Genomic DNA, 1153433 nt, shown 5'->3' on the forward strand with positions numbered 1-1153433 from the left:
CCCAGAGTCTCTTCTCCTTTTTCAAAGGATGAGGAGGAGTGAAAAAACTTTGGTAGAGTGAAAACTGGCCCGTGTGAAAACTTACTCAACACCTTGTGACTAATTCCTAGTCAGTCAGGATCCGGAAACTTTCAGAGTAGCTATTCTGCGCACAGCTAGGTGACATCGTAGGATTCAACACTAACGTTCCACTATGGAAGTGATTAGCAGAGCCACATATAATCATCACCCATACATGCTAATGTCAGTTGCTTTCTAGGCCGTCTGCGTCCTCATACACAGAGCCCGTCTGCAAAGTAGTATGACCAGTGTGGATTTCTCTAGATTGGGACCTTTTAAATACAAGAGAGTCCAGCTCACAGAACAGTGAGGCGGAAGGGTCCATGAGGAATCTGCTGTTAGATACACTATCTTCTAGAAAGATTGTTACCAAAGGTAAGTCATTTGGGCCAGAAGTACTACCATTTTGTGTTGCAACTCTCAATTTGAGAATTCTTGCGAATAGCAAATTGTGAGTTGCAAAACAAAGTGTACAAAAGTGTCATCTACACTGTTAGCAATTCCCAAATTGGACGCATGGGACCTGCCTCATTAATATTCATGGGGAAGGTCGCAAATTGCGACCCATTTGGGAATGGCTGCACTCACATGGATGATGGCCTGCTGGGGCAGCAAACTACCATGTTTGTGACTGCTTTTTAAATAAAGCATTTTTTTAAATGCAGACCATTTTCCTTAAAGAGAAACAGGAAGTGTTTAAACAACAGAATGAAACGATTCTGTTTCATTTTTTAAGAGTAGGCAGAGGTCCATAGTTATGTACTAAAAATGCAGTTTTGATGGTCACCCTGCTAATAGGACAATTGTGCAGCGGCTCAAAGGGAACACTTAAAAGAAAGGTAAGGATCAGGTTGTGGTCCCACTGAGGCATGATAAATGGCTTAGGGGGAAACAAATGTTGAAGGCCTTTAAGGAACCTAGCCAGATCCAGTGACATAAAAAGAGAAGGTTGATCTGGCAGCCTCAAAAACACCTAGATCGCAGCAGGGTGACCTTTAACTGTGCCTAAAGCAGAGCCTTAATGGGCCAAAGACAGTGCAAACACAAGAACACATGAGAGAGGTACAGATAAGGGGTCGACATTATGAGAGACTCTTTTCTCAATGGCAGGCGTCTACTGTCTTGGTGGAGGGATGCTTGTCTCCCACTATAACATCACTGACTTCAGGATGAAAGTTGAAAGTTGTCAACTGTCACCGCTCAATCTCTGCACATGGACGTGGAGGGTGCACAGGTTTGGGTGCAGGACCCTGCCCTGTTGCTGCGACAGAAGATCCTCCCAAAAATGCAGCCTGACTGGATGACTGATGGTCATGCTCAATAGCTCAGGATACCAGACCCTCCATGGCCAATCTGGAGGCGCATGAGTGACTTGGGCCTGGTCTTTCCTGATCTTCTTGAGAACTGTAGGCAAATCAGATGCTCTCAACCTGGCATGGTGCCACAAGGCCACAGACGATGAAATCACTCTGTCTAAAGAGCTGGTTGCATCAAATCCACATCTAATGGAGAACTTTACTGGATCCTTCCCCATTGGCAACCACCTGAAAGAGAATGACCCGCAACCATAGGCAGCACTTGGCAACCGAATCCCATGGAGTATGGGAATAATGGCCATGCAGTGTTCACCGACTGCAGTGACAGTCTGGTAGGAGACAATCTTCTCTTACCAAAATTGTCCAACCTCTTGGATTTCCTTTCTGGTGGAGTGGTTTGGAATGCACCAGGGGGAATGTGGGAAGAGGAGGCTTGGATAACCAAGCTCTCTGGGCGGGGGTGCTGGGTAAGGCAACTGGGATACTCAGGAGCAGGGCGCTGGCAACGGGCAGTCACCCTATTCACAGGAGCCCCTGTGCGGGACTTTGACCAGACCCCAAGTAGGATGTATGTAAAAGCTTTATTAAACTGGAGTAAGAGTTCTGAGGGGGAAACTCCCAGCGGAAGCACCTCTGTCAAAACATTAGTTTTGACTGCCACTAAGTTTAGGTTAAGGGCTAGGACCTCAGCCGCACTGTGTACCACCATAGTGAAAGAGGAGCCCACCTCCATAGCCACAGTAGGAGGGGAAACCATACCAGTGCCTGGTGAGATGTCTAAGCCGCTGGCCTAATCCAGTTCCATCCAACTGGCTACTCTCCATAAGGGTCCATAGTCCCCCCCCAAACGTCTCCCTCACTAGGCCTATTGATTAAATAAGGCGCTGAATTCTCTCCGGGGAGGATGTTCTTGGATGGTGCTGAACGCCCATGCAGCTCCATGGCGGTGTTGTGTAGCCATTTTAGCTATCGTTTTATACACGTTATTTTAGCAAGCTAGACCTGGCGCTATGCACTTTAACCTAGATATATTTTATTTAGTTTTGTTATATTATTTAAACATTAGCCCCATTTGCGGTCTTGTTTTATTTTCTCTATCTAGCTGTTCTTCACCTAGGACAGCACTGCCTTCGTAAATAAGATATCTCTTTCACTCTGTGCTTTTCTCAAGGTTGCAGTAAGATAGGTTGCCGGCAAAAGTGGTACGCTTTGTCTCCAATGTTCACAGAAACATACATGCTCTAACGTGGGGATCCTTTCTTGGAACATCAGATGTTTTATTATAAAAACACTACTTTGGCCCATGTACGTTAGAGGGAGAAATTCAGCCAGATGACCAAGACTGTATGTTGATTGCTGATCGCTTCGCTACAGCTGCTTATGTAGACTACTGGCCTCTTGCTCAGGTATGAGGGATGGTGTCTTCTCAGGAGGCACCTGAAAGGCAGAATTAGAGCTTAACATGCTGTACTCTAACATAGCTTAGGTAGGAACTTTCCCTAAAAGCCTTAGTGACAGTATGTTAGCGTTATTCTTGTGTTTTACTCTCCTTGTCACTATTTTAATCTTATTGTGCTTCATCGTCCTAGTTATTGTAATACATTCTTCATTATCTAAGATTCAGTCACTTCAATAAAGCCTTATTGAACTTTACTCTGCCTCTGATTGTTCTTGCATATGTGAGACTAATGTACCAGAAAGAAACGGATGAGTTCTGAGTGACCACGATTCCCCTGAGGAGTCATGTATGTCATGCTATCGGGTGCCTCAATCATCCATGCTCTTGGGTGGAGATGAGGCACTGCTAGTTAGCCGGAACAAACTAGGATTAGGCCGACAGGTGTCACATGGTGCGGGATCAGAGTCCCCCGCAGTACAGGTAAATCTGCTGTCTGAATCCATTAGTCTCATTAGGATAATGAGAACCTTTGCAACAGCGGAGTCTGGTCTAATGATGGGGAAGGTGCTGCCTAGGGGCATCAGCAGTGCAGGCACTGAAGTGGGTGCTGAGAAAGGTCTCTGTTTCGGTGGCAGCTCACATCCGAATTCACCGAGGGATCCTTGGGACCCAACTAGTGCCGTCAGCATGGTTCCAGTAGGAGCCCCTTCCACTCCTGTGGGGACTGGACCACCCACAAATGAGGCGCATGATCTCATAAAATTCCTTCAACTTGGCAGGGATCTCTCTGGCTCATCTCTCCGGCTCTGGGAAAATTGGGGAAGTGCAGAGCTGACCAAAGTTCAGACCCCGTTGACTCTTGGGCCTTGTCTGCCATGCTCCCTCATCTCACTGGACAACTTCAAAGGATGCAGAGAAGCTGCAGAATGCCTAAACTTCCTCAAATTGTTGTGCCTGTGGGACTTACCCGGTTCCCTCAATGACCTCAAATGCGATGAAGAACATCGGGATGGGTTCCGCCTCCCATGAAAATGGGACCTCGAGTGTCATGGAAGGAGAGGAAAATAGACAGGGGAGACTACACGAAGGATGCCAAGTCTAACACTTGCTCAGCACCTTTGGGTGCATTGCGCGGCAGTCCTCACATGCCTTAGAGTTGTGTCCTGGCTCCAGGTACAGCAGACACACCAGGTGCAGGTCTGTCACCGACATTCGCCTGTGACAGGCCCCACATGGTTTGAAACCAGCCGTTTTCTTAGGTGACATCCCCACACCAGGAGAACAATCTCAGAAAAACAGTCAACAAAATCTCAACAAAGTCCAGTCAAAAAGTGACTGAGGGGTAGTCCAATGCAGGCCAGCATTATCTGAACTGATGTCAGTGCCTATATAGGTACCGCAAATGTCACTTCCGGCACGGACAGTGATGCTGACTTGGAACCAAATGACTACACATAGCCGCATTCAGGTGTTCTATTTGAAAATCGTCCGGATCCAGTCTGAGGTCTGGGGATATCCAAAGGTAAGGAATCTGCATCTATAAGTCTCTATCAGATGTAAATAAACAAAACACATCATGTACTTCATGTGACTCAGTGATCAGAATTATGAGCTCACCTGGAAGTCGTAATGAGGGCCTAGTTGATGCTTCTAGACCAGTTAGGGAACCGGTAGACCGGATACAGTCTCTCCAAAGTCTGCCTCCATCACTAAGTGTGCAAGAATCAAAAGAATGCGTAGTTTTCTGGTGGGCCGATGGTTGAGAACCCTGCAACTTGGGATCTGGGGTCCATGCACTGGCCTGCCATGTCGCAACATGCCTGGGACAGGAGTCTTGCAGGCCTAGGATGACTCCCCTGCTTGGGTGGATGAAGAAACTGTGTCTGGGCAATAGGCAATGGGTCAGGTCTCCATCAATCCTGCCATAGAAGACCCCTCCCTGGGCTCTATTTCCAGGCCTGCTTGTGTCGCAAAGTGGCTGTAACAGGGTCCTGCAGGCCTGGGAAGGCTTCCCCTGCCTGCTTGGGTTAAGAAGCTATGACCGGGCCCCAGATCAGAGCTCCAGGGTGCTTGGGGTTGGAAGCCCCCATTCTGGGCTCTAGTCTCCATGCGGTTTTGTTGCAAAGTGCCTGTAGCAGGGTACCACAGACTCCAGGAGGGCTACCCTGCTTGTCCGGGTGAAGAGGCTCTGACCGGGTCCCAGGTCAGAGCTCCAGCTATCCTGGGTGGTGGAAGCCCTGGTCCTGGGTTCCATTCTACTGGCTGCCAAGTTTGAAAGTGCTTAGGACAGGGTCTCACAAATCCTGGAAGTGCTACCCTGCTTGTCCTCTTTACAAAGCTCTTACTTGGGTCCAGGGCACCTGTCTATTGCCCTTTTACAACCAGCATAGCACCGCAGCAGCTCAGAAAAACAATTCCGTTGGTGTCCCAGCTGCTCAGGCCAGTGCCCCTGTGTCACACTCAGGATCCACCTCAGCACAAATCTCCATTCCATTGTCATGGAGCAGGCTGGGCCCACTACTGCTCATGTGATTGCCCTATCCCCCAAACCTGCCACAGGCAAGCAATGGCTCTGACATTGGGCTCCCGAGGGGTGTGAAAGTCAGTCTGGAATGGACACATGGCTCCTCCTTATCCAGTAGTTGAAGCTACCTGGTTGATCTTGCCAGTAGCATATACTTGTCTAAAAAATTAAGCCATATAGATGTAAGGAGATATGGCTGGTATAGTGAAACTGCCAATAGCCCATTAAATCAGTTATGGCTTAATCTGTTACTTAGATAACTGTGATAACTAGAGCCGACGAGTGTTGATCGCCCAGGCTGTGTACATTTATTAGATAAGGGACAGTCCGAGATTCTTTGGCTGCTTTGGTGACTCTAGATAACCTTGGGCAAATTTGTATGTTTCCATGTGGGTGATGATATAGTCACATGTCAGCACTATCGTCTTTCAATAGTATTTTCTAAGCCTACCACGGTGACAGCAAGTAATGAAGATCCACTGGGGAGAAGTGGAGGCTGCATCCGCAGAGATTCTGGCTTGAATAGTGTATATTAAAGATGCTGCAATTAAAAAGCTCATAGTTGGATCTTGGGATCAAGCTGGTGGTCCACTGTGAGGCGAGCTATGGCTTGTCCCAACCTCTGCCTCTCAGCATGCCCTTGATGCTCTTGACTGAGTGTCCTGGAGATCCTAAACATTTTTTTTGAAACAATTAGTGTTCAAAACAGGCTGGTCACCTAAATACTTTAGTTAAGAATAATCGTGTTAGGTTTCGGAACTGGGGACATGATTAAGAAGGAAGGCTGGGGCTATTCGTTTTGTTTCACTCAAGGTGAACTTCTTGGACTGTCGCAAGAGGAACCCAAGTGAAAGCATTTGCCAAGAATGTTTCATTAATCAAGCACAAACATTGGAGGTTCAAAGACAATCAGGTACTGTTGTAGTTTCTACCATCAACATAGCCGACTGGAGATCCAGTGGCATTATTCTCATGACCAGCCAAGCAAATTCCTGGAAACGAAAGTCTTTGGGTTCAAGCAGAAGTATGGGTGCAAAGCTAAAACTGAGGAAAGGGCACCACCGGAGTAAAGCTTGTGGCTTAAATTGGTTCAACACAGGAAACCTCTCCCGGCCCAGACACAGACAGGATTGACAGACTGATAACCCTTTCTTTGTTCTGTAGGTGGTAGAATATGGCCATTCTTAGCTGGTAGTGCAATTTATCTGGTTAATATTGATAGCAAACAAGACTCCTCCATTGTAACTAGTTACATGACTCCCATTGGTTGAAGTTTAACTTCATAGAGGGGCAAGTGGCATTCAGTCACTTATTGAATTATTGACCAATAACAGGTCCTTGATGCCTTAAATGTTCAGAGTTGCATGCAGACGACACTCAACGGAAAGGTTTATGTAGGTGAACCTGAGGAAAGATGATTTATGGCAGAGCGGCATGAATGATTGATGGTGCCTGTTCGAGCCCTCGGGCGCTTCCCAGGTGGAACCCAGCCACAGGGCCTAGCCCTCTCCTTGTACTCCGGCTGGCAAAGCGGTCTGTACACAGTGAGCACTAGGGTACGAACTGACCTCAAAGTAGGCTTCTCCACCCCACCATAAACCAACTGACATGCGAGGGACTGTGGTAGGCAAACCTAAAAAGACAAACTTGACATGGCACACCCTCTGTGTGCCCTGTCCACCCTACACCGCATAAGTTATGGGTAAGTCCCCCCTCTGGCAGGCCTTCCCGCTGTAAGGCAGGGTGCACCATACTGTATGTGAGGGCATAGTTAAATGAGCAATATGCCCCCACTATGTCCTTGCCAAACCTAGGACATAGTGAGTGAACAGAGCAGCCATTTTAAATGCAAGATATCATTCTGAGTTTTTTTATACCAAACAACCCAGGGTGCAGAGTAGCCATCATGTAACTGGGAAACTCGTGTTTGACCAGTGTCCAGTACATGCATTTAAAATGGCTGCTCTGATCACTCACTATGTCCTAGGTTTGGCAAGGGACACTCTGGAGGAGTTCTGGGCACCACCCCTGGGGTGGTGATGGACAGGGGAGTGGTCACTCCCCTTTCCTTTGTCCAGTTTTGCACCAGAACTGTGACTGAGGGTTCCTGGACCAGTGTAGACTGGACTATGCAAGGAGGGCACCATCTGTGCCCTTCAAAGCTTTTCCTGAGGCTTTGGGAGGCAACCCCTCCCAAGCCTGTAACACCTTTTTCCAAAGGGAGAGGGTGTAACACCCATCTTCCAAAGGAAATGCTTTGTTCTGCCATTGTGGGCTCAAGCTTCTTGAGCAACAGGAGGGCAGAAACATTTCTGTGAGGTAGCAAGAACTGGGGCTTCCTGGAAAACCTCAGATGGCTGGTATGGCAGCACTGGGGGTCCACTGTGGAGCCCCCAGAGTGCATGGAATTGTAAAACCAATACTAGAATCAGATTGGGGTACAATTCCCAGGTGTTAGACACCTTACATGGCCATATTCAGAGTTACCATTGTGAAGCTGGACTTAGGCATTGACCTCTGTCCAGTGCACTCATAAAATGGCGTCCCCGCACTCACGAAGTCCAGGAAAATGGTCATGGACAATGTGGGGGAACCTCTGCTAGTGCAGGGGTGCCCTCACACATTGGTTCTTTGCACCCAGCCTTCAGGGTTGGAAGGCCTGACATATAGGTGACTTATAAGTGACCTGGTGCAGTAAAAATGACTGTGAAAGGGTGCATGTATCATTTAACGCAGGCTGCAAAGGCAGTCCTGCAGAAGCCCTTGCCTGGGCTCCCTATGGGTTGCAAAAGTAATGCTGCAGCCCATTGGGATTCCCTGGAACCCCAATGCCCTGGGAACCTAAGTAGCATATACTAGGGGCTTATAAGGTGTTACCAATGTGCCAATTTGGGATGAAATACTGGGTTACCAGTATGCAGTGACAAATTTGAGAGGAGAGAGAGCATAAGCACTGGGGTCCTGGTTAGCAGGCTCCCCGTGACACAGTCAAACACACTGCCATTAGACAGAAATTGGGGGTGACATGCCAAAGAGGGTTACGTTCCTACACATATGTAGTGACCTATGTCCAGTGCATGCGTAAAGTGACAACCCTGCACTCACAAAGTCTGGGAAATGGTCCTGGAGCTCATGGGGGCACCTCTGCTAGTGCAGGGGTGCCCTCACACACAGTTAGTTTGCACCCTGTGCTCAGGGCTGAAGGGCGTGCTATAGGGGTGACTTATAAGTGACCTGGTGCAGTGTAAATGGGAGTGAAAGGGTGCTGGCACCTTTTCACACAGGCTGAAATGGCAGTCCTGCAGAAACCTTTGCATGGGCTCCCTAAGGGTGGCAAAATATATGCTGCAGCCCATAGGGATCCTGGAACCCCAATGCCCTGGGTACGCAGGTAAAATGTACTAGGGACTTATAAGGGGACACCAGTGTGCCAATTGTGGGATGAAATACAGAGTTTTAGGAGAGAGAGCATAATCACTGGGATCCTAGTTGGCATGATCCCAGTGAACACAGTCAAGCACACTGACATCAGTCAGAAAATGGGGGTAACCATGCCAAGAAAGAGGGTACTTTTCTACACCCCCCCACTAGCAAATCTTCACTGGAGCTGGTCGTGGTCAGGGTGGTCCTCTGGATTTAAGCTGCAGGCAGGGTCAACGCAGGGTGGACTTGAGGACGGAATCACCTGGGGACCTACTCTGGACCGGAAGGCCACCTGGACTCGGACAGTGGGCATTGGGTGCAGAGTGGGCAGGACTTGCAGATCCGGGAAGGTTTGGAGGCCTTCTTGGTGGTTTCTTTGTGTACAGGGCCGATGTCCTTTGGAGATCTTGGTCCTTGGGTAGACAGGAACTCCTATGGGGGTTTGTAGAGGTTGCTGGTCCTGCAGGATGTGTTGCCTTTTTGTAGCAGGGGTCTTGATGCTGGTAGGGCTGGGCCAAGTCAGTTGTTATGTGGTGTCTTCACTGCTGGAGCGGCTCTTCAATCCTTCTTCTTCTTTCAGGTTGCTAGGAATCTGAAGGGCAAGGTTCAGGGGTGCCCCTAAGTATTAGATTTAGGGGCGAAACAGAGGTCAGAGGGCAGTAGCCAATGGCTACTGACCCTGAGGGTGGTTTCACCTTTCCTGTGCCTGCTCCCTCTGTGGAGTGGGGCACATTCCTAACCCTTTCAGGGCTATTTAGGGTCTCTCCTTTGGATGGTTTCTCAGGTTCAGATTGCCAGACTCCAACAGGAATCCTCTGCTTCTTCTTCACACTGAAGAAACTGCATCTGGACCCTCCATGAACTCTACAAGCTGCAACAAAGAAGCAAGGCACCTTCTGCAACATTGTATGTCCGGCTTCTGCCAGCAACTGCAACTATTTTCTGGTCGAGCATCCTCTGAGGACAGCACGTCTTCAGCCTGCACCACAGGAGCGACGGAATCTCCCTTGGGGTGAAGAAGTCACTCCCCTGCTTCAGCAGGCACCTACTGCAATGATGACCGGCTGCATGGATCTCATCTCCTGCAGAGCTGCATGGATCCTGCATCACTGGTGGTGGACTGAAGTGTTCCCAATGGTCCTTTCTTCCAGCTGTCCCACTTTGGTGGAGGTAAGACCTTGCCTCACCACACAACACAATACCCCTGTGTACTGCGTCTGTTGCAGCTGCCAAGGCTTGCTGGCGTCCTTCCTCCAAGTCCTTTATGCATCTTGTAGCTTCGGCCCCCAGCATTCTATCCTGCAACGCACAGCTTCCTGAGTGGTTCTCCAGCAGCGTGAGAGACTTTGTCGTAGTGCTGCATGGGCCTCTTTTGCAACTTATTTGATCTTGTGCTGTGGGACTCCTATGTGTTCTGCCTGGTTTTATGTGGGCTCTCTGAGTTGCTGAGGGACTCTCCTGACTTCTCCTCCTGAGTAGATTCCACCTGGTTCATCTTGGTCTCGAGCAGCGCCATTTTCCGCTAACCGCAAGCTCTGTGTGCCAAGGCTTGTTGGCTGACTCCGATGACGCAAACCCGACTGCAATCCTCCATCTGGCGTGGGACATCACTTGCATCCTCCAGGCACCCGACTTCGTCTTCTTGGGTGCAGTGCTCACTTTTCTTCTTCATTGGTGGATCTAATTTTGCACCTTCATCCGGGTTAGCAGGGGCTCCTGTTCTTCCAGGACTCTTCTGTGCTTCTTGGACTTGGTCCCCTTCTTCCACAGGTCTTCTTGTCCAGGAATCTAATGTGTGTGTCTTGCAGTCTCTTCTGGGTTTTGCATAATTCTTCTTCTCGTTTCTATGCATGTTTTGGGAAAGTTAGACTGTGATTTACTCTTGATGTCCTGGTCACTGGGGTGCGTTCTGGTACTTACCTTTGGGTCTTTCTGGTACTTCCAGCTCCCCTCTACACACTACACTTGCCTTGGTGGGAGACCGACTTTCGCATTCCACTTTCTTAGTATATCATTTGTGCTCCCCCAGGCCCATTTCTAAATAATTTGATTTTCACTAATTGCACTGTTTTCTAACAGTTTTTGTGCCTATTTCTGTACTAGTGTACACACTTTGTATATTACCTACCTCCTAAGGGACTATTTGTGTCACCAAAATAAAGTACCCTTTATTTTCGTAACACTGAGTATTTTCTTTCATGTGTCTGAGTACTGTGTGACTTCAGTGGTATTGCATGAGGTTTGCATGTTTTTTTTAGATAAGCCTTGGATGCTCATCCACAGCTACCTCTAGAGAGCCTGGCTTCTAGATACTGCCTGCACTACACTAATAAGGGATAACTGGACCTGGTATAAGGTCTAAGTATCATAGGTACCCACTACACACCAGGCCAGCCTCTGACACTGGTGGTGCAGTGGTGGGATAAGAATGTGCACTTTGTCACTTTAACACTCTGTCATCTGGTGCTTTCAACAGGAAAGACTACTCCATACCTAGAGACAATGTATAGTACCTAGTATAGGAATCTAGTCTCTAAACTCCTTTCTGAGAGACTAGAGGTTAGGTACATTAGGTGCACCCTACACCACCCTAACAAACACACACCATGTCTGCAGCTGGACCTAGCTCTGAGGTCATGGACTCCTCATGAGGGTATGACCTTCAAGGATTTTAAGGGGCTGTGTTCAGAGAGAAATCTAGACATGGGGAAGATTCCTAATATAGAAGTTACTTACCTTCGGTAACAAAATATCTGGTAGAGACATGTTCTAGTTGCAGATTCCTTACCTTAGAAATTCCCCTAGGGGCGTCAGACTGGATTTGGAGATTTTTCTTCAAGCAATACCCTTGCACGTCGCTAGATGGCGTCGGTCAACTCCGCGGGCATCGTTGGTGTCGTAGTCTCCGTGATGACGTCGGGAATAGTACATAGACGCCACCTCAGCGCAGTGATGTCAGTTTCTTTTAACAACTTTCCACGCCAAAGCGCAGAGCTGCTAAGAATACTGTGATTGGTGCGCCAGAGCTAAGGACCTGAAGGGGGGAATCCCTGTCCTTAGAAATCAGTTTGCAAGCGGGGAGGATGGGTGGGTCGGTAAGGAATCTGCAACTAGAATATGTCTCTACAAGATATTTCGTTACCGAAGGTGAGTAACTTGTACGTCTGCTAGAGACTTCTTGTTGCACATTCCTTACCTTAGAATAGATATCCAAGCAATGCCATCCTCGGTGGTGGGCTGCAAACCAAGTTCATACTAGGAAGTCATGCAGGACCGAACAACCAAAGTAGCCGTCCCGACGGACCTGACTGTCCAGGCAGTAGTGTTTAGCAAACATGTGCAGGGACGCCCACGTAGGTGCCTGGCAAATATCCAGGACAGGAACTCCACGTGCTAATGCAGTGGAAGCAGCAGTTGCTCTGGTGGAATGAACATGCAAGCCCTCAGAGGGTTGCTTCTTGGCCAAAGTGTAGCACATCTTGATGCAAAGAAGTACCCATCGAGAGATGGTACGTTTGTGCACCGCCTTCCCCTTCTTCGCACCCACATACCCAACAAAGAGTTGATCGTCCACCTGGAAATCTTTAGTATGATTAAGATAGAACGCCAACACACTTTTTGGGTCCAGACGGTGGAGTCTCTCCTCCTCATGGGAAGGATGTGGTGATGCGTAGAAAGTAGGCAGGGTGATGGACTGGCCTACATGAAAAGGCATAACCACCTTCGGAAGGAAGGAAGTCGTAGTGCGCAACACCACTTTGTCAGGGTGCACAGACAAGAATGGAGGTTTGGACGAAAGGGCCTGAAGCTCACTCACCCTGCGAGCAGAGGTGATGGCAACAAGAAAGAGAGTTTTGAAGGTGAGGAGCCGTAAAGGACAATTCTGCATCGGCTCAAAGGGAGTACACTTTAAATAAGTAAGGACAAGATTGAGGTCCCATTGAGGCATGATAAATGGAGTGGGAGGAAATAAATGGGTGAGACCTTTTAGGAATCTATTCACAATAGAAGATATTAGGCCAGGGGCCAGATGTAGCAAAGTTTTGCGAGTCGCAAATGGCCCGATTCGCTATTTGCGACCTCCAAAATCCAAAATGGGATGCAAAAATCCCATTTCCGAAATGCAAATAGCGATGCAACCCATTACCGAATCGCAAAAATTGCGACCTGATTTTGCGATCCGCTAATAGGAAGTCACAATTTGCGAGTCGCAAACCATATGCAAAACCCAGCCGCAAATTTCGACTACTCGCAAAAAGCCCATTTTGCATATCCAGATTACCACTGATTCAGAGCAGGTAGTAACCAGAAACAAAGTATAAAAGGAGACCCAGAAGGCATCTGGGTGACTCAAAATGGCTGAACTGTACGTGATAGCATGGAGGAGGAGAGTCCAGGCCACCCAGCAGAGGAGGAGGAGGCAGAGACAGGAGAGGATATACCGAGCCAGGCAGACACTATTCCAACAAACTGAGAAGCAGATATATGACAAATATAGACTGAGCAGTGCTGCAATCTTAGAATTAATTGAACTACTGAATCTTCAGCTTGAACGACAGACAATGCACGGCAGCGCCAGCCCTACACATGTGCAAGTGCTATGCTCACTGCACCTCTTGGCCTCGGGTAGCTATCAGAGGGTTATTGCTGTGGCAGGTGGGGTATCCCAAAGTGCACTCTCACGATTCTTCATATCTTTCCTAAATGCCATACTCACACACATGTCCAGATATATATACCTACCCAGGAATGAGGCAGAAATCAACAGCACTAAGTTGGACTTCTACAGAATTGCCAACTTCCCCCCTGTAATAGGGTGTGTGGACGGGACACATATTCAAATTTGCCCACCTGCAAATCTGGAATATGTGTTCCACAATAGGAAATGTACCCCCTCACTAAACATCCAGGGGGTATGTGACGCCCAAAACGTCATTACTGACATTGTAGCTAAATATCCAGGGAGTACACATAACTCATAAATTTTCAGGCACAGTGGGATACACCAACGCCTAGAACGTGGGGAGTTTGGAGACGGATATCTATTAGGTATTGCTGACTACACCCTGAAGCCATACATACATGCCACTGTGTAACCCTGTGATGCCCTGCTAAATTTGCCTTTTTTGTCAAACAGGTGACAGTGCTGAGAGCCCCCTTTTCCTCCTCACACAGAGTTGAGGCCCCAGGTGCCTCCTGGGTCCATCCAGTGCCATTTTGACAAAAAACGCACTTTTGTCGTAGCCAAGGCTTGTTGGCCATTTCCAACACAAAATCACATCTGCAACAATTTTCATGCCATTGGACAGCAGAAACCCGCTGGCATCTTCGTAGGGTGCATTTGTGTAGTCCTTGACTAACCGTGGGCTCTTCTTTTGCACCCTCTTCTGGGTTGGCAGAGGCTCCTGTCCTTCCTGGAACTTCTTTCGACTTCTGGACTTGGTCCCCTTCCTTTGCAGGTCTTCAGGTCCAGGAATCCAGCAGTTGTTCTTTGCAGACTTGATTGGCTGCTGCAAAATCCCAATCACAAAATGATGTGTGTCCTAAGGAAACTTGCAGCTGCTTTTCTGGGCTCTGGGGTTGGGTAATTTACGTACCTTTACTGTATTCTTACTCTCCCAGTGATTCTGCACACACTACACTTGTCTAGGGGGAATTTGTGATTCACATTACACTTTCCTAGTATATGGTTTGTGTTGCCTCTAGATCTATTTTCTCCCATTGCAATCTATAGCATTTCCTATTGTTTGCATTGTTCTATGACTATTTACTTGTCTAATTTTGGTGTCTAGTGTATATTTTGTGTATAATACTTACCTCCAGAAGGAGTATTGTTTCTAAGATATTTTTGGTACTGTGTCACCCAAATAAATACCTTTATTTTTGCTAACAATTAGTATTGTCTTCACTTGTGTATAAGTACTTTGGAACTATAAGTGGTATTGCAGGAGCTTTGCTCGTCTCCTAGTTCAGCCTAAGCTGCTCTACTATAGCTACCTCTATCAGCCTACACTGCTAGAACACTATTACATTTCACTAATAAGGGATAACTGAACCTGGTATAAGGTGTAAGTACCCAAGGTACCCACTACATACCAGGCCAGCCTCCTACAAGGATGTATGGCAAGAAAAGGTGGCTTTGATGACAAAGCCTGGAGTTCACTAACTCTGCGGGCAGAAGTAATGGCAACTCAAGAGACAGTCTTTATAGTTAAGAGCCTTAGAGGACAGTTGTGAAGCGGTTCAAACGGGGTACACATAAGGTAAGTTACGACTAAGTTGAGATCCCATTGGGGCATGATGAATGGGATAGGATGAAAAAGATGTGTGAGGCCTTTAAGAAACCTCACAACTATGGGAGATTTAAACAAAGAAGGCTGATCAGGTAACCTCAAGAAAGCAGAGATAGCAGAGATATCCCTTAAGAGTGTCCAAAGTGGAACCCTGCTGGGCAAGGGCAAGAATAAACGGAAGAACTTGAGAGAGAGGAGCAGATAGATTATCGACAGAATTGTCAATGCACCATGCCACAAATTTCTCCCAGGGGCAGGCCTATACAGTTTTGGTTGAGACGCCTGGCTGCCAGGATAACGTCACAGACTTCGGGTGGCAAGTCAAAAGGCGTCAACTGTTGCTGCTCAATCTCCACGCATGAAGTCGCAGAGTTGACAGGTTATGGTGGAGGACCTTCCCCTGTCGCTGCGACAGAGGATCCTCCCGAAGGGGCAGTTTGATCGGAGGAGCTTGGCTATGTTCAAAAGCTCGGGATACCAGACTCTTTGTGCCCAGTCCGGAGCCACCAGTATTACTTGGGCCCAGTCTTGCCTGATCTTCTTCAGAACTCTGGGCAGAATTGGTATTGGCAGGAAGGCGCACTGGTGGCCTGAATTCCACTCACGATGAAAAGTGTCACCGAGCGAGTGCCGCCTTGGAAACTCCAACGTGTAAAACAGCTGACATTGCGCGTTCTCTAAGAAGGCGAACAGATCTAACCAAAGTTCTCCCCACTGTAGGAAGAGACCTTGCACCACCTCTGGAGGGAGACGCCATTCGTGGTCATCCATGCATCGTCGGCTGAGGTAATCTGCCCTGGTATCAAAGAGCCTGCCAGGTGTTGAACCACCAGAGAAATGTCCTGATGCTCCAGCCAACTCCAGAGACTAAGGGCCTCTTGACAAAGTGTGAACAACCCCACTCCGCCTTGTTTGTTGCAATACCACATGGCGGTGGTGTTGTCTGTGAACACGTGCACTGCTTTCCCCTTGGGGAAGAAATGCTTTCAATGCTAGTCAAATCGCTTGGAGCTCCAGATGATTGATATGGAGCCCGGTTCCTGCCCAAGACCAGATGCCTCTGATCTTTGCCTCTCCCATGTGGCCACCTGATGCCAGGAGTGATGCATCTGTCAACAACGTCAGATCTGGTTGGGGAAAGGAGAGGGATCTGCCCTTGACCAAATCCTAATTTGTTAACCACCACTGCAGGTCTTTCGCAGTCCCTTCCCGAGATCTGAACCTTGTCGGAGAGATTTCCCTGATGCTGCACCCACTGGAACTTCAGATCCCACTGCAGAGCCCGCATATGCCATCTAGCATTTTGAACCAGCAGGACGCAAGAGGCTGTGAGGCCCAGCAGCCTGAGTCATTCTCACCGAAATCCAGCACAGAGGCTGAAACATGGGTATCATAGCCTGAAACTGCACTGTGTCCAGAACAGCTCCGATGAAAGGGAGTGTCTGAGAAGGAGTCAGGTGTGACTTCGGCATGTTGATAGTGAACCCCAGCGAATGCAAAAGGTTCGCCGTAGTCTGGAGGTGGGAGACGACTGTCTGAGGTGAATTCGCCTTCAACAGCCAATCGTCGAGGTAGGGGAAGACTTGGACCGTTAACCTGCACAGATGAGCTGCCACCACTATCATCACTTTCGTGAACACCCAAGGAGCACTGGTAAGGCCAAAGGGGAGCACGGTAAACTGAAAGTGCTCGTGACCTACCACGATTCATAGGTAACGTCTGTGGGCCGGCAAGACCGGAATGTGGAAGTATGTGTCTTGCAATTCAAATGCTTCCATCCAGTCTCTGGGATTCAGGGCAGATAGAACCTGAGCCAATGTCAACATTTTGAACTTCTCCTTTTTTAGGAAGAGATTGAGGGACCGAAGATCTAATATAGGTCAAAGACCTTTGTCCCTTTTTGGAACCAGAAAGTAGAGGGAATAGCAACCACAACCTACTTCTGGCAACAAAACCCTCTCTGTAGCTCCTTTGGCCAAAAGGGCTTGGACTTCCTTGCGGAGTAGCTTCTCGAGGCAGCCAATGACTGGGCAAGAAGGAGGGATGCCTGCTGGTCACTCCTGTACCGGTAGTTTGGCCTGGGGGCTGAGGGTGCAGTGCTTCTTCCAGGCGTCGGGTTCTTTGTTACCGGGCAGCTGCGGTCAGGTGGATCCTTTGGATTCCCTCTGCAGGCATCTCCGTGGGGGTACAGGGAGGTCGTCTCATGGTGGACACATCGTGGGAGTAGCCTGGGGGTCCTCGCTACAGTGTCGGTTTCTCTGGACACGGGCCGGGGGCGTCAGATGCAGAGTGTTGGGGACTCACGCTTCAGGATTGAGGTGGGAGTCCATTTAAAGATGGTTTCTTCTCATTTAAAGATGGTTTCTTCTTGGTTGTTTTGGACAGAGCCGCTGTCCACTGTAGTTTCTTGGTCCTTTGAGTTGCAGGGCAGTCCCCTGAGTCGGCAGAGGTCGCTGGGCCCGCTAGATGCATCGCTGTTGCAGGTTCTTTAAATCTGGAGACAGGCCAGTAGGGCTGGGGCCAAAGCAATTGTCGCTTCCTTCTGCTCTGCAGGATTTTCAGGTCAGCAGTCCTTCTTGTTCAGGTCATCAGGAATCTGATTTCCTGAGTTCAAGGTCACCCCTAAATACTCAATTTAGGGGGCTGTTTAGGTCTGGGGGGCAGTAGCCAATGGCTACGGTCCTGGAGGGTGGCTACACCCTCATTGTGCCACCTCCCTGAGGGGAGGGGGGGTACATCCCTATTCCTATTGGGGGAATCCTCCAAAACCAAGATAGTGGATTTCTTAAGGCAAGGGTTACCTCAGCTCAGGACACCTTAGGAGCTGTCCTGACTGGTGGGTGACTTTTCCTTGTTTTTCTCATTATCTCCTCCGGACTTGCCGCCAAAAGTGGGGGCTGTGTCCGGAGGGGCAGGCATCTCCACTAGCTGGGATGCCCTGGGGCTCTGTAACAACAGGTATGAGCCTTTGAGGCTCACCGCCAGGTGTTACAGTCCCTGCAGGGGGAGGTGAGAAGCACCTCCACCCAGTGCAGACTTTTTTCCTGGCCACAGAGTGATAAAAGCACTCACCATATGTGGCCAGAAACCCGTCTGGTTGTGGCAGGCTGGCAGGAACTGGTCAGCCTAACACTGGTGTTTGGACTGGTATACAGGGGGCGTCTCTAAGAATCCCTCTGTGTGCATTTTCCAATAAATCCAACACTGGCATCAGTGTGGATTTATTGTGCTGAGAAGTTTGATACCAAACTTCTCAGATTTCAGTGTAGCCATTATGGAACTGTGGAGTTCATAACTGACAGACTCCCACACCATATACCCTTTTGGCTACCTTGTACTTACAATGTCTAAGGTTTGGCTAAGACACTGTAGAGGCATAGTGCTCATGCAACTATGCCCTCACCTGTGGTATAGTGCACCCTGCCTTAGGGCTGTAAGGCCTACTAGAGGGGTGACCTACCTATGCCACAGGCAGTGGGTTGAGGGCATGGCACTCTGAGGGGAGTGCCATGTTGACTTAGTCATTTTCTCCCCACAGCACACACAAGCTGTGAGGCAGTGTGCATGTGCTGAGTTAGGGGTCCCCAGGGTGGCATAATACATGCTACAGCCCTTAGAGACCTTCCCTGGCTACAGGGCCTCTGATACAAGGGGTACCAGTTACAAGGGACTTATCTGTGTGCCAGGCCTGTGCCAATTGTGGGAACAAAGGTACAGTTTAGGGAAATAACACTGGTGCTGGGGCCTGCTTAGCAGAATCCCAGCACACTTTCAATCATAACTAGCTAGCATCAACAAAAGGCAAAAAGTTAGGGGGTAACAATGCCAAGGGAGGCATTTCCCTACAGCAAGTGACCCCACTTGTCCCAAGAGAAACACCAAGCCTCCCACCACCACAACCCACACTGCTTCCACTTGTGTCCCTAGTAATAGCAGTGGTGGTGGGAAAAACTCTACAAATAGCCAAACAAAGGGTGTAGCAGGGCTCATTTTTGGTAATGTAGTGGGGGTTGGTCTAGTTAGGGAGACCACTGAGGCTGTTTTATTCTCTGATGGTGGAATGGACCTTGCCACCTTAGTTTCTTGACCCCTTAATATGGATAATAATAAATGGTATTCAGGTTGAGGCCACAAGGGACACAGGTGCCACTGTCACTATGGTGTTGGAGTAACTGGTTGCCCCTTTGCAACACCTACTTGGTCATCAGTACCAGGTTACTGGCACCCATAACCTCACTGTTAGCCCCCACATGGCTGTTGTGAATCTCAACTGGAGGGCGGGGGTTACTTGTCCTAAAAAGGTTGTGGTATCCACTGACTTACCTGTAGAGTGTCTATTGGGCAATGATTTGGAAACTTCAGTTTGGGCTGAAATGGAGTTGGAGGCCTCTGCAGTGATGCTGGGCATTCCAGGGCACATCTTTGCTCTTACTAGGGCTCTGGCCAAGAAGCAAAGAGGACAGGGAAACTTGGACAGGAAGCATAGTGGAGTGGGGTGACTGCTGGCAAGCAAGCAGAGCCCACCCCCTAGCACGCAAATGGGGTGATTACAAAGGAAGGGGATTTGGTGGTGGACATCATCTTTTTATGCCCCCCCTCAAATTTTGGGGAGAAGTGTCAAAAGGGGTATTGGGGTGCATTATTAAAAGGGTGCTAGGAGGCACATAATGAAGCAGTCTGTGTTTTTTGGGGGTACTACCCACACTCTTACTTATTGCACCCTTTCTTGGGGTGGCGGGGGCACCCCCAAACGTTTGGGTCAATGAGGAAGAGGAGGACTTGGGGATTATGGGTCTGGCAGTTTCTATTACTTTCCAAAAGGGTGCTTCTCTCAGGCCTACTGCGGGTAGTGTATTGAGAGGGGAAACAAGGAACATGTGTTAGGATTCTTGGGGGATGGTCTCCCCATGATTTCCTTGCCCTGTTGCTGGACATGTTATAAGGTGTTCCTGGAATGTTTTTTTCTAGGCCTCATAACCCCAAAAGAGTGTTTGGCATTTTGGCTATAAGGACACTTCTAAAGCGTATGCAGTTGCGATTCTGGGAAGAGCCTCAGCAACTGTGCACATTTATGCACCAAACATGGCAAATCCTTCATCCTGCAAAGCGTCATATTGCACATGGAAACTTTGAGATGGTGTAATTGTATTCATTTCGGGGTGAATATTCGTCCATGTTTCTCCCACCTGAGGACTGTGGATCTGTTGTTCTTCATTCACATGTCCCTTCAAAGAGACAGATGACACACTCACTTAGGCCCATATTTATACTTTTTTAGCACTGCATTTGCGCCGCATTTTGATGCAAAAATGGCGCAAACTTGCAAAATACAATTGTATTTTGCAAGATTGTGCCTGCTTTCGCGTAAAAAAAAGACGCAAATGCGGCACTAAAAAAGTATAAATATGGACCTTAATCTCTCAGGAAGCATCTGTGCTTTACAACTTTTCTCCTGCAGTTTTCCTTCCAAAACACGCAACCCCTTCACCACAACTACAGTCCAATCATTTCTCAATCCTCATTCACTCAGTCATTCCAGTCCTCCATTCTATAGGCTCATCAAAAACCAACAAGAACAACAGGTAGTTCAGAAAGTAGATTTAAACCCTCTCTGTGGATGTATGTTCATACTGCTCCCTCTAGTAGTGCTACATGGCAACTGCAGCTTAATCACAGGATTGGGAAAGGGGCAGTCCTATGCAAATAATCTCCTGCCATGCTTACTACTCTGAGCTTCCGTTGTGATATGATGATAGGACCTTCAACATATGGTCTTCAGCAGATTTGTAACGTTATCAAATTGTCTTAGGCTAAGTTGTTCCACTTGAAGGCCTTCAGATAAGTACCCCACCCTCACTTAGCAGGGTCCTGAATTACCTGCAGTAATCCTCTATACAGAATATGGGTGTTTGTGGGTTTATTGTAAAGGCTGTGTGTTAAGACTGGGATGTATAAAATCCAGCAGTATAGTAGAGTTAGGTTCAGCTTATATCTGAGGGGTAGAACAGAAATAGAGGATGAGTGAGGTGGAAGGGGTGGAACAAGAAGGACAGGCAGAGAGAGGCCCCATAAAAAAGGTGTAAACAGAGAATAGCAGGGGTGGTTGATAGAACTTGGAGAATTAAGGGGGACATGGCGGGAGAGGAAGATTGGGTGGAGTCACAGAGGAAAGGCAGTGCTAGGATGCAGGAGAAGAAGCGGTGTAGGCCAGAGAGCAAGAGTGAGTGCAGGACAAGAAGCATAGTGGAGTGGGGTCACTGCTGGCAAGCAAGCAGAGCCCACCCCCTAGCACGCAAATGGGGTGATTACAAAGGAAGGGGATTTGGTTGTGGACATCATCTTTTTATGCCCCCCCTCACTCTCGGAAGGGGTCAAATTTTGGGGAGCAGTGTCAAAAGGGGTATTGGGGTGCATTATTAAAGGGGTGCTAGGAGGAACATAATGAAGCAGTCTGTGTTTTTTGAGGGTACTACCCACACTCTTACTTATTGCACCCTTACTTGGGGTGGCGGGGGCACCCCCAAAAGTTTGGGTCAATGAGGAAGAGGAGGACTTGGGGATCATGGGTCTGGCAGTTTCTATTACTACCCAAAAGGGTGCTTCTCACAGGCCTACTGTGGTTAGGGTATTGAGAGGGGAAACAAGGAACATGTGTTAGGATTCTTGGGGGATGGTCTCCCCATGATTTCATTGCCCTGTTGCTGGACATGCTATAAGGTGTTCCTGGAATGGTTTTTCTAGGCCTCATAACCCCAAAAGAGTGTTTGGCATTTTGGCTATAAGGACACTTCTAAAGCGTATGCTGTTGCGATTCTGGGAAGAGACTCAGCAACTGTGGACATTTATGCACCAAACATGGCAAATCCTTAATCCTGCATAGCCTCATATTGCACATGGAAACTTTGAGATGGTGTAATTGTATTCATTTCGGGGTGAATATTCATCCATGTTTCTCCCACCTGAGGACTGTGGATCTGTTGTTCTTCATTCACATGTCCCTTCAAAGAGACAGATGACACACTCACTTAGGCCCATAATTATACTTTTTTAGCGCTGCATATGCACCGCTTTTTGATGCAAAAACCGCGCAAACTTGCATAATACAATTGTATTTGGCAAGATTGTGCCGCTTTTGCGTAAAAAAAAGACGCAAATGTGGCGCTAAAAAAGTATAAATATGGACCTTAATCTCTCAGGAAGCATCTGTGCTTTACAACTTTTCTCTTGCAGTTTTCCTTCCAAATCACGCAACCCCTTCACCACAAATACAGTCCAATCATTTCTCAATCCTCATTCACTCAGTCATTCTAGTCCTCCATTCTATAGGCTCATCAAAAACCAACAAGAACAACAGGTAGTTCAGAAAGTATATTTAAAGCCTCTCTGTGGATTTATGTTCATACTGCTCCCTCTAGTAGTGCTACATGGCAACTGCAGTTTAATCACTGGATTGAGAAGGGGCAGTCCTATGCAAATAATCTCCTGCCATGCTTACTACACTGAGTGAGCATCCGTTGTGCTATGGTGATAGGACCTTCAACATATGGTCCTCAACATATTTGCAAAGTTATCAAATTGTCTTAGGCTAAGTTGTTCCACTTGAAGGCCTTCAGATAAGTACCCCACCCTCACTTAGCAGGGTCCTGAATTACCTGCAGTAATCCTCTATACAGAACATGGGTATTCGTGGGTCTTTTGTAAAGGCTGTGTTTTAATACTGGGATGTATAAAATCCCATAGCACAGCAGGGTTAGGTCCAGGTTACATCAGAGGGGTGGAATAGAAAGAGAGTGTGAGTGAAGTGGAAAGGGTAGAGCAAGAAGGAAAGGCAGAGAAAGGCCCACATTGAGGAGGTACAAACAGAGAATAGCAGCGGTGGTTGGTAGAACTTAGAGAAAGAAAGGGGGCATGGAGGGAGCAGAGGAAGAGTGGGTGGAGTCACAGAGGAAAGGCAGTACCAGGATGCAGGAGAAGAAGCGGTGTAAGCCACAGAGCAAGAGTGAGTGCAGGACAGGAAGCATAGTGGAGTGGGGTCACTACTGCCAAGCAAGCAGAGCCCGACCCCTAGCACGCAAATGGGGTGTTTACAAATTAAGGGGATTTGGTGGTGGACATCATCTTTTTATGCCCCCCCTCACTCTCGGAAGGGGTCAAATTTTGGGGAGCATTGTCAAAAGGGGTATTGGGGTGCATTATTAAAGGGGTGCTAGGAGGCACATAATGAAGCAGTCTGTGTTTTTTGGGGGTACTACCCACACTCTTATTTATTGCACCCTTTCTTGGGGTGGCGGGGGCACCCCCAAAAGTTTGGGTCAATGAGGAAGAGGAGGACTTGGGGATCATGGGTCTGGCAGTTTCTATTACTACCCAAAAGAGGGCTTCTCACAGGCCTACTGTGGGTAGGGTATTGAGAGGGGAAACAAGGAACATGTGTTAGGATTCTTGGGGGATGGTCTCCCCATGATTTCATTGCCCTGTTGCTGGACATGCTATAAGGTGTTCCTGTAATGGTTTTTCTAGGCCTCATAACCCCAAAAGAGTGTTTGGCATTTTGGCTATAAGGACACTTCTAAAGCGTATGCTGTTGCGATTCTGGGAAGAGACTCAGCAACTGTGGACATTTATGCACCAAATATGGCAAATCCTTCATCCTGCATTGCGTCATATTGCACATGGAAACTTTGAGATGGTGTAATTGTATTCATTTCGGGGTGAATATTCGTCCATGTTTCTCCCACCTGAGGACTGTGGATCTGTTGTTCTTCATTCACATGTCCCTTCAAAGAGACAGATGACACACTCACTTAGGCCCATATTTATACTTTTTTAGCGCTGCATATGCACCGCTTTTTGATGCAAAAAGCGTGCAAACTTGCAAAATACAATTGTATTTGGCAAGATTGTGCCGCGTTTGCGTAAAAAAAAGACGCAAATGCGGCGCTAAAAAAGTATAAATATGGACCTTAATCTCTCAGGAAGCATCTGTGCTTTACAACTTTTCTCTTGCAGTTTTCCTTCCAAATCACGCAACCCCTTCACCACAAATACAGTCCAATCATTTCTCAATCCTTATTCACTCAGTCATTCCAGTCCTCCATTCTATAGGCTCATCAAAAACCAACAAGAACAACAGGTAGTTCAGAAAGTAGATTTAAAGCCTCTCTGTGGATTTATGTTCATACTGCTCCCTCTAGTAGTGCTACATGGCAACTGCAGCTTAATCACTGGATTGAGAAAGGGGCAGTCCTATGCAAATGATCTCCTGCAATGCTTACTACGCTGAGCTTCCGTTGTGATATGACGATAGGACCTTCAACATATGGTCTTCAGCAGATTTGTAAAGTTATCAAATTGTCTTAGGCTAAGTTGTTCCACTTGAAGGCCTTCAGATAATTACCCCACCCTCACTTAGCAGGGTCCTGAATTACCTGCAGTAATCCTCTATATAGGACATGGGCGTTTGTGAGCCTACTGTAAAGATGGTATGCTGAGATTGGGATGTATAAAATCTCATAGCATAGCAAGAGTAGGTCCCGGATACATCAGAGGGGTGAAAAAGAAAGGGTGTGTAAGTGAGGTGTAAGGGGTGGAGCAAGAAAGACAGGCAGAGAAAGGCCCACATAAAGAAGGTGTAAACAGAGAATAACAGGTGTGGTTGGTAGAACTTGGAAAAGTAAAGGGGACATGGGGGGAAAGGAAGAGTGGATGGACTCACAGAGGAAAGGCAGTGCCAGGATGCAGGAGAAGAAGCGGTGTAGGCCAGAGAGCAAGAGTGAGTGCAGGACAGGAAGCATAGTGGAGCAGGGTCACTGCTGGCAAGCAAGCAGAGCCCACCCCCTAGCATGCAAATGGGGTGATTACAAAGGAAGGGGATTTGGTGGTGGACATTATATTTTTATGCCCCCCCTCACTCTCGGAAGGGGTCAAATTTTGGGGAGCAGTGTCAAAAGGGGTATTGGGGTGCATTATTAAAGGGGTGCTGGGAGGAACATAATGAAGCAGTCTGTGTTTTTTGGGGGTACTACCCACACTCTTACTTATTGCACCCTTACTTGGGGTGGCGGGGGCACCCCCAAAAGTTTGGGTCAATGAGGAAGAGGAGGACTTGGGGATCATGGGTCTGGCAGTTTCTATTACTACCCAAAAGGGTGCTTCTCACAGGCCTACTGTGGTTAGGGTATTGAGAGGGGAAACAAGGAACATGTGTTAGGATTCTTGGGGGATGGTCTCCCCATGATTTCATTGCCCTGTTGCTGGACATGCTATAAGGTGTTCCTGGAATGGTTTTTCTAGGCCTCATAACCCCAAAAGAGTGTTTGGCATTTTGGCTATAAGGACACTTCTAAAGCGTATGCTGTTGCGATTCTGGGAAGAGACTCAGCAACTGTGGACATTTAGGCCCATATTTATACTTTTTGACGCTAAACTGCGCTAACGCAGTTTAGCGTCAAAAAGTTTTGCGTCGGCTAACGCCATTCTGAAGCGCCATGCGGGCGCCGTATTTATTGAATGGCGTTAGCCGGCGCAAGCAGACCGGCGCTGCCTGGTGTGCGCGAGAAAAACCACGTACACCAGGCAGCGCCGGCGTAGGGGGAAAATGGCGCATGGGCGTCTTAAAATGGGGCAAGTCAGGTTACGTCGAAAAAATCGTCGTAACCCGACTTGCGCCATTTATTTTCGACGCCCATCCCCCATCAACATGACTCCTATCATTGTAAAGATAGGAGTCATGCCCCCTTGCCCAATGGCCATGCCCAGGGGACTTCTGTCCCCTGGGCATGGTCATTGGGCATAGTGGCATGTAGGGGGGCACAAATCAGGCCCCCCTATGCCAAAAAAAATTATAAAAAAAAAATACAAAAATACTTACCTGAATGTCCCTGGGGTGGGTCCCTCCAGCCTTGGGTGTCCTCCTGGGGTGGGCAAGGGTGGCAGGGGGGGTCCCTGGGGGCAGGGGAGGGCACTCTGGGCTCATTTTGAGCCCACTTGTCCCTTAACGCCATGCCTGACCCAGGCGTTAAAAAGCGGCGCAAATGCGCCGTTTTTAGCCACGCCCACTCCCGGGCGTCTCTTTTGCCCGGGAGTATAAATACCACGTAAAGGCCTGGGAGTCATTTTTTAGACGGGAACGCCTCCCTTGCATATCATTAACGCAAGGAAGGGGTTCACGCTAAAAAATGACGCACATTCCGGGAACTTTGGCGCTATTCGCCTCTAACGCCATAGTATAAATATGGCGTTAGTTGGCGTTAGTTTAGCGTCGAATTTGCGTCGAAAAAAACGACGCAAATTCGGCGCAAACGGAGTATAAATACGGCCCTTATGCACCAAACATGGCAAATCCTTCATCCTGCATAGCCTCATATTGCACATGGAAACTTTGAGATGGTGTAATTGTATTCATTTCGGGGTGAATATTCGTCCATGTTTCTCCCACCTGAGGACTGTGGATCTGTTGTTCTTCATTCACATGTCCCTTCAAAGAGACAGATGACACACTCACTTAGGCCCATAATTATACTTTTTTAGCGCTGCATATGCACTGCTTTTTGATGCAAAAACCGCGCAAACTTGCATAATACAATTGTATTTGGCAAGATTGTGCCGCTTTGGCGTAAAAAAAAGACGCAAATGCGGCGCTAAAAAAGTATAAATATGGACCTTAATCTCTCAGGAAGCATCTGTGCTTTACAACTTTTCTCTTGCAGTTTTCCTTCCAAATCACGCAACCCCTTCACCACAAATACAGTCCAATCATTTCTCAATCCTCATTCACTCAGTCATTCTAGTCCTCCATTCTATAGGCTCATCAAAAACCAACAAGAACAACAGGTAGTTCAGAAAGTATATTTAAAGACTCTCTGTGGATTTATGTTCATACTGCTCCCTCTAGTAGTGCTACATGGCAACTGCAGTTTAATCACTGGATTGAGAAAGGGGCAGTCCTATGCAAATAATCACCTGCCATGCTTACTACTCTGAGTGAGCATCCGTTGTGCTATGGTGATAGGACCTTCAACATATGGTCCTCAACATATTTGCAAAGTTATCAAATTGTCTTAGGCTAAGTTGTTCCACTTGAAGGCCTTCAGATAAGTACCCCACCCTCACTTAGCAGGGTCCTGAATTACCTGCAGTAATCCTCTATACAGAACATGGGTGTTTGTGGGTCTTTTGTAAAGGCTGTGTTTTAATACTGGGATGTATAAAATCCCATAGTACAGCAGTGTTAGGTCCAGGTTACATCAGAGGGGTAGAATAGAAAGAGAGTGTGAGTGAAGTGGAAAGGATAGAGCAAGAAGGAAAGGCAGAGAAAGGCCCACATTGAGGAGGTACAAACAGAGAATAGCAGGGGTGGTTGGTAGAACTTAGAGAAGGAAAGGGGGCATGGAGGGAGCATAGGAAGAGAGGAAGAGTGGGTGGAGTCACAGAGGAAAGGCAGTACCAGGATGCAGGAGAAGAAGCGGTGTAAGCCACAGAGCAAGAGTGAGTGCAGGATAGGAAGCATAGTGGAGTGGGGTCACTACTGCCAAGCAAGCAGAGCCCGACCCCTAGCACGCAAATGGGGTGTTTACAAATTAAGGGGATTTGGTGGTGGACATCATCTTTTTCTGCCCCCCCCCTCACTCTCGGAAGAGGTCAAATTTTGGGGAGCATTGTCAAAAGAGGTATTGGGGTGCATTATTAAAGGGGTGCTAGGAGGCATATAATGTAGCAGTCTGTGTTTTTGGGGGTACTACCCACACTCTTACTTATTGCACCCTTTCTTGTGGTGGCGGGGGCACCCCCAAAAGTTTGGGTCAGGGAGGAAGAGGAGGACTTGGGGATCATGGGTCTGGCAGTTTCTATTACTACCCAAAAGGGTGCTTCTCACAGGCCTACTGTGGTTAGGGTATTGAGAGGGGAAACAAGGAACATGTGTTAGGATTCTTGGGGGATGGTCTCCCCATGATTTCATTGCCCTGTTGCTGGACATGCTATAAGGTGTTCCTGGAATGGTTTTTCTAGGCCTCATAACCCCAAAAGAGTGTTTGGCATTTTGGTTATAAGGACACTTCTAAAGCGTATGCTGTTGCGATTCTTGGAAGAGCCTCAGCAACTGTGCACATTTATGCACCAAACATGGCAAATCCTTCATCCTGCAAAGTGTCATATTGCACATGGAAACTTTGAGATGGTGTAATTGTATTCATTTTGGGGTGAATATTCGTCCATGTTTCTCCCACCTGAGGACTGTGGATCTGTTGTTCTTCATTCACATGTCCCTTCAAAGAGACAGATGACACACTCACTTAGGCCCATATTTATACTTTTTTAGCGCTGTATTTGCGCTGCTTTTTGATGCAAAAACGGCGCAAACTTGCAAAATACAATCGTATTTTGCAAGATTGTGCCGCTTTTGCGTCAGAAAAAAGACGCAAATGCGGCGCTAAAAAAGTATAAATATGGACCTTAATCTCTCAGGAAGCATCTGTGCTTGACAACTTTTCTCTTGCAGTTTTCCTTCCAAATCATGCAACCCCTTCACCACAAATACAGTCCAATCATTTCTCAATCCTCATTCACTGAGTCATTCCAGTCCTCCATTCTATAGGCTCACCAAAACCAACAAGAACAACAGGTAGTTCAGAAAGTAGATTTAAAGCCTCTCTGTGGATTTATGTTCATACTGCTCTCTCTAGTAGTGCTACATGGCAACTGCAGCTTAATCACTGGATTGAGAAAGGGGCAGTCCTATGCAAATAATCTCCTGCCATGCTTACTACTCTGAGTGAGCATCCGTTGTGATATGATGATAGGACCTTCAACATATGGTCCTCAGCATATTTGCAAAGTTATCAAATTGTCTAAGGCTAAGTTGTTCCACTTGAAGGCCTTCAGATAAGTACCCCACCCTCACTTAGCAGGGTCCTGAATTACCTGCAGTAATCCTCTATACCAAACACGGGTGTTTGTGGGCCTATTGTAAAGGTTGTATGTTAAGACGGGGATGTATAAAATTCTATAGCACACCAGGGTTAGGTCCAGGTTACTTCAGAGGTATGGAATATGATGAGTGAGTGAGGTGGAAGGGGAGGAGCAAGAAGGAAAAGCAGAGAGAGGCCCACATAGAGGAGGTGTATACAGAGAATAGCAGGGGTGATTGATAGAACTTAGAGAATGAAGGGGGACATGGGGAGAGAGGAAGAATGGGTGGAGTCACAGTGGAAAGGCAGTGCCAGGATGCAGGAGAAGAAGCAGTGTAGGTCAGAGAGCAAGAGTGAGTGCAGGACAGGAAGCATAGTGGCGTGGGGTCACTGCTGGCAAGCAAGCAGAGCCCACCCCCTAGCACTCAAATGGGGTGATTACAAAGGAAGGAGATTTGGTGGTGGACATAATCTTTTTATGCCCCCCCTCACTCTCGGAAGGGGTCAAATATTGGGGAGCAGTGTCAAAAGGGGTATTGGGGTGCATTACTAAAGGGGTGCTAGGAGGCACATAATGAAGCAGTCTGTGTTTTTTGGGGGTACTACCCACACTCTTACTTATTGCACCCTTTCTTGGGGTGGAGGAGGACTTGGGGATCATGGGTCTGGCAGTTTCTATTACTACCCAAAAGGGTGCTTCTCACAGGCCTACTGTGGTTAGGACATTGAGAGGGGAAACAAGGAACATGTGTTAGGATTCTTGGAGGATGGTCTCCCCATGATTTCATTGCCCTGTTGCTGGACATGCTATAAGGTGTTCCTGGAATGGTTTTTCTAGGCCTCATAACCCCAAAAGAGTGTTTGGCATTTTGGCTATAAGGACACTTCTAAAGCGTATGCTGTTGCGTTTCTGGGAAGAGACTCAGCAACTGTGCACATTTATGCACCAAACATGGCAAATCCTTCATCCTGCATTGCGTCATATTGCACATGGAAACTTTGAGATGGTGTAATTGTATTCATTTTGGGGTGAATATTCGTCCATGTTTCTCCCACCTGAGGACTGTGGATCTGTTGTTCTTCATTCACATGTCCCTTCAAAGAGACAGATGACACACTCCCTTAGGCCCATATTTATACTTTTTTTGCGCTACATTTGCGCCTCTTTTTGATGCAAAAACTGCGCAAACTTGCAAAATGCAATTGTATTTTGCAAGATTGTGCCGCTTTTGCGTCCAAAAAAGACGCAAATGCGGCACAAAAAAAGTATAAATATGGACCTTAGGCCCGTATTTATACTTTTTTTGTGCCGCATTTGCGTCGTTTTCTGATGCAAAAACGGCGCAAACTTGCAAAATGTCATTGTATTTTGTAGGTTTGCGCCGTTTTGCGTCAAAAAGCGGCGCAAATGCGGCGCTAAAAAAAGTATAAATACGGGCCTTAATCTCTCAGGAAGCATCTGTGCTTTACAACTTTTCTCTTGCAGTTTTCCTTCCAAATCACGCAACCCCTTCACCACAAATACAGTCCAATCATTTGTCAATCCTCATTCACTCAGTCATTCCAGTCCTCCATTCTATATTCTCATCAAAAACCAACAAGAACAACAGGTAGTTCAGAAAGTAGATTTAAAGCCTCTCTGTGGATTTATGTTCATACTGCTCCCTCTAGTACTGCTACATGGCAACTGCAGCTTAATCACTGGATTGAGAAAGGGGCAGTCCTATGGAAGTAATCTCCTGCCATGCTTACTACTCTGAGCTTCCATTGTGATATGATGATAGCACCTTCAACATATGGTCTTCAGCAGATTTGTAAAGTTATCAAATTGTCTTAGGCTAAATTGTTCCACTTGAAGGCCTTCAGATAAGTACCCCACCCTCACTTAGCAGGGTCCTGAATTACCTGCAGTAATCCTCTATACAGAACATTGGTGTTCGTGGGTCTACTGTAAAGGTTGTATGCTAATACTGAGATGTATAAAATCCCGTAGTACAGCAGGGTTAGGTCCAGGTTTCATCAGAGGGGTGGAACAGAAAGAGAAGGTGAGCTAGGTGGAAGGGCTGGAGCAAGATGAACAGGCATAGAGAGGCCCACATAGAGGAGATGTAAACAGAGAATAACAGGGGTGGTTGTTAGAACTTAGAGACGGAAGGGGGACATGGAGAGAGCATTGGTGGGAGAGGAAGAGTGGGTAGAGTCACAGAGGAAAGGCAGTGCCAGGATACAGAAGAAGAAGCGGTGTAGGCCAGAGAGCAAGAGTGAGTGCAGGACAGGAAGCATAGTGGAGTGGGGTCCCTGCTGGTAAGCAAGCAGAGCCCACCCCCTAGCACGCAAATGGGGTGATTACAAAGGAAGGGGATTTGGTGGGGACATCATCTTTTTATGCCCCCCCTCACTCTCAGAAGGGGTCAATTTTTGGGGAGCAGTGTCAAAAGGTGTATTAGGTGCATTAATAAAGGGGTGCGAGAAGGCACATAATGAAGCAGTCTGTGTTTTTTGGGGGTACTACCCACACTCTTACTTATTGCACCCTTTCTTGGGGTGGCGGGGGCACCCCCAAAAGTTTGGGTCAATGAGGAAGAGGAGGACTTGGGGATCATGGGTCTGGCAATTTCTATTACTACCCAAAAGGGTGCTTCTCACAGGCCTACTCTGGTTAGGACATTGAGAGGGGAAACAAGGAACATGTGTTAGGATTCTTGGGGGATGGTCTCCCCATGATTTCATTGCTCTGTTGCTGGACATGCTATAAGGTATTCCTGGAATGGTTTTTCTAGGCCTCATAACCCCAAAAGAGTGTTTGGCATTTTGGCTATAAGGACACTTCTAAAGCGTATGCTGTTGCGATTCTGGGAAGAGCCTCAGCAACTGTGCACATTTATGCACCAAACATGGCAAATCCTTCATCCTGCAAAGCGTCATTTTGCACATGGAACCTTTGAGATCGTGTAATTGTATTCATTTTGGGGTGAATATTCGTCCATGTTTCTCCCACCTGAGGACTGTGGATCTGTTGTTCTTCATTCACATGTCCCTTCAAAGAGACAGATGACACACTCACTTAGGCCCATTTTTATACTTTTTTAGCGCTACATTTGCGCCTCTTTTTGATGCAAAAACGGCGCAAACTTACAAAATACAATTATATTTTGCAAGGTTGTGCCGCTTTTGCATCAAAAAAAGACGCAAATGCGGCGCTAAAAAAGTATAAATGTGGACCTTAATCTCTCAGGAAACATCTGTGCTTTACAACTTTTCTCTTGCAGTTTTCCTTCCAAATCACGCAACCCCTTCACCACAAATACAGTCCAATCATTTCTCAATCCTCATTCACTCAGTCATTCCAGTCCTCCATTCTATAGGCTTATCAAAAACCAACAAGAACAACAGGTAGTTCAGAAAGTAGATTTAAAGCCTCTCTGTGGATTTATGTTCACACTGCTCCCTCTAGTAGTGCTACATGGCAATTGCAGCTTAATCACTGGATTGAGAAAGGGGCACTCCTATGCAAATAATATCCTGCCATGCTTACTACTCTGAGCTTCTGTTGTGATATGATGATAGGACCTTCAACATATGGTCTTCAGCAGATTTGTAAAGTTATCAAATTGTATTAGGCTAAATTGTTCCACTTGAAGGCCTTCAGATAAGTACCCCACCCTCACTTAGCAGGGTCCTGAATTACCTGCAGTAATCCTCTATACAGAACATGGGCATTTGTGGGCCTATTGTAAGTGCTGTATGCTAACTCTAGGTTGTAGAAAATTCCTTGGCACAGCAGGGTAAGGTCCAAGTTACATCAGAGTAGTGGATAAGAAAGAGAGGGTGAGTAAGGTGGAAAGGCTGGAGTACAAAAGACAGGCAGAGAGAGGCCCACATAGAGGAGGTGTAAGCAGAACATAGCAGGGTTGGTTGGTAGAACTTAGAGAAAGAAGGGGGACATGGAGAGAGCTTAGGGGGAGAGGGAGAGTGGGTGGGGTCACAGAAGAAAGGCAGTGCCAGGATGCAGGAGAAGAAGCGGTGTAGGCCAGAGAGGAAGAGTGAGTGTAGGACAGGAAGTATAGTGGAGTGGGGTCACTGCTGGCAAGCAAGCAGAGCCCACCCCCTAGCACACAAATGGGGTGATTACAAAGGAAGGGGATTTGGTGGTGGACATCATCTTTTTATGCCCCCCCTCACTCTTGGAAGGGGTCAAATTTTGGGGAGCAGTGTCAAAAGGGGTATTGGGGCGCATTATTAAAGGGGTGCTAGGAGGCACATAATGAAGCAGTCTGTGTTTTTTGGGGGTACTACCCACACTCTTACTTATTGCACCCTTTCTTGGGGTGGCGGGGGCACCCCCAAAAGTTTGGGTCAATGAGGAAGAGGAGGACTTGGGGATCATGGGTCTGGCAGTTTCTATTACTACCCAAAAGGGTGCTTCTCACAGGCCTACTGTGGTTAGGGTACTGAGAGGGGAAACAAGGAACATGTGTTAGGATTCTTGGGGGATGGTCTCCCCATGATTTCATTGCCCTGTTGCTGGACATGCTATAAGATGTTCCTGGAATGTTTTTTCTAGGCCTCATAACCCCAAAAGAGTGTTTGGCATTTTGGCTATAAGGACACTTCTAAAGCGTATGCTGTTGAGATTCTGGGAAGAGCCTCAGCAACTGTGCACATTTATGCACCAAACATGGCAAATCCTTCATCCTGCAAAGCGTTATATTGCACATGGAAACTTAGAGATGGTGTAATTGTATTCATTTCGGGGTGAATATTCGTCCATGTTTCTCCCACCTGAGGACTGTGGATCTGTTGTTCTTCATTCACATGTCCCTTCAAAGAGACAGATGACACACTCGCTTAGGCCCATATTTATACTTTTTTAGCGCTGCATTTGCGCCGCTTTCTGTTGCAAAAACTGTGCAAACTTGCAAAATATAATAGTATTTTGCAAGATTGTGCCGCTTTTGCGTCAAAAAAAGATGCAAATGCGCCGCTAAAAAAGTATAAATATGGACCTTAATCTTTCAGGAAGCATCTGTGCTTTACAACTTTTCTCTTTCAGTTTTCCTTTCAAATCACGCACCCCCTTCACCACAAATACAGTCCAATAATTTCTCAATCCTCATTCACTCAGTCATTCCAGTCCTCCATTCTATAGGCTCATCAAAAACCAACAAGAAGAACAGGTAGTTCAGAAAGTAGGGGGCATATTTATACTCTGGTTGCGCCGAATTTGCGTCGTTTTTTTCGACGCAAATTCGACGCAAAACTTACGCCATATTTATACTTTGGCGCTAGACGCGTCTAGCGCCAAAGTTCCCGGAATGTGCGTCATTTTTTAGCGTGAACCCCTTCCTTGCGTTAATGATATGCAAGGGAGGCGTTCCCGTCTTAAAAAATGACTCCCAGGCCTTTACGTGGTATTTATACTCCCGGGCAAAAATGACGCCCGGGAGTGGGCGTGGCCAAAAACGGCGCATTTGCGCCGCTTTTTAACGCCTGGGTCAGGGATGGCGTTAAGGGACAAGTGGGCTCAAAATGAGCCCAGAGTGCCCTCCCCTGCCCCCAGGGACCCCCCCTGCCACCCTTGCCCACCCCAGGAGGACACCCAAGGACGGAGGGACCCATCCCATGGACATTAAGGTAAGTTCAGGTAAGTATTTTTTTTTTTTTTTTGGTGGCATAGGGGGGCCTGATTTGTGCCCCCCTACATGCAACTATGCCCAATGACCATGCCCATTGGACAGAAGTCCCCTGGGCATGGCCATTGGGCAAGGGGGCATGACTCCTATCTTTACAATGATAGGAGTCATGTTGATGGGGGATGGGCGTCGAAAATAAATGGCGCAAGTCGGGTTACGATGATTTTTTTGACGTAACCTGACTTGCCCCATTTTAAGACGCCCATGCGCCATTTTCCCCCTACGCCGGCGCTGCCTGGTGTACTTGGTTTTTCTCGCGCACACCAGGCAGCGCCGGTCTGCTTGCGCCGGCTAACGCCATTCAATAAATACGGCGCCCGCATGGCGCTTCAGAATGGCGTTAGCCGGCGCTAATTTTTTTGACGCAAAACTGCGTTAGCGCAGTTTTGCGTCAAAAAGTATAAATACGGCCCTAGATTTAAAGCCTCTCTGTGGATTTATGTTCATATTGCTCCCTCTAGTAGTGCTACATGGCAACTGCAGCTTAATCACTGGATTGAGAAAGGGGCAGTCCTATGCAAATAATCTCCTGCCATGCTTACTACTCTGAGCTTCCGTTGTGATATGATGATAGGACCTTCAACATATGGTCTTCAGCAGATTTGTAAAGTTATCAAATTGTCTTAGGCTAAATTGTTCCACTTGAAGGCCTTCAGATAAGTACCCCACCCTCACTTAGCAGGGTCCTGAATTACCTGCAGTAATCCTCTATGCAGAGCATGGGTGTTCATGGGCCTACTGTAAAGGCTGTATGTTAAGAGTGGGATGTATAAAATCCTGTAGTATAGTAGTGTTAGGTCTTGGTTACATCCAAGAGGTGCAATAAAAAGAGAGGGTAATTGAGGTGAAAGGGGTGGAGCAAGAAAGACAGGAAAAGAGAGGCCCACATAGAGAAGGTGGAAACAGAGAATAGCAAGATGGTTGGTAGAACTTAGAGAAAAAAAGGGGGACATGGAGGGAACATGGGGGGAGAGGAAGAGTGGGTGGAGTCACAGAGGAAAGGCAGAGACAGGTTGCAGGAGAAGAAGCGGTGTAGGCCAGAGAGCAAGAGTGAGTGCAGGACAGGAAGCATAGTGGAGTTGGGTGACTGCTGTAAAGCAAGCAGAGCCCACCCCCTAGCACGCAAATGGGGTGATTACAAAGGAAGGGGATTTGGTGGTGGACATCATCTTTTTATGCCCCCCCTCACTCTTGGAAGGGGTCAAATTTTGGGGAGCAGTGTCAAAAGGGGTATTGGGGTGCATTATTAAAGGGGTGCTAGGAGGCACATAATGAAGCAGTCTGTGTTTTTTGGGGGTACTACCCACACTCTTACTTATTGCACCCTTTCTTGGGGTGGCGGGGGAACCCCCAAAAGTTTGGGTCAATGAGGAAGAGGAGGACTTGGGTATCATGGGTCTGGCAGTTTCTATTACTACCCAAAAGGGTGCTTCTCACAGGCCTACTGTGGTTAGGGTATTGAGAGGGGAAACAAGGAACATGTGTTAGGATTCTTGGGGGATGGTCTCCCCACAATTTTATTGCCCTGTTGCCTGACATGCTATAAGGTGTTCCTGGAATGGTTTTTCTATGCCTCTTAACCCCAAAAGAGTGTTTGGCATTTTGGTTATAAGGACACTGCTAAAGCGTATGCTGTTGCGATTCTGGGAAAAGCCTCAGCAACTGTGCACATTTATACACCAAACATGGCAAATTCTTCATCCTGTAAAGCGTCATATTGCACATGGAAACTTTGAGATGGTGTAATTGTATTCATTTCGGGGTGAATATTCGTCCATGTTTCTCCCACCTGAGGACTGTGGATCTGTTGTTCTTCATTCACATGCCCCTTCAAAGAGACAGATGACACACTCACTTAGGCCCATATTTATACTTTTTTAGCCCTGGATTTGCGCCGCTTTTTGATGCAAAAATGGCGCAAACTTGCAAAATACAATTGTATTGTCAAAAAAAGACGCAAGTGCGGAGCTAAAAAAGTATAAATATGGACCTTAGGGCCATATTTATACTCCGTTTGCGCCGAAATTGCGTCGTTTTTTTTTACGCAATTTCGACGCAAAACTAACGCCAACTAACGCCATATTTATACTATGGCGTTAGAGGCGAATAGCGCCAAAGTTCCCGGAATGTGCGTCATTTTTTAGCGTGAACCCCTTCCTTGCGTTAATGATATGCAAGGGAGGCGTTCCCGTCGAAAAAATGACTCCCAGGCCTTTACGTGGTATTTATACTCCCGGGCAAAAGAGACGCCCGGGAGTTGGCGTGGCTAAAAACGGCGCATTTGCGCCACTTTTTAACGCCTGCTCAGGGCAGGCGTTAAGGGGCCTGTGGGCTCAAAATGAGCCCACAGGTGCCCTCCCATGCCCCCAGGGACCCCCCCTGCCACCCTTGCCCACCCCAGGAGGACACCCAAGGCTGGAGGGACCCACCCCAGGGACATTCAGGTAAGTTCAGGTAAGTATTTTTTTTTTTTTTTTTAATAATATTTTGTGGCATAGGGGGGCCTGATTTGTGCCCCCCTACATGCCACTATGCCCAATGACCATGCCCAGGGGACAGAAGTCCCCTGGGCATGGCCATTGGGCAAGGGGGCATGACTCCTATCTTTACAATGATAGGAGTCATGTTGATGGGGGATGGGCGTCGTTAAAAAATGGCGCAAGTCGGGTTAAGACGATTTTTTCGACGTAACCTGACTTGCCCCATTTTAAGACGGCCATGCGCCATTTTCCCCCTACGCCGGCGCTGTCTGGTCTACGTGTTTTTTTCCCACGCAAACCAGGCAGCGCCGGTCTGATTGCGCCGTCTAACGCCATTCCATAAATACGGCGCCCGCATGGCGCTTCAGAATGGCGTTAGACGGCGCAAAACCTTTTGACGCTAAACTGCGTTAGCGCAGTTTAGCGTCAAAAAGTATAAATATGGTCCTTAATCTCTCAGGAAGCATCTGTGCTTTACAACTTTTCTCTTGCAGTTTTCCTTCCAAATCACGCAACCCCTTCACCACAAATACAGTCCAATCATTTCTCAATCCTCATTCACTCAGTCATTCCAGTCCTCCATTCTATAGGCTCATCAAAAACCAACAAAAACAGCAGGTAGTTCAGAAAGTAGATTTAAAGCCTCTGTGTGGATTTATGTTCATACTGCTCCCTCTAGTAGTGCTACATGGCAACTGCAGCTTAATCACTGGATGGAGAAAGGGGCAGTCCTATGCAAATAATCTCCTGCCATGCTTACTACTCTGAGCTTCCGTTGTGATATGATGATAGGACCTTCAACATATGGTCTTCAGCAGATTTGTAAAATTTTTCAAATTGTCTTAGGCTAAGTGGTTCCACTTGAAGGCCTTCAGATAAGTACCCCACGCTCACTTAGCAGGGTCCTGAATTACCTGCAGTAATCCTCTATACAGTACTTGGGTGTTCGTGCGCCTACTGTAAAGGTTGTATTCTAAGATGGGGATGTATAAAATCTTGTAGTATAGTAGGGTTAGGTTCAGGTTACATCATGGGGGTGGAATAGAAAGAGAGGGTGAGTGAGGTGCAAGGGGTGGAGCAAGAAGGACAGGCAGAGAGAGGCCCACATAAAGGAGGTGTAAACAGAGAATAGCGGGGGTGGTTGGTAGAACTTAGTGAAGGAAGGGGGACATGTAGGGAGCATTAGGGGGAGAGGAAGAGTGGGTGGAGTCACAGAGGAAAGGCAGTGCCAGGATGCAGGAGAAGAAGCGGTGTAGGCCAGAGAGCAAGAGTGAGTGCAGGACAGGAAGCATAGTGGAGTGGGGTCACTGCTGGCAAGCATGCAGAGCCCACCCCCTAGCACGCAAATGGGGTGATTACAAAGGAAGGGGATTTGGTGGTGGACATCATCTTTTTATGTCCCCCCTCACTCTCGGAAGAGATCAAATTTTGGGGAGCAGTGTCAAAAGGGGTATTGGGGTGCATTAAAGGGGTGCTAGGAGGCACATAATGAAGCAGTCTGTGTTTTTTGGGGGTACTAAGGGTCAAAGAGACAGATGACACACTCACTTAGGCCCATTTTTATACTTTTTTAGCGCTGCATTTGCACCGCTTTTTGATGCAAAAACGGCGCAAGCTTGCAAAATACAGTTGTATTTTGCAAGATTGTGCCGCTTTTGCATAAAAAAAAAAGACGCAAATTAGGAGCTAAATATGGACCTTAATCTCTCAGGAAGCATCTGTACTTTACAACTTTTCTCTTGCAGTTTTCCTTCCAAATCACGCAACGGGGTACAGGGAGGTCGTCTCAGGGTGGACACATCGTGGGAGTGGCCTGGGGGTCCTCGCTGCAGTGTCGGTTTCTCTGGACACTGGCCGGGGGCGTCAGATGCAGAGTGTTGGGGACTTACGCTTCAGGAGTGAGGTGGGAGTCCATTTAAAGATGGTTTCTTCTCCTTTAAAGATGGTTTCTTCTTGGTTGTTTTGGACAGAGCCGCTATCCACTGTAGTTTCTTGGTCCTTTGGGTTGCAGGGTAGTCCCCTGAGTCGGCAGAGGTCGCTGGGACCGCTAGATGCATCAGTGTTGCAGGTTCTTTAAATCTGGAGACAGGCCAGTAGGGCTGGGGCCAAAGCAATTGTCGCCTCCTTCTTCTCTGCGGGATTTTCAGGTCAGTAGTCCTTCTTGTTCAGGTCGTCAGGAATCTGATTTCCTGAGTTCAAGGTCATCCCTAAATACTCAATTTGGGGGACTGTTTAGGTCTGGGGGGCAGTAGCCAATGGCTACTGTCCTGGAGGGTGGCTACACCCTCTTTGTGCCTCCTCCCTGAGGGGAGGGGGTGTACAACCCTAGTCCTATTGGGGGAATCCTCCAAAACCAAGAGAGAGGATTTCTTAAGGCAAGGGTTACCTCAGCTCAGGACACCTTAGGAGCTGTCCTGACTGGTGGGTGACTTTTCCTTGTTTTTCTCATTATCTCCTCCGGACTTGCCGCCAAAAGTGGGGGCTGTGTCCGGAGGGGCGGGCATCTCCGCTAGCTGGGATGCCCTGGGGCTCTGTAACAACAGGTATGAGCCTTTGAATGATAAAAGCACTCACCACATGTGACCAGAAACCCGTCTGGTTGTGGCAGGCTGCCAGGAACTGGTCAGCCTAACACTGGTGTTTGGACTGGTATCTAGGGGGCATCTCTAAGATGCCCTCTGTGTGCATTTTCCAATAAATCCCACACTAGCATCAGTGTGGATTTATAGTGCTGAGAAGTTTGATACCAAGGCCCGTATTTATACTCCGTTTGCGACGAATTTGTGTCGTTTTTTTCGACGCAAATTCGGCGCAAAACTAACGCCATATTTATACTTTGGCGTTAGACGCGTCTAGCGCCAAAGTATTGGCAAATAGCGTCATTTTTTTGCGTGAACGCCTTCCTTGCGTTAATGAGATGCAAGGAAGGCGTTCCCGTCTAAAAAAATGACGGCGACGCAAATGCGTCGTATTTATACTCCCGGGCAAAAATCACGCCCGGGAGTTGGCGGGTCAAAAAACCCCGCATTTGCGCCACTATTTAATGCCTGGGTCAGGGTAGGCGTTAAGGGGCCTGTGGGCTCAAAATGAGCCCACAGGTGCCCTCCCCTGCCCCCAGGGACCCCCCCTGCCACCCCTGCCCACCCCAGGAGGACACCCAAGGATGGAGGGACCCACCCCAGGGACATTCAGGTAAGTTCAGGTAAGTATAATTTTTTATATTTTTTAATTTTTTTTGGGTGGCATAGGGGGGCCTTATTTGTGCCCCCCTACATGCCACTATGCCCAATGACCATGCCCAGGGGACACAAGTCCCCTGGGCATGGCCATTGGGCAAGGGGGCATGACTCCTGTCTTTGCTAAGACAGGAGTCATGAAATGGCGTCTGGGCGTCGTAAAAAAATGGCGCAAATCGGGTTGAGGCGATTTTTTTGCCTCAACCTGACTTGCCCCATTTTAAGACGCCCTAAAGTCATTTTTGCCCAACGCCGGCGCTGCCTGGTCTACGTGGTTTTTTTCCACGCACACCAGGCAGCGCCGGTCTGCTTGCGCCGGCTAACGCCATTCCATAAATACGGCGCCCGCATGGCGCTTCAGAATGGCGTTAGACGGCGCTAAATTTTTTGACGCTAAACTGCGTTAGCGCAGTTTAGCGTCAAAAAGTATAAATATGGGCCCAAACTTCCCAGATTTCAGTGTAGCCATTATGGAACTGTGGAGTTCATTATTTACAGACAACCAGACCATATACCCTTTGGCTACCCTGCACTTACAATGTCTAAGGTTTGGCTAAGACACTGTAGGGGCATAGTGCTCATGCAACTATGCCCTCACCTGTGGTATAGTGCACCCTGCCTTAGGACTGTAAGGCCTGCTAGAGGGGTGACCTACCTATGCCACAGGCAGTGGGTTGAGGGCATGGCACTCTGAGGGGAGTGCCATGTTGACTTAGTCATTTTCTCCCCACAGCACACACAAGCTGTGAGGCAGTGTGCATGTGCTGAGTTAGGGGTCCCCAGGGTGGCATAATACATGCTGCAGCCCTTAGAGACCTTCCCTGGCTACAGGGCCCCTGGTCCAAGGGGTACCAGTTACAAGGGACCTATCTGTGTGCCAGGGCTGTGCCAATGTGTGGGAACAAAGGTACTGTTTAGGGAAATAACACTGGTGCTGGGGCCTGCTTAGCAGAATCCCAGCACACTTTCAATCATAGCTAGCTAGCATCAACAAAAGGCAAAAAGTTAGGGGGTAACCATGGCAAGGGAGGCATTTCCCTACAGCAAGTGACCCCACTTGTCCCAAGAGAAACACCAAGCCTCCCACCACTCTACAAATAGCCAAACAAAGGGTGTAGCTGGGTTCACTTTTAGTAATGTAGTGGGGGTTGGTCTAGATAGGGAGACCACTGAGGCTGTTTTATTCTCTTATGGTGGCATTGGCCTTGCCACCTTAGTTTCTTGACCCCTTAATATGGATAATAATAAATGGTATTCAAGTTGATGCAACCAGGGACACAGGTGCCAGTGTCACTATGGTGCTGGAGTAACTGGTTGCCCCTTTGCAACACCTACTTGGTCATCAGTACCAGGTTCCTGGCACCCATAACATAACTGTTAGCCCCCACATGGCTGTTGTAAATCTCAACTGGAGGGCGGGGGTTACTGGTCCTAAAAAGGTTGTGGTATCCACTGACTTACCTGTAGAGTGTCTATTGGGCAATGATTTGGAAACTTCAGTTTGGGCTGAAATGGAGTTGGAGGCCTATGCAGTGATGCTGGCCATTCCGGGGCACATCTTTGCTCTTACTAGGGCTCTGGCCAAGAAGCAAAGAGGACAGGGAAACTTGGACCCTGGAACAATGGACCAAGGGCCATATTTATACTTTTTGACGCTAAACTGCGCTAACGCAGTTTAGCGTCAAAAAAATTAGCGCCGTCTAACGCCATTCTGAAGCGCCATGCGGGCGCCGTATTTATAGAATGGCGTTAGCCGGCGTTAGCCGACCGGCGCTGCCTGGTGTGCGTGGAAAAAAACCACGTACACCAGGCAGCGCCGGCGTAGGGGAAAATGGCGTATGGGCGTCTCAAAATGGGGCAAGTCAGGTTGAGTCCAAAAAATCGCCTTAACCTGATTTGCGCCATTTTTTTACGACGCCCATCCCCCATTAACATGACTCCTGTCTTAGCAAAGACAGGAGTCATGCCCCCTTGCCCAATGGCCATGCCCAGGGGACTTCTGTCCCCTGGGCATGGTCATTGGGCATAGTGGCATGTAGGGGGGCACAAATCAGGCCCCCCTATGCCACAAAAAAAAATAAAAAAAATACTTACCTGAACTTACCTTAATGTCCCTGGGGTGGGTCCCTCCATCCTTGGGTGTCCTCCTGGGGTGGGCAAGGGTGGCAGGGGGTGTCCCTGGGGGTAGGGGAGGGCACCTCTGGGCTCATTCTGAGCCCACAGGTCCCTTAACGCCTGCCCTGACCCAGGCGTTAAAATCCGGCGCAAATGCGGGGTTTTTTGCCCCGCCCACTCCCGGGCGTGATTTTTGCCTGGGAGTATAAATACCACGCACATGCCTGGGAGTCATTTTTTTAGACGGGAACGCCTACCTTGCATCTCATTAACGCAAGGAAGTTGTTCACGCAAAAAAATGACGCTAACTCCATGGACTTTGGCGCTAGACGCGTCTAACGCCAAAGTATAAATATGGAGTTAGTTTTGCGTCGAAATTGCGTCAAAAAAAACGACGCAATTTCGGCGCAAACGGAGTATAAATATGCCCCCAAGTGCTCCCAAAAACTAGGGGTAGAAAGGGCAAACCCTTGTCCACTATCCCTCCCTCTCCAGATAATTACCCTTTTGATGAGGAGTCAACTCCCTGTGCAGAACCTACACCAGATGAGCTTCAAGCTGACACAGCTGAGCTCTTGGGTGCAGGGGGGGCCTGCCAGGGAAGAACTGAGGCCCATATTTATACTTTTTGACGCTAAACTGCGCTAACGCAGTTTAGCGTCAAAAAGTTTTGCGCCGTCTAACGCCATTCTGAAGCGCCAAGCGGGCGCCGTATTTATGGAATGGCGTTAGACGGCGCAATCAGACCGGCGCTGCCTGGTTTGCGTGGGAAAAAAACACGTAGACCAGACAGCGCCGGCGTAGGGGGAAAATGGCGCATGGGCGTCTTAAAATGGGGCAAGTCAGGTTACGTCGAAAAAATCGTCTTAACCCGACTTGCGCCATTTTTTAACGACGCCCATCCCCCATCAACATGACTCCTATCATTGTAAAGATAGGAGTCATGCCCCCTTGCCCAATGGCCATGCCCAGGGGACTTCTGTCCCCTGGGCATGGTCATTGGGCATAGTGGCATGTAGGGGGGCACAAATAAGGCCCCCCTATGCCACCAAAAAAAAATATAAAAAATAAAAAATTATACTTACCTGAACTTACCTGAATGTCCCTGGGGTGGGTCCCTCCATCCTTGGGGGTCCTCCTGGGGTGGGCAAGGGTGGCAGGGGGGGTCCCTGGGGGCATGGGAGGGCACCTGTGGGCTCATTTTGAGCCCACAGGCCCCTTAACGCCTGCCCTGAGCAGGCGTTAAAAAGTGGCGCAAATGCGCCGTTTTTAGCCACGCCAACTCCCGGGCGTCTCTTTTGCCCGGGAGTATAAATACCACGTAAAGGCCTGGGAGTCATTTTTTAGACGGGAACGCCTCCCTTGCATATCATTAACGCAAGGAAGGGGTTCACGCTAAAAAATGACGCACATTCCGGGAACTTTGGCGCTATTCGCCTCTAACGCCATAGTATAAATATGGCGTTAGTTGGCGTTAGTTTTGCGTCGAAATTGCGTAAAAAAAAACGACGCAATTTCGGCGCAAACGGAGTATAAATATGGCCCTGAGTGTGGCACAGCAGACCTGGCCCACACTAGAGGGTCTAAGACAGCAAGCTGTCAAAGAGCAAAATGGGGATATCAGTGACTCACACAGAGTTTACTGGGAAAACAATCTCCTTTGTACTGAGACAAGGGGCCATAAACCTGTGCTACCAGGAGACTGGTCATTCCCTTGAGTATAGGGAATTCCTCCTAACTCTGGCACATGATATTCCCTTGGCTGGATATCTGGGGCAAAGCAAAACCTGGGACAGACTTGTCCTTCACTTTCACTGTCCTCATATGTCAGAGGACACTAAAGAGTTTTGTCACTCTTGTGTGACTTGCAAAGCCAGTTGCATGACTGGTGGCACTCCAAAGGCCCCCTTAATCCCACTGCTAGTGGTTGCGGTGCCCTTTGAAAGGGTAGGGGTTGACATCGTTGGCCCCCTTGATCCTCCAACTGCTTCTGATAATAGGTTCATCTTGATGGTAGTGGACCATGCCACAAGATATCCAGAAGCCATCCCCTTAAGGACCACTACAGCACCTGCAGTGGCAATGGCCCTACTGGGAATATTTTCCATGGTGGGTTTTCCTAAAATGGTAGTATCAGACAGCGGTAGTAACTCATGTCTGCATACTTAAAAGCTATGTGGAAGGAGTGTGATGTAACCTACAAATTCAGCACACCCTACCATCCACAAACAAATGGACTGGTTGAGAGATTTAACAAAATTCTCAAAGGCATGATCATGGGACTCTCTGAAAAACTCAGAAGGAGATGGGATGTCTTCCTGCCATGCCTCCTTTTTGCCTATAGGGAGGTACCCCAGAAAGGAGTGGGCTACAGCCCCTTTGAACTCCTCTTTGGTAACCCTGTTAGGGGTCCCCTTGCTCTTGTGAAAGAGGGGTGGAAGCAACTGTTAAAGCCCCCTAAACAAGACATTGTGGACTTTGTACTTGGCCTAAGATCAATGATGGCTGAGTATTTGAAAAAGGCCACTAAGAACCTTCAGTCCAGCCAAGAGCTTCAAAAGCAATGGCATGACCAGAAGGCTGTCCTGACTGAGTAGTACCCAGGACAGAAGGTGTGGGTTTTGGAACCTGTGGCACCAAGAGCACTCCAGGACAAATGCAGTGGACCACATCTTATTGTGGAGAAAAAGGGTGAGGTCACCAATTTGGTAGACCTTGGCACTGCCAGAAGTCCCCTCATGTCAACTGCCTTAAACCCTACTATGATAGGGAAGATTTAACCCTACTCATGGCCACAGATGAGGGGCAGGAGGAAGAGAGTGACTGTCTTCCTGACCTCTTCTCCAACACTAAAGCTGATGGCTTAGTGGAAGGAGTTGTGCTGGCAGACTGCCTCACAGCAGAGCAGAGGGAGGACGGCAAGAATTTACTATGCCAGTTTTCTGAACTCTTTTCACTCACACCTGGGACCACTTCTTGGTGTGAGCATACCATTAATACTGGAGACAGTTTGCCTGTCAAAAGTAAGATTTATAGGCAGCCTGACCATGTCAGAGACTGAAGTCAGAGGCTCAGAAAATGTTGGACCTAGGTGTTATTGAGCACTCAGATAGCCCAGGACCAGCCCTGTGGTGCTTGTCTCCAAACCTCATAGCAAAGAGGGAAAGAGAGAAATATGGTTTTGTGGACTATAGAGGGCTCAATACTGTAACTAAAACAGATGCTCACCCTATACCCAGGCCAGATGAGCTCATAGATACACTGGCCTTTGCCAAGTATATAAGCACCTTTGATTTTACTGAAGGGTATTGGCAGATCAAGTTATCAGAGGATGCTAAGCCAAAGACTGCATTTTCAACCATTGGAGGGCATTATCAGTTTACAGTTATGCCCTTTGGTTTGAAAAATGCACCTGCCACTTTCCAGAGGCCGGTGAACACAGTCCTCCAAGGTCTGGAAGCTTTCAGTGCAGCATACTTAGATGATATTGATGTATTTAGCTCCACCTGGGATGCCCACCTGGTCCACCTGTGGAAACTTTTGGAGGCCCTGCAAAAGGCAGGCCTCACTATCAAGGCTTCAAAAAGCACGAAAGGGCAGGGGAAAGTGGTTTATCTGGGACACCTGGTAGGTGGGGAACAGATTGAACCACTACAGGGAAGAAACAGACTATTTTAGACTGGGCTCCCCCTACCACTCAAACCCAAGTCAGAGCCTTTCTTGGTCTCACTGGGTATTACAGGAGGTTCATTTAGAACTATGGCTCCATTTTTGACCCTCTTAATAATCTTACCTCTAAAAAGAGCCTAAAAATGGATTGTGGACAGCCAGTGTCAAAGAGCCTTTGAGGAGCTTAAGCAGGCTATGTGTACTGCACCTGTCCTAAAAAGCCCACATTACTCTAAAAAATAATTAATTGTCCAGACAGATCCATCTGAACTGGGGGTTCTACTTATTTGAGACTCACTTCATTGTTCCGACAGACCACAAACCTCTCTTATGATTTAAACAGATGAAAGGAGAAAACCCTAAATTGTTGAGGTGGTCCATTTCCCTACAGGGGATGGACTTTACAGTGGAACATAGACCTTTGAGTAACCACTCCAATGCAGATGGACTCACCAGATATTTCCGCTTAGACAATGAAGGCTCATCTGGGCAAGGTTGGCCTTATTGTCCCTCGTTTGGGGGGTTGTGTAGGAAAGTACCATCTTTCTTGGCATGTTACCCCCAATTTCTGCCTGTTTGTCAGTGAGTTTTGCCTGTCTCACTGGGATCCTGCTAGCTAGGACCCCAGTGCTCACAGTTTGTGGCCTATGTGTGTTGTTAGTATGCTTAACTGTGTCACTGAAGTTCTGCTAAACAGAACTCCAGTGCTTATGCTCTCTCTACTTACCAAATTTGCCACTACACTTTAGTGACTCCATATTCCAATTCTAATTGGCACACAGGACCCCCCTTATAGGTCCGTAGTATATGGTACCTAGGTACCCAGGGCATTGAGGTTCCAGGAAATCCTAATGGGCTGGAGGATTTCTTTTGCCATCCATAAGGAGCTCATACAAACCTTTCATCAGGAATGACATTGCAGCCTGAGTGAAATAGTGCACACTCTATTTCACAGCCATTTTCACTGCACTAAAGTAATTTATAAGTCACCTATATGTCTAACCTTCATTTACTGAAGGCTAGGTGCAAAGTTACTGTGTGTGTGGGCATCCTTGCACTAGCAAAGATGCCACTACGTTGTCAAGAGCCAATTCCCCGGACTTCATGAGTGTGGGGACACTATTTTAAGCATGCACAACATATATGTCAATGCATATAGGTAGCTTCACAATGGTAACTCCGAATATGGCCATGTAAAGTGTCTAAGATCATGGAATTGTCCCCCCAATTCAAAACTGGTATTGGGGGGCCAATCCATTGCACCCTGGAGGCTCTACCATGGACCCCCAGTACTGCCAAACCAGCTCTCTGAGGTTTCCACTGCAGCCCCAGCTGCTACCACCTCACAGACAGGTGTCTGCCCTCCTGGGGATTAAGCAGTTCAATCCCAGGAAGGCAGATCAATGTATTTCCTTTAGGAGAGGGGTGTTACACCCTCTCCCATTGGAAATAGGTGTTACAGGCATGGGAGGGGTATCCTCCCAGAGCCTCTGGAAATGCTTTGAAGGGCACAAATGGTGCCCTTCATGCATAACCCAGTCTACACCAGTTCAGAGACCCCCAGTTCCTGCTCTAGTGTGAAACTGGACAAAGGAAAGGGGAGTGACCACTCCCCTGTTCATCACCACCCCAGGGGTGGTGCCCAGAACTCCTACAGAGTGTCCATGCCATTAACCATCTTGGATTCCAAGGTGTGGGGACCCTCTGGAGACCTCTGAGTGGCTAGTGCCACCAGGTGACATCAGAGACCCTTCCTGATAGGTGCATACCTGGGAAGGTAGCCAATTCCCCTCTCAGGGCTATTTAGGGCCTCTCCTCTGGGTGTTTCCTCAGATTCGGTTTGCAAGATTCCTACAGGACTGACCATTGAATCAACCGAGAAAGCTCTAGGATCCACTGTAACTGCAACAAAGTATTCAGGGCGACTCCTGTGACCTGCAACTTCAGCTCCAGCCAGCATTTGCAACAGTTTCCAAGGTGTGCACGCTCCGAGGACTGCCTGTCTTCACCCTGCACCAGAAGATCCCAAGAAATTTCCCGTGGAGAGACGGAGTCACTTCCCTGCTTCTGCAGGCACCCTTCTGCGATGACAACCGTTACTCTGGGACTCCTATCCTGATGTGAGCATGCTCTCTGGAACACAGGTGGTGGATCGAAGTGACCCAGACTGTCCAAATGTCCAGTTGTCCAAATTTGGTGGAGGTAAGAACTTGCCTCCCCGTGCTGTGACAGTACCCCTATGCACTGTGTCTTCTGCAGCTCCTTGGGCTTGTGTGCACTTGTCTCAAGAATCCATTGTGTACAGCGTAGCCCAGGTCTCTAGCACTCCATCCTGCGACGTACAGCTCCCTGAGTTGTTCTCCAGCGGCGTGGGACCTTCCAGTGTAGTGCTCCGACAACTGCACTTTGCATCTTCTTTGTCCCCGTGTCTCGTCAGTCTGGGTTGAGATCCCCAGGTCCCTCCTGGATCCAGGCAGCTTCTTTTTTACACAAACCGCGTACTTGCTTTAACCAAGGCTTGTTGGCGGATTCCAGTGACGCAAACAGCCTGCATCCAACAACTCAACGTGGGGCATCTCCTGTACCATGCAGGAACCCACAGCCATCTTCTTTGGTGCTCTTTTGTACTTTTCTTCTGACATCGACTTCTGGACTTGGTCTCCTCTCTCCACATGTCTTCAGGTCCAGGAATCCATTGTTTGTTGCTTGCAGTCTTGCTTGGTTCTTGCAAAATCCTTTTTCACGACTTGTAGTGTGTCCTGAGGAAACTTGCTGCACTTTACTCCTGCTTTCCTGGGCTTTGGGGTAGAGTACTTTACTTACCTTTGGTGTTTTCCTACACTCCCAGCGGCCCTCTACACACTACACGTGCCACAGGAGGAATTCGTCATTCGCATTCCACTATTTTAGTATATGGTTTGTGTTGCCCCTAGGCCCATTGCAATCTATTGTATTTTCTACTGTTTGCACTATTCTATTACTGTTTACTTACCTGGTTTTGGTTACTAGTGTATATATTGTGTATAATACTTACCTCCAGAAGCAGTATTGCCTCTAAGATATTTTTGGACTTGTGTCACTAAAATAAAGTACCTTTATTTTTGGTAACACTGAGTATTGTCTTTTATTGTGTATTGTGTAACTATAAGTGGTATTGCAGGTGCTTTGTGTGTCTCCTAGTTCAGCCTAAGCTGCTCTGCTATAGCTACCTCTAGACAGCCTAAGCTGCTAGAACTCTCCTACATTTCACTAATAAGGGATAATGGAACTGGTATAAGGTGTAAATACCTTAGGTACCCACTACAAACTAGGCCAGTCTCCTACATTGACTCTGTTGGGGTTGGAGAACGTCTATGTCGCTTACCATTTCTATGTTTGTCATGTTGAAGCCAGGGACTCAGGTAACCTCCAACATGGCTGTGATCCTCATTTCTTTTATCCCTGTTCCTGAAGAGCTTCGCTTCCTGCTACTTGATGGCTTTATCATGCATGCTCTGCTAGAACTCAGAGGATCTGGAGTCATGGTATGAGATAGACTCCAAAGGGAGAGGGCATCAGGGTCAGAATTAAACCTCTCAATTCCTGCAGGGTTTGAAGTCTGAAGGTTTGGTCGGAAACATGATAGCACTGCACCTATGAAAGAAATTGCTGATCTTCTGACAGAGAGGTCAAAAAACAAGCTCAATATCTGCTTTGAAGGTGCAGAAGAAAGGGAACTGACGCCATCAATGTTGCCTCCAGCCTCGACACACAGTCAATCCCACCTACTGGCAAGTAAGAGCTATAGAAAAGTTTACGGATCCAGTCTAGCATCTGCAATATTCAATAGATGAGGAATCTGCAGGTAGACATAGCCATCAGAAAAAGTTACTTTGCTGTTTGTGAACTGGAGAGCCCTTATCCTGATGTGCATTTCTCGTCTTTCATTGTAGATCTAAAAGTTGTTGTCTTGATCTGCATCGGTCCACATATGTTCTCTTCTTCCTTGCTCACCACAACAGAAGGGCAGTGAAAACCCTAATGAAGCCTGTTTCTGGTGAGACAAATTGAAACTGTTATTGCGGGAGTCATGATGTACATTTATTGTGCTTTACTCATTGTCAGGACCGAAGGAAAGCAAACACCAATAAGCTTGAAGTAAAATATTTTATTCATCAATCACAGAATGAGAGGAAATTGTTATTATTCAATAACTGAGTATACGTCTGAATTCATCTGATGTCAGCTCTAATAAAGGAAAAGAATATCTAACAGAGACTTTAATAATCAATGACAACGTGTCCAAAGGGCTATGTTATTGTGCATTATTTACCTGTGGAGTGACAAGGTCTATAATAATAGGTATTTATCAATTACAAAGAAAATTTAGGTAAAGATTATACTCTATTAATCAATTACGGAGTAAAATAAGGTTATGTTCTACTGCAATAATTATCTGTAGTGTAAAATGAGCTTTACATTAAGCCAGCTTCATCAATTACAGCGTAACACAAGGTTTACATTAAATTGTGTTCAACAGAGCCAGAGAAGATTTATATTTAACTGCGTTCATCAAACGCAGAGTAACAAGAAGTTATTCATATGTACTAATCAATCAGAAAATAGTTGAGGTTTATAAAAGTCTTTAATAATTTTGTTTTAAGTTGATTGCAGAGCATAGGTAACTCCTGAATCATCTATAGTGATCATTTAGAGAGAGTGAAGGTCTGCATTAGTATGAATTTATAAATCAAAAACATATTATTCTGTATGATCAATTATGAAGAGGAGATCTATACTGGTGTGCATCATCACTTGCTGAATTAAAGGAAAGCTATATTGTGTTTCCTTCAAATTCAGAATGAAAGAAAGTCCACATTTGATTGATATTCATACCAAACCAGAGCATTAGTATCACTCTGTATTACAAGGTGAGAGGTGGTCTATAACAATGATTAATTAACTGTGAATAGAAAGGAGGGCTAGAGTAATATTTATTAATAAATTACAGAAGAAAAGGAGAATTATAATGCCCAGAATTCGCCATTTACAAGGTGAAAGGAAGTCTATATCATTCAATAATCATTCACTACTTTTCTCTTCAATGAACTAAATTCATCAATTTGTTTATGTTAATCTGTATTAATTAATTATGACATGAGAGAAGATTTATATTAATCTGTGTTCAATTAGTGACATAGTGGGAGTAACAATTCCATTACCTGCATTCACAAAATACTGAATAACAGAGAGATCGATGTATGTCTGTGTTTATCAATTTAGGACTTTCAGGAAGTATATACTGATTGTTATTCATTCTTATAGTTAGAAACGTTTATATTGATGTTTATTCATCAATTACACATGGAGAGGCTATTTCCATTCAGGAATCAATGTCAATGTCACACAGGGAGCAAGGCAGCTGGAAACCTCTGCTTCTTCATCTAGAGGGAAACAAAAATAAACAGATATATTAGTGCATCAGAAATACCAATGCTAATTGTCTGGTCTAAAAATAAACGTGTGTTAGCTTTGCGTGAACCACCACCTCACCTCATTGGACAGTTTCTTTACCCAATATTCTCAGCTCAACAAAAGGCACCACACTGATGATTTTTACTCTAAGTCTGGACAATGTTACACGTTTGCAAATGCAGTTAATGATTTAGAATTAGCTCTATTGCTGTATTCAAGCATACATACATGATCCCTCTAGCCAGCATCATCTGCTCTACGGAAATTGGTGTCCTCTCCTACGCCGAAAACACTCAACTCATTCTCCCACTCACAGACACAACACCCAGTACCCGGATCAAGTTCAATGCCTGCATGAGTGAAATCGCCCACTGGATGAAGACCAATGGCCTGATTTAGATCTTGGCAGAGGGGAATACTCTGTCACGAATGTGAAGGATATCCCGTCCGCTGTCCCTAGATTGCTTCTTTTTCAGCCCTGGGCAGGCTGGTTTTCCTGGTGTCCAACATCAGCTGACCAATACCACGTGTATTGGTACGGTTTGACCACTGGAGGATGGAGTGCCACCAAACTGGCACACTTGCAGGGTCTGTTCTCACGGTCATCAGTGTTTTGTTGGGTCGAGCTGCAGCTTCCGGTTCGGGAGTTAGCGGCTGGTCAGTGAATTGACCCTCACTGGTTTGCTGCTTTCTTCTTGTTACAGAGCGATACCTCCACTCTGAAGGGAGTTCTTGGGTAATTTTCAAAGCCTGGAAGTCCTCTGGGGTTCTTTAGAGTTTTTCCAGTTGTCCAGTAGCTCCTCAGCAGCGATTGTCAAGTCCTGGGTGCAGCAGGCAGGGTTTGGCGCTTTTTCTTTGTGCAGTAAATCCACAGTTCTCATGCCTAGGATCTTCTTGGTGCTGGTCTTCTTTTGTCCGTCAGATCTGATTTCCTGGTCTAGGGGTGCCCACTAAATACTGTATTTAGTGAGTTTTTTAGTGGGAACCTGGTAGTGGCCAATGGTTCACCTACGATTGGGTGGCTACACCCACTAAACTGACCACTTCCTGTGGGAAGGTTCATTTCCCTATCTCTGATTGGCTATTTTCCTTCCATCCAAGATGGAAGAAAATGAAATGGAGTGCCTAATTCACAGGCAACACCTTAGTGGTGGTGCAGGCCAGGTGTAGCCACTCCTCCTACTTTGTTTGGTTTTCCTGCCATTGCCCTCACCAGAAGTGGGGGTTTGCAACAGGGGATGCCATCAGCTGCTAGCAGCAGGCCTGGGGGTCGAGTTTCAAGGGTGGTAAGCCCTTTGAAACTCACCAGCAGGGCAGTGCACATTCCTGAGGAAGGGGGTGTTAGCACTTCCACCAAGGAAGGGCATTATTCTGAAGCCCAGAGGTTCATACTTGTGTCTGGAGGTGACAGGCTGGTTGGGACCAGCCAGCAACCACACCAGGGTAGTTAGCTTTTGCAGGGGGCACCTCTAAGTTGGTACATATTATAATAAATCCAGTACTGGTACCAGTTTGGATTCATCATTCTGAGTTGTTTGATACTAAGCAACCCAGGGTTCAGAGTAGCCATCATGTAGCTGTGAAACGTGTACTGACCAGTGTCCAGCACATGCACTTAAAATGGCTGCTCTGTTTACTCACTATGTCCCAGATTTGGCAAGGGCACAGACAGGGCATATTGCTCATGCAGCTATCCTCTCACATACAATATAGTGTACCCTGCTCCCTGTCTTAGGGCTGAAAGGCCTGCCAGAGGGGTGACTTACCTATATCCCCTATAGTGCCGGGGCACACAGGCAGTGTGCCAAGTTGAGTTTGCATTTTGGTATTGCACCAGGACACTCGGCCTGCTATGGCAGTGTCGTGTGCATCTGGATGCATGGCACCAGACGGTGGCACAATCAGCTCTGCTGCCCTCAGGGGCCAACCCTTAGTACCCCACACCCTGGGTACCCAAGTACCATTTGCTAGGGACTTACAGTGGCAGCTAAAGGTGTTGTCAATTACCTTTGCATTTTTAGGGAACGAACACTGACACTGGGAACCTGGTTAGCAGGATCCCAGTGCACTCCAGTCCAAGTTGAATCCATAAGCCAGACAAAAAGTGTGTAGGGGGGTACTGTAACAAAGTGCAAGTTTGAGTTTTCTACACTGAAGTGCATGTGTTCACTCTCCTAAACATGGTTTGATTGGCATATACCTGATTGGCATATTTATGATATGACGTATACCCAGGGCCTGTAAATTAAATATTACCCATGGGCCTGGAGCACCTATAGTGCCACCCACTTAAGTGGCACCTGTAAAAGGCTGGTCTTATACCAGGTCCAGGTATCCCTTATGAGCATAGTGTAGTCAGTGTCTAGAAGCCAGGCTCACTACAGGTAGCTGTGGATGAGCAGCCAATGCTTGTCTATGAGACATGCAAAGCTCATGCAATACCACTGTAGTCACACACAGTACTTACACACCTGAAAGAAAACACCCAGTGTTACAAAAATAAAGATATTTTGGTAACCAGAAATACCACAGAGACTATACTCCCTTATGGAGTAAGTAATACACAAATTATACACAATACTATGCAGAAATGGGCATACAAACAGTTAGAAAACAGTGCAATTAGTGAAAATAGAAGATTACAATAGAGAGAAATAGCCCTAGGGGGACCACAAGCCATAAACTAAACAAGTGGAATGCAAGAGTCGGTCCCTCACCTACGTAAGTGGAGTGTGTGGAGGGGAGCTGGGAGTACTAGGAAAGCCCCAAGGTAAGTACCATAACCCACCCCAGCGACCAGGAAAGCTGGAGTAAATCACTGTAAATTCCCAAGAACACCTATTTGGAAGAGAAGAAGAATAATGCAAAGCCCTGAAGAGACTACAAGACACCAACAGTGGATTCCTGGACAAGTGGACCTGTGGAAGAAGGGGACCAAGTCCAAGAAGCACAGCAGAGTCTAAGAAGGGCAGGAGCCCCTACCCACCAGACTGGAGGTGCAAGAGATGAGTCGACAGTGAGGAAAAAGAGTCAGCACTGCAACCAAGAAGACAAAGTCGAGTTCCTGGAGGTTGCAGGTGATGCCCCACGCCAGAAGAAGGATTGCAGTCGAGTCTGCGTCTTCGGATTCCGCTAACAAGTCTTGGCACATCCAAAACCAGCAGTTAGAGGAAAGAGGAGCTGCCCGGGACCTGGAAGGATCAGGTGGACTCTACCCAGGAGGGGGAATCAGAGGGGTCCCTCAGCAACACAAAGAACCCACAGAAGCACAGGCAGCACCCACAGCAGTCCCACAGGATGGAGACAAGTAAATCGAAAAAGGGGCCCAACAGCACTACGAAAAGGGCCCCCACGCTGCTGGAGAACCACTCAGGGAGCTGTGCTTCGCAGGGTAGAGTGCTGGGGCCTGGAGATTCAAGATGCATGAAGATCCCTTGGGAAAGATGCCAACAAGCCTTGGTAGCTGCAAAGGACGCGGTGCACAGGGAAACTGTCCTGCGTGGGCAGGCAAGGGCTTACCTCCACCCAAGTTGGACAGCTGGAAGAGAGGAGTGCTGGGACCACTTCAGTCTACCACCTGTGATGCAGGATCCATGCAGCTCAGCAAGAGAGGGGATCCACGCAGCCAGTCGTCATTGCAGTTGGTGCCTGCAGAAGCAGAGGAGTAACTCCTTCATCCCAAGGGAGATTCCTTCTTCCTTCTGGTGCAGACTGAAGACAGGCTGTCTTCAGAGGATGCACGACCGGGGAAATGTTGCAGTTGCTGGAAGGAGCTGTGGATACAATGTAGCAGGAGGAGTCTTGCTTCTTTGTTGCAGCTTGCCGGGTCCTGGAGCATCCAGATGCAGTTTCTTCAGTCAGATGTCGAAGTGGAGGTTGCAAAGGAATCCTGCTGGAGTCTTGCAAACTGAATCTGATGAACCACCGAAGAGAGAGAGAGATCCTAAATAGCCCTGAATGGGGGGGTGGACACCTAGCAGGGTGACCACCTATTAGGAGAGGGCTCTGACATCACCTGCTGGCACTGGCCACTCAGATGCTTCCAGAGTTCCCTGCCAACCTTGAATCCAAGATGGCAAAACCCAGGGGCCCTCTGGAGGAGCTCTGAGCACCTCCTCTGGGGTGGCGATGGAAAGGGGAGTGGTCACTCCCCTTTCCTTAGTCCAGTTTTGTGCCAGAACAGGGACTGGGGGGTCCCTGAACTGGTGTAGACTGACTGGTTTATGCAAGGAGGGCATCAAATGTGCTCTTCAAAGCATTACCAGTGGCTTGTGGAGGCTACCCCTCCCAAGCCCTTAACACTTATTTCCAAAGGGAGAGGGTGTAACACCCCTTTCCCAAAGGAAATCCTTTATTCTGCCTTCTTGGGCTTGGGCTTCTCAAGCAACTGGAGGGCAGAAAGCTGTCTGCGAGGTGGCAGCAGCTTGGACCCAGAAGGCTGTAATGGCAATACTGGGGGTCCTTTAACAAGACCCTAGAGTGCATGGAATCGTACAACCAATGCTAGCAAAAACATTGGGGTATGATCCCAACATGTTTGATACCAAACATGCCTAGATACAGAGTTACCATTATGTAGCTGGGCATAGGTATTGACCTATGTCCTGTACATGCATAAAATGGTGTCCCAGCACTCATGAAGTCTGGGAAAATGGGCCTGGAGTTCATGGGGGCACTTCTGCTAGTGCAGGGGTGCCTTCGCACACATGTACTTTGCACCCTGCCCTCTGGGCTAGAAGGCCTGCCATAGGGGTGACTTATAAGTGGCCTGGTGTAGTGAAAAGTGGCAGTACAAGGGTGCTTGCACCTTTTCACGAAGGCTGCAATGGCAGTCCTGCAGAACCCTTTCCTTGGGATCCCTATGGGTGGCAAAATATATGCTTCAGCCCATAGGGATCCCCTGGAACCCCAATGCCCTGGGTACCTAGGTACCATCTACTAGGGACTTATAATGGGGCACCAGTGTGCCAATTGTGGGATGAAATACAGAGTTTTAGGAGAGAAAGCATACTCAGGCCCTCATTCCAACCCTGGCGGTTTGAAACCGCCAGGGTGGAGGGCAACGGAAGCACCGCCAACAGGCTGGCGGTGCTTCCAGGGCTATTCTGACCGCGGCGGGAAAGCCGCGGTCAGAAAAGGGGAACCGGCGGTTTCCCGCCGGTTTTCCCGCCGGTTTTCCCGTGGCCCAGGGAATCCTCCATGGCGGCGCTGCTTGCAGCGCTGCCATGGGGATTCCGACCCCCTTCCCGCCAGCCTGTTCCTGGCGGTAAAACCCGCCAGGAACAGGATGGCGGGAAAGGGTGTCATGGGGCCCCTGGGGGCCCCTGCACTGCCCATGCCACTGGCATGGGCAGTGCAGGGGCCCCCTAACAGGGCCCCACCATGATTTTCACTGTCTGCTATGCAGACAGTGAAAATCGCGACGGGTGCTACTGCACCCGTCGCACCCCTGCAACTCCGCCGGCTCCATTCGGAGCCGGCTTCGTCGTTGCAGGGGCTTTGACGCTGGGCCGGCGTGCGATCTTCTGGAGATCGCCCGCCGGCCCAGCGGGAAAGTCAAAATTACCCCTGCGGTCATTTGACCGCGGTGCGGTCTTTGGGCGGTTTCCGCCCGCCGGACGGCACCCACCGCCCGCCGGACTCGGAATTAGCCTCTCAGTGTGTTCCTGGTTAGCAGGATCCCAGTGAACACAGTCAAACACACTGACATCAGGCAGAAAAAAGGGGTACCCATACCAAGAAAGATGGTACTTTCCTACAGCACTTTAAAACATGTCCCAGGCCTACCACTGCAGCCTGAAGGAAGTGTCCCACTGCCATGTCGACTTGTCATTTAATGCCCTTGCCAAGCATTAAACTCCCCTTTTATTACTAATAGGTCACCCCTAAGGTAGGCCCTAAGTAGCCCATAGGGCAGGGTGCTGTGTAATTAAATGTTAGGAAATGTAATTTTTAGTTTTACATGTCCTAGTAGTGAAAAACTCCCAAATTCATTGTATCACCAATGAGAGGCAACCACTTCCCACAGGGTAACTTTGGGAATTCCTTATTAAAATTAAAAAGTTGTCATTCTCAAATCAGAGGTGGTAGATATATCATGTTTGGTACCTATGAACTTGTAATGATAAACCCTCTTAAATCCTAAAGTCAGATTTATCATCATAAGTTTGAAAATGCCACTTTTAAAATATTTATCTTTTCCTGCCCATAGCCCCCTTTGCCTGTAACCTGCCTTAGGTCACATGACTGGGTGAAACTGACAGTAGGGACTTTCTGAATTCACCCCAGACAGTCACACAATGGGGGGATTAGCGGAACTCAAGTGGTTCATTAACTGACTAGATGGGGTGGTGGAGCTATCCACAGCCCCACTTGCACCTGAATATGCTGGGCTCTGCCACCACACAATAGGCTTAACAAACCTGTATTGTCAGTGCAGCCACCTGGGAGCCACAGAAGGGGAAGCAGGACATTTTGAAAAAAGCTTCAGAGAACCCTTCTGTAAACTTGTCCCAACTTCTAGAAGAAGGGCATCACAGCATAAAAAGAACACTCTCAGACCTGCTCCTCAGTTCACTACTGAACCTATGGATGGACTCTCAGAGGATTGCCTACTGCTGTGCACTCTGCCAGACTTCTGCTGTACCTGGAAGGACTCCTTTATGCTTGGTGGCTGCTTGGGACCTTTAGAGACCACCCCTGCTGCAGAGCCTTGCATCACCACCTACATCCAGGGATCCAGACATGACTAGGTCTAGTTCAGCTGGACCACATGGACATAACAGACTCCCACCATCTGAAACCGTCACGTGGACGCACCATGAGTGAGTCTGTTGTGTAGCCATTTTTTAGTTATAGCTCCATGCACGTTATTTTAAACCACTAGGCCGCTGTGCACTTTAACCTAGTGTAGGAGGCTGGCCTGGCTTATAGTGGGGACCTTGTGGTACTTACACATTGTGCCAGGTCCACTTATCCCTTATTAGTAGATTAGAGGTGTTCTAGCAGCTTAGGCTGATAGAGGTAGCTATAGCAGAGCAGCTTAGGCTGAACTAGGAGACATGCAAAGCTCCTACGAAACCACTTATATCGCTTAGCACTATATCATAAGAAACACAGTACTCAGAGTTACTAAAAATAAAGGTACTTTATTTTAGTGTCAATATGCCAAAAGTATCTCCGAGGATATACTCCCTTAGGAGGTAAGTAATATACACAAAATATACACAAGCATACCAAATCAGGTAAGTAAACAGTTAGAAAAGTAGTGCAAACACTGTAGAACACAATAGAATGCAATAGGAGAGAATAGGCCTAGGGGCAACACACACCATATACTCCAAAAGTGAAATGCGAACCACGAATGGACCCCAGGCCTAGTATAGTATGTAGAGGGTCACTGGGAGTGTAAGAAAACGCTAAGGGTGTCCAAGATACCCCACCCCAACTAAAGTTACCCTACTACCCCAGAAAGACAGTAACGTTGAGATAGGGGATTCTGCGAGGACAACAACTGACTGCAAAGCACTGAAGATGGATTCCTGGACCTGAGGACCTGTAAAGGAAGGGGACCAAGTCCAAGAGTGATGCAAGTGTCCAGGGAGGGCAGGAGCCCACTAAACCCCGGATGAAGGTGCAAAAGGGCTGCCTCCGGGTGGAAGAAGCCGAAGATTCTGCAACAACGGAAGGTGCCAGGAACTTCTCCTTTGGTCAGAAGATGTCCCACGGCGTACTGGAGGATGCAGAGTGGTTTCCACCCAGCAAGACCACAAACAAGCCTTGCTAGCTGCAAGAGTCGCGGTTGAAGGTTTTGGGTGCTGCCAGGGCCCAGGAAGGACGTGGAGGTCGCCCCTTGGAGGAGGAGACAGAGGGGGCACTCAGCAACACGGAGAGCCCACGCAGCAGCAGGCAGCACCTGCAGAAGCACCTGAACAGGCGTTCAGAAGATGTGAGCACGACGATCAACTCAGCACAACAAAAGGGAGTCCCACGAAGTAGGAGTCCAACTCAGCGAGTTGGGCAATGCAGGAAGGAGTGCTGTGGACCTAGGCTAGGCTGTGCACCAAGGAAGTCTTGCAAGAGTGCACAGAAGCCCTAGCAGCTGCAGTTCATGCAGTACACAGGATTACTGTCTGGCGTGGGAAGGCAAGGACTTACCTCCACCAAATTTGGACAGAAGGGCCAATGGACTGTCAGGGACACTTGGGCCCAGCTCCTGTGTTCCAGGAACCAAGCTCGTCAGGATGAGAGGGGACCCAGAGGACCGTTGATGCAGAAGTTTGGTGCCTGCATTGGCAGGGGGAAGATTCCGTCGACCCACAGAAGATTTGTTTTTGGCTTCCAGTGCAGGGTGAAGGCAGACAGCCTTCAGAGCATGCACCACCAGGAAACAGTCGAGCAAGCCGGCAGGATGAGGCGCTACAATGTTGCTGGTAGTCTTCTTGCTACTTTGTTATGGTTTTGCAGGCTTCCTGGAGCAGTCAGCAGTCGATCCTTGGCAGAAGTCGAAGAGGGAAGTGCAGGGGAACTCTGGTGAGCTCTTGCATTCATTATCTGGTGAGATACCCACAGGAGAGACCCTAAATAGCCCTCAGAGGAGGAATGGCTACAGAGAAAGGTAAGCAACTATCAGGAGGAGTCTCTTATGTCACCTGCTGGCTCTGGCCACTCAGAGCTGTCCATTGTGCCCTCACACCTCTGCATCCAAGATGGCAGAGGTCTGGGACACAATGGAGGAGCTCTGGGCACCTCCCTTGGGAGGTGCTGGTCAGGGGAGTGGTCACTCCCCTTTCCTTGGTCCAGTTGCGTTCCAGAGCAGGGCTGGGGGGGATCCCTGAACCTGTGTAGACTGGCTTATGCAAGGAGGGCACCATCTATGCCCTTTAAAGCATTTCCAGAGGATAGGAGAGGCTACTCCTGTCAGGCCCTTCACACCTACTGTATTTCCAAAGGGAGAGGGTGTAACACCCTCTCTCAGAGGAAATCCTTTGTTCTGCCTTCCTGGGACTGGGCAGCCCAGGCCCCAGAGGGGCAGAAACCTGTCTGAGGGTTGGCAGCAGCTGTAGCTGCAGAGAAAACCCCAGAAAGTTAATTTTTGCAGTACCCGGGCTCTATGCTGGAGACCCGGGGATGCATGGAATTGTCTCCCCAATACCAGAATGGTACTGGGGTGACAATTCCATGATCCTAGACATGTTACATGGCCATGTTCGGAGTTACCATGGTGACGCTACATATAGGTATTGACCTATATGTAGTGCACAGGTGTAATGGTGTCCCCTCAATCACAAAGTCTGGGGAAATTGCCCTGAACAGTGTGGGTTCACCTTGGCTAGTGCCAGGGTGCCCTCACACTTAGTAACTTTGCACCTAACCTTCACTAAGTGAAGGTGAGAGATATAGGTGACTTATAAGTTACTTAAGTGCAGTGTAAAATGGCTGTGAAATAACGTGGACGTTATTTCACTCAGGCTGCAGTGGCAGTCCTGTGTAAGAATTGTCTGAGCACCATATGGGTGGCAAAAGAAATGTTGCAGCCCATAGAAATCTCCTGGAACCCCAATACCCTGGGTACCTAGGTACCATATACTAGGGAATTATAAGGGTGTTCCAGTGTGCCAATCAGAATTGGTGAAAATGGTCACTAGTCTGTAGTGACAATTTAAAAAGCAGAGAGAGCATAAACACTGAGGTTCTGGTTAGCAGAGTCTCAGTGATACAGTTAGGCACCACACAGGGAACACATATAGGCAACAAAGCAAGAAGACTGGGGTCCTGGCTAGCAGGATCCCAGTGACACAGGCAAAAACAAACTGACATTCCAGTAAAAATGAGGGTAACATGCCAGGCAAGATGGTACTTTCCTCCAACCAACAACCCAATTTCACAGATTAGTGTTCAGCGGTGGGATCAGGACGTGTTTTTTTGCAGTATCATACAATGATAGGTGTTACACAAAATTCCCAGATAAATAATTTGGCATCAGGACTGACTTTTTAAATTCTACTTAGTTTCCATTGACTGGTCTTGTTTTTTTACCAAATTTAACGGACCCTACCTTCCTCTACTACCACGGAGATGGATCTGATCAATTTTAACAGCCTCAATGAGGCTGAGCTGCAAAAGCTCTGCAAGAAGAGGAAGCTAAATGTGGGCAAGAAGGCTTCCAAGGTAGACCTACAGATAGCCCTCTGGGCCTATGAGGAGGTCAAGTGGCTGCAAACAGCAGCAGAGGAGGATGACCTAGCATGGGACCTGGGAGTGGATGAGGAAGAGGACCAAGGCCCTCAGGAGAACCAAGGTTTTCAGTAGGAACATCTCTACCCCAGGAAGAGAATCAGGATATCTGGGATGGGGCAGGGAGCAGTGTGTCTCCCAGAGGCCTGTCTCAAGTGGAGCTAGAGGACAGGAGGAGAAGAAGAAGCTGAAGCTGGAGCTGGAGCTGGAACCGGCCAGATTAAGGGTGGGGGGGATCATTCTGGCTTATGAACTGAGCATGAAGGAGCTGGACATTCAAGCCAAGCAAGCAGAGTCAGTCAGCAATGGTAGTAGCGAATCAGCAGTCTCTACTGGAGAGGTGAGGGTCCCCATTCCCAAAGATCTAGTGCCCAGTTATGGAGTAGGGGATGATATAGATAAGTGGTTTTCACCCTATGAGGTATTAATGAGGGCCCATAAGGTTCCAGAGGACCACTGGGGGTTGTTGCTTGTGGAAATGTAGGCCTCCAGTGGAGTGCTCAGGTGGGGAGGGACACACTCCTGACTCTAGAGGTAGAGGACCAGAGTAGGTATACCCCCATGAAGGCAATTCTTTCTAAGTTTGGGTTGATCCCTGAAAAGTATAGCCAGAGATTCAGGGACAGCCACAAACTTCCCAACTAGACTTGGGTGGACTCTCAGGATTATGCTAGCAAGGCACTGAAGAGCTGGGTGAGCAGGAGCAAGATAAATGATTTAAATGGGCTGTAACAACCTGATTCTGAAGGAGCACATGCTCAACAGTTGTTTTATTGATCTGCGCCAGCACCTGGTAGACTGCAAGCTGACAGACCCCAAGAAGCTTGCTGAGGAGCCTGACCTCAGGGCGAGCACCAGAGTGTCTAAAAAGGCATCTGAGGGGACTCCCAAAAGGGTGTTCAGAATTCCCACCAAAAGAAAGAGAAGGGAGATAAAAAGAGATAGTCCTCTCAAGGCCCGAACATAATTCTCAAGGGAAAGGGTTCCCATCCCAATCCGGCCATCACAAGAAGGGCTTCTCAGGTAAAAACAAATCTGACTCCAAGTGATATGAGTGTAAGAGTATGGGCACTACAAGGGTGACACAAGTGTCCCAAGAGAGCACAGCCTCCCACTCGAGGGAAACCCCCAGGGTTGGCAAGTGTAGTGTTTGGGGAGGAGATGGCCACAGTCAGTAAGGGGGAAGGCAGTGAGCTTACACTAGTGTCACTGGGTGATAGTATAGGCTGTGGGTCACCATCAATAGACAGAGGCTGGAGCCTCTGTGGGACACCAGGGCCAACATGACTACAGCAAGGTGTCATCTGTTGTCCTCATAGCAAGTCATTCCCAATACATTCCACAAGGTTGTAGTAGCAGACAACCAGGAGAACCACTACCCTGTGGCTGTAGTTCCCTTTGAGTAGGGGGTCTCAAGTCTTCTGAAAGTTGTTGTGAGCCCTGCCATACCTTTAGACTGTCTACTAGGAAATTACCTGGAGCACACCGCATGGAAGGAAGTGGAGCTTAGGTCCCACCTGGGAATGTTGGGGTTGCCTGAGTGGGATTATGTGACCACCAGGTCCATGACTGCCCAGAAAGGGAGTCAAAAGGGTCTGGAGCCTGGAAAATGGCCCAGACAACTGCCAGAACATGGAAGGGCAGGGGTGTGTGGAAAACCAGCCCCTGCTCTCCCAGAGAAGATGGATGGGACGCCAGAGGAGACAGCCCCAGAACCCATTGAGGAGGACATTGCTTCCCTTGGCGGCCTGTCTGACCTAGTTGGATGGCAAGCAGAAGGGGGACCCACCAGGGAGGAGTTGTGTCAAGCACAGAGTTCCCAACCCTGGAGGACATGAGGTGGCAAGCTGAAGCCCAGGCAGCTGGTAAAACCTCTGGAGATCACAGCATTTATTGGGAGAATTACCTCCTGTACAGTCAAACCAAGGCACATTTGCACGGGGCAATAACAGCTCTTGTTGTTCCGTAATGCTACAGAGCTTTTCTACTGACGTTAGCCCATGAGATTCCCCTGGCAGGACATCTTAGGCAGGACAAGACCTTTGTCAGACTTGCCCCCCACTGTTACTGGCCCAGGATGAAGGTGTCCTCAGATGCATTCTACAGGACTTATGTGACCTGCCAGCCCAGTAGGAAGTCAGGGTAGAAATGCTGAAAGCTCCCCTGCATTCTGTACCTGTCATTGACACCCCCTTTGAAAGGGTGGGCATTGACATCACTGGGCCCCTGGGCCCTAAGACAGCCTCTCTGGCAACAGGTTTATCCTGGTCTTGGTGGACCATGCTACAAGATACCCAGAGGCCATAACTCTGAGAACTGCAACTGCACCTACAGTAGATAGGACACCAATGGGAATTGCCAGAGTTGATTTCCCCAAAGAAGTTGTGCCTGACAGTAGCACCAACTTCATGCCAGCTTATATGCAATCTATGTGGAAGGAGTGTTGTGTTACCTATAAGTTCTTCATACCTTATCATCCACAAACCAATTGGCTTGTTGAAAGGTTCAACAAGACTTTAAAGGGCATCACTGGGGGCCTGCCTGCCCCCCTGAGGTGAAAGTAGGTAGCCCTCTAGTCCTGTCTGCTCTTAGCTTACAGTGAGGTACCTAGGAAAGGGGTTGGACTTCGGCCCCTTTGAACTTCTGTATGGTCGCCATGTAAGGGGACCTCTCAGTCTGGTTAAGGAGCGATGGGAGAGTCAGGAATCCCCAAGGTGCCTCCTGCGTTATCTGCCAACATCACCAAGGATTAGGGTTAAATCATATATCTGTTCTTGGCTAAACCTTCATGTATCTAAGCAAACATAATGTGCTGTGTGACACAATTGGTTTGATCAATGCTTGTTTTAGCAATGCTTGTTTGCTAATGTGAGCAGGTGTAGACATGTGCTTCTAATTGGGTGTGGTGTAGACATGTGCTTCTGATTGGGTGTGGTGACTCATCCACATATGGAAACTCAACTGCTTTCCTGACTGGCTATTAATAGCAAAGTGAAGCATGTCTCCCTGCTTGGCTTTGTTTTGCTTCCTGATCTCAGCATCTGATTTGGCAGTCCAACAGGGCATTCCTCCAGCACATAGACTGCAGCTAAGTGACTAGTATTCTCCAGGAAGCTTTTTCTTTGAGCGCCGCGCTTTCCTAGAACAGCTGGTGTATTTCAGACCTCTTATTTTGGCAGAGTGCTTATCTTGAAGAGACCAATGCATTTCTGAACATTCTACATTATTACTGTAATTACTTGCCTAAATGTGGTTCAGGAAATCTGTTTGAGCTCAAGTACTACAAAAAGTGGCAGTGCAATTTTAAAAGAGCATTTACGTGACTTGTCTTTCTCTAATAGCATAACTCTTGGATTTAAATTGTGTCATTCATGCCTGTGTTTCAGGTTTGAGGAATTTGCTTTTTGAAGGGTTTTTCACACACAGAGTTAAACCAAACCAAACTGTGCCACCCTAACTGTTTGAACCCAGAGTGGGCATTTGTATTTCTTGGACTGTTTTTGTTCCTTTTAGTTTAACCCTTTGCATGCAGGAAAGTTATTTGTGATATAATTAATGCCCTTGTTTGTCTTTTTTGTGCATGATAAGTGCAACCATAGTTCTAATTGTAGTGTGCAACAGTGAATCTCTGTAAAGCCAGCCCTAGTGTCGCAGTACTTATTGTTATGGTACTCAGTTTGGGCTTTTGGTAACGCAGTGTTAGTAATTGTGCCAACAGTTATTATTATCCGAGAAAAGTGCTGGAGCATCCCGGTGTTCTTCTACCGCTCCCGTGCCCATATCAGAAAGAGAGATTCAGTTTCAAGGAAGTTGAGTGCACTAACTTTACTATCACTCTGTCAACAACGACCTGCCCCTCCCGAAGATACATGGTGCCTGGCTGGACCGGCAAGACGTGGCAGTGTTTTGTCCCTTTCTTTTCCACTCCCCCTTTCCTTTTGGGACACCTGCGGGGGTTTCTGTGTCCACTAGTGCCAAGAGGTGTTCCAGGAGGTCAGGTGGCATACCATCGCCCCTGCAGACATCCTGCTTTTCAGGTGAGTGGTCCTGTCTCAACAGGGAGCAAGCACCCAAGAAACCTCTCCAGAGTATGCTAACTCTTGGGAACCAGATGGCCAATTTCTGGAAGAAGGTTAACTTGGAGGCAAGCCAGGGGGTGATGAAGCAGTGGCATGACCAGAAGGCTACCTCTGTGAAATACCAGCCCGGACAGAGAGAGTGAGTGAAGGAGCCAGTGCAGCCCAGGCCCCCCTAAGACTGTTGGACTGGCCCTATGAGATAGCTGAGAGAAAAGGTTATACCACCTACCTGATGGACCCCAAGGCCCCCAGGCACCCCTTAAGGTTCTTTCACATCAACTGTCTCAAATCCCACTATCAGGGGTTTGGGGTCACCATGCTGTTGGTGACAGATGATGTGGAGCAGGAGGAGAGTGACCCTCTCTCTGACATCCTGTCATCAAAAGAGCAAGATGAGTGCACCTTTTCCCTACCCTGACCCCAGAGCATCAGAGAGATTGTTGCCAGTTGTTAGGACAGTTTTCTTCTCTGTTTTCTCTAACTCTTGGGCCTAGACACCTGTTTACCAATGATATAGATACAGGAGACAGCTCCCCTGTCCAAAACACAATGCACAGGTTGTCTGACAAAGTGAGAGGGTCACTATCCCTTTAAAGTGATGCCCTTTGGATTAATGAATGCCCCACCACCTTCCAGAGGCTGGTAAATCAAGCACTCTCTGTTATAGAGCCCTTCAGTGCTGCCTCTGGCAACAGGTTTATCCTGCTGTTGGACCAGTCTTTACTAGTAGCTGGAAGGGCCACCTCTTCCACCTCCAGGAGGTGCTTCAGGCCCTATCAAGGTCAGTAATTGTCAGTTAGGGCAGGGGTCAGGGGTGTTCTTACGACACCTAGTTGGCGGGGGTAAGGCTCAGCCCCTCCAGGCCAAAGTAGAGACTCTTCTTGCCTAGGAGCCCCCAGTAGTACTTCTATGCGCCGTCAGGTGACATCGGTCTACTCCACAGGCTTTGTTGGCGTGGTGGTCACCGTGATGATGTCACGGTCGTATATAGGCGCCACCCCTTTGCGCTGATGTCAGTTTCTTTTCACGACTTTCCATGCCAGTAGCTCGGAGCCATGAAGAACACTGAGAGTGGTGTGCCAAAACTATAGCCCTTAAAGGGAAGTTCCTGTCCCTAGTAATCAGTTCGCAGAGCGGGGAGGATGGGCGCGTCGGGGATGAATCTGCAACTAGAATATGTCTCTACCAGATATATTGTTACTGGAGGTAAGTAACTTGTACATCTGATTGAGACTTATAGCTGCAGGTACCTTATCTTTGAATAGTCCACTATGGTGGCACAATACATGCTGCAGCCCATAGGGTCCCTCCCTGGTCACAGAGCCCTTGGTATCACTGGTATCTTTTACAAGGGACTTAGCTGTGTGCCACGGGTGTGACAATTGTGAAAGCAATGGTACAGTTTAGGGAAAGAACACTGGTGCTGGGGTCTGGTTAGCAAGATCCCAGCACACACTTAGTCAAGCTAGCATCAATACCAGGCAAAAGGTCGGGGGTAACCATGCCAAAATTGGTACTTTCCTTCACAACACCTTCTGAAAAGTAAGAGATTGAGACCAGCTTTGCCCAAGAGAGTCTTCACTGTCTAAGTGGAAGAACCTGGAAAGTCCATCTGCATTGGCATAGGCAGTCCCATACAGGGAGATGGACCACCTTACAAGTTTAGGGTTCTCACCTTTCAACCAATCAATCAATCAATACATTTATCAAGCGTACAACATACTACTGCTCGCAGAGCCAGGCCTTGAGGTGTCTTCTGAAGGTGAGCAGGTCCTGGATCTGTCTTAGGTCAGACGGGAGGGTATTCCAGGTCTTGGCTGCGAGGTAGGAAAAAGATCTGCCGCCGGAGGATTTGCGTCGGATGCGGGGGATGGAGGCGAGGGCGAGGTTGGAAGAGCGGAGTTGTCGGTGGGGGTGTAGAAGCTGAGTCTGTTGTTAAGGTAGGCTGGTCCAGTGTTGTGGAGTGCTTTGTGTGTGTGGGTGAGGAGTTTGAAGGTAATCCTCTTGTCGACAGGGAGCCAGTGCAGGTCTCTCAGGTGGGGGGTGATGTGGCTGCGGCGGGGAATGTTGAGGATGAGTCGGACAGAGACGTTTTGGATGCGTTGGAGGCGTTGCAGTTGTTTGGACGGGATGCCTGCGTAGAGTACGTTGCCGTAGTCAAGTGTGCCGCTGACGAGGGCCTGAGTTACTGTTTTTCTTGTTTCAGTTGGGATCCATTTGTAGATTCTGCGAAGCATGCAGAGGGTGTTGTAGCAGGAGGAGGAGATGACATTGACCTGCTTTGACATGAAGAGGGATGAGTCGAGGATGAAGCCAAGGTGGCGTGCGTGGCCAGTTGATGTTGGAGGGGTACCCAGTGAGGCTGGCCACCACGAGTCATCCCAGGCAGAGGGGGTGGGCCCAAGGATGAGGACCTCCATTTTGTCCGAGTTCAGTTTCAGCCGGCTGCCTCTTATCCAATCGGCGACGGCCTTCATGCCCTCGTGGAGATTGGTTTTGGCAGTGTGTGGGTCTTTGGTGAGGGAGAGGATGAGTTGGGTGTCGTCGGCGTAGGAGATGATGTTGAGATTGTGTTGGCGGGCCACTTGTGCGAGGGGGGCCATGTAGATGTTGAACAGCGTCGGGCTGAGGGATGAGCCCTCGGGTATGCCACAGATGATGTTGGTGGCTTTGGATTGGAAGGGGGAGGCAGACTCTCTGGGTTCTTCCGGAGAGGAAGGATGTGCTCCAGTCGAGGGCTTTCTCTTGGATCCCTGCTTCGTGGAGGTGGATTTTCAGAGTGTGGTGGCAGACTGTGTCGAAGGCAGCTGACAGGTCTAGGAAGATGAGGGCTGATGTTTCTCCATTGTCGAGTTGGCTTCTGATGTCATCTGTGGTGGCGAGGAGAGTGGTCTCGGTGCTGTGATTCCGTCTGAATCCGGACCTTTCATTTGCATTAGCCATCTGAGAGGTCTGTGGTCGGTTTGAACAATAAAGTGAGTACCAAACAAGTATGGGTTCAGCTTTTTAAGGGACCATTCCACATCAAAAGCCTCCCTCCTAATGGCACTCCAACGCTGATCCCTGGAGAGTAATCTCCTGCTAATGAAAGCAACAGGCTGGTCAATGCAACCATCATTGGTCTGGGACAGGACTGCCCCTATCCCATGTTCAGAGGCATCTGTCTACACAATGAACTGCTAAGAGTAGGCCGGAGCTTTGAGAACTGCTGCTGATCACATTGCCTCCTTCAGGGTGTCAAAGGCTTTTTGACAGTCAAGAGTTCAGTTTACCTTCTTGGACACCTTTTTGGAGGTGAGCTCTGTGAAGGGGATCACAATGGACCCACACCCTTTCACAAACCTCCTGTAATAACCAGTCAAGCCAAGGAATGCCCTCACTTGCATCTGAGTGGTGGGAGCTTCCCAGTCCAGAATTGTCTGCATCTTCAGCCATAAAGGTTGCACTTGGCCTCCACCTACAAGGTGGCCCAAGTATACAACAGTGCCCTGCCCTATCTGGCATTTTGATGCCTTAATAGTGAGGCCTGCTGATTGCAGAGCCTGCTAAACCTCTTGCAGGTAGGTCTGGTGATCCTGCCAGGAGGAGCTGAAGACAGCAATATAATCTAGATATGCTGCATGTAGGAAAGTACCCTCTTTATTGGCATGATTACCCCCATTTTCTGCCTGATGTCAGTGTGTTTGACTGTGTTCACTGAGATCCTGGACCCCAGTGATTATGCTCTCTCTCCCAAAAGTCTGTATTTCACCCACAATTGGCATACTGGTACCCTCTTATAAGTCACTAGTATATGGTACCTAGGTACCCAGGGCATTAGGGGTCCAGGAGATCGCTAATGGGTGCAGCATATATTTTTCCACCCACAGGGGGCCCATGCAAAAGCTTCTGCAGGACTGCCATTGCGACCTGCGTGAAAAGGTGCAAGCACCCTTTCACTGCCATTTTCACTGCACCAGGTCACTTATAAGTCACACCTATAGCAGGCCCTCCATCCCTGAGGGCAAGGTGCAAAGTACCTGTGTGTGAGGCCCCCCCTGCACTAGCAGAGGCGCCGCCATGAACTCCAGGCCCATTTTCCTGGACTTCCTGAGTGTGGGGATGCCATTTTACACGTGTACTGGACATAGGTCACTACCTCTATCAAGCTACATAATGGTAACTCCGAACATAGGCATGTTTGGTATCAAACATGTTGGAATCATAACCCAGGCTTTTGCAAGCATTGGTTGTATGATTCCATGCACTCTGGGGGCTCCTTAGAGGACCCCCTGTATTGCCATTTCAGGTTTCTGAGGTTTTCCAGGCGGCCCCAGCTGCTGCCAGTTCACAGACAAGTTTCTGCCCTCCTGTTGTTTGAAAAGCTTGAGCCCGGGAAGGCAGAACAAAGAATTTCATTTGGGAGAGCGTTGTTACACCCTCTCCCATTGGTAATAGGTTTTACAGGCTGGGAATGGGTAACCTCCCCAAGCCACTGGAAATGCTTTTAAGGGCACCTTTGGTGCCCTCCTTGCATAAACCAGTCTACACCAGTTCTGGGACCCCTAGTACCTGATCTGGTGTGAAACTGGACAAAGGAAAGGGGATTGGCCACTCCCCTGTCCATCACCACCCCAGGGGTGGTGCTACGAGCTCCTCCTGTGGGTCCCTGGGTTTCGCCATCTTGGATTCAAGGTTGGCAGGGAACTCTGGGAGCATCTGAGTAGCCAGTGCCAGCAGGTGACGTCAGAGCCATCCCCTGATAGGTGCTTACCTGGTTAGGTGACCAATCTCCTTTCAGGGCTATTTAGGGTATCTCCTTTGGGTGGTTCCTCAGATTTGGATTGCACGTCTCCACCAGGAATCCTTTGCATCCTCCACTTTGACTTCTCACTGAAGAAACTGCATCTGGACCCTCCAGGAAACTACAAGCTGCAATAAAGAAGCAAGATGCCTCCTGCAACATTTTATCTCTGGCTTCTGCCAGCAATTGCAACAGTGTCCCAGTCGTGCATCCTCTAAAGACATACCATCTTCAGCCTGCATCAGAAGAAAGAAGGAATCTCCCTTGGGGTGAAGAAGTCACTCCCCTGCATCTACAGGCACCAACTACGATGACGACTAGTTGTGTGGATCCCCTCTCCTGCTGAGCTGTGTGGATCCTGCATTACAGGTGGTGGACTTAAGTGGTCCCGATGGTCCTCTCTTCCAGCTGTCCCATTTTGGTGGAGGTAAGACCTTGCCTCCCCAAGCAAGACAGTATCTCCCTGCACCGCGTCTTTCGCAGCTGCCAAGGCTTGTTGGCATCCTTCCTCCAAGTCTTCCGTGCATCTTGTACCTCCAGCCCCCAGCACTCTATCCTGCGACGTGCAGCTTCTTGAGTGGTTCTCCAGTGGCGCAGGAGCCTTTGTTGCAGAGCTGCGTGGGCTTCTTCTTGAATTTTCCTGTCCCTATCCGGTGGGACTCCTGTGTGTGCGGCTTGGTCTTCTCTGGGCTCTCTGTGTCGCTGAGGGCCCCCCTCTGACTACCTCTCATGGGTAGAGTCTACCTGGTCCTTCCTGGTCCCCGGCAGCGCCATTTCCTGCTAACCGCAAGCTTTGCGAGTGCCAAGGCTTGTTGGTAGATTCCACTGATGCAAACCCGACTGTAATCATCCATCTGGCATGGGACAACACTTGCACCCTCCAAGAACCGGACTTTGTCTTCTTGGGTGCAGTACTTTTCTTCTCCACCGGTGGTTCTCCTTTTGCACCTTCATCCGGGTTAGCAGGGGCGCCTGCTCTTCCTGGACTCTTCTGAGCTTCTTGGACTTGGTCCCTCTTCTTCCAAAGGTCGTCTTGTCCAGGAATCCACTGTTGGTGTCTTGCAGTCTCTTCTGAGTTTTGCATAATTCTTCTTCTCGTTTGTATGTGTGTTCTGGGAAAGTTACTGTGATTTACTCCTGCTTTCTTGGTCACTGGGGTGGGGTGTGATACCTACCTTTGGGCTTTTCTAGTACTCCCAGCTACCCCCTACACACTACATTTGCCTAGGTGGGGGACTGAATCACGCATTCCACTCTCTTAGTATATAGTTTGAGCTCCCCCTAGGCCCATTTCTAACTATTGTGATTTTAACTAATTTCACTGTTTTGTAACTGTTTTTATGCCTATTTCTGTGTGACAGTGGTATTGCATGAGCTTTGCATGTCTCTTAGATATGCCTTGGCTGCTCATCCACAGCTACCTCTAGAGAGTCTGGCTTCTAGACACTGCCTACACTAAACTAGTAAGGGAGAACTGGAACTGGTATAAGGTGTAAGTACCTTAAGGTACCCACCACACAAAAGGCTAGCCTCCTACACTGCACTAAAGAACTCCAAGCCTCCAAAGACTTGATTCACCAACTGTTAGAAGGTGGCAGGAGCATTCTTTAAACCAAAGGGCATAACAGTGAACTGATAACGGCCATCAGGTCTAGAGAATGCAGTCTTTTCTTTTGTTCCTAGTGCCATGTGAATTTGCCAGTAACCTGTAGTAAAGTCAAAGGTACTGAGGAATTTTGCTGTACCTAGCTTATCTATCAGCTCATCTGCCTTTGGAATAGGGTGAGCTTCTGCCTTGGTGACACAGTTGGGACCTCTGCAGTCCACAAAGAGCCTCATTTCTTTCTTTTCATCCCTGGAATGAGGTTAGGGGATCAAGACAGGGACTGTCAGAGGGCTCAATAACCCCTGAATCCAGCATCTTGTTGACTTCAAAGTTGATGCTCTCCTTAACTGGGTCAGGCTGTCGTTAGATTTTATTTTTGAGAGGTAAGCTGTCTACTGTGTCCACATCCTGGGCACACAGCTGTGTATGTCCAGGGCTTAAGGAGAAGAGCACGGCATAGTGCTGCAGAACATGCCTGCAGTCAGCCTGGTGTTGGGCAGAGAGGGTGTCTGAGTAGGTAACTCCATCAACTGACCCATCTTTGGGGTAGTGTGAGAGGAGGTCAGAGAGAGGTACACTCTCTGCTTCCTGATCCTCATCAGTAACCAACCACCAGTATGGTTACATCATCCCTGCCACAGTACATCTTGAAGTGGTTCACATGGATCACACTTTTTGGGGTCCTGTTAGTGCCCATGTCTACCAAGTAGGTGACCTCACTCTTCTTTTCCAGGGTAGGGCAAGGGCCCCTCCATATATCCTGGAGTGCCGTGGGAGCCACAGGCTCCAGAACCCATACCTTCTGCCCTGATTGGAAATCCATCATTGCAGCATTTTGGTCATACAAAGGAAGGGTCCCCTGAGAACATAGATAAAGGAGCAGGACATGGACAAACCAGAATAAAAATAGAAAACAACCCACCTCCAATTCAGATTCCAATACTGGAATCCTTATGATTCTCTAGGCACCAAGCTTAAACATTATATATACAAAAACAATAATATACATGATTGTTTTTACTGATGCACACACAAGTTATTATTCAACATCATTATATATCCTATTTCAGAAATAGAAGGACCTAAATTTGTACTTCCTATCGAAATCACTCGTACCGATATACTATCGTCATGCTCACCGGTTAAAAAGCTGTAAAAATACAAAAGGCCTAACAGATATTACTCACATGATCCTCCACTACCAAAGAAGAACAATAACATCAGTTGTTAAATATGTTACATCGAAATAATTTTCCAAATTCAACTCTTGACACTTTCTGTTCATTCAGAATCTTATTATATTGTTAAGAGTCAATCACAATATATTGATTCCATCCTTAGAAGAATTGTCCTCAAAATGTCTAACTTTATTTAATGTATGCGGTGGGATCCAGACAGAGAAACATCAGGTACTTATACTTGGCCAAGAATCACGCTGATGCGTGTTTCGATGTCATGTGGCTAGCCTGTCACAAACCTTCTTCAGGGCATGTGAATATCCACTCTTGCTAGTTAAAAGATGTACACAGGGAAGTCTGATCCTATCTTTGACAAATCTATAAATCAATAATTCAAAAAATGCCAGGATAACTAATTGCTTGATCAAAGTCCTAACTTGATGACTGTATCTTTAAACCATGCTAGTTAGTAGAATGGACCCAACCTTGTCTGTGCTGCAGATCGCTGATTTCAACCACATGCACCCCAATTGTGTATACAATAGCAACTTGTGAAGTCACCATGGTGATAGTTATAGTCCATCAAAAGCCACGAGCCACCACAATGAATTGTGGTTCTTTTTCTTCGTACTGGCTGGATCGCCACTCATTTCCTTCAAAGTGTTCACCAAAAAATCAAACAGACAGTGATAAGTGAAACAGAATTACAGAAGCATGGTCATAAGTGCTCTCCCAACTAACGTGACCCCGGTATTTCATGCTTCAAAAACTGGTGTTAAGTAGAAAGAGATTAAATCCAGGAAAAGGAAAGGGTAAGGAGAAGGGGAAAGGGATGCCTAGGAGGGAAAAGGGAAAGGGATGGAACAAGAAAAGAATGAAAAGCTCACCTACTGCTCCCTTGCAGTAAAGATCTCGTTAATAGTGGCAAATCACAATTACTGCCGCGAATCGCAGCTTTGGATTAAAGCAAGATAAAGATCTAGAAACAGAAATGAAACTATCTCAATACTTGATTCAACAGTCCTCGTCTTCCTCAAAGACTGGCAAGTTGCTAAATTAAGATGAAACTATACTCCATGATAAAATCACACTCTCTAGTGCCTTCTCACCCAGATCACAATAGGTGACTTTGACGAGACATCTGTAATATAAACAAGTTAATATAGGCATCTAAATGCAAAGGTGTCTTGGTTCCCTTGAAAGCAAAAATGTTGGATCAGGTAGAGCTATAATGCAAGATGCGGTCCCACTCTTAAATACCTTAATGCCCAGGCAACATTAGATCGGGTAGATTGTTAATTCCTGATGATAAAGTACCCCTGTCGCCAGTAGACATACTGTTGATAATGTTAAAGAAATGTAATAATTGAATAAACAAAACATCTAAATGAGAAGGTGTCAAATTTCACCAAAATGTGAAAATATGTATAAGCAGGGGAATTTAAATACTCTGTCTCACCAAGGTAAACGGTGTATGTTGTCAAACCTAAATAAGTTTGTGAATAATCACCATAATAAATGTTTTACTTATCAGGAAGCCTGTTAATGGTCTCATGATGAGGGACTCCTCTAACTGGTGGCGTCCGGCTCACAACCCTCTACAACTATCTATCTAACTCTCTAGATCTATCAACATCAAACCTTGTGACAAAGTTGGTGGTATAGTTATATTGGACACTGTCAATTATAAACGGAAGATGGAACTAATGCCCTTCTACTGAAGATCACTACCAAAGAGTAAGGAGTAACCCTACCAAGCAGATTTGTTCTAAGATAAAGCCCATCTGTAAATTGGGAGTCCAGAATGTCAATATCTCTAAAACCGAGTTTAACTTTCCACAGGAAGAAAATCCTAAATCTCCAGCAATTTATAGGGTACCTAAAACCCCTGACACCTACTGTGTCTTCCATAGGATCAGCAATAGAGCCTATATCTAAATATATTGACATGTTTCTAAAATCTTTGGGGGCATATTTATACTCCGTTTGCGCCGAATTTGCGTCGTTTTTTTCGACGCAAATTCGACGCAAAACTAACTCCATATTTATACTTTTGCGTTAGACGCGTCTAGCGCCAAAGTTCATGGAGTTAGCGTCATTTGGTCTTTGGGCTTTTGGTAACGCAGTGTTAGTAATTGTGCCAACCGATATTATTATACGAGAAAAGTGCTGGAGCATCCCGGTGTTCTTCTACCGCTCCCGTGCCCATATCAGAAAGAGAGATTCAGTTTCAAGGAAGTTGAGTGCACTAACTTTACTATCACTCTGTCAACAACGACCTGCCCCTCCCGAAGATACATGGTGCCTGGCTGGACCGGCAAGACGTGGCAGTGTTTTGTCCCTTTCTTTTCCACTCCCCCTTTCCTTTTGGGACACCTGCGGGGGTTTCTGTGTCCACTAGTGCCAAGAGGTGTTCCAGGAGGTCAGGTGGCATACCATCGCCCCTGCAGACATCCTGCTTTTCAGGTGAGTGGTCCTGTCTCAACAGGGAGCAAGCACCCAAGAAACCTCTCCAGAGTGTGCTTAGCTAAATGCTAACTCTTGGGAACCAGATGGCCAAGTTCTGAAAGAAGGTTAACTTGGAGGCAAGCCAGGGGGTGATGAAGCAGTGGCATGACCAGAAGGCTACCTCTGTGAAATACCAGCCCTGACAGAGAGAGTGAGTGAAGGAGCCAGTGCAGCCCAGGCCCCCCTAAGACTGTTGGACTGGGCCCTATGAGTATAGCTGAGAGAAAAGGGTATACCACCTACCTGATGGACCCCAAGGCCCCCAGGCACCCCTTAAGGTTCTTTCACATCAACTGTCTCAAATCCCACTATCAGGGGTTTGGGGTCACCATGCTGTTGGTGACAGATGATGTGGAGCAGGAGGAGAGTGACCCTCTCTCTGACATCCTGTCATCAAAAGAGCAAGATGAGTGCACCTTTTCCCTACCCTGACCCCAGAGCATCAGAGAGATTGCTGCCAGTTGTTAGGACAGTTTTCTTCTCTGTTTTCTCTCACTCTTGGGCCTACACACCTGTTTACCAATGATATAGATACAGGAGACAGCTCCCCTGTCCAAAACACAATGCACAGGTTGTCTGACAAAGTGAGAGGGTCACTATCCCTTTAAAGTGATGCCCTTTGGATTAATGAATGCCCCACCACCTTCCAGAGGCTGGTAAATCAAGCACTCTCTGTCATAGAGCCCTTCAGTGCTGCCTCTGGCAACAGGTTTATCCTGCTGTTGGACCAGTCTTTACTAGTAGCTGGAAGGGCCACCTCTTCCACCTCCAGGAGGTGCTTCAGGCCCTATCAAGGTCAGTAATTCTCAGTTAGGGCAGGGGTCAGAGGTGTTCTTACGACACCTAGTTGGCGGGGGTAAGGCTCAGCCCCTCCAGGCCAAAGTAGAGACTCTTCTTGCCTAGGAGCCCCCAGTAGTACTTCTATGCGCCGTCAGGTGACATCGGTCTACTCCACAGGCTTTGTTGGCGTGGTGGTCACCGTGATGATGTCACGGTCGTATATAGGCGCCACCCCTTTGCGCTGATGTCAGTTTCTTTTCACGACTTTCCATGCCAGTAGCTCGGAGCCATGAAGAACACTGAGAGTGGTGTGCCAAAACTATAGCCCTTAAAGGGAAGTTCCTGTCCCTAGTAATCAGTTCGCAGAGCGGGGAGGATGGGCGCGTCGGTATGGAATCTGCAACTAGAATATGTCTCTACCAGATATATTGTTACTGGAGGTAAGTAACTTGTACATCTGATTGAGACTTATAGTTGCAGGTACCTTATCTTTGAATAGTCCACTATGGTGGCACAATACATGCTGCAGCCCATAGGGTCCCTCCCTGGTCACAGAGCCCTTGGTATCACTGGTATCTTTTACAAGGGACTTAGCTGTGTGCCACGGATGTGACAATTGTGAAAGCAATGGTACAGTTTAGGGAAAGAACACTGGTGCTGGGGTCTGGTTAGCAAGATCCCAGCACACACTTAGTCAAGCTAGCATCAATACCAGGCAAAAGGTGGGGGGTAACCATGCCAAAATTGGTACTTTCCTTCACAACACCTTCTGAAAAGTAAGAGATTGAGACCAGCTTTGCCCAAGAGAGTCTTCACTGTCTAAGTGGAAGAACCTGGAAAGTCCATCTGCATTGGCATAGGCAGTCCCATACAGGGAGATGGACCACCTTACAAGTTTAGGGTTCTCACCTTTCAATCAATCAATCAATCAATACATTTATCAAGCGCACAACATACTACTGCTCGCAGAGCCAGGCCTTGAGGTGTCTTCTGAAGGTGAGCAGGTCCTGGATCTGTCTTAGGTCAGACGGGAGGGTATTCCAGGTCTTGGCGGCGAGGTAGGAAAAAGATCTTCCGCCGGAGGATTTGCGTCAGATGCGGGGAATGGAGGCGAGGGCGAGGTTGGAAGAGCGGAGTTGTCGGTGGGGGTGTAGAAGCTGAGTCTGTTGTTAAGGTAGGCTGGTCCAGTGTTGTGGAGTGCTTTGTGTGTGTGGGTGAGGAGTTTGAAGGTAATCCTCTTGTCGACAGGGAGCCATGCAGGTCTCTCAGGTGGGGGGTGATGTGGCTGCGGCGGGAAATGTTGAGGATGAGTCGGACAGAGACGTTTTGGATGCGTTGGAGGCGTTGCAGTTGTTTGGACGGGATGCCTGCGTAGAGTACGTTGCCGTAGTCAAGCGTACCGCTGACGAGGGCCTGAGTTACTGTTTTTCTTGTTTCAGTTGGGATCCATTTGTAGATTCTGCGAAGCATGCAGAGGGTGTTGTAGCAGGAGGAGGAGATGACGTTGACCTGCTTTGACATGAAGAGGGATGAGTCGAGGATGAAGCCAAGGTTGCGTGCGTGGCCAGTTGATGTTGGAGGGGTATCCAGTGAGGCTGGCCACCACGAGTCATCCCAGGCAGAGGGGGTGGGCCCAAGGATGAGGACCTCCATTTTGTCCGAGTTCAGTTTCAGCCGGCTGCCTCTTATCCAATCGGCGACGGCCTTCATGCCCTCGTGGAGATTGGTTTTGGCAGTGTGTGGGTCTTTGGTGAGGGAGAGGATGAGTTGGGTGTCGTCGGCGTAGGAGATGATGTTGAGATTGTGTTGGCGGGCCACTTGTGCGAGGGGGGCCATGTAGATGTTGAACAGCGTCGGGCTGAGGGATGAGCCCTCGGGTATGCCACAGATGATGTTGGTGGCTTTGGATTGGAAGGGGGGAGGCAGACTCTCTGGGTTCTTCCGGAGAGGAAGGATGTGCTCCAGTCGAGGGCTTTCTCTTGGATCCCTGCTTCGTGGAGGTGGATTTTCAGAGTGTGGTGGCAGACTGTGTCGAAGGCAGCTGACAGGTCTAGGAAGATGAGGGCTGATGTTTCTCCATTGTCGAGTTGGCTTCTGATGTTGTCTGTGGTGGCGAGGAGAGTGGTCTCGGTGCTGTGATTCCGTCTGAATCCGGACCTTTCATTTGCATTAGCCATCTGAGAGGTCTGTGGTCGGTTTAAACAATAAAGTGAGTACCAAACAAGTATGGGTTCAGCTTTTTAAGGGACCATTCCACATCAAAAGCCTCCCTCCTAATGGCACTCCAACGCTGATCCCTGGAGAGTAATCTCCTGCTAATGAAAGCAACAGGCTGGTCAATGCAACCATCATTGGTCTGGGACAGGACTGCCCCTATCCCATGTTCAGAGGCATCTGTCTACACAATGAACTGCTAAGAGTAGGCCGGAGCTTTGAGAACTGCTGCTGATCACATTGCCTCCTTCAGGGTGTCAAAGGCTTTTTGACAGTCAAGAGTCCAGTTTACCTTCTTGGACACCTTTTTAGAGGTGAGCTCTGTGAAGGGGGTCACAATGGACCCACACCCTTTCACAAACCTCCTGTAATAACCAGTCAAGCCAAGGAATGCCCTCACTTGCATCTGAGTGGTGGGAGCTTCCCAGTCCAGAATTGTCTGCATCTTCAGCCATAAAGGTTGCACTTGGCCTCCACCTACAAGGTGGCCCAAGTATACAACAGTGCCCTGCCCTATCTGGCATTTTGATGCCTTAATAGTGAGGCCTGCTGATTGCAGAGCCTGCTAAACCTCTTGCAGGTAGGTCTGGTGATCCTGCCAGGAGGAGCTGAAGACAGCAATATAATCTAGATATGCTGCATGTAGGAAAGTACCCTCTTTATTGGCATGATTACCCCCATTTTCTGCCTGATGTCAGTGTGTTTGACTGTGTTCACTGAGATCCTGGACCCCAGTGATTATGCTCTCTCTCCCAAAAGTCTGTATTTCACCCACAATTGGCATACTGGTACCCTCTTATAAGTCACTAGTATATGGTACCTAGGTACCCAGGGCATTAGGGGTCCAGGAGATCGCTAATGGGTGCAGCATATATTTTTCCACCCACAGGGGGCCCATGCAAAAGCTTCTGCAGGACTGCCATTGCGACCTGCGTGAAAAGGTGCAAGCACCCTTTCACTGCCATTTTCACTGCACCAGGTCACTTATAAGTCACACCTATAGCAGGCCCTCCATCCCTGAGGGCAAGGTGCAAAGTACCTGTGTGTGAGGCCCCCCCTGCACTAGCAGAGGCGCCGCCATGAACTCCAGGCCCATTTTCCTGGACTTCCTGAGTGTGGGGATGCCATTTTACACGTGTACTGGACATAGGTCACTACCTCTATCAAGCTACATAATGGTAACTCCGAACATAGGCATGTTTGGTATCAAACATGTTGGAATCATAACCCAGGCTTTTGCAAGCATTGGTTGTATGATTCCATGCACTCTGGGGGCTCCTTAGAGGACCCCCTGTATTGCCATTTCAGGTTTCTGAGGTTTTCCAGGCGGCCCCAGCTGCTGCCAGTTCACAGACAAGTTTCTACCCTCCTGTTGTTTGAAAAGCTTGAGCCCGGGAAGGCAGAACAAAGAATTTCATTTGGGAGAGCGTTGTTACACCCTCTCCCATTGGTAATAGGTTTTAGAGGCTGGGAATGGGTAACCTCCCCAAGCCACTAGAAATGCTTTTAAGGGCACCTTTGGTGCCCTCCTTGCATAAACCAGTCTACACCAGTTCTGGGACCCCTAGTACCTGATCTGGTGTGAAACTGGACAAAGGAAAGGGGATTGGCCACTCCCCTGTCCATCACCACCCCAGGGGTGGTGCTACGAGCTCCTCCTGTGGGTCCCTGGGTTTCGCCATCTTGGATTCAAGGTTGGCAGGGAACTCTGGGAGCATCTGAGTAGCCAGTGCCAGCAGGTGACGTCAGAGCCATCCCCTGATAGGTGCTTACCTGGTTAGGTGACCAATCTCCTTTCAGGGCTATTTAGGGTATCTCCTTTGGGTGGTTCCTCAGATTTGGATTGCACGTCTCCACCAGGAATCCTTTGAATCCTCCACTTTGACCTCTCACTGAAGAAACTGCATCTGGACCCTCCAGGAAACTATAAGCTGCAATAAAGAAGCAAGATGCCTCCTGCAACATTTTATCTCTGGCTTCTGCCAGCAATTGCAACAGTGTCCCAGTCGTGCATCCTCTAAAGACATACCATCTTCAGCCTGCATCAGAAGAAAGAAGGAATCTCCCCTGGGGTGAAGAAGTCACTCCCCTGCATCTGCAGGCACCAACTACGATGACGACTAGTTGTGTGGATCCCCTCTCCTGCTGAGCTGTGTGGATCCTGCATTACAGGTGGTGGACTTAAGTGGTCCAGATGGTCCTCTCTTCCAGCTGTCCCATTTTGGTGGAGGTAAGACCTTGCCTCCCCAAGCAAGACAGTATCTCCCTGCACCGCGTCTTTCGCAGCTGCCAAGGCTTGTTGGCATCCTTCCTCCAAGTCTTCTGTGCATCTTGTACCTCCAGCCCCCAGCACTCTATCCTGCGACGTGCAGCTTCTTGAGTGGTTCTCCAGTGGCGCAGGAGCCTTTGTTGCAGTGCTGCGTGGGCTTCTTCTTGAATTTTCCTGTCCCTATCCGGTGGGACTCCTGTGTGTGCGGCTTGGTCTTCTCTGGGCTCTCTGTGTCGCTGAGGGCCCCCCTCTGACTACCTCTCATGGGTAGAGTTTACCTGGTCCTTCCTGGTCCCCGGCAGCGCCATTTCCTGCTAACCGCAAGCTTTGCGAGTGCCAAGGCTTGTTGGTAGATTCCACTGATGCAAACCTGACTGTAATCATCCATCTGGCATGGGACAACACTTGCACCCTCCAAGAACCGGACTTTGTCTTCTTGGGTGCAGTACTTTTCTTCTCCACCGGTGGTTCTCCTTTTGCACCTTCATCCGGGTTAGCAGGGGCGCCTGCTCTTCCTGGACTCTTCTGAGCTTCTTGGACTTGGTCCCTCTTCTTCCAAAGGTCGTCTTGTCCAGGAATCCACTGTTGGTGTCTTGCAGTCTCTTCTGGGTTTTGCATAATTCTTCTTCTCGTTTGTATGTGTGTTCTGGGAAAGTTACTGTGATTTACTCCTGCTTTCTTGGTCACTGGGGTGGGGTGTGATACCTACCTTTGGGCTTTTCTAGTACTCCCAGCTACCCTCTACACACTACATTTGCCTAGGTGGGGGACTGAATCACGCATTCCACTCTCTTAGTATATAGTTTGAGCTCCCCCTAGGCCCATTTCTAACTATTGTGATTTTAACTAATTTCACTGTTTTGTAACTGTTTTTATGCCTATTTCTGTGTGACAGTGGTATTGCATGAGCTTTGCATGTCTCTTAGATATGCCTTGGCTGCTCATCCACAGCTACCTCTAGAGAGTCTGGCTTCTAGACACTGCCTACACTAAACTAGTAAGGGAGAACTGGAACTGGTATAAGGTGTAAGCACCTTAAGGTACCCACCACACAAAAGGCTAGCCTCCTACACTGCACTAAAGAACTCCAAGCCTCCAAAGACTTGATTCACCAACTGTTAGAAGGTGGCAGGAGCATTCTTTAAACCAAAGGGCATAACAGTGAACTGATAACGGCCATCAGGTCTAGAGAATGCAGTCTTTTCTTTTGTTCCTAGTGCCATGTGAATTTGCCAGTAACCTGTAGTAAAGTCAAAGGTACTGAGGAATTCTGCTGTACCTAGCTTATCTATCAGCTCATCTGCCTTTGGAATAGGGTGAGCTTCTGCCTTGGTGACACAGTTGGGACCTCTGCAGTCCACAAAGAGCCTCATTTCTTTCTTTTCATCCCTGGAATGAGGTTAGGGGATCAAGACCACTGGGCTAGCCCAGGGACTGTCAGAGGGCTCAATAACCCCTGAATCCAGCATCTTGTTGACTTCAAAGTTGATGCTCTCCTTAACTGGGTCAGGCTGTCGTTAGATTTTATTTTTGAGAGGTAAGCTGTCTACTGTGTCCACATCCTGGGCACACAGCTGTGTATGTCCAGGGCTTAAGGAGAAGAGCCCGGCATAGTGCTGCAGAACATGCCTGCAGTCAGCCTGGTGTTGGGCAGAGAGGGTGTCTGAGTAGGTAACTCCATCAACTGACCCATCTTTGGGGTAGTGTGAGAGGAGGTCAGAGAGAGGTACACTCTCTGCTTCCTAATCCTCATCAGTAACCAACCACCAGTATGGTTACATCATCCCTGCCACAGTACATCTTGAAGTGGTTCACATGGATCACACTTTTGGGGGTCCTGTTAGTGCCCATGTCTACCAAGTAGGTGACCTCACTCTTCTTTTCCAGGGTAGGGCAAGGGCCACTCCATATATCCTGGAGTGCCCTGGGAGCCACAGGCTCCAGAACCCATACCTTCTGCCCTGGTTGGAAATCCATCATTGCAGCATTTTGGTCATACAAAGGAAGGGTCCCCTGAGAACATAGATAAAGGAGCAGGACATGGACAAACCAGAATAAAAATAGAAAACAACCCACCTCCAATTCAGATTCCAATACTGGAATCCTTATGATTCTCTAGGCACCAAGCTTAAACATTATATATACAAAAACAATAATATACATGATTGTTTTTACTGATGCACACACAAGTTATTATTCAACATCATTATATATCGTATTTCAGAAATAGAAGGACCTAAATTTGTACTTCCTATCGAAATCACTCATACCGATATACTATCGTCATGCTCACCGGTTAAAAAGCTGTAAAAATACAAAAGGCCTAACAGATATTACTCACATGATCCTCCACTACCAAAGAAGAACAATAACATCAGTTGTTAAATATGTTACATCAAAATAATTTTCCAAATTCAACTCTTGACACTTTCTGTTCATTCAGAATCTTATTATATTGTTAAGAGTCAATCACAATATATTGATTCCATCCTTAGAAGAATTGTCCTCAAAATGTCTAACTTTATTTAATGTATGCTGTGGGATCCAGACAGAGAAACATCAGGTACTTATACTTGGCCAAGAATCACGCTGATGCGTGTTTCGATGTCATGTGGCTAGCCTGTCACAAACCTTCTTCAGGGCATGTGAATATCCACTCTTGCTAGTTAAAAGATGTACACAGGGAAGTCTGATCCTATCTTTGACAAATCTATAAATCAATAATTCAAAAAATGCCAGGATAACTAATTGCTTGATCAAAGTCCTAACTTGATGACTGTATCTTTAAACCATGCTAGTTAGTAGAATGGACCCAACCTTGTCTGTGCTGCAGATCGCTGATTTCAACCACATGCACCCCAATTGTGTATACAATAGCAACTTGTGAAGTCACCATGGTGATAGTTATAGTCCAACAAAAGCCACGAGCCACCACAATGAATTGTGGTTCTTTTTCTTCGTACTGGCTGGATCGCCACTCATTTCCTTCAAAGTGTTCACCAAAAAATCAAACAGACAGTGAAAAGTGAAACAGAATTACAGAAGCATGGTCATAAGTGCTCTCCCAACTAACGTGACCCCGGTATTTCATGCTTCAAAAACTGGTGTTAAGTAGAAAGAGATTAAATCCAGGAAAAGGAAAGGGTAAGGAGAAGGGGAAAGGGATGCCTAGGAGGGAAAAGGGAAAGGGATGGAACAAGAAAATAATGAAAAGCTCACCTACTGCTCCCTTGCAGTAAAGATCTCGTTAATAGTGGCAAATCACAATTACTGCTGCGAATCGCAGCTTTGGATTAAAGCAAGATAAAGATCTAGAAACAGAAATTAAACTATCTCAATACTTGATTCAACAGTCCTCGTCTTCCTCAAAGACTGGCAAATTGCTAAATTAAGATGAAACTACACTCCATGATAAAATCACACTCTCTAGTGCCTTCTCACCCAGATCACAATAGGTGACTTTGACGAGACATCTGTAATATAAACAAGTTAATATAGGCATCTAAATGCAAAGGTGTCTTGGTTCCCTTGAAAGCAAAAATGTTGGATCAGGTAGAGCTATAATGCAAGATGCGGTCCCACTCTTAAATACCTTAATGCCCAGGCAACATTAGATCGGGTAGATTGTTAATTCCTGATGATTAAGTACCCCTGTCGCCAGTAGACATACTGTTGATAATGTTAAAGAAATGTAATAATTGAATAAACAAAACATCTAAATGAGAAGGCGTCAAATTTCACCAAAATGTGAAAATATGTATAAGCAGGGGAATTTAAATACTCTGTCTCACCAAGGTAAACGGTGTATGTTGTCAAACCTAAATAAGTTTGTGAATAATCACCATAATAAATGTTTTACTTATCAGGAAGCCTGTTAATGGTCTCATGATGAGGGACTCCTCTAACTGGTGGCGTCCGGCTCACAACCCTCTACAACTATCTATCTAACTCTCTAGATCTATCAACATCAAACCTTGTGACAAAGTTGGTGGTATAGTTATATTGGACACTGTCAATTATAAACGGAAGATGGAACTAATGCCCTTCTACTGAAGATCACTACCAAAGAGTAAGGAGTAACCCTACCAAGCAGATTTGTTCTAAGATAAAGGCCATCTGTAAATTGGGAGTCCAGAATGTCAATATCTCTAAAACCGAGTTTAACTTTCCACAGGAAGAAAATCCTAAATCTCCAGCAATTTATAGGGTACCTAAAACCCCTGACACCTACTGTATCTTCCATAGGATCAGCAATAGAGCCTATATCTAAATATATTGACATGTTTCTAAAATCTTTGGGGGCATATTTATACTCCGTTTGCGCAGAATTTGCGTTGTTTTTTTCGACGCAAATTTGACGCAAAACTAACTCCATATTTATACTTTGGCGTTAGACGCGTCTAGCGCCAAAGTTCATGGAGTTAGCGTCATTTTTTGGCGTGAACACCTTCCTTGCGTTAATGATATGCAAGGTAGGCGTTCCCGTCTAAAAAATCGACTCCGAGGCATGTGCGTGGGATTTATACTCCCGGGCAAAAATCACGCCCGGGAGTGGGCGGGTCTAAAAAAACCGCTTTAGCGCCGGATTTTAACGCCTGGGTCAGGGCAGGCGTTAAGGGACCTGTGGGCTCAGAATGAGCCCAGAGGTGCCCCCCCATGCCCCCAGGGACACCCCCTGCCACCCTTACCCGCCCCAGGAGGACACCCAAGGATGGAGAGACCCACCCCAGGGACATTAAGGTAAGTATTTTTTTTTAAAAAAAATTTTGGCATAGGGGAGCCTGATTTGTGCCCCCCTACATGCCACTATGCCCAATGACCATGCCCAGGGGACAGAAGTCCCCTGGGCATGGCCATTGGGCAAGGGGGCATGACTCCTGTCTTTGCTAAGACAGGAGTCATTTCAATGGGGGTTGGGAGTGAAAAAAAAATGGCGCAAATCGGGTTGAGGCGATTTTTTTGCCTCAGCCTGACTTGCACCATTTGTGGACGCCCATACGCCATTTCCCCCCTACGCCGGCGCTGCCTGGTGTACGTGTTTTTTTTTAACGCACACCAGACAGCGCCGGCGGCTAACGCCGGCTAACGTCATTCAATAAATACGGCGCCCGCATGGTGCTTCAGAATGGCGTTAGCCGGCGCTAATTTTTTTGACGCAAAACTGCGTTGGCGCAGTTTTGCGTCAAAAATTATAAATATGGGCCTTGGTCTATAAATTTACATCATACATCAAGGACATGTTTCAATGATTACTAAAGTGGAGGGCCTCAATTTTGATCCCAATCGGCATCTGTTAGTAACAATGGGCATTAAAGCTGTAGATAGTTTACTGATGGATGAAGCCCCACACATGCCTATCAACTTTGTCTTGAGATGTCTAGAGATAGTTCTGTGCAAAAATTACTTTGATTTTGATGGGGACATATACAAACAGGTGAAAGGAGTACGTATGGGAGCAGCCTGTGCTCCGAGTGTAGCAAACATCTACATGGGCCTTTTTGAAAAGAGGTTCATATACAATGAGGCAGCCTCTTTTTTTGAAAATGTCAGACATTGGCCAAGATACATGGATGACATATTCGTTGTATGGGAAGGGGAAAAAGAATATCTGCAGGAATTAGGGGAATGGCACGACCTATGTGGTGACACCTTAGATTTACACCGAATATCAGTAATCAACAAGCAGAATTTTTGGACATCCTCATCTATGCGGATGAAGGACAACTTCAAGGGTCTATTTACACCAAACCAACAGCTCGCAATACTTTATTACATTTTGAAAGTTTCCATCCAAGATGCCAAGGTATTCCAATCAGTCACTTCCTAAAAATCAGGAGGAACTGTAGCTGCATGGAAGAATATGATAGAATGCCAATGATCTAAAGTAGAAATTTCTCTGAAGAGGATACCCTAAAAGGCTCATTCGGGATGCATATAAAAGGGCAAAATATTATAACCAAGACACTCTGTTTGAAGAGCGGCAAACAAATTGAACATCAAAGACTAGTATGTGTTATCAGGCACTCAAATATCAACAACAAAATAAGAGGAATTATCAACACACAATGGAATATACTAAATAGCGATGGGGAGATAACCCACTCCCCGTCCAATTGTTTACATACAAGAGGAATTCCAATATAAGAGATAAACTGGTCAAGGCCAGGTTACCACAAGAGAATACATACATCCAGAAAACTATAGTTGGAAACAACCCTATTTTAGGGAACCACCCTTGTGGAGATTGCCATGCATGCCCACAAGCGATTGTATCTGACCATCTCTCCTACAATATTTTTTTTTGGCTAAAAACAATGACCAATTGTCAAAGCAGCAATGTAATATACTATATTTTTTGTCCCTGTAATATAGGGTATGTAGGAGAAATGGGAAGACAGTTCAGGACAAGATTCAGTGAACATAAATCCGCTATAAGGAATTTAAGATTCCAAGCTCTGTTGTTTCCCCACTGTAGTGAATACAAACATAAAGAAAGTGATCTGAGGTGGATTACCCTGGAAAAGACAAGTTCATCACATTTGGCGAATATAGACACCTACAGAAGAAAGCGGGAAGTCTTCTGTATTTTTTATCTGGATACTGTAGAGAAAGGCCTTAATGATAGAATTCTTTGGGGAGAATACAATTTAAATCGTAGGCAAAGTCTGGGGAAATGCAGTCTAGTTTCAATAAGACATTTACTTGAGTGAAAACTGGGCAGGTTCCTTTAATGCTTCCAGTTTCTTTCCATTATAATAATGATAGGTACCACTAGAGCAGCGGTTCTCAACCTTCAGACTTCTGTGGACCCCTACTTTATCGTTACTGGAACCCAGGGACCTTCACTGAATCATTATTTGAATTCAGGGACACCCCCACTGAGTCATTACTGAAAGCTAGGGATGTAATCTGTAAATATTATTTAATTTTCTGAGCAGTCGCGGACCCCCCGAGGAGGCTTTGAGGGCCCCCAGAAGTCCCCAGCCCACAGGTTGGGAACCACTGCTCTAGAGCATTTTTACCACTCTAGCTTAGGGTCTATTTTGATTTTCATATATACCCAATACTCTTTCTTTTGCCTTCGTGAAAGAGTTATGACTTCCATCTCTGGCACCTTACCAACATGGCTGCCATACCCCTCTGCCTCAGAGGGATAGCTACAGGAATGTTTAGTCCTCTTTTAATTTCCTTTTTCTTATTGGTCTCCTCTCTAGCCTTAGACCTTGGTGTTATTATGCCAGGCACCACTTCAGTCCCTGTACTTGTAGATATTAGGACGACAGCGCATTTCTCACTAGAAATACTTAGGAGCTGGTTACCCCTTGAATGTGAAATCCTTCATAATAATACATTTAGGTGTAGTTTGGTATTATAATTGAAAGATCCTTCACAATAGAATGAGGCTAGAGTGTTCGGCATTCAGAGCGAATATAGGCATCTCCTTGATGGTTCAGTTTACTATTATGTTATACATAGTATTTAGAGGTAAGTTCACTTTAACATTATTCCTTCAGGTATTGTCTCCATGTTTTTGCCCATTCTAATATCTTCTTGGGAGAAACTGAGGAGACTCCTTTTCTAGTTCTTTTTTTGATTCAATCTGGTGGAAACACACGCCAGCTTGGCATCGGGTGCAGTCAGAGTGCTCCGAAACGGCGAGACAGGGAGACGACGTGCCGCTTGGCGGAGAGGCTCGTGAGCCACATGCCACCAATTACAGGAGTCCCCCACCATGAGACCATTATGAGGCTTCCTCATAAGTAAGAATGTATGATGGTGATTATTCACAAACTTATTTGGGTTTGACAACAGGCACCGGTTACCTTGGTGAGACGGCGTATTTAAATTCCCCTGCTTATACATGTTTTTGGTGAAATTTGACGCCTTCTCATTTAGACGTCTTGTTTATTCAATTATTACATTTCTTTATCTTGATAGACAGTATGTCTACTTGAGCATTAGCGATCGGGGTACTTTATCATCACAAACTATCAATCTACCTGATCTAACATGGCCTGGGCCGTAAGGTATTCAAGAGTGGGACCGTATCTTGCATTATAGCTCAACCTGATCCAACACTTTTGCTTTCGGGTGACTCAAGACACCTTTGCATTTAGACGCCTATGGTAACTCATTTATATTACAGACATCTCTTCCAATTGACCTATTGTGATCTGGATGAGAAGGCACTAGAGAGAGCAATTTCATCATGGAGTACAGTTTCATGTTAATTTAGCGACATACAAGTCTTTGAGGAAGGCGAGAACTGTGGATTCAAGTAATGAGATCATTGAGTTTCTGTGCCTAGATCTTTATCTTGCTTTAATCAGAAGCTGCCAATCTTGGGCAGGAATTGTGGTTTGCCACTATTAACATGATCTTTATTGCAAGGGAGCTGTATGTGAGCTTTTCCTCTTTTCCTTCTTCCATCCCTTTCTCTTTTCCCTTTTCCCTCCCAGACGTCCCTTTCCCCTTCTCCTTACCCTTTCCTTTCCTGGATTTCATCTCCTTTTAATTAACACCAGTTTTTGAAGCATGAAATACCATGGTCACATTCGTTGGGAGAGTACTTATAAGTATGCTTCTGTAACTCGGTTTCACTTATCACTGTCTGTTTGATTTTTTGGTGAACACTTTGAAGTATATGATTGGCGATCCAGCCAGTATGAAGAAATAGGACCACAATTCATTGAGTTGGCTCGTGGCTGTTGATGAACTATAACTATCACCACAGTAACTTCACGGGTTGCTATTGGAGACACGATTGGGGTGCATGTGGTTGAAATCAGTGATATGTAGCACAGACAAGAATGTGTCCATTTTACTAACTGTCATGGTTTGAAGATACAGTCATCAAGATAGGACTTTGATCGAGCAATTAGTTCTCCTGGCTTTTTTTGATTTATTGATTTATAGGTTGTTCAAACATAGGACCAGACTTCCCCGTGTGCATCTTTTAACTAATCAGAGTGGATATTCACGTGCCCTGAAGAAGGTGTGTGACCGGCTAGTCACATGGCACTGAAATGCGCATCAGCATGATTCTTGGCCGGACATAACTACCTGATGTTTCTCTCTCTGGATCCCGTAGCATACATTAAATAGAATTAGACATTTGGAGGACATTCATCTAAGGATGGAATCAATATATTATGATTGACTCTTAGCAATACGTTAAGATTCTAAATGAACATAAAGGCCCTGATTCTGACCCCGGCGGTTCCTTACCGCCGGGGCCGGGGATGCGGGAGCACCGCCAACAGGCTGGCGGTGCCCCGCAGGGCATTCTGACCGCGGCGGTTTGGCCGTGGTCAGACAAGGAAAACCGGCGGTCTCCCGCCGGTTTTCCGCTGCCCTTGTGAATCCGCCATGGCGGCGGAGCGCGCTCCGCCGCCATGGGGATTCTGACACCCCCTACCGCCATCCTGTTCCTGGCGGGTCTCCCGCCAGGAACAGGATGGCGGTAGGGGGTGCCGCGGGGCCCCTGGGGGCCCCTGCAGTGCCCATTCCAATGGCATGGGCACTGCAGGGGCCCCCGTAAGAGGGCCCCACTTTGTATTTCAGTGTCTGCTATGCAGACACTGAAATACGCAACGGGTGCCACTGCACCCGTCGTACATACCCACTCCGCTGGCTCCATTCGGAGCCGGCTTCCTCGTGGGGAGGGATTTCCCGCTGGGCTGGCGGGCGGCCTTCTGGCGGTCGCCCGCCAGCCCAGCGGGAAAGCCAGAATGGCCTCCGCGGTCATTCGACCGCAGAGCGGCCATATGGCGGCTCCCTCCACGCGGGCGGGGTCAGAATGACCCCCAAAGTGTCAATAGTTGAATTTGGAAAATTATTTCTATGTAACATTTAACAATTTATGTTATTGATCTCCTTTATAAGTGAAGGATCATGTGAGTAATATCTGTTAGGCCATTTGTATTTTTACAGCTTTTAACCGGTGAGCCTGATAAGAGTATGTTGGAATGAGTGATTTCGATAGAAAGTACAAATTAAGTTCCTTCTATTTATTAAATAAGATATATAATGATATTAAATAATTTCTTGTATGTGTATAAATAAAAACAATCATGTTTATTATTGTTGTTGTATGTATAAAGATTAATCTTGACACCTAGAGAATCATTGTAAGGATTCGAGCATTGAAACCTGAATTGGAGATGGCTTTTTAGCCTTTTGGTCTTACCCCTGCTCCTGGAGCTGTTGGCTGTTCTCAAGGTTTTTTGATGCCTTTTCCACATACTGAGCCATCCTAGAGCAGAGGCCAAGCACATAGTTCACCACATCTTACTTAGGCTCATAAAGAGGTCTCTCCCAGCCTTCCTTCACAAGTGCAAGTAGTCTGCTAACAGGGCGGCCAAACAAAATGTCAAAGGGGAAAAACCCTGCTACTTTCTGAGACACCTCTTTGTAGGAAAAAGCAAGCATGGCAAGAGTACATCCCATCTCCTTCTGAGTTTCTCAGGGAGCCCCATGATCATGCCCTTCAATGTCTTATTGAACCTTTCAATAAGTCCATTGGTTTGTGGATGGTATGGTGAAATTGAAAGTCACCCTACACCCATTCAACATGTGTTCAGGTAAGCTGACATGCAGTTGGCACCACTGGAAACCCTAGTAGTAAAGATACCAAAAAGGGCTTTGGCTACTGCAATAGGTGCAGTAGACCTAAGCGGAATTGCTTCAGGATACCTGGTAGCATGATCCACTACTACCATTATATATTGGTTTCCTAAGGCTGTGGGTGGTTCAAGTGGACCCACTACCTCCACACCAACCCTATCAAAAGGAACCCCAACCACTGGTAGTGGAATTAGGGGGGGGGGCTTTGGGTGACCACCTGCCTTGTCAGGTGACACAGGAGCTGCAAAACTCCTTCACCTTTTGAGACATTTTGGGCCAGTAGAAATGGCTGACAAACCTATTCCAAGTTTTAGTTTGGCCCAGATGCCCAGCTACGGGGATGTCATGTGCTAAAGTAAGGATGAATTCCCTAAACTGCTGAGGCACTACCACTCTCCTGGTTGCACCAGGTTTAGGGTCTCTGGCCTTAGTGTATAGCACTCCTTCCTTTCTCACACTGTGGGAGCTACTGACATCTCCCTTCTCCTGTGCAGCTCCTTGCTGCCTCAGGCCTTCAAGAATGGGACAGGTTCTCTGTCCCTGGCACAGCTGGTCCCTAGAGGGTCCCACTGGGCCCAAGAATTCGATCTGATAAGGAGCAAACTCCATCAATCAATCAATCAATCAATCTAATCATTTCTTAAGCGCACTACTAATCCCGTTAGGGTCTCAAGGCGCTGTGGGGGCATTGCCAGTTACTGCTCAAAAAGCCATGTTTTAAGGTGCTTTCTGAAGGTTAGGAGGTCCTGGGTCTTGCGTGGGTTGGTGGGGAGGGAGTTCCAGGTCTTAGCGGCGAGGTGGGAGAAGGATCTGCCGCCCGAGGTGGTGCGTTGGATGCGGGGGACTGTAGCGAGGGCGAGGTTGGCGGAGCGGAGATGTCGAGTTGGTATGTGGAAGTTTACTTGTTCCTTGAGGTAGGGCGGTCCAGTAATGTGGAGGGCTTTGTGAGCGTGGATTAGGACTTTGAAGATGATCCTTTTGTTGATGGGCAGCCAGTGTAGGGATCTGAGGTGGGCGGATATGTGTTCGTGGCGAGGGAGGTTGAGGATGAGATGTGCAACTGCGATCTGTATTCCCTGGAGTTTTCTTTGAAGCTTAGCTGTGGTCCCTACGTAGAGGGCATTGCTGGAATCCAGTCTGCTGCTGATGAGGGCGTGGATGACTGTTCTTCTTGTTTCTAAAGCAATCCATTTGAAAGTCTTGCATAGCATGCGAAGGGTGTTGAAGCATGAGGATAATATGGTGTTAATTTGCTGGGTCATGGAGAGAGATGAGTTTAGAACGATGCCAAGGTTGCGTGCGTGGGAGGTGGGTGTTGGGGGTGGTCCGAGTGTGGTGGGCCACCAGGAGTTGTTCCATTTCGTCTCTTTGGGAGCGAAGATGATGATTTCTGTTTTGTTTGAGTTTAGTTTAAGGTGGCTTGCTATCATCCATTTGGCGATGTTGAGGAGTCCGGCGTGCAGGTTTATCTTGGCGGTTGCTGGGTCCCTGGTGAGGGAGATGATGAGCTGAGTGTCGTCTGCGTATGAGATGATAGTGATTCCGTGGGTGCAGAGGATGTTGGCGAGAGGGGCCATGTAGATGTTTAAGAGGGTGGGGTTGAGGGAGGATCCTTGGGGGACCCCGCAGATGATCTTGGTGGATGGAGACCGTAAAGGAGGGAGGCAAACTCTTTGGGTTCTTTCCGCTAGGAAGGAGGTGAGCCAGTCCAAGGCCTTGTGTCGAATTCCGGCGTCAAAAAGGCATGCACAGAAGGTTTGGTGGCATACAGTGTTGAAAGCTGCAGATAGGTCTAGGAGGATGAGGACAACTGTCTCACCCTTGTCCATTCTGGTCCTGATGTCATCTGTGCAGGCAATGAGGGCAGTCTCAGTGCTGTGGTTCTTGCAGAATCCAGACTGGGAGGTGTCGAGTATGTTGTTTCCTTCTAAGAAGTGAGTCAGTTGAGCTTTAACTATCTTCTCAGCAACCTTTGCGGGGAAGGGGAGAAGAGAGATGGGACAGTAGTTTGTGAGGTCTTCCGGGTCTGCTTTGGGTTTTTTGAGAAGAGCATTGACTTCGGCGTGCTTCCAAATGTCTGGGAAGTTAGCGGTGTCGAAGGAACTGTTGATGACGGTGCGGAGCTGGGGAGCGATGATTTGGCTGGCCTTGTTGAAAATGTGGTGGGGGCAAGGGTCTGTTGGGGAGCCTGAGTGGATGGAGTTCATGGTTTTGCCTATTTCTTTGTTGTTAGAGGGGGTCTTGGTTGGTGTGGGAGGGTGTTGTGTTATTGGTTGTGTCGGTGGTGGTGATAGTGGGTGCTGATGATGTGAAGCTGTAGTGTATGTCTGTGATTTTGTGGTGAAAGTAATTGGAGGGGGAGTTGCAGAGGTTTGGGGAGTGTGGAGGTTCGATAGTGCTGGATTTGGGTTTGGTGAGTTCTTTGACGATGGCAAAGAGCTTCTTGCTGTTGTGTGTGTTGTTGCCTATGCGTTCTTTGTAGAAGGACTGTTTGGTGGTCCGGATGAGTTGGTGGTGTTTGCGCATGGCTGTTTTGAGAGTAAAGAAGTTGTTAATTGAGGGTTCTTGGCGCCAGGCTTTCTCAATTTTGCGGCATTCTCTTTTGGAAGCCTGGAGTTCCTTGGTGAACCAGGGGGCGGTTTTGACGGTGCAGGTGTTGTTGTTTGTTTTCAATGGGGCGAGGGAGTCTGTGCAGGTTGTTAGCCATTGTATGAGGTTGTGGGCAGCAGTGCTGGGGTCCTTGGTGATGGGAGGTGGAGCTTGTGTGAGGTTGGCGATCAGGTGTTCTTTGGAGATCTTGTTCCACTTGCGGTAGGGTGTAGAGTGTTGTTGGTGGTGGGTTGGGGGTTTCATGAAGGAGAAGTGGACGCAGTGGTGGTCAGTCCAGTGGAGCTCGGTGGTGTGTGAAGGTGATGTGGCTGCTGGAGGTGAAAATGGTGTCAAGCGGGTGTCCCGCTGAGTGAGTGGGTGAGGTGACCAGTTACTTGAGGCTAAGGTTTGTGAAGTTGTCCAGCAGGGCTGTGGAGTTGCAGTCATGGGTGCTTTCCAGGTGAAAGTTGAGGTCACCAAGGAGTATGTAGACTGTGGAGGTGAGGGCGTGGGGCCTGATGGTATCTGCAATGGCGTCGCAGAATGGGGGATGGGATACTGGTGGTCTGTAAATGAGGGTTCCTCTAAGGGTGGTGTTGATGTGTATTAGAAAGTGTAGGTGCTCTGCGTTGTCTAGGGTATCATTGCTGTTGGTGGAGATTTTGATGTTGTTTTTGTGTTTTATGGCGATACCTCCTCCTGGTTTGTTTATGCAGTCCATGGACTCAGTTCCCTCAGAGGATGTTGAGAATTCTTCCTGAGAAGAGGAGTCTTGTGCTTCCTGCTCTACAGAAGATGGTCCCCCAATATTCCTGCCTTTTCTCTTGGAAGGTTGGGCCATTATTCCAGGCTCCAACTCTTCCTTTTCACCGGGTGCTCAGCCTCGTACTCTAGTCTTTTCACACACCATGTCAGGGATTCCCAGCATGGCTGCATGGGTTTTGAGTTCTACCTCAGCCCAAGCTGAGGCCTCCAGGTCATTCCCTAACACACATTCAGCTGGGATTGCAGAAGAGACCATTACCTGATTCAGGCCAGAAACGCCTCCCCATTCTAAGGTCACCATAACCATGGGATGGGCCTTAGTTGCATTGTCAGCATTGGTGAATGGATATGTTTGTCCAGCCAGTTACTGTCCTGGTGAAACCAGTTTTTCTGTCACCATGGTGACATTGGCACCTGCATTCCCTAGGGCTTCTACCTTAGTCCCATTAATCAAAGGATGCTGCCTGTATTTGTTCATTTTAGGGACCTAGACAGTGAGTGGCAACATCTACCCCACCCTCAGAATCTAAAGTAGCTTCAGTGTGAACCCTGATTTGCTCTGGGCACCCTGTTGATCCCACTGGAGAATGGGACCCTATGGAGACTGGGATCTGATCTGCAACTTCGGAGGGGAGACCCAGTGGATTTATGTGAGCACTGGTGGGGGGAGGCCACATGTTAGCACCAAACACACACCCTCAGCGCCACAGGGGTGGCCGGGTGCAGAGTGCAATCACATCGTCAGTCTCCCAATGCTTTTTGATAGGAAGACCCTAGGGGTCACAAAGATGCTGCAGGCTGGGTCCAGGGCGTCGGATCCCAAAAACCAAAAGCTAGAGAAGGTGAAAGACCACCTGCTGAACGTTGCTGGACCATCGTTTGGATTCCCCAAGGCCAGGGGGCTGTGAGTGCAGGGGTACTTTTGGCCATCGGGTATCTTCATCCGGGTCACTCGCGGTCAGGGGGGTCCTCTGGATTTAAGCTGCAGGTGTCCTTGTGCTGGCCAGGAGGGGTCATCCCAGGGTGGACACAAGGTCGGAATCGCCTGGGAACTGCTCTGCACTGGTGGGCCACCTGGACTCAGGCCGTGGGCATCGGGTGCAGAGTAGACACAACTTGCGGGTCCAGGGCATTTCTGGAGACCCTTTTGGAGTTTCTTGTGGACAGGGCTGCTGTCCTCAGGAGTTTTTGGTCCTCGACTAGGAAGGCAGTCCTCTGGGGGTTTGTAGAGGTTGCTGGTCCTGCAAGATACGTAACCTTTTTGCAGCCAGGCTTCTGAAGCTGCAGACACGCCGGTAAGACTGGGGAGAAGTCAGCCGTTGTCTGTAGTCTTCTCTGCTGGGGGTCAGCTTAGCAGTCCTTCTTCTTTCTTCTTGTCTTTAGGTTGCCAGGAATCTACTGAGCTAAGTCCTTAATTTCCTAGATTTAGGGGTGTCACATGGGTCAGAGGGCAGTAGCCAATGGCTACAGTCCCTGAGGGTCACTATGCCCTTCCTGTGCCCACTCCCTTTGGGGAGGAGGGCACAATCCTAACGCTATTGGTCACTCTCTTCCAAACCATGATTGAGGGTTCTGCAGGGAGGGCATCACTTCAGCTCTGGACACGTTAGGGGTGTCCTAGCTGAAGTGGTCACTTTTCCTTGTTTTTCCTAATTTGTCCGCCAGGCTTACCAAAAACAATGTGGGGCTTCGTCCGGGGGTAGGGTGGAGAGAGTAGGGGAGGTTGGGCATCTTCACTAGCTGGAGTGCCCTGGGGCACTGCAACAGGAGGCCTGAGCCTTTGAGGTTCATCAAAAAGTGTTACAGTTCCTGCAGGGCGGAGGTGTGAAGCACCTCCACCCAGAGCAGGCTTTGTTCCTGACCCCACAAAGCACAAAGGCTCCCACCATATGGGGTCAGAAACATGTCTGTTAGTGGCAGGCTGGCACAGACTGGTCAGCTTTACACTAAAGGGTTGGATAAAATACAGGTGGCATCTTTAAGATGCCCTATGGGTGCATTATACAATACATCCAACACAGTCATCTGTATGGGTTTATTGTGCTGAGATGTTTGCTACCAAATTTCCCAGCCTTCAGTGAAACCATCATGGAGCTGTGGAGTTCATAATGACAAAATCCCAGCCCATGTACTTAATATGGCCAAACTGCACTTACAATGTCTAAGAATGGACTTAGACACTGTAGGGGCATATTGCTCATGCAGCTATGCCCTCACCTGTGGTATAGTGTACACTGCCCTAGGGCTGTAAGGCCTGCTAAAGAGGTGGTTTACATATGCCATAGACAGTGGTTTGTGGGCATGGCACTCTGGAAGGGGTGGCATGTCGAATTTACCTTTTTCTCCCTACCAGCACATACAATTTGCAATGGCAGCATGCATGTGCTTGATGAGAGGTCCACTAGGGTGGCACAATACATGCTGCAGCCCTTGGGACCCTCCCTGGTCACAGAGACCTTGGTAACACTGGTATATTTTACAAGGGACTTAGCTGTGTGCCAGGGGTGTGCCAATTGTGAAAGCAATGATACAGTTTAAGGATAGAACACTGGTGCTGGGCCCTGGTTAGCAGGATCCTAGCATACACTCAGTCAAGTTAGCATCAATATCAGGTAAATAGTAGTGGGGTAACCATGCCAAAATGGCCACTATCTTACAAGGGGTATGGCACCATTGCCAATCTCTATTTAGTCCTATGCTTTCACATCTGACTAGCAGACTTCGGTGATTACTATTATGTTTCCTATTATACCATTTGCTTCTGTCCGGCACTCTGGCACCTGCTCAAGGACTACACAAAACATCACCATTAATTAAACAATTAAAGCAGAAGGGTAGACCCTCAGTGCAAGCTCTACAGATACCTGTAAATGGGACATCCCAGCAGTAAGTGACAACGGACGTATGGAATATGAAAATTAATTCAAGTTAAGAGCCAATTTTTCAATGTTCTTAAGGAAGCAGTATTCTGAGGTGGCCAGGCAAATATCCTAAGGTAGATGTGGCTGCTGTGTAATAAAATGGACAAACTCCTAACTAGCAACTCGGATGTGGGTGACTTTCAAAGAAATTGATTTTAAAGATCTGAGGGACCATGAGGGTATTTGAGGATGAAAGAAGGTCAGTAAATATTACAAGGCAATTTTTAATTAAGCTCTATGGTCACTATGAGAACTGTGAACAGAATATTTTTTTGCAGCAGTAATCAGTAAACGTTTCATGTGTGCAAATATAGCTTGATGTTGGGAGGCACTAGAGTGCATGTCAAGCAAGATGGCTGCATTACTTCTATTTCTCATATGCTATAATCATTATAAAAAAATGGGTACAATTTACGCTAGTGGGGTTGCATACTTTAACAATTTAGATATGTCATTCTCTGGGCGGTACTTTAAAGCTCACACATTACACTTGTAACCTGTTACAGCTTAAAAACAGATGGCCCGAGTTTTTACACAACACTTTGGGGCCGACTATTCTTCATCAATCCATATGCCCTGATATAGAAAAAGGGATTTCAATTGAGCCACGCACTGACAGATGGATAGATCCTCTGTCTCGCCTAACCACAAAAAAAACCTATAAAAGTCAATAATAAAGCACAAATTGGTGGAGGTCTGGCAACAGCACCACTTCTGCGCTCAGGAAGACACATACATTTCTGCCACCTATAATATGTGGTTGAGGCCTGAGTATCGGGTAACCCACAAGATATATACTTGAGCATTAAGATGATACAGTATCTGGCCCAAACATTCACCAGTAATAATATCATTGGGTACTCTGGAACTGCCCTAACCTTTGGGGCTGTGGCAGCCTAGGCCAGAGGCCTGCCTGGATGACCGTTTTTGTGATGAATGAGAAACCCTTAGACGATGAATGAGAAATATTATTTTAAGTGAAATGTTGGGCTGGTGGAGAGCATGAGTACAGCGTGGGAAACATTTAGGGTGGTGACAAGGTGCATCTGCATCACAAATCAAAATGGGCACTAAAAACACCAAAATCATACTTGCCACATTTGGGGCCAGATGTACCCATTCTGTGTCTATGGGAAAAAGTGTTTGTACATATGGCCCTTGGTGTGGAAAATCGCAGATCTGCAGCTGGAATATATGGAAAGTCCATCCTCCACAAGTATGGCCTATATCAGAAACCAAACTACAAAGTACTCAAGAGGAATGCCTGCACTGAGACAACAATGCCAGGTCTCCATCCTATGCTGATAGAGAGCGCCCTGAGAACACACTAACAGACATAATTAAAGGGACATGGGCAGCTTATAATGGGACAACTATCACTGATGCACAAGACTTGGTACAACAAGGGGCATCAGAGATCCTTGAGGTCTTTGCATCATACTTTATTAACTTTATTCCACTGTGGTGTTGCACACCACAGAACAAATCCCTACTGCAATAGCCTGGCAGAGTGATATTCTGTGTAATCCCTAGAACAATCGTTCACTCTTGTTTGTAGTGAGGGTGAATGGGGTCACCTGATTGCTAAATTGCCATGAATCAGTAAATTCCAGGTTGAATTTTATAAAAGCTTTAGAGATATACTTGCTCCTCATCTTCTAGCAGTATATGAGAAATCTAAGGGGACACCCCTACTATCGCCATCATTTCGGGAAACCCACTGGAATAGTATTTTAAAGTCTGGCAAGCCATTTGACAAGTCGTACTGGCTGCCTGCAGGTGGAGGAATCCGTCATTACCGAAGCCACTTGTCAGCGGGGAAGTGAAACCCATCCCACCATACATGTTCATCTTGTTCCCTACCAAACTACTTCTGCCACGGCACTGGCGAGATCAAAATGGAGTCTGTCAGATCCCATCCACACTGTAGCAACTTCCTGCAGAGGCACTACTGCAGAGTCCTCATGTGCCAAAATGCATGCATGGCCAGCAGAATGCAAGAAACCAGCACAGCTAGGAATCTCAGGACTCAAACTCTCAACCTCTGTCGAAAGGATGTGAACATTTTTTGAATGTCAGCAATCCTGTGAGCTGGAGAAAAGGCACTGAGAAGGATGGTGTCTGGAACAGACCCTGTCATAGAACTTGTACAATGGGGGTAAGACTGCTGATTTTTGGGTGGCAGCATCACCACATGTGAGTGACTGAGTCAGTTTCACACCCGAAGGAAGCTGTCGGCTGTCGGCCTGTCTGTGACGACTAGCTAGCCACCTCTAACCTAAAAGTAAAGGTGAATTGTGGCAGCCTAGAAAATAACACACAGACTCCTCAGGGAAGTTATTGACGGCAGACCACACCCATTTCTCTCAGATACACAAGGTCTCATCCATGCTCAGCCAGAGAAAGAGATGCAAGAAAGATTTCAATGTATTTATTGAAACTGCATCCTGGTAAATAAAAACATGAAACATGTCACAGTATCAATTGTGGCCATTAGTGTAAAGCAATCAATCAATCATGAATTTGTAAAGCGCACTACTCACCCGTGAGTGTCTCAAGGCGCTGAGGGTGGAGGGGGGAGGTGCTGCTACTGCTCAAACAGCCAGGTCTTGAGAAGTTTCCTGAAGGTAAGGAGGTCTTTGGTCTGGCGCAGGTGGGTGGGAAGAGTGTTCCATGTTTTGGCGGCGAGGTCCGAGAATGATCTACCGCTGGTTGTAGTTCTGCGGACAGGTTGGATGGTTGGGAGAGCGAGGTCCATGTAGCAGAGATGCCGGGTTGGGGTGTAGAAGGAGAGCCGTCTGTTGAGGTATTCTGGTCCGGTGTTATGCAGTGCTTTGTGAGCGTGGGTGAGGGGTTTGAAGGTGATTCTCTAGTTGACTGGGAGCCAGTGCAGGATTCTCAGGTGGTCTGTGATGTGGCAGTGGAGGGGATGTCCAAGATGAGGCGTGCGGAGGTTTCTGGAGGCATTGCAGCCTCTTCTGGAGTTTGGCCGTGGTACCTGCGTGAAGGGCATTGCCATAGTCCAGTTTGCTGCTTACGAGGGCTTGGGTGACTGTTCTTCTGATTTTGGTGGGTATCCATTTGTAGATCTTTCGGAGCATGCGGAGGGTGTTGAAGCAGGAGGAGGAGATGGCGTTGACTTGCAGGTCATGGATAATGAGGATTATAAACATTCCCAACATTCTGAAAGAAGCATGAATTTAGTCATTCCTACCTACACCTTAATTCTCTAAACTGATAGCATGTTGTTTTGTAGCGCTTCTGTTCGACCCGGTCTAGGAGGGGAGCCCCATCCCCAAACCTGGAAAAAAGCAAGGGGCTGCCTGTTGTTCAGCAGACAATCCTCCCGGTTGGCTGGAAGAAAAAGCCAGAGTTGTTGAAGCTCTCGTCAGAATGTCAGACAGCGTGCAATGGCTCTGGAATGGAAATGCCCTCTGCCCTGTTTTGGTCTATGTCTTGTTTTTATAACAAGCATGTATTGTTTTAGAAACAGGCCTGATAGGTGGCGATGTCTAGGGTGTGAGATGTGACTCCGTGACTCTTGGAGCGGCGATTCTGAGTTAACTATCATGTACAGCCTAGAGCAAAGCACAGGGTGAAATGTGTGCAAAGGACTGATAAATGTGGACCATGAGCAGCAATGCTTTCTCAGAAACAGCTGATTATGAATATAAAAACATGCAAGCTGAAAGCAGGTCATGCTAAAATATAATAAAATGAATAAACAAATAAAATGAATACAGATAAATGAGCACAGACCGCAGGTCTAAGCTAAAATAAATGTGCTCTAGAAAAATACTAACATGCACCCACAACACCTTTCCCATCGTCAGGACAAGAGTGCAGAGTCCAAGACCTACAACAAACTACACTACCACTATCTAAAAGCATATTAAAATATTAACCCCTTCCCCGCCACGGACGTAATGGTTACGTCCATGGCAGCGCCCGTGTGGCGCCATGGACGTAACCATTACGTCCTGAATGCTTCCCTCGGGAGAAGCGCTAGCGCTCCTCCCGAGGGCCGCCCCCCCACCCCCCTAGGTCAGGGCTGACCGGGGAATCCCTTCCCCTTCCACCCCCGACCCCCCCCCCACCCCCCCCCTGTGACGTCAGCGCGTGAGCGCGCGCTGATTTGTCACAGGGGCCTCCCTAGTCGCGCTAGAAGCTCTGCTTCCAGCGCGATTGAAAAAGAAATGCAAAAGCATTTCTTTTTCAATCACTTGGGAGGCCCGGAGGGGCTTCAAAGGGAAGGAAAAGTATTTCCTTCCCTTTGAAGTCCCTCCGAGGGTTTCAAAAGCCGGATTGCTTGCAATCCGGCTTTTGAAACCCCACTAGACACCAGGGATTTTTTTTTTTCTTCATTGAAATTGACAAAAGGGAGTGACCCCTTGGGCAAGGGTCGCTCCCAGGGGGGCATTTTTTTGAAAAGGCCTTTTCTGCCCCCCCATGGGGGGGCAGAAACCTCTAGGCACCAGGGACCATTTTTTTTTTTTTTTTTTTTCTTTTTTTTTTTATTGAGGTGGGGAGCGACCCCTTAGGCAAGGGTCGCTCCCCTTGGGGGAAAATTATATTTTGGCCATTTTTGCCCCCCTTGGGGGCAGATTGGCCTATTTTGATGAGGCCAATCTGCCCCCAAGGGGGGGTAGAAACCACTAGACACCAGGGTTTTTTTTATTTTTATTATTGTTATTGACAAAAGGGAGCGACCCCTTGGGCAAGGGTCGCTCCCAGGGGGGGCATATTTTCGGGAAGGCCTTTTCTGCCCCCCCTGGGGGCAGAAACCTCTAGGCACCAGGGACCTTTTTTTTTTTTTTTTTTTTTCATTTTTTTTTTTTTTTGGTGGGGATTGACCCCTTAGGCAAGGGTCGCTCCCCTTGGGGGAAAATTATATTTTGGCCATTTCTGCCTCCCTTGGGGGCAGATTGGCCTATTTTGATGAGGCCAATCTGCCCCCAAGGGGGGTAGAAACCACTAGACACAAGGGTTTTTTTAATTTTTATTATTGTTATTGACAAAAGGGAGCGACCCCTTGGGCAAGGGTCGCTCCCAGGGGGGGCATATTTTCGGGAAGGCCTTTTCTGCCCCCCCTGGGGGCAGAAACCTCTAGGCACCAGGGACCTTTTTTTTTTTTTTTTTTTCATTTTTTTTTTTTTTTGGTGGGGAGCGACCCCTTAGGCAAGGGTCGCTCCCCTTGGGGGAAAATTATATTTTGGCCATTTCTGCCTCGCTTGGGGGCAGATTGGCCTATTTTGATGAGGCCAATCTGCCCCCAAGGGGGGTAGAAACCACTAGACACCAGGGAGTTTTTTCTTTGCGTGAATTTCACGCAAAGGGAGCGACCCCTTAGGCAAGGGTCGCACCCTGGGGGGGAGGGCAATTTATTTTAGGCCATTTCTGCCCCCAGGGGGGGAAGAAACCTCTAGGCGCCAGGGCAAATTTTTTTTTTGTGTTTTTTTTTTTTGTTCTTTCTTTTTTTTAGAGATGGGGAGCGACCCATCAGGCAAGGGTCGCTCCCCTGGGGGGCAAATTGTATTTAGACCATTTCTGCCCCCCTGGGGGCAGATTGGCCGATTTTAGGTCAATCTGCCCCCAAGGGGCCAGAAACCACTAGGCACCGGGGATTTGTTTTTTGGCGCCAATGTCACGCAGGGGGAGCGACCCCGTAGGCAAGGGTCGCTCCCGGGGGGCGGGGGGTGGGGGTTGGGGGGGCAAATTTATTTTAGGCCATTTCTGCCCCCCCCGGGGGACAGATCGGCCTATTATTAGGCCGAACAGCCCCCGGGGGGGGGCAGAACACTCTAGGCGCCAGGGCAATTTTTTTTTTGTGTGTTTTTTTGTTGTTGTTTCTTTTTTTAGAGATGGGGAGCGACCCATCAGGCAAGGGTCGCTACCCTGGGAGGGCAAATTGTATTTAGACCATTTCTGCCCCCCTGGGGGCAGATTGGCCAATTTTAGGTCAATCTGCCCCCAAGGGGGCAGAAACCACTAGGCACCGGGGATTTGTTTTTTGGCGCCAATGTCACGCAGGGGGAGCGACCCCGTAGGCAAGGGTCGCTCCCGGGGGGGGGGGGGTGGGGGTCAAATTTATTTTAGGGCATTTCTGCCCCCCCCTGGGGCCGGCTGAGCTACAGGCCAAACACCACAGGTAGGCACCTTGCAAAAAACACCTCTGTTTTCTGTGAAAAAATATGTTGTGTCCACGTTGTGTTTTGGGCCATTTCCTTTTGTGGGCGCTAGGCCTACCCACAGAAGTGATGTACCATTTTTATCGAGAGACTTAGGGGAACGCTGGGTGGAAGGAAATTTGTGGCTCCTCTCAGATTCCAGAACTTTCTGTCACCGAAATGAGAGGAAAAAGTGTTTTTTGGGCCAAATTTTGATGTTTGCAAAGGATTCTGGGTAACATAACCTGGTCAGAGCCCCGCAAGTCACCCCATCTTGGATTCCCCTGGGTTTCTAGTTTTCAAAAATGCACTGGTTTGCTAGGTTTCCTCAGGTGTCGGCTGAGCTACAGGCCAAAATCCACAGGTAGGCACTGCTTTTTATAAAAAAATGTGATGTGTCCACGTTGTGTTTTGGGCCCTTTCCTTTCGTGGGCGCTAGTCCTACCCACACAAGTGATGTATCATTTTTATCTGGAGACTTGGGGGAACGCTGGGTAGAAGGAAATTTGTGGCTCCTCTCAGATTCCAGAACTTTCTGCCACAGAAATGTGAGTAACATGTGTATTTTTAGCCAAATTTTGAGGTTTGCAAAGGATTCTGGGTAACAGAACCTGGTCCGAGCCCCGCAAGTCACCCCTCCTTGGATTCCCCTAGGTCTCTAGTTTTCAGAAATGCACAGGTTTGGTAGGTTTCCCTAGGTGCCGGCTGAGCCAGAGGCCAAAATCTACAGGTAGGCACTTCGCAAAAAACACCTCTGTTTTTTTCAAAAATTTAGGATGTGTCCACGTTGCGCTTTGGGGTGTTTCCTGTCGCCGGCGCTAGGCCTACAAACGCAAGTGAGGTATCATTTTTATCGGGAGACTTGGGGGAACGCTGGGTGGAAGGAAATTTGTAGCTCCTCTCAGATTCCAGAACTTTCTGCCACAGAAATGTGAGTAACATGTGTATTTTTAGCCAAATTTTGAGGTTTGCAAAGGATTCTGGGTAACAGAACCTGGTCCGAGCCCCGCAAGTCACCCCTCCTTGGATTCCCCTAGGTCTCTAGTTTTCAGAAATGCACAGGTTTGGTAGGTTTCCCTAGGTGCCGGCTGAGCTAGAGGCCAAAATCTACAGGTAGGCACTTCGCAAAAAACACCTCTGTTTTTTTCCAAAATTTAGGATGTGTCCACGTTGCGCTTTGGGGTGTTTCCTGTCGCCGGCGCTAGGCCTACCCACGCAAGTGAGGTATCATTTTTATCGGGAGACTTGGGGGAACGCTGGGTGGAAGGAAATTTGTAGCTCCTCTCAGATTCCAGAACTTTCTGCCACAGAAATGTGAGGGACATGTGTTTTTTTAGCCACATTTTGAGGTTTGCAAAGGATTCTGGGTAACAGAACCTGGTCCGAGCCCCGCAAGTCACCCCTCCTTGGATTCCCCTAGGTCTCTAGTTTTCAGAAATGCACAGGTTTGGTAGGTTTCCCTAGGTGCCGGCTGAGCTAGAGGCCAAAATCTACAGGTAGGCACTTCGCAAAAAACACCTCTGTTTTTTTCCAAAATTTAGGATGTGTCCACGTTGCGCTTTGGGGTGTTTCCTGTCGCCGGCGCTAGGCCTACCCACGCAAGTGAGGTATCATTTTTATCGGGAGACTTGGGGGAACGCTGGGTGGAAGGAAATTTGTAGCTCCTCTCAGATTCCAGAACTTTCTGCCACAGAAATGTGAGGGACATGTGTTTTTTTAGCCACATTTTGAGGTTTGCAAAGGATTCTGGGTAACAGAACCTGGTCCGAGCCCCGCAAGTCACCCCTCCTTGGATTCCCCTAGGTCTCTAGTTTTCAGAAATGCACAGGTTTGGTAGGTTTCCCTAGGTGCCGGCTGAGCTAGAGGCCAAAATCTACAGGTAGGCACTTCGCAAAAAACACCTCTGTTTTTTTCCAAAATTTAGGATGTGTCCACGTTGCGCTTTGGGGTGTTTCCTGTCGCCGGCGCTAGGCCTACCCACGCAAGTGAGGTATCATTTTTATCGGGAGACTTGGGGGAACGCTGGGTGGAAGGAAATTTGTAGCTCCTCTCAGATTCCAGAACTTTCTGCCACAGAAATGTGAGGGACATGTGTTTTTTTAGCCAAATTTTGAGGTTTGCAAAGGATTCTGGGTAACAGAACCTGGTCCGAGCCCCACAAGTCACCCCTCCTTGGATTCCCCTAGGTCTCTAGTTTTTAGAAATGCACAGGTTTGGTAGGTTTCCCTAGGTGGTGGCTGAGCAAGAGGCCAAAATCTACAGGTAGTCACTTTGCTAAAAACAGCTCTGTTTTCTGTGATATGTCCACGTTGTGTTTTGGGGCATATCCTGTCGCGGGCGCTAGGCCTACCCACACAAGTGAGGTATCATTTTTATCGGGAGACGTGGGGGAACGCTGGGTGGAAGGAAATTTGTGGCTCCTCTCAGATTCCAGAACTTTCTGCCACAGAAATGTGAGGAAAATGTGTTTTTTTAGCCAAATTTTGAGGTTTGCAAAGGATTCTGGGTAACAGAACCTGGTCCGAGCCACACAAGTCACCCCTCCTTGGATTCCCCTAGGTCTCTAGTTTTCAGAAATGCACAGGTTTGGTAGGTTTCCCTAGCTGGCGGCTGAGCTAGAGGCCAAAATCTACAGGTAGTCACTTTGCTAAAAACAGCTCTGTTTTCTGTGATATGTCCACGTTGTGTTTTGGGGCATATCCTGTCGCGGGCGCTAGGCCTACCCACACAAGTGAGGTATCATTTTTATCGGGAGACGTGGGGGAACGCTGGGTGGAAGGAAATTTGTGGCTCCTCTCAGATTCCAGAACTTTCTGCCACAGAAATGTGAGGAACATGTGTTTTTTTAGCCAAATTTTGAGGTTTGCAAAGGATTCTGGGTAACAGAACCTGGTCCGAGCCCCGCAAGTCACCCCTCCTTGGATCCCCCTAGGTCTCTAGTTTTCAGAAATGCACAGGTTTGGTAGGTTTCCCTAGGTGGCGGCTGAGCTAGAGGCCAAAATCTACAGGTAGTCACTTTGCTAAAAACAGCTCTGTTTTCTGTGATATGTCCACGTTGTGTTTTGGGGCATATCCTGTCGCGGGCGCTAGGCCTACCCACACAAGTGAGGTATCATTTTTATCGGGAGACGTGGGGGAACGCTAGGTGGAAGGAAATTTGTGGCTCCTCTCAGATTCTAGAACTTTCTGCCACAGAAATGTGAGGAACATGTGTTTTTTTAGCCAAATTTTGAGGTTTGCAAAGGATTCTGGGTAACCGAACCTGGTCCGAGCCACACAAGTCACCCCTCCTTGGATTCCCCTAGGTCTCTAGTTTTCAGAAATGCACAGGTTTGGTAGGTTTCCCTAGGTGGCGGCTGAGCTAGAGGCCAAAATCTACAGGTAGTCACTTTGCTAAAAACAGCTCTGTTTTCTGTGATGTGTCCAGGTTGTGTTTTGGGGCATATCCTGTCGCGGGCGCTAGGCCTACCCACACAAGTGAGGTATCATTTTTATCGGGAGACGTGGGGGAATGCTGGGTGGAAGGAAATTTGTCGCTCCTCTCAGATTCCAGAACTTTCTGCAACAGAAATGTGAGGAACATGTGTTTTTTTAGCCAAATTTTGAGGTTTGCAAAGGATTCTGGGTAACAGAACCTGGTCCGAGCCACACAAGTCACCCCTCCTTGGATTCCCCTAGGTCTCTAGTTTTCAGAAATGCACAGGTTTGGTAGGTTTCCCTAGGTGGCGGCTGAGCTAGAGGCCAAAATCTACAGGTAGTCACTTTGCTAAAAACAGCTCTGTTTTCTGTGATGTGTCCACGTTGTGTTTTGGGGCATATCCTGTCGCGGGCGCTAGACCTACCCAAACAAGTGAGGTATCATTTTTATCGGGAGACTTGGGGGAACATAGAATAGCAAAACAAGTGTTATTGCCCCTTGTCTTTCTCTACATTTATTCCTTCCAAATATAAGGGTGTGTGTAAAAAAGACATCTATTTGAGAAATTCCATGTAATTCACGTGCTACTATGGTCACCCCGGAATTCAGAGATGTGCAAATAACCACTGCTCCTCAACACCTTATCTTGTGCCCTTTTTGGAAATGCAAAGGTTTTCTTGATAGCTATTTTTTACTCCTTATATTTCAGCAAATGAATTACTGTATACCCGGTATAGAATGAAAACGCACTGCAGGGTGCAGCTCATTTATTGGCTCTGGGTTCCTCGGGTTCTTGATGAACCTACAAACCCTATATATCCCCGCAACCAGAGGAGTCCAGCAGACGTAACGGTATATTGCTTTCGATAATCTGACATTGCAGGGAAAAGTTACAGAGTAAAAAGTAGAGAAAAATTGATGTTTTTTTCACCTCATTTTCAATATTTTTCTTTTTCAGCTGTTATTTTCTGTAGGAAACCCTTGTAGGATCTACACAAATGACCCCTTGCTGAATTCAGAATTTTGTCTACTTTTCAGAAATGTTTAGGTTTCTGGGATCCAGCATTGGTTTCATGACCATTCCTGTCACTGACTGGAAGGAGGCTGAAAGCACAAAAAATTGCACAAATGGGGTATGCCCCAGTAAAATGCCAAAATTGTGTTGAAAAATTGGGTTTTCGGATTCAAGTCTGCCTGTTCCTGAAAGCTGGGAAGCTGCTGAGTTTAGCACCGCAAACCCTTTGTTGATGCCATTTTCAGGGGAAAAACCACAAGCCTTCTTCTGCAGCCACTTTTTCCAATTTTTTTGAAAAAAACAAAATTTTCCCTGTATTTTGGCCAATTTCTTGGCCTCTTTCAGGGGAACCCACAAAGTCTGGGTACCTCCAGAATCCCTAGGATGTTGGAAAAAAAGGACGCAAATTTGGCTTGGTTAGCTTATGTGGACAAAAAGTTATGCGGGCCTAAGCGCGAACTGCCCCAAATAGGCAAAAAAAGGCCTGGCACAGGAGGGGGAAAAGGCCTGGCAGCGAAGTGGTTAAAAAAGAAAAAATGTCCAAGTTGACAAACAGGGCAAGTCGAAGGCTGGCCAAATGAAAAGGACAATTTAGGATTTGAATAAAAATGCCAAATGTTAAATCTAACAATAATCATGATCTTGTAGGAAATCACAGATGTCATCAACAGTGATCAAATCTAAGAAAGACCCCACTTTGGCACGTGTAGGAGACTGGCCCTCTATGTAGTGTGCAAAACTATGCACACCGTGCAGGGAGTCCAGGCAACCACATGTTGGTTTCCAGAGGTAAAAATTAGACCGCCTAATGCTCCAATTTGTACAGTAGCTGGTCAAGCAGTTAGGCTAATCCAGGAGATGTGCTAAGTATTTGCTGTACTTGCAAATCCAATCATGCACCACACACACAATGAATAACTCGAGACCAGAATTTATAAAAAATACTTCAGTCTTTTATATACATTTTAAGGTCAAGATCTTTGAGATACATTAAGGCCCATATTTATACTTTTTGACGCTAAACTGCGCTAACGCAGTTTAGCGTCAAAAAATTTTGCGCCGTCTAACGCCATTCTGAAGCGCCATGCGGGCGCCGTATTTATGGAATGGCGTTAGACGGCGCAATCAGACCGGCGCTGCCTGGTGTGCGTGGAAAAAAAGCACGTAGACCAGGCAGCGCCGGCGTTGGGAAAAAATGACGTTAGGGCGTCTTAAAATGGCGCAAGTCAGGTTGACGCTAAAAAATCGTCTTAACCCGATTTGCGCCATTTTTTCGACGCCCAGACGCCATTTCATGACTCCTGTCTTAGTAAAGACAGGAGTCATGCCCCCTTGCCCAATGGCCATGCCCAGGGGACTTGTGTCCCCTGGGCATGGTCATTGGGCATAGTGGCATGTAGGGGGGCACAAATAAGGCCCCCCTATGCCACAAAAAAAATAAAAAAATAAAAAAAATTATACTTACCTGAACTTACCTGTACTTCACTGGGATGGGTCCCTCCATCCTTGGGTGTCCTCCTGGGGTGGGCAGGGGTGGCAGGGGATGTCCCTGGGGGCAGGGGAGGGCACCTGTGGGCTCATTCTGAGCCCACAGATCCCTTAACGCCTACCCTGACCCAGGCGTTAAATTCAGGCGCAAATGCGGGTTTTTTTGACCCGCCACCTCCCGGGCGTGATTTTTGCCCGGGAGTATAAATACGACGCATTTGCGTCGCCGTAATTTTTTTAGACGGGAACGCCTTCCTTGCATCTCATTGACGCAAGGAAGGCGTTCACGCAAAAAAATGACGCTCTTTCTTCATACTTTGGCGCTAGACGCGTTTAACGCCAAAGTATAAATATGGCGTTAGTTTTGCGCCGAATTTGCGTCGAAATAAACGACGCAAATTCGGCGCAAACTGAGTATAAATACGGGCCTCAGTACTTTTTGACATATGACTTTTTCAAGTTTTAATATATTTCTGTGCATAATTACGCACCATAGGAATCAATAGGCAGTCACTTTTTAAAGTGCATTTAAAATCGTACAATTGAGTTACCAGTCTCTTCTTTAGCAGGATGGCCTAAGTAGTCAGTGGGCATACTGTGCTAGCTGGAGAGCCTTGGGCAGCTCCCGGTTCCGGCGGGAGCAGCATTGGAAAGTCTCTTGGCACAGGCATCGGGCCACCTGGAGGAGCCACTTGGAAAATGAGCTAGTTTGCAGATTTAAAGATGGTGCCTTGGGATCCATTTGGACTGTTGAGGTCACAAGGGGATGTGGACCCGGGGCACAAAGCAGATCTTGCAATGCAGGGCTCAGGACAACCCATGCAGGGCGAGTTGAAGGTCTAAGATCTGTGCGCAAAGGAGTCCTTTAGAGATGGAGGTGAGTCTCTTTGAGGGCTACTTACCGGACAACAGGGGCACTATAGCTGGAGGTCCAGGGTGTTCCTGAAGTCCCTCGACTGGGGCTTCCTCCTGATCCATTTTCAGCTCTGAGGCAGGTGGTTTTCTGGTTGTCCAATGATAGCTGGCCAGTACTGGTGTAACTCAGCCACTGGAGGGCACAGTGCCACCAAACTTGTCATCTTTGTAGGTCACATCGGGGTAATTGTTGGTTTGTTGTTTGGTCCAACTGTGACTTCCGGTTACGGAGATATCATCAGGTCGGTGAGGTGACCATCACCAGTTTGCTAGTTCTTGGTTTGCTGTGGAGTGGTGCCTCCACTCAGAAGGGAGATCTGGGATGATTCTTGAAGCCTGGAGGTCCCCTGGGTTTCTTGGGGTCAGTCTAGTGTCAGCTCCTCCACAGTGGCGATTTTCGGCTCCTGGGTGCAGCAGGCAGGGTTTGGCGCCTTTTCTTGTGCAGAAGGTGCACAGTTCTCTTGCTGTGGATCTTCTTTGGTGCTTGTCTTCTTTGTCTTTTCAAATCTGATTTCTTGGTGTAGGGATGCCCACTAAATACTGAAATTAGTGGGCTTTTTAGCAGACATCTGGTAGTGTCCAATGGGACTCTTAACTATAGGTGGCTCCACCAACTTTAGTGACCACTTCCTATGAGAAGGGTCACTTTCGTAAACCTGATTGGCTATTTTCCTCCATTCCAAGATGGAGGAAACTGAATTTTAGGGTCCACATCTCAGGCAACACCTTAAGGGTGGTACATGCTAGGTGAGGCCATTCCTCCTACCATTTGTGTGGTTTCCCGCCTTTGTTCCCTCCAAAAATGGGGGTTTGCAAAGTGGGAGGCCATATGCTGCTAGCAGCAGACCTGGGGCTCGAGTTTCAAAGGCTGTAGCTCTTTGAAGTTCACTGCTGGGAGAGTGCACATTTCTGAGGGAGGGGGTGTTAGCTTCTCCACCCAGGAAGGGCATTGTTTTACAAACCAGAGAGCCAGGGCTCTCCCCCAGGTTTGTATATTGGCTGTCTGGATGTGGCAGGCTGGCTGGAGCCAGTCAGTAATCATGTCAGGATAGTTAGTTTTTGTAGGGGGCACCTCTAAGGTGCCCCCTGAGTACCTTTTATAATACATCTAGTACTGGTACCAGTTTGTATTTATCATTCGGAGCTCTTTGATACCAAATAACACAGGGTTCAGAGTAGCCATAATAAAGCTGGGAAACTCGTGTTGACCAGTGTCCAGCACATACATTAAAATGGCTGCAATGTTCACTCTCTATGCCCCATGCAGCTATGCCCTCACATATAATGAGGATCACCCTGCCTTAGGGCTATAGGCCTGCTAGAGAGGTGTCTTACCCATAGTAAATGCAGTGTATGTTGGGCAGGGCACACAGGTAGTGTGCCAAGTTGAGCCAGATGTGGCAGTGCTGGGTGCATTTGGATGCATGGCCCTAGAGGGTGGCACAATCAGCGCTGCTGCCCTCAGGGGCTTACCCATTGTACCCCATGGGTACCTAAGTACCTTTTACTAGGGACTTATAGTGGTAGCTAAGGGTGTGTCAAATTACTTTTATAATGTTTTAGGGAAAGAACACTGGCACTGGTAACCTGGTTTGCAGGAACCCAGTGCACTCCAGTCTGAGTTGCATTCAGAAACCAAGCAAAAAGTGGGGAGGGGAATACTGTAACCAGGTGCCAGTTTTCCACAGCAGGTGATAAGTTGACCAGCACATTGGACAAAAGATGTAAGCAGCACACATGTTCCGTTGCTTCAGCCATTGTTCCAGCTGTCTAAGCAGCATTCCGTACAGCACCAGATGTTGAAGCACCAGGAGCCAATAAATCCATAAGGGGTGGCTCATAGGAGGCATCCAGCAACAACCATAATCTCAATGGGTATGTCCAGCAATGAACCTTAATTGAGGAAATCATCAGACCTGCATCCACAGAACGTAAGTGCTGCAAAGCAAGACACTGCTGGCGCATGTTCAGAAGGGCACCACATACAATGGAAGACAGGCTGCACACAATCAAGAAGTGGTCAGAATGACAGCAACCAATTCAAACCCAGTGCTTTCAGCAGTGATGTTTCAAAATACTGCATCATGAGTTCACAACAGAGTTGGACTGGTAGAAGCTCCATCATTTCTTCTTGTTGAGATGGGGCAACAGTAGAATACCACCAATTAATGCCAAACTTATTGGGAATCCCCCAAACACACTCAAAAAAGTGAGTGGATGGCTGAAGGTATAACTCTGAACACAGCCTGGGAAATGCTCACAAAACCAGAACCAATAGCCTTAAAAAAAGCATACAGTCCTAGCGGTGTTATACACATTGAAAATGTGACTGATCAATTCTTCAAAATGTTTGGGGAAGTTTGTATTTAAAAGGGGTTGTATTTCTGCAGGTGACCTTTCCGACTGGAGGTCATAGGTGTCACCCGCTGATGAGAGCACCACATGTTTTTGAAACAAAAGAGCCTTCAGTCTTCTTAGCTTGCCAAAATGTATATTATATGTTGCAATATGAGGCCAAATGTCTGCTATGTTTATCTCATGCACGGGGGGAAGGTAGGTTTCCACAACAAGTCACAGTTTGAGAGACCAAATTTACTTAAGTAATGCCTTGTCTCATCCCACAGCAACCTTTATCACTCAGCATTAAGTAACTCCCATTCAACAGCAACCTTTGTCACTCAGCATTAAGTAACTCCCATTCGAGAGCAACTGAAACAATGGGACAATCAAAGGCACAGAAATACCCTTCAGATAACATGCCATGCTCAATGCAAGGACACCTGTTTACAAATCACAGAATGGCTTACAGAAGCGTCTCACTCGCTACAGCTAGGAAAGACCTCTCTCACACCACTGAAACATTTGTAATCAAAGAGTAGCTCCCACACCTCATGGATGTAACTGCCTCTTAGCTGCTCAAATCTGCCCACAGGAAAGTGTTTCAAACATGAAGTGAATTGGAATGTTGAAATTGGCAGACTGATCACTCCATGGATTGACCATACTGATGATGGAATTTCGCCACAGTAAAAGGCAACTTTTCTAGCTTCTCAGTGTTAAGCATGATGTAACCAGCATTATTCCTAGCCATCATTTGCTGGTTTCATGTCAAGTTAAGCGGCAAATAACTCCTTAGAGTAAACATGCCTCCAGGGCACACAGCCATTTTTAAGAACATGTAACATCCAACCCAACTGCATAACAGATGTAAGCTGACTCTGTCCATGATATAAAAGCTACATCATTTTGAATTATGCCAATTGTAGAAGACACAGGCCCTCATTACAACCCTGGCGGACATTGGTAAAATGGAGAAATGTACTGCCAACAGGCTGGTGGTACATTTCCCCATATTACAATATTGACGGTTTGGCTCAAGCCAATATACCACTCCATCTGCCACAGTGGTAACAGCAACTAGGGGATTTTGACCCCACCTACCACCATGGTTTTCGTGACTTCCTTACAGCCACGAAAACCATTGTGGTAGGCACCATCACGGACAGGGAATTCCTTCACTGTCACTGATAGGGGTCTTCACCGCCCCCCCCCCCATTAACCCCCTCCCAACGCCAGACCCCCCACAACATACATGCGCCTTCACACACCATCGAACACTTACATATACACACTCATACCCACATTCATCCACGCATGCATACATCCATTCACACACACTTACATTCATACATGCACACACACATTCACACAACACAACATACAAGCACTCACACATCAATACATGCACACTCGCATCCACAGACACACACAAACATACACACCCACACACAACACCCCCCCACCCTGTCAGAGCACCCGACTTACCTGATTTCAGGGGGTCCTCCGGCAGGAGATGGGACAGGGCGCTGCTGCCAGCAGCAACGTCTGCCAGCAGAACACCGCCAAGCCGTATCATTGGTCATGATACGGTCTGCAGAGGTCTACTGGTGTGGCGCTGCTTCCTTACTGCCGGCATGGCCGCAGCCGGAATTCCGCCATCCTTCTGGTGGAATTCTGGCTATGGTCATAATTTGCCAGATGGGTGGAAGCCGCGGCGACGGTATTTTGGCGGCCGTCGCCACGGCGGCAGGCGTTTTTTTACCACCAATGTTATAATGAGGGCCACAATGTTGTTTAAGGTGTAAATGCTGTTAGACAATGTGTTCATACCATTTTCAACAACAGCTAGATGCTTCTCCAAATTCTCCTGATCCATTGGCCAAAGCTGGGCTGCTGTTGCATATAAGAAACACTTTCAGCATGGTTTTCTAGGACCTAGCAAGAAGTATTGTAAGTGTATATTTTCTGAAAGAAGACTAGTTGTTTTAGAGCTGGAAGATTTTCACAGTTGTTGACAAAGTTTGCCCACGCTGTATGTTGTGACAATTCCAGAGTGTTGTGGAGTTAACAAAACGTGCATGGCAACCATTTGTGTCTGCTGGCAACTGAAAGTGATGAATTAAAGGTACCATTGTAAACCCAACCATTGAGCTGTTCTTCAGTGACATTTAAAACCGTTTGCACATTATCAAATTTAGCAGGTGTGGGAAGAAAAGACACATTCCTTTCTTTTATTTTCACCAATCCTAGGCAAGTTGTTTGCTGAATGGTGTCATTAAGAAACAGAATTTGTAAAGAAATAAGGCAAGCTCTGAAAAACGCTTCTGTACCCTGTATTTGCCAATCTCTTGTTCCCCACACACTCTTTAAGTCAATCGATTTCATCCAATAATCAAAGCCTTCTATGGCCAACTAGGAAGCAAAGGAACTCAAATGAAATCATTTGGTATCTGTTAGCAATATTTTTATTGCTTTTGAAGGGGATAATTTGAAATAATGGGACTCAGCATCTTTAACAATATGCCCAGTAAAATAGGAACATTTTTCAAGGTATGTTTTGGAACTTCCCACAGGTAGAGTTGGACAATGTTCCCATTGTGTGTAATTATAAACTATTCTTGGAATACCAGTTTGGTGCAGAAAATGTTGTCTGTAATGGTGATAACAAAACATTTCCCCATAATTCGCTGTGGTCATATATACATCTTGACTTTCAAATACAGTATAATATTCAAGCTCAGAAACTTGTTTTACATCCCAGTCATCAGAAACAACTCCCAGTGTAATATTATCATTCATCAATACTTTTAAGCACATAAGGTATTTGAATAATTTCTGTGGGACCAAAGACATCAAACTGTACTTCATCCCAAACAATCCCATCAGGAACTGGAACAGCTGAAATGTTCACAAGGGACAAGTCTCTTCGGACATTATGTGAGGATAAATAAGGCTTAAAACCTCACCCATCAGTTCAACAGCAGGACATTCAGGAAGATAGTGACCATGCATCAGCAGAAAGAAAACAATGAGAAACCCAATCCAAAGAAAGAAGGCATGCAAAGTCAATAGGTTCCACAGATTATACCATGGGTGAACAAAATAGTTATATTCAAGCCAGCTGAAAGGGCATGTGCTTTTGATACAGGTACAGTAGCTTATGCTGAAGAGTTTGAAGAAAAGTTGTCAATGTTGACAAAGTAACCAGAAGCACTCTGTGTAAAAACAGGAGTCTGTGTAGGTACAAGAAAGCTGGTAGATGTATCCATTGATGGTTCATCATAAATTACACCATCTGTTTGCTTTGCATTGGAAAACTGCAATTTGATGTTGAGGAAGAGCTGACAGGAATCACAAAAATTCATTCTCCACCCTTCCCAAACTCAGAAAAAATATTTCAGCATTATTGCTTGTAAAGGTACCTCCTGAATGGTAGTGAGAGGGGATAGGGAACTACCCAGGAAACCTCCTGGCTTACTGTGCAGGATCGACCACATGATGAAATGTTACATTGGCGATTGAAACAGAGTGTTTTTCTCTAGAAGCAGGCAGTGGTGGTGGAATGACAGTTCTGGTACCGTGTATTCCCAGGACTGGAACAGGTGCTCAGTATGATGGGCCAAACTCCTTCTTCACAGAGATCTTTCCACGATCTAGAGCCCCAACTTTAGCAATACATTCTGTGGATGTTGGCAAATCCCTCTTTCCCAAGGTGGCAGCATATTCATCACTGAACTGTTGTAATTCCTGCAACACTGTGACACATTCATTTATGTCAAAAGGTGTTTCTGCCACCACCACGTCACGGCAATCTAGATCAGTGACATACATAGGTGTCCTGAACAGGACTTGGTAAGAGTTACGCCCTCCCAAAGACCTTCTGGGCCGATTGTTTAGTGCTCTCTGATGCCATACAGTTGGTGAAGGGAACAATGACCTGAACCTCATGCTCTAGCTGTTAAGGATTGCTTTAAGTCTCGGTTTTTCCGCTCCATAATCGAGACAAGCTATGCAGTTGAACACCCATTGTTGCCATGGTGTCCCTGAATTCCCTGGAGGAAAAGGAAGGCCTAGTTGGAGTGGAATGCTGCAAATGCATTTGTCCAGATGAGACTTGAAAATCTTTAATAACAGTTTGAGTGTCATCTGATTGTTGTGGCCACATCCATTGAAATCTGGAGCAAGAATCAATCGCAACAAGGATATATTTGTATGCGCCATCCAGTTGAAAGGGACCGCAATGGTCTAGGTACACACATTGAAATGGTTTCTTAGAAACCAAGAGGGGTGTCTGTAGCAGGGGTTTAATGGTGGGCCCTTTTATTTGTTGGCAATTGTCAGAGATAAGGACATACTGCTTGGTCTGTTTGTACAGACCTGGCCACCAGTATAATTTTTGCAATAGTGAGATGGTAGCTGTGACACCAGCATGGGCAGAAGCAACCTCTTCATGTGCTGCTTTGATTAGACCTTGATCTTGGTTGTGAATCACATGATCACCCACCCCTGGTATTGTAGCAAAGGCTATGTTTTGGGCACCTAAATGGTAGGAATATTTGGTAGGATATGCTTGAGTCGAGCCTTGCTGTTAGCAGAGTCTTTCACAGCAGACAATGTGCCAACATCCAATCTCGTATGAGAACGAGTAATCACTGCAACACATTTCGTAGAAACCGGAGATTTGACAGCTTCATCAGCCAAAGAGTTTCCCACATTGTGAATCTGTGGTAGCTTCTCTTTAAGATCACCCACCTTCCCCCACAAGAATTTGTGTTTGATGGGTTCTCTTGGAATCTCTGAACGTATCAAGGCACTTGTAGTGTAAATATTCATTATAGGATTGAACACAGTGATATGAATTTCAGACAATCAATGAAGAATGTTATGGATCAGTGAGTTCCAGTTCCAGGATTAAGACTTTGAGCTATGCCTAGGGTATGCGTGAAGGTCTGTTTAGGCTGGAAATGACCATGTCTCATCACTCCACAAATGGCTGTGCAAGCCACTGAGTATTGGTTTTTAGAACCTACAGCTGGCTCTGCTGAACCATCAGTGAAAATTATCATTTTGTATTGCTCAAGAAGCACAATATTGGTGGACATGGGGTATTCTAATTCATATTGGGTCTGAAGTTTTGGATCAAAAATATAATCACCATCAGTGGCAGTCAGGGAATAGCCCACTGATTCCATCGAGGATGTAGAGTTTTGGCATTTGGAACACTTGCTTTGGTGACAGCCTCTAGGACTGGTATGTGGGTAACAAAAATGATGCATTTTCCCTGGGTTAGTGGTCTTTCTTTTAGGACCCCTATCTGAACCGCAGTCAAAAAAAATTCAGTGGGTGCAAAATGCTGTTCTGCATTAGAGTATAAATGTGATTTATATGCTATGGGAACCACATCACCTTTGTTGAATGTGACATAGGTGAACCCAATGGCACTATGAATTACCCAGATTACCACATTTGTTTTGTTGTCATATGTGTGTAAGTGTTTTGCTTCAACTATGTCAATCTGTAGTGCTCTCAGCATTTGTGTATATTGTGGTGTCCAATGTTTGCTTGAGAAATCAGGATGGATTAAGTCATAAAGTAGCTTTATGCATTCTGCATAGTCTGGAATGTAAATCCGGCCAAAATCTGATAAAGCCAGCAATGACTGTTGTTTCTTGTTACAATTGTGCGTACCTTTCTAAAAAAGTGTGTTACCAGGCTTTTTCCCTTGTTTGAAAGTTTGTATCCAAAAATAGGATGCTCAGAAAAGCAATTTTGGTTTTCTTGAAATTGAACTAATAGCCCAACGCTGCAAATCCCAAAACAGTCCCAGCCCTAACCCCAGAACTTAAAGCAGGGCACCTGAACACCACCCATCTACAACCCTCAACCAACTACACAGCCCAGCCCCACCCTGAACCCAAAAACACCCTCTATATCACCCTTTCCCATTCAATGCATTAGGCCCAAAGCAAGCCTATGACAGCAAAAGTGCCTTTTGAAAACAAGCCCAAATTCCACACCTAGACACAAGATTCCACTTTTACCCAAACCTACACATTCCCACCTTAGATCTCATGCCCTTAAACCCATCCCTCACCACCCAAAATTCGGAGATTTTCCACCCCAAAAACATGCAACGTCAACTGCTTCAGTAGGCCTACAGTCTTGCCGAACTCGCACCTAGAAACTTGCCCTGAAATACACTTTTCCTGGACTAATCCTCTCCAAATAACTTACCAAAAACCACAATACATCTCAGCTCCTCGCAAACCAAAGAACGCCACCCAGGGCCACCCGCAACACCATCGAATCGCACCCCAAAAACATGCAACAACGCTATTGCTGCTGGGCCTATACACGCCCATTTCCACATTCACTTACCAGGCCCAAAACAATCTTTCCCCTTAATCGATCCACTCCCAAAAAATCACACTACTAAGTCACACTCCTAGCCATCCATCACAGAAGACCCATCACCCTAGCTCCACTCCAACACCCCCAAAACAGCCCCCCAAAAACATGCCAAACTGCAGCCATAGGATAACATTGGAACCCGGACCCAACTTCAAAAATGCTTTTCGACCCCTTCTCTTAGATCGATCCTCGCCAAAATTGGTAACACACTTTTCCCACCCCTCTCCTACTGGCACACAAAATACTAAAACCCAAGCTTCACTCCAACTCACCCTAAAAAAATCCCAAAGGAACCCCCCCTACCGCCCATTGAAACCAATGTACTTACTGGGAGAAGCCACACGAGGATGCCTGGGAGCACTCTGAACATAGCCGAACAGTGTCCCCATTCAATCCCTTGCACGGAAACACCCAAAGTGCCAAAAAATAAAACAACACAATTTTCAAACCCAAAAACACACCAAAACCCAGCCCATTCCCACCAAAAAGTCTCGACAACAACCCAATCCCACACATAGCCGAGCCAGACCCCCGACCCTAAAAAACAATGCAAACCACCTGGGCTAAGTGTGTGGTGAGATCGTCATCTGTCAAATAGATGTCATCGACATAAGACAACGCGTAAAGATCAATATCATGTAATATTGATGTCACATGACCAGAGAACAATCCTGGACTGGTCTTATACCCTTGAGGGAGTCTATAAAATTTTCTTTGAGAACCGAAAGCTGTGAAGGCGCATAAATCTGGACTTTCATGCACTAGATTTTGGCAGAAAAACGTTGGTAAATATCCAAGGTTGTTTTGTATTTTTTCGCACTATGCTGTTCATAAGTGTTGTTCTGTGTGAATTTTGTATGGCATATTTGCATGTATGACTGTTTAAGTGTCTCTAGTCTAAAACTATTCTATACAAATAGTCTGGTTGAGCTACGGGAAATAAAGGATTAATCATTGGAGATACACAGTGTTAAATACTCTCTGGTACTCGGGTTGTGAAAGGATTTCTCACGCAGGCACTTTAGTCCAGGGATTGGAACTAATTGGTATAATGTGGTACCCACTCCACATGTTTGCAGTACATCACTGGTGCTTGAGCCAAAGCCCAATCAGTGGCTAAGGTTCTTTTGCTTGTCTGGAACGAGGACTGGGAAAGAAGGCAAAATTACCTCTTCCCCCTGTGGGAGCCTACAGAGAAATTCAGGTGGCCAATCTTTATCTGCCAGGAGGATATCATAAGTGAGAGTTAATCTTCCCCCAAAAATTACTTTAATGGTGCACTCTGTCTCCCTCAATCTGTGTCCTTAATTTAGAAACCCTAGCTGGTAGATATATGCATCTGTCTGCTGTTTTGATTTCAAGGAAGTTGTTAGTTGCTGTCACAACTAGAAGCTCTAGAACATCCTGGCGAACAATCGTGACTTCTGCCACGCTGTCTAGCAGATGTCCAAAAACTGTTCTTCAGTAACATTCCCAATATGTTGCATATTTTTCCAATGTTGCCGCAGCCTTTTTCTTTTCAGACTGGGGTTTTGTTGTGGAAGTTTCTCTTTCTTTTTTACCAAAACCTTTGATGTGCTTTGTAACTCCTTTCTTAGTGGTACATACTACTTTTGGCTGTTTGACTGCCCACCTCTCTTGCTCCATTTGTCAGATGAGTACTTGAAGGAACGAGATGGGCGAGTAATTGTATACTAATATCTGTCAGGAGTTTTTAAAGTTGCCCTATTGCTAAGATTGTAGCATTTTTCTGCCGGCTCTGAATGCAGAGATTCTCCTCTTTGACCCCTTTTATCTTTATTACCTTTTTGTTTATCCCATCATTTTTTAGAGCCCTCTTGTGTTTGTTTACCGGAATTTCTTTGTGATTGTGGTTTATTTGGTCTCGCTCCCAGACTATCCCGACCTATACTAGTATAACTTTTGGAAATAATCTTTGGCAGCTCACGTTCCTGTTCCAATGGAGGAATGCCTCTGAGCCACTGGCGTATTGCCAATGCTGATGCTTTCCCTTTAATATTACTTAAAATTTTTGAGGACACAGATTCATAATTATGCACTAATTTCATCCCCACATCCAGGTAAGGAGCCTTCTCCTGTTCATTTTCAATTTTCTTTAACACTCCGGGAGATTGGCAAGTGTCAGTGTACCATGTGTAGTGGTATATATATCACAGCAAACACTGAGCCCCAAGAGGTTCAGTTGTTTAAGAAGGGAACCATTCCAAATGACAAGCACATTGTGAGAATTCTTTGTTTGGGGGCATGGCTGAGCCGGGGAACATGGCGACCACATTCTAAGCCAGTTTCTGGTGGCTGAAACAATCCTGCTCAATCCTTTCCTAAATACCCCCTTCTATGACCCAATAAACACTCAATCAAAAACTGTGGCCTGTTGGGGCATGGAGGACTGTCCGGGCATTGATTGAGGCAGTCATTTACAGGTGACATTAAATGCAGACTGGAGATCATGATGCGGCCTGCAGAGAGACACAGTGGTTTGGCCTGCGAGAGCTGTGCTGCCTTCCACCCATAGGAGTCGGAGAGGAAGCAGCGATATCCTCGAGCATAGCACTCAGCACACAAGGTGAGCGCCGCTCAATCCTGTCGCCCACCTGGGGCTGGGTTGGGGGGGCGCTGCCATGCCAGTTTTGGAGGAAAAGGGCAGGTGTGACCGTGAGGCCAGAAAGAACGCAGATCAGCTTGAGGCTCTGATATTGCTGGCGGGTCCACAGTCAAATTGTACTGTCGCTGATGCAACTGATGGACTTGAAGGAGTGAGCTGGGTCCAAAAGCGGACAGATTTGAAGCATGTGCCCTGATACTTCAGGCTTGGGAGAGTCATGCAGACTGTGTCTGGGAGATCCCCTCTACTTCCCCACCTCACAGCTTCTGGAGCACACATCCCCCCAGGGGCCTGTGCTATTTGCCCTCACCTTTGGGCGCGGCCCCCTGTAGGAGACCGAGGTGTGCCTGTCTCGGGGCGGTTGGTCAGTCAGTGGTGACTGGGTCTGCATCCTGTGTGATCTGCTGCACAGTGAAACAGATGGGGGCCTCATCCACAATCCTAGTACAGTGGGACTCCTCATCTGGTCACAGGAGGTTCTATGGCCTTGCCCCATGAGAATTTGACACTGATAGACCCTGGATTCTGGGAGTGAGCATTAATTTGCCCTGGGGTTTCAGGGCGAAGGTGCCTGTGGCTTTGATTGGCCCCCGATGTGCCGGTGAGGCAGGAGCTGGTGGCTCCTGTTCTCAGAGAACTGACCAGTAGTGGCTCGTCAAAACACCGGTTCAACAGCTAGTCGCTCACCGCCCAGCTTGGCAGCTTGTCAACCCACTGATTCTGCACCAGTACCTTGTCGATCGACTGCTTGTGCCACTTCTGTGATCCCTGGGGGGTTTGGCGGGTCACATTTTGACTCGACTAGCCACTCTGGATATAGCTCCTAATGGGTGACAAAAGAATAGCTTGCAGCACATAAGGATCGCCTGGATCCCCAATGCCATGGGTATCTAAGTATCGTATACTAGGGACTTATAGGGAGATCCAGTGTGCCAATCAGAATTGGAATATGGAGTCACTAAACTAGAGTGACACATTTGGTAGACAGAGAAAGCATAAGCAATGGAGCTCTGGTTAGGAGAACTCCAGTGACACAGTCGTCAAGCATACTGACAACACATAGATGCCACAAACTATAAGCACTGGGGTCCTGATTTGCAGGATCCGAGTGAGACAGTAAAAACACACTGACAAACAGGCAGAAATCGGGGATAACATGCCAAGAAAGATGGTACTTTCCTACAACCAGCTAGGGGAATGTCATGGGCTAAAGTCAACAAGAACTCTTTGTATTGCAGAGGTACTACCAATATCATGGTGGCACCAGGTTCGGGCTCCCTAGGTTCTGAATACAGGAGGTTGTCCTGCCAGAACAGCTTGTGGGTGCCACTGACACACTGAACTTGCTGTTTGACAGCTTGCTGTCTCAAACCCTTAAGTGTGGGACAAGTATTTTGAGCCACTCTTAACTCCTCCCTGGCAGCCCCCCTGCACCTGTGTCAGCTTGAAGTTCTTCACATGTAGGTTCTGTCCAAGGAGTAGATTCCTCCTCCTTGAAGGGGGAATCATCAGTGGAGGGAGGGATAGGGTATAATTTCTTACCCTTTCTACCCCTGCTTTAGGGAAGCTCTTTGTCCATAGTTTTAGGATCCAAGTTGCCCTGTTCTCTTTGCTTCTTGACCTGAGCCCTTGTTAAAGCAAAGATATGCCCAGGAGTGCCCAGCATGGCTGCATGGGCCTCCAACTTTACTTCAGCCCAAGCTGATGTCTCCAAGTCGTTCCATAGTAGACACACTACAGGTAAGTCTGTGGACACTACAATGTTTTTAGGACCAGTAAACACCCCCCATCCCAGCTGAGATCAAGAAATGCCATGGGGTGGCTCACAGTATTGTTGTGGGCGACAGTCACTTGGTACTGATGACCAAGTAAGTGTTGCTCAGGGGACACCAGTTTTTCAGTCACCAATGTGACACTGGCACCTGTGACCATGCAGGCCTCAACATGAACACCATTTATTAGTGTTGGTGCTTGTACTTATCCATATTGAGGGGACAAGCAACAAGGGTGGCAAGGTCAATGCCACCATCAGAGACTAAAACAGCCTCAGTGGTTTCCCTAACTAAACCAGCCCCCACTACACTTTCCAGAGTTAACCCTGCTACACCCTTAGATTGACTATTTTGGGAGTAGTGGTCTTTCCACCACTACTGCTGTTGCTAGGGGTACTAGTTGTAGGAGTAGGGGTAGTAGTAGTGGGAGGTTTGGTGCTTTTCTCCTGTCCTATGACCTTTATTTCTACAAATGTTCTGATTGTTTTGGGAAGAGGATTTAGACCCACCCCCAGAAGAGTTTTGTGGGCCTGATGAAGACTCTTTCTCCCTCTCTGAATGCACAAAAAATCCCTATCCTGCTTTTCGCCGATGATTCGCTCCTCATTTCCAAGACACCAATGGGGTTGCAAATCCTTGTTGACCGGTTTAATCTATTCTGTAGCGATCATGGGTTGGAGGTCAATATTAACAAAACTAAACTGATGGTGTTATCCAAAGGACCTAGTAAAAAATGTTTCATTCACATTGACGGAGTCCCCCTGAAGGAAGTTAGCTCTATAGACTACCTGGGAATCAGGCTAACTAGTAAACTATCATGGGAAGAGCAGATCATAAAAAGTGCAGGGCTCCTACAACACAGAGCCTCATCCATACTGCGGTTTTATCAAAGCACCTCTACAAAAGTTGTTTCCCCAGCAATAAATATCTATACAGCTAAGGCACAAGGTGCAGCCCTGTACGGAGCGGAAGTATGGGGTTCCTCTAACTGTAATAAGATCATTGTGGGGGAAAACAATTTCACGAGGGCCTTAATAGCATGCCCACGCACCACACCCCTGCTTCCATTATTTTTAGATCTGGGGTTAAGTCGAGTAGCAGATTTAGCTATTTTAAGACCCCTCCTTTATTGGATTAGGTTATGGATTACCCCTGAACTAGATATCTATAAGACCTCATTACTCGACCTATTAAAATGCCAAAATGCTAATACTCTTCCTTGGATCCGTCATGTGGCCCATTGGCTTCGGTTGTTAGGTCTGGGTGACTACTGGGAAAATCCCCAAAAACTAGAGAGACGGCATAAAAATGTTTTAAAGTTAACTTATTGGTCTTATGTTAGGGACAACAATATAACCTGCAAATCTCACGGTTGCTTAAACAATTCTTTTATTGATTTTAAATGGTCTCCAAAGTTTGAATTTTATCTGGATATTATACCGGATTCGCAGGGCAAAAGCTTATATGCAAGATTTCGTGTTGGCTCTCTGCCCTTGATGTCACTGACTCATAGGTGGGGGCCGATCAATAATCCCGATATATGCCCTGCTTGTGGCAGCACTTTTGAAACCATTGAGCATTTTATGTTCTTTTGTCCATCCTATGCGATCCCGCAATCAAAATGGATTCGCAATACTTGCAGGGCTATGGGATTTAAGAATTGTTCCTTGGCTCTACGGGTTCTAAAAATCCATAATTCAGCCGATGTAATTCTTCCAGTAAACAAGTATTTAGCAACAGCTTGGCGTATACGATGTCATCTCCAAAAAGCAACCTAAGGTCTCACTTCTCTTATAGATACATTCCAGAGTCTTATATGTAATTCAAGTTTATTATTGTTTTAATGTTTTAAACTAATTTATAGATGTGTATTTATCTATTTATGTACTATCTATTATCTTTGCTTTTATGTTGCTTTAATGATCAATTGATCGAATAAAGCTGATGATGATGATGACTCTTTCTTATCTTTGTCACCACCTTTGTCATGTGAATTACCACCTTCCTTCTTGTCTTTGTAACCCCCTGTATGAGCTTTTCTGCTCACCCTTGTTCTGACCAATTTGTCTGCCTTCTTTCCCGATTCTTAGGGAGAGGTCAGATCGGAGTCTACCAAGTATTGGTGGAACAAATCAGACACACAATTATTCAAAATATGTTCTCTCAATAGCAAATTATATAAGCCCTCATATTCAGACACTTTGCTGCCATCTAATCAGCCTTCCAAAGCTTTCACAGAATAGTCCACAGAGTCAACCCAATCTTGTGAGGCTTCTTTTCTGGTCTCTCTGAACTTGATCCTATATTGCTCAGTTGCGAGACCAAAACCTAGAATGCAGTTTTGAGAATGGTGTAATTGTCTGCATCCTCTTCTCTGACAGTGAGAAGTCTATCCCTCCCCTTGTCAGAGAAGGACAACCAGAGGATAGCAGCCCACTGCCTTTGAGGGACCCTCTGAACTTTACAGGCCCTCTCAAGTGCAGCAAACCACTTGTAGATATCACCCCCCGCCTTGTATGGGGAATAATTTACTGCAGGTTTCTGGAAACTGAAGAGACCTCCCTGACTTTGTAAGCCCCAAAGCCTGAGCTGTTGCCACTATGGGGTGTTAACCGCAACCACTGCCTCTCTCTCTCCACTGCCAAGGCCTCCCTATCTAACACTAGCTGTTGCTGCTGCAGCCACAGCCTGGCCTCCTCCAGTCTCAATTTCATGAGCTCTCTATCTATTGAGTCATATACTGGAGTTGTGCAGTGTGATCCCATAGACACTGAAGTGATGTGAGAGTGAGCAGAGGGGGAACTATCCCTAGGCTTAGTAAGCCTTTCTACTTGCCCTCTCGGGGTAAAGGGAGCCTTACCAGTGTAACTTCCTTCCCACTACCAGCTATGCTAGTGGGTCTGCTAGGAATATGATGATCCCTTGAGGTACCCTCCCGCTGATCTAGAATGTAATTTACCTCAGTGGGGTTAGGGTCTAGTTCTTCCTCCTCCTTCTCCTGGCCACCAGCTTGATCATGGTTATCCTGGAGGAGGAGGCCTAAGAGCAGACTCTTATTATGGTTTCCTCCCATGTCCAGCTTACTCTATGCACACAGCGTTTTCAATTCCTTGAAGGTCAGGATCTCATAGGGACAGTCCATGACCTCAGAGAAGTGTCCAGTTGCAGACATGGTGTTAGGATAGTGTATGGTGTGCCCAACCTACCTTAACTCCTAGTCCCTCAGCAAAATGTTTAGAGCAAGGGCTATGCGTATTCCCTAGCTTGCCTAAACTTTAGACACTAACTTTCTGTACTAGGTACTATATATACCTCTAGGTAAGGAGGGGTCTTTCTTGTGGAAAGCACCAGGTGACAGAGTGATAAGGCAATTGGAAGTGCTTTTCCCATTGGTGACTGAGTGGGACACAAGGGGGACAATCAGGAGAGTCTCATTTCCTAGCGGTGGTCTTGGCAAGTGTCTCTGGCTTCTGTCTGGTTCACATGGAACGTTTGCTGGGTGGTTCGCCTTCTGCAGGGGGAGGGGTGCTGGTGGCCTGTTGGTCCTGTGGCAGGGCCTCCTGGCCACTAGCAGCAGCGGAAGTGGAGGGCTGTTCAGGTGACTGGCTAATGGTAGGGGCCCACTGGTGTGACACTGCCTCCCTCATGATGTTGGCCATGTCTGCCAGCACCCCTGCTATGGAGACCAGGGTAGTGTTAATGGTCTGCAAGTCCTCCCTGATCCCCTGATACTGTCTCTCTTTCAGTCGCCTGTTCTCCTGCACGTTGTCTAGGATCTGGCCCATCATGTCCTGGGAATTGTGGTAGGCTCCCAGGACCTCGGAGAGTGCCTCCTGGAGAGTCGGTTCCCTGCTCCTGTCCTCCCCCTGGCGCACAGCAGTCTTCCCAGTGTCCCTGTTGGCCTGTGCCTCTGTCCCCTGAACAGTGTGCCCACTGACCCCAGGCCCCTGATTGTCTTGTGTACGAGGTGTAGCCTGGGGGCCCTGTACAGGTGGGCACACAGCTGATTGACGTGTCCTGGGGACAGAGGTGTGGGTACGCTGGGTGGTTGCTTTGGTGTTGGATCCTGATGGGGGAGGCTCTGTGGTGGTCTGTGACTGGGTTTGGGTGACCGACTGTCCAGTGGTCCCTGATGGGCCAGGTAGATCGTTCAGATCCTGAAGCCCAGAGTTACTGTCATCACTGTGGGCCTCTTCTGTTGGGGGACTGGATAGTGGTGGCACCTCCTCTCCAGTGACATCGGCTGGGGCACCTGTGGGGATGTAAATGATGTATTATGCTTCAAGTGTATGACTTTTGTACTTCTGTAGCTTCCCCTCTATGGTTGTTGTTCCCCTGCAAGCTTTTGCTTGTGTATGTTGGTGTATAGTGTAATGATAGTTTCCCTATGCTGTGCATGCCTTGGTGATGAGTGTCCCTGTAGGGCTGTGAGAGGTGTCCATGCATTGGTACAGCATGCAGGGCTTGGCATTGGGATTAGTGTGATGTGATGGTGGAGTGTGTGGGATGGAGTGGAGAAATGGGAGTGAGGGTGTGTGTGTGATGGCATGTAGGTATGGGGGGTGATAAATGTTAAAAGTTGACTTGCCAGTGTTCAGTCCTCCTCCAACTCCATCCAGACCCTCAGGATGCAGTAATACCAAGACTTGCTTCTCCCATGCTGTGAGTTGTGGGGGAGGAGGTGGGGGTCCACCGCCAGTCCTCTGTATAGAGAGATGGTGTCTTGCTGCTATGAAACATATGTTCCCCAGTAGGTTGTTCCACCTCTTCCTGATGTCGTCCCTTGTTCTTGGGTGCTGTCCCTGTATACGATTCTCCACCATAGCTCCATCTTCCTTGCTATTGATATCTGCTGCACCTCTGCTCCAAACAGCTGTGGCTCAACCCTGACAATTTCTTCCACCATAATCCTTAACTCCTCCTCAGTGAAACAGGGGTGCCTTTGTGGTGCCATGGGTGTTATGTGATGTGTGTTGGTGAGGGTGTCTTGGGTAATGTGTTGGGGTGTGTGATGTGGCATGTGTGAGGGGTGTATGGGTGTGAGTGGTGTGTGTGTGTAGTTGTCTCTGTGCTCTTCTTCTCAGTCTTGTGGTGGTAATAGTTATTGGTAAAGGTATGTGGGTAATGTGGGTGGATGTTTTATAGTGGTGTGGGTGTGGTGTGTGTATGGGTGTCAGGTGTGTGTTGTTTGAATTGGCCAATCTGGTGTTGTTTTGTCTGTGGGTGTCCATTATGAGTGCAGCGGTATGTACCGCCAATGGTTTACCACTGTTGAATGTCCGCCATGGTGATTCGTGGGTCATAATGTGATGGGCGTTGTTCTGTTGGCATAACGGTGTGGGTGTTGGGACCGGCACTTTATCACTGATCTTTGATCTGGCGGATTTGTGTATGTGGCTGTATTCTGTCAAATTGGTGTGTGTGTCATAATATGGTGAACGGATATTCGCCAGCGTGGAAATAAGTTGGTGGCCATCAGCATGGCGGTAAGCGGCTTTTACCGCCAATGTCATAATGAGGGCCTTAGTACTTACACACATGAAAGAAAACACTCAGTGTTACAAAAATAAAGGTACTTTATTTTGGTGACACAAATACCAAAATACCATGGAAGCTATACTCCCTTGGGAGGTAAGTAATACACACATTATATATACTAGTATGCAGAAATAGGCATAAAAACAGTTAGAAAACAGTGCAATTAGTGAAAATCACAAAAAGAGAGAAATAGCCCTAGGGGGAGCCCAAACAGTATACTAAAATAGTGGAATGCGAAAGTAGGTCTCCCACCTAGGTAAGTGGAGTGTGTAGAGGGGAGCTGGGAGTACTAGGAAAGCCCCAGGGTAAGTAACACAACCCACCCCAGCGACCAGGAAAGCAGGAATAAATCATTGTGAATTCCCCAGAACACCCACTTAGAAGGGAAGAAGAAGAATGCAAAGCCCAGAAGAGACTGCAAGACACTAACAGTGGATTCCTGGACAAGAGGACCTGTGGAAGAAGGGGACCAAGTCCAAGAAGCACATCAGAGTCCCGGAAGGCAGGAGCTCCTACCCACCAGACTGAAGGTGGAAGAGGTGAGTCAACACTGCACCCAAGAAGACGAAGTTGAGTTCCTGGAGGATGCAGCTGATGTCTCATGCCGGAAGGAGGATTGCCGTTAGGTTTGCGTCTTCGGATTCCACCAACAAGCTTTGGCACATGCACAACTTGTAGTTAGTGGAAAGTGGAGCTGCCAGTGACCAGGAAGGACCAGGTGGACTCTACCCAGGAGGGGGAGTTAGAGGGGGCCCTCAGCTACTTAGAGAACCCACAGAAGTCCAGGCAGCACCCACAGGTGTCCCACAGGATGGGGACACGAACGTCTAGGAAGAGACACACGCAGCAGTACAAAGAATGCTTCCACGCCGCCGGGGAACCACTCAGGGAGCTGTGCGTCGCAGGATTGAGTACTGGGGGCTGGAGCTTCAAAATGCCTACAGATCTCTTGGAAGAGATGCCAACAAATGTTGGCAGCTGCAAAGGGCGCGGTGCATGGGGGTACTGTCCTGCATGAGCAGGCAAGGGCTTACCTCCACCCAAGCTGGACAGCTGGAAGAGAGGACGGTCGAGACTGCTTCAGTCCACCACTCATGATGCAGGATCCACGCAGCTCAGTAGGAGAGGGGATCCACACAGCTAGTCGTCGTTGCAGGTGGTGCCTGCAGAAGCAGGGGAGTGACTCCTTCACTCCAAGGGAGATTCCTTCTTCATTCTGATGCAGGCTGAAGATGGGCTGTCCTCAGAGGACACAAGTCTGGGGAAATGTTGCTGGAAGGAGTAGTGGATACAATGTTGAAGGACGCGCCTTTCTTCTTTGTTGCGGCTTGTCGGGTCCTCGAGCATCCAGATGCAGTTTCTTCGGTCAGAAGTCGAAGTGGAGGTTGCAGAGGAATCCTGCTGGAGCCTTGCAATCGGAATCTGAGGAACCACCCAAGACAAAGACCTTAAATAGCCCTGAAAGGGACATTGGCCACCTAGCTGGGTAAACACCTATCAGGAGGGGGCTCTGACATCACCTTCTGGCACTGGCCACTCAGATGCTCCCAGAGTTCCCTGCCAACCTTGCATCCAAGATGGCAAAACCCAGGGACCCTCTAGAGGAGCTATGAGCACCACCCCTGGAGTGGTGACAGACAGGGGAATGGTCACTCCCCTTTCCTTTGTCCAGTTTCATGCCAGAGAAGGGACTGGGGTTTCCTGAACTGTTGTAGACTGATTTATGCAAGGAGAGCACCAAATGTGCCCTTGAAATCATTGGCAGTGGCTTGGGGAAGCTACCCCTCCCAAGTCTCTAACATCTATTTCCGAAGGGCAAAGGTGTAACACCCCTCTCACAAAAGAAATGCTTTATTCGGCCTTCCTGGGCTCAAGCATCTCAAGCAACAGGAGGGCAGAGACATGTCTGGGAGGTGGCAGCACCTTGGGCTGCCCAGAAACCCCTAGAAGGCTGGAATGGCAATAAGGGGGGTCCTCTAAGGAGCCCCCAGAGTGCATGGGCTCAGAAAACCAATGTTTGCAAAAGCACTGGGTATGATTCCGACATGTTTGATACCAAACATGCCTATGTTCGGAGTTAACATTATGTAGCTGGATATAGGTAAATGGCATCCCCACACTCACAAAGTCTGGGAAAATGGAGTTCATGAGGGCACCTCTGCTAGTGCAGGGGTGCCCTCACACACAGGTACTTTGCACCCTGCCCTCTGGGCTAGAAGGCCTGCCATAGGGGTGACTTATAAGTGACCTTGTACAGTGAAAAGTGGCAGTGAAAGGGTACTTGCAGCTTTTCACGCAGGCTGCAATGGCAGTCCTGCAGAACCCTTTGCTTGGGCTCCCTATGGGTGGCAAAATATATGCTGCAGCCCATAGGGATCCCCTGGAACCTCAATGCCCTGGGTACCTAGATACCATATACTAGGGACTTATAATGGGGCACCGGGTTAGCAGGATCCCAGTGAACACAGTCAAACACACAGACATCAGGCAGTAAAAGGGGGGTAACCGTAACAAGAAAGATGGTACTTTCCTACAGAACCCATCTGTAGTACGTGATGGATTGCCATGCTGGGAGAAAGTGCTGGCTCCTGCCTCCCACAGGATGACTGAGCACCATTAAATGCAAACTGAAGGACCTTGGTGGTTGTTGCTACACAGGAAGGGTACTGAGATGGCTAGTTCCCTTGTTGGCCTTTACATTATCTGCCAGATTCTCATCCCTGGCCTCGAAGGGACTGTGGTGACTATGGCAGTGGCTGATGAAGGTGAAGTTGCCTACATGCCAGGCCCCTAGAATAGCCTCAGAATTACATAAATGATGAGGAAACTATTTGGCAGGAGTAAAAGGACCCAGTGAGCATATCATGACTCTACTTTGGAATGTTCAAAGGCAGAATAGATTTTCTTGCCACTCAAGTGTGACCCATTGAAAGGCCTGCACATCTCCAGAAAATCCTTTAGCGCGTATCCACACATAGTGGCGGAACACCTCACTGATGCCACTCGAGACAATCAGTAGTATCAAAGTCAGCACAAAACATGCATGCAGCCACATCGTCACCATCCTGTATTGTTTGAACCAGTGAGGCCCTGAGATCTCCTGGAACTTCTAGCAAAATCTCACTAGCTATGTCCCAGAGGGCAAGCCTCAGAAGGCATGCCCCAGAGGATATGTGTACATAGGCCCAGTAAGCAGACAGCATTGATGTCTCTATCTTGGAGCGATCCGAGAACAGATTTTTAAGGTCACTAGCCTCCCTTCCTCCTTGTCCCCTGCTGTAAACATTATACTTGGATATGGGTATCAGAAAGGTAGCCCTAAAGTCTTCTTTACGCTCTCTACTTTTCTGGCAAAGAATATGATACACCCCAGGGTTGACCCACTATTCTGTGGCCGTAGATATCTTTAGGGTAGATAGATTTAACAAAATCCCATGGTTGAGAGCTCTAAAAAATCTGTTGCATTCTCTAGGCCTTGGTGATAGTTGGCAATATCCCACTGTTGCCATTATGCCACCCAAGGGAGCAATAAAGAAACAATATTGGGCACTCTTAACAAGTAGGTACGAGCAAAAAGCTGTGTGCACATTGACTGGGTATTTCTTAATTTCTTCAATTTCAAATCAATATCAGGACTTAATCACTATCCCACTAGACAGGAAACTGTCACCAAGACCAAGTGGGAACACCTCCCCTTAGATCTTTCACTGTGAAATGGTCTGGCTATGAGTCAACAGTGTGTCCCTTTTGTAGCAAAATGTTGTAGCAACCATGTTGAATCAGTACAGCATGTGCTGTTCATATGCCCTGTACATGCCCAGTTCTCCTTGGAATGGCTGGCACCTATTTGTAGACATCTGAGCACAACTAGCCACTCTGCTGCCTTGAGGCTTCTGCAAATGGATCCTTGAGCTCTGCATGCCTCCTGATGCAAGGTGAAAAGATCTGTCATCAAATGATTACGATCTAAGTAGTTCCTTGCTGAGGTATACACTGGAACCTGTTCGTTGCCAATCTGTTGTCCCTATATGATCTCTCCTTTTGAATTAAGATATATTTATAATATGTAATGTTTTTACCTCAATTCTACTTGTGAGATGTTCTCATTACACCAAGTAGCTTTTTATCATTTTTTAACTCCAATCCCTATATTTATTGGATTTTATTGGAAACTTTTATGGCTTCAGCCAAAATAAAGTATACAGTAGATTTGATTTGACTGCAGTGAAGGATCACAATGGTAAACCCTCCGAGACGAACATTTGCTTTCCAAATGCCTCAATTCTTTTAGACTCCCTATCTGGAGAAATTGGGGAGAAATAATTGGGTTTACCCTTACTGATTGACGCCTGAGCAACCAGACTCTATAGAGTAGGAGGTTTAGTGAGAAAATCAGGATCGACAGGTGCTGGTATATGACATCTGGGCACCTGCCTATTCACTGGTGGATGACAACAGAGATTTGTCCTTATGCTTGCCCAGGCTGTAGTACTTCCAGAAGGACATTAGTCTTATTCTCAATTTCAAGGTGCAAGACCTCACCTTCTCGTCGAACCACAACTACAAATTATTTTGGTGGTTGAAGTGGTGAGTTCAACCCTGTATCAAGGGAACTATCAAACTCACTGGCCTCCTGTATGTCCATGCCGGTATATGACATCTGGGCACCTGCCTATTCACTGGTGGATGACAACAGAGATTTGTCCTTATGCTTGTCCAGGCTGTAGTACTTCCAGAAGGACATTAGTCTTATTCTCAATTTCAAGGTGCAAGACCTCACCTTCTCGTCGAACCACAACTACAAATTATTTTGGTGGTTGAAGTGGTGAGTTCAACCCTGTATCAAGGGAACTATCAAACTCACTGGCCTCCTGTATGTCCATGTAAAAATTTCTATCATTATAATGAGGAAGATATGATTTCAATCCTCACAAATCATCATCTTTCAGTGGTGGTAAGCTCTTGTCAGAAACAACGCCAAGAAGATAACAGATCTTCCAATGGTGAGCGTGACTGAAGACTCTTGCAGATCCCGGATGCCCAAAGGCACAATGAATGGAGCAGGAAGAACGCCAAATATCTTCAGCATGGAATCCTTTAAAGGTGTCAATTTGGTGTGGTGTTACAAATGACACATGATCAGCTTTGGAATCAACTCCGATACCGGAGATCTGGAGGGAGACCAACTGACATGGTGACACCTTTGTGTCTTCTCTTTGGATAGAGAGTGGCAGGATGGGGTTGAGTCCAGCTTCACTTGTGCTTCCATTTGGACTTTGGAAGCTGACCTCTTGAGGGAGCAACGAGAGCCTGTTCTCTCAACTTGAAGCTTCTTTTTGGACTTCTTTTTGTATCAGGCAGCATACAACTTTGCTCCTTGGCCCTGGATTGTTTTCAGGTGCATAAGTGCACGCTTGTTGCACAACTTTGAGTCGTGCCCCGAGCCCTAGCACCAGAGACATACTTCATGCAGGTCCGTGACTGACATCGGTTTTGTGAACTTGTGTAATGGCTTGAAACGTGTTGCAGGGGACAATAGGAGGGAAACTTTTTCCCTAGTACACTAGATGTTTTCTAGAGTCATTGGAATGTCAATGAAATTGGGAGGGCAGCTCTGGATCCACGTGGGAGGGTACAGAAAAGAAAGGAACTGATGTTAGCACTCCAGGGTTCTGGCTCAAAAATTTCATTTATGGGGTGATACGGAAGCAAGGCGGAGATGCACACCGCCAACTAGTGGCACCCAGGAGTACTACTAGAGAAACATTTTCTAGATCCAGGCTGGCGCCAAGGGGGGAATCCTTTGATGGGAATCAAGGGATTCCCCCCTTGGGGGTAATCAATCTGAAGAAGTCTTACCAAAGGATAAGTAATTTGTTCTTCTGATATATACTTTTCAACTTTGAATCAATGTTAGAGAACCCCCAAGAGGAAGTCATGTAGAACTGAGCGGGCAAAATGGCCCTCCCTGCAGACTTGTAGCAGTGACTCACTAAAGTATGCCTAAGTGGTAGGTTGGCAGATTTCCAAAACTAGAACATTTCAAACTAGGACAGTAGTTGCAGCTTTCGTTGTTGTGGAATGAGCTTTAAACACTCAGAAAGATCATTTTTGGGCAATGTGTAGCATAGCTTGATGCCTTGGACCATCTAGCTGGATACAGTCCTTTTCTAGATTACTTTTCACTGCTTCACACCAAAAAACAAAATCGACTACTGATTATCTACACAGTACATCCTAATCCTATCAATGTAGATGCTAAAGGCATGTCTTGGATCCAACCAGTGTTGTCTCTCCTCTTTAGATGCCTGTGGTGAAAAAACGTAGGGAGTGTCCAATATGAAAAGGGAACACCATTTTCAGGGGAAAGGACACACAAGCCCTAAGTAGCAATTTATGGGGAAAGATGGTAGTAAAAGGAGGCACAACAGACAAAGTCAGCAGTTCGCTGATATGCTGAGCAAAATTAACTGTAACGAAAAACACAGCCTCCAAGGCCAAGAGTCTTGGACAACAACTATGAAGAGGCTAGAAAGGAGCACACATCAAGAACATTAGAATCCAATGACCTTACCACTACGGCATACTGAATGGATCCACGGAAACATACATGAAAGCCTGCTTTAGAAGAGGATCACAACAGGTGATCTGAAGAAAGGTAAATGAAGAATGACTGAAAGGGCTAATCAGTAACCCTTAGACAGTAGCCACAGCAAAACATTGCCGCACCAAAGATACTTAGAACAATAAAAATCAGATAATCTAGCTTGTAGTGGGTCATCCTGCTTTAACAGATATGTCACTACTGTGAGCTCTGGAGGGGTCAAGGAAAACAGCCAGCCCCCACAAGATTGTTATCCATCATCTGCTACCAAAGGATCCTGAGCAGCATTGTATCTTGTCCAAAATATAGACCCAGTACTTAACCTACAGCAGCAGCACATTCCACTGAAGAGCTAGCATGTACTAATGGGCACTGTACACCAGCAGGGTGCATAATGCCAAGACCCTAAGAAGCCTCAGTTCCATCAAGACTAGGACTAGGACTCCAGTTTTTGTTTTAAATTTTGGGATCATAACCTGAATGTCCCAGTCTTGCTGTGTAGGCACAAATTTCTTCAAGATGAACATGTCTAGAATGGTACTGATAAAGGAATTGCGGCTTTGGGGCTTTTTGATGGAGAACTCCACAGTGGATACTGATGACACTTATACCTGAGACTAGCTGAAGTGAGCCCATATTCAGCAGCCAGTTGTTGAGGGACAGAAGAATGTTTATCCCTACCCTGAAACGAAATGCCATAACCAGTGACATGAGCTTTATAAGGACCTCAAAGACTGATATAATGCCAAAGGGCAAAACAGTGAATTGGAAGAGATTTGGGGGGTGATTCTAATTCTGGCGGGCGGCGGAGGCCGCCCGCCAGAATTCCGCCCCCATAATACCGCTCCGCGGTCAGAAGACCGCGGAGGGTATTATGAGTTTTTCCCTGGGCTGGCGGGCGGTCTCCAAAAGACCGCCCGCCAGCCCAGGGAAAAACTCCCTTCCCACGAGGATGGCGGCTCGTAATCGAGCCGGCGGAGTGGGAAGGTGCGACGGGTGCAGTAGCACCCGTCGCGTATTTCAGTGTCTGCAAGGCAGACACTGAAATACCTTGCGGGGCCCTCTTACGGGGGCCCCTGCCGTGCCCATGCCATTGGCATGGGCACGGCAGGGGCCCCCAGGGTCCCCGCGACCCCCCCTACCGCCATCCTGTTCATGGCGGCTTTCCCGCCATGAACAGGATGGCGGTAGGGGGGGTCAGAATCCCCCATGGCGGCGCAGCAAGCTGCGCCGCCATGGGGGATTCTGAGGGCAGCGGTAAACCGGCGGGAGACCGCCGGTTTACACTTTCTGACCGCGGCCAAAGCGCCGCGGTCAGAATGCCCTGCGGGGCACCGCCGGCCTGTCGGCGGTGCTCCCGCCGACCCTCGCCCCGGCGGTCGAAGACCGCCGGGGTTAGAAACAGCCCCTTGGTCTCCACAAACCAGAGGGACCTCCTGTAACACAGCAGGAAAGGCAAATGAAGTATTTACCCTGAAGGTCCAAGAACATGATTCAGATCTCGGCATCCAACGCTGCCAGAACCTGAGTGCCATTATTGTAGGTTTCTCCTTTTTGAGGAAATATAACAAGGATTGGAAGTTCATAATCCATCTGAGTCTCCCTTTTTTATTGGTGACCAGAAAATACCAGGAGTAGCAACTTAGGCCTCTCTCCACCTTGTGTGTTTGATTGTCTCTTTGGGAAACAACATCAGCACTTTTAGCAAAAGTCCAATTACCCCTTTGGCAAGGAAGATCCACACTTCTAATTAGGGAAGGAATATCCATAAAGGGAAGAGCATAACCAAACTTGACAATCTGGAGAACTGGCTGCATAGCCAAACTTGGCAATCTAGAGTGATGAATCACCAGTAAGGCACACAATGTTGAATTATGATGCCTACTGGCTTTGACAGATGGCTGAAAAGTGAACTAAAGAGGTTTGACAGTAGTGCCCGAAGAAGAGGAAGATGATGAGTGCTGCTACTGTTGCAGACTTCTAACTTAAACACTGCCCTTGCCCGCTGCCACCATGAAACGTCTGCATGGGCTACTGTACAGGCTCGGAGAAATCTGTCTGGAGATATACAAGACCTCAAGAGTATCCTTTGACAGTTCTGTTCTGCTAATGGAATTGGCAAGTGGGAGAAAGTAACCTCAGTGAATAGGCAGTAACTTCACTGTCTGAAAACCTCTCTAAGGCAGCATCAGCCATCTAATCAAAAGCCATGATCCATCAAAGTGCATTCCCATGAAAGAGGCCTGGGCATCTCCCGAGAAGCCAGTGGAGCCAATCCAAGCATGTATCCACATAATGACATTAGTGCCCATCACTTGGGCAAGAGAATCTGTTGTGTCCAATCTAGAAAACAGAACATACTTTGCAGTATTCTGTCCATGTGAACAAGTGGATTGCTCATATCATCTGGCAGGCTTGGCAACTTCTCATGAGCTATGTCCCAAAGGGCATGTGTGTATGTGTAACGACCCAGAAAGCAAACTACATTCAAGGAACACAATCTCAAACTGGCAGAACGCTTATCAAGGGGAGTTGTTAGAAAATAATTTGGGATCATCTCACTTATGGAGGCCTGCACCACACGACTCCCTGGATTCAGATGCTCTGTAAAGAACATAGGCCCTCATTCTGACCTTGGCGGGCGGCGGAGGCCGCCCGCCAAAGTCCCGCCGTCAGGTTACCGTTCCACGGTCGAAAGACCGCGGCGGTAATTCTGACATTCCCGCTGGGCTGGCGGGCGGCCGCCTTCAGGCCGCCCGCCAGCCCAGCGGGAAAGAGGCTTCCACGATGAAGCCGGCTCGGAATCGAGCCGGCGGAGTGGAAGCTGTGCGACGGGTGCAGTTGCACCCGTCGCGTATTTCACTGTCTGCCAAGCAGACAGTGAAATACTTGTAGGGGCCCTCTTACGGGGGCCCCTGCAATGCCCATGCCAGTGGCATGGGCACTGCAGGGGCCCCCAGGGGCCCCGCGACCCCCCCTACCGCCATCAGGTTCCCGGCGGTCGGACCGCCGGGATCTGGATGGCGGTAGGGGGGGTCGGAATCCCCTCGGCGGCGCAGCAAGCTGCGCCGCCTTGGAGGATTCAATGGGGCGGCGGTACACTGGCGGGAGACCGCCAGTGTTGCCGGTCCTACCGCGGCTTTACCGCCGCGGTCGGAATCCCCATTGGAGCACCGCCGGCCTGTCTGCGGTGCTCCCGCGGTCCTCCGCCCTGGCGGTCTTTGACCGCCAGGGTCAGAATGACCGCCATAGAGTCAACTTGTACCGGTCTTTGAGAACTTGCAATGGGATGACTCTCTGTCAGATTCAACAATGGTTTCAACCAAGCTATCAGTATGGGGTTAGTTAGTGCTTCACTGAAAGGCAACAAGTGATCAGAAGTAAATGGCTCAGGCTGCAAAATCTCACTAAGAAGGTTAGCCTTATTCACCTCATTAGGAAGTGGTAATTCAAGGATGTCTGTAGTCGTGCCACACACTATCACAAAAGAGAAACTTTACTTTGTAGGTCTATGGAGAGGAACCCAAGCCACTGGCATTTTGGAGGGTAAGTAAAGGGAAGAATTTGTATAGTGAGGAGGGAGCAAATTATCTTCCTCCTCATTGTGATCCTCATCCTGTAGAACATGGCGAAGGCTTTTTATGGAGTCTGAATCTGATCCACAAATGTCCTCAACCCTCCAGAAGTAGTCCTGCCTAGGCATACAAACAGGAGGAAAGCCTAGTCAGAGTGACCCTTAGTCAGGATAGTTCTTGATCTGGAACCAGTAATGCTGAAGGGTCAGGCCATTTGGATATTGAAGAGATTCAAGTGTGCCTCTTATGTGACTTGATCACAGCTTTGATCTACCTTATGCAGATGTCCTCAATTGAGAACTGCCTTGCTTCCTGGGTTCTGCACCACAGAGCTTTGTCTCTTAATCCCTGATGGCCTTTGGGTGTAAGAGGGAACATCTGTTTCATGACCTGTAGCCACGCTTAGGCCCAAGGCTATATAAGCAGAAATCGGGCAGGTCCATCACAGATATTTGTTTTCAACACACTCTGCACAGGTTGAATCTTGATCTGTTTGGAGACAACATCATTACACACTGCCAAAAATTGATATTTCAAAAATCTTGTGAAAAATAGAAATCCATGGAGTGGAAAAAGAGGAAGTTATTATAAGAAGTTTCTGGATCCAGTCTAAGGTATGGGGAGATTTAAAAGGTAAGAAAGTATCTATCAGAAAAAATATATATTTTGCAGAATGACAAATAGACTTCTAATGTTGCAAGGTTACCCTACACAACAGTAAAATTGGTGATCTGAAGCAGGTATCACAAAACATATATATTTTCCTTACTCGCAAATTATTAACCTCTCTTGGATGTCTATGTAAAGAGCTATTTTAATCTATTTTACTATTAACGCACTTTGGCCTTGGAAACAGGAAGTTACATTAAATGAGAAACTAGAATGCAGGTTAACTGACTGAATAATCCTTTACCTACCAGAAAGACCAATATAACTTTTTATCCACCCCCTCACATATATACTTTTTAATCTTCCCTCCCGACCAAGTTCTGGTATTCTTGATAATCCTACCCCACCATCACAGAAACAATTACCAGGCAAACATTTTCCCTTGCCCTTCATACAAATGTGTGATGGGTTCACCATTTGCTTACCTTCAACGCCTGGCTCTGAGCAGGTGGGCAGCGACACTGGTGCGGTTTAGTTGAAGGACAGCTTTTTTGGTTTGTTACACAGGGGGGTATTGCAGCATAAGGTGTAGACAACAGGACCATATTGTGGTGTACAGCTCTGAACACACTTTGCAGATGATACAAGACCTTTGAAATCATAATAAAAAGAAAAGATGTTTGAAGGTACTTTCACACTCTGTTCATTCATAATGCTTTATAACAGATATTGACATTTGTATTCCAAGCACTAACGAACAAACACATTTCTTGATGGACAGCCACACATCTGAAAATGTAGACTTCAGTAAATGGCCACACTCTACTACCAGGCCTTTATTTCTGCCATGGTTTTAAGACAGCGTGTCCTGTGTTTGGAGCTGTTTCATGGTTCCAGTCTCAGAAGAAAAGATCCTAGCCTTGCCTTCCAAACTTTGGTGACTAGAGCAAGCATCGACCTACAAATGCAAAAATATCATCCCCATGGCTGTCATCAACCACAATGTGTCAGTGCTCCTCTTTCTCCCTCTACAAGGCACATAAAGTGCATGGACAATCAAGCATCATCACCACTTACAGGGCATGAAAGGAACAGTTTCTTACCTGTATTCCTAGTTCTCCTATAAACCTGAACAAAGAGAATACACAAGGAGGCATGTCTCACTTGAACTTCTGCTGTAGAATCTGAACCAAGACAACAGTGTCTCTTAGAGGTGTGAAAGCGAAGGATCTTCAAGTTGCTGTGTTGCAGACTTCATGAATTGGAATATTTCTCAATGAAGCAGCAGTAGAAACTTTACCTCTGGTTGAATTGGCCTTGGTCTAAAGCAGTAGTTCCCAACCTTTTCACTTCTCTGTACCCACACTTTAGCATTACTGGAACTCAGGGACCTCCACTGAATCATTTTTGGAATCCAGGGACCCCCCACTAAGTATATTATTTAATTTTCTAAGCCGTCGCGGACCCCCTGAAGAGGCTTTGCGGACCCCGAGGGGTCCCCCGACCACAGGTTGGGATCCACTGGCCTAAAGCTTTGTTAGCTTTTTGATAGCACAAAACAATGCAATAAACTATTCATCTAGACGGCAATTGTTTCAATATGACAAACCATGTTAGCAATAGACTATAGTTGACAAATAGCCACTTGGACTTTCTTAAGCCTTTGGTCTTAGCTAGATAAAACATTACCACTCTTCTCACATCAAGTGTGTGGAAAGACTTCTCTGTCGGAAAAGAGGGATTCTCATGAAATATTGGTAAAGCAATGATTTAATTAACATGAAAATCCAAAACAACCTTAGGGAGGAATTTGGGGTGAGTTCTACTATTGTATTACTATGAAATGTCATGTAATGTTCATAGGTACAGAGATCCTGTATCTTGCTAACACTGCATGCAGATGTTATCACAAGCAGGAAAGCCGCCTTCCAAAAAGGTGCTGTAAGGAAACCTTGTGTAAAGGTTCAAAAGGAGGGATCATGCGATGTGAAAGAACAATCTTCCATTCCTATCAGGGAGAAGGCCTTCATACAGGGTGAAATATTTCTTAATGCACTAAGGAATGCTCAAAATAATCCTTAAATTCAGGAATTTTTAAAAAGGAAATTTGTGAAGGACATTTTTTGTATGTAGTGACTGCTGAAAGGTGGACTTTAATAGCAGAAAATTGCAGCTTTGCTTAGGCCAAATGAAGACGATATTGAAGCACTGCTTTTTAGCAGGTGGTTGGTGAAAATTGTTCTATGCACACTAGATGCAGAACCTTCCACTTAAAGGAGTAGAAAAAACTTATAGATGGTTCTCTAGCTTCCTACAAAACATCCATGCATTCCTGAGAAGGATTCAAGTGGACATATTGTATAAGCTCAGGAGACAGGTTACTAAGTTCAAAGTTAAAAGGTTGGGGTACAGAATCTCATTCCTAAACTTGTGCAGAAGGTCTAATCAGTTTGGCAGCATATTGTGTGGTTCTTCTGATACGTGGAGAAGGTCCATGAACCATGACTGACGAGGACTCTGTGTGTCCTATAAGAATCATTCTCATCCTCAAGTCAGCAATAGCATGGTTGTTGTTTTGTCCTTCTGCACAATCAAGGAGACAATACTGAAGGAAGGAGGGAAGCAGTTAGTGCTAAGTATACCGCCTTCAACTCCAGTAGGCTGATGTGTTATGTCTACTTCACAAGAGACAAAGGCCCAAATTTAAGGAGGGCCAGGAGCCATCTAATGTCCCACTAGCGTCATTTTTCTGAAGCTAATGTGATGTTAGATCGCCAAATACGCCGCACCATATCTACAAAGTGGTGCAATGCATGCATAGGGCCATTTTGTGACATTTTGCACCACATTATGCATGCGCATGCAAAATGTATGCAAAGGGAGCTTTCTGGCACAAGGAGGCCCGCAAAAATGGCACAATAAAATCTACAAGATTTCACTGCACCATTTTTCACATCATTTTTAACGTCTGCTGAAAGTAGACATTAAAAGGATGCACCCATTGGAATCAATCAGCTTCCTTGCACTTAGCTCCACTAGCATCAGATTTTTTTACGCTAGTGGAGCAAAGCGCCTCAATAGCATAAGAAATGTTGACGCTATTGTTCCTAATACTGCCCTGGTGCACCGTATCTTAAATACGGGGCGCACATGGTGGCGTTGGGGGGGGGAGCAAGAAAAGTGGTGCTTCATAATGTGAAGCGCCACTTTTCTCACATCTGGGCCAAAGTGCTTTTCCATGGGCTGTTTTCTTCAGATTGAGATAAATCAGAAAGACAGATAACCGTCTCTCTTTGAAATGAACCACCTTTTATATTGTTGTCTAAGAAACTGCTCCCAGATAGTGTAGCGATTAAACTGAGATAGATTTTTTTTTTATTGATCTCAAGGCTCAATCGTTTGACAGTAGTGATTGTAATCTGGTAATGATGGCACACTTGCTGATGCATTGATCAGCATCTCATCAGGATGGGGGTAGATTAGATCTTAAACTACCTAAGAGGTACTGCAATGACTGCTGTACATTTTTAAAAGGTCTTGGCTGCAGATTTTAGGCCAAAAGCAAGGACTTTGTACTTGTAATGTTGGTTTCCCACTCTAAATTTCTGAAAAAGTAATTGTTATTTGGCAATCAGAAGTGATTAATTAATTTGAGCTGGTAGATGTTGGTGGGAGGCAGCACCAGCACCTATTTGTATGAACGGGCACTTCACATAAGATATTTCTTGAGCACAAGAGAAGAAAAAACATACAGATTTTAAAGACGGAGGAAGAGAAAGGCAGCAAAACCTGGGAAACGTGCACCTTGTTGCAGTAACCCCCCCCCACACACACACATTTTGCCTGGTTTCTGAATGCAGTTTGGACTGGAGTACACTGGGATCCTGCTACCCAGATTCCCAGTGCCAGTGTTCGTTCTCTAAAAACATTGTAAAGATAATTGAATACATCTTTAGCTACCTCTATAAGTCCCTAGTAAAAGGTACTTAGATACCCAGTGCATGGGGTACTAAGGGTAGGCCCAGCAGAACTTATTGTGCCACCCTCTAGGGCCATACATCCAAATGCACCTAGCCCTGCCATTGCAGGCTGGCTATCCTAGTGCAAACCTAAACCACAAACGTGGCATGGCACACTACCTGTGTGCCCTGTCCACCATACACTGCATTTACTATGGGTAAGACACACCTCTATTAGGCCTTACAGCCCTAAGGCAGGGTACACCATATTATATGTGAGGGCATAGCTGCATGAGCAATATGGCCCCAGTTTGTCCCTGCCAAACCTGGGACATAGTGAGTGAACAGAGCAGCCATTTTAATATTTGTACTGGACACTGGTCAACACAAGTGTCCCATCCACATAATGGCTACTCTGAACCCTGGGTTGTTTGGTATCAAACAACTCAGAATGATAAATCCAAACTGCTACCCAGGAGTCACCTTAGCGGTGCCCCCTGCAAAAGATAACTAACCTGTCACCTCCAGACAGCCAATATACAAACATAGGGGGAGAGACCCGTCCCTCTGGTTTGTAAAACAATACCCTTCCTGGGTGGAGGAGATAACACCCCTTCCCTCAGGAATGTTCACTGCCCTGGCAGTAATCTTCAAATGGCTACTGCCCTTGAAACGCAATCCCCAGGCCTGCTGCTAGCAGCAGATGGCCTCCCCGTTGCAAAAGCAGGAGGTAGAGGGAGTGGCCTCACCTGGCATGCACCACCCCTAAGGTGTTCCCTGCAAGGTGGACCCTCTATTTCATTTCTCTCCATCTTGGATGGAAGGAAAATAGCCATTCAGTTTTAGGGACGTGACCCTTGCCACAGGTAGTGGTCACTAAAGTAGGTGGAGCCACCCATAGGTAAGTGTCCCATTGGACACTTCCAGGTTTCCCCTAAAACACCCACTAAGGGCCAGATGTAGCAAGGTTCCAAATTGCGAGTTGCAATTTGCGAGTCCCAGCGACTCGCAAATTGCAACTCGCAATTTGGAATGCAGAAAGGTGTCTCAGACACCTTCTGCGAGTCGCTATGGGGCTGCAAAGACCCACCTCATTAATAATAATGAGGTGGGTCGCAATTTGCGACCCCATAGCGATTCAGGGCACTCAAGGGGATGGTGGCCTGCTGGGAACAGCAGACCACCATGTCCGTGACTGCTTTTAAATAAAGCAGTCTTTTTTTTTTCAAAGTGCAACCCGTTTTCCTTAAAGGAAAACGAGCTGCAATTTGAAAAAAAAAACCGAAACCTTTAGTTTCTGTATTTTTCAGGGCAGGTAGTGGTCCATTGGACCACTGCCTGCCCTGAAAAATTATTTTTATTGCCAGACACAAAGGGGAAGGGGTCCCATGGGGACCCCTTCACGTTTGCGCCTGGGTTACCATCCACTTCAAGTGGATGGTAACTGCGCTTTCATTTGCGACCGCAATCGCAAATGAAAATGCATACCATTGCGAGTCGCAAATAGGAAGGGAACACCCCTTCCTATTTGCGAGTCGGAATGGCATTTTGCGAGTCGGTTCCGACTCGCAAAATGCATTTCTACATGGCAAAGTGGCTTTAGCGACTCGCAAACGGCGATTTTCGCCGTTTGTTACTCGCTAAACCTTTGCTACATCTGGCCCTAAATTCAGTAATTAGTGGGCATTCCTAGACCAAAAAATCAGATTCGAATGGACAAAGAAGACCAGCACCTAAAAAGATCCAATGCAAGAGAACTGTGGACCTGCTGCATCAAGAAAAGGCTCCAAACCCTGCCTGCTGCACCCAGGACCCACAAATCGTAGCTGCAGAGGAGCAGGACACTGGACTGACCCCCAAAAACCCAGGTGACCTCCAGGCCTCACAAATTGCCCCAGATCTCCCTTCTGAGTGGAGAAACCACTCAACAACAAAGCAAGAACCAGCAAACCAGTGACGGTCACTTCACTAACTGGCCGAAATCTCCGCAACCGGAAGTCGCAGCCAGACCCGACGACACACTGAAGACAGCTCGGATGAGATCTACAAGTGTGCCAATACTGGTGGCACTGCACTCTCCAGTGGCCGAGTAGGGTCAATACCCCAGGTACTGGCCAGTGCATGTCGGACTCCAAGAAAACCAGCTTCCCCAGAGCTGCAACTGGACCAGAAGGAAGCCCCATTTAAGGGACTTCAGGAACACCGTGGACCTCTCGCCAGAGTGCCACCATTGTGCTGTGAGTCACTGTTGGTCTAGGCCCTTTTACAGGGTCATTTCACAGACTTTTTGTCTTTTTTCTCCTTATTTTTCTGACCCTTATTGGCTGATGCTATGACTCTGAGCACTTTTTTACTGCTAATCAGTGCTAAAGTGCATGTGCTCTCCCTTGTAAACTTGGTATGATTGGCTTATAACTAATTGGCATATTTAATTTACCTATAAGTCCCTTGTAAAGTGGTATCCCTATACCCAGGGCCCGTAAATTAAATGCTACTAGTGGGCCGCAGCGCTGCTTGCGCCACCCACTGAAGTAGCCTTTCAAACCTGTCTCAGATCTGCTAGTGCAGGGCCTGTGTGCGCAGTTTTCTGCCACAGGGACCTGGCATCTAAATTTACTTGCCAGGCCCAGAACTCCCCTTTTACTACATATAAGTCACCCCTAAGGTACGCCCTAGTTAGCCCTATGGGCAGGGTGCCATGTATGTAGAAGGCAGGACATGTGCCTAGTAATATGGCTTGTCCTGGTAGTGAGAAACAGCCTATTTGGTTTCTCACTGCTGTGAGTGCTGTCTTCTCATAGGATTGCATTGTAAATGCCCTGCCTTAGGTGTAAGGGGTATTATCTAATTTAGGAGGAGTAGCGTGGGCATGTTTTGTATGGTTGTAATGGTGGTAAAAAATGCTGCTTACTGGTGTAGGTGTATTTTTTATTACTATTACAGAAATGCCACTTCTAGAAAGTGAACATTTATTTGTGCTTATGACTATGGTGTTTTGCAGCTTGACTGCAATCCACATCTGGGCAGAGTGACAGTTGAGCTTTGTGCATACTTTTCAGACAGCCCGTACACAGGGAGGATGGAGGTGTCAAAGAGGTGCATCTACATACTGAATAGTCTTCCTGGGCGGAGTGAAGAGAGAGGCGGGGCACACCTGCATTTGTAAAGGCTATGCCCTGGAATCACACAATTGGGACGTTTACCCCCCACTGATGTTTGGAGCCTGTGCTGGAGGAAAGAAGAGGGCACTACCAGAACCAGTTGTAACTGGTTGAAACCCCCTCTCCTCCTCATTGCAAAACACACTGTAAACTGAATATAAGTACAGGGGAATTTTCCCCAAAATGTTGACATTCTTGGGACATCAGAGACTTACTTGAAACTGGACACAGGACGCTGCTGAATGGACTCACCAGGACCCACCTTGGACTGTTGCTGCTGTGCTGACCTGTGACCTGCCTGGTGACTAGGAGGAACTGCCACCATCTACATCCCTTGTGCTGGCCTGTTGCTGGGCCTGCTAGCCCTGTTCTTCCCCTCTTTCTTGTCTCCAGGTGCCGTGGTCCCTAAACCATGTAATCATCTACAGCACGAGGAATGCTGCATCTCTTCATAAAGCGCTTATGGAGCACTTTTCCTTTGTCCTCCTGGCGTTTTGGGAAGCGCGACGCTGTGACTGTTCACCAACCACGACCCAGGCTCTACAGGATTCCCCCTCCGCTTTGAAATGTGCATCATTGCCAAATGATTGAAATCACCGCCACAGCAGGGTGTTCCTTCTCACAAGCATGTCACCTTTGCATTTCAGCAAGTGCCCCCAGGGCACAAACAAAGTAAATAAAGGAGCGAGCGTGCTCCAACCATGACCCCGGGGTGAAGCCAGCTGTAAGAAGTGCCCCTGGAGCACAAGCAGGTACCCGCTTTCGTGCCTGCACACCGCCGCGGCCCGAGCAGGCCAAAAGTGAAGAAGGCGACGTCGGGTGGGGAAGGAAGCCACGTCTGAGGCTTCCCGCCCCACCAGAGACCCTGTGGTGAAAAGGAAGCCTCATCGGAGGCTCCCCTTGGCCCCTTTAAGCCCTAATTTCTTTGGTTGGAGATCATGGGCGGGGTGGAAGCATTGACAGAGGCACCTCACACCGTAGCTCCCCTGTTTCGGCCCCCAGTGTGGCCCTTGGTGCTTTGTTCGGGCCATCTTGCCCCCACTGTTGGGCCGGGAGGGGCCCGTTATAAATAATAGAGGGGGTGCAGACCACCCCTCTCCCCTAGGAGCAACACGTGGCCCCTGTTTCACGCACAGGAGTTCGGGGGGCCCCACATTCATCTCCTTGGCACTAGGAGTGCCCACTCATCATAAAACAGGTACTCTATTTCTGATGGACCTGGGATGGACATTATTGGTTTATATGTACCTGCCTACTTTTATGATCTTACATATGTGTGCTGATGGTCCTTTTACGGGTGTGACATGCAGATATATGCCATATGTTCTCTAATGTTCCTTTTATGGATATTTTAGGTGTGTTTATGACAAGTCCATATGTTTCTTTACTATGATTCCTGACTACTGCTTATGTTGCAGAATCCTGAGTACTTACATGTTCTGTGACAACTGCTTATTCATGAAGAGTATTAGTAACCCGTGTAACGTTCTGACAACTGCTAAGGTACCAGGGTATTTCTGACATGTAATGTTTGGTCTAATTATGTTTTGTGCAATACAGTTTATTTTTACATAGCTCAGTGTTGTGTTTACTTTGTGGTGTACATGTTACGTGACATGTGCTGTGCAAACGCTTTACACATTGCCTCCGGGTTAGGCTTGACTGCTCGTGCCAAGCTACCAAGGGGGTGAGCAGGGGTTATCTTGGACGTGTAACTCCCTTGCCCTGACTAAAGTGGGTGGGTTCTGCCTGGCTTAGGTGCATACCCTAGCCAACCAGAACCTCCATTTCTAACAGCCACCCTCAAAGAAACTTACCTCCAGCTCCAAAGGGCTGCCTTGCGTACAGCTCCTGGATCTCCATCTCGCCCTACATCCTGCCGCGCCCACGCCCTGCAATGAACCACTGTGTTCTACTGGTCCCTAAGCCCTTGAGACCTCAACAGCCCAGGGGAGCCCAAGGCACCACCTTTAAATTTTCAAAACATCTCCTTTTCTAGGTGGCCTCTCAAAGTGGCCCTGTGCCTGTGCCAAGAGACTTTCCAGCTCTGCTCCCGCCATAACCATGAGACACCCAAGGCTCTCTAGCTGGCACAATATGCCCACCGACTGCTTCAACCATCCTGCAAAAGAAGAAAGTAGTAGTCCAATTGTACGTTTAAAAGTGACTGCCTATTGATTCCTATGGTGCGTAATTACGCACAGAAAGACTAACATTATTAAAACTTTGAAAAATCATAACTCAAAAAGTACCTAACGTATCTTGACCAGCTTGGTCTTAAAAATTATATAAAAATCTGAAGTTTTTTTAATAAAATGGGTCTCAAGTTATTCCTTGAGTGTGATATGCATGATTGATACTGTGAGTACAACAAATGCTTAGCACTTTTCCAAGATTAGCCTAACTGTTCGGCCAAGCTACCTAAAAAATTAGAGCATTAGGTGATCTACATTTTGCCTCTGGAAACCAATGTGTGGTTGCCTGGACCCCCTACACAGTGTACCTTGTTTTGTGCACTACATAGACAGCCAGCCTCCTGCACAAAGGGAAAAGCAGGAACCGGCAATAGTGAGCAAAAGGGGCATGGAGTGACGGGTAGAAGAGTTAGGAGGCATGATGTAGATTTAAGACTCCTAGCTCTTGTATACGATGCTGTGACATTTAATTGCACCGGCTATGGGCTCCTGAGTTGAGATTTGGCACGGGCACTTTTTCTTTTACAAAGTAAGCACTTCCTATCGGTACATAATAAATATAAGGCCTATGGAGCATAGCCAACACCATGATGAAGTTTGGGGTTAGATATGATGCAATGCTAATCTTCTGAATTGTTCTTTGTGAATTCACTTGTTTGACATCTTGAGTCTGCTCCCTTTAAGCTTTCAGAGCCATGTCCCAGCAGTCAGAACACAACTTCGAGTTGTGGACTCAGTCTAAACACCAGAGAGATAACTTATGGGGGTCCATCAAACAAATGGCACAGTGGCAGCTTGAACCCCGTCTTCCTATATGACATTCTTGCACAGACTTGAAAAAATCTTCAACAAAAAGGTTGAAAAAGGCCTGTCAAAAAATACAGGGTAGCTTGATTCCAGATCTTCGCTAACTGGCGCGGAAGGAAAATAACTGATGTATGCAAGCATGAGTGGTGCCCTTATAAGAGAATAAACAGAACAATAGAATAAGGCGCTTGAGACCCTAACGGGTGAGTAGCTGCACTATATATACTCTGATTGATTGATTAATTTCAGGCAACCATGAGGTCACAAATGGCTCAACAATGGCACAGGGATACGAACAATGCCACCCAAAGGCACGTGCAAGGGTATTGCTTGGCAAACATTCTGGATTCCAAGCTGATACCAGGAAAATCTAAGGTAAGGAATCTATCAGATTTAAATGCTACTAGTGGGCCTGCAGCACTGATTGTGTCACTCACATCAGTAGCCCATTAACCATGTCTCAAGCCTGCCATTGCAAGGCCTCTGTGGGCAGCTTCACTCCCCTTTTTCTACATATAAGTCACCCCTAAGTTAGGCACTAGGTAACCCATAGGGCAGGGTGTTATGTATGTAAAAGGCAGGACATGTACATATGTGTTTTATATGTCCCAGTAGTGAAAAAAGCCTAAATTTGTTTCCCACTACTGTGAGGCCTGCTCCTTTCATAGACTATCACTAGGAATGCCCTCATATACTTTTTGAGTGGTAGATTCTGATCTGAAAAGGGTAACCAGGTCATATTTAGTACGGTCAGAATGGTAATAGAAAAGCCTGCTTATTAGTGAGGTTGGATCATATATTACTATTATAGAAATGCCACTTTTAGAAACTGAGCATTTCTCTGCATTTAAAACCATCTGTGCTTTACTGCCTGTTAGAAATGAGGTCTCTGGTTGGCAGTCAGTTTGCACTCTGTCCAAGCAGGGGCCCTCATTCTAGTCAGGGCAATGATGATACACACTGAAGATAACCCCTGCTCACCCCCTTGGTAGCTTGGCACAAGCAGTCAGGCTTATTTCAAAGGCAATGTGTAAAGTATTTGCACCAACACACACATTTAAACAGTGAAAATACTATAAAATGGACACCACATTAGTTTAGAACTATATGTGATATTTATCTAAATCAAACAAGACCAAAATGACAAAATCCAACATACACAAGTCAAGATATGAATTTTCAAAAGAATAAGGCGCTCATTATGACTTCGACCGTCTTTTCTAATGACTGCCAAAGCCACTGACGCCAGAAGACAGCCAGTGCTGGCGGTCTTCCGCCCGCCATATTATAGGTACTGCCAGATTTCAGCCACACTTTGGGTGGAAATCCGTCAGTATCCATGCTGGTGGTCAGAGGTGCCTGGGCGGTGCTACCACATGCACCGCCCTGCCAGAAGGATGGCGCCAGCTGTATTATGACTATTAATACAGCCTGGTGGTGCCCTGCCGGTGGTAGCAGCGCCCCTTCCTGTTCCCTTCCCAACGACCTCCTCGCCGGACAAGGTAAGTCAGGCATCCGACAAAGGAGGGGGTGGTGTGTGTGGTGTCTGCCTGTGTGTATGAATGTGTGTGTGCATGTGTGAATGCATCTGTGAGTGTTCTGGTGTATGTGTGGTTGTATGCATGTGAGTGAATGCGTGTATAAATGTTGCAGTGAGTGCGTGTCTGCATGTCAGTGTGTATGCATGTCTGAATGCGTGTGAGTGGATGCATGTATGGATGTTTGTGAGTGAATGTGTGTATGGAAGTGGAGGTGAATGGGTGTATGCGTGGTGCGTGTGGGTGTACATGTATGCGGGGAGGGGGGATTCAGGTGATTGCTGTGGGAATCTGGGGGTGCTGTGACTGTGTTCAGGTGATTGCTGGTGGTGCGGGGCGCTGTGATTGTAGGGGCTGAGAGGGTCAGGTGCTTGCTGGGGGAGGTGAGGGAGCCATCTACCAGTGACAGGGAAGAGGTTCCCTGTCACCAGGATCCCTACCGCCATGGTTTTCATGTCAGTGCTACCGCTGCAGAAACCATGGCAGTAGGCTGGCTCATAATGCCGCCAGTGGTCTTCTGTGGACCGCCAGGTTGGAGATGAACATCTCCAACCTGGCAGTTCAAACCGCCTTAGCGGTATGAGTGGAGATGTGTCAGGTTGCAGCGGCCAACACACCACACTCATAATGTGACGTACACACCACCAGCCTTTTGGCGGTGATACCGCCACATCAACCCTGGCAGTCAACAGACCGCCAGGGTCAAAATGAGGGCCTAAGGCCCTTATTTGTACTTTTTTAGCGCCGCATTTGCGTCAGTCTTTTGACGCAAAAGCGGAGCAAACTTACAAAATACAATTGTATTTTGTAAGTTTGTGTCGCTTTTGCATCAAAAAGCGGCGCAAATGTGGCGCTAAAAAAGTATAAATAAGGGCCTAAGAGTCTTACTCCATAGAAAACAATGGAAACTTTGTTGTTACACAAAGTACCTGGTTTGCGCAAAAAGTAAAGCAGCACGGGTGAGCATGCGTCAGAAAAGTCAGCAATGGGTTGATTCCTTACTCGCAAGTGAGGCCGTGCGTCGATTCTTCTCCAGTTGGGTAGGTGGTGCGTCATTTTTCTCTGCCGCAAGAGAGCAATGCATCAATTTCAGGACAGGGCACTTCGGATCCACGCAGGCTTGCACTGATTTTTGATGCCCAGCGATGATGCATGTGAAATTCAGCTGCATGGTGATGGAAAACCGTGCTTCGTGGGGTTTGCATCATTATCAGCAGCCAGAAGCATGTGTTGCATCGTTTCTCCAGGTGCAATGCGGCAATCTCCCAGCTGCGATTTTAGCCACGAAGCGGTTGGTGTGTCGTTTTTTAGCCACATTGCAGGTGGTGCATTGAAATTTTCCCTGCACTGTGTTCTGTGTGTGGATTTCAGTCATTGTTCTGCCAACTTCACCTTTCAAGGGCCCAGGGACTGGATGGGGAACCACTTGGCAGGGCAGTAGTCTCAGCAGAGAATCCAGGTGCTGGCAGAGGAAGTCTTTGATGGCCCTGAGACCTCAAAACAGGGGGCAAGCACAATCCAAGCCCTTGGAGATTCATCACAAGCAGGAATATACCACAAAGCCCAGTCCTTGTCCTCTTTCATGTATAAGCAGCAACTGCAGGCCAACCCAGCAAAGCACAGTCACAGGCAAAGGGGGAGTACTCCTCCTCTAGTGTGAGAAAGTAGCCTTTTCTAGCATGGTTACCCCCATTTCTGGCCTGTTTGTCATTGTGTTTTGACTGTATCACTGGGATCCTGTTAGTCAGGACCCCAGTGCTTATAGTTTGTGCCCTACATGTCAGTCTGTTTCACTGTTCTTGTCAGTATGCTTGACTGTGTCACTGGAGTCCTGCTAATCAGAACTCCAGTGCTTATGCTCTCTCTGGTTCCAACTTTGTACTTACATACTGGTAACCCAGTATTCCACTCCAAATTAGCATACTGAACCACCCTTATAAGTCCCCATATATGGTACCTAGGTACCCATAAGGAGCTCATACAAACACTTCTTCAGGACTGCCATTAAAGCCATTTTCACTGCAACAGGTCACTTATAAGTCACCCATATGTCTAACCTCCAGGACCTGAAGGCTAGGTGCATAGTACCTGTGTGTGAGGGCACCCCTGCACTAGCAGAGGTGCCCCCACATCGTCCAGGCCCATTTACCCGGACTTCATGAGTGCAGGGACGCCATTATAAGTATGCACTATATATAGATCAATACCTATATATAGCTTCACAGTGGTAACTCCGAATATGGCTGTGTGAGGTGTCTAACAACTGGGAATTGTACCCCAATACTGATTCCAGTATTGGTTGCACAATCCCATGCACTCTGGGGGCTCCACCATGGCCCCCTAGTACTGCCATACCACCCTTCTGAATTTTTCACTGCAGCCCCAGCTGCTACCACCTCACAGACAGGCTTCTGCCCTCCTGGGGCTTGAGCAGCTCAATCCCAGGAAGGCAGAACAATGCATTTCCTTTAGGAAAGGGGGGTTACACCCTCTCCCTTTAGAAATAGGTGTTTCAGGCTTGGGAGGGGTAGCCTCCCAAAGCCCCTGGAAATGCTTTGAAGGGCACAGATGGTGCCCTCCTTGCATAATCCATTCCACACAGGTTGAGGGACCCCCAGTCCCTGCTCTGGCGCAAAACTGGACAAAGGAAAGGGGAGTGACTACTCCCCTGTCCATCACCGCCCCAGGGGTGGTGCCCAGAGCTCCTCCAGTGTGTTTTCAAAGGTGTGGGGACACTCTGGAGGCCTCTGAGTGGCCAGTGCCAGCAGGTGACGTCAGACACCCCTCCTGATAGGTCCATACCTGATAAGGTAGCCAATCCCCCTCTCAGGGCTATTTAGGATCTCTCCTGTGGGTTTCTCTTCAGATTCTGCTTGCAAGTTTCCATCAGGAATCCTTTGCAACTACTACTTCATCCTCTGACCTCGAAGCGACTGCAGACTGCTCCAGGAACCACTGTAACTGCAACAAAGTATCCAGAAGGACTACTTTTCCTTTGTAACTTCAGCTCCAGCCAGCAACTTCAACAGTTTCCATGGTGTGCACGCTCTGGGGACACCCTGTCTTCATCCTGCACCAGAAGGACCAAAGAAATCTCCAGTGGAGTGACTGAGTCACTTCCTTGCTCCTGCAGGCACCTTTCATGACGATGACCAGTTCTCTTGGACTCCTCTCCTGGCGACGAGCGTGCTCCTTGGAACACAGGTGGTGGACCCCTTCGACACAGACTGTCCTAAGGTCCCGCTGTCCAAATTTGGAGGAGGTAAGAGCATTTGTGATAGTACTCCTGTGCACCACGTCATCTTCACCTCCTGAGGCCTCTGTGCACTATTTGCAAGAATCCTTCATGTACAGCCTGGCCCAGGTCCCAAGTACTCTATCCTCCGCTGCCGGAGTTGTTCTCCGGCGTGGGACCTTCTTTTGTAGTGCTGCCACAACCGCAATCTTCACCTCCTTTGTCCCTGGGTCCTGGGACCTCTGTGGGTGCTGCCTGGTCATCTGTGGGTTCCCACCACTGTTGGGAGCCTGCTCTGCCTCCTCAGTTCAAGTTGAGGCCCCCAGGTCCCTCCTGGGTCCAGGCAGTGCCATTCTGACGCAAATTGCGACCATGCTTGAACCAGGGCTTGTTGGACGAATCCAGCACTGCAACTTTCCTGCATCAAACATCTCCATGTGGGACATCCATTGCATCATGCAGGAACCCACAGTCATCTTCCTTGGTGCTCTTCAGCAGTCTTCTTCCAACCGGAGACTCCTCTTTTGCACCATTTTCTAGGTTGGCAGGGGCTCCTGTCATTCCTGGAATCTTCTGCAACTTCCGGACTTGGTCTCCTGCCTTTACAGGTCTTCAGGTCCAGGAATCCACCATTTGTTGTTTGCAGTCTTGCTTGGTTCTTGCAATAACTCTAATCACGACTTGTAGTGTGTCCTAAGGAAACTTGCAGTAATTTACTCCTACTTTCCTGGGTTCTGGGGTGGGGTATTTTACTCACCTTTGTGGTTTTCTTACTCTCCCAGCGATTCTCTACACACTACACTTGTCTAGGGGGGAATTTGTGATTCGCATTCCACTTTCTTAGTATATGGTTTGTATTACCCCTAGATCCATTTTCTCCTATTGCATTCTATAGCATTTCCTATTGTTTGCATCTTATGCCTATGTACTTACCTTATTTTGGTGTCTGGTGTATATATTGTGTGTAATACTTACCTCCAGAAGGAGTATTGCCTCTAAGATAATTTTAGCCTTGTGTCACTAAAATAAACTATCTTTATTTTTGGAAACACTGAGTATTGTATATACTTGTGTATACGTACTGTGTAACTATAGTGGTATTGCAGGAGCTTTCCATGTATCCTAGTTCAGCCTAAGCTGCTAGAAATCTACTACATTTCCCTAATAAAGGATAACTGGACCTCGTATAAGGTGTAAGTACCCAAGGTATCCACTACAAACCAGGCCACACTCCTACACTGTCTCTCCCAAAACTCTGTATTTCACCCACAATTAGCACACTGGTGCCCCCTTCTAAGGCCCTAGTATATGGTACCTAGGTACCCAGGGCATTTGGGTTCCAGGGGATCCCTATGGGCTGCAGCATTTCTTTTGCCGCCCATAGGGAGCCCATGCAAAGGCTTCTACAGGACTGCCATTGCAGCCTGTGTGAAATGGTGCATGCACCCTTTCACTGCCATTTACACTGCACCAGGTCACTTATACGTCACACCTATAGCAGGTCTTCCAGCCCTGAAGGCAGGGTGCAGATTACCTGTGTGTGAGGGCATCCCTGCACTAGCAGAGGTGACCCCATGACCTCCAGGATCATTTTCTCAGACTTCGTGAGTGCGTGGACGGCATTTTAAGAGTGCACTGGACATAGGTCACCATCTATGTCCAGTCCAGCTTCACAATGGTAACTCCGAATATGGCCATGTTTGGTATCAAACATGTTGGAATCATACCCCAAGGCTTTTGCAAGCATTGGTTGTATGAACTCTGGGGACTCCTTAGAGGATCCCCAGTACCACCATTACAGCCTTTTGAGGTTTTGCAGGCAGCCCCAGATGCTGCCACCTCACAGACAGGTTTCTACCCTCCTACTGCTCAAGCAGCTCAAACCCAGGAAGGCAGAACAAAGGATTTCCATTGGGAAAGGTGTGTTACACTTTCTCCCTTTGGAAATAGGTGTCACAGGCTTGGGAGGGGTAGCATCCCAGAGCCTCTGGAAATGCTTTGAAGGGCACAGATGGTGCCCTCCTTGCATAATCCAGTCTACACCAGTTCAGGGACCCCCAGTCCCTGCTCTGGCGCAAACCTGGACAAAGGAAAGGGGATTGACCACCCCCCTGTCCATCACCACTCCAGGAGTGGTGCTCAGAGCTCCTCAGGGAGTCCCTGGGTTTTGCATCTTGGATTACAAGCTGGCAGGGAACTCTAGGAGCATCTGAGTGGCCAGTGCCAGTAGGTGACGTCAGAGCCCTTCCCTGATAGGTGCTTACCTGTGTAGCTGACCAATCCCCCTTTCAGGGCTATTTAGGGTATCTCTCTTGGGTGGTTCTTCAGATTCGGATTGCAAGACTCCAGCAGGAATCCTCTGCATCCTTTACTTCACCTTCTTACTGAAGAAACTGCATCTGGACCCTCCAGGAACTCTACAAAGAAGCAAAGATGACTTCTGCAACATTGTATCTTGAGCTCCTGCCAGAAACTGCAGCTGTTTCCAGGTCATGCATTCTCTGAGGATTCCCCGTCTTCAGCTTGCGCCAGAAGAACAAACTAATCTCCCTTGAAGTGAAGGAGTCACTTCCCTGCTTCAGCAGGCACCCCTCTGCAGCAATGACTGGTGGTGTGGGTCCCCTCTCCTGAAGAAGTGTGTGGATCCAGAAACATGGGTGGTGGACTGATGTCGTCCCGACGGTCCTGACTTCCAACTGTCCAACTTTGGTGGAGGTAAGAGCTTGTCTCCCCATGCAAGACAATACCCCTGTGCACCACATGTTTTGCTGCTGCCAAGATTTGTTGGCATCCTTCCACAAAGTTCTTTGTGCACCATGGAGCTCCAGCCCCCAGCACTCCTTCCCGCGATGCACAGCTTCCTGAGTGGTTCTCCGGCGGCGTGGGACCTCTTTGTTGAGTGCCGCAAAGGCTTCCTTTTCTACCTTCTTTGTCCCCATGCTGTGGAACTCCTTTGTGCGCTGCCTGGTCTTCTGAGGGCTCTCTGAGTTGCTGAGAGCTCCCTCTGACTCTTCCTTCTGGGTAGAGTCTACCAGATCCCTCCTGGTCCTGGGTAGCGTCATTTTCTGCTAACCACGTGCTTTGTGTGTACCAAGGTTTGTTGACGGAATACAGCGATGCAAACCAGACTGCATTCATTCATCCAGCGTGGGACTTCTGCACCAACCAGGAACCTGCATCTGTCTTGTTGGGTGCAATACTGACTGTTGTTCCTCACCAATGGTTCCTCTTTTGCACCTTCTCCCTGGACTCTTCAGTGCTTCTTGGACTTGGTCCCCCTCTTCCATAGGTCTGCAGGTCCAGGAATCCATCGTTGGTGTCTTGCAGTCTCTTCTGGTTCTTGCATAATCTTCTTTCTTGTGTTCTGGTGTGTTCTAGGAAAGCTACTGTGATTTACTCCTTTATTCCTGGACTCTGGGGTTGGTTCTAATACTTACCTTTGGTGTTTTCTAATACTCCCAGCGCCCCTCTACACACTACAATTGCCTAGGTGGGAAACCAACTTTCGCATTCCACTTTCTTAGTAGATGGTTTGTGTTCCCTCTAGGCCCATTTCTAACTATTGTGATTTTCACTATTTGCCCTGTTTTCTAACTGTTGTTACAGCTATTTCTACATATTAGTGTATATAATTTGTGTATTACTTACCTCCTAAGGGAGTATAGTCTCTATGGTATTTTTGGCATTTGTGTCACCAAAATAAAGTACCTTTATTTTTGTAACACTGAGTATTTTCTTTCATGAGTGTGAGTACTGTGTGACTACAGTGGTATTGCATGAGCTTTGCATGTCTCCTAGTTAGGCCTTGGCTGCTCATCAACACTACCCCTAGAGAGCCTGGCTTCTAGACACTGTCTACATTGCACTAATGAGGGATAACTGGACCTGGTATAAGATGTAAGTACCTTAGGTACCCACTACACACCTGCCTCCTACAGCTACTGTATGATTTATTGCACAAGTACTTTACACATTGCCTTCTAAGTTAAGCCCGACTGCTCAGTGCCAAGCTGCCAGAGGGTGGGCATAGGAAAATCTGGATTGTGTGTGACTTACCCTGACTAGGATTGTGATCCCTATCTGGACAAAGGTAAATACCTCTACCAACTAGAGACCCCATTTCTAACTGATAGCTTTTTTGGTGGAACTGCTGATGAAGAGTATCTAAACCACAGGCTACCCATTTTGTACAATATTTGTTGCTTGTTTTGGATTTCCATGTTTTCAGGTAAAACAATATGCTTCCCACTACTGTAAAGGGTAACGGAAGAGGGGCAAGTGGGAACTCATAGTTTGCCACCAGTGATGGACGTAGTGGCTGGGGAAGATTGCGGATTACCTCCTATTCCTCTAGATTGCTGCCTCTACTGATATTGCCTCCGATACTTCTGTTGACTTTGCGGCCATTGAAGCGGCAGTAAAGTATAAAGCATGCCTCATGTACCATTTTATTCCAACCAACGCCTTGCACAGTGTCTAATTCAGCTTTCAACTCAGGCATTGTTCAACCACCATGAGACCCAAGTAATGTATTCCCAGAAAATAGAAGTTTTAAGATCCTGTGCTGTGCCTCAGGTTTGAGACCTGTGAGTCTCAGCCAGGAAGAAAGACATAAGGCCAAAATAATGCGGTATCCATGAGCAGTATGATATATCTGATATATCTGCCACAGCTCTGATGATTTGAATGGACACTATTATTCCCTTGCTAATAATTGCCTTGAAATATTCATGCCAGTCTCTTGAACGGCAGTCCATAACAGTTGGGGGGAGTCCTAGAGCAACCTGTCATACTTTCCTAATAGTGCTGTTATGCTTGCTGCTTTCACTGTAATTGCAAAAGTGCCATACGTTTCTTGGAGGCAAGAAAAGTTTCATGGCAGGTTCAATGAGACTTGGAACTAATAGTAACAAATTCCTTGAGACATACTTTGCTGCAACATCTCTAGAAAATGATGGATGTAGTGGACGTTGCAGCTGGCAGAGGGATATTCAGTTTGATCCTTAAAAGAAGCTCCTGAAACACATTAACATCTTCAATAAGCAATATCCTCATCTGAGGAGAGTCAGTCCCTGTAGCACTGTCACTGTAGCAGAGTGTCTCCCCATAGATGATGTAGAATAGGAAGTCCATGGTGCATGAGGTCAGGCTGTGAAATCCTGTCTGCATCACGAGTGAGAACGTCTTGACCATCTTGATTTGACCCATATAAATGTACTGGTGTTGGTGTGGGAGGCGAAGGGGAAGGGATTATAAGTTGTAAAGGTAGTGAAAGCAAAGGTGCAGGAGGTTTTCATGGTAGCAGAAAAGATAAATCCTTTATAAGGACTGAAGAAGGCGGCCTTGATGGTGAATATGCTCTGGAGTACTCAGAGTCTGATTCTGAAGTAAGTCTTCGAGCAGTTGTGAAGGCCTCAATGTCGGATTATGTCTTAATGTCAATGATCCCATCAATGGCAAGCATCTTGGGAGTGTACCCCTTCTTGATCTCGATGCTGAACAGGAAAGTCGTTTCTACTCCTGCAAGGTTCTTCACAGAGTGGGTTGGGAGCATTTGTAGAGGGGGCATCCTCAGCTTGCTCCTCATATTGTCCTCCAAAAAGCAACTCCTGCTGCTTCTCACAGTGCACCTGGAGAGGGATCTGCAGCGACAACACCTTCTGGGCTGTAAGATTATATAGGAGTAAGAATTAGATATGGTATGGGTCTGGTGTGACCATTCTTCTGACACGTCTTGGGTATTTCAGAAAAAGAGATATTTTGTGAAAAAATACACTTTTCTCTCTGGAAAAACAGACAAATACTCTCATTCCTCCAGGATGCTAAATGAACCAATTTTGAGAAGGTTCTGAGAGGTATTTGGGATGAAACACGCTTTCAAAAGGATGAGCCAGTGCTCCAAGATCCAGTCACCAGGAGCCAGAAAAAAATAATTAAGTAACAGCCACCTAATTGAACCCTTAAACTTTGTGCCCTTTTTTCACTCTGGCATAGCTGTAGCCTTCAGAACTCCATTGCTTTTTTCTCCTTCTCCTTTATTCATTTTGAAAGGAACAAAGGGTTTGTGAAGGATGTTTTAAAATGTCACTTTTCTTACTTTCTAGTGATATTCAGGATTTAGATACTTTGCAGCTTTTAAAGTAAACTAATGGAATTGTCAATATAGGCAACTAAATTGCAAGTTTGCGTCATGTACTGAGCGGTTTTTCCGAAGTAAGGTGAAAATGTTACACAACTTTGGAAGAGGTGCTCCGGAATCCTGCCAGTGAGCAGGACTCTTCAGTGCTTATGATTATCAGTGGAGATCCCCTGTAGGAGAATATGAATATGAACTTCCAGGACATATAAGCCACACATGTACCCTTTTGCCCAGTGACCACTGGGGAGAAGTTCTTTTAAAATCTCACTACTCATGCATTTACAAACACTTTATATATTTTGCATACTTTTTTGTTGCTTATGGGTAACCGTGTTGCAAATTGTGCCATTTTTTTTCTTTTATAATTGTTTTTATTGTTTTTCATAAAACTACCAGCAGTAAATTACAATATAAAACAGGCTAAAACATGGCAGCCCGCCCCTAACTTCCCTTTTAAAATGCAATTCCAAAATCTCTGATTCCAGTCTCCATCTTAAGCTCTAGGTCAAATTGACTGAAACGTGCGGTCTCAAGGGCATACCTAAACTGCAAATTTCTAAAGAACTGACCTCTACTGAGATCAAACTCTTCTTGAGGTTGTCTAAAAGTTATAGTATGGCTCGACTCCCATACATCTCCCTACGGTGGGGAACCCAAAAATGTCTGATGGGCGAAATCCAGACAGTCGAGGCACTACCTTGAGTGACGTACCATGCTGTAAGGAGTGTCTTCCCAGTTACTTGTCTGTGTCAGCCATTTACCATTACCAGACGTCCAGGGTTATCCTCCTGATTAGTGACAGCATTAGGAACATCCTGTACCCATATATTTGGGATAGTACATTTGGAACCTCCAGTTTATCAATCTCACTACAATGTCATCTCTGTCTGCAAACAACTATTGATGTTTTTTGGAGCAGCTGTGTGACTTGATAATAGGGCCTAATGTCTAAAACTCTCAATACTCGCATATTAAGGTGATTTATACATTTACTAAAGGCCACCCATTGGATCCTCCTGCCTTTAGAGAATAAGTTACTTACCTTTGGTAACACTTTTTCTGGAAAAGTCTCTATTTAACTACAGTTTCCTCACTTTAGATGGTTCCCTAGGCATCAGACTGGTTCTGGAGAATCCTGAGTAGAACCCCTGCGTGCTGGTAGGTGGCATTGTTGGGGTTGGTGTTGTTTTCTTTGGAAACTACGGCCTGGTATGATTCCCCTGATGATGAACCCACTGGAAATTCAGGTCCCGCTACAGAGCCCAAGTATGCCAGCAAGCATGTGCCACAAGCAGGATTCAGGAGGCCATGCATCCCAGCAGCCTCAGAGTCAGTCTCACCAAAATCCAGGATGGAGACTGAAACATCGGTATGATGGCCTGAATATCCTGGACTTGCCGTTTGGGAGGATAGGCCCGAAACTAAACTAAGTTCAGAATAGCTCTGATGAAAGGGAGCATGTGAGAGGGAGTCAGTGCAGGAGGTCTGCCGTAGTCTGGATGTGGGAGCTGACCACCTGCAACGAGCCCACCTTCAACAGTCAGTCATCGAGATAGGGGAAGACTGACACACCTAATCTCTGCAGATGAGCTGCAACCACTGGCATCACCTTGGTGAAGACCCGAGGGGCGCTGGTAAGACCAAAAGAGAGAACGGTGAATTGACAGTGCTTGTGGCCTAACCTGAACCCCAGGTACTGCTTGTGGGCATGCAAGACAGGAGTGTGGAAGTTTGTGTCCTGCAAATCCAATGCTATCATCCAGTCTTCCTGGTCCAGGACAGACAGGACTTGAGCAAGCATGAGCATTTTGAACTTCTCCAGTCTGAGGTAGAAATTGAAAAGGCACAGGTCTAAGATAGGACGAAGGCATCCGTCGTTCTTGGACTCCAGAAAGTAGTGGAGTAACAACCACGACCTACTTCTGGCATCAGCACCCTCTTTATGGCTGCCTTGGCCAAGAGAGCCATCACTCCCTGGTGGAGCAAAGCAAGGTGGTCCTCCAGCAACCTGTTGCAAGTGGGTGGTATGGGTAGAGGGGAGGTCACGTAGGAGATGGAGTAGCCTCATTGGACAATCTGAAGAACACATTGGTCTGATGTTACAGAGCTCCAGTGAGAGAGGTGATGGCATACCCTGCCTCCCACTGGGTGTCAATTATGGTAAGAGGGCAAACTAAAGGGGTTTGGAGGCTGCGACTGGCAAGCGGGGTCATGAACTGTCCCTATCTCTGGCTGCCTGGCCCATGGGAACTGTGAGTACAGCATGTCGGCCACACAGAGCTTGGAAATCCTACATGCTGTAGTAGCTGCGTGGTTAAAGATGCAGCTGGAAGCCTCTTCCATGGATATAAACTGAGCAAAAGGTGGAAGGTGGACTGGGGTTGGTGAGGGGACACGGAAAGGCCCAAGTAGGTGGCTTTTGCTCTGCTTAGCTTGAAGCGCTCCACTGCTGAGTCTTCCTTGAAACTGCTCTGGTCAGAGAGTGAGTCATTTCCATCAGAGATTGAAGTGTGAACTCCGCTGCATCACTCTATCAGACATAGCTGGGAAGAGTATGGCCCGGGCCTCTTCGAGGACCACTGGCAGCACCTGTGCAACCAAATCCCAAAGTGAATGTGTAGGAAAGTGCCCTTGTTGGCATGGGTACCACCCCCGCTTTTTGCCTGATATTGATGCTGACTTGACTGAGAGTGTGTTCGGATCCTGCTAACCAGGCCCCAGCACTAGTGTTCTCTCCCAAAAACTATTCCATTGTTTCCACAATTGCCACAACCCTGACACACAGTTAAGTCCCTTGTAAAAGGTACCTTGGGTACCAAGGGCCCTGTGGCCAAGGAAGGTCCCCACAGGCAGCAGCATGTATTATGCCACCCTGGGGAGCACCTCACTAAGCACATGCACACTGCCATTGCAGCTTGTGTGTACTGGTGGGAAGAGAAAGACAAAGTCGACATGGCACCTCACTCAGGTTGCCATGCCCACAAACCACTGCCTATGGCATAGGTAGGTCACCCCTCTAGCAGGCCTTACAGCCCTAAGGCAGGGTGCACTATACCACAGGTGAGGGCATAGCTGCATGAGCAATATGCCCCTACAGTTTCTAAGTCCATTCTTAGACATAGTAAGTGTAGTGTGGCCATACTGAGTATATGGGCTGTGAGTTTGTCATTACGAACTCCACACCTCAATGGTGACCTAATTGAAGACTGGGAAGTATGGTATCAAACTTCTCTGCGCAATAAACCCACACTGATGCCAGTGTTGGATTTATTGAAAAATGCACCCAGAGTGCATTTAGAGATGCCCCCTATATATTAGCCAAACTTCTAGTGCAGGACTGATCGGTCTGTGCCAGCCTGCCACTTCCAAACAAGTTTCTGACCACATGGGGTAAGAGCCTTTGTGCTCTCTGTAGCCAGAAACAAAGCCTGCACTGGGTGGAGGTGCTTCACACCTCCCCCTGCAGCAGTTGTAACATCTGGCTGTGAGCCTCAAAGGCTCAGGCCTCTTGTTACAGTGCTCAAGGACACTCCAGCTAGTGGAGATGCCTGCCCCCGGACAAAGCCCCACTTTGGGCAGCAAGTCCGGCGGGAAAATTAGGGACAACAAGGAGGAGTGACCACTTCAGCTGGGGCCACCCATAAGCTGTAGTCATATTCAAGGACAGTAGCCATTGGCTACTGCCCTTTGACCCCTCTAACATCCCTAAATCCAGGATTTAAGGGCTCCCCTGAATCTAGCTCATCAGATTCCTGGCAACCTCAAGAAGAAGAAAGAAGAAGGACTGCTAAGCCGCCCCCAGCAGAGAAGACTGAAGACACCAAATGACTTGATCCCAGCCCTACAGGCTTGTCTCCAGCTTCTGAATCCCTGCTACAAAAAGGTGACGCATCGTGCAGGACCAACAGCCTCTTAAAAGCCTCAATAGGACTGGTTGCACTATAGAGAGGACCAAGATCTCCTATGGACAGCAGCCCTGTCCAAAAAGAAACTCCAACAAAGGACTCCGGAACCACTCTAGATCCGCGAGTCCTGCCCACTCTGCACCTGACGCCCACAACCTATGTTCCCTCTAAGCTGCGCGCCTGTATGACTGCGCAGAAGGAGGTTTATCAGCGCACAGGAGGTCATGAAGAGCGCGTATTCCATAAGCTTTTTCTGGGCCATAAATCACTGAACAAGTGAAGAGATGAAGAGATCTTTCCAAACTGTGTGAAAAGTAGAATGAAACAGAAACTAGAAAGGCAGTCTGATTTGTCAGAAGTAAGAAAATAGAGCATTCTATGTGTTGCTTTTATCATTGCTCACGCTTTTAATCTTGTTCTGGATACCAGTGCTTTTCACATCTCTTTTGAATCGTCTAAAGACCCAAGCTTTTTCGGTTTCACCCACCAGCCATTCCACCCCTCATTCTTTTAAATGCATGTTATTTCTTCACTTTTCGAAAGTAATGTGTGTTTTTTGGAAACAGATTCTGAAAGGTGCCATTAAAGCAGTGGAAACAGTGAAATGCACTCCTTGTATATCATGTAGAGTTATAATTACTGTAACAGCACATTAACATGCCTTTTGACAGTGCCTCTTCCTTCTTCACATGTATGAACTTTCCTGATATCTGCATGGTGACAGTAAGATACAGAGAGAAACAAGTATGAGAGTGATTGAGTGAACTTGTGAATGTGAGTATAAATAAGTGCATGTGACAGAGAAAAAGGAAGTGAAAGTAATTAAGCAAGATAGTGGACACATGGAAAATTAGAGCAACAAATAAATATTGTGGGAGTTAAGTGAATGTCTGAGCATGTGTCAAGGTGAGAGAGAAAGTGGGTGTTAGAGGGACCGTGCTATCTTGTAGCAAATGAATGAGTGGGAGAAAGCAACTGGGTGACAGAACGTGAGCAGGTATTGACTAAGCATGAAAGATTGAGAGTAAGTCTGAGGAGGGACATATATTATTGGACCATGGTGGGATGGAAAGAGAGAAGAGAGAATGAGAAAGAGGACAGGAATTGTGTGGCACAGTAAGTAATAGATATTCTGTTGGCTAGTAACCAGTGAGTCAAACATATACTAGCTACACCTACAATTTATAGCACATTTTACAGTTTTTCAGTCTGTAGCTGAAGTAAATTAAGGCCATGCATTTTGTGGAACATAAACTGTTTGACATTCCTTCTGTGGCACATAAAAGGAAGGGCAAGCAAGATAACTATGTGTAGCTCCATGGACACATTAACTGATAAGCACAGTAGACACAGAAATTCACACTGTTTTAGCGCCTGCCATATTTTCCTGCTAATGTTTTCTGATGGACGTTTCTCTATTGTTATTGTCATTCCTATTTTATCTCCTTTCACAAAATGTATAATGAGTGATATTTCTTCTGCATATTGATGCTACAATATTGATTTTTTCAGATAGCTGTAAGTTATAAATTACCATTCACATGTTTTACAGAGCTTCTGATAAATATGTGGCTCATTATAAGTAAATATTTTTCTGCGGCAGAGGAATATGCTTCTGGGAATATTTGAATGATTTTATGAGATCCCATTGATAACAGGCTTGAATGAGGTTTGCTTTTAAGCTGTGATAGTTATAAAATATGCTTTAAAGTGTGTAACGGTATACCATTTGATGTACAATGGCGGCCTTGCCTGCCCCTCACAATTATCACACAGAGTAGTGTATTGCATGTTCACATAGGCCCTGATTATAACTATGGTGGTAAAAAACACCTACCGTCACGGCAACGGCCACCAAAAGGCCATCACCGCGGCTACCAGCCGTCCGCCATATTATGACTACAGCCAGATTTCCACCACAAGAAGGGTGCAAAACCCGCTGTGGCCATGCCGGCGGATGGCGGTAAGGTGGCACTGCAACCACCAGCAGTTCCACTCCAGTAGGCCGCCGCCAGCCGTATTATGACCAATAATACGGCCTGGCGGTGTTCTTCTGGCGGGCGCTGTGGGCGGTAGCAGTGCCCCGTCCTGTCTCCTGCCAAAGGAACTCTGGACCCAGATAAGTCAGGTCTCCGACCGGGGAGGGGGTGTTGTGCGTGTGGAGGGAGTGGGAATGTATGTGTGTGCGTGAATGCGGGTTGAGTGATGAATGCGTGTGTGCATGTACAGCTGTGTGAGTTCGTGTATGTTGTGAAATGTGAATGCGTGTCTGCGTGTATGTTTGAAGTATGTGTGGATGTGTGTGTGATTGGAAGAATGCATGCATGTAAGCATGTGGAAGGGGTGTGTGTATGCATGTGTGTGTGTGAAGGGGGCGTGAATGTATGGGGGGTTGGAGATGTGGGGGGCTGGGAGGGGTAACTTGAGAATAAGGGGGGACATCCATATCAGTGACAGGGAAGGAATTCCCTGTCACTGATATGGCCTACTGCCGTGGTTTTCATGGCGTTATGAACGCTACGAAAACCATGGTGGTAGGCAGGGTCATAATCCCGCAGGCAGCACAATTGCGGACGCCGGGCTGGAGATGGATATCTCCAGCGCGGCAGCCGTTACCGCCGTGGCGGTCGGAGTGGTACATTAGTGGGTTGGCTTCAGCCAACCCACCAATGTAATAATATGGCGGTAAGTACCACCAGTCTGTTGGCGGTACTTACCGCCATATTAACACTGACTGCCGGGATCATAATGACCCCCTGAGTCTCCTTAATAGAAGCAGGAGAGGGCCAGTCAAGAATGGCTTGTACCTTTTCTGGCTCCATGGCAATGCCGATTTGATTGATACGAAAACAAAGATATTATACCTTAGTCTTGTTGAATTCACATTTTTCAGGTTTACAGTACGGATTGTTTTGTCAGAGTCTTTCTAAAACCTGAAGAACATGCTTAGTATGTTGTTCGGGGTAACGAGAATATATCAGAATGTCATCTAGATATATTTAGACACTTTGGTTCAAAAGATCAGAGAACACCAAGTCCATAAATCTTTGGAATATGGAAGGTGCGTTGGTGAAGCCAAAAGGCATAACGCAGTATTCAAAATGGCCTAATTTTCCATTCGGCACCTTCCTTAGTTCGTAAAAGATGATATTCACTCCACAGATCCAACTTGGTGAATATCTTGGCTCTTTGGACTGCTTCTAAGACATCCTTAATAAGGGGGTAGAGTGATAGTGATCTTATTCAACTCTCGAAAGTCGATACAGGGGTGTAGATCCTTAGTCTTCTATGGCACAAAGAAAAGAGGAGCCCTGACAGGTGAAGAAGAGGGAGCAAACAAACCACTCTGTATGTTTTCATCTATTTATTCTTTAAGTACCTTCTTTTTTTGTTCAGACAAGGAATACATTCTTCCAAATGGAACCACTTCTCCAGGTATCAAGGGAATGATACAGTCATATTCCTGATGAGGAGGCAAAATGGGCTTTATAGGTTTCTGGAACACGTCAGAGTATTCTTGATAGCAGCTGGACACTCCTTGGATCATGACGATGGTATCACTAGCTTCTTTGGGGGTTAAGATGGGACCCTTAGGGGACCAATAAGAGTCCATTGAATAGCAATGTTGTAAATGAAATTAGGATGAAAGCGATATAGTCTTTGTCTCCCAATTAATATATGGATTGTGCCATGTTAGCCAAGGAATGCCCAAAATCAAAGTAGGGGAAAATATCAAGTCGAAAGCAAGGTATTCCTGATGACTTTCGAATTGCAAGCAAAGAGTACGAGTGGTATCGACCACTGGTCCAGAGATTAAAGGAGAGCCATCAACTGTTAGGACAGGTTCTTGTACCTCTTTAGGGACAGAACGGATTCCTTTTTCTTTAGCCCATTTCTCATATAAAAAAATCCCACTTGCTCCACAATCCAGTAACGCGAATACTTGCACTTCTTGATTATTAGGGTACTGTATGATTACGGACACTAAAAAGAAAGCTGGAATATTTTGTTTGAAGAGCAGATAGAAGGTATCTCAACACCTCTATCCCCATACTTCTCACAGGGGACGGAAGTTGGCGTTTCCCGAAGGTCTCTAGGGATGAGTAGGACACATTCAAATCAAGTGACCCACATTGCCACAATGAAGACACAGGCCCTTACGTCATCTGTTTTCTCGCTCTGATTCAGATAAAGGTCCACGAGCAATATCTATTTGCATGGGTCCTTCTTCTGTAGAACTGGGTTCTCTGACCGATTTTCATCAGGATGAAGTACTGAGGGGCGAAATGCTCCTGACTGGAACTGCACACTGGTCTTTCGTTTCTCCAAATTACTTACGTTCTCGTAAACGGTACTCTATGTTTAGTACCAGATCCATCAGTTCTTTCAATGATTCTACCTGGGTGGAATGCACCAATTCATTCTTTATTTCATCTCGTAGTCTTCGCCAGAAGAGAATTACAAAAGTAGGTTCAACCCAGGTGGTTTCAGCTACTAGCTATTTGAAATGGGTTATAGAATTCAGGACATCCTGATTGCCCTGTTGTATATTGCATAAAGCCTAAGCCGCGGACTCCAGTCCAGGTAGTTCAAACATCCATTTAAAGGCCTTAATAAAGGCTGAATTGTTTGACAATAAAGAGTCATCAGTGGCCACCAAGGGGGTTGCCCAAGCTAGGGATTGGCAAGACAGGGTGCTGATCAGATAACCCACTTTGGTCTTATCTTGTGTAAACAGAATGGGTTGAAATGCAAAAATATACCGTTCAGGAATTTAGGAATTCCTTTAATTTGTTTGGATCTCCAGAATAATGTGGTGTTGAGGCAGAGACAATAGGTATATCAATGGACCGAGAAACCAAGGCTTGTCTCAGTGCTGTATTTTTGGCACGCAGTCGTTGTAACTCTTGGGCTTGTTGTTGTATGGTATGAAGCATAGATTGTGCAGTTTCCACAGCGTTTTCGGGAGGTTCTTCCATAGTTCCGGAGCAATGCTGAATCTTTGGGTGTTGCAATCTTTCACAGTTCTTACCACTGTAGTCTGCCAGTCTTGGGGCACCACCTGGTTTCTTGCTTGTTCTAGACTGACAAAGGTACGGGCGACCCTTTCCCGTAGCCATGGTGCTGCTGACAATACACCGCTGAGCAGGCCATAACCTCCAGAAGGAGTCCCAAAGGAAAAACCCAAAACTGGGAAAAAACCTCAGATTACAGGGACTCCTGAAAAAAAGCAAAAAAAGAAGCTGACAAGAATGAGGAATCAGTAACAACAAAAACTACAAGTAAAAAACAGGATAGGTCCAAAAACAAGGGATGCAGGAGCAAGGAGTACCACCAGGATGGACGTGTTTGCAACACAAGGAAAAGAAGACCTTTTGTGCTTATATACTAACAATCAGGAAGTGACATACAAGAAGAACTAAAGGTACCATCTTGGTTTGGGAAAGCCACATACAGGTGAATGGAAAAGTGCCATTGTAGAAAAGGTAGTGCAATGCATGCAGGGAAGGAAACACAGACACCTGGGCAGAAGAAAATATGGCCACAAGAAGAAAAGGAAAAAGAAGAAAGAAAAAAGGAAAAAAGAAATTCAGCAAGTATGTAATAAAAATTATGGAGGCTGCAAACGAACGCAGAATGAACTAGAGCCCAAGAGAGGACTCCTGAGCCACGCTGCGGTCGAGAAAACAAGTTGCGGCCCAAAAAAAGGCCTGCGGCAGGACCGGCTGCCAGAAACACGGACTGATGATCTGACCACAGCCTGCAAGCGGGACACTGCAGGTCCCGGCGGCATCACACCTACAGCTCTTGCAGTGGCAAAGGCCCTCCTTGGAATATTTTCCACTGTGGGCTTCCGAAAAGAGGTAGTATCGGACAGGGGTAGTAACTTCAAGTCTGCATACTTGAAAGCAATGTGGAAAGAGTGTGGTGCAACTTATAAATTCACTACACCTTAACATCCCCAGACAAATAGGTTGGTTGAGAGATTTAACAAAACCCTCAAAGGTATGATCCTGGAACTATCTGAAAAGCTCAGAAGGAGATGGGATGTCATATTGCCATGCCTCCTTTTTCCCTACAGGGAGGTACCCCAGAAGGGCGTGGGCTACAGTCCTTTTGAACTCCTTTTCGGTCACCATGTTTGGGGTCCACTAGCACTTGTAAATGAGGGGTGGGAGCAACCCTTAAAGCCCCTCAAAAAGGATATTGGACTATGTACTTGGCCTAAGATATAGAATGGCAGAGTACATAAAAAAGGCCACCAAAAACCTTCAGGCAAGCCAAGAGTTGTAAAAACAATGGCATGACCAGAATGCTGTCCTGACTGAGTACCACCCAGGACAGAAGGTGTGGGTACTGGATCCTGTGGCTCCCAGAGCACTCCAGGACAAATGGAGTGCCCACATCTAATAGTGGAGAAAAAGGGTGAGGTCACTTATTTAGTGGGCCTAGGTACTCCCGGAAGTCCTCTAAGAGTACTTCATGTGAACTGCCTGAAACCCTACTATGATAGGGCAGACTTAACCCTACTCATGGCCACTGATGAAGGACAGGAAAAGAGAGTGATCCTCTCTTTGATCTCTTCTTCAACACTGCAGCTAATGGCTCAGTGGAAGGAGAAGTTCTAGCAAATTCCCTTTCAGAAGAGCAAAAGAAGGATTGCAGGAACCTCCCAGGCCAGTTTTCTAAGCTGTTCTCTCTGACACCTGGTCACACCACCTGGGGTGAACACACCATAGATACTTTCAGAGCAGCATATCTTGATGGTATTGCAGACCCAGGTCAGAGCCTTTCTTGGTCTCACTGGGTACTACAGGAGGAACATTAAGAACTATGGCTTCATTGTTGCCCCTCTTAATGACTTCACTTACAAGAAAATGCCTAAGAAGCTATTGTGGACAGCCAGCCGTCAGAAAGCTTTTGAGGAGCTTAAGCAGTCTATGTGTACTGCACCTGTCCTAAAAAGCCCTAACTACTCAAAGAAGTTTATTGTCTCGACAGATGCTTCACAGGTAGGGGTTGGGGCAGTGCTATCACAACTCAGTTTAGAGGGTCAGGATCAACCGGTTGCTTTTATTAGTAGAAGGTTGACCCCTAGAGAAAAGCGTTAGTCTGTCATTAAGAGGGAGGCCTTTGCTGTGGTCTGGGCCCTGAAGAAGTTGAGACCATACTTATTTGGGACTCACTTCATAGTTCAGACAGACCACAAACCTCTCTTATGGTTAAAAGGAATGAAAGGTGAAACCCCTAAATTGTTGAGGTGGTCCATTTCCCTACAGGGGATGGACTTTACAGTGGAGCATAGACCTGGGAGTAACCATTCCAATGCAGATGGACTCTCCAGATATTTCCACCAAGACAATGAAGACTCATCTGGGCAAGGTTAGCCTTATTGTCCCTCGTTGGAGGGATGGGTTGTGTAGAAAGTACCCTATTTTTGGCATGTAACCCCCAATTTCTGCCTGATGTCAGTGTGCTTGACTGTGTCACTGGGATCCTGCTAACCAGGACACAGTGCTTATGCTCGCTCTCCTCTCAAATTTGTCACTACATACTGGTAACCCAGTATTTCAGCTCAAATTGGCATACTAGTCACCCCTCACAAGTCCCTAGTGTATGGTACTTAGGAACGCAGGGCATTGGGGTTCCAGGGGATCCCTATGGGCTGCAGCATTACTTTTGCCACCCATAGGGAGCCCAGGCAAAAGCGTCTGCAAGACTGCCATTGCAGCCCGCGTGAAATGTTGCATGAACACTTTCAGAGCCATATTCCCTGCACAAGGTCACTTATAAGTCACCTGTATGTCAGGTCTTCCAACCCCGAAGGCTAAGTGCAAAGTACCTGTGTATGAGGGAAACCCTGCACTAGCAGAGGTGCCCCCACATCATCCAGGACCATTTTCCCAGGCTTCACGAGTGCGTGGATGCCATTTTACGCGTGCACTGGACATAGGTCAGTACCTATGTCCAACTTCACAATGGTCCCTGAACTGGTGCAGACTGGTTTATGCAATGAGGGCACCAAATGTGCCCCTCAAGGTATTGCCAGTGGCTTGTGGAGGCTACCCCTCCTAAGCCTGTAACACCTACTTCCAAAGGGAGAGGGTGTAACAGCATGTACACCCTCGGAGTTACCATTTTGTAGCCCGGTGGTCTCCAAACTTTTTAATGCCGCGCCCCCCAGAATCATTGGGCCCCCCTTCATCATTTTTCACAATTATTTTAAAAAGATGGCAATGTTTAAATATGTCTAGACCTATTTAAACATTGCATTTAGGTACGGTTACCTTCTTTAAAAATGCAATAACATGCTTCTGCTTCAAACAAAGGCCTGATATCTGTATAATGTTTCTTTTAGCCAGAGTCTGGCACCCCCCCTGAGATGACTTGAGGCCCCCCAAGGGGGGCCCGCACCCAAGTTTGAAGACCTCTGATGTAGCCGGACATAGGTACTGACCTGTGTTGAGTACACGTGTAAAATGGCGTCCCCGCACTCACGAAGTCTGGGAAAATGAGCCTGGAGTTCATGGGGTACCTCTGTATTGTAGGGGTGCCCTCATACATAGGTATTTTGCACCCTGCCCTCTGGGCTGGAAGGTCTGCCATAGGGGTGACTTATAAGTGACCTGGTGCAGTGAAAAGTGGCAGTGAAAGGGTGCTTGCACCTTTTCACACAGGCTGCAATGACAGTCCTGCAGAAGCCTTTGCTGGGGCTCCCTATGGGTGGCAAAATATATGCTGCAGCAAAATGGAATCCCCTGGAGCCCCAATGCCCTGGATACCTAGGTACCATATACTAGGGACATATAATGGGGCAACAGTGTGCCAATTGTGGGATGAAATACAGAGTTTGAGGAGAGAAAGCATAATCACGGGTGTCCTGGATAGCAGGATCCCAGTGAACACAGTCAAACACACTGACATCAGGTGAAAAAATGGGGTAACCATGCAAAGAAAGAGGGTACTTTCCTACAGGGCAAAGGGACGGACATTGAATGTTTTTGAAGGTAGCAAATGATCTATCAAGGGCATGTCTATTCAGACTCAAATACCCCATGCTACCTCTAGAAGCAGCTGCCACATCACAGCTGTGGAGTTTGCTTGCACTTATAGTGAGGTATCCCACTAGGTAACTCAATGTCAGTGATGGCTTGTGAAGAGACAGTTACCACCATGACCTCACAGTCTAAAGGCAGATGGCACAGGACCCCTCTTTGCCATGTTTTTTGAAGTGTCATGTGGCAGTTGTGTTGTCTTTAAGTACTTGGATAAACCTGCCTATGATGGAATGTAGAAAGGGTCTGAGGGCTAGTGGGATGGTGTAACTGAATTGAAGACATTGCTCCATGGTAGACCAAAGACCTCTGATCTTCACATCATCCAGGCAACCTCTCCAACCTAGAGTTGAACCATCAGTCAGCACTGCACCTTTGTGGGACTGCCCACACCTCAGACTAGAATCTCACATATCACTGAAGGACTTTGGGATGCCTCGTCAGAATTCTGAACCCTGTCTATGAGACATACCCCATATTGCAGGCAAAGATTCCACTGAAGGGCTTGCTTATGCCTGTCACAGAGGGCAACCAGGGGGATACAAGACCCTAGTAGACAAGCAGTATCAGAATTGTAAATGTGGAATATCCCTAACTCTACTGCTGTGTCAGGAATGCTCTTATGGCAACTGTATCCAAAATGGCCTCAATATGGAGGAGCCTCGGAGAAGGTTGAAGATGTGTCTTGGGCTCACTAATGGGAAAATAGACAACATAACACTGTTATCTGGAGGTGGTCTGAAGCTAGCTGATATGAGCCAAAGTCAACAGCCAGTCCTTGAAATACAGGAATGCATGTACATCTGATCTGCAATGATGGACCACTACCACAGACATTACCTTCATAAAATCCTGAAGGCCAATATCAGGACAATGTAGTGTAGTCAATTGAAGTGGTTCCAGGACTCTGCAATAGAGGAGGTATTTTCCATAGGTCTGCAGGATCAGCACAAGAAAGAATAAAGAATGCGTCCTGCAGGTCTAGGAATATCGTCAGTCCTCAGGTTCCAAGACCAACAGAATCTGAGTGCTGGCATTTAGAACCAGTTCAAGATTTCAAGTTACAGGATCATTCACAAGCCCACATGCATCTTGGGTGACCAGAAAGCACCTAGGATAGCAACCCAACACCTCTCTTCCCTGGGATTGGAAGTGGTATGACCTGGGGAAGTCTGAGCAAAAACTGGAGGAATGTGTTCAAGACAAATAGGGAGGGCATAACCTTGCTGAACAATTTGAAGGAGCCACTTATCCGACATGACGACTAGCGTAGTGGTAGATAGTGTTGGAGATAACCACCTACTGGCCCCAGTTAGCTGATAGAGAGGGCAACTAAAGGGGCTTAACAGCAACAGTGCCTAATGCGGAGGAATAGGTGGACTGATGCTGCTGTTGATGACTTCCTTCCCTTCCTCTTCTGACCCTGGGAGACACAAAAAGGATGAAATGGCTACTGAACAGGTTGTGAGGGCTGCTTATGATAATAAGTGAGCCCCTCAATATCCTCAGAACTTCCATTAGTGCTGGTGGGTGGAGAAAAGCATCCCTAGCAACATGTCATAGTACTGCTACCCTTGAAATGTTGAAGGGAAGAATCTGCCTTCTCATCAAACAATCATGCCCCATCAATCAGGCTTGGTTGTCCCATGAAAACCTGGCATCTGATGACAACATTGGAACCCATAGATCAGACAACACAATAGGTGGTATATAGACCAGACCTCCAAATATACTTTTCGGCATTCTAGCCCACCTGAAGCATTTAGGCAAATCAGGCAAAATCCCACTTACAACATCGCACAGTGTTGTTATATTGCCTCAAAAGACAAACAGCATTTAATTATTAGATCTCCAGACTATGACAACAATGCTTTTTCCACAATGTCTATTGTCGTTGATTCTCTGTTTGGTGGAGTAGTTGGCAAAATATTTGGATTGCCCTTAGTTCTAAAGCCTGAACTAAATGGCTCTCCGAAGTAGGCTCTCTGAAGAAGGATGAAAAAGATGGACCTCATGGGGCTGGTCTGTGCCACCTAGCAATCAAGACAGGCTTGAACCAGGCTGCCACAGAGTCTCAGTCAAGGAGACACTGAATTGTAATGTTGAATTGAACTGTTAGAAAATCAAAGGAACTAAGCTTTAGCTATGCATTGAATGGTGCACATAAAGAGGAACAGGATGGAATCCCAATGGTGCCACCTTCAAGCATCCATGATTTATTTCAAGAGTTCTAGGGTCCAATCTAGTGCCTGAGGATAGTCCCAAGGTGAGGAATATATTGTTAAATTTATTTAAACCCTTAAGCACTCCATTCTTGATGTTCTATCTGACTTATGGCAAAGTCTGTTAGTGATGCAGATCCCTAACTGCTTCCATGTTAAAATTCCAATATTTTGACATAGGTCCACAAAAGTATCAGACATCTAATCTGATGCTTTAAGCAATAGCACCAACACTGTACACTTAGTACAGAAGCACTTCAGCACAAAAGAAGATATAGCACAACATTTTTATAAAAGCTAAGACTGCACATTTTCAGAGGTAAGGATTTTTGCACAGTATTTTGCCCCCAAAAATGATCATGTACAAATCAACTGGTCTATTTGATGACATAGAACAAAAGTGATCACAGGCCCCATGCTAAAATGTACATCTGGAAAATAACATTCTTTGTGAAACCAGATACACTGTGTATCATAAATGCAGTGAGCATTTTGTACTGAAAATGATTCATGCCATTATTCAAATTGTGTACTTACCAACATCCTCTTTGTTTGGGGCATGCTCTAGAGAAATTAAATAAACAGTTTAGTAGGTATACATATATATTTCAGATGACAGATCTATATGCAAACATGTCCTCTTTTGTAAGCTATTCTTTGCCAGTGTGCACTCAGTCCCCTGAAGTTATAAACTACTGCTGCAATTAAACAATATAAAACAGATAGTTGAGCTATAATAATGAATTATTCACCTATACCATTTAACCTATATGCCTAGGAAAAGCAAAGAAGCAAGCACTTGGTTTGTACTACAGTTTTGCCAAGGCATAGTATAACATGATGAACAAGTCACTTACATTCAGCAGCTTTCTTTCTGGTGGATACTCTATCTAATCATAGATTTCTCACCTTAGAATATCCCCAGGATGTCAAACTGGATCTGGGGATTTTTGTAGCAGTGCTGCAGTGCACTGCTAGGTGGCATTCTGCACCCACAGTTCTGACTCCATTCTGCTCTAGAAGTATGAGGCATGATCACAAGCGAGTAGAGACATGGAAAGGTTCTCTCTTATTTTTTCTAGGCAAATCCCTCCTAAGCCTGGCACCTACTCTAGAAGAGCCGGCATCTACTCTAGAAGGTCTGGCATCTACTCTAGAAGGTCTGGCATCTACTCTAGCGGGCCAGATGTGAAGAGAACAATTTTTGAGATCTTGACAGCAAGGAGTTTCATCTCTCCGTCTTAGTTCTGGGATCTACTCTTGAACAATGCCAGCACTTGGATAGGTCATGGCATAAAGACATGCAGTATTCATAACTGAAGTGTCTATCTTTACCTGACAACTTTCCATCACACTAAGTGCAGTACTTAAAGAGTCCATGGCTATGACAGAAAAATAAAGAGCTTGCTGCTATATAGCTTCACCTCTGTATAACATCTCTGACTTGAAACAGATCTACTTAGGCACCCACAGGAGAAAGGATTCAACTCTCAGTCTCTTCTTTTGAGTAGGAGAAACACAAGCCTCTTATTTTCAACACACAACTCAGCATCCATTTCTCAATTTTGCCTGCTTGTCTTTCCTCATTTCCTAAATGGTAAAGGTTGGTCTCCTGCAAACACTGATGTACCTCCTGTGGGTTCAATACATACAAGAATGAATGTAGGAGCATGAACATGTTGTGGGAAGAGTAGAGCAGACTATCTATGATCTGGGGTTGTACACAGCTGTCTGAATACTAGCAAGGGGTGATCGATAAGTTAAGAAGAACATCAAAGCTACTGATTGAGAAAAATGTCTAACACTGCCTCCTTAATCCGATTCCCTAGACTCAGCTTTGAAAGCTGGCACAAAAATTTGCCTTGCTGGGATTGGTTTAAGTAAAACACCAAATTGCTATCCATTGGATCTACTCACAGCCTCCAAAAACAGAGTAGTGGGAAAAAATGTTCAGGAATGGCCTTCTGCAGAAGAGAATTAAAATGGTTAGGACAGGCAATAAAGTGGCTGAAGATTTAGATGATTTGTCTGAATTGCTTAAGTTGTGGGGGAGAAAGATTCAGGTTGTCATGAGAGTGAGGATAACAAGACTATATAATGACCCCTGTTGTGTGGTTATTATAGTGCTTTGCGTGGGCACAATTACTTTAGCTCTTGGCCCATGGCCTGTGCCCGTTTTTTTTCGGATTTGTTTAATTTATTCCTTTTTACGGTCGAGCCTGCGTCGCACGCGCTTGCGCATCATTTCGCTTGCAAGACACTTTAGTAGTTAGAGACGGTCTTGGAGCCCTATCCATGTCACGTCAGTGTCTTTCATTGGTTCGTGGGCTTGCCTGTTGAAATCTGCTTGCTTTCATTAGTGGAAGGCATGCATACGTCATGCCTTTTCCGGTGGTTAGTCCTCCTCGAGCACAGCGACCAAGTACTGAAAACAAGCGAGGCTCGCTGTTTTCCGTCCGGTTTGTGGACTACTTTTTATCTTTCTTTGCAGCTCGATCTCGCTTGGCAGAAATCGAGATAATTGCTCTTTTGCTGATAGGTTTCACTACGAGTGAACTGTAGCAGCGCGATCACGCTCTTTTTTAGGGGGGGAGTTTACAACTGCTAATAGCTCTAACTCGTTTAATCTTAGGTCGAATGTTCTCTTGTTTCCGTTTGCCGCCACTCGGGTTGTCGTGTCTTTTGTCTTGCGGAAACAAACGCACTTGAGGCAGGAACTCCGTCTTCGAAACAGCCTTGTGTTATTTATTGACAGTAGCCCAAAACTGCCTGTCCGAAGACTATCACGAATGAAGACTCGTAAATTAAGCAGCTCATGCGGTCTGTGGCGAGCATGTAACATAAAGAGATCTGTCAGTAGCATCCCAGGTGAAGACCTTCTAGGATCCATGGATGTGTTTTAAGCGCAAGGGTCTTGCCTCTTGGTCTGACGATCGTGTCTTTATTGCACGCTGTTTGTTTTGTACCAGTGCTACATCTGAGGGTTCGAGAGACCTTTGATTAGTAATAGCACATCTGCTAGCACAGGGGGGTCCTGTTGGGAGTTTTCAGGGTCTGTGTATTAAGTATATTTAACTTTGTTGTGTGCTGTAAGGCAGCGAGTGATAGACAGTGGGCTGTAGCTCTGTGAAAAATGTAGTGTTCTCTAGGTGCCTCGAGTCGAGCTGTGGTTCACTGAAAGCTGCAGCTCCTTGGCAGTTTTCAGATGATTGACGGTACTGCCCTGTACATAAGGTGCATATTCAGACAAGAATAGCGTACTTCTATGGGTTTCACAATTCACTGTGCCTCACTGACTGTTTTTGTTATCCGAAGGCTGGGACAGCGGTTTTTGAAGATCTTACATAATAGCCTGTGCTCTCTTTAGCAGACCCAAATAAATTGTAAGTGTCATATTTTTTGCAATGAAAAATAAAGCAATTCATAAAACTGCTGCATCCCCAGACTTGTGACTGTTGCGAGTGTTTTTGTGGGTGTGCAGTCATGACTGTGACCACATGTTTACTGGAGTCAGCCAGTGTTGGAAAACATACAATGGCAAGGACATTTGTTCACTGTTGACACTGCAAGTATAAATGAAAGACTTTTGCAGCAAGTTTTATCACTACGCAAGTAACACAGAAAACACAGAAGCCCAAAACGTCTCTGCAAATGTCTTGAGCCCAAAGTGTTAATGAGCCCAGTTGAAAAAATCCTTTAGCGCATCTCCTAGAAACGTTTAATTATCTGTAGTGCAGTGACAATCGTACCAAATAATAATATATAAAACAAAGTAATGGCAATATTTTCATTTTTTGCTGCAGATAGAGGAAGAAGGTAAATGCAAGTGCTTTAGATATATACAGGACACTGGAATTATGTTATAGGCAGGAACTAACTATTCAGCAGTGTTGACCAATTTATGTGGCAAGAAAAGTCCAGTTATGCATTTACAATGCCAATAGCTCTAACTCACGCAAATGCGAGACCTATTGCATTGCAAATGCTTGTTATTAATGTAGCAAAAGCTTCATTTTAGCTGTGATGTTTTAGTGTTTTTATCAGCTTCCCTCCCATGCACAATTTGTTAATAGTTCCTTTGCACAGCATTTCATCTTGTGCTCAGTCCAAGGCTGTATGTGGCAGTACATGATTGTTTACAGAGTATTGTCGGTCCAGAGAGTACATTGTCTACCCTACACAGAAAATACTTTTTATCACGTCAGGGTAGTTCTCAGAACAATAACGGGTTTTATTATACTGCCCCTAACTTATAGTAGATGCTAAACCAGCTTACAGAACTGAAATTGTGTATTTTTGGGTCACCTTTCCACCAGCAGATAGGAACACAAACACATTTCATCACTAGACCAGAGCTGACGCACCTGCACAATACAGACCATACGAGTATTTAGAAATACCACTTCCTTTTCAAGAACACCATAATTGGCTTTATGGCTCCCCTACCACATGCTGCACGCAACATCAGACTAGGTTGTTTAAGTAATGAAGGTCCTACGTGGCCATAATTGGCTACTTACATACCACACCCTAATGCAGAATCCATTGTGGTGGCAGAGTATGCTACCTATACACTAATTTAGTAGAAATATATAGACACTTAATACAATTTATAATGCAGACTTTAAACACTGCTCCAGCAAGGGCTGCCCAGTGCAACCACATTCATCTACCACAGGAATAAATCCTGGGACTGTGCATTCAATAATGAGTGAGGTACCCACCAAACACGAAGACATTTTGTTTTAGCTACCACAAAAAATAAGTGCTTTAGAGACACAAGCTGGATATAGCCTTTTTTAGTTTCAAGATTCTCAATGATCTGCTTTTTTTGGAATGAATATGGGTTAGAGTAATTTTCGGGAATAAATCAACAAGGTCATGCACATCAGTTAAAAGATCTTCAAAACCAGCACTGTAACACAACAAACCAATTCCTTTGACCGGAGGGGAGATGATTTATGGATCATGCATTATGAAGAAACTAAATCAGTTCCTTGATTCAAGAATAGCTCAGGCTAAAAGGAACTGAAAATTATTTCCAGGAAGAAGTTGATGTGCACCGATGTGTATGTGAGAGAGTCAGAGGTGTCTGAGACATCAATTTGTGAACAGTGGCTGCTCACCATAATGAGTTTCTGGCCATTCCAACTCATGGAGGGCATGCATGAGACTTCAGATATTAACGTTCAAGGTATCTCTCATATTTGGTTACTCACTCTTATTACGTAATAACAAAGGTTGTTTTTCCATTGCTGCTCATTTTGCACTGGCAGTGCTCGCTTCCCTGGGATTCCCTATTCTTGATCAAATCACATGAAGACTAAAGCAGAGAGGCAGAATTGCAGACAACTGTCTGTCCTGCTTTCTCCACTTCTCAGTGATCATCAGAGAGCTGAGGGAGGTGCGAGAGTGTGAGCAGTGCTCAATCTCTGTCAATCTCCATTTAGCGTTTCAGCCACAGGTCTCTGCAGAACTGCACTGACAGGGAAACCAAGTCACAATGACACAGCTCTCAGAGAGTCACTGTCAAGTTACCTTTTGATGGGTAGAGAGGTGTCTAGGCATAGAGGACGGCGAGATTGGGTGGCCAAATGTCAGGTATTATTTATTTTTCATATTTGACCCAGCGGAGAAGGCATGCATTAAAAAGACAATATTGTGCTTTCTCAAAATATAGGCAGAGAAACACAGTGAAAGGTGAGTATGGTGGACTGAATGGCTGATATCAGATGTATTATTTATGATTATACTGGAGGTGGCTAATGCAAAAGATGTTGGGCTAAAGGCAGAAAGATTGGTATTTATTTTTAGGTCTGCCCATAGAACAGCTTCAGCTGTCTTGCCAGATTCATGTTTTTCACAATACATCAGTAAAGAATTCACACTTATATAAAGGCTCTCAATCAACACTCCACTGTTGGTCTGTTTAATGTCACTATGATAATGCTCCCTCCAACCAAGGCACAGATATTAGACCTGTCAGCCTTAGGGTGGTCGCCCCCATACGTTTTGCCTTAGCCCTCCACTTTTTGCTGAAACTCTTTTTTGTTGCCTTTAGCACTGCTAACCAGTGCAAAAGTGGTTGTACTCTCTCTCTTAAACATGGTAAAAGTGGCTTAAACCGATTGGCATATTTACTTTACTTACAAGTCCCTTGTAGAGTGGTATATCATATACTCAGGGTCTGTAACCTAAATGCTACTAGTGGGACTGCAGCACTTATTTTGTCACCCACTTAAGTAGACCCTTAAAACATGTCCCTGGCCTGCCATTGCAGCCTGAATGCAGTTTTAAACTGACAATTCTACTTGGTAAATTAACCCCCTTGCTAAGCCTCAAACTCTCTTTTATTACATATATGCCACCCCTAAGGTAGGTCCTAGGTATCCCATAGGGCAGGATGTATTGTAATGAAAAGGTTGGACATGTACTTTTAAGTTTGACATGTCCTGGTAGTGAAAAACCTCTAAATTCATTTTTCACTACTGTGAGGCCTACCTCTCCCAGAGGATAACATTGGGTTGCCTCATTACATTTAATAAGTGCTAACTTTTGATTGGGAACAAATGTACAAGTTACTTACCTTCGGTAACGAAATATCTGGTAGAGACATATTCTAGTTTCAGATTCCTTACCTTTGAATTTCCCCAGGCATCAGACTGGATCTGGAGATTTTTCTTAGAGCAGTACCTCTGAGCACCGTCAGGCGGCGTCATGCTCGCCGTGATGATGTTACGGTCGTATATAGGCGCCACACAGACGCACTGACGTCAGTTTTGTTTTCACAACTTTCCACGCCAGTAGCGTGGAGCCATGAAGAACACTAAGGGTCAGATGTAGGTACGTGACAAATTGCGACTTGCAATTTGCAAGTCAGAGCGACTCACAAATTGCAACTTGCAATTCGCGATGCAGAAAGGTGTCTCAGACACCTTCTACAACTCGCTATGGGGTCACAAAGACCCACCTCATAAATATTTATGAGGTGGGTCGCAGTTTGCGACCCCATAGCGAGTCTAGGCACTCACAGGGATGGTGGCCTGCTGGAGACAGCAGACCACCATATCCCTGACTGCTTTTCAATAAAGCAGTTTTTTTTTTCTCTTTGCAGCCCATTTTCCTTAAAGGAAAACGAGCTGCAAATAGAAAAAATACTGAAACCTTTTAGTTTCGTTTTTTTTCAGAGCAGGCAGGGGTCAATAGGACCACTGCCTGCTCTGAAAAAATATTTTTGTGAGCATTCACAAAGGCGAAGGGGTCCCATGGGGACCCCTTCCCGTTTGCGAATGAGTTATCATCCACTTCAAGTGAATGGTAACTGCGAGTTGATTTGCGACCGCTTTCGCGGTCACAAATCAACTCTACATTGCGGTGCGACTCGCAAATAGGAAGGGAACACCCCTTCCTATTTGCGAGTCTGAAACACATTTTGCGAGTCGGTACCGACTCGCAAAATGTGTTTCTGCATCGCATAAGGGCTTTTGAGCCTCGCAAACGGCGTTTTTCGCCGCTTGTGAGGCGCAAAAGCCTTCCTACATCTGGCCCTAAGAGTGGTGCGCCAAAACTAGGGCCCTAAAAGGAAAGTTCCTGTCCCTAGGAATCAGTTCGCAGTGTGGGGAGGATGGGCGGGTCGGTAACAAATCTGCAACTAGCCGCCCGCCAGAGTTCCCCCCTCCAGAATACCGCACCGCGGTAGTGAGACCGCTGCGGTTATTCTGGTTTTTCCACTGGGCTGGCGGGCGACCGCCAAAAGGCCGCCCGCCAGCCCAGTGGAAAACAACCTTCCCACGAGGACGCCGGCTCCGAATGGAGCCGGCGGAGTGGGAAGGTGTGACGGGTGCAGTTGCACCCGTCGCGAATTTCAGTGTCTGCTGAGCAGACACTGAAATTCTTTGTGGGGCCCTCTTACGGGGGCCCCTGCAGTGCCCATGCTATTGGCATGGGCACTGCAGGGGCCCCCAAGGGCCCCACGACACCCCATACCGCCATCTTGTTCCTGGCGGGAGAACCGCCAGGAACAGGATGGCGGTATGGGGTGTCAGAATCCTCTTGGCGGCGCAGCAAACTGCGCCGCCATGGAGGATTCAAAAGGGCAGCGGAAAACCGGCGGGAGACCGCCGGTTTTCCTCTTCTGACCGCGGCCAAACCGCCGCGGTCAGAATGCCCTGCGGGGCACCGCCAGCCTGTTGGCGGTGCTCCCGCCAACCCTGGCCCCGGCGGTTCCTTACCGCCGGGGTCAGAATCACCCCCCATGTCTCTACCAGATATTTAGTTACCGAAGGTAAGTAACTTGTACATCTGATAGAGACTTATAGTTGCAGATTCCTTACCTTTGAATAGATACCTGAGCAATACCATCCCTGGTGGTGGGCCTGCAAACTAAGATCACACCATAAAGTCCTGCAGGACCGAACAGCCAAAGTAGCCGTCTCTTCGGACCTGATTGTCCAGGAAGTAGTGCTTGGTAAAAGTGTGCAGAGATGCTCATGTTGCTGCCTGACAAATATCCAGGACTGGAACACCCCATGCTAGCGCTGTGGTAGCTGCAGTAGCTCTGGTGGAGTGAGCTCGCAAACCTTCAGGGGGTTGCTTTGTAGCCAGAGCGTAGCACATTTTGATGCATAGGAGTACCCATCTTGAAATGGTCCTCTTCTGCACCGCCTTCCCCTTCTCTGCACCCACATATCCCACAAAGAGTTGGTCGTCCATCCGGAAGTCTTTGATACGATCAAGATAGAACACCAATGCTCTTTTTGGGTCCAGACGGTGGAGTCTCTCCTCTTTATGAGAGGGATGTGGGGGTGCATAAAAGGTAGGCAAGGTGAAGGACTGTCACTGCCTTAGGTAGAAAAGAGGCCCTTGTGCGAAGCACCACTTTGTCAGGATGTATGGCAAAAAAGGGTGGCTTAGATGACAGAGCCTGGAGTTCACCAACTCTGCGGGCAGAAGTAATGGCAAACAGAAAAACAGTTTTTATAGTTAAGAGCCTCAGAGGACAGTTGTGAAGTGGTTCAAACGGGGTACACATAAGGTAAGTTACTACCAGGTTGCGATCCCATTGGGGCATGATGAATTGGATAGGAGGAAAGAGATGTGTGAGGCCTTTACGAAACCTCCCAACTATGAGAGATTTCAATAAGGAAGGCTGATCAGGTAACCTTAAGAAAGGAGAGATAAAAGAGAGATATCCCTTAAGAGTGCCCAAGGTGGAACCCTGGAGGGCAAGTGAAAGAATAAAGAGAAGAACTTGAGAGAGAGGAGCAGATAGAGGATCGACAGAATTGTCAATGCACCATGCCACAAATTTCTTCCAACAACAGGAGTATACAGTTTTGGTTGAGAGACACCTGGCTGCCAAGATAATGACACAGACTTCAGGTGGCAAGTCAAAAGATGTCAACTGTTGCTGCTCAATCTCCACGCAAGAAGTCGCAGAGTTGACAGGTTCGGGTGGAGGACCTTCCCTTGCTGCTGCAACAGACGATCCTCCAGAAGAGGCAGTCTGATCGGAGGAGCTATGGCTGTGTTCAAAAGCTCGGGATACCAGACTCTCCGTGCCCAGTCCGGAGCCACCAGTATTACTTGGGCCGGGTCTTGCGTGATCTTCTTCAGAACTCTGGGCAGAAGTGGTATTGGCAGGAAGGAGTACAGGAGGCCTGAGTTCCACCTGCGAGAAAATCGTCGGCGAGCGAGTGCTGCCTTGGAAACTCCAACACGCAAAACAGCTGACATTTCACGTTCTCTATGTAGGTGAACAAGTCTAACCAAGGTTCCCCCCACTGCAGGAAGAGACCTTGCGCCACCTCCGGAAGGAGACGCCATTTGTGATCGACCATGCATCATCTGCTGAGTTCATCTTCTCTGGCATTCAAGGAGCCTGCCAGGTGTTGAACCACCAGGAAAATGCCCTGATGTTCCAGCCAAGTCCAGAGGGGAAGGGCCTCTTGACAAAGGATCCACGACCCCACTCTGCCTTGTTTGCTGCAATACTACATGCAGTGGTTTTGTCTGTGAACACTTGCACTGCTTTCCCCTTGAGGGAGGGAAGAAATGCTTTCAATGCTAGTCGAATCGTTTGGAGCTCCAGATGGTTGATGTGGAGCCCGGTTTCCACCAGAGACCAGATGCCTCTAATCTCTGCCTCTCCCATGTGGCTGCCCCATCCCAGAAGTGATGCATTTGTCACAACTGTAAGATCTGGTTGGGGAAAGGAGAGGGATCTGCCCTTGACCCAATCCTGATTTGTGAACCATCACTGCAGGTCTTTCGCAGTCCCTTCCGAGATCTGGACCTTGTCAGAGAGATTCCCCTGATGCTGTGCCCACTGGAACTTCAGGTCCCACTGCAGAGCCCGCATCTGCCATCTGGCATTTTGAACTAATAGGTTGCAGGAGGCCATAAGGCCCAGCAGTCTCAGAGTCATTCTCTCCGAAATCCAGGACAAAGGCTGAAACATTGGTACCATAGCCCGAATATCCTGGACTCGCTTTTCGGGAGGATATGCCCGAAACTGCACTGTATCCAGAACAGCTCAGATGAAATGGAGCATCTGAGGAGGAATCAGAGGTGACTTTGGCACGTTGATAGTGAAGCCCAGAGAATGCAAAAGGTTCGCCACAGTCTGGAGGTGGGAGACGACAGTCTGGGGCAAGTTTGCCTGCAACAGCCAATCGTTGAGGTAGGGGAAGACTGGGATGCCACCACTACCATCACTTTCGTGAATACCCGAAGGGCACTGGTAAGGCCAAAGGGGAGCACAGTAAACTGAAAGTGCTTGTGACCTACCACGAATCGTAGGTAACATCTCTGGGCGGGCAAGACGGGGATGTGGAAGTATGTGTCTTACAAGTCCAACGCCACCATCCAGTCTCCAGGATCCAGGGCAGATAGGACCTGAGCCAATGTCAACATTTTGAACTTCTCCTTTTTTAGGAAGAGATTGAGGGACCAAAGATCTAGTATAGGTCGAAGACCTCTGTCCTTTTTCGGAAACAGGAAGTAGTGGGAATAGCAACCACGACCTACTTCTGGCAACGGAACCCCCTCTATAGCTCCTTTGGGCAAAAGGGCTTGTACTTCCTTGCGGAAAAGCACCATATGATCCTCCAATATCTGACAGTATGAAGGTGGCAAGGCTGGAGGAGATGTCTCGAAGGGGAGGGAGTAGCCCCTTCAGACGATTTGGAGTACCCATCTGTGCAAGGCAATTTCTTGCCATTGGGGCAGGTGATGGCGTATCCTGCCACCTACTGGCTCCTGATGAGACTAGGAAGGCCTGCAGGCTGAGGAGGGGGTGGGGGTGGATTGCGCGACCCACTGGCTCCTTGATCACTGGAAACGTGGGATCCCGTGCAGGGGCTGTACGGCATGCACGGGTCTGAAGCCAGGTACAATAGAACGCAGTTGGGTGCTCCTTCCGTAGCCACAAAAGGGGCGAAAGGAGGACTGCTGAGGTCTAGGTGTGGGCGTGAGGCCAAGGGACTCCTTAAAGCCCTCAAGCGCTGCGTCCGCCTTGTCTCCAAAGAGGTGTGTGCCTTCAAAGGGCATGTCCATCAAAGATTGCTGGACATCCCCCAAAAAGCTAGACGTTCTCAGCCAGGCGTGGCGTCTCAATGGCACTGTTGATGCAACCGATCTGCCTAGAGAGTCGGTCATATCCAGCCCACTACGAATCATGAACTTGGCTGCATCCCTCCAATCAGTTATGGCTTGGGACAGGACAGCCCGGGTCTCCTCCGGGACAGCACTTGCCTGACCGTATCCCAGACAGTATGGGAACAGAGGCCCAAAAGGCATGCGGTGTTCACGGACCTCAACGCTATACTGTTGGAAGAAAACAACTTCTTCCCCAAATTATCCAGTCTTTTTGATTTCCTATCCAGGGGTGCGGCAGGGAATGCGCCAGATGAAGACGAAGCCTGGATGACAAGGCTCTCAGGCGCGGGGTGTTGGGTCAGGAATTTCGGGTCTGATGGTGCAGGTCTATGGCAGCGGGCAATCGTGCTATTCACAGGAGCCCCTGTGCTGGGTCTGGACCAGGTACCCAAAAGGACGTCTATCAGTGCTTCATTAAAGGGTAAAAGGGGTTCGGAAGAGGATGACCCCGGTTGAAGCTCGTCGGTTAGGATGTTAGGCCTACTCTCCATAGAAGGAAGCTCAAGGACCAGGACCTCAGCTACCCTTCTCACCACCATAGAATAAGAAGCATCCTCCTCCGTAGCCATGTTAGGAGAAGAGAGCATACCAGTGTCAGGAGAGGTGTCTAGACCACTGGCATCACCCAAATCCTGCACCCAGTCCATTTGGGGGTCAAACTGGTATTCTAGAGGGTCCAGTGACCCCTCCATACTCTCCCCGTATCTATACCCACAAGAATAAGGGTCTGGATCAACCCTGGGCCCAGGAGAGCCCATAGAGAACGGAATCGGCGTTGATCGACGTATTACGGCTCTAGGTCGTCGGGTAAGAGGATGGGATCGATGTCGATTGTGGGCCCAACTGACGTCGGGAGCGTCGACGTCTGACCCAACGCCTGGGGGGGGTCACCACGGCACGACTGGCGTCAGGACGGATCCGCAATTGGACCCGGAGGGGCCCTCTGGAGCCGAAGCTGACGGGTTTGAAACCGAGGGGACCTCAACCGACTCACCTGTGCCTGAAGGCTTTGAAGGTGGGTCGGACCACCCAAAAATGAGGCGCATGGCCTTGTAAAATTCTTTAAGTTGGGCAGGGGTGGATCCGGCTCCCAGGAAGTCTGGAAATCACGGAGCCGACCCAAATGAAGGCTCAGTTGACAGAGGCCTAGAGCGTCGACGCTCTTCCCGCGTCGTATCATCTGATCAACGGGGTGAAGTCGAAGAACGCTTGTCCTTCTTCTACTTCTTCTTTTTGTGACCCGAATGTCCCGATGACTTGGAGGATGAAGAGTGGTGGTGTCCAGTGTCAGGCCGCCATGAGCTTTAGGGATCACTCCCTCAAAGCCTTCGGGTTCATGGCTCAACACTCGATGCACGACTTCAGGTCGTGATCGTGCTCCAAACACCATAGGACAAGAGGTGCTGATCCGTCACCCACATAGTTCGGTGACAGAAGTCACAGAGCTTGAATCTGGTCTTGCGGGACATCCCTCGACACATCCACGAACTTGTCAAAAATACAACCAAAATGTCGACGTAGGAAAAAAATGACTGAGGTAGCTCTTCTCCGGAACTGAGCGTAGGCTGGCCCGGAAAGAAAAGAACTGATGTCAGCGCGCCTGGGTGGTGCCTATATATGGCCGGGACATCATCACAGCGAGCATGACGTCAACGGTGCCTGTGGAGTCGACAGACGCCACCTGACGGCGCACAGAGGTGCTGCTCAAAGAAAGATCTCCGGATCCAGTCTGACGCCTGGGGAAATTTAAAGGTGAGAAATCTGCAACTAGAAGTCTCTATCAGATACGCATTTCATCTATTATGCCTGAGAAATTGCAATTAAAAATCTTCTGTAATGGTAAAGTTGCACTTTCAGTTACAATTTTGAAAAAGTGTTAAGTTCAATGAATCCGCTAGTCATGTAGCTTTTCCTTAAGTTTATTATTTCCACCAACAAAATCAGTTGCTTACTCCACCAGCAATTGCTTCACCACTCTCCCCAGTATCCAATCTCCAGTTACCCAAGTTTCACTATACCACATACCATATGATATGTCACAAGCATGAAGAACAAAGGAGAAAGAACAGTATAGGTTACAACAAAATGCCACTTTTAGAAAGTTTGCATATTCCTGCCCTAACCATTTGGTGTCTGCAGCCTGCTCCTAAGTCACATATCTGGATGTTAGTTGCCAGTTAGATGTTGTTTATTCCTCCCTGATAACCACATAATAGGGAATAGGTGTGCATGGATGGACCACCACCTGACAGGATAGGGATGGGTGAAGCTGGGCACAGTCTCTCTTGCAACTAAATAGGCTATGCTCTGCCTTCACACAAAGGACTTGTCATCCCTGTATTGCTCAAGCAGCCTGAGTGGAGCTAGGGCAAGGGAGTCAGAAAAATTCAAGCACTTCAAAGCGAATTCTCTAGAAACTTTTCCTACTTTAAAGAAAGCACCAGGTATAAAAATAGGACCCTCAGATCCACTCTTTAGTTCACTTTCTTGACCTGGGGAAGGACTCTCAGAGGACCGCCTGCTGCTGTGGCCTGCTGTGTACTCCATAAGGTAGCTTTGTTGCACCTGGAAGTACTGCTTTGCTGCCTGGAGCCTGCTTTAAACCATCAGAGGCCTACCTTGCTGCTTGAGCCCTGTTTAACGCTTGACCACCGGACTACCAGAGTGACTACAAGGGATAATTGCTGGTCTCATGATCAGAGTCTCAAGGACAGAAAAGGTTCTAACCATCTTGAACCTGCTCCTGGGCCCAATGCACTGAATCCTAACCCCTCAAGTGGTGCCCCACCAATCTTAAACCTGTGCCCAGATAGCCAAAAACCAAAACTTGGGACTTGGACATTTTTTGGCTAGAAACTACTCTGAGATCGGAGAGAAAACCTGATCCAACCTGTTCGTCCATCTGCTCAAGGTGCATCGACGGGTGGCATCATCGGTCCTTCACCATAGGGGTGCCCGCCCTCATGAAACTCTTGCTGGCTACAGCCTCCAGCCTTGTCACATTGAAGGGACTAAGGGCCTGGTTTAGAATTCAGCAGAATGGTTACTCCGTCACAACGGTGACAGATATCCTGTACGTGAAACCTAAATCCAATAGGAAACAATGGGATTTAGATTTGGCAGTCAGGATATCTGCCACTATTGTGACGAAGTAACCCCCCTGCCAAAATCTAAATCAGGCCCTAAGTCTGAACATAGAAATTTTCACTTTGTCTAGCAGCTCCTAGATAACAGCGCTCCCTTCTCAGATACTATATGCAGCCCCGCTAAACTTTCCCTTCTGAGAACATTTTCTTCAAAATTTCTTCTAAGTCTGAAAGAAAGTGCAAACTGGGCGCAATTTACTCTTTTATCTCACCCGCCATCAATCGCAGTTGGTCATATTTTTCCTCGAGTGACTAGATGTCGACATTCACTCTTTGATCTTTTAGGCACTAGTCTTTACCTTAAACTTTAAAAATTCATAACACTGGTTCTGATTGGATTTTTGCTGTTTTGGTGTCAGATAATTTATTCAAATTTACTCTATCTGTCTAAGTTGGAGTAGGATTTTTCTTGTGTTGTGTTTTCACTTTATGACTGCTTGTGCGCTGCATAAATACTTTACAAATTACCACTAAATTGAGCATGACTGCTTTCGTGACACACTACCAGAGGGTTAAGTACAGGGTAATTTAGTGACTTTAGAAGTTCACCCTGACAGGAATCGTGGCTGTTGTTTGAACAGGGGACACCCACCGTTTCAACCAACAACCCAATTTTTTCACATTGATGTTTAGTGGTAGGATCCAGTACTTGTGTTTGTGCAGTTCCATACAGTGATTTGTGTACCACAAAAATCCTCTATTCATAATTTGACACCAGAGTTGACCTCTTTTTAAATTCTTCTTAGTTTTCTATTGACCTTCTCCTTTTTCAAAATGTAAGCGATTTGCCTTTCTTTTTTACCATGGAGATGGATCTGATCAACTTTGATACCCTCAGCAGGGCTGAGCTACTGAAGCTCTGCAAGTAGAAGGGGCTAAAGACAGGGCAAAAGGCTACCACGCTGGATCTCCTGGCAGCAGGTACAGCTTTTGAGGACATCGAGAGGTGGCAGGCCATCCCAGAGGAGAATGATAAGGAAAGGGGAGCAATGATGAGGAGGTAGGGGACCCAAACCTGAGTCCTGAGCAGCAGGATGAGTACAACACACCACCAGAGGAAGCTCAGGATGGGACAGGGAGCACTGTGTGTCTGCCTGGGCCCTGTACCCACAGAAGTGGGAGGACAGGAAGGTGAAGAGGAAGCCCAGACTGCAGGTGGCCAAGATGAAGATAGAAGCAGCATACAGGAAGGCCAAGAAAGCCTTGGCAAAGGAGGAACTGGCCATGGAGAAAAGAAGGATGGCCCATCAGAGGGCACAGTCCCCCCACCACCCAGTGGTGGGCAGTGGCGGGTTTGCTATTGTATCACTTGGACAGGAGATGAACACAGTTAGTGTGAGGGAGACAGCTGAGGTTACCATAGTGTCCCTGGGTTACAGAGTGATGATGCCCAAAGCCCACATGTCTTCTAATACTTTCAAGTACAGGCAGTGAGTCACCATCAATGGGTAGTGGGTGGAGGCTCTGAGAGAGACCGTCTAACTAATGTTTGGTGTCATCTGGTGTCCTCAGAGCAATTGATATCCAATACATTGTACCAGATTGTAATAGCAGACAACTGGGTGGGTCACAGGTTTTGTTAAGGTAACTGTGAGTCGTGCCATGCCTGTGGATCTTTCTGGGGCACACAGCCTGGAAGGAAAGTGGAGCTCAGGTCACACCTGGAATTGCTGTGGTCCTCTGAGTGGGTTTGTGAAACTGCCATGTCTATGGTTGTCCAGAAGGGAAGATAAGGAAGTCTGGAGTCTGACAGAATGGTCCAGACAGCTGCCAAGGAGGGAAACGGCAAGGGGCACAGGGTGTGGTAAAACAGCCCCAGAAACACCCATGCCACAGGTGGATGGAATGCCAGAGGAGGCTGTCCCGGAGCCTCCTGGAGACCTGCCTGAACTTGCTGGATGGCAACCAGAGGGTGGGCACATCAGGGAGGAGATCTGAAAGGAACTGAATGAGTGCTCAACCCTAGAGGACATGAGGCATCAGATTAAAGCTTGGGCAGTAGGTGACCCTCTGAAGATCACTTTGTATACTAGGAGAAAAACCTCTTGTACAGTGAGAATACCCTCCTGTACAGTGAGCCTAAGGCCCCTCTGCATGGCACAACACATTTTGGTGGTCCCTCAATGCTGAAGGGCCTTCCAACTGGGACTGCCTCATGATATGTCCCTGACAGGACATCTGGGTCAAGACAAGACCTTTGCCAGGCTTGTATCTCACTTTTATTGGCCCCAGATAAGGGTAGCTTCAGGTACTTTCTACAAGACCTGTCCCACCTGCCAGGCCAGTGGGAAACTGGGGAAAAGCTGAAGACTCCCCTAAAATAATCACCTGTTGTTGGAACCACCTTTAAAAAGATGGGCATTGACATTTTAGGACCCTTGGACCCCAAGAATGCTCTAGGTAACATATTTATTCTGGTCTTGGTTGACCATGCCACTAGATACCCAGAAGCAATCCCTCTGAGGTCTATGACTACACCTGCACTGGCTAGGGCCCTGGTGGGGATTTTCAGCCGAGTGGGGTTCCCCAAGGAAGCTGTGTCTGACAGTAGCACTAACTTGATGTCTGCATACATGGAGTCCTTGTGGAAGATGTGTGGGGTAATCTCCAAGCTTTCCATACCCTATCATCCACAAACCAATGGGTTTGTAGAATGTTCAGGATCTTAAAAGGCATGATTATCCGCCTGTAGGAGCCCATAACGAGGAAGTGGGATGTCCTCTTGTCATGCTTGCTTTTTGCCCAAGGCCAGACCCTGCAGCTTTTAGTGATTTTGTGAATTGCTACATTGGAGCGTAATTGGGAAAGGCCCACGATGCCCACAATTTCCACTTAATCTGCCGTGATAAGAGAAATAGTCTCCCCTGGGTGTTTGTTTTATTTTCTTAAATATGCTGCTTGTCCTTTGGCACATTTTAAAGAAAAAGATACCAGACACCAGTAAAGAAAAACAAACATACACCATAGAGAGAACATTTACTCTTTTTTACCACTCTAAGAAGTGCCTGCTCACATTATCACTGCAATAGCGATGGTTGGCCCTGGAGAATCCTGAGCGTGTCCTGGCCCCGGCCCCTCATTGTGCATCCTAACACAGTGGGTAGAGTGCAAGGACATGCTTTAGCTCCTCTGGGTACAACAGCGTCTGGCTTGAAGACAGATCTGGTGTTACTACAGCCATCAGCCCCAAGCCAAGGCCTGTGGGTCTGCCAGAGGCATTATGTAAGCTTCTTATATACCAGTCAAGAATGATGATGTGCACGCAAAGTTGGAGAGGTCTGCAGAGTCTAGCAGAGCAGGGGTCAGTACTGTTTCCTTCTTTCCAGCAAACACTCATTAACAAATTATTCTGTCATAAACAAATAGTGTTGTATCCCTGTCTCAAGTGCCACCTACTACATCTCATCAAGTGTTCACCCCTCTGCCCAAAGCCAGTACCCAGCACACAATGCCCACTGGGGTGACCTCTAGGCCTGGGCAGAGTTACGCTACACAGAGCTCCACGAAGTGCCCAAAAAACTCTGCTGCACTATCCGGCGCTCTTCAAGCGGTGGAGCGCATAAGGTTGCGCCATTTGTGCTTATCTTTATCAGCAGGTGCTGAAAAATCAGCACAAACGGCACCCTGCACAAGAGGGCGCTGCTTCTTTTCTGCTGCTCGAGTAGATTTTCTACTCGAGCGGCAGCTTCCTCAAAGTGAACTGAAGGTTTCTCAACGTGAGCGGTTGTAAACATCTGCAACCGGCCGCGTTGAGAAATCTCACCGGGAGATGGTCTTGACTAAGATTATCCTTGCTCGCGCTCGGCAATTCCACGTTGATGAGTGTGAGTGAGGAAAAAACTCTGCTATGCAGAGTTTTTCAGAATTTCATGCTCTAAGCGGGCTGAGCGGAGCGAGTTCACCATCCACCCCTAGTGACCTACGAACTCCACTTCTTTTCTGCCATCACATTCAGATCAACATTCTCAGAGCAGTCCTTCCATTTCTTCACAAATTCGCCCGACTCCTCCCCTTGTTAAATTAAATGTTTATGGCTCACTTCATTTTAAGTGAAGCTCTACAACACAAACCTCACAATTGCTCAAAGGCACTGCAGCGCTAGAGAACAATGTCCCCACATAAGAATAGTAAGGTCTATAGAAATGTTTCAATACATTTTCTTCCTAAAACAAAATGCTGGGACAATCTATGATTATACTGAAGTCAGCTGTTCTTTCGAAAGTGCAACCCTTAAACCGCTTGCAAGTTCAGGACATCTGTGCTCTCCAAGGTGTAGGACTTTAGCATCTGTGCAAACTCAGAGATAGCTATTTTCATGTTTTTATTGGCTGGGACAAATGCACATTTAATGTAAGCTGTATAAGGTGTATACATATGTGTAACTTATCGGAAGTTTGGTTGACGTGTGCTGAGAGCTTTGTTATGCTTTGACTGAGCATTTTTCAATGCCATTTTGTCCTTCACACATCTATCAATTTCCCATGCTTGCTCCTTAGTCCACAATCTGCAGTATAATGTTAGACTTCCACAGAAAATGACAACTCCTCTTCAATCGCAAACACAATACCAAACACTTTGCAAAAGTACAGCTGTGGACTGCTGTCTTTAACATTAGTCAGAATTATGCTCAAATGATCTAAATATCTCAAATGAATGGGCTTTCATGCTGCAGGAAATGAAATCCGAAATATGATTTACTCCTTTGCCATGAAAGATATTTGTTCCATTCTTCGCGCAGAATTCGGTTCTGAAATAAGCAGTCAGTATTGAATACTGTTTGTTTAATGCTGAAATCAGGTGGTTATAGAGACCGTAAAATGTGAATGTATGATAATCCAAAACTAGAGTCACGTTTTAAACAAAAAAACACACCTAAAATGCTTAGAATAAAACAGCTACACTTTTTCGGAACAGAAATAGAGGCTTGTTGTGTGTTAAGACAAATATGCATATGCTGTCTATAGCTATCTTACTTCGGGAGGTGAAAAGGACAGAATTCATAAATGAATGCTTCTTTGTTTATATGTGAGACACACTCATGAACTTTTCAAGAACATTTTCTGTTGTATTTGTTGTCGTGTACATTTTTAGGTTTTCTCTACTAAGACAGTGCAAGTTGTCTGCAACAACCTACTGCCACTTAAGTTGGATAAAAAGCCAGCCCACTGCTTTTCTTTTGGCTTCATTGTCGCTCATTTGCTTCTTTCTTATTTAATAGCTTCCTTGTCCATCCTGTGTCTGTCTCTCTCCTGGAGCATTGCCTCTTTACCTGTGTCCTTCCACTGCTCACTTTCAGGGAATTGATATATTACTTTTTGCTTCCGCACTCCATGAAAGTGGATACGTTTTCTTGCTGTAAATCTCGTGCTTTTCTCTCCCCCTACCACTCTATGTTGCTCTCTCATCTAAGTAGTTCTCTCTCCAAGTAGCGATCTCTCATTGATGTGCTGCTTACTTTCCATATTACTTTCCCCAATTAATTTACTGAGCCATCTCGGATCATTAAATAAAAAGAAAAACATGGCACCTATATCATTTTGTAGGGGGTGTGCATGCTTGGTGACTGTAGGAGGCTGGCCTTGTTTGTAGTGGGTACCTATGGTACTTACACCTTGTTCCAGGTCCACTTATTCCAGTTATCCCTTATTAGTGAAATGTAGGCAGCGTCTAGAAGCCAGGCTCTCTAGAGGCAGCCTTGAAAGAGCAGCCGAGGCTTATCTAGGAGGCATGCAAAGCTCATGAAATACCACTGTAGTCACACAGTACTCACACACATGAAATAAAACATTCAGTGTTACAAAAATAAAGGTACTTTATTTTGGTGACACAAGTACCAAAAATACTATACTCCCTTAGGAGGTAAGTATACACCAGTGGCGGCTGGCAGTTTTAGGAGGGAGGGGGGTAGGCGGTAAGCACACACACACTCATTCTTTCACACACACATGCGTGCACACGCACATCCATTAACAACACTCATCAACATTATTCACTCATACACGCACCAAACATTCATTTAAAAAGATCACACACACACACACACACTTACCTTCCGCCTCAGAGGTCCCAGGAGGGTTGGGACTGCTGCTTTCCCTGGTCATCCAATGAGGGAAGGCAGCAGTCCAACTTCGTCACAGAGTGGGATGGGGTCAGTGAGACTGCTGACCCTACCCCACTCTGTGATGAGGTGTCACTGATTGACACTTGCCCTGGGGACTTCAGGGCTTAAACCTGAAGCACCCAGGCGAATTCAATGGGTGACGCTTCCCTCGTCACCTGGGGAGGGCATCAAGGCACCTTTGCTGAGCCGAGGAAGTCACGCCCAAAGGAGCTGTGACCTCTTCAGCCCAGCAAAGTTCAGCTCAGGCAGCCAGTAGTCTGCGCAAATCGCACATGTCTGCTCCTGGCTGTCTGACCTGAATGTGAAGAGTGTCAGTCAGGCTGACCTTTGTTCAGCCTGACCTGCACTCTTCTTGAGGGGCAAAAGGTGGAGGGACATGGCCCCTCCGCCCTAAAGGACGGGCTGCACCTGGTATACACAAATGATATACACTAGTATGAAGAAATAGGCATAAAAACAGTTAGAAAACGGTGCAATTAGTGAAAATCACAATAGTTAGAAATGGGCCTGGGGGAACACAAACCATATACTAAGAAAGTGGAATGTGAATGTGGGTTTCCCACCTAGGCAAGTGTAGTGTGTAGAGGGGAGAAGGGAGTACTAGAAGAGTACAAAGGTAAGTACTAGAACCCACCCCAGTGCCCAGGAAAGTAGGAGTAAATCACAGTAACTTTCCCAGAACACTCACAGAAACGAAAAGAAGAATTATGCAAGAACCAGAAGAGAGTTCGAGACACCAACTGTGTATTCCAGGACCTGAGGACCTGTGCAAGGAGACTAAGTCCAAGAAGCACAGAGGAGTCCACGAAGAACAGGAGCCTCTGCTAACCCACGTGAAGGTGCAAAAGAAGAACCACCAGTGAAGAAGAACAGTCAGTATTGCACCCAAGAAGACGGTACCTGGTTGGTGCAAGTGATGTCCAACGCCGACTGGAGGATTGCAGTCTGGATTGCGTTGCTGGAGTCCACCAACAAGACTTGGCACACGCAAAGCTCGCTGATAGCGGAAAATGGTGCTGCCTGGGACCAGGAAGGACCAGGTGGACTCTACCAAGGAGGGGGAGTCAGAGCGGGCTCTCAGCAACTCAGAGAGCCCACAGAAGACCAGGCATCATGCACAGTAGTCCCACAGCACATGGACAAAGAAGGTGCAAAAGGAGGCCCACGCATCACTATGACAAAGGCTCCTACGCCGCCGGAGAACCACTCAGGAAGATATGCATCACAGGATAGCGTGTTGGGGGCCGAAGGTGCAAGATGCATAAAGAACTTTGTGGAAGGATGCCAACAAGCCTTGGCAACTGCAAAACACGCAGTACACAGGGTACTGTCTTGCGTGGGAAGGCAAGCTCTTACCTCCACTAAAGTTGGACAGTGGGACATCTGGACCGTTAGGACCACTACAGTCCACCACCTATGATGCAGGATCCATGCAGCTCAGCAGGAGAGGGGATCCACGCAGCCGGTCGTTGTTGCAGTAGGTGCCTGTTGAAGCAGGGGATTGACTCCTTCGTCCCAAGGGAGATTCCTTCACTCTTCTAGTGCAGGATGAAGACGGGCTGTCCTCAGAGGATGCATGACCGGGAAACAGTTGCAGTTGCTGGCAGAAGCTGAAGTTACAATGTTGCAAAAGGTGTCCTGCTTCTTTGTTGCAATTTGTAGAGTTCCTGGAGGGTCCAGATGCAGTTTCTTCGGTGAGACGTTGAAGTGGAGGATGCAGTGGATTCCCGCTGGAGTCTTGCAATCCGAATCTGAAGAACCACACAAAGGAGAGACCATAAATAGCCCTGAAAGGGGTCTTTGTCACCTAACCAGGTAAGCACCTATCAGGGGAGGGCTCTGAAGTCACCTGCTGGCACTGGCCACACAGATGCTCCCAGAGTTCCCTGCCAACCCTGAGTCCAAGATGGCAAAACCCAGGGACCCTCTGGAGGAGCTCTGAAAACCACCTCTGGTGTGGTGATGGAAAGGGGAGTGGTCACTCCCCTTTCCTTTATCCAGTTTTGCGCCAGAGCAGGGACTAGGGGGTCCTGAACCGGTGTAGACTGATTTATGCAAGGATGGCACCAAATGTGCCCTTCAAAGCATTTCCAGTGGCTTGGGGAGGCTACCCCTTCCAAGCCTGTAACACCCATTTCCAAACGGAGAGGGTCTAACACCCCTCTCCCAAAGGAAATCCTTTGTTCTGCCTTCCTGGGCTTGAACTTCCCAAGCAACAGGAGGGCAGAAACCTGTCTGTGAGGTGGCAGCACCTGGGGCTGCCTGGAAAACATCAGAAGGCTGAAATGGCAATACTGGGGGTCCTCTAAGGAGCACCCAGAGTGCATGGAATCATGCAACCAATGTTTGATACCAAACATGACTATGTTCATAGTTACCATTATGTGGCTGGACATAGGTAGTGACCTATGTTCAGTACACACGTAAAATTGCATCCCCGCACTCATAAGTCTGGTAAAATGGTCCTTGACATCGTGGGGGCACCTCTGCTAGTGCCGGGGTGCCCTCACACATAGGTAATTTGCACCCTGCCCTCAGGGTTGGAGGGCCTGTTATAGGGGTGACTTATAAGTGACCTGGTGCAGTTTAAACGGCAGTGAATGGATGCATGCACCTTTTCACGCAGGCTGCAATGGCAGTCCTGCAGAAGCCTTTGCATGGGCTCCCTATGGGGGGCAAAATACATGCTGCAGCCCATAGGGATCCCCTGGAGCCCCAATGCTCTGGGTACCTAGGTACCATAAACTAGGGGCCTATAAGGGGGCACCAGAATGCCAATTTTGGACGAGATACTGTGTCAACAGTATCCAACAACCATTGTGAAGGGAAAGAGCATAACTACTGGGTCCTGATTAGCAGGATCCCAGTAGACATAGTCAAACACACTGACAAACAGGCCAAAAGTGGGGGTAACCAAGCTAGTAAGAGGCTACTTTCCTACGTTGATCTTCTTTGTCCTTTTGAATATAAAATCTTGGTCTAGGGGTGCCCACTAAATATTGAATTTATTGAGCGTTTTAGGGGGAACCTTGTAGTGTCCAATTGGACACTTACCTTTGGGTGGCTCACTCACAATAATGACCACTTCCTCACTGCTCTAAACCTAATTGGCTATTTGCTCTCCATTCAAGATGGTAGAACATGAAAAAGAGGCTCTACCTCACAGGCAAAACCTTAGGGGTGGTGCATGCCAGGTTAGGCCACTCCTACCCTTTGTGTGGTTTCCCACCTTTGCTTCTGCCAAAAGTGGGTGTTTTGAAAGGAGGTTGCCATCTGCCGCTAGCAGCAGGCTCGGAGGTTGAGGTTTCAAGGGCAGTAAGCCCTTTGAAGCTCACTGTCAGGACATTGCACATTCCTGAGGGAGGGGGTGTTAGCTCTCTCACCCAGGAAGGGCACTGTCTTACAAACCGGAGAGGCAAGGCTCTCCCCCAAGGTTTTATATTGGCTGTCTGGAGGTGGCAGCTGGATATGATCAGTCATCAACCATGCCAGGATAGTTTGCTTTTGCAGGGGGCACCTCTAAAGTGGCCCATGGGTACTTTTAGGGATAAATCCAATACTGGCACCAGTTTGGATTTATCATTATAAGTTGCTTGATACCAATCAACCCAGGGTCCAGAGTGGCCCTCATGTAGCTGGGAAAGTCTTGTCCAATGTCCAGTACATGTATTAAAATGGCTGCTCTGTTCACTCACTGTGTCCGGGTTTGGCAAAGACACAGTGGGGACATATTGCTCATGCAGCTATGCCCTCACACATAAGCTGGAGCACCCAGCCTTAGAGCTGAAAGGCTGTTGTGTAGTCGTTTTAGTTATAGCTTCATACACGTTATTTTAGCAAACTAGGGCTGCCGCTGTGCACTTTAACCTAGATACATTTTATTCAGCTTTGTTTTTATTATTTTAACAATAGCCACATTTGCGATCTCGTTTTATTTCCTCTATCTAGCTGTTCTTTGCCTAGGCCAGCACTGCGTTCTTAAATAAGACATTTCTTTCACTATGTGCTTTTCTCAAGGCTTCATTAAGATAGGCTGCCGACAAAAGTGGAACGCTTTGTCTCTAATGTTCACAGAAACATACACACTCTTACGTGGGGATCCTTTATTGGAACATCAGCTATTTTATTATAAAAACACTACTTTGACCCATGTACGTTAGAGGGAGATTCCAGCCAGATGACCACGACTGTATGATGACTGCTGAGTGCTTCGCTGCAGCTGCTTATGTAAACTATAGGCCTCTTGCTCAGGTATGAGGGATGATGTCTTCCCAGGGGAATCTGAAGGGCAGAATTAGAGCTTAACATGCTGTGCTCTAACATAGCCTAGGTAGGAGCTATTCTTAACCATTTTAGTGACAATATGGTAGTGTTATTTTTATGTTTTACTCTCCTTCTCACAATTTTAATACTGTCATGCTTCATCGTCCTAGTTATTGCAATACATGCTTTATTATCTAAAATGCAGTTACTTCAATAAAGCCTTATTGCATTGTACTCTGCCTCTGAGTGTCCTTGCATATGTGAAACTAATGTAAATGAGAGAAACGGATGAGATCTGAGTGACCATGATTTCCCTGAAGAGTCATTTGTGTCATTCGCTCGGTTCCCCTGTCATCCCTGCTCTTGGGTGGAGATGAGGCACTGCTAGTTAACCGGAACAAAACCCAGATTAGGCCGACAGGTGTCACCTGTAGTGGGTTCAGACTCAGTCCCACACAGTACAAGTGATTCTGCCGCCCGAATCCAGTAGTCTCATTAGGATAATGAGAACCTAAGCAACATGGTGCTGCCACAATTTGGTCAGGCACTAATGTTCGGGTCCTCCTGAGTATCTCTGTCTCACTACATGCAAAGACACCTCAGTACTATGTATGGAGACGTCCGTGGTATTGATATTATTTCCTCCTCAGCTAAGTAGGGAGTACCTAGCTAACGCTGTAGGTTGTTCAATCTTGAAGCCTAAAAGGATAATCCCCATTTGGTGTGCGTATCTCTGAACAAAATTAACCATTCATCATGGCAAACCCACAACAGGTAGCAATTGCATATGCAACCACCCCTTACTGCTCATTTATTGGCACATGGCCTAACGGCCCAGGGGGGTCCTGTTACATTTGGTGTTGAGGCTCATCCATCCTATAGAACAGACATTTTCTGTTCTTGGGTCAAATTTCCAGCAGCTGATGGGAAGCCAAATGCATTTCACCACTGTACACCTGCAAACATACCTGCACAATATAGAGCATATGCATATCTAGAAATACCTCTAGCTTATCAAGTACATAATAATTGGCTTGATGGCACCCTACCTCATACAATTCTACACGTTAGGTTAGGTCCTCTAAGTAATGATGGGCCTACCTGGTCTTCATTGGCCACACATACACCGCACCCTGCTGCAGAAACCTTAAAGGTAGCAGAAGTCCGTCGCTTATATGCTGAACTTACGGTAATATACAAACAATTAGTACAGTTTCTAATGCAAACATCGAATACAAACCCAGCACGAGCAGCCCAGGTGCAACAATATGCAGTAACGGCAGGCATTAATCCTGCAACTGTACATTTGATCATGGGTAAAGTACCCGCCAAGCGAGAAGAGATTCCGTTTTGGTTAGCTCAAAAAATAAATGCACTGGAAGCAGTATTTCCCCATACGGAACCTCAGGATAAGCATAGAATATTAACTATGTGCTTGCCATTTGGGATGGTTCCCACAGAAGATAACTGCAAGACTTGGGGCACGGTATTTGCCACGCTCTATACTACCGCACATGGTACACCGACACTTGCCAATCTACCTGAAGTGTTGAAATAGATTCATGCTGCCCCGGCCCTGGACTTGGGTATGCAACTTATGGGCAATTTTGCCACTGTATCTTTAATTACATTAAGTTACCTTAAAGGGGAAGCAGTTGCACTAGCAGCGCGCATGTGGCTCCAGGACGTTCCTCCACAGGATCAAGAACGTGAGCTGCCAAAGATTATCGCAAAGATCTACTCTAGTATTAGTCGAGATAGTCTGGGGGCCAGACCCACAAAACTATAGTTTCACGGTAAATCTAATAAAGATTCTACTAAGAAAGCTCCTGAGGGTTCTAAAAAACGCTGGGATAAAAAAACAAACACCTTAAAAATAAAGGGGAGAACCGCCACGTACGCAGACCCCACAGTATATATAATGGCCCTCATTACAATCCTGGTGGTAAATGCCGCCTACCGCCGTCCTGACAGCCGCCAACATACCGTGACCGCGGCGGTATTCCGCTGCGGGTATTATGACCCACACATTGAAATCCGCCACTATACAGATACCCACACAAGTCTGCCAGACCAAAGGTTAGTGATAAATTGGCGGTACCAAATCCCACACCGTTACGCCAACAGGAATACGCCCACAGTATCAGGACCCACGAATCACCACAACGTTCTTTCAACCGCGGTAAACCATTGCCGGTACACACCGCTGTGCTCAAAATACACACACTCTAACAAAACTACACCACATTGGACAATTCAAACTATACACACCTGACACACATACACACACCACACCCATACACTCAGACCAATATAAAACACACACCCACATTACCCACAACCCTTTCAATGAAAAAAAAGGATTTCCAACTGAGAGAGACTCAAGCCAGGAGCACCGACTCAATCAGAGCCACAGAACACCATCATCCATACACCATCCATGCACCTCACACCACACACCCCAACACATCACCCCACACACCCTCACACATACCACTCACACCACATCCATGGCACCCCAAAGACACCCCAGGTTTTCAGATAAGGAGCTAAAGGTCATGGTGGAGGAAATCATCCAGGTAGAGCCACAGCTATTCGGATCACAGGTGCAGCAGACATCCATTGCTAGGAAGATGCAACTATGGCGGAGAAACTTGGACAGGGTCAACCCAGTGGGACAGCCCCCCAGAACAAGGGAGGACATCATGAAGAGGTAAAACGACTTACAGGGGAAGGTGCGTTCCGTGGTTGCACGACACCAGGTAGCTGTACAGAGGACTGGCGGTGGACCCCCACCTCCTCCCCCACAACTAACAACACGGCAGGATCAAGTCATGGCAATCATGCATCCCGAGGGCCTCGCAGGAGTAGCAGGGGGACTGGACTCTGGTAAGTCAAATTTTCACTACTTTATCCCCAACCCTACCTGCATGCCATCACAAACTCCCACCCCTACCCACACCTCCATCACCCCACCACTTCACAAATACCGCAGTATCACAACCCACCCATCCCAATACCAAGCCCTGCATGCCACAACAATCTATGGGCCCCATCACAGACCTCCATGGACACCCATCACCACAGCATGCCCATTAGAGAGAATAACCTAGCCCACAAAATCAACACACACACAAGGCAAAGCTGACAGGGCAATCACAACCATACAGGGAAACACACCCATGCACAAGATGGCACACGCAGATACAATAACACTGTATTTACATCCCCACTGACCCCTACTCAATGTCACCGGAGAGGAGGTGCCACCAACATCCAGTCCCCCCACAGAAGAGGCCCACAGTGATGACAGCAGCTCAGCACGCCTGGATCACGATGACCAACCTGGCCCATCAGGGACCTCTGGACAGTTGGTGAACCTGCCACAGTCCCAAACCACCACAGAGCCTCCCCCCTCAGGAAACACCAGCACAGCACCCACCCAGCGGGCCCATGCCTCTGTCCCCAGGACACGTCAATCAGCAGTGTGCCCACCACTACAGGGACCCCAGGCAACCCCACAAGCCCAGGACGATCAGGGACCTGGGGTCAGTGGCAGCGGGCACACGGTTCAGGGGACAGAGGCACAGGACAACAGGGAAACTGGGCGGACTGCTGTGCGACAGGGGGAGGACAGGCCCAGGGAACCAGGAGGCACTCATCAACATCCTGGGAGCATACCACCATTCCCAGGAGACGATGGGCCAGATACTGGCCAAGTTGCAGGAGACCCAGCGGCTGCAGGAGGCACTAGCCACACCGAAGAACGGCCCTTCACCTCCGCTGGCACTAGTGGACAGGAGGCCCTGCCAGAGGAACAACAGGCCACCAGCACCCCACCCCCTTCAGAAGGAGAACCACCACACAAACGGTCCCTGCGATCCAGGGTGAAGCCAGAGAACATTGCCAAGACCCTGCCAGGAAATAAGACCTCCTGATTGTCACCCTTCTGTCCCACTCTGTCACCCTGTCCACCTTTAAATGCCATTACTCCCTTTCCTATGCCCCATTGGACAATGCACCTGTGATACCAAGAGACTGGACTCTAACTGGATATTCCTCCACCATCACCCCAGCCCATTGCAAATCCCCCTCTACTTATGAGCACTTAAATAAACACCCTTGCAACAAATACAACCTGGAGTCTGTCAAATGATTCAAAATGTATTAGTACAACATTATGAAAGCATTGCAAGTCATATGTACAGTTATATTTACATTGGAATGACCTTTAGTGGGTAGCAGTAAACATACCAGAAGTCAGAGTGGGCCACAGAGATCTGAAAATAGAGATGCCAAAGGGTACAATGAGTGGCCACAGACATAGGGAAATCAGGCTGCCATGTACAATGAAAACTGAACAGTTGAGTGAAGTTACAGTGTCTTACCTGTGTGTCACTGGAAGTAATGCTGAATAATATTACTTCTGTTGTCTACATCTTCTTCCTCTGCCTCCTCTTCCTCACTGTCCACAGGCTCCACAGCTGCCACAAGACCATCTCCAGGCTCATCCTCCTGCAGAAAAGGCACCTGGTATCTCAAGGCCAGGTTGTGCAACATGCAACGATGATCTGGCTCACCTTCTTGGGTGAGTAGTACAGGGATCCACCTGGCAGATGGAGGCACTGGAACCTGGCCTTCAGGAGGCCAAAGGTTCTTTCAATTATTCTCCTTGTTCACCCATGAGCCTCATTGTAACGTTCCTCTGTCCTTGTCCTGGCATTCCTCTCTGGGGGCAGTAACCATGAGAGGTTGGGGTAACCAGAGTCACCTGTAAACATCGAGGGACAACTGTTAGACGCACACTAACCCTTAGGGACAACCGCATACCCAGACACCAACTTATACTGGGTGGGGACCTTGGGCTCACCTATTAGCCACACCCGGTGCCTCTGGAGTTGGCCCATCACATATGGGATGCTGCTATTCCTCAAGACAAAGGCATCATGCACTGAGCCAGGATACTTGGCATTCACATGGGAGATGCACTGGTCCGCCAAACACACCATCTGCACATTCATAGAGTGATAGCTTTTTCTTATCCTGAATACTTGTACATTTCTCCAGGGAGGGACAAATGCTACATGTGTACCATCAATGGCACCAATGATGTTGGGGATATGTCCCAGTGCATGAAAGGCAGCTTTCACTGTGGCCATATCCTTCACCTGGGGGAATAAAATGTAGCTGCGCATGCGTTTCAGCAGGGCTGACAACACTCCGGTCAACACATTAGAGAACATTGAATGAGACATCCCTGATGCCATGGCCACTGTTGTTTGGAAGGAACCACTTGCCAAGAAATGGAGCACTGACAGGACCTGCACTGGAGGGGGGATACCTGTGGGCTGGCGGATAGCTGACATCAGGTCTGGCTCCAATTGGGCACACAGTTCTTGGATTGTGGCCCGATCAAGTCTGTATGTTAGGATAATGTAACATTGCAAAACAAAATAAAATGATGGACGGAGTGTTGAAACTTTTCAAACACTCAACCCCACTCACAAATCTGGGTTTAATCCATTGTTATTTTACTTGCCACGTCACCCCAGCTTGGACCCAGCCATATGCAAATCAGTCTTGACCCTGTTCCCCATGGGAACAGTCCAGCCCGAGCTGCTAGTCCAGGTCCTCCCTGGACAGGAAACACGCATCCTTTTGTATTGTTAGGATAATGTGTCTGTCCTTCATTGTCGCAAGGTCCACCAAGGGTCTGTACAATGGAGGATGTCGCCATCTCATATTCATCCTCAGCGGTTGAAGCCTATGGAGTAAAACAGTGAGCAGAGTGTCATATTCACACATCTATTGAAATAATGATGCATCTTTTCCTTTACCGAACCAGTATGCGAATCTGAGATTCAGTTGCTGTGCCAATGTCTGCTGTGACGCAGTTAGGTGCCATGCCCTGTGCCCTCATGAAATGGCGGCTGTCTGACCTCTGAGGAGGGACAAGTGGAAATGAGGTAATTCGGCTGGCGTTGTGCGCCGTTGCAGTAGGCGGTCAATGACCGCCGCACAACTTCGCATTGGTTATCATTGGGCCCTATGAGTTCCAGGAGCCAATGGCGATGTACGCCAGTGGTGACGGTACGCACCGCCGCGGTCGTGACCGCCATTTTCTATCTATTCACTCACTTGCTACCTGACCTTTAATAGGAGAGGACCCACACTGCAAATGCTGCTGTGACCTGTGTCTGGAAGCGACAATGGCTCATGTGTCTGGGGAAAGGGGAGTAGGAGAAACTGGTGGATGGGGTCCTACCCCAGTATATGTTACTCTACGGGCCTCCGGACAAACAGGTGAGTACACTGTGACCATGATGCGTGGGCCATAAATGTATAGATTGCTGTGTGTGTAAGCCACATGAAGGGGGGGCTGAGGCGTCCTGGCAAGAGTGCTGCATGTATGGTGGTCAATGTATGTGCATCAGGGGATGGGAGGGATCTGGTGTGACATGAGTGTGAAAGTCCGGACGGTTGACTAATTCCCTTTTCTGCTGTCTTTTCCATGCAGGTCAGCGCCCATCAGAAAAAGGGTATTTGGCGTGCCATCGCCAAGGAGGTGCGGACCCTGGGGGTCTTTGACAGGCGGAGCACCCACTGCTGCAAAAGGTGGGAGGACCTGCGCCTCTGGGCAAGGAAGACAGCAGAGGCCCAGCTGGGGCTGGCCTCCCAACGAGGAAGGGGTGCCCGTCATACCCTGATCCCCCTGATGATCCGCATCCTGGCGGTGGCCTAGCCGGAGTTGGATGGGCGCTTGAGGGCATCACAGCAGCCTCAAGGGGGTGAGTACAAATTCAGAATCATTATTTTGCGCGCATTAAGGGTTGACCTGGGTGGGAATGTGGGCTGTGGGTGTCCCTAGGCCAGGGCGAACATGGCAGGGTAGGTCCCTTGTTGGGCAGGCTCTGAAGCACTCCAACCCCAATAGTGTTAGTGGGCATCTACTACTGGTCAGGGCCCTGTTTGTTTCAGGTGTGTAGCTGATGGCGTTAGGCACTGTACCCCATGGGCTGGTGACCAGCATAGTAACTGGAAGTATATGGCCTAGTGCATAGGGCTGTTCCCTGTGAGTTGTGTACACCAACGGTAGTGTTGTTGCTGGCATTGACCAAGTGTATCCTGTCTCCCCCTCCCTTTCTGTTTTGTCACCTTCTCCTTGTGTGCATTAGCATCAAGTGGTGGAGGAGCAGAGGCACCGGTGACGGAGGGAGTTGCATCCCACATGGGCCTGGAGGCCGAATCCACCGACGTTGAGGGCACCAGTGGGACGGAGGGCGAGGGGAGCACCACGACGGGGACAGGAGGGGACACTACATACAGCGACTCCTCCTCCGATGGAAGCTCCCGAGCAGTGCCGGACACCTCTGTGCCCACCCCAACAACAGGTACAGCCACCACCCCCCCTACCAGCACCGCCCTCCCAGCAGCTCCTCAGCGTGTTTCCCGTGCCCGCTCACCCAGGAGGGTGGGCATCTCCTTCACCCCAGGCACCTCAGGCCCTGCCCCAGTCAGCCCTGCTGCCCTCAGTGAGTGGGCTATTGACCTCCTGAGATCCCTCACTGTTGGGCAGTCAACCAATCTGATTGCCATCCATGATGTCGAGAGGCATTTGCAACAAACAAATGCACACCTGGAGGGCATTCACTCTGGCGTGGCGGCCTAAGAGAGAGCATTTCAAGCTCTGGCCTCTGCACTGATGGCAGCCATTGTCCCTGTCTCTAGCCTCCCCCCTCCAACTTCCTCTACCCAGTCCCAATCCCCTCAACCGCAGTCTATCCCAAGCACACCTTCAGACCAGCATTCACCCAAGTCAACACACAGAAGTGGCTCAGGCAAACAAAAGCACCACACTTCATCTTGCAGGCACTCACACAAGCACCATCCCCATGCGGACACACCAACATCCACTGCCTACACTGTGTCCCCCTCCTCCTCCTCCTCCACCTCCCTCCCAGTAGCATCTCCACTCACACCGGCATGCACTACATCCTCATCCACTACCTCCATCACCAGCAACCCCTATCACCACATGACCCTCACTGACAGTCCCCACCCCCACATCCATGCACACGTCCCCTGTTTCCTCTCCCACTGTGTCTGTAACCCCTCCTCCCAAAGTACACAAACGCAAGCACCCACCCACCCAACAGCCCTCCACCTCACAATAGCATCCAGCCCATGCACCTGCACCCAAACTCAGCAGACAGACACCTCCTACAACCACTCCCTCTTTGTCCACTCCCAAACCTTCTCCCTCTTTCCGCCTCAGTGTCCCTAAGAAGCTTTTCCTGGCAAAAACACTGACTTGTTCCCTACCCCCTGCCCTGCCCTTCCCCTCGGGCCAGGGTGCCCAAAACCCAGGCCAGCACCTCAGCCACCAAGTCCACTTCCGCTGTGGTTCCTGTACCTGTCAGAGGCTCAAAGGGGGCACCTGTCAGGCCAGCCAGTGTGGCATCAACCCCTGCCAAGGCCAAGACCATTCCGCCACCTGGCAAGGTGAAGAAGGGGACAGCATCCAACAAGGGGAAGGAGTCACAACCACCCAGCAAGGCCACCTCAAAGACTCCAGCTGCCAGACCCCAGGTGACACCACCATCTGCCGAGGTGAGGAAGGGGCACAAAACACCAGGCAAGGCACTTCAGCTTTCCCAGGCTGCAGGTGAAGGCCTGGTGGCTACAAGCACAACCACCAGCACCGCCACCTGCCCCGCGACCAGCACCGCCACCTGCACCGCCGCTAGCACCACTACTGTCAGCAGCAGCAGCCCCAGTGGGCAGCGTCCGAGGCTGCAAGAGAAGGGCTAGGGCCTCACCCCACCACTGGCAGCACCGGCACCTGCACCACGGCCACCACCGGCACCTGCACCGCCACAAGCACCGCCACCTACACTGCTGACAGTAGCACCACTACCAGCAGCAGCAGCCCTTGCAGGAGAAGGGCGGAAGCCTCCCTCCACCACTGGCAGCACCCCACACCAGAACAGGCACTACCACCAGTTTGCAGCCGTAGCAGCCGCCGGATGGACTCTAGCCCTGCCTCCATGGTCTATCATGCATCCTGGTCCATGCAAATTTTGTGCCTCAGACACCCAGGTGAGGGACTGTGAACTGCCACACCCCAAGTGTTGCATCACTGGGCACAAAGCCCCCTCCAGAACCAGTGGAGATATGCACCCACTCACCCTATCCTTGGCAGGATGAGGCACACTGGGCCCACAGCCCCCTGCAGAACCCGTGGAAAAAGGCATCCACTCACCCTATCCTTGGCAGGATGAAGCACACTGGGCACAAAGCCCCCTCCAGAACCAGTGGAGATATGCATCCACTCACCCTATCCTTGGCAGGATGAAGCACACTGTTATTACGTATATCTGACTATTTCTAATATATCACAAATTTGACTCCATTCCTTTTGTTCTTGCGTTCTTCCAGAGGGTTACGGGGTGTAAATGTAATGTTGATGCCTGTGTTTGTGTGTATGGTGTTGTGGGTAAGGGTGGGGGTGGGGGTGTTGCATGTGTGTCACTCTCTTTTTCCTCTCCCATCCCCTGTGTGCTAGATGCAGTACTCACCATGGTCGTCGCCACCGTCCGTACTCCTGGTAGATGAGAAGATAGACCAGCATGGGCAGGACCTGCAGCTAGGGCTCCATGGTGTCCTGGTTCTTAGTTGAGTATCGAGAGGTGAGTGGTTTCCCTTACAAGTACTGTTTCTGCCATGCTCTTGATGGCATTGGTACCGCCCCGGAAAAGCTGACGGAAGGACGGGTTGTAATGGGGTGAGCTGTACATTGACTTCCGCCTGTCTGTTGGCGGTTACCGCCACAGTGTTTGTTGCTACTGCCATGGCGGTCGGAGTGTTAAAGTGGCTGTCTGTGTTGGCGGTTTCTGCTGTGGTCCGGATTCAATTTTTTTTACCGCCGCCATGTTGGTGGTATTACCGTAGCTTTAACACCGACCGTCAGGGTTGTAATAGAAATAGAGATAATATAAAAATGCCTGACACATATCAATATACTGATACACGCCAATCTCGTTCCTTTCAGGACTCACCTGACAAATGCAGTGAGAGAGGTGGGCAGTCAGAGCGAAGAACTGAGTATGTGAAACCGAGACAGGAATCACAACGTTGTTTCTGTTAAAAAAGAAGAGAAACTTCCCCAACAAAAACCCTAATTCAAAAAGAAAAACGTTGCAGCAGTTGCGATTCGTCATGCCACTCAAGAAGAGGGCTCTATTGAAGAACAAGAAGTGGGCACTAGTGCTGCTAGACAGCGTGGCAGGGGTCACAATAGTTCGCCAAAATCTGCAAGAGCATCTGGAGGTGAAAGCAACTTATGACTTTTTACAGGTTGAAACTGCGGACATGCGTGTCTCCACGCCTGATAGAGTGTACAAAGTAACGTTACAGTTAGAAGGGGACACTGAATGCACAATAGACAATCTTTTGGGACCACGTCGTAAACATATATGATATTCTACTGGCCGAAAGGGATTGGCCACCTGAATTTGTCCATACTTGCCTATATGGGGAAGATGTCATCAAACATTCTTTCTCGCCTCTTGTTCCTGATGAGCTTGCAGAATCCTAAGCCATTGATTGGGTATTGGCGTAGGCACCAGCATTACATTGCAACCTTGTAGGGTGGGTGTAGGAAGTTGGCTCTGTATGTGCTATTTCAAAGTAAGGAATAGCATGCACAGAGTCCAAGGGTTCCCCTTAGAGGTAAAATAGTGGTACAAATAGATAATACTAATGCTCTATTTTGTGGTAGTGTGGTCGAGCAGTAGGCTTATCCAAGGAGTAGTGTTAAGCATTTGTTGTACATACACATAGACAATAAATGAGGTACACACACTCAGAGACAAATCCAGCCAATAGGTTTTTATATAGAAAAATATCTTTTCTTAGTTTATTTTAAGAACCACAGGTTCAAATTTAACATGTAATATCTTGTTCGAAAGGTATTGCAGGTAAGTACTTTAGGAACTTCAAATCATAAAAATTGCATGTATACTTTTCAAGTTATTGACAAATAGCTGTTTTAAAAGTGGACACAGTGCAATTTTCACAGTTCCTGGGGGAGGTAAGTTTTTGTTAGTTTTACCAGGTAAGTAGGACACTTACAGGGTTCAGTTCTTGGTCCAAGGTAGCCCACCGTCGGGGGTTCAGAGCAACCCCAAAGTCACCACACCAGCAGCTCAGGGCCGGTCAGGTGCAGAGTTCAAAGTGGTGCCCAAAACACATAGGCTAGAATGGAGAGAAGGGGGTGCCCCGGTTCCGGTCTGCTTGCAGGTAAGTACCCGCGTCTTCGGAGGGCAGACCAGAGGGGTCTTGTAGGGCACCGGGGGGGACACAAGCCCACACAGAAATTTCACCCTCAGCAGCGTGGGGGCGGCCGGGTGCAGTGTAGAAACCAGCGTCGGGTTCGCAATGTTAGTCTATGAGAGATCTCGGGATCTCTTCAGCGCTGCAGGCAGGCAAGGGGGGGGTTCCTCGGGGAAACCTCCACTTGGGCAAGGGAGAGGGACTCCTGGGGGTCACTTCTCCAGTGAAAGTCCGGTCCTTCAGGTCCTGGGGGCTGCGGGTGCAGGGTCTCTCCCAGGCGTCGGGACTTTGGGTTCAAAGAGTCGCGGTCAGGGGAAGCCTCGGGATTCCCTCTGCAGGCGGCGCTGTGGGGGCTCAGGGGGGACAGGTTTTGGTACTCACAGTATCAGAGTAGTCCTGGGGTCCCTCCTGAGGTGTTGGATCGCCACCAGCCGAGTCGGGGTCGCCGGGTGCAGTGTTGCAAGTCTCACGCTTCTTGCGGGGAGCTTGCAGGGTTCTTTAAAGCTGCTGGAAACAAAGTTGCAGCTTTTCTTGGAGCAGGTCCGCTGTCCTCGGGAGTTTCTTGTCTTTTCGAAGCAGGGGCAGTCCTCAGCGGATGTCGAGGTCGCTGGTCCCTTCGGAAGGCGTCGCTGGAGCAGGATCTTTGGAAGGCAGGAGACAGGCCGGTGAGTGTCTGGAGCCAAGGCAGTTGTCGTCTTCTGGTCTTCCGCTGCAGGGGTTTTCAGCTGGGCAGTCCTTCTTCTTGTAGTTGCAGGAATCTAATTTTCTAGGGTTCAGGGTAGCCCTTAAATACTAAATTTAAGGGCGTGTTTAGGTCTGGGGGGTTAGTAGCCAATGGCTACTAGCCCTGAGGGTGGGTACACCCTCTTTGTGCCTCCTCCCAAGGGGAGGGGGTCACAATCCTAACCCTATTGGGGGAATCCTCCATCTGCAAGATGGAGGATTTCTAAAAGTTAGAGTCACCTCAGCTCAGGACACCTTAGGGGCTGTCCTGACTGGCCAGTGACTCCTCCTTGTTTTTCTCATTATTTTCTCCGGCCTTGCCGCCAAAAGTGGGGCCTGGCCGGAGGGGGCGGGCAACTCCACTAGCTGGAGTGTCCTGCTGGGTTGGCACAAAGGAGGTGAGCCTTTGAGGCTCACCGCCAGGTGTGACAATTCCTGCCTGGGAGAGGTGTTAGCATCTCCACCCAGTGCAGGCTTTGTTACTGGCCTCAGAGTGACAAAGGCACTCTCCCCATGGGGCCAGCAACATGTCTCGGTTTGTGGCAGGCTGCTAAAACTAGTCAGCCTACACAGATAGTCGGTTAAGTTTCAGGGGGCACCTCTAAGGTGCCCTCTGTGGTGTATTTTACAATAAAATGTACACTGGCATCAGTGTGCATTTATTGTGCTGAGAAGTTTGATACCAAACTCCCCAGTTTTCAGTGTAGCCATTATGGTGCTGTGGAGTTCGTGTTTGACAAACTCCCAGACCATATACTCTTATGGCTACCCTGCACTTACAATGTCTAAGGTTTTGTTTAGACACTGTAGGGGTACCATGCTCATGCACTGGTACCCTCACCTATGGTATAGTGCACCCTGCCTTAGGGCTGTAAGGCCTGCTAGAGGGGTGTCTTACCTACACTGCATAGGCAGTGAGAGGCTGGCATGGCACCCTGAGGGGAGTGCCATGTCGACTTACTCGTTTTGTCCTCACTAGCACACACAAGCTGGCAAGCAGTGTGTCTGTGCTGAGTGAGAGGTCTCCAGGGTGGCATAAGACATGCTGCAGCCCTTAGAGACCTTCCTTGGCATCAGGGCCCTTGGTACTAGAAGTACCAGTTACAAGGGACTTATCTGGATGCCAGGGTCTGCCAATTGTGGATACAAAAGTACAGGTTAGGGAAAGAACACTGGTGCTGGGGCCTGGTTAGCAGGCCTCAGCACACTTTCAATTGTAAACATAGCATCAGCAAAGGCAAAAAGTCAGGGGGCAACCATGCCAAGGAGGCATTTCCTCACACAACCCCCCCCCAAACGAAAGAGGATGAGACTAACCTTTCCCAAGAGAGTCTTCATTTTCTAAGTGGAAGAACCTGGAAAGGCCATCTGCATTGGCATGGGCAGTCCCAGGTCTGTGTTCCACTATAAAGTCCATTCCCTGTAGGGAGATGGACCACCTCAACAGTTTAGGATTTTCACCTTTCATTTGCATCAGCCATTTGAGAGGTCTGTGGTCAGTTTGAACTAGGAAGTGAGTCCCAAAGAGGTATGGTCTCAGCTTCTTCAGGGACCAAACCACAGCAAAGGCCTCCCTCTCAATGGCACTCCAACGCTGCTCCCTGGGGAGTAACCTCCTGCTAATGAAAGCAACAGGCTGGTCAAGGCCATCATCATTTGTTTGGGACAACACTGCCCCTATCCCATGTTCAGAGGCATCAGTCTGCACAATGAACTGCTTAGAATAATCTGGAGCTTTGAGAACTGGTGCTGAGCACATTGCTTGTTTCAGGGTGTCAAAGGCCTGTTGGCAGTCCACAGTCCAGTTCACTTTCTTGGGCATTTTCTTGGAGGTGAGCTCAGTGAGGGCTGTCACAATGGATCCATATCCCTTCACAAACCTCCTGTAGTACCCAGTCAAGCCAAGGAATGCCCTGACTTGAGTCTGGGTTTTTGGAGCTACCCAGTCCAGAATGGTCTGGATCTTGGGTTGGAGTGGCTGAACTTGGCCTCCACCTACAAGGTGGCCCAAGTAAACCACGGTTCCCTGCCCTATCTGGCATTTGGATGCCTTGATAGAGAGGCCTGCAGATTGCAGAGCCTTCAAAACCTTCCTCAGGTGGACCAGGTGATCCTGCCAGGTGGAGCTAAAGACAGCAATATCATCAAGATAAGCTGTGCTAAAGGACTCCAAGCCAGCAAGGACTTGATTCACCAACCTTTGGAAGGTGGCAGGGGCATTCTTTAAACCAAAGGGCATAACAGTAAACTGATAATGCCCATCAGGTGTGGAGAATGCTGTCTTTTCTTTTGCTCCAGGTGCCATTTTTATTTGCCAGTACCCTGCTGTCAAGTCAAAGGTACTTAGAAATTTGGCAGCACCTAATTTATCAATGAGCTCATCAGCTCTTGGAATTGGATGGGCATCTGTCTTGGTGACAGAATTGAGCCCTCTGTAGTCCACACAAAACCTCATCTCTTTCTTTCCATCTTTGGTGTGAGGTTTGGGGACTAAGACCACTGGGCTAGCCCAGGGGCTGTCAGAGCGCTCAATTACTCCCAATTCCAGCATCTTGTGGACTTCCACCTTGATGCTTTCTTTAACATGGTCAGATTGTCTAAAGATTTTGTTCTTGACAGGCATGCTGTCTCCTGTGTCCACATCATGGGTACACAGGTGTGTCTGACCAGGGGTTAAGGAGAAGAGTTCAGGAAACTGTTGTAGGACTCTCCTACAATCAGCTTGCTGTTGGCCAGAGAGGGTGTCTGAGTAGATCACTCCATCTACTGTGCCATCTTTTGGGTCTGATGACAGAAGATCAGGGAGAGGTTCACTCTCTGCCTCCTGATCCTCATCTGTTACCATCAACAGATTGACATCAGCCCTGTCGTGGAAGAGCTTAAGGCGGTTTACATGGATCACCCTCTTGGGGCTCCTGCTTGTGCCCAGGTCCACCAGGTAGGTGACCTGACTCTTCCTTTCTAGTACTGGGTAAGGGCCACTCCATTTGTCCTGGAGTGCCCTGGGAGCCACAGGCTCCAGAACCCAGACTTTCTGCCCTGGTTGGAACTCAACCAGTGCAGCCTTTTGGTCATACCAAAACTTCTGGAGCTGTTGGCTGGCCTCAAGGTTTTTGGTTGCCTTTTCCATGTACTCTGCCATTCTAGAGCGAAGGCCAAGTACATAGTCCACTATGTCCTGTTTAGGCTCATGGAGAGGTCTCTCCCAGCCTTCTTTAACAAGGGCAAGTGGTCCCCTTACAGGATGACCAAACAGAAGTTCAAAGGGTGAGAATCCTACTCCCTTCTGTGGCACCTCTCTGTAAGCGAAAAGCAGACATGGCAAGAGGACATCCCATCTCCTTTTGAGCTTTTCTGGGAGCCCCATGATCATGCCTTTTAATGTCTTGTTGAATCTCTCAACCAAGCCATTAGTTTGTGGATGGTATGGTGTAGTGAATTTATAAGTCACTCCACACTCATTCCACATGTGCTTTAGGTATGCTGACATGAAGTTGGTACCTCTGTCAGACACCACCTCCTTAGGGAAACCCACTCTGGTAAAGATACCAATGAGGGCCTTGGCTACTGCAGGGGCAGTAGTCGACCTAAGGGGAATAGCTTCAGGATACCTGGTAGCATGATCCACTACTACCAGGATATACATATTTCCTGAGGCTGTGGGAGGTTCCAGTGGACCAACTATGTCCACACCCACTCTTTCAAAGGGCACCCCCACCACTGGAAGTGGAATGAGGGGGGCCTTTGGATGCCCACCTGTCTTACCACTGGCTTGACAGGTGGGGCAGGAGAGGCAAAACTCCTTAACCATGTTGGACATATTGGGCCAGTAGAAGTGGTTGACTAACCTCTCCCACGTCTTGGTTTGTCCCAAATGTCCAGCAAGGGGAATGTCATGGGCCAATGTTAGGATGAACTCTCTGAACAGCTGAGGCACTACCACTCTCCTAGTGGCACCAGGTTTGGGGTCTCTGGCCTCAGTGTACAGGAGCCCATCTTCCCAATAGACCCTATGTGTTCCATTTTTCTTGCCTTTGGACTCTTCAGCAGCTTGCTGCCTAAGGCCTTCAAGAGAGGGACAGGTTTCTTGTCCCTTACACAGCTCTTCCCTTGAGGGTCCCCCTGGGCCTAAGAGCTCAACCTGGTAAGGTTCAAGCTCCAAAGGCTCAGTTCCCTCAGAGGGCAGAACTTCTTCCTGAGAAGAGAGGTTCCCTTTCTTTTGCTGTGTTGCAGTTGGTTTCCCAACTGACTTTCCTTTCCTCTTGGTAGGCTGGGCCATTCTTCCAGACTCCAGCTCTACTTGTTCACCCTGTGCCTTGCACTGTGCTCTTGTTTTCACACACACCAGTTCAGGGATACCCAGCATTGCTGCATGGGTTTTTAGTTCTACCTCAGCCCATGCTGAGGACTCCAGGTCATTTCCAAGCAGACAGTCCACTGGGATATTTGAGGAGACCACCACCTGTTTCAGGCCATTGACCCCTCCCCATTCTAAAGTAACCATTGCCATGGGATGTACTTTTCTCTGATTGTCAGCGTTGGTGACTGTGTAAGTTTTTCCAGTCAGGTATTGGCCAGGGGAAACCAGTTTCTCTGTCACCATGGTGACACTGGCACCTGTATCCCTCAGGCCCTCTATTCTAGTCCCATTAATTAAGAGTTGCTGTCTGTATTTTTGCATGTTAGGCGGCCAGACAGCTAGTGTGGCTAAATCCACCCCACCCTCAGAAACTAGAGTAGCTTCAGTGTGGACCCTGATTTGCTCTGGGCACACTGTTGATCCCACTTGGAGACTAGCCATACCAGTGTTACCTGGATGGGAGTTTGGAGTGGAACCTTTCTTGGGACAGGCCTTGTCTCCAGTTTGGTGTCCATGCTGTTTACAGCTATGACACCAGGCCTTTTTGGGATCAAAGTTTTTACCCTTGTACCCATTGTTTTGTGAAGAGGCTCTGGGCCCACCCTCCTGTGCAGGTTTTTGGGGGCCTGTAGAAGACTCTTTACTATTTTTAGTTTTGGTTGTCTCATCACCCTTCCCCTGGGGAGTCTTTGTGACCCCTTTCTTTTGGTCACCCCCTGTTGAAGTCTTGGACACCCTTGTCTTGACCCAATGGTCCGCCTTCTTTCCCAATTCTTGGGGAGAAATTGGTCCTAGGTCTACCAGATGCTGATGCAGTTTATCATTGAAACAATTACTTAACAGGTGTTCTTTCACAAATAAATTGTACAGCCCATCATAATTACTTACACCACTGCCTTGAATCCAACCATCTAGTGTTTTCACTGAGTAGTCAACAAAGTCAACCCAGGTCTGGCTCGAGGATTTTTGAGCCCCCCTGAACCTAATCCTGTACTCCTCAGTGGAGAATCCAAAGCCCTCAATCAGGGTACCCTTCATGAGGTCATAAGATTCTGCATCTTTTCCAGAGAGTGTGAGGAGTCTATCCCTACACTTTCCAGTGAACATTTCCCAAAGGAGAGCACCCCAGTGAGATCTGTTCACTTTTCTGGTTACACAAGCCCTCTCAAAAGCTGTGAACCATTTGGTGATGTCATCACCATCTTCATATTTTGTCACAATCCCTTTGGGGATTTTTAACATGTCAGGAGAATCTCTGACCCTATTTATATTGCTGCCACCATTGATGGGTCCTAGGCCCATCTCTTGTCTTTCCCTTTCTATGGCTAGGAGCTGTCTCTCTAAAGCCAATCTTTTGGCCATCCTGGCTAACAGGAGGTCATCTTCACTGAGAGCATCCTCAGTGATTTCAGAAATGTGGGACCCTCCTGTGAGGGACTCACTATTTCTGACTAACACAGTTGGAGACAGGACTTGAGGGGTCCTGTTCTCCCTATTTCGGACTGGAGGAGGGACATTGGCCTCCAAGTCACTAATTTCTTCCTCTGTGAGGTCATCATCAGAGGGGTTGGCTTTTTCAAACTCTGCCAACAGCTCCTGGAGCTGAATTTTGGTAGGTCTGGAGCCAATGGTTATTTTTTTGATATTACAGAGAGACCTTAGCTCCCTCATCTTAAGATGGAGGTAAGGTGTGGTGTCGAGTTCCACCACCTGCATCTCTGTATCAGACATTATTCTGCTAAGAGTTGGAATACTTTTTTAAGAATCTAAAACTGTTTCTAGAATCTAATTTCAAACTTTTAACAAACTTTTAAACTCTAAAAGACAATGCTAACAGGGACTTAACACACAAGGCCCTAGCAGGATTTTTAAGAATTTAGAAAAATTTCAAATTGCAAAAATGAATTTCTAATGACAATTTTGGAATTTGTCGTGTGATCAGGTATTGGCTGAGTAGTCCAGCAAATGCAAAGTCTTGTACCCCACCGCTGATCCACCAATGTAGGAAGTTGGCTCTGTATGTGCTATTTCAAAGTAAGGAATAGCATGCACAGAGTCCAAGGGTTCCCCTTAGAGGTAAAATAGTGGTACAAATAGATAATACTAATGCTCTATTTTGTGGTAGTGTGGTCGAGCAGTAGGCTTATCCAAGGAGTAGTGTTAAGCATTTGTTGTACATACACATAGACAATAAATGAGGTACACACACTCAGAGACAAATCCAGCCAATAGGTTTTTATATAGAAAAATATCTTTTCTTAGTTTATTTTAAGAACCACAGGTTCAAATTTAACATGTAATATCTTGTTCGAAAGGTATTGCAGGTAAGTACTTTAGGAACTTCAAATCATAAAAATTGCATGTATACTTTTCAAGTTATTGACAAATAGCTGTTTTAAAAGTGGACACAGTGCAATTTTCACAGTTCCTGGGGGAGGTAAGTTTTTGTTAGTTTTACCAGGTAAGTAGGACACTTACAGGGTTCAGTTCTTGGTCCAAGGTAGCCCACCGTCGGGGGTTCAGAGCAACCCCAAAGTCACCACACCAGCAGCTCAGGGCCGGTCAGGTGCAGAGTTCAAAGTGGTGCCCAAAACACATAGGCTAGAATGGAGAGAAGGGGGTGCCCCGGTTCCGGTCTGCTTGCAGGTAAGTACCCGCGTCTTCGGAGGGCAGACCAGAGGGGTCTTGTAGGGCACCGGGGGGGACACAAGCCCACACAGAAATTTCACCCTCAGCAGCGTGGGGGCGGCCGGGTGCAGTGTAGAAACCAGCGTCGGGTTCGCAATGTTAGTCTATGAGAGATCTCGGGATCTCTTCAGCGCTGCAGGCAGGCAAGGGGGGGGTTCCTCGGGGAAACCTCCACTTGGGCAAGGGAGAGGGACTCCTGGGGGTCACTTCTCCAGTGAAAGTCCGGTCCTTCAGGTCCTGGGGGCTGCGGGTGCAGGGTCTCTCCCAGGCGTCGGGACTTTGGGTTCAAAGAGTCGCGGTCAGGGGAAGCCTCGGGATTCCCTCTGCAGGCGGCGCTGTGGGGGCTCAGGGGGGACAGGTTTTGGTACTCACAGTATCAGAGTAGTCCTGGGGTCCCTCCTGAGGTGTTGGATCGCCACCAGCCGAGTCGGGGTCGCCGGGTGCAGTGTTGCAAGTCTCACGCTTCTTGCGGGGAGCTTGCAGGGTTCTTTAAAGCTGCTGGAAACAAAGTTGCAGCTTTTCTTGGAGCAGGTCCGCTGTCCTCGGGAGTTTCTTGTCTTTTCGAAGCAGGGGCAGTCCTCAGCGGATGTCGAGGTCGCTGGTCCCTTCGGAAGGCGTCGCTGGAGCAGGATCTTTGGAAGGCAGGAGACAGGCCGGTGAGTGTCTGGAGCCAAGGCAGTTGTCGTCTTCTGGTCTTCCGCTGCAGGGGTTTTCAGCTGGGCAGTCCTTCTTCTTGTAGTTGCAGGAATCTAATTTTCTAGGGTTCAGGGTAGCCCTTAAATACTAAATTTAAGGGCGTGTTTAGGTCTGGGGGGTTAGTAGCCAATGGCTACTAGCCCTGAGGGTGGGTACACCCTCTTTGTGCCTCCTCCCAAGGGGAGGGGGTCACAATCCTAACCCTATTGGGGGAATCCTCCATCTGCAAGATGGAGGATTTCTAAAAGTTAGAGTCACCTCAGCTCAGGACACCTTAGGGGCTGTCCTGACTGGCCAGTGACTCCTCCTTGTTTTTCTCATTATTTTCTCCGGCCTTGCCGCCAAAAGTGGGGCCTGGCCGGAGGGGGCGGGCAACTCCACTAGCTGGAGTGTCCTGCTGGGTTGGCACAAAGGAGGTGAGCCTTTGAGGCTCACCGCCAGGTGTGACAATTCCTGCCTGGGAGAGGTGTTAGCATCTCCACCCAGTGCAGGCTTTGTTACTGGCCTCAGAGTGACAAAGGCACTCTCCCCATGGGGCCAGCAACATGTCTCGGTTTGTGGCAGGCTGCTAAAACTAGTCAGCCTACACAGATAGTCGGTTAAGTTTCAGGGGGCACCTCTAAGGTGCCCTCTGTGGTGTATTTTACAATAAAATGTACACTGGCATCAGTGTGCATTTATTGTGCTGAGAAGTTTGATACCAAACTCCCCAGTTTTCAGTGTAGCCATTATGGTGCTGTGGAGTTCGTGTTTGACAAACTCCCAGACCATATACTCTTATGGCTACCCTGCACTTACAATGTCTAAGGTTTTGTTTAGACACTGTAGGGGTACCATGCTCATGCACTGGTACCCTCACCTATGGTATAGTGCACCCTGCCTTAGGGCTGTAAGGCCTGCTAGAGGGGTGTCTTACCTACACTGCATAGGCAGTGAGAGGCTGGCATGGCACCCTGAGGGGAGTGCCATGTCGACTTACTCGTTTTGTCCTCACTAGCACACACAAGCTGGCAAGCAGTGTGTCTGTGCTGAGTGAGAGGTCTCCAGGGTGGCATAAGACATGCTGCAGCCCTTAGAGACCTTCCTTGGCATCAGGGCCCTTGGTACTAGAAGTACCAGTTACAAGGGACTTATCTGGATGCCAGGGTCTGCCAATTGTGGATACAAAAGTACAGGTTAGGGAAAGAACACTGGTGCTGGGGCCTGGTTAGCAGGCCTCAGCACACTTTCAATTGTAAACATAGCATCAGCAAAGGCAAAAAGTCAGGGGGCAACCATGCCAAGGAGGCATTTCCTCACAGTGGGATAAAAATTCCCCCTATCAAAAATTCCAATTTAAAATCAACCCCAACCTCAACCACAGTATCCAGTAAAACATGATGCTAAAGCGCCCGTGAGGGAAATCCTCACACAACTAGAGTACCAGGGCGTAATCAAACCCTGTGTCTCACCAATGAATAACCCTTTATTGCCAGTAGCTAAACTGGATCATTCGTACAGAATAGTCTCAGACTATAGACATTTAAACAGTCATACACATACATATGCTATACAAAACTCTCATAGCCCAGCACTTATGAACAACATAGTGCGCAAATAATACAAAGCAACACTGGATATTTCTTCTGACAAAATTTAGAGCCTGAGAGTAGAGACCTAACAAGTTTCAGCGCACTAGGCTCCCAGAAACAATTCTGTCATTTACCACAGGGGTACAAGAACAGTCCAGGACTGTTCGCGGCTCTTGTAACTTCAGTATTGCATGACATTGACCCTGAGGCATTGTCCTATGTAGATGATATCTATCTCACGGAGGATGAATTACTGCAACATCTAAGACGGGTAGCCTGCATTGTTGTAGGATTTGCTGAATTCGGCTATAATTTCACTTTAATAAAGCCAAAAATATCATTCCTTAGCGTCCTGTTCCTGGGATACGAGCTGTAAAGTGAAGGAAAGAGCCTGGCGCCACAATTCTTGGAAAAATGTGCACTGTTACAACCTCCAAACACCATTAAACAACCCCAAACCCTATTGGGTTTCCTATATTTTGGCAGAACTTACATTCCAGATTACTCTTCACGCATAAAACCCTTATATGACTTAATACATCCTGACTTTTCCAGTACATTTTGGACACTCGAACACACATGCATTCTTAGAGCTCTGCAAACAGACATGCTTGCAGCACAACACCTACACACAAGGGACAATAAAAAACATCTGGTCATCCGAGTATTTGCTGGTGCCTTTGGATTCACCTATGTAACATTCAATGAGGGTGACACTCCGGGTTGCATACAAATCACATTTGTATTCAGCAGCAGAACAACACTTTGCTCCCACTGAGAAAATTGTCCCTGCCGTTCAGGTGGCCATCATTAAAGAGAGCCCACTAGCCCAGGGGAAATGCATTATTGTTGTATCTCCAATTCCAGCCCTTGAGGCTGTTACCAAAGCCAGCGATCCAAGCGCTAAAGCATTACATCCACGTTGGATTCAATGGGCAACGTCCACTGATGTTGACTAAATTTTTGACCCAAAGTAATAAACTCAAGAATTTTTGCAATATGAACTAGAATACCCAGTTCCGGCAAATACATTTCCTATTGATCAATATCACAGTCATGTACACCGATGGCTCAGCACAACCTGCAATAGGTACAAAGCATTAATACTCCACTGCTTGCGGATTCGTAAGCGGCTATATGGAGGGTAATAAATTCTATCCACAACATACTTTCACGCAAACCCTAGGGGATTGAACTGCACAAGTGCCAGAGCTAAAGGCTCTGGTAATGGCACTGGAACATATTGATTCTCTATAGCTAACACTGATTGTGATTTGCACTACTGCGTCCAGTCCTTCAATGAATATCTGCATTACTAGCGCCAGAATGGGTTCACAGATTCCAAAGGTAACACCATCAAACACAGACTTCTGTGGGGGAAAGTAGCGGATCTAAAGGAAACACTACCAAATGTCCATGATCTACATATACTTGGGCACAAGCGCGTTGAAATACACGTTGCTGGAAATACACTGGCTGATGAAGCAGCTAAATCAGCAGTAGCTAGGGCTTCTGTTGCTGCAGTAACTCTTTCTAGAAATAAACCGGACTACGACATATGTGCTACCATGAAAGCCACACTGAAGGCACGCCCTTTCCAAAAGCATTTCCTGCTAAATATTCTTACCGCATGGGAGGCTTTCTTGACGCAGAAGTAAAAAATACCAGGCATGGGAGTATAAGTCATTCCAAATAAAGATCCAAGACTTGAATAAAGCAGTGCATGAGGGGGTGGCCTCTGCCCATGCTGGTGTGGCAGCTACAATACAATTATTGCAAGCACATTATTAGTTGCCAGGTCTATACAAACAGACCAACCAGAATGTCCTTTGTTGTGATATCTGGCAACAAATTAAAGGGTCCACCATCAAATGCCCACCGCAGCCACCCCTCCTAATTTCAAACAAACTATTACAATGTGTGTACTTGTACCGTTGTGGTTCCCTAACACCGGACAGTGCATACAAATACATTTTAGTAATTGTTGACTCCTACTCCAGATTTCTAAGGGTGTGGCCACAACGCTCGGCTGATGCTCGGACTGTTATTAAAGATACGCAAGGCTTTATCAGCACATGCGCAGTTGCAGCTTTCCACTCAGACCAGGGCCCTACTTTTGCCTCAAGGGCATTCAGTGACACCATGGCTTTGTTAGGGGTCCAACTCCATTTCATATCCATTTCATCACAAGGGAAATACTGTTGTGGAGTGGCAAAAGTGAAATTTAAAGCAATCCTTAACAGCCAGAGTATTAGGTACAGGTTGTAGTTGGCCTAATCACCTGTATGGAGTCCAGAGAGCACTTAATAATCTGCCTAGAAGGTCCCTGGGGGGTCGTACTTCATACGAGTGCCTGTTTGGAACTCAAATGTTTGTTCCAGATCTTGATGGTCCTGGCGTGGAGGTGGCAGAAACACCTTTTGACATAAATTAATGTGTCACTGTCTTGCAGGAATTACAACAGTTCCATGATGACAACGCTTCTGCCAGTGATGCCTCTGTAGGAATCAAGAATGTACCAATAACACCTACAGCCTGGATTCTAAAGGTTGGGGATCTAGTATGTGAAAAAGTTGCTGTGAAAAAGGAGTTTTGACTGCACCAGTCACAGTCTTGGAAATACACAGTCCCAGAACTGTCATTCTACCACTGTTGCTTGGTGCTAAAGAAAACCGATTTGACTCAATCGACAATGTCACGTTGCACCATGAGGCCGATCCTGCACAGCAGACCAAGAGGAGCAACCAGTAGTTCCTGAATCCCTCTCACTACTGGTCAAGATGTTCTTCCACAAGTTTTGAGCAGCAACGCTGACACCTCTCCGAGCTTGGGGAGTGTGGAAAATTATCTTGCATTAGTTCCACTAACATCTATTACAACAGACAGCACAGAAATTGCTTATAGATTTGATTCAACTTCTAGACAGACGGATGGCATCATTTACAGTGAATCACTGTGGGAGACCCCTACCAGTTCTCCTCATTCAAGTACAGCACCAGTTTTTGCATGAACTGCTTCTGTATATTTTATCGACATCAATGACACCTTTTCGGACTCATTTGCCTCTTCTACACCTGAACTGCCAAAAACACATAAGCTGATAAATTGCCTTAAAACTAATTACTTTATTTGCCCATGGAACTATCTGTGGCTTTCCTTGACTATATTAGCTTTCCTCCTCTGGATTGGCTTTTTTATGGCTTTCTTTCTACTAATACATGGATACTCTTTCCTGAAAGATCAACAGTTGAACTGGTGGATGAGGTCCTAAAACCCCATCTTTCTTCATACAAGGTCCGTAGAGACTTTTCGTGAACATTTCCGCTATACTAATTCCTGATGGGATTGTTTAGGATAAAGTCACATTTGATATGACTGGCCGGAAATATATAGGGCCGGAAAGGTCATTTGAATACTATATGTGTTTAAACTTTTCCTGAACAATGTAATAATACCCGGAGTTGTTTCTAATGGCTGGGATGTGAAAACAGTTGATTCTATGATGACTTTATTGCAGTATTTTACTGTATTTGAAAGTGAGGATGTTTATCAATCTAAAGAGAATGATGGTGGCTTGTTTTGCTATAATTATTATGGACACCATTTCATTCACAGAGCAAGTACCCCCAAAACTATTTTTAATTACCCACAATGGGAACATTGTCCAACTCCACCTTCAGGGAGTTCTAAAACATATTCTGAAAAAATTGCATATTTTTCTGGGCACAATGCTAAAAATGCTCAGTCATATTATTTCAAATTGCCATTGATGGAAAATGTACATATATTATTGACAGATACGAAACTCATTTATTCGGATTCCTTTGTTTCCCGTTTGGCTATAAAGGGCTATGAATATTGGTTGAAGTCGATTGACTTAAAAAGTGTGTGGGGAACAAAAAATTGGCAAATATGGGGAAAGGAAGCTTTATTTAGAGCATGCCTGATACCTGTTCAAATGATATTTTTAAATGAAATTGTACAACAGACAAGCTGTTTAGGCTTAGCAAAAGTTAAGGATTTGAATGCCCCCAGTATTCCTGCACCTGCAAACTTTTACAAATGGCAAAGGTATATAAAAGCAAGTGAAGATCAGCTTGATGAATGGGTCCTAAATGGCACGTTTAATGCTTCACTTTCATGTCCTGGTGGGTGGTTATTGTGGCCAATACCAATGGGTGTCATAAATCTTTTATAAACTTCACAGGGCGTTTTAGAACAAGTGGGCCTGACCCTTGCTATGTGTCATCTGAACATGCGGGTATAGTAACAATATACGGTGTAGGGAACTATGACAGCAATGGTTGAAGAGTTCGTCACTAGATGCTGTTAGAGAACACCTCAGTCTCCTGTATAATAACACTGACTTACAGGATTTCCTGTGAGGTCCCAGAAAACAACGCAGAAAGCACTTCTTATATGCAGTATGTAATGAAATTTGGAAGCTTTCTCAACAAGAAGCTGCAGTTCGGTTAAGGCATATTGATCAGGAAAAGTTACAGAAGACATTAGCTGTTGTAGATAATGGGAATAATACCCTACCCAACCGGATATACATTTTAAACAACATCGTTTCTCCTGCAATAGACATAATACAAAGTGACATGTCTTCTTTACACCATGGACAGAATCAGCTAAGGTCCATTTGCAGTTGTAGGAGGCTGGCCTGGCTGATAGTGGGCACCTGAGGGTACTTACACCTTGTGCGAGGTCCAGTTATCCCTTATTAGTACATTAGTAGTGTTCTAGCAGCTTCGGCTGATAGAGGTAGCTATAGCAGAGCAGCTTAGGCTGAACTAGGAGACATGCAAAGCTCCTACAATACCACTTATATCATATAGGTACTATATCGTAAGAAACACAATACTCAGAGTTACCAAAAATAAAAATACTTTACTTTAGTGACAATGTGCCAAAAATATCTCAGAGGATATACACACAAACCAAAATAAGGTAAGTAAACAGTTAGAAAAGTAGTACAAACACTGTAGAATACAATAGGATACAATAGGCCTAGGGGCAACACAAACCATATACTCTGAAAGTTGAATGCGAGCCACGACTGGACCCCTAGGCTAGTGTAGTGTGTAGAGGATCGCTGGGAGTGTAAGAAAACACTAAGGGTGCCCACGATACCCCACCCCAATACCCTGAAAAGTAGGAGTAAAGTGATACTACTTCCCCAGAAACACACTAAACTTGAGGTAGAGGATTCTGCAAAGACTACAACAGACTGCAAAGCACTGAAGATGGATTCCTGGACCTGAGGACCTGCAAAGGAAGGGGACCAAGTCCAAGAGTCATGAAAGTGTCCAGTGGGGCAGGAGCCCACTAAACCCCAGATGAAGGTGCAAAATGGCTGTCTCTGGATGGAAGAAGCTGAGGTTCTTTGGAACTTCTCCTTTGTGCTGAAGATGTCCCACGGAGTGCGGGAGGAGTCTGTGAAGACTGTCTAGTCAGTGAAGACTGCACCGACTTCAAACAGACAATCAGAATGGAATAATGTTTATACAACTGTTTGTTTTGCAAGCTGCATATTGTATACATGCCTTGAGAAAGCCTTAGCCCTGTGGGGCTAAACACGTGTTGCCTGACCCTCTGTTTCTTCTAAAGAACCCATCCTGTTTTATCTCAGCTGGGTATTACTTGTCTTCTGAAATAAAAATTTGAATTGGAGCAACAAAGGCTTTTGTCATAATCTCATACATAAAATTCACTGAACTCATTGCATATTGACTTTAAAAAGACTTTTTAAGTGGGACCTTACCTTCTCTTTATCATTAGACATATAGGTGACTTATAAGTTACTTAAGTACAGTGTAAAATCGCTGTTAAAAACGTGTCCGTTATTTCACTCAGGCTGCAGTGGCAGTCCTGTGTAAGGTTTGTCTGAGCTCCCTATGGGTGGCAAAAGAAATGCTGCAGCCCATAGGGATCTCCTGGAACCCCAATACCCTGGGTACCTAGATCCCATATACTAGGGAATTATAAGGGTGTTCCAGTGTGGCAATTAGAATTGGTGAAAATGGTCACTAGCCTATAGTAACAGTTTTAAAGGCAAAGAGAGTATAAGCATTGAGGTTCTGGTTAGCAGAGCCTAAGTGACACAGTTAGTCAATACACAGGTACACACATTCAGGCCACAAGCTATGAGCACTGGGGTCTTGGCTAGCAGGATCCCAGTGAGACAGGAAAAAACAAACTTACACACATGTAAAAATGGGGGTAACATGCTAGGCAAGATGGTACTTTCCTACAGCAGTTACGTTAGACACTAGAAATACTGAAGGCAGGTCGCATTCCACATTTAATTTAACGCATCAACAACAAGTAATTGCTAAGAAAGAAGCGATTTATGTCATGTTAAATATTGAAAAATTAGAAAAGTTGCCTTTTACTGTGGCTGAAATACCATCTGCCGAGTGGTTAATACACGGAGATATTAATCTGCCTATTTCAACACTTCAATTCACGTCCTGCTTAAAACACATTCCAGTGAAAAGATATGAAAGGCTAGGAGATAGTTACATCCATGAGGTGTGGGAGCTACCCTTCTCGTACAAATGTCTCAGTGGCATGAAATAGGTCTTCCTTAGTGCTAGCGAATGTGAGACTTCTGTCAGCCATTCAATGGTTTGTAAACAGCTGTCCCTGCACGGGGCGTGTAATGCTTCAGCAGCAAACTTGCCTTGTTATCTGAAGGGAGACCCAGTCCCCTTGATTAGACCTGCGTTCCGGGTGCTCTTGAATGGCAGCTATGTCCTCCTCAGTAGTGAAAACTGTTGTTGGATGCGAGCCGGAATAGTTTATGTTGTTTCGGTTTTTAAGATACATGCTGCAGGAAGGTACTTTTTCCTCCTACATGACAGAGGGAAGTAGCTGAGATTTGGCCCCATATTGCTACTTCAAATGTGAATTTTGACAAGTTGAGCAGACTCAAGGCTTTATTGTTTCAAAAACATGCGGCGTTCACATTTGCTCGCGAGTCCTTTGAACTTCAGGTTGCAAGGTCATCAGCAGAGATACAGTCCCTTTTAAGTACTAACTTTCCAAGACACTTTGGTGAGCTTGTGGGATGAATATTTAATGCGTCCAGTACCACTGTAATCGCAAACTTCTTTAAGGCTGTTGGTTCTGGTTTCATTTACACCTTCTCCTCCATATTCGGTTTAATACCTTCAGCTATCCACTGTGACGCCGCGCTTAACCGCAGCATCTCTGTGTACAAGCACGGTCAGACGACAACTCCGATTATCAGAGCACCATCCTCTGCAGTTTTGCCCAGTTCTTGTGACGCGTGCCTGGAAGCATTTTTCATACTCCCGGTCGCGTCATCCTTACCTGTCCTTGTAATATTTTTTATTTTCTGTCAGTGGTGGACTCCTTTCCTTTTTCTTTTTCTTCTGTTGTCCTGTGCCCTTGTCTTTTTCTTCTTTCTGGTCTCCATTTTGTCTTCTTGCAGGTTTCCATGATGTCTTCTTCTGTTCCTTTTTCCGAGCATGCCTTTTTTCTCTTATACTGCTACTTTTTTCCCATTTTCTTCTATGGGCCTTTTCCCAATCCAAGATGCTGTTGTTTCCTTTTCCTGTGTTGTCACTTCCTGTTTTCAAGTATATAAGTCACTCAGTCCTGATCTGCCTTGCGTTGCAAACACTTCCTCTTGGTGGTGATCTTCACTTCTGTTTGTCGTTATTTTCCAGTTCCTGTTCCTGTTCCTCTGATTGTGAATTTTTCCTCTTTTTTCCAGTTTTCATTCCAGTTTTTTCCTCTTTTTCAGGAGTTCCTGTTTTTGAGGTTTTTCCCATTTCTGGTTTTTTTTCCACTGGGACTCCTTCTGGAGGGTACGGTCTGCTTTGGCGTTTTCCTGTCAAGCAGTATCGTGGCTACTAGAAAGGGTTGCCCCTATCTTGGTCTATCCAGAACCAGCAGAATTCCAGGTGCTCTTTCAAACCCTTCAGTCAAAGGTCAGAAGCATTGTGCAGATTGTGACAGATTGCAACACCCAAAGAATATGCATTGCGAGACCATGGAAGGACTACAGGAAGCAGTAGTAGAAAAAGCTCAAGCCATGCTGCAGACCGTCCAACAACAAGCTCAAGAGTTACAGCAATTGTGGGCTGAAAATACTGCATTAAGACTAGTTCTGTCCTCCCGGTCAATGGATGTGCCACCTGTACCTGCTGCTATACCTCGATATTCTGAGAATCCTCAAAAGATTAAGGAGTTTCTGGATGCCCTAACGGTCTTCTTTGCTTTCCGTCTGCTACAATTTTCTTCCGATAAGGTTAAGGTGGGTTATCTGATCAGTGCCTTGTCTGGCTCTGCACTAGCCTGGGCAACTCCCTTGGTTTCAGCAGGAGATCCCATCCTGAATAATTATCCTGCCTTCTTGAAACTTTTCAAGCAGATGTTTGAAAGGCCTGGGTTAGAAGCAGTGGCAGAGGAGGCCTTATATGATACACAGCAGGGCAATCAGGATGTTTTGCAGTATATAACCTGCTTTAAACAGTTGGCAGCCGAAACCACCTGGGTGGAACGCACCTTTGTAACTTTGTTCCGCCGAGGGTTGCGTGAACAAATCAAGGATGAATTAGTACATTCTACTACAACCCGTTCGTTAAAGGAATTAATGAACCAAGCCATAAACATTGAATATAGATTACAAGAGCGTAAGATGGAAAGAAGAAGAATGAGAGTACCATATCAGCCTGAAGTTAACCGTACCATCAGTCAGCGAACTGATGAAGTCCATTCTGAAGCTTCTCCATCCTCTACAGAATATCTCATGCAGATTGATCTCATCTGTGCTCCGTTATCTGAGTCTGAAAAGGAGGATAGAAGATGAAAGGGTCTTTGCCTTTACTGTGGCAAGGCTGGCCATCTGATTTGTTGTTGCCCTGTTCATCCTTCCAGACCTTCGGGAAACGCCAACTCCTGTCCCTTGTAAGAAGGAAGGAGACGGGAGGAGCTGAGGTACCATTAATATGTTCCTCCAGAGAAAGTATGTCCACCTTTTATATCCTTTTGGTCACATTACAATGTTCACAAGGTCAGGAAGAACAACTCTTTGCTCTTGTAGACTGTGGAGCTAGCGGTATCTATTTAGACGACACCTGGGCTAAGAATAAGGGGATCCCACGTATTCCTAAGGAAACCCCGGAGCAAGTACACACGGTAGATGGTTCCCTTTTAACCTCGAGGTCTGTGGTTGCTTCTACTCCTACACTCTTTTTAAAGTTTGGAAGGCACCAAGAACATGTTGCTTCTGATCTTATATCCTTGCCTAATCACACAATGATTTTAGGAAATCTTGGTTAACCCGGCACAACCCCTAATGTCCATTGGGTAACGAGAACAATATCCTTAACATCTCAGTTTTGACAGCAAAATTGCTTTTCTACCCACTCATATTGGTCTCCCAAAAGATTCTATCAGTCCTCTCAGAATTCCCATAAAGCTATAAATATGATTCAAGGAGTACCAGATTGTTACCATGAATACGTTGACATCTTTCAGAAACCTAGTCATCCCATCTTACCTCCTCATCAAATCTATGACTGTGCTATTCCTCTGGTTCCGAACAAGATAGTTCCATTTGGTTGAATGTATTCTTTGACAGATCAAGAAAAGAAGGTACTCAAAGAATACCTGGATAACAACTTAAAGAATGGTCTAATTACTCTTTCTTCATCTCCTGCTGGGGCTCCTCTTTTCTTCGTTCCCAAGAAGACGAAAGAGCTGCGTCTATCTGTTGACTTTTGACGACTCAATAAAATAACAATCAAAGATCCTTATCCCTTACCTTTAATTCGGGATATACTGGACGCCATACAAGGAGCCAAGATGTTCACTAAATTGGATTTAGGAGGTGCCTCTCATCTTTTGCGTATCAAGGAAGGAGATGAATGGAAAACAGCCTTCCGTACTCCATTCGGACACTATGAATATCGTGTTATGCCTTTTGGATTAACCAATGCACCTTCTGTTTTCCAATGACTTATGGATTCTGTGTTTTCTGACTTCTTAAACCACAATGTTGTAATCTGTTTGGATGACATATTGATATTCTCCCGTAATCCTGAGCAACATACTGAACATGTACTAGAGGTTTTGGAAAGACTCAAAAAGAACCAATTATATTGCAAACCAGAGAAGTATGAATTCCACAAGACCGAAGTGAAGTATTTGGGGTTCAGTATTAATAAAACCAGAATATCCATGGACCCAGACAAAGTAAGAGCCATCCTTGATTGGCCTTCTCCCTCTTATATAAAGGAAACTCAATGTTTTCCAGGGCTTTCGAACTTCCACCGACAATTAATTCAGGATTTTGCCCACCAACAAAGTTTCATCACCCAGACTATTAAAAAAGAAAATCTGAAGAAGGGGTTTGTCTGAACTGAAGGTGCTGAGCGGACCTTTCAGGAACTAAAGAAGTCCTTCACCCAAGCACCCATTTTGCGACATCCTGATACTACAAAAAATTTTATAATAGAAACCGATGCGTCTGAAAGAGCCATAGGAGCGGTTCTACTTCAAAAACAAGATGATGATGGATTAGAACACCCTATCTTCTATCTCTCTCACATTTTGTCAGAAGCAGAACGTAATTACGCATGTAAAGAATGAAGACATTTCTGGATGGGCACTAGAGAGCCTTTTGAAGCCAGGACTGACCACTGCAATTTACAATGTCTTCGAAGCTTCCAGTGCCGTAATAGTCGGCAAGCAAGATGGGCTTTCTTTTTCAGCCAATACGATTTAGTGATAACTTATATACCTGGGTCCCAGAATCTCTTGGCAGATACATTATCCAATCAATACGCTGACATTGCCAATACCTCCTCTCCACACATCATTGAGTCTAGTAGAATCATAGGGGTTACCCAATCTTTTCTGGATCGTGTCAAATCGGAGTACCAGTTCCTTCCACTTGAAAAGTGGAATAACGTGACACCTCTCTTACGAAAAGAAAAATACTATTTCTATCATCAAAAAACCCTTTTCTTACCTACTAAAAAGGTACAGACCGAGGCATTGCCAATGTGTCATGATTCTCCGGTGGATGGGGCATTGAGGAATCAAGAACACCTAGGAACTGCTTCAACGATCTTTTTGGTGGCCTTCCCATAAGAACGATACGGAAACCTATGTCTCAGCATGCCCTGTATGCACCCAGACCAAGATAACCAGAACCAAACCAACAGATTTATTGATGCCTTTACCCGTTCCCTCAGCTCCTTGGGTTACCCTTTCCACAGATTTCATTTGTTCCCAACCATCTTCCTCGGGTAACCATGTCATCATGGTAACTGTTGATTCCTTCACCAAGATAGAACATTTTACACCCCTAAAGAAATTACCAACAGCCCCTGAAATTAGTTGCATATTCATGCAAGATATTTTTCGTCTCCATAGTCTTCCGCAAGAAGTCATTTCTGATAGAGAGCCACAATATGTGTCATGATTTTGGAGAGCTTTTTGTGCCTTATTAAACAATGACGTGTCCTTGTCCTCTGGTTTTCATCCACAAACTAATGGTCAGACTGAACATGTGAACCAACAATACCTGAGATGCTACTGTAATGACTCTCAAAGTAATTGGTCAGATTTTCTTGCCCTTGCTGAATTCTCCTATAACAATACAGTTCATCGTGCAAACAGAGCAACACCTTTTTATTGCACCTATGGATTCCATCCTAGGGCCATGTCCGCTATTCTATTTCCGATATGGAAATAGGTGTTACAGGCTTGGGAGGGGTAGCCTCCCCAAGCCACTGGAAATGCTTTGAAGGGCACATTTGGTGCCCTCCTTACACAAACCAGTCTACACCGGTTCAGGACCCCCTAGTCCCTGCTCTGGTGCGAAACTGGACAAAGGAAAGGAGAGTGACCACTACCCTGTCCATCTCCACCCCAGGGGTGGTGCTCAGAGCTCCTCCAGAGGGTCCCTGGGTTTTGCCATCTTGGATTCCAAGTTGGAGGGGAACTCTGGGAGCATCTGAGTGGCCAGTACCAGCAGGTGACGTCAGAGTTCTCCCCTGATAGGTGCTTACCTGATTAGCTGACCAATCCCCCTTTCAGGGCTTTTTAGGGTCTCTCCTTTGGGTGGTTCTTCAGATTCCGATTGCAAGACTCCCGCAGGAATCCTGTGCATCCTCCACTTCAACTTCTCACTGAAGAAACTGCATCTGGACCCTCCAGGAACTCTACAAACTGCAACAAAGAAGCAAAGATGGCTTCTGTAACATTGTATCTTCAGCTCCTGCCAGCAACTGCAACTGTTTCCCCGTCGTACATCCTCAGAGGAGAGCCTGTCTTCAGCCTGCCAGAGTGAAGGAATCTCCCTTGAAGTGAAGGCATCATTCCCCTGCTTCAGCAGGCACCTCTCTGCATCGACGATCCGCTGCGTGGATACCATCTCCTGATGAGCTGAGTGGATCCTGCATCATGGGTGGTGGACTGAAGTGGTCTTAATGGTCCTAACATCCTACGGTCCAACTTTGGTGGAGGTAAGAGCTTGCCTCCCCACGCAAGACAGAACCCCGTGCGCCACGTGTTTTGCAGTTACCAAGGCTTGTTGGCATCCTTCCACAAAGTTCTTCGTGTACCGTGCAGCTCCCAGTACTCTATCTTGCGATGCACATCTTCCTGAGTGGCTCTCCGGCGGCGTGGTATCCTTTGTTGTAGTGCGTATTCCTGCATACTGGTGTATATAATCTGTGTATTACTTACCTCCTAATGGAGCATAGTCTCTATGGTATTTTTGGCATTTTCTTTCATGTGTCTAAGAACTGTGTGGCTATAGTGGTATTGCATGAGCTTTGCATGTCTCCTAGATAAGCCTTGGCTGCTCAGCTACAGCTGCCTCTAAGGAGCCTGGCTTCTAGACACTGTCTACATTTCACTAATAAGGGATAACTGGACCGGGTATAAGGTGTAAGTACCACATGTACCCACTACAAACCAGGCCTCCCTCCTACAAATACTCATTTCTGCCTTTGAAGTAGGCACATTTCAAAGGAAAGTCTTTGCAGTGCTTGCCTCTCCCTTTCCTTGCCCCAGACACACTATAGGGGGTTGGAGACTGCTTTATGTCAGGGCAGGCACAGCCCAATTCAGGTAAAAGTGCCTGCTCCTCCCTTCACTATAAAACAGGAAGACCCATCAGGATATGAAGGACACACCTCAGCTCCCTTTTTGTGGCTGTCTAGAGTGAATTCACAAACAGCCCAACTGTCAGTCTGATCTAGCAAAGTATTCAGCAGCCAGGCAAAGGCACAGAATGGTTAAGCAAGAAAATGCCCACTTTCTAAAAGTGGTGTGTTCAAAATTACAATCTAAAAAACAACTTTACCAAAAGATATATTTTTAAATTGTGAGCTCAGAGACCCTAAACTCCTCATCACCATCTGCTTTCAATGGGAAACTGCACCTAAAAGATATTTGAAGGCAATCCCCATGTCATCCGGTGGGAGAGATAGGCCTTGCAAAAGTGAAAAACGAATTTAGCGGTATTTCACTTTGAGGACATGTGAAACACACTAGCACATGTCCTACCTTTTAAATAGACTGCACCCTGCCCTTGGGGCTGCCTTGGGTTTATCTTAGCGGGGACTTACATTTAGTAAAAGGGAACGTTTGGGCCTGGCAAGTGGGTACACTTGCCAGATCGAAGTGGCAGTTCAGAACTGCACACACAGACACTGGAGTGGTAGGCCTGAGACATGTTTACATGGATACTCAGGTGGGTGGTACAATCAGTGCTCCAATGCCACTAGTAGCATTTGATTTACAGGCCCTTGGTACACATAGTGCACTTTACTAGGGACTCACAAGGAAATCAGATATGGCAAGCATGGAGAAACCAATTACCAATCCGATTTAGACAGAGAGCACTTGCACTTTAGCACTGGTCAGCAATGGTAAACTGCCCAGAGTCCTAAAGCCAGCAAAAACAGAACAGCAAAAATAGGAGGAAGAAGGGGTGACTTATAAGTGACCCGGTGCAGTGCAAATGGCAGTGAAAGGGTGCATGCACCATTTCACACAGGCTGCAATTGCAGTCCTGTAGTAGCCTTTGCATGGGCTCCCTATGGATGGCAAAGGAAATGCTGCAGCCCATAGGGATCCCCTGGAACCTCAATGCCCTGGGTACCTAGGTATCATATACTTGGGACTTATAAGGAGTGACCAATATGACAATTTTGGATGAAATACTGGGTTACCAGTATGCAGTGACAGAATTTAGAGGAGAGAAAGCATAATCACTTGGGTCCTAATTAGCAGGATCCCAGTGAACATAGTGAAACACACTGACATCAGGCAGAAATTGGGGGTAAGATGGCAAAAAGAAGGTACTTTCCAGTACTGAATACAACATGTTTGCCAAAAACCATTACACACTATACCTAATAATGGTGCAAGCACCATTACATGTGAAACCTATATATATATATATATATATACATATATATATATATATATATATAGTCTCATTATTTTATTACATTTATAATACATTCAATATTGTCATATAAAAGACACAGCTGCAGCTAGACCCAATAGCTTTGTCAATGCTTGTTTAATTTGTGTGGGGGGAGAGGAAGAGGATGGGTAGGCAAAGGTTGGTGGGCACGGATGGTAGGATATTAGTATAACTCATGGCAAGGTGGTCTGACATAAGTAAGTTCTTGTTTTTTTATGTCATCCTGAAATGTTCTCTGTCTCAGGACAGTTAATGAGAGCAAGGGGAGAGGAAGAACGAGGGCCATATCTAACACAAAATTGTAGAAGTGTTAGTGTGAATATTGGGGATGTTTTTCACCTTGCAATTCCAACTGAAGCCACAGGGAACACAAGCTTTGTTCTTGTTTATTTATTTAAAATCCCTTGGTAAAATAAATACATGTTATTCACAGTTTCCTATCTATTATTCTAGATGTTTTTGGTGTTAGACTTCCTTACGGTAACTGAGTGTTTGTCTCCTTACAGAGCGCGTCCCAAGAAAGTATGTATCCCAATATGAAGACTGTGACATTTTCTCTCAAGCAGCAGATTCTGCAAGAGTTATTAGATTCTGTGCAGTCTGAGTTGAGGAAGATGTGCGAAAGGACAAACAAGTTACTTACCTTTGATAATGATCATGTCATCCCTAAGGTAGGCCCTGGATAGCTCAAGTGCAGAGTGCAGTGTATTTATTGCAGTGTATTTAAAAAGCAGGACGTACTTTTAAGGTTTACAAGTCCTAGTAGTGAAAAACTCTTACATTCGTTTTTCACTACTGCAAGGCCTGTTTCTCTTAAAGGACATCTTTGGGATTGCCTTCTTATATTTTCTAATAAGGACCCACAAGTCTGGTGCCTCTGGAATCACAATTTAAAATCACAATTTATGGTGGAGCCACATTTCAAATTGTAATTATAAAGTGACACTGTTGGAAAGTTGGCATTTTCTTATTTAGGCATTTGGTCTTTACTGTCTGTCTTCAACACATGTCTTGGTGGGGTGACAGCTGGGCTTGTGCATTCCCTCTAGATAGCCACACCCAAAAGGTGCTGAGGTGTGACTGATGGGTCATCCATAGCTTGATGGGTAATCCTGGGCTGGATGGGAGGGACGGGCTGACACTTACATCTGAATAGGCAGTATCCTTTCCCCACAGAAAGGGCTGCATAATCCCCCCTGTAGTGAGTCTGAAGCCAGGAAAGCCAGGGAAGGATTTTGAAGTCTCCCACACTTCAAAGGCACAACTGGGTATAAGTACCAGACCTCAGAGACCACCAACTCAGTACACATTTGAAACTGAGGATACACTGCCAGCAAGGACTACTGTGCTACTACAAGGACTGCTGCTCTACTAGAGAGATGCTCTGAAAGAACTGCTTTCTTTCTGTGCTGACCTTCTGGCCTCTTTGCTTGGGTGAGAAAGACTAGGCCTACAGGATTTAAACCCAGAACCAGAATGACTCCAAGGGCTTGCTGGCTTGCCTCCTGATCATCTAAAGTCTCAGGGACACAAAAGACTTCCAACTTATCACCTATAGCACCTGGACTTTGCCATCTGAAAGTCTTGCCCTGCCAAGTGGTGCCAATCCAGTCCTGGGCTCTTGGATGTGGGTATAAAGTGCTTCTCCAGTCCAAAATCAATGCATCGATGCAATTATACTGCTCGGAAGCGGCACATCTCCATCAACGCATTAATCAAGGACACTGCATCGCCATCAATGCCGGTGCATTGCGGCTGCTGTGAGGACCGGGAACATCGCACGCCGCCTGCACGGTGCATCACCATCATTCTTGATGCACCACTGACTTCCCGCAGCTCAGAACTGACGCATCGCTACATCCACAGGATCGACACCAATGCATCACCTTCTTTGCTCCCGCATCTTGTTCTTGATATTTACTGTTTCAGTGGGTCAAAGTTGGTTCCTGTATCTGACCTGTGCTCCATCATGGTCAACCTGACTTTTCAGATTTGACTCAGTCTAAAGCAACCAGATAGCCATAGTTGGCGCTTAATGCTTCTAAGCACTACAACTAAGATTATTCTTTACAAATTCATATGTTAGGAGCATTGCCAACTGTCATGGCCATGTGGACGTGATCCATGGAGGCTCGGCATCCAACCCTGCAGGCCCAATGTGTATCGATCTGCTAGCCTACTAATTTCTGGAGGTCTTGGTCAGGAGCTCACCCACAGATGTCAGCAACGCACTTTGTGCAGCTTTTCATTTAGAGTGCCATCTTTTTTTTTCCATGTGGCTTATTTAGTGAGATGGCAATATGGTGGTACCGGAGGTGGTTCTGTGGCTGCGGAGGCAAGAGAGGAAGTCCAAGAGATCTGTGCGATGTGGGAAGCCCACCTTGGACCCAGGGACATAGCAAGTGGTGTAAAAGGGGTAACGCGGGACCTCAGTAAAGTAACTTACCAAGCACCCGAGATCGGACCACTGCCTGACTTTAAGATGGCACCAAGTGCGCATCGGCTCCCGCACTCACCAGCAGCAGACACATGATCAAACCTCATTGAATGTTTCAAGGTGAGATGCTGCTCTCCACAGATTGCCCCTGGGGCTTTAGATACCTGGTGGCAGTGATTCCCCTGCGTCTGCATGCTTCTGGTCCCATCACACTCTCGCACTGCTTGACCCCAGATGCCACCTCCTGAGACTTCAACCCAGCTGCTCCTATGCGAGAGCCTAGATGTAACACCCTCATCCAACAAAGGTGCTTGGGGTGTAGATTGAGGGCAGATGGCCATTCCTGGCACGAGCTCCGAGGAATATGAGGTGGAACAGAGCTCAGTGATTTCAATGAAGTGCAGACTATATCTCACCTCTCTCTGAGGACTTTCCCAACAAGCTCACCACATCAAGTGCAAAGAGCCCCCACCCTGGCCCCACAGTGCTCTGGGAGCTCCTGGCTGCCACACAGCAGACCTGAATCTTCCTTCTGAGTGCCAGGGCCACTTCTCTTATCGATAAGTGAATGTGGACCCTTGGCATGAGGGGCTGCTTACCCACTCAGCCTGCCAATTATGAGTTCCTGGATAAACAGCCCTCCTAGACCAAACTTCGTCAGCTGCCGTCAAAGACGCTGACCATTACTCTTCCTCTTTCTGCAGGAGGCTCCAGGCTGGTTTTTTTTCTGGACTACCAGTTGATGGCCCCCTCACCAGCGGCTCTCAGCCCTACATTAGAAGCTGCTTATGTGCTAACAAAGAAGGTGCAATCCAATAGGATGTCAAGTCACTACTCCCAAGCAACAGCTAAAACTTTGGGCGAAACTCTGGCGAGACCATGACCTAGCTGGAAGATGACCTGTTATCCTCTCGCCATCACTTTAAGAGGGAACTCAGGGAGGAGCTGAGAGAAGATTTAGCTTCCTCTCTGGAGTCCCTCAGGGCGGACATCAATACTAGGCTTTCCTCAGTAAAAGTCGACATTGACCCAGTGAGAGCATGCACACTCGATCTCGAAGTGCAATGTCAAGAGCTGGATCAGAAACTGTCCCTGCTAACAACCGAGATGGGACTCATGGGAACACAATTGCAAATGGCTCTCCTCAAGCGTGAGACCTGGAAAACCACTCCAGATGAGAACATCCGCATTCCATGTCTGGAGGAAGGAGCAGAGTGACCAGACTTGGAGGCCTTTGTGGTGGACATGTCCTCACAACTCCTGGGGCAGGACTATGCGGAGGTGAAACTGGAGAGAGTCCACAGGGTAGGGCCACCAATACCTGGAGAAGGGAAACATCCCAGGGACATTCTTGCCAAGCTGCACTTCAACACTAAAGAGTTGAATCTCCAGTCAGCCCAAACGCATGGTCAGGTCGCATTCCAGGATGCCACATGCTCCCTTTTTCAGGACATCGCCCTGGCCATTCTAGCGAGACAGCTCCAACTCAAACCTGTAGCAGATCATGTGCACAGGGAGCATGTTAAATACTGCTGGACTTACCCCTTTGGCATGGTCTTTGAATACCAGAACAAACAGCATCATTTCACTGGTCTGGAAGGTGCGACAACCCTGCTGGACCTGCCCACGATGGCATCTGGGAGTGCTGTGGGTGAAGGGAGTGACAACCCAGTAGAACTACTGCAGGTCAAAATCAGAGGTCACTAGCAGACAACATAAGGGAAGGCAAACTGGCAAATAACACAGCCTTTTGGGATCCCCATCCACCCCTGTGGTGGACCCCCGGGTGCTCCCTATGAGGAGCGCTGCTGAACTCAGGAGCGGGCATGATGCACTGTCCTGCCCTATTCTATGCACCTAGGCCTGCTTTGACTACGGACCATGGAACTGACCCAAATGAGGACTATCTAAGAACACCCCCCTTTCAGCACATCTGAGAGAGAGATGGCTCTACCAGCATTACGCCGATACCCTGGGCTATTTAAAAGAAGCCTGCAGAGTGTGGCCACGCACATAGGCAAAAGATCTCAGATCCTATGTGGTTTAAGATTAGTTTTTCCTACCTCAGTGAGAGTAGGCTCCTCTGCTTTTATGGTGGTTTTGTTTTATTTTTGGTGCATGTGTGGGGACCAACAAAGGTGCAGCGGGAGGGGGAGAGGGAGCTGAGGAGGGGTGGTGAGACGGATGTGACTTGTGGCATTGTGGTGGACACAATGGTATTGTGGTTGGCACCTTTGCCACTCCATGCACCACACACAATACCTACTCAGTTAGCCCTAATGGCTTTGCACATTATCTCCTGAAATATTAAGAGCCTCAATTCCCCTGTCAAATGCCACAAATTGCGGAAATACTTACTAGACTGATGCTTCGATGTGGTAGCACTGCAGGAAACCCACTTCAAACGTAATGAGGACTATAGGCTAAGACACAAGTCTTAGCCACTGGTTTACAAGTCATTGGCAAGTACTAAACATAATAGGGGGGCCTTGCTCTTTCACTCATCCATGTTATTTCAAATTACAGCTTCAAGTCTGACAAGGAGGGGAAAATTCTCATGGTTAAAAATTTCATTAGAGGCTGTAAATGTACAATAGCCACAATATATGCCCAAAACTAGGGCCAAGCAGATTTCCTTCTCTCTTTTCACTCCCTTCAGGGAGGATTTGTAGAGGGGGATTTGGTGGTGCTGGGTGATTTTTACCTCATTTGGGACCCCAGCCTCAACAGCACTTATCCCCATCGAACACATACAGGCACTTTTACAAAACCTACAAAACAGGAGCTGAGGAAGCTTGGCCTGCTAGCACCTGGAGATTGCTCCATCCGGTGACGCAGACTACACATTCTTCTCTCATTCCTACTGTACATATTCTAGTCTTGACCACATATTTGTTAGATAAGCTTTTTAATACGCCATCCCAGCAACCACCATCCATCCTATCACCATCTCAGATCATGCCCGGGTGAGATCACTCTAGATTTGCAAGCCCACAGATGTTTTTTCCCCAATCCTCTAATGCGTAGTCAACCCTTTAGAGACAAAATCCATAAGTTCATTAGAGAATACTTTCAAACAAACGACCCACAACACACTAATCAATCTATGACCTGGTTTTATTTTAAGGTGGTAATAAGAGGGAAATATATCTCACTCATAACTACTCTTACTCATTAGAAAACCAAACAGAGATTAGAATTAGAGGGAACTCCGACAGACTGAACAAGTACATAAAGACAACCCCGCTTTGACTCTCCAGCAGGTGACATCTCTTAAGTGGAAACTTAACGCCATATACACTAATGGCAGAATTCATCTTATTGCGTCTCAAGCATACCACATATGAAGAGGGTAACAAGGTGGGCTCTCAGTTAGCTCAACAACTTTGGGCCAGACAGGAAAGGGAATGTATAGGCCCTGTTCAGGGAACAGATGGGGAACTGGTCCAAACTGAAGATGGAAAAGCTGGAGTATTCTGATCCTTTTACAAAACACTCTGCACTTGCGACACAGCTGACAACCCTACACAACTGCAGTATTTAATGGGGGGATTCCTCCTAAAATCACACCTACACAGCACAAACTACTAGAAGAAACCATTACTGATGAAGAGATTCTAAAATAAATAGATTCCCTTAAGCTGCGCAAATCCCAGGTACATGACAGGTTCACTGCCCAGTTCTACAAGACTTTTATCTCTAAACTCGTGCTACATTTGACTACCCTGTTTAATTACTAGCCAAAACAAAGCAGTGCCCCCTTTGATGGGAGAAGCCCTGAAATCCGGGAAAGACTCCAGCAAGTGTGCAACTTACCGGCCGATTGCACTACTTAGGGGCTCATTCTGAGCCCGGCGGGCGGCGGGTGCCGCCCGCCTGGAGGGAGCCACCAAATGACCGCACCGCGGTCATAAGACCGCGGCGGCCATTCAGACATTTCCTCTGGGCCGGCGGGCGCTCTCCAAAAGAGCGCCCGCCGGCCCAGAGGAAATGCCCCTGCAACGAGGACGCCGGCTCAGAATTGAGCCGGCGTAGTTGCAGGGGTGCGGCGGGTGCAGTTGCACCCGTCGCGTATTTCAGTGTCTGCATTGCAGACACTAAAATACACAGTGGGGCCCTCTTACGGGGGCCCCTGCAGTGCCCATGCCATTGGCATGGGCAATGCAGGGACCCCCAGGGGCCCCGCGGCACCCCCTACCGCCATCCTGTTCCTGGCGGGAGACCCGCCAGGAACAGGATGGCGGTAGGGGGTGTCAGAATCCCCATGGCTGCGGAGCGCGCTCCGCAGCCATGGAGGATTCCCCCGAGCAGCGGGAAGTCGGCGGGAGACCGCCGACTTTCCGCTTCTGACCGCGGCTGAACCGCCGCGGTCAGAATGCTCGTGGGAGCACTGCCAGCCTGTTGGCGGTGCTCCCGTGGTCGGTGGCCCTGGCGGCCACCGGCCGCCAGGGTCAGAATGACCCCCTTAATCTTGATGTGAAACTGTACACTAAAATACTAGCTAATCAGTTGAAGGGTGAGCCACATGGTTGAAAAAGCGGCTAAGAAACAGATAGTGACAGTGCTATTGGTGTTAGACGGTGAGAAAGCATTTGACTTGGTGAATTGGAACTTCCTCTTTCATATCCTCTGTCACTTTGGTTTTGGGGAAACATTTCTGGCGATGGTCTGGGCCAATATGCACACCCCGCTCCTGAGTGCTAGTGAATTGGATTGCCTCTGACAACGTCCCACTAGAACGGGATCCCAAGAAGGTGTCTCCCCTTCCCCCCGTTATCTGCCCTCAGCATTGGACCCCTAGCTGCTAGAATACAGGCCTCCCCCATATACAGTGTCTGCCTTTCAGATCGAATATCCATAAAATATCCTTGTTTGCCAATAATGTTCTCGTGACACCTACCTCCCCTCAAGAGTCACTGTCAGCCTTGCAAGCAGAACTCCAAGCACTTTAACCCATTGCTGGCTACAAGGTTAACCTCCATAAATCATTTTTAGTTAACCTTACTGTCCCTATGAGAGAAATGGAAGTGATAGCCTCCTCCTCTCCCTTCCAATGGGTCAAAAAGGAAACACTTATCTGGGCATTAAGATCACTCAATGGGTGACTGACCTCTATAAAGCAAATTAACCACCACTCCTACAACTCAAAAAACACTTTAAAAACTGGGCCTCTCTATATTTGACATGGCTTGGTCATAACAATGCCATAAAAATGACAGTATTCCTGAAAATCTTATACTTTTTCCAGGGTCTTCCTATTGATGTAGATCAAGACTTCTTTTTGACTCTCCGCTCCATGTTTACGGCCTTCATTTAGCAGAATCGCAGTGCTCGACTACCACATAAACTACTGACCCTTCCTAAGGAGGCAGGGGGTTTGGCTGTTCCGAATCTTCCTCTCTACTACAAAGCGCCACAACTGCGAATAGTAGTGGAATGGTCCCTGATGGAATCCGACAAACACTGGCTACATATGGGCAGGGCGGTGACAGGACGAACAATTTTGGATATCCTATGGAAACCTAAATCTGATTGCCCACCCAATGCCTACTTAAGCACACAGACTAGAACAGTTCTTAAAGTGTGGGATGGGGCAACCAGAATACACAACCTGATAACCTTTCCCTCACCCTACACCCCACAAATTAAAATAAGGCTTTTCCAGCAGCTTTAACCCTATGACCTCTGAGATTTGTTGAAAGGGAGGTTGCCTAACCATATCCATCCTCTTCCACGGGTGGGAAATTCTTACTATGACAACTGTTGCTGTGATTTACCGAGATTTACTGTGTGGCAGGTATGGGGCAGGTGGCCACCAGGGATCTATTATCCATGGAGAAATTTGTGCATCATCCAGGTGGGTTCCAGGGCTATATTTCTTTCCTTTATTCGCTCCTGGCTTCCTCTGCCAGCACTACCACTCCTAGATAGATGCCTCTCTAGAACCGGTATTTAGGGACACGAGTTGCCCTGGAACAATGGAAGAAACTCTGGGGTGTTATCCCTAGATTCAATAGATCAATATATTTAAGGGACACCCACTATAAGGTGCTTTATGATTGGTACTTGCACCCAGTCAAACTTCATAAAATATTTTCAGGAACATCGGATAGGTGTTGGAGAGAATGTGGGCTCCTGGGAGATTATCTCCACATCTGGTGGACTGCCCTGTGATATGCCCTTATTGGATGGAGATCTTAGCACAAATGAGGAACATTTTGGACTACCCTCTGCCCCACATGGCGGATTTTGCCCTTCTGGGTTTGCACAACATATCCTTTAAATATCAAACAGCGGCAGCCAATCCATTTTATGGCTGGAGTTGGAGCCGTTAAGGTGGCTCTGGCGGCCGCCTAGAAGAAACCTGAAGCACACTCACTTTTGCAGTGACATGCCCGCCTCTGGCAGAGCCTCAGTATCGAGCAAATGACTGACATTGTCACAGACTCTCAAAAAAGCTTCGACTACATATGGGGCCTGTTACACCTGGTATCCTTGGCGTGGTTTCCCCAGTCTTTTTGCCTTTGCTTCCTTAATTTTGACTGTGTGCTGAACTTAATTTATGCTGGATTTGGTACTCTGGACACTTTACTACTGCTGACCAGTGCTAAAGTGCAATTGCTCCCTGTATGAAATTATATCAAAATCAGGGTTTATAAAGCACAACTACTCACTCGTAAGGGTCTCAAGGTGCTAAGGGGCCCTGTCCTCTGAGCTTCAGTTGAAGAGCTAGGTTTTAAGGTCCTTCCTGAATGCAGGTATTGATGGTGGCTGCCTGAGGTGCAGGTGTAGGGTGTTCTAGCTCTTTGCCATGAGGTAGGTGAAGGATCTTCCACCAGCCGTGGCCTTTCAAATGTGGGGTACGGTGGCTAGTGCTTGTTGAGTGGAGAGGTCTGGTGGAGGAGTAGAAGGTGATATGATGATTGAGGTAGGCAGGTCCTAGGTTGTGGAGGGTCTTGGAAGCATGGAGGAGAAGCTTGAAGTTAATTCTTTTCTCGATGACAAGCCAGTGGAGGTCTCTTAGGTGACTGGACATATAATTGCCACGGGGAATGTCCAGGATGAGTCTGGTGGAGGCGTTTTGGATTTGCTTTAATTTCTTCAGGTTCTTCTAGGTGGTAACGGTGTATAGAGCATTGCCGTAGTTGAGTCCGCTGGTAACCAGGGCATGGGTTACAGTTTTGCAACAGTCCTTTGGGATCCATTTGTAGATCTTCCAGAGTCAGAGTGTGTGAAAGCAGGAGGATGCAACTGAGTTGCCTTGGCGGGTCATGGTGAGAGATGAGTCCAGGATGAAGCCGAGGTTGCATGCGTGGTTTTTTAGGGGTGAGGAGGGTGCCGAAGGTCAATGGCCACCAGGAGTCATTCCAGTCTGATGTGGATGTTCCCAGGATGAAGATCTCGGTCTTCTCAGAGTTAAGCTTGAGGCAGCTGTCCTTTATACAGGCGGTGACGGCTTCCATCCCGTTGTGGAAATTCTTCTTAGTCGTAGTGGGGTTTTCAGTCAGTGAGATGATCAGCTGGGTATCGTCGGCATAGGCGACAATGTTTAGCCCATGGTCCCTGACGATGGATGCAAGCGGGCTATGTAGATATTAAAGAGTATGGGGCTCAGATAGGAGTCCTGTGGAACTCTGCAACTGATCTCCGTAAGTTCTGACAGGTAAGGCGGGAGTCTGACTCTCTGTGATCTGCCAGACAGGAAGGAGCTTATCCATTGTAGGGCCTTTCCGCGGATGCTGGCTGCATGGGGCATGGAGCAGAGGGTGAGGTGTGAGACCAAGGTGTGAGACCAACTCAAAGGTGGCCGATAGGTCCCGTAGGATGAGGGCTGCTGTATGGCTGCGGTTGAGGATTGAGTGGATGTCATCTGTGGCAGCCAGGAGGGCAGTCTCCATTCTGTGATTGCTCCTCAACTTAATTGGAAGGTGTCCAGGATGTTGTTGTTCTCAATGTGCTTACTGAGCTGAGTGTTAATGGCCTTTTCAATATCCTTGGCTGGGAACGGCAGCAGAGAGATTGGGTAGTAATTCTTGAGTTCCTGGGGGTCAGCCGTATGTTTCTTCAACAGCAGGCAGATCTCCGCGTGCTTCCAGTCCTCAGGTGGCTGTCTCTATGGAGCAGTTGAGGGTGCATCAGAGCTCGGGTTCAATGGATGTGTTAGTCTTGTAAATGTGGTGAGGACAGTGGTACATAGGGGCTCCAGAGTGGATGCTGCTCATGATTGTGAGGGTCTCGTTTGTGGCAAGGGTGGTATAGCAGTGCAGGGTCTGTGGTGGGTTGATGGGTTAGAACTGGGGGGTTGTTGGAGAGCTCGAAGGGTCTTGAGATTCAAAGCTGTGATACATGTCTTTGATTTTGGCTAGCCTGACAGAGGTCTTAAGATGAAGGTATGCTTGCTGTTTCTGATTGAAGTTTGGCAAACTCTTTGACCACGGCAAAGAGCTCTTTGGTGTTGTGAGCGGTGGCCATGATACAGTCCTGCAGGGAGGCTTTCCTGGTGACTCTGATAAGGTGGTGATGGGGCTTGGTGGCTGCCTTAAAGGCCTCAAAGTCTTCCGGGGACTTGCTGTTCCTCCATCTTTTCTCTAGCTGTCTGCAAGTACTCCCGGAGTACTGGAGTGCAGGGGAGAACCAGCTGGCCTTCTTCAGGTGTTTTTTCGCAGAGGTCTTACAGAGAGGTGCTAGGGTGTTGGCACATCCCTAACTGGCATATTTAATTTACTAGTAAGATCCTAGCAAAGTGTACTAGAGGTGCCCAGGGCCTGTAGATCAGTTTCTACTAGTGAGCCTGCAGCACTGATTGAGCCACCCACATGAGTAGCCCTGTAAACATGTCTTAGACCTGCCACTGCAGTGTCTGTGGGTACAGTTGTGAACTGCCAATTCAACTTGCCAAGTGTATCCACTTGCCAGGCCCAAACCTTCCCTTTTACTACATGTAAGTCACCCCTAAGGTAGGCCCTAAGCAGTCCCATGCACAGGGAGCAGTTTATTTAAAAGGTAGGGCATGTACTGGTGTATTTTACGTGTCCTAGTAATGAAATACTGCCAAATTTGGTTTCCACTAATGTCTTTAAAGTGCAGTTTCGCATTGGGAGCAGATGGAGATGTGAAGTTTGGGGTCTTAGAATTCACAATGTAAAAATCTTTTGGTAGAGTATGTTTTTAGATTGTCACTTTGAAAATGCCACTTTTAGAAAGTGGTCATTTTCATGCGTAACCATTCTGTGCCTTTTCTTGTCTGTGGAATCCACATCTTGCTCAGACTGACAGTTGCGCTGTTTGTGAATTCACTCTAGACAGTGACACAAAGGGAGCTGAGGTGTGTCCTGCATATCCTGAAGAGTCGTCCTGGGCTATAGTGGGGAGGGAGGAGCTGACACCTGCACCTGAAAGGGCAGTGCCTTTCCTCTTACACTGCAGTCTCCAACCCCCTGGTGTGTGTCTGGGGCCAGGCCTGGGCAAGGCAGGATCTTGTGAGCAACATAGACTTCCCTTAGAAGTTTGACTACTTCAAAGGCAGAAATGAGTATAAGTCGTTGACCCAAAACCTCAGATTTTTAGAACATTTCTGGATCAAGAGGAACCTCTGCCAAAGAGAAGAGCTGAAGAGTTGGAGGATGAGTACTGCCCTTTTGCTGTGTGTGCTTTGCTGGGTTGACCTGCAGTTGCTACTTCTGCCTTAAAGAGAACAAAGACTGGACTTTGCCTTGTATCCTGCTTATGAAGTTTCTCCAAGGGCTTGGACTGAGCTCACCTCCTATTAAGAAGTCTCAAGGACATCAAAGACTCTGCTAGCACCTGGGCTCTCTTGCTGAGACCTCCTGACTTACCAAGTGGTGCCACATCCAGTCCCTGAGTCCCTAGGAGAAGCTGACATGAGCGGAGAAAAAATCCATGAGTGGATTGGCAGAACAATCGACACAATGACTGCATCGCAGCTGAAAAATCGACGCAGCACCAGTGAAATCGATGCATTGCCAGCTCACCACAGGTTCACCGCTGCTGTGCATCTGGATTTTCCACGCATCATCCCTAGGCAGCAAAATCTTCAAAATCACCGCACGTACCCAAAGCTGCTGATCCGGAAACTGATGCATCACTTACCCGGCGGTGAAAGAATCGACGCACAGCCTCACTTACAAGTAAAGAATCAATGCATTGCTTGCTTTTCCAACGTACGCTCGCCCATGCAGCATTATTTTTGACACATACCAGGTACTTTGTGCTAAAACAAAGCACCCATTGATTTCTATGGATTAAGACTCTTTTTACTTTATAAATTCACATCTTTGCTTGAGTATGTTGGCTTTTTGTTGTTTTGGTCTTGTTTGATTTAGATAAATATTGGCTATTTTTCTAAACTGGTGTGGAGTCCTTTTGTGGTGTTTTCACTGTGTTACTGTGTGTTTGTGCAAATACTTTACACATTGCCTCTGAGATAAACCTGACTGCTTGTACCAAGCTACCAAGGGGGCTGAGCTGTGTATCTACCTTACCCTGACTAGAGTAAGGGTCACTACATGGACAGGCTGAAAACTGACTGCCAACTAGAGACCCCATTTCTAACAGGCCCCTTTGGTAAGATATCTTTCCACAGGCCTCCCTCTGTTTTCATGCCCCATATGCACACGAGTGCTCCATCTGTTACAGCTGTAGGCATCCATGCCCTCTGAAGGGGCCTGTCCCTGAACCCTGCTATACTTCCACAGCTCCATCAGGACACTCACCTCCACTTATCACAAACAATCTTCCTTTATAACTATCCAGCACATGCACATAGATATGTTCATCTGTTCCCATCATTTTGAGAGGTTGTGGAATTATATTGGGCACTGATGTGATTGATTAGGACATGCTAAATGACATCCATGTAATGGATACCCTGTCAAGTTATTTGCACATCAGTGGACCTCTCTATATGACACTGTTCTGAACTTTGGTGTCTATTTTGCAAATGTGGTCTTATACCCTGACGTCTTGGTATAGTGTACTTTCTGTGTCTGGAAAATCAATAAAGAAAGTTTGAGAAAAAACATATCTCAACTTCTACTTAATTCATTTTTGCTGTTTTGGTCTTGTTTTGTTCACTAAATTGAGCTCTGTTTTTCTAACCAGGTGAGTATCTTTTTTGAGCAGTGTTTTCACGTTTTGGCAAGATTTCAAGGCTTGCGCTTCATTGATTTTTTGGAGCTAAAGCCTTCAGGTTATAGCCGAAGACAGATCCACTGAGCCAGATACTGTTTCCTCATGGTCCAGCTGATTCAGATTTGCTGCTGCAGAAAAACTCAGAAAGGGAGGCACTTGAATTTTCAGCCCAGAGGCAATGCACTTTGGTCAGATCAGCTTGGCAAGTTGGTCCCGGTCCTCCAGACATCTCTGGAGCCAAAAACGTTGTAGTTCCCAGATTTCAGGGATTTTAGGGGAAGTCCACCCACATCAAGCCAAAGGTACCAAGACCTCAGGAACATCACCTAGGGGCCAGGACTCACTCCAGCAGAAGCTACCAGAGGGATCTAGGTTAGTTGGGTATGGTCAGCTGGAAATCTTCAAGAAGACCTGTTGCAGCTTGTTGCATCCCTATAACTTGAACCACCTTATGACCCCTGGAGTTTCTTGTATCCAGGACACCTTCTTTGTCGTAGATAGAGGAAAGAACAGGTCTAGTCATTCAGGGATCTTTTTCGGATCTCAAATACCCGGTTTAGTCCTCTTCTGATTTTCTCAGGTCCAGTAGTGTTCTGAGGAGAGTACTGGGGATCCCACATTTATTCCTGGCACCAACTTGTGGGTGGAGGTGACTCCTGACTCCTTCCAAACTGTGAGAAATGGCCTCTTTTTGACATGGTTAGCTCCCACCTTTTGCCTGATGTTTGATGTGGCCTAGAAATGGTAGTGCCCATGGCTCCTGCTAACTAGTTCATTGGGCCAGAGCTCTTTCCCTAAAACTGTTGTGATGCATTGGCACAATTGGATATACCCTTAGCTACCAACTATAAGTCCCTAGTAAAAGGATACTTAGGTACCCAGGGCATGGGGTACTATGGGTAGGCCCCCTGAAGGCAGCAGTACTGCACTGCCACCCTCTATGGCCATGCATCCAGATGCACCCAGCACTGCCATTGCAAGCTAAGTGTCCTGGTGCAAACCTAAACACAAATTCGACATGGCACACTGCCTGTGTGCCCTGTCCACCATACACTGTATTTAATATGGGTAAGACACCCTTCTGGCAGGCCTTACAGTCCTAAGGCAGGGTGCACCTTATTATACGAGAGGGCACAGCTGCATGAACAATGTGCCACCACTGTGTCCTTGCCAAACCTGGGACATAGTGAGTGAACAGAGCACCAATTTAATGCATGTGCTGGACCCTGGCCAACACACGTTTCTCAGCTATATGATGGTCATGCTGAACCCTGGGTTGTTTGGTATCAAACAACTCAGAATGATAAAAATAAACTGGTAGCAGTATTGGATTTATCCCTAAAAGTATCCAGGGGTCACCTTAGAGATGGCCCCTGCAAAAGATAACTAACCCTAGCGTGGTTGTTGACTGGTTCTATCTAGCCTGCCACCTCCAGACACCCAATTTACAAACCTTGGGGGTGAGCCCTGTCTCTGGTTCGCAGAACAAGGCCCTTCCTCGGTGGAACACCTCCTCTCTCAGGAATGTGTACTGCCCTGGTGGTGAGCTTCAAAGGGCTTACCACCTTTGAAATTCAACCCCCAAGCCTGCTGCTAGCAGCAGATGGTCAGCTCCTTTACAAACCCTCACTTTTGGCAGAAGCAAAGGCAGAAAACCACACAAAGGGTAGGATGAGTGGCCCGACCTGGCATTCACCACCCCTAAGATGTTGCCTGCGAGGTGGACATTCCATTTCATTATCCTCCATCTTAGAAGGAGGGAAAATAGCCAATCAGGGATAGGGAAGTGACCCTTCCCACAGGAAGTGGTCACTGTAGTTAGTGTAGCCACCCAAAGGTAAGTGTCCCACTAGACACTACTAGGTTCCCCCTAAAATGCCCACTACATTTAGTATTTAGTGGGCTCCCCTGGACCAGATAATTAGATTTGAAGGACACAAAGAAGACCAGCACAAAGAAGATCCAAGGCACACGAACTGTGGACCTGCTGCACAAAGAAAGGGCACCAAAGCCAGTCTCACTTTGAGATAGTATATACAGACCCAACTTCCTACAGCCTATCAAACAAATAAGACACTGGCTCCACTCCAGGAAGCATGGGCCCAGGGGGCGTCAGGAATATCGATGGGTGTGGAGCAGCCTAGAGGCATCAGCAGTGGAGGTGGTACTGAGGAAGTACTCTGACTCGCATGGGGCTCTGCTCTTGAACCACCAAGGGATTCATAGGGGCTGACTGACATAAAGGGTGAACCCTTTGGCATGGATCCAGTAGGGGACCCTCCTCCTGTGGGGCCAAAACATCCTCTAGAGTGGCCAGGCTGCCCATATATGAGGTGCATGGCCTCATAAAACTCCTTCAGCTGGTCAGGGGTCGTTCCAGGTCTGGGAAAATTAGGGAAAAGCAAAGTAGACCCAGATTTAGGTTCTGACAACTCACAGGTCCTGGAGTTCCCACGTTCATCAGAAGACTGTGATGGACACGGAAAAGTCAAAGACCTCTTTGACTTCTTGGACTTCCTATGTTTGTGGGACTTATCCGACTTCCCTTCCGATTTTGAGTGCAACAACGACCTGCAGGAGGGGCTCAATAAATGGTTCAGTGGCCTTCCGCACGATTGAGACCTGGAGTGTTGTGGATTCACCCGATATCATGTGGCGTGGCTCATGAGGAAGCACTACCCCAGAGCCTTGGGATGCATGGTGCAGCAGTCTTCGCAGTACTTGGATTCTTGGTTATGCTTCAAGCAGCACAAATACACCACCAACATTTGACTGTGACAGGCTCTACATGGCTTGAAACCAGCCAGTTTCTTCGTTGATACCTTCACACCTAGAGAAAAAATTCTCAAAAAAGTTCAACAAAATATAGAAAAAAGCCACTTAAAAGATGACTTAAGGGTAGCTCAGACAGGATCATTACTAACTGGTTCAGAAAGGAAAGAACTGATATCAGCATGCAGGGGAGGCATTTATATAGGTACACTGCACGTCACTTCTGGTGCGGATGACAGAGAGCCAAACAACACCACCTACAGGAGTGCAGAGGTACAGCTTGAAAAATTTTCTGAATCCAGTCCGATCTCCAAGGATATTTTAAGGTAAGGAATATACGGCTAGAAGTCTCTATCAACTACAAAAGACATAGGCGGTCATTCTGACCTTGGCGGACGGCGGAGGCCGTCCGCCAAGGTACCGCCGTCAGAACACCGCACCACGGTCAAAAGACCGCGGCGGTGATTCTGAGATTGGCCCTGGGCTGGTGGGCGGCCGCCAAAAGACCGCCCGCCAGCCCAGGGCAAATCAACCTTCCCACTAGGATGCCGGCTCAGAATTGAGCCGGCGGAGTGGGAAGGTGCGACGGGTGCAGTTGCACCCATCGCGTATTTCAGTGTCTGCTAGGCAGACACTGAAATACTTTGTGGGGCCCTCTTACGGGGGCCCCTGCCAGTGGCATGGGCACGGCAGGGGCCCTGTGGCACCCCCTACCGCCATCCTGTTCCTGGCGGGAGAACCGCCAGGAACAGGATGGCGGTAGGGGGTGTCAGAATCCCCATTTCTCCGCCGCCATGGAGGATTCTGACGGGCAGCGGAAAGTCGGCGGTACACCGCCGGCTTTCTGCTTTTGGCCGCGGCTGTACCGCCGCGGTCAGAATGCCCGGCGGAGCACCGCCGGCCTGTTGGCGGTGCTACCGCCAACCTCCGCCATGGCGGTAATTACTGCCGGGGTCAGAATGACCCCCATAATGGCGCCTATCGTCTGTCACGGTTCCAGTCAGAGAACACACCCCTATTTCACCTAGTGTCCCCGGAAGCATTGAACCCTTCAGCATCTCTTAAGTCCAGATATAAACTGTCATCCTCCTAGTGGGGAAAATACTCCCCCTCAACACCATTATCATCCCCATAGGCAGGTTGATTCTGTTCAGAGATCAAACCGAAAAGCTGTTGCAGCGCTGGATCTGGCTCGGAGATGAGGCATGGTTCTGTCAGAATCAGAATTAACGGGGGCTGGAGGCACAGATAATGACAACTGGAGTCATGCAACAAACCCAAAGAACAAAGGCAAATCTCATGGGGATCTGACTCATGTTTGCCCGAGGACATCATTGGCATGTGATGTGTTTGTACATATGGCAGTACTCAATTTTTTTACTTATTTTATGCAAAACTGCAGATTTTCATGCAGTTTTGCTTTGCACAGATCTTCGTGAATCAAAGATCACATTACCTTTATTCCATGTAGCGGAATTATGTTGAGTTGTAAGCTTGGTTTCCTGCTGAAGGTTTTTCTGGTGCCTCTGAGGGTTTTGCTCTGAGAACAGAACCACCTGGCAAAGGATTGATAATGTTGTTTCCTATATTCTTTTTTGTTTTACAAAACTCATTCCCTTCGGTGTCCTTATCTCTATCTTCAAAATGTGATCATCACTACCTGCATGTGATCTGGAATAAAGTTACCTAACTGTGGTAACAATCTTTCTGGTGAATACTCTTTCTGCCTGCAGATTCCTCACCTGTAGAACAACCCCCAGGCGTCAGCCTGGATCCAGAACACTTCAAAGCAATGAGATCCTTGGTAGAGGGCGCTGGACTCAGTCGGCACCAAAAGTTACATCAGAGGCACCAAGGCCAGAAAGCACCCACTGCAACTTCAGGTCTCCAGTGTTTTTTCCCCAAGCCTTTGAGGTGAGAGGGCAGATTGACATTGATGAAGGATTGCAGTACCAGAAAAATGTAAGAAGGGATTTTATTAACTTTCCCTATAACATTTCCATCAAAGGGGGAAGTGAATAAGTCAGTGAGGAATTTGCAGGTAGATAGAAAATCCAACAGAAAGATTGTTACGGCAAGTAACATTTTGTTCTGATGGATATATCTACCTGCAGGATCCTCACGGATTGAACAGATTTCACAGCCATTCCCCGCCTAGGAGGTGAGTTGATGAATAACTAGACCAAGAAATCCTGCAAGACAGACCTGGCAAAGTGTCCCTATGCACCTCCCCATCCAGACAGTCATGCTTAGCAAAGGTTGCAAGGAAGCCCACGTTGCAGCCGTACAAATTTCTGCAATCGTAATGCCACAAGCAAGTACAGAAGTACAAATTACTTACTTCCGGTAATGCAATATCTGGTAGAGACATATTCTAGTTGCAGATTCCTTACCTTAGAATTTCCCCCAGGCGTCAGACTGGATCCGGAGATTTTACTTCAAGTAACACCCTTGCGCATCAGTAGGTGGTGTTGGTCGACTTCGCGGGTGTAGTTGGCATCATAGTCACTGTGATGACATTGGGAGTAGTACATAAACGCTGCCTCAGCGCAGTGATATCAGTTTCTGTTAATGACTTCCCATGCCAAAGCGCAGAGCCGCTATCAACACTGAGATTGGTGTGCCAGAGCTAAGGACCTGAAGGGGGGAATCCCTGTCCCTAGAAATCAGTTTGCAAGCCACAGTAAGGAATCTGCAACTAGAATATGTCTCTACCAGATATTTTGTTACTGAAAGTAAGTAACTTGTACACCTGATACAGACTTCTAGTTGCAGATTCTTTACCTTAGAATAGATTCCCAAGCAATGCCATCCTCGGTGGTGAGCTGCGAACCAAGATCATCCTAGGAAGTCCTGCAGGACCGAACGACCAGAGTAGCAGTCCCGACGGACCTGACTATCCAGGCAGTAGCGTTTAGCAAACATGTGCAGGGACCCCCACGTAGCTGCCTGGCAGAAATCCAGGATAGGAACTCCGCGTGCTAATGCAGTGGAAGCAGCAGTTGCTCTGGTGCAATGAGCATGCAAGCCCTCAGGGGGTTGCTTCTTGGCTAAAGCGTAGCACATCTTGATGCAAAGAAGTACCCATCGAGAGATGGTATGTTTTTGCACCACCTTCCCTTTCTTTGCACCCACATACCCGAAAAAGGGCCAGATGTAGCAATATTGCAAATTGCGACTTGCAATTTGCGAGTACATCCGACTCGCAAATTGCAAGTCGCAATTTGCAATGCAGTACGGTGTCTCAGACACCGACTGCGACTCGCTATGGGGTCGCAATGACCCACCTCATCAATATTCATGAGGTGGGTCGCAAATTGCGGCCCCATAGCGAGTATAGGCACTTGCAAACATGGAGGCCTGCTGTCGTCAGCAGACCTCCATGTTCGTGACTGCTTTCAATAAAGCAGTTTTTTTTTTTTTAAGTGTAGCCCGTTTTCCTTAATGGAAAACGAGCTGCACTTAAAAAAATCCGAAACCTTTAGTTTCGGTATTTTTTCAAGGCAGGGAGTGGTCCATTCACAAAGAGGAAGGGGTCCCATGGGGACCCCTTCCAATTTGCGAGTGGGTTACCATCCACTTGAAGTGGTCGCAAATGGTATAGCATACCACTCAGACTCGCAAATAGGAAGGGAACACCCCTTCCTATTTGCGATTCTGAAATGCATATTGCGAGTCGGTACCGACTCGCAATATGCATTTCTGCATTGGGAAACGCGCTTAGCGAGTCGCAAACGGCAATTTTTGCCGTTTGAGACTCGCTAAACGTTTCCTACATCTGGCCCAAAGAGTTGATCATCCACCCGGAAATCTTTAGTACAATTAAGATAGAATGCCAACACTCTTTTTGCGTCCAGACAGTTGAGTCTCTCCTCCTCATGGGAAAGATGTGGGGGCATGTAGAAAGTAGGCAGGGTGATGGACTAACCTACCATGAAAAGGCGTAACAACCTTCGGAAGGAAGGAAGCCTTAGTGCGCAGCACCACTTTGTCAGGGTGCACAGACAAGTATGGAGGTTTGGACAAAAGGGTCTGAAGCTCACTCACCCTGTGAACAGAGGCAATGGCAACAAGAAAGACAGTTTTGAAGGTGAGGAGCAGCAAGTGACAATTGTGCATTGGCTCAAAGGGAGTATGCATTAAATAAGTAAGGACAAGATTGAGGTCCAACTGAGGCATGATAAATGGTATGGGAGGAAATAAATGGGTCAGACCTTTTAGGAATCTACTCACAATAGGAGATTTAAAGAGTGAGGGCTGATCAGGTAACCTAAGAAAGGCTGAAATGGCAGATAAATACCCTTTAAGGTTGCCCAAACCAGAGCCCTGCTGGGCCAAAGAAAGAATGAACAAAAAAACCTCAGATAGAGGGGCAGAGAGAGGACCAACAGATTTGTTGGTGCCCCATGCCACACATTTATGCCAACAGGCGTATACAGTTTTGGTGGAGGGACACCTGGCTGCTAAAATAACATCACAGACTTTGGGTGGAAGATCAAAAGTCGTCAGCTGTCCTCGCTCAATCTACACATGAAGTTGGAGATTGGACAGGTTTGGGTGAAGAACCATCCTCAGCTGTTGTGACAGAATATCTGCCCGAAGAGGCAGTTTGAGTGGAGGATTTATGGCCATATTCAATAGCTATGGATACCATACTCTCTGTGCCAATCCAGAGCCACCAAGATGACTTGGGCCCGGTCATTCCTGATCTTCTTGAGAACTCTGGGCAGAAGTGGTATAGGCGGAAAGGTATGAAAGAGGCCGGAGTTCCACTTGAGACAAAAAGCGAGTGTCGCCTTGGAAACTCCAATGCGCAAAACAGCTGACATTGAGCATTCTCTGTAGAGGCGAACAGATCTAACCAACGCTCTCCCCACTGCTGAAAGAGACCTTGCGCCACCTCCGGATGGAGATGCCATTCGTGATCAACTGTGCATCGACGGCTGAGTTTGTCCGCTATGGTGTTGAGAGAACCTGCCAGATGTTGAGCCACCACTGTAATGCCCTGATGTTACAGCCATGTCCAGAGACGTAGTGCCTCTTGACAAAGGGTCCAGGACCCTATTCCGCCCTGTTTGTTGCAATACCAAATGGCGATAGTATTGTCTGTGAACACTTGCACTCCTTTCCCTTTGAGAGGGGGAAGAAATGCTTTCAATGCAAGCCTGGTCACCGGGAGCTCCAGAAGATTGATATGGAGCCCAGAGGCCTCTGATCTCCGCCTCTTCCATGTGGCTGCCCCAACCCAGAAGTGACACATCTTTCACTACAGATAGATCTGGATGGGAAAGGGAGAGGGATCTGCTGTGGACCCAATGCAGATTCGAAAACCACCACTGCAGGTCTTTTGCAGTCCCCTCTGAGATGTGAGCCATGTCGGAGAGATTCCCCTGATGCTTTGCCCACTGGAACTTCAAGTCCCACTGCAGAGCCTGCATATGCCATTTGGCATTTGTCACTAGCAGGATGCAGGAGGCAATGAGGCCCAAAAGCCTCAGAGTCAGTCTCACCGAGACCCAAGACGGAGGCTTAAAGATTGGAATTATAGCCTGAATATCTTGGACTCGCTTTTTGGGAGGATAAGCCCGAAACTGCACTGTCCAGAACGGCTCCGATGAAAGTGAGCATCTGAGAGGGAGTCAGGTGTGAATTCGGCACGTTTATAGTGAACCCCAGCATGTGCAGGAGGTTTGCCGTAGCCTGAAGGTGGGAGACGAATTTCTGTGGCGAGTCCGCCTTGAACAGCCAGTCGTCGAGGTAGGGGAAGACTTAAACCCCTTACCTGCGCAGATGAGCTACAACCACCGCCATCACTTTTGTAAACACCCGAGGGGCGCTGGTAAGGCAGAAGGGGAGCACGGTAAACTGATAGTGCTCGTGACCTACCACGAATCGTAGGTAACGTCTGTGGGCAGGCAGGATGGGGATGTGGAAATAAGCGTCCTGCAGGTCCAAAGCTACCATCCAGTCTCCTGGATCTAAGGCAGACAGAACCTGAGCCAGGGTGAGCATTTAGAATTTCTCCTTCTTGAGGAAGTACTTGAGGTCCCGAAGGTCTAGGATAGGACGTAAGCCCTTGTCCTGTTTCGGCAACAGAAAGTAGCGGGAATAACAACCACAACCTACTTCTGGCACAGGGACCTTCTCTATAGCTCCCTTAGCCAAGAGAGACGCGACTTCCTGGCAGAGAAGTGCCAAATGATCCTCCGGGAGATGGCTGAGTGATGGAGGCATGGCTGGTGGGCAGATTTGGAAGGAAGGAAGTAGCTCTCTCGAACGATCTGCAAAATCCACCTGTCTGTGGTGATGGATTCCCAGTGGGGCAGGTGATGGCAAATCCTGCCGCCAACTGGATGGGAGTGAGGGGACGAACTAGAAGGGTTTGGAGGCTGCAGCGGAAGCAGAAGTGGACTGGGCAGACCTCTGGTTCCCTGTCCCACATCCATGTGGGATTCCGCGTCCCTGGCCATGCAGCGGCTAAACAGCATGGGTGGCACAGTGGCTGGGCGGTGGGACGCGACAGGGAGCCCCTTCCGTGAGCAAAAAGTGGACTGCAGTGGCGAGGGGCAGAGAAAAAACCAAGGCACCGAGCCATAGCCCAGGAATCCTTAAATCTCTCCAAGGCTGAGTCTGCTTTATCTCCAAAGAGAGGGGAGCCATCAAAGGGCATGCCCATGAGAGACTGTTGGACATCCCCAGAAAAACCAGAAGTACGCGACCAGGTGTGGCGTCTCAAGGCCACTGCCGTAGCAACCGATCTGCCCAGAGTCCAGCCCACATTGAGTTGTGAACTTCGCCGCATCTCTCCCATCATGGACAGCTTGGGAAACGATAGCATAGGCCTCCTCCAGTATCTGCGGCAGGACTTGCGCAACCGTATCCCACCGAGAGTGGGTATTGCGGCCCAAAATGCATGCTGTGTTCACGGACTGCAGCGCAAGACCGTGGAAGAAAACAACTTCCTCCCAAATTGTTCCAGCCTTTTTGATTCCCTATCCAGGGGTGCAGAAGGGAATGCGCCTGAAGAAGAGGAAGCCTGGAGGACAAGACTCTCAGCCGTGGGGTACAGGGACAGGAATTTAGGGCCGTTCGGGGCGGGCCCATGGCTGCGTGCGATAGTCCTATTCACAGGACCCCAGTGTTGGGTTTGGTCCAAGTACCCAAAAGGAAATTGGTGAGGGCTTCATTGAAAGGTAAAAGGAGCTCAGATGTGGAAGCCCCTGGTTGAAGCACCTCCATCAGGAGGTTGGACCTGACCTCTAGAGTAGGTAGCTCAAGGCCAAGGACCTTGGCCTCCATAGTGACCATCATACCATAAGTTGCTCCCTCCGCCGTAGCCATGGTAGGAGGAGGCAGCATGCCAGCATCTGGAGAAGTGTCCAGTCCACTGGTGTCACCCAATTCCATTGCCCAGTCCAAAGATGGGTCGTCCTGGTATTCATAAGGGTCCAGGGACCCCTCCAATCCTTCCCCGAATTCGTACACATAGGAAAAAGGGTCCAAATCTGACCTGGGGTGAATAGGCCCCATTGAAGACAAAGGCGGGGATAAGGATCGGGTCGACGTCGATAGTGGGCACTACCGGCGTGAGGATCGTCGACAATCGACCCAGCACCGGGGAAGGTCTCAGTGGTGGGACTGGCGCCGGTGCAGATCCGCGAGCTGATCTAGTGGGGATCTCGGTGGCTGGAGCCGAAGCCGCTGGCGCGGAACGCGAAGGCCCTCAACCGAACCCCTTTGGCCCGAAGGCGTCATATATGGGTTGGTCCGCCCAAAGATGAGGCGCATGGCCTCACAGAATTCCTTAAGTTGGGCGGGGGTTGCTCCGGCTCCCGGAAACTCAGGGAAGCGCAGAGTGGACCCAGAAGCAGGCTCCAAGGACAGAGGCCTTGACCGTCGATGCTCCTACCGCGTTGTGTCAGCTGAGTGACAGGGCGAAGTCGAAGTGCGATGAGACGGCTTCGACTTCTTCTTCTTCTTACCTGCAACCGGAGATTTTGAGAAAGACGAGTGGTGATGGCTCCGAGAACGGTCTCAAGACCTTCTTCTCGAGCTAGACCAGGAGCTACGCGGAGGCGAGTGCATGGCCACTACGAGCTTGAGGGACCGCTCCTTTAAGGACTTCGGGTGCATGGCCGGGCACTCGGAGCACCACTTTGGGTCGAAGCCGTGCTCAAGACACCACAGACAAACCCGATGAGGATCCTTCACCGACATCATGCGGGGACAGTTCTCACACAGCTTGAACATGGTCTTCGGGACATCCTCGATGCACCTAAAGCTCAATTAAAAAAACTTGACAAAATGGTCGAAATCAGTCAAAAAGAGACCAGGGTAGCTCTCTCCGGATCAGCGTGTGGCACGGAAAGAAAAGAACTGACGTCACTGCCCTGAGGCGGTGTCTATGTACTCCTCCTGACATCATCACTGTGACTATGACGCCAACGACAACCGCGGAGTCGACCGATGCCACCCACCAACGCGCAAGGGTACTGCTCGAAGAAAAATCTCCGGATCCAGTCTGACGCCTGGTGGAAATTCTAAGGTAAGGAATCTACAACTAGAAGTCTCTATCAGATGTGTTTGACTTTGGTGGGATGGACTAGGATCCACTCAGGAGGCTCCTTCATGGCTAATGTGTAGCAGGTCTTGATACAGAGGATAATATAACCTGACAGAGCACACTTCTGTACCACCTTACCCTTTTTGGCAACACAGTAGGAGACAAAGGGCTTGGTGTACGACAGGAACTCCTTGGGGTTGTCCAGGTAGTATTCAACCACCTGCCTAGAATCCCACTGATGCAATGGTTCCCCCTCTTTCGTGGGATGAGGTGGAGGGTAGAAGATCAGTAGCTTGATGGATTGGGTAAAAGTTAAAGGAGTGACCACCTTAGAGAGGAAAGCAGCCCTGGTTCACAACACCAACTCATATGGAAAGAAGGTAGTGAAACTAGGGTGACAGTTAAGGTGCTGTAGCTCACTGACCATTCTAGAAGAAGCAATAGCAATACAAAACACAGTTTTGGGGGGGTGTGGCTGAGCAGCGTAACAAGATGGCAGCATTCTGACTGAGCTCTGTGGGACAGAGCAACAATAAGTAATAATCATCAGGTAAAATATAAAGGTGACATTACCCCACGCTGAATACGGCAAAAAATGAACGCACAGCAGCTGCTACTCGCAGAAGGAGGCCCAGCACCTAGCTGTGAGCTTGCATGCCACAGGAGGTGAGCCCACGCTGCAGCCTGCATGCAATCTTGCAGACCCAGCAACAGCCAGAGGAGGATGCCACTCACTGCAGCATGGGGAGAGAGACTGAAACCAGCATTGTGGCCTGCGCTCTGCGGCAACAATAGGGTTGGATAGCATTGAGGCTTATGGCGCAATGGGCAGGGATGGCCAGACATGGCTGGCGGCTGGTTGGAGGTAGTTGTGGCCCCCACATAAGAAAGTGCCTGCAGGAATTGGCAGGGAAACAGCACCCTAGGGCTGAGATTTTCCAGTGGGGTCTGAGAAGTGAGAGAAAGGCAGACTCTCCCCGTGAGCCCAAGGTTGAAGAGCTGCTTGACAATGTGGCTGGCGAGGATATAGGGGCACATAATCTACAAACAATTTTGGTGTGTATACAATACACTTATTGGTGATGCAGAGACAGGCTGCACAATGAGGGATGTGCTGTGTTTGACTGGAGGCTGCAGGGATGTGTATTCAGAGATGGCTGAAGCTGGGGACAACAACTGAACTATAACTGATGCAAACTGCTGGGAATCTCCTTTTGAGGTGCAGAACACAGACGTCATACTTTGAAGCCTGTACCTGATCTGCCCTGCAGGACGATAGCTAGTTTACAAGTGAGGGGGATCACTGCATACTGTACGCGAGTTGACGCCTGGGGACAGGGAGAGCTGACTACACATTGGCCAAAACTCACTTCCCGTGGGCCCCTGCTTCGCTCAATGACACACCATGGGCAAATTTGATACTAAATAACCCCAGCTGATGTTCGAGGCCAGGAGAAGCACCATACACCCAAAACCTGAGACTGTTCCCACATCTCATATGAAGGTTGTAGCTGGTGGAGCCTCCCTTTCTCTAGCCTCACCTCTATAGACTCTAAGACTGACTCCCTAACACAAAGAATGGATGATATGAAAGACCGCTTAGATAAAGAACACACTTCCATCGCCACTGCAGAACAACAAATCTCCGACTTGGAGGGTGATCACTTGCAACAATCCAACATGGTAAAAGAACTGCAAATGTAAATCCACTGCATTAATTTGAAAAACTACCTGGAAGCTTGCTCACAAAGGAGCAAAATCTGCATTTCTGGAATAAAGGAGACTACAGCGATGGGCCACACTGAAGACTAAATCAAAAATATGATACCGAACCTCTTCAGCTCAGAAGTTGGATGTTTGTCATTGATAGAACATACAGACAATTAGCCTCCAGACCGATACAAGGGAAACCCCCTCCCAACCGAATATTGACAAGTTTCTTAACCACTGCAATAGAGATCAATTTTTATTCTGAACAGAAAGGTGAACAAGATTCACATGAAGGAATTGGGCATTTCATTTTTCTTGATCTTATCCAATCCGTGCAGGCAGCCCAGAAAATGTCCCTCTCTGCTGAGATAAAACGCCAGGAGCGTGGCATACAATATTCCATGCTAACTCCAGCAAATCTTTGCTTTACATTGAAAGGTAAGACACAAGTATATGCTGAACAAAAGGACACGCCCACTTTCCTTCACAAACACTTGGCAACCCGGGGTCTGTCTTCGCCATGAGCTAACACCAATAGCAGATCAGAGTTGGAGGAAGTGGAAGGAGAGACTCGCAGACTGCTGTGAACATCCCTTGATATAATGACCTATTTTGCTTTAAAGTTTATGATGTTGGGAGTGGTTATTATGGGAAAATCACTCAGAGACTGGTTTCTGGCATGGGAGGGGTGTGGGCATGGGGGAATCTTAAGCTTCAGGCAACATGCTATCCTTAGATGCTCGTCACCACCCTTGACAAACTGATTCCACTCAATAGGAATACACCCATTAATACCTGACACTAGTTAGTAGATGTGACTTCCAGCCAAGGCACATGGAATGTATGAGGACTCAATAACCCTGGAAAATGTAGACAGGTCCTTGCTTATACCACTAGACATGCAGTGGACATTCTACTGCTGCAGGAAACACATCTCCCACAGGCTAATGCGTACCCCTTTGCTCTCTCATGGGGTTCCCGTAGATATATGTTCTTCTATTCCACCTATTCCAGAGGTGTGGCTATAATCAATAATAAATCAGTACACTTCCAGCACATCAAAACTATTACTGATCAGGAAGAACACTGTACAATCCTGCAGGGACTGTTCAACTGCTCACCTATTACTTTGATTAATGCTAGCACTACCTAGAGGCTGGTGTCAGATATATATGTGGTGACTCCATCCTAAAAACCTGTTGGACCGGGTGTTCAATTGAAGAAATACAACAGGATATTAAGAATTATCTGGAGATCAACAAAGGCACTGTTGTCTCTTCTGGAGCCTTATGGGAGGCCCTGAAGGTGGTGGTATTACTAGCGATAAAGAAGCCCTTGGTCTTATGCAAGATAAACACACCAGGGAAGAGACAGAGAGAGAACGTGAATTCCTACGTAAACACAGGCTAGCAAGGAAATATGGAAAGGGGGATTGATTGGGACATACTTAGCTACTCTCCTCAAACCCAATCTGCAGCAACCTACATAACACACATAAACACACCTGATGGGCACTCTAAGCATGACCCTGATAAAATACTGACAATGTTTGCTGACTTGTATAGAGCCCTCTATCTCCACATCAGAGGTGACAACTCTTGAGATGCACTAATAGTTAGATAGAGCACAATTAGCCTGGCTTGACATTGAACTGGGCACTCCGTAATGTCGGCCGATCACTAGAGAACAAATTAATTTACAAGTTAAACAACTTAAGAATGGGAGTGCATCTGCCAGTTATGGCCTTCTGGCTGAATTTAAAAGAATATGCTGAAGAACTGGTACTGTTTGTATTAGAGGTATATGAAGAGGCTTAAAAGGTGGGGAAACTTCCACACTCCATGAGAGAGGCCATGGTGATAACTCTCCTTTGACCTGGCACATACCCTGTCAAGTGTGACTCATATGGACCCCTGTCACTCATTAATGTGGGCAGTAAGATTCTGACAAAGACACTGGCTAACAGACTGCTGTCACTGCTACCTAACTTTGGTGGGATCGGATCGATCTGGTTTCATATCAGAAGAGCCACTTCAGATAAACTACATATAGGCCATCATTATGACATTGGTAGTAAATGCTGCTTATCGCCATGTTAACAGCCGCCAACTTACCACCTCGCTGACGACTATCCGTCCACCATATTATGACACACACACTTATCCGACAGAGTACAGCCACATACACTAATCTGCCAGAAACAAAGGTCAGTGCGATAGGGGCGGTCCTAAAACCCACACCGTTACACCAACAGAACAGCGCCCATCACATTATGACCCAAGAATCACCACAGCGGACATTCAACAGCGGTAAACCATTGGTGGTACATGCCGCCGCACTCAGAATGGACACCCACATACAAAACAACACCACACTGGACAATTCAAACAACACACACCTGACACCCATACACACACCACACCCACACCACTATAAAACATACACCCACATTACCCAGAACCCCTTTCAAATACAAATCATTGCCACCAGACCGACACCAAGACCACTGCTACAACTAGACAAACACACACCACTCACACCCATGCACCGCTCAAGCACTCCACATCACGCACCCCAACACATTACCGAACACATCCTCACCAGCACACATCACATAACACCCATTGAACCACAAAGGCACCCCCGTTTCACTGAGGAGTTGCTAAGGGTCATGGTGGAGCAAATTGTAAGGGTAGAGCCACAGCTCTTTGGAGCACAGGTGCAGCAGATATCAATAGCAAGGAAGATGGAGCTATGGTGGAGAATCGTGGACAGGGTCAACGCTGTTGGACAGCACCTAAGAACAAGGGCTGTCATCATGGAGAGGTGGAAAGACCTACAGGGGAAGGTACGTTCCATAGCAGCAAGATAAAAGCTCGCTATCCAGAGGACTGGTGGTGGACCACCACCTATTCCCCCACAACTCACAGCATGGGAGGAGCAGGTACTGGCAATACTGCATTCTGAGGACCTGACCGGGGTTGGAGGAGGACTGGACACTGGTCAACTTTTAACAATTATCACCCCCCCATACCTGCATACCATCACACTCCCACACCCTCACTCCCATCACTCCACTCCATCCCATACACTCCACCATCACATAACACTAATCCCAATGCCAAGCCCTGCATGCTGCACCAAAGTATGTACACCCCTCCCTGCCCTGCAAGGACACTCATCACCAAAGCATGCATAGCATAGGGAAACTAACATAACCACTACACACCAACATACACAAGCAAAAGCTGGCAGGGGAACAACAACCATAGAGGGGAAGCTACAGAAGTACAAATGTCAGACACCCGAAGCATAATACATCATTTACATCCCCACAGGTACCCCAGCCAATGTCACTGGAGAGGAGGTGCTACCACCATCCAGTCCCCCAACAGAAGAGGCCCACAGTGATGACAGTAACTCTGGACTTCAGGATCTGGACTATCTACCTGGCCCATCAGGGACCACTGGACATTTGGTCACCCAAGCCCAGTCAAAGACCACCACAGAGCCTCCCCCAACAGGAACCAACACCATAGCACCCATCAAGTGTACCCACACCTCTGTCCCCAGGACCTGTCAATCAGCAGTGTGCCCACCTGTACAGGGACCCCAAGACACACCTCACACACAAGACAATCATGAAACTAGGGTCAGTGGGCACACGGTTCAGAGAACAGAGACACAGGTCAACAGGGACACTGGGATAACTGCTGTGCGCCAGGGGGAGGACAGGACCAGGGAACCGACTCTCCAGGAGGCACTCTCTGAGATCCTGGAATCCTACCAACATTCCCAGGACATGATGGGCCAGATCCAAGACAACGTGCAGGAGAACAGGCGTCTGCAGGAGGGACAGTATCAGGCGATCAGGGAGGACTTGCAGGCCATCGACAACAACCTGATCTCCATAGCAGGGGTGCTGGCAGACATGGCCAACATTATGAGGGAGGCAGTGTCACACCAGTGGGCCCCTACCACTAGCCAGTCATCTGAACAGCCCTCAACTTCTGCTGCCACTAGTGGCCAGGACGCCCCGCCACAGGTCTTACAGGCCACCAACACCCCTCCCCCTGCAGAAGGTGAACCACCACGCAATCGTTCCTGCAAACTGGACAGAAGCCAGAGACACTTGCCAAGACCACCACCAGGAAATTAGACTCTCCTGATTCTCCCCCTTGTGTCCCACTCAGTCATCTTGTCCACCTTGAACTGCCATTGCTTCCCTCCCTATGTCCCCATGGTCAATGCACCTGTGCTACAAACAGACTGAAACAGTACCCTGGACCTTCCTCCATCATCACCCCATCCCATTGCACTTTCTCCTCTAGATTTTAGCACTACAATAAACACCCTTGGATAAAAATCGACTACTAGTAATTCATGTATTGCAGATTTGTATTGATTGAAACAGCTACAACCATTGCAAATGAATTGCACATAGAATGAGCATAGATATAATGACCTGTAGATGGCTGTTGTGATCACCCCAGGAGAATTTGTCACATCACCAACATCTATAAAATTAATATCCAGAGGTAACAGTAAGTAGGGCAAAGAAGTAGGTAATGCTAGCATGCCAGTGCCACACAGAATACATCAATAGTCATAGAAATGTAAAGTTGCACTGTCTCACCTGTGTGTCATTGGAAGTACCGACGTATCACTGATGTTCTGTTGTCCACATCCTCATCCTCTGCCTCCTCATCCTCACTGTCCTCAGGGTCCACTGCTGCCACAGGGACATCTCCAGTATCCTCCTTCTTCAGAAAAGGTACATGACGTCTGAGGGCTAGGTTGTGCAACATGCAGCATCCCACTACTATCTGGCATACCTTCCCGGGTGAGTAGCACAGGGATCCACCTGTCAGATGGAGGCACCTGAACCTGGCCTTCAGGAGGCCAAAGGTCCTTTCTATGATCCCTCTGGTTCGCCCATGTGCCTCATTATAACATTCTTCTGCCCTTGTCCTGGCATTCCTCACAGGGGTCAGCAGCCATGACAGGTTTGGGTATCGAGAGTCACCTGCAAATATTGAGGGACAACATTCAGCCATACACTATCCTATATGGCTAACACCATAGGCATACACCAACATATACTGGGTAGGAACCAGGGCTCACCTATCAGCCACACTCTGTGCCTCTGTAGGTGGGCCATCACATTTGGGGTGCTGCTATTCCTTATGACAAGGGCGTCATGCACCAACCCAGGATACTTAGCAATGACTTGGGAGATATACTGGTCCGCCAAGCCCACCATCTGCACATTCATGGAGTTACTATTTCTGAACACCTGTTCACTCTGGCGGGGGGTACAAATGCAATATGTGTTTAGTTAATTGCACCAATTATGTTGGGGATATGTCCCATTGCATAGAATCCGGCCTTCACAGTGGCAAAATCCTCAACCTGGGGGAATGCAATGTAGCTGCACATGTGTTTTATTAGGGCAGACAACACTCTGGTTAGCACATTTGAGAACGTTGGCTGTGACATTCCTGCTGCCAAGCCCACTGTCACTTGGAAAGAACCAGTTGCCAGGAAATGGAGACCTGATAGCACTTGCACAAGAGGGGGGATCCCAGTGGGGTGACAGATAGCAGATATCAGGTCAGGCTCCAATTAGGCACACAGCTCTGTGATTGTGGCCCTGTCCAATCTATGGGTAAGTATTATGTACCTGTTCTCCAGTGCAGCCAAGTCCACCAGGGGTCTGTACACAGGGGTATGTCTCCATCTCCTAGACATCTGCAGCGGTAGGTATCTAAGGGACACAAGAGTGAGTAGGCTGTCATAAACTGAACAATGGAGCCACAACAGCACTCCACAATGTGCAAACCTGTAATGGGACAGTGTAATTAGTGAAGTATGTGCCTATTGATCCTGTGATGCAGCAATAATCAATAGGCCTGTCCCCCCCCCGAATGGCCTGTCCTGTGTGTAGGGACAGGTGGAAGTGAGGTAATGCCGCTGATGTTGTGCACCGTGGCGGTAGGCAGTCGTGAACCGCTGTGCAATTCTTCATTGGTTAATATTGGGCCCTATGGGGGACAGTGGCCAATGGGGATCTACGTCAGCGGTGATGGTATGCACCGCTGTGGACATGACTGCCATTGTTCTATCAGATTCCTCACTTGTTTACTGACCTTCCATAGGAGAGGACCTACACTACATGTGCTGCTGTGACTGGAACCTACCATGGCCCATGTGACAGGGGAATTGGCCACAGCCTTCACTTCTGAAGAGTTGGAGCTACTGGTGGATGGGGCCCTACCCCAGTATGGGCTGCTGTGTTGGCCTCCAGACCAACAGATGAGTACACTGTGGGCACGATGCATGTGGCATGAATGCATGGAGTTGTGTGTGAAGGCCTTGTGTAAGGGGGGTGGGTGGATGTCCTCTTGGCGGTATACATGTTGTGGCGTGGACTATGGGTGTGCCAATGGTGATGGAAACGGGTATGGTTGGCCATTTGTGTGACAGGCTTGACTGTTTGTCTAATGTGGTTCTCCTGTCTTTATTGCCTCTGCAGGTCAGCGCCCATCAAAAGAAGGGAATATGGTGTGCCATCACCAAGGACGTGTGGACTCTGGGGGTCTATGGCAGGCGGAGCACCCACTGACGCAAACAGTGGGAGGACCTGAGACACTGGGCACGGAAGACCGCAGAGGCCCAGCTGGGGATGGCCTCCTAACGAGGAAGGGGTGCCCATCGGACCCTGACCCCCCTGATGGCCCGCATACTGGCAGTGGCCTACCCTGAGCTGGATGGGCACTTGAGGGCATCACTGCAGCCACAAGGGGGTGAGTACAGTGGGTATCATTACAATTTATGGCTGGTGGGGTGGTATCCAATGGTGGTTGTTTGTCCTTGGGTGCCCCTAGGCCACGGCAGACATAGCAGCGTAGGTCCTCTTGTGGCTAAGGGTTTGAATGGGAAATACTGCTTTCCTAGCTTGTTAGAATTTACTACTGGGCAGGGCTGTGTGGGTCCCAGGTATGCTGCAGTTGGTGGTGTGTGCCCCTCCTCATTCCTTAGTGACTAGTCATTTCAATGGTAGTGCAATGCATAGAGCGTAGGCCTTTTCCCTGTGTGTGAGGGTGGTGTGCACGCCAACAGTGGTGTTGGTGCATTCATTGACCCTGTGTATCCTTTGTCTCTCTCTCCCCCCTTTCTTGTTTCATCATCCTGTCCTTATGAGCATTAGCATAATCTGGCAGAGGAGCAGAGGCACCAGCGACAGCAGGAGCTGCATGCCACAGGACCTTGGATGCAGAGTCCACCGGTGCTGAGGGCACCAGTGGGACGGAGGGAGAGGGGAGCACTGCGGCGGAGATTGGAGGGGACAATACAGGCTTTAATACCTCCTCCGATGGGAACTCCCTGGTGGTGGCAGACACCTCTGTGACCACCCCAGATGCAGGTACATCTGCCACCCCGTACCAGTACTGCCCTCCCAGTAGTCCCTCAGCGAGTTGCCCGTGCCTGCTCACCCAGGAGGGTGGACATCTCCTTTGCCCCAGCCACCTCAGGCCCTGCCCCAGTGAGCCCTGCTGCCCTGAGTGAGGAGGCTATTGACCTTCTGAGAATCTCTGTAGGGCAAACCACTATTGTGAATGCCATACAGGGGCTGGCAGCCCAGATGCAGCAAATTAATGCATTCCTGGAGGGCATTCACAGTGGATTGGCAGCCCAAAAGAGATCGATCCAGGCTCTGGCCTCCTCTCTGATGGCAACCATTGTCCCTGTTTCAACCGTCCCCCTCAAACCTCCACTTCCCAGTCCCATTCTCCTCAACCCCAACCCATCCCAAGCACACAGGCAGATGAGCATGCACACAAGACAACACCCAAGAGTGTCACAGGCAAACACAGGCACCACACTTCATCCCACAGGCACTCACACAAACACCATTCTGTTGCAGACACAACAACATACACTATTGCCACTGTCTTCCCCTCCTCCTCCTCCACCTTCCACCCAGTTGCACCTTCACTCACACCTGCATGCACTACATCAATATCCATTACCAGCATCATCACCACACCAAGCACAACACACACCTCACTGGCAGAGACCTCCACAACATCCATGCACTTGTCCCCTGTGTCCTCTCCAACTGTCCCCCCTTCCTAAAGTACACAAACGCAAGCACTCAGACACCTTACAGCCATCCACTTCAGAACAGCATACAGCCCATGCACCTGCACCCAAATCCAGCAAACACCCCCAACAACCACTCCCATCAGTCCTCCCTCTTCTCGCCCAAACGTCCCTAAAAAGATTTTCCTTTCCATGATTGAGCTCTATCCTACCCGTCCCCCCCACTCTGCACCTATGAGCAGGGTAGCAAGGACCCAGCTAAGCACCTCAGCCAAACAGTCCACGGGTCCAGTGGTTGCACCACCTAAAGGATTCCAGGCCAACAATGCTGAAGGGGACGGAGCCTGCACCAGCTGCTAAGAAAGTGAAGAAGCCTGCAGCAGCTGCTAAGAAGGGGAAGGAGCCAGTACCGGCTGCTAAGAAGGAGAAGGAGCCTGCAGCAACTGGAAAGAAGGGGAAGAAGCCTGCACGAGCAGGCAGAGGGGGGAAGAGCCCATCCACCAGTGCCAGGAAGGGTAAGGGATCACCAACCCATGAGCAGGAGGAGAGGAGGCACTCTACGCCAGTGGAAGCTGCCAACCAAACACTGCCACCACCACCAGCTGTCACAAGGCCCCCTCCTCCAGACGTGGTTGTGCAGCCATCAGAGAGTGCAGGAGCTGAGCCGGATCCTCCTATAACCAAAACCACAGTGCAGCCATCAGAGGGTGTAGGGGCTGAGCAGGAGCATCCCACAACTACCACCACAGTGCAGCCATCGGAGGGTGCAGGGGCTGAGCAGGAGCCTCCCACAACCACCACAACAGTGCAGCCATCACAGCCGGTAGATGCCATATAGTCCAGCCTCCATGGGCTGCTGTGCGGTGTGCCCCCACCAGAACCAGTGGGCAAAACACCCACTCAAGAGACTGTGGCCTTGCACTCCCCAGGACAAAGCACAGGGCATGTTACCCCCTCCAGAACAAGTGGGGAAGACACCCACTCGAGAGACTGTGGCCTTGCACTCTCCAGGACAAAGCACAGGACATGTTACCTCCTCCAGAACCAGTAGGCAAGACACCCACTCAAGAGACTGTGGCCTTGCACTCCACAGGACAAAGAATATGGCATGTTGCCCCCTCCAGAACCAGTGGGCAAGACACCCACACAAGAGACTGTAGCATTGCACTCCCCAGGAAAAGCACAGGGCATGTTGCTCCTCCCAGAACCAGTGGGCTTTTTCCCGCATCCAGCTGAGGTGCCCCCACCCCGAGGTGCCTGTCTATTTGACAACTGATGCCCCTGCAGTGTTCTATCCGGATTGGTGCAGGAATTGAGTGGGGCCTTGGATTGTGGCCATGTGGGCCCTTTGCACTATGAACTGGGCAGTGTCCCTTTGTTATAAACGTGTACAGATCTGTGTCATGGCCAAATCAGAATTATCATTTTATTGTTAGACTGATTACAATCATTTTTGTCAATTCCTGTTGTCCTTGTATTATTCTGCAGATTTTCGTGGTCAGATTGTTTTTGTAATGCAGCTGGTTATGTGTATGGTGTGTGTATGTCGGGTGTGTGTGGTGCATGTGTGTCACTCTCTTTTTCCTCCCCCCCTCCGTTGTGTGCTAGGCATCTGTACTCACTGTCGTTATCCTCTCCGGCGTTGGTGTTCCAGGTGGAGCATAATGTAGAATATCATCGGGAAGACTTGCAGTTCAGGTTCATTGGTGGCTTCGTTCTTCCCTGTGTCTCCAATGGTGAGTCGTTTCACTTCTGTGATGTGTTTCCACCAGGCTTTTGATGACATTGGTACCACCCCGGAAAAGGTGGCAGATTGTAGTGTAATAATATGGTGGGCGGAACTTTGTCTTCCGCCTGGCTGTAGGCGGCTACCACTGTGGTGACTGTTGTTTACGCCTTGGCAGTTGTTGTGGTACATTGGCTGTCTATCAGAGATAACACCGCCATGGTCATAATTTGGCGGTAATTACTGCCAGCCTGTTGGCAGTATTACTGCCACTTTATCACCGACCGCCAGGGTCGTAATGAGGGTCATACTGTTTTCACTTGCACATCAACTTATTGGTGGTGGCCAATTTCCTGAAGGCAACAAAGGCATTCGACACAGTAGAATGGAACTTCCTGTTTGCAGTACTGGAGAGAATGGGCATCAGGAAAGTTATATTAAGGTAGCTTAAGCTTATCTATAATGAACCCCTGTCAATAGTGAAGGTAAATGGTAGAATATCTGCAGCATTACAAATTAATTGAGGAAGGCACCAGGGGTTTCCCTTTCTTCCTGATATTATTTGCACTCACAATGGAACTCCTAGCTTGCTTCCTTTTGGAGTTTCATCACAGGCGAGGGATTCATCTGGGTTTCAGGTATATCAAGGTATGTAAATGATGCACTACTAGTGGTACAGAACCCAGTAGATATGACATCCAGCCTTTGCACATGGAATGTATGATGACTGAATAATCCTCAAAAATGCAGAGATTGTACAATATGGGGCCCGATATGACCTCCAAATTAACTGCTCAAAGTCGATTATGGTCCCTCTCACGCATGCTACTACGCAGCCCATACTAGACTATCCGTTGCAGTGGCAGAGAGAACCTGTTCGTTAACTGGGTATACTCTATTACGCAGATGTTCAAACCATTCTATGAGAAAAATAGGGGACATATGGTAAATCTTGCTATATGGGTAGATAGATGGATTAAACCCCTGCGATCAATAGCAGGAAGAACAGCGCTGATGAAGATGATGGTGTTGACAAAACTACTCTGTATGTTTCAAAACATCCCCATCCCTTTAAATAAAACGTTCTTTGCACAACTCAATACACTCATGATAAAATGAGTATGAGTAGGCAAACAACCAAGAGTGCACTGGAATAAGCACCAACTTCCATACATCTGGGGCTTATTATCAGCACCGCACTTCAAAGATGCAGTTCATTCATCACTGGCTCCACTACAGAAGGCATATAGGTCGTTATAGAGAAATGTGTGATGAATCCACTTCCATTACATGAAACCCAATACTCTCATCTACCTAGACCCTCTCAAGAGATGCCCGTTTGGCATCTCTTTGCACTGTTCAGGTGTTGCATTCACCACTCATTCCCATTAAACACTACACTCTGCTGCAAATTGTGTAGCCACCATTATGTCACAACTCCCTAAGAAACATACATTCACACTAGGAGATTTATTTTGTAATCACAAATACAAATCATTCCAGGAATGTTTGGGGAACACCACTAATACATGAATGCATATCCTCACCTGTGGCAAGCTGTTTCAGGCAGTGCGCTTCCTGTGCCCATTATTCCCTGCTGAACTGACAGAATGGTGCATCATCTCCATCCTGCTATTCACTCCCCAACCGACCAAATTAATCACTACACTCTACACGCAGTTATGGGGACAAAGGAGGCGACAGCTACCCGGGCACAAGAATTATAGGTGGCGTATTTGGATGTAGATGTTACAGATGAGATATGGAAATATTGCTATCAGCAAACCAAACAATTGTCTCCCATTGGTCGATATAGACTTATTCATTAAAAATTTCTGAACATGGTTTACCTTACACCAATGTATTTTCTCAGATACATGCCTATAAGTGACACTAGATGCCAAAAGTGTGGTGCCCTACAGGCAAACCTTATGCACCCGGCATGGCGGTGCCTCCGTTTGGCCACAATTTGGGACCAAATAATTAAAACTATGGAAGAAATGAAGGAGCCCGTATTCCCGTTCACTCCCACCATGGTGTTATTTGGCTTTGTGAAAAACGTCCCGAAGGACCTTTGCAACTTGACCGCCATGACTATCCTGTTAGGTAACAAAGGGTTGCTATGTGGTGGAGGACCGAAAAGCCTCTTGTTGTCAAGACTGGCTAAAATATATGACTCTGTGTGAGGAATTGTCTGAAACCTACACCACTACACTCCTCGTGTCATGCCCTATAGATTTCTGGGCATCATTGAGAGTCTAGCTGAACACCCTTAATAATGAGTGACAGGATGGTGGTCGATTGCTATCTACTGTGTAGCACATACACTGGCAGGACTAGGTGGTATTCACCATTCCAGTGTTTACTTGGTGCACACTTGGTTTCTGTCTTGGTTGTGGGTAATGTGCTCTTCTACCCCCAATACTGGGGGTTCCTGCGTGGACTCTGTCATTGACTGGTATTTCTGATCTCTGAAACGGATGATTGTGTGACACAAGCATATACCCTGAGACTGTGTCTGTTAATTGTTTGCCTGCATAGCTTGCATAGCTGAGAAAATAAATAAAAACAAAAAAAATACAGTTTTGAGTGTCAGCATACAAATGGTACAACTGTGAAGGGGCTCAAATGGAGTCCCAATTAAAATAAGAACCGGATTTCAGCCTTATTGGTGAACTACAAAGGAAGGTGGAGAGAAAAGGTTGGTCAGGCCCTTAAGGAAATGCATGACAATAGGGGATTTAAACAGTGATAGCTGATCCAGCAGACACAGAAAAGATGGCAAGGCGGCTAAATAACCCTTCACAGTGCCGATGGGACATCACCTCTTGAGAAAGGGAAAGCACAAATTGGAGCATTTAAGATAACTTGGCCTGCAACAGATCCACGCCATTGTAGGCACACCATCAAACAAAGTTGACCTATCTACCTGCTGGAGGAAGCATATACAGTGGAGGGATGATGCACAGGCAAGATGATGTCTACCACTTCCGGTGGCAGCTGAAAGGAGCTCAGGTGTCCCTGCTCAGTCCCCAAGCATGTAGGTGGAGGTCTTGGAGATTGAAGTGCAGAACCATTCCCTCTAACTGGAAGAAAAGGTCCAGCCTAAGTGGAAGGCAAAGCAGGGGTGTGAGGAAACAGGGTGTATTATATGGTGTGGGTGTGTGACCTCACCAATCTTATACCCTACCAACCCCTTTAGGACCAGTCTGATTTTGTTTGTTAAACCTAGCTCAACCCTGAGTAGCAGTGGCTTTGAGAAGTCAGGCTTACAAAAAGAAACAAGTGAGAAGCATTTAAACAGCACTAAAATAGTTTAAGATATACATGAGACACTCGAATTCTGACATCAATTTCCAAAAATAGTTTGCATTACTATATCATTTTTTACACCAAAACAAAAAAAGATCAACTGGAACGATCCTGAGACAGAGAACGTTCAAAGTATAGTAAATCTCACTTTTTAGGAAGAAACAATGGCAAATTCAATGAGTTTGACACAAAAATGTTTTCAAGAAAAACTTTGGAACGTATCAATGTGGTTACTTAGAGTTACTTTAGGTGACCAACTCACGGTGAGCCAGTCAGGGGAACCAGCAGGACCCACAGAAACAGTTACCTTGACAAGAAAGAAGTCTCCAGTCTAGTTCCAACGTCAGTAGCTTCTTGCCATTGACTTTTATGGAGTAGTACTGAGGCAAGGGATACAGGATGCTGAAGATTCTGTACGGTCGACTTCCTGAGTCAACGTCCCACAAAGTCCTCTTGACCTTGGCAGAAGTCCAGCCATCACTAGGCTACCAGTCACCTGGTACAGCAATGTCAGCGTTTTTCTTCTTTTGGCAGTCACTTGTCCTTTGGGTCTCTCACCGGGTCCAGCAGACTCAGGGGTGACCTTTGAGCAATGGGTCTTGGTCCCTTTGGCTGCACCGTGGCAAAGTTTGGCAGTCAACTTGACCCAGAAGGCTCCTTCAGCTGTTTTGGCCCTGCACTGCGAACATGTCATCCAAATGACCCTTGGATGCCAATACTTTTGCTGGGCTCTGGAGTTGACTTCTCCATGAGCAGGACATGGCAGGCACAGTCCCTTTTCCTTTGCTGGCCACCAGGTACAGCATGTGCAGTCACATTGGTGCAGCCTCTCTTTGATGGGTTCTTGGTGCAGCAGGGCAGTCCTTCTTCAGTCCTCTTCTCTAATCCAATGAGATCTGACTGCGTTATGGGTGCAGAAGTGCCCTTTTTATGCTATGAAAATGCCCTCAGGGGAGGTTGCAGTCGCTAGTCAACAGGCTACCAGATTCCCACACTCCTGATAACTACTTCATGTGAAGTGTGGCGTCTAGCTATTCCAGAATACTCCATGTGGTTCACTTCCAGCATGGCAGTACGCCTCTACTGGCGTGTAGAGCTCCATAGAACAACCCAAAAGGGGCTACACTCCCCCCAAAAAAACAGTTTCACAAATGGTTTCCCCTCTCTGGCCCTTGTGCCAGCCTGTCTGCCTAAACAACTGAGCAGCCCTTATCCCAACTGTTTCACATTAGCCTGTCAAAGGTAGCTCCTTCTGCGAAGACCCCATCAGGAAAGTGCCCTTTTTGGATTGTTACCCCACATTTCTTTTTGCTCTAGATACTGTTGGTTAAGACTCTCAAAGGGCACTGGAGCCTGCTAAGCAGGCCTCAGTGCCAGTGCTCTCTCCCTAAATTGGCAAATGAGAATTGGTACCTCAAATTGACAGGTACCTTAACTTCCTTATAAGTTCAAACTGCTTCAACTCAACTTTTCTTCTGGTGCAGGCTGAAGACTGGCTGTCCTCTGAGGATGCACGACCGGGAAGCAATTGAAGTTGCTGGCAGGAGCTGAAGATACAACGTTGCAGAAGTCATCTTTGCTTCGTTGTTGCAGTTGTAGAGTTCCTGGAGGGTCCAGATGAAGTTTCTTCAGTAAGAAGGTGAAGTGAAGGGGAGGGCTTTGACGTCACCTGATGGCACTGGCCACTCAGATGCTCCAAGAGTGCCCCACCACCTTGGGATCCAAGATGGCTAAATCCAGGGACACTCTGGAGGAACTCTGGGCACCACCCCTGGGGTTGGGATGGACAGGGGAGAGGTCACTCCACTTTTCTTTGTCCAGTTTTGCGCCAGAGCAGGAAGTGGGGGTCCCTGAACCGGTGTAGACTGGATTATGCAAGGAGGGCACCATCTGTGCCCTTGAAAGCATTTCCAGAGGCTCTGGGAGGCTACCCCTCCCATGCCTGTAACACCTAATTCCAAACAGAGGGGATGTAACATCCCTCTCCCAAAGAAAATCCTTTGTTCTGCCTTTCTGGGCTTCAGCTGCTCAAGCAACAGGAGGGCAGAAACCTGTCTGTGAGGTGGCAGCAGCTGGGGCTGCCTGGAAAACCTCAGAAGGCTGTAATGGCAGTACTGGGGGTCCTCTAAGTAGCTCCCAGAGTGCATGGAATCATACAACCAATGCTTGCAAAAGCCTTGGTGTATGATTCCAACATGTTTGATGCCAAACATGGCCATTTCGGAGTTACCATTGTGAAGCTGTACAAAGGTGTTAGAAAATGGATGATTGGCAAGGGCAGGTAAGTACCTACACATAGCAATAGGCCACTAACCTCCACTTAGGTATCAATAAATTAAACCCAGCTCAACCCTTGATAGCTTGGCAACAAGCGACAGGGCTTAACTTAGGAGACAAATGTGTCAAGCATTTAAAAATCACAAAACAGTAAAAAAGTAAAACACAAAACACAATAAAACTCCAACACCAATTTAAAACAATAGATTATATTTCTATTTTTAAAATGACACCAAAATGATTAAAATCGGATAACGGGAACAGGAGATATGAAATTTTAAAGAAGTAATGCTTTTTAATAACTTAGAAACGAATAGCGTCAATCTGGTCATCTGGTCACACCTCGACCGGGGCAAAGTCAAAATTTGAGGCTGACCGCAATGGAGCCCTGCTTGGCTACTGCTCATGGGAGGCCTCGGTCAAATGTTTACCATCGGACTTAGTCGTTTTCTTGAAGATTTTCTTCAGCGGGGCTAAGTCGCCAGTCCGATCCGACCTCCTGGAACTCTTCCTCGGATACGCGTCGCGGGAGTAATCGGTGGAGATTTTTACCTTCGGACTTAATCAATTTTATTAGATGAAAATCCTTCGACCAGGGCAAACCTGAATCTTGATCCAACGTCCTTGGAGCCCTTTTCAGATTCACTGCCTTGGAGGTCCCGGTCAACTTTCTACGATCAGACTTAGGGCCACCAAGCATATTTGCAGAATCGGCCCGTTGGCGACTTGAAAAATGCTTTTTGGGATGTACAAAGCCAAAACTGCGATTCGGTAACTTGTTACAGAATCGCAGTTTGGGTTTTGCGATTCGGTATTAGGATGGGCGTGTCAAGGGCATCCCTTCCTAATACCGAATCCAAATGGAATGTATGATTGGTTTGTGACCGCAAATGCGGTCGAAAAACAATCACAGTTAGCACCAGTTTCAAACTGGTGCTAACCCATTTGAAACGGGAAGGGGTCTCCAGGGGACCCCTTCCCCTTTGTGAATGGCAGCAAAATTATTTTGTCAGAGTAGGCAGTGGTGCTCTGAAAAAAAGAAAAGAAAACTTTTCATTTTTGTTTTTAAAATGCATCTCGTTTTCCTTTAAGGAAAACGGGCTGCATTTTTTTTTTTAAAACTGCTTTATTTAAAATCAGTCACAGACATGGTAGTCTGCTGTCTCCAGTAGGCCACCTTTCCTGTGAGGGTGACCATTCCCAATGGGGTTGCAAATTGCAACCTACCTCATGAATATTCATGAGGTAGCTCGTTTGCGACCCCATTGGGAATTGCAAACAGTGTAAAGTCCACTGTTGTATATCTTTGTACATGTGGCCCTAAGTCACTTTTTCAGAGATTTTCTGCACTGGGACAAACCTGCAAGTCAGGCTGGGTCGCGTTTGAGGCAAGACGGCTAGAGTTGCCATGTCGGGTCGGTCCCTTTATGGAGCTTTTTCCAAAAAGTTCTCCAAACTTCTGGATCTTCTCCCATATGTTTTTACAGGTTTTTTTGAGGTCCAGAGCTCACCCCAAGGTTCCAGAAGCTTTGAAATGCTCCTTGAGGGTGCAGACTACAACTCTCAGAATGCATCTGGTGCAAATTCCAATTTGGCCACTGGACAGTGGTCAGCTGGTCAGTTTCTTCAGGAGGTGGTGCAGGGGACTCTGGTTAGCAATTTTCCACCCGTAGCAAACAGGTAGTCCCTCCTTGAACCGGTTGAAGCCAGGCAACGTCCTTCTTGTGGTGAAGCCCAAGTGTGCAGGTGGTACAGTCCTCTAGAGTGCAGTGTCCAGGTGCAGGTCAGGGGTCCAGCAGGGCAGTCCTTTGTCTTCTGTAGTTCTTCCTTGTTGGAATCTGGTAGGAATCTGAGGTGTGGGTGCAGGTCTGCCAGTTTTATCCTTGCTCCTGGGTGAAAAACAGGGGGGTCCTGGTTCTCCAATCAGGTGCAGGGTCCTTCCCCCTGTGGTGACCACTTCCTGATAAGTGTGATAAACAGCAATCCCAGGGAGCAACATTCCTCAAAAATCCATTATGGCTGAAACTGATATTTGGAGGCTACATCTGGCTGAGCCCACCCACTGGTGTGGCTAAAAATATTAAACACACCCTTGTCCTGCCCTCTCCTAATCTAATCAGAGGGGCACCTAATTTTCTGGGTGTGCAGGATGTGAGGGAGGTGTCTGATTGCTCCAAATGTCCTTCCCTGCCTTTGAAGACCAGTTTGACAGCCCTCTCCCCTTCCTGCTTCTCCATCTGCTGAGGGAAGATCTCCTCCCACAGGCACATTCCTTTGTGTTGTTCAGCCCAGGCTACTTCACACCTCATCAAGGCAGCCTGGCCAGGCTGCCAGAGGCTGGCCAATCAGAGCAGAGCACTACAGGGCTGAAGTTTGCAACTTTTAGGTGGAGTTTAAAACTCTTTACCTGAACAAGTTATACTAAATACAACAATTGTAAGTTGTGGGATTTATTATAATAATTAATTTGATACCAAACGTGAGGTATCTGATACTTAAGGGGACTTTATAAATTAAAATAAAGTCTCCCCATTCTAGCCTATGGAGGCCATTCACTACAATGAGGGAAAACTAATTTTGCTGTTTACCCCACCAGGGCTTATAAAACTATTTTTATAAGGTCCCTGCTTATAGTTACATGGCACCCTGCCCTAGGGACACACAGGGCACATCTTAGGGGTAACTTATATGTAGAAATAAGGTAGTTTAAGACTTTGGAAGTACTTTTTATTCCAAAGTCGAATTTGCATGTAACTTTAATTTAAAAGCAGCAAGCAATGCAGGCCTGCGTTTAAAATGACACTGGACACCTCAGCAGTGCACCTGGGTGCACTACCTATAGTGGGGCCCCTAAATAGACATGCCCTACCATTTACCAGGGACTTATAGGTATGTTTACTTACCCAATTATAATTATCCTAATTTGCATACTCCTTTTATACAGAGCAGAGGCCCTGGGACTGGTTAGCAGTACCCAGGGCACCATCAAAGTCAGGAAAACACCAGCAAAAAGTGAAAAATGGGGGCAAAAAGACAGGGGCATCTGTAATCAGCCCTGTCTTCTCACAATGGGTAGTGACCTATGTACAGTACATACGTAAAATGGCGTCCCCGCACTCACAAGGTTTGGAAAAATGGTCCCGGGCGACATGGGGGCACCTCTGCTAGTGCAGGGGTGCCCTCACACCCACGCCCAGCCTTCAGGGTTGGAAGCCTGACATATGGGTGACTTATAAGTGACCTGGTGCATTGTAAATGGAAGTGAAAGGGTGCATGCACCATTTCACACAGGCTGCAATGGTAGTCCTGTAGAAGCCTTTGCATGGGCTCCATATGGGTGGCAAAAGAAATGCTGCAGTCCATAGGGATCCCCTGGAACCCCAATGCCCTGGGTACTTAGGTACCATATACTAGGTACTTAGAAGGGGTGACCAGTATGCCAATTTCGGGTGAAATACTGGGTTACCAGTATGCAGTAACAAATTTTACATGAGAGAGGGCATAATCACTGGGGTCCTGGTTAGCAGGATCCCAGTGAACACAGTCAGACACACTGACATCAGGCAGAAATTGGGGGTAACATGCCAAAATGAGGGTACTTTCCTACACCCACCCCCCCAAAACGAGGGACAATAAGGCCAACTGTGCCCAAATGAGTCTTCATTGTCTAAGTGGAAATATCTGGGGAGTCCATCTGCATTGGAGTGGTTACTCCCAGCTCTATGTTCCACTATGAAGTCCATCCCCTGTAGGGAAGTGGACCACCTCAGCAATTTAGGGTTTTCACCTTTCATTTATTTTAACCATAAGAGAGGTTTGTGGTCTGTTTGAACTATAAAGTGAATCCCAAAGAGGTATGGTCTCAACTTCTTCAAGGCCCAGGCGACAGTAAAGGCCTCCCTCTCTATGGCTGACCAACGCTTTTCTCTAGGGGTCAATCTTCTACTGATAAAAGTGACAGGTTGATCCTGACCCTCTGAATTCAGTTGTGATGGCACAGCCCCAACACCTATCTCTGAAGCATCAGTTTGGACAATAAACTTCTTTGAGTAGTTAGGGCTTTTTAGGACAGGTGCAGTACACATAGCCTTCTTAAGCTCTTCACAAACTTTCTGACCGCTAGTTGTCCACAATACCTTTTTAGACATTTTCTTGATGTGAGGTCATTAAAAGGGGCAACAATGGAGTCATAGTTCTTAATGAACCTCCTGTAATACCCTGTGATACCAAGAAAGGCTCTGACCTGGGTCTGTGTTGTAGGGGAGCCCAGTTTAAAAGTGTCTGTACCTTCCCCTGTAGCGGTTCAATCTGTTCCTTACCTACTAGATGTCCCAGATAAACCATATTCCCCTGCCCTATCTTGAACTTTGAAGCCTTGATAGTAAGGCCTGCCTTTTGCAGGGCCTCCAAAACTTTCCAGAGGTGGACCAGGTGGTTATCCTAGGTGGGGTTGAAGACCCCAATATCATTAAGATATGTTGCACTAAAAGCTTCCAGACCTTGGAGGACTGTGTTCACCAGCCTCTGAAAAGTGGCAGGTTAATTTTTCAAACCAAAGGGCATAACAGTGAACTGATAATGCCCTCCAATGGTAGAGAAAGCAGTTTTGGGATTAGCCTTTTTTGATAGTTGATCTGCCAATGTCCTGCACTCAAAAGTGCTGTATCTCATCTGCTCTGGGTATAAGGTTAGCATCAGTCTTAGTGACTGTGTTGAGCCCTCTGTAATCTACACAGAACCTAACCTCCTTTTTCCCATTTTGAGAATGAGGCTTGGGTACAAGCACCACTGGGCTGGCCCAGGGGCTATCTGAGTGCTCAATCACTCCTAAGTCCAGCATCTTCTGAACCTGAGACTTAATGCAGTCCCTAACATGGTCAGGCTGTCTATAAATCTCACTTTTGACAGGTAAACTGTCTCCAGTATCCATGGTGTGTTCACACCAAGTGGTCTGACTAGGTGTCAGAGAGAAAAGTTCAGAAAATTGTCCTAGTAGGTTCCTGCAATCCTCCTTCTGCTCTTCAGAAAGACAGTCTGCAAGAATAACTCATTCCACTGAGCCATCAGCACAAGTGTTGGAGAAGAGATCAGGGTCACTCTCATCTTCCTGTCCCTCATCAGTGGCCACGTGTAGGGTTAAGTCAGCCCTAACATAGTAGGGTTTCAGGCAGTTCACATGAAGTACTCTGAGAGGACTTCAGGAGTGCCTAGGTCCACTAAATAAGTGACCTCATCCTTCTTTTCCACTTTCAGGTGTGGACCACTCCATTTGTCCTGGGTTACCCTGGGTGCCACAGGCTCCAATACCCACAACTTCCATCCTGGTTGGTACACTGTCAGGACAGCCTTCTGTCCATGCCATTGTTTCTGTAACTCCTGGCTTGGCTGAAGGTTTTTAGTGGCCTTTTTCATGTATTCAGCCATTCTAGATCTTAAGCCAAGTATATAGTCCACTATATCTTGTTTAGCGCCGCCCTCCGGATAATGCACCCTTTTTCCTCCAGCCTTTCCCTGGCAGGTTCCCCTGCCAGAAAAAGGCTGGCGGAAGGGATGCTCCGGGGCCACCCTGGGGCCCTTGCACTGCCCATTCACTTGGCATGGGCAGTGCAGGGGCCCCTGTGCAGTGCCCCGTCACGCAGGTCACTGCCTGATTTACAGGCAGTGATCTGTGCAATGGGTGCTGCTGATCCCGCCACAATGAGGCATTGACGATGGCTCCATGTGGAGCCATCGGCAACGTCCCTGCCCTGCATTCTACAGGGCCGGCAGGCTGAAACACTGTTTCCGACTGCCGGCCCAGCAGAATGTTTGCAATTCAGCCGGCGGGGTATCAAGGGGCTGGCAGTCTATGAAAAGACCGCCAGCATGAACACGGCGGGGTTCTCTGCCGTGTTCATAATGAGCCCCCAAGTCTCTTGGAAAGAAAGGTAATAGGCTAGACCCTATAACTAGGTATATGTATGTATTGCTCTGTCGCGTAGGCTCTCATTATCCTACTGTATTTAGGTGGCAGAATCACTTGCACTGTGGAGGACTGAGTCTGAACCCACTACAGGTGACACCTGCCTGCCTAATCTGGGTTTTGTTCTGGCCAACTAGCAGTGCCTCATCTCCACCCAAGAGCAGGGATGATTGGGCAACTGAGCACACAACACAATTGACTCCTCAGGGAAATCGTGGTCACTCAGAACTCATCTGTTTCTCTCAGTTAAATTAGTCTCACATAAGCAAGGACAATCAGAGGCAGAATATAGGTCAATAAGGTTTTATTGATGTAACTGTATCTTTTATAATAAAGCATGTAATGCAATAACTAGGATGATGAAGCATGACAGGATTAAAATTGTGACAAGGAGAGTGAAACTTACAAATAACGCTACCATTTTGTCACTATGATCCTTAAGAATAGCTCCCAGCTAGTCTATGGTATAGCACATCATGTTAAGCTCTAATTCTGCCCTTCGGGTTCCCCTGGGAAGACATCATCCCTCATACCTGAGCAAGAGGCCTGTAGTCTACATAAGCAGCTGCAGCAAAGCACTCAGCAATCAGCATACAGTCGTGGTCATCTGACTGGAATCTCCCTCTAACGTACATGGGTCAAAGTAGTGTTTTTATAATAAAACAGCTGATGCTCCAAGAAAGGATCCCTACATAAGAGTGTGTATGTTTCTGTGAACATTAGGGACAAAGCGTACCACTTTTGCCGTCAACCTATCTTACTGCAGCCTTGAGAAAAGCACATAGTGAAAGACATTTCTTGTTTAAGAACGCAGTGCTTGCCTAAGCAAAGAACAGCTAGATAGAGAAAATAAAACAAGACCGCAAATGTGGCTATTGTTAAAATAATAAAACAAAGCTGAATAAAATAAGTCTAGGTTAAAGTGCACAGCAGCAAGCCTAGTTTGCTAAAATAACATATATGAAGCTATAACTAAAATAACTACACAACCGCTCTAGGTACAGAGTATTCTTTCCTGTGGAAAGCACCGGTGAGAGAGTGATAAGGCAATTGCAAGTACTTATCCCCCGCTGTACCACCAATGTAGGAGGCCGGGCTTGTAGTGGGTACCTAAGGTACTTACACCTTATACCAGGTCCAGTTATCCCTTATTAGTGAAATGTAGTCAGCATCTAGAAGCCAGACTCTCTAGGGGTAGTGTGGATGAGCAGCCAAGTCCTAACTAGGAGACATACAAAGCTCATAAAATACCACTGTAATCACACAGTACTCACACACATGAAAGAAAATACCCAGTGTTACAAAAATAATGGTATTTTGTGACACAAATGCCAAAAAGTTCCTGGTTGGTGCAGATGATGTCCCACACCGGATGGATGACTGCAGTCTGGTTTGCATCACTGGAAGCCTTGGCACACTCAAAGCTTGAGATTAGCAGAAAATAGCGCTGCCTGGAAACAGAAGGGACCTGATGAACTCTACCCAGGGGGCTCTCAGCAACTCAGAGAGCCCTCAGAAGACCAGGCAGCGTGCACAGGAGTCCTACAGCACGGGGACAAAGAAGGTGCAAAAGGAGGCCCATGCAGCACTCCACAAGGGACCCCACACTGCCGGAGAACCACGCAGGAAGCTGTGCGTCACAGGAAGAAGTGCTGGGGGCCGGAGCTACATGGTGCACAAAGAGCTTTGTGAAAAGATGCCAACAAATCTTGGCAATACTGTCTTGCGTGGGGAGGCAAGCTCTTACTTCAACCAAAGTTGGACAGTTGGACATCAGGACCGTCGGGACCACTTCAGTCCACCACCCATGTTGGTTGATCCACACACTTCTTCAGGAGACGGGACCCAAGCCACCAGTCATCGCTGCAGGAGGGTGCCTGCTGAAGCAGGGAAGTGACTCCTTCACTTCAAGGGCGATTCCTTTGATCTTCTGGTGCAGGCTGAAGACTGGCGGTCGGATGCATGACTGGGAAACAGTTGCATTTGCTGGCAGGAGCTAAAGATACAATGTAGCAGATGTCATCTTTGCTTCTTTGTTGCATTTGTAGAGTTTTTGGAGGGTCCATATGCAGTTTCTTCGGTAAGAAGGTGAAGTAAAGGATGAAGAGGAGTCCTGCTGGAGTCTTCCAATCCCAATCTGAGGAACCACCCAAGAGAGAGACCCTAAATAGCCCTGAAAGGAGGATTGGTAAGCTAACCAGGTAAGCTCCTATCAAGGGAGGGCTCTGACGTCACCTGCTGGCACTGGCCACTCAGATGCTCCCAGAGTGCCCTGCCAACCTTGGAATCCAAGATGGCAAAACTCAGGGACCCTCTGGAGGAGCTCTGAGCACCACCACTGTGGAATCCAAGGTTGGCAGGCACCTTTGAGAGCATATAAGTGGCCAGTGCCAGCAGGTGACATCAGAGCCCCCTCCTGATATGTGGTCCCCTGGCTAGGTGACCAATCCCCCTTTCAGGACTATTTAGGGTCTCTCTCTTGGGTGGGTCCTCAGATTCAGCTTGCAAGATTCCAGCAGGACTCCTCTGCAACCTCTACATCAAGTTCTAGCCACTGGAACCGTGATTGGACCCTCCAGGAACCGACAATCTGCATCTACGACGAAGACTCTGCTTGCAACATTGTTTTCACGGCTCCTTTCAGCTTCTGCAACATTTCCCCAGCTGTGCATCCTCTGAGGGCAGCAAGTCTTCAGTCTGCATGAGAAGGAAGAAGGAATCTCCCTTGGAGTGAAGGAGTCACTCCTCTGCATCCACAGGCATCGACTGCAATGACGACTGGCTGCGTGGATCTCCTCTCATCCTGAGCTGCATGGATCCTGCATCACGGGTGGTGGTCCAGAGTAGCCCTATCGGTCCTCTCTATAGCTATCAAACTTGGGTGGAGGTAAGCCATTGCCTTCCCACGCAGGACAGTACCCCCCTGCACCACATCTCTTGCAGCTACCAAGGCTTGTTTGCATCTCCTCCATGGGATCTTCAGGCTTTGTGTGTCCCCAGCCCCCAGCACTCCTTCCTGCGATGCACAGCCCTCAGAGTGTGGAGTGGGACCCTTCCCCAGTTGTGCTCCATGGGCTCCTCTGTGTCTCCTGGTTCCTCGTCCACTGTTGCTCCTGTGGGGGCTGCCTCTTCTTCTGTGGCCACCCTGTCTTGCTGAGGGTCCCCCTAGGACTCCCTACATAGGTTGAGTACTTCTGGACCTGGCCGGTCACCGGAAGCCTCACTTTTACTTCATTGCGACTTCTGTCTTTCTCAAGGCTTAGTGGTGGGTCTTCCACACTACTGACTGACTCCAGTCGTCCATCCGGCGTGGGATGTCAACTGCATTCTCCAGGAATTCTTCACCTGCTCTGGGGCTGCATTCCTGACCATCTTTGTTCTACCGTCGACCAACTCCTGCAATCACAGCTGGGTGGGTAGTAGCTCCTGCTCTCCCTAAACTCTTCTGTGATTTGTTGACTTCTCGACTTGGTCCCCTTCTTTCACAGGTCTTCCTCTTCAGGAATCCACCGCTGGTTTTTGGCAGTCATGTCTGGGTGGTGCATTTTCTTCTTTTCTTTACTTTTGGGAGGTTTGGGGAAAATCCAGAACTTACTCCTTTTCTCCTGGTCGCTAAGGGGCACTGTGGTGCTTACGCTTGGGGTTTCCTTGTAACACCAGCTCCCTCTACACATGCCACTTACCCAGGTGGGGGTCCTGTGTTCGCATTCCATTTTTTAGTATATGGTTTGAGTTCACCCTAGGGTCTCTATTGTCTATTTGCATTTGCACTGTTTTCTATCACTTTTTATGACTATTTCTGACAACTAGTGTACATGTTCCGTGTATTTACTTACCTATTATTTGAGGGTTGCCTATCTAGTGTTTTGGTACTGTGTTACTGTAAAAAAAAGACCCTTTATTTTCGTAACACTGAGTGTTTTCTTGCATCTGTGTAAGTGCTGTGTGACTACAGTGGTATTGCAGGAGTTTCCTAGATAAGCCTCGGCTGCTCATCCACACCTACCTCTAGGGAGACTGGCTTCTAGACGCTGCCTACACTACACTAATAAGGGATACCTAGACCTGGTGTAGGGTGGAAGTACCTGAGGTACCCACCACACACCAGGCCAGCTTCCCACAGCGAGGGAGCAGAGTCCTGCTTTGATTTTTTATGCCTCTTTTTTTATTTACCTGAGGACTTGGGCTGTGATAAACAACTGCCTCTAAAATGGCACTAGTGATTCCAGGAATGGGAACGGGTACACGATTGAACTTTGGATGGGGACCATGACATGGAGTGGCCCCAATGAGTACTTTTTATATGCTTGATGACATAAAGATGGGCCTTGTGGTCCCTGAAGGCCTTGGAATTCATTGATACGCAGTTATTCCAGACCTTGGAATTGTGGCCTGCCCCAGACACCACAAGCATACCTGATGGGGATCCGTCAAAGGCATTTGTTTGTGACATTCCCTACAGGGTTTAAAGACTGTTGTTTTAGTAGGTGGCATCCCTTGCACACTAAAGAAATTTTGAGGTGAATGTCCCTGAGCGTCACAAAGGGAGTTGTGACTCCGCATACAATGCTGCGGCAAGAAAGTGACTGATGTCAGCGCACAGGGGTGGCACTGATATAGGATTTGCACTTCATTTCTGGAGAGGCACAGTGTCAGTGTGGTGTCACACAGTGTCACCTGATGGAGTGCTGAGGAACTGCTGAAAAGATTCCAGATGCAGTCTGACTCCTGGGGAATATTCAAAGGGCGAGGAACCTGCTGGCAGAAATCTCTATCAGAACCGCAGAATAGAAATGGATAAGGCCCCATTCTTCAAGACATTTTCTGTACAATGCTACAAGCAGACAGTACCGTTAGGGACTCAAGTGATTATTAGAACAGGAAAGTACTTACTCATGCTAGTTTGGTCTATCGAGCGCTGGACAGTTTTCAAAGCAGGATCTAAGGAGAAGAAAAAAAGGTTAAGTGCCTCATCAGTATGTCTAACTTAGCCATGAGCAAACATTTGCATTTCATTATTATTAGAGTTAGTCCTAGCTCCAAACAGAATGAAGTTCTATCCTGTATGGTAACCCAGTGACATAAATTGGTGAAATGTATATAATTTCTTAAATAACTTCAATTGTAACAAATAACCCGTAGGGCTAGGAAACATGCAAGCATAATGAGCAAGTTACTTTACTTCAATAATGCTCTTTCTGTGGATACTCTCTCTACCTGCAGATTCCTCATCATTTAACTATCTTCTACACATCCGACTAGACCCAGAAACTGAAAAGCTGAATTCCTGTGCACCAACAGGCAACGTTGTCGGGCCCAAAACTGAAAATGTTTCTCAACATAAGTGACAAACTGGCCCTCATATAAGCATCACCCGGGCCCAATTACAACATTTGCTTTGTAAGGCTTGTCTGCACCCTCAGACGCAGAGCTCATCTGCAAATTGGAGTGACCACTGTGCATATTTCTAACTTGGCACCTTGTTAGATGGAAAAAAGTCAATTTCACAGAACAGGGAGATTTGGTGGGAAATTTGGAGATAGTGTGAGGAAAGTGATGTATTATATGGTGTGGTTGTGCAACCTCATTTTGCAATACACTCGCAATACTGCTTTGGGTCCGATCAGGCTCGTTAGTAAAACCTTTACTCAACCCTAGGTAGCTGTGGCTTTGAGCAGTCAAGCTTAAACAAAGAAATAAGCGCAAAGCATTTAGAATTACTAAAACAAAAAAATAAGGCCACACAACACAAAAGAAATTGGACACCATTTTATAAAACTGCCTCTCATTCTTATGAATTTGTAGACACCAAATAACACAAAACCCACTGGTGGGTTTTGGAGATATAAATATTTAAGCAAATCGTAAATTATAGCAGTAAGGAAATGCCTCTTTTTGCATGACCATCCGAAGTTGTTGGACTGATGCTGCTGGTTTTTTGACTCTGACAATGTACTGAGGCCTGCTGACCAGATCTCAGTGCCTGTGCCCTTACCTGTAAACTGGTATGTCGAATTGGCTTTTACCCAACTGACTAAGTTAACTTAACTGCAAGTCCACTGTAAATGATACACAGGGCATGTAAGTTAAAGGGCCCCCCATGGAGTACAGCACTGCTTGTGCACCCTGGGTGTGACACAAGAAACACAAGCCTCCAGGCCTGCTATCTGCATGCTGGAAGAGCATTTAACTGCTGGCCTTGCTGTGCCATTTAAAGCAATGGCAAAGCCAGACTTCTCCTTCGCAGATGTGTGAGTGACCACTATGGCAGGCCTGTCAAACCCTAAGGCAGGGGTCTACATATCCCACAGTTAGAACATGTATTTTCACATTTTCTGATAGTTAAAATGCAAAACTGTTGTTTTTACTGCGGAAAAGCTAGGTCACCCAATTGGTGAGTGCAGAAGGACATGCTGAACCCTCAGCTGTGCTAACTCTGGAACGGTGCAACCAAAATGGGTCATGCAAGGTATCAAACAACTTGTCATATTAGCCCGACTTGATTCTCAGGTCGAAAATACTATAGCGCGTTACTGTGTGAAACTTTAGCAAAGTTGCCACTTTGTTGCCTTTATTCCCCTGTGCCCATACTGGTTGCACACGGGTCTTGACGCTGAGGCAGTTTTCTGTCCTCCTGGGAAGACATACTAGTGACTCCCAGAAAAGAATACAATAGGAACTTGCTCTAGAAGGAGGCGTTGCCTCCCTCCTGCAGAAAGCTACAAGGGTGTTGGCTCAAAAGATGATCTTCAAAGGAGAAGCTGCCTTTATAGGGCAAATGCGTAACACTTGGGAGAAGGGCTGCTCCATTGTTCAGGAAAGCAGGCTGGCACTAGGGGCAGGAGAGGGAAAACCAGTTGCCAACTTGGTTTTCCAGGGCTGTGTAGCTCTCTTGGTAGCCATAACTCTGGGTTTGGCTAGGAAGCTCCACACTCTAGGAGAGGGGTCTTACCATATTGGAAGCTGAGAGAATGGTGCATCCTGGAATATCCAGATGCTACACTCCGCGGGAAGTGGTGATCAGGTGGGAGGGAACGAGGTAGCTCATTGGCTACCAAGTGCATCCTTCTCTTCGAGCATTTTCTAAGTATAAGTAGGGCACCTCAAACCCCGATCTCGACTAGACTGGCAGAAGGAACAAAGAAGGACTGCCATGTTGCACCATGGATCTGGCATAAAGTGGCTGCACTGGCGTGTACTGCATCTGCTGAATCTGGTGGCTAGGAATGGAAAGGGACTGGGTCTGCTGCGTCCTGCTCAAGGAGAAGTGGTCTCCAGAGCCCAGCAAAAGCCAAGAGAACCAAGGTTCAGTGAGCTGGACACCTGTTCACAGCACAGGGACACAACAGCTGAGAAGCGTGCTGGGGCACGTTGGTAGCCCAAAATCATCAACCCACCGCCAACTGGCATCATGCAGCCCCAGGGCCTTGGACCCAATGTACAAAGTTGCACCTGAGTTCCCTAAATCTGTGAGTGTTGTCGGAGTGCAGCTGAAATCTCCAGGAACGATTGGCCCTTGATCGCGATACGGAGTGACTGGTAGTCCAGTGGCTACTAGACACCTGCCACCACTGAGAGGACTTTGAGGGACTTTGACTATGTGATTGGGATCACTTCGCCTCCTTCATGGACTGACTGAAGAGTAGATGCAGCAAGCCCCCACCAACCACATGCCGTCCAGAGCATCCTTTGAGTATATTCAGCTTCCTTCATTCCTTGCATCAGGACCACTTCCATAGGAAAGGCCTACAAAGGATAAAAGTGCCTGGAACTGACTGAAGACTGTTTCACCTGCTGGGGTAACTGTTTCCGAGGACCTTCTTGGTACCCCTGACTGCCTCTCTATTGGAGTTGGTCACCTAAAGTAAAGCGACTCCTAGGGACCTCATAACAGTTAGCCCAAACGTTTTAGTGAGAACGTTTCTGAGTGTCAAGTTCGTGAATTTGCCAGTGCTTGTTAGTGGTAGAGTGAAATGCTCTGATTTACTACACCTTGTAAATTCTATATCTCCGGAAGCCTCCAGTGGATCTTTGTTGTTGTGATATCTAAAAATGCATAAACATACAGTGTCTTTTAATAAATTGGTGTTGTATTTCTTCTTCAATTGTTTTGGTGCTGTTTAAATATTTTACACGTTTTCCTTTGTGTAAGCCTTGCTGCTCAGAGAAACAGACACCCAGGTTTGAGCTGACGGTCTGACAACTGAGACCAAGGGCCCCAAAGAGGTTGGTAAGTGTATTACATGATGAGATCGCACAACCACCCCATTTAATATACCCCACTTCCTCACAATAGCTTTTCACTAGAAATGCTAACAAACATTGGTAAATGTCACAGTTAGTGGTAACTTTTGAAACTTTGGAAAACTGTTGTAAAAGTGTGTTCAGGTACTCTGAATCACTTAGGGCAAACAACACCGACAAGGAGAAAGTCAAGGGGGTCAGTGAGGATTTGTAGAGCAGTTGCCTTGTCACCAAAGTAGTCTCTAATCCAGCTGCCGGCTCTATGGGCACACTGCCATACACCTCAATGGAGTGGGCCTGATGCAGGATGCTGAAGATGCTATAGGATAATGAGTATGCTGTGCAGTCAAGGAGGCGACCCCTGGGGTTCTCACATTACACAGACTTGGTGGGGCAACTTTGGCCACTTGGGTTGATGTCCCTTAAAGACTTGGTGGGGTCAAGCAAAAGACTAGTTGCCACTGGACTATTGGCCTCCGGTCAGAATGAAACCAGCAATTCCCTTTAGTGAAGGCTAGTGTCCTTTTTGGGTGTCTAAACTGCTTTCCAACTACTCTTCTGGCACCGGCAGACTCAAGTGCAACTTTTCAACATCAGGACTCGGCCTCCAAGGCTGAACGTCGGCAGTCAGTGACAATCAAGTGCTTTTGGCTACTGACTAGCTAAGGTGTACTTGTTCAGCTTTGTGGCCCTGTAGCTGAGAACAAGAAGTCAGCCAACTGCCTATTGGTGTAAACTCTTCTGTCTGGGGCTCAGGGATGTCTTTTCCTAGAGCCAGGCACCATAGGCACAGTTCTCTCTTTAATAATCCAAATAAAACAAACAGGTGCAGTCCAGTGGGTGGTACAGCCTCTTTTTGAGGTCCATGGAACAACAGGGCAATCCATCCTTAGTGTTCTGTCTTGTCTAGATGTGATCTGAGGTCTGGGTGCCAGGGGTACCATATTATGCCCAAAAACTGAAGTAAGCAACTTCTTCTTCTGATAGAAATGTCAGATTCCTCGCTGTGAGGAAATGGGGTTTGGTTCTACAACCTCACCATGAAATAAACTTATCAACCCCTTTAGGATGAGTAGGTTCTATTTATTAAACCCTCTAGCTCAATGCTGGGTAGCTGTGGCTTTGCGGAGTGACGGCTTACACAAAGGACCAAGTGCAAAGGATTAAATAACACCAGAAGAGGGATACACAAGACACTCAAGAAATCCATCACCAGTTTAAAAAAATAGGCTCTATCTTTATGTATTTTAGACATCTGAACAAAAGAGATATAGAAATTACAATGTATAGTAGCTTAAGGCATTTCACTCAATTCAACGAATTTGACACTTGGAAACTTTTTCAGCTAGAAGTTGGGCTAGTTGTATTGCGGTCACTTAGAGGTACTTTAGGTGATCAATTTCCAGGAGAGAGAAAGTCAGGGGCACCAGCAAAGTTCTAAGAAACAGTAACCTCAGTAAGTGAAGCAGTCTTCAGTCAGTTCCAGGCACGTTTATCCTTTGCAGTCGTTTCCTATGAAAGTGACCCTGATACAAAAGATACAAGATGCTCTTGATGCAGTGCGGTTGATGGGGGTCTTGCTGCAACTGCTCATCAGTCCATGAAGGCAGTGAGGCGGTCCTGGTCACTGGGTCAACATCCATCAAAGTCCTCTCACTCTGGTAAAAGTCCAGTTGCCACTGGGCTACCAGTCACCCGGTATCACGGTCACAGAAAAATCCTTCTGTGGGTGATAACTTTTCTTATGGGCAACCAAGCTGCACTGTCCTAGACTTAGGGAACTTGGGTGCAACATGGAGCATCAAGTTCTGGTTTCTGTTGCGGCATAACACTGGTCTGAAGATTCTGAGCTACAAACTTTCCACATTCAGCTCTTGTGGCCCTATGCTGTAAACAGGAGGTCACCCAACTGACCTTTGGAGTTTATTGCCTCAGCTGGGCTCCTGAGATGACTTCTCAATGAGCAGAGCACAGCAGGCACAGTCCCTTGTACTTAGCTAGCCACAAGATTCAGCATGTGCAATACATGTTGGTGCAGCCTCTCTTTGTGTTTCCATGGTGCAAGAGGGCTGTCCTTCTTCAAGTCCAGTTGAGATCTGAGTTCCGAACACCAGGGGTGCCGTATTTATGCTCAGAAAATGCCCTCAGGGTAGGATGTGGCTGGTAGTCAATAGGCTACCTAAGTCCCCTCCCACCTGATGACTACTTCCCAGAAGTTTTGTTTCTGGGTATACCAAGATGCACACATCTGCCAATTCCCAGAACTCCCTCTAGTCATCCAGAGCTCCCTAGCCCAACACCGAAGTATGGCTACCAATGGAGCTACTTGCCTCTGAGAAAACTGTTTGGCAATTGGTTTCCCCTCTCCTGTACTTAGTGCCAGCCTGTCTACCTAGACAATGGAGCAGCCCCTTTTCCAATTGTTAGACATTTTCCCATCAAAGGTGGCTTCTTTCGGTGGAGCGTAGATGAGAGGAGTTGGTCTTGAACCCCGTGGACATCGAAAAATCGTTTGATATGCTTGACTGGATGTATATGCTACAGGTCTTGCGGCCCAGGCATCTCTTGGTGGGTAAAGATACTGTTCAATTCACCTCAAGCTAGGGTGCATAGTGGTGGATTGGTGTGGGAGGAGTGGGGAGTGGTGAGGGGCAAACATCAGGTTTGTCCTCTCTCCCCGCTATTGTTTGCGTTGGCCCTTGAACCCCTGGCGGTAAAGGTCTGGAGAGAAATGAGGGACAATGGCATGCTGTTTGGAAATAGCGTACATTTAATTAATATCATTGTATGCTGATGTTGTACTATTTTACTTGCGGAGGCCCAGAGACTCTATGCCGTTGTTGTAGGACAGATTGGATGAGTTTGGGGTTGTGGCTGGTTTAAAGAGCGATTGACGCAAGACACTGTTGTTCCCATTGGGGAAGTTGTGCTCGGTGCCTGAACCGGTTTTGCCTCAACTGGGACTCATTTGGGAGACAGAGACTTTTAGGTATTCGGGAATTATGTTGAGACAAGGGGCGGAGGGCCAACACCAACATAACCTGGGGAAGATGCTGGTGGGGTTGACGAAATCTGTAGCCTTTTGGAGTACATTGTCACTCTCGGTGTCGGGTAGGATAGCAGTGGGTTTACTTCCCAGATGACTGTACATTGTGTGGAATTCATTGGCCACAATAGCAAGTAGTAAATTTAAATTGCTAGACAGTATGTTGGTCTCCCTGGATTGGGAAGGAGAAAGGAGCAAAGTTGCTTTAATGACACTTAAGCTAGACCTTTAAGAAGGGGGCATTGGTTTGCCTGATCTAGAGCTGTATTATTATTCAGCTAAGCTACAGTGTGTGGCGCGGTGGGTCACAGTGGAGGATAACTGGGAAACGAGGATAACTGGGAAAAGAGGGTACTGAGAGGCACATACTGGACCATGCCTTCACTGAAATTAGTGATGAGAAGAGACCAGGATATTGGGGCAGGAGGAGGAGATATGGGAGACGGTGATTAGCAGGGTATTAAAACAACCTCCATTTGCGAGACAGCTGAGCTTTTCAACACAGGTGCCATTCATACGCATCAACAAGCCAATGTCGGTGGCCTGCAAGAGGGCAAGGGGACGAAAGATCCTGGAAGAGCTGTACCCAGATGAGCAGTTCATTACTTTTGAGAACGCCTGTACGAACCTTTTTGGTGGGGCCTGGCCGGTTCCTCCGCTGCAGTAAACTTGCTGCTTTGCCTCAAGAGATTTGGATGGGATTCCCTTTGGCCCCCAGCGGGTCAGAAACACTGCAGCTGTTGCTAACAATTGGAGGTGTGCAGCGTACGGTATCTCATTGTTTTATGGGGTGCTCAAGGGGGATAATGGTAAGCAGAGTTTTCCTGCTAGACAGGTGCGGGGGAGATGTGGAGGACAACATGTCTGAGAAAGAAAGGAATGAGACTTGTGCACTTACCCAATGGATGTCCTGCAATGCCAGAATTAAGTTGATACATTTCAATTATTTGCACTGCACCTATTTGACACAAATCAGATTGAGCAGAATGTATGCAGGAAGGGTTGCGGACTGCCCTAGATGTGGGGCAGTGGGGGCCTTCTTTCTTCATATGGCATGGATGTGTCTGACGGTGTGTGTATTGTGGACGATTGTAAGGGGAAGGATGGAGAGGGTGACTGGTGGTGTGGTTGAAGAGACACCCAAAGGATGCCTTCTGGGTATGGTCAAGAAGCCGGGGGGGGTGGTGATATGCTGGAAATTTCAGGTGCCAGGAGGGTGGCTCACAGAGAGTTCCACCAGTGGCCTTATGGAGTAGGTACAAGGCTGAATGGGCTCTAGTTGAAGAAAAGCATGTCTGGATGTCTAAAATGATGATTAGGTGAGGGAGGATCTAAAGTCTGGGTGGGGTTGCTGGAGGCCTTTCAGGGGACTGAGAGGGCAGCAGGGGGTCTGGAGGCAGGAATATAAACTGGGGAAGAGAGTGTACCGGGTGCATGAGTAGAGGAGGAGGTAAATGAAGAAGTGAGGGTATTGGACACTGCTTTGCTGGAGGCTTGATGCAGCAGTCGATACGGGGAAGAGAGGAAAAAGTGTGGGGGAGTCAACTGGCCATTCCAAGGCATATAGAAAAAAGCTGTAATTGTATGTGCCATGAATTTGGGGAGGAGAGGAACTTACCTGTGGTAAAGTGGATGAAGATAATGGTGATTATAACTGTTGAAATACTGTCTACAATGTCCTTGAAGACCAGTTGTGTGTCAGGGAAAACAATAAAAAGTATATTTAAAAAAAGTGGCTTCTTCTTTGTAACTCCTCTTTTTGGGCTAACACCTGTGTGGCTTCCTGCAGGAGGGAGGTAACACTTCTCTCCAGTGTATGCTTCTATTGTCTGCTTTCCTGGGAGTGATTAGGTGTACCTAGAGGCCAGGCTGCCTGCTGATTGAGGGAAGGTCCTGTCAGTCATCATGTCAGAAATGGTGTTGTGGTACCTATATCAGCACCACCCATACATGCTGATGTCAGTTTCTTTTCACGACTTACCACAGCAGAAGCGTGGAGCCATGAATAACAGTGACCACAGGTGTGCCAAAACTAGGGCCCTGAAAGGCTAGTTTTTCTAACCCTAGAAGTCTCTACCAGATAAGGGGTTACTGAAGGTAAGTAATTTGTTAATCTGATAGAGGCTTCTAACTGTAGATTTCTAACCTTTGAATAGATACCTGAGCAATACCATCTGTGGAGGTGGATCTGCGAACCAGTTTCAAACGAGAAACCCTGGAGGGCCAAACAGGCAAAAATGCTAATCCCTATGGACCTGACTTTCCAGACAGTACTGTTTAGTAAATGTGTGCAGACAAGCACATGCTGCTGTCGTGCACATGTCCAAGACCGGAACTGTGCATGCTAATGCAATAGTCACAGCTTTAGCTCTGGTGGAATGAGCTTGCAAGCCTTCAGGAGGTTGCATTTTGGCCAGTGCGTGGCAGATCTTGATGCAGAGTATGACCTAACAAGAGAAGCCTCACTTCTACACCTCCTGACCTTTCTTCGCACCCACATACTCCACAAAGAGCAGGTCATCCACCCGTAACTCATGGGTACGATCAAGAACGCCAATGCTCTTTTTCGGTCCGGGTGGTGGAGTCTCTTCTCTTCCTTAGAAGGAAGTGGGAGTGCGTAGAATGTAGACATGGTGATTAATTGGCCTACATGAAAGGGACTGACCACATTAGGCAGAAAAGAAGCCCGTGTGGGGAGCGCCAGATTCTCAGGATAAATAGAGAGATAAGGTGGCTTGGACGACAAGGCCTACAGCTCATTCACGCGACAGGCAGATGTAATTGGCACAAGGAGGGCTGTTTTCAATGTAAGAAGCCTGAGGGGATAACGGTGCAGAGGCTCAAAAAGAGCACACATCCAAAAAGTTAGAACTAAATTAAGGTCCCACTGAGGCATAATAAATGGAGAAGGGGGAAAGAGATGAGTAAGACCCATGAGGAACCTCAGCACAATAGGGGACTTAAACAAAGATGGTTTATCAGTCAACCGCAAGAAGGCAGAAATGGAAGGCATACAAATAGCCCTTAAGAGTGCCCAAATCAAAGCCCGCCAGGCAAGGGAAAGAATGAAAAGTAAAACCTCAGAAAGAGGGCAGAAAGGGGATTAAGTGTCTTTTCTGTGTACCATGCCACTAATTTCTTCTAACGACAGGTGTACACCATTTTGGTGGAGGGACGCCTGGCTGCCAAGATGATGTTACAGACTTCAGGAGGAAGGTCAAAAACTGTCCATTGCCGTCGGTCAATCTCCACACAAAATAAAACAGAGCATGGACAGCTTCTGGTGAAGAACCCTCCCCTGCTGCTGCAACAGAAGATCCTCCAGAAGGGGCAGTCTGATCGGAGTACAGCGTAGGTAAATAGATCTAACCAAGGCTCTCTGCACTGCTGTAAGGGACTTTGCACCACCTCTGAATGGAAAAACCATTTGTGATCCACTGATCATCTTCAACTGAGTTTGTCTGCTCTGGAGTTCAGAAAGCCCGCCAGGTGTTGAACCACCAAAGATATGCCCTGCTGTTCCAGCCATGTCCAGAGGCATAGAGCCTCTTGACAAAGGGTCCACGGCCCTACCCTGTTTGTTGCAATACCACATGGCAGTGGTGTTGTCCGTGAACACCTGCAATAACCTACCCTTGATGGAGGGTAGAAAGGCTTTTAATGCCACTCAAATGGCTCGGAGCTCCAGCAGGTTGATGTGGAATCAGGATTCCCCCAGAGACGACAGTCCTCTGATCTTCACATCTCCAAAATGGCCATCCCATCCCAGGAGGGACACATCTGTCACCACTGTCAGATCTGGTTGGGGAAGGGAGAGGGATCGGCCTCTGAACCAATTGAAGTTTGTTAATCACCACTGCAGATCTTTTGCACTTCCCTCCAAGATCTGGACCATGTTGGAAAGATTTCCCTGATGCTGCACCAACTGAAACTTCAGTCCCCAATGCAGAGCCTGCATATGTCATCTGGCATGTCATCAGCAGGATGCAGGACGCCATGAGTCTCAACAGCCTCAGAGTCTGTCTCACTGAAATCCGGGAGAGAGGCTGAAACATCGGTATCATAGTATGAATATCCTGGACTCACTGCTCGAAAGAAAACTGCACTGTGCCCAGAACAGCTCTGATGAAGGGGAGCATCCGAGTCCAGCCTCTTGGATTGCCTATATGGAGGAGCGGTGGGGAAAGCGCCCTGGGAAGTTGAGATTTGGACCACCAAACTCTCAGAGGTAGGGTGTTGCATGAGGAAGGTTGGGTCTACAGGTGCGGGCGAAGGCAGTGGGCAATCATCCTATTCAGAGGAGCGTCTATGCTGGGTTTGACGAAGTAACCAGAAGGATGTCTGTAAGTGCATCACTGAATTGAAGCAGGTGTTCGATTGTGGAAGCTACCAGTTGCAGCACTTCTGTCGAGAGATTAGTCTTGACTGCAACTGAGGGTAGTTGAAGATCTAGGACCTCAGCCACCCTCCTCACCACCATTGTGTAGGAAGCCCCCTCCTCCATAGCCAGTTTTCAGTGACCCCTTCCAATCTTCCCCGAGGCCTAGTTCAACTGAATAGGGCTCAAGGTCCAATCTAGGAGGCAAGGCTCCTGTTATCATCGGAATCAGCATGGGGCAATGCCCATCCAGCTCTGTGTCTGAGTCAGGAATAACAATGGGGATGGTGCTGGGAACGTTGACATCAGGACCAGCGCCAGGGAAGATCGAGATGGTTTGACTGGTGTTGGTCAAGATCCAGGGCTGGATCCTCTGGGCCCATCATACCCAAGGCTGAAGCCATGGCGCAGAACCAGTTGGGGATCATTTTGAATACATTGGGCCTGATGGCGCAACGACTGGTTTGGACTTCCCAAAAATGAGATGCATGGTCTCACAGAATTCCTCAAGTTCTCCAGAAAGTCAGGGAGGAGAAGAGCTGGCCCAGGTGCAGGTTCCAAAGAACGAGGCTGAGAATGCTAACGCTCCGTTGTTGAGTATCCAACAAATGAGGAGAAGTCGAAGACCACTTTGACTTCTTGCTCTTCTTCACAACCCAATCGTTTTGAGGAGTCTAAATGGGCCAAAAATTACTTCAGGTTTTGCAACCGGTCCTGGGACCTTCCCTGCTACCGAGACCTCAACTTATACAGAGTCACATGCCGGGCCACCATCAGCTTTAGGAACCGCTTCCTCAAAGTGCCTTCGGATGCATGGTTCGGCAATTGGAGCACGTTTAAGGGTCAGGGTCGCGCTACAAACATCACAAATAGACAAGATGGAGATCCATCACCGACACTGGATGGTGACATACTCCGCAGGGCTTGAAACCCATCTTACATGATAACCTCCTTACCATCAGGAGGAAAAAAGCTCAAAAATTGGTGACAACAAATAAAAAAAGTTCAGACAAAAATTAAGTGAGGGGTAGCTCCTCTCTCGGATCTGCAGTGGCTGGCGCAGAGAGAAAATAACTGATGTCAGCATGCCTGGATGGCACCAATATATAGGCCTGAGACGTAATTTCTGGTGTCAGCTGAAATGGAGCTGATCGATGCCATGTACTGATGTGCAGCGGTACTGCTTATGCAGAATCATCCTAATCCAGTTTGGCGCATGGGGAGAATTCAAAGGTAAGGAATCTGCAGCTAGAAGTCTCTATCAGATAGACTGCACAGGAGCGATCTGGAAGGACAACAGTTCCTGTGATCTCTCCAGACTCTTACTTCAGTTCCTGGTGGAAATTGAGATACTGCAACTGCTGAGTCAGAGCTCCAACTTCAGAATTATTTAAAGCACAATTAGGGCTTAAACCGCTGTTTTGTTGAAGGCTCAGTCAGTGCTGTAACTACTAATTTGCTAAAGGCGGACTCAGGGCTGCAACTGCTGAGTCACTAAAAGCCCAGTCAGGGATGCAACTGCCATTTTGATGAAGGTACAGTCAGGGCTGCAACTGATGAATTGTTGAAAGCACAGCTGGGGCTACATCTGATGATCAGTTGGCCTGTACGAGGACCCCCAAATACCAACTGCATAATATCCTTCACTACCTGAGACTCTCAAGAGTACACTTACTTATGGTGTGATCAGGAACGCTGAGAGCTTGACCCTTAGGCTGCACCTATTTCGGCTGAACCATGCCATCTAGGCTTCCCGGCCAGATACACAGCCTCATTCTCAAAGGTCCTGGAGCTGTGACCTCAAAGAGAAGTCTGGCCGATCCTGCCACTGAAAGCCGCATGCACCATGCCACCACAAACTCCAAAAAGACTTGTTGGTCCTCCACGACTCTCTCATGTGTGCGGGAGAGCTGCTCTGGGTGCACTGCTGCAGCAGATAGTACTCATGAGAACTCACTTATCCCGATAAGGGTTAGATGAAAGACTGAGTACATTTTTGAATTGTGGGTAATCAAACTGCACCCCAGCGTGATTCAAGCTATGCTCCACTTTGTGGACGGGGGAAACCCAACACTCAGGAAGAACACCTAGAAGGGAACCGAGAGGGAAAGGGGTGAGTGTAGTGCATATTTTTATCATTTTGCAGCCCAGAATCAGTGGATGGCTAGGTGGTAGTATTGTGGACTGAAACAAGAACTGGCTCGACTGGGACCAGTGATGAGTTAAAGACAAGAATCCTGGGTCTGCAAAGAAAATTAGATATGACAAATGTTTTCACAGCAATCGCTCTGAGACGCTTGGCGTGTTGTGACTGCAAAACAGTGTCCAGACCACTCACCATCATACCGCAGTTAGGACTCAAGAATGATAGAAACTAATTTAGGCCTCAAATAATGCTCCATTGGACAGTGGCCGATCGATGATCGGTGATTTATATCGAAATAATGAATTGTTGTTCCTCACTAGCTTTTTTGATGAATTTGGTCTCCCACCCTCACAATTTCTGATCTTTATGTCAGTTGCACAAACTGCCATGAATAAATGAAGATCTAATGTTTGTGAATTAGATACCCATGAGGTTTTGCAATTTTCTTTGATGGAGCACAATTAGTAAACTTGGTTTTATCACTCCCTGCCACAGATGGTTAATCCTGATCTACGGCATATTAAGGCCGAATCGGGAAGAGATCTTATTAACATGACGTAGCATCCTAGAACGCACACAAAAGGTTTCTAGGAACATGAGACCCAATTCAGTACACCCAATTCAGATAATCCTACAGGTCCTGCATGTCCCGCAAACAGACAAACCTGATTGAGGGCAAAGTGAATATTACTTGTCATGAATATCAGTTCTAGAAACACCCAAAGGTAGGTACCACAGCCCAACCCAGTGCCCAGGAAACAGGAGTAAATCACAGTAAGTTTCCTAGAACACACACAGAAACGAGAAGAAGAATTATGCAAAACCCAGAAGAGACTGCAAGACCAATCCAACAGTGGATTCCTGGACAAGAAGACCTGTGGAAGAAGGGGACCAAGTCCAAGAAGCACAGAAGAGTCCAGGAAAAGCAGGAGCCGCTGCTAACCCAGATGAAGGTGCAAAAAGAGAACCACCAGTGAAGAAGAAAAGTTAGTACTGCACCCAAGAAGACGAACTCGGGTTCCTGGAGGGTGCAAGTGATGTCCCACGTAGGATGAGGACTGCAGTTGGGTTTGCATCATCGGAGTCTGCTGACAAGCCTTGGCATATCCAAAGCCCGCAGTTAGTGGAAAATGGAGCTGCAGGGGACCAGGAAGGACCAGGTGGACTCTACCCAGGAGGGGAGTTAGAGGAAGATGTCAGTGACACAGAGAGCCCACAGAAGGCCAGGCAGCGCACACAGAAGTCCCACAGCACAGGGACATGAAAGTTGCAGAAGAGGCCCACGCAGCACTATGACAAAGGCTCCCACGCCACTGGTGAACCACTCAGGAAGCTGTGCGTCGCAGGATACAGTGCTGGGGGCCGGAGCTACAAGATACATGAAGGACTTGGAAGAAGAATACCAACAAGCCATGGCAGCTGCAAAAGATGTGGTACATGAGAGTACTGTCTTGCGTGGGGAGGTAAGCTCTTACCTCCACCAAAGTCAGACAGTTGGAAGAGATGACCGTCAGGACCACTTCAGTTCACCACCCTGATGCAGGATCCACGCATCTAAGCAGTTTAGGGGATCCCCGCAGCCAGTCGCTGTTGCAGTTGGTGCCTGCAGAAGCAGGGGAGTGACTCATTCACCCCAAGGGAGATTCCTTTGCTCTTCTGGTGCAGGATGAAGATGGGCTGTACTCAGAGGATGCACGACTGGGAAACTGTTGCAGTTGCTGGCAGGAGCCAGAGATACAATGTTGTAGAAGGTGTTTTGCTTCTTTGTTGCAGCTTGTAGAGTTCCTGGAGGGTCCAAATGCAGTTTCTTCAGTGAGAAGTCAAAGTGGAGGATGCAGAGGATTCCTGATGGCATCTTGCAATCAGAATCTGAGGAACCACCCAAAGGAGAGACCCTAAATAGCCCTGAAAGGGGGATTGGTCACCTAACCAGGTAAGCACCTATCAGGGTAGGGCTCTGACGTCACCTGCTGGCACTGGCAACTCAGATGATCCCAGAGTTATCTGCCAACCTTGAATCCAAGATGGCAAAACTCAGGGACCCTCTGGAGGAGCTCTGAGCACCACCCCTGGGGTGATGATGGACAGGGGAATGGTCACTCCCCTTTCCTTTGTCCAGTTTCGTACCAGAGCAGGGACTGGGGGTTTCTGAATCAGTGTGAACTGGTTTATGCAGGAGGGCACCAAATATGGGTTTAACTCCACCTGTTCCATTTATTCAGAGAGCGGGAGCACAGCAAATAAAATGGGCAGATTGGAAGGACTATCTCATTACGTATTTATCAGCCATAGAAGAAGAGAATGATAAGGAATTTTCATCATATAGGAAAAAGAAAATACTACTGCATAGTCTGGGTCCAGAAGGCTTTCAGATTTATAGCCAAACAGAAAAAAACAAGATCTGATGTAAATACAGATGTCTTTAACCCCTTCGCTGCCAGGCCTTTTCCCCCTCCTGTGCCAGGCCTTTTTTTGCCTATTTGGGGCAGTTCGCGCTTAGGCCCTCATAACTTTTTGTCCACATAAGCTAACCAAGCCAAATTTGCGTCCTTTTTTTCCAACATCCTAGGGATTCTAAAGGTACCCAGACTTTGTGGGTTCCCCTGAAGGAGGCCAAGAAATTGGCCAAAATACAGTGAAAATTTCGTTTTTTTAAAAAAAAATTGAAAAAGGGGCTGCAGAAGAAGGCTTGTGGTTTTTCCCCTGAAAATGGCATCAACAAAGGGTTTGTGGTGCTAAACTCAGCAGCTTCCCAGCTTTCAGGAACAGGCAGACTTGAATCCGAAAACCCAATTTTTCAACACAATTTTGGCATTTTACTGGGGCATACCCCATTTGTGCAATTTTTTGTGCTTTCAGCCTCCTTCCAGTCAGTGACAGGAATGGTCATGAAACCAATGCTGGATCCCAGAAACCTAAACATTTCTGAAAAGTAGACAAAATTCTGAATTCAGCAAGGGGTCATTTGTGTAGATCCTACAAGGGTTTCCTACAGAAAATAACAGCTGAAAAAGAAAAATATTGAAATTGAGGTGAAAAAAACATCAATTTTTCTCTACTTTTTACTCTGTAACTTTTCCCTGCAATGTCAGATTATCGAAAGCAATATACCGTTACGTCTGCTGGACTCCTCTGGTTGCGGGGATATATAGGGTTTGTAGGTTCATCAAGAACCCGAGGAACCCAGAGCCAATAAATGAGCTGCACCCTGCAGTGCGTTTTCATTCTATACCGGGTATACAGTAATTCATTTGCTGAAATATAAGAAGTAAAAAATAGCTATCAAGAAAACCTTTGCATTTCCAAAAAGGGCACAAGATAAGGTGTTGAGGAGCAGTGGTTATTTGCACATCTCTGAATTCCGGGGTGACCATAGTAGCACGTGAATTACATGGAATTTCTCAAATAGATGTCTTTTTTACACACACCCCTATATTTGGAAGGAATAAATGTAGAGAAAGACAAGGGGCAATAACACTTGTTTTGCTATTCTATGTTCCCCCAAGTCTCCCGATAAAAATGATACCTCACTTGTTTGGGTAGGCCTAGCGCCCGCGACAGGATATGCCCCAAAACACAACGTGGACACATCACAGAAAACAGAGCTGTTTTTAGCAAAGTGACTACCTGTAGATTTTGGCCTCTAGCTCAGCCGCCACCTAGGGAAACCTACCAAACCTGTGCATTTCTGAAAACTAGAGACCTAGGGGAATCCAAGGAGGGGTGACTTGTGTGGCTCGGACCAGGTTCTGTTACCCAGAATCCTTTGCAAACCTCAAAATTTGGCTAAAAAAACACATGTTCCTCACATTTCTGTGGCAGAAAGATCTGGAATCTGAGAGGAGCGACAAATTTCCTTCCACCCAGCATTCCCCCACGTCTCCCGATAAAAATGATACCTCACTTGTGTGGGTAGGCCTAGCGCCCGCGACAGGATATGCCCCAAAACACAACCTGGACACATCACAGAAAACAGAGCTGTTTTTAGCAAAGTGACTACCTGTAGATTTTGGCCTCTAGCTCAGCCGCCACCTAGGGAAACCTACCAAACCTGTGCATTTCTGAAAACTAGAGACCTAGGGGAATCCAAGGAGGGGTGACTTGTGTGGCTCGGACCAGGTTCGGTTACCCAGAATCCTTTGCAAACCTCAAAATTTGGCTAAAAAAACACATGTTCCTCACATTTCTGTGGCAGAAAGTTCTGGAATCTGAGAGGAGCCACAAATTTCCTTCCACCTAGCGTTCCCCCACGTCTCCCGATAAAAATGATACCTCACTTGTGTGGGTAGGCCTAGCGCCCGCGACAGGATATGCCCCAAAACACAACGTGGACATATCACAGAAAACAGAGCTGTTTTTAGCAAAGTGACTACCTGTAGATTTTGGCCTCTAGCTCAGCCGCCACGTAGGGAAACCTACCAAACCTGTGCATTTCTGAAAACTAGAGACCTAGGGGGATCCAAGGAGGGGTGACTTGTGGGGCTCGGACCAGGTTCTGTTACCCAGAATCCTTTGCAAACCTCAAAATTTGGCTAAAAAAACACATGTTCCTCACATTTCTGTGGCAGAAAGTTCTGGAATCTGAGAGGAGCCACAAATTTCCTTCCACCCAGCGTTCCCCCACGTCTCCCGATAAAAATGATACCTCACTTGTGTGGGTAGGCCTAGCACCCGCGACAGGATATGCCCCAAAACACAACGTGGACATATCACAGAAAACAGAGCTGTTTTTAGCAAAGTGACTACCTGTAGATTTTGGCCTCTAGCTCAGCCGCCACCTAGGGACACCTACCAAACCTATGCATTTCTGAAAACTAGAGACCTAGGGGAATCCAAGGAGGGGTGACTTGTGTGGCTCGGACCAGGTTCTGTTACCCAGAATCCTTTGCAAACCTCAAAATTTGGCTAAAAAAACACATGTTCCTCACATTTCTGTGGCAGAAAGTTCTGGAATCTGAGAGGAGCCACAAATTTCCTTCCACCCAGCGTTCCCCCACGTCTCCCGATAAAAATGATACCTCACTTGTGTGGGTAGGCCTAGCGCCCGCGACAGGATATGCCCCAAAACACAACGTGGACATATCACAGAAAACAGAGCTGTTTTTAGCAAAGTGACTACCTGTAGATTTTGGCCCCTAGCTCAGCCGCCACCTAGGGAAACCTACCAAACCTGTGCATTTCTGAAAACTAGAGACCTAGGGGAATCCAAGGAGGGGTGACTTGCGGGGCTCGGACCAGGTTCTGTTACCCAGAATCCTTTGCAAACCTCAAAATTTGGCTAAAAAAACACATGTCCCTCACATTTCTGTGGCAGAAAGTTCTGGAATCTGAGAGGAGCTACAAATTTCCTTCCACCCAGCGTTCCCCCAAGTCTCCCGATAAAAATGATACCTCACTTGCGTGGGTAGGCCTAGCGCCGGCGACAGGAAACACCCCAAAGCGCAACGTGGACACATCCTAAATTTTGGAAAAAAACAGAGGTGTTTTTTGCGAAGTGCCTACCTGTAGATTTTGGCCTCTAGCTCAGCCGGCACCTAGGGAAACCTACCAAACCTGTGCATTTCTGAAAACTAGAGACCTAGGGGAATCCAAGGAGGGGTGACTTGCGGGGCTCGGACCAGGTTCTGTTACCCAGAATCCTTTGCAAACCTCAAAATTTGGCTAACAAAACACATGTCCCTCACATTTCTGTGGCAGAAAGTTCTGGAATCTGAGAGGAGCTACAAATTTCCTTCCACCCAGCGTTCCCCCAAGTCTCCCGATAAAAATGATACCTCACTTGCGTGGGTAGGCCTAGCGCCGGTGACAGGAAACACCCCAAAGCGCAACGTGGACACATCCTAAATTTTGGAAAAAAACAGAGGTGTTTTTTGCGAAGTGCCTACCTGTAGATTTTGGCCTCTAGCTCAGCCGGCACCTAGGGAAACCTACCAAACCTGTGCATTTCTGAAAACTAGAGACCTAGGGGAATCCAAGGAGGGGTGACTTGCGGGGCTCGGACCAGGTTCTGTTACCCAGAATCCTTTGCAAACCTCAAAATTTGGCTAAAAATACACATGTTACTCACATTTCTGTGGCAGAAAGTTCTGGAATCTGAGAGGAGCCACACATTTCCTTCTACCCAGCGTTCCCCCAAGTCTCCCGATAAAAATGATACCTCACTTGTGTGGGTAGGACTAGCGCCCACGAAAGGAAAGGGCCCAAAACACAACGTGGACACATCACATTTTTTTATAAAAAGCAGTGCCTACCTGTGGATTTTGGCCTGTAGCTCAGCCGACACCTGAGGAAACCTAGCAAACCAGTGCATTTTTGAAAACTAGAAACCCAGGGGAATCCAAGATGGGGTGACTTGCGGGGCTCTGACCAGGTTATGTTACCCAGAATCCTTTGCAAACATCAAAAATGTGGCCCAAAAAACACTTTTTCCTCTCATTTCGGTGACAGAAAGTTCTGGAATCTGAGAGGAGCCACAAATTTCCTTCCACACAGCATTCCCCTAAGTCTCTCGATAAAAATGGTACATCACTTCTGTGGGTAGGCCTAGCGCCCACACAAGGAAATGGCCCAAAACACACGTGGACACAACATATTTTTTCACAGAAAACAGAGGTGTTTTTTGCAAGGTGCCTACCTGTGGTGTTTGGTCTGTAGCTCAGCCGGCCCCAGGGGGGGGGGGCAGAAATGCCCTAAAATAAATTTGCCCCCCCAACCCCCACCCTCCCCCGCCGGGAGCGACCCTTGCCTACGGGGTCGCTCCCCCTGCGTGACATTGGCACCAAAAAACAAATCCCCGGTGCCTAGTGGTTTCTGCCCCCTTGCAGGTTGACCTAAACTCAGCCAATCTGCCCCCAAGGGGGGCAGAAATGGCCTAAATACAATTTGTCCCCCAGGGGAGCGACTTTTGCCTGATGGGTCGCTCCCCATCTCTAAAAAAAAAAAAAAAAAAGAAAAAAAAGAAAAATTCCCCTGGCGCCTAGAGGTTTCTGCCCCCCCCCCCCCCCCCGGGGGCAGATCAGCCTAATAATAGGCCGATCTGCCCCCCGGGGGGGCAGAAATGGCCTAAAATAAATTTGCCCCCCCAACACCCACCCCCCCCCCGGAGCGACCCTTGCCTACGGGGTCGCTCCCCCTGCGTGACATTGGCGCCAAAAAACAAATCCCCGGTGCCTAGTGGTTTCTGCCCCCTTGGAGGCAGATTGACCTAAAATTGGCCAATCTGCACCCAGGGGGGCAGAAATGGTCTAAATACAATTTGCCCCCCCAGGGGAGCGACCCTTGCCTGATGGGTTGCTCCCCATCTCTAAAAAAAGAAACAACAAAAAAAAAAAACACAAAAAAAAAATTGCCCTGGCGCCTAGAGGTTTCTTCCCCCCCTGGGGGCAGATCGGCCTAATAATAGGCCGATCTGCCCCCAGGGGGGGCAGAAATGGCCTAAAATAAATTGCCCTCCCCCCCAGGGAGCGACCCTTGCCTAAGGGGTCGCTCCCTTTGCGTGAAATTCACGCAAAGAAAAAACTCCCTGGTGTCTAGTGGTTTCTACCCCCCTTGGGGGCAGATTGGCCTCATCAAAATAGGCCAATCTGCCCCCAAGGGGGGCAGAAATGGGCAAAATATAATTTTCCCCCAAGGGGAGCGACCCTTGCCTAAGGGGTCGCTCCCCACCAAAAAAAAAAAAAATGAAACATAAAAAAAACAAAAAAAAAACCAATCCCTGGTGCCTAGAGGTTTCTGCCCCCCCTGGGGGCAGATCGGCCTAATAGTAGGCCGATCTGCCCCCAGGGGGGGGCAGAAAAGGCCTTCCCGAAAATATGCCCCCCCTGGGAGCGACCCTTGCCCAAGGGGTCGCTCCCTTTTGTCAATAACAATAAAAATAAAAAAAAATCCCTGGTGTCTAGTGGTTTCTACCCCCCTTGGGGGCAAATTGGCCTCATCAAAATAGGCCAATCTGCCCCCAAGGGGGCAGAAATGGCCAGAAATGGCCTAAATATAATTTTCCCCCAAGGGGAGCGACCCTTGCCTAAGGGGTCGCTCCCCACCTCAATAAAAAAAAATGAAACAAAAAAAAAAAAAAATGGTCCCTGGTGCCTAGAGGTTTTCTGCCCCCAGGGGGGGCAGAAAAGGCCTTTTCAAAAAATGCCCCCCCTGGGAGCGACCCTTGCCCGGCTTTTGAAACCCTCGGAGGGACTTCAAAGGGAAGGAAATACTTTTCCTTCCCTTTGAAGCCCCTCCGGGCCTCCCAAGTGATTGAAAAAGAAATGCTTTTGCATTTCTTTTTCAATCGCGCTGGAAGCAGAGCTTCCAGCGCGACGAGGGAGGCCCCTGTGACACATCAGCGCGCGCGCGCGCTGACATCACAGGGGGGGTTGGGGGGGGGTCGGGGGTGGAAGGGGAAGGTCTTCCCCTTCCATCCCCGACTTGGGGAGGGAGGGGGGTGCACGGGGGGCGCGCTAGCGCGCCCCCAAGTTCCCCTGTGCCATGGACGAGATGATCTCGTCCAAGGCACAGGGGAACTGTAGCCTTGGACGAGATCATCTCGTCCAAGGCACAGAAGAGGTTAAGGAAGCCTTGGAAGACTTCGATGCATATTACCAACCTACTGTGTGCGTTGCCATAGATAGATTTTTTTTTTTTTAAAGGAAACAGCTAAATGCTGAATCTATAGATGATAATGTTGCTGCAATAGAAAATTAGCCAAATCTTGTAAATTTGGAACCTAATAGGAAGATTTAATAAGAGATCAAATAGTGCTGCACTCCAATATCACTAGTATTCAAGAAAAGCTATGGGTATGGGGGGAAACTCCTTTAAATTAAATTATTTCAACAGTAAAAAAAAAAAACTGAGATGTCTAAAAGCTGCGCAAAAGCTGCACTAAAGAACAATGGTGAGACAGAGAATCTTCATGTAAAGTGTCAAACACTAAGGGATGTGACAAAAAGAACGAAAAAAGGGCAGGAAAAATCAAAATGGAAAACACGGGGAGAAAAGTAAGTTAGATATAAGTGACAGATGTCCTGTATGTTTTATATGTGGTAATATGGGGCATATAGCTAGAGACAATTGCCCTGCAATTAAGACTAAGGGGGTCATTCCGACCCTGGGGGTCAAAGACCGCCAGGGCCGCGAATGACGGAAGCACCGCCAACAGGCTGGCGGTGCTTCCTTGCCCATTCTGACCGCGGCAGTAAAGCCGCGGTCAGAAAACCGGGGCCGGCGGTTTCCCGCCGGTTTATCCCCGGCTGGGCGAATCCGCCATGGCGGCGCTGGATTCTGACCCCCTTACCGCCAGCCTGTTTCCGGCGGTTGTCACCGCCAGGAAGAGGCCGGCGGTAACGGGTGTCTAGGGGCCCCTGGGGGCCCCTGCACTGCCCACGCCACTGGCATGGGCAGTGCAGGGGCCCCTTAACAGGACCCCATGAAGCTTTTCACTGCTTAGCAGACAGTGAAAAGCGCGACGGGTGCAACTGCACCCGTCGCACCCCCGCAACACCGCCGGCTCCATTCGGAGCCGGCTTCTGTGTTGCAGGGCTCCTTCCCGCTGGGCCGGCAGGCGCTACCTTGGGTAGCGCCCGCCGGCCCAGCTGGAAGGTCAGAATGGCACAAGTGGTCTTTTGACCGCGGAGCGGGCAAATGGCGGTTCCCGACAGGCGGGCGGAAACCGCCGCCCGCCGGGGGCAAAATGACCCCCTAAATGTTCAGATTGTGGTACTGGTGGCCATTTTGCCAAAGTTGTAGCAAAAAAAAAAAAAAGGTTGAATTTGTTTGGTGTGTCATGGGAAATGATGAAACAGAAGGCAAAAGGTTTAATAAATCCTTGAGTGAGGAGGGCACCATGAGTATTGAGGGTGCAGTTCTAGATGTGTCAAATGTGACATGGAAAAAAAAACCTTGTGTAATGTGATGATCAGTGGAGTTGAGATACAGATCATAGCAGATTCAGGGTCACCGTACACCATAATACAACATGCTTTGTGGGAAGACAACTTTGTTAAAGTATTTAGGTGGTAAGCCGAATCCCACTGATATACATCCTGTTACATGTACAGGTGAAGAAATTCCAGTGGTGGAATTCAAACAAGTCTTATTTCAATTTAAAGGAAGGGAAGTTCAAGGTAAACTATATGTAGCTAAAAAGTGACCAGGAGTATTAGGATGATTGGCTCAGGGAGCTTTAAGCATTACACTAACCCCTAACAGCAGTAATCAGGTTATGGTCTTAAGTGAACCTGCTACTACCATGGAAGAGGAGATAATTAAACCATTCCCCAGTGTGTTTTCTGGCAAGGTAGGGAAGCTGAGTGGATTTATGCATAAAATTGTGATAAAATAATTGAGCTGTACCTGTGCGTCACAAAGTTAGGAACATTCCTGTGGGAATTAAGGAAAATGTTATGGACGAATTAGATGGATTGGAAAGGAAGGGTATTGTAGAACCAGTGAAGAGTGCAGAGTGGCTAGCCCCTGTAGATCTAACAGAAATATAAGGTTATGTGTTGATCTAAGAGATTTGAATAGGAACATTGTTGTGGACACTTTTCGCCTTCCTAGAATAGATGAACTCTTATTGCAATCTAAGGGGTGCAAATGGTTTTCTGCCATAGATCTCACTTCGGCATATCATCAAATTCAGTTACATCCCTCTAGTCAAAGCTTAACATCTTTCATTATTCCTTTTGGCTGTTATAGATTTGACTGCATGCCTTTCGGATTAGCATCTGCTGCAGCTGTCTTTCAACACGTAATGCATAAATTATTTAAAGGTGTTGAGGGTGTAACTTATGTTCAGGATGATATATTGATCACGGGTCAGGATAAGCGAGAACAGGACTATCGGTTAAGGCAAGTGTTGAGTAAACTGGCTGATAAAGGTCTTATGACGGAATTTAAAAAAGCAAATTTTCCTTGAGATCAGTGACGTATTTAGGACATGAAGTTGGTAATGAAGGCATTTCACCAAAGAAAAGAATTGTGGAAGCTATTAATAATGAACTTTGTCCTACGTCAAAAGATGAAGCTAGATCATTCTTTGGACTTACAGAGTTTTATTCTACGTTGGTCAGGAATTTTGCAACAAAAACAAAACTTCTAAAGGACTAGTTAGAACCATGCACAGCATAGCGAGGATTAAACTTAGATTTTTCGATTATACATATGATGTAGAATACTTGCCAGGTAATAGGAATAAAGTAGCTGATTACTTCAGTAGGTCACCACTGCCATTGTCTGGTAACATTAGTAACTCTTGGGATGAGCATAGTGTAGCTGTAGTCAAGGAGGAATACATGGTAATATCTGATAAAGATTGGGAGAAGGGTTACGAAGAGGATGAAGATCATGTGAAGGTAAAATCGTTCATTACTAATGGTTGGCCAAACAAAAATAGTCTGCAGGAGGATTGCAATAAATTTAGGGAAATCAAAGATGCATTATCCATCAGTGAATCTGGTCATATACTTAGAGATGACTTTTGAACTCAATCATGAAGGTAATTTGGGGATTGTCAAACTTAAAAGGAAAACAAAGTCTTCCTATTGGTAGCCAGGGTGGGACAAAGATTCTGAAAGATTTGCAAGGAATTGTTAAATATGTGCTAGTTCTGATAAGTCTCAAACAATGCTTTGTCCTTCACTAGGGGAGAGGAAGTACCCAGAGCACCATCTGGAGGATGTAAGTTGAGATATTTTATGTCCCATTTAGGATAAGTGGGGAGCAAGTAAATGTATCATTGTAGAGATTCACAATTATTCAAAATGGCCAGAGTATGAAATATTACATATGGTGGATGTCAAAGCTATAATTTTCTTTTTAGAGAAATTATTTTTGAGAGCAGGAATACTTAAGTCAATATTAAGTGACAATGGACCACAATTCATGGCTGAAGAATATGAACTTTTCTTAAGTTGGAAGGCATGAGTCTGAAGGGTACTCCAGTTTACCACCCTGCTGGAGCCAGAATTGTGAAAAGCTTCAATAGAGTGCTAATGGGTAGCATGCAGGCGGCCATAAATGCTGAACAAGACTGGGAGAAAGAGTTAAGTAAGACAGTTTGGGCTTATAGGATTAATCCTACTATTACAGGTTATAGCCCCTTAAAGATTTTAAGAGGGAAAGAACCATTTACCAATCAATCAGGAGATTTGTAAAGCGCACTACTCACCCGTGAGGGTCTCAAGGCGCTGAGGAGGGGAGGGGGAAAAGGAGGGGGGTAGGTGCTGCCACTGCTCGAATAGCCAGGTCTTGAGAAGTTTCCTGAAGGTAAGGGGGTCTTTTGTGTTGCGCAGGTGGGTGGGAAGAGTGTTCCACATTTTGACGGCAAGGTGTGAAAATGATCTACAGCCAGTTGTAGTTCTGCGGACGTAAAAAAAGATAACGGAGCTTGGAAGAATATGAGATTATGCAGTAAATGGACTGTGGTGAGGAATAATCTACTTAAGATGCAAAAAACATATAAAGATAGTTACAATAGAAGACATGGAGTAAAGGATTTATACTTATTGCCAGAAGATTGGTTAAGAGTAAAGTTAGGGCATAGAGTAAGGAAGGGTAACAGCAAGTATTCAGAACCATTGCAAAATAAGGAAGTCTACAAAAAATCAGCTCTATTTAGCGACAAGAAAGTTTGGCAGTTTGGAAGGATGGCTCAGTGTAATAAAATCTTGAGCTGGGAACTTAAAAGGAATGATACAGGTGATTCTCAACCTGATGTATGGATGTGGGATAACGTTGAAGAGATTATGGGAACACCTAACACTGTCAATGATGATAACGGAAGTCGTGATGACAATGTTGATCCATCAAGTCTGTCCAATACTGTCGATAAGGATATCGGGTGTCATGAGGACATTATTGATCCATCAAATCTGAGTACTGAGCCTAGTTTGAGTAGAGACAACTTAAAAGGTAAAAAGTCAACTTGTGTGGGTAGGAATGTAGTGTTACCAAGTAGGTTCAATGACTTTGTATGGCCCATACTGCTGATAACATCTTCTCTATAACCGAGAATTTTTATTCTTGCAGGAATAAGGAACGAGCAGCATACACTATGGTATTCACTTCACCCTTATTAGAAATTTCTGTCACAACAGCTCCCAAGCCTTTGCCACTGGCATCAGTTGTTACTACACTAAAGGCACCAATTTCAAACCTTTGAAAAGGAATTGCTGTACATATATCCTGTCTAATTCACATAAAATCTGGCTGCAATTCATCATCTCATTTGAATTCTTGTTCATTCCTTGATAACTGTCCCAAATTATATGTTTTGGTTACGAAATTCCTGACCAACGTAGAATAAAACTCTGCAAGCCCAAAGAATGATCTAGCTTCATCTTTTGACGTTGGACAAAGTGTATTATTAACAGCTTTCACAATTCTTTTCTTTGGTGAAATGCCTTCATTACCAACCTAAATTACGTCACTGATCTCAAGGCGAATTTGCTTTTTTTAATTCCCCTATTAGACCTTTATCAGCCAGTTTACTCAATACTTGTCTCAACCTATAGTCATGTTCTCGCTTATCCCGACCCATGACCAATATATATCCTGAAAATAATTTACACCTTCTACATCTTTAAATAATTATGCATTAGGTGTTGAAAGACAGCTGCAGCAGATGCTAATCTGAAAGGCATTCCGACATATCTATAACAGCCAAAAGGAGTAATGAAGGATGTTAAGCTTCAACTAGAGGGATGCAACTGAATTTGGTGATATGCCGAAATTAGATTTATGGTAGAAAACCATTGGTACCCCTTAGTTTGCAATAAGAGTACATCTATTCTAGGAAGGGGCAGAGTGTCCACAAAAATGTTCCTATTCATATCTCTTGGATCAACACATATCCTTAGATTTCTGTTAGATTTCTGGGCTACAACTACAGGGGCTAGCCACTCTGCACTCTCCACTGGTTCTACAATACCCTTCCTTTCCAATCCATGTAATTCTTCCATAACATTTTCCTTAATTCCTACAGGAATGTTCCTAACCTAATGCGCGGGTACAGCTCAATTTTTTACCACAATTTTATACATAACTCCACTCAGCTTCCCTACTTTGCCTAAAAACACACTGGGAAATGGTTTAATTATCTCCTCTTCCATGGTAGTAGCAAGTTCACTTAAAAATTATAACTTGATTACTGCTGTTAGGGGTTAGCATAATGCCTAAAGCTCCCTGATCCAACCATCCTAATACTCCTGGTCCCTTTTCAGCTACATATAGTTTACCTTGGACTTCCCTTCCTTTAAATTGAAATAAGACTTGTTTGAATCCCACCAGTGGAATTTCTTCAGCCGTACATGTAACAGGATATATATTAGTGGGATATAGCTAAATACTTTAACAAATTTGTCTTCCCACAAAGCACGTTGTACTATGGTATAAGGTGATCATGAATCTGCTATGATCTGTATCTCAACTCCACTGATCGTCATATTACACAAGGTTTTTTTTTTCCATGTCACATTTGACACATCTAGAACTGCATCCTCATTGCAAATTTATTAAACCTTTCGCTAACTGTTTCATCATTTCCTATGACACACCAAACAAATTCACCCTTCTTTTTCTTTTTGCTACAACTTTGGCAAAATGGCCACCAATACCACAATATGAACATTTAGGCCCTCATTACAACATTGGCGGTAAAAGCCGCTTACCGCCGTGCAGAAGACCGCCAACACACTGCCGCAGCTGCGGAATTACGCCACAGCTATTATGACCCACATTTCGGAAGCCGCCCAAATTCAGACACCCACACAAGTCCGCCACACCAAAGGTCAGTGATAAACTGGCGAAAACAAAACCTCCACCGTCATGCCAACAGAACACCCACATTATCACAACACATGAATCCACGCAGCGGTCTTTCAACCGCGGTATTCCATTGGCGGTACACACCGCTGAGCTCAAAATACACACACATATAAATAACACAGCCACATTGGACAAGTCGAAATACACACATCTGATACACATACACACACCACTCCCATACACCCATTACAATATAAAACACACACCCACATCACCCACAAACCCCTACGACCACAAATTCCGAAAGAAGGCCAGAGAGAGACAGCACCAGCAAGAACAACAGCATCCACAGGCACACAATACCATCATACACAGAACTTTCAAGCACCTCACACAACACACCACTACATATCAGCACACTTATCACCATACACTCCACCCCACATATCACCTACACCACCCCATGGCACGGAGAAAATCGTCCGGGTAGAGCCACAGCTATTCAGATCACAGGTGCAGCACACCTCAATTGCAAGGAAGATGAAGCTATGGCGAAGAATAGTGGACAGGGTCAACGCAGTGGGACAGCACCCAAGAAATCGGGAGGACATCAGGAAGAGGTGGAATGACCTACAGGGGAAGGTACGTTCCGTGGGCTCAAGACACCACCAGGCGGTTCAGCGGACTGGCAGCGGACCCCCACCTCCTCACCCACAACTAACAACATGGGAGGAGCAGGTCTTGGCGATTCTGCATCCTGAGGGCCTCGCAGGAGTAGGTGGAGGAATGGACTCTGGTAAGACAAATCTTAATTATTACATCCCCCACCCTACCTGCATGCCAGCACATACCCCCACCCTAACCCTCACCCCAGCACTCCACTCCTCACATATGTCCCAACATCACAAACCACCCATCCCAACACCAAGCCCTGCATGCAACAACAAAGCATGGACACCCATCACTAAAGCATGCCCACTGCACATACCCATACAACCCCCTAAACCATCATCACACAAGGCCCCACACAGGAATTCAAGCACTGGAGTTCACGGTCACCCACCCATTGCACACCATGCCACGCACAGATGTAATAACCATCCTTTCATACCCCTGCAGGACCCCTACCCAACGTCACCGGACAGGAGGGTCCACACATGTCCACAACACCAACAGAAGAGGCCCACAGTGATGACAGCAGCTCTGCCCAACTGGATCTAGATGACCAGCCCAGCCCATCGGGGACCTCAGGACAGTCAGTTTCCCTCACCCAGTCACAGGCCACCACAGAGCTTCCCCCTCTGGAAACACCAGCACAGCACCCACCCAGCGGGCCCATACCTCCGTCCCCAGGACACGTCAATCAGCTGTGTGTCCACCACTGCAGGGAACCCAGGCTAACCCACCACCCCAACAACAACAGGGACCTGGGGGCAGTGGCAGTGGGCACACGGTCCAGGGGACGGAGGCCCAGAGCCCAGGGGAACTGGGAGGGCAACTGTGCGACAGGGGGCGGACAGGCCAAGGGAACCCACTCTCCACAAGGCCCTCTCCTCCATCATGGGAGCCTACCACCACTCCCAGGAGATGATGGCGGTCCTGTCCTGGGCAGCTGGGCTTGTGCTGGCGGTCCTGTCCTGAGCAGCTGGGCTTGTGCTGGAGGTGGCCTCCTGGGCAGCGGGGATGATGGCGGGCTTCTCCGCTGTGCTTCTCTTCCCAGACTTTCCGGGTTTCTTGTGGCCCTTCCCCACCTTGGAAGGTGTCACAGCTGACTCCACACTCCCACCTTGATCCCTGGGTGCGGCTTTGGTGGCTGGGGTCTTCCTCCTCTCCCGCTGGGCACTTCCCAACTTCTGATGCTTCACAGGTGGGGGACTGTCTGTGCTGTGGCTCCATGCCACACTGGCTACCCTGGTGGCCGGTACACTCCAGATTCCGGTGACTACAGGCACCACTGGTCCTGGAGATATTGTGGCTGAGGTGATAGTTCAGGACCTAGGAGACAGACAGGGTGAGGGAGGTGTGGGAAAGAGGTCAAGGTTGGACAGGAAAAGTTTTTGGGACACAATGGGACGGGTAGCTGGAGGGGGTTTGGGAGTGGAGGAAGAGGTGGTGGTTGTAGGAGGTGTACGTTTGCTGACTTTGGGTGAAGGTGCATGCACTGGAGGCTGTCGTGAGGTGGATGGCTGTTGGGTGGGTGTGTGCCTGCGTTTGTGTATCTTGGGAGGGGGCGTCACAGACACACTGGGAGAGGACACAGGGGACGTGTGAATGGTAGTGGGGGTGGTGACTGCACGTGAGCGGGGTGTGGTGGTGGGTGTGCTGGAGAGGGACGTAGTGGATGTAGAGGTAGTGCATACAGGTGTGAGTGTAGACGAGACTGGGAGGGAGGAGGGAGACGAGGAGGATGGGGACACAGTGGAGGCAGTGGATGTTGGTGTGTCTGCATGTGTGTGATGCTTGCGTGAGTGCCTGTGAGATGTGTGGTGCTTATGTTTGCCTGAGCTTCCCTTGTGTGTTGACACGTGTGCATGCTGGTCTGTAGGTATGCTTGGGATAGGCTGAGGTACAGGGGATTGGGTCGGGGTGGAGGAAGTTGGAGGGGGGAGGCTAGACACAGGGACAATGGCTGCCATCAGTGCTGATGCCAGAGTCTGAAAAGCTCGCTGAAGGGCCGCCTGAAAAGAATGAATGCCCTCCAGGAATGCATTGGTTTTTTGCAACTGCCTTTCTACACCCTGGATGGCATTCAAAATGGTAGACTGCCCAACAGCGAGAGACCTGAGGAGGTCAATGGCCTCCTCACTGAGGGCAGCAGGGGTGACTGGGGCAGGGCCTGAGGTGGCTGGGGCGAAGGTGATGCCCACCCTCCCGGGTGAGCGGGCACAGGGCGAAGGCTGAGTGGCTGCTGGGAGGGCTGTGCTGGAAGCGGTGGTGGCGGCTGTACCTGTAGATGGGAGTGGCACAGATGTTGCCACCACCACAAGGGAGCTCCCATCAGAGGACGAGTCCGTGTCACTGGTGTCAGCTCCTGTCCCCACCGTGGAGCTCCCCTCGCCCTCCGTCCCACTGGTGAAGTCTGAGTCCGTAGTGTGGCCCTCCATGGCCATGTGGGAGGCAGCCCCCTGGTGCTCCGGTGCCACTGCTCCTCCGCCTGATGATGCTAATGCACACAAGAACAGGGAGAGGGGCGACAGAAGAAAGACATGTTGAGTACATGCATTACCGCTACCGTTGGCGGACACGACAGACACAGAAGCCCCCTGCACTACGCCACGCTCTTGGGCTCCACTGTTCAATTCCTGGGAAATGGCCTACAAGGCTATGGAGGACATCTGCACACATAGATGACACAGGGGCATGACTAGGTGTACTTGGCACTCTACAGAGGTGTGTTGGGGTGCCACATGGCCTGCCTTACGGAGGGGCCTTGCCTACGGAACTCGTCCTGGCCTAGGGAAACCCACAGACCACCTCCCCCACCCAGACAGCTCCACTGCGCGCAAAGTCAGCAGAATGAGAGTGTACTCAGCCCCTTGTGGCTGCTGTGATGCCCTCAATCGCCCATTCAACTCTGGGTAGGCCACCGCCAGGATCCTGAACATCAGGGGGGTCATGGTGCGATGGGCACCCCTCCCACGTTGGGAGGCCATCCCCAGCTGAGCCTCCGCCGTCTTCTTGCTCCAGCTGAGAATGTCCTCCCATCTTTTCTGGCAGTGGGTGCTCCGTCTGTGGTAGACCCCCAGGGTCCGGACGTCCTTGGCGATGGCACGCCAAATATGCTTTTTCTGGTGGGCGCTGACCTACATGATTTGTACAGGGGGAAGAGAAACTTTTACCAACTGCACCGTCACAGTCATTGGCCCCCATCCCTACCCTTGCCATGTGGCACATGCACTCACCGTCGTTTCATGCACGCCGCACTCTCCCCCCTTCCTTCTTACATCCACACCTCTCCACACAGGCATAGCCCATACAGCATGCTCCCAGTGCACTTACCTGTTTGTCTGGAGGACCGTAGAGTAGCGTGTACTGGGGGAGGACCCCATCCACGAGTTTCTCCAACTCCTCCGATGTGAAGGCAGGGGCCCTTTCCCCAGACACACGAGCCATTGTCTCTTCCAGACCGAGGTCACAGAAGCACTTGCAGTGTAGGTCCTCTCCTGTCGAAGATCAGGTATCGAGTGATTGAAGTGATAGAAAATGGCGGTCACGTCCGCGGCGGTGCGTACCGTCACCGCCGGCGTACATCGTCATTGGCTCCTGGGACCCGTAGGGTCCAATGTTAACCAATGCAGCATGGCGCTGAGGTCTTCGACGGACTACCGCAACGGTGTACAACGCCAGTGCAGTCATCTCACATCCCATTGTCCCACTTTACAGGTCAGGCAGCCGCCATTTCAGGGGCCCACATGGCTTCATTTTACAACTGCTTCACACATACCTAGGCCTAGACTCAACACACATACAGGCCACTTTTTTTATTATGATTGGTGTTCTGTGTAAGCTGTTGGTACGTACCTCTGAGTTGTTTGGCTCTGTGCTCACTGTTGTCCTTCATAGGCACCGTCCGCTGGGACATGTGAGGAGATGGCTGCATCCTCCGGTGTACCGACCGTTGGTGGACCTGTCGGCAATGGAGGAAAGACATGTGATCATCACATACAGGCTTGACCGTGCCACCATCCAGGAACTGTGTACCCAGTTGGAGCCAGACCTGATGTCAGCTATCCGGCATCCCACAGGAATCCCCCCTCAAGTGCAGGTGCTGTCAGTGCTCCGTTTCCTTGCAAGTGGGTCATTTTAAACAACAGTGGCCATAGCATCAGGGATGTCCCAGCCTGTGTTTTCCAAAGTGTTGTCCAGAGTGTTGTCTGCCCTGCTGAAACACATGCGGAGCAACATCGTTTTCCCTCAGGTGGAAGATTTGCCTACAGTGAAAGGTAATTTCCATGCCCTGGGACATATCCCCAACATCATAGGTGCCATTGATGGGACACATGTGGTTTCGGTACAGGAGTGAACAGGTGTACAGAAACCGGAAGAGTTATCATTCGATGAATGTACAGATGGTATGTTTGGCAGACAAGTATATCTCCCATGTGAATGCCAAGTTCCCTGGCTCAGTGCATGACGCCTACATCCTGCAGAATAGCAGCATCCCTTATGTGATGGGTCAACTCCAGAGGCACCGTGTGTGGCTATTAGGTGAGCACCTGGAAGCTAGTCAGTGGGAATGGTTGTCTGGGGATATCCCTCCAGGTTAGTGTGTGTCTAACAGTTGTCCCTCGCCATTTGCAGGTGACTCTGGTTACCCCAACCTGTCATGGCTACTGACCCCAGTGAGGAATCCCAGGACAAGGGCAGAGGAACGCTACAATGAGGCCCATGGGCGAACTAGGAGGGTGATCGAGCGGACCTTCGGCCTCCTGAAGGCCAGGTTCAGGTGCCTCCATATGACAGATGGATCCCTATTCTACTCACCAAAGAAGGTGTGCCTGATCATCGTGGCCTGCTGTATGCTTCACAACTTGGCTTTGCAACGACAGGTGCCTTTTCTGCAGGAGGATGGTCCAGATGGCGGTGTTGTTGCAGCTGTGGAGCCTGTGGACAGTGAAGACGAGAAAGCAGAAAAAGAAGACATGGACAACAGGGACTCAGTGATCCATCAATATTTCCAGTGAAACACAGGTAAGGATACAAACCTGCCTAATACATGTACTTAAACACTACTACCTCTCTACTGTCTGTCGTTTTCACCCAGTGTATGGTCACTGAGTTGTCACTTTCCCTTACGATTTCACAGATGTGGGTCCCATAGTGTGACATCTGCTTTGATTCCTCATGGACTAGAGCTGTGTGACATAGGTTGTTGACATTACAAATGAAAGAGCTTTTTGCCACAGTAATTGCTAATACAGTATTCCTAAATCACAGACTGACTCCAGATTGTTTTGTGCTTAAGGGTGTTTATGTTAGTGCTCAAAATTGGAGGGGGTAGCAAAATGGTGAGTGGTGATGGCGGAGGAATGTCCATGGATCTCAGGGACCATTTGCAAGGTGGTTCTCCATCTGTAGGGGGTGGGGTGCTGGTGTGGTAGTCCTATGGCGGTGCCTCCTGTCCATTAGCGCAGACGGAGGTGGTGGGCAGTTCATCGTCCAGGCTAGTGTCAGGGGCCCATTGTAGTGCCACAGTGTCCCTCCTGGTGTTGAGTACTTTCTTCAGCACCCCTACGATGGTGCCCAGGGTGGAATTGATGGTTTTGAGCTCCTCCCTGAAGCCCAAATACAGTTCCTCCTGCAGGCGCTGGGTCTCCTGAAACTTGGCCAGTACCGATGTCATCGTCTCCTGGGAGTGGTGGTAGGCTCCCATGATGTTGGAGAGGGCCACGTGGAGAGTGGGTTCCCTGGGTTTAGGGGGGTGTATGGGTATGTGAAGTGGCCATGCTTTAGTTATGGGTGTCCATGCTTTGTTGTTACATGCAGGGCTTGGGGTTAGGATGTGTGGTTTGTGATGTTGTGACATTTGTGAGGAGTTAGAGTGATGGGGGTGAGGGTGAGGGTGGGGTATGTGCTGGCATGCAGGTAGGGTGGGGGATGTAATAGTTAAGATTTGACTTACCAGAGTCCATTCCTCCACCTACTCCTGTGAGGCCCTCAGGATGCAGAATCGCCAAGACCTGCTCCTCCCATGTTGTTAGTTGTGGGGGAGGAGGTGGGGATCCGCCACCAGCCTGCTGAACCGCAAGGTGGTGTCTTGAGACCACGGAACACACCTTCCCCCGTAGGTCGTTCCACCTCTTCCTGATTTCCTCCCGATTTCTTGGGTGCTGTCCCACTGCGTTGACCCTGTCCACTATTCTTCACCATAGCTACATCTTCCTTGCAATTGAGGTATGCTGCACCTGTGATCTGAATAGCTGTGGCTCTACCTGGACGATTTCCTCCACCATGACCCTGAGCTCCTCCTCCGAGAACCTGGGGTGTCTTTGTCGTGCCATGGGGTGGTGTAGGTGATGTGTGGGGTGTTAAGTGTGCTGATATGTAGTGGTGTGTAGTGTGAGGTACATGGAAGTTATGTGGGTGATGGTGTTGTGTGCCTGTGGATGCTAGTATTGTTGGTGGTGGTGTCTCTCTCTGGCCTTCGTTCGTGATTTTTGGTTGTACGGGTTTGTGGGTGATGTGGGTGTGTGTTTTATATTGCATTGGGTGCGTGGGAGTGGTGTGTGTATGTGTATCAGGTGTGTGTATTTCGAATTGTCCAATGTGGTAGTGTTTTGTATATGTGTGTGTATTTTGAGCGCGGCGGTGTGTAACTCCAATGGAATACCGCGGTTGAAAGACCGCCGCGTGGATTCGTGGGTCGTGACAGTGTGGGCGTATTTCTGTTGGTGTGACGGTGTAGGATTTGTTTTTGCCAGTTTATCACTGACCTTTGGTGTGGCGGACTTGTGTGGGTGTCTGAATGTTGGCGGAATCCGTGCTGTGGGTCATAATAGCTGTGGCGGTTTTCCGCGGCGGCGTGTTGGCGGTCTTCTGCACGGCGGTATGCAGCTTTTACCGCCAATGTTGTAATGACCGCCTCTGTCTCACCGTTGCTCTTTAGTGCAGCTTTTGCGCATCTTTTAGACACCTCTGCTTTTTTTTTTACCATTGCAATAATTTCATTTAAAGGAGCTTCCCCACATACCCATAGCTTTTCTTGAATACTGGTGATATTTGAGTGCATCACTTTTGATCTCTTATTAAATCTTCCTGTAAGGTTCCAAATTTACAAGATATGGCTAATTTTCTAAGAGCGGCAACATTATCCTCTATAGATTCAGATCTGTATTTACATCAGATCTTGGTTTCTTTTCTATTTGGCTGTAAACTCACAAGCCTTCTGGACCCAGATTATGCAGTAGTATTTTCTTTTTCCTAGATGATGAAAATTCCTTATAATTTTCTTCTTCTATGGCTGATAAATAATTAATGAGATAGTCCTTCCAATCTGCCCATTTCATTTGCGGTTCTCCCGCTATCGGAATAAATGGAACAGGTGGAGTTAAACCCATATTTGAGGCACTCATGTTCCCCTTCACTCGTAGATATGAATGCAAAATGCGATCCTAGTGTACATAGCCTAATATACGCAGTGTCAAAGGTTTGTGGTGCGCGTATCACCGAAACGCGTTGTGCAATGTACAAACCAGACTGGATAACCTGCTTGGTCGCCGCTTGAGTGTCCAACAGGAGTTTAGCAAATTGACCCTGCACATCCTGAGGCAAGCTTGGCACCATAGCTCTTGCCGTGTCCATCAGGGAATTAATATACCTTCCCAGCACACAGGTAGCATTTACAGACTTCAAGCGCATACTGCATGAGGAGAAACCCTTCTTTGCTGTTTGTTCCATTCGCTTAGACTCTCTGTCTGATGGAGTAGCAGGGAATGAACCAGGGGAAAACCCGACAGAACAAGAGGCTTGCACTACCAAATTCTCAGGTTTTGGATGCTGAGACAAAAACTGTGGATCCCTTGGAGCAACTCTGTACCTCCTAGCCACAGTCATGGAAACCGCTGGAGTTGTGACAGGTTTCCTCCAAATGTCTAGAATGGGCTTAGTAAGGGCATCATTAAAAGGGAGTAGGGGCTCCGAAGACGTAGAGGACCACGCCGGTTTCAAAGCAGATGGACACTCCGGCGGAAGAGAGGGTGGAGAGACACTTCGTCCTAATTGGGACCCATCCGGTGCTGGCATCGACTCCATCGGCGCCATTGGCAACATCATCTGGGGTGACATCATCTGCACTGAAACAGCACCTTCAGCTGGATAGAAGAGTACAAACGGGGCCTGTTTCTATGGCGCTGGCGAAACCAGTGTGAAAGCTAATGGACATGTGGACCTGCTGGGGCCATTGCTCTGTTTAAAATGCCAAACATAGCATTAAGGAATGCTGCTGGATCCGCTCCCGGAGTCGGGAAGGCAGGAGACATCTGCTCGTCCTGAGTCGCTTGAACTGAATCCGAAGCTTGTGCCACTGGCTCCTGAGTAGACACAGGAGAAAATTGAACCAGAGGACTCGCCAGGGACTCGAAGACCACTATCAACGATGGCTTCAGAGAAGTTTGTGGACTCCGAGGCTGAGGAATGACCATTGGACTGACCTCCCATGCCATACAGCGCCGTCTCAGAGGGGACCGAGACCCAACCCTGGAAGAACAACATCGAGAATCGTGCCGGCACCACTTCTTATGTGACCTCGAGGACTTATGTGAAGAAGAGTCCCTCGCCCTAGATCTTAGATGACCCTTATGCTCCTTCTTAGCTTTTGTCAAGAAGAGCTTAGCCTCTCTCTCCGTCAAGGCACACACCCCTCCACGTCGTGCTCCAAACTTAGGCACCACAAGCAGTCCTCATGAGGATGTGTGTCCGACATGCGACCCCTGCACTTGTGACAAGGCTTAAAGCCCGATTTCTTCGGCGGAGAGGTTGTATCTCGACAACAACAACACCTTCGAAATAGTAACTGTTCGAAAGCCAGGAAAAACTGTTAGTGTCGAAGGCGCGGAAAAAAGGGAACTGAAGTCAGCATGCTGACGAGGACTTTTTATTGCCACGATGACATCAGACGGAGTCGCGTGTGGAGCTGTGCAATTGTGATGTCCTCGTCCACGTGGAGAGCTGAAAGAAAATTTCCATTGAATGCTGGCGCATTGGGAGCATTCATAAGGTGAGGAATCCACAGGTAGTTGTATCCACCAGAAGTTATAGTTCACATGTTATTAATGCCTTAAGTTCACTTGAAATTACACCTATTGTACTTTTGACTTGGTAGTACTTTCCTTATGTGTAAGTCACCCCACATTTGTTTTTATATAAGTTATATTGTGTTTTTATGAAAGAAGTGCAAATATATTTAAAAAATGTTTTTGGGGAAGGGAGATGTGTATCTAGGATACCTGTGTCTAGGTGACTGGGTGACAGGATTCTGAAATACTGGGTGACTATGACAGTTTGCAGCTACCTTGGTGGTGACAAGTCATGTGCCAATTCTCCAATAAAGTATACTCTAACTTAAAGTGGAGTACGTCTCTATTAGAGTCTGACTCTCTGAGATGGTCCTTTTCATTATTGTATCACTGAAATACTATAATTCTGTATTATTACAGAGTTAGCCGTTGTGCTTGTGCCCGGCTCCACTGCTCTGACTTGTCTACCCTCTCTGGTAGACATGAAGTGGAGGTGAGAGAGGGTTGACTACTGGGTCAAAGAGGGCAGATTATTCAAGGCGCAGTAGTCAAGTGCAGGACCCGGCTGGAAACCAGTTCATTGAGTACAGCCTGGGTGGCATCATCAATATATTAATTTTTGTATATAAAAAGATTGTATCTGGATTTTGGACTTGACGTTGACACTACCAATAACACTTGTAATTACAAGTATTGCTGAATTTTAGCACTTATTTGGACACACATGGTACCCAGTTGAGCCATGCGTCATAAGCTAGGATTGGACTGAGAGGAACCTCTGGTGTGATAAACTGAGACACCTAGTGTGTGTACTTGAAGTGGGGCAAAATAGTTTTGTGCGCTGAATAAAGCATACAAGCTGCTGACGTTAGGAGAGTGAGCGGGACAATCATTCTCCCCAGTCTGAGAGTTGAACATTTCAAACTGTAGTGAATCCTATCTTGTTTTAATGGGTAGCACGAGTTAGCTTAGCCCTCTGGCTTGTAGACTCATGTCCCCGTCATACGGTGACTTTTGCCCTACTTAGTTTGCTCTGTTTTAGCGCTTTTATTTAATTATATATTTAAAATTTGCTGCCTTGTTTCTAGTAAGGCCAATTTTTTTATTTCACATTATCAGTGCCACCGTGCAAAGGCGTCACTATCAAGCAACCAAGATAAACAAACTGTGGGCATTCCCATTATGTGCTTTCCCTCTTCACATCTTCGAGGGATTTATTTACATAAATTGACATCCCAAGCATGTCTTGTTATCTATTGTTTGGGAACAGACCTACGTCAGGGGTCCGAGCAGATCTGTATAAATACACCTCACTTAGACAGATAGTCAGAGGGATTCCAACCAGATGCCATCACTGCTATCGATGCTGCACGTCACCTTGATGTTGACCCAGTCTTTGTATCCCTATGGAGTCTGAGCTAGATCCCTCATTCCAAGGTAACAAGGGTTGGGGGGCTCTTGTCATGGACATGGCATTGGCAGATTATGTTTAACATACCTAGCTCTCTGTTAGGTTAGAGATTACGTTCACATTATTAGGGTATTAGGAAATATTTCATATTTCATGTCATTTTATGTTACTGCAAGATGATGGGAATCTTTGTATTAGTGACTCTCGTGTTCACAATTCTGTTTCTTGCATTATTCATTGTCCTTATTATTGTAGCCCATGCAACCTATTGTAGATTGCAGTTTTGTTAATAAAACCTATTTTAAACTTTACTGCATCTCCTTCATTGCCTGTGTTTATTTGAGACATGTTGGTCATGTGGGAAAGGGTAATCTCAGTTTAACCACAACGCTCCCTGAGATGTCACACTCTTGAGTCCATGAGTAAATGCGTAAAGGCTGCCACAAATTACCTTTTACTATTTGGGTTTTTGGTGAGGTGCTGCTTGTGAGCCAGGAGGTTTGGGAAAACAGTTGCAACTTGTTGTAGGACTGGCATAGTCACCTACAAACATAAGTACTATCATCCTTAAACCAGCCTAGAGCAAGACTCAAGCTACGACAAAACCTTCACTAATTAAAATCATCGAATACAGATATGGCCAAAAGGAAATTGAATGGCTCCTCCAAATTGGAACTGAGCAATGCACAAACAAAAAATAGGCCCTTTAAAAAAAGCATTGTAAGAATGTAAGAAACAAGTTTCATTCCAAAGTACACTAAAATCTATAAAGTCACTAACTATGTTGAGAACAGGGTTCTTGAACAGCAAGACACTAAGGAAAAATCCTAATGGTCCAAAAACAAACCTTGGCATGATGTCACAAAAATGTCTCTATTCATACTCTTTAAGAAACAGAAAGAGCAAAGAGGATCATAGCATAAGAGTTGTGAGGCCACGTAAACCTGTACCACCCTCCTGGCTGCTGACAGACAAGCTGCATACTGTAAAAGATCTACACAAAAGGACACTGCAAGATTTTCAGGTGCCACGTACGGCTGAAACTGAAGAGGATATTGTTGTGCCAATAAAGCATATGTGATGTTTGAAAGAATGTGTCATAAATAAGTCTGTGTAACAGATTTCTTTGCACCTATAGTGAAAAATTTAATCATAAAGGTAGAAATAGTAAAGCCTGTTTTGATGATGGAAAAAAAAGCAAGTGACGCAGGCAGGGACCTTGTTGGGAGTTTGCAAACACCTCTTTAAAATTTCTAACACAGGTAAGAGGGAGGAAGCTGGTTGGGATGAGGATAAAAGCTGCAGTCCAATACTTGGAAATCCTAACGTCCCCATCTAGAGTTATGGAATCTGAATTTGTCTGATGAACTGGTGTTACAGATGGTACAGAGGGCATATGCTTAGGGGCTAACTAGATAGCTAAAGTCGATCAATTGTTGGTGTGTGCCAGTCCTTAATTTGAGGCAGTGTTTTCTGGTACGAGCCACCAGCACTTATTTTTGAGGGCCAGCACTTTTTTCTGCCGCATTTACTGCGAACGAAATACACATATGGGAAAGATGGGGGAAGAGAAAAAGGAAAAAGCATCACCATGGGAGAAAGTAGAAAGCTGCAAGAGTGAGCTGAAGAGGTAAGGAGTGGCTGTGAATGGATTAAAGAGGCCCAAGATGGCTTCAGGATTACCCTGTCCCAGGTGTACCATGGTCGCACATTTAATTGCAGCAGCCGCATGATTCAGTGGGGAGCTTTGGGCACCAGCTAATTTTTCTTTACAAACTAAGCACTGGTGTGCAGAGATGTATATGCATCCTAGGAAAGCTACTGCTTTTTCAAACATCTCAATAGGTTATCAGGAGGGTTGTAGGCATGGCTTCACTCAAAGCAAAGGGTCTGTGGGGATGAATTTCACTGCTGAAGGTAATATATGGATGGTATCCCTGTATAAATACTTAGATTGCAGTCTTGTGAATGATACATCAATGTAAGACATAATACCAGGAGGAAAGTGAAAAATGATTGGTGGAAATGCCCCTGTATTCATTGCTGTCTGGGAAATTCTAATTTTAGGAGGTTACAAATTAATTGAGGCCAGCAAAAAGTTATGTGCTCGTGGTAATGATCTTTCTGGTGGATACTCTATACATGTAGCACAACCCCGGGTGCCTGACTGGATCTGGACACTTCAAACCTTCAAGGTCATCAGTAGAGGGTGCTGGATTTGGTTGGAGTCGGAAGTGATGTCAGATGACACCACTGAAGCCAGTTAGTGCCCACTATGACATACCAACATCAGTTACTCTACGTTTTTATCAAGCCTTTGAGGTGGCATGGTAGAATGACATCAGAAAAACGTTTTGCTGTACCAAAAAAATGCATAAGGGAATCTTATTAATTGGTGTGTAGAAATTATCCATCAAACTGGAAGGTGTGTGAGTCACTGAGTAATCTGCAGGTACAGTATACAACAGAAAGACCGTTAATGCTGGTAACTTTTCCTTATGATGGATACTTCTACTTCAAAGTTCTTCACCTGTACAACAGATGCCACAACAATAACCCACCTAGGAGGAGAATGATGGATATTTATACCAGGTAGACCTATAGGACGATTGAAGTGACCATCCCTTCTCACTTTGGAGTCGAGACAACTGTGTTTTGCAAATTTGTGCAGAGAGGCCCAGATTGCCACTTTGCATATATCCACAATCGGAACCCCCCACGTAAGTGCAGAAGTAGTAGATCTTGCTCTGGTGGACTGAGCACGGATCCCTTCAGGCAGATCTTTCTTGGCCAAGTTTTCATGCAGATAATTATCCATCATGATAGCGTCCTCTTCTGAACCGTTTTCCCCTTTGTGGTACCACAGTAGCCAATGGAGAGCTGATCATCCAATCTGCGTTCCTTGGTGTGATCAAGGTAGTAGTTGGCTGAGCTCCTGGGATCTAACTGTTGCAAGCACTCTTCCTTTTTTGTGGGATGAGGGGGAGGGTAAAAAGAGGGAAGGGTGATGGACTGGGCAAGTTGGAAGAGAGTGACCATCTTGAGAAGGAAAGGAGCCTTGCTTTGCTACACCAACTTGTCAGGGAATTATTTTGTGAGGGAAGACAACAGCTAAGGGATTGTAACTTACTGACCATCCTAGCAGAAGTTACTGCAACCAAAAATATATTTTTTATTGTTACCATTCGACAGGTACAACTGTAAAGGGGCCCAAACAGGGTCCTCATAAAAAACGTAAGAACCACATTCAATTCCCATTGAGGAACCACAAAGGAAGTGGGAGCAAAAAGGTTAGCCAGGCCTTTGAGAAAACGCATGACCACTGGGGACTTCAAAAGGGATGGCTGATCAGGCAGAAAGAGGAAGGCACACATGGTAGCTAAATAACCCTTCACAATGCCAATAGCACATCTCCTCTGAGCCAAGGAAAGCAGAAACCGCAAAACATGGGATAACTTGGCCTGCAAGGGATCCACTCCATTGTTCCCACACCATGCAACAAAGGTGCCCTATCTGTTGGAATAAACCATCTTCGTGGAGAGGCAATGCGTAGTTAAGATGACATCTACCACTTCCGGTGATAGCTGTAATGAGCTCAATTGTCCCCGCTCAATCTCCAAGCACCCCCAGTCAGGAGAGAGGATCTGGTCAGAATGGCAGGCAGAATGGAGGACACATGGAGAAGCACAGGAGGTCTGCATACCACACCCTTCTTGGCCAATCCAGGGTGATGAGAATGCCTTGGGCCTAGTCTTCGCAAATTTTACTCAGAACCTGTGGAATCAAGGGTATGGGGGAAACACATAGGGCTGCTCCCAAGGCTCCCAACACTGGGAAGTCGCAGACCTGTAGGCATTGACCTTTTTTCAGAGGATGTGAATAAGTCCACCTGAGGAGTGCCCCATTGCGCAAAGATGTTCTAGACTCCCTCTGGTATAAAACACCACTTGTGTTTGGCAAGATGGCTCAGACTGTCAGCTCTGACATTCAGAGACCCCAGTAGGTGATTAACAATAAGCCAGATCCCCTGGCAGTGTGCCCAAGACCACAGTCTCATTGCTTCCAGTCAAAGAAAGTGAGAGCTTCTTTGCCCTGCTTGTTGACATATCATATCGCTGTAACGCTGTCCTTCAATTTCTGGACAAACTGATCAACAATGGAGGGGAGGAAGGCCCTAAGTCTGAGTCAAACTGCCCATAATTCCTGGTCGTTGATGTGAAGCACCTGTTCTTCTGAAGACCAGAGGCCTCTGATCTCCAGATTCTCCAGATGAGCAGCCCACCCCAGGGTGGAGAAATCCATTACTACCGCAGCCCCAGCTGGCGGAGGAGTTAAAGCCACTCTGTACGTCAGGTTCACCTTGTTTCCCCACCAAAACGCTTCCGCAGTAGCACAAGGGGAGATCACAATGGGGTCCACTAGATCTCCACTGTACTGCAGCCACTGCCGATGGAGGCACCCATGCAGAGCCCTCATGTGCGAATGTGCATGCGTGTGTGACGAGGTGAACGCAAGAAGCCAGCAGACCTAGGAACTGCAGGACTCTAAGTACTGGAATCGTTACATCTGATTGCAAGAAGGAAGTCATTTCCAGGATGTGTTGGACTCTCTGGTAAGGTAGAAAGGTGTGTAGAAGACTGGAGTCCAGTACCAACCTTATGTACTCGATTAGTTAAGCGGGTCACAGGTGAGATTTGGGGTTATTGATCGAACACCCAGGTCGAACAGCAGAGATGCCATTATTGCAAATGGCAAGACACCAGTTCTGGCGAACTGGCTTTGAGGAACCATCTGAGTTGGGTCATCACCAATGCCATTACCTGAAGACTCGAGGTGTCGATGTCATCTCAAAGGATAGTACCGCAAATTGGTAGAGAACTGAGCCCACCACAAACCTCAAGTACTTTCAATTAGAATGCAATATAGGGCTGTAGAAGTATGCATTCTGCAAGTCTAGGGACACCATCCCGTCTCCAAGATCCAACATCCGTAGAACTTGAGCTAGGGACAGCATCTTGAATTTGTTCTTTGTGAGGAAAAAGTTCAGGTTCCTATGATCCAGGATGGGGCAGAGACTGCCATCCTTCTTGGGCACCAAGAAGTAACGTGCGCAACAACCTTGGTCCTTTTCCCTCTCGGGCACTAGCTCTACTGCTCCTTTGAGGAAGAGAGCTGGCACCTCCTGTCGCAGGATGGTCAGATAGTCAGGAGAGGACAAGATGGGGGCAGGGGTGGATGGTGGTGAAACCTCTAGAAAATAGGACACCCTTCCTCCCACAGGCCTCATGTGGGGTTGAGGAAGTGAACTAGGCCTGCTTTCTTTGAGGCACTGGGGAGGAGGATGAGGAGAAAGGTTGCAGAGTAGATTCCCCACCTCTTGCTTTGCCACAGCCTTTGTACTGTCTGACAAGCAGGTTATGCTGTTGTTGTTGTTAGAGGATGGACAGTTGGTATTGGTGGGGACACAAAGAGACTCCTCATCCGAAGCCTCAAAAGTGCCAAATACTTCTATAGTCCCTAGCAGGCAGAGGCTGCTAGCCTAAAGATCTTGCAGTGACTTTGCAGGTCTTAAACCTCTCCAGAGCAGAGTTGTCATAATCTTTGAAGAGTAGAGCGCTGTTGAAAGGAAGATCCATGAAATTGGCTCAGACATCCAAGGAAAAATTTGACGTCCAAAGCCAAGCATGCTGTCTTACTGAGATGGAGGTGCCCGTTGCTCTGGTGACGGAATCTGCGGTATCCAAGCTGGATTCTATGATGTGCCAGAAAGTATTCTGGCCACCTGCTATGAGTTCTTGTGAGTGTTCTTTCATGTCAGGCGGTATATGAGGGAGTATCATTTGTTCCATGCCCCACAAAGTATGGTTATGATAATGGTTATAACTAGCAGGCAAGCAGTTAGTCTTCGGAGATTTGTGGCCCATACTCCCTGCTGAGAAGTCTTCCTTCCCCCCAAGCCTCCATCCGTTTGAACTCCCTGTCAGAAGGCACTGTCTGAAAGGTGCCACTAGATTGTGCCACATAACATGGCATTTCAGGGATGGATGAGAAGTTAAGAAGTCTGGGTTGTCGGAAGCCAAACAATACCAGCAGGTCACTAGGTGATTCACTGCTGGCAATGAAGAGGGTTTCTTACATGCTGCTAGTAGTGGGTCTAACAGATAATCGTTGAATGGGGGGCTGGCTCAGCTGGAGCCACCAAAGGAAGCAGAAGCTCAGTGAGGATATTAGTTTTAGTCTCTGTTGTGAGCAATTTTAGGTCAAGCCAATCAGCAGCCTTAAGCATCACTTGGATCAGTTGGATACTTCATCGCAAGTTCTAGAGAGGTGTCCAGCTCACTTGCAGAGGGTAGTCCTTGAAATCCAGGGATTCTTACATGGGACTTTCATCAGAAAAGTGCTCCAGTCAGTTCCAATATTTTTGTAGGAGGGGGCTCTCTATGCCTCCTCTTCAAAACTTCTTTGGGCCTCTCCACCGGAGGGGATTTTTGGCTTGACGTCGGGCTGTGATGCAACAGAAACAGCAAGAGCAATGTTAAATAGCATTAGGGATGCCTTCAAATTGGATCAGTCATTGAGGGGTCTGATAAAACTGTACAGGAATCAGTGTAGGAAGTAGTCATAAGAATAATGTGGGTAGAAAAAGAAAGGAAATGTTCAGATGTAATCATGGCACTAAGTGGAGGCCTGCCTAAAGTATTTCGGGAACTAATAGGTAAAGCACTTGGAAAAAATAAAAATGTGCTGACACAGAAATGGGTTGCTTATATAACAGTGTTGAATAGTGTTAAAGAAAAAGAAAATAGTACTGAGCCTAATATTGTTGGAAAACAGGGAGATAAGACCATAATAAATTTCACACAAAAAGTTCTGCTGCCAATGGCAGAAGACATTGAACATTTGAAAAAGGATCTAAAAAGGTCACAAGCACAAAGTCCAGATGGTATACCTGCTGTGATATGCAAGCAGGCTCCATATAAGTGAGCACTAGAATTGGTACCTTTGTTTATGGCAGTCATCAAGAAGAACAGAGTCTCATGTTCATGGAAAGGTAGTATATGGGTTCTAGTTTATCAAAGGAGTTCCCTGAAGGATCCAAATAATCATAGAATGATAACATTAGATATCACTAAGAAAATACATGCCAAGGACATGTTTACATTTGTTGAAGATTGGGTAGGAGAGGCAAAGATACTCCTGAAATTTCAGGCAGAGTTTAGGAAAAGAGTCTCTATTGTTGACGGGTACATTTTATTATGATTCCTTATGGAAAATTATGCCTTAGTGAGGAGCCGATCACTGTATGTGACATATATCGATCCGGTTGCGGCTTTGAAAGAAATTGGTTAGATGCCGCATTCCACCAGGATTGTTGAAATGGATAATGATTCTACATGAGAATTCATGGGCACAAATTGAACTGGGTAACAATGGCTCACTGTCAAGAAGAATTTAAACACCAAAGGCCCGTTTTATCAAACTGTCACCCAACACAGTGCAGCAACCAAAAATGCTGTGTTACGTGACAGGGAGGGAGCAGGAGAGCACTCTCTTCTCCTCTCCCTAGAGCCAGCACAAAATGTTAATGCCGAAAGCCACGCACACACCTTTGTGCCATACCGCAAGAGTGTGTGCGAGAGTCCAGCATAGGTTTTGTACTGGAAAGGTTCCCTTCCAGTACAAAATACTATGCCTAGACGACTTTTAAAACTTTTTTGCACAGTGCAGCACACATTCAAAGTCAGAAAAGAAAGGAGAAATGTGTCCTTCTAATGCCCTGCTTTGAAATGGTGTTCATTTTTTACGCAAAACCCTGTCTCCCATTTTTGGTAAAAAGTGTTTGTGTCAAAGAGCATGGGCGGTTGCACAAGAATGCCCATTTAACACCCCCTTGATGCTAAGTAAGGCAAAGCAGTGCTTCACGCCACTTTGTGTGAACTTTAGACAAGTTTTGCCCTCGAAATTAAATAATAAAAAATAACATTTTGCTGGTTTGTGTCACTTTTGAGACACAAGCAAGGTGCAACATGTTGGTAAATCTGACCCTCAATGGCCTAAGACAGGAATGCATATTGGCACTTCTCTTGTTTTCTATATATAGCTCCTTCCTGCTGAAATTGGGAGAGGAAGCAGTGTCCTATATATGTAATGCAGATGACACAATTTTAATTGATTTTGCCCAGTTGGCTTACAAAGACAATTGAATAAATTTGTTAAATATTGTATCTTGAATTAACTTATAATAACTGTAACAAAAACAAAAGTAATGTTTTTATGAAAAGCACTAAAGGGGTAAGTTTGAAATCGTGGTTGAATGGCCACCAGGTGGAAGCTGTGCCTGAACATAAGTATTTGAGTATAATTTTTAGAAACACTTTTTCTTTTAAAATTCATTTTGAGACACAGAAACGAAGATACAGAGCTATGGCTGAGCTGTGGGTCAGCTAGACATGGAGCTTGCCCATAAATCTGTGGAGGTATTATGTGAATCTCATATCAACATAGTGAATTTGATGCAATATGGGGAGAGATCTTAGAGGAAAAGGTTTAAAATATGGTGAACAAATCAGGATGAATATCTGGAAAAGATGGCTCAGTATCCTGAATGGGTCAGTGTGCTGCTTTTTAATACTGGCCATAGTCTGCTGAATTTAAAATCTAAGTATTATCAAAGAATATTGGATTACTGGCCTCACATTTTGACATCCACAAAAGACACAATAAAGCACATGATCAGAAACTACTGCATGTCTGATAAAGATGTAAGAGAGATGGTTAATCATAGGAATATTGCTGCGAAGGTTGATCCGTGGGGAGTGCTCTCAGTTTTCATAAAAGCAGTCACCGAACAAAATTGGTACAAGAGTTTTAAAGCAATGTGAGTGGAAAAGAATCTTAAATGTGTAAAGGTGAATTCACTGGAAAGATACAACCATATATAAAAGAAATGAGAGGCAAAAATGTTTAGACAGTGGGTGTTATTTTGGAATCTATACAAGTCTGACCCTATAGTATTATGGCTCTTTTGTAAAGAAGGTTCTGTTACAATAATTACATTTTACATTTTTTCTACATATGTCTTAATGGAAAGGAAGACATGTTTAATGCTTGTTTTTAAACAACTGAATATTAGAAAATGTTAATGAACTGTTCACCTGTATAATGAATTGTGATAATATCTGACTCTGTTACTGTCTGGAGAAATACTGTTAAGTAATTATGACTAAATCAGATTGGCTCTGTGCATAATATTGGTAGGTGCAGGAAGGTGGCTCTCTATATACTATATCAAAAAGAGATATCGTGGGCACAGAGTGCAGGGGTTCCCCATAGGCCTAACAGAGGCTACAGTAGCTAATACTAATTCCCTCTTATGTGGTAGTGTGGTCGAGTAATTAGGTTTATCAGAGGGTAATGCAAAGCATTTGTTATACACACACAGGCAATGAAGGAAGCACACACTCAATGACTAACTCCAGGCCAATGCTTTTTATATAGCAAAAATGTATTTTGTTACTTTATTTCTAGAACCACAATATTCAGTTTGCAGGTAAGTACATTTGCAACTAAGTAGAAAGCAAATATATCAACACCACTTAGTTTCGATTTGGCAAGTAAAACGGTTTTCAATAAAATAGCAAATATCTGTTTCAAAAGTCGAGACAGTGCAATTTTCAAAGATATTTAAGAAAAGTTAGCACAGTTTCAAGGTAAGTACAAGACTTACAATTCCAGTCTCTAGGGGGTTAGGATGTCCACAGGTTAGGGTTCAAGTTAACTCCAAACACCCACCACCAGCAACAGGGGGCCAAACGGGTGCAGAGGTCAAAGTTGCTACAAGATTTACAATGAGTTCCTATGAAGATTAGGGGTACTCGGAATTAGATCTGCCAGCATGTAAGTACCCACGTCTTCGGAGAGGGGACCTGGGGGGTTTAGGTGAGCAGCAGATGGGGGGGTTACAGGTCGGCACCAAACACACACCCTCAGCAGCACAGTGCTGCACACGCTGCCGGGTGCAGGGTGCAAACTTAGCATCGGGCTCACAATGCTTTCCAATAGGGGGACCCCGGGGTTCACAAGTAGGCTGCAGGCTGGGTGGAGGGGGGCAGTTTAGAGAAACCACAGGTTGGACAGTGAGGAGGGCCACCTGTTGCAAGCTGCTTCACCAGAGGTCGGGTTTCCCAATGCCAGGGGGCTGCAGGTGCAGGGTACCTTTTGGCATCGGGTATCTTCATCCAGATTCTTCACAGGCATGGGGGGTCCTCTGGATTTAGTCTGCAGGCCTCATTGCGGGGGACAGGAGGGGTCAACCCAGGGTGGACACTAGGTCAAAATCACCTGGGGACCACCTCTAGTCCGTTGGGCCACCTGGACACGGGCCGTAGGTGTTGGGTAAAGAGTGGGCAGGACTCATGGATCCGAGCATGTTCTGGAGTCGTTTGTTGGAGCTTCTTTCTGGACAGGGCCACTGTCCAAGGGAGATCTTGGTCCTCTGGGCTACAGGATGTCCTCTTGAGGCTTTTAAGAGGTTGCTGGTCCTGCAGGATGCGTCGCCTTTTTGTAGCAGAGGCTTCAGAAGCTGTACACAGGCGGGAAGGGTTGGGGCCAAATCAGTTGGTGTCTTCAGTCTTTTCTGCTGGGAGTCAGCATAGCAGTGTTTCTTTCTTCTTCTTGTCTTCTTGAGGTCAACAGGAATCTGACAAGCTAGGTTCAGGGGAACCCTTAATTCCTGAATTCAGGGGTGTTTCAGGGGTCAGAGGGTGGTAGCCAATGGCTACTGTCCCTGCGGGTGACTACGCCCTTCCGGTATCCACTTCCTTTGGGGAGAAAGACACAGAACTAACCCTACTGGTCCCTGTCCTCCAAACCAAGATGGAGAATTCTGCAGGGAATGGGTCACTTCAGCTCTGGACATCTAAGGGGTGGTCCTGGCTGGAGTGGTCACTCCTCTGTGTTTTACCTAATTTTCCCACCGGACTTGCCATGCCACCAAAAGTGGGGCTCTGTCTGGGGGGGAGGCATCCCCACTAGCTGGAGTGCCCTGGAGCACTGTAACAGGAGGCCTGAGCCTTTCAGGCTCACCACCAAGGGTTACAGTTCCTGCATGGGCGAGGTGTAAAGCACTTCAACCCAGAGCAGGCTTTGTTTCTGGCCTCAGAGAGCACAAAGGCCCTCACCCCAAGGGGTCAGAAACGTGTCTGCTAGCTGCCACAGATCAGTCAGCCCTACATTAGAGTGGTGGGGAAAATACAGGCGGAATATCTAAGATGCCCTATGTGTGCTTTTTACAATAAATCCAACACTGGCATCAGTGTGGGTTTATTGTGCTAAGGAGTTTGATACCAAACTTATCAGTCTTCAGTGAAGTCATCATGAAGCTGTGGAGTTCGTAATAACAAACTCCCAGCCCATGTACTCATTATGGCCACACTGCACTTACAATGTATTAGAATGGACTTAGAACCTGTAGAGACATATTGCTGATGCAGCTATGCCCTCACCTGTGGTATAGTGCACCCTGCCTTAAGGCTGTAAGCCCGCTAGAGGGGTGTGGTTTGTGGGCATTGCACCCTGAGAGGGATGCCATGGCGACTTTGCCTTTTTCTCCCCACTAATACACACAATCTGCAATGGCAGTGTGCATGTGTTTGGGTTAGGGTTCCCTTAGGGTGGTGCAACACATGCTGCAGCCATTAGGGACCCTTCCTGGCAACAGGGCCCTTGGTAGCACTGGTACCTTTTACAAGGGACTTATCTGTGTGCTAGGGGTGTGCCAATTGTAGAAACAATGATACAGTTTTGGGGAAAGAACACTAGTACTGGGGGCTGGTTAGCAGGATCCCAGCACACTCTCACTCAAGTCAGCATCAATATCAGGCAAAAGGTGTTAGGTGGGGGGGTAACTTCAACAAGGGCCAGTTTCCTACAGTAGGTCAATAGGAAAGTCAAAAATCTTCTCTGGTGATCACTAGGATAGTGAAAACCCAACTGTTCCTGCTATATTTCCAAGTAGTATATATTTTAGGGCTTCTGAATTACAGCCTCTATTAGGCGAAGATTCTATTAACCTAAGGGAATTGTTAGGAGTATATTGGCACAATGAGTTGCACTTTTGAATATAACTTATTTGTGCATTAGTTGTAAGCTAAAATATAGAGCAGTACGTACGGTTATTCTGCTTGTTTAGTAATAGGTCTGCACTTTGCAAGGCTTGGTATAGGACTATTTGCACACTGATTCTATTTTTTCTTTCCTCTTACAAAAATACTAGTTTGTCTCAAGGTATGTATAAACCATTTTTACTTGGGGTATAAAAATGGAAAATAACAAAAGTTATTGTTTTTATAAATAAATAGTCTATGTATACTGATAATATTCTTTTGAACATTTGATGTTTGTTTTGCCTTATTTGGCATATTATCAAACATTGATAAACTTGAACCTTGACATTACAGTATGTAGTACAAAATACATCATGTATAATCCCTGAAGGCACTTTCCCCCGAACAGACTATACCATAAGAATGCTATTATGGGAGGATGGGTCTCTAAGTTTTGCTGTAAGCTCCCTCAAAAGAGCCACACATGAGGGCAGGATAAGATTGCCCAACAAAAGAAAGTATTCTCGTGCCACCCAACTAATTACAGTGACTAGATGAGTATTTGCCTCTTAAAATGAACCACCTTTAGAATAGACAGATACGTTAAAGGAGTGAAGGGCTTCCCACATGTTTTATAAGGCAGGGTGTTAGCTGGAAGCATCTGGTATGCCACACACTCAGTATTCACAACATGGCACAAGCTAAACCAGTGCTTAATTTGTAAATAAAAAGGTGCTGGTGCCCAAAGCCCTCCTCTTAAGCATGTGGCTGCTGTGATTAAATGTGCTAACAAGGAATACTGAAACAGTGTAATCATGAAGCAATCTCTGGCTCTGTAATCCATTTACAGCCACTCCTTGCCCATTCAGCTCACTCCTGCAGCTTTCTGCTTTCTCCCTTTATGACGCTTGTTCGTTTTCCTCTTCCTCCGTCTTTCCCATGTGTGTCTTTTGCTCACAGTAAATGCTTGAGACAGAAAAATAAGTGCCGGCCCTCAAAAATAAGTGCTGGTACTCCGCAGCGGAAACAAAAAGCACAAATTAAGCACTGAGCTAAAGAGAGAAATTGGTTAGAACAACATCATAATGCCCAAAACTCCTCTGTGAGACACTGAAAGATGTGAACAAAATGACTGGATTTAACGACTGTGACTATTCAATATATCAACTCTTAGTTATGTTGATTGTACTTTACACACCTTAAAGAGAATATTACCCCAAATGGTCTTATATATTGAAATATCTACAACGTAAGTGTGGAATATTAGGGCGTATAGGGTTCCACAATAAGGTGATGGAAGGCTTGCCTTAGTGTGGACATAGAGTGTAGAATATTGGAGACCAACATGTGCCAAAAGATGGTATCCTAGTCTATAGTTCATTAATGAACAATGTAATCACTGGTTTGATTAAATTGAGAAATAGATGGGGTTGGGATGTCGGTGCATTGGAAAAGGATATGTAGGAGGAGTTCCTCAGAGTGCTAAAGAAGTAATTGAATAAATCTAGTTTCCGACTGATTCAACTAAAGATTCTCCACAGGGTACATTTTCCCAGGTAGCAGACTAGCAATGATAAACCCTTCCGAGATATGAGTGGAGAGACACCTTCTCCCATACAGTATGGGGATGCTCCTGAACTGGAAACTAGTAGGGACAGCTATGCAAAGAACTAGATTCTGTGTTCGGACTGGCTATAAAAATGAGGGCATAGACTTTTTTCCTTGGAATATGGGATACAACAGACATGTCCAGATACCAGTCCCAGAAATTATTCATAAGCCTGGATCTAATTGTGGCTAAAAGAGACACTGCAAAAAATAGGCATGGTGCCTGCTTTTAATGATGGAATACAGTGATAGGGATGGGTGAATGGCATTGATATATTATATAGGATGGGAAACTTGAGAAAATCTGGGGACGCTGGTCAGAAATCTGGGGACGCTGGTCAGAGAACAGAGAAACTGGGTAGACCGTTTAATTATAGGAATGAGCGTACCTATAAATCCCCAGCTAAAATGTTCATGAAAATACTACATACCAAAGGGACTTTGATGCCATGCAATGCCTAGGATATATTCTAATCTGGTTACAATCAGACTGACTAGAGCAGTGGGCAGCCAGGAAGTGAGACAGAGTAAGCCTGGGGTTTTAGGCCCAAGGGAGTCACTTTACTCAGGTATTGGTCCTGCAATGAAAATCAACACGAACAACTTAAATACAAATGAGCCCCATAAGGAACTCAAGCCATTATTAAAAGAGCGGCACAGTACTGACCTGTCTTCGTGCGGTTTTTATTTTTCGTTTTAGAACCTGGGGAGAGGGAACAAGGTTAAAGCCATGTCTGTCTATCCGAGAAAATACATCCACATGAAAACATTTCCATCACGTTTGCTCTAATGCCTGTAGCAAAAACAGGGCACGTATATCCTACAGCACAGCCAACGATTGGAAGCAGTGAAACGGATCTAGGCTAATAAAGGAGCAGGGACCCATGCATGTCTATAGTTTTGTCCTTCTTTTAAACTTTTGTACCGTGCAGAAACCAGCACCAGGAGCAGAGCTTCTAGGTGCAGTAAACAGTAAGACATAAATAGTTATAGATAATGAACCGCATAATTACGAACATCAAAACCATGACATGAAGAAAACAGCGTAAAACGATAAAACCAATAGAAAAATACCACAACTGAAGTTCAAATTTGAAAGGGCAGCAAAATAATTTGACATTTGACACAAAGTAGTCCTATTGGGACAGGTTTTAAATGTAGAGCTGGGCCTTTATTGTGAGCGGCTCCATGGACCCCGGTGAGTCCAGTAGTGGGAATGACAGGCCCGTCTGAAACATACACTTTTGGTTTTCACTCACATTTCAGCTCAAAACCGCCACTCTGTGTCGAACTCCACGCGAAAACGTGGGACTCAGCCTGATAACGCCCATTCCCGAATGTTACTCCACAAATTACGTAATCCCGATATTTCACCATCTCCCCAGATTTACCGGGAACCCCGGTAATGGTAATTCTGGGTCACTCTCGGCTTTACACGTGTAACACGCAGCAGACACAGAGCATTTTTTTTTAGATGAACGATTTGCCGTCAGACCAGGCAGCTTCTGTCACCCCTGGGGTTGCATCTGGTTTTGAAATAATCAGTAATTTCCTTCCACCAGAGCGGGGTGAGCAGGTTGGGTGATACGGTTGCCGTCTGCCCTGGAGGCATCTGGACACAGATACCTCTGAATAAATGTTACTTGAAGCATATTCTGTCCTGCAAGGAAACACAGTGAGACCTTTCTACGTGTTCTAGTTGGGTTCTTACTGTTTGCAATTCAGTAAAACACTAATTACAATATTTTTCTACTAAAACAGAAAGCAATTTAGTCCTGATATGACCCTTTCACCTTTGGCTCCTAGGCTCCAACATCAACATTACAACACTGGTCTTGCTCTGGACTGTGAAGCAGGAAGTTGCAACACTGTAATACTGAATGCTTCCCACAGTAATGTAGTGTAATGTAGTGGAAGGTGGATTTGTAGAGCTCTGCTTGTCACCCACCAGGGTATAAAGGCGCTGTTCTTTGTTGAATCGGTTTTAACTGTACATATGAAAAGCACCACGGAGCACCACACAATATGCATAATCTGCTCAACATCTATGTACTGTAATTACTGTTATGGTACTACACATAAGGGCCTGATTTGCAAAGGTAACTTACATTTTAGAGTAACATTTCTTCTGAGGAAGATTACACTTGCTCAAACTAAAATAAATATTTAAAAATATTTTTATTTATATGTTTAACTCTTTTGCATAATTTATTTGAATTTGAATTTCGATGGTCTTTTATTTTATGTCACTATCCCCATAAGTTTATTTATTTTTAGCAGTAATTTACAGTCGGATTTTGTGAATTGCCAAAAGAAGCAAATTCACTCAAAAGTGTAAAATTACTCAAAAGTATAAGTTGCCTTTGCGAATCAGCATCTGAGTTCAAGTTGTAGTATAAATGGGCCCTCTCTTCACTCATGTGATAAATCTTTACGTTTTGACAGAAATTTCATCAAAATTGTCTGAAAGTGTTACATGTAATCTAGTGATACACTCCCTTTGAATACATCCTATTGAACCACTGTTCCTTAAATATAACCCTGGTTCTATTCAAGGTGTATCGGTTTGTCCTGTAATTTCTACCGGCGTAAAAGGGGGACATGATTTATGGTAGGAATGTGAGTTGAGTTCTCAGAACCAAATTATCTGTAAAGAAAGTGGCGCAGGGAGTTTGCACTTAGAGCGCCTGCAGTTCACTCACAGAGCGTGCAGAAGTGACTGTAGTTAGAAAGACAGTTTTGATTGTCAGCAGCCTAAGAAATGACAATGCATCTGCGAAAACGGTGTACACATTAGGCACGTGAGGAACCAACTGAGATCCATTGCTACATAACAAAAGATGTTGGAGGTAACATGTGAGCAAAAACTTTCAGAAAGTGCAACACAACAGGTGACTTGAAAAGGGAAGGTTCATCAGACAAGCATAAGTGGCCGAAATGTAACCCTTAACTGCCCACTGCAAGACCCTGGTGGACTAATGACATTACAAACAACAATATATTATGATGTCAGGCCTGCAAAAGGTCAAGCCAACAGTCCCACAACAGAGCACCAATGAGCTCCTAATCCGGGTTTGCCTTGCCTCCGAAGTGACAGATGCTTATCAAATGGCATGTCTATAAGTGATGCTTAAAGTTAAAGCCATGGATCTGATCCATGCCTGATGGCGAAGCACCATGCTGGCACCAAATGCCCAACCCTAACAATCTGCACTGCCCAGCCCTGACCTAATGACGTACCTTGCTGTGTTTTGGCCATCTTGCATGATCCTCTGCAGATTGGCTTGGAGGTCCTCAGGAAACGCAAACAAGACATTCCTCACCATATCCTGTTATATGGATCCTACTTTGATACTAGGACCGAGTACTAGGACAAAAGAACTTCAGAATGTGGGGGACTAAGTCCATGCACACCATCGGGAGTGGTTGGCCCAATTTCCAGGTGGAGCCCAAGAGAGATATGAGGTAGGTTGTCAATACATTTATTGAAGCAATCAAAATCTTGCATAGAGAGAATGAGCTATGATTATTAGACAGATTAAACAAAGCATAATTGTGAGCAATAGGAATGTGGTAAAGACAATGAATATTCCAACCAAGGTAAATGAGGTTCGAGAAATTCAAAAGGTTCTAGAGGTTCTACAGATTCCTACCTAACCCTAAGACCATACTGAGTGCATAGCAGGTATACCCTTCTGCCTGGCATGAAAATATAAACTTAAGGTAAAATCAGGGGGAACCAACTCGGGAACAAAAGGTCCTCGTGACAGTCCCACCACATGTTGCCTTTGGCTGCGACTTATTGTTACTTGAGCTAACTATAACTGCTGAATTTCGATGGTTGTGCGCGAGTAAATTCAGAACCTAACTATAACGTTAAACTTGTTTTTTACAGTGAACGTATATAGGGAATAAAAAGGGAATATGTGACATTGTTATCAAATAGGCTGCCTTGAAAAGAGTAAGACTAGAAACTGGTACTGTGCCTTTAAGAACCTCACAGTACCCCCTGGATCCCATCATGCCCCACAGGTGGCAGTTAGGTCAGATCATTTTTAAAGAAAAACTAAGGAATCCTGCATACAGAACGTGTTGAGAGCTGCAATGGCTTTTGTCCAGGGAGGTGGGTGGGTTGCTTATGACTTTGATGAGGATTCCTGTGAAAGAGAACTAGGAATAGAGGTAATCAATTTATCCTTCTCTTAAAGGGGATCCTCATCAGTAGTCATAAACAAATAGAAGAAGAAGCCCATCCCACAACGTGAAGACTTAGAAGCCAAAAACAGCTCCATTAAACATTTTAATTAAAACGAATCCTGCTCTACTTGAGTATCTGCTTTAGCATCTGAATCCAGACAGTAATGCCTAGTAAAGGTATGTGCTTATTTCCAGGTAGTGGCTTTACACATTTCAAAAATTGATACCTTTCTTAACAGAGCTACAGTAGCAGCTTTTCCCCTTGTAGGGTGTGCTCTAGGTTTAGCAGGTAATGACTTGTCACTTAGCTGGGTTGAAAGTATAATACAGGGAACAATGCATCTTTACATTGTATTGTATTGTATTGTAATAGTATTTATATAGCACTTACTACCCCTGACAAGGCGTTGAAGCGCTTTTCGTCGAGTAGCACGCTACTCCGGAACGCAACAAGAATTAGTCATGGATTTGTATCGGGAAATATGAGTACAGTTTTAGTATTATTAAGAGTTAATTTGAGCCGTGGATATGAGAGTTTGTTAGTTAGATTGACAGGAGTAATGGAGGGGTGGAGGAGGAAATAAATCCAGAAGTGTTAATTGGGAGTATAGACCTCATTTACTCATCCCAGGGGCTTGGGATGAGTAAAGGGGGATGGAGGAGGGAAGATTCTGTGGAAGGGTTAGGGAGATCATAGTAGCAGGGTGAGACAAATGAGGGCGAATTTAGTAGGGTTGTTTGGGAGGTCATGGTAGTAAAGTGAGGTTTTGTGAGTTAGATGTGGAAGCGGAGGGAAGAGCTTAGGCAGAGTTATTTAGGAGATGAAAATAGTAGAATGGATTTGGGAAGAGTCAGAGTGGGGATGGAGACTAGATTGATAGAGTCATGACATATGATGGTCGGTAGATAAGTGTGGTAAGATGAGAGCAGGGATTCATAGATATCTAGTATAAGAACCCACCCAGGGGCCATGCAATGACCCACGAACATGCCAAGCACAGAAACAACATACACACATACACATATATATATGGAAAATGTCACTTACCCAGTGTACATCTGTTCGTGGCATGAGTCACTGCAGACCCACACGCCGCGCACCATCCCGCCACCCAGCGCTGGGCCCGGAGTGCAACAAGCCGCCCCTCCCTGAAGAAGTCCCCTCGGGCCACGAGACCGAGGGACCCCTCCCCCCGGCTCCACTGCGCATGGGCGCCGACTCCATCCCAGATTGCCCTCCCCGCAGAGGGTGAGGTAGGAGTTGTGAATATAGTAAATGTGCCCATGCAAAGTATGTATGTACATAATGTGTATTAAAATAGTATTTGTTTACAAATTTACAAATTTACAATTTTAATTCAACTTATAACGGCTACAGGCTCCCGGGGAGGTGGGAGGGCGCATGTGAATCTGCAGCGTCTCATGCCATGAACAGATGTACACTGGGTAAGTGACATTTTCCGTTCGATAGCATGTGTAGCAGCAGATACACATGCTGTGCATAGACTAGTAAGCAGTAATCTCCCCAAAAGCGGTGGCTTAGCCTGTAGGAGTTGAAGTTGTCTGAAATAATGTTCGCAATACAGCCTGTCCTACTGTGGCCTGTTGTGTTGCTAACACATCTACACAGTAATGTTTTGTGAATGTATGAGACGTAGACCATGTGGCTGCCTTACAAATTTCTGTCATGGGTATATTCCCTAGTGGAATGCGCCTTTGGTGTAATAGGTAGATCTCTTTTTGCTTTAATATAGCAGGTTTGAATACATTTCACTATCCATCTGGCAATGCCTAGCTTGGATATAGGATTCCCTGCATGAGGTTTTTGGAAGGCTACAAACAATTGTTTTGTTTCGCGAAACTGTTTTGTTCTGTCAATGTAATACATGGTTGTGGAAAGAAGACTGGGAGTTCCACTGTTTGGTTTAGGTGGAATGGTGATATAACTTTTGGTAAGAATTTGGGATTTGTACGGAGAACCACTTTATGTTTATGTATTTGTATAAAGGGTTCTTGTATAGTGAATGCTTGTATCTCACTTACTCTCCTAAGAGATGTGATAGCTATTAGGAAGGCTACCATCCAGGTTAAGTATTGTATTTCACAAGAGTGCATGGGTTCAAATGGTGGTCCCATGAGTCGTGTTAATACAATATTAAGGTTCCACGAAGGTACTGGTGGTGTTCTCGGGGGTATAATTCTTTTTAGTCCCTCCATAAATGCTTTGATGACTGGGATTCTAAAAAGTGATGTTGAATGTGTAATCTGCAGATAGGCAGATATTGCTGTGAGATGTATTTTAATAGAAGAAAATGCTAGTTTAGACTTCTGTAAGTGTAGTAAGTAACTTACAATGTCCTTTGAGGAAGCATGTAGTGGTTGAATTTGATTATTGTGGCAGTAGTAAACAAACCTTTTCCATTTGTTTGCATAACAATGTCTTGTAGTAGGTTTCCTAGCTTGTTTAATGACCTCCATACAATTTTGTATAAGGTCTAAGGCCCTGATTCCAAGTTTGGCGGGCGGCGGTTGCCGCCCGCCAGCGGGAACCACCAGAAGACCGTACCGCGGTCAAAAGACCGCGGCAGTCATTCTGACTTTCCCGCTGGGCTGGCGGGCGACCGCCAAAAGGCCGCCCGCCCGCCCAGCGGGAAAGCACCAGCATCGAGGAAGCCGGCTCCGAACGGGCACCCGTCGCGATTTTCAGTGTCTGCCAAGCAGACACTGAAAATCAATGTGGGGCCCTGTTAGGGGGCCCCTGCAGTGCCCATGCCAGTGGCATGGGCACTGCAGGGGCCCCCAGGGGCCCCACGACACCCGTTACCGCCACCCTGTTCCTGGCGGTGAAAACCGCCAGGAACAGGATGGTGGTAAGGGGGTCGGAATCCCCATGGCGGCGCAGGATTCCCTGGGGCACCGGAAACCGGCGGGACACTGCCGGTTTCCCGTTTCTGACCGCGGCTTTACCGCCGCAGTCAGAATGCCCCCGGAAGCACCGCCAGCCTGTTGGCGGTGCTTCCTCCGTCACCTGCCCTGGCGGTCTATGACCGCCAGGGTAGGAATGACCCCCTAAGTGTCCAAATTCTAAGACTTCAAGAGCCAGATTGCTAGATTGAGCGATGCTGGATTCGGGTGTCTGATCTGTTGTTTGTGTTGAGTTAACAGATCTGGCTTGTTTGTTAATTTGACGGGAGGTACTACTGATAGGTCCAGTAGTGTTGTGTACCACGGTTGGTGAGCCCAGGTTGGTGCTATGAGTATTAGTTTGAGTCTGTTTTGACTCAGTTTGTTTTCCAGATAAGGAATGAGTGGGAGAGGGGGAACAGCGTAAGCAAATATCCCTGACCAACTGATCCATAACGCATTGCCCTTGGACTGAGGGTGTGGGTATCTGGACGCGAAGTTTTGGCATTTTGCGTTTTCTTTTGTTGCGAATAGGTCTATTGTTGGTGTTCCCTAGCATCGAAAGTAATCTTGTAGGATCTGGGGATGAATTTCCCATTCGTGTGCTTGTTGGTGATCTCGACTGAGATTGTCGGCTAACTGGTTTTGAATGCCTGGGATGTATTGTGCTATTAGGCGAATGTTATTGTGAATCGCCCAATGCAAAAAAATTTGTGCCAAGAGACACAGTTGTGACGAGTGTGTCCCTCCTTGTATGTTGAGGTAACACATTGTTGTCATCTTGTCTGTTTTGACAAGAATGTGTTTGTGGGCTATCAGTGGTTGAAATGCTTTCAATGCTAGAAACACTGCCAACAGTTCTAGATGATTTATGTGCAGTTGTTTTTATTGAATGTCCCATTGTCCCTGTATACTGTGCTGGTTGAGGTGTGCTCCCCACCCCATCATGGAAGCATCTGTTGTGATCACGTATTGAGGCACTGGGTCTTGGAATGGCCGCCCTTGGTTTAAATTTATAGGGTTCCACCATTGAAGCGAGAAGTGTGTCTGGCGGTCTATCAACACTAGATCTTGGAGTTGACCCTGTGCTTGTGTCCATTGTTTTGCTAGGCACTGTTGTAAGGGCCGCATGTGTAGTCTTGCGTTTGGGACAATGGCTATGCATGAAGACATCATGCCTAGAAGTTTCATTACAAACTTCACTTGGTAGTGTTGGTTTGGCTGCATGTTTATAATTTTATTCTGGAACGCTTGTACCCTTGGCGGACTTGGAGTGGCCATCGCCTTTTGCGTGTTGAGTATTGCTCCCAAGTATTGTTGTATTTGGGATGGTTGTAGATGTGATTTTTGGTAGTTTATAGAAAACCCTAGTTTGTGTAGAGTTTCTATAACGTATTGTGTGTGAAGAAGACACTGTTGCTGAGTGCTGGTTTTTATTAACCAATCGTCTAAGTATGGGAATACGTGCATGTGCTGTCTCCTTATATGAGCGGCTACTACTGCAAGGCATTTTGTGAATACCCTTGGGGCTGTTGTTATCCCGAATGGTAACACCTTGAATTGGTAATGCACGCCGTGGATTACAAACGTTAAGTATTTCCTGTGAGAAGGATGAATGGGTATGTGGAAATATGCATCCTTCAGATCTAACGTTGATATGTAGTCCTGTTTTTTGAGCAAGGGAATCACATCTTGAAGTGTTACCATGTGGAAGTGATCTGATTTGATGTAGGGATTCAGCGTTCTGAGGTCTAATATGGGTCTCAACGTTTTGTCTTTCTTTGGAATTAGGAAATACAGGGAGTAGACACCTGTTCCTTTTTGATGGTTGGGTACTAGTTCTATTGCTTGTTTTTGTAACAATGCTTGGACTTCCAGCTGTAACAGGTCTAATTGTTGGTTGGACATATTGTGTGCTTTTGGGGGCACATCTGGTGGGTAATTTATGAATTCTATGCAATAACCATGTTGGATAATGGCTAGGACCCATGCATCCGTAGTTATGTTTGTCCAGTTTTGGTAGTATGCAGTAAGTCTCCCCCCCACTGGTGTTAAGTGTTGGGGGTTTGTGACAATGAAGTCACTGTTTGGCTTGAGTTGTTTTAGGGATTTGGAATTTCCCCCTTGCTTTTGGTAATTGACCACCCCTGTATGATCCTCGAAACCCTCCTCTCTGGTACTGCCCCTGATAGGTGGGTCTGGCTTGTGAGGTGGAAGGCTCTGGGGTTTGGGTACGAAACCCCCTCTAAATTGTGGTCTTCTAAAAGTGCCTCTGCTTTGTGGGGAGTAGAGCGCGCCCATGGTCTTGGCCGTGTCCTTCTTTAGTTTCTCGATTGCCTTGTCCACCTCCGGTCCAAACAATTGTTCCTGGTTAAACGGCATATTTAACACAGCTTGCTGGATTTTCGGTTTAAAACCTGAGCTCCGTAACCATGCATGCCTGCGAATGGTTACCGCAGTGTTCACTGTCCGTGCTGCTGTGTCTGCCGAGTCCAGTGCAGACCTTATTTGGTTGTTGGAAATTGCTTGTCCTTCCTCAACAGCCTGTTGGGCACGTTTTTGATGTTCCTTGGGCAAGTGCTGTATTATATGCTGCATCTCGTCCCAGTGTGCCCTGTCGTAGTGAGCCAGTAGAGTCTGTGAAATGGCAATCCGCCATTGATTGGCTGCCTGTGCTGCCACCCGTTTGCCTGCAGCATCGAACTTCTGACTTTCCTTGTCAGGCGGTGGTGCGTCTCCTGATGATAGGGAGTTTGCCCTCTTTCTGGCCGCACCCACGACCACCGAATCTGGTGTCAGTTGCTGTGTTATAAACACAGGGTCCGTTGGGGGAGGATTATATTTTTTCTCCACCCTAGGTGTGATAGCTCTGCCTTTCACTGGGTCCTGGAACACCTGTTTGGCGTGCTTAAGCATGCCTGGGAGCATTGGCAAACGGGTGGATGCCAAGGTGTTAAATAAGAAGTAATCTTCTATTGGCTCCGCATGCATTGCTACATTATGGAAAGTAGCTGCCCTTGATAACACCTGCATATATGCAGAGCTGTCCTCTGGAGGTGACAGCCTTGCCGGGTAACAATCGGACTGTTGTCGGAGACCGGTGCATCATATAAGTCCTATGCATCCGGGTCATCCTGTGTCATCCCTGTGTGTGTTGGTGACTGCATTGGCGGTGTTGTTACCGGAGACAGCTGTGGTGAATGCAGTGGAGAGACTGTGGAAAGACTGTGGCGAAAATCTTGGTGGTGGTGTTTTGTCTCTTGCCACCTTTGCCTTTGGCTGCATTTCCGACTCCTGAAATGCTAGCTTTCTTTTTATTTTAATAGGAGGAAGAGTTTGTATTTTACCAGTCTCTTTCTGGATGTGCAGCCTTCTTTGAGTATGGTCTGGTTCTCCCATACTTAATTCCTGCTCAAATCTGTGCTCGTGCATTTGAGTGGAAAGTCCGTGCTCTTCTGTGTAGGAGCCTATTTTTGGCTCAGAGGCTGCCTTTTTCGACACCGAAGGTTTCGGTACAGTCTTTTTCGGCTCCGAGGAAACCTTTTTCACCTTGGGTGTGTCGAACTCTCGGTGCCGAGATGGTTCGGAGCCGGTATCTCGACTGGAGTCGGATGTCTTCGGCTGTTGTGAGGCCTTTTTCGGTGCCGATGGTTGGTCACCGTGTTTTCGGGTTAAGCCATGGCCTGTTGGCAATGGCATCCCCTTGGCCTTTATGATTTTGGAGTGAGTCTTTGCCGGGGCAGTTTTACTCACAGTTTTTTGTTGTGCCGTCAGTAGCTCACTTTCGGAGTCGTCCGAGTCCGATTCTTGAATGGAGATTGTTTCCTCCTCCTCGACGTCGATCTGTTCGGCCGGTGTCAATGTCATTTGAAGTCTTCTGGCTCTTCGATCGCGTAGGGTCTTTTTCGATCGAAATGCCTGACAGGCCTCGCAAGTATCCTCTCTGTGTTCCGGTGATAGACACAGATTACAGACCAAGTGTTGGTCTGTATAAGGATACTTGGCGTGGCAATTGGGGCAGAAGCGGAAGGGGGTCCTGTCCATGAGTTTCGACGATGGACGCGGTCGGGCCGACCAGGCACCGCTGAGGAGTGGAAGCCCCGAAGGGCCGCCGGAGCGCTTCTTCTATCGGTGTCGATGTCCTAACACTAAACCTGTACCGAGCACGAACAATACCGTCGATTTTTCGATGATTAGCTAACTTTCCCGATTCGAAATACGGAGCAAAGAGGAACACGTCCGAACCCGATGGCGGAAAGAAAACAATCCAAGATGGAGTCGACGCCCATGCGCAACGGAGCCGAAAGGGAGGAGTCCCCCGGTCCGCGACCCGAAAAGACCTCCCCGAAGAAAAACAACCTGCAACACCCCGAGCCCAACACTAGGCGGCAGGACAACGCACAGCATGTGCACCTGCAGCTACACACGCCATTGAACACATATATATATATATATATATATATATATATATATACACACACACACACACACATACACACATGAATACACACACATATACAGACATATATGTACGTACAATACATAATTAGAACCATGGGTAAATATACTTAGTCAAACAGGTTTAAAGAGTGTGTGTGTATTTTATTGTTATGACATAGTAGCGATACATATTATCTAAAGAACTATACATAACTAGAAATATACACATAATCAGAAAAAATATTTATCAACATAGCCATATGCAGTCATTAGTTGTATGAATATGGTGGTTATGAAGGAAAGAGACAACTCTTGAGTAGTTTTCTGAAGACAAGAAAGTTATCTGTGGCTCTTATAGTTGGGGGTAATGAGTTCCATAGTTTGGCTGCTTGAACTGAGAAGGATGTACCACCTATAGTCTTTTTCTTGTATGGTGGTGTTCTAAGGCGGGGTACCAATCTTGAGTGGAGGTTTCTTTGTTGGATGTATTTGGTTATTTTGTTTCTGATAAAAAGCGGTCCTGTTCCATGTATAGCTTTGTGGGTGATACAAAGCAGCTTGAAAGTGATTGTAGATTGTGATTGAGATTGAGATTTAGATGAGGTTAAACCTGTTCTCACAAACAGATGATTCACTTTTCTGATACTCTTGGTTTTGTCAAATGATAATTGTAAAACTCGCTTAACATCCAGTGAATGTAGTGAGCTCTCAGCTGGATTTGAGGGATTAGGAAAGAAAGTAGGTGGAGAGATATTCTGATTGATGTGAGACTCCGAGACTCCCTTTGGGAAAAAACTGGGATGAGTCCTCATAACCACTCTATTGGAATGAAACACAGTATATGGTAACTCTGAACACAGAGCTTGAATTTCACTTACCCCACAGGTGGAAGTGATAGCCACCAAAAAAGCCACTTTCTAGGTGAAATGTTGCAAAAAGGCTTTATGGATTGGCTGAAATGGAATGCCCGTGAATTTGGAAAGGACAATATTTACCTCCCATGGACGAGAGGGATTCCTGACTGGGAGAAACACCTTTTTAAGCCCTTTGAGAGAGTGTTTTACCACTGGGATTCTGAAAAAGGATGTTCCTGAGAGAGATTGTCTTTATTGTCTTTAGGCTGTCAAGGTGTACCCTGACTGAGGAGACTTGTAGTCCTGATCTACCCAAGTGTAGCAGATACAGGATGAATACATCCTCTTTGCATGAAATTGGATTGTGATTCTTCTGTGTACACTGCAAATAAAACTTCTTCCACTTGAATACATATAGGCCCTCATTCTGACCCTGGCGGTCGGCGGAGAGGCGGCGGTCGGACCGCGAACAGACCGGCGGTATTAAAAATGGCATTCTGACCCTGGCGGGAACCGCCAACACAGCCCGCCAACTTAACACTCCGACCGCCACAGCGGTACAAACAAACAGCGCGGCGGTTCCCGCCAACAGCCCGGCGGCAGACAAAGTACCGCCCACCCTATTACGACCCACCAATCTGCCACCTTTTCCGGGGCGGGAGCACCGCCGATAAGAACACGGCGGAAACAGACTACGAACGGGAAAACGCTCACCTCTACGCACTCCACGCGAGATTCCGGCAGTATGGAGCCAGAGTTACAGGTCATCCCCGCACTCCTATTCCTCCTCATATACCAGGAGCACGCCCGGCGGCGCGGAAGACATCGGTGAGTACTGCACCTACGACACAGGGGAGGGAAAAGATTACCGGCACACACCCACCCACCCACACCCACTACAACACACACATCAATGCATTCCCACAGATCACTGTCACAACCCACAAACCACCCCCCTCCGAAATAATGCAAAGACCAAAAGAAGAGATCATAAACGGCCAGATATATTGAAATATGGACACCAGTAATCCAAATAAATAAATAAACTATGTACAAAATATATACAGCTACTAAATGTAGTCCAACCACTGTCCGTGGATCACAGGGGTCCTGTGCAAAGGGGCAAGGCCCAGTCCCACGACAAGAACTCCACGGAGAGAACACTGCAGGGGCATCAGAAAGAAAATAGGACAGGCACCTCAGGGGGAAGGGAAGGGGGGGCACCTCAGCCACTTGAGTACACGACGCCAGATCCACGAGGGGACTCCATGACCACTGGCCCATCCTGGGGAGTGCAAAGCCACAGTCCATACAGTCCATACAGTGGGTGGCCTGCCCACTGGGCCATCCTGGGGAGAGCAAAGCCACAGTCCATACAGTCCATACAGTGGGTGGCCTGCCCACTGGGCCATCCTGGGGAGAGCAAAGCCACAGTCCATACAGTCCATACAGTGGGTGGCCTGCCCACTGGGCCATCCTGGGGAGAGCAAAGCCACAGTCCATACAGTCCATACAGTGGGTGGCCTGCCCACTGGGCCATCCTGGGGAGAGCAAAGCCACAGTCCATACAGTCCATACAGTGGGTGGCCTGCCCACTGGGCCATCCTGGGGAGAGAAAAGCCACAGTCCATACAGTCCATAACAGACCCCACTGCCACTGGAGGAGGCAAGTTGGCCAGAGGACATCCTGCAGCCCTGCCCGAGATAGATCCTGCCCTGCCACGTCTGCCAAAGGGCCAGCGGTTCTTGCCCTGAAGGGCCCAGTTCAGCGGTTCTTGAGACGGCGGGGCCCAGTTCAGCGGTTCTTGAGACGGCGGGGCCCAGTTCAGCGGTTCTTGCCTTGAAGGGCCCAGTTCAGCGGTTCTTGAGACGGCGGGGCCCAGTTCAGCGGTTCTTGCCTTGAAGGGCCCAGTTCAGCGGTTCTTGAGACGGCGGGGCCCAGTTCAGCGGTTCTTGAGACGGCGGGGCCCAGTTCAGCGGTTCTTGAGACGGCGGGGCCCAGTTCAGCGGTTCTTGCCTTGAAGGGCCCAGTTCAGCGGTTCTTGAGACGGCGGGGCCCAGTTCAGCGGTTCTTGAGACGGCGGGGCCCAGTTCAGCGGTTCTTGAGACGGCGGGGCCCAGTTCAGCGGTTCTTGAGACGGCGGACGGTCTATGGCCAACTGCTAATTGCCTGGTGGTGCCCTCCTGGGCAGCGGGGATGGTGCTCCTTCACTGCCCACCTGGGCTGTGGGTGGTGGGGCCCTCCTGGCCAGCTGGGCTGGGTCCTCCCTGGGCAGCGGCTATGGGGGTGGTGGGCTCTCCAGGGGCAGCTGTGCCGGTTCCTCCCGGGGCAGCGGCTATGGGGGTTGTGGGCTCCTCCTGGGCAGCAGGCCTGCTGCCTGACCTCTCCAACTTGCTGCCCTTGCCCTCCTTAGTCGTCGGCCTGTGGCCCTTGCCTCCCTTTGGAGCTGTGGCTGGTGACTGTCTCTGGGTGGTGTCCGGGGGGGATGTAGAAGGCGGGCTCCTGCGACGCCCCTTCCGCCTTCTGCTCCTCTTCCCAGGGGGTGGGCTGGCTGTCCCCTTGCTGCTGGGCGAAGATCCAGACATGCGGGCTGGCGGGCTCCAATACCCCTGCACCCTTGTCAAGGGGGCTGCAGGGCTGGTGGTGGCTGAGGTGCTCTTCTTACCCCGACGAGAAGGAGGGGGGGGCTCAGGGTCAGGAAAGAAGTTAGTAGTGGCGAGGAAGAGCTTCTTGGGACAATGGAGAGTGGTAGGTACAGTGGGAATGGGAGTGGAGGGAGAGGATGTGGTTGTAGGTGAGTCACGTTTGCTGTCTTTGGGTGCAGGTGCAGGAGGGATAGGCTGTCGTGAGGTGGATGGCTGTTGGGTGGGTGGGTGGCTGCGTTTGTGTGGTGTGGAAGAGGGGGTGACAGACACAGTGGGAGAGGACACAGGGGACGTGTAAATGGCAGTGGGGATGGTGACTGCACGTGTGCGGACTGGAGTGGAGGGTGTGCTGGTGATGGAAACACTGGCTGATGGTGAGGTGAATGGAGGTGTGAGTGTAGACGTCACAGGGAGGGAGGAGGGAGACGAGGAGGTGGGGGTCACAGAGGTGGTAGTGACTGTTGGCATGTCTGCATCGGAATGTTGCGTGTGTGAATGTCTGGGTGATCTGTGGTGCTTATGTTTGGATGAGCTTCTCTTGGGTGTTGAGGTGTGTGCAGGCTGGTCTGATGGTGTGGGTGGGACAGGCAGAGGAACAGGAGACTGGGAGGAGGGAGTTAGTAGAGGCAGGCAGGAGACAGGGACAATGGCTGCCGTCAGTGCTGAGGCCAGAGCCTGGAACGATCGCTGATGGGCAGCCTGACCCGAATGAATGCCCTCCAGGTACGCATTGCTGCGATGAACCTCCCTCTCCACCCCCTGGATGGCATTCAAAAGGGTAGTCTGCCCAACAATGAGCGTTCGGAGGAGGTCAATGACCTCCTCACTGAGGGCAGCGGGGGTAACAGGGGCAGGGCCTGAGGTGCCTGGGGCGAAGGAGATGCCCGGCTTCCTGGCAGAGCGGGCACGGGGCGAACGCGGAGGGGCTGCTGGGAGGGCGGAGATGGTGCGCTGGGTGGCGGCTGTACCTGTAATGGCGGGGGGCACGGATGGTGCCACCCCCGCAAGGGAGCCCCCTTCCGAGGACGTGTCCGTGTCGCTGCAGGCTCCAGTCGTCCCCGTCGTGGAGCTCCCCTCGCCCTCCGTCTCACTGGTCCAGTCTGACTCTGTGGCATGGCCCTCCTGGGCCATGTGAGATGCAGCTCCCTCCTGCCCCGATGCCACTTCTCCTCCGCCTGATGATGCTGATGCACACAAGCACAGAAAGACAAACAAAAAGGGGGGGGGGAGAGAGAAATAAAGGGATATTGAGTACATGGATCTCCGGTACAGTTAGCGGACATGACAGACACAGATGCCCCCTGCACTAAGTTGCGCACTTGGGGTCCGCTACGCATTCCGTGGAACATGCCCTACACGCCTAGAGTTGTCAACTGCACCCATGGATGACACGGCCCAGGGATGGCTGTACTGACACACTACTGAGGGTGGTGGCTGAGGACACAGGGGCTTACGGGGGTGCCCAGCCTACAGATATCGCCCTGGCCTAGGGGGACCCACAGCCCTCCTCCCCCACCCAGACACCTCCACTGCACGACAACAGAGTAGATGATGCTTGTACTCACCCCCTTGTGTCTGCTGTGCTGCCCTCACGCGCCCATCCAAATCAGGGTAGGCCACCGCCAGGATCCGGAACATCAGGGGGCTCAGTTGACGGCAGGCACCCCGCCTACGTTGGGAGGCCATCCCCAGCAGAGACTCGGCGGTCTTCTTGGTCCCGCGGCGGATGTCCTCCCACCTCTTGCGGCAGTGGGTGCCCCGTCGATGGTGGACCCCCAGGCCCCGGACTTCCTTGGCGATGGCACGCCAAATCCCGATCTTCTCATGGGCGCGGACCTATGTGACACGTACAGGGAGGGAGAAATACCACGTTCAAGTTACTCAGCATTTTCCTTTCCAGTGGCCCAACGCCCCCCATCCCCGCCAGGCCCCCCGCCAGGCCCCCCGCCATGCCCAACATGCCCCCCATCCCCGCCAGGCCCCCCGCCAGGCCCCCCGCCAGGCCCCCCGCCATGCCCAACATGCACCCCATCCCCGCCAGGCCCCCGCCATGCCCAACATGCCCCCCATCCCCGCCAGGCCCCCGCCAGCCCCAACATGCACCCCATCCCCGCCAGGCCCCCGCCAGCCCCAACTTGCCCCCCATCCCCGCCAGGCCCCCAAGCCAGCCAGTGGCCCCAAATCCAGATAGAATTAAACTCACTTGTTGGTCTGGAGGACCGTAGAGTAGCGCATACTGGGGGAGGACCCCATCCACAAGTTTCTCCAACTCCTCTCCAGTGAAGGCAGGGGCCCTTTCCCCAGTCGCAGCAGCCATTGTCCCTTCCAGACCGAGGTCACAGCAACACTTGCAGTATAGGTCCTCTCCTGTGAAAGTTCAAGTCGCAAGTGGATAAGTAGATAGAAAATGGCGGTGACGTCCGCGGCGGTGCGTACCGCGGCGGTGCGTCCCGCCACCGCCGGCGCCCTTCGCCATTGGCTCCTGAAACCCATAGGCTTCAATGTTAACCAATGCGGCTTCGCGCCGCGGTCTTGGCCCGCCGCCCGCCGCGGTGTGCCACGCCAGCGCATTGACCTCACATCCCATTGTCACACTTCACAGGTCAGGCAGCCGCCATTTCCAGGGCCCACATGGCTCAATTTCAACTGCGTCACACAGGCCTAGGCCTTGCATAGCCACTCATACACGCCATTCACTGCATAGAGAATCGTATACTGTGCTAGCTGTGAGTACGTACCTGTGGGTTGCCTGACTGTGTGCTCCATGTTGTCCTTCCTAGGCACCGTCCGCTGGGTTGGGCGAGGAGACGGATGAATCCTCCCGTGTACCGACCGCTGGTGGACCTGTCGACAATGGAAGAACGCCACATTATCCTGACCTACCGTCTTAACCGTGCCACTATCCATGAACTGTGTGCCCGGCTGGAGCCCGACCTGATGTCCCCCATCCGCCAACCCACAGGGATTCCCCCTCTGGTGCAGGTCATGTCAGTACTCCATTTCTTGGCAAGTGGGTCATTTCAGACAACCGTGGGAATTGCTTCTGGGATGTCTCAGCCCATGTTTTCAAAGGTGTTATCCAGAGTGTTGTCTGCCCTGATGAAATCCGTGAGGAACTACATCATTTTCCCTGAGGTGGGCGAACTGGCTACAGTGAAGGGTGATTTCTACGCCCTTGGACATATTCCCAACGTAATTGGTGCCATTGATGGGACCCATGTGGCTTTGGTTCCCCCAAGAGACAGGGAGCAGGTGTACAGGAACAGAAAAAGTTACCATTCAATGAACATCCAGGTGGTGTGTTTGGCTGACCAGTACATCTCGCATGTAAATGCCAAATTCCCAGGGTCAGTGCATGACGCCTACATCCTCAGGAATAGCAGCATCCCTTACGTGATGGAACAGCTAGAGAGACACCGTGTATGGCTAGTGGGGGACTCTGGGTACCCCAACCTGTCGTGGCTACTGACCCCAGTAAGGAATCCCCGGACCAGGGCAGAGGAACGGTACAATGAGGCCCATGGGCGTACTAGGAGGGTGATCGAACGCACCTTTGGCCTCCTAAAGGCCAGGTTTCGCTGCCTGCATATGACCGGTGGATCCCTAATGTACTCACCTAAGAAGGTGTGTCACATCATCGTGGCCTGCTGCATGCTTCACAACCTGGCTTTGCGCCGCCAGGTGCCTTTCCTGCAGGAGGATGGTCGAGACGGTGGTGTTGTGGCAGCGGTGGAACCTGAGGAGAGTGACGAGGAGGAAGACGACGGGGCTGAAACAGACAACAGGGACAGAATCATTGAACAGTACTTCCAATAGGACACAGGTAACATTTCAAAGATAATTTAGTAAAAGTTAACTACTCTGCAGCATCTCTGCTGCCTGTCTATTTGCCCCAGTGTATGATGACTGAGTTTTGGCTTTTCCCTCCCTATTTCAGATCTGGGGTCCCCACTACGAGTCCTGTGCTTTGTTTCCCCATGGACTACAGCTTTGTGGCAGCTGTTTGTTGACTTCACCATGTACAAGGACATATTTGCACTGTCATGTCAATTACAATCTATTGAAATCACAGCCAGACTCCTGATATTTTGGTGCAAAACAGGTGTTTATTGAAGTGCTCAAAATGGGATGGGTGGTTTCAAGTGGGTGGGGGCTATGGTGAAGGAATGTCCATGTCAGAGTCCAGAGTAACAGTCACACAGGTGCATTGTCCAGAGGCCTGTAGAGAGATGGAGCATGGGCAGTTCGAGGATGGACAGGGTGACAATGTGGGACAGTGGGATGACATCAGGTGGTATCCATTGCTGGCGGGGGTCTTGACATCCTACTCTGTCTTGCGAGATCTCAGGGCCCTCTTGCGGGGTGGTTCTTCTCCTGCAGGAGGTGGGGGTCTGGTGGGCTGCTGCTGTGCGGGGGCCTCCTGTCCACTAGCGCCGGCGGAGGTGGATGGCTGTTCTTGGTCCCGGCTAGTGGCAGGGGCCCTTGGGTGTTGTTCAGTGTCCGCCCTGCTGTTTACGAGGTCCTGCAGCAGCCCTACCATGGTAACCAGGGTGGTGTTGATGGCTCGGATGTCCTCCCTGTACCCCCGATAGTGTTCCTCCTGCAGCACCTGGATCTCCTGGAACCGGGCCAGTACCGTCGCCATCGTCTCCTGGGAGCGGTTGTATGCTCCCATGATGGTGGTGAGGACCTCGTGGAGAGTGGGTTCCCTGGGCCTCTCCTCCCCCCCCTGTCGCACAGCTGCCCGCCGAGTTGCCCTGTTTCCCTGGGCCTCTGCCCCCTGGCCGGTGTGCCCACTACCACTGCCCCCAGGTCCCTGTTGTTGTTGGGGTGGTGGGTTATCCTGGGTGCCCTGTAGTGGTAGACACACCGCAGATTGACGCGCCCTGGAGACAGAGGCATGGGCCCGCTGGGTGGGAGCTGTGCTGGTGTTCCCAGAGGGGTTAGGGTCTATAGTGGCCTGTGCCTGTGTGAGGGGAACCGACTGTCCAGAGGTCCCCGATGGTCCGGGCTGGTCATCGGTGTCCAGATCGACAGAGCTGCTGTCATCGCTGACGGCCTCTTGGGTGGGGGGTGTGGAGAATTCTGGCCCCTCCGCCGCGGTGTGTTGACGGTCGGGTCCTGCAGGGGTATAGAGGTATGGTTATAGTTTCAATGAGTGGCATATGGGTGTATCTATGGGTTCTCGTGTCCCCAAGTGCTGGCATTCGTGTGTGGGGGCTTTGGTGAGGGTGGCTTGTGGGGGGGATGTGTATATGCATTGGGCATGCTTTGGTGATGGGTGTCCATGCTTAGTGGACGCATGCAGGCCTAGGTTTTGGGATGTGTGGGTTGTGATGGTGAGACATTGGCGGGGAATAGGTGTGCTGGGGGTGGGGGTGAGGATGGTGGTGGGGGTGAGGATGGTGGTGGGGGTGAGGGTGGGGGTGAGGATGGTGGTGGGGGTGAGGGTGGGGGTGAGGATGGGGGTGGGGGTGAGGGTGGGGTTCGAGGATGGGGGTGAGGGTTGGGGTCTGATTTGGCATGCAGGTGGGGGGGAAGCAGTATTGAAGCTTCAACTTACCAGTATCCATTCCTCCGCCGACTCCTGCGAGGCCGTCAGGATGCAGGATGTTCAAGACTTCCTCCTCCCATGATGTGAATTGTGGGGGTTGAGGTGGGGGTCCTCCGTCAGTCTTCTGCACGGCGATGTTGTGCCTGGATACCATGGAACGCACCTTCCCCCGTAGGTCGTTCCATCGCTTCCTGATGTCTTCCCGATTTCTGGGGTGCTGTCCCACTGCGTTCACCCTGTCGACAATCCTCTGCCATAGCTCCGTCCTCCGGGCAATGCTGGTGTATTGGACCTGTGTGCCGAACAGCTGGGGCTCTACACGAACGATTTCCTCCACCATAACCCTGAGTTCTTCGTCTGTGAAGCGGGGTTGTCTTTGGGGTGCCATGGGGTGGTGTGTATGATGTGTGGGGTGGAGTATGTGTATTTAAGTGAGTTGAGTGTGGTGGTGTGTGTTGTTTTGTGTGTGGATAGTGTGTGGGTGATGGTGTTGAGTGACTGTGGCTGTTATGTTTTGGATGCTGGTGTCTCGCTCTTGCCTTCTTTACGATTTTGTAAGCGTAGGGGTTTTTGGGTGATGTGGGTGGGTGTTTTATATTGTATTATGTGTGTGGGAGTGGTGTGTGTATGTGTATCAGGTGTGTGGGATTCAAATCGTCCAATGTGGGTGAGTTTTGTTCGTTGGTGGGTATTCTGACCGCGCCGGTGTGTCCCGCCAATGGAATACCGCGTTTGAATGACCGCCGCGTGGATTCGTGGGTCGTAATGGGATGGGCGTATTTCTGTTGACCGCGGCGGGATTATGGAGGATTTCTGACCGGCGGTAGGCGCCTTTTACCGCCGAGGTCAGAATGACCCCCATAATCTTCCAGTGGAAGGTCTCCTAGCTTCCCTGAAAATGTCCATGCATTCTTTTGAAATGTCTAAATGTTCACATTGGAGGAATTCAAGTAGTATCTGTCCTCCAAACTTGAACTGGAGATCCTGTCCATAGGAAAGCCTCCAGTGGGGCCTCTTTGAAAGATGTAGAAGGTCCATGAGCCACCACTGGAAAGGCCACTCTGTGGCTAAGAGTATCATTCTGGTCTGGGGGTGATATAACTTAAGAATCACTGTTGAAATGAGAGGAATTGGTGGAAATGCATAGGGAAATCTCCCTGACCAACTTATCAAAAGGACATTTTCCTTCGTCCCTGGCTGGGTGAGCCTGGACGCGTAGTCTTGGCATTTTCTGTTGATGAAGTCTACAAGCAAGTTTATTCGAGTATATCCCCACTCGCAGAAGATTTCTTGTAAGATATAATTGTTGAGAATCCAGTTGTGATTGTCTTGGAAATTTCAACTGAGATCATCTGTGTAGGAATCTGGCCTGGTGTGTAGTGGGTACCTATGGTACCTACACCTTATACCACATCCACTTAGTGAAGTGTATGCAGTGTCTAGAAGCCAGACTCTCTAGAGGTAGCTGTGGATGAGCAGCAAAGGCTTATCTAGGAGACATGCAAAGCTCATACAATACCACTGTAGGCACACAGCAACATGAAAGAAAACACTCAGTTATACAAAAATAAAGGTACAAATCACCACAAAATACTAGACAGGTAACCCACCCTTAGGAGGTAAGTAATACAAATATATACACTAGTAATGTGATCAGAAACAGGCATAGAAAAGGTTACAAACCAGTGCAATTAGGAATAACCAATAGTGACCCTAGGCGAGCACAAACCATTTACTAAAAAATGGAATGCGAACAAGGTACCCCCACCTAGGTAAGTAAAATGTGTAGAGGGGAGCTGTGAGTACTAGAAAACCACAGAGGTAAGTAACACTGTGCCCCCCAGCAACCAGGAATGCAGGAGTAAAATCATTGATTTTCCTCAAATCACCCAAAAAGAGGAAAAGAAGCAAAAGAAGACACCCAGACAAGCCTGCAAGAAAACCATCAGTGGAAGCCTGAAGAAGGAAGACCTGTGGAGAGAGGGGACCAAGTCCAAGAGCCGCAGTAGAGTCCAGGAGTAGCAGGAGCTACTACCCACCCAGCTGTGGATGCAGGAGTTGGTCGACGGTGATGAAGAACAGGTCAGCACTGCAGCCATGGAGCCAGAGAAGAGTTCCTGATGGATGCAAATGAAGTCCCACACTGGAAGGAGGATTGCAGATGGGTGTTGGTGCAGGGATTCCACCCACAAGCCTTGGCAAAGGCAAACTTGTGGTTAGTGGAAAAGAAGTGCTGCCGGGGACCAGCAAGGCCCAGGAGGACTCAACCCAAGAGAGGGAGTCACAGGGGTCCCTCAGTATCGCAGAGAGTCCACAGGAGCAGAGGCAGCACCCATAGGAGTCCCACGGGATGGGGACACAGGAGTCGCAGAGGAAGCCCATGCAGCACTACAAAAGAGGATCACATGCCACAGGAGAACCACCCAGGAGGCTATGCTTTGCAGGATGGAGTGCTGGGGGCTGGAGCTACACGTCGCCTGAAGATCTTTTGGAGGTGATGCGAACAAACCTTGGCAGCTGCAAGAGACACGGTGCACAGGGGTACTGTCCTGCGTGGGAAAGCAAAGACTTATCTCCACCAAAGTTGGACATCTGGCAGAGAGGACTAAGAGGACTAAGAGGACTACTCCAGACCACCACCAGTGATGCAGGATCCATGCTGCTCAACATGAGAGGAGATCCAAGCAGCCGGTCGTTGCTTGTTCTAGGTGCCTGCGGTTGTGCAGGCTGAAGAGTTGCAGTCTTCTGAGGATGCACAACTGGGGAAATGTTGCAAAGCTGGCAGGAGATGTGGAAACAAAGTTGCAGAAGAGTATCTTCATTGTAGCAGTGCTGTCGGTTCCAAGAGGGTCCAGTTGCGGTTCCAGTGGCCAGAAGTCGAAGCAGTGGTTGCAGAGCAGTCCTGCTGGAATCTTGAAAGCCGAATCAGAGGACCCACCCAAGAGAGAGGCCCTAAATAGCCCTGAAAGGGGGATTGGTCACCTAACCAGGTAAGCACCTATCAGGAGGGGGCTGTGACGTCACCTGCCTTGCCTGGCCACTCAGATGCTCCAAGAGTTCCCTGCCAACCTTGGAAACAAGATGGCAGAACCCAGGGACCCTCTGGAGGAGATTTGGGCATCACCCCTGGGGTGGTGATGGACAGGGGAGTAGTCACTCCTCTTTCCATTATCCAGTTTCACGACAGAGCAGGGACTGGGGGGTCCCTGAACGCATGTGGACTGGTTTATGCTTGGAGGGCACCAAATGTGCCCTTCAAAGCAAACCAATGGGTTGGGGAGGCTACCCTTCCAAAGCCAGTCACACCTATTTCCAAAGGGAGAGGGTGTTACCTCCATCTCCCAAAGGAAATCCTTTGTTCTGCCTTCCTGGGCTTGATCAGATCAAGCAGCAGGAGGGCAGAAACATGTCTGAGGGGTGGCAGCAGCTGGGCTGCCCGGAAAACACTGTAAGACTTGTGGTAGCAATGCTGGGGGTCCTCTAAGGAGCCTCCAGAGTGCATGGAATCATACTTCCAACACTTGCAACAGTATTGGGGGATGATTCCGACATGTTTGATACAAAAACATGGGCAGGTTCGGAGTTACCCCTATGTAGCTGGACACAGGTAGTTACCTATGTCCAGTACATGCGTAAAATGGCACACACATAAAGTCCAGGAAAATGGATCTGGAGTTTGTGGGCGCACCTCTGATAGTGCAGGGGTGCCCTCACACACAGGTATCTGCACCCTGTCTTCTGGGCTGAGTGGGCCTACCACAGGGGTGACGTATAGTGACCTGGTGTTGTGACGTGTAGTGAAAACGGGTGTATGCACCCATTTTACACAGGCTGCACTGGCAGGGCTGTAGAACCTTTTGCATGGACTCCCTATGGGTGGCAGAATAACTGCTGCAGCCCATAGGGATCCCTGGAACCCCAATGCCCTGGGTACCTAGGTACCATATACTATGGACAAGCTAGAAAGAGGCTACTTTCCTACAATCTGCCTGCAAATTTTGAGAATCTGCCAGATGGATGGTTATTATTGGGAGATTTCTGGGTTGCCTCTTGGGAAAGAGGACAAACGTGAGTTCTGCGCTTTTCATTGAGGTAATGCACGGTTGTCATTTTGTCTGTTTGGACAAGGATGCATTTTGTAGTTGGTGCTGGAAAGATAGACTTCAGTGTAGGGTGAACGACTCTCAGCTCCAGCATTATAATGTCGTATGTCTTTTCCTTGTTGGACCACATACCTCGAGTTTCAAGGGAGCCCATGTGAACCCTGATCCCCGTAAGGAGGTGTCCGTGATTGCCTGGGTGGGTCTTGGTGGAATGGTACCTCCACCATCAGAATGTTCCGTTGAGACCACCATGGGAGACACTGACACACCACCTGTGACATTGTCAGCTTGTCCTCCCACCATTTGGAGAGTTGATTCCACTGGTCTTCCAAGCATTGCTGCAGGGACCTCACGTGCAACCTCTTATTCAGAACTATGATGATAAAAGAAGCCAATGACCCCAGTAGAGAAGATATCTGCCTTGCAAATGGATGACAAACCTGCAGAAGATTGCAATATTTCAGATTGGTGGATGATAGTCTCTCCTCCGAAAAAAACACACTGTGTTTTGTTTTGCACTGGGTGAACTGTGGACTTTTGGAAGTCGATGCGAAGCCCCAGATATGTGAGTGTTTCTACACAAATGTGAAAATGCTCACTTGTCTGTGATGTAGAGGAGCTTTTTATCAGCCAGCCATCGAGGTAAGGATACAGGACGATTTTCTGTCTCCTTAAGAATGCTACAACGATGGCCATGCATTTTGACAATGTTTGTGGGCCTGACTAGAGGCCGAATAGGACCACTGTGTTCTGATATTGCTGAGATCCCACCTTGAAATGGAGAAACTGTTGATGTTCTATGGAGATAGGGATATGGAAAATGCATCTTGAAGGTCTATTACACACATCCAGTCCCCTTGCTGCAACTGTGGGTAGATTTGGTGCAGAGCCAGCATTCTCATATGTTTTCAACTTATTTATTGAGTACTCCGTGTTCTAGAATGGGCATGAATTCTTGCTTTGGTCCTTTCATTACTAGAAAGCAACAGGAATAGATTCTTGATTCCCTTTGATAACCCGGGACTTCCTCTATGGTGTTTTTTTGAATTGGGGTGTTCATTTCTGACTGCAAGAAGTCTAGTGATACTGGGATATTTTTGCCAATGGAACATTTGGAGGAGGGGACTTGAAGCGAAGAGAGTAGCCATTCTGTACAATATTCAAGACTCAGCTATGCTTCGTGATGGACTGCCACTCCTCCCAGTAATTGACAATGCTTCCCTCCACCGGAGCAGGGACAGTGAAGGGAGATGTAACTATTCCTTGCTTTGCAGAACGTTTTCCCGCAGCTGCAGGTTGCTGTTGTTGCTCTGCACCCCTTCCCCTGGATGGTCGATGAGGGCAGAAGTGTAATCTTGCCTGCTGCTTGTGTTGCTGCCAGGGAGGAGTCTGAACCCTCTGTTGGAAATACCTTCTATCATAGGGCCTGTAACCCACGCAGAATTCCTTCATTTTCTCCAGGCTTATAGCCTCTAGAGTGTCCAGCTCTATCTTCATTCTGGACATCTCTTCATCAGCATGGGAACCAAAAAGAGTGGTACCAGAAAATGGGAGGTTCATCATACGATGCTGCGCCTCAGGCTTGAACCTCATAAGGCATAGACAGGATTATCTCCCTGCACACAAGCCATGTGCATAGCCATGCTCTGCCAGATCTGAGCCATTTGTAGATGCACTGATCTAATTGGAGACCAGGCCAACTTCATTAAGCACCTCCAAAACATCCTGCCTGTCTTCTCTAGGCAGCTTTTCAGTGAACCTCACCAAGGAATCCCAGAAGGATCTGTTGTATCGTCCCAGTAGAGCAGAAGAACTAACCACCTTCATCAACAATGCAGATATTTCTCTAATTTTTCCCAAGGGCATCTATTTGCTTGTTTTCTTTGTCTGGTGGGACAAAAGATGAAGAGGAGGAAGCAGAATGGGACTCCTGTGCGACTGCTACTATCACAGAGTCTGGTGGAAGATTAGCCCTAAGGAGTAATGGATCCTGATCAGGAGCCTTGTACTTCTTCAGGATCCGCGATGGTACTGATCTTAAAGTTGCTGGCATTCGAAACAGCTGCATTGCCAGTTCTAGAAGTCTAGGCACTAGAGGCAAAAGTGATCGTGTTTTGTGACATAGAGTTTCAAATTTCACAGAGTGCGGTGACATTATCATTGGGGTGTCTATATTAAGCTTGGTGGCACCTCTGATCAAGACATCATTAAATGTTAATAAGTAATTGTAGGAAAATGCCACTGTTGGCATGATCACACCCCACGTTTTGCCTAGTGATGATGCCAGCTTTGATGGGAAGTGTGCTGGGACCCTGCTAACCAGGCCCCAGCACCATTGTTCTTTCCCTAAAACTGTACCTTTGTTTCCATAATTGGTAAAGCCCCGGCGCACAGATAAGTCCCTTGTAAAAGGTACCCCTGGTACCAAGTGTTCTGTGGACAGGGAAGGTCCCTAAGGGGTGCAGCATGTATCATGCCACCATCAGGGACCCCTCACTCAGCACATGCACACTGCTTGGCAGCTTTTCTGTGCTAGTGGAGCGAAAAAAACAAATCGACATAGCACTCCCCTCAGAGTGCCATGCCCATAAACCACTGCCTGTGGCATAGGTAAGTCAACCCTCTAGTAGGCCTTACAGCCGAAAGGCAGGATGCACTATACCACAGGTGAGGGCATAGCTGCATGAGCACTATGCCCCTACAGTGTCTCAGCCAATTCTTAGACATTGATAGTGCAGGGTAGCCATAAAAAGTATATGGTCTGGGAATTTGTTAAAAAGAAACTCCACAGTTCCATAATCGTTACACTGAATACTGGGAAGTTTGGTAACAAACTTCTCAGCACAATAAATCCACACTGATGCCAGTGTGAGATTTATTGAGAAATCCACTCATCTTAGAGATGCCCCCTGCATGCCAGCCCAACTGCTAGTGCTAGGCTGACCGGTCTCTGCCAGCCTGCCACTTCCAGACTAGTTTCTGGCCACATGAGGTGAGTGCCTTTGTGCACTCTGTGACCAGGAACAAAGCCTGTCCTGGGTGGAGGTGCTTAACACCTCCCCCTCCAGAAACTGTAACACTTGGGGGTGAGCCTCCCAGATACAGCACCCACTTTTGGCAGCAAGTCAGGAGGAGATAATGAGAAAAACAAGGAGGAGTCGCCCTCCAGCCGGGACAGCCCCTAAGGTGTCCAGAGCTGAGATGACCCCTTCCTTAGAAAATCCTCCATCTTGGCATGGATGATTTAGGCAAATGGGATTAGAGGTGTGCCCCCCTACCCAAAGGGAGGAGGCACAAGGAGGGTGTAGCCACCCTCAGGGACAGTAGCCATTGGCTACTGCCCTCCAGCCCTAACACACCACTAAATCTAGTATTAAGGGGCAACTCTGAACCCAGGAAATCGGATTCCTGACGACCTAACAAGAAGAAGGACTGCTGACCTGAAAACCCCACAGAGAAGGAGACGACAACTGCTTTGGCCCCAGCCCTACCGGCCTATCTCCAGATTCAAAGAACCTGCAACAGCGATGCATCCTGCGGGCCGAGCAACCTCTGCCGACTCAGACGACTGCCCTGCAATTCCAAAGGACAAAGAAACTCCTGTGGACAGTGGCTCTGTCCAAGGCAACAAGAAGAAACCATCTTTAATGGGACTCTCACCGCACTCCTGAAGCGTGAGTCCCCACCATTCTGCACCCGACGCCCCAGGTCCATGTCCAGAGAAACCAACACCTCAGAGAGGACCCCAGGGTGACTCCAACGATGTATCCACCCTGAGGTGACCTCCCTGCACCCCCACAACGATGCCTGCAGAGAGAATCCAGAGGACCCCCCTGACCGCAACTGCCCAGTAACAAAGAACCCGATGCCTGGAAGAAGCACTGCACTCGCAGCTCCCAGGCCCGTGAGGAACAAACTACCGGTGCAGTAGTGACCAGCAGGTGGCCCTCATCTTTGCCCAGTTGGTGGCTGGCCAGAGAAGCCCCCCTGTGCCCCGCCTGCATCGTCAGAGTGACCCCCGGGTCCCTCCATTGAGTTCAAAACAAAAACCTGACACCTTGTTTGCACACTGCACCCGGCCGCCCCTGTGCCGCTGGGGGTGTATTTTGTGTGCCTGTTTGGGACCCTCACATTGCTCTACAAAACCCCCCTGGTCTGCTCCCCAAGGAAGCAGGTACTTACCTGCTAGCAGACTGGAAACGGAGCACCCCTAGTCTCCGTAGGCACCTATGTTATTTGGGCCCCTCTTTGACCTCTGCACCTGACAGGCCCTGTGTTGCTGGTGCTTGGTGTTTGGGATTGACTTGAACTCCCAGCGGTGGGCTGCCTATGCCCTGGAGACTGAACTTGTAAGTGCTTTACTTACCTCGCAAACTAACCTGTACTTACTTCCCCCAGGAACTGTTGAAGTTTGCACTGTGTCCACTTTTAAAATAGCTTATTGCCCTTTTATGCCAAACTGTGCACATTACTGTTTTTATTCAAAGCCCTATCTTTACCTATGCCAAGTACCTTACAATCAATGTACTTACCTGCAATCTGAATCTTGTGGTTCATAAATAAATTAAGAAAATAATATTTTTCTATATAAAAACCTATTGGCCTGGAGTTAAGTAATTGAGCATGTGTTCACATTTATTGCCTGTGTGTGTACAAAAAATGCTTAACGCTACCCTCTGATAAGCCTAACTGCTCGACCACAATATCACAAATAGAGCATTAGTATTATCTATTATTGCCTCTGTTAAGCCTCTTGGGCAACCCCTGGACTCTGTTCACACTATCTCTCACTCTGAGATAGTATATACAGAGCCAGCTTCCTACACTGGTGGATCAGCGGTGGGATCTAAGACTTTGCATTTTCTGGACTACTCAGCCAATACCTGATCACACAAAAAAATTCCAAAATTGTCATTAGAAAATGGATTTTTGAATTCGTAACTATTTTTCTAAATTTTTAAAAGTCCTGCTAGGGCCTTGTGTACGTCCCTATTAGCATTTCTTTTTAAGTTTAAACGTTTGTAAGAGTTAGGATTTAAGTTCAAGAAGTAGTTTTTAGTTTCTCAAAAAGTAATCCCAAGTTTTAGAGAACGAAGGAATAACCCAGAGGAGATGGTGATGGAACTCAACTTCAGCCATTACCTGCATCTAGGGATGTCAGAGCTAAGGTCCCTCTGGAAGATAAAAAAGACCAAAACTGGGTCCAATCCAACCGAGGTCAAGCTCCAGGGGCTCTTGGCAGAGTATATAAGGGACCATCCCACTTTGATGGAAGATCCTCCCTCAGATAGGGAAGAAATTAGTGAACAGGAGCAAGAACTTCCCCCTCCTGTCCTAATTAGGGAGACCAGGGTTCCTAGAACCCTGTCTCCACAAATCATAGTCAGAGAACCTGGTTCTTCCACAGGGGAGTCCAGTCCCTCTGTAAGCATTGAGGACAGCCTCAATGAAGAGGACATCCTTTTAGCAAGGATGGCCAAAAGATTAGCTTTGGAGAAGCAGTTCCTTGCTATAGAAAGGGAAAAAAGGAAATGGGGTTAACACCCATAAATGGTGACAGCAACTTAAATAGGGTCAGAAAGAATAATGACATCCTAGAAATCCCCAAAGGGATTGTAACTAAATGCGAAGAAGGTGATGCTATCACCAAATGGTTCACAGCTTTTGAGAGGGCTTGTGTACCCAGAAAAGTAAGCAGATCTTACTGGGGTGCTCTCCTGTGGAAAATGTTCACTGGTAAGTATAGGGATAGACTCCTCACACTCTCTGGTAAGGATGCAGAATCCTAAGACCTCATGAAGGCTACCCTGATTGAGGGCTTTGGATTCTCAACTGAGGAGTATAGAATTCGGTTTAGGGGAGCTCACAAAACCTCGAGCCAGTCTTAGGTTGATTTTGTTGACTTCTCACTCAAAACACTAGTTGGTTGGGTAACTGGCAGTGGAGTAAGTGACTATCATGGTCTGTATAGTTTATTTATGAAAGAACATCTGTTAAGTAATTGCTTCAATGAAAGTTGCATCAACATCTGGTAGGCCTAGGTCCAATTTCTCCCCAAGAATTTGGGAAAGAAGGCAGACCACTGGGTCAAGACAAAGGTGACCAAGACTTCCATGGGGGGTGAATGAAAGAAAGGGGTCACAAAACCTCCCTAGGGGAAGGGTGATGAGACATCTAAGGACAAAAACAGAGCGTCTTCTCAAGGGCCACAAAAACATTCTCAGGAGGGTGGGCCCGAGCCTCTTCACATTCCACAAATGGGTATAAGGGTAAAAACTTTGATCCCAAGAAGGCCTGGTGTCACAACTATAGACAGCATGGGCACCAAACTGGAGACAAGGCCTGTCTCAACAAAAGTCCCACAACTACTACTCCAGTTAGCATTTGAATTGCTAGTCTCCAGGTGGGATCAACAGTGTGCCCAGAGTAAATCAGGGTTCACACTGAAGCTACCTTAGTCTAAGAGGGTGGGGTGGATTTAGCCACACTAGTTGCCTGGCTGCCTAACATGCAAAAATACAGGCAGCAACTCTTGATAAATGGGAATAAGGTAGGAGCCCTGAGGGATGCAGGTGCCAGTGTCACCATGGTGACAGGCAAACTGGTTTCCCCAGTAGAGTATCTGGCTGGACAGATATATGCAGTCACCAATGCTGACAATGAAACTAAAGTCCATCCCATGGCAATGGTGACTTTAGAATGGGGAGGGGTCACTGGCCTGAAACAAGTGGTAGTCTCCTCTACAATCCCAGTAGAGTATTTGCTAGGGAATGATCTTGAGTCCTCAGCATGAGCTGGGTATCCCTGAACCTGGTGTGTGTTAAGACAAGACCACAGAGCAGAGCACAGGGTGAACAAGTGTTGGAGTCTGGAATAATGGCCCAACCTTCCAAGAGAAAAGGTGAGAGGACTGGGGGACCAGCCTCTACACAGCAAAAGAAACAGGACCTCTCTTACCAGGAAGATGTCCTATCCCCTGAGGGAACTGAGTCCATGGAGCCTTATCAAGTAGAGCCCAGCTGTCTTGGCCCCCAAACCTCACACCAAGGATGGAAAGAGAGAGATGAGATTTTGTGTGGACTACAGAGGGCTCAACTCTGTCACCAAGATAGATGCTCACCCCATACCATGGGCAGATGAACTAATTGACAAATTAGGTGCAGCCAAATTCCTAAATTCTTGACTTGACAGCAGGGTATTGGCAAATCAAAATGGCACCTGGAGCAAAAGATAAAACAGCATTCTCAGCACTTGATGGGCATTATCAGTTTACTGCTATGCCCTTTGGCTTAAAGAATGCCCCTGCCACCTTCCAAAGGTTGGTAAATCAAGTCCTTGCTGACTTGGAGTCCCTTAGTGCAGCATATCTAGATAATATTGCTGTCTTTAGCTCCAACTGGCCGGATCACCTTGTCCACCTGAAGAAGGGTTTGCAGGCCCTGCAAGCAGCAGGCCTCTCTATCAAGGCATCCAAATGCCAGAAAAGGCAGGGAGCAGTTGTATAATTGGGCCACCTTGTGGGTGGAGGCCAAGTGCAACCCTTAAAACCCAAGATCAAGACAATTCTGGACTGGGAAGCTCCAAAAACCCAAACTCAAGTCAGGGCATTCCTTGGCTTGATTGGATACTATAGGAGGTTTGTGAAGGGATATGGATCCATAGGGAGTCCCCTCACAGAACCTATCTCCATGAAAATGCCCAAGAAAGTTAACTGGACTATAGACTGTCAAAAGGCATTTGACACCCTAAAAGAAGCTATATGCTCAGCACCAGTTTTGAAAGCTCTAGATTATTCTAAGCATTTCTTTGTGCAGGCAGATGCCTCGAAACATGGGATAGGAGCAGTCCTATCCCAAACTAATGATGATGGCCTTGACCAGCCTGTTGCTTTTATTAGCAGGAAGTTACTCCCCCAGGGAGCAGCTCTGGGGTGCCATTGAGAGGGAGGCCTTTGATGTGGTTTGGTCACTGAAAAAGTTGATACCATACTTATTTGGTACTCACTTTATAGTTCAAACTGGCCACAGACCTCTCAGATGGCTCATACAAATGAAAGGAGAGAACCCTAATGTAGGAAGCTGGCTCTGTATATACTATCTCAAAGTGAGAGATAGAGAGTCCAGGGGTTCCCCAAGAGGCTTGACAGAGGCAATAATAGATAATACTAATGCTCTATTTGTGGTAGTGGGGACGAGCAGTTAGGCTTATTAGAGGGTATTGTTAAGCGTTTGTTGTACACACACAGGCAATAAATAAGAACACACACTCAATGACTTAGCTCCAGGCCAATAGGTTTTTATATAGAAAGATATTCTTTTCTTAATTTATTTTAGAACCACAAGATTCAGATTTCAGGTGAGTACATTAATTGTAAGGTACTTGGCATAGGTAAAGATAGGGCTTTGAATAAAAACAGTAATGTACACAGTTTGGCATTAAATATCAATAAGCTAAAGTGGACACTGCAACATTCAACAGTTCCTGGGGGAGGTAAGTACAGGTTAGTTTGCGAGGTAAGTAAAGTACTTAAAAGTTCAGTCTCCGGGTCATAGGCAGCCCACCGTTGGGGGTTCAAGTCAACCCCAAGTACCAAGCACCAGCAACACAGGGACAGTCAGGTGCAGAGGTCAAAGAGGGGCCCAAATAACATAGGAGCCTATGGAGAATGGGGTGCTCTGATTCTAGTCTGCTAGCAGGTAAGTACCGGCGTCCTCAGGGAGCAGCCCAGGGTGGTTTTGTAGAGCACTGGGGGGGTCCCAAACAGGCACACAAAATACACCCTCAGTGGCACAGGGGCGGCTGGGGGCAGTGTGTCAACACAGCGTCTGTTTTTTTATTGAAGTCAATGGATGGACCCTTGGGGTCACTCTAACGATGCAGGCAGGGCACAGGGAGGCTTCTCGGGCCAGCCACTGACTGGACAAAGGCGAGAGCTGCCTGCTGGCCAGAATTGCACCAGTAGTTGGTTCCTCAGGGGCCGGGGGCTGCAGGTGCAGTGCTTCTTCTAGGAGTCGGGTTCTTCCTTACACAGCAGTCGTGGTCAGAGGGTCCTCTGGATTCTCTCTTCAGGCGTCGTTATGGGGGTGCAGAGAGGTCAGCTCAGGGTGAACACGTCTTTGGAGTCGCCTGGGGGTCCTCTCTGTGGTGTTGGTTTCTCTGGACATGGGCTGTGGGCATCGGGTGCAGAGTGGTGGGGACTCATGCCTCAGGAGTGAGGTGAGAGTCCCTTTAAAGATGGTTTATTCTTGTTGGTTTGAACAGAGCCACTGTCCACTGGAGTTTCTTGGTCCTTTGGAATTGCAGAGCAGTCCTCTGAGTCGGCAGAGGTCACTGCGCCCCCAGGATGCATCGCTGTTGCAGGTTCTTTGAATCTGGAGACAGGCCAGTAGGGCTGGGGCCAAAATAGTTGTCGTCTCCTTCTTCTTTTTGGGGTTTTCAGGTCAGCAGTCCTTCTTCTTGTTATGTCATCATGCTAGATTTAGGGGTGTGTTAGGGCTGGAGGGCAGTAGCCAATGGCTACAGTCCCTGAGGGTGGCCACACCCTCCTTGTGCCTCCTCTCTTTGGGGAGGGGGCCTCATCCCTAATCCTATTGGGCTAAATCCTCCATGCCAAGATGGGGGTTTTTCCTAAGGAAGGGGTCACCTCAGCTCTGGACACCTTAGGGGCTGTCCTGGCTGGAGGGTGACTCCTTGTTTTTCTCATTATCTCCTCCTGACTTGCTGCCAAAAGTGGGTGTTGTGTCAAGGGGGGGCAGGCATCTCCACTAGCTGGACTGCCCTGGGGCATTGTAACACCAGGCTTGAGCCTTTGAGGCTCACTGTCACATGTTACAGTTGCTTCGGGGGGGGGGCGAAGCACCTCCACCAGGACAGGCTTTGTTACTGGTCACAGAGTACACAAAGGCACTCACCCCATGTGGCCAGAAACTAGTATGGAAGTGGCAGACTGGCAGAGACCGGTCAGCCTAGCACTAGCAGTTGGGCTGACATGCAGGGGTCATCTCTAAGATGCCCTCTGAGTGCCTTTCTCAATAAATCTCACACTGGCATCAGTGTGGATTTATCGTGCTGAGAAGTTTGATACAAAACTTCCTAGTATTCAGTGTAGCCATTATGGAAGTGGGGAGTTTGTGTTTGACAAACTCCCAGACCATATACTCTTTATGGCTACCCTGCACTTACAATTTCTAAGAATTGGCTTAGACACTGTAGGGGCATAGTGCTCATGCAGCTATGCCCTCACCTGTGGTATAGTACACCCTGCCTTAGGGCTGTAAGGCCTGCTAGAGAGGTGACTAACCTATGCCACAGGCAGTGGGTTGTGGGCATGGCACTCTGAGGGGAATGCCACATCAACTTACTCTTTTTCTCCCCACCAGCACCCACAAGCCGTGAGGCAGTGTGCATGTGCTGAGTGAGGGGTCCCCAGGGTGGTATAATACATGCTGAAACCCTTAGAGACCTTCCCTGGCCACAGGGCCCATGGTACCAGTGGTACCTTTTAAAAGGGAATTATCTGTGTGCCAGGGCTCTGCCAATTGTGGAGACGAAGGTACAGTTTTAGGGAAAGAACACTGTTGCTGGGGCCTGGTTAGCAGGGTCCCAGCACACTTTCAATTAAAGGTGGCATCAACAAAAGGCAAAAAGTTAGGGGGTAACCATGCCAACGGTGGCATGTTCCTACACAACCCCCCCAAACGAAAGAGGATGAGAATAACCTTTTCCATGAGAGTCTTCATTTTCTAAGTGGAGGAACCTGGAAAGGCCATCTGCATTGGCATGGGCAGTCCCACGTCTGTGCTCCATTACAAAGTCCATTCCCTGTAGGGATATGGACCACGTCAACAGTTTAGGGTTCTCTCCTTTCATCTGCATGAGCCATCTGAGATGTCTGTGGTCAGTTTGAACTATAAAGTGAGTACCAACCAGGTATGGTCTCACCTTTTTCAGTGACCAAACCACAGAAAAGGCCTCCCTCTCAAGTCAGGGCATTCCTTGGCTTGACTGGATACTATAGGAGGTTTGTGAAGGGATATGGATACATAGTGACTCCCCTCAAAGTACGTACCTCCAAGAAAATGCCCAAGAAAGTTAACTGGACCATAGACTGTCAAAAGGCCTTTGACACCCTGAAAGAAGCTATGTGCTCAGCACCAGTTCTAAAAGCTCCAGATTATTCTAAGCAATTGCTCCAGGTGTCATCCTAATTTGCCAGTACCCTGCAGTTAAGTCAAAGGTACTCAGAAATGTGGCTGCACCTAACTTGTCAATCAGCTCATCTGCTCTGGGTATGGGGTGAGCATCTGTCTTGGTGACAGAATTGAGTCCTTTGTAGTCCACACAAAACCTCATCTCTCTCTTTCCATCCTTGGTGTGAGGTTTGGGCTAGCCCAGGGACCCTTAGAGTGCTCTATTACCCCTAACTCCAGCATCTTGTGGCCTTCCACTTTGATGCTTTCCTTGACTTGGTCAGACTGTCTGAATATTTTGTTTTTGACAGGTAAACTGTCTCCTGTGTCCACACCGTGTGTACACAGATGTGTCTGACCAGGGGTCAAAGAAAAGAGCTCAGCATACTGTTATAGGACTTGCCTACAGTCAGCTTGCTGTTGGGCAGAGAGGGTGTCTGAATTGACAACTCCATCTACTGATCCATCCTTAGGGTCAGTGGAGAGGAGGTCAGGGAGAGGTTCACTCTCTGCTCACTCATCCTCATCAGTAACCATCAACATGGTTATATTTGCCCTGTTATTATAGAGCTTAAGGCGGTTAACATGGATCACCCTTTTGGGTATCCTGCTAGTACCCAGGTCCACTAGGTAAGTGACTGGCGCCATCTGATGGCGCGCAGAGGTACTGCTCGAAGACAAATCTCCGGATCCAGTCTGACGCCTGGGGAAATTCAAAGGTAAGGAATCTGCAACTAGAATTCTCTATCAGATAGTGCTGATCTTACAGATGCTGGCATTAGAAACAGCTGCATTGCCAGTTCTAGAAACTCAGGCACTAGAGGCAAGAGTGGTTGTAAAGCTGTATTGTGGCGTAAAGTTAGAAAAATCACAGAGAAGGATGCCGTTGTCATTGGGATGTCTGTATTGAGTTTGGTGGACCCTCTGATCAAGACATCATTAAATGTTAATAGGTCATCCGTTGGTGAAACTCGTGCTGGGGGTGTATCAGACAGAGTGTGAGAGTAGTCTCTCACTGATGACTGGGATGTTGTGGACCAGAATGGTGTTTTTCATCTGTGCCTGGAGGAGGCAGTGCAAGATCTAGAACTCCTGCACCTTGACCTGGTCCTAGGTGTTCAGCAAAATATCCAGAGCAGTAGCAAACAGGACTTCTATACCTACAAGGCAATAGTTGCGGACTTCTACATGGCGTGGCCATTGGAGCCACAGGAGGCTCCGATATTGTGCTAGGACAGAACCTTAATGGAGGTGTTCTCTTGGGAGAAGGTCCAAGAGGCCTGGAAGTAGAATATGGCTGACAATATTAAGAATCTGACGCTGGAGGCACTGGTCTCTTTCTTAAGCTTTCTAGCCATCTTGGTGAAACTTAAACAAAAGACTGCAATCTGGAAGGTTATTCGAGGTGTTGATGTTGCCAAGTCAGCTAATACAATCTGGATCTCTGGGGATGTTAGCTGAGGTTATTCCACAGCATTTGTGTCTGTCAATGTCGATATTTGGTGTTCCTTTGATGTCTTGCATGGTGTTACTTTAGGTCTCGATGTCGACTGACTTCTCGGTGTCGACTGCTGTTTTGCAGGGGCCACAGATTGCCTCTAGAGTATTTCATGTGTTGACATCGCATGCCTCCACATCAATGGAAAGTGACCTAGATAGCAAAGGCTCTTTTAGTACCGAGCAGTGTCTTGACGTTGGCTGATGGTGTCTTCTGGGCGGCAATGGTACACTTGGCATTGAGCGTTGGGTGTGTTCCAACATTGAACGATGAGCCGACCTCCCCTTCGACGGTGTCTTCGACATCGACAGTGAACAATTTGGTATTTTTCTCAACATCCAACCTCTTAGCGTCGACTAGGACCTCTTTTTATGGTGTTTCTCACAAGATCTTCCTTGGTGTTGTGTTTTTTGATGAGAGGCGGGCTCTTCAGAGGAAGACTCATGTTCCCCAAGGTCTCTTGTGGATGATCCTCTCTCCTTCAGTCCATGAAGCCTGATCTTCTCCCTGTCCTTCAAGGTACACCTGCATAGCTTCTAACAGAGAGGACAGGAGTCAGGATGGAGGGACTCTGGTAGACAAAAAGGGAAGGCATTTTTGACTGAAAAAATTATATTTTCTGTCAGAAAATAGGTTGTCAGTACAGCAGATACTAGCAACTACCAAGTTAAAACGTTTTGAGAGAAGTTTTGAAAGATGTTTCTGACTCTGTTCAATGCAGCCAATTGATGAACAATGCCTCCTATTTCCTTTCTTTTTGCTTTTAAATAAAGATTTGTGGATGTCTTTCTATGGTCTGTTTATATATATTATATATTCACTTAAATAACTAAAGGTTACAGGGACGTTATAGTTAGGCTCACATTTGGATGTTTGAAACCACAGAAATTCACCAGCTATATTTAGAGGTATCTCAAATAACTATAACTCGTGCACTATGGTAACTGTATCTCGCACTCCTGCCCTGCGCAGTTTTTTCATCAAAAATGTTCCTACAAATATTACATTGATATTATCAATGATGTTGTCGAAGATGTCAAGAGTGCCGTAATTTGTGTGGTAATTAGCAGTGCATGGCGAGGGTGCGAGTTATATTTACCTTAGAGCACGAGTTATAGTTATAGTTAGGACGGCCTTCAGGTTCACTAAAGCACAGCTGTCACATGAATTTGAGATGGGAGGAGGCTAGGCACCAGAGACTGACCCTGTGGGGTTCCATCACTGACAAATATTGGGAGGACAATGAATTGTCCAGCCCAAAAAGGAGTCAACATCTTTGTCAAGAAGGCCTCCCTGGTCCTCAGCAGTAGTTTGTCTAGAAAAACGGAAGTGTAGGAGAATTGCACTGAGAAAATCTGGAGCTTACTCATGCAACAAACTGGAGTGATCATGGCAAGGAAGACATTCTTTAGGATAAGAAGATAAAAGAGTATGTGTGTTTCGGCTTAAAGGAAGTACACATGTGAAATGTCAGGACCAAATTAAGGTCCCACTGTGGCATCATAAATGGTCTAGAGAGGAGCTTTTTTTAGGAAAACACATAACAGATGAGTTAAACAAGGATAGTTGGCCAGGTAAACATCAAAAGGCCAAAAAGGCCAATAAATAATTTTTAATAGTGCCCACAGCAAGCTCCTATTGAGCTAAAGACAAAACAAATAACAAAATATCTGAGAACTTGGCTTACAAATGGTCTCTCCTGCTGACTCTGGACCAGGCCACAAATTTGTCACAGCACCAGGCATAAACAGACTTAGTTGAAGGACACATGGCAGCCAGGTTGATATTCACAACTTCAGTTGGCAAATGAAACACAGACAACTGCCATTACTCAGTCTCCACGCGTGGAGGTGTAGACTGTGCAGGTTCGGGTGGAGAACCCTGCCCTGCTGCTGTGACAGAAGAAGTGGTAGCCTTATTGGAGGGTAGACACACATGCTCAGAGTGTCTGGATTCCCCACACTTTTGGCAAAATCCAGGGCAACTATGATGGTTTGGGCCTTGCTGTTCATGATTTTCTTCAGAAATCTGGGCAGGATATGCAGGTCAGGATGGCATACAATTGCTTCACATTCCACCGCGGCTGAAATGCATCTCATAGGGACAGCCTTTGCAGGAACCCCAATGCCAAATGTTTGGACTTTGTTTATTTGAGGGTGGCAAAGACATCTAGCCAGTGTTCACCCCACTGTATGAAGATGCCCTGTGCTACCTTTGGGTGCAGCCGCCATTCATGATCTGCCAGGTACCGCAGGCTCAGCTTGTCTGTTTGGAGTTCAAAGATACTGCCAGGTGGTTGACAATCAGGAAGATCCACTGATGTTCCAACCACCTCCAAAGGATCAAGGCCTCCTGTCACAGGCTCCAGGACCACACTGTGCCCTGCATGTTTCAGTACAACATGCGGTGCTGTTGTCTTTGAGAATCTGCACTGGGCTCCCTTTGATGGACAGTGAAAGGCCTTCAATGTCAGATGAATGGTACATAACTTCAGCAAACTGGTATGGATTCAGGTTTCAGCTGGAGACCAGAATCCTTTGATCTCCACCTCCCGGGATGATCCTCCCAACCAGGTATCCAGTCACCACAGTGAGTTCTGGGTGGGGAAGAGAAAGGGGTCTGCCGCTAGTTATGTTGCAGTTGAGCGGGCACCACTGCAGATCTTGTGCAGTCTTCTCTTCAACCTGGATGGCATCCAACAGGATTTTGTTGTACTGGCCCCACAGAAACTTCAGATTCCACTAAAGAGACAGTATATGCCACTTGGGGAATTGGACAAGCATGCATCCTGCTTGTCCACTTCCCCAGGTGGCAGATGCGGGCTTTTCAGTAGAAGGTGGACAGTGGATGGTAATAGGCCAAGAAGTCTCAGAACTGCTCACACCAAGATACATGATTGAGACTCGGATAGCAGGATCATTGTTCAAATGTTCTGAACTTATTGTGATGGGTGAAAAGCCCTTAACTGGACCATGTCCAAGACAGCTCCTCTAAGACTAAAGAAACTGATGTAAATTCGACTCACTGACTGATAACTCGAAAGATATCAGGTTGTTCACCCTCATCAGGAGGTAGCCTACAACTGACTGTGGCAAGTCCACCTTCAACATCCAGTCATCAAGGCAGGGGAACACTGCTGTCCCTAACCTCCGAAGATGGGCAGCGACCACTGCCATTACTTTGGTTTACACCTGAGGGGCGCTGGTAAGGCCCAAGGGAAGCATGGCAAACTAAAAATATACTAGGCCATCCTTCAGCCATAGTTAACCTGTGTAAGACTAAAGGATGGGTACATGAAAGTACACTCTATGCAAGTCGAGGGCTACCATCCAGTCACCTGGATCTAGAGTACACAGAACCTGTGTCAGTATGAGCATTATAAACTTGTCCTTCAGCAGGAAGACATTCATAGGAGAAATATCTACATTTTATGAAGGCCTCCATCCTTCTTCAGCACAGCTTTGCAGGGGTTTAGAGGTCCAAAAAATAAGATAGAGTCAGGTTTTTCACCAAAGAGGCGGGATCCATTGAATGGCATACCCATAAGGAATGTATGCACATTTCCTGAGGATTGCATCCATTCATGCAACAAGGCACCACATTAGTGATGGCTGCTTGCCCCAAGCAATCAGTAGTATCTATGCCAGCATGAATTCTGTGTTTGGCTGTATCCTGACCATCTAGAATGGTTTGAGTGGGAACTACTGGCAATATTTCGCTGGCGATGTCCCAGAGAGTGTGTGCATATCGTCCTAATAAGCAAATAATGTTGACCAACCACAAAAGCTAGGCTGGCCAAAGAAAACATTAGTTTTGCAAATGGCTCAACCCTTTTCAATTCCCTGCCCAGGGGTGGGTGTGGTTGTGGAAAAGGATTAGGATCCACTTTGCTGGTGGACGTTTGCACCACTCACGATTAGGATGATGTGTAAAAAACAAGGGTTCCCAGGCAGTGGTCTGTGGCATCTAGCCACTTGCCTGTTCACTGGTGGGCAAGATCAAGGCTTAGACCGAGCATTCATCAGAGTGTTAGCTAGGGCTTTATTGAATGGGAGTAAGGGCTCAGCACAAGCAGGCCTAGGTTGCAGGACTACTTTAAGGACTTTTGTCTTAACTTTAACATAAAGCACTTATAGGTTCAGGACCTCTGCAGCAGGCCAAATTACCACAGCAGTGGGAGCACTCTCTTCCATTGGTAGCCCAAGAGAGAATGCTAAACTTTGTATCAGGGAAAGTATCAAGCCCACCGGTCTCCTGTAAATCTATGTCTAAACTATTATCATCATAATGTGGGATAAATCAGCTCCATCATTCAAATCAAATCAAATCATTAACATTTATAAAGCGCGCTACTCACCCGTGCGGGTCTCAAGGCGCTAGGGGGGAAAGGGGGGGGTTATCGCTGCTCGAACAGCCAAGTCTTTAGGAGTCTCCGGAAAGCGGAGTGGTCCTGGGTGGTCCTGAGGCTGGTGGGGAGGGAGTTCCAGGTCTTGGCCGCCAGGAAGGAGAATTATCATTGTTGTCTCCGGTTGGTGGTAAACTCTGATCAGAATCGGAACCAAAAAGATGATGGAGTCTCTGAGGATGATGCCCCTATGGTAGTGGGAGTATATTGTGTGAATAAGGCTCTATGGGAACCAGGTGTGCTGGAGTGGAGTCAGTGTGCAACTCTGATTGAGGTTGAGTTGGTTTAATCTTGGGAATGGACATCGCAGTTGGCACTAGCAATGTCGGGACTGGGGTTGATGAAAGAGGGACTGAATGGAAGTTGGCATTAGAGTCTGTGCAAAACGTGGAGCTCAAATGGACCCAAAGACAGATCCACCGGTGGCAATCTGACTTGAGGGCCCTGCAGATCCTTGAGGCCTGAAGGCACACTAGAGATACATGTAAGATGCCAAAAATATGGCCTGAGGCTGTATTGTGACTTCCCTGTACTCAACTTGATGAGTGGGCACCCCGTTCTGAAAATTTGTGGTGCAGAGGCCAGAGCATTGCTGGGAATATTGCTTCTTCAGTGGTGCAGAGGTCTGCACTTTTTGATTTTTGATCTGCTGTTCAGATTGAAGTGCTGCTGGGAGCTTGCACCCAACTTTATTGACTGGCACCCTTATCTGGAAATTATTGAGAGCTCTGCTTCTCTTCTAAGGGGCTCCTTTATGGTGATAGCTGGCTAAGTGGTTGGCTAACTAAGTGGACAGTTCCCTCAGTAGAAAATAATACTGAAGTTGTATTACCCCATAGGTATTAAAGTCTCAAATCTCCAGGATCCACCTTGGTGTGTGGACCACTATAAGGTGGTCACTATGGTCACAATGATGGGTAGTATGACTTTCCACTACACTTGTGTTGCAGTTCCCTTCCCTCAGTCTTTACATTATTTAACAAATTCTACATGTTTTTATCTGCAGCATTATCACAGCAAAGACTTTACAGTGACCATTTATACTCATGCACCACTCCAGGTATGTGGTCTTGATTTTGATCATTAACTTTAACCTTTCACCTATGTGGGTTCCCTTATTTTCAGTTAAATTTTGATGGCAATTTATTTTGCCTTACAGTGATCTTAGCACCAAGGTGGATCCTGAATATTTAATACTTTAATACCTACTGGGTAATACAGCTTCGGTATTATGTTCTTACTCACTAATGACGGAGTTTGAAGAGATCCATTTACACTTACAGTGTCCAGGGCACCACACACGGCCATTCCTTTTGTGTGATAAGGGGCACTTGCAGTAAGACTCTTACTACCTCTGGGTTTCCTTTAATTTCCATATTTTCATGATTGTTTTCTCTATTGAACTATTTGTTCTCTCTTTATGGTTGGCTCCACTACTTCTGGTGGTCACATACACGTATTTAGGACTTACTACTTGTTGTCTGGTTGACTCACCTGTTATACGGCTCATCTTCTAGCACAATTGTGGTCTTCTCTTTATTTACCCCACCACTTTTGTGTGTGGCTTTTTCTAAAAATTATTAGAGTTGCACTTGTTTGAGTAGACACACTACTATTATTATGGGTGGAATTGACATCATATGCTTTATATTGGCACAGTGACTGATGAAATGCTTAACTTCTAATTTCCAGGACTGAAAAAGTTGTCTTAGACGAAACACGTGTCAGCTGGCTTTTTTCTGACATGGCTGTCTTTTGATATATGACTGTCTTTAGTTATTAGATACTCCTACTTGCTCAAGTATTGATCAACTGTAACTCCACTTCTTCAATAAATTGCACCTGCTTTGTTTAGCAGACCATCATCTAAATTATTATTGCACTTTCATTACTTTTGGGGACCTGCTCTGCATAGCAGACCATTACTGAAACTATTGTGCTCTGGCTAAATTTTTGCATTTGTTCCTAAAGTGCTTCTCATTTCAGTGATCCAGACTTTTCTAATAAGAGTTTAGGAAGAATCCATATAGCTTTAAGCCCTAAATTCATGGGCAGCGTGTATTTTCTGTCTAGGGGCAATAGGGCACTTTTCTTGTCATATATCCTCTCTGAAATGATTTGATGAGTCACCTTTCACTGCTGTCAACAGATAAAGTTATATTACACCCAGTGTACAAGAAAGCAGAAAGTAAAGCCTATACTTTCCTTAGCTTACCCATGGGGTCTAATACATGGCAATCTATGCTTCCTAGTCAATGTTTCTGTTTTTACTGGCATATTTGAACAAGTGAAAGATCTGCTATCAGCCTCTGTGTCACTGGTGGTTCAGACAGAGTTTCTCTCAGAGATTTTTTACCCTTGCCTAAGATCTCAGTGATGGCAGCATCTGTTTATTTTGTGTAATAGTTCTGAAGGAGAGAGACATCACAAAGGGACTATCTTTTAGAGATGCCTCTCTTTAGGGGACTACAATTCTATGTGTATAACAAATCTTCCAAACTCTCAAAAGAAGACCCTGAATTTATATTGACTCTTTAGTCCAAAGACCTAGTGCAAAGACAGGACTTACAAGAGAGGGTATCATACTAGGTAAAAAAAAGTGTTTGGTTCCCTTGTAAGTTAAGGGGCATTTGTTTAGCGTCTTGCTAAAGAACACCTTTGATGAATTTACGAAGATAATGGACATACAATACCTCAAACAAATAAAATGCAAGATGATGATATGTTTGGCTGGTAATTTTCCCAGTTCTGGAGGATAGGTTATGACTCAAATCTTTTTTTACAGGATACCTCAGGTGGTTGCCAGAGATCAAGATTACCTACTAAAAAGCATTCCTTGTGGATTGTAGTCAGCACTGATAGTCCCTACAAAGGGCCTTAGCTCTTGGCAAGGGGCTGCTTTACAAACAGGGAATCAGGCTGCATCTCTATATAGTCGGTCTTTATGACTTACATCCAGTTCTGTGCTTTAACACTTAGAGACACCAATGTGGTAACCCAGACAGGATTTGGCTTCCTGATCAATGGCACAGAGTCTCAACTTCTTTGGTGCCAGACCACTGGATAAATTGGAAATCTGGCTCAGGTCAGATCTGGAGGAGGTATTCTTACCATGGCTGAACAAAAGACATCAGAAACATTTATGGGCAGAGGCATAAGAACCGGTGAAAGAATAGCTTGCACCTAGATGATTAGAGAAATATATTGGAGTCCATCCAAATATCAGGTTATCACTTGATACTGACAGTTTTGGAGTGGTCCCACTTTTTGGAGGTAATGTTTCATCTTTCTATGGTCACTGGTTCTACACATCCTTCACTTTTGGCTCCTCTTCTGGTGGAGTAGAAAGGTCACATTTTAGTCTTACAGTCCAATTGAGATCCTCTAGCTTAATGATTAGATTCCCTCAGCTTTAGGAATTAGACCCTAATAATGACTACATTTGCTGCCAGCAGGCTGGGTTGGATTTCAGATCCTAGATTTCAATAGTGTCAGTGACTTTTGGAAGAAGCAGAGTACAATAAACCATTCAGAAGAGACTGGCAGCAGTCAGGGAGGCAAGCCAAGTATTTTTGAGATGTCTCAGACATCTGAGTGGTAAAGGGGTATTTTAATTGCCGATTGGGACAAGGTCGTGGATTCTAGCACTCCTGTTGCACAAAGAACTTTCATAAGTGAGAAGAACGTTCTATCCCCGAGTGTGGTGCATATGCCATCAAGTGTTCCCTTGCTACTAGAATTTTATCATTAGTGTCTTAGGTTTTCAGGATACTTGATCGAAATGGAGACTTCTGAAGCTTCTTCAATTTGCAAGTCTGTTAAATTCCTAGTTGCTAGGGTATAGTGCAAGATCTTTGGAGTAGGAAGGGTGCCCTTCTGTGGCTAAACATTCTGATAAAGTTTCAAAGAGAAACAGTGGAGGTAATCATGGATGTACCTCTACTGACGAGAGGGACTAGGGTTCTTCTCCTTCTGCTCCTTACAGTAGAGAAGAAGTATATTTATTCATTTTTCCCAACTCCCTTAATTCATCTCTTCCTCTAGTCTCCTTCAGTCTTTTGGATTTGTTGGTTTGTTAGCTGAGAAGATGGGGTTTTAATCAAAGTGCTTCCCCATGTCATTTCAGGCTTATAGAAGAGGTTCTGTGGAGAAAAGCTGTAAATAGCACTTGGCCCCTTTTGGTTAAATGGTGTGGAATTGAAGATCTGTTTACAGTAGAGGGTTTACCAGAAAACATTTGGTTTTCTTTCATGATGGATTCAGTATGATTCTGTATGTGGTCACCGTGTGAATTTCAGTGGGTAGTAATCACACTGGAGAAGCTCTGGGCACCACCCCTGGGGTGGTGATGGACAGGGGGGTGGTCACTGCCTTTTCCTTTGTCCAGTTTCACACCAGAGCAGGGACTGGGGGTCCCTGAACCAATGAAGACTGGATTATGCAAGAAGTAGGACACCATCTGTGCCCTTCAAAGCATTTCCAGAGGCTTTGGGAGGTTACCCCTCCCATAACTGTAACACATATTTCCAAAGGGAGAGGGTGTAACATCCCTTTCCCAAAGGAAACGCTTTCTTCTGCCTTCCTGGGCTCGAGCTGCTTGAGCAACAGGAGGGCAGAAGCCTGTCTGTGAGGTGGCAGCAGCTGTGGCTGCCTGGAAAACCTCAGAAGGCTGTAATGGCAGGGCTGGGGATCCTCTAAGGAGCCCGCAGAGAGCATGGAATCATACAACCAATGCTTGCAAAAGCCTTGGGGTATGATTCCAACATGTTTGATACCAAACATGGCCATATTCAGAGTTACCACTGTGAAACTGTACATAGGTAGTAACCTATGTCCAGTGGGTGCGGAAAATGGCGCCCCTGCACTCGCGAGGTCCGGAAAATGGTCCTGTACGACATGGAGCACCTCTGCTAGCGCAGGGGTGCCCTCACACACAGGTACTGTGCACCCAGCCTTCAGGGTAGGAAGGCCTGACATATGGGTGACGTATAAGTGACCTGGTGCAGTGTAAAAGGCAGTGAAATGGTGCATGCACAGGGTGCAATGGCAGTCCTGTAGAAGCCTTTGCAAGGGCCCCCTACGGGTGGCATAAGAAATACTGCATCTCATAGGGATCCCCTGGAGCCCCAATGCTCTGGGTACCTAGATACCATATACTAGGGACTTGTAAGGGGTGACCAGTATGCCAATTTTGGGTGAAATACTGGGTTACCAGTATGCAGTGACAACATTTAGAGGTGAGAGAGCATACACACTGGGGTCCTGGTTAGCAGGATCCCAGTGACACAGTAAAACACACTGACATTAGGCAGAAATTGGGGGTGACATGCCAAAAAGAAGGTACTTTCCTACACCGTCTGAGAACGGGTCATCGGCAGTGGTGATAGAACAGTTCAGCCAGCTGCGCACGGTTCTGACGGAATAACAGCCTGGGTAGCTTGGAAGGCCCACCAGGGGGAATTCTGGGATGTACGGAACAATCTGTTTTGTAAGAATACTGAGTCTTCAAAGACACTTATATGCAATGCTTAGCTGCAGGAAGCAGGATGGGCCAGGTAACGACCTTGGGAGGAGAAGGCTCCAGATAATGGTGGAGATAAGGGGTGGGGAGTGGTGGCATATTTCACTCAGGTTTTGACCAACAATCCACCAGGTTACCCACTATAGTTGAGCAGCCAAAAAGTACAATTCAAAGGAGGAAGCACCCAGTCTGCCCTTATTCGTTCGTAATTGTAGCTTCCTCAGGGTGATACTGCAGAGGCCCTTCCACCCAAATGAGTAAAAAAAGCAAGGAATCAAGGGGGTCATTCCAAGCTTGGCGGGCGGCGGGAGCCGCCCGCCAAGCGGGAACCGCCAGAAGACCGTACCGCCGTCAAAAGACTGCGGCGGTCATTCTGGGTTTCTCGCTGGGCTGGCGGGCGACCGCCAAAAGGCCGCCCGCCAGCCCAGCGGGAAACACCCTTCCACGAGGAAGCCGGCTCCGAATGGAGCCGGCGGAGTGGAAGGGGTGCGACGGGTGCAGTAGCACCCGTCGCAATTTCAGTGTCTGCTAAGCAGACACTGAAATTCTAAGTGGGGCCCTCTTACGGGGGCCCCTGCAGTGCCCATGCCATTGGCATGGGCACTGCAGGGGCCCCCAGGGGCCCCACGACACCCCATACCGCCATCCTGTTCCTGGCGGCCGAAACCGCCAGGAACAGGATGGCGGTATGGGGGTCGGAATCCCCATGGCGGCGCAGGATTCCCCTGGGCAGCGGAAAGTCGGCGGTACACCACCGACTTTCCGTTTCTGGCCGCGGCTGTACCGCCGTGGTCAGAATGCCCAAAGGAGCACCGCCAGCCTGTTGGCGGTGCTCCCGCAGACCCCGGCCCTGGCGGTATTTACCGCCAGGGTCGGAATCACCCCCCAAGTTTCTTAAAAAATACCCAAGGAGGAATCACCAGAAGGTTAGTAAAGTATTACAGAAGCCAGGGTAGTATCACTATCTTCGATAATGCAATTCTTCCCGTGGTGGCTAGGACAGTTTTATTCAGAAGGACACCGGGGACCTAAGTGACTTTGACACCGGGCACAGGTTGCCCTCAAATAGGTTTTCTGGAGAGTGATACAAATGCACCTTTAGATAGTGTATCGCAGAAACATGCAATGGGAAAGTGCTTCCATCAATGGTAATTTCTACGGGGGCAAGGGTATTGTGTAGTGGGTACATGGAGGATTTGCTCCAATTAACCCGGAGACCAGACACTTTGGCAAATGACCGTAATGCAGTAAGGATTGGAGCTGGACTAGCTTGGGCATCCCACAAATATAGAAGGAGGTCGCCTGCATAGAGCGACACCACATGTCTGAAAAGGGAATACACCACTGTTCACGGTCTAGGGGGAGCAGGATCGCCAGACGCTCCATGGCCATTGCAAAAAGCAATGGCAAGAGGGGACATTCATGTTGTGTGCCACGTCCTATTGCAAACACCTCCGATATGAGGCTTCCCACTTGTACTCGTGTGAGGGGCACCATGTAAGACCAATCTAGGGAATCGAAAGCCTTCTCCAGGCCCAGCACCAAGCAGACTGAGAACTAGGGGTGGGCGGTTACCTCGGCTCGGCTAGCGGAGTTAACATAGTTTTTTGCGCTCCATTTAGAGCATGGAGTTCGACAAAAAAAACTCTGCTAGCCCGGCAGCGGAGCACAGCTTAGTGGCGTGCGCTGTGTGGCCCATGTCAAAAACTTGGCTGCACTTTACGCTCAGCCAAAAATGAAGAGAACATTTGCCCTACGACAGGCACAGAGACCCCTACCTAAGGTATTGCTTTCTGCCAGTCAGCGTCGGGCTACTGCTGTAAGCTGCTGCTGAGGGGAGGCTACACTGGCGCCAGCTCCAGTTCCAGCCCCTCCCTTGTTTCACTGTCCTCAGCAACCCAGGAGCAGGGGGCAGAGGGAGGCGGAGAGCCAGGCTGCTGCCAATGGGGACCCTGGACCCACACAGCATTCAGACCCTCCTCTTGATTTCTCTTCTATATGCACACAGGGGCAGGCACTGGGCCTGGACATTATGTGCATTTGACGGGGGGTCTGTGACTGTGCTCAGAAAAAAGGAAACTTGCAGGCACAACTCCACGGTAAAGAACCTGTCTCTTGTTTTCCATGGAGTTCTGACTGCAAGATAATTTTTTGCCGAGCACAGCCCCCGCCACATACGCAAATAAATAATGTCCAGGCCCAGTGCCCCTGCGCCTATAGATAAGAAACCAAGATTAGGGCCTTTTCTATGGGCACACGGGTGGGGACACTGGGCCTGTACCAAGGGTGCAACCAGAACAGGGCAGGCGCCATTCCACCGCAAGCAGAACTCCGCGGAATTTCGAGGTGTTTTTAGCTAACTCTGCACAATTCCAAAGAGTAGAACTCCGTAAGCTCCGCCCACATTTACTGAGAACTGGAAATGATCACGTACCTAATCCTGAATGTGGAAAAGCTGTCAAAGCTTATGGGAAGTGCTGTGTCAAGGTACAAATCCATTCTGATCTGGAAGAACGAGGTCTGGCAAGACTTGGGCATACCCAGAGGCTAATATCTTCCCCAGGATCTTGTAATCCATTCCCACAATAGCAACTGGGCAATAAGATGATACATCAGTCAGATCTCGGCTTGGTTTGGGGATTGAGACAAGCAGAAATTGAAGGAACATGGAAGGCAGTTCGCTCAGCCGGAGAACCTCATTACACATAGTGGCTAGATGGGCTGCGATTGCATCAGCGAATGTGCTGTAGTACTCTATTGGGAGGCCATCAAGGCCCGTGGTCTTATTGCTTGCCAGGTCATGGATTGCTTGTTTGACATCAGCAAGAGTGATGACCCCGTCCAATGCAGTTTGAGTGGGTTTCATCAATGTTTGGAAGAGGGAGAGTGTAGGAAGATGGCTCTACATATACTATATCAAAATTAGATATAGTGTGCACAGAGTCCAGGGGTTCCCCAAGAGGCTTGACAGAGGCAATAATAATAATAGATAATGCTAATGCTCTATTTGTGGTAGTGTGGTCGAGCAGTTAGGCTTAGAGAGTAGTGTTAAGCATTTGTTGTACACACACAAGCAACAAGTGCAAACACACACTCAATGACTTAACTCCAGGCAATATTATTTTATTTTTAGAACTACAAGATTCATTTAGCAGGTAACTATATTAAATGAAAGGTACTTTGCATAGTAATAGTTGAGCCTTTGAATAGATTCAATATTGTACACAGTTTTCATTAAAATGACAAAAAAGCTATTTTAAAAGTGGACACACTGCAGTTATCAACAGTTCCTGGGGGAGGTATGTACAGTACAGTTTCAGAGGTAAGTACCACACTTACAGGCTCAATCTCTGGTGTATGGGTAGTCCATCGTTGGAGGTTCAAGGCAACCCCAAACACCCAGCACCAGCAACACAGGACTAGTCAGGTGCAGAGGTCAAACAGGAGGCAAAATAACATGCGTGCCTATGGAGAAGGCGGTTCTCCGGTTCCAGTCTGATTGCAGGTAAGAACCCGCGTTGTCAGAGGGCAGACCAGGGGGGTTTGGAGGAGTACTGGAGGGGACCCAAGTAGTCACAAAAACCCCACCCTCAGCGGCACAGGGACGGCCGGATGCAGTGTGCCAACAGGGCATCGGGTTCTCAATAGAACTCTATGGAGGGACCAGGGGGTCACTTAGGTGCTGCAGGCACGGCATAGGCGGGCCTCTCGGGCAAGCCACCACCTGCTGGCCATTGCTGCACCAGTGGTCGGTTTCTCACAGGCTGGGGGCTGCAGGTGCAGTGCTTCTCCAGGCGTTGGATATCTTTGTCCAGGGGCAGTCGCGGTCAGGGGGTCCTCGGGATTTCCTCTACAGGCGTCGTCGTGGGGGTGCAGAGAGGTCAGCTCAGAGAGGACACATTGTCGGAGTCGCCTGGGGGTCCTCTCTGGATAGTTGGTTTCTCCGGACATGGGCTGGGGGTGTTGGGTGCAGAGTAGTGGGGACTCACAATTTTGGAGTGAGGTGGGAGTCCCTTTAAAGATTGATGTCTTTTCTTCTGGTTGGGCAAAGCTACTGCCCACAGGATTGCGTGGTCCTCTGTGATGCAGGCAGTCGTCTAGAGGATTTTCAGGGGTTGGTGGTCCTGTAGAACACGTAGCTTTTCAGTTGCAGGGCCTTGGAAGCAGGAGACAAGCCAGTAGGGCTGGCCAAGTCAGTTCTCATCTCCTTCTCTTTTCTGCTGGGTTTTCAGCTCAGCAGTCCTTCTTCTTCTTGTGAGATCGTCAGGAATCTGAAGAGCTGGGTTCAGGGTCACCCCTAAATACTAAATTTACTGCCCCTTAGGGTGACTACCCCCTCCTTGTGCCCACTCCCTCTGGGGAGGGGGCACATCCCTATCCCTATTGGTCCTAATCCTCCAAAGCAAGATGAAGGATTTCTCAAGGAGAGGGTCACTTCCGCTCTTGTCACCTTAGGGTGAGGGGGTGACTCCTTGTTTTTCTCATTATCCCCCCGGACTTGCCACCAAAGTCCGGGTGGTGGGCATCTCAACAAGGTGGAGTGCCCTGGGGCATTGTAACACCAGGCTTGAGACTTTGAGGCTCACTGCCAGGTGTTACAGTTCTTGCAAGGGGAGGTGTGAAGCACCTCCACCCAGGGCAGGCTTTGTTTCTGACCACAGAGTGCATAAAGGCACTCACTCCATGTGGTCAGAAACTCATCTGGAAGTGGCAGGCTGGCATAGACCAGTCAGCCTTGCACTAGAAGTTGGGCTAACATACCGGGGGCATCTCTAAGATGCCCTCTGTGTGCATTTCTCCACAAATCCCACACTGGCATCAGTGTGGGTTTATTGTGCTGAGAATTTTGATACCAAACTTCCCAGTATTCAGTGTAGCCATTGTGGTGCTGTGGAGTTCGTAATGACAAACTCCCAGACCATATACTCAGTATGGCTACCCTGCACTTACAATGCCAAAGAATTGACTTAAACACTGTAGGGACATAGGTGGTCATTCTGACCCTGGCGGTCTTTGACCGCCAGGGCGGAGGACCGCGGGAGCACCGCCGACAGGCCGGCGGTGCTCCAATGGGGATTCCTGACCGCGGCGGTAAAGCCGCGGTCGGACCGGCACCACTGGTCCCGCCAGTGTACCACGGCCCCATTGAATCCTCCGCGGCGGCGCAGCTTGCTGCACCGCCGCGGGGATTCCGACCCCCCCTACCGCAATCCAGATCCCGGCGGTCGGACCGCCGAGATCCGGATGGCGGTAGGGGGGGTCGCGGGGCCCCTGGGGGCCCCTGCAGTGCCCATGCCACTGGCATGGGCATTGCAGGGGCCCCCGTAAGAGGGCCCCTACATGTATTTCACTGTCTGCTGCGCAGACAGTGAAATACGCGACGGGTGCAACTGCACCCGTCGCACAGCTTCCACTCCGCCGGCTCGATTCCGAGCCGGCTTCATCGTGGAAGCCTCTTTCCCGCTGGGCTGGCTGGCGGTCTGAAAGCGACCGCCCGCCAGCCCAGCGGGAAAGTCAGAATTACCGCCGCGGTCTTTCGACCGCGGAACGGTAACCTGACGGGGGGACTTTGGCGGGCGGCCTCCGCCGCCCGCCAAGGTCAGAATGAGGGCCATAGTTCTCATGCAGCTATGCCCTCACCTGTGGTATAGTGCACCCTGCCTTAGGGCTGTAAGGCCTGTTAGATGTGTGACTTACTTATGCAACAGGCAGTGGTTTGAGGGCATGGCACTCTAAGGGGAGTGCCATGTCTACTTTGTCTTTTCTCCCCACCAGCACACACAAGCTGCAAAGCAGTGTGCATGCACTGCGTGAGGGGTCCCTGAGGGCCACAGGGCCCTTGGTACCAGGGGTACCTTTTACAAGGGGCTTAACTATGTGCCAGAGTTGTGCTCATTGTGCAAACAAAGGTACAGTTTTAGGGAAAGAACACTGGTGCTGGGGCCTGGTTAGCAGGGTCCCAGCACACCTCCAATCAAAGGTGGCATCAACACTATGCAAAAAGTGGGGGGTGACCATGCCAGCAGTGGTATTTTCCTACAGAGAAGGTCTGTAAAAGTATTAAGAGTAGTCTGCACACTCACTTCAGAAAAACTGAGACATACTGGAAAAATAAGTGTAAAAGAGTAATGTTGGATTACGTGTGAAGCAGCACCCCAGTAGGGGATTGGAGCTCGAGGATGTGGTTCTCCTTCTGTCATTGGCGAATCAGCCAGACAAGGAAGCAAACAGATTTATTGCCTTCCATATGAGCTTTGGTCACGCAGGCAGTAAAACTGAGGCAGCGTAGGAGCTCCAATAGAAAGGCATGTTGGTGCTTATCCTACTCCGGAGCAGGGAGGTAGGAAGAGTCTTGTTGAGTCAGACGCTCCAGCAGGGGAGGAGTGATGGTCAGCCTCCCCGATCTCCCTGTCCAACATATGCCAGACCTCAACAATCACCTGCAGGCAATTGCAGACTGTGACAACTTTAGCGTCGTATTCAAGGAGCTTTTTGGAGGCAGTGCCCTTGTTTTCGTTGAAGAAATCACAAATATGGGAGGCCTGAGAGGCCCGGAATGCAGAGTCTTCCAAGCATTCATCAGGGAGATAAGGGGTACCACAGTGTTAGTCAGGTATATGTTCATCATGGTCAGAAACCACCCTACCAAAGTAGTCTGCCAGTTGCAGGGAGGGTGCGAGCACCTGTGAACAGAGTATACGATCTAGTTGGGCGTGCAGATTGTGGCGTGGGAAATAGAAGGGATAAACCTGTGTTGTGGGGTAGAGGGTCATCCATGCATCCACCAGAGCCCAATGTTCTACCCAGTCTGTGAAATTGGTAGATTGAGTGCAAGAGGGAAAGTGTGGTAGAGGCGGGTGAGAACAGTCAAGATGAATGTTGAGGACACAATTATAATGCCCTCCCAAAATCCATAGGAGGTGGGTCTTCCAGGACAGTACAACAGAAAGAGTCATCCAGAAGGTGCCTTGATCAGTGTTAGGTGCGTATAAACTCTCGAGCAGCACTGGGAAGCTGTTAAGACGGCCTTCAAGGAAAACATAGCGGCTTCCCTTGCTGATTATAGTGTTGACTGTTGAAAAGGAGTCTCATGGCAAGCCCATATCAACGCATCCCTGGTGAGTGACGAGTATGTGGTAGCATATATGGAACCTTGCCATCGCTTTTGGAATCGGGGTACCTCCGTCAAGGTTATATGCATATCCTGGAGTAAGACTGTGTGAGGACGGTGCCATTTAAAGTAAGAATATTTGGAATAGAGTTTCTGTGCAGTATTATGCCCTTGACATTGAGGGTAAGGAATTAGGCGGAATGTCAGGTGGCATAGTCGGGGTAGTGAGACATAATGGTATTGAAGGAGTATATGGAAGCAGCCTGCTTCTCCACACCGTCTCAGCCATGTCCCGTTTGGTCGCGCATAATGTAGGGTAGTGAGGGGGTGGGTAGGAATAAACAGGAAGAACCTTTCACAACCGGCTAAACACCCAAACTGAATATCAGTGAAAACAAATCATACTAAGAAAGGGGTGGCCAAGGCGGAAAACAAGAACGGGCATGGCTAGCCATCCTATAACCAATAAGGAAGTGTAGCAGGGCCTAGCGCTGTGGTCACATCGAGGGAAAGAAAGAGCGGACACACCAGAACATCATGCAGATGGTAGAAGACTCCATGGAGTAACATACCAACAAGCAGGTGCAACAATCTGCACATATAACAATGATCTGCAAATGGGGATAAAGACTTTTAGAAATGGTTTTCCTGGTTGGCTAGGGTAGGTACCTCAGCCAGGCAAGGACTGCCACTATATTCAGGGAAAGGGAGATACCCAACCAAAATAACCCCTGCTCACCCCCTTGGTGTGAGAAAGTAGCCTCTTTCTAGCATGATTACCCCACTTTTGGCCTGTTTGTGAGTGTTTGTCAGTGTGTTTTTACTGTCTCACTGGGATCCTGCTAGCCAGGACACCAGTGCTCATAGTTTAAACCCCTATTTCTCAGTGTGTTTGCCTGTCTCACTGGGATCCTGCTAGCCAGCACCCCAGTGGACATAGTTTTTGGCCTATGTATGTTGTCAGTATGCTTGACTGTGTTACTGAAGTTCTGCTAACCAGAACTCCAGTGCTTATGCTCTCTCTACTTACCAAATTTGTCACTACAGTTTAGTGACTACATATTCCAATTCTGATTGGCACACTGGACCACCCTTATAAGTCCCTAGTATATGGTACCTAGGTACCCAGGGCATTGGGGTTCCAGGCGATTCTTATGGGTTGCAGCATTTCTTTTGCCACACATAAGGAGCTCATACAAACCTTTCATCAGGACTGCCACTGCAGCATGAGTGAAATAGTGCATACACTATTTCACAGCCATTTTTCACTGCACCAGGTAACTTATAAATCAGCTATATGTCTAAGCTTCATTTACTGAAGGCTAGGTGTAAAGTTACTGTGTGTGAGGGCACCCTTGCACTATCAAAGGTGCCCCCACGTTGTTCAGGACCAATTTCCCAGACTTCGTAAGTGCAGAGACACCATTATAAGCGTGCACTACATATATGCCAATACAAATATGTAGCTTCAGAATGGTAACTCCAAATATGGCCATGTGAAGTGTCTAGGATCATGAAATTGACACCCCAATCCAAATCTGGTATTGGGGGGGCAATCCCCTGCACCCTGGGAGCTTCACCATGGACCCCCAGTACTGCCAAACCAGCTCCCTGAGGTTTCCACTGCAGCCCTAGCTGCTGCCACCTCACAGACAGGTTTCTGCCCTCCTGAGGACTGAGCAGCTCAATCCCTGGAAGGCAGAACAATGCATTTCCTTTAGGAGAGGTGTGTTACACCCTCTCCCATTCGAAATAGGTGTTACAGGCATGGGAGGGGTATCCTCCCAGAGCCTCTGGAAATGCTTTGAATGGCACAAATGGTGCCCTCCTTTGATAATCCAGTCTACCCAAGTTCAGTAACCCCCAGTCCCTGCTCTGCGCAAAGCTAGACAAAGGAAATGGGAGTGACCACTCCCCTGTCCATCACCACCCCACGGGTGGTGCCCAGAGCTCCTCCAGAGTGTCCCTGGCATTAGCTATCTTGGATTCCAATTTGTGGGGACCCTCTGGAGACCTCTGAGTGGCCAGTGCCAGCAGGTGACATCAGAGATTCCTCCAGATAGGTGCATACCTGGGTAGTTAGTCGATCCCCCTCTCAGGGCTATTTAGGTTCTCTCCTCTGGGTGTTTCCTCAGATTTGATTTGCAAGATTCCTCCAGGACTCCTCTGCATCCTCTGCTTCAACCTCTGACGATCGGATCAACCGCAGGCTGCTCTAGGAACCGGTGTAACTGCAACAAAGTATCCAGGACGACTCATGTGACCTGCAACTTCAGCTCCAGCCAGCATTTGAAACAATTTCCAAGGTGTGCACGCTCTGAGGACTGTCTGTCTTCACCCTGCACCAGAAGAACCGAAGGAATCTCCCGTGGAGTGACGGAGTAACTTCCCTGCTTCAGCAGGCATCCTTCTGCGAAGACAACCGGTACTCTGGGACTCCTCTCCGGACAACGAGCCTGCTCCCTGGAGCACAGGTGGTGGACCAAAGTGACTCAGACTGTTCAAAGGTCCAGCTGTCCAAATTTGGTGGAGGTAAGAGCTTGCCTCCCCGTGCTGCGACACTACCCTGTACTCCGCGTCTTCTGCAGCTCCTCGGGCTTCTATGCATTTCTTCCAAATGTTCCTCGTGCACAGAGTAGCCCAGGTCCCCAGCACTTCCTCCTGCGGCGCATAGCTCTCTGAGTTGTTCTCCAGTGGCGTGGGACCTTCCAGTGTAGTACTGCGACGACCGCACTTTGCAACGTCTTTGTCCCCATGTTCTGGGACTTCTGTGGGTGCTGCCTGGTCCTCTGAGGGCTCCCTGAAGTGCTGAGAGCCCACTCTGTCTTCTCAGTCTGTGTTGAGACCCCTAGGTCCCTCCTGGGTCAAGGCAGCAGCTCTCGCTTTCTTGCTTGAACCAAGACTTGTTGGCGGAATCCAGCGATGCAAACAGCCTGCATTCAACAACTCAATGTGGGAAATCTCCTGCACCAAGCAGGAACCCGCAGCCATCTTTTGTGGTGCGTTCTGTACTTTTCTAACCAGAGAATCCACTTTTGCACCTTTTTCTAGGTTGCCAGGGGCTCCTATCCTTCCTTGACTCTTCTCCGACTTCTGGACTTGGTCTCCTCTCTCCACAGGTCTTCAGGTCCAGGAATCCGTTTGTTTGCTTGCAGTCTTGCGTGGTTCTTGCAGAATCCTTTATCACAACTTCTTGTGTGTCCTGAGGAAACTTGCTGTACTTTACTCCTGCTTTCCTGGGCTTTGGGGTGGAGTACTTTACTTACCTTTGGTGTTTTCCTACACTCCCAGCACCCCTCTACACACTACACTGGCCTAGGGGGGAACTCGACATACGCATTCCACTACTTTAGTATATGGTTTGTGTTGCCCCTAGGCCCATTGCAATCTATTGTATTTTCTACTGTTTGCACTATTCTATGACCGTTTACTTACCTGATTTTGGTTACTAGTGTATATATTGTGTATAATACTTACCTCCAGAAGGAGTATAGCCTCTAAGATATTTTTGACCTTGTGTCACTAAAATAAAGTACCTTTATTTTTGGTAACACTGAGTATTGTCTTTTATTGTGTATAAGTACTGTGTAGTGGTATTGCAGGAGCTTTGCATGTCTCCTAGTTCAGCCTAAGCTGCTCTGCTACAACTACCCCTAGACAGCCTAAGCTGCTAGAACACTGCCTACATTTCACTAATAAGGGATAACTGGACCTGGTATAAGGTGTAAGAACCTTAGGTACCCACTAAAAACCAGGCCAGCCTCCTACACTTGGCAGCTTGGCTCAAGCAGTCACGCTTATCCCAGAGGCAATGTGTAAAGCGTTAGTATAACACACACACATCAGTCACACAATAAATACACCACAAAGAAGACTCCACAATAAGTTATATAAAAATAAACTGTATTGCACAAAAACATCATTAGACCAAAACGATATGTATCAGAAGTACCCTGCTACGCAAGCAGTTGTCAGATTATCACACATGTTCTAAGTACTCTGCAAACCAGCAGTAGTCAGGTAAACACATACCTACAGAGAATAAATGCATATAGAAAGGAACATTCCCAAAACGCAGTTCATTATTATCACCAGCATAAATGCATAAATCCTGCAAATATTTTCATATTACGTTGGTCATACACCTACATTACCCTTCCAATGCAGATCAGACATTCCCTGAAAATATGTGGTTACTCCCAACATGGTAACCACAACATATAATAGGAATCAGATCATGAAGAATGCAATATACATAATGGGGGACTGGGGGGGGGAATATCCTGCCCCTGCACCTGCCCGGGCCGTAGCGGTGATTTCACAGCAAAAAGACATGTCGGCTCGTGCCCCCGGGGCACCCTTAAGGTTGCGCTCATCCACGCTGGTACAAGAGGCTACTAGCAGGCTCCTCTTGGTCGCTCCTGCATCAAGAGAAGGGGAAGGGCCACCACCTCCAGGACACGGGGTGCTATCCTACACCCAAAGCAGGCAGTAAATCATGAATAAAGCTCTCTTCACGTGCTGTAACAAACAGGTGGAGAGCTCACCATGCTCCTGCCTAGTACACACATCGCTTATCTTGCGCAGGTAAAATTAATCATCAAGTGCCCTTCATGCGCTTTAGAGAGGGGAAAGGCGGGGGAAAAAGGGGATCACCATCCAGCCCTTGGAGACAGCAATGGGGGCAAGCAGACCATCACAAGGATTCAAAAGCAGTGGCAGTCCCTCTCAGGTCACAGGTCAAGGTCAGTCCAACAGCAGAGCACTCCGAGGTGGTTCCTGGCGAGTCCCTCCAGCAGCATCCAGTGCCCAGTCCATCAGTGTTCTGTCTTGTCTCCTAATGGGGGCGGACAAACCCCAGTAATTATACTAATTTTGCTCAGCTTCCACAAAGGTGAGGAGGGGGTTCCAACTAGCACTAACCGGTTCCAGGAATGTCCCCTTCTCAAGCACTGCCTCCAGACATCAGTAGGGGGTAAATGAGCCCTTTGTGTGAGGCTGGGGCACAGACTTTATAGTTGAATATGTGCCCCACCTCTACCACTCCCAGCCCAGTAAGACTATTCAGTATGCAGATGTACTCTTGTTACATCTCCACCCTCCCTGTGTACTGGCTGTCTGAAACGTATGCACAAATCATAGCCATTCCCACCTAGCCATTCGTTTCTTGAGTTTTTGGTGATCATTCCTAAGAAAAGTCAATTCAGTGACCAAAGAGATCAGGGCAGTGTTCTGTGCCAAGGCGTTCCAGTGGGGCGATGACAATTCCCTAATCCTGATGAGGACTAACGTGACCCCGATGAAGTGTACATTGCCCCCTCACAAGTCCTCAAGGGGAAGGGGGTTTTCAGAAGAGAAAAAGAGAAAATACCAGCTTCTGCTTTGTTGACTGCAGAATCAGACTGCTGGACCCTGGACTGCGCGTCATGTTGGGTGTCAGGACTTCTCATTTATCAAATTAATGTTTTCTTGGTTTTTGAGATTCTGGGCTCTAAAACACAGTACATTGAACTTGCATAAACAATTGTACATTGCATAATATCTGTTATTGGTGACACACTGTGCATACATTTCTATAAGGGTGAACAAGTCTCTTCCTCTTTTTACAATACTTTCAGAGTCTCTGAAGCAATGTCCAAACTCAAAAACAATCAACTTGACTAAAAGTCTTCTTTGTGTTTCTGGCTTAATCTTTTGCCACTAATAGGTATGATAAACCTGCTCTATTTCCAATCTTCTAATTCTCAGGGGAGCGCTTGTTACAGGAAATACATCTTTCCTTAATGTCTGTTTAGCGGTATCTTGGATTCCCACCCAAACGATAAATCATGTGAGTTCCTATTGTCATAAATGATTTAAAAGACAGATCTCTGTTTTGTTTCATTTAAGGAATTAATCTTTCTTTACCTTGAAAGAAGTTACTTGGTTGAACATTTCAGAAGAACCCAAACTGGGTTTTTTCACCTTTCTTATTTCCTCTCTTTTACGGGAAATACAGGATTGTCAGCAGAAGACAAAAGAGGAGAGCTGGGACTCCTCAAAGAAGCCAACCAGAGGGCGAGGATTCCTGGAAATCGACTGGAGGCTGTTCGGAGGACGAGAAATGCTGGAAGCTGGTCTGAGAATGAGGAACACTGGAACTCACCTGGAGGTAGGCTAGAGGACAAAGACCTCAACTTGACTGGAAACAGGTGAACAGAACAATATGTACAAAGCCAAGCAAGGCCTCAGACTCACAAACATCCTTAAATAATCAGGCACATGTGCCTTTTGGCATTTGATTGCTTGTTAAGGAAATGAGGAATTTTCATTCTGACTGTGGCACATGTTCAATATAGATCACCCTGTGAAGAGCACATGTTTTGGCAGTTACAGTTGGAGCAGGTGGAAAGGCAGTTGGCTGCTTGTTAAGGAAATGAGCAATTATCCTCCTGATTGTGGCACATATTCAATACAGATCACATTGTGAAGAGCACGTTTTAGCAGTTACAGTTGGAGCAGGTAGAATAAAATGTCCATAATCAACAAGCATTGGTTATAATAAATGGCAAATTTAACAAGCATTGGTTATTTCAAACTTGATATTCTAGGATGTAATGAATATATCCAAATAGGTCTGAATGTTGCAAGCAACAGCATCTTACTGTAATCAAGGTCTTGTATTTGCTAGTGTACCCACAACAGGCAGTCGCCATAGATTTGCCGGAGTTCTCGATAAAGCCCGAATGTGGTCTAAATGGTCCTGGGGGGGCTGCAAGGATGCAGTACAGGAGTCATGTTGAAAGGTATCTGGGGAGGGCTGCAAGGAGGCAGTAGAATGAGGTGGACGGAGAGGTTTTTGGACAGTCCATGTTGCGCCATGGGGGGTGGGAGTGGAAATCTTCCACTCAGTTGTCAGTTGCTTGAGAGGACTCAGGAATAACGACAGGGTAATGTGAACCTGCCAGAGACAAAAGTTTTTTGTTCCCCTGTTCAGACACCGAGGTAGTCAAGGGTAGGCCATAGAGCAGGGGAGGAACAGCAGAAGGTGACTCAGTTGATGGTGGTGCAGGACACCAAAGTGACACAGCCCAAGGGTGCCCCGGGGGGGGGGACCAGGCCGTGGAGGGGGATAGGGCAGCCCCACTTATGGCAAAGGTGGCTGTGTTGACTGGGCACCGACCGTGACCCCCATAGCTCTTCCCGGCAGTGTGATTCAGCCTCGTCTCAGGTACAACTTTCCTATTTTAACGCAACCAATGCGAAGGCGTGGTAAAGTCCAAAGGGCAGACCACCATTGGCCAAGCAGACAGCAACAGTCAAGGGAGGCCCCAGGTTTGTTTGTTATGGGGTGCCCACCACCCCGTAGGTGAGGGCTTGCCAGAGCATTGAGGAGTGGAGGAGTGCCACAGTGTCCTGAAGTGTTGACTCAGAGGCAATTTGCATGTGAGCGGGGCTTCTGGCGCTGGAAGCTGCCAGATAGGAGGGCCCCCCGGGTATTTCTTGGAGCAAGTCGCGTGGTCCCGCCGGCCCACTGCAAGGGGCAGATGTGGGGAGGGGATTGGCAATGGTCTGATCCTCAGGATAGGCCCTGGCCCAGGCAAATGTCACCAACAGTGGCTTCTCCCTGGCTAGAAGCAGCAGACACAGGATGGTATGAGTCCACAAGGCTCATCTTTTAGATGTGGTCAGAACATTGAATATTTATTTGGAGAGGATGAATTTGGAAGACTCATTTACTTAGGTCTTCCCAATTTCTCTAATGAGACACTTCCAGTTAGTCACTTATTTAGCCTACCAGAAGTCTGGGGAGATTTCCTCTAAGTTAATACAAGTTCAGTCTACAATGGGTTTGACCACAAGAAGGCAGAGTGGGTGGACTATTTATTTTGGATTTTTTCCAAGGTTGTTAGCTAGCATGCCCCAGCTACATGCATTTTACTCTGTAGGGTAAATATGCACAAGAGACCGAAATGCGCCTGGCTCAAGGGGTCTTTCTAAAGCAGCTTCTTTATAACGTCATATCTGTATTGACCTATTTTTTTGTTTTCACTCAGGATGATTTTCAGTTTGTATGGGGTTTCTGTATTCTTAGTTTAGCTGCTTTGTTTTTAAGTAAGGAAAAGGGGCAAAAAAGGCGATGAGAAGGTAATGTTAACATTACTTATAGTAAACCTTCATTCCTCCTCCCTAGTGGCAAAGGATGTGAGACTAGTGGCAAAGACAGATTTAGGGCCAGATTACGAGTCTGGCGGTGTCAAGGCTGCCAGTCACACTCGGACCACCGTGGCTGTGGTGGTTCGACCACCACATTACAAAGTTGGCAGGCGGGTCTGTCAACTGACCACCGTCCCCGCCAGGATCTAAGGTACATTCGGACTGATGGCAGTCTTGGTTGTGATCAGCCAGGATGGCACTCACGTCAGCGCCGCCCTTCTGATTACCACCATGTTCTCTGCTAGCCTTTTCATGGCAGTTCAGCCGCCATTGTAGGAAAGTACCCTCTTTTTGCCATGGTAACCCCCATTTTTTGCCTGATGTCAGTGTGCTTGACTGTGTTCACTGGGATCCTGCTAACCAGGACCCCAGCGATTATGCTCTCTCTCCTCTAAATGTGGTTGTTGCATACTGGTAACACAGTATTTCACCCACAATTGGCCTACTGGTGCCCCCTTATAAGTCCCTAGTATATGCTACTTAGATACCCAGGACAATGGAGTTCCAGGGGATCATTATGGGCTGCACCATATCTTTTGCCACCCAAAGGTAGCCCATGCAAAGGATTCTGTAGGACTGCCAATACAGCCTGCATGAAAAGGTGCATACACACTTTCACTGCCATTTACACTGCACCAGGTCACTTATAAGTCACCCCTATAGCAGGCACTCCAGCCCTGAGGGCAGGGTGCAAAGTACCTGTGTGTGAGGGCACCCCTGCACTAGCAGAGGTGCCCCCACAACCTCCAGGAACCTTTTCCCGGACTACGTGAGTGCATGGACACCATTTTACGCATGTACTGGACATAGGTCACTACCTATGTCCAGCCAGATAACGGTACCTCCGAACATAGGCATGTTTGGTATCAAATATGTTGGAATCTTACCCTGAGACATTTGCAAGCATTGGCTGTATGATTCCATGCACTCTGGGGGCTCCTCAGAGGACACCCAGTATTGCCATTCCAGCCTTTTGGGGTTTTCCAGGCAGCCCCAGCTGCTGTCACCTCTCAGACAGGTTTCTGCCCTCCTCTTGCTGAAAAATCTCAAGCCCAGGAAGGCATAACAAAGGATTTCCTTTGGGAGAGGGGTGTTACACCCTCTCTCTTTGGAAATAGGTATTACAGGCTTGGGAGGGGTAGCCTCACCAAGCCACTGGAAATGCTTTGAAGGGCACATTTGGTGTCCTCCTTGCATAATCCAGTCTACACCGGTTCAAGGACCCCAAGTCCCTGCCCTGGCATGAAACTGGACAAATGAAAGGGGAGTGACCACTCCCCTGTCCATCACCAACCCAGGGGTGGTGCTCAGAGCTCCTCCAGAGGGTCCCTGGGTTTTGCCATCTTGGATTCCAAGTTGGCAGGGAACTCTGGAAGAATCTGAGTGGCCAGTGCCAGCAGGTGACGTCAGAGCCCTCTCCTGATAGGTGCTTACATGTGTAGCTGACTAATCCCCCTTTCAGGGCTATTTAGGGTCTCTCCTTTGGGTGGTTCTTCAGATTTGGATTGCAACACTCCAGCAAGAATCCTCTGCATCCTACACTTCAACTTCTCACCAAAGAAGCTGCATCTGGACCCTCTAGGAACTCTACAAACTGCAACAAAGAAGCAAGACGTCTTCTGCAACATTGTATCTTCAGCTCCTGTCAGCAACTGCAACTGTTTCCTGGTTGTGCATCCTCTGAGGAAAGCCCATCTTCAGCCTGCACCAGAAGAGCAAAGGAATCTCCCTTGGGTGAAGGAGTCACTCTCCTGCCTCAGCAGGCACCTACTGCAATGACGACTTGCTGAGTGGATCCCCTCTCCTGCTGAGCTGCGTGGATCCTGCATCACAGGTGGTGGACTGAAGTGGTCCTGACAATCCTGATGTCCTACTGTCCAACTTTGGTGAAGGTAAGAGCTTGATTCCCCACGCAAAACAGTACCCCATGCACCGAGTGTTTTGCAGTTGCCAAGGCTTGTTGGCATCCTTCCACTAAGTTCTTCGTGCATCTTGCAGCTCTGTACCCCAGCACTCTATCCTGTGATGCACAGCTTCCTGAGTGGTTCTACAGCAGCGTGGGAACCTTTGTCATCGTGCTGCTTGGTCCTCTTTTGCACCTTCCTTGTCCCTGTCCTGTGGGACTCCTCTGCGCGCTTTTTGGTCTTCTGTGGGCTCTCTGAGTTTCACAGCCCACTTTGACTCCCCCTCCTGGGTAGAGTCCACCTGTTCCTTTCTGGTCCCAGACAGCGCCATTCCTTGCTAACCACAAGCTTTGTGTGTGCCAAGGCTTGTTGGCAGACCCCAGCAACGCAAACTAGACTGCAATCCTCCATCTGGCGTGTGACATCATTTGCAACAACCGGGAACCCAACTCTGTCTTCTTGGGAGCAGTACTGACTGTTCTTCTTCACTGGTGGTTCTTCTTTGGCACCTTCATCCGGGTTAGCAAGGGCTCCTGTTCTTCCTGGATTCTTCTGTGCTTCTTGGACTTGGTCTCGTTCTTCCACAGTTCTTCAGGTCCAGGAATCCACTGTTGGTGTCTTGCAGTATCTTCTGGTTCTTGCATAATCTTCTTTCTCATGTTTCTGTGTGTTCTGGGAAAGTTAGTGTGATTTATTCCTACTTTCCTGGGCTCTGGGATGGGTTCTAGTACTTATCTTTGGTGTTTTCTTGTATTCCCAGCGATCCCCTACACACACTACACTTCCTAGGTGGGAAACCGACTTTCGCATTCCACTTTCTTAGTATATGGTTTGTGTTCCCCCTAGGCCCATTTCTAACTATTGTGATTTTCACTAATTGCACTGTTTTCTAACTTTGTTCTGCCTATTTCTGCATACTAGTTATATAATTTGTGTATTACTTACCTCCTAAGGGAGTATAGTCTCTGGTATTTTTGCCATGCATTTGTGTCACTAAAATAAAGTACCTTTATTTTTGTAACACTGAGTATTTTCTTTCATGTGTGTGAGTACTGTGTGACTACAATGGTACTGCATGAGCTTTACATGTCTCCTAGATAAGCCTTGGCTGCTCAGCTACAGCTACCTCTAAAGAGCCTGCCTTCTAGACACTGCCTACATTTCACTAATAAGGGATAACTGGACCAGGTATAAGGTGTAAATACCATAGGTACCCACTACCAACCAGGCCAGCCTCCAGCAGCCATGAAAAGGAAAGGGGAAAACAAGTGCTGGGGGCCACAGAGGAGCCCCTGCAGTGCAGGATTCCCCCTCCCAGCACCATCAAAATGCGCACTGTCTGCTGTGCAGGGAGGCCCCCTGTGCAACGCCGTTAGACCCAGCACCATGTGGAGCCGTGTCCAATACCGCCACTTGTTTTCCACCGGGCTGACCGGTGGAAACGTTGGTTTCTGCCGGTCAGTCCAGTGGAAAACTCGTAATAGGGCCAGCGGAAAGACTGCCAGCTCTGCAGCGGCCTCCTCACCACGGGTCCGGCAGTCAGATTTTTGGACCACCAAACTCGTAATCAGGCCCTCAATCTCATTCAAGTAAAGAATGGGATGAGGAAGGAAGAATCAAAGTAACAAAGATTACCGGTACATAAACTTTAATAAACAATTATCATATTGCCACTGAAGTCATAAGTAATGGTCAAAATCAAACGATTGAAAATGGTTCAAAAACGTTTTCAGCCAGCAAGCGGTGCAAGAGTTATAACAAGGAGAGCCTTTATTGCAGGTCCTGCCAGCCATCCAACTAATGAGCAGTGAGCTTGTTGCACTTTGGTCACTAACTGACATGCCATTGATGTGTTACATCAGCGCTGGTAGGCTGAAACGCCTGCCTGGGAATAGTGAGAAAAGGTGGAGTGGAACAGCATGTTCCTCAATGCTGCACTACTCATCAAGCAGGCCACGGCTAACCCTGCAATGCAGGTTGAGGCAGCAGTCAGCATGAAAGTTCAAGGTGATCCAACCCCTTTGTCTGCAAGGAAGGGGATGAGTCTTCATCAGGTTATATTCTCTGTGCAAGCCCACCCTCATTTGTGAACCCACAGAACAGTGATGTTACATGCGGAATATAAAGATATGCTGCATGCTCTACATGATGTGCTTAAACTATTATTGAAAAGAGCTAAGTCCTTACCTGTTTTGGGGCGTTTGGGTGATTTCCGAGTAGAATCTATAGAGAGGAAATAAAAAGATAAATAGGCATATCCGCATATACCAGCTTTTGTATAGATGCACAAACATTTCCGTAACTCCAAAGCATATGCTATCCAGGTGGATGATCAAGTACACAAATGATGTAGAGCATTGAATTGGACTGGTTGAAACACTGAATTCAGACTCAACATTCAAGTGATGACACTATGACACTATTAAAAGGCAGGTAGCAGTACAATGATTTTTTCACTTGCTATGGTTCTAATAATAACTGTACTGTATTTCCGATTTATTCGTCCACATTCATAATTCCTGCCTTTCTGTGTGGCCATTGCTCAGTGACCTACAAGAAAGATCTGATATCTATAGTGCATATGTGTATTGTAGTACATGCAACTTTCCAGGAAGAAAGGCTCCAGAGGGTTCCAATAAAATGGAATTCTACATAGGCTATTGTTTTTTTACAAGAGCATCTTAAAAATGCATGCTAAAAAAGGAACACTTTCTAGGTCGAGCTTCCGACCTCTTGTATACACTTTAGTATATACTTCTGTGAGGGCTGAAACTTCGCCCACGCTTTTCGTTTGTTTGTTTTAGTGTCCTTAAAGAAACCTTGCTTGCTAGTGTTCATATTTGCCTCTTTTGTTTTTGTTTCCTCCCACAGAAGCAGGAACTAAGTACTGTATCATTACGTATGGAGACTTTTTTTTTTTTTTTAAATGTCCTGCTCATGTTACACTGTGGGTATGGCGCCTAAAAAAAATTTATTGCATTTTCTCTCCCACCTCTCCCTCCCCTGTTATTGCTGCCATCCTTCCCCCACCTCCCGTTAGGTTGCTTGTTGCCCCATTACTTGTGTGGTTTTATGCATGGGGCGCACTTGTGTTTTTTTTCTGTGCTCTTGCACAGGTCTCTGATTAAGCCTTACTATTCTTTGCCATTGCTCCCGCTACTCATCGCTGATATGATGTAATTCCATCATAAGACGCTGTGCGCAAAGGGTTGGGGTGCTCACCCACTGTGGACTCTCCTTCTTGGCCGTCAATTCCCCACAGTAGGTGGGCAAACAGCACAGAGGCTCCACGCAACCTGCTGCTTGCCCAGAGTCCAGCCATAGAGCTGGCGGGTTTCTAAGTGGTGCGACTGCATCTACTAAGTCACCGCCTCACACTGTCTGCATAAAGACCCGCTCCAGAGAGAAACACAGACCTGCGCATGTATCTGCGCATCAGCAAGGCTTCCGCCTGAGGTTTGCCATTTAAACATCAGGCAAACGTAATCCTCTGTAACTAATGAGCTCATGGAGTCTGCCTTAACCTGCTCCGTGCCGCGGACGTAACGGTTATGTCCTGCGGCACAGTGTTCGTGTGCCCAGGATGTAACCATTACGTCCTGGGCACAGAGCCCAAAGGGAGCGCTAGCGCTCCCTCTGTGTTCTTTCCCCCACCCCCTAAAGGTAGAGATGGAAGGGAAAGCTTCACCCTTCCACCCCCGACAGCCCCCGACCCCCCCTGTGACGTCAGTGTGCGATAGGCGCTGACCATCACAGAGGCCTCCTCCCATCGGCGCAGCTTCCAGTGCGATCGCAAGAGAAATGCTCAGCATTCCGCTTCCGATCAGGTGGAGGAGGCCTGAGAGGCTTCAAAGGACGGAAATTAATTTCCTTCCCTTTGAAGTCTCTCTGAACATTTTAGCAGACGGATTGTGAAGCGATCCAACAGCTAAAATGCCCACTGGACACCAGGGATTTATTTTTTGGTTGAAATTGGCATAAGGGGAGCGACCCCTTGGGCAAGGGTCGCTCCCCAGGGGGGGGCATTTTTTTTAAGGCCTTTTCTGCCCCCCCGGGGGAAGATCGGCCTATTATTAGCCTCTTTTGTTTTTGTTTCCTCCCACAGAAGCAGGAACTAAGTACTGTATCATTACGCTTTGAGACTTTTTTTTTTTTAAATGTCCTGCTCATGTTACACTGTGGGTATGGCGCCTAAAAAAAATTTCTTGCATTTTCTCTCCCACCCCACCCTCCCCTGTTATTGCTGCCATCCTTCCCCACCTCCCATTAGGTTGCTTGTTGCCCCATTACTTGTGTGGTTTTATGCATGGCGCGCACTTGTGTTTTTTTTCTGTGCTCTTGCACAGGTCTCTGATTAAGCCTTACTATTCTTTGCCATTGCTCCCGCTACTCATCGCTGATCTGATGTCATTCCATCATTAGACGCTGTGAGCATAGGGTTGGGGTGCTCACCCACTGTGGACTCTCCTTCTTGGCCGTCAATTCCCCACCGTAGGTGGGCAAACAGCACAGAGGCTCCACGCAATCTGCTGCTTGCCCGGAGTCCAGCCATAGAGCTGGCGGGTTTCTAAGTGGTGCGACTGCATCTACTAAGTCACTGCCTCACACTGTCTGCATAAAAACCCGCTCCAGAGAGAAACACAGACCTGCGCATGTATCTGCGCATCAGCAAGGCTTCCGCCTGAGGTTTGCCATTTTAACATCAGGCAAACGTAATCCTCTGTAACTAATGAGCTCATGGAGTCTGCCTTAACCTGTTCGGTGCCGCGGACGTAACGGTTATGTCCTGCGGCACAGTGCTCGTGTGCCCAGGATGTAACCATTACGTCCTGGGCACAGAGCCCAAAGGGAGCGCTAGCGCTCCCTCTGTGTTCTTCCCCCCACCCCCCAAAGGCAGAGATGGAAGGGGAAGCTTCACCCTTCCACCCACGACAGCCCCCCGACCCCCCCTGTGACATCAGTGCGCGATCGGCGCTGACCATCACAGAGGCCTCCTCCCATCGGCTCAGCTTCCAGTGCCATCGCAAGAGAAATGCTCAACATGTTTTTTTTTTTTTTTTTAAGAGGTGGGGGAGCGACCCCTCGGGCAAGGGTCACTCCCCTAGGGGGCAAATTATATTTAGGCCATTTCTGCCCGTTGGGGGCAGATTGGCCTATTTTTATGAGGCCAACCTGCCCCAAACGGGGACAGAAACCACTAGACACCAGTGAGGTTTTTTTACGCCAAATTCACGGAAGGGGAGCGACCCCTTAGGCAAGGGTAGCTCCCAGGGGGTGGGAGAGGCAAATTTATTTTAGGCCATTACTGCCCCCCGAGGGCAGATCGGCCTATTGTTATTAGGCTGATCTGCCACCAGGGGGGGCAGAAGCCTCTAGGCGCCAGGGATAAACCTTTTTTTTTTTTTTTTAGAGGTGGGGAGCGGCCCCTGGGGGGGCACATTGTATTTTGACTATTTCTGCCCCCCTTGGGGAAAGATCGGGCGATTTTTGTTAGGTCAATCTGCCCCCAAGGGGGGCAGAAACCACTATGGAACGGGGATCTTTTTTTTGCGCCAATGTCACACAAGGGGAGCGACCCCTTAGGCAAGGGTTGCTCCCAGGGGGCTGGGGGGTCAAATTCTTTTAGGCCATTTCTGCCCCCCCCCGGGGGCAAAAGCCTCTAGGCGCCAGGGATAAAAAGAAATGTGTTTGTTTTTTAGAGCTGGGGAGCGACCCCTTAACCAAGGGTTGCTCCCCTGGGGGGCAAATTGTATTTAGACCATTTCTGCCTCCCTTGGGGGTAGATCGGCCGATTTTTGTTAGGCCAATCTGGCCCCATGGGGGCAGAAACCACTTAGGCACCAGGGATTGGTGTGTGTGTATGCATGTGTTTTCTTTAGGGGGGCAGCCCCTTGGGTAAGGGTTGCTCCCCATGGGGGCACATTACTGTTGGCCATATCTGCCCCCCTTGGGGGCAGATGAGCCTATTTTTGGAAGGCCTGTCTGCCCCCAACGGGGGGCAGAAAGCCCACCAGAGGCCAGGGAAGTTTTTTATAAAAAAAAGAGGGAATGGTGAGGGCTGCACTTTATGGACTTTGGGACGCTGCCATGTAGAAAAATCCACAAGACTTAGACACATCTGAAAACTAAACATCTGGGTGATTCCAGGGTGGTGTGTTTCACATGCACCCGCACCATTTTCATACCCACAATGCCCTGCAAACCTCCAACTTGGCTGGAAATCACATATTTTTCCCACTTTTTTGTGATGGAACCTTCCGGAATCTGCAGGAATCCACAAAATTCCTACCACCCAGCATTGTCTCATCTATACCGATAAACATTCTGCTGCACTTGTCAGCCTAAAAATGTTTTTTTGCAAACTGCCCTTTTGGACCCCGTTTGGTTCCCCCTCAACATCGACATGTTTTTGGCTCTTCCCTTTCACAAGCACTTGGCCCAACTACACAAATGAGTTATCATTTTTACCGGGAGACTGAGGGGAACGTTGAGTGGTATGAAATTTGTCCCACTGCAGTAATCCCACACAGAAATGTTGGAAAAAGGTGATTTTTTAGCTAAATTTGAGGTTTGCGGGGGATTCTGGGTAAGAAAACATTGGGGGATCCACGCAAGTCATATCTCCCTGGACTCCCTCGGGTGTCTAGTTTTCAGAAATGTCTGGGTTTGGTAGGTTTCCCTAGATGGCTGCTGAGCCCAGGACCAAAAATGCAGGTGTCCCCCGCAAAAACAGGTAGTTTTGTTTTTAATAATTTTGATGTGTCCAGATAGTGTTTTGGGGCATTTTCTTTTGTGGGCAGTAGGCCTACCCACAAAAGTGAGGTACCATTTTTATCAGGACACTTGGGGGAACGCTGGTTGAAAGGACATTTGTGGCTCTTCTCTGATTCCAGAACTTTCTGTCACCGAAATGAGAGGAAAAAGTGTTTTTTGGGCCAAATTTTGAGGTTTGAAAAGGATTCTGGGTAACAGAACCTGGTCAGAGCCCCAAAAGTCACCCCATCTTGGATTCCCCTAGGTGTCTAGTTTTCAAAACTGTGCAGGTTTGCTACGTTTCCCTAGGTGCCGGCTGAGCTACAGGCCAAAATCCACAGCTAGGCACTTTGTAAAAAACAGCTCTGTTTTCTTTGTGAAAATGTGATGTGTCCACGTTGTGCTTTGGGGCAGTTCTTGTCGCGGGTGCTAGGCCTATCTACGCAATTGAGGTACCATTTTTATCGGGAGACTTGGGGTAACATAGAATAGCAAAACAAGTGTGATTTTCCCTTGTCTTTCTCCTAATTTTTTCCTTCCAAATGTCAGACAGTGTGTTAAAAAGACGTCTATTTGAGAAATGCTCTGTAATTCACATGCTAGTATGGGCACTCCGAAATTCAGAGATGTGCAAATAACCACTGCTTCTCAAAACCTTATCTTGTGGCCATTTTGGAAATACAAAGGTTTTCTGGATACCTATTTTTAATTTTTTATATTTCAGCAAATGAATTGCTGTATACCTGGTCTAGAATGAAAACCCATTGCAGGGTACAGCTCATTTATTGGCTCTGGGTACCTAGGGTTCTTGATGAACCTACAAGCCTTATATATCCCCGCAATCAGAAGAGTCCAGCTGGCGTAACGGTGTATTGCTTTCAAAAATCTGACATTGCAGGAAAAAGTTACAGAGTAAAACGTGGAGAAAAATGGCTGTTTTTTTACCTCAATTTCAATATTCTTTTATTTCAGCTGTTATTTTCTGTAGGAAACACTTGTAGGATCTACACAAATGACCCCTTGCTGAATTCAGAATTTTGTCTACTTTTCAGAAATGTCTAGCTTTCTGGGATCCAACATTGGTTTCTCACCCATTTACGTCACTAACTGGAAGGAGGCTGAAAGCACGAAAAATAGTAAAAATGGGGTATGTTCCAGTAAAATGTCAAAATTGTATCGAAAAATTGGGTTTTCTAATTCAGGTCTGCCTGTTCCTGAAAGCTGGGAAGATGGTGATCCTGCCACCGCAAACCCTTTGTTGATGCCATTTTCAGGGGAAAAACCACGAGCCTTCTTCTGCAGCCCTTTTTTCCTATTTTTTTTTTTTTTTAAATAAATTTTCTCTGTATTTTGGCTAATTTCCTGGTCTCCTTCAGGGGAACCCACAAATTCTGGGTACCACTAGAATCCTTAGGATGTTGGGACAAAAGGAGACAAATTTGGCGTGGGTAGCTTATGTGAACAAAAAGTTATGAGGGCCTAAGCGCGAACTGCCCCAAATAGCCAAAAAACGGCCTGGCACAGGAGGGGAAAAGCCTGGCAGCGAAGGGGTTAAAATAGAATGTTCATCCTGACCCAAAAATGGTGGCCGACCGGGACAGTGCTGCACCTACAAGTCCAGACTTGTGGTTGGAAGTGTGCTCGCACACGTTGACGAAGTGTTACATATGATATTATGCATTTAGAATGCAAGCTTCTGCGTTGCCAGTAAACATCCTGGCGAGGTTTGAATGCGGAGTTTGGGTGGCGAGAAGATCCCGCTTCCAGGTTTGTTGAATCGCTTGTTTTTTCAACCCAGCCACTCTGCTATCCTAGAGCACCCACTGCTTCACCCACGTGCCCTGGATAGGGACAATAAAATGGATGATGTTTCGACCATGGCAGGAGAACGCAGCCCCTCGTCTGCAGTCCCTGTAGCATACCCTGCCTGTCTGGGAGATCCCCAGGGCTTGTGGCCCTAGCCAGCAGCACTGATGTAACATGGTCCACTCTTTGTATGGTCCAAAGCACTACCCCCCCCCCCCCCCCCCATCTACCCCCCCTCCCGCACTGATGACGCGCACTGCCTATCATTGCAGCACTTTAACCTTACAAACAGCGTTTGCTCTGGTGCCCAACAACATTTCCCTCCGGCTGCTATACGAGATCGATATTGTAGCAGTTTTTTTGGGTGGGGGGGGGGCTGGCGAACTTTGTGTTTGCTGGTGCGATCCAGCTATACATTGGACCCCTGTAGGTTTGGAGTGCTCAGTGCCTCAGAAACAAGCCACTGAGTAACGCATGGAGGAAGGCTTCATGCTGAGATATCATTGGCTCTAATCAGCTTTATTTACCAATTGTGCACACTGTTCTTTCTGATCCCTGATCTACAGCTCGCATACTAAATACTAAATGGAGGTTATTTCCTCACCCTTTTTCTATACAAAGTTTGTGCTATTTTTCGTTGAAATCCTGATGTCGTGGAGAGGGCAGATCCGTGAATCTGTACCAAGCAGAGCATCATCCGTCATTCTTGATCTGGGAACTGAATGAGGCGCCTTCCTGGAGAAGGAGGCAGTGCTCGAGCATTACATAACAAGGTCCACTGGAGTTATGTGGCAGTGGTTGACTAAATTATGGAGCAACAAAGGGCAAATTATGTGCCATAATGTAGCACATTTTGTGATACTATTACTCATTATGTTGTCCTTTTTACTCACAGTAACGCTCTCTTGTCAAGGATTTCACCTCTTTAGTACCAGTTGCTTAACAGCCAAATACAGCAATAAGCAACTAAAAGGGAACTAGTCAACTTTTCCAAAGGGACTTCCACTGCGGTAACACATCGCAAAGTTTTTTGTAACTTTTTATTATTTTGTGCTAGAAACATTTTTTAGTTAAAATCTGCAGATTGTGCACCGTAGGATACTTTATGTGACAAATCTATAATAATTAGGCAGAAAACTCCACGGCCGCAGAATTGCATAATTCCAGTGACCCTGCATAAAACTCTGGCACATGGCTGATCTTAATTTTAATCTAAATATTATGTGCTTGCTACGTCTTCCTTGGCATGGCGTGCTGTCGAACGCTTGTTGAAGCACGTGTAAGGAGGTGTCTCAACCAGCAGGCGGCGCCCTCTGACAGCGAAGCAATTACACTCTCATCCCTCTATCTCGCTCTCTCACACACTATTCCTACCTCGTTGATATAGTGAACTTCAGGACTTCACGCACAGTTTCTTTCACGTGCCTTTTCTAAGTTTCCTTTCCTCAAACACAGGCTCGCCTCCTCTTCTTAGGGTGTCTTCTGCATAGCACGAGCTCCCTCTTCAGGCATCTGTGGCCTCAGCTCCCCATCTTTCTCTTTCTCACAAACTATTTCTGCTCCTCTGTCTCAATATCAATCACCACTACCTACACAAACTACCTATTCCTTTCTATCTATTCTGTGCAGCTCTCACCACGATCTTTTCAGCATGCCACATAATTCTACTGCACAAATAAACTAAACGACACACTATTCCACACCACATAAATAAACAACTAACAATTCCAGTACAACACACATAAATCTACTACACATCACATACATTCACTACACTACAAAACAAAACACATTGGTAAAAAACATAATTTACAGTGTCAATATCTCTAACTCTCGCAATGAGAGACCTATTCCTCTAGCATTCAATTTCCCGATGCTTTTGTGTGTGTGTGCTCGATAGTACACAAACAAGCTTTAGAAATGCCAACAGCACGCAGTGCAAAAGGCAAACCAATTTGATTGTAAATGCTTGTTTCATTCTGGTGTCACCTCCTGGCTACTTGAAATCCTTTCCATACAGGTCTTCTTTGACTTAGAAAAAAAGGCTTCAGTAACCTGTTTTTTAAACCTAGCAGTAAATCCTTTTTTTCTGCCTTTATATCATAATTCTTAAAAAATCGAATGTTTTAAGAACTGCACGATTTCCAGGACAGCACATTTGTGTGTGGATGAGTCTTCTCTTGATGTGGAAGTCCCGCTGTTTTAGTAAGAGTTTTGTATACAGGCCGCAGCAGGTCTTTACATGCAGTTTCCTGATAAGCCTCGCTCGTTCTGTGTTGTTTTGCCCATAAGGGAGGGTGGCAGTTCTTTCAGGCTTAGCCGATGCATGTCTTTTTTCTGCCAAAGTCTGGGCTTTATAAAAAAATATAGGCCAGCCAGTTTTCTGAGAACAAGGGTAATAAACTACACATAAAGCTCTGTTCCCCTAGGAATCATTCAATCATTACTTGATCATGGACGAATTGATCACAAGTCAACAAGAAATCACTAGGGGACAGATTTAAGAGCCCCTAACGCCACCTTAGAGCTGCCATAAGGTCATTTTTTTATGCTAAGTCTGCGCTAAAGTGGCATTTTCCCCCCGCAACTTATTTACAAAGTGGCGCAATGCATATATTGCACCACTTTGTAAACCGTTGCACTACGTTATGCCTGTACCAGGCATAATGTATGCAAGGGGGCGTTTCCCCGTTATGGGGGCCGAAGAACTGGTGCAAGAAAATCTAAGATATTTCCTTTCACCATTTTTCTGGCACTTTTAACGCTGCTCAGAGCAGGTGTGAAAAGGGGGCATGGCATTATTTATAATGGGCACCTATGTACTCTGCAGGAGTAGTGCCAACATTTTGGCGCTACTCCTGCAGAGTACATCAATAGCGTAAAAAAAATGACGCTATTGCACCTTACCCTGCGCCATGGTGCGCCGTATTTTGAATACAGCACACACGTGGTGGCGGTGGGGGGGGCTAAGGGGTGCACGGAAAGTGGGTCTGCACTAGGTGCAGCGCCGCGTTCCCTAAATCTGCCCCAAGATATGTTGATTCAAGAATCTTTGCAAAGGAACACGAAAAGTAATCAAAGTAACCAAAGGCAATGTAGGTGCCCCAAGTGACAGTGCAGTGCAAGCGCATTTGAGTGAACAATACATAGATGTAGGAAGCTGGCTCTGTATATACTATCTCAGAGTGAGAGATAGTGGGCACAGAGTCCACGGGATCCCCAAGAGGCTTGACAGAGGCAATAATAGAAAATACTAATGCTCTGCTTGTGGTAGTGTGCTCGAGCAGTTAGGCTTATCAGAGGGTAGTGTTAAGCATTTGTTGTACACACACAGGAAATGAGGACACACACTCAATGACTTAACTTCAGGCCAATAGGTTTTTATATAGAAATATATTCTTTTCCTAATTTATTTTAGAAACACAAGATTCAGATTTCAAATAAGTACATAACTTGTAAGGTACTTGGCATAGGTTAATATAGAACTTTAAATGAAAACAGTAATGTACACAGTTTGGCATAATATGGCAATATGCTATTTTAAAAGTGGACACTGCAAAATTCAACAGTTCCTGGGGGAGGTAAGAAAAGGTTAGTCTGTCAGGTAAGTAAAGCACTTACAAGTTCAGTATCTATGGCATTGGCAACCTACCGTTGGGGGTTCCAGTTAACCCCAAACACCCAGCGACACAGGGCCCGTCAGGTGTAGAGGTCAAATTGGGGCCCAAATAACATAGGCGCCTACAGAGACTAGGGGTGCTCTGGTTCCAGTCTGCTAGCAGGTAGGTACCTGCGTCCTCGGGGAGCAGACCAGGGGGGTTTTGAAGAGCACTGTGGGGGGGGGGGCAGGGGGAGGAGGGGAGGGTGTCACAAACAGGCATACAAAAAACACCCTCAGCAGCACAGGGGCTGCCGGGTGCAGTGTGTGAAGTAGGTGTTGGGTTTTATTTAGAAATCAATGGAGAGACCCGGGGGTCACTCTGGCGATGCAGGCAGGGCACAGGGGGCCTTCTCGGGCCAGCCACCGACTGGGCAAAGATGAGGGCTGCCTGCTGCTCACTCCTGCACCAATAGTTGTTTCCTCTTGGGCCTGGGGGCTGTGGGTGCAGTGCTTCTTCCAGGCGTCCGGTTCATTGTTACCGGGCAGTCACGGTCAGGGGGATCCTTTGGATTCTCTCTGCAGGTGTCGTCGTAGCGGTGCAGGGAGGTCGTCTCAGGGTGACACGTCGTGGGAGTGGCCTGGGGGTCCTCTCTGCGGTGTTGGTTTCTCTGGACACAGGCCGGGGGCTTCGGGTGCAGAGTTTTGGGGACTCACACTTCAGGAGTGAGGTGGGAGTCCCTTTAAAGATGGTTTCTTCTTTGTTGCTTTGGACAGAGCCACTGTCTCACGGGAGTTTCTTGGTCCTAAGGAATTGCAGGGCAGTCCTCTGAGTCGGCAGAGGTCACTGGGCCCGCAGGATGCATCGCTGTTGCAGGTTCTTTGAATCTGGAGACAGGCCGGAAGGGCTGGGGCCAAAGCAGTTGTCGTCTCCTTTTTCTCTGTGGGGTTTTCAGGTCAGCAGTTCTTCTTTTTGTTAGGTCATCAAGAATCTGATTTCCTGGGTTCAGGGTCGCCCCTAAATACTAGATTTAGAGGTGTGTTTAGGGCTGGAGGGCAGTAGCCAATGGCTACTGCTCCTGAGAGTGGCTACACCCTCCTTGTGCCTCCTCCCTTTGAGAGGGGGGCACACCCATTATCCTATTGGGCTAAATCCTCCAAAACAAGATAAAGGATTTTCCAAGGAGGGGGTCACTTCAGCTCTGGTCACCTTAGGGGTGGACCTGGCTGAGGGGGTGACTATTCCTTGTTTTTTTCATTATCTCCTCGGACTTGCCACTAAAAGTGGGGGCTGTGTCCGGGGGGGGCGGGCATCTCCACTAGCTTTAGTGCCCTGGGGCATTGTAACACAAAGCCTGAGCCTTTGAGGGTCAGTGCTAGGTGTTACAGTTCCTGCAGGGGGGAGGGGGGAAGCACTTCCACCCAGAGCAGGCTTTGTTTCTGGCCTCAGAGAGCACAAAGGCTCTCACCACAGGAGGTCAGAAACTCATCCCTCAGTGGAAGGCTGGCACAGACCAGTCAGTCCTGCACTGAAGGACTGGGTAAGATACAGGGGGCATCTCTAAGATGCTCTATGTGTGCATTTTGTAATAAATCCAGCACTGGCATCCGTGTGGGTTTGTTATTCTGAGAAGTTTGATAACAAACTTCCTAGTATTTAGTGTAGCCATTATGGAACTGTGGAGTTCGTTTTGAAAAACTCCCAGACTATATACCTAATATGGCCACACTGTTCTTACAATGTCTGAGAATGGACGTAAACACTGTAGGGGCATATTGCTCATGCAGCTATGCCCTCACCTGTGGTATAGTGCACCCTGCCTTAGGGCTTTAAGTCCTGCTGGAGGGGAGACTTGCATGTGCCACAGGCAGTATTTTGTGTGCATGGCATCCTGAGGGGGATGCCATGTCGACTTTGCCTTTTTCTCCCCACCAACACAGACAATCTGCAATGGCAGTGTGCATGTGTTAGGTTAAGGGTACCTTAGGGTGGCACAACACATGCTGCAGCCCTTAGGGACCTTCCCTGGTCACAGGGCACTTGGTACCACTGGTACCTTTTACAAAGGACTTATCTGTGTGCCAGGGGTGTGCCAATTGTGGAAACAATGGTGCATTTTTAGTGAAAGAACACTGGTGCTGGAGCCTGGTTAGCAGGGTCCTAGAACACTCTCAGTCAAGTCAGCATCAATATCAGGCAAAAAGTGTGTGTGTGGGGGGTAACTGCAGCAAGGAGCCATTTGTCTACAATAGACAAAAACAAGTTTTTAATTCTCTAATTTTGGTGTCAAATCATTCATTAAAATGTTCTGTATTTTTTTTAATTGGTGTGGGATTTATCTTGTGTTGTGTTTTCAATTTATTACTGTTTAGGTGCTGCATAAATACTTTACACATTTCCTCTAAGTTAATTCTGGCTGCTTTTGTTTCAGCCTACCAGAAGATTAAGCACATGTTAATTTAGTGTTTTTTTGGGGTTCAATCTGACAAGGTCTGTGATAGTTGCTTGAGTAGGGTTTAACCCCCTGCCCCAACCACAAACCCAATTTCACACAATTAGTATATTCTGGGAGGCGGAACAGCTATCTCTCCTGGTGTGCAGAACAGCATGTGGACTCCTTGAAGGTTTGCTTGTCTTAAATCCTCCAGCTTGCACTCGCCCTGGCACAGCAGCGTTATGTGATAACCACTGTCATGGTGTACATTGCCTCCCAAATCAGTTGTCGCTCTTTAAGCCCTCTGTGATAATGAGGGTCTTGAAGCTGAAGCGAGTGGAAGCAACATGACAGAAGAAAATGAGTTACTTACCTGTAAATTCAGTTCTCCAGTACTGGTATCTTTCATAGATTCACATGCGTGAGTCAGTCTCCATCGCCGAAGTGGGACTCCCACTGTAATATTAAATAGCAGTATCAAAAAAATCTACACATAAAGTAATGCTAAAATGCTTTCACTTTTACAGCCTATTCCCATCATTTGAAAATATCTGAAGTCCTGCCAAGCAGGTGACAGCACCCTTTAGAACCATCACTACAGAAGATCCAGTCTCTCAGATTTTCAAGCACAAGTGAGAGAAGACATAAGAGGAGCCTCTATAGGGAGGTGGATGGGTCGCATGTGAGTCTATGAAAGATTCCAATACTGGAAAACAGAGGTTACTTGTAAGTAACTCATTTTCTTCTCCAGTATTGGATCTTTCATAGATTCACATGCTTGAATCAGATTAGCAAGCAGTTTTGTAATTTTATAAATTGTGACATTATCACCTTTGCAGATAGTGGGCTGTAAAATAATAATAATAATAATAATAATAATAACAACAATACTAATGATACATATATTTGAATGCATTAATGTACAAGTTACTAACCTTTGGTAACAAAATATCTGGTAGAGACATATTTTAGTTGCAGATTCCTTACCTTAGAATTTCCCCCAGGCGTCAGACTGGAACTGGAGATATTTCTTCGAGCCATACCCTTGTGCGTCGGTCGACTCCACGGGCGTCGTTGGCGTCGTAGTCGCCGTGATGAGATCAGGAGTAGTACATAGACACTGCCTCAGCGCAGTGATGTCAGTTTCTTTTAATGACTTTCCACGCCAAACCGCAGAGCCGATAAGAACACTGAAATTGGTGCGCAGAGCTAAGGACCTGAAGGGGAAATCCCTGACCCTAGAAATCAGTTCAAAAGCGGGGAGGATGGGTGGGTCCGTAAAGAATCTGCAACTAGAATATGTCTCTACCAGATACTTCGTTACCAAAGGTAAGTAACTTGTACATCTGATAGAGACTTCTAGTTGCAGATTCCTTATCTTAAGAAAAATACCCAAGCAATGCTATCCTCAGGGGTGGGCTGCGAACAAAGATAACACCACAAAGTCCTGCAGGACCGAATGACCAAAGTAGTCGCTCTGACGGACCTGACTGTCCAGGCAGTAGTGTTTAGCAAATGTGTGAAGGGACTCCCACGTAGCTGCCTATCATATATCCAGGACAGGAACTCTGTGTGCAAATGCAGTGGAAGCAGCAGTTGCTCTGGTGGAATGAACATGCAAGCCCTCAGGGGGTTGCTTCTTGGCCAAAGAGTAGCATATCTTAATGCAAAGAAGTACCCATCGAGAGATGGTACGTTTTTGCACCACCTTCCCTTTCTTCACACCCACATACCCAACAAAGAGTTGATCATCCACCCAGAAATCTTTAGTACAATTATGATAGAATGCCAATGCTCTTTTTGGGTCCAGACAGTGGAGTCTCTCCTCCTCATGGGAAGGATGGGGGGCTGCGTAAAAAGTAGGCAGGGTGATGGACTGGCTTACATGAAAAGGCGAAGCAACCTTTGGAAGGAAGGAAGGAAACTTTAGTGCGCAACACCACTTTGTCAGGGTGCACAGACAAGTATGGAGGTTTGGACGAAAGAGCCTGAAGCTCACTCACTCTGTGAGCAGAAGTGATGGCAATAAGAAAGACAGTTTTGAAGGTGAGGAGCCGTAAGGGACAATTGTGCATGGGCTCAAAGGGAGTGCACATTAAATAAGTAAGGACAAGATGGACGGCCCACTGAAGCATAATAAATGGAGTGGGAGGAAATAAATGGGTGAGACCTTTGAGGAATCAACTCACAATAGGAGATTTAAAGAGCGAGGGCTGATCAGGTAACCTAAGAAAGGCCGAAATGGCAGATAAATATCCTTTAAGGGTGCCCAAAGCAGAGCCCTGCTGGGCCAAAGAAAGTATGAACAAAAGAAACTCAGATAGAGGGGCAGAGAGAGGATCAACAGATTTGTTGGTGCACCATACCACAAATAATGCCAACGACAGGCGTATACCATTTTGGCGGAGGGACGCCTGGCTGCCAAGATAACATCACAGACTTCGGGTGGAATATCAAAAGTCGTCAACTAGCGCTGCTCAATCTCCACGCATGAAGGTGGAGATTCGACAGCTTCAGGTGGAGAACAGTGCCCTGCTGCGACAAAAGATCTGCCTGAAGAGGCAGTCTGAGTGGAGGATCGATGATCATACTCAATAGCTCTGGATACCTTACTCTCCGTGCCCAGTCTGGAGTCACCAGGATGCCTTGGCCCCGGTCGTTCCTGATCTTCTTGAGAACTCTGGGCAGAAGTGGTATAGGCGTAAAGGTGTAAAGGAGGCCGGAGTTCCACTTGAGACGAAAAGCGTCTCCGAGCGAGTGCCACCTTGGAAACTCCAACACGCAAAACAGCTGACATTGTGCATTCTCTGCGGAGGTGAACAAATCTAACCAAGGCTCTATCCCCTGCTGAAAGAGACCTTCAGCCACCTCCGTATCAAGACTTCATTCGTGATCGGCTGTGCATTGACGTCGGGAGTAGTACATAGATGCCGCCTCAGTGCAGTGACATCAGTTCTTTTCTTTCTGCGCAACTCGCTGATCCAGAGAGAGCTACCTTGGTCTCTTTTTGACCAATTTTGCCTGTTTTGTGGAGTTTTTAAGTGAGTTTTGGTGCGTCGAGGATGTCCACGAAAACTGGGTTTAAGCCGTGTGAGGATTGTCACCGCATGATGTCGGTTTGTATGTGGTGCCTGGAGCGCGACCCCGGCCCGAAGTCGTGCTCCGAGTGCTGGGCCATGTACCCGAAGGCCTTGAGGGAGCAATCCCTCAAACTCATGGTGGCCCGGCGCTCAACTCCACGTATGTCCCGGTCTTGCTTGAGAGGAAGATCTCGAGAACATTCACGGAGCCACCACCACTCGTCTTCCTCAAAATCTTTGGGTACAGGTTAGAAAAAGAAGTTGTCGAAGCGGTCTCATTGAACTTTCACTTCACTCGCTTGGCTGAAGCAACACAGAAGGAGCGATGCCCGTGGAGTCTACCAACGCCACCTACCGACGTGCAAAGGTATTGCTCAAAGAAAAATCTCTGAATCCAGTCTGACACCTGGGGGAAATTCTAAGGTAAGGAATCTGCAACTAGAAGTCTCTATTAGATATCTATCTATAATGTGCAATAACATATCAGATGTTGAGTAAGATAGTGTTCAAAATAACAGAGGCTCACCTTATTGAAATAGAAGCTGTAACACCGCCTTGCCAACTGCTGCATGACTGGGGTGTGCTGAGTTCAGGCAATAGTGCTGAGTGAAAGTGTGGACGCTCTTCCACGCTTCAGCACAACATGTTTTCTCAAAAAGAACACCTGTGAACAAGGCAGCTGATATGGAGACTTCCCTTTTAGAATGCACCTTTGCCTTAGAGGAAAGTGGTTTGCCAGCCCTGGAGTGGGAAAACTGTATGTTTGCCAAAATCGACCTGGCGATGGTTGCTTTTGTAACTGATGTGCCTTGCGAGACTGCCCATATGCAACCAAGAGTTGTTCAGTTTTACAAAACTGTTTGGTATGATGTAATTAAAACTTGAGGCATCTGTTAATGTCTAGTGTATGCAAAGATTGTTCTGCCGGGGTTGCTGGATTTCAGAAAAACGTTTTTAAATAAAAAGGTTTGTTAAGGTGAAGGTGCGAAGGTACTTTAGGAATACATTTTGCATTAGTCCTTAGAGTGACACCATCATCTGTGAACTGGAGAAATGGCTCCTGGGTTGTGAACACCTAAATCTTACTCACCCTTCTAGCGGATTTCAGTGCCAACAGAGTAGCTACCTTCCAGGTAACAAATTTTAAATCCACCTTGGAAATTGGTTTAAATGGCAGTTTGATGAGCTAGGAAAGAACAACGTTAAGTTGCCAATCCTGTGTAGGAGCATGGAGCGGTGGGAAAACTTGAAAGAGTCCTATCATGAATTGTTTGAAAATCCTTGTGGAGCAGAGGGATGGAAGTTGTGAGCAATGTCTATAGCGGGATATTGCTGCAAGATGAACTTTCAAAGACGCATGCAACCAACCCTAACAAGCCAGAGACAGAAGATAAGGCAAGATTTGCTCTGTGACACTTCCAGTGGACGCAGCTTGGATTGTTGACACCATAAACAGAATCTTTTCCATTTCAATCTGTAGGATTTGTAGGTTGATTCTGTCCTTGCTCTTGCAAAGATATACCTGCATTCTTGAAGAATATTGCCATTTTTGGATAACCTGAATTCAGGAGCCATGCATATAACTGGAGAGAGCCTGGATTCAGAAGTAGAACTAGGCCCTTGCTCATTATCAGCAGGGTATGCTTGGCCTGAAGATGAACAGACTTGGACTCCTACCACAGGAGGAGCTCCGTGAACCAGTATTTCCTAGGCCACCTAGTAGAGATTAGGATCAATCAGCATCTATTTATTCTCATCTTATGGATGACCCCAGTATCATGGGGAAGGGGAAGAAGCATTCACATATATTCTGAACCATCTTATCAAAAAGGCTTTCCCCCATCATCCTGAGAGTGGGTGCTGACTGGGGTAGAAGCAGCATGTGTTGTTCTCTTTCATTGTGAAGAGATCTAACTATGGGTTGCCCTAAAGTTGACAAACTGTGTTTAGCTCCTTCTGGTTCAGCTCCCAATCATGGCAGCTCTCTAGGAATCTGCTGAGCATGTAGGCCAAAGTATTGCCTGCTCCTGCTATAGGCTTGGCCTTTAAAGTAAGATTGTGTGTTGTCAGCCAGTGCCATAACCCCTGTGCTTCCTGGGAGAGAGACAGCGACCTTGTACCTCCTTGCTTGTTTATGTAATGCATGCTGGTTGTATTGACTATATGTGCCAACACTGAAGATGTGTATACGAGGTAAGAATGCCCCGATTGTGAGAAAAAAAGTATTGACTTCCAAGCAGTTTATATGCATGACTTTTGAGTGGTAGACCATTTCCTTGAATTTGGAGATCCTGGAAACGACCGTGTCCTCACTTAGGGACATATTTATACTCGGTTTGCACCAAATTTGCATCATTTTTTTACACAAATTCAGCGCAAAACGAACTCCATATTTATATTTTGACGTTAAACACATCTAACATCAAAATACTGGAGTTTGCATCATTTTTTAGATGCGTGAACCTACCTTGCGTTAATGAGAGGCAAGGTAGGCGTTCCCATCTAAAAAATTGTGCTTACCCCATAGCCCCATATTTATCCCCCCATGCTAAAATGACGCACAGTTTGGGAGGGGCTAAATAATGGTGCAAACCTTGCTTTGCACCATTATTTAATGCCTGGGTCAGACCAGGCGTTAAGGGACCTGTGGACCCACATCCATGGTTAAACACCATGGAATGGGTCCACAGGTGCCCTTCTCTAGTCCTGGGAACGTTTCCCACCCACACCAGAGGATGGGGGATCCCATTGCAGGTAAGGAGAGTAAGTAGAGGTAAGTATTTTTTTTTTAATTGTAGTGCCATCGGGGGCCCAACTTGGGGCCCCCTGCATGGCACAGGGTGCAATGGCCATGCCTAGGGGACACCGGTCCCTTGTGCTGGCCACTGGGGTGGGGAGCATGAGTCCTGTCTTTTTCTAAGACAGGAGTCATATGGTTTGGATGGTTTTGCATCAGAAAATGACGCTAGGCTGTTTAGAGGCATTATTTCTCCCATACTGCCACCTCCACCCAGTTAAAGTCTTTTTTTTTTTTTTTACGCTAGCCCATCCTTTGCACCAGCTTCCACCATTCCATAAATATGGCACCCGGATGGCACCCAGGAATGGCGCAAGCCGGTGCTAAACTTTTTAATGCAAAACTGCGCTGCGTACTTATGCATCAAAAAGTATAAATATGCCCCTTAGTGACAAAGTGTAGGAAAGTACCATCCTTCTTGGCATGTTACCCCCAATTTCTACCTGTTTGTCAGTGTGTTTTACTATCTCACTGGGATCCTGCTAGTCAGGACCCCAGTGCTTATAGTTTGTGGCCTATATGTCATTATGTTTTACTGTGTTGTCAGTATGCTTGACTTTGTCACTAAAGTCCTGCTAACAAGAACTCCAGTGCTTATGCTCTCTCTGTTTCAAAATTTGCCACTATAGTCTAGTGACTCCATATTCCAATCCAGATTGGCACACTGGAGCCCCCTTATAAGCCCCTAATATATGGTACCTAGGTGCCCAGGGCATTGGGATTCCAGGAGATCCTTATGGGCTGCAGCATTTCTTTTGCCACCCATAAGGAGCTCATACAAATACTCCATCAGGACTGCCACTGCAGTCTGAGTGAAATAGAGAAAACACTATTTCACAGTCATTTTCACTACACCAGGTAACTTATAAGTCACCTATATGTCTAACCTTCGGTTACTGAAGGCTAGGTGCAAAGTTAGTGTGTGTGAGGGCACCCTTGAACTAGCAAAGGTGTCCCCACATTGTCCAGGACCAATTTCCCAGGCTTCGTGAGTGCGGGGATACCATTATAAGGGTGCACTACATATATGTCAATGCATATATGTAGCTTCACAATGGTAACGCCGAATATGGCCATGTGAGGTGTCTAAGATTGAGAAATTGTACTCCCAATCCAATTCTGATATTGGGGACCAATTCCATGCACCCGTGCGGTTCCACCATAGACCCCCAGTACTGCCAAACCAGCTCTCTGAGGTTTCCACTGCAGCCTCAGCTGCTGCCACCTCACAGACAGGTTTCTGCCATACTGGGGATTCAGCAGCTCAATCCCAGGAAGGCAGAACAATGCATTTCCTTTAGGAGAGGGGTGTTACACCCTCTCCCATTGGAAATTGGTTTTACAGGCATGGAAGGGGTATCCTCCCAGAGCCTCTGGAAATTCTTTAAAGGGCACAAACAGTGCCCTCCCTGCAAAATCCAGTCTACACCAGTTCAGGGACCCCAGTCTCTGCTCTGGCGTGAAACTGGACAAAGGAAAGTGGAGTGACCACTCCCCTGTCCATCACCACCTCAAGGGTGGTGCCCAGAGCTCCTCCAGAGTGTCCCTGGCATTACCCATCTTGGATTCCAAGGTGTGGGGACCATATGGGAGAATCTGAGTAGCCAGTGCCAGCAGGTGATGTCAGAGACCCCTTGTAGGAAGTTGGCTCCGTATATACCATCTCAAAGTGAGAGATAGTGTGCACAGAGTCCCAGGTTTTCCCTTAGAGGTTGATAGTGGCACAATTAGATAATTTGAATACTCTATTTTGTGGTAGTGTGGTCGAGCAGTAGGCTTATCAGAGGGTACTGTTAAGCATTTGTTGTACACACAAAGGCAATAAAAGAGGAACACACACTCTAAGACTTAACTCCAGGCCAATAGGTGTTATATAGAAAAATATATTTTCTTAATTTATTTTTAGAACCACAAGATTCAAATTTGAGGTAAGTACATAAAATGTAAGGTATTTCACACAGGTAAGTATAGAACTTTGAATTAAAACAGTAGTAAACACCGTTTTGGTTAAAATGGCAAATAGCTATTTCAAAAGTGGACACTCTGCAAAAATCAACAGTTCCTGGGGGAAGTAGGTATTGGTTAGTTTCCCAGGTAAGTAAAGCACTTACAAGTTCACTTTCCTGGGCATAGGCAGCCCACCGTTGAGGGTTCAAGGCAACCCTAAAGCCACCGCACCAGCAACACAGGGCCGGTCAGGTGCAGAGGTCAAAGGAGGGCCCAAATAACATAGGCACCAATAGAGAACATGGGGTGCTCCGGTTCCAGTCTGCTGGCAGGTAAGTACCTGTGTCCTCGGGAAGCAGACCAGGGGGGTTTTGTAGAGCACTAGGACACACATACACAAGCACACAAAACACACCCTCAGCGCCGTAGGGGCGGCCGGGCGCAGTGTGCAAAGAAGGCGTCAGGTTTTGAATTCAAAACAATGGAGGGACCCGGGGGTCACTCTGGCGATGCAGGCAGGGCACAGGAGGGCTTTCCCTGGCCAGCCACCAACTGGGCTATGATGAGGGCCGCCTGCTGGTCACTCGTGCACTGGTAGATGGTTCCTCTTGGTCCTGGGGACTGCGGGTGCAGTGCTTGGTCCAGGTGTCGGGTTCCTGTGTTACCAGGTAGTCGTTGTCACGGGGTGCCTCTGGATCCTCTATGCAGGTGTCGCTGTGGGGGTGCAGGGAGGTTCACTCAGGGTGTCCATGTCATAGGAGTCACCTGGGAGTCCTCTCTGCAGTGTTGGCTTCTCCAAACTTGAGCCGGGGGCATCGGGTGCATAGTGTGAAGTCTCACGCTTCTGGCGGGAAGTTGGAGTCTCTTTAAAGTTGCTTGCTTTGTTGTTGTTTCCGGACAGATCCGATGTCCTTGGGAGGTTCTTGGTCCTTTAGGTGCAGGTCAGTCCTCTGAGTCCTCAGAGGTTGCTGGTCCCGCTGGATGCGTCGCTGTGCAGGTTATTTGAGTCTGGAGACAGGCCGTTAGGGCTGGGGCCAAGTCAGTTATCGTTTCCATCGTCTCTGCGGGGCTTTCAGGTTAGCAGTCCTTTTTGTTTCAGGTTGCAAGAAACTGATTTCTTGGGTTCAGGGTCACCTCTAAATATTAAATTTAGGTGTGTTTTTAGGTCTGGGGGGCAGTAGCCATTGGCTACTGTCCTTGAGGGTGGCTACACCCACCTTGTGCCTCCTCCCTGAGGGGAGGGGGCACACCCCTATTCTTATTGGGGGAATCCTCCAAAACCAAGATTGAGGATTTCTTAAGGCAGGGGTCACCTCAGCTCAGGACTCCTTAGGGGCTGTCCTGAGTGGTGGGTGACTCCTCCTTGTTTTTTTCATTATGTCCTCCGGACTTGCTGCCAAAAGTAGGGGCTGTCTCCGGGGGGGGGGGGGGGGGGGAGCATCTCCACTAGCTGGAGTGCTGGAGTGCCCTGGGGCATTGTAACACAAAGCCTGAGCCTTTGAGGCTCACTGTTAGGTGTTACAGATCTTGCAGGGGGGAGATGTGAAGCACCTCCACCAAGTGCAGGCTTTTGTTTCTGGCCTCAGAGAGCACAAAGGCACTCACTATGGGGTCAGAAATTCGTCTCAGTGGCAGGCTGGCACAGATCAGTCAGTCCTGCACTGAAGGATTGGGTAAAATACAGGGGGCATCTGTAAGATGCCCTCTGTGTGCATTTTGTAATAAATACAGCACTGGCATCAGTGTGGTTTTATTATTCTGAGAAGTTAGATACCAAACTTCCCAGTATTCAGTGTAGCCACTGTGGAGCTGTGGAGTTCGTTTTGACAAACTCCCAGACCATATACTTAAAATGGCCACACTGTACTTGCAATGGCTAAGAACAGACTTAGACACTGTAGGGGCATATTGCTCATGCAGCTATGCCCTCACCTGTGGTATAGTGCACCCTGCCTTAGGGCTTTAAGGCCTACTAGAGGGATGATTTACCTATGCCACAGGCAGTAATTTGTGTGCATGGCATCCTGAGGGGGATGCCATGTTGACTTTGCCTTTTTCTCCCACCAACACACACAATCTGCAATGGCAGTGTGCATGTGTTAGGTGAAGGGCCCCTTAGGGTGGCCCAACACATGCTGCAGCCCTTAGGGACCTTCCCTGGTCACAGGGCCCTTGGTACCACTGGTATCTTTTACAAGGGACTTATCTGTGTGCCAGGGGTATGTCAATTGTGGAAACAATGGTACATTTTTAGTGAAAGAACACTGGTGCTGAGGCCTGGTTAGCAGGGTCACAGCACACTTTAATATCAGGCAAAAAGTGTGGGTAACTGCAACAGGGAGCCATTTTCCTACATCCCTCCTGATAGGTGCATATCTGGTTAGGTAGCCAATCCCCCTCTCAGGGCTATTTAGGGTCTCTCCTCTGGGTGTTTCCTCAGATTCAGTTTGCAAGACTCCACCAGGACTCCTCTGCATCCCCTGCTTCAGCTTCTGACCGTCGGATCAACTGCAGATTGCTCTAGGAACACTGTAACTGCAACAAAGTATTCAAGAAGGCTACTGCAACTCTGCAACTTCAGCTCCTGCCACCAACTGCAACAGCTTCCAGGTTGTGCATGCTCTGAGGACTGCCTATCTTCATTCTGCACCAGAAGGACCGAACAAATCTCCTGTTAAGTGACGGAGTCACTTCCCTGCTTTAGCAGGCACCTTTCTGCAATGACAACCGGTACTCTGGGACTCCTCTCCTGTTGACGAGCGTCATCCCTGGCCCCAGGTAGAGCCTTTATCTACCAACCACAGCATTTGCATGAGACAAGGCTTGTTGGCGGAATCCAACGACTCGATGTAGGACATCTCTTACACCAAGCAGAATCCCGCAGCTGTCCTCTTTGGTGCATTTCTGACTTCTTCTTCCAACCGGAGAATCCACGTTTGCACCTTCATCCGGGTTAGCAGGGCCTCCTGTTCTTCCTGGACTCTTCATCGACTTCTGGGCTTGGTCTTCTCTCTCCACAGGTCTTCAGGTCCAGGAATCCATTGTTGGTTTCTTTGCATTATCCTTCACCACAACTTCTAGTGTGTTCTGAGGAAACTTGCTGTACTTTACTCCTGTTTTCCTGGGCTCTGAGGTGGTGTAATTTACTTACCTTTGATGTTTTCCTACACTCCCAGCGCCCCTCTACACACTACACTTGCCTAGAGAGGAACCAACATTCGTATTTCACTATTTTAGTATATGGTTTGTGTTGCCCCTAGGCCCATTGCAATCTATTGCATTTTTTACAGTTTGCACTATTTTATGACTGTTTACTTACCTGATTTTGTTTACTAGTGTATATGTTGTGTATAATACTTACCTCCAGAGGGAGTATAGCCTGTAAGGTATTTTTGGCCTTGTGTTAGTAAAATAAAGTACCTTTATTTTTGGTAACACTAACTATTGTTTTTCTTGTGTATAAGTGCTGTGTGATTATAATGGTATTGCAAAAGCCTTGCATGACTCCTAGCTCAGCCTTGGCTGCTCTGCTACAGCTACCTCTAGAGAGCCTAAGCTGCTAGATACTGCCTACATTTCACCAACGTGGATCACTGGACCTGGTCCAAGGTGTAAGTATACCTCTGGTACCCACTACAAACCAGGCCAGCTTCTCACATTGGTGCAGCGGTGGGATAAGTACTTGCATTTGCTTTATCACTTTTGTCACTGGTGCTTTCCACAGGAACATGTACACTAATACTTAGAGCTATATAAAATTATAACTAGCAGTCTTATTTTCACTCTAAAGAAATTGCTTTCCAAAAATGTTTCTTTCTCCCTGAAAAGTTAGGTGAAATAGTTTTGCTTACTTCTTACTCTTTTTCCTAACTTTTCTGTCACTATGTCTTCTGGTCTGAGGGGGCTCTGCTTTGAAAGAAGCTTAGAGATTGGGAAGAGCCCCAATAATAATTTCCTCTTAAATCTCCTCTTCCAAGATGACCAGGAGCATTCTGATGGTCATGCACAACCAGAGGGGGAGGTAGAGGGGGAATCTGACCAGGTAGATTCAGGAGAGGTTCCTGAAGATGTAGGGGAGGGTCCTTCCATAGATATTTCTCTTAATAAGCCTCCTAGTGTAGCTGGTAGTGGGAAGGGGTCACTCACAAGCAGGGCACCCTTCAGACATAGATGTCAGGTGTAGGAAAATGCCACTGTTGGCATGGTTGCCCCCTAACTGTTTACCTTTTGTTGATGCTAGTTCTGATTGAAAGTGTGCTGGGACCCTGATAACCAGGCCCCAGCACCAGTGTATCTTTGTCTCTACAATTGGCACAGCCCAGGCACACAGATAAGTCCCTTGTAAATGGTACCCCTGGTACCAAGGGCCCTGATGCTAGGGAAAGTCTCTAAGGGCTGCAGCATGTATTATGCCACCCTGGGGACCCTCACTCAGCACATGCACACTGCCTCACAGCTTGTGTGTGCTGGTGGAGAGAAAAAGACTAAGTCGGCATGGCACTCCCCTCAGGGCGCCATGCCCACAACCCACTGCCTGTGGCATAGGTAAGTCACTGCTCTAGCAGGTCTTACAGCCCTAAGGCAGGGTGCACTATATCACAGGTGGGGGAATAGCTGCATGAGCGCTATGCCCCTACAGTGTCTAAGCCAATTCTTAGACATTGTAAGTGCAGGGTAGCTATAAAGAGTATATGGTCTTGGAGTTTGTCAAACATGAACTCTACAGTTCCATAATGGCTACACTGAATACTGGGAAGTTTGATATCAAATTTCTCAGCACAATAAATCCACACTGATGCCAGTGTGAGATTTATTGAGAAATGTACTCAGAGGGCATCTTAGAGATGCCCCCGGCATGCCAGCCCAACAGCTAGTGCTAGGCTAACCGGTCTCTGCCAGCCTGCAACTTACAGACTAGTTTCTGGCCACATCGGGTGAGTGCCTTTGTGCACTCTGTGACAAGGAACAAAGCCTGTCCTGGCTGGAGGTGCTTCACACCTCCCCCTGCAGGAACTGTAACACCTGGTGGTGTGCCTCAAAGTCTCAAGTCTGGTGGTACAACGCCTCAGGGCACTCCAGCTAGTGGAGATGCCCGCCCCCGGACACAGCCCCCACTTTCCGCAGCAAGTCTGGAGGAGATAATGAGAAAAAGAAGAAAGAGTCACCCTTAAGCCAGGACAACCCCTAAGGTGCCCTGAGCTGAGGTGACCCCTTCCTTAGAAAATCCTCCATCTTGCTTTGGAGGATTTCCCTCAAAAGGATTAGAGATGTGCCCCCCTTCCTAGTGGGAGGAGGCACAAGGAGGGTGTAGCCACCCTCAGGGACAGTAGCCATTGGCTACAGCCCTCCACTCCTAAGCACACCTCTAAATTTAGTATTTAGGGGCAACCCTGAAACCAGGAAGACAGATTTCCTGACAACCTAAACAAGAAGAAGGACTGCTGACCTGAAAGCCCTGCAGAGACGACAAATGACTTGGCCCCAGCCCTACCGGCCTGTCTCCAGACTCAAAGAACCTGCAGCAACGATGCATTCAGCGGCACCAGCGATCTCTGCTGACTCAGAGGACTGCCCTGCAACCCAAAGGACCCAGAAACTCCTGTGGACAGCGGCTCTGTCCGAACAGCAAAGAAGAAACCATCTTTAAAGGGACTCCCACCTCACTCCTAAAGAGTGAGTCCCCAACACTCTGCCCCGACGCCCCCCGGCTCGGGTCCAGAGAAACCAACACTTCAGAGAGGACCACCAGGTGGCTCCCACAATGTGGCCACCCTGAGATGACCTCTTGGCGACGCCTGCAGAGAGTATCCATAGGATCCCCCTGACCGCGACTGCCAGGTAACAAAGAACACGACACCTGGAAGAAGCACTGCACCTGTAGCTCCCAGGCCCGAGAGGAACCAACTACCGGTGCAGGAGTGACCAGCAGGTGGCCCTCATCTTTGCCCCATCGGTGGCTGGCCCGAAAAGCCCCTCTGTGCCCTGCCTGCATCGCCAGTGTGACCCCCAGATCCCACCATAGATTCCAATAGAAAACCCAATGCTGTGTTTGCACACTGCACCGGCTGCCCCTGTGCCGCTGAGGGTGAATTTTATGTGCCTCAGTGCTCTACAAACCCCCCCTGGTCTGCTCCCCGAGGATGCAGGTACTTACCTGCTAGCAGACTGGAACCGGAGCACCCCTAGTCTCCCTAGGCTCCCATGTTATTTGAGCCCCTTTGACCTCTGCACCTGACCGGCCCTGTGTTGCTGGTGCTGGGTGTTTGGGGTTGACTTGAATTCCCAACGGTGGGCTGACTATGCCCCGGACACTGAACTTATAAGTGCTTTACTTAGCTGCTAAACTAACTTGTACTCTCCCCCCCTCCCCCCCAGAACTATTGAATTTTGCACTGCGTCCACTTTTAAAATAGTGTATTGCCATTTTTGACAAAACTGTTTACATTACTGTTTTCATTCAAAGCTCTATATTTACCTATGCCAAGTACCTTACGATTTATATATTTACTTGAATTCTGAATCTTGTGGTTCTAAAATAAATTAACATAATAATATTTTTCTATATAAAAGCCTATTGGCCTGGAGTTAAGTCTTTGAGTGTGTGTTCCCATTTATTGCCTGTGTGTGTACAACAAATGCTTAACACTACCCTCTGATAAGCCTACTGCTCTACCACACTACAACAATTAGAGCATTAGTATCATTTATTATTGCCACTATCAACCTCAAAAGGGGAACCCTCTACTCTGTGCACACTATCTCTCACTTTGAGATAGTATATATAGAGCCAACATCATGCATTGGTGGATCAGCAGTGGGATCTGAGACTTTGAATTTGCTGGACTACTCAGCCAATACCAGATCCACAACAAAATTTCAAAACGTGTCATTAGAAAGTGATTTTTGAATTTTTGACTATTTTTCTATATTTTTAAAAGTCCTGATAGGGCCTTGTGTAAGTCCCTGTTAACATGTCTTTTTAAGTTTCAACGTTTGTAAAAGGTAGGTTTAAGTACTAGAAGTATTTTTTAGTTTCTTAAAAAGTAATTCCAACTTGTAGAGTCATAATGAGTTACACAGATGAGATAGTGATGGAACTCAACCTCACCCCTTACCTGCATCTTAGGGATGTCAGAGCTAAGGTCTCTCTGTAAGATAAAAAAGATCAAAACTGGGTCCAACCCTAACAAGGCCAAGCTCCAGGAGTTTACAAGGGACCACCCCTATGAGCTTGAGGATCCTCCCTCAGATGGGGAAATTAGCCACACTAGCTTCCTGGCCGCCTAACATGCGAAAATACAGGCAGCAGCTCTTGATAAATGGGAATAAGGTAGAAGCCCGGAGGGATACAGGTGCCAGTGTCACCATGGTGACACACAAGCTGGTTTCCCCAGGCCAGTATCTGGCTGGACAGACATATCCAGTCACCAATGCTGACAATGAAACTAAAGTCCATCCCATGGCCTGAAACAAGTGGTAGTCTCCTCTGCAATCCCAGTAGAGTGTTTGCTAGGGAATGATCTGGAGTCCTCAGCATGGGCTGAGGTAGAGCTCAAGACCCATGCAGCCATGCTGGGTATCCCTGAACTGGTGTGTGGTAAGACAAGAGCACAGAGTGAAAAAGGAGTGTTGGAGTCTTGACTAGTGGCCCAATCTCCCAAGAAAAAAGGAAAGAAGACTGGGGGACCAGCTCTACACAGCAAAAGAAACAGTACCTCTCTTCCCAGGAAGATGTCCTATCCGCTGAGGGAGCTGAGTCCATTGAGCTGGAGCCTTATCAGGTAGAGCACTTGGGCCCAGGGGCACCCTCAAGGTAACACCTGTGACAGGGACAAAAGACCTTTCCGACTCTTGAAGGCCTAAGACAGCAAGCAGCTGAGCATGAAAATGGAAGTGTAAGTGGATCTCACGGGGCCTATTGGGAGGATGGACTCCTTTACACTGAGGCAAGAGATCCCAAACGTGGTGCCACTAGGAGAGTGGTAGTGCCTCAGGAGGTTAGAGAGCTCATCCTTATCTTAGCCCATGACATTCCCCTTGCTGGGCATTTGGGACAACCCAAGACTTGGGAAAGATTAGGCAACCATTTCTATTGGCCCAATATGTCCCACAAGGTAAGGGAGTTGTGCAGCTCCTGTGTCACCTGTCAAGCAACTGGCAAGACAGGTAGCCATCCAAAGGCCCTCCTCCTTCCACTTCCAGTGGTGCAGGTCCCATTTGAGAGGGTTGGTGTGGACATAGTGGGTCCACTTGAATTTCCCAGAGCATCAGGGAAGTAATATATACTGGTAGTAGTGGATCATGCTAACAGGTACCCTAAGGCAATTCCCCTTAGGTCGACTACTGCCCCTGCAGTAGCCAAAGCACTCATATGTATCTTTACCAGAGTGGGTTTTCCTAAGGAGGTGGATTCTGACAGAGGTACCAACTTCATGTCAGCTTACCTGAAACATATGTGGAATGAGTATGGGGTGACTTACAAGTTCACCACACCATACCATCCACAAACCAATGGTCTTGTAGAGAGATTTAACAAGACATTGAAGGGCATGATCATGGGGCTCCCTGAAAAACTCAAAAGGAGATGGGATGTCCTCCTGCCATGCCTGCTTTTTGTCTACAGAGAGGTGCCACAGAAGGGAGTAGGGTTTTCCCACTTTGAGCTTCTGTTTGGCCATCCTGTAAGGGGACCACTGGCACTTGTAAAAGAAGGCTGGGAGAGACCTCTCCATGAGCCTAAACAAGATGTAGTTGACTATGTATTAGGCCTCTGCTCCAGGATGGCAGAGTACATGGAAAAGGCAAGCAAAAACCTTGAGCCCAGCCAACAACTCCAGAAGTTGTGGTATGACCCAAAGGCTGCAGTGGTTGAAATTCAGCCAGGGCAGAAAGTCTGGGTTCTGGAGCCTGTGACTGCCAGTGCACTCCAGGACAGATGGAGTGGCTCTTACCCAGTGCTAGAAAAGAAGGGTCAGGTCACTTACTTAGTGGACCTGGGCACTAGCAGGACACCCAAGAGGGTGATCCATGATAACCGTCTTAAACTCTACAATGACAGGACAGACATAACCATGTTGATGGTTACTGATGAGGATCAGGAAGCAGAGAGCGAACCTCTCCCTGACCTCCTCTCAACTGACCCTAAAGATGGCTCAGTAGATGGAGTTACCTACTCAGACACCCTCTCTGGCCAACAGCAAGCTGACTGAAGGCAAGTCCTACAGGAGTTTGTGGCGCTCTTTTCTTTGACCCCTGGTTAGACACTCCTGTGTACCTATAATGTGGACACAGGAGACAGTTTACCTATCAAGAATGAATATTCAGACAGTCTGACCAAGTCAAGGAAAGCATCATGGTGGAAGTCCACAAGATGCTGGAATAGGGAGTGATAGAGCACTCTCGTAGTCCCTGATCTAGCCCAGTGGTCTTGGTCCCCAAACCTATCATCAAGGATGGAAAAAGAGAGATGAGGTTTTATGTGGAATACAGAGGGCTCAACTCTGTCACCTAGACAGATGCTCACCCCATACCAAGGGCAGATGAAAGGAGAGAACCCTAAACTGTTGAGGTGGTCCATATCCCTACAGGGAATGGACTTTGTAGTGGAACACAGACCTGGGACTGCCCATTCCAATGCAGATGGCCTTTCCAGGGTCTTCCACTTCGAAAATGAAGACTCTCTTTGGAAAGGTTTGTCTCATCCTCTTTTTTTGGGGGGGGGGGTTGTGTAGGAAAATGCCACTGTTGGTTACCCCCTAACATTTTGCCTTTTGTTGATGCTATTTATGATTGAAAGTATGCTGGGACCCTGCTAACCAGGCTCCAGCGCCAGTTTTCTTTCCCTAAAACTGTACCTTTGTCTCCACAATTGGCACAGACCTGGCACACAGATAAGTCCCTTGTAAATGGTAGCCCTGGTACCAAGGGCCATTGGGCCAGGGAAGGATTCTAAGGGCTGCAGCATGTATTATGCCACCCTGGGGACCCCTCACTCAGCACTTGCACACTGCCTCACAGCTTGTGTGTGCTGTTGGGGAGAAAAAGACTAAGTCGACATGGCACTCCCCTCAGGGTACCATGCCCATGCCTGTGGCATAGGTAAGTCACCCCTCTAGGAGGCCTTAGAGCCCTAAGGCAGGGTGCACTATAACACAGGTGAGGGCATAGCTTCATGAGCACTGTGCCCCTACAGTGTTGAGGCCAATTCTTGGACATTGCAAGTGCAGGGTAGCCATAAAGAGTATATGGTCTGGAAGTTTGTCAAACACAAACTCCACAGTTCCATAATGGCTACACTGAATACTGGGAAGTTTGGTATCAAACTTCTCAGCACAATAAATCCACACTGATGCCAGTGTGAGATTTATTGAGAAATGCACTCAGAGGGCATCTTAGAGATGACCCCTGCATGCCAGCCCAACTGCCAGTGCTAGGCTGACCGGTCTCTGCCAGCCTGCCACTTCCAGACTAGTTTCTGGCCACATGGGGTGAGTGCCTTTGTGCACACTGTGACCAGGAACAAAGCCTGTCCTGGCTGGAGGTGCTTCATACCTCCCCCTGCAGGAACTGTAACACCTGGTGGTGTGCCTCAAAGGCTCGAGTCTGGTGTTACACTGCCACAGGGCACTCCAGCTAGTGGAGATGCCCGCCCGCCCCCCCCAGACGCAGCCCCCACTTTTAGCGGCAAGTCTGGAAGAGATAGTTAGAAAAACAAGGAAGATTCACCCTCCAGCCCCTAAGGTGAACCTTTAGAAAATCCTCCATCTTGCTTTGAAGGATTTCCCCAATAGGATTAGGGATGTGCCCCCTCCCCAAAGGGAGGAGGCACAAGGAGGGTGTAGCCACTCTGAGGGACAGTAGCCATTGGCTAATGCCCTCCAGCCCTAAACACTCCCCTAAATTTAGTATTTAGGGGTGACCCTGAACCCAGGAAAACAGATTTCCTGACAACCTAAACAAGAAGAAGGACTGCTGACCTGAAAGCCCAGCAGAGAAGACGGAGATGACAACTGACTTTGCCCCAGCCCTACTGGGCTGTCTCCAGACTCAAAGAACCTGCAAGAGCGACGCATCCAGCGGGACTAGCGACCTCTGCCAACTCAGAGGACTGCCCTGCAACCCAAAGGACCAAGAAACTCCTGTGGACACTGGCTCTGTCCCAACAACAAAGAAGAAACCATTTTTAAAGGGGCTTACTCCTGATGCGTGAGTACCCAACACTCTTCACCCGACGCCCCCGCCTCATGTCCAGAGAAACCAGCACTGCAGCAAGGACCTCCAGGCGACTCCCACGAGGTGGCCACCCTGAGATTACCTCCCTGCATCCCCACTGTAACGCCTGCAGAGAGAATCCAGAGGATCCCCCTGACTGCGACTGCCCGGCAACAATGAATCCGACGCCTGGAAGAAGCACTGCACCCGCAGCTCCCAAGCCAAGAGGAACCAACTACCAGTGCAGGAGTGACCAGCAGGCGGCCCTCATCTTTGCCCAGTCAGTGGCTGGCTCGAGATGCCCCTCTGTGCCCTGTTTGCATCGCTGGAGTGACCCCCGGGCCCCTCCACTGATTCTAACAGAAAACCCGACGCTGTGTTTGCACACTGCACCTGGCCGGCCCTGTGCCAATAAGGGTGTATTTTGTGAGCATGTTTGGGCCCCCCCAGTGCTCTACAAAACCCCCATGGTCTGCTCCCCGAGGACGCAGGTACTTACCTGCTAGCAGACTGGAGACCTATTGGCCTGGAGTTAAGTCTTTGAGTGTGTTTTCCCATTTATTGCCTGTGTGTGTACACCAAATGCTTCACACTACCCTCTGATAAGCCTTCTGCTTGACCACACTACCACAAATAGAGCATTAGTATTACCTATTATTACCACAATCAACCTCCAAGGAGACCCCGTGGGCTCTGTGCACACTATCTCTCACTTTGAGATAGTATATACAGAACCAACTTCCTACAACAGGTCACTAGGGTTACACAAGTTAGGGCAAGATCAACCTCTGCACACTCCCATGTCACTGCTGTGTCAGAAGTGTCCAACACATCCAACCCTGAGGACCAGTACCTAGAAAGCGAACTCAGAAAGCTGAGTTTAGAGGAGGTCAGACTGAAGCTACAGCAGCAACAGTTGGTCTTAGATAGGGAATCGTTAGCTGTGGAAAGAGAAAGACGGGGGTAGGGATTAGTTTCCCATGGTGCAGCAGCAACAGCAGTTTTAGAAGTTACAATGTCAAAGAAAATACATTTGATTCTAGAAACCTGCATAAAATATGTTCAGGTTGAGGCCTACTGGGACACAGGTGCCAGGGTCAGTATGGTGATGGAGAAACTGGTTGCCCCTGAGCAATACCTACTTGGTCATCAGTACCAAGTTACTGAAGCCCGTAAGAACCCTTTTAACTACCCCATGGCTGTTATGAATCTCAACTGGGGGGGTGGGGGTCACTGGTCCAAATAAAGTTGTGGCATTCACTGACTTACCTGCAGAGTGTCTATGGGCAATGATGGGCAATGATTTGGAAACTTCAGCTTGGGCTGAAGTGGAGTTAGAGGCCCATGCAGCCATGCTGGGCATTCCAGGGCACATCTTTGCTCTTACCAGGGCTCAGGCCAAGAAGCAAAGAGGACAGGGACACTTGGATCCTGGAAGAATGGACCAATTGCTCCCAAAAACCAGGGGTAGAACGGGCAAACCATTGTCCAGCATCCCTCCCTGTCCAGAAGATGCCCCTTTTGATGAGGAGGAGTCAACTCCTTGTGCAGAACCTACACCAGAGGAGCTTCAGGCTGACACAACTGAACTCTTGGGTGCAGGGGGGCCTGCCAGGGAGAATTTATTGGGAAAACAATTTCCGTTATACTGAGGCAAGGGACCCAAAGCCTAGTGCTACCAAAACACTGGTCATTCCCTAGTAGTATAGGGAATTCCTCCTAACTCATGCACATAATATTCCCCTGGCTGGACATCTGGGGCAAAGTAAGACCTGGGACAGACTTGTCCCTGACTTTCACTGGCTTCACATGTAAGAGGACACAAAAGAGTTCTGTTGATCTTGTGTCATTTGCCAAGCCAGTGGCAAAACTGGTGGCACCCCAAAGGCCCCCTTAATACCACTGACTGTGGTTGGGGAGCCCTTTAAAAGGGTAGGGGTTGATATTGTTGGCCCATTTGACCCTCCAACTGCTTCTGGAAACAGATTCATCACAAGATACCCAGAAGCAGTCCCCTTAAGGACCACTACAGCTCCTGCAGTGGCAAAGGCCCTACTTGGAATATTTTCCAGGGTGGGCTTTTTATCAGACATGGGTAGTAACTTCATGTTTGCATACTTTAAAAGTAATGTGGAAGCAATGTGGTGTAACCTATACATTCACCACAATCTATCATCCACAAACAAATGGACTGGTTGAGAGATTTAATAAAACTCTCAAAGGCATGATCATGGGACTCTGAAAAACTCAGAAGGAGATGGGATGTCCTCCTGACTTCTTTTTCCCTACAGGGGGGTACCCCAAAAAGGAGTGGGCTACAACCCCTTTGAACTCCTATTTGGTCACCCTGTTAGGAGTCCAATTGCACTTGTCAAAGAGGGGTGGGAGCAAACCTTGAAGCCCCCTAAACAAGATATTGTGGATTATGTGCTTGGTGTAGGAAGTTGCCTCTGTATATACTATCGCAAAGTGAGAGATAGTGTGCACAGAGTTCAAAGGTTCCCCTTAGAGGTTGATAGTGGCAAAATTAGATAACTCCAATGTTCTATTTTGTGGTAGTGTGGTCGAGTAGTAGGCTTATCAGAGGGTAGTGTTAAGCATTTGTTGTACACACACAGGCAATAAATGAAGAACACACACTCAAAGACTTAACTCTAAGCTAATAGTTTTTATATAGAAAAATATATTTTCATAATGTATTTTAGAACCACAAGATTCAAGATTAGAAGTAAATACATAAAATACAAGGTACTCCATGCAGGTAAGTAAGGAACTTTGAATTAAAACAGTAGTACACACTGTATAGGTTAATAGGTTAAAATGGCAATAAGCTATTTTAAAAGTGGACACTGCAAAAATCAACAGTTCTTGGGGGAGGTAAGTATGGTTAAGTTTCTGAGAAAAGTAAAGCACTTACAAGTTCAGTCTCCTGGGCATAGGCAGCCCACCGTTGGGGGTTCAAGGCAACCCCAAAGTTCCCACACCAGCAACACAGAGCCGGTCAGGTGCAGAGGTCAAAGGAGGGCCCAAAACACATAGGCACCTATGGAGAACAGGGGTGCTCCGGTTCCAGTCTTCTGGCAGGTATGTACCCGCGTCCTCGGGGAGCAATCCAGGGGGGTTTGTAGAGCACTGGGGGGGGGACACAAACAGCCACACAAAACACACCCTCAGCGGCACAGGGGCGGTCAGGTGCAGTGTGCAAAGTTGGCATCGGGTTTGCTATAGGAAGCAATGGAGGGACCCGGGGGTCACTTAGGCGATGCAGGCAGGGCACAGGGAGGCTTATTGGGACACCCACCGACTGGGCTAGGAAGAGGGCCGCCTGCTGGTCACTCCTGCACTGGAGGTTCGTTCCTCTCCGTCCTGGGGGCTGCAGGTGCAGTGCTTGGTCCAGGCATCGGGTTCCTTGTTACCAGGGGGTCGACTCAGGTTACTCACATCATTACAGTTGCCTGGGAGTCCTCTCTGCAGTGTTTGTTCTCTGGAGCTCGAGCCAGGGGCGTTGGGTGCAGAGTGTGAAGTCTCACCCTTCCGGCGGGAAGAGTGAGTCCTTTAAAAGTTGTTTCTTTGTTGCAAAAATGTTGCTGTTGGTAAACAGTGCCCTGTTCTCGGGAGTTGCTTGGTCCTTCCGTTTCAGGGCAGTCCCTCTGAGTCTTCAGAGGTCGCTGGTCCCTGTCGGATGCATCGCTGTGCAGTTTCTTAGAGTCTGGAAACAGGCCAGTAGGGCTGGGGCCAAGTCAGTTGTCGTCTCTGTCGTCTCTGCAGTGCTTTCAGGTTTGCAGTCCTTCTTTGTGTAGGTTGCAGGAATCTGATTTACTGGGTTCAGGGTCACCCCTAAATACTGAATTTAGGGTTGTGTTTAGATCTGGGGGGCAGTAGCCAATGGCTACTGTCCTTGAGGGTGGCTACGCCCTCCTTCTGCCTCCTCCCTGAGGGGAGGGGGGGCACATCCTTAATCCTATTGTGGGAATCCTCCAATCGCTAGATGGAGAATTTCTAAAGGCAGCGGTCACCTCAGGTCAGGACACCTTAGGGGCTGTTCTGACTGGGGGGTGGCTCCTTGTTGTTTTCTCATTATCCTCTCCTGCCTTGCCGCCAAACGTGGGGGCAGTGGCCGGAGGGGTGGGCATCTCTACTAGCTGGGATGTCCTGGGGTGCTGTACCATGTAACAAAAGGCATGAGCCTTTGAGGCTCACCACCAGGTGTTACAGTTCCTGCAGGGGGAGGTGAGAAGCATCTCCACCAAGTACAGGCTTTGTTCCTGGCCACAGAGTGACAAAGGCACTCTCCCCATGTGGCCAGAAACTCTGGTATTCAGAGGGCATCTCTAAGATGCCCTCTGGGTGTATTTTACAATAAATCCCACACTGGCATTAGTGTACATTTATTGTGCTGAGAAGTTTGATACCAAACATCCCAGTATTCAGTGTAGCCATTATGGAACTGTGGAGTTTGAGTTTGACAAACTCCCAGACCATATACTTTTTATGTCTGCCCTGCACTTACAATGTCTAAGGTTTTGCTTAGACACTGTAGGGGCATAGTGCTCATGCACATATGCCCTCACCTGTGGTATAATGCACCCTCCTTTAGGGCTATAAGGCCTGCTAGAGGGGTGACTTACCTAGGCCACAGGCAGTGAGAGGTGGGCATGGCACCCTGAAGGGAGTGCCATGTCGACTTAGTCTTTTTCTCCCCACCAGCACACACAAGCTGTGAGGCAGTGTGCAAGTGCTGAGTGAGGGGTCCCCGGGGTGGCATAATACATGCTACAGCCCTTAGAGACCTTCCCTGGCATCAGGGCCCTTGGTACCAGGGGTACCATTTACAAGGGACTTATCTGTGTGCCAGAGCTGTTACAATTGTGGGAACAAAGGTACAGTTTAGGGAAAGAACACTGGTGCTAGGGCCTGGTTAGCAGGGACCCAGCACATTTTCAATCATAAGTAGCATCAACAAAAGGCAAAAAGCCAGGGTGTAACCGTGTCAATGAAGGCATTTCCTTACACTTGGCCTAAGATTAAGAATGGCTGAGTACATGAAAAAGGCCACTAAAACCCTTCGGGCCAGTCAGGACCTTCAAAAGCAAAGGAGGTACGGGTCATGGAGCCTGTGGCACCACAGCACTCCAAGACAGATGGAGTGAACCACATCTTATTGTGGAAAACAAGGGTGAGGTCACCTATTTGGTGGGCGTTGGCACTACCAGAAGTCCCCTCAGGGTACTTCATGTCAACTGTCTTAAACCCTACTATGAAAGGGCAGATGTGACCCTACTCATGGCCACAGATGAGGGGCAAGAAGAAGAGAGTGACCCTCTCCCTGGCCACTTCTCCAATACTGCAGCTGATGGCTCAGTGGAGGGGGTTGTCCTTGCAGACTCCCTTACAGTAGAGCAAAAGGAGGACTGCACGAACCAACTAGGCCAATTCTCTGAACTCTTTTCAATCACACCTAGTCAGACTACTTGGTGTGAACATACTATTGATACTGGAGACAGTTTGCCTGTCAAAAGTAAGATTTATAGGCAGCCTGACCATGTCAGAGACTGTATGAAATCAGAGGTTCAGATGGTGTTGGACCTAGCAGTTATTGAACACTTAGACATCCCCTGAGTCAGCCCTGTGGTGCTGTCCCCAAACCTCGTAATCAAAAACAAGGTTTTGTGTAGACTACAGAGGGTTCAATGCAGTTACAAAAACAGATGCTCACCCTATACCCAGGGCAGAGGAGCTAACAGATATACTGGCATCTGCCAAATATATAAGCACCTTTGATTTGACTGCAGGGTATTGGCAGATCAAATTATCAGATGATGCTAAACCAAAACCTGAATTTTCAACCATAGGAGGGCATTATCAAGTCACAGTTATGTCTTTTGATCTGAAAAATGCACCTGCCACTTTCCAAAGGCTAGTGAACACAGTCCTCCAAGGTCCGGGAGTGTTCAGTGCAGCATATCTGGACGATATTGCTGTATTTATCTGTACCTTGAATGACCACCTGGTCCACCTGTGGAAAGTCTTGGAGGCCCTGCAAAAGGCAGGCCTCACTTTCAAGGCTTCTAAATGCCAGATATGGCAGGCGAAAGTGGTTTATCTGGGACTCCTAGTTAGTGGGGAACAGATTGAACAACTATAGGGGAAGATACAGATTATTTTAGACTGGGCTGCCCCTACTACTCACACCCAGGTCAAAGACATTCTTGGTCTCACTGAGTATTACAGGAGGTTCATTAAGAACTATGGCTCCATTGCTGCCCCCTGTTAATGACCTCACCTCTAAGAAAATGCCCAAAAAGGTATTATGGACAGCCAGCTGTCAAAAAGCTTTTGAGGAGCTTACACAGGCTATGTGTACTGCACATGTCCTAAAAAGCCTAAACTACTCTAAAAAATTTAGACAGATGCTTCTGAAATGGGGGTTGGGGCAGTGCTTTCACAACTAAACTCAGAGGGCCAGGATCAACCTGTTGCTTTTATCACCCCTAGAGAAAAGTGATGGTCAGCCATAGAGAGGGAGGCCTTTGCTGTGTTCTGGGCCCTGAAGAAGCTGAGACCATACTTATTTGGGACTCACTTCATAGTTCAGACACACCACAAACCTCTCTTATGGTTAAAACAGATGAAGGGAAAAAACCCTAAATTGTTGAGGTGCTCCATTTCCCTACAGGGGATTGACTCTACAGTGGAATATAGACCTGGGAGTAACCACTCCAATGCAGATGGACTTTTCAGATATTTCCACTTAGACAATGAAGACTCATCTGGGCAAGGTTAGCCTTCTTGTCCCTCGTTTGGGGGGTTGTGTAGGAAAGTACCACTCTTGGCATGTTATCCCTAATTTCTACCTGTTTGTCAGTGTATTTTTACTATCTCACTGGGGTCCTGCTAGTCAGGACCCCAGTGCTTATAGATTGTGGCCTATGTGGCAGTATGTTTTACTGTGTTGTCAGCATGCTTGACTGTATCACTGGAGTCCTTCTAACCAGAACTCCAGTGCTTATGCTTTCCCTGTTTCAAAATGTGTCACTATAGTCTAGTGACTCCATATTCCAATCCAGATTGGCACACAGGACCCCCTTATAAGTCCCTATTATATGGTACCTAGGTACCCAGTGTATTGGGGTTCCAGGAGAACCTTATCGGCTGCAGCATTTCTTTTGCCACCCATAAGGAGCTCATACAAACACTTCTTCAGGACTGCCACTGCAGCCTGAGTGAAATAGTGAACACACTATTTCACAGCCATTTTCATTGCACCAGGTAACTTATATGTCACCTATATGTCTAACCTTCAGTTATTGAAGGCTAGGTGCAAAGTTAGTGTGTGAGGGCACCCTTGCACTAGCATATATGTAGCTTCACAATGGTGACTTTGAGTACGGCCATGTGAGGTGTCTAAGATTGATAAATTGTACTCCCAATCCAATTCTGGTATTGGGGGGCCAATTCCATGCACCACTGGGGCTCCACCATGGACTTCTAAACCAGCTCTCTGAGGTTACCACTGCATCCCTAGCTGCAGCCACCTCACAGACAGGTTTCTGCCCTCCTAGGGATTGAGCAGTGCAATCCCAGGAAGGCAGAACAATGCATTTCCTTTAGGAGAGGGGTGTTACACCCTCTCCCATTGAAAATAGGTGTGATGGGCATGGGGTATCCTCCCAGAGACTCTGGAAAAGCTTTGAAGGGCACAAACGGGGCCCTCCTTGCATAATCTAGTCTACACCGGTTCAGGGACCCCCAGTCCCTGCTGTAGTGTGAAACTGGACAATGGAAAGGGTAGTGATCACTCCCCTGTCTATCACCACCCCAGGGGTGGTGCAAAGAGCTCTTCCAGAGTGTCCCTGGAGTTAGCCATCTTGGATTCCAAGGTGTGGGACCCTCGGGGAACATCTGAGTAGCCAGTGCCACCAGGTGATGCCAGAGACCCCTCCTGATAGGTTCATACCTGGCTTAGTAGCCAATCCCCCTCTCGGGGCTATTTAGAGTCTCTCCTCTGGGTGTTTCTTCAGATTCGGTTTGCAAGACTCCACCAGGACTCCTCTGCATCCTCTGACCATCGGATCAACTGCAGACTGCTCCCTTGAACATTGTAACTGCAACAAAGTATCCAAGAAGGCTTCTGCAACTCTGCAACTTCAGCTCCTGCCAGCAACGGCAACAGTTTCCAAGTTGTGCATGCTCTGAGAACTGCCTGTCCTCATTCTGCACCAGAAGGACCAAGAGAATCTCCTGTGGAGTGACGAAATCACTTCCCTGCTTCAGCAGGCGCCTTTCTGCAATGACGACCGGTACACTGGGACTCCTCTCCTGTTGACGAGCATGATCCCTGGAACACAGGTGGTGGAACGAAGTGATCCTGACTGTCTAAAGGTCCAGCTGTCCAAATTTGGTGGAGGTAAGGGCTCGCCTCCCCGTGCAGACAGTGCTCCTGTGCACCGTGTGTTCTGCAGCTCCTTGGGCTTCTGTGCACTTCTTTCAGAAATCCTTCATGCACAGCGTAGCCCAGGTCCCCAGCACTCTATCCTGAAATGCTCAGATCCCTGAGTTGTTCTCCTGTGGCGTGGGATCCCTTTGTGTAGTGCTGCGACTACTGCATTTTGCAACTCCTTTGTCCCCATGTCCTGGGACTCCTGTGGGTGCTGACTGGTCTTCTGAGGGCTCTCTAAAGTGCTGAGAGCCCCCTCTGTCTCCTCAGTCTGAGTGGAGACACCCAGGTCCATCCTGGGCCCAGGTAGCGCCTTTTCCCACCAACCATGACATTTGCATGATCCAAGGCTTGCTGGCGTAATCCAATGGCAAAACCAGCCTGCTTCCAACACCTCAATGTAGGACTTTTTTTGCAACAAGCAGGAACCCGCAGCTGTCTTCTTTGGTGCATTTCTGACTTCTTCTTCCAGCCAGAGAATCAACCTTTGCACCTTCATCCGGGTTAGCAGGGGCTCTTGTTGATCTCCTCTCTCCACAGGTCTTCAGGTCCAGGAATCAATTGTTGGTTTCTTGCAGTCTCGCTTGGTTTTTGCATAATCCTTTACCACAACTTCTAGTGTATTCTGCGGAAACTTGCTGTACATTCTTCCTGTTTTTCTGGGGTGGGGTAATTTACTTACCTTTGGTGTTTTCCTACACTCCCAGCGCCCCTCTACACACTACATTTGCCTAGGGGGCGAACCGACATTCGCATTCCACTATTTTAGTACCTGGTTTGTGATGCCCCTAGGCCCATTGCAACCTATTTTGTTTTTCACTGTTTGCACTATTTTATGACTGTTTATTTACCTGATTCTGGTTATTTGTGTATATATTGTGTATAATACTTACCTCCAGAGGGAGTATAGCCTCTAAGATATTTTTGGTCTTGTGTCTCTAAAATAAAGTACCTTTAATTTTGGTAACACTGAGTATTGTCTTTCTTGTGTATAAGTACTGTGTGACTATAGTGGTATTGCAAGAGCTTTGCATGTCTCCTAGTTCAGCCTTGGCTGCTCTGCTACAGCTACAGCTACCTCTAGATATCCTAACCTGCTAGACACTGCCTACATTTCACTAAGGTGGATCAATGGACCTGGTATAAGGTGTAAGTACCTCTGGTACCCACTACAATCCAGGCCAGCTTCTCACAAAAAGTGGTATCAGCAAATGCAAAGTGTTGTATCCCACCATTGTACCACCAGATGTAGGTGACTGGTTCTCTGTATAGTGCACAAAAATGATGTGCACTGTGCAGAGAGTCCAAGCAACCCATCTAAGAGGTATTAAGTAGACCACCTAATGCTCTCTTTTTAGTGCTAGCTTGGTTTAGCAGTTGGACTAATCGTGATGTGCAAAGCATTTGTTGTACTCATAGTATCAATAAATGTGGACACACACTCAAAAGAATAACCTGAGACCAACTTATAAAAATATTTCAGATTTTTATAAAACAATTTAAGACCAAGATCATCAAAATCAGGCTAGTATTTTGTCAAGTTATGATTTTTCCAAATTGAGCAAAAATAATATTTTTGTGCGTAATCACACACCATAGGAATCAATGGGATAAAAGTTTACAAATTCATACAAAATCAGGCAATGCTCTCACAAGTGTCACCTTCTGTTTTTAGGTTGAGGTTATCGAGATGTCCTGTGGGACAGCCGGAGAGGTTCGTGCGGTTCCCGGTTTGAGCAGCAGCAGCAGCAGCAGCTAAATGTCTTGGAGCTGGTGCATAATGGAGAAGAGGACCAGGTGGAAACACACAGCATAGGAGGGCTTAAAGGTAAGTCCGGTGGGTCCCCTTAGAGTGTAAAGGTTGCAAGGGATGAAGGACCCTCGGAGCACAGCTGCGCTTCCGATGCAGGGGCCAGGGAAGCCAGGTGCAGTGCAGATAGGTCTGTCAAGGGTCGTGCATCCTAGGGTCCTTGGAGCCAGGTGCAGGTCACTTTGAGGGTGGATTGAAGTTCAACGGGGCCATTCTCGGGAGGTGGTTCTTGGGTGTCCTAAAGTCCATCAACTCGAGCTTGCTTCTGGTCCTCGGAGATTCCAGAGTGAACTTTTCTTCTGGGTGTCCAATGTTGGGGGTCCAGTGCCCGGGCTATGGCACGTCTCAGCCACTGGAGATCGCAATGCCACCAAACTTGGCACACTGGCAGAATTTGTCCTCTGGGTCAGTCAGGTGAAATTTGATCTGACTGCTGTGTCCGGTTCCTTGGTCAGTGGCCGGTCAGTGAACTGAACTTCACTGGTTCTTGCCTGCTGGGTGCAGGGCATGATACCTTCACTCTGAAGGGAGGTTCTTGGCAATTTGTAGAAGATTGAAGGTCCTCAGGGGTTTCTTAGAGTCCATTCGATGTCCAGTCGACCTTTCAGCTACGATTGCCGAGTTCTGGGTGTGGCAGGCAGGGTTTGGCACCTTTTTCTTGTTGTAGCAGGACTTCTGTTCTCAAGCCTTGGGTCTTCTTTGTCACTGGTGTTCTTGTGTCTGTCGAATCTGATTTGCAGGTCTAGGGATGCCCACTAAATACTGCATTTGGTGGCCTATAAGGGGAATACCTGGTAGTGGCCAAAAGGCCACTTATCTTAGAGTAGCTACACCCACTATGGGACCGCTTCATGTGGTAAGAGGTCACATCTCTAACGCTGATAGGCTAGTTTCCTACCATCCAAGATGGCAGAAAAAGAAATGGATTGGTCACCTCACTTGCCACACCTGAGGAGTGGTGCAGGCAGGGGTTAGTCACTCCACCTACTCTGGCTGGGTTTTCCCACCAGTTTTCCTGTTCAAAGTTTGGAAATGGGGCAGCCATCTGCTGCTAGCAGCAGAGTCAGAGGTCAGATTTCAAAGGGGTAAAGCCTTTGAAGCTGACTGCTGGGTCTGGGTGCCTTCCTGATGGAGAAGGAGTAACACCTCCACTCAGGAAAGGCTTTGTGTTCTAGCTCTTGAGAGCAGAGGCTCACACCCAAGGAATCGAAATCTGTGCCTGGTGGTGGCAGGCTGGTAAAAACCAGTCAGCAATCATGCCAGGGCTGGTAGGTTTTGCATGGGGCCCCTCCAAGATGCCCTCTGGGTACCTGTTTTAATAAATCCAACACTGGCATCCCTGTAGGTTTATTATTCTGAGTTGTTTGATACCAAACATCCCAGTACTCAGAGTCCATCATGTAGCTAGGGAACTCATAATGACTAGTATCCAGCACATGCATTTGCTATGGCTTTCCTGTACACTTGCTATGTCATAAGGTTTTGTAAAGGTACAGTAGGGGCATAGTTGCTCATGCAAACGTGCCCTCACGTGCATTATAGTGCACCCTGCCTTAGGGCTGTAAGGCATGCCAGAGGGGTGACTTACCTATAGTGCATGCAGTGTTAGTGGACAGGGCACTCTTGGTGAGTGCCAAGTTGAGTTTGCAACTCTAAAATACACCTGGTCATGCACCTGCAATGGCAGTCTGAATGAGGCTGGTGAGGCTCTCAGAGTGGCCCAATTGGTGCTGCATCTCTGGGGGACCATCTTCAGTACCCATGCCCTAGGTACCAGGGGTACCATTTACTAGAGACCTATAAGGGTGACTGAAGTGCCAATACATTTTACAGTTTTGGGAAAAGAGATCTGGCCCATGGGAACCTGTTTAGCAGGAGCCCAGTGCACATACAGTTTGAAACCACATCATTTCCCCCCACAAAAAGTGGGGGCTACCATGCCAAAAGAGGCCCTTCCTCCCCCCTCAAATGAAAGGAGATGAACCTAGCCTTCCCCTGGGGAGTCTTCATGCTCTAAGTGGAAAAACCTGGAAAGGCCATCTGCATTGGCATGGCCAGTCCCAGGGCTATGTTCCACTTTAACGTCCATTCCTTGTACAGATATGGGCCACCTAAGCAGTTTGGAGTTTTCACCTTTTATCTGTTGATGCCACCTGAGAAGCCTATGGTCTGTCTGAACTATGAAGTGAGAGCCAAACAAGTATGGCCTCAGCTTCTTCAATGCCCAGACCACTGTAAAGACGTTTCTCTCTATGGCACTCTGTTATTTTTCCCTAGGCAGTGGTCTTATGAGTATAAAAGCAACAGGCTGGTCATGTCCCTCATCATTGGTCTGGGCTAAGACTGCTCCTATCCCAAGTTCTGAGGGGTCTGTTTGCACAATAAAGTGCCCAGAGTAATCTTGAGCTTTCAGGACTGGGGCAGAGCATATTGCATCCTCCAGAGTGCAATTCACTGTCCAGTTATCGTTTTTTGTAGGGGTGGGAGGTGAGCTCCACTTTGCGGGCAAAGTTAACAGAGTTTTTGGCACGCTGCGCTTTTCTTGGAGTGTGGAGTTCCGCAAAAAGACTCCGCTAGCTCGGCAGCGGAGCAGAACTCACTGGTGTGCACACTGCACTGCTGCTGTGTAGCCTAAAACTGGGCTGCACTTTACACTCGGCCCAAAATGAAGACATTTGCCCTATGACAGGCAAAGAGACCTCTAGCTAAGGTTTTACTTTCTGCTGGTTGATGTGGAGCTGCTGCAAGCTGCCGCTGAGGGGCTGCATTGACATTAGTTCTGGAGCCAGGCCTCCCTCCTTTCAGCGATTGCAAGGCTGGGGCAAGACAGGGGGGTATGCTTCGCCCTCCATAAAAAGTTTGAAAAGGAGAGCAGTTGTTGAAAGGAAGTGTTCAGGTGTAGTTGAGAACAGAAGGCTCCAGTGCGGTGGGTTATGTCAGCACAAGTGGCCTGAAACAGGAGGTTTTGCTATCTACAGCCAAAGATACTACCCTGAGTGCACCCAGACGTGGCATTTCAATGCCACCGTCGATGCAACCGATCTGCCCAGAGAGCCGGTCGTATCCAGTCCACAACGAACCATGAACTTCGCTGCAGCCCTCCCATCTGTTACGGCTTGGGAAAGGATAGTTCGGGCCTCCTCCGGAACTCTAGGCAGCTCTTGCGCAACCATATCCCAGAGAGTATGGGAATAGCGGTCCAAAAGGCATTCGGTGTTCATGGACCGCAGCTCTAGACTGTTTGAAGAAAACAACTTCTTCCCCAAATTGTCCAGTCTTTTTGATTCCCTATCCGGGGGTGCGACAGGGAATGCGCCAGATGAAGAGGAAGCCTGGATGACAAGGCTCTCAGGCGTGGGGTGTAGAGTGAGGAATTCCATGTCTGTGGGCGCAGGCCGATGGTGGCTGGCAAACGTTCTATTCACAGGAGCCCCTGTGCTGGGTCTGGACCGAGTACCCAAAAGGACATCTGTCAGTGGCTGAATAAAAGGAAGAAGGGTTTCGGAAGAGGAAGACCCCGGCTGAAGCATGTCGTTAGGATATTAGGCCTAACCTCCACAGAAGGTAGTTTGAGGTCCAGTTCTTCAGCCACCCTTCTCACCACCATGGAATATGAGGCACTTGCGTCAGTAGCCACAGTAGGAGGAGAGAGCATACCAGTGTCAAGGGAGGTGTCTAGACCACTGGCATCACCAAAATTTTGCACCCAGTCCATTTGGGGGTCAAGCTGGTATTCTAAAGGGTCCAATGTCCCCTCCATACTCTCCTCAAATGTCCCAATAACTTCGAGGACGAACAGTGGTGGCCAGTCTCGAGACCTTCCTCTCGAACGAGACCGTGAGCGCCACAGAATTGAGTGTCAGGCCACCATGAGCTTTAGGGATCACTTCCTCAAAGGTTTCGGGTTTATGGCCGGACACTCAAAGCATGACTTCGGTTCGTGATTGCGCTCCAGGCACCAAAGACACACAAGGTGCGGATCCGTCTCTGACATAGTTCGGTGACAGTAGTCTCAGGGCTGTAATCCAGTCTTGCGGGACATACAGTGACACATCCACAAACTCGTCAAAAGAATTCGACAAAAGTATTGATGTAAACAAAAAATGACTGAGGCAGCTCTCTCCGGATCTGCGCGTCAGCTGGTGCGGAGAGAAAATAACTGACGTCAGCGTGCAGGGGTGGCGCCTACATAGGACTGCGACGTCATCACGTTGAACCTGACCCAACGATGCCTGCGGAATCAACCGATGCGCCTGACGGCGCGCAGAGGTACTGCTCAAAGAAAAATCTCCGGATCCAGTCTGACGCCTAGGGAAATTCAAAGGTAAGGAATCTGCAACTCGAAGTCTCTATCAAATATATATATATATATGTATAGCATTAAAGTTGTACCTAGAATTTTAGAAACACATATATATATATATATATATATATATATATATATATATATATATATAGTTTTTCTTTAATAAACATCTCACCAGACTCAAGCATTTCTGTAAATCAGAGAAGAGAGTGCATAAAATGCAAACCCAGCCTTTATTGAAGAGAAAACTGCAGGGAAATGCTCATGCATTGTTAGCTGATAGACTGCATTAAAAGCATAACAAGTGAATACTGGCACCATGCCTTCAAGAACTCATCATGCCCCAAAAGGTGACAGTTAGATCAGTACTTTTTTACGGTGATGTAAAGAACAGAACACAGCCATGTCTGAACTGCTGCATGCAAGATTCATCCAGGGAGGATGGCGGGTTGCTTATGACTTTGATGAGGATTCCCCTGGTAGGGAACCTGGATTACAGGTAAGTAACTTATCCTTCTCTTCTAGGGGATCCTCATCAATAGTCATAAGCACTGAATAGTAGCAAGCCCATCCCACACTCCTGTGGACAAATCAAAAGCAAGCACAGACAATTATCATTATCATCTGAATAGACTTCTTAAGGAGGCCTGCCCCACTTGGGTGTCTGTCTTACTGTCTGAATATAGATAGTAATGCCTTGTAAAAGTTTGCACTGATCTCCAAGTAGCAGCTTTTCAGATTTCAGAGATGGGAACATTCTTAAGTAGGGCTGCTGTTGCCACCTTGCCCTGTGCAGCATGAGCTTTGGGTAACTGCTTGTTGGCGAACTAGTAGGTGAACAGAATACAATAAACTATCCATCTAGAAACCATCTGTTTAGATGCAGCAATGCCTGTTCCCATTGGCCCATAGGTAACAAACAGGTGGTCAGATTACCTGATAACTTTGGTCTTCTCCACATAGAATTTCAGTACTCTCTTAAAATTTAAAGAGTGTAACTGTTTCTGCTAGTGTGGAGGGATTAGGGAAAATGTAGGAAGTAAAATTGTTAAATGTAGAAATCAGACACCACCTTGGGAGGAAAACTCAGATTACTTTTCATCACTACCCTGTTGGCATGGAACATGGTGTAAGGCTCTTTGGAACAGAGAGCTTGAATCTTACTCACTGTGCATACCGAATGATGGCTACCAGGAAAGCAATTTCCAGGTAAAGTATTGCAAGGATGCTTTGTGTATTGATTCAAAAGGTGGAACTATGATTTTTGAAAGCACCACATTCAATTCCCATGGAGATGGGTTGTGGATGGGTGGAATCACCTTTTTCAAACTCTAAAAAATCCTTTAATACACGTACCTGGAAGAATGATTTTTGTGTAGGGGACTTTCTGTAAGCGCTGCTAGGCGTACCCTAAAGAGGTAAATTGTAGCCCAGATTTTGCTAAATGCAGGGGATAAGGTAATATTACTTCTTTCTGAATTTAGATGGGATGGAAACTATTCTCAACATACCAAATGTAATATCTTTTCCACTTACAAGCGTAAGAACGCCTGGTTGATGGTCTTATGCGCTCCTGCGAGAGAGCTAAGTCTCCATACTGGAGGAATTAGGAGTGTAGGAAGTTGGCTCTGTATATACTATCTCAAAGTTAGAGATAGTGTGCACAGAGTCCAAGGCTTCCCCGTAGAGGTTAATAGTGGCAAAATTAGATAATTCTAATGCTCTATTTTGTGGGAGTGTGTTGGAGCAGTAGGCTTATCAGAGGGTAGTGTTAAGCATTTATTTGTTGTACACACACAGGCAATAAATGAGGAACACACTCAAAGACTTAACTCCAGGCCAATGGTTTTTATATAGAAAAATATATTTTCTTAATTTATTTTAGAACCACAAGATTCAAGATTTGAAGTAAATACATAAAATGCAAGGTACTCCACACAGATAAGTAAGGAACTTTCAATGAGAGCAGTAACATACACAGTTTTAGTTAAAATGGCAATAAGTTAATTTAAAAGTGGACACAGTGCAAAAATCAACAGTTCCTGGGGGAGGTAAGTATTGGTTAGTTTCGCAGGTAAGTAAGGCACTTACAAGTTCAGTTTCCTGGGCATAGGCAGCCCACTGTTGGGGTTCAAGGCAACCCCAAAGTCACCGCACCAGGAACACAGGGCCGGTCAGGTGCATGGTCAGAGAAGGGCCCAAAACACATAGGTGCCTATAGAGAACAGGGGTGCTCCAGTTCCAGTCTGCCAGCAGGTAAATACCTGCGTCCTCGGAGGGTAGACCTGGGGGGTTTTATAGAGCACTGGGGGGGACACAACTAGGCACACAAAACACACCCTCAGCGGCACAGGGGCGGCCGGGTGCAGTGTGCTTAGCAGGCATCGGGTTTTCAATGGAAGTCAATGGAGGGACCCGGGGGTCACTCTAACGGTGCAGGCAGGGCAGGATACAGGGGGGCTTCTAGGGCCAGCCACTGACTGGGCTTGGCAGAGGGTCGTCTGATGGTCACTCCTGCACTGGAGTTCAGTTCCTTTTGATCTTGGGGGCTGCGGGTGCAGTGCCTGGTCCAGGCGTTGGGTTCTTTGTTCCAGGCAGTCGCGGTCAGGGGGAGCCTCTGGATCCTCTCTGCATGCGTCACTGTGGGGTGCAGGGGGGGTCGTCTCAGGTTACTCACGGAGTTGCAGTCGCCTGGGAGTCCTCTCTGCGGTGTTAGTTCTCTGAAGCTCGAGCCGGGGGCGTCGGGTGCAGAGGGTGAAGTCTCACGCTTCCGGCGGGAAGAGTGAGTTCCTTGGAAGTTGCTAAAAAGTTGCAAAGTTGTTGCTGTTTTTGAACAGTACTTCTGTTCTCAAGAGTTTCTTGGTCCTTCGGGTTCAGGGCAGTCCTCTGAGGCTTCAGAGGTTGCTGGTCCCTGTCGGATTGGTTTTTTTGAGTCTGGAGACAGGCTGGTAGGGCTGGGGCCAAGTCAGTTGTCGTCTCTGTCGTCTCTGTAGGGCATTCAGGTCAGCAGTCCTTCTTCTTTGTGTAGATTGTAGGAATCTGATTTCCTGGGTTCTGGGTCGGCCCTAAATACTACATTTAGGGGTGTGTTTAGGTCTGGGGGGGTAGTAGCCAATGGCTACTGTCCTGAAGGGTGGCTACACCTTCTTTGTGCCTCCTCCCTGAGGGGAGAGGGTCACATCCCTATTCCTATTGGGGGAATCCTCCAATCTCAAGATGGAGGATTTATAAAGGCAGGGATCACCTCAGCTCAGGATACCTTAGGGGCTGTCTTGACTGGTGAGTGACTCCTCTTTGTTTTTCTCATTATCCTCTCCTGCCTTGCCGCCAAAAGTATGGGCAGTTGTTGGAGGGGCGGGCATCTCCATTAACTGGGATGCCCTGGGGTGCTTTAACAAAAGGCATGAGCCTTTGAGGTGTTACAGTTCCTGCAGGGGGAGGTGAGAAGTACCACCAGCCAGTGCAGGCTTTGTTCTGTCCTCTGAGAGCACAAAGGCTTTCACCCCAGGGGGGCAGAAACTCGTCTCTGTGGCAGGCTGGCACAGACCAGTCAGACCTGTCCTGAAGGATTGGGTAAAATACACAGGGCATCTTCTAAGAGGCCCTCTGTGTGCATTTTGTAATAAATCCAACACTAGCTTCAGTGTGGGTTTATTATTCTGAGACGTTTGATACCAAACTTCCCAGTATTCAGTGTAGCCATTATAGAGCTGTGGAGTTCATTATCACAAACTCCCAGACCATATACTTAATATGGCCACACTGTACTTACAATGTCTAAGACTAGACTTAGACAATGTAGGGGCATATTGTTCATGCAGCTATGCCCTCACCTGTGGTATAGTGCACCCTGCCTTAGGGCTGTAAGGCCTGCTAGAGGGGTGACTTACCTATGCCACAGGCAATATTTTGTGGGCATGGCATCCTGAGGGGGATGCCATGTCGACTTTGCCTTTTTCTCCCCACCAACACACACAATCTGCAATGGCAGTGTGCATGCGTTAGGTGAGGGGTCCTTTAGGGTGGCACAACACATTTCCCTGGTCACAGGTTCTTGGTACCACTGGTACCTTTTATAAGGGACTTATCTGTGTGCCAGGGATGTGCCAATTGTGGAACAATGGTACATTCTTAAGTGAAAGAACACTGGTGCTGGGGCCTGGTTAGCAGGGTCCCAGTATACTTCTCAGTCAAGTCAGCTCAATATCAGGCAAAAAAGTGGGGGGTAACTGCAACAGGGAGCCATTTTCCTACATGGAGCCATGTTGTCAAGCTCAGTGAGGGGAGGGTGGGATGGAAAATCTTCCCTCCGAACTTGTAGAAGACACCTGGTCTGCAAGGCAACCTCTTGTGTGGTGTTCCTGACAGGTGGAGGAGATCCGGATACCACCAGTGGCATTGCCAATCTGGGCTGTCAGGACCATTCTGGTCCTGGCTCTGTACAGTGTGTTGTTGACTTTTGGGATCCATGGAATGGGTGGAAAGGCATAAAGAAATGTCCTGGGCCTGTCTATCAAAAAGGCATTCCCCTTTGTTCCTGGTCGGTAGAACCTGGAAGCGAAGTCAGGGCACTTTTTGTTGTTTCCGTCCACAAATAGGTTGATTTGTGATTGCCCCGATTCCCGAAGGATGTCTTCAGCGATGTCCTCATTCAGAATCCAGTCATGACCTTCTGCAAAGATGCGGCTTATAGAGTCTGCTTAGTTGTTTTGTGCCACTGGCAGGTTAATGGTAGAGATTGTTAGGCCCCTGGCCAGTAGCCACTTCCAGATGGCTTAGGCTTCCAGTGATAAAGGACGAGAGTGAGTTCCTCCTTGTTTGTTTAGATAATGTGTTGTGGTCATATTGTCTGTTTGTATGAGGAGAGAATTTGTCTTCATGTTATCTATCTGTATGAGGAGAGGATTTGTCTTTACGGATGGACAAAAGAACTTCAGGGCTAGATGGACTGTTCTGAGTTCCAGCATGTTTATGCGATACAGCTGCTCCTTATCCGACCACAAGCCTTGAATTTGTAGAGAGCCCATATGATCTTCCCAACCCTGGAAGGAAGCATCAGTGACAAGAGTCTGTGTGGGAAGTTCCTGGTACAAGGGGACTCCTTCCAGGAGGTATTGACTGTTCATTCACCACTATAGCGACTGTCGAGTAACTTTTGATAGGACCAATGTGTCATCTTAGAGGTTTAAATACTGAGACTATTAATCTTCCAGAGCTTGTTGCAGTGGCCTCATGTGTAATTTAACATTGGGGACAATAGATATGCAAGAGGCCTTCGACCCCAGCAGTGATGCCACTTGCCTGGCCGATGGAGGAGGAGTAGGGAGGAGAGTGCAACATTTCTTGATTGAGGATAACCTCTCCTCCAAAGGATACACTCTTGCGTGTTTTATGTCAAGAGTTGCTCCCAGGCAGTGTAGTTTTTGAGTCTGTATTTGTGGGAATTTTTTGAAGTTGACTTCTAAGCCCAGGTTTTGCAAGGTTTCACTGCAGATCTGATAATGCTCTATGTGAAAGTGCAGGGGAAGAACTTTTGATCAGCCAATCGCCTAAGTATGGGTAGACAAATATTTTCTTCCTCCGCAGGAATACCATAACTACTGCCATGTATTTAAAGAATGTGTGAGGTGCTGACCTGAGCCCAAAGGGCAGTATCTTGTACTGGAAGTGCTTGGATGCTACTTTGAAATAGAGAAATTTCTGATGTTTCCTGATTATCGGAATGTGAAAGTTGTCAGTCCTCTTTTGGCAACTTGTCCGTAAACCTCAACAGAGGGTCCCAAAAATGATCTGTCATATCTAACAAATAGTGCAGAGGCACTGGCCACCCTCATAAAGGATGCATATGTAGCACAGATGTACCACACATCTTTTTGTCCAAACAGTCCATTTGTTTGCTATCTTTATCCAGATGAAGTGTTGACAGTATATATATATATATATATATATATATATATATATATATATCTCAAATACCACGTACAATTTTTATGCTATAGATAGATAGATATATATATATATATATATATATATATATATAATATGTATTTAATATGTACTATGGGGTCCCCGCTCATAGGTGGGAATATTCAGTGTTTATAACTATTGATGAGGATCCCCTGCAAGAGAACAGATAAAATCGATAAAATTCCCAAATACAATAAAAGAAAGTAAAAAAATACCTTCATACAATAAAACAGTCAATTGTTATTAATGAAACAAGCAAACTACGCATAGCTCATCGAGAGTTATACAACTCCTGCTGCGAAATGCAAAACAGATTACAGAGTTGGGGCAGACTAAAAATGACTGACACTCCATTATGATAAGATGCAAAAATGGGCAGGGTGTATTAAACTGTTGACAAAGGAACAATGTAGTCCAAGTTGCTCCGGAGGGGACTTTGGAGTTTTTGCCTAGAGCTTCCTAGCAAAAGAAGGCTCTATTTTGTCTAAAATTTGCTCTGCATTGTAATCATCTGATAAAGAAGCTACGACTGGCCTAGACAATAGAGTGCTCAATTTGTGCTGCTTAAAATTCCTCTTGAGGGCTGCTTTGGAGATAGAGGGAAAAGACCCCCCTAGGGGCAACCCACAGCCTTTCACTTCCCATCTTTTGCAGGGTCTCTCTGCCATATATTATGTAGGGAAGATTACTTGACCCCGGAAGACTTAGGCCCATATTTATACTCAGTTTGCGCTTAATTAGCATCATTGTTTTAAGCTAATTCAGCGCAAACTTAACTCCATATTTATATTTTGGCGCTAGACCCATCTAGCGTCAAAATATTGGAGTTAAAGTCATTTTTTGGATGCGTGAAACCACCTTGCATCAATGAGATGCAAGGTAGGAGTTTCCGTCTCAAAAATGACTCAAAGCCCCTAGCGCCTTATTCATCATCCTGTGCAAAAAAGATGCACAGGGGAGAGGCGGGCCTAAATAATGGCGCTAAGCCTACTTAGCACCATCATTTAATGCCTGGGTCAGGGCAGGCATTAGGGGACCTGTGGACCCATTTCCATGGTCAGACACCATGGAAAGAGTCCACAGGTGGCCACCCCAAGCCCCAGGAACACCCCTACCCACACTAGAGGGACACCAAAGGATTGGAGACCCCATCCCAGATGAGTAGAGGTAAGTATTTTTTTTAAATTCTTAAAGTGCTATTAGGGGCCCAGAAATGGGTCCCCCCTACATGGCACTGGGTGCAATGGCCATGCCCAGGGGACCCTAGTCACCTGTGCTGGCCATTGGGGTGGTCGGCATGACTCCTGTATTTTACAAGACAGGAGTCATGTGGTATGGATTGCTCTGCGTCATGAAATTACGCTAGGCTGGTTATAATTTTTTTTTTTTACCTCTAACCAGCCTAAGCTACTTTTTTGGTGCAAAACCCCATTCCCCCACACTGCCAACCCCACCCGGCTAACATAAATTTCCCAGATGCTAACCCACTCTTTGCGTCGGCTTGCGGGATTCCATAAATTTGGCGCCAGGCTGGCGTTCTGGAATGACGCCAGCCAGCACTATACTTTTTGAAACAAACTGCATTTGCGCCCTGACTTAGTACACCCCACAATTGGCATACTGGTGCCCCATGTAAGTCCCTAGCATATGGTACCTAGGTACCCAGGGCATTGGGACACCAGGGGATCCCCATGGGCTGCAGCATGCATTTTGCCACCCATGGGAGCCCATGCAAAAGGTGTCTGCAGGCCTGCCATTGCAACCTGCATGAAAAGTTGCATGCACCCTTTCACTACAGGTCACTGCACTAGGTCACTGTAAGTCAACCCTATGGCAGGCCCTCCTAGCCCAGAGGACAGGGTGCAAGTACCTGTGTGTGAGGGCACTCCTGCAATAGCAAAGGTGCCCCCATTTTCCCAGACTTCGTGAGTGCGGGAAAGCCATTTTACGGTGTACTGGACATAGGTCACTACATATGTCCAGATACATAATGATAACTCCGAACATAGGCATGTTTGGCATCAAACATGTTGGAATCATACCCCAAGTATTTTGCAAGCATTGGTTGTATGATTCCGTGCACTCTAGGGGCTCCTTAAAGGACCCCCAGTATTGCCATTCCAGCCTTCTGAGGTTTTCCAAGCAGCCCCAGCTCCTGCCACTTCACAGAAAGGTTTCTGCCCTCCTGTTGCTTGAGAAGCTCAAGCCCAGGAAGGCAGAACAAAGGATTTCCATTGGGAGAGGGGCGTTACACCTGCTCCCTTTGGAAATAGGTGTTACAGGCTTGGGAGGGGTAGCCTCCCCAGGCCACTGGAAAAGCTTAGAAGGCCACATTTGGTGCCCTCCTTGCATAAACCAGTCTACAAAAGTTCAGGGACCCACAGTCCCTTCTCTGGCATGCAACTGGACAAAGGAAAGGGGAGTGACTACTCCCCTGTCCATCACCAACCCAGGGGTGTTGCTCATAGCTCCTCCAGAGGGTCTCTGGGTTTTGCTATCTTGGATTCAAGGTTGAAAGGAAACTCTGGGAGCATCTGAGTGGCTAGTACTGTTGGAGGCTGGCCCTCTATGCAGTGTACACAACCAGGTACACTATGCAGAGGGTCCGTTGGGGGGAGGTGGCACTTCTGGGCTGTCGTCGGGTCTGGCTGTGACTTCCGGTTGCGGAGATATCGGGGATTCAGTGAAGTATCCCTCACTGGTTTGTTGGTCCTTTGCAGTTTTCTTGCTTTTCTTGTGTGGGCCTCCACTAAGACGGGAGATCTGGGGTGATCCCTGAGGCCTGGAGGTCTCCTGGGTTTCTTGGAGTCGGTCCAGTGTTCAGCTCCTCCACTGTCATGATTGTCGGGACTCTGGTGCAGCAAGCAAGGGTCTTGATGCCTCTTCTGGTGCAGCAGGTCCTCAGTTCTCATCCTGGCGGTTTATTTGGTGCTGGTCTCCTTTTCTTCTTGGGATCCTTTTCGAAATCTAAAATCTTGATCTAGGGGAGCCCACTAAATACTGTAATTAGTGGGTGTTTCAGGAGGACCCTGGTAGAGTCCAATGGGGCACTTACCCTGGGGGGGTACCCCCACTACAGTGACCTCTTCCTGTGGGAAGGGTCACTTTCCTAAACCTCATTGGCTGTTTTCCTTCCATTCCAAGATGGAGAAAACTGAATCAGAGGGTCCACTTCTAATGCAAGCCCTTAGGGGTGGTGCAGGCTCAGTGAGGCCACTCCTCCTACCCTTTCTGTGGTTTCCCGCCTTTGCTCCCACCAAAAGTGGGGGTTTGCAGAGGGGGAAGCCCTCTGCTGCTAGCAGCAGGCCTGGAGGCTACAGTTTCAGGGGCTGTAGCCCTTTGAAACTCACCGCCAGGGTGTTGCACATTCCTGAGGGAGGGGGTGTTAGCTCCTCCACCCAGGAAGGGCATTGTCTTACAAACCAGAGAGCCAGGGCTCTCCACCAGGTTTGTATATTGGCTGTCAGGAGTGGCAGCTGGATGGAACCAGCCAGAAACTCTGCCAGTTAGGGTTAGCTTTTGCAGGGGGCACCTCTAAGGTGGCCCCTGGGTACATTTAAGGTTAAATCCAATACTGGTATCAGTTTGGATTGAATATTCTGAGTTGTTTGATACCAAACAACCCAGGGTGCGGAGTGGCCACTGTGTAGATGGGGAACTTGTGTTTGACCAGTGTCCCGTACATACATTAAGATGGCTTCTCCCTTTTCACTCCCTATGTCTTAGGTTTAGCAAGGACAGAGTGGGGGCATATTGCTCAGGCAGCTATGCCCCCACATATAGTATGGTGCACCCTGCCTTAGGGCTGGAAGGCCTGCTAGAGGGGTGACTTATCCATAACACCTGCAGTGTATGGGGACAGGGCACATAGAGGGTGTGCCCTGTCAAGTTTGTCCTTTTCAGAGTTGCCCCAGTACACTCAGCCTGCAATGGCAGTGCTGGGTTCATCTGAGTGCAGTGCTCTTGGGAGTGGGACAATCAGTGCTGCTGCCCCCAGGGGTCTACTCTTACTATCTCCTGCACTTGGTACTAGGGTACCCATTTACTAATTACTTACAGGGGTATTTAAGAGTGTAACCAATTGTGCCAAGCATCACAACAGTTTTAGGGAAAGAGCTCTGGCCCAGGGAACCTGTTTAGCAGGGGCCCTGGGCACTACCAACTTCTAGAACACATCAACATCAGGTACAAAAGTGGGCCTAACCATGCAAAAACAGGCCTCCTCTCACAAGTGTCAGCAGGTGACGTCAGAGCTCTCCCCTGATAGGTGCTTACCTGCTTAGGTGACCAATCCCCCTTTCAGGGCTATTTAGGGTCTCTCCTTTGGGTGGTTCCTCAGATTCAGATTGCAAGACTCCAGCAGGAATCCTCTGCATCCTCCACGTTGAATTCTCACCAAAGAAACTGCACCTGGACCCTCCAGAAACTCTACAAGCTGCAACAAAGAAGCAAGACACCTTCTGAAGCATTGTATTTCCAGCTCCTACCAGCAACTGCTACTGTTTCCCGGTTGTGCATCCTCAGAAGGCAGCCTATCTTCAGCCTGCATCAGAAGAACAAAGGAATCTCCCTTGGGGTGAAGGAGTCATTCCCCTGCTTCTGCAGGCACCAACTGCAATGATGACTGGCTGCGTGGATCCCCTCTCCTGCTGAGCTTGGTGGATCGGGCATCAATGGTGGTAGACTGAAGTGGTCCAGACGGTCCTCTCTTCCAACTGTCCAACTTTGATGGAGGTAAGAGCTTGCTTCCCCATGTGAATCAGTGCACCCGTGCAACGTGTGTTTTGCAACTGCCAAAGCTTGTTCAATCAATCAATCAATCATAGTATTTATAAAGTGCGCTATGTACCCGTTAGGGTTTCGAGGCGCTGAGGTGGGGGGGGGTGGAGAGGCTGTTTAGCGGTCGAAGAGCCAGGTCTTGAGGAGCTTCGGGGATGCCCGGAAGCATTCAGTGGAGGGCCCGCGGTTGAGGGCGCGGAGCTCTTCGGCCGAGAAGTGGGCGCGGGAGGCGCGAGGACCAGGGGGGGTGGCGCTGGGCGCGGTACAGGCGCGGACGGGCGCAGACGGGCTTGCCTCTGGCGCGCCTCCGGCGCGCCCGCTGCGCGCGGACGCGCAGCGCCAGCCATTAAGAAGGGAGGGGGGAGGGAGGAGCAGCTGGGAGGCGGGAGGCGGGAGGGAGCGGCAAATGGGGGCGCGAGGGGGGCCGGGCCGCAGGGAAGCAGCGGCTGGGGTCGAGGAGCGCACAAGGGGCGAAAGGCACAGAAATCGGGCAAAAACAGTCACAAATGCAGGAAAAAACACAATATGGACACAATACTGGGATTAAATACGATCGGGGAGACAGCAATCAGGGGGGCACAATGGGGCAAAAAGCGCCGGCGGCGAGGCGCAGAAAAGTGGAAAAAAGCTGAAAAACAAACTTACGGGACGGCGGAAGCGGCACTCGGGTCAAGTGAGCCCACTAGCCACCAGGGATGAGGCGCAGGAGGATGCCTGCGGGTGGAGGAGGGCCTCGAACACGCAGACGGCAGCGTGGTCGTGGGGCAGAGGCAGAAGGCAGCAGGTTGGTGCTGCGGTCGTGAGGGGCGAGTTCAGGACCTGAACCAGGTCCGAACTCGCTCACTGGCGACGCGCAGCGCCAGCCATTAAGAAGGGAGGGGGGAGGGAGGAGCAGCTGGGAGGCGGGAGGCGGGAGGGAGCGGCAAATGGGGGCGCGAGGGGGGCGGGGCCGCAGGGAAGCAGCGGCTGGGGTCGAGGAGCGCACAAGGGGCGAAAGGCACAGAAATCGGGCAAAAACAGTCACAAATGCAGGAAAAAACACAATATGGACACAATACTGGGATTAAATACGATCGGGGAGACAGCAATCAGGGGGGCACAATGGGGCAAAAAGCGCCGGCGGCGAGGCGCAGAAAAGCGGAAAAAAGCTGAAAAACAAACTTACGGGACGGCGGAAGCGGCACTCGGGTCAAGTGAGCCCACTAGCCACCAGGGATGAGGCGCAGGAGGATGCCTGCGGGTGGAGGAGGGCCTCGAACACGCAGACGGCAGCGTGGTCGTGGGGCAGAGGCAGAAGGCAGCAGGTTGGTGCTGCGGTCGTGAGGGGCGAGTTCAGGACCTGAACCAGGTCCGAACTCGCTCACTGGCGACGCGCTCACTTGGCATCCTTCCTCCAAGTCCTTTGTGTATCTGGTGGCTCCCGCCCCCGGCACTCTATCCTGCGACGCACAGCTTCCTGAGTGGTTCTCCAGCGGCATGGCATCCTTTGTTGGAGTTCTGCATGGGCCTCTGTTGCAACTTCCTTGTCCCCGTGCTGTGGGACTCCTGTGTGTGCTGTCTGGTCTTCTGTGGGCTGTCTGTGTTGCTGCGGGTCCCCTCTGACCTCCTCTTCTGGGTAGAGTCCACCTGGTCATTCCTGGTCCCGGGCAGCGCCATTTTCCCCTAAAAGCGAGCTTTGTGTGTGCCAAGGCTTGTTGGCGGACTCCGATAATGCAAACCTGACTGCAATCTTCCATTTGGTGTGGGATATCACATGCACCCTCCGGGAACCTGACTTCTTCTTCTCGGGTGCAGTACTGACTTTCCTTCTTCACCGGTGGTTCTCCTTTTGCACCTTTATCTGCGTTGTTAGGGGCTCCTGTTCTTCCTGGACTCTTTTGTGCTTCTTGGACTTGGTCCCCTTCTTCCATAGGTCTTCTTGTCCAGGACTCCGCTCTTGGTGTCTTGTAGTCTCTAACTAGGTTTTGTATAATTCTTCTTCTCGTTTCTATTTGTATTCTGGGAAATTTACTGTGATTTCCTCCTGCTTTCCTGGTCACTGGGGTGGGTTCTAGTACTTACCTTTGGGCTTTCTAAGTACTCCCAGCTCCCCTCTACACACTACAATTGCCTAGGTGGGGGACCGACATTCGCATTCCACTTTCTTAGTATATGGTTTGTGCTCCCCCAGGCCCATTTCTAACTATTGTGATTTTCACTAATTGCACTGTTTTATGACTGTTTTCAAGTTGGGGAAAGGAAAGCCACTGACAAGGAGACTCTGAGCCCCAGAAGCCTGTGAACGAGCGCAGGGCCAGCAAACTCTGCGCGCTCAAAGCGCCGCTGGACTCCTGCGCCGTGGGGAAGGAAAGCCGCTGACGAGTGGACTCGGACCCCCAGACAGGTAAAGGAGTCATTCCCCTGCTTCTGCAGGCACCAACTGCAATGATGACTGGCTGCGTGGATCCCCTCTCCTGCTGAGCTTGGTGGATCGGGCATCAATGGTGGTAGACTGAAGTGGTCCAGACGGTCCTCTCTTCCAACAGTCCAACTTTGATGGAAGTAAGAGCTTGCTTCCCCATGTGAATCAGTGCACCCGTGCAACGTGTGTTTTGCAACTGCCAAAGCTTGTTGGCATCCTTCCTCCAAGTCCTTTGTGTATCTGGTAGCTTCCACCCCCGGCACTCTATCCTGCGACGCACAGCTTCCTGAGTGGTTCTCCAGCGGCATGGCATCCTTTGTTGGAGTTCTGCATGGGCCTCTGTTGCAACTTCCTTGTCCCCGTGCTGTGGGACTCCTGTGTGTGCTGTCTGGTCTTCTGTGGGCTGTCTGAGTTGCTGCGGGTCCCCTCTGACCTCCTCTTCTGGGTAGAGTCCACCTGGTCATTCCTGGTCCCGGGCAGCGCCATTTTCCCCTAACAGCGAGCTTTGTGAGTGCCAAGGCTTGTTGGCGGACTCCGATAATGCAAACCTGACTGCAATCTTCCATTTGGTGTGGGATATCACATGCACCCCCCGGGAACCCGACTTCTTCTTCTCGGGTGCAGTAGTGACTTTCCTTCTTCACCGGTGGTTCTCCTTGTGCACCTTTATCTGCGTTAATAGGGGCTCCTGTTCTTCCTGGACTCTTTTGTGCTTCTTGGACTTGGTCCCCTTCTTCCATAGGTCTTCTTGTCCAGGACTCCGCTCTTGGTGTCTTGTAGTCTAGGTTTTGTATAATTCTTCTTCTCGTTTCTATTTGTATTCTGGGAAAGTTACTGTGATTTTCTCCTGATTTCCTGGTCACTGGGGTGGGTTCTAGTATTTACCTTTGGGCTTTCTAAGTACTCCCAGCTCCCCTCTACACACTACAATTGCCTAGGTGGGGGACCGACTTTCGCATTCCACTTTCTTAGTATATGGTTTGTGCTCCCCCAGGCCCATTTCTAACTATTGTGATTTTCACTAATTGCACTGTTTTATGACTGTTTTCAAGTTGGGGAAAGGAAAGCCGCTGACAAGGAGACTCTGAGCCCCAGAAGCCTGTGAACGAGCGCAGGGGGCAGGGCCAGCAAACTCTGCACGCTCAAAGCACCGCTGGACTCCTGCGCCGTGGGGAAAGAAAGCCGCTGACGAGTGGACTTGGACCCCCAGACGCCTGTGAATGAGCCCAGGGGGCGGAGCCAGCAAACACCACGTGCTCAAAGCGCCGCTGGACCCCCCGCACTGCAGGAAAGAAAGCCGCTGACGTGGGGACTCTGAGCCCCAAAAGCCTGTGAACGAGCCCTGGGGTCGGGGCCAGCACACACCACGCACTCAAAGCGCCACTGGACTCCTGCGCCACGGGAAAGGAAAGCCGCTGACGAGGGAACTCTGAGCCCCAGAAGCCTGTGAATGAGCCCGGGGGGCAGGGCCAGCAAACACTGCGCGCTCAAAACGCCGCTGGACTCCCGTGCCGCGGGAAAGGAAAGCCGCTGACGAGGGGACTCTGAGCCCCAGAAGCCTGTGAATGAGCCCAGTGGGGCAGGGCCAGCAAACACTGCACGCTCACAGCGCCGCTGGACTCCTGCCGGATACAGGTGGGACGCGCCCAGGCAAAGTCCGGCCAAGGGCGGGCCCGTCCTTCGCCTGTCATCGAATGTAAGAGTCTGGGCTGAGCCATTCTGCTGAGAATTGCTACCTGGGAAGTCGAGAGGCAAGTTTTCTGAGCGGAGTAAGTCACCAAGTCTAAGGTAATAATAAGTAGCACAAAGACACTGCCACGACGTTCCTTTTGTTCGTTCATGCACTTGGGCGACCCTCTCCTGCCTTTAACCAAGGGTGTGAGAACTATCTCCTGAAATGGGCAAAAGGAAAACAAGTATGCAAAAGGGGGAGGGTGCATCAGACCCTCTAACCCAATCATCAATTTCTAGTTATCTGTCATCTGTTATTGAGGCCATTGAAACTGAACTAGTGCAGGTTGAAGAAAAAATTGGGACTGTACACAAATCCACACAGAGACCACCCCTGGAGCCTGCTGTTCTTGTCAAGTCTAAACAAGGGGTACAGGGCCCCCTGACTGCCTTTACTATTAATGTATCCCAGCGTGATACTGAAGTTCCCTATACGCAGGCCCCATGTGAATATAAAGAACTTAGGGCCAGATGTAGGAAACACTTTGCGAGTCGCAAACGGCAAAATCTGCCGTTTGCGACTCGCAAATGCGTGTTTCCTATGCAGAAATGCATTTTGCGAGTCGTTACCGACTCGCAAAATGCATTTCCGAATCGCAAATAGGAAGGGGTGTTCCCTTCCTATTTGCGAGTCGCAGTGGTATGCAACTCCATTTGCGACCGCGTACGCGGTCGCAAATGGAGTCGCAGTTACCATCCACTTCAAGTGGATGGTAACCCACTCGCAAATTGGAAGGGGTCCCCATGGGACCCCTTCCAGTTTGAGACTGGACCCCAAAATATTTTTTCAGGGCAGGGAGTGGTCCAAGGGACCACTCCCTGCCCTGAAAAAAACGAAACAAAAGGTTTTGGATTTTTTTGAAATGCAGCTCGTTTTCCCTTAGGGAAAACGGGCTACATTTCAAAAAAAAAAAAATGCTTTATTGAAAAAACAGGTCGCTAACATGGAGGCCTGCTGACTACAGCAGGCCTCCATGTTAGCGAGTGCCTATACTCGCAATGGGGCCGCAATTTGCGACCCACCTCATGAATATTCATGAGGTGGGTCATTGCGACCCCATTGCGAGTTGCAGACGGTGTCTGAGACACCGTACTGCATAGCAATTTGCGACTTGCAAATTGCGAGTCGCAAGGACTCGCAATTTGCAAGTCGCAAATTACTTTTTTGCTACATCTGGCCCTTAATACTGACTGCTCTTCCGTTATTCCCTCACCGCCAAAAAAGAGAAAAGTGGAACGCCGCCCTAAAAACACAAAACGTGTCTTAGTGGCCAAGAGGAAAACTCCTTTACACCTGGAAGATCCTGTTCGCCATTTGACAACGCCCGATACGCTATCGGTAACTGCTATATCCGATAACAGAGAGAAGGAAGCTTCACAAGATGATTTTACACATATAATTGATGCCATACTTAAACCATTGTGTGTAGCCTTGGAAGAGAAACTTATTATCCTGATAGCTAAAAAATTGGAACATTTTAATTCCAATATAACAACAACCATTGCCTACTTCTAGCATGGACACCCTCTTGATGGCCCCCTTGGTAAAAAAAGGGCTTCTACTTGCTGCTGCAAAATGGAAAGATGCTTTCCAGTCAGTGATATGGGGGGGGATGTCGGAAGGTGCAGCAGGGAACAGATTAGTGCATCCCTCGTTGATCATATGCAGAACCCAATTGTTTTAGTTGAAGGCCTGCCAACCCGGATGGAATCAGTGGATTCTACCTCTCCCCAGGAGGCTGTGCACTTGCAAGAATATGATAAAGATCCTTGGTAGGTGTAGCTGTGGGGACGGTGGATCGGGCAGCCCATTGACCTTGGCCACGGTAACGGTGAGCACCTTGTTGTGACTGCAAACCTACTGGTTCGCCTGTGGTGGTTAGACAGGTTGCCATTATGGGGCACCTAAGTCACAACTAGAAAAGGAACAGTGCAATTGCTGCAGTTGGTCAGGTGGGGCAGAAAGGCCCAGGGAGAGAGCTGTAGCCCTACTCTCCTTAAACCACTCAAGAGCAGAGTCAGCTCTGTACCCCAAAAGATGAGTCCCGTCAAAGGGTATGTCCAACAGGAAGGACTGGACATCGCTGGATAACCCAGCTGATCACAGCCATGCATGGCAGCAAATGGCAACACTGGTGCCTATAGTCTGCCTGATGGAATCAGTGGTATCCAAGCCACAATGAATTGTGAACTTGGCCACATTACAACCATCTTGAATCACCGATGGAAATAAACACCTAAGGCACATTTTCCAAATCTTTCCTCCTATTTAGATTGCCTGGGGGAGTCAATGAAAAGGTGTTGGGGATGGAATTTCATGTGGTGGCCTGTACCTGAAGGCTGGGTAGTAAGGGATGCTGAGAAGGAAAAGCTGTGTCACCTGGGGCAGGGCAATGGCTCCTATCAATCTGACGACTGACCGGCACTCTGTAACATGGCTTGGCACAAACTCCTCATACGGTGTCCCTCAGTGTCTCAATAAAATGTAAGAGAAGCCCCAAATATGTCAGCACTGGCTGACGAACTTCAATTAACATGTTTGTCTTGACGTCTATGGTGTGAAGCTGCAGGTCAAGGGCTTAGGCTGCCCAATGCATTACCAAGGCGTAGTAAGGGGATTCTTCTGTTGATGGCCCAGGAGGAATCAAGGCCACTAACCTCTCGTAAGTTCTCCTAGCAATGGTATTCTTGCATGGGCTGCGAAAACTCATTCCCTGGGTCATAGTTCTTGTCATAATCTGTTCTACAAAAGCGAATGAAGAGAATGATGATGACACTGCAGTAGTTCAAGGGTTGGAGGACTGAGAGTGGGAAGTGGTGCCTCACATGGATTCAGGTGTGACTTCGAACCAGGTTGGACCAGTGTTGAATCAGAGTCAGAAAGAACAATCGGTTTTGCTTCCTTGGGTGGCAAAGTCAGTGCTGACATGGGTTGTGGCTTTGGAAGTGGGGTCAGAATAGGGGCTGGGGGCAAGGTGACTTTGGAGGGTGTAGTTGATGCCGAGAGTACACCAGTTGGAGATATCCCAGGTGATGGATCTCCTGGATCCTTGGGACCAAAAGGCATGCCACAGAGTCAGTGGGAATCCAAAGCACTGGAGTGTGGCTGCGTGGAACTCTTCAACCTAGTGGGGTGTGGCTGAAGGCCCCGGAACCTTGCATTGTGCCAGAATCAGCTCCAGAAGTTGGTCAATTTTAGGAGTGAAATCAAGAAGAATGGTGTCTCCTTGCGCCTGTTCAGGGGAATGCAAGCGGTGTGTGGGAGCAAACCCTTACTTGGGCTTGTTGTGTTGCTTTTTATGCTTATCAAAGAGCCTGGAGCATAACAAAGACCTATCTCTGGAGTGGCTTCACAGGCTCGATCAAATCTTACACTCTGAGCTTGACTTGGATCGGTCCAGAAGAGTATTCCTGTGCTTGGCAACATTGAGTTTAGCCTCACTCTACCTGACGGCTTTCAGGTTCATTGACGCACAGTCTCCGCAGGCCTTGGAGTCATGGCTTGACCCCAGGCACTACAGGCACACATGATGGGGCTCTATCAGAAACATTTGCTTGCAACAGTCCCTACAGAGCTTGACACCTTCTATTTTAAGGGGGGACATACTGCACACTGAAGAAAATCAAAATTTAATCTGGTGTCATGGAAAGAAAGAAACTAACTTTAGTGTGCAGGAGTGGCATCCATATAGGACCCGTACGTCATTTCAGGAGTGAACAGTGTCAGTGTGCAGTCACATGACACCACCTTCCTGTGCATAAAAAGTTAAAAAGTTTCTGGATTCATTCTGATTATAAGTCTCTATCAGAAATGCACTTGTTCTGACTATTTAAGCAGCTCTACTAAACAGCCAATAGATGAAGCTTACTTATTATCCTTACCATAATTGTGTATGCTCATTGTCATCACTGTCTCTAAATGCAGACCCAAAAATAGTTGTCAGCTGGAGCGTTGTGGAGCCAGTCTCTGTTTCATTCTGCATCTCATTCTGTGAAGCACCAGCTCTCTGAACTCAAAGGCCTTTATGATCTATTCACTTTGTGCCACCCGACAGGAAAAGATGTAATTGTCCAGCAGTAACATTCACATCTGAATTGGCTCCCTCTTGTTGCTGATCACTGTCATCTCTCATTGTGCGCTGGCATGCTTGATAAAAATCAATCACTGTTTGACGCTGTTGGAGGAACAGCCCTCTCCATTGGTTTTGAGGGCTGTGCCAACCTGTCTTGTTCTTTGAGCCCAAACACACTGGCTTTGTCTTTCCCTCAAGCCAGGCTATGGGCATCATAGGGACTCTGCAAAAAGACTGAACTTCAGCGATTATGTTCACTGCTGTGACTTCTTCGTTTTCATCAAGGTGAGCCTACCATAAAGGTAAGCAAAACATGGGCGGTCTGCAAAACTACCAGGAGAATGCGGCAAAGGGTAAAGCCTCAGTAAATGACGCTGGCATAACAAGCTATCTGCAGTAAGCAGGGCTCCAAAAATTAAACAGTTCAATCAGCAAAGCCTTAAGGTTTAGAAACCTAGACTTTTTTTAAAAATTAAAACACAAGCTCTCCGCCATACTGATAACAGCATCTTAGCTTCATAGACTGCTCAGAGCTCCCCGTTGCATGATAGCCGTCCCTATGCCACCATCTTAACTTTCGTAGAACTCAAAGTATGAGAGTCTGCTACTAAGGAGTCACCTATGTGGTTACTAAGAAATAAACAAACATGGGTAGATAACAAAAGCATAAGAGAAATTGTGGCAGGTTTCCAAAAGATGTGTGAGAAAAACTATAACATGAGAAAAGGAGTGAAAATGTAGAATAGCAATGTGGAGATTGGGTGGTTGTGAAAAGAATTTAAGGGGAAAACAAATATTTTCACCTTCAAAAGGTAGTAAATATGAATAATTCTATGGTGACTCTACATGATGGGAAACATGGAGAAGCATCTGTAAGGTTCTAAGACTGAAGAATGAATGTAACAAAAGCTTATTTCTTCAGGTTGTTTATTGTCTTCACTACTATTCTCTCAATGCATTATTGATTTGCCCCGTTCCTTGCAGAATGGAGGTCATTCACTCTCCTGCCTTTTATAAGCAGATGATATAGTAATGATTGACCTCACTCCGAAAGGTTTAAATCGGCGTCCTGCTGTGTTAAATCATTATTCCCTACAACGCCATTTGCAGATTAATATATCAAAGTCGCAAGTAGTATGTTTTCAAGGAAAAAATTGGGTAAGAAAATTAATTTTTCCTGGTCCCTGGGACAACAAAAGTTAGAGCAGGTAGAAGCTTATTGCTTTTTGGGGGAAATGTTTTCCTCTTCGCTTAATGACCAAGATCACATGCATAATAACACTACTAAGGCTCTATCTCAAGCACAAGGTTTAGTGGGACTTTTTAATTCAGTTCGTCAGCGCCATTTTTGACACTTACTGCTTATCAAACAAAGACCCTGACCACCCTCTTGCATGCTTTGGAATGTACCGAGATTTCTAAATGGAATTTTCTCAACAGGATAGAAGACAGATTCTGAGCCGCTTAGCTTGTTGTAACAACTCAGCTTCAGTGGAGGCCCTCAGGATTGAAATTGGTATTAAGAACACTTATGTTCTGGGTCTAGTGGTTGTGGTCCGGAGGGCTTATAGCCTTGTTCACAGTAGGGAATCCACTCTAAGAAATTTAGCTTATAAAGAATCTTCTTGCATATTAAAAAAAAAATCTAAGTGTTTTGGAAACTTCAATCTGGCTATGAAATTGTTGGAGCTTGATCCACGCCTGATTCCATCGTTACCACCTCTTGTTTTGAAAAAAACTTTAAAAGAAATTACGTGGTCCAAAAGCTTCTCTTTGGACATAGGTGCTTGCCGTCCAAAGTGGAGACTGGCCAGCCTTACTAAAACAGCAACCTTCAAACATCCTCAGCCATACCTGCCCTGGAACCTTCCACATGGGGTGAAGCGCCTGTTCATTTTGCTGAGATTGGATAGATTACCTCTCAGAGAGCTAACCTCTAAATGGGATGGATCCAATAATAACTATGATCTTTGTCAATTGGGTATACAGAATGTAAAGCATGTATTATTTGTCTGTCCAGCTCTAGCAACACTCAGGAAAAAATGGTTAAAACCTATCTATCTGAATTTTTTATATTTGTTCTGCTGGAGAGGCCAAGGAAGCTGTTTTTAATCATCCAAATGAATTATTTTGTTTTAGGGCTTTTAAATTCTTCGAATCCTTTTTAAATGTTTTTTAACTTAAGATAACCGTGAGCGACCTATTAAGGCAGCTCCAAGAATTATTATCATTTGTTTTCCCTTGCATTAAGGGAATGGAGTTTTATTCTATTTCCATTATATTGTAGGGTAGAGCATTTTAATATTCTATAACACAGCCCAGATGGGCTGCGGGTTGGCTTTTGGGGATTTAAAAGATCACCTTACATTTTGGAATGTAAACGTACATTGCACAATTGTCTTTTTTAGAAAATATTAATGTTTAATGGGGCCTTTTTCTAAGTGTGGTCTCTTTCAGGGTACTGTCTTGCACTGTTTGATGCACTTTAGGCTTTTATTTGTAATGAGATTAAAGGGGTTGAGTCTTCCTGTTCCTAGAAGCTAATCCCTCGTTTTTAATTTGTCATATTGGTACATATTATATTCTGCTCATTGTGATACATTTCGATTTTTTGTTGTCTGAGGAGTATTACTGTGATTACATAATTTTTTAAAAAAAATAATTTAAGAAATCTTATTCTTAATGTTTTATGTCACTTGGTATTTGGTACGCGTGTGGACCTCTTAGGAGTTCCAATTCATGAAATAAATAAACTTGAAACTTATTTCTTCATATGTTTTGTATGCTCTAATGTATATTTTATTTAGCAGTTCAATAATGTTTACGATTTCATATGACATGTACAGGGAGGATATATATATATATATTTACTGAAAAGGTTACAGGGATGTTATACTTAGGTTCTGAATTTCCTCATGGAAAACCAAAGAAATTCAGCAGTTATAATTAGAGTTATTTCAAATAACTATAACTCGCGCCCTAAGGTAACTATAATTCACAGACCCGCCATGCACAGTTTTTTTATTGAATAATTTGACTGCTAATGTTTCATTTATATTTTTAATGACATTATACAAGTTGTCATGAGTGCTGTAATAATTGGGGTAATTAGTAGTGCATGGCAAGGGTGCGAGTTATAGTTACTTTAGGGCGCGAGTTATAGTTATTTAAAAAATCTCTAACTGCTGAATTTTTATGGTTTTCTACGAGTAAATTTAGAACCTAACTATAATGTCCCTGTAACCTTTGTTTTTTTTGTGAATTTCTATGGTTTTTAAAATTCTATTTCTAAATATAACGTCCCTGTAACCTTGTTTTTTTCAGTGAATTTCTATGTTTTTTAAATGTAAAGTTAGTTTGATAACTATACGTCAATCCAACCACCGTTGTGCACGGCCTTTGGCCTGTTTGCGGCGGGGTGGCTGCAGGGCCTGCCTGCCCTATAACCACCCTACCCAGTGCCATGCATGGCCTTTGGTCGTGCGCAGCCGAGGGTGGCTGAGGAGCCTTGCCATGACCAGGCTCTGCAACCAAGCCCTATAATCACCCACCCCTCTATCCCTCTTTTCTGCTCATTTCTTGCCTCTATCTGTGCCTTTTTGCCAATTTTTCTGCTCGTTTTATGCCTTCTGTTTCTACCACTCTTCTCGTTCCTACACTTTCTATGCCTTTCTGTTTGTTTCATTGTCATTTCTTTTCCTCTGTTTATGCCTTTCTATCCATTTCTTGTTGTCTGTTTATGCCTCTCTGTCTGTTTTTTGCCCTCTCTTTGTGCCTCTTTGCTACAATGTTATGCACATTTTTTACCATCTGTTTGTGACTCTTTGTCTGTTTCGTGTCCTCTGTTTCTGCCTCTCTGTCTGTTTTCTGCTCATTTCTTGCCTTCTGTTACTGCCTCTCTGCTTGTTTCTACCCTCTGTCTGTGCCTTTCTGCTTGTTTTATGCTTGTTTCTTGCCCTCTGTTCATGCCTCTCTGTTTCTTGCACAATGTTTGTGCCTCTCTGTACATTTCTTGCCCTCTCTTTGTGCCTATCTGCCCCTTTTTCCACTCATTTCTTCCCTTCTGTTGTTGCCTTTCTGTATAGGGTGAATACGTGTCCTGGATTTGCCAGGAGAGTCTCGGGTTTTCAACAGCTGCCCTGGCAGATTTCAGGAAATTAAGCTCATGCCCCGGTTTCTAGAGAAATGGACTGAAAATGGTAGACGTGCCTTTAATGTTTACCAAAGCAGGGATAGTTAACAGCTGGTATAAGACATTGAAGTGTCAGGCATGATACTGGCTTTAAAAATTGCAATTTATTTGTGTTCTTAGTGCTGATGAGTGACTTCATTCTGTGCTGATAAGTGCCTTCATTCTGTGCACTTGGTTAAAGTAAAAGTGTAGTCCTTCTTCTATGTTTGTGAAATGTCCCAGTTTTTGGCTTTAAAATTCAAGGTCACTCTATTTCAGTTCTTCTAATACCCTATTTCGGGCAATCTGGAACCTCTGGGGGAGCCTCAAGTCCTCCCCCCGCGATCCCATTGCTTTTGCACACAGGGAGCTGCTGGACATGCAGTTCCCTGCATGTAAAAGCATTTTTTTCCTCTATCTCCCTGCCCGTAGGCAGAGGGACAGAGGAAACATCCGCTCGGATTAAATGAATGCTGTTGGAAGCTAGCGTTAGCTGTCACTTGATGACACCTGTTAAAGCAAACAGGTATGTCCCAGGGGTGGGCACCTCAGGACATAGCAGGAGCCGGTCATGGGTAGTGGCGGTCCCAAGGGCCATCAGTGGTTCCTCAAGGGGGCTACGCAGCCCCCTTCAATAAAAAGAACCCCAGGGAGATGGTGGTCCATGGGGCTGCAGAGGCCCGAAACTGACATCCATTCCATTTTTTTATATTTGCCCAGGGGAGATGGTGGTCCCCGTGGATGCAGAGGGGCTGCACTGCACCCTTGCATACAGATAGATAAATGGCCCGGGAGGTGGTGGCCCCCCGCATTTACTTTCATTACAGCCCTCCCTCACTTAAATCAGATCTGTGCCCCGGGGAGGAAACGGTCCCCAGGGCTGTGAGGGGCCACCCAGCCCCCCCACATGTAATGTAATTAGAGCCCTGGGGAGGTGGCACTTCCCGGGGAGGCGGAGAGGCCCGGAGGGCCCACCGCATTAAAATATGAAATGCCCCCAGGACCTGACCCACCCAGGGGCTTGATAAAAAAACAAACGCAGGAGCCCTCGCTTTTTTTTATTTTTATAATTTTTGCCTCGATTCGCAAAGTTCGCGGCAATTAAAAAAAAAAAAAAGTAATTTTTAGCCCTGGTGGGTCCCTCTAGGAGCCCACAACCAGAGCTAAGGGGTCACGATGTTCGTACCCTGGCCCCTTTTCTTTATTTTTAACATTTTTTCTAGGACAAAGCCGAATCTCAAGATGGCTGCCAACAACTGATGAAGTGTTGGCAGCAAATCAGATCTCAGCAAGAGAAAGGGAAGGGTTGTGAATCCTTCATGTCCCTGTAAATACAAATTTGGATTTTCTTTAATTTGTCTAAAACTACTGAACTGATTTACACCAGATCACAAAAAGGTTACTTTCTGGATCAAGAGCTACCTTTCTGCCAAATTTGGTGTAATTCTGTCCAGTGGTTCAGGCGCTTTTGCTGTTCAATATCCCTATGAATGGGGAAAAGGCATTTTCTCGGTCCCCACTTGATGGATCACCCCAAAACCTTCTGTTGTGACGATTCGGCAACCAGCACCAAAGACATAGGCAGGTAAAAAACGCTTTTTCTACAGAAACTAGATGATATGCAGGAGGAGTTCTTGCAGCAGGCCAGTTGAAGCTTGAAGGCTATAGCTGGCGGTCACCAATGCTGACGAATAAATAACTTTCTTGTTGAAAAGTTACCTGTGTACAGAATCTGATTACTGCAAGTTGGCCTGTCGCTTATCATGGTAAGATTGCCTTTGCTGTGGTTGATATTGCTGATAACCTGTATCTATGTTAGTGCTGTTGGTGCTATCTATGGGATTGAACCTTCCAAGAATTATACTACTTGAGGTCTTTGTGTTGATACTGAAACCTGTAAAACCACCTCTTTTCCTTCAACAAGTGGGCTGCGAAGATATACTGCACACAAGGAAGTCCTGCACGACCGAGCGAGAAAAACGCCCCTCTTTTCTAACCTGGCTATCCATGCAGCAGTGTCTTGCAAACGTGTGCAAGGAAGCCCATGTTGCCGCCTGGCAACTGTCTAATACCGGCACACCTCGAGCTAATGTCATGGTAGCAGCTTTCCTTCTGGTAGAGTGAGCTCTCAAGCCCTTAGGAGGCAGCTTCTTAGCCAAAAAGTAGCACATTTTTATGCAGAGAACGACCCAGCATGAAATGGTTTGTTTCTGGACTGTCCGCCCCTTTTTTGCACCAACATACCCCACAAAGAGTTAGTCGTCCACCCAGAACTCTATTGTGCGGTCAAGGTAGATAACACTCTTTCTTTGGTCAAGCTGATGGAGATGCTCTTCTTCTTTAGAGGGATGCAGTGGAGCAAAGAAGGTGGGCAGGGTGATATTTTGACCCAGATGGAAAGGGGTCACCACCTTGGGCAGGAAAGAGGCAAGAGTTCTGAGGACTACCTTATCAGGATATATTGTGAGATACTGCGGTTTCGATGATAAAGCCTGCATCTCACTCTCCTAGCAGATGTGATCGCCACTAAGAAGGCTGTCTTGATAGTGAGCAGCCGGAAAGGACAATTATAAAGGCTCAAAAGGAGCACACATTAGAAAAGTAAGCACTAGATTAAGGTCCCACTGGGGCATAACAAAAGGCTTAGTTGGAAACATATGTACAAGCCCTTTTAAGAATCTCTGTATGATAGGGGACTTAAACAAAGACTGCTGATCAGGCAAGTGAAGAAAAGCCGATAAGGCAGAAAGATAGCCCTTAAGAGTCCCTAAAGAAGAACCCTGTTGGGCGAGAGACAGAATAAACAGAAAGATTTTATAAAGATAAGGAGAAAGAGGATCAATAGACCTCTCTGTACAATATAATACGAAACATTTCCAACAGCAGGCGTAAACCGTCTTAGTAGAGGGGCGCCTGGCTGCCAGAATGACATCACAGACTTCAGGAGGGAGGACATAAACCATCAACTGCCACTGCTCAATCTTCATGCATGAAGCCGCAGAGCTGACAGGTTCGGGTGAAGAACCTTCCCCTGCTGCTGCGACAAAAGATCCTCCCAGACAGGCAACCTGAATGGAGGACCAATGCTCATTTTGAGAATCTTTGGATACCAGACTCTGTGTGTCTAATCCGGAGCCACTAGGATTATTTGGGCCCAATCGTTCTTGATTTTCTTGACAACTCTGGGCAGAAGTGGTATGGGCAGAAATGGGTACAGGAGGCCTGAGCTCCACTCGCAACGAAAAGCATCGCCTAGCGATAACCACCTTAGAAACTCCAATGCACAATACTGCTGACATTGAGCGTTCTCTTCGGAGGCGAAAAGATCTAACCAAGGCTCTCCCCACTGCTGAAAGAGTCATTGCAACACCTCGGAATGGAGACACCATTCGTGATCCGCTAAGCATCGCCGGCTGAGGTCATCAGCTCTGGCGTTCAGAGAACCTGCCAGGTGTTGAACCACCAGGGTTATGCCCTGATGTTCCAGCCATGTCCAGAGACGTAAAGCCTTTTGACAAAGGGTCCATGAGCCCAGACCGCCCTGCTTGCTGCAATACCACATTGTAATAGTGTTGTCCCTGAACACCCGCACTACCTTCCCTTTCACAACAGAAAGAAATGCCTTTAATGCTAGCCAGATTGCCCGAAGCTCCAACAAGTTGATATGGAGTCGGGATCCCACCGGAGACCAGAGGCCCCTGATCTCCATCTCTCCCAGATGGCCGCCCCATCCCAGAAGTGACGCATCTGTCACTACTGTAACATCTGATTGGGGAAGGGAGAGGAGTCTGCCCTTGACCCAATCGCAGTTCACTAACCACCACTGCAGATCCTTTGCAGTTCCCCCGAGATCTGAACCATGTCGATAAGATTTCCCTGATGTGGTGCCCATTGGAACTTCAGGTCCCACTGCAGAGCCCTCATATGCCATCTGGCATGCTTGACTAATAGGATGCAGGAAGCCATGAGTCCCAATAGCCTCAGAGTCTGTCTCACCGAAATCCAGGATAGAGGCCAAAACATCGGTATCATAACCTGAATATCCTGGACTTGCTGCTTGGGAGGATAGGCCTGATATTCCACTGTGTCCAAAACAGCTCAGATGAAAGTGAGCTTCTGAGAGGGAGTCAGGTGTGACTTCGGCACGTTTATAGTGAACCCCAGAGAGTGAAAGAGGTTCACCGCCGTCTGGAGGTGGGTGATGAGAGCCTGGGGCATCGGAGCCTTCAACATCCAGTAGTCCAGCTAGGGGAAGACTGAAGTCCCTAACCTGCACAGATGAGCTACCACCACCGCTATCACTTTTGTGAGCACACGAGGGGCACTGTTAATTGAAAGTGCTTGTGGCCCACCTTGAACCGCAAGTAACGCCTGTGGGCAGGCAGGATGAGGATGTGAAAATTCACATTTTGCAAGTCCAACTCTACCATCCAGTCTCCTTGGTCTAGGGCAGACAAGACTTGAGAAAGAGTGGGCATCTTGAATTTCTCCATTTTGAGGAAGAGATTGAAGTCCCTTAAATCCAGGATAGGGTGGAGGCTCTTGTTCTTTTTGGGAATCAGAAGGTAGCGGGAATAACAACCACTACTTCTGACATCGGGACCCTTTCTATGGCTCCCGTGGCCAAGAGAGCCGTAACTTCCTTGTAGAGCAAGACCAACTGATCCCCCATCAGCCGTTCTTTTACCGGAGGGATAGAGGGAGGGAAAGACTGGAAGGGGAGGGAATAGCCCTTCTGTATGATCTGCAAGATCAATTTGTCCGATGTGATAGACTGCCAGTGAGAGAGATGAAATTGAATCCTCCCTCCAACTGGACAGACGTGGTCTTGCAGAACCATACTAGGAGGGCTTGGGCGCTGCAGATGAGGGGGACTGTGTGGTGGCCGACCTCTGGCCAGACCCCCTGGATCTGACGGTACCACGACCTCGTCCTCGCACAGGATGCTCTGAACCCGGAGGACGGTGGCTAACTTGTTGCTGGTGTGGTACAGCGCCCCTTCCAAAGCCTAGAAAGGGACGAAAGACTGCTGATGAGCCAGTGCTGAAAGGCCCAAGGATCTGGTCGAAGCTCGAGAATCCTTGAACCTCTGAAGTGTAGAGTCTGCCTTCTCACCAAAAAGTCGAGAGCCATCAAAAGGCATGTCCATCAAACTTGACTGGACATCCCCTGAAAAGCCAGTAGAACGTAGCCAGGCGTGGCGATGGAGGGCCACTGTCGAAAAAATCACCCTGCCCAGCACTCGGTCGTGTCCAAGCCACACCTGATAGTAAACTGGGCGGCATCTCTCCCATCCTTGACAGCCTGGGTGACAGTGTCCCGTACACCTTCCGGGACCTGGGGCAGCACCTGTGCCACTGTATCCCATAAAGTATGGGAAAAACGGCCCAATAGGCAAAAGGAGTTTACTGACCTCAATGCCAGGCTGGAGGAAGAAAACAACTTCTTTCCAAGTTGGTCCAGCCTCTTGGATTCCATATCCAGAGGGGCGGAAAGGAAGGCACCATGGGAAGTGGAGACTTGGACCACCGAGCTCTCCGGGGTGGGGTGTTAGGTGAAGAAACTAGGGTCATTTGGAGCCGGTCTATGACGGCGGCCGATTGTCCTATTCACAGGAGCCCCAGTGCTGGGTTTGGACCATGTTCCCAGAAGGACATCTGTGAGGGCTTCATTGAAGGATGACATCAGCTCCAATGTAGCAACCCCCAGCTGAAGCCCCTCCGTCAGGAGATTAGTCCTAACTGGCACCAAAGGCAAGTCTAGGTCCAAGACCTCAGCTGCCCTATGTACCACCATGGCATGAGATGCACCCTCCTCGGTAGCCACAGCAGGAGGATAGAGCATGCCAGCATCTGGAGAAGTATCCAGTCCACTGGCTTCCCCTAGATCCTCATACCAGTCCTGTTCATGCTACAATCCATATTCTAAAGGGTCCTCAGACCCCTCCCACTCCTCTCCTGTGCCTGGCTGTTCTGAATAAGCCTCAAGCACTGATCTGGGACTAATCAGCGCCGTCGGATTCGGCATCGTATGACATCGTTCGAGGTCCAGATCATCCGGAATGAGGTTGGGGCTACCACCATCAGTGGGCGCTAGAGGTGATGGGAGCGTCGACATCGGGCCCAGCACCGTGGGAGGTCGACTGTGACATACTGGTGCCGGTCCAGATCCACTATCGGATCCCAGGGTCCCCAACAGTGTTGAGGCCGAAGCTGCCGATGTAGAATCTGAAGGGGTACCTGCTGACCCCGCAGGGCCCAAAGACCCACCCGAGGGTGCAGCCCGCTCAAAACAAGGCGCACAGCCTTGTAAAATTCTTTGATTTGGGTGGCGGTCAATCCGGTCACCGGAAAAGGGGGAAGACGAGGAGTCTGCCTTGGTGCCGGAGCCGCGCTCGGAATGTCGGCATTCCCTGGACGCCTCCACAGCCGACGGGCATGTCGAAGTCGAAGCCCGCTTGGACTTCTTCTTCTTCTTGTGCCACTTACCTGAACTCTCCGAAGACCTAGAATGTGAGGAAGATGACTTGGAGCTCCTGGAGCGGTGCCACAACCTCCTCCTAGTGTAGGACCGGTGCGGAAGGAAAAGAACTGATGTATGCGCCTATATAGAAGGCCGCGACATCACAGATGGCTCCAACGACGCTGATGATGCCATGCAGAGCCAGATGCACGCGGATCCGAACGACGCCACCCGATGGCGTGCGCAGGGTGCTGCTCAGCAGGAAATTTCCAGATTCTAAGCTGACACCAGGGAATTCTAAGGTAAGGAATCCGTAGCTAGAAGTCTCTATCAGATACAGGCCCTCATTATGCCCCTGGCAGACGGCAACAGGCTGGCGGTACTCTTCCCCAAAATATGACATTGGCGGTTTGGCTCAAGCCAAACTGCCGTTGTACCACTCCATCCGACAGGGCGGTAACAGCCGCCGGGCTGAAGTCTTCAGTTTCCGGCCAGGTGGCCGTCGCTGTCCCACCGGCGGGATTATGACCCCTCCTACTGCCATGGTTTTAGTGGCTTCCCTACCACCACGAAAACCATGGCAGTAGGCACTATCAGTGGCAGGGAATCCTTTCCCTGACACTGATAGGGGTCTCCCTTGCCCCCCTCCCCTTCTCCAGGCCCCTCCCCCTCCCACTCCAGACCCCCACGACATACACGCACATTCATGCACCATCATACACATGCATACACACACTCATACCCACATTCACCCACGCATGCATACACACATTCACTCACACACATCCACACACTTACATACATACACACACCCATGCATTCACACAACACAACATACATGCACACTAACAACCATGCATGCACACACGCATTCCACACAGCACACATCCGCATGCACTCACACACAAACATACACCCACCCCCCCACACACACCCCCACCCCCCACCCCCACCTGACTTACCTTTTGTGAGGGGGTCCTCCGTTAGGAGACGGAACGGGGCGCTGCTGCCAGCAGAACACCGCCAGGCCGTATCATGCTGGCAGCAGCGCCACCTTACCGCCGTCCACTGCAATGACCGCAGCCGGAATTCCGCCAGCCTTCTGGCAGAATTCCGGCTACGGTCATAATATGGTGGACGGTAGGTAGCCGTGGTGACGGTGTTTTGGCGGTCCCTGCTGCAGCAGTAGGCAATCAATATCGCCAATGTTATAATGAGGGCCACAGTCTTGCTTACAACACCAGCAGCTTTGCATCATGGTGTAAGAGTGCAGGCGCTTGCGCTGGGCAGTGTATTGTGCGCCAGCGCAGGGAAATTACAGGAATGTGCTGTATATTGTTAAGCTATTTCCCTATCACGCAGCACATCCAGGTGACTTGCTGCGCTGCGTGATAACTGCAGAAATAGGTCCACTTGTGTTTGGGAATTCTAGTGAAGTAGGTGTGAGGTTTGTAATTTAGCAGCCTGTGACCAGGGGATGCTGATGGAAATGTGAGTCAGGACATTGTTACCTCCATGCCTAAGAAGGGAGCCGAAAGAAACGCTCAGTAAAGACACCTGGGATGCACAGAGCATAATCCTGACCAAGGAACGTGTTCAGCACGTCAGTCAGCAGAGAGACTGATAACATTCTGTACTTCCTGCCTGGGCAATACAACATGAAAATAAGCTTGGATATACTTTTCCTTCAGACAGGGAAACATCTTACTACTAAGCTGATGATGAAGTTGGCTGGTGTCAACCTAGCTAACGTTCCTACTTGTGAATAGACCATTAGAGACAATTTACATTTTTTTAGGATCAAAGGACAGTTCAGAGGCTAATTTTACAGGTGGATGTTAGCGAGCCCTCTTCCTCTTGAAGGCAGTATTCCTCGGTGTTCAAGCAGGTACGTTTATTAGTGAGTCTTCATGCAAGATATTCATCCGGTTTTTGGTGTTGAAACATCTGGCAGCCAGTGTGTGATTGTTTCTTTCTAGGGCACACCCTAAAAGAAGTGGGGGCCTGAAAATCCTGCACTGTCTGATTCACTTTCTCGCACTATATCTGATATCAATTTGGATTTTTATGAGTTAAAAATGTACATGAACATTGCTTTGATAATATAATCTAGCCTGTGTTTGGTGTTGATGTTATTGTGGCATTAACCGCTATTAGTACTTGTTGGATTATTGACTATATCCAGGATACCAAAAAAGACTTTTGAATGATCCAGAGTTTCTAGACCTTTGGGCATAGAACTTAGTTGTAATGAGTCCCAGGTGACAATTGTTCATTTACAGATCAGAAAAAAACTTGTCATTTCAATTTGTCACTACCAATCGCAGTTGGGAGTTTCACAACAAAAGAGGGTACCATGTAATCATTTGTAATGCCATATAAGGGAGGATATCAGATGTAATTTTTTTCCAAGCCATAATATCTTAAACCTTAAGGTACTACGGTATTATCGTTACTAGTCCGCCAACATAGAAAGGTGGCCACAATTCTAATTATTTGACATCATCTAGTAAAGCATGACCAAGTGAATCTTTCAGCATGATGAAATACCTTGTGTGCTCTGTAAGGACTGAAGCCTTGATTTTAAAAAGTGCTCAGTACTTACTGGTTTTCGCTTTGAGGAGTGCGCGAGGGGCAATTTTGGAGCTGGAATCTGAAAAGAAAAAATTCAAAACTTAGCAATCAACCTAGTAAGGCCCAGATGATGTCCGCATGTGCAAACATTTCCTTAGCGTTTCCACCAACCCCAGCTAAACCATAATGCTCCTCTGTCTTACGCAATAAGCTCCCCCCACAGCCCCCCCAGACAAGTAAACGGCTGATGCACAGCAGTGAAAATGAGACACAGTAACAAATGACCCCACAAATCATAAGCCTAGAAAAAGCAGACGAAGCAGGGACTGGTGTAAGCCATGTGGATATGCCAAAAATGGTGGGTCATCCAGCACTGCTACCACTTCATCCACATCAAGTATGATAAAGTGGATGTCTCCACCGAAGTACACTCCGGTGATTAGCAGTTCCTCTCTAACTCACTGCGCCATTGGTCCCATATAGAGAGCCAATAACAGCGGGGACAGCTGCCATCCCTGCTGAGTTCCTCCATATATGGGTAAGGGGTTTCCATGTAACTCCTTTCACCCACCCAGTGGCCTTGGGGAAGCTGTAGCCACTTATTATCCCATTGCGGATCCTCTCTTTAAAGCTGCAACTGTTTCAGAGTGGCAACCAGATATGGCTAGTGGACCCTATCAAATGCCTTCAGCATAGACCATGGGGTGGTCTGCAAAGGAGCAAATGACCCTGGTGAGGACCAGGCCCAGAGTTTAACAAAAGTTCCTGTACTACAGAAAGGAAAAGCTGTCATGTTCAGGTTATTTAAAGGGTTTTAGGAATCATGTGGCTGAAATGACTTCAGCAATCCGAATGGGTTTGACAAGACACCCAGCTAATTGTGGAGTGAGTTTAGTCACCTGGACACCCTGCAAGTATGTAAGGGTATCGTTGTCTTGCAGATCTTGAGCAGTATGGAGGTATACCGCTCAAGATCTGCAATATCTTTAAAGACGTATCTGAAGACTGCTGCCTTGCTAATTCTGTCACTATTTCTGTTGATGTGCAGCTTATAAGCCACCTTTGCCCCTCCCCACATAAAATGTATCGTGTAAGTGTATCAGTGAAAATTCTACCCTGTGTACGTCGAGCAGTTTAGGTTGGGTACACACTGCTTCTATCTTATGGGCCCATGCCCCCTAGTGCATTTGGGTAAGGCTTTAAGCTCCTTTACTTGCCCTTTCAGCTCCACCTTCTTTTTCTCTTGCAGTTTGTTATTGGCGGCAGAGATAGCAATCACTTCTCCTCTAACCACAGTCTTTAGTGTTCCCCATACAGTAGCTATTGAGAACTCCCTGGTGCCGTTATCTGTTATGACATTTGTGATAGTGTAGGTGATTGCCAGGACATTTTCCAGTTTGTGGATAAGGCCATCACATAGCCTCCATGGTCTTGATACTTGGTGGGCTGGCTGTACCAGTAGAGAAAGAACATGTGGGGGATAGTCTCATTGAGAGATGGGCTCAATGGACACCTCCCAGACTTGAGCCCATAGTGCAGGTGTATCCAAGAAATAGTCGATGCGTGTGTACGTTGTATAGGCTGCAGAGCAGTAGGTGCAGTCTCTAACGTCTGGGTAATTTCCACAGGTCCTCAAGCTCCCCTTCCCACTACTACACCAACCCTCTTTGTGATAGGACCCTAGAACTGCTGGCTCCAGAGACTCAAGAGTCTCCAGCACTACGCATAGCAGGAACTGTTCCTGGTTCTCATTTATGCATAGCTAGTCACAATAGTGAGTGGTTGGCCCTCGACCTGAATGTGGTAGGCCTATGCTTTCCCCTTTATCTCAGCAACCTTACAAGTACCACCCCTCAGAAGCTTCAGGAGAAGAGAATAGCTACCGCCTCCAATTTCATCGAGCTGGACGAAAGGTATTGCTGTGGGTAGTGGCAGGATTTCAGCCCCTGCCAGTCCTTTGCAAGGTGTGTCTCCTGGATCAAGCAGTCCTTAGAAAGATAATACCTTACAGGGTAGCTGTGGCTTCTCACATTGAAGCTGGTTATTTTAACATTAATGGTTGCTACATGGGGGTATCAGTGGATATCATTGAGGCCCAGCCCAATGATACAAGATCCTCCCAGATGGGTAACACTCACAGACAGTTGTGTAAGTTAGGGGACGTGGCTATATTCGCAGGGGGAAGGACTATCTTGTTCAACTGTTATCAGTACTTCCCCTAAATGAACCCCAAGCAAGAACATGAACAGGAAAACAAGCAAAGGGTCCAGTCACTGTTGAAGCCCATAAGGAAAGTGCAAAAGGCAAACCCCAGACAGAGGGCAGGCAAAGCAACATCAATTTTCAGTCAGGAAAGTCCCTACCTACTAATCCCCTTATGCTTTTAGAACAGGGAAGGGGGAGTCACACGCTGGTGGTGCAACCTGGCATATGTGATACAAGACCAGATCCTAGCGTCACTCTGAATCTTGCCGGACAATCGTTAATTTGAGTTTGCCTAGGACTGCCTGCCTCTCCTGAGCCATGGTGTCTGGATCAGTTCGTAGACCCTTAGGGGATCTTGTGACCTGCTGCCATTGTTGTCTTGCAAGATCTTTTTTATGGTTCTCGAGGGGTACTCTCTGGCAAATTGAGGAGCCAGTGTGCTTCCACTGATGTTTCGGCTTGGTGCTTATCCTCCCAGCGGAAGATGATGCAGAATGGAAGGCCCCAGCTTCAAGTGATGTCTTTGTTTTTGAGGTGCTTCATGATAATTTGAAACGCTCCACACCTCTGCAAGGTCAGCATGGAAAGCATGGAAAGGTCTTGGAAGAGTGAGAACAAGAGAGGTGGAGTATCTTGGACCTTCCAGAGAATAGTTTGTTCAAGCTGAAAGTCATGAACGCACACAAGACTATCCAATGAACCTCTGTCCATCCCGGGAGGTCCAGTCTATGAACTCTGTTGAGTTGAACATTGCTGTCAGGGCTCAGAACGTGCCAGGAGAGGGCCTACACCAAGACCGCTGCATCCATTCCCTCCATGACTGTCAATGCCCCACATATGCAAATGTTATTCCTGCAGGATCGATTTTTCAGGTCCTCTGTTTGGGCCTGCAGGGCAGGCTGCTGATCTTGGGGGCGCAATACTTCTTACTGCAGGAGTTCCAATTCTTCACATCTTGTGGTTTTACCCTCTTTAAGAGTGGATTCCTTGTCGCCAGCCACCTAAAGGTCTTGTTTCATCTTGTGGAGATCTTGCAAGAGCTTGTGATTGACATTTTGGCGTTTTTCCATAGAGACTCAGTGAAAGCTCTGGTCTGGGGTGCAGCATTGTCTCCTTGCGAGGGTGTCCTTGGGTAGTATTTCCCTCTTTTCGGCCCATGCTGGTCGAGCGTGTGAACATGTCTTTTAAGTTATAGTCCTTCTTCCGCTTAGATATAGCCGTTTTTGGTACTCTGAGCTGCTAATGCTATTACAGTGGTGCAGTCTATGGGGGTCATTCTGACCCTGGCGGTCTTCGACCGCCAGGGCCACGAACGACTGAAGCACCGCCAACAGGCTGGCGGTGCTTCATTGCCCATTCCGCCGCGGTCGGAAAACCGGGTCTGGCGGTTTCCCGCCGGCTTAGCCCCGGCTGGGCGAATCCTCCATGGCGGCGCTGCAAGCAGCGCCGCCATGGGGATTCCGACCCCCTTCCTGCCAGCCTGTTTCTGGCGGTTTTCTCCGCCAGAAACAGGATGGCGGGAACGGGTGTCCTGGGGCCCCTGGGGGCCCCTGCACTGCCCATGCCATTGGCATGGGCAGTGCAGGGGCCCCTCACAGGGCCCCAGTATGCTTTTCACTGTCTGCTTAGCAGACAGTGAAAAGCGCGACGGGTGCAACTGCACCCGTCGCACACCTGCAACACCGCCGGCTCCATTCCGAGCCGGCTTCTGTGTTGCAGGCCCTTTCCCGCTGGGCCGGCGGGAGTTCCCTTGGCGGGCGCCCGCCGGCCCAGTGGGGAAGTCAGAATGGCCCCCGCGGTCTTTTGACCGCAGAGCGGCCAATTGGCGGTTCCCGCTTGGCGGGGAATGAGGGCCTATGTCTTCGTTGTTGGGGCTGAGGGACCTCTGGATTGGCCCAATAAAGTGGTCACCACTCCTTGGCACAGCCGTCACCACTGGGTAAAGCGCAGTCATAGCGTGTGCCACTGCTATCCAGTCCAAGTTTGCACCCATGGATCCTTTCTGCAGTGACCTTCTATGATAAGGAGTGGGCTTCATGGATCCATGTTCCCAAAGGGGAGGGTTCTGCTACTCTCACTGTCTCACTGCCATATGTTCTTGTTATCTGCTTCACGATCCTCTCTTGCCACAACGTATGTGTGTTCCTATGTGTCTAACATCTGCGTAGAGAGCAGTCTGTTACCCTGCTGGGTGTGGCTCAAACAACCCATCTCAAGCATTGTAGGTGGCAGCGAAGTCTGCACAGGCCCTGGATTCTAGGTCAGAAGCAGCCAGTCACGCCGCAGGCTCTGTCTTTGCTGAGGATGAGGCAGCGTGCCTCACCAGATTGAATGGTTTCCCGGAGGTTGGTCTACATGGCCTGGGGAAGCCCCAGCCACTATCTTCACTTCTGTGGGGCAACCCAGGCCTAGTGCTCCGTGTCTCTTCTGGCGGCCATCATCTTGAGAGCAGCAGAGATTAGGCCGCACCCACTTTGTTCCCAGTAATTGGCAGTGCTGGTCCCTTGAGTCTTAAGGCCTAGTTCTGAGTTGTGGAGGTGTTCACACCCCACTCTCTGCATCTTTGGTCCCTGTGCTCCTAGCTATTGTAATGTAATTTGCAGTTGTGGGCAGAGGGGCAAAAGGAGTATCTTACACGCCTGCCATCTTGGCCACACAGTCCCATATTTAGGATTAAGGAAAAGTTACTCACCTGTCATCCTAGTTCTCTTTCAAGGGACTCTTCATCAAAGTCATAAGCACTGAATTGTTCTGCAACAAGCATTTTTACAAACAATACATTTATGTATATCAATCTTGTACAACAGTACAGTACATACATGTTTTCAGCCTCTAAAGCAAGGATAAAATGACCAAATTTCATATAATTTTAACTTTAAACAAGAAGCCAAATACGTAAAATTTCTGTCACTGATAGCAAAGTGACCATAGAACATTTTTCACAGGAAATGAATGTGTGACACTTTTAGTCTATAGGGTGCAATGAAAAGCAAAGCATAGTAGAGAAAACTGGCACTGTGCTTTTAAGAAACTCACAATACACCCTGCATCCCATCTTGCCTCACAGGTGACAATTAGACCAGGTAATTTTTTACGAAAATTAGAGGTTCCTGGGTAAAGAATTGCTAAAAACTGTCTTATTTCTTATGTCTTACTTCTTTTTTGAGCAGGTTAGAGGGTTGCTTATGAGGTTGGTGAGAATTTCCCTGGAAGAGAAACAGGATTACACATAAGAGTAGCTTTTCCTTCTCTTCCAGGGGATCCTGATCAATAGTCATAAGCAAGCCCAAGCCCATCTCATAAGGTGGACAAGAAAAAAAGAACAGTTTTAGCAATCACCCGAAAAAGTCTACCCTATTGGACTATCCGCTCTGGAATCTGAGTATAGACAATAATATGTAGTAAAAGAATGAATAGATAACCAAGTGGTGGCTTTACAGATTTTTGAAATGGGAATATTTCTAAGAAGTGCTGTTGTAACAGATTTTCCATGTGTGAAATGCACTTTAGGTCTACCAGAGTCTTCTTTGCTAGTTGGTATGAACGCATTATACAAATGACTATCCATCTAGAAATGGACTGTTTCAATGATGGTACGTGGTAAGCCTATTCTTACTGGACCATAATTTACAAAAAGAGGGTCTGATTGCTGTATATCTTTTGTTTTGTCTAAACAGAATTTCAGAACTCTTTTTATGTCTAGAGAATGTAGAGATGTCTCTGCTGGAGTTGATGGAGTAGGAAAAAATGTAGGTAACAAAATGGTTTGGTTGATATGAAATTCTCAAACAACCTTAGGAAGAAATCTGGGTTGCATTCTCGTTACCTTTATTAATACAGAATATTGTGTATGGTTCAGTAGTACATAATGCCTGCATTTCACTAAAACAATAGCGACTAAGAAAGCTGCTTTCCATGTAAGATGTTGTAAAAAAGGCTTTATTGATGGGTTCAAAGGGAAGAGATCTCCTATTATGACAGGACAATGTTAAGTTTCCAAGGAGGGAACGGTACCTTAACAGGAGCTAAAACATTTTAATTCCTTCTAAGAAATCTTTAACTACAGGTTTTCTAAAGAAAGTTGGGTTGTGATGGAGATTTTCTAAAGGCATTTATAGCTGCAAGGTGCACCTTAATATTAGAAAATTGTAAGGCAACCCTTGCCAGAAGAAGTAGGTATCACTTTTACTTGACACAATAATGGACCCTCTTCCACTTAAAGGCATACAATTTTCTAGTAGAAGTTCATTTAGCCTTTTGTAGAAAGTTCATGCAGTCTTCTGGAAGGCCTAGATGGCCATATTGGAGGAATTTAAGAGGCAGGCTGTTAAGTTAAGTGATGGAAGGCTGGGATATTAAACCTGACCTCCGTACTTGTAAAGGAGATCTTGTCTGCACCAAAATCACTTATGTGGTCGCTCTGACAGGTTAAGTAGGTCCGTACTTGTATAGTCGATTCTATCTGCACAGAAATCTCTTGTGTGGTCACTCTGACAGGTGAAGGGCGTCTGTGAACTACCAATGAATAGCACATTCTGGTGCTATCATTATCATTCTGGTTTGGACTTGTGGAATTTGATAGCAATTGCCTGTATGAGAATGATCACAGGAAATGCGTAAAGAAATTTCCCTGACTGATCTATCAATAGGGCATTGCCTTTCCACCGTGGTTAATATGGATGCATGATCTTGTCATTTTCTGTCATTTACATCTTACAAATATATATGTATATAGCCAAAGCCTTTAAAAATGTCTAGCAAGACTTCATTGTTTGGAACCCAATGATGGTTTTCTTGAACTAATCAGATGAGGGACTCTGCTTGTACGTTCTGGACACCTAGAGAATCAAAAGTCCTGGTTATTAACCATTTCCCTATGGTTTGAGATTTGAGGAATAGTGGTCTCAAGTGTGTTCCTCTCTGCTTGTTCAGATAATACATTGCTGTCTGAAAGTTTGTTGTTCTGGATGGGAGAAAAGACTTCAAAGCCATATAAACGGCTCTCAGTTCGAGAAGATTGCTAAGGTAGATCTTTTCTTTGTGCCACCATGATCCCTGGGTTTGTAAGTGCCCCATGTGAGCCCCCATTCTTGAAGAAATGCATCTGTGACTAGAGTCTGAATTGGAAGATCCTTATGTAATGAAATCCCTTTCAGTAGCTTCTTTGGCTCTGCCCACTGTGGAAGAGATTGGATTGCAGACTGTGAGACAATCATTTTCATTTCTGAGTTATGTGAGAATTGATTTCACTGGTTCTCTAGGAATTGTTGTAAAGGACTCATGTGAAGTCTTGCATGTGTAATCAGAAAAATGTATGAGGCCATCAACCCCAGTGGAAATTGAATCTGTTGTGCCATTGCATGAAGAGTGTGCAAGAGATTATGACGCTTCAGATGCATTGATAACAACCTCCCTTCTGAAGGATACTTTTGTGGACTGTATATCAAGTAGTGCTCCAAGGTACTGTACTTTTTGCACTGGGTAAGTTGTAGATTTCCTGAGGTTTACTCGAAGACCCAACTGTTGAGGCAGGTATGAAAATGTTTCAGTCTCTCCACTGATAATATGCTGTTTATTAGCCAGTGTCTAGGTAAGGATAGACAAAGATTTTTTGCTTCCTTAGATGGGCTGCAATGATGGCCATACATTTTGCAAATGTTCGAGAAGCTGATTTTGGTGTGAAAGGAAGGACTTTGCATAGGAATGTTTGGAGCCTACCATGCATCAAAGAAACTTTCAATGTTTTGATATTGTCGGAGTAAGAAAGCAGGCATCTAGAAGATCTATTACACAGATCCAGTCTTCTTGATGTAGTTTGGATAGGTCTGGAGTAATGTTAGCATCCTGAATTTTTCTTTCTTTATGTACTTATTTAGTACTTGATTATCGAGAATAAGTCAGAATCCTTCTTTTGGTCCTCTTTTTGAACCAGAAATTATCAGGAATAAATATTAAAACCTCTTTGGTAATAAAGAACCTCCTCCACAGCTTTTGTCTGCAGAGGACCGTCGACTTCTTTCTGCAGAAGAACTTTCTGATATGGCAATGTTTTGGCTGTTGAAACAGAAGGAGGAGGGGACTTGAAATGAAGACAGTATCCATTCTGAACTATATTCAAGACTCATTTGTCTGCTGTTATGAAACGTCACTGCCATAGATGCTTAACAATTCTTCCCCCAACCAGAGTGACTGACAAAGAAGGTGGAAATAGTGAATCATTGTTTTGCCAGAGGTTTTTTTGAGGTTGCTGTTGGCTTCCTTTATATCTAGAGGATTTATGAGAATGATAGGGTTGTCTCTCTTGTTGCTGGTTATGAGGCCAGTTAGGGTTTGAACCCTCTGAGGAAAAAATCTCCCACTGTATGATATTCTTTTCTTTTTTTCTAGACCTGCAACCTTCAATGTGTCTATTTTGGTCTTCATTCAAGACATTTCATCACCTGCACGATATCCAAAGAGTGGCTAACTCAGAATTTCAAATTGTACTTCTGCTATGAGTCTAGTTTGTTTGAGCCAAGATTTCTTCAATGCACAAATACATGGCAGTAGTCAAGTAATACCAGATCTGGTGTTTCAGGTGCTACAGTTAGTATCCGGGTTGAGACCAGACAGCCCTCTTTAAAAATCTCTTGAAAGTCCTGCTTGTTGTCTTTGGGGAGTTTTGCCGTACATCTTTTTAGTAAATACCACAACGACATATATCTCCCCACAAGGGTGGTAGCCCAGGCAACTTTCATTGTAGATTTTGATGTTTCACACATCTTTTTCTCCATTTAACCTATCAGTTCACTCTCAATCAATCAATCAACATTTATAAATTGCAGCAAATCACCCATGAGGGTTTCAAGGTGCTGGAGATGTTGGCTGCTGCAAAGTGGTTTGATCACTTGAACATCCAGGTCTTTGGTTATTTCCTGAATTGCTGGGCGACAGTGCTGTCCTGAGGTGCAGGGGAATATTCTTCCATCCGTTGGTTGCGAGGTGCGAGAAGGAAGGCCCTCTGCCATTGGTTCGGCGGATCCGTGAGGTGTCCATAAGGGAGAGGGAAGCAGATCGAAGGTGTCTGGTTGGTTTGTGGATGGTCAGGCATTGGTTAATGTATGCTAGACCTTTGTTTTGCAAGGTCTTATAAACGCAGGTCAGCATCTTGAATTGGCATCTTATCTGAATCAGGAGCCATTGTAGTTTCTTGAGATGGGATGTGATGTGGGACCATTTTGGGGAGGTCAAGTATGAGTCTTATCACTGAGTTTTGTATTTTCTGGAGTCTCTTAAAGAGGCATGCAGTGATTCATATGTACAGCGCATTTCTGCCAATGTGACAGTCCTTCTGTGGTATTGGCTGGGAGCCACCTAAAGATTTTTCAGAGCATGCAGGGGGTGTGGAAGTAGGTGGATGAGACTGAGTCATTTTGTTTCCTCATGGATAGCTTGCTATTGAGGATGATGCCAAGGATGCCGGCATGGTCTGTTGGGACAGGGGCCACCAAGTGTTTTTCCTAAAGATTAGGACTTTCATCATGTCCGTGTTGAGTTTGAGACAGTTGTCCTTCATCCAGTCCACATTGTTCCTCATGCATCTGTCTTTAGCTGGTGGTATGGAAAAGGAAGGACCCACTGTATGAGATTTCCTTGCTGCTGCTACAATCATTGAATCTGGAGGCAGGTATGATATAAGGACCTGGTCAGGCAGTCTATATTTTTTTAAGAAGACTAGATCCAACAGATTTCACTGATGCAGGAGTGAGGAATAGTAGCATTACATTGTTCCAACAGGTCAAGAAGCACAGCAAGTAAGGGTCTTACTGTTGCTCTGTGATATAAGGTTAAAAAATAAGAGACTAGGAAAATAAATGTAGTGTGGCCAGTGAGCTGCCAACACTGTGTACAGAGGTGCTGAGTTATAGCAATTTCAAAGTGGTGTGTAAATGACAAAGTTAAGGTATAAATATAACTTTAGAATTTTGAAAGTTTGTGTAGTTTAAATTTGGTTTGTATAGAAGGAATGAATAAAGTTTTCCTAACTCTATCATTTAACCATTGTCCTTTTCACCAAATGTCAATGTTTTTTTATTTTTAATAAAACAATCTTTAAAATCATAGAGTGGAGTGTCACTGACTGGAGTGTCATTAAGTGGAGGGTGATAGAGTACAGTGGAGGACAGAGATGTTGACTGGAGTGTCGTAGAGTGGAATGTTATAGAGTGTCATAGAGTAGAGTATGTCGTGCCGCGGCCCACCACAGCCTGAGCGGAAAGATCAGCACGGGACACGGTTCCTTTTCTCAGCCGCAGGGCGTGCCGCGACCCTTTTTTCCGATATTATCTCACGCAAGGCCCTAGATTGGGCATTGGGTCTCGGCGAGTTCAGGGCGCAACGTGCCTTCGAAATTAGGTGGCACCCCCCCACTCCCTCACTTACCTGGTGTTACTCGTTCTTTTCTTTGTCTTCTTTCTCCTTTTCTTCTTTCCTTTATTTTGACAAATAGGAGCCATGTTCTTCTTTCTCTCAGCATTCCTTTCTTCTACCTCTTTCCCTGCATGCATTAGGATCCTTTTCTAAAATGGTGTATTCATCTATGTTATCCTATGGTCCTGCCCAATCCAACATGGCGTTTATTTTTTTCCTGTCTGTCACTTCCTGTTTTAAGGTATATAAGGAGTGGGATTCTTGCTCTCCTTGCGCTGCAACAATTCCTTTGGTGGTGATCACACTCTGGTTGTTTTTCCTCCAGCCTTTTTCTTCACCTGTTCCAGTTTCTTCTAGTATTTGATTTCTTTTTATTGGAAGACTTACCTTTTTGTGCTTATTCTCTTTTCCAGGGAGTTCAAGCCATAGAGGTTTTTCCCTCTGGGATTCCTTCTGGAGGGCATGGACTGCCTTTTGACGTCCCATTGTTAGCAGCACCGTGGCTACCAGAAAGGGCTGCCCTTACCTTGATTTAGACAGAACCTACAGGGATCGAGACCACTCTGCATTTCCAGTTGGCCTGAGTTGTAAGCGATGAGTGCCCTGTGACAGAGTAGCGCACAGTGGAGTGGCACAGAAGAGAATAGTGTTGGATGGAATAGCGCAGAGTGGAATGTCGTAGAGTGGAAAGCGTGGACTGGAGTGGTGTAAATTGCAATTGCGTGGAGGGGCATAGAATGGAATGGCATAGAGTGGAGTGGGGCAAAGTAGAATACCTTAGAGTGGAGTGACATATAGCATAGTGAGGTAGGGAGGAATAGTGTTGAGTGAAGTGGTGTAGAGTGGAATGGCGAACAGTGGAATAGCTTAGAGTGGAGTGGCATGGAGTGGCATACAGTCGAATGGAGTATAGCGGCAAACCTTAGAGTGGAAGTGGCGTACAACAAAGAGGCATACACTAGAGTGTTGTAGAGCGGAATTGCGTAGAGCGGAGTGACGTAAATGAAGTGACACACAGTGGAGTGGTATAGAGTGGAGTGGCGCACATTGGAGTGGCGTACAGGGGCAGGCCTACAGTAGATTAGCGTAGAGTGGAGTGACATACAGTGGATTACCATACAGTGAAGTGGTTAAAGTTGAATGGCGAAGAGTGGACCGGTGTAGTGTGGAGTGGCTTGCAGTGGAGTAGTGTGCAGTGGAATAACACAGACTGGTGTGGCATACTGTGGAGTGGTGTATAGTGAAGTGTTGAACAGTGGGATGGGGTGTAGTGGAATAGCCTAGAGGGGAGTGGTAGGTTATAGAGTAGAGTGGCATGTTACAGAGTGGAGTCATGTGTCGTACACTGGAATGTCACACAGTGGAGTGGTGTACAGTGGCGTAGAGTGGGGTGAAGTGTCATGCAGTTGAGTAGAGTCTAGTGGTGCAGTGTAGAGTGGAGTATAGAGTGTAATGTAGAGTGGAGTACAGTGTCTCAGAGTTGAGGGGCATATGGTAAAATAGAGTGGCGTAGAGTGCAGTAGAGTGGTGTGGATTAGCGCAGTCGAGTAAAGTGTCATATTTTGGCATACTGTTGAGCAGAGTGGAGCAGCCTAGAGTGAAGTGGCATGTCGTAGAGTAGAACAGACTGGCATACAGTTGATGGCATGGCCTGAAGTGATGTGGAGTCGAGTAGCATGTTGTACAGTAGAGTTGAGTGACAAGAGTGGTGTGTGGTATAGTGGAATACTGTGGAGTGGAGTGGCGCAGACTGGAGAGGCATAGAGTGGAATAGCGTAGAGTGAAGTACTGCATAGTGTAGAGGTTTAGAGTAGGGTTGCGTGAAGTTGAATGGCTTAGAGTAGAGCAGCGTACAGTGGCATTAAGTGAAATAGTATACAATGGAGTGGCGCAGAGCGGAGAGGATTACAGTGGAGTACTGTAGAGTGTAGTGGCATAAAGTGGAATAGTGTACAGTGGAGTTGCGCATAGGGAGTGCCATACAATAGAGTGAGATGGAATCAAGTGCAATAGAGTGGAGTGACATAGAGTGGAATACTGCTGTATGGCCACTTTACTGATGTCTCTGGGCACATTATTTTAGCAACTAGGCCTGCTGCTTGTGCCCTTCAGCCTAGTAACATTTTATTCTACTTCATTTTATTATTTTAGAATCTGCCACATTTGGGGTGATGTTTTATTTTCTTTATCTAGCTGTCAGTCGCCTAGGAAAGCATTACATTTCTTACACTATATTCTATTCACTATGTGCTTTCCTCAAGGCTGCAGCGAGATAGGATTGTCGGCACAAGTGGTACACTGTGGGCCTCATTCTGACTCTGGCGGACGGCGGAGGCCGTCCGCCAGGGTACCGCCGCTGAATGACCGCACCGTGGTCAAAAGACCGCAGCGGCCATTCAGACATTTCCTCTGGGCCGGCGGGCGCTCTCCAAAAGAGCGCCCGCCGGCCCAGAGGAAATGCCCCTGCAACGAGGACGCCGGCTCAGAATTGAGCCGGCGTAGTTGCAGGGGTGCGACGGGTGCAGTTGCACCCGTCGCGTATTTCAGTGTCTGCTTAGCAGACACTTAAATACTTTTCGGGGCCCTCTTACGGGGGCCCCTGCCGTGCCCATGTCATTGGCCCCGCGGCACCCCCTACCGCCATCCTGTTCCTGGCGGGCGAACCGCCAGGAACAGGATGGCGGTAGGGGGTGTCAGAATCCCCCATGGCGGCGCAGCAAGCTGTGCCGCCATGGGGGATTCTAAGGGCAGCGGTAAACCGGCGGGAGACCGCCGGTTTGCCTCTTCTGACCGCGGCCGAACCGCCGCGGTCAGAATGCCCTGCGGGGCACCGCCGGCCTGTCGGCGGTGCTCCCGCCGACCCTGGCCCCGGCGGTCTTAGACCGCCGGGGTCAGAATGACCCCCTGTGTCTCTAACATTCACAGAAACACACGTCTTTTCTCAGACATCAACTGTTTTATTATAAAAACACTTCCCTGTCCCATACACGTGAGAGGGAGGCTCAAGCCAAATGACCATGACCGCATGCTGTCTGACTCCATTACAGCTTCTGTCTGAAACTACTGGTTCCCTGGTCTACATGTGGATGGTGTCATTATAGACAACAGGTTTCCTTGCTAGTGTCATACTCAGGTCTAGGGGATGATGTCTTCCCAAGGGGGATTCGGAAAGGCGAATTAGGGCTTATTCTGCTGTGCTCTAACATAGCTTAGACAGGAATTGCAATTATTGTGCGTAGTGATAGTATGGTGGGACTTGTCCTGTGTTTCACTTTCTTTGTCACCATTTTGCTTCTAGTATGTTTCATCATTCTAATTATTGCAGTTAATGCCATTTTATCTAAGAAGAGGCTGATTTAATAAATCCTATTTTATTAAATGTGCATACATTGTGGAGGAATCTCTTTGGGCCATGATTCATAGCTGGTGTGGGACTACATCCCCCTGCCTGCACTGCTCCTGAACCTCGCCTCTCAGCCTGGTGACGTGCTACTTAAAGTCTTCTCCGTAGGGCGGGACGAGCGCAGGACACACCCGGGCATGTGCCCAGGCCAAGACGAGCCCATCTCCGCCAATCATCGCCCAGAAGAGGCTGGGCTGGGAGCCTTTTACATCATTCTAAAAGTAAGTGGATGGCTTAGAAGCGCAATAGTATATATTCCTCGTTACGGTTGTACAGTTTTGTCAGTTATTTCTTCAGTACCATACTAGTGGCCATGGGCAAGCGCAAAGCTGCAAATGCTCCTTCATATACATGTGGACCTAAGAAATCTAAGAACGCTCAAACAACAAAGCCAGCTCCTTGAGCGGCAAGGAAAACAATACACTAGAGGTATTGTCATCTTGTAAGAGGAGGTGGGGGCCATTTTGAGAAGTGATACAACTATAACCACTGCAAAATGTGCCCCCCCCCAAAAAAAAAAAAACATCCCTGACATGTTTAAGAAAAGGCTTTGGCCACCTAACATCTTAAGCAAGGCTGGACAAGAAAAAGTAGTTCAACATGCAAATGAAGCATTACCCCATGCAGTGACTGCTCATCAGTGTGATGGTTCTGATGTGCTCAGTGTGATAATGAAAGTACTGCTGTGGAAGTGTTGGCCACCTGTCATCCCTTAAGCCCTGAGGTTGTGGTGGTTCTAAATATTTTCTGCTCTAACCGGTTTGGGTCATTGGTGGAGAATGGGGGTTTCTATGACAATGCTTCTATCGCTTGTACTGGGAAGTTTGCTGGGAGTACCTATGATGATGCTTCTCCTGCTTGGCCTGGGAAGCCTGGTGGAGATAAAGCCTCGGCCAATATATCCTGGGTCCAAGGAAGCCTGTTGAGATCTTGCAGCAATCCTGATATGGTAGCTGTTCACCTGTAACTTGAGGAAGTTAAGAGTGTGGTACTGTTGGATAAAGTAATGGGGGAACCTGGTCAGTTTTGTAGGTGCAGGTGTCCGAGGCTGAGTGTTAGTGGGACAATGTCCGAATCATGGGGAGGATCTTCTGGTATTGTTCTGCCAGAATCTAGATTACTATCTAGTGACCAGCCCCTGGGGGCTGCCACTGACTCACCCCTTATTAACCAACCTGCTCCTCACGTTGAAGGAATAAAGACTACTTCTGGGGCGAGAAGGCGTAAACACAGTACTACTGCAAAGGGGAGTGCTCCTGCTCAGCTGGATTATTATGACATACCCCATTTTTCTGCTCATACAAAGGTCCCTCGAGGGGGGCTTGTATTCAGGTGCCTATTGGAGAAGCTACATGTAGGGTGCAAGAGGTTGTCCTCAGTACTGGTCTGATATAGGATTATGTAGGAGGCTGGCCTGGTTTGTAGTGGGTACCTATGGTACTTACACCTCATACCAGGTCCAGTTATCCCTTATTAGTGAAATGTAGGGAGTGCCGAGAAGCCAGGCTCTCTAGAGGTAGCTGTGGATGAGCAGCCAAGGCTTAACTAGGAGACATGAAATACCACTGTAGTCACACAATCCTTACACACATGAAAGAAAACACTCAGGCAGTCATTACAACATTGGCGGTAAAAGCCGCTTACCGCTGTGCAGAAGACCGCCAACACACCGCCGCGGCCACGGATTTCCGCCACAGCTATTATGACCCACATTTCGGAATTCGCCAAAATTCAGACACCCACACAAGTCCACCACACCAAAGGTCAGTGATAAACTGGCGAAAACAAAACCTCCACCATCACGCCAACAGAAATACACCCACACTATCACAACACACGAATCCACGCAGCGGTCTTTCAGCCGCGGTATTCCATTGGCGGTACACACCGCCGCGCTCAAAATACACACACTTTTACAAAACACAGCCACATTGGACAATTCGAAATACACACACCTGATATACATACACACACCACTCCCACACATCCATTACAATATAAAACACACACCCACATCACCTACAAACCCCCACGACTAAAAATTCAGAAAGAAGGCCAGAGAGAGACACCACCAGCAAGAACAACAGCATCCACAGGCACTCAACACCATCACCCACACAACATCCACGCACCTCACACAACACACCACTACATATCAGCACACTTATCACCACACAATCCACCCCAATCATCACCTACACCACCCCATAGCACAGCAAAGACACCCCAGGTTCTCGGAGGAGGAGCTCAGGGTCATGGTGGAGGAAATCGTCCGGGTAGAGCCACAGCTATTCGGAGCACAGGTGCAGCACACCTCAATTGCAAGGAAGATGGAGCTATGGCGAAGAATAGTGGACAGGGTCAACGCAGTGGGATAGCACCCAAGAAATCGGGAGGACATCAGGAAGAGGTGGAACAACCTACGGGGGAAGGTGCGTTCCGTGGTCTCAAGACACCGCCAGGTGGTTCAGCAGACTGGCGGCGGACCCCCACTTCCTCCCCCACAACTAACAACATGGGAGGAGCAGGTCTTGGTGATTCTGCATCCTGAGGGCCTCGCAGGAGTAGGTGGAGGAATGGACTCTGGTAAGACAAATCTTAATTATTACACCCCCACCCTACATGCATGCTATCACATACCCCCACCCTCACCACCAGCACCCCAACTCCTCACATATGTCCCAACATCACAAACCACCCATCCCAACACCAAGCCCTGCATGCAACAACAAAGCATGGACACCCATCACTAAAGCATGCCCACTGCACATACCCATACAACCCCCTAAACCATCATCACACAAGGTCCCACACAGGAATGCAAGCACTGGGGTACACGGTCACCCACCCATTGCACACCATGACACATACAGATGTAATAACCATCCTTATATACCCCTGCAGGACCCCTACCCAACGTCACCGGACAGGAGGGTCCACACATGTCCACACCACCAACAGAAGAGGCCCACAGAGATGACAGCACCTCTGTACAACTGGATCTAGATGACCAGCCCGGCCCATTGGGGACGTCGGGACAGTCGGTTCCCCTCACACTGGCACAGGCCATCACAGACCTTCCCCCCTCTGGAAACACCAGCACAGTACCCACCCAGCGGGCCCATACCTCCGTCCCCAGGACACGTCAATCAGCAGTGTGTTCACCACTACAGGGAACCCAGGATAACCCACCACCCCTACAACAACAGGGACCTGGGGGCAGTGGTAGTGGGCACACAGTCCAGGGGACGGAGGCCCAGGAACACAGGGGAACTGGGAGGGCTGCTGTGCGTCAGGGGGGCGGACAGGCCAAGGGAACCCACTCTCCACGAGGCCCCTCTCCTCCATCATGGGAGCCTACCACCACTCCCAGGAGACGATGGCAACAGTACTGGCCAAGTTTCAGGAGACCCAGCGCCTGCAGGAGGAACAGTATATGGGCTTCAGGGAGGAACTCAGAACCATCAGCTCCACCCTGGGCACCATCGTAGGGGTGCTGAAGGAACTACTCAACACCAGGAGAGACACTGTGGCACTACAAGGGGCCCCTGACACGAGCATGGACGATGAACTGCCCACCACCTCCGCCGGCACTAGTGGCCAGGACGCTCCGCCACAGGACCACCACACCAGCACCCCACCCCCTGCAGATGGAGAACCACCCCGCAAACGGTCCCTGAGATCCAGGACAAAGACAGAGCACGATGCCAAGACCCCCGCCAGGAAATGAGACCACCCTGATTGTCATCCTACTGTCTCACTTTGTCACCCTGTCCATCCTTAAACTGCCCCAGCTCCACTTCCTATGCCCATTTGGGCAATGCACCTGTGAGACTAATAGACTGGACTCTGCCATGGACATTCCTCCGCCATCACCCCTCACCATTTCACTACCACCTCCAATATTGAGCACTTAAATAAACACACTTAAAACACAAAGCAATCTGGAGTCTGTCTGTGATTTTGAAATAGTGTATTAGCAATTACAGTGACAAAATGCTCTTTCAATTGTAATGTCAACATACCTATGCCACACAGCTCTAGTCCATGAGGAATCAAAGCAGATGTCACACAGTGGGACCCACATCGTAAGGGAAAGTGACAACTCAGTGACCATACACTGGGTGAAAACGACAGACAGTAGAGAGGTAGTAGTGTTTAAGTACATGTAGTAGGCAGGTCTGTACTCTTACCTGTGTCTCACTGGAAATATTGCTGGATCACTGAGTCCCTGTTGTTCATGTCTTCTTCCTCTGCTTCCTCGTCTTCACTATCCACAGGCTCCACAGCTGCAACAACACCGCCATCTGGACCATCCTCCTGCAGAAAAGGCACCTGTCATCGCAATGCCAAGTTATGAAGCATACAGCAGGCCACGATGATCTGGCACACCTTCTTTGGTGAGTAGAATAGGGATCCACCTGTCATATGGAGGCACCAGAACCTGGCCTTCAGGAGGCCGAAGGTCCGCTCGATCACCCTCCTAGTTCGCCCATGGGCCTCATTGTAGCGTTCCTCTGCCCTTGTCCTGGGATTCCACACTGGGGTCAGTAGCCATGACAGGTTGGGGTAACCAGAGTCACCTGCAAATGGCGAGGGACAAGTATTAGACACACACAAACCTGTAGGGTAACCCCAGACCCAGACAACCATTCCCACTGACTTGCCTCCAGGTGCTCACCTAATAGCCAAACACGGTGCCTCTGGAGTTGACCCATCACATAAGGGATGCTGCTATTCTGCAGGATGTAGGCGTCATACACTGAGCCAGGGAACTTGGCATTCACATGGGAGATGTACTGGTCTGCCAAACATACCATCTGTACATTCATAAAATGATAACTCTTTTGGTTTCTGTACACCTGTTCACTCCTGTGGGGGGGGGACCAAAGCCACATGGGTCCCATCAATGGCACCTATGATGTTGGGGATATGTCCCAGGGCATAGAAATCACCTTTCACTGTAGGCAAATCCTCCACCCGAGGGAAAACGATGTAGCTCCGCATGTGTTTCAGAAGGGCAGACAACACTCAGGACAATACGTTGGAAAACATAGGCTGTGACATCCCTGATGCTATGGCCACTGTTTTTTTAAATGACCCACTTTCAAGGAAATGGAGCACTGACAGCACATGCACTTGAAGGGGGATTCCTGTGGGATGGCGGATTGCTGAAAGCAGGTCTGGCTCCAACTGGGTACACAGTTCCTGGATTGTGGTACGGTCAAGCCTGTATGTGATTATGACATGTCGCTCTTCCATTGTCGACAGTTCCACCAACGGTCGGTACACCAGAGGATGCCACCATCTCCTCACATGTCCCAGCGGACGGTGCCTATGAAGGACAACAGCGAGCACAGAGTCAAACAACTCCGAGGTACGTACCAACAGTTTACCCAGAACACCAATCATACACAAAAGGTGGGCTGTATGTGTGTTGAGTCTAGGCCTAGGTATGTGTGACGCAGTTGGAAATGATGCCATGTGGGCCCCTGAAATGGCGCCTGCCTGACCTGTAAAGTGGGATAATGGGATGTGAGGTAACTGCGCTGGTAGGCGGTCGAAGACCGCTGTGCAATGCTGCATTGGTTAACATTGGACCCTATGGGTCCCAGGAGGCAATGACGATGTACGCCGGCAGTGACGGTACGCACCGCCGCGGACGTGACCGCCATTTTCTATCTGTTCAATCACTCGATACCTGACCTTTGACAGGAGACGACCTACACTGCAAGTGCTGCTGTGACCTCGGTCTGGAATAGACAATGGCTCGAGTGTCTGGGGAAAGGGCCCCTGCCTTCACATTGGAGGAGTTGGAGAAGCTCGTGGATGGGGTCCTCCCCCAGTACACGCTACTCTACGGTCCTCCAGACAAACAGGTATGTACACAGGGAGCATGTTGTATTGGCTATGCCTGTGTGGAGAGGGCGGGATGTAAGAAGGAAGGGGGGAGAGTGCTGTGTGCATGAAAGACCGTGACTGCATGTGCCACATGGCAAGGGTAGGGATGGGGGCCAATCACTTTGACAGTGCAGTTGGTAATAACTTCTCTTTTTCCCCTGTACATTTCATGTAGGTCAGCACCCACCAGAAAAAAGATATTTGGCGTGCCATCGCCAAGGACGTCCGGACCCTGGGGGTCTACCACAGACGGAGAACCCACTGCCGTAAAAGATGGGAGAACATTCGCCGCTGGAGCAAAAAGACGGCGGAGGCTTAGCTGGGGATGGCCTCCCAACGTGGGAGGGGTGCCCATCACACCATGACCCCCTGATGTTCCAGATCCTGGCGGTGGCCTACCTGGAGTTGGATGGTCGCTTGAGGGCATCACAGCAGCCACAAGGGTGTGAGTACAATCTCATTCTGCTGACTTTGCACGCAGTGGAGGTGTCTGGGTGGGGGAGGTGGGCTGTGGGTTTTCCTAGGCCAGAGCAAGTTCCGTAGGCAAGGCCCCTCCTTAAAGCAGGCCATGTGGCACCCCAGCCCACCTCTGTAAAGTGCCAAGTACACCTAGTCATGCCCCTGTGTCATCTATGTGTGCAGATGTCGTCCATAGCCGTTTTAGGCCATTTCCCAGGAATTGAACAGTAGAGCCCAAGAGCGCGGCATAGTGCAGGGGGCTTCTGTGTCTGTCATGTCCGCCAACAGTAGCGGTAATGCATGCACTCAACATGTCTCTCTTCTGTCTCCCCCCCTTTTTGTGGTCTCCCTGTTCTTGTATGCATTAGCATCATCAGGCGGAGGAGCAGTGGCACCGGAGCACGAGGGAGCTGCATCCCACATGGCCCTGGAGGGCGACACTACGGAGTCTGAATTCACCAGTGGGACGGAGGGCGAGGGGAGCTCCACGGCGGGGACAGGAGCTGAGACCAGCAACACGGACTCGTCCTCTGATGGGAGCGCCCTTGTGGTGGCAGCAACATCGCATCTACAGGTACAGCCGCCACCCCCCTACCAGCACCGCCCTCCCAGCAGCCCCTCAGCCTTTGCCCCATGCCCGCTCACCCAGGAGGGTGGGCATCACCTTCACCCCAGGCACCTCAGGCCCTGCCCCAGTCACCCCTGCTGCCCTCAGTGAGGAGCCCATTGACCGCCTCAGGTCCCTCACTGTTGGGCAGTCTACCATTTTGAATGCCATCCAGGGTGTAGAGAGGCAGTTGCAACAAACAACTGCATTCCTGGAGGGCATTCATTCTGGTCAGGTGGCCCTTCAGTGAGCTTTTCAGACTCTGGCCCCAGCACTGATGGCAGCCATTGTCCCCGTCTCTAGCCTCCCCCCTCCAACTTCCTCCACCCCGACCCAATCCCCTGTACCTCAGTCTATCCCAAGAACAACTACAGACCAACATGCACACACGTCAACACCCAAGGGTAGCTCAGGCAAACATAAGCACCACAAATCCCACAGGCATTCACGCAAGCATCACACACATGCAGACACAGCAACATCCACTGCCTCCACTGTGTCCCCCTCCTCCTCGTCTCCCTCCTCCCTCCCAGTCTCGTCTACACTCACACCTGCATGCACTACATCTACAGCCACTACGTCCCTCTCCAGCACACCCACCACCACACCCTGTTCACGTGCAGTCACCACCCCCACTACCATTCACACGTCCCCTGTGTCCTCTCCCAGTGTGTCTGTGACGCCCCTTCCCAAGATACACAAACGCAGGCACACACCTACCCAACAGCCATCCAGCGCATGCACCTTCACCCAAAGTCACCAAACGTACACCTCCTACAACCACCACCTCTTCCTCCACTCCCAAACCCCCTACAGCTACCCGTCCCAGTGTGTCCAAAAAACGTTTCCTGTCCACCCTTGACCTCTTTCCCACACCTCCCCCACCCCGTCCATCTCATAGGTCCCGAACTAGCACCTCAGCCACAACATCTCCGGGACAAGTGGTGCCTGTAGTCACCGGAATGTGGAGTGCACCGGCCACCAGGGCAGCCAGTGTGGCACGGAGCCACAGCACAGACAGTCCCCTACCTGTGAAGCATCAGAAGTTGGCCAGTGCCCGGCAGGAGAGGGGGAAGACTCCAGCAACCAAAGCCGCTCCCAGGGGTACAGGTGGGAGTGTGGAGTCAGCTGTGACACCTTCCAAGGTGGGGAAGGGCCACAAGAATCCTGCCAAGTCTGGGAAGAGCAGCATAGCGGAGAAGACCTCCATCATCCCTGATGCCCAGGAGGCCACGGCCAGCACCATCCCAGCTGCCCAGGAGGCCACCGCCAGCACCAGCCCAGCTGCCCAGGAGGCCACCGCCAGCACTAGCCCCACTGGGCCATGAAGGACCGCCAGCAAAAGCCCCGCTGGGCCATGAAGGACCGCCAGCAAAAGCCCTGTTGTTCCAGGAAGACCCGCCAGCAGCTGAGACCCTGCAATGGAGACCGCCATCTCAAGCACCGCTGAACAGGGCACCACCATCTCAAGCACGGCTGAACAGAGCACCGCCATCTCAAGCACGGCTGAACAGGGCACCGCCTCCTCAAGCACCGCTGAACAGGGCACCGCCATCTCAAGCACCTCTGAACAGGGCACCGCCATCTCAAGCACCGCTGCACAGGGCACCGCCATCTCAAGCACCGTTGAACAGGGCACCGCCATCTCAAGCACCACTGAACAGGGCACCGCCGCCTCAAGCACCGCTGAATAGGGCACCGCCATCTCAAGCACCGCTGCACAGGGCACTGCCATCTCAAGCACCGCTGAACAGGGCACCGCCATCTCAAGCACCGCTGGCCCACAAGTTGCAAGGGCACTGACGCAACTGAGTTCGTCACGGGGTGAATTATGCACTTTGGGCATCATGCCCGCTCCAGAACCAGTGGAGAGATACATCCACTACCTCAGTCCTTAGTAGGATGAAACACTCTGGGCACAAAGCCCCCTCCAGAACCAGTGGAGAAAGGCATCCACTCGCTCTGTCTTTGGCAGGATGAAGCACTCTGGGCACAAAGCCCCCTCCAGAACCAGTGGAGAGATACATCCACTACCTCAGACCTTAGCAGGATGAAGCACTCTGGGCACAAAGCCCCCTCCAGAACCAGTGGAGAGATATATCCACTATCTCAGTCCTTAGCAGGATGAAGCACTCTGGGCACAAAGCCCCCTCCAGAACCAGTGGAGAGATACATCCACTACCACAGACCTTAGCAGGATGAAGCACTCTGGGTACAAAGCCCCCTCCAGAACCAGTGGAGAAAGGCATCCACTCCCTCTGTCCTTGGCAGGATGAAGCACTCTGGGCACCATGCCCCCTCCATAACCAGTGGAGAGATACATCCAGTACCTCAGTACTAAGCAGGATGAAGCACTCTGGGCACAAAGCCCCTCCTGAACCAGTGGAGAAAGGCATCCACTCCCTCCGTCCTTGGCAGGATGAAGCGCTCTGGGCACCATGCCCCCTCCAGAACCAGTGGAGAGATACACCCACTACCTCAGTCCTTGGCAGGATGAAGCACTCTGGGCACCATGCCCCCTCCAGAATCAGTGGAGACTGTTATCCACTTGTGAGACTGTGGCTTTGCACTCCCCATGATTGAACAGTGGGCAAGCCACCCACTGTAGAGACTTGAGAGACTGTGGCTTTGCACTCCCCAGGATTGTACAGTAGGCAAACCACCCACTGTAGAGACTTGAGAGACTGTGGCTTTGCACTCCACAGGATTGAACAGTGGGCAAACCACCCACTGTAGAGACTTGTGAGACTGTGGCTTTGCACTCCCCAGGATTGTACAGTGGGCAAACCACCCACTGTAGAGACTTGAGAGACTGTGGCTTTGCACTCCCCAGGATTGAACAGTGGGCAAACCACCCACTGTAGAGACTTGTGAGACTGTGGCTTTGCACTCCCCAGGATTGAACAGTGGGCAACCCACCCACTGTAGAGACTTGTGAGACTGTGGCTTTGCACTCCCCAGGATTGAACAGTGGGCATGTGGCCCCCTCGTGGATTTGGCGTCATTCACTCAAGTGGCTGAGGTTCCCCCCTTTCCCTCTCCTTGAGGTGCCTGTTGAGTTGTTGTCTGATGCCCCTGCAGTGTTCTCTCCGTCATGGTCGGGGATCTTGTGTGGGCCTCGCCCATACCGTGTGGTCCCAGTGTTCCACGGACTTTCTTAGAGCACTACCTGGACTACTATGCTTGCTATATATTATGTACATGGTGTATGTATATATCTCTGCCTACTTGCTTTTAAAATATTACAATAGTTACACTCATTTTCTATTGTCTTTGCATTCTTCCGGGGGGTTTAGGGGGTGTAACTGTGATGTATTGATATGCATTAGTGTGTGTGTTGTAGTGGGTGAGGATGGGGGTGGGGGTGTTGCGTGTGTGTGTCCTTGTTTTTTCCCTCCCCCCTCCCCTGTGTCGTATGTGCAGTACTGACTGTGGTCTTCGCCGCCGGCGTTCGTGCTCCTGGTAGAGGAGCAAGAAGATGAGGGCTGGAAAAATGTGACGCTCTGGTTCCATGGCGTCCTCGTTCCTCGTGGAGTGTGTAGAGGTGAACGTTTTCCCTTCGGGATTCCTGTTTCTGCCGTGTTTTTATCCGCTGTGAATCCGCCCCGGAAAAGGTGGCGGATTGGCCTGTCATAATAGTGTGGGCGGTACATTGTCTCCCGCCTGTCTGTTGGCAGTGACCGCCAAGCTGTTTGTTTGTACCGCCGTGGCGGTTGGAGTGTTAAAGTGGCTGTCTTTGTTGGCGGTTTCCGCCTCGGTCGTAATTCCAAATTTTTTACCGCCGGCCTGTTGGCGGTCTTACTGCCGCTTCAACACCGACCAACAGGGTTGTAATGACCACCTCAGTGTTACAAAAATAAAGGTACTTTATTTTAGTGACACAAATACCAAAAATACCATAGAGCAGTGGTTCCCAACCTGTGGGCCGGGGACCCCTGGGGGTCCGCGAAGCCTCCTCAGGGGGTCCGCGGCTGCTTAAAACATTTAATAATATTAGGTCCCAGCTATCAGTATGACTCCTCGGGGGTCCCCGTGTTCCAATAATGATTCAGTGGGGGTCCCCGGGCTCCAGTATTGATAAAATGGGGGTCCACAGAAGTCAAAAGGTTGGGAACCACTGCCATAGAGGCTATACTTCCTCAGGGGGTAAGCAATACACAAATGATATACACTAATGTGCAGAAATAGGCATAAAACCCGTTAGCAAACAGTGCAAATAGTAAAAATCACAATACACTGAAATAGCCCTCGGGGAGCACAAACCAGATACTAAAAAAATGGAATGCAAAAGTCAGTCCCCCACGTAGGTAAGTGGAGTGTGTAGAGGGGAGCTGGGAGTACTAGGAAAGCCCAAAGGTAAGTACCACAACCTATCCCAGCAACTAGGAAAGCAGGAGTAAATCACTGTGAATTCTCCAGAATACCCACTTAGAAGAAAAGAAGAAGAATGCAAAACCCAGAACAGACTGCAAGACACCAACATGGGATTCCTGGACAAGAGGACCTGTGGAAGAAGGGAACGAAGTCCAGGATGCACAGCAGAATCCAGAAAAGGCAGGATATCCCTCCCCACCAGACTGAAGGTGAAAGGGGTGAGTCGACGGTGAAGAAGAAGAGTCAGCACTGCACCCAAGAAGACGAAGTCGTGTTCCTGGAGAATGAAGGGGATGTCCCATGCTGGAAGGGGGTTTGCAGTTGGGCTTGCGTCTTCGGATTCTGCCAACAAGCCTTGGCACACGCAAAACTCGAAGTAAGCGGAAAGTGAAGCTGCTGGGGACCGGGAAGGCTCAGGTGGATTCTACCCAGGAGGGAGAGTCAGAGGGGGCCCTCAAAAACATAGGGAGCCCACAGAAGCCCAGGCAGCACCCACAGGAGTCCAATAGGACGGAGACACAAAAGTTGCAGAAGAGGAACAAGCAGCACTACAAAAAAGGTTCCCACACCGCAGGAGAACCACTCAGGAAGCTGTGCGTCACAGGATGGAGTGCTGGGGGCCAGAGCTTCAAGATGCATGAATACCTTGTGGAAAGGACGACACCTTAGCCTTGGCAACTCCAAAGGATGTGGTGCAAGGGGTTACTGTCCTGCGTGGGCAGGCAAGAGCTTACTTCCACCGAAGTTGGACAGCCGGAAGAGAGGACCGTCGTGACCATTCCAGTCCTCCACCTATGATGCAGAATCCAAGCAGCCCAGCAGGATAGGGGATCCAGGCAGCTGGTTGTCATCACAGTTTTTGCCTGCAGAAGCAGGGGAGTGACTCCTTCACCCCAAAGGGAGATTGCTTCTTTCTTCTGATGCAGGGTGAAGACGGGCTGTCATCAGCGGATGCACGACTGGGGAAATGTTGCAGTTGCTAGAAAGAGCCATGGATACAATGTTACAGGAGGCATCTTGCTTCTTTGTTGCAGCTTGTCGGGTCCTGGAGCATCCAGATACAGTTTCTTCGGTCAGAAGTCGAAGTGGAGTTTGCAGAAGATCCCTGCTGCAGTCTTGCAATCCGAAACTGGGGAACCACCCAAGAGAGAGAACCTAAATAGCCCTGAAAGGGGGATTGGTCACCTAGGTGGGTGACCAATTATCAGGAAGGGGCTATGATGTCACCTGCTGGCACTGGTCACTCAGATGCTCCCAGAGTTCCCTGCCAACCTTGAATCCAAGATGGCAAAACCCAGCGACCCTCTTGGAGAGCTCTGAGCACCACCCCTGGGGTGGTGATGGACAGGGGAGTGGTCACTCCCCTTTCCTTTGTTCAGTTTTGCGCCAGACCAGGGCCTGGGGGTTCCTGAACAGGTGTAGACTGGCTATTACAAAGAGGGCTTCAAATGTGCCCTTCAAAGCATTGCCAGTGGCTTGGGAAGGTTACCCCTCCCAAGCCTGTAACACCTATTCCCAAAGGGGGAGAGGGTGTAATACCCCTCTCCCAAAGGAAATCCGTTGTTCTGCTGGACATAGGTATTGGCCTATGTCTAGTACACCTGTAAAATGGCATCTCCGCACTAACAAAGTCTGGGAAAATAGGCCTGGAGTTTGTGGGGACACCTCTGAAGTGCAGGGATGCCCTCACACACAGGTACTTTGCACCCTGTCCTCTGGGCTGAAAGCCTGCCATAGGGGTGATTTATAAGTGACCTGGTGCAGTGAAATGTGGCAGTGAAAGGCTGCTTGCACCTTTTCACACAGGCTGTAATGGCAGTTCTGTAGAACCCTTTGCTTGGGCTCCCTATGGGTGGCAAAATATATGCTGCAGCCCATAAGTATCCCCTGGAACCCCAATGCCCTGGGTACCTAGGTACCATATACTTGGGACTTACGTTCTATCTCAGTCCTACCTGCCAGAACTTGGGCACCAGACAATTTGTCACTGCCCTCCGGATTTAAAAAAGTGATACTTCTGCTGTTATGGTGCTGGCAGTTGCCGAGTTCCTTGTAGCTGCATGGTACACAAGCACCCATTTAAAAAAAAAAAAAAGAGAGTCTGCAAATGAATTATGTTAATAAACTGTGCCAATAATGCATGTATGGCGCACACGTGCTTGCTTCCTTTGAAAATAAGAGTCTAATGAATCATGTCTAATAAAATTAAATCATGCATGTTTAGTGGCAGGTGCCTGGGGACTGATTGGTTTTTATCTATTGTTAATATTTTTATCTAGGCTTTTATCCTTTTGTATTTATTCACGTGATTTTATGTGAAGCTTTCTGTTTTGTTTGCTTTTGTTTTGTTTTTTAATGACTGAACAAAGCGTTGTATGGTGACAAATAAAGCCTATTGAACCATTTCCTGCTTTTGTTTGTCTTTGTATGTGTGAGACTAATGTAACTGAAAGAAAAGGATAAGATCTGATCCACCACGCTTTCCCTGAAAAGTCATCTTGTCATGTGCCCGGTTGCCACAAATCTTCCCTGCTCTTGGGCAGAGATGAGGCGTTGCTAGTTGGCCTGAAACAGATTAGGCCTACAGTTGTCACATGGTGTGGGACTGGCCTCAATTCCCCACAATTCAGGTGATGCTGCAGATCCAGCAGTCTCATTAGGATAATGAGACCCCATGCAACATGGCGCCGCCAACGTTTAGTCAGGCACTGATTTTCAGATCCCCCTGAATATATTTGTCTCACTATGTGCTAAAAGCACCTCAATACGATATATGGAGACGTCCGTGGTCTTGAGGATTTCATCCTCAGTTAGGTAGGTAGTGCCTATCCGATGCTGTTGTTTGCTCAAGCTTGAACCTTAAAAGGATTAATCCCAGTTTGGTGTCCTTATCTCTGAACAGGTATATCCACCATCGCGAACCTGCTATGCGTGGTAATTGCAGTAAACGTGCAACCTCCCCTCACTGCTCATTTGTTAGCTAATGGCCTCACAGCCCAGGGGGTCCTGTAACATTTGTAGTTGAGGCTCATCCAGCATATTGAACAGAAACATTCTACTCTTGGGTCAACTTTCCAGCAGTTGATGGGGACACTAATACATTTCATCATTACACAGCTGCTAAAATACCTGCAAAAGACAGAGCTTACACAAACCTAGGGATACCTCTATCTTATCGAGACCATAACAACTGGCTTGATGGCACCCTACCCCACGCAATACTAAACATTAGGTTAGGTCCTCTGAGCAATGATGGTCCTACCTGACCTTTACTGGCCACATACACACCACATCCTGATGCAGCCGCCTTGACGGTAGTTGAGGTTCACCGCTTATACGTTGAACTTACAACAATAAATAGAGTGTTAGCACAGTTTGTAATGCAAACATTAAATACTAACCCAGTACTAGGTGCCCCAGCGCAACCACATGCAGTCACACCAGGCTTTAACCCTGTGACTGTACATTTGATCATGAGTAAAATACCCGCTAAACAAGCAGAGATTTTGTTTTGGTTATCCTTAATAATAAATGCTCTGGAAGCAGTTTTTAGCCATATGGGACCTCAGGATAAACATAGAATTCTCACTATGTGCTTGCCATTTGGGGTGGCTCCTACAGTACATAACTGCAATACTTGGGGCATGGAATTTGCCACGCTCTATACTACCGCTCACAGTAAACCAACACTTGCCAACCTTCCGGAAGTGTTAAAACAAATTCAAGATGAATACAGGGCTGCCCCGGCCCTGGTTTTGGGGATGCATTTAATGGCCAATTTTGCCATAGTGTCTTCAATAATATTAAGCAATCTTAAAGGGGAAGCAGTTGCACTAACAGTGCACATGCAACTGCGGGGAGTTCCTGTACAAGAGTAAGAATGAGAGCTGCCAAAGATTATCGCCAAGACCTACTCTAGTATTGGTCGAGATAGTCTGGGAACCAGACCTATTAAACCATAATTAGAGGGTAAGTCCAAAAAGGATTCTACCAAGCTGGCACCTGAGGGTTCTAAAAAACGATGGGATAAACAAAAACAAACACCTAAAAAAGGGGAGAATCTCCACATTTAGAGACCCCTCAAAACCATTATATTCTTAGAAGCAGAGATCATATAAAAATGTCTGATAGATACCAATAGACTGATAAACGCCAATTTTCTTTGTTTCAGTACTCACAGGATAAACGCAGTGAGAGAGGTGGGGGGTCAGAACAGCGTACTGAATACGTAAAACTGAGAAAGAAGTCACAACACTCGTCAATAGTTATTCTTAAGAAACAAGAGAAACTTCCCCAACAAAAACCTAAGTTTAAAAAGAAAAAAGTAGCAGTGATTGCTATACAAAATGCCACTCAGAATGAGAGCTTTACTGAAGAACGGGAAGTGGGCACTGACCCTGCTAAACAGCGTGGCAGAGGTCACAATAATTCGGCCGAATCTTCAAGAGTATCTGGAGGTGAAAGCAACTAGTGACTTTTTACAAGTCGAGACTGTGGACATGCGAGTCTCCACACCCAACAGAGTGTACAAACTAAAAATACAATTAGAAGGAGACATTGAGCGCACAATAGACACTGTTTTTTGGAATTGCTTTGTTATAATTTAGGATATTTCACTGGCTGAAAAAGATTGGGCATCAGAATTTGTCCATAATCTCCCATATGGTTAAGAGCTAATTGAACCCTTGTTCCCAGAGAGCTCAGGGAGGCTTGCGTCATTGATTGGGCGAAGGCACAGGCACCCATGTTATATCGCAACCATGTAGGGTGGGATAAAGATTCTCTCTACCATATAATACCAATTAGATGCCAACCACAGCCACAAACCCAATATCCAACAAAGCATGAAGCTAGAGCACCTGTGAGGGGAATCCTCACATAGCTAGAGTAACAGGGCATAATTGAACACCGTGCCTCACCAATGAACAACCCATTGTTACCTGTAGCTAAACCAAACCATTCAGATAAGATAGTCTTAGACTACAGACATTTAAATAGTCATGCATGCACATTTGTCATTCAAAATGTACACATTACAGCATTTATAAACAATATAGTGCACGAAAAAATGCAAAACAACCCTGGATATATCCGACAGGTTTTTCTGCCAAAATATAGCACCTGAAAGTAGAGACTTAACACGTTTTTGAGCTTTAGGTTCACAGAAAAGTTCTGCCAACTCCCACAAGGGTATAAAACAGTCCAGGTGTCACAAACGGTATTTATTGAAAATCTTCATAGGAGCAGAATGACGCCTTGAACCCAATGCCTCTCTAATGTTCTTGAAATAACTGCTCTTTCTGCTCGTCACACTTTCCTCGTGACTAAAACTAATGTTCTTGAAATACTGCTCTTCCTGCTCTTTACAGTTTTCTCATGACTAAAATGAATGTTCTTGAAATAACTGCTCTTCCTGTCCTTTACAGTGTTCTTGTGGCTAAAAGAAATGTCCTAGGAAATACTGCTCTTTACCTTTTGCATTTGACAGAAAACGAGTGTTCTTGAAGTAACTGTTCTTCCGGTTCTGTACTGTTTTCTCAGGATTAAATGAATACTCTAGGAAAAACTGCTCTTCACTATTTTTAATATGACAAAAAAAAACTGCTCTTAGAAAATACTGTTCTTCTGGCGCATTACTATTTTCTCATGACTAAAATGAATGTTCTAGGAAGTAAAGGTTTCTATGGCTTGAACCGGAACTCTTAAGAATTCATTCTCTCTCTCTCTCTCTCTCTCTCTCTCTCAGAATACTTGCATGACTGCAACAATTGACTCAGGAAAACAAATGCACGATTTCTCCAGAAAGACTTCTGTCTCTCAAAATCTCCTCAGTGAAGTGCACTGCTTCAAAGGCTGCGTGCACTTCACATAACTCAGCTGTCCACAAGAGCTCCTCCAGCCGCATCATTAGAGCGGCAACAGTGACTTTCAGCCGCTGCCATTTTGAGAGCCCTCCGCTTCCAGGAAACTCTCCATAACAAAGTCTGCAGATTGTGTGGGTATCACCAACTTTGAAGAACCCCCAAAACCTAGAGAGGGAGAGCCGGAGAAACTGAGGATTTCCTGACACCAGGATTGTTTTCAGCTCGCATTACTTCAATTTTACACAACATTGGCCCTGAGGCATTGTCCTACGTCGATGACATCTACCTTACGGATGATGATCTTGTTCAACATATAAAACAGAGGAGCTGCATTGTTGTGGGATTTGCTAAATTAGGCTACAAATTTATTTGAAAAAAACAAAACAAAAATTTCCTATCTTAGTTTCCTATTTTTGGGATACGAAATATCAGATGAAGGCAAGAGTCTAGCGCCCTAAGTTTTTGAAAAATGCACACAACTGCAACAACCAAATACTGACAAAAAACTCTAGTCACTGTTGGGGTTTTTAGGCTTTGGCAGAACATACATTTGGCTGTCACCAAAGCCAGTGTTCATAACATTCCAGATTATGTACAACACATTAAACAATTATATGACTTAATACGTCCTGACTTTTCAAGCAAATATTTGACAGTCGAACACACATGCATTCTCAGAGCATTGCAACAAGACATGCTTGCAGCTAAACACTTACACATAAGAGACAACAAAACACATTTGGTCATCAGAGTAATTGCTGGTGTCATTGGTTTTACTAATGTAACGGTCAATGAGGGTGATATTTTCCCTATTGCATGCCAATCACATTTGTACTCCACAGCTGAACAATGCTTTGCTCCCACGGAAAATATTCTGACTGCTGTTCAGATGGCTGTCATTAAAGAGAGACCTCTGGACCAGGGGAAATGCAACATTGTTGTATCTCCGATCCCAGCCCTTGAGGCTGCCACCAAAGCCAGTGTTCCTAATGCTAAGGCCCAACATCCACGTTGAATTCAATGGGCAACGTCTCTGGCGGCCACTGATGCTGACTATGTTTTTGACCCCAAATTACAAACTCGAGAATTTCTACAATATGAATTTGAATACTCTGTTCCAGCAAACACATTGCCTAATGAACAATATCAAACAATTGTGTGCACTGATGGCTCCGCCCACACTGCAGTAAGTACAAAACCTCAGTACAGCCTGCGAGGTTGTAAGTGGCTGCATGAAGGATATTGAATTCCGTGCACAACGCACTTACACGCAGACCTTAGAGGACTCCACACAACTAGCAGAGCTCAAGGCTCTGTTGATGGCACTTGAACACATGGATCCAGGACAGTTAACATTAATAGTCTGTGATTTGTATTACTGTGTCCAGTCCCTAAATTAATACCTGCATTACTGGTGCCAGGATGGGTTCAGAGACTCAAAAGGCAACACCATCAAACACAAACTACTGTGGGGGAAAGTAGCACATCTGAAAGAAATGCTACCCAATGTCTATGTAGTACATACATTGAGACATCAACATGTTGGAATACACATTATCGGCAATACCCTGGCTGATGAAGTGACCAAGTCAGCAGTAGCTACGGTTTCTGTTGCTACAATAACTCGTTCACGGACTAGGTTGGATGATAAAACATTGGCTGCTATAAAAGCTTCAGCCGAAGGCAAGCCCATGCCAAAGGCATATCCTGCCAAATATTCCTACCACATATATAGCCTCAATACGGACTTAGTAACAATACCAAGGGTGAGTGATAGCGTGATCCCCATCCAAGATCAAAGACCTGAATTGATTAAAGCAGCCCATGAGGGAGTTGTTTCTGGCCATGCTGGTGTGGCAGCTACTATTTAATTGTTACAAGCATGCTACTGGTGGCCAGTTCTATACAAACACACCAAGCGGTATGTCCTTTGCTGTGACATCTGTCAGGAAATAAACCGATCCACCATTAAACGCACACCGCAGACACCCCTCCTAATTTCTAACAAACTTTCCCAATGTGTGTACCTAGTCCATTGTGGTCCCCCAACATCTTATGGTGCATACAAATATATCTTAGTCGCTGTTGACTCATGCTCCAGATTTCTATAGGTATTGCCACAACGCTCGGCTGACACTCTGTTATTAAAGATTTGCAAGTCTTTATTGGCACATATACAGTTGAGGCTTTCTACTCCGACCAGGGCCCTGCTTTTGCTTCAAGGTCATTCAGGGACACCATGGCTTTGTTAGGGGTCCAAATGTATTATTCTTATCTATATCATCCAGAGGGAAACAGTGTTGTGGAACAAACAAACCGGGATTTAAATCAATCCTTGTAGGAATGTAGCCTCTTTCTAGTTGGTTGCCCCCACTTTTGGACTGTTTGTCAGTGTGCTTGACTGTGTCTACTGGGATCCTGCTAATCAGGTCCCCAGTAGTTATGCTCTCTCCCTTACATTTTGGTTGTTGCATACTGGTAACCCAGTATTTCACTCAAAATTGACATACTGGTCACCCCTTATAAGTCCTTAGTGTATGGTACCTAGGTACCCTGGGCTTTGGGTTTCCAGGGGATCCCTTTGGGCTACAGCATTTCTTTTGCCACCCAGAATGACAATATTTAGAGGAGGGAGAGCATAAGCACTGGGGTCCTGGTTAGCAGGATCCCACTGACACAGTCAAACATACTGACATCAGGCAGAAAATGGGTTAACATGCCAAAAAGAGGGTACTTTCCTACACAACCCCCCCCAAACGAGGCGAACCTTGCCAGATGAGTCTTCATTGTTGAAGTGGAAATATCTGGAGAGTCCATCTGCATTGGAGTGGTTACTCCCAGGTCAATGTTCCACTGTAAAATCCATCTTCTGTAGGGAAATAGACCACCTCAACAATTAAGAGTTTTCACCTTTCATTTGTTTTAACCATAATAGAGGTTTGTGGTCTATCTGAACTATGAAGTGAGTCCCAAAGAGGTATGGTCTCAACGTCTTCAGAGCTCAGACCACAGCAAATGCCTCCCTCTCTGTGGCTGACCAACGCTTTTCTCTAGGCATCAACCTTCTACTAATAAAAGCAACAGGTTCTGTGTTGTAGGAGGAGCCCAGTCTAAAAAAGTCTGTATCTTCCCCTGTAGTGATTCAATCTGTTCTCCACCAGCTAGGTGTCCAGGTAAACCACATTCCCCTGCCCCATCTGGCACTTTGAAGCATTTATAATGAAGCCTGCCTTTTGCAAGGTCTCCAAAACATTTCAGAGGTGGACCAGGTGGTCATCCCAGGTGAAGCTGAAGACAGCAATATCATCCAGATATGCTGCACTGAAAGCTTCCAGACCTTGGAGGACTGTGTTTACCAGCCTGTGAAAAGTTTCGGGTGCATTCTTCAAACCAAAGGGAATAACAGTGAACTGATAATGCTCTCCAATGGTAGAGATGCAGTTTTGGGTTTAGCCTCTTCTGATAGCTTGTTCTGCCAATACCCTGCAGTCAAGTCAAAAGCTCTGAGTATCAATAAGCTCATCTGTCCTGGGTATAGGTTGAGCATCAGTCTTAGTAACTGTGTTGACCCCTCTGTACGCTACACAGAACCTCATCTCTTTTTTCCCATTTTGAGAATGAGGCTTGGGTACAAGCACCACTGGCTGGCCCAGGGGCTATCTGAGTGCTCAATTACTCCCACGTCCAGCATCTTCTGAACTTCAAACTTAATGCAGTCCCTGGCATGGTCAGGCTGCCTATATATCTTACTTTTGACAGGTAAACTGTCTCCAGTATCTATGGTGTGTTCACACCAAGTGGTCTGACCATGTGTCAGAGAGAAACATTCAGAAAATTGTCCTAGGAGGTTTGCAAGAATAACTCCTCCCACCGAGCCATTAGCTGCGGTGTTGAAGAAGAGATCAGGGAGAGGGTCACTTTCATCTTGCTGTCCCTCATCAGTGGCCATGAGTAGGGTTAAGTCAGCCCTATCATAATGGGGTTTCAGGCCGTTCACATGAAGTACTCGAAGAGGACTTCTGGGAGGGCCTAGGTCCACTAAATAAGTAACCTCACCCTTCTTTTCCACTAACAGGTGTAGCCAACACCATTTGTCCTGGAGTGGCCTGGGTGCCACAGGCTCCAGTACTTACACGTTCTGTCTTGGTTGGTGCACTGTCAGGAACAGCCTTCTGGCCATGACATTTTGGGGGTTATTCCAACTTTGGAGGAGGTGGTAATCCGTCCCAAATGTGACGGATTTACCACCAGCCATATTACGAGTTCCATAGGATATAATGGACTCGTAATACGTCTGGTGGTATATCCGTCACTTTACCTTCACTTTTGGGATGGATTACCACTTCCTCCAAAGTTGGAATAACCCCCTTTATTTTTAACTCCTGGCTTGCCTGAAGATTTTTAGTGGTCTCTAGATCTTAAGCCAAGTACATAGTCCACTATATCTTGTTTAGGGGGGTTCAAGGGTTGATCCCACCCCTCTTTCACAAGAGCTAATGGACCCCTAACAGGGTGTCCAAAAAGGAGTACAAAGCAGCTGTAGCCCACTCCCTTCTGGGATACCTCCCTGTAGGAAAAAAGGAGGCATGGTAACATGACATCCCATCTCCTTCTGAGCTTTTCAGAAAGCCCCATAATCATACCTTTGAGAGTTTTATAAATCTCTCAACCAACCCATTTGTCTGGGGATGGTAAGGTTGGTGAACTTGTAGGTTACCCCACACTCTTTCCACATTGCTTTAAGGTATGCAGACATGAAGTTACTACCTCTGTCTGACACCACCTCTTTTGGGAAGCCCACCCTGGAAAAGATTCCCAGGAGGGCCTTTGCCACTGCAGGAGCTGTAGTGGTCCTCAGAGGTATTGCTTCTGGATATCTAGTGGCATGGTCCACTACCACCAAGATGAACCTATTGCCAGGAGGGTCAAGGGGCCAACAATGTCAACCCATACCTTTTCAAAGGGCACCCTAACTACTGGCAGCGGAATCAAGGTGGCCTTTGGGGTGCCACCAGTCTAACCAATGGCTTGGCAAGTGACACGAGAGCGACAAAACTCTTTTGCGTCTTCTGACATGTGAGGCCAGTAAAAGTGTGGGATCAGTCTGTCCCAGGTCTTACTTTGCCCCAGATGTCCAGCAAGGGGAATGTCATATGCTAGTGTTAGTAGAAACTCCCCGTACTGCAAGGGAATGACCAGTCTCCTGATAGCACCAGGTTTTGGGTCCCTTGCCTCTGTGTATAGAAGATTATTTTCCCAGTACACTCTGTTAGGGTCACTGACATCCTCTGCTTCTTGTTTGACAGCTTGCTGTCTTAAACCATCAAGTGTGGGACAGGCTTGCTGAGCCACACTTAACTCCTCCCTTGTAGGCCCCCCACACCCAAAAGCTCAGCCGTGTCAGCCTGAAGCTCCTCTGGTGTATGTTCTGCACAGGGAGTAGATTCCTCCTCCTCAAAAGGGGAACCTTCAGTGGAGGGAGGGATAGTGGATAACATTTTACCCTTTCTACCCCTAGTTTTGGGGAGCACTTGGTCCATTGTTGCAGGATCCAAGTTTCCCTGTCCTCTTTGCTTCTTGGCCTGAGCCGTTATTAAAGCAAAGATATGCCCAGGGATGCCCAGCATTGCTGCATGAGCCCCCAACTCCACCTCAGCCCAAGCTGAAGTCTCCAGCTACACTTGCCTAGGTGAGAAACCAACTTTCCCATTCCACTTTCTAAGTATATGGTTTGTGTTCCCCCAGGCCCATTTCTAACTATTATGAATTTCACTAACTGCACTGTTTTCTAACTGTTTTTACACCTGTTTTTACATACTAGTATATATATTGTGTATATTACTTATCTCCTAATGGAGTATAGCCTCTAAGGTATTTTTGACCTTTGTGTCACCAAAATAAAGTACCTTTATTTTTGTAACACTGAGTATTTTCTTTCATGTGTGTGAGCACTGTGTGACTACAGTGGTATTGCATGACCTTTGCATGTCTCATGGATAAGCCTTGACTGCTCAGCTACAGCTACCTCTAGAGAGCCTGGCTTCTAGACACTGCCTTTGTTTAACTAATAAGGGATAACTGGACCTGGTATAAGGTGTAAGTACATTAGGTATCCACTACAAACCAAGCCAGCTTCCTACAATCCTTAACAGCTAGAGTATTAGGCATGGGTCCTAGCTGGTTTTATCACCAGCATGGAGTCCACAAAGCACTTAATAATCTGCCTGGAAGGTCCCTGGGAGGACGTATCCCATGTGATTGCCTGTTGAGGACACAAATGTATGTTCTAGATATTGATGGTCCTGGTGCGGAGGCAGCAGATACACCTTCTAAGATAAGTGAATGTGTCACTGTCTTGCAGGACTTCGGAGACAACAATGCATCTCCCAGTGCTGGCTCTTTGGTAATGGGGGATGCACCAATAACACCAACCAGTTGGATTCCAAAAGTTGGGGATCTAGTTTGTGAAAAGATTGCTGTGAAAAAGGAGTTTGGGCCTTCCCATCGTGCACCAGTTCCAGTCCTGGGAATACACAGTGCCAGAACTGTTATTTTACCACCGCTGCCTGGTTCTAAAGAAAATCACTTTGTCTCCATGGACAATGTCAAGCTATACCATTTGGCGGATCCTGCGCAGCAGACCTAGAGGACTCCTGGGTAGTACCCAACTCCCTCTCCACAGAGCAGCATTTTCCTCTACAGGTTTTCAGCAGCAACGCTGACACTTCTCAGAGTTTAGGGAAGGTAGAAAATGATCTTTCAATAGTCTCATTCTCATTCACTTCTCCTGCGACAAGCAATATCAACAATCTTGAGAGATTTTACTGAAATTCAACTCAAAGGGATGGAATAGTCTACTTTGAACCACCAAGGGAGACTGCTCTCAGTTCTCCTCTCTCCAAAACAGCTCCAGTTTTTGCATGAACTGCTTCTGAATATTTTGCCGACATCAATGACTCTTTTACTGACTCATCAGCCTTTTCTGGAACAAGACTAACAAGAGCATGTGAGCTGATAAATTGGCTCAAAATTAACTATTTAATTCTTCCATGGAACTATCTGTGGCTCTTATTAACTGTATTTTCCTTCCTTCTCTGGACTGGGTTTGTCATAATCTTTTTCTTATTAATACTTGGGCCCTCATTATGACCCTGGCGGTCCGAAGACCACCAGGGCCATGGTTGCGGTTTCACAGCCAACAGGCTGGCAGTGAAGACCGCCACATTATGAGTGTGGCAGGTTGGCACATCCCCACTAATGCTGCCAGGGCAGTCGGACCCGCTGCACCCGAGCTGAGTATTTCCGATCCGACGTTCCACAGAAGACCACCGGCGGTATTAGGAGCCGGCTTTCCACCAGGGTTTCCGCAGTAGTAGCACCACCACGAAAACCCTGGCGGAAAGGCTACCAGTGACAGAGAATTTCTTCCCTGCCACCGGAAAATGACTATCTCAACCCCCCCCAGCAAGCACAATACCCCCGCATTATCCCCTCCCTGCACTCGCTACCCCTCCTTCAGGTACAGTGCCCCCCTCCTCCCACCCCCACAGGTAGGGCACCCCCCTCTCTGCATACATGCACACACACACAGACACCCACATGCACCCCGCATACACTTATTAGCCAACACTGACATACACTCATTCACACACATGCATCCATACACGCATTCAATTCAACACACATACTTGCATTCACCACAACACTCATACTCGCATTACCTCCAACATTCATACACGCATACATACATGCATAAACACTTACATACATACACACACTCACTTCTACATTCATATATGCATTCAACCACACACACACATACATGCATACACACACGCATACACACTCACATGCACACAAGCAAACAACACCCACTCACCCACAACACCCCCCACCCTCCCGCCCCCCTCCCCTGTCGGACGACCGACTAACCTGGTCCGGGGAGGAAGTCATCTGGCAGGGAACGGGTGCTTCCACCACTGGCAGGGCCCTGCCATCAGGACACCGCCAGGCTGTATTACAGATTGTAATACGGTTTGTAGAGTCCTTTTGGCGGGGTGGGGCCGGTGGTGGAACTGCCAATGCGCCTCCACCAGCCAGCACGACTACTGCTGGATTTCCACCCAAAATGTGGTAGAAATCCAGCATTACTGGTGATATGGTGGGCGCAAGACCACCAGCACTGGCGGTCTTCTGGCGCCCGTGGCTTTGGCGGTCTTGCTAAAAGACTGCCAAAGTCATAATGATGACCTTGGTCATTACCTTCCTGAATGATCTACAGTTTAACTGGGGGATGAGGTCCTAAAACCAAATTTTTCCTCCTGTAAGGTCCGAAGAGACCTGTCCCTAGTGGATTGACATAGAGTAGAGTGAGATACAGTGAAGTATTGTACAGTGGATTGGTGTACAATAGACTTGCGTAGAGTGTAATGGCATACAGTGGAATTGCAAAGTGTGAAGTGTTGTACAGTGAAGTGACATAGAATGGAATAGCATAGACTGGGATGGCAAGGATTTGAGTGCAATGCACTGGAGTACCGCACAGTGGAGTGGGACACACTGAATTGCCGTGGATTGGCGTGAAGTGGATTGGCATAGAGTGGAACACTGTACAGTGGAGTGCATACTCAAGTAGTGTGTCTTACAGTACATTGGAGTGACAGAGTGGAATATCGTGGAGTGGCATGGTATAGAGTGGAGTGGTGTGCAGTCGAATGCCGTAAAGTGGAGTGCCATACAGTGAAGTGTCATAGGGTAAAGAGGAATAAAGTGGAATAGCATAGAGCGGAGAGGGGTAGGGTGGAGTGGCATAGAGTCGAGTAGTGTAAAGTTCAATGGTGCATATCAGAGTGGCACAGACTGGAGTGGAGATGAGTGTAATAACATAAAGGGCATCATTATGTGACCACCAAGGGTCAGTGCCATGGTTGGACTGCTTGCACAGCCAGGTTGCCGCCAGTCGACAGCCTGGCGGTCTCAGTGGTTGTAATCCGCCAGGGCAGCGCTGTTTGCAGCCCTGCCCTGGGACTACGAGTCCCCTTTCCACCAGCCTTTGCATGGTAGTAGCCCCACCATGCAAAGGTGGAGGAAAAGGGGTGCCGGGACCCCATGGACAGCGCTGTCATGCTTTCTACTGCCTGAATTACGGGCAATGGAAAGAGTGACGGGTGCTGCTGCACCTGCCGCACAGCCACATTTTCGCTGGCTCGATTACGAGCCGGCGTCAATATTAAGTCCCTATTCACTGCAGGGCCGGTGGTAAAAATGCTGCGGTGAACTCCTAACAGGGCCGACGGTGTTCTGGCCGCACAGTTGGCCTGATGGCGGTACGAGTTTGGTGTGCAGCCTCCGCCGCCTGCCAAACTTGAGAGGAGGGACATAGTGTAGTGGCATAGAATGGAGTGGAGTAAAGTGGAATAGTGTACAGTGGGATGGTGTACAGTGGAGTGGAAGAGAGTGGAGTGATACCGTTGAACAGCATAGAGTGGAGTGGCGCAGAGTGGAGTTGCTTAGAGTGAAATAGCTTAAAGTGGAATGGCGTAGAGTGGAACAGCGCACATTGTAGTGGTGTAGAGTAGAGTGGCATAGAATGGAGTAGCACAGAGTGAAGTGGCGTACAGTGGAGGGGCTTACAGTAGAAAGGCGTACAGTGGAATAACGTAGAGTGGAGTGGCATAGATTAGAGTGGCTTGGAGTGGCAGATAGTGTACTAGCATAAAGTGGAGTGGCATACAGTGGAGTGGCATGTAGAAGAATACTGCAGAGTGGAGTGGCATGCTGTGGAATACCATGGAGTGGCAAAGAGTGGGGTTGCATAAAGTGGACTGGCATACAGTCAAATTGTGAACAGTGGTGTGGGGTAGACTGGTGTGGTATCCAATAGAGTTTTGCGTTGTTGGGTGGAGTGGAATGGCATAGAGAAGAGTGGCATGTCTGACATTGTTTTTTACCACACTTTGGCTGTGTTCTGGGTTAAGGCCTTAGCTATAAGTAAATGATGGTTCTTATTGCTGTTCCCTACCTATTACCAATTTATAAAAGTGGTAATAGGTAGGAAAATGTATTTATATTTTTCTTTTTTTTTTTTACTTTACAGTTCTAGTACCTAGAAAGTAATGTGGTAGTTACTGAAACAAAAAAATGCCAACAAATTAAAAATAAACTATATAAGGACTTGTGCCCCTATCATGCACAGTGTTTTTATGAATGATTTTACAACAAATGTTACAGTGACATTATCAATGATGTTAGAAAAGATGTCATGACTGCTGTAATATCTGGGGCAATTAGCAGCACATAACAAGGACACGAGTTATAGTTACCACAAAGATTTGACTGAGAGAAATTGAGAGCGAGAGAGGGACAGAGATAGTTTTTTAGGCTTTGATGAATGATATACTTAGAAAGGGATATTTCTGGACAAATTGAAAAGAAACATATTTTTGTCAGTTAAATAGAATGGGATCACGTTTCAGTACGTAACTTAAATATTTATATTTGAAAAGAAAGTGAAGCAGGAAATGACCACAGACTTACCTAGACTGGAAACTTTAACCTTCAGTGTGTATGCCTGAGAACTTAACCACTAGGCCAGAGGTGACTGCTTACTGTGCAGTCCAGACTTAACTATGACATTGAACCCACAGATGTTGAGAGGAAAAATACTTCAATGTTCTATCACTAGGAATGTTTAACAGTCAAAACTCTAGTAAATAAACAGACACACTGTCATGAGATACTAGGATATAAACCTTCAACCTACTGACAGTCCAAGAGCTTTCCCATTTGGCCAGAAGTGACCGTCCGTGGTCTGCTGTCCATCAAAACCTAAGTATAACATTCTAGCCAAACATCTTGCTGGAGTGACACTTTAAAGTCATTCATGGAGTGACCATTGCAATAGCAATCTCTCCCCCTCTTTCATTCTATTATGAGATGGAAGAGAGATAGAGAGAGTGACAAGATCGTGGGGGGAGCCTTAAAGACCCCATAATGCTGGCCAGCTCCCCACATCCTGCGGGAGCTGGCGTTGCTCCCACAAGCAGGGAACTGATTTAAATAGCAGCTCCCTGCTTGCGGGAGCAATGTTTTCATCTGTTTCCTTCTACGCATATTTGCATGCAGGGAGAACAATGAAAACGCCGCTTTCCACAAGCAGGAGCTGTTTTACAGCTCCTGCTTGCAGAAATCAGTGTATTTGCTCTGACTGGCAGGAACTGTCAAAGATCCCCCAAGTGAGAGCAAACAGCAATGTCCTGGAGGTGATCACGCCAGAACATATGAGGAGCCGACCCTGAGTGGTTGCAGTTTCCAGGGCCATCACTGGCTCCTCAATGGGAGCCCAGGCAGCCCCTCTCCAACAAGTAGCCCCGGGGAAGTGGTGGTCCCTTGGACTGTGGGGCGCATGGCATTCAATGTGATTCATTGCATTTAGTGTGATGTTTACCCCGGAGAGGTGGTGGTCCCCAGGGAGTGGGGGTGCCTCAAGGGCCCCCCACACTCAATGTGATATTTACACTGGGGAGATGGTGGTCCCTGGGGCTGTGGCAGGGGTGCATAGCCCGCCCACATTCAATGTGATGTTTGCACTGGGGAGGTTGCGGTCCCCAGGGCAGAGGACGGGCCCAGCGGGCCCGCTGCATTATAAATAATCCCGGGGAGGCAGTGGTCCCCAGGATATAAAAGTGTATTAGGAGGCAGGCCCGTGTGCCCCCATCCTTCATTTTCATACTCCCCTGTGACCTGGCCCACCAGGGGACTTCGTTTAAACATGCGTTTGTTTTTTTGTTTTCATTTTTGCCGGATCCGCTGCAACTTGCGGCAAAAACTATAAAAAAAATATTTTTTCCATGGGGGTCCCTCTGGTACCGCTGCACTCGAGATAAGAGGTCAAGGTGTCCCTATCCTTGACCCTTTTCTTTTTTTTAATCTTTTTTTGTGGGACTCAGCTGAAGCCAAGTGTCAAGATGACTGCCAACACTTCCTAGCGTAAGTGTTGGCAGCCTATCAGGGCTCTCCATTTCCCTGCATGAGCTTGTTATTATTTGTGAACACTTCACGCCTCTAGATATCTATTTTCTTTTTCTTTTGATATCTCAAAAACTACTCAACAGATTTACACCAAATAACAACAAGCATTTGCAATGCAACGGGTCTCGCGTTTGCTCATGTTAGAGCTGATAGCGTTGTAAACTCCTAACCTGACTTTTCACCTATCAGCAAAAGTGCATTTATGTACGTAACCCGAAAAAGTGCAATTAACTATGTAAAGCGCTCGACTTCTGCCAAGCGAAATCGCGCTAGTAAATTAGAGAAAAAGTAGTCCACAAGCCGGACAGTAAACCGCAAGCCTCGCATGTTTTCTGTACTTGGTCGATGCGCTCAAGGAGGGCTAGCCACCGGAAAAGGCATGATGTATGCATGCCTTAGACTAATGAAAGCAAGCAGATTTTATTAGGCAAGCCCACAAACCAATGAAAAACACTGACGTGACGTTGACAGGGCTCCGAGCCCTTTTCTAAACCCTAAAGTGTCTCGCTGCTATACGCATGCACGAGCGCATGCAACGCAGGCTCGACCCTAAAAAGTATTCTTTCGGGACCAAGAGCTTCCTTTCTGCCAAACTTGGTGTAATTCTTTCCAGCGGTTCAGACTGTAGTCGTGTCTAAAATCCCTAAGGGAATTATGATGTGTAACACACTTTTTTTTACACCCCCCCTTTTTCTCAGCCCCCTCTTGAAGGATCACCTGGAAACTTCCCATGTTCAAGTTTCTTTTGGGACATTTTGTGAAGATTCGTCAAATGGTGTCACAGAGAAAGGCAAGACAAAAATGCCTTTTTGACTTTTTGAGAAACATGGTCCTAACCCAGTCTTCGCATCCAGCTACAGAGTCAAATAGAGCTTCTCCATAGATATCACCTGGTCCGACCATGCTATTGTCCACTTCACCGTTGCCGCGCCCAGGACAGCATCACCAAGCCCCCCAGCACCTCTCACCAACTGCAGTTGGGGCAAAGTGACGGAGACCCAGAAGACGCAGGCCCTCAGCACTATCCAACCCAAAGCTGCTTCAGACCTCCTGGTCATCCTGGAGAAAGTTGCACTGGGCAGTCGGCCCGATGCAGGAGGCAAATGTGTGTGTGTTTGGGGAAGGATTGGCGATGGTCCGATCCTCAGCATAGGTTCCGGCTCCAGACAATGTTAGCAACAGCAGTCTCTCCCTGGCTAAAAGCGTCTGCCATGGGAGGGTATCAGTCCACGAGGCTCATCTTTGAGATGTGGTCAGAACATTGACGATTTATTTGGAGACAATGAATTTGGAAGGCTCATTTTCATAAGTCTTCTCAATTTCTCTAGTGAGACGTTTCCAGTCAGTCACTTATTTAGCCTACCAGAACTCTGGGTAAATACAAGTTCAGTCTAAATTGGGTTAGACCATCCAAAGGCAGAGTGCGTGGAGTGTTTATTTTGGATTTTTTTCCAAAGTTGCTAGCTAGCATGCCCCAGCTACATGTGTTTCACCTTATAGGGTAAATATGCACAAGGGACCAAATTGTGCTTGGCTCAAGGGTTCCTTCTAAGACAGCTGCTTTATAATGCCATGTCCAGTTGTCTGGTATATTTTGGGTATCTTATCATTCCACAATGAAGGTATACTGCTTCAATATCTCCTCTTTTAAGTAAGGAATAGAAGCAAGAAAGGAGATGAGAAGGTAATGTTCATATCACACACTGGTAATCTTCATTCAACCTTCCTTGTTCCAGTACTTATGACTCTTCTTCCCTTCCTGTGGTATTCCAGTATTCTGATTTGTGGGCTTTAGAACATGCAGTAAGAGGGAAAGGGAGAAGTAGAGTTTATATCGGGGAGGACCCTGGATGCTTGGATGTAGAAAATAGATTGGCAAAGGATGTGAGACTAGAAGCAAAGACAGACTTAGGCCCTCCGCTGCCTGCTAAATTCCAGCGGCGGGATGACCACATATGCAGCCATCCCTCCACGATACCTATTATGAGATTCTCACTTGACCAGCGGGTGGACACAGCATCTCCACCCACCGCCCCAGCGGGAAACACAGCACAACATTGACGCCGGCTCATAATAGAGCCGACAGCAATGTTGCGGTGCATCGGGTGCAACAACACCTGTCCCACTTTTCACTGCCCATAATTCGGGCAGTGAAAAGTGCAAAGGGGTAGTTCATGCGGGCCCCTGCACTCCCCATGCTAAGTGCATGTGCAGTGCAGGAGCCCCCATGGGTCCCCCGGCACCCCCTTTCCGCTCAGGTGGCGGAAACGTGGGTCATAAGCTAGAGGGCAGCGCTGCTTGCAGCACTGCCCTGGAGGATTGATACCACTGGCACCAGCAGACCGTCAGCTGGCGGCAACCTAGTGGTGCTGCTGCTCAGATCATGGCAGCTCCGCCACAATCCTAATATGGCATCGGACCGCCCCTTTCAGCGGAGGCCCGATGCCAACGCACGTCTGGCGGTCCTTGGACCGCCAGACTTGTAATGAGGCCCTTAATCTCATTTAAGTAAGGAATGGGATGAGGAAGGAAGAATCCAAGTAACGAAGATCACTAGTACATAGCCTGAAATGGTAAACTGTACTTGGAGCGTGTAGGAAAATGCCACTGTTAGCATGGTTACACCCTAACTTTTTGCCTTTTGTTGATGTTAGCTATGATTGAAAGTGTGCTTGGACCCTGCTAATCAGGCCCCAGCACCAGCCTTCTTTCCCTAAAACTGTACCTTTGTTTCCACAATTGGCACAGCCCTGGCACACAGATAAGCCCCTTGTAAATGGTACCCCTGGTACTAAGGAACCTGTGACCAGGGAAGGTCTCTAACGGCTGCAGCATCTATTATGCCACCCTGGGGACCCCTCACTCAGCACATGCACACTGCCTCAAAGCTTGTGTCTGCTGGTGGGGAGAAAAAGACTAAGTAGACATGGCACTCCCCTCAGAGTGCCATGCCTACAACCCACTGCCTGTGGCTTAGGTAAGTCATAGCTCTAGCAGGCCTTACAGCCCTAAGACAGGATGCACTATACCACAGTGTCTAAGCCAATTCTTAGACATTGTAAGTGCAGGGTAGTCATACAGTATATGGTCTGGAGTTTATCAAACACAAACTCCACAGTTCCATAATGACTACACTGAATACTGGGAAGTTTGGTATCAAACTCCTCAGCACAATAAATTCACACTGATGCCAGTGTGGGATTTATTGAGAAATGCACACAGATGGCAACTTAGAGATTCCCCCTGCATGCCAGCCCAAATGCTAGTGCTAGGCTGACTGGTCTCTGCCAGCCCGCCACTTCCAGACTAGTTTCTGGCCACATGGGGTGAGTGCCTTTGTGCACTCTGTGACCAGGAACAAAGCCTGTCCTGGGTGGAGGTGCCTCACACCTCCCCCTGCAGGAACTGTAACACCTGGTGGTGAGCCTCAAAGGCTCAAGCCTGGTGTTACAACACCCCAGGGCACTCCAGCTAGTGGAGATGCTCGCATCCTGGACACAGCCCCAACTTTTGGCGGCAAGTCCGGAGGAGATAATGAGAAAAACAAGAAGGAGATCAGCCATATTTTTAGGTTGATCTTCCCTCAAGGGGAGGCGGAAACCCACTAGACACCAGGGATATTTTTTCTTTGTTTATTTTACATAAGAGGAGCAGCCACTTAGGCAAGGGTCACTCCCCATGGGGGGATTATACTTTAGGGGCAGACTGCCTATTTTATTTAGGCCTATCTGCCCCTAGAGGGGCAGAAACCACTTAGGCACCAGGGATTGTTGTCTGTGTGTTTTGTTTGGGGAGGCAGCTCCTTGGGCAAGGACCGCTCCCCTTTGGGGGAGTATTCATTTTGACCACTTTTGCCCCCCTTGGGGGTAGAACACCCTAATATTGTATAAGGCCCATCTACCTCAAGGGGGCAGAAAGCACACTAGACACCAGGAAACTTTTTTTTTAAATGGGGAGAAGTTTGTTCTACCCCTGGGGGAGACTGAAAGCCCACTGGATGCCAGGGAATTAGAAAGAAAATAGAGAGGTGGGTGCTGCTAACCACTATAGGCATGGTTATGTCCTCCACCCCAACTGAAGGGGGTACCAGTCCTTCAGTCCCCCCCCTGCAAACTAAAGTATCTCATCCCAATGGCAAGCAAGAAAACATTTGACTCTTTTGGGTTTTGATGTTACATATGGGCGAAGAGAGCTTGACTAACTACCAATATCGTTCTACATTTCCTGTCCCCGGAACTAGGCCTACCCACACAAGTGAGGAACCAATTTTATTGGGAGATTTGGGGGAATGCAGCGTGCAAGGAAGTTTGTGGGATGCCTCAGATTTCAGAACTTTCTATCACCGAATTGTGAGTAAAAAGTGATTTTGTCAAATTTTGAGGTTTCCAAAGAATTCTGGGAAACAGAACCTGTTAGGTGCCCCACAAGTCACCCCATCCTAGATTCCTGGTGACTAGTTGCCAGATGAGCTACAGCCCACAATCCACATCTAGTCACTTTGCAAAAAACATGTCAGTTGTCAATGGAAAAGGGGGACGTGTCCATATTGTGTTTTGTTGTGTCCCGGGCGCTAGGCCTACCCACACAAGTGAGGTACCATTTTTCTCAGGATTCTTGGGAGAGCACAGATTAGAAGAACAAGTGATATTGCCAATTGTCTTTCTCTACATTTTTGCCTTATAAATGTAAGACATTGTGTAAGAAATAAGTCAATTTGAGAAATGTCCTGTAATTCACATGCTATTATGGGGACCCCAAATTCAGAGATGTGCAAATCACCACCACTTTTACTCTGTATCTTGTGCCCATTTAGGAAATACATAGGTTTATTTCATACCTAATTTTCACTCTTTATGTTTTACCAAATTAATTGCTATATACCAGGTATGCAGTGAAAACCCACTGCAAGGTGCAGCTCATTTATTGGTTCTGGGTACCTGGGTTCTTTATGAACCTACAAGGCCTATGTATCCCCGCAACCAGAAGGGTCCAGCAGACACAACGGTATATTGCTTTAAAAAATCTATCATAGCAAGAAAAAAAGAAGAAAACATAGACAGCAATGGATGTTTTTTTCAACTTAATTTCAATATTTTTTATTTCAACTGTTAGTTTGGAAAACCTTCGGAAAACCTTCAAGGATTTACACAAATAACCCCTCACTGAATTAAGAATTTTGTCTACTTTTCCAAAATGTTTAGCTGTCCGGGATCCACCATTGGTTTCACACCTATTTCTGCCACTAACTGGAAGGAGGCTCAAAGCACACAAAAAATAGTAAAATGCAGTATGTCCCAGTAAAATACCAAAACTGTGTTGAAAAATGTGTTTTTTTTATTCAAGTCTGCCTGTTGCTGAAAGCTGGGATGGTGAATTTAGCTCCACAAACCTTTTGTTCATGACATTTACAGGAAAAAAAACAGATGCTTTCTTCTGCAGCACTTTTTTCCCATTTTGCCCCAAAAAAAACAACTGTTAGCTGTATTTTGGCTAATTTCTTGGTCTCCTTCAAGGGAACCCACAAACTCTGGGTACCTTTAGAATCCCCAGAATGTTGAAAAATCTGGCACAGACAGAGTCTGTGGACAAAAAAAGGCTTGGTACAGGAGGGGGTAAAGGCCTGCCCTGATTAATAAACAATTATCATATTGCCACTGAAGTTAAAAGCAATGTCAAAATTAAATGACTACAAATGGTTCCAAAAAGTTTTCAGCCAGCAAGTGGTGCAAGAGGTATGACAAGGAGAGATTTTAATGCAGGTCCTGCCACCCATTCAGCTGAAGACAAGTGAACTTGTTGCACATTGGTCACAATCAGTGACATGCCATTGATGTGTTGCATCAGTGCTGGTAAGCTGAAATGTCCGCCGGGGGATAGTGAAAAAAGGTGGAATGGCATAGCATGTTCCTCAGTGCTGCACTGCTATTCAAGCAGGCCATGGCTAACCCATGCAATGTAGGTCGAGGCAGCAGTCAGCATAAATGTTCAAGGTGATCCAACCTCTTTGTTAAACTTTTGTCTATGAGGAAGAGTAAAGATGTTTCTATCTCTAAAGTGAGTATAAGGGTTCTCCGGATGAGTATTCATAATGTTATATTCTCTGTGCAAGCCCGCCCTCATTTGTTAACCCACAGAACAGTAATGTTACAGGTGGAATATAAAGATACGCTGCATGCTGTACAGTGATGGACTTAAAGCATTATTGAAAAGAGCAGAGTCCTTACTTGTTTTGGGTTGGTGTTGTGATTTCCCAGTAGAATCTATAGCGAGAAAACAGAAAGGTGAACAGTCATCATATACCAGCTTATTTATAGATGCAAAAACATTTTCTTAATTCCAAAGCATATGCTAGATCTACCAGATGGGAGGGGAAGTAAGCAAATATTGAATTGGATATGGCTGAAACCTTATATTCAGACTCAACATTCGAGCGATGACACTATTAAATGGCCGGTTACAGTACAATGATTTGTGTTACTTGCTATGGTTTTAACATTAACTGCCCTGTATTTTCCGATTTATACGTCCACATTCATAATCCCTGCTTTCTGTGTGGCCATTGTTCAGTGACCACCAGAGATCTGACATTTACAGTGCCTATGTGTATTGTAGAACATGCACCCTTCCATGACATCTTAATAACAAAGATAACCTTCAGAGGGTTCCAATAAAATTAAATATTACATACTTTTTTGTTTTTTTACAAAAGCATCTTGAAAATGGATACTAAAAAAAACTATTCTTTTTAGGTCGAGTTTTCGACCTCTTGCACATACTTTAGTATATACTTCTGTGAGGGATTAAACTTTGTCCATGCTTTTCATTTTCATTTGTCCTTTAAAATCCTAGCTTGCTAGCGATCAGTCCTGCTTCTTTGTCCCTCCTTTTGTCTTTATTTTCACCCACCGGAGAAGGGACTAAGTACTGTATCATTATATTTTGCGACTTTTTTTTTTATTTCTTTGCTGCTCGTGTTACACTGTGGGTGTGTGTTCAACTGCAGCGACCGTATTTGTATTGCATTTTCCCTCCGGCCCCTCCTTCTCCCGTTGTTGCTGCCATTGTTCCCCCACCTCCCGCTCTGTTGCTTGTTGCCTCGTTACTTGTGTTGTTTTATGTATGGTGCCCGCTTGTTTTTTTTTTTTTTTAAGTGTTCGAGTGCAGGCCTCTGAATAAGCCATACCCTTTTTTTGCCATTGCACCTGCTACAAATCCCTGCTCTGATCTCATTACATTGTTAGACGCCATGTGTGAAAGGGCGGGGCATTCACGCACTGTGAACTCCCCTTCTTGGCCATCAATTCCCCACCATAGGCAGGCAAAAAGAACAGCGGCTCAAAGGTGCACAAGCCCAGCCATAGAGAAGCTGGGTCTCTAAGTGGTGTGGCTGCTTCTTCTAAGTCACCCCCACACTCAGTCTAACAACCCACTCTAGAGAGAAACACACAACTACACATCTCTCTCTGCAAATCAGCAAGGTTTCCACCCGAAGTGTGCTATTTTGACATCAGGCAAATGTAACACTCTCTTACTAATGAGCTCATGATTCTGCCTTAAAATTTTATGCTCACCCTGACCCAAAAATGATGGCCGACCGGGACAGTGCTCCACCTACACGTGCAGGCTCATGGCTGGAAGTGTGCATGTACACTCTGACGCAGTGTTACATGTTATGCATTTAGAATGTAAGATTCTGCATTGCCAGTAAACATCCTGGCGAGATTTGAACACAGAGTTTGAGCAGCAAGAAGAAGTGCACCCGCCATCTGGTTTGCTGTAGTCACTTGTTTTTTTCAATCCAGCCACACAACTATCTCAGAGCACCCACTTCTTCACCCAGGTGCCCTGTAAAAATGTTGATGTTCCTACCATGGCAGGAGAACACAACCCCTCCTTATTTAGCCCTTGGAGCACACTCCGCCTTTCTAGAAGATCCTCGGGGTTCGAGACCCTACAAAGTACCATTGTTGACCATTCATATCTACGGTTTCTTTGGTCCAAAGCACTTTCAAATACTGGGCGCTACTCTGAAAGTTATTAGAATTAGGAACCAAGATCCAATGCAGCCGAGACAGGACTCTGTGTCAGGCAGAATTTGCCCATCCATAATAACACATGCTATTTGCCCATGTGTAAATTGTCAATCACGTTGTTCTTCCCGTCCAGCAGGTAAAACGAGTTTTGAATCTTTTTCATAAATCTTGACAGGTTTTACCTGATATAAGGCCTGATCTATAATCTTTCAGCTGTGAAAGAATGTCCAGGGTCACCTAACATCTAAAAAATTATCACCTCCATAAAAAGAAGATAGGCCAGCATTTCATCTGACTTTGAGGGATTGGCTTCCAACTCTGCACCAAAGTTCAGGTGCTAGTAAACAACTCAGGGCCAGATGTAGCAAAGGTTTGCAACTCGCAAACGGGCAGAATCGCAATTTGCGACAGTGCAAAATCGGAAATGGGATGCAAAAAGCCCAATTCCGACTCGCAAAAAGCGATGTGCCCCGTTTGCGAGTCGCACCCGTTGCGACCCCCTTTTGCGACCCGCAATGTGCGTGTCGCAATTTGCGACTCGCAAAGCTTATGCAATTGCAACTCGCAAATTGCGACTAGTCGCAAAAAACCCAGTTTGCAAGTCGCATTTACCACTGACTCAGAGCAGGTGGTAACCATTACCAAAGTATAAAAGGAGACCCAGAAGGCATCTGGGTCACTCAAGATGGCAGACATATACCTGATAGCAGTGAGGAGGAGAGTCTACGCAGCCCAGCAGAGGAGGGGCCACAGACAGGAGAAGATATATAGAACAAGGCAGACCCTTTTCCAGCAAACTGAAGAGGAGATCTATGATAAATACCGCCTTAGCAGCGCTGCCATTCTAGAATTAATAGATTTACTAAAACCACAGCTAGAACACAAGACCCTGCGTGGCTGCGCCATCCCTACGCATGTGCAAGTACTATGCGAACTGCACCTCTTGGCATCAGGGAGCTATCAGGGGGTCATTGCCGTGGCAGGTGGGGTATCCCAAAGTGCAGTGTCAAGGTTCCTCAGGGCATTCCTAGATGCCTTAGTAGCGCACAGGTCTCAGTTCATATACTTACCAAGAAATGAGGCAGAAATTAACAGCACGAAGCTGGACTATTACCGCATTGCCCACTTCCCCCAGGTCATTGGATGTGTAGATGGGACACACATTCAAATATGCCCCCCGCTAATCTGGAACATATTTTTCGCAACAGAAAGTGTACCCACTCACTCAACATACAGGTTGTTTGTGATGCCCATTACGTCATCACGGACATCGTAGCTAAGTTTCCAGGCAGTACCCATGACTCATACATTTTTAGACATAGTGGGATCCATCAACGCCTGGAACGTGGGGAGTTTGGAGACGGATACCTCCTAGGTAGAGCTGCATACACCTTGCAGACATACACACAGGTCACTGTGCACGACTATCTGGACTTACTAACAGTGTACTTTTGTGACCAACAGGTGACAGTGCATATGCTCTAAGGCCATGGATCATGACCCCATTTTTAACACCCAGCAATGAATCAGAGAGGCAATACAACAGTGCGCATAAGAGGACCAGGAACCTGATCGAGCGCACCTTCGGACTCCTGAAGGCAAGATTCCGATGCCTCCACCGCAGCGGAGGCGCCCTCCAATACACCCCCATTACCGCCTTCAAAATTGTGGTCGCATGCGCCATCCTCCACAACATAGCCACCAGACGTGGGCTACCTTTCACCCCTGCAGACCCAGATCCTGATGAGGAAGAGCAAGAACAACCACACCGCCATCATGGGGATAGGAGTCTAGCTAATCAAGGCAGACTGAGACGGGAACACATTGCAACGCAATATTTTGGACGGTACGTGTAAACTCCCACCATACTCACCCATTAACCACTCCTTTTGTTAAGTGGAAGAGAAATAACTGTTTTAATAATGTAATGGATGAACTATATACATGATTCAATTGTCCATGGGCAGGGAAATGCCAACCACTCATGTGGCACATTAAAGCCATGTGCCACATTTGTTTGTCCGGGCTGTTGGCTAACTTCTCCTGCCCCTCCTGCCAGCCTGGTCCCAGCCGCATCTATGGTGCTCTGCCTCCCACTCCTTAGCACCCTACTGTCAGTGGCAGATACACTGCTCACTGTGGAGCCCTCTTCACTATCTTGGGGTGTTTCCCCGGTGGCCCTCGACATCTCACGTGTCTCCATTAGTTCAATGATATGTGTGAGACGTCCCAGGCCCCTGGCAACATCCCCAGCAAAATGGCCCATCTCAATTTACAGGCCAACTGTCCTCCTCGACAGGCCTGTTGTGTTGATGGCTAGCCTGCCGATTGATGTGGCCATCCTGTCCAGTCTTAACATAATCTGCCTATCCCTGCGCCGCCCAGCCTCTGCCTGACCCAGCAGTCCGGCCGCCAGTTCCCTGATGGCAGAGGCAATGTCCCCAGTGTTCTGGCACATCAGGTCCATCCGCCTGTTGAGGTGCCGGATGCTTGCCTGGTTTTGTCTTTCAATGCGGTGCAGCACCCCACTGATCCTGCCCAATGTTGTGTTTTGCAGGCGCTGACCCCGCAGCAGATGTGCCTCACTGCTGGTTGGAGGATGAATCCGGATATCAGACGCTCTTGCCCTGCGACGCCTGCGCAGTGGTGGCTGCCCTGTCCTCGCACCTGTATCCTCCCTGGCTGTTGCTGGGGCAGCTCCTGGCGTTGCTGTTGCAGCAGGCGTTACAACTGCAGGAATGCTGCTGATTGTGCATGTGGGGGTGCTGGAGGGTCCTGGGGTGTCCTCCTGGGCCTGGGTGCTTGGGGTGTAGGGGGTGTCTTGCTGGAGACCTGTGGGACATGGGGAACACACTGTCAGTGTCTAGTATCTGTTGCACAATTCCTAATAAACATTTGCCTATGCACTGCCTATTGGACTACATTTCCCATAATGCATCATTCTGGCTTTTTCTACCCTGAAATGGAGCTAATTTGGTTGTGCATGCACATGTGTACATGGTGGGTGGGGTATGACATTGATAGGGGTACAGGCTTATCACATGGTACTCACCGGTTGATGTGCTGGGCTCTGAAGTGTCCAGGTCCCCAAATCCACACACTGCCTCCGGCTCAAAGGTTTGCTCAATCCTGTCTTCAAGGGGTGTGGGTGGTGGCACAGATGATGGTCCCCCTCCAGTGCCTCTCATCTCCCGGAGCCTTTCTGCCACCCTCTCCTTGGTCCGGGAGCGGAGGTCATACCACCTCTTCCTTATGTCCTCAATTGTCCTGTGGCTCACCCCCAGGGCATTGATTTTCTCCTGCATTTCCTGCCAGATTTTTCTTTTGGTGGCCTCTGGAACAGTGAGGGCAGCTCTCCCAAAGAGCTCATCATGGTGCTGACAACATTCTTCGGTCAGCACCTCAAGCTCCCTCTCTGAGAATTTTATTTTCCTTTTTCGGGGGGTTCCCTCCATGGCTGCTGCAGCTAGCTCAGTGTGCAGACTGGCAGTTGTAAAAGGGTGTGGTCCAGCCTCCTCCCAGGTGTATTTGTTAACTTCCTGGCTGTGATGTCATCATCATGTGCCAGGAAGTGTTTCCAGAGTGTTTTGGACGCTTTCTGGAGTGTTCTGCTGCACCTGCAAGCAATTTTGAGGGAACTCGCAATTTGCGACACAAACTCGCTAATTGCGAGTTCGTTTTTTGCACACTCGCAAACAGCGACCTCGCAATCTGCGGACTCGCACACAGCGTTGCGAGTCCGGATGCGAGTCGCTAAATCGGACCGGTTTCTTTCCTGGCATACCAATTTGCGAGTCGCATTTTGCGAGTCGCATTGACTCGCAAAATGCGACTCACAATTTTTTTGTTTCCTACATCTGGCCCTCAGTGTGTTAGGGCTTCCTCCTTTAACCACAAAACAGGAGCCACTAAATCGTGCCTCTGCAAGCTGACTTGACCTGAAGATGTTTTGCAGCAGTGGCTATCACTCAGTGCAGGGTTTTGTGGTTCTAAAAATTCTGGACCCATGTAATTTACTTTGCCACAGCAGTACGATTTTAGTATCAAAAGAAAGATAATGACTAGTACACTAAGCATGAGCATTTTCACTCAATTCCAGCAGCGTTTTCACCTCGAAATCGCCATTTTCGTCCTGCACTCGTGGCTCCCATTTTATACACAGCAGCCATTTTTAAAAGTTGCCCTCACATAGACTTATAATACAGTCAGATTTGATTCCAAGGACACGTACACCTTGATTGACTTCTCTCTGGCCTGGGCAAGCTGGAACCATTGCCTCAGGCCAAACCTGTTTGGTCAGTCCCTCTCCCAGTGGCCGAATCAGATAGCATCAAGGCACACCATGCCATAAAACCCTTATTATCGCTCACACACCTTGCCTAATCTTGCTCACACCTGCACCTGCTCTTTTCTTCTTCTTACTTTACGAGGGGGAGGTGCCCGTTTTTATTGGGGGTCCACACTTATCTGATGTAAAATACTAGGCCTTGCCGGGTAATTTATTATGGGTTGGATGACATGAAATATAAGGTTTCATCATGACACTGTTTTTTCCTTTGTAGTGAAAACATGTGAATGACCAACCAAAATGTCAAGAATGTTTGCCTGAAGCTTAAAAAACTGTATATAAGGAAACCTGACTTTGCATTGAAACACAGTCTCCTGAGAACATACAAATCGTGCTGTTGTACTTCTAGGACACTTGTCAATTGGTTGCAGCCAATAAATTCGATCTTTGACTTCACCTAGAAGACTCTGAGTTTCTGTAGTCTGAATCAGGAAAGTACCCGAGGTCTTTGGGTGTACCCTGGCACCGCTGGGTTACCGGATCAGTACCGGTTCTGAAAAACCCAGTACCTCAGTTGGCGCCCAAACGTGGGGCGATACCAGCGGTACCGGTCCAAGCCTGAGGTCCGTGGGGAGCTTCGTGTGAAAATTCTGGAGGAAGGCCGCCACTTCATCGACCCCTGCATGTCGACGTGGTCCGAAAGTCTTTGTTGCGAGGTTCCCCGCTTCCCGACGGCTATGAAGGACTGCTGCCCTGGCTATCGCCCTGATTTGGACCCTTGATTTTTGGTAGAGCGAAACGATAAGACGAGTCTTCTGGTGACGTCATTGATATTTTCAGTTAAGTATAAGTGGATCTTCTCCCAGTCCTTAGTTGGACACTTGGTTTGGTCCTTAGTTGGACACTTGGTTTGGTCCTTAGTTGGACACTTGGTTTGGTCCTTAGTTGGACACTTGGTTTGGTCCTTAGTTGGACATTTGGTTTGGTATCCCTTTGGGATCACTTTGATTTGGAACTTGCAAGTACCAAAGCCGAAGGACTCGTGTATTCACGAGACTATCGTAAACGATAATCCTTTGAAGTTTGAAGCTAGACTAGTGAGCAAAGATGCCTGGTCTTAGCAGACTTGGAAATTTGTTTTGTCTTGGTTGTAAAAGGGACTCCCGGTTGGAGGACTCATGTCCGGTTCCTCCGATTGGAACTCCAACCTATGAACTATATGTGAAGCACGGAGTGGGTCCCATCACGTTTAATAAAGTATGGGTCCGCTATTCTTGGAAATAATTGAGAAAAGTTTTTTTTTTTTTTCTTGTAAATATGACTTACAACTAGGATCTGCAAACGGTTCTGTAAGTAAATTGCGACGGCGCTATTTATGAAAAATGGCTAAAGCGCGCTGTATTATGTGTACTGAGTGTTTTCTGTTTATATCTGAAATGAGCTCAATGTGTGTTTGTGGGTCTTCTTGATGTTTACAGTTTGTTAAGTAAAATGTTGGTTAATTAATATTAAGTAGAAACTTAGAAAAAATCCAGAAATGAGCCATGTGATGTGCTAACATAGCTATATGTTGCTCTTTAATTTATAGAATGAGCAATTGTGCACATATACAAAACTGCCGTTAAATGCTTAATAAATTAGAAAACACATTCAATAGATATAAATAGAGCCCCCCCCAAAAAAAAAAACGAAATTATCTATTTTCAATTCACCAGCACTTTCCCAGTTAAACATGGGTGGAATTTTGCATAACCTTCCTTTTAAATGAAAGTGGCGCAAAAATGTGACGCATTTCAAGTTAGGCTTATGCGCTTAGGATTGTGAGTTAATGTATCCCAAATAATAGGCAAGGGATGCAGCTTGCTTTTATATGTGGAATTATCACAAAAAAAAGAATAATTGGGTTTTTATTTTTTTTTAAAGAAAATTATTAATTATGGAAAAATTATTTAAAAAAATAAGTGCCTTTCAAAATCGTTTTTTAATATTTATAAAGCTTAATACCTATACTATGACCTCCTAACACTAAAATGTAATTCAAGTTATGTTGCACCGCTAAAATTACATTTGTATGTGCAATTTTCCCTTGGCGCAGGAGCAAACAAGCTCATTTCTATAAAGTATAAGTTAATATTTTCAATGGCTGACTCATGGATTGTGTAATAGACATTCTGGTAATGCATATTATGCAAGAAAATTGTAGGATATTGATTTTTTAATGCCTAAAATATCAAAGTCGATTTTGGGCAAAAGCACTGTTTAAACTGCATTTTCTTTCATTCAGAGTACTTTTTAAAGTGTCTCAGGCTTCAGTAAATGCATACATTTAGGTTTGATATATATTTGCAGGTTGTGCCTTCTTATGATTCAATGAGTCAATGTGCCAGTACAAAGGCTTGTTTTAATATCAAGGTTGAAGGTTCTAACTTCAGCTGGGCCTACTGAGACGTTCATTCATTCGAGGTTGATGAAATATGTACCATTGCATGGGATTGCAACAAGCATTTATTCTAACAACTGGTATGTGTGTTATTAAGGTTTGTGAATTATTCACAGTAAATGTAGTTTAATAATCTGGAAATAGAGATAGTTTTTTTTAGCGCCTAAAAAGGAAAAAATATATTTTTTAAATAGAGTGAATTATTGCAGGTTAGAAGGAAAATAGAAAGGCCTACTGTCTTTGACAGATTCAGAGTGGCAGAAGCTAGGAGAGCTACAGAGGCTGGCTCAAGTCATGCTGCTGAGATGCTATCTTTAGTTTTCCCATAAACAATGGAGGAGGCTGTCGTGTTGACACTTGTGACCTTTTAAATTAGGGCCTTGTCTCTGTAAAATGCAGAATGACCCTACGGGCCTCTAAAAGTGGGATTTCTGGTTTCTCCAGAAGAACATCAATACAATTAAAGAACTTAATTCCAAAGGGAAAATATAAAAAAAAGGGGTTTCTTCGAAAGTCACAACATCATGTTAAATGCTCTGCAGAACTGATACATTTGTGTCTCCGCTCTAAAAAATAAAATGATGCCTGCTAGTTGCTTTTATTTGACAGAAAACGAAGTGTTGCATTAAGTCTTAGATAGAAAATAAGATGCAGCCCTTTTCTCAAATTTTGAAGGCTACATGCCTTAATGAGAACGATTTCCTAATTAAGACTTATTTTTCACAGTGGAAATTGTAGGTGCCAAATTAATATGGAGTGTCAGTGTAACAATTTTTACTTTTAGAAAGGTAAAACTAAGGTGGCTTGATGTTGCGAAGTAACTGACAAGAGGGTAACAGTTAAGTAATGGAAATTTATTTTCATGTATTTGGTCCTATCATGAATTGTTCTTGCTGGTCCTGTATGTTAGAAGAGAAACAGTAAAGTTATATTTGACAGCAGATTTCCATTGCCTGGTGATCTACTGTCAAAAGGAGGGTAAGGATTTTAAACCTGACAAATTAAACAGGCCCAAATATTGGGTTTTGGGCTGCAGGTTTACAGTGCATAAAGTACATGACATGGTGTTGTGTGTCACCGCTTATTCACACATGCTATTGTTTTGTCTATGCTTTTTGTGCTTGATACACAGCAAGTATATCTGATGGCTTGACGTTTTGTGCGTTTTTATTATTTTTTATTTGTTTTTTGCATGTTTGTTGCTGCTTTTGATACTATTACAAGCTCCCCTGTGTTGTGAGGGGATGGTCATGACGATGCCCATCGCTACGCAACAGTTGGTTGAACTTGTTCTGGTTACTAAATTCCACAGATAATGATATTTCATGCTGTGAACATAAAAGACAACACTTCACCAGTGAATGTCTATTTGGCTATAATGGTATTGAAGGAAAATAAAAAGAGATATACAGGATCAAAGTGTGTCACCTGCAGTTAGTCACGTTACTGCCCCTTCCCTTAAAGGAACAGGCAGCCCTACATTTATGTATCCTTGATTGGACCTAAGGATGAAATTATAGATCTGTGACTCAAGGTGGCCTAATTTCTATATTACATTAGTTAATGATGTTGTGTTTCCTAAGTAGCATATGGCTTTCGTTCCTTAAAAGAAAACCAGGTTTTCATTTTTTCCTGAAGAAGGAACTGAAACATTAGCTAGGAGTACCGTATATGTTGTAGTCGCCAACGGTAGAGTTAAAATTTGTGTAACTTTGGCCTTTGTGTATCACCCGTACTCTCGGTGTTGTGTCACATGCCTGACTATCACCCAAATAATTTTTTTTGTTCTTCCTATAGATTTTTTCTTTTGTTACTTCCCCTGACCAATGTCGCATCATGCTTAGTTATTGAGATTTTAGCTATGTCCTAGTCCCATTTCTCTTTTTCGAATTCCTTTCACCAGTCAGCCCTTTTATTATTATTGATGTATTGTTCAGGTTCACATTTCCAGACTGCATTGATGTACCAGGGACCCCCATGTTATGTATAATTCCCTTTGGTATGACCAGACTGGTTTTCAAGAATTTGCCTTAGGCCTGCTTCAATGTTTTCCAGCCTGACTGTCAGGGTAGCGATAGACTGGTTAACTGACTCAATATTATAGTAAGACAAGTTTTCCATCTCAATAGGAGATATCTTATGTTTACCTTTTTGAACATGACGAATTTTCAATGTCTATTTTAATTTGGTTTTCGGTTCCCTTCTGTTCCTGCTACTTTAATTTTTGGTGGGATCAGATGTGTCCTAATCATGCAAATATCAGGACCCTCTAGTTCTTGTCTTTTTGTTTGCACATTTGACTATTAGCCTGTGTATTGCATAGTGCACCTGATGCACAGTTTTTAAAGGAAGGTTTCTACATGTCCCTGATAATCGGTATCATGTGATTTCTCTATTGAGATGTTCTAAGGTAAGGAAGAACACCTAGACTTAATCATTGAGGCAAATATGTGTTTACCCCATTAGACAATGCCACTGTGTGAGGAAATCCATTCAGATAGAATTCTCATGTAGCTATAGATGGCAGAGAATAATGGAGAGAACCCAATTAAAGATGCTAGAGACCCTGTTTTGCCCTTCTGCCTTTGTCTTTGTATTTTATGCCCATGGTGTATGGCTACTCCTTTGAAGATTGCAGACCACCTGCTTGCAGTCCCCTTGTTAAAAACCATGAACTGTTTTTTTTTTACTAAATTGAAGGAAACTAACAACTGTGGCACATTTCCTACGTCACTAGATTCTGCGGGTATCAAGTCATAATAACTTGCAGGACATTAATTTAAGCCTAATTCCCATCAGTGACAGCTACAGATGAAAGACGGACGTCTTGGCCCTACAGTCTCAGCACCCAGAAAGTAGCAAAGCTGGACAGCGATCGCCAGCGCATGGTATCGTACTTGCTCCATCAGACGGCGTTGGACATCACAAAACCAAAGTTTCAGTGTAAAAGAGCTAAAGAGAAGGATTCCTGTTGTTGATGGCAGAGCTGTTTTGAGGTTTCATTTCTCTACCTGTCATGTGCTGGTAACCTCTGACAGTGTGCAATCCCTTGAGCCCCTTGGCCTGAGTTTTGGCCACACACCCCCTTTTCTTTGCTCTAACGGAAGAAGGGCAGTGCACCGGAGATTTCAAGTTTGGAAAAAGGCACTATATTGTGGTGCCCATGAAAGAGCAGCTTGAGCGTCCTCTGACACTAAATAATGAGTGTTGGAGTCTGAAAGTGCTGCTGAGCTTGAGCTATTTCCCAATTAATGGTGCTTGCCTCTGCACGAGATGATTTGTGCCCTTGATCAATGAAGAGCACATTGTTTGTAGTGTCTGCCACAGAGGAGAGACACTGGTGCATTGCTTTAAGACATTGAGACTTTCGAGTGAGCTGTGGGTGTTTGCCAGGAGGGCACTCCAACTAAGCAGTATTTTCTCACGAAGAGGCCTGAATTGAGAGGCCCATGCGAAAGAAAACAACAAAAGAAAATTTGATGGACAATAGAAGCCTGCCAGAGAGGCTTTTTGAACGGACTCTGGGCATAGTTGGTTTCACAAGAGGTTTCCGTGTGATTGTATAGACTAGGTGTTAGGAGACTGATTGTTTTGCTGGCATTGTTTTAAAGTACTATTCTGTTTAGTAAAAGCAGAATAAAGTCCATTTTCTGTGGAAAGAGTACCCCCTTTTCACCTTAGAGCATTGATGAGTGTCACCACTGTTCCACCTGAACATACAAAAATTACTGAAATGCAGAGGAGCCCTAAAAATGTTACTAGATAATTTTAGGATTTGCTTTTTGGTTAGGGTTGTGAAAAATTATTATTTCATAGTGGTCACTACTTTCTCCCGTTGTCTATATGTTCTTAATAACGTGTTTTCTAGTGTCTTTTAAACATGACGTTGTCATTTATGGGTAGGATTGTTTTTCTCTACTCACTTGACTTCTGCACCCACTTCCCAACCTACGTCTTTTCCTACTATTGTTTCTTTGCACTCTTTTCACCCTTTTCCTGAACATGAGCAGGTTAGAAGATCAGAATTCGTAAGCAATTCTTTTGTACAGCTTCTGCATCAACACTAGTTAGTAGTGAACATCACTAATTGTTGGGTGTGTGATCTTATGCCACCTACTGCAGATAGAGGTATTCCTTATTTTGTCCTGCCATATGTGGCCTTTTTGTGCTACTTCATGTTCGAGGAGACCTGTCCAGAGAGAGTTACCAAGTACTAGAATGTTGCTCCAGCAACATCTCCATGGCCTTATAAACATAGACCTGGACTCAGATTAGCATGAGAATAGGTTTATTGCCTATGTAAGGGCAAAAGGAGGGTTTGTGGTTCTAAAAATTCTGGACCCATGTAATTTACTTTGCCACAGCAGTACGATTTTAGTATCAAAAGACCGATAATGACTAGTACACTAAGCATGAGCATTTTCACTCAATTCCAGCAGCGTTTTCACCTCGAAATCGCCATTTTCGTCCTGCACTCGTGGCTCCCATTTTATACACAGCAGCCATTTTTAAAAGTTGCCCTCACATAGGCTTATAATACAGTCAGATTTGATTCCAAGGACACGTACACCTTGATTGACTTCTCTCTGGCCTGGGCAAGCTGGAACCATTGCCTCAGGCCAAACCTGTTTGGTCAGTCCCTCTCCCAGTGGCCGAATCAGATAGCATCAAGGCACACCATGCCATAAAACCCTTATTATCGCTCACACACCTTGCCTAATCTTGCTCACACCTGCACCTGCTCTTTTCTTCTTCTTACTTTACGAGGGGGAGGTGCCCGTTTTTATTGGGGGTCCACACTTATCTGATGTAAAATACTAGGCCTTGCCGGGAAATTTATTATGGGTTGGATGACATGAAATATAAGGTTTCATCATGACACTGTTTTTTCCTTTGTAGTGAAAACATGTGAATGACCAACCAAAATGTCAAGAATGTTTGCCTGAAGCTTAAAAAACTGTATATAAGGAAACCTGACTTTGCATTGAAACACAGTCTCCTGAGAACATACAAATCGTGCTGTTGTACTTCTAGGACACTTGTCAATTGGTTGCAGCCAATAAATTCGATCTTTGACTTCACCTAGAAGACTCTGAGTTTCTGTAGTCTGAATCAGGAAAGTACCCGAGGTCTTTGGGTGTACCCTGGCACCGCTGGGTTACCGGATCAGTACCGGTTCTGAAAAACCCAGTACCTCAGTTTAACCCAGCTGAGTTTCCCAACACTCATAACTCCCCCTGCCCAGATGACATGCATTGCCTATAAATGCAGCACTTTAACCTTACATACAGCATTTCCTCTAGTGCCCAACAAAATTTCCCTCCGGCAGTTATACAAGATCAATATTGTAGCAGTTGTTTTTTGATGGGGGGGACTTTGTGTTTTCTGGTGAGATACAGCTATACATTGGACCCCTGTAGGTTTGGAGTGCTCAGTGCCTCAGAAACAAGCCAATGAGTAACGCATGAAGGAAGGCTTCATGCTGAGATATCATTGGCTCTAATCAGCTTTCTTTAACAATTGTGCACACTATTCTTTCTGTTCCCTGGTCTACAGCTCGCATGCTAAATACAAAATGGAGATTATTTCCTTGCTCTTTTTCTGTACAAAGTTTGTGCTATTTTTCATTGAAATCCTGATGTTTTGGACAGGGCAGATCCGTGAATCTGTACCAAGCAGAGCATCATTCGTCATTCTTGATCTGGGAAATGAATGAGCGCCTTCCTGGAAAAGGAGGCACTGGTTGACAATTACATAAAACAAGGTCCACTGGAATTATGCAGTAGGGGTTGACTAAATTATGGAGCAAGAAAGGGCAAATTATGTGGTTAAGGCAGCACATTTTGTGATAGTATTGCTCAATATTTTGTCATTTTTACTCACTGTAATGTTCTCCTGTCAAAGATTTCACCTCATTAGTACCAGTTGCTTAACATCCAAATACAGCAGTAGGAAACTAAAAGATAACTAGTCAACTTTTGCAAAGGGATTTCCACTGTGGCAACACATCGTAAATGTAACTTTACATTCTTTTGTGTTAGAAACAGTTTTGGGGTTAAAATCTGCAGATTGTGCAGCATAGGATAGATTATTTGGCAAACTGATAACAATGATGCAGAAAACGTCACAGAATCGCATGATTCCAGTGGACCTGCATAAGAATCTGGCATATGCTTGATCTTAATTTTCTTTTAATTATTATATGCTTTCTATGTTTTCCTTGGCATTGTGTGCTGTCGGCCGGTTTCCCCTGTCTTTTCGGCTTCTGGCCTCCTGTTATGGTCCTGTGCTGAACTTGCTGGCTTTAGGATTCTTTACATCTCCTGACCAGTACTAAAGTGCAAGTGCTCTCTGTCTAAATTAGCTCGGTGATTGGTTTATCCATGATTGGTATATTTGGTTTCCTGGTAAGCCCCTTGTAAGGTGCACTATGTGTGCCTAGGACCTGTAAAACAAATGCTACAAGTGGGCCTGCAGCACTAATTGTGTCACCCACACGAGTAGCCCTGTAAAAATGTCTCAGACCTGCCACTGCAGTGTCTGTGTGTGTGCAGTTATAAACTGCCAGTTCGCCTTGGCAAGTGTAGCCACTTGCCAGGCCCAAAAACCTTCCCTTTTACTACATGTAAGTCACCCCTAAGCTAGGCCCCAGGTAGCCCCATGGACAGGGTGCAGTGTATTTAAAAGGTAGGACATGTACCAGTGTGTTTTACATGTCCTGGTTTTCACTATTGCAAGGCCTATCTCTCCCACTGGTTAACATGGGGATTGTTTTGAAATATATTTGTAGTGTATTTTCCCATTGGGACAGATAGGGATGAAGAGTTTGGGGTCTCTAAACTCAAAATGTGAAAATATATCTTTTGGTAAAGTTGTTTTTTACATTGTAAGTTTGAAAATACCACTTTAAGAAAGGGGGTGTTTTCTTGCTTAACCAATCTGTGCCTCTGCCTGGCTGCTGAATACAAGTCTGGGTTAGATTGACAGTTGGGCAATTTGTGAATTCACCCTAGACAGTGACACAAAAGGAGCTGAGGTGTGTCCTGCATTTCCTTATGGATCTTCCTGAGCTAGAGTGGGAGGGAGGAGCTGACACCTGCACTTGAAAGGGCTGTACCTGCCCTCATGCAATACAGTCTCCATCCCCTTAGAGTGTGTCTGGGGCATGGCACAAAAGAGGCAGGGTCTTGCGCACTACAAAGACTTTCCTAATGAGTATAACATTTGGACTGATGATCCCACAACTTCAGAACACTTCTGGACTGAGGGCGTTCTGCCAGGAATAATAGCTGGATGCCTGAGGAGGACCTGCCACTCTGCCTATTGCTTTGCTGTGCTGGCCGGCTGCTGCTACGCCTGCCCTGGGAATGAAACGATTGGACGTTTCTTTCTACATCCTGCTTTCCAAGGTTCTCCAAGGGGTTGAACTGAGCTTGCCTCCTGTTGTGAAGTCTCAGGGACATCTAAGACTTTATCTGTCAGCACCTAGGCTCTCTTGCTGAGACCTCTGACTTGCCAAGCTGTGCCACATTCAGTCCCTGGGCCCTTGGGAGGAGAAGCTGGTAAAACCTGAGAGAAAATCCATGCACCGGAGCCAAGTGGAAGAAAAATTGACACAGCACCTGCACCAAGGTGGAAAAAGCAACGCAGTACCAATAAAATCGATGCATCGCCTGCTCAGCGCAGCACCATTGTCGCTGTGCATATGGATTTTCCAGGCATCGCCCCTTGGCATAAAATTTTCAAAATCACCGCCAGGCCCAAGGCTGCTTGTCCGTAAATCGACATATTCCTTCCCGGGTAGGAAAGAATCGATGCATCGCTTACCTGGCAGAGAAATAATCAACGCACAGCCTCACTTGTGAGTAAGAAATCGATGCATCGCTTTCTTTTCTGATGAACCCTTGCCACTGTGTCTTTATTTTTGATGCACACCAGGTACTTTGTGCTAAGACAACACATTTCTTGATTTCTATGGCTAAAGACTCCTTTTACTATAAAAACTGATATTGTTTCTTGTGTTTGTTGCATTTTTGTAGTTTTGGTCTTGTTTGATTTAGATAAATATTGGCTATTTTTGTAAACTGGTGTGCAGTCTTTTCGTGGTGCTTTTTTTGTGTTCCTATGTGTGTATTACACATACTTTACACATTTCATCTGAGATAAGACTGACTCCTTGTGGCAAGCTACCAAGGGAGTGAGCAGGGGTTATCTGAGCTGTGTACCTCCCTTACCATGACTAGAGTGACTGTCCCTACTTGGACACGGTGTAAACTGACTGCCAACTAGAGACCCCATTTCGAACTATATGTAAGGGGATGTCTCAACCAACACCTTCCTCTGCAGGTGACATCTTACAGCAAATCAATTAAACTATCACACATTTATCTTGCTCTCTTGTTAATATGCTTATCTCCAGGTCTTCATGCACAGTTTCATTCACATGCCTTTTCAAAGTTTCCTTTCCTCAAACACGTTATCCTCCTCTTCCTAGGGTGTCTAGTGCATATGCAAAAGCTCCCTCTATCGGCATCTCCTACTGAACCGCGTTCCGACCGTGTGTTGTCGGAAAGCCTATCATTATTGCAGATTACTCTACTGAAACTCGCTTATGGCGATACACCGCCATTACTCACAATATTGACATACTGTGGAGCTAAGCTATAGATGCGATTATATGACTTACTGGACGTTTTGGAACACGGCCATGACAAAGTCTCTTTGAGACGAAACACATGTTGGCTGTCAAGTATGAACAACTATAATAAAGAACTGTACGGAAACATGAATGGATTTGAGATTTCAAAGTAAAAGACGATTTTGCAACACAAGACGGATCTGTTTGAAACACATATGACTTTTTGGTTTTCTACTGTTCGAATGTACAGAGTGCTTTGGTTGTAATGTGTAAAATTATCAGTTACAACGCCAATAGCTCTAACTTTCGCAATGCAAGACCGATTGCAATTGCAAATGCTTGCTTCCATTAGCATTACATTTTCCAGTGCTTTTGTGTGCTTGCTAGACAGTAGTACACACACACAAACATGCTTTAGAAAAGCCAACAGCATGCCGTGCATAAGGCAAACAAACTGGATTGTAAGCACTTGTTTCATTCTGGTGTCACCTCCTAGATACTGGAATTCCTTTCCATAAAGGTCTTCATAGACATTTAAAAAAAGACTTCAGTAACCTATTGTTTAAACCTACCCATAAGCCCTCTTTCCTGCCTCTATATCATAATTCTTTAAAAAATCTAGGGCCAGATGCAGGAAACGTTTAGCGAGTCGCAAACGGCAAAAATTGCCGTTTGCGACTCGCTAAACGCATTTCCCTATGCAGAAATGCATATTGCGAGTTGGGACCGACTCGCAATGTGCATTTCAGAATCGCAAATAGGAAGGCGTGTTCCCTTCCTATTTGCGATTCGGAGTGGAATGCGATACCCTTTGCGACCGCATATGCGGTCGCAAAGGGTATCGCAGTTACCATCCACTTCAAGTGGATGGTAACCCACTCGCAAATTGGAAGGGGTCCCCATGGGACCCCTTCCACTTTGTGGATGGATCCAAGGGACCACTCCCTGCCCTGAAAAAATACCGAAACTAAAGGTTTCGTTTTTTTTTTTAAGTGCAGCTCGTTTTCCTTTAAGTAAAACGGGCTACACTTAAAAAAAAAAAAAAACTGTTTTATTGATAAAGCAGTCAGGAACATGGAGGTCTGCTGACGACAGCAGGCCTCCATGTTTGCGAGTGCCTAGACTCGCTATGGGGCCGCAATTTGCGACCCACCTCATGAATATTAATGAGGTGGGTCATTGCGACCCCATAGCGAGTTGCAGATGGTGTCTGAGACACCGTTCTCCATTGGAAATTGCGACTTGCAATTTGCGAGTCGCTCCGACTCGCAAATTGCAAGTCGCAATTTCCAAATTTGCTACATCTGGCCCTTAATGTTTTAAGAATGGTACAATTTCCAGGACACCACATATGGAAGTCCCACTGCGGCAGTAAGCAAAGCTTTTTAGTAAGAGTTTTGCGTACTGGCAGCAGCAGGTCTTTAACACAGTATCCTGGTAAGTGTTACTCATGTGTTTTTTTGCCCATTAGGTAGGGTATCAGATCTTTCAGTTGTGGGTGGGAGTAGGGACCTAATGCAGCTTAGCTTGCATATTTTTTTCTGCCAAAGTCTGTGCTTTATAAAATATATTGGCCAACCAGCTTGGACCAGTGGAAAAACTCGGAAGATGTGCTGCATAGCTAAACACTTATAAGGTCCAAAAGGCAAGACATATTGGCTTTGCCAGTTCTAGGGTTTTTGTGTGTGTGTGGCAGTTCAACAGTGGCAAGTAAAGTAACAGTAGAAGTGACAGTAGTAACAGCGGGGCCTTGGCAGTCTCTGTGGGTTTGTCCTTCTCCACCTCACCAGCTGCATCAGCCATATTGCTCTTTTTGTTGCTTCACCAGAGGTGCCTTGCCCCACCAGCCAATCCATCCTTCACAAAGCACTCAGTAGTTTCCCAGTCAACACCTTGGTGCCCAGTGCTGTGGGACAACTAGTTCACTACCCACCCCCCCTACAGCCACCCTTAGAGGGGGTGAGATCCAACAATTCTTGCCAGGTTGGCAGGCCACAAAACCAGACAGATGGGTCCATAAAATTGTTCTGAAGGGATATGTCATACCTCCCTTTCTCTCACTGGCGCTCCTTCCACCTTCTGCCCAGCAACTGAGGGAGGACCATCTCTTCATTTTGCATCAAGAAGTGCAAGCCCTTTTGGCCAAAAGGGCAATACAGAAGGTGCTCAGCAGCAGATGGAAATGTTGTTGTTCCCTTTACTTTCTGGTGCCCAATATGGTCAGAGGTCCTGGTTCTTTTGAGACCCTATCATAGCCTTCCTTCGCAAGGAGAAATTCAAAATACCTTGGGGTTCACAATTAACATTACAAAAGTCATGACTCCTCAGATGGTCCCCTTCCTAGAAGCCATTCAGGGACATGGTTGGATTTCATGCCTTTCCCCCAAGAAAGAAAGTTCAGGACATTCAGGCTATGACCCTGACCTTTCAGGATAGGCCATGGATTTCAGTGAGGTTGATGCTGAGACTACTGGGACTGATGGTCTCCTGCATCCAGCTGGTCAAGCAGGTCAGGTGCTATATGTTGACTCTCCAGTGGGAGGTGAAGTCTCAGTGGCCCCAACATCAAGGTGACCTCTCCGTTCACGCTCAAATTTTGGAGGAGACTGCCAATGATCTGCAGTGGTGGTTATTGGACTGTAAATGGGTCAGAGGCAGACCCCTCGCCCTTCCCCACCCAAGTTGACACTGGGGACAGATGCATCCCTTCTGGGTTGGGGTGGCCATCTATCAGAAGTGGAGATTAGACGCTTCTGGTCTCCAGTGGAGTCCTGACTCCATATAAACCTTCTGGAGGTGAGGGCCATCTGTTTGGCTTTGAAAGCCTTCCTTCCATCTATCAAGGAGAGGATGGGACAGGTGTTCAAGGACAACACGACCACCATGTGGTACTGCAACAAACAGGGCAGGGTAGGGTCATGGACCCTGTGCCAGGAAGCACTGAAAATAAATTTTCTTGGTGGTCAACTATATGACAGGATCATTGAATGCCACTACGGACTACCTAATGTTGGCGCCTAGTGGATCACAAGTGGCAGTTACGGCAAAACAAAATAACAATGGATTGGGATAAGGCCCAAGTGATTATCAGTGGATGAAATTAATTCAAGCATGCCAACCATCACACATTTGTATACTAATTGTGTTGCCCTAAGTGGGTCAGATATGCACAGATGTGGGTCCCATGCCCACAGTGTCTCTGGAACCAAGCTCTACCTGGCTGATGAGCCCATAACAAGGGTGAAACTGGTCCTGGGTTACTTGTGTTCCAGTTCAGGGTAGACCTGGCTGGGGAGTTTGGGTTAAACTGTTCCTATTGGAGCAGGGTCAAGACTGGACTGAGTTGCAAATGGCTGGGTCCAAACTGAAGTGGCATGGTGTGCATAATAATAAAGAATTGGGGGCTTAGATTCATTCAAGCATCCATCCATCACTGATTGTATACTTACTGTGACAAAGATCTGAGGATCCAGGTGTTGTGGTTTTTGAATAATGGGATCCTGGGCCTCTTGACATGTGTCGCAACCATTACCATCACCTCAATAAAAACTTGAGGTGCCGAAATAACCCGAAACAGGAGGACCACAAACTCATAGTAGTCGAACCTACCATGAAACTCAGGTGCATTCTGTACGACTGTAGCATTAGTATATCAAAGTACATGTCCTGTAAGACAAAGGATACCATCTTGAAGTTCTTGTGCAGGCAAAAGTTCAGGAAACTGAGGTCTAGGATAGGACGAAGACTGCTGTGCTTCTTTCGTAGCAGGAAACACCAAGAATAGCATGCTTGCACAATTTCCTGCTCTGGTACCACCTCTAAAGTCCCTCTTCTGCAACAGGGCTGCCATATTGTGCTGCAGTATCCTCTGATGGTCCTTTAACTGAAGGTGATAAGTGGGGGGCAGGTTGCCATGGGAAAGAAGGAGTATACACCTTTTTACAAAAAGAAGACCCCACTGGTTGATGTTATGGCACTCCTAGCCTGTAGAATGGAGGATACCTGTCATCTTACAAACTCCTTCGGGGGAATGGTAAGGCAAGTACCCTGGGGGTGCTAGGGAGTAAGAAGAGGAAGAAGGCTGCTTCTGGCATTCTGGTTTCAACACTCTGTCCATCATTTTCTTTTTGGTTTTGCTATGTGCACCCTAATTGGCAAGGGTATGCCCAAACATGGGTCCCTTGTACGCTGCACCACTGGAGTCAAGCTACCCTTGCTGATGAGGAGTGATACTCTGAAACCGATCACAGGATGTTTGTTTACAGTCCAGGGAGGACCTGGCTTGGCAGTTCGGGCTAGACTGTTCCCATGGGGGGCAGGGTCAAGACTGATTTTCACATGGTTGGGTCAAAATTTGGGTGATGTGGCAAGCAAAATAACGATGCATTAAACCCAGATCTGTGACTGGGGAGAGTGTTTGAAAAAGTTCCATACTCCGTCCATCATTTCATTTTGGTTTTGCATTCTCGGTAAGCTGGCAGTGTATGTATTGGAACCCTTTAAAGAAACCTTTGAAATTTTGAAAGTGACAGATGTCCTTCATGGGAATTAAAGCCCTACAGACCAGCACTCTAATGCAGCATCTGCCGTGGCCTCGTAGAGACACTCGATATCAAAGGGCATATCCTTAAGTGTGTCATGTAAATGACCAGACAACTTTGTAGAGCGCAACCAGACGTGACAGGGTAGGGCTCAGGCCCCTAAGTCTGCTGTGTCCATATCTGCTACGTTAATGTGTGTAGGCATAAAGAAATTTATTGCATGGTTAATAAAACACATTGAAATATAATTGGAAACACAGGCTTTGGAGAACGGGGGGGAGGAGTAACTTCCCCAGAGTGTCTCTGTTGCAAAATGGGAAGAAGGGCTCTTGTATACAGTATGGGACTGTGAGGCTCTGAAATCATATTGGAAGGGAGTCCTGGATGTCCTGTGGTTGGTTCTGGAGTGGAGAATCCCATCAGACCCAAAGCTTACACTTTTTCACTGTACACAACGATCTAGACAGCAATAGGTATAACGAGCATTGGCATACCCAATGGGTCTCGCTTTTGGGGCCTTATGAATATTTAGCCATGCAGCACATCTACTGTTACTTGACTTGCCACCGTTGAACTGCCACACACACACAACAATCCAAGAACTGGCAAAGCCAATATGTCTTGCCTTTTGGACCTTCTAAGTGTTTAGCGATGCAGCACATTATCCCGGGATAAGTACAATATTATGTATAATGTAATGATGGAATATAAAAAATATATAGATATATGCAAACACCTAAATCACCTCCATAAAGTACAATTCATTTGGTTCCCAATTCCTTCCTTGGCACTAACATAAGCAATCCAAAATGTACATGACTACTCCTGGGCATGTAAACGTACCAATGAAGTTAAGCTTTGCTCGAATCTGTATACAACATAGTAAAATAGTGGCATGGTTGAAGAAAAAAAACAATAATTAGTGTGACATGCTCATGGAAACCAAAAGAGTTTCCTTCATAAACTCTACAATCTTCTAAAAATACGAAGTAAATACCCTAAAGTTACATAGAACACAAAACAAATAATAATGCTATGTTTTTTAGCACAATTGGAATTTGAAAATGAAAATGTTAAGAGCAGGAGGGCAGAGCATCACAAAACTCCACATTTCCCCAAACTTGGGCATACTGGATAACGTCCTTCATTATGTATGCAGAAGTGTTGCTAAGACACATAGCTGTACTGTCCACTCTGTGCACACAGACACAGGCCGGTGTATATTTCACAGAATGGTTAATTTCACTTCACCAGGGAGGCCTTTGAGGGACAACCTTTTGACAGAAAATACTGAAAGGCAATGTGCTAGGTATGCAAACATTTGGCAAAGGAAAGTTGTAGCAAAATGAGCTTCTTTGCAGATGCACCCACTTTTTGCCCCCATTTGAACTACTAGATGGTGGTGTTTGGACTCTGTTAGTGTATGGAGGCCTGCTAACAAGGCCCCAGTACAAATGCTCTTTCCCCAACAGTTATGTCGAATTGCATCAGCCAATTGGCAAGCACCCTACCACCACTGTAAGTCCCCAGTAAATGGTACCCAGGGCAAGGGTGGTAAAGGGTGTACCAGGGCTGCAGCACTGACTGTGCCACCCTGAGTACCACAAGTAAAAGAGAGTCTGCAGAGCTGCCAAGTCAGCTTGCACAAGCACTTCCCACACACCAGGTGCAGGCAGAGCCCCTGTTACTGCCCACTGACAAGTCAGTCACCCCTAAGGTAGGCCCCCTCGAGCCCAGGAGGCAGGGTGCACTGTTCCCTGAGTGAGGGTGTATGGGCAGGAGCACATATACCCCGTGCTGGCATTTAAACTGCAATGCTGGCCCGAGTAACCAGCGGTCTGTTGGATAACATGGCTGGAATTTGAACAACTGCTCAGATGTACAGCTCTGCAATGGCCCAGCTGAATCCTGTTGTGTATGGTATCAAACACTGTGCTTTTTAACTCTCAACATGATGTCCATGTTCTGGATTAAAAAGCAGATGTCCAGGTGGCACCCTCAGAGGGTGCCCACTGAGTTACCCAGTCCTATACTGTTTTGCCCGGCTCTCCCGAGCCACTGCCAGCACAAACAGAAGTCTGACCTCCTGCTGGTGGTGACTGCACCTTGGCAGGACGTAAGACAAAGGGCCTGGGCAGGAAGGAGGTCACCCCTCCTCCCTCCCAGGCTGGCTAGTGAGAAAAGCATCAGGGCGGTGAGCTTCAAAGGCTTCACCCGCCTTTGATGTGCTAGTAGTCCCCCCCCCAGAGGAGGACAAAGCCTTCCCGCACTGCCTGGCCACACAGGTGGGAAATTAGCTCTGCAGAAGGTGTGCACCTCCCTCAAACTAGCCACACCTTTGTGGGTGGGCTAGGGGATCTGCACGGCCAAGGAAGAGTTCTGCCATAGTGGGTTCTGAGCAGACAGTGACCTACTCCCCACAGGAAGTCGTCACTGCAGAGGCGGAATAGCCACAGGGACAGTAGCCCATTGCCCACTGTCCCTCACACCCTCAAACACCACCGGAACCAGGATTTACGGCACAAGAACTCAGATATTAACTGCACAGGAAGAAAGAAGAACAAAGAGATATCTGCACCAACAGCAGGACCTGGATTCCAGCCCCAGCGTGAAGAGGAGGACACAGAGTGATCTTCGGAAACCAGTACTGGAACCATGTGCCCGGCGTGTGCTACTGGTGACAACTCATTGGTCCAGACCAAAGGGACCCCTGTGGACATTGAAACGTGAACGACGATTCCCCTGACTGGTGGCACCAGTCCCCTGCAAACTGCAGGCGTAAAGAAGTGCTGAGGATGAAGAACTGTGACCCAATGGGGTCTGAGTGCCTGAGACCAAAGAAACTTGGTATCCAGCATCTAAGAAGTGGGAGTGAGGCCAGCATTACGTTTCCAGCCTCTACTCCCCACCAAACGACCTTCAGTCACCAGAAAGCTTGTGGCCCACTCTTGCAGCTACGAAGCCTTGTTGGACGTCTGCTCAGAACCCTATGGCCACTCAACATTCATTGACTCCAGGGCACCCCCCGCACAGGGACCCCATGTCCTGTAGGTTTGCAGCCTGAAGGAAGTGACTTCGACTGGAGCAGCAAAGCAGTTTTTGGTCGACCAACCCGTTGATTGACAGATATTAGCTACCTCTACACCTGGAACTACTGGACAAGGTGGTGAATATCCAAGCGTCAAATCCTGGTCCTGGCCCCCCAAAGACCTCTACATCTGAAGGGTAGAGTGTGAGTCCACCCCAAAGTCCAGCGGACCGTTCAGCACCAAGGACAGCCAAGTCACCTCTGCAACCGGACTCCCTGGGCAAGGTAGCAAAAGTCTGACTGCTGACTCTTGGTCTAGGCCCCCGCAGTACCTTAAGTTCCCATGGGTTCACCAGAACTCACCCTCCAAGTCCCAGAGCACACACTGCCATTTTCTCTATTGATTTCAATGGAAGCCCTTTAAACCAGCAAAGTAATGTATTTCAAAGCTTCACAACTCCGGTTGTACAAAAGCTACAAAGTTTGTTTTGGTGTTGTAGGAAAGTACCATCTTGCCTGGCATGTTACCCCCATTTTTCACTGTATATATGTTGTTTTAGTTGTATGTGTCACTGGGACCCTGGTAACCCAGGGCCCCAGTGCTCATAAGTGTGCCTGAATGTGTTACCTGTGTAGTGACTAACTGTCTCACTGAGGCTCTGCTAATCAGAACCTCAGTGGTTATGCTCTCTCATTTCTTTCCAAATTGTCACTAACAGGCTAGTGACCATTTTTACCAATTTACATTGGCTTACTGGAACACCCTTATAATTCCCTAGTATATGGTACTGAGGTACCCAGGGTATTGGGGTTCCAGGAGATCCCTATGGGCTGCAGCATTTCTTTTGCCACCCATAGGGAGCTCTGACAATTCTTACACAGGCCTGCCACTGCAGCCTGAGTGAAATAACGTCCACGTTATTTCACAGCCATTTTACACTGCACTTAAGTAACTTATAAGTCACCTATATGTCTAACCTTTACCTGGTAAAGGTTAGGTGCAAAGTTACTTTGTGTGAGGGCACCCTGGCACTAGCCAAGGTGCCCCCACATTGTTCAGAGCCAATTCCCTGAACTTTGTGAGTGCGGGGACACCATTACACGCGTGCACTACATATAGGTCACTACCTATATGTAGCTTCACCATGGTAACTCCGAATATGGCAATGTAACATGTCTATGATCATGGAATTGCCCCCTCTATACCATCCTGGCATAGTTGGCACAATCCCATGATCCCAGTGGTCTGTAGCACAGACCCTGGTACTGCCAAACTGCCCTTCCTGGGGTTTCACTGCAGCTGCTGCTGCTGCCAACCCCTCAGACAGGCAGCTGCCCTCCTGGGGTCCAGCCAGGCCTGGCCCAGGATGGCAGAACAAAGAACTTCCTCTGAGAGAGGGTGTGACACCCTCTCCCTTTGGAAAATGGTGTGAAGGCAGGGGAGGAGTAGCCTCCCCCAGCCTCTGGAAATGCTTTCTTGGGCACAGATGTGCCCAATTCTGCATAAGCCAGTCTACACCGGTTCAGGGACCCCTTAGCCCCTGCTCTGGCGCGAAACTGGACAAAGGAAAGGGGAGTGACCACTCCCCTGACCTGCACCTCCCCTGGGAGGTGTCCAGAGCTCCTCCAGTGTGCTCCAGACCTCTGCCATCTTGGAAACAGAGGTGCTGCTGGCACACTGGACTGCTCTGAGTGGCCAGTGCCACCAGGTGACGTCAGAGACTCCTGCTGATAGGCTCCTTCAGGTGTTAGTAGCCTTTCCTCTCTCCTAGGTAGCCAAACCCTCTTTTCTGGCTATTTAGGGTCTCTGCCTCTGGGGAAACTTTAGATAACGAATGCATGAGCTCAGCCGAGTTCCTCTGCATCACGACCGCTGACCGCGCTGGAAGCCTGCAAACCTGCAACATAGTAGCAAAGACGACTACTGCAACTCTGTAACGCTGATCCTGCCGCCTTCTCGACTGTTTTCCTGCTTGTGCATGCTGTGGGGGTAGTCTGCCTCCTCTCTGCACCAGAAGCTCCGAAGAAATCTCCCGTGGGTCGACGGAATCTTCCCCCTGCAACCGCAGGCACCAAAAAGCTGCATTACCGGTCCCTTGGGTCTCCTCTCAGCACGACGAGCGAGGTCCCTCGAATCCAGCGACGCTGTCCAAGTGACCCCCACAGTCCAGTGACTCTTCAGCCCAAGTTTGGTGGAGGTAAGTCCTTGCCTCACCTCGCTGGGCTGCATTGCTGGGAACCGCGACTTTGCAGCTACTCCGGCCCCTGTGCACTTCCGGCGGAAATCCTTTGTGCACAGCCAAGCCTGGGTCCACGGCACTCTAACCTGCATTGCACGACATTCTAAGTTGGTCTCCGGCGACGTGGGACTCCTTTGTGCAACTTCGGCGAGCACCGTTTCACGCATCCTCGTAGTGCCTGTTTCTGGCACTTCTCTGGGTGCTACCTGCTTCAGTGAGGGCTCTTTGTCTTGCTCGACGTCCCCTCTCTCTTCAGGTACAATTTGCGACCTCCTGGTCCCTCCTGGGCCCCAGCAGCGTCCAAAAACGCCAAACGAACGATTTGCGTGTAGCAAGGCTTGTTGGCGTCCTTCCGGCGGGAAAACACTTCTGCACGACTTTCCAAGGCGAGTGGGATCCGTCCACCAAAGGGGAAGTCTCTAGCCCTTTTTGTTCCTGCAGAAACCTCAGCTTCTTCTGTCCAGTCAAAGCTTCTTTGCACCCGCAGCTGGCATTTCCTGGGCATCTGCCCATCTCCGACTTGCTTGTGACTTTTGGACTTGGTCCCCTTGTTCCACAGGTACCCTAGATTGGAAATCCACAGTTGTTGCATTGCTGGTTTGTGTCTTTCCTGCATTATTCCTCTAACACGACTATTTTGTCCTTAGGGGAACTTTAGTGCACTTTGCACTCACTTTTCAGGGTCTTGGGGAGGGTTATTTTTCTAACTCTCACTATTTTCTAATAGTCCCAGCGACCCTCTACAAGGTCACATAGGTTTGGGGTCCATTCGTGGTTCGCATTCCACTTTTGGAGTATATGGTTTGTGTTGCCCCTATCCCTATGTTTCCCCATTGCATCCTATTGTAACTATACATTGTTTGCACTGTTTTCTAAGACTATACTGCATATTTTTGCTATTGTGTATATATATCTTGTGTATATTTCCTATCCTCTCACTGAGGGTACACTCTAAGATACTTTGGCATATTGTCATAAAAATAAAGTACCTTTATTTTTAGTATAACTGTGTATTGTGTTTTCTTATGATATTGTGCATATGACACTAAGTGGTACTGTAGTAGCTTCACACGTCTCCTAGTTCAGCCTAAGCTGCTCTGCTAAGCTACCATTATCTATCAGCCTAAGCTGCTAGACACCCTATACACTAATAAGGGATAACTGGGCCTGGTGCAAGGTGCAAGTACCCCTTGGTACTCACTACAAGCCAGTCCAGCCTCCTACATTGGTTGTGCAGTGGTGGGATAAGTGCTTGAGACTACTTACCACTCTTGTCATTGTACTTTTCATAAGAGAAAAATATACAAAACAAGATCAGTGTATATACACATAGCCAAAAAGTTTTGCATTTCCTCTTTTCACTCTTTTCTAAGTGCTGAAAAGTACTCCTAAACTTTCAAAAAGTTCTTAAAAGTTTAAAAAGTTTTTTTTCTGTCTTTCCAAAAAGTTCTGAAAACTTTTGTCTCTTTCTCTATCACTTTAACTCTCTCTAAAAAATGTCTGGCACAGGCCAAGGTGTTGATCTGTCCAAACTTGCATATGACAACCTTAGCTGGAAAAGAGCAAGGAGTCTATGTATAGAGAGAGGTTTGAGTGTAGGGAAGAATCCTGCCTTGGAACTGTTAATTAACATGCTTAGAGAACAGGATAAGGCCAGAGGTGGCCCATCTGTTGAAAAAGTACCTAATAGTTCCCAATCTGATTCAGGGACTCCCCCAGGAAAAGATTCAGGAAAGAAACTTCCTAGCCTGCCCATTACTAGACAATCTAGCATAGATGGTAATGATGATGTGCCACACCAAGGAAATAGTGTTGTCTCACATCATAGCAAAAGCATTTATTCTCACCATACTGGTAGTAATGTTTCTGTAAACCAAGCTGTTAAGTTGGCTTCTGTAAGGGACAGGTCTCCTTCTGTTCATTCCCATCATAGCTCTTTTTCTAGAAATGTCCCTCCCACCAACCCTGATGACAGAATGTTAGAGAGGGAACTCAATAAGTTGAGGGTGGAACAAACCAGACTGAAGCTTAAAAAGCAACAGCTGGATTTGGATAGACAGTCTTTTGAATTAGAGAAGGAAAGACAGAAGTTGGGTTTAGATACCCATGGTGGCAGCAGCAGTATTCCCCATAGTCATCCTGCAAAAGAGCATGATTCCAGGAATCTGCACAAGATAGTTCCCCCTTATAAGGAGGGGGATGACATTAACAAGTGGTTTGCTGCACTTGAGAGGGCCTGTGTTGTACAGGATGTCCCTCAAAGGCAGTGGGCTGCTATCCTATGGCTATCATTTAGTGGAAAAGGTAGGGATAGGCTCCTTACTGTGAAAGAAAATGATGCCAATAATTTCCAAGTTCTTAAGAATGCACTCCTGGATGGTTATGGCTTAACCACTGAACAGTACAGGATAAAGTTCAGAGAGACCAAAAAGGAGTCTTCACAAGACTGGGTTGATTTCATTGACCATTCAGTGAAGGCCTTGGAGGGGTGGTTACATGGCAGTAAAGTTACTGATTATGACAGCCTGTATAACTTAATCCTGAGAGAGCATATTCTTAATAATTGTGTGTCTGATTTGTTGCACCAGTACTTGGTGGACTCTGATCTGACCTCTCCCCAAGTATTGGGAAAGAAGGCAGACAAATGGGTCAGAACAAGAGTGAACAGAAAAGTTCATACAGGGGGTGACAAAGATGGCAACAAAAAGAAGGATGGTAAGTCTTCTGACAAGGGTGGGGACAAATCTAAAAATGAGTCTTCATCAGGCCCACAAAAACACTCTGGTGGGGGTGGTGGGTCCAAATCCTCCTTTAATCAGAACAAGGAAAAGAAACCATGGTGCTATTTATGTAAAATAAAAGGCCATTGGACAACAGATCCCAGTTGTCCAAAGAAAGGCACCACAGCTCCTACCACTAAAACCCCTACTGCTACACCTAGTGTCCCTACTAATAGCAGTGGTGGTGGGAGCAAACCTACTAATAGCCAATCCAAGGGAGTAGCTGGGCTCACTTTTGGTAATTTAGTTGGGGTTGGTCTGATTAGGGAGACCACAGAGGCTACTTTAGTCTCTGAAGGGGCTATTGATTTAGCCACTTTGGTTGCTTGCCCCCATAATTTGGAGAAGTACAAGCAACTAACCCTAATAAATGGTGTTGAGGTCCAGGCCTACAGGGACACAGGTGCCAGTGTCACAATGGTGATTGAGAAACTGGTGCACCCTGAACAACACATACTTGGACACCAGTACCAAGTAACCGATGCTCACAACATAACACAAAGCCACCCCATGGCTGTTGTAAATCTCAACTGGGGGGGGGGTAACTGGTCCAAAGAAAGTTGTGGTAGCTTCAGATTTACCTGTAGACTGTCTATTAGGGAATGATTTGGAGACATCAGCTTGGTCAGATGTGGAGTTGGAGGCCCATGCAGCAATGCTGGGCATCCCAGGGCATATTTTTGCTTTGACAAGGGCTCAGGCCAAAAAGCAAAAAGGACAGGGAAGCTTGGATCCTGGAACAATGGACCAAGTGCTCCCTAAAGCTAGGGCTAGTAGAAGCAAACCACTTCCTACTATCCCTCCCTCTACAGTGGATTCTACTTCTGAGGAAGAAGAATTCCCTCCCTGTGCAGAACCTACACCAGAGGAGCTGGAAGCAGACACTGCTGAGCTTTTGGGTGAAGGGAGGCCTGCCAGAGAGGAGCTGAGTGTGGCACAGCAAACCTGTCCCACATTAGAGGGTCTCAGACAGCAAGCTGTCAAACAGGCTAATGGGGATGTCAGTGACTCTCACAGAGTTTACTGGGAGGACAACCTCTTGTACACTGAGCATAGGGATCCTAAACCTGGAGCTGCCAGGAGATTAGTGATTCCTCAGGAGTACAGAAAGTTCCTCCTAACACTGGCACATGACATTCCCCTAGCTGGGCACCTGGGTCAAATGAAAACTTGGGACAGATTGGTTCCATTGTTTCATTGGCCTAGGATGTCTGAGGACACAAAGGAATTTTGTAAGTCCTGTGAAACCTGTCAAGCCAGTGGCAAGACAGGTGGCACTCCAAAGGCACCCCTTATCCCACTGCCTGTGGTTGGGGATTCTCTTTGAAAGGGTAGGGGTTGACATAGTTGGCCCCCTTGACCCTCCTACTGCTTCAGGCAATAGGGTTATCTTGGTGGTAGTGGACCATGCCACAAGATATCCTGAAGCAATTCCTTTAAGGACCACTACAGCTCCTGCAGTGGCAAAGGCCCTCCTGGGAATATTTTCCAGGGTGGGCTTCCCAAAGGAAGTAGTATCAGACAGAGGAAGCAATTTCATGTCTGCATACTTAAAGGCCATGTGGAAGGAGTGTGGTGTAACTTACAAGTTCACAACACCCTATCATCCACAAACAAATGGACTGGTGGAGAGATTTAATAAAACTCTCAAAGGCATGATTATGGGTCTCCCTGAAAAACTCCGCAGGAGATGGGATATCCTTCTACCATGCCTCCTTTTTGCCTACAGGGAGGTACACCAGAAAGGAGTGGGCTTCAGCCCCTTTGAACTTCTTTTTGGACACCCTGTTAGGGGTCCACTCACACTTGTAAAGGAGGGTTGGGAACAACCTTTAAAAGCTCCTAAGCAGGATATTGTGGATTATGTACTTGGCCTCAGATCAAGGATGGCTGAGTACATGAAGAAAGGCCAGTAAAAACCTTCAGGCCAGCCAAGAGCTCCAGAAGCAATGGCATGATCAGAAGGCTGTTTTGGTTCAGTACCAACCAGGGCAGAAAGTGTGGGTCTTGGAGCCTGTGGCCCCAAGAGCACTCCAAGATAAATGGAGTGGTCCCCACACAATTGTTGAAAAGAAGGGTGAAGTCACCTACTTGGTTGACTTAGGCACTGCCAGGAGTCCCCTTAGGGTGCTCCATGTCAACCGCCTGAAACCCTACTATGACAGGGCTGATCTCACCCTGCTCATGGCAACAGATGAGGGACAGGAAGAAGACAGTGATCCTCTACCTGATCTCTTCTCTTCCACAGATCAAGATGCTCTTGTGGAAGGTGTAGTTTTGGCTGATTGTCTTACTGCTGAGCAGAAAGACAATTGCATAAATCTCCTAGGACAATTTTCAGAACTCTTCTCTACTGTGCCAGGCACCACTTCTTGGTGTGAGCACACTATAGATACTGGAGACAGTTTACCTGTCAAAAGTAAGATGTATAGGCAGCCTGACCATGTCAGGGACTGCATAAAGCAAGAAGTTCAGAAAATGTTGGAACTAGGAGTGGTTGAGCACTCTGACAGTCCATGGGCTTCTCCTGTGGTACTGGTACCAAAACCCAATTCTAAAGATGGAAAGAAAGAAATGCGGTTTTGTGTAGACTATAGAGGTCTCAACTTGGTAACCAAAACTGATGCTCACCCTATACCCAGGGCAGATGAGCTCATAGATACACTGGCATCTGCCAAGTATCGAAGCACTTTTGATTTGACTGCAGGGTATTGGCAGATCAAATTGTCAGAAGATGCTAAACCTAAGACTGCATTTTCTACCATTGGAGGACATTACCAGTTTACTGTAATGCCTTTTGGTTTGAAAAATGCACCTGCCACTTTTCAGAGGTTGGTGAACACAGTCCTGCAAGGGCTGGAAGCTTTCAGTGCAGCATATTTGGACGATATAGCTGTCTTTAGCTCCAGCTGGGATGATCACCTGGTCCACCTATGGAAAGTTTTGGAGGCCCTGCAAAAGGCAGGCCTCACTATCAAGGCTTCAAAGTGCCAGATAGGGCAGGGTAAGGTGGTTTATCTGGGACACCTTGTTGGTGGGGAACAGATTGCACCACTTCAGGGGAAAATCCAAACTATTATTGATTGGGTTCCCCCTACCACTCAGACTCAGGTGAGAGCCTTCCTAGGCCTCACTGGGTATTACAGGAGGTTCATTAAGAACTATGGCTCCATTGCAGCCCCTCTTATTGGCCTCACATCCAAGAAAATGCCTAAAAAGGTATTATGGACAGCAAACTGTCAGAAAGCTTTTGAGGAGCTGAAGCAGGCCATGTGCTCTGCACCTGTCCTGAAAAGCCCTTGTTACTCTAAAAAATTCTATGTCCAGACTGATGCATCTGAATTAGGAGTAGGGGCAGTCCTATCACAACTTAATTCTGAGGGCCAGGATCAACCTGTTGCTTTTATTAGTAGGAGGTTGACCCCTAGAGAAAAGCGTTGGTCTGCCATTGAGAGGGAGGCCTTTGCTGTGGTCTGGGCTCTGAAGAAGTTGAGGCCATACCTGTTTGGCACTCACTTCATTGTTCAGACAGACCACAAACCTCTACTTTGGCTAAAACAAATGAAAGGTGAAAATCCTAAATTGTTGAGGTGGTCCATATCCCTACAGGGAATGGACTATACAGTGGAACATAGACCTGGGAGTAGCCACTCCAATGCAGATGGACTCTCCAGATATTTCCACTTAGACAATGAAGACTCATCAGGTCATGGCTAGTCTTATTGTCCTTCATTTGGGGGGGGGGGGTTGTGTAGGAAAGTACCATCTTGCCTGGCATGTTACCCCCATTTTTCACTGTATATATGTTGTTTTAGTTGTATGTGTCACTGGGACCCTGGTAACCCAGGGCCCCAGTGCTCATAAGTGTGCCTGAATGTGTTACCTGTGTAGTGACTAACTGTCTCACTGAGGCTCTGCTAATCAGAACCTCAGTGGTTATGCTCTCTCATTTCTTTCCAAATTGTCACTAACAGGCTAGTGACCATTTTTACCAATTTACATTGGCTTACTGGAACACCCTTATAATGCCCTAGTATATGGTACTGAGGTACCCAGGGTATTGGGGTTCCAGGAGATCCCTATGGGCTGCAGCATTTCTTTTGCCACCCATAGGGAGCTCTGACAATTCTTACACAGGCCTGCCACTGCAGCCTGAGTGAAATAACGTCCACGTTATTTCACAGCCATTTTACACTGCACTTAAGTAACTTATAAGTCACCTATATGTCTAACCTTTACCTGGTAAAGGTTAGGTGCAAAGTTACTTTGTGTGAGGGCACCCTGGCACTAGCCAAGGTGCCCCCACATTGTTCAGAGCCAATTCCCTGAACTTTGTGAGTGCGGGGACACCATTACACGCGTGCACTACATATAGGTCACTACCTATATGTAGCTTCACCATGGTAACTCCGAATATGGCCATGTAACATGTCTATGATCATGGAATTGCCCCCTCTATACCATCCTGGCATAGTTGGCACAATCCCATGATCCCAGTGGTCTGTAGCACAGACCCTGGTACTGCCAAACTGCCCTTCCTGGGGTTTCACTGCAGCTGCTGCTGCTGCCAACCCCTCAGACAGGCAGCTGCCCTCCTGGGGTCCAGCCAGGCCTGGCCCAGGATGGCAGAACAAAGCACTTCCTCTGAGAGAGGGTGTGACACCCTCTCCCTTTGGAAAATGGTGTGAAGGCAGGGGAGGAGTAGCCTCCCCCAGCCTCTGGAAATGCTTTGTTGGGCACAGATGTGCCCAATTCTGCATAAGCCAGTCTACACCGGTTCAGGGACCCCTTAGCCCCTGCTCTGGCGCGAAACTGGACAAAGGAAAGGGGAGTGACCACTCCCCTGACCTGCACCTCCCCTGGGAGGTGTCCAGAGCTCCTCCAGTGTGCTCCAGACCTCTGCCATCTTGGAAACAGAGGTGCTGCTGGCACACTGGACTGCTCTGAGTGGCCAGTGCCACCAGGTGACGTCAGAGACTCCTGCTGATAGGCTCCTTCAGGTGTTAGTAGCCTTTCCTCTCTCCTAGGTAGCCAAACCCTCTTTTCTGGCTATTTAGGGTCTCTGCCTCTGGGGAAACTTTAGATAACGAATGCATGAGCTCAGCCGAGTTCCTCTGCATCTCTCTCTTCACCTTCTGATAAGGAAACGACCGCTGACCGCGCTGGAAGCCTGCAAACCTGCAACATAGTAGCAAAGACGACTACTGCAACTCTGTAACGCTGATCCTGCCGCCTTCTCGACTGTTTTCCTGCTTGTGCATGCTGTGGGGGTAGTCTGCCTCCTCTCTGCACCAGAAGCTCCGAAGAAATCTCCCGTGGGTCGACGGAATCTTCCCCCTGCAACCGCAGGCACCAAAAAGCTGCATTACCGGTCCCTTGGGTCTCCTCTCAGCACGACGAGCGAGGTCCCTCGAATCCAGTGACGCTGTCCATGTGACCCCCACAGTCCAGTGACTCTTCAGCCCAAGTTTGGTGGAGGTAAGTCCTTGCCTCACCTCGCTGGGCTGCATTGCTGGGAACCGCGACTTTGCAGCTACTCCGGCCCCTGTGCACTTCCGGCGGAAATCCTTTGTGCACAGCCAAGCCTGGGTCCACGGCACTCTAACCTGCATTGCACGACTTTCTAAGTTGGTCTCCGGCGACGTGGGACTCCTTTGTGCAACTTCGGCGAGCACCGTTTCACGCATCCTCGTAGTGCCTGTTTCTGGCACTTCTCTGGGTGCTACCTGCTTCAGTGAGGGCTCTTTGTCTTGCTCGACGTCCCCTCTCTCTTCAGGTACAATTTGCGACCTCCTGGTCCCTCCTGGGCCCCAGCAGCGTCCAAAAACGCCAAACGAACGATTTGCGTGTAGCAAGGCTTGTTGGCGTCCTTCCGGCGGGAAAACACTTCTGCACGACTCTCCAAGGCGAGAGGGATCCGTCCACCAAAGGGGAAGTCTCTAGCCCTTTTCGTTCCTGCAGAAACCTCAGCTTCTTCTGTCCAGTCGAAGCTTCTTTGCACCCGCAGCTGGCATTTCCTGGGCATCTGCCCATCTCCGACTTGCTTGTGACTTTTGGACTTGGTCCCCTTGTTCCACAGGTACCCTAGATTGGAAATCCACAGTTGTTGCATTGCTGGTTTGTGTCTTTCCTGCATTATTCCTCTAACACGACTATTTTGTCCTTAGGGGAACTTTAGTGCACTTTGCACTCACTTTTCAGGGTCTTGGGGAGGGTTATTTTTCTAACTCTCACTATTTTCTAATAGTCCCAGCGACCCTCTACAAGGTCACATAGGTTTGGGGTCCATTCGTGGTTCGCATTCCACTTTTGGAGTATATGGTTTGTGTTGCCCCTATCCCTATGTTTCCCCATTGCATCCTATTGTAACTATACATTGTTTGCAGTTTTCTAAGACTATACTGCATATTTTTGCTATTGTGTATATATATCTTGTGTATATTTCCTATCCTCTCACTGAGGGTACACTCTAAGATACTTTGGCATATTGTCATAAAAATAAAGTACCTTTATTTTTAGTATAACTGTGTATTGTGTTTTCTTATGATATTGTGCTTATGACACTAAGTGGTACTGTAGTAGCTTCACACGTCTCCTAGTTCAGCCTAAGCTGCTCTGCTAAGCTACCATTATCTATCAGCCTAAGCTGCTAGACACCCTATACACTAATAAGGGATAACTGGGCCTGGTGCAAGGTGCAAGTACCCCTTGGTACTCACTACAAGCCAGTCCAGCCTCCTACAGGTGTCTAATTGAAGATTAAAAAGCAATCTATTTTTCTGAATTGGTTTCTCTAGAGTCGGATCATTTACTTATCGTCCATGTTGGTTATGTGAAATGCTTTACACATGTTCCTCTATGTAGTCTGACTGCTCTTTGTCACACTACCAAGACTGAACTAGGGTTTACCAAGAGTGAATCCAAGGTGCACTATGGGGTATTGTGTTGGTATTCCAGTGTAAGACTACCTAGTCATACCATGTAATACCTTCACCTTGCTACAAATGTCAAACAGTGAAATCAGAAGAGGGAAGCAACATCCCAATGTGCTACACAAGGAGGTCACACTGTAAGGCATAAAAACAAACTTCTAGCAGAGGTTTGTGTGCGAGTTTCAAGTTCTGGAATGCTTAGGTTCACCCAGGTCAACGTTTGTGGGCCATGAAAACAAGTTACTTACCTCTGGTAAAAAATTATCTGATAGAGACTCTACCTAGCTGCAGATTCCTTACCTTAGAATTCCCTATCAGCTTTGAATCCGGAATTTTTCTGCTGAGCAGTACCCTGCACGTGCCGTCGGTGGCGTCGTTCGGATCTGCGTGCGTCATCCAGCTCCACGTGGTGTCGTCAGCGTTGTTGGAGCTGTCTCTGACATCACGGCCTTCTACGTAGACACCACCCCGACGCGCGTACGTCAGTTCTTTTCCACAACTTCCCACGCCAGAAGCGCAGAGTCATGGAAGAACCAACTTTTTTCTGATAGTCTGAGCAAAATGACATGCCCTGGAGAAAGGGTAAAAATCTGAAAAGACATAGTATATATCCGCAGAGCGGGGAGGCCTGGGTGGGTATAAGGAATCTGCAGCTAGATAGAGTTTCTACCAGATAATTCGTTACCGAAGGTAAGTAACCTGTTCATCTGATAGAGACTTTTAGCTGCAGATTCCTTACCCAAGCCATAACCTCCTGGCGGTGGGTTGCGAACATATACTTTACACAAGGAAGTCCTGCAGGACGGAGTGAGCAAAATGCCCCTCTCTTCTAACCTGGCTATTCCAGCAGTAGTGTCTTGCAAACGTGTGCAAGAAAGCCCACGTTGTCGCCTGGCAGATGTCTAGAACCAGCACGCCTCGAGGTAACGTTGTGGTAGCAGCTTTCCCCTTTGCAGAGTGAGCTCTCAAGCCCTCAGGAGGCTGCTTCTTGGCCAATGCGTAGCAGATTTTAATACAGAGAATGACCAAGGCGAAATGGTTTGTTTCTGGACTGCCCGGCCCTACTTTGCTCCAACGAACCCCACAAAGAGTTGGTCATCCACCCGGAACTCTTTTCTTTGGTCAAGGTAGAATGACGAGGCTCTTCTTGGGTCCAGACGGAAGAGACGCTCCTCTTCTTAAGAGGGATGCAATAGAGCAAAGAAGGTGGGCAGGGTGATGTTCTGGCTTAGATGGAAGGAGGTCACCACCTTGGGGAGGAAAGAGCATGAGTTTTGAGGACTACCTTATCAGGATATATCGTGAGATACGACGGTTTTGATGATAAAGCCTGCATCTCACTTACTCTCCTGGCAGTTGTGATCGCCACTAAGAAGGCTGTTTTGATAGTGAGCAGCCAGACAGGACAATTATGTAAAGGCTCAAAAGGAGCACACATAAGAGAAGTGAGCACCAGATTAAGCTCCCACTGAAGCATTATAAAAGGCGTAGGTGGAAGCATATGTACAAGCCCTTTTAAGAATCTCTATACATTAGGAGACTTGAACAAAGACTGTTGATCAGGCAATCGAAGAAAAGCCAATAAGGCAGAAAGATAGCCCTTCAGAGTCCATGTTGGGCGAGTGACAGAATGAAAAAGAGGATATTAGAAAGAGAAGAAGAAAGAGGATCAATAGACCTCTCTGTACAATATAATTCAAAACGTTTCCAAACGGCAGGCATAAACCGTCTTAGTAGAGGGACGCTTAGCTGCCAGAATGACATTACAGACTTCGGGAGAGACGTCATAAACCATCAACTGCTGCCGCTCAATCTCCACGCATGAAGCCGCAGAGTTGTCAGGTTCGAGTGGAGAACCTTCCCCTGCTGCTGCGACAGAAGATCCTCCCGAAGAGGCAACCTGATTGGAGGACTGATGCTCATTTTGAGAAGCTCTGGATACCAGACTCTTTGTGCCCAATCCGGAACCACTAGTATTACTTGGGCCCGGTCATTCTTGATTTCCTTGAGAACTCTGGGCAGAAGTGGTGTGGGCATAAAGGCTTACAGAAGGCCTGAACTCCACTTGCGACGAAAAGCGTTGCCTAGTGATAGCTGCCTTGGAAACTCCAATGCGCAATACTGGTGACATTGCGCATTCTCTTCGGAGGCTAACAGATCTGACCAAGGCTCTCCCCACTGCTGAAAGAGTCCTTGTGCCACCTCCGAATGTAGACACCATTTGTGATCCGCTAAGCATCGCCAGCTGAGTTCGTCTGTTCTGGCGTTCAGAGAACCTGCCAGGTGTTGAACCACCAGGGTTAGGCTCTGCTGTTCCAGACATGTCTAGAGACGTAAAGCCTCTTGACAAAGGGTGCATGGCTCCACCCCGCCCTGCTTGTTGCAGTACCACATTGCGGTAGTGGTGTTCGTGAACACCTGCATTATCTTCCCTTTCACAACAGGAAGAAATGTCTTTAATGCTAGCAGGATCACCCAGAGCTCAAATAAGTTGATATGGAGCCCGGATTCCGCCAGAGACCCCTGATCTCCACCTCTCCCAGATGGCCATCCCATCCCAGAAGTGACGCATCTGTCACTACAGTAAGATCTGGTTGAGGAAGGGAGAAGAGTCTGCCTTTGACCCAATCTCAGTTCACTAACCACCACTGCAGATCTTTGCAGTTCCCTTCGAGACCTGAACCATGTTGTTAAGATTTCCCTGATGCTGTGCCCATGGGAACTTCAGGTCCCACTGCAGAGCCCTAATATGCCATCTGGCTTGTTTGACTAATAGGTTGCAGGAAGCCATGAGTCCCAACAGCCTCAGAGTCTGTCTCACAGAAATTCAGGATAGAGGCCGAAACATCGGTATCATAATCTGAATATCCTGGACTAGCTGCTTGGGAGGATAGGTCCGAAACAGCTCAGATGAAAGGGATCTTCTGAGGGGGAATCAGGTGTGACTTTGGCACATTTATAGCACTGCCATCACTTTGGTGAACATGTCAATTTTTCTGCCAAATTGGCCTCGGTCCATGGATTTTCACTCAGGTTACTAGTTTCCACTACCAAGTGCCCATGGACTGGATTTGGCACTAGGCAAGTCAGGGATCTCAGCAGATGAGCCCAGGCAGTGGAAGATGAAGTCGTTGATGTCCCTGAGACTTCACAACAGGAGGCAACCTCCATTCAAGCCCTTGGAGAACCTTGGAAAGCAGGATATACAAAGGAAAGTCCAGTCCTTTGACTCCCAGGACAGAAGCAGCAAGCAGCAGGCCACCACAGCAAGACAACAGGCAGATGGGCAGTTCTTCCTAAGGCATCCAGCTCTTCTTCCTGACAGAATGTCCTCTGTCCAGACGTGTTCTGAAGTTGTACAGTCAGCAGTCCAATACTTATGCTCATGTCGGCCTTTGAAATAGGCAAACTTCAAAGGAAGGTCTTTGTAGTACACAAGACTCTGCCTCTCCCTACCCTAGCCGCAGACATAATCCAGGGGTTGGAGACTGCTTCGTGTAAAGACAGGCACAGACCTATTCAGGTGTGTCGGTTCCTCCCTCCACTCTAGCCCAGGACCATCAGGATATGCAAGACACACCTAAGCTCCCTTTGTGTGACTGTCTAGAGTGAATTCACAAACAGCCCAACTGTCAGTCTGACCCAAAGGCAGAGAATAGTTAAGCAAGAAAATGCCTACTTTTCAAACTTGAAATATAAAAACCAACTATACCAAAAGATGTACCGCAAAGAGACCCCAAACTCCAACCCTCAACCTGTTCCCAATGGGAAACTGCACTTAAAAGGTATTTCAAGGCAATGCCCATGTTACCCTATAACAAAAATAGGCCTTGCAATAGTGAGAACCGCATTTAGCAGTATTTCACTATCAGGACATGTAAAGCACACTAGTATATGCCCTACCTCTTAAATGCAGTGCACCCTGCCTATGGGGCTGATTTGTGGCTGATTTGGGCCTACTTTTGGGGTGACGTACATGTAGTAAAAGGGAAGGTTTGGGCCTGGCAAGTGGGTGCACTTGCCAGGTCAAACTGTGTAGAAGGCTGGCCTGGCTTATAGTGGATACCTTGTGGTACTTACACCTTGTGCCAGGTCCAGTTATCCCTTATTAGTAGATTAGAGGTGTTCTAGCAGATTAGGCTGATAGAGGTAGCTATAGCAGAGCAGCTTAGGCTGAACTAGGAGACATGCAAAGCTCCTACTATACCACTTATATCACTTAGTACTATATCATAAGAAAACACAATACTCAGAGTTACTAAAAATAAAGGTACTTTACTTTAGTGACAATATGCCAAAAGCATCTCAGAGGATATACTCCCTAAGGAGGTAGGTAATATACACAAAATATACACACACAAACCAAATCAGGAAAGTAAACAGTTAGAAAAGTAGTGCAAACACCGTAGAACACAATAGAATGCAATAGGGAAAAATAGGCCTAGGGGCAACGCAAACCATATACTCCAAAAGTGGAATGCAAACCACAAATAGACCCCAGGCCTAATGTAGTGTGTATAGGATCGCTGGAAGTGTAAGAAAACACTAAGGGTGTCCAAGATACCCCACCCCAAGACCCTGAAAAGTAGGAGTAAAGTTACCCTACTACCCCAGAAAGACAGAAAAGTCAAGAGAGGGGATTCTGCAAAAGCAACAACAGACTGCAAAGCACTGAAGACGGATTCCTGGACCTGAGGACCTGCAAAGGAAGGGGACCAAGTCCAAGAGTCATGCAAGTGTCCAGGGGGGCAGGAGCCCACTAACCCCCGGATGAAGGTGCAAAAGAGCTGCCTCCGGGTGAAAGAAGCCAATGATTCTGCAACAACGGAAGGTGCCAGGAACTTCTCCTTTGGTCAGAAGATGCCCCATGGCGTGCTGGAGGATGCAGAGTTGTTTCCACACAGAAAGACTGCAAATAAGCCTTGCTAGCTGCAAGAGTCATGGTTGAGGATTTTGGGTGCTGCCAGGGCCCAGGAAGGACCAGGAGGTTGCCCCTTGGAGGAGGAGACAGAGGGAGCGCTCAGCAACACAGAGAGCCCACGCAGAAGCAGGCAGCACCCGCAGAAGCACCTAAACAGGCGTTCAGAAGATCTGAGTGTAGGAGGCTGGCCTGGCTTATAGTGGGTACTTACACCCTGTGCCAGGTCCAGTTATCCCTTATTAGTAGAATAGAGGTGTTTCTAGCAGCTTAGGCTGACAGAAGGTACCTATGGCAAAGCAGCTTAGGCTGAACTAGGAGACATGCAAAGCTCCTACTATACCACTTATATCATATAGCCCAGTATCATAAGAAAACACAATACTCAGAGTTACTAAAAATAAAGGTACTTTATTTTAGTGACAATATGCCAAAAGTATAGTCACTTAGGAGGTAAGTCATATACACAAGTTATATGTACACAAACTCAAAACAGGTAAGTAACAGTAAGAAATGTAGCGCGAACAATGGAGAATCACAATAGGATGCAATAGGCAAACATAGGTCTAGGGGAAACACAAACCATATAATCCAAAAGTGTAATGCGAATCACGAATGGACCCCAGACCTATGGGAGATTGTAGAGGGTCACTGGGGCTGTGAGAAAACAGTAGGGGTGTCCAAAATACCCCACCCGAGAGACCCTAGAAAGTAGGAGTAAAGTTGCCCTACTACCCCAGAAAGACACAATAGTCGTCATAGGGGGATTCTGCAAGAACCACAAGCACCATCAAAACACTGAAGATGGATTCCTGGACCTGAGGACCTGAAAATGAAGGGGACCAAGTCCAAGAGTCGCGATAGTGTCCGGGGGGGCAGGAGCCCAGGAAACCCCGGATAAAGGTACAAAAGGGCTGCCTCCGGGTGGAAGAAGTCGAAGATTCTGCAACAACGAAAAGGGCTAGGAACTTCTCGTTTGGATGGAAGATGTCCCATGTTGGATCATCCATGCTGGATGTTGCAGAAGTGTTTTCACGCAGAAATACCACAAACAAGCCTTGCTAGCTGCAAGGGTCGCAGTAGAGGTTTTTGGGTGCTGCTGGGGACCAGGAAGGACCAGGATGTCGCCCCTTGAAGGAGGAGACAGAGGGGGCACTCAGCAACTCAGAGAGCCCCCGCAGAAGCAGGCAGCACCCACCGGAGCAGGCACTTGGAAGTTCTGTGAACTCAGAGTCACAAAAGGAGGGTCCCACGACGTCGGAGTCCAACTCAGCAGGTTGAGCACTGCAGGACGGAGTGCTGGGGACCCAGGCTAGGCTGTGCACAAAGGAATCCTTGGAGAAGTGCACAGAAGCCGGAGCAGCTGCAAATCACGCAGTACACAGGTTTGCTGTCTGGCGTCGGGAGGCAAGGACTTACCTCCACCAAATTTGGACTGAAGGGTCACTGGACTGTGAGAGACACTTGGACCCAGCTACTGTGTTCCAGGGACCACGCTCGTCAGGATGAGAGGGGACCCAGAGGACCGCTGATGCAGTCGTTAGCTGCCTGCGTTAGCAGGGGGAAGATTCCGTCAACCCACAGGATATTTCTTCTTGGCTTCCAGTGCAGGGTGAAGGCAAATAGCCCTCAGAGCATGCACCACCAGGAAACAGTTGAGAAAGCCGTCAGGATGAGGCGCTACAATGTTGCTGGTAGTCGTCTTGCGACTTTGTTGTGGTTTTGCAGGCGTCCTGGAGCAGTCAGCGGTCGATCCTTGGCAGAAGTCGAAGAGGGAAGTGCAGATGAACTCTGGTGAGCTCTTGCATTAATTATCTGCGGTGTAGCCCAGAGGAGAGACCCTAAATAGCCAGAAAAGGAGGTTTGGCTACCAAGAAAGGAGGTTTGGCTACCAAGAGAGGTAAGAACCTTTCAGGAGGGGTCTCTGACGTTACCTGCTGGCTCTGGCCACTCAGAGCAGTCCAGTGTGCCCCCAACACCTCTGAATCCAAGATGGCAGAGGTCTGGGACACACTGGAGGAGCTCTGGGCACCTCCCCTGGGAGGTACTGGTAAGGGGAGTGGACACTCCTCTTTCCTTTGTCCAGTTTCACGCCAGAGCAGGGCTGGGGGATCCCTGAACCGGTGTAGACTGGCTTATGCAGAGATGGGCACCACCTGTGCCCATCAAAGCATTTCCAGAAGCTGGGGGAGGCTACTCCTCCCCAGCCCTTCACACCTATTTCCAAAGGGAGAGGGTGTAACACCCTCTCTCAGAGGAAGTCCTTTGTTCTGTCTTCCTGGGACTGGGCTGCCCAGACCCCGGGGGCAGAAACCTGACGGAGGGGTTGGCAGCAGCAGCAGCTGGAGTGGAGACCCCGGAAAGGCAGTTTGGCAGTACCCGGGTTCTGTGCTAGAGACCCGGGGGATCATAGAATTGTCCCCCCATACCAGAATGGTATTGGGGTGACAATTCCATGATCTTAGACATGTTACATGGCCATGTTCGGAGTTACCATTGTGACGCTACACATAGGTAGTGACCTATGTGCAGTGCACGCATGGAATGGTGTCCCCGCACTCACAAAGTTCAGGGAATTTGCCCTGAACGATGTGGGGGCACCTTGGCTAGTGCCAGGGTGCCCACACACTAAGTAACTCTGCACCTAACCTTCACCAAGTGAGGGTTAGACATATAGGTGACTTATAAGTTACTTATGTGCAGTGAAAAATGGGTGTGAAATAACATGGACGTTATTTCACTCAGGCTGCAGTGGCAGTCCTGTGTAAGAATTGTCAGAGCTCCCTACGGGTGGCAAAAGACATGCTGCAGCCCATAGGGATCTCCTGGAACTCCAATACCCTGGGTACCTAGGTACCATATACAAGGGAATGATATGGGTGTTCCAGTGTGCCAATGAGAATTGGTAAAATTAGTCACTAGCCTGCAGTGACAATTTTAGAAAGCAGAGAGAGCATAAACACTGAGGTTCTGGTTAGCAGAGCCTCAGTGATACAGTTAGGCACCACACAGGGAACACATACAGGGCATACACTATGAGCACTGGGGTCCTGCCTAGCAGGATCCCAGTGACGCAAGGGCAAAAACAAACATACATACAGTGAAAATGGGGGTAACATGCCAGGCAAGACGGTACTTTCCTGCACTGAGCACAACGGTCAACTCAGCACAACAAAAGAGGGCCCCACGAAGTTGGAGTCCAACTCAGCGAGTTGGGCAATGCAGGACAGAGTGCTGGGGACCTGGGCTAGGCTGTGCATGAAGGAAGTCTTGCAAAAGTGCACAGAAGCCTGAGCAGCTGCAGTTCACGAAGTACACAGGATTACTGTCTGGCGTGGGGAGGCAAGGACTTACCTCCACCAAATTTGGACAGAAGGGCCACTGGACTGTCGGGGACACTTGAATCCAGCTCCTATGTTCCAGGGACCACGCTCGTCAAGATGAGAGGGGACCCAGAGGACCGATGATGCAGAAGTTTGGTGCCTGCGTTGGAAGGGGGAAGATTTCGCCGACCCATGGGAAATTTCTTCTTGGCTTTCAGTGCAGGGTGAAGGCAGACAGCCCTCAGAGCATGCACCACCAGGAAACTGTCGAGAAAGCTGGCAGGATGAGGTGCTACAATTTCGCTGGTAGTCTTCTTGCTACTTTGTTGCAGTTTTGCAGGCGTCCTGGAGCAGTCAGCGGTCGATCCTTGGCAGAAGTCGAAGAGGGAAGTGCAGAGGAACTCTGGTGAGCTCTTGCATTCGTTATCTGGTGAGATACCCACAGGAGAGACCCTAAATAGCCATCAGAGGAGGATTGGCTACAGAGAAAGGTCAGCACCTATCAGGAGGGGTCTCTGACGTCACCTGCTGGCACTGGCCACTCAGAGCTTTCCATTGTGCCCTCACGCCTCTGCATCCAAGATGGCAGAGGTCTGGGACACATTGGAGGAGCTCTGGGCACCTCCCCTGGGAGGTGCTGGTCAGGGGAGTGGTCACTCCCCTTTCCATTGTCCAGTTTCACACCAGAGCAGGGCTGGGGGGATCCCTGAACCGGTGTAGACTGGCTTATGCAAGGAGGGCACCTTCTGTGCCCTTCAAAGCATTTCCAGAGGCCAGGAGAGGCTGTTCCTCCCAGGCCCTTCACACCTATTTCCAAAGGGAGAAGGTGTAACACCCTCTCTCAGAAGAAATCCTTTGTTCTGCCTTCCTGGGGCTGGGCTGCCCAGGCCCCAAGGGGGCAGAAACCTGTCTGAGGGTTGGCAGCAGTGGTAGCTGCAGAGAAAACCCCGGAAAGTTAGTTTGCCAGTACCCGGGCTCTATGCTGGAGACCCTGGGATGCATGGAATTGTCACCCCAATACCAGAATGGTATTGGGGTGACAATTCCATGAACCTAGACATGTTATATGGCCATGTTCAGAGTTACCATTGTGACACTACATACAGGTATTGACCTATATGTAGTGCACGCGTGTCATGGTGTCCCGGCACTCACATAGTCCGGGGAATTTTCCCTGAACAATGTGGGAGCACCTTGGCTAGTGCCAGGGTGCCCAGACACTAAGTAACTTTGCACGTAACCTTCACTAAGTGAGGGTTAGACATATAGGTGACTTATAAGTTACTTAAGTGCAGTGTAAAATGGCTGTGAAATAATGTGGACGTTATTTCACTCAGGCTGCAGTGGCAGTCCTGTGTAAGAATTGTCTGAGCTCCATATGGGTGGCAAAAGAAATGCTGCAGCCCATAGGTATCTCCTGGAACCCCAATACCATGGGTACCATATACTAGGGAATTTTAAGGGTGTTCCAGTGTGCCAATAAGAGTTGCAGTAACAAATTTAAAAAGCAGAGAGAGCATAAACACTGAGTTATACAGTTAGGCACCACACAGGGGGCACATACAGGGCACACTTTATGAGCACTGGGGTCCTGGCTAGCAGGATCCCAGTGACACAGGTAAAAACAAACATACATACATACAGTAAAAATGGGGGAAACATGCCAGGCAAGATGGTACTTTCCTACAAACTGGCAGTTCAAAACTGTCTGAGATATGTTTACATGGCTACACCGGTGTGTGGCACAACCAGTGCTGCAGACCCACTAGTAGCATTTTATTTACAGGCCCTTGGCACACATAGTGAACTTTACTAGGGACATACTGGTAGATCAAATAAGCAAAACATGAAGAAACCAATCACCAATCCAATTTAGACAGAGAGTGCTTGCACTTTAGCACTGGTCAGCAATGGTAAAGTGCCCAGAGTCCTAAAACCAGCAAAAACCAAATATAGCACAGGATCACAAACAGGAGGTCAGAAGCAAAAAGTACAGCGGAAACCACGCCAAAAGCTGGAAGGTCTTGCAGGCTCTTACCCATTTGGCTAAGCTACCTAACCAGCACGTCCTTACTAAATGAATCCCAGGTTACCCAGGTTACCAGGACATGTAAATTAGAGGGTCCCCCAGGGATTGCAGCACTTGTTGTGCCACCCTGGGTGTGACATGAGTGAAATAAGACTCCCAATCCGCCATTTGCAATTTGGAATAGCAGTTTAACTGCTAGCCCGACTTTGCCATTTAAAGTAAGGGCAAAGTAAGACTTCCTCCTTCTACATGTGTGTGTCGCCTCTATAGCAGACCTATCAAGTTCTACCACAGGGTGCAACACATCCCCTGGGAAGAACATGTAACTTTTAAAATGTGGAACTGGTGTTTTAATGTGGAAAAGCTTGGTTACCCATTTGGCGAGTACAGAGATACATGCTGACCCCTCGGCTGTGCAGATTCTGGAACAGTGCAGACAAAGAGGGTCAGCCAAGGTATCAAACAACTTGTTATATTCAGCTCGACTTGATTCCAAAGTCCAAAGTAATGTAAAAAGTTGCAGTGTGCAATGTTAGTAAAGTTGTCACTTTGCTGCCTTTAGTCCCACAGACCATAACTGTTGCACAAGGGATCCGGTCGTCGATACAGCCTTCTGCCCCTCTCAGGAGACATGCTAACGACTTACAGGAAAGGAAACAATAAAGGCTTGCTCTGGAAGGAGGTGCCACCTTCCTACTGCAGCAAGCTACACTGGTGTTGCCCTAAAAGTCGAGCTTCAAAGAGAAGACGCTTTTGATGGGCAAATGGGTATTGCTTAGGAGAGGGCCTGCTACATTGTTCAGGCAGACAGTCTGGCTCTTTGGACAGGAGAGGAGAAACGAGGTGTAAAACCAATTTTCCAGGGGCATGTAACCCCCTTAATAGCCACACCTTTCGGTTGGACTAGGGAACTCCACACACCAGGAGAGGGATCCTGCCAAATTGAAATTGTGCAGAATGGTGCATCCTGGGATGCCCAGATGCCTCAATTCGCAGGAAGTTGTCATCATGTGGGAGAGAACCTGGTACCCCCATTGGTTACCACCCACATCCTGCCCTGAGGTCATTTTCTGAGCATAAGCACGGCACCCCTGGCACCCCAAACTCAGATCTGGACTGAACTGGAAGGAAGACCGAATAAGAACTGCCCTGCTGCACCGTGGAACCAGCAAAGAGAGGCTGCACTGTCAGGGACTGCACCTGCTGCACCTGGTGGCTAGCAAAGAGAGGGACTGTTGTGTCCTACTAGAGGAGAAGTAATCTCCAAAACCCAGCCAAAGTCAAGAGACTCTAAGGGTCAGTGAGCTGGCCTCCTGATCACAGCACAGGAACACAACAACCGAGAAGCCTCCTGGGGCAAGTTGGTAGCCCAAAGTCTTCAACCTGCTGCCCACCGCCCACTCTGGAGCATCAGGGACCAGTACCCAATGCACAAAATTGCACCCAAGTTAGCTGAGCCCGGGGATGTCATCTAAGTGCATGGGGGCCTCCAGAGGATAAGTTATCGACCGTGGGACGGTTGGCCATGACCACGATACCAGGCAACTGTTAGTCCAGTTATGACTGGATGTCTGCTGGCACTGTGCGCACTTCAAGTGATGTTGATCCTGTGACCAGAACTGCCTCACCCCCTACTGAGCCCGAGGAGTAGTTCCAGCAAGACCCCCGTCAACAACATCTCATCCACAGCATTGTTTGAGCATCTGCAGCATGCTTCAATCCTTGCATCAGGATCACCATAGGAAAGCTATGCAAAGGATACAAATACCTGAAACTGAATGAAGACTGCTTCACTTGCTGATGTAACTGGTTCTGAGGATCTTGCTGGTTCCCTGACTGGCTCACCACTGGAGTTAGTCCCCTAAACCGTCTCCAAGTGACTGCAATAAATTCAGTCCAAACATTTCTGTGAAAACATTTCTAAGTATCAAATTCATTAGATTTTTTAATGCTTGTACCTGGTTGAGTGAAAATACCTTGATTTACTTTAACTTATACATTCTATGGCACCAGAACCCTCTGGTGGATCTTTTTTATTGTGGTGTCTAAAAATATGTAAAAATTCAGTCTACTTTTATAAATTAATGTAGGATTTCTCTGGTGTCTTGTTGATTTTATCTTTAAACCGTTGCTGCTGGTTGTTAGACCTGACAGCCTTTTGCCTACCTCCCTCCCTCTACTTTTGGACACTGTTTAGGCTAGTTTTTAGGACTTTGCGCACTTTACCACTGCAAACCTGTGCTAAAGTGAATATGCTCTCTCCCTGAAAACATGTCGACATTGCTTTATGCCCAATTGGCTTATTTAATCTACTTGTAAGACCCCAGTAAAGTGCACTGCATGTACCCAGGGCCTGTAGATTAAATGCTACTAGTGGACATGCAGCACTGATTGTGCCCCCCACATAAGTAGCCTCTTAACCATGCCTCAGTCCTGCCGTTGCAAGGTCTGTCTGCAGTTTAACTGCCACTTTGACTGGCATTTAAAAGTACGTGCCAAGCCTTGAACTCCCCTGTTTCTACATATAAGTCACCACTAAGGAAGGCTCTAGGTAACCCATAGGGCAGGGTGCTATGTAGATAAAAGGCAGGACATGTACCTGTGCAGTTTATATGTCCTGGTAGTGTAAAACGCCTACATTTGTTTTTACACTGCTGTGAGGCCTGCTCCTTTCATAGGCTAACATTAGGGCTATCCTCATATACTGAGTGATTGGTAGATTCTGATCTGAAAGGAGTAACAAGGCCATATTTAGTATGACCAGAATGGTATTATATAATCCTGCTGACTGGTGAAGTTGGATTTAATATTACTATTTTAGAAATGCCACTTTTAGAAAGTGAGCATTTCTCTGCACTTAAATCCTTCTGTGTCTTACAATCCACATCTGGCTAGCTGTAGTTGACAGCTCCCTTGTGCATTCACTCATACAACCCCAAACACAAGATGCTCAGTCACACTTGCACACATCTGCATTTTGAATGGGTCTTCTTGGGCTGGGAGGGTGGGGGCCTGATACTTACATGTGTGAGCCTGCCCTCACACAAAGGACTGCCACATCCCCTACTGGAACCCTGGCAGGCAGGATGGAACTGAAAGGGGACCTTGAGCACTTCTAAGCCACTCTTTGAAGTCTCCTCCACTTCAAAGGCACATTTGGGTATTTAAACAGGGCCTCTGACCCTACCCAACCAGATACTTATGGATAAGATACCATTGAAGAAGAAACCCTGAACCAGAAACTGCAACCTGCCAAGAGGAACTGACTGGCTGCCCAAAGGACTCACCTGACTGCTTTTCTGCAAAGGACTGCTGCCCTGCTGTTGCCCTGCTGCCTTGCTGTCCTCTGTGATCTCCAAGGGCTTGGATAGAGCTTGCCTCCTGTTCCTTGAAGTCTCAGGACCAAAAAGACTTCATCTCTGCAAAGAACTCCTTATGCGGTGAAAATCGACTTAGAGCCTGCAAGAAACGACGCACAGCCTGCATCGCAGTGTGAAAAACACTGCATACCAAACCGGATCGACGTAGCCCGGCTGCCTGAGTAGAAGATCGACGCAGCACCAGCATTGCGACCGGAACTTCATTGCACGCCCTCTGGATCGACGCACAGACGACCGGGACCGACACAGCCCGACTTCCTCAGAGGAATCTATCAAGCACCTGTCGTACAACAGAAATGTCCACGCATCGTCCACCGGATCAACGCAGACCCTTCGTCCTGCACGCCCAGGATTTCAACGCATCGTTCCCCGGGGAGTCCGAAAACCCCACAACCCGAAGAGGATCCCAGTTTATGTGCTGTAAATCGATGCATAGCCTGCCCTGTGTGAAAACTCAACGACGCATCGCCTGTGTGCGCCGGAAAAATCTATGCACACCTCCCCATTTTCCACACATCTCCTCCTCTGCAGTCCCTTGCAGAGAATTTGAACGCAAACCAGGTACTTTGTGCTTACAAGAGACACTTGTAGCTTTTCAAAGACTAAAGACACTTTATATCATTTTTACAGTGATATTTCAATGCATACTTATTGATTCTTGATTTCTGTGAAATGCATTTATCCAGATAAATATTATATATTTTTCTAAACACTGTGTGGTGCATTTTTGTGGTGTTATACTATGATATTGCTTGATTTATTGCACACCTACTTCACACATTGCCTTCTAAGATAAGCCTGACTGCTAAGTGCCAAGCTACCAGAGGGTGGGCACAGGATAATTTGGATTGGTTGTGACTTACCCCGACTATAGAAAGGGTCCTTGCTTGGACAGGGGGTAACCTGACTGCCAACCAAAGACCCCATTTCTAACACTGGTTAAATGCTTTGCACTTGTTCTTTTGTGCAAGCCCACACCCACAGTTACCCAAGGTTGAGCTGAAGATTTAGCCTAGGGGTGCTAAAGGGGTTGGTAAGTGTATTGCACATTGAGGTCCCTCAACCACCCCATATAATACACCCCATTTCCTTACATTCTCCAAGAACCCAAGGTGCTCAGAGCCAACAACCAGGGTGCAACTATTAAATCGTTTTCATTGTGTTCCGGGTATACAGCCATGCTTCTGGTAAAATATGAAGAGTGAAAAATGGGTAAGAAGTTATGTATTTCCAAAATGCACACCAGAGACTGAGTTTACGACTAGTGCTTATTTGTACAAATCTGAAATTATGGGTAGCCTACTAGCATGTGATTCAGAGGGCATTTTGCAAAATGTCTTTTTTTGGCACACTGGCTTCCATTTGCAGGGCACTAATGCAGAGAAACCCAACTGGTAATAACAAATGTTCTACTATTTTTGTGTCCCCATGGTAGAAATGGGGTGTCTAGCTGGCAGAGGTATGTGCCCTGTGCAAGGAAGGATCACCACTCTAGTCAGGGTAAGTCAGTTACACACTTTAAATTAACCTGTGCTCACCTTCTGGTAGCTTGGCACAAAGCAGGCAGGCTTAACTCAAGAGGCAATGTATAAAGTATTTGTGCATCACACAGACAGAGCACCACACACACACACTGTAACACAATGAAAACACCACAAAAATACACCACAAATGTTTAAAAATAGAGGCTATTTATCTGAGTAAAACAAGACCAAAACAAGAAAAAGCCAAAGTATGATTATCAAGTTATGAGCGTTTTTTTAATGACAAGCGAAAATACAAGCACCTCTACTATGGATGTTATAGTAATCTCCGTGCAACTACCACAATCCCATTTGGGGATCAGCATATGGGAACATTCACGGTCAGAATGTAGAACTTGGGCTTCAGCTGGGTCTTAAGGAGTGACATTCAGAATACCACCTAGGGGGGGACTTCATACCCCACAGTCACTAACACACAAGTCCTCCACCAGACCCTCCAGACCGTGCATGGTGGTCGATTCAACTGCCTGCGAGAGAGAGTATAGAGCAGTTCCAGGGCCCAGAGGGATTTGATCAGTTACAGTACCTTTGGGGGATGAGACAACAGGGCTGATGTTTAGCTGCGGCAGCTGTGACTCGTGCTGATTATACTGAGAGCACCTGGGGTGGTGCTGACATCAATGCAGTCGGCATTGCCTGCACAACACGTCAGCCCAAAGGTGCGGCAGCTCTCGCACAGAATACGACGCACCATCTGTTACTAGATTGGAGCACTTGTCTTCCACACCACACACTCTTTTCGAGTAAATAAGAAACACCCAATCTCTTAGGCAGAGGAAGTGCTGATTCTTGTCAATTTCAGCTGCTAGGGTGCTTGTCTCCCGCACCACACACTGTTTTAGAGTGAATCAGAAGTGCCCAATCTTGTAGGCAGAGGAAGCACTGATTCTTGCCAATTTCTGCTACCAGACTCAGAGTTGCAGAGTCCCATGCAGTAGCACTCTTTTGTGGCCCTCGGACTTAACAGGGGCAAGCCAAAAAGCTCTTGGAGTAACTCTGGGTTCAATTGGGTTGATTCCAGCCCTTCCCTTCAGCAGGGCAGAGATCAGCAGTCCCAGAACCCCTTGCAATCCTCAAACTTTGTCTAAAAACACACATTTTCCTCACATTTCCGTAAAGAAAAGTTCTGGAATCATCTATGAGGAGCCACAAAGTTCCTACCACCCAGCATTCCACCACATATCCAGATAAAAATGGTACCTCACTTGTGTTGGTAGGCCTAGTGCCCATGACAAGAAAAGGCTCAAAACACAACATGAACAAATCAAGATTTTCCACCCAAAAACCAACCCTTTTATGGTATGTTGGTGGCTGCGGAGTTAGGTCCGTAGATCAGCCAGAATCAACCAGGGAACATACCAGGGTTGAGTCCCTCCAACACGGTAACTTTACCCGGAAGTCCATGCAACCTCATACCTTGTCTAAAATGCACATTTTTCTCACATTTCTGTACGAGACCATTCTGAAATTTGTGAAAAGCCACTAATTTCCTACCACTTTGTTCCCCCAAGTATCCTGATAAGAATGGTACCTATGTGGGTGGGCCTAGTGCCCAGGACAGATCAAAATTTCCACTAAAAAACCAACCCTTTTCTGCAATGTTGGTGGCTGCGGAATTGGAGCCCTATCTTAGTCGGCACTAAGGAAATCCACAAATTCTACACAGTTTTGAAAACTAGACACTTGGGTGAGTCCAGGGTGGTGTGACTTAAATTTTTCTCACCATTACCCATTAGCCTTTGCAAACCTCAAACTTTGTCCAAAAATGCACATGTTCCTCACATTTCTGTCAAGGAAAGTTCTGGAATCTACAAATAGCCATAAGGTCCCTACCACCTAGTGTTTCTCCACGTCTACCAATAAAAATGGTACTTGACTTGGGTGGGTGGAGTATGGCCTGGGACAGGAAAATGCTGAAAACACAGCACGTACAGATCGACTTTTCCACTCAAAAAACAACCCTTTCTGCAGTGTTGGTGGGTGCAAAATGTGGGCCCTACCTCACCTTTCACAAGGAAAACCTACCAAACCAGCAGATTTCTGAAAACTAGAACCTGGGGGAGTCCAGGATGGCTTGGTTTGTGTGGCTATCACCAGATTTTTACCCAGAAGTACTTACAAACCTCAAACACTTTAGGCCTGTTTTAGATCTTGACTGTAATACCGCCGTACTCCTGCAGCAGCTGTCCAAGTACTCTGTCAAGCCAACGGTCTCCCGCATACCGTATTTAGATGCATTGCGGGTGAGCCGCTGACAGTCACGACAGAGTGCTCGTCCTAGCCGTCAGGCTAGCTTGCTCCCACCGACCATATTTAGATGTTACAGTTCTGCAGGCCGTGTCCTGGTGGCGGATTGCTGACAGCGGGGGACCATCACAGGAGCCATTTAGCATTGTACAATGACAGTGGTTATCACATAGAGGTAAGTGACAAACACACACTTTACCTTAGCCATATGTGTCCACCTGCACAACACACAACGTGCACACTATCTATTGCCATTCCACCACAACACAACATCTACATGCAGAAAACACACTTTGTCATACATCCAGGACACAACATAAACACACCATTGATACCACATTCACATTCACACACATTCAACACAACCACTACAACCAACTCAATGACATACCCATCTCCACAAACACATGCACACAAAAGCACAAATGCACACATCACAATAATGACCACCACACAAATCACACCTGAATTTTGCACACAGCAACACAACCCAAAAAACACAAGAAACAGTAGACCCACATGCACGCGGCACACAGACACCACCCCAAAACCCATTCTAGCTCTTTCCACCTCGACCAGCCAATCCAATCTCACACACAGATACTGACTCGTATGAATAACTGTACTCACAATATCAGAAGTACAGGTACAGTGGCAATGTGCACACATAAACATGGTGACAAGTGTGGTGCTATTCTTATTGTGATGCGAGCATTTATTTGGCAATGAATACTGACACCACTAAAACAACTGTGTTTGTGTGTGATATGTACCAGTGTGTCCCCATAAATCTTTGACACAAATGTGTTCCCGACATATGCATGTTAGAGGTATTTTAAAAAATTACCTGTGGCATGTGTATTTCAGCAGAGGTCCCGAGCTCATGTGCAGTGACCACACAATGTACACAGTTAATGCAGAATCCTTACCTTCGAGTCCAGTGACAGCAGGTGGGGTCCAGTCAGGTCCAGCCCAAAACAAAAGCAGACATGTGGAAATAGGTAGGTTTTGTGACCTTTCATTCTCCAATCCATCAACTCATTGTGGAGGTATCACCACCACAGTTACTTTGGCTGGAAGGCACATTGTGATCTGCTACACAGTGGCCGGAGTCCCGCCACCAGCCCCTATCTCCAATCACGCCATCAACATAGCTATAGAAACCTAGCGGAGTAGGCGAGATTCAGCAGTCTCTGCCTATGGTCCCATCAACATCTAAATCAGACGGCAGACCACCAAACCGGCAGATGGGTTTTCCAACGGAAAACTAGAGGTGGGACTATTACCTCCAACATCTAAATCTGACCCTTTGCCTAAAAACACACATTTTCTCACATTTCTGTGACTAAAAGTTCTGGAATTTGCAGAAAGCCACCCAGCGTTCCCCCCACATATTCCAATAAAAATTCTTCCTCACTTGTGTGGTTGGGGCTAGTGCCTGCAAGAGAAAGAGCCAAAAATGCAATGTGGAGTCATCAGCATTTAGGCCCTCATTACAACCCTGGTGGTTGGTGTTAAAGTGGCGGTAACACCGCCATCAGGCCAGCGGTAACAAAAATGGAATCATGACCACGGCGGAAACTGCCAACACATACAGCCACTTTAACACTCCACCCGCAACGGAGGTAGCAACAAACGCCGTGGCGGTAACCGCCAACAGCCAGGAGGAAGACAAGGTTCCACCCACTGTATTACAAGAGGCCTATCTGCCACCTTTTCCAGGGCGGTACCAATGCCATCAAAAGCACGGCGGAAACAGTGTTCTGAATGGAAACGACTCACCTCTCGACACTCAAGAAAGAACCAGGACGCCATGGAGCCCGAGCTGCAGGTCTTCCCCATGCTGGTGTTTCTGCTCATACACCAGGAGCACCAACGCCGGTGATGATGACCACAGTGAGTACTGCACCTAGCACACAAGGTGGGGGGAGGAAAAAGAGAGTGACACACACACGCAACACGCAACACCCCCACCCCCACCCTCACCCCAACACCATACACACAAATACATGCAACAACATTACATATACACCCCGTAACTCTCAGTAAGAACGCAAGGACAAAAGGAATGGAGTCAAATCAGTGTAATATTAGAAATACTTAGAAATACGTTCAGAAATCAAAAACAGTATTTACAATATATACAATATATACAAAAGGCGGGACAATGCCGATTCAAAAATGTCCGTGGCCCACTGGGCCAAAAACACATAGCCCAAGCCCACACTTGACTCCTGCCTCAATACAGAGAGAACACTGCCGGGGCATCAGGTCAAAAACACACAGGCACCTGAGGGGGACGGGGAAGGGGGGGACACCTCAGCCCGAAGATGGTACAACGCCACTGCTCCTAGAGGGGGCTCCATGCCCACTGCTTGGTCCTGGGGAGTGCAAGGCCACAGTCTCTCAAGTGGGTGGTTTGCCCACTGGTTGGTCCTGCGGAGTGCAAAGCCACAGTCTCTCAAGTGGGTGGTTTGCCCACTGCTTGGTCCTGGGGAGTGCAAAGCCACAGTCTCTCAAGTGGGTGGTTTGCCCACTGCTCGCTCCTGGGGAAAGCAAGGCCAAAGTCTCTCTAGTGGATGCCTTCTTCCACTGGTTCTGGAGGGGGCTTTATGCCCAGTGTGCTTCATCCTGGCAAGGAGGCAGTGAGTGGATGCCTTCCTCCACTGTTCTGGAGGGGGCTTTGTGCCCAGTGTGCTTCATCCTGGCAAGGAGGGGCTAAGTGGATGGCTTCTTCCACTGGTTCTGGAGGGGGCTTTGAGCACAGTGTGCTTCATCCTGGCAAGGAGGCGGTGAGTGGATAGCTTCATCCACCGGTTCTGGAGGGGGCAACATGCTCTGTGATGCAGATGTTTTGGAGTGCAAGGTCACAGTCTCTCACTTGGGTGTCACAACTACAGCTTTTGCAGGGGTCAGGATGCACTGCAGCCCATGTAGTCACCACTACACACTGCTCTCCGGCGGTGACGGCTGCTCATTGAATCGCTACAGTTGGCATACACAACACTACCGTTGGCGTACACAACACACAGGGATCAGCCCTATGCACTAGGCCATGCACTACCAGTTACAAAGATAGTCACCAGCCCATGGGGTACATTGCCCAATGCCATTAGCTGCACACCTGAAACCAAAAGGACCCTGCCCAGTAGGAGATGTCCACTAAAACTTTTGGGGTTGGAGTGCTTCAGAGCCTGCCCAACAAGGGACCTACCCTGCCAGTTCGCCCTGGCCTACGGGCACCCACAGCCCACATCCCCCACCCCCCACCCAGGTACAATCTTAACGCGCGCAAAGTCATGATTCAGAATTTGTAATCACCTCCTTGTGGCTGCTGTGATGCCTTCAAGCGCCCATCCAACTCCAGATAGGCCACCGTCAGGATGCGGAACATCAGGGGGGTCAGGGTACGAGGAGCACCCCTTCCTCGTTGGGAGGCCAGCCCCAGCTGGGCCTCTGCTGTCTTTCTTGCCCAGCGGCGCAGGTCCTCCCACCGTTTGCAGCAGTGGGTGCTCCGTCTGTCAAAGACTCCCAAGGAGGGTCCTCCCAAGGAGGGTCCTCACCTCCTTGGCGATGGCACGCCAAATGCCCTTTTTCTGATGGGCGCTGACCTTCAGGAAAATATGCATAGAAAAAAGGGATTAGTCATACCGTCCGGACTGTTACATTCATGGACCACAATATCCCTCCCATCCCCTTACGCACAGACTTTGATCACCAGACATGCAGCACTCTGTCCAGGAACCCTAAGCCCACCCCTACACAAGGCTTACACACACAGCAATCCATACATTCATGGCCCACGCATCGTGCTCACAGTATACTCACCTGTTTGTCTTGAGAACCATAGAGTAAAGTGTACTGGGGTAGGACCCCATCCACCCATCTCGCCAACTCCTCCGAAGTGAAGGCGGGGCCCTTTCCCCAGACACTCGAGTCATTGTCGATTCCAAACACAGGTCACAGCAGCACTTGCAGTGTAGGTCCTCTCCTGTTGAAGGTCAGGTAGCAAGTGAGTGAACAGATAGAAAATGGCGGTCACGTCCACAGCAATGCGTACCGCCATCGCCGGCATACATCGCCATTGGCTCCTGGAACCCCTAAAGGCCGAATGATAACCAATGCAAAGTTGCGCGGCGGTCATCGACCGCCGACCGCACCGGCGCACAACGCCCGGCCGAATTACCTCATTTCCACTTGTCTCTCCTCACAGGTCAGGCAGCCCCCATTTGAGTGGGGCACAGGCCATGGCACCTAACTGCATCACAGCAGACATTGACACATCAACTGACTTTCGGATTCACACACTGTTTCTGTAAAGGAAAAGAAGCATTTTTAATTTCACATATGTGTGAATATGACCCTCTGCTCACTGTTTTGCACCCTAGAGTTCAACTGCTGAGGATGAATAGGAGATGGAGACCTCCCCCCCGTACAGACCCCTAGTGGACCTGGCGACAATGGAGGACAGACACATTACCCTTACCTACAGACTTGATAGGGCCACAATCCAAGAACTGTGTGCCTAATTGGAGCCAGACCTGATTTCAGCTATCCACCAGCCCACAGGTATCCCCCCTTTAGTGCAGGTCCTGTCAGTGCTCCATTTCCTGGCAAGTGGTTCATTCCAAGCAACAGTGGCCATGGCATCAGGGATGTCTCAGCCAATGTTCTCCAACGTGTTGACCAGAGTGTTGTCTGCCCTGCTGAAGCACATGGACAGCTACATCGTAGTCCCCCAGGTAGAGGATTTGGCCACAGTGAAGACTGACTTTTATGCCCTGGGACATATCCCCAACATCATTGGTGCCATTGATGGTACACATATAGCATTTGTCCCCCTCCAGAGAAATGAAAAAGTGTTCAGGAATAAAAAAAGCTTTCACTCTCTGAATGTGCAGATGGTGTGTTTGGCGATCCAGTACATCTCCAATGTCAATGCCAAGTATCCTGGCTCTAAGCATGATGCCTTTATCTTGAGGAATCGCAGCATTCCATAAGTGATATCTCAACTCCAGAGGCACTGGGTGTGGCTAATAGGTGAGCCCATGGTCCCCACCCAGTTGATGTAGGTATATGGGTATGGGGTTGTCCCTGAGGGTGAGTGTGTGGCTAATAGGTATCCCTTGATATTTACAGGTGACTCTGGTTACCCCAACCTCTCATGGCTACTGACCCCAGTGAGGAAGGCCAGGAGAAGGTCAGAGGAACGTTACAATGAGGCACATGGGCGAACAAGAAGAATAATTGAGAGAACCTTTGGCCTCCGGAAGGCCAGATTCCGGTGCCTCCATCTGACAGGTGGATCCCTGTACTACTCACCCAAGAAGGTGTGCCGATCATTGTTGCATGTGCATGTTGCATAACCTGGTCTTGAGACGCAAGGTGCCTTTTCTGCAGGAGGATGAGCCTGGAGATGATCTCGTGGCAGCGGTGGAGCCTGTGGACAGTGACGAAGAGGAGGAAGAGGAAGAAGATGTGGACAACAGAAGTTCACTCATTCAACAGTTCTTCCAGTAACACACAGGTAAGACACTGTAACTTCACTTTCCATTGCAGTTTTGTGTTAGAGCTTGAACATGGCAGCCTGATTTCCCTATGTCTATGGCCCCTTACTGTACCCTTTGGCATCTTTATTTTCAGATCTCTGTGCCCCACTCTGGCTCCTGGTGTGTGTACTGCTGCCCACTACAGTTCATACCTATGTATATATAACTGTACATTTGAATTGTAATGTTTACAGCTTGTTAAACTAATACATATTTCAATCATTTGACAGACTTCATACTTGTATTTGTTCTAAGGGTGTTTATTTATGTGCTAATAAGTGGAGGGGGTATTGCAATGGGCTGGGTTGCTGATGGAGGAAAGTCCCGGGTAGATCCAGTCTATTTGTATCACAGGTGCATTGTCCAAGGGAGCATAGGAAGGGGACCAATGGCAGTACAAGGTGGACAGGGTGACAGAGTGGGACACAAGGGTGACATTCAGGAGAGTCTTATTTCCTGGCCGGGGTCTTAGCAATGTTCTCTGGCATCTGCCTGGATCGCAGGGACCATTTGTGGGGTGTTCTCCTTCTGCAGGTGGTGGGGTGCTGGTGGCCTGTTGGTCCTGTGGCGGGGCCTCCTGTCCACTAGTGCCGGCAGAGGTGGAGGGCTGTTCTTCGTGTGGCTAGTGTCAGGGGCCCGTTGTTGCGCCACTGCCTCCCTCATGGTGTTGGCCATGTCTGCCAGCACCCCTGCAATGATGACCAGGGTGGTGTGGATGTGTTTCAGGTCCTCCCTGATCCCCAGGTTCTGTCCCTCCTGCAGCAGCTGAGTCTCCTGCAACTTGTACAGCATCTGGCTTATGGTCTCCTGGGAATGGTGGTATACTCCCAGGATCCCTGCAAGTGCCTTGTGGAGAGTGGGTTCCCTGGGCCTGTCCTCCCCCTGTCACACAGCAGTCCTCCCAGCTTCCCTGTTGTCCTGTGCCTCTGTCCCCTGAATCGTGTGCCCACTGCCACTGACCCCAGGTCTCTGATTGTCTTGGGTTTGTGGGGTTGCCTGGGGTCCCTGTAGTGGTGGACACACTGCTGATTGATGTGTCCTGGGGACAGAGGGATGGGCCCGCTGGGTGGGTGCTGTGCTGGTGTTTTCTGAGGGGGGAGGCTCTGTGGTGGGTTGGGACTGTGGCAGGGTAACCGACTGTCCAGAGGTCCCTGATGGGCCAAGTTGGTCATCGTGATCCAGGCGTGCAGAGCTGCTGTCATTACTTTGGACCTTTTCTGTAAGGGGTACTGGATGTTGGTGGCACCTCCTCTCCGGTGACGTTAAGGAGGGGTCCTGAGGGGATGTAAATGCAGTGTTATTGTATTTGCGTGTGCCATCTTGTGCATGGATATGTTTCCGTCAATGGTTGTTATTAGCAAGGAACCTTTGGGTTGTGTGAGATGTTATTGGTTTGGCTGAGTGATTGTCACTAGTGTGCATGCTGTGGTGATGGGTGTCCATGCAGGTCTGTGATGGGTGTCCATGCATTTCTGTTGCATGCAGGGCTTGGTATTGGGATGGGTGGGTTGTGATAGTGGGGTATATGTGAGGTGATGGAGTGATGGGGGTGAGGGTAAGGGTAGGAGTTTGTGATGGCATGCAGGTAGGATGGGGATATAGTAGTAAAGATTTGACTTACCAGATTCCAGCCCTCCTGCTACACCCTCAGGATGCATGATCGCCAAGACTTGCTCCTCCCATGTTGTTAGTTGTGGGGGATGAGGTGGGGGGGTCCACCGCCAGTCCTCTGTACAGCTACCTGGTGTCTTGCTACCACAGAACGCACCTTCCCCCATAGGTCATTCCACCTATGCCTGATGTCATCCCTTGATCTTGGGTGCTGTCCCACGGCGTTAACCCTGTCCACGCCTCTCCGCCATAGCTCCATCTTCCTTGCAATGGACGTCTGCTGCACCTGTGATCTGAATAGCTGTGGCTCTACCCGGATGATTTCCTTCACCATGACCCTTAGCTCATCCTCTGAGAATCTGGGGTGTCTTTGTGGTGCAATGGGTGTAGTGTGAGCGGTATGTGTGAGGGTGTGTGGTGTGATGTGTTGGGGTGTGTGCTGTGAGGTGCGTGGATGGTGTATAGGTGTGGTGTTATGTGGCTCTGATTCAGTGGGTGCTCCTGGCTTGTCTCTCTCTCAGTTGGCAATATTTATTTTTTGTTGTAAGGGGTTGTGGGTATTGTGGGTGTGTGTTTTATATTGGATTGGGTGTGTGGGTGTGGTGTGTGTAGGTGTGTCAGGTGTGTATAGTTTGAATTGTCCAATGTGGTGTAGTTTTGTTAGTGTGTGTGTATTTTGAGCGCGGTGGTGTGTACCGCCAATGGTTTATCACGGTTCAATGACTGCCGCAGCGATTCGTGGGTCATGATGCTGTGGGCGTATTTCTGTTGGCGTAACGGTGTGGGTTTTGGTACCGCCAGTTTATCACTGACCTTTGGGCTTGCGGACTTCTGTGGGTGTCTGTATAGTGGCGGATTTCTCTGTGTGGGTCATAATACCAGTAATGGTATACCGCCGCGGTCACAGTATGTTGGCAGCCGTCAGCACGGCAGTCAGCGGCATTTACCACCAGGGTTGTAATGAGGGCCTTAATGTCAAAACAATGCCTTGATTTGTCAACAGGTTTGCTGCAGTATTTGTGCCAAGGCTAAGAGGCTACCCGGGAAAACCTACAAAACCCAGACATTTCTAAAAACTAGAAACCCTGAGGAGGTCAGGAAGGACCACCTCGCATTGATCCCACAAACATTTTTCACCCACACTGTCCTGAAAACCTCACCATTGCCTAAAATAGTGCATTTTCCTTACATTTTGTGCTGTAAAGCCCTGGAATCAGCAAGGATCCACAGAATTCCTACCACCCAGTGTTTCCTCACTTGCCCCAATAAAAATGCGACCCCACTTGAATGGCTGGGCCTACTCCACCCAACAGAAATGGATCAAAACAGGGTCAATGGAAGTCCTCTATCACCATTTGAACACCAGATGTGCAAAAATGTTTCTTCTGGAACCAAAGGCCTCTGATCTCCAATTCCTCCAGATGTGCTCCTCAATCTAGAGTGGAGGTGCTCGACAGAGAAGGTAAAACAACTATCTAGGAGGCTTGCTTAGTGTGTAGTGGGTACCTATGGTACTGACACCTTATACCATTTCCAGTTATCCCTTATTAGTATAGTGTAGGCAGTGTCTAGAAGCCAGTTTGTGTCGCTGGAGTCCGCTAACAAGCCTTGGCACACGCAAAGCTCATGGTTAGCGGAAAATGGCGCTTCCCAGGACCAGGAAGGACCAAGTGGACTCTACCTAGAAGAGGGAGTCAAAGGGGGCTCTCAGCAACTCAGAGAGCCCACAGACGACCAAGCAGCGTGCACAGGAGTCCCACAGCATGGGGACAAGGAAGGTGCAAAAGGAGGCCCACACAGCACTACGACAAAGGCTCCCAAGCCTCTGGAGAACCACTCAGGAAGCTGTGCGACACAGGATAGAGTGCTGGGGGCTGGAGCTACAAGATGCATGAAGGACATGTAGGAAGGATGCCAACAAGCCTTGGGAGCTGCAAAGCATGCAGTGCACGGGTACTCTCTGGCGTGGGGAGGCAAGCTCTTACCTCCACCAAACTTGGACATTGGGACGTGAGGACTGTTGGGACCACTTCAGTCTACCACCTGTGATGCAGCATCTACGCAGCTCAGCAGGAGAGGGATCCACACAGGCTGTGATTGTTGCAGGCGGTGCTTGTTGAAGCAGGGGAGTGACTCCTTCACCCCAAAGAGGATTCCTTTGCTCTTCTGGTTCAGACTGAAGACAGGCTGTCCTCAGAGGATGCACAACTGGGAAACAGTTGCAGTTGCTGGCAGGAGCTGAAGATACAATGTTGCAGAAGGCGTCTTACTTCTTTGTTGCAGTTTGTAGAGTTCGTAGAGGGTCCAGATGCAGTTTCTTCTGTGAGAAGTCAAAGTGGAGGATACAGAGGATTCCTGCTGTAGTCTTGCAATCAAAATCTAAGGAACCACCCAAAGGAGAGACCCTAAATAACCCTGAAAGGGGGACTGGTCAAATAACCAGGTAAGCACCTATCAGGGGAGGGATCTGACGTCACCTGCTGGCACTGGCCACTCAGATGATCCCAGAGTTCCCTACCAACCTTGAATCAGAGATGGCAAAACCCATGGACCTTCTGGATGAGCTCCGAGCACCACCCCTGGGGTGGTGATGGACAGGAGAGTGGTCACTCCTCTTTCCTTTGTCCAGTTTCGTGCCAGAGCAGGGACTGGGGTCACTGAACGGGTGTAGACTGGTTTATGCAAGGATGGCACCAAATGTGCTGTTCAAACCATTTCCAGTGGCTTGGGGAGGGTACCCCTCCCAAGCCTGTAACACCCATTTCCAAAGGGAGAGGGTGTAACACCCCTCTCCCAAAGGAAATTTTTCGTTCTGCCTTCCTGGGCTTGTCCTGCAGAAGCCTTTGCATGGGCTCCCTATGAGGGGCAAAATATATGCTGCAGCCCATACAGATCCCCTGGAACCCCAATGCCCTGGCTACCTAGGTACCATATACTAGGGACGTATAAGGGGGCACCAATATGCTAATTAAGGATGAAATACTGTGTTAACAGTATACAACAACCATTTTGAAGGGAGTGAGCATAACTACTGGGGTCCTGATGAGCAGGATCCCAGTAGACACAGTCAAGCACACTGACATCAGGTACAAAAATGGGGGTAACCATGCCAAGAAAGAGGGTACTTTCCTACAAACTTCCCTTGTGTAAGGTTGCTGTCCACACTGTATCCACTTAGGTCTGCTGCACTGTCCCTGGAGATTTGGACCCAGCTTTGGATATCTCTTTTGTATTGAAACTTCTGCCTGCAGAGGCACCACTGAAGGATCCTCATCTACTAGCGTGCATGTGTGACCAAGAGACTGCAGAAGGCTAGCAGACCAAGCAGGTGTAAGACCATTAGGACTGGAATGATCACTCTACTTTGAAACATCGGAATCATAGCCTAGATATCTTGAACCCTCTGAGAAGGAGGGAAAGCTCTACTCAGTGTGGTGTCCTGTACTGCCCCTGTGACCAGGATGCACTGACAGCAGAAATAGAGTGAAGGTCACCAAGTGGTAGAATGCCTGCAAACCTCCTAATGAGTAGGCAATTGGATCCTTTTGGCTAGCCGGCAATCCAGAAGGGATCATGGCCCTGCTGAATATGCTGACTACTGCATTCAGAAAATCTTATGGATCCACCCCAGGCGTTGGAAACATTGGGTAAAGCTGAAAAGGTTGGGGCCTTGGTCAAGGCACCTTGGGTACAAAACTCATACAAGGTTTGATGGAGTTACATGAGCCGGACGTTCCATATGTTCCTCCACTGGTTCTTGATATGATGTCGTTTGAGGTGAAGTTGAAGGTTATGGCAACTTGCTTCTCAATGTGTGATGGTGAGATTTGTGTCTTCTTTTCTTTTTCTGCTTCTTCCTAGAAGGGTGGGAGGAAGAGGAGACTCTTGTGACTTGGACTTCGATCTAGACTTTCAGCAGCCACATTGCTACTACTGGGCTTTGGCCATAAACATCTTGACCTCCCATTCTTTGAGCACTTTGAGCTGCATTTTCTGCCATGATGCACTGGCATTAGTGTCATGGTCTTATCCCAGGCACCAAAGGCACATGCTATCTGCCCATCCCAGTCCTGACATGGTTTGAATCTGAACCACTAAGGAGGCTATACTGTGATGGAAACCTGCACACAATTTGGATATTTTGAAGATAACTCATTGATGACAAGACTCCTGAGAAGATATGGAGAGCTCTAGAATGTGTCAATGGCACAGAAAGAAAGGACCTGACATCACCACACCAACAGGGGCGCTTTATGGATCCAGTGAGGTCAAAAGGCATTGCATCCTATGTCGAAGTTCAGCCAGTGCCCTCTACTGGCATGGGAAAGCTATTGAAGAGTTCCTGGACCAACTCTGGCACCTGGGGTATTTCAAGAGGCAAGGAATCTCTAGGTTGAAGCACCCATCAGAATGTATATATTTTAGCATTACATGCTCCAACTGTCAGAGGTACAGCTCTGGTCCATTGTTTAGTTAATTACACTGCATATAGTGAATGTTTGCAGGATATTTTTGCATTAAACCCAAGTTTGATTTCTATGAGCTATCCTCAGTTGCTTGCATTTACTTTCTTTTACAGAACCTGGTACATTAGCCAAAGAAGTCTTCACTAGGAGAACAGAAGTGAGAGCTTGACCAGACTCCAAACTATAGCCCCATGTGTCGGAGGGTGTAAGCACATTGAACCATTTCTAGGTAAAGTCTAACTGTGCATGCCATACTTTGCTTGCTTACTTAATATGTTTTGTCTTGTAATATTAGTAATGGCTAGACTGGCTAGGAGATGACGGTAACCTAGACTAGTCTGTTAAGTAGGAATGGGAAGAGTCCAAAGACAAAGATTTTATGTGTGCAAATCAACAGCTTACATTGAGTGTGCTCTCATAATAGTGAGGAACAGGGAATATTGGAAGACCCTTGAAGGATGAATGTGTACTTGAAAGAGGTCCTCTGATCCAGCTGCCCTGCTATCAACCCCCCAACAAAATCATTCCTACTCCAACCGTCTGGTGCACAACTGAAGGCCCGATAAAATCAAGGGAATCTTTTAGTGTGAGTGTATAATAACTTGCCTTATCACTACTCCCACCACCCACAACATCAGTTAGAAACTTAACTGTGGGAACACTTACATTGCTTTCTGCTTCCTTTACACCCCCCACCACGGGATGAGATGTGGCCATAAGGCCAGCAGACCCTTTTCTTGTTTTCTTTGTGTGTGAATGAAAGAACATTAAAGAGGTCTGTGAAATCTCTAAACATTGCAACCCCCCCACTGAAAAGGACTCCTCACCACACTATGCACCACCAGTCATTACCATGAGCAGATATCTGAATGAGTGGGTGGTACTTACTAAGTAGGATGGGAAGAAGTCCTTTCCTCAACATGGTACCTCCAATACAAGAAGATTAGGGAACTTGTAAAAAGTTAAATTATTGTTGCAGCAAAATAGAGGTTGAACAGTGGCTGCTTTTTTTTCAGTGGCTCGAGGAAGCCCACAATGCAAACATGAGTCCCAAGTCTGGGAGGAAAACTACCTAGGAGAAGGTGGAATACCAGATAATTAGGGGTTCCTGTTTTCAGTTTCTATTTGTTGTGAAATCCAGTATTTTCTTCAGTGTTTTCCAGTATTGTTAAAACTTGCAAAAATCAGTGGTTATCAGTGTTTATATATGTTTGGCATTATGGATAATGTTTGGGCAGGTTTTGTCCAGCTATTACAGAAAATTTTGATTTTATTTATTTCGCTCCCTCATTCATTCTTTTTGCAGTTCTTCCTTGTTGGCCCTGGTCCTCTCTGCAGGGTCACCCTCGAAAGTCAGCATGATGAGGCAGAGAGAACAGATGTGCATTGGTTCAAACGGGGCACACATGAGAAGAAAATTCAGGCCCCATTGAGGCATCACATTAGGGGTTGGTGGGAACATATGAATCATCCATTTCAAGAAGTGAGTTAGAGGATAGAACACTGGCAGGGTGATGGTTTGTGTAAAGAAATGGCTCCCTGTTGCAGTTACCCCCCACTTTTTGCCTGATACTGATGCTGACTTGACTGAGAAGAGTGCTGGGACCCTGCTAACCAGGCCCCAGCACCAGTGTTCCTTCACCTAAAATGTACCATTGTATCCACAATTGGCACACCCTGGCATTCAGATAAGTCCCTTGTAACTGGTACTTCTAGTACCAAGGGCCCTGATGCCAAGGAAGGTCTCTAAGGGCTGCAGCATGTCTTATGCCACCCTAGAGATCCCTCACTCAGCACAGACACACTGCTTACAAGCCTGTGTGTGCTAGTGAGAACAAAATGAGTAAGTCGACATGGCACTCCCCTCAGGGTGCCATGCCAGCCTCTCACTGCCTATGCAGTATAGGTAAGACACCCCTCTAGCAGGCCTTACAGCCCTAAGGCAGGGTGCACTATACCATAGGTGAGGGTACCAGTGCCTGAGCATGGTACCCCTACAGTGTCTAAACAAAACCTTAGACATTGTAAGTGCAGGGTAGCCATAAGAGTATATGGTCTGGGAGCCTGTCAAACACGAACTCCACAGCACCATAATGGCTACACTGAAAACTGGGAAGTTTGGTATCAAACTTCTCAGCACAATAAATGCACACTGATGCCAGTGTACATTTTATTGTAAAATACACCCCAGAGGGCACCTTAGAGGTGCCCCCTGAAACTTAACCGACTATCTGTGTAGGCTGACTAGTTTTAGCAGCCTGCCACAAACCGAGACATGTTGCTGGCCCCATGGGGAGAGTGCCTTTGTCACTCTGAGGCCAGTAACAAAGCCTGCACTGGGTGGAGATGCTAACACCTCCCCCAGGCAGGAATTGTCACACCTGGCGGTGAGCCTCAAAGGCTCACCTCCTTTGTGCCAACCCAGCAGGACACTCCAGCTAGTGGAGTTGCCCGCCCCCTCCGGCCAGGCCCCACTTTTGGCGGCAAGGCCCCACAAGATAATGAGAAAAACAAGGAGGAGTCACTGGCCAGTCAGGACAGCCCCTAAGGTGTCCTGAGCTGAGGTGACTCTGACTTTTAGAAATCCTCCATCTTGCAGATGGAGGATTCCCCCAATAGGGTTAGGATTGTGACCCCCTCCCCTTGGGAGGAGGCACAAAGAGGGTGTACCCACCCTCAGGGCTAGTAGCCATTGGCTACTAACCCCCCAGACCTAAACACGCCCTTAAATTTAGTATTTAAGGGCTACCCTGAACCCTAGAAAATTAGATTCCCGCAACTACAAGAAGAAGGACTGCCTAGCTGAAAAACCCCTGCAGAGGAAGACCAGAAGACGACAACTGCCTTGGCTCCAGAAACTCACCGGCCTGTCTCCTGCCTTCCAAAGATCCTGCTCCAGCGACGCCTTCCAAAGGGACCAGCGACCTCGACATCCTCTGAGGACTGCCCCTGCTTCGAAAAGACAAGAAACTCCCGAGGACAGCGGACCTGCTCCAAGAAAAGCTGCAACTTTGTTTCCAGCAGCTTTAAAGAACCCTGCAAGCTCCCCGCAAGAAGCGTGAGACTTGCAACACTGCACCCGGCGACCCCGACTCGGCTGGTGGAGATCCAACACCTCAGGAGGGACCCCAGGACTACTCTAAGACTGTGAGTACAAAAACCTGTCCCCCCTGAGCCCCCACAGCGCCGCCTGCAGAGGGAATCCCGAGGCTTCCCCTGACCGCGACTCTTTGAATCCTAAGTCCCGACACCTGGGAGAGACCCTGCACCCGCAGCCCCCAGGACCTGAAGGACCGGACTTTCACTGGAGGAGTGACCCCCAGGAGTCCCTCTCCCTTGGCCAAGCGGAGGTTTCCCCGAGGAACCCCCCCCTTGCCTGCCTGCAGCGCTGAAGAGATCCCGAGATCTCTCATAGACTAACATTGCGAACCCGACGCTTGTTTCTACACTGCACCCGGCCGCCCCCGCGCCGCTGAGGGTGAAATTTCTGTGTGGGCTTGTGTCCCCCCCGGTGCCCTACAAAACCCCCCTGGTCTGCCCTCCGAAGACGCGGGTACTTACCTGCAAGCAGACCGGAACCGGGGCACCCCCTTCTCTCCATTCTAGCCTATGTGTTTTGGGCACCACTTTGAACTCTGCACCTGACCGGCCCTGAGCTGCTGGTGTGGTGACTTTGGGGTTGCTCTGAACCCCCAACGGTGGGCTACCTTGGACCAAGAACTAAGCCCTGTAAGTGTCTTACTTACCTGGTTAACCTAACAAATACTTACCTCCCCTAGGAACTGTGAAAAATTGCACTGTGTCCACTTTTAAAACAGCTATTTGTGAATAACTTGAAAAGTATACATGCAATTTTGATGATTTGAAGTTCCTAAAGTACTTACCTGCAATACCTTTCGAATGAGATATTACATGTAGAATTTGAACCTGTGGTTCTTAAAATAAACTAAGAAAAGATATTTTTCTATATAAAAACCTATTGGCTGGATTTGTCTCTGAGTGTGTGTACCTCATTTATTGTCTATGTGTATGTACAACAAATGCTTAACACTACTCCTTGGATAAGCCTATTGCTCGACCACACTACCACAAAATAGAGCATTAGTATTATCTCTTTTTGCCACTATCTTACCTCTAAGGGGAACCCTTGGACTCTGTGCATGCTATTCCTTACTTTGAAATAGCACATACAGAGCCAACTTCCTACAGTTTGACTGGCATGGATTGGCGGCAAAATGTTTGGCAGGAAGGATGCCTGAGCCTAAAGAACAAGTTTGTCTAGGAAGAACAAGTGTACGGTGGATTTCACAAAGGTCCTGAAGCTCACTCACATGCCAAGGTGATGGTGATGAGGAACAGAATCTTGATTGTAAAGTGTCATTAAGAACAGCTGTGAAGCAACTCGACCGGAGTGCACAGCAAATATGTTTGGACCAGATTAAGGTCCCATTGGGGCATGACAAAAGGAGAAAGGGGAATTATTGTAGCACTTTCAAAAATCACATCATAACTAGTGACCTAAACAATAAGTACTGAACTGGCAACTGTAAGAAGGCCATAAGAGCTGAAAGGTAATCTTTAACTGTCCAAAGCAAAGTCTTGTTAGGCAAAAGACAGAACAAACAACAGAACATTTATAACCTGGCCTGGAGGAGGTCAATCTGACGATTGCCGCATCAAGCACAAATGTGTCCCTATGACAAGTGTATCCAGTTTTTGTTTATTTGTGTATGTTTTTTTTTCTCATTTAAATCTTGTTTTGCTCAGATAAATATTGGCTAGTTTTATAAACTGGTGTTGAATACTTGTGGGGTGTTTTTACTGTGTTACTGTGTGTGTGTGTGTGTGTGCGTATGTACAAAAATGTTACACATTGCCTCTGAGATAAACCCAACAGCTTGTGCCAAGCTATCTGTGTATCTCCCTGTCCCTACTTGGACAGGGTGTAAACTGACTTCCAACTAGAGACCCCCTTTCTAACACCCAGAAATTCTGGATACCAAACTCTCCATGCCCAACCCGAAGCCACTAGGATGACTTTAGCCTGATCTGTCCTAAACTTCTTGAGAATTTGTGACAGGTGTGATAATTGCAGGAGTGCATACAGGAGTTCTGAGTTGCACTCAAGGCAGAAAGTGTCTCTGAGTGAGAGATGCCTCAGAATCACCAAAGTGCAGAAGTGCTGACATTGCACGTTCTCAAGGGTGACAAACAGATCGAGCCAAGGTTCTCCCCATGCGCTGAAGAGACCTTGTGTCACCTCCTATTCCTGATCTGCTAGGTGTCGACTGCTGAGCTCATGCAGCCTGGCATTCCTTGATCCTGCTAGGTGGCTCATCATCAGGAAAATTCCTTGGTGGTCCTGTCACTTCAAGTGGCGCAAGGCCTCCACGCACATGGTCCATGACCCCATTGTCCTGCTTCTTGCAGTACCACATAGCAGTGGTATTGTCCTCGAGTATCTGTACTAGCCTCCCTTTGATGGACAGCAAGAAGGCGTTCAATGAAAAGCAGATGACCTTCAGAAGTGATGCATCGGTCACCACTATCACCTCTGGGTGGAGTAGGAAGAGAGATCTGCTGCCCATCCATACGCGGTGCAGCAACCATCACTGCAGATCGATTGCCGAAATTTGAATGTGATTGAAGAGGTTCTCCCTGATGTATATACCTCCCGGGTGCTTGACCAGCAAGATGTAAGAGGCCATCACTCCCAGCAGCCTCATGGTCAACCTCATTGAAACCCAGTACCAAGGTAAAAAGATTGGGGTCATAGCCTGATTAACCTAGACTCTACTTCACAGACAAAAGGCATGAAACTAAACCAGGTCCAGAACGGCGCAGATGAAGGAAAGCATCTGAGAAGGAGTCAAGTGTGACTTTGCCATGTTTATAGTGAAGACACATTATTTACCTTCGGTAACGCCTTGTATGGTAGAGACTCAATATAGCCACAGATTATTAACCTTAGAGTATTCCTCAGGCATCCGACTTGACTTTTAAGCAATTCTCTTGCGTGCCGTAGCTGGGGTGGTTTGGCTCCACACTGTGTTGTCAGCGTCGTCCGTGCCGGATGTGACATTCACAATGCCGATATAGCCGCCACCCAAGCATGCTCACCTCAGTTCTGGACAGATTTTCCGCACTAGAAGAATGGATCCAAGCTGAGAAGAAGTGACTAGTGGGGCAAAGTGAGCTTCTGAAGGATCTCTTGGAGTGTAAATGACATACAGTAGGCAGAATGGGAGAGGATGGGAGGGGGGGGTAAGGAATCCGCAGATAGATAGATATTCTACCAGCTAAGGCATTACTGAAGGTAAGTAACTTGTTAATCCGATTGAGTCTTCCAGTCGCATTTTCCTTAACTTAAAACAGATACCAAAACAATCTCCCCCCACAGGTGGGTCTTCGAACCGTATTAGACTAAGAAGTCCTGGAGGGCCAAAATGCAAAATGCCCATCATGCTGGACCTGTCTGTCTAGGCAGTAGTGTTCGTCAAAGATGTGCAGTGATGTTCACAAATAGCCGTTTGACAGATATCCAGAACTGGACCACTCTAACTCAATGGTTGCAGTTTTAGCTCTGGATGAATAAGCTCTTAAGCCATCAGGGGACTGCTTTTTAGCCTTTGCTTAACAGATTTTATTACAAAGGATAATCCATCTGGAGATGGTCCTTTTGTGAACTGCTTTGCTTTCTTCGCACCCATAAAACCAACAAAGCGTTGATCATCCAGCTGAAAATCTTTTGTGCGAGCACCATAAAAACAGTGCTTTTTTTTTAAGCCAGACGATGGAGCCTATCCCCTTTCTGGGTAAGATGGGAGGGAGCGAAGAAAGTAGGCAGCATGATAGCTTGCCCAACTTTCACAGAAGGTTGGGCCTTCAACTGCAGGAAGGTGGAAATAGTAGAAAAGTACCCTTTAACCATGCCCAAAGCAAAGCTTTGCTCAGTAAGGGATAGAACAGCAGAGCTTCAGATAGTGGTTCAGGCAAAGGGTAAACACATGTGGATACACACCAAGCCACAAATCTGACCCATCAGCAAGTATAAATCTTTTAAGTGGAGGGATGCCTTGATGCCAAGATTACATCAGGTACTTCAAAAGAGGGGTCAAACACTCTCAACTGTTGCTACTCGATCTACATGCATGTAAGTGTGAGTGGATTGGTTTCACGGAGGACAGATGCTCATGCTTGGGAGTTAGGAATACCAGACTCTCCTTGCCTATCCTGGGGCTATTAAGATATCTTGGGCCTGGTCATGCTTGTCCTTCTTGAGACCTTGGGACAGGAGTGGTATCGTTGGAACAGGAGTCCTGAACTCCACTAAAGACAAATTCATTTTTGAATGAGAGCCACCTTGGAAACTCCAACACACGGAAGTACTAAAATTGCGTGTTCTTGGCAGTGGCAAATAATCTAACCAATGTACTCCACAGTCTCTGAAGAGAACTTGCACCACCTTCGGATGGAGATGCCATTCATGATCCGCAAGGCTTCAGTGGCTGAGTTTGTCTGATCTGTTGGTCAGGGAACCTGTCAGAATTTGAACCACAAGGAAAATGTCCTGATGTTGCAGCCAAGCCAAGAGACACAGGGCTTGTTGGGGGTGGTGTTGTCTGTGAACTACTAAACTAGCCTCCCTTAAAGAAAAGAAGGTTTTCAATGCCAATTGGATTGCTTTCAGTTCCAACAAGTTGATGTGGAGCTTAGACATTGCTGGAGACAAGAGTACTCTGATCTCCACCTCTCCTAGGTAGCCACCCTAACCCAGAAGTGACACATCTGCCACCAATGTGAGCTGTGGGTGGGGAAGAGAAGGGGTCTGCCACTGAAGCAATTGTGGTCCGTTAGCCACCACTGCAGTGCTTTTTTACAGTCCCCCTCAAACTGTCTACGGAGCCGACATATGCCCAAAGGCATGTTTTACCAACAGAATGCAGGAGACAATGAGGTCCAGCATCCTCAGACTGTCTCACCAAAATCAAAGATGTAAGCTAAAACATCAGAACCATAGTCCCAATATCCTCGACTCGCTGTTCTTGAGAATAAGCATTAAACTGTACTGTGTCCAGATCAGCCCTGATTAGAGGGAGCATCTGACAGGGAGTCACAAGGTAGGCCATAGTCTGGAGGTAGGGGATGACTTCCAGGAGCGATCCTCCTTTCATTAGGCCGTCGTCGAGGTAGGGGAGAACTGGAAACTATACCTTCCACAGACATGCTGCAACTGCCCCCATCACCTTTGTGAACATCCAAGGGGTGGTGCCAAAGAGGAACAAGGAGAATTGAAAGTGCTCTTTGCTCATTGTGAACTGAGGGTACCGTCTGTGGTCAGGCAGGGTGGAGATATGGAAGTAAACATCCTGCAAGTTCAGCACTACCATCCAGTCTCCATAGTCCAGCACAGATAAGACCTGAGTCAAGGTAAGCATTTCGATTTTTTCCTTCCTCAGGAAGTACTTTAAAGGGCACAGAGAGAGCTTGAATCTCGCTCACTCTGCGTGTTGAAGTGATGCCTACCAGGAAAGCAGTTTTCCAGGTAAGGTGTTGCAAGGATGCTTTGTGTATTGTTTCAAAAGGTGGACCCATGAGTTTTGAAAGCACCACATTCAATTCCCAAGGAGGAGAAAGGTTGCAGATGGGTGGAAACACCTTTTTTAGACTCTTTAAAAAAATCCTTCACTACAGGTACCTGGAAGAATGATCTCAGTGTAGGGGACTTTCTATAGGCAGTAATTGCTGCTAGGTGTACCCTAAGAGAGGCAAATTGTAGTCCAGATATTGCTAAATGGAGGAGATAAGGTAATATTACTTCATCCTGACCTAGGATGGGATGGAAACCATTCTGAACACACCACATGGAAAATCATTTCCATTTAAAAGCATAAGAACGCCTGGTTGATGGTCTTCTGGACTCTTTAAGAATGTTCATGCGCTCATGCAAGAGACCTAAATGTCCAACTTGAGGAATTCAGGAGCCATGCTGTTAAGCTTAGCGAGGGAAGGTTATGATGGAAAATCATTCCTCCTAACTTGTAGAGGAGATCCGGTCTGCACGGCAACCTCTTATACAGTGTTTTAGACAGGTAGAGAAGATCTGGGTTTTAGACAGGTGGAGAGTGGTGGGGTCATTCTGGGGCTATCAGGATAATTCTGGTCCTCACTCTGTATAGTTTGTTGATGACTGCTGGGATCAATGAAATGGGTTGAAAGGCTTAATGAAATGTTCAGGTCCAGTCTATCAAATGGGTATTCCCCTTTGTTCCTGGTCAGTAGAACCTGGATGCGAAGTCTGGGCATTTGTTGTTGTTTTTTTTCGCAAACAGGTCGATTTGTGATTGCACCCATTCCCTATAGATGTCTTGAACGATGTCCACATTTAGAATCCAGTCATGAGCCTTCTGCAAAGGTGCAACTTCGAAAGTGTGCTTGGGTGTTTTGTGCCCCAGAATGTGAATGGCAGAGATTGTTAGGCCCCTGGCAAGTAGCCGTTTCTAAATGGCTTGTGCTTCCAGGGACTAAGGATGGGAGTGAGTTCCTCCTTTTTTGTTTAGATAATGCATTGTGGTCATGTTGTCTATTTGTATGAGGAGAGAATTTGTCTTTAAGGATAGATAAAAGAACTTCAGGGCTAGATGGACTGCTCTGAGTTCCTGCATATTTATGTGATGCATCTGTTTCATGTCCGACCACAAGCCTTGAATTTGTAGAAAGTCCATGTGAGCTCCCCAACCCTGGTGGGAAGCATCCCTGACAAGAGTCTGAGTGGGAAGTTTCTGGTGAAAGGGGACTCCTACCAGGAGGTACTGACTGTTCATCCACCACTTGAGTGATTGTCTGGCATCTTTTGATAGGACCAATGTGTCACCCCAGAGATTCAAATACGGAGACATTTGGGTGGTCATTCTGACCTCGGCGGTAAAAGGCGCCTACCGCCGGTCAGAAATCCTGCATAATCCCACCGCGGTCGCGGAAACCCGCCACGGTCATTCTGACCCGCAGAAGGCAAACCTCCGAAAATCCGACCGCCACAACAGACCGCCAGACCAGCGGTCGGCGGAAAGGTGAAGGTGACCAAACCTCCACCGCCACGCCAACAGAAATACGCCCATCCCATTACGACCCACGAATCCACGCGGTGGTCATTCAAACGCGGTATTCCATTGGCGGGACACACCGGCGCGGTCAGAATACACACCAACGAACAAAACTCACCCACATTGGACGATTTGAATCCCACACACCTGATACACATACACACACCACTCCCACACACACAATACAATATAAAACACCCACCCACATCACCCACAAACCCCTACGCTTACAAAATCGTAAAGAAGGCAAGAGCGAGACACCAGCATCCAAAACATAACAGCCACAGCCACTCAACACCATCACCCACACACTATCCACACACAAAACAACACACACCACCACACTCAACTCACTTAAATACACATACTCCACCCCACACATCATACACACCACCCCATGGCACCCCAAAGACAACCCCGCTTCACAGACGAAGAACTCAGGGTTATGGTGGAGGAAATCGTTCGTGTAGAGCCCCAGCTGTTCGGCACACAGGTCCAATACACCAGCATTGCCCGGAGGACGGAGCTATGGCAGAGGATTGTCGACAGGGTGAACGCAGTGGGACAGCACCCCAGAAATCGGGAAGACATCAGGAAGCGATGGAACGACCTACGGGGGAAGGTGCGTTCCATGGTATCCAGGCACAACATCGCCGTGCAGAAGACTGGCGGAGGACCCCCACCTCAACCCCCACAATTCACATCATGGGAGGAGGAAGTCTTGAACATCCTGCATCCTGACGGCCTCGCAGGAGTCGGCGGAGGAATGGATACTGGTAAGTTGAAGCTTCAATACTGCTTCCCCCCCACCTGCATGCCAAATCAGACCCCAACCCTCACCCCCATCCTCGAACCCCACCCTCACCCCCACCCCCATCCTCACCCCCACCCTCACCCCCACCACCATCCTCACCCCCACCACCATCCTCACCCCCACCCCCAGCACACCTATTCCCCGCCAATGTCTCACCATCACAACCCACACATCCCAAAACCTAGGCCTGCATGCGTCCACTAAGCATGGACACCCATCACCAAAGCATGCCCAATGCATATACACATCCCCCCCACAAGCCACCCTCACCAAAGCCCCCACACACGAATGCCAGCACTTGGGGACACGGGAACCCACAGATACACCCATATGCGACACATTGAAACTATAACCATACCTCTATACCCCTGCAGGACCCGACCGTCAACACACCGCGGCGGAGGGGCCAGAATTATCCACACCCCCCACCCAAGAGGCCGTCAGCGATGACAGCAGCTCTGTCGATCTGGACACCGATGACCAGCCCGGACCATCGGGGACCTCTGGACAGTCGGTTCCCCTCACACAGGCACAGGCCACTATAGACCCTAACCCCTCTGGGAACACCAGCACAGCTCCCACCCAGCGGGCCCATGCCTCTGTCTCCAGGGCGCGTCAATCTGCGGTGTGTCTACCACTACAGGGCACCCAGGATAACCCACCACCCCAACAACAACAGGGACCTGGGGGCAGTGGTAGTGGGCACACCGGCCAGGGGGCAGAGGCCCAGGGAAACAGGGCAACTCGGCGGGCAGCTGTGCGACAGGGGGGGGAGGAGAGGCCCAGGGAACCCACTCTCCACGAGGTCCTCACCACCATCATGGGAGCATACAACCGCTCCCAGGAGACGATGGCGACGGTACTGGCCCGGTTCCAGGAGATCCAGGTGCTGCAGGAGGAACACTATCGGGGGTACAGGGAGGACATCCGAGCCATCAACACCACCCTGGTTACCATGGTAGGGCTGCTGCAGGACCTCGTAAACAGCAGGGCGGACACTGAACAACACCCAAGGGCCCCTGCCACTAGCCGGGACCAAGAACAGCCATCCACCTCCGCCGGCGCTAGTGGACAGGAGGCCCCCGCACAGCAGCAGCCCACCAGACCCCCACCTCCTGCAGGAGAAGAACCACCCCGCAAGAGGGCCCTGAGATCTCGCAAGACAGAGTAGGATGTCAAGACCCCCGCCAGCAATGGATACCACCTGATGTCATCCCACTGTCCCACATTGTCACCCTGTCCATCCTCGAACTGCCCATGCTCCATCTCTCCACAGGCCTCTGGACAATGCACCTGTGTGACTGTTACTCTGGACTCTGCCATGGACATTCCTTCACCATAGCCCCCACCCACTTGAAACCACCCATCCCATTTTGAGCACTTCAATAAACACCTATTTTGCACCAAAATATCAGGAGTCTGGCTGTGATTTCAATAGATTGTAATTGACATGACAGTGCAAATATGTCCTTGTACATGGTGAAGTCAACAAACAGCTGCCACAAAGCTGTAGTCCATGGGGAAACGAAGCACAGGACTCGTAGTGGGGACCCCAGATCTGAAATAGGGAGGGAAAAGCCAAAACTCAGTCATCATACACTGGGGCAAATAGACAGGCAGCAGAGATGCTGCAGAGTAGTTAACTTTTACTAAATTATCTTTGAAATGTTACCTGTGTCCTATTGGAAGTACTGTTCAATGATTCTGTCCCTGTTGTCTGTTTCAGCCCCGTCGTCTTCCTCCTCGTCACTCTCCTCAGGTTCCACCGCTGCCACAACACCACCGTCTCGACCATCCTCCTGCAGGAAAGGCACCTGGCGGCGCAAAGCCAGGTTGTGAAGCATGCAGCAGGCCACGATGATGTGACACACCTTCTTAGGTGAGTACATTAGGGATCCACCGGTCATATGCAGGCAGCGAAACCTGGCCTTTAGGAGGCCAAAGGTGCGTTCGATCACCCTCCTAGTACGCCCATGGGCCTCATTGTACCGTTCCTCTGCCCTGGTCCGGGGATTCCTTACTGGGGTCAGTAGCCACGACAGGTTGGGGTACCCAGAGTCCCCCACTAGCCATACACGGTGTCTCTGTAGCTGTTCCATCACGTAAGGGATGCTGCTATTCCTGAGGATGTAGGCGTCATGCACTGACCCTGGGAATTTGGCATTTACATGCGAGATGTACTGGTCAGCCAAACACACCACCTGGATGTTCATTGAATGGTAACTTTTTCTGTTCCTGTACACCTGCTCCCTGTCTCTTGGGGGAACCAAAGCCACATGGGTCCCATCAATGGCACCAATTACGTTGGGAATATGTCCAAGGGCGTAGAAATCACCCTTCACTGTAGCCAGTTCGCCCACCTCAGGGAAAATGATGTAGTTCCTCACGGATTTCATCAGGGCAGACAACACTCTGGATAACACCTTTGAAAACATGGGCTGAGACATCCCAGAAGCAATTCCCACGGTTGTCTGAAATGACCCACTTGCCAAGAAATGGAGTACTGACATGACCTGCACCAGAGGGGGAATCCCTGTGGGTTGGCGGATGGGGGACATCAGGTCGGGCTCCAGCCGGGCACACAGTTCATGGATAGTGGCACGGTTAAGACGGTAGGTCAGGATAATGTGGCGTTCTTCCATTGTCGACAGGTCCACCAGCGGTCGGTACACGGGAGGATTCATCCGTCTCCTCGCCCAACCCAGCGGACGGTGCCTAGGAAGGACAACATGGAGCACACAGTCAGGCAACCCACAGGTACGTACTCACAGCTAGCACAGTATACGATTCTCTATGCAGTGAATGGCGTGTATGAGTGGCTATGCAAGGCCTAGGCCTGTGTGACGCAGTTGAAATTGAGCCATGTGGGCCCTGGAAATGGCGGCTGCCTGACCTGTGAAGTGTGACAATGGGATGTGAGGTCAATGCGCTGGCGTGGCACACCGCGGCGGGCGGCGGGCCAAGACCGCGGCGCGAAGCCGCATTGGTTAACATTGAAGCCTATGGGTTTCAGGAGCCAATGGCGAAGGGCGCCGGCGGTGGCGGGACACACCGCCGCGGTACGCACCGCCGCGGACGTGACCGCCATTTTCTATCTACTTATCCACTTGCGACTTGAACTTTCACAGGAGAGGACCTATACTGCAAGTGTTGCTGTGACCTCGGTCTGGAAGGGACAATGGCTGCTGCGACTGGGGAAAGGGCCCCTGCCTTCACTGGAGAGGAGTTGGAGAAACTTGTGGATGGGGTCCTCCCCCAGTATGCGCTACTCTACGGTCCTCCAGACCAACAAGTGAGTTTAATTCTATCTGGATTTGGGGCCACTGGCTGGCTTGGGGGCCTGGCGGGGATGGGGGGCATGTTGGGGCTGGCGGGGGGCCTGGCGGGGATGGGGTGCATGTTGGGCATGGCGGGGGGCCTGGCTGGGGGCCTGGCGGGGATGGGGGGCATGTTGGGGCTGGCGGGGGCCTGGCGGGGGGCCTGGCGGGGATGGGGGGCATGTTGGGCATGGCGGGGGGCCTGGCGGGGGCCTGGCGGGGATGGGGGGCATGTTGGGGCTGGCGGGGGGCCTGGCGGGGATGGGGTGCATGTTGGGCATGGCGGGGGGCCTGGCGGGGGGCCTGGCGGGGATGGGGTGCATGTTGGGGCTGGCGGGGGGCCTGGCGGGGGGCCTGGCGGGGATGGGGTGCATGTTGGGCATGGCGGGGGGCCTGGCGGGGATGGGGTGCATGTTGGGCATGGCGGGGGGCCTGGCGGGGGGCCTGGCGGGGATGGGGTTCATGTTGGGCATGGCGGGGGGCCTGGCGGGGGGCCTGGCGGGGATGGGGTGCATGTTGGGGCTGGCGGGGGGCCTGGCGGGGGGCCTGGCGGGGATGGGGGGCATGTTGGGCATGGCGGGGGGCCTGGCGGGGGGCCTGGCGGGGATGGGGGGCATGTTGGGCATGGCGGGGGGCCTGGCGGGGGGCCTGGCGGGGATGGGGGGCGTTGGGCCACTGGAAAGGAAAATGCTGAGTAACTTGAACGTGGTATTTCTCCCTCCCTGTACGTGTCACATAGGTCCGCGCCCATGAGAAGATCGGGATTTGGCGTGCCATCGCCAAGGAAGTCCGGGGCCTGGGGGTCCACCATCGACGGGGCACCCACTGCCGCAAGAGGTGGGAGGACATCCGCCGCGGGACCAAGAAGACCGCCGAGTCTCTGCTGGGGATGGCCTCCCAATGTAGGCGGGGTGCCTGCCGTCAACTGAGCCCCCTGATGTTCCGGATCCTGGCGGTGGCCTACCCTGATTTGGATGGGCGCGTGAGGGCAGCACAGCAGACACAAGGGGGTGAGTACAAGCATCATCTACTCTGTTGTCGTGCAGTGGAGGTGTCTGGGTGGGGGAGGAGGGCTGTGGGTCCCCCTAGGCCAGGGCGATATCTGTAGGCTGGGCACCCCCGTAAGCCCCTGTGTCCCCAGCCACCACCCTCAGTAGTGTGTCAGTACAGCCATCCCTGGGCCGTGTCATCCATGGGTGCAGTTGACAACTCTAGGCGTGTAGGGCATGTTCCACGGAATGCGTAGCGGACCCCAAGTGCGCAACTTAGTGCAGGGGGCATCTGTGTCTGTCATGTCCGCTAACTGTACCGGAGATCCATGTACTCAATATCCCTTTATTTCTCTCTCCCCCACCCTTTTTGTTTGTCTTTCTGTGCTTGTGTGCATCAGCATCATCAGGCGGAGGAGAAGTGGCATCAGGGCAGGAGGGAGCTGCATCTCACATGGCCCAGGAGGGCCATGCCACAGAGTCAGACTGGACCAGTGAGACGGAGGGCGAGGGGAGCTCCACGACGGGGACGACTGGAGCCTGCAGCGACACGGACACGTCCTCGGAAGGGGGCTCCCTTGCGGGGGTGGCACCATCCGTGCCCCCCGCCATTACAGGTACAGCCGCCACCCAGCGCACCATCTCCGCCCTCCCAGCAGCCCCTCCGCGTTCGCCCCGTGCCCGCTCTGCCAGGAAGCCGGGCATCTCCTTCGCCCCAGGCACCTCAGGCCCTGCCCCTGTTACCCCCGCTGCCCTTAGTGAGGAGGTCATTGACCTCCTCCGAACGCTCATTGTTGGGCAGACTACCCTTTTGAATGCCATCCAGGGGGTGGAGAGGGAGGTTCATCGCAGCAATGCGTACCTGGAGGGCATTCATTCGGGTCAGGCTGCCCATCAGCGATCGTTCCAGGCTCTGGCCTCAGCACTGACGGCAGCCATTGTCCCTGTCTCCTGCCTGCCTCTACTAACTCCCTCCTCCCAGTCTCCTGTTCCTCTGCCTGTCCCACCCACACCATCAGACCAGCCTGCACACACCTCAACACCCAAGAGAAGCTCATCCAAACATAAGCACCACAGATCACCCAGACATTCACACACGCAACATTCTGATGCAGACATGCCAACAGTCACTACCACCTCTGTGACCCCCACCTCCTCGTCTCCCTCCTCCCTCCCTGTGACGTCTACACTCACACCTCCATTCACCTCACCATCAGCCAGTGTTTCCATCACCAGCACACCCTCCACTCCAGTCCGCACACGTGCAGTCACCATCCCCACTGCCATTTACACGTCCCCTGTGTCCTCTCCCACTGTGTCTGTCACCCCCTCTTCCACACCACACAAACGCAGCCACCCACCCACCCAACAGCCATCCACCTCACGACAGCCTATCCCTCCTGCACCTGCACCCAAAGACAGCAAACGTGACTCACCTACAACCACATCCTCTCCCTCCACTCCCATTCCCACTGTACCTACCACTCTCCATTGTCCCAAGAAGCTCTTCCTCGCCACTACTAACTTCTTTCCTGACCCTGAGCCCCCCCCTCCTTCTCGTCGGGGTAAGAAGAGCACCTCAGCCACCACCAGCCCTGCAGCCCCCTTGACAAGGGTGCAGGGGTATTGGAGCCCGCCAGCCCGCATGTCTGGATCTTCGCCCAGCAGCAAGGGGACAGCCAGCCCACCCCCTGGGAAGAGGAGCAGAAGGCGGAAGGGGCGCCGCAGGAGCCCGCCTTCTACATCCCCCCCGGACACCACCCAGAGACAGTCACCTGCCACAGCTCCAAAGGGAGGAAAGGGCCACAGGCCGACGACTAAGGAGGGCAAGGGCAGCAAGTTGGAGAGGTCAGGCAGCAGGCCTGCTGCCCAGGAGGAGCCCACAACCCCCATAGCCGCTGCCCCGGGAGGAACCGGCACAGCTGCCCCGGGAGAGCCCACCAGCCCCATAGCCGCTGCCCAGGGAGGACCCAGCCCAGCTGGCCAGGAGGGCCCCACCACCCACAGCCCAGGTGGGCAGTGAAGGAGCACCATCCCCGCTGCCCAGGAGGGCACCACCAGGCATTTAGCAGTTGGCCATAGACCGTCCGCCGTCTCAAGAACCGCTGAACTGGGCCCTTCAAGGCAAGAACCGCTGAACTGGGCCCTTCAAGGCAAGAACCGCTGAACTGGGCCCCGCCGTCTCAAGAACCGCTGAACTGGGCCCTTCAAGGCAAGAACCGCTGAACTGGGCCCTTCAAGGCAAGAACCGCTGAACTGGGCCCTTCAAGGCAAGAACCGCTGAACTGGGCCCTTCAAGGCAAGAACCGCTGAACTGGGCCCTTCAAGGCAAGAACCGCTGAACTGGGCCCCGCCGTCTCAAGAACCGCTGAACTGGGCCCTTCAAGGCAAGAACCGCTGAACTGGGCCCTTCAAGGCAAGAACCGCTGAACTGGGCCCCGCCGTCTCAAGAACCGCTGAACTGGGCCCTTCAAGGCAAGAACCGCTGAACTGGGCCCTTCAAGGCAAGAACCGCTGAACTGGGCCCCGCCGTCTCAAGAACCGCTGAACTGGGCCCTTCAAGGCAAGAACCGCTGAACTGGGCCCTTCAAGGCAAGAACCGCTGAACTGGGCCCTTCAAGGCAAGAACCGCTGAACTGGGCCCTTCAAGGCAAGAACCGCTGAACTGGGCCCCGCCGTCTCAAGAACCGCTGAACTGGGCCCTTCAAGGCAAGAACCGCTGAACTGGGCCCTTCAAGGCAAGAACCGCTGAACTGGGCCCTTCAAGGCAAGAACCGCTGAACTGGGCCCTTCAAGGCAAGAACCGCTGAACTGGGCCCCGCCGTCTCAAGAACCGCTGAACTGGGCCCTTCAAGGCAAGAACCGCTGAACTGGGCCCTTCAAGGCAAGAACCGCTGAACTGGGCCCTTCAAGGCAAGAACCGCTGAACTGGGCCCTTCAAGGCAAGAACCGCTGAACTGGGCCCCGCCGTCTCAAGAACCGCTGAACTGGGCCCTTCAAGGCAAGAACCGCTGAACTGGGCCCTTCAAGGCAAGAACCGCTGAACTGGGCCCCGCCGTCTCAAGAACTGCTGAACTGGGCCCTTCAAGGCAAGAACCGCTGAACTGGGCCCCGCCGTCTCAAGAACCGCTGAACTGGGCCCTTCAAGGCAAGAACCGCTGAACTGGGCCCTTCAAGGCAAGAACCGCTGAACTGGGCCCTTCAAGGCAAGAACCGCTGAACTGGGCCCCGCCGTCTCAAGAACCGCTGAACTGGGCCCTTCAAGGCAAGAACCGCTGAACTGGGCCCTTCAAGGCAAGAACCGCTGAACTGGGCCCTTCAAGGCAAGAACCGCTGAACTGGGCCCTTCAAGGCAAGAACCGCTGAACTGGGCCCTTCAAGGCAAGAACCGCTGAACTGGGCCCCGCCGTCTCAAGAACCGCTGAACTGGGCCCTTCAAGGCAAGAACCGCTGAACTGGGCCCTTCAAGGCAAGAACCGCTGAACTGGGCCCTTCAAGGCAAGAACCGCTGAACTGGGCCCTTCAAGGCAAGAACCGCTGAACTGGGCCCCGCCGTCTCAAGAACCGCTGAACTGGGCCCCGCCGTCTCAAGAACCGCTGAACTGGGCCCTTCAAGGCAAGAACCGCTGAACTGGGCCCCGCCGTCTCAAGAACCGCTGAACTGGGCCCTTCAAGGCAAGAACCGCTGAACTGGGCCCTTCAAGGCAAGAACCGCTGAACTGGGCCCCGCCGTCTCAAGAACCGCTGAACTGGGCCCCGCCGTCTCCAGAACCGCTGAACTGGGCCCCGCCGTCTCAAGAACCGCTGAACTGGGCCCTTCAGGGCAAGAACCGCTGAACTGGGCCCCGCCGTCTCAAGAACCGCTGAACTGGGCCCTTCAGGGCAAGAACCGCTGGCCCTTTGGCAGACGTGGCAGGGCAGGATCTATCTCGGGCAGGGCTGCAGGATGTCCTCTGGCCAACTTGCCTCCTCCAGTGGCAGTGGGGTCTGTTATGGACTGTATGGACTGTGGCTTTGCTCTCCCCAGGATGGCCCAGTGGGCAGGCCACCCACTGTATGGACTGTATGGACTGTGGCTTTGCTCTCCCCAGGATGGCCCAGTGGGCAGGCCACCCACTGTATGGACTGTATGGACTGTGGCTTTGCTCTCCCCAGGATGGCCCAGTGGGCAGGCCACCCACTGTATGGACTGTATGGACTGTGGCTTTGCTCTCCCCAGGATGGCCCAGTGGGCAGGCCACCCACTGTATGGACTGTATGGACTGTGGCTTTGCTCTCCCCAGGATGGCCCAGTGGGCAGGCCACCCACTGTATGGACTGTATGGACTGTGGCTTTGCTCTCCCCAGGATGGCCCAGTGGGCAGGCCACCCACTGTATTGACTGTATGGACTGTGGCATTGCACTCCCCAGGATGGCCCAGTGGGCAGGCCACCCACTGTATGGACTGTATGGACTGTGGCTTTGCTCTCCCCAGGATGGCCCAGTGGGCAGGCCACCCACTGTATGGACTGTATGGACTGTGGCTTTGCACTCCCCAGGATGGCCCAGTGGGCAGGCCACCCACTGTATGGACTGTTTGGACTGTGGCTTTGCTCTCCCCAGGATGGGCCAGTGGTCATGGAGTCCCCTCGTGGATCTGGCGTCGTGTACTCAAGTGGCTGAGGTGCCCCCCCTTCCCTTCCCCCTGAGGTGCCTGTCCTATTTTCTTTCTGATGCCCCTACAGTGTTCTCTCCGTGGAGTTCTTGTCGTGGGACTGGGCCTTGCCCCTTTGCACAGGACCCCTGTGATCCACGGACAGTGGTTGGACTACATTTAGTAGCTGTATATATTTTGTACATAGTTTATTTATTTATTTGGATTACTGGTGTCCATATTTCAATATATCTGCCCGTTTATGATCTCTTCTTTTGGTCTTTGCATTATTTCGGAGGGGGGTGGTTTGTGGGTTGTGACAGTGATCTGTGGGAATGCATTGATGTGTGTGTTGTAGTGGGTGTGGCTGGGTGGGTGTGTGCCGGTAATCTTTTCCCTCCCCTGTGTCGTAGGTGCAGTACTCACCGATGTCTTCCGCGCCGCCGGGCGTGCTCCTGGTATATGAGGAGGAATAGGAGTGCGGGGATGACCTGTAACTCTGGCTCCATACTGCCGGAATCTCGCGTGGAGTGCGTAGAGGTGAGCGTTTTCCCGTTCGTAGTCTGTTTCCGCCGTGTTCTTATCGGCGGTGCTCCCGCCCCGGAAAAGGTGGCAGATTGGTGGGTCGTAATAGGGTGGGCGGTACTTTGTCTGCCGCCGGGCTGTTGGCGGGAACCGCCGCGCTGTTTGTTTGTACCGCTGTGGCGGTCGGAGTGTTAAGTTGGCGGGCTGTGTTGGCGGTTCCCGCCAGGGTCAGAATGCCATTTTTAATACCGCCGGTCTGTTCACGGTCCGACCGCCGCCTCTCCGCCGACCGCCAAGGTCAGAATGAGGGCCTTGATCTTTCAGAGCTTGTTGCAGTGGCCTCATGAATAATCTGCCATAGGGGACAATGAATATGCAAGAAGCCATTGACTCCAGCAGTGATGCCACTTGCCTGCCCGATGGACGAGGAGTGGGGAGGAGAGTGAAAAATGTTGTGTTGATTGAGGATAACCTCTCCTCCAAAGGATACAGTCTTGGTTGTTTTGTGTCGAAAGTCGCTCCCTGTAGTGTAGTTTTTGAGTCGATATTTGTGTAGACTTTTTCAAATTGACTCGTAAGTCCAGGTTTTGAAAAGGTTTTGCAGCAGATCTGATAATGCTCTTCTCCAAGAGCTGGGTATTCATCTGCCCCTAGCCCTGGGGTATTTAATATGTACTTCGGGGTCCCGCACATATTCACAAATATTTAGTACTGAAATTCAGTGCTAAAAGGCTGTCAAAACATACCTTCAAACAATAAAACAGTCAATTCTAATGAATAAAACAAGCAACCTATGCATAGCACATCAAGAGTAGTACAACACCTGCTGCAAAATGAAAAACACATCATACAGTAGGGGCAGAATTAAAATTACTGGCACTCCATTATGATAAGATGCGAAAGTGGGCAGGGTGTATCAAGCTGTTAACAAAGAAATTACTCAGCCCCAGTAGCTCTAGAGGTGACTTTCAAAGAGCTGAGTTTTTGCCTAATTCGCTACATTTTATGGAGATACCTTGAAACTGCAAATGCAATGTGATGGCTAGTGTCGATTTGTAAAATTTGCCAGACCTTCCTATGCTGGTTAGTTCCCAGATTCTTGCATTTTGGGAATACCCTCTCTCTCCTGGACTCACTGTACTCTGGACAAAAAAGCAGGACATACTGAACTGTTTCTGCACCTGTATCATGTGACAGACAAGCCCGCTCTAATAATCTAGTGGAGCAGTCCCAGTTTGCTGTAAACAGCCTGGTCTCAGGGTCCCATATCTAAATTGCAAGTAGAGCTTCCTAGCAAAACAAGGCTCTATTTCATCTTAAAAGTGCTCTGCTTTCAATTCATCCTTCAACTGAAGGAAAGAGCCTGTCAGAGAACCTAGGACTGGCCTAGACAATAAAGTACTCAATTTGTGCTGCTTAAAATTCCTCTTGAGGGATGCTTTGGAGATAGAGGGAAAAAAACCCTAGGAGCAATCCACAGCTTTTCACTCTCCATCATTAGCAGGGTCTCTCTGACATATTTTATCCAGGAAAGATGACTTGACCTTGGGAGACTTAGTATCTGTTTCAGCCCTTGTTGGTAAAAACAGAGTTCAGGAGTTATTCAAACCCTCCTTCAAAATAGTATTGGCCTTACAGCAATGTCCTCAGAGACTGGCTTAAGCCCCACATTCATCCTTAAAGGGAACAAGGGAGTGCTTCCTCAGAAATCAGTAATATGATATCTCCAAGACTTTAACAGCCTTGTGCCCCCAAAGCTCTGTACCACAATGTGCACTGCCAAGAGCTTGGTGTGTATAAATTTGTAAAGTCCCCACTGTGATACTCCAAAGTAATTCTACGTCCAGAGACATGTGTGACCCAATCCATATGCTCATTAAGGGTGATCCCAAGCTATTCAAAGGTTAGGACCTGTTCTAAAGGAATCCCTTCAAAGGTAGGGTTGGATCTTGTTGCGTTGCATGGGTTGAGCACTATGGCCCTCATTCTAACTCTGGCGGGCGGCGGTTGCCGCCCGCCAGGCGGGAAGCGCCATTTGGCCGCCACACGGCCAAAATACCGCTTCCCGCATTCTAACATTCCCGCTGGGCCGGCGGGCGCTAAGCAAGTTAGCGCCCGCCGGCCCAGCGGGAATGAGGGCCGCAACACAGGAGCCGGCTCCGAATGGAGCCAGCGGTGTTGCGGCGGTGCAACGGGTGCAGTTGCACCCGTTGCGCTTTTCACTGTCTGCTAAGCAGACAGTGAAAAGCCGCCCTGGGCCCTGTTAGGGGACCCCTGCACTGCCCATGCCAGTGGCATGGGCAGTGCAGGGGCCCCCAGGGCCCCCAGGACACCCGTTCCCGCCAGCCTCTTCCTGGCAGTAAAAACCGCCAGAAACAGGCTGGCGGGAAGGGGGTCAGAATCCCCAAGGCAGCGCTGCTTGCAGCACTGCCCTGGCGGATTCGCCCAGCCGGGGGTAAACCGGCGGGAAACCGCCGGCACCGGTTTTCTGAGCGCGGCTTTACCGCCGCGGTCAGAATGGGCTAGGAAGCACCGCCAGCCTGTTGGCGGTGCTTCCGTCATCCACGGCCCTGCCAGTCAAAGACCGCCAGGGTCGGAATGACCCCCTATGTATTTTGTTTTTGCCAAATTAAGTTCCAGGCACCTCTGCTTACCGAAGCTACTAAAAACCATCAAGGTTATGAATCGGCATGGGCGATTTAAATAACAGGAGTATGTCATCTGCAAACATTAGGGTGGGCACCTTGATGTTGGCTCATCTTGAGCATCAATCACACATATTCAGTTAAGCAATCAAGTCATTAACATACAGTTTGAAAAGGGTTAGGGCAATGACGCAGCCCTGCCTAATGTCTCTCATTACTGGAAATGGCTTGGTCACTCCTCCTAAATAGCCACTTCTGACCTGGGCAAAATTCTGTGCATAGAGCCTTACGATGATTTCAAGGAGGTATAGCTGAACTCCCATGTAGGCTAACACTTGCCACAGCGTGTCTGGATACCAAATCGAAGGCCGATCTCACATCTACGAATGTCACATATAAAAGTCCACGTTCTAAGAAGACAGTTTTCCAAAATAACAACTGAAGGCTAAACACTTGATCAACAGTAGACACCTGTTCATGAAATCCCGAATGCAGGGGAGTTAAAATATCATTAACCTCCATCCACATCTGCATTCTTTCTAAAATAACTCTATTAAACAGTTTTTGTGTGCATTGATGAGACTGATATGTCTATAATTTGTTGGTAGTTGCTGTTTTTGTGTATTGCTAGAATTTCGGACCCTGCAAAAGATGCAGGAATGGGCATCCCATTCATGAGAGCATTGAATAGTAACTCAAAATATGGACCTCCAACATCCGGCTCGGCCAAGAACAAATCATCAAGGATCTTGCATTACCTGGTGCTTTGTAGGAAACACATTTTTTTAAAACATTTTTAAAGGTTTTATTGTGAACACTGCAATACAGTACAAAACCCAAATGAGATCGAAGTCCCAGCACTTGTAAGCAATTGTATACAATAAATCAGAAAATTGGGAGAACGGATAGGACAATGGGATATTGTCAATCGTGGTTTGAAAAACATATTGTAATGATCAAGTCAAACGGGAAAAGGGAAGGTGGTAGGAGAAAAGGTGTAGATAGAGATAAGAGATATGAGATGGGGAGTAAACAAAATGTTGTGTTAGAAGACCCTCGGGGTAAGGTAAGAGAAGGAAGGGAGGATAAGCAAATAAGCAAGCCAGCCGGGTGGCGTGGGCATGAGTGCTGAGTCATCAGGCCCCCTGGAGGTAGAGGGTAGGCTCCGTACAGTGTAGACACCTGGATTGGGAACAGGTCATAGGGCGCATGTACCATGGGGCGTCCATGCCAGGCCGGGTATCTTTGCCTTGAGGGTAGTATACCCTAGGGTAGTGCATTGTCAAGGGAATCGCGCAATCAGGAGATTGGGGCTTAGATCTTTTGTCTTCACTCAGCCAGTTCCTGCTTAGTACTAAGGGGGTCATTACGACCTCAGCGGTCTTTTCGCAAGACCGCCGAGGTACCGCCGTGCTGAAGACCGCCAGTGGTGGCGGTCTTCCGCGCCGCGTATTATGACGGCTGGCAGGCCGCCGTCCTTTTTCGTACGGAAAGCCGCCAGCAGCCATACTGGCGGACGGCGGGAAAGTGGAGGTTGCTCAACCTCCACCGCCACGTCAACAGAACACCGCCCACTGAATCACGTCCCATGATTCAGTGTGGCAGTGTTCTGGTGGCGGAGCTGCCCCCATGGATCCCGTCCCCTCCCGGAGGATCAATGGACAAGGTAAGTTGATCGTCCGTTAGGGAAGGGGGTGGGGGGGGTTGTGTGCGTGCATGGGGGTGTGAGAGTGTAGAGGGGGTGAGTGAGTGAGTGTATGCGTGCCGGGGGCTGCTGTGTGTATGGGAAATGTGTGCGGGTCGGACGGTGTGCATGTCTGTTTGTATGTGTGCGGGTATGTGTTGTCCGGGTGTATGTGTGCGGGTAGGGGTGTGTATATGTGCATGTTAGGGGTGTGCGTGTAGGGGTGTGTATATGTGCATGTTTGGGGTCGGGGTGGGGAGGGGGGTTGTGCCACCTTTGGGGGGTGGCAGAGGGGTGGGGGTGTGGGGGGAGGATTCGTGTGGGGTAGCGGGGGTGGGGGATACCCCTATCAGTGCCAGGGAAGGAATTCCCTGGCACTGATAGTGCCTACCGCCATGGATCTCATGGCAGTTCCCAACCACCCGAGATCCATGGCGGTATGCAAGGTCCTGATACCGTCGGCGGTCTAGTGACGACCGCCGGGCTGCAGACCGCAATCTCCAGCCCAGCGGTCTTCACCACCATGGCTGTCGGAATGGTGAAGTGGCGGATGACGCGACATTTTTTTTTCCGCCGGCCTGTTTGCGGTCTTACCGCCGCTTTACCACCGACCGCCAGGGTCGTAATGACCTCCTAAGTGTCCTACCAATGGCTCGGAAAGGTGAGTCTGCAAAAGGAGTCTGCTAAAGGAAATAGGAGGGACCAGTATCGAGTCTCTGGTAGAATTGGGAAAGAGAAAAAAGAGGAAGAAGGGAAGAAGGGGGGGACTAGTGAGGAGGGGAAAGAAGGGAGAAAAGAAAAAGAAGGGGGAGTAGGAAAGGGAAGGGGAAGAGAGGAGGAGGAAAGTGGGGGGGGGAGGGCTTATGGTTTCGGGTGATCTACGGTCGTTCCCCCAGTGAGGAAGGGGGCCCACACCTGGGTAAATATTTGAGCTTGGTCTTGCAGGTTGTAGATGATTCTTTCATGCGTGGCCGTGCCGGTCATGGCTATGATCCACTCTTCTGGGGTTGGAGAGATCTCTGACCGCCAGTGACGGAGTCTACAGATTTTTGCAGTGGCTAGTGCTGTATGCTGCAATCCTTTGTGCGGTCTGGAGAGGTCTGGGAGGGAGGTTGTGTCTTGTAGGAGTATAAGAGAGGGGGGGAGCGGTGACGGGAGTAACATAGATTCGGCCAGGGTGGAGCTCACAGCATCCCACAGTGGTCAGACCGTTGGGCAGTCAATTAAGATATGTTTTAGGTCACAGTATGTCTCTGGACATCTCCAACACTTCGAATGCGGGAGGAGCCCAGTCCTATGCAATTTCGCTGGGGACCAGTGCCAGTTGTGTAAGACCTTAAAGAGGCAGAACTTTAATCGTGCCTCCCGGGTACCTCTGTCCAATTCTTCTAGGATGTCTTCCCAGTCATCTGGGTCTAAGGGCTGTTGTAACCGGGTTTGCCATTGTAAGCGTAGCTTCTCTAGGAGAGGTTGGGAGTAGAGCTGTCGGGTGATTAGGTCATAAAGACCTGCCATAACTCCCCTATATTGTCCCCACTGCTGCAGGTAGGCCACTATGGGTGAGGACTGAGACCCCCATCGGGTAGCATCGGTCCCCTGGGAGATACAGTGCTTAAGTTGTAAGTATCTCCATTCTTGGCTCGGCTGGAGATCAAATTCTTCCTGTAACCTTTGGAAGGATTTGAGCATGTCGTTTTCCAGGATCTGAGAGAGAGTGTGGATGCCAGCCCTCCTCCACTGTGGCCAATTGAGCACTTCACCACCTATCCGAAGTCCGCTATTGCGCCACAGGGGGCCTGGGCGTGTATGAGGGGATGGACCCCGTTGGAAACAATCCTAATTCGTAGGCTCATTTCCTGACTCTAGGTGGGAGGATATGCCAAGTTACTAGGTGCCCTGCTTAGGACAACAATAAAGGGGCCCAACTCATCTGCTTGTAAGGCACTATCTTTTGCAGTGAGGAAATACAAGCTGGAGAAATGTGTAATCCATACCTCAGCAACAATAATATTTTCAATGAGGGCGCTGCCCTCCTTCCTCCATGTGGCCTTAAATTCCAGAAGGTGCAATGGTCACCTTCCCTTGCGGTAGTCAATAGATCCTCCCATTTCCCTTGGTTTCATTCCTTCTTGGCCTTACTGACAGGCTTTTTATATATCACCTGCCATAGTTCTAAGGAGTTAATTCTTGCAGTTAGTAAGTATTTAGTGGCAGCATGGCATATACGTAATCGTTTTGTAAACAAGGACTAATGATGATTGATTATGTGAGATTTTAGATATGAGCAGCTTAAGATTTTATGTATTTATTTGTTCTATTTAATAATTGTATAGGCTACAAAATGAGTTTTTAATGTATTGTGATGCCTCGATGGCTAATTTGACCGAATAAAGTTGTTTATTCGGTCAAAAAAGATCCGCAAAATCTGTTGAGAAATGGGGCTGAAAAAATGTAACATGGTAGTAAGGGTTTTAAAAGCCATAGTTCTAATGAGCTAGCTCCTCCAGTTAGTAAGTCTCTAGTGGCAGCATGGCATATACGTAATCGTCTTGTAAATAAGGACTAATGATGATTGATTAGGTGGGATTTTAGATATGAGCAGTTCAAGATTTTATGTATTTATTTGTTTTATTTATTAATTGTATAGGCTGTAAAATGAGTTATGATGTAATGTATTGTGATGCTTTGATGGTTAATTTGACCGAATAAAGCTTGTTTTGATTGATATATCACCTGCCAAGCTTGTATCATTATTCTGTCCTGTGCCTTCATTGAGGCAATTTAAATCAAGCTTGGCCTCTCTGCAGAGACGATTAGGGCCAAACAGGGGGCTTTTCTTGGAACCCGAAAATTTAGTTTCCACAAAGTAATGGTTAATGAGACCTTCAAAAAACTGTTTATGAAATCCCCCTATCGTCATTAGGCAGGCCTCCTGTTCCATTGACAGGTCTAAGCTTGAGCAAGTCCCCCAAGCTTTCCTCTACCAATTTGTATATCGACTCCACTTGCTCCTGGGAGTGTGTCATTATACTCCCTTTTATTCTACGCCGATTGGATGATACTTGGTGCCTACTGTCAAAAGGTTCGGGGTGATTCTCTGATCCTCTGCAAATTGGGAGATCCATGGCAAGAGCTAGGGCATTAAGGTTACTGTCATGTCTAGACACAACTGCCATATCAATATAGTATGACCAAAGTCTGACATCTACTGATATATAATATATTAAACCAGTGGTCAAATAAGGATTAAAGTGTGCTTCCTTTCCTATTGTAAATGTGGATACTCTGATTCAAGGCCAGAGCATTGATCTAGAGAGCTTGCGGGCCATATTTCAATAGAGGGGATTACCAGATCCAGAACAGACCAAACCATAGCTTCCTAATGCATAAAGTCTTCAATAGCAACCATAACCTACTTCTCATGCTGGTAACCTCTCGAATGCTCATTTGGCTAGAAAAGCCAATACTTCCTGTCACAAGAGCGAGAGCTGGTCTTCCATCAGCCGATCGGAGGAAGGTGGAAAAGGTGACGAGGTCTGTTGGAATGGGAGGGCATAGACCAGCAAGATAATTTGAAGCCCCTACTAGTCTGAAGTTATTTCCCACTGTTGGAGCAAGAGTAAACTAAAGATGCTTCTGAGTTGTGGTTGTCAGGGTGAGGAGGTGGACTGGGTCAACCCCTGGCTCTGGTCCCCACGAGGGCTGTGGGAGCCGCAGACACAAAAGGAATGTGATGCCTGCTGGATGTGTTGGCTAGGGAGAAATAAATGTAAATGCTAGCTTCTACCATAGCCATGGGTGGGGTGCAAGGCAGAGTGCAGTTGTTGTGGTGCCATAGTGAATCCCAATGACCTAGAGGTGGCCCTACTATCTTAAAACATTTCCAGAGCCAAATCTGCCTTTTCACAGAAGAGTTGAGCCACACTGAAAGGCATGTCCATAAGGGAGGCTGGCATCGCATCACCACTGTTGAAGCAATTGCTCTGCCCAGCATAGGTCGTATCTAATCAGTATCTTATTGTGAACTTCATTGCATCTCTTCTGTCAGCAATAGCTTGGTATACTATGGCCAGGGTCTCATCTGGGAACAAAGGCAGCACTTGTGCAACCATGTCCCTCACTGTGTGGGAATACCGACCCAATAAGCACATGGTGTTCATGGAACCCGGTACCAGGCTGGTGGGAGGGAAAATTCTCTTACCAAAGGTAACCAACCTCTTGGAATTCCTAGCAGGTGGTGTGGTAGGGAACACGCTGGGACTTATCTGGGAGGTTAAGGCCTTCACCACCAGACTTTCAGGGGTGGGGTGCTGGAGAGGAAGGCTGGGTCCCCGCGAGTGGGATGGACTTGTGTACAGGAGTGCTTGTGCAGTACTTGGCCCAATCCCTAAGAAGACATTTGTGAGGGCTTTGTTAAAAGGTAGTAAGGGTTCTGAGGAGGATACTCCAGGCTGAGGCAACTCTGTCAAAATGTTAGTCTTGACCTCAACCATGGGCAGCATCAGGTCCTGGACCTCAGCTGCCCTCTAGACCACCATCATGAAAGAAGGTCCTTCTTCTGTAGCCACAGTGGGAGGAGAGAGGAGGCCAGTGTCTGGTGAGGTGCCCGGACCACTGGGGTCAGCCGGATCTTCCTTCCAGGTGTCATTGGCCATGGACTCTGCTAGGGGGTCGGAGTAGCCATAGAGATCCTCAGCTCCCCTTCATTAGTGTTCCTCAGTTGGCCCTTCCGGGAAATAGGGCTCCATCTCTGATTCAAGCAGTGTGAGCCTGGTCATTGCCAGAGTTGACATTGTGTGGTGTCGATCTGGCTCTATATCCTAGTCAGGAATCAGGATGGGATTGGTGATGCCAATAGGCATCAGCGGTGCTGGAAACAGTACCACTGGAATGGTCCCCAGAGGAGGTTGCAAAGCGGCAGCCACAACCAATCTAGATCTGCCAAAGGAGAGGCCAACTGGCATACAGGGAAGACTTGCCAGAGGAGCTTCTGTCAAAGACTCTCCCAAACCTATGTAGCCTGAAGGTACTCCAGAGGGGATCGGCCACCCAAATGTGAGGTTCATGGCCATCACAGAATTGAGGGAGTTGGGCCAGGTTAGCTCCCGCCCCTGAAAACTCAGGGAAGTGCAGAGGGACCAATCAATCAATCAGGGATTTGTAAAGCGCACTACTCACCTGTGAGGGTCTGAAGGAGCTGAGGAGGGGAGGGGGAGAAGACGGGGTGGAGGTGCTGCTACTGCTTGAACAGCCAGGTCTTGAGAAGTTTCCCGAAGGTAAGAAGGTCTTTGGTCTGACGCAGGCAGGTGGGAAGAGTGTTCCACATTTTGGCGGGGAGGTGTGAAAATGGCCTGCCACCAGTTGTAGTTCTGCGGACGCGTGGGACGGTTGCGAGGGCAAAGTCAGCGGAGCGGAGATGCTGGGTTCGGGGTGTAGAAGGAGAGTCGTAGTTGGAGACCCCAGTATCCAATGCAGGGTGGACAGAAACAACCTGTGAGGGGGCCTGGATTTTCAGCATCATTTCTTTGTATTGTCCCAAGAGTCGGAGTGGTGCACAGAAGTCCAAGTGCACTTTGACTTCTTTCACTTCTTCTTAAGGGACATACCAGAATAAGTCCTGGAGCGCGACAAGGATCCACTCAAGCAACTCCAGGAGCGGTCCCATTACCTCCCTCATGAACGGGACCTGGAGAAGCACAGAGTTGCATGGCAAGCAGCCTATAGCTTCTTACCCATTTGCAGAGGGCCTTGGGATTTATGTTCTGGCACTCTGCGCAGGACACAGAGTTTTAGTCCCTCTTCAGGCACCACATACACCAGGAGCTGCTCACAGTGCTTTGTAGGGGGGCAATTAATACAAAAAAAACACTTACCTGCATCGTTGCCGCTGCCGCCACCACCACACTGCTCCACTGCTACAGGCTGCAGGCTCCCAGCCTGCCCTGAAGCCAATCCTGATGCTGCTCAGAGCAGCATTAGGAATGGCTGGGAGCGCCCAGCCAGCGCTCTCCCTGGCAGACTGGGAGCCTGTGCCTGCTCTTTCCAGCCGTGCTGCTGAACTACCAGCCAAAGCATTTAACCTGATTAAATCAGGGCTGCAGATCCTTCACTTTAACATAGGTCCACACCAACAAGTTTTAAAAAGGACTTTAAACACTTGGCTCATTTTCATGGAACGATCTAAGACCTTCCTGAAGCCATTAGATGGCAAAGTAAAAAAGTTGTATTATTAACAACACACCAGGGCTACATGAGATGGAAGGCAAATTGGTATAGTTTTATTGTTAACACGACTAGGATGTGTCTGAGTACAATTAAATAGGGGTGCTTCCTATTTCAATATTCTGTCTTGATGATGACCCGCCTGAACAAATTTCTTTGCTTGGGGTCGAAACGTCAACATTGTATTAGAAACTGTGGATTGACTTTGAAAAATTCAGCAGTCTCACAGTACCTATGGTTATAGGTTGCTATATGAGACTTGATACTTTTAACCACAGTTTGGTTTTAGTTTTCATGTAAATAGCACTGCAACACTTAAACTAACACATAATTCACTCACACTGCGCCATTATACAGGAGCACCTCGATTACTTTACTTTAAATTGTTGAACTTAAGTTTCCAATAAATGTGATATATTACTCACAAACCTCATCGGTACAGAAAGTTCTTTATGGTACAACCACTGTCATGGAGGTTAATTCATATCCTTCCCCCAGAGAAACCAAAAATTTTTTTGATATATTATGCTCCATCCAGGCTGGCAACGCAGTGCCAGGCTGGAGAGAGCACAGTGCATATTTGTGTTTGGCCGGTCTGAAATGGCAGGCCAAACATACATGCGCAATGAGGGGGAGTGCTGTGCACTCCCCCTCAGTGCTCGTCACAGCCTGTGGCATTGGCACTTTTACTACCAAATGATAATAAACATAGTTTATTGTTGTTTAGTAGTAAAAGGTTTGCAGCTGCTGCTGCTGGTGGGAGGTGGGGTTGGCGCTCCACTGCCCTAGCGGAGGAGCCACGCCTGACAGGCGCAGTGACGGCAACACCACAGATCTTTTTTCCTGCAGCACCCACTCTTTAGCTTTCCCTGTTGGGGGAGAAGAGGATTCTGGAGCTCAGGCATGGCTATTGCTGACTATTGCCACTCTTACTGGTTGTTTCTTAGGGTCCAGGCATAAAAAACATGGGTCTTGTTCTGGCATGTATTTTTCTAACCGGTGAGGCGCTGCCACCTTAGTTATTACTTACTAACGTTATTGTTTTCCTCTGCGAGCTCAGAAAGACTAGGATCTATGGGATAGTAAAGGGCTACATGTTGAGCAAGATTGAAGCATCTCAATAGTTAAAGAGATAGCCGTATCGAAAGCTTCATGAGGAATATTTGGTTTTGCAACACCTCAGGTTAAGATATATTGAAATGTGGTGGTACTGTCCAGTAGCAGAACTCTAGCTGGTGATCCAATTAAAGATTTTCAGCTACAGAACGATGTTTGTGTCTCATCATTCAACTTCAAAGGAGATCGTGAAGACAACTTCTTCTGCCTGTTACCACAGAGGATGATAATCATATGAGAAAATTATGCTGTGGCAGTGAATGCATAGGCTATGGTGCGTATAACCTCTATCTGATTGCCAACCTGGAGGATGGTCTTGAGACCATAACTTCTAAGCCAAAGGTGCAGCGGGAGCTAATGGTCTTGCAGTGATGTACTGGCTCTACTACCTCTATATGATTTCAATCTACTTAACCTCGAGAGGGATCAACAGCGATAGGAGTGGCAGAAATGAGGATGTCTTTGCTCTTCTTCCCTCCTGGATCTTTTGAACTGGATCCCCCCTTCAAGAGCACTTTGGTGTTCAGGGCTCAGATACAGTACATGTGGAATCCTCTCTGGAGGCCTTTTCACTTTCTTCTCCATGGCCTTTGGGATCTCAAGCTTACCCCTCAGTGTTCTCTTGGACATTTTTATACTAAATTCACCTTCAGCAATGGAACGGAATGGGAGGTTTGAAGACATACTGTAGGAGGTCGGCCTTGTATGTAGTGTGCAAAACCAGGCACACTGTGTTGAGGTTCTGGGCAACCAAACATTGGTTTACCGTGGTAAAGACTAGATCACCTAATGCTCTGATTTTTATGGTAGCTTGGTCAAGCAGTTAGGGTAATCTTGGACAAGTGCAAAGCAGTTGTTGTACTCACAGTATCAATAAAGCAAGACACACACTCAAAAAAATAACACGAGACCAATTGTAGGAAAGTACCATCTTGCCTGGCATGTTACCCCCATTTTCACTGTATGTATGTTTGTTTTTGCTTTTGTGTCTCTGGGATCCTGCCAGGCAGGACCCCAGTGATCATAGTATATGCCCTGTATGTGTTCCCTGTGTGGTGCCTAACTGTATCACTGAGAATCTGCTAACCAGAACCTCAGTGTTTATGCTCTCTCTGCTTTCTAAATTTGTCACTGCAGGCTAGTGACTAAATTTACCAATTCTCATTGGCACACTGGTACACCCATATAATCTCCTTGTATATGGTACTTAGGTACCCAGGGTATTGGGGTTCCAGGAGATCCCTGTGGGCTGCAGCATTTATTTTGCCACCCATGGGGAGCTCAGACAATTCTTACTCAGGCCTGCCACTGCAGCCTGAGTGAAATAACATACATGTTATTTCACAGCCATTTTTCACTGCACATAAGTAACTTATAAGTCGCCTATATGTCTAACCCTCACTTGGTGAAGGTTGGGTGCCAAATTACTTAGTGTGTGGGCACCCTGGCACTAGCCAAGGTGCCCCCACATTGTTCAGGGCAAATTCCCCGAACTTTGTGAGTGCGGGGACACCATTACACGTGTGCACTATACATCGGTCACTACCTATGTACAGCGTCACAATGGTAACTCCGAACATGGCCATGTAACATGTCTAAGATCATGGAATTGTCACCCCAATACCATTCTGGTATTGGGGGGACAATTCCATGATCCCCTGGGTCTCTAGCACAGAACCCAGGTACTCCCAAACTGCCTTTCCGGGGTCTCCACTGCAGCTGCTGCTGCTGCCAACCCCTCAGACAGGATTCTGCCCTCCTGGGGTCCAGGCAGCCCTGGCCCAGGAAGGCAGAACAAAGGATTTCCTCTGAGAGAGGGTGTTACACCCTCTCCCTTTGGAAATAGGTCTGAAGGGCTGGGGAGGAGTAGCCTCCCCCATTCTCTGGAAATGCTTTGATGGGCACAGATGGTGCCCATCTCTGCATAAGCCAGTCTACACCGGTTCAGGGATCCCCCAGCCCTGCTCTGGCGCAAAACTGTACAAAGGAAACGGGAGTGACCACTCCCCTGACCAGTACCTCCCAGGGGAGGTGCTCAGAGCATACAGCAGCACGCACAGAGAGAGGGAAATGCCTCAGGGGATTGTTTTTGTGCATGAAGGTGACCCTTCCTGCATAAAAACAGTCTTGCTTACAATGCCAGCAGCTTTGCACCATGGTGTAAGAGTGCCTGCGCTACCGCTGGGCAGCATGTTGTACGCCGGCGCAGGGATATCACAGGAATGTGCTGTATATTGTTAAGTACGGCACATTCCTGCCATTTCCCTATCACGCAGCACATCCAGGTGACTTGCTGCGCTGCGTGATAACTGCAGAAATAGGTCCACTTGTGTTTGGGAATTCTAGTGAAGTAGGTGTGAGGTTTGTAATTTAGCAGCCTGTGACCAGGGGATGCTGATGGAAATGTGAGTCAGGACATTGTTACCTCCATGCCTAAGAAGGGAGCCGAAAGAAACGCTCAGTAAAGACTCCTGGAATGCAAAGGGTGTCTGTGCGAAGAGCAGGTGACAAATCCTGCACTACAGAGCATAATCCTGACCAAGGAACGTGTTCAGCACGTCAGTCAGCAGAGAGACTGATAACATTCTGTACTTCCTGCCTGGGCAATACAACATGAAAATAAGCTTGGATACTTTTCCTTCAAACAAGGAAACATTTTACTACTAAGCTGATGATGAAGTTGGCTGGTGTCAACCTAGCTAACGTTCCTACTTGTGAATAGACCATTAGAGACAATTTAAAGTTTTTTTAGGATCAAAGGACAATTCAGAGGCTAATTTTACAGCCCTCTTCCTCTTGAAGGCAGTATCCCTCGGTGTTCAAGCAGGTACGTTTATTAGTGAGTCTTCATGCAAGATATTCATCCGGTTTTTGGTGTTGAAACATCTGGCAGCCAGTGTGTGATTGTTTCTTTCTAGGGCACACCCTAAAAGAAGTGGGGGCCTGAAAATCCTGCACTGTCTGATTCACTTTCTCGCACTATATCTGATATCAATTTGGATTTTTATGAGTTAAAAATGTACATGAACATTGCTTTGATAATATAATCTAGCCTGTGTTTGGTGTTGATGTTATTGTGGCATTAACCGCTATTAGTACTTGTTGGATTATTGACTATATCCAGGATACCAAAAAACCTTTGGGCATAGAACTTAGTTGTAATGAGTCCCAGGTGACAATTGTTCATTTACAGATCAGAAAAAACTCGGCATTTCAATTTGTCACTACCAATCGCAGTTGGGAGTTTCACAACAAAAGAGGGTACCGTGTAATCAGGATATCAGATGTCATTTTTTTCCAAGCCATAATATCTTAAACCTTAAGGTACTACGGTATTATCATTACTAGTCCGCCAACATAGAAAGGTGGCCACAATTCTAATTATTTAACATCATCCATACAAACATGGCCAAGTGAATCTTTCAGCATGATGAAATACCTTGTGTGCTCTGTAAGGACTGAAGCCATTATTTAAAAAAGTGCTCAGTACTTACTCGTTTTCGGTTTGATGATTGAGCGAGGGGCAATTTTGGAGCTGGAATCTGAAAAGAAAAAATTCAAACCTTAACAACCAACCTAGTAAGGCCCAGATGATGTCCGCATGTGCAAACATTTCCTTAGCGTTTCCACCAACCCCAGCTAAACCATAATGCTCCTCTGTCTTACGCAATAAGCTCCTCCCTACAGCCCCCCAGGCAAGTAAACGGCTGATGCACAGCAGTGAAAATGAGATACAGTAACAAATGACCCCAGATTTCACACGAATCATAAACCTAGAACAAGCATTTGCAATGCAACGGGTCTCGCGTTTGCTCATGTTAGAGCTGATCGCGTTGTAAACTCCTAACCCGACTTTTCACCTATCGGGCAAAAGTGCATTTATGTACATAACCCGAAAAAGTTAAATTAACTATGTAAAGCGCTCGACTTCTGCCAAGCGAGATCGCGCTCATAAATTAGAGAAAAAGAAGTCCACGAGCCCGATGAAAAACAGCGAGCCTCGCATGTTTTCTGTACTTGGTCTCTTCGCTCGAGGAGGGCTAGCCACCGGAAAAGGCATGACGTATGCTTGCCTTCGACTAATGAAAGCACGCAGATTTTATTAGGGAAGCCCACGAACCAATAAAAAGCACTGACGTGAAGTTGACAGGGCTCCGAGCCCTTTTATAAATACAAAAGCGTCTCCCTGCTATACGCATGCGCGAGCGCATGCAACCAGGCTCGACTCTAAAAAGCAGACGAAGCAGGGACCGGTGGAAGCCATGTGGATATGCCAAAAATGGGACCACGTTAGTTTTTTTTTTTTTGCAGTAGTGACAGTGGTACAGCTTTTGTTTATCCACACAAATCCATAAAAAGCATGGGATACGCATCTCCCACCCTCCATCCCAGCCTTTGGTTGTACTGAGGGGATGAAGCAACTTGGATTTATCTGCTAAATCAGATTTGCACCTTAAATCCTGTTTTATCTGTCGGGCCAGTGTCCATTCATTGCGTCTGCTTAAAGAGAAAAACATCATTTTCAAATTCCAAAACCAAATGGTGGAGAAGAAAAGGGGCCAGTGAACAGAACAGTGCTTTACATTATAATGCAAATAGAAAGAGCAGCATATACTCAGCAGCCACCATCACATGAGGCAGCAAGCTTCCCTGAAACATTCAGCAGTGCGGATGGCGGGTGGCGTAGGGTGTGTATGGCTGGGGAAGAGAGGGTTACTGCTCAGAGCTGTGAACTGAACACTGTGACACGCACAGTGAGCTACTAACTCAACAATTCAGGCTAGATGATATCCATCTACCACCAGTTCTCCACCATGGTTTTCTCCATTAAATTCATAATTAATGAACGATCCTGCTAAATGCAGTGTCCCTAAACACTTTATAAAATTGAAAGAACAAGACCTTTCATATATAGCAAAGGTTATTGTCTATGTAAAACCATCATTTGCTTTTTTTTTCTTCCAAAAACAACAGTGCATAGTAAAACTCTCTGATTATGAAATGAAAAAAGAGGATTAAAAATATGTTAGAGCGTATCTGTCGAACACCTTGTCCCCTTCTTAAAAAGACAAAAACAAACAGAAATTCAGTCCCATATTTATAGATGAAATCTGTTTAACTGAGTTGTTGCGCGTAACAAGAAGAAGCCCTAGATGTGTAACAAAGCACTGTGCGTGGACTGCCTCCGCCGGCGAGGACTGACAGCAGCTGTACACGCATCTCCGAAACCAGAAGGAAAACTAAACCAACTTACCAACCCTCCATTCCCACCTCTTCATCCCTCCCCCACCCTCACGGTTCCGTCTGCAGCTGCCAACCCCACCCGCCCTGGGCAGCGAGGTGGTAGGGTGACCACCTGGCACTGGTGCAAATTCTGGACAGGACTGTAAAAAATTCAGGACTAAGGGTCAAAATTCAGGACAAAAATTCAGGACAAAGGGTCAAAATTCAGGACAAAAATTCAAAAACAAACATCAGTTTTACAGACACACGCAAGAGAGGCCATGCCTCACTATGTTGTCAGTGCATTTATTTACTCTTTTTTAACATAGCACTATTAATTCATTGTGGACCTTTTGTGATTGCCTCCTGGTGTGCTACATTCAGGTGTCACATTACATCCTTGTTCAGTAGTAAATTAATGCCCTTCATGACAAGGCCATCACCCCTACCCAAATCTACCCAATCTTTCCTGAAGAGAAAGTAACAGCAAAATTTTGATTATGTTTCTGAACATTTCAGAACCCCTGGCAAACAGTTTGGGAAACATTAAGGTAATTAACCTTATGCTAGTTTAAAGAACTTGAACAAAAACATCTGGCTTACCCCAACCGCCCATGGACTTTCAACCTAATTTTTTTTAAAGAGGCAGGGCAGATGGTGTGGGTGACAGTCTCACACCTAATGATAGGATGTGATGTACCCATAACTAGTCTGTAGTCTCACTGCACTAGAGTGTATGTTTGGGACTCTACATTTATCTCAGAAATGGGAGCCCGGACTACCAATCAAAGATAATAAAAGAGTAGGATGAAATTGAGATCAAATTGGAGATCCACGGCAAGTAATTCAAAGGGTTGTTGCTAACAACTGGATAAATAAAGAAGAGAAGAACAAGGTGGGACAATACCTAAAATCAGACAAGATGGGTCCACCAAGACTATTTGAAGGTATTGGGTACCTGGGGAGTTGTCTGCACACAGAAGCAAAACAGAAGGGGCACTGTCAAGTGGTTGAACAATCAACACCCATCCCCCTTGGCAAACTCTTCTGGTGCAATGGTTCGCTGTTAGTGCTTGTGAAGGGTGAGGAGGGGCCAGACCTCTTGCAAGGTTGTGCAAGGCAATTGCCCACTTAGTCCATGTCTTTATATGGTTTTGAAACTGCCCTTTACTCTGCACCACTGTACTCTATGCCACTGTTCTCTGTACCACTCTACACCACTGCACTGACACTCTACTCTGCAACTCTGCACTCTACACCACTCTACTCTATGCCACTGCACTCTAGACACAATACTCTACTCTACACCACTCTACAATACTCCACTCTGCACCACTCTACACCACTACACTCTATGCCACATGAGTCTACTCTGCACTCCATGACACTGTACCACTCTGCATTACTGCACTCTCTGCTACTCTATTGCATGCCACTCTACTCCACTGCACTCTATGTAACTCTACCCCATGCCACTCTATGCCACTGCACTCTGCGCCAATGCACTCTAAACAACTGCACGCCACTGCCCTCTACTCTGTACCACTGTACTCTACGCCACTGCTCTGTGCCACTCTACTCCACAAAACATCACTGCACTGACACTCTACTCTGCAGTGTTGCACTCTCCACCACCGTACTATACACCAATGCACTATGTACTACTGCATTCTATGCCACTGCACTCTATGCCACTCTACTCTGCATCACTCCACTCTACAGCACTTTGCCCTACTCTGCACCACTCTACACTACACCACTGCACTCCCTGAAACGTGAGTCTACTCTGCAATCTATGCCACTCACCACTCTACACTACTGCTCTCTCTGCCACTCTATTGTATGCCACTCTACTCCACTGCACTCTATGCCACTCTACTCTGTCCCATGCCACTCCATGCCACTGCACTCTAAACCACTGCACTCTACGCTAACGCACTCTAAACAACTGCACTGTACCCCACTGCACTGTACTTTGCACCACTGGGCTCTACGCCACTGCTCCTATGCTACTCTACTCTACACCACACCACTATGCCACTGGCTTTAAGCCATGCTGAACAGCAGCTACTCTGGTGTATAATATGGCTAATGGCTAAAACACATTTGCAAAGCCAATAACTCTTTCGTAGATGAGACCTACTGGCTTTGCCAATGTTTGTTAGTACTATGAGGTACCGAGGTACCTGAAAGAACTGTAAAAAATACAATTACATCATAATAAAGGCTGCTACAAAATGCGCAAATAAATTTCGGTTAATTAAAAAAAAAAAGCACTTCTCAAATACAGATTTGAATAATATATAGTTTCTACCTAGTGCTAAAAAAATGTTATAACACTCCATTAAAACCACACACTCCACAGCTCACCTTGGAAAACCATTACAATACCTCTCTGAAAGAAATATCTTTGCCACCAGAAAACTTCAAGTGGCTCCTTTTAGTAAATTCAATGCAGGTTTTCAAGCCCCTTTGTATTTGCAGATTTACCAGTTGCCCACATTTGCATGTGTTTAGGGAAGGAGACCCCCTGGCAAGAAGGCCTGTTTTATACTAAGTTGTGCCTTTGAAGTAAGGGTGACTTCAAAGAGTGCCTAAGAAATGCACCAAGCCCCCTTTCAGTTCAATCCTGTCTGCCAGAGTTCCAGTAGGGGGTGTGGCAGTCCTTTGTGTGAGTGCAGGCCCTCCACCCTCCCAGCCCAGGAAGACCCATTCGAAATGCAGATGTATGCAAGTGAGGCTGAGTACCCTGTGTTTGGGGTGTGTCTGAGTGAATGCACAAGAAGCTGTCAACTAAACCTAGCCAGATGTGGATTGAAGGCACAGAAATATTTAAGTGCTAAGAAATGCTCACTTTCTAAAAGTGGTATTTCTAGAATAGTAATATTAAATCCGACTTCACCAGTCAGCAGAATTTTATATTACCATTCTGGCCATACTAAATATGACCTTCCTGCTCCTTTCAGATCAGCAGCTGCCACTTCAACAGTGTATGAGGCAGCCCCCATGTTAGCCTATGAAGGGAGCAGGCCTCACAGTAGTGTGAAAACGAATTTAGGAGTTTTACACTACCAGGACATATAACTACACAGGTACATGTCCTGCCTTTTACCCACACAGCACCCTGCTCTAGGGGTTACCTAGGGCACAGATTAGGGATGATTTATATGTAGAAAAAGGGGAGTTCTAGGCTTGGCAAGTACTTTTACATGTCAAGTCGAAGTGGCAGTGACTCTGCACACAGAGGCCTTGCAATGGCAGGCCTGAGACAAGGTTAAGGGGCTACTGAAGTGGGTGGCACAACCAGTGCTGCAGGCCCACTAGCAGCATTTAATCTACAGGCCCTAGGCACATATAGTGCACTCTACTAGGGACTTATAAGTAAATTAAATAGCCAATCATGGATAAACCAATCAATAGTACAATTTACACAGAGAACATATGCACTTTAGCACTGGTTAGCAGTGGCAAAGTGCCCAGAGGTCAAAAGCCAACAACAACAGGTCAGAAAAAATAGGAGGAAGGAGGCAAAAAGTTTGGGGATGTCCCTGTCAAAAAGCCAGGTCCAACACTGTCTTTAAAGCCGAAATTTCTCAGAGCGGCAACCAGATGTGGCTAATGAACCCTATGAAGAGCTTTTCAGCATTGATAGCCAGAAGCATCGCCTCCTGCCTAGATCACTTAACCTTATCTACAATGTGAAGTATTCCTTTGGTATTGTCCCCATGTTGCCCATGCGGAATAAACCCAACCTCATCCGGATCTAATTGTATAGGCATTGAGGTGTTCATTTAAGTGGCTAGAATGCTGGCTATGAGTTTGGCGGCCACGTTTATCAAAGAAATAGGTCTATAAGGGCTACACTGATCCTTATTTTTCCTGGCTTTAGGGATAACTGCTATGGAGGCCTTCAGCATGGACTAAGGGACAGTCCCTGTGCCTGCGAAGGAGGTAAAGAGCCTGGTGAGGACCAGGCATAAAGTTTGGCAAAAGGTCATGTAAAACAGAAAGGAAAAGCAGTAATGCTCAGGGTACTTGAAGGGTTTTAGGAATATTATGGCTGAAATGACTTCATCAATCCGAATGGGTTTGACAAGACACACAGCTAATTGTGGAGTGAGTTTAGTCACCTGGACGCCCTGCAAGTATGTAAGGGTATCATTATGTTGTAGGTGTATCAGTTAATGTTCTGCCATGTCTACGTCGAGCAGTTTAAGTTGGGCATATGCTGCATCTAACTTATGCCCCCCTGCACCCTTGTGCATTTGGGTATGGCTCCTTCACCTGCCCCTCCAGCTCTACCTTCTTTTATTCTTGCAGTTTGTTATTGGGGACAAAGATAGCAATCAGTTCCCCTCTAACCACGACCTTTAGTGTTTCCAATAGAGTAGCTATTGAGACCTCCCTAGTGTCGTTACCTGCCATTAGGTTAGTAATAGTCTAAGTAATAGCCCGGACGTGTTCCAGTTTGTGGATAATGCCATCACATAGCCTCCATGGTCTTGCTACTTGGTGGGCTGTCTGCACCAGCAGGGAAAGAGAATGTAGGGCATGGTCCAATAAAGACATGGGCTCAATGGACACCTCCCAAAGTGCAGGTACATCCAAGAAATAGTTGATGCGTGTGTACGTTGTATGGGTTGCAGAGTATTAGGTGCAGTCTCTAAGGCCTGGTGTGTTAATTTCCACAGGTCCTCAAGGTCCTTCCCATTACTACACCAACCCCCTTTGTGATAGAGCCCCTAACTGACCAAGGAGCTGACCCATCTGTAATTGTCATTATTCAGCTGCCTCGTATTAGGACTGCTGGTTCAGGGGAGAGTCTCCAGGAGTACTCGTAGCATGAACTGTGCCTGGTTTTCTTTTTCTCATTATGCAGTCACAATAGTGAGTGGATGTCCCTCGATTTGAATGTGGTATGCCAAAGCATTCCCCTTTACCTTGGCAACCTTACACGTGCCACTCCTCAGAATTTGCATGAGAAGAGAATAGCTTCCCCCTCCTTTTGCATCGAGCTGGATGAAAGGTATTGCTGTGGGTAGTGGCGAGATTTCAGCCTGTGCCAGTCCTGTGCAATAAGGTATGTCTCCTGGAGCACAAAGTTCTTAGAAGGATGATACCACCACCATCTTAACAGGATAGTTATGGCCTCTCACACTGAAGCAGGTTATTTTAACATTAATGGAGTCTACATGGGGGCATCAGTGGATATCATGGGAGCCCAGCCCAAGGAGGCAAGATCAACCCATATGTGTAACACTTATAGGCGGTCAAGCAAGTGAGGGGACGTGGTTATATTTGCAGGGGGAAGGACTGTCTAGCTCAAGTGTTATTAGTACCTCCCCTAATCCAACCCAAAACAAGAACATGAACAGGAAAACAAGCAATGGGTCTAGTCACTGTGGAAGCCCATAAAGAAAGTGCAAAAGGCAAATCCCAGACTGAGGGCAGGCAAAGCAACATAATTTGTTGATCAGGAAAGCCCCCTACCCCCTAATCCCCTTATGCTTTTAGAATAGGGAAGGGGGGCGCAGGCTGGGAGTGCAACCTGCCATATATGATACTTCACTCTAAATCTTGACGGACAGTCTCTAATTTGAGTTTCCCCAGGACTGCCTGCCTCTCCTGAGTGATGGTGTCTGGATCAGTTCGTAGACCCTTGGGGGATCTTGTGACCTGCTGCCATTGATGTCTTGCAAGATCTTTTTGGTGGTTCTCGACGGGTACTCTCTGGAAAACTGAGGAGCCAGCATGCTTCCACCGGTGTTGTGACTTGGTGCCTGTCCTCCCAGCGGAAGATGATGCAGAATGGAAGGCCCCAGCTATAAGTGATGTCTTTGTTTTTAAGGTGCTCCATGATAAGTGTAAACTTTCTATACCTCTGAAAGTCAGCATGGAAAGGTCTTGGAAGAGTTAGAACAAGAGAGGTGGAATATCACAGGCCTTCCAGAGAATATTTTCTTCAAGATGAAAGTCATGAACGGACGCAAAATTATCCAGTGAACGTCTGTCCATCTCCGGGAGGTCCATGCTGTGAACTCTGTCCAGTTGAACACTGCTGTCAGGGCTCAGAACGTGGCAGAAGAGGGCCTGCACCAAGACTGCTGCATCCATTCCCTCCGTGGCTGTCGGTGCCCGACATATGTAAATGGACTTCCTGTGGGTAAGATTTTTCAGGTCCTCTATTTGGGCCTACAGGGCAGCCTGCTGTTCTCGTTTGCGTAAGACTTCTTGCTGGTGATGTTCCAATTCTTCGCATTGTGCGGATTTGCTTTCTTCAAGAGTGGACTCCCTGTCACCAACCATCTAAAGGTCTTGTTTCATCTTGCTGAGATCTTACAAGAGCTTGTGTTTGACATTTTGGTGGTTTTTGCATAGAAAATCAAAAAGAGACTCTATGAAAGCCCTGGTCAGGGGTGCAGCATTATCCCCTCTCTCCTCCATGGGGTTTTTGAGTAGTCAGGCCCTCTTTAAGGGCCATGCTGGACGAGTGTGTGAGCACATCTTTTAAGTTGTGGTCCTTCATGCTGTTAGATACAGACATTTTTAGTGACCTCGGCTGCTAATGCTATTGGAGCGGTGCTGTCTATGTTTTCATTGTTGGTACTAAGGGACCTCTGGATTGGGCGCAGCAAAGCGGTTACCACTCCGTGGTGCAGCTGTCACCACTGGAGAAAGCACAGCCATAGCTGTATGCCACTGCTATCCAGTCCGAGCTTGCATCCGTGGGTCCCTGCTGCAGTGACCCTCTTTGATAAGGTTGATCCATGCTCCCAAGAGGGGTGGGGTCTGGTACTCTCACTGCCTTATGTTTTCATTGTCTGCTTCACGATCCCCTCTTGCCACAGGGTATATGGAGCCTTATGTGTCTCACATCTGCGTAGAGGGCAGACTCTTACGCTGCCAGGAGTGGCTCATGCAGCCCATCTCAAGCATTGTAGGTGGTAGCACAGTCAGGGCGGGCCCTTGATTCTAGGTCAGAAGCAGCCAGGCACGATGCACGTTGCACGTTCTGTCTTTGCTCAGGATGAGGCACCGTCCTTAAACAGGTTGAGTGCTGGCCGCTATTTTCACTCCTGTGGGGCACACTCAGTGCTCCATGGCTCTCCTGGCAACCATCATCTTCAGAGCAGCAGAGATGAGCCATGCACCCACGTTGGTCTAAGGAATTGGCTGTGCAGGCCCCCTGGGGCTTAAGGCCTAGTCCTGAGTTGCGGAAGGGTTCACACCCAAGTCTCTGCATCTCTGGTCCCTGTGCTCCCAGTTGTTCTAATGTAATTTGCAGCTGACAGGCAAAGGAGCGAAAGGAGCATTTTAGGTGGCCGCCATCTTGGCCACACAGTCCCATATTTAGGAATAAGGAAAAGTGACTGTTATCCTAGTTCTCTTTCAGGACAACTGCATCAAAGTCATAAGCACTGAATAGCTCTGCTACAAGCATTTTTACAATTGTACATTTATATATATCAATTTTGTACAATAATGCAGTACTCACATGTTTTCAGCCTATAAAGCAAGGCTAAAATGGCCAAATTTCATTTAATGTTGATTAGGGGTGTAGAAAAGTATCCTCTTTTTGGCATGTTACCCCCAAATTCTGCCTGATGTCAGTGTGGTTTTGACTGTGTCACTGGTATCCTGCTAGTCAGGACCTCCGTGCATATAGGTTATGGCCTGCTTGTCAGTGTGTTTCACTGCTTTCGAAATTGTCACTGGAATCCTGCTAATCAGGACCCCGGTGCTCGTGCTCTCCCTGTTTCTAAATTTGTCACCACATACTGGTAACTCAGTATTTCACTCCAAATTGGCATACTGCCCCCCTCTTATAAGTCCCTAGTACATGGTACCTAGGCACCCAGGGGATTGGGGTCCCAAGGGATCCCTATGGGCTGCAGCATTTCTTTTGCCACCCATAGGGAGTCCATGCAAAGGCTTCTACAGGACTGCCATTGCAGCCTGTGTGAAATAGTGCATGCACCCTTTCACAGCCATTTTCACTGCACCAGGTCACTTATAACTAACCTATATATCCGGTCTTCCAACCCTGAAGGCTGGGTGCAAAGTACCTGTGTGAGGGCACTCCTGCACTAGCAGAAGTGGCCCCACGTTGTCCAGGCCCATTTTGCTGTACTTCGTGAGTGCAGGGATGCCATTTTAAGTGTGCACTGGACATAGGTCAATACCTATGTACAGCTTCACAATGGTAACCCCGAATATGGCCATGTAAGGTGTCTAACAACTGGGAATTGCACCCCAATGCTGATTCCAGTATTGGTTGCACAATCCCATGCACACGGGGGGCTCCACAGTGGACCTCCAGTACTGCCATACCAGCCTTTCTGAGGTTTTCCAGGCAGCCCCAGCTGCTGCCACCTCACAGACAGGCTTCTGCCCTCCTGGGGCTTGAGCAGCTCAATCCCAGGAAGGCAGAACAAAGCATTTCCTTTGCGAGAGGAGTGTTACACCCTCTCCCTTTGGAAATAGGTGTTACAGGCAGGCATGGGAGGGGTATCCTCCTAGAGCCTCTGGAAATGCTTTGAAGTGCGCAGATGGTGCTCTCCTTGCATAATTCAGTCTACACGAGTTCAGGGACCCCCAGCTCCTGTTCTGGGGCAAAACTGGACAAAGGAAAGGGGAGTGACCACTCCCCTGTCCATCACCACCCCAGGGGTCGTGCCGAGAGCACCTCCAGTATGTCCCAGACCTCTGCCATCTTGAATGCAGAGGGGTGATGGCACAATGGAGGCCTCTGAGTGGCCAGTGCCAGCATGTGACGTCAGAGACCCCTCCTGATAGGTGCTTCCCCGACTAGGTGGCCAGTCCTCCTCTGAGGGCTATTTAGGGTCTCTCCTGTGGGTTTCTCATCAGATAAAAAATGCAAGAGCTCACTAGAGTTCCTCTGCATCACCCTCTTCGACTTCTACCAACGATCGACCGCTGACTGCTCCAGGACGCCTGCAAAACTGCAACAAAGTAGCAAGAAGACTACCAGGGACATTGTAGCGCCTAATCCTGCCCGCTTTCTCAACTGTTTCCTGGTGGTGCATGCTCTGGGGGCTGTCTGCCTTCACCCTGCACTGGAAGCCAAGAAGAAATCTCCCGTGGGTCGACGGAATCTTCCCCCTGCTAACGCAGGCACCAAACTTCTGCTTCACCGGTCCTCTGGGTCCCCTCTCATCGTGACAAGCATGGTCCCTGGAACACAGGAGCTGGATCCAAGTGACCCCGACAGTCCAGTGGTCCATCTGTCCAAATTTGGTCTGTCCAATTTATCTTATACTTTTCAAAAAATGTTGAATGACTTGTAAAAGTGTTATTTTGTGAAGAAACGTCATCTGAGAAAATGATATTAAGAACCTCTGAAGTGTTCTGCGATCCAGTCAGCACAAGTCAAAAAAATGAACTGCACCTATGAGGTAAACTGCCAGTGCAGTGCATGCTGGTTAATGATGCTGCTGGCTCTCTTAAAGTTACAGTGTATACTGAGTGCAGCTGGTGCACTTTTGTTCTGACTGGCACATATCCCTTCATAGTTTTCTATGCAAATACAATAGATGTTTATACTAGAGTTTCTATTCTATCACACATTTCTAAAATTAATGTTGCAAAGTGGTTTAGCATCCTACAGTGCAGAAACAATACACCCCACGATCCTGATAAGGGGATGAAGGGCTCAACTGCCCCCCACACTGTTAAACTAGGTGGGGTGCCCCCTCCCGCCCTTGGGCAAGGTACAGAATTGTAACAATAAAAAACAACACTGATGTTTTTTATTGTCTCCTGATGTCTGCTAAAATTTGTTGAGATTAAAAAAACTCCCTTGCTCCCATGAGGTTGGTGGCGGTGGGGTTAGAAAGAATACAAACAATATTTCTCCTGCTGTTCATACAGTTGCACACCCACAATCCGTCACACACACACACACACACACACTATCACACAGTCATACACCCCACAAAATACACAAACACACCCATTATCAGAAAACCACCCACCATCATCATATGTCCATATCTACCATCAGAGGCCAACATGGTGTCCATTACACACCCACCATCAAATGTAACCATATGCTTATAATTCACCATCATATACCCACACAGGCCCTCATTACGATCTCAGTGGGGAAACCCGCCAAAACCGGTGCTGACGGTCAACAGAAGACTGCCAGCAGGCAGAACCCCCTGCCGCCAACATTACGAACATCCACCTGGGCCGGCCCAGCTGGAATCAGGGCCTGAACAATGATGCCGGCTCCAAATGAAGCCAGCAGGAATTGGGCAGTGCGGCAGGTGCAGCAGCACCTGTCGCGCATTTCACTGCTTGTACATCGGGCAGTAAAATGTGTGACGGGGCTGTGCAGGGGCCCCACTTATTCCACCAGCCTTTCCCTAGCCAGGGAAAGGCTGGTGGGATCGTACTCATTATCTGGCGTGCAGCCCTGCTTGCAGCGCTGCTGTGTCGGATCAGAAACACCACCACCGTGGTACTGCCACGTTCATCATATGGCGGTCTGGACCGGCAAGCTGTTGGAGGAAGTTATCGCCACCATGTATGTAATGACCTCCCATAGCCATTAGAAATCCATACAACCTTTATTTATCCCTCAACACCCATCATACAACCACACACCAACAAAAACATACCCACAAATCCAGATTCATACGCCATCACACTGAACGTCACAAGTCCACAAACCCATAATATTCACCCATACCCCCAGCATCATAGGGATACACAGGTACTATCACACATCCACCAATATTTGTACATACATCATCATCCTATTTCCAGCCACCATTATATGTGCACAAACCCACCATCATCCACCCAAACTACCATCATAATACACTCACATAGACTATCGAATGCCCACACATCCAGCATCACACACCCACACAACAACAATAAAAAATCAACACAGGCCTACTTCGTCTATATACAGTGAATCTGAAACAACATCACCATCTCCATCAGTGCTGCCCAATCGTCCTCCTGTTTAGGAAAGAACTAAAGACATTCCACTTTAAAAGAAAGCTAAAATCACAATGCAGTGACAGTTTACTTTTTCAGTTATAAAATATCTATACCTCCGATCACATTGCCTTTGTCAGTATATAGTGCTCCACTACCTTTCAGATTTGTGCTTTATCAATACCACAAGCAAACATACCAGCGTATAGCCACACAGCCACCACTATGTGTCAGCACATTCACCATCAGTCACTGTTATACAGCCACCTACCCACAAACAAAAGCCTACACACCTACCATGTAGGAAAACATTTACCATCATACATGTAAACATCTAACTTCACATTCCATTACACAAAAAACAAGAAAATAAAGAAATCAACCTAAAGTGAAAGAATGGCTATTTTATTGCCTGTGGCCACATCACAAAACCTTAATCTGCCTCCCCAGCTTAACAGGTGTGACTTTAAGACTATTGGCAGTATTCACAAAGGTAAATTTACATGTGAGTTACTCTACAGGTGGAAAATATAGTTAAACGTTGTGATAAATTTAGTGCTTTTGCCTATTCACCATTTATGAGTGTAAATGTACAACAAAGTGCATGTTTACATGTCTTCACCCCTTCAAACTAGGAAGTGGAGCCTAGTTTTGGGAGTAAAGTTGCAACTTGCATTTCTTCATATGCAGGCAGGGATCTCAGCAGTCAGAACACAGATCTCCCAATAAAAAAGTATAGGTAATTATAAAAATGTTTGCTGAACTTATATTAGCAAAAAGTAATGTATGTTAAATATTAATGTAAATTAATGTATTTATTTGTTTGAACTGTACAACAAACATGCTAAAGCATTATTAACCTAATTTTGAAGTAATCAATTTAAATACACTGAATTACTATATATTAAAGATTACTAAAACATAGCTACAGAGTTAATTTATCTTAATTTATTTTTAAAATGGTTACATCCTTAATTCTATGGGAGGATGTTGCAGAAACAGAAAGAGTATGTAGACGATTGTGTTAAAAAATTACTATGTCAATAAGGAGCTGGAGTGAGGCTACATACCTCAGTAGTTTAATTTAATTTAATATATGTTAGAAATGGGGTCTCTAGTTGGGGGAGGTATACACCCTTGTCCATGTAGGGACCACAATCCTAGTCAGGGTAAGTCACACATAATCCAAATTATCCTGGACGCACCCTCTGGTAGCTTGGCACTGAACAGTCATGGTTAACTTAGAAGGCAATGTGCAAAGTATTTGTGCAATAAATTATATAGTAACACAACGAAAATACCACAAAAATACATCACCTAGGTTTAGAAAAATAGACAATATTTACTATCTGGATAAAATAAGGTAAAAACGACATAGATCCAATAAGCAAAAGTTTAAAACATCACTTTTGCAAGATTTAAAAGAGTCTTAATCCTTGAAAATAAACAATTGTCTCTTTGTTTCACACAGTAACTGGCAGAATAACGACACACAGAGACCACAGAGGAGATGCATGGAAAAATAAGGTGGTATTTCGACTTCTCCAACACAGCACAGACGATGCGTTGTTTCTTTCCACGCTGCAAGGGTTTTGCATCATTTTTTGCACCCAGTCTTGGATCCTCACTGCTAAGTGAGGTATTTTGACACCCATGTACGATGCAGGGAAAAATCCTTGACACACTTGAAGAAGTCACGGGCGCTGCGTCGATCCAGTAGGCAATGTATCAAATTTTCCATTGCAAGGGAGGCTCTGCGTAGAATTTCCACTTGGGAAGTCGAGCGGCATTGTTCCAGTCGGCTGTGCGGCGATTTCTCAGTCGCAAGGCAGGCTTTGAGTCGTTTTTGGCAGGTGTTGCATTGATTTTTCACACACAAGGAGTTTTCTGAAGAGATGAAGTCTCTCGGCCCTGAGACTTCAGAAAACAGAAGGCAAGCTCAATCAAAGCCCTTGGAGAGCACTTTTGCCGAAGGCAGCGTCCTTCTCAGCAAAGTCAGAGGGCACCAGGGCAACAGCAGGGCAACAGCAGGGCAACGGTCCTTCTCAGCAAAGCAATCCAGATGAGTCTTTGGGGCAGCCAGGCAGATTCTCTTGACAGGATGCAAGTGCAGGTTTTAAGTGCAGAGAAATGCTCACTTTCTAAAAGTGGCATCTCTAGAATAGTAATTTTGAATCCAACCTCACCAATAAGTAGGATTTTCTATCACCATTCTGGCCATATTAAATATGACCTGGGTACCCCTTTCAGACCAGAATCTACCACATAAAAGTATATGAGGGCAACCCTAAAGCTAGTCTTTGAAAGGAGCAGGCCTCACAATAGTGGGAAACGAATTTAGGGGTTTTCCACTACCAGGACATATAAAACACATATGTACATGTCCTGCCTTTTATCTGCATAAAACCCTGTCCTATGGGTTACCTAGGGCCTAACTTAGGGGTGACTTACATAAAGAAAAAGGGGAGTTTAAGGCTTGGCAAGCGCTTTTTGATGCCACGTTGAAGTGGCAGTGAAACTGCACGCACAGGCCTTGCAAAGGCAGGCCTGAGACATGGTTAAGGGGCTACTTATGTGGGTGGCACAATCAATGTTGCAGGCCCACTAGTAGCATTTAATTTACGGGCCCTGGGCACATGAAGTGCACTTTACTCTGGACTGACAAGTAATTTAAATATTCCATTTGGGTATGAGCCAATGTTACCATCTTTTTAGAGAGAGAGCACATGCACTTTAACACTGGTTAGCAGTGGTAAAGTGTTGAGAGTCCTAAATCCAGCAAAAGTTAGGTAAGAAAAAGAAGAGGAGGAAGGCAAAAAGGGTGACCCTACAGAGAGGCCATTTCCAACAGTATGCAATACCCTGGGATGGAATATCCCTTCCGACTATGAGACACAAGGAGGTTGCACTCCTCAAAAATCCACGCATGGTTGTGTGTTAAGTGTATGTAAGAAAATCCAAGTTACATTTATTTATGTTTTAGGCAGTGTTAAGACAATTCTCTTCATCTCAGTAGCAGCAATGCAGGGGGGATTTTTCTAAGTAAGCGAAAGCAATGTAGTGAAAGAATGGGTGCATTTGTGCTGAGCACGTCTCTAGTTGCCTGTAATTAACTAATGACGTAGCTGCTCGGCTTTTAATAAGTTATTACAATTGAGTTCTGATGCTATAATGGCTGCTGCAACAGTTGCCTGGGGGAAAAGCCAGGACACATAGCAAGTCACCTAGGAGTTCCTTTACAAGGTCATGGAACTCTGAGGAGGCTTGCAATATCCTTATAATGTACGTCAGAGGTGCTTTATTGCTTATAATACATTTTCACACAACCACTTTGCCCACAAACAGCTTAGTTACTTTATTCAATCAATCACAACGTATAAAGCGCGACTCTATCACCACTGAGGTTATCTAAGTGCTATAATTGCAAGGTCTCAGTTGAACAACCAGGTCTGGAGTTCCTTCCTGAAGTTGGCTAGAGAGGGTGATATTTCTAGGTGAAGGGGCAGGTCATTCCAGGTCTTGGTGGCGGTGTAGAAGAAGGAACAACCACCACTGTGGCTGCGGTGAATACAAGGGTTGTGTGTCAGGGCCAGGGAGGGGACCGGAGGTGTCTGGCAGGTTTGTGGAAGTTCATGCGGTGGTTGATGTAGGGTGATCCCTGTTTGTGTAAAGCTTTGTATGCATATATAAAAGACTTGAACTGGCATCTCTTCTGCATGGGGAGCCAGTTGAGGTTCCTGAGATGGGGGTGATGTGGACCCGTTTCGGAAGATCTAGGTTGAGACTGACTTCTGAGTTCTGTATGGTCTAGAGCCTCTTGAGGAGTTGGGTGGAGATGCCGTCATTGCTGTATTCTAGCTGGCTCATGTCAAGGAGCTGGGTGACAGTCTTCCTGGTGTCAACTGGGATCCATCTAAAGTTCCTGCAGAGCACGCAGAGGGTGTGGAGGCAGGAGGAGGAGGAGACTGTGTTGATTTGTCACTTTAAGGTAAATTCACTGTTGAAGATGATGCTGAGGTCGCAGGCATGGTCTGTTGGGGTGGGTGTAGGGCCAAGCTCGGATGGGCACCAGATGTTGTTCAATATGGAGGTATTTTTTCAGAAGACCAGCACTTCCATCTTCTCTGACTTGAGCTTAAGGCAGTTGGTTCTCATCTAGTCAGTGACAATGGTCATGGCATTACAGAAATTTGTTCTGGTGGTGGAGGAATCGTTGGTCGAGCAAAAGGATGAGTTGTGTGCCGTCTACACAGGATATGTTGTTAAGTCAGTGGGATCTGACGATGTCAGCAAGGGGGGTCAAGTAGGTGTTGAATAGTGTGGAGCCGGAGGAAGATCCTTGGGGTACGCCACAGGTGGTGCTATTTGGTTCAGAGGAAATGGGTGATAGGCGGATCTTTTGTGTTTGTCCTGTGAGGAAGTAGACAATCCACTTGAGGGTGTTGCCCTGGACGCCGATGCTGTTGAGCCTGTTGATGAAGGTTTGGTGACATACAGTGTCAAACTTCACCGATAAGTCGAGGAGGATCAGGGCTTCTGTCTGCCGGCAGTTGAGGAGCAATCTGATGTCATCTGTGACAGTGATCAAGGCTGTTTCTGTGCTGTGGTTGACGTGGAAGCCAGTTTGGGAGGCATTGAGCAAGTTGTTTCTTTCCAGGTGTTCTGTGAGCTGGTGGTTGATGGCCTTCTCCAGGACTTTGGTGAGGTACGGGAGCAGTGAGATGGGGCAGTAATTTTTTAGTTCCCTGGGATCAGCTGAGGGGTATGACCTCAATGTGTTTCTATCTGTTGGGGAAGGCTGTTGTGGGGATGAAGGCATTGAGGATGTTGGTGAGTTCTGTGCCTATTTCCGTAGTTCTCAGGTTAAAAAAGTGGTGGGGGCCAGGGTCGGTGGGTGCCCTGGAGTGAATGGAGGACATGATGGTTGCAGTGGCCTGCATTGTGAGCGGGGTCAAAGTGATGATAGCTTGGTGTGCATGGACGGGTCGCAGTTGTTGAGGTTGACCTCAGTGGGTTGCGGGGTAGAAGTTATTGTAAATGGTGGCTATCTTTTTTGTGGAAATAGTCTGATAGGGTGTCACAGAGTACTTGGAAGGGCGAATAGTGTTCTCCATGGCTGAAGGGCTGGAAAATTCTTTACTATGTTGAAGAGTTTCTTCATGTGGTTGGTGCTAGTTTTGATGTGATTTGTGAGGGCTGCTCTGTTAGTATCCTTGATGCATTGGTGGTAGTAATTGAGGGCTGATTTGTAGGCCGCTCGGTCAGAGGTGTTTTTGGTGATGCACCATTGTTTCTCTAGTTGTTTGAAGCTGTGCTTGATGGTTCTCAGTTCTGGGGGAATACCAGCTGGCTTGTCTTGAGGCTTTGTTGGTTTTGGCTGGCTTCATAGGGGCAACTCTGTTGGTGCATTTGGTGATCCAGGTGGAAAAGTTCTGGATGGCCCGCTCTAGGTCTGACGTTGCTTCAGGTTGGATGATGCTGAAGGCCTGCGTCCACTGCGTCTCCGTCACTTTGCTCCAACTGGAGTCGGTAAGAGGTGCTGGGGGTTTGGTGGTGCTGTCCTGGGAGCCTGCAAAAGTGAAGTGGACGATAGCGTGGTTGGAGCAGGTGAGATCTCTGGCGTAGCTATATTTGACTCTGTCACTATATGGGATGATCGGGTCCAGTATATTTCTTGCTTTGTGTGTGGGGAGGTAACCAGTTGGGTGAGGCCGATGTTGTTTATGCTCTCCAGTAGGGTAGTGGTGTTGGCGACATTAGGGTCATCAAGGTGGAAGTGAAGGTCATAAGTAGGATGCTGTGTCTGGAGTCGATAGCAAGGGGTAGCGATGAAGTTGGAGATGGCGTTGCAGAAGGTGACAGGGGGTCAGTAGGTGAAGTTTGCCTCTAATGGTTGTCTTGGCGTCAGTTAGAAGTTGGAAGCTGAGTTGTTCCATGATAGATGTGGGAACATCTTCAGTGTTGATGCATCATATGGTTTCCTTGTGGATGATGACAATGCTTCCCCCGTGTTTGTTTGTGAGGTCTCTGTGTATCATCTTGTAGCCATTTAGTACTGCAGTGGGTATGTTGGGGTTTGAGGAGGGGTTGACCCACATCTCGGTTATGAAAATTACGTCGGGTGAGGATGGTGATGGTGTCCTAGATTTCCGTGGTGTATCTTAGAGGGATCAGGCATTGAGTCGAGTGCACTGAGGCAGTTATGGAGTGCTTGAGATGTTCTAGAGGGGGTGGCGGGGTTCCAGTGTGGACAGGCGTTCCTGTGCGCAGAAGAAGTGGCTGTGTCAGCAGGTAAAAGGTCCTTAGGTTGATCCAGGGGAGGAGGTGTAGGAGTTGTTGTTGTAGCATCTGTGGCCAGGGCACAAGGCGTGGTCCAGGTGCAGATGGGCACAGATGGGGCTTGCATTTGCACGCCTTCAGTGCACCAGCGGTGTGCCTGCTGCACGCATCTGCTGCGCAGCCATGTTGCGGCCTCCATTATGTAGGTCCTTGAGAAGGAAAGAGCGTGGATGGCAATGGGCGGGACTGGCGAGTAGAGAAAAATGGGCAAGAAGGGAGCGGCAGGAAAATGGAGCATTGGAAAAAACAGTGAAAAACAACAAAGATGTGTTGTTATTTGATATCAAATGATGAATACAAGTAGAATGTGTACTCCAAAATTAAACATGCCACAGAGCAGTTAGATATTTGTGAATCAAATATATCGGAGTCAGTTTAATATGTCTGATGCTCAGAATGGGTAGAAATATGCAAAGACATTCTGTCTTTCCTACAGCCACTTATAGTGTGCCCCAGCCTGCAACAGAGAAGATTTGTGCCTGTTCTACAGACCTCTGGTAACAACCTGAGATACTGTGGCCTGCTGCAGCAAAGCATTATGTCCGGTTCAAAGAACCTTTAGTAGCGGCCTGAGGTATGCAGCCTGCCCCAGACAAGATTTGTTTCTGATAGCAGTGTCCTCTAGTAATGACTAGACCCCTACTGGCTATCAGTCCACCTAGAATCATAAAATAGAGGTGATCAACATTCTTATTAATTCTTCAGAGTACCTCTAGGAAAACTGGGAAGTAAAATCCTAGAGAAAATCAAGGATGTATTGGGTTAATTTATAGTTGTAGTGTAAGATAATAACCACTTCTGCCATAGTGAAAGAAATCTGCTCAAAGAAATGATAGCTTTGAAGTCAGCTGCAGGTTTGTCCCACAAAGTGGCTACCTTCATCATGGGAGGTGTTGTTTTGGGGAAATCATCTTCTGCCTAACTGACTTCTATAGCTGCTGCGGGAAATGACAGCAGTGGTCACAATAAACATGGATATTTATTTATGCCACCACCAGTGATTACTGAGAGAGAAGCAATCAGTCAACCAGTCTTCGTCTGTGGTGGCATTCGTAAATCTCCATGTTGCATCTAATGGTGGAACTGTCAGACACTCTGCCAGAAAGTCACCCACCTTCTGCTGCCGTCAGAATATGATGTTGGAAAGACAGATTCATTTCTCTAAATGGCCCATATGGCATACTTTAAGTACTCTATGCATACTGTATTGTATGGGACCAAATCATTATTTAAACATTGGGATAGTACTTACTGGTCTTTGCTTGTTGGACCCCCTTATTGGCAGCATCTAGAGAGATAATTAATAAAGTTTGTTAATCAGGGTTACACAGCATAGATAAACATGGACATATTTCCCTCATTGTGACTGGAATCTTCTTCCCAAGCCAAACGTGCATCAGCCCTCTACAGTAAATGTAATCAAGTGGCAAATTGGAGAACAGGATCTAATGTGATCAAAGTTTCAAGGTTTAGCTTTTGTATCATCAGTCTAGGAAAAGCAGGGGATGGGAACAATGCTGTAATTACGGATTCTGTCATGCAACAGAACAACAAAAGATCTGTTTTCTAAAATTATTACATTCATGTGGTGGCTCACTGATTTATCCTCCCACTTCCTGATAAAAAAAAAAAACAGAGCTGAGATGGATTTGCATCTTTCTTACCCCTCTACTGTTGGATGGGTTCACACAATGAATGGAACAACTTGACACTTCTCGTTGTTACAGCAATGACATTTCCTTTGGTGCCTCAGAACCCTACATTGCATAAAGCACAATTTTCCCAGGGCAATGTCAGATTTGCACCGATACCTAGGATTAAACACTTGACTAGCAGAGTATTTTCTGTGACAGAGCAACTTTGTGTTGGTTTGTAATTCCCTATATCTAAGGCTCCTACGGTACAGTTATCTTTGTTTTGACATATTTATTTGAAAAAAGGCTTGACTTACAGAACGGCTAATCACTAAGGGGGTCATTCTGACCCCGGCGGTCTCAGACCGCCGGGGCCAGGGTCGGCGGGAGCACCGCCGACAGACCGGCGGTGCCCCGCAGGGCATTCTGACCGCGGCGGTTCGGCCGCGGTCAGACTAGGAAAACCGGCGGTCTCCCGCCGGTTTTCCGCTGCCCTACAGAATCCTTCATGGCGGCGGAGCGCGCTCCGCCGCCATGGGGATTCTGACACCCCCTACCGCCATCCTGTTCCTGGCGGGTCTCCCAATGGCATGGGCACTGCAGGGGCCCCCGTAAGAGGGCCCCACTTTGTATTTCAGTGTCTGCTTTGCAGACACTGAAATACGCGACGGGTGCCACTGCACCCGTCGCACCTTCCCACTACGCCGGCTCAATTCTGAGCCGGCGTCCTCGTGGGAAGGTTGATTTGCCCTGGGCTGGCGGGCGGCCTTTTGGCGGTCGCCCGCCAGCCCAGGGCAAATCCCAAAATACCCTCAGCGGTCTTTCGACAGCGGAGCGGTATTTTGGTGGGGGAAGTCTGGCGGGCGGCCTCCGCCGCCCACCGGACTTAGAATGACCCCCTAAATGTCAATAGTGGCAACTACATATAATTTGGTAGATGGGAAATCAAGAGGGAAGGGTGTCTTGGTATGTAGAGTTATGAAGGGCATCAAACTGTACAGGCTTCCGAGACCACGCTCTTTATGGGATGTCAATTAAAATTTTGAGAAATGAGAGGGTTAGCCCTCTAATAAGTTTTTAACATTAATTACATCAGTTGTCAGGCTTTGTTATGCCTGATATCACTCAAAAAGGTAGCTGAAAGTGTAAAAGATAAGTAATCATTTTTACAGTCTTGATTGAACATTGTTTCATTTCACACAGAGATCTAAGGCAATGTCATCTTTGAAGTTCTATCCAAAATTTTAAGACTATTCACAGCTGTCTGTAGTGCAGTGCCTAAAGAAGAATGAGACCAGAACGCCTACATTTACAGGAATGGCCTGCAGCAGGTGTGTTTGACTCCTCAAAACTATTCAATCCTGTAAGTAAGTCTACCTTAGGAAAACAAGTGAGGCAGGAGTGGATTTAATGATCATTCAGTGTGAGGTACCATGGTGAGTAAAATGTTATTCAGGGATGGGTGCTTGGAAGACATTTTAAAGGAGGACAATTGGTTGTAGGGGGTGTTTTCAAGGTTTTATCTGAAACTCTTGGAGCATGAGCCTTCTGTGCCTCTAAGCAGCTTTTCACGTGCATAATGTTAGCATCCGGAGTTGACTAGAAGTGTAAATTCTCCAAATGGATTTCATTTAAGACTAGCATATAGCCAGGCTGATTGTAATGAGAGCTTGTGAGGAAACACAACTGATGGAAGAATTATTTTTGAAAGTAGCCTTTGGATTGTATTTGGTATGGCCTTTTTTTGAATTGCCTTCGTACAGGATTATTGGACATTTTGACTTTTACTTTTGTTGGAAGAAGGGTAGTGGGGTGAGCTTATTCGTTAAGAATAACTGCATTAACTTGTAGGAAATTAATTAAGAATTTGAAGATTACTACACTTTATGCCTCAAAGCAGATATAAAGGGGAAGATGGCTGCCATACTGGGATTAATAAGGACTGAGGTGTTTGATTTTACTGAGGTGTTTGATTTCTGGAATGTTGTGTTTAGCTAAAATGTACTCTCAGGTGCTGGATGGAACAGAAATTACGGATTAAAAAATAATACCAGCCTCTGTAGCTTTAATCAAGTCCACTTGGAGAATCTCTCAAAACAAAGAAGACACCAAGGGCCTGACAACGAGTTCCTCATAATATTCCGACCAATGTGTGAACGCCTGTTGACGCATTGATCAGAAGTACGAGTTTGAGGGTATTTAAAGCATCCAACAATTATTGGTTGGATTATATAACTTAACCTTTGTTAATATTCAGCAGGTAATACCTGCCAAAATTTAACAGGGGAAAACATATGGCGTTTACCACATCATGTGGATTTCGGTGTGTTAAATACCAAAATCTGCATGCTATTCCCCATGAGCCCATAAAAGGTGCTATTTATCGCACTCAATAAATAACCTACTCCGCGGTATTGTTATTTATCAGGGTTGACAAATAACACCGTAGGTCATAATCAAGCCCTTATTGGTAGCGCAATAGCGGAGTCAGACTCTTGGACATGTCTCACTTACAAAAATAGTTCCACTGCCTGGAATAGGTAAGTGAAGTCAAGGGTCATCTATTCCACTGAAGAAACAAAACAATCTCACTTGAAATTCCATAGAGTTGGAAAGATAACATCTGACTGACCAGGTAGTCAGTGTCATGCGCTACAACACTCTGGGAAAGAGCAGCAACCAAGTGTGAGAAAACTGGTCTGATTGCTGAAGCCCCCTAACTTTTTGTCCCCATTTTTCACTTTTTGCTGGTGTTTTCCTGACTCCGACGGTGCCCTGGGTACTGCTAACCAGTCCCAGGGCCTGTGCTCTGATTAAAATGAGTATACAAATTAGGCTAATTATAATTGGCTATGTCAACCTGCCTATAAGACCCTAGTATATGGTAAGCATGTAGGTTTAGGGACTCCAGCATAGGTAGTGTCCCCATAGGTGCACTGCTGAGATGTTCAGGATCATTTTAAAGGCGGCCTCCCTTTTTGGCTGCTTTTAATGCAAATTCAACTTTGGAAATAAAAGTACTTCCAAAGTCTTAAACTAACTTATATTTACATATATGTCACCCCTAAGGTGTGCCATAGGTGCCACCAGGGTGGGTGCAGTGTAACCTGTATGTAAGTATGTTTTATAAGCCCTGGTAAGGAAAAATAGCTAAATTTGTGTTTCCCTCCTTGTAGTGAATAGGCTCCATAGGCTAAACGGGGAGACTTTATTGTAATTAATAAAGTCTCCAAAGGAGGAAGATATGCAAGTTTGGTCTCAAACTGATTGGTATAATAAATGCAACAACTTGCCGTTGTTGGATTTAATATAACTAGTTCAGGAAAATAGTTTTAGAACTCTTTCTAAAAGTTACCAGTTTCACCTCTGTAGTGCCCTTCCCTGATTGGCCAGCCTCTGGCAGCCTGGCCACGCTGCCTTGATGAGGTGTGAAGTGGCCTGGGCTGAACACAAAGGAAGTGCCTGGGGGAGGGGATCTGCCTCAGCAGATGGGGTAGTGCGGCCAAACTGGTCTTCAAAGGAGGAAAGGGCATTTGGAGCAGCTCAGGACCTCCCCCGTTACCTGCAAACCCAGACAACCATGTGCCCTCTTGATTTGATTAGGAGAGGGAAGGAGACAGGTGTGTTATGCATTTTTTGCCACACCAGTGGGTGGGCTCAAACCAAACCTAACCTCCAAAATTCAGTTTTTACCACTTTGGATTTTTAAGGAATGTTGCTCCCTGGGATAGATTTTTGCCACATTTCCCAGGAAGTGGACATCCAAGAGGGTAGAGGCCTGCTTGTGATTGGACAAGTTTCCCCCCTTGCTTTTCACCCCAGGAGCAAGGATAAATTTGTCAGAGCTGCACCTACACCCCAGATGCTTACCTCAGATGCTTACCAGGAACAGGGCAAGAAGAAGGACTGCCCTGCTGGACCCCTGAAGGACTGCACCAGCTGCACACTTGAGCCTCACCACAAAAAGTACTCTGCCTGGCTTCAGCTGGCTCAAGAAGGGACTCCCTGATTGCTACAGGTCAAAAATAGCTAACCAGAGTCCCCTGTATCAAATGATGAAAAAACTGACCAGCTGACCACTGTCCAGAGGTTATTTTGGAGTTTGAGCCAGGTGCATTCTGGGAGGTGGGGCCCTAGTCCTCCAGGAGCAACTCAAAGTTTCTGGAAACTTGGGGTTAGCTGTGGACTCCTAAAGGACCTTCAAAGACCTTCTGAAAGAAGATCCAGAAGTTTGGAGAACTTTTGGTAAAAGCTCCATAAAGGGACTGACCTGCCGTGGTGAGTCAAGCCGTCTTGCCTCAACCATGACCCGGCCTGACTTGCAGGTTCGTCCCACTAAAAAGCTCTGGAGCCCCAGACTTCCAGAATTTCGCTGGGGGCTCCTGGAAAGGTGATTCGCTGACCTAGCATTGAAATCGGCTTGCTGTAGAGGGTCGACCCCCATCGGAAGGAAAAAGCTCCAAAAAAGTGACAAAGTTCAAACGTAAAAAGTTGACCGGGACTTCCTGCGCAGTGTATCCGAGAAGGGCTCCAGGGACCTCAGATCAAGATTCAGCTTTGGACTGGACAAAGATTTCCATACTGAAAAATTGTCTAAGTCTGAAGGTAGAATTCTTCACCGAGGTCTCCTGTGACGCCTATCCGAAGAGGGCTCCAGGGAGGTTGGATCGGACTGGTGAATTCGTTCCGCTGAAGAAAATCTTCAAGAAAAAGACTAAGGCGGTCATTTCAACCTTGGCGGTCGGACGAGGCCGACCGCTAAGGCTGAACCGCCAGTCGGCCCGCCCATGCGGCCGGAAACCCGCCGGCCGCATTTGGACTCCCCGCTTGGCCGGCTGGCGGAAACAGAGTTTCTGCCTGCCGGCCCAGCGGAGATGCCGGCCGTAACATTGCAGCTGGCTCCTAATGGAGCAACAGCAATATGGCGGTGTGGCGGGTGCAGCAGCACCCGTCGCGCTTCTCACTGTCTGCCAGCCAGACAGTGAAAATCGCCATGGGGCTGTGCCTAGGGGCCCTGCACTGCCCATGCCAAGTGCATGGGCAGTGCAAGGGCCCCTAGGGGCCCCGCGACTCCCCTTACCGGCAGCCTTTCCATGGAGGTGTCTACCGCCATGGACAGGCTGGCGGTAAGAGGAGTCAAAATCCCCAGGGCAGCGCTGCCCTGGCGGATTCTGACCGCGGGGACATCCATGGCGGTAAACCACCGGTCCTGGTGGTGTGACAGCGTTGCTACTGCCGCTGTCATAATATGGCGATTCGTACCGCCAGCCTGTTGGCGGTACGAACGCCACTTCACTGACCGCCAGGGTTGCAATGAGGCCCTAAGTCCCTCATTACAATCCTGGCGGTCGGTGTAAAAGTAGCGGTAAAAAAATTGAATTACGACCGCTATGGAAATCCGCCACTTCTACACATCGACCGCTAGGGTGGTAAAGACTGCTGGGCTGGAGACTTCGGTCTCCAGCCCGGTGGCCGTCACTAGACCGCCGGCGGTATCAGGACTCCGCATACCGCCATGGATTTTGTGGGGTTTTCTACCACCACGAAATCCATGGCGGTAGGCACTATCAGTGCCAGGAAATTCGTTCCCTGGCACTGATTGGGGTTGCCCCCTCCCCCTCCCCTGAGTCCTCCCCCAACACACATGACCCCCTACCGTCCCCAAAGGTGGTAAGAGCCCCTCCCCACCCGCCCCCCCACAGTAACACCCACACCCCCACACACTCCCCTACACGCAGGCTCACACCACTCATACACATACACGCACACATGCACTCAGACATATACGTCACATTTCACATACACACTATACACCCCCCGCATGCATACACGCACTCACACAACCCCACTACACACTCACATGCACACCCCTATGCACGCACACACACACAACACCCCCTCACCCACTCCCCTAACGGACGATCACCTTACCTGTTCCGGTGATCTTCCGGGAGGGAACGGGATCCATGGTGGCTGCTCCGCCACAAGCACCCCGTCACCAGAACACCGCCACACCGAATCCTGGGACGTGATTCGGTGGACGGTGTTCTGATGACGTGGTGGTGACGGTGGAGCAGCCTCCACCTCACCGCCGACCGCCATTATGTCTGCTGGCGGCTCTCTGTCCGAAAAAGGGAGGGTTTTCGGCCAGGAGTAACCTCGGCGGTCTTTAAAAAAGACCGCTGAGGTTCAAATGAGTGCCTAAGTCCGAAGGTAAGATTTTAACCGAGGCCTCCGACTTGATGTAGCCGAGCAGGGCCACATTGCGGTCGTCCTTAAACTTTTTTAAACTTTGCCCTAGTGGAGGTGTGACCAGATGTCCCGAGTGGCGCTTTTAGTTTCTAAGCGCTAAAAACATTAATTCTTAAAAAATTCTAATCTCCAGTTCCCCTTATCCGATTTTATTTGTTTTGGTGTCATTGTAAAGATAAACATATAATCTATTTTTATATGTTGGTGTTGGACTTTTTTTGTGTTTTGTGTTTCACTTATTTACTGTTTTGTTCTCCTAAGTTAAGCCTTGTCGCTCATTGCCAAGCTACCAAGGGTTGAGCGGGGATTAATTTATTGAGACCTGACTGGACCTAGTGGGGGTTAGTGGCATATTGCTAAGTTTAGGTATTTACCTGCCCTTACCAATAATCCACTTTCCAACACCAGGGTAGAAGAGGAAGAAACAGGGGTAGAATAGTCATTTTTCTTTGCTTAGCCAACTTTTTCATCACTCGGATTTCATATGAATGCAATCAGAATCATCAGAAGCAGGCAAGGTTTAATTTATGGTTTTAAGGCTTACATCTGTCAGATAACCCACACTTTTGAATATGCCAGCCCTACGATTCAAGCTCTGGTTGGCTTACGGTGCCTTCATCCTTTTAATATGAATTTCCATTGTCACACTTCATAGGGTGCCTTTTGGACTCCGCTACCTTAAAGCTGTATTCCGAGTGGCTCTCACCTTGTATTTACTATGACATTGGAGCTCTGCTCTGCAGATTATTTCCTTTCTTGACCAGCCGAACTGCTTTACCCAAGATGTGCCTTAGCTCCTATCATGATCCCACCTCCATCAAAAGATTTTTAAACCGGTAATTGATCAAGAAATTTCGAGAAGGGGTTGGGGGTACCTGCCTTCTTGATGTTCCAAGTGCAGTCTAAGCCTATTTACTTCATTTTTTACCACCAGGATAATTAATACTTACCTTGTTACTTTTGGGACTGCAGAAAAAGGCAAGAAAACTAGGTTATGACTGAGGGGTTTGCTTGATTGACATTTGTAAGGTGGTCACTACAGCTTCCACTGTACTGTTATTTTTTTCACTGTAATTAGGATATGTCTCCTCACTCCATTTAATTATGTACAGAGGTGCTATGGCCAGCAACTATGTAATCTGTTTCAGTCTTTGTAGTTAACTCTAAATGTATTGTAAACATGTTCATTGTGTAATGCTTCAGCAGTCGGTTGGCTACTGCTAGTTGTGGCTTTGAGGACTACAAGTGATAACAGGCTACATTCTTCATGGTGTAAAAATACAGGAAGTTCAGTCCTTTGAGAAAAACAAATGGATATTGCATGATGCAAATTGCTGTGTGCATACCACACAGGGAGGAGATACAACTCTTATTTAAAAAAAGGATAGAACACTTACTTTTTTGCACCTTGGGGCTCTTTTTCAGGGTAGAATCTGCAGAAGGAAACAAAGGAAAACTGCTGTTCTGCACTGCACATTGAATCTATCAGTGTATCAAAGGATGGAAAGCCCTAAAGTGGGAGATGCACTATAATATATCACTTTCACTGCTGCAATTAAATAATATGGATGAAAAACACTTGAACTTGGTTAAAGCTGGCAGATCTTTCCAAGGAGTAAGACAGCAAGATATTTCAGTCTTATTGTGCTGTTAAACCAAATATCCACAATCATCTACAATCATTCACAACAAAGCTCCAGAGCTACAGTAGATTTACTCCTCCTATGTCCGTACACCACCTTTTCATCTCACATTGAGGGCCAGAACTTGAAATCTATGGTATCTGCAGTAGTGGCATTCACTCCGGTACCTCGCCAATCACTCACTCTTTAATAATAAAGTACACCCAGTCAGACACTGAGATATATTTGTACCTCTGATCCATGTTTAAGCAGTGCGGCCAGTATACAGTCACTGCAGATGCTTACGGATTTAAATTAGGGAAGAGAAATGTCTATTCCCAACAATAAGGGCCATTCAGGATAGGTTGAAAAGAAGAATCAAAATACGACATCGCAGCAAGTTGCAGGGGGAATCAAAGTGAACAAGCAGTAGGAAACAAAGACAGGCACAGAAGATAAATCACAAATGATTTTTTTTTATATATATTTTTATTAATCTTATGCAACAAAAGAATGTGTTACTTACCTATAACTCCAGTTCTCCAGTATTGGTATCTTTCATAGATTCACATGCTTAAATAATTCCCTGTCATCGAAGCGGGAGTCCCACGGTATCATAGTAAGCAGTGTATATCAGTATAATAAGCTGTAAATGGAAGGCAAGATTCTGCTTAATAGCCTATCTATATCCTTATTAAAAAAGGACCAAAGTTGAACAATGACCAATCAGGCAACAGCACCGTTAGAACACTCCCAACAGAGGAATCTTTCCTCATATTTTCCAAGCACTAGTGAGATAGACCTTGACTGGCCAACAAGGAGAGCCTCTAAGGGGGGAGGCTGGGTCACTTGTGGATCTGAATCTATGAAAGATGCCAATACTGGAGAACGGGAGCTACAGGTAAGTAACAAATTCTTTCTTCAGTATTCGAGTATCTTTCATGGATTCACATACTTAAATCAGAATAGTTAGCAGTACAATACATTAGGAATAAAATATATATATATGACGATTACAGCAGATGGTGGGTACAACATTTTACATTGTATGGTAACAGACTAACCTTATGGGAAAAGTTGCCAAAGTACTGCTTGACCCTCAGCTGTATCAGTGGGTTGTGCTGAATCCAGACAGCAGTGCTGGGTGAAAGTGTGCCTGCTCTTCACCGTTTCAGTATAGCATATATTTTTGATAACCACCCCAGCAAATAAAGCTATTGTTGTGGAAACTGCTCTTGTAGAGTGTGCTTGTCTTGAAGGCCTGCCTGCCTTGGAATGACAGAACAGAATGGCTGATGAAATCCTTCTTCCTATTTAGGCTTGGAGACTGGTCCAACTTTGTTATTGTTGCCATAGGCCACAAAAAGTTGATCATTAGTACGAATATGTTTCCTGTGATGTAAGTAAAACTCTAAACATCTCTTGACATTGAGTATGAAGAATTTTTTCAATGATGTTTGAGGACTGGGAAAGAAAGTCTTAAGAATAATTGGTTGATTTAGGTGAAAATCGGTAGGAACCTTTGTTATGAACTTGGGATTAGTACGAAGAATTACCATGGTGTCTTTGAATTTTAAGAAAGGTTCCTTGATAATGAGCGCTTGGAGTTTGCTACCCTTCTTGCAGAGCTAAGGGCTAGTAAGAATGCCACCTTCCAAGTAAGGAATTCTAGTTCAGCCTTGTGAATAGGCTCAAATTGACTCTTAATCAGTTGGGATAACATGGTGTTAAGCTGCCATGCAGGTGGGGGGGGACTTTACTGGAGGATATGCTTTGAAGAGTCCTTAAAGGAATTGGACAACTAAGCTGTGCGACCACAAGGAAGGAGATCCCAAAGTTTGCCTGTACCTAGAAATAGCAGCCTGATGCACTTTGACAGAGGAATGCATTAGGCCAGATTTGACTAGAAATACTAAATATGGCAACACTTGCTCAGGAGGCAATACGGTAGGATGTACTTTAGATTTCTCGCACCAAAAACAAAATCGTTTCCATTTGAAGCAATATATTTTGTTGGTAGAATCAGCTTTAGTCTTTGCAAGAATACTCCTACAATCCTCTGGAATGTCTAGGTATTCAACCTCATAATGCCCAGGATTCAAGCTGATAAATACAGAGAAGTCAGGTCTGGATGAAGGAGCTGCTGATTGTTCATTAACAACAAGTCTACCTATGGCTTGGATTTAATGTGGTTGTCCACTGACAACATGAGGAGCTCTAAAAACCAGTGCTGTCTGGGCAATCGGGGAGCAATGACTATTAACCGGCATGCCTCACATTTGATTTTTCTGAGAATCCATCCTGGAAAAAAGTGGGATTGGGGGAAAAGCATGGGCATAAATTCTGGACCATTGCATCACAAGGGCATTCCCCCAGGGTCCCTTTTGAGGGTGCCTGCTGGTGTAAAACCGCCATTTCTTCTTCTATTGAGATCCAAAAATAACCAGTTTGGGTTTGCCCCATAGTTGAAATATGGCATCCAGGACCGGTTGGTTCATTTGCCGTTCGTGACAACTTTGGGCTGCTCTGTTCAAATTGTCAGCTAGAGAGTTACTCCTGGGAGATTTTCTGCCCTTATGGCCACTTGATGAGTAAGTGCCCAATGCCGGAGAGTTTAAGCTTCTTGGGACAGAATTTTGGGTTTTGTGCCTCCTTGTTTGTTGAGGTAATGCATACTTGTTGTGTTGTCTGCCCTTATCAACACAGAGGAAGCTTGAATTCTCTGCAAAAAAGCTTGTAAAGAGAGTGAGACTGCCCTGAGCAGTTGACATGCAGTTTCGACTGCCATGGAGTCCACTTGCTCTGAATTTGGACACAGGGTAGATGAGCTCCCCATCCTTTTAGCAAAGCGTCTGTTGTAATGACGTATTCGGAAATGGGGGGAAGGAATGTCAATCCTGAAGAGAGGTTGTTGGAGTTTGTCCACCAGGGAAGAGCTGCTTTCATGACTGGTGTGATCTGGATGATGTTGTCGAATTGCCCTTCCGACTGGAGCCACTGTGTGTCCAATTCTTCATAAAAGGGTCGCATTTTGATACAAACATGAGGCACTAGAAGAATGGCTGAAGACATCATGCCGAGTAGAGATTTGATCAGGCGAACTGAAGTGCACTTTCTTTTTGAAAGGGAGTTGGCCAGAATGGAGAGTTTTAGTTGCCTGACTACGGACAAGAATGTCATGTTGAGCAATGTTTCCAGAGTTTATCCCAGAAACCTTATTCATATTGAAGGCGCCAGGAGAGTCTTCTGGAAGTTGACTGTAAGTCCCAGGGTTTGAAAGAGGTGAAGACACCTGAATGTTTTCCACGACCCGTGCTGGAAAGATGGAGGCTTTATCAGCCAGTCATCAAAGTATGGCTAAACTTGAAGGCCTTGTTTCCACAGGTGGGTCACCACTGGGGCAAGACATTTTTTCGTAAATATCTGGGTAGTGGATCAGAGATCAAAGGGAGGAACTTTGAGCTGGTAATGAATACTTGCTACTGTGAATCTGAGGAATTTGCGATGGCTGAGATGAAGGGGAATGTGATAATAGGCATCCTGGGGATCAAGGCTGGTAAGAAATTTTCCGTGGTTGAGAAGGTGGAGAATTTCCTTGAGGGAAACCATACAGAAAGATTGCTTCTTCAGGAACTTCTTGAGTTTCCAGAGGTCGACAATCAGGCGCTATACCTTGATTTCTTCCTCACTGAAATAAAATCCCTTTTCTTTTTGAGAATGTGGAACCTGTTCTATGTCCCCTTTTGACAACAAGACCAAAACTTCCTTATGAAGAAGATGAAGGTGAGATGGGACAAATTTTGTTGGTGGAGTCTGAGGTGGAATATGAGTAAACTCCAGAGTATGCTCAATGAGATCTAGTCATTAGATATTGTGCTCCAGTGTTGTAGATACTGGGAGATTCAGTCACCCACCGAAGGATGAGTAGGTGGTGTAGAGGGTATATTAAAGTTGTCGCTGCTTTCCAGCGGTATCCCTGACAGCAGCAGCCTGCCTCCTTCTTGGTTGTTCTTTAAAATCGGCTGCTGACGGAGGCGCTCGATGGGGTTCATGCTGTTAAGAGGGCCGAAAGGACTGTTGGTAGGATTGTGGTTGGTATCTCTGGTATCTTCCATGATGCGAGTAAGAGCCGCTGCCATGTACCCTGCGAAAAGGGGTCTTACAGAACTGGAGAGTTCAGAGGGATCGAGCTGTTTCAGTGCCCAGTTTTATGGCCCGCATGTTTCCAAAATAAGGAGTCATTGTCAAAGGGCATATCAAGGATCTTTGTTTGAACATCTGGCTGGAAAGATGTGGCCTTAAGCCAACCCTGGCAATGAAGGACAGCAGATTCCACCAACTGCCGGAAGCCTATGGATGCAATATTCATTGCACAGTCAATAATTTCAGATGTTGCTTTTTGGCCTCCCTGAAAAATGTGTGAAGCTTCAGTTTTTTTGTCATCTGGCATGAAGTCCAGGTAGGTGGCAATGTCAGACTAGTCATCTAGTTGCTTGCCTTTCTTGTCAGGCGGAGAAGAGATTGGTATGGAAGGATTTTTAGACCTGCGTTGTATAGCCGATCCTTCTCCCACCTTGCCGCCAAAACCTGGAACTCCCTCCCGTCAAACTACGTACAACCCAGGACCTCCTTACCTTTAGGAAGCGCCTCAAGACCTGGCTCTTCAAACAGTAGCACCCCTCCCCCTCCAGCGCCTTGAAATCCTCTGGGTGAGTAGTGCGCTTAACAAATATCTGATTGATTGATTGACCGAATAAGGTTTCGGATGTCCAATCAAAGAGGCAGGTGAGTCTCCTGGCGCATTGTATTTTTGATCTATTCTGGGAACAACGGCAGTGACGGTCACCTGTGTTTTCATTATTTTGACTCCTTCCTCCCAGATATAGTATACAATCGGTATTGCTCTAACGGTTTTTCTGGCTTGCTCCTTGAAACTGTAACAGTCTGTTTGTTTGTTAGTAATAGGAAGTTGGAAATGCTTGGTGGCTCTCTCCATTAGCATGTGAAAACCACCAATATCTTCTGGTGGAGAATCCACTGGTTGTGGAGCTGGAGGGGAAGGTGGTGAAATGAGGTAGTCATCCCTTTCCCTTCCCTTTTTCGTTAGCCTCAACACCATCAGTATCATCATCATTTGTTGTAGAGGGATCATCTGGAGGAGGCATGGCAATGTGGGATTGCAGCATCATTCTTGGGGTAAGTGGAGTAGGCAGATGTTCTGGTGATTTAGGTGCAGGCATAGGTACTACTGTAGGTGGTTGTTGTGCTTCAGCTGGTGTTCGGAAGTGTTTGTATTACTCCTTAAGCATGCTTTACAGGACTTGTACCAAGGTAGCGTGAACCTGGACCTTTCCTGGTGGTGGTGGTGGTGGAGAAGCATAAGGATGATACTACTCCACAAAGTGGTGATTTTGATAAACAGGCTCATGATAATCCTGTTCTTCCTCTTCATCCTGATACTTGATGTACAAGTTGGAGGGGCTTTGCAGACCTTGAGAGCTGTGCAAAAAAGAGACCTTTTATGAATTAAGAAAACTCTCTAGTAGTAAAAATAAAACACAACCCTATATTTTATGGAATATTCCACATAGGGTTAGACGTTTTTGGATGCTGCTTCGCCAGGGGTTACTTCCTTTGATTAAATGGCACGGCTCGGCCAAAGAGTGTATTTTTGTCTTGCTGAATCTCAAGATTTTAATCATGTTTTACTTGTCTGTCAACCTCTTGCCCCATTCCGGCATAAATGGTTAAAGCCTATTTGTCTTCAACTCTCCTTGTTGTCTGCATCTGAGTTTCTACAAGCTTTATATGTTCCGCCCAATGAACTATTTTGTTTTATAATTTTAATTTTTTTTATAATGTTTATTTATGTCTATTCTAAGTATAAATATTGTAAAGTAGATTCATTGATGTACATGAAAATCGACCCTGGGGTGTCAGATGATAAAATATAAGTAGGTGTATTGAAAGTAGGTAGGTTTGACCACTGACTTTGTGTTTCACCACTGTGCATATTAGTTGTTCAGTGTTCACCAGTTGCAGATTACATTTTGCATTCAGTTTAGCTGCCTATTGGCTTTATCGTGGTGTTAGACATTGCAGTTGAGATATTGCTTATGAGCTGTGTTTTTCCACGGGGTAAAAACTAAGCTTGTTTCTTCGTATTTCTCTCACCGAACACGAACAGTTCCTGATAAGAAAGTTCATATTTTTTGTTTTCTCCAGTACAGGGAAAGGTGCAGCCTTGGAAGGAGAGCCTTGAAAGGCTGGCTAGTTTTCAACGTTTGTCTTCCAACTCTGACCTACAGTAAGCCCTTTCAGTTTTTTAAACTAGAAAAGAGGTGGCCCTGCTCAGCAGCGAGGGAATTTCCGAGACCTCGGTCAGGATTGGACATCAAATGCCTGACATTTTCCAGTGAGGGTGAGGATCTATTTTTTGCCGTTGAACAGGGGTCGTCTTCTTGCTGGCATGAGAAAGATGAAGAGCTTGGCAGGCCCTACGGTGATGAATTTTTACTTTATCCTTTGCTTTGCAATTATGCTATAATATAATCACATATATTTGCTGTGTACCTTGCAATTGAGAATCACATTGATATATTTTCCTTTCATTGCTGTGACTATTTTTAAACGTGTGCCTTCGACCTACTAACCTCCTTCATTTTTTAGGAACCTCGTAGTGGAATAATAATAAATGTCTTCTTTAATCTAAGAAGTGCATTCCAGAGATTTTTGTCAGCTCGGTCATTAGTGAAAGTAAAACAGTAGGCGGACCTGTTATAATGATGCCCTTTCACTACACCAATATACCATAAGGGTTGGGCAAAGGTATTTATGTACAATATGAGGATGAACTGGATATTTGACGGTTTTACTTGTTTCTAACCTCATGATTTTGAGTTTTTTTTTTTCTTTTGAAACACTTTATCATGATGCACTTTATGAAGAGCTGAGTACGGTTAGTATCTTATCTGGTACGCTCGATTATCTGTGCATTTTTATAGGCAGATGGACAAAGTATTTAGACTGTCTAGGGACATATTTTACCTCATATGTAGTTTTTTATCTGCACATTTTTTTTAACTACTTTTTGCACTTAATCTGTTTCAATTGCACTTACATGCGCATTTGCACTATCTCCCATCTTGCACAATATATCGGAATATTGTATTTTGCAATCACATGTTCAAAAAAAAGTTTTGTTGAGCTTTTTACAAAGCTTTAATTGTATGGGTTTTAAACATGTCCAGATTTAGTATGTAAAGTGTGGTAGGGATAAAGGTATTGTGTATTGTTTATTTTTTATGTGGACCTCAATTGAGTTCCAAAACGTAAATAAAAATTGAATTGAATTAAATTGGAGGGGCTGTGGACGACACCAAACATCCATTGATCATCATATGATTCCTGAATATCCAACAGGTGGCTGGGTGGAAGTGGGGACACATCAGCAGGCTATGTGCATTAAGAACAAATACTTTGTGGAGATGGCAAAATTGTCATCAATGAGGCTCCTGATGGTAGTATGACTGATGTGGGCAAATGCAACATTGTTGGTTTCTTCTGCTTCAACTTCACAGACAACAAGAAGGACTTTTCCGACGGCTGGGTCATTGACGGTGTCATCGATGAGGTTATCAACGATGGTAGTACTGATGCTGATGTGTTCGTTGACGGTGTTGGCACAGTCTTCGTCGAATCACGGTCGTCATTGACAAGGTGCACCTCGTTAACGGGGTAATGGGCAAGGACAGAATAGATGCCGATGGTGAAAGCATCTTCGGGCTTCAAGTCATTGAAATCTCAATTCTTGGTGCCATCGACAATGGTCTTAACATCGTTGATGTCATCAACAATAGTTTCAAAGTGAATTTAGTTTTTTCAAGGCCGGTTCAGATGAGGATCTAGGTTTTAATGGAAGGACTATAGATGGAGTGGAGAGTTCAGATTTAGAATCTGTGAAAGCCCTTTTTTGTTTTGTCTCATGGGAGGAGCCTTCCGTAAATCCATTGTGGGCCTTTTTCAAGGCTTTTTTTTGCTTTGGTGAAGGGGCTCATGGAGACACCTTTCCATCTTTCTGAAGGTATGTAACGAGACAGAACATTCACTACTTTCCTCCTCAGGAACAACGGCAGTCTTCATCTTAAGTTTCTGCAACCACAATAAAGTGAGGATCTTTTGTTCTTTACCAGTTCTGACATACTGGAACAGAGAAGAACAATTTGTAAATCCCCAAATCTGAAAAAGAAAAACTGAGCAGAGCTCAGGGAGACTCTCTCACACACATAGTGCTGTGAAAAATTGAGGGAAGATGCCTCTGTTGGGAGTGTTCTGAGAGTGCTGTGGCCTGACTGGTCATTGTTCAACTTTGGTCCTTTTAAAAAAAAGGACATGAATAGGCTATTAAGCTGAATCTTGTATTCCCTTCACAGCCTATTATACTGATATATAGTGCTTACTGTGATACTGTGACAACGTGGAATAATTCAAGCATGTGAATCTATGAAAGATACCCCAATACTGGAGAATAACACATACAATACAGTAACAAACATAACACTGCATTTCTTGTACTCCCAGACTGTCTTAAATCTGGTGCAGAGGAAGTGTATAATCAATGATAACCTCATCCTCATTCACTTGCGCCATCCCATCAGTCCAACCTGTACATAATGTGGCTTTTGCAGGCTGATCCTTGGTTCCCATGTCTGAATTCTAGCGTTTGCACCTTGTCCCATCCTTTTCTCACCCTACATCTGTATCCCAGGCTCCCCATATTTTCTCAAATTTCTTCTGCCACTCTCGTCTCATTGAGATTTCCTTTCCTTGATTTTAAAATATTCCATTCCAATCTCCCAGTCTCAGTGCCAAGAAGGGGCCCTAGTTCCCCATTTCTGAGCAATGTCTCATTTTCCCACCATACATTCAAAATTTATCAATACCCTTTGACATCAGGAGTGATCTATCTCTCCCCAGATTCCCAGCCATGACCATCAGGGCTGTAACTCCAGGGGTAGTCCCGTTGCCCTCTCTAGTGCACCCCTGACCATCTCCTAAAAACATCTTTTGCACGGGCAGCTCCAGAGCATTTGAAAAGATTGCCCTCCATCCCACAACCTCTGAGGCAATTTGCATCTTCTGCCTTGCCTATCTTATATATCAGGGTATGGGTGTAGTAGTTTCAGTGTAAGAGTTTAAGCTGAATCAGACAAAAACTTACTTTTATGGACACTTCTGCTGGAAATTCCAGGGCCTCCTACCGATCTTCCTCGTCTAGTTTCCCCATGTCTTGATCCCATGTATCCTGTAATCTTGTTTGTGGAGGTTGTGTATTTCTCATGATTGTGCCATATGTCATCAAGATCAACGCCTTGTCAACCCGCCCATCAACTAATCTACTCTCTAGTGGGGAATCGTCTTGTGTCTCTTCCTCCAAATAGAAACATTTAGTGAGGACATGCCTCAACTGGCCTTAGCATAGCCACCTCCCAGGGCCAGCTCCTGCTATGTCCCGGGGTGCCTTACGGCTTCTCCTACAGTGTCAGGGGCCCGTATGGGCTTTTTATTAAAAGAAAATATTTGAATATATATATATAGGGACTGCTGGGGAGCCCTTGAGGGCTCCCACGAGCTCCCAGAAAGCCCATAATGTGTATAAGGCTAAAAAAAAAACAACACAAAAATTACAACTCAGTGTCAAGGTCGCAGACTCTCACACTGAGCTTTGGAGGTTCGAGTCCAGGTGGATTCATTTCCCTCTTCTTTTTTAATTAAAAAATCTATATATTTTTTGAAAATAATAAATACATTTTTTATTTTAAATCAAACACAAATATCTATATGAGATAATAAAGCCTAAAAAATCTCTATATTTTTCCCTCTTTCCCTCTTTCTCTCTTTCTTTCTTTCTTTCTTTCTTTCTTTCTTTCTTTCTTTCTTTCTTTCTTTCTTTCTCTCTTTCAATCAATTTCTCACACACCCACCTAGACACCTTTGCCCCCACTCACAGACCCACTCAGACTCACCCTCCCACTCACAGACCCACTCAGACACTCACACACCCATTCACAGACCCACTGACACCCTCATGCACGCACTCAGAATTGTGCACACACTGGCGCACCCACTAAAACACTGATGTACGCACTCTCACACTCAGACAGACAATCTGACAGCAGCTCTCACCCCCAGATACACCCTCTCGCACCTATTCTCACACCCAGAGAAGCCACAGCCAACTCCCGCTGAGCATGCCAAAGGGGTGTGAACAGGATGGGTTTGGGTGGTTAGAGGGTGTTGACCGCAGAGTCTTGCTGCAGGCCAGGTCTTGAAGGCAACTTCCCCTGCACATGGGTGAAGGCCATGCGTTGTGCAAGGTTGGGCGCTTATAGGGGGTTGGACACCGGCCAGGTCCTGTGGCCATGTGCAGTGTTTGGTTGGATTAACGTATAGTAATTAATATTACTATACTTTTTAAAAAAACGTAGAAATTCACTGTAAAAAACAAAGGATACAGAGATGTTTTAGTTAGGAAATATAATTTAAACAAGCATTTTCAATGCAACAGGTCTCTCATTTGCTCAAGTTACAGCTATTTGCGTTGTAAAAAAAAAACACAGCGCAATCGCACTATGTAAATGCAGCGCGATTGCGCTGCGTGGAAAATAAAGAGATAAAGTAGTCCAGAGACCATGCTGAAAACATCGAGTCTTGTATGTTTTTAGTAGTTTACCGGTGATGTGTAAGTGGGCTGAACACCGGAAAAGGCATGACGTATGCATGCCTTTCACATATGAAAACAAGCGGATTTTAAAAGGCATGGCCACGAACTGATGTAAGTGACTGACATAACATGGGCATGGTTGTTAGCCCAAAGAGAGATTACAGAATGGGACGGAGCATTTTGCGGTCGCCCATAAAAACCATAGAAATTCACTTTAAAAACTTGCACCCTAAGGTAACTACAACTCAGACCCTTGCCTTGCACTGTTGATTACCTCACAAATTATGGCACTCATGCCATCTTTCATAAGATCATTGATAATATCTATGTAATATTGGCAGTAACATTTTGAATGAAAAAACTGCATGGCGGGAGCAAAAGTTATAGTTACTTTAGGGCACAAGTTATAGTTACTTGGGTTAACTCTAACCATAACTATAACCTTCCTCACATATAATTCCACTTTAACCCTTGTTTTTCCCAATGAATGTCAATGTTTTTATAATGTAATCTCCCATTATGTTACAACTGCAGCCCACCCCCTCTCCCAGACATTGCACTCAACCCCCTGCAACGCATGGCCTTTGGTTGTGCAAAGAGTGGGACCTGGCCCAGCACCCAAATTTGTGCGGGCAGACAAGCCCCCATGAGTGGTCAACCGTTGTTCGAAATGGGCTATCTAGTGGGCAGTCAGTTTACACCCTGCCCGCGTAGGGACTCTCACTCTAGTCAAGGTAAGGGAGATACACAGCTCACATAACCCCTGCCCACCCTCTTGGTAGCTTGGTGCAAGCAGTCAGGCTTATCTCAGAGGGAATGTGTAAGGTATTTGCACAAACACCTACAGTAACACAGTAAAAACACCAGAAAAAGACTCCACACCAGTTTTGAAAAATAGCCAATATTTATCTAATTCAAACAAGGCCAAAACAACAAAAATCCAACATACACAAGCAAAGATATGAATTTTTAAAGTAAAACGAATCTTAATCCATAGAAATCAATGGATGCATTGTTTTAGCACAAAGTACCTAGTATGCATCAAAAATAAAGTCGCACGGGCAAGCAAGCATCGGAAAATCAATCGATGCATTGATTTGTTACTCGTAAGTGAGGCAGTGCCTTGATTCTTCCTCCGCCGGGTCAGCGATGTGTCGATTCTTCCCTTGCAGGGAAGTGATGTGTCGATTTCCAGACAAGCAGCCTCGGGCCCGTGAGGTGATGTTGAAAATTTTGATGCCCAGGGACGATGCATGAAAAATCCAGAAGCACGGCGGTGATGAATGCACGATGAGCTGGCGATGTATCGATTTTACCAGCGCAGCATAGATTTTTTGTGATGCAGGCGCTGTGTCGATTTTTCTGCTGCTCGCCTCCTGTACGTGAATTTCACTCTGGTTCTACCAGCTTCTCCCTCCCGTGGCCCAGGGACTGGATGTGGCACCACTTGGTCTAGGTGCTGACAGAGGAAGTCTTTGATGTTCCTGAGACTTCTTAACAGGAGGCTAGCTCAGTCCAAGTCTTTGGAGAAACTTCACAAGCAGGATACACAGCAAAGTCCAGTCTTTGTTCTCTTTAAGGCAGAAGCAGCAACTGCTGAACAACCCAGCAAAGCACACACACCAAAGGGGCAGTACTCCTCATCCAGCTCTTCAGGTCTTCTCCTTGGCAGAGATTCCTCTTGATCCAGAAGTGTTCTAAAAGTCTGGGGTTTTGGGTTCACTACTTGTACACATTTCTGCCTTTGAAGTAGGCAAACTTCAAAGGAAAGTCTATGTTGTTCACAAGATCTTTCCTTGCCCAGGCCTGGCCCCAGACACACATCAGGGGGTTGGAGGCTTCATTGTGTGAGGACAAGCACAGCCCTTTCAGGTGTAAGTGTCAGCTCTTCCCTCCCTACTCTAGCCCAGGAGACTCACCAGGATATGCAGGACACTACTCAGCTCCTTTTGTGTCACTGTCTAGAAGGAAGAGCCCAACTGTCAGTCTGACCCAGACATGGATTCCACAGGCAGGCAGAGGCACAGAATGGCTAAGCAAGAAAATACCCACTTTCTGAAAGTGGCATTTTCAAACAATCTAAAAACCAACTCTACCAAAAGATGTATTTTTAAATTGTGAGTTCAGAGACCCCAAACTCCATAGTGGAAAACTGCACACAACGACACTGCAGTGGCAGGTCTGAGACATGTTTACAGGGCTACTCATGTTGGGGGCACAATCAGTGCTGCAGGCTCACTAGTAGCATTTGATTTACAGGCCTTGGGCACCTCTAGTGCACTTTACTAGGGAATAAAAAGTAAATCAAATATGCCAATTAGAGATAACCAGTCATAATCACAATTTATGCAGGGAACACTTGCACTTTAGCACTAGCCAGTAATGGTAAAGTGCCCAGAGTACCAAAAACCAGCAAAAACAAACTCCAGTACACAGTCAAAAATATAGAAAGCAGAGGCAAAAAGACAGGGGAAACCACTCCAAGGATACCAGGTCTAACAACCGTCCTTGTAGACGCCCCGCAAAGTCTCCCTCCTTTTATTATTATTTTTTTTTTAATCAAGGAGGAGTTGCAAGACCACACAGTGTTGTGCCGGCTCTGGCAGGACCTTGATGACCTGAAATCCTTTATTTTCCAATTTTGTGCCCAGTGATGGCTCCTTCTGGGCCCCCACACAAGCGCTAGTGGGTCAGAGCATGTCTACCCCTCCCCCTTTGTATTTTTTACTGTATTTCAGGACTCAAGGACCAAGTTCCTGAGACCTGTAATGGCAGCTGCAAAATGAAAATGTTGAGGCCACCAATAAAGTTGTTCCTTCCTGTGTGATTTCTGTAGCCATGACCAACCAGAATGCTTTATTTTTTATTTTTAAGTGTAAGCATCTGACCTCTTTTAAGTATAATTTGGGCTTAAAGCGATTTCATTTGTTGGTTGCGGTGTCATTTAAAAATCTTGCCCGCTAGTGGTCAGTTCTGCCTCTTTGTCCCTCTGTTTTCTCTTTCAAAGCAGGGACCAACCACTGTATAATTACACTTTGTCCTGTTTATCTCTTTTGTAGGGGACTTTTTTTTCAGTTTTTGTCTGCTCGTCTTACACTGTGGGTGGGTGTTTCAGAGCAGTCAAGCTTCCTCTGGCAAGTCCTCCAGCAGGTCTCCCCTCCTCCCCCCCCAAAGCTCACCCCCCCCCCCCCCCCCCCGAGCTCCCCCTGCTAACATAAAACAACAGCAGAGGGGGCGTTTCCAGGGCCAGTTCCTCCTCAATCTCTTTGTCTTGTGTAAGTGGCTTCTACAGGGACTGGCTTGTCTGAGGAGTTCGCAGTGTGTAAAGATCGTGTTGCAGTTTGTTTTCTCTGCATTCACTGTAGATTTCATACTTCACCATATGTTCAGTTTTGTTGATGTTACTTTGCCTCTGATAAGCCTGTCTGTACCATTTTGGCTTTGTGTTGAAGAAGACCTGATTAACTTCAGTGTCATTAACCTGTCATCAAGGTCGTTTGTCAGCCTGCCTAAATGTTCCACTTTATTGCACCCGCTATGGGCTTCCCTTGAGAAATCCGAAGCGGGTTTTCAGCCAGGGTCATGTTTCACTGAAATCCTGTGTACAGTTCTCCGTCACAGGAGCGGTTCCCAACCAGATGAGCCCCTTGAAGTGCCAGGGGCCGGGTCAATAGGCTTTGTGTAGCTACGATTGTGTTTATTTCAGTTAATGATGAGAATGCAGGTTTTATACAGCTCTCTTCCGCGCATGCTTCTCTAGGCACCTCCCCCCATCCCACCCCAGGTCACTCTGAAGCAAAGTGCTCCGGCCCGGACCCAGAAAGGACAGTGTCTGCAGCTCTTGCTAAGAGTGGGATCGCATTGTTTACAAGTGGGCCAGGGCTCATCTCTTACACCTTGCTGATACACTTGCTCTAGGAAGGTGAATTTATAGTGTCTTGTTTTATTCAGATGGGATGATAATAGAGTGGCGGGGAGAAGAGAATATTGTTTTGTAGCGACCAAAGAATGCAAGTTCTGTGTTCAACCTATGTATTTGCCTCATTTATTCATTTTCTTTCTATGACTTGTTTATCCTTTTCAATTCAGTGCCCTGAAGTGAATTGGGCGATGTCTGGTACAAGAGAAATGCTCTAAAATAAACGAGGGTTTGAACAAAAAGGAAGTCTGTGCTCACTGGAATGAATGCATTGTATAGATGAACTTCTGTGCATTATTGGCAGGACGGGAGAGGTTATGACAGTGCATTCATCTGAAACATATATTTTTAATTACAGATTCTAAAAATTATGAACAGCTCCACAGAAAGAAAAATGTTCATCTTCTCATCACTACCCCCACAAGATTGCATCATTCAGCCCCCCCAATAATTGTAAGCGCTGTTAAGGGCACGAAGAGACTCAAATGTTTGCTCCTTAATGCAGGATTTGTTGGTTGATTTAGGATTTTCACTCACAGTCTAATTTTATAATCAGACGAGGTCGTTTTGTTTCATGTTTGTTTCAACAATTTAGATGCAAGCTCTCAAAATTCCTCTTGGTAGCATTTCATTCCACTTATTTGGAAGCTTGTCTTTGCCATTTGGAAGCTCTCCTTCGGTAATTGCAATCAATTCAATTCATAAAGCTTTATTCGGCACATATAAATGACCATAAAAGCATGAACAAAGAAGAGAAAAAAAAAAGACAACAGTACATATTTACAAAGACATTGCAATTAAAACTTACAGTTATTAATTATAGTTAATGGCTCATTGAGTAATACACATTCATAAATATATAAAAAGAATAATAAAATACATTAAAAACTCATACTTTTCCTGGAATTGATGCACTGATTTAAAAAGGTGGCAGTATAGAAACAAATATCTGCCGATTGCAGATTAAAAATTAAAGCCATGGCATGTTTAACTGTACGTGTTCCGTATTTAACAAACAGAGGTTTCAAAAATACTATACGAAAACATGTATACAGTTTACAGAACAGCAGAAGGTGCACAGTGCTCTGTGTAGATACATTATCGCACCTACATGGCCCAATCGGGTGTTTCTTAATGTTTGGATGGGCTACTAAACAATGTGCCATCCCAAATCTTAGTCTGGTTAGCACGAATTTATGTGAATTCCTAGTCACCATAGTTAGGTAAGATGGAAAACCCTCCCTTAGATTGTATCTATTATAAAAAATGACGGAGGACAATGATCCGGCTATAGTTGCTCGTTTCCTTTCTGCATAAGTTAGAAATATACTTTTCATTTCTGATTTGGAGATCGTGGTTGCTGCACTAGGATTATTTAAAATATTCAGATTAAAAATGTCTGAAAAACAGACAACAACATATTTAACCCAGGGAATATCTCGATATTTATCCAAACGTAGGCAATCCTCAACAATAGTTCTGTTAAGTAGCTTCTCATCGCCAAGCCAAAAAGACCGCCAGACCATCAATGGTTTAAGTGATATCAGATCAGTTAAATAATTAATGGCTAATTCGCGATGGCTTAATTCAGTTGAGGCAGAGATGGGCAAAAACAGGAGCTTTTTTAAAAACATATTTTCCTCCAACTGTAAGTTGTAGGTACAGCTATAACCCCATACTCCTGCCCCATACAGAGCAATAGTCACACATCTAGCTTGGTAAATCTTGAGCATATCCCTGGTTCGACGATCCCCAACTTTTGCAGCAAATCTATAAATACCATAAGCATTTTTTGCCATTTTATTCCGGATGTTATTAAATTCATTGTTCCATTTCCTGTCGTTAGAGAAGGTAATACCTAGGTAACAAAATTTATCCACCTGTTGCACCTTTTCGCCGTCTATAAAGAAGGCATTTAACGTTTTGGCTTTAGCTCCGCAGGTCATGGTATGCGTTTTTCCCTTATTAATTACTAGTTTTCTATCTTTAATAAAGGAGGAAAAACTATCCATTAGTTGTTGTAATCCGACAGGTGTTCGAGAGAGTAAAACAGCGTCGTCGGCATATAGTAACACCGGCACCGGAACACCGTTGATCTGAGGAGCATCAGCATTAACCTTTTTTAAAATATCATCAATTCCATTAATAAATAAAATAAATAAGAGAGGTGCCAAAACACAACCCTGTCTAATTCCTCGTGTAACACAGATTTTTGGAGTACATTCTCCTCTGGTTCCAAAACGTACGTTGGTTTTCAATTTATCGTATAACCTAGCGAGGAAAAAGATTATGCCTTCTGGGGCTCCTAAATTTAACAGAGTTGGCCATAAAATGGAATGATCTACCATATCGAATGCGCTGCTCAGGTCAGCAAAACAAAGATACAGGGAACCGGGTTTCGCTTCAGTATACTTCCCGATCAGTAGATCAAGATTGATGCACTGGTCGAGCGTACCTCGTCCCTTCCTAAAACCATACTGGCTGTCAGCCAGTATGCTATCCTGCTCAGCCCATTCCTCTAATCTTACTAACATCACTCTACTCATAACCTTGACTGAAGAGTCAAGGAGAGAGATCAGGCGGTAATTCTTAGCATCAGATCTACTTCCCTTTTTATGAATTGGCACAATGATTGATTCACCCCAAGTTACAGGGGCCTCGGCACACACGGCAACATTAAAAACAATGGTTAAAAGGGGGCCCCAGACATCTGGCGCAGCTTTATAAACGTCTATAGGTACCCCGTCCGGGCCCTGAGCTTTCCCTCCTTTGCTAGCCCGTATACCATATTTGACCTCACTAACGGATATATCCAAAGGCAGAGTAGGCCACTTATTGGGACTAGGATCATTGTCTTTATCAGAGTCAAAAATGCTGGAGAAATGTGCAATCCAACCCTCACTAGAAACATTAGAAGTCAACTGTGGTGTTTTTTCATCCCTTAGAAAAGGCGAGTTGACCGTGGCCCAAAATAATGTACAATTTGATAATTTAGCAGCTTGGTTGAGGGAATCCCAAGCCTGTTGCTGCAGTTCACCCTTCCTCTGTTTGAGCGCACATTTATATTCCATTCTTAATTTATTTACCATTTTTTTGTCCCTGGGCCTCGCTGCTAAAGCCTGCTTGAGGCCAGTTAGTGCGGAAGTGCAAAGGTGATTAAACCATCTCGGTCTGTTCCTACTTTGCCTACTATTGCGACTGGTAAACTTGGCATCAATAGCTTTATTAATTTGGTTAAAACAATATAAAACCCTCTCAGAGTCAGAACTATTTTTTAAAATAGAAGCAATGTCCAGCAGGCTCTCATTAATTATGGAGCTAGTTAAATCATCGGCTCTTTCACCAATCCATCTTAGCCTTACACCGTTAGTCCTATGTGGTTCTACATTAGAAATAATAATTCCCACATCCACCGAACTACCGGCCCAAAGGGTAGTGTCCAGAATAATACGGTTGTGGTCACTTAGGGTAGTTACTTCAATTCTTGGTGGATCACAGTAAGAACTAATATTAGAAGATGTGATCACATGGTCAATGACCGAGCTGGTGTGCCAATTTTTAAAAGTGGGAATGGGTAAACCATTAACATCTTTACAGCACTCTACTATTTCCAGGTCATAGCAGCCCATGAACTTATGCAGTGCTTCCCCATAACTGTTATGTCCAAAATGCGGGACATCCCAGCCCGCACTGTTAGTAACCCCACAAACCCTTTGTGTAGACAAATCGCACAAAGTAGTATTGAAGTCCCCTACCCAAATGAAGTCAAATACAACATTCTGTTCCAGACATAGATTTTCGACAGCGCCGGCTAAGTCTGTTACTACTTTGACCCGGGTAACATCAAAAATATTATTATAATAGTTAATCAATAAAACATTATGGTCTTTGTCATCCACAAGCCAGAGGATCTGCACAAGGTCCCCTACAGGTATATACTTTTTAACCACAATAGGACGACAGATCGTTACAAGTATAAGGAGACCGCCTTTCGCTCTACCTATACCACCTCCCAACGCCGGTAAATTGTAAGAAACGAATCCCTCATAGTTAACTTCATCTTTACACCATGTTTCTTGAAGACATAAAATGTCATGGGCATTAACAAACGTTAACCATCCCAGATCCCTCTCCTTCGATTTCAGCCCTCCCACATTCCAACAAACAATAGTAATAGTATCCTTACCCCTAACACAATTACTATCAGGCACCATACCATTGTTTTGTCCCCAATTCGCATTCTGGTTTGAATTGCTTATGTCCCCACAGTCGGGCGGTGCCCTTATATCCACCGCCAATTCAATTTCTGTGTTGTTGGGCATCTCTTGGGCCATGGTATTGTCTATACCGATATCCACACAGGGAATAATAATCACCTGGGGTAAGAACTGCCCTCCCTCATTAAGTCAATCATTTGCATCCAGAGAACTTAGGTGTTGAAACCGGTTTTGCATTGAAATATCAGGGTATAGCCTGTGTGTAGCAGGGCATAATCTACTTCCTCTACTCCCATAAGGGGCATTATTATGATGGCTGTAAAAGAAAGCAAGCGAGCGGGCACACACATTATTATCAGTAATTGGTAATAAGGCAGCTCTTAATAATACAGTGGCAGCATGTTGAGGGTGTTTAAAGTTTATAATGACACAGTCACCACTAAAACTTTTCTTAGAGCTCCCTATCCAATTTACCCTTCTGGTAGTCAGAACTTGATCTGAAAGTTCAGTTGGGAATCCACAATACCTGTGCATCCAGGAAACGGTTTCATTTTTTAAAGACTCGTGGGTTTCCTGATGATTCCCCTTTGCAACAGGGGGAACATTAGCTAAAACTACCACATATGGTGCGCAGTCAGGAGGGAGATTAATGGCGCGCCTTCGCCTAACCTCAGTCCAATCCTCTTTTCTATCAGGTATTAAAACAACCTGGCTATCATTACAGGCTAAGGACTGTGCTGTCGGGTAGTTCTGTACAACACTCCTACTAATATCTAAACCTGTAACATCACCGGGAGGAGCAACCTGAGTATCATGATTGCTTATTGTTATTGGGGCTGACACACTATCTGCTTCCACCAGTGTTTTTTTGAGGAGATCGCCTAATCTATTAACCTCCGCGGTTAGCTGATCAATTTTTACCATAAGAGGTTTGACAATACCCTTAATCTTTAAGTCAATAATACTTACTACGTTTTTTGTTTTTCTACATCTAGTTTAACGTCGTCGATATTTGCCGTATTATCCTCATCCTTATCTGGATTCTTGAGGGGGCTAACTAATCTTTTTTTTTGCGGGCCGAGCAACCCCACGTTTAGTCTGGGTCTTTCTACATGCTCTAACCACTCTAGGTAGTGGAACGGGTGGATGTTGCACTATGGGATCAGTAGAAACCTCTAGATCGGCTAAGGTAGAAGTATTCTGCATAATCATTTCCCTATCAGGAACACCGGAATTAGTGCAGACACTACTACTGTCATCCAGAGCCAATGGAGCAGGTGAAAGTTGCACACTAGATAATGGGGGGGGGCTGCTAAGCCCTAGGGATTGTCTCCTCTCGCAGTTAATTTTACTAACAATCTTCACTAAATAATTATCCAATGTCTGGGGTATAGAGGGGACTTTTTGCTTTGACATGCTTAACAGTCACAAATTATCACTTTAAAATCGAATAAGGCTTTTCCAAATTACACACGAATAATAAGATAATAAGGGCTGCTTGAAAACAAAATGTGATATACACAACCTACATACAGTCCCAAAAAAAAACACTTAATGAACTCTCACAGTGTACAGGTATACAGGCCACAAAAGTCAGCAGCCTGTATAAACCAGAACCTCGTCACAAACTGTCCGCCCTTTATCCGGGCTTCATCCTGGGCGCAGCTGTAGGCTACCTGCAATATAGGGAGTCAACAACCAATGGGCAGATGGACGTACACGGCTGAGACTCCCCATGCGCTCCCCATGCGCTCCTGGGAGCTGTAGTCCCGTGTAGCGCTTCACCAGCTCCTTCCCAGCAGTCTCCAACAATCGCACCCCCTCTAGGGACTACGGCGACACAGGTATCGAGGTGCCTCCAAAGCGCTCTGTCCTTTGCCGCCCACCTCGGCTGCTTCTTCACTCTATGCGGCTGTCTCGACGGTACACAGACACCGACAGAGCCCGCTCTCGACGGCACACAAACACCGACTGAGCCCGCCGCACAGACACCGAAAGAGCCTGGTCTCGGCAGTATACAAACACCGACAGAGCCCCTTGCTCTGCTCCGTCTTTGCTCTGTCTTTGCCTCCACACCTCGTCACTGTCTCGCTTCCCCTGCTCGGAGCCCGCGATCCTCACAGCCGGCGTCGTCACTTCCTGAGGCCCTCCAGTCACAAACAAGTTTGATCTGAATCGTCAATTGCAATCATTCTTGCCCATTCCGCCACACCCATCTCATAGAGTCTAGCTCTCAGTTCTTCAGTAGGAGATCACAAGCAAAAAAAAAATCATGGGCCTTTGGGTATCACTGGCCAGGCTTAGCACCATTTATTGAGGATACCTTCCCCAGTAAAGGAGATTTACTGAGACATCAAAACACTGATGGATGGAAATGGGCTGGTGCCTATCCAAAGAAGCGTCCCGACTACTGCAGGTTTCTATGGGCATCATTCAATTAAATTGTTTTTTGCTGTTCTGTGCCAGTTCAGAAAGGACCCAACCATGGAAAGATGGATAGTGTATTAATCAGGAAGAATTCTCAGTGCTTAACCCCTTCCGTGCCATGGACGTAATGGTTACGTCCATGGATGCGACGCTCAGGTGCCACAGACGTAACCTTTACGTCCAGGTACCGGCCATTGGGGGAAGTGCTAGCGCTCCAACCGAGGGCTGCCGCCCCACCCCCCCAGCACAGGACTAGAAAGGGAATTGCTTCCCCTTCCACCTCGAACCCCCAAGTGACATCTGATGACGTCAGTACCTGATCGCGTGCTGGCCTCATCAGAGGTCAGCTCCCATCGCGCTGGAAGCATGGAAGAGAAATGCTTAACATTTCTCTTCCGCTTGGGAGGAGGGGCCGGCAGAGGCATGAAAGGAAAGGAAAGGCCTTCCTTTCCTTTCATGTCTCTGCAAGCATTTCTGCCCACTAGACACCAGGGAATTGTTTTTTTGTTGCAATTGTTATGAGGGGAGCGCCCCTTGGCCAAAGGCCATTCCCCAGGGGGCTAAATTATTTTTAGGCCAAGCCACTAGACACCAGGGATTTTTTTTTTCATACTTACGCATAAGGGGAGCGCCCCTTAGGCAAGGGTCGCTTTCCAGGAGGCACAATTATTTTTAGGCCATTTCTGCCTCCCGTGGGGGCAGATCAGCCTAATATAATTAGGCCAATCTGCCCCTGGGGGGGCAGAAACCACTAGACACCAGGGTTTTTCTTTCTTTCATACTTACATATAAGGGAAGCGCCCCTTAGGCAAGGGCCGCTCCCCGGGGGGCAAAATTATTTTTATGACAATTCTGCCCCCACCGGGGGCAGATCGGCCTGATATAATTAGGCTGATCTGCCCACAGGGGGGCAGAAAACCCCTAGACATCAGGGATAACTTTTTTTTTTTTTTTTTTTATATGTGGGGAGCGACCCCTTAGGCAAGGGTCGCTCTTGGGGAGCCAAATTATTTTACGCATCAGGGGAGCGGCCCCTTGTGCAAGGGCTGCTCCCCAGGTTGGCAAAATATTGTTAGGCCTTTTCTGCCCCCCCAGGGGCAGATCGGCCTATTATAATTAGCAGAAACCTCTAGACACCAGGGATATATATACATTTTTAAATTTACTTTATGTTTTTATGTATGGGGAGCGACCCCATAGGTAAGGGTCACTCCCCTGGTGGGCAAATTTTATTTAGGCCAATCTGCCCTCAAGGGGGGGCAGAAACCACTAGACACCAGGGATTTTAATTTTTTTTGTGTCAATTTCACAGAAGGGGAGCGACCCCTTAGGCAAGGGTCGCTCCCCTGGAGAGGGTGCAAGTTTATTTTAGCCCATTTCTGCTCCCCTTGGGGGCAGATTGGCCTATTTCTATTAGGCCGATCTGCCACTGGGGGGCAGAAACCACTTAGGCACCAGGGATTGGTGTGTGTGTTTGTGTGTGTTTTGTTTGGGGGCAGCCCCTTGGGCAAGGGTTGCTCCCCGTGGGGGTACATTACTGATGGCCATATCTGCCTTCTTGGGGGGCAGAAAGCCCAATTGAGACCTGGGAAGATATTTTTTCAGAATAAGAGGGTGGGGTATGGCCATACCCCCATCCCAAATAAATGGGGCCAAAGTTGCGCTGCCCACCAGTGGTCAGATAGGGCAATTACCCCCCATCCACACCCCGGTGGGCAGAAAGTCTACTAGATGCCAGGGAATAAAAATAAAAAAAATAGTGAGGTGGTGGCTACCAACCAGAATAGGCCTGGTTATGCCCCCACCCCAACTGAAGGGAGTAACAGTCTTTCAGCTCTCCCCTCGCATACTAAAACATCTTATCCCACGGCAAGCAAGAGGACATTTGATTATTTTGGATTTTGGTTTTACATTTCGGCCATGAGAGCTTGGCTAACTCTCAAAATCGTCCCACTTGGAATGGTGAGGGGTGCACTTTTTGGACTTGGGACACTGCCATGTAGAAAAATCCACAAGACCTAGACACATCTGAATACTAAACATCTGGTTGGTGTGCTTCACATGAACCCTGCACCATTTCTTACCCACAATACACTTCAAACCTCCTTTGCTGGAAATCACACATTTTTCCCACATTTTGTGATGGAACCTTTCGGAATCTGCAGGAATCCACAAAATTCCTACCACCCAGCATTGTCTCATCTATACCAATAAAAAATTCTGCTGCACTTGTCAGCCTAAAAATGTCTTTTTCAAACTGCCCTTTTGGACCCGTGTTGGTTCCCCCTCAATTTCAACATGTTTTTGGCTCTTCCCTGTCACAGGCACCTGGCCCACCTACACAAGTGAGGTATCATTTTTACCAGGGGACTGAAGAGAGCATTGGGTGGTAGAACATTTGTCCCGGTGATCCCACAGAGAGAAATGTGGGAAAAATGTGATTTTTTTAGCTAAATTTGAGGTTTGCTGAGGATTCTGGGTAAGATAACATTGGGGGATCCACGCACGTCACACCTCCCTGGACTCCCTCGGGTCTCTAGTTTTTAGAAATGTCTGGGTTCGGTAGGTTTCCCTAGATGGCTGCTGAGCCCTAAACCAAAAACGCAGGTGCCCCCAACCTGCAAAAACAGATAGTTTTGTATTTGATGATTTTTATGTGTCCAGATAGTGTTGAGGTACCATTTTTATCGGGAAACTTGGGGGAATGGTGGGTAGAAGGACATTTTTGGCTCCTCTCAGATTCCCGAACTTTCTGTCACCGAAATGTGAGGAAAAAGTGTTTTTTTGGCCAAATTTTGAGGTTTCAAAGGATTCTGGGGAACAGAACCTGGTGAGAGCCCCACAAGTCACCCCATCTTGGATTCCCCTAGGTGTCAAGTTTTTTAAAATGCACAGGTTTGGTAGTTTCCCTAGGTGCCGGCTGAGCTAGAGGCCAAAATCGACAGCTTGGCACTTTGCAAAAAAACAGCTCGGTTTTCGTTGGGAAAATGTCATGTGTTTTGGGGCATTTCCTGTCGCGGGCGCTAGGCTTACCCACACAAGTGAGGTACCATTTTTATCGGGAGACTTGGGGGAACGCTGGGTGGAAGGAAATTTGTGGCTCCTCTCAGATTCCAGAACTTACTATTGCCAAAATGAGAGGAGAAAGTGTTATTTGGCCATATTTTGAGGTTTGCAGAGGATTCTGGGTAACCGAACCTGGTGCGAGCCCCACAAGTCACCCCATCTTCGATTCCCCTAGGTTTTTAATTTTCAAAAATGCGCATGTTTGGTAGGTTTCCCTAGGTGCCGCCTGAGCTAGAGGCCAAAAAATCCACAGCTAGGTACTTTGCAAAAAACAGCTCTGTTTTCTTTGGGAAAATGCGATGTGCCCATGTTGCATTTCCTGTCGCGAGCATTAGGCCTACTCACACAAGTGAGGTACCATTTTTATCAGGAGACTTGGTGGAACACAGAATAGCAGAACAAGTGTTACTGCCCCTTGTCTTTTTCTACATTTTTCCCTTCCAAATGTAAGACAGTGTGTAAAAAAAAGACATCTATTTGAGAAATGCTGTGTAATTCACATGCTACTATGGGCACCCCGGAGTTCAGGGATGTGCAAATAACCACTACTTCTCAACACGTTATCTTGTGCCCATTTTGGAAATACAAAGGTTTTTGTGATACTTATTTTTCACTCTTTATATTTCAGCAAATGAATTGCTGTATACCCGGTATAGAATGAAAACCCATTGCAAGGTGCAGCTCATTTATTGGCTCTGGGTAGCTAGGGTTCTTGATGAACCTACAAGCCCTACCAGAAGAGTCCAGCAGACATAACGGTATATTGCTTTAAAAAATCTGACATCGCAGGAAAAAGTTACAGAGTAAAACGTGGAGAAAAATGACTGTTTTGTTCACCTCAATTTCAATATTTTTTTATTTCAGCTGTTATTTTCTGTAGGAAACCCTTGCAGGATCTACACAAATTACCCCTGGCTGAAATCAGAATTTTGTCTACATTTTAGAAATGTTTAGCTTTCTGGGATCCGGCATTGGTTTCACACCCATTTCTTTCACTAACTGGAAGAAGGCTGAAAGCACAAAAAATAGTAAAAATGGGGTAGGCGCTGTAAAATGCCAAAATTGGCGATGCGTGGGATTCAATGAGCGCAGATGCTGTGATGCAGAGATTCCATATACTCATCAAGGCTTCTGGTGACGGGGATGCAAGGACCTTGAACCAGGAAAAGCATACAGCTGCAATGCGTTAATTCTTCTCCCCCAGCATAGGATGCGTCAGTTCTATTTGAGCAAACACCTTAGGCCCACTTCCAAGGGTCCAAGACTGGGGTGGCACCGCTTGGCAGTACAGACTCATAGATGGCAGAGTCCAGGTGCAGAAGCAGGGCATTTGGAAGTGTTTTATGTCCCTGAGACTTCAGATCAGGAGGCCAGCCAGCTAGCCCTTGGAATTACTCTGAGTTCAAGTGATGAATGTCCAGACCTTCTAACCCAGAGAGAGGAACAGCAGGCAGCACAGCAAGGCAGGAGTCCAGCAAAGTAGCAGTCCAACAGAGTGACAGTCCTTCAGCAGCACAAAGGTTCTTCTTTCGGGTTAGAGTGGTCAAAGTACAGGAGTGTACTGAGTTGGGTGTGTCAAAGGTCCAGTACTTATACTCAGTTGCGGCTTAAAAGTGGGGGAGACTTCAAAGAGAGGCCTTAGAAGTGCACAGCAGCACTGCCTTTCCTGCCCTGACTTTAGACTTCTTTAGACTCACTATGGTAGGTTATGAAGCCTTTTTTGTGGGGACAGGACACAGCCTATTCAGGTGTAAATGAGGCTTTGGCAGCTTCCCCCTCCCATTCTCCCAGGATGGCCCATCAAGTCACACCTAAGCTCCCATTGGGTGTGGCTGTGAAGAGGCAATGCTCAAAGCCCAGCTGTCACCCACCCCAGACCAGTGTAATTTTCAGAATTACAATCTAAAGTCTGACTTCACTATAAAGTGTGATTTCAAATTGTGATTCCAGAGTCCTAAAGCCAGCAAAAACAAGGTCAGAAAAGTTGAGGAGGCATGCAAACATTTGGGGGGAAGACCACCCGAAGGCTCTCAGGTCTGACAAATGCACACGTGTGAGCACACATGTGAGGGCTGTGCATGTGAGACTACTGTTGCACATAGCCCTTTAACTGTGCACAGGTATCCTGGTGCAGAGGAGACTCTGCAGGGTTCTCTATTCAATCAATCAGTTTTTGTAAAGCGTGGCTACTCACCCGTGAGGGTCTCAACGCGCTGGAGGGTAAGGAAAGGATGTAGGTGAAGGATCGTACTCCGGTGGTGGGTTTTCAACTGCGTGAGATAGTGGCCATTGCCAGTTGAGCGGAGTGGAGGGATCTGGCAGGGGTGTAGAAGGAGATGCTGTGGTTCAGGTATGCTTGTCTGACATTGTGTATGGCTTTGAACGTGTGGGTAGTAGCCTGAAAGTGATTTGTTCTTGGTGTGGGAGATTAAGGACAAGTCTGGCAGTGGCGTTCTGTATGAGTTGCAGCTGTTTGATGTTCCTCGTCATGGTGCCGGCATAGAGAGCATTGCCTTAGTCAAGCTTGCTTGTCACTAAGGCGTGAGTGACAGTCCTGCGGCAGTCTGCTGGGATCCTGTAGGAAAATGCCACTGTTGGCATGGTTACCCCCTAACTTTTTGCCTTTTGTTGATGCCAGCTTTGATTGAAAGTATGCTGGGACCCTGCTAACAAGGCGCCAGCATCAGTGTTCTTTCCCTAAAACTGCTCCTTTGTCTCCACAATTGACACAACTGGTCCCTTGTAAAACGTACCCCTGGTACCAATGGCCCTGTAGCCGGGGAAGGTCTCCAAGGGCTGCAGCATGTATTATGCAACCCTGGGGCCCCCTCACTCAGCACATGCACACTGCCTATCACTTTCTGTGTGCTGGTGGGGAGAAAAAGACTAAGGGCCAGATGTAGCAAACGTTTTGCGACTCGCAAACGGCAAAATTTGCCGTTTGCGAGTCGCAAAACGCGTATCCCAATGCAGAAATGCATTTTGCGAGTCGTTACCGACTCGCAAAATGCATTTCAGACTCGCAAATAGGAAGGGGTGTTCCCTTCCTATTTGCGAGTCGCATTGGGATGCAATACCATTTGCGACCGCATATGCGGTCGCAAATGGCATCGCAGTTACCATCCACTTCAAGTGGATGGTAACCCAATCGCAAATTGGAAGGGGTCCCCATGGGACCCCTTCCAGTTTGTGACTGGAGCCCAAAATATTTTTTCAGAGCAGGGAGTGGTCCAAGGGACCACTCCCTGCCCTGAAAAAAAACCGAAACTAAAGGTTTCGGTTTTTTTTTAAGTGCAGCTCGTTTTCCCTTAGGGAAAACGGGCTACACTTCAAAAAAAAAAAACTGCTTTATTTAAAAGCAGAGAGAGGAACAGCAGGCAGCACAGCAAGGCAGGAGTCCAGCAAAGTAGCAGTCCAACAGAGTGACAGTCCTTCAGCAGCACAAAGGTTCTTCTTTCGGGTTAGAGTGGTCAAAGTACAGGAGTGTACTGAGTTGGGTGTGTCAAAGGTCCAGTACTTATACTCAGTTGCGGCTTAAAAGTAGGGGAGACTTCAAAGAGAGGCCTTAGAAGTGCACAGCAGCACTGCCTTTCCTGCCCTGACTTTAGACTTCTTTAGACTCACTATGGTAGGTTATGAAGCCTTTTTTGTGGGGACAGGACACAGCCTATTCAGGTGTAAATGAGGCTTTGGCAGCTTCCCCCTCCCATTCTCCCAGGATGGCCCATCAAGTCACACCTAAGCTCCCATTGGGTGTGGCTGTGAAGAGGCAATGCTCAAAGCCCAGCTGTCACCCACCCCAGACCAGTGTAATTTTCAGAATTACAATCTAAAGTCTGACTTCACTATAAAGTGTGATTTCAAATTGTGATTCCAGAGTCCTAAAGCCAGCAAAAACAAGGTCAGAAAAGTTGAGGAGGCATGCAAACATTTGGGGGGAAGACCACCCGAAAGCTCTCAGGTCTGACAAATGCACACGTGTGAGCACACATGTGAGGGCTGTGCATGTGAGACTACTGTTGCACATAGCCCTTTAACTGTGCACAGGTATCCTGGTGCAGAGGAGACTCTGCAGGGTTCTCTATTCAATCAATCAGTTTTTGTAAAGCGTGGCTACTCACCCGTGAGGGTCTCAACGCGCTGGAGGGTAAGGAAAGGATGTAGGTGAAGGATCGTACTCCGGTGGTGGGTTTTCAACTGCGTGAGATAGTGGCCATTGCCAGTTGAGCGGAGTGGAGGGATCTGGCAGGGGTGTAGAAGGAGATGCTGTGGTTCAGGTATGCTTGTCTGACATTGTGTATGGCTTTGAACGTGTGGGTAGTAGCCTGAAAGTGATTTGTTCTTGGTGTGGGAGATTAAGGACAAGTCTGGCAGTGGCGTTCTGTATGAGTTGCAGCTGTTTGATGTTCCTCGTCATGGTGCCGGCATAGAGAGCATTGCCTTAGTCAAGCTTGCTTGTCACTAAGGCGTGAGTGACAGTCCTGCGGCAGTCTGCTGGGATCCTGTAGGAAAATGCCACTGTTGGCATGGTTACCCCCTAACTTTTTGCCTTTTGTTGATGCCAGCTTTGATTGAAAGTATGCTGGGACCCTGCTAACAAGGCGCCAGCATCAGTGTTCTTTCCCTAAAACTGCTCCTTTGTCTCCACAATTGACACAACTGGTCCCTTGTAAAACGTACCCCTGGTACCAATGGCCCTGTAGCCGGGGAAGGTCTCCAAGGGCTGCAGCATGTATTATGCAACCCTGGGGCCCCCTCACTCAGCACATGCACACTGCCTATCACTTTCTGTGTGCTGGTGGGGAGAAAAAGACTAAGGGCCAGATGTAGCAAACGTTTTGCGACTCGCAAACGGCAAAATTTGCCGTTTGCGAGTCGCAAAACGCGTATCCCAATGCAGAAATGCATTTTGCGAGTCGTTACCGACTCGCAAAATGCATTTCAGACTCGCAAATAGGAAGGGGTGTTCCCTTCCTATTTGCGAGTCGCATTGGGATGCAATACCATTTGCGACCGCATATGCGGTCGCAAATGGCATCGCAGTTACCATCCACTTCAAGTGGATGGTAACCCAATCGCAAATTGGAAGGGGTCCCCATGGGACCCCTTCCAGTTTGTGACTGGAGCCCAAAATATTTTTTCAGAGCAGGGAGTGGTCCAAGGGACCACTCCCTGCCCTGAAAAAAAACCGAAACTAAAGGTTTCGGTTTTTTTTTAAGTGCAGCTCGTTTTCCCTTAGGGAAAACGGGCTACACTTCAAAAAAAAAAAACTGCTTTATTTAAAAGCAGGTCGCTAACATGGAGGTCTGCTGACGTCAGCAGGCCTCCATGTTAGCGAGTGCCTATACTCGCAATGGGGCCGCAATTTGCGACCCACCTCATAAATATTCATGAGGTGGCTCATTGCGACCCCATTGCGAGTTGCAGTCGGTGTCTGAGACACCGTACTGCATAGCAATTTGCGACTTGCAAATTGCGAGTCGCAGGGACTCGCAATTTGCAAGTCGCAAATTGCTTTTTTCCTACATCTGGCCCTAAGTTGACATGGCACTCCCCTCAGTATGCCATGCCCACAACCCACTTCCTGTGGCATAGATAAGCCACCACTCTAGAAGGCCTTCCATCCCTAAGACAGGGTGCAGTATACCACAAGTGAGGGCATAGCTGCATGAGCACCATGCCCCTCAGTGTCTAAGTCAATTCTTAGACATTGTAAGTGCAGGGTAGTGATACTGAGTATATGGTCTGGGAGTCTGTCAAACACGAACTCCACCGTTCCATAATGGCTACACTGAATATTGGGAAGTTTGGTATCAAACTTCTCAGCACAATAAATCCATACTGATGCCAGTGAGGGATTTATTGAGAAATGCATTCAGAGGGCATTATAGAGATGCCCCCTGCATGCCAGCCCAACTGCTAGTGCTAGGCTGACCGGTCTCTGCCAGCCTGCCACTTCCAGACACGTTTCTGGCCACATGGAGTGAGTGCTTTTATGCACTCTGGGACCAGGAACAAAGCCTGTCCTGGGTGGAGCTGCTGCACACGTCCCCCTGCAGGAACTGTAACACCTGGCGGTGAGCCTCAAATGCCCAAGCCTGGTGTTACAGTGCCCCAGGGCACTCCAGCTAGTGGAGATGCACGCCCCCGGACACAGCCCCTGCTTTTGGGGGCAAGTCAGGGGAGCTAATGAGAAAAAGAAAGATGAGTCACCCCCTCAACCAGGCCCACCCCTAAGGTGACCATAGCTGAAGTGACCCCCCTCCTTAGAAAATCCTCTGTCTTGCTTTGGAGGATTTAGCCCAATAGGAATAGGGACGTGCCCCCCTCCTCAAAGGGAGGAGGTACAAGGAGGGTGTAGCCACCATCAGGGACAGTAGCCATTGGCTTCTTCCCTCCAGCCCTAACACACCCGTAAATTTAGTATTTAGGGGCAACCCTGAACCCAGGAAATCAGGTTCCTGATGACCTACAAAGAAGAAGGACTGCTCACCTGAAAAACCCAGCAGAGAAGAAGTAAGATGACAACTGCTTTGGCCCCAACCCTACCGGCCTGCCTCCAACTTTAGAGAACCTGCACCAGTGACGCATCCTGCGGGCCCAGCGACCCCTGATGACTCAGAGGCCTGCCCTGCAACTACAAAGGATCAAAAACTCCTGTGGGCACGGACCTGTCTAGCCAAAGAAAGCAGAAACCATCTTTAAAGGGACTCTCAACTCACTCCAGAAGCGTGAGTCCCCACCACTCTGCAACCGACCCCCCCAGGCCTGTGTCCAGAGAATCCAACGACCCAGAGAGAACCCCCAGGCGACTCCGTCAACGTGTCCACCCTGGGCTGACCTCTCTGCACCCCCACGATGACGCCTGAGGAGGGACTCCCGAGGACCCCCCTGACCGCGACTGCCTGGGACGAAGATATTCGACGCCTGGAGAAGCACTGCACCCGCAGCCCCCAGGCCCGTAAGAAACCTACCACCGGTGCAGCAGTGCCCAGTAGGCAGCCCTCACCCGGGCCCAGTGAATGGCTGGCCCGTGAAGCCCTCCTGTGCCCTGCTCACAACGTCTGAGTGACCCCTGGGTCCCTCTATTGAATTCTATTGCAAACCCGATGCCTTTTTGCCCACTGCACCCGGTCGCCCCTCTGCCGCTGAGGGTGTGTTTTGTGTGCCTACTTGGTGCCCCCCAATGCTCTACTAACAGCGCCTGGTCTGCTCCCTAAGGACGCAGGTACTTACCTGCCAGCAGACTGTACCCAGAGCACCCCCTGTCTCCATAGGCGCCCATGTTATTTTATCTCCTCTTTGACCTCTGCACCTGACCGGCCCTGTGATGCTGGTGCTGGGTGTTTGGGCTTAACTTGAAGCCCCTACGGTGGGCTACCTATGCCCCAAAGACTGAACTTGTAAGTGCTTTACTTACCGCGTTAACCTAACTGTACTTACCTCCCCCAGGAACTTTTGAATTTTGCAGTGTCCACTTTTAAAATAGCTTATTGCCATTTTATGAAAATCCGTGTACGTTATTGTTCTGGTTCAAAGTCCTAACTATACCTATGCAAAGTACCTTACATTTAATGTACTTAACTGCAATTTGAATCTTGTGGTTGTAAAATAAATTAAGAAAATAATATTTTTCTATTTAAAAACCTATTGGCCTGGAGTTGACATTGAGTGTGTGTTCTCATTTATTGCTTGTGTGTTTACAACAAATGCTTGACACTACCCTCTGATAAGCCTAACTGCGAGACCATACTACCACAAATAGAACATTAGTCTATTATTGCCTCTGTCAAGCCTGTTGGGGAACCCCTGGACTCTGTGCACACTATGGCCCTTATTATAACATTGGCGGTAAAAAATGCCAACCCCGCGGCGACAGCCGCCAAAATACCGTCGCCACGGCTACCAGCCGTCTGCCAAATTATGACCATAGCCGGAATTCCGACAGAAGGATAGCGGAATTTCGGCTGCGGCTATGGCAGCGGACGGCAGTAAGGTGGCACTGCTGCCAGCAGCAGCGCCACACCAGTAGACCGCCGCAGACCATATCATGACACATAATACTGCCTGCCGGTGTTCTGTTGGCTGAAGCTGCTGCTGGCAGCAGCGTCCTGTCCTGTCTTCTGCCAGAGGACCCCCTGAAATCAAGTAAGTCGGGTGCTCCAACAGGGGAGGAGGGTGGTGTGTTGTGTGTGGGGGTGGGGTTGTGTGTGAAGGTTTGTGTGTGCGTGAAGGCGGGTGTGTGTTTTGCGTGTTGTATGTGTGTGCATGTATGGATGTGTGAGTGCTTGTATGTTGTGTTGAATGTGTGCATGTCTGTGCATGTCTTATGTAAGTGAGTGTGGATGTGTGTGTGAATGGATGGATGCATGCGTGGATGAATATGGGTATGAGTGTGTATATGCGTGTGTTCGATGGTGTGTGAAGGTGCGTGTATGTTGGGGGTCTGGAGTGGGCGGGGAAAAACCTGGGGAGGGGGGCGGAAAGACCCCTATCAGTGACAGGGAAAGTATTCCCTGTCACTGATAGTGCCTACCGCCATGGTTTTCATGGCAGTAAGGAAGCCACAAAAACCATGGTGGTAGGTGGGATCATAATCCCGCTGGCAGGCTAGTGACAGCCGCCTGGATGGAAACTGAAGTCTCCAGCACGGCGGCTGTTACCGTGGTACACTGTTACAGTGGTACATTGGCGGTTTGGCTTGAGCCAAACCGCCATTATCATATTATGATGAAAAGTACCGCCAGCCTGTTGGCAGTAATTTTCGCCATTTTACCGCCGTCCACCGGGGTTGTAATGAGGGCCTATATCTCATTTTGACATAGTATATACAGAGCCAGCTTCCTACAGATCCATTTGAAAATTTTCCGGAGTTGGCAGAGGGTGTGCCAGCAGGAGGAGGTGACTGAGTTTACCTACCGGGTCATAGATAGGGAGGAGTCGAGGATAATGCCTAGGTTGCAGACAGGCTCGGTTGGTAAAGGCGGGGTGCTGAGAGATGTGGGCCACCAGGAGTCGTCCCATGCTGAGGTGGTGTTTCCGAAGATGATGAGCTCTGTCTTGTCAGAGTTTAGCTTGAGGTAGCTTTCTCTCATCAGGTTGCAAAGGCTTCCATTCCAGAGTGGAAGTTCCTTTTGGCCGTGTACGGGTCTTCGGTGAGGGAAACAATGAGTTGTGTGTCATCTGCATTTGACACGATGTACAGTCTGTGGCTTCTGACGATGGATGTGAGTGGGGTCATCTATATGTTGAAAAGAGTTGGACTCAGAGAGGATCCTTGGAGGACTCCGCAGCTGACTCCTGTGGGTTTAGATGTGTAGGGAGGGAGTCTGACCCTCTGAGTCCTTCCGCAGAGGAAGGAGTGGATCCATTTCAGGGATGTTCGGGGATTCCTATGCTGTGAAGTGTGTGCTTTGGGAGACCGTGTCAAAGGTCGCTGAGAGGTCAATGAGTATGAGTGCTGCGGTGTGGCCTCAGTCTAAAAGTGATCAGATGTTGTCGGTGGCTGCAAAAAGAGCTGTGGTTGCTGCCGAAACCGGACTGGGAGCTGTCCAGAGAATTTTGGACCTCAATGAAATTTCGTAGTTGTGTGTTGATGGCTTTCTCCAGAAGTTTGGCCAAGTAGGATAGCAGCGAGATGTGCTGGAAGTTCTTCTGTTCTGATGGGTCAGCCGAGGGTTTCTTCCGGAGGCGGCGTACTTCGGCGTGTTTCCAGTCCTCAGGGAAAGTGTCAGTGTTGATGCAGTTTATCATGTTTCGGAGCTCGGGGCGATGGATGTACTGGCTCTGGCATAGATGTGGTGCGGGAAAGGGTCCATGGGGGCTCCAGAGTGGGGGGATGCTGGTGACTTCGGAAGGGGGATTTGTGAACTTGTTGATGACTGAGAAAAGTACCTTAGTGTTGTGTGTGGAGGAGTGGATGTGTTACCGGAGTGCGTTCTTTCTTGCGTTCTTGATGTGTTGGCGGTGGATGGCGGTTGTGGCTCTGAAGAAGGCGAGGGCTTCGCTGATTTGGCTGTTCTTCCATTTTTTCCCTAGGCGTCTGCAGTGCGTTTGAATTCTCGGAGTTCGGTGGTGAGTCAGCTGGGTTTCTTTGGTATGTGCTTAGCCGATGGCAGACGGAGAGGGGCTAGAGTGTCAGCGCATTTGGTGATCCATGCATTGAGATTGCATACTATGGTATTGGCGTTATCAGAGGGAGGCGGGAGAGTTTTGGCAAAAGTTGTGGTGAGTTGCTCGTTGGTTATTTTGTTCCATTTCCTGTGGGGGATCCTGGGGGCGCGAATGCGGCTACTGGCTGCGTTGATGGTGAAGTATAGGCAGCGGTAGTCTGTCTAGTCTGGGGTGGAGATGGTCTTAATGGTGATCCAGTTGCTTGAGGTGAAGATGTGGTCCAGTATGTGTCCTGCAATGTGCGTCGGTATGGTGATCAGCTGTCTGAGGCCGAAGGTGGTGAGACCGTCAAGTAGAAAGACGGTGGTTGGATCGTTGCAGTCCTCGAGGTGGAAGTTCAGGTCATCAAGGAGGAGGTAGTCGTTGGACTCCAGGGCCTGGCGATGTCTAGAATGTTGTTGCTGAGTGCTGGGTGGGGCCGGGTGGTCTGTAGACCAGGGTGCCGCAGATGGATTAGCTGTGATCGGATTTGACCAGGAAGTGAAGGTGTTCCAAGGTGGTGTACTGTTCTTCTGAATTGGCCTTGATACATAGGACTTGTGTACGATGCCAAGTTATCTGCCCGGGCGGGAGGGCCGATCCCTCCTCAGGATGGTGTATCCGTCTGGGATGTCGATGGCAATGTCAGGTCCCGAGGTGGGGTTGGTCCAGGTCTCGGTAAGAAAGGCGATGTCCGGTCAGGCGTTGTCGATCAAATTCCAACAACGCCTGACCGTACATCGCCTTTCTTACCGAGACCTGGACCAACCCCACCTCGGGACCTGACATTGCCATCGACATCCCAGACGGATACACCATCCTGAGGAGGGATTGGCTCTCCCGCTTGTGCTTGTGGAGGGAGCGGATGTTCAGGAGGAGGCAGTTGAAGGGGGTTGTGGTGGGTGTTTCTGGGTTCTGCTTGTTGTGGCCGGCACTGAAGTTGCAGTTCCTGCACGAAAAAGGTCAGTGGGTGTCCCTGAGGTATGTGGTGCAGCAGTCCCTTAGACGTCCGGTGTTTAGATGGTGGAGGGTCAAGGCGTAGTAATGGATGCTGGCCAGGGGATGGAGATCCAGGGGTACGGGAGCGGATGGGCGCAGACGGGTCTGCCTTTGGGGCGCCCTCGGTGTGCCAGCGGCACCGCCGCACTGCAGCCGCCATTAGGAAGGGGAGGGGTTCAGTCAGCTGGGAGGGCGGAAAAGGCGCTTTGTGGGGGGAAATGGGGTGCCGCACGAGCGGCGCGGGAGGGAGAGGGCCAGGGAAAGGACAGAAAAGAAGGTAAAGACAAAAAAGGACAGAAAAAGAGGGAAAGCCAAATAGTAAAAAAACAAGTGAAAGGAAAGGCACACACACACAAGCAAAGGCAGAAAGAAAGAAGCAGGAGAGAGAGCAAGAGATACTTAGTTGTGATGGCCACTAGACCACCAGGGATGAGGCGCAGGCAGGTGCCTGTGGGTGGAAGAGGGCCTCAAACTGAGAGTCAGACAAATTCTCAGTTTGTTCCCAGGCAAGAAGAGGCAGCAGCCAGAGGAACTGGGGAGGGCAGGAGACGCTGACCAGTAGGTCAGTGTTGCTGCCCTCTCACCGCGCTGTGGCTGCCATTAAGAAGGGGATGGGGGTAGGGGGATCCATCAGCTGGGAGACGGGAGGGCGGGAAAGATGCTTTGCAGGGGGGGAGGAGGGTGGGGCCGCAGGAGTGGCGCTGGAGGGAGAAGGCCAAGGATAGGACAGAAAAGAGGGAAAAGCCAAAAAAGTAAAAAACGAGTGAAAGCAAAGGCACTCACACAAGCAAAGGCAGAAATAAAGAAGCAGGAGTAAAGGAGAGAAAGCGAGAGATACTCACCTGGGGTAGGCATTATAATGTTAGTGAACACTCATAGGTAAAGTCAGTATGGTTTACTGTTTTGTCTGCAGAGACACTTTATTATATACACAGGGGAAATCTGTCTTATAGTGCAGTTTTGCTTTCCTTCGGCCTACAAAGATCAGTAAGATATCAAACTGGGGTGAAAGGAAAGGTGTGCACCAAGATTGATTATTCAGATCCCAAGCAGATTTATACATCTTCTGGGTCATCCAGAATTTTCATATTTCTCTGCCTCCGCTCAGGATCAGAACCCAGGCATTTTGTCCATTTTGTCATCTTGCTGGGCCAGATGAATCACATTGCTCCCCAGCTGAGGGAACAAAGGACTGCCCAAACAAAAGGAGTAATTAGTGCTTTCCTCAGCTCCTCAGGAGGAAGGGGTGTGGAAGAAACATCTGCATCTGTTAATTAGCTGTCACTCTGTACCAGAGCTGGGACAGTACAGACCCGCTGAACAAAGGAGGAAGCCCAGACAATTAGAGCCCACACTGGAATGAGTTCCTCTTAGAAGTTTTGTTGGGCAAAACTGTGGCAGTGATGTTAGGTAGGGATGGAGCTGAGGCCCCCAGAGGAGATGTGACCAATGATTTCTCAACAGCCCCATCTTGAACTGTCCCAAAGTATACAAAAAGGGATGGGTGGAAAGTTTGAATTAATCCCAGCCATTGGAAACTGCTTGGGGCTGCATCTCAGTCAAATGTTATTTTGAACACTATGACACCTCAGTTTGGACCCAGCTATATACAAATCATTCTTGACCCTGCTCCAATGGGAACAGTCCAGCCTGTACTGCCAAGCCAGGTCCTACCTGAACCATCACAAAAGCAATGCAGGACTGGTTTCACAATTGTTATGGGCAAATCAGCTGTCTATCTTGAACCGTCCCAGCATGCTTTGCAGGAGGGTTAGGACAGGGGTGGAGAGGTGGTATGGCACCCTAAGATTGTCCAGGGGTGCCTGGTTTCTAGAACCTTCTGCCCCCAAATAAAAACTCTTCCACAAGGGAGGGAGAGTGTTTTTGCCGAACTCCGAACCTGGACTAGAACCATGTACAACTAGAAGTACAAGCCCCCTGAAGCCTTAATAGATTCAGGACTCTGACTAAAGTTGACCCCAGAACCAGAACCAGTGGGTCTCTCCAGGACCCACGAAGTCGGTCCTTTTATACCCTCTAAGGACCAGATGGGGGACGATCTACATGTATGTAACCAACAGAAGGAAAGGAGCACAAGAGGCAAAGGAAAGGAGTAGAGCTGGTGTAGGAAGGCAGTAAACCCAGCTCTCTGCAGAATGTGCTGCCTTGGAGGTGAGGAGGTCTGCTGAAACTGCTCCTGGTAGCTAGAGCTCACCACCAGGAGAACAATGTCTTTTAAATCTTTAAAAATTGGCCCATCGTGGCCTATGATATCCAAATTTGTAGATTCTTGACCTTTGAACACCCCATAAGCAACAGAGTGTGTAGGGTTCCACCGGGTTTTCCTAAAATTAGCTCTGTGGTGGGCCAAGGCCTGGAGGTCGGTGCAGGCTACATGCTTTAATAATTTGTCAGGAGAGTGCATATGTGTGGCCCCTTTGCCGGTGGATGGATTGTCTTGAGGGCCCCCATCTCCCTGGCAGTCGATGCAGCTGGTATGCAGCCCAACAAGGGCCATACAAGAGATCAGTGTCCCTTGGACTCCAAACTCAAGACCCCAAGCACAAGAAAGGGTCAAGAGGGACCACTCTGCCCCGTGGCCACGTCTGTGGGGGTGGAGGGCACCTAGCCGACTGCCTCCTGTCCTCATGGAGTGTGGGCGGGAGAAAAAGGACAGGCTGGCTCCTGTGCCAACCAACGGAGGAAGCAGAGTGCGAGGGAGCCGGCCTTGGTTGCGGGAGCTTTGGGGCTCCTCACATATCACTTATTTTGGGGTTGTCCCAGGAAGAGAAGGGAACTACGGGATGGAAAAGAAACAAGAAGCAGTGTGAGGCAGCGCAACAGCATAATAATGCATTTTCTGCTGTTTATGGTGGCCCTGGGATGGCAGGGGACCCACCAACACTAAAAAGAGAATGTGAGGGCGGCTCAGAAGCGCAGTAGGTCACCCCAAAGGTGTTTTGAGAAGTTTTGACCCTAAGTTACTGGGATCAGAGAAAATGTGATGCCCCTTTTGTTTTCATCTTATATTTAAAGCACTCTCAGGTCTGGAGTGTTTGCTCTTCAGCTGGGAGTGCAGCACTCTTTAAAGGTTGGGTCTTTGGCTACATTCATGTGGCCTTAAAGTGTATAAAAAGACACAGACACATATCATGTTTATTTTCAATATTATATTCACCATTTATTTTGACAGTGATTTTCTGATCAATGCTGAACTACTTTATTGATATTATTGTATTTACTCATAGTTATTTGTTACAGTGAAATGATGGTGGTCTTTAACATGTTGATTATTTGTCTTTTAACTGGTGCAACTTTGACAAAGACATTGGGCTTGCCTTATATGCTGTTGAGATGACCCCCTGACCAAGTCAATAGGCTTTTAGTTAAAGTGATACCTCCTACATTGTGATGTGCTATGTGGTATGGATGGGAGGGTACTGCGATTTTAGAAGCCATGATTCTTTATGTATCAAATGTGACTGCAGAATGTCATCTAAGGTATTTCTATCTGCCTTATGTGCATATTGTACAATCATTTATTGAGTGTTATTATTGCGTTCCAGCAAATGGTGATTACAAGCCTGTGAGAAAGTAGCCTCTTTCTAGCCTTGTTACCCCCACATTTGGCCTGTTTGTGAGTATATGTCAGGGTGTTTTCACTGTCTCACTGGGATCCTGCTAGCCAGGGCCCAGTGCTCATAGTGAAAACCCTATGTTTTCAGTATGTTTGTTATGTGTCACTGGGACCCTGCTAGTCAGGACCCCAGTGCTCATAAGTTTGTGGCCTATATGTATGTGTTCCCTGTGTAGTGCCTAACTGTCTCACTGAGGCTCTGCTAATCAGAACCTCAGTGGTTATGCTCTCTCAGTTCTTTCAAATTGTCACTAACAGGCTAGTGACCAATTTTACCAATTTACATTGGCTTACTGGAACACCCTTTTAATTCCCTAGTATATGGTACTAAGGTACCCAGGGTATTGGGGTTCCAGGAGATCCCTATGGGCTGCAGCATTTCTTTTGCCACCCATAGGGAGCTCTGACAATTCTTACACAGGCCTGCCACTGCAGCCTGAGTGAAATAACGTCCACGTTATTTCACAGCCATTTTACACTGCACTTAAGTAACTTATAAGTCACCTATATGTCTAACCTTTACCTGGTAAAGGTTAGGTGCAAAGTTACTTAGTGTGAGGGCACCCTGGCACTAGCCAAGGTGCCCCCACATTGTTCAGAGCCAATTCCCTGAACTTTGTGAGTGCGGGGACACCATTACACGCGTGCACTACATATAGGTCAATACCTATATGTAGCTTCACAATGGTAACTCCGAATATGGCCATGTAACATGTCTAAGATCATGGAATGGCCCCCTCTATGCCATCCTGGCATTATTGGGACAATTCCATGATCCCAGTGGTCTGTAGCACAGACCCTGGTACTGCCAAACTGCCCTTCCTGGGGTTTCACTGCAGCTGCTGCTGCTGCCAACCCCTCAGACAGGCATCTGCCCTCCTGGGGTCCAGCCAGGCCTGGCCCAGGATGGCAGAACAAAGGACTTCCTCTGAGAGAGGGTGTTACACCCTCTCCCTTTGGAAAATGGTGTGAAGGCAGGGGAGGGGTAGCCTCCCCCAGCCTCTGGAAATGCTTTCTTGGGCACAGATGTGCCCAATACTGCATAAGCCAGCCTACACCGGTTCAGGGACCCCTTAGCCACTGCTCTGGCGCGAAACTGGACAAAGGTAAGGGGAGTGACCACTCCCCTGACCTGCACCTCCCCTGGGAGGTGTCCAGAGCTCCTCCAGTGTGCTCCAGACCTCTGCCCTCTTGGAAACAGAGGTGCTGCTGGCACACTGGACTGCTCTGAGTGGCCAGTGCCACCCGGTGATGTCAGAGACTCCTTCTGATAGGCTCCTTCAGGTGTTAGTAGCCTATCCTCTCTCCTAGGTAGCCAAACCCTCTTTTCTGGCTATTTAGGGTCTCTGTCTCTGGGGAAACTTTAGATAACGAATGCAAGAGCTCATCCGAGTTCCTCTGCATCTCTCTCTTCACGTTCTGCCAAGGAATCGACTGCTGACCGCGCTGGAAGCCTGCAAACCTGCAACATAGTAGCAAAGACGACTACTGCAACTCTGTAACGCTGATCCTGCCGCCTTCTCGACGGTTTTCCTGCTTGTGCATGCTGTGGTGGTAGTCTGCCTCCTCTCTGCACCAGAAGCTCCGAAGAAATCTCCCGTGGGTCGACGGAATCTTCCCCCTGCAACCGCAGGCACCAAAAAGCTGCATTACCGGTCCCTTGGGTCTCCTCTCAGCACGACGAGCGAGGTCCCTCGAATCCAGCGACTCTGTCCAAGTGACCCTCACCGTCCAGTGACTCTTCAGTCCACGTTTGGTGGAGGTAAGTCCTTGCCTCACCTCGCTGGGCTGCATTGCTGGGAACCGTGACTTTTGCAGCTACTCCGGCCCCTGTGCACTTCCGGCGGAAATCCTTTGTGCACAGCCAAGCCTGGGTCCACGGCACTCTAACCTGCATTGCACGACTTTCTAAGTTGGTCTCCGGCGACGTGGGACTCCTTTGTGCGACTTCGGGTGAGCACCGTTTCACGCATCCTCGTAGTGCCTGTTTCTGGCACTTCTCCGGGTGCTACCTGCTGCTGAGAGGGCTCCTTGTCTTGCTCGACATCCCCTCTCTCTCCTGGTCCAATTTGCGACCTCCTGGTCCCTCCAGGGCCACAGCAGCATCCAAAAACGCTAACCGCACGATTTGCAGCTAGCAAGGCTTGTTGGCGTTCTTTCGGCGGGAAAACACTTCTGCACGACTCTCCACGGCGAGTGGGATCCGTCCACCAAAGGGGAAGTCTCTAGCCTTTTTCCTTCCTGCAGAAACCTCAGCTTCTTCTGTCCAGTAGAAGCTTCTTTGCACCCGCAGCTGGCATTTCCTGGGCATCTGCCCATCTCCGACTTGCTTGTGACTTTTGGACTTGGTCCCCTTGTTCCACAGGTACCCTAGATTGGAAATCCACAGTTGTTGCATTGTTGGTTTGTGTCTTTCCTGCATTATTCCTCTAACACGACTTCTTTGTCGTTAGGGGAACTTTAGTGCACTTTGCACTCACTTTTCAGGGTCTTGGGAGGGTTATTTTTCTAACTCTCACTATTTTCTAATAGTCCCAGCGACCCTCTACAAGGTCACATAGGTTTGGGGTCCATTCGTGGTTCGCATTCCACCTTTGGAGTATATGGTTTGTGTTGCCCCTATCCCTATGTTTCCCCATTGCATCCTATTGTAACTACACATTGTTTGCACTGTTTTCTAAGACTATACTGCATATTTTTGCTATTGTGTATATATATCTTGTGTATATTTCCTATCCTCTCACTGAGGGTACACTCTAAGATACTTGGGCATATTGTCATAAAAATAAAGTACCTTTATTTTTAGTATAACTGTGTGTTGTGTTTTCTTATGATATTGTGCATATGACACTAAGTGGTACTGTAGTAGCTTCACACGTCTCCTAGTTCAGCCTAAGCTGCTCTGCTAAGCTACCATTATCTATCAGCCTAAGCTGCTAGACACCCTATACAGTAATAAGGGATAACTGGGCCTGGTGCAAGGTGCAAGTACCCCTTGGTACTCACTACAAGCCAGTCCAGCCTCCTACATTGGTTGTGCAGTGGTGGGATAAGTGCTTTGAGACTACTTACCACTCTTGTCATTGTACTTTTCATAAGAGAAAAATATACAAAACAAGGTCAGTGTATATACACATAGCCAAAAAGTTTTGCATTTCCTCTTTTCACTCTTTTCTAAGTGCTGAAAAGTACTTCTAACTTTCTAAAAAGTTCTAAAAAGTTTAAAAAGTTTTTTTCTCTGTCTTTCTAAAAGCTCTGACAAACTTTTTATCTTTTACTATCACTTTAACTCTCTCTAAAAATGTCTGGCACAGGCAAAAATGTTGATCTGTCCAAACTTGCATATGATCACCTTAGCTGGAAAGGAGCAAGGAGTCTCTGTGTAGAGAGAGGTTTGAGTGTAGGGAAGAATCCTTCCTTGGAACTGTTACTTAACATGCTTAGAGAACAGGATAAGGCTAGAAGTGCCCCATCTGTAGAAAAAGTAGCTAATGGTTCCCAATCTGATCCAGGGACTCCCCCAGGAAAAGATTCTGGAAAGAAACTTCCTAGCCTGCCCATTACTAGACAGTCTAGCATAGTTGGTAATGATGATGAGCCACACCATACAAATAGTGTTGTCTCACATCATAGCAAAAGCATTTATTCTCACCATACTGGTAGTGATGTTTCTGTTAGCCAAGCTGTTAGGGTGGCCTCTGTAAGGGACAGGTCTCCTTCTGTCCATTCTCACCATACTTCTGTTTCAAGGCATGTCCCTCCCACCCACCCTGATGACAGATTGTTAGAAAGGGAGCTCAATAGATTGAGAGTGGAACAAACCAGACTGAAGCTCAAGAAGCAACAGCTGGATTTGGATAGACAGACTTTAGAAGTTGAGAAGGAGAGACAGAAACTGGGTTTAGAAACCCGTGGTGGCAGCAGCAGTATTCCCCATAGTCATCCTGCAAAAGAGCATGATTCCAGGAATCTGCACAAGATAGTTCCCCCTTATAAGGAGGGGGATGACATTAACAAGTGGTTTGCTGCACTTGAGAGGGCCTGTGCTGTACAGGATGTCCCTCAAAGGCAGTGGGCTGCTATCCTATGGATATCATTTAGTGGAAAAGGTAGGGATAGGCTCCTTACTGTGAAAGAAAATGAAGCTAATGATTACAAAGTTCTTAAGAATGCACTCCTGGACGGTTATGGCTTAACCACTGAACAATACAGGATAAAGTTCAGAGAGACCAAAAAGGAGTCTTCACAAGACTAGGTTGATTTCATTGACCATTCAGTGAAGGCCTTGGAGGGGTGGTTAAATGGCAGTAAAGTGACTGACTTTGAAAGCCTGTATAACTTGATCCTGAGAGAGCATATTCTTAATAATTGTGTGTCTGATTTGTTGCACCAGTACTTGGTGGACTCTGATCTGACCTCTCCCCAAGAATTGGGAAAGAAGGCAGACAAATGGGTCAGAACAAGGGTGAACAGAAAAGTTCATACAGGAGGTGACAAAGAGAACAATAAGAAGAAAGATGGTGAAAAATCTCAAGATAAGCATGGGGATAAGGGTAAAACCAAAGATCCCACTTCAAATCTTAAACACTCTTCAGGGGGTGGGGATAAAACAAATTCTTCCTCTTCTTCTCAACCTACACAATTTAAAAAGCCTTGGTGCTTTGTGTGTAAAAATAGAGGCCATAGGCCAGGGGATAAGTCCTGTCCAGGTAAACCCCCTGAGCCTACCACCACTAATACATCAAGCTCTAGTGCCCCTAGCAGTAGTGGTACTAGTGGTGGGACTGCTGGCAACAGTCAAGTTAAGGGTGTAGTTGGGTTCACTTATGGGTCCATAGTAGAAACTGGGGTAGTCACTCCCAAGACAGTTTCTGTCACACCTAGTGGCATTGGCCTTGCCACACTGGCTGCTTGTCCCCTTACAATGGATAAGTACAGGCAGACAGTTTCAATAAATGGTGTTGAGGCCTGGGCCTACAGGGACACAGGTGCCAGTATCACTTTGGTGACTGAAAACCTAGTGCACCCTGATCAACACATCATTGGACAACAGTATAAGATTATTGATGTCCATAACTCCACTAAGTTTCTTCCCTTAGCTATAATTCAGTTTAGTTGGGGTGGAGTTACAGGCCCTAAGCAGGTGGTGGTATCACCTAGCTTACCTGTAGACTGTCTCTTAGGTAATGACCTAGAGGCCTCAGGTTGGGCTGATGTAGAGTTTTATGCCCATGCAGCCATGCTGGGCATCCCTGAGGAATTGTTCCCTCTAATTTCTACTGAAATGAAAAAAGCAAAGGAGAGAAGGCCTGAAAACTCAGGATCCCTCTCCATCAAGAGGTAAAAAGGGTATCACAGTATCCCCTAACCACCCTACCATTCAGGATACCATTCCTGTGGTGGGAGAAACCTCTCCTGGGGTGGCACCTGTTCCAAGGGAATCATCAGCTGGCAAAGCTGGACTCCCTGAGGTAGAAGTACCTCTCTGTGGGATAACCAACATTGGTGACAAAAAGAGCACCATTTTAGTTAACATGGAGCATCCCTCCAACCCTCCCAGAGAAACTTTAGTGCAGAAACTCTGCACTGCCTCACAACACTTAGGACAGCATCCCTGCCCTAGTGTGGAGCTGATAGGGCAGCCTCCCTGCCCTGCTCCAACTCAAGAGAAACAGCATCCCTGTTCTCTCTTCCAGCCATATGGACAAAGTTTTTGCCCAGCTATGGCTTTACTGAGACAGCATCCCTGTCTGGCATTTCCATCATTACAAATAGGTTCAGTGGATAATTCCCACTGCTCTAAACTAAAACTTACTGATAGAAACTCTGAAAATACATCTTCACATTGTTGCTTAGCTAAAAAACTTCAAACAGGATGGTTTACATCCCCACAGGAAAGTAACCATATAGTGGATGATAAAGGGAGTAACCAGTCTATTGCAGAGCTACTCTCTACTTATCACCACTTAGACAATAAAGTCTCAACTGGCCAAGGTTAGCCTTATTGTCCTTCGTTTGGGGGGGGGGGGTTGTGTGAGAACGTAGCCTCTTTCTAGCCTTGTTACCCCCACATTTGGCCTGTTTGTGAGTGTATGTCAGGGTGTTTTCACTGTCTCACTGGGATCCTGCTAGCCAGGGCCCAGTGCTCATAGTGAAAACCCTATGTTTTCAGTATGTTTGTTATGTGTCACTGGGACCCTGCTAGTCAGGACCCCAGTGCTCATAAGTTTGTGGCCTATATGTATGTGTTCCCTGTGTAGTGCCTAACTGTCTCACTGAGGCTCTGCTAATCAGAACCTCAGTGGTTATGCTCTCTCAGTTCTTTCAAATTGTCACTAACAGGCTAGTGACCAATTTTACCAATTTACATTGGCTTACTGGAACACCCTTATAATTCCCTAGTATATGGTACTAAGGTACCCAGGGTATTGGGGTTCCAGGAGATCCCTATGGGCTGCAGCATTTCTTTTGCCACCCATAGGGAGCTCTGACAATTCTTACACAGGCCTGCCACTGCAGCCTGAGTGAAATAACGTCCACGTTATTTCACAGCCATTTTACACTGCACTTAAGTAACTTATAAGTCACCTATATGTCTAACCTTTACCTGGTAAAGGTTAGGTGCAAAGTTACTTAGTGTGAGGGCACCCTGGCACTAGCCAAGGTGCCCCCACATTGTTCAGAGCCAATTCCCTGAACTTTGTGAGTGCGGGGACACCATTACACGGGTGCACTACATATAGGTCAATACCTATATGTAGCTTCACAATGGTAACTCCGAATATGGCCATGTAACATGTCTAAGATCATGGAATGGCCCCCTCTATGCCATCCTGGCATTATTGGGACAATTCCATTATCCCAGTTGTCTGTAGCACAGACCCTGGTACTGCCAAACTGCCCTTCCTGGGGTTTCACTGCAGCTGCTGCTGCTGCCAACCCCTCAGACAGGCATCTGCCCTCCTGGGGTCCAGCCAGGCCTGGCCCAGGATGGCAGAACAAAGGACTTCCTCTGAGAGAGGGTGTTACACCCTCTCCCTTTGGAAAATGGTGTGAAGGCAGGGGAGGGGTAGCCTCCCCCAGCCTCTGGAAATGCTTTCTTGGGCACAGATGTGCCCAATTCTGCATAAGCCAGTCTACACCGGTTCAGGGACCCCTTAGCCCCTGCTCTGGCGCGAAACTGGACAAAGGAAAGGGGAGTGACCACTCCCCTGACCTGCACCTCCCCTGGGAGGTGTCCAGAGCTCCTCCAGTGTGCTCCAGACCTCTGCCATCTTGGAAACAGAGGTGCTGCTGGCACACTGGACTGCTCTGAGTGGCCAGTGCCACCAGGTGACGTCAGAGACTCCTTCTGATAGGCTCCTTCAGGTGTTAGTAGCCTATCCTCTCTCCTAGGTAGCCAAACCCTCTTTTCTGGCTATTTAGGGTCTCTGTCTCTGGGGAAACTTTAGATAACGAATGCAAGAGCTCATCCGAGTTCCTCTGCATCTCTCTCTTCACCTTCTGCCAAGGAATCGACTGCAGACCGCGCTGGAAGCCTGCAAACCTGCAACATAGTAGCAAAGACGACTACTGCAACTCTGTAACGCTGATCCTGCCGCCTTCTCGACGGTTTTCCTGCTTGTGCATGCTGTGGGGGTAGTCTGCCTCCTCTCTGCACCAGAAGCTCCGAAGAAATCTCCTGTGGGTCGACGGAATCTTCCCCCTGCAACCGCAGGCACCAAAAAGCTGCATTACCGGTCCCTTGGGTCTCCTCTCAGCACGACGAGCGAGGTCCCTCGAATCCAGCGACTCTGTCCAAGTGACCCCCACAGTCCAGTGACTCTTCAGTCCAAGTTTGGTGGAGGTAAGTCCTTGCCTCACCTCGCTGGGCTGCATTGCTGGGAACCGCGACTTTTGCAGCTACTCCGGCCCCTGTGCACTTCCGGCGGAAATCCTTTGTGCACAGCCAACCCTGGGTCCACGGCACTCTAACCTGCATTGCACGACTTTCTAAGTTGGTCTCCGGCGACGTGGGACTCCTTTGTGCGACTTCGGGTGAGCACCGTTTCACGCATCCTCGTAGTGCCTGTTTCTGGCACTTCTCCGGGTGCTACCTGCTGCTGAGAGGGCTCTTTGTCTTGTTCTACGTCCCCTCTCTCTCCTGGTCCAATTTGCGACCTCCTGGTCCCTCCAGGGCCACAGCAGCGTCCAAAAACGCTAACCGCACGATTTGCAGCTAGCAAGGCTTGTTGGCGTTCTTTCGGCGGGAAAACACTTCTGCACGACTCTGCACGGCGAGAGGGATCCGTCCACCAAAGGGGAAGTCTCTAGCCTTTTTCGTTCCTGCAGAAACCTCAGCTTCTTCTGTCCATTAGAAGCTTCTTTGCACCCGCAGCTGGCATTTCCTGGGCATCTGCCCATCTCCGACTTGCTTGTGACTTTTGGACTTTGTCCTCTTGTTCCACAGGTACCCTAGATTGGAAATCCACAGTTGTTGCATTGTTGGTTTGTGTCTTTCCTGCATTATTCCTCTAACACGACTTCTTTGTCCTTAGGGGAACTTTAGTGCACTTTGCACTCACTTTTCAGGGTCTTGGGGAGGGTTATTTTTCTAACTCTCACTATTTTCTAATAGTCCCAGCGACCCTCTACAAGGTCACATAGGTTTGGGGTCCATTCGTGGTTCGCATTCCACTTTTGGAGTATATGGTTTGTGTTGCCCCTATCCCTATGTTTCCCCATTGCATCCTATTGTAACTATACATTGTTTGCACTGTTTTCTAAGACTATACTGCATATTTTTGCTATTGTGTATATATATCTTGTGTATATTTCCTATCCTCTCACTGAGGGTACACTCTAAGATACTTGGGCATATTGTCATAAAAATAAAGTACCTTTATTTTTAGTATAACTGTGTATTGTGTTTTCTTATGATATTGTGCATATGACACTAAGTGGTACTGTAGTAGCTTCACACGTCTCCTAGTTCAGCCTAAGCTGCTCTGCTAAGCTACCATTATCTATCAGCCTAAGCTGCTAGACACCCTATACAGTAATAAGGGATAACTGGGCCTGGTGCAAGGTGCAAGTACCCCTTGGTACTCACTACAAGCCAGTCCAGCCTCCTACAAAGCCCACACACTCTTCCCCTGAGTTGGCCTTTGACTGCTCTGCTTTGCTACCCTGCGAGAGTCAATCGTTAAAATGGGGTGTTTGATTCCCAGTAAGTGAAAATTGTGGACCTATTACTTGTGCAGACCTCGCATTCTGCACAACTAATAACCCAATTTCTTAAAGTAACTTTCAATTTCCCACTGTAGGACTCTCAAGATATTCATTTAGCAAAGAATAAAGCATCTAGCATTGCCCTGATCACAGACATAGAAAGAAACATTTTGTAAGCAGGGTTGCTCAGGAAGCCAGACTCAAAGCGGCATTCATGCACTAAAGCTTCACAAAGGTAAGGAATGTGGCCCTTTCAATAGCTGCATTAGGGAGATTCCTCATTAGATCAGTGGTAGCTACTTTCAGTTTGGAAAAGTGAACCTTGAGATTACTCAATAAGGACCTACTGCCATTCCAGGATACAAAGGACTATCCTGCAGGAGGTGTCTGGTCCACATCAGCTTCTACAGAGCTTTTTTTTTTTAGTGCAGATAGTTTTTATTTTTATGCACAATGAAAGACAGTAAACAAAGGTCAGATACTTCAAGAATATGCAGTACACTCCAGCAATACTCAAGAAAGGGTAACATAAACAGCAATTATGTGGTACAGCACGTAATGTTCTGCTTAACATATACATTGGTTGCAAGGCAATGTGTTTTACAGGCCATAAGTGAATGGAAAAACAGAGATAATTGTATTTGTGTCTGGCAGGTGATAAATCTAGGTGCTTGTATAGAATCAAAAATGCCAGACAGCTAAACAGAGTGCACTGCAAGGTAAGGGCTATTGGTTCATAAAAAGGGGTTAAGAGGAAGAGGAAGAGAGAGAAAGAAAAGGTAGAGAGAGAGAGAGAAGGATGTAAAGAGAAGAAAGGATGCCTACACTAGGCGGATACAGACTACTCATATGGTGTATCAACAGGCTAAGCCCTAAGTGGGGGGGGAGTGGTGTAGGGTCTCATGTAGATGTGTTTTCCTGTAGGTGTTTGTCAAGTATGTCCCAAAGACACCTTGGGCTCAGGGAGCTGTGAAGGTTAGAGTATATTGTGTTATCAGCACTTCTGATCGAGCACAATCAGTTCCACCACTTATCAAAGGTGGTGGTGGATGTTGAGTTCCAGTCAGGAAGAACTGATTTTGTGCCTAGGGATAGGAGGAGGTCTACTAAGGATGAGGTGTGTGAATCTAAGACGTGCATGAGGATTAGCATGCAGACCTAGGGCAGTTGTGAGGAAATCAATTTCTATTGGGAGCTTTGTGAGAGGAAATAGCAGATCCTGGAACTTTTGTCCAGAATGAACATGTCAGTTTGCACGTGAAGAGCATGTGAGGAAGATCCCCTGTTTCTTCCCCACACTGCCAGCATAAGAGGGAGCCCCTCACTCCAAGTTTGTGCAGTCTACATAGGGTCCAGTAAGTTTCAAGAATAGACCAAAACCTGGCTTTTGCTATAGTGGGAGTGATTGTGGAGTCGAAAGGGGATTTCCAGAACCTTTGCCAAGTTGTCTTGTTGAGGTGTAAGATGTTGGATAAGTGGATGTATGATTCCTATTTTTTAATATATGATCTGAAGGATTGTCCGTTGTAGGTATCAAGGAATTTATATAGGAAGGAGGCAATATGGCCTCTCTTTTGAGGGTATTTAACAGGGTTGGGAGGTCTGGTTCGTGGTGAGGTTTCACTTTTCTCAGTACACCTTTGAGGCGTAAATATGTATAGGAGTCAATATTAGGTAGGTCAAAGTTTGTTTGTAGAGTGGAAAAGGGGATAGGATTGGCTTGGACCCCAGATTGTGTATAGTGTTTATTCCTTCATGGGCCGAGGTAGTCCAGAATAGGGTCCTTTCATCAAGTTTAATCTGATGGCTAAGCCCTAAGGAGGCAACGGTTGAACCCTGTAACCGGTGTGTTAAGTGTTTATCAAGCAGGAGAAGGTAGGACGTAGTTTTCGTTAACATTTTCCTGGAGTGTTCTAATGGGAACTTCAACAAGTTGTGAATGGTGAGAAAGGAGTTATGGGGTAGAGGGGCAGTAAGGCCAGTCTCAATGTTGAGCCATGGCAAGGGGGTTAGTTTTATGTGGTCTCAACCACCAGGAGCCTTGTGAGATCAGGAAGGCTCTTTGGTAATTGGGGTAGTCTGGGATATTTATACCGCCAGCGCATTTATTCCTCTTCAGTGTTTTCATGGAGATTCTCACTTTTTTCCTTTTCCAAATGATTTCAGAAATGGCAATATCCACTCCAAGAAGGAGGTGGACAGGGACACCAGATGCATGTCAGAGATTAACTTAATCAGGGGGGCTATCATCATTTTTATCGTGCTCACATGTCCCCATCACGTAAAGTTTTTTGGAGACTACTTGGAAACACGTTTTTGATTTTCAGTTGAGATTTTTTTACATGAAAGCAACAGATTGTTTAAGCTCTGAGGAGCACCAAATTCCCAAGTATTTAATGGCAGTTGCCATTTTAGTCCAATATCACTAATTCAGGCTGTGCAGTGTACCTTTAACGAGAAGACCTCTGCCTTATGTTTATTTTGAGAGTAGTCCGCCACTTGCGAGTATCTGTCCATCTCTGTAGTAATTATTGGGATGATTTGAGGAGCATCCTCAGTAAATAATAAAACGTCATCAGCATAGGTGATCACTACATGATGCTGGATTATCTCTGAACGCAGAGAGTAGCGGCTCAATTACTAAGAGAAAGAGTAGGGGCACAATGGGCATCCTTGGCGAGTGCCTTGTGAGAGAGTGAGGGAATTGGAAAAATAGCTGTTAACCCTCACTCTCGCAGTCGGACTAGAGTAGAGAGACAGTCATCTGTATCAAGTCCTCGCCAAGGTGGTATTTGTGCAGAGTAGCATTTAGAAAAGGCCAGGAGACCTTGTCAACAGCCTTCTGTGCATCAAGAGCTAAGGCCGCAGTTGTGGAGTGGATTACTTTGGCTCTTTCTAGGACGTGGCAGAATGTCCTGATGTTATCTGCCGTGAGTCTGCCCTTAAGAAAGCCAGTTTGTGAGTTTCGAATCAGTTGTTGAATAACTGATTCCAGCTAACCGGCAGCAATTTCCTCGTAAACTTTTCAACCAATAATAATAAGAGAGATCGGTCTGTAAATCTTGACATTGAGATGGTCTTTCCCTTGTTTAGGTATCACTATGATGGTAGCTTTAGCAGACCCAGAGATGAGGCCCGTGGAAGCATTTTGGAAGAACACCGCAAGCAAAGGACTTGTCACTTTGTTGGCAAAGGTTTAGTTAAATTTGGTTATATAGCCATCTGGGCCTGGAGCTTTCCCAGTTTTGAGGCAGCATATGGCCGCATTGGTCTCTTTCTCTGTGATGGGTTTATTGATAGCTAAGAGATCTTGCGGTGATAGAGTGGGGAGCTTACAGGAATTGAGATATTTGTTTATTTTGGAAAGACAGGTGGGGGCATTTGAGTTGTATAGTTCCTCATACAAGAAAAATCGCTTAAACGATTCAAGAATGCCAGATGTGGATGTAGTAATCTCTCCATTTGGGTTTTTTATAGCCGCTATAAGTGATTTTTTGTGTGCATATTTTTCATAATTAGCTAGAGCTTTACCTGGTTTGTGATTACATCAATCAATTTTTGGACTCTCTGACTCAGGGTCCAATTTTATTCATACTGTTCTCAGCGTAGTTTGGGAAGGAGCGAGGAGCCCTTGAAATGATTGAGTTGGTTTTTAAGGGTCTGAATAGATCGGTTCAATTACTTGAACCAATTAGCAATGTCTTGATTTTTTAAAGCGGCAATATGGATCAGCATCCTGCTCAATGTTGCTTTGAGGGCATTCCAGCAGGTCGTGGAGGATGTGTCATTTTGAAATTTGTCTTTCAGAAAGTTTTCAATGGCTGCCTCGATATATTTTTGGTTAGTGGGCTCATCCAGGAGGTTGTCATTAAGACGCTGTTGACAGGGTTGCAGCGTGGGGTCATTAAGTGTAAATTGGATTGACACACATGCGTGGTCGGAGAGAATGATGGGTTAAATTTTTGGTGCCTGGGAAAGGTGGAGCATCGATTTGCTCACCAAGATATAATCTATTTGTGAGGAGTGATGTGAAGGGGAATAGAAAGTGAAGTCACTCCCAGAGGGATTATGGAGACACCAGACTTCTATCAGATTATTGTTGGTACAGCAGATTCTCATTTGTTTATGTACTTTATTGCCCATAAATTTGTGGGCAGAAAGTCTGTCCAGATTACTGTCCATAGGCATATTAAAATCGCCGTCCAAGATAATGTCTAAGTTGTCTGAGAGGTCCGAGAGTTGTTGGTCAAGGTCTCCCCAAAATTCAAATGCATTATTTGTGGCATAGATGCAACAAAGAACTCCAGCTCAATTATTTTCATTTTAGAGATGTCACCTAGAAAATTGATCATGAATATGTGAAATAACTTATATCCTGGATTTTTTTTAGACTAGTGTGATCACTCCATTTTTCTTCTCTGGTGCTAGAGAGACACCAGTATCAGCAATCCAGGGGCCGTAGAAGTTTGAATCATGGATGGATTTCAGGTGAGTTTCATGTAGTAGGATAATGTCCCCTTTCAATTTATTACAGTAATCAGCTATATCTCTACATTTAACTGGGTCATTAATCCCCTTTGTGTTTAGTGAGAGTATGTTCTGGATGCCATGGGAAGTTTTTGTGGTCTCTCAGGTAAATAGTGGATGGTTTCAGGGGACCGAAGTCTGTGCTGTGCCATGGATATGAGGTATTGTAAGATTATTTGATGTGTGTGAACATCCATGATGGACTTGGGGCTTGAGTGAGCCCGGTTTTCCAGAATGCGCCAGGTGATTGTGCAGAAAGATGTGCGATAGGGAGCTGCCCGTTTAGCCTGATTTGAGAGCTAAAAATACCAAGGGAAAGGATAGGAGAAACTAGAGTGAAAGAGAGAACAGAAAGGACCAGCAGAACCACATTTACCATAACAATTGCAACAAAATTAACAAAACCAGCAGAAGCCCTCTTTACCCACCTCCACCCCACCCAAGGAATGCGTACAAGGCGCATTCCTCCACCCTTGTCCTATCTGGGACACACTGAGCCACGAATTGGCCTGTTCCAATCTGTTTGGGAAGCTGCCCATCCCTTAAAGGTAATTAGTAACCAAAAAGAGGAATCCGGTATCATGTGAGAGAGATTTCCAGTAGAACTAGGATTTGTAGATAAATAGATTAGATAATAGAATGCCCGATTCTACGGTTTAGGGTAGGCTAAGGTTCTCCTGGAAGAACAGATGTATGGGGTAGAATTTACACAAATGTGGGTCAGTCATGTTGATTAAAGGTGTCTACTCGAGGAGGATATGAGCAATGGTTATATAAAAAGCCTGCCGGCTATATGGGGTTGTTGGTAAATTAGCAGCGTAATGTACTGTGGGTGTAAGATATACACACTCATCTTGGGAGACGGTTCGAAGGGGATGTGGAGGAAGGCAGGAGGTGACATATATAGGGATGGTACTTGTGTTCTGTTGGGCAAGATTTGTTCATTACAGCGGATATTGCCTATGTAGAGGTTAGCAACACCAAGGTTATCAACACCAACATATTGGAAAACATATCTTGAAGAGTGTCATAAATCATATTACAAAATATATGCAATGTCACAGTGAACAAATAAACACATCAAGGAATGGCATATTGTACTTAAGATAATTGGGAGTATGTGGATAAGCATGAACTAGAGTGGAGAAGTTTAAGAACAAATAATTGGATGCTGTGGAAAAAGCTGAGAACTATTTTCTGAAAAATGTTTTTAAAGATTCCTCAGAGTGCTTGGATATAAACTTAATATCAATAGAGGATATTGCTGCCCTAAGGCCACTTCAAAATTGGATCACGGTGTGGTCCACATAGGAGCTAGATCCTTATACTGCATGGCTGAGGGGCTGAGGGGAAGGTTTGTATGCTGATAAATTTCCTTGGTGCCTTTATGCGAAGAACTGCTTTTTTACGTTAGGTTTGGATACTTACTGGCCAGACCCTTTGGATCTTCCCAGTGATGCACTCCAGAAACTTAAGGATATTTATCGGGCCAGAGTCCAAGACGAGGAATTAGCATCTGTGCCCTCTGGCAGTTTAACAGACAGTTTTCTGTCTACCAAATGTTTTTATGAATTTAAACATTTCTTTGATTTGTCCTACAGCCTTTTGCATGAGCACTTTATGTCAGATTCAGAATAGGGTCCTTACTCTTTTGTGCCTTTACCAGCAGATGGAAAGTCTTGTGTTTTTGGAAATGTGAAAATCTGAGTTTGTATGTTTTTATATTTTAAATGCATTTTCAACAAGCCTACAATTAATTTTAATTACTTTTATTCTTGTTTAGTTTGATATTTTAGTCATATGCATGCTTCTTTTTTTATGATTGCTCCTTTTATGATTCTAATGAATCAAAATAAAGAAAAGGATGATGAAGAACAAATAGTTCAGTTGATGCTAACAGCGATGGTGGTATGTTTTATGAAACTATTTAAGCAAGAGGCAAACAGACAGCATTGAACCTTAGTGATAGTCCCAAGAATCTTACATTTGTGTCCCCAGGAGAAGTAATAAGCATGCAAACATAAACTACAGCGATCTTACGTAACTTTGGAGGATGATCCAGATGCAGGATCATGTTTGCAGATTGAGTACATAAAAAGACAGGCTAGATCATAAGTGGCTGATTATGTAAGAAGTACCCTTACGCAGTGAAAACGCTGTGAACCCATCATTGAATTATACCAGGATCGTACTGAGACCAGTGTAGCAGGGGTAGGATAGGGAACACAGCCGAATATGCAGAAATTAGAGGTTTAGTAACTTGTAATGTCTGAAGTAACTGAGGAGTCTAGAAATTTTTATAGCTCACTTGGTTCTGTAAAGATCAGAGATTTTCCATGAAAAACAATCTGAAAATTCGGTGGTCCTGCAAATCCATATGGGATGTTGTGTTCCCTCAGGGATTCACAGAGGTCTAAGAAGCCTTTCCTGGTTGCAACTGTGTCTGTTGAGTAGTCTTCTGAAAAGTTGGTTTTGGATCCATTTCAAATAATATGCTGAGCCTTCCTCAAATGAGCAAGTATGATTTCTGAGTGACAGTACTGCACTGGTCTAAATATCATCGCTCTGGGACACAAGTTAGATGTTTTGGAGCGAGGTTTACCCATAGGTACGCAATGCGTATGTTCTATTTCAAAGTCTCTGTCGAATTTGTTTCCCAGAGTGCGAAGTAGCCAGGCCTTCAAAAACTCGACACTTGAGTTGTTGTCATCTTCCATTTTTCTGATAATCCAAAAATGCGCAGATTGCCTCTGCTTTTGTGATCTTCCTCCTTTGCAAAGTCCTTTGTAAGGGATCTGATACTCTTGAGAGCCACATCCGTTTTAATTTTCTCATTTGATGCCCTGTCCTCCAGTGCACTGATCCTACTTTCTGCTTCTGAGATCTTGCTTGACATGTTCTGGAAGTTGTTCCTTAGGGTATGGATGTCAAGGTGCATAGCATCCATGTTTGCCTTTGTGTCTTGCACCAGGATATGTAAACCACTGAGATGTGGCAATATCATATCCACACAGGAACCTGAGTCTGTTTTTGATTTTACAGGAGAATCTGGAAGTGGAGGATCTGCTTTAGGGCGTTTTAGAGAAGATTTATTTTTCCCTAGTGTCTTTGGAATCTTTACTCCTATGGTCAGCCATTACGCAGATCGCTGAAGACTGTGGTAAAATGTTGAAGGCCTCCCCACGTTGATCTAAGGTACTGTGACAATGTTTTGGACTGGTATCTCCGGTCACAGTGATGTTATGGTAAAGTCCAATGAGAATAATCTATGCCAGGCAGGAGTATTCTGAGCGATGTTGGTACTTGCTTGAGACGAATTTAGGTCTGACTATGAAGGATCGATGGCGTCAGGACTGATAGGTTTTAATACAGGGAAGTAGGTTGATTGATTAGTCCACAGCACAATGAAAAGGGTCTTGCCTTTATTTTGCGCACACACACCTATGGCCCAGAAAAGGTAGCAAATATACAAAAAGACATTGTGTTATGTTTGACATCCAGGAAGTACTGAACTGAAATTGGTGATTGTTGCCTAGGTATCATCTGCAGGAACTATTACTGTCTTTTCTTGTTACTTGCTTTTAGTCCTCTTAGGCCGCCATCTTGTTTTCTTTCTAGGGGCAGCCAGCATTTATTTCTATGTATATATTTGTACCATTGAGTCATGGTGATATCCGATTTAAGAGATCACAAATACAGTTTCACATGGTACAGCCAATGTGTCCCAGATGTGTGTGGGTAACCACAAACACAGCTAGCACCAGCAACTAGGTTGATTTGAGTAGTTTGTGGGTGAAGACCACCAATGGTCACGGGGTACAGGTGTTAGTGCTTGTGATCCGACAAATTAAGTGGCATATGCTGATTTCACGCTGTAAGCCGCGTCATGTATATTACGATGTTTGAGCCTCCCCAAAGTTAGCAATCAAGGAACAACCAAGTCGTACATGACAAATCCAGCATATACCCTTGTGCTGTTTGTGATTACAGGGGTCTCTCATGGTGGGCATGTGAGTTTAGCCAATATCCAATGCGAGTCTCATAAACTCTGGCTCCCAAAAGCCCAATGGGGAATCCAGTACTCCTTTTTGTCTGTGTTATGGATATCGGAGAAATCAGAGCACAGTACTAGACTTTGCTATTGTTGTGGGAGCGGAGACGGTGTGGGTCAGCACTGAACATGCAGTTGCACTGCGAGCCAAGGCCTCTGAAACACTGAAGGGGTTATTACAACTTTGGAGGAGGTGTTAATCCGTCCCAAAAGTGACGGATATACCACCAGCCGTATTACGAGTTCCATAGGATATAATGGACTTGTAATACGGCTGGTGGTATATCCATCACTTTACCGTCACTTTTGGGACGGATTGACACTTCCTCCAAAGTTGTAATAACCCCCTGAGTGAGTAATTTAGGGAGGCACCAGGTGTTTGAGGCATGAGTTATTTTTTTTATTGAGAAGCCGCCGGGAGCGCCATGTTGTCTCCTATGGTGATAACGAGGGTCAGAAGTAATCTTGGTCAATTCTGGGAATCAGTGATGCCTTGTCGCATAGTAGCCCCTGTGGTACAAATGTCACTTGTGCCAGGTTTCGGGCAGTTTTGTATGGTAATTATGTACCAGAAAGCTGATGTTGTAAGGCTTGGAGAGGAGCCATCTTGCTCGGGCCCAAGCCACACACCCCCAGCTTCTGCAGAGCTTAACTTTAAAAGAAGTACACGGGGCGTGGCCAAGATGGCGGCGTGAGTGGACGCGTTTGTCTGAGCTATGCCGCCCAGGCCTCAGAGATTGCCTTGCTGCCCCAGATTTTGATGGCCCGGGGTGCCCTGGTTTGGCAGCCGGTGCTGGGGAGCAGCGGGTGCCCCGGAGGGAGTCGGGGAAGCCCACAGCAGCGAGGGGTGGTGGAGCGGAGCAACGCGGGCTGAGCCCGCGCTCGTTGGTAGCGGGCGCGGTGCGTGGAGGATCGGGCTGCGTGGTGAGCCCTGGGCCCGGTAGTCCGCCGGCCGCCCGTGGAGACGCGGCAGTGGCCCAGGAGAGTCCTGCGGTGCCGGAGCACAACAGGGGGAGCCAAGAGCCTTGGGCCCCTGGAGGCCAGCGCAGTCATCTTGCTTGGCCCCCATGGAGGGCAGGGCCTCCGGGCGAGATAGTGTGCGGACCGGAGTATTCCTGGGTTGTTTCTGCTCCGGGGTGGTGAAGCCTAAAGCAGCGCAGAGGGGCTGGGCCACTAATCGGCAGTGCGGTCGGCCCGCAGTGGCCCTACCTGGAGCTGGGGAAGCCGGTGAGAGGCGATTGGCCTGAGAGAGTCTGGGAGCAGAGAGACCCTTGGGTGCTGCTGGCTGGAGCATGAGGCCTAAGGTGGCCTGGTCCCACAGAGGACAATGCGAGGAGGCCCTTGCTGGGGTGATTACACGGTCACAGTAGGGGGCCAGGTGTGATTGCGTCCTGCAAGCCCAAACGGGACCGGCCGGTGAGAGACATGCTGACCGGAGCCAACCCGGTGCAGGGTGGAGCTGCTGAGGGTCCGCCTGCGACGAAGTTTCCAGAGGTACGAGGGGAGATGGAGGAGGACGAGGGGGCCCCAATTACGAAGGGCTTCCTTACCTCCTTTTTTGACTCACTCCGGAGTGATCTGCAAGAACTCCGTAGGGACATTTTTCAAGAGGTGAAGGAGTTGCGATTGGAGGTCACGTCCATGGGTGAGCGGGTGGCACAGGTTGAGGATGGTGAGATCTCCCACGGCGAGGAGGTGGCAGGCATGCAACAGGAGATCATACGTCTGCGGGAGCAGCAGGATCTTCTTCAGATTGCAGTGGAGGACTTGGCGAACCGGTCGCAAAGGCATAATATTCGCATCAGAGGAGTGCCGATTGGGGCTGAGAAGGAGGACATTGGAGACTTTGTGGTGGTGCTGTTCTGCTCAGTCCTTGGCCTGGAGGAGACCCGGGAGATTACGCTAGATAGATTTAATCCAGTGGGCCGCGCTGGTGGGGCCGGGGACCGTCCGCCCGATATTCTAGCATGTGTCCACAGCTATGGGCTTAAAGAAAGCATTTTGCAGCGGGCCCGCAATCTCCTGCAGATCCACCTTAGAGGACACACGCTCCAATTATTTCAGACCTCTCGCTACGGACTTTGCAGAGGCGGCGAGAATTTAAGCCCATCATGGAGCATTTACGAGCACACGCCGTGTCTTATTCTTGGAGTCACCCGTTCTGCCTTGTCTTCCGATGGGAGGATCAGCTGCGGCAAGTGAAGTCAGTATCGGAGGGAAGCCGGATTCTGCGCCTGGAGGGTGATAGTCAGGATGCTGGAGTGGGTGTGGTGGCGGCTGGTGGGGACCGCCCGCGCTGGCGGCGAAAGGAGAGAAGGAGGAAGCAGCAGCGACCTACAATGTCGGAGCAGGCTTTAGAATGGCAATTTGCATTGAGCAGCGTAGCCGCTGGGACCAGTGCTTAAGGGAGGGGCGGCCGAGGATGGCTGGGCTGATATGGGTTGCATTAATTCAGGTCTAACAACTATTTGAGATGGGTCTGGGCGGTGGAGTCGTTGGACTTTGCTCGACGAACTTGATTGGTTCCGCTGCCCCTGTTGAGACTTTGCCTCTTTGGAGATGAGTGTTAGAAGACTTTTATGTTGTGAGCACCTGTTGTGCGTAATGGTTGTATGTTGGTGTGCTTCCCCGGGATTCTGTTCACTGGTTGTCTTAGTGGACTGGCCCTGTTGCTTGGAGCGGCCTAGGTGCTGTTCTGGGCTTTGGCTCCCCGATGGGCCCCCCTGAGCGACCTTCCTTTTGGGATACATGGCTATTAAATGTCTAAGCTTGAATGTCCGCGGGCTTAACAGCCCGACTAAGAGGTTGGCGATCCTGACAGGTCTTGAGAAGTCTGGGAGTCATATCTGTTTGTTACAGGAGACGCATTTACTGCACAGGGACACATACCGCATTCGCTCAAAGTGGTTCCCTAGGCAATTTTGGTCTTCGGCCTCCACGAAACATGCTGGGGTGGCGATACTGCTTTCGAGGACCTTTTCTGGGGAAGTGCTAGCAAAAATACATGAGATGCAGGGCAGGTTTCTGGCTCTTAGAATACGAATGGGGGCCTTCTCCTTTACTATTGCTTCCCTGTACGCTCCTAATGCGGAGCAGGAAACCTTCCTGAGACAGGCTGTTTCTCCGTTGCTTAATTCGCCGGATGGCGCCATTTTAGTGCGAGGTGACTTTAACTTGGTGATGGATAATGAGTTGGATCGATCTGGACACCGTTTTTGGCAGACTGGGGCGTTGACAGGGGCAGGGCAACAGTGGCTGGCTGAGTGTGGTTTGGAGGAAGGCGCATCCTACGCTTAGGGATTATTCCTTTTATTCGGCGGCGACCAAGACGTACGCACGGATTGACCTTTTTCTGGCCTCTCAGAAGTTCATCTCCTGAGTTCGGGAGACCACAATTGAGCCTCGGGCCCTGACGGATCATGCTCCTATTACTGTAGAGGTCATCTGAGAGAATCTGGCGGGAGTTGGAGAAGGCACAGCAACAGTTGAAACGGCTAGATTGGGACAGGGCGGAGTATTCGATAGTGCGTCTCAAGTATAAATATTACATTGGGAGCAATAGGTGTGGGAAGCTCTTGGCGCACCGGTTGCGAGCACAACGCTCGGCGTCGGTGATAAAACTGGTCCGTTCCCCTTCGGGGGGAGGCGCGAACGAGTGATCAGATTGCAGAGGCATTTACGGAGTACTATCGGGGGTTGTACGCGGCAGATGATCAGGGCAGTGCGGCTCCGGATATATTCCTGGAGGGCATAGCAATTACCCCGCTTGGTGAGAGGGAGGCGTCTTCCTTGGACCAGCCTATAAGGGTGGAAGAGGTCATCTCAGCGATCTCACGCCTAAAGGTTGGGAAGTCCCCTGGCCCGGATGGTTTTACGGCGCTTTTTTATAAGACCTTTTGCGCGGAGCTCGCGCTGCTTTTGGTGCAGCTCTTCAACTCCTTCCGGACGTCGGAAGTCCTTGCGCCCAGTATGTTAGACACTACTATTGCAGTTATACATAAGCCTGGGAAAGACCCAAAGGAGTGTGCTTCGTAAGGGCTGATTTCGCTACTGAATATAGATGCCAAGCTATTCACTGGAATACTCGCCCACCACCTTAATCTCTATATGCCGGGTCTTGTTGATCCGGATCAGGCAGGTTTTATAGCACACCGACAGTGCAGCGACAACACTAAGCGGCTTCTTCACTTAATAGATAAAACTGGTCGATCCCGCAGGGAGGCGCTCTTCCTCTCTATTGACGCGGAGAAGGGGTTCGATAGGGTTCATTGGCCGTATCTTTTTAGGGTGTTGGAACGTTATGGACTAGGCCCGGGTTATAGGACGCGGATCCAATGTATCTATCAGTCACCTAGGGCTGCGGGACGGGTTAATGGTATGCTCTCTCTGCCATTCCCTATTGGACGAGGGACTCGACAGGGGTGCCCGCTCTCTCCTCTCTTGTTCGCACTATATATGGAGCCCTTTGCGCAGCATCTAAGAGACAGCCCCTTGGTTTCTGGCGTGAAGTTCGGAGGTGATCACCATCTCATTACATTGTATGCAGATGATGTGATCATTACCCTGGCGGAGCCTACGACTTTGTTGCCTGCGCTCATGGTGATAGTTGCTGAGTTCGGCCGGGTCTCTGGGTTCCGGGTGAACATGCAGAAGTCCCAGGTACTTAGTTTGTTTGTAAACCCGGAGCATGAGGAGGACTTGAGAGCCCAATACCCCTTTCTCTGGTCGACATCGCGGCTTTCTTATCTGGGTGACCTGGCGTCTTCCGTTGCAAAGACGGTGAGCTTGAATTACACAAAGTTAGTTCGTGAGGTGCAGCGGGACCTGGAGACTTGGGGGAAACATAAACTTTCCTGGCTGGGTAGGGTGTCGGCTGTGAAGATGACAGTATTGCCGTGTATACTTTATGTGTTCCAGGCGCTTCCCCTGACCCCTCCGCCTCGGACGATAGCGACTCTTCAGTCAGCGGTTCTGAGATTTATCTGGGATGGGCGACGGCGCGCCTCCCGCGACAGGTTTTGCACTGCCCTACGGGGGAAGGAGGGCTGGTGGTTCCTGAGAAACATTGGTGCTTTATGGATCCTGGGCTGCACGTGGAAGGTCTGCGCCGTTGGTATGATGGGGGTTGTAAGAGGGTGGCAAGCCTTTTTGATGAGCAAGGAGTGATTCCCTTTGACCAGATGAGGGAGACATATGGCTTGGCAGAGGCGGATAGGCTGATGTACTATCAGGTGCGGCACTGGGGCCTTCTGCCGGCTAATATCCAATGGATAGGCCGCTCACGCCGTTCGAGAAATGGCTGCTGACGAAGAGGGATGATAGACGAGTGATTTCAGAACTTTATAGGCTTCTGCAGGGGGAGGGGTGTCCGCCTAAGTCTAAGGGGCAGTTGCGGTGGGAGAGGGAGCTGGAGAGGGAGCTTTCTGAGGAGGAAAGGGAGAATATATTTTATAGAATACATCATACTGCCTATAATGCAGCACGGATACACGCAAGGGATTACACCAAGTCTAGCCTTTGTTGGAGGGGGTGTGGTGGCACGGGTACACTTGTGCATCTGCTCTGGCATTGCCCCAAGCTCAAGAGATATTGGGAGAGCATTATAGACGATATTGATAAAGTGTTCCATACCGAGGTTCCTAGATTTCCATCGTACGTTCTGCTGGGCCTACCCAACCCCCTCACTTTTCCCCTTCGATCGCTGAAGGGACGACAGATGGCCCTGGCCCTCAATGCGGCGCTGCAGTTGATACTAGCTTTATGGGGCACGGACAGGGTACCGACGTGTGTGTCCTGGCTTCAGAAGCTGTGGTTCATTCTGGCAATGGAGAAGCTTACCCTGGCCTCCCAGCAGTGAGTGGGTGACCTGGGTACACTATGGAGACTATTCCTTCAGATTTTGTCCAGAGAATTTACTGAGCTGACATGCCCAGCTTATCTGAGAGTATTGGGGCTGACTTGAACCTCTGTGAGAGTGTCTGTCCTGAAGAAGTTTGGGGAGGACTAAGGTAATGCAGGGAGGGGGAAAGGGGGAGAACAGGGAGATGGGAGAAGGGCACAGCCTCTTGGGGGGAAGCACAGTTATTGTATTATTCAGTATTTGTATGTTTTGTTACACCATGTACGGAGCTCAGAGTTTAATAGATTTTTTTGCGTTGGCCACCTTGTCCTTCTGGTTGACAGGAGGAGGCAGGCGGGGAGGTCCCTCTTGGCAATAGAACAGGGATTCTGTGGATGGACTTCTTCATGCCAAACTGTAACTTTTGTATTTTGGTGGTTGAACTTTACTGACCATGCTACGATGCACTGTACTTTTATATGTTTAAATCAATAAACAGATTTGATCCATAAAAGAAGTACACCTAGGAAAGAGACGTCTCATCTGCTACTTTTATCAATAGTGCAAACACTATACATTGGTGTCTGACCACTTTACAGCAAAGAAGGATGCAGTGCAGCAGTTCACAACATCCCACATAGTACAGAGGTAATGTTTTTCTTAACAATGTTTTACACATCCTGTGCCACCAGCATCATCATTTACAAGCCCACACGCTTATCTGAACCAGAGGAATGTAAAGTACCACAGACCACATTCCTCAGACTACATCTAGAAAAGACTGTCAAATTAAATTATTTTAGGAAATGAAACAGTCGTTTGTTGGACGTAAAATACCTATTGTACTTTTAATGTAAGTGACTCAAACCATTATGAAAGGGTGACACATTACTTACTTGTGCCCGCTTTGTTTACCGCCCTGCGGGAGAGGTTTACTGTGATGCTATCTGGAGAAAGAAAACAAAAAAAAATTAACAGCCATCCTTGCATATCCATAACAATTCTTCATGATGCCACTAGTTCCAGCTCCAACTAGAATGCACCTGTGTCCTCTACATTCAATCAAACAATTAAAAAAGAACTATTGTAACAAAGGCATCAACATTTGCATGTAACTCTCATAGGACTCGAAAAAGTGGGATGCCTTGGTTTGCATGGTCGTGCTTGTAAATTGAGAGGTTTTTGAGAAAACAACTGATTATGTTTAGAAGATTATCAAAGGATGTATGATGGATTTGCTATGTTATTGGAATTGGACTGCATACCAACGATAAATACAAGTTGTGTAAGAGCATGTTGCGTGGTGTGTTGGCAAATGATGGTGAATGTGCGGGTGTATTATGTTGGATAGGTTTTTTTATGTACATTGGGTGATGTGTCCTTACACAATATTATAGTTGATGGCATATAGTCATAGCTGTGTGGGATTATGATGGAGGCTGCATGGGAATTTGAAGTTGACTGTACATATGCTGCTATGCGCATATAAATGTGGCTGTGTGGTTGTCTGATAAAGCGTGTGCAGGCAAATAATATTGGTCGTGCGTACGTATAATGGTGTGTATATGGCGGCTGCAGGTGGTATGAGCATGTGATGGTCGGGCGATGGAAGTATTTTAATGTGCGTACACATGTGCTGAAATAAATTGTCTAATGGGTGAGTTTGGGTACTTAGCAGTGGTTGTGTGGACTTATAATGGTACATCTGTCATCTCCTCCATACTCCTTTTCCTGATCACTCATATGTGTCATATCATCTATATGGCTTACTCTTGAAGTTCCACACATTATGATTAATATTACCATAATTATGCTACCCTATTTGGCCACTGGTTGACTCATTCCATCTCTTCTGCTTTCTTCCTCTCTTAACCTAACATGAGCCAAAAATTATGGAAAACTTTGCAGATTTATCTAGTATGTATGGATGTACTCACATAACTGCAATACTGTATGATTATTTTTTGTTTCTACTCAACTCTGATCATAACATTCTCAATAAAGTTGTTCTGAAGTAGAAAAAAAGTGATGGGACGGGAATTTATGAACTCCTCCCCTCTTCTTGGACAAGGAGGGGTATATTGTGGCTTTGCCCCAAGCCGAAGCACATCCCTAAACCTCCGCTGTCTTTGCCAGATCCTGGAGCAGACACTGGGTCACTGGCCACGATCTCGCTGCCTGGTGCTGCCTTTGGTTCTCTGGAATAGAGCTATCTTTCTGCTATCTTACCACAATTCGGCGTGGGTCCCCATATACTTTTCCTGATCAGGCTTCTCTACACTGCTTCACCAGCTAGGGTAAAAACTGGAAGGTATATTTATGAGCCCATACATCTGTCGGGGCACCTGTCAGGGCTTTACCCTCTCCCTGCTTCTCTTCTCCTTGGCAATGGAGCCCGAGCACATAAACTGCAGGCCCAAGGGTGTGACTCGGGTATTCCATTGTAAGATGGCCTACACGCTATCTTGTTCTATGCCAATGACATGGTCCTTTAAGTGTATGACGTCTTAGGGTCTTTGCCTGGGATTGTGCACCTGCTCACCTCCTCTGCTGCTGTCTCAGGCCTTAGTGTTGATTTGAACAAGTCTTGCCTCTTCCCTCTGCAGACTGCGGCGGCAGACCCTATATTTCCGACTCGGCGAGATAACAGTGCAATGGCAGCCGGACATGTTCCACTACCTTGGCATCCGGATCTACCACAATGTCTAAACATTGGAAGACAGCAAGACTTACCAAGTGGTGTCTTCTCTCCACGGGCAAATCTCTCTCTGGAAGACTCTGAAACTGCCAGTGGTGGGACGCATTTCCCTGGCTAAGATGGTGGTGCTGCAGCATCTACTTTATTACTTCACCAAAGCCTTTTTGTCATACCTGAACAAATGCTGGACGATTTCGTTTGACACAGTAATCGCCGCCGGGTGGAGGTATCAAAATTGTACCTACCGGCAAACAGGGGCCGGTTAGGGGTTCCCAATTTTGAACACTACTACCTCGCTGCCCAGCTGCTGGGTGGCATGCTGGTTCGCTTGGCGCGATCTAGGTGACACAGCAACACAGATGACCCCATTGTGGATGCTGGAGCACCTGTTGCATCTTTTCCATCTCCTGGTCTTGCCCCTTTTATGCCTTTCTGTTTTCTATCTCTGGCACTGTGCTGCTTTTGCCATTGTTTGCACCCCATCAGTGCCTTGGTGCCATACGCCTCCCTGCTTCCGGTGCTTGGAACTCCTTGAGTGTGCACCTACCTCACACTGCCAGCTGTTGCACCGTGGCACGATGGCCACTGAAGCCCAAACTGAATAGGCACCAGGTAATCCAAAGCCTACATCTCTTCGGTACGGGACGCCACCTAGTCACATGACTCACCAGGGCGATGCCCGATCACACCTGCTTACCTCTTTCGACATTACATGACTGGTGGGGAGGACCTGGATAGGGATTGCTGTGACATGGAATGGGCCGCACTCCTGGTCTACCCGGCTGCTGTCTCCCGAAATGCGTGACTTAAGCTCATACAGTTTTACATCCTGCACATGACATACCTTACTCCTGTGAGGATTAATCGGATCTTCAACCGAACGGACGCCACCTGCCCCCATTGTTTACGCAAGAATGCAGACTTCATGCACATGTTTTGGTCCTGTCCCATGCTCGCGGATTACTGGCCATCTGTCACAACTTGTCTCTCCCATGCTACCTGGGTCCCCCCACTATGCTCCTGAGGTGTGCGTTTTCGGCTTCATACGTGCACTAAGAGCAAAAGGGCATATGCCAGTCTGCTGATCTGGCACTCCTTTCTGCCAAGCGGGGAATCACAAGCACCTGGAATTTGAGGACCCCTCCCACCCCCGGCTCCTTTGCCCGGGCCCACTTGGAGGTGTGGGTGGCGGCGCAGGCAACAGCCATGCACCCGGAGGAATCGCGTGGTCTCTGGAAGTACCCAACCTCTCACCAATGGGATGCCCTGCTTGAGGCCTTTAAGACTGGGGTATGCACAACCCCAACACAAGCTAGTCCTCCTGTCTCATCACCTGTTGTAGACACCTGTTGTGCTGCCTGCCCGACTGCTACTGAAGAACCAGAGCATTGCTTTCATTCTCTCCCACTTCTTTCTCCCCTTGCATCCTTCACCCTGTTTGGCTCCCTCCTCTCCCCACGTCCCCCTAGACACGACATTTACCCTGGGGCCTAGCTTGGTCATTAAGACTGTTGGGGGGGGGGGGGATTCCTATTTTCCAGCAATGAGGCTGGCATATAATGTTTATATACGTTACACGCTGAGCAGGGAACGTGGGAGGGACCTAAGGGGCAGTGGACAGGGAGAGGAACGTGTTTTCGTAGTAAGAGAGACAACATAATATTCTGTAAATTAACCAATGTAGACTTTCAGTGTGTGCGCGTTTTTTGTCTGAGTGTACTTAACAACTCCTGCAGAAATCCGACTGACATCTCACAATACCCGCCTGAAAGCACCTGTACCCAGCTATTTATCACAGCATACATTTATTAGTGAGATGTAACACCTCAAACACCCTCCACCGAAGCTTCGAACCTACATTTACCCACAACAGTGGTGTTCCAAATGCACACTTGGGCCCATATTTATACTCTTTTTGTGCAGCATTTGTGTAATTTTTGACGCAAAATAGCCCAAACTTACAAAATACAATTATATTTTGTAAGTGTGCGGCGGGTTTGTGTAAAAAAATGACGCAAATGTGGCGCAAAAAATGTATAAATATGGGCCTTGGTTGTTTCATCATCCCCATCTAATGCAATAGGCTTCTCCCACATGGATGGTACAGTACTGGGGGCCAGATGTAGCAAAGGTTTTTGCCCATTCTGTGTCTATGGGAAAAAAATGTTTGTACATATGGCCCTAGGTGCCTTGTGCGTCAACTGCTTGTGCTTACCTTGTGCCCCCTTTGCACCACTTCCCTCCTCTCTTCAATATCTGTACGCAGACACGCTTGTCGGCGTCCCTCTCATCCTTCCTTGTTGCAAAATGTATGCTACCTATGTCTAATCATTACTCTGCTGTCCATGTAACAAGACGCTTTTAGGTATCGAAGAGAATGTTTGAAAATGCCCAATAAAAACATGTTAGAAAAAAGGAGGGGTAGATTGTGATTACAACACTAATCAAAGTTATGTCGGGGGTATTAGGAAAACCACATTTTTCTTTTGCATCTCTTTCCAGCCACACTAATGAGTCAGGCAGAAATATTTCTTAGTATTTGGGCATACAAATGTAGTTTTGAATCATGCAGCATTGTCTCTCTTGTCAAGCTGCTTTCTCTTATTTCACATTCTCTCTTTGGCTATCTTGTATTTTCTTCCCAATGCCCGCACTCACTGTTAACAACTTTGGAACTGTTTGACGAACATGCACTTAGGGGAATATTTATAAGCCCCTACCGCCACGTTTGCAGCATTTATTTTACCGCAAATGTGGTGTCAAGGTGGCATTTGCCACGCGCCAAATTTACACAGTGGTGGAATGCTTGCATTGCCCCACTTTGTAAACCCTTGCGCCACATTATGCCTGAGCGGGGCATAATGTATGCAAGGGGGGCGTTCCCCCATTAGGGGGGACTGAAAAAATGGCGCAAGAAATCGATGAGATTTCCTTGCACCATTTATTTCAGCACTTTTAGCGCCTACTCAAGAGCAGGCGTTGAAAGGGGCTTCCTTTATTTTTAATGGGCCCCTTGTACTCTGCAGGAGTAGCGCCAACATTTTGAAGAATACAACAATATTGTCACATAGAATGACGCTATTGTCCCCTACCCTGCGTCATGGTGCGCCTTATTTCAAATACAGCGCACACATGGTGTGGGTAGTGGGGTGCTATGGGGCGTAGGGAAAGTGGCACTGCACTCGGTTCTGTAATATGTTTTAGTGTTGCCATAGTATCACCAATCACCCTAGATGACAGTAGAGACCCATTTTAGACCCATATCATATGATTACCTTTTATTATCCTATCTCACTAAGTAAATAAATACACACAAACGAACACACACACACATTCACCCCTAATGAAACAGATGCAATTACAAACGTTCATCTTACAGATTTACAGATGATATTACATATCAGATTGCATTTACCATTCCACAGACATGACTATGAATGTAGTGTTACTAGTTAGTTTGACTATGTTTTGTTATTTACATTTTATGTTAGGTTATTTATTGGTTTAAATGCTGTCAGGGTATAAGCACTGCATGATTTTGAATTGTATACTCTTTTTTATAAAGACACCACAACAATGTTGGCAGCCTATGCATTTCAACCTCGGTTTTGAGAACAATTGTAACAGCAAAATGCATAGGCTGCAAGCTTTTGACATGATTATATAAATCGACAACCAAGACTTTCAGTTTATTCTTAACCGCTTCGCTGCTAAGCCATTTCACCCTCCTGTGCTAAGCCTTTTGGCTATTTGGGGTAGTTCTCGCTTAGTCCCCCATAACATTTTGTCCACATAAGCTATCCGTGCTAAATTTGTGTCCTTTTTTCCCAACATCCTGGGGTTTCTAAAGGTACCCAGGGTTTATGAATTCTTCTGGAGGGGACTGAGAAATTAGCCAAACTACAGCAAAAAGTTTTTTTTGTTTTTTTTTAGAAAATGGGAAAAAGTGCTGCATAAAAAAGCATCTGTTTTTACCCTGCAAATGGTATCAATGAAGGGTTTGTGGTGCTAAAATCACCATCTTCCCAGCTTTTGGGAACAGGCAGACTTGAATCAGAAAAACTATTTTTTCAACACAGTTTTGACATTTTACTGGGAAATAACCATTTTTTTCTATTTTTGTGCTTTTAAACATCCTTCCAGTTAGTGGTAGAAATGTGTGTGAAACCAATGGTGGATCAAGGAAAGCTTTACATTTCTGGAAAGTAGACACACATCTGAATTCAGCAAGGAAGTCCTTTGTGTAGATCCTTCAAGGTTTTCCTATAGAATGTATCAGTTGAAATAAATAAAATTGAGTTGAAACAAACAGCTATTTGTGTCTGTTTTCATCTGTAACTTTGGCTAACCGTGGCAGATTTTAAAAAGCAATATCTGCTGGACCCTCTGGGTGTTAGGATATGTAGGGCTTGTAGGTTTACCAAGAATCCTATGATCTCAGAGTCAATAACTGAGCTGCACCTTGCAATGGATTTTCATTGCATAGCAGGTATAGAGCAATCCATTTGCTAAAATAGCAATAGTTAAAAAATAGATATCAAGGAAACCTGTGTATTTCTAAAATGGGCACAGAATTTGGTGTTTAGAAGCAGTGGTTATTTGCACATCTCTCAATTCGGCGGTCCCCATACTAGTATGTGAATTACAGTGCATTTTTCTAAATGGCTTCTTTCTTACACACTGTCCTACATTTGGAAGGCACAAATGCAGACAAAGACAATTGGTAATAACACTTTTCTGCTATTCTGTGTCCCCCCATGTCTCCTGATACAAATGGTCCCTCACTTGTGTGGGCAGGCCTAGTGCCCATAACAGGAAAAGCCCCAAACACAAGGTGGACACATTTTTCCACTGAAAACTGACTCGCTATTTGCAAAGTGCCTAGTTGTGGATTTTGGGCTCTAGCTCAGCCAGCACCTAGGGAAACGTAGCCAACCTGTACATTTTTTAAAACTATACACCTGGGGAAATCCAGGATAGAGCGACTTGCCTGGATCCCATTAGGTTTTCTTACCAAAATGACCTGCAAACCTCCCACTTTTTCTGAAATCACCCATTTTCCTTACATTTCTATGATGTAAATTTCCAGAAAGTGCAGGAATCCACAAAATTCCTACCACCCAGCATTGTCCCACCTGTGCTAATACAAACGCAGCCCGGCCTGTATGGCTGAGCCTAGTGCCGCAAACCAAGGGCAATGGGAACGCTTGAATGGAGACACCTATTGACCTTGGTTGGATCCGTTCCTGTCACTGGCACTAGGCCCAGCCACACAAGTGGGGCAGAGTTTTTATTGGCACAGGTGGGGCAATGCTGGGTGGTAGTATTTTGTGGATTCTTACAGATTCTGGAATATAGGGAAAATGCGTGACTTCAGGCGAAGTTGGAGTTTTGCAGGGCACTGTGGATAATGGTGTAGGGTGCATTTCAAGCACACCACCCTGAACTTCTCCAGATGTCTACTTTTCAGAAATGACTAGGTCTTTCAAGGTAGCAGCCTACCCAAGCCCAAAAAGTGCAGCTGTTCACCATTGCAAGTGGGACAATATTAGGAGTTAGCGAAGCTCTACCAGCCCTTATGTGAAATCAACACCCAAAAAAGTCAAATCTCCTTTTTCTTGCCATTGGGATGAGATGCTTTAGTCAGCAGGGTGGGCAGAAACACTGTGTCCATTTTGAGGGGTGGGGGGTATTGCCATGCCCATTCTGGGCAGCACCCACCCCTAAAAGTTCCTGGTGCCTAGTAGGCTTCCCCCCCCCCAGGGGACAGATCAGGACCTATTGCCCCAATCTGCCCAAAAAGAGGGCAGAAAGACTGCACATTTTTAGTGAGGGTGGTGCGTTGACAGGGACATCAAAGCCCACCTCCACCTCTACACTAATTAAATAAAAAAAATCACTGGTGTCCTAGTAGGCTTTCTGTACCCCTGGGGTGGCAGATCAGGGGCTATTGCCCCCATCTGCCCCCCAAGGGGAGGCACAAAGACTGTGCCCACTTTGTTTTGGGGTGTGGACACTAACAAGGACATCATGGCCAGCACTAGCAATAAAAAACCCTGGTATGCTAGTAGGCTTCCTGCCCACCCCTCACCCCCATGGGAGGGGCAGATTGGGAGATATTTCCCAATCTTCTCCCGGGGGGGGGGGGGGGGAAGCAGAAAGACTTTACTCATTTTGCTTGGGGTGGAGGCACTGATATGACCATCATGGCTCACCTCCACCCCTACCTAAACAAAAAAAGTTCCTGGCGTCCTAGTGGGCTTTCTGCTTCCCCAGACAGGCAGATCGGGAGCTATTGACCCTATCTGCCCCCCCCCAGAGGGAGCAGAAAGTCTGCATTCATTGTTTTGGGGTGGGGCATTGATAAGGCCATCATGGCCCAACCCTACCCCTAAACTAAATAAACAAAAACATCCCTGCTGATTTAGTGGGCTTTCTGCCACTTCCCCCCCACCCCCGGGGGAAGAAAGACTGAATAGTGCCCAAATACTAAAGAGGGAGCAAAAGCCCTTTCTCAAGGAGCCGCTCCCCCCTCCCTGGTGCCTAATGGGTGGATCCATGAGGGATCAACTTGGGAGGAGTACCATTGGAAAGGAGTGACTCTCGACTTTCTGACGATATGTCCCCCATTTGCCTCAGTGTTCAGGGCTGAGATAGCCCCCTGAGCACTGAGGCAGGGAAAGTGAAATGAGCTTATCTGCTCATTGCACTTTCAGTTTCACTGAAATGACGTCAGTGCGCTCATCGGCATAACAATGGAAACCCAAAACAGCCTGTTCCCCACATCCGAGGCAGTTTTAGCACAAAGGAAATCCCTCTAAGGCCCGCACCAGAGGGATTTCCTGCTCTTATGCAGGGCCATCCTCAACACATAAGCACCGTGACTGATGACGGCCCCTGGCAGTCCTCAGCATGAAAAGGGTTAAGTCAAATGTTTGAATAAAAATCTATGCATACATTAAGCCAAGACACAGGACAAAAACACATATAAGAGACTAAGAAGAATCATTCACTATTCTTCATAAATATCCAGAAGACAATGTTTTGGTAACAGGTGATTTCAACTAACACTTAACTCAAACAGATAAAGAGGTGGACGAGGCTGATTGGAGCATTCCCCCTTCAGTTTATAACCCACGAAAATGCCTGACTACTTTAGAGTCTTTGGGTCTAAGTGCACTTTAGATATATAGATGACTCCCTGCTAAACGGACCCACGGTTCAACAGTCAGGAGCGTCATTTTTGACTGCTCATTTGCTATCTTAAACATGATCCCCTAATTACAAACTTTTAAATGGACAGTGAACAGAAAGCGACTACTACCCTCAGGTCATCACTATCTTAACCCAACAAATTTCCCTGTATCGCCTACCTACCCAAGGTGCTTTTTTCCACATAGGTGACCTGAAGAGGCTCAAATGGACAGGGGATATGCTAGATCTTGCAACCAAATCAGAACAAACCCCAATAAGTTTGTCTGATTCAAATTTGACATCCGAACTCCAGTGCCCCTTGTATTTGCTTAACTGGGATGAATATTTGAAGCAAATACACAAGGTATGCAAAACAGGGTCATCTTTAGCAAAGACAAGATTGCCCACAAAGAAAGATTATTTAAATGACTGGTTCAATAAAGACCTTCAAATTAAGAAAAAATACCTACATAGAGAAACAGACGTTTGGGAAAAAAGCCCTAGGGGAAGATAAGAGTGAAACCGTAAAATACCTCAGAAAACAATATAAAACTCAGATGAAAGAAGCAAACACCACAGCTAACACTATGAGTACTGGTTTCTATTTGAAGCCATCAGGTCTAGGAATAGTAACCAGTTTTGGAGCATGATAAACCAAGTAGGGGCAAGCAGGTGGGTAAGTGAGAAGTAAGTTATAACGGAAAATAAATCGATGCACTTTCTGCGGTCTCTGTATGAACCAAGTATAGACCAGCTCATCAGTGTGGTCATGGACACTGACAAAGAGTCTCAGATAAAGCAAGCCACCGTAAGGACGATAAACAGATGAGTATGATTATTGGCAAAGGGAAATCCCAAGGAGCCCGAGTCCCAAAGCCTTACCAGCTACTCTTTTTAAGTCCAACTTGCGATTTTGATCTAGGTGGTTCAACCTGTTATTCAACAAATGCATCCATCTTAATCTCATCTCAAACTCCTGGGGAGGAGGATTTGCAATCAATTTGCAACCAATTTTTCAAAAGGGTGAACCGTCCAATCCTTCAAATTATAGATTAATAGCACTAATAGACATTGAAGCAAAATATTTTGCAAAGGCAATCCCACAAGATCTGGAGGCCTGGTGCAATACCCTAAATTTTATACTATGGTGTCAAACCAGGTTCCGCTGAGGGATGGGTACAGAGCAAGACATGCTGGTTTTAGCAACCCTGATATCAAAAGCAGTCAGAGAAAAATCCCTTCTTTATCCAAGCTTTATTGGCTTCAAATCAGATTTCGACAAAATCTCAAGAACACAGTTATGAAGCAAACTTTCAAAATTTTCCATTCCAGCCCACATTCTTAAGGCAATCCAGCTTTTATATTTAAACATATGGGTTGAAGTCAAAATCTGTCATCTAGGGGCAATCTCAAAGAAAATCCAAACATCAGCCAGTCTCCAACAGGGCTGCGTACTAGCCTCTGAACATTTCATCCTGTACATTGCGTACTTGATAGAAGACTGCGACCCAGAAATCTCGGACACTGTAAAAATTGGTAAATTATGTCTGCCGGTCTTACAATACGCAGACAACACAATTCTGATGAGTAAGGCCCCAACAGGCTTTCAACGTGTACTGGATGCCCTAGGATAATTTTATAAATCCAATTATTTGGACATCAATCTTTACAAAGCAAAAGTAATGAAAGCTGACCATCCTAGATCCAGGAAGAAAGGTGTTTGATCTTTAAACTCTTGGTAAATTGACCTTGTCACATCCTACAAATATTTAGGCATTATATTTGACAATCGGGCAACTTTTAAAGACCACAAAATCTCCCTACAGGCAAAAGCCACTGCACTAATATTCAACACTAAAATGCAATCCACACAGGAGCCAGGGCTTACCTATGGTCTCAAAGTACTCCAAGATGGACTATCATCAGTATTTTCTAATACAGTGATAACTAATTTCTATAGAAAATGTTTCTTCCTACCAACACACTCCACTCTGAGCCAGATAAGGCTGGAGTTTGGCCTTCTTGTATTGGAATCTAGGTAATATACTAAGAACCTAGAACACTGTGTGTAACTAGGAGTGCCTGCTCTTAGAACTAAGTGACCCAACTCTGCTCTCAGAACTAAGTGACCCCACTCCCACCCGAAGGTGGCATGCCTAATCACCCGGCCTGCTCCTGTTGGGCTGGTCCTCCAATGAGCCTTCCAAGGAGGCACAATGTCTGAGATCTTTTGTTCGGCCTGAAGGAGACTGGGAATGTTCGTGAATCCCAGCACTTTAGTAAGAAGACTGAATGTGAATGTGGGTTAAAATTGATTATAGGGGAAATGACCTGACTGGGAAAGGAGTAGGACACTGCACGTCAGAAGCTGAGCACGTGCTCAGTTGAGTGGCCCACAACACTTCAAAGGGCCAGAACTGGGGGTGGGGGAAGTCCTGGAGATTTCTGCTGCGGCACCTCTTGGCAGGTGTAGTGCTGATCAACTCCCTCCCGGGCCGGGGAGATAGTGCCATTTTCAGAGGGCTGTGAGGTGGGGCTGACCGAGCCGCAGGGCTGAAAGGGGGTGAGCCCGGGAGGCACAGAGACAAGCATGATGACGTTGGGTGCACCCTCCAACTGGCGGTGGCAAATGTGTGAGGATGAGACGGCCCCTGGAGCTGAGCAGCCCAGTAGGCAGCTGCACCTCAGGTGCTGGGGAGTGCAAACGTCCCCAAAGAGTCGGAAGGGCCCTGCCCCTGGTGCTAGCCTTGATTCCCTTTGGGCCCCTGGTGGGGCATTGCAAAAAGCCGGCGGTGGGGGGAAAGGCCCATGGAACAATCCCTTGACTGCAGTCTCCTCAACAGGCACTGGCTGGTGACGCATCCCTCTCCCCTGGCTGTCTCAATGTGGGGTGCACCGGGACATACCTGTTACAGGGTCTTGGTGTGATTGCTGCCTCCTGGCCTGCTTCTGCCCACATTGTGAGACGGGGTGGGACCTGCCCCCTGGAGCTTGTAATTGTCTCATATTGACCTGTCAGAAGAGACCTGTGTCCCCCTAAAGGACACTGGCCTCCTGGGTGCCCCCCACCTCACTACCCATCCATGGCTGGACAACACCCACAGGAAAAGCTCAGTGCCCTGCCCAGGGTGAGGATAGCATGATCTTTTTGGAACTGTTTCCCCTTGTTCAATTGTACTTACCTAGCCTGCTCTGGCACCTATCCTCCTTACTATGCCATGCGGCAAAGCTTCAAAGGACATCTATGTCATCTCCCCCTGGTCTAAATTTTCCTTGGTGGACATGAGCAGCAAGGGAGAACCATCGTCTCAAGCCTTCGGGATCCCATTGCCCACCCCATCATCCAGGACTATATGGAGAAATGTTTGAATGATATTCTACTTGAGATTAGCTCCCTCAAAACAGACTTTAAGAGCTGCATACAGGACGTCTGCAGAAACATAACAGAGGTGGGCACAATCTAAGGCAAACAATAGACTCACATGAAGACGACCAGGAGTCTCCTTGATACTGCATGGCTGCACTAAAGGGCCAGAAGAGAGAACCTCTGGCCAAGCAGGAAGACCTGTAGAACTGCAGTTGCAGAAACAACATACCCATATTGGGGGGGGGTGCCTGGGGAGCAAAAGGTGAGGATATCTTAATGATTATTAGCAGAGACCTGCTCCAGGCCATCAGAGGAACAACCCCTAGTCCTAGACAGTGTGCATCACATTACATCTATGGCTGGCCGCTCTGATGGCACCCCAGATATTTATAACCAGAGTCCATTTTTTCCAAGTCAAGCAGGTTATCTTGAGGATAGCCTGGGGAAGGCAAATCTTTCTTTCTGGGCCACACTGTACTATTCTTCCAGGACCTCTCCCCAACGATGCTCAAAAAGAGAAGAGACTTTAAGTTAGTCAAAAAGAAGCTGTGCAACTAGGGGCTCAGGCACCAATGGACTCACCCCTTTGGGCTCCTCTTTCAATGGAATGGGAGACTGCTTTTGTTCACATCGGCGTGGGACTTCATTGCCTATAACACCTAGGGTCCTGGAGGCAGAACTTGCATTGAGCCCATTTGGATTCTGCTATGGTGTTATAAATTGCAGTAGTGAGCCCCACTGCGTGGGAGACTGCTTTTGTTCACATCGGTGTGGGTCTTCATTGCCCATAACAACTATGGCCCTCAAGGCGGACCTTGCATCATGCCCACTTGGATCCCGCTAAGGCACTATAAATTGCAGTGGTGAGCCCCGCTGCGTGGGACACGCGCAGGCCATGCATGGGCCAAGCCCAGGCCAAGGGCGGGCCTGTCTGTGCCCATCAGCGCCAGGGAGAGGCAGGGCAGGACCACCCATCTTGGTTTTCCAGTTGAAGCACTATCCCTGCTCTTGGCAAGAGCACTGCAAGCTCAAATCATGTGGCACTTGGATGGATTTTCCAAGAAAGGCAACAGGGGGTCTGGCTCCAAGTTAAGCCTATGAGGAGCCATTAATGACTGACTGATTCAACTAGTCTGGCTGAAGCTCCGTTGTGTGTGGGGGTTTGACTAGCTAATTTGTTTTAGATTGCTTTTAATTGTCTCTTGCTGTTGTGCCTTTGAGCGGACTGATAAATTATGAAGAGCTTGGACCACCAGCCCGTATGACTCCAGGTGGGTTGGGGGATATTTCTTATGTATAGGTGCATCTTGCACCAGTCTGATACTGGCAAGGCTGACTGATATACATAGACTCTATCCGGCGATTCCTCCTTTTTCCCTTCCATGGGCTGCTGCCCAGTGTTTCCTGTTGGGTGATTCTGTGCTGGGCATTTATTGTATTGATACATTTTTTCCATGTTGCATTATGAACGTACTGTACTAAAAACGCAATTGTGAAACAGAAAGCTACACACCCAACGAAAGAAATGCGTGGCCACAGGAAGATTATGAGGAAATACGATTATTGGACCTTAAATGAAATCGACTTACGGATTGAGGAAGTCGAAACAATTATTGGCACTAGAAGCTCTGAAGCTAAGACAAAAAAAGGCCTTAGCAAGAATCTGAAGCTCTTGGTGTACGCCTCCTAGCATGTTCAATAGGAAAGAAGCATGCAGCGCCCCCTCGAAGAATCCAACTGAGAGTGGGAAAGGCCGTCAACACTTTGAAAGGACATACCCCCTGATGATGACAATCCACAGAGCTATTCCCTTAGAACCTGTGATAACCTGTAGTAACCGATTCTCCCTCTTGCAGGCAGCTGATGAGGCTACCCCCACAGCTGACGAGACAGCTAAACAGCCCAATTTTGAGACAGCTAAAGAATATGTCCCTCCCTATCTTGCTCATCTTTTGGGGGCAATTGTTGATGTGAAAGAGGAAATAGGGGCACTAAAAATATAATGTTGCAACTCTCTGGGCTGCTGAAGCAGTTGATGGGGCAACCTGCTGTAATCAGTAATAGGAATGTGGCAGAGTGGGTGTATGTGATTGAGAGAGTCCTGAGGGGAGTTAGATCCCTCTAAAGAGGGCAGACGCCCTTCCACAATTCCCAATAGGTTGTATGCCATTAGAAACAAGTATAGCAACATCTGATGTACGGCGGAGTATTGGGAGAGCTGGTGGAACAGGGTCGCTTTGAAGACCAGGCTATACTCCACCGAAAGCAGGGCCTGTGAATGGGGGCTATGGTGGTACCTTGGCTGGAAGAAGCAATTTGGAGTCCCCGCTGTTCACTGGGGTCCTCCTTCTACCTTTTCCCTTAACATGATTAACGAACCCAGACTAAATGCATCCTCTGACTTTGAGATGGATGACGCATTGAGAAACAAAGTCATTCATTGGATACGGTATGTTAGGGATTACAAATCTGTCATTAGAGAGGACGTTGTTAATGTTAAAAGGAGAGTTGTCCCAGGATCTAAATTTATAAATAGAGGTCAGGCTGGCACATGAAGGGCTAGCAGAGGGCCTGGTCCACCAAATGCTTCTTGGGACAGGCCCACCAATTGCTTCTTCCATTGAATTTAAGTACAGAGGGGACCATAGGCATACAGACCTAAAGCACGTGCCCCACGTGCAATTTGATCCTAGCTGTTTCCTTGATTCTATAGATTGACTGCATGAAATTGACATTTCCTTTTGCTTGTATACCCAGGGAACCGCAATACTGGAGCAAGGAGGTAAGAGCCATGAAGCAGGAGCTAACCATTTAGGTCTGTTGATCCTACCTGTTTTGCAAACTGATCAGGGTGCTACCACTTTAAACATCTTGCTAACCCCATGTAGATCAGAGGGAGTAGAACTACATAGGGTCTCAATTGTCTCATGGGATGTGGCCGGTATGGTGTCAAAAGTAAGCCTCCAAAATTGGGGTGCATATGTTGATGGATTTGACATTTACCTGTTTGAGGAGGCGTGGGGCACACATTGCCAACCCACACAGGCACCCCTCCAGGGACTTGATAGCATGGGTAAAGGTTTCACTCAATTGCAAGATTAAATGAATAGAGATAGATTCGCTTGATGTGATGGGGTTGGGACTGTGCATAAATAAGCAAACAAGTGTAGAAATCTATAACGTTTATACCAGGGGGATGCAAGGTGATAGGGCTTCACCTACTTTGGTAAAACTAGAGAATGTTTGGGAAGCTAGACATAGCCCCGCATATATCATCACAGCAGGTGGTTAACACTAAGTTTGAACCATTAGACAAAACTGATATGTCGTTCACCGCAGATGAGGCTGAAAGGTGGGGAATTCCCCAGCTTGTACTCACCTCTATCAAAACGTGGACTGAAGTGGCCCTACAACTTAAAGCTTTAACAACAGAGTATGGCCTAAGAGCTTTAAATGGCAGAACATCGTCTGACAGCAATGGGGCACCGACATTTAATAAACCCTGCTGTGAAAGTTGTGCAGACTATATATTACTGGATATAGGCTGTGGGGTTTTATGGAAGATATGGTTGTGGATAATAGAATAGAAAGCAAACACAATCCCCTCTGCTTCTCTCTGTGTCCTATGTGGGAGAAACCCACAATAAGTGCCTGTAGGAAAATGGCCTTTGTTGCAGTTACCCCCGCACCACTTTTTGCCTGATATTGATGATGACTTAGCTCAGTGTGTGCTGGGACCCTGCTAACCGGGCCCAAGCACCAGTGTTCTTTCACTAAATATGTACCAGTGTTTCCACAAATTGGCACACCCCTGGCACACAGATAAGTCCCTTGTAAAAGGTACCAGTGGTACCAAGGGCCCTGTGACCAAGGAGGGTCCCTAAGGGCTGTAACATGTGTTGTGACACCCTAAGGGACCCCTCACCTAACACATGCACACTGCCATTGTACATTGTGTGTGTTTGTGGGGAGTAAAAGGCAACGTTGACATGGCATCCCCCTCAGGGTGCCCTGCACACAAAACACTGCCTATGGCATAGATAAGTCACCCCTCTCGCAGGCCTTAAAGCCCTAAGGCAGGCTGCACTTTACCACAGGTGAGGGCATAGCTGCATGAGCAATATGCCCCTACAGTGTCTAAGTCCATTCTTAGACATTGTAAGTACAGTGTGGCCATATTAAGTATATGGTCTGGGAGTTGTCAAAATGAACTCCACAGCTCCATAATGACTACACTAAATACTGGGACTTTCGGTATCAAACTTCTCAGACTAATAAACTCACACTGATGCCAGTGTTGGATTTATTACAAAATGCACACAGAGGGCATCTTAAAGATTACTTATAAGCCTTTGAGTACTGAGGTATTAAATTATCACCTGGAAACATCATATAGACAAAGTTGCTCTAAGGCATAAACAAATAGCAGGTGCTATTATGAAGGAACATTGCTCTGCTAGTAGTAAACCTATAGCCCCGCCTGCGAAGATGTGCGACACTAAAGCTGTTGCTTTGGCACTGTATGGAGCAGACCTATGGGGGGTTTCCAACTTGACAGGCATGAATACACCTGAGCGTACATTCATTAGAACATTGCTGTCCCATCCCCCTGGTGCCTCTTCCTACCTGCTCGATCTGGATCTCCATAGGAAAAGTATAGTTGCTAAAGCCAGGCTTACGCCAACTTTGTATTGGCGGAGGCTTAGAACTACCACTGAAGTCGCCCACCACATAGAAGCGTTCCAGGAGGTAATTAGGTTGGATAGATTCCATAAGATTGAATGGTGTAACCACATCAGAAAGATGCTTACATCATTAGGTCTAATTAACTATTGGGATCAACCACTGAGCTAACTCCCTTGAAAGAACAATTCAAGAAGCTATACTGGCATTAGGTATTGCAGAGGGAGCCGGAGAAGGCTTCCAGAAGTTCCCTTACTATGAATTTTTTGCAGTTCAAGTAAAGCCCTCTGTTTGAATAATACTTGAACTCTATCTCCAACCCCCTTAATAGGAAGCTATATGTCCCGTTTAGGATAGGCTCATTGCCTCCTAAGATGTTTACTGCAAAGTGGTGCCCACAATCCGCCCCTTCTCTTTTGTGTTCGAGTTGGAAAAAAGCCAAAGAAAGCTTAGCTCATATGCTGTTTATTTGCCTGGCATACGCTAAGCCAAGAAGGTCATACGGGTTTGTCGATCCCAGGGTACAAGGAGCTACCTAATGGTCATGAGGATCTTACAATCTGATCCCAGACCTCTGTTTGCGTGTGCTGTGGCAGCATTTGTTGGGAGGATGTGGCTAGTTAGAGGTAAAGTTTTAGCAACCCAAAGGTACACAACAGTATTGGTTCGCCACATTTTTTTGAACACCACCTAGGGGGATGAATCTGCCTAATTACCATCTATTTTATTAAGAAATGGAGTACTGATGATGCATGTAGCCTTACATCCTATATGCAAGGGTGTCAAATATTGGTTTGTTGTTATTCGGAGTGCTTAAACATCTGAATATTGTATAGCAAAGAATGATCGGGAGTTTCCTGTACGAAGCCCTTTAGATGAGCAGTGTAATTGTATTATAGGGGCAGTGATATATTGTATGACTCGGATCAATGTTGTATGAAGAATGACCAGGATCACTTTGTACGTCACATTTTAGTTGAAGACCTTTAATCCGTATTAAAGGGACGGTGGAGAAGGTAATATGCTGCTAGAGATGTATTGTGCATTTTAAGGAGTTTATCTACTCTAGCCTACTGATCCCATACTCCAGCTAGTAGACAGCGGTGTGATTGATGTTATGACTCTGGCTGCTTTATTGTTATGTGCATCTTTATGCACGTCTTATATTGTTTAGAAGTGTGTATTTATTCTGAAATACACATTTGAAACTGAAATTGGAATGACACACAATGACTGGTGAGGTCTCTGGCTGAAGCCAAACATGCGCCCGGCTTGCCCGAGGGGTCCCCGGGTCAGAAGCCCTCGTCCCATCGCCGGATGGCCGACCCGGGTTGGCTCACGGGCTGAGTCCGCTGCTTGAACCGTAATTTCAAAGCAGAAGCACTAGATGCTGCTACAGAGCACATGTTACTCCATCTACAACATTTTCAACAGGAATCATTGCTGTCCTCCATCGATGAAACATGAGCACCACGCATTACACTCCACAACGAGCCCGGAGTATAGCAGCGTCCTAACCTTTCTTGTTCTACAACAGGGCCCACGGATCCGCGGCTGGACTTTTGTTATTTAGCCTTTCTTGTTTGCTTTAAGTGTTCTCACACACTCCTGTCTCCCACTACAAAGGGCTTGGTCTTCATCCTGGTCTCCCCTCCCCCATTATAGTCATTACTCCATCAAGGGTGACACCTACGTAAGGACTGATGAGCGCTCTTGTCACTCTGTTAATGGAGATGTCCACCACGTTGACCTGTTAGCCCTTTTATTTTGTTTGGGTTTTTGATTGAACCTGTTACTTCTCCTGCGGGTGGGGGGTTTAGGGGAGGCTCAGACCCCAAACACCTGGCCCTGTGCCCTACTGGAATAGGAGCTGTTATTGCACTGCACCACCCACTCCCTATAGGCTATGGGGTCCCTCACCGACACTAAGCTTCTGTATCTGAACGTCTGAGGATCTCAACTCACAGAGCAAGCGTAGACAGATGCGCTGCTACCTCTTTCAGCAAGATCCTGACGCCATTTTCCTGCAAGAGATACACTTGCTTCAGAAGGACTGCTGCCGCATGGCCCAACCCCAATACCCGTGACAGCACTGGGCTTACACCAGTTCCAAAACACTGGGAATGACTATCCTGTTCAAAAAGGGCTTCTACTCCAAGCAACTAAAAGTATGGGGACCCTGGGGAGCAGTTTCTGGCTTTGACAGTAAAGAGGGGGCGAACCACTTTGACCTTCCTCAACCTATATGTCCCAAACCAAGCACAGGACGTGCTTCTCCAAAAGGTGCTTAAAGACCAACTAGGCACTGCTGAAGGAGACCTCATTGTGGTAGGCAATTTAAATCTAGTCTTGGACCCCAACCTTGATAGAAATACAACACACTTTCAGGGTATTTGGCAATGCCTGGTCTTCTTCAGAGGGAGTTGTCTGATGCTTGTTTGATCAACACATAGTGCTACTTACACCGGAAGTGAAAGACCATTCTTTTTACTCTCACATACACCAGTCTTGCTACCACCATCGATTATTTATTCCTCACTCCCTCCCTCTTGAGGGGCCCTGAATCTGCACGTATATCGGATAGCTCCATCTCAGACCGCACACATGTTGAACTTGCCTAGACACACTGTGTTGTCCCTTTACGTCACCCTCCTCAACTGCTATGCAACACTGTAGACAAAGCCTCCATTAATGAAGCAACATCTGAATATGTTGAGCTCAATGTCTGACCAGACACCTCCCCTCATATTCTCTGGGACAGCTTCAAGGTGACCATAAGGGGCGTTATCTCCTCCATCTCTATAGCTATGGCGTGAGAGGCGCACTTGTTTGAAACTAATCTTACTGAGGAGATCCGCTCCTTGGAAAGCACTGACAAGCAAAACCCATTGGTGCGTAGCAAACGACAGCTGGCGGTGCTGTGGGGCCAACTCTTTGGCTCCCTGGGTCAACAAAGCAGAACAGTCCCTTTTAGCACTGAAACAAAAATATCACAATGGGGACAATAAGGTAGGTTCCCTCCTGGCTCGTGTCTTGCACCATTATTACACCTGCTCCCTATCTCTAACATACACACAGAGAACTGGCTGGGTAATTTGGGAATCAGACAAACAAGAGGCTTTCATGGCCTAATATCATCTCCGTAACACTAGCGGTGGGGAGGACCAGGCAACCATTGACTCTTATCTCAGGAAGTTCCCTTGGCCACACTCAGAACATCAGATTGCCCAGGACCTAGAAGCACCATTCACAGCAGGGAAGACACCATGCTTTGATAGGTTACTGGTTACTTTCTACAAAATCTTCCTCCCTTCCCTGAAAGGCCACATGCTCGGGCTCTACAGCTCCCTTATCCATGCCACTGGTGTCACACCAGCGATGTCCACTGTGGAAATCACGCTTCTGCCCAAGCCCAGTAAAGATCTTGTCTTTGCTCTTCCTATCGCTGTAGGAAAGTACCATCTTGCCTGGCATGTTACCCCCATTTTTTACTTGTGTGTCAGTTTGTTTTTGCCTGTGTCACTGTGATCCTGCTAGCCAGGACCCCAGTGCTCATAGTTTGTGAACTGAATGTTTTTTCAATGTGGTGCCTAACTGTATCACTGAGGCTCTGCTAACCAGAATCTCAGTGTTTATGCTCTCTCTGCTTTTAAAATTGTCACTGCAGGCTAGTGACCATTTTCACCAATTCTAATTGGCACACTGGAACACCCTTATAATTCCCTAGTATATGGTACCTAGGTACCCAGGGTATTGGGGTTCCAGGAGATCCCTATGGGTTGCAGCATTTCTTTTGCCCCCCATAGGGAGCTCAGACCAATATTACACAGGACTGCCACTGCAGCCTGGGTGGAATAACGTCCATGTTATTTCACAGCCATTTTTCACTGCACTTAAGTAACTTATAAATCACCTGTATGTCTAACCCTCACTTAGTGAAGGTTAGCTGCAAAGTTACTAAGTGTGAGGGCACCTTGGCACTAGCCAAGGTGCCCCCACATTGTTCAGGGCAATTTCCCCAAACTTTGTGAGTGCGGGGACACCATTACACGCGTGCGCTACATATAGGTCAATACCTATATGTAGCTTCACAACGGTAACTCCGAACATGGCCATGTAACATGCCTAAGATCATGGATTTGTCCCACCATGCAAAATCTGGTATTGGGGTGCCAATCCCATGCATCCACGGGGCTCCAGCATGGACCCCGGGTACTGCCAAACTAGCTCTCTGGGGTTTTCACTGCAGCTACCGCTGCTGCTAACCTTCAGACAGGTTTCTGCCCCCCTGGGGTCTGGGCAGCCCAGTCCCAGGAAGGCAGAACAAAGGATTTCCTCTGAGAGAGGGTGTTACACCCTCTCCCTTTGGAAATAGGTGTTAAGGGCCTGAGAGGAGTAGCCTCTCCTAGCCTCTGGGAATGCTTTGAAGGGCACAGATGATGCCCTCCTTGCATAAACCAGTCTACACCGGTTCAGGGATCCCCCAGCCCCTACTCTGGTGCGAAACTGGACAAAGGAAAGGGGAGTGACTACTCCCCTGTCCATCACCACCCCAGGGGTGGTGCCCAGAGCTCATCCAGTGTGTTCCAGACCTCTGCCATCTTGAATGCAGAGATGTGAGGCCACAATGGAGACCTCTGAGTGGCCAGTGCCAGCAAGTGATGTCAGAGACCCCTCCTGATAGGTGCTTACCTGGTTAGGTGGCCAATCCACCTCTGACGGCTATCTAGGGTCTCTCCTATGGGTTTCTCGTCAGATAACGAATGCAAGAGCTCACCAGAGTTCCTCTGCATCGCCCTCTTCGAGTTCTGCCAAGGACCGACCGCTGACTGCTCCAGGATGCCTGCAAAACTGCAACAAAGTAGCAAGACAACTACCAGCAACATTGTAGCGCCTGAGCCTGCCGGCTTTCTCAACTGTTTCCTGGTGGTGCATGCTCTGAGGGCTGTCTGCCTTCACCCTGCACTGCAAGCCAAGAAGAAATATCCTGTGGGTCGATTGAGTCTTCCCCCTGCTAACGCAGGCACCAAACTTCTGCATCACCGGTCCTCTGGGTCCCCTCTCATCTTGACGAGCGTGGTCCCTGGAACACAGGAGCTGAATCTAAGTGACCCCGACAGTCCAGTGGTCCTTCTGTTTCTGTTCAAATTTGGTGGAGGTAAGTCCTTGCCTCCCCATGCCAGACAGTAATCCTGTGTACTCCATGATCTACAGCTGTTAGGGCTTCTGTGCACTTTTGCAAGGATTCCTTCATGCACAGCACAGCCCATGTCCCCAGCACTCCGTCCTGTATTGCTCAACATGCTGAGCGGACCACCGGCTTCGTGGGACCCTGTTTTGTTGTGTTGAGACGACCGCCGTGCTCAGATTTCTTGAACGCCTGTTCAAGTGCTTCTGAGGGTGCTGCCTGCTTCTGCGTGGGCTCTCTCTATTGCTGAGCGCCCCCTCTGTCTCCTCCTCCAAGGGACGACCTACTGGTCCTTCCTGGGCCAGGGCAGCACCCATTATCTTCAACCGCGACTCTTGCAGCTAGCAAGGCTTGTTTGCGGTCTTTCTGCGTGGAAACAAGTCTGCATCCTCCAGCACGCCGTGGGACCTCTTCTGACCAAAGAAGAATTTCCTGCCACCTTCCGTTGTTGCAGAATCTTCGGCTTCTTCCACCCGGAGGCAGCCCTTTTGCACCTTCCTCTGGGGTTTAGTGGGCTCCTGCCCCCCCCCCCCCGGACACACTCTTGGACTTGGTCCCCTTCCTTTGCAGGTCCTCAGGTCCAGGAATCCGTCTTCAGTGCTTTGCAGTCAGTTGTTGCCTTTGCAGATTCCCCTATCTCGACTTTACTGTCTCTCTGGAGTAGTAGGGTAACTTTACTCCTACTTTTTAGGGTCTTGGGGTGGGGTATCTTGGACACCCTTAGTGTTTTCTTACACTCCCAGTGAACCTCTAAACACTACACCAGGCCTGGGGTCCATTTGTGGTTCGCATTCCACTTTTGGAGTATATGGTTTGTGTTGCCCCTAGGCCTATTGTGTCCTATTGCATCCTATTGTATTCTACAGTGTTTGCACTACTTTTCTAACTGTTAACTTACCTGATTTTGGTTTGTGTGTATATTTTGTGTATTTTACTTACCTCCTAAGGGAGTATATCCTCTGAGATACTTTTGGCACATTGGGGGTCATTCTGACCCTGACGGGCGGCGGAGGCCGCCCGCCAGAGTTCCCCCCTCCGAAATACCGCTCCGCGGTCGAAAGACCGCGGAGGGTATTCGAAGTTTTTCCCTGGGCTGGCGGACGGTCGCCAAAAGACCGCCCGCCAGCCCAGGGAAAAACTCCCTTCCCACGAGGATGCCGGCTCGTAATCGAGCCGGCGGAGTGGGAAGGTGCGACGGGTGCTGTTGCACCCGTCGCGTATTTCACTGTCTGCCAAGCAGACAGTGAAATACTCGTAGGGGCCCTCTTACGGGGGCCCCGCGACCCCCCCTACCGCCATCCGGTTCCCGGCGGGCGGACCGCCGGGAACTGGATGGCGGTAGGGGGGGTCGGAATCCCCTCGGCGGCGCAGCTAGCTGCGCCGCCTTGGAGGATTCAAAAGGGCGGCGGTACACTGGCGGGAGACCGCCAGTGTTGCCGGTCTGACCGCGGCTTCACTGCCGCGGTCAGAATGCCCTGCGGGGCACCGCCGGCCTGTCGGCGGTGCTCCCGCCGACCCTGGCCCCGGCGGTCCAAGACCGCCGGGGTCAGAATGACCCCCATTGTCACTAAAATAAAGTACCTTTATTTTTAGTAACTCTGAGTATTGTGTTTCTTATCATATAATGCTATATGATATAAGTGGTATAGTAGGAGCTCTGCATGTCTCCTAGTTCAACCTAAACTGCTCTGCTATAGCTACCTCTATCAGCATAAGCTGCTAGGACACTACTAATCTACTAATAAGGGATAACTGGACCTGGCACAAGGTGTAAGTACCATCAGGTACCCACTATAAGCCAGGCCAGCCTCCTAAAATCGCCCAATAGCACTGTAGAACACTGATGCTGAGGGTTTATACTAAAATGTTGGTTAATCCGCTAGAATCCCTCCTGCCAGGTTTGATCAATCCTTTCAAGTTGGTTTTATCACCCAAAGACCAGGCTCTGACAACATCAGACGCCTCGCCCACCTAGTGAAAAAGGCCCACAGGCCTCTTGTTCTATCCTTAGCTGCCAAAAAGGCATTCATCAGGGTTAGCTTGTCCTTCCTCCATGCAGTCCTCCGCAAGATAGGCCTTGGTCCTATGATCAGCAAAATCATGGCCTCCTATCCCACGCCTACAACAAAAATCCAGGTAAACTGCCTGCTACCCAAACTTTCGTACTCCATTGGGCACCTGTCAGGGTTGTCCCCTATCCTTCTTGCTCTTCGGTTGACATTCCTTTTGGTGGGGGTGAGATCATATAGTTCTACTCTTCCCTCAAGACCTACTGCATGCCTTAATGGAGCCGGAGACCTCCCTTCCAGTGGTGGTTCAAGGCCTGTGAGCATTTGAAACAGTGTTGGGATATAAGATTAACATTACCAAATCACAAGTACTTTACCTTACCATTCCGCAACAACAGATCTTGCACTTCTAGGGACTGGATCCCTTCTAATGGGCGACTCACTCCATCCAGTATCTAGGCCTTACCATCATCAACTCTCTAGAGACCTGGACTCTGGACTGGCAACACTATTGCTGGGGCCTTCTTGGAGGACCTGAGTCATTGGAAGCCCCTACATGTCTCTTCGCTAGGTCGCATAAATGTTGTCAAAATTAACATCCTACCTAAACTCCTCTACCTATTCCAGTTGCTTCCCACCCGCTTCATGCAAAGGGATCTCTGATCCTTTATCTGGAAAGGGAAGCCGTGCTGCATTTCTAATGTTCCCTAGGAACCTCAGCAACATTGCCAACCTTAACCTCCAGGACTACTACCGGGCCACCCATTTGCATTACATCTCTGAGTGGGAGTTCAGAGAAAGTGAAAAACACTGGATACATATGGACCGGGCGGTGGCCTGTGGACTGCTATAGGAACTTGCCTGGCTCCCGAAACAACACCGTCCTTGTAGCGCATACATAGTAACCCCAACCCGGACAGTCCTTGATGTGTGTAACAGGCTGGTGATAGACAGAGTCTTGACCAAGTTCCCCTCCCTGAACACCCCGGAAGCACGCAGTCCTGCCCTGGCTCCTTAACGGATTGGGAGAGGGGTGAATGTTGGATCTTGCATGATTTGTTTAAAGGGGAGACAATCAAACCCTTTGAGCAGTGGAAAACTGAGTTCAAAGTCCCTGATAAGCTACGCCATCAATATTTCAAACTGTGCCACTGGGTTCTGTTTCCCCAAAATACTCTAGGGGCCACTCAGCCCCTTACACCCTTCAAGATCTTAGTCAGCAACTTTGACGGATCTCGAGGCCTGATATCCAAAACACATGACATTTTATAGCAGTCTCAGCTCCTCCCCACCCATTCATGTCAAACGAAGTGGGACCTTGACAGCATGCAGGGCATTTCACAGAAACAGTGTGAGCTTCTGTGGCGTGAAATTCCCAAAGTCCATAGGAGCAATCCTCATCAAGAAAAAAAAAACAAGCTGAGGCTACAAAGGTACCACACCCCGTCGGATAGCACTCCATATACCCCACAGCACCGGCATTGAATATATCCTTATATAAACACACTAACGCAAATACATTTATATATTATAGCACATATTTAATAAATATATATTTTTACACTATCAATTGGTTTATATTTTACAATTATGAATGTGAAAATATATACCTATATATATAGTCGCACTAATGTGACTTATTAAAACTGCTAAGATGTAAAATAAATATTTTTATTGTGTTACCATATATATATATATATATATATATATATATACACACACACATATATATATATCATACATACACAGTAAAACTACAACAAATATAAAAACTTGAATAAGAGAACATATATTAATGTACTCAATAAATAAAATATGAATAATTGAAAAATCTAAAAAAACACATTTACAGAAAAGTACTATAAACATTAGCATACATTTAAAAACAAATCATGTAATATATTTAAAAAAAATATATACTATAAGCTGTTGGAGGTACGGAGGGCAGATGGGAGATTTTCAGCACACCTGGTGGTTGTGTCCCCCATCACTATCTTCTGGAAATAGATCCTAGGCCATATCAACAACACCGTGGGGTTTCCGATTCCGGCAAATTATTGCACAATCACATTAAGAATACATCGAATAACACTCAAATCACGGACCCCCACATGATGGGAGCAGCAAAGCAGCTCATAGCTTTAGCCTTGAAAAATTCTGCTGCCCCCTGAAGACATTCTCTTGCTTTGGCAACCTCTGATTGACTACATGTCCCGGATGGAATATCTTTGGTTCCCCCCGCCTAGACTTCGTGCCCTTCCACTTGCTTGATTGAGCACTTCATATAATCCTACAGCGGCGCTCTGGTAACTTGTGAACTGTAGTTTGGGGGAGGTCCTGGGCTTCTCTGCCATTTCCCCCCTCGCTTACCCTCCCTTCCCCCACCCCCCTCATTCCTCATATGTTTGTTCTTAGCATGTGACAGTGCTGTTTCCTTCTCTGCACAGCAGGAGACATGTTTATTAGGTTTTACGTTCTGCGCTATTGGACCCGTTGGCCTTTTTCCTTCCCCCACAGGATCCCACTGAATAAAGCTCTATTGCCTCCCCGCACCCCTGTCTCCCACTGCAGCAGGATCCCCTCTGTCAAGGAGCCCTATCCTACCACTTGCTAGACAGGAAACGCAGAGGTTGGGGGTCTCCTGTCCCCCTCTACCCATACACATCATGGCCTCCTACTCCGCTCCTACCGGACACTCCTGTCCATCGCTCTCCAGTTCATCCTCAGTTCTATTCACCTGTTGATTTTTTCTCACTCGCCATGAAGATGTCTGCAGCATATTGCAAGTGTGAATGTATACAACTGCTGTGATAAGCCGTCTGTTTCCTGTCATTTTACTGACGGTACTTTTATGGCTTGTTGATAACTCATTAAACAGATTATGAGTAAAAAATCACTAAAGACGCTTTGTTAATATAATGGGAATAAAGAATCTATGTCAAAGTTAAAAACATTCGAGAAACTCAAGGACATAATGATCCTAGTTTCCTCAGTAAATGACCTTATTTTGGTACAGGGGAAAGAGAGATTAAATTAAATACATTTCTTCGTCGACATGTTTCATGCCTTAGCTTTTACCTAAGGATCACATGGAATTTAACAGGACCTATTTAAATGTACCTAATATTTGCTTAGAGGGAACAGGATCCGAATCTAATGGCAAGGAAAAAGTGGTCCCCACCTCTGCCAAGAGCACCATAAAAATTGGTTAAATAGCCAACTTACACTCCTTGGCATAGGTTTCCAATGCTAGTGACCATCCTCTAATAAGGAAGGGGCCCCTTGGAGTTCATGGACTAACCGATCTCACACATAAGATCAATATGGTGGCTGAATCATCTGTCCCTCGTCCATGACCCTTCTTACTCTAAATAAATAATGCACAATATGAAGACTTCAAACCAAAACACACTAAGGGCCATATGTACAAACACATTTTCCCATAGACACAGAATGGGTAAAACCCTTTGCTACATCTGGCCCTAAGCTATTACATCTGTGTTAGACTTGACAGCCTTAGGGTGGCCTACCTCCCCCACTTTTCTGATCTCATTTTTCCTGGTTTTAGGACTGTGTGCACTTTACCACTCCTAACCAGTGCTAAAGTGCTCTCTCCCCTAAATCATGGTAACATTGGCTCAACCCCAACTGGCATATTTAATTTACCTATACTCCCTAGTAAAGTGCACTACATGTTCCCAGGGCCTGTAAATTAAATGCTACTGGTGGGCCTGCAGCGCTGAGTGTGCCCCCCACTTAAATAGCTCTCTAACCATGTACCAGGCCTGCCGTTGCAGAACCTGTGTGTGCAGTTTAACCTGCCATGTCCATGTGGCAAACTAACCCTTTTTCCAGGCCCAAACCCTCCCTTTTTATACATATGTCACCCCTAAGGTAGGACCTGCACAACCAAGAGGGCAAGGCGCAATGTATTAAAAGGGCAGGACCTGTATGTATACGGTTTACATGTCCTGGTGGTGAAAAACAACCAAAGTCGTTTTCACTACATCAAGGCCTTTCTCTCCCATAGGATAATATTTGGATTACCATATTACATCTTCTAAGTGTAATTCACAACCTGGAAGAGATAAGTTTGTTTAGTTTGGTGCCTCTGGACTCACAATTAAAAAATCACAACTTATGGTGAAGTCGGAATGAAATGAAAGTAATGAAAGTGCCACTTTTACGGAGTTCGCATTTTATTACTTTTTGCCATTTGAGCCTGCTGCCTGTCTTCAGTACACATCTGGGGTGGGGTGACTGATGGGCATTCACAGCCTGATGAGCTATCCTGGGCAGGTTGGGAGGAAGGGGCTGACACTTACAGCTGAATGGGCAGTGTGCTGCCTCCACACAAATGGCTGCATACCCTCCTGTAGTGAGTCTGGAGCCATGGCAGGAAGGAAGGACCTCTGTGCATTCAAATACCTTTCTATGAAGGCTCCCCCACTTCAAAGGCACAACTGGGTATACGTACTGGACCTCTGACACCACTAACTCACAACACTTCTGGACCTGAACCTGTGACCACTCTGCCAAGAAGAACTGCAGTGCTCATGAAAGGACTGTCACTCTGTTAGACTACTGCTCTGCTGGACTCTTGCTTTGCTCAGCTGCCCTGCTGCCTGCTATTCTCTTGCCTGGGTGAGAAGGACGGGACCTGCATCACTAGCACTCAGAGTGACTCCAAGGGCTTGCTGGCTTGCCTCCTGTTTTCTGAAGTCTCAGGGACGTCAAAGTCTATAACTGGTCCAGCTACAGCATCTGGACTTGCTGCAAGTCCTGCCCTGCCATTAGTGCCAACCCAGTCCTGGGCCCTTAGAAGTAGGTATAAAGTGCTGCTTCAACTAGAATGCATGCATTCTCATCGGAACGGGTGCATCTTCACCTTTGCATGAGTCGGAACCAGAGCATTCTCGGCATTGTGTGTAGTGTACCTGGCGCATCGCCCTCAGGACTGGTGCTTTGCCTTCGGAATCGCTGTATCTCCTACTGCGGGAACAGCAGCACACATCGCATTCGGATCCAGCGTGTTGCACTCAGATCCGCTGCATCACTGCAGTTGTGTGAAGAAAATCAATACATCTCTTCCACTATGTGGCTAAACACAGATGCATCTGGTTGGTTGCACCTCACATCTTCGTCAATGACAACACATCCCGGATCACAGTACTTTGGTTCAGGGGACCCAAGTGGGTCCTGATGTCGGCCTGTGCTCCATCATAGTCAGTCTGAACTTTTGACTATGTCCATGTCCTGGGGGACCGGATATCCCATTTAAGCGCCTATTGCTTCTAAGCGCTATTTCACATTTATTCTTTGAAAATTCACATCTCGACTTCTACTTGTTGGATTTTTGTAGTTTTGGTCTTGTTTTATTTATAAAAGTTATTCTCTATTTTTCTAACCTAAAGTCTTTTTCACTGTATTACTGTTTGAAGTGTTGCACAAATACTTCTAGGATTGTGGATCCTGCTTGGACAGGGTGCATACTTCTACCAACCAGAAACCCAATTTCTAACAATCTGGAAGGACATTTTAAAAATCACCTATGGAAGCACCAGCCGATGGCAACAATTACTTACAGACTCACCGGTTCAGTTAGGATTACAGGATCAATGGCATGTCCTGACATGTCACAAGCTCTTTAAAAAGGCTGCTACCTCTGTGGCCAAAAAAGATTCGCTCTTGGAGAATAAAAGTGCTTTCAGCTCTCGATCACACAGCTGGCTCATGATTACCTCATATACGCCTTTACATCCTCAACAGTATTTTAGCCATCTATTTCTGTTTTTATTAAAAAGGAGGCTTCTGCTTCATATATTTGGTTTCCTGCCTCCAAAGGACTGCCCTCCCCCATGGGAGCAGATTCCTTTAAACAAGCACTTATTGTGATTATCATCATAAGTCGGCAATGCATCTACTGTGTACGTGTTTGGGATTTAAGTAGGGGAGAGTTTGCTTGCTAAAATCACCATTTAACACCTTGCAAGTGAGATCCTGTCGACAGGCTTTGATCGTCAGCGTGGAGTGCTCTAACATTCAACTAACCAGTCAATTCATCAAATTTTTCATGGTAGTCTAGAAGTGAAAAAAGTCATTAGAACTCAGGAATTTACCTAACTTTTGAGAAGAGAAACATGGACTATCAGTTCGAAATGTGGTCTCAATGTGTGTGCTTGTTTAAAGGAGTCCGCTCCCAAGGAGGAGTGCAGCCCTTCAAAGGCAGGCAAGAACTTAACAGGCTCACTGGTGCAGTTAGGATTACAGGATCTCTGGCATGGCCTGATGAGTAACAATCTCTTTAATTTGAGAAGACTGTTAACTCCATGGCCAAAAAATCTTTGCTCCTGGAGAATAAAAGTGCCTCCAGCTCTGAATCACACGCCAGATTTCCAATGACGTTTTCTGCTTGTAGAATACCATGAAAAATGCCAATTGGGATCCCCGAACTCTGGGAAGTGTTTGCAGACCCCGCTACACAAACAATTTCTATTTTCACCTTTAGGGCTCACTTTAGGGATCACCCATCTAGGCCTAGGGATCATGGTGTGCCCACCCTACTCCGGTATGTGCCTTTCAAATTTTTTCCCCAAGGGGATAGTCTTTAGCATTCTGTAATGACACAGTAAAGGATTTTTAGTTTGAGCATAAGCGTTCCACCTTGTGTATACTTTTAAGTATACTTATACTGTGGCTTCAAAGCAATTTCATTTGCTGGATGGAGTGTCCTTTAAAAATCCTTGCTTGCTAGTGGTCAGTTCTGCCTCTTTGTCCTGCCTATTTCTCTTTGGGAGGAGGGACTCACTACTGTTTAATTACGCTGTGTCCTGTTTATCTCTTCTGTGGGGGACTTTTCTTTTAGTTTTGCCTGTTCAACTTACACTGTGGGTGTGTGTTCCAGAGTAGCCATGCTTCCTTGGGAAAGTTCACCCACCCCCCCAGCTCTCTCTGCAAACATAAAACCAACAGCAGAGGGGGGCTTACCCAGGACCAGCTTGACCTCGTTTATCTTTGCTCCCACGCTTGGCTTGGAATGAGAGCTTAAATGTCCTTGTTGTCTCAGCCATAGCCATAAAAGACCCATTGCTGTGCTCCAGACCTGCTTCAAAGGGAGTGCTCTGTTGATTAGTGACTGCAGGCATGATGTTAGTATGAGTATGATCCCCCGAGCCTGCAGTTATTTACAGCTAAAATGCAACTTACAGTTTATTTAGACAAACTGCTCTATATACTGTAAGAAGCGAGAAACAGGCAAAAAACATAGATAAAACACTGCAAGAGTAGCTCTGGCCCCCACAAAGCTATAACTGGTATTGTCTCTTTAGGAGGTCCCTTGAAACCGCCCTTGCTCTCTTCGTGTTGCTACTCACTCTACCGAACCGTCTTCAGTCCAATTTTGCTCTACTTAGATGTCCAACTTTCCCCACACTCTCAACCAAGATGACATTGCTAAGTGGGCAATGTGGGAAAGTACCATCTTGCCTGGCATGTTACCCCCATATTTCACTGTATATATGTTGTTTTAGTGTATGTGTCACTGGGACCCTGCCAGCCAGGGCCCCAGTGCTCATAAGTGTGCCCTGTATGTGTTCCCTCTGTGATGACTAACTGTCTCACTGAGGCTCTGCTAACCAGAACCTCAGTGGTTATGCTGTCTCTGCTTTCTAAATTGTCACTAACAGGCTAGTGACCAATTTCACCAATTCACATTGGCATACTGGAACACCCTTATGATTCCCTAGTATATGGTACTGAGGTACCCAGGGTATTGGGGTTCCAGGAGATCCCTATGGGCTGCAGCATTTATTTTGCCACCCATAGAGAGCTCTGACAATTCTTACACAGGCCTGCCACTGCAGCCTGAGTGAAATAACGTCCACGTTATTTCACAGCCATTTACCACTGCACTTAAGTAACTTATAAGTCACCTATATGTCTAACCTTTACCTGGTAAAGGTTGGGTGGTAAGTTACTTAGGGTGTGGGCACCCTGGCACTAGCCAAGGTACCCCCACATCGTTCAGGGCAAATTCCCCGGACTTTGTGAGTGCGGGGACACCATTTCACGCGTGCACTATACATAGGTCACTACCTATGTATAGCGTCACAATGGTAACTCCAAACATGGCCATGTAACATGTCTAAGATCATGGAATTGTCACCCTAATGCCATTCTGGCATTGGGGTGACAATTCCATGATCCCCCGAGTATCTAGCACAGACCCGGGTACTGCTAAACTACCTTTCCCGGGGTTTCACTGCAGCTGCTGCTGCTGCCAACCCCTCAGACAGGTTTCTGCCCTCCTGGGGTCCAGCCAGGCTTGGCCCAGGAAGGCAGAACAAAGGACTTCCTCAGAGAGAGGGTGCTACACCCTCTCCCTTTGGAAAAAGGTGTCAGGGCTGGGGAGGAGTAGCCTCCCCTAGCCTCTGGAAATGCTTTGATGGGCACAGATGGTGCCCATCTCTGCATAAGCCAGTCTACACCGGTTCAGGGATCCCCCAGCCCTGCTCTGGCGCGAAACTGGACAAAGGAAAGGGGAGTGACCACTCCCCTGACCTGCACCTCCCAGGGGAGGTGCCCAGAGCTCCTCCAGTGTGCTCCAGACCTCTGCCATCTTGGAAACAGAGGTGCTGCTGGCACACTGGACTGCTCTGAGTGGCCAGTGCCAGCAGGTGACGTCAGAGACTCCTTCTGATAGGCTCTTACCTGTGTTGCTAGCCTATCCTCCTTCCTAGGTAGCCAAACCTCCTTTTCTGGCTATTTAGGGTCTCTGCTTTGGGGAATTCTTTAGATAACGAATGCAAGTGCTCATCAGAGTTCCTCTGCATCTGTCTCTTCACCTTCTGCCAAAGGATCGACTGCTGACTGCTCAGGACGCCTGCAAAACCGCAACAAAGTAGCAAAGATGACTACTGCAACCTTGTATCGCTGATCCTGCTGCCTTCTCGACTGTTTTCCTGGTGGTGCATACTCTGGGGGTAGTCTGCCTCCTCTCTTCACTAGGAACTCTGAAGAAATCTCCCGTGGGTCGACAGAATCTTCCCGCTGCAACCGCAGGCAACAAAAGACTGCATCACCGGTCCTCTGGGTCCCCTTTCAGCATGACAAGCGTGGTCCCTGGAACTCAGCAACTCTGTCCAAGTGACTCCCACAGTCCAGTGACTCTTCAGTCCAAGTTTAGTGGAGGTAAGTCCTTGCCTCCCCACGCTAGACTGCATTGCTGGGTACCGCGTGATTTGCAGCTGCTCCGGCTCCTGTGCACTCTTCCAGGATTTCCTTCATGCACCGCCAAGCCTGGGTCCCCGACACTCTAACCTGCAGTGCACAACCTCCTGAGTTGTCCTCCGGCGTCGTGGGACTCCCTTTTGTGTCTTCCGGTGAGCTCCGGTTCACTCCTCTTTGTAGTGCCTGTTCCAGCACTTCTGCGGGTGCTGCCTGCTCCTGTGAGGGCTCCCTGACTTGCTGGGCACCCCCTCTGTCTCCTCATCCAAGGCGCAACAGCATGGTCCCTCCTGGGCCACAGCAGCATCCAAAAACCCTAACCACGACCATTGCAGCTAGCAAGGCTTGTTTGCGGTCTTTCTGTGTGGGAACACCTCTGCAAGCTTCTTCACGACGTGGGACATCCATCCTCTAAAGGGGAAGTTCCTAGTCCTCTTCGTTCTTGCAGAATCCACAGCTTCTACCATCCGGTGGCAGCTTCTTTGCACCCTCAGTTGGCATTTCCTGGGCATCTGCCCAATCTCGACTTTGTCGCGACTCTTGGACTTGGTCCCCTTGTTCCACAGGTACTCTCGTCCAGAAGTCCACTTTGGTTGCATTGCTGGTGTTGGTCTTCCTTGCAGAATTCCCCTATCATGACTTCTGTGCTCTCTGGGGAATATAGGTGCACTTTACAACTACTTTTCAGGGTCTTCGGGTTGGATATTTTTCTAACCCTCACTGTTTTCTTACAGTCCCAGTGACCATCTACAAGCTCACATAGTTTTGGGGTCCATTCGTGGTTCGCATTCCACTTTTGGAGTATATGGTTTGAGGTGCCCCTATACCTATGTGCTCCTATTGCAATCTACTGTAACTTTACATTGCTTGCATTACTTCCTTTTGCTATTACTGCATATTTTTGGTATTGTGTACATATATCTTATCTATATATATCTATATATATCTATTGTGTACGTATATTTGGCATCCTCATACTGAGTGTACTCACTGAGATACTTTTGGCATATTGTCATAAAAATAAAGTACCTTTATTTTTAGTATATCTGTGTATTGTGTTTTCTTATGATATTGTGCATATGACACCAGTGGTATAGTAGGAGCTTTGCATGTCTCCTAGTTCAGCCTAAGCTGCTCTGCTACAGCTACCTTCTATCAGCCTAAGCTGCTAGAAACACCTCTTCTACACTAATAAGGGATAACTGGACCTGGTACAGAGTGTAAGTACCCCTTGGTACCCACTACAAGCCAGGCCAGCCTCCTACAGACATAACATCAAATAGTTTGCAATAGTATATGTGCATTGTTGTTCAGTTGTGGCAGGGACACCTGAAATCAAATGTGTGAAATAATAATACACAAAACCATGAACGTTGAATTCTCGTCTGTACTTAACTTAAACAACATCCTTAAACACTTTTGCCCACACTCCCAATAGGCCTTTTTAAAATCTTGGGCACCGACATGTTAAGTATTTTATTCAACATCTGCCCAGTGTATGTTGTTAGGACTATCGTTGCTTGCTGCAGATGTAACAGAATATTTAAATGTCTTGTTTATGTTTACAAGTTGGAATGCTGCCTGAGTTCTTTCTGCACACAGCCTTCTCCTAGTCAGACAAAAACATTTTCAATGGCTCTGCCGCCAGTGACAATAGGAGCACTCATGTTGCGATAAACCCACTTCCAGAAAATGAAAAGGTTGGCCCTACACAAAATCCATGCTTACACTCCGTCTACCTATTACACGGCACATCATCCGGTAACGCAACAGAGGGAGGCTGGTGTGGAGGGATGTCTGCGTAGTTAAAACTTTCGATCTTTTTGGCAACTCTTAAATCCCACCTTATGCATTTCTCCTTTTCCAAGAACTACCAAACCGTGTCCTACTTTTATACTACACTGGTATGGTTTGCTTCATGTTCATATCGTGGGAGTCTTTTAGTTTTAATGTAGTTTATCTCGTGTAGGAAAGTACCCTCTTTCTTGGCATGGTTACCCCCATTTTCTGCCTGATGTTAGTGTGCTTGACTGTGTCTACTGGGATCCTGCTAATCAGGTCTCCAGTATTTATACTCTCTCCTTCTGAAATTGGTTGTAGGATACTGTTAACACAGTATTTCACCCACAATTGGCAGACTGGCGGCCCCTAGCATATGGTACCTATGTACCCAGGGCATTGGGGTTCCAGGGAATCCCTATGGGCTGCAGCATATATTTTGCCATCCATAGGGAGCTCATGCAAAGGCTTCTGCAAGACTGCCTTTGCAAACTGCTTGAAAAGGTGCAAGCACCCTTTCACTGCCATTTACACTGCACCAGGTAACTTATAAGTCACCCCAATAGTAGGCCCTCCAGTCCTGAGGGCAGAGTGCAAAGTACCTGTGTGTGAGGGAACCCCTGCACTGCCATTAGAGGTGGAGGTGCCCCTACGACCTCCAGGACCATTTTCCCAGACTTCGTGAGTGCGGGATGCCATTTTATGCATGTACTGGACATAGGTCTCTACCTATGTCCAACTACATAATGGTATCTCCAACCATAGGCATGTTTGGTATCAAACATGTTGGAATCATATGCCCATGCTTTTGCAAGCATTGGTTGTGTGATCCCATGCACTCTCGGGGCTCCTTAGTGGACCCCCGGTACTGCCATTACAACCTTCTGACGTTTTCCAGGCAGCACCAGCTGCTGCCACCTCACAGACAGGTTTCTGCCCTCCTGTTGCTTGAAAAGCTCGAGCCCAGGAAGCCCAAGAAGGCAGAACAAAATATTTCCTTTGGGAGAGGGGTGTTACACCCTCTCACTTTGGAAATAGGTGTTACAGGCTTGAGAGAGGTAGCCTCCCGAGCCACTGGGAATGCTTTGAAGAACACATTTGGTGCCCTCCTTGCATAACCAAGTCTACACCGGTACAGGGAACCCCATTCCCTGCTCAGGCACGAAATTGGACATAGGAAAGGGGAGTGACCACTCACTCCCCTGTCCAACACCACCCCAGGGGTGGCGTTCGGAGCTCCTCCTGAGGGATCCTGGATTTTGCCATCTTGGATTCAAGGTTGGCAGGGAACTCTGGGAGCATCTCAGTGGCCAGTGCCAGCAGGTGATGTCAGAGCCCTCCCCTGATAGGTGCTTACCTCCTTAGCTGACCAATCCCCCTTTCAAGGCTATGTAGGCTCTCTCCTTTGGGTGGTTCTTCAGATTCGGATTGCAAGACTCCAGCAGAAATCCTCTGCATCCTCCACTTTGACTTCTGACTGCAGAAACTGCATATGGACCCTCCAGGAACTCTACAAGCTGCAACAAAGAAGCAGGACGCCTTCTGCAACATTGTATGTCCGGATCGTGCCCGCAACTGCAACTGTTTCCCAGTCGTGCATCCTCTGAAGACAGCCCGTCTTTAGCCTGCATCAGAAGGGCAAAGGAATCTCCCTTGGGGTGAAGGATTCACTCCCCTGCTTTTGCAGGCACCAACTGCGACGACTGGCTGAGTGGATCCCCTCTCCTGCTGAGCTGCATGGATCCTGCATTACGGTTGGTGGACTGAAGTGGTCTTGACGGTCCTCTCTTCCAACTGTCTAACTTTGGTGGAGGTAAGAGCTTGTCTCTCCACGCAAGGCAGTACCTCTGTGCACTGTGTGTTTTGCAGCTGCCAAGGCTTGTTGGCATCCTTCCTCCAAGTCCATTGTGCATCTTTTAGCTCCGGTCCCAAGCATTCTATCCTGCGACGCACAGCTTCTTGGAGGTTTCCCAGCAGCGTGGGAGCCTTTGTCGTAGTGCTGCATGGGTCTCTTTTGCAACTTTCTTGTCCCCGTGCTGTGGGACTCCTGTGTGCCCTGACTGGTCTTCTGTGGGTTCTCTGAGTTGCTGAGGTGCCCCTCTGGCTCCCCCTCCTGTGTAGAGTCCACCTGATCCTTTCTGGTCCCGGGCAGTGCCATTTTCCGCTAACTGCAAGCTTTGCGTGTGCCAAGGCTTGGTGGCAGACTCTGACGAAGCAAACCCAACTTCAGTCCTCCATCCGGCGTGGGACATCACTTGAACCCTCCAGGAACCTGACTTTGTCTTCTTGGGTGCAGTGCTGACCGTTCATCTTCACGGGTGGTTCTCCTTTTGCACCTTCATCCGGGTTAGCAGGGACTCCTGCTCTTCCTGGACGCTTCTGTGCTTCTTGGACTTGGTCCCCTTCTTCCACAGGCCTTCTTGTCCAGGAATCTACATTTGCTGTCTTGCAGTCTCTTTTGGGTTTTGCATAATTCTTCTTCACGTTTCTGTGTGTGTTCTAGGAAAGTTACTGTGATTTACCCCTGCTTTCTTTGTCACTGGGGTGGGTTCTAGTACTTTACATTGGGGTTTTCTAGTACTCCCAGCTCCACTCTACACACTATACATGCCTAGGTGGGAGACCAACTTTCGCATTCTACTTTCTTAGTATATGGTTTGTGCTGCACCAGGCCCAGTTCTAACTAATGTGATTTTCACTAATTGCACTGTTTTCTAACTGTTTGTATGCCTATTTCTGCATGCTAGTGTATATTACTTACCTCCTAAGGGAGTATAGTTTCTATGGTGTTTTTGGTGTTTGTGTCACCAAAATAAAGTACCTTTAGTTTTGTAACACTGAGTATTTTCCTTCATTAGTGTGAGTACTGTGTGATTACAGTAGTAACGCATGAGCTTTGCATGTCTCCTAGATAAGCCTTGGCTGCTCATCCATAGCAACCTTTAGAGAGCCTGGCCTCAAGACACTGCCTACACTCCACTAATAAGGGATAATTGGACCTGGTATAAAATGTAAGTACCCTAGGTACCCACTACACACCAGGCCAGGCTCCTACATACTGCGGGTCAGCACTACAGGAATGCAAGGAGATACTGTCCCAAGAACAGACATATACCTAGGGACCCTCGCAGTGTAGAGTTGTTTAAAATGCTGTTGAAAATGCTTCTAATCATTTGTCGGCAGGTGGCACATTCTGCTATGTTTGCCCACTACTACATCCACGATGACCCCTAAGAATTGAGGGCTAGTTGTTGGCGTCATGGAGGATTTTGCTGCCTTTGATAAGCCAGTTGTCCAGATATGAAGATACATAGTTGCCCCATCTTTGAGTTTTGCTACAAGTGATGCTAAACACTTAATAAAAATACAGGGCACATATTATAGATCAAAGGAAAGGACACAGAATTCATAGTGGCAACTGTATACTTGAGAGAGTAGGTCCTTTAAGTGCTTGGGATGTATCAGGCTATGACAGTACACATCTTGGAGAGCCAGCAACCTCATTGTCTTGTTCCTGAATCAGCTGGTGTATATCTCATATGGCTACCATGCACAATTACTGTTTTCTGAGAAATCCAATTGGACCCCACAGCCCAAATAAAATTATTTCTTAAGTTTCCTGACTTCCTCGTCATGAGGAACCTCAAATAGAAATGTATGTTGTTTTGGGACTTTAGAATTTACGGGATCATTGTAGGAAAGTACCATCTTGCCTGGCATGTTACCCCCATTTTTACTTGTGTGTCAGTTTGTTTTTGCCTGTCTCACTGGGATCCTGCTAGCCAGGACCCCAGTGCTCATAGTTGTGTCCTGAATGTGTGTTCCCTGTGTGGTGACTAACTGTGTCACTGAGGCTCTGCTAATCAGAACCTCAGTGCTTATGCTCTCTCTGCCTTTAAAATTGTCACTGCAGGCTAGTGACCATTTTCACCAATTCTAATTGGCACACTGGAACACCCTTATAATTTCCTAGTATATGGAACCTAGCTACCCAGGGTATTGGGGTTCCAGGAGATCCCAATGGGCTGCAGAATTTCTTTTGCCACCCATAGGGAGCTCAGACAATTCTTACACAGGACTGCCACTGCAGCCTGGGGGAAATAACGTCCACGCCATTTTACTCTGCACTTAAGTAACTTATAAGTCACCTATATGGCTAACCCTCACTTAGTGAAGGTTAGGTGCAAAGTTACTAAGTGTGAGGTCACCCTGGCACTAGCCAAGGTGCCCCCACATAGTTCAGGGCAATTTCCCGGACTTTGTGCGGGGACACCATTACACGCATGCACTACATATAGGTCAATACCTATATGTAGCTTCACAATGGTAACTCCGAATATGGCCATGTAACATGTCTAAGATCATGGAATTGTCCCCCCATGCCAAATCTGGTATTGGGGTGCCAATCCCATGCATCCCTGGTGCTCCAGCATGGACCCCAGGTACTGCCAAACCAGCTCTCTGGGGTTTTCACTGCAGCTACTGCTGCTGCCAACCCACAGACAGGCTTCTGCCCTCCTGGGATCTGGGCAGCTCAGTCCCAGGAAGGCAGAACAAAGAATTTCCTCTGAGAGAGGGTGTTACACCCTCTCCCTTTGGAAATATGTGTTAAGGGCTGGGGAGGAGTAGCCTCCCCAGCCTTTGGAAATGCTTTGAAGGGCAGAGATGGTGCCCTCCTTGCATAAACCAGTCTACCGCGGTTTAGGGATCCCCCAGCCCCTGCGCTGGCGCGAAACTGGAGAAAGGAAAGGGGAGTGACCACTCCCCTGTCCATCACCACCCCAGGGGTGGTGCCCAGAGCTCCTCCAGTGTGCCCCAGACCTCTGCCTTCTTGAATGCAGAGGTGTGAGGGCACAATGGAGGCCTCTGAGTGGCCAGAGCCAGCAGGTGATGTCAGGGACCCCTCTGACTAGGTGGCCAATTCTCCTCTGACGGCTATTTAGGGTCTCTCCTGTGGGCTTCTCTTCATATAACGAATGCAAGAGCTCACCAGAGTTCCTCTGCATCTCCCTCTTCGACTTCTGCCGAGGATCGACCGCTCACTGCTCCAGGACGCCTGCAAAACTGCAACAAAGTAGCAAGAAGACTACCAGCAACATTGTACACCTAATCCTGACGGCTTTCTCGACTGTTTCCTGGTGGTGCATGCTGTTGGGGGCTGTCTGCCTTCACCCTGCACTGGAAGCCAAGAAGAACTCTCCTGTGGGTCGATGGAATCTTCCCCCTGCTAACGCAGGCACCAAACTTCTGGGTCCCCTCTCATTGTGGCGAGCGTGGTCTATGGAACACAGAAGCTGAATCCAAGTGACCCCGACAGTCCAGTGGTCCATCTGTCCAAATTTGGTGGAGGTAAGTCCTTACCTTCCCACGCCAGACAGTAATCCTGTGTACTGCGTGAACTGCAGCTGCTAGGGCTTCTGTGCACTCTTGCAAGGATTCCTTTGTGCCCAGCACAGCCCTGGTCCCCAGCACTCCGTCCTGCATTGCTCAACTCGCTGAGTTGATCTCCGGCTTCGTGGGACCATCCTTTGTAGTGTTGAGATGACTGCCCTGCTCAGTTTTGTTGAACCCATGTTCAAGTACTTCTGCAGGTGCTGCTTGCTTCTGCATGGACTCTTTGTGTTGCTGCCCCCCCCCCTCTGTCTCCTAGTCCAAGTGGCGACCTCCTGGTCCTTCCTGGGCCCGGGCAGCACAATTTTTCTTTAAGTGTAACCTTTGCAGCTAGCAAGGCTTGTTTGCGGTGTTTCTGTGTGGAAACAACTCTGCGTCCTCCAGCACGCCATGGGCCATCTTCTGTGCAAAGGAGAAGTTCATGGCATGTTCCGTTGTTGCAGAATCTTCAGCTTCTTCCACCCAGAGGCAGCCATTTTGCACCTTCATCCGGGGTTTAGTGGGCTCCTGCCCCCCCGGACAGTTTTGTGACTCTTGGACTTGGTCCCCTTCCTTTACAGGTCCTCGGGTCCAGGAATCCATCTTCAGTGCTTTGCAGTCTGTTGTGGTCTTTTCAGAATCTCCTATCATGACTTTAGTGTGTTTCTGGGGAAGTAGGGTAACTTTACTCTTACTTTTCAGGGTCTTGGGTTGGGGTATCTTGGACACCCTTAGTGTTTTCTTACACTCTCAGCGACCCTCTACACACTACACTAGGTCTGGGGTCCCTAAGTGGTTCGCATTACACTTTCTTAGTATATGGTTTGTGTTGCCCCTAGGCCTATTGCATCTATTGTATTCTACAGTGTTTGCACTACTTTTCTAACTGTTTACTTACCTGATTTTGGTTTGTGTATATATTTTATGTGTTTTACTTACCTCCTAAGGGAGTATATCCTCTGAGATATTTTTGGCACATGGTCACTAAAATAAAGTACCTTTATTTTTAGTAACTCTGAGTATTGTAATTCTTGAGATACAGTGCTATATGATATAGGTGGTGTAGTAGTAGCTTTGCATGTCTCCTAGTTCAGCCTAAGCTGCTCTGCTATAGCTACCTCTATCAGCCTAAGCTGCTAGAACACTACTTATCTACTAGTAAGGGATAACTGGACCTGGCACAAGGTGTAAGTACCATCAGGTACCCACGATAAGTCAGGCCAGCCTCCTACATTCATTTTGTGCAACATGGGCAGAATTTCTGCCTTTATAAGAGGAAGGTGTAGATGTGTTCCTTTTTTGCTCCTTCTAAAGTTCCACAGCAACATCCACCTTGCTTGCTATCTCTAAATCTCACAGCTGTTGTTGCTTCTCAGAAAGGGTGTGCAATCTCTTCTGCAGGCCCAAACTAAATGCTCTTTGCTCTATGACACTGGCACGCAGCAATTTTCAGTCCTCCCACCACAGGTCACTCATTAACAGCTCCTCCATGTGTGTGCCCCACATCCATAGAGACGTCTGTTGTCATGTCTCCTGGACAGACTGGAAGGGCAGTCTAGCATTGAGGTGTTTCTGGAATCCCCACATTATAAGGGCATGTTTGCAGTGATAGGAAACTGTTACAATCATGTCTCCTGTACATTTCAGTTACTGGCAATCCAGGTTTAGCTCTTGCTGTACTGGTCTCATATGTAGCCAGCAGAAAGGGGCGAAGCCCATGCAAGATGAGATTACGCCTTGAAGTGATTTGTAAGTACTTTGCTCTCTGTAGACATGGAACTCAGTTTCATGATGCGCTGGATGGGGAAAGGCCTTCTACAGTTGTTTCGGATTGCTCCTGACAGAGTTGCCCCACATCACCGATCTTTTTGGCAATAACAATGGAGCCCCAACAGCTCGGCTGTTACATTGTATGTTTGCGACCCCCAGATCGATCTAACCCCTTCAATGCAAGAGATAATCTGCGTTGGCGGATATTCTAGGATCTACATCAACTGGTCTAAATCCATCCTGTTTCCCCTCAACCGAGTTGACCCCACGGACCAGCTGGGGCTCAATTACTCACTTCGGTGAATTACAGAACTAGTTTTCTATCTGGGCATTTGGCAGAGACACTAATGAGGCTATGACCTGTATAGAAATGTGTGTGCCAATATGTTCCAGGCTACCGCTGTCTTTGATGGGGAGAATCGCCATTGCCAAGAAGATTATCCTTCCCAAGTATTAAATTTGTTCATCAACATCCCCATCCCTTTAAGAGAACCCTTTTTAAAGTGATTATGCTCTAACGTGGAGTCTTTGGTGTGGAGAGCAAAGGGTTGTGTTGCAAACAATGACCTTACACTTCCATTAAGTTGGATTGTACGCCCCTGACATGGTGGTCTACTGCGCTCAGGCCCAATTTGCACACTTTTGGTTGTATCCCACACCATTTCAGCTGCATACTGCTCGTAGGAAGCTGGCCTGGTGTGTGGTGGGTGCCTATGGTACTTACACCTTATACCAGGTCCAGGTATCCCTTATTAGTGTAGTGCAGGCAGTGCCTAGAAGGCAGGCTCTCTTTTGGTAGCTGTGAATTAGCAGCCAAGGCTTATCTAGGAGACATACAAAGCTCATGCAATACCACTGTAGTCACACAGTACTCACACAGATAAAAGAGAACGCTCAGTGTTACAAAAATAGAGGTACTTTATTTTGGCAACACAAATACCAAAAATACCATAGAGGCTATACTCTCCTAGGAGGTAATTAAGACACAAATTATATACACTAGTATGCAGAAATAGAAATAAAAACAGTGAGGAAACAGTGCAATATAGTGAAATCACAATAGATAAAAATGGCCCTAGGGGGAGCACAAACCATATACTAAAAAAATGGAATGCAAGAGTCGGTCCCCCACCTAGGTAAGTGGAGTGTCTAGAGGGTACCTGGGTGTAATAGGAAAGCCCAAAGGTAAGTACCAAAACACCCCCCAACGACCAGGAAAGCAGGAGTAAATCATTCTAAATTCCCCAGAACACCCACATAGAAGGAAAGAAGAATAATGCAAAACTCAGAAGAGACAGCAACACACCGACAGTGGATTCCTGGACAAGAGGACCTGTTGAAGAAGTGGATCAAGACCAAGAAGCACAGCAGAGCCCCTACCCCAGACTGAAGGTGCAAGAGATGAGTCGACGGTGATGGAGGAGAGTCAGCACTGCACCCCAGAAGACAAAGTCAAGTTCATGCTGGATGCAGGTGGTGTCCAACGCAGGAAGGCGGATTGCAGTCAGGTTTGCATCTTTGGATTCCATCAACAAGCTTTGGCACACACAAAACTCGCAGTTGGTGGTAAGTGGTGGTGCCGGGGACCAGGAAGGACCAGGTGGACTCTACTCAGGAAGAGGACTTAGAGGAGGCCATCGGCGACACAGAGAGCCCATGGAAGCACAGACAGCACCCATAGGAGTCCCACAGGAAGAGGAGATAGAAGTCAAAGAAGGAGCCCATGCAGCACAACAAAAAGGGGACCCACGCCAAAGGAGAAGGACTCAGGGAGCGGTGCTTCACAGGACGGAGTGCTGGGGGCTGGAGCTTCAAGATGTCTGAAGACCCCTTGGAGAGGATGCCAACAAGCCTTGGCAGCTGCAAATGGTGAGGTACATGGGGGCACTGTCCTGTGTGGGAAGGCAAGGGCTTACCTCCACCCAAGTTGGACAGCTGGAAGAGGTGACCACCAAGACCACTTCAGTCTACCATCCATGTTGCAGAATCCACACAGCTCAGCAGGAGAGGGGATCCACGCAGCCATTCGTCGTTGTAGTTGTGACTCCTTCACCCCAAGGGAGATTCCTTCTTTTTTCTTGAGCAGCCTGAAGACGGGCTGTCCTCAGAGGATGTACGACTGGGGAAATGTTGAAACTGCTGGAAGGAGCCTTGGATACAATGTTGCAGGCAGACACTTGTTTCTTTGTTGCAGCTTGTTGGGCCCTGGAGCGTCCAGATGCAGTTTCTTCGGTCAGAAGTCGAAGTGGAGGTTGCAGTGGAATCCTGCTGGAGTCTTGCAAGCCGAATCGGACAAACCACCCGAGAGAGACCCTAAATAGCCTTGAAAGGGGGATTGGTCACCTAGCTGGGAGACCACCTATCAGAAGGAGGCTCTGACGTCACCTGCTTGCAATGGCCACTCAGATGCTCCCAGAGTTCCCTGCTGTAGGAGGCTGGCCTGGCTTGTAGTGGGTACCAAGGGGTACTTACACTCTGTACCAGGACCAGTTATCCCTTATCAGTGGAGAAGAGGTGTTTCTAGCAGCTTAGGCTGATAGAAGGTAGCTATGGAGAGCAGCTTAGGCTGAACTAGGAGACATGCAAAGCTCCTACTATACCAGTGGTGTCATATTCACAATATTATAAGAAAACACAATACACAGATATACTAATAATAAAGGTACTTTATTTTTATGACAATATGCCAAAAGTATCTCAGTGAGTACCCTCAGTATGGGGATAGCAAATATACACAAGATATATATACACAATACCAAAAATATGCAGTAATAGCAAAAAGGAAGTAATGCAAGCAATGTACAGTCACAATAGATTGCAATGAGAGCACATAGGTATGGGGCAACACAAACCATATACTCCAAAAGTGGAATGCGAACCACGAATGGACCCCAAACCTATGTGAGCTTGTAGAGGGTCGTTGGGACTGTAAGAAAACAGTGAGGGTTAGAAAAATAGCCCACCCCAAGACCCTGAAAAGTAGGTGTAAAGTGCAGCTATATTCCCCAGAGGGCACATAAGTCGTGATTGGAGAATTCTGCAAGGAAGACCAACACCAGCAATGCAACAAAGGTGGATTTCTGGACGAGAGTACCAGTGGAACAAGGGGACCAAGTACAAGAGTCGCAACAAAGTCGAGATTGGGCAGATGCCCAGGAAATGCCAGCTGAGGATGCAAAGAAGCTGCCACCGGATGGTAGAAGCTGTGGGTTCTGCAAGAACAAAGAGGACTAGGAACTTCCCCTTTGGAGGATGGATGTCCCACGTCGTGAAGAAGCTTACAGAGGTGTTCCCACGCAGAAAGACCGCAAACAAGCCTTGCTAGCTGCAAGGGTCGCGGTTAGGGTTTATGGATGCTGCTGTGGCCCAGGAGGGACCAGGATGTCGCCAATTGCGTGAGGAGACAGAGGGGGCGCCCAGCAAGATAGGGAGCCCTCACAGAAGCAGGCAGCACCTACAGATGTGCTGAAACAGGCACTACAAAAAGGAGTGAACCAGAGCTCACCCGAAGTCACAAAAGGAGATCCCACGACGCCGTAGGACATCTCAGGAGGTTGTGCACTGCATGTTAGAGTGTCGGGGACCCAGGCTTGGCTGTGCACAAAGGAAATCCTGGAAGAGTGCACAGGACCCGGAGCAGCTGCAAATCACGCGGTACCAAGCAATGCAGTCTAGCGTGGGGAGGCAAGGACTTACCTCCACCAAACTTGGACTGAAGAGTCTCTTGACTGTGGGAGTCACTTGGACAGAGTTGCTGAGTTCCAGGGACCACGCTCGTCGTGCTGAGAGGGGACCCAGAGGACCGGTGATGCAGTTCTTCAGGGGGAGGATTCCGTCGTCCCACTGGAGATTTCTTCTGAGCTTCTAGTGCAGAGAGGAGGCAGACTACCCCCACAGCATGCACCACCATGAAAACAGTCGAGAAGGCGGCAGGATCAGCGATACAAGGTTGCAGTATTCGTCTTTGCTACTTTGTTGCAGTTTTTCAGGCTTTCGGAGTAGTCAGCGGTCGATTCCTTGGCAGAAGGTGAAGAAAGAGATGCAGAGGAACTCTGATGAGCTGTTGCATTCGTTATCTAAAGAATTCCCCAAAGCAGAGACCCTAAATAGCCAGAAAAGGAGGTTTGGCTACCTAGAAAGAAGGATAGGCTAGCAACACAGGTAAGAACCTATCAGAAGGGGTCTCTGACGTCACCTGCTGGCACTGGCCACTCAGAGCAGTCCAGTGTGCCAGCAGCACCTCTGTTTCCAAGATGGCAGAGGTCTGGAGCACACTGGAGGAGCTCTGGGCACCTCCCCTGGGAGGTGCAGGTCAGGGGAGTGGTCACTCCCCTTTCCTTTGTTCAGTTTCGTGCCAGAGCAGGGCTGGGGGATCCCTGAACCGGTGTAGACTGGCTTATGCAGAGATGGGCACCATCTGTGCCCATCAAAGCATTTCCAGAGGCTGGGGAGGCTACTCCTCCCCAGCCCTGACACCTTTTTCCAAAGGGAGAGGGTGTAACATCCTCTCTCTGAGGAAGTCCTTTGTTCTGCCTTCCTGGGCCAAGCCTGGCTGGACCCCAGGAGGGCAGAAACCTGTCTGAGGGGTTGGCAGCAGCAGCAGCTCCAGTGAAACCCCGGGAAAGGTAGTTTGGCAGTACCCGGGTTTGTGCTAGAGACTCGGGGGATCATGGAATTGTCTCCCAAATGCCAGAATGGCATTGGGGTGACAATTCCATGATCTTTGACATGTTACATGGCCATGTTCGGAGTTACCAATGTGGCGCTATACATAGGTAGTGACCTATGTATAGTGCACACGTGTAATGGTGTCCCCGCACTCACAAAGTCTGGGGAATTTGCCCTGAACGATGTGGGGGCACCTTGGCTAGTGCCAGGGTGCCCACACACTAAGTAACTTAGCACCCAACCTTTACCAGGTAAAGGTTAGACATATAGGTGACTTATAAGTTACTTAAGTGCAGTGGTAAATGGCTGTGAAATAACGTGGACGTTATTTCACTCAGGCTGCAGTGGCAGGCCTGTGTAAGAATTGTCAGAGCTCCCTATGGGTGGCAAAAGAAATGCTGCAGCCCATAGGGATCTCCTGGAACCCCAATACCCTGGGTACCTCAGTACTATATACTAGGGAATTATAAGGGTGTTCCAGTATGCCAATGTGAATTGGTGAAATTGGTCACTAGCCTGTTAGTGACAATTTGGAAAGCAAAGAGAGAGCATAACCACTGAGGTTCTGATTAGCAGAGCCTCAGTGAGACAGTTAGTCATCACACAGGGAACACATACAGTGCACACTTATGAGCACTGGGGCCCTGGCTGGCAGGGTCCCAGTGACACATACAACTAAAACAACATATATACAGTGAAATATGGGGGTAACATGCCAGGCAAGATGGTACTTTCCTACACAACCCACCCCCCCAAACAAAGTACAATAAGACTAGCCATGACCTGATGAGTCTTCATTGTCTAAGTGGAAATATCTGGAGAGTCCATCTACATTGGAGTGGGTACTCCCAGGTCTATGTTCCACTGTATAGTCCATTCCCTGTAGAGATATGGACCACCTCAACAATTTAGGGTTTTCACCTTTGATTTGTTTAAGCCAAAGTAGAGGTTTGTGGTCTGTCTGAACAATGAAGTGAGTGCCAAACAGGTATGGCCTCAACTTCTTCAGTGCCCAGACCACAGCAAAGGCCTCCCTCTCTATGGCAGACCAACGCTTTTCTCTAGGGGTCAACCTCCTGCTGATAAAAGCAACAGGTTGATCCTGGCCCTCAGAATTGAGTTGTGATAAGACTGCCCCTACCCCTAATTCAGATGCATCAGTTTGAACAATGAATTTTTTGGAGTAACATGGGCTTTTTAGGACAGGTGCAGAGCACATGGCCTGTTTCAGCTCCTCAAAAGCTTTCTGACAGCTAGCTGTCCACAATACCTTTTTAGGCATTTTCTTAGAAGTGAGGTCATTAAGAGGGACTGCTATGGAGCCATAGGCCCTCATTCTGACCTTGGCGGTCGGCGGAGAGGCGGCGGTCGGACCGCGAACAGACCGGCGGTATTAAAAATGGCATTCTGACCGCGGCGGTCACCGCCGCGACCGACCGCCACTTCCCCACTCCGACAGCCACGGCGGTCATGACCGAGGGGCTGGAGTCTGCGCACTCCGGTCCGGCGGTCGACCCAAGACCGCCAACGGTATCATGACCCTGCTTACCGCCGCGGTTTCTGGCGTTCGGGAACCGCCATGCGAACCATGGCGGTAGGCACTATCGGGGCCAGGGAATTCCTTCCCTGGCACTGATAGGGGTCTCCCCCACCCCCCACTGCCCCCCGAGTCCTCCCCCCACACCCTCCACCCCCCTGCCACCCCCCAGAGGTGGTACGAACCCCCTCCCCACCCCACCCCGACATGCACATACACGCACCCCGACATGCACACACCCCCAACATGCACATATACACACCCCCTACACACACACACATACACAACGGGGACACATACCCGCACACATACATGCCGACATGCGCACCCGCCGAACTACACACATTGCCCATAGGCACAGCAGCACTCCCCGCCCGCATGCACGCACTCACACACCCCCTCTACACACTCACACGCACACCCCCATGCACGCACACATCACACAACACCCCCCCACCCCCTCCCCTCACGGACGATCAACTTACCTTGTGCGTTGGTCCTCCGGGAGGCGACGGGAGCCATAGGGACGTGACCGCCAACAGAAGACCGCCAACAGAAGACCGCCACACAAAAATGTGGGTCGTAATTCTGGGGGCGGTGTTCTGCTGGCGTGGCGGTGGAGGTTGACCAGTCTCCACTTTCCCGCCGACCGCCAGTGTGGCTGCTGGCGGTATTCCGGCGGAACGCTCCCAGCGGTCGGAATACGCGCAGCGGCATACCGCCGCGGTCGGCGGTCTTTACCGCGGCGGTAACTCGGCGGTCTTGCGAAAAGACCGCCAAGGTCAGAATGAGGGCCATAGTTCTTTATGAACCTCCTGTAATACCCAGTGAGGCCTAAGAAGGTCCTCACCTGGGTCTGAGTTGTAGGGGGAACCCAATCTATGATAGTTTGGATTTTCCACTGAAGTGGTGCAATCTGTTCCCCACCTACAAGGTGTCCCAGATAAACCACTTTCCCCCACCCTATCTGGCACTTTGAAGCCTTGATAGTAAGGCCTGCCTTTTGCAGGGCCTCCCAAACTTTCCATAGGTGGACCAGGTGATCATCCCAGGTGGAGCTAAAGCCAGCTATATCATCTAGATATGCTGCACTAAAAGCCTCCATCCCTTGCAGGACTGTATTCACCAACCTCTGAAAAGTGGCAGGTGCATTTTTCAAACCAAAGGGCATTACTGTGAATTGGTAGTGCCCTCCAATAGTCGAAAATACAGTTTTTGCTTTAGTATCCTCTGATAATTTGATCTGCTAATACCCTGCAGTCAAATCAAAGGTGCTTAGATACTTGGCAGATGCCAGTGTATCTATTAGCTCATCTGCCCTGGGTATAGGTTGAGCATCAGTTTTAGTTACCTGGTTGAGACCTCTGTAATCCACACAAAATCTCATTTCCCTTTTCCCATCTTTGGAATGAGGTTTTGGTACAAGTACCACAGGAGAGGCCCATGGACTTTCAGAGTGCTCAACCACTCCCAGTTCAAGCATTTTCTGAACTTCTTGTTTTATGCAGTCTCTGACATGGTCAAGCTGCCTATAGATCTTACTTTTGACAGGCATGCTGTCTCCAGTATCTATAGTGTGCTCACACCAAGAAGTGGTGCCTGGCACAGTAGAGAAGAGTTCAGAAAACTGACCCAGGAGATTTATGCAGTGGTCTTTCTGCTCAGCAGTAAGACAATCTGCCAAAACTACACCTTCCACTAGAGCATCTTGTTCTGTGGAAGAGAAGAGATCAGGGAGAGGGTCACTCTCTTCTTCCTGTCCTTCATCTGTTGCCATGAGCAGGGTGAGATCAGCCCTGTCATAGTAGGGTTTCAGGCGATTGACATGGAGCACCCTAAGGGGACTCCTGGCAGTGCCTAAGTCAATCAAGTAGGTGACTTCTCCTTTCTTTTCAACAATAATGTGGGGACCACTCCATTTGTCTTGGAGTGCTCTTGGGGCCACCGGCTCCAAGACCCACACTTTCTGCCCTGGTTGGTACTGAATCAGAACAGCCTTCTGGTCATGCCATTGCTTTTGGAGCTCTTGGCTGGCCTGAAGGTTTTTGCTGGCCTTTTTCATATACTCAGCCATTCTGGATCTTAGGCCAAGTACATAGTCCACTATGTCTTGCTTAGGAGCTTTTAAAGGTTGTTCCCAACCCTCCTTTACAAGTGTTAGAGGACCTCTTACAGGGTGCCCAAATAGGAGTTCAAAGGGGCTGAAGCCCACTCCTTTCTGGGGTACCTCCCTGTAAGCAAAAAGGAGATAAGGTAACAGGACATCCCATCTCCTCCTGAGTTTTTCATGGAGTCCCATTATCATTCTTTTGAGAGTTTTGTTAAACCTCTCAACCAGTCCATTTGTTTGTGGAAGATAAGGTGTGGTGAATTTGTATGTTACACCACATTCTTTCCACATGGCCTTCTAGTATGCAGACATAAAGTTGCTACCTCTGTCTGATACCACCTCTTTTGGGAAACCCACCCTGGAAAAGATTCCCAGGAGGGCTTTTGCCACTGCAGGAGCTGTAGTGGTCCTTAGAGGAATTGCTTCAGGATATCTTGTGGCATGGCCCACTACCACCAAGATAAACCTATTGCCTGAAGCAGTAGGAGGGTCAAGGGGGCCAACTATGTCAACCCCTACCCTTTCAAAGGGAACCCCAACCACAGGCAGTGGAATAAGGGGTGCCTTTGGGGTGCCACCGGTCTTGCCACTGGCTTGACAGGTGACACAGGACTTACAAAATTATTTTGTGTCCTCTGACATTCTAGGCCAATGAAACAGGGGGACAAGCCTATCCCATGTTTTCATCTGCCCCAAATGTCCAGCCAAGGGAATGTTGTGGGCTAGAGTTAGGAGGAACTCTCTGTATTGCAGGGGAATAACCAATCTCCTGGCAGCTCCAGGTTTTGGGTCCCTTTCCTCTGTATACAAGAGGTTGTCCTCCCAGTAAACTCTGTTGGAGTCACTGACATCCCCATGTTGCTGTTTGACAGCTTGCTGTCTTAGACCTTCTAGTGTGGGACAGGTCTGCTGTGCCACACTCAGCTCCTCCCTGGCAGGCCCCCCTCCACCCAAAAGCTCAGCAGTGTCTGCTTCCAGCTCCTCTGGTGAAGGTTCTGCACAGGGGGGAGAATTCTTCTTCCTCAGAAGTAGAATCATCTGTAGAGGGAGGGATAGTAGGTAGTGATTTACCTTTACTAACCCTAGCTTTAGGGAGCACTTGGTCCATTGTTCCAGGATCCAAGTCACCCTGTCCTTTTTGCTTTTTGGACTGAGCCCTGGCCAAAGCAAAAATATGCCCAGGAATGCCCAGCAGTGCTGCATGAGCCTCCAACTCCACTTCTGCCCAAGCTGATGTCTCTAAATCGTTCCCTAGTAGACAGTCTACAGGTAAATCAGAGGCAACCACAACTTTCTTTGGACCAGTAACCCCCCCCAGTTGAGATTCACAACAGCCATGGGGTGGCTAAGAGTGTTGTTATGAGCATCAGTCACTTGGTACTGGTGACCAAGTAGATGTCGTTCAGGGTGTACCAGTTTCTCTATTACCATGGTAACACTGGCCCCTGTGTCCCTGTAGGCCTGAACCTCAACACCATTTATTAGGGGAAGTTGCTTGTACTTATCCATACTAAGGGGACAAGCAACCAAGGTGGCCAAATCAATGGCCCCCTCAGAGACTAACACAGCCTCTGTTGTCTCCCTAACAAGACCAACTCCAACTAAATTACCAAAAGTGAGCCCAGCTACTCCCTTGGATTGGCTACTAGTAGGTTTGCTCCCACCACCACTGCTATTACTGGGGGCACTAGTTGTAGCAGTAGGGGTTGTGGTAATGGGAGGCTTGGTGCTTTTCTTTGGACAACTGGCATCAGTTGTCCAATGGCCTTTTACTTTAAATAAATAGCACCATGGTTTCTTTACTTGATTAGAAGAGGATTTGGACCCACCACCCTCACCAGAGTGTTTTTGTGGGCCTGACAAAGACTAATTTTTAGATTTGTCCCCACCCTTGTCTGAAGACTTACCATCCTTCTTCTTGCCATCCTTGTCACCCCCTGTTTGAACTTTTCTGTTCACTCTTGTTCTGACCCATTTGTCTGCCTTCTTTCCCAATTCTTGGGGAGAGGTCAGATCTGAGTCCACTAGATATTGGTGTAACAAATCAGACACACAGTTATTCAGAATTTCCTCTCTCAGGATCAGATTATACAGGCTTTCATAGTCAGAAAATGTACTGCCATGTAACCACTCCTCCAAGGCCTTCACTGAATGGTCAACAAAGTCTACCCAGTCTTGTGAAGACTCTTTTCTGATTTCTTTGAACTTAATCCTGTATTGTTCAGTGGTTAAGCCAAATCCATCCAAGAGTGCATTCTTTAAAACTGTAAAATTATTGGCATCTCTTTCCTTCACAGTAAGGAGCCTATCCCTACCCTTTCCACTGAAAGATAGCCATAGGATAGCAGCCCACTGCCTTTGAGGGACCCCCTGTACAACACAGGCCCTCTCAAGTGCAGCAAACCACTTGTTAATGTCATCCTCCTCCTTGTAAGGGGGAACTATCTCATGAAGATTCCTAGAATCATGCTCTTTTACAGGATTACTATCTGTAATACTGCTGCTGCCACCATGGGGTCCTAACCCCAACCTCTGTCTTTCTTTTTCTAAGTCTAAAGTTTCCCTGTTTAGAGCCAGCTGTTGCTGTTTAAGCTTCAGCCTCGTCTCTTCCACTCTCAATCTATTGAGCTCCCTTTCTAACATTTTGTCATCAGGGTGGGTGGGTTGGGCATAGAATGGTGTGAATGAACAGAGGGAGAAATGTCCCTAACAGTTGGCACTCTAACAACTTGACCTGCAGGAATGACATTCCTACTGTGATGAGAACTCACATTAGTAACAGTTATGCTAGGTGGTCTGCTAAGGGGCAAGTTGGAAAGAATACCATCTAACATTCTTGCTGGGGCTGCCCCAGAATCAGTGTGTGAACTATCTCCTAACTTCTCAACAGATGTGCCAGCTAAGGCCATATCATTCTCAATGAGCATGTTAATCAACAATTCCTAAACCTCTATCAATGCAGAGACCCCTTACACCTTTCCAGCTAAGGTGGTCATAAGCAGAGCTGATCAGATCAAGAGTAGGACCTGTACCAGATATGATAGAAAAAGGTTTAAGGGAGAGAAAAAGAAGGAAAAAGTTTCAGAACTTTTTAAGGAAACAGAAAAAAAAACTTTTTCAACTTTTAAGAAACTTTTTGAAAGTTTTAGAGGTACTTTTCTGCACTTAGTAATAGAGTAAGAGAAGAAAAGCAAAACATTTTGGTTAGGTGTACATACACTGAACTTGTTTTGTATATTTTTCTCTTATGAAAAGTACAAAATGACAAAGTGGTAAGTAGTTACAAGTACTTATCCCACCACTGCACAACCAATGTAGGAGGCTGGCCTGGCTTGTAGTGGGTACCAAGGGGTACTTACACTCTGTACCAGGACCAGTTATCCCTTATTAGTGGAGAAGAGGTGTTTCTAGCAGCTTAGGCTGATAGAAGGTAGCTATGCAAAGCAGCTTAGGCTGAACTAGGAGACATGCAAAGCTCCTGCTATACCACTGGTGTCATATGCACAATATCATAAGAACACACAATACACAGATATACTAAAAATAAAGGTACTTTATTTTTATGACAATATGCCAAAAGTTTCTCAGTGAGTACCCTCAGTATGAGGATAGCAAATATACACAAGATATATATACACAATACCAAAAATATGCAGTAATAGCAAAAAGGAAGTAATGCAAGCAATGTACAGTCACAATAGATTGCAATGAGAGCACATAGGTATAGGGGCAACACAAACCATATACTCCAAAAGTGGAATGCGAACCACGAATGGACCCCAAACCTATGTGAGCTTGTAGAGGGTCGCTGGGACTGTAAGAAAACAGTGAGGGTTAGAAAAACAGCCCACCCCAAGACCCTGAAAAGTAGGTGTAAAGTGCAGCTATATTCCCCAGAGAGCACAGAAGTCGTGATAGGGGAATTCTGCAAGGAAGACCAACACCAGCAATGCAACTAAGGTGGATTTCCGGACGAGAGTACCTGTGGAACAAGGGGACCAAGTCCAACAGTCGCGACAAAGTTAAGATTTGGCAGATGCCCAGGAAATGCCAGCTGAGGATGCAAAGAAGCTGCCACCAGGTGGTAGAAGCTGTGGGTTCTGCAAGAACGAAGAGGACTAGGAACTTCCCCTTTGGGAGGATGGATGTCCCACGTCGTGAAGAAGCTTGCAGAGGTGTTCCCACACAGAAAGACCGCAAACAAGCCTTGCTAGCTGCAAGAGTCACGGTTAGGGTTTTTGAATGCTGCTGTGGCCCAGGAGGGACCAGGATGTCGCCAATTGCGTGAGGAGACAGAGGGGGCGCCCAGCAAGATAGGGAGCCCTCACAGAAGCAGGCAGCACCCGCAGAAGTGCCAAAACAGGCACTACGAAGAGGAGTGAACCGGAGCTCACCCGAAGTCACAAAAGGAGATCCCACAACGCTGGAGGACAACTCAGGAGGTTGTGCACTGCAGGTTAGAGTGTCGGGGACCCAGGCTTGGCTGTGCACAAAGGAAATCATGGAAGAGTGCACAGGAGCCGGAGCAGCTGCAAATCACGCGGCACCCAGCAATGCAGTCTAGCGTGGGTAGGCAAGGACTTACCTCCACCAAACTTGGACTGAAGAGTCACTGGACTGTGGGAGTCACTTGGACAGAGTTGCTGAGTTCCAGGGACCACACCCGTCGTGCTGAGAGGGGACCCAGAGGACCGGTGATGCAGTTCTTTTGGTGCCTGCGGTTGCAGGGGGAGGATTCCGTCATCCCACGGGAGATTTCTTCGGAGCTTCTAGTGCAGAGAGGAGGCAGACTACCCCCACAGCATGCACCACCAGGAAAACAGTCGAGAAGGCGGCAGGATCAGCGATACAAGGTTGCAGTATTCGTCTTTGCTACTTTGGTGCGGTTTTGGAGGCTTCCTGAGCAGTCAGCGGTCGATTCCTTGGCAGAAGGTGAAGAGAGAGATGCAGAGGAACTCTGATGAGCTCTTACATTCGTTATCTAAAGAATTCCCCAAAGCAGAGACCCTAAATAGCCAGAAAAGGAGGTTTGGCTACCTAGGAAGGAAGATAGGCTAGCAACACAGGTAAGAGCCTATCAGAAGGGCTCTCTGACGTCACCTGCTGGCACTGGCCACTCAGAGCAGTCCAGTGTGCCAGCAGCACCTCTGTTTCCAAGACGGCAGAGGTCTGGAGCACACTGGAGGAGCTCTGGGCACCTCCCCTGGGAGGTGCAGGTCAGGGGAGTGGTCACTCCCCTTTCCTTTGTCCAGTTTCGCGCCAGAGCAGGGCTGGGTGATCCCTGAACCGGTGTAGACTGGCTTATGCAGAGATGGGCACCATCTGTGCCCATCAAAGCATTTCCAGAGGCTGGGGGAGGCTACTCCTCCCTAGCCCTGACACCTTTTTCCAAAGGGAGAGGGTGTAACACCCTCTCTCTGAGGAAGTCCTTTGTTCTGCCTTCCTGGGCCAAGCCTGGCTGGACCCCAGGAGGGCAGAAACCTGTCTGAGGGGTTGGCAGCAGCAGCAGCTGCAGTGAAACCCCGGGAAAGGTAGTTTGGCAGTACCCGGGTCTGTGCTAGAGACTCGGGGGATCATGGAATTGTCTCCCAAATGCCAGAATGGCATTGGGGTGACAATTCCATGATCTTAGACATGTTACTTGGCCATGTTCAGAGTTACCATTGTGACGCTATACATAGGTAGTGACCTATGTATAGTGCACGCGTGTAATGGTGTCCCCGCACTCACAAAGTCCGGGGAATTTGCCCTGAACGATGTAGGGGCACCTTGGCTAGTGCCAGGGTGCCCACACACTAAGTAACTTAGCACCCAACCTTTACCAGGTAAAGGTTAGACATATAGGTGACTTATAAGTTACTTAAGTGCAGTGGTAAATGGCTGTGAAATAACGTGGACGTTATTTCACTCAGGCTGCAGTGGCAGGCCTGTGTAAGAATTGTCAGAGCTCCCTATGGGTGGCAAAAGAAATGCTGCAGCCCATAGGGATCTCCTGGAATCCCAATACCCTGGGTACCTCAGTACCATATACTAGGGAATTATAAGGGTGTTCCAGTATGCCAATGTGAATTGGTGAAATTGGTCACTAGCCTGTTAGTGACAATTTGGAAAGCACAGAGAGAGCATAACCACTGAGGTTCTGATTAGCAGAGCCTCAGTGAGACAGTTAGTCATCACACAGGGAACACATACAGGGCACACTTATGAGCACTGGGGCCCTGGCTGGCAGGGTCCCAGTGACACATACAACTAAAACAACATATATACAGTGAAATATGGGGGGTAACATGCCAGGCAAGATGGTACTTTCCTACACCTGCCAACCTTGAATCCAAGATGGCAAAACCCAGGGAGCTCTGAACACCACCCCTGGGGGGCTGATGGACAGGGAAGTGGTCACTCCCCTTTCCTTTGTCCAGTTTCGTGCCAGACTGGGGGTCCCTGAACCGGTGTAGACTGGTTTATGCAAGGAGGGCACCAAATGTGCCCTTCAAAGCATTACCAGTGGCTTGGGGAGACTATCCCTCCCAAGCCTGTAAAACCTATTTCCAAAGGGAGAGGGTGTAACACCCCTGTCCCAAAGAAAATCCTTTGTTCTGCCTTCCTGGGCTTGAGCTGCTCAAGCAACAGGAGGGCAGAAACCTGTCTGTGAGGTGGCAGCAGCTTGGGCTGCCTGGAAAACCTCAGAAGGCAATACTGGGAGGCCTCTAAGGATCATGCATGGGATCATGCAACCAATGTTTGCAAAAGTATTGGGGTATGATTCCAACATGTTTGATACCAAACATGCCTATGTTCAATCTTACCATTATGTAGCTGGACATAGGTATTGATATGCAGCATAATGTGATTCTCCGTTTGATTCATAAAATAATCAATCCTGCATAATTTGCATCTAACAACAATCACGAAACACATTTTACAGACTGGTCATAGAGTGAAATGCACTGAAATATGCCCAGATATTGCATTTCCAATTGAATTCCTATATATTTTTTCTACTCCAAAACATGCAAAACACAGCACCGGATGAATTTACACCAAGCTTGTAGCAGTAGACAGCATTTAATGTATTTCGTCCATGTGACAGCGAAATCTGCTCAGCAAGTTTTGGGTGATTTGTAAAACAAAAATGTTTAGATATGTCTTTAGAGCCTGGTTTTTTGTCCAGTAGCATTGATGAGCTTACATGAGGAAAACCCTGGTTGATTGAAAAGGCTGATAATTTTAGTTCTGTTACCCTTTGAATTTTGTAACAATTACACAGGATTACCTGACAATTTTGTATTTGCAAGTAGTATTCTGCATAAATTGCACGTCTTTGCCACATAATTTGGCTATGCTCTGATATGCTATTTAGTCAAACATAAATGTACAAAGCATTTTTCTAGTCACTAATTCACAGAATCGGCCCCTTTGCGACTAGAAAAATGCTTTTTGGGATGTACAAAGCCCAACCTGCGATTCGGTAACTTGTTAAAAAGTAAATTTCCTCTTTAGTTTTGGATACATGCATAGACACTTGTGCTGAGGTTTTGGTCTTCTAGTGAGTTGAGCTCAAAAAACAGCTTGGGAGGGCGAACTGATGTATAAGACAGCTGTGACTTTCCCTGCAATTATGTTTTGTTTACCATTCCTAAAAGCAAACTGCTCGCTCAATCAAGAGCTCTAAATGCAATGGATTGAAACACATAAAGGTTTTTGATGCCCCATTTGTGTTTTTTCGGGGAGAGCCCAAAGCGCTGCGTCCCGTGTTGTAATATCTCTTTGGGCTTCTAATCACGCACATGTCACGTTAGCCACTTTCATTGGTTCGTGGGCTTGTCTTTTAAAATCCGCTTGCTTTAATTAGTAAAAGGCATGCATACGTCATGCCTTTTCTGGTGTTTAGCCCTCCTCGATCGCACCAACCAACTACTGAAAACATACGAGGCTCGATGTTTTCTGCCCAGTTTCTGGACTACTTTTTCTCTTTATTTTGCAGCACGATCTCGTTGGGCAGTAGTCAAGCACTTTGCATAACATTTATCCTGTTACATAGATAATTGCACTTTTGATGGTTACATGGATAATTGCACTTTTGCCGATAGGTTTCACTGCAAGTGAACTTTTATTTCCCTTTGTGTGTGTGCTTTGCTGATGGCTCGCTTATGTGAAACTATTACTTTTCAGTTTATGTGGCAAGAAAAGTCCGGTTAGTTATGTGAAACTGTTTTACTTTTCATTTTCAATGTATGTGGCAAGAAAATTCTGGCTAGGAGTTTACAATGCTAATAGTTCTAACTCGAGCAGGCGCGAGACCCATTGCATTGCAAATGCTTGTTTAATTTCTGCTGGCTGTTTGCGAACAGGGATACATAGGGGAATAAGCTAAACTCAATTCAACTTGTGAAGCAAGTATGCAGCAGTAGCAGACGGTGTTTATCTCTAGGTTAGATGATTAATGCAAACAATTCATAATGCTGATCCTCTATTCTACCTGCAATCAGATTGACATATTACCCACTTAAGTGCCTTTTATTGTGCTTGCTTTGCCAACATTAAACAGTGTTATGTTTTATATAGTGCTTTCCACTGCAGTTCTTAGTACTTCATAGCACTGTAAATAACCAACTCTCCCTTTACATAAATCAATTGTAGTCAATTTATCAACTCTATAAAAACATTGTGCAATTTTAAGCTTGGAAACACACCACAGAAGCCAATGTTTATATCACTAAATGACCTTAAGAATAATAAATTATACATCCAACAACAATCTTGTTTATTTGGGAGTATGACCCCCTAGACACATGCACATAGAAAGTCCCAAATCATGAAATTATATAAGATCATATATAATATACAACACTAAAATCTCTGTTATGATTTAAATCTGAAGCATATCACAAGTGCAAGTGGAGCTCACGATTTTCATGGAACAAACAGAATGCAAAGATTTGCTCAGTCCAGGAACACTAAGGCCCATATTTATACTTTTTTAGTGCTGCATTTGTGCCACTTTTTGACGCAAAAACTGTGCAAACGTACAAAATTCAATTGTATTTTGCAATTTTGCACCGCTTTTGCGTAAAAAAAATGACGTAAATGCGGCGCAAAAAAAGTATAAATATGGGCCTTAATTTTACTAGGATCTGTTTATAAACCTTTCAGGGCCTTTTGGACCCAAATTGAGACACAGCGGTCGGATCCATTTTGTCTTTGTTATGTAGTGAAACGGGTCAAATAAAACAAGATGCTGTAAAGTTTTCGGTGCACAATGGCATGGTCTGGAAATGGCGGAATCGATCCACTTTGTAACTAAAACATTTGTACACAAACTATCAAACCTCAAATGAATTCACAAACGTCTTCAATAATGGGAAAATGTCCTCATTGTACATTTGAAAAGCTGGGGCTGGTTTAAGACCAAAAAACTTTGCTGTGAGTGAGTCAACCTTAACAGTCTGATACACATTTTCCAGTACAACATTCTAGTAGATAAACTTGAGTTGGGCACTCATGGGTCTACAATGGATACATTGATTTCCCATTCTTCTTATAGGCCTAGCAAGGTTAGCTACCATCTCATGTGGTGTAAACAAATTGTGGAAACACTTTTGCCCAGGTTCAACACTCTAGCAGATCATTTCTAAAATCAGCGCGTTACTGGGGTGGACCACATTCACCCAGTAGATGAGGGGACGGAGAACAGCCAAATGATCTATCCTCTTTAGCCCAACGTCAACAAATAGGGAAGTAGTAGGTGCACTTTGGGGGAGATTTAACAATGTGGTTTGAACTGAATGTCATGGTAGTAACATTGGCCGCGCCCCAAATTTCAGCGCCACATGCAGCTGTAGCTTGAGCATTGGCTCTAAAAAACTAGGAAGAGCTGCAGTCACAGGTTTAGACATAGATGGCCTGTGCATTCTTAAAACCGCAGCTGCCACTTGACACACAAATAAATCACTTTTAAGGATTTTGGGTCTCTGCTAAAGGGAAATGGAGAATTGGAGAACCTGATTCAAATATTAATTTACTCACCCCCCCACACACAAACAACACTAATCTGTGCTGCAGTAGCTGTGCTGCACATATAGGGGGCATTCCTAGATCTTTGGTGACCAGGCCTTCACAAGGACTGAGGACATTAAGGGCAAGCATTTTATTTCCACTACATTAAAACACAGATTCATGGTCAGTTATCAAGGGAAAGTTCAGGAAAAGTATGTCATAAAAGGCTCAGATTGAGCAATGATCTAAACTCGTCCTTACTTCTACGGGCAGTATAGTTGGTCATGCAGAACACCTCGTCAGCTTCACATTTGATGACGTTTGTGCAGTCTGAAGATTTTGAATCAGAGCAAGAGAAGCACTTCAAGGAATATGCTATAAAAAGACAACAAAGAGAAATATATCTGTTAGAAATGGGGTCTCTAGTTGGCAGAGGTATAGAGCCTTGCCCAAATAGGGACCACTATCCTAGTCAAGGTAAGTCACACACAATACACATTATCCTGTGCCCACCCTCTGGTAGCTTGGCACTGAGCAGTCAGGCTTAACTTAGAAGGCAATGTGTAAAGTACTTGTGCAATAAATCATACAGTAACACAGTGAAAACACCACAAAAATACACCACACAGGTTTAGAAAAAATAGATAATATTTATCTGAATAAAGTAAGGTCAAAACGATAAAGATCCTATAAGCACAAGTTGAAATATCACTGTTTAAAGGTGTAAAAGAGTCTTAATTCTTAGAAATAAACAGTTGTATCTTTGTTACACAGAGTATCTGGTATGCGTAAAAAATAACGAAAGACAGAGACCGCAGAGGAGGAGATCCGTGGAGAAATAAAGTGTTGCGTTGGATTTTCCTTCGCGGCACAGATGATGTATCATTTCTTTCCATGCTGCAAGGGGTTCGCATTGTTTTTCGGCACTCACTCTTGGTTCCTCACTGCAATGTTGGGATATTTTGCCGCCCAGTGACGATGCGTCAAAATCCTTGACATGCTGGAAGCAGGCACGGGTGCTGCGTTGATCTGGTAGGCGTGTCGAACGTTTTTGGTGCAAGGCAGTCGGAAAGTTGGCCTGCGTCGTTCCGTTTGGCTATGCATCGATTTTTCAGTCGCAATGCAGGCTTCGCATCGATTTTGGCAGGCGTTGCGTCGATTTTTGATGCACAAGGAATTTCTTGAAGAGAGGACATCTTTGTTGGACCTGAGACTTTAGAAACAGAAGGCAAGCTCAATCCAAGCCCTTGGAGAGCAGTTTTCGGGGAAGGCAGAGTCCTTCCAGCAAAGGCAGAGGCTAACAGGGCAGCAGGGCAGCACTTGTTCTTAGCAAAGCAGTCCAGATGAGTCCTTTGGGCAGCTAGGCAGCTCATCTGACAGGCTGAAGGTATAGGTCTAGAAGTGTCAGAGTTTGAGGGGTCAGAGACCTGGTTTATATACCCAAAAATGCCTTTGAAGTGGAGGAGACTTCGAGGAGTGGTTTTGAAGTGCACAAGTTCCCTTTTGGCCAGTCTTGTCTGCCAGGGTCCCAGAGGGGGGCTATCAGTCCATTGAGTGAGGGCAGGCCAGTGGCCTTTGAAATGTAAGTGTCAAGCCCTCCACCGTTTCAGCCCAGGAAGACCCATTTATTATGCAGATGAATGCAGATGTGACTGTAAGGCACAAATGGTTTTTGGTGCAGAGAAATGCTCACTTTCAGGAAGTGGCATTTCTAAAATAGTAATATTAAATCCAACCTCACCAGTAAGCAGGATTTTCTACTACCATTCGGGCTAAACTAAATATGACCTGGTTACCTCTTTCAGATCAGAATCTACCACTCAAAAAGTATATGAAGGCAGTCCCAATGCTAGTCAATGAAGGGAGCAGGCCTCACAGAAGTGGAAAACGAATTTAGGAATTGTTCACTACTAGGACATATAAAACACATATGTACATGTCCTGCCTTTTAACTACATAGCACCCTGCCCTATGGGTTACCTAGGGCCTACATTTGGGGCAACTTATATGTAGAAAAAGGGGAGCTTAAGGCTTGGCAAGTACTTTTAAATGCCAAGTCGAAGTGGCAGTGAAACTGCACACACAGGCCTTGCAATGGCAGGTCTGAGACATGGTTAATGGTGGTAATGCGGAGTTGTTAATGAAATTATTAATGAATATTCATGTATTATGAGTGTTGAATTTACATAGAAAATATAATAACGTAGGAAAAAACTATACACGCATTTGAAGGTGCGACTACCACAGTGGCCACCAATGTTCACAAAGTGTACTTACTAATGGCTTATTAATATGAAAGGTTGAGCTTTTGTTTGATTAATGTAGTAATATGTCATAGTAAGGGTTATGTATTATGTATTAACTTTGTTAATCGTAGGCCTTAACTTAGCTAGGTCCTGGCGTAGTTGCATGGCCCCATGTCAACCTGTATTTCTTAATCGACTTATAAAATGCATGCTTAGACAATTAAACTGTGATTTTCCACTGTGCTGACCTAATGCTCATAGCTAAAAGTCTTTCTCATGAGAAATGCTTGCTAGGAGATGATGTACTTTCTAGTGCAACACTGTTTAATGTAATGTGTGTGAGACTGACTTTCCCAGGAGAAGACAAAGAATTCTCTGACTGGAGTATAAGCTGCAACAATATTGTTACCTGATTAGCGCAATGACAAGAACGGAAGAGATGAGAGCCAATCATTGTCATGTGAACCATGTACTAGTAGGAATGTAGATCTGAAGTTTTAGTCTTATTGAACAAAGTGTGAACATGAGATTTATTAACCAATATGAACTTGGGAAGTAGTTTTAGGGAATCTAACTAAGCCAGACTACACAGAGAGGAGATGCCGCTATTATTTTCTTGACCATCTTGAGAAGAGATGTGCTTAACTTTATTGCTTAAAAGACTTTGCCTTTTCTGAACTCATGCTGAATCCTGATGACTTGCTTACCAGACAGATTTCCTGATGACGAAGACGATCTTAGCTTGCTGAATCTATTGAGGACAGGTATACACTGAAGTTACTGATTGCTATGTCTATTTCCTTTTGTTTCTAGGTACCAACTGCTATATTTGATAGAACCATAGTTAGGTGTTTCCCAAATTTGTGTTGACTACATTGTTTTGCATGAAGTCCAAACATGCTATGCTAATCTGTGGTTAGTTAGGAATCTCATTGATGAAGTTCGCTACATGTAATAACAGTTGATGTCTTCTCTTTGCTGAATCTAAATGTATGTAATATCGTTTGCACAGTTATTCTTGTTATTAATTTGTACTGTAACTTTAGAATGTGTAGTAGCTCAAGCTTTGATTAGATTGTGATTCTTTCGCTGCTTTGGTCAGCCTGTGTTGTTTCTGTATGTTTATCATTTGATTTTGAGAATGAGTTGCGTGACATTAGCATTGTTATTATAGGGAAATAAATATTCTAACTTTTACATAAAAGTGAGGTTATTCATGACTGCAAGGTCATGGTGTGTGACAATTACTGACTTCTTTTGACTACTAATATTATTGATGGGTATTGATTATTGATCTGTGTATATTTAGGATACATGGTAGGAAAACCTCAAAGCTAGTCAAAAGGTTCATCGACCTATTCTCGTCTCCTTGTAAGTTTACTTATCAAGGTCCGACACGCTTACACAGATGGTAGTAGATTGACGGTTTGTCTCCTTAAGCGCCCATCATAGAGGCCCGGTACAGGGTTTGTCTCCTTAAGAGCCCATCATAAAGGCCCGGTACATGGTTTTTCTCTTAAGAGTTTATCATCACTGAGATTTGGATTTATTTTGATTCAATGATTCAAATTGGAGCAAAAATGTGCCCCTAAGTTTAAAATGACTTTCCCAGAATCTTGGAGCTTGCCAATGGTTGTTTGAGGATGTTCTCGGCATTCTAGTGATAGTGTGAAGGAAGAAGGTTTTGCACTTGCACAGCTTATGCAAATCGCAGGTGAATTGTGATGTTTGCAAGGGTTTAGGGAGTTTGCATACTCCAGATGAAGATGTAGAAGGAGTGTGCGTACTCCAAAGTGTGAGAGTAGGGAAGTCATTGAACTTCACATCTGTGTGGTGCTTTGTGCTAAAACATTGTCCACGTGGTTGTTGGTATACGGACCCTGCGTGGTCTAAGACTCTGGAGTATATTGAAAAGTGTATGAGACACTTGGGTTTTGTTGTAATTTGTCAGGTTTAATAGGTCGATCTGGCGTGGTCGACAAGTCAGAGTGTGAGTCAAAGTGAGCGAAATAATTTTTTCAACTGAGATCTAGCGAGTCCTATGTGCACCAGGACAAACCCATTGATCAGTTGAGAGTGAAATTTGGGGGTCGAATTGTGCTTGCAAATCAGGGAAACTGAGAAAGAAGGAGTAGCTGCTAGAGCGAAACGCTGTCAGTGAAAAATCTGTAAAGTTTCTGAAGCGATTGTGTTACCTTACCTGTAGTAAACAGACAAATTGGGTTTTTGATTTTGTTTAGTGCTCGCAATAAACTGCATTAGTTTCGTGTGCATCTGGGTTTGGGAGGACAAACCGCAAGACTTTGTCAGCCGCAGTATTGTGAGTGCAATGTCATTGGAGCTGCGCTGAGATAGGTTGGTTGGTGAGAAGGGTCGCGCACGGGTTGGCAGCTATCCATGAAGCGCAATTGGTTGAGAAGGTGGGTGAAGAGAATTCTGGGATTAAAAGTCACTTCCTGATTTGATTTTGAATAACAAAAAGGTCTCAAAAATGACATTTTTCAAAGCTTTAATGAGTGCTTTAAGGGGAGATATGTACATTACAACGAGTATAGGGGTATACCAGCTTGCATTGTAATAGAAGAAAAGGGCATTGCGCCATGTCTTTGGCTAAAGCAATGGTGCAGACTGACAGAAAAAGATGTGAGTTTAGTGTTTCCTGCCCATGGAACATTTAATTTGAGGAGTTTAGAGAATCTGAGGAGGGTACTATATGATCAGAAACCCCCTCCAAGACCAGCACAGTTTGAGGCGTTGGTGATTTGGGAGTTAGTGGCCAGACAGCAAGAGCAACAGAAATTTGAGAGGAGGATAAGAAAGGCAGGGAAGACACTAGCGGAGGCTAGATGGGACGTTGGCCTGAAATTATGGAGAACTGAGACTTTACAGGGGATTAAGATGTTTCAGCGGTTACACAGGATAATGAGAGAAAAGGAAGGAAAGCCACTAGAAAGACAAACAGAAGCCCCTCCGAGAGTGGAGAGCAGAGATCAGGGGAGACTAGGAGATCTTTGACATATGAGGAAGAGTGGGACGATGATGAGTTTATCTTGCAGTTATTTAGAAATCATCCACCACCTTATCCAGCACAAGAGTGTGGTCTGAAAACTAGTGTGGATTCTTCAGCTCCGACACAGGTTAACGTGACAGCGATTCCAGTGCAGATTAATCCTGATATTACACAGAGTCCGATGCAGAGCAGTCTTAATGCACCTACTACTCCAGTAGCCCAAAATCAGGTGCCACAACCAAATGTCCTTAGAATTTACCCTGATGCACCTATCGTGGAAAGTGCCACAAACGTAATAGTGCCTGAAGGACAGGTTTTCCTGAGACCGACATTGGTTCAGACACAACCAACTCCACTTTTACTGCCTCAAGTGTAGTCATAAACAATGCCGAAGTACACTCCGATAACAGGGACACAGTCAGATATGTCTGTACTGATGAACCAAAATGCGGGAATTATGCAACCGCTGAACTTGAGTATCAGACCATGCCCGATGATGTATCTGTACCTGTTACCATTGGTCCAATCGTACATTTGTTTGCACAGGAGAATAACAGAGCAGGTGGACAGGGAGTCCTGAGTCAGAATTCAATGAGGGGAGGACTCAATGAGAATACCCAAGTAGTCTCTCCAGTGGGACAGACTTTTGAAGGAACGAGATCATTGCTAGACCTTAGTCCATTCGGAGTTCCTCCGGATACTGTCATAGGGTTGAATGTTAGGCAGAGCCTGAAAGTATTGACACCGTAGACTCCGAACACAGTTGTGCAACAGGCACCACCTGTCCTGGCCAGCAACATTTTGTTGCAGTGTTTGATTGCCCGTCAATTAACTGAATGGTTAGATAAGCTGAACACCCAGCAGAGTGCTCCTAAGGGAGAGGAGTACTTGAACTATGTGAGACTAGGAATGAAAGTGGGTGAGCGCATTGAAGGAACTATGGGTGTGAATAGACCAGAGTCCAACACAGAAACAGAGCTGAGATATCTGTGCCTAAAGATTACTAGGGAAGTGAGAAATGTGCACCAAAAGTTAGCAGACCTGACAGAGATGTATGGCATAGAAATAGAAAAAAATAAACATTTGAAAAGGAGTTACAGGTTAGATTTTCACACTAAACATTTTGAACACATGAGATCTGCAGGAATGAAGGCACACCTTAGGGAGTTACTTCAGAATACTCAGGCCTGGGGAGCCTTAGACAGATGGGAAGGCAGATGGGTAAAGAAAAGAGATAAAAGAAAAAGGGATTCTGTGGAGCTGACTGCAAATGTGCCGCAGGACAAGGATCCAGTGAAGATCTTACCAATGAGAAAGATTCCAGGAGGGAATTTTGTTCATGTCCCTTGGAGCAGAAGTGATATTCTGTCTTTTACAAATGACTATCCCAGATTGAGAGAGAACCAAGTAGAATGGTACCAGCAGACAGACAGATTTGTGAAACTTGCAACCTGCCTATGGGAAGAATTGAAAACTGTTTTAGAGATAGTAGTACCTGCTGATCTGTGGATGGAGTGCAAGAGGAGTATAGATTGTTCAACAAAAGACCCAGAGAGAGATCAGGTTACAGGTGTGCCGTCTCCTGAGGTAATGAAATATTACTACAAAGTGATCAAATTTTTGAAGAAGAGAATTTCGCCCCAAAACATTGACTGGCAGAGGATAGACAGGACAGCTCAGGAGAGGATAGACAGGACAGCTCAGGAACAAAGATGTTGATACATGCGTATGATGAGAGATTGTTACAGGTGTTTAAGCATTACAGTGTTACGGAGACAATTGAGCCAAAAGACATGATTCATTATGTGTTCAGATTTGTGGAGGGATTGAGACCTGAAATTAGCCAGATGATTAATAGTCATTTAATTTGCTGGCAAGCAAAGCCGATTGATGAGGTATTGCAGTATGCAAAGTACTGTATTGACAAGACTGAGTTGAAGCAGAGAAAGTTGAAGGAAAAGGCAATGGTGATGCAGATTAAATCTGCACAAACAGGGATGCAGGGAAGTTTTCTACTGCAGTAGCTGCAGCAGCAGCAGGGAAATATGGTATTTCAAAATCAGATGAGAGGTAGGGGTCGTGGAGGAATTGGTAATGTGAATTGTGGTCCAGACTTGGGTACTGTAGTGGTTCAAAATGATGTGCAGGGAATTAAGACATTGTTGCCCTGTCACGCTTGCGGAGCGGTCGGACATTGGAAGCAAGAGTGTCCAATGATAGTGCAGGAAGGTGTTGTTCAGCAAACAGGTGACATCAACTCATTCCAAAATATGAGAGGAGCAAGAATGAGAGGTCATAATCCAAATTTTCAGAATAATGCAAATCAAATGCAAGGTTTTCAACCCATGCCGCAGGTGCAAATGCCACGTTTACAAATGATACAGTTCCAACCGATGCAGCAGCAGGTTCCCATGGAACCTAGACAGCAAATTCAAATACCTCAAGCCCCAATGGAACAGCAGCAGGTGATGCTTCCACAACAGGTCACAGGTCAGAGGTCCAACCAAAGTAATAACACAGTTCACCAATTCCCGTTACACAGTGAGATTGGAATAAACAATGATTAGGTGAGTGAGAGTTCGGATGAAGAGGAATGTGTGCTTGCAGCATCCTTAGAAGGTGTTCAGAAATGACCCTATGTGAAGGGAAAAGTCATGGGTCACAGAGTTTCATTCCTGGTTGATACAGGAGCTACATGCTCTACAGTAAGATCTGCAGAAGTTCTGAACTTGCCCCTTTCAGGAAAGACAGTCCAGATTGCAGGAGTAGTGAATCAGTATTTGCACAACCCAATTACAGAACCAGTTCAGGTTAAAATTGGCAAATTTAAAGGATTGCACAGATTTGTGGTTTGTGATTCAAGTCCGGTATCCTTACAGGGAAGAGACTAAGGGCCAGATGTAGCAAAGATTTAGCGACTCGCAAACGGGGAAAATCGCCGTTTGCGAGTCGCTAAAGCCACTTTGCTATGTAGAAATGCATTTTGCGATTCAGAACCGACTCGCAAAATGCATTTCCGACTCGCAAATAGGAAGGGGTGTTCCCTTCCTATTTGCGACTCGCAATGCGATGTAATTCCATTTGCGACCGCAAATGCGGTCGCAAATGGACTCGCAGTTACCATCCACTAGAAGTGGATGGTAACCCAGTCGCAAACGGGAAGGGGTCCCCATGGGACCCCTTCCTCTTTGTGTCTGGCATTAAAAATAATTTTTCAGAGCAGGCAGTGGTCCACTGGACCACTACCTGCCCTGAAAAATACAGAAACTAAAGGTTTCGGTTTTTTTTTCAAAGTGCAGCTCGTTTTCCTTTAGGGAAAACGGGTTGCACTTTGAAAAAAAAACTGCTATATTTAAAAGCAGTCACGGACATGGTGGTCTGCTGTTCCCAGCAGGCCACCATCCCCGTGAGTGCCCTGAATCGCTATGGGGTCGCAAATTGCGACCCACCTCATTAATATTAATGAGGTGGGTCTTTGCGACCCCATAGCGACTCGCAGAAGGTGTCTGAGACACCTTTCTGCATTCCAAATTGCGAGTTGCAATTTGCGAGTCGCTGGGACTCGCAAATTGCAACTCGCAATTTGGAACAATGCTAGATCTGGCCCTTACTGTGTAAAACCAGGTGCTCGATTCCTTGTTCAAATGACGGAATCGAGATACAGACAAATAGTGATGATGAGGATGACCCAGCTCCAGAGACTGAGTGTTAACCCACAAATGAGGAATTCCCCTGAGTGATTTTGTTCCAGTGTTCACAGTGAAGGAGCTCCTCCTGATTTACAGGGAATAGTTAAAGAGAAAGTGTGGGATCTGACAGGGAAAGAGATTATCCTGATAAAGGGAGTTGAGCCAGTTAAGGTTCCTGTAAAGCCGAACACAATTTTTCCTCAGATCCCCCAGTACCACATGCCATAGGATATTCTTATAAAGGTTGCTCAAGTAATTGCAGAATTTGTGAACCAAGGGGTCTTGAAAGAAGTGTTGAGCAGCCCATGTAATTCACTCATAATGGGATTGAAAAAGCCCTGTGGGAAAGTTCGAATTATCCAGGATTTGAGAAAAATAAATGACATTGTGATCAAATGTTGCCCCCTAGTGCCAAATCCAGCCATGATAATGTTTCCGATTCTATGTGATGCTGAGTGGTTCACTGTCATAGACTTGTCACAAGCCTTAGTTTCTGTGCGTCTTCATGAGGACAGCCAATTTCTCTTTTTTTTCAAATGTTTGGACCGAGTTTACTGTTGGTGTTGAATTACTCAAGGGGTTTCAGAGTCACCTTCCATATTCAATCAGAATTACCTTCCCAATCGACCTTAGTACAATACATTGATGACTTACTGATTGCGTCCAAAACGAGGGATGAGTGCAAGTATGACACAATTGCTTTGTTGAACCATTAGGGAAAGAATGGTCATAAAATGAAGTACTTGGGTCACCAGATTGAGAAGAGATCAAGCAAAATATCCAGAGAAAGGGTCACAACCATATTGCAGATGAGTCCCCCAGTTACACAAATAGATGTCAGGATGTTTCTAGGGATGGTAGGCTACTGTCGGCAATGGAGTCCCAATTTTTCAGTCATTTCCAAGCCGTTGCAGAAACTGACCCACAAAAGGTTACCGATCCCATAGTGTTACACCAGGCTTGCATGAAAGCGTTTTATGAATTGAGAGAGAGTCTGTGCCAAGCTCCGGCTTTGATATGCCTGACTACACAAAGTCTTTCAGATTGTTTTGTCATGAGCGTGATGCATTTTCATTGTCTGTCTCAACGCAGGTCCATAGAAGTGTAAACCACCCAGTAGCATATCTTTCAGCTACTGTGGACCCAGTCACAGCAGCCTTACCAGGATGTTTGTGCGCAGTTGCAGCGGTTGGACAGAGCCTCACACAGTGTGAAGGCATTGTGATGGGACACCCCTTAACTATCATGGTCCATCACTCCATTGAAAACCTACTTACAAAAACAAAAACCCAATACCTAACAGGTGCAAGACTGACCAGATATGAGACAAGTATTCTAGGATCACCATATGTGTCCTTGAAAAGATGTACAGTGCTAAACCTGGCAACTTTACTTCCAAACGAAAATGTTGAATTGGGAAGTTGGAAGACATTGAGCATGATTGTCTTGAAGTAACTGATCTGTGCACAAAACCGAGACCTGACATTAGAGATGACCGATTGGAAGAAAATTAACTAATTATCTTTGTTGATGGTTCCTGTCTAAGAGACAATACCAGAACACTGAGAGCAGGATATGCCGGGTACACAATTTCTGGTATCCTGGAAGCATCTTGGCTTCGAGGAGTATATTCTGCACAGGCAGCATAACTGGTAGCCCTTACCAGAGCGTGCCATGTTTCTGCTCAGCTAAAAGTTACCATCTATATGGATAGCCAGTATGGATTTGGAAAAGTCCAGGATTTTGGCGAGTTGTCGTCACAGAGAGGTTTCATGACCTTTTCTGGTTCGCCAGTGAGAAATGGTGAGAGAATTAAAGGACTGTTCATGCTGTCCAAATGCCTGAAAAGAGTGCCTTGGTGAAATGCAGTGCACATCTGAAATTTTATGACCATGGGAAATGGATATGCGGATCAAGTCGTAAGTTTTGTGCATTGAACTGTAGATCGTTTAAAGATAAGTGAGAACTGTTATCTGAAGAAGATGAAACGTGTCCAAGTTTTGCGATGCATGTAATAGATACATTGGAAGAATTTAAAACATTGCAGAATAATGTTGACAGAGAGAAAAAACGATCATGGATCAAAATTAAATGTGTACAGAGACAGGATGAATTGTGGGTTTCAGAAGGGGGTCATTTGGTTCTGCCAAATAGTCTGTTGTCTCAAAAGGCTAGATTTTATCATAGCCAAGCACATGTCAGGAGGGATGCCATGATTTATTTGTTCAAACACAATTGGTTCAATCCAACGTTTAGACAATTTGCTGAAGCAGTTTGCCCTCCTTGCGTCATTTGCCAGCAAATGAACGCAGGAAAAGGGACCGTGGTTAACTTGAGCAACATTGGAAGAGCAGGAGGTCCCTTCAGCAGAATGCAAATAGATTTTATTTAGATGCCTGTGTGTGGATATTTGAGATATGTGTTGGTGATTGTCTGCATCTTTAGTCATTGGATGACAGCCTCACAGTAGCAAAACTACTGCTTAGGGAACTGATACCACGTTTTGGGTTTCCGATCTCTTTTGAATCAGATAGGGGAAGTCACTTCAACAATGAAGTGATTAAATTACTGTGCAAAGCATTGAACATTGAGCAGAAGTTGCACTCTAGTTACTGCCCTGAAGTATCAGGACTAGTGGAACAGATGAATGGTACATTGAAGTCAAGAATGGCAAGGATGTGTGCGTCCACGATTCGGAAATGGCCTGACGCACTGCCGTTAGACAATGAGAAACACACCCTACAGGAAGACAAGATTGTCACTGCACAAAATCCTCATGGGCCAAGCAATGAGGTTGCCAGTGGGGCCTGCAAATGCGCTTGTGAGCATTACAGATGATATGGTGTTGGACTACTGCAAAGGTCTGGCTGATGTGGTTTGCTTTTTCTCTCAGCAGATGGAAGCCACCACACTGCCACTGATCCATGACCCAGGACACATTCTGAGAGCCTGTGACTGGGTTGTGGTCCGGAAACACGTGAGGAAGACGTGTTTGGAGCCTCGCTGGAAAGGCCCGTTCCAAGTAGTTCTGGTTACTGCCACAGTTGTGAAGTGTGCTGGAGTTCCGAACTGGATCCACACCAGCCACACAAAGAAAGTGGCATGCCCTTTGGACGATGAAGAAGAGTTGTTGAGAGTACCAACAACAACCAAACAAGCCTCAGAGTCAGAAGGAGGAAAAAGAGGAACTGAGGCCGGAACTGAGCACGCTGAGGACGGTTAAGTCACTCCTGTGAGAGACGAAGGGGGAGGAGGGTGACAGTGATCCAATCTCAATTGAGGCAGCATGAGAGCCTAGTCAGAAGAGGGCTTTCCCAGAAGCAGACAAAGTCGAGAGACAAACAGAGCAAACGCCAGACCCTGAGGCAGAAGGAGTTGAGGCAGATCAAAGCCAATGTGATCTGACTCCTCCTGAACCAGTTGCAGGTCCGTCAAGAGAAAATCTTGCAGAGCAAGAAGAAGTTTCAAGTTCAACACTGAAAAGAGCATTGACCAAGGGTCCACTGAAAGAAGATAAGTGGCCGGAGTCACAAGAGAGAGAAAGGAAGCAGTTGTTGTGAGAACAATCGAGGAAGAAGTAGATACAACATGGAGAGAAGATCTAAGTGAAGGAGAATTGAATCGAAAGTTGAAAAGAAAGAGACTAGCAAGTCGAAGGTACGCAGATCCTGAATGGGCGTATGCAACTACAAATGAATGGCAGAAGGAGTGTTTGTCTTTTTGTTTTGATCGAGACATTCCAGGTCAATATTTTGGTACTTGAAAGAAGCTGATGAACTGAACTGTTGAGGCAATTTTGAGAAACATTAAACATACGGCGCATCATGGCACAGGTTAGGGACAATAGCGTCAACATTTTTGATGCTGTTGTTGTACTTTTCAGTATTAGCGCCAAAAATATTGGCACTATTACTGCAAAATACATGGAGGTCCATTATAAATAATGGTGTGCCTCCTTTTAACGCCTGCTCTGTGGCGATGTAAGGAGGAGAAGCTGAATTGAAGTATGTTGAATTATATATAGGCTTTGTGACAGTGTAATAACAAAGGTATGCAAGTGTCATGAAAATTAGGAGGTTTACTAGTGGAAATGTTAATATGGGATCTGCTGTCTCAGTGGTACTTTCTAATAGAGAGTGCATCCAAGGACATGAATGAGCTGCCACGTGCTTGTGTAAATATCACTGCTGTGGCTTACTTACAGAGGTTATAATTGTGTCAGTGGTCTCTCCATGTCACAGTAACCTTTGTTCTATGAAATTCTTCAAGTTTGCAAACAGAATGTGAACACTTAGATGAAAACTTGAAATAGCGAGGTTGCACAAAATAGTCTCGGGTGCACCCTTGACCATCATTTTTTTGCTCAGAATAATTACCAGAGGCTGAGATTAATTCCAAATATCCCTCCCAAAATTTTGTTTTCATCTCTGAATTTTATGTCAGGACCTGAGGCGAGGACTATGAGTATCACTCTCGCTTTAATAAACTTAGCACCCCATATTACAACTACAATACCCATACGTCTTACTGATAAGATACATATGCGATTAAACTTGAGCAATCAAAACAAGAGTCCAAATAATTGGGTGACAGGTTTACTCCGCCTGTTTCTTTGCTTCTCAGCATCATGATCCATCTAGTTTTCTCTATATACTTGAGAATGTAAGTTTGAGGTTTAATGTGCTAGGGTACTCACATATATGGAAATCCAGTGCTGCACTCAGCATCTGCTCCTTCCTGCTCATGGTCTCCATCTCAACTCCCCATCCGCTGCATATGGTGGTTATGGCTGAGGCCATGTTCTCTTGACAAGCAAAAACACAGGCAAGAGACACAGGGAGGCACTTTCCAAGGGTGTCTGAGAGTCCTATTGTCTTTACAGGGCAAATCTGCCATTTTGTACCTGCTTCTGGGGGAGCTTGTCTTGCAGGCAGAAGCCAGTGTTCAAGCCTTCCATATAGTGTCCCACCCACAATCAACTGCTGGCCGGCTACCTGTCGGAATTGATGCGGTTCTGGCCAACAGCCAACAGAGGGAGTTGGGGTGCGTCCATCCTCGAGTCATATATCCATGCCTCCTCACTACTCAGACAGCGCATCCAGTGTGAATATGGAATTCATTGTGCAAGCCTAAAGTGAAATGGTGAGGTGCACGACTCCCTAACTAATTTTAGAGTCATGTTTACAAGCTTCTGCACTGCTCTAACAACACTAGGCAGTGTACCCTGTGCCCATTCAGTGTGAGCTTCAAGAAAGTAGTGAAATTTCCCTTCTGCGTTGCCTTATCTTTATCTAGGATACAATTCTTTCAACCCCTCTCAGATCCTGTCTCATTGAGGAGAGACTAGTCTCAATGAAGCATTCTGTGAGGAGGAGACCACAACATATGCCTTAGGCCAAGGGCTTTCTGAGGAGACTAATGCAACCATCTCGAGGTCCATACAGATTGTGATTGCAGTTTCTGCTGCCTTCAATTCTTTGAGTAAACTACTGAAGAGATTACCAGGCCTGACTAAGCTATTACCATTTCTACCAAGGGAAGAGAGGAACTCGTTCCTGACAGCAAAGCTGCTTCTGTCCCGTGATCTGGAATTCATCATGCTCACCTTTCTGGGCAACTTTAATGATGACCTAAAAAGGTATAAACATGTCTTGGGAAGCCTCTCAATACCAACATGAGAATGGGTCTCCCACAAGAGGATATGGAGTAGTTATGCGAGGGATGGGAGGGTATGGAACCCCAAGAGGTGAGTATCTAGAAAGCCACCAGCAGCCAGGGAGCATAGGTAAGTAACCCGCATTGGCTAACATAGGGACTCAGAATTGGAACAAATGCAAGAACAGGACCAGGCCGGTGGAACCCAATGGTGGATTCTGGATGAAGAGGACCTGTAAAAGAAAGAGGCAGAGTCCAGTCTATGATTAGTCCAGGTGGGACAGCTGCCAATGCCCACCTTTCTGTGGATGAAGGTCCGGGTCAACCATGGTGGATGAAGGCCAGCTGCGAAGTCCAGTAGTTGCAGGGAAGTCCCTGAAGTCACCCACGAGCTGTGCCTTGATGGCCGCCGAATTGCAGATGGGTCAGTGGTCTGGAGGACCACCAACAAGCACAAGCAAATGCAAGTTGGAGCTGAAGAAGATTTGCAGGGCTGGAGAGGACCAGCAAGGACCAGTGGACTCAACCCTTGGAGAGGAGTCTGGGCTGGCCCTAGGAAGACAGGGGAGCCAGCAGAAGCAGTCAGAGCCCCCTCAAGCAACCCACTGGCAGCAGACACTGTAAGTCACTGTGAGGCCCAGGCAGCACACCTGAAGAGAAGTCCCACATCGCTGGAGCAGTAGAGAGGAGACTGTCCTTGCAGAGGTAGAGTGCTAGGGGCCAGGACTACTTGGAGCCTGAAGATCCTTCAGAGCAGGAGTCAACAAGCATTGGTTGCTGCAACAGTTGTGGTGCACAGGGATTCCATAGAGGAGGAAGAGGCAAGGACTCACTGTCTCCCAAGTTGGACAGAAAGCAAAGAGGACCACTCAAAACTGCCACCTGTGTTGGAGAATCTTCGTAGATCCAGATCTTAGCAGCCGGACATCTTTGCCTTAGATGCCAGCTGATACAGGGGAATGACCCCTTCACTCCAAGGGAGGCTCCTTCTTGCTTCTTTTGTGCAGCTGAAGTCTTGTTGGCCCCAGAGGATACACAGGTGTGGAAATGTTGCAAAGTGCTGACAGGAGCCGCGTAAACAATGTTGCAAGGTGAGGTCAGCGTTGCCTTCTTGTACGGTTCCTGTGGAGTCCAGCAGTGGTTCCAGTGACCAAGAGCAGAAGAGTTCATTGCAGAGGAGTCCTGGTGGAGTCTTGCATGCTGAATCTGGGGTCCCACCCATAACGGAGTCCCTAATAAGCCCAAAAAGGGGCATGGTCACTTTCCAAGGTGACCACCTACCACAGGGGGTCACTGACGTCACCTGACTCACCTGACCACTCAGATGCTTCCAGGGGCCTTTGCCCATCTTGATTTCAAGATGGCATAATCAAGTGACCACCTGGAGGAGCTCTAAGCACCACTCCAGGGGTGGAGATGTACAGGGGAGAGCTCACTCCCCTTTCCTTTGTGCTGTTTCATGCCTGAGCACAGACCGGGCTCCCTGGACTGTTACAAACCAGATTATGCAAGGAGGGCACCAAATATGCCCTTCAAAGCAAGCCAGTGGCGTGGGGAGGCTACCCCTCCCAGCCTTGTGACACCTATTGCCAAGGGAGAGGAGGTTGCACTCCTCTCCCACAGGAAATCCTTTGTTCTGCCTTCCCCTGCTCAAGCTGGTCAAGCAGCAGGAGGGCAGAATTCTGTCTGAGGGGCTGCAGCAGCGTGGGCTGCTCGCAGACCCTGGAAGACTGGTTGTAGCAACACTGGGGGCTCCTCTAAGGAGCCCCCAGAGTGCATGGAATCATGCCACTAATAGTGGCATCAGTATTGGGGTATGATTCTGACATGTTTGATACCAAACATGCCTGTGTTCGGAGTTACGAATATGTAGCTGGACATAGGTAGTGACCTATGGCCAGTACATGGCTAAAATGGCTTCCCCGCACTTACAAAGTCCAGGGAATTGGTACTGGAGTTCATACCTTTAGTTTCGGGTTTTTTCAGGGCAGGTAGTGGTCCATTGGACCACTGCCTGCCCTGAAATTTTTTTTTTTTTCCAGTCACAAAGGGGAAGGGGTCCCATGGGGACCCCTTCCCGTTTGCGACTGGGTTACCATCCACTTCAAGTGGTAACTGCGATTCCATTTGCGACCGTGAATTGAATTGCATTGCGAGTCGCAAATAGGAAGGGAACACCCCTTCCTATTTGAGAGTCGGAAATGCATTTTGCGAGTCGGATCCGACTCGCAAAATGCATTTCTGCATAGCAAAGAGGCTTTTGCGCCTCGCAAACGGCATTTTTCGCTGTTTGCGAGGCGCAAACCCTTTGCTACATCTGGCCCCTGGTGTAGTGACCAGCAGTGAAAGGTGCATGCACCTTTTTATGCAGGCTGCAAATGGCAGGCCTGCAGACAGAGTTTGCATGGGCTCCCATGGGTGGCATAATACATGCTGCAGCCCACGGGGGACCCCTGGTGTACCAATGCCCTGGGTACCAAAGGACCATATACTAGGGACTTACAGGGGTACACTGGTATGCCAATTGCGGTGTGTAAAGTGTACCAAGGCAACAAAATTTAGAGGAGAGAGCACAATCACCGCCGTCCTGGTTAGCAGGATCCCAGTGAAAATAGTCGAAGCACACTGATAACAGGCAAAAAGTCGGGGTAACCATGCCAAAAAGAGGGACTTTTTAACAGCTGGGCACACTGATTAAAGTCCTTGGCATGGAATTGACTAAAATCCTTCACAACAGACATCGATCTGCAATGCTAACTGCAGTATTTCTTTTGAAAGATGACTCATTTCTCATTCAAATTTACTCGAAGAGTGCTGGCTTCCTCAGAGTCTGGTCCAGCTATGAATGGTATTCTCTTCAGACTTCTATTTGTGAAAGACCTAAGAAAAATTGTGCGCATGTTTATTTCTTTTGAGAAGACCCAGGTTTACATACTCCTAGTCTTCTTTTGTAGGCCGGGAGTGAGGACATGCGCTTAGCTGAATGCAGTTTCAGTGTCCTACTGAGATCACAATTCTTCCAAATGAAAACCAATTGGAATAGCCTGTGTTCCAATTCTTCTTCCCTACTTGAACTAGAGCAGGTCACAGTAGTGACTTCAAAGGACATTACTGTGGCTCCTGTTGCTCCAAAAGAATATATTTAGCTAAGCATGGTCCTTTCCTCCTGCATGATCCTGGGGAGAAGAATAGAATAAGTCCTTACATTTGGGGGGTGTTAACTCACACTACCTGACAAAAAGAGTTACCAAATTAAATTTTATGATTTCCCCCCCCAAAAAAAAAACGCTTATCATTTTTTGACAATAGAACAGTTTTTTCAAGATATTCAAGATCCTGTGAGAAAGAATGCTTGTTCAACCAACAAGTTTACATCCAGTGGGTTTCTTCAGCAGCATATTTCTGATAAACCAAGAAGATACAGGCTTTAGATTCATCATACTTCTAATTAAGCTAATTATTTGGGCAGTCTATTGACATTGTAGGATGCATGAAATCCATTTACAAAGATCTTCATCTGTGAGACTGGTTATCCAAACTGAATGTGAGATGCAATTCTCAGTTTCTGGCTTATCACAAATTCTTCCAATTGCAGTAATCTGCGTAAGTGTAGGAAGGAACCCAGCCCTTCCTTTCTACCGGTCCACCACTCCATGGTGTTTCACCAAACTAATGAGATCTGTAGTGGAATGGTTGAGAGCAAGATGAGTGAGGATGATAGAATATCAGGACAACTTGATCTTCACATTTAGACTAACTCCACACTTGCACAGGTAGACATGCAATAGACCCATTACAAATCCTGGGTTTTATCATCAACATGCCAATGTTGAATCTTCCATCCACCCAGCCAACACGTTTCAGGGATTCATGGTAGATTATGTGTTGGCTTCCATTCAGCTGAAGGACAGGAAGAGGTTGCCCATTATGAGGGAGTGAAGGATGCTATCAAACTCAAAACTAATTTTAGTGTGACCACTTTGCAAGGTTGTGGGCCTTACAAAGATTGAAAATACAGCATCGCTGGAGGGGCCTTCTGACTCTAAAGTGATAATTTTCAGGTTGACTGGGGAGGTTCTATGGTGGGTAACACATATGAAAGCCTGGAACTGCAGGATAGTTTTTGGCACTGCTCCAGATAATTTCAAACAGTTGGACACCAGCAAACCCGGCTGGGGTACCAGATGCGAGGATCTCTACAAAGGATTACAATTGTCAAACGGAGAGTTATGGTTAGCTTTAACTGCTTGGCACTCTCGGGCTGGCTGTGCTTAATAAAAGACTCAAAGAAGTGTTGCATCCTAATAAGGATTTTCAACATCTTAGAAGTTCAATACATCAATTGCCTTCTAGCTTTGAAGTTCAAGATGTTGGTGAAGCTCCCAAAGAACCTTTGGCACTACTAATTTCGATGATGGTTGTCAGTGAGCATGGAATATTTTCCGGGAAGTTCAATATCACAGCACAATACTTGGGACTGTAGGCTAGACCTCAGCATCCTTTAACATCTCATGAAACAATGGTGATTGTGCCGGAGGGGACCTTTTGGACTCTTGCTTGAACAGCCAGTTTCCCTGGTTCTTTAGTTGAACACAAGACATTGAAGCCCTAGAGAATGACGTGTTTCTTCAGATCAGGAGTGTGAGGCAATGATCTTAAGGATGACAACCCAAGCCAGGAAAGAGAAAGTAGACTTTATCCTAGTAACAAAATTGTGTAGCTTTTGTAGGACTTTCTCCTTTTTCCCTGACACCAACCTGTAAACAAATATCCCATACCCAGGATCACCCACTGGTGCTGTCAGGCCAGGTACGCATGATGGCATGGAGCATTTCAAGAGATACTGGTAAATTCCAGGACATTTCGAGTAGGCTGCCTTCTATATTCAGCAAGCATGGGCTGAATTTACCAAAAACAGATAATAGCCAGCACAAACTCATTAAATGGAATGGTATCTGGCAAGAGACTTTAAAGAAATGAGGAATGATGTTGCCAATTTTGTAAGATTTTTCTTACCTTCATTAGTGGAGGATGGCTTAGTGTATAGAAAAGTTAACACTTATGTCTGGCTGCCATGTCAGTGAATCATACTGCATTTTCAGGTGTACCACTAGGACATGCCTTGGTGTGTAAACCTTTAATGGTTTTCAGATTATCGATCCCTCCAGACCTGATGTAGAAGTGTCTAATTGTTGACAACATTATCTTGCATTTTCATTAATCTTAGCCTGTCAATAATGACCTATCAAGAAAATAACTAGTGGCAAAACTATTTTGTTATATGCATCAGGGCTTTTACTATAAAATATATATACATGTTACGTATAAGCAAGGCCTGATTGTATGCCAACATGAATAAAATAACACAGTAGATTGTACTGAACTGCATCCTTGAATAGTAATGATAACTAATGGCTACTTGGTTGCCATACTTTATGCTGAAACTCCATTTTGACTTTGTTCATGTTAACAAAGCAGAGAAGAACAAGTTACTTACCTTCGGTAACGCTTTTTCTGGTGGATACAGTAGCTATCTATGGCTTCCTCACTTTATGAATTCTCCCAATGGGCCAGCATTCAAGGGAAATTTTCTTTCTATCTCTCCACGTCGACGATATATTGTTCTTGTGAGGTCCGTATTCACCTGTTGGCCTCGAAGGCACGTAAAAAATGGTGAAACTGACGTCAGCACACCGGCGAGGACTTCTTATTGTCACGATGACGTCAGACGGAGTCGCATGCGGAGCCGTGCGAAAGTGTGGAGGGAAGCCCAAGTTGCGGCCTTACAAATTTCAGCAACTGGGACACCTCTAGCCAAGGCCGAAGTAGCAGACTTAGCCCTGGTGGAATGGGCCATTATACCTTCAGGAGGAACCTTCTTTGTCATTGAATAACAAATCTTTATGCAAAGAATGACCCAACTGATAAGGGTTCTCTTGTGAACGGCCTTTACCCTCATCTTGCCCACATATCCAACGAAGAGTTGATCATCAACTCGAAAGTCTCTTGTCCTCAATATAGAAACTCAGAGCCCTTTTTTGATCCAAGCAATGAAGTCTTTCCTCCTCCTTTGATGGATGAGTAGGAGGGTAAAAGGATGAGAGTGTTATAGACTGACCCATATATAAGGGAGTGACTACTTTATCAGCACCACCTTGTCAGCATAAAAGATTGTAAAAGGAGGTTTCGCACTAAGAGCCTGAAGCTCACTCACACGCCTAGCCGACGTGATAGCCGTTAAGAAAACTGTTTTTAAAACTAAAATCCTCAACGGGCAATAAAGCACAGACTCAAACGGTGAACCCATTAAGAAAGTCAGAACCAAATTCAAATCCCACTGAGGCATGACAAATGGAGTGGGAGGAAACTTGTTAGTCAAACCTTTCAGGAATCTAATAACTATAGGAGACTTAAATAAGGAAGGCTGATCAGGAAGGCACAGAAAGGCCGAGAGCGCTGGTAAATAACCCTTCACAGTTGAAACTGCACATCCCTTCTGTGCCAAGGAAAGGGCAAAAAGCAAAACATCAGGCAAATGGGCCTTTAAGGGATCAATTTGCCTCTCTCTATGCCAAGCAACACATTTTGCCCATCTGTTAGCATAGACAGTCTTGGTGGAGTGTCACCTGGCCAATAAGATAACATCTACCATTTCTAGAGGGAGAGAAAAGGAACTCAGATTGCCCCATTCAATCTCCGAGCTTGTAGGTGCAGGCTCTGGAGGTGGGGGTGTAGAACCTGCCCCTGCGACTGCGAGAGGAGGTCTGCCCTATGAGGGTGACGGAGCGGAGGGCACAGTGAGAGTTGGAGAAGGTCTGTGTACCACACCCTTCTTGGCCAATCCGGGGCTATTAAAATGACGAGCCCGATCTTGGTGAATCTTCCTCAGAACCAGGGGAATCAGGAGTATGGGGGAAAACGCGTAAAGCAACTGGTCGCACCAAGACATCTGAAACGCGTCCCCCAACGCTCCCTGCACAGATACTGGAGGCTGCAGAACAACGGGCAGTGTGCGCTCTCCTGAGTGGCAAACAGGTCTATCCGTGGAAATCCCCACATCCGGAAGATGTGAAGAACCAGGTCTGGATAGAGACGCCACTTGTGACCGGCCTAGAAATGCCGACTGAGAATGTCCGCACGTACGTTGAGAACTCCGGCCAGATGGTTTGCAACTATGCAAATCTGAGGGTCCTGTGCCCAGGACCGGAGCCGCAGAGCCTCTCTGCAGAGAAGGTACGATCCTACACCTCCCTGCTTGTTGACGTACCACATCACTGTAGTGTTGTCCGCCAAGACTTGAACTGACTGACTGCAAAGGGACGGGAGGAAAGCCTTGAAAGCCAGACGTAATGCCCGTAATCCTAACAGATTGATGTGAAACATCTGTTCCTCTGGAGACCAATGGCCCCTGATCTACAAGTCCCCTAGATAAGCTCCCCACCCTAGAGTGGAAGCATCCGTTATGACCGTGGACGCCGGAGGTGGGATGCAAAACGGCCTTCCTTGGGAAAGGTTGCCGTCCACAGCCCACCATCGTAGATAAGCATCTCTGGAGATCGTTATCAACTCCTCCAGATACCCTTTGTTTTGAAACCACTGCTTGCGGAGGCACCACTGGAGAGCTCTCATGTGCCAACGTGCATGAGTGACCAACGGAATGCAAGAAGCGAACAGACCGAGCAGACATAGGACCTTGAGGACCGGAACAGCAGTTCCCTTTTGAAAAATTGGAATCAATGCCTGAATGTCCTGAACGCTCTGAGGCGGAGGGTAGGCCCAATTCAATGTTGTATTCACTACTGCCCCTATGAACAGGAGGCACTGAGAGGGCTCCAGGTGAGACTTGGGCACGTTTACCGTAAAGCCCAGGTTGAACAACAACTGTGTTGTCATTTGCAAGTGATGCAGCACAAGCTCTGGGGTCCTGGCTTTGATAATCAATCATCCAGGTAAGGAAATACAGATACTCCCTTCCTTCTAAAGGTCCACTGCAACCACCGCCATCACCTTCGTGAAGACTTGAGGTGCGGAAGTAAGACCAAAAGGAAGGACCGCAAACTGGTAGTGTTGCGACCCTATCACAAACCGGAGATACTTCCTGTGCGACTTCAGAATGGGGATAGGAAAATAAGCATCCTGCAAGTCAACAGACACCATCAAGTCTTCCTTGTTCAACGCCAGAAGCACCTGTGCTAGGGTCAGCATTTTGAATTTCTTCTGTTTGAGGAACCAATTCAACATCCTTAGGTCCAGGAAAGGCCTCAATCAGCCATCCTTCTTGGCAATGAGGAAATACCTTGAAAAGCATCCCTAACCCTTTTCCTGCTCTGGAACCAACTCCACTGCACCCTTAAACAAAAGGACTTGCACCTCCTGCTGATGCAACTGGAGATGATCTTCTGTGAAAAACGAATGACGCAGAGGGATGGAAGGGGGAAACTCCCAAAAAGGAAGGGCATAACCTTTCCCCACAATATTCAGCACCCAAGAATCCGATGTGATTAACCGCTTGAGTGCGGGCGTCGGCCACTGGCCGATGCCCACACACCCTCCCTGGTGCGGGTCACGACCAGTGGCCGACACCAGGAAGGGCATTAATAAATCCTCTGGTGCGTCGCGCCCGAGGATTTATTATTTTTTTTTTTACTACCCCCGGGAGACACGGAAGCTACCGTGTCTCCCCCCGCCCCCCACCCGCCCCTTTGTGACGTCAGCGCGCCGCGAGGCGCGCTGACGTTGCAAAGGTGTTTTCCCCATGAAAGCAGGAAGCAGCCTTGCGGCCGCTTCCTGCTTTCATGGGGAAAACGGCCTTTTACACGTTCGGGAAGGCCTCGTAAGAAAGGGGAGACACTCCCCTTTCTTACGAGGCCTTCCTGAAAGTGTTTCCTGGCCCCCGGTCGCAGCTGTGCTGCGATCGGGGGCCAGGAAACACTTTCAGGTTTCCTGGCTCCCCCGATCGCAGCACAGCTGCGATCGGGGGGGGCCAGGAAACATTTTGAAAAGGCCTCGTAAGAAAGGGGAGACTCTCCCCTTTCTTACGAGGCCTTCTGAAACTGTTTCTGGCCCCCGATCGCTGCGATCGGGGGCCAGAAACAGTTTCAGAAGGCCTCGTAAGAAAGGGGAGAGTCTCCCCTTTCTTACGAGGCCTTCTGAAACGGTTTCCTGGCCCCCGCCCGACCGCATCACAGCTGCGATCGGGGGCCAGGAAACCCCACTAGACACCAGGGATTTCACTTTTGGGGGGCGGCCCCCCCCGGAAAACGGGCCGCCCCCCCCCCGGCATAATTTTTTTTATTAAAAAAAAGGTAGGTGCCCCCCAGGGGATTTTTTTTTTTTCAAAAAAATAAAAAATAAGAAAATAAATGAAATGACAGGGGGTCGCCCGTGGGCAGGGTGACCCCCTGTGGGGGCATTTTTTTTTTTAGATGTTGTAGGGTTTCCCTGGGGGCCATTTTGGCCCCCAAGGAAACCATACAGCAACTAAAAAAAATATATATGTATATATCTATATATATATATATATCTATGTAGATAGATATATCTAGGTACATGGATATATCTATAGATATATCTATGTAGAGATATATATATATATATATATATATATATATAGGTAGATCTGTATCAAAGAGATTTATAAAGCGCGCTACTCACCTGTGAGGGTCTCAAGGCGCTGCGGGGGGGGGGGACAGGGGGAGGGAAAGGGGCTAGGAGGTTCACTGTTCAAAAAGCCAGGTTTTGAGGCCCTTCCTGAAAAGAAGTAGGTTTTGGGTCTTGCGAATGTGGGTTGTGAGTGCGTTCCAGGTTTTGGGTGCAATGTAGGAGAAGGATCTGCCCCCGGTGGTGGTGTGTTTGATGCGGGGGACAGAGGCGAGAAAGAGGTCAGCTGAGCGGACGTTTCGTGTGGGGGTGTGAAAGGTGACTCTCGTTGAGGTAGGCAGGGCCTGTGTTGTGGAGTGATTTGTGTGCGAGGATGAGGATCTTGAAGGTGATCCTTTTGTCAATGGGGAGCCAGTGGAGGGATTTGAGGTGTGGAGAGATGTGTTCGTGTCGGCGGAGGTCGAGGATGAGTCGTGCTGCTGAGTTCTGGATGCGTGTAGTTTGCACTTGAGTTTTAGAGTGGTGCCGGCGTAGAGGGCGTTTCCGTAATCAAGCCTGCTGCTGATGAGTGCGTGAGTGACAGTTTTTCTGGTCTCTGTGGGGATCCATTTGAATGTTTTTCAGTATACGGAGTTTGTTGAAGCATGAGGAGGTAAGAGCGTTGATTTGTTGGGTCATAGAGAGGGAGGAGTCTAGGATGATGCTGAGGTTGCGTGCGTAGTTGGCGGGGGTGGGTGCAGGGCCTCGCGTGGTGGGCCACCATGGGGGGTCCCAGGTGTTTTTGTGTGGGCCAAAGAGGATTATTTTGGTTTTGCTTGAGTTGAGTTTCAGGTGGTTGGCTGTCATATATACATCACTTTTGTCAATATGTGTGTGGTTTCCCTGGGGGGAAAAGGGTCCGACTTGTCTAGTGGCAGTTTTAGTGCCATAAAGAAGCGCAGAAGGTTTATATGCCTACTGCAAAGAGCACATCTGTATTTTATGTAAATAGCTGAGTACATTAGTAAAGTCTATGGAGAGATGAAGGGCACTTTTGCTGGGTGGTAATGAGGGAATCCGAGGAGGAGGGAGTGGGAGCACCAATAATGATAGTTGGACTGGGCGCAGGAGGTGCTAAAGACTGTGACGAATGGTATGTGACAAGGTGTTTTTTGAGTGTCTTGAAAGTACGTGCTGATTGAGGGAAGAAGCGCAGGTAAGGTGGCCTCTACTGTTGCACGTATCTCACACACACCATCGATTTTGTGACTGTCTACGTAGGCTAGTGTTTTAGAGCAACAGTTTAGCCAATAGCAGAGATGGCATCTTGATGGATGACTGCTGCCTGCACTTGGGTTATAGATGACCGCTCTGACATAGGATCAGAGACTGAGACATCAGATACTGAGACAGCATCTGAGGGATAGGACAATGGCGCAGACTCTGGGAGTGATTTTTCAGTCAGAGGAGTCCCATTCGAAAACTCCTCTTCCAGTACATTTTGAGGGAGGTGATGAGGACAGTCCTGCTGTCCCTTCGCAAGCTGTTCGTGCAACTGGGTAATAGTGGGTTAGGCCAACCCAGAGAGCAGGTGAATGCGGCGGCAAGCAGAGAGAGAGTGCTCTCTTGGGAGCTCACCAATTTAGTTCAGCCCCAAATTCCACCACCCAAATCATATTGTGGAGACATCAAAATTGTCTATGGCAAAACAAACTGGTTTTGTAAGGCAGGCACCTGTGTTTTTGGTCCTGGATTCGGCGGCCATATAGAGAAACACACTAAACCCAAACATTTCTGGAAACTAGACATTCGGGGGAGTCCACAGAGGTGTGACTTGTGTAGATTCCCCAAAGTTTTCTTACCCAGAATACCCTGCAAAGCTGAAATGTTGAAAAAAAACTCTATTTTTCTCGCATTTCTGTCACACAAACTACAGGAATATGCTGGGATCCACAACATTCCTACCACCCAGTGACTCCTCACCTGTCCTGATAAAAACACTACCCCACTTGAGTGCCTACACCTAGTGCCTGTGTCAGGAATGGATCACCCCAGGTTCAACAGCTGTCTCACGTAAGGACCAACATTGACCGTTGTGTGATCTATTCCTGTCGCAGGCACCAGGCCTAACCACACAAGTGAGGTATCATATTTATCGGGAGACCTGGGGGAACGCTGGGTGGAAGGAAATTTGTGGCTCCTCTCAGATTCCAGAACTTTCTGTCACCGAAATGTGAGGAAAACGTGGTATTTTAGCCACATTTTGAGGTTTGCAAAGGATTCTGGGTAACAGAACCTGGTCCGAGCCCCACAAGTCACCTCATCTTGGATTCCCCTGGGTTTCTAGTTTTCAAAAATGTGCTGGTTTGCTAGGTTTCCCCAGGTGCCGGCTGAGCTAGAGGCCAAATTCCACAGGTAGGCACTGTTTTCTATGAAAAAATGTGATGTGTCCACGTTCTGTTTTGGGGCATTTCCTGTCGCGGGCGCTAGGCCTACCCACACAAGTGAGGTATCATTTTTATCGGGAGACTTAGGGGAACGCCGGGTGGATGGAAATTTGTGGCTCCTCTCAGATTCCAGAACTTTCTGTCACCGAAATGTGAGGAAAACTTGTTTTTTTAGCCACTTTTTGAGGTTTGCAAAGGATTCTGGGTAACAGAACCTGGTCCGAGCCCCGCAAGTCACCCCTCCTTGGATTCCCCTAGGTCTCTAGTTTTTCAGAAATGCACAGGTTTGGTAGGTTTCCCTATGTGCCGGCTGAGCTAGAGGCCAAAATCTACAGGTAGGCACTTTGGAAAAAACAGCTGTGTTTTCTATAAAAAAATAGGATGTGTCCATGTTGTGTTTTGGGGCATTTCCTGTCGCGGGCACTAGGCCTACCCACACAAGTGAGGTATCATTTTTATCGGGAGACTTGGGGGAACACAGAATAGCAAAACAAGTGTTATTGCCCCTTATCTTTCTCTACATTTTTTCCTTCCAAATATAAGAGAGTGTGTAAAAAAGACGTCTATTTGAGAAATGCCCTGCAATTCACATGCTAGTATGGGCACCTCGGAATTCAGCGATGTGCAAATAACCACTGCTCCTCAAAACCTTATCTTGATCCCATTTTGGAAATGCAAAGGTTTTCTTGATACCTCTTTTTCACTCTTCATATTTCAGCAAATGAATTGCTGTATACCCAGTATAGAATGAAAACCAACTGCAGGGTGCAGCTCATTTATTGGCTCTGGGTACCTAGGGTTCTTGATGAACCTACAAGCCCTTTATATCCCCGCAACCAGAAGAGTCCAGCAGACAAATTGCTTTCAGAAATCTGACATCGCAGGAAAAAGTTACAGAGTAAAACATAAAGAAAAATGGCTGTTGTTTTCAGCTCAATTTCAATATTTTTTTATTTCAGCTGTTATTTTCTGTAGGAAAACCTTGTAGGATCTACACAAATGACCCCTTGCTGAATTCAGAATTTTGTCTAGTTTTCATAAATGTTTAGCATTCCGGGATCCAGCATTGGTTTCACACCCATTCCTGTCACTAACTGGAAGGAGGCTGAAAGCACCAAATATAGTAGAAATGGGGTATGTCCCAGTAAAATGCCAAATTTGTGTTGAAAAATTTGGTTTTCTGATTCAAGTCTGCCCGTTCCTGAAAGGTGGGAAGATAGTGATTTCAGCACCAGAAACCCTTTGTTGATGGCGTTTTCAGGGAAAAAACCACAAGCCTTCTTCGGCAGCCCTTTTTTCCCATTTTTTGGGAAAAAACTAAATTTTCACTGTATTTTGGCTATTTTCTTGGTCTCCTCCAGGGGAAACCACCAACTCTGGGTACTATTACAATCCCTAGGATGTTGGAAAAAAAGGACGCAAATTTGGCGTGGTTAGCTTATGTGGACAAAAAGTTATGAAGCCCTAAGCGCGAACTACCCCAAATAGCCAAAAAAGGGCTCAGCACTGGGGGGGAAAAGGCCCAGCAGCTAAGGGGTTAACTCCCACTCGTGGAGAAAATGAAATTGCTTTCCCCCTACGGGAGAAGTATGATGCAAGATGGAGAGAAAACAAGGGCTGCTTTCCTTGATGGGTTCCCCCAGAGGAAGAAGATGAGACTGGAGGCTGCTGAGTGGCTCCTCGCATTCTAACCCTCCCCGCCCTCTATAAGACCTATAGAGAGGGTGGGCAGGCCGCTGCATGCTGGACTGTGGCCTCCCACAAAAAGAGGACCCTCGGACAAAAACCCTGAACCTCCGAAAAGATCTAAAGGGTGTGGACGCTGAAGCCTGGAGCCCCAAGAAGCAGCCAGTAGCCCTGCTGTCTTTAAAACGCTCCAAAGCTGAGTCGGCCTTGGAACAACTTCTCGCCATCAAACGGAAGGTCCAACAAAGTTGTCTGAACATCCATGGAAAAGCCAGAAGACCTAAGCCAAGCATGCCTCCTGGTCACCACCGAAGTGCCCATTGCCCTGGCAACTGAATCTGCCGTATCCAAACCAGACTAGATAACCTGCTTGGCTGCTGCTTGAGTGTCCAACAGGAGTTCATCAAACTGTCCCTGCACATCCTGAGGCAAGCTTGGCACCACCGCTCTGGCCGTGTCCATCAGGGCATGAATATACCTCCCAGCACACAGGTTGCATTGACAGACTTCAAGGCCATACTGCACAAGGAGAAACCCTTCTTTGCTGTTTGCTCCATTCGCTTAGACTCTCTATTTGATGGAGTAGCAGGGAACGAACCAGGTGCAGACCGGGCAGAACATGAGGCTTGCACTACCAAACTCTCAGGTGTTGGATGCTGAGACAAAAACAGTGGATCTCCTGGAGAAACTCTGTACCTCCTAGCTACAGTCCTGGAAACCGTTGTGACAGGTTTCCTCCAAATGTCTAGAATGGGCTCAGTAAGGGCGTCATTAAAAGGGAGCAGGGTCTCCGAGGACGTAGAGGTAGGATGCAACACCTTAGTCAGGATGTTCATCTTCACCTTCGATGCTGGTAAAGGAAGGTCCAAGAACTCAGCAGCCTTTCTTATCACGCTTTGGTAAGATGCTGCCTCCTCTGTGAGCTTGCCAGGGGATGAAAGATTCCACTGAGGAGATGTATTTAGGCCACTTGCAGAGTCGAGGCCCTGAAATGCACCCAAATGCTCAGGAATCTCCCCTTCCTCCAACAGCTGTTGCCGATACTCCTGCTCCTCCAAGAGCCTCAAGTACCTCCGTCTTGACCTCAGTCTGGCCTCCAACCGCGGCGTCGACAGAGAATTAGCCGACATCGACGACGCCGGTTTTGAAGCAGATGGATGCTCTGGTGGCGGAAAGGGTGGAGAGACACTGCGTCCCAATCGGGACCCATCCGGTGCCGGCATCGACTCCATCGGCGACGGCGGCAACATCATCTGGGGTGACGACATCATTGGCGCCGAACCAGCACCTTCAGCTGGATAGAAGGGTACAAACGGGGCCTGTTTGTACGGCGCTGGCAAACCCATCTTGAAAGCTAATGGACCCGTGGGACCAGCCAGTGCACCAGCAGGGGCCGTAGGTCTGTTGACAATGCTAAACATAGCATTAAGGAACGCTGCTGGATCCGCTCCTGGAGTCGGGAAGGCAGGAAACCTCTGCTCGTCCTGAGGCACTTGAACAGAATCCGAAGCTTGTACCACCGACTCCTGACCATGAGTTGACACAGGAGAAAAGTGAACAGGAGGACTCGCCGGGGTCTAGAAGACCTCTATCAACAGCGGCGCCAGAAAAGCATGTGGACTCTGAGGCTGAGGAGTGACCGTTGGACTGACCTTCCACGCCATACGCCGTCGTCTCGGAGGGCACCGAGACCAATCCCTGGAAGAACGGCGTCGAGAATCGTGCCGGTGCCGCTTCTTATGCGGCCTCAAGGACTTATGTGAAGAAGAGTTCCTCGCCTTAGATCTTCGATGACCCCTATGCTCCTTCTCAGCTTTTGCCAAGAAGAGCTTAGTCTCTCTCTCCTTCAAGACCTTGGGGTTCATCTGCTGGCAGGACACGCACCCCTCAACGTCGTGGTCCGAACTTAGGCATCACAAGCAGACTCATTAGGATCTGTAACCGACATGCGACCCCGCACTCATGACAAGGCTTAAAGCCTGATTTTTTCGGTGGAGACATTGTAACTCAACAGTAACTCCTTCAAAACAGTAACTGTTCGAGCGCCAGGAAAAAGACCTTAGCGTTGAAGGCGCAGAAAAAAGGGAACTGATGTCAGCACGCCGGCAAGGACTTCTTATTGCCACGATGACGTCAGACGGAGTCGCATGAGGAGCAGTGCAATTGTGACGTCCTCGTCGATCTGCAGAGCTAGGAGGAAAATTTCTGTCAAATGCTGGCGCATTGGGAGAATTCATAAGGTGAGGAATACAGATAGTTGTATCCATCAAAAGCTAAATTTTCCATTTCTCAAGGCTGTGCTTTGGTAAGATTTAACTAGGAGGGAAGCAAAGGATGTCACATTGGCTTGCCTTCTATATTTTTCTGCGAGGAAGCATTGTAAGTCTACAGAAGTATCCGAGTAGGAGGACCTCCTTACCATTCCATAGGCAATGACTGGGGACTACGGTGTAAGGTGATGGCAGAATCGGGTGGGGCAGAACTCACGGACCAGTTGGTGAGGGAGCATGCTGAATAATGGAATTCCAACTCCAGGTCCTACAGCGAGATAAAGTAAGTGGGAAACCTTGCATGGCTTGGAATAATAAAGCATAGTTAGCTTTTACAATCAAGTAATAGCAAGGTTGATAATACCTTTGCAAATTACATAGGGTTTAGACTTAAGGGGTAGGAAAGTGTGATGAAATAAGTTTAGGTGTTTCTAGTTTTTAACCCTGACTGCTTAGATTTCTGTAATAATTATCATAATTCTGAAATGCATGATTTGTAGTCTAATTATACATAATAAATAACCAATCATTGTAAAATACCAACTATTGTGTGTGCTACCTTCTTCTGGAAAATAGGATGGGGCTCCACCTATGATACTCCCTGAAAATCAGACACCCTCTGATAGGTGTGTGTCCAAATCCTAAAACTCATTGTCTAATAGAGCATATCTCATTATAAAGGAGAGTGGGACACACTTGCTAGTTCTCTTTTTCTGTGAAAAGGGTGCAATATGTATTATTTCCTTTTGGGGGCTAAGAAGATCTAGCAGATGTAAAAAAAAGAGCAATTTTCTTACTGATTCTAATTTTGAATGACATCCAAAGTTGTGTGCAGTGTGATGTATGAAAGTGTATGAAGACATAATGAGCAACTTCAGTAAACCCTTTGCTGCAATCTGTTCCCCAACATGTGCAAGATAAAGAATGGGTGTAGCACGAATGCTTCTAAATCCCAAATTTATTTTTTCCTGGGGGTGCTATGGCATTGAAGTGGTGGATGGGTTCAATCATGAAAGCACCTGACTGGTCCTTGAATTCTACATTTAACATTTTTTATTGCTAACCCATAATAAATATAGCATCAGTGGTGGTTAGTGAGTTTGAACCATTGTAAGTTTGAACCAGCACAATCATTGCCTCTGGTTCTGAAACAGAATATGTAGTTTCCTAACCTCTGAACTGAACGTTTTTAATTCTATTAAAGATTTGGAGGTGAGAAACATTCCTTCAGTTTTGATAAATATATATCTCCAACTCTACATAAGATAGAATTGTTCCTGAAGGTTGTTCATAATAATGATAAATCATAGACACCCTTTACTGATGTTATTTGAAGATCTATATGTACTTGTTATGTTTTACTATAGGGATGAAATGTCAAAGTCTGATGTTTCTCCTTTACATTGCAGGGATCAATTACACACAGTAGTTGGATGCTAGGTCAATCAGGAGCATAATTAGATCCTTCAAATCCAAGCAAGAGGCTTAGGAGAAAGCCTAATACCTATAATTGGGTTTCTCATGTTATGATTGTCTGTCTTAAGTCATGGGCTTGTAGTTTAAACCCTAAGGCTTATGGGTAGTGTAGTTATTGCACATCAGATTGCAGGTCCATCAGTAATACCCAGTGGAGCGTTTGCAGTATGGAGGATAAAACGCTATGCAGGTTTATATACTTGTCCATTAAATCCTCCAACCTATCCCTTATGCTCGTCACATCTCTAAAGGCTACTGCCTGTGATGAAAACATTCAAGTGGGAGACAGATGTAAAGATGTAAGTCTCATCAAATGGACCCCCTTTCATTCTTTATTGTTTGCCTGGGGGGTAGGGGGAGTGGTGGTCCCTGGGGCACGCCCCCCCCAGAAATACAATGCATTTTGCCCCAGGGGGTGGTAAGCCCTGCATATAATTAGCTCAATGCCCCTGGGAAGTGGTGGTCCCCGGGACAGTGGTGGGGGGCAGATGGCCCCCCTGTCAATTACATGAAAGCCCCGGGGAGGTGGCGATTCCCAGGGCAGTAGGGGGCCACATGCCCCCCTGCATACAAAACAATAAGTCCCAGTGAGGTGGCAGTCCCTGGGCATCGGGAGGGGGCCAAGAACCACCCCCACACTCTTTTTATTTTTTTAAAACCCCCGGGACTTGGCTAAAGCAGTGTCCCAAGATTGCTGACAACACTTCAACAGCTTCTGTTGTTGAAGTGTTATCAGCCAATCTGATCTCAGCAACATCATTAGGGGTTGTGAATCTTTTGCATCCCTAGCTATACAAATTTGTTTTCCCCTTAATTTCTCAAAAACTACTGAATAGAATTATACAAAAACAAAAAAAGCACTCTTTCCGGACCAGAACCTACCTTCCTGCCAAATTTGGTCTAATTTGGTCCCTATGGAAAAATGAATGGGGAAAATGTTTTTTGTGACCCCCCTCTGCCCACCTCCCCCCAGCGGTTCCAGATAGCCCGCAGATGGCTAAAAATATATGTTTGAAAAAAAAAAACAGAATAGCTCAAGTGGGAAGGTCACAGACCTTCCCACCTGAGTATTGAGGATTCAAATACAGGTGTCCCTGGTCTTTCCCGTTTTTATTTTTTTAGTCAAATGTTTAAGGCTTATAGTGAAAGGTGATCTTACTCTTTTCTATTGACAAATACATTTTTCTTTTCAAATTGTGAAGGAATATCTCATTCTAAGTATATCATACATCAAAGCCCAAAAAAATTCTCTCTCCCTCTCTTTCTTTCACTCTCTCTTTCACTCTCTTTCTCCCACTCACACATCTACTCATACATTTACGCACCCATTCAGACACTCACACGCCCACTCACGGATCCACTCTGACTCTCGTGCACCCACTCACAGCCCCACTCAGATCCCCACGCATCCACTCAAAGACCCACTCAGACAGTTGCGCACCCACTCACAGAGCCACTGACCTTCACACACCCACTCACAGACCCACTGACACCCTCATGCACCCACTCACATTACCGGGCACACACTGACGCACCCACTAAAACACTGATGTATGTACTCTCACTCCCAGACAGACACTCTCACAGCTACTCTCCAACCAGATACACCCTCTCACACCTATTTTCACACCCATAGAGGTCACAGACAACTTCTACCATGCACGGCCAAAGGGCCATGCACATGGTTAGGGGGTTGGCTGCAGGGTCGGGCTGCAGGCCAGGTTTTGCGGGCAACCTCCGCTGCGCATGGGTGAAGGCCATGCACGGTACAAAGTTGGGTGCTCATAGGGGGTTGGCAGCTGCCACGTATGGCCGAAGGTCGCGCGCAGCAGTGGTTGGATTAACGTATAGTAATGAAAATTACTATACGTTAAAAAAAACATAGAAATTAACTGAAAAAAACCAAAGGTTGCAGGGACATTATAGTGAGGAAATACATTTTTTTTTTTAAAACACAGAAATTCACTTAAAAAACCAAAGGTTACAGGGATGTTATAGTTAGGCTCACATTTTAAATGTACAAAACCATAGAAATTCACCAGTTATAGTTATAGTTCCCTCAAGTAAGTATAACTCGTGCCCTAAGGTAACTAGAACTCGTGCCCTCGCCATGCACTGCTAGTTACCATTAATAACATCCTTGTAATATTTGCAGTAAAAAAAAATACGAAAAAGCTGTGCATGGCGAGGGCGCGAGTTGTAGTTACCTTACTAGAGCCAAACCATAATGTCCCTGTAACCTTTGTTTTTTTAAGTAAATATATATATATATATATATATATATATATATATATATATATATATATATATATATATATATATTTATATATATATATATATGTGTAACCTTCTCTTTCTTTTACCTGACTATCTGTATGGCTATCTACCTGTCTAGCGATTGACCTGTCTGTCTAGCTATCGGTTTGTTTTTCTATTGATATACCTTTCTTTCTATCTACCAGTCTGTCTTGTCGGTATACTTGTCTGTTATGCTTATCTATTTATCTGTCTAGGTATCAATCTGTCTACCTGTCTATCTGTCTTTGCAAATCTATCTATCTATCTATCTATCTATCTATCTATCTATCTATCTATCTATCTATCTATCTATCTATGCAACGCTCTCTATAAAATATTTTCTTTTTTGTAAAGTATTGCTTTTTCTTGTATACAGCGCAAATCCACCTCCCTTTCCCAATCTCTAAACCTTGGGGGTCCCTATAAAACTTTTCTATGTATACATTCCTATCTATTTAATTATTTATCTTTACCACTCTCTATATGCAATTGACTATTTGTCTATCTGTCTCTTTATCTATCTAGGCAACCCTTGCTATCTATCTATCTATCTATCTATCTATCTATCTATCTATCTATCTATCTATCTATCTATCTATCTATCTATCTATCTATCTATCTTTGTAACAATCTCCATGCAGCATTCTCTATGTATACAACCCTCTCTACTTAATAATATATTTTACCACCATCTCTATGCAACCATCCATTTGTCTATCTGTCTCTCTACCTATCTATGCAACCCTGCTCTATGCAACACTATCTATGCATCATTTTATGTGCCACCTTCTCTGTGTATGCTACCCACTCTATTTAGCTAACTACCTTTGCAACCATCTCTATGCAACTATCTATTTGTCTGCGTGCCTATCTATTTATCTATCTTTGCCACCATTTCTAAGCAGCAGGACATTTGCCTATCTGTCTCTCTCTATCTGTATCTCTCGATCTATCTATGCAACATTTTCTAAATATACAACCCTTTCTATCTGTCTTTCAACGCCTTTCAATTTATCTCTGTTTTCAGCCCTCTCTATCTGCAATAAAGATTTACAAAAAAAAGCATTAGCAAAGTCAAGAGACTATCAACCAATGCCAGACTGATTGGCTTTTTTGGGTTAGTTCTTAGCCAAGATCTTTTGATTTCACATAAAACACACGTATTAGATAGTCATAGAGGTTTTTAGCCATACGTCATCCATGAATCTGTTGTGTAATTTACATTTTTCTTCCACGGAGTTTAGTATGCATCATGGGGCTATGGGTAAATCAATCTATTCAGCCAGTGGCTGACCACTGTAAGTTACAGCATGCAGCCCTTGTTCAAGCAGCACATCCACACATAAAGTAATTCCGTTCACTGCCAAGGACTACTGTGGTAATGGGTGCTTTTTTAAGTCAAAAACATTTGTCACTTTCACCAGTATATTTTACATTGACGAGGACCAGGCTGCTTCCCTAACAGTAATGTTTTGCAAAAAAAACACAAGAAAGAACAAAACAAGAATTGCGGGCTTAGTCAATGCTTGTTTTACCGTGTTTCCCTGCCTCATTTGCCTTTTGCATTTTTTGCGTTCGTTCTGTTTTTTAATAACACCCCGTGCCCTTCTTTTTTTCCTGTCCATTGTCCTAGCCTATTTCTTCTTTCCTCCTCCTTTCCTATCCCTTTTTCACGTTTGTATATTGTTGAGTCTTTGACTCTCTCAACACTTCTTTGGGAAGTAAAACTTTCAAAGTAAGAATCTGGAAAGTAAAAAATGCAACTTTATATCATCAGTTCAAGCTCCAGGACAAACATATTCTCCTCCTCTTGATACAGTAAAATCCTTGTCCTCCCAATAAAAACTAATCTCAGCTCAGACAAAATTTTAAAGTACTTAACACAATAAGCATTTCAACCCTTTGAATCAGGATAAATCCTATTTAGGTGGCCAACAACAGTTTACACATCTTACAAAGGAAACCAGTGCATGCTAGTCCTAGTCAACTTTTATAAGCATGGAACGACTCCTGGTGGCCCACCTCCCTAGGATCCGCACCCTCACCCACCACCCACGCACGCAACCTGGGATTCATCTTGGACTCCACACTCAGCATGACTCAGCAGGTCAACGCCATCTCCTCTTCCTGCTACAACACTCTCTGCATGCTCCGCAAGAACTTCAAGTGGATCCCCGTCGAAACCAGGAAAACCATCACCCACGCCCTGATCAGCAGCTGGCTGGACTACGGAAATGCCCTATATGCAGGAACAACAACCAAACTCCAAACAAAGCTGCAAAGAATCCAGAACGTATCCGCCTGCCTCATTCTTGATGTCTCACGCCGCAACCACATCTCCCCCCACCTCAGAGACCTACACTGGCTACCAATATCAAAGAGGATCACCTTCAAGCTCCTCATCCACGCACACAAGGCCCTCCACGACACAGGTCCAGCCTACCTCAACAACAGACTCACCTTCCACACCCCCACCCGCGATCTTCGCTCCGCCAGCCTCGCCCTTGCCTCCGTCCCCCGCATCCGCCGCACCACCGCCGGAGGAAGATCCTTCTCTTACCTAGCTGCCAAAACCTGGAACTCCCTACTGCTCCACTTTCGCCACACTGAAGACCTTTTGACATTCAGGAAACGCCTCAAGACATGGCTTTATGACCAGTAGCTCCCCCTCCCCCCCAGCGCCATGAGACCCTAACCGGTGAGTAGTGCGCTTTATAAATCCTTTGATTGATTGACTGATTGATTATAACCCTTTCACACTGCAGGGGACTAGGACCTCACAACCCTCCCGCAAAGCATTAGCTACCCACAAGCAGTGCTCACAAAGGTCACCTCCTTCCAGTACAAGCCCATCTGAATCTCCTCGCTGCCAGCCATTTATAAAAAAAAAACTCAAATATAAAATGTGTCCTGAACAGACATTTCATGAATCCAGGCATTCAGCAATGATATTTGTCAACTTCCTCCCCCTCACTAACATGATGACATAACTCCTCTTTAAAGATACTCACCCTGTACCAGTTCGCCTTTCTACAGAAGATGACACAATTCTTCTAACTTTTCTAAACTAAGTAAGACACTTGTCACTTCAATCATCATAAACCAGCATAGCATCCAACATAGCAACATCTTCAAAAGCTCCAAAGTATCCACACAACCAGACCAACACACTTAGACTGCTTCTTCCTTTACAGTTCAAGGAGCTCAAGCAATCCATGTTCAGATTGTTCCTATCCAAAACTCTATGAACCACCAACCATACAAGACTATCCAAAGTGCCCTAAACGGGTATTAGCCAATGCACTATGAGTAGGCATGCATGTCTCTCTATATCTTCCCATCCACAGGGGGTATTCTCTTTTCATACAATACACCGTGATACAATCCCCATAGAGCCACCGGGAGGTAACTCTGCGTTCTACGAATAGAAACAATAAATAATTGAAAATGTCTTAGGATAATTAACCCAACATGGGTAGACTGATAATGCACGTTCTACTGGAAGTCTTACCTGTTCCGGCAATCAGGGCAGTAAGCAGCAGGATGCCACAGGACCCCTTCATTTTTCAATGTGATGGAGTTGCACCAATGGAAGGAGGTCTGTGCGTGATGCCTAAATAATGGCTTTTTATAGCATCCCAGTGTGGTCAGAGGCCAAGTGGTGGAGATGCACGTCAGAGGGAAAGATGTACAATTCATAAGAAGGACATAACTTGAGTGGTGTGTATTTTCCTTCATCTGTTCCAGCAGGCAGGATGGGGTTGTAAATTATGTCAACAATCATAAATTTCTATATTAAGGGGTGTGGTGAGAGGTGGGAGGGTCATTCCAGGCAGGTGAAATAATGTATCAGGAGTCAAATACAAAATTAATAGCTTTGAAAGTAAAGGATCTTTGTAGCAACATTATAAGATGTTTACGTAAATGGTGATGTGTGTGTATATTTTACATATCAAATTCATTACTTAGATTGTGGCTGTCGAGATTGCAATAGTGTGTTGCTATGCAAATCATGTGTGGTGGGTTATGTTTTCAGCTACTGGTCTATTACTAGGGTTTTCTGCACCTCTTGGTTTTTTGTTACACAGCCCGAAAGTCGCAAATCGGTTTGGAATTATCAGTATAGCAGAAAAAATTTAACAGAAACGTTCGCCATCCAATGATTGGCAGAATTCTCAAATTACTGAATCACGTCTTTAAATGACAGTTACACAAATTTTCTCAAAAATACTACAGAACAGATTTTCACCAAACCAACAAAATTGCACTTTCTGATTGAAATTCTACTTTTAAGCTAAATTTGGAGGAAATCCGCTCAGTGGGTTTTGCTGTAGAAAACCCCTAGGACAGCTACATTGGAAAAACACATTTTTCAGACACCCCTTAATTTATTTCCTTTATGCAGAAGGGCACAAACTTTTTAATGTCAGTCCTTAACTGGCTATGCTCTTCTACTGCAGAATTTAAAGCAGATTCATCTAGAGAGGCAAAGTTATAGGCAAATCAAAACTGTTTCCAATGGAAATGCATCTGAACGCAAATCTCTACCGCATTTTATATATATACAGTATATATATATATATATACATACATATATACATATTTCAATCAGCAATAACAACTGTGTAGTTTCTGTTAGGTCAGGGATTCCACTGAAAAGCCACTGTGTTGTTTTCCGAATCACTTTGGCCCATCCAACTAATCAGCACAAACCTTCCAAAGTAAGTTCATGCAATTTGAGATCCGCATGAAATGTTTTCTCCAGATCCATCAAACCAGAGGGTTGAAAGTCAGAAAATTGCTGTTTTATATTTAACTACCAAAAGGAATATTTGTGCTCACCTTGCACAAATATAAAAATTAAAACCCTGAAGAGAATTACAATTAAATTGGCATGAACGTAGAACTTTATTCAAGGAAGAACCATTGCTTGGCTTGATATACATCCGTTCAGTAGTTTTCAAGAAGTAAAGGCTTCAATGCGAGTTTGGCAGAGGGGAGGGGATTACTCCATCCCAAACGTGACGGATATCCCGCCCACTGTATTACAAGTTCCAATATATCCTACGGAACTTGTAATACGTGGACGGGACATCAGTCACATTTGGGATGAAGTAATCCCCTTTGCCAAAATCATAATGAGGCCCTCAGTGTTACAAAATTGGACTTGAAAAGGTTAAATAGTTGTTTTTTTAGTCCACAAACTACATTTAAACCTGGGTTAAAACAGTTTGTGGACCCAAATCCAAAAACAGCAATCCCATTGGGTGAGGGAGCCTTTTTTTTAACCAGTCAGCATTTCGGGTCCATGAACAAAAACAGACACTGCGGATCTGATGGCTCTGATTGACTGGCTGCAAGAGGAATTTTTCTCTTGCACCACCTCTTCAAAACACCTAGCCTAGGCGTGGGTCCTGAAGTAAAAATAATAAAGGCCACACAATGAAACAGAGTGTGCACGTACTGATCAAGTAGGCCTAATCATGGGGACTCCCAACTGTTACCCCTCAAGGGCTAACCGTCAAGACTGTCATTTAAAAAAAAAATTGTTTGTGATGCAGTTTTCACGGATTCCAAGAAGGATCCATGAATCCTGGGAGACGCAGCTGACTCTTAGGTTTGCAACCCATAGACTACAGTCTTACCACAGAGAATGGGGACTGTGAGACGAATCAAACGGCTCACGAAGATATACCGGCTGATGAGCTCTAATAAGGGCAAAATCAGTCCTGGGTTGCTTTTATTCTTGTTCTGGAAGGACCTGGTTCCCATTTCAGCAGAGTCAAGACTGATTTACGTACTGCTGGGTGCAAAATAACGATAGACTGGGATGTGTACCAGAGTAATAAACAGTGACTGAGGTCAATTAAAGCATTTCTTCATCACGTTTTTGTATACTTCAGTGTGATGCCCTAAATGGGATGATTTTCCCAGACGTGCGTACCGTGCCACTGGAACAAAGCTGCTCTTGGCTGATGACCCTGAGGATGAAAAAGGTCCTCGGTTGCTTGTGTTCTGGTTTAGGGAGGTCCTGATTTGGCAATTTAGGCTGAACTGCTCCCACTGGAGCAGGGTCAAGAGTGATTTAAATATGGCTCAGTCCAAACTGAGGTGGCATGGTGTACAAAATAATGATGGACTGGGATGCGGCACATGGAATTACCTGCAGCTGAGATTACTTCAAGCATTACATCTATCACTTTTTTGTATGCTTCAGTGTGATGTCATAAATGGGACACTTAGGCCCAGACCTGGGTCCTGTACACACTATGCCACTGGAACCAAGCTGTACCTGGCTGAAGAGCACTAATAACGGTGGAACCAGTCCTGGGTTTCTTGTGCTCTGGTTTAGTGAGGACTTGATTTAGCAGTTCAGACAGGATTAATCCCATTGGAGCAGGGTCAAGATTGATTTGCATATGGCTGGGGCCAAACGGAGTAGCATGGTGTGCAAAATACCCATGGTCTGGGATGCGTCGCAGAGGTCCCAGAGTAATTACCAGTGGCTGAGATCAATTCAACCATTCCATCATCACTTTTTTTGTATACTTCGGTGTGATGTCCTGTAGGAGGCTGGACTGGCTTGTAGTGAGTACCAAGGGGTACTTACACCTTGCCCAGGTATCCCTTATTAGTGTATAGGGGTGTCTAGCAGCTTAGGCTGATAGATAATGGTAGCTTAGCAGAGCAGCTTAGGCTGAACTAGGAGACGAGTGAAGCTCCTACAGTACCACAAGTGTCATATGCACAATATCATAAGAAAACACAATATACAGATATACTAAAAATAAAGGTACTTTATTTTTATGACAATATGCCAAAGTATCTCAGTGAGTACCCTCAGTATGAGGATAGCAAATATACACAAGATATATGTACACAATACCAAAAATATGCAGTATAGTATTAGAAAACAGTGCAAACAATGTATAGTTACAATAGGATGCAATAGGGGTACATAGGGATAGGGGCAACACAAACCATATACTCCAAAAGTGGAATGCGAACCACGAATGGACCCCAAACCTATGTGACCTTGTAGAGGGTCGCTGGGACTGTAAGAAAACAGTGAGGGTTAGAAAAATAAACCATCCCACGACCCTGAAAAATGAGTGCAAAGTGCACTGAAGTTCCCCAAAGAGCACAGAAGTCGTGATAGGGGATTTCTGCAGGAAAGACCAACACCAGCAATGCAACAACGATGGATTTCCAGACTAGAGTACCTGTGGAACAAGGGGACCAAGTCCAAAAGTCACGATCAAGTCGAGAGTGGGCAGATGCCCAGGAAATGCCAGCTGTGGGTGCAAAGAAGCTGCTACTAGGAAGTAGAAGCTGAGGATTCTGCAGGAACAACAAGGGCTAGAAACTTCCCCTTTGGAGGATGGATGTCCCACGTCGTGAAGAGTCGTGCAGAAGTGTTTTCCCGCCGAAAGACCGCAAACAAGCCTTGCTAGCTGCAAAGCTTGCGGTTAGGGTTTTTGGGTGCTGCTGTGGCCCAGGAGGGACCAGGATGTCACCAATTGCGTGAGGGGACAGAGGGGGCGTCCAACAAGACAAGGAGCCCTCTCAGAAGCAGGCAGCACCCGCATAAGTGCCGGGACAGGCACTACGAAGTGGAGTGAAACGGTGCTCACCCGAAGTTGCACAAGAGAGTCCCACGCCGCCGGAGGACAACTCAGGAGGTCGTGCAATGCAGGTTAGAGTGCCGTGGACCCAGGCTTGGCTGTGCACAAAGGAAATCCTGGAAAAGTGCACAGGAGCCGGAGTAGCTGCAAAAGACGTGGTTCCCAGCAATGCAGTCTGGCGTGGGGAGGCAAGGACTTACCTCCACCAAACTTGGACTGAAGAGTCACTGGACTGTGGGAGTCACTTGGACAGAGTTGCTGAGTTCAAGGGACCTCGCTCGTCGTGCTGAGAGGAGACCCAGAGGACCAGTGAGGCAGTTCTTTGGTGCCTGCGGTTGCAGGGGGAAGATTCCGTCGACCCACGGGAGATTTCTTCGGAGCTTCTAGTGCAGAGAGGAGGCAGACTACCCCCACAGCATGCACCACCAGGAAAACAGTCGAGAAGGCGGCAGGATCAACGTTACAGAGTTGCAGTAGTCGTCTTCGCTACTTTGTTGCAGTTTTGAAGGCTTCCAGCGCGGTTAGCAGTCGATTCCTTGGCAGAAGGTGAAGAGAGAGATGCAGAGGAACTCTGATGAGCTCTTGCATTCGTTATCTAAGGAAATCCCCAAAGCAGAGACCCTAAATAGCCAGAAAAGAGGGTTTGGCTACTTAGGAGAGAGGATAGGCTAGCAACACCTGAAGGAGCCTATCAGAAGGAGTCTCTGACGTCACCTGCTGGCCCTGGCCACTCAGAGCAGTCCAGTGTGCCAGCAGCACCTCTGTTTCCAAGATGGCAGAGGTCTGGAGCACACTGGAGGAGCTCTGGGCACCTCCCAGGGGAGGTGGAGGTCAGGGGAGTGGTCACTCCCCTTCCCTTTGTCCAGTTTCACGCCAGAGCAGGGCTGAGGGGTCCCTGAACCGGTGTAGACTGGCTTATGCAGAAATGGGCACCATCTGTGCCCATGAAAGCATTTCCAGAGGCTGGGGGAGGCTACTCCTCCCCTGCCTTAACACCTTTTTCCAAAGGGAGAGGGTGTAACACCCTCTCTCTGAGGAAGTCCTTTTTTCTGCCTTCCAGGGCCAAGCCTGGCTGGACCCCAGGAGGGAAGAAACCTGTCTGAGGGGTTGGCAGCAGCAGCAGCTGCAGTGAAACCCCTGAAAAGGCAGTTTGGCAGTACCCAGGTCTGTGCTACAGACCCGTGGGATCATGGGATTGTGCCAATAATGCCAGGATGGCATAGAGGGGACAATTCCATGATCATAGACATGTTACATGGCCATATTCGGAGTTACCATTGTGAAGCTACACGTAGGTAGTGACGCGTGTAATGGTGTCCCCGCACTCACAAAGTCCGGGGAATTTGCCCTGAACGATGTGGGGGCACCTTGGCTAGTGCCAGGGTGCCCACACACTAAGTAACTTAGCACCCAACCCTTACCAGGTAAAGGTTAGACATATAGGTGACTTATAAGTTACTTAAGTGCAGTGGTAAATGGCTGTGAAATAACGTGGACGTTAGTTCACTCAGGCTGCAGTGGCAGGCCTGTGTAAGAATTGTCAGAGCTCCCTATGGGTGGCAAAAGAAATGCTGCAGCCCATAGGGATCTCCTGGAACCCCAATACCCTGGGTACCTCAGTACCATATACTAGGGAATTATAAGGGTGTTCCAGTATGCCAATGTAAATTGGTGACATTGGTCACTAGCCTGTTAGTGACAATTTGGAAAGAAATTAGAGAGCATAACCACTGAGGTTCTGGATAGCAGAGCCTCAGTGAGACAATTAGTCATAACACAGGTAACACTTTCAGGGCACACTTATGAGCACTGGGGCCCTGGCTGGCAGGGTCCTAGTGACACATACAACTAAACAACATATATACAGTGAAAAATGGGGGTAACATGCCAGGCAAGATGGTACTTTCCTACATGCCCTTTGAGGGATAGGTATGCCCAGAGGTGGGTCCTGGGCACAGTGCGCCACTGGAACCAAGCTGTACCTGGCAGATGAGCCCTAACTAGGGTGAAACTGTTCCTAGGTTGCTTGTGATCTGGTTCAGGAAGGACCTGGCTGGTAGTTCGGGTTGGACTGCTTCCATTTGCGTGGGGTCATGACTGACTTTCACATAACTGGGTTCAAACTGAGGTGGCATCATATGCAAAGTAATGATTAACTGGGATGCAGCATAAGTAATTACCTGTGACTGAGAATAATTCAAGCATTCCATATATCACTTTTTTTTGTATACTCCAGTGTGACACACTAAATGAGACAGGTATGCCCAGACATAAGTCCCGTGGACACTATGCCACTATTGTCTGATAGAATACTGATGCTACAAATATTGTGTGGACAGAATACCATGTCAAAAATATTGAGGACAAAAATATCAAGAAGGTAAGTGCATATAGGTAAGAATGGATTTACTATTCTTAACTTTACATCTATGTACCTTGAAGGTATATATATATATATATATATATATATATATATATATATATATAGAGAGAGAGAGAGAGAGAGATAGATAGATATATAGCTATATAATATTTAAGGTATATGTGGCGTTAAGTACAGTAAAACCTTCCTTACTCACAGAAACATGCCTTCACAATATTTTTGTCCTCGAAATTATTGACATAATATTTTGTCCACACAATATTTTTGACTCGATATTTTATCCAAACACCCAGTGCCACTGGAACCAAGCTTTACATGGTTGATAAACCCTAATAAGGGTACAACCTGTCCTAGACGGCTAGTGTCACGTTTCAGGGAGGACCAGATTTGGCAGTTTGGGCAGGACTGTTCTGACTGGAGCAAGGTCAAGATTAATTTATATTTGGCTGGGTCCAACCTGAGGTGATGTTGCATGCAAAATAAAGATGGACTGGGATGCGGCCCAAGTAGTTACCAGTGGCTGAGATTAATTCAAGCATTCCATCCATCACTCATTTTTTAATCAGAAATTTCACAGTGTACACTCCTGGTACGGAAGTCATTTTGGATGTGGAAACTCTGTGGGCTATGAAATTTGTGGACCCATGTTGGGCCCCTTTCACAATCGGTAATCTCTGTGCCAGGACTGCAGACTATGGGCGCTATTTTGAGTTTGTAACCTTGAAGAATAATCCATGGATTATTGGTAAATTCAGGCACTTTAAAAAATGTAAGGAAGAGAATTACCTCTTCATAAAAAAAGTTCAATTAAGCGTAGGCTGACAGCATAGACAATTGTGAGTGTCGAATATAGTGAACTCAAATTATTATTTGATGTGCCAAGTCCCTGGTCCCCACTTAGGGATGGCGGACTTGGCATGCCTAAAAACAAGGGCAAAACTTCTATATCCACCAGACTTACTGTCGGGTCCACACACTTGTGTATGTAAGGGGCATTCTATGTTTGACATTAGCTAAGACTTCAGGTAGCCTTTCACAACATCAAAAAGTGCCTATCCATAGTCTCTGGAGGCACAGTCACCATCTGTAAAGAGCAGGACACCTGTGCAGCTCAGAAGACTGTGCAACATTGCACCAGGAGTAATGGCTGGGAGAGCTGTCAAAGAGGTTCCTTGAACTTCATAGACTCAGGAAGTGGAATAAAATGTTCTCCGCATTCAGCGGAATGAGGTGGAGGGCACACGACCATTGTGGGAGAAGAAGCTGTATGCCATGAGGGTCCCCTGCAGGTTAAATGACCAAAGGAATAGGAGGGGCAAGCGAGGACACTGCTCCTCTGGCTCTACAACTATGAGGAAACACCTTCAGCAGAAGCATGAAAGAGTACCGGAGGAGGCAGCAGGAGCAATTGCTTACTGCATCCTGGGCCAACTGTTCCTGCTGAGGTGCCGTATAAAGGAGAGGAGAAAAACAATCTGCACCACAAAGTCTCTGCAGTAAGCTGCATGGAATGCAAGAAGAACGTCTGCATATAGAACAGAATGCATGCATTGAGGCAATCACTGGAACAGTGAAGATGAAGGGCCATCACTAAAATTCCATCCATGAACAAAAGAGGTTCTGAGTGGCCGTTTGCACAATAATTAAAAAAACACAAAAACAGAAAATCCACTAAGTAAAAAATAAACATGATTATTTTGAGGACCGCCAACAAAAACCAATCAAAAAGATTGTCTCTATTAAGTCTTAGACCCTGCACGGCTGCCTGTGTGAGTTGGATGGTCTCCCAACAGGATGGTCACAGGGTCTGCCCATAGGCCATGCACAGCGGCTAAGCCCACTGCACAAGGATGAAGGCCGTGCACAGCAGGGTTCGCTCGACTGTGGTGAAATCGTCGCAGGGCCCAGTCGTAGACCAGGCCATGTGGCCAACCATCGCGTTAGGTTGTTCGCAACGCCTGGCTTGGCTGCCAACCCATGCAGTGCATGGCTGACTCAGGAGGATTGAGAGGTTCCAGATTTGGTGATGGTTGTGAGAAAAGTGTTGGCAGATACTCGGAAACCTGAACAACGAATCAAAGTTTGGGACATACTGTCTATATATGCCAGAGAGCGTATTTCAGTCCTGGACAAGGGTACAGGCCTCTGTGGTCGTGTTTTCAAGGCCCCCGTTAATTCTGATGGTGTTCAGAGGAGATACTGGCCTATCAGAATTACAGGAAGTAGGGGACTGCCCTGAGTTTGGTACTTTTCACCCGGCTAGTTTGTCTGCTAAAAGCAGGGAAAGTGTCCAGGTGTACAACTGGGAAGAAACATGGAGGAATCAATGAAGAAACCCATTCCGACATTATTTACCCAAAAACTTGCAATGGGATGTATTCATGCACCTCGGAGTTAACAATGCATCTGAAATCTGTAACTCGGGTGACTAGGCGAGGGGAAAGGGTCACACCTGCTAGTAGCAATAGAAATGATTTTACTTTGGAAAGTGCTATGTGTAGATTATCCGTTGCATACGTTGGTCATCTTTTATTTTTATAAAACTTAGGGCCTCATTTACAAGAATCTGAGCACTGACTCCAATGCGTCAGATTTCTTGCGCTGCCTTATGACCCCTTAACGACACCATGAATGTTCTGTATTTAAAATACAGAGCTCCATGGCAATTGCATGCTTAACTCACGCATTGCTTGACTAATGTAAAAAAACTGACGGTACTCAAACAATGCTAGGATGCCCCCATTGAAAAAAACGCTGTGTCAGTTTTACGCCTGCTCTGAGCAGGCGGTTAAAATTTTGATGCAGTGAGGTTGCAGAATGATGCAGTGAAATGCTGTGAATTTCACTGCATCAGTGCTGCATGGCTTTTCCTGTGGTGACTCCTACCTTGCTTACATTACACCTGGTGCAGGTATAATGCAACACAAGGCTTTATGATGCATTGGGCCCAATGCGTCAGTTTGTAAATGTGGAGCAGCGTAGAGCACGTCTAAAAAATAATGACGCAACGGAGCGCAACGGCCTTGTAAATGAGTCACTAAATATGTTAGGTTGAATATTGATAAAGACATTCTACCATGATTAGTTTCTTCACTCATCGAAATAAAAAAAAAGGATTAGACTTCTTCTAATTGCATATTTTATTATTGATGCCAGTTTTTGGCTGAAAACAGCAATCTTTATAGGAGCATGAATCTAGACTAGATCAGGGCACAAAACGTTAATACATATTGCGTAATGGATGGCTTAATTCAACAAGTTATTTTAATGAGAACTCGCTGTGACTGACTTTAATAAAGGCGTGTCGATGTACTTTAAGTTTGGAGCTAAGTATGTCTCAGAATTAAGAGATGTCATTTTACACAGATTTATATCTGCACTATATATATATATATATATATATATATAAATATATATATACACATATATATATATAAAAATACACATATATATATATATATATATATATATATATATATATATATATATATATATATATATATATATAAGAATTCTACGGTACGAAAATTAATGACTTCAAAGTATAATGAATGTAAACAAAACTTAGACGTTTCAGAGTTTTAAATGATTTCTTAATGCAGAGTGCATGTTTCAAGTTTGGTCACGCTGTCCAAGATTAAAAAGCAACCTTTCCGCTCATTCTCGAGTTCACTATTTTTTCTTTCCCTGTGGGTCAATGATCTTCACATTCTGAATTTGTTCTTTCATATCTGCTGCTTAGAACAGTAACACTTTTACAGAATTCTGCTTCTGTGGTGGATTAGTTTCATACCACCACTATCAGCATCTTACCTCAGCCATGCACATCTGATTTCCCCTACTACTGAGATGCAGCACTCAAAGAAAATAGTAATATAAGACAGAGGTTGGCCCAATCTGCCAATCAGGTACCAAGGGAAATTGTAATATTGTAGATTAAACAAAGGCAGTGCTTAATTTGTGCTTGTTGTTTCAGGTGCTGAGCTCCTGCCCTTATTTTTGATGGCCGGGGCTTATTCTTCGGCCTCTATCATTTGCTGCGAGCAAAACACAAATACTGGAAAGACGGATGAAGGGATAAACAAAAAAGCCTCACAAAGGAAGGAAGTAGAAAGCTGCAAGAGTGGGCTGAAGAGGCAGGGAGAGGCTTTAAATGGATTGAAGAGGCCCAAGATGGCTTCCGGATTACGCCACCTCCGTATTCCGTGTTCGCACATTTAATTGCAGCGGTGTGTTTAAGAGGGCGGCTTGGGGCACCGGCACCTTTTTATTTACAAATTGAGCACTGAACAAAGGGGTAAGTGGGGACTCATTTTTAGATAACATTCACTGATATACAGATGTATAATCTACCCAGAACTGAATTTTTTTTTGAAACATTGTAGACCAACTAATCAAACTATTGAGATATGCAATATATGTATTATGTTTGCTATGGTTGTAAGTCAACATTCGCACTAGGGAACAGTAATGAGCACTATGGTTTAGAAAAAGAATAATTATAATTGAAATATTATTTTATAATTTATAGAGTATGAGGTTGGTCAGTAAGTCTGGATCAGAGGAAAACTTACTAGGGGAGAAGGTCTCTGGAAAAATGTTGCGCAAAAGAGAGGCTTTAACTCAGTGAGGAGATTTCAGAGGAAGATAGGAAATCCTGGGAAAGAAATGTAAAAATACTGAGTCTAAATTGGTCATTGTTTCCGTGTTTCCCGTTGGTAGAATTTCCTCCTAGTTTCGCACTCGCCTTGAGGTGGTGGGAAGTTCTGTCAGTACTAGCCTCTCTCTGTATCCCTAAAGGCCCTGGGTCCAAAAAAGAATTACTTCTGGGTGGACAGGACTGCATTAGTACCTTCAAGATGCTGAAAAAGTGACTTTTTCGTGGGATCTCATATCTTTCACAAGGGTTGGAGGTCACCTTCAACCTTCCAATAGTAATGGATAGGTTCTTTCCTGATGTAATTTTTTTAGGTCTCTTGTTAGTTTGCTGGATTTTTTATTGTGTTCAACTTGGCTACACTTGTAAAAGTTTTTTCTAGTTTCTCTAATGCAACTTCTGTGTCGGTTAGTGTGTTTGAACTTAGAATAGCTTTCTCTAGTTCTTGGATCTCTTCAAGTGCGTGCTTAATGTGTTCAAATACATTGCTGATCCCAAGAACCACCGAGTACCTGGAAGATATTGTAGCAATGTGGCTGAACGCTCCCTTAAGTCCTCAATGAATATAGCCGGTACATTGTCTATAAATAGCCGTTGGGGTAATATGTGAGGTCATAAGAAGTGCATGGTTGGGGTGAAAGTTATAATTAGCTCAATAAACGATAACTGGTGAATTTTATTTTATTTTATTTTTTTGGTCTTTAAACATTAGTTTTTATCTCACTTCAACATCTAACTATAACGTTGCTTTAACCTTGGTTTTGTTTGTAGTGAATTCTTAAGGTATTTTTCAACATAAGCTAAGGCATAATTACCATACCTAACCATAACGTAACTTTAACCTCTGATTTTTCTGTAAATTTCAGTTGTTTTATTGTAACAGAAGGTCTTTTTACCATACCAACTTATATTTTTTCAGTGAACCTCTGTTTTTTTAAACACATTTGGTTTAATTATGATCTATTTTTTAAATGTTACCATGGTAATGTTGAACAAGCTACATCCATGGGGAAGAAGCTTGCACAGTACAGCGGTACCACAGTTGTAAAACCTGTGAGGGGAGCATATGACGGGGTACTGCGGTAGCTCACAAAATACCTGATTTGGGAGGAGTACCACAGCACTGCTGGCCCCACAAAAGGTTTACTTCTGCCAATTTGGGTGAGGAGTCCCTCTGGATCCCCCGACAAGTGTTTGAGGGTCACAGTAATCCTACACTGCCCCTTACATGATTTTTTTAAAACATTTTTTTAGAACGCAGGCATAGAGTGCTCGAGTCCTGTAATGGCAACTGTAACATTTTCTCTCAATTTGCAACTGGCCAATCACGGCGTGCAGTACCAGTCCCGCATTACTGAATAGGCCAAGAGGAGAAAAATCTCCACTGTCCAATCAGGGGGCCCTAATTTGTAAATGTGCTGTACTACTGGACTTGTCCAGATATAGACATTTGTTAACCGCTTCATGCCCACCCTAAGCACCTCTTTACATGCAAATAAAAAAAAAAAACAGCTACGCCAAAATAACGAAAAGCACACTTTGAGTAAGATACTAACTTTCTGCCAAATTTGGTGTAATTTGTTTTAGCTGTTTATTTCTAGCTGCAACAAAAGTTTTCTAGGGGAATTTACCAGGGAAATCAACTTGTTTGGGAAGACCCTTCCCCTTTTTCTAGGCCCTCGCTTGACGGATCACCACAAAACTTTCAGGGAAGGAGCTAAGATGGATTTTTTTTTTTCTGAAAAGTTTCATGAAGATTCAGCAAAGTTATTAATGAAACAAAAGATATTCCTCAGGTGGAAATTATGGGCTAACTAAACTAACATAAAACTAAACAATAACAATGTCGGCCGCCACTATATATATATTTTAAAGGTAAGTTCGGAATGTTAAAGCAATAATGCAGCGGTCTCAGCTGGGCTCTGAAACGCTCCTACAATTATCAAAATTTCCTCTTATCTTCAAGGAAAGCCAGGACTCCTCCAGAATGCTGTCAGTATTAAAAAAAAAAATATTGTGGAGAAAAGACTCCCCTCCAACGCATTTCGGCCGTAGCCTTGGTCATTCTGGAGGAGCCCTGGCTTTCCTTGAAGATAAGAGGAAATTTTAAGAGATATATATATATATATATATACATAGTTATAGTCAGGATTTCATTTCCATTGGAATTTTTTTTTTGTTTTGCCAGTAACTTTGGCATGGTTTGAAAACTTCACAAACTCTTCAAAGCTAGTACGCCACTCACTTCAGCTGCTGTCTTGGAAGCTTTTGTTTTCCCCATGCAATTTCAAACAGGATTTTAGACACGAATACAACCTGAACCGTCAGACGGAATTACATCAAATTTGGCAGAAAGCTAGCTCTTTGCCCAGACAGAGCTCTTTTTGTATTTTGCTGTAAATTCATTCAGTAGCTTTGGAGTTATTAAAGGAAAAACTAATTTGTATATCTAAGGATGCAGATCGTCTGCGGATCTGAAAGATCTCATCCTGAGATCTGATTGGCTGCCAGATGTCATCAGTGATGTTATCAGTGATGTCACTGACCACGTCATGAGTGAAGTAATATGTGAGGGTTAGCAGTGTATTGTGGCGGCGTAAAATATATTTAGCTCAGGTAACTATAACTACTGATTTTCTATAGTTTGTGCATATCAAATCTTAACATAACTATGAAGTCCCTGTAACCTTTGTTTTTTTCAGTGAATATATATATATATTACCTAATGGTGAACGCCACTAGGTAGTTATAGTTAGGACCTAGTTTCTATATAAAAAGTGTTTTTTGCTTGCCTATATCTTTGGCGCCGCTTGACAAATCTTCACTAATCTTTCCATAGGAATTGTGAACAGTGATGCCACTGAAACTACTGGATGGAATTACACCACATTTAGTTGAGAGGTGGGTCCTGGCCCAGAAAACAAAATTTTTTGTTTTGGTGTAAATCCGCTCAGTAGATTCAGAGAAATTAAACAAAATCCAAATTTGTATATATACGGACGCGAATGATTCGCGACCCCACCTAATCTCGTGCTGAGATCTGACTGGCTGACACTTCAACAACGGAGCCGTTGAAGTGTTAGCAGCAATCTTGGTACTCGGCTGAAGCCAAAAAATACAAAAGGGGCCAGGGTACGAACACCCTGACCTCTTAGCTCTGGTGCTGGGGTCCCTAAGGGACCCCACCCCAGGGCTAAAAAGCGTGGCTGGGGCACAAGTTATAGTTACTTGAAGTAACTCTAACTATAACTGGTGATATTCTATGGTTTTGTACATTTAAAATGTGAGCCTAACTTTAACGTCCCTGTAACCTTTGGTTTTTTAAGTGAATAGGTAGTTATATTTAGGAGCATGTTTCCTTAGGAAAAGCGTTTTTTGACTTGCCTATATCTTTGGCACCGTTTGACGAATCCTAACAAAATTTCCTCAAAGATGTGTTGTGCTGATTCTTGTTGCACATGGGAGGTTTTGGGGTGATCCGTTAAACAGGGGTCAAGGGGGGCTCACAAAAGTTTGCGCTTCCCATGTTACTTTCCATAGGATTCTTTAGACACGACTGCAGGCTGAACCACTGGACGGAATTACTAACAAATTGGCAGAAAGCTAGCTGTCAATATGCAGGTTACGCTTTCGCTTATTTGGTGTGAATCTGTTCAGTAGTTTGAAGATATTGAAGGGAAAATAAATTTGTATACCTCTGGCCGCGAATAATTCGTGAAATTTGCAAATTTTTCAGGAATACATGTGCGAAAAGAAGAGTTGTAATTGGCTGGCTGCAACCTGACGACAAAGTTGCAGCTGTTATTTTATTTTCACGAGACATGGTCCCTGGGGGTGAAAATCGAAATTTAAAGTGGCATAAGATGTCAGGATGAAGGTACCCTGACCACAGGGGTGTGATATAGGTGTGTTTTCGGTGTAAATTATGGGTTTAAAATAATTTTGTGTCACCATGTGTTATATTCACGAAAATTCACAAATTTTCTAGAATTATTCATGAATATGGAAAATTTGAAAAGAAAAACCATACTCATTCATACACTAATTCATTCACTCGTACACAGTCACTCACGCACCCCCTCATACTCACACACCCACTTTCAGACCCACTCACTCACACACCCACTCACAGATCCACTGACAGAGACAGGCCCTGTGGCCAACCTGAGCTGCCCACAGCCAAAGGACGTGCATGGGGTTGGGTGGTTATAAGAGCTTTGCAACAATGCCTGGCTGCAGGCCAGGCCTTGTGACCAGCCCCTGGCATGCACAATCAAAGGCCATGCACGGGGGGCGGAGGGGTTGAAATAGTATATAGTAAATAAAATTGCTTTATGTTAAAAAAAACATAGAAATTCACTGCAAAATCCGAAGGTCACAGGGACGTAATAGTTACGCTCTAAATTTACTCATACAAAACCATAGAAATTCAGCAATTATAGTTAGAGTTCTTTTAAGTAACTATAACTCGCACCCTAAGGTAACTATAACTCGCGCCTTCGCCATGCACAGCTAATTGCTCCACATATGGCATCTTTGATATTGTAACTGCAACATTTCCAATAAAATTATTGCTAAGAAAACTGTGCATGGCAAGAGTGCTAGATATAGTTACTGTAGGGTGCCAGTTATAGTTACTTAAAAGACTCTAATTATAACTGCTGAATTTCTATGGTTCTGTACGAGTAAATTCAGAACCTAACTATAACGTCCCTGTAGCCTTTAATTTTTCTCAGTGAATATATATATATATATATATATATATATATATATATGTATGGAGAATGATGATCATGTACCCAAGTTTACAGTGCCATAACAGTACAGGCATTAGGACATATACTTATTTACATTACGGACCTTCAGTACAGTACATTTTCTTCATATGGTATATTGAATGCTTTGTTACATAATGTATTTACGTTCATTAATATTTATATATATGTGATGTACTATAAGATGTGGAAACTGCATAGGTGTCTATGGGGTTCGTGTGGGTAAAGACGTGATTGATCTATTTGTTTGGTTAGTGTTGGAGAAATATGCTGTTGTGGATATAAAATCCAGACTTTAGACCATAATATACGAGATTTGGTAGTGACTATTGATAGTGATTTGTAATGATAATTATTGCAAAACAAACAATTTTAGATTACTAGTGGCTGCGTAGTCTTTTGACTCTGAATTTACATGGATGGAATATACTTTATGAATACTCAAAAACGTTCCAAGATGGTGACCACACTTGAGATCATTGTAAGAGGCTGTAAATTTCTAGCGCAGTTTTTTTGTTTTCACTGTTTGGTGAGCTTAAAAGTAAGAAAGTGCTTGGTGCCCCATACCGTGATCCAGGCTATGGCCGAAATGCGTTAGGTGTGAACCATCTGCAAATCAGCGAACACATTCACAAGAGTCCGAGAATTCTTTCATGTGGTGAGAGATTATTTGTGACACACATACAGATATATAGACACACACACACACAGATATATATATATATATATATATATATATATATATATATATATATATATATATATATATAAAAACAAAGAAATGATTGCCACGCACTCTGCTCAGCCACAAAATGAGTTTAAGTGGTTTATTCGGTGCAGAAAAAGAGAACAACGCGTTTCGACTATACAGTCTTCTTCTTAGTTCACGGTAGGGAGTAGAAGCTGACACAACCACATTTTAATACGTGAATACAACAACATAAATAAAGGACAACCACTTTTCCGGGATGGGCGGCCATCTTAATGTGCTCCGACAATTATAAATAATGCTTACTATATGGAAAGATTTGTAAATGATGATAGGCATCCTGTTACAATCCAAAAATGTTATAGTGTAAAGCATCAACTTAAATGTCATACTATACTTTCATTGTGAGATATAACCCTGTGCACTATAAGCATTGTTCCTGATTCAACAATGATTTGTACAACAGCAATACAGCCCAACAGGCCCTTGTGGTCATCCCTGTGGTGCACGGCCCTGGCTATACTAATGTGCGTGTTAAAAAAAACATCGAAATTCACTGAAAAAACAAAGGTTACAGGGACGTTATGATTAAATTGATGTTTTACCGACACAAAACCATAGAAATTCAGCCGTTATCTGAAGAAACTATAACTTGTGTTGAAAAGTAACTTTAAGCAACGATTGATAGTTTCTTAACATAAGTATAACTATACTTCTGAATTTCTATGGTTTTGTATGGGTAAAACGTCAACTTAAATATGACGTCCCTGTAACCTTTATTTTTTTCATTGAGTTTATATATACACACACACACACATACAAGTGAGGAAAATAACTCTGTTCTGTTATAACATTCATGCATCAAGTCGCGTGTGAAGCGTTACCTGCAAAGCTCGTGAATTTCCATGCTGCAAAAAAGAGGGAGACACTTCATCCAACAAGGGTTAACCGCCAAAATTGCTCGCTCTTATAGTCCAAGAATGTGGTCTAATGTATGCTCTTTCACAAAGAAGAAGCACTCCAAGGCTACAAATCGGTAGAAACCGCAAAGCCATTTCAAACAGTGTGAATCATGGGTAATCACCTTCATGTGAAAAAAAACACAAACCTGCCAACCTGTGAGATGTGTGTACATGAAAAAAAACAATGTACTAAGAAAAGACCAAAGTACTCAGAAAATCATCACTGAGTGTCTGTAAGCTGAATGGCAGCAAAGAATGCCTGATCATTTAAGGCAAACAGTTATAGAAACAAAGCAAACCTGTTGTAGAGTAGGAATGAAGCATTCCAGGCTCACTACCAGTGCACAGCAAGCAAAATTGTTGATAACTAGGACTACCTCAGCACGTACCAGTAGAAACCTGCACTGCTGTCCTTACAGAGGTGATGTTAAACCAACTCCTACACCTGCCCCTCTCCCCTGCATCCTTTAATGTTAAATTAAAAGGATGGGTCAATTTCAGGGTTGGTTTGTTGAGCAGTGATTGTGACTGGTGTCTTCTGTGCTGTTGTACTTTTCAAGACACAGAGCGAAGCAGAGATTAGACCTGGATTCTAGATTGCATATTGATAGCTCTCTCCACTAATCATGTTTTGGGTTATCTGGTAACTCTACCTGTGAATGAGTTTGAGCTTGTTTGTTAAAAAAGGTTTCTCTAAGTTATACTTTGATTCATGTGATTCTCTCTACTTTTTAGTCTTAGTGCTGGTTACTTTCCCAAACTCTTGCGCTCTAATGCAATACAAAGGTAACATAATTATTGTACCTCAAGAACATTGTAAACATTTTTTACACTTTTCACTTAACTCTAATACACATTTGTGTTACCAGAGTAGTAGATCTTTCATGTATTCACATCATTGTGGGGGTCATTTGGTGGCGGTTTGCCGCTCGGCCTATTATGACCGTTGGCAGCTCTCCGTCCTTTTACGGATGGAGAGCCGCCAACAGCCATACTGGCGGGCGGCGGGGAAGTGGAGGTTGCTCCACCTCCACCGCCACGCCAACAGAACACCGCCCAGCGAATCACATCCTGTAATTCGGCGTGGCGGTGTTCTGTTGGCGGTGTGGTGTCGGCAGAGCAGCCCCCATGGCTCCCATCCCCTCCCGGAGGATCGTCGGACCAGGTAAGTCGATCGTCCATGAGGGGGGGGTTGGGGGGGTGTTGTGTGTTGTGTGCGTGCATGGGGGTGGGTGTGTGTGTATGTAGAGGGGGTGTGTGAGTGCGTGTATGCTTGCAGGGGTGTTGTGTGTATGGGAATGAGTGCGTGTATGTCTGTAGGTATGTCTGTATGGATGTGTGCGTGTATGTTTGAATGTGGGTGTGCGTGTCTGACTGTGTGTGTGGATGTTGGCATGTATGTCGGTGTGTGTGCGTGTATGTGTGTTGGCTGTGTGAGTGTCGTGTGTGTATGAGTGATGTTATGTTGGGGGTCGGGGTGGGGAGGGGGGACCTGCCACCTTTGGGGGGTGGCAGGCGGGGTGGGGGGGTAGGGGAGGGAGTCGGGGTGGGGGCGGGGGGTGGGGGTCAACCTCTATCAGTGCCAGGGAGGGAATTCCCTGGCACTGATAGTGCTTACCGCCATGGATTTCATGGCGGTTTCAAACCGCATGAAATCCATGGCGGTCAGCTGGGTCCAAATACCGCCGGCAGTATAGTGACGGCCGCCGGGCTGGAGACCCTGGTCTCCAGCCCGGCGGTCGTCTCCGCCCTGGCGGGCGGAAAGGAGAACCGGAGAATGACCATGGCGGTAACGGCCATGGTCATAATACACAGAGGAAAGACCGCCAGCCTGTTGGCGGTCTTACTGCCGCTTCTCCGCCTTCCGCCAGTGTCATTCCCTATTGTCCAAATGGGAGTCCCACAGTATAATTAGAAAGCAGTACAATGTTAAACATAGCCTAGAAGGCCTAGAACGCATCAATACTAGTATCCTATTCACATTGTTAAAAAAGAATCATAGTTCAGCAAATCAGACTGCACCACCCTGTAGAACATTACCCTCGGAGGATATCATTCTTCAAATTTTCGACCACATCGCTTTGGAAATAAGCCTCTACTGGGCTCTGCTCAATTATCCGAAATATTCACAGCTTTAGAGATTGTCTTCTGGCAAATCTGACTAAATTAACAGCATTATACCATCTGTTGAGAATATCTGACTACTAAGGATGTTAGAGCTTGCTTAAAAAGGACTTTTGAGACCTATGGAAAGAAGAGACTGCAGTCAGAGGATCCACATAAGGGCTACATACACTGCCCTTCTCATGAGGTAAAAGACTGTGAGATTGTACTTTTTTTTTTCTAAATCTTTAAAGGATAGAGAGGGGAGGTTATTATTATGACTTCAAAAAATCAAAGCCAAGAACATCCCAGCTTCAGGGGAAAATGTGAGGATTCATCAGAATATAGCAAAAAGGTCTAGAAGAGAGAGGGACCAGAAGGCCCACTGAAACAAAAACTTTGAAAAAAGGATTTAAAAAAGACCCATCATATGTCTTAAAAAGAGCAAACCCCATCTATTAAACACTCCCACGCATAAAAAAGTGGATGTTTCCGCAGAAAAATAGAGATCTGAACCTACAAACATATCTATCAAGGTGCTTTTGAAATTTTAGAAACCCTCTACATCATCTATGAAAAAAATAATTTCAACACTTTTGTCAACGACAACAGTGACAATGGTCACTGCTACCAATTCACCATTGAAGATGACTTCACTTACATACACTACAACTTCATACATTGCAATGAAAACATCAAAGGTAGGGCTGATGATGACATCATCAATGATGACAACGTTAGCGATGACACCGTTGTCGACAAAACCAATAAAACTGTCAACGACAAAACCAACAAAAACATTGTCATTTACATTGCCTCTATCAACAATGGAAAATATGTTTTCTAAAAGGTAAGCATAATTTCTGTTTCACTAATGCCAAAGCACACTTCTCCCAGTAAAGTATCATCACTACCCGTTGGTCTGTTTGTAAAGACTGGACCACTAATAGCGTTTCTGTAAGAGTGAGATAGTAGCTGCCACACTGGCATGGGCAGAAGCAACACACTCATTCACTGCTTTGATGAGATCTAATCTCTGGTCTTGGTTGGGGGTCGCGCGATTACCCACCCCTGGAATTGTTGCAAAGGCAATGTTTGAGCACAGGAAAATTTAGCAGGATATGCTTTTGGTGAGGGCTTGCAGTCAGCCAAAGCTTTCCCACCAGTCAATGTTTTGTTGCTTGCCAAGGGGTGGTGTCAAACCATGCACCCCAGCGTCCACAACGGCAGGAGCCATCAACGACATCTGGCCTGCACTAGCCAGGCGCTTATTAGGTGCACAGGCATCACTCTGCGAGGGGAACATAGCTAGCCAAGGGGTGGGGTCGGACCACGGGCCCCAGCGTCCACATCGGCAGGAGCTGCCAAAGTCATTTGGCCTGCACCAGTCAGGTGCTTATTAGGAGCAAAAGCATTCTGCTGCACCAGGAACATTGCTTGCCAGGTGTGGCGTCAGACTACATGCCCCAGTGTCCATGGCAGAAGGAGCTGCCATCGTCATTTGGCCGGTAACAACCAGGCACTTATTAGGAACACAGGTGTCCCGCTGTGTGGGATGTGCTCAGGTGAAGCCCAGGCCCAGTGTGTCCCCTCCGTGCCCGTCCGTGAAAGGAAGAGGCGGGGCCACCCCATTAGCTCTCATCCCGGAGGCTGTTTTTTTACTACCAGCCTACTTTGCCTCTAGCATCTAGGTAGGACTGTCCTGGAGTGGCCTTGATTTTGATTCTTCTCCCTTTCTGACACAGTTGTCTTGGGGTGCTGAAAGTTGGATTTCTAATTAAACCTGGAAACCATGTTATGACTGTGTCAAGTCCTGGGAGTCAGTGGATAGTGCTGAGTTCATTATGTGTGCCTGGGGGCCTGACCCATTACTGGAGTTGTCCACACCCCTAGGTAGAACAGAAAGAGCCACAGGTGCCTGGAGGGCCAGCTTGTTATTGGAGTTGTCCATGCCCCTCAGTAGAACAGAAAGTGTCATAGGTCCTGTTGCTTGAAGAGCACTCTGGGCCGCAAGGAAGCCTACATCAGCTTCTGAGTGACTGCGGGGAGCGGTGTCAGCCTGCTTGTTGTGGGAAACCACAGGAAACGGCCAGCTCTCACCTTCAATCTGCCTTGCCATCAGCTGGAGCTGTGGAACCTCTGAATAGCCCTGAATAGAACAGAGGGTACTGCGTTACATACTTGAGTTTAGTGGAGGGTCTCAACAAGCTGTTACATTAGTTTGTTCTGCGTATATGTATATCTATATATATCTAAGTGTATACTAAATATCTGTGCCTGACTGCCTTGTCCCCTCATTGATTTGTACCTAATTCTAATCCTATTTGGTTCAAAGGCAGGGTTGTGAGAAGGTAGCCTCTTTCTAGCCTTGTTACCCCCACTTTTGGCCTGTTTGTGAGTGTATGTCAGGGTGTTTGTCACTGTTTTCACTGTCTCACTGGGATCCTGATAGCCAGGCCTCAGTGCTCATAGTGAAAACACTATGTTTTCAGTATGGTTGTTATGTGTCACTGGGATCCTGCTGGTCAGGACCCCAGTGCTCATAGGTTTGTGGCCTATATGTATGTGTCACTGGGACCCTGTCACACAGGGCCCCAGTGCTCATAGGTGTGCATGTATATGTTCCCTGTGTGGTGCCTAACTGTCTCACTGAGGCTCTGCTAACCAGAACCTCAGTGGTTATGCTCTCTCATTACTTTCAAATTGTCACTAACAGGCTAGTGACCAATTTTACCAATTTACATTGGCTTACTGGAACACCCTTATAATTCCCTAGTATATGGTACTGAGGTACCCAGGGTATTGGGGTTCCAGGAGATCCCTATGGGCTGCAGCATTTCTTTTGCCACCCATAGGGAGCTCTGACAATTCTTACACAGGCCTGCCACTGCAGCCTGAGTGAAATAACGTCCACGTTATTTCACAGCCATTTTACACTGCACTTAAGTAACTTATAAGTCACCTATATGTCTAACCTTTACCTGGTAAAGGTTAGGTGCAAAGTTACTTAGTGTGAGGGCACCCTGGCACTAGCCAAGGTGCCCCCACATTGTTCAGAGCCAATTCACTGAACTTTGTGAGTGCGGGGACACCATTACACGCGTGCACTACATATAGGTCACTACCTATATGTAGCTTCACCATGGTAACTCCGAATATGGCCATGTAACATGTCTATGATCATGGAATTGCCCCCTCTATGCCATCCTGGCATTGTTGGTACAATTCCATGATCCCAGTGGTCTGTAGCACAGGCCCTGGTACTGCCAGACTGCCCTTCCTGGGGTTTCTCTGCAGCTGCTGCTGCTGCCAACCCCTCAGACAGGCAGCTGCCCTCCTGGGGTCCAGCCAGGCCTGGCCCAGGATGGCAGAACAAAGAACTTCCTCTGAGAGAGGGTGTGACACCCTCTCCCTTTGGAAAATGGTGTGAAGGCAGGGGAGGAGTAGCCTCCCCCAGCCTCTGGAAATGCTTTGTTGGGCACAGATGTGCCCAATTCTGCATAAGCCAGTCTACACCGGTTCAGGGACCCCTTAGCCCCTGCTCTGGCGCGAAACTGGACAAAGGAAAGGGGAGTGACCACTCCCCTGACCTGCACCTCCCCTGGGAGGTGTCCAGAGCTCCTCCAGTGTGCTCCAGACCTCTGCCATCTTGGAAACAGAGGTGCTGCTGGCACACTGGACTGCTCTGAGTGGCCAGTGCCACCAGGTGACGTCAGAGACTCCTTGTGATAGGCTCCTTCAGGTGTTAGTAGCCTTTCCTCTCTCCTAGGTAGCCAAACCCTCTTTTCTGGCTATTTAGGGTCTCTGTCTCTGGGGAAACTTTAGATAACGAATGCATGAGCTCAGCCGAGTTCCTCTGCATCTCTCTCTTCACCTTCTGATAAGGAATCGACCGCTGACCGCGCTGGAAGCCTGCAAAACTGCAACATAGTAGCAAAGACGACTACTGCAACTCTGTAACGCTGATCCTGCCGCCTTCTCGACTGTTTTCCTGCTTGTGCATGCTGTGGGGGTAGTCTGCCTCCTCTCTGCACCAGAAGCTCCGAAGAAATCTCCCGTGGGTCGACGGAATCTTCCCCCTGCAACCGCAGGCACCAAAAAGCTGCATTACCGGTCCCTTGGGTCTCCTCTCAGCACGACGAGCGAGGTCCCTCGAATCCAGCGACACCGTCCAAGTGACCCCCACAGTCCAGTGACTCTTCAGCCCAAGTTTGGTGGAGGTAAGTCCTTGCCTCACCTCGCTGGGCTGCATTGCTGGGAACCGCGACTTTGCAGCTACTCCGGCCCCTGTGCACTTCCGGCGGAAATCCTTCGTGCACAGCCAAGCCTGGGTCCACGGCACTCTAACCTGCATTGCACGACTTTCTAAGTTGGTCTCCGGCGACGTGGGACTCCTTTGTGCAACTTCGGCGAGCACCGTTTCACGCATCCTCGTAGTGCCTGTTTCTGGCACTTTTCCGGGTGCTACCTGCTTCAGTGAGAGCTCTTTGTCTTGCTCGACGTCCCCTCTCTCTGCAGGTCCAATTTGCGACCTCCTGGTCCCTCCTGAGCGCCAGCAGCGTCCAAAAACGCCAAACGCACGATTTGCGTGTAGCAAGGCTTGTTGGCGTCCATCCGGCGGGAAATCACTTTTGCACGACTCTCCAAGGCGTGGGGGATCCATCCTCCAAAGGGGAAGTCTCTAGCCCTTGTCGTTCCTGCAGTATTCACAGTTCTTCAGCCTAGTAAGAGCTTCTTTGCACCAACCGCTGGCATTTCATGGGCATCTGCCCATCTCCGAGTTGCTTGTGACTTTTGGACTTGGTCCCCTTGTTCCACAGGTACCCTCAGTCAGGAATCCATCGTTGTTGCATTGCTGATTTGTGTTTTCCTTGCATTTTCCCTCTAACACGACTATTTTGTCCTTAGGGGAACTTTAGTGCACTTTGCACTCACTTTTCAGGGTCTTGGGGAGGGTTATTTTGCTAACTCTCAGTATTTTCTAATAGTCCCAGCGACCCTCTACAAGGTCACATAGGTTTGGGGTCCTTTCGTGGTTCGCATTCCACTTTTGGAGTATATGGTTTGTGTTGCCCCTATCCCTATGTTTCCCCATTGCATCCTATTGTAACTATACATTGTTTGCACTGTTTTCTAAGACTATACTGCATATTTTTACTATTGTGTATATATATCTTGTGTATATTTCCTATCCTCTCACTGAGGGTACACTCTAAGATACTTTGGCATATTGTCATAAAAATAAAGTACCTTTATTTTTAGTATAACTGTGTATTGTGTTTTCTTATGATATTGTGCATATGACACTAAGTGGTACTGTAGTAGCTTCACACGTCTCCTAGTTCAGCCTAAGCTGCTCTGCTAAGCTACCATTATCTATCAGCCTAAGCTGCTAGACACCCTATACACTAATAAGGGATAACTGGGCCTGGTGCAAGGTGTAAGTACCCCTTGGTACTCACTACAAGCCAGTCCAGCCTCCTACATTGGTGGCAGCGGTGGGATAAGTGCTTTGAGACTACTTACCACTCTTGTCATTGTACTTTTCATAAGAGAAAAATATACAAAACAAGGTCAGTGTATATACACATAGCCAAAAAGTTTTGCATTTCCTCTTTTCACTCTTTTCTAAGTGCTGAAAAGTACTTCTAAACTTTCTAAAAAGTTCTAAAAAGTTTAAAAAGTTTTTTTTCTCTGTCTTTCTAAAAGCTCTGACAAACTTTTTATCTTTTACTATCACTTTAACTCTCTCTAAAAATGTCTGGCACAGGAAAAAATGTTGAACTGTCCAAACTTGCATATGATCACCTTAGCTGGAAAGGAGCAAGGAGTCTCTGCATAGAGAGAGGTTTGAGTGTAGGGAAGAATCCTTCCTTAGAACTGTTAATTAACATGCTTAGAGTACAGGATAAGGCCATAAGTGCCCAATCTGTAGAAAAAGTAGCTAATGGTTCTCAATCTGATCCAGGGACTCCCCCAGGAAAAGGTTCAGGAAAGAAACTTCTCAGCCTGCCCATTACTAGACAGTCTAGCATAGTTGGTACAGAGGTTGAATCACACCATACTGATGGTGTGCTCTCACATTATACTGGTAGCCAAGCTGTTAGGGTGCCCTCTGTAAGGGACAGGTCTCCTTCTGTTCATTCCCATCATACCTCTGTATCTAGAAATGTCCCTCCCACCCACCCTGATGACAGATTGTTAGAAAGGGAGCTCAATAGATTGAGAGTGGAACAAACCAGACTGAAGCTCAAGAAGCAACAGCTGGATTTGGATAGACAGTCTTTAGAATTAGAGAAGGAAAGACAGAAGTTGGGTTTAGATACCCATGGTGGCAGCAGCAGTATTCCCCATAGTCATCCTGCAAAAGAGCATGATTCCAGGAATCTGCACAAGATAGTTCCCCCTTATAAGGAGGGGGATGACATTAACAAGTGGTTTGCTGCACTTGAGAGGGCCTGTGCTGTACAGGATGTCCCTCAAAAGCAGTGGGCTGCTATCCTATGGCTATCATTTAGTGGAAAGGGTAGGGATAGACTCCTTACTGTGAAAGAAAATGATGCCAATAATTTTACAGTTCTTAAGAATGCACTCCTGGATGGTTATGGCTTAACCACTGAACAATACAGGATAAAGTTCAGAGAGACCAAAAAGGAGTCTTCACAAGACTGGGTTGATTTCATTGACCATTCAGTGAAGGCCTTGGAGGGGTGGTTACATGGCAGTAAAGTTACTGATTATGAAAGCCTGTATAACACAATCCTGAGAGAGCATATACTTAATAATTGTGTGTCTGATTTGTTGCACCAGTACCTGGTAGATTCTGATCTGACCTCTCCCCAAGAATTGGGAAAGAAGGCAGACAAATGGGTCAGAACAAGGGTGAACAGAAAAGTTCATACAGGGGGTGACAAAGATGGCAATAAGAAGAAAGATGGTGAAAAATCTCAAGATAAGCATGGGGATAAGGGTAAAACCAAAGATCCCACTTCAAATCTTAAACACTCTTCAGAGGGTGGGGATAAAACAAATTCTTCCTCTTCTTCCCAACCTGCACACATTAAAAAGCCCTGGTGCTTTGTGTGTAAAAACAGAGGCCATAGGCCAGGGGATAAGTCCTGTCCAGGTAAACCCCCTGAGCCTACCACCACTAATACATCAAGCTCTAGTGCCCCTAGCAGTAGTGGTACTAGTGGTGGGACTGCTGGCAACAGTCAAGCAAAGGGTGTAGTTGGGTTCACTTATGGGTCCATAGTGGAAACTGATGTAATCAGTCCCAAGACAGTTTCTGTCACACCTAGTGGCATTGGCCTTGCCACACTGGCTGCTTGTCCCCTTACAATGGATAAGTACAGGCAGACAGTTTCAATAAATGGTGTTGAGGCCTTGGCCTACAGGGACACAGGTGCCAGTTTCACTTTGGTGACTGAAAACCTAGTGCCTCCTGAACAACACATCATTGGACAACAGTATAAGATTATTGATGTCCATAACTCCACTAAGTTTCTTCCCTTAGCTATAATTCAGTTTAGTTGGGGTGGAGTTACTGGCCCTAAGCAGGTGGTGGTATCACCTAGCTTACCTGTAGACTGTCTCTTAGGTAATGACCTAGAGGCCTCAGGTTGGGCTGATGTAGAGTTTTATGCCCATGCAGCCATGCTGGGCATCCCTGAGGAATTGTTCCCTCTCATTTCAAGTGAAATGAAAAAGCAAAGGAGAGAAGGCCTGAAAACTCAGGATCCCTCTCCATCAACAGGTAAAAAGGGTATCACAGTATCCCCTAACCACCCTACCATTCAGGATACCATTCCTGTGGTGGGAGAAACCTCTCCTGGGGTGGCACCTGTTCCAAGGGAATCATCAGCTGGCAAAGCTGGACTCCCTGAGGTGGAAGTACCTCTCTGTGGGATAACTAACATTGGTGAGAAAAACAGCACCATTTTAGTTAACATGGAGCATCCCTCCAACCCTCCCAGAGAAACTTTAGTGCATAAACCCTGCACTACCTCACAACACTTAGGACAGCATCCCTGCCCTAGTGTGGAGCTCATAGGACAGCATCCCTGCCCTGCTCCAACTCAAGAGAAACAGCATCCCTGTTCTCTCTTCCAGCCAAATGGACAAAGTTTTTGCCCAGCTATGGCTTTACTGAGACAGCATCCCTGTCTGGCATTTCCATCATTACAAATAGGTTCAGTGGATAATTCCCACTGCTCTAAACTAAAACTTACTGATAGAAACTCTGAAAATACATCTTCACATTGTTGGTTAGCTAAAAAACTTCATACAGGGTGGTTTACATCCCCACAGGGAAGTAACCATATAGTGGATGATAAAGGGAGTAACCAGTCTATTGCAGAGCTACTCTCTACTTATCACCACTTAGACAATAAAGTCTCAACTGGCCAAGGTTAGCCTTATTGTCCTTCGTTTGGGGGGGGGTTGTGTGAGAAGGTAGCCTCTTTCTAGCCTTGTTACCCCCACTTTTGGCCTGTTTGTGAGTGTATGTCAGGGTGTTTGTCACTGTTTTCACTGTCTCACTGGGATCCTGATAGCCAGGCCTCAGTGCTCATAGTGAAAACACTATGTTTTCAGTATGGTTGTTATGTGTCACTGGGATCCTGCTGGTCAGGACCCCAGTGCTCATAGGTTTGTGGCCTATATGTATGTGTCACTGGGACCCTGTCACACAGGGCCCCAGTGCTCATAGGTGTGCATGTATATGTTCCCTGTGTGGTGCCTAACTGTCTCACTGAGGCTCTGCTAACCAGAACCTCAGTGGTTATGCTCTCTCATTACTTTCAAATTGTCACTAACAGGCTAGTGACCAATTTTATCAATTTACATTGGCTTACTGGAACACCCTTATAATTCCCTAGTATATGGTACTGAGGTACCCAGGGTATTGGGGTTCCAGGAGATCCCTATGGGCTGCAGCATTTCTTTTGCCACCCATAGGGAGCTCTGACAATTCTTACACAGGCCTGCCACTGCAGCCTGAGTGAAATAACGTCCACGTTATTTCACAGCCATTTTACACTGCACTTAAGTAACTTATAAGTCACCTATATGTCTAACCTTTACCTGGTAAAGGTTAGGTGCAAAGTTACTTAGTGTGAGGGCACCCTGGCACTAGCCAAGGTGCCCCCACATTGTTCAGAGCCAATTCACTGAACTTTGTGAGTGCGGGGACACCATTACACGCGTGCACTACATATAGGTCACTACCTATATGTAGCTTCACCATGGTAACTCCGAATATGGCCATGTAACATGTCTATGATCATGGAATTGCCCCCTCTATGCCATCCTGGCATTGTTGGTACAATTCCATGATCCCAGTGGTCTGTAGCACAGGCCCTGGTACTGCCAGACTGCCCTTCCTGGGGTTTCTCTGCAGCTGCTGCTGCTGCCAACCCCTCAGACAGGCAGCTGCCCTCCTGGGGTCCAGCCAGGCCTGGCCCAGGATGGCAGAACAAAGAACTTCCTCTGAGAGAGGGTGTGACACCCTCTCCCTTTGGAAAATGGTGTGAAGGCAGGGGAGGAGTAGCCTCCCCCAGCCTCTGGAAATGCTTTGTTGGGCACAGATGTGCCCAATTCTGCATAAGCCAGTCTACACCGGTTCAGGGACCCCTTAGCCCCTGCTCTGGCGCGAAACTGGACAAAGGAAAGGGGAGTGACCACTCCCCTGACCTGCACCTCCCCTGGGAGGTGTCCAGAGCTCCTCCAGTGTGCTCCAGACCTCTGCCATCTTGGAAACAGAGGTGCTGCTGGCACACTGGACTGCTCTGAGTGGCCAGTGCCACCAGGTGACGTCAGAGACTCCTTGTGATAGGCTCCTTCAGGTGTTAGTAGCCTTTCCTCTCTCCTAGGTAGCCAAACCCTCTTTTCTGGCTATTTAGGGTCTCTGTCTCTGGGGAAACTTTAGATAACGAATGCATGAGCTCAGCCGAGTTCCTCTGCATCTCTCTCTTCACCTTCTGATAAGGAATCGACCGCTGACCGCGCTGGAAGCCTGCAAAACTGCAACATAGTAGCAAAGACGACTACTGCAACTCTGTAACGCTGATCCTGCCGCCTTCTCGACTGTTTTCCTGCTTGTGCATGCTGTGGGGGTAGTCTGCCTCCTCTCTGCACCAGAAGCTCCGAAGAAATCTCCCGTGGGTCGACGGAATCTTCCCCCTGCAACCGCAGGCACCAAAAAGCTGCATTACCGGTCCCTTGGGTCTCCTCTCAGCACGACGAGCGAGGTCCCTCGAATCCAGCGACACCGTCCAAGTGACCCCCACAGTCCAGTGACTCTTCAGCCCAAGTTTGGTGGAGGTAAGTCCTTGCCTCACCTCGCTGGGCTGCATTGCTGGGAACCGCGACTTTGCAGCTACTCCGGCCCCTGTGCACTTCCGGCGGAAATCCTTCGTGCACAGCCAAGCCTGGGTCCACGGCACTCTAACCTGCATTGCACGACTTTCTAAGTTGGTCTCCGGCGACGTGGGACTCCTTTGTGCAACTTCGGCGAGCACCGTTTCACGCATCCTCGTAGTGCCTGTTTCTGGCACTTTTCCGGGTGCTACCTGCTTCAGTGAGAGCTCTTTGTCTTGCTCGACGTCCCCTCTCTCTGCAGGTCCAATTTGCGACCTCCTGGTCCCTCCTGAGCGCCAGCAGCGTCCAAAAACGCCAAACGCACGATTTGCGTGTAGCAAGGCTTGTTGGCGTCCATCCGGCGGGAAATTACTTTTGCACGACTCTCCAAGGCGTGGGGGATCCATCCTCCAAAGGGGAAGTCTCTAGCCCTTGTCGTTCCTGCAGTATTCACAGTTCTTCAGCCTAGTAAGAGCTTCTTTGCACCAACCGCTGGCATTTCATGGGCATCTGCCCATCTCCGAGTTGCTTGTGACTTTTGGACTTGGTCCCCTTGTTCCACAGGTACCCTCAGTCAGGAATCCATCGTTGTTGCATTGCTGATTTGTGTTATCCTTGCATTTTCCCTCTAACACGACTATTTTGTCCTTAGGGGAACTTTAGTGCACTTTGCACTCACTTTTCAGGGTCTTGGGGAGGGTTATTTTGCTAACTCTCAGTATTTTCTAATAGTCCCAGCGACCCTCTACAAGGTCACATAGGTTTGGGGTCCATTCGTGGTTCGCATTCCACTTTTGGAGTATATGGTTTGTGTTGCCCCTATCCCTATGTTTCCCCATTGCATCCTATTGTAACTATACATTGTTTGCACTGTTTTCTAAGACTATACTGCATATTTTTACTATTGTGTATATATATCTTGTGTATATTTCCTATCCTCTCACTGAGGGTACACTCTAAGATACTTTGGCATATTGTCATAAAAATAAAGTACCTTTATTTTTAGTATAACTGTGTATTGTGTTTTCTTATGATATTGTGCATATGACACTAAGTGGTACTGTAGTAGCTTCACACGTCTCCTAGTTCAGCCTAAGCTGCTCTGCTAAGCTACCATTATCTATCAGCCTAAGCTGCTAGACACCCTATACACTAATAAGGGATAACTGGGCCTGGTGCAAGGTGTAAGTACCCCTTGGTACTCACTACAAGCCAGTCCAGCCTCCTACAAGGGTATATTGCCCATTGTTTGTTTTTTGCTAGGGGCCAAGGACGGGTAGGAGGAAAGCCCTAGATAGTTGACCTGCATATTCACCACCTGTTAAGGTTACTTCAATTGATAGGATGCTTCACAGGGCATTGGGGGTGGTCAGCACGGAGACAGAACTGACTGAACGTCTTCTTTCTTTTCAGTCAGGACTGTCTCCAGGGTTGAGTAACCCTCCAGTATCTTGCTCCCCTTCACAGGTTTAGTTACCATCATCCGAAATCCCCTTGCAGTTTGAAACTATTGAAGCTTCAGAGCCAAAACCTGGGACTGTTAGTGCTAGCCCAAAGAGGAAGCAAATAGGACGTGCAAAGAGAGCAAGGCCTGCAACTCCTCAAACTAGTATAGCTTCCTTGTTAAAACCAAGCAAATCCTCCTACTGTGTTGGGATTCGGAACGAGGTCCCTTCTGCTGATGATTGTTCATCAAAACCGGGGTGGATTGATCAAAATGTTGCAGCTTGCATGATTAATATCAAGGACCTGCTTAGAGCTGAACTCAGTCCTTTAGTTGCCATACTCAATGCTATAGAAATTAATTTGTCTCTATCATAGGTCCTAGGGGCTCAATCAAACACAGGTAGTAATGTCAAAGATCTGCTTAGAGACAAACTTAATCCTCTGGTTGCTGGACTTGATTCTATAGAGAATGAATTGTCTCGTCAAAAGTGTAGAAAAGTACCCTCTTTTTGGCATAGTTACCCCCAATTTTTGTCTGCTGCAGCATGCTTTGACTGTTATCACTGTGATCCTGCTAACCAGGGCCACTATGATTCTGCTCTCTCCCTCTAAATTTGGTTGCCTAGGACTTTGCACAACCTACATTTGCTATACTGGGGCACCCTTGTAAGTCCCTAGTATATGGTACTCAGGTACCCAGGGCATTGGGGCACCAGGAGTTCCCCATAGGCTGCAGCCTGTATTGTGCCACCCATAGGAGCCCAGACAAAATGTGTCTGCTGGCTTGCCATTGCAACCCGTGTGAAAAGGTGCATGCACCAGGTCACTGTAAGTCACCCCTATGGTAAGCCCTCCTAGCCCAGAGGGCAGGGTACAGGTACCTGTGTGTGAGAGCACTCCTGCATGAGCAGAGGTGTCCCTACGAACTCCACCTCCATTGCACTGGACTTCGTAAGTGCAGGGAAGCCATTTTACCCCGTACTGGACACATCTCACTACCTATGTCCAGCTACATAATGGTAACTCCGAACCTGGGTATGTCTGGTGTCGAACAAGTGAGAATTATACCCCAATACGGTTTCCAGTATTGGTTGTATGATTCCATGCACTCTGGAGGCTCCTTAGAGGACCCCCACCATTGCTCCTACCAGTCTTCTGGGTTTTTTCTGGCAGCAGGAGCTGCTGCTACACCTCAGGCAGGTTTATGTCCTCCTGCTGCTTGACCAGCTCAGGCAGAGGAAGGCAGAAGAAATTATTTCCTGTGGGAGAGGGAGGTAAAACCATCTTCCTTGGAAATAGGTGTTATGTGGCTTGGGAGGGGTAGCCTCCCCAAGCCACCTGTATGATTTGAAGGGCACATTTGGTGCTCTACTTGCATAAACCAGTTTTCACCAGTCCAGGGACCCCCGTTCCCTGCTCTTGTGCAAAACTGGACAAAGGAAACAGGAGTGACTACTCCCCTGTCCATCACCACCCTAGGGATGGTGCCTAGACTTCCTCCAGGTGGCCACTTGATTCTGCCATCTTGAATCCAAGATGGACAGAGGCCCCTGGGAGCATCTGAGTGGCCAGGTCAGGTAGGTGACATCACAGCCCCCTCCTGATAGGTGGTCACCCTGCTAGATGAACAACCCCTGTCCTGGGCTATTGAGGGTCTCCCTCTTGGGTGGGTCCTCAGATTCGACGTGCAAGACTCCAGCAGGACTCATCAGCATTGCTTACTTCATCTTCACTGGGATTACAACTGGACCCTCCAGGAACCGACAATCTGCAACTACAGCGATGGCTCGGCTCTGCAACATTGTTTCTCCGGCTCATTCCAGCAACTGCAACATTTCCCTGGCTGTGCATCCTCTGAGTGCGGTGAGTCTTCAGCCTGCACAAGAAGTAAGAAGGAATCTCTGTTGCAGTGAAGGAGTCACTCACCTGCATCTGCAGGCACCAACTGCAATAACGACCGGCTGTGTGGATCTGCTCTTCTTCAGAACTGCATGGATCCTGCATCACAGGTGGTGGTCTGGAGTAGTCTGCTTGGTCCTCTCTACCAGCTGTCCAACTTGGGAGACGGTAAGCCCTTGCCTCTCCTTGCAGAACAGTACCCCTGAGCACCATGTCTCTTGCAGCTACCAAGGCTTGTTTGCTCCTCCTCAATGGGATCTTCAGGCTCTGTGTAACCCCGGCTTCCAGCACTCGTTCCTGCAAAGCACAGTCTCCAGCCTGTTGCTCCAGCGGCGTGGGACTCCTCTTCAGGTGTGCTGAGTGGGCCTCACTGTGACCCCTGTGCCTGCTGCCAGTGAGCTGCTTGTGGGGACTGCCTCTGCTTCTTGTGACTTCCCTGACTGCTGAGGGTCACCCCGGACTCCCCTCCTTGGGTCGAGTCCCCTGGACCTTACTGGTCCCATTCAGCCTTCCAAAGCTTCTTCTCCATCTCTTGCATTTGCCAATGCTTGTTCGTGGTTCGCCAGCACCACTGACTGACTTCATGTCGACCGCCAATGAGTGAAACCACTTTCATCACTCCTGGGATTCCTCCACATCTCCGGTGCTGCACTGCTGGTCTTCGTCCACCGTCGACCTGGTCCTGCATTCACAGAAAGATGGGTAGTGGCTCCTGCCACCACCGAGCACCACCGAACATGAACTGGACTCTGTCCCCTTCCTTTGCAGGCCCTCTTTTGTCAGGATCCACCTTTGGGTTCTTCCAGTCTTGTTTGGGTCTTGCATGATAATGTTCCAAAGTCCTCCTGTTGGTTTTAGGGAAAACCAGGTGCTAACCTCTGCTCTCCTAGTTGCTGGGGACACTCTGGTACTCACCTCTTTGGGTTCCTAGTTCCTCCAGCTCCCTTCTACTGATTCAACTTCCTTGGGTGGGTGACTGCCTTTCACATTCCACTTTTTTAGTATATGGTTTGGCCCTCCCCTAGGACCCTCACTGTTTACCTATACTTTTGCCAATGCTTATTACTTTCTATGCTCTTTACAGATTGCTAATGTGCATATAATAGTGTGTTTACTTACCTCCTTGGGGGATTGCCTATTTAGTATTCTAGTATTTGTGTTACCATAATAAGGTACCTATATTTTTGTAACATTGTGTGGTTCTTTCAGGTGTGAGAGTGCAGTCTGACTATAGTGGTATTGCATAAGTGTTGCATGTCTCCTAGATAAGCCTTGGCTGCTCATCCACAGCTATCTCTAGAGAGCCCTGGCTTTCTAGACACTGCCGACACTTCACTAATAGGAGATACCTGGACCTGGTATAGGGTGATAATACCATAGGTGTCCACCACACACCAGGCTAGCTTCCTACAGTGGTGGTGCAGCGGTGGGATAAAACACTTTTGCCTTACCACTTTGTCATTAGTCGCTTTCCACAGGAAAGTCCACTACTAGTTGTTAGGTACACACTGTACTTAGGGGTCAGGATTTCTGGTTTCCTAGTTTGGGTAAGTTAGGGGTCTAGCTTAGCCCTTGCTCCAAACTTTTCTAGGGAGCCTAGTTGTTAGAGTAGTCAGCTACACCCACGTCACTCTAGCAAGATGTCTTCAGTAGAACACACCTCTCAGGCCCCAAACTCTCACTATGAGAGTCTTACTTTCCAAGAGTTGAGGGAAATGTGTGCGTCCAGAAAACTAAAGACAGGGAGAAATCCCAATAAAAGTCTACTTCTGTGGTTACTACTCCAGGCTGACCAGGACAATGCAGGTAGCCAGGAGGAGGAGGAAGTGGAAAACTGACCCTCCCATCTTATACAGGGTAGATTTAGGCTACACTGATGGGGTCAGGAAGAATCTGGAGAATATCACAGCCCTGTTAGGAGCACTGCAGGTACTGAGAAGAGGGTCATTCCAGTAGGCCCACCTTTACTACAAGAGGGTCGGTATAGAGAGTTCCCAGAAGGAGTGATAGGTCCTCCTCTGTCAATACCCATGCCTCCTCAGAACCTGAGGGGACCCACTGCTCAAACTCAGAGGAAGATTCCTTAGATAGAGAGCTTAGGAAACTGAGGTTCGAGGAGGCCAAGCTGAGGCTGCAGCAGCAACAGCTAGCCCTAGATAGGGAGGCCTTAGCAGTGGAGAGGGAGAGATAAGATTTGGGTTAGCTTCCCATGATGGCAGTAATCTCAGCCTTATGGACAGCAGGGTCATGGAGGACTCCTATGATTCTAGGAACCTGAGCAAGGTAATTCCACCTTACAAGGTGGGAGATGACAGTCATAAATGATTCACTACTTTGGTGAGGGCTTGCAAAGTACAGGAGGTCTCCAAAAGACAGTGGGCAGCAATCGTGTGTCTCTCTTTCTCTGACAAAGGCAGAGACCAACTCCTCATTGTCAGAGAGGAAGATGCAGATGATTATACATCACTCAAAAATGCACTTTTAGATGGTGTTGGGCTAACCACTGAACAATACAGGATTACGTTTCGGGAAACCAAAAAAGGAGTCCTCCCAAGATTGGATAGACTTTGTGGACTGCTCTATTAAAGCTCTGGAAGGCTGGTTGCACTGGAGCAAAATTAGTGACTACCAGGGCTTATATAATTTGATTCTGAGAGAACACATTTTGAATAACTTTATTCCTGATCAGCTGCATCAATACCTAGTGGACTCTGATCTGACCTCTCCCCAAGAATTGTGAAAGAAGGCAGACAAGTGGGTCCGCACCAGGGTGAGTAGGAAGACTCACAAAGGGGGTGACTAGAAACAGAAGGAAGCAGATAAACATCAGGACATAGGTGGGGACAAAGATAAAACTAAAGAGTCTTCATCAGGCCCACAAAACTCTTCTGGGGATGGGACTAAATCCTCTTCCTCATCCTTTAAAAAATCTTGTTGCTACAAGTATAAGCATAAAGGCTATAGGGAAGGAGACAGCACCTGTCCTAAGAAAGGCACGAAGCCCTCTACCACTACTAATACCACTTCTAGTCCTAGTGGCTCTAGCTATAGCAATAGTAGTGGAAATAGAAATAATAGTAGTCAGTTCAAAAGTGTAGCTGGGCTCACCTTCGTGACTGTAGTGGGCTCTTAGCTAGTTAGGGAGACCACTGAGTCTATGTTGGTCTCTGATGCGGCCATTGACTTGGTCACCCTAGCTGCCTGTCCCCTCAATATGGGTAAGTACAGGTAGCATAATTTAATAAAAAATGTTGAGGCTGTCCCTCAATTTCACTGTCCCCACGTGTCCCAAGACACTAAGGAGTTTTGTTGCACCTGTGTCACTTGCCGAGCCAGTGGCAATCCAGGTGGCACCCCAAAGACCATGGTAATTCGACTACCAGTGGTTGAGGTACCCTTTAAGAGGGTTGGGGTGGATATTGTTGGTCCCCTGGACCCTCCAACAGCCTCTGGAAATAGAGTTATACTGGTGCTGGTGGACCATGCCACCAGGTATCCAGAGGCCATTCCTCTTAGGACCACTACAGACCCTGTAGTGGCCAAAGCCCTCCTGGGAATTTTCTCAAGGGAGGGTTTTCCTAAAGAGGTGGTATCAGACATAGATGTAGACTTCATGTCTGCTTACCTTAAAGCCATGTGGAAGTAGTGTGGTGTAAATTATAAGTTCACCACCCCTTACCACCAACAAACCAATGGCTTAGTGGAAAGGTTTAACAAAAACCTCAAAGGCATGATAATGGGACTCTCAGAGAAACTCAGAAGGAGGTGGGATGTCTTGTTACCTTGCCTCCTCTTTGCCTATAGGGAGATTCCTCAAAAGGGAGTTGGCTACAGGCCCTTTGAACTTTTGTTTGGACACCCTGTTAGGGGTTCCCTTGCTCTTGTGAAAGAAGGCTGGGAGTAACCTCTCAAGCTTCCAAAACAGGACATTGTACACTATGTTGTTGTGTAGTCATTTCAGTTATAGTTCCATGCACGTTATTCTAACAGACTAGGCTGCTGTGCACCTTAACCTAGATATATTTTATTCAGCTTCATCTTATTATTGTTACAATAACCATTTTTACAGTCTTGTTTTATTTTCCGTTTATCTAACTGTTTTTGCCTAGGCCAGCACTCTGTTCTCAAACAAGACATGCTTGATCACTCTGTGCTTCTTCCAAGGCTATAGCACAATACATTACTGGTGAACGTGGTAGAAGTTTAGTCTCCAAAATTCATAGAAAACACACATCCTTACGCAAGAACATTTTCTCAGAACATCAGCTCTGTTATTATAAAAATACTTTCTTGTCCCTTACACGTTAGAGGGAGATTCCAGCCAGTGAACCACGACTGTATGCTGATTGCTGAATGCTTCGCTACAGATGCTAACACAGACCGCAAGCCTTTGCTCAGGTATGGGGGTTGATGTCTTCCCAGTGGAACCTAAAGGGCAGAATTAGAGCTTAACATGCTGTGCTCTATTATAGCCTAGGTAGGAATTAGTCCATTGATTATAGTGACAATATGATAGCGATGTTTCACTCTTCTCGTCACCATTTTAATACTGTCATGCTGTGTCGTCCTGGTTATTGCAGTTCATGCTTTGCTATCTAGGATGCAGTCTATTATTAAATTAGTTATTGAAACATATACTGCCTCTCTTTGTCACTTATATATGAGACCACATTGTTAATGAGAGAAAGGGATGAGACCAGAGTGACCACGACTTCCCTCAGAAGCCAATTATGCCATGCGTTCAGCTGCCCAGTCATCCCTATCCTTGGGTAGAGATGAGGCACTGCTAGTTAGCCGGAGCAAAACCCGGATTGGAGTGACAGGTGTCACCCGCAGTGGATTAGACTTAGGTGGTCATTCTGACCCTGGCGGTCTTTGACCGCCAGGGCGGAGGACTGCGGGAGCACCGCCAACAGGCCGGCGGTGCTCCAATGGGGATTCCGACCGCGGCAGTAAAGCCGCGGTCGGACCGGCACCAATGGCGGGCTCCCGCCAGTGTACCGCCGCCCCATTGAATCCTCCACGGCGGCGCAGCTTGCTGCACCGCCGCGGGGATTCCGACCCCCCCTACCGCCATCCAGATCCCGGCGGTCGGACCGCCGGGATCCGGATGGCGGTAGGAGGGGTCGCGGGGCCCCTGGGGGCCCCTGCAGTGCCCATGCCACTGGCATGGGCATTGCAGGGGCCGCAGACAGTGAAATACGCGACGGGTGCAACTGCACCCGTCGCACAGCTTCCACTCCGCCGGCTCGATTCCGAGCCGGCTTCATCGTGGAAGCCTCTTTCCCGCTGGGCTGGCGGGCGGTCTGAAGGCGACCGCCGCCCGCCAAGGTCAGAATGAGGGCCTTAATCTCCCACACCGCGGGTGATTCTGGCACTCAAAATCCAGTAGTCTCTTTAGAATAATGAGAGCCTATGCGACAATGTATTAGGCCTCAGATCTAGGATGGCCGAATACATGAAGAGGGCTTCCAAATATCTTCAGGCCAGCCAAGAATTGCACACGCAATGGCATAACCAGAAGGCTGTACTGACTGTTTATCAGCCAGAACAGAAGGTGTGGGTCTTGGAGCCTGTGGCTCCCAGAATACTCCAAGACAATTTGAGTGGCCCATACATTATTGTGGAGTGAAAAGATGAGGTCACCTATCTAGTTGACCTAGGCGCTCCTAGAAGCCCCCACTAGGTGCTTCATGTGAACCACCTGAAGCCCTATTATGATAGAACTGACATGACATTGCTTATGGCAACTGATGAAGGACCCCTCTCCATGACCTCTTTTCCCACAATACAGTGGATAGCTCAGTAGATGGAGCTGTACTTGCAGACTGCCTCTTTCAGTCACAAAAGGATGATTGCAGAAATCTCCTAGGGCAGTTCTCTGAGCTGTTCTCTCTGGCCCCTCGTCAAACTACTTGGTGTGAACACACCAACCAACACCAACCAACACAGGTGATAGCCTGCCTGTCAAAAGTAAAATATACAGACAGCCTGCTCATGTCAGAGAGTGCATTAAAACTGAGGTGCAAAAGATGTTGGGCCTAGGGGTCACTGAGCCTTCAGGCAGCCCCTGGGCTAGTCCTGTAGTGCTTGTCCCAAAGCCCCACTCTCAAAATGGTAAAAGAGAGATGGGGTTTTGTCTAGACTACAAAGGCCTCAATACTGTAACTAAAGCAGATGCTCATCCTATCCCTAGGGCATATGAGCTAATAGATACACTGGCGTATGTCAAGTATCTGAGCACCTGTGACCTGACTGCTGGCTACTGGCATATCAGGCTGTCAGAGGATACCACACCAAAAACTACATTCTCCACTCCTAGTGGGCACTATCACTTTACAGTGATGTCCTTTGGATTGCAGAATACCCCTCAACATTCCAAAGGTTGGTGAATAACTCTCTTGAAGGCCTGGAAAGATTCACTGCAGCTTATCTTGACTATGTAGCTGTCTTTAGCGCCACCTGGGAGGATCACTTGGTCTACCTGGGAATGTTCTGGAGACTCTGCAAAAAGCAGGCCTCACTATCATGTTATGATGTTATGAAAATGTATAGAGCGCATGGCTACCCAGAGGCTTCCCAGCGCTATACAGAAATCTCGGAAGCCTCCCAGCGCTGTGCAGAAATCTTTAAAAACACTGCTTTAGGGACAGAGATTAGAACAACCATGTTTTTAGTAGCCGCCGAAAGGAAAGTTTGTGGCTAGTTTGTCACAGGGCCAATTGTAGAGAGTTCTACAATTTGGCTCCAAGATAGGACATAGATCTTCCGCACCATTTGGCCTTTTTTGTTGAGGGAATAACAGCTAAAGCCACCGGTGATGACCTGAAATGACTGACAGGCTTGTGAAAAGAGGCCAGAGTTCGCAAAAGTGGTGGGCCTTTGTCATGAAGAGCTCTATGAATGTAGCATAATGTTTTGAATTTAATCTATTGCTCCAAAGGGAGCCAATGCAGAGTCGAGAGAGCTGACTTGGCCGATTCATGCCTGGGTATTTTGAAGAGAAGGCGGGCAGCAGTGTTCTGCACCACCTGCAATTTCTTTTTGACATATTTTGGAGCACCAAGAAACAGGGCATTTCCATAATCCAGGTGTGAGATAATTAGTGCCTGTATGATAAATCTCCTTGCGATAGGCGGAAGTATTTTGAACGCCTTTCTGAGAAGTCTGAAAATACCAAAACAAGAGGAGGATATTTTCTTCGCCTGATGATCCAAGGTCAACCATGGATCAAACCATACTCCAAGACCCTTGATGTGTTCCTTGGGCAAGGGAAGATCTCCTAGTGAATGTAGAACTGGGAAGATTAGTTTTGGTTTAGCATGATGACCCAAGATCATAACCTCTGTCTTGTCTCCGTTGAGCTTGAGTTCACAGTCAGACATCCATTTGGATACTGCCTGTAAACAAGGGGTAAGTAATGAATCAACTGAGTTCTGATCGGTGGAGAAGGATACCACCAGCTGGGTGTCATCTGCGTATGAAAGGCCTTATGGTTCCACTACTTTTGCCAAATGGCGATATGTAGATATTAAATAATGTAGGGCTGAGAGAGGAGCCCTGTGGCACTCCCCAGCAGCTTTTGAAACAGGTAGAATAGAAGGGATGATCAAGTACTTGAAATTATCTTGCTTCTAAAGACAAGGTAAACCAACTTAAAGCATTCCCTGTTACTCTGCTTTCCCTCCTTCTCTGAAGTTAATGTTGTGATCAACAGTATCGAAGGCGGCACTGAGGTCAAGAAGCACAATTGCTGATACCAGTTCCTGATCCAAGTGCTTCCGTAACTCCAATTAAAGGTGATTCCGTGCTGTGTAAAGGTCTGAAGCCCATCTGAGAAGGATGAAGAATATTATTGTCTTCCAGGAAGATAGCAAGATGAGTGTTCACATGTTTTTTTCGAGTATCTTGGCGAGGGCTAGCAGCATAGAGATAGGTCTGTAATTGTTAGGTGTGAATGGATCTAGGTTGGATTTCTTCAGCAGAGGTTTCCCAATTGCGTGTTTCCACTGAGGAGGGATAGAGCTACTTGAGAGTGACAAATTCAACAACTCAGTCAAAATGGGGACTATTACAGAAGACCCTTGTCCTAAAATTGATGGGGGTGCAGAATCCAAGGGAGACCCCAATTTAAGGGTAGTCAGTAGTGTTGAGACCGTTTCCAGAGAGAGGGGCGGAATCTGTGCAAACTTCACTGAGCCATTAGACCATTTTTCACCTACAGCTTGGGGACTGTGGGTACCTGTTGGGAAGACTGAATAAATGTCTGAAATTATTTTCTGGAAGAATAAGGCTAGGTCATTACTGTGTTTATAGGCGGCTCCTACGGCATCTATTTGTGCCTGGGGGATGGTGATTTATCTTATTAAAAGGAACATTTCTTTAGGGGAGTTAGAGCTCTGTTCAATTTTATCAGCATAGTAAGCACTTTGTGCTACTTTAATTTCCGCATGAAACCGTCTGATAGCCTTCCTATAATCTTCTCTAAGTGAGATGTCATAGGATTTTCTCAATTTTCTCTTCAGATGCCCACACTCCTTCTTTAGTAGACAAAGATGGGTGGAGAACCAAGGGGCACTTTATTTCCTATGACCTCCCGGCCTTGGCGGATAAGGGAGGGTAATAGCTAGGCTTCTAGTAATCCAATAATCAAATATTTCTAGGGAAGAGGCCATATTTCCCTTTGGGTTGGTTTTTAAACTCTCTGAAATACCGATCCACTCACTAACCTTAAGCACATGCCAACACCTATAGGGTTGGGTTATGATTTGGGAAGATTTGCCCAGTGTTGAGGTGGGAAGGGAAAGGGAGATTAAGAAATGGTCCGACCAAGCCAGAGGGGTGGGAGGCAAGGTGGTTAGATCAGCTATATTGCTAATAGCTAGGTCAATGGTGTGACCTTTATTGTGTGTGGGGCCTCTAATCAATTGTGTGAGGTCTAAGGCCTTCATAACAGACAAAAGTCTTTTGGCAGCAGCATTGTCTCGATTCTCTGCATGGATATTAAAATCACTGAGAATTGTAAAATTTGTCTTGTTGCATATTAATTCAGCCACTTGCTCCTGGAAAGCTTGAAGAAAATGTTGTACTGTGCCGGGGGGACGATATAATAGGGCCCCATAGAAACTATATTGAGAATTTAAGGAGATAGAAAAAGACATGCTCTCACAGTCCGGCAACTGGAAGGGACAGGTGGTGACCTTGACTGAAACCCTAAAAATAATAGCAATTACCCCTCCTTTCCCAGAAGCTCTGTCAAACCTTATTATGAAGTAGTCTCTAGGCAGCACCAAGGCAACATCTGGCGCTGAACCCTCATGGAGCCATGTCTCAGTTAAAACAAAATTGTAGGTCTCTGGTCGCCCAGAAGTAGGTTGATATCCAAATTATAAGCTGCCAGAGATCTTCAATTTGCCAGAAGGAACGAGCTATGTAGAGCTTTATGAGGCACAGGTGTGGTCTGTGCTTACCGGTGAGGGCATCAAAGTGCCAGATAGGGCAGGCAAAAGTGGTCTACCTGGGCCACCTGGTAGGTAGAGGCCAGATCCAACTACTGCAGGACAAAAAGACAATTCTGGATTGGACTTCCCCTAACACTCAGAGCCTTCCTGGGCCTGACAGGGTACTATAGGAGGTCATTAAGAACTATGGCTCCATTGTAGCCCCCTTAAATGACCTCACATCTAAAAGGATGCCCAAGAAAGTTTTATGGACAGCTAGCTGCCAAAAGGCTTCTGATGACATGACCTCAAACAGGCCATGTGCTCTCCTCCTTTACTAAGAAGCCCTGATTACTCCAAGCAATTTATTGTGCAGACAGATGCGTCTGAAGTAGGAATAGGAGCAGTACTGTCTCAACTGAATGAAGAGGGCCAGGACCACCCTGTGTCTTTCATAAGCAGAAGGTTGACCCCCAGGGAAAAGCCATGGGGAGGGAGGCTTTTGCTGTGGTTTGGGCTTAGAGGAAGTTGAGGGCCTATTTGTGTGGCACTCACTTCCTTGTTCAAACAGATCACAAGTCTCTCCTCTGGCCAAAGCAAATGAAAGGTGAAAATTCCAAACTTTTGAGGTGGTCCATATCCCTACAGGGAATGGAATATACAGTGGATAGACCTGGGAGTAACCACTTAAATGCAGATGAAATCTCCAGATATTTCCACTTAGACAATGAAGACGCAACTGGGCAAGGTTAGTCTTATTGTCCTTGATATGCCAAGGAGAAAAGCTAAAGAGCTGGCAGAGGAGTTTGGTCTGTGTGCTTTGCTGGGTTGGCCTGCATTTGCTGCTTCTGCCTTAAAAAGGACAAAGAATGGACTTTACTGTATATCCTGCTTATGAAGTTTCTCCAAGGGCTTGGACTGAGCTTGCCCCCTGTTCTGAAGTCACAGGGTTGTCAAAGATTTTATCAATCAGCACCTAGGCTCTCTTTCTGAGACCCCTACCCTGCCAAGTGGTACCACATCCAATCCCTGGGCCCTTGAGAGGAGAAGCTGGTGAACCCAAGGTGAAAATCCACACACCGGAGCTGAGGGGCAGAAAAATCGATGCATTTCCTGCACCACAACTGAAAAATCAATGCATCCCCGGTAAAATCGATACATAGCCAGCTCAGCGTGGATTCATCACTGCCATGCTTCCGGATTTTCCACGTATCGTCCCTGGGCATTAATACCTGCAACATCACTGTGCCGACCTGAGGCTCCTTGTCCAGAAATCGAAGCATCTCTTCCCTGGTGGGAAGGAATCCTATCGCTTGCAAAGAATTGTCACACTTGCGAGTAATTAATTAATGAACCGCTTGCTTTTCTGATGCACGCTCCCCCCCATGCGGCTTTATTTTTGACGCATACCAGATACTTTGTGCTAAAACAATGCATCCATTAATTTATTTCTATGGATAAAAGACTCTTTGTACTTAAAAAATTAATATCTTTGCTTGTCTATGTTGGATTTTTGTCATTTTGGTCTTGCTTGATTTAGATAAATATTGGCTATTTTTCTAAACTGGTGTGGAGTCCTTTTGTGGTGCTTTCACTGTGTTACTGTGTGTGTTTCTACAAATACTTTACACAGTGCCTCTGAGATACGCCTGACTGTAGGAGGCTGGACTGGCTTGTAGTGAGTACCAAGGGGTACTTACACCTTGCACCAGGCCCAGGTATCCCTTATTAGTGTAGAGGGGTGTCTAGCAGCTTAGGCTGATAGAAAAGGTAGCTTAGCAGAGCAGCTTAGGCTGAACTAGGAGACGAGTGAAGCTCCTACAGTACCACTAGTGTCATATGCACAATATCATAAGAAAACACAATACACAGATATACTAAAAATAAAGGTACTTTATTTTTATGACAATATGCCAAAGTATCTCAGTGAGTACCCTCAGTATGAGGATAGCAAATATACACAAGATATATGTACACAATACCAAAATATGCAGTAATAGCAATAGAAAACAGTGCAAACAATGTATAGTCACAATAGAATGCAATGGGGGCACATAGGGATAAGGGCAACACAAACCATATACTCTAGAAGTGGAATGCGAACCACGAATGGACCCCAAACCTATATGACCTTGTAGAGGGTCGCTGGGACTGTAAGAAAACAGTGAGGGTTAGAAAAATAGCCCACCCCAAGAACCTGAAAAGTGGGTGCAAAGTGCACCTAAGTTCCCCAAAGAGCACAGAAGTCGTGATAGGGGAATTCTGCAAGGAAGACCAACACCAGCAATGCAACAACAATGGATTTCCTGACGAGAGTACCTGTGGAACAAGGGGACCAAGTCCAAGAGTCACGATCAAGTTGGGAGTGGGCAGATGCCCAGGAAATGCCAGCTGTGGGTGTAAAGAAGCTGCCACCGGAGGGTAGAAGCTGTGGATTCTGCAAGAACGACAAGGGCTAGAAACTTCCCCTTTGGAGGATGGATGTCCCACATCGTGAAGAGTCGTGCAGAGGTGTTTCTGTGCAGAAAGACCGCAAACAAGCCTTGCTAGCTGCAAGGGTCGCGGTTAGGGTTTTTGGATGCTGCTGTGGCCCAGGAGGGACCAGGATGTCGCCAATTGCGTGAGGAGACAGAGGGGGCATCCAGCAAGACAAAGAGCTCACTCAGAAGCAAGCAGCACCCGTAGAAGTGCCGGAACAGGCTCTACGAAGTGGAGTGAACCGGAGTTCACCCGAAGTCACAAAGGAGGGTCCCACGACGCTGGAGGACAACTCAGGAGGTCGTGCACTGCAGGTTAGAGTGCCGGGGACCCAGGCTTGGCTGTGCACAGAGGAAATCCTGGAAGAGTGCACAGGAGCCGGAGTAGCTGCAAAACACGCAGTTCCCAGCAATGCAGTCTAGCGTGGGGAGGCAAGGACTTACCTCCACCAAACTTGGACTGAAGAGTCACTGGACTGTGGGAGTCACTTGGACAGAGTTGCTGAGTTCAAGGGACCTTGCTCGTCGTGTTGAGAGGAGACCCAGAGGACCGGTGATGCAGTTCTTTGGTGCCTGCGGTTGCAGGGGGAAGATTCAGTCGACCCAGAGGAGATTTCTTCGAAGCTTCTAGTGCAGAGAGGAGGCAGACTACCCCCACAGCATGCACCACCAGGAAAACAGTCGAGAAGGGGGCAGGATCAGCGTTACAAGGTCGCAGTAGTCGTCTTTGCTACTTTGTTGCAGTTTTGCAGGCTTCCAGCGCGGTCAGCAGTCGATTCCTTGGCGGAAGGTGAAGAGAGAGATGCAGAGGAACTCTGATGAGCTCTTGCATTCGTTATCTAAGGAATTCCCCAAAGCAGAGACCCTAAATAGCCAGAAAAGGAGGTTTGGCTACCTAGGAGAGAGGATAGGCTAGCAACATCTGAAGGAGCCTATCAGAAGGAGTCTCTGACGTCACCTGCTGGCACTGGCCACTCAGAGCAGTCCAGTGTGCCAGCAGCACCTCTGTTTCCAAGATGGCAGAGGTCTGGAGCACACTGGAGGAGCTCTGGGCACCTCCCAGGGGAGGTGCAGGTCAGGGGAGTGGTCACTCCCCTTTCCTTTGTCCAGTTTCGCGCCAGAGCAGGGCTGGGGGATCACTGAACCGGTGTAGACTGGCTTATGCAGAGATGGGCACCATCTGTGCCCATCAAAGCATTTCCAGAGGCTGGGGAGGCTACTTCTCCCCAGCCCTGACACCTTTTTCCAAAGGGAGAGGGTGTAACATCCTCTCTCTGAGGAAGTCCTTTGTTCTGCCTTCCTGGGCCAAGCCTGGCTGGACCCCAGGAGGGCAGAAACCTGTCTGAGGGGTTGGCAGCAGCAGCAGCTGCAGTGAAACCCCGGGAAAGGTAGTTTGGCAGTACCAGGGTCTGAGCTAGAGACTCGGGGGATCATGGAATTGTCTCCCCAATGCCAGAATGGCATTGGGGTGACAATTCCATGATCTTAGACATGTTACATGGCCATGTTCGGAGTTACCATTGTGACGCTATACATATGTCGTGACATATGTATAGTGCACATGTGTAATGGTGTCCCCGCACTCACAAAGTCCGGGGATTTTGCCCTGAACAATGTGGGAGCACCTTGGCTAGTGCCAGGGTGCCCACACACTAAGTAACTTAGCACCCAACCTTTACCAGGTAAAGGTTAGACATATAGGTGACTTATAAGTTACTTAAGTGCGGTGGTAAATGGCTGTGAAATAACGTGGACGTTATTTCACTCAGGCTGCAGTAGCAGGCCTGTGTAAGAATTGTCAGAGCTCCCTATGGGTGGCAAAAGAAATGCTGCAGCCCATAGGGATCTCCTGGAACCCCAATACCCTGGGTACCTCAGTACCATATACTAGGGAATTATAAGGGTGTTCCAGTATGCCAATGTAAATTGGTGAAATTGGTCACTAGCCTGTTAGTGACAATTTGGAAAGAAAATGAGAGAGCATAACCACTGAGGTTCTGGATAGCAGAGCCTCAGTGAGACAGTTAGTCATAACACAGGTAACACATACAGGGCACACTTATGAACACTGGGGCCCTGGTTGGCAGGGTCCCAGTGACACATACAACTAAAACAACATATATACAGTGAAATATGGGGGTAACATGCCAGGCAAGATGGTACTTTCCTACACTGACTACTTGTGCCAAGCTACCAAGATGGTGAGCAGGGGTTATCTGAGCTGTGAATCTCCCTTACACTGACTAGAGTGAGGGTCCCTGCTTGGACAGAGTGCAAACTGACTGCCAACCAGAGACCCCATTTCTGACATTAGTGATCAGCGGTGGGATAGGACTTGTAATTCTACTTGGCATACAGTGATTGGTGTACACTACTGTTTCAATGCAGACCTTTACACAATCACATACTGTTTTTCCCTTTTTTTGTTCTTGTGTGTCCTCCTGGATATATTGTTGATACTTGGGACTCTGGTTAGTTGTTACACCTGTGAGGCCTTGGCAGAATGGAAATCAACTTCTGGCACCTGTACTTCTATACAATGAGGGAGCTTAAGGTTGTCTGCAAGGAAAGGGGACTGGCTGCGAAGAGAAGGTCCACAAGAGAGGATCTTGACGTCATCCTGTTTTCTTATGAGCTAGAACACTGGCAAGCAACGCTACCAGATGATCCTGAGTAGGAGGACTTCTCTGAAAGTGAGAAGAATGCAAAAAGAAAAAAGAAAAGATGATGGACGGAATGCAGAGCAAATCAAACATTTACCCCCAGTCACAAAGATCTGGGTTTAATCCATCGTTTTTTTGCTCACCACGCCACCCCAGGTTGGACCCAGCCATATGCAAATCAGTCTTGACCCTGTTCCTCATGGGAATAGCCCAGCCTCAACAGCCAAGCCAGGTCCTCCCTGGACCGGGAACAAGCATCCTAGGACCGGTTTCAGGGTATCACCCTTCATCAGCTAGGCTAGATCTAGTGGCGCAGTGAGCACGGGACCCACGTCCGGGCATACCCTTCCCACTTGGGGCGACAAATGCAAAAAGAAAAGATGATGGGCAGAATGCAGAGCAAATCAAACATTCACCCCCAGTCACAAAGATCTGGGTTTAATCCATCGCTTTTTTTTGCGCACCATGCCACCCCAGGTTGGACCCAGCCATATGCAAATCAGTCTTGACCCTGTTCCTCATGGGAGAAGTCCAACCCGAACTGCCAAGCCAGGTCCTCCCTGGACCGGAAACAAGCAGCCTAGGACCGGTTTCAGGGTATCACCCTTCATCAGCTAGGCTAGCTTGAATCTAGTGGTGCAGTGAGCACAGGACCCACGTCTGGGCATACCCTTCCTACTCGGGGCGACAAATGCAAAAAGAAAAGAAGATGGACGGAATGCAGAGCAAATCAAACATTCACCCCCAGTCACAAAGATCTGGGTTTACTACATCGTTTTTTTGCTAACCACGCCACCCCGGGTTGGACCCAGCCATATGCAAATCAGTCTTGACCCTGTTCTTCATGGGAACAGTCCAGCCGGAACTGCCAAGCCAGGTCCTCTCTGGACCGGAAACAAGCATCCTAGGACCAGTTTCAGGGTATCACCCTTCATCAGCTAGGCTAGCTTAAATCCAGTGGCGCAGTGAGCACGGGACCCACGTCTGGGCATACCCTTCCCACTTGGGACAACAAATGCAAAAAGAAATGATGATGGACGGAATGCAGAGCAAATCAATCATTCACCCCCAGTCACAAAGATCTGGGTTTAATCCATCGCATTTTTGCTCACCATGCCACCCCAGGTTGGACCCAGCCATATGCAAATCAGTCTTGACCCTGTTCCTCATGGGAACAGTCCAGCCCGAACTGCCAAGCCAGGTCCTCCCTGGACCGGAAACAAGCATCCTAGGACCGGGTTCAGGGTATCACCCTTCATCAGCTAGGCTAGCTTGAATCCAGTGGCGCAGTGAGCACGGGACCCACGTCCGGGCATACCCTTCCCACTCGGGCGACAAATGCAAAAAGAAAAGATGATGATCACTCTGAAAGTGAGGGCAGTGGCCCTGAGAGGGAACCAGAGAGAGAGGGATGGCTTCTAGCTCGTGAGCAGAGACTAAGAGAGCTGGAAGAGGAGCTTGAGAGAGCTGAGACTGAGAGAGCTTTAGTCAAGGGAAAAGAAATGTTTGTAGCTCATGAACTGAGCTTTGGAGAATTGAAGCTGGAAGCCATGAGGGCTGAGTCCAGTTCAGATGGTGGCAGCAAAATTGTTACATCCAGTACTGCGGAAGAAGTGCACATTCCCAGAGACTTGGTGCCCAACTTGAAGGAGGGGTATGACATACACCAGGAGATTCAGGTTTATGAGGTAGCTCCGGTGGTGCGCAGGGTCCCTGAGGTGGAATGAGGAAACTGGCATGGGGAGACACATAGCTAGTGGTGCGAGGGACACTCTACTGACTCTAGGTGAGAAAAACAGGGAGAGGGGTTCCCCCCTGGAAGAAGTCCTGGTAGTGAAGTATGGAGACACCTCAGAAGAGTGAGGGTTGAGTGTCAGGGACAGTCAGATACTGTCTCACCAGTCTCAGGAGGGTGATTTGGGATACTTTTTCAAGAAACTGGGTGGGAAGGTGGAGGGTAGTTCGGCTAACACATATGAGGGGCTGTGAGATGTGATTGCTGGAGAGCATACAGTCAGTCCCTGTTTTCCAGAGCTATGCCAACACCAGGTAGAGTGTGAGTTACCTGACCCTAGGGAACCTGCACTGCAGGCAGACCTCTGGGTGTTCTGTGCAAGCCAGTCACCTCAATTCCAGACGTTTCTATGACAATTCTTCAATCCCGATAAGGACTAATGTCACTGCAATGAAGAGTACATTGCCCTTTCAGAAGTCCTCAATGGGAAGAGAGGTTTTGAGAAGAGAAAAATAGAAAATGCCAGCTTTTTCTTCATGGACTGCAGAATCGGACTGCTGGACCCTGGACTGCGTGTCGTGTTGGGCATCAGAACTTCTAATTTCTCAAAATACTGGGTTCTTGGTTTTTGGATTCTGGGCTGCAAAAGAATTACTTCACAAATACACTGAATTTGCATAAACTATTGCAAGATGTCAGTTATTGTTCACACATTGTGCTTACGTTTCTATAATGCTGAACAAGTCCCTTCCTCTTTCTACAATACTTTCAGAGTCTCTGAAGCAATGTCCAAACTCAAAAACAATCAACTTGACTAAACGGCTTCCTTGTGTTCTGGTGTAATCTCTTGCCAATAATAGTTTTGAGAAACTTGCTCTATTTCCGATCTTTTAATTCTAAGTGCAGAGCTTGTTATAGGAAATACGTCTTTCCTTAATGTCTGTTTAGTGGTATCTTGGATTCCCACACAAACGATAAATCACACTAGTTCTTATTGTCATAAAGTATTTAAAAGACAGAGCTCTGTTTTGTTTCATTTAAGTGATTAATCTTTTTTTACCTTGAAATTAAGTTACTTGCTTGAAAATTTCAGAAGAACCCAAACTGGATTTTTTCACCTTTCTTATTTTGTCTCTTTTACAGGAAATACAGGAGCATAGGCAGAAGAAGGAAGAGGAGAGCCAACACTCCACAGGAAGCTGACTGGAGGGCGAAGATCGACAGAACTCGACTGGAGGCTGTCCGGCAGATGGGAAATGGTGGAACTTGACTGGAAGCTGGTCGGAGTACGAGGAACACTGGAACTCAATTGGGGCAGGCTGGAGGGCAGGGAACTTGACTTGCACTGGAACTCCACTGGAAGCAGGCTGGAGGACCGGGAACTTGACTTGACTGGAAACAGATGAGCAGAGCCATAGGTACGAAGCCAAGCAAGGCATCAGACTCACAAGCATCCTTAAATAAGCAAATGTGCATATGAGCTTTATGGCAGTTGATTGATGTTAAGGAAATGAGAAATTATCCTCCTGATTGTGGCACTTACTCAATACAGATCACATTGTGAAGGGCACGTGTTTTGGCAGTTACAGTTAGAGCAGGTGGGAAGGCAGTTGGTTGCTTGTTAAGGAAATTAGCAATTATCCCTCGGATTGTGGCACATGTTCAATGCAGATGACATTGTGAAGTGCAGATGTTTTGGCAGTTACAGTTGACTCAAGTTTAGAAGGTGGAATACAATGTGTATAATCAACAAGCATTGGTTATAATAAATGAGACATTTAACAAGCATTGGTTATTGCAAACGTGATACTCAAGGATGTAATGAATATACCCTAATAAGTCTGAATGTTGCAAGCAACAGCACCTCAATGTACTCGAGCTGTTGGATGTGCTATTGTAACCACAACACTGGGTGAGTACCAGAGTGTCTGAAGATGCATTTGGGGGTGCTCCGGAGGGGAGTGGCTCAGGTTTTCCCAAACCAAGGGAGGTGGGGGAGGTTTGCAGTGACCCAGGTAGGTACCTGTGTAGTGGGATGGGATGTTCTGTCTCAGGAGAGAGGGAGTGGGAAGAGGCCTAGGTTGCCCAAGACCCAGTATCAGAGTCTGGGGGGGCCATGAGGGAACACCGGGTGGGAGCCCAGCCTGTATCAGGAGGCTAGCTGCTGAAGGGTACCCCATAGTGCCAAGAGGATTTGGGGGGTGGCTGTCATCAGTGCCATTCCTGCACTGGTGGGAAAATTGTACAGGACTACTTCCTCAAGCACCCTGGCAATTCTGGATCTTGGGGGGGGCTGCCTGGTGGAGGGGTGCAGAACCCCAGAAGGAGGTATAAGGGGAGGGAAGCCTTGCCCCTGACCCTGGTCCAACCTGAGGGTACAGACCCTAGGTTGGAAGACCAGTTGCAGGTTAACATCCCTGCACTGGAGAGGGAATTGTGCAGGACTGCTTCCACAAGCGCCCTGACAATTCTGGACTCTAGCAGTGCCACTCCTTGGGGGAGAGTACACAGCCCAAGAGAGGAGGACCAGTGTTAGGCTGCCATCCTTGCCCTGGTGGAAGGGAGAGTGGACAAAGGGTGCCAGGCACCTGAGGCTACCGCCCCGTTCTCACCAAAGTCACAGTGGTTAGAGGGCCCTGAAAGGCCTGGGACCTGGCTCCCGTCACTGACAGCTGTGGCTTGCTGCCCTGGTGGACAGAGTTGCCGCTGATGAGGGGGGGACAGGAGTCACATGCCGGGGGGTGGAGTGGGTTACACTACTGTGTTGGCTGTGATGGTACTGTCTGCCCACTGGGATACATATGTGAGCAAAGTAGGGTTAGGCGCTGCACAGATGGTATTTACAGGTGAGGAGAGGGGCCCCCCATTGGTTAACTTAGTGGGCCCTGAGAGTATTGACAGAGGGATCCAACTAGATTCAGGAAGGAGTAGAACTGGAACATGTCCCTGCTGTATTGATTGGTCTCCCCTGGCTTTAGGCTGGTGGGGGGTCTGTTGGCCTTGGCCCTTTTTGCAGGGGCATCCCCAAACTTTTTCCCTCCTTCCTCCTATTTTTTCTGACCAGTTTTTGTTGGCTTTAGGACTCTGGGCATTTTACTACTGCTAACCAGTGGTAAAGTGCATATGCTTGCTGACTAAATTGTGATTGTGACTGGTTATTCCTGATTAGCCTATTTGATTTACTAGTAAGCCCCCTAGTAAAGTGCACTAGAGGTGCTCAGGCCCTGTAAATCAAAAGCTATTAGTGGGCGTGCAGCACTGATTGTGCCACCCACACTCTCTTGCTGAGACCCTACCCTGCCAAGTAGTGCCACATCCATCCCCTGGGCTCTTGAGAGGAGAAGCTTGTGAACACAATGTAAAAATCCACGCACCGGAGCTGAGTGGCACAAAAATCGACAAAGCACCTGCACCACGGCTGTAAAATCAATGCATCGCCAGTAAAATCTACACATCGCCACCTCAGCCTGGATTAATCGCTGCTGTGCATCCTGATTTTACATGCATCGTCCAGAGGTGTCAAAACCTGCAACATCTCCGCTCAGGCCTGAGGCTACTTGTCCGGAAATCGGCGCATCTCTTTCCTGTGAGAAAATAATCTACGCATTGCTTGCCTGGCAGAGAAAGAATCTACGCGCAGCTTCACTTGCAAGTAAGGAATCAACGCATCACTTGCTTTTCCAATGCACGCTCCCCCATGCAGCTTTATTTTTTACGCATACCAGGTACTTTGTGCTAAAACAACGCATCCATTGATTTCAATCGATTAAGACTCTTTTGTCTTTAAAAATTCATATCTTTGCTTCTGTATGTTGGTCTTCTGTTGTTATCGTCTTGTTTGATATAGATAAATATTGTCTATGGCCCTCATTACAACCTCAGCGGTCTTTTTAAAAGACCTCAGAGGCTGCAGGAGCCAGAATACCGCCAGTGGCGGCGGTATTCCTGGCTCCCTATTATGACTTTTCCACTGGGCCAGCGGACGGTAACAGTGTTACCGTCCGCTGGCCCAGCGGAAAAGTCACATCAACATTGCTGCCGGGGCTTGTAATAGAGCCGGCGGCAATGCTGATGTGCAGCGGGTGCAGTAGCACCCATCGCGCATTTCACTGCCCGAAATTCGGGCAGTGAAATGCGCGACGGGGCTATGCCTGGGGGCCCCTGCACTGCCCACTGTCAGGCGGAAGCCTGGTGGTATGTTGGAGGGGCCGGCGGTATGGCCGTGGCTATTGCGCCACGGTCATAACAGCTGGCAGACACCGCCAGCCTGTTGGTGGTGCTACCGCCAGCTTACCGCCGGCCACCAGGGTCGTAATGAGGCCCTGTGTTTCTAAACTGGTGTAGAGTATTTTTGTGGTGTTTTCACTGTGTTACTGTGTGTGTTGGTACAAATACTTTACACATTGGCTTTGAGATAAGCCTCACTGCTTGTGCCAAGCTACCAAGGGGGTGAGCCAGGGTTATCTGAGATATATATCTCCCTTACCCTGACTAGAGTGAGGGTCCCTGCTTGGACATAGTGGAAACTGACTGTCAAACAGATACGCCATGTCTAACAAGCCCCTTTACTTGTACCACCTCAACAGCCTTTCAAGTGCTGTCCCTACCATTGGGACACCACCATCCATTAGCCCAGGTGTAGAAGTTCCATTGTCTAGAGGTACTGAGTTGATGTTCGTGTAGTCCCAGCTTCCCCATTTTAAATTAATCTCTTAGAATGTGGCAGGACTGTGGACTAAATTGTCAGATCCAGACTGGTATGCATTTATTAATCAATTTGATATCTGCCTTTTCCAGGAGACCTGGGCAAAGCAGCCCTTGTTTTTGTCCTGGGTTTGTTAACTTTTCTAAAGCAGCAGTCTCTTCTGGTTTGGAAAGACCCTCAGGGGTTCTCTCAACATGGGTGAAAACTTCTATGGTAGCTCAGTTTCAGGAGGTGAATGTGGAGTCCCCTGATCTATTATGTGCATGCTTTAGCTTATCTAGTAACCAGGCTCTTTTTATATATATAATGTCTATTCTAGATCTGTTAGCACAAAAAGTGGGTCAGTGGTTCTGGATATTCCCATTTACTGTAAGGAAGATGGTGGGTGGAGACTTTAATTGTCAATCCAAACCACTAAGTATTGATAACCCGTCCCTTGTTTTACAAGGGGATGCTAGTAGGGGGTAGACGCGAGACAGGAAGTTTGCCTACTAAAAAATGGACTGTAGCCATCCAAATAAATGCACTTACCTTTTATCATGGGCTGCATGCTTGTACTAGCAGGACTACTTCTGACCAAGTTGGTGCTCATACATATAATAGGGTAAATCACTCTAGTCTGCTTGATTATATAATCTTAGATACCAGACTACTCCCCAATTTATTTGATATGGCAGTAGTTCCTTGCCACAATAGTGATCATAATGCTCTATCTTTATCGTTGACTATTCTTGATGAAACGAGTATTAATGTTATTGATGGGAATTGTGACAGAATGCTGATAGTTGCAAGTAATAGGCACAGAGCTAAATGGAGTAGTGTGCAGTGCTTGCAGGAGTTGATCAGTGGGATATACAGCCAATTCTTTGTAGAGCTGTTAAAACTAGATTTAATTGGGGGGAACCAGGGAAGCTCTGGAGGCAGTAGCAGGATTCAGTGTACATTTATTTGATTAAATAAAGGATAGGTATTTCTATAAGGAGGTCGGACTAGCTAGAGGCAGGAGGCGTGCCTATTCATGGTTTAATTCAAATTGCAGAGAGGCTAAATGCAAATTGATCAAAGCAGTGAAAACCCAAGACAGGTCCACTATTTTGCTCACCTGGGTGCTATTTAAAAATGCCCTATTGGATGCAAAAAAAGATGGAGAAAGGGAAAAAAGGAAGGGACTCCTTGTGGCAGCAAGAACTAGGGACTCACGTTCTTTCTGGAATATAGTGACCTCCAGAAATTGGATTTTGGCCATGTACCATTGAATTTTATATTGCAGCTTTTGACCGGGTTGCACATTTTTCGACCCTGTACGCTGATAGAGGTGACAAGATTGCCTCTTTAGTTGATGAGGGTCCACTTGAGACACCAAACAAGTAAGGCAGTGCTGGTAGAAGTGAAGATGCCAGCTCTGCAGCTGGTCTCCGATTGACAGCCAGACAATCACAGGACAGGGATTATTGTGAGATCACAGCTCAAGAATTGACAAAAGCTATAGGAGGGATTGTCCCTAGCAAAGCCCCTGGCCTTGACAAAATCCCTGGTGACCTTTTTCTGAACGAACCAGGAGTCTGAAGTGCTCTTTTCTCCACAGTATTCACTGCCATCATGAAAGGGGCACCACTTCCTCATACGTGGGCTGGGGCTGAAATTATTCCCATATACAAAAAAGACCTACAGGATTCTCCTCTTAATTATCGACCCACAAGCCTGATTGATAGTGCACAAAAGCTTTTTAGTAAAGTAATCCTGGCTAGACTGCATGAGTGGATAATTGATAACAAGGTCCTAACCACCCTGCAAAGAGGCTTCAGGGAATCTGTTAGTACTATCGATCAGGTATTCAGACTCCACCTGCTGTATTGGATAACTGTTACTCTGGGAAGGGGACGACTATATGTATTGTTGTTGGTCTATGAGCGGCTTCTGACCTAGTTACTAGAAATAGCATGTGGAAGGTCTTAGCCAAAATGGGGATCCCTGGTTATTTGTTAGATATTATCTAGAGGTTACACACTGGGAATTATGCCCGAATGAGATGCAGTAGTTTAGGGGAGCCAATTAATCAGATTACAGTAAATAGAGGAGTGCAGCAAGGATGCATCCTTGCCCCAAAGCTATTTTCTTTGTATATCAATGGCCTTGTTTATGATCTTGAGTCTTGTGATAATGATGCACCTAAGTTGGCAAATCAGAGGGTGCCTGCACTTACGTTTACAGACAACACTCTATTGGTCTCTAAAACTCCACTGGGCTTACAGAGGTTGCTGGATCTATTTTAACTTTTCTGTGAAGAGAAGGGTCTTGAGAATAATGTGACTAAGACAAAATACTTGGGGGGTCATTCTGACCCTGGCGGTCATTGACCGCCAGGGTCAACGACCGCGGGAGCACCGCCAACAGGCTGGCGGTGCTCCCAAGGGCATTCTGACCGCGGCGGTATGGCCGCGGTCAGAAACGGAAAACCGGCGGTCTCCCGCCGCCGCCATGGGGATTCCGACCTCCTCACCGCCATCCTGTTCCTGGCAGTTTTGCCCGCCAGGAACAGGATGGCGGTGAGGGGTGTCATGGGGCCCCTGGGGGCCCCTGCAGTGCCCATGCCAATGGCATGGGCACTGCAGGGGCCCCCGTAAGAGGGCCCCTACAAGATTTTCAGTGTCTGCCATGCAGACACTGAAAATCGCGACAGGTGCTACTGCACCCGTCGCACCCTTCCCACTCCGCCGGCTCCATTCGGAGCCGGCTTCCTCGTGGGAAGGGGTTTCCCGCTGGGCTGGCGGGCGGCCTTCTGGCGGTCGCCCGCCAGCCCAGCGGGAAACACAGAATAACCGCGGCGGTCTCCTGACCGCGTAGCGGTATTCTGTTGGGGGAACTTTGGCAGGCGGCCTCCGTCGCCCGCCAAAGTTAGAATCACCCCCTTGGTCTTGAACCCTGGGAACCTAAATAGGGCGAGTCCTAGGTTTGCCGGGGCCTACCTTGAGCGAGTGCATAGCTTCAATTTCCTGGGTATAACTTTAACTGGGTATAACTTTAACTGAACATCTGGGGTGGCACTTGCATCTTATGCAGCAAAGATTAAAACTAGAGTAAGTGGCGGGAGGCATCATCAAGATGTTATTTCAATCTCAGTTTGGCCCAATCCAGCCGCCCCTAGAAATTTACATTTCAAAAGCTCTAGGGATGACAAGCTATGGAGCTGAATTGTATGGACAACTCTGTGTGACTCCCCTTAGCGTAGTAGAATACTGCTTTATGCAGCAGTCGATTAGGCTTCCTATAAGTTCTCCCTTGCTTCCACTGCAGTTAGATCTTGGGTTGAGACCAATTAAGGATAAAGTCCTGCGTCTTTTGCTCTATTGGAGAAAAGTCTGGTACACTCCAGAGCTTTCTTCTTATTGCAAAGGAATGGAAGAACTCTGGCCCTTCCCGGTTCTAATGCCATTTCATGGATCTGGCATATCAAGGCAGTTTTTAGGGATATTGGGCTTGAGAATTTGGGGAGTAATTCTGGCTCGACATTGGCAGTCCCAAAGTCCTTAGTCAAAACCAAGTATTGGCAGAACAAGGACTAGGTGGAGCAATCCGATCAGAATAACGGCTCATTTACAAAGGCCTTTTTGGCTGTTAAAGATTCCTATATGGGGGAGAATTTTGGGGATGAGATTCAACCGCCATTGGCTAGGCGATGGTATATGCAACCACGATGTGGTACCCTGTAATTTGGAAACTTTACAGTCAACAGATCCAAAGTTAAGACTGATCAAGCATCTCAGTGCCAACAATGTTGCACCCCCAAAGACACTACAGAGCATGTCTTGTTTTTTTGTCAGTTTTGCCAAAACTGTGGGAATAGATGGATTGCTCCGCTGTGCCAGAATCTGGGAATCAAAGAGTATGCAGCTGCTGCGGGTACGATACTGTAATATTAGCAAATTTTTGTTAGGTATGAGGACATTTAGACAGAGATTGAGGGATGGTTTAGTTAGAAATGGTATGGGATGACTTTATAAAGCTCATGCGTTTTACCCCTAACCCCAATGGTTACTGTGTTGTATGAACCTTGGTACCCACGGATTGTGTTGTTGTTGCATTGTTTATATCATTTGACAATGAATTATGTAGGGAAACTGATTTTGTAGATGACATCATCTGCCTTAAAAGTGACTAGTTGCTACATTTATGCCTCCCTGCCACATAGAATTGTATGGATCAGAAAGGAGGCGGTACTGTTTTAGCAGAGTTGATTGTTGGAGTTTGACTTATTTAATATATCATGTATCATGATGATGGTTTTCATATTTTAACTGTTTTATTCTGTTTTATGTTTTTATGGCTTTGAGCTGCGATAAAGCTTTTTTGATTGACTGATTGAATGTTGCATCATCCATTCTTGTGTGAGAACGAGTAATCGCAGCAACAGAAGCCGTACCTACTGCAGACCTGGCAGCTTCATCAGCCAGTGTTTGCTACAAACTGTATTCCTACACATTGGTGACCCAATGTATGGACTACATGGGCTCATGGCAGCTTCTTTTTTAGATCAGCTACCTTACCCCACAAGAATTTGCATTTAATGGTGTTAACCTATGAATCTCTTAACCCATTAATGTGCCAGTAATGTAAGTATTCAACGAAGGACTGTACACAGTAATATGAATCACATTCAATCAAGGTTGAAAGTTCAGGAACTGTGTGTTCCAGTGCCAAGATTAGAGCCTTAAGCTCTATAAGTTTGTGCTGTGCAGTCTCCTGGGGTCTGCGTGTAAGTTTGTAGAGGGCAGAATTCACCAACCCTCATTACTTCACTGACAGCTACAGAAGCCGTAGAGTATTGGTGTTTAGTACATACGGCTAATGTGCTGAACCACCAGTATAAATGATTCTGTTTTGATCAAAAGGTAAAATATCAGTAAACATGTGGTGCTGAAGTTCATATTGAAGGAATTCTTGATTCTGAAGTTTTGGGTCAAAAACATAATTAACATCAGTGGCAGTTAGGGAGGTTGCCCATTGAATCCAACATGGATGTCATGCGTTTGCGTTTGGAACGCTTGCTTTGGTAATAGGCTCTAGGGCTGGTATCATGATAATGACAATGATGTGTTTCCCCTGGGCAAGTGGACTCTCCTTAATGACAGCCATCTTAATAGCTGTCATTGTTCTACTGGTGAAAAACATTGTTCTGCATTGGAGTGCAAGTGTGATTTGTATGCTGTTAGTATTGTGTCACTCTCATTAAATGTGACATAGGTGAACTGTAGGAGGATGGCCTGGCTTATAGTGGGTACCTTGTGGTACTTACGCCTTGTGCCAGGTCCAGTTATCCCTTATTAGTAGAATAGAGGTGTTTCTAGCAGCTTAGGCTGATAGAGGTAGCTATAGCAGAGCAGCTTAGGCTGAACCAGGAGACATGCAAAGCTCCTACTGTACCACTTATATCATATAGCACTATATCATAAGAAAACACAATACTCAGAGTTACTAAAAATAAAGGTACTTTATTTTAGTGACAATATGCCAAAAGTATCTCAGAAGATATACTTCCTTAGGACGTAAGTAATATACACAAATTATATGCACACAAACCAAAATCAGGTAAGTAACAGTTAGAAAAGTAGTGCAAACCATGTAGAATCACAATAGAATGCAATAGGGAAAAATAGGCCTATAGGCAACCCGAACCATATACTCCAAAAGTGAAATCCAAACCACGAATGGACCCCAGGCCTAGTGTAGTGTGTTGGGGGTCGCTGGGAATGTAAGAAAACACTAAGGGTGTCCAAGATACCCCACCCCAAGACCCTGAAAAGTAGGAGTAAAGTTATCCTACTACCCCAGAAAGACAGTAAAGTCGAAATAGGGGATTCTGCAAGGACAACAACGGACTGCAAAGCACAGAAGACGGATTCCTGGACGTGAGGACCTGTAAAGGAAGGGGACCAAATCCAAGAGTCACGCAAGTGTCCAGGGGGGCAGGAGCCCAATAAACCCCGGATGAAGGTGCAAAAAGGGCTGCCTCCGGGTGGAAGAAGCCAAAGATTCTGCAACAACGCAAGATGCCAGGAACTTTTCCTTTAATCAGAAGATATCCTGCGGCGTGCTGGAGGATGCAGAGTTGTTTCCACGCAGAAAGACCGCAAACAACCCTTGCTAGCTGCAAGAGTTGCGGTTCAGGATTTTGGGTGCTGTCAGGGCCCAGGAAGGACTAGGAGGTCACCCCTTTGAGGAGGAGACAGAGGGGGCGCTCAGCAACACAGAGAGCCCACGCAGAAGCAGGCAGCACCTGCAGAAGCACCTGAACAGGCACTTAGAAGATATGAGGACAGCAGTCAACTCAGAGTCACAAAAGAGGGTCCCACGACGTTGGAGTCCAACTCAGCGAGTTGGGCAATGCAGGACAGAGTGCTGGGGACCTGGGCTAGGCTATGCACAAAGGAAGTCTTGCAAAAGTGCACAGAAGCCCGAGCAGCTGCAGTTCACGCAGTACACATGATTACTGTCTGGCGTGGGGAGGCAAAGACTTACCTCCACCAAATTTGGACAGAAGGGCCACTGGACTGTAGAAGACACTTGGACCCAGCTCCTGTGTTCCAGGGACCATGCTCATCAGGATGAGAGGGGACCCAGAGGACCGGTGATGCAGAGGTTTGGTGCCTGCGTTAGCAGGGGGAAGATTCCGTCGACCCACTGGAGATTTCTTCTTGGCTTCCAGTGCAGGGTGAAGGCAGGCAGCCCTCAGAGCATGCACCACCAGGAAACAGTCGAGAAAGTCGGCAGGATGAGGCGCTAAAATGTTACTGGTAGTCTTCTTGCTACTTTGTTGCAGTTATGCAGGCGTCCTGGAGCAGTCAGCGGTCGATCCTTGGCAGAAGTCGAAGAGGGAAGTGCAGAGCAACTCTGCTGAGTTCTTGCATTCTTTATCTGGTGAGATGCCCACAGGAGAGACCCTAAATAGCCCACAGAGGAGGATTGGCTACAGAGAAAGGTAAGCACCTATCAGGAGGGGTCTCTGACATCACCTGCTGGCACTGGCCACTCAGAGCTGTCCATTGTGCCCTCACACCTCTGCATCCAAGATGGCAGAGGTCTGGGACACAGTGTTACTGTGTGTGTTGGTACAAATACTTTACACATTGGCTTTGAGATAAGCCTCACTGCTTGTGCCAAGCTACCAAAGGGGTGAGCCAGGGTTATCTGAGACGTATATCTCTCTTACCCTGACTAGAGTGAGGGTCCCTGCTTGGACATAGTGGAAACTGACTGTCAAACAGATACCCCATGTCTAACAAGCCCCTTTACTTGTACCACCTCAACAGCCTTTCAAGTGCTGTCCCTACCATTGGGACACCACCATCCATTAGCCCAGGTGTAGAAGTTCCATTGTCTAGAGGTACTGAGTTGATGTTCGTGTAGTCCCAGCTTCCCCATTTTAAATTAATCTCTTAGAATGTGGCAGGACTGTGGACTAAATTGTCAGATCCAGACTGGTATGCATTTATTAATCAATTTGATATCTGCCTTTTCCAGGAGACCTGGGCAAAGCAGCCCTTGTTTTTGTCCTGGGTTTGTTAACTTTTCTAAAGCAGCAGTCTCTTCTGGTTTGGAAAGACCCTCAGGGGTTCTCTCAACATGGGTGAAAACTTCTATGGTAGCTCAGTTTCAGGAGGTGAATGTGGACTCCCCTGATCTATTATTTGCATGCTTTAGCTTATCTAGTAACCAGGCTCTTTTTATATATATAATGTCTATTCTAGATCTGTTAGCACAAAAAGTGGGTCAGTGGTTCTGGATATTCCCATTTACTGTAAGGAAGATGGTGGGTGGAGACTTTAATTGTCAATCCGAACCACTAAGTATTGATAACCCGTCCCTTGTTTTACAAGGGGATGCTAGTAGGGGGTAGACGCGAGACAGGAAGTTTGCCTACTAAAAAATGGACTGTAGCCATCCAAATAAATGCACTTACCTTTTATCATGGGCTGCGTGCTTGTACTAGCAGGACTACTTCTGACCAAGTTGGTGCTCATACATATAATAGGGTAAATCACTCTAGTCTGCTTGATTATATAATCTTAGATACCAGACTACTCCCCAATTTATTTGATATGGCAGTAGTTCCTTGCCACAATAGTGATCATAATGCTCTATCTTTATCGTTGACTATTCTTGATGAAACGAGTATTAATGTTATTGATGGGAATTGTGACAGAATGCTGATAGTTGCAAGTAATAGGCACAGAGCTAAATGGAGTAGTGTGCAGTGCTTGCAGGAGTTGATCAGTGGGATATACAGCCAATTCTTTGTAGAGCTGTTAAAACTAGATTTAATTGGGGGGAACCAGGGAAGCTCTGGAGGCAGTAGCAGGATTCAGTGTACATTTATTTGATTAAATAAAGGATAGGTATTTCTATAAGGAGGTCGGACTAGCTAGAGGCAGGAGGCGTGCCTATTCATGGTTTAATTCAAATTGCAGAGAGGCTAAATGCAAATTGATCAAAGCAGTGAAAACCCAAGACAGGTCCACTATTTTGCTCACCTGGGTGCTATTTAAAAATGCCCTATTGGATGCAAAAAAAGATGGAGAAAGGGAAAAAAGGAAGTGACTCCTTGTGGCAGCAAGAACTAGGGACTCACGTTCTTTCTGGAATATAGTGACCTCCAGAAATTGGATTTTGGCCATGTACCATTGAATTTTATATTGCAGCTTTTGACCGGGTTGCACATTTTTCGACCCTGTACGCTGATAGAGGTGACAAGATTGCCTCTTTAGTTGATGAGGGTCCACTTGTGACACCAAACAAGTAAGGCAGTGCTGGTAGAAGTGAAGATGCCAGCTCTGCAGCTGGTCTCCGATTGACAGCCAGACAATCACAGGACAGGGATTATTGTGAGATCACAGCTCAAGAATTGACAAAAGCTATAGGAGGGATTGTCCCTAGCAAAGCCCCTGGCCTTGACAAAATCCCTGGTGACCTTTTTCTGAACGAACCAGGAGTCTGAAGTGCTCTTTTCTCCACAGTATTCACTGCCATCATGAAAGGGGCACCACTTCCTCATACGTGGGCTGGGGCTGAAATTATTCCCATATACAAAAAAGACCTACAGGATTCTCCTCTTAATTATCGACCCACAAGCCTGATTGATAGTGCACAAAAGCTTTTTAGTAAAGTAATCCTGGCTAGACTGCATGAGTGGATAATTGATAACAAGGTCCTAACCACCCTGCAAAGAGGCTTCAGGGAATCTGTTAGTACTATCGATCAGGTATTCAGACTCCACCTGCTGTATTGGATAACTGTTACTCTGGGAAGGGGACGACTATATGTATTGTTGTTGGTCTATGAGCGGCTTCTGACCTAGTTACTAGAAATAGCATGTGGAAGGTCTTAGCCGATATGGGGATCCCTGGTTATTTGTTAGATATTATCTAGAGGTTACACACTGGGAATTATGCCCGAATGAGATGCAGTAGTTTAGGGGAGCCAATTAATCAGATTACAGTAAATAGAGGAGTGCAGCAAGGATGCATCCTTGCCCCAAAGCTATTTTCTTTGTATATCAATGGCCTTGTTTATGATCTTGAGTCTTGTGATAATGATGCACCTAAGTTGGCAAATCAGAGGGTGCCTGCACTTACGTTTACAGACAACACTCTATTGGTCTCTAAAACTCCACTGGGCTTACAGAGGTTGCTGGATCTATTTTAACTTTTCTGTGAAGAGAAGGGTCTTGAGAATAATGTGACTAAGACAAAATACTTGGGGGGTCATTCTGACCCTGGCGGTCATTGACCGCCAGGGTCAACGACCGCGGGAGCACCGCCAACAGGCTGGCGGTGCTCCCAAGGGCATTCTGACCGCGGCGGTATGGCCGCGGTCAGAAACGGAAAACCGGCGGTCTCCCGCCGGTTTTCCGCTACCCTGAGGAATCCTCCATGGCGGCGCAGCTTGCTGCGCCGCCATGGGGATTCCGACCTCCTCACCGCCATCCTGTTCCTGGCAGTTTTGCCCGCCAGGAACAGGATGGCGGTGAGGGGTGTCATGGGGCCCCTGGGGGCCCCTGCAGTGCCCATGCCAATGGCATGGGCACTGCAGGGGCCCCCGTAAGAGGGCCCCTACAAGATTTTCAGTGTCTGCCATGCAGACACTGAAAATCGCGACAGGTGCTACTGCACCCGTCGCACCCTTCCCACTCCGCCGGCTCCATTCGGAGCCGGCTTCCTCGTGGGAAGGGGTTTCCCGCTGGGCTGGCGGGCGGCCTTCTGGCGGTCGCCCGCCAGCCCAGCGGGAAACACAGAATAACCGCGGCGGTCTCCTGACCGCGTAGCGGTATTCTGTTGGGGGAACTTTGGCAGGCGGCCTCCGTCGCCCGCCAAAGTTAGAATCACCCCCTTGGTCTTGAACCCTGGGAACCTAAATAGGGCGAGTCCTAGGTTTGCCGGGGCCTACCTTGAGCGAGTGCATAGCTTCAATTTCCTGGGTATAACTTTAACTGGGTATAACTTTAACTGAACATCTGGGGTGGCACTTGCATCTTATGCAGCAAAGATTAAAACTAGAGTAAGTGGCGGGAGGCATCATCAAGATGTTATTTCAATCTCAGTTTTGCCCAATCCAGCCGCCCCTAGAAATTTACATTTCAAAAGCTCTAGGGATGACAAGCTATGGAGCTGAATTGTATGGACAACTCTGTGTGACTCCCCTTAGAGTAGTAGAATACTGCTTTATGCAGCAGTCGATTAGGCTTCCTATAAGTTCTCCCTTGCTTCCACTGCAGTTAGATCTTGGGTTGAGACCAATTAAGGATAAAGTCCTGCGTCTTTTGCTCTATTGGAGAAAAGTCTGGTACACTCCAGAGCTTTCTTCTTATTGCAAAGGAATGGAAGAACTCTGGCCCTTCCCGGTTCTAATGGCATTTCATGGATCTGGCATATCAAGGCAGTTTTTAGGGATATTGGGCTTGAGAATTTGGGGAGTAATTCTGGCTCGACATTGGCAGTCCCAAAGTCCTTAGTCAAAACCAAGTATTGGCAGAACAAGGACTAGGTGGAGCAATCCGATCAGAATAACGGCTCATTTACAAAGGCCTTTTTGGCTGTTAAAGATTCCTATATGGGGGAGAATTTTGGGGATGAGATTCAACCGCCATTGGCTAGGCGATGGTATATGCAACCACGATGTGGTACCCTGTAATTTGGAAACTTTACAGTCAACAGATCCAAAGTTAAGACTGATCAAGCATCTCAGTGCCAACAATGTTGCACCCCCAAAGACACTACAGAGCATGTCTTGTTTTTTTGTCAGTTTTGCCAAAACTGTGGGAATAGATGGATTGCTCCGCTGTGCCAGAATCTGGGAATCAAAGAGTATGCAGCTGCTGCGGGTACGATACTGTAATATTAGCAAATTTTTGTTAGGTATGAGGACATTTAGACAGAGATTGAGGGATGGTTTAGTTAGAAATGGTATGGGATGACTTTATAAAGCTCATGCGTTTTACCCCTAACCCCAATGGTTACTGTGTTGTATGAACCTTGGTACCCACGGATTGTGTTGTTGTTGCATTGTTTATATCATTTGACAATGAATTATGTAGGGAAACTGATTTTGTAGATGACATCATCTGCCTTAAAAGTGACTAGTTGCTACATTTATGCCTCCCTGCCACATAGAATTGTATGGATCAGAAAGGAGGCGGTACTGTTTTAGCAGAGTTGATTGTTGGAGTTTGACTTATTTAATATATCATGTATCATGATGATGGTTTTCATATTTTAACTGTTTTATTCTGTTTTATGTTTTTATGGCTTTGAGCTGCGATAAAGCTTTTTTGATTGACTGATTGAATGTTGCATCATCCATTCTTGTGTGAGAACGAGTAATCGCAGCAACAGAAGCCGTACCTACTGCAGACCTGGCAGCTTCATCAGCCAGTGTTTGCTACAAACTGTATTCCTACACATTGGTGACCCAATGTACGGACTACATGTGCTCATGGCAGCTTCTTTTTTAGATCAGCTACCTTACCCCACAAGAATTTGCATTTAATGGTGTTAACCTATGAATCTCTTAACCCATTAATGTGCCAGTAATGTAAGTATTCAACGAAGGACTGTACACAGTAATATGAATCACATTCAATCAAGGTTGAAAGTTCAGGAACTGTGTGTTCCAGTGCCAAGATTAGAGCCTTAAGCTCTATAAGTTTGTGCTGTGCAGTCTCCTGGGGTCTGCGTGTAAGTTTGTAGAGGGCAGAATTCACCAACCCTCATTACTTCACTGACAGCTACAGAAGCCGTAGAGTATTGGTGTTTAGTACATACGGCTAATGTGCTGAACCACCAGTATAAATGATTCTGTTTTGATCAAAAGGTAAAATATCAGTAAACATGTGGTGCTGAAGTTCATATTGAAGGAATTCTTGATTCTGAAGTTTTGGGTCAAAAACATAATTAACATCAGTGGCAGTTAGGGAGGTTGCCCATTGAATCCAACATGGATGTCATGCGTTTGCGTTTGGAACGCTTGCTTTGGTAATAGGCTCTAGGGCTGGTATCATGATAATGACAATGATGTGTTTCCCCTGGGCAAGTGGACTCTCCTTAATGACAGCCATCTTAATAGCTGTCATTGTTCTACTGGTGAAAAACATTGTTCTGCATTGGAGTGCAAGTGTGATTTGTATGCTGTTAGTATTGTGTCACTCTCATTAAATGTGACATAGGTGAACTGTAGGAGGATGGCCTGGCTTATAGTGGGTACCTTGTGGTACTTACGCCTTGTGCCAGGTCCAGTTATCCCTTATTAGTAGAATAGAGGTGTTTCTAGCAGCTTAGGCTGATAGAGGTAGCTATAGCAGAGCAGCTTAGGCTGAACCAGGAGACATGCAAAGCTCCTACTGTACCACTTATATCATATAGCACTATATCATAAGAAAACACAATACTCAGAGTTACTAAAAATAAAGGTACTTTATTTTAGTGACAATATGCCAAAAGTATCTCAGAAGATATACTTCCTTAGGACGTAAGTAATATACACAAATTATATGCACACAAACCAAAATCAGGTAAGTAACAGTTAGAAAAGTAGTGCAAACCATGTAGAATCACAATAGAATGCAATAGGGAAAAATAGGCCTATGGGCAACACGAACCATATACTCCAAAAGTGAAATCCGAACCACGAATGGACCCCAGGCCTAGTGTAGTGTGTTGGGGGTCGCTGGGAATGTAAGAAAACACTAAGGGTGTCCAAGATACCCCACCCCAAGACCCTGAAAAGTAGGAGTAAAGTTATCCTACTACCCGGAAAGACAGTAAAGTCGAAATAGGGGATTCTGCAAGGACAACAACGGACTGCAAAGCACAGAAGACGGATTCCTGGACCTGAGGACCTGTAAAGGAAGGGGACCAAATCCAAGAGTCACGCAAGTGTCCAGGGGGGCAGGAGCCCAATAAACCCCGGATGAAGGTGCAAAAAGGGCTGCCTCCGGGTGGAAGAAGCCAAAGATTCTGCAACAACGCAAGATGCCAGGAACTTTTCCTTTAATCAGAAGATATCCTGCGGCGTGCTGGAGGATGCAGAGTTGTTTCCACGCAGAAAGACCGCAAACAACCCTTGCTAGCTGCAAGAGTTGCGGTTCAGGATTTTGGGTGCTGTCAGGGCCCAGGAAGGACTAGGAGGTCACCCCTTTGAGGAGGAGACAGAGGGGGCGCTCAGCAACACAGAGAGCCCACGCAGAAGCAGGCAGCACCTGCAGAAGCACCTGAACAGCCACTTAGAAGATATGAGGACAGCAGTCAACTCAGAGTCACAAAAGAGGGTCCCACGACGTTGGAGTCCAACTCAGCTAGTTGGGCAATGCAGGACAGAGTGCTGGGGACCTGGGCTAGGCTATGCACAAAGGAAGTCTTGCAAAAGTGCACAGAAGCCCGAGCAGCTGCAGTTCACGCAGTACACATGATTACTGTCTGGCGTGGGGAGGCAAAGACTTACCTCCACCAAATTTGGACAGAAGGGCCACTGGACTGTAGAAGACACTTGGACCCAGCTCCTGTGTTCCAGGGACCATGCTCATCAGGATGAGAGGGGACCCAGAGGACCGGTGATGCAGAGGTTTGGTGCCTGCGTTAGCAGGGGGAAGATTCCGTCGACCCACTGGAGATTTCTTCTTGGCTTCCAGTGCAGGGTGAAGGCAGGCAGCCCTCAGAGCATGCACCACCAGGAAACAGTCGAGAAAGTCGGCAGGATGAGGCGCTAAAATGTTACTGGTAGTCTTCTTGCTACTTTGTTGCAGTTATGCAGGCGTCCTGGAGCAGTCAGCGGTCGATCCTTGGCAGAAGTCGAAGAGGGAAGTGCAGAGCAACTCTGCTGAGTTCTTGCATTCTTTATCTGGTGAGATGCCCACAGGAGAGACCCTAAATAGCCCACAGAGGAGGATTGGCTACAGAGAAAGGTAAGCACCTATCAGGAGGGGTCTCTGACATCACCTGCTGGCACTGGCCACTCAGAGCTGTCCATTGTGCCCTCACACCTCTGCATCCAAGATGGCAGAGGTCTGGGACACAGTGCAGGAGCTCTGGGCATCTCCCCTGAGAGGTGCTGGACAGGGGAGTGGTCACTCCCCTTTCCTTTGTCCAGTTTCACGCCAGAGCAGGGCTGGGGAATCCCTGAACCGGTGTAGACTGGCTTATGCAGAGAGGGTACCATCTGTGCCCTTCAAAGCATTTCCAGAGGCCAGGAGAGGCTACTCCTCCCAGGCCCTTCACACCCATTTCCAAAGGGAGAGGGTGTAACACCCTCTCTCAGAGGAAATCCTTTGTTCTGCCTTCCTGGGACCAGGCTGCCCAGGCCTCAGGGGGGCAGAAACTTGTCTGAGGGGTTGGCAGCAGCAGTAGCTGCAGTGGAGACCCCGGAAAGTTAGTTTGGCAGTACCCGGGTTCTGTGCTGGAGACCCGGGGATGCATGGAATTGTCAGGATCCTAGACATGTTACATGGCCATGTTCGGAGTTACCATTGTGACGCTACATATAGGTATTGACCTATATGTAGTGCACGTGTGTAATGGTGTCCCCGCACTCACAAATTCCGGGGAATTTGCCCTGAACAATGTGGGGCCACCTTGGCTAGTGCCAGGGTGCCCACACACTAAGTAACTTTGCACCTAACCTTCACCAAGTGAGGGTTAGACATATAGGTGGCTTATAAGTTACTTATGTGCAGTGAAAAATGGCTGTAAAATAACGTGAACGTTATTTCACTCAGGCTGCAGTGGCAGGCCTGTGTAAGAATTGTCAGAGCTCCCTATGGGTGGCAAAAGAAATGCTGCAGCCCATAGGGATCTCCTGGAACCCCAATACCCTGGGTACCTAGGTACCATATACAAGGGAATTATAAGGGTGTTCCAGTGTGCCAATGAGAATTGTAAAATTAGTCACTAGCCTGCAGTGACAATTTTAAAAGCAGAGAGAGCATAATCACTGAGGTTCTGGTTAGCAGAGCCTCAGTGCTACAGTTAGGGACCACACAGGGAACACATATAGGCCCCAAACCTATGAGCACTGGGGTCCTGGCTAGCAGGATCACAGTGACACATATCAAACACACTGACAACATGGGGTTTCCACTATGAGCACTGGGGCCCTGGCTAGCAGGATCCCAGTGAGACGGTAAAAACACCCTGACATACACTTACAAACAGGCCAAACGTGGGGGTAACAAGGCTAGAAAGAGGCTACCTTCCTACATGAACCCAATAGCACCAGGAATTACCCTGATTACCAAGTTTGTTTTGTTGTCAGATCTGTGTATATGTTTTGATTCAAGCATGTCATTCTGTAATGCTGTAAGAATTTGTGTGTGTTGTGGTGTTCAATGTTTGCATGAGAAGTCGGGATATATTAAGCCATATAGTGGTATTATTTGTTGTGCATATTCTGAAATGTAGGTTCTGCCACAATTAAAGAAACCCAGTAATGACTGTAGTTTCTTGATGGTATTAAGATCTTGCAATTGTGTGTATTTCTCTAGAACATGCTGGGCTATGGTCTTACCCTTATCTGATAATTTGTATCCTAGAAAAGGACACTAAGAAAAGCAACTTTGGTTTTCTTAAAATTTAATTTGTAGCCCTGGGCGGCGAATCACATAACAATGCGATCCAGCCTGGCTAAATGTGTGTTGCAGTCATCATCTGTGAGATAGATGTCATCCACATAGGACAACGCCTCTGGATCAATATCTTGCAATATTAATTTCACACGGGCAGAGAACAATCCAGGACTGTTCTTTCACCCCTGCAGTAAACAACAAAAGTTTCTTTGACAGACGAGCGCTGTGAAGGTGCTAAAGTCCCTTGTTTAGGTGTTAGATTTTGGCAGAAAGCAAAACATTGGAAATATCATAAGTTCTTTTATATTTTTTGCGCCCTAGGTTAGTCATAAGTGTTGTGCTATGTGAATTTTGTGTTACAAATGAGCGTGAATGACTGTTTAAGTGTTTGTAGTCTAAGACAGTGGTTCCCAACCTGTGGTCCGGGGACCCCTGGGGGACACAAAGCCTCCTCAGGGGGTCCACGACTACTTAGAAAATTAAATCATATTAACAGATTAGGTCCCCAGCTTTCAGTAATGACTCACTGGGGGTCCTCAGATTCCAATAATGATTTAGTGGGGGTCCCCAGGATCCAGTAATTATAAAATGGGGGTCCATAGAAGCCAAAATGTTGGAAACCACTGGTTTAAGACAATTCTGTATGAATTATCAGGTTCCGCTACAGGAAACAAAGGGTTAGTCATTGCAGAGACGCAGGGTTCAATTACTCGCTGGTACTCTAATAGTGAGTGAATTTATCTCACAGGTGCTTTAGCCTCCTGTTTAATAGGATGCTGAAGTTTGATTTGTGGTGTGGATCTTATTGGAAGAACAGGGTAGAGGGAATCTTTATCCCACCACACATGGTTGCGGTACAGTGCTGGCGCTTGCCCTAATGCCCAATCTGCAGCTTAAGCTTCCTTTACTGTGTCTAGAACTAGGACTGAGAAAGAAGGCAAAATGACATCTTCCCCTTGTGGGAGCACGCGGACAAATTCAGGTGGCCAATCTTTTTCCACCAATAATATGTCATAATTAACTATTTTAACACTTCCTTAATTTAAAGTATACTATCTGTTCACACTAGTGCTTGAAAATGTGAAGGATGATATTTTCTGAAGGGAGTGTTTTACAGTTTGCTGCAGCCTGGTTGGCTGGACTTTGGTTCTTTGTGAATGATGTTAGTAGGATGATAAAGCTGATGTGCTCTAGCCCTTCTAGGTTATGTTTCACATGCACTGCTTCCTAGTTACACAGTGTGAATCACACTTTAACTATGGGGAAGGATTCAAGCATGTGAATCTATAAATGATGGCAACACTGGAGAACTACAGGTTACAGGTACTTAACTTAATTTTCATATCTTTACATCTGTCATTTTGATAGATGACAATAAACTTCTAATACCCAGTTAAAGATTTTGGGGCTTATTTAAAAGTCACAAGTGGGTTATTCAGTCACAAATGTGACAGATATCCCTTTCTCAGTACTACAAGTACATTATATCCAATAGCACTCGTAAAATGGCGGCACATTCCATTCACATTTGTAACAGAGTGACCCATCTGCTGAACTTTAAATCAGGCCCTTTTGTCATTGGTCAAATTTACCACCTTGCTTGGTCACACTTATTTTAGATTAGACCCGTGGCCTGTGCCCTTTTTTCATTTTTCTTTTTTCAGTAATTTCATGTATTCATTTTATTTCATTTTCTTTTAGCAGGGTATGCTTTTAGTGGGGATGTCTTATTTTGTTATTTCTATTTCTATTTCTGCAAAAGCATTGCTGTTAGTTCCTTTGCACGACATTTCACCATGTACCTCTGCTCAAGGCTGTACATGATAGTTTATCTAGTAATGCTGCCACAAGAATGAGCAGCCAACCTTCGACACCTAAACACTTTACCATATTAGATCTGTTCTCAGAACACAACATGTTTTGTAAAAAAAACATCACACAGGCCAAAGGAGGTGAGACAGGTCATTCCAGCCAGAGGAGCCATCCTATGCTGCATGCCACTTCATTGCAGCTTTGCGGATCCCGGCCCTGACCCTACAGCCAACCGGGGAGAGGGCTAACACACTTCCGGTTGTTGGTATGACAGCGGGATTTCCTTCCATGGACTAGTACAGGCAGAAAGGACTATCACTGCTATGCTCTCACATAGGTGCTAGAAAGGTAGGTAGGAATCTTTAGATACACATTTATTACAGGGTGCTGGGACTGTTTCTCACTTATGGTCCCAATTACAAGTATGATTTGTTTCATCCTCCTAATAATCGCAGCTCATGTCTTTTATCATAGAATGCAGTCATTTCGATCAGTACATTGAAATCTGTCCTGCAATTCTTTGTCTCCCTGTGTGTGTTTGAGACGTGCAAATGAGAGAGAGAGGCAAGATCTGCCAACCACGACTTCCCTGAGGAGTCAGAGTGTCATGTTTTCTAGGTAGCCACAAATAACCATTAATTTCTAGGTTTGAGTGAGGTGCTGCTTGTTAGGCCGACTGTTTCCAACTAGCGAAGGAACAAGAGAATTAGCAGTCTTAACCTCAAGGTCAGAGTCCTACGGCACTTTGGGCCTCATTACGATTTTGGCAGACAGAAAAGCCCGTCCGCCGAAATTCCAACGGGGAGGCTGCCACCATTGTAGCTGCCTCCGTGCTGGGCCCATTACGAGTTTTCTGCTGGGTCAGTGGACGGAGGCTCAGTTTCCACCCGCTGGCCTAGCAGGAAACGGCCTACAGCATTGTCTCTGGCTTGTGATAAAGCTGGCGGAAATGCTGTAGTGTATTGGGTTGACCAGCACCAGTCGCAATGTTCATTGTCTGCAAAGCAGACAATGAACACTGCGATGGTGCGGGCCAAGGGGGACCCTTCTCTGCCCATGCCAAATGCATGGGCAGTGCCGGGGCCCCCTGGGACCCACAGCATAGTTTTCTGACAGCCTTTTCATGGCAGTGCTACCGCCATGAAATTGCTGGCGGAAAACGAAGTCGTAATCCCCAGGGCAGTGCTGCTTGCAGGGCTGCCCTGGCAGATTAGGACCGCCATGACCGTCAGACCACCAGGGCGACTAATCCTGGCAGTACTGGCGGTCTGTCAGCGGCACGACCACCGCAGTCGTAATATGGCGCTAGGACCGCCGTCGCGAACCAGGCGGTCATGAGACCGCCAGGTTCGTAGTAAGGGCCTTTGTCTTTTCCTTGCATGTTGCACAATGGACGAATGTCTTATAATCACTGCGCTACTTGTGTTTGACTTTGACTGAAAAAAAAATCCTGAATACTCTTAGGTTGCTGTCTTTTGCAATGGGTTTTGTATTATCCAAATCCAATGCAATGACACTTGTCTATATTTCACTGCCTAAGTTTATCCCTGGCTAATTGTGTGTTTGCTTAATTTTTTTGAAATTCTTGTTCTCTTTCATGTACGACGACTATGTACAACAGGGTTCTCCATACAGAGATCTTCAGGGAGTAGAGGAAGTCAATGCTGCTGGTGTGAAATAGCTTTGATTGCCCTGGTTATCCAGCCTGGGCAAGGATGCCTCGCTGGCATATAGATGTGCATCGAGCACTCCCCAAGCTCACATCACCGGACCCACAAATTGTGATGCTGGAGGCATCCGATACTAAGGCCCGGATAGGGGTCTTGCTGAGGTTGTGGTTGAAATATTCAGTTAAGTTGTCATGTTAAGTTGTATGGGAAACCTTATCTTCCATCAGTGGCAGTTGAGGTTTCCATGCAGCAATGGGGTGTTAAGACTCACTCCATCTGAGCCCAGGGACTAAAGGGTTGTGATCAGAAACCTTCCTGCCCCAATAGTCAGTTTATGTAAAAAGCAAGCTTAAGGAGGTGGTGCAGATATCCTGTCAAGCTGTCCAAGCAGGGTGTGAGGAAGCAAGAATATTTTGTTAGACCTCATGGCAGCGCCTCTAGACATCTTCCAGTGACTACTGGTGCAACTGGCAAGTCAGGCGTTTAGCATTATATTCAGTCGGTGCTTAAGGAAGAGGATGGAATAATCTGTCTAGATAGGTGTCCAATAGCCTGTAACAGTTCCCACTAAGCACCCCAGGAACATCTACACACTGTGCCAACACCCCAGACAAATGATCCCAGAAAACAGCTTGTTCCGAATTAGGGGCGTATATACCACCTAAGAGCAGCGGTCTACCATCTAGTTTTCCCTCCACCAGGTTGTGTCTCTCTTCCCTGCGCAGGACAGTTGTGCGCAGCAGGAATGGTACCTCAGGCAGTACCCAGATCAGTGCGCCTTTGAAATAAACTGAGTAATTGGTGAGAAGACCTGGCCTCGCCACTGGTTGTGTAGTCTCTGGATCAGTCACATCAGACTTCTGCAGGAGCGCTATGTGTGTCCCTCTGCGCTTCAGATAGGAGTATACAGCAAAGCACTTTTGGGCCCAGCATGTACCTCTAATATTCCATGGGAGGAAACTATACTCACGAGGCGGCATGGTCAGTGCGGTGTGCATTGCACAGCATTGTGAAAAAGTTATGTATTGTGGAGCCGCAATAGTAATGAGAGAGCGTAGATTTATATAACCTATATTAGAGCAGAATATCTATATTAATGTGTGACGATACTGCATAGAAAACTGTAATAATAGCGAATTTTCTTAAATGAGCACCTGAATTGTGACCACGGTAATTGGCCACCAATGTATACGCAAACTAATAATGATGAATAAAGTGTTTATGTTAGATTCAATTAAGCTTATATTAACGTTCGTATTGATGAAACTGTATTGAAATTCCTCGTAGGCCTTAAGTTAGCGTGAGCTGCAGTTAAGTTGCTTAAGCTCTCATATTAAATGTATTTTTCTGTTTTTCCAGTGTGCTGACTCGCAAAGGGCCATGACCCTGCAAATGTTCTTTTTCTTCAGCTTCGAAGATGAATGTATCTATGTTAACACCGTTCCCAAGCGCATACTCAGTGCCTTGTTTTAAAAAGTATGAGCGTATTGGAACAAGTGTAGATTAATGTTATGTACAAGGTCATTTAGACCGACGGACAATGAATCTGCTGACCCAAAGGACGTGCCAAGGAGTGAAGTAACGCCGGATGTGCCACCTCCGAAGACGTCAATTATGAAGACCAATCAAAGAATAACGAATTAATGTGGGGTGACAATTGGGATTACGAAATGCTAAATTTGATAGGCTCAAGATAGTGGGGTATAGTAAGTGTCCAATAGAATTTTGGGGGAATGTACTACGAAAAAGGGATAAAAACCCATGTCACAAAAGGGTCATTAGAATTAGGTAGGGAATGCTTTTGATTTTATCCAGAAACTCTGTCACTCTGGTGATTTGAGATTTATTAGAAACTGTCCTCACCCATAGACTGCCCTTTTCACTTGTCCTCCTTATGAGGGAAGTGCCCACCTTTGCCCTTTAGTTGAGTCCTAATTGATGGTGCTTTGACTGATGTCCTGAAGACGAAGACTGAACCTGTGCGCTGACCTAACCTTTGGAGGGTAATTATGACAATGCAATTTGTAATTTGCTTTTCCTTTCTAGGTACCAACTGCTAAATTTTGACAGAGACCATAGCTAGGTGTTTTCCAAATTGATGTTCTAAATTGTTTTGCATGAAGCCCAACATGCTAATGCTAATCAGTGGTTAGGACAGGTGATCACTAATTTGATGCAAATAGACAAACGACTGACGTTATGCTATGTTGAACTGATGCATATTTGACACTTTACTGTATTCAGATCTATGTTTGCGCCGTGTTACACTTTGATGTTTATGATTCTTGCCTTATTGAAATCTTACCAAAGTTGCCATATCGTAACTATGCTATTGTGTTTCTTGGCCTTGAGATTGACGCATCTAATTTTAGCTTGTAACTAATAGGGAATAAACTTCATAAAATTCTATGAAAGGTGTGGTTATTCATGGCTGAAAGGTTATGGTTGCGTCGTCAATTTGATTAATGACTTTGACCAAGTTGAAATGTATTGTGGTAATAAATATTGATAACATTGTTGATATATTGATTGACATATTGATCAGCTATCTCGTCTTACGGTGTCTCTCTACTGGGTCAAAAGATTCATTGGCCTAAAACGAGTCCTAATGTATAATAAATTAACATAAAAGGACGCGTTACCAGTAAGAACCCACTAATATTACATAGAGAAGTTGGAGAAGTTTGCAAAGAAAAACATAAACAAAAAGATTAACAAGAATATAAAGGGCAGAGGGCTAAATCCCCACCCCCTGTCCAAACTACGTATTAATAAGGTTGTAACATGTTGCATGAGGTTAAGCTGATGTGGGTAATTGTAAGATAATTATAGAAAGCCCGTATAGTCAGAGTTTAGGGAACGGCACTGTAAGGCACGTCAGGGTGAGTGGGGCACCCGTCTGCAATAGAGGATGCCCAGTAAGGGTGGTCTCAGGACAGTGCTTAATTTGTGCTTGTTGTTTCCAGTGCTGAGCACCGGCACTTATTTCTGAGGGCCGAGGCTTATTCGTCCGCTTCAAGCATTTGCTGCGAGCAAAAGACAAATGTGGTAAAGACGGAGGAAGAGAAAAAGGGAAAAGAGTCACTATAGTAGAAAGCAGAAATCTGTAGAGTCAGCTGAAGGGGCAGGGAGCGGCTGTAAATGGATTGAAGAAGCTCGAGATGGCTTCCGGATTACGCTGCTTTAGTATTCCGTGCTCGCATATTTAAATGCAGCAGCCGCGTGTTCAAGATGAGGGCTTTGGGCACCGGCACGTTTTTATTTACAAATTAAGCAGTGTCTCAGGAGCAAACATTCTTGCTGCATAACCAGCAGGAATGTGATGGATACAAGGCACTCATTTCTTCGCTGGGAGACATGGGCAGAGCCTGCAGGCATCAGAGTTTAGGTGTCCCTCAGCGCCCCAAGAAGCATCACACACAGGAGTCCCTATAGTAAGTTGTCAGCAGTTTGAGCGTGACATCTTGCGGGACCGTCGACCCTCAAAGGGAGGTTTGTGAGACTGATGACTGATCACGGTCGTAGACTCAATCCTTCCCAGGCTGCGTGGAGACCCAAAGTTGCAGAGACGCCCCTGCCTCAAAGGTCGAGCATCTGTCATTGTCCATCGGAAGTGATGGGGGCTGCGTCTCTAGCAGCAGCATCAGCCCATCCCCTGTGCCTGGGTCTCCGCCTAGGACGTACATCACTCTCTCGTCAGAAGCCGTCTGCCGCTCCGCCCTGTCTCTTCTCTCCAGAGGGTCCTCAAGGAAGTCCGCTTTGTGAGCCGCAACTGCTCCTACTTTGGCCGGAAAGAGAAGCAAATACGCAAGGCCGAGCGGGAAGAGCTAACACCTGTGAAGGAGGCTCATTGAACGAGGACATGGCATGATGCGATTGTTATCAACTTCCGGTGGGGCCAAGAAACCTGCTTCTCGCAGGATCCTGCCCCGGTCCCAGCTGCCACAAAGTGCTGGATGCAGCTGTACAACACCCACACTGTGACTGGGCTATACGTGGACATTAGAACACCACGAGAAAAGCAGCAACAAGAATGTAAAAGGAATGCCAACCAAATACAAAATATGATAGCACAGCAAAATTGAAACAGTCAAAAAATATTAAAATAAACTTTAAAATGCCCTAGATGTAAACAATACAAGGCAACAATTATTCCTGCAGGGTACTTTAAAAAAATGAAGAAAACAATGAATCAACCATCGTACACACACACACATACTAAAGGGTGGGCAAGCACATGGGAACCAACAAAGGAGAATGTCTGCATACATTGGTCTAGACTCATGGAGCCACATCAACCCTAGCCACCATGCAAACCAAACCTACATTTTGCATGACTACAAAGACCATTCACAAGCTCCCTAAAATGATAAAAAATATATGCGGCACGGAAGCAATGACAATATGGAATGTACATTTAAAAGTACATCCTAGGCCTAGGGAGATTAGGCCCGAAAAGTAAATCACACCACAGTATGAAAATGCAACTGGACAAAAGTGACAAAAACTGCGTGAAAATTAGGACATGGTCTTAATCCCAGGTCTCCACCTCCAAAAATGCCCATTATCTAGTCATCTCAAATGTGCCTGCCTGCACTCTCCATAATTTCAACTGCAGACCATCAGCAACACATAACAGAACTGAAAAAAAACATAAAGGAACAAATATAGAGGTGTCTGCCAACACAAGCGTTTTGCAAAGAACTACACTGAACCCAAACAAGTAAAGATTACAACTTTCAAGGGAAAAGGGTGCAACAAATATTGCAGACAAAGGAAGGGTGATGCTTTCCTTCTAAAATCCAAACCCCAAATCAACAAGGGCTGGACGAGGCACAGAGATGAGTCTTCAAGACAGCAATATCGAGTTGAAACCGGATGTACAGTGACAGCACTCTGAAAAGAACTTCCACTGTGTACAAATAAATAAACAAAAAAAAGATGCATTTTGTGCTCACAATTTACCGAACTGTCCACTCAGGTTAAACTGTTAACACAATATTACTTTTAGTTATTTTATCTGTGACTGTATTAAGGAAATTCTGCTCACCTTTGGGTTGATCACGTTGTTGCCACTCATTGTTTCTGTTGTTTCTGTGTTCCCACGGTAGGATTTTATTCTGAACACAAAGCCACAAAATGTTGCAATCTTGGATGTGAGACATAATTTTCACAGCACGAAATTCCTGAGATTCCAATGAAGTCTGCCAGCATAATGAAAATTTCACCTGGTCCTGATCAAAGTTTCCTCATAATTTTTCTGTATTTATTCCTCCTAATATTTGGAGACCTTCTCCAGAGAGCTTGTTCTTCTTCACTAGGGAGTAACCCCTTAAATCCAGTGGTGGTGGCAATGCAGCTCACCGTCCTTTCAGGTTAGGGATGCCCTGGGATGCCCTTGTATTCTGGGAGTAGGTCAGAAATCTGAACAGCATTGCCAGCATCCCTAAATGTAACGGGTTAATCTTTACTGAAGAAGGACAGATATACTTTGACAAGTGCCTAGAGGCACACAGCATTGGCATCACCAACAATGGTGAATACTAAAGACTTTCAATTCCATTTACCACGCTGCATCTGGGCGAATTGTGTGCACGATGCAAAGCAGTGTGATCCCTCCCCTTTTTTGTGGTTGACTCTTGAGTTATTGGGCTGACAAGCTCATTGGGATGCACCTGCGCTCTGGGAGTCATACAGATAGAAACCTTAGAAGTCTGGGAGCAGCATGTACGTCTCTAGTGGTACATGAGACTGGCTACACCAACAAAGGTGAATACTGAATACTTTATGAATGTTAACATGCACTGCATTTCCCACAATGCATTTGAGGGAAGTGTGTGCTGAATGGCAGGCAGTGTGAGACTCCCCTCTTTTTTGTGACTGGCTCTTCTGAAATTTGCTCTGAGGCAGGGGTAAGATTTGGAGGAGCAGAAAGAAATGACATGGCATAGAAATGCTGAACAATGTGTAACACCCATGTGTTTGACATGATGAATCGCCACTCTGTGAGGGAATGATGGATTCTCCCCCATTGGATGGGTCATTAGCCACGAAGGGCAAACTAAAATGTTTCGGAGGCTGTTGCATCAGTGGAAGAGGAATGGGAAGACTTATGCCCGTACTGGCCTGAGAGTTTCCTGCGCCTTTCGTAGAACTGGGTTGAGTCCTGTACTGGTTGAGGAGACACCCTATCCCGATATTCATCCCTCTAGCATAAACAATGAATTTTTTTAAATGGGGCTGAAACTGCTCGACAGGCTCAAAGTGGGCACCGTATTTCTGTTTTCCTTAAACCGCCCCAATGCAGTCTGCCTTCTCATTGAAAAGGCATGACTCATCAAAGGGCATATCCATGAGAGCGGACTGTACATCGCCAGAAAAGTTTGTGAAGCGCATCCACATATGTCAATGAAGTACAATAGTGGTGCCAACTGCCCTCCTCAGGCAATCAGTAGTATACAAACTAAAGCAGACAATATATTTGGTCAGAACTTCTCCATCATGAATGCCTGGGGCCAAAGAGGCCCTGTGGTCTTCTGGGACAGTGAGAAGGTGGTCTTGTTTGTAGTGGGTACCAGAGGTACTTACACCTTATACCAGGTCTAGTGATCCACCTTAGTGAAATGTAGGCAGTGTCTAGAAGCCAGGCTGTCTAGAGGTAGCTGTAGCAGAGCAGCCAAGGCTGAACTAGGAGACATGCAAAGCTCTTGCAATACCACTGTAGTCACACTGTACTTACACACAAGAAAGACAAATACTCAGTGTTACCAAAAATAAAGGTACTTTATTTTAGTGACACAAGGCCAAAAATATCTTAGAGGCTATACGCCCTTCAGAGGTAAGTATTATACACAAAATATACACTAGTAACCAAAATCAGGTAAGTACACAGCCATAAAATAGTGCAAACAGTGAAAAACACAATAGGTTGCAATGGGCCTAGGGGCAACACAAACCATATACTAAAATAGTGGAATGTAAATGTTGGTTTCCCCCGTAGGCAACTGTAGTGTGTAGAGGGGTGCTGGGAGTGTAAGAAAACACCAAAGGTAAGTAAAATACCCCATCCCAGAGCCCAGCAAAATAGGAGTAAAGTACAGCAAGTTTCCTCAGAACACGCTAGAAGTCGTGGTAAAGGATTATGCAAAAACCAAGCAAGACTGCAAGATACCAACAATGGATTCCTGAGCCGAAGACCTGTGGAGAGAGGAGACCAAGTCCAGAAGTCGATGAAGAGTCCAGGAAGAACAGGAGCCCCTGCTAACCTGGATGAAGGTGCAAAGGTGGATTCTCCGGTTGGAAAGAAAAACCCAGAAATGCACAAAAGAAGACATCTGTGGATTCCTGGTTGGTGCAGGAGATGTCCCACGTCGAGTGGAAGAATTCAGGCTGGTTTTCATCATTGGATTCCTCCAAAAAGCCTTGGCTCGTGCAAATGACGCGGTTGGTGGAAAAAGGCGCTACCTGGGCCCAGGAGGCACCTGGGTGTCTCAACTCAGACTGAGGAGACAGAGGGGGCTCTCAGCACTTTAGAGAGCCCTCAGAAGACCAGACAGCACCCACAGGAGTCCCAGAACACGGGGACAAAGGAGTTGCAAATGGCGGTCATCGCAGCACTACACAAAGGGATCCCACACCACCGGAGAACAACTCAGGGAGCTGAGCATTGCAGGATAGGGTGCTGGGGACCAGGGCTACGCTTTGCACAAAGGATTCTTGGAAGAAGTGAACATAAGCCCAAGGAGCTGCAGAACATGTGTTGCACATGGGTACTGTCTGGCACGGGGAGGCAAGCTCTTACCTCCACCAAATTTGGACAGCTGGAACTTTGGACAGTCAGGGTCACTTCAGTCCACCACCTGTGTTTCAGGGATCATGCTCGTCAAGATGAGAGGAGACCCAGTTATCGGTCGTCACTGCAGAGGGGTGCCTGCTGAAGCAGGGAAGTGACTCCGTCACTCCACAGGAGATTCCTTCGGTCTTTGTGGTGCAGAATGAAGACAGGCAGTCCTCAGAGCGTGCACGACCTGGAAACTGTTGCAGTTGCTTGCAGGAGCTGTAGTTACAGAGTTGCAGTAGCCTTCTTGGATACTTTGTTGCATTTACAGTGTTCCTGGAGCAGTCTGCGGTTGATCCGAAAGTCAGAAGCTGAAGCAGAGGATGCAGAGGAGTCCTGATGGAGTCTTGCAAACCGAATCTGAGGAAACACCCAGAGGAGAGACCCTAAATAGCCCTGAGAAGGGGATTGGCTACCTAACCAGGTATGGACCTATCAGGAGGGGTCTCTGACGTCACCTGCTGGCACTGGCCACTCAGATGCTCCCAGAGGGTCCCCACACCTTGGAATTCAAGATGGCTAACGCCAGAGACACTCTGGAGGAGCTCTGGGCACCACCCCTGAGGTGGTGACGGACAGGGGAGTAGTCACTCCCCTTTCCTTTGTCCAGTTTCATGCCAGAGCAGGGACTGGGGGTCCCTGAAGCGGTGTAGACTGGATTATGCAAGGAGGGCACTGTTTGTGACCTTCAAAGCATTTCCAGAGGCTCTGGGAGGCTACCCCTCCCATGCCTGTAACATCTATTTCCAATAGGAGAGGGTGTAACACCCCTCTCGTAATGGAAATGCATTGTTCTGTCTTCCTGGGTTTGAGCTGATCAGTCCCCAGGAGGGCAGAAACCTGTCTGTGAGGTGGCAGCAGATGGGGCTGCAGTGGAAACCTCAGAGAGCTGGATTGGCAGTACTGGGGTGTACTGGGGTCCACGGTGGAGCCCCCAGGGTGCATGGAATTGGCTCCTCCATAACAGAATTGGATTGGGGGTACGATTTCACTATCTTAGACACCTCGCATGGCCATATTCAAGGTTACCATTGTGTAGCTACATATATGTATTGACCTATACGTAGTGCACGCTTATAATGGTGTTCTCGCACTCACGAAGTCCAGGAAATTGGTCTTGGACAACGTGGGGGCACCTCTGCTAGTGCAGGGTGCCCTCACACACAGTAACTATGCACCTAGACTTCGGGAACTGAAGGTTAGACATATAGGTGACTTATAAGTTACCTGGTGCAGTGAAAATGGCTGTGAAATAGTGCTTGCACTATTTCACTCAGGCTGCAATGGCAGTCCTGAAGAAAGGTTTGTATGAGATCCTTATGGGTGGCAAAATAAATGCTGCAGCCCATAAGAATCTCCTGGAACCCCAAGGCCCTGGGTACCTAGGTACCGTATGCCAATCTGGACCGGAATATGAAGTCACCAGACTATTGTGACAAATTTAACAACAGAAAGAGCATGAGCACTGGAGTTCTGGTTAGCATACTGACAACACAGTAACGCATACTGACATATAGGCCACAAACTATGAGCACTGGGGTCCTGACTAGCAGGATCCCAGTGAGAGAGTAAAAACACACTGACAAAGAGGCCAAAAATGGGGGTAACCATGCTAGAAGAAGGCCACCTTCCTACAGGGACTGTCAGCAAAATCGTGCTGGTTGTATCCCACAGGACAAGTGCATAACTACCCACTAAATAAACAGCATTAACAGACTGCAATGCCAGGCTGAAGAAGGAAAACCTGTGTCTGCCAAATGCCTCAGTCCTTTTGGATTCCAAAGGACTTATTGAGAATAAATTGGAATTCACTTTACCTGAACCACAAGGCTCTCTCTAGTAGGATGTTTGGTGAGAAAATCAGTATCACCTGTACCTGCTTTGCGATGACTGGCCACCTGCATATTTACTGCTGGGTAGGAAGAGGGCTTCGACCACGTGGTCATCAAAGTATCAGTGAGGGCCTTGTTTAAAGGAACCAAGGGTTGAGAAGTAGGATGTTTATTTTGGTCTCTAATAAAGGCAGCTGTAATTACAGAACCTCAACTACCCGCAGGACCACCCCTCCAAAGAAGGCACTTTCTTCCATTGCGGCCCAAGTGGAGAATCAGCCCCTCCCTCAGGAAAGGTGTCAAACCCACTGTCCTCTTGCACATCCAAGTAAAAGGCATCATCTGTGTAGTGAGAGGGTAGAAGGCCACCCACATCACTACCATCATCATCCCCATCTTGGGGTGTCTCTTGCTCTGAATCAGAGCCAATAGACGATAATGGAGTCTCTGCTGACATGTATGCCCTGATAGAGGCATCAGAGAAATTAATGACACATGAACACAGGGTACGTTTTTGTAATCTCGTAGTGCAATATTGGTCGAGATCGAGCCGAAATCAGTTTGGTGCACAACATGGGATCAGAACAGCGGTGCTCTGCCAGGACCGGTGATGTTGGTACTAGCATCAACATGGAAGGTGCCTGTACATCTCTTGTTATCAAAGGGCCCGAAGCTGTATTCTAAGATTAGGAATCTGCAGTTAGAAGTATCCAACAGAATGAATATATTACTTTGTGCCTACAAATACATGAGTAATGTTTGCAGCATTTTGGTTATAGAATTATGCTTCAGCATTTTGTTTGTATTTCAAAGGAGAATTAAAATAAAAAAATATCCTTCAAACTGTGATTTTTTTCCAGATTAGCAGAAATGGGCACTGTTCTCACTGTTGATGTTTATGTAATAATGTTCTTGTTGCATTCAATACATGTAGAAGCCAGTCAACACACTGGCTGTCCATAGTGATTGGAGAGTCAGAGTTGAATATTGAAGCATGTATTTGTAGTTCGCAAAGTAAATTTGAAAGTGGCTCTGCTTCATTCAATCCCAAAGGGGCTTGGGAATAATATGTCATCTAATTTAAGGAGGGAAGTGAATGTAAATGTAAATTAGCACTTGTATAGTGCACTACTTACCCGTTAGGGTCTCAAGGCGCTGTACTCATACCGCTTTGGAACCCCTCCTGGCTTTTCCCTGTGAGGCGCCCATTCCTGAGCACCCCCAGGGTGAAGCCAGGCATCCAAGCACTGTTAGGGCCATTGTGGAGATTAAGCAAGCTATTGCCCAGAGTTGCACCCATGAATTAGATTAGGCACAGAGGCGAGAATTATCTGGTCAAGGGGCATTGAGCCCAAGACCTGCCGAAGCGGGACTTGAACCCTCGTCTTGAGCCAGATCTCTGCTTCAGGGTCTGCCGCTCTAACCATTGAGCCACACTTCTCCACTGAATTCTGAATAGAATGTTCTTGCTGGCCCTAAGATTGATGATCTAACTATTCCCAGTAAATACCATTCTGCAGTGGAGTGGCAATCATCACACTCCTCTAGTAACCCTACATGTCTCACTAGATTCCCTAAATCTACAATTTATTCTCCATGCATCATGCTTACAAGCAAAAACACCAATATTACCCAGATCATTAGCAAAATCAATGTTTTTGCAAGTCAGACATAAGTCCGATTTGGTCTAACATACTCTTTCATACTATCTTTACACTCTGTTTTTACATTTATTTTGCAAAGAAGACTTTTCATTGACTTTATTCTTTTCTTTTAGTAGGCAGACTTTCCATCATCAAGTCATTAACAGGAACAGTATACCATTCTGATAATTATGTGCCTGAATCATGAGAGCTACAATTATTGGAGCATTCAAAACTTTCATCTGATTCATGTTCTAATTGTACGGGTGGTGAGGTTGGAAACGGCACATTATCAACAGTTCTTTCAGTGGGTATTGCTTGTTGACCTGTGCTCTTGACTGGTTGCTCTTCATTTCTAAGATCCAACTGGGACATATTACCGTTTGAACAGTCAGTGGTGGTTTCAGAAGTCACACTGGTCTCTTGTAGGACACATGATTTGGTTTCACTGTGTCCACTGACACCAGTCTTGTTTTATTTCCTCTGGGTGATGGTGTAATATCACTATTCTTGTTCCTTCATTCCCAGCACTGGTATAGGATTCTGATAGATTAGACCAAGCTCTTACTTCAATCCAATTCCTAAAACAGGTGCTCCTCTACCTTCAGTCACTACCCAGCCACTGGATAATGCATTGGAATTAAAGTGTGTCTTAAATTGTCCTGGGTATACTGCAAACCCTGCAGTAAAATGTGATGGATTATGTGGAATCCCCAATCCTAGAGGGTCTGGTATAGACTATTCAGCACCAAAGAGAACCTCATGAGTGGTTGGACAGTATATGTCTTTGCATATTAAGTATTGCTCTCTGTGTACCTAATACCTTTTAGACTCATGATCCAAAATTGTTTAAGACCCTTGTGGTCAAGGCTTGTTTTAACATACCCTAGCTCTCTTTATGACCCTATTTGAGCTGGATCTAAAAGGTTCCAAGCAAAAATGCCTTAGAGATAAAAGCTGACGCTTGATCAGAATGAAATATATGACCTCCACCCATTGCTACTAACCCTACCAAGTCTTTTATGCCGGTACATCCCTAACATGGTTTTGGGGTTATACCCATTAACAGTGGGTGCAGGAGTCTACTACCACTAATAGTATATATTCTTACCTGTCTACTGATTGCAAAATTCTGATATCATCCAGGTACACAGCTCAGAATGGATGTACTGCTTTCTCCAATGTAGTTGGCAAGGGGCTAAGAATCATAGAATGCTTTTAGTGGCAAATTTGACATTATAATACACATTATTTTGTTTGTTTTGGCATCAGTGGCCAGCGGTAGCACTCCTGCGGAATTGCACAAGGTTGCACACATCCCCACACACGCACAGCATTATTCTGCAGAAGCTGCATTTGTTAAATTTAACAGGGTAGATTCATTTTGGATATAGCGTTCTCCTATTTTAGGTATACTTCTAGTAGAGAGTCCAGCTTGCCCCAAGAAGTAGTTGTACTTCTCCAGAAAGCCAGGAAATGGGACTTTTTCGTTGTGCGATTGGAAGTCTGGGACAATTCTCATTTTTAACTAAGTAATGCAGCAGGGTTGCCATTAGAGGAACTCACTCACTTTGGTGTGCCAGTGTGTTCTGGTCCTCCATTATTAGAATCATCTGAGCCCAGGTTGTTTAGCATTTATCATCTTTATCTGTGGATATCTGCAATCATTGTTCTCCAAACTATGGAAATCAATATTGTATTGCTGCACACAAAATGACGATTAGATATGATCAAAGCAGAAAAGGATTTGTGTTCTGCACGGCTAGGAAGAGTGCATTCAGTACCCTCAGCTCTCCCTTACACTGCCGCACAAGCTGCAGAGAAGTGCTGCTTCACGCCTGTTGCAGCATGTGTTGATCCATCAGTAACAAAAAAGACCAGGATACTCATGCCATTGTTTTGCAGACAAGACCTCAGAAATTGTCTGGCAATACTGCAGGAACACATGTCATTAATGTAAGTTCATACTCAAATTATTCATCACTAGCAGCCTATCATACTCAACAAATGTGCAATGTAGATGAATCCAGGATATTTGTTTCCAAGGATGTTATTCATGTTACTGTATCTCATTTCTTTCCTTGGCTTTTGAGTCTCTCTTTGATAACTGCAGTCTACTGCTATAAGTATTTCCTATACCAGAGCAAATAGCATAGGTGCTTTAAAGGAGAGTAGAGATGTGAGTTAGATGCGATAGGTATGGTCTGTCCTTCATTGTACAACATAAATGTAAATCCTGATTAATTAGGTATTATTTTAATCACCAAATTGAGTGTATCTTATAGCTGCTAATGTTCTGTGGTAATCATGTTTGTTCTGTAAGTCTCTTAGTATCTATGTATGTTTCTGCTTCCAATCCTTTCTAGGGAAATAATGTACAACAAGTTGCAATCTCACTTTCTCCACATAATGCGGAAAACGTGATGTCAAAATTCAGGATACTTATTAATCTTTGTAGTTCCCTAAGGGAATTAGATGTCTCCAGTTTCTCACATTTTCCATCAACCCATGAGTGAGTCCTTGTACTTCACTGCATAATGCACACCCAACAATAATTCCATTTATAAAGAATATTTTGGATTTCCTGAAATTCAATGTATAACCTGCCACTGCTAGCATGAAAACTATAGCCCATGTTTATAGTAAATGACACAAAACTGCGCTAAGCAGTTTTTCGTCATTTAATTTAGCGTGAGCTAGCGCCATTCCATCACGCCAGCCGTGCGCCATATTTAAGGTATGACGCACAACAGCGCTAAGGAATGGGTAGCCTCTAAGAAAAAGACACTAGCCAGGGGCGTGGGGCGGTGAGGGGGTGGTTGTAGGGAAATAGGCGATAGTGGGACAGAAATGAGGCTAACCAGAAGTGTCATTTCTGACGCACTAGCATCCAAAAATGACTCCTGTCTTAGTAAAGACAGGAGTCATGCCCACCACCCCAGTGACCATAAGTCCCAGTGCCAGGCAGGGGGCCCCATGTAAGGGGTCCCCAATGGCACATAAAAATAAAAAAATATCTACTTATCTATACTTACCCAGGATGGGGTCCCCCATCCAATGGGTCCCTCTGGTGTGGGTGGGGGTGTTGATGGGGCTCGGGGTAGGCATCTGTGGGCCCACTCCATGGTGTTTGGCCATGGAAATGGGTCCACAGGTACCCTAATGCCGGGTCTGACCCAGGCGTTAAATAATGGTGCTAAGCAGGCTTAGCGCCATTATTTGGGTCCGCCTACTCCGTGAGCGTCATTTTTACGCCGGAGTATAAAAAAGGCGGTAGGGGGTTAGCGTCATGTTGTGGACGGGAACAGCTTTCTTGCATCTAATTAGCACAAGGTAGTTTGCTGCATCCACAACATGGTGCTAACTCCAATATTTTGATGCTATTCGGGTCTACTGTCAAAATATAAATATGGGGTTAGCTCAGCGCCGTATTAGCACCAACGGTGCAGGCAGAGTATAAATATGCACCTATATTAGCTATGTGTTTCAAACGTTCTTGTAAGCCATCATTTGTTATGTATGTGTCATCAACATAGGAAACAAAACTTAGATCACATAGTACTGTCTCAATTATCCTTGCTGAAAACACTCCATGGCTATTTTTAAATCCCTGAGGAGGTTAAACAAAGCGAAACTGAACTCCTCCTAGGATAAAGGATGTTAAGTAATCTGGTTTCATTGCTAAATGAAATTATTTTATGATTGTTGTGTGTTTTCTGCATCATTAATCGTCTGCTATTTGCATTTTGTACTTTATATGTGTTACACAGTCAATTCAAATTGTGATAATCTAATACTTTTCCAAGAAGTATCTGGCTTCATGATCGGGTGAAAAGAAGTGTTCACTGTTGACAGGCACCAGACTACTATACCTTGATATTGCAATTCATCAAGGAATCGGTTGAGATCTTTGTGGGCTTCTGGTCGTACCTGAATATTATTTTTGAACCTCTGGTTCTCTTTCAAAGGAATAACCTGTGGTACTGAACATTTTTCCCTTCTGCTTGGTTTTTATACAGTGCAGGAACCAATTGCAATACACAATTTGTGGCACTCCAGTCTTAGTGCCTGAGGCACTAGCGGGGAAACTGCATTCATTATGACTTCCTCTCCCAGTGAGTGCCAATTGTAACTTGTGGGGCCAATCTTCTTTCGCTAGTATTATATCATACGACTCAATTAAGTGAGTCCAAAAAAAACTCGTTATTTTCTTTTTTGTTTACTAGCCCTTTAAGTTTGTATTAAAACTTCAAAATTAAACCTGGATTGGTTAGATGCCTAGCAGGTGTATCTATTTGTGCATAATCACTAGTCTTCTTAAGGATCAGGTGGGATTTGAGTTTCGGATGGGTCATAGTTATCTCAGCGGAGGGTGTCTAGTAAAGCCAATGCCCATGTTCCACTCCTCAACATAACACTCTTTCTGTAAGGCTTCTTGTTTCCTTGCTGCAGCTACCCATCACTTCAGAAAGGTTGGTCTTGACAGTTCTGGCCCTTGGTTGATAGGTTGGTCCCTTGTCAGGTCCTGGAGAAGCGAGGGCAACTTTAATGGATTCTATCTCTGTATCTCAACACTCCTATGAACAACAATACTAACACTCATCAGAGGACTGATATCTCTCTGGAGCCCTTATTTCTCTTCTATATCATAGGGTATTTACTCCCTGTTATTCATCTTTATGATAAAATTAAAAAGTCTATTTAAATCTACCCCAGCACTTCATACGCTCCTGCGTTCTGCGTCGTTTTTTTGGAAGATTTTCATTACTTGCTCTTCTTCTTCATCGAGGTCTCTGTGGTCTTACCACTAGGCTTTATCTTCCCATGGAGACTTGAGATATTACTTATGGTGACTCCACCAATTTTTGTTTTTGTGTATCTTTGACGAATGGCTAATAGTGCTACATCACTTTTATTAGAACCAAAAACTGTCTCAGCTACTTTGCCTATGTTTACTATGAGCTTTACTCTTAAATCTATGGCAGTTGACGCTCCATCCTGTTCCAATATTTGTTTCAATATTTTTGGCAACACCACAGTTGAAGGTATGTCTTGCATAGTCATACAGGATAGCAAACACACTGCCCCATGATTGACAAAGATGTATATTTAAAAATATACCCATTGGCAAACACATTAGAATTTGATGTTTATTCTGAGGAGTAGAATGAGGAACCACCAGTTCTAATTGGTAGTTTTTCTTGCTAACCAAAACAGTATTGCATTCCATTTGGCTGGGCAACACCCCATTGGCGCATTTATTGTCTGTGGAATAATATCCATAGCTCAAGACTTGGCACTTCGACTGATCCTTGAGGGCATACCCCACAGCGCCTTGAGACCCCACAGGTGAGTGGCACGCTTAATAAATTGTTGAATGATTGATATTTGTGTAGGCGTTTGTAGAGACCCCTAAAATCTCTGTACCTCAGTGCTGTAGTGCATACTGTCTCTACTGCCAGTATATATTTTTTATACTGAGTGCGTGTGCATTCTCTTTGGAAACAAAGCCCGATATATGTGTATATATATATATATATATATATATATATATATATATATATATATATATATATATATATCTATGTATATATATATATATATATATATATACATATACATATATATATATACACATATATATGTATATATATGTGTGTGTGTGCACATGCACACATATATTTATATATATATATATATATATATATATATATATATATATATATATATATATATTATATATATATATATATATAAGCATCTCTAGTCTCTGCTATAGAGAAGTGGTATTTTTCTGTTTACAGTGAGTATGTTTAAGCATGACTTGGCATTGTAAATGTCCCTAAGCATATCCTTTGTAATACATTCAGGAGTTTGTCCTGAAACTCCATGAAGTATTCAATGTATGTCAAAGCTACTTCAGTATATTCAGTTAAATCATGCTGAGATGGAAGGTCCATCTTGACATACTTTATGAATAGCTCTGCAATATCTGAAGTTTCTAGTTCAATGTAGTAGTAAAATGCCTCTACATATAAGTCTGCAGTGGATGATGGTTTTCTGGAATTTCCCACAAGCAACCAGTCTTTGTGCCTGCCTCTTCTGAATTCTTAGGTCTCTTTATACCTTTCTCCCCAATGATTCTCTATGAAGAAGAGAAGTGTAGTTGCAGTCTCTTCCATCTACCTTAGTGCAAGAACAATGCCTCTGTGACAGAGACGTTTTATGGCACGTGCAAAGTGGGCTTTGGCCCAGGGCCCCAATCTTCCAGGGGGTCCTCTGACAGAGTCAGCTCTGTTCTGCAGAGTCTTGCCTTGATGACCTCGAATAATTCTTAAACAGATTGTTTTAAATACAGTTTTCCTTTATTCTAAATGTGGGTGATATGTGAGAGTCTATTACAGACATTTGCAGAGAAATGTATTTATGTTTCATGCAACATCCATAAAAAGGTTTCTTTTATATCAAAACAGGACCTCACATATGAGAACAAGGAAGGTGTCACAGAGATTATTTGCAGTAAGATCAATGAGCTGCTGTATTGAAAGTACACATAACTATCCCTGCAAATTAAATGTAAACATATTTAGAGTCTGGGCGAGTGTGGCTGTGCACTGTCAGAGACCTGGCCAAAGAGGGCATGAAAGTGCTGGTACTGGACCATAAATTCATAGCTGTTCCAAGCAGGAACCCCAAAATATGTTTGGCCTACAGCCCCCATAATCCTTAAGATATCCATGCTCTGACAGACTTCTAAAAGGTAGGCAGAAGTAGCAAACATGCCTCCTTTAACTTTTAGCTCTGTTTTGGGCCAAATGGCCTTGAAATGTTGCTCACTACATGTGACCTTCTGGACAGAATGAAAAAAATAGTGTGTGTAGGCTTTTGAGTAAAGCTTATTTTGGTTCTATCAAAAATAGATGCACATATGTACATATGTTCACTTAGAAAACCAAAAGTTACAGAGACATTATACACAGGTTCTGAATTTACGCGCACCACTGAGCAGGCAGGTTTAACTTAGAAGGCAATGTGTAAAGTATTTGTGCAATAGCTCATACAGTAACACAGTGCAAACACCACAAAAATACACTACACCATGGTGTCGTTAACAGAGTTGTTTCCAATAATTCAAAGCCACAGGCACCTGTAGTGGAGTCGCATGGACTCCCAGGCACAATAGCTTTGGAAACAAAGAAACAAAGGTGTCGCGCGGAGTTGTGGAGGTGATGCTTCGTTGGAGCCGATGCAGCGTGAGTCCCTTATGGCATCTTGGCAAGTGAGGTGTCGGTTTCGCACTGTGAGGCAGTGGGAGGTGAGGCGTCGGTTCTGTCTGGTTGCAGGGGGAGCTGGTGCAGCGTCGGTAATGTGGAGTTGGTTCCTTGTGACCCGGCAGGGTCAATGGATCCAGTCAGTCAAGACGCAATATGTTGATTTTGCAGTGTCACAATCACACTGCGGGACGTCAGTGGCGTCGCGGCGATGTCAGACTTGTGTTGCAGGCCACGGTTGTTGCATGCAGTGAAGACCACGGAGACGGAGCATGTAGCGGTGTGGCGTCGGGCAGCAGCGTCTGTGCTGGAGTTGCTGAAGTCGGTCCTGGAGTTGCTGAAGTCGGAAAACAAGCTAGAAGCTAGCTGGCAAAGTCTTTTTTGGCCCTGAGACTTCAGAACAGGAGGCAAGCTAAACCCAAGCCCTTGGAGAGCACTTTTGGGGAAGGCAGATTCCTTCCAGCCCAGTCTGAAGCCAGCAGGCAGCAGGACAACAAGCAGGGCAGCAGTCCTTCTCAGGAAAGCAGTCCAGATGAGTCCTTTGGGAAGCCAGGCAGTTCCTCTGACACAGTTCAGGTGTAGATCCAGAAGTGTCTGATTTGATGGGGTCAGAAACCCAGTTTATATACCCCAAAATGCCTTTGAAGTGGGGGAAACTTCAAAGAGTGGTTTTGAAGTGCACAAGTTCCCCTTTCAGCCCAGTCTTGTCTGCCAGGACCATGTGGGGGGTTATTAGTCCTTTGTTTGAGGGCAGGCCACTGAACTTCGAAATGTAAGAAAGAGCCCCTCTGCCCTTCCTGCCCAGGGAGACCCATTCAGTATGCAGATGAATGCAGATGAGACTGAATGTCCTGTGTTTATGGCTGTCTGGGTGGAATGCACAAGGGGAGCTGTCAACCAGCAAATACCAGATGTGGATTGGAGACAGGGCTGTAAGGAATAGATGGCAGTAAGTGCAGAGAAATGCCCACTTTCTAAAAGTGGCATTTCTATAATAGTAATAATAAATCCAACTTCATCAGTAAGCAGGCTTTTCTATTACCATTCTGGCAATACTAAATATGATAGGGCTACTCCTTCCAGATCAGAATCTACCACGTAAAAGTATATGAGGGCAGTTCTAATGCTAGTCTATGAGAGGAGCAGGCCTCACAGTAGTGGAAAACTAATTTGTGAGTTGTTCACCACCAGGACATGGAAAACACATAGATACATGTCCTACCTTTTACTTACATAGCGCCCTGCTCTGTGGGTTACCTAGGGCCTACTTTATGTGTGACTTATATGTAGAAAAAGGGGGGTTTAAGGCTTGGCAAGTAGTTGTAAATGCCAAGTCGAAGTAGCAGTGACACTGCACACACCGGCCTTGCAATGACAGGCCTGAGACATGGTTAAGGGGCTACAATCAGTGCTGCAGGCCCACTAGTAGCATTTAATTTACAGGCCCTGAGCACCTCTAGTGCACTTTACTAGGGACTTACAAGTAAATTAAATATGCCAATTGGGTAGGAACCAATGTTACCATGTTTAGGGGAGAGAGCAAATGCACTTTAGCACTGGTCAGCACTGGCAAAGTGAGCAGAGTCCTAAAACCAGCAAAAACAGGGTCAGAAAAATGGAGTGAGACAGAGAAAAAGTTGGGGAATGATCAACCTAAGGCTGTCAGGTCTAACATGTGTCCCCCCCAAGCTGAAAGCAGGTGGCACTGTAGACAGCAATGTCGTCTATGTAGGCGGCACAGAATGCCTCTTTACCAGCCAGGACACTGTTGACCAACTGTTGGAAGGTAGCAGGGGCATTCTTCAAGCCAAAGGGCATCACCCAGAACTGGTAATGACCCTCAGAGGTTGAGAATGCTGACCTCTCCTTTGCCTCCTCTGTCAAGGTGATCTGCCAGTACCCTGATGTCAAATCAAAGGTGCTGAGGAATTTGGCAGCACCTAGCCTGTTAATGAGATCATCAGCTCTGGGGATTGGGTGTGCGTAGTTGTTGTGACTGAATTGAGACCTCAGTAGTCAACATGGAACCGAAGTTTGGATTTCGCGCCCGGTGGGGCAGCCTTTACTACCAGTACCACTGGACTGGCCCAGGGACTGTTAGAAGTTTCAATCACCCCTAAAACTAGCATCTTGGCAACCTCATCCTTAAAGCTGGCCTTCACCCTGTCTGACAACCTGTACATTTAGGGCCAGATGTATCAAGATTCCAGGTAGCGATTTCCAAATTGCGAATTTTAAGACATCGCTATTTTAGAAATGCAAAACGCGATGTATCAAATTTGAAAATCGCTAATAGCGATTTCTTAAAATTTGCAAACGCTATTTGCGAGTTGCAAATACCGAATTGCAAAAACATTTGCGATTCGGTAACAGAAAATCGCAAATAGTGAAAATGGCAAACCGGAACAGCCTGATGACATCACAAGCAGGAAGTGCGTCAGCCCATGCTGTTTCCAGATGCCACACCCATAGGAGCAGTGAGAGAGACACAGCCCAGCACTAGGGAGTCAGCATTGTGAGGAAGCCAGGATCAAACTTCAACATGGCCAATGCTGGCAATGGGAAGGAGAAGGAAGACATGAAGAGGAAACTAAAATTCAGTGAGAAAGAATTGGAGGTGCTCATTGAGAAGGTTGTTGGGAACCATGATAGACTTTTTGGCAAGACCTCACTCCAAGTACCTGAGAGTGAGAAGCGGAAACTCTGGTCTGACATCCAGACAAAAATATGCGCAGTGGGTGTTGCTCAGTGCTCTGTGGAGGAGATACGCAAGCGATAGTACGACTTGCGGTCCCGTGCCAAGGAGAGGGTGGCCGGCAGGCTTAGGGAGGCAAGGAACACCGGAGGTGGACCATCCACCCACACACTGTCCACCCCTATGGAAGACCTGGTGGAGTCCACATTGCTGCCAGAAGCTGTCAGTGGTGTAACACCTCAGGGACACCCAGCACCAGCAAAGGTAAGGCCAGTGATTATGTGTATCTCCACATGTGCAGGTACTCTTAGGAAATAGAACATAGCTTGATGCACAATGAAAAGTAGTCCATGTCACATCTTAAATACAACACAACAGTGCCTTATGGGAGTGGTAGTACACAACCCTAAGGTGAATACACAACATAAATAGCAAGATAGTGGTCAGCCACATAGAGAAACACCAAAAACGACTCAGGGTGACACAATTTAATTGTACATTTAAAGCAACACTGTGGAAATCTGTGACAAATGCTAGAACTGACATGCTGCGTATTGTCCTTGCAGATGACTCGGTTCCTGCTGCTGCAGGATCTGAAAAAGTGGGGGAAGCAGAAACACAGCCACAGTCAGACTCAAATACCAGTGAGTCCTACAGTATTGTTCCGACTAGACACAGGGCAAGGGTGTTACCACTGCCAGAGTACAACCTGGAGTGGGCCCATCAATCTTTGGCAGCCTGGAAGCTTCCATCCTGAAGGTGCAGTGCCTGCAATGCAAACATTTGAAGTCACTGCACAGACAGTTTGTGTCTCACAATAGCAATATGGGGTCACAAAACAAGCACTTGGAGACCCTGATTGAGGGACAACAAAGAGTTGCTGAAAACACCAAGGAGTTGACACAGGCCTTTGGGGAACTATGCACTGAGATACGGCAGGAGCGTGTCAGCCAGCGCAGGCGCCATCACCAATATTTGGGAAAGTTTGATAGCTTCTGTAGATCAGTCAATCGGCTTGCAAGTTCAACAGCCCAGATATCACGGCATGCCGTTGCCACACAGGTGGAGATGGCACATTGCAGTCGGGACATTGCACAGGGACTTGTGCAAATTACCAACGTATTGGATGCCATGCAAACAGCACGCAGTGCCAGAACCAGCGAACTGGGTGTTAGTGACAGTGAGGCATCCTCTCGCCTCAGCAGTCTGACAGTCCCTGTGATTGATGCGAGGCATCGCAGTGCCAGACACAGTACTGCAGGTGAACCTGCTACTAGAGGTGCCAGCGTGGGCATGAGCACTCACGTGGAGTGCGTGGACGTAGGAAGTGATGTTGAGGACTACAGAGGACAACCTCAACATGTAGAAATAAATACATGCTATGATGCTAATAGTGTGACACTGTTAGTACTTCATGTCTGCCCATTGTGAATAGCTATGTCCTAATGACACATTGTTTAGCTGAAGTCAAGGTAATAAAGATGCTAACTACTGAAATACATATTATTGAAGTGGATTTGTCATTACCTACATCAAAAATGGTTGCGTGTGATGTCTGCACGTCTTTGCCTGCCTTCTGCTGCACTGGTCCTGTCTGCTGGTAGAAGGGGTGGTAAAGGATCATCATCCTCATCTGAGTCTGGCTCCGTGAGTTCCACTGGTATGCCCCTGGTGGTTGCTATGTTGTGCAGGATAGCACATGTGGCCACAATTTTGCATGTTGTCTCACGGCTGTATTGTAGTGCACCTCCACTCCTATGGATGCACCTGAAATGGCTCTTCAGCAGCCCAAAAGTGCGCTCCACCACATTGGGGTAGCCCTATGTGCAGCATTGTACCTCCTCTCTGCTGGAGTGGCAGGGATCAGGTAGGGCGTTTGCATATAGGTGCGCACTGTGTAGGCACTGTCTTCTGAATGCACAGAGAGTAAAATGTGTATATTTGCTGTCTGATATCATGCTTACATCAATGCGTTATTCTGAACTATCAAATTACCTAGCAGATATCCTTCCCCAAACTCCCCAGCTAGCAGCCTTGTGTGTATCCCGCTGTGGCGAAAGATGTAGGAGCCATGTGTGCTCCCTGGGTATCTGGTCACGAGATCGGTAATGATGTAGGAGGTATTGCATATCACCTGTATGTTCATAGAATGATGGTTTTTACGGTTGCGATACACATACTCGCTGGCCAATGGTGGACAGATTGCAACATGTGTCCCATCAATGGCACCTCGGACATGTGGGAACTGTGCTATCTGGTAAAAATTAACTTTAGTTTCTTGTAATGCCTGTGGGGTGTTGGGGAATCTTATGTACAGCTGTATTCTGCTCAGCATGGCATTGAGAAAGGCATTGAAAAATCTAGAGGGATCACTCTGTGATACCCTGCCAGCTGCTGATATGACCCCTTGATAGCTCCTTGAGGCTAGTAGGTGCAGGGAGCATAATACCTGCACATGTGTGGGTATGCTATTGGTCCTGTGTGTTGCGTGCTGCAGCATGGGTTGTAGCTCAGCTATCAGGTCAAGTATCATGGCTGAGCTTAACCTGTACTTATCATAAATTTCCTCCTCAGTCTGCTCAAAAAGGGGTATGCGCACTCTGAAAATGCGCTCCTATCTCCTCCTCTCTCTCCTCAAACCTGCCAAGATCCTCATTCTCCTTGCCATGACGTAGTGTACAGCCATTGTGGAAGAGGGGCTGAGGCATTCTGGGCCTCTTTATATAGGTTGCACCTGGTTACCACCTGTTTTCAGTTCGTGGTAAATTGCATGTGCAAACTGCCATTCTGCGAATAATTGCAATTTGCGATTTTTTGCTACATCGCATTGCGAATCCATTTTTGCGTGTTGCAATCTGCATCTCGCAAATAGCGTCACGATTTAGGAGATCACTATCTGCGGTTCATTATTCTGTATCGCAATTAGCATTTTGCAAAAAGCGATTCGGTAAATCATATTGCTCTTTGCGATCCGCTGTTTGCAACACGCTAATTCGTGTCTCATTCGCAAAAAATCACTATTTTTGAGAGTTCTTATTTTCCCACTGCGAATACATTTCATACATCATAAAATGCATTTTTGCATTCGCAAACGGACATTCACACCGTTTGCGAATGCAAAAACACTTGATACATCTGGCCCTTTGTTCTTTACAGGGGGACCATCTCCTGTGTCAACGTCATGGACGCACAGATGTGTGAGTCCAGGGGTGAGGGAAAACAGGGAGGAAAACTGTTCCAGCAACTGTTAACAGTCACCTCGCTGGTCTAGGGTCAAGGAGTCAGAGAGGTTGACACCCTCCACTGACCCATCAATTTCTTGTGCAAAGAGGAGGTCAGGGAGAGATTCACTCTCCTTCTCCACACCCTCATCTGTCACAAGGAGCATGCTGACATCAGACCTCTCAAAGAGAGGCTTTAGCCTGTTAACATTAAGCACCCATAGGGGGTTTCTAGGGGCCTGGAGGTCCACTATGTGGCTTCCCCCTTACGCTCCTTTATTTCATATGGGCCAGTCCAGCAATCCGGGAGAGCGCTGGGCTCTAATGGTTCCATGACCTATACTTTGTCGCCAGGTTGAAACTCCACTAGAGTGGCCTTCTGGTCATACCAGCGTTTCATTACCTCTTGACTGGCCTCAAGATTGCTTTTGGCCTTTTTCCAGAAGTGGAGCATCTGGTTGTGGAGGGCCAACATGTAGCTTCCTGGGAGCTATCTCCCATTCCTCCTTGACAATGCTTAGAGGCCCCCTTGCAGGGTAGCCATACAGAAGTTCAAAGGGATTAAACCCTACCGCTTCTGAGGCATCTCTCTGTAAGCAAAGAGAAGGCATGGTAAGAGGACATCCCACTTACAGCTCATGGCCTCAGGTAGGCTGTAATCATGCCCTTCAAGGTCTTGTTGAACCTCTCAACTAGATTGTTGGATTGAGGGTGATAGGGTATGTCGAACTTGTAGGTTTCACCACACGCATCCCACATGGACTTCATATACGCGACATGAAGTTAGTGCCTCTGTCGGACACTATCTCTTTGGGGAACCCCACACAGGTAAAGATCCCAATTAAGGTTCTGGTCTTCACAGATGCAATCACCATCCTTAGAGGGATTGCCTCTGGATAGCATGAGGCATGGTCCACCAAGACCAGGATGAACCTGTTGCCTAGGGCTGTCTTGGGGTCCAATGGACCAATGATGTTGATGCCCACCCTTTCAAAGGGGGTACAAAAGGCCGGAGGTGGGATCAGGCAAGCCTTCAGCTTTTTCCCTAACTTCCCACTGCCCTGGCAGGTGGGACAGGACCTGCAGAATGTATCTGAGGATGTCTTCATTTGGGGCCAATAGAAGTGGGTGAGAAGCCTCTCAGAGGTATTGTCTTGCCCTAAATGTCCTACAAGGGGTATGTCATCAGTCAAACCCAGTAGGAAGGCCCAGTAACACTGGGGACCACCAGCACACGTGCCACCCCAGTACCCGGAGCCTTAGGCTCACTATATACAAGGTCATTCTCCAAGTAAATTAGGTGATCCCCAGAGGCTTCACCTGCTGCATGAGCTGAGGCCTGCTGCCTCAAGCCCTCTAGAGTGGGACACTCTTTCTGAGCTTTGCAGAATTCCTCCCTGATGGGCCCACCCTCAACTTGCCAGCCAGCAAGCTCAGGTAGGTCACCTAGGGTGGCAATGACCTCCCTAGGTAGCTCAGGGCCCTCCTCCTTAGGGACCCCGTCCACCTCCACCATGGGAACTTCTGGGACCAGTTTTCCATGCCCCTGTCCCTCTCCTTGGCAGCTGTCTGAGCCATTCTTCCAGGTTTCAGACACCCTTGACTTCTCTCCTGGGCAGCCATGGACCGTGTGGTCATACAGACCAACTCAGGCAATCTCATCATCATCAAGTGAGTCCTGAGCTCTACCTCCCTCCAGGTAATGTGCTCTAGGTCATTGCCTAACAGACAAACTATAGGCATGGCAGGACTCACAGCTATTTTTATAGTGCCAGAGACCCCCCTCACTCAAATGGAACTAGAGCCAGTGGGATATGGCTCTCACGATTGTCATCGACTATGACTTGGTGGAATGTGTTTGGTCGGACCTGCTCTGCTGATGCCAGTTAACCCTTGACAGTAGTCATACTGGCTTCTGTGTCACGCAGAGCCTCCACCCGTTGCCCATTAATGGTGACCCACTGCCTATATTTAAAAGTATTAGCAGGCATGTGGGCTTTTGGAACCATATATGCATCCCTCAGGGACATTAGGGTTATCTCTGTCCCTGAAGCTATCTAGGACTACCTCCTCCCCGAGCACTACACTAGTCAACCCAGGTGTCTGCCCACCAGTAGAGGGCTGTGCCCTCTTTGGACATTTGCAGTCGCCCTTAGAGTGACCATACTTGGGGCACTCTGCACATTGGGGTACAAACCTTCCTGTCTTATGGTCAAAGAACCCTTTCTTCTTAGGATCAGACTGGGACTAGTTACCACTATTCCCCTAGGAATTATTTTGGGGACCTTTAGAGAACTTCTTATTTTTAAGTTTTTCTCCCCCCTCTTTCTTCTGTTGGGAACCCTGACCATTTTTGTGAGTACCCTCCCCCAGATTCCTTTTTGGACACTGTGGTGCTAGCCCAGAGGTCCACCTCCTCAGCAAGCTTCTTGGGATCAGTCAGCTTACTGACAGCTACATGGTGGTGCAACTCTACAAAACAAATACTAAGCATGTGCCTCTCAGGATCAAATTGTACAACCCAACATAATCACTGGCTTTGCTGTCCCGTACCCAGCCATTCAGTTCCTTACTGGAAAAATCAATAAAGTCTACCCAGGACTGGTTGGGGAGCTTGTTACTGTCCATGAATCTTTGACGATACTTCTCAGGGGTCAGTCCCAATTTGGCAACTAAAATGGTTTTCATAGGAGTGTACTGGTTTTGGTCCGCAACCTCTAATGTCAGACGTGTGTCCCTTCCAAATGTAGGCATGTGCTTCCACAGACCTGCCCACCTCAGTGCTATTCAGGAACCCCATAGGCCTTTAGTGCAACATCATAACCAGAAAAACACTTGTCAACGTCATCTCCTACCACATAACTGGGCACCATATCCTTGGGTCTACAAATCTTCTTGTCTCCAGCAGGTCCTGCAAGAATGTTGCCACCATCACTGCTGGATTCAGACTGCCTCGCCTTGAGTTCCAGCTCTTTCAGACTCAGTGAGCCAAGATAAGTTTCTTCTCAGCTAAGGCTATTTCAGCCTCATCCTGCCTTTCAGCTCTCCTCTGCCTCTATTTTAAATCTTTCCACCTGCAGCTGGAATTCTCTCTCCTCCCTCCTTTCCTCTGCTGTCAGGCCATGACTGGAGACACTGCTTTCTAGTCTCACAGGAAGAACAAATCCAGGGGTGTCATCCCCTACTGGTGCTGGCAGCTCCTCGGAAGAGCCCTTCTCAGGCTCCCCCATCTCATCATGCTCTTAGCTGCGGGACTCTGTCCAGGCCCTCAGCGCCTTTTGAAACTCTTCCTTCTTGGAAGCTCCATGGGCAGGTGCCCCCATATCCATGCAAAAGCCCTTCAGCTGGGGAACTGTGTATACTGCTCTAGCTTAGCCAGGTCAAACTCCCCAGCTCCACTTGTGAACCCAGCCAGAGACATGCTGTATAGGATTTAGAAAAAGAAAATACAAAGCAGGGAAATTTGCAGAAAAAAAATAAATCAAATTGACCTTTAACTGCGGGTGGGCAGTGTACGCATAACTATTGTATAGCACTGTACAAACAGAAGTCCTATCCTCACCGTTGATCACCAATGTTAGAAATTGGGTCTTTGGTTGGCCAGGTATACACCCTTGTCCAAGTAGGGACCACAATCCTAGTCAGGGTAAGTCACAACACAATCCAAATTATCCTGTGCTCACCCTTTGGTACCTTGGCACAGAGCAGGCAGGCTTAACTTAGAAGGCAATGTGTAAAGTATTTGTACAATAACTCATACCTCAACACACTGAAAACGTCATAAAAATACACCACACAAGTTTAGAAAAATAGATATTTATCTGAATACAATAAGGTCAAAACAATGAAAATCCAATGTACACAGGCCAAGTTATGAATTTTTAAAGATTAAGGCCCTCATTTGGACCTCAGCGGTCTTTTTTGAAGACCACCGAGGTACCGCCGTGCTGAAGACCGCCAGTGCAGGCGGTTTGCCGCACCGTGTATTATGACTGCTGGCAGCTCTCTGCCCTTTTCCGGACGGAGAACCACCAGCAGCCATACTGGCGGTCGGCAGAGAAGTGGAGGCTGCTCCATGTCATCAGAACACCGCCCACCGAATCACAACCCATGATTCGGTGTGGCGGTGTTCTGGTGACGGGGAGCTGGCGGCGGAGCAGCCCCCATGGATCCCGTTCCCTCCCGGAGGATCACCGGACCAGGTAAGGTGATCGTCCATTAGGGGAGGGGGGGTGGGGTGTTGTGTGTTGTGTGCGTGCATGGGTGTGTGTGTTTGTGTGTAGACTGGGTGTGTGAGTGCGTGTATGCATGCGGGGTGTGTGTTGTGTGTATGGGAAATGTGTGCGCATATGTCTGTGTGTATGGCTGTGTGTATGTGTGCGTGTATGTCAGCGTGATTGTGTGGTTGGTGTGTGAGTGTGTGTGTAGGGGGGGTGGGGAGGTGTATGTCAATGTGGGGGGGGCAGAGAGGGGGGTCTTGCCCCCTTTGGGGGCTGGTAGGGGGGTGGTGGGTGTGGGGGGAGGGCTCTGGGCGGGGGACCCCTATCAGTGCCAGGGAACTCATTCCCTGGCACTGATAGTGCCAACCGCCATGGATTTCGTGGCGGTTCCAAACCCCACGAAATCCATGGCGGTATGCAGGGTCCTGATGAGAGGAGCAAGCCTCTCAGTGGTGGAAAACTAATTTGTGAATTTTGTCACTACCAGGACATGGACATCACATAGATACATGTCCTGCCTTTTACTTACATAACACCCTGCCCTATGGGTTACCTAGGGCCTACCTTAGGGGTGACTTATATGTACAAAAAGGGGAAGTTGAGGCTTAGCAAGTAGTTTTAAATGCCAAGTCGAAGTGGCAGTGACACTGTACACACAGACCTTGCAATGGCAGGCCTGAGACAGGGTCAAGGGGCTCCTTATGTGGTTGGCACAATCAGTGTTGCATGCACACTAGTAGCATTTAATTTACAAGCCCTGGGCACCTCTAGTGCACTTTACTAGGGACTTACAAGTAAATTAAACATGCCAATTGGGTAGGAACCAATGTTACCATGTTTACGGGTGAGAGCACATGCACTTTAGCAATGCTCAGCAGTGGTAAAGTGTGCAGAGTCCTAAAACGAGCAAAAAACAGGTCCAGAAAAATGGAGAGAGTCAGGCAAAAAGTTGGGGGATGACCACGACCACCCTAAGGCTGTCAGATCTGATATATACATATATATATACCACAAAAGTACACTGCATTCCACCAACGCGTTTCAACAAACATCTTGTTCACTGTGGTTTGCTCCATATTAAGCCATACGTAAGTCCTCTCCCATTGGTTGATTTATACTTTAAAACTGAAAGAGGCATTATGGGAGTTAGAGTCCAAAGTAAACAACAGCCTGAGAAATTAACTTAGTTCTAACAAATAAAATGGTTAAAGACTGAAAGAAAAAATAATTTTGCTGGTGGGCTGTGGAGGTCACAGCAGGAATGAAGGCTATGTAGGATAACATGTGAAGCAGTAGTAGCATGACATGAAGGGTACTGATGAGACAAGGGTAAGGGCTTTCAATGAGGAGAGTCTACATATTTGGTTCAGAAGGAGAATGTGAACCAGGGTATACTGGTCAGCTGAAGGCGTTAATACTTCGATCCTTCTCTAAATCCAACTGAGGCTGGGTGATAATAAGGGATTCTTTCCATGAAAGCCACCTAATCCGCTTCTTGGAAGAAAAAAGTGTGTGTGCTTGGTGACAAAATCTTGGGGCAGATTTTCAATATAAGAACATGAAGGAAAGAATTGTTTAAAGGACCTAAAACAGGGAAAACCATACGTAAAACAAATTCTAAAAAAAAAATATTAATAAATAATAAAAAAGAAAAAAAGCAATGGAAACCGATAGCACTCAAGAAGAAAAAAGGGAATTTAAGTCTTGTTATGCACTCAGAACATTTAAACTCGCCTCCTATTGAGCTCCGATGGTTCTTCCCTTGTTTACTTGAAAGCCAATCACAGCAGATTGAGAACCACTCAATAAAAGACATGGGGATTGCCCTCTTCCACACTTCAAACTCCCCTTAGAAAATGTTAGTAGTTGCAAGCGACAAACTATTGTCTTCCTTGTGTGTTTCGTTCCTTCCTATATAGCTCTGTCCTCAATATCCCACAATACCACACATCTCTTCCACCATGGGGGAAGCTGCCATTACCTTAAAACATGCAGGGAAAGAGTACTACAACTTAGGCAGTAGGAAAGAGCAGTTTCCATCCTTGCGGAATTCTTTCCCCATCTGGATCTGCGAAGACTGGAACAATTGCCGGTGATAGGCCTCATGGAAAGTTGACGTGAGCAGTATGGCTGAGTGTGACATAAGCACCATGCTCCTGCAGGGGAAAGAATCCAGCTTCTCTGGCCCTGGTGGAAATCTGTGGTGCTCATAAGGTTTAACAGAATGTGGTGGCAGTATTTGGTAAAGCAGTAAAATTAAGTTGTGGGGGGGTGTATGGCATTTGGACATGTCAGTGACATTTTGCATATAATTCGGATGATGGGCAGAGATTCGGGCATGGTGTGAATTGGAGTGGAAGTAAGAGGGGAAGGCCATAGTTTGAGCAAGGTGTGGAAAAGATCGGCGAGTTTGTGGTTGCTAGGGGAGAGTGCCGTAGCAACGAGATGGTGGCCAGAACACAAAACATTTTGCACTGGCGCTGTTTCTTGTCCTGTTGTCCAAGTTACAAAGGTGACTGCCGCTAACACCAGTCTTCAGGCGGTAGCATCGTCTGACAAGAATGGTTGTACATATTTGTTGTGAGGCGTTTTGCAGTGTGTTGATGTTATCTGTTACCTTATGAGTTACTCTGTTTTTGTGTTGCAATTTTGCAGTGTGATGTTGCTGTGTACTGTGGTTGTTGTATTGTGTCCTGTATTGACTGTTCTGTTGTGCCTTGTTATATGTCATTTTTGATTTTTTTTTTGTAATTGTGTTATGTTTTGTTTACTTTAGAGTCAACAAGTCAACAAATTATGATCCTTTTCCAGCTGAAAGCAGCTCATGCATTTAAAGCGCCCACGTTAAGCAAGCATTTAACACGGTGGTAAAACGACACTTGCGGTGGAAGGCTATGTAACATGACTGGCATAGCGTATGGATTATCCCCGTTATTTGAGTCCGTGCGTTGTACATTTAATGAGTCTGAAGTGATGTGTGTTTTTTCTTCTTTTTTGGTTCTGATTTTGGTCAAAGGAGGGGAATGTGTGTAGCATTCTGGAGTATGCGCCTGCCTGTATTGAACGGTGGTATGTTCTCAAATAGCGCTTGTCACCTAATGTTGTGTCAGCCAATACTTCCGTTTCTTTATAGACCGGATATAATAAAACAAATTCCGTTTTCATTGACCATTTCCTTTCACACATTTTCTCAAAACAGCACTAGTGGGAAACACTCCAAAGTAAGCCGGCGTTTACACTCCATCCACTTTTGACCAAATGTATTCATTTATTTGCATTTAAAACATATTGCTTGTCGTTTATTTTCCCCAAAACTAGGGGGGGGGGGGGGGGGTAAAGAACTCAAACTCAAAAACCTATCTTGAACCCCATTAAAGTTTGAACTGGTATTATTTGGCCTGCTAACGACGACTAGCTCGCCCTGCCCCCTCCACACTCACGCAAAAGCCATACAGCGCTCCCAAGAGGTAGCAAGGATACCATAGACCTGGTACAATCAAAGAAAATGGCCGATTCTACTGCTTGTGCTGCAGTAAATGCATCAATTATCAGTGTCCAGTGGACTCCTCAGGGCCCCGGTGCTACTGCACCTGCTGCCCCAATAGCAGCTCCTTTCCTGAGCGCTCCTGCAACACTGCCTGAGTATGGGTCTTAACTTGCACAGGCTTACTCACACCAGCAGGGGCGTAGCTTGGTCAGTATGATTGGTGGGGGTGTTTCCCGACAATCACTCTGGCACATGATGTTAAAATACATTATACAACAAGCGAGGCGCTCACGAGGTGCTTGAGTGGCAGTGGAAAGGGAGAGGAATGAGGATTGGAAGGTCCAGTAAGTGAGAGAAAGAGCATTATTTATTTAGTGGGATAACCAAACATTTTTAAGTGTTTCCAAACAGAGAGGGAGAGAGTGTCTGTGTGATTAAAAATTCCTGGTGAAATCCAACAGACACCTCACCATACTCAACTGAAAGCCCCTGCACCCAACTATTTATCACAAAATACATTTCTTAGGGGGGTGTAACAACCCCCACTACCCCTCAAGCTATGGTCCTAAACCTTGGGTGGAGGTGACGCCTCAACGATACCGCAACCCCGTGGCAGCAGGTTTAATCACTGGCGGTTCTTCCGCTATGGCAGAGGAGCGCCACCTCCCGGCCAGCAGCAGAAGCTGAAAACCTTTCATAACAAAGGGATAATGTTTATTATCCCTTCATTGTGAAAGGGGTGGGGCCATGGGGGGGCAGGGCAGTGAGGGGAGTGCACTGTGGTCTCCCCTCAGTGCGCATGTATGTTTGGCTGGCCATCTCGGGTCAGCCAAACACACATGTGCAGGGTGTTCTCTCCAGCCTGGCACTGTGTTGCCGGGCTGGAGAGAGCATGCACAGGCTCCCAGTCTGCCTGGGAGTGCCCTGGCTGGGCACTCCCAGCCAATCCTTACACTGCTCTGAGAAGCATCAGGATTGGCTGAGGAGCAGACTGGGAGCCTGTGCCTGCACTGCAAGACGGAGGAGCGGCAGCGTGTCAGAAGCGGAGCCGAGGTAAGTTTTTGTGTTTTTCTTTAATGTTTATTATAAAATCCCCCCCTCCCCTGCGCGCTCTGCGCCACCCCCTGTGAACCCAGTGAGCTGCAACTGGGTTCAATATGAGAAGACGCTTATCATTTTGAATGGACTACTGGCCTGGTGTGATGTGTGTTAAAGGCCACTATTCTAGAACCGTAGACTATTGTGCTTCAAAAACCGCTCCACAGAGTCACCTGGACCTCAGTGGTTAAAGGCAACAGGTTTTAAAGATTGACTGTGTGTCACCACATATATATGTACTCTGTGGCATTTAGAAACACACTTACCACTCTGCTGGTTTCTGCATTTCTGTAATAATTCTGAGGCAGAAATGCTCACTTTAGACCCCTGGCTATATCAAAGTAAAAACTGTGTCATTAATGTGGCCGGACTTTATCAGTTTTGACATTTCTATTTGAGATAAAGGTGCAGCGCATCACGTTTGAGCACTGTAGGTCAAATGTTAATCAGCAGACGGAGAGTTATAGAAGAGCCGCATTTTTACTCACCTTAAATTGTGTTTCCAGTTTGTCTGCATGGGAGGAAGTGCCAACCGAATGAAAGCCTTTGCTGTGTTCATTCACAAGGAACTTGGCTTTGGGAGTGACGAGAACCACATTGCTGACATCTGTGCCTGGGACTGATAGATACTTTATGTTCAAAGTAAGACCCGTGCTCGGAATCAGTGTAAGTGGGAGCCACAAAAAAAATGTTGCGAGTTTTAAAAAGTATCATGAATTGTGAATAAGAAATAAGTTACTTACCTGTAACTGTAGTTCTCCAGTATTGGACACTTTCATAGATTCACATGCCTGAAACCTTCCCCGTCATCGAGATGGGAGTCCCCAGTGTAATACAGAAGTTATGCTCAAGTGCGCATAAAGATTAAGGCTCATATTTATACCTTTTTAGCACCTCATTTATGTCGTTTTTTGATGCAAAATTGGTGCAAAGTTCCAAAATACAACTGTATTTTGGAAGTTTGCGCTGCTTTTGCGTCAAAAATGGATGCAAATATGGCGATAAGAAAGTATAAATATCGGCCTAAGTGCGTTAGGCCTTAAAATTAGAAACATATCACAGTCGTTTTGTAAAAAAGGACCAAACTCTAATGTCAACCAATCAGATCACCCCATCCTATAGAACCCTCCTGTGAGGAGCTGACTTCCCTCAGATTTTCCAAGCACTAGTGCTGTAATATAGATACTACTGAGAGAATGAAGGTGAGCTCCCCAGGGGAGGTGGGTGGATTGCATGTGAATCTATGAAAGTGGCCAATACTGGAGAACTACAGTTACAGGTAGGCAATGTATTTCTTACTCCAGTATTGGAACTTTCATAGATTCACATTCTTGAATCAGAATAGTAAGCAGTGAGTAACACATTTTCTACGTGTTCTATATCAACATAGTATTATATATGTGAAAGAGCGTGACAAAATTCTCAGAAGTTGTTTTCTTGCGGTCTAGGGTCTGGAGAGCATAGAGTTATCGCTTTTATAGAAAATGTGACATAGTACAAAACAAGCGGATGGAGGGTAGAAAAAATGGCTCACCTTCATTGGAATAGATTTCTAAGGACTGCTTGTCCAACCCCTGCATCTTGAATCGACTCTGTGTCCAGGAAATAGTGCTGCGTGAAAGTATGTGCTGTCTTCCATGTTGCAGCATGACAGATGTCCTGTTATTGATACACCTGCGAACAGTGCACAGGATGTGGATATTGCTCTGGTGGAATGTGCTCGCTCACTCGTATTCAATGGTCTACCTGCCTTCTTATGGAAGAAAATGATTGTGTCCTTAATACATCGAGAAATAGTCTGTTTAGTTTCTGGGTGCCCTTTTAAGATCAAGCGAATGCAGGGTTCTTTCCACAGTAGTTTGAGGGTTTGGGAAGGATGACTTCAGTACTACTGGCTCATTAATATGAAAATCCAAAGGTACCTTAGGGATGAATTTAGGATTGGTGTGCAGAATAACTCTATCATTTTTGAATTGTAAGAAAGGCTCCTGTATCGTGAAAGCCTGGATTTTGTTTACCCTTTGTGCAGAAGTAAAGGTGAGGAGGAGAGACACCTTCCATGTGAGGTACTTGATGTCTGCCCTGTGAATGGGTTCAAAGGGCTCCTTTGTGAGCTGGCCATCCTGACAAGCACTGTCGATTCTCGAATTCTTGGGAGGAAGGCTTCCAAAGCATATTAAACTGCTCTCAGCTCGAGAAGGTTGATGTGAAAGAGATGGTGAGAGGGGGACGGTTTGCCGCTCACTCGAAGGTCCTGCAGGCATGCACAGCATCTGTCATTGACGTGTCCATTGTTAGAGTTAGTGGAGGGATCTGTGGTAAGAAGTGCAGACCTCGTGAAATGTTTTCGGGAACTGTCCACCAATCGAGAGTAGCTATCATGAGCGTAGTAATGCAGATCGTGTCCTCAAAGGATCCTTGTGCTTGCTTCCATTGCTTGCCTAGTTCCTCCTGAATCATACGCATGTAAAGTCGACAGTGGGGAGTAAGGCCTATACAAGATGACATCATCCTTAGTAAGGATTTGTACTGTCGAACTGAAAAATAATTTTTTTCTTTGGATTTGCTTTGCTAGGGAGATTAGCTTGTTCTGCCTGTTCAGTGTTTGGTAGGCTTTGGCTTGTTGCGTGTCCAATATAGCCTCCAGAAAGGCTATCCGAGTTGAAGGTTGGAGTAGGGATTTTTCCTGGTTGAGAGCGAGGCCCAAATCCTCGAAAAGGCGTAGGGTCACCTTGATGGACTTGCGCGCTGACTGGACGTCAGGAGCTTTCACTAGCCAGTCATCTAGATAAGGAAAAATCTGGTGTTTCTTTCTTCTCAGGTAGGCTGCGACTGGAGCCAAACATTTGGTGAAGGTTTGTGGTGCCGATTGTAGTCCAGAGGGAAGGATCTTGAATTGAAAGTGTCTGCAGTTCACCACAAATCTTAGGAACGTCCTGTGCAGTGGCTGAATGGGAATATGGAAGTACGCGTCTTGAAGGTCCAAGGAAGCCATATAATCTGCTTTGTTTAGAAGTTGTAGGACGTCTTGTAGGGTGACCATCTGGAATGTTTGTTTTTTGAGGTATTTGTTTAGCTCTCGCAAGTCTATGACTGGCCTCAATAAGAAAGATTTTTTCCAAATGAGAAAGAAGGAGTAAAAACCTTTACCTCTCTGGGAATTTGGTACAACTTTTATGGCTCCTAAGCTCAACATGGTTTCCACTTCTAAGCTGAGCAGAGGAAGATGTCTTTGTCGAACCTGGGGTGGAGGCATTTATGGGGGAATCTGAATGAACTCTAAGAGGTGTCCAAATTGAATTACATCTAGCACTTATATGTCTTTGGTGATTTGTCACCAGTGCTGAATATGATGTTTTAATATTCCGTGAAAGACTGTAGTGGAAGAGTGGGAGAAAACCGGCTGAAGGTAGTCATTGTCTACGGGCAGTTTCTTTAGATTGTCGCCCCTGCTTGCCTTTGTGATAGGGTCTGGTGTAAGCTGCTGGGGGTGGAGGAGAAGGAGTCACTGTCTTTGGTGTCCCCTCCTGTCCCAGTCGTGGTGCTCCCCTTGCCCTCAGTCCCACTGGTGCCCTCACCGTTGGCGGATTTGGCCACCTGGCCGATGTGGGATGCAGATCCCTCTGTCGCTGGTGCCTCTACTCCTCTGCCATATGATGCTAATGCAAACAAGGACAGGGTGACAAAACAAAAAGGGGAGGAGAGACAGAGGATACACTTGGTCAATGCCAGCAACACCACTACCGTTGGCGTACACAACACACAGGGAGCAGCCCTATGCACTGGGCCATGCACTACCAGTTACTAAGATAGGCAGCAGCCCATGGGGTACAATGCCTAATGCCATTAGCTGCACACCTGAAACCCACAGGACCCTGCCCAGTAGTAGATGCCCACTAACACTATTGGGGTTGGAGTGCTTCAGAGCCTGGCCAACAAGGGACCTTCCCTGCCATGTTCGCCCTGGCCTAGGGGCACCCGCTGCCCACATACCCCACCCAGGTAAACCTTAACGCGCACACAGTCATGATTCTAAATCTGTACTCACCCCCTTGTGGCTGCTGTGATGCCTTCAAGTGCCCATCCAACTCCAGATAGGCCACCGACAGGATGCGGAACATCAGGGGGGTCAGGGTACGACAGTCACCCCTGCCTCGTTGGGAGGCCAGCCCCAGCTGGGCCTCCGCCATCTTCCTTGCCCAGAGGCGCAGGTCCTCCCACCGTTTGTGGCAGTGGGTGCTCTGCCTGTCAAAGACCCCCATGGTCCGCACCTCCTTGGCGATGGTACGCCAAATACCCTTTTTCCGATGGGTGCTTGTAGGAAAGTACCATCTTGCCTGGCATGTTACCCCCATATTTCACTGTATATATGTTGTTTTAGTCTATGTGTCACTGGGACCCTGCCAGACAGGGCCCCAGTGCTCATAAGTATGTGCCCTGTATGTGTTCCCTGTGTGAAGCCTAACTGTCTCACTGAGGCTCTGCTAACCAGAACCTCAGTGGTTGTGCTCTCTCTGCTTTCCAAATTTGTCACTAACGAGCTAGTGACTAAATTTACCAATTTACATTGGCATACTGGTACACCCATATAATTCCCTAGTATATGATACTGAGGTACCCAGGGTATTGGGGTTCCAGGAGATCCCTATGGGCTGCAGCATTTCTTTTGCCACCCATAGGGAGCTCTGACAATTCTTACACAGGCCTGCCAGTGCAGCCTGAGTGAAATAACGTCCTAGTTATTTCACAGCCATTTACCACTGCACTTAAGTAACTTATAAGTCACCTATATGTCTAACCTTCACCTGGTGAAGGTTGGATGCACAGTTACTTAGTGTGTGGGCACCCTGGCACTAGCCAAGGTGCCCCCACATCGTTCAGGGCAAATTCCCCAGACTTTGTGAGTGCGGGGACACCATTACACGCGTGCACTGTACATAGGTCACTACCTATGTACAGCGTCACAATGGTAACTCCGAACCTGGCCATGTAACATGTCTAAGATCATGGAATTGTCACCCCAATGCCATTCTGGCATTGGGGGGAAAATTCCATGATCTCCCGGGTCTCTAGCACAGAACCCGGGTACTGCCAAACTGCCTTTCCGGGGTATCCACTGCAGCTGCTGCCAACCCCTCAGACAGGTTTCTGCCCTCCTGGGGTCCAGGCAGCCCTGGCCCAGGAAGGCAGAACAAAGGACTTCCTCTGAGAGAGGGTGTAACACCCTCTCCCTTTGGAAATAGGTGTGAAGGCTGGGGAGGAGTAGCCTCCCCCAGCCTCTGGAAATGCTTTGATGGGCACAGATGGTGCCCATCTCTGCATAAGCCAGTTTACACCGGTTCAGGGATCCCCTAGCCCTGCTCTGGTGCGAAACTGGACAAAGGAAAGGGGAGTGACCACTCCCCTGACCTTCACCTCCCAGGGGAGGTGCCCAGAGCTCCTCCAGTGTGTCCCAGACCTCTGCCATCTTGGAAACAGAGGTGTTTGTGGCACACTTGACTACTCTGAGTGGCCAGTGCCAGCAGGTGACGTCAGAGGCTCCTTCTGATAGGCTCTTACCTCTCTTGGTAGCCAATCCTCCTTCCTAGGTAGCCAAACCTCCTTTTCTGGCTATTTAGGGTCTCTGCTTTCGACTGCTTTCTGCTCAGGACGCCTGCAGAACCGCAACAAAGTAGCAGGACGACTACTAGCAACCTTGTATCGCTTCATCCTTCCGGCTTTCTCGACTGTTTCCAGGTGGTGCATGCTCTGGGGGTAGCCTGCCTCCTCTCTGCACCAGGAGCTCTGAAGAAATCTCCCGTGGGTCGACGGAATCTTCCCCCTGCGACCGCAGGCAACAAAAGACTGCATCACCGGTCCTCTGGGTCCCCTCTCAGCACGACGAGCGTGGTCCCTGGAACTCAGCAACTCTGTCCAAGTGACTCCCACAGTCCAGTGACTCTACAGTCCAAGTTTGGTGGAGGTAAGTCCTTGCCTCCCCACGCTAGACTGCATTGCTGGGTACCGCGTGATTTGCAGCTGCTCCGGCTCCTGTGCACTCTTCCAGGATTTCCTTCATGCACAGCCAAGCCTGGGTCCCTGACACTCTAACCTGGAGTGCACAACCTTCTAAGTTGTCCTCCAGCGTCGTGGTACTCCCTTTTCTGACTTCGGGTGGACTCTGGTTCACTTTTCTTCCAAGTGCCTGTTCAGGTACTTTGGCGGGTGCTGCCTGCTTCTGTGAGGGCTCCCTGACTTGCTGGGCACCCCCTCTGTCTCCTCATCCAAGTGGCGACATCCTGGTCCCTCCTGGGCCACAGCAGCATCCAAAAACCGTAAGTGCGACCCTTGCAGCTAGCAAGGCTTGTTTGCGGTCTTTCTGCATGGGAACACCTCTGCAAGCTTCTTCACGACGTGGGACATCCATCCTCCAAAGGGGAAGTTCCTAGTCCTCTTCGTTCTTGCAGAACACCAAGCTTCTTCCAACAGGTAGCAGCTTCCTTGCACCCTCAGCTGGCATTTCTTGGGCTCCTGCCCACTCTCTACACTGTCGCGACTATTAGACTTGGTCCCCTTGACTTACAGGTACTCAGGTCCGGACATCCACTGTTGTTGCATTGCTGGTGTTTGTTCTTCCTGCAGAATCCCCCTATCACGACTTCTGTGCTCTCTGGGGGTTGCAGGTGCACTTTACACCTACTTTTCAGGATCTTGGGGTGGGCTATTTTTCTAACCCTCACTGTTTTCTTATAGTCCCAGGGACCCTCTACAAGCTCACATAGGTTTGGGGTCCATTCGTGGTTCGCATTCCACTTTTGGAGTATATGGTTTGTGTTGCCCATGTACCTATGTGCTCCTATTGCAATCTACTGTAACTTTACATTGCTTGCATTACTTCCTTTTGCTATTATCTGCATAATGTTGGTTTGTGTACATATATCTTGTGTATATTTCTCATCCTCATACTGAGGGTACTCACTGAGATACTTTTGGCATATTGTCATAAAAATAAAGTACCTTTATTTTTAGTATATCTGTGTATTGTGTTTTCTTATGATATTGTGCATATGACACCAGTGGTATAGCAGGAGCTTTGCATATCTCCTAGTTCAGCCTAAGCTGCTTTGCCATAGCTACCTTCTATCTAGAAACACCTCTTCTACACTAATAAGGGATAACTGGACCTGGCACAAGGTGTGAGTACCTCTGGTACCCACTACAAGCCAGGCCAGCCTCCTACAGTGCTGACCTGCATGGATAAGACAGCAGAAAAGGGAATTAGTTAACCATCCAGACCGTCACACTCATGGCCCACCAGATCCCTCCCATCCCCTGACGCACATACATTGATCACCATACATGCAGCACTCTGGCCAGGATGCCTCAGCCCCCCCTACATGAGGCTTACACACACACAGCAATCCATACATTCATGGCCCACACATCATGCTCACAGTGTACTCACCTGTTTGTCTGGAGGACCGTAGAGTAACATGTACTGTGGTAGGACCCCATCCACCAGTTTCTCCAACTCCTCCGCAGTGAAGGCAGGGGCCCTTTCCCCAGACACATGAGCCATTGTCGCTTCCGGACACAGGTCACAGCAGCACTTGCAGTGTAGGTCCTCTCCTGTTGAAGGTCAGGTAGCAAGTGAGTAAATAGATAGAAAATGGTGGTCACGTGTGCGGCGGTGCGTACCATCACCGCCGTCATACATCGCCATTGGCTCCTGGAACCCATAGGGCCCAATGATAACCAATGCGAAGTTGGGTGGCAATCGTCGACCGCCTACCGCAGCAGCGCACAATGCCAGCGGAATTACCTCATTTCCACTTGTCCCTCCTCACAGGTCAGGCAGCTGCCATTTCAGGGGGGAACAGGCCATGGGACCTAACTGCGTCACAGCAGACATTGGCACAGCAACTGACTCTCAGATTCACATACAGGTTCTGTAAAGGAAAAGATGCATCATTATTAGTTCAATTGATGTGTGAATATGACCCTCTGCTCACTGTTTTCCTCCCTAGGCTTCAACTGCTGAGGATGAATATGAGACATGGCAACATCCTCCAGTGTACAGACCTTAGTGGACCTTGCGACAATGGAGGACAGACACATTCTCCTAACATACAGACTTGATCGGGCCACAATCCAAGAACTGTGTGCCCAATTGGAGCCAGACCTTATGTCAGCTATCCGCCGGCCCACAGGTATCTCCACTCTAGTGCAGGTCCTGTCAGTGCTCCATTTCCTGGCAAGTGGTTCCTTCCAAACAACAGTGGCCATGGCATCAGGGATGTCTCAGCCACTGTTCTCCAACGTGTTGACCAGAGTGTTGTCAGCCCTGCTGAAACACATGAGCAGCTACATCGTATTCCCCCAGGTGGAGGATTTGGCCACAGTAAAAGCTGACTTTTATGCCCTGGGACATATCCCCAACATCATTGGTGCCATTGATGGTACACACGTGGCATTTGTCCTCCCCCCCCCGGAGAAATGAACAAGTGTCCAGGAATAGAAAAAGCTATCACTCTATGAATGTGCAGATGGTGTGTTTGCCGGACCACTACATCTCCCATGTGAATGCCAAGTATCCTGGCTATGTGCATGACACATTTATCTTGAGGAATAGCAGCATCCCATATGTGATGGGCCAACTCCAGAGGCACCGGGTGTGGCTAATAGGTGTGAGCCCAAGGTCCCCACTCAGTATAAGTTGGTGTCTGGGTATGGGGTTGTCCCTAAGGGTTAGTGTGTGTCTAACAGGTATCCCTCGATATTTGCAGGTAACTCTGGTTACCCCAACCTCTCATGGCTACTAACCCCAGTGAGGAATGCTAGGACAAGGGCAGAGGAACGTTACAATGAGGCACATGGGCGAACAAGGAGGATAATTGAAAGAACCTTCGGCCTCCTGAAGGCCAGGTTCCGGTGCCTCCATCTGACAGGTGGATCCCTGTACTACTCACCCAAGAAGGTGTGCCAGATAACCGTTGCATGTTGCATGTTGCACAACATGGCCTTGAGACGCCTGGTGCCTTTTCTGCAGGAGGATGAGCCTGGAGATGGTCTTGTGGCAGTGGTGGAGCCTGTGGACAGTGAGGAAGAGGAGGCAGAGGAAGAAGATTTTGCAAACAGAACGAACACCATCCTGCAGTACTTCCAGTGACACACAGGTAAGAGACTGTAACTCCTCCTCACATTTCAGAATACTGTACGACTTTGTACAAGTCAGCCTATTAACCTCTGTCTATGGAAACTGACTTTTCACTTTGGATTTCCATTTTTCAGATCTGGGTATCCCATTCTGCCTTCTGCTATATGTATTGCTGCCCAACAACTGTCATATATTGGTATGAGTAATAACATTTACATTGCTATTTGTTACTAATGTTGTCATTATGCATTTGTGAAAGATCAGACTGACTCCAGATTGGTTTGTTCTTAAAGAGTATAGGGGTATGTGCAAGGGGCTGGGGTGATGGTGGAGGAAGGTCCATAGTAGAGTCCAGACTGTTGGTATCACAGGTGCATTGTCCAATGGGGCATAGGAAGGGGAGTAATGGCAGTTCAGTTGGGATGACATAGTGGGACAGAAGGGTGACAATCAGGAGAGTCTTATTTCCTGGCGGGGGTCTTGGCAATGTTCTCTGTCTTCTGCCTGGATTGCAGGGACTGTTTGTAGGATGGTTCTCCTTCTGCAGGGGGTGGGGTGCTGGTGGTCTGTTGGTCCTATGGCGGGCCTCCTGTCCACTAGCGCCGGCAGAGGTGGAAGGCTGTTCCTTGATTTGGCTAGTGTCAGGGGCCCTTTGTTGTGCCACTGCCTCCCTCATGGTCTTGCCTATGTCAGCCAGCACCCCTGCTATGGTGACCAAGATGGTGTATATGTTGGTGAGGTCCTCCCTGATCCCTGTGTAGTGTCCCTCCTGCAGCCGCTGGGTCTCCTGAAACTTGGCCATTACTGTGCCCATTGTATCCTGGGAATGGTGGAATGCTCCCATGATGTTGGTCAGTGCCTCGTGGATGGTCAGTTCCCTGGGCCTGTCCTCCCAGCTTCCCTGTTGTCCTGTGACTCTGTCCCCTGAACCTTGTGCCCACTGCCACTGACCCCAGGTCCCTGATCTTCCTGGGTTAGTGGATTTGCCTGGGGCCCCTGTAGTGGTGGACACACTGCTGATTGACGTGTCCTGGGGACAGTGGAATGGGCCCGCTGGGTGGGTGCTGTGCTGGTGTTTCCTGGGGGGGGGGGGTGTTCTGTGGTGGTTTGGGACTGTGGCAGGGTAACCGACTGTCCAGAGGTCCCAGATGGGCCAGGCTGGTCATCGTGATCCAGGCGTGCAGAGCTGCTGTCATCACTGTGGGCCTCTTCTGTGGGAGGACTGGCTATGGCTGGCACCTCCTGTCCGGTGATGTTGGGTAGGGGTCCTGTTGGGATGTAAATACATTGTTATTGTATCTGTGTGTGCCAGCTTGTGCAATGGGTGGGTTTCCCTGTATTAATGTGCTTGCACTATCACCTTGGGCCTTGTGTGAGTGGTGATTTTGTGGGCTAGGTGAGTCTCTCTATTGGGCATGCTGTGGTGATGGGTGTCCATGCATTGTTGTTGCATGCAGGGCTTGGTTGTGGGAGTGGTGGGTTGTGATGGTGGGGTGTGTGGGAGGTGGTGGAGTGATGGGAGTGAGGGTGAGGGTGAGAGTATGTTATGGCATGCAGGTAGGGGGGTGAAAGTAGTAAAGATTTGACTTACCAGAGTCCAGTCCTCCTGCTACTCCTGCGAGGCCCTAAGGATGCATGATCGCCAAGACTTGCTCATCCCATGTTGTTAGTTGTGGGGGGTCCACCGCCAGTCCTCTGTATGGCTACCTGGTGTCTTGATACCACAGAACGTACCTTCCCCCGTAGGTCCTTCCACCTCTTCAGGATGTCATCCCTTGTTCTTGGATGCTGTCTCACTGCGTTGACCCTGTCCACTAATCTCCGCCATAGCTCCATCTTCCTTGCAATGGAGGTCTGCTGCACCTGTGATCCGAATAGCTGTGGCTTTACCCAGATGATTTCCTCCACCATGACCCTGAGCTCCTCCTCAGAAAATCTGGGGTGCCTTTGAGGTGCCATGATGTGGTGTGAGAAATGTGTGAGGTGATGTGTGATGTGATGTGATGTGTGGGGTGATGGGTTGGGGTGTGTGCCTTGAGGTGCATGGATGGTGTATTTGTGATGGTGTTCTGTGCCTCTGGATGATGGTGTGGTCTTTGCTTTTCTCTCTCTCTGCTTTGTCAGAATTGTTCACTGTAAGGGGTTGTGGGTAATGTGGTGTGTGTTTTATAGTGGTGTGAGTGTGTGGGTGTGGTGTGTGTATGTGTGTCAGGTGTGTGTATTTTGAATTGTCCAATGTGGTTGTGTTTTGTAAGTGTGTGTGTATTTTGAGCGCGGCGGTGGGTACCCCCAATGGTTTACCGCGGTTGAAAGACCGCTGCGTTGATTCATGGGTCGTGATACTGTGGATGTATTCCTGTTGGCGTGAAGGTGTGGGTTTTGCTATCGCCAGTTTATCACTGACCTTTGGTGTGGCAGACTTGTGTGGGTGTCTGTATAGTGGCGGATTTCTCAGTGTGGGTCATAATACCCGTAGCGGATTTCCGCCGCGTCACAGTATGATGGCGGCCATCGGCACGGTGGTAAGTGGGATTTACCGCCAGAGTTGTAATGAGGGCCAAAATGTTTTTCCTATCCTATATTAACTCTAACTCAACCATAACTACAGAGGCCCTATTTCCCCCTCAGCCCCAAAAACAACCTGAACATCCATTTATAAAAACCTATGAACCACTAAAATTCACCAGTTATGGTAAGATAAACGTAAGATAAACAACATGGATCCCTCAACATGATTCTACATATGACATTTCAAATGACAGCATAGATGACAGCATCCAAGAGTACCAATACTTGGGGGTGATTCTAACCCTGGCGGTCGGTGATAAAGTGGCGGCCAAACCGCCAACAGGCCGGCGGTCGAAAAAATGGAATTCTGACCCTGGCGGGAACCGCCAACACAGCCCGCCACATTAACACTCCGCCCGCCACGGCGGTACAGACAGACAGCGCGGCGGTCACCGCCAACAGGCAGGCGGCAGACAATGTACCGCCCACAGTATCACAACTCACCAATCCGCCACCTTTTCCGGGGCGGGAGCCCCGCCGATAAAAACACGGCGGAAACAGACTACGAACGGGAAAACGCTCACCAAAACACACTCCACGAGTACGGAGGACAGCGTGGAACCCGAATTAAACATCCTACCTGCTCTTGTCTACCTGCTCATCTACCACGAGTACGAACGCCGGCGCATACGACAACGGTGAGGACTGCACCTACGACACACGGGAGGGGGGAGGACGAAAGGTTACGGGAACACACGTATGCGACCCCCACCCCCCCAAACAATGTACACACCAATGCAGAGCTACAATGCACAGTGACACCACCCAAACCCCCCTGAAAAATGCAAAGACATAATTAAATTGTGAAGAAAAATTTATATAAAAAATAGACTCTGATAAATATAGGTCAACTATGCAAAATATCCATACCTAAATAATACTATATACACTGTCATGGAGAACCGAGGCAATTAGTCCTCCACATCAAAATTAAATAGAACAGTCCGTGGGCCACAGTGTAGCGACACAAGGGCAAAGCCCACACAGGAGACCTGAGTCTTTTGGAGAGAACACTGCAGGGGCATCTGATGAAAAAACTACAGGCACCTCAGGGGGAAGGGAAGGGGGGGGCACCACAGCCACATGAGTCCACGACGCCAGATCCACGAAGGGGCCACCATGCCCATTGATGTATCCTGGGGAGTGCAAAGCCACAGTCTCTCAAGTCCCTACAGTGGGTGGCTTGCCCACTGTGCCATCCTGGGGAGTGCAAAGCCACAGTCTCTCAAGTCCCTACAGTGGGTGGCTTGCCCACTGTGCCATCCTGGGGAGTGCAAAGCCAAAGTCTCTCAAGTCCCTACAGTGGGTGGGTTGCCCACTGTGCCATCCTGGGGAGTGCAAAGCCACAGTCTCTCAAGTCCCTACAGTGGGTGGCTTGCCCACTGTGCCATCCTGGGGAGTGCAAAGCCACAGTCCATCAGGTGGATGACAGTCTCCACTGGTCAAGGAGGAGGCATGGTGGGCACAGTGAACCATAAACAGTGCTTGACAGGAAGGGCCCAGCGGAGCGGTGCTTGAGACGGCGGGGCCCAGCGGAGCGGTGCTTGAGATGGCGGGGCCCAGCAGAGCGGTGCTTGAGACGGCGGTGCCCAGCGGAGTGGTGCTTGACAGGAAGGGCGGAGCGGTGCTTGAGACGGCGGGGCCCAGCGGAGCGGTGCTTGACAGGAAGGGCCCAGCGGAGCGGTGCTTGACAGGAAGGGCCCAGCGGAGCGGTGCTTGAGACGGCGGGGCCCAGCGGAGCGGTGCTTGAGACGGTGGTGCCCAGCGGAGCGGTGCTTGAGACGGCGGGGCCCAGCGGAGCGGTGCTTGAGACGGCGGGGCCCAGCGGAGCGGTGCTTGAGACGGCGGTGCCCAGCGGAGCGGTGCTTGACAGGAAGGGTCCAGCGGAGCGGTGCTTGAGACGGCGGGGCCCAGCGGAGCGGTGCTTGACAGGAAGGGCCCAGCGGAGCGGTGCTTGAGACGGCGGTGCCCAGCGGAGCGGTGCTTGACAGGAAGGGCCCAGCGGAGCGGTGCTTGACAGGAAGGGCCCAGCGGAGCGGTGCTTGAGACGGCGGTGCCCAGCGGAGCGGTGCTTGACAGGAAGGGCCCAGCGGAGCGGTGCTTGACAGGAAGGGCCCAGCGGAGCGGTGCTTGAGACGGCGGGGCCCAGCGGAGCGGTGCTTGACAGGAAGGGCCCAGCGGAGCGGTGCTTGAGACGGCGGGGCCCTCTTCAGCGGTGCCTATCTTCACGGCGGGGCCCTGTTCAGCGGTGCTTATCTTCACGGCGGGCCCTCTTCAGCGGTGCCTATCTTCACGGCGGGGCCCTGTTCAGCGGTGCTCTTCTGCACGGCGGGCCCTCTTCAGCGGTGCCTATCTTCACGGCGGGGCCCTGTTCAGCGGTGCTCTTCTGCACGGCGGGCCCTCTTCAGCGGTGCCTATCTTCACGGCGGGGCCCTGTCAGCGGTGCTTATCTTCACGGCGGGCCCTCTTCAGCGGTGCCTATTTTCACGGCGGGGCCCTGTTCAGCGGTGCTCTTCTGCACAGCGGGCCCTCTTCAGCGGTGCCTATCTTCACGGCGGGTCCCTGTTCAGCGGTGCTTATCTTCACAGCGGGCCCTCTTCAGCGGTGCCTATCTTCACGGCGGGGCCCTGTTCAGCGGTGCTCTTCTGCACAGCGGGCCCTCTTCAGCGGTGCCTATCTTCACGGCGGGGCCCTGTTCAGCGGTGCTCTTCTGCACGGCGGGCCCTCTTCAGCGGTGCCTATCTTCACGGCGGGGCCCTGTTCAGCGGTGCTCTTCTGCACGGCGGGCCCTGTTCAGCGGTGCCTATCTTCACGGCGGGGCCCTGTTCAGCGGTGCTCTTCTGCACGGCGGGCGCTCTTCAGCGGTGCCTATCTTCACGGCGGGGCCCTGTTCAGCGGTGCTCTTCTGCACGGCGGGCCCTCTTCAGCGGTGCACATCCAGTAGGTCAAGGGAGCCAGACCTGGGCTGGACTCCCTGCTCAGTCGCCCTCCGACCGTGATGTTTCTGGACCCTTCGGTGACGGAGTCCTGGGCCCTTTGGTGTCCTCCTTTACATCTGGGATGTGGCATGTGGGGCCCACCTGCTCCGCGCTCCTGCTGGCTGACTTCTCCGCCCTGCTGCCCTTTCGCTCCTTAGATGGGGCTCTCGGGCCCTTGCCTCCCCTAGATGTTGTGGCTGGTGAAGTGGGCGAACTTTGCTCCTTGGGGGCAGCCGTGTCAGTCCTCGCACGGCGGCCCTTTTGTTTCCTGATTCTCTTGCCGGGGGGTGGGCTGGATGTGTCCTTGCTGCTGATTGAGGTGTCACTGCTGGCAAAGGGTGGACTCCAGAACCCATGCACAACAGTGACACTCGAAGCTGGGCTGGTGGTGGCTGTGGTGCTCTTGGGACTCTTTGCAGATGGAGGGGGTAGGTCATCGGAGGGAAAGAGGTTAAGATTAGCCAGGAAAAGTTTTTTAGGGCCAAGGTAAAGGGTAGGAGAAGTGGTGATGGGAGTGGAGGAAGAGGATGTGGTTGTAGGAGAGTCAGGTGTGCTGTCATTGGGTGAAGGTGCTGCTGCTGTAGGCTGTCGTGAGGTGGATGTCTGTTGGGTGGGTGGCTGCCTGCGTTTGTGTGTCTTGGAAGAGGGGGTGACAGACACAGTGGGTGAGGACACAGGGGACGTGTAAATGGCAGTGGGGGTGGTGACTGCAAGCGTGCGGACTGTACAGGAGGGTGTGGTGGTGATGGAAGCACTGGCTGATGTTGGTGTGCATGCAGGTGTGAGTGTAGACGTCACAGGGAGGGAGGAGGGAGACGAGGAGGAGGGGGACACAGGGGTGGTAGTGACTGTTGGAATGTCTGCATCTGTGTGTTGCTTGGGTGAGTGTTTGTGGGATCTGTGGTGCTTGTGTCTGGATGAGCTGCCCTTGGGTGTTGAGGTGTGTGCAGGCTGGTCAGATGGTGTGGATGGGATAGGCTGAGGAACAGGAGACAGAGACAGGGTGGAGGCAGTCAGAAGAGGGAGGCTGGAAACAGGGACAATGGCTGCCGTCAGTGCTGAGGCCAGAGCAGTGAACGATCGTTGATGGGCAGCCTGACCCGAATGAATGCCCTCCAGGTAGGCATTGCTCTGATGCACCTCCCTTTCTACCCCCTGGATGGCATTCAAAAGGGTAGTCTGCCCAACAATGAGCGTCCTCACAAAGTCAATGAGCTCCGCACTGAGGGCAGCAGGGGTGACAGGGGCAGGGGCTGAGGTGCCTGGGGCGAAGGAGACGCCCGCCTTCCTGGGCGAGCGGGCACGGAGCGTAGGCTGAGGGGCTGCAGGGAGGGCGGGCTGGTGCGCTGGGTGGCGGCTGTACCTGTAGAGGCGGGGGGCACGGATGTTGCCGCCCCCGCTAGGGAGCACCCATCCGAGGACGTGTCTGTGTCGCTGGTCTCACCACCGGTCCCCGTTGTGGTGCTCCCCTCGCCCTCCGGATCACTGGTGCCCTCGGTGTCTGTTCCTGGGCCCACCGGGGCCTTGTGACTTGCAGCTCCCTCGTGCTCCGATGCCAATTCTCCTCCGCCTGATGATGCTAATGCACACATGCACAAGAAGATGAAGAAGAAGGGTGGGGGGAGAAAAAAGAAGACCAGGTTGAGTGCATGCAATGTCAACACCGTTGGCGGAGAGGACAGACACAGGAGCCTCATGCACTAAGCCACGCATTCGGGGTACACTACTCAGTACTTATGACTAGGACAACAGGTCAAGAGACGACAAACGCGCATATGTGTGAGGCTGGACCATCAATAGCTGTACTTGTCACCCTACAGAGGTAGGGGCCGGGAGCACAGGGTCCTGCCTAAGGGAGAGGACTACACTACAGAAAGCGCCCTGGCCTAATGTCACCCACAACCCTCCTCCCCCACCCAGATGCCTCCACTGCGCAGAAAGATTGCAGAATGTGCTGATACTCACCCCCTTGTGTCTGCTGTGATGCTCTCAAGCGCCCATCCAAATCAGGGTAGGCCACCGCCAGGATCCGGGACATCAGGGGGGTCTGGGTACGACTGGCACCCCTCCTAGGTTGGGAGGCCATCCCCAGCAGTGACTCGGCGGTCTTCCTGGTCCCGCGGCGGATGTCCTCCCACCTCTTGCGGCAGTGGGTGCCCCGTCTGACGTGGACCCCCAGGGCCCGGACTTCCTTGGCGATGGCACGCCAAATCTCGACTTTCTGATGGGCGCTGACCTATGTGACATGTACAGGGTAGGAAGGAAACATTCATCAACTTACTGCATGTTAGATGTGATTGGCCCCCCCTCCCCAACCTTGCCATATGGCACATGCTCTCATCTGTCGTGCGTTGCACTCCTCATTTGCCCCCCACCCCACCAACTTACATCCACCCCACTCCACACAGGCATCGCCCATTCCATGTGCACCCGGTGTACTTACCTGTTGGTCTGGAGGACCGTAGAGTAACGCATACTGGGGGAGGACCCCATCCACGAGCTTCTCCAACTCTTCAGACGTGAAGGCAGGGGCCCTTTCCCCAGTCGCAGCAGCCATTGTCACTTCCAGACCGAGGTCACAGCAGCACTTGCAGTATAGGTCCTCTCCTGTGGATGATCAGGTCTCGAGTGATTAACCAGATAGAAAATGGCGGTCACGCCCACGGCGGTGCGTACCGCGGCGGTGCGTACCGCTACCGCCGGCGCACATCGTCATTGGCTCCTGAAACCCATAGGCTTCAATGTTAACCAATGCGGCTGCGTATAGCGGTCTTCGACCTCCTCCCGCCACGGTGTGCTCCGCCAGCGCATTGACCTCACATCCCATTGTCCCACTTCACAGGTCAGGCAGCCGCCATTTCAAGGGCCCACATGGCATAATTTCTACTGCGACACACAGGCCTAGGCCTTGCATTGCCACACATACACGCCTTTCAATACATAGATAATCGTGTGCTATGCAAGCTGTGGTGAACGTACCTGTGATTTGCTTGACTCCATACTCCATGTTGTCCTTCCTAGGCACCGTCCGCTGGGACTTGCGAGGAGAAGGATGAATCCTCGCGTGTACCGACCGCTGGTGGACCTGTCGACAATGGAAGAACGCCACATCATACTACGATACCGACTTGACCAAGCCACTATCCATGAACTGTGTGCCCAGCTGGAGCCAGCCCTGATGTCCCCCAACCGCCAACCCACAGGAATTCCCCCTCTGGTGCAGGTGCTGTCAGTCCTCCATTTTCTTGCAAGTGGCTCATTCCAGACAACAGTGGCCATGTCATCCGGAATGTCTAAGCCCATGTTTTCAAAAGTTTTGTCTAGAGTGTTGTCTGCTCTGACGAAACACATGCTGAGTTACATTATATTCCCTGAGGAGTTTGATTTGGCCACTGTGAAGGGTGATTTTTATGCCCTTGGACATATTCCCAACATAATTGGTGCCATTGATGGGACCCATGTGGCCTTAGTCCCCCCAAAAGACGATGAGCAGGTGTACAGAAACAGGAAAAGTTACCATTCTATGAACGTCCAGGTGGTCTGTTTGGCTGACCAGTACATCTCCCATGTGAATGCCATGTTCCCTGGTTCAGTGCATGACGCGTATGTGATGCGTAATAGCAGCATCCCTTATGTGATGGAACAGCTACAGAGACAACGTGTGTGGCTAATAGGTGACTCTGGTTACCCCAACCTGCCTTGGCTATTGACCCCAGTGAGGAATCCCCGGACCAGGGCAGAGGAACGGTACAATGAGGCCCATGGGCGAACTAGGAGGATCATAGAAAGAACCTTTGGCCTCCTGAAGGCCAGGTTTAGGTTCCTGCATATGACAGGGGGATCCCTGATGTACTCACCAAAGAAGGTGTGCCAGATCATCGTGGCCTGCTGTATGCTTCACAATCTGGCATTGCGACGTCAGGTGCCTTTCCTGCAGGAGGATGGTCCAGATGGTGGTGTTGAAGCAGCTGTGGAGCCTGCGGAGAGTGAAGAGGAGGAAGACTCAGAGGACGACACAGACAACAGGGACAGAGTTATCCAACAGTATTTTCAGTAGCACACAGGTAAGAATCACCCATGCCATTTTACTTTTCCTGAAAGCCTCCTGCTTCTCAAATTTGTCTATGACCCCCCAGTTCTTTTAAACTGATGTTTGATTTTCCCTTCCCTTTTCAGTGCTGTATGACCCACTGCGTGACTTCTGCTTGGTTAGCCCATGGACTAATGCTTATTGATCTCGGTATGTGTTCAGCACAAAGTTAACAGAACATAAGTGATCTGTAATGTGTTATACATTTGTAAATAATACAGCCTGACTCCTGATTGATTTCAGTGCATTGAGTGATTTATTTTTTGTGCTAGATAATGGTACATGATATTAACACGGTGATGGGTGGGGGTGGAGTAATGTCCATGGCAGAGTCCAGTTCTCAGTCTCACAGGTGCATTGTCCATATGCCTGTGGAAGGATGGAGCAGGGGCAGTTCAAGGTTGGACAGGGTGGCAATGTGGGACAGTGGGATGACTTCAGGGGGTATCTCATGCTGGCGGGGGTCTTGACATCCTACTCTGTCTTTTTTTTGGATCTCAGGCTCCTCTTGCGGGGTGGTTGTTCTTCAGCAGGAGGTGGGGTTCTGGTGGCCTGTCGTTGTGGTGGGGCCTCCTGTCCACTAGCGCCGGCGGAGGTGGTAGGCTGTTCCTGGTCCGGGCTAGTGACAGGGGCCCTGTGTGGTGCCACATGGTCCCGCAACGTGTCTTCTATCCGGTTGAGGGCCTGGACTATGCTCCCCATAGCGGTAGAGATGTTGGTGAGTTGATTGGTGAACCCCATGTAGCGTTCCTCCTGCTGTGCCTGGATCTCCTGGAACCTGGCCAGTACCGTCGCCATCGTCTCTTGGGAGTGGTGGTAGGCTGCCATGATGGTGGTGAGGGCCTCTTGGAGAGTGGGTTCCCTGGGCCTCTCCTCCCCCACCTGTCGCACAGCAGCCCTCCGAGTTGCCCGGTTTCCCCCGGCCTCTGTCCCCTGGACGGTGTGCCCACTACCACTGCCCCCAGGTCCCTGTTGTTGTTGGGGTGGTGGGTTAGCCTGGGTGCCCTGTAGTGGCAGACACACCGCTGATTGACCTGTCCTAGAGACAGTGGCATGGGCCCGCTGGGTGGGAGCTGTGCTGTTGTTCCCAGAGGGGGTTGGGTCTGCTGTGGCCTGTGTGTGGGGAACCGACTGTCCAGAGGTCCCCGATGGTCCGGGCTGGTCATCAGGTTCCAGGTCGACAGAGCTGCTGTCATCACTGGGGGCCTCTTCCGGGGGGGGGGATGGACATTTCTGGACCCTCCTGGCCGGTGTGTTGGCGTTCGGGTCCTGCATGGGGTAAGAGAGTATGGTTATTGTTTCTGTGTGTGCTATTGCGTGCGATTTATGGGTGCCCTTGTCCCCCAGTGCTGTCATTCCCTTGGGGGAGGTGTTGTGGGGGTGTTTGGGGGGGGGGTATGTGCAGTGGTCATGCTTAGGTGATGGGTGTCCATAGTTTGTGGTGGCATGCAGGGGTTGGTGTTGGGTGGGTTGTGCTGGAGAGACATTCTCAGGGAGGATGTGTGATGGGGGCTTGGGGGTGAGGGTGGTGGTGGGGGTTAGCATGCTGGGGGGGGGGAAGTAGTTGAGATTGTACTTACCAGAGTCCATTCCTCCGTGTACTCCAGCGAGGCCATCAGGATGCAGGATGTTTAGTACCTCTTGCTCCCATGCTGTGAATTTGGGTGGAGTGGGTGGGGGTCCCCCGCCAGTCTTCTGCACTGCGATGTTGTGTCGCGAGACCATCGAGCGCACCTTTCCCCGTAAGTCGTTCCAGCGTTTGCGGATGTCGTCTCGATTTCTGGGATGCTGTCCCACCGCGTTGACCCTGTCCACAATCCGCTGCCATAGCTCCGCCTTCCTGGCTATAGTGGTGTGCTGCACCTGTGAGCCGAAGAGCTGGGGTTCAACTCTTATGATTTCCTCCACCATGACCCGGAGTTCTTGGTCCGAAAAGCGTGGGTGCCTTTGGGGTGCCATGGGGTGGTGTGGATGAGGTGTGGGGTGGTGTATATGGTGATGAGTGTGTTGGTGTGTGGTGCTTTGTGCTTCTATGTGGTGTGTGTGATGGTGTAGTGTGCCTCTGTGTGATGTAGCGCTCTATTCTGTGATGTGTCTCTCTCTCCTTCGTCTCTGATCTTCGGTCGTAGGGGTTTGTGGGTGATGTGGGTGTGTGTTTTATAGTTGATTGGATGTGTGGGAGTGTTGTTTGTATGTGTGTCAGGTGTGTGTATTTCAAATTGTCCAATGTGGCTGTGTTTTGTAAGTGTGTGTGTATTTTGACCGCGGCGGTGTGTACCGCCAATGGAATACCGCGGTTGAAAGACCGCCGCGTGGATTCGTGGGTCAGAATGGCATGGGCGTGTTTGTGTTGGCGTGGCGGTGGAGGTTTGGTCATCTCCAGTTTTCTGCGGCCCGCTGATGTGGCGGCCTTCCTTGGATGTCGGGTTTTTGGCGGTTTCACAGTTGGTGGTCAGAATGACCGTGGCGGTTTACAGCGGCCGCGGCGGTAGAATGGCGGACTTCTGACCGGCGGTATAGGCCTTTTACCGCCGAGGTCAGAATGACCCCCTTTGTCCTTGGCCACTGCATAGTGGGCGCAACGGGCATTAGCTGGGTCCTGTGCCCAACCCTCTATGAGTGACCAACCACACTTTGCACACACTTTGGCTGTGCACAGAACAGGATGACCATACAGCATTGACTTAATCAATGTCAATCTCCTGCTTCTGATCAATACCCACTGCACACGACTTTTAGCTGTGCACAACTAGGGCAGGGTGGGATCGCAGGACTGAACTGAATGCATACAGAAATTTCCATGACTACCTGATCAAAAGAGCACTGGCACAATTTGAAAGCGGAGCATGGATATGTATTGCTGTCTACAGTGAAAATACCTGGTCCACTTGTGGGTAGCTGCATTTAAAGATATTGTGCAGCACTTCTTTGTCATTTGCAGCCTTTAGTAATTTTTCTGAAATGACCCACAGAATGTGTCTGCCCCCACAATGTCTATGCTTAGATCACAAAATGTACTGAATTGCGGATTTCTTGCTATCACTTTTAATCTCCTTCTTTAATTTAGTACATTTTTTGTATTGTTTGAACAGGGATTGAGTTGGCTATGATAGCAAGCAGAAATTATTCCTAAACTTGATGTACAGTTCTGAGCTCTAGCTGATTCAAATGGTATGAGGATTCTGTTTGGGAAAGGAACCACTTCCTGAAGATTTTGTGTGGGTCATTAGTTAGGGAAAGATTGCAGAGATGCCACTATTAGACTGATTTAGAACTTGGCAGACACGTTACTCTGTCACAACAGTCACGCATATCCCGTCCGCTGAAATCTAAATCCCATAGGATACAATGGGATTTAGATTTTGGTGGACGGGATATCTGTCATTGTTGTGACAGAGTAACCCGTCTGCCGAATTCTAAATCAGCCCCTAGATTTGTCTTTTCAGCTACTAGGCTACTGTTTCCACTGGTATTCCAAACATTATTGCAATAGTCACATGTGGAAGCAGGCAATCAGATCTATGAATATGAAACATGCTCAGGAGCCCAGGGGAGAGGAAATCTTTTTAGTAGCTGGATGCTGTATGTTCCCAGGATTTCAGAATTTTGATTAGGTGGAATACACTCTCTTTGGAAGGAAATAACTTTTCTTTTCAAGTGACTTAAGTAACCTGTAGGAATACTGTTGACTGGAAATCATGTTATGCTATGTTATCTATGTTTTTATAGTGTGCTAATCACCCTTGAAGCAGTTGTATCAGGCCAACGCTGGATGTTTACTAGAAAAGCCAGGACTTAAGTGTGAGAAACTGGGTTATCCATTGAGAAGGAAGAGGCCCTACTCAAGCAACAGCCGAAATCCTTGTCAGGGTGAACCACAAAAAGTCACTAAATTAACCTGTGTTTAACCCTCTGGTAGCTTGGAGCAAAAGCAGTCTGGCTTAACTTAGAGGCAATATATAACGTATTTATGCAGAAATGAAACAGCAGAAAAATAGAGTAAATGTTATTAAATTATTTGACACCAAAACAACAACAATCAAATCAGTAGAACCAGAGTAATGAATGTTTAAAATATAAAGTAAAAAATAGCACCTAAAAGGTCAAAGTGTAGTTTGGACTCTTGCTCTAGGCAAGACTGCTGGTTAAAGGATGACAGTACTTTTGTTTGTAGGCGACTATGCCTATCCTACAACAAGTCGCAACTGTTGTCCCAACCTTACCGGCTCACTAGCAGCACCTCACCAAAAACCCAATAGTAAAAGGTGATTTGTAGAAGCCCTTATGCATGGACTCGAAAATAAGACATCTCAGGGAGTGTCGTGGTTAAACGGAGATTACCCCTTTCTCACAGATAAATCATGTCTCATACGAACACAGGCAATGATAAAGATGCAGTAAAGTTTCAATCGTTTTTATTTAACACAACTGCAATTTGCGATATGATGCATGGGCGGCAATGATTAGGATAATGAATAATGCAAGAAACATAATTGTAAAGACGAGAGTCATTATTACAAAGTCCCCCACCATCTTGCAATGCTTGTAAAAGACATACGAGATGTAATGTGCCCTAATACCCTAATGTGATAGGCCTAACCTCCTACCTAAAGGAGAGCTGGGTTTGCTAAACCTAATCTGCCAATGCCATGTCCATGAGAGGAGCCCCCAACCCTCATTAACTTGGAATGAGGTCTCTATCTCAGACTCCACAAAGACACGAAGACTGGGTCAGCGTCAAGACGACATGCAGCATCGATATCAGCGATGGTGGAGATGCCCTCTGGTCGGAATCCTTCTGATTATCTGTCTAAAGTGCAATGTATTTATACAGATCCACCAGGACCCCTGATGTAGGCATGTTCCCAAACAATAGATAACAGACATGCTTGGGACGGCAATTATTATAAACAAATCCCTCGAAAGTATAGAGAGGGAAAATCCCTAAGTGTGAACACCTACTGTTTGTTTGTCTTTGCCGCTTGATCTTGACGCCTTAGGGCGGTGGCAAAGCATAACAAGTAGCCTAACTATAAACAAGGCAGCCATCTTAGATGAATTAAATAATTAAATGGACTAAGACAGAGCAAGCTAAGTAGGTTAAAAGTCACTAGGTGACGGGGGCACGAGTCTGCAAGCCAGAGGCTAAGCTAACTCCTATTATCCCATTAAAAAAACTAGGATTCACTACAGTGCCAACCAGGGACATGAGTTGGATACGAAGTATATTGGGCTGTGACGTCGCTTAAATTCAGATTTAAAAGAAATTTTGAAGGAAAGTATCTGAGAAGGTAAAGTTCAGCTGCGCAAAGAAGACAGTGGTATTCAAGGAGGAGGCATCCGAGGAGCCGGCATCATCATCAAGGAGTCGCTGGACAAGGTTGAGGTGGAGATTCCTTTGTTGGAACATAGGGATTGCTTTAGATATTGGGGGAGGGGTTACTCTCTCACAGTTCCTTAGATACCAAACATGAAATTTCTACCTGCTCCCAAACAAAAACTATCACTTATTAAATGTATTAATGTAACCCAATGTTATCCCATGGGACAAGAAGGCCTCACAATAGTAAAACAACTAATTTGTGGGTTTTTCACCATCAGGACATGTAAAACTTAGAAGTACATGTCAAACTTTTTAAATACAATGCACCCTACCGAATGGTCTGTTTAGGGCCTACACTATGGACGACTCATATGAATAAAAAAGAGAGTTAAACATTTCTTAGCTATCGTGTCTATTAAGGACATGGCAGGCTAGGATAATGCTTTCTTCCTTCTCTTTATTTCAGATAGCAGTCATTTTTCAAGTAAAACAGAAAAAAACGACTATTCTTGGAAACCCTATGGAATAACATAAACGTTAATGTCCAATCAGATGCTGTTGACACCAACAAAGTACTTTCACCATTTCACAGCTCCCTCTTTCTCCGCACAAGGTATGCCATTGTGCAATCTCTAATCATCCTGTTTAGACCCATCAGAGCCTACAAAAGTAAACACAACACTATGACCTGTCCAAGAGACCATACCAGTTGTAACAAGTACTCAGCTCAGCAACAACACAAATTACAAAATTCTTTGTAGACATCATGAATAATGAAGAACGATCAAGAACAACTGGAAATATGTACTTACTAGTCACGGGGAGGGATGAGGTAAAGCCTCACTCAGTGGGATCATCCTCGCCTTTGTGTCCTTAATAGAATTGAAACTTTCTGTTACAATAGGAAGGACATTTTCCATTCTGTTTTAGGACTGGAGGCTTGGATTATGTTAGTTTAACTCTTGCTCACAACCAAATGAGAAACATCCACAACAGGCTTAAAGTAGAATCTCCTGAAAGTGGAACCTGAGCACCAATTTGTTACGTTTATGCTGTCCTCCAAATGGGCTCCAAGCAAAGTGCCTTTGAAGCCATTGCACCCCTCGCCGAGTGTGCCACAAATATCTTGGAGATGATGTCCACTTTCACCATAATCCATCGAACCCAACGGGTAATAGTGGTAGATGTTGCGCCTTATGAGGTTTAAGGAGGGCAATGAGAAGCTGCCGTTCATCTGGAGGCAGCAGCTCATCTGTCATCTCCTCATGAGCTTTAAGGCACTGCACCACACACCATTTAGGAGAGTCTCAAACAGCAGGGTAGTTAATAGTCCTTCTATTGGATTTAGTATGTCTGTTGACTGTGAATGTAACCCCTTCCGGGAAGAAGACCCTGCCTGAAATATCCATGACATTAATGTCCGAAACTCTCTAGCAAGGGATAAGGCAAAGGAGCATGGCTGCTTTTAGAGACAGCTCCTTCCTAGAGAGGGACCTGTTAATGGCCACCAGAGAAACAGGTATAGGACCTGGTTGATATCCCTGAGAACCAAGTAGGGCGGTTCTGATGGCAAGTAAAGTCAGATTCCTCTAAGGAGTCTGTGAACAAAGGGATGCTCTCCGATGGGAGACCCATCCATAGAAATATGTCCTGCAGAAATTGCGGAGTGAAAGGCATTGACAGACCTGTAAGCAAAGTCTTCCAATGCAGTGCTGGCCAAAAAGTTAAGAACCTGCACTACGTCTGCACCTTCAGGATCATAACCCCGTTGCACACACCAACGTGGCCATCAAATCCTGGCCAATTTGTAATGTTTGATCGTACTGTCAGCCCACGCCTTGGACAGGAGATCCGTAGTCTGTCTTGAAATGCCTGAGACCATCCAGCATCTCCTGTAATCCACCATACCATCAGGTATAAGGATCACTCCAGCACCATAAGGTGGGGAACTTGGGCCCGATTCATCAAGAGATTCGGAAATAGGGGGAGAGGGATTGGAGAATGCCAAGAAAGTTCCATTAGAACTGAGAACGAACCTTGAGACCTCCAAATTGGAGTAATGAGCACTACCTCTGCCTATTGTGCCCTGACCTGGGCCGACACCTTGGTGATTATCGCAAACAGGAAAAATACAAAGTCCTTCTCTGAGCCTAGTCCTGCAGACATGCATCAGTTGCCGCCACTAGTGGGTCCAGGTGCCGGCTGAAGAACCGATCTAGCTGGTGATCCAGACAGGAGGCAAACAGATTGACCGGAAACAGGCCGCGTCTGTTCAAAAGCGTATTGAAAACCTGAAGGTGAGTTTCCAAAGGCTTGAATTGTGAAAATGACGGGAGTGTCAATCTGCTACCTGGTTCGCCTGCCCTGGATATGTGATTTTCCAGGCAATACTGCCAAAAATTCTTTGGAAAATCGGACAGAACTTTGGACCGCATGCCCTCTAGGTGGCTGATGCAATGCACCGCTGATATGTTGTCTATCTTGAGGAGGACACAGGACTGGACCCTGTCTTTGGTCCAACAAAGGACTGAGAAGGAATCCACGAGGGGCTCCAAGCTGTTGATATACAACCTTTGTTCATGTGGTGATGATGTGCCTCCTGTGGAGAACTCTCCACACTGTGTGCCCTAGTCTGACCTGCTGGCATCAGACTCTATGACCAAATCCGACTCAGAGCCAAAGATCGCCCTGCCACTTCATGCCTCCATGTGGGTGAGCCACCAGCCAATCTCCTCTTTTGCTTCGTCTGAAAGTGAAATCAGTTGTGAATATGTGAGGCCTCTCCGAAGATGGAATGCCTTGAGGCATTGCAGGGTGCGATACTGCAGAGGGCCTGGAAAAATTGTCTGCATGGAGGATAAAAGAAGGCCTACCAGACGAGCCAGATGGCGAACTGATGTATTTTGTTAGCCCAGCATGTCCCTCAGCTCATGTCAGATCTTCAATACCTTTCAAGCCAAAAGACTAATGGACGCCGAGGGAGAATGTGAACCCCAAGAAGGCTGTCTGCGAGGACATAAGGAGGGACTTCTTCTCATTCACTTTGAAGCCCAGCCCCTCCAGAAGATTAACTGAGGACTGGAGGTGGAGGGAGAGTCCAACAACAGCATGTCGTCCAGGTAGGAGATAAGATGAATCTCTTGTGCCCCTAGGTGTTCCACCACTGGTTTGAGCACCTTCGAGAGGCACCATGGGGATGACAACAGCCTGAAAGGCAGAGTAGAGAACGAGAAAGACTGTTGACGCTTACGAATTGAAGTAACCACTTCTGAGGGGGAAAAATTGAGATTGTTAAGTATACATCCTTGAGGTATAGGCTCACAATCCAGTCGCAAGGTGTCAGGACGTCCTGCAGGAGGTTGATACCCTCCATTTTGAAGTGGCGGTACACTAGACCTGGAGGGGTATTGGAGAGAGGGGCAGCTGGCTGAGTGGCCACTGCCACGGCCTGCCCTTTGGAAAACCCAGGGGTAAAGATACGTTTCATGGGCCTTATCGAGAGATGTAAAAGTCACCACAAACTTCCCCAGTTTCTTGTTAAAGGGGTCCCGCCTTATGCCACAGCCCCTGCCTCTGATGACACTAAGTCCCCCAGCTTTTGGTCCACCTTGATGAGTAAGGAATGGCGGCACTCCACAGAGAGCGTGCAGTTCCCATTGCCAAAGAAGATGATCACCCTTCCAGTGACAGGTGGGGGCACTCTGCCTGTAGGCAACCACAGAACTTTTTCTTTCTCACATACCTGGACACCTTGTCAGCAGGCGCCCACTCGCAAGACCTGGGGTGCAGAATATCATCTGGGTCCAGCATAGCAGCATCCGAGGAGGATGGCTGGCCCGTAAGAATGCGTGGGTGAGGACGGAGGCTCGAGGGCATCACATCTGGTTTGCTAAAGTGGGCACACTCCTGCGCAATGCGCCTTTCAAGGCGTTCCTCCATGAGGGAAAAGCCTCCTTGACTGCTATGTAAATGGAGGTGTCTACTGCCTCATAAAACTCCTCCCCCCACTGGCAGAAATCCAAGGGGTTCCCTTCCTCCAAAAGGCCTTCAGATGTCTGCATGATGTATGGCCAACTTTACAAAGTATCAAGGCACAAATAGTGTAAACACCGTAATGTAGAAGGCACAATAGGCCAATTATCATACTTGGGGGGCCAGTAATCATTTTTGGCATGGATGGGGCTGCACAAATTCAGGGTCTAAAGCCCTGGACACACACACCCCTTTCACTAATTGGTGTAGGCCTGGGATGTGTTCCACAAAACCTCAACAGGCTACTACCGACCTCACTGAGGCATCACACACGCACACAATACCAACCCCACAGGGGGTCAGGGCAATGCTCAGAATATTGACCCTGGCAATGCAGGGAGTCATTCTCCAGGCAAGGGACAAGCCTCCTGTCAACTGCTACAGTACATACTGCCAGTTTCACTTCAAGAATGTGAAATATGCACACCGTTAAGATGACAGAGGGCCACTGCAAAGGCACACAGAGTGTACCTGCGGGGTCATTTAAAACAGCAGTAACCAGTAGAGAAACACCACATTAGGAGCGGGCAAACAGCTAAACACACCACAATATGATAAACCAGTTGAGCACAGCATAATGGAGGGAGCAAGATAAAAGACACTTAAATCTGGCTGCCAGCAGCGAAGAAAGAGGGAGCTGTGAGATGGTGAAAGGACTTTCTTGGTGTCAGCAGCATCTGATTGGACATTAAAATTTATGTCATTCCTTAGGGTTCCTGGGAATGGCAGTTTTTTGTGTTTTACTTGAAAAATGGCTGCCATCTGATATAAATTGAAGGAAGAAAGCATAATCTGAGCCTCAGGTTCTGACATAGAATTTCCGGCTTGGCAAAGTATTTTAAGGGGCTACTAAAGTGGGTGGCACAATAAGTGTTACAGGCCCATTATTAGCAGTGTATTTACCAGCCATGGGTATATGATATACCACTTAACTGGGGGCTTATAAGTAAATTAAATTAAACCAACAAGGTGTAAGTCGATTTTACCATGTTTTAGTGAATGAGCACAAGCAGTTTAGCATAGGTTAGCAGTGGTAAGGTGCACAGAGTCCCAGGGCCAACGAAAACAAATTCAGTAAACAGGAGTGGAGAAGGGAAAAGGTCTGGGGGTGATCCTGCAGAGTCCAACACAACCTCCTTCCAGACAAAAGACAGGGGGCACAAGTCAATACCTTGAAGAGCTTCCCTGCTTAGACGATAGGTGTAGGAAGCTGGCTCTGTATATACTATATCAAAGTGAGATATCGTGTGCACAGAGTCCAGGGGTTCCCCAGTGGCTTAACAGAGGCTAAAGTAGATAATAATAATGCTCTCTTTTGTGGTAGTGTGGTCGAGCAGTTAGGCTTATCAGGGGGTAGTGCAAAGCATTTGTTGTACACACACAGACAATTGCAGAAGCACACACTCAATGACTTAACTTCAGGCCAATGGTTTTTATATAGCAAAAATACATTTTCTTAATTTATTTTTAGAACCACAAGATTCAAGTTGCAGCTAAGTACTTCAATAGTTTCGTATTTCACACATGTATCAACAGTATGTTGTTTGAAATCGATAAGTTATACAGTTTTTAAAATATTGGCAATAATCTGTTTTAAAACTTGACACTGCAATTTTCAGAATAAGTTCCTTGGGGAAAGAAAAGTGAGACAAATTTGCAGGTAAGTACAACACTTACAGTTCCAGTCTCCCGGGGATAGGAAGTCCACAGGTTGGGGTTCAAGTGAACCCCAAACACCTACAACCAGCAACACGGGGCCAGCTGGGTGCAGAGGTCAAAGTGTAGGCAAAATTAACATGGGCTTCTGTGGAGACTGGGGGCACTCGGTTTCAAATCTGCAGGCAGGTAAGTACCCGCGTCTTTGGCGGGCAGACCTGTGGGGTTTAGAGGAGCACTGGGGGGGGCACAAGCAGGCACCAAACATACACCCTCAGAGGCAACAAGATGTCGGGTCTCCAATGATTCTCTATAAGGGGACCCCGGGGTCACTCAGAGGCTGCAGGCAAGGTCCAGGGGGTTGTCTCGGGCAAACCACAGGCTAGACAGGGAGGAGGGCCGCCTGATGAACGAAGCTGCACCTGAGGTTGGGTTCTCCAAGGCCTGGGGGCTGCGGGTGCAATGTGTTTTTAGGCATCAGATATCTTCGTCTGGAGCTTTTGCTGTCAGGGAGGTCCTCAGGATTCCCTCTCCAGGCGTCGTTGTGGAGGGATGGAGAGGTCCACCCAGGGTGGGCTCTTGCTTCGAATCACCTGGGGATCCTTCCTAGCTGGTTGGTCCACCTGGACACGGGTCGTGGGCGTCACGTGCATAGTGGTTAGGACTCACACATTTGGAGTGAGGCTGGAGTACTTAGTTGTTGTTTCTTATTGGACAGGGCCGCTGTCCACAGGAGTTCTTGGTCCTTTTGGGTGTAGGGCAGTCCTTGGGAACTTGGCAGAGGTCGCTGGTCCTGCTGGATGCGTCGCTGTTCTTTTGCAGGTCCTTTGAAGCAGGGGACAGGCCGATAGGGCTGGGGCCAAATCAGTTGTCGTCTTCCTTCTTCTCTGCTGGGGATTTCAGCTATGCAGTCCTTCTTGTCAGGTCACCAGGAATCTGGTGAGCTGAGTTCAGGGAAGCCCTTAAGTACAAGATCTAGGGGCATTACAGGGGCTAGAGGGCAGTAGCTAATGGCTACTGTCCTTGAGACCGGCTACACCCTTCCTGTGTCCACTCCCTTTGGGGAGGAAGGCACATTCCTAACCCCATTGGTCCCTTTCCTCCAACCCAAGATGGAGGATTCTTCAGGGAGGGGGTCACTTTAGCTCTGGACACCTTAGGGGTGGTCACAGCTGAAGTGGTCACTCCTCCTTGTTTTACTTACGTTTTCCGCCAAACTTGCCGACAAAAGTGGGCTTTTGTCCGGTGGGTGGGTATCTCCACTAGCTGGAGTGCCTTGGGGGTCGGTAACATAAGGCCTGAGCCTTTGAGGATCACTACCAGGTGTTACAGTTCCTGCAGGGTGGAAGATAATGTCTAAGAATGGACGTAGACACTATAGGGGCATATTGCTCATGCAGCTATGCCCTCACCTGTGGTATAGTGCACCCTGCCTTAGGGCTGGGTGGCCTGCTAGAGGGGTGACCTCTCTATGCCAAAGGCAGTGTTTTGTGGGCATGGCAACCTGAGAGGGATGCCATGTCGACTTTGCCTTTTTCTCCCCACCAACACACACAGGGCAGCCAAGCGGGAACCGTCAGAAGACCGTACCGCGGTCAAAAGACCGCGGCGGTCATTCTGGGTTTCCCACTGGGCTGGCGGGCGACCGCCAAAAGGCCGCCCGCCAGCCCAGCGGGAAACACCCTTCCCACGAGGAAGCCGGCTCCGAATGGAGCCGGCGGAGTGGGAAGGTGCGACGGGTGCAGTTGCACCCGTCGCGAATTTCAGTGTCTGCAAAGCAGACACTGAAATTCTTTGTGGGGCCCTCTTACGGGGGCCCCTGCAGTGCCCATGCCATTGGCATGGGCACTGCAGGGGCCCCCAGGGGCCCCACGACACCCCATACCGCCATCCTGTTCCTGGCGGGCGAACCGCCAGGAACAGGATGGCGGTATGGGGTGTCAGAATCCCCATGGCGGCGCAGCAAGCTGCGTCGCCATGGCGGATTCCCATGGGCAGCGGAAAGTCGGCGGTACACCGCCGGCTTTCCGCTTCTGGCCGCGGCTGTACCGCCGCGGTCAGAATGCCCGGCAGAGCACCGCCAGCCTGTTGGCGGTGCTACCGCCGACCCCGGCCCTGGCGGTAATTACCGCCAGGGTCGGAATGACCCCCACAATCTGCAATGGCAGTGTGCATGTGTTTGGTGAGGGGTACCTTAGGGTGGCATAACACATGCTGCAGCCCTAAGGGACCCTCCCTGGTCAGAAGGCCCTTGGTACCACTGGTACCTTTTACAAGGGACTTATCTGTGTGCCAGGTGTGTTCCAAATTGTGGAAACAATGGTAACATTTAGGGAAAGAACACTGGTGCTGGGGCCTGGTTAGCAGGATCCCAGCACACTCTCAGTCAAGTCAGCATCAATATCTGACAAAAAGTGGGGGGGGGGTAACTGCAACATGTGCCAGTTTCCTACAATAGGACATAGACAATGGTATTCTAATCCAGAGGCCCTTGTCAGTTCTATGACCCTTTGAACTCAGTTGGGTCCCCATGTCTACACTCTCCTGAGCCACTTAACTGACCATGGGGAACCCTCGGCCTCACATTTGGACCCCATCCATGCAGCACCTAACCTTAATTTGCTCCCAGATGCATCCCAGAAGGCAAACAGTACCACAACGGCCAACAAAGTGATGTAGCCCATTCCACTCCTTGGATCAGACTTCTGTACCCAACCCAAGAGAAATATCTGCCCATAAGGACAACATCCAACAGAGGCCACTGACAGCTGTCAGTCAATGTTGAGACCCAGGCCATCTAGGGTACTCTGATCCCTGAGGTTTCTCAGAGTGGAGGGCAACAGCCCCAGGTGGTAGAGCTCTTCTTCCCACTTGTCTAGGGGTGGTAGCCAGAGACTGACCACTCAGCCCAGGATCGTTTTACTAACCAGTTGTCCAGATATGAATGGATGAACCTCTTCCGCTTTCTTAAATGCCCATAAAACACAACCATGCAATTGGAAAAGGCTCATGAAATGGATTTCTATTCAAAAAATAACTACCTTAGGTAGGCAGCACCACAGCAGTAGACAGGATGTTGCACACCAGAGTTAGACTGTAAGCAAAGATTTAATTAGAAGATAGCCCTCATACTGCACCTTCAGAATCTGTAACATCATCTACACTAATGTTAGAAATGCACCAAGTCTCCTGTAATAATGATAAGGTGTGGAGACCTACACATTCAGATAACACTACATCTCCAAACAACATGTTCACCATCACAATTACTCTGCTTCATTGTACACAATCCTAAATGATAACCCATCCATGATCAGGACTCTTTTGGCTCATTATAAATACACATATACACTTATGCAGATATGCAAGAGGAGTACGAAGAAAAAAGTTTTTTATTTGTAACCCTAATTCTCCTTCAGGCAAATCTACATTGAAATCATTGGCACTGAATAGTCCTGCCACGTTCGAGGATCTCAGAGCACTTTCTAAAATATATCTCCTTAAGTGTTCATCTTCGCCTTACTTTAGGAAGGCCAAGTTTTAAGGTATATCTTTAAAATGTTTGCAGTGTATAAAAAATTATTTATTAGCCAATTTTTTAATTTTCATTAAAGAGACCAAACTAATAATCAAAATAGGAAATATACTAGAAACAAGATAATCTTTACTAAAAATCTTATCAACAAACCTATTGAAGGAATTTGAGACGAAGAAATCAGGCAATTTAGACACAGATTGCAGCTATGCTAATATGAAAATTGACACTGCACCCTTAATGGCTCACAGCCCTCCAGTATCCCATCATGCCCAGCAGGTGGCGGTTAAATCAGTTCTTTTATACAGAAGGACAGAGACAAAGACTATTGAAAACTAGAATGTCTGTTAATTATCTCTGTCCTGTCCACTGTGGAGGAAGAAGGAGAACTAGGGTTACAAATAGGAAACCTTTCTGTAGAGATGATGATGTAATTGGAATGTGGACATAGAATTATGAGAAGAATGTTTTTTTTTAACCAATTTTATTAAGTTTCATCATAGGGACAAGTATAGTGACAAGTATAGAGCAATAGCAACAGTATTATTGTAACACAAATATGAAGAGTATACACGTACTTATCATTATAATTGCATTGCAGAATCATAATTCCAACAGGGATCTCTAGGTCCAGGTCTTAAAACCAAACATTAGGAACAATGTACAATAACTAGTCATGCAGCAAAATCAAGACAATATAAATTACTCCAAATGCAGGGCATGTGTCCATTTAGTCCTGAACCTCCTGCCTATATGCATAACGTTGCCATATGCAAAGCGGAGGCAATGTTTCAGTTGGACAATATACCTAGCGGGAAGCAATGTTATGCATTCATATGGGGGGTGGAATATATTCTCTGTGACTGGGGAAGAAGAAGGATAATCCCAGACCCAAGCTTCCAGAGGCCTAAGTTAGGTCCCATCATATACTCACTCTCAATTTGCAAGACCCTCCTTATCTGCCTGTAGGCCCTGCATTAGTGTTTCCCAATCTCCTGCTATGGGAGCTTGCGCAATCTGTGAACCTATTCAGGCCTCAATGCCACTGCCTCCGCTCTACCCCACTTAAACATTGTTGCACACCAGTGCTTGGCATCCAGTAATACCTGAGCTTTCAAGTGCATGGCAATAAGCCTGCGAACCATCAGTTATGCCAAGTCAATGAAACGGTTTGCAGCTGTTGCAGTTGAAGAGCGCTTGAACAGCCCCAGTAATGAGCCCTCTATCATCCAGACGCCCGTGTGGCTGGTCACCTCCGTTAGTGCCTCGGAGACACCATCCCACAATACAGAGACTGCTGGGCAGCGCCAAAACATGTGTGTCATATCTGCCTCAGCTTGGTGACATGCTGATCAGGTTCTGTGTCTGTGATGTGCATAACCTTCCTAGCTCTGCCACTAGCCGGCCATAAGTCAGAAAGTGACCTGTTGGCACCCCACTCTTACCCAGTAGCCTATCTTAGGGTATGAGCACTCTGCCCTGAAACAGGGTCCCCATTGAATTCGCGCCTGCAGCCTCCCACACCGTCATAGCATCTCTCCCTATCATGTCAGTGAATGGAGTGATGGAACTTACGGGTATTTCAGGGTACTATAGGGGAATTTGCAACATTAATCTAAGACTGCGATGGAAGCTGTCACAGCCTACCCTCCTTAACCTGGTAGAGTATTGTGGGGGTCATGCGCGAGAGAGGAAGGTCTGGCGGACGACACTCAGTGTTTGTGCAGGAATGGGTAGCCACAGTTCCTCAGGAAGATGTCCCACTAACCAGCGTGCAGGCCACTAAGAGTAATAATGCTTGAAATTTGGGGCTGCTAGGCCTGCTTTTTCTACAGGTAACTATAGTTTGCGAAGCACCACCCACCGTCTCCCTTTGTTTCAAATGAAGCTGCCCAGTGTGGAAGGTAGTATGAGAAATGTGGATCTAGGGATGTGAATTGGAATATTGTGGAAGTAGTAGAGTAGACGAGGGAGATTACCATTTTGGGCAAAGACCATGAGCAGCAATGTGCTCCAAAAGGTCATTTGGGAGCGCAGTGATGCAAGGGCCTTAGTGAGATTGCCATCTATTAGATCCTGTGTCTCGTGATATATGTGTATTCCTAGGTATCGAAATGTGCTTGACTTACAACAAACTGCTGTGGGGGACAGTTTGGATGGAGGGGATACAAGCAGGACTTGACCAAATGACTCGTAAGCCTGAGGCATCTCGGAAGGCCTGAATGATATACTGGATATCATGTATACCCTCTCGGATATCACGGATATAGATCAAGACATCAACCGTATATAACGAAAAAACCTGTATCTCTCTGTTCAGCGCTCTGCCAAAGCTGCTGTGCAGGTGGTTCTATCGACAGGGCAAAAAGCAGCCAGGACAACGGACAACCTTGCCGTGTGCCCCTGCTAACTGGAAAAGGATGAGAAATGCATTCACCAATCTTTACACTGGCGGTATGTTCAGAGTATAGTAAGCGGATAAGCCTATGCACCCTACCTGTAATACCGATCTTGGTCAGTCTCGAGAATACATAGCTCCAGTCTATAGTGTTGAAAGCTTTCTCCAAGTCCAGCACCATGCATACCGCATATGGCCACTGGACCAGAGCAGTCTCTGTCACCCTGTGCAAGCGGCGAATATACCTCACAGACACAAAGCGGTTTGGTCAGAATGGATCAACTGCAACATATGTTCATATAAGCGACCTGCTATGACTTTGCTCAGAGCCTTGTCACCCGACCCCAGCATAGACAACGGGGAAAATAAAGATAACTCCAAAGGGTCCCTGCCAGGTTTGGGAAGTGACACCAGTAGCCACTCTCTCAATGAAGGTAAAAGGTGGCCTTCCGTCAGAGCAGTCTGGTACAGCTCCAGCAGTTTGGGGACCGATGGAGGCTCATATGCCTTGTAAAACTCAATAGGGGAAACAATCTAAACCCGGGGTGCTCCATATCACTGCTCATAGCTCCTGCAGCTCAATGGGTGCAATAACGTCAAGGAAATTTTGGATGGCTGGTAGGAGGTTTACTGGTGGTGAATCATAGAGAGACTGATAGCGGGTAGTGAATGCGTGGTGTATGTCTTCCTGAGTTGTGGACACATGTGTCGGGGTAGTACCGATCGCGGTGATGGGCAGGATGGCTTGTGCGCTTTGGAGAAGCCATGCCATTAAGTGACCTGATTTTTCCCCCTCTGCATGCATCTTAGCTTGGTAAGCCCTAAAGTCTGAGCAGCGTAAGTGCTCTATGAGATGCAGATGTTGGTTCAGCACTTCCTGCAGTTCACCATGTTGCACACAGTCTGTGTGAGCAGCTAACTCCAAAGCTCCTAATGTCTTTTCAATGTTCACTAAGTCATCCTGTAGATCTGCTCTGGCTCCCACCACCGCACGTATGCAAAGTCTCCTAAGGACTACATTTAGTGCCGCCCAACCTATGGATATAGAGGAGGCTGTGCCCCAGTGTTCTGCTATGTAATGCAACAGTGATTCACTGGTAGTTTCTCAAAAGACTTGTAGTCGCCAAGTAGGAACCAGTGGGTGCAGCAAACCCTATTCAAACTGCATCTGTAGGGGAGTGTGGTCAGAAAAGGTTTTTCTTAGATACTGTGCACCTGTCACCAGCAATCTTGTGGCTTGGTCGCAGAGCATTCAATCCAATCTCACCTTCAAATCGTGTATGGTTGAGTAATAGGAGTACTCTCTGGCACCTGGGATTCCCAGCAGTCAATTACGGACCAGTGCGTGACCCATTGGAACAGATGCGCAGCAGCAGTCACCACCAGGGAGGTTGTTAGGGAGGGATGAGAGAGGTCTAAGTGAGTATCCAGTACGCAATTGAAGTCTCCTCCAATTATCCACGGTATGTGTGTCCACTGTGTAAGTACCTCTGGGAAGCAGGACAAAAAGGTCAGGTGCACTGTATTGGGTGCACATATACTCCCCAGTAGGATAGGTCTGCCATCCAGTTCCACCTCAAATAATGCATAACAACCCTCTGGGTCTATCTCCGCTGCCAAACAGCGGAACAGGACTCAAGGTCTGATCCAAACGAGAACTCCTCTGGCAAAGCCCGAGTAAGTAGTGCAGTAACATGGGCCCATCCAATGTTTTTGTAGTCTAGTGTCCTCCCCAATCACAATATACATCTCCTGCAGCAACACAATCTGTGTGCCCCTCCATTTGATGTATTGTTGCATTGCATGTCTTTTGCAAGCTGTGCTAATACCACGAAAATTCCATGTCAATATACTGGAACTGGCACGAGGTGGGCGCAGCAATATGCAGTGGAATGCACAGCCGTTCCGGCATACCATACCCTGAGAGAAGTAGCTCATGTAGAAGCAAAACAATACCCATCACATTTTTTCTAAACTATAAAACCAGAACCCTCAACTCCCATCCCAGTACAGCCTCGAAACATGAGGTCACTAAACAGTGAAAAAGCAATTCCATGTATGGGGTATTCCCAACATCGCAAAAGTAAGCATGGAAAATGCCAGGGAGCACAGTGGGGGGGGGGGGGGGGTAAGCCAGCCTTGTAAAAGTCCTCACTATTCCTGGACTGGTATCACAGCTTGCTAACAGTACACCTGTGTGCGATACTCATGTCTTCTCAGTGTCTACCGGGAGCACAGTATAGATGTAGTCAGTCTCAACAGGTCCTGCTGTGGGCTCCCATTGAATTCCCTTGAATAAACAAATCATACCGGAACTCTTCTGGCCTTTTATAACCAGCCATCTGCGGTGTCACCTCAGGGCGTATCGTTGATAAGTTGCTGCTTGTGGAGTGGTGTTTAAAGCCTCAGGATCTTTGCTCCGCCCACCGTACAGACGCAGCGGGGAGCACCTGTGTCTTCTCCTCCCTTGCTTGCTCCGAGGTTGGTGCTTCCTGAGTTAAGGCATTTCGGACATGTTCGGCTGTGTGCCTGGGATGGCTCTTGCACGGTGCTGGGCATGATCGATGCATCAGCGATGATGGAATGTAGGATTCATAACGGGGCTGTTGCACCCAGTCCCATGCACCTGCTGGTTCTGTGAAAAAGTAACTCCTACCACTAGCTATTACCTTAAGCTTAGCTGAAAAGAGCAGCAAATAGGTCAGTCCAACCTGCCACAATCAATGCTTCACTCCTAGGAAGGAGGCTCTGTGGTATTGTATGGATAGTGTAAGATCCGGGAAATTGAAAATGCGGGCATTCTCATAATGGAGTGGGGCTCCTGTGCATGGCACCTGCAACTAGGCCTCCTTGTCTCTTGGGAGTTGGCCCCGCCGACAGTCGCTATGGAGGGACACAGTGAGCGCACTCCTCCAGAAAGTGGGGAGACAGTTTGTCTGGGTCTGCTACCTGTCCTAGCCAATTTTTGATGAACGTGACAGGATCTGCCCCTTCTGCTCCCTCTGGGAAGCCTACTATGTGCAGGTTATTGTGGCAAGACCGTCCTTCTGAGTCCTCTGCCCCGGCTTCCAGTTCCTGGATCTTGGTGGTGAGTGGGCAAACTTGAACCACCAAGTCTGTTACCCATGGCTGCAGCTCCTTAATCACACTTTCATTCTGTGCAACACGGTCCGTGAGCTTATGCTAATCATCCCTCAGCAGGCTTAGCTCGACTACCATGGCATCCACTCTAGCACTCAGATCTTGTCTTGTGTCTGCTATTGTCTCCAGAATTTTGTCCAGCTTAGCATCAGTTTGTGTCAGGGCTCAAGTGTCCATTGGGAACTCCTGGTCGGTATGAACTAACGCAGCCACAGTAGAGCGCCCCTGTGGCTGGGGTCCGACTCCACCTTATGTCCCATAATCAGTCACCACAAGCAGGTCAGCGAAATGGTCTTGATCCAGCACCTCTGCCCACGAAGGGCCCTTAGCAACGTACCATGAGGATGTCATGGACCCACCTGGCCCCCAGCACATTCTCAGACTGTTGTGGTAGGGTGGCACAAGCAGTCCGCTTAGAGGGTCAGGATGGCAGGAGGATAAATTCAATATGAGGGGTTACAGTACCTCGAGAATCTGGGGGGTCCACAGACTTTTGCATAGGTTGCCTCAGTGCTGCAGGTGGATCTCTCTGCTGGACCCGTCTCTGCCCAGGGTCGCAAGGGATCACCCGCTCCTAGGGGGCACAAGCAGCCCTGCACCAGGCCAAGGAAGATGCTCAGCTATTTGCAGTAAGGAAGCCCTTCTGTAGCCATCCCCTCCACAATTTGATGCCGGGGGTTCAGGGCGCAGCCCACCGCGAGGCTCCCAAGACACTACTATGCCTATATCTCACTTTGGTCCCTCACAGTCCAGGCCACTGAAAGAGGAAGACAAGGTGACCCAGACATCAGGAGCTGGCAGACTAGACACTCATGAGTCTCCCAACACACTCCTGTGCCCATCAGCATGTCCCAGATAGCACCACAAGTCCAGTGCCAGGCAGAAAGATATAGTTTAAGGAGGGCTACTGCTAATTGCTCACGTAGCCATCTATCTTGGGTTGAAGTGGCATATTAAAGTCCCTCACATCAGAACCCTCCATGTGCTCAGGGCGTCCATGCTGCAGGTCATTAAGCGGCATGCAGGACTGTCCTTTCAACGCATGACGCCCCCTCGGTTCACTCCAGGAGCCACGCGGAGGCAAGCACATGCCTGGTGCAGCAGCCTAAGGAATTCCTCATGGCTCCAATGCAGCCCCTGCTTGCCGCAAACACACTCACTGTGCCATAAGCCACACCACTTCAGCAGCCTCAGGGGCCCAGTCACCAGCACCCATCAAAGGACATGGGCGACCGCAGTGACCAATGCCCATCACAGGGGTGGGGCTCTGCAAGATGCAGGTGAACACAAAGCCCCCTTCATCATGTGATCCTCTTGCTCCCAGGGCTGTCACATTTCCCCACAAAAAGAGCAACCCCCGTAGTCAGGCATTACTCAGCCCTTAGGGGTCCCGCACACCAGCATCCAGACGCTTTGCAGGCCCAGCAGACCCAGGGAGTCTCTGGTGTCAGAGGTGGATGTCTGATGTCTCAATCTCACTGCCAAACAGTTTGATGTATGCAGCTGCCATCCTAAAACTCGACCATCATCTTGCAGCGGCTGGCCAACCCTCCCCCCCACTATGAGAAGAATGTTGTGGTATGAAAAAGGAACAAATATTAGAGCATGAGCTGCTGCTGAATGGTGGCTGAATATATGCTGAAAGCATTTGATGACAACAAATCTACATTGAAAAGAAACCTATCCTAGAGAGTTCTTACATAAAGTGGCGACGAATGGAGGAACTGCGCAAGGGGCATTTGTAAATGCTTCCACCCCTGGAATATATGTCAGGTGCAAGAAGCCTTTCAACTTAAGGGTAAAAAGATATTTTTATTACCTGCCTTGCTTGAATGGATAATCAGCATGAGATCAATGGAAGTAATCAACTCATTGACTCTTAATGAAAGGCTTTGGATCTGCGTTAATTTGGAGGGAGTAACTAGTATTAACGAACTGCTTAACTGACTAAATGAACTGTTGTACAGCAAGTATTTGGCAAAGTAACCCGACACTGGTAATGACTGACAGAAATATTTATTTTTGGAAACTAAAAGTTAGCGCTAACTTGCAACAGCCGTTAGGTGAGCGCGTGTTGAGAATCATTAACGAGTGAATACCTGCATACTAATCCTCAGAACTGTCAAGAGACACACGTGGATTTACAGGCTCTGGGCACATGAGTCCCTGCACCTGGGAGCATGAGCAGGAGCTCTTGTGTACAGAGCTGCTCGAGCTACTGGAGCTTCACATGCATTGCGAGTAGGAGCTCAGAAATCTTAAAGAAGTTCAGCTGCTCGAGCCACCGGAACCTGCTTTGCTCAAGCTGCTGAAATCTCCACGGTGCGTTAGACGAGCACTTGATGAAGGCATGCCCTTCAATTTTAACACACACTTCTGTGGGCACTGTGTTCGAGTGCTGAACAGATATATAGATACAGATTAAATTATGAAGATTTTACCTCATCAGAAAGACTGCAACCTCCTCATCTCCTTTTAGGGGCGTGTGCAGCCAACATACAAACATAGAAAAGGGACTTTTATCAAGAACACTAGAAAGCCATCTCTCATATATGCGAAGGTTCCAGTCAGCAATCACAAAGAAGTCAACAAGTGCAATGCTTGACATGGATTTGTGAAGAGTTCCTCAATAACTTACTTTGCAAAATTGCTTTTATTTTAGCTTGTTGTGGTAACTTGTTGTTTACCCTATTATTTTACCTTCTTATATTAGTTAGTTATTGTGCATCTTCCATGTAGCTACAATGAATGACCAGGCAATGGCACCATCTCGCATGTATATCATAGACTCAAATTTGTTGGGCTGGCGGCACCAAAAGGATTTGGGCAAAGATTTAAATCCTAATGCAGAGAAACCAGTCATGATGTTAACCAAAATGTTACAACAAACAACTATGAACTAAGTCAATGAATATGAAAAGATAACTGCGAGAAAATAGCCCTGTGTGTTAAATGGCAAACTTGGAATGCTCAAGGCTTTCTCACACAACATTATTTTGAAGGAGGGAGTGATTCTAATTCTACATAAAGTATGGAACATAACTCATTTGATGTCAAACGCTTTGCAACTGGAGCTAGACAAGTTGTTAGCACAAAAACATTTTAAGCCCATAGACTCATCCGAATGGTTGGCACTCATAAGTGTGCCCTGTATGTGTTCCCTGTGTGATGACTAACTGTCTCACTGAGCAGAACCTCAGTGGTTATGCTCTCTCTGCTTTCTAAATTGTCACTAACAGGCTAGTGACCAATTTCACCAATTCACATTGGCATACTGGAACACCTTTATAATTCCCTAGTATATGGTACTGAGGTACCCAGGGTATTGGGGTTCCAGGAGATCCCTATGGGCTGCAGCATTTCTTTTGCCACCCATAGGGAGATCTGACAATTCTTACACAGGCCTGCCAGTGCAGCCTGAGTGAAATAAGGTCCACGTTATTTCACAGCCATTTACCACTGCACTTAAGTAACTTATAAGTCACCTATATGTCTAACCTTCACCTGGTGAAGGTTGGGTGCAAAGTTACTTAGTGTGTGGGCACCCTGGCACTAGCCAAGTTGCCCCCACATCGTTCAGGGCAAATTCACCGGACTTTGTAAGTGCGGGGACACCATTACACGTGTGCAGTGTACATAGGGCTCTACCTATGTACAGCATCACAATGGTAACTCCGAACATGGCCATGTAATATGTCTAGGATCATGGAATTCTGGCATTGGGGGGACAATTCCATGATCCCCCGGGTCTCTAGCACAGAACCCAGGTACTGCCAAACTGCCTTTCCCGGGGTTTCACTGCAGCTGCTGCTGCTGCCAACCCCTCAGGCAGGTTTCTGCCCTCCTGGGGTCCAGCCAGGCCTGGCCCAGGAAGGCAGAACAAAGGACTTCCTCAGAGAGAGGGTGTTACACCCTCTCCCTTTGGAAATAGGTGTCAGGGCTGGGGAGGATTAGCCTCCCCCAGCCTCTGGAAATGCTTTGATGGGCACAGATGGTGCCCATCTCTGCATAAGCCAGTCTACACCGGTTCAGGGATCCCCCAGCCCTGCTCTGGCGCAAAACTGGACAAAGGAAAGGGGAATGACCACTCCCCTGACCTGCACCGATAGTGGTCGCTCTAAAGGAAAGTGGTAAAATTAGATTTTGTATTGATTTAGGAGATCTTAACTAGACTATATGGGTTGACCGACAACCTCTTCCAAACATTTCAGAGGTGTGGGTGGTGGAAAGGTGTTTAGCGTAATTAACATGTCGGCAGCATATCATTAAATAAAACTGCATACATACTCCAGACACCTCAAGTAATTTGTCACCCCTCCAGGTGCTTTCCGGTATTTGAGGATGCCATTTGGCTTGGCAACCACCTCAGCCATGTTTCAAAGGGTGATGAAGCAAATTTTTAGTGGCATGGTTGAGAATGGATGGTGCTTCCAAAAATTGCTAGGAGGAATGAACTGCATCATGACACGTTGTTTGAGGAGGTTATGAAAAGACTTGATGAACATGGCTTGACTGTTAGAAGATATAAATGGCAATTGAGAAGGAAACGTGTCACCTATCTAGGACATGAAATATCAAAGGAAGGATTTCAACCAAAGAAAAGTATAGTTTGAGGAGTAAGCAATGCACTGCAACCGGAGAACAAAGACCAATTAAAATCATTTTAGGGCTTAACAGAGTGCTGCTCAAAGTTTGTAAAGATTTTTACGAAGTTTGTTGAGCCTTTCAGAGCATTAATGAAAAGGGCTGTTATCTTTGAGTGGACTGATGAATGTGAAAGAGCCATTGAACAAGTAAAAGAAAGGATTGTTCAAGCTTACTGGTGACAGCAAAAACCTACTTAACCACAGATGCTAGTAGTGTTGGTGTGGGGGCAGTACTGACCAATGTGGTAGATGAACAGGAAAGCATTGTGGGATTTGATTCCTGATGAATATAGGGTGCAAAGGGGTCCCTATGTAATTGAAAGGGAAGCTCTGGCATGTTTCTGGGGATTTAAGCATGTTACATATTATTTGTGGGGCTTACCCTTTAAGATTAGGACAGATCATATGCCGTTGGTACACTTAATCAAGGGTGGTAGAGGCTTCAAGGGTAGTGTGACACCTGGAATTTCCAGATGGATGTTATCTGTGTTAGAATATAACTTTGAGATGGAGTATCTAGAAGGATTGATAAATGTGGTATCAGATTGCCTATCTAGGCTACCTGTGAGTGAGGGCAGGCAAGAGGAGGAAGTTAATGTAAGTGAAAGGTTAGGAGACAAGGAGGAAATAGCGTTGGGCAAGGAGGAATGAAAACTTGCTATGGATGAAGATTTGGTGTTTAGAGATGTGAAGGAGTGTGTGAAACAGGGATAGCGCAGTGAGTTACATCAGATATGAAGTGGAAGAATATCATGGAGTGAAGGATGAATTGAGCTTATGTGGGGAAAAGCTGATGAGGAGGAATCAAATTATTTCTCATGTAGGTGTCCGGTGCCGGACCATTCAAATCGCACATGAGGGTCATCTTGGTAGGGATATGACCAAGAAGAGGATAAGGCAGTCATTCTGGTGGCCTAAGTTACATAGCACGGTGGAGGATGTTGTAAAACAGAGTTATGCTTGTGCCAACAGTGATAAGATGAAGACCATGAGGCAACCTCCTTTAAAATGTGTTTAGCTTCCCAAAAGACAATGGGAAAAGCTAGCCATACATTTTCTTGGCAAAACTAACAAAGTGGGGTCTGAAAATAAATACATGATTGTTCTTGTGGATTACCATACCAAGTATTTTGTGGTTAAGAGTGTGGTCTGCATAGACACAGAAAGGGTGGTAGGTTTTCTCAAGGAGGTGGAGGAAGGTGTGCCTAAAATCATAGGCCCTCATTATGTACATGGCGGTCGAGACCGCCACGCCGGCGGAAATTACCGCCATCGTCATGGCGGTCTCGACCGCCATATAAATAACAAGGGAAGACCGCCACAGACAGCCTGACGATAGCGGATTACATTATCCGACAGGGCAGCACTGCAAGCAGCGCTGCCCCCTGGATAATGTACCCTGTTTTCCCCAGCCTTTCCCTGGCGGGGGTGCTAGCGAAAGGGGTGCTCAGGGGCCCCTGTGCAGTGCCACGTCACGCTGATCTGCGCGACGGGTGCTGCTGCACCCGCTGCACCCGCTGCACACCAACATTGGCTGCGGCTGTTAAGGCCCTGTTCCCTGCTGGGCCAGCGGGCGGAAATACTGTTTCCGCCCACCGGCCCAGCAGGGAAAACATTATACGGCTGGCGGGGGGCCGTTGCGCTGGCGGTCTTCTGTTGACCGCCAGCACTGATTTCGGCAGTCTTTACTGCCGAGATCATAATGAGGGCCATAATCTCTGACAATGGAGTACAATTTGTATCCCTGAAGATGAAGAGTTTTATGGACACGTGGGGTATTGTGCATGAAAGAGTGCCTTATGCAGACCACAAGCAAATGGTATGGTTGAAAGACTCAATCATATCATTATGGTGAATTTGCAATTGTCACTACCTAATTGTTTGTCTTGGAGGAATGAGTTGAGGAAGTTAATGTGGGCTAACAGAACTACACTCATTTGATGACAGGAGTTTCACTCTTTATCTCTCTAAAAGGGAGATAGCCGGGTAGAAAAGAGATCCCTGCTTGGTTTGCAGAAAAGGACAGAGGGGGTCATTACGCGACCGCCAGGGCTAAAGTGGCGTCCGTACCGCCAACAGGCTGGCGGTACGGAGACCCATATTTTGACCGCTGTTTTAGCCCCGGCGGTGATAATCCGCCAGGGCAGCGCTGCCCTGGGGATTATGACTCCCCCGCCAGGAAGAGGCTCGCGGTAAGGGGAGTCCTGGGGCCCCTGGGGGCCCCTGCACTGCCCATGCCACTGGCATGGGCAGTGCAGGGGCCCCCTAACAGGGCCCCGTGCAGCTTTTCACTGTCTGCATAGCAGACAGTGAAAAGTGCGACGGGTGCTACTGCACCCGTCGCACGGCCGCAACACTGCCGGCTCCATTTGGAGCCGGCTCCTATGTTGCAGCCGCATCTCCGCTGGGCCGGCGGGCGTAAACTAGGTTTGCGCCCGCCGGCCCAGCGGGGATGTTGTAATGGGGACCGCGGGAGTGCGGCCGCATGGGCGGTAGCCGCCCGCCAAGCTTGTAATGACCCCCAGAGTGTGGATTGACAATGAGGCAATCAAAACAAGAGGAACTAAAAAGCAAAAAGGTATGGAGCAATATTATTATGAGAAAAAAGGAGTGAAGGAAACTCGATCAGAAAGGGGGGATTGGGTAATTATAAAAAGAGGAGGAATAGTAACCAAAGGAGACAGTAGATATTCATGTCAGTTCAAAGTCACCAGAGGTGGAATGTTGTAGATTTGGAAGATGGTTCAGTGTGGAGTGTGGGGAATGTCTGTAAGGATGCAGATTACCAGAGTTGAAGAGATGACTTTACAAATGTGCTTTAAATGCAATAAGCTAAATATTTTGATAGAGTTCTATATTAACTTATGATTAATTTTTAGTACTGTTTGACATTTTTGGTAGAATGTTCACGTAGTTGTGATATCGTTTTTTTTAAAGTTATTACCTTATATATTGTTTTCTAAATTATTTTGAAAATGGGGGGCTATGTAGAGATGATGATGCAATTGGAATGTGGACACAGAACAGTGGGAAGAATTTTGTGTTTTGAGAAAGGAACCAGTATTAGAGCAGAAGCCTGAATGGTGGCTGAATATAAGCTGGAAGCATTTGATGACAATAAATCTACTTGGAAAAGCAACCAGAAAAATAAATGCCCTTAAATGTGCCTGGTCAACACCTGTTCCATGTCGAAGCACTGTTTGGAGTTTTTTTGAATTGATTGATGTGACCCACGTTGACTGCTTGTTCATTACTGAAACCTGACCCAGAGAGGATTCTGGGCTAGACCTGGTAACTGCTTGAACCCCTCATTATAAGCAATAATTGTATGAGCCTAAGGGATTTTAATTTCCACTTGGAGAAACAGGACGATGAGCATATAAACACCTTTTTAGATTTCATGCAAAGCTGTGACCTTTCTCAATGAGTTGTCAGAGCCATACATAAAGCAGGCCATTACCACACCAAGAGAACTATTTAAGGTGATCACGAATCTCTCCTCTCCACCTGTTCCACATGCTCTGGAAAACTCTCAGGATTTTTGCAGTAGGAATTTCGGAGTTTTTCAGTGAAAAAATCATGCAGATCCATGTTAAATTTATACCGAAGGAGAACTCCTTCTTTTGAAGTTACCTCCCTGGATGTGTCTGTCGAGGCTTAATTAGCAAAGTTCTCTCATCTTCCAGTGGCTAGAATTAAAGCTCTTCTGGCCCAAATCACCTCTGTCTCTCTGGATGCCACGGGCCCGCCTAGGGTGCTGCAACTGGTCACGGATATTATTGGAGCTTCCACTAAAGAAGAAGCCCAATGGATATGCAGGGGATCTTAAAACTCTATGTCCGATCTCTCTGCTGCTCTATGTCCGATCTCTCCCCCTCCAAAACTTTGGAGAAGCACATCAACCAGGAATTGGCACAATTTCTCGATGCTCATGAACATCTGGATCAATCACAAAATGGATTCAGAAGTCATTAGAGCATGGAATACACCTTAATAATGGCGGCGGATCATATTCACCGGCAGGTTGTTTCTGGGGGAGCAGCTATTCTGGTCGTGCTCAATCTGTCTGCAGCCTTTGATAACATATCTCCATCTGTCTTGGTGCAAAGGCTGAGACAACCAGCAGTGTGCGATGCTGCACTGCTGGAATCTTTTCTGATTGATAGAACTCTCAAGGTCAGCTGTGGGGTTTTTAGGAACCACCCATTCCATCTTCCGTGCAGGGTCCCTCAGGGTTCCTCACTGAGCCCTACGCTTTTTAATTTGAATGTGGTCCTGCTAGCCAAGTTAATGTGCTCCTGTAGGAGGCTGGACTGGCTTGTAGTGAGTACCAAGGGGTACTTGCACCTTGCACCAGGCCCAGTTATCCCTTATTAGTGTATAGGGTGTCTAGCAGCTTAGGCTGATAGATAATGGTAGCTTAGCAAAGCAGCTCAGGCTGAACTAGGAGACGTGTGAAGCTACTACAGTACCACTTAGTGTCATATGCACAATATCATAAGAAAACACAATACACAGTTATACTAAAAATAAAGGTACTTTATTTTTATGACAATATGCCAAAGTATCTTAGAGTGTACCCTCAGTAAGAGGATAGGAAATATACACAAGATATATATACACAATAGCAAAAATATGCAGTATAGTCTTAGAAAACAGTGCAAACAATGTATAATTACAATAGGATGCAATGGGGAAACATAGGGATAGGGGCAACACAAACCATATACTCCAAAAGTGGAATGTGAACCACGAATGGACCCCAAACCTATGTGACCTTGTAGAGGGTCGCTGGGACTATTAGAAAATAGTGAGAGTTAGAAAAATAACCCTCCCCAAGACCCTGAAAAGTGAGTGCAAAGTGCACCAAAGTTCCCCTAAGGACAAAATAGTCGTGTTAGAGGGAGAATGCAAGGAAAACACAAATCAGCAATGCAACAACGATGGATTCCTGTCTGAAGGTACCTGTGGAACAAGGGGACCAAGTCCAAAAGTCACAAGCAGCTCGGAGATGGGCAGATGCCCAAGAAATGCCAGCGGTTGGTGCAAAGAAGCTCTTACTAGGCTGAAGAACTGTGAATACTGCAGGAACGACAAGGGCTAGAGACTTCCCCTTTGGAGGATGGATCCCCCACGCCTTGGAGAGTCGTGCAGAAGTGTTTTCCCGCCGGATGGACGCCAACAAGCCTTGCTACACGCAAATCGTGCGTTTGGCGTTTTTGGACGCTGCTGGGGCCCAGGAGGGACCAGGAGGTCGCAAATTGGACCTGCAGAGAGAGGGTACGTCGAGCAAGACAAGGAGCCCTCACTGAAGCAGGTAGCACCCGGAGAAGTGCCAGAAACAGGCACTACGAGGATGCGTGAAACGGTGCTCGCCGAAGTTGCACAAAGGAGTCCCACGTCGCCGGAGACCAACTTAGAAAGTCGTGCAATGCAGGTTAGAGTGCCGTGGACCCAGGCTTGGCTGTGCACGAAGGATTTCCGCCGGAAGTGCACAGGGGCCGGAGAAGCTTGCAAAGTCGCGGTTCCCAGCAATGCAGCCCAGCGAGGTGAGGCAAGGACTTACCTCCACCAAACTTGGGCTGAAGAGTCACTGGACTGTGGGGGTCACTTGGACGGTGTCGCTGGATTCGAGGGACCTCGCTCGTCGTGCTGAGAGGAGACCCAAGGGACCGGAGATGCAGCTTTTTGGTGCCTGCGGTTGCAGGGGGAAGATTCCGTCGACCCACGGGAGATTTCTTCGGAGCTTCTGGTGCAGAGAGGAGGCAGACTACCCCCACAGCATGCACAAGCAGGAAAACAGTCGAGAAGGCGGCAGGATCAGCGTTACAGAGTTGCAGTAGTCGTCTTTGCTACTATGTTGCAGGTTTGCAGGCTTCCAGCGCGGTCAGCGGTCGAATCCTTATCAGAAGGTGAAGAGGGAGATGCAGAGGAACTCGGCTGAGCTCATGCATTCGTTATCTAAAGTTTCCCCAGAGACAGAGACCCTAAATAGCCAGAAAAGAGGGTTTGGCTACCTAGGAGAGAGGAAAGGCTACTAACACCTGAAGGAGCCTATCAGCAGGAGTCTCTGACGTCACCTGGTGGCACTGGCCACTCAGAGCAGTCCAGTGTGCCAGCAGCACCTCTGTTTCCAAGATGGCAGAGGTCTGGAGCACACTGGAGGAGCTCTGGACACCTCCCAGGGGAGGTGCAGGTCAGGGGAGTGGTCACTCCCCTTTCCTTTGTCCAGTTTCGCGCCAGAGCAGGGGCTAAGGGGTCCCTGAACCGGTGTAGACTGGCTTATGCAGAATTGGGCACATCTGTGCCCAACAAAGCATTTCCAGAGGCTGGGGGAGGCTACTCCTCCCCTGCCTTCACACCATTTTCCAAAGGGAGAGGGTGTCACACCCTCTCTCAGAGGAAGTTCTTTGTTCTGCCATCCTGGGCCAGGCCTGGCTGGACCCCAGGAGGGCAGCTGCCTGTCTGAGGGGTTGGCAGCAGCAGCAGCTGCAGTGAAACCCCAGGAAGGGCAGTCTGGCAGTACCAGGGTCTGTGCTACAGACCACTGGGATCATGGAATTGTACCAACAATGCCAGGATGGCATAGAGGGGGCAATTCCATGATCAAAGACATGTTACATGGCCATATTCGGAGTTACCATGGTGAAGCTACATATAGGTAGTGACCTATATGTAGTGCACGCGTGTAATGGTGTCCCCGCACTCACAAAGTTCAGTGAATTGGCTCTGAACAATGTGGGGGCACCTTGGCTAGTGCCAGGGTGCCCTCACACTAAGTAACTTTGCACCTAACCTTTACCAGGTAAAGGTTAGACATATAGGTGACTTATAAGTTACTTAAGTGCAGTGTAAAATGGCTGTGAAATAACGTGGACGTTATTTCACTCAGGCTGCAGTGGCAGGCCTGTGTAAGAATTGTCAGAGCTCCCTATGGGTGGCAAAAGAAATGCTGCAGCCCATAGGGATCTCCTGGAACCCCAATACCCTGGGTACCTCAGTACCATATACTAGGGAATTATAAGGGTGTTCCAGTAAGCCAATGTAAATTGGTAAAAAATGGTCACTAGCCTGTTAGTGACAATTTGAAAGTAATGAGAGAGCATAACCACTGAGGTTCTGGTTAGCAGAGCCTCAGTGAGACAGTTAGGCACCACACAGGGAACATATACATGCACACCTATGAGCACTGGGGCCCTGTGTGACAGGGTCCCAGTGACACATACATATAGGCCACAAACCTATGAGCACTGGGGTCCTGACTAGCAGGATCCCAGTGACACATAACAACCATACTGAAAACATGGTGTTTTCACTATGAGCACTGAGGCCTGGCTATCAGGATCCCAGTGAGACAGTGAAAACAGTGACAAACACCCTGACATACACTCACAAACAGGCCAAAAGTGGGGGTAACAAGGCTAGAAAGAGGCTACCTTCTCACACAACCCCCCCCCAAACGAAGGACAATAAGGCTAACCTTGGCCAGTTGAGACTTTATTGTCTAAGTGGTGATAAGTAGAGAGTAGCTCTGCAATAGACTGGTTACTCCCTTTATCATCCACTAAATGGTTACTTCCCTGTGGGGATGTAAACCACCCTGTTTGAAGTTTTTTAGCTAAGCAACAATGTGAAGATGTATTTTCAGAGTTTCTATCAGTAAGTTTTAGTTTAGAGCAGTGGGAATTGTCCACTGAACCTATTTGTAGTGATGGAAATGCCAGACAGGGATGCTGTCTCAGAAAAGCCATAGCTGGGCAAAAACTTTGTCCATATGGCTGGAAGAGAGAACAGGGATGCTGTTTCTCTTGGGTTGGAGCAGGGCAGGGATGCTGTCCTATCAGCTCCACACTAGGGCAGGGATGCTGTCCTAAGTGTTGTGAGGTAGTGCAGGGTTTCTGCACTAAAGTTTCTCTGGGAGGGTTGGAGGGATGCTCCATGTTAACTAAAATGGTGCTGTTTTTCTCACCAATGTTAGTTATCCCACAGAGAGGTACTTCCACCTCAGGGAGTCCAGCTTTGCCAGCTGATGATTCCCTTGGAACAGGTGCCACCCCAGGAGAGGTTTCTCCCACCACAGGAATAGTATCCTGAATGGTAGGGTGGTTAGGGGATACTGTGATACCCTTTTTACCTGTTGTTGGCTATGTGTATATACACTGACCTTGTTTTGTATATTTTTCTCTTATGAAAAGTACAATGACAAGAGTGGTAAGTAGTCTCAAAGCACTTATCCCACCACTGCACAACCAATGTAGGAGGCTGGACTGGCTTGTAGTGAGTACCAAGGGGTACTTGCACCTTGCACCAGGCCCAGTTATCCCTTATTAGTGTATAGGGTGTCTAGCAGCTTAGGCTGATAGATAATGGTAGCTTAGCAAAGCAGCTCAGGCTGAACTAGGAGACGTGTGAAGCTACTACAGTACCACTTAGTGTCATATGCACAATATCATAAGAAAACACAATACACAGTTATACTAAAAATAAAGGTACTTTATTTTTATGACAATATGCCAAAGTATCTTAGAGTGTACCCTCAGTAAGAGGATAGGAAATATACACAAGATATATATACACAATAGCAAAAATATGCAGTATAGTCTTAGAAAACAGTGCAAACAATGTATAATTACAATAGGATGCAATGGGGAAACATAGGGATAGGGGCAACACAAACCATATACTCCAAAAGTGGAATGTGAACCACGAATGGACCCCAAACCTATGTGACCTTGTAGAGGGTCGCTGGGACTATTAGAAAATAGTGAGAGTTAGAAAAATAACCCTCCCCAAGACCCTGAAAAGTGAGTGCAAAGTGCACCAAAGTTCCCCTAAGGACAAAATAGTCGTGTTAGAGGGAGAATGCAAGGAAAACACAAATCAGCAATGCAACAACGATGGATTCCTGTCTGAAGGTACCTGTGGAACAAGGGGACCAAGTCCAAAAGTCACAAGCAGCTCGGAGATGGGCAGATGCCCAAGAAATGCCAGCGGTTGGTGCAAAGAAGCTCTTACTAGGCTGAAGAACTGTGAATACTGCAGGAACGACAAGGGCTAGAGACTTCCCCTTTGGAGGATGGATCCCCCACGCCTTGGAGAGTCGTGCAGAAGTGTTTTCCCGCCGGATGGACGCCAACAAGCCTTGCTACACGCAAATCGTGCGTTTGGCGTTTTTGGACGCTGCTGGGGCCCAGGAGGGACCAGGAGGTCGCAAATTGGACCTGCAGAGAGAGGGTACGTCGAGCAAGACAAGGAGCCCTCACTGAAGCAGGTAGCACCCGGAGAAGTGCCAGAAACAGGCACTACGAGGATGCGTGAAACGGTGCTCGCCGAAGTTGCACAAAGGAGTCCCACGTCGCCGGAGACCAACTTAGAAAGTCGTGCAATGCAGGTTAGAGTGCCGTGGACCCAGGCTTGGCTGTGCACGAAGGATTTCCGCCGGAAGTGCACAGGGGCCGGAGAAGCTTGCAAAGTCGCGGTTCCCAGCAATGCAGCCCAGCGAGGTGAGGCAAGGACTTACCTCCACCAAACTTGGGCTGAAGAGTCACTGGACTGTGGGGGTCACTTGGACGGTGTCGCTGGATTCGAGGGACCTCGCTCGTCGTGCTGAGAGGAGACCCAAGGGACCGGAGATGCAGCTTTTTGGTGCCTGCGGTTGCAGGGGGAAGATTCCGTCGACCCACGGGAGATTTCTTCGGAGCTTCTGGTGCAGAGAGGAGGCAGACTACCCCCACAGCATGCACAAGCAGGAAAACAGTCGAGAAGGCGGCAGGATCAGCGTTACAGAGTTGCAGTAGTCGTCTTTGCTACTATGTTGCAGGTTTGCAGGCTTCCAGCGCGGTCAGCGGTCGATTCCTTATCAGAAGGTGAAGAGGGAGATGCAGAGGAACTCGGCTGAGCTCATGCATTCGTTATCTAAAGTTTCCCCAGAGACAGAGACCCTAAATAGCCAGAAAAGAGGGTTTGGCTACCTAGGAGAGAGGAAAGGCTACTAACACCTGAAGGAGCCTATCAGCAGGAGTCTCTGACGTCACCTGGTGGCACTGGCCACTCAGAGCAGTCCAGTGTGCCAGCAGCACCTCTGTTTCCAAGATGGCAGAGGTCTGGAGCACACTGGAGGAGCTCTGGACACCTCCCAGGGGAGGTGCAGGTCAGGGGAGTGGTCACTCCCCTTTCCTTTGTCCAGTTTCGCGCCAGAGCAGGGGCTAAGGGGTCCCTGAACCGGTGTAGACTGGCTTATGCAGAATTGGGCACATCTGTGCCCAACAAAGCATTTCCAGAGGCTGGGGGAGGCTACTCCTCCCCTGCCTTCACACCATTTTCCAAAGGGAGAGGGTGTCACACCCTCTCTCAGAGGAAGTTCTTTGTTCTGCCATCCTGGGCCAGGCCTGGCTGGACCCCAGGAGGGCAGCTGCCTGTCTGAGGGGTTGGCAGCAGCAGCAGCTGCAGTGAAACCCCAGGAAGGGCAGTCTGGCAGTACCAGGGTCTGTGCTACAGACCACTGGGATCATGGAATTGTACCAACAATGCCAGGATGGCATAGAGGGGGCAATTCCATGATCAAAGACATGTTACATGGCCATATTCGGAGTTACCATGGTGAAGCTACATATAGGTAGTGACCTATATGTAGTGCACGCGTGTAATGGTGTCCCCGCACTCACAAAGTTCAGTGAATTGGCTCTGAACAATGTGGGGGCACCTTGGCTAGTGCCAGGGTGCCCTCACACTAAGTAACTTTGCACCTAACCTTTACCAGGTAAAGGTTAGACATATAGGTGACTTATAAGTTACTTAAGTGCAGTGTAAAATGGCTGTGAAATAACGTGGACGTTATTTCACTCAGGCTGCAGTGGCAGGCCTGTGTAAGAATTGTCAGAGCTCCCTATGGGTGGCAAAAGAAATGCTGCAGCCCATAGGGATCTCCTGGAACCCCAATACCCTGGGTACCTCAGTACCATATACTAGGGAATTATAAGGGTGTTCCAGTAAGCCAATGTAAATTGGTAAAAAATGGTCACTAGCCTGTTAGTGACAATTTGAAAGTAATGAGAGAGCATAACCACTGAGGTTCTGGTTAGCAGAGCCTCAGTGAGACAGTTAGGCACCACACAGGGAACATATACATGCACACCTATGAGCACTGGGGCCCTGTGTGACAGGGTCCCAGTGACACATACATATAGGCCACAAACCTATGAGCACTGGGGTCCTGACTAGCAGGATCCCAGTGACACATAACAACCATACTGAAAACATGGTGTTTTCACTATGAGCACTGAGGCCTGGCTATCAGGATCCCAGTGAGACAGTGAAAACAGTGACAAACACCCTGACATACACTCACAAACAGGCCAAAAGTGGGGGTAACAAGGCTAGAAAGAGGCTACCTTCTCACAGCTCCTTTGGCTTTCAGGTTTCCTCCTGTGCAGACGATACCCAAATCATTGTCTCCATCTCTGATGATTTGGATGATGTGGCCACATTTAGTTTGTGTATGGTCATGGTCAGCAGTTGGATGAAGGCTAGCTGGCTTAAAATGAATGGAGAAAAACTGAAATCATGTTTTTTGGAGCAGAGAATTCCATCTGGTTGAATTCTTGGTGGCCTAAAGCTTGTGAGATGCTCCCAGTGCCAGTTAACACAGCTAAAAATCAGGGGTTGGTCTTTGATAATGCTTTGACCTTTGACACTCAGGTAAATAAAATGGTAACCATATGCTTCCAGATCATCAAGACCCTTAAGAAAATCCTGGAGTTGAGTGCTGCAGTAGTCATTGCACTCATTACATCTCACCTGGACTACTGAAATGCCCTCTATTTGAATACAAACCAATATTCCTTGAACAAACTGCTGATGATTCCAAATGCGGCAGCTAGAGTGATTCTAGGCCTGCCGAGAGCATGCTCTGTCAGAGAGAGCCTGAGGTCCCTCCATTGTCTTCCTGTTAGGAAGAGAGTAACCTTTAATTAAGTATGTAAAGTGCATAAAGCTCTCCACCAGAGGGGCGCAGAACACCTCAGATCTGCCTTTAGCTGGTATACCCCTAATAGGTTATTAAGATCCACCGGGCAAAGAAAAGTTGTTGTCTCCAGGTTTCGTGAGACCAGATGGGGGAGCATGCCTTTTCAGTGGCAGCAGCTAGGCTGTGAACAGCCTTCCTGAGCCTATTAGGATGGTTGATTCTTACTTCTGTTTCAAAGACAGGTCAAAACATAGCTCTTTAGGTCTTCTTAGTTGGGTAGGGGTTCTTTGCTTTGGGGTAGGTGGCCTTTTGGCTTCTCCTTATGTGCTGATATGTCTGACCTTAGCTCTTTGATCCCTTGTGGTTATATGTGTTTATAAAATATACACATACAAATACAACCTGTCCTGGAGTGCTCCTTCTCCTTTTGAGGATTTCCGCTGAAACTCATAATCACTGAATAGATTAGCAAGCGCATCACAAAAAAGGCAATAGAAGAGGTTAAAGATGACCAACAGATGTAAATAATCAAAGAGATTTCTTGAGGAAGCATATACTCCTTGAACATCTATTCTAGCATCTGAATCAAGACAAAAGTGTCACATAAAGGTGTGAACAGACCACCATGGGGCTGCTATGCAGATTTCCACAATGGGAATATTTCTTATTAAACCAGCCGTTGCGGATGTACTTTTGGTGGAATGGGCTGTTAGCTTACCAACTAAGGTTTGTTTGTTTTTGATAGAATAAAATAATGCAAGATACTCTCCTATGGATATAGATTGTTTAGATGTAAACAAGTATGTAAAGAGCCATTATTCATAAACAATTATTTGGACTTATGAATATCTGTAGATTTGTCAAGATAGAACTTCAAAACTCTTCTCACATCTAACCCAGTAGAGACATCTCTCTGCTGGAGTTTTGGGTGCTAAAAAAAGGTCTGTAAATTAATGTTTAACATGAAAATCCAAAACTACTTTAGGTAAAAGATTTAGATGACTTCTTATGAATATTGCATTGCTATAAAATATTGTAAACGGTTCATGAGAATATGAAGCTTGAATTTCGCTAAATCTGTGAGATGATATGACAGCCACAAGGAAGGCAGCTTTCCAAGGCAGGTGTGTTTTCTTAAGATTAATCCATGGCAATAACCATGTGCTGCTGATAAAGATGAATCGACAGAAACCATTCTTGGCTTCGATTAACAGCTTTCAAACAGGAGTTCAACAGAGGATTATCAGTCTACCCTTGTAGGAAAGAACCATCTTGCCTGGCATGTTACCCCCATTTTTCACTGTATATATGTTGTTTTAGTTGTATGTGTCACTGGGACCCTGTTCTCCAGGGCCCCAGTGCTCATAAGTGTGCCTGAATGTGTTACCTGTGTAGTGACTAACTGTCTCACTGAGGCTCTGCTAATCAGAACCTCAGTGGTTATGCTCTCTCATTTCTTTCAAATTGTCACTGACAGGCTAGTGACCAATTTTACCAATTTACATTGGCTTACTGGAACACCCTTATAATTCCCTAGTATATGGTACTGAGGTACCCAGGGTATTGGGGTTCCAGGAGATCCCTATGGGCTGCCGCATTTCTTTTGCCACCCATAGGGAGCTCTGACAATTCTTACACAGGCCTGCCACTGCAGCCTGAGTGAAATAACGTCCACGTTATTTCTCAGCCATTTTACACTGCACTTAAGTAACTTATAAGTCACCTATATGTCTAACCTTTACCTGGTAAAGGTTAGGTGCAAAGTTACTTAGTGTGAGGGCACCCTGGCACTAGCCAAGGTGCCCCCACATTGTTCAGGGCCAATTCCCCGGACTTTGTGAGTGCGGGGACACCATTACACGCGTGCACTACATATAGGTCACTACCTATATGTAGCTTCACAATGGTAACTCCGAATATGGCCATGTAACATGTCTATGATCATGGAATTGCCCCCTCTATGCCATCCTGGCATAGTTGGCACAATCCCATAATCCCAGTGGTCTGTAGCACAGACCCTGGTACTGCCAAACTGCCTTTCCTGGGGTTTCACTGCAGCTGCTGCTGCTGCCAACCCCTCAGACAGGTTTCTGCCCTCCTGGGGTCAAGCCAGGCTTGTCCCAGGATGGCAGAACAAAGGACTTCCTCTGAGAGAGGGTGTTACACCCGCTCCCTTTGGAAAATGGTGTGAAGGCAGGGGAGGAGTAGCCTCCCCCAGCCTCTGGAAATGCTTTCTTGGGCACAGATGTGCCCAATTCTGCATAAGCCAGTCTACACCGGTTCAGGGGACCCCTTAGCCCTGCTCTGGCGCGAAACTGGACAAAGGAAAGGGGAGTGACCACTCCCCTGACCTGCACCTCCCCTGGGAGGTGTCCAGAGCTCCTCCAGTGTGCTCCAGACCTCTGCCATCTTGGAAACAGAGGTGCTGCTTGCACACTGGACTGCTCTGAGTGTCCAGTGCCACCAGGTGACGTCAGAGACTCCTTCTGATAGGCTCCTTCAGGTGTTGCTAGCCTATCCTCTCTCCTAAGTAGCCAAACCCTCTTTTCTGGCTATTTAGGGTCTCTGTCTCTGGGGAAACTTTAGATAACGAATGCAAGAGCTCATCAGAGTTCCTCTGCATCTCTCTCTTCATCTTCTGCCAAGGAATCAACTGCTGACCGCGCTGGAAGCCTGCAAAACTGCAACATAGTAGCAAAGACGACTACTGCAACTCTGTAACGCTGATCCTGCCGCCTTCTCAACTGTTTTCCTGGTGGTGCATGCTGTGGGGGTAGTCTGCCTCCTCTCTGCACTAGAAGCTCAGAAGAAATCTCCCGTGGGTCGACGGAATCTTCCCCCTGCAACCGCAGGCACCAAAAAGCTGCATTACCGGTCCCTTGGGTCTCCTCTCAGCACGATGAGCGAGGTCCCTCGAATCCAGCAACTGTGTCCAAGTGACCCCCACAGTCCAGTGACTCTTCAGTCCAAGTTTGGTGGAGGTAAGTCCTTGCCTCCCCACGCCAGACTGCATTGCTGGGAACCGCGACTTTTGCAGCTACTCCGGCCCCTGTGCACTTCCGGCGGAAATCCTTTGTGCACAGCCAAGCCTGGGTCCACGGCACTCTAACCTGCATTGCACGACTTTCTAAGTTGGTCTCCGGCGACGTGGGACTCCTTTGTGTAACTTCGGGTGAGCACCATTTCACGCATCCTCGTAGTGCCTGTTTCTGGCACTTCTCTGGGTGCTAGCTGCTGCTGAGAGGGCTCTTTGTCTTGCTCGACGTCCCCTCTCTCTCCTGACGCAATTTGCGACATCCTGGTCCTTCCTGGGCCACAGCAGCATCCAAAAACGCTTACCGCACGATTTGCAGCTAGCAAGGCTTGTTGGCAGTCTTTCGGCGGGAAAACACTTTTGCACGACTCTCCACGGCGAGAGGGATCCGTCCACAAAAGGGGAAGTCTCTAGCCCTTTTCATTCCTGCAGAAACCTCAGCTTCTTCTGTCCAGTAGAAGCTTCTTTGCATCCACAGCTGGCATTTCCTGGGCTTCTGCCCATCTCCGACTTGCTTGTGACTTTTGGACTTGGTCCCCTTGTTCCACAGGTACCCTCGACTGGAAATCCATTGTTGTTGCATTGCTGGTTTGTGTCTTTCCTGCAGTATTCCTCTATCACGACTTCTATGTCCTTGGGGGAACTTTAGTGCACTTTGCACTCACTTTTCAGGGTCTTGGGGTGGGCTATTTTTCTAACCCTCACTATTTTCTAATAGTCCCAGCGACCCTCTACAAGGTCACATAGGTTTGGGGTCCATTCATGGTTCGCATTCCACTTTTGGAGTATATGGTTTGTGTTGCCCCTATCCCTATGTGTCCCCATTGCATCCTATTGTAACTATACATTGTTTGCACTGTTTTCTAAGACTATACTGCATATTTTTTGTATTGTGTACATATATCTTGTGTATATTTCCTATCCTCTCACTGAGGGTACACTCTGAGATACTTTGGCATATTGTCATAAAAATAAAGTACCTTTATTTTTAGTATAACTGTGTAATGTGTTTTCTTATGATATTGTGCAAGTGACACTTGTGGTACTGTAGGAGCTTCACTCGTCTCCTAGTTCAGCCTAAGCTGCTCTGCTAAGCTACCATTATCTATCAGCCTATGCTGCTAGACACCCTATACACTAATAAGGGATAACTGGGCCTGGTGCAAGGTGCAAGTACCCCTTGGTACTCACTACAAGCCAGTCCAGCCTCCTACAACCCTCCACTGGTACGACTTTATTATTTGAAAGTCATACCAAAGATGAGATACTTGGATGAAAACTGAGGTGGAGACCCTAAAAACTGTTTGACTGGAGAAATTTAAGAAGCAGAAAACACATTCTTTCTGACCTTATGAAAACCTTTATTACCTTCAGAGGATTCAGCTCCCTCAAAGATGAATCGACAGCAGCACTTATCACTCCATTAGACACATTGGGGGTTATTACAACTTTGGAGGAGGTGTTAATCCGTCCCAAATGTGACGGATATACCACCAGCCGTATTACGAGTTCCTTAGGATATAATGGACTCGTAATACGGCTGGTTGTATATCCGTCCCTTTACCGTCACTTTTGGGACGGATTAACACCTCCTCCAAAGTTGTAATAACCCCCAAGATGCCCTCATTCAGGATTTTGACAAAATCCTCTCTGTGATCTCTTGGCAGATTGTCCACAAATTGCTGGAGGGAGTCCCATAAAGACAGATTGTACCTGTTGCTAAATAGGGCAGTTATAACTGCAGCTTTCATATTAGTAGTTGCTGTATCATATACTTTATGCCCCACAGTCAGGCTTCCTACTCTCTTTGTCTGGTTGGACTATAGATGAAGGATTAGCAGTGTGGAATTTCTTTGCAACCAAGGCCTGCACAAAATGAGGAGAAGATCTGTATTTTTCAGTAGCCTGCATGGCACAGCTTTTGCTGAAACCATGGTAAGAAAAAGTTCCATAGCTGGTTCTAATAGGCCTGGACCTTTTGGTACTGGTTGATGGTGGGTGAAGAGTTTTAAAAAATCACAGATGTTCTTGTTGTGGGGGCTGGTAATGGAATTTTCAGTTCTGTAGCTCCTTGTATGAGTACTTCTTAAAACATGTTAATGATGTCGATTTGTGGGACTCTTGTTGGCGGACAGTCAGTAAAAGGAGAAGAATACCTCCTTGAGTCAGAGGACATTGTTGTGGAATAGGAGTGTGCCCTAAACCTGGACCTGCATCTGTGTCTAGATGGGTATCTTGAAGAGGTTGTGTAGAATTGTGAGAGTGAAGTCTGGAACTTGCTCTTGATCTACAATGAGATCTGGACCTCGCCAGTGGAGATTTAGATCTCCCTGGTGTTACAGGTGTGCTTTGTGGAGAGTGAGTACCCAAAGGCACTACAGTCTGAGGAGGAGGTAGTGTTCTGTCTGGAGGAATTGGAGGTTGAGATTGAGAATGGCTTTTTTTATTTGCACATAATTTCTTTTTTTAATATTATTTGTATTACTTTTACAACTACAAGCAAAAAAAACTCAGCAAGGTGCACATGCACATTGAGGCACATAGGTGTATCCTTAAGATGTCAGATCAACAGACCAGGCAGTCATTCCCTGTCCAACCTCCTTAGTTCTCAACTCATTTTAAACACGTCCAACACCTCTGGTTAGATCGCAGTTTACATCAACATCTATATCACGCTATAATATCCCTTTGTACCATCTTAGTCCAGACCAGTGAGGAGTTCCCTTGTCAGTGGGCTCACTCTTACTTCTCAAAGAACCTCCGCTAGGATAATGTTCCTTAGTATGTTTAGCAGTGTTGCGCCGGGGCGGGTTTTCAACCCTTGGTGTTACATTCTCGGCCTGCACTGTGTTTTTTGGCCCACTGGGCCTGCCGCGGGCCATGTTCCTGGCTGTAGCATCTCTCCTTTTTCCGGTGGCGAGGTTGGGCAGCCCAGAATCAGGCTGTGGATCTCGTCATGGGTACTTCATGCCTTGCTCGTGCATTGCAGGTGTTTCCCGTGTCCCACACGTAATTGCTCACATGTTCTTGGCTTCTTGGGCTGGACACTGGGGCCATATTTTCTCTTTCCCAGATTGCTATTCTTTTCCCAGCATGCACTGTTTCCTTTGACTTTTTCCCTTTTGAAGATGACGTTAGGTCCAGTTTACCCCATAGCACTTTCCCAAATCTAATATGTTGTTTTTCTTTTTTTATGTCCCTCTTTCATCTGACAAAGGCGGTAAGAGGGGGCAGAACGTGACAAGTAGTGTTTTATTGCAATTCTGTATTATTGCCCTGTTTATTAATACAGTTATCATTAAATGTTTCCCTTTAATGGGGGCCTGGCTCCAGGTGGATCCAACAGGGCCTGTATCAATTCAGCCCATTCTATCAGGTTGTCAACCAGTCTATCATCTCTCTGAAATTACTGCATATGAGATTCCTCTGCTGCTGCCCATTCTAATAACACCTGGATCCAGGCCTCCTCCAGTAGGGATTTTCGACTTGTCCCATGGATAGCTATATGTCTATTTGTGCCCAGCATAAACCACTTTTATTTCATACTTTTCCATCTCCCAACCTTTGGGACGACTCTTAGAATATGTTTCGGAATGGAAGCCACCCCCTTATCCCACGGAATTTATGCAGCAATTGTATGGTGGGGCAATGCAAAACCATTTGTGAGAAATCAGCCACGTTGCAGCTACATCTCCATATCTCGGGGAAGCGTTCGGATAGATTTGGTGTAGCTTTGCTGGAGTGTAGTAAGTAATGTGTATGTAATCCTACTGTACCGATTTAAAACATACATTGCTGGACAGTGTCTTCACCTCCACACAGGCTTTCGCCCACTACTTATCAGCAAGCTTCCTCTCCAAATTATCTGAAATGGAGTAGTTTTTCTATAAGAATGGTATTCTGGAGAAACTGGAATGACTGCTGAAGATGAGGGTGAATACGCTCTTGAGTATTCTGAATCTGAATTTGTCTGAAAATTTCTCACCTCATCCAGTCAGTCCATTTAGAGATGGCAAAATGCTGATGCTGGATGTCGAACGGTGTCTCAACGTCGAATGTCTCCAATGCCTCGACATTTTGTTTTTTCTTGACGTCAACTGTGTTTCAATGTCGAATGAAGCCTCCTCTTCAACGTCAACCCATTCCTCAATGGTGAGCAGGTTGCCAATGTACCTCTACTCCACATTGTAGTTGTCGACCTGAATCAGGAATCTCAGCTTTTTTTCTGGACTTCAATTTTTTTTAAATCTTCCTCTCATTGAGTACTCAGGGGTTTGAGGCAGAGCTCTGGTAGAGGACTGACCATCTCCTCGATCATGTAATGTCCCACCTTCAGATAGCGCCTTGTGCTGTTTTCTCAGTTTTAGTGAAAACAAAATATTAAAAAGGCTAAGCTCAGTGCTCCAAAATACTGTCACAGGGAGCCAGAAAAAGGACTGAGGTAACTATCATCTGCTAGGCATGATGGGATGATCCTGGGGGATGTTAGCCCTTAGAGTTGCAGTGTAAATTTTGATACTAGCATACGTGCAATCTATGTGTCTATGCTACACTATTTCTTCTTCCCAATTTCCTTTAAAAACATTTATGAATGAGATTTTTTAGGAAAGAATATCTTGTTTCAAGTATTTTTCCTATTTTTATTATTAGATTGTCCAGTTTAAAGTACATTAAGGGAATTAGCCAATATAGCCTTTTTATAATCTGCAAATATTTTAAAGTTATATCCAAAAACTAGGCCTTCAAGAAGTAGGGCAAAAATGTACACTTAAAAAATATAGGAGAAGTGCTCTGGGATTCCCACACGTGGGCAGGACTATCCAATGCTTCTGATTTCAATGGAGAAACTCCTGAAGGAAAACTAGAAGTGAACCTTGCTCCCCAGTAACCAGAGGAAATTCTACTGTTTCTGTGTATCTGGAATATGGAACTATGTACCCCGGTGAGCAATGTATTTGGGGGCATCTGAAGAAGAGCTCTTCCTTCTTAATCCATATTTTGGAAGCGTTCAAGTAGAGAATGTGCCTAGGATTGTGCACGGTTACTTTTGCTTGGATCAAAATATAACATGACTAAATTTCCCTTCCATTTTGCTATGTTGGAACTGGTTCAATGGCTTGGTTTGAAAAAGAATATGAACTTTAGATTTCAGTTGTTCCTGATGGATTGGAGCATCCTTTATGATGGAATAACCACCTGAGGAATCTTCAACCTCAAGAGATACCTATTTTGCACAACATTAAGCACCCATCTGTCTTTCCTAGTGTTCCCACATTCATAAATGATTTTGAAAACGTCCACTGTAGCAGTAAGATAATAAATAGATGTAGAGGGGAAACACTGCTTTCCTTATGATGCTTCTCTGCTTGTGGTCCTATTCATGTAGTTGCTCTTCGCTGTTGATATTGCTGTTTTTGTTGTGATTGCCATTAACACGCTTGACTTTTTTACTGGTAGAATCGCCTTTATCATCGGAGGTGGGGTTTATGGAGATTTACAGCAAACGGTGCATCTAAACAGCATTAGGAGGAGACTTAGGGCCTGATTTAGAGTTTGGAGGAGCGGTCCCAAATGCGACAGATATTACGTCCACCGTAATACGAATTCAATAGGCTCTAAGTGACTCCTAATACGGCGGACATGATATCTGACATGTTTGTAATGGAGTAACCCCCTCTGCCTAACTCTAAATCAGACCCTTAGACACTATGGGCCTGATTCACAAACTGCACTTTGTAGTACTACAAAGCTTACTAAAAAATGCTTTTCACAAACTACTTTTGTCGTAACTTACAGTTTTGGAGCATGTTTACTACTGTCAGTACTCAGGAACTCCACTTTTGTAGCAGTTTACACTTTTGTAGTAACTTACACTTTTGTTTGGGGCAAATACCTCCATTTAGAATCATAACTGGTGGCCTGAGACAAGTGAGACCCTACCCACTCCCATCTCTGCGGACAAAAACCTCTGGATTATATGGGACTCAGCTTTAACCTTTCATTCACAGGTAAACAGAGTTACTAATATCTGTCTATGTATGGTGAGAATCCTAAAATCATTCTGCCATTTATACCACAAGAACCAAGGACACCAGTGGTGCTGGCCCTTATTATATCTAGGTTGGACTATTGTAACTGTAGGAGGCTGGCCTGGCTTATAGTGGGTGCCTGATGGTACTTACACCTTGTGCCAGGTCCAGTTATCCCTTATTAGTAGATTAGAAGTGTTCTAGCAGCTTAGGCTGATAGAGGTAGCTATAGCAGAGCAGCTTGAGCTGAACTAGGAGACATGCAAAGCTCCTACTATATCACTTATAACATATAGCACTATATCAAAAGAACAACAATACTCAGAGTTACTAAAAATAAAGGTACTTTGGCCCATATTTATACTTTTTGACGCTAAACTGCGCTAACGCAGTTTAGCGTCAAAAAATTTTGCGCCGTCTAACGCCATTCTGAAGCGCCATGCGGGCGCCGTATTTATGGAATGGCGTTAGCCGGCGCAAGCAGACCGGCGCTGCCTGGTGTGCGTGGAAAAAAACCACGTAGACCAGGCAGCGCCGGCGTTGGGCAAAAATGACGTTAGGGCGTCTTAAAATGGGGCAAGTCAGGTTGAGGCAAAAAAATCGTCTTAACCCGACTTGCGCCATTTTTTAACGACGCCCATCCCCCATCAACATGACTCCTATCATTGTAAAGATAGGAGTCATGCCCCCTTGCCCAATGGCCATGCCCAGGGGACTTCTGTCCCCTGGGCATGGTCATTGGGCATAGTGGCATGTAGGGGGGCACAAATCAGGCCCCCCTATGCCAAAAAAAATTATTAAAAAAAAATAAAAAAATACTTACCTGAACTTACCTGAATGTCCCTGGGGTGGGTCCCTCCAGCCTTGGGTGTCCTCCTGGGGTGGGCAAGGGTGGCAGGGGGGGTCCCTGGGGGCAGGGGAGGGCACTCTGGGCTCATTTTGAGCCCACTTGTCCCTTAACGCCATGCCTGACCCAGGCGTTAAAAAGCGGCGCAAATGCGCCGTTTTTAGCCACGCCCACTCCCGGGCGTCTCTTTTGCCCGGGAGTATAAATACCACGTAAAGGCCTGGGAGTCATTTTTTAGACGGGAACGCCTCCCTTGCATATCATTAACGCAAGGAAGGGGTTCACGCTAAAAAATGACGCACATTCCGGGAACTTTGGCGCTATACGCCTCTAACGCCATAGTATAAATATGGCGTTAGTTGGCGTTAGTTTAGCGTCGAATTTGCGTCGAAAAAAACGACGCAAATTCGGCGCAAACGGAGTATAAATACGGCCCTTTATTTTAGTGACAATGTGCCTAAAATATCCCAGAGGATATGCTCCCTTAGGAGGTAAGTAAAATACACACAATATACACACAAACCAAAAGCAGGTAAGTAAACAGTTAGAAAAGTAGTGCAAACACTGTACAATATAAGAGGATGCAATAGGAGACAATAGGCCTAGGGGCAACACAAACCATATACTCCAAAAGTGGAATGCGAACCACGAATGGACCCCAAGCCTCGTGTAGTGTGTAGAGGGTCACTAGAAGTGTAAGAGAACACTAAGGGTGTCCAAGATACCCCACGCCAAGACCCTGAAAAGTAGGAGTAAAGTTACCCTACTACCTAAGAAAAACAGTAAAGTCAAGATAGGGGATTCTGCAAGGACAACAACTGACTGCAAAGCACTGAAGATGGATTCCTGGACCTGAGGACCTGCAAAGGAAGGGGATCAAGTCTAAGAGTCACGCAAGTGTACGGGTGGGGCAGGAGCCCACTAAACCCCAGATGAAGGGGCAAAAGGGCTGCCTCTTGGTGGAAGAAGCTGAAGATTCTGCAACAACCGAAGGTGCCAGGAACTTCTCCTTTGCACAGAAGATGTCCCACAGCCTGCTGGAGGATGCAGAGCTGTTTCCACGCAGGAAGACTGCAAACAAGCCTTGCTAGCTGCAAGAGTCATTGTTGAAGAAAATGGGTGCTGCCCGGGCCCAGGAAGGACCAGGAGGTCGCCCCTTGGAGGAGGAGTCAGAGGGGGCACTCAGCAGCACAGAGAGCCCACGCAGAAGCAGGCAGCACCCGCAGAAGTACTTGAACAGGCATTCAAGAAATCTGAGCACGGTGGTCATCTCAACACTACAAAAGAGGGTCCCACGAAGTCGGTGGTCAACTCAGCAAGTTGAGCAATGCAGGACGGAGTGCTGGGGACCTGGGCTATGCTGTGTACAAAGGATTCTTTGCAAAAGTGCACAGAAGCCCTAGCAGCTGCAGTTCACGCAGTACACAGGATTACTGTCTGGTGTGAGGAGGCAAGGACTTCCCTCCACCAAATTTGGACAGAGGGACCTCTGGACTGTCGGGGTCACTTGGATCCAGCTCCTGTGTTCCAGGGACCACGCTCGTCAAGATGAGAGGGGACCCAGAGCACCGGTGATGCAGACGTTTGGTGCCTGCGTTAGCAGGAGGAAGATTCCGTCGACCCACCGGAGATTTCTTCTTGGCTTCCAGTGCAGGGTAAAGGCAGACAGCCCTCAGAGTATGCACCATCAGGAAACAGTTGAGAAAGCATGCAGGATTAGGAGCTACAATGTTGCTGGTAGTCATCTTGCCACTTTGTTGCGGTTTTGCAGGCGTCCTGGAGCAGTCAGCGGTCGATCCTTGGCAGAAGTTGAAGAGAGAGATGCAGAGGAACTCTGGTGAGCTCTTACATTCGTTATCTGAAGAGAAACCCACAGGAGAGACCCTAAATAGCCCTCGGAGGAGGATTGGCTACCTAACCAGGTAAGAACCTATCAGGAGGGGTCTCTGACGTCACCTGCTGGCACTGGCCACTCAGAGGCCTCCATTGTGCCCTCAAACCTCTGCATTCAAGATGGCAGAGGTCTGGGACACACTGGAAGAGCTCTGGGCACCACCCCTTGGGTGGTGATTGACAGAGGAGTGGTCACTCCCCTTTCCTTTGTCCAGTTTCGCTCCAGAGCAGAGGCTGGGGGATCCCTGAACTGGTGTAGACTGGTTTATGTAAGGAGGGCACCATCTGTGCCCTTCAAAGCATTCCCAGCGGCCAAGAGAGGCTCCTCGTCTCAGGCCCTTAACACCTATTTCCAAAGGGAGAGGGTGCAACACCCTCTCTCAGAGGAAATCCTTTGTTCTGCCTCCCTGGGACTGGGCTGTCCAGACCCCAGGAGGGTAGAAACCTGTCTAAGGGTTGGCAGCAGCGGTAGCTGCAGTGAAAACCCCAGAGAGCTAGTTTGGCAGTACCCAGGGTCCATGCTGGAGCACCGGGAATGCATGGGATTGGCACCCCAATACCAGATTTGGCATGGGGGGACAATTCCATGATCTTAGACATGTTACATGGCCATATTCAGAGTTACCATTGTGAAGCTACATATAGGTATTGACCTATATGTAGTGCACGCATGTAATGGTGTCCCCGCACTCACAAAGTCCGGGGAAATTGCCCTGAACAATGTGGGGGCACCTTGGCTAGTGCCAGGGAGCCCTCCCACTTAGTAACTTTGCACCTAACCTTCACTGGGTGAGGGTTAGACATATAGGTGACTTATAAGTTACTTAAGGGCAGTGTAAAATGGCTGTGAAAAAACGTGGACATTATTTCACACAGGCTGCAGTGGCAGTCCTGTGTAAGAATTGCCTGAGCTCCCTATGGGTAGCAAAAGAAATGCCGCAGCCCATGGGGATCTCCTGGAACCCCAATACCCTGGGTACCTAGGTACCATATACTAGGGATTTATAATTGTGTTCCAGTCTGCCAATTAGAATTGGTTAAAAATGGTCACTAGCCTGCAGTGACAATTTGAAAAGCAGAGAGAGCATAAACACGGAGGTTCTGGTTAGCAGAGCCTCAGTGATACAGTTAGGCACCACACAGGGAACACATATAATCCACAAACTATGAGCACTGGGGTCCTGGCTAGCAGGATCCCAGTGACACAGGCAAAAACAAACTGACACACAAGCAAAAATGGGGGCAACATGCCAGGCAAGATGGTACTTTCCTACACAACCCCCCCTCCAAACGGGGGACAATAAGGCTAACCTTGCCCAGATGAGTCTTCATTGTCTAAGTGGAAATATCTGGAGAGTCCATCTGCTTTGGAGTGGGTACTCCCAGGTCTATGTTCCACTGTATAGTCCATTCCCTGTAGGGAGATGGACCACCTCAACAATTTAGGGTTTTCACCTTTCATTTCATTTAGGGCTTTCACCTTTCATTTGTTTTAGCCATAATAGAGGTTTGTGGTCTGCCTGAACAATAAAGTGAGTCCAAACAGGTATGGTCCCAACCTTTTCAGTGCCCAGACCACAGCAAAGGCCTCCCGCTCTATGCCAGACCAACGCTTTTCTCTAGGGGCCAACCTCCTGCTGATAAAAGCAACAGGTTGATCCTGGCTCTCAGTGTTAAGTTGTGATAGCACTGCCCCAACCCCCAATTCAGAAGCATCAGCCTGGACTATGAACTTTTTGGAGTAGCAAGGGCTTTTTAGGACAGGTGCAGAGCACATGGCCTGTTTGAGCTCATCAAAAGCTTTTTGACAGCTAGCTGTCCACAATACCTTTTTAGGCATCTTCTTACTAGTGAGGTCATTGAGAGGAGCTGCAATGGAGCCATAATTCGTAATGAACCTCCTATAGTACCCTGTGAGGCCTAGAAAGGCTATCACCTGGGTTTGAGTTGTAGGGGAGTCCATTCCATAATAGTCTGGATCTTCCCCTGCAGTGGTGCAATCTGCTCCCCACCTACCAGGTGGCCCATATAAACCACTTTCCCCTGCCCTATCTGGCACTTTGAAGCCTTGATAGTGAGGCCTGCCTTTTGCAAGGCCTCCAAAACCTTCCACAGGTGGACCAGGTGCTCATCCCAGGTTGGGCTAAAGACAGCTACATCATCTAGATATGCTGCACTAAAAGCTTCCAACCCTTGCAGGACTGTGTTCACCAACCCTTGAAAAGTGGCAGGTGCATTTTGCATGCCAAAGGGCATCACAGTGAACTGATAGTGCCCCCCAATGGTGGAAAATGCAGTTTTAGGTTTTGCATCTTCTGATAACTTAATCTGCCAATACCCTGCAGTTAAATCAAAAGTGCTTAGATACTTGGCAGAAGCCAGTGTATCTATTAGCTCATCTGCCCTGGGTATAGGGTGAGCATCAGTCTTGGTTACTTGATTGAGACCTCTGTAGTCAACACAAAACCCCATTTCTCATTTACCATCCTTACTGTGAGGTTTTGGGACAAGCACCACTGGGCTAGCCCATGGGCTTTCTGAAGGCTCAATCACTCCTACGTCCAGCATTTTCTATACCTCTTGTTTTATGCAGTCCCTGACATGGTCAGGCTGCCTATAAATCTTACTTTTCACAGGTAAACTGTCTCCAGTATTGATTGTCTGCTGGAGGATGCAGAGTTGTTTCCACGCAGGAAGACCGCAAACAAGCCTTGCTAGCTGCAAGAGTTGTGGTTGAAGAAAATGGGTGCTGCCCGGGCCCAGGAAGGACCAGAAGGTCGCCCCTTGGAGGAGGAGAGAGAGCCAACGTAGAAGCAGGAAGCACCTGCAGAAGTACTTGAACAGACATTCATGAAATCTGAGCACAGCAGCCGTCTCAACACCACAAAAGAGGGTCCCACGATGTCGGTGGTCAACTGAGCAAATTGAGCAATGCAGGACAGAATGCTGGGGACTTGGGCTATGCTGTGCATGAAGGATTCCTTTCAAAAGTGCACAGAAGCCCTAGCAACTGCAGTTCACGCAGTACACAGGATTACTGTCTGGCGTGGGGAGGCAAGGACTTACCTCAACCAAATTTGGAAAGAAGGACCTCTAGACTGTCGGGGTCACTTGGATCCAGCTCCTGTGTTCCAGGGACCAGGCTCATCAAGATGAGAGGGGACCCAGAGGACCGGTAATGCAGAAGTTTGGTGCCTGCGTTAGCAGGGGGAAGATTCCGTTGACCCACCGGAGATTTCTTCTTGGCTTCCAGTGCAAGGTGAAGGCAGACAGCCCTCAGAGCATGCACCACCAGGAAACAGTCGAGAAAGCCGGCAGGATTAGTCGCTACAATGTTGCTGGTAGTCGTCTTGCTACTTTGTTGCAGTTTTACAGGTGTTCTGGAGCAGTCAGCGGTCGATCCTTGGCAGAAGTTAAAGAGAGAGATGCAGAGGAACTCTGGTGAGCTCTTGCATTTGTTATCTGAAGATAAACCCACAGGAGAGACCCTAGATAGTCCTCAAAGGAGGATTGGCTACCTAACCAGATAAGAACCTATCAGGAGGGGTCTCTGACGTCACCTGCTGGCACTGGCCACTCAGAGGCCTCCATTGTGCCCTCACACCTCTGCATTCAAGATGGCAGAGGTCTGGGACACACTGGAGGAGCTCTGGGCACCACCCCTGGGGTGGTGATGGACAGGGGAGTGGTCACTCCCCTTTCGTTTGTCCAGTTTTGCGCCTGAGCAGAGGCTGGGGCATCCCTTAGCCGGTGTAGACTGGTTTATGCAATGAGGGCACCATCTGTGCCCTTCAAAGCATTCCCAGCAGCCAGGAGAGGCTACTCCTCTCAGGCCCTTAACACCTATTTCCAAAGGGAGAGGGTGTAACACCCTCTCTCAGAGGAAATCCTTTGTTCTGCCTTCCTGGGACTGGGCTGTCCAGACCCCAGGAGGGCAGAAACCTGTCTGAGGGTTGGCAGCAGCGGTAGCTGCAGTGAAAACCCCAGAGAACTAGTTTGCCAGTACCCAGGGTCCATGCTGGAGCCCCGGGGATGCATGGGATTGGCACCCCAATACCAGAGTTGGCATGGGGGGACAAGTCCATGATCTTAGACATGTTACATGGCCATATTCGGAGTTACCATTGTGAAGCTACATATAGATATTGACCTATATGTAGTGCACGCGTGTAATGGTCACAAAGTCCGGGGAAATTGCCCTGAACAATGTGGGGGCACCTTGACTAGTGCCAGGGAGCCCTCACACTTAGCATCTTTGCATCTAATTTTCACTAGGTGAGGGTTAGACATGTAGGTGACTTATAAGTTACTTCAGTGCAGTGTAAAATGGCTGTGAAATAACGTGGATGTTATTTCACACAGGCTGCAGTGGCAGTCCTGTGTAAGAATTGCCTGAGCTCCCTATGGGTGGCAAAAGAAATGCTGCAGCCCATAGGGATCTCCTGGAACCCCTATACCCTGGGTACCTAGGTACCATATACTAAGGATTGATAAGGGTGTTCCAGTGTGCCAATTAGAATTGGTTAAAAATGGTCACTAGCCTGCAGTGACAATTTTAAAAGCAGAGAGAGCATAAACACTGAGGTTCTGGTTAGCAGAGCCTCAGTGATACAGTTAGGCACCACACAGGGAACACAGATAAGCCACAAACTATGAACACTGGGGTCCTGGCTAGAAGGATCCCAGTGACACAGGCAAAAACAAACTGTCACACAAGTAAAAATGGGGGTAACATGCCAGGCAAGATGGTACTTTCCTACAGTAACGCCTTATATTTAAACATAAACCAATCATCCCTGAATAAGCTGCACCTTATTCAAAATGCAGCCGCTCAGCTGGTGCTAGGACCTGCTACCTATTAGGAAGCGCATTATTTTTAAGGCACTGTACCTGACCCACAAAACCCTTCACTCCCAAGGCTCAGCTATTAACTGGTATGCTCCCAACTGCCCTTTAAGATCGGATGATCTTAGGTTGGCACTGACTTTGAGGAGCAAAAGAGTTAAATAGGGTGACAGGGCCTTTTCTGTGGCTGCTGCCCAGTTATGGAACTTGCCCGCAGTTAAAATTAGGGGTATTTCACTCCTCCTGCTATTTCGAAAGCATCTGAAGACTTGGTTGTTTTCATTGTAGTTTTCTGATCTGCATTAGCCTCCTTTTACCTGCTTAGCTCTTTGATACCACTAGTCTGAATGCACTATATAAATAACACAAAAAACAAAAACAAATAAGTCCCTACTTCCATTATTTTCTATGGGGGGTGTGGCAGTACCACTGGTTGGCCATGTGTAGTACTGTACTTACTACAAATGTGTAAGGTACTTTAAAAGTACAGTTTGTAAATACCAAAAAGTATTAAAGTAACTCAAAAGTGTAAACATACTCAAAAGTGTAAGTGCACTCAAAAGTGTAAATCACCTTAGTGAGTTAGGCCCTATAGGGCATTACTCACAAAAGTAATTTACACTTATGAGTAAGCGGATTATGAGGGTCAGCTGACTGACTTTCTGTGTGGCTACAGGGACACAACCTTTTTCACTGTGACTAATCCACTTGTTGTATCCAACCAGGGCTTCATCTCAGTCTGCCTCAAAGTGCACCTAGGTCCTGGTCTACCAGTCTCATAATCTATTACCTGCCCTTTGTGTTGTTGGTGCTATTTCTACTTAAATCTTTAAAAGTTCAAATCTCTGGATATTTGTGACTTTGGTGTCATTTTGTTTATTTCATTTATCTTTCTTGTTCTAAGTTGGTTTTGTTTTTTATTGGGTACTATTTTGATACTGCATAAATACTTTACACATTGCCCTAAGTTAAGTCTGTCTGCCTTAGGTGAAGCCTGTATGCCATAAGTTAAGCCGCTCTGCTCTGTGCCATAGCTACCATAAGGTTGAGTTTAGTGACTTTGCGGTTTACCTGGACAAGAAATGTTTTTATTCCTTCAGGTGGGTAGTCACCCATCCCAAATAATAATCCACTTCTTTAAACTGCTAATTTTGGGGGTCCCTCATTGGGGGTCTGTGGGGTAGATTTGAATAACTCTTTCCTCAGTGGATACGGGCATCTTAGACCACGTCTTTCAGGTGTCTCAGGGCTTCTTGAGTTCCTCCGGTGCGCTAAGGGTACACATCTAATCTTTATATTTGGTTATACTAGAAGACATGTTTTGACTAGAAAGGCTACTGTTCCATGTTGTGCAAGACTGGTAGGCAGACCAGACAGGGCGAGTGTCATTTTTCGTTAACATCTTGTGGTGTCCTGTTTACGGGTTATCTAGTGATGTCATGTAATGTCAGGGTCATAAGGGTTCCCTGGAGGGCAGATGAGCCAGAAACCAGGGCTGAGCATCCCATTACACCTGTTCCTGGAGTTATCATAACAAATCTACACGTCTGCTTATTGCTATAAACCTTCGTTTAATTACTAATTTGTTACAGCTAAAGTCTAAGATCCTTTTATCATGGAAAAGGTGAGATGGTAGGAATAAGGTTAGCCTCTGATTACAAATACACTGATGATGAAACATGCTCATGGGTTCTAGCACATACATGTCCAACTTTCACATAGTTGCAGAGTGAATCTGACTTAGTATTAGCAAGGCCAAGCAAGGCCATACCCTAATAAAGAAGAAGAAGATAAAACGCCTCCTGTCTTTGTATCTGGCATGCTCTACTTCAGGAAAGGGTTTAGTTTACAACACTGGGTGAATGATAAAATAAAATTCAACATGGTGACACAAGCCCCACAATAACACATGGGATGGGGGTGACTCTCAAAGTAGTGTTGCTTTTTCGTCTACAGGAGTCTACCTACGTTGTTGGTACATATTTCGAATCACATAGGCTAAAGGTTGTATTGTGAATCAAGACTGCCAACAAACACACAATGCTGAAGCCATCACTGAAGAAGGTTACACTGACAGTTTATTGAGCACATGTGGTGTTCTCTGCGAGAAATATATAAACTAAATATTTGAGAACATCGAGTAATGCAACCCTGAGGTCTGACTGACTCCAGAAGTAAAGGAATGTAAATAAGGCAGAGTTAACTTGGCTACACAGGATGTTCTACCCGGTCCCAACAACACACTCACTGCACAACAAACCCAAGACAGCAGAAGATGTCTTTGAAGTGAAAATGTGGTGTTTGTTCTTTTGAGGTTACGCCTGCACTGGTACTGAACATTCAGAGACTGCTTAAGTGCTCGAAAACTGACTGTACAGAAAGTTTTGCACCCACGTATGACTTGGCTGGGGCCACACCTGGCACCCTGGATATCACCTGATCTCCCTTCAGTGCTTTATGAGGGGGGATGCTGAACCTGATGGTGGAATTTTCAAATGAGTGAAACCTGTGCTTTGTAGCCATTGGAGGAACCAGGAGAAGAAGCATTCCTACATTCTTGTTGTGATGCTCTGCAGTGGTGCTCTAGGTACACTGAATCTTAAGCCTCTGGCTTCGATCAGTGGTTCTATAATTTTGAGAACTTGCATGGTCACATGTGCAGCATCTATGGACTTATTTGTTACAAAATAAGTATTTGCAGTCAAACTGGGCATTTTTCAAAGCAATATATCTTCATTCTAAGGCTACTTTTGCTGTTTTTTTCAAATCATTGTCAAGTAGTGTCACACTGTAAGCAGAAAGCACAGCCTGAAATGAAAGGGTCCATCGAATGAAGAGAGAAAATACGTTTTCATTATCCCGTCTGAAACACCAACAATAGGAATTCCAGACTGCTCCTTTGATGATGTCTGCTTGGTCTGAGGCTTACTGTCTTACTGTGAACTCTTCCACTGAACGACCCCTTTTTATTCGCCATCTATTCACTGAAAAAACAAAGGGTAAATTGACGTTATAGGTCAGTGTTAAAAAGTGTTAAAAGTTAATGGTTAAAAAAAAAAGGACTGGGATTTACCAGTTATAGTTCAGTAAGCTAACTATAAATTGCGCCCCGCCATGCACTGCCTATAACCTCACATATTACATCACTCATGACATGTTAAATGACATCATTGGTGACATTACCGATGACATCTGAGATTACATTATTTGTGTGTGGGCCCCTGCTCCCTCCAATCTTCCCTCCCGGGTCTGTTGTGTTTCCCATGCATTCCTTTCTCACACGATCAGGTCGCTGCCTCTGCACCCCTTCCTGTCTTTCACTGTCAGATTCTGTCCCTGCCCTCTCCCTCCTGCCCTGTGTGTTCCTTGTTGCTACCACTGCCCAGCCCACTTGCCTTTCGTGCTTAGCTTGCTACTCCTACCCACCTTTTCCATGTCCTCTGTTGTCCATGCCCATGCCCCTACCCTCCTGCTGTGCCTGGGCAGATGTGCTAGCACTTCCCCTCCCATTTGCACTCCGTAGTTAGCTTGTTGCCCCTCCATTGTCCATTTGAATGCCCCGGCACCCTCTCTACTGCCCCTTATGGTTTATTGAGCTGGGCTGCCACTGCCCCTCCTACCTGCTCCGTGTGGTCTATTCTGCTGCCCCTGCCACCTGCCCAGCATGGTCAGCTTGTTGCTCCTGCCCAGCCTCTATCCCTGACCTTATGACGTTGGAGTCCATGCTGCTAATATCTTCCCTCCTGCCCTCCATGATCTGTTGGGTTCCCGCTGCTTCGGCTGCCTGCCCTGCATCGCGAGCTTACTGCCCATGCCTCCTTCCTTCTGCCATCTGTTGTCTGAGTCTAACACCTAGTCCCTCCCTTCTGCCCTCAATAATCCTTTGTCCATGCCCCAGCCTCCTCCCTCTTGCTCACCATTGTATGTTGTGCTGCCACTGCCCTCCCACCTGCCCTGCGTGGTCAGCTTATTGCCCTAGGCCACCTTCCACCTTCCCTCCATTGTCTGTGTGTGTGCCCCTATGCAGTCCATCCTGCCCACCATGCTGCCTTGTTATTCCACTGCCTCTCCTGTTATGACCAGCTTGTTGCTCCTACCTCTAACCCCTCCCTCCATTGTCCATATACGTGCCTCTGCACCCTATGTCCTTCCTTCCCTCCGTTGTCTATTGGGATGCCTCTGCCACTGACATGGTATTCTGCTGCACTGGCACTGCCTGCTCTGCATGGTCAGCTTGGTGGCCCTGTGCCCTCTCCCCTGCCCTCTGTAGTCCAAGGCCTTAACCCTTCCCCCTCCCTCCTGCCCTCTATGGTACACTGTGTTGTGTTGCTACTGCCCCTCCTTTCTGCTTCCATGGTCTGCTGTATTGGAACTCCCTCTTCAGCTTGACCTGTATGGCCTGTTGTGCTGCCATTGCCCCTCCCACCTGCCTTGCATGGTCAACTTGTTGCCCCTGCCCTAGGGTGTCCAAGGCTTGTTCCCCTATCCCTTCTCTCACACCCTCCAAGGACCTTTGTTGTATCCCTACCCCTTGCCTTCCATGGTCTGCTGTGCTGCAATTGTACCACATGCCTGCTTTGTATAGGCAGCTTGCTGCCCTTGCCTTCTTCCCCTCTCCGCTCTGTTGTCTTTTTGAATACCCCTGCCTTCTCTCTCCTGCTCTCTGTGGTTACAAGATTTCACTGACCTGGAATTTTAGGCCTCTGGTAGAGTGAAGAGAGTCCACTCAAGCCCTCTGAGGTCCCCCTCAAACACACGTCTTGGAGCAGGTTTTGGCTGGTAATCCCGAGGGGAAAGGGATTTGGGATGGAACAGGAAAAATTTTATTTCGCCTCTTACTCAAGCTGTTGGATGAGTGGATAGTTAATCCTATACCTTGAGATCTACAATAGTAAGGGTAATCTTACAATTGGTAGCCGAGGTTACAATAAACAATTGTTAATGAATGAAAGTGTCAATTAATCACCCTCTTACACATATGCACGGCAAACATGAGGCAGTTACATGCCACCCACTGTGTTGCCTCAAATCTCCTTTCTAATAAATCATAGAATAAAGTCTCTCAATGAGGTTGGGAGTCCCTTTCACTCTAGGAGTCTCAATTCAGATTGCCAAACAAAGGTTGACTGTTCTTAAGAACAGTTAGATCCGGTGATTCCCAAAACAACGAAAAACAAGTACAATTGAAACAGAGGGGGTTAATGTTCAAGGATTCAGTGCACTGGCCTTATTGCAGGTTATGTTGCTTACAACTTTCTTCCTGTTCTTCCTTTGTTCTTTCTTTCATGTTGCGGATACGATGGGTACAAAGAATGGCAAGACTGAAATGTTGTGGGATTTCAGCCCTTGCTATTGAGTAGGCAGCAGCTGTAAATGCGATGCAGGAAGGAGGTCTTGAGAAGAGGGTGAGAGAAGGGATGACCAGGAGATGGATGGGGTGGCACTACTGTTGATTCTGATGGCAATGTTTTGACGTCAAAGACCAGGAAAGTGTAGGGAGAGGCCAGGGGTCATCTGCAGGCATCAATGTTGATGACAGCAGCAAGTGAAGCAGACAGAGAGGTCAAGGGGCCACTATCCCATGCTCCCGCAGCTGAGGTCCCATAAAGGGCACTGTAGGAAAATGCCACTGTTTCCATAGTTACCCCCTAAGTTTTTGCCTTTTGTTGATGCCAGCTTTGATTAGAAGTGTGCTGGGACCCTGCTAACCAGGCCCCAGCACCAGTGTTCTTTCCCTAAAACTGTACCTTTGTCTCCACAATTGGCACAGCCCTGGCACACAGTTAAGTCCCTTGTGAAAGGTACCCCTGGTACCAAGGGCCCTGTGGCCAAGGAAGGTCTCTAAGGGCTGCATCATGTAATATACCACCCTGGGGACCCCTCATTCAGCACATGCACACTGCCTCACAACTTTTGTGTGGTGGTGGGGAGAAAAAGACTAAGGCAACTTGGCACTCCCCTCAGAGTGCCATGCCCACAACCCACTGCCTGTAGCATAGGTAAGTCATCCCTCTAGCAGGCCTTAAGGCCCTCAGGCAGAGTGCACTATACCACAGGTGAGGGCACAGCTGCATGAGCACTATGCCCCTTCAGTATCTAAGTCAATTTTTAGACATTATAAGTGCAGGGTAGCCACAGTGAGTATATGGTCTGGGAGTTAGTCAAAAACTAACTCCACAGTTCCATATTGGCTACACTGAATACTGAGAAGTTTGGTATCAAACTTCTCAGCACAATAAACCCACACTGATGCCAGTGTGGGATTTATTGAGAAATGCAAACAGAGGGCATCTTAGAGATGCCTCCTGTATGCCAGCCCTATTGTTAGTGTGTGACTGACCGGTCTGTGCCAGCCTGCCACTTCCAGACGAGTTTCTGACCACATGGGGAGAGTGCCTTTCTGTACTCTGTGGTCAGAAACAAAGCCTGTCCTGGGTGGAGGTGCTTCACACCTCCCACTGCAGGAACTGTAAGACCTGGCGGTGAGACTGAAAGGCTTAAGCCTGGTGTTAAAGTACCCCAGGGCACTCCAGCTAGTGAAGATGCCCGCCCCCGGACAAAGCTCCCACTTTTGGCAGCAAGTCCGGGGAGATAATGATAAAACAAGGAGGAGTCACCCCCTCAGCCAGGTCCACCCCTAAGGTGACCAGAGCTGAAGTGACCCCTCCTAAAATCCTCCATCTTGTTTTGGAGGATTCAGCCCTATAGGGATAGGGATGTGCTCCCCTTCCCAAAGGGAGGGAGCACAAGGAGGGTGTAGCCACCCTCAAGGACAGTAGTCATTGGCTACTGCCCTGTGACCCTAACACATCTCTAAATTCAGTATTTATGGGCGACCCTGAACCCAGGATTTCAAATTCCTGATGACCTACAAAGAAGAAGGACTGCTTATCTGAAAAACCCGGCAGAGAAGAAGGAAGACGACAACTGCTTTGGGCCCAGCCCTACTGGCCTGTCTCCTCCTTCAGAGAACTTTGCCCAGGGATGAATCCTGTGGGCCCAGCGACCTCTGCTGACTCAGAGGACTGCCCTGCACCAAAGAAGAATCAGGAACTCCAGTAGACAGCAGACCTGTCCAACCAAGAAAGAAGAAACCATCTTTAACCCCTTCGCTGCCAGGCCTTTTCCCCCTCCTGTGCCAGGCCTTTTTTTGCCTATTTGGGGCAGTTCGCGCTTAGGCCCTCATAACTTTTTGTCCACATAAGCTAACCAAGCCAAATTTGCGTCCTTTTTTTCCAACATCCTAGGGATTCTAGAGGTACCCAGACTTTGTGGGTTCCCTTGAAGGAGGCCAAGAAATTGGCCAAAATACAGTGAACATTTTGTTTTTTTCAAAAAAATTGGAAAAAGTGGCTGCAGAAGAAGGCTTGTGGATTTCCCCCTGAAAATGGCATCAACAAAGGGTTTGCAGTGCTAAACTCAGCAGCTTCCTAGCTTTCAGGAACAGGCAGACTTGAATCAGAAAACCCAATTTTTCAACACAATTTTGGCTTTTTACTGGGGCATACCCCATTTTTGCAATTTTTTGTGCTTTCAGCCTCCTTCCAGTCAGTGACAGGAATGGGCATTAAACCAATGCTGGATCCCAGAAACCTAACCATTTCTGAAAAGTAGACAAAATTCTGAATTCAGCAAGGGGTCATTTGTGTAGATCCTACAAGGGTTTCCTACAGAAAATAACAGCTGAAAAAGAAAAATAATGAAATTGAGGTGAAAAAACCATCAATTTTTCTCTACGTTTTACTCTGTAATTTTTCCCTGCAATGTCAGATTATGGAAAGCAATATACCGTTACGTCTGCTGGACTCCTCTGGTTGCGGGGATATATAGGGCTTGTAGGTTCATCAAGAACCCGAGGAACCCAGAGCCAATAAATGAGCTGCACCCTGCAGTGCGTTTTCATTCTATACCGGGTATACAGCAATTCATTTGCTGAAATATAAAGAGTAAAAAATTTGCTATCAAGAAAACCTTTGCATTTCCAAAAAGGGCACAAGATAAGGTGCTGAGGAGCAGTGGTTATTTGCACATCTCTGAATTCCGGGGTGACCATACTAGCATGTGAATTATAGGGAATTTCTCAAATAGATGTCTTTTTTACACACTCTCCTATATTTGGAAGGAAAAAATGTAGAGAAAGACAAGGGGCAATAGCACTTGTTTTGCTAATCTATGTTCCCCCAAGACTCCCGATAAAAATGATACTTCACTTGTGTGGGTAGGCCTAGCGCCCGCGACAGGAAACGCCCCAAAATGCAACGTGGAAACATCCCTTTTTTTTTAAAGAAAACAGAGGTGTTTTTTGCGAAGTGCCTACCTGTAGATTTTGGCCTCTAGCTCAGCCGGCACCTAGGGAAACCTACCAAACCTGTGCATTTCTGAAAACTAGAGACCTAGGGGAATCCAAGGAGGGGTGACCTGCGGGGCTCGGACCAGGTTCTGTTACCCAGAATCCTTTGCAAACCTCAAAATTTGGCTAAAAAAACACATGTTCCTCACATTTCTGTGGCAGAAAGTTCTGGCATCTGAGAGGAGCCACAAATTTCCTTCCACCCAGCGTTCCCCCAAGTCTCCTGATAAAAATTATACCTCACTTGCGTGGTTAGGCCTAGCGCCCGCGACAGGAAACACCCCAAAGCGCAACGTGAACACATCCAAAATTTTGGAAGAAAACAGAGGTGTTTTTTGCGAAGTGCCTACCTGTAGATTTTGGCCTCTAGCTCAGCCGGCACATAGGGAAACCTACCAAACCTGTGCATTTCTGAAAACTAGAGACCTAGGGGAATCCAAGATGGGGTGACTTGCGGGGCTCGGACCAGGTTCTGTTACCCAGAATCCTTTGCAAACCTCAAAATTTGGCTAAAAAAACACATGTTCCTCAAATTTCTGTGGCAGAAAGTTCTGGAATCTGAGAGGAGCCACACATTTCCTTCCACCCAACGTTCCCCCAAGTCTCCCGATAAAAATGATACCTCACTTGCATGGGTAGGCCTAGCGCCCGCGACAGGAAACACCCCAAAGCGCAACGTGGACACATCCAAAATTTTGGAAGAAAACAGAGGTGTTTTTTGCGAAGTGCCTACCTGTAGATTTTGGCCTATAGCTCAGCCGGCACCTAGGGAAACCTACCAAACCTGTGCATTTCTGAAAACTAGAGACCTAGGGAAATCCAAGGAGGGGTGACTTGCGGGGCTCGGACCAGGTTCTGTTACCCAGAATCCTTTGCAAACCTCAAAATTTGGCTAAAAAAATACATGTTCCTCACATTTCTGTGGCAGAAAGTTCTGGCATCTGAGAGGAGCCACAAATTTCCTTCCACCCAGCGTTTCCCCAAGTCTCCCGATAAAAATGATACCTCACTTGCGTGGTTAGGCCTAGCGCCCGCGGCAGGAAACACCCCAAAGCGCAACGTGGACACATCCAAAATTTTGGAAGAAAACAGAGGTGTTTTTTGCGAAGTGCCTACCTGTAGATTTTGGCCTCTAGCTCAGCCGGCACCTAGGGAAACCTACCAAACCTGTGCATTTCTGAAAACTAGAGACCTAGGGGAATCCAAGATGGGGTGACTTGCGGGGCTCGGACCAGGTTCTGTTACCCAGAATCCTTTGCAAACCTCAAAATTTGGCTAAAAAAACACATGTTCCTCACATTTCTGTGGCAGAAAGTTCTGGAATCTGAGAGGAGCCACAAATTTCCTTCCACCCAGCGTTCCCCCAAGTCTCCCGATAAAAATGATACCTCACTTGCGTGGGTAGGCCTAGCGCCCGCGACAGGAAACACCCCAAAGCGCAACGTGGACACATCCAAAAGTTTGGAAGAAAACAGAGGTGTTTTTTGCGAAGTGCCTACCTGTAGATTTTGGCCTATAGCTCAGCCGGCACCTAGGGAAACCTACCAAACCTGTGCATTTCTGAAAACTAGAGACCTAGGGGAATCCAAGGAGGGGTGACTTGCGGGGCTCGGACCAGGTTCTGTTACCCAGAATCCTTTGCAAACCTCAAAATGTGGCTAAAAAAACACATGTTCCTCACATTTCTGTGGCAGAAAGTTCTGGCATCTGAGAGGAGCCACAAATGTCCTTCCACCCAACGTTCCCCCAAGTCTCCCGATAAAAATGATATCTCACTTGCGTGGTTAGGCCTAGCGCCCGCAACAGGAAACACCCCAAAGCGCAACGTGGACACATCCAAAATTTTGGAAAAAAACAGAGGTGTTTTTTGCGAAGTGCCTACCTGTAGATTTTGGCCTCTAGCTCAGCCGGCACTTAGGGAAACCTACCAATCCTGTGCATTTCTGAAAACTAGAGACCTAGGGGAATCCAAGATGGGGTGACTTGCGGGGCTTGGACCAGGTTCTGTTACCCAGAATCCTTTGCAAACCTCAAAATTTGGCTAAAAAAACACATGTTCCTCACATTTCTGTGGCAGAAAGTTCTGGAATCTGAGAGGAGCCACAAATTTCCTTCCACCCAGCGTTCCCCCAAGTCTCCCGATAAAAATGATACCTCACTTGCGTGGGTAGGCCTAGCGCCCGCGACAGGAAACACCCCAAAGCGCAACGTGGACACATCCAAAATTTTTTAAGAAAACAGAGGTGTTTTTTGCGAAGTGCCTACCTGTAGATTTTGGCCTCTAGCTCAGCCGGCACCTAGGGAAACCTACCAAACCTGTGCATTTCTGAAAACTAGAGACCTAGGGGAATCCAAGATGGGGTGACTTGCGGGGCTCGGACCAGGTTCTGTTACCCAGAATCCTTTGCAAACCTCAAAATTTGGCTAAAAAAACACATGTTCCTCACATTTCTGTGGCAGAAAGTTCTGGAATCTGAGAGGAGCCACAAATTTTCTTCCACCAGCGTTCCCCCAAGTCTCCCGATAAAAATGATACCTCACTTGCGTGGGTAGGCCTAGCGCCCGCGACAGGAATAACCCCAAAGCGCAACGTGGACACATCCAAAATTTTGAAAGAAAACAGAGGTGTTTTTTGCGAAGTGCCTACCTGTAGATTTTGGCCTCTAGCTCAGCCGGCACCTAGGGAAATCTACCAAACCTGTGCATTTCTGAAAACTAGAGACCTAGGGGAATCCAAGATGGGGTGACTTGCGGGGCTCGGACCAGGTTCTGTTACCCAGAATCCTTTGCAAACCTCAAAATGTGGCTAAAAAAACTCAGGTTCCTCACATTTCTGTGGGAGAAAGTTCTGGAATCTGAGAGGAGCCGCAAATTTCCTTCCACCCAGCTTTCCCCCAAGTCTCCCGATAAAAATGATACCTCACTTGCGTGGGTAGGCCTAGCGCCCGCGACAGGAAACGCCCCAAAACGCAACCTGGACACATCCCATTTTTTTAAAGAAAACATTGCCTACCTGTGGATTTTGGCCTGTAGCTCAGCCGGCACCTAGGGAAACCTACCAAACCTGTGCATTTCTGAAAACTAGAGACCTAGGGGAATCCAAGATGGGGTGACTTGCGGGGCTCGGACCAGGTTCTGTTACCCAGAATCCTTTGCAAACCTCAAAATGTGGCTAAAAAAACTAATGTTCCTCACATTTCTGTGGGAGAAAGTTCTGGAATCTGAGAGGAGCCACAAATTTCCTTCCACCCAGCGTTCCCCCAAGTCTCCCGATAAAAAAGATACCTCACTTGTGTGGGTGGGCCAGGTGCCTGCAACAGAATAAGGCCCAAAACCTGAAGGGATAGCACAGCAAGTTTATAAGGGCATATTCTTTTATACATCTTGAGACGGACTCTGCTTTGGGGACCCACATAAGTGAGGTGTCATTTTACTTGGGAGACTGAGGGGAAAACTGGGTGAGTAGGAATTTTGTGCTGGAGCGGTGATCCTACTAAGAAAAATCAGGAAAATATGCTTTTTTATGCAAATTTTGAGGTTTACAGAGGAGTCTGGGTAAGAAAATGTTAGGGGAGCCACGCAAGCCACACCTCCCTGGACTCCTTGGGGTGCCTAGTTTTAAAAAGTTTCTGGGTTTTGTAGGTTTCCCTACATGAAGGCCGCACCCAGGACCAAAAACATAGGTGGGCCCTCCCCCCCAAACAGGTATTTTTGGAATATATATCACTTTGATGTGTGCACATACATCCGTGATGTGCCAAACACTAAAATTGTGAAAAGAAACACACTTAGGTTATATGAAGAAGACCCCTCACCCACCAACCAAGTTGGTGGCATGCTTCATCATCGGGGTCCCACCCGAGGCACCTAGCGTGTCACAGGTGTGCTGCGACGCCTGATTACAGCGGAGCAGGTTTTGTAATTTTTTACAACACGTACTGGTTGGATTTGGCACGAGGGTGAGTGATGGTTCAGTGGATCAAATTTTATTAACAAGAGATTTCACAAAAATGAAATGCACTGCTAATAAGTGAAAGGCAAAAAGGTAAACCAATGACTCACAGCTCGTGACCTGTAAAGCCGCGACAAGGCACCAACCGCTTTACAGTCCATTCACTTTCCTTTCATACATGACACGCACAAGACAATTCACACCGCCAGCCACGGGCCCAGCACATTACAACACTCACATCGACAGACCGCGCCACTCAAGGGCCCATCACTTACATACGCCCACATGCCTGATACAAGAATCACACCAGCTGATGGGAGTGTGGACTGCCGTTTGGCTGGCACCGCCAGCCAAGCGCCACCCCACGCACACCGCCAGCCAAGCGCCACCCCACGCACACCGCCAGCCAAGCGCCACCCCACGCACACTGCCAGCCAAGCGCTACCCCACGCACACCGCCAGCCAAGCGCCACCCCACGGACACCGCAATCACTTTTTTTTTATTTAAAACAACAAAGAAACTACTAATTATAAAATAAGCACAAAACTACAAACACAAAAGCACTAACTAAATACACAACAGATGCCAACCGTGAAACATATGAAAATATAAAACAGACAGCTTACGCTCACGGTATTTCCCAAAAGTTTTTCCTTGTGTGGTAACTTCTAAAACAGCTGGGCACACACAGCCCAGGCTTTGAAGGGCATTCGGGGCAGTACATCCGGCTCTCCCTCCGGATTGATCTCCGGGCACATACTCTACATTTCTTTGTGGGCATGTCTTTTTTGGGAGTGGGAGGAATGTGATCTGGAAAGTGCCGATCTTTCAATCTAGCCACATCCTCCACCACTTCTACTCTAGGAACTCTTGCCGGTTCCACCACAATAAGGCTTTCTATCACCGACTCCTGAAATGTAACAAATGTCATCCTTGACTCGGGTGAACAATCCTTGTATACAATAAAGGCATTAAAAGTTGCCAAATGAAATAAATGTAGGGCCAACTTTTTATACCACACATATGACTTACGAAGAGCAGTGTAAGGTTCTAACCTCTGATCTACTCTATCAACACCACCCATGTGCCTATTGTAGTCCAAAATGCACGCAGGTTTGCGCACTTCCGCAACCTGACCCCAAACAGCCACAGGGGAAGTACTCTCATCATGGATGGTCGATAGCATGTACACATCCCTCCTGTCTGAAAATATCAGAGCTAGCAGCTCATTATTCCGCAAGGCACTGCACTGTCCCCTCTCAAGTTTTTTACAGACAAGCTCCCTTGGATAGCCTTTCCTGTTAGAACGGATTGTGCCACAAGCAACAGTGTCCACCCTAAACAACTCCTTGAACAACTGCACTCCAGTGTAGAAATTATCTACGTACAAATGGTGACCTTTGTTAAACAGCCGTCTAGCAAGTTCCCACACAATTTTTTCGCTAGCTCCAAAAGTGGCCGGACAACCAGGAGGGTCAATACTGGAATCCCTACCAGTGTAGACCCGGAAATTATACACATATCCTGTACTGCTTTCTGACAGCAGATACAATTTAATCCCATACCGTGCCCTCTTACTAGGAATGTACTGCTTAAAAACTAAACGCCCCTTGAAAAGGACCAAAGACTCGTCCACACTTATCTCTTTGCCTGGGACATAGACCTCTGAAAACCGATCCACAAAATGATCAAGGACAGGCCTAATCTTAAAAAGGCGGTCACAATCAGGGTGATCTCGTGGCAAGGCTAAAGCATTGTCTACAAAATGCAGCATACGAAGAAGAAGCAAATACCGATTACGTGTCATAGTTGCAGGAAATATAGCAGTTGCCATCAAGGGACTAGTAGACCAATAAGAAGCCAGTGACGGCTTCCTGATCAACCCCATCAAAAAAGACAAACCTAAAAACCTTTTCATCTCTTCCAGATATGTGGGAACCCAATGAGTAGCTCTAGACTGAGGCTTAAGTCTGGCAGCGTTGTCCCGCAAATATTGCTCTGCATACACATTTGTCTGCTCCACAATCTCTTCCAAAAATACATCGTCCATAAACAAGTGAAAGAAATGGACAGGCAGAAAGTTTTTCGTATTAACTCTACACCCTGGGAGACCAGTAAATGCAGGTAACTGTGGCTGCTCCATGTTTGGGGCAATCCAGGTGTCAGATCTTCCAATGGGAAACCCTGCAGCCCCAGGCTGCTGCACTCTTGGCACATCAATGTCCTCCTCTAACACAGGCCCTTCATATGCACTGAGAGTAGCTTCCTCATCAGAAGAATACTCTTGGACAGAAAACTCACTTCCAGAATCTCCTGCTTCCTCCTCTGCCTCAGATGCAGAGTCAGTGTCGTAATCATGGTCTGAAGACGACTCAAAGAGCATGCGAACAACCTGCTGAGCGGTCACTTTGCGGCTAGCCATGATCCTAACAACAAATGGATTGCCAACAACAACTAGCACTAAAATAAGTAATAAACAAAGTGTAGCTTTATCACAAAGAGTTATGTACTACAAAAAACTATACCACACAGTTGCCTGAAATAGCTACTCACCAAGCAACTACTCTGCACAGACAGCAATCACCAATGATATCCCACTAAAAAGAAAAAAGAAAAAAGCAATTTAGACATATGACAACACAAACACCACTGTGCTCAAATCTAAGGACAATGTCAAACACACAATACTGCATTTAGTACACCACCTACAAACATGTCAACAATACTCCTTTGGAGTAAATTGCGTTCACTTACCTAAAACATGCAACTATGCAAACCACAGGACAACTACTGCCAAAACCGCAAAGATCCACAGCAAAGGAAGCAAAAGCGTTGAACTAGAAGAAAAAGAAGAAATAAATTGTTATAATCACAAATACAAATACTTTGCCAGTTGACAAACACCCCACCACCAAGAACTTAGAAGTTGTCCCTGGTACCTAAGTGGATCCTGCCCCCCTCGGGGGTAGATGAGCGTAAAAGAATTGGCCAATCTGACCCCAAGGGGGGCAGAAATGGGCAACACCTCTGTTGTGCCCCCTTTCAGGGGGCGACCCTTCCCAAAGGGGGCACCCCCAGCACAACACAAAACAAAAAAATCCCTGCCGTATTGGTGGTCTCTGCCCTCCTTGGGGGCAGATGGCCCTACAAAATTACGGGCAGAGATGGGCAATACAAATTTTCCCCACCTTAGGGGGGCGACCGTTGCCCAAGGGGTGCCCCCAAACACACACCAAACACAATCCCTGGCACCTAGTGTGCTTCCACCCCCCCCCGGGCCAGAGCGTCCAAAAAATGGCTGGTCTGCCATCGGGGGGTGTCCGAAACAGAAAAAAAAAGCTCCCCAGGGGAGCGACCCTTGCCCAAGGAGTTGCCCCCAAAATAAACAATAAAAACAAAATCCCTGGTGTCTAGTGGTTTTCGCCCCCCCACCCCCCGGGGGCAGATCTGCCCAAAAATCGGCTGATCTGCCCCCGGGGGGCAAAATACAAATAAAAATTGCCCCCGGGGGGGGGGGCAACCCTTGCCCAAGGTGTCACCCCCAAAAACACACATAAACAAACATATCCCTGGTGTCTAGTGGTTTTCGCCCCCCACCCACGGGGGCAGATCCGCCGAAAAATCGGCGGATCTGCCCCCGAGGGGGGCGAAATACAAATAAAAATTGCCCCCGGGGGGGGGGCGACCCTTGCCCAAGGGGTCGCCCCCAAAAACACACATAAACAAAGATATCCCTGGTGTCTAGTGGTTTTCGCCCCCCCCCGGGGGCAGATCGCCGAAAAAACAGTGGATCTGCCCCCAGGGGGGGGCGAAATACAAATAAAAATTGCCCCCGGGGGGGCGACCCTTGCCCAAGGGGTCACCCCCAAAAACACACATAAAAAAAGATATCCCTGGTGTCTAGTGGTTTTCGCCCCCCCCCCCGGGGGCAGATCCGCCGAAAAATCAGCGGATCTGCCCCCAGGGGGGGCGAAATACAAATAAAAATTGCCCCCGGGGGGGGCGACCCTTGCCCAAGGGGTCGCCCCCAAATTTAGGCAAAAAGAAAATCCCTGGTGGCTAGTGGAGATTCCTGCTCCACGATCGCGGGCCCTGCCCGCGATCGTGGAGCAGGAATCTTGAGAAAACAGACACAGGGGGAAAGGAAAAACCCTTTCCTTTCCCACCGTGTCTGTTTTCTCAACCCCCCCACCGCCCAAAAACGGAGAGGACTCACCTTAGAGCTCCTGCTCCGAAGACACGCTGGAAGCAAATGGCTTCCAGCGCGCCGGCAACACTAGATGACGTCAGCGCGCTGTGCGCGCGCTGATGTCATCGGATTGCCGTGGGGGTGGGGCGGGGGTGGAAGGGGAAGGTCTTCCCCTTACATCCCCGCCTGGGGGGGGAAGGGGGGTGCACGGGGGGGCGCAATAGCGTGCCCCCAAGTTCCCCTGTGCCTAGGACGAGATGATCTCGTCCAAGGCACAGGGGAACTGTAGCCTTGGACGAGATCATCTCGTCCAAGGCACAGAACCGGTTAAAGGGACTCCCACGTCACTCCAGAAGTACGAGTCCCCACCACTCTGCACCTGATGCCCCTGGCCCCTAGTCCAGAGAAACCAACGACCCAGAGAGGCTCCCCAGGCGACTCTGACAACGTGTCCACTCTGGGCTGACCTCTCTGCACCCCAACGACGGAGCCTGCTGAGGGAATCCCAAGGAACCCCCTGACCGCGACTGTCAGGGATGAAGATATCCGATGCCAGGAGTAGCACTGCACCCGCACCCCCTAGGCCCGCGAGAAACCGACCACAAGTGCAGCAATGACCAGCAGGCGGCCCTCATCAGTACCCAGTAAGTGGCTGGCCCGAGAAGCCCCTCTGTGCCCTGCCTGCAGAGTCTGAGTGACCCCCCCAGGTCCCTCCATTGAATCCTCTTGAACACCTGACTCCCTGTTTGCCCACTGCACCCGGCCGCCAGTGTACCGCTGAGGGTGTGTGTTGTGTGCCTAATTGGGGCCCCTACTATGCTTTACCAAACCCCGCTGGTCGGCCCTCCGACAGCACAGGTACCTACCTGCAAGCAGACCGGGACCTGAGCACCCCCCCTGTCTCCATAGGCGCCCATGTTATTTTGGCTCCTGTTCGAACTCTGCACCTGACCGGCCCCTGTGTTGCTGGTTGTAGGAGGCTGGCCTGGCTTATAGTGGTACCAATGGTACTTACACCTTGTGCCAGGTCCAGTTATCTCTTATTAGTAGATTAGTAGTGTTCTAGCAGCTTAGGCTGATAGAGGTAGCTATAGCAGAGCAGCCAAGGCTGAACTAGGAGACATGCAAAGCTCCTACTATGCCACTTATATCATATAGGTACTATATCATAAGAAAGACAATACCTGGGGTTACCAAAAATAAAGGTACTTTATTTTAGTGACAATGTGCCAAAAATATCTCAGAGGATATACTCTCTTAGGAGGTAGATAAAAATATACAAAATATACACACAAACCAAAATCAGGTAAGTAACACAGCCAGAAAGAAGTGCAAACACTGTAGAATACAATAGGATGCAAAAGGCCTAGGGGCAACACAAACCATATACTAAGAAAGTGGAATGCGAACCACGAATGGACCCCTAGGCTAGTGTGTTGAGGGTCCCTGGGAGTGTAAGAAAACACTAAGGGTGTCCAAGATACCCCATCCCAAGACCCTGGAAAGTAGGAGTAAAGCACTACTATTTCCCAAGAAACACACTAAAGTTGTGATAAGGGATTTTGCAAAGACCACAACAGACTGCAAAGCACTGAAGATGGATTCCTGGACCTGAGGACCTGCAAAGGAAGGGGACCAAGTCCAAGAGTTGCGAAAGTGTTTGGGGGGGGCAAGAGCCCACTAAACCCCGGATGAAGGTGCAAAATGGCTGCCTCTGGATGGAAGAAGCTGAAGATTCTGCAACAACAAAAGGTGCTAGGAACTTCTTTTTCATGCAGAAGATGTCCCACGGAGTGCTGGAGGATGTGGAGTTGTTTCCTTGGCAAAATACTGCAAACAAGCCTTGCTAGCTGCAAGAGTCACAGTTAAAGAAAAAGGGTGCTGCCCGGGCCCAGGAAGGACCAGGATGTCACCACTTGGGTGAAGAGACAGAGGGGGCCCTCAGCAATGTAGAAAGCCCATGCACAAGCAGAACGCAGCTGCAGGAGTCAGCCTGTTCAAGGGTTTAAGAAGTCTGAACACAGCGGTTGTCTCAACACTGCAAAAGGAGGTCCCAAGACACCGGAGATCAACTCAGGGAGCTGAGCATCACAGGACAGAGTGCTGGGGACCTAGGCCTGGCTGTGCATGCAGGATTTTGTGGAAATGTACACAGAAGCCCTTGTAGCTGCAGTTCACATGGTGCACATAATTACTGTCTGGAGAGGGGAGGCAAGGACTTACTTCCTCCAAATTTGGACAGTTGGACCACTGGACAGTCTGGGTCACTTGAGTCCACCACCTGTGTTCCAGGGGCCACGCTCGTCAGGATGAAAGGGGTCCCAGAGTACCGGTGATGCTGAAGTTTGGTGCCTGCTGAAGCAGGGGGAAGATTCAGTCGACCCACTGGTGGCTTCCAGTGCAGGATGAAGGCAGGCAGCCCCCCAAGCATGGACCACCAGGAAACAGTTGATAAAGCCGGCAGGATTAGGCACTACAATGTTGCTGGTAGTCTTCTTGCTACTTTGTTGCAGTTTTGCAGGCGTCCTGGGGCAGTCAGCGGTCGATCCTTGGCAGAAGTCGAAGAGAGAGGTGCAGAGGAACTCTGGTGAATTCTTGTAAGTTGTTATCTGAGGATAAGCCCACTGGAGGGACCCTGAATAGCCCTCAGGATTGGCCACGTAGTCAGGTAAGCACCTATCTGGAGGGGTCTCTGACAGCACTGGCCACTCAGAGGCCTCCAGAGTGCCCTCACACCTCTGGAAACAAGATGGCAGAGGTCTAGGATACATTGGAGGAGCTCTGGGCAGCACCCCTGGGGTGGTGATGGACAGGGGAGTGGTCAGTCCCCTTTCCTTTATCCAGTTTTGCGCCACAGCAGGGACTGGGGGGTCCCTAAACAGGTGTAGACTGGCTTATGCAAGGAGGCCACCATCTGTGCCCTTTAAAGCATTTCCAGAGGCTGGGAGAGGCTACCCCTCCCCAGCCTTTAACACCTATTTCCAAAGGGAGAGAGTGTAACACCCTCTCTCAGAGGAAATTCTTTGTTCTGCCTTCCTGGGACCGGGCTGCCTAGATCCCAGGAGGGCAGAACCCTGTCTGTGGGGTAGCAGCAGCGGTAGCTGCAGAGAAAATCCCAGAGAGCTGGTTTGGTAGTACCCGGGGTCCATAGTGGAGCCCCGGGGGTGTATGGAATTGGCTCCCCAATAGCAGATTTGGCATGGGGGGACAATTCCATGATCTTAGACATGTTACATGGCTATTTTCGGAGTTACCATTGTGAAGCTACATATAGGTATTGACCTATATGTAGTGCACGCGTGTAATGGTGTGCCCGCACTCACAAAGTTCGGGAAAATAGCCCTCAACAATGTGGGGGCATCTTTGCTAGTGCAAGGGTGCCCTCACACTTAGTAACTTTGCACCTAACCTTCAGTAAGTGAAGGTTAGACAAATAGGTGACTTATAAGTTAAGTGCAGTGAAAATGGCTGTGAAATAACGTGTGTGTTATTTCACTCAGGCTGCAGTGGCAGTCCTGTGTAAAGGTTTGTCTGAGCTGCCTATGGGTGGCAAAAGAAATGCTGCAGCCCGTAGGGATCTCCTGGATCCCCAATACCCTGGGTACCTAGGTCCATATACTAGGGAATTATAAGGGTGTTCCAGTGTGCCAATTGAAATTGGTAATAGTGGTCACTAGCCTATAGTGACAAATTGAAAGGCAGAGAGAGCATAAGCACTGAGGTTATGATTAGCAGAGCCTCAGTGACACAGTTAGTCACTACACAGGTATACACATTCAGGCCACAAACTATGAGCATTGGGGACCTGGCTAGCAGGATCCCAGTGAGACAGGCAAAAACAAACTTTCATACATGTGAAAATGTGGGTAACATGCCAGGCAAGATGGTACTTTCCTAAACTGGTGCTGGGTGTTTTTGGGGTTGACTCCAACCCCCAACGGTGCACTACCTATAACCAGGAGATTGAACCAGTAAGTGTGGTACTTACCTCCAAATCTGTACTGTACTTACCTCACCCAGGAACTGTTGAAAATTGCAGTGTCCACTTTTAAAATAGCTTTTTGCCTTTTTAATGACAACTGTGTACAATATTGAATCTATTCAAAGTTTCAACTATTACTATGCAAAGTACCAATCATTTAATGTACTTACCTGCTAAATGAATCTTGTGGTTCTAAAAATAAATATTTTTCTATATAAAAACCTATTGGCCTGGACTTAAGTCATTACTGCTTATGTGTGTAAAACAAATGCTTGTCACTACCATCTGATAAGCCTAACTGCTCGACCACACTACCACAAATAGAGCATTAGTATTATCTATTTTTGCCTCTGTCAAGCCTCTTGGTGAACCCCTGGACTCTGTGCACACTATGGGGGTCATTATGGACACAGTAGGAATCCCCCCGTGTTCATGCTGGTGGTCTAAACACAGACCACCAGCCCATTGAAGACGCCAGGGAAAGGCTGGAGGAACACAGGTTATTTATCCGGAGGGCTGAGCTGCTTGCAGCGCTGCCCTGTCGGATAGAGAACTCCGCCGTTGTCAGGCTGCCTGCCGGTGGTGGAGGGCCGTCTGTGGCGGCCTCCCTGTGTTCGTAATATGGTGGTCCAGACCGCCATGCCAGTAGTGGCATAGCTGTTTGGACCGCCATGTTCATAATGACCCCCTATATCTCATTTTTATATAGTATATATAGAGCCAGCTTCCTACAAGCCCATAGCGAAAAGGAAGAGGTGTGGGGCATCACACATGGTCTGTTATGCCCTACATAGTCATCTTGCTGGCCCTGTCTCCCCTGCTTTCCCTTGTGTGTCGTCTGCCCAGTCCTTCCCTCTTGTCCATTGTGCAACCACTGCCCTCTTGCCTGCCCTGGGTGGTACTCTGTGCTGCCATGATCCCTGCCCTCTGACCTACATGGTCAGCTTGCTGCCCCTGCCACCCACCTCCAGACCACCACTGTGCAAGTTTGTTCACCTATGCCATCCCTCCTGCCCTCCATGGTCAGTTGTGCTGCCACTGCACTGCCCTCCTTCCTTCCATGGTTCGCTGCTCTGCCACACCCTCTCTCACCTGTCCTGCATGGTTTGTTTCAGGGGTTTGGAATTCCTATTGCCCAACCCAAGGACATATAGTTTGGGGTCAAGGGCAAAACGTCTGCATGTTCACTTTTCCAAAGGACAAGTATGCCCAGCTCCCTGAAGCACTAACCTTTTCTGCTGCGAGTTTACAGTACCAATCTGTGAAAGGTTTCTTTGCCACTAAAGCAAGATATGAGTAAAATGTCAAACGTGAATATATAATTAATTAAAGTAAAGGCTTTACTATTAGGGCCAGCGCTGTAAAAAATGCAGATCAGGACACTTTACTAACTATTGCTCCAGAACAGAAACATGTACACAAAAGCAGTATATAACAATGTGAGGCTACTAATAATGCACACAGATTCTTCCCTAAGTATATTATGCAGCCTGAAAGCACAACTGGTGAATTTTTCTTGAAGATAGAACTCATACGGCGCCATGGCCCACAAGATGAAGGACAGGCTGACTCCCGGCTGCAATATCCTGATCCATCCTGCCACTGTGGGTAATAAAACTGCCTTAATACCATGAGGAAACCTCTACCACAAGAAATAGGTACCCTGGGTCGTTTGAGGGCTGAAGCGACAAAGAACTGCCAGGACCCACTGCGGTCTGCCATGTCACTGGCCTGCAGCGAGGCCAATTCGGCTGCTGAGAAATATTTTGCCAAACCACTGGTGGGATCCAGGCAAGAGGACACCGAATTGGTGACAACCCGTTCACCTGAAGCTGCAGAGGGAGGCTGTGGCAAAGGGCTCTAGGCGGCCTTGATCACTTATGACTGAGTAGCAAGAGATGACGTGCTGGGAGGAGGCCTTGGAGGGCATCACCCGCTGCGGCGCGGCCACTTTGATGAGGCACTTAGCGACCTGAACAAAGCAGGTGAGCACTGCGGTGGACAGCTGGAGCAGAGGGGAGGAGTGCACTGCTGAAAGGGGGACTGCGCATCAAGCCTGACTTGGGGCATCCCACTGGAATGAGGAGCTGGTGATTGGTAAGCCTAGAATTTTGGTGGGGCTGGCACCTGTAAAAGACACTGCAAGGACATTGCCTTTCGTTAAGTGACCAAGTCATTTAGCACTCCTTACAGCCTCCAGAAAATTGCACGGTGACCGGACTGCATGGGAATGGCAGTCCACCTTCATCCTTGACTCCACAAGTGGCACTCAACAGGGCTCAACATCCTGGGTGGCTAGTTGCAGTTAAGTGTGCATTGCCCACATGGAAAGCTGTATGGAGGCTGAGTGCGCAGGACTGAACTGGTCTTTGAACCTAGGTACAGGGCACTGCACCCCAACTGACAGCACCAGAACATCAGCAAGCTTATGCAGACAGGAGAGATGGAGGTCCCTTTAGGTTGGTGATGTCCAGGGCCTCTCTGGAACGCTGCACTACTGTGCCTGCTTGACTCTAGGGGCTCAGCTCTGGAACAGCATAGCTGACACTCAGCACTGTGTTAATGACGATCTCAAAGGTTGGGGTGGAAGGTCATATTGTGATTTGAGCCCTTGAACTCCACTGCTCATTAGTACCTTACACTGAATTCAGTGATAGAGCATACAACAGGTCAAGGACATGGCTGAGAGCTGGGCTATCTTGGATGGATTATCCAAGGACACACTATATAGGAGAGCAACTAACACATTTGAGGTGAAATACTGGAGTCCTGGTTGGAGGTTGAGGCGGGGAGCTGTGGCACCTGTGGCCATCTCAGGTCTGGGGAGGTCTGGGACTGCCTTCTGGAACATAGATTTGGGCACCTGCTGGCACATGTACAGTCTTGGACCAATGCATAGATCAATCTTGTAACTTATGCTATGGAGAGTGTTCTATTAATTGGGAGCTGTGTCGCTACTGCTTTCTCACTCTGTTTGCATTACTCAATTATACTTTGAAGGCCCAACCAATCTGAATTACATTTTTGTGAAAGTCATAGTTGCTCGGCTCCATCATGGGAAAGGAAAGGCCTCAGAAGCAGGCGTAGGGCAACACCAGAAAGCAGTACATGACTCCCCGGCAGGCTATACACAGAATTACCAGGCAGGGAGGAGGAATACCAGAGCATTCGCTGAGCAGCAGGCTGAGCCTTCCAGAGCTGTGATGCTGAACACCATTCAAGGTTCGGGAGTGGAGATGCAAGTGCAGATCGCCAAGGTATTGCTGAACGTGAACCTCCTATTGTAGGAGGCTGGCCTGGCTTGTAGTGGGTACCAGAGGTACTTACACCTTGTGCCAGGTCCAGTTATCCCTTATTAGTGTAGAAGAGGTGGTTCTAGCAGCTTAGGCTGATAGAAGGTAGCTATGGCAAAGCAGCTTAGGCTGAAATAGGAGAAATATAAAGCTCCTACTATACCACTTATATCATATGCACAATATCATAAGAAAACACAATACACAGAGTTACTAAAAATAAAGGTACTTTATTTTTATGACAATGGGCCTGATTACAACTTTGGAGGAGGTGTTAATCCGTCCCAAAAGTGACGGTAAAGTGACGGATATACCACCAGCCGTATTACGAGTCCATTATATCCTATGGAACTCGTAATACGGCTGGTGGTATATCTGTCACATTTGGGACAGATTAACACCTCCTCCAAAGTTGTAATCAGGCCCAATATGCCAAAAGTATCTCAGTGAGTACCCCCAGTAAGAAGGTAAGTAATATACGCAAGTTATATGTACACAAACCCAAATCAGGTAAGTAAGAGCAACAAAAGTAATGCAAACAGTGTATAATTACAATAGGTTGCAATAGGAACACATAGGTATAGGGGCAACACAAACCATATACTCCAAAAGTGGAATGTGAACCACAAATGGACCCCAGACCTATGTGAGCTTGTAGAGGGTCACTGGGACTGTAAGAAAACAGTGAGGGCTAGAAAAATACCCCACCCCAAGACCCTGAAAAGTAGGAGTAAAGTATGCCTACTACCCCCAGAGAGCACAGAAGTCGTGATAGGGGGATTCTGCAGGAAGAACAAACACCAGCAGTGCACTGACAACGAGTTTCCGGACCTGAGTATCTGTAAGACAAGGGGACCAAGTCCAATAGTCGCGACAGTGTCCAGGGGGGGCAGGAGCCCAAGAAACCCCAGCTGAAGGTGCAAGGAAGCTGCCACCCATTGAAGAAGCTTGGAGTTCTGCAAGAAAGAAGAGGACTAGGGACTTCTTCTTTGGAAGACTGATGTCCCACATCGCAATGAAGCTTGCAGAGGTGTTCCCACGCAGAAAGACCACAAACAAGCCTTGCTAGTTGCAAGGGATGCAGTAAAGGTTTTTGGGTGCTGCTAAGGACCAGGAAGGACCAGGATGCCGCCTTTTGAAGGAGGAGACAGAGGGGGTGCTCAGCAACTCAGGGAGCCCTCAAAGAAGCAGGCAGCACCCGGAGAAGAACCCCAAAAGGCACTTAGAAGAAAAGTGAACCGGAGTCCACACAAAGTCACAAAAGGGAGTCCCACGATGTCGGAGGACAACTCAGAAGGTTGTGCACTGCAGGACGGAGTGCTGGGGAGCCTGGCTTGGCTGTGCACGAAGGAAATCCTGGAAGACTGCACAGGACCCGGAGCAGCTGCAAATCACGCGGTACACAGCTTTGCAGTCTAGCCTGGGAAGGCAAGGACTTACCTCCACCAAACTTAGACTGAAGAGTCACTGGACTGTGGGAGTCACTTGGACAGAGTTGCTGTGTTCCAGGGGCCACGCTCGTTGGCGTGAGAGGGGACCCAGAGGACCAGTGTTGCAGTCTTTTGGTGCCTGCGTTAGCAGGGGGAAGATTCCGTCGACCCACAGGAGATTTCTTCGGAGCTTCTGGTGCAGGGTGAAGGCAGGCTACCCCCAGAGCATGCACCACCTGGAAACAGTTGAGAAAGCCGGCAGGATTACGTGCTACAATGTTGCTGGTGGTCGTCTTCTACTTTGTTGCAGTTTTGCAGGCGTCCTGGAGCAGTCAGCGGTCGTTCCTTTAGTAGAAGGTGAAGAGGGAGAAGCAGAGGAACTCTGATGAGCTCTTGCATTCGTTATCCGAAGAATTCCCCAAAGCAGAGACCCTAAATAGCAAGAAAAGGAGGTTTGGCTACCAAGGAAGGAGATTTGGCTACCAAGAGAGGTATGAGCCTACCAGAAGGAGCCTCTGACGTCACCTGCTAACACTGGCCACTCAGAGCAGTCCAGTGTGCCCCCAACACCTGTTTCCAAGATAGCAGAGGTCTGGGACATACTGGAGGAGCTCTGGGCACCTGCCCTGGGAGGTACTAGTCAGGGGAGTGGTCACTCCCCTTTCCTTTGTCCAGTTTCGCGCCAGAGCAGGGCTGGGGGATCCCTGAACCGGTGTAGACTTGCTTATGCAGAGATGGGCAGCATCTGTGCCCATCAAAGCATTTCCAGAGGCTGGGGGAGGCTACTCCTCCCCAGCCCTTCACACCTATTTCCAAAGGGAGAGGGTGTAACACCCTCTCTCAGAGGAAATCCTTTGTTCTGCCTTCCTGGGCCCGGGATGCCTGGACACCAGGAGGGCAGAAACCTGTCTGAAGAGTTGGCAGCAGCAGTAGCTGCAGTGGAGACCCCGGAAAGGCAGTTTGGCAGTACCCGGGTTCTGTGCTAGAGACCCGGGGGATCATGGAATTGACCCCCAATACATGGCCATGTTCGGAGTTACCATTGTGACACTATACATAGAGAGTGACCTATGTATAGTGCACGCGTGTAATGGTGTCCCCGCACTCACAAAGTCCGGGGAATTTGCCCTGAATGATGTGGGGGCACCTTGGCTAGTGCCAGGGTGCCCACACACTAAGTAACTTTGCACCCAACCTTCACCAGGTGAAGGTTAGACATAAAGGTGACTTACAAGTTACTTATGTGCAGTGGTAAATGGCTGTGAAATAACGTGGACGTTATTTCACGCAGGCTGCAGTGGCAGGCCTGTGTAAGAATTGTCAGGGCTCCCTATGGATGGCAAAAGAAATGCTGCAGCCCATAGCGATCTCCTGGAACACCAATACCCTGGGTACCTCAGTACCATATACAAGGGAATTATATGGGTGTACCAGAATGCCAATGTGAATTGGTAAATTTTGTCACTAGCCTGTAGTGACAAATTTGGAAAGCAGAGAGAGCATAACCACTGAGGTTCTGGTTAGCAGAGCCTCAGTGAGACAGTTAGGCATCACACAGGGAACACATACAGGGCACATACTTATGAGCACTGGGGCCCTGGCTGCCAGGGTCCCAGTGACACATACAGGGAGTGCAGAATTATTAGGCAAGTTGCATTTTTGAGGATTAATTTTATTATTGAACAACAACCATGTTCTCAATGAACCCAAAAAACTCATTAATATCAAAGCTGAATATTTTTGGAAGTAGTTTTTAATTTGTTTTTAGTTTTAGCTATGTTAGGGGGATATCTGTGTGTGCAGGTGACTATCACTGTGCATAATTATTAGGCAACTTAACAAAAAAAAATATATACCCATTTCAATTATTTATTATTACCAGTGAAACCAATATAACATCTCAACATTCACAAATATACATTTCTGACATTCAAAAACAAAACAAAAACAAATCAGTGACCAATATAGCCACCTTTCTTTGCAAGGACACTCAAAAGCCTGCCATCCATGGATTCTGTCAGTGTTTTGATCTGTTCACGATCAACATTGCGTGCAGCAGCAACCACAGCCTCCCAGACACTGTTCAGAGAGGTGTACTGTTTTCCCTCCTTGTAAATCTCACATTTGATGATGGACCACAGGTTCTCAATGGGGTTCAGATCAGGTGAACAAGGAGGCCATGTCATTAGATTTCCTTCTTTTATACCCTTTCTTGCCAGCCACGCTGTGGAGTACTTGGACGCGTGTGATGGAGCATTGTCCTGCATGAAAATCATGTTTTTCTTGAAGGATGCAGACTTCTTCCTGTACCACTGCTTGAAGAAGGTGTCTTCCAGGAACTGGCAGTAGGACTGGGAGTTGAGCTTGACTCCATCCTCAACCCGAAAAGGCCCCACAAGCTCATCTTTGATGATACCAGCCCAAACCAGTACTCCACCTCCACCTTGCTGGCGTCTGAGTCGGACTGGAGCTCTCTGCCCTTTACCAATCCAGCCACGGGCCCATCCTTCTGGCCCATCAAGTCTCACTCTCATTTCATCAGTCCATAAAACCTTAGAAAAATCAGTCTTGAGATATTTCTTGGCCCAGTCTTGACGTTTCAGCTTTTGTGTCTTGTTCAGTGGTGGTCGTCTTTCAGCCTTTCTTACCTTGGCCATGTCTCTGAGTATTGCACACCTTGTGCTTTTGGGCACTCCAGTGATGTTGCAGCTCTGAAATATGGCCAAACTGGTGGCAAGTGGCATCGTGGCAGCTGCACGCTTGACTTTTCTCAGTTCATGGGCAGTTATTTTGCGCCTTGGTTTTTCCACACGCTTCTTGCGACCCTGTTGACTATTTTGAATGAAACGCTTGATTGTTCGATGATCACTCTTCAGAAGCTTTGCAATTTTAAGAGTGCTGCATCCCTCTGCAAGATATCTCACTATTTTTGACTTTTCTGAGCCTGTCAAGTCCTTCTTTTGACCCATTTTGCCAAAGGAAAGGAAGTTGCCTAATAATTATGCACACCTGATATAGGGTGTTGATGTCATTAGACCACACCCCTTCTCATTACAGAGATGCACATCACCTAATATGCTTAATTGGTAGTAGGCTTTCGAGCCTATACAGCTTGGAGTAAGACAACATGCATAAAGAGGATGATGTGGTCAAAATACTCATTTGCCTAATAATTCTGCACTCCCTGTAGACTAAAACAACATATATACAGTGAAATATGGGGGTTACATGCCAGGCAAGATGGTACTTTCCTACACATATGAGCTGACCTATGAAAATAGCCGATAAAGCGGATACTGCGGAGTTCAATATCATAACTCTCCAAGCCAAACAGCAGGTAACACACCTGACTACGACTATGGCTACATCTTCAAAGACCGAGCAGGAGATGCAGAGGGATGCTGGAGAAGGAATAACATAGCCTGCTGGGGTTCCCGGAAGCACATAGAAACCCAGTTGAAGGAACAATTTCTGGAGCACTGGGTGACTGAAGAACTGAAGCACAAGGGGCTATCTAATTATTATGTCGTTGTACTAGCACACAGGCAGAGGGCTATCATAGCTCGACTGCTGAATTGTAGAGACAGGGATGTTATACTGTAGTGCTCCAGCTTAAGCTAAGAGGAAAAGATGCCAAAGAATGCAGCACTTTCAATCTGAGTAATGAATTTATTAAGGCACTTAACAGATATCAAATAAACGAAAAGTGACGCTCCTATGGTGCTAGGGGCCTATTAATACGGCCCTAAGTATCCACTACCGTGCAGGCATATTGACACCCACAACTAATCGGCAGTAGCCTGATGTAATCAATCTGCCATATCTGCCCTGACAATTTTCCTCTCCCCATTTGACCTCTGATAGTCTGCGGAACAGATCTCTGTTGTGTGTGGTGACGAATTGGACATTGCATAACGGCTTTGATCATATCTAGTGGAATGTGTGTCCCTCCTATCTCTGCCTTCCTGTTAATGGCCATCTCTCTCAGGTGTCCGCATTTTTGGTGAGCCCATTTAGCCATCCCCACCAAGTCAGAATCCCCACTTCTACCTCCGAGATTTTGGCTGTCATCTGCAAAGGAATTAAACCATCGTTCTAGTGAGATGGTGGGACATTGGGCATCTACATTATATACAGTGATGGTACTTTGTTATAGCATTTTCCACATTTATTGACCCCATTACTTTGCCCCACACCTCTTTCGAATGTATTTGCCCTTTATGTGCATGCCACGCGGGAAGCCAAGTGGCTAACCCATTGGCCGTATTCCAAGAATCAATATAAATGTGACATTTCCCAGGTAATTCTTGTTTTAGAGCTTGATAAACAGCGTACAATTCTGCATATTGACTACTCTTCCCTTCTCCAGTAGTGGAAAGCAGTTTCTTGGTTACAGGATTACATAACACTGCCTTCCAATGTCTCTTCGCCCCCACATACTTTGCTGAACCATCAGTGAATCATACATGCTTCCTGTCCTCTTGGGACAAGGACTCAAATGGCGCACCCCACCTCAGGAGTGATTCTTTTACCACTGGCACCTCCTGAAACACCTCTACAACCTGCACGTGGACCTGTGCCACCTTTTCATGCATGGCTGTGGTTCCTGCTGTCTCCACTCTGGCTGTTCTGTATGAACCATTTCCACGTAATGACACTTGCTTCCTGTGCATGTCCTATTCGGTTAATTTTGAGTGAACACATCACCCACAGCATTATCAAGATCTCGGGTCTCAGAATCACATTATGCCCTATTGTCATTTGCTCAGTATCCACTAGAGCCCAAGAACACGGCAGTAACTGTTTTTCAAAGAGAGTATATCGCTGTCTAGCGTCTGGTAAAGTTTTGGTCCAGAAACCTAGTCTCACCCTCTTTCTTCCCTGTTTTTGCCACATACTCCAGTTTGCATATTGCCCCAGGACTGTCACATGTATCTCAATATCTCCCTCCTTTACTGGCCACAAGTCTAAAGCATGTTGAATTGCCTCCTTTGCCAATTCAAATACACACTGCTGCTGCTCTCCATATTCAAACTCATGTTTCTTTCGAGTCGCCTTGTACAAAGGGGCCAAAATCTGACTCAAATGAGGGATATGCTGTCTCCACAACCCAAAAAATCTTGCTTATTACGGGGTGTGGCAAATTCTAGTATCTTCTGTCTTACCTGCACAACACCTCGCTATGTCCCTGATTTCACTGAATTCCTAGAACCTTCAAATTTTCAGAGGGTCTTTGCATCTGGTCTGGATTTATTATCCAGCCTTTGCTTTGCAAATGTTCCACAACCTTCATCCAACTGAGTCTGCACTTGTTCTTGTGTTTTTCCCTGAATCATCACATCATCAATATAATGAGACAGTCGCACCCCTGGAATGACAGGTATTTCATCTAAGTGTTTTGCCACCAGCCGGTGACAGAGGGTAGGGCTGTGTACATACCCCATGGGGGGTCTTAACCGCTTACATTTTCTTACGACCCATAAGAAAGCAAATTGCTCCTGATTCTCAGGGGCCAATGGTATAGAAAAGAAAGCATTAGCAAAATCAATTGTCGCATATCAGGTCCTGTGGTGTTTTTATATCCTTTTAATCAAAGTGATGGTGACAGGAACCGCAGCAGTCAACGGGGATGTATGTTTGTTCAATTCTCAATAATCGATGGCCATTCTATAGCTCCCATCTGGTTTGAGCACAGGCCACACAGGATTGTTTCATGCAGTGGTGACAAGGGCCACCACCCCTGCCTCTATCAAATCCTGTATGGTCTTACTTATCTCCTCATGCCGTCCTGGGATTCATTACTGTTTCAAATGAACCACCTTGCTAGCTGGGGTGCACCTTCACTGGGGGTATCTTCAGATGAACCCACCCTCACTGCTGCCACTGAACTGTATCTCTTTAATCCAAATTGATAACACCCATCCTCCAAATATAAAGTAATTCCTTTCAGTATATGAATTCTAAGAATATATTTTAAGAAGGGCACTATCAAGACAGTGTAGTGTCTTTTTGGCGTTTTCCCTATTTTCATTTGAAGGTTAGTCTACACAGCAGGGGTTTTCTTTCCACCCAACCGTGTGATGGTGTAGTGCTGACCTGCAAACTTTTTCAGATTTCCATATATTAAAAAGGTTTCCACTCCAGTGTTCACTAAGGCCTGGACCTTTTGAACATTTCTAATTTTCCAGTGAATTTACCTGTACTGGAGTTTGGCCTATTTCCGAATCTGATTTAAACCTTTCAACTTTGGCCCATGTCAAGTCCGGATATACGCTCTCATACTTGCGAGGAGATTCCTCTCATTCCCTATTTTCCTCAGTCAACCAATCAGTATTCAAATCTTCCCCCTCCTTCAGCATTTAGGAAACATTTTTTTCTCTCTCTCCTTTCCTTCCTCCGGCATCTCTAACCTTCCCTGACTCACCCGTTTGTTATCATGCTTATTTACTTTCCTGCTCCCCTCCTTTCTGTCCAGCCCTCGCTTGCGATATATCTCCCACAGACTCTTGGTGTCTATCCCATCTATCTGTTCTTTGTTGACGGCATCCTTCAACAATGCCATACACATATCTCTCCTAGGTACTCTATTATTATCTGTGCACCTTCCAGACCGAGATGCTTTCTCAGGTTTCATCCATTCTCCCAGCACTCACAGACAGCCTAAAGTACATCCTTTAAGGGATTACCTGTCTGGTTGATTAACAGGGTCATTATCACCTTTTTGTAGGCTGGGGGAGCCAGACAAATTATTTTGTTTCGCACTGACACTGTCAGCTGTCCATCCAACAAACAGTGAGCATCGCCCAGAAAGATGGCAGTTTTCATACCCTCTTCCTTGATTCTCTGCATAGCATCTCTCTATATATACCAGGGCTTATCATTCTGTGGCCAGTCTGATTCTGTAGGATACTTATGATTACACCATGTGACTGCTAACTGCAGTGGGGTGATCTGTTGGTTGCCCTGCTAACCCCTAAACTGCTCCTGTACAGTGGGATCAGTGCTAAGGATACATAATTTCAGTGCATCTCCTACATCTAATGTCATTCCAGAATCTCACCATCCATGAAAGCAATAATTCCCCAGGTCTCTGCCGAAATCTGCTTATATCATTAATCTCTTGTTGAGTGTGATCCTCCAGGCAGTCCATCACGGCCCCTCGAGGGTGCCGTGGGCCAGTTAGGATCTATCATCTGTGGATGGGCTGCGCATAAATTACTTTCTGCTCTTCTGGTTTACCCTGACCACCACTATTTTTAAAAGACTCTTCACCAGAGTCAGAAAAGTCAGAAGAATCCCAAATATTAGCATCCCATTTGTGTGGATTCCAGTCTAACCATGCTTTAGCAATGGCTAAATGAACTTTCTTTTTGTTAACCCTGACCCATTGCTTCTTGTATTTATATTGAGCTACACACACCGCAGCCCATTCAGGGATAGTCTGGTAATTATCAACTTTATCTTATAGTAATTTATTCTGACACAATAACATTTTGGAAGCATTTTTCACTTTCACTAGCTGCCTTTCTAATTGTTCACGTTCCTGTTCTAACTGAACACATTTCTCATGCATTATCCGATATATTAAAGGATCCAGCCCCTTCTGCCTAAGACACATAGGCCCTCATTACAACCCTGGCGGTTGGTGATAAAGCGGTGGTAATACCACCAACAGCCTGGCGGAAAACAAAATGGAATCATGACCATGGCGGAAACCGCCAACACAGACAGCCACTTTAACACACTGACCACCACGGCGGTAGTAACAAGCACTGTGGTGGTAACCGCCAACAGCCAGGCGGAAGACAATGTACCGCCCACCCTATTACAACAAGCCAATCCGCCACCTTTTCCAGGGCAGCACCAACGCCATCAAAAGCACAACGGAAACAGTACACAGAAGGGAGAAGGGAAACAACTCTCTGGACAATCAGGTAACAACCACAACGCCATGGAGCCCTAACTACAGGTGTTACCAATGCTTCTCTACCTCCTCCTACACCAGAAATACAAACGCCGGCGAAGACGACCATGGTGAGTACCGCACCTAGCACACATGGGAGGGAGAAGGAAAAAGAGAGTGACACACACACGCAACATGCAACACGCAACACCCCCACCCCCAACAACATACACACAAACAGATGCAATAACATTACATATCCACCCAGTACCCCTCAGGAATAATGCAAGGACAAAAGGAATTGAATAAAGTGAGTGTAATAAGATACAATACTGGAAGTCCGTGGTTCAAAATAAAATTAGGATATATATATATGCAAATGGAGGGACACTGCCCAGTCCATAATGTCCGTGGGACACAGGCCCATATCACATAGGCCAAGGACCAACTTGACTCCTGCCTCAATACAGAGAGAACACTGCTGGGGCATCAGGTCAAAAATACACAGGCACCTCAGGGGGAAGGGGAAGAGGGGGCACCTCAGCCCGAAGATGGTACAACGCCACTGCTCCTGGAAGGGGCTACATGCCCACTGCCTGGTCCTGGGGAGTGCAAGGCCACAGTCCCTCAAGTGGGTGGTTTGCCCACTGCCTCGTCCTGGGGAGTGCAAGGTCACAGTCTCTCAAGTGGGTGGTTTGGCCACTGCTTGGTCATGGGGAGTGCAAAGCCACAGTCTCTCAAGTGGGTGGTTTGCCCACTGACTCGTCCTGGGGAGTGCAAGGCCACAGTCTCTTAAGTAGGTGACTTATCTACTGGTTCTGGAGGGGGCGTTGTGACCAGTGTGCTTTCTCCTGGCAAGGATGCAGTGAGCGGATGCCTTCTTCCACTGGTTCTGGAGGGGGCTTTGTGCCCAGTGATGCCGCACTTGGGGAGTGCAAGGTCACAGATCCTAATCTGGATGTCAGACCCAAGAGATTTGCAGTGGGCAGGATGCATGACACTCCATGGAGGCAGGACTAAAGTCCATCTGCCGACGGCTACGGCTGCACTGTGCTGGTAGTGCCGGTGCTGATGGTGGTGCTGGCAGTGGTGGGGGGAGGCTCCAGCCCTTCCCCTGCAGCCTTGGACGGCTGTTCACTGGGGCTGCTGCTGCTGGCACTGGTGCTGACAGTGGTGCAGGTGGCGCTGCAGGTGGCAGTGCAGGTGGTTGTGCAGCTGGCGGGGCTGGTGGCGAGGCTGGTGGCGGTGCTGGCAGTGGTGGGGGGAGGCTCTAGCCCTTCCCCTGCAGCCTCGGACGGCTGCCCACTGCGGCTGCTGCTGCTGGCAGTGGTGCTGACAGTGCTGCAGGTGGCGTTGCGGGTGGCAGTGCAGCTGGCGGTGCTGGTTGCGGGGCTGGTGGCAGTGCTGGTGGCGGTGCTGGGAGTGGTGGGTCCAGCCCTTCCCCTGCAGCCTCGGACGGCTGAAGTGCCATGGTTGGTGTTGTGTGCTTGTAGGAAAGTACCATCTTGCCTGGCATGTTACCCCCATATTTCACTGTATATATGTTGTTTTAGTGTATGTGTCACTGGGACCCTGCCAGCCAGGGCCCCAGTGCTCATAAGTGTTCCCTGTATGTGTTCCCTGTGTGATGACTGACTGTCTCACTGAGGCTCTGCTAACCAGAACCTCAGTGGTTATGCTCTCTCTGCTGTCCAACTTGTCACTAACAGGCTAGTGACCAAATTTACCAATTCACATTGGCATACTGGTACACCCATATAATTCCCTAGTATATGGTACTGAGATACCCAGTGTATTGGGGTTCCAGGAGATCCCTATGGGCTGCAGCATTTCTTTTGCCACCCAAAGGGAGCTCTGATAATTCTTACACAGGCCTGCCAGTGCAGCCTGAGTGAAATAATGTCCACGTTATTTCACAGCCATTTACCACTGCACTTAAGTAACTTACAAGTCACCTATATGTCTAACCTTCACCTGGTGAAGGTTGGGTGCAAATTTACTTAGTGTGTGGGCACCCTGGCACCAGCCAAGGTGCCCCCACATCATTCAGGGCAAATTCCCCAGACTTTGTGAGTGCGGGGACACCATTACATGCGTGCACTATACATAGGTATACCAACCCCTCAGACAGGTTTCTGCCCTCCTGGGGTCCAGGCAGCCCTGGCCCAGGAAGGCAGAACAAAGGATTTCCTCTGAGAGAGGGTGTAACAACTTCTCCCTTTGGAAATAGGTGTGAAGGCTGGGGAGGAGTAGTCTCCCCCAGCCTCTGGAAATGCTTTGATTGGCACAGATGGTGCCCATCTCTGCATAAGCCAGTCTACACCAATTTAGGGATCCCCCAGCCCTGCTCCGGCGTGAAAATGGATAAAGGAAAGGGGAGTGACCACTCCCCTGACCTACACCTCCCAGGGGAGGTGCCCAGAGCTCCTACAGTGTGTCCCAGACCTCTGCCATCTTGGAAACAGAGGTGTCTGTGGCACATTGGACTGCTCTGAGTGGCCAGTGCCAGCAGGTGACGTCAGAGGCTCCTTCTGATAGGCTCTTACGTCTCTTGGTAGCCAATCCTCCTTCCTAGGTAGCCAAACCTCCTTTTCTGGCTATTTAGGCTCTCAGCTTTGGGGAATCCTTCAGATACCAAATGTAAGAGCTCACCAGAGTTCCTCTGCATCTCCCTCTTCACCTTCTGCCAAAGGATCAACCGCTGACTGCTCAGGACGCCTGTAAAACCACAACAAAGTAGCAAAGATGACTACTGCAACCTTGTATCGCTTCACCCTGCCGGCTTTCTCGCCTGTTTCCTGGTGGTGCATGCTCTGGGGGTAGCCTGCCTTCTTCTTGCACCAGGAGCTCTGAAGAAATCTCCCATAGGTCAACGGAATCTTCCCCTTGCAACCGCAGGCAACAAAAGACTGCATCATCTGTCCTCTGGGTCCCCTCTCAGCACGACGAGCGTGGTCCCTGGAACTCAGCAACTCTGTCCAAGTGAGTCCCACAGTCCAGTGACTCTTCAGTCCAAGTTTGGTGGAGGTAAGTCCTTGCCTCCCCACGCTAGACTGCATTGCTGGGTACCGCGTGATTTGCAGCTGCTCCGGCTCCTGTGCACTCTTCCAGGATTTCCTTCGTGCACAGCTAAGCCTGGGTCCCCGACACTCTAACCTGCAGTGCACAATCTTCTGAGTAGTCCTCCGGCATCGTGGGACTCCCTTTTGTGACTTCGGGTGGACTCCGGTTCACTCCTCTCCTAAGTGCCTGTTCCGGTACTTCTGTGGGTGCTGCCTGCTTCTGTGAGGGCTCCCTGACTTGCTGGGCACCCCCTCTGTCTCCTCATCCAAGTGGCGACATCCTGGTCCCTCCTGGGCCACAGCAGCATCCAAAAACCCTAACCGCAACCCTTGCAGCTAGCAAGGCTTGTTTGCAGTCTTTCTGCGTGGGAACACCTCTGCAAGCTTCTTCACGACGTGGGACATCTATCCTCCAAAGGGGAAGTTCCTAGTCCTCTTAGTTCTTGCAAAACACCAAGCTTCTTCCATCCGGTGGCAGCTCCTTTGCACCCTCAGCTGGCATTTCCTGGGCATCTGCCCACTCTCGACACTGTCGCGACTCTTGGACTTGGTCCCCTTGGTCCCCTTGTTTCACAGATACTCAGGTCCGGAAATCCACTGTTGTTGTTTTGCTGGTGTTGGTTTTCCTTGCAGAATCCCCCTATCACGACTTCTGTGCTCTTTGGGGGTTGTAGGTGCACTTTACACCTACCTTACAGGGTCTTGGGGTGGGCTATTTTTCTAACCCTCACTGTTTTCTTACAGTCCCAGCGACCCTATACAAGCTCACATAGGTTTGGGGTCCATTCGTGGTTCACATTCCACTTTTGGAGTATATGATTTGTGTTGCCCCTATACCTATGCGCTCCTATTGCAATCTACTGTAACTTTACATTGCTTGCATTACTTCCTTTTGCTATTACTGCATATTTTTGGTATTGTGTACATATATCTTGTGTATATTTGCCATTCTCATACTGAGGGTACTCACTGAGATACTTTTGGCATATTGTCATAAAAATAAAGTACCTTTATTTTTAGTATATCTGTGTATTGTGTTTTCTTATGATATTGTGCATATGCCACCAGTGGTATAGTAGGAGCTTTGCATGTCTCCTAGTTCAGCCTAAGCTGCTCTGCTATAGCTACCTTCTATCAGCGTAAGCTGCTAGAAACACCTCTTCTACACTAATAAGGGATAACTGGACCTGGTACAGAGTGTAAGTACCCCTTGGTACCCACTACAAGCCAGGCCAGCCTCCTACATTGGTTGTGCAGCGGTGGGATAAGTACTTGTTACTACTTACCACTTTGTCATTTTGTACTTTTCATAAGAGAAAAATATACAAAACAAGTTCAGTGTATGTACACCTAACCAAAAAGTTTTGCTTTTCTTCTCTTACACTATCTCCTAAGTGCTGAAAAGTACTCCTAAACTTTCAAAAAGTTTCAAAAGTTTGAAAACGTTTTTTTTTTCTGTTCTTTAAAAAATCCTGAAACATTTTCTCTCTTCTCTCTGTCCCTAACCCTTCTTCTATCATGTCTGATGTAGGAAGTTCTCTTAAAATGGTCAATACAACTTATGAAAATCTTAACTTTAAGAGCCTAAGGAGTCTCTGCATTGATAGAGGTTTAGTGGTAGGAAAGAACCCTTCTAGAGAATTTCTGTCTAACATGCTTATTGAGAATGATAAGGCCCAGGGTGGCACCTCATCTGAAAAGTTAATAGGTAGCTCACATTCTGACTCAGGGGAGCCCCTTGAGAGAGTGGTACAGGGTTCTCCTCCTAATCTGCCCCTTAGCAGACCGCCTAGCAATGCTGGTAGTAATAGAAGCTCCCATCATAGTAAGGATGGTTTTGTTCCTGAAGGCCAGGTTTTTAGAGTGCAATCTGTTAGAGGCAGGTCTCCCTCTGTTGAATCCAATATTTCTTCTGTGTCAAAGCATTCCCAACCCACAGACCTTCCGGACAAATTGTTAGAAAGGGAACTCAATAAGTTGAGAGTGGAAGAGACCAGGCTGAAGCTTAAACAGCAACAGCTGGCTCTAGACAGGGACTCCCTAGATCTGGAGAAGGAGAGACAGAGGTTGGGGTTTGGAACCCATGGTGGCAGCAGCAGTATTCCTGATAGCAATCCTGTGAGAGAGCATGATTCCAGGAATCTGCACAAGATAGTTCCCCCTTACAAGGAGGGGGGTGACATTAACAAGTGGTTTGCTGCACTTGAGAGGGCCTGTATGGTACAGGGGGTCCCTCAAAGGCAGTGGGCTGCTATCCTATGGCTATCTTTCAATGGAAAGGGTAGAGATAGGCTCCTTACTGTTAAAGAAAGTGATGCCTATAATTTTACAGTTTTGAAGGATGCACTCTTGGATGGATTTGGCTTAACCACTGAACAATACAGGGTTAAGTTCTGAGAAACCAGAAAAGAGTCCTCACAAGACTGGGTAGACTTTGTTGACTATTCAGTGAAGGCCTTGGAGGGGTGGTTACATGGCAGTAAAGTTTCTGACTATGAAAGCCTGTACAATCTAATCCTGAGAGAGCATATTCTGAATAACTGTGTGTCTGATTTGTTACACCAATATCTAGTGGACTCAGATCTGACCTCTCCCCAAGAATTGGGAAAGAAGGCAGACAAATGGGTCAGAACATGAGTGAACAGAAAAGTTCATACAGGGGGTGACAAGGATGGGAAGAAGAAGGATGGTAAGTCTTCAGACAAGGGTGGGGACAAATCTAAAAATGAGTCTTCATCAGGCCCACAAAAACACTCTGGTGGGGGTGGTGGGTCCAAATCCTCTTCTAATCAAGTAAAAAAAACATGGTGCTATTTATGTAAAGTAAAAGGCCATTGGACAACTGATGCCAGTTGTCCAAAGAAAAGCACCAAGCCTCCCACTACCACAACCCCTACTGTAACCTATAGTGCCCCTAGTAATAGCAGTGGTGGTGGGAGCAAACCTATTAATAGCCAATCCAAGGGAGTAGCTGGGCTCACTTTTGGTAATTTAGTTGGGGTTGGTCTTGTTAGGGAGACCACAGAGGCTGTGCTAGTCTCTGAAGGTGCCATTGATTTGGCCACCTTGGTTGCTTGTCCCCTTAATATGGATAAGTACAAGCAACTTCCCCTAATCAATGGTGTTGAGGTTCAGGCCTACAGGGACACAGGTGCCAGTGTTACCATGGTAATAAAGAAACTGGTACACCCTGAACAACACCTACTTGGTCACCAGTACCAAGTGACAGACGCTCATAACAACACTCTTAGCCACCCCATGGCTGTTGTGAATCTCAACTGTGTGGGGGGGGGGGTACTGGTCCAAAAAATGTTGTGGTTGCCTCAGATTTGCCTGTAGACTGTCTACTAGGGAACGATTTAGAGACATCAGCTTGGGCAGAAGTGGAGTTGGAGGCTCATGCAGCAATGCTGGGCATTCCTGGGCATATTTTTGCTTTGACAAGGGCTCAGGCCAAAAAGCAAAAAGGACAGGGTGACTTGGATCCTGGAACAATGGACCAAGTGCTCCCTAAAGCTAGGGGTAGCAAGGGTTAATCCCTACCCACTATCCCTCCCTCTACAGATGATTCAACTTCTGAGGAAGAAGAATTTCCACCCTGTGCAGAACCTTCACCAGAGGAGCTGGCAGCAGATACTGCTGAGCTTTTGGGTGGAGGGGGCCTGCCAGGGAGGAGCTGAGTGTGGCACAGCAATCCTGTCCCACATTAGAGGGTCTCAGACAGCAAGCTGTCAAACAGCAGAATGGGGATGTCAGTGACTCACATAGAGTTTACTGGGAGGGCATCCTCTTGTACACAGAGGGAAGGGATCCAAAACCTGGAGCAGCCAGGAGATTGGTCATTCCCCTGCAGTACAGAGAGTTTCTCCTAACTCTGGCACACGACATTCCCTTGGCTGGACATTTGGGTCAGATTAAAACATGGGAAAGGCTTGTCCCCCTGTTTCACTGGCCTAGGATGTCAGAGGACACTAACGATTGTTGTAAGTCTTGCGTCACCTGCCAAGCCAGTGGCAAGACTGGTGGCACTCCAAAGGCTCCCCTTATTCCACTACCTGTGGTTGGGGTTCCCTTTGAAAGGGTAGGGGTTGACATAGTTGGCCCCCTTGACCCTCCTACTGCTTCAGGCAATAGGTTTATCTTGGTGGTAGTGGACCATGCCACAAGATATCCTGAAGCTATTCCTCTAAGGACCACTACAGCTCCTGCAGTGGCAAAAGCCCTCCTGGGAATCTTTTCCAGGGTGGGTTTCTCAAAAGAGGTTGTATCAGACAGGGGTAGCAACTTTATGTCTGCATACTTGAAGGCCATGTGGAAGGAATGTGGTGTAACATACAAATTCACCACACCTTATCATCCACAAACAAATGGACTGGAAGAGAGATTTAATAAAACTCTCAAAGGAATGATAATGGGACTCCCTGAAAAACTCAGGAGGAGATGGGATGTCCTGTTACCTAGCCTCCTTTTTGCTTACAGGGAGGTACCCCAGAAAGGAGTGGGCTTCAGCCCCTTTGAACTCCTTTTTGGGCACCCTGTAATAGGACCTCTAACACTTGTGAAGGAGGGTTGGGAACAACCTTTAAAAGCTCCTAAGCAAGATATAGTGGACTATGTACTTGGCCTAAGATCCAGAATGGCTGAGTACATGAAAAAGGCCAGTAAAAACCTTCAGGCCAGCCAAGAGCTCCAAAAGCAATGGCATGACCAGAAGGCTGTTCTGATTCAGTACCAACCAGGACAGAAGGTGTGGGTATTGGAGCCTGTGGCCCCAAGAGCACTCCAAGATAAATGGAGTGGACCCCATCTCATTGTTGAAAAGAAGGGCAAGGTCACCTACTTGGTTGACCTTGGCACTGCCAGGAGTCCCCTTAGGGTTCACCATGTCAGTCGCCTAAAACCCTTCTATGACAGGGCTGATCTCACCCTGCTCATGGCAACAGATGAAGGACAGGAAGAAGAGAGTGACCCTCTCCCTGATCTCTTCTCTTCCACAGAACAGGATGCTCTAGTGGAAGGTGTAGTTTTGGCAGACTGTCTTACTGCTGAGCAGAAAGACAACTGCATAAATCTCCTAGGTCAGTTTTCTGAACTCTTTTCAACTGTGCCAGGCACCACATCTTGGTGTGAGCACACAATAGATACTGGAGACAGCATGCTTGTCAAAAGTAAAATCTATAGGCAGCCTGACCATGTCAGGGACTGCATAAAACAAGAAGTTCAGAAAATGCTTGAACTAGGAGTGGTTGAACATTCTGAAAGCCCATGGGCCTCTCCTGTGGTGCGTGTACCAAAGCCTCACTCAATAGGAGGAAAAAGGGAGATGAGGTTTTGTGTAGATTACAGAGGTCTCAACCAGGTAACAAAACCTGATGCTCACCCTATACCCAGGGCAGATGAGCTCATAGATGCATTGGCATCTGCCAAGTATCTAAGCACCTTTGATTTGACTGCAGGGTATTGGCAGATCAAGTTATCAGAGGAAGCTAAAGCAAAAACTGCATTTTTGACTATTGGAGGGCACTACCAATTCACAGTAATGCCCTTTGGTTTGAAAAATGCACCTGCCACTTTTCAGAGGTTGGTGAATACAGTCCTGCAAGGGTTGGAGGCTTTTAGTGCAGCATATCTGGACGATATAGCCGTCTTTAGCTCCACCTGGGATGATCACCTGGTCCACCTGTGGAAAGTTTTGGAGGCCCTGCAAAAGGCAGGCCTCACTATCAAGGCTTCAAAGTGCCAGATAGGGCAGGAGAAAGTGGTTTATCTGGGACACCTGGTAGGTGGAGAACAGATTGCACCACTTCAGGGGAAAATCCAGACAATCATGGATTGGGTTCCCCCTACAACTCAGACCCAGGTAAGAGCCTTCCTAGGCCTCACTGGGTATTACAGGAGATTCATTAAAAACTATGGCTCCATTGCAGCCCCACTTAATGATCTCACTTCCAAGAAGATGCCTAAAAAGGTATTGTGGACAGCTAGCTGTCAGAAAGCTTTTGAGGAGCTCAAACAGGCCATGTGCACTACACCTGTCCTAAAAAACCCATGTTACTCCATGAAATTCATTGTTCAAACTGATGCATCTGAATTAGGGGTAGGGGCTGTCTTATCACAACTCAATTCTGAGGGCCAGGATCAACCTATTGCTTTTATCAGCAGAAGGTTGACCCCTAGAGAGAAGCGTTGGTCTGCCATAGAGAGGGAGGCCTTTGCTGTGGTCTGGGCACTGAAGAAGTTGAGGCCATACCTGTTTGGCATTTCATTATTTCCAGCATGGGACTCTTTTTAACTTAATTAAAACTAAAGTAATTATTTTTACTTTGGCTAACTACTGATGCGGCCTGCGGTTGCAGGGCCCTGTACAGGGCAGAAGGGGACCAGAAGTCATCCGCCCTGTCCTCAGCTCATTCCATGTTGCCTCCGCTTTTCAGAGCTGGCCTGTTTGATCCTCCTGACTCTCTCGATCTGCCTGAGCCACCCACAAGCACAACAGGGGTTGTGTTACACCTAGCTATGCCCAAGTGATGCTGGCCATAGGGTAAGCAAGCAGACAGTGTTTTACGGGAGACAGGGGACATTCTAGGACTTTAGGCATACTTTGCCCTCAACTGCACCTCCTAACTACCTTTACTGCTGACACCCACAATGAGATAAGGGAAAATCTGGGGGACAGAGAAGCCCATCAGAAAACACGGGCCAAGGGGAAGCCCAGAGGCAACCCTGTGACTCTCCCCAAGGTACCAGGGATAGCGAAGAGGACAAGCAGGGCATTAATAACCACAGCTTCAACTCTTCTCCAACTACTTCACAGAGCCCAAGAAAACAAAAAGTAAGGACTTTTTCAAATCTGCCACCGAAGCACATCTTCTTTCTACCACTCAGAAATCCCCCAGGCCATCTGTGTGAGCACAAGCATGAATATGAGCATGGTCAGCAGGCCTCGTGCCTTCCCCAAACCGCAGCAAAGACAGCCACCAAAGGTCATAACCCTACCTTGCTTGTGGTTCAGGCTCAGGTTCATGCATCCAAGCAGGACCTAGTATATCCATGGCAATCAGTCAGTAGCCTCATCTCAATTGAGGCAGGGATGTCCAAGGACTTCCGTGGAACACAGTTATAGCCTCTGACGAGTCCGGTATGTTCATCTTCAAAAAGATTTGACCAGGCTCTATTGGACAAGGTCCCTGAAGATTATTTAGTGTGGCAGGAGATGCTTTTAAGTCAGTTTGACCAGCCCAACAAACAATCTGTCGACTGGCTTAGCATATGTCACAATCCCGGACCGAAACATGACTTCAACACTCTGCTCTCTCCCATCAAATTGCCACCATGGAGACCGATGTCCTTAAAAGAAACCAGCCCTTCTAACAGAATTGCCAAAGAGGGGGTAATAGAAAGGAGCTCCAATCTGCCTCTAGTTACATTGGCCATCAATGAACAACAAGTAAATGCATCTTACGGCGATACTGAGAGGCACACCAATCTCAATTTGATCCTTTCTGTTCGGTAACAGGGAGGTGATATCCTCTGCTCTAACATTCCATTCAGACAAACTGGAAACATAGGTGGATTTATTAAATGCGATGGCAGTGTATGTCCTAGGCATTGATCACAAGCTGCAGGCCTTAAATGACTTGCTCAAGAGAGTACATCAGGACCTGGATACATTTTAGCACTCATGCCTATGTGGATCGACCTTGGACTCACAACGGTTCCAAGTTTACTATCCGAAATAGTAGAGGAAGTGAAAGCCCTCAAAGTCCCTAAACCTACACCCAAAAATGTTATGCCACACATAATTCTGCTCAGCCCTTGGACTCAATCTCAGGATAAAGCTAACATCTCAAGCCACTATCCCAAGGTCCACTATACTTGCTCCCCAGTAAGGTCGGCTCTAAAGATGGTGTTGAGCTAGAACCTGAGCTGAAATTGGCCAAGGAGGAACCCACCAATCAATACCCCATCAACGCAGCTTGTATTCATCAGTCCTCACAAGAGGAGCAGGAATCACAAGATCTAAACAAGCAGGACGCTTATGCGAATTTACCATCTTAAAGTTAGAGGGTCTGCAGTTCCCGTCGTTTGTCAGTACATGGGCCCCAAGGGAAGCGTCAGTCCTACAGCAAAGGGGTTCCGCAATGGATCAACCCTTAGAAGTCTGCTCATGGAACATTAACATCCTTAATACTAAGATGGGGGAGAATGAATTTCCATTTTACCTACGTGATTTCGACCTTCTGTGGTTCGAGGAAACATGGATGCAGACACCGACACCTGTAGTCAGTTTTAAAGAATACTTCAGCTAAGCGCATAAAGTCTGGAGGTCAGGAAGTGCCATGGGAGTTTTTTGATTTACATTGCAACCGATCTTCCTTGGGACCAAGAATACTTGGATTTGAGTCTCCCCCCCGATGCAATGTCTCAAAGTTTTGATGCTTTCTTCCTCAGAGAAAGAGTACACCACATTAGTTTTAAACTTTTATATTCACCCGGGAAAGTGCAAAACAGACAATATAGAGACCCTGATTGGCTTGCTCAAAATTCTTCAATCTTCCCATCTTCAAGCCTGCTAAGTGCTCTCAGGGGACTTTAATATGCATTTTAGTCCTGGCCCCTTGATATACTTCCGTAAAAAAATTGTTGTCTAGAGATTTTCATTTTTGATTTGTGTTATTGTATCATTAGAGATGTACTTTAGCTTGGGTAGACATTGCTAATCCGGGTCAGTTTTTTCTGAATGGCAGATGTGTTGCAGTGATGATGTAATATTTCAGAAACCTATATACTTCCTTTTGGTGTCAAGTAGTCTTAATGAGACAGAACATTCCTTAGAGCAACCCTCCCTCCATTTTTCCATTAAAGTGGCCCTGTAATGATGTGTTTTAGCCATCATATTGGTAATTTATTTTAATACTGTTGTTGTTTCAGGTTTTTGGTTGATTCAATTTCGTAAACATGAATGAAGCAGGTGATAGCAGAGGATCTTTAGCTCCTGACAGAATCTGATGAGTCCTTCAGCAAAGAAAAATGTGTTGATGCCAAACTAATCCAAAAGAAAAGCTAACATCAACTGTGGCTGGACAGAAGAGAGTTTGAGATGCTGCAGAAATACAGCAAGAGGAAGTTCACAAAAGATTGAAACTGGGGTGAAGAGGATCAAATATTTTATCATTCTAACAACAAGTATTACAAGTCATATACAATGGAAAAAAACCTGGAAAAAATTAGTCACAAAATAGTAGAAACAAGTGATTCAGAATATGAGAAAGCGATGACAACCAAAACCCAATGCCAATCCACTTAGAAGATCGAACTGATAAGAAAGCAGAGGATCTTCAATGTGTTATCTGTGGTTTAGCCAGAAGAAGGGCCAAAGGGATTGATGAAAGAACAAAGTACAGAGTATGTAAGTCTCAGTCTAGTTTCTTTAAAGATGAAGTTTTCAGCTGAGTAGCTGATCTAAACAGCTAGGTAAATGTATTTGTAGTGGATTTGTATGCCTACCTGAATTGCATACGTACATACATTCAAAATATGAATGTCCTGTGAGCTCCCAGCAGTAATGTAACTGGCAGCCTTCAGTTAAGTTTGCACTCTTTAATAAAGCAAAGTAAGTTTTAAAGCCATTTTTGAGGGCTGGCTATGGGTTTACACTCAGTGAGATCAGAGAAATAATGGTCAACATTGATGAAACTGTATTGATCCATAATAATGAAATTAAGATTGTCTCTGGTGAGAATGTAATTTGTTTTATTTAATTCTGTTTTATTGAGATTTAAAGACTATAACAGAAGGGAAAAAGGGAAAACATGCAATTTTAATCGGAGTTACAGTTCAGGATTGAAGACATTAATTGTATCTCAATATCATTGTTACTTACAGTTGACACAGAGTCGGTGTATTAAATAAGTATTCAATATTGAGTTGAGTAGTGTATGCGTTATTATGCTATGATAAGTGCGCAGTCCGGTAACAAAGTGGTATGAAAATATAAAACAGTCCCACATGTATTTACCCCATCCCACTCTCCCTTATATTCCAAGAAAAGAAATATTCTGGACCTGCATGTTGTATTATGTTCACAGTAAAGTTTTAGATATATGTGTGGGGCTGGCACAACGCCACAGTTCTAGCCGTGTAGCAAATAGTGACCAACTAAGTGTGCCTGTCTCCTGCGCTCCCGTCTCCACTTCAGCATGTTCCAATTCTGAGTGTTGGTCAGATAAGTAATCATGTATTCTACTGTATCCCATACAGTAGCTATGGGTGCCTTTCGCAATTCCATTGTGTCTTCCCTGTGCAATGACAGACTTTCGGCTTGCGCCCACACTGGTAGTGATTGCAGCCAGGCTAAAGGGGAGGGCAGTTCGGGTGGTTTCCATCACATTGTGATTAAACGTTTGGCAACTATGAAGCCCAAATCAATCAACTGAGATGTGACTTTTTGGCATTTGTTTGGCGTACAAGCTCTAGGACGCAGATGTGTGCAGGTGCTGCCTGTGCAATCCGCCAGTTGAGTAGTTACCCGGCTCCAGTAAGTGTGGAGACATTGGCATACCCACAGCATGTACAGGAGATCAGCGTCCAAGTGAGAACATCTGGGGCAGTATGTGTAGGAGGCTGTCCTGGCTTATAGTGGGTACCTGATGGTACTTACACCTTGTGCCAGGTCCAGGTATCCCTTATTAGTAGATCAGTAGTGTTCTAGCAGCTTCGGCTGATAGAGGTAGCTATAGCAGAGCAGCTTAGGCTGAACTAGGAGACATGCAAAGCTCCTACCATACCACTTATATCATATAGCACTATATCACAAGAATCACAATACTCAGAGTTACTAAAAAATAAAGGTACTTTATTTTAGTGACAATATGTCAGAAAATATCTCAGAGGATATACTCCCTTAGGAGGTAAGTAAAATACACAAAATATACACACAAAACAAAATCAGGTAAGTAAACAGTTAGAAAACCATATACTAAGAAAGTGGATTGCGAACCACTTAGGGACCCCAGGTCTAGTGTAGTGTGTAGAGGGTCGCTGGGAGTGTCATAAAACAATAAGGGTGTCCAAGATACCCCATCCCAAGACGAAGTAAGGGCAAAGTGACCCTACTTCTCCAGAAACACACTAAAGTCGTGATAGGAGATTCTGCAAAGACCACAACTGACTGCAAAGCACTGAAGATGGATTCCTGGACCTGATGACCTGTAAAGGAAGGGGACCAAGTCCAAGAGTCACGAAAGTGTCCGGGGAGGCAGGAGCCCACTAAACCCCAGATGAAGGTGCAAAATGGCTGCCTCTGGGTGGAAGAAGCTGAAGATTCTGCAAAAAGAGAAGGTGCCAGGAACGTTTCCTTTGCACAAAAGATGTCCCACAGAATGCTGGAGGATGTGGAGTTGTTTCTTTGGAGAAAGACCACAAACAAGCCTTGCTAGCTGCAAAGGTCACAGTCAAAGGAAAAGGGTACTGACCGGGCCCAGGAAGGACCAGGAAATCGCCACTTGGAAGAGAAGACAGAGGAGGCTCTCAGCAACACAGAGAGTCCATGCACAAGAAGGCAGCACCCGCAGAAGTACTTAAACATGGGATCAAGAAAACTGAGCACATCGGTCATATCAACACTACAAAAGAGGGTCCCACGAAGCCGGTGTTCAACTCAGCGAGTTGAGCAATGCAGGACTGAGTGCTGGGGACCTGGGCTAGGCTGTGCATGAAGGATTCCTTGCAAAAGTGCACAGAAGCCCTAGCAGCTGCAGTTCATCCACTACACAGGATTACTGTCTGGCGAGGGGAGGCAAGGACATACCTCCTCCAAATTTGGACAGATGGACCACTGGGCTGTCGGGGACACTTGGATCCACCATCTGTGTTCCAGGGACCATGCTTGTCATGATGAAAGGGGACCCAGAGGACCAGTGAAGCTGAAGTTTGGTGCCTGCGTTAGCAGGGTAAGATTCCGTCGACCCACAGGAGATTTTGTCGTGGCTTCCAGTGCAGGGTGAAGGCAGACAGCCCCCAGAGCATGCACCACCAGGAAACAGTCGAGAAAGCCAGCAGGATTAGGCGCTACAATGTCGCTGGTAGTCTTCTTGCTACTTTGTTGCAGTTTTGCAGATGTCCTGGAGTAGTCAGTGGTCGATCCTTGACAGAAGTCGAAGAGGGAGAGGCAGAGGAACTCTGGTGAATTCTTGCAAATCGTTATCTCAGGAAAAGCCCACAGGAGAGACCCTAAATAGCCCTCAGAGGAGAATTGGGAACCTAGTCAGGTAAGCACCTATCAGGAGGGGTCTCTGACATCAAGATAGCAGAGGGCTGGGACACACTGGAGGAGCTCTGGACACCACCCCTGGGGTTGTGATGGACAGGGGAGTGGCCACTCCCCTTTCCTTTGACCAGTTTCACACCAGAGCAGGGGCTGGGGGTTCCCTGAACTGGTGTAGACTGGTTTATGCACGGAGGGCACCATCTGTGCACTTCAAAGCATTTCCAGAGGCCTGGAGAGGCTACTCCTCTCAGGCTCTTCACACCTATTTCCAAAAGGAGAGGGTGTAACACCCTCTCTCAGAGGAAATCCTATGCTCTGCCTTCCTGGGACTGGGCTGCCAGACCCCAGGAGGGCAGAAGCCTGTCTGTGGTTTGGCAAAAGCGATAGCTGCAGAGAAAACCCCAGAGAGCTGGTATGGCAGTACCCGGGGTCCATGGTGGAGCCCCGGGGATGCATGGGATTGGCACCCTAATACAAGATTTGGCATGTGGGGACAATTCCATGATCTTGGACATGTTACATGGCCATATTTGGAGTTACCATCGTGAAGCTACATATAGTTATTGACCTATATGTAGTGCACGCGTGTAATGGTGTCCCCACACTCACAAAGTCTTGGGAAATTGCCCTCAACTATGTGGGGGCACCTTGGCTAGTGCCAGGGTGCCCTCACATTTAGTAACTTTGCACCTAACCTTCACCAGGTGAGGGTTAGACATATAGGTGACTTATAAGTTACTTAAGTGCAGTGTAAAATGGCTGTGAAATAACCTGGACGTTATTTCACTCAGGCTGCAGTGGCAGTCATGTGTAAGATTTGTCTGAGCTCCCTATGCGTGGCAAAAGAAAGCTGCAGCCCATAGGGATCTCCTGGAACCCCAATACCCTGGGTACCTAGGTACCATATACTAGGGAATTAAAAGGGTGTTCCAGTGTGGCAATCAGAATTGGTGAAAATGGTCACCAGCCTATAGTGACAATTTTAAAGGCAGAGAGATCATAAGCACTGAGGTTCTGATTAGCAGAGCCTCAGTGACACAGTTAGTCACGACACAGGGACAACACATTCAGGCCACAAACTATGAGCACTGGGGTCCTGGCTAGCAGGATTCCAATGAGACAGACAAAAACAAACTGAAATACAAGTAAAAATGGGGGTAACATGCCAGGCAAGATGGTACTTTCCTACAGTGTGCGTTTAAAATAGCTATTTATTTTCGCTGGTGTTAGGTATGCTTGTTGAGTAATATAGTATTGGATGAGATGGAAGTGGTCATTTCGAGGAATGTGTGCTGGAGTCTCCAGCACAGAGTCCCATTCTTTATCAGTACAGGGATGGGTCAGGTCCCTCTCCCAGTATTTCAGTGTCTCAGGGATATGAGAGATATTGCTGTGTGTAGGCGGAGGGAGGCATGCAAACCATTTTGTAAGCTGCCAACCTGCTCCCATAAAGTAAGTATTGTAACAGGAGGTGTCATGGTTAAGCTCGAAATAGCCTACTGTAGCCATACCAAGTGAGGCACGGAAGGGTGGGTCTTCTAACCCAAAGGGTTGTAGCGACCATCTGGGCATGTCAGGTACAGGGTCTCCCCACGACTGTTGTAAGCATAATGGGTTATAGTCCATGAGTGTACAGCCAAGATAATCTGGATGTTGTATAGTAGGAAGCAAATTGGCAGAGCCCACAAATCGATCTAATCTGACATCTAGGTGGCTTGATGAGCAGTGGAAAGAGTATGTGGCTGCATTTGGGTTATGAGTTTGCCATATGTCAGCAAGCTGCCAGTGTTGGATCCAGCCTGCAAGGGAACGTGCATTGGACTTAGCAACTGTTCATGGCAGGGTGGGAAAACAGCAGTCTAGTATTGTATCCAGGACAGAGTTAAAATTGGACAGTTGATTAAAACGTTTTTGGTAGGAACAATGTCTGGTCAGTGTTAGGGGCACATATAACCCCTAAGAGGAGGCGTCATCTGTCTAAACGTCCATGCAGCAGCACAAACCGGCCATCTGGGTCTATGACAATGTTATCTGCTATGAAGAGGATCCCTGGTTTCACCCAAATCAACACTCCCCTCACGAATGCAGAATAATCTGTGGCAAATACCAGTCCATGTCACCTTCATTGGAGCTTGTGGCCCTCAAACAATGTTAGGTGCATTTCTTGTAGACGTTGGAGGAGTCTTCTTCACTGAGGGACCTCACCGAGACGGTGTCAGGATCTGGGTCCAGTTCGAGCCATGCCTGACGAGAATGTACAATGACAGAATTTGTTTTTCTCAGTCTAACAAAAAGAATGAGCCACTTATGGTGTTCTCTGCTGATTTGACTCCTGAAGTTCTTGCTGCCAAAATAAGATCACAGGATGCAGTAAAATCAGCATTTAAAGAAACATCCTGAAAATGTAGATTTTTGACTTAATGGAAAATTTAGTAATGCCCCAGAACTCCGCAAATCATGTGAGTCAACAAAAATACCTGATGTTGTCTTAACATTTTTTACATCATTGTTTCATATCAGCAAAGCAAAAATGTTACAAACTAAAGTACCTGAGTTCGGAACAGAAACCGATAACATTGATGATGGCTTTGAAGATATATATGTGAAGAAGTGGAAGACAGTCACATGAAATCATGTTTTATGAATTACATAACAGCACAAAGAAAACTCCACTACACATGATGACTGCCCACGCAATCTATTGGAAGTGCAAATGTAGAGAGTTAATCACTTCAATGAATAGGACTGGTGTATCAACAATTTATAATGACATAGTACGGAACAGGAACTTGTTAGCAGCTCATGCTGTAAAATCTTGTGAATCCAATAGCACACCATTTCCAAGTCACTTTTCCAAGAAAATATTTAAAATTACTGCTCTGATAACTCTGATTTTGAACACAGCTCTTGAAAATCCAGCACACATGATACTGCCATGGTTCACCAATGAAGCAGCTGCTGGAAAACAAGCTGTGTCAGCTGTAGGCATCAACAAATGAAGCTGCAAACTTATAACCCAACTGCCTTGTCAAAGTGTGCAAAATCACTACAACCCATCAACACGTCCCAGTCTACCAGAAAGTTTCAAAGCAGCTGAAGACATTGGAGTCACTGATTACTGTGTTTCACGAATTTGATTGCATTAACCACCTGAGATGTGGGTCCTGGTATTTGGAAAGAGTGAAGAAGCTAGAGGTGGAAAAACATACCTCTACAGAAAATGAATCCAAAAATATTTTGTGGTGAAAGACAGAGAGAGAAGGTTCAATGCTGTGGCTTCAGATATGAAACTGGAACAGATGATCCAGAGATCACAGAAAAGCTCTAAGGTAGTTGTTGGTCAGACAGGTAAAAGTGTTGATCAATGGCAGCTAGTTTACCATGAAGTCCTTTCTATGTGCAATGTTTCAGAGAGATAAACTCAAAATTAATGAACCATTGTGAAACTGTTCCTCACCACGAACATGTGGTAAAGAGAGGGGAACGTTTTAAAAACACGTTGAAAGCCTTCTTCATTTCATGCAGCAGCAAGGAAACCCCTTTGAAATGACTGAGCCTGTGTGATTGCACAACTTTGTGACCAAACAATATGTGGATAACGATATAAAGACACCTCTACTAGATGTCCTGGAACAAGGATCAAAACTATATGCAGAACTGAAGCAGTAGAGATTTGTATTGAAAGAGAAAAAGCTGTTTGACATAATCACTAAATATAAACTGCCACACTTTAGTTGCCATAATGTGAGTTTCGTCCAACCAACCACTACAAAGCAGGTTGCAAAAAAACAACTTTCGCAAGCACATAAAGAGATGGATGTAGAAAAAGAAAGGGGTGAATTTATCAAGGACATTCTGTTGCATGATCTTCTTCCAACAATCGCATTATTTGATGGAGATGCTGTAACCAAACCAGTGAAGCACAAACGTGTACCAGAGCTCGAAAAAAAACAACTTCACCTGAAGAATTAAAATTTGAAAAGGTATCCTCATTGAAAGCTTCTGTTGTTGTGGATATATGTCACAATTCCGAATGGTCAAGATATAATCCATGCATAACCTCAGAGAAGGAGTACAGACTGGTCTACAGATATCAGAGTCAGTGTGCACCTTGCAAGAACTGCACATTGCCTTTGGCAATTATCTTGAACTACCTGTCACCAAATGTGAGAGAATCAGACAAATGTCTACAAGTGGAACAAATTACCTTACCTGCATCACAAATTTGACACCTATGCTTGCGCAACTTAATAAATTCTGGTCATCGACATCGGAAAAAATGAGCTTAGAGATGTTAACTCGCCAAAACATTGCTGATGCTTCAGTGAACACTGATTTTCCAGTTAGAGCAAGTGGAATAATTCAATGAAAAGTTAGTGCCTGTGTTCAAAAGGTACGGGCCGTATAGGAGGAAGCTGACCTTTGTGTTATGCCACATGTTAAGTGAGCTGTTTGAAATTGTTCCAATTGAGTCATTGTACTGTCAAATGACACAGACATTATGATTGTACTACTTAGATTTGTTGCAATGTTCATAGGTCAAGGATTGTCAGACTTAAGGATATGTTATGGAACAGATGAGAAAAAACACTTAATCCTGCTTCATATTCTTTCCAAGAAACGTGATCTATAGATGCCCAGTGTTCTTATCAAGGCACATATTCTTACTGGTGATGACACTAGGAGCAAAATTGGAACAAAGCTTGGAGCTTTTACTGCTGAACCTGTGAAGTTTTTAAAAGGAAGAAGAGTGTGACTTTAAAGATGTAGAAAAATACCTTGTGAATGTGTGGAGAACGAGTGCTAACTGTCACAGTTTCTAATCTTGGATACAGTGAGTTCATGAGATCAGTCCCGGTAAGTGACCTTCCACTGACGTCATATTCTGTGCGTGGACACAGTAAAATAGTGTTCTACTTGATCAGAAGATGTGTAATGTTTTGGATCATGCATATGTAGAGAAAGATCCATGTGAGTTTGATTGGGAAGATATTGATGGGCTGTTAAAAACCTATGAAATTTCTAAAGCATCTATCCATGGAATTTACCCGTACAAGTACTTGCAAAACCTGTGCTACAAAAAGATGTCCCTGTCGACATGCTCTTCTAAAATGTTCAACGTTCTGCAAATGTACCACAAGCGATTGGAATTAATAAAGTGAACCATGAAAATTTGTCTAAACAGGAGTGATAAACATTATTTTTTGTCATATTCAGATCCTAAACATTGTTTGGTGTATATATAAAAAGATTAAAAACCTTCATTATTTGTTTCATTTCTACGTGTCTCTTCTTCCTCTATTTTGGAAAATGGCTGAAAAGTTTCTCTGACGAGTTATTTTCTGTCACTATACGACTACTTGACCCCCAAAAGCTATGTTTTGACACCCCAAAAATGTAAATAGGTCTCATGGTTCCTGAAATATTACATCATCACTATAACATATCCGCCATTCTTAAAAATGTTGTCCAGAAACATTCGGCCTGGATCAGCAATGTGTACCAAAGCTAATGATCCAAAAACACAAATCAAATATGAAAATCTCTGGGCAACAATTTATTCACAGAGGTGTATCAGGGGGCCGGGATAGTTTATTACAAAGCTCTCATGCCCTAAAGGGCCTTGTATATCTGAAATTTTTTTTTTGCATCTTAATGGCCCGAAATAGCGATGCAGACCATTAGGAAATGCTAAATGGCTTTGTACGTGGCCCTAAGGCCTGTATGCAATGCATGCTTAAAAACATTGTGCTTCCTTTTCAAAATAAACACTAATGGTGACACATCCAACGCTTTTTACAAACTTTGCCCCAGGGGATGGTCATTAAAAATACCTTCAGTGGTTGGTATCCTAGATGCAATTTTTAATCACCCTTTTGTCACTTGAGATTCACAAAAAAACGACTTTGCTTTTGTTGGAAGGTGGTTTATTAGTAGGAGCTGGTAGGTGCCCACCACAATATAAGGGCCAGTCAAGGTCATAGTAAATTAATCCCCTGCTCAACCCCTAGTAGCTGTCAATGAGCAGGCAGGCTTAATTTAGGAGACAGATATGTAAACCATTTAAAAACACCAATACACTAAATAGGTAAGACACAACACTCATTAGAAATCTAACACAAATTTATCATCTGAGTAGTCCTCTTCTATGGCTGCACTGGACAGCCCAGTGCTAACCACCTTTTTGGGACAGGAGGGATCTTCCCTGAAGTGACCTGACTGCTGACAGTCAAAACACACCCTGCTGTTTACGTTCTTTTTTAGGTTTCGTTCCCTCTGCTTCTCCTTATCAGAACTGGGGTGAGATATACTTTACTCCTTTGTAGGGTTCTGAGGTACTTAGGGAGTCTCTGTGGTGGGCTTACCACCTCCCTTCTTAGATTTTTGTGGGCCTAATCCCCCCCTTCTTGGAGTCTCCCCCCTTGTGCTGATGGGAAACCTGGCTTCTCACACATTCATCTGCTGTCTCCCCCAGTTTCCTGGGACCAGACAACTTTGTGTCCACTAGATACTGGCTTAACATCTCTTGCACAAATGAGTCAGGATGTGCTCCTTAAGAATTAACTATGCAGCCCCTCAGACATATTCACTTAGTTACCTTTAATTCAGCCCTGTAGTGCCTTCACTGAGAGATCTACAAAGTTCACCCAGGACTGTGTGTTTACCTTCTGGATGTCCCTGAACTCCACCCTGTACTGTTCTGGGATGAGACTAAGGTGGTCTTTACAACCCTGGCGGACGGTGTTAAAGGTGTGGTAATACCGCAAACAGGCCGGCGGACAAAAAAAAGGAATCATGACCGTGGCGGAAACCGCCAACATAGACAGCCACTTCAACACTCCGACCACCACGGCGGTACAGACAAGCAGCGCGGCAGTCACCGCCAACAGACAGGCGGCAGACAATGTACTGCCCACAGTATCACAACCCGCCAATCCGCCACCGTTTCCGGGCGGATTCACAGTGGATAAAAACATGGCGGAAACAGATTTTGCAATTGCAAAACGCTCACCTTCTACACATCCCACGAGGAAGGAGGACACCATGGAGCCGGAATTACAAATCCTACCTGCCCTTGTCTTACTGCTCATTTACGAACACCAGCAACGGCGGCAGCGACGACAACAGTGAGTACTGCACCTACGACATAGGGGAGGTGGGAGGCAAAAGTCATGGGGACACACACGCAACACCCCCACCCCCACCCTCATCCTCGCACATTACAACACACACACCAATGCATGTCAAAACATCACAGTAACAACCCACAACCCCCCCGGAAGAATGCAAAGACAAAAGGAAATCAGTTCAAAAATTGTAATGTATCAAAATACAGTTACCAAATATATACAGATATATATATACACAATCAAAAGTATATACATTACGAGAAGCAGTGCAGGTATGCACGTATCAATGTCCGTGCACCACAGGTCAAAAAATGCATGGGCGAGGCCCACAATAGATACCTGTCCACAAACGGAGAGAACACTGCTGGGGCATCAGATCGAAATACAACAGGCACCTCAGGGGGAAGGGAAGGGGGAGGCACCTCAGCCGGATTACAGCACCACGCCAGATCCACGACGGGGCTCCATGCCCATTGATGTATCCTGGGGAGTGCAAAGCCACAGTCTCTCAAGTCTCTACAGTGGGTGGGTTGCCCACTGAACAATCCTGGGGAGTGCAAAGCCACAGTCTCTCAAGTCTCTACAGTGGGTGGGTTGCCCACTGAACAATCCTGGGGAGTGCAAAGCCACAGTCTCTTAAGTCTCTACAGTGGGTGGGTTTCCCACTGTATCATCCTGGGGAGTGCAAAGCCACAGTCTCTCAAGTGGATAACAGTCTCCACTGGTTCTGGAGGGGGAATGGTGCCCACACTGCATTAGGCTCCCCGTGACGGTTCCTGTTCCGTCACAGTCCCAGCTGTACATGTGATAACGATGCTTGATGTGGTGGTGATTCCCTTGTTCAGCGGTGCTTTGCCATGGTGGTCTCTGATCTGTTCAGCGGTTCTCTACCCTGTTCAGCGGTGCTTTGCCCTGTTCATCGGTCTTCACCATGGCGGTGATTCCCATGTTCAGCGGTGCTTTGCCATGGCGGTCTCTGATCTGTTCAGCGGTTCTCTGCCCTGTTCAGCGGTGCTTTGCCCTGTTCAGTGGTCTTCACCATGGCGGTGATTCCCATGTTCAGCGGTGCTTTGCCATGGCGGTCTCTGACCTGTGCATTGGTGTGTGACGTGACGGTCCCTCATTGCCCAGCGGGGCTGTGGCAGCCGGGGCCCTCCTGGGCACTGACTCCGGCGGGGTCTCCTGACCAGTGACGATACTCCTTCCCTCCTGGGCACTGACTCCGGCGGTGGTCTCCTGACCAGTGACGATACTCCTGCCCTCCTGGGCACTGACTCCGGCGGTGGTCTCCTGACCAGTGACGACGGTGCTGGCGGTGGCGTCCCGGCCGCCGGGGAGGATGGCGCCCTTCTCCGCCGTGCTGCTCTCACCAGACTGTGCAGACTTCTTCTGGCCCTTCACCACCTTTGGAGGAGTCACAGCTGACTCTGCAATCCCCCTGGTACCCTTGTGAGCAGTTTTGCTGCCGGGAGTCTTCACCCTGTCCCGTCGGCCACTTTCCAACTTGAGATGCTTTACAGGGGGTGGACTGGCAGTGCTTTGGCTCCGTGTCACACTGCCTGCCCTGGTGGCCGGTGCACGCCACACACCTGTAACACGCACCACTGGTACTGGAGTCTTTTTGGCTGAGGCGCTACTACAGGACTTATGAATTGGAGGGGTGGGGATGGGGCAAAGAGGTCAACGTTGCTGAGGGAGAGTTTATGACGAACACTGGGATGGGTAGCTGGAGGGGGTCTGGGAGTGGAGGAAGAGGAGGTGGTTGTAGGAGGTGTCACTTTAGGTGTTTTGGGTGCAGGTGCAGGTACTGGAGGCTGTCGTGAGATGGATGGATGTTGGGTGTGTGGGTGCCCGCGTTTGTGTACTTTGGGAGGGGGCGTCACAGACACACTGGGAGAGGACACAGGGGACGTGTAAATGGCAGTGGGGTGGTGAGTGCAGGTGAGTGGGGTGTGGTGCTGGGTGTTCTGGTGTGAGTCCTAGTGCCTGTAGATGTACTGCATGCAGGTGAGAGTGTAGACGACACTGGGAGGGAGGAGGGAGACGATGAGGAGGGGGACACAGTGGAGGCAGTGGATGTTGCTGTGTCTGTATGTGGGTGATGCTTGTGTGAGTGCCTGTGGGATGTGTGGTGCCTATGTTTGCCTGAGCTACTTTTGTGTGTTGAGGTGTGTGCATGCTTGTCTGATGGTGTGCTTGGGATGGGCTGGGGTACAGGGGATTGGGTCTGGGTGGAGGAAGTTGGAGGGGGAAGGCTAGATACAGGCACAATGGCTGCCATCAGTGCTGAGGCCAGAGATTGCAGGGTTCGATGAAGGGCAGCCTGACCAGAATGAATGCCCTCCAGGAATGCATTACCATGTTGCAACTCCCTTTCTACACCCTGGATGGCATTCACAATGTGAGTGACCTGAGGAGGTCAATGGCCTCCTCACTGAGGGCAGCGGTGACAGGGGCAGAGGCTGAGGTGCCTGGGGCGAAGGTGATGCCCACCCTCCTGGGTGAGCGGGCACGGGGCAAACGCTAAGGGGCTGCTGGGAGGGCGGTGCTGGTAGGAGAGGTGGCGGCTGTACCTGTAGAAGTGTGGGGCACAGATGGTGCTGCCACCACAAGGAGGCTCCCATCGGTGGATGAGTCTGTGTCGTTGGTTGGTGATCCGCTGACCGACGTGAAGCTCCCCTCGCCCTCCGTCCCACTGGTGCATTCTGAGTCCGTGGTGTGGCCCTCCATGGCCATGTGGGATGCAGCTCCCTCGTGCTCCGGTGCCACTGTATCTCCGCCTGATGATGCTGATGCACACAAGAACAGGGAGAGCAGAGAAGGGGGGACGATGACAGAAGAAAGACAGGTCGAGTGCATGGCTAACCGCTACCGTTGGCGGACAATACAGACACAGCAGCCCCCTGCACTACGCCGTGCTCCTGGCCTCTACAGATGCAATTCCAGGGATATGGCCTACATCGCTATGGTGGACATCTGCACACATGGATGCCACAGGGGCATGTATACCTGTATTTGTCACTCCACTGCGGTGGGGTGGAGTGCCACATGGCCTGCATTACTGAGGGGCCTAGCCTATGGAAGTCGCCCTGGCCTAGGGAAACCCACAGCCCTCCTCCCACACCCAGACCCCTCAACTGCGCGCAAAGTCCCCAGAATGAGGGTGTACTCACCCCCTTGTGTCTGCTGTGATGCCCTCAAGCGCCCATCCAACTCAGGGTAGGCCACCGTCAGGATCCGGAACATCAGGGGGGTCATGGGGCGATGGGCACTCCTCCCACGTTGGGAGGCCATCCCCAGCTGAGCCTCCGCCGTCTTCTTGCTCCAGCGGCGAATGTCCTCCCATCTTTTCCGGCAGTGGGTCCGGACGTCCTTGGTGATGGCACGCTAAATGTACTTCTTCTGGTGGGCGCTGACCTACATGACATGCACAGGGGAAGAAGAGAAGTAATCAGCAAGAGCACCGTCGAAGTGAGTGGCCCACATCCCTGCCCTTGCCATGTGGCACATGCATTCACAATCCTTCATGTTCACTGCACTCTGCCCCCTTCCCTCTTACAACCAGCCCTCTCCACACAGGCATAGGCCATACAACGTGCTCCCTGTGTACTTACCTGTTGGTCTGGAGGACCGTAGAGTAGCGTGTACTGGGGGAGGACCCCGTCCACGAGCTTCTCCAAGTCCTGAGCAGTGAAGGCAGGGGCCCTTTCCCCAGACGCAGCAGCAATTGTCTCTTCCAGACCAAGGTCACAGCAGCACTTGCAGTGTAGGTCCTCTCCTGTCGAAGATCAGGTATCAAGTGATTGAACAGAGAGAAAATGTTGGTCACGTCCGCGGTGGTGACGTCCGCAGCGGTGCGTATCATCACCGCCGGCGCACCTCATCATTGGATCCTGGGACCCATAGGGTCCAATGTTAACCAATGCAGCTTTGCGCCGCGGTCTTCGACCGCCTACCACAATGGTGTACAACGCCAGCGCAGTTACCTCACATCCCATTGTCCCACTTTAGAGGTCAGGCAGCCGCCATTTCAGGGGCCCACATGGCTTCATTTGCAACTGCGTCACACATACCTAGGCCTACACTCGACAAACAAACAGGAAGATATTTGTCTTTGCTGTCGTGTTCTGTGTATCTGTGGGTACATACCTGGGATTTTGTTGACTCTGTGGTCGCTGTTGTCCTTCCTAGGCACCGTCAGCTGGGACATGTGAGGAGATGGCGGAATCCTCCGGTGTACCGACCGTTGGTGGACCTGTTGACAATGGAGTAGCGATCACCTACAGGTTTGACCGTGCCACAATCCAGGAACTATGTACCCAGTTGGAGCCAGACCTGATGTCACTAATCCCCCCTCAAGTGCAGGTGCTGTCAGTGCTCCATTTCCTTGCAAGTGGATCGTTTCAGACAACAGTGGCCATGGCATCAGGGATGTCCCAGCCTATGTTTTCCAACGTGTTGTCCAGAGTGTTGTCTGCCCTGCTGAAACACTTAAGGAGCTACATTGTTTTCCCTCAGGTGGAGGATTTGGCTACAGTGAAGGTGACTTCTATACCCTTGGACATATCCCCAACATCATATGTGCTATTGATGGGACCCATGTAGCTCTGGTCCCCCCCCACAGGAGTGAACAGGTGTACAGGAACAGGCAGAGTTATCATTCGATGAATGTACAGATGGTATGTTTGGCAGACCAGTACATCTCGCAGGTAAATGCTATGTTCCCTGGCTCTGTGCATGACGCCTACATCCTGCGGAATAGCAGCATCCCTTATATGATGGGTCAACTCCAGAGGCACCGGGTGTGGCTATTGGGGGACTCTGGTTACCCCAACCTGTGATGGCTATTGACCCCAGTGAGGAATCCCAGGACCAGGGCAGAGGAACGCTACAATGAGGCCCATGGGCGGACTAGGAGGGTGATCGAACGCACCTTCGGCCTCCTGAAGGCCAGGTTCAGGTGTCTGCATATGACAGGTGGTTCCCTATTGTACTCACCGAAGAAGGTGTGCCAGATCATCATCGCCTGCTCGATGCTTCGCAATCTTGCTTTGCGACGCCAGGTGCCTTTTCTGCAGGAGGATGGTCCAGATGGCGGTGTTGTGGCAGCTGTGGAGCCTGTGGAGCCTGTGGACAGTGATGAGGAGGACGCTGAGGAAGAAGACATAGACAACAGAGAGTCAGTCATACAGCAATATTTCCAGTGACGCACAGGTGAGAACAGTTTTCTTTTTACCATTACATTCACTTTCACACTTCTACCTCTATCCTGTCTGTCAGTTCATAGCATTCTTTGGTCACTGAGTTGTACCTTTCCATTACGGTTTCACAGGTGTGAAGAGCAACGTGTGTCATCTGCTTGCATCCTTCAAGGACTTGTGATGTGTGACATAGGTATGTTGGCTTTACAACTGGCAACGCATGTTGACACTGTCATTGATTATACATATTTACCAAATCACAGACTGACTCCAGATTGTTTTGTGGTTCAAGGGTGTTTATTTCAGTGCTCAAAAATGGAGGGGGGTAGTAATATGGTGATGGGGGACGGTGGAGGAATGTCCATGGCAGAGTCCAGTCCATTGGTCACACAGGTGCACTGCCCATATAGGCATAGGAAGTGGAGCTGGGGCAGTTCCAATCTGGACAGGGTAACAAAGTGAGACAGTGGGAGGACAATCACGGTGGTCTCATTTACTGGCAGGGGTCTTGCCATCATGCTCTGTCCTGTTCCTGGATTTCAGGGACCGCTTGCGGGGTAGTTGTCCGTCTGCAGGGGGTGGGGTGCTGGTGTGGTGGTCCTGTGGCGGGTGTCCTGTCCACTAGCGTCGGCGGAGGTGGTGGGCAGTTTATCGTCCATGCTAGTGTCAGGGGCCCCTTGGAGTGCCACGGTGTCCCTCATGGTTTTTTGTATGTCCTTCAGCACCCCTACGATGGTGCCCAGGGCTGAGCTGATGGTTCTGAGCTCTTCCCTGAAGCCCAAATACTGCTCCTCCTGCAGGCGCTGGGTCTCCTGAAACTTGGCCAGGACCGTAGCCATCGTATCCTGGGAGTAGTGGTATGCTCCCATGATGGAGGAGAGGGCCTCGTGGAGAGTGGGTTCCCTTGGCCTGTCCGCCCCCTGTCGCACAGCAGCCCTCCCAGTTCCCCTGTGTTCCTGTGCCTCCGTCCCCTGGACCGTGTGCCTACCACCACTGCCCCCAGGTCCCTGTTGTTGTTGGGGTGGTGGGTTATCCTGGGATCCCTGTAGTGGTGGACACACCGCTGATTGACGTGTCCTGGGTACGGAGGTAAGCTAAGGGCCCTACACTGTACCCTTAGCTTACCAACTGTGAGCTTGGACAGGTTAGCCAGATCAAAATCCATGGTATCACTAGTTTTGGGTCACAACAAAAACTTTTCAAATCAGAGAGTGATAGAACAATTTAGAAAAAAATAACATTGGATTAAAAAACAGTTTAGGCTTAATAAAATCAAAAATCATTTTTTGTTTTAAGTCAATGTAGATGATTTTTAAAGATCTTAACTCAAATACTGTATGGTGTAGTTTGAATACAAGTTTGAATACAAGTATCTATATCCCCACTGCTGGACACTGAATGTTGGAAGGTGGGTTAACAGTAGGGGCGGTATTAAGGCCACAATCACAATATAAGGTCCATTGAAGGTCTCAGTAAATTAATCACTTGCCCTTGGAAGATGGCAACAAACAGACAGGCTTAACTTAGGAGACAGGCGTGTAAAGCATTTACAAATACCAATACACTAATAAGTAAGACACAACACACAATAAAAATCCAACACCACTTTATAGAAATAGGAAATATTTGTATCTTTAAAATAACACCATAGTGAACAGAATCCAATGTAGGGAACCGGAGGTGTGAATTCTTAAAGAATAAATAAAAAATATGTGCTTTCTAGTGGTTAAAAACCAATAGCGCCAGCCGGGGACATCTGGTTGGATTTGACCGGGACCAAGTCACAATTTGAGGCTGATCGCGATGGAGCCCTGCTCGGATACACAGTGCATGCCTCGGTCAAAGTTTTATCTGTGGACTTAGTTGTTTTTCTGGATCTTTTTCTCTTGTCATCGGGTGAGGCTCCTTATTAGGCTAGGGTCCGATGTGGCGTCATCAGCTTGGCTCAGTGGAAGCTCCGGAGCATCAGAGGGGTCAACCTAAAATTCAGTCTACGAGGTGGTCATCTAATGAAACTTTTTTTCCAAAAGTTCAACAATCTTCTTCAAATTTCTGGATCTCTTTCCATAAGACCTCCTTTGGGTCTCCAGTGGTCCACAACACCAATGCAAGAGTCTAGAAGCTCTGAAATGGTCCTTGAGATGTTGGGACTGTGTTTTCCACAATGCAACTGGTGAAACCTCAAAAGCCCAGCTAAAGGTGGTTGTCTTGGTCCTTCTTGGTGGGGTTGTTGCAGGTCAAGTTCTTTTAACTTGTTGTTTTAAGGGAGTCTACTCATTCCCTCTCTTGAAGCCAAGCAAAGTCCTTAGAGCTGCAGTTCCTCAGTGTGCAGCAGATGCAGTCATGCAGAGTGCAATAATTTGGGTTTCAGACCAGGGTTCCAGCAAGGTAGTCCTTCTCTTTGTAGTTCAGGCAGTGATCTGAATTTCTGGACAGGTCTGCCATATTTATCCATGCTTCTGGGTTGGCAAGCAGGAGAACACCCTTGACCAATAGGGTGTCAACCTCTGGGATGACCAGTTTCTGTGAAGTGTGGCAAAAATCAATCCCAGAATGCACTGGTCGCTAAAAGTCTGAGAAGGAGAAAATCTCTCATTGGAGGTTACATCTGGCTGAGCCCACCCATTCATGTGGCTAAATTTCCCTAACACACCCCTTCAGCCCCTCTCCTAGTCTAATTACTGAGGCTCCCATCTGGCTGGGGAAGCAGGAAATGGGAGAGGTCTGGTTTCTGTCCCAAGTGGCTTTCCCTCCTTTGAAAACCAGATTGGCTAGCCCACCCCCTTCCTGCTATACCATCTGTTCTAGCAGTTCTCTTCATACTAGATGCTTCCTTTATTTCAGCCCAGGCCACTTCACACCTCATTAAGGTAGCTTGGCTTAGGCTGCTGGAGGCTGACCAATCAGGAAAGTGCACTACAGGGCTGATTTTGGTAACTTTCTGAAAGAGGTCTAAAACTCTTTCCCTCTCCTAGTTATGATAAATCTAAGATTGGCAGTTGGTCGATTTATTATAACTAGGAATTTGATACCAAACATGAACTATGTAGCTCTTTCTTAGCAGAAATAGAACTATTATCTTTTAATAAAGCCTCCCAATGGTAGCCTTTGGAGACAATGTACTGCAATATAGGAAACAAATTTGGCAGTTTTTCCCTCACCAGGGCTTATAAATCATCTTTTATAATGTCCCTGCTCATATGTACGTACACTACATCCAACCCATGGGGCACCTAGGGTAGACCTCAGGTGTGACTTATAGGTGTGACATTTGTAAAAATAAGGTAGTTTAAGACTTAGGAAGTACTTTAATTTCAAAGTTGAATTTGGGGTTAGAGTTATTAGAGAAGCAGCCAGCAAGGCAGGCCTGCATTTACAATGATACCAGACACCACAGCAGTGCACCCATGGGGTCCCTTACTACTTTGGGCTCATAAACTAATATGCCTTACGATACTAGGGACTTACAGGTAGGTTGCCAAATGCAATTGTAATTATGCCTAGTTAGTATACACCATTTTAATCAGAGCATAGGCCTTGGGCGTAGTTAGCAGAGCCCACGGCATACTCAGAGTCAGAAAACCAGCATCTAGGGGTCACAAATGGGGTAAGAAGTGGAGGGACACTGCAAAAAGACGTGGTTTCTCACAGCTGTAACTAGGCCACTGCAATGCAATTTTATTCATGCAGTAATATATGTGCAAAGGCTGGTGACAAGAGCCATTTAACACACTATGGCCCATATTTATACTTTTTTAGCACCGCATTTGCGCCGCTTTTTGACCCAAAATTGGCGCAAACGTACACAATACAATTGTATTTTGTAAGTTTGCGCTGCTTTTGCATAAAAAAATAACGCAAATGCGGCGCTAAAAAAGTATAAATATGGGCCTGTGTTTGTGATGAGGTTAATCACAATGCCCAAACTGACAGAGTAGCAAAAATTAGGCCAGTTCCTCTCCACAATGCTGGGAGGCCAAGTCAGTCGCTTTGCCTCTCTCTCCCTCTCGATCTCCATCTGTCTGCTCCTCTTCAGTTGCTGCGGCACACCCAGGGGTGATGGCTTGCAGGCTGACAGCAGTGCTAGATGACCCCGTCCATCAGCTTCACCAATGGTTGGACCTCTCTTTCATACACTAACAAGCTGACTTGTGTAATATTCTACCACAGTGGTTCCCAACCTTTTGACTTCTGTGGACCCCCACTTTAACATTACTCGAACCCGGGGACCCCCAATGAATCATAATTGGAATGCGGGGACCCTCCACTGAGTCATTACTGAAAGCTTTGGACCTAATCTGCTACTTTAACATTACTCGAAATGGGGGACCCCCAGTAAATCATAATTGGAATCCGGGACCCTTTACTGAGTCATTACTGAAAGCTGGGGACCTAATCTGTTAAAAAAATTTACTTTTCTAAGCAGGGGTCCCCGGACCACAGGCTGGGAGCCACTGCTCTACAATATTCCACGTGTTTCTCTCATGTCCTGGCATTACTATCAGCGCCCACCATTTTGCTCGTTCTACTGTTCTCCAGTCATGTCCTCGCGTTCTACCGAAGTCAGCTCGGTACAGTAAACGAGACAGCAGTGTCCTACACTTGGTGTCCCTTAGTGCGGAAAACAGATCAACCTGAGCACCTGCGAGAGGACAGTGTCGTCAGAATGTTGAAAATGGCGTCTAGTGCGATAAACACGTCTTTTGTCCGAGGGCTACACCAGTGAACTGTGGAAAGCGAGCATCTCACCTTGAGCACTGTACACAGGTGAAAGCGAGCATCTCACCTTGAGCACTGTACACAGGTGAAAGCGAGCATCTCACCTTGAGAATTGTACACAGGTGAAAGCGAGCATCTCACCTTGAGCACTGTACACAGGTGAAAGCGAGCATCTCACCTTGAGCACTGTACACAGGTGAAAGCGAACATCTCACCTTGAGCACTGTACACAGGTGAAAGCGAGCATCTCACCTTGAGCAATGTACACAGGTGAAAGCGAGCATCTCACGAGCACTGTACACAGGTGAAAGCGAGCATCACTGTACACAGGTGAAAGCGAGGAGCACTGTACACAGGTGAAAGCGAGCATCTCACCTTGAGCACTGTACACAGGTGAAAGCGAGCATCTCACCTTGAGCATTGTACACAGGTGAAAGCGAACATCTCACCTTGAGCACTGTACACAGGTGAAAGCGAGCATCTCACCTTGAGCACTGTACACAGGTGAAAGCGAGCATCTCACCTTGAGCACTGTACACAGGTGAAAGGGAACATCTCACCTTGATCACTGTACAAGGGGTGAAAGCGAGCATCTCACCTTGAGCACTGTACACAGGTGAAAGCGAGCATCTCACCTTGAGCAATGTACACAGGTGAAAGCGAGCATCTCACGAGCACTGTACACAGGTGAAAGCGAGCATCTCACCTTGAGCAATGTACACAGGTGAAAGCGAGCATCTCACGAGCACTGTACACAGGTGAAAGCGAGCATCTCACCTTGGGCACTGTACACAGGTGAAAGCATCTCACCTTGAGCACTGTACACAGGTGAAAGCGAGCATCTCACCTTGAGCACTGTACACAGGTGAAAGCGAACATCTCACCTTGATCACTGTACACAGGTGAAAGCGAGCATCTCACCTTGAGCACTGTACACAGGTGAAAGCGAGCATCTCACGAGCACTGTACACAGGTGAAAGCGAGCATCTCACCTTGAGCAATGTACACAGGTGAAAGCGAGCATCTCACGAGCACTGTACACAGGTGAAAGCGAGCATCTCACCTTGGGCACTGTACACAGGTGAAAGCATCTCACCTTGAGCACTGTACACAGGTTTTTCTCTGCAGGAGTTCTCACTCATCAGTATCGCCTGGGCTAAGTTAACCCTCATGCGTCACATTCTCCTCCGCATTCTAGGCCTACACTGCATAACGGCTCTACACTCGTTGGATGAGTCAGGATTGAGTAATACTGTGGTTAAAACCTACACCAATAACCTAAATGAATAAAGGCCCGTATTTATACTTTTTTTGCGCCGCATTTGCGTCGTTTTTTGACGCAAAAACGGCGCAAGCTTGCAAAATACTATTGTATTTTGTAGGTTTGCGCCGTTTTGCGTCAAAAAGCGGAGCAAATGCGGCGCTAAAAAAAGTATGAATACGGGCCAAAATGTGTGAACGGGGTTTATAGAACGAAGAAAAACAAGTAGTTAGAAGCCACATGTTTCTATTACAACACCCTCAAACTAACTCCGACCTTTCATGTTTTGTTATTAGCATTTGTATATCGCGTGCTGCCATTTTTGTGGCATCATAACTGAGTTGGTTGTTAGTTTTACAGTAAAATAAGTTAAATCCTGGTGACGATATTTGCAGTGTCTTGTGTACGGATGTGTGTGACAAGGGGCTTTCCATGTTTTCTTTCAGCATGACAGATTGCTGGGGCAGTGCAGAATGCTTTCTATTTAGGCAACATGATGCAGATAGTTAAATGTCCACGTGAGACTGTGTTAAACTGGTTTATTCCAGGGATAGAAGGTGCTCCGAGGGCTGTTGGTTGGGCAGTTCTTTGCCAGCTGTCTGTCACTGCAGGAGGCCGCTAGAGGCTCTGTCTAGTGTCTGCTTTCTGAGTCCGACCATATATTGCTGCACTTGAAATAATGCTGTGTGGCTTCTTGTTGTTTGATAAATTCTGTTGGGTGTTTGATGAAAGCCAATTGTGTGGTAGAGCGAAGCATCCGGTGTTAGACTTGTTTTCTTATAGTTGTAGCTGACTTCTTGCCAACCCTGGGGAATCATGCAAGCGTGTGGGTGCTATGTCAGTCAGGTCTAATCATAGGTTGTCGCAAGAGAAAGATGGAAGACATACCGGAAGGTACAAACTAGTGCATGTTGTATAATCGTTTCTACGTCGCACAGCATCCTTTTAAAACAATGCAGGTTTCAGAAACAACTATTCTTATAATGATGGCATTTACAGTGGATAACACGCGTGCCTGCGCTGGCATATCGGGGCAGCAGGTGGGGGAATGGGCGTTAGCTGAGGAAACCCATATAAAGAACAGCAGTAGGATGAACCATTGACAGGTGATGAGGGCGCCTGGAGGGCAGTGTGCGAATCTTTCCACAGACCATGTGCAGACGCGGAGCCTTCCGAGAGTGATAACGATTCTGAATGTCCGTGGAGCGGGGCGCACTAAAGAGGGGCTCGTACCCTGGCCCTTATATGTACCAAATAAACATGTAGTATGGAGTTTTTTCTCTGACCTATGAAGTCAACTGAATCTGCTTCGAAAGTATGATACAATGTTAAAGAGGCTATAACAATGCTATGCGAAGAAATATGTATGCCACTGTCACTGTTGTTTGTTTGTTTTACTTTTGAAAATGAAAATAAAAGGTTTAAAAAAAAAAGTGGACAACATGCAGAAGAGACAAAAAAAACATTTATATGTGTGATGTCTAAATTGTGAGACAAAATGGGTTTATCATATGTGTGTTTTCGAGGGATGGTTCTTGCTATAGGCGTGGTGTTGAGCTGTCAGTTGTTAGTTGTTGGTAGACTTTGATGCATTTGGTATTGCTTGTTATGGGGGTGTTTAAAGCCCTCAGTGACCTACATCATAATTGAATGGGTTATTTTGTGTGACTGCATATACCTGTGCAGCACTGGTTATGTGTAGAATGTTAAAGAAAGCATACAGAGAATAGGGAACCAACCAACTTTACATTCATAGATACATATACAGGGAGTGCAGAATTATTAGGCAAATGAGTATTTTGACCACATCATCCTCTTTATGCATGTTGTCTTACTCCAAGCTGTATAGGCTCGAAAGCCTACTACCAATTAAGCATATTAGGTGATGTGCATCTCTGTAATGAGAAGGGGTGTGGTCTAATGACATCAACACCCTATATCAGGTGTGCATAATTATTAGGCAACTTCCTTTCCTTTGGCAAAATGGGTCAAAAGAAGGACTTGACAGGCTCAGAAAAGTCAAAAATAGTGAGATATCTTGCAGAGGGATGCAGCACTCTTAAAATTGCAAAGCTTCTGAAGCGTGATCATCGAACAATCAAGCGTTTCATTCAAAATAGTCAACAGGGTTGCAAGAAGCGTGTGGAAAAACCAAGGCGCAAAATAACTGCCCATGAACTGAGAAAAGTCAAGCGTGCAGCTGCCACGATGCCACTTGCCACCAGTTTGGCCATATTTCAGAGCTGCAACATCACTGGAGTGCCCAAAAGCACAAGGTGTGCAATACTCAGAGACATGGCTAAGGTAAGAAAGGCTGAAAGACGACCACCACTGAACAAGACACACAAGCTGAAACGTCAAGACTGGGCCAAGAAATATCTCAAGACTGATTTTTCTAAGGTTTTATGGACTGATGAAATGAGAGTGAGTCTTGATGGGCCAGATGGATGGGCCCGTGGCTGGATTGGTAAAGGGCAGAGAGCTCCAGTCCGACTCAGACGCCAGCAAGGTGGAGGTGGAGTACTGGTTTGGGCTGGTATCATCAAAGATGAGCTTGTGGGGCCTTTTCGGGTTGAGGATGGAGTCAAGCTCAACTCCCAGTCCTACTGCCAGTTCCTGGAAGACACCTTCTTCAAGCAGTGGTACAGGAAGAAGTCTGCATCCTTCAAGAAAAACATGATTTTCATGCAGGACAATGCTCCATCACACGCGTCCAAGTACTCCACAGCGTGGCTGGCAAGAAAGGGTATAAAAGAAGGAAATCTAATGACATGGCCTCCTTGTTCACCTGAGCTGAACCCCATTGAGAACCTGTGGTCCATCATCAAATGTGAGATTTACAAGGAGGGAAAACAGTACACCTCTCTGAACAGTGTCTGGGAGGCTGTGGTTGCTGCTGCACGCAATGGTGATGGTGAACAGATCAAAACAATGACAGAATCCATGGATGGCAGGCTTTTGAGTGTCCTTGCAAACAAAGGTGGCTATATTGGTCACTGATTTTTTGTTTTTTTGTTTTTGAATGTCAGAAATGTATATTTGTGAATGTTGAGATGTTATATTGGTTTCACTGGTAATAATAAATAATTGAAATGGGTACATATTTTTTTTTGTTGAGTTGCCTAATAATTATGCACAGTAATAGTCACCTGCACACACAGATATCCCCCTAACATAGCTAAAACTAAAAACAAACTAAAAACTACTTCCAAAAATATTCAGCTTTGATATTAATGAGTTTTTTGGGTTCATTGAGAACATGGTTGTTGTTCAATAATAAAATTAATCCTCAAAAATACAACTTGCCTAATAATTCTGCACTCCCTGTATACTGAGACAATAACTTGATGTTGGGTAAATATTAACTAAGTATGGCTATACATTACCCACTCTTAACTCTTCCACTCTCTCATATGAGAAAATGGCAATAAAGGCATCCTTAGGTGTTCCACGCAAATCTCATCTTTTGCTGTGGAGTCTCAACACAACTATCTGGAAGCAACTCTGTAGTTCATTTAGGTTTAGCTCATACAGTCAAAGGCTGTGAAGAAGCATCTGATGTGTCAACTTTTTCCTTTTTAGAGAGTTGGTCTTAAGGGCTCTCAAGGGGTTGGTTGGTGAGATGTTGAGTAGAAGACAAGACGACAGAGCCACTCTTACAACTGGCTTCACGGGAGACGCAGCGCAAAATACCATCTAATAATCTAAAGGAGCAGTAGTGCCATTCAGTGAGTTGTTGCATAGTTAAACATATTGAGAGGTTCAGCCTCATTGGAGCAGTCAGTAGTATCCCTCTTCCATAACGCCTTCTCCTGTTAAACCAGCATATTGTAAATGCAAAGTAGGACAGGAGGGAAGATTGTAGAAGTCTTGATTAAAATCCTTCAACTAAGTATCACCTAGACAGATCAAATGTTGTACTTCAAGTTTTTTTTAACAAGATGGAATTTATTGAGTGAAAAATGGACAAATATTGTGCGTTCCACAATGAAAACATTGGTCATGGTCACACTGCCATCAGAGTCTGTCTTGTGATAATTCTTACACCGTGGTGAAAGTAGGCACGCCATCAGCATGCAGCTTGAGTAACCGGCTGCTCGGGAAAACAAATGGGACATGGGTCGCTTAATAGTAAACTGTAAAGATGGGTTCCTTCTGGATTATTTTAGTAAATAACTAAATTTTGATGGTTTATTTCCAAACAGATGACAGTATATGAGTTACCCTAAAAAAAGCACTCAAGAATATTCCTTTAGACATGGGGTCTCCAACCTTCTCTTTAATAAGAGCTACCTATCTAAAATGAAATCATTCCAAGCGACTAACAGTATTAGCGGCCACATTAGACAAGATTATATTAGTGGGGCCACCAGCATGGTTACTAGCAGTGATCACATCAGTTTATCAGGCAGAGTTGCCAGTAGCGATGCAAAAAAGGCTTTGTCTCTTTGGAATTCCTGTACATGGCTGATAATACCTATAGCTGCAATGCCAATGGCACCAAAGCGATGATGCTAGTAATAGGCCTTTTCATTGCCACATGGATTCTCACTCAGATATCAGCATTAAATTAACTTTGGAAGTTAAGTACATTTTTTTCCAAACATCAGCCGAAAAATAAAACCTCATTTGTCTCAAATACACTGTTGCAGTGTTGGGATACATATCATATCAGCCAAGCAATATGTTCTAATTTAGCAGGCAGCACTTCACACAGGAGAGCTACTTACAGGTAGCTGGAGGGCTACCAGTAGTTCACGAGCTACTTGTTTGAGAAGCCTGCTTTTCAGAGTTCAAACATCAATGTCATTGTTATAAACAAAAGTTTATTGCAGTAATAGCGTATACTGATTGATCCATTAGTTTTTTAATTTCTTATTTATCAAGACAAATCACATTATGTTTATGTTAGTTTTACATAACAATTATAGAGTTTATTACTGGGGCATTAACGTGATCATACCTAATGACTGTGCAGCACTCAGTTGATTATGACATGGGAAGAGTATAGCAAGAACTGGTATGGTGTACAAGTTAAAATAAGTAGTTTTGGTTGTCTGTTTTAGATAGGGCTGGGAGAAGCTAGTGGTTTTTGGTTTGCCCTAAACTGCTAACTATATGAACTAACATGTTAAAGCTTAAGACTGTAATGTCAACAACATTTCCACTCATAAAGGTATTTAAGAGGCTATCATCAGTAGAAAATGAGTTTGAGACACATGTGGACAGCAGCCCTGAGATATATGATAGAATGTGGAAGAGGATTAGTATAATGTGATATAAAAATAGCATGATATCAAAATGAAATAATGCCGCCAGGGGAGTGGCGGGCAAGAAAGATATGTAGCTTACTACATCTATATACTTTGGTGATCTGAACAATTCAAGTAATGTGTTTCAAAATAATGTAGACAACATGATTTGGGGAAAATGCACCATACCTGCGTAAACTGTGTCTATGCAGAAAAAGAAATAAAGTCAAGGCAAACCAATGTTTCTCATCAAGAGAACCAGTACATTAAATTTGACTAGATGTGTTGAACAAATTCCTGAATATGTAAACTGGGAGGTACCTAATTGTATTGGTAAACAATTTCAAAGAATGTCTCCCCAGGCAGTTCCTACATCTGTCTGGAGTAATATTATTGTCGTAGTAAGAGAGGTTTGCTTAATGGGACGGGAGAGCTGGTCTCCACTGTATCAAAATTAGGACCTAGCTCAGTGTTGTGGTCAAAAGATTTCACTCGGTGTGAGAAGTTTCAAGCAGTTTGTAACTGCTTCTATCGATAATTGATGAGCGACTATACGAACATGAAGAATGTAACCATTAAATGGGGAAAATAATAACCTCGCTGCACTCTGGGAGGAAAGGCCATGGAAGTGACATCACATGTGGCATCCGTATTGGGGTAGAAGGAAGGAAATTGGTGGACTGTTCTCAAGTTGAGTCATACTGTCAACCTAATTTTGTGTGACAAATAAGGTAAATCTTAGCAAAGTATGAGAACATTCAATAAAGTTAAAAAAGGTATGTCGAGTTCACAGTCTGTTTTATCTATGTATGGATCAGGGAGTGTATAAAAGGGAAGATTAGGAGATATATGACAGACACTTTGGTCAGATTGGGAATAGATAAAAACAGAAGACTAGAGCTGTGTTCTAGTGTATGATTCCCACCTGTCTTCACCAATAGTATTGTGTAGTGGATGGGATTGATAACACAATTACTAGGGTAGGGTTAGGAAAGCAAATAAATACCCAGGTGTAATATTTGTTAGGTACATGTTATATATATTGTTATAACAATGTATAAAAAGTCATAAAATATCTATCATCTGATATCCTTACATAACAGAATATAAATAAATGCTGTATCAAGCATACACACATAATTTTGTATAGTCAACATTGATCAATATCAGTTTGTGCCATGTCACAAAAATATTTATATATTTTTGCATAATTTTCAAGTAAATTTTTTGAGGAATAAGTGTTCAGTTAGGATTTTTATGTGTTCCTATTTTACAGAGGTAAGTAAAAAATCTTACAGTGTAGACTTGTGGGGTATATATAAAGACAGTTTATAACAACATAAAGGAGGTCATGTTAGAGGACCCATGGAATGACTCTTTGTAATGGAGTCCAGCTCCCTTGTCCAACTCACTCTTGGCTGTATAAATCCTCATCATCCAAATACTCTCTCATTGTTCAAGGCACTGTTCTCGGTTTCCTCACAGCTTTGGTGGTGTGATCTGTGGCACAGAATGTGAGTTCCTTGTGGTGCTCATGATGTGAGAAGATGTCTTCAGGAAGTGGTTGTTTCACAGATGCTCCTGTAATGTTTTTGGTTTTAAATGATCCGTCGGTGCGTCCTTTATACCTTAGATGACACAGACAAGTAATCTTGTAAATTAATTAACTGCTGTTGTAAGTTAATAAGTGGTAATGTTTATGAGTTTTGCCTCATGATATTTGACCTCAGCTATCATTTTGTCACTGGACATACTGATATGGCAAGAGTAACATTTGGAAAAGCCTTTAGCCCTGGTGAACTGAGGGTAAGTAGGAGCCAGTCTTTTATGTTTGAATTCTGAGTGGCACTGGTGCTCCTTCAGTGATACGCTTTTTCTGAAGGTTCGGTGTTATTTATCAATGATTAATTTAAACAGAGAGGTTTGGTGGTTGAGAGGAACCAATGTTTATTCTTATTTACAGTTGATCTTCATAGAGTGTCATGGAGAACCTGATATGTCTCTGGACCTTTAGGTTTGGACTCCATCACTGAATATCTTTTCAGAGTTCTGCTATTTTAGCTTTGTTTATACAGTCTTCAACAGTTCGAGTACTAGCCCTAGATCCACCTTCTTAGCCTCTTCAAAAAGCATGAAAAAAGAAAGGTGAAAGTGGTAGGAATTGACAACCCTATTAAAATATATGGATTTAAGCTGACAGGATTTAAAGGGGCTTATGCAGCTTAATCTCCCCACTTACACAAATGAGCCTCTGAAAAATTAGATGATTGGAAGAAAACTCGAGAGAAACTTCAAATAACATCCTGAGAAAACTGATTCACATAGCTGAATGCAAATACAGTCAGTACAAAGAAGAGGTGATCACCTTAAGACATAAAATAGAAAAAGGCAACTGGGGGGAACTACACATAAAAACTGTGGAGAAATGCTTCTTTTGCATGTTCACTCCCACATTTTCGGACTGATGCTGCTGATTTTTCGACTCTGAGAGTGCACTGGGGCCTGCTAACCAGACACCAGTGCCAGTATTCTGACGTTATAAAAAACTGCATATGTAATAGGCTACACCCAATTGCCAAGGGCTTGCCGGTACACCCTCGCTGTGGAAGAGGCTGGTGTATGTTGCTCAGATGTTGTGGGTCCACAGAAAGGGGTAGATGACTCGCGAATATCCCTGCATATGCCCGTAAACCCATCCTGCACCACCTCAGACAAGGAGCATAAGACAGGAATCTTCCTGTCTGTAAGGACAATGTGCTCTCCCTCTGCAACTGCTTAATTTCATTCAGTAGTTCTTTGAAGCCTCTGAGGAGCTATGTGACCTGGCCCATCTGCTCTTCATGCCAGTAGGATGCTCCAGTGATGTCGTGAACCATAGTTTCCCTAAAAGTATGGACATCATTGACCTCACCCAGCTGTCCAGATGACTGCTCCCCAAACCTCCCCCCTGCCACCCACACTGCCCTTTTCCCTTGGCTTTGTTGGCCCCATTCCACTGGATCTTGGCTCACCTGCTGATGTTGAAGTTGTAGCCGGCAACTACTGGGGTGTGCACTTCCACTGTAGATTGTGATGGTGGGCCACAGGTACAAGTGACTACTACTGTCTCTTTTTAGAGGGAGATAATACAAGGGTGGTAAAAGTTATAGTAGGTCACTTGAGGCTCACCCTAGCAGCCTCCAAGACACACCAGATGAACCAGGCTGCTCCTGAGTAGGAACAGAACCAGCATGAGTTGTGTCCTCACTGAAGGCTTCTGCAGGAGTTGGTATGGTGTTAGGAGTTGGAGGGGTGGTTTCAGGACCTGCTGTGAGAGCTGGTCCTACCAAATGAGAAGGCTGATTGTTAGTACATCTGTGTGTAATGGTTTCAGTGTTATTGTATGTATGTATGTATGTGGTATTTGTAAAGCGCATTCCGACTCACCAGGAGCATCGAAGCGCTAAAAGAGAGTAGAATGTGAGGGAAATAGACGGACTAGCGAACCCACCCCTCATCCCACCACCCTCAATCCTGCCAGAATGCAACCAGGAGAAGAGTGAACCAGAAAAATAAAAAAATAAAAAAACACGGACTATTGAGGAAAGAGCCAGGTCTTAACCAATTTCCTAAACCTCAAATAGGCTGGTTCTTGCCTAATATTCAGTGGCAATGAATTCCAACCTTTAGCAGCAGCCACCGTGAAAGCTTTGTCCCCCATCTTGCTCTCTTTGTGCGAGGAACCTGAATTCTAAATTCTTTAGCGGACCTCAGGTTTCTTTTGGGAGCATACCAACAAAGCCTGGTGGTGAGATACCTGGGACCTATTCCATGAATTGCTTTGTGGGTTAAACAGAGTGCTTTAAAAATGATCCGCTGGGACACTGGAAGCCAGTGTAGTTTCTTAAGGCTGCCGCTAACTGATTTCCACCTTGGAAAATGTAAAATTGCTCTGGTTGCTGCATTTTGGACCATTTGCAGCTTATTGATCGATGTCTTATCCACATTCAGGAGTAAGGCGTTACAGTAATCAACTTTCGACATTACTAGTGCTAAGACCGCCGAGACTCTCCATTCCTGCTTAAGGTAAGGGAAAATTTTGCAAAGCATTTTGATCAGCCAAAGGCATGTCTTCAGAGTATAATTTATGTGATTTCTGAAAGACAAGTGGTCGTCAAAGAAAACGCCCAGATTCCTGCTGACCGTGGTCGGTGCTGGTGGACTCCCACAATCTACTGGGCACCAGAGTGAGTTCCATAGTTCTTTTGCCTGCCCAAAGCAAAGAATTTCCGTTTTAGTGGCATTCATTTTCAGCCAGTTTATCTTCATCCAATTGCTTACACTTTGCATGCAATTGCTGAACCGGTCCGCAACCTCCTCCCAAGGTTGTGCAATCGGGATTATAAACTGAGTATCATCAGCATAGGAGGTTGGGATAAACCCAAACGATCGGATGATGTCGGCCAAAGGTGCAACGTAGAGGTTAAACAAGGTAGGGCTTAAAGATGAGCCCTGGGGGATCCCACATGGCAAAAGGAAAGGAGAGGATCGAAAATTGCCACAGCTTACAGTTATCCACCTATTTAACAAGAAAGATTCTAAAAGCTTAAGGGCACGACCTCTAATTCCTGCTTGACTGAGGCGGGAAATCAAAAGATAAGGAGAGATCTTGTCAAATGCTGCTGACAAGTCCAGCAGTACTATAATAGCCCGTGACCATCGTCGACCAATTTCCGAATTGAGTCAGAAGAGGCGATCAGAGCAGTCTCTGTACTGTGCACTTTTTTAAAACCATGTTGTGTCGAATCGAGACTTCCCCCATCCACTAGGAATTCTGCCAATTCCTTGTTCAACAATTTTTCTAGAATTTTGGCCAGAAAGGAAAGAAGTGCTATAGGCCATAAGTTATTTAAGTCTTGGCTATCCCCCTCTGTTTTTTTCTTTAATGGTATGACTATTGATTCCTTCCAGGAGGAGGGATAAATCCCAGAGTTTAACACTTCCTAGAAGATCGGGACTAAAACCCGAGCCATCAGGTCAGGGACTAATCTAAAAATGAGCAGGGGGCACGAATCCAATGGGGAGCCTGACTTTATTTCACAAATCATGTTTTTCACCTGGTCCTGAGTGGGGGCATGAAAGTCAGTTAAAAAAGTGTCCCTTATATTAATATCTGTGGCCGAATCTACCAGAGATTCCCTAGAAATCACATAGGGTCAAAGGTAGCATGTATTTGGAGAATTTTATTTTCAAAATGCTTCGCGACCTTGTCACAGAATTCCTGAGAGTTCGCCAGGTCCCGAGGCCTAAGGGGGGAAGACAGCGAATTTATCACGTTAAAGAGTTCTCGGGGGCATTTTCTGCCTCCTTCACCTGTATGTATCTGGCCTTTCAACACTCATAATGCTTAGTTAAGAAATCTGGGGCTAGATGTAAAAAAAATAGGAATAGTGATTATGTAATTGCAATTTTCTGTGAATCACAGTTAGGAAATCACTATTCCTACTTGGTACTGGGTCGCAAATAGACCTACCTCCTGAATATTAATGAGGTAGGTCACAATTTGTGACTCACTAAGATTCACCGCCATCATAGGGATGGTGGCCTGCTAGGATCAGCAGACCACCTTCTCTGTAATGGCTTTTAAATAAAGCATTTTTTTAAAAACACAGACCATTTTCCTTGAAGGAAAACAGGATGTGTTTAAAAAAGAAGAAACTGAAACATTTACGTTTAAATCGTTAGTAGTAGACAGTGATCCCTTGGACCAGTGTCTGCTCTTTAAAAATATTTATCAACCATTCTCAAATGGAAAGGGGTCCCTTAGGACCCCTTTCCATTTGAGAATGGTTTACCACCACCTTTGAGTTAGCAAATGTTTTGCAAACGTTTATCTGTCGCAAAATATTCGCACATACCAATGTGAATCAGTATTTAGAAGGGACGTCCCAAATGGGCCCCTTCCAAACACTAATTTGCAATCCCAAATTGGAATTTGGTAACAGGTTACTGAATTGCAATTTGGGCTTTGTGCATTTAGAAATTACTTTTTGCGTTTGCTAAAATTGCACTTTTTGTGAATGCTGAAAGGCTTCATACATCTAGCTCCTGATATCTGAATATCACATTGATATACATGGTAATTTGATTTTATTAAGGAAGAAGGGAGTTGCCTTTACCTTTGCTTGTGGCATCAATTTACACTTCTTATTGCAGGCTAACAATCATAAACTTCTGCTACGTATGATGTAGTTACACACTCAGTGTTTCACATCCTAGTGATAGGTCATCTGCATAGAGTGATATGCTGCCCTTTAACATGCTGAGGTCCCTTGCAGAACTATTGATTGTAATTATACATTTAAATTTGCAAACTACAACTAATCCATTTTACATTTAAATGATATGGCTTGCAAAGGGAAGGAAACAGATGTAAATAAATAAGATAGCTGAATACACAATATCCCCCTGGTACACAAACATTTGGCTAATGTTACACATTGTGAGGGTACCATCACAGACACAAGTAACCTGCCTTAAAATAGGTATGTGTTGAACAGTTTGCACATGGAATAAGTAAAGTTTATGACACTTGATTCGTTATGTTCTGATTCCATGATATTGTATGTCGAAAGTGACACATCACATAAAGCTATTTTATCTATGAGAATGCTTATGGGGGTTGTTTTCATTGCCCTTTGAGGGGCTACCTTTTGTAGTGTACTGCACTAATGAATGATCCCATGTAGGTTTGTATGAGATCCAAATGGCAATCTTGCAATGCACATCCAGACTGCAATGTTAGGCCTCAGACATGTTTAAAGGCCTTTTGAAGTGTGTTGCACAAGAAGTGCTGCAGGCCCACTAGAGCTTACAGTTAACAGGTCATAGGTATATTCAGTACCAATTTACTAGGCAATTTGGCCCTCATTATGACCTTGGCGGGCGGCTGTCTGACCGCCGTGCAGCCACCAATGCGGCCGCACCCCCGCTGCGGTCATTAGGAGATCGCCGCCGGCCCAGCGGGGATCTTGGCGGCAACATAGGAGCCGGCTCCAAATGGAGCCAGCGGTGTTGCGGCTGTGCGACGGGTGCAGTTGCATGGGGCCCTGTCAGGGGGCCCCCTGCAATGCCCATGCCAGTGGCATGGGCAGTGCAGAGGCTCCCAGGGGCCCCACGACTCCCCGTACCGCCTGCCTAAGGCTGGCGGTAGGGAGACTCGTAATCCCCTAGGCAGCGCTGCTAGTAGCGCTGCCCTGGCGGATTACTACCGCCGGGGCCATTGTGGTGGGAAACCGCTGGCCCCGGCGGTGCGACCGCAGCACTTCCGCCGCAGTCGTAATGTCCAGGGAAGCACCGCCAGCCTGTTGGCGGTGCTTCTGTCATTTCAGCCCTGGCGGTCCTGTACCACCAGGGTTGAAAAGACCCCCTTACAAGTTAATTGATTGTGCAGATTGTGTCTGTACTACTTTCACAATTTTAAAAGGCTAGACCACAAGCACTAAAGTAATGAGTAGCATTGGTAACATTCTCTTAGTCCTAAGGTTCTACTAAAACCAGCTTCAGTAAACAGGGTGGTGAAAGAAAATGTTTGGAGATGAGCCTGCAGAGAGGGGTGAGTCCCAACATATATGTGATGGGTTTACTACTTACACATAAATAGTTATCATTATTATTTTAACCCCTTAAATGCTGGTCCCACTCCTGCAGACCATGCCACGTACCTCAGGATCATCCTGAGCACCAACTTCTCCATGAGCAGGCAGATCAACTCAGTTATATCATCATGCTTCCACATCCTGTGGATGCAACACAAGATTTGCAAGTGAATTCCACCTAACACCAGATGAATAGTCCGTCAAGCTCTATCACAAGTAGACTTGACTATGGAAACGCCCTCTACTCCGGAATCCCAAACCATGTTTTATGATGACTCCAAACCACCCAGAACACCGCTACCAGACTTATCTTGAACATCCTGCAAAATGCCCACATCTCTTCACACCTCAGCAATCTCCACAGACTCCCAGTACAGGACAGATGCAAGTTCAGGCTACTAACCCACACTTACAAAGTTCTCCACAACATGGGTTTAGCATACTTCAACCACCACCTACACTTCTACCAACCCAACAGACACCTCCAATCTGTGTACCAAGCAAGAGCACACATCCCTGGCATCAAGAAGATCAGAAGTGTGAAACGCTCCTCATACCTTGCAGCCAAGACCTGGACGACCTCCTGCAACACCTTAGAACCTCCCTCATGGACTTCCAAAGGAACCTCACAACATGGCTCTTCCAGACGAAACAGGCATGATCTCCTCCTCCCCCCTTAGGCCTGCTCTACTCAGTGCCTGGATTACTCTACGGGTGATTAGCTGCACTCTAAAAAATCCACATATCATAAAATTGTATTTGAAGTATTAACCAATTCATATGGTGAAATATGTAGGGTGAAAAATGAGTGTTAGAGAAACCTATGTATTTCTGTAATGGGAACCAGATGTGGGGTTTAGGAGCAGTGGTTATTTGTTCATAGCATACGATTTAGAGGGTACTTTCCGTAATGTCTATTTACTTACTCATTGGCTTACATTTGGAAGGCACAAATGCAGCAAAATCCAATTTGTAATAAACAAATGTTCTACTCTTCTAAGCTCCCACATGTCTTCTGATTAAAGTGGTACCTCATTTGTGTGTGTAGGCCTTGTGCCTGCATGAGGAAAGGGCCCAAAATGCAACATAGACACATCACATATTTGCACTCAATACTGATCCTTTTTGAGTACCTGTGGATTTTGGAATGTAGGGAAACCTAGAAAATGTACACATTTTTGAAAACTAGACACCTGGGGGAATTCAGGGTGGGGTGACTTGTGTGGCTCTCACCAGGTTTTTTCTTACCCAGAATCCCTTGCAAACTTCAAACTAAAGAAACACATTCTCCTCACATTTCAGTGATGGAAGTTGTGGAATCTATGGGGTGCCACAAACTTTCTTCTACCTAGCATTCCTCTTAGTCTTCTGATAAAAATGGTACCTTAGTTTTGTGGGTAGGCATAGTGCCTGCAACATGAAACGGTCCAAAACATAACATGGATACATCACATTTTTTCATCCAAAACTGATCCTCTTTTTGTGAAGTGGATATCTGTGAATTTAGGCTCATAGCTCAGCCAGCATCTAGTGAAACCTAGCAAACTTGCAAATTTTTCAGAACTAGACATGTGAGGGAAACCAGGGTGTGGTGACTTGCATGGCTCTCATCAGTTTTCTTTTTTATCCAGAATCCCCTGCAAACCTCATACTTTGAATAAAAAACACATTTTTCTCAAATTTCTGTGATGGAAGGTTTTGGAATCTGTGAAGAGCCACAAGCCTCCTTCCACCCAGCATTCTCCAAGTCTCCAGATTAAAATGATACCTCAATTGTGTGGGTAAGAGTAATGCCGGCATGGATACATCACATTTTTCCAATCAAAACTGACCCTTTTTTCGCAAAGTGGATAGCTGTGAATTTTGGGCCCTTGGGAAAGCTAGCAAACTTGTACAATTTTTAACACTAGACACCTGGGGGAATCGAGGGTGCATTGTTCCCTCTAGGTTATTTTTTTACCCAGAATCCCTTGCAAACTTCAAACTTTGACTAAAAACACATTTTCCTCACATTTCTGTAATGGAAAGTTGTGAAATCTCCACACCCAGAATTCCTCCATGTCTTCTGATAAAAATGGTACCTCACTTGTGTGGGTAGGACTAGTGCCTGCAACAGATAACAGACCAAAACACAACATGGATACATCACATTTTTCCACTCAAAACTGACCCTCTTTTTGCTATTTGATGATCACTATCCTTAAGGTATAAAACTTTTTTAATTAGTAATTCCCAGTGGGTTACAAATTGATCTACCTCACAAATATTAATGAGGTAGGTCACAATTTGCAACCTGTTAGGAACGACAGCCATCCCTGGAATGAAGTCAGCAGACCACCATGTCTGAGACTGATTTGTAAATAAACCATTTTTTTAAAGGAAAACAGGATGCGTTTAAAAAAATGAAAAGTGTAACTTTTGTCTTTAAGTGTATGCCCAAAGGGGAATGGGTTCCTGTGGACCCCTTCTCGTTTAAAAACAGGTTGTCTCCTCAATTATTAATGTTTTGCACTCTCTTTTCGGTTGCAAAGCACTAATACTATGATTTCAGTATTTGGAATGGACCCCCTAAACACGCCCCTTTCAAATAATGAATTGCAGTCCCAATTTGGTGTCTGTACATATGAAAAGCACATTTGTGGTTGCAAATATGCTGATTCTGTGTCTTTTGCAATCTCAAAAATTCTTTGTACATCTGGCCCCTAATCAAGTATATTTTCAAGACATTGTTGAGGTATTCATAGTGGCATATCAGCATGCTGCATGATAATCAGGAACCATTTTTTATATGTTGATTTATAGAAATGCATTTTTATAGCACAATCAGTAACATTCCTGGGGTAAGTCATCTTCCATGTTGGTATTGAACTGAAGTCTGACAAAGCTCAGGTGGTACAAGAGTGATCAGCTGCCACCATCAAACAAGGTCAACAGTTCTCGGGCTTCGCTAATTTGTACCAGCAATTTACTCATGATTTGTCTGCGACAGTGACTTCTGGTATTACCTATACACTTACCGTAGTCCATTACAGCAAGATGCCTTGGCCTAACTGATAACCGCCTTTACATCAGCCCAATCCGGTGATAGCCAGATCTTCCTTTAACATTTGTGGTAGGAACAGATGAGACCACTCGCGCCAGTGGAGCCATGCTATCATGAGGTGTTACCTCATTGGTTGATTGGTCATCAACCTTTCCACAACCAAAAAGTATTAAGTGTTTCGTGGTCAAGAATTACTCGCCTAAAAACATTTGCACATTGCCAACATTTCCTGGAAGGTACTCTACAAGAAATGATTGTGTGAACTAACCACAAGAATTTAGGAAACTTGTGAGCCATGAAATGTGGCAAGTACGCAATGCACGGTGAATGCTTTCCTTTTTCCATTCATTACTACCTTGGAAAAGACCATGGAAAGGATGATGCTTTATCTCATACAGAAGAAACGCCAGAAGCAGAACATCGTGCTCCCCTCAATCTCCCTGCTATTTCCAGAGTTAATCCAGACAAAACAACAAAAAAACGATACATGTATATACGTGAGCATCCACAGAAAAGGCAGCAAATGCAAGATTTACTCTTCCATGAAAATATACCATATCGGCCAACCAAATCCTTACCAATATCGTGTACTATTCTGTGCAGTTTGTTTACATGCAGAGCCGATGACTCAAGCCAGCTGGCTTCCTTTGACCCTCCCAGACTCCTACTTCACCCCTGATGTCTCTTTCAATGCACTTCATAGTGGACTTAGCCAAGTATCATGGGAGCGCCGTCATTTTGGTGGTGGTGGACTCTTCATAAATTGTAACTTATACTTCTATGTACCCCTCACTACTGCTCCTCGATTGGCTAATCCTGTTTTCACAGAAGCTCTAGGACTGCACAGGGCACCGTTTGTCATTGTTATAGATATAGGGCCCCGACTTACCTCTCAAATGTGCTTTTCTTACGAGCCCTGGGACTATGGGTAACAAGTCCCCCAGTTATCATCCTGAGTCCAGTGGGCACTGCTAAAGCTGTTTTCAATCTAACAGCCTCAGCAACTGGTGCCGCTGGCTCCCTGTCGCGCAATTCATCACAAAAAATACCTGCACAGCTCTTTGCACTCTGTCCCCTTTTACCACTGTTCTGGTTCTCATGGACATGCGCTTTCTGCAGATGTTCTGAGCACACAAATAATTTGCAGACAATCATTACCTTCCTGCTTCTCTGCGCTCAAATGTGAATTCTTTATAGCTGCATAATTCATGCACTCCTGGCGTTCATGCAAAGTTCTACACACACTTTTTAGGGCATTTCCTTGGGTCTGCTGTCATCCATCCTATGGATTTATGATTACCGTTCCTGTCACATTGCCACATACATCCAATGTTCCATGTATTCGTGGTCCTTCTTTCCCCCGCTGTGCCTTTACATTTTATGCCACGCAGCTCCTTATGCACTAGTTGATGCCATGCCCGTATTTGAGGTTCTTGCTATTATGGGCCCCCCTAATTGTCAGGGCAGCTCCAGTTTCTTCTCGTTTGAAAGGGTTATGGTCCCCCCTCAAACTGGAAACTGACTTCTTCTCTGCATGCTCCTCAGCTGGCTGGTGCCTTCCATCAGATTTTCCCTCCTACTTAGAAGGTCCTTCATGACAGAAGGGTTCTGGGGGTGTAGAAAGTTGCAATCCACTTTTATATCTTCACCACATGGTATTTAGGAGTCCTGCTTACCAGTTTTGTGGGACGGCAACAGTGGTCACGACGACAATGATGCAAACTGTTTGCCATTGCATTTTCTGCTTCCCTACAGTTCTGCTTGATTCAAATGGACGCCTTCTTTTTATGACAACTGTTACCGAATCTGTCCTAACTAAGGAAGCCACCCATAGACTACTGAATGTTTTCTGGCTAAGTCAGCTAATTCACACCCAGTACCACTAACAGAATGATAAAAATTCCACAAGATTATCAGATTTAAAATGAACTATCAGAAATTAACAAAATTGAGTAGGGGTCAGCTAATTGACTAGATATGAATGTTTAATGGTGAATTATAACTGTCTTTTGTTTAACACTCCCTTAGAAGTAATTGCTAATTGTAGTTTACTGCCCTTTGCTAAGAATCACTACTCATGTTCCTAAAATATATACTATACTGGGGTAATCTTGCTGTTTAAAGCACTAACAGTAAATTATGGGATACGTTTCTAGCTCAAAATTGCACCCAAGAAGAAGACGAGAAGTAGAATATCAGCATTACGCCATCACTCAAGTGAACAGGAGCATCATGCGTATCACACTTTAGCCCATATGTAGCCCACCCATCTGCAAATGGGGCAAGCTCCAGTAGACCTCATAAACTGGTTTCAAAATATAACGGAGCTACAAACACAAATCCATCCAGCAATGGCAAGGCATTGCACCTTTGCCTCCACAGAAATCTACCATAGTTGTTTATAAAAGTTAATGTTTCCCAGGTAGGTTGCAAGGTAGTGCAGGACTAGGGGTAAGAGGAGACGCCAAGTCGATGAGGAAAAATAGGCTATTGTGGATTACACCCAGGTAACAACAGCAATCCACATATCTAGGCCCTGGGGAATCCAGAGAGGTCTGGATGACATGTACATCCTATATCTTGCTACCCGTCGGACTCTGCTAACATCAAACTGTGACTGAAAACACACTTTCCCCCTATTTATGTGCTGGCAAACACCAGAATTTTTGGTCATTTGCAGTTGGGGGTTAGGCAACATTTCTGAGAGAGCTTGACTGGGGCCATGTTGCAAAAGCATCTTCGTGCTTTCAATAAGGTACTGTGCACAAAACATCTTTCTTTTTGCTCAAGCCACTCTATAAATGAATTGTATTACTGAATATTGGACCACAGAATATCATGGTACAAGAATACCAAGGACAGAATATGAAGGGACAAAATATTGAAAGGTAAATCCATATAGTGAAGTATAGATTGACTATTCCTGACTCCACATTAACGTACCTTGAAGATATTTGTACCAATTTAGATGCACATAATTAGATGTAGAAAATCTAGACTTACTTTATTATTGATTTTGTTCTATATTTGATCCTCCATACCATGTCCTGTAGATATTCTATGGACGCTAGTCAGATTACATACCTTGTAAATTTATTATAAATTATAAATATTGTCATTTAAAATGAGCAAGACCTTCTTGTTTGATTCCGAAGCCCTGTACCTTTTACTGTGCCGCTGGGTTGTTATTAAACAACTCCCTGAGAGTTGTTGTAGTAGGACAATAATTAGTGCATAACATCTTACAATGTGATATCCAAAACGTTTCCGTCAAGGAAGTCTCAAGATTCACTCTGCAGCCATCAATTGAAAATCAGGCTTAACTGTTTACCTCTAAGAGATATAAACCCCAACTAAGCTCTGGTGGAATGTTTTGGTACAGGTATCTCAAAAGTGTAGGTTGAGCTGTGATAATATACCACGAGGGGTCCGCCACTGAGCTGCGACTGATTTAAACATGAAAGATGATCAGGGAGTTGTGTTCTTTCCTTCAGTAGCCTGCTAACATATATTTTGAGTGAGTTTGATAACCCACGCTTGTCAACGGACCACGGACAGCTACACACTAGCTATATCACACTTTCACAAGGTATCAGGTGTGTTTTAAGCCCCGTTTAAGCACGGTGAAAGGTGAAAAGTAATACATTCATAAGCTCTCCTTGCATTACTTTTGTATTTTATGTGTTGGCGCTAAACGATCTGCAAAACTTGATTTAACACAATTTGCACCCAGATCATGATTGAGACTAGAACAAAACCAGCTGCAAATACTATTTGTTCACATATCTGCACTATTGTCAGACTTTCAACAATATTGCGAGACATTATATCCTTTACTGCACACAGGTAAATTTACTAAAAAGTTTGACATGGGTCATGACGTAGAAAAAACGGAGTTTGAGTGCTCATTTGATGAATATTACCATTTGAATCATGTTGGGGCCTATTCCCAAAGGTAAATTTACAAATACAATGTTTCTCACTTATAAATCTACTACCACATCTAGATGAAAGTCTATATTTTTTTATATCCACCATTTCCAAGTGTTGATTTACCTCTAAGTGCAGACTTGCATGTCTTCATCTCATGTTGCAACCTTCGACAACAGGATTTACAAGTGTAAAATTATTACTGATAACATTTTTAAGGCACAGGTGGAAACGTCCGCCTCTTAGGCGGAGAGCTTTCCATGAGAAAGTATGCAAACAAATATTACAATGAATTAATATTTAAAAAAGGAATAACAGTATTCTTCTGTAGATTATGAATGTAAAACTATTTAAAATATGTATTATAAACCTAGAAATAATGAAACAAAATTTCTGATGGATACAACTACTTGTGGATTCCTCACCTTATGAATTTTCCTAGTGCTCCAGCATTCAACGGAATTTTTTTTCCCAGCTCTTCACGTTGATGAGGACGTCACAATTGCACAGCTACACACCCGACTCCGTCTGACATCATCGTGGCAATAAGAGGTCCTCATCGGCTTGCTGACGCCAGTTCCCCTTTTTTCCATGTCTTTGACGCTAACTGTTTTCTCCTAGCTCTTAAACAGCTACTGTTTTGAAGGTGTCTTATTGTAACTGTTACAATGTCTCCACCTAAGAAGTCAGGTTGTAAGACTTGTCATGAGTGCGGGGGTCACATGTCAGTCACAGAACCTCAGGAAGACTGTTTATGGTGTCTTAGTTCAGACCACGACGTGGAAGGGTGCGTTTCTTGCCAAAGGATGAATCCAAAGGCATTGAAAGAAAGAGAAGCTAAGCTCTTTTAGCAATGGCAAAATAAGGACACAGAAGTCACTGGAGTTTCAAGACAAGGAACTCATCCTCCCATAAGTCGTCAAGGTCACACAAGAAGCGACACCAGCACGATTCTCATTGCCATTCTGCTAGAGATTAGTCTTGATCTCAGTTTCCCCCTAGACGACATCGTACGGCATGAGAGGTCAGTCCTACTGTTACTCCTCAACCTCAAAGTCCTCAGGCTTCTCCGGCGCCATCACTCATCGAGGTGGTCGAGTCCCTGGCGAGTCCTCCAACTCATTTTTCACCTGTGTTGGTTCAGGAATCGGTGGCACAGGTTCTGGATCCGACCCAAGTACTGCATGAAGAACAAAGGTTTCTTGTCTTCCTGACTCCGGGAGCAGATCCAGCGGCTTTTCTCAAAGCTATGCTCAGCATTTTTAATAAAGCTATGGCCCGTGCTGGTGCACCGGCTGGTCCATCGGGTCCATTAGCATTCACCTTGGACTGTTCGGCTCCATACAAGTCAGCTCCGTTTGAGCCTTTCTATCAGGCTGAGGGTGCTGGTTTGGCGCCAATGACGTCGCCTCATATGATGCCGACGGCACCGATGGAGTCAACTCCGCCGCTGGATGGGTCCCGGCCGGGACAGAGTGTATCTCCTTCTCCTATGCCACGTTCATCTGTCTTGAAGCCGGCGTCGTCGGTATCAAGGTTTGAGGCCAGGCTGAGGTCGAGGAGGAGATCGTTGAGGCTCTTGGAAGAACAAGGATACCAGAGACAATTATTGGAGGAAGGAGAGATTTCTGAGCCCTTGGAGAGTTTCAGGGTCTGGACTCAGCTAGTGGACTTGATACCTCCCCTGAGTGGGATCTTTCATCCCCGGGTGAATTTATGGAAGAGGTGGCTTCCTATCACTCTGTAATAAGGACGGCTGCAGATTTTTTGGAGCTTCCATTGCCATCATCTGAAGTTAAAACAAACATTTTAATGGAGGTATTACATCCTTCCTCCACTTCGGCAGAGCCCCTGTTCCCTTTCAATGATGCTCTTACAGAGCCAATTTTGGAGGTTTGGAGAAAGCCTGTTACATCGCCAGCTGTGTCTAGAACTGTAGCAAGGAGGTACAGGGTTACTCCTGGGGATCCAGGATTTTTATTCCAACATCCGACTCCTGAGATCTTGGTGTCAAGGCTTCTTGTACTGTTCATTCTGCACCTGGTTCTTTTCCTGCTACTCCATCGGACAGGGAGTCCAAGAGGATGGAGCAAGCAGCTACAAAGACTTTCTCTTCTTGTAGTATGGCCCTAAAATCAGTCAATGCTACCTGTGAGCTGGGTAGATCTGTTCATGCCCTGATGGACACGGCTAGAGCTGTGGTGTCTAATTTGCCACAGGATATTCAGGGGCAGTTTGACAAGCTCCTTTTGGACACCCAAGCTGCGGCCAAACAGATCATCCAGTCTGGTCTGGATACAGCAGACTCAGTAGCCAGGGCAATGGGTACTTCGGTGGCCACCACGCGACACGCGTGACTAAGGTCTTCTGGGTTTTCGATTGATGTCCAGGCAAATTTATTGGACCTCCCTTTTGACGGCAAAAAGTTGTTTGGGACCAAGGAGTACTCTGCTTCAAAGACAGCAGGGCCACGGTGAGATCTTTGGGACTGCAGGCTTCTACATCTACTCCCTTCAGATCCTTTCTGAGATTTAGGGGGTTTGGTTGTGGAACTGCTTATCTGTGGAAGACCTCAGTCCACAACTCAACAGCCTGCCAACCATCCATATGGATCTTCTAGAGGGTGGGGGAGGGTTAGGACACGAGAAGCCATCCAACAACACCCTGCCTTATCCTCTTCCTCTGGAGGAGCACAACAAGGAAAGCAGCCCTAGTTTACTATCCATTTTAAGTCATGCTTCTCCTGTAGTGGACAGGATATTTCATTTTCTCCACGAGTGGGAGTTAGTCACATTGAACTCTTGGGTACTAAATATTGTGGGGAAAGGTTATGCCCTTCTTTTCTGGGAGTTTCTCCTTCCCGTCCCTCCCCGTCCTTCGTTTTGTTCAGAAGATCATCTCCTGTTGCTGCAGCAGGTGGTTCAAGTCCTTTTATCAAAATGTGCAGTGGAGTTGGTCCTGGATCAGGAAAGGGGTCAGGGATGCTATTCGAGATATGTTCTTATTCCCAAGAAGGATGGTCGATTGAGGCCTATCCTGGATCTGAGATTTTTGAATTGATTCTTCAAACAGGAGAAATTCAAAATGCTGATTCTAGCGCAGGTGCTTCTGGCCTTGAACAAGGAGGACTGGATGGAGTCTGTCGATTTGCAGGATGCTTACTTTCATATCCCCAGTCTCAGGTCACACAGGAAGTATCTCCGGTTTGTGGTGGGGTCGCAACGCTACCAGTTTGCAGTCCTTCCTTTTGGTCTTACTTCCGCACCTCGGACAACACTACCGCAATGTGGTACATCAACAAGCAGGGAGGAGTATGGTCATACCTTCTCTGCAGAGAGGCTCTGCGGCTCTGGTCCTGGGCTCAGGACCATCAGATTTGTTTAGTACCAAACCATCTGGCCAGGGTTCTCAACATTCGTGCGGACAGTCTCAGTCGATATTTCTCACCCAATCACGAGTGGCGTCTCCATCCAGATCTGCTTCTTCACATCTTCCAGATGTGCGGTTTTCCATAGATGGACCTGTTTGCCACTTGGGAGAACGCGCACTGCCCATCGTTCTGCAGCTTCCAGTGTCCGGTGCAAGGAGCATTGGAGGATGCGTTTCAGATTTCTTGGTGCAACCAGTTACTTTATGCATTCCCCCACATACTCTTGGTTCCTCTGGTTCTGAGGAAGATTTGCCAAGATCGGGCTCAAGTTATTTTAATAGCGCCGGATTGGCCAAGAAGGGTGTGGTACTCAGACCTTCTCCAACTCTCACTGTGCCCTCTGCTCCGTCTTCCTCACAGGGCAGACCTCCTCTCGCAGTCGCAGGGGCAGGCTCTACACCCCCACCTCCAGAGCCTGCACCTACGTGCCTGGAGATTGAACGGGGCAATCTGAGTTCCTTTTCTCTCTCTCCAGAAGGAGTGGATGTTATTTTATCGGCCAGACAACACTCCACCAAGACTGTCTATGCCAGCAGATGGGCAAAATTTGTTACTTGCCCATTTATCTGATGTTTTGATGTTTGCCCTTGCTTTAGCACAGAAGGGTTTTGCAGTTGTGCCTGTCAAGGGCTATTTATCAGCACTGTCGGCCTTTCTGTGCCTTCCTGATCAACCTTCCTGGTTTAAATCACCTATAGTTGTCAGGTTCTTGAGAGGCCTGACTAATAAGTTTCCTCCCACTCCGTTTCTCATGCCTCAGTGGGATTTGAATTTTGTCTTAACTTTTTGAATGGGTTCACAGTTTGAACCTATGCAATCTTGTTCATTGAGACTGTTAGTCTGAAAAACAGTTTTCCTTATAGCTATCACGTCTGCTAGGTTTTTGAGTGAGCTTCAGGCTCCTATTGTCAAATGTCCCTTTACATCATTTTATGCTGACAAAATGGTGTTGAGAACCAGGGCGGCTTTCCTTCCTAAGGTTGTCACTCCCTTCCATATGGGGCAGTCAATAACTCTTTCATCCTCCTACCCTCCTCCCCATCCTTCAAAGGAGGAAGAAAGACTTCATTGCCTAGATCCGAGAAGAGCTCTGAGTTTTTATATTGAAAGGACAAAAGACTTTCGTATTGATGATCAACTCTTTCTTGGATATGTGAGCAAGATGAAGGGCAAAGCTGTCCACAAGAGAACCATATCCAGGCGGGTCATTCTTTGCATAAAGATTTGTTATTCACTGGCAAAGAAGGTTCCTCCTGAATGTATTAGAGCCCATTCCAGCAGGGCTAAGTCTGCCACTTCGGCTGTGGCTAGAAGTATACCAGTTGTGGATATTTGTAAGGCAGCAACTTGGGCATCCCTCCACACTTTTGCAAAGCATTATTGCTTGGATTCGGAAGTTAGGAGGGACGGCCATTTTGCACGTTCTGTGATGCAGGATTTCTTGTTGTGACAGGTCAGGCACCCACCTTCGAGTTCGATACTGCTTTGGGATTCTTTTCATAAGGTGAGGAATCCAGGGGTAGTTGTATCCATCAGAAGAACAAGTTACTTAACTTCGGTAATGCTTTTTCTTGTGGATACAGTAGCTACCTGTGGATTCCTCACAGTCCCACCCACCTCCCTGTTGCCTGTCTGGTCATACGAAGACTTCTTTTGCTAAATATGTATATACGTTTTTGGTGTTTTTATATAAAAAAGATTGTGTTTATATTGTATTTGGATTGGTATATATATGTTGTTTTTGTGTGGTCGGTTTTCACCTGTTCACCTCAAAGGCACGTTAAAAATGGTAAAACTGACATCAGCACGCAGTCGAGGACCTCTTATTGCCACAATGACGTCAGATGGAGTCACGCGTGGAGCCGTGCAATTGTGACGTCCTAATCAGCGTGAAGAGCTGGGAAGAAAGTTTCTGTCGAATGCTGGCGCACTGGGACAATTCATAAGGTGAGGAATCCACAGGTAGGTACTGTATCCACCAGAAAAAGCATTACCGAAGGTAAGTAACTTGTTTGTTGTGCTTTCAGATGTGTATGTGAGTCACTCCATGTGTGTGTGTGTGTGTGTGTGTGTGTGAATGCATTAGCTGGTTGATTGATGTGGTTGTGTAAGTATGTATGCCACATGCATGTGGGTCTGATGTTAGTTGTGTATGTTTGGTTGTGTGTTGTGTTGCCGTGTTCAACGTTCAGGTGATTGTCATTGTTGTGTGGGGGTCTTTGTTGTGTAGTTGTGCTTCTGCGTGAGTGTGTTTGTGTAGATTAGTGTATAGTTGTGTTGTGTGTGGGAGTAGTGTCAATAGTATTTGTATGTTGTGTCATGTCATGTATGTTTTCTGCATGTACATGTCGTGTTGTGGCGAAATGTCAATGGATAACAGTGTGTATGTAGTGTGTTGTGCAATTGGACACATATGGCTAAAGTACAGTGTGTGTGTGTGTGACTTACTTCTATTCCATAGTCTCTGCTATTGTACAATGTACACTGGGTCCGGCAATGGTCTCCCTCCATCAGCAATCTGCCACCAGTACACCACCTGCAAAACTGTAACATCTAAATATGGTTGTAGCAACCTGTCAGCCTGACAGCTAGGAATAGCACTCTGGCGTGGCAGTCGGTGGCTCAGCCGCAATACATCTAAATATGGCAATGGAACACCTTCGACTTGACGGCGTACCCGAGCCCACCACCGCCAGAGATCGGCGGTTATACTGTCAAGATCTAAATCAGGCCCTTGATTATTGATGCTTTATTTAGCTGGTTCTTCTTTTAGAGTTTTTTTGCTTTCTGCTCAGGAGTTTTAAGCTCCAGGAAGCAGTTAACGAAGAGTGATTGTCTAATTTTACTGTTGGACCTGATTCACTTTCTAGGTTATTTCCAGGGTTCTTTCACATGTTAGAGGGACAGCCAACTTTCTCCAGGACTCTACAGTGTTGAAATCAAGGTCTGTTATTGAGGCCTTCTGTTGTATTTCTGTTGAAACCGGGCAGTTCAATTTTTTAAGATTGTCTGCTGCTAATTTCAAAAGTTCATTTTGAGAACAAAGTTTGATTGTATTATTTTAGTTATTTTTATGTCTGTATTACTAATATTTTTATAGAAGATATAAATGCAGGTGGCAGGTAATTGCAGCATATCCACCTGTGAATTGTGAGATTGCAAGGTTAATGCTCTTATGGTTGCAGAGAGTGATTCATTGATTGAAAATAAATTGTTGGCTGGTGCTATGATGTGGGAGCTCACTTGCTGGCTTGTTGTGGCAGTTGTGGCAGTGTATGAATGTTCTACTTCTTCGAACTGCCTGACATCTGATTCATTCAAGGCAACGATTTCTGTGCTTTTTAAGTTGTGTTCCTCCACCTGTCTTTTTTGGTTATTGAGGCTCAGTGTTGAGGCTCAATTATGGGAATATTGTTTAAATTATGACTGCTGAAATTAACTTGAACAGCTGTCCTAACTGTTGTGGGTTGAAATGTTGTGTCATTAATCATAGATGCTGTCAGTATAATTGAAAACAGCTGAATCTCTTGTTACTTAATTAATTGTTAATTGTTACTTAATTGAATGAGAACCAGATCTTGAAGTTCAGCTTCCTATAAGCATTCCTATAGCTCCTGTGATCTAACTGACCTTTCCTCTCTATGACATACATGCAGTATTTCATATTGGAAATTTGTCAGTAGCGTAGAAGTGGGGCATGGTATTCTGGCCTTGCACCACCTTTCCATTAAAGTTCTGCATCATAGCTTTAGAGATACTCTATAAGACAACTTCCAAATTTGATAGAAAGCAGGTCTTAGCTGAGTATCAATACAGCTAATTTTTTGCAAACAACTTTTCTTATTCTTTGGTCTGGTATTTATCCTCAGATATAAATACATTACCAACACAGTTTTATCTGCTACGGCATCATTATCTTCTCTGACATCAGAAGGTGTGACTCTTATACGGCATCATCATCTTCTCTGACATCAGAAGGTGTGACTCTTAAGGAAATTGATGACAGAAAGATCAAAGGCTCTTTGAAGAGAATGTACACTGCATCAAAGTTTTCTGTGTGAGCCAATACACATGCAGCATATGTAATGCAAGTTCTTTTGAAGGACGTACAGATTTTTTAAGACTGCTTGTTTGGGGCGGGGGCTAGACCAACTTCCCCTATTATAAAATATGGAGCTTATCGTCCAATTCTTATTAGATGACTCTTTTGACTTCCTGTGGTTGGGGGCCACAGCGGAAGAAGCAGCTTTTTAAGAAACACATCTATGGAAGAGACAATGGAAGTTAGGTGTCGCTCAGAGGTCCCTCATTCAGGAGAAGCCTTTTCCAAATTCAAAGCTGTTTGGAGGGAGGTGTGGCCTGTTCTCGAATAGAGAAGATGTCTGGGTGATCCTGGGCTCCCTCATGGCCCTGCTGAGACAGATTTCATCCCTCCCAAAGACAGCGCCCACCTGATAAACGGAGTTGCATTCTCTTGGGGTGGCATCCACTGTGCAGGGAGCCGGAGGTCAGTAAGGATAACTGTTGGACCTAGCGATCCCCTCAAATGTCCTGTCTCCACCTGGGTAATGACAGCCGCCATCTTGCAGCCTACTGGAGGACTGTAAGCATGAAAGTGACGCCAACCTTGCATATGCCCAGAGCCAGGAGGCATAATGGGAGAGGCCCATGTCTGACGAGCTCAACGATTGTTAGGCACTTTAAGCTGCCCTGAGGGTCCCTTGGATTCTTTATTCTGCCCACAATCCACGGTAGTGACAGGGGTACTTCAATGGTCTGATGGTGGATATCTGCCTGGATCTTTGGGATCAGTACAGATGAGCATAATCGCTAATTTGGAGGCCCCCCTCCCCTCGAATAAACTCTGTTGTGTGGGAATCCCTACTGCTTGATTGCCTCGTTGTCCGAGAGGGGATTGGATTGCTTTGAGGGTAGATGGCACAGATAGTGAATTGACTGCACACTTACTGTATTCCCCACAAGCCTGGTAAGTAAAAGCGGAATGGTGACTTCTGGGGCCTTTTGTGCTGGGGACAGAATTGGCCAACCGAGTGCCACATCATCACTCTACAATGACTAGCAAGAAAGGGGGCTTGGGAACGCCTATAACTAAGGACAATCAGCATAGGTAACTCAGCCACCTGCATGATAAGCTTTTTAACATGATAGTGAATCATATGGAAGACCTGAAAGCAAATTTAGCCGTTAGACTATTGAAGGTGACCAAGGAAATCCAACAACTAAGGAAATGAGTATCGACCACCGAAAATGCCATCATCGCCCTGAATGAAGAGGTCAAGAATATACAGGAATCGCAGTCTAAGATGGAAGAGAAGACATCATCTGGGACAAACGAGCAGACCTTGAGGACCACTCAAGGATAGACAATGTATGGATTCAGCATGTTGCAGAAAAGGAGGAAGGAGATGATGTAATTTCGAACTGTAAGTTCCTCTTCCAGTTTGTCCTTAAAGAAGGCCCCACACATGATATCCCCATAATTCAAGCACACAGAATGGGAGCGCTGTGAGACTCACCCGGTTCCTGTCCACATAACATCATTGCTAAATTAGGTAAAGACAATATAATGCTAGAAGCCAGAAAGGTAGACTGACTGACCTTCTGTGATCATGCACTCAACTTCTTTTGGGATCTCTCACAAGTGATTCTTTATAAATGGTGCATGTTTTCAACAGTGACTGTAGAACTTTGTGGAGTCAAATACATTATAGTAGGATGTCCCCCTTTGTGATGTGGCTCAGTTTTGTCTCCATATCCCATGTAATCCACACAGCAGAGGAAGCGCAAAATGGATTGGGCTCTTTGTTAGATCACCTGGGCCCACCAGAGCGACTTGATGATAATTCACCAAATGACTCCATAGAATGCCCAGCTTTGGGGTTGAGGGAGAACGAAAACATTTCCTTGGAAGTCAATGAATAAATGGAAGTATGTTGTAGCCACAAGCTGCACAGCTCAGAAGCTAGAGAAGCAAGAAAATCAGCCCTCAGGGCTATTACAGAGCTTCAGAGGGATACGGACAGTGCTGATGGCACTGAGTGGATATGGAAGCTGCTCCCCTCTGACTCCTAGATTAGGGAGGCATTTTGGCCCATTCTTTATTTTGATTTGGTTCTAATTACAGAGGTTAAAGATCCCAGCACAAACATTTATGAGTAATTGACTGGGGTAATTTTGAGCATGCTCGGCCAACTTGTTGAACTAATACACCCATCCATACAGGTGCCCACTTGGATGTGCTGATGAGATGTGGGGCTGTGTCTCAAATGGGAGTGGCAGGTAGCTCTGGGAGATGAGGACAGCATGCTATATTGTGGCACATCACCATATGGGGGAATGTGTTGGTTACTCTTCCCATTGAATTGGGGATATTTAAGGGCAGGAGGGGAAGGCGATATCTGACATAATATTGCAGGTACCACCAAGTGTCACTCAACACTAATTTGCGGTTGCTCTGAGATAACTCTTTAGCCAAATGACGCTTCACCCCACTTTACCACTTCTCACGTTGAATGTTAAGGGGCTAAAATCCCTGAGTAAATGACACAAAATTTGGAGAGAAATACTGGAAGCTCTCCCAGATCTGATGTGCCTCTAAGAGACCCTGATGAAATCTACTGACACCCCCTTAAGGAGACACCATCTCTACCCTCACAACACTATGTGGTCACGGCTGGTAAAAAAAGAGGGGTCATGATTGGGATACACAAGACTCTCCTATAAAGTAGTGAGGATCAAACATGACAACGCAAAGGGACGCTATGTTTACTTGGTAGAAATCTAGGCCATTCACTGGATATCCTTATTGCTTTTATTCCTAATTTAGGTCAAGAAAAGTATAATCATAGTCCTGTCACTATGATTAGTAAATGGGCCCCAGGGAATCTTCTGTGGGTAAGATATTTGAACATTGCATTGGACGCACTCTTGGATAGACATCCTACTACCGATCCACCCAGGGAGTGCCTTCCCGGGAGACTAGGCAACTATTGATAGAAATCGGTTTGGTTGACCTGTCGCGAAACAACCACCTCAATAAGAAAGAATTCAATTTATTTTCACACGTTGTATTGCTTTACACTTCAGAATAACAGTACTATGCACTTCAGGACAATTTAGGGCACAACGTGAAACAATCACTCTCAAACACCTTAACCCCTTCGCTGCCAGGCCTTTCCCCCTCCTGTGCCAGGCCTTTTTTTTGGCGATTTAGGGCAGTTCGCGCTTAGGCCCTCATAACTTTTTGTCCACATAAGCTAGCCAAGCCAAATTTGCGTCCTTTTTTTCCAACATCCTAGGGATTCTAGAGATACCCAGACTTTGTGGGTTCCCCTGAAGGAGGCCAAGAAATTAGCCAAAATACAGTGAAAATGTTTTTTCTTTTAAACAAATGGGAAAAAGTGGTTGCAGAAGAAGGCTTGTGTTTTTTTGTCCCTGAAAATGGCATCAACAAAGGGTTTGCGGTGCTAAAATCACCAGCTTCCCAGCTTTCAGGAACAGGCAGACTTGAATCAGAAAACCCAATTTTTCAACACAAATTTGGCATTTTACTGGGACATACCCCATTTTTACGATTGTTTGTGCTTTCAGCCTCCTTCCAGTTATTGACAGAAATGGGCATGAAACCAATGCTGGATCCCAGAAACCTAAACATTTCTGAAAAGTGGACAAAATTCTGAATTCAGCAAGGGGTAATTTGTGTAGGTCCTACAAGGGTTTCCTTCAGAAAATAACAACTGAAAACTGAAAAATCTGCAATGTCAGATTTTTAAAAGCAATATACCTTTACGTCTGCTGGACTCTTCTGGTTGCGGGGATATATAGGGCTTGTAGGTTCATCAAGAACCCTAGGTACGCAGAGCCAATAAATGAGCTGCAAAGTGCCTACCTGTAGATTTTGGCCTCTAGCTCAGCCGGCACATAGGGAAACCTACCAAACCTGTGCATTTTTGAAAACTAGAGACCTAGGGGAATCCAACATGGGGTGACTTGTGGGGCTCTGACCAGGTTCTGTTACCCAGAATCCTTTGCAAACCTCAAATTTGGCTAAAAAAACACATTTTCCTCACATTTCGATGACAGAAAGTTCTTGAATCTTTGAGGAGCCACGAATTTCCTTCCACCCAGCGTTCCCCCAAGTCTCCTGATAAAAATGATACCTCACTTCTGTGGGTAGGCCTAGTGCCGCGACAGGAAATGCCCCAAAACACAACGTGGACACATCACAATTTTTGACAGAAAACAGAGGTGTTTTTTGCAAAGTGCCTACCTGTAGATTTTGGCCTCTAGCTCAGCCGGCACCTAGGGAAACATACAAAACCTGTGCGTTTTTGAAAACTAGAGACCTAGGGGAATCCAAGATGGGGTGACTTGTGGGGCTCTGACCAGGTTCTGTTACCCAGAATCCTTTGCAAACCTAAAAATGTGGCTAAAAAAACACATTTTCCTCACATTTCGGTGACAGAAAGTTCTGGAATCTGAGAGGAGCCACAAATGTCCTTCCACCCAGTGTTCCCCCAAGTCTCCCGATAAAAATTATACCTCACTTGTGTGGGTAGGCCTAGCGCCAGTGACAGGAAACGCCCCAAAACACAACGTGGACATATCACAATTTTTGACAGAAAACAGAGGTGTTTTTTCAAAGTGCCTACCTGTAGATTTTGGCCTCTAGCTCAGCCGGCACCTAGGGAAACCTACCAAACCTGTGCATTTTTTTAAACTAGAGACCTAGGGGAGTCCAAGATGGGGTGACTTGTGGGGCTCTGATCAAGTTCTGTTACCCAGAATCCTAGGCAAACCTCAAAATTTGGTCCAAAAACACTTTTTCCTCTCATTTCGGTGACAGAAAGTTCTGGAATCAGAGAAGAGCCACACACTTGTGTGGGTAGGCCTAGCGCCCATGAAAGGAAATGGCCCAAAACACAACGTGGACACATCACATTTTTTCACAGAAAGAGAGGGTTTTTTTACAAAGTGCCTACCTGTGGATTTTGGCCTCTAGATCAGCCGTCATCTGGGGAAACCTAGCAAACCAGCACATTTCTGAAACCTAGACACCTAGGGGAATCCAAGATGGGGTGACTTGTGGGGCTCTGACCAGGTTCTGTTACCCAGAATCCTTTGCAAACCTCAAAATTTGGCAAAAAAAAACAAGTTTTCCACTAATTTCGGTGACAGAAAGTTCTGGAATCTGAGAGGAGCCACGTATTTCCTTCCATCCAGCGTTCCCCCAAGTCTCCCGATAAAAATGGTACCTCACTTGTGTGGGTAGGCCTAGCGCCCACGAGAGGAAATGGCCCAAAACACAACGTGGATACATCACATTTTTTCACAGAAAACAGTGCCTACCTGTGAATTTTGGCCTCTAGCTCAGCCGGCACCTGGGGAAACCTAGCAAACCAGCGCATATTTTAAAACTAGAAACCTAGGGGAATCTAAGATGGGTTGACTTGTGGGGCGCTGACCAGGTTCTGTTACCCAGAATCCTTTGCAAACCTCAAAATTTGCCCAAAAAACCCCTTGCCTACGGGGTCTCTCCCCTTGCGTGACATTGGCGCAAAAAAAAAATCCCCGGTGCCTAGTGGTTTCTGCCCCCTTGGGGGCAGATTGACCTAAAATCGGCCGATCTACCCCCAAGGGGGGCAGAAATGGTCTAAATACAATTTGCCCCCCAGGGGAGCGACCCTTGCCTAATGGGTCGCTCCCCATCTCTAAAAAAACAAACAAACAAAAAATAAAACACACATTTTTTTTTGCCCCGGTGCCTAGAGGTTTCTGTCCCCCCTGGGGGCAGATCGGCCTAATAACAATAGGCCGATCTGCCCCCAGGGGGGGCAGAAATGGCCTAAAATAAATTTGCCCCCCCCAAACCCCTGCCCGGGAGTGACCCTTGCCTACGGGGTCGCTCCCCTTGCGTGACATTGGCGCAAAAATAAAAAAATCCCCGGTGCCAAGTGGTTTCTGCCCCCATTGGGCAATGGAACAGGGCAAAAACACTCAGGTGTCTCCTTTTGCATTTGTAGCTAATAGCCATGTTTCACAATGCTCAACACCCATTTGTCCATCACTGAAACGTTCCACCTTTTCTGAAGTTTTAGCAGTCTGCCACCACTGGTACCTGTCCGAGATCCCCAGCATAGTCACACTTTGGAGAGCAGCAGATTCATAGGGGCAGTTCCTGCAGCCTGGGACCTGGGCTTTTCTGAAGCATGAACCACCTGGCCACATCCCTTTCCATGAAAGGGTTAGCACTCCTCTTCTAATATGCTGATCCATGGAAAAGCCATGCGGGGTCTTTTGTGGGATGATTGGCCTTCCCACTGTTGGAACAGGATTACCAGATTTCTCCCCTTTCAATTTCTCAGCATCCTCTGGTTCCAAATTGTACCTTTCCTCAACACTTTTCTTTTGTTCCATTGTTTCTGGATTGCTTCAGAACAGTGATACTCAAAGTACGGCCCGGGTGCCGTATGCAGCCCTCCTGACTTTTACATACAGGCCCCTGGTCAACAGCAGCAGTGGACTGCTGTTCTCTCAACTCAGCACTAACATTTGCCTTTATTTGAAAGTTAATTGAAGTTGAAGAAAGGAAGTAATGAACAAGTTACTTACCTTTGATAACGCATTATCTGGTAGAGACTATGGCCCTCATTATGAACATGGCGGACATGGCCGCCATGCCCACACCGCCACATAATGAAATCATGGAGGGCCGCCATAGGTGGCCCTCACCCACCGCCAGGCTGCCTCCGTCAGGCAGCCTGGCGGTGGACGGCATCATCATCCAACAGGGCAGCGGTGCTGCCCCTCGGATAATGATCCCAAATCCCCCAGCCTTTCCCTGGCGGGTTTCCCCGCCAGAAAAAGCCTGGCAGAAGGGGTGCACCGGTACACCCCTGGGGGCCCCTGCACTTGGCATGGGCAGTGCAGGGGCCCCTGTGCAGTGCCCCATTGCGCAGGTCACTGCCCGATTTACAGGCAGTGATCTGAGTGACGGGTGCAGCTGCACCCGTCCCACAGAGGCATTGGCGGTGGATCCATGTGGAGCCGCCGTCAATGTCCCAGCCAGGTATTCCTCTGGGCCGGCGGGCGGAAACACCACGGCCCAGAGGAATGTACATTATACGGCTGGCAGGGTTCCGGGGGAGCTGGCGGTCATTGGGAAGACAGCCAGCATGAACACTGCGGTTTTGACCGCCGTGTTCATAATGAGGGCCTATATCTAGCTGCAGATTCCTTACCTTTGAATTTCATAGGTATCAGACTGGATCCAGAAACGTTTGCGTGAGCACTATCCCTGCGCACCTTCAGGTGGCTTTGTTCAGTTACGTGTGGCATCATCAGTGTAGTTGGCACTGTTGTGGTCACACATATAGGCGCCACCAAGGGGAAGATTGGAAGGGGAGGGAGTAGCCCATCCGAATGATCTGCAAGACCCATTAGTCTGATGTAATGGACTGCCAGTGGAAGAGATGATGTTGGATTCTCCCTCAAATTGGGCACCCATGGTCTTGCAGAACCAGCCTGCAGCTGCCGGGTGGTTGGAGGCGGACAACTTCTGGCTGCCAGACCCAGGGGTCTAAATGCACCGTCTTCATGTCCTCGCAAAGCTTGGGGAGCTTGCAGAGGATGGTGGGTGGCTGGCAGAAGGCTGGTGCGGGGGAGGGGCAGGGAACGCACCATGGGAAGTCGAGGTTTGGACTACTGTTGTAAAGTGTCCCTTTTTAGATGGTCACCCCTTACTTTTTGCTGTCAGATGCTGCTGTTTTTGACCTGTCAGTGTACTGAGGCTTGGTCCCAGTACCAATGCTCTGTCCCTTAAATGGTAAGTCAAATTACATAGGCCAATTGGCAAGGTCCTTACCACCCTCTTAAGTTCCCAGTAAATGGTACCCAGGGTGTAGGAAGTTGGCTCTGTATATACTATCTCAAAGTGAGAGATAGTGTGCACAGAGTCCAAGGGTTCCCCTTAGAGGTTGATAGTGGCAAAATTAGATAATACTAATTCTCTATTTTGTGGTAGTGTGGTCGAGTAGTAGGCTTATCAGAGGGTAGTGTTTAGCATTTGTTATACACACACTGGCAATAAATGAGAACACACACTCAAAGACTTAACTCCAGGCCAATAGGTTTTTATATAGAAAAATATTATTTTCTTAATTTATTTTAGAACCACAAGATTCAGAATTCAAGTAAATACATAAATTGTAAGGTATTTGGCATAGGTAAGTATGAAACTTTGAAGTAAGACAGTAAGGCACACAGTTTTGACAAAAATGGCAATAAGCTATTTTAAAAGTGGACACTGCAAAAATCAACAGTTCCTGGGGGAGGTAAGTAAAAGCTAGTTTAGCAGGTAAGTAAAGCACTTACAAGTTCAGTCTCTGGAGCATAGGCAGCCCTCAGTTGGGGGTTCAAGTCAACCCCAAACACCCAACACTGGGAACACAGGGCCGGTCAGGTGCAGAGGTCAAAGTAGGGCCCAAATAACATGGGCGCCTATGGAGACTAGGGGTGCTCTGCTTCCAGTCTGCTAGCAGACAAGTACCTGCGTCCTCGAGTGGCAGACCAGAGGGGTTTTATAGAGCCCTGGGGGGGTGTCAAAAAAAGGCACACAAAATACACCCTCAGTGGCACAGGGGCGGCCGTGGGCCGTGTGCGAAGTAGGTGTCGGGTTTTAGATTGAAATCAATGGAGAGGCCCGGAGGTCACTCTGGTGATGCAGACATGGCACAGGGGGGTTTCTCGGGCCAGCCACTGACTGGGTGAGGATGAGGGCTGCCTGCTGGTCACTCCTGCACCAGTAGTTGGTTTCTCTCTGGCCTGGGGGCTGCGGGTGCAGTGCTTCTTCCAGGCATCGGATTCTTTGTAACTGGGCAGTCGCGGTCAGGGGGAGCCTCCGGATTCTCTCTGCAGGTGTCGCTGTGGGGGTGCAGTGAGGTCATCTCATGGTGTCCACATTGTGGGAGTCCCCTGGGGGTCCTCGCTGCAGTGTTGGTTTCTCTGGATACGAGCCGGGGGCATCGGGTGCAGAGTGTTGGGGACTCACGCTTTCGGAGTGAGTCTGGAGTCCCTTTAAAGATATTTTTTTCTTGGTTGTTTAGACAAAGCCGCTGTCCTCTGGAGTTTCGCTGTCTTTTGGGTTGCAGGGCAAACCTCTGAGTCGGCAGAGGTCACTGGTCCCACTGGATGCGTTGCTGTTGCAGGTTCAAGTCTGGAGACAAGCTGGTAGGGCTGGGGCCAAGTCAGTTTTTGTCTCCGTCGTCTCTGCAGGGCTTTCAGGTCAGCAGTCCTTCTTCTTGTTTCAGGTCATCATGAATCTGTTTGTCTGGGTTCAGGGTCACCCCTAAATATTAAATTTAGGGGTGTGTTTAGGGCTGGAGGGCAGTAGCCAACGGCTACTCTCCCCGAGGGTGGCTACACTGTCCTTGTGACTCCTCCCTGTGGTGAGGTGGGCACATCCCTAATCCTACTGTGGGAAATCCTCCAAAGCAAGATGGAGCATTTTCTAAGGAAGTGGTCGCCTCAGATCAGGACACCTTAGGGGCTGCCCTGGCTGGAGGGGGAATCTTCCTTGTTTTCCTCATTATCTTCTCCGGACTTGCCGCCAAAAGTGGGGGCTGTGTCCGGGGGGCAGGCATCTCCAATAGCTAGAGTGCCCTGGGGCACTGTAACACCAGGCTTGAGCCTTTGAGGCTTACCCCCAGGTGTTACAGTTCCTGCAGGGGGAGGTGAGAAGCATCTCCACCCAGTACAGGCTTTGTTCCTGGTCACAGAGTGCACAAAGGCACTCACCTCATATGGCCAGAAACCCGTCTGGATGTATCAGGCTGGCAGAAACTGGTCAGCCTAGCACTAGTAGCTGGGCTGGTGTACAGGGGGCATCTCTACGATGCCCTCTGTGTGCATTTCTCAATAAATCCCACACTGGCATCAGTGTGGATTTATTGTGCTGAGAAGTTTGATACCAAACTTCCCAATATTCAGTGTAGCCATTATGGAACTGTGGAGTTCGTGTTTGACAAACTCCCAGACCATATACTCTTTACGGCTACCCTGCACTTACAATGACTAAGAATTGGCTTAGACACTGTAGGGGCATAGTGCTCATGCAGCTATGCCCTCACCTGTGGTATAGTGCACCCTGCCTTAGGGCTGTAAGGCCTGCTAGAGGGACTTACCTAAGCCACAGTCAGTGGGTTTTGGGCATGGCACCCTGAGGGGAGTGCCATGTCGACTTAGTCTTTTTCTCCCCACCAGCGAACACAAGCTGTGAGGCAGTGTGCATGTACTGAGTGAGGGGTCCCCAGGGTGGCATAATACATGCTGCAGCCCTTAGAGACCTTCCCTGGCCACAGCGCCCTTGGTACCAGGGGTACCATTCAGAAGGGACTTATCTGTGTGCCAGGGCTGTGCCAATTGTGGAGACGAAGGTACAGTTTAGGGAACGAACACTGGTGCTGGGGCCTTGTTAGGAGGGTCCCAGCACACTTTCAATCATAACTAGCATCAACAAAAGGCAAAAAGTTAGAGGGTAACCATGCCAACAGTGGCATTTTCCTACATAGGCCAAGTAAGGGTGGTAAAGGGGGTTACCAGGGCTGCAGCACTGATTGTGCCACCCTTAATAACCTGACTAAAAGAGAGACTGCAGAGCTGCCATGTCAGCCTCCACGAGCAGCCTGCTGCTCGAGTGAAACTCTGCCCACACCCGGTGCAGGCAAAGTCCCTGTTACTGCCCATGGACAGGTCAGTCACCCCTAAGGCAGGCCCCTTCCAGCCCAGGAGGCAGGGTGCACAGTCCCATGTTTGAGGACATATGTGCAGGAGCGCATATGCCCCATGATGGCATTTAAAATGCGATGCTGGTCCGGTCCATTGCATAACATTGACTGGCATCTGACCACTGCTCAGATGTACAGCTCTGCAATAGCCAAGCCGAATCCCATCATGTTTGGTATCAAACACTGTGCTTTTTAATATTGAACATGATGCCCATGTATAGGAATAAAAAAATAGATGCCCAGGTGGCATCCTTAGAATGTGCCCACCAAGTTATCGAGTCCTGTACTGTTTTGGCAGGCTCTCCGGAGCTGCCGCCACCACAGACAAGAGTCTGACCTCCTGCTGTTGGTGCTAGCACCTTGAAAGGATGTGAGACAAAGGGCCCGAACAGGAAGGAGGTCAGACCTCCTCCCACCCAGGCTGGCTAGTGAGATAAGCATCAGGGCAGGGAGCCTCAAAGGCTTCCCCCGCCTCTGGTGTGTCAGTAGCTATCCCCCCAGTGGACAAAGCCCTTTTCACCCTGCCCGGTAAGGCAGGTGGGAAATTAGTTATGCAGGAGGCGTGCCCTCCAAAAGACTAGCCAAACCTTTAAGGTAGGCTAGGAGGCCTGCAGAGCTGAGGGAGGGTTCTGCAATCTTGAAAGACCCTAGGAAAAGTGGATTCTGGGTAAAAGAGTGATGCACTCCCACAGGAAGTCATCACTTCAGGGGTGGATTAGCCTCAATGAATAGTAGCACATTGACACTGTCCCTCACACCCTTAAATGCCCCCTAAACCAGGATTTCAGGGACATCCCTGGCACCAGGACTCAGCTCTTATCTGGAAAAGAAGAAAGAAGCACAAAGGGAGGCCTGCACCAACAACAGGTCTTGGACTACAGCCCCAGCGTGAAGAGAGGGCACAGAGTGACCTAAGGAGACCAGTACTGGAACCGAGTGCCTGAAGTGTGCCCCAGGTGAAGACCCGTTAGTCCCAACAAGAGAGACCCTAGTGGACACCAAGAATCCAAGGAAGACTCCCCTGACTGTTGGTACCAGTCCCTTGTAACTTGCAGGAGTAAATGCAGGTTGAGATAGAATAACTGCAACCTGATAGGCTCTGCATTTCTGAGCCTAAAGAAACTTAGTGCCCAGCATCTAAAGAGTAGGAGTGAGGCCCGTGCTAACTTTCAAGCCTCCAATCTCCACCAAGTGACCACCAGCCGCCAGAGAGCCCGTGGACTACCCTTGCTTATACCAGGGCTTTTCTGTCACCAGCCCGGAAAGCAACAGCCACACGGCATTCACCGACTCCAGAGCACCCTCCCCAGCATAGAGACAGACATCACCACCGACCCCTCTCCTGTGGATTTGCAGCCTGAAGGAAGTGACTGACTAGAGCAGCAAAGCAACTTTGGCATGACCAGCCCTGTGATTGACAGCTAGAAGCCACCTCTCCATCCAGAGCCACCAGACAAAGTGGTGAAAATCCAACCGTTGGTTCCTGGTCCTGGCCCCCCAAAGACCTCCACATCCAAAGGATTGAGTGTGCGTCCACTTCCAAGTCCAGTTTTGCAATGCACCAGCCACTGCTGACCACTAAGCACCAAGGACGGCAAAGTCACCTCTGCTACCGGACTCCCTGGTCAAGGTAACTAAAGTCTTACTGTTTAATCTTGGTCTAGGTCCCCGCAGAACCTTAAATTCTCATGTGTTAGTCGAAACTCACCGTACAAGTGCCCGAGTACACACTGCTATTTATTCCCATTGGCTTCAATGGAAGGCCTTTAAATCGACAATGTACTGTATTTTCTAAAGGCTTAAAAATTCCCAATTTCGGTTATACAAAAGGTCCAAAATTCGTTTTGGTGTCTAAATTAAGAATAAATTATAATCTAGTTTTCTGAATTGGTGTCGGATTTCTATCAAGTCATGTCATTTACTTATCGTCCATGTTGGTAATGTGAAATGCTTTATACATGTTCCTCTAAGTAGCCTGACTGCTCTTTGCCACACTACCAGGACTGAGTTAGGGTTTAATGAAGGTGAATTGAGGTCCACTACTGGGTATTGTGTTGGTATTCCATGGTAAGACTACCTAGTCATACCATATAATACCTTCACCTTGCTATAGCTACCAAGCTCTCAGCTGTAGGGTGTTGGATGAGGAAACTAGGATCACCCAGGGTAGGGCGATGACGATGGGCAAACATCCTGTTTACAGGAGCCCCTGTGCTGGGCTTGGACTAACATCCCAGCAGGACGACGGTCGGTGTTTCATTAAAGGGCTATAGGGGTTTGGATGAGAAAGTCCCAGGCTGAAGCTCTTCTGTCACAAGGTTAGTCTTTACTGCCACAGAGGGAAGTTTAAGGGCAAGGACCTCTGCTGCCCTCTTCAATACCGTTGCATAAGATGGTCCCTCCCCCATAGCTACGGTAGGTGGAGAGAGCGTGCCAGTGTCTGAGGAGGTGTCCAGTTTACTGCCATCTCTTAGTTCCTCATACAAGTCCAATGAAGTTGGAGTCTCTAACTGGCATTCCAAAGGGTCCAGTGACCCCTCCCACTCTTCTCCCATGGCTGGCTGCTCCGGAAAATGCTCAAGCAATAACCTAGGACCAATAGGCCCTGCAGACGCCTGAATAGGCATTCCGACTCTGAGTCGTCGGGGAAGTGAATGGGGCTGGTGCCGCCATTCAGCGCCGACGGTGCCATTGGGATCAGCACCAGAGAAGGTTGCATTGGCACGACCGTCGTCAATCCGGATCTGAGATCTGATCCATGAGACCCCATCGGAGCCAAGACTGGAGCTGTCGGCGGAGAACCTGATGTGGCCACTTCCGACCACCTCGAGACCTGAAGGCGCTTGGGAGAGGTCGGCCTGCTCTAATATGAGGCGCATGGACTCATAGAAATCTTTCAGCTGAGTGGGGGGGTCGCTCCAGCTCTTGGAAACGCTGGGTGACTCTAAGTCGGACCTGGCAATGGCTCCTGAGAACCGTGCCTGGAACGCCAATGTTCCTCACTCGTTGTGTTGGACAACAGACAAGGCGAAGTCAAAGTCTATTTAGACTTCTTCTTCTTCTTGTGCCTTTTCCCAGAGTGTCCTGAGGAGCTCGAGTGGGATGAAGGGAACTTAGGTCTCCTGGATCGGTCCCACGACCTTCTTCTCGATCTGGACCAAAACCTGCTAGGAGTCGCACTAACTGGCGTTGACTGCCGGACCACAAGCAGCTTTATGGACCGCTCCTTCAAAGCTTTCAGCGCCATGGCCCGACTGTCTGAGCACAACTTAGAATTGTGGTCACACTTGAGGCACCGCAAGCACACCAAGTGTGGGTCTGTTACCGACATGGCCCGGTGACAGGCACCACTTTTGTTTGAAACCTGCTTTCCTGGAGGACATCTCGACACACTTCACAAAAAATATTCAACAAAATGTCGAAAAAAGTCTATCAAAAAGAGACAGAAGAGTAGCTCTTCTCTGGACCAGCTCTAACTGGTGCAGAAAGAAAAGAACTGATGTCCACATGCTTGGGTGGTGCCTATATAGGTGACCGTGACATCACTTCCGATGCCAACAAAGCACATGGTGCTGCGCAAAACTGAACGAAGCCACCCAACGGTATGCAGGGGTACTGCTCACACAAAAATTTCTGGTTTCAGTCTGACACCTGGGAAACTCAAAGGTAAGGAATCTGCAGCTAGAAGTCTCTATCAGATTAGGTTATACCACACTGCCCAACTTTAGAAACACCTTTATTTTTAAAGATATCTTGCGGCACAAGTGTAAAAATATAATGGTCTCATCAAAATTCAAAAAGTGTATTTTAACATGTTGAACCATTTCACCACAGTACATTACACTAGATCAGTGCATTCAGAATTATTTTGTTAGAAGCAATAGTTTTCAAACATTAATTTACAACCATTCATTCTTCCCCTACCCAATAGTGAACTAAGATGAAGGTCAGATTTTAAGTGCACTCTTTGGGTTGGGTTCCTATTATAGATGAAAAACATTATAGTTAATTAAATCAAACACAGGAGGCGGTTGTGTACAATGCACATACAGAAGTCATGCATCTCAACATGCTCTCCTATATGGTAATGAAGAAAAAGGAGGGAAAGTGAAATTAAAAAGTTGCCTAGGATCACACAATTTGGTAAAGTGATAAATCTGGAATTAATCCCAGTGTTCTGGTTTCACTTTGTGCAGTTCAGTCAGTGGATGTATGTGCTTTTCTTCTCTTACACCCACCTTACCGGCACCGCCACTGCCCATGACTGCCACTGCCCATGACCGCCACCCTGTTGGCATCAATACGGCCCTCAAGCACATCACAGACAAAACATTTTGGCACCTTGTAAAATGATTGTGAGTACCCATGCTACAGAAAGTTGCCAAACAGCAACCAGCTGCAACTCCTTCACACATAGACAATGTAGCCATTTTTAAACTGTATGGAAATACAGTCAGAGATAAAGCTCATGAGGTTGCCGCTATTTACAAACCAGGCAGTGTCCCATCTTCAATAAATGTATGTTGCCGACCCCTCCCTTTTATAAATGGAGTTCGGACAATTTAAAATCAGCGTGTACTACTAATGCAAGTGCGTAAAACGCCCTTACACCCATGTGTCCGCTATAGCAGGACCTCACACATGTCCACAACAAACATACTAAATTAAGCAGTACTGCTGTAAAAAAGTCTGCTAATCTGTTAAAGAAATTCAACATTAAAAAAATGTTTCTACTTACAACCTTTAGGCTTGTGTCCTTTATGGGAAAAGAAAAGACAGGAAATGGGGAGGGTTGACTTCCTTTTTTTAAAGCATGATGGAAGGTGTGGCAGGAAGGAAACAATGTCAGAACACGGGATCCTTGTGTATTTTGTTGGTTTGTGGAACTCCTCTGGGAGGGAGCTGATGCTCTATAACTAAGCAAGGACTGGGATGAGGAAGGCGGACAAGTATGTAAATACGGGGTGCGCTTGGCCAATTAAAAGTGACAGAAGAAGAGTGTGGCTTTACACAGGCTTCAGTGTCCATGGTGGTTTGTCATAGGCTCCAGTGTCCAAGTGCTGACAAATTTGTTAGGTCGAGCAGCCTAACTGTGACCTCTCCTCACCTCAACGGATCAGTTACCATCCCCATACAAAATAAAGATTCAATCCAATGACTCTTGTCTCTCATTATGTGACTACCTTTTCCCTTCTCTGCTCTTTGGTGTCACAAGTGGCCAACATGCCTCCTCCATCAACACACCAACTGACACCACATACACTACTCAATCTCCATTTCAAATATCCCCTCAACCCCTGTAACTCATTGCCCCTGCCCCCAGGCCACAATCCCTACAAGAAGGCACTGTTATCGCACCCCGAGCACCGTCCTGGAACATTTGGAAGACCTCTGAGACCACCCTCTGTAAGAAGACTGCATACTTTGAGAGTCCTCAAGCTCAACTCCACCTCCCACATACTGAGCTGGCGTATGTTTACATGACTAAACAATCCCTCCTCTCAAAACACTCACAAACTCATGACATAACTATTTGCCACAACAACTTCCACTCTTTCCCTCCTCATTTTACCACACAAGAAGTACCCTCTATATCTACCTCTTGCCTATCTCTCTCCCCTCTGACCCCATCACACTCACTCGATTATCATCACACGATGTTGCCCAGCCCCCCTCCTACACCAGCCCCAGCCTCTCTCACTTTAATCCCCTTGTCCCTTCTTGCTTCACCTCCTCTTCCTAATTGCTTTAGAGTCACCACAGCAGCCACTCCTGCCCACCTGCTCCACACCTTGAAATGTCCCTCTGGGACTTCTTAACCCCCCCTTACACAACACGCCATCTCGCTACTCTACCTTCTCCCATTCGCTCCCAATCCTCAATAAGTGCAACTTCTCCCTACCTCTGTCATCTTGTGAGTCGCACACCTGCTGGTTTACTTTAGCTCCCTTTCACACTTCCAATACCTTCACTTACAGCCGACCTGTCACTAGACACATAACCCCGATCTGATACTTTCCCACACCACTTGCCTTCCTCCTCTCCCCAATCTACTGTACAAAAAGAAATCACACATTTACTGTCCTCCCAGAAATCCACTCTTTCCCACCACACATCACCAAGGCCCCACCACGCACACACCCCATGAACCTTTAACCCACCCCACATACTCCACTCTTCCCATGCCATTTGTCTTCCCCCACACCACATTTACATCTCTTGTGCAATACTCCACAACCCCTACAACAAACAACTTTTCACCTCACCAATAAATATCATAAATACCACTCATGATAAACATCCTCCAAGGGCAAATGATTATCACATTGCACCACACTCCTTTTCTCTGCAGATCTAAGAGCACAAACTTCTTAACCTCACCACAACACTCTTTCAACTAGAGCTCCAGGCTATCTTTTACAATCAACTCTCTGTTCCCCCAGCAAAAGGCACAATCCCCCAGATACTCAAAGCCAAGGAGCACCCACCTCCCTCACCCCAAGAGATTCACTCACTACCTCTCCCAAACTGATATCGCTAATCTCTTGTCAAGCCACAGCACCCCAGCATTATAGACCCCTGCACCCCCATGCTGTCAATACCCTAGAGAACTCAAACCTACACCAATTCCAATTATTTCCCTGACTCAATCAAAACACCAGTCTCCCCTAAAGGAGACATTGGCCAACAGATATAGCTTCCATATTGCTATCAAAATCCCGGACACTCCTTACAGCAAGTCATATACATCAGCTCTGCGTTGCATGTTTCGTAATTGCAGATCAGCAATGAAACACAAGCTTGAAATTTCTGACTCTATTACATACTTTAATTTAGAGCTAATAACTCTCCCTGAGACTTGGTCCAATGACACATCCCATACCAACCTGGCTTTCGTCTTCCTGTGAACTACTCCATCATCAGAAATGACTGAGTAGGTAGAGTTGGGGGAGGTGTGGCTGCCATTGTCTGAGGCACCCTACAATGGAAGGAGCTTCCCAATGGCCCTTTTTCTGCACTTCAGTGCCTAATCTTGGAACTACGAGTACAACACAACTCCCCACTCGGAATTAATGACACTGATCTTCCACCATGTAACAACTCAACTCTCATCGATGAATACATTGATCTCACAAGTGACCAATCAGCAAAAATCAGCAAAAATTGACAAAGTAATCTTCCTAGGTGATTTTAATCTTCACTAGAGCAACACAGAAGATTCTTCAATCAAACAGCTTGCCACTTTCCTCTCTGCAAATGAACTGGTAAAGCACAATCTTAACTAAGCAGATCTCCAATGGGATGGGTTCTTTCCCCATTAGTCCCAACTCTGATGCCAATGTCTCCACTGCCCCCTGCTTCGACAAACCCACTGAGAAAAAACAACTCAAAAAGAAAACACCAAGTCTATCTGTACCTTGGTTCAGTACCGCTCTGTACGAGGAAAGAAAAACCTTGAGATTTCAAAATAAGAAGCAAGGCGGACTGGTCTTACCGGGCATCGTGCATTTCCCCAGGAGGCTGGAACAGTGTCTGGTTTTGTAGCAGTGCAACCGTTTTTAAAAAGTACTGCAGAGTTCCTTGTATATCCAAGTCTTCAGGGAACAATACAAGTGCCAAGATAACTTTGGTGATTAATGTACCTGCTGGAGAGAGATCAGAGTTTTGTCTAGTTGCTGTTTTGACTCATCTAAAGTAGCTCAGAGGGTTAATATGCCTGCTGCAAAGAACTTGTACTGTGCAAATCACAGAACAGTATTTAATGTGCATAGCTCAGTGGGATACTGCTTTTGTTACAGGGCTCCTTAAGTTACTGTGCAGTTCATAAGTTACAATCATAATCTAGTACAGTGAGCTATGAACTGCCGTCAGAGAGCTGCATGCAAACTGCGTGGCGTAGGTTAGAAAGTTATGTTTTTTCCAGAACCTTTATTATTCTAATTTTGCTGAAAAAAGGGTTTGTTTGGGTAGAACGATATTGTTATTAGTTAAGTCAAACCTAACCACTGTGTAACATTCTGAATCATGGGTTTATGCTTCCCCAGGCCAAGCACTCCTAGAAAATGGCTACCAGTATGGATGGCATGTACATCCTACACCTTGTAGTCCCCTTTGTCTTATGTAACATTCTCTATACTCTGATTTACGCATGTATGATTCATGGTCTCTGTACATACGTGTGATATAAAGTGCTCTAACACCCTAAGCAGGTAAGAGAGGTGCTATAAAATAAATGCAATACAAGTGAGTGAGGGGCTATGGAGAGATGAGAGGCACTGCTAGTGGGTAATGGGGAGGGAATCATTGGAGAGCTCCAATAAAGCTTGTTGTATCCCGGTGCACTGTAAGGTCATAATTTACTATGCTTTAAAAATGAATACAATTAAATATACAATGAAAAATGTGTTGTAGAATGCACCATTTTTGACACTTTTCCCAATTTTCTTCGGGGGGAGGGATAACACCCCCCTCAAGCCTCATTTTAGTGTTGACATTCAATCGCTATGCACTCTATGGGGGCTGGTCTGACAAAATGTGCCAGGGCTACTTTAAGTTCTCAGCCCAGCTCTGATAAGAAGTGGAAACAGGCACCTTCCACCACTACTCAGGTATGCCTCTGCAATGCAAGATCACTTCACTAAAAACACATATTTCATGAGAAATCAAATCACTTCAGATAACTTCTTGACTCTGCCAAGAATCGACCAAAACAAATCTCCAATTTGATCAAAACAGCTACCAGCCCTCCCATGCCAGCTTCCACCAAACACGAAGACGCCTCCAAGAAAGTGAAAGAGTTTGTACAATTTTTTTATTCCAAAGAAAAGTTGTTCCTATGTCAAGATCACCATACTAGCTCCACCACAGATTGCAAAGACAAAAACACCTGGGAAACCTTTGACATTCTCAAGGAGAACATCTTACTTAATAGCATCATGAAAACCACACCCCCAAATCATTTTGTGTGTGCTATTCTAAGTAACATTTCCAAAGATCTTTACACACACATGCTTCCCATACTGGAAAAAAATAGTAAACATCTCTCTCAACCAATGATCTTTTCCTGATGCCCTCAAACTAGCCAAGTCACTCCACTTCTCAGAAAACCCACAGCAGATGCGAATGACAAAAATTATTTTTGCCCTATCACCAACCTTCCATTTCTTGCAGAAATCTTTGAAAGACTTGTAGGCAGACTTTGATACACTAAATGACAATAGGCACGCAAATCTGACAGTGCGGTGCTAAAATGTTTGAATCCTTGCTCGTGGGCAGATTATAGAGGATTAAAACTGGCTACCTATCTTTAACAAAGGTTGTTGATCAGGGAGTACCACTGGGTCCTATCCTTACTCTTACCCTGTGCAACATTTATATCGAACCTCTGGGAGTTCTATTGAGAAAGGCAGGCGTCTTAAACCATCAGAATGCAGATGACACCCAGCTCTACCTAAAAGTTTCATCAACAAATAACATCTCCCAACTTGCCAATGCCAAAAACTCTGTTCAAGACTGGATGACCTCTCACAAGCTAAAACTGAAACCATCCAAAACTGAATTCCTCCTTATCTCTTCTTCGAATTCACCACCGTTGGCACAATCCTGGATGGACCCACTCAACATCCTCAACAGCAAGCCCACCATCATTGACAGTGCCAAATCTCTGTGAGTCACTCTGGGTTAAAGGCTCAACCTTCAAACCTGAATCAGCACATTGGTCAGGAATGTATGATACCAACTACGCCTTCTTTGGGGAATCCGCTGTTACATTCCTTGGCAAGACCTGAAATCTCTTGCTCACTCACTGGTTCACTCCAGAATCTACGATTGGAATTTGTCTTTTAACAGGCCTCCCGAAGACCCATCTCACCACTCTGAAATCAGTTTTACATTCAGCAGCAGGCTTTGTCTATAGGGCAAAAAGAAACAACCATATCTCACCAATGCTTGGCACCCTCAGCTGACTCCACATTGATGCCAGGGCGATTGATAAAACTGCCTGTATCACCCACAAGGCCTTGCATACATCCACTCCTTGCTACTTTGCACACAAACTGGAGCTTTCGAAAGGCACCAGACATGTGCAAAATGCTGAAGCTTTATTGTTGGAGCGCCGACCTATACAAAGGAACGGCTCATGGCACAATCTTTCTCGGGTAGTGCAAATAGAATCCGGAACTCCTTGCCCCTGAAACTATGTCCTACCACCTCATAGCTGATATTCAAAATGTAGTTGAAATCCCTTCTCCTACAAAGACATTTTGGCAGTGCCAGCTACTCCTCTATGGCAGAGGAGCGTCACCCCCTGCGCTGTGCTGTTCCCTCAGTGCGCATGTATGTTTGGCCGGCCATCTCGGGCCGGCCAAACACACATGCGCACAGGGCTCTCTCTAGCCCGGCATTGTGTTGCCGGGCTGAAGAGAGTAGGCATAGGCTCCCAGTCTGCCTGGGAGCACCCTGTGTGGGCACTCCCAGCCAATCCTAATGCTGCATCAGGATTGGCCACAGGGCAGGCTGGGAGCCTGTGCCTGTCAGGAGATGGAGGAGCGGCGGTGCGGCACAGCCTGGAGGTAAGTTTTTTGTATTTTATTTTTATTTTTGACCAATCCACCTCCAGGTGCCGCCCCACACCCTGTAACCACTGCGAGCCATGACTGCATTTCAGCCTGTTGTTCCGTTAGCCATCCTCCCCCAAGATAATGTACCCAAGACTGAACCCAACTGCATGACTCCTGTCTCCCCTCACCCTGCTGCTACGTGTCCTTGTAACAATCAAAATGAGCAAAACTCCCTTTGTCAACCCCTCCCCCTTGTGCCTCTTGTAATTATTGTAACTAGCAACTGTTTGTAGCTTTGTATCTCTTGCTAAGAGACCTGTTTCGTTGTAAAGTGCTCTAGCACCATTCGGTAATGTCAGCGCTAAAAGTGAATAATTAAATAAACAAGAATCATCTTCCCCTGATGTGTGAACAGAGACAGTTCCACTCCCTCAACATGCCTTTGCCTACTGCAGCAGGTGACACTTCAGAAAGAACTTCACAGCAACAAGAGTAGCACGAAATCAATCAAGTTATGAACCGCAACATAGGTGGGCCCAAAAACCCACCATCTTGAACTCGTTGCCAAAATATGTTGGTGGGTTGATGAATATGTTTATTCCAAGATCAGTGGACCCACAACTGAAGGGCAAACTGGTCATAGAAAGCAGCGCCCAGAACTGCTAAGAACAGAACGCTGCTGAGAAGCTACTGCCCTCCTCGTTCCACATGTGGCATTCCATTTGCGGAAAAGCAAACATGGCAGTTGGCTTACCACAGCGCTTCAGTGTGATGTCCAAAGCACAAGGTAGGGCAGCCACATGATCAGACTGGGAGCATCTATGGAACGGTTAGAGGTGACTCAGGAAGTGACATGGCGGTGACTCAGGAAGTGACACACAGGGAGCCAATCAGTGCAAACCCAGGATACTATCCCCACATAACTACCAGCATTCCTTCACATATTTCAAATCTTGCACACCTGCACGTCATAACCTAAGCCAAAGGGTATGTTGCATACACAAAGCACCTTCTGTCACACTCACCACAAGACAAATGAATGCAAACTTCAGTTTTTGTTGGATGGAGGCAGATAACTTACATGAACCTCCGTTCTGGGCATAGTGCCGGCTTCAGCCAGGTGCAACAATCTTTTTTGCCTCCCTGTGACCTTCTCCATGAATTTCCTCACTACCACACTTCAGCAGTGCACCTCATCTCTCCGTAGCCTTTCTCTGACAAACATTTCATTTTTTATAGTGGTACTCATAGTTCACTCTCACTCAGTTCTGTGATCTGCATGGTGCACGTTCTTTTCAGCAGGCATATTAAACCTATGCACTACTTCACGATGAGCTAAAAATCCCACTAGAGAAAATCACCAGTAGGGACATTAATCACCAGAGATATCTTGACATTTTTATTGTTGCCTTAAAATTGCTGGACACACAAGGAAGTTCAAAAGTTATTTTCAAACACAGCGCCCCCACAAAAGTCAGCGCCAGGTGCAGCTGCACCGGTCGCACTGACCTAAAGCCAGCTCTGTCTGCGCACAGACTGGAATGGGAAATTTGTACATGCATTAGTATCTCAGTGGCACCGGGTGCTCTGTGTAACATTATCATCGACGCCGCGAGGTCTTCCATTATGACATTATGCCCCATGAGATGAAGAGCGCCTTGTGCCAGTTTCGTTAGCTCCCTTCTTTCCGCCTCTACTTTGAGATGAATCTGCAGCCACCATTTATATTGGTTATTGTTTCAGCCTTTTTTTTGTGAAAAAAACAACTATTTTTTTTGCTGTGGTGGCATGTTGCCTTCAAGGTCTTTGATCTACAAGACCTGCATTTCTTGCTGTCTCCAAATGTCAATGACTGATCCATATCCTCAGGCCTTTAAGTGGGCCGGGTTCTGCCGTGTCTCAGGATCGGCAGTTCTAAAAAGCAGGTGCTGAGATGGGTCTCTATCGGGCCCTTCATTTTTTCTCTCACTCTCGGGGTGAAAACAAAATCTTAACTTGGCAGCAGCACCACCCTTCGCTGCCTTTGATGTAACTTCAGAGAGACTGGTTATAGTTCTTTCACAGTCCCATCATTCCAGAAATGAAGCATTTTCAATATTTTACACAACAAAGCCATTGGTGTTGCTTATTTATCTTATGCAGCTAACACCCATTGACAAAGCCAATAGCCCTGGTTTGATTTAGGTGCACTGTCAGTTGTATTATATATCTGGATGCAATGACAGAAAAAAGCAGCAAAATACCAATTGGGTGGCACACTATGTTCAGCACAGATTTTTAGGTTACGTGTTTTTAAACCTCATCCTTAATTACATCGGCCACGTCTCTTTGAAAGACCTCCCAGTTTTTTGATCCCACTTAAAGCCCTGCGTATCTGAGTTGTGCTTTTTGGGGAGGTCATCTGACAAGGGTCTTGTAATCACATCATCTTGTTGCCACCCAGGGCTTTGAGGAGCTGTTTCAGGTCCTGAGCTCGCCCCCCACGACCGCAGCACCAACCTGCTGCCTCCTGCCTGTGTCCCCCGTCCACGCTGCCGTTTGCGTGTTCGAGGCCCTCCTCCACCCGCAGGCATCCTCCTGCGCCTCATCCCTGGTGGCTAGTGGGCTCACTTGACCCGTGTGCCGCTTCCGCCGTCCTGTAAGTTGTTTTTTTCGCTTTTTCTGCGCCTCGCCGCCGGCGCTTCTGCCCCCATTGTGCCCCCCTGATTGCCGTCTCCCCGATCGTGTATTGTGCCATTATTGTATTTCTGATTGTGTGGTTTTCTTATTGTGACTGCCTTTAACTTTGCTCGTTTTCTGTGTTTTTGCCCCTTGTGTGCTCCCCGATCCCTGCCGCTGCCTCCCTGCGGCCCCGCCCCCCTCGCGCCCCCATTTGCCGCTCCCTCCCGCCTCCCGCCTCCCAGCTGCTCCTCCCTCCCCCCTCCCTTCTTAATGGCTGGCGCTGCGCGTCGCGAGTGAGCGAACTCTGACCTGTTTCAGGTCCTGAGCTCGCCCCCCACGACCGCAGCACCAACCTGCTGCCTCCTGCCTGTGTCCCCCGTCCACGCTGCCGTTTGCGTGTTCGAGGCCCTCCTCCACCCGCAGGCATCCTCCTGCGCCTCATCCCTGGTGGCTAGTGGGCTCACTTGACCCGTGTGCTGCTTCCACCGTCCTGTAAGTTGTTTTTTTCGTTTTTTCTGCACCTCGCCGCCGGCGCTTCTGCCCCCATTGTGCCCCCCTGATTGCCGTCTCCCCGATCGTGTATTGTGCCATTATTGTATTTCTGATTGTGTGGTTTTCTTATTGTGACTGCCTTTAACTTTGTTCGTTTTCTGTGTTTTTGCCCCTTGTGCGCTCCCCGATCCCTGCCGCTGCCTCCCTGCGGCCCCGCCCCCCTCGCGCCCCCATTTGCCGCTCCCTCCCGCCTCTCGCCTCCCAGCTGCTCCTCCCTCCCCCCTCCCTTCTTAATGGCTGCCGCTGCGCGTCGCGAGTGAGCGAACTCTGCCCTGTTTCAGGTCCTGAGCTCGCCCCCCACGACCGCAGCACCAACCTGCTGCCTCCTGCCTGTGTCCCCCGTCCACGCTGCCGTTTGCGTGTTCGAGGCCCTCCTCCACCCGCAGGCATCCTCCTGCGCCTCATCCCTGGTGGCTAGTGGGCTCACTTGACCCGTGTGCCGCTTCCGCCGTCCTGTAAGTTGTTTTTTTCACTTTTTCTGCGCCTCGCCGCCGGCGCTTCTGCCCCCATTGTGCCCCCCTGATTGCCGTCTCCCCGATCGTGTATTGTGCCATTATTGTATTTCTGATTGTGTGGTTTTCTTATTGTGACTGCCTTTAACTTTGCTCGTTTTCTGTGTTTTTGCCCCTTGTGCGCTCCCCGATCCCTGCCGCTGCCTCCCTGCGGCCCCGCCCCCCTCGCGCCCCCATTTGCCGCTCCCTCCCGCCTCCCGCCTCCCAGCTGCTCCTCCCTCTCCCCTCCCTTCTTAATGGCTGGCGCTGCGCGTCGCGAGTGAGCGAACTCTGACCTGTTTCAGGTCCTGAGCTCGCCCCCCACGACCGCAGCACCAACCTGCTGCCTCCTGCCTGTGTCCCCCGTCCACGCTGCCGTTTGCGTGTTCGAGGCCCTCCTCCACCTGCAGGCAGCCTCCTGCGCCTCATCCCTGGTGGCTAGTGGGCTCACTTGACCCGTGTGCCGCTTCCGCCGTCCTGTAAGTTGTTTTTTTCGCTTTTTCTGCGCCTCACCACCGGCGCTTCTGCCCCCATTGTGCCCCCCTGATTGCCGTCTCCCCGATCGTGTATTGTGCCATTATTGTATTTCTGATTGTGTGGTTTTCTTATTGTGACTGCCTTTAACTTTGCTCGTTTTCTGTGTTTTTGCCCCTTGTGCGCTCCCCGATCCCTGCCGCTGCCTCCCTGCGGCCCTGCCCCCCTCGCGCCCCCATTTGCCGCTCCCTCCCGCCTCCCGCCTCCCAGCTGCTCCTCCCTCCCCCTCCCTTCTTAATGGCTGGCGCTGCGCGTCGCGAGTGAGCGAACTCTGACCTGTTTCAGGTCCTGAGCTCGCCCCCCACGACCGCAGCACCAACCTGCTGCCTCCTGCCTGTGTCCCCCGTCCACGCTGCCGTTTGCGTGTTCGAGGCCCTCCTCCACCCTCAGGCATCCTCCTGCGCCTCATCCCTGGTGGCTAGTGGGCTCACTTGACCTGTGTGCCGCTTCCGCCGTCCTGTAAGTTGTTTTTTTCGCTTTTTCTGCACCTCGCCGCCGGCGCTTCTGCCCCCATTGTGCCCCCCTGATTGCCGTCTCCCCGATCGTGTATTGTGCCATTATTGTATTTCTGATTGTGTGGTTTTCTTATTGTGACTGCCTTTAACTTTGCTTGTTTTCTGTGTTTTTGCCCCTTGTGCGCTCCCCGATCCCTGCCGCTGCCTCCCTGCGGCCCGCCCCCCTCGCGCCCCCATTTGCCGCTCCCTCCCGCCTCCCAGCTGCTCCTCCCTCCCCCCTCCCTTCTTAATGGCTGGCGCTGCGCGTCCGCGCCGCTGGCGCGCCGGAGGCGCACCAGAGGCAAGCCCGTCTGCGCCCGTCCGCGCCTGGACCGCGCCCAGCGCCACCCCCCCTGGTCCTCGCGCCCCCCGCATCCGCTACTCAGCCAACGAACTCCGCGCTTTCAACACCGGCTCCTCCACGGAGTGCTTCCTGGCGTCCCCGAAGCACACTAAAGGACCTTTTTCCTGCCGCTCCTGCAACTTCTCCTGCATCAGATCGACAAAACCAACAATAGAATCACTCAACCCCAACCACCTGAACTGCATCCTCATCAACACCCGCTCCGCACGAAAACACGCCATCGAGCTCTGGGATTTGCTCGACTCCACTGCACCCGACGTGGCCTTCCTGACCGAAACCTGGTGGAACGACTCCTCGGCTCCGGACATCGCCATCGCCATACCGGACGGTTACAAAATCACAAAAAAGAGACCGAACCAACGGAATCGGCGGCGGAATAGCCATCGCTCACAAAGCTACCCTCAAAATCCACACCCACACTGACGACACCCTCAAGACAGCCGAACACCTCCACTTCCAGATCCACACAGACCCCAACACGACCCTCAGAGGAACCCTCATATACCGCCCTCCAGGACCAAGAGCCCCTTCAGTGACACCATCGCCGACCTCGCAAGCACCCACGCCCTCGCTTCCCCAGATTACATCCTCCTGGGAGACCTAAACTACCATATGGAAAATAACAACGACGTCAACACCGCAGCACTGACCTCCAACCTCCTCAACCTCGGACTCCGCCAGCTGGTCAACACTCCCACCCACATCGCTGGACACACCCTCGACCCCCTCTTCACCTCAAGCAACCACATCTCGTTCAGCCACACCTCCGAACTCCACTGGACCGACCATCACTGCGTCCATTTCTCCTATAAGAAAATTACCGAGCAGCACCGCATCCATCTACCCCCCTACCGCCGCTGGGGCAATGTCACCCAAGACCAACTGACCAGCACCCTCGTTAAAAACCCTCCACCCGACGCGACCGACCCGAGCACAGCCGCCATCAACCTCCATCAATGGATCCTCGACTGCGCCAACACCTTAGCCCCACTCAAGAAGCCCACCGCCAACCAAGGAAAGAAAAAACCAGCCTGGTTCACAGACGAACTGACCACCTCCAAAAGCCGTTGTCAGAAGCTCAAAAAGAAATGGATCCTAGAACGCACGCCCGACAACCTCGCCTCCCTCAAAGACGCAAACCGTGAACACCACCAACGGATCCGCGTCGCCAAGCGCGCCCACTTCACCGAACGCATCAACAACAACGCCCACGACTGCAAAGAACTCTTCGGCATCGTGAAAGAACTCTCAAATCCAAAAGCCAACGCCAACGACATCCCGCCCTCCCAGAAACTCTGCGACGACCTCTCCACCTTCTTCCACCAGAAAATCGCTACCATCCACAACAGCTTCAACACCGGCCCACCGCCAGATCCCCCCCCCGACGTCTCCAACCGCGACTGCCGCCTCACCGCCTGGACCCACGTGGACGACGCAGAAACCATGGCAACCATGAACACCATCCACTCAGGCTCCCCCACGGACCCATGCCCTCATCATGTTTTCAACACAGCCAACGCCACCATCGCCCCCAAACTCCGCAAGATCATCAACCTCTCCTTCACTTCCGCCACCTTCCCGGACAGCTGGAAACACGCTGAAATCCAACCCCTCCTCAAGAAACCCAAGGCCGACACCAACGATCTCAAAAACTTCCGCCCGATCTCTCTCCTCCCTTTTCCAGCAAAAGTCATCGAGAAGATCGTCAACACACAACTCACCCACTTCCTCGAAGACAACTCCATCCTGGACCCCTCACAATCCGGATTCAGACGAAACCACAGCACGGAGACTGCTCTCCTCGCTGCCACAGATGACATCAGACATCAAATGGACAACGGCGAAACCTCGGCCCTCCTCCTCCTCGACCTATCAGCCGCTTTTGACACAGTCTGCCGCCACACCCTACTGACCCGCCTCCAGGAAGCCGGCATCCAAGACAAAGCCCTCCACTGGATCTCATCCTTTCTCTCCGACAGAACTCAGAGAGTCCGACTCTCCCCCTTTCGCTCCAAAGCCACCAACCTCATCTGCGGCGTCCCCCAAGGATCCTCCCTCAGCCCTACTTTGTTCAACGTCTACATGGCCCCCCTCGCAAAACTGGCCCGCCAGCATCACCTCAGCATCATCTCCTACGCCGACGACACCCATCTCGTCCTCTCCCTGACCAAAGACCCACTCACCGCCAAAACAAACCTCCACGAAGGACTAAAATCCATCGCCGAATGGATGAACAACAGTCGCCTGAAACTCAACTCCGACAAGACGGAAATCCTCATCCTCGGGCGCTCTCCTTCGGCCTGGAACGACTCATGGTGGCCCGCCGACCTCGGACCCCCACCCACCCCTGCCAGCCACGCAAGAAACCTCGGCTTCATCCTGGACTCTGCACTCACCATGTCCAAACAGGTCAGCACCGTCTCCTCCTCCTGCTTCAACACCCTCCGCATGCTCCGCAGAATCTTCAAGTGGATTCCAACAGAGACCAGAAAGATGGTGACCCAAGCCCTCGTCAGCAGCAGACTTGACTACGGCAACGCACTCTACACAGGCATCCCAACCAAAGACATCAAACGACTCCAGCGTATCCAAAATGCCTCCGCCCGACTGATCCTCGACATACCCCGCAAATGTCACATCTCCCCTCACCTGAGGGAACTCCACTGGCTCCCGGTGGAGAAGAGGATCACCTTTAAACTCCTCACCCACGCTCACAAGGCACTTCACAACGCCGGACCCTCCTACCTCAACTCCAGACTCAATTTCTACGCTCCCACACGTCAACTTCGATCCGCCAACCTCGCCCTCGCCGTCGTCCCCCGAATCCAGCGCAAGACCTGCGGCGGCAGATCCTTCTCCTTCCTCGCCGCCAAGTCCTGGAACTCTCTCCCCACACCTCTACGCCAGACCCAGGACCTCCTCGCCTTCAGGAGACTCCTCAAAACCTGGCTCTTCGACCGCTAACCGCAGCACACCTCCACCCCCCCCCCCTTCCCCCCAGCGCCTCGAAACCCTGACGGGTACATAGCGCGCTTTATAAATATCGTGATTGATTGATTGATTGATTGATTGAGAGGGAGAGAGCTGCAAAGCCCCTTATGGCTGCATCTAGGCTGCAGAGCTGTGGCTGCACTTGCCGCGTTCATGCACCCATAAGAGGCATACGAGAAGGGAGACTCTTCTCCTTCCTTACGCAGGGAAGTCTTCCCGCCAAGGAAGCTTCGGCTCCAAAGCTGGAGGAGCCTCGGAAGGCTATTTTTTGACATTTTTATTTAACCACACTTTTGTGAGGCTCTGTGACTGATCTATTACGTAGGGCTGTGGTTCTTAACCTTTTGACTTCTTTGGACCCCCACTTTATCATTACTGGAACCCGGGAACCCCTACTGAATCATTATTAGAATCCGGGGACTCCCCCATTGAGTCATTACTGGAAGCTGGGGACCCAGGCCTAAACATTGTCGATGATTTGAACTGCCAAACACTACACAAAAACTATAGAAACAAGCATTCCATCAAAAATGCACACAAATGATAAGACAGTTAATTTAATTTGCAAACAAATTAAAAAATATATATTTAATAGGAAGGTTGGAGCTTTTCTAAATTCAATTAAAGCCACACATTGTCAATATTATATTCTGTTTGATGCGCCTGCACCGGTCCCACAAATCAATCTGAAGATACTAATTAAATGTTTAGCCTTTAATCTCAGTTCCCTTGACATTTACAGTACGTTTTAAAATCTTCAATTGTGCATTTAGTCATTTTATTTATATACACTTTCTTAACCTGTTAATATTAGTTAGTTTTCTAAGCAGTCATGGACTCCCTGAGGAGTCTTCCGAACCCCCAGGGGTCCCCGGACCACAGGTTGAGAACCACTGACCTAAGCCATTGGCTGGTGTTGGGACAAATGTGTTTCTTCGCTTCTAGGAATTATTTGACAGAACCACCACTTCAAGATGGTTTCACATCTGGCATCTGTGCCTGTTTTCTCTACTCCTGAGCAGAAGCCAAAGCCATTCTCCGCTTCTGAAGTGCAACGTGCAAATTTCAAAGTAACCCCTTCGCTGCCAGGCCTTTTCCCCCTCCTGTGCCGAGCCTTTTTTTGGCTATTTGGGGCAATTTGCGCTTAGGCACTCATAACTTTTCGTTCACATAAGCTACCCACGCTAAATTTGCATCCTTTTTTTCCAACATCCTAGGGATTCTAGAGGTACCCAGACTTTGTGGGTTCCCCTGAAGGAGACCAAGAAATTAGCCAAAATACAGTGAACATTTAGTTTTTTTCAAAACAATTTGAAAAAAGGGGTAAAGAAGGCAGCTCGTGTTTTTTCCCCTGAAAATGGCACCAACAAAGGGTTTGCAGTGGCAAGATCACCATCTTCCCAGCTTTCAGGAACAGGCAGACTTGAATTGGAAAACCCAATTTTTCAATACAATTTTGACATTTTACTGGGACATACCCCATTTTTACTATTTTTTGTGCTTTCAGCCTTCTTCCAGTTAGTGACCAAAATGGGTGAGAAACCAATGCTGGATCCCAGAAAGCTAAACATTTCTGAAAAGTAGACAACATTTTGAATTCAGCAAGGGGTCATTTGTGTAGATCCTACAAGTGTTTCCTACAGAAAATAACAGCTGAAATAATAAAATATTGAAATTGAGGTAAAAAAACAGCTATTTTTCTCCACGTTTTACTCGGTAACTGTTTCCTGCAATGTCAGATGTTTGAAAGCAATATACCATTACGTCAGCTGGACTCTTCTGATTGCGGGATATATAGGGCTTGTAGGTTCATCAAGAACTCTAGGTACCCAGAGCCAATAAATGAGCTGCACCTTGCAATCAGTTTTTAATCTATACCGGGTATGCAGCAATTAATTTGCTGAAATATAAAGAGTGAAAAATAGGTATCAAGAAAACCTTTGTATTTCCAAAATGGCCACAAGATAAGGTGTTGAGAAGCAGTAGTTATTTGCACATCTCTGAATTCCGGGGTGCCCATACTAGCATGTGAATTACAGGGCATTTCTCAAATAGACGTCTTTTTTACACACTGCATTACATTTGGAAGTAAAAAATGTAGAGAAAGACAATGGGCAATAACACTTGTTTTGCTATTCTGTGTTTCCCCAAGTCTCCCGATAAAAATGGTACCTCACTTGTGTGGGTAGGCTTAGCGCCCACGAAAGGAAATGGCTTAAAACACAACGTGGACACATCACATTTTTTCACAGACAACAGAGGTGTTTTTTACAAAGTGTCTACCTGTGGATTTTGGCCTCTAGCTCAGCTGGCACCTGGTGAAACCTAGCAAACCTGCGCATTTTTTAAAACTAGACACCTAGGGGAATCCAAGATGGGGTGACTTGTGGGGATCTGACCAGGTTCTGTTACCCAGAATCCTTTGCAAACCTCAAAATTTGACCACAAAAACACTTTTTCCTCTCATTTCGGTGACAGAAAGTTCTGGAATCTGAGAGGAGCCACAAATTTCCTTCCACCCAGTGTTCCCCCAAGTCTCTCGATAAAAATGGTACCTTACTTGTGTGGGTAGGCCTAGCGCCCACGAAAGGAAATGGCCCAAAACACAACGTGGACACATCACATTTTTTCACAGAAAACAGAGGTGTTTTTTACAAAATGCCTACCCGTGGATTTTGGCCTCTAGCTCAGCCGCACCTAGGGAAACCTAGCAAATCAGCACATTTTTGAAAACTTCACACCTAGGGGAATCCAAGATGGGGTGACTTGTGGGGCTCTGACCAGGTTCTGTTACCCAGAATCCTTTGCAAACCTCAAAATTTGACCAAAAAAACACTTTTTCTTCTCATTTCGGTGACAGAAAGTTCTGGAATCTGAGAGGAGCCACATATTTCCTTCTACCCAGCGTTCCCCCAAGTCTCCCGATAAAAATGGTACCTCACTTGTGTGGGTAGGCCTAGCGCCCACAAAAGGAAATGGCCCAAAACACAACGTGGACACATCACATTTTTTCACACATAACAGAGGTGTTTTTTGCAAAGTGCCTACCTGTGGATTTTGGCCTCTAGCTCAGCCGGCCCCAGGGGGGGCAGAAATGGCCTAAAAAAAATGGGTCCCCCCAATCCCCCCGGGGAGCGACCCTTGCCTACGGGGTCGCTCCCCCTGCGTGACATTGGCGCAAAAAAAAAGATCCCTGGTGCCTAGTTGTTTCTGCCCCCCTTGGGGGCAGATTGACCTAAAATGTGCTGATTTGCCCCCAAGGGGGGCAGAAATGGTCTAAATACAATTTGCCCCCCAGGGGAGCGACCCTTACCTAATGGGTCGCTCCCCATCTCTAAAAAAAACAAACAAAAAAAAACACAAAAAAAAATTAGCCCTGGCGTCTAGAGTGTTCTGCCCCCCCTGGGGGCAGATCGGCCTAATAACAATAGACCGATCTGCCCCCGGGGGGCAGAAATGGCCTAAAATAAATTTCCCCTAGAACCCGGGGTCGCTCCCCTTGCGTGACATTGGCGCAAAAAAATGTGCTGATTTGCCCCCAAGGGGGGCAGAAATGGCCTAAATACAATTTGCCCCTCCAGTGGAGCGACCCTTGCCTAAGGGGTCGCTCCCCATCTGTAAAACAACAACAACAAAAAAATCCCCGGGGCATAGTGGTTTCTGCCCCCCTTGGGGGCAGATCAGCCTAATTAATATAGGCTGATTTGCGCCCCAGGGGGGCAGAAATGTCCTAAACTAAATTTGCCTCCCAGGGGAACGACCCTTGCCTAAGGGGTCGCTCCCCTTGCGTGAAATTCGCAAAAAAAACCAAAAAACTCCCTGGTGTCTAGTGGTTTCTGTCCCCATTGGGGGCAGATTGGCCTCATAAAATTAGGCCAATCTGCCAATGGCCTAAATATAATTTGCCCCCTAGGGGAGTGACCCTTGCCTAAGGGGTCTCTCCCAACCTCAAAAATACAAAACAAAACAAAAAAAAAGATCCCTGGTGCCTAGAGGTTTCTGCCTAATGGGGGCAGAAAAGGCCTTTAAAAAAATACCCCCCCTGGGAGCGACCCTTGCCCAAGGGGTCGCTCCCCTTGAGTGAAATTCGCGGAAAAAAAGAACTCCCTAGTGTCTAGTGGTTTCTGTCCCTCTTGGGGGCAGATCAGCCTAATTAAAAGGCCTTTAAAAACAATGCCCCCCCCGGTGAGCGACCCTTGCCCAAGGGGTCGCTCCCTTATGCCACTTTCATTTAAAAAACAACATCCCTGGTGTCTAGTGGGTGTTTTGACAGCCAGATTGCTTTCCTTCCCTTTGAAGTCTCTCGGCCTCCTCCACGTGATCGGAAGAGAAATGCTTTTGCTGGGAGGAGGCCTTGTGACAATCAGCGTACGCTGATGTCACGGGGGGTGGAGGGGGGTTGGGGTGGAAGGGGAAGGGCTTCCCCTTCCATCCCTGCCTTGGGGGGGCGGGGGGAACCCCACAGAGGGAGCACTAGCGCTCCCTCTCTACTCTGTGACCAGGACGTAATGGTTACATCCTGGGCACACGAGCACTGTGCCTCAGGACGTAACCATTACGTCCTGGGCACAGAAAGGGGTAAGTGTTAGATTCATTTTTAGGCGGATGGCATGTGGGTCCACCATCGTAAATGGTAAACTGTAGCTGCCCACAAAAAAGTTAAGCAGGCGGTCATTTCCAAACCCTTGTCGTGGCAGTTCCTGTCAGTGCTTTTTACTGTTTGCTACAGGGTTACGTCGGAAGGATGCAGCCCTGTAGTAGACAGTATTCTTTTTGAAAGGAAAAAAGTAATGCTACCCTCACCATGGGAGGCTTCTCCATTAGTGGTGGGAGGGAGGCATTTTAATGTTTTTACTGTTCCTAACCGTGGGGTAAGGATCAGTAAACAACAAATGACATGTCGTCCATCTAAATTTCTGCGACAGCCTTTCTTTCCTAGGGCCGTCAGAGAAGTTTGGCCACAGCAGACAGAGATTAGTCTCTGCTGTGGCCAAACCAAAGGCCCGCACACACTTAAATCTAACTGGTAAACCTTCATATTGGTGGCATGAACTATCTGTTGCCATTTTGATGGAGTATACATACCCTGAATATATGAATTGGGCTCTAAGTTCTGTCTCTCTGGGCTACATTAATCTATTTTAAGAGAAGACGTATTTAACTTAAAGATTATGGAATTTTCAGAAATTCCAGAGTCCAGACATGCTGTATCCATAAAAGCCAGAAAGAGCGGACAGGTACAAGCTGGTAAAATGCCCAACTTCACCAGACTAAGGCCCATATTTATACTTGTTTAGTGCCGCATTTGCGTCATTTTTTTGACGCAAAACCAGCGCAAACCTGCAAAATACAATTGTATTTTGTAAGTTTGTGCCGTTTTTGCGTCAAAAAGCGGTGCAAATGCAGGGCTAAAAAAGTATAAATATGGGCCTAAATATTCACACTTGCAGAGTATAAATTATGAATTTATTTATTTGATTTATACCACACTAAAATGTCACAAAAGGTGCTTTGAGATGAAGGCTATACTGTAGTGGTTCACTAAGCTGCTGGCTGTGGAAAAACAGCAGGCTATGGCCTCTCCTCCTCTGGAGTTGGAATGCCCTGGTGGTCCCAAACAGGAAACATGTATTGGCAAAGCCATAGGTCTGGCGTTGGCTGGCAGCCTTCTGGCATTTTTTTTTTTTTTTTTTCTGGGTTTTTCCAAAACATTATTGTTTGGAAATATGGTGGGCCCGCATCAATCTAAAAGAAAAAATAATTTATTACAGTCAAAAAAGTCTTTCTGGTCACCAAAAAACACACATACATTACCAGAGTACTACCTGGCACTGAAAAGAACTACTTTGTGTGTGGATGTGTTCCTTGTGAAAGAAAAGCATGCCTTAACTCGTAGTGAAGTCAGCCAATGGCTGAAGTGAGCTACAAAGAAAGATTAAGAGATAAAGAATAAGAGAGAAAAAGAAAGAAAGCAAAAAAATGCAAGAAAGAAGGAATGAAAAAAGAAAGAAAGAAGGAAAGAAAGTGGGCAAAAGAGAAGGAAGGAAAGAAAGAAGGCAATAGAGAAAGAAAGAAGGTAACATGAAAGAACAAAGAAGGAAAGAAAGTAGGCAAGAAAGAAAGAAAGCTATTAAGAAAGAAAGAAATTAAGAAAGAAGGAGAGAAAGACAAAATTAAAAAGAGGATATCTTAATACAGAACAATTTCAACTGGACACAATCTGGTATGCTGTGAAATAGCAGCAGTCAGAAAAGCAAAACACTCCAAAAGGAATTTGCAACAGCATTGGCAAGAGATCGGATCTGATAAAGACGAAATGTGCATCAGAAGCGTCCTGCTATCACATCAGGCTCTGAACACAAAGACAACACTAAAGTAATTATGAAGTAAAATCCCTGGCACTTAAGGGAACTAGACAGTGTGCGGATGCATTCCTAATGAGAGAGCAAAATGCAGTCACTCAAAGTGAAGTTAACCAGTGGCTTAAGGAGCTGACCCAATACCCCAGTATAGTGGGCGGAAGCAAAATGTGAATGGCACACCAACAAACCAATGGATAAGGAGAGGTGGCTAAAAGCCCCTATCGGTAAGTTTATTAAATATATTTTATTAGCACCAGACCTAAAAATGAATGCCCAAGCTGCTACCAGAGGCTTTGTTCTGTGTCCTTTTCATGCAGAAACCGCATTCCATATTACTGCAAGAGAGTTTTATAATAACATGCACAATAGCATTAACACAATAAAACAATATTATCATGTTGCTGAAGCCAAGACATTGTGTTGAGGGAACTGTGCTTAAGCTAACATTAGCTTAAGCACAGTTCCCTCAACCCAATGTCTTGGCTGAGTGATCACCCCAGTCAGTTACTAGCATACAGCCCTCATTATAAACTGAGGACATATTGCGCGCAGAAAAAAATATAGTCAATAGTAGTCAACAGTAGAGGGGCGACCCTGCCTTCTAAAGGTTGGCACTGGGGGATCATCTTTGTGAAAAAGCTTTATGATGTTAATAGGATCACACGCTGCTAATTTGGATGATCGCTCAGAATCTCTAGCTTAGCTACCTCAGACCCAGTCTACAGCATGGCCAATTTCAGTCACACGGCCCCAGGCTCATAGTATTGAACCTTAGTTTAGCATTAAAGTCACCACATATAATACAGTTTGGTTGTGCTTTTATCCCATGGGACCTTAAATTCCTCTATAAAAGAAAACAATTAAATTGTCACAGACTGCGTTAGTAGAATCATTGTTATAACAATTAATCAATTAAAGTAAAAAGAACTCCTAGTGCCCTTAATCAACACAGTCCGAAAAGCAGAGCAATGGGTATCCAATTCAGCTACCGAGGTGTTTAGCAACAGATTAATCCAATTTAAAAGATTGCCCTTAGCTCGACCATGAGAAGAGGGGGTGGCAGCAACTGAAAAGCATACAAAACCATCACACACTACATGGCAAGAGGCCCAAGTCTCTTGGAAAAGATATCAAAATGACTAATAACCATAATCCCCCTGCAAAATTCCAACTAATCAGTGAAAAAGAGGAAGGCACCAAAGAACCGGACGCCCGTGTGATGGGATGCCTCTCAGGCCAGGGGTGATTTACCACTAAATGTAAAGTAACAGGAACAGTCTTTGCTATGTTCTCTAGAGGAGAAGTAAGGAATCTGTCAATTTAGGAACAACCTGAAAGAACTGCATAGAGACTAGCTAAATAGGCACCCCCAGATGACTGGATAGTGTTGGCGTACTTGCTGGTGGCAACAAGCTGATTAAGTTCAGGGGTGGTTTCTCCTTTAGGGCTGAAGGGCGGGCCCCTCTGAAATTCCTGGACATTTATAGCAAAAATAATAAATAGATCGAGTTGTTCAGAGATGTGATCATAATGATCGTAACTCTAAGAAAATCAATGCAGGTAAGTCTGGGCTGTCTGTCCCAGGCTGTCTGCCTCGCCTCGCTTTGAAGCAGGAGATGGAAGCCAGGCAGCAAATCAACTTTCTATACAGTGATGCACAACACAGGGCTGAGTGCTCTAACGCCCTTCATTTCCATTGTGATCTATGACAGTATCCACTATAGGCAAGTGACGCTTTTAGCGTCATGGTTTCGGCGTCGGAGACTTCATCCCCATGTGAAGGCAGCTGTCTGTCATTCAGAGACATACATTCTACCCTTTTCCCATTCGGCATGCAGTAGGAGTAGATGCAAGCACCTGTAACTTGGTGCCTTGTCTTCAGTGATGGTAAGTGTATTAATGTTAATATTGTGTTATATTTATTGTACTGAGACCTCTTGTCACACTAACCTCCCCCACTGTGACACCCCAGACCGTGGCTGCAAATCGCTGGCTCCTTTAGAAGTGGAGCTGCTGTATTTGTTCCCTCACAAAATTGATCCAAAAGACAAGCACAAAGGGAAAAATATGTGCTTACAGTAAAGGCTTTTATCTGCTGAATGGCTTTAAAAGAGGCCCTATCATCGTGCCCTTAGCATTAATGCCAACAACATGGATTGATATTCAAACAACAAATGTTTAAAAGCAATTTAGCTCCTCTCTTATTTCACATGTTTTACTTATTGTTGCATTCACCAAGAGAGTTAGCTGTCTCAGCACGCTCTGTTTCTGTATTTCATGCACTTTACTACTCTTGCATAGTGCACACTTTGACTTGTGCCAGGTGTTTATGAGAGGCTCTGATTGAGAGCGCTGGTGCTGAGGCTGAAGGTAAAGCAAAGTGTCCGTGTGTTGGCGTCTCTGCAGAGCACACAGAACAGTTGTCATGTATTCCAGTTACAATTGAAATTCAGTGTAAATGTGTGTGAAGTGGAGCACAGAAGTCAAAATATTTAGAAGGCAAAAGCAAAAGGAAATAAGGTGCTTTCATGTGAATGAGTGTAGTGTATGTTTGGGGTGGTAAAATAAGGGAGATGCTAGGAAGTGCATTCAGGCGAGAGTGAAAAGAGGGTGCTGAAAAGGACAGAGGAGGTTGAAAATGTGCAGATGGATGAGATGTGTAGAGAAGAAGGGCAGACATGCCTAACAAAAAACACACATTACTGAAGGCCCTACTCCTTCCACAGGCCTCAATATTATTGAATTCACAACTCACAATTTCAGAATTGACACATTTCCAATGTTCATTATTTATAACTAATCGTTGTTACTCACTTATCTGAAACAGATAACAACCATTGACAAAGCCAACAGTACTGACAGGTTTTAGGGTGTATGTCAGTTGTTGTGTTATATTTCTGGATGCAGTAACATCTAAGAGAGAAAACAAAATACACACCAGGTGTCATATTATGGGAATCACAGATTTTTTTTTTGCATGTTCCCTGTTAGAGAGCCCCCACTTTTGTCATCCCACACAAACACCTGTCTGCAAATATTTCTGTTTGTCAAATTTCAGCCAGCAGATGTGGGTGCTTCCTGATTCCTGGTTAGAGCATTTTCTCCCAAAGTTGATGCTGCATGCAGTGCAAGACACTGGGTAATCACACACTTTAAAGGACCTGACGTTGTTCAATTCGCACATTAAAGTAAAGGGTGAACATATTAATGCAGCAAGATATAAGGCAGTTTTTCATGTGTTTAATATTTCAAGTCTATACATTCCCACTGCTTTACAAACCTTGCGTTCTCACTAAATGTATTTCCTATCTAATGCATCATTTGTCAATCTTTTTCCAAGTTTTTCTTGGAAGGAGGACCCACCCTGGACCACATGTTTGCCCATTGAGCTTGTTCGCTTCACTCGCTACATAAAAGTCGTACCCAGAATTTTATGCCCCCACCACTTTCAAATGTCACCAGCCACCACTGGTAGCCTAGGACTTCCACATTGTGCTCCTATGTGTTCCTTCAAACGGGGAGAAAAGTCAGTAGTCACATTGCATGTGCCACTGATTATACCCCCCACAAGAAAACAATGGCCAGCAATTGAAGTTTTTGTAACCTCTTCATTGTGACAAACGTCTTCTGTGGTGCCAATATCAAGTTTGAATTACGGTACTTTTCCAACTGTGATACCACAAATGCACAAATATTGGACTGGCTTGCCATAGAGTAAGAAACAGAATTGCAATAAAATATATAGAATATGATGTAAGGTTCTACCTGCTCCCCTTTTTAACCACTCCCTGGAACTGAATCATACAGCCCAAAATATTAAATGGCCGCCCTTAGAAGTTCTACCTCAACTATCACACAGAGGTAGAGATCATCTTGACAACATGTGAGTGCAAGTAGATACAGTGGCGTAACTCCTTCCAGAGCAGCCTGAACACTATTGATGACTTAAACAGTATTACGCTGATCTCACATGCACTTTTTCCATGTACTAATTCTGTTTGTCATGTTTTTTGCCCTCTGTTTCATGTATTTTATTATTCTTTCATTTATTATTTATTATATTAACTACGGCTTTTAATTTTATAATTTCATTGGCTGTTTTGGTTATAATAAATAATTGAGGTCTTCATTATTATTTGCTTTCTTTGTGTTGCAGTTTCTGATATTCAGTTTTCTATATTGTTTCGATCTCTATTTTATAATTTCCCCACACTTCTAATTGGTTGCTAGACTCACTCACTACCTCTTGCATTGGCTGCCTGCTGAACCGGTGACAGGGCAGGTAGTCCCTTTTCCTGTCACTGCATCTGACCAGTATTCCCTTTTTGGTGGTTTTTGATGTAATTTCCTCACCCTTTGGTCTCAAGGATGTCCTCCAGTGACGGTTGGGTGAGTAGGCCATCTCCTTCCAGCAATTCAATCTACATACTTCTTTTTTTAAACTTAATTTCACATCCTTATGTCATCATGCAGGAGGCATTGACATGTTGATGCGTTCCTGTCCCTGACTTCTGCTTGACAGACGGCTTTTTAGTATCATTATTTCCTAAATATTGGGATCTATTTGCAGGTACGACTGTTCAAGTGTAGTATGCCCCGGTCCCAGACTTACTCCTGTTTGACCCAACCTCCTCTAATACATGGAGTGTGGTTGCTGCCTAGAAGCTACAAGAGCCTACCTTCTGACAGACTTAATGGTGGCAAGACATTGTTTACATCACAGGTGCTTAGTCTGTCATCAGTGTATTATTTTGATAATTTTTTAATATGATGACGGTTGGACTTGGCCCTTTCTGCAGGGTCATCCCCAGACGTTTTGCCTTCCTCCTCCATTTTTGCTGATCTCGTTTTTGTTGGCCTCAGGGCTCCGTGTACTTTACCACTGCTAACTAATCCTAATAGGCTTGTGTTCTCTCCTCTGAACATAGTAAACTTGGCCTACACCCAATTACCACATTTAATTTACATGCAGGTCTCTAGTAAAGTTGTACTACATGTACCCAGGGCCTGTAAATTGAATGCTACTAGTGGGTCTGGTTGTGCCACTGACTTAAGTAGCCCTTTAAACATGTATCAGGTCCGCCACTGGAGCCTGTTTGTGCAGTTCTCAAACTGTAATTTCGACCTGGGAAGATGAACTTTTGCGAGACCCAAACCTTCCTTTTTAATGCATATAAGTCACTCCTAGGGTAGGCTTGAACATCCCAGAGGACATGGTGAGGTGTATTTAAAAGGTGTACACGTACATTTAAGTTTTACATGTCCTGGTAGTAAAAAACACCTAAATCCAATTTCCAGTACATCAAGGCCTACCTCTCTCATACAATACAATTGGTGTTACCTTATTTACAATTAATAAACAGAAATTTCCAATTGAGAACGGGAAGATAGGTTGAGTTTGGTGACTATAGAATTGTAATTTAAAGCCCTCTTTAATGGTAAAGCTGGATTTTTAATCATAATTCTGAAATTGCCATAATTAGAAAGTCGTCATTTTCCTGTCTCAACCATTTTGTGCCTACAGCCTGATCCTGGGTCCATACCTTGGTATACTTAGCAGCTGGACATTGTGTAATTACTGTCACCAGGTTGTTGAATTTCATTATTTAGAATTTGTAATTCAATAAACAGTTTATTAGCGACTCTGATTCCTCTGGAGCTGCTAGAACGTGAATGCCTTTTCACTGAGCGCTACTTCCAAAATGCTAATCTCTCTTCCAAAATGCTAATCTCTCTCACCAGCCACAATACACTAATTTCCTGTGAGACAGAGTCGTCACAATACAGAAATGCTGATCTTTTCTAAGTCAGAAGCGTTAGGGAGAAGCTACTCCTGCCTGATAACTCCATCCACAGACTCTTGTTTTACGAGGGAACAGGGAAGCCTGAGAAGGCTTTCTAAGAACAAAGCCAACAACAGACGACACTACCCTAACTAGAACTTGTGAAATTTCTAAGACAAAAGAAACAAGGTACCAACTGTGGGGATTACCTCAGAAAAGTATGCAGTTCACAGGGAAGCTCGCTCTTAGAATTCTACTAAGGGGATGGAGGGAAAACAACGAGCACTGCAGCCGTGGCGTTGGTGAAGAGTTCCAGGAGGATGCAATCAACGTCCCATGCCGGATGGATGGTTGCAGTCGGTCAGTGGCGGGGAAAAGCCACCAACAAGCCTTGGGAAAGGCCGAAGTCTCGATGAAGCAAATGTGGAGCTGCCGGGGACCAGCAAGGTCCAGGAGGACCCATGGGGAAAGTCCTGAGGGGACCCACAGCAAGGCAGAGAGTCCACAGAAGAAAAGGCAGCCCCCACAGGTGACTCACTGGATGAGGAACCAGGAGTTGCAGAGGAGCCCACGCAGCACAACTGAAGAAGCCGCAGGAGAAACACGCAAAGGGCTGTGCGTCACAGGGAAGAGTGCCGGAGGCTGGAGCAACACGGAACCTGAAGATCCCTTGGAGGATGCCAACAAGCCTTGGTAGCTGCAAGAGATACAGTGCATGGGGGTACTGTCCTGCGTGGAAAGGCAAAGTTGGACAGCTGGTAAAGAGGACCGAGGGTACCACTCCAAACCACCACCTGTGATGTGAGATCCACGCAGCTCGGGATGAGTGGAGATCCACGCAGCCAGTCGTCATTGCAGTTGGTGCCTGTGGATGCATGCAGGGGAGTGACTTTTTCACTCCAAGGGAGATTCCTTCTTCCTTCTCGAGCAGGCTAAAAACTTGCTGTCCTCAGAGGATGCACAGCCACGGAAATGTTGCAGAGGCTGGAAGGAGCAGTGGAAACAATGTTGCAAGCAGAGTCTTCGCCGTGGATACAGATTGTCGGTTCCCGGGCGGTCCAGTCGCAGTTCCAGTGGCCAGAAGTCAAAGTACGGTTTGTAGAAGAGTCCTGCTGAAATCTTACAAGCCAAATCTGAGGACCCAGGCCAGGGGAAGACCCTACATAGCCCTGAAAAGGGAATTGATCACCTAGCCAGGTGACCACCTATCAGGAGGGGGATCTGACGTCACCTGCCTTACCAGGCCACTTAGATGCTCCCAGAGGCCTCTTCCCACCTAGGATTCAAAATGGCAGAATCAAGAGACCCTCTGGAGGAGCTCTGGGCAGCACCCCTGGGGTGCTGATGGACAGGGGAATGGTCACTCCCCTTTCCTTTGTCCAGTTTCGTGCCAGAGCAGAGACTGGACGTCCCTGAACCGGTGCAGACTGGTTTATTCAAGGTGGGCACCAAATGTGCCTTCCAAAGCATACCGGTAGCTTGGGGAGCTACCCCTCCCAAGCCATGCAACACCTATTTCCAAAGGAAAAGGGTGTTACCCCCCTCTCGCAAAGGAAATCCTTTGTTCTGCCTTCCTGGGCTTGAGCTGCTCAAGCAGCAGGAGGGCAGAAACCTGTCTGAGGGGTGGGCTTCCCAGAAAACCCCAGAACGCTGGTAGGAGCAATGCTGGTGGTCCTCTAAGGAGCCCCCAGATTGCATGGAATCATACTACCAATACTGGCAACAGTATTGGGGTATGATTCTGACATGTTTGATACCAAACATGCCTAGGTTCGGGGTTACCAATATGTAGCTGGATATAGCTAGTGACCCTTGTCCAGTACATGCTTAAAATGGCGTCCCGCAATCACAAAGTTCATAAAATGGGTCTGGAGTTCGTTGGGGCACCTCTGCTCATGCAAGGGTGCCCTCACACACAGGTACTTGCACCTTGCCCTCTAGGCTAGGAGAGTCTACCATAGGGGTGACTTACAGTGTCCTGGTGCAGTGACCGGTAGTGAAAAAGGGTGCATGCACTGTTTCACGCAGGCTCAATGGCAGGCCAGCAGATACACTTTGCATGGGCTCCCCAGGGGTGGCATAATACATGCTGCAGCCCATGGGGAACCCCTGGTGCCTCAGTGCCCTGGGTACCATATACTAGGGACTTACAGGGGGGCACCAGTATGCAAACTGTGGGGTGTGTGTGGTCCAAGCAACCAAATTTAGAAGGGAGAGAGCACAGCCGCTGGGGGCCTCGTTAGCAGGATCCCAGTGAACACAGTCAAACACACTGACAACAGGCAAAAAGTGGGGAAACCATTCTAAACAGAGCACACCTTCCTACACAAGTACATTCAGCATCTTGATTCATGGTGGCCATCTTGAGATACCTTTGATGTTCTCACCACAAAAAAAGCAAAGCACCTTTCAAGGCTCAGCAATCACAGATCACAGACTGTGAATTATGGTGGTTTCAACCTTTAATGGATCACCTGTAACTATCCAGGGTAGGCCTCTCTCTGTATGTGTTGGGTTTTTGGCCTGGGCTGAGCAAGATCCCTCCACCTGAGACTCACATGACTGAAACTGATCTAGCGAATTACAGCCTCCTAGTTGCTTTATCGGCGTGCTTACCCCACCCTCCTTCAGTGGAAATGTGTGCACATAGGCCGTGACACCACCTCGCTCCTTGCTAAAAGAAGTTTAAATAACATACAGTGCAAAGTCAGTGCATGTGGCATAACTATTTTGAGAGATGTTATGCCCCAGGCAACTATCATACTTTCATGAGTATTTGGATGGAGAACCTAAAGAGAGGCCATCATTCTCATTCCCTACATAAGGTGAAAATCCAGGTCACCAGTCATAAAAGGCTCTGATTGTCACAATTTGAGCCCATTAACCCCGGTACTCCTGAGAAAGACGCCAGAGCATGTCAAAGGGCAGAGATCACTGCATACGAAGAGTTACACCCATGCCTGAGAGTGAATCACCACCTAAATGATACTCAGAAACTCTGGGCAGACAAATATGCCTGAAATCGCAAGAGGAGTTGTGGGACAGGCTTGAGCTAAGTAGTGGCAATCAGATACATAATCCATCTGGTAGAAATTTTCTTTTTCAAGGCCCTCTAACATAAAGGACCAGATCTTTTTCAAGGCCCTCTAACATAAAGGACCAGATCAATGTGGGACAGATGAAAACAGAGGCTGGTCCTTGAATAGTGGTCAGACAAGATGGGGCAATCGGCCTGGAGGTTGGTAGGATGACACTGAATGGTTTCAGGAGAATGGGTCGGGGGAGCTTCAGACAGACTTAGAGGCCTCTGTTGTTGATGAGTAACATGGTGACCAAGAGAATCAATGGGTGTTAGATCTCTTGTATCCTCTGACCATAACTGTTATACAGTATAATGGGATTGATCACACTGTGGGGGGTAGGTGAGGAGGTAGAGAGGTATGGGCAAAGTTAATTGAAAATACTCCTGGTGCAGTTGGTTGGGGGGTGTCAACTGGCCATTTACGGTGGGGGGATGGAATTGATACCTGGCTGAGTCTGGAATGAGGTCTCCTGGCCGTTTTCCACATGTGTTTATTGTTCTTTAACTTGACTACAATTAAATTGACTGAGAGCAACAAGCCCTCTTTTCTTGCAAGAGTCAGTAAGAAGAATAATCTGAGAGCCAAATCAGAACCACATAGAAAGTCAAAAGGGCGAATAATAAATCCATAAAGGAATCCATCAAGAACAAAGCAGGATGAACTGGCAACCAGGAAGCTCGATGTGATGATGCTGGATACAGAGAACCTGAATGAGTCAGCCGGATGTAGCATAGCTGGTTGAAGGTAGAGGAACTGCAGAGGGAATAACAGGGAAGGTTAATGAAATTGTGGCAGGATAATACTCGCCTCCGTGTCTTTAATAAAATCTAGCCTTTCAGACACTAAGGCTAGGAAAATCTCAATTTTATTACAAGACCAAAGGCTCATATTATGCTAGTTCAAAGCAAGGAAATAACATTGTCCAATGGGTTATCAAGAGGTTTACAGTAAAATGTTCTAAAAGTGTTAACGTTTGACTAATCTGCAGATCTGAGAATATCATGTAACCCAGCCCCTGCCCAAAAGGCGCGAGAGGCTGCAGCCCTTCTCACCGAATGGGCACCAAAGGAAAGGGTAGATATACCCACTAGGGACATGAGACATTTAATCCAACGGGCCAGAGTGGGAGCAGCCACTCAGCTTATGTGGTTTCTGAAAGGAAATAAGTAACTGGGAAGAGGAAATGCTTCTAAGATCTGCAGTTCGAGAAATGTAAGTCTTCAAACAGTTACCAACGCACAGCTTGGGTTGAGAGGGGAAAAATGGGTAATACACAGATGCTAAATTAGTTTTGGTACATCTACTGACCTGGTAGTAGACGCCCAACGAGGAATAACGGAAAGAGGAAACATCTAAAGCTTTTATATCAGAAACACGCTTAATAGATACCAAACACAAAAGCATCGTCAACTTGGCAGACAAATGTTTGACCGTCAACTCAGCATTATCTGGCCATGCAATAAAAAGACAAAGTACAGTATTAACATCCCATATGACATTGTATTTAGGAGTTGGAGGTTTAACAAAACATACTCCCTTCAAAAATCAGCAGACTAATGGATGTTCGCCAATAGGTCTTCCGTCCACTTTAATATGCTCTGAAGAGATTGCTGACCTATATGTATTAATAGTCCAATAAGCTTTACCTTGAGATGCTAAAGAGGCAAGGAAATTGACCACCAAGGTTACATCTGCCGAAACAGGATCTGAATCCCTGTCCAAACAGCAGCTACACCAGGCCAACCAGACCGACCTATAGACCTTCGTTGTGCCTGGCGCACAGGACTGTTGGATAAAATGGTTAGCTTCCTCCAAAATTCCTGGTGCTCTCCAGGAAGTCCCGAAACCCTCCTAGCTATGAAATGAAGGGCGTTCTCTATAACCAGGGGATGGGGAAGACCCTGGGGGTTCAAGAGTAAATCGGGGAAGGGAGGAATCAACAAAGGGAAATCCAAGATTATCTCCAGTAGGATTGGATACCAATGTTGGGACTGCCAAAAGGGAGTGATCAAGATGAGGCATGACTGCGTACTTGTGCTAGAACACGAGCAATAAGAAGAAATGGAGGGCGGGCGTAGAGAAGGGAAGGGGGCCATGACTGAAGGAAGGCCTCCGCGGCCATTGCCAAAGGGTCTGGTCTCCAGCTGAAAAAGGAAGGAAGTTGATGTTGAGACGGGAAGTAAAGAGGTCTAACAACATTATGCCAAAGATGGAAGAAAGATGATTGAAAACAGAATGATGCAGATGCCAGTCGCTTGAGTCGTAAATATGCCTGGAAAACCAATAGGCCAAGACATTGAGTTGGCCCGCTAGATATTCTGCCCTGACCGATATGTTCTTCTGCAGGCAGAATCCCCACAGGCTTCTTGCCAGCAAAGCCAGAGGTCTGGATCTGGTACCACCAAATCGATTTATGTACCTGACCGCTGACAGGTTGTCCGTCCGGAGTAGCACCGTGCACCTTACCCTGCCTTTTGTAAAGGACTGAATGGCAAGGAACCTGCAAGCATCTCTAAACAATTGATGTGGAGTGTTGACTCCAGAGCGGACCATGAACCCTCAGTCGAGAGTTGACCGCATCTTGTGCCCCAACCTGTCAGACTTGCATCTGACTCTAAGACAAGATCTGGGGTGGCAGAGAAAATTGTTCTCCCGTTCCAGGCATCTAAGTGACTGAGCCACCAAAGGAGTTCCTCTCTGGATTCAGAATCCAAAATGACTAGGTCTGAGTAAGCAAGACCTTGACGAAGATGACAGATATTTAGTCTTTGAAGGGCCCTGTAATGTAGAGGCCCTGGAAAAATGGCCTGAATGGAGGAAGAGAGAAGGCCCACCAACCGGGCCAAAGACCTGAGGGAGGTGTGGGAAATGGATAAGACGTGACAAATCTCTTTCTTTATCAAATCTACTTTCTGTTGAGGAAGTTGAATAATCGAATCAACTGTATTCACTAAAAACCCCAGAAATTCCAATTGCTGAGCAGGTACAAGAACTGACTTCTGAGGGTTGATGAGGAAACCCAGACTTAATAAAAGATTCCAACAAAGATCTAGTTGAGCCAAGAGACGGGACCTGTCCTGGGCCATTATTAGGAAGTCGTTTAGATAGACGATGAGCCTGACACCATGACCTCTGAGGAAGGCAATAACCGGTTTGAGAATCTTGGTAAAGCACCAAGGGGCTGAAGACAGACCGAAGGGAAATGTCTTGAATTGGAAGAAAGTATACTCCCACTGGAACAGTAGGAACTTCTTGTAAGCGGGATGAACGGGGACCGAGAGGTAGGCATCCTGGAGATCTAGACGGACCAACCAATCGCCCTGAAGGAGAAGGTCCCTGAGATGAAGGATAGTCTCCATCTTGAAATGATGATATACTACAAAATTGTTGAACAGTTTTAAATTTATGACTGGACGATGTTTGTTGTTTTTCTTGTGGACAAGAAATATAGTGCTCAGGAAACCTGAAGGATCGAAGGAGACCCTTTCTATCGCCTGTTTCGCCAGCAAAGCTTGTATCTCCTCCTGAACCAACAGAAACTGGTGGTTTGAAAAATGAGGAAGATGAGTCTGGAAGGGACGCTGATACAACTCTATGCAATAACCCTGGACGGTTTGCATAACCCAGGGATCAGACGTGAGAGACAACCAAACCTTTAAACAGCTTGCTAGTCTGCCTCCTACGGGAGGAAGGCCAGAACTGAAAGTTCTTACCTGCGAGTGGATCACCCTTGGGTTTGAAACCCCTGCCACAGCCTCCACAGAAACGTTGGGGATAAAACTGGGGTTTGTATCCCTGACAGAAGTCCTGCTAGGAGTCTTGGTTGAAGGAACCTCAGTTGAGGTATTGTCCTTGGGCTGCATAATGGCCGGCAAAGCGACTCCTTCCTCTGCCGGCCCTGCCAAAAACCTGTTGAGAATTTTTTTTCTTCATGGACCTTGTCAATAGAGGCAAAGGTTGAGACATATCTACTCATTTCTTTGATGAAGGAGTCTCCAAAGAGAAGACCTTCAGCTTTAGGTCCTTCTTCTTTGGTAAATGGGAACTCAACTTAAGGTCAATTTTAAGTAAAAGACTCTTGCGTCGTTCTTTAGAGATATAAGCATTAGGGTTGCCAAGCATGCAAATTGCTCTTTGTGCCCAATTGGAAAGAGTCTCAGGATCCACCTGACCGCCCTTTGTTCTAGCCTCTTCGGCGAGATCCAAAATCCTTGTCAAAGGACCAACCAGATCAAGAAGTCTATCCTGGCAGTTAGACCAGGCTCTATCGACCCCTTTCTTGGGATCCTTTCCAAACTTGGTTAAAAATAATAACATATTTGGATCAATAGTTGGGGTATCAGCCACCTTGGAAGGAAGGGAAGGTCTGGGACATTCTGACTTTAATTTGTTCCTGAATGACTTGTCTAAAGCATGCCTTAAATAGAAGGAAACATAGTCTGAGACATGCTCAGAAGGGAGCCACTCTGAGGAGTTAGGGTGGTGGATCGACATAGGGTCGAACATAGGTTCCCCAAACTGGTCCACCGAATCATCGGATAATGCAAGGGTTGAAATTGCAGAAGGAGAAATTATCCACCTTTTCTCCAAAGGCCCGTGATCAGAAATATCATCATTGACAATTGCGTCAAAGGTATCATCCCCATCACTGTCCGTATCCCTGTGGTTAGTAATATTAAGGGGGGAAGAAGGGAGCCCCGAAGGATTCACCTCTCGGGTGGGAGGCCCAATCTTAATAGAAACGCCTTTAGGAGGCACCCGGGAGGGAGCCGCACGTTTCATTCCCTTTTTTTGAAGGAACATCACCCGTAACATCTTAGATAGAGAGGCCTCTACATTTTTGGAAATATCCAGCATGGAAACAGAAACAGCATGCCGCACAGAATCCTTAATAAAGGACTTCAAATTATCTTTTAAAAATTTAGCTTGTTCATCCCCAGACATAATGAAGTATTAAGGAAAATAAATTCAATAAAAAACAATCAAGAATAATTAAATAATAATAGTATTAACAATACTAAAACCCCAAACCCAAGGGAATAACAACGATAAATTGTTGAGAAAAGGGAACAAGTATTAGGGAATAAAAATTTCAAGAAAAAACAATCAAGACTAATTAAATAATAATAGTATTAACAATACTAAAACCCCAAACCCAATAAAAAAGGGAATAACAACGAAAAATTGTTGAGAAAAGGGAACTGTCAGGGAACCCAGACATGCAGGGGTTAACTAAACTCAGGCAGGAGAGGGCGTGTGCCAAGGTGAAGCAGGGGAGGAACTGCTGTGGAACCACAAATGCCCCCAGAGGCAAGAGGGGAGCCTGGAAGGCAGCCGAGCGGAGAGTGAAGGGAGCGGCGTCGAAACGAAACTGCCTGTGGCCTCACAATGAAAAAACTAAGCGGCACACAACAGCCGTTGAGGAGCTCAGCGGCAGCTAAAGAACGCAGCGAAATGCCTCAAGGAAGCAAGCGCACGCAGCAGAACATTCAAAACGAGAGCGAGGCTCGAACGGTAAAAGTAAAAAGGTAATCATTGAAATATAAACGAAGAAACAT

General features: G+C 47.3%; 1 protein-coding gene across 2 annotated transcripts; it reads right to left on the reverse strand.

The window, feature by feature from the left end:
- Positions 1-50247: 50247 nt before the first annotated feature.
- Positions 50248-829839, reverse strand: LOC138274931 (uncharacterized). 2 transcript variants are annotated; one of them, XM_069219055.1, is made up of 14 exons: positions 829731-829839; positions 792125-792238; positions 731166-731216; positions 667278-667313; positions 659247-659282; positions 638953-639000; positions 537647-537682; positions 488202-488249; positions 410020-410055; positions 343978-344013; positions 290776-290823; positions 177356-177382; positions 141087-141251; positions 50248-51538 (listed from the first exon to the last, which is right to left on the reverse strand). In XM_069219055.1, the coding sequence occupies exons 1-13, from the start codon at positions 829780-829782 to the stop codon at positions 141133-141135; spliced, it is 687 nt and encodes a 228-aa protein (XP_069075156.1). In that variant the 5' UTR covers positions 829783-829839; the 3' UTR covers positions 50248-51538; positions 141087-141132. The 2 variants fall into 2 exon arrangements, with proteins under 2 accessions (XP_069075156.1, XP_069075162.1); XM_069219061.1 differs by lacking the exon at positions 667278-667313.
- Between the last annotated feature and the right edge of the window lie 323594 nt (positions 829840-1153433).

The sequence above is a fragment of the Pleurodeles waltl genome, chromosome 2_2, assembly GCF_031143425.1.
Source record: "Pleurodeles waltl isolate 20211129_DDA chromosome 2_2, aPleWal1.hap1.20221129, whole genome shotgun sequence".
Taxonomy (NCBI): Eukaryota; Metazoa; Chordata; class Amphibia; order Caudata; family Salamandridae; genus Pleurodeles; species Pleurodeles waltl.

What these genes read in the sequence shown, in the direction of transcription:
- LOC138274931 (XM_069219055.1), bottom strand. Translation starts at nt 829,782, where the DNA reads ATGAAGGGGTCCTGTGGCATCCTGCTGCTTACTGCCCTGATTGCCGGA. An exon ending in TGCCCTGATTGCCGGAACAG is followed by an intron (nt 792,239 to 829,730) that starts GTAAGACTTCCA and finishes GTCTTTTTATAG; the next exon opens with CATATTCCTTGAAGTGCTTC. An exon ending in GGTCCAACAAGCAAAGACCA is followed by an intron (nt 639,001 to 659,246) that starts GTAAGTACTATC and finishes TTTTCTTTTCAG; the next exon opens with ATTCCAGCTCCAAAATTGCC.